A 914,802-nucleotide genomic window follows, 5' to 3' on the forward strand; every position below is an offset into this window, starting at 1 on the left:
TCTCAGCAGCCTTCCCTCGGGAAGCTGACAGTCTAGACTTGTGTAAGCATCAGGGCCATTATTAGATAAAACCCTTCAGGCACAGTTTGTTCAGGGAGACCAGGTTAGGGCCAAGAATGCAGGTGGAACTCTGCCTTCCTGCACGCCGACCTGAAAGATGAGAGACGTTCTCAGTCAGGCCAGTAATGAAAGGGATGAAGTGGAAATGATTAGAAAAGGCTGTGTACTGTGTGGGCTAGAAAAGCAAGTGGAAGAAGGAGAAAATACCCCATTTTCTTGCAGGACACCCGGTATTTTCATTTTGTGGCACTCATCATATTTTGTAATGATATGTTTACTGGCATGAGAGGCAGTAGAGCTAGAGCAAGGTTGTCTAAAGAGTGAACTCAGGTCAGACTGCCTGGCTTTGATTTCTGGGCAACTCGCTTAATCTTTCCGAATTTCAGTTACATTGCCTGAAAACTGGGAACAATAATAGTATTTACCTCACAGGGTTGTGAGTATTAAATGGGCTAAGTCACATAAGGCATTTAGGATAATACCTGGCACCTAATTAGAACAGTGTTAGCTGTAATTATTTGTTTAATATTTGTCTTTCCACTAAATTGTGGTCTCCAATAGGGCAGGTTCTCTGCCTCTTTTGTTCACCATTGTATCTATCTCAGGCCCAGACCCTCATTAAATGTTTGTGGAATGAACTCCTTCGGGTTCTGGCAGAGGCAGTTACCCTCCCTTCCTCTGTCCCCACTGTCAGAAGATGGTAGGACCCAGGCACATAACTGTCTCGGTAGAGGAGAAACAGGCTGGGCAAGTTCCTGACCTGCTCAGACCTCTATACCACAAGTCAGATAACAGCCTCAGCTGGGCAGGGCAGAGCTCAGCCAGCTGCTGCAGCTCAGTCTTGGTTACAATAGGACCAGTAGGATGCCCACTGGGAGTCAGGCCTTCATTGTCAGCAGGCTGGCTCTCCTGGAAAAGGCAGCTAGCTGAAAGGCTGAGGCCTCCCAGCCCCCCAGGCCTCATCCCTGAGGGGGTGAGTAGAGCAAAGCTCCTAGGGAGGGCCCCCCTCCTATCCTTACCCAAAAGCCCTAGGAGCTAGTTCCAGAACCAGACTGCCCAGTGGGGGCGATTAAGCAAACAGGAGAGGAAAACATTAACAGATTGCCTGGGAGGGCCAAGAAGGAAAGGGTTGAGGTGACAGAACACCATGCCCCACCTCTTCCCAGGGCAACAGGAAGTAAGGCGCTGAGGAGTAAGGCCACTTCCTTTCTCGAAGCACTGGGGTGAGAGCCTGGTTCCAAGTCCCAGTTTGGGGCAGTGAGACTGTGCACAAGGGAATGACAGTAAGTCTTGAGTTTCTGTCATTCACTCTAAAGGCAGAGTGACAGCTAAACTGCATTCCAGAAATAGGGGCTGCATATAAGTTAATCATCAATGTGTCCTTTCCAAGCTCTCAAGGCGACTTGGTTCCTGACCTCCAGATGCTGAAACTTTATATTCGTTATCATAAGGTGGAGTGAGAAGACAGAGAGGTCAGAACAAGCACAACCACAGACTCAGGGCTGCCATGGAGTCCCAGGTGAAAACGTAAAACAGGACCAACCTCACTGACTTTTCTCATGAGCTCACCACCGAGAGGGGTCATCTTCCCAGCTGAGAGTGGGGGTTCTATGCTAGGTATTTTAGGGTAACCATATAAAACACTTTGCATTGAGTTTCTGAGTAAAAGGAAAAGTGATGAGAAAAATATTGGGGTGAAGCTTCAGGGATGCCTCACAGTACTGTGTAAATGGAGCCAGCCTCCTTTCAACAAAATGTGTCAACTGCCTACTATGTGCTTGGCACCGTCTCTTTATGAAGCGTCCAAATAAAGTGGAAAATTAGACTTTACACAATCAGAAGGAAACTGAAATTATTCTCTCCTTACTCCTTTCTAGGTCTTCCTCACTTCTCCTTCCCTCCCTCACCATCTCTCTCAACAGCTCAGACTCTGGTGTGGCCGCAGTGGCCGTTTGGGGTCTATAGGCACCTTTGCGTGCATACACAAACACGCACCCTTTACGATCCCCATGGCTGTAGCACCCACACAACCGTCAGCTACCCCAGAGCAATTAGAGGGAAGATACATTTAAATAATGAGTTCCCTAGCTCTCTGCGCATCAGTATCTATGGCAACCTCTTGGGGTCCGGGAGCTGCTCTGTTCCGGTTGCAGCCGGTCCCCTGGGCAGCTCCAGCACTCAGGCCCTGCCCGCAGAGCAAGGCACAGGGAATTACACAGGAAATAGATGCCCTGATAATCACCAGAGGGCCCCACTGGGTGGGACCCTTGGTCATTTTGCTGATCTTTGTCTTCGAAGGCTCTGAAAATTACACCATGGGACTGCCCCCTGAATGAGAGAAGCTTCCCTCCTTAATTTTGGAATGCAATTTTAGAGTAAAAAGAAGGGTACTTATTTTTCAGGCCTGAGGAAAATGGGCAGTTGAACGTGAGGTATTTAAATGCAAGGGGGCTGGCTTATGCTTTTGGAAACAAAGAAAAGTTACCTGCTTGTTTGGAGATATTATAAAATAAATTTGAAGAGAATTCAGTCTTGTGCCCATGAAGGGTTTTCAATCCATAGTCCACAGAACCCTACAAATTATATATATATATATTCCACATAAGACTTTGTTGCAGGAGTCTCTATCTAAGAAAAATAAGCCCCTGAGAGAAGTTTGAAAATCACTGGACCAGTGGCTTCTGAGGTCCCCTCCAACTCTAAGATTCTGTGACTAACTTTGGAGAAATTAGGTGTGATGAGGTCATGACCTCTCTCCAAGGACTCAGAGAAAATTATTTGTGGTGAGATATTTGACACTAGTGAGAAAATGTTATAATGGGGATAGAAAAGAGAGGGAAAGACAAATGAAAACATTTAAATAGGCAATTCCCAAACTTCGGAGGGGGTGAGGGATGCCCCTCTGTCCCCTGGAAGACTCATCAAATCATAACCATGCACAGAAAAGTTGATACGCCCCACCCCGAGTGAAGACCACTCCCAACCTTGCCGCCGTCCTTAGAGGGAGTGCTGCCCCCTCCCTCCTGTGTCTAGGAGCTGGAAAAAATAAGGATTAAGAACCACAGATTAAATCAATGACTGCAGTATTTTTTAAACATAAACAGATATTAAGGTGAGGAGCTGTGCTCCTAAAGGACAGCATAGGGAATGAGAATTTGGGGTGCGAAGCTGAGACTATTTGGGGTAAGGGCTGCAGCATATGGTGTGATGAACTGAGGTGTTTAGATTGATTTATTTGTTTGAAAAGATTAGCCCCTCATGGAACTTACATTTTCAGAATTCAGGTGATTTGTAGGAGTACGTAATGTGAGGCACTCCCTTCAGTTTTCCAGCTTCAGGGCTGGTTCCAAGGGCAGTCTGAGTCCGCCTTCCCACCCCCGAGTGCAGATCAGAGATCTCTCTGCCTCTGAACCTCTCCACCAAGCCCCTGTAGACGGTGTACTCCTTGATGATAGAGGGTACCTGAACTTTCTTCCTGTATCCTTAACACTTACCATGAAAGCTGGCATGTAGTAGGTGCTCAGTAAATATTTGTGGAATGAATGAAAAATTGGGGGCAAGAGGCCAAGATATTTGGGCTGAAGAGGGAGGGAGCACTAGTGGAGAGGTGACAGAGCTGTCATCCGAGGAAAAGAGGGAGGTACTAAGGCGGGGGCCTGGCAGCTTGCAGGAGCAAGAAAGACCAGGGAGGAAGAATAGTGTGTGGGGCCCCCTGGTGGGCAGACCTGAGACTCACTGGGTGCTGCTAGGGAGCAAAGAGAAAGTAAGAATCTGAAGAGAGGTGTGGAGAAGATAAAACCATGGTCGTAGCTAAAGTTTAGGGAAAGCTTGCCACATGGCACGGCACTGAGCACTTCATGTAAGTTACTCCATTTAACCCTCACCACCACCCTGTGAGTGTAGGAGCCTCAGCCTCATTCTACAGAAGAGGAAACTGGAATTGAGAAAGGTGAAGTGGATTGCCTAAGGGCAAAAAACTACTCTGTGCTAGAGCTGGGATGATTGATAGACAGGAAGATTGATATAAAGGGGTAAGGAGGTTAGTAAACGGCGTGGGGCTTCAAAGCAGATATGTTCCTACCACCAAAGAGCTCTAGGTTGAATCTTTTTTTATTATATTTTATTGATTATTCTATTACAGTTGTCCTAATTTTTCCCCCTTTGCCCCCCTCCAACCCAGCACCCCCCACTCCCTCAGGTGATCCCCCCATTGTTCATGTCCATGGATCATGCCTGTAAGTTCTTTGGCTACTCCATTTCCTATACTGTACTTTACATTCCCATGGCTATTCTGTAACTACCTATTTGTATTTCTTAATCTCATCACTTCTTCACCCATCCCCCGCATCTGGCGACCATCAAAACGCTCTCTGTATCCCTGATTCTTGTTGTTTGCTTAGTTTGATTTTAGATTCAGTTGTTGATAGATTTGTATTTTTTGTCATTTTATTGTTCATAGTGTTGATCTTCTTTTTCTTAAGTAAGTCCCTTTGACAGTTCATAAAATAATGGTTTGGTGATGATGAATTCCTTTAGTTTTTTCTAGTCTGGGAAGCTCTTTATCTGCCCTTCAGTTCTAAATGATAGCTTTGCCGAGTTGGCTTTAGGTCCTGCTTTTCATGACTTTGAATATTTTTTGCTAGTGCCTTCTTGCCTGCAAAGTTTCTTTTGAGAAATCAGCTGACAGTCTTATGGGAACTCCCTTGTAGGTAACTAACTTCTTTTCTCTTGCTGCTTTTAAGATTCTCTCTTTATCATTAACCTTTGGCATTTTAATTATGATGTCTTGGAGTGGGCCTCTTTGCATCCATCTTGTTTGGAACTCTCTGTGCTTCCTGGACTTGCATGTCTATTTCCTTCACCAAATTAGGGAAGTTTTCTTCCATTATTTTTTCAACTAGATTTCCAGTGTCTTGCTCTTTCTCTTCTCTTTCTGACACCCCTATGATGTGAATGTTGGACTTCTTGAAGTTGTCGCAGAGGCTGCTTATTCTATCCTCACTTTTGTGGATTCTTTTTTTCTTCTTGTTCTGATTGGTTGTTTTTTGCTTCCTTATGTTCCACATCATTGATTTGATTCTCGGCTTCATCCATTCTACTGTTGCTCCCCTGTAAATTGTTCTCTATTTCAATTAGTGTATCCTTCATTTCTGACTGGATCCTTTTTAATGCTGTTGAGGTCCTCACTGAGTTCCTTGAGCATCCTTATAGCCAGTGTTTTGAACTCTGTATCTGATAGATTACTTATCTCCACCTCGTTTAGTTCTATTTCTGGAGTTTTAATCTGTTCTTTCATCTGGGTCATGTTCCTTTGTCTCCCTGTGTTTGTTTCTTTGTATTAGGTGGAGTTGCTTTGACTCCATGTCTTGGTAGTGTGGCCTAATGTAGTCGGTGTCCTGCAGGGTCCAGTGGCACAGCCTATCACCCAAGCTGGGTACTGGAGGTGCACCCTTCTTGTGGGCTGATCAACTACTGTCCTCTTGTAGTTGAGCCTTGGTTGCTAATGGCAGATCAATGGGAGGGACTTACCCAGGCCAGTCAGTTGCAAGGATTGGCTGTGACCACTGACCATCCACCTCCTCCCTCTGTGGAGAATCAGCTGTGCAGGGGCAGGGTGGTGGTGCTCTTGATGTGGTCTGTAGCTGTCCACTGGGTGCACTGGCCCCGGGGTTTCCTGGGTGGTGCAGGCCAAGGTCAGCCCCGACCTATGTTTTGCCTGGGGCCACTCTGCCCTGAGCTGTAAAGCAATCTAAGATGGCTGCTACCTGTGCTGGGTTTGTGCAGGTGAAGTCAAGCTGTGAATCTAGGCTGGCTGCTGCTAATGTCAGGCCTGGGGCTCACTGAGGCCAGCTGTTATTTGTTTGATAGGATTTAGAAAGTTGTGAAACATGAGCCAAGACCACCCTTTCATGTGGAAAAGCATCTTGGGTGGGCCCATAAGTTGGGTGGGGCAGAGTATCTGGGGATCTTCAAGGCGGGTCAAACAGTGTTAACCCGATGATGGAGTAACGGATATGGCACCAGCTTGCTGGCTCTGTGGGGGGGAGGGCTCAGCAAAGGGACAATGGCCTCTCTCACCTTGATGCCAGGCTTCAGTTTCCTCCTGTGTGCCACAGGTGCCTTTCAGGCTGCTACCCTAGTGCTGGAGCTCAGAGGGAGTGAGTCTGAGTAGGTGAGTCCATGTGTGGGTTCTTTAAGAGGACCTGTTTGGGGCTCCGGAAGTTTCTTCCATGGAATCAATCCCCACTGGTTTTTGTAACCAGAAGTTGTGGGGACATATCTTCCTTGCATTGGAACCCTAGGCTGGGCCCTGGTTTGGGGATGGGACTCCTCACTCCCAAGATATCCCTCCCGAATTTTTATCTACCATACATGGGTGAGGGACCAGCCCAATCTGCATCAGCAGCCCTCCTTACCAATCTGGGTTGATTTGGTTTCTTTAATTCCGTAGTTGTCAGACTTCCATTCAACTCAATTTCTGGTGGTTCTGAGTGATGGTAGTTCTATATTTCAGTTGTAATTTTGATGTGGTTGTGGGAAGAGGGGAGCCATGTCTGCCTACACTGCCATCCTGACCTCTAGGTTGAATCTTAAACCCAATGTAGATTTTTCCTAATCTAGTCCCAGTTCTGAATCCAGGCACTCACTCAGAGGTGACATTCATTTACTGATTCATTTCATATCATTTTATTGAGCACCTTCTTTGTTCCCACTTATTTGGGAGAAAGAAGACAACAATTCAATAAAACTCCTGCCCTCAGAACTTACATTCTTGTAGGCAGGCAGGCATGGACCTAGAGAGAGGTCACTTTAGCCTGGAGTAAGAAAATAAAATAAAGCAATGGGATAGAGAGTAAGGGAGGGAGGTGGGAATAGAGAATTTCATTTATTTTTTAAAGATTCTTATGTATTTATTTTTAGAGACGGGGAAGGGAGGGAGAAAGAGAGGGAGAGAAACATCAATGTGTGGTTACCTCTCACACATCCCCTACTGGGGACCTGGCCCACAACCTAGCCTTGTGCCCTGACTGGGAATTGAACTGGCAACCTTTCGGTTTGCAAGCTGGCACTCAATCCACTGAGCCACACCAGCCAGTGCAAGAAATAGAGAATTTCTTGAACTGAAGTTCTCAAACAGGGCTGCTTTCAGATAGTGACTTTTAAGGGAGATCTAAATGATGATAAGGAGGTAGTCATTTGCAGATCTGGAACAAAAAGCATTTCTGGTGGAAAGAACAGCCGCAAAGGCCTGAAACGAAAATAGTCACAGTATATATAAGGGGTGGAAAGAGGGCTGGTGTGGTAGGAGCAGAGTGGGCATGGCGGGAAGAAGAAGAGGACCTAGAGGCCCTAGTAAAACCCATTATCCTGGAGCAGCCACTAGTGCTCCTTCCAAACTCTAGGTCCCAAGCAGGGAGTCCACAAGGACAGGCTGCTTAAACGCATGTGACCTGATCCCCAGCTCAATGCCAGAAGGTCCCTTTATCAAGGGCAGACACAAATGTGGACCCGGAGCTGCACATGATGCTGTCCCTTGGCTACCACAAAGGCAGGTAGTGGACATGGGCTCAGGATGACTTCTCAGAGCTCCAGGGGTCCTGGGGGTGGTGTGCTGAGGGATTCTACAGAAACAGCTAACTGCCCCTTTAGACAACAATCTCCCTGCTCTAGGTAAGCTTCAGTCCTAACTCCCATAGGGGGAAGAAAGATGGGCCAGAAATAGGTCCTGTTTTAAAGGAGCTTTACTCACTGGGAGCAAGAGGATAAGCCTGAAAATAAATCAATGATACAAGACAAAAGATTAGTAGCAGAGTCAACCTCTGGATCTTCGTACAAATGGCTACTTGAATCATACTTCCCTGCCCTCTGCTTATCCTCCAGTTCTCTGCTCGGGTATCACTTTCCCATGGTATGGGGCCCTGGAATCTTGACCAGGCCAAATCCTTGTAATGACAGCCCTGAAAGTGCCATCTACCAGTTCTTCAAAGCACTGCCCATGAGGTTAGGGTCAGTGTCTGTGTGTGTTCATGCTGGTATCCTCAGTGCCTAAAGTTCTTGGTATAGTAGGCACTACAGGAGCTCAGAATGGTTTGTCCCAAGATGTGCCTCTGTGGTATGCGGACTATTTGAAGTAAAGGCAACTGAGACCCTGCGGGCTCAAGAGACACTTCTGCCCCTACCTCTTATGATGGGCCTTGCTCGTCATGAGAGATTATGAGAGATAACCTTTTTTGATGTTTTTATAAGATAGACAAACTTCTAAATACTGAACATCTGAACATCTGCCTCCTGCAATGACCTTATGAAGCTCCAGGGCACCTTACCTCACTCCTCCCTAGCTCAGAATGTCATATGTAACTCATTTTAACTTTCTGTCCCTGCGTGTGTGTGGGTCTCTGACCCAGGTGTGTGGGGTTTCCAAATGTATACATGTAATTCAATTTGGTTATTATCTCTTGTTAATGTCTTTTTTTAATTTAATTACTAGATCAGTAGAAAGAATCTTGAGGGTAGGGGAGAGCTTCTTTCTCCCCCACAGTACGCAGTAAATTCATGGAAGGTAAAACAAAGTACTATGGGAATTGTAAAGGGAGAGGAATCAGGTAGGTTGGAACAATCAGAAAAGACTCCGTGGAGGAGATGTGAGGAGGGGAAGGATGCTGGCAGAGGGAGGTGCAGGTAAGGTAAGGCACTGCTAGTGAAGAAGAGAGCGTGAATCAGGCCCTGAAACACTGAGGACTTGGCAGGTGTTTGGAAAACTGAGTGGTGAGGAGCGTGGGAGGGGAGGGGACGGAGCGGGGAGAAACAGGACGTGAAGCCGGGGACCATCCGGAAGTCGATACTTTCTGACTGTGGGTGGGCTTGTAGGCCAGGCAGAAATGGGCCTCAGAAGGACCAACGTCCACCTTTCTGGTTTCCCAAGCAGGTCCAGAGGCTGTTAGATTTCAGACCTGAGCTAAACATATTATCTACCAGATATTCCCACTTGAATGTCCTGCTGTCCCCTCAAATTCAACATGATCCAAATCCAAAGTAATCAAATTGAGAAGCAGTATAACATGGCAGTTAAGAACCCTGAAGCCAAATCCTGGCTCTGCCTGTAACTAACTGTGGGATCCTGCAAGTTTCATTACTTCTCAGTGCCTCAGTTTCCTCATCGACAAAATGGGGATAATGATAGTACTCACCTCACAGGGTTTTATGAAAAGTAAATTATTAGTACATGAGAAGAGTAAAACAGTGCCTTTCATAGTCATGGCTCAATAAATATTAATTATTATTATTTTTAAACTGATAGAAATTTTATTTATTTTTAATTGATTTTGAGAGAGAGAGACAGAAGGAGAGAGGGGAAGAGAGAGAGAGAGAGAAAGGGATCAACTTATTGCTCCACCTACCTACGCATTCATTGGTTGCCTCTTATACGTGCCCTGAGTCGGGGGATCCAACCCACAACCTTGGTGCATTTGGTCAATGCTCTAACCAGCTGAGCTACCTGGCCAGGGCTAATATTAATTATTGTAATTATTCCTCAAGTCATCCTTGACTGGTTTTTTTCTCCATTTCTTTTGGCTCTGACAGTGACATGATTATCGTGCCAATGATCTAGGTTCAGACTCTTGGAATCACCTTTGACTCATCCCTTATCTCACTTAGGGGCCAGAGCTGGGTTTTAATTCTGCCACTTACTAGTTGTGTAACCTTGGGGAAGTTACTTAAACTCCCTGAGCTTCATGTTCTTCAGTGGTAAAATAGAGATGCCTTAACTTTCACTATAGGGCCGTTATAATAATTTAATGATAATATTTAAAGGCGAATGGTTCAATGACTTATGCTCAATAAGTTGTTATTACTATCATCTTGTATATCATTAGGAACCAACACCAGTATATTTTCTCCTTTAAGTGTCTTTGTATTCATTCCATCTTTCGCATTTCCCTTCCACCATTCTAGACTAGGCCTACCTTACCCTCCAGAGTTACTACAGTAGCCCTCCTAACTTTGTCAACTCCATTTCCTCCTTTCTTCCTTCCTTCCTCCCTCTCTCCCTCCCTCCCCGCACCCCCTCTTAATTGAATTTCCATTCTTTTCAGGTTCTTTTCAGGGCACTGTCTCAGTGCTGGGGAAGAGCAATGGGCAAAAACAAATGCTGAGCTTGCCCCTCAAGAAGCTACCTTCTCTTGAGAGGGACAAACTATAAACAAACAAATATTTAATCTATGAGTTGGTGATAAGTGCTATGAAGAATATTAAAACAGGAAAATGGGATAGAGGCGCTATTTAATATAGGGTGGTCCGGGCCCTGGCTGGTGTGGTTCAGTGGTTGAGTGCTGACCTGCAAATCAAAGGGTTGCCAATTTGATTCCCAGTCAGGGCACAGGCTTGGGTCGCAGATCAGGTCCCCAGTAGGGGGCGTGTGAGAGGCAACCACACATTGATGTTTCTCTCCCTCTCTTTCCCTCTCCTTTCCCCCTCTAAAAAATAAATAAAATCTTTGAAAAAAATGTAAAAGAAAAAATATAGGGTGGTTAGGGAAGACTCCTCTGCAAGGGGAACATATAGGCAGAGATCTACAGGAAATAAGTCACTTTTAGTAGGTCACAACTTTGCTGTAATGCTGTTTCTTTCAGAATTAAGTATGAATGTCCATGTATAACTTCTAGATTCTCTGTAATTCTAGTCAATCTTGTGATTTTGCACCACTCCCAGAATGCCCTGCTTCTGCAGACATGCTCAACATGCTTAAGAATGTACATTGTAAGATTAACAGTTCTTGTCTCTGATAGTGCTTTTAGTGTGAATTTTTTTCTCTTCCTCAAATATTCTTTCTCAATTTTTTAAAAAAGATTTTATTTATTTATTTTCAGTGAGAGGGAAAGGGAGAAAGAAAGAGAGGGAGAGAAACATTGATGTGTGGGAGAAACATCAGTTGGTTGTCTTTTATACACCCCCAGCATGGGACCTGGCCGGCAACCCAGGCATGTGCCCTGACCTTGAATAAAACTGATGACCTTTCCGTTCAGAGGCTGTTGCTCAGTCCACTGAGTCACACCAGCCAGGGAATGGTCTTTCTAAATTGTTAAATGGTGAACAGAGATTTCCTGAAGAATAGCAACAATAATGGTATACTTTCTCGCTATTATCTTACTTTAATCTTTACATAACTCTGCAATGTAAAATTAAAATAATTTTTTGACTTGGCTGGTTTGGCTCAGTGGATTGACTGCCGGCCTGTGAACCTAAAGGTCACTGGTTCAATTTCCCAGTCAGGACACATGCCTGGGTTGCGGGTCAGGTCCCCGGCTGGGGGTGTGCAAGAGGCAACCGATTGATGTATCTCTCGCACACTGATGTTACTCTCCCTCTCTTTCTCCCTCCCTTCCATTCTCTCTAAAAATAAATTAAAATCTTAAAAAAGAGTTTTTTTATTTATGGATTTTTAGAAAGAGAGAGAGGAAGGGTGGGGGGAGAGAAAGAAACATCAATTGGTTGTTCCACTTATTTATGCATTCATTGGTTGCTTCTTGTGTGTGCCCCAACCAGAGATCAAACCTGCAACCTTGGCATCTCAGGATGATGCTCTAACCAACCGAGCTACCCAGCCAGGGCCTGCAAGGTAAAAGTTATAAGCCCCGTTTTACAGATGAGAAAACTGAGGCACGGAGAAGTTGTGTTGATCCACTGACCTCAACTCTTGCTATGTTTGGCACCTAATGACAGGCTTGCTATTTGATTTTTTTTTCTTAATTTAGTTTTGCCTTCTCAATTAGATCATATGTTTCTTAAGGGCAGAGCCCTCATCTTACGCTTATATCTCCCCTTCCCCTCTCCTCATAGCTTTCATCAGAGTACTGTGTACTGTACTCTGCTTTTTAATGGGTTGGTCTGTTGGATGTCTGCTCTGTCATTCTATATGCTCCGTTATCCTGCTGGGGGTGCCATCTTGTATTCGTTAGACCATGAACCCAAGGTTGGAGATCCTTGGGGCAAAGAGGTGAGGAAGCTGGACCTCCACCTCAAAAGGGCAGTGATTCTGCTTGTCCACTAGAGGCCGCAGTAGGTCCGGTTTTAGAGAGCCAACAGGGTTGTGGATTACTCAACTGGCCCCACCCCGAGTCATTTCCAGCACCGCGTCTGTCCTAGAACCTAAGGCCCCAGGAAGAGCCTACCAGTATCTGTGGCTTCAGTCTCTTCCAATAGATCACCAGGCTCCCGGACCTAGGATGAGTCAGCTCCAGAATAAAAGTTGCTGATGGTACACCCTACTGTGTACCCTGTAGTGTGTTAAACTCTGAGACGAACTCAGTGAACAAGACAGACTCTGTTTCCGCCTTCTCAGCTCTTATGATCTAGGAAAGTATACAGACAATTAATCAAAAATTTTCGTATTTGTGTTAAGCTGCTGACATGATTTCTGTTCCAGGGTTAGTTCTCCTCCGGCCCCATTTTACTGGGATTATCCCATAGGATATCTACCTGCTTTAGAGGAATGAAATAAAGATGAGAGGCAGAAAAAAGAGCTTTGCCCACACTCGGAGAATCACTGCAGAGCCCCCTGCTTGCTCTCTGAGATGGAAGGATTCCCGGGTGGGTGCTGGCAGCAAGGAAGCACCAGGCCACCTCGCCTCAGCTTCTCTGCTCTCCTTTCTCCCCGTGGTCCGGGAGCCTTGCTGGGAAGGGAAGCAGATTGCCCAGATTAAGGAGTGTGACTCAAGCTGCTGGCTTTCTTGCTGTTTCTCTTTGCCTTGTTCTTTTCTTTGCCCCTTTTCCACAGCTTATCAGTCAGTCAATGTATTTATTAAATTTTACATTCAAGGCACCCCCCTTTTTCTTTTTTTAATCCAGAAACATGAGGTCAAGGAAGTTACAACAGAGTTGGGGAGATAAAATGACTAGAGAGGGGTAGAGACAGACAGGTAGACACGCAAGAAATGCAGCATTTTGATAAGTGCAAATGGGCTGTTGCAGACCGTCATTTCTGGGGTGGATCCCTGGGGGCTGAGGAGGTCTGGGAAGGTTTTCTTCCTGGAGGAGAGGAGGGGGGGCCTTCCCGGATGAGCCTTTGATCTGCCCCCTGGGGTTTCTCTGGAAGAGGTATTTTCAGACAAGAGAGAGGAGGGTAAGACACTTGCCGTGACCCAGCTGTTTATTCCCCTGTGCCTGGACAAGAGGCTCAGAGGCCCATGTGCTCAACATTCCTGAGAAGCAGCTTCTGAGTCAGAGCCCCAGAAACAGCTGAGGTAGCTTCAGGCTGGAGTCTTGGCTCTCTTTTCTCCTTTTCTGTCCAAAAGCTACTCCCTCCCCAGCTATTTGGATGTGACCAGAAACCCAAGCAGGGCCCTGGGGTGGGAGCCTGGCTCAGCTAGTCTATAAAATGTATTTGGTCCCTGAATCCCCTCCGGGGCTGCATCCCTGAGGTAAAGGCCTGAGCCCAATGCCACCTATGCCAGGAAGCCCAAGGGGTGAGGGAGACTCACCTGTGCCTACAAGTCACAGCTCCCAATGCAGTCATTGTTGGGCTGCCCCTGGGAAGGGGGTCTTAACCAGGACTTGGCTTGAGTTAACACAGCAGCATTCCCCTGGCAATCTGCCAGCACCTCCTCACTGCCTGGGCGTGGGGCCCAGGACATGCCAGGGCAATGCCAGAGAGCTGACTCAGGGGGCGGAATGAGGGGAATAGAAAAACCCTTCACACCCACTAACTAAGAGAGGAGATGGAGCTGCCCTGATTGCCCTGATTGCCCACTGTGGGTCTGTGGCTGGGGCATTCCTCAGCCACCGGCTCATGAAGCCCCAAGTTTCAGGTAGCCACCAGGAGAAGGCCAAGGCTCCCCCCCTCTCCCTGAGTCCCCCTGCTCCAACAAAGACTTCTAGATGTGCAAGTCTAGGTTTCCAACCCCCCCGTCTGCAACTGATTCAGGCTCTGCAATTGTCACTCTCTTAAGATTGTGACCTTGGGCAAGTCACTTACTCTGGTGTATCCTAGACTCCTTATATTTAAGGTGGTATGAATAATACCTGCCTGCCTGATAGGACTGCGGTAAGGATCAAATGAGATCATGTCTATGGAGGTATCATACACTATAAAGCACATTTATAATAAGGTACTATTACTGTCATGTGTATTCCTGAGAATTATAGCTGCTGGCCCCTGAACCTCAAAGTCCTTCTCTTTGTCTCTTTTGTCTGACATGTTGCTCTGAAGCCAATGCTAGCATCCTAACTCAGTCCTGAGCCTCAGAGGCACGGACACCAGGCCCTTCTGCCCGGCACTACGCTGCCAACTCAGGGAAGCAGTTCCCAACAGCTCAGCTCTGTAAAACCGGTTCTTTCCCTTCTAATCAGACTCCTCCAGTCCAGTTTGCCTGCAGTGATGACAAAGGAACCTAAAATAGCACAGGCTGGGCAAACACTGCTGGAGAGAAAGCTTGGGGCATAAGGTGCTGCCTGTCACCTGTGGGCCTGTCTGGGCATCCCAGCCAGGTGCAGCCCTCCATCCTCCAGGGCCTGGCATGTCTTCCCCTCTGCAGCACCGGGATGACAGTGCCTCCTGTCAGCACTTTGGGTGGCTGAATTGGATGACTACCTAGAAAGCTGGCTTGGCTAGAGGTGTGGGAGGGGGGCTTACAGTTCTCCCTACCAGCTCCTCACTCTTAGGACCTTTCCTTGCACCAACAGGCCAGGCAAGCTGAGATAAGATCATCCAGAACAGTAGCTGTGTCATGGCCCCAGGGAGGGTTGTGGACTGGGGATCAGGTGAGTCTGATTCTAAGGACCCTGCAGCCAGCAGGTCCTGGCTTGTCTCTTGCTGCAGAACCAGTTTGGTGTGGGTGGCTGCTGGGCCTGTCTGGTTCTGAGACTTCCCAACATGACTTACCCTGGTGGGAGCGGTGAGCCATGAGTAGGAGTGACCATTCGAGCAGCAGCATTCATCGCTGTTCAGCAGCTCTCAAATTCCGTGTTTCAAGCAGTCGCTTCCACGCGACACGAGTCTCCTCCCTCTTTAGGACTTTCTCATCCAAATCTTTCTTAGACATTTTTCATTAGCAAACGTGTTCCTTTCCTGGTTGATTCCTATGAGAAAGACTGATAAAGTCTTAATTTACATCACTACCAAATAAACTGATGGTCTGTTGGTCTAATCCAGCCTTCAAACCTGTTTCTATTGACATACACCCCTTGAATTGCAAAGTTTCAACATAAAGTAATCTAGCTTTCAAATCTTTATTAACATTTTCTGTCCTTATGTTGGTTTCTCAGAAGCAGACCCTGAGACAGGCTTCAGATGCATGTAGTTTATTTGGTGGGTGATCCTAGGAAGCACCAGTTAGGGAGTGGGGAAGTGGACAGGGAGAAGGGTGGAGGCCAATAAGGGCAAACTGTCAAGGTAGTTAGTTACCATATGGGCATGTGGAGTTTAATTCTCCTGGGGACCTTGGGGAAGCAGTGAAGTATGCATGTCTCAAAGCTATCTTGCCTGAGAGGCAAAGGCACTGGCATATTTATGCACCAAACCCATCAGTCATTGTCTGGGAGCTTCCACAAGGTGGGACAGTAGGGGTAATGGTGGTGTTAATTCCTGGGGGAATATCTAGCTTATTGTACAGTAGGAAAAAGTAGGCTCCAAAGGCCAGAGGGAGCTGGAACTGAGAGCATCTGCTGCAATATGGAAGATCTAGCAAACTGGTCCTCAATTCCCACTTGCTAACAGTTACCAGGAGTTGAGTAGCAGTTGCCCCTTTAAACAAGTAAGAGCTCTCCAGTCTGCCACAGTCCCTACTCCTCCCTATTGTCCTGCACTCAGCCTGCTCTGCTCTTTATATTACCTTCTTAGCCTTTGCATCTGTAACACTTGGTTCATGCCTATGCATAGGCTACTCCACTACCACTATGAATCCCCCTCCTCTCTTTCCAATAACTTGTTTCTTATTCTTTGCATCCTACTGGGCAGCTAGCCCAGTGATTCCAAAACATGTGGAACAATTATTTCTGTTTCTCTAGCCCTGTACTCTGAAATATTTAACTCCCTGAGTCTCAGACCACCTTACCCCCGAGTTGTTATACAGGAGGCGTCAGAACATGTGGAAGAGGTCCTCACTTTGAGGACCGACTTGGGAGGCCCTTGATTATCTCTTCAACATCTCCAACCTGATCGGCTTTTAGTTCCTGAGATCCACTGAGCTCCTTTTTGCCTCATGTCAATTCCTCTGTCTGGAAAGTTCTTTTCCCCCTTTATAACAGGCTACCTATATTCAGCCTTTAGTACTCAACTTAAATGTAGCCTCCTCAGTGAAGCCTTTCATATCAGTCTCTCTGTCACCCCTAACTGGTTATGTCCCTTCACTACATATTTTCTCACTGTTTTCCTCCTTAATGTATTTACAATAATTGGAAACATATTGGTGTAATTGTATTTACACTGGACTCCCAGAATTAATGCAGTTAACTTAGTGCAAAACCCAATTATACACACGCAGCTAAAAGACCAAGAAACAAAGAAATTTCTTTATTTAAAGTTGCATTCCACCATTCAAAGCCTGATCTCAATATCTACTGCCTCATGATCACACCCAAAGTACAAAGAGAAATCAATGTTATTTCTTGGCCTTTGAGCTTCTAAATGCCAAGGTCCGGTAACTTAAGGGGTTTTCAAGAATAATTTTGTAATCTTTGCCCCTGAACTGATATTAGAATCTACTACTACCCCTATAAATACACAGAAATCTGCTGCATTGTCTGTCTGTCCTTCTAGACTGAAGCTCCCAGAGGACAGACAGTAGGCCTGCCTCGTCTTTGCCGAATCCTAGCAAAAGGATCTAGCAAAGTACTTACTAGTAAGTACTCAATAAACCTTCGTTGAATGGATGATGAAAGACGGCGGGTGGCAGATGGAGGATGGAGGAAGGACTGTGAGAGCTGTGAGAAGCCGCGCTGTGCAGGATGCAACTGGAGAGAGGCTGATACCTAAGGTGGCTTAGCTCCCTACCAGGCTGGGGGGAGAAGGATGAAGGAAGCGAGGTGGTTAAACTGCTGCGATTGGACTGTCTCCCTAAAGGCCTGCACTTCTACAGGTCTCTCAGGATTTGTTAAGTATTCCGTTCTACTTTCTCCCAAAGCAAGATCGCTGGATTAGAGCCTCACGCCAGGCAGTGCATCACTGCGCTGTGAGTCACCGCACAGGACTGCTGTACCCCTCAGGGCTCAGACAGTGCACAACACCCTGCTGGATTCCTAGCCCAAGCCAAAGCCCCCAGCCAACCCCTACCATGTCCCTGCTCATGACTCCCTCTCCTGGCCCCAAACATCGCCTTGACCCCAATGCCAGCCCCGATCTCGATCACAACTGTTTTTACAACCCTGGAGCCCATCCCAACCTCGATTCCCAGGGCGACTCTAACCTTGGCCCAGATACATCCGCGCTTCTGATCTTAACTACATTATACATCTTGTACTTCTGTTGTTGTTTATAAATCTTTTATACACACTATTCTATTTGACATTTACAACTCTATGTAATTGTCCCCATTTTACAAATGACAGAACTGAGACTCAGTGGGGAAAAAGCTCCCCCCGACTGGTTGGCTTGGTGGGGCGTCGTCCTGCAAAGCAAAAGTCACCAGATTGAATCCCAGTCAGGGCACAAGCCTGGGATGCAGGTTTGGGGCAAGTACGGGAGGCAACCAATGGATGTTTTTCTCCCTCTTTCTCTCCCTCCTTTCCCCTCTCTCTAAAGAAAGAAAGAAAAAGGAAAAATGCTCAAGGTCACACCGCTAGTAAATTGGGGAGCCCAGATCAGATTTAGGTCCCCATTGCCCTTGTGGCAAAGTGGTCCTAGATAATCAAACATCTCAGGATACTAATAATAGTCGTGATAATAACAGGCTTGACTTACTGGGCAATTTCTTTGTGACAAGCAAAAATGCTAGGAGGTGTTTGATACATTATCTCATCTAATCCCCCACAAAGGCTGCAGAGCTCTGGAGCCCCATTTTACAAGTGAGGAAACCATGGCTTATAGAGGTTAAGTAACTTGCCCAACGTCACACAACTTGTACGAGGCAAGCCAGAATTTGAACCCAAGTCTCTCTGACTTTAAATGCAGTTCACTCGAACCTTTACGAAGAAATGGGATGGTGACAGGAAGGAGCTGGGAGCCTCAGTCTTGCAACCATGCTCCCATTATACCTTTTGCACTGTAGTGCCAAATACCAGGGTATTGTGCTGGATTATCAAAACTGGGTCAAAAATTAGTCAGTCTTTGGTAGGACTGACTCACTGTGGTGTCTGTCAGCTCTAAAATGAGACAGGAAGCCTCAGAGAACAACTGCCAGCTGACCACTGTGGAGTGGCTGTAGGTCCCAGAAGCGCTCACCAGAAGCCCTGCCGCAATCAGACATGGAAACCCATGCGCCTGCCAAAGACTTTAGACTTATTTTGAAAGACAAGACCCTCCAATACTCATTTCTTTCTTCATATGTAGCCCTACCCCTAACAGAGCCCTATTTTGGTCTCAACTTCTCTGTCTTTCATCTCTGCCTCCCGTACTATCCTTTTCCTTCACGGACGGGTGTCTTTGTCTCCTTCCCAGTCCCCATCCCCATCCCAGCTCATGACCTTGAATATCTTTGCTGCCGCCTTCTCATGTCCTGTGTTTCTCATCCCAGTGCCTGGTAGATCCCTGCCCCCCCACCCCATTTTTGGCAATTTTTTTTTTTTGGTAAAATATATATAACATAACATTTACCACTTTTAACCATCAAAAATATTTTTTTATTGTGGAAAAATAAAATATATAAAGTCTATCTTTTATCCATTTTAAGCGTACAGTTCCGTGGCATTAAGTACAGTTACATTGTTATGCAACCATTACCACTATTCATTTCTAGAATGTTTTCTTTAAAAAAAAAAATTATTGATTGATTTTCCAGAGTGAGAAAGAGAGACAGAGAGAGAGATTTGTTGTTGCACTTATTCATGCATTCATTGGCTGCTTCTTGTACGTTCCCTGACAGGGGATTGAACCCGCAACCTTGGCGTATCTGGACAGTGCTCTAACCAACAGAGCTACCCAGCCAGGTCCCATTTCCAGAACTTCTTCATCATTCCAAACAGAAACTCTGTACCCATTAAACAATACCTCCCCAACTCCTTCCCCTCAACACCTGGTAACCCCTCTGTTCTACTTTTTCTCTGTATGAATTTGCCTATTTTAGGTACCTCATTTAAGTGGAATCATGAAAAGTTCACATAATGTGACGTTTCATGTGTGGTTTATTTTACTAAACATAATGTTTTCAAGGTCCATCCATGTTGGAGCATGTATCAGAATTTCATTCCTTTTTAGGTCTGAATGATAATTCATTGCATGCTTATGCCACATTTTGTTTATCCATTCTTCTGTTGATGGACAGTTGGGTTGCTTCTCCTCTTGGCTATGTGAATAACACCTGTGTGCACACAGGTGTACAAATACCTGTCTGAGTCTCCGCTTTCAGTTGTTTTGGGTATGTTTCTAGGAGTGGAATTGCTTGATCATATGTTAGTTCTATTTACTTTTGAGGACTTGCCAAACTCTCGTTCACAGTGGCTGAACCATTTTCCGTTTCCACCAGCAGGCAATGCACAGGGTTCCAATTTCTCCACGTCCTCACCAATACTTGTTATTTTCCACTTCTTTGATAATAACCATCCTCATAGGTGTGAAGTGGCATGTGAACACAGTGCTTGTTCTCCAGTCAAGTGCTCCAGATTTCTAGGGCCTACTCCCCCCTGGCCCTGAGGATTGGCATTTCCCTGTGGCAGAGGAACCGTCATTGCTGATCAGCAGCCAACATCCTTCCTTCTCCTTCTTCCTCTCTCCTTCAGGCTCTGAAGAGCTGCTTCCCCCCCTTCTCCCGCCCACTGTCCCCCGCCTTTTGCTTTTGGAGAATTGGACCAAAAAATAATACAGACTCTGGGAAGAACATTAATTCAATTTCTTTAGATCAACAATCTTCTGAGCTCCTTTTTCCATGCAGTCTTCCAGACCAGAGATGACCGACTTTATGGCTCTGACCTGCCACTGACCTCAGGATGAGAACTGCATCCAGAGCCTTGGGCTAAATTGGTTCTTGGTGTCATCAGGACCCAAGGGAGCAGCTTATATTTTAGCTACAACCCCCAAGCTGCTTGAATCAGGCTGCTCTCAGCCCTTTCCTTTGCCGAGGCTGGATTCCGTGGTTTAGGTCTCTAGCACAGATCCTGGGTGGGTGATTCACCCCTTGCCTGGGCCTCATGACTCCATGGGGGAAATTCGGAGACCTGGAATTTTGGTCAGGATTCCCTGTTCATATTCCCAGAACCCAGACTCTCTGGGGCAACATTTGTTTATCTTGTTTAGTACTTACGTCCTCTCTGTGGACGTCTGATGTCAAGAGCAGGGTGCGTCAAACCTGGCCCCCGTGTCTTCAGACATCCTGGGCTTTGCTTCAGCCCAAGCCTCACCCCTTCGCTTAAGGGTGCCTGATGTAAATTTCTTTTTCTTCAGCCACTTCTGTCTTCTGCAAAAGCAGGTGGAAAAAACGTCCTTCTGCATTCCACAAAAGAGAAAATGAAGGCCGAGGGAGGGAAGTGACTCACCAAGGTTCACAGATGGAGTCAGCAACCAAACAGGGAATGGGCCTCCATTCTCTGACTCCTAAAACCACAGCCCTCACCATGGGCAGTCACCTCTTCCTCAAGAAAAAGCTCTCCCTCAAGCTCAGAGATAGGGCCTTTGTACTTGACAGGTGCCACTGGGATTGGGCAGTGGGGCTCTCCACCCTCAGTCTTCCCACTCGACTCCCTGAGACTATTGGCCTTCAAATGTGGATTTCATGGCTCATCCCTTTACTAGAACTTCCTAAGGCTCTTTGTAAAGCAAAACATATGACCCCGAGTATTTGGGAAAACAAAAGCTCCCACAGAACGGGAACAAAGACAGCTGTAGCAGTCCTAATGTCTTCCTCTGCATTGCCTCTTCCTTTCTGGTATCGTCTCATTCTACGTCTCACCCCCACTACTACACCCAGCCCCAGGAGTTTATTGATCCCACCCCTCCCCCCAAGTCCCTCCAGCCCAAGCCCAAAATATCTTACTGTACTCTACTCCCTCTTCTTCTTCTTGTGATTGATGATGTGAGATGATACAATGTCCGCCTGACGGGATAAAGTGAGGCGAATGCATAGGCCTTGTAAGGTGAAGTTAAGCTACTACTGACCTGACCATAAGGGTTACTTGAACACAGCACTGTGATACTTTGACAATCAATCTGATAACCAAGACGGCTACTACGTGACTAATGGGCGGGTAGCATATCCAGTGTGGAGACTCTACACAAAGGGATGATTCCCAGCCCAGGTGGGACAGTGGGACAGAGGGGGACTGCATGAGATTTGGTCATGCTACTCAGAATGGAATGCAATTTAAGCCTTAGGAGTGGTTTATTTCAGGAATTTTCCATTTAATGTTTTTGGACCATGGTTGACCACAGGTAACTGAAACTGCAGGAAGTGAAACCCTGAGTAAGAGGGAGACTACTGAGCTTTGGGTACCTCTATATCTAAAGATACATGTGGCATCATACAGTATTTGCCTTCTTGTGACGGACTTATTTCACTTAGCATAATGTCCTCAAGGTTCACCCATGTTGTAGTATGTGACAAGATTTTCTTTTTTAGGCTGAATAATATCCCATTGTATGTATAGACCACATTTCACTTAGCCATTTATCTGTCAGTGGATATCTGGGTTGCTTCCACCTCTTGGCTATTGTGAATAGTGCTGTGAGCGTGCAAACATCTCTTTGAGCCCTTGCTTTTGATTCTTTTGGATATACATGCAGTAGTGGTATTGCTGGGTCATTTGATAGTTCTATGTTTAATTTTATTTTGAGGAACCACCGTAGTATTTTCCATAAGCAGTTTGCATCATTCCACATTCCCAGGAACAGTGCACAAGTATTTCAAATTCTTCACATCCTTGCCGACACTTGTTATTTTCTGTTTTTTTTTTTTTTAAAGTAGCCAGCTCATCCCTGGTGTGACTCAGTGGATTGAGTGCTGGCCTGTGAACCAAAGGGTCTCCAGTTTGATTCCCAGTCAGGACACAAGCCTGGGTTGCGGGCCAGGTCCCCAGGAGGGGATGCATGAGAGGCAACCACACATTGATGTTACATAGAGGCCCTCTCTTTCTCCCTCCCTTCCCCTCCGCCTAAAAATAAATAAATAATATCTTTAAAAAAATAAATAAAGTAGTTAGCTCACTTAATGACTTCTTAATTGTTTCATGTATATATATATATCTTTTGTGTTCCTTACCAGGTTTTAACCTTCTGCAGGGCAGGGATCGTGTCTGTTCCTCTGTGTGCCCTCAGGGCCTAGCACAATGCTAGGCAGGCCTTAGGTATTTGAAAGGAACTTTTAGTTGATCGAATGAAATTAACAGTTTGAGTTGAGCTCAATTCTTTTATTTTTCGAACTTGGGGTAGAATTTCTTTACAAATGGAAGAGGCCAGACTGCCGTGATACAGACTGAATACGTCCAGGACACTCTGCATGGGGACAATGCCACTGCTGCTTTCCTCTTGACTAAAAAAGCAAACATGGTCATCCCACAGGATGCTGGGTCCATTGTTCACTCTCCTTGGAACAGGGACGATGTTCTGGAAATTCAGTTCTATTCAGGAACCAGAAGATCCGAGGGAAAAAATAAGAAGCTTGAGAAGATCTTCTTGAAGCTTGGCAGAGGACCAGCACAGGCACTGCGAGGAAGGGTCACAGATAGAAAGGTACTAGTAAGTACAGGTATTCTCAGGTCTGCTTTGTTCTCACCTCTGCTCAATTTCTCCCAATTTGCCTGAGGTCTCGGGAAGCCAATTTTTCATTCACTGCCATTCACTGCCAATAAGAGGGTTATCTTATTCTCCAAGTTCTTTTAGTCTCCCTGTGGAAAAGTCCCTCTATGAGCCATTCATTTGGCATTTTAAAAATGAAACTAGCACTAGGATCTAAAAGAGAACAAGTATTAAAGTGCTGAAGCAATTAAATTTTGGAGCACAGCGTCTTTAGGAACTCACCCCAAGGCGGCTGGGTTGGCACGAGGCTCTCAGGTGTACATCCCCTCCTTGATTCATCCCTGTCTGGGAAATTTGTCTACCAGTTGGCCTTCCAGCCCTGGACCCTTCCCACCTCTACATTCTCCTCTGGCCTCCATCCCAAAGATTGGGGTGGAGTAGAAGCTCCAGTAGAAAGAAAGTTTAGAATGTCATTGGGCATTCCCAGGTGAAAAAATAAACCAACACTCCCTAGGTATGCATTGGCTGAAATTCCCCTCGGACTTGTTTAGTGGTAAGAATCCTCTGGAATACATCTTAGGAATCATCCTAGACCCCATCCGGGATGTACTGAATCAGAATTTCCAAAGAAGTACCTGAAATACCGTACCTTTAAATCTTCAAACCAGGTGATTCTTATCAGACAAAGCTGGAAAAAATAACATTAGTGAATATTTCTTACTACAGACTCTGGCACCTACTCAAGAGGGTATTTTTTTTTCCCTCAGGGAGGGGGAAAGTGACAACACTATCGTCATGATTATCAGCACAGCATTTGGAACCCTGGGTTGGACCTGCCAGGTATTGACTTGGCTGTGTGACCTTCACCTCTCAGAGTCTCCGCTCCTTATCTATAAAGTGGGGATGATATTGCGTCTCCCTCATTGAAGATTAAGGGAGATAATGCATATGGTTACCCAATTCCTGCTGAATAAAGTACATGCTCAATAAATAGGTGCCATTTTTATTTCTCCACAGAAGAACCTTAGGGCATCCCCCATTATATAAATACGGGTGAATAATGTGAGGAAGGACGACTAGCCAATGACAGCTCCCGGTGTCCACACAGATACACAAGCAGAAGACCTGATGTTCACTGCTCTGACTAGACCCAGCAGACACAAGTGTAGCTGGCTGTATTAAGCAAAAGGAAGACCATTTTTACCAAAGTCTGGCTTGAGCTGGGCAGGCAGCAACCAACACAGATGTGACTTGGATAGCTGGGCTACCTTAGGAACATAATCAATAGAAGAAAAAAGGAAACAAAATATAACCAGAGACATTGAAGTTAAGAACAATCTAACAATGGTCAGGGGGGAGTGGGGAGGGGACAGTGAGGAGAGGGGATTACAGGAACTACTATAAAGGACACATGGACAAAATCAAGGGGGAGGATGGAGAGGGGGAGGGAGGTGGGTTCAGCTGGGGTGGGGTGGAGGGATGGGGAGAAAAGGCATACAACTGTAATTGAATAACAATAAAAATTTTTTAAAAAAGCACCATAAGTTAGAAGTGGGATGATTCCCAGGTATTCAGAGAGGTACCCTGCCTTCCTGACTGAATACGATACTACCTCAGAGATAGTTCTCCAAACCCGGGAATCAACGAGGTCTGGTTGATTCACAGTGCTACCATTTATCTATAGTGTGACCTTAGGTAAACTGCTTAAACTCTGTGACCCTCAGTTTTCTCACCCATAAAATGGTGATATTAATAGTATCTTCCTTAAAAGTTGTTGGTAATTTTGAAAAAGAAAATGAATATAAAGCAAATACAAGTCAGCTATTGTTATCTGTTTTTAACAAGAAATAGATTATAATATCCCCTTGGAGAGAACAAACTTCTTCTTCTTTCATTCCTGTCACACTCCCCACCATTACTTTTCTCAAAGTAACCAGGAGCCTCCTGGTTGGATTTCCTACATACTGTTCCTTCCACTCACTCCGCATACACACCTGTCTCAGGGGCTCCCTGCGTGTCCCTGCTCCTGGTTCCCACAGACTTCCATCTACTTTGTTCTGCAATACCTTCAGAAAGGAGACTGACCTCTCCCCAGGACCTGGCTGCCTCATCACACTGCTTTCAGTCACCCCTTGGAGTAGAAAAGCACTTTCTGCAGGTGGGTAGGAAGTAGGAAGTAGAAAGACAAAGAGACTGAGGGTGGGGATTGAGAGTGGTCAGGAAGGGAGTAGTGAGGATTCAGAATAGGAGGAGGGAGGGTGGAAATGTGTCATGAGGTTCCTCAAAATCGGTGAATTCTGAATCTCATCATTTTCAGTGAATGAACTCAGATGATTCACTTCCCTTTATTAGCCCTCTCTTTTCCTCGCTGTGTAATAGAAAGGGAGGTGCTTGCACTTACTTTGAAGACAGAGGAGCAGATAGATTCCAGCTTGGGAGAGCCACGAGCACGTGAAATTATACATCATGTAGGCTATGAACGTTAGGTTGGTTTTCTTATGAACAACTTTTTGAGAGTCCTAGCTCCTGGCTGAACATATTTCCTTAAACGTCCTTGACTTCTTGGCAGTTTCCAGCAAACCCACCAGTTTCTGGCTTCCCATCCTAGTCCTTTGTTCCTGGGCTCCTCCTTTGGCTTCCACTTAAGCAGCCATTGCCATCCTACCTGATAACCTGGGCTCTAAGCTGAAGTTCTAGGGCCTGCCTGGGCCAAGGTTTGGGCCCTGGTGGGAACTCAGAATCCAGAAAGGTCTGGAAATTAATGACCAAATCCCTTTAAGGAATTAAGTTCCTGACTTAGGAAGTAACTGGGTTTAGGTTAGGGAAAAAGAAAATTTTGGCCAAGTCTCAAAATATTCGTGCAGGGGTCTGAGCTGACTGGCCTGGGTGGGTCAGAGATGGTGAGGGAAGAAAGGGCCAGAAAGGGTAGGAGGGCACAGGCTAAAGCTGGAGGGAACAACTCGGTTCCTCCATTCACATTGCTACTGAGATAGTATAACCTCAGGGTGCAACCCCTGGGCTCTTTGCTTTCCATGAGTAAGGAGGCAAGTATGTGGCTTCCCCAGCCCCATTCTTTCCACAGCCGCTGGGGGCCTAGCAGCTTCAGCAGCTTCCCCGATCGTGTTACAGGCCCAAAACCTGGCTTTCAGTGCCTCCTGTGAGTGAGAGCAGCCTCTTCCCCCTCAGCACTAAACACACAGGAAGAAGGAGTCCTCAGACCCAAGGAAGCTATGTGACCCCCATTCAGTGCCTCTGTCTAAGAACTGCAGAGGAGTCTGTCTGCCCCAGGTGTAGGTGGGAAAGAGAGGAGCTGTGGCCATAGAGAAGGGAGAGGAGGGAGTAGGAGTCGAGGCTGTGGGGGCGAGCAGCACACGCAGTTGGCCAGTTGCTGGGAACTGTTTGTTAAGGACACAGCGTCCCCACTTAACTGGAATCCTGGAATGGACTCCAGAGAATGCCCTGGTCTTCTGGGTCAGTACAGCCATAGTCAGGTATGCAAGGCAGGCAGGCACTTGGGGTAGGAATTACGGTTTACAAAGTTCATCCTTCTATCTCTAGCATCTAGAACTGTGCCTGGCACATCGTAGGTCCATGATAAATATTGAGTGAGTGAATAAAGGAATGAAGAGATGCTTTCACCATATAAGCATTATCTCATTCAGTCTGCAAAGAGAGGCACCGGCAGGGCGGGCCTCTCTTTTTTGTGGCAGGGCGGGCCTCTCTTTTTTGCGGGTGGGGAGATCTTGCCTAAGGTCATTCAGCGTGGACAGGGCGGACCGCAGGCTAGTCTCTCTATAGCACCATGCTGAACATTCTTGGTATAGCAACCCAGGAATACATCCTGAGACTCAACGTGAACTTCTTTGTGGGTCACGCTGGTCAGAAAATAGCCCTTCAGGGGCCCAGTTTCCTGGACACAGTCTCAAGGCTAAGTTCGGACATCCTGGTCCTCCTTGAACACTTGGCATCTGCCTGTTCTTTTATAAGCAGCTCCAGGAAAGGCGGCCCCTCCATCTCTACTTCCACATCTGACTCAGGAGGTCTGGACCCCTGAGACACAGAGGCAGGGGGCTGACGCCTATACTCTGGGAGTCAGGAACAGAATGAAATCACACACATTCAGTTCCTTATTCTCTCACTCTTGACAGAAACTTCAGAGAGTCTAGACCACCAAGTTAGTTCCTGGAACTCAGGCAAGCAACTAACTCACATTACATGCAGCAAGGGCTTTCCAGGATCTCAGAGCCCAAACTCAGAGGCCTGTTTCTGGAAGGAGAGCTCCAGAGCCAGCAGGAGGGCTCCCCTGAGCTGCAACATCTTACATCACCTGGCCTTTCTCTTCACAGGATCTGTCTTAGACCCCTCTCTTACGGAGGAAGAAAGGGGTAGGGCACAGGAACAAGGATCAGAAATCCTGATTCTAGTGCTGGCTTTGCTACTCACCAACTATGTATCTTCTCTCCACCTCATTTTCCTCATCTGCAAAATGGGAATAATGATTCCCAACTATATCACAAGACAATTGTGAGTTTAAAGAGGAATGCGTTGTACCAAAGTGCTTTTTAGCACAAGACAGAAACAATGCCAGTACTATTTTTTATGGCAAGAGAAAAATAAAAAAGACAGAGAGGAGGGAAACGTCCAGTGTGCCCCAAAGCTCTGTTCCCACTTGTTTGCTGATTCATTCATAATAAGCACCTATGTGAACAAGGGATGCACAAATGCTGGGGGGCGGGAATGACAGCTAAGGTCTATCTACATGGTGTCTGCCCTCAGAGAACTGGAAGACTAGCACAGACCATGCACCAAAAGATGGACACAGAGATTTTACAGAGCGCCCAACATCACAGAGCGGAAAGGCAGCTTTGTGAAAAGTTGGAGGCTCTAGGATTGTTCAACCAGGTGAAGAGGCCACAAGAGGGAAGGAGGAAGGAGAGGAGGTGTCACGCTGCATAACGGTCTGCAAGCCTCTTTGTTGTGGAGGAAATGAGGTCACCCTACCCTCCAAAATCAGCATGACAGCCTCCAGCCAAGTAATCCGGAGTCATGAGAGCTGCTGGGAGCTCTGTGAATCATGACAGTCTGCTGGGAATTTCCTGGTAACTAACCTAGGAGTTTCGGGGTAAGTCCTAAGGCTGCAACACCTCTGTTTACATTTTGATCACGTTTATTTACAATTACTGGGTTCTAAATCCAAACAAAGCATGCCACAGTCTTGTAGAGGAAGTAGTGAGGCCGGCTCTGAGACCTATAGCACCTCTGACTCAGTCCATCCCCTGAGAGGCTGGCAGCTAATCAGCCAGGCATGAAAAACTCACTCTGGAGAGCAATGGGTCACCTGCCTCCCTCAAGCTGGATGGTTAACTTACACTTTCCCCAGGCAGAGGCTGGCAATCTGAGCCCTCTGGCTGGAACAGAACAAAGAGGTTTTCTTCCTTCCTACCATCCTGGCACTCTCTCTGCCCTCCTCCTCCTGTCCCTCTCAAGTGCACCCAAATTCAAGGTCCAGGGTTATCAGGCAGCAAAACACATTAGGCCTAGGCAGGGAGGAGGACCAAGCCTTGGGTTTGGCCTTGGGCCCCTAGTGAATAACATGGACTCAGACCTCTCCCCTCTCATCAAGGGAGACAGTCCTGGTGTGTAGAATCCAAGTGACCCCGGGCCCAGGTTCCCAGCACTAAGGGAGAGGGGTCGGGGTGAGCGAACCTCAGAGACCCTACTGTGCTCCTTCAACTCGGCCTTGGGATATGGCATGTGTGCGTGTGCACGTGTGTTACACAACTGTTCGCCTTGCCCTTGGGCAGGAAGAGCATTTGAATCCTTTATGCATGGTCAGTCTTACTGGAGCTCAGTCTTATTTGATAAGCAATAATTTTGTCTTATTAGAAACAGTGCCCTGTAATGAAGTAGAACACTAAATAAACATGCATTTAAAAGCTGTAATTATCTTCTTGGAATGGATGGTACAAAGATGTTTTCAAAAACTTGAACAGTATAAAATAAATCTTCTCATTCTTGTCCTCCAGTTCCCCAACTGCTCTCCTCAGAGGTGAAAACAGAACTTCCTACCCCTCTACAGCTTTCTCTGTAAGTTAACAAGGCTTTACTATTTCACTGGTTTTATTAACTAACTATATTCTGGCCCAGGCTAATAAATGAGTGAGTTGTTCATCATAGTAACATCCTGAAAGACCCATCAACACTTGAATAGAAAGCATCAGCAGTTTGTGCCCTAAGACTTTGTTCTCACAATTCCACAACCCTTATCTAATCCTTATCAAGCCCTCACTTGCAAAGACTGCCCTTAAACCAAACTGCAAATTTTCAATAAACTCCTACCACGCTTTTCCCCCTTCCCCAACCACTACCAAACTCCCTTACCTTGACAAGCAATTTATCTCAGTTTTGTCTCATCCACTGGTTGTGCTGATGATTTTGGAAGAGCTGGCATCCGAAATAAGCAGCCCCTGTTAGCTGGTTTTTTGTCTTTGTTTTCAGCGAGCATGTGCCGCGTGCATTTTCATGCTGAGAAAAAGACTTCACAGCTATGCGAGCTGCGGACTGCGCCCCTATACCCAGGGTTCTCATTCATTCTCCTAGGCAGTTGGGGGTCGAGGGTGGGAAGTTGGAAAAGGGCTGATTTAGGGGGCCTGGGGGGAGGCATCAGAGCTGGACAGGGGAGAAAGTCTCTGGAGTGCCTCTCCTCTCCGTAACTGGATGTGCAGGTGGATGGGTGGTCTGCGCTGGGAAGGACCCAGGGCAGGTGAATGGGAGGAGGGCCGGGGAATTTAGACGCCTCTGTATCTCTCAGTCCAGACCTCGTTGGTCCCCTCTGCTGGAGACCACGCTGCTCCTCATTCTCAGTCATAGATGAGGAAACACGCAGGGTCCAGGTCGCGGCGCTACCCAGGGAACCGGAGGAAAGGGGGTGGACCCGGCGCTCCTGGGCCGGGGCGGGGCCAGGGCCTAGGCGGGTCCTAATATACAGCCTGCGCCGCCGGCTTGCAGCACAGCGGAGAGCCTGGAGCCCCAGAACCCGGCCGTTTCAAGGCAGCAACCTATCCTCCAGGTCGCGTTCCCCGCGCCCCTCCCGCAGCAGCTGCCGGTGAGTGTGCGGGTGGGTGCAGGCCACGCTAAGAGCGCTGCGCGGATGCCCAGCGGCCCCCACCCCTCCGGCCTTCCGTTCCCCCACCCCGGCTGCCCCCGCCCGGCAGCGGCTGCGTGCCGAGTTCCTGCTCCGCGTGCTCATGCTTCTCCCTGCGGGTGCGGGTCCAGGCTGTGCAGTGACCCCTGAATCCCAGAGAGGAAAGACGGCCGCGGGCTCGCCTTGCAGATGACCCCTAGGGTCTGCCCTGAACTGCAGTAACCCACCTGGTTCGCCTTCTCGCTCCTCCGCCTCTTTCCCTGACTGCTCCTTCCCTTTCAGGGTCGCTGTCCAGAACCCCAGCCTCGCCACCATGAGAGTCCCCCTGGCGTGCCTGCTCCTCTGCGTCCTTGTTGGTAGCAACTGCGAAGTGAGAGGCTTCCCTGCTTTGGCCTGTACCGGTGGGAGGGGGCTTGCAGGACCCCCGAATAGCACCAGGGGAAGGAAGGGGGCTGCAGAGGGAGCTGGAGTGCCCTGGGTCCCATCCCAGCAAGGCCAGACCCTGGAAGAAATGAGACAGGTGTGGCAGTGGAGACCTTGAGAACCAGGGGGGAGTTCGCATTTGCAGGCAGAGGAGGAAAAAGGCCTTGGAATTGCCACAGCCTCCTGGCACTTGATATGTGAAGCTTGCTTGAGTCAATCCATTTCTCCTCTCTGGAAACTTATGATCTTCCATTTGAGGGCTAGTTAGATGTGGTCAGAGTGAGTAGAGAGAGAGCTGTAGGGAAGGGTGGGATTGGGGCCAGTTTTGGGATTGGGGCTAGTTTATCCACACCCTGGAGCTCCAGGGACATAGGACCTTTGGTGAACTTTCCCCCTCCCCCTCTTTTCCAGGGCAGCTACAAACCTCATCCAGTGTCTGGTGCATGTGAGTATCCACCCCTTGCACAATATCTGGCTGCAAAGACATCTTGGAGAAGACTCAGGAGGCAGCCCTTCCCTGTCCCTAATGCAGGGCTGGCCCCTCCCTTACCTTCTCCTCTCCTGCTCCTTGCTTACCTACCCCCAACTTTGTGCTTTTCAGCTAAATGCCGCTGTCTGAATGGAGGTACATGCGTGTCCTACAAGTATTTCTCCAACATTCAGCGATGCAGCTGCCCAAGGAAATTCCAGGGGGAACACTGTGACATAGGTATGGGGATCCCGGCTCTAACTGGGAGGAGGGGGCACCAGAGATTTGGGGGCAGGGAGAGATGAGTGGGAAGCGAGGGCATGTAGGGGTTAGGAACTGGAGGTGGAGTGGGGGGCACCATCCCTATGCGATATGATATACATAGTCAAACACATAAACACACATTGTCTGGTGAAGCTGCGGCTGCACAAAGGATAGAAGGAGGCCCTTTCCAGTGTCTTCTGCCGGGCCTGCAGACATGCAAGGCCTGGCAGCTTCTCTAAAATGTCTGCCTGAACTTTCTCCTCTTTCTGATATTCTCTCATCCTCACATCTTTCCATAGATACATCGAACACCTGCTATCAGGGAAACGGTCACTCTTACCGAGGGAAGGCCAACACTGACATCAGGGACCGGCCCTGCCTGGCCTGGAACTCTGTCAATGTCCTTCAGAAAAAGTACCATGCCCAGAGACCTGATGCTCTTCAGCTGGGCCTGGGGAAACACAATTACTGCAGGTGAGGTGGGGGCAGTGAGGACTTTCCCCGTGGCCTCACAGTCCCTCCAGCTCCCAGAGTGCTGGCCATAACAGGAGGAAGGCAAGGCCTCTGGCTGCCTTTTTCTTGGAGGGGAGGATGCAGGAAAGATGCTCTGTGTTGAAATGACATTCCTCTTCCCTCTTTGCTGCCAGGAACCCAGACAACCAGAGGAGTCCCTGGTGTTATGTGCAGGTTGGCCTAAAGCAGCTTATGCAACAGTGCCTGGTGCCAAACTGCTCTTCTGGTGAGTGTCACTGACCTGTTTATGATGGTTGGTGAAAGGGGACAAACTCCTAAGTCCTCTTATTCCATCAGAGGAGGGGTGAGGACGGAGGCCTCTCCGGTCCCCAAAACCAGGAGGTCAGAGGATGAGGAGAGGGACACTTTATCCTACCTATCTTCCTAAGACATCCCTCTCTTTCTCTTCCAGGAAAAGGTACTTATTCTCCAACTGGAAGAGAGTTTCAGTGTGGCCAGAAGGCTCTGAGGCCCCGCTTCAAGATTGTCGGGGGAGAATACACCAACATTGAGAACCAGCCTTGGTTTGCAGCCATCTATAAGCAGCACCGTGGAGGCTCTGTGACCTACCTGTGCGGTGGCAGCCTCATCAGTCCTTGCTGGGTGGCCAGTGCCACACACTGCTTCACGTATGTCCCTCTGTCTCTTCTCCCTGACCCTCCTGCCCCAAACACCTCCTTTTTAACTTCCCAGAAAAGGATTCCACTTTAATTCTATCCTGTCAGCCCTTCCATGCAGCCCCTAGCCTTGGGGACCAGTCATGCTCTGAGGTCACTGTGGTGGGGAGGAGGAAGTGACAGGGTCTCATGAGATCAGACTGTCTGACAGGTCTCCCTTCCCACAGTGGTGACCCAAAGAAGGAGAGCTACATTGTCTACCTGGGTCGGTCACATCTGAAATCCGAAACACCTGGGGAGATGAAATTTAAGGTGCAAAAACTCATCTTGCACGAGGGCTATAGCTCTGACGACACACTTGCTCACCACAATGACATAGGTGAGTGGAAAACCCTTATCGGCCGGCACCATGATGGCCAGGAGAGGAGGGGCTCAAAGACACTCAAGTGGGAGTGGGGTTGTTGTTGGAGGGGAACTTGAAGACCCTACTTTACACAACAAAGAGGGAAGTGGGGATGGGTTCCGGGAGTGACACACATATATGAGGGGCTTAGTGCTCCCCTGTAAAGTCCCTGAATTTTCAAATTGGTAGCCTTCTCTGGGTGGCAGGGGCCCTGTGGGCAGATGGTTGGCCCGGGTTGACCCTTCCTTTGTTAGATGCAGGCTCTGTCTGTCCAAGGATACAGACCTTTGAGAGAGCATTGGGCTGGATTTCAGCCCGGCTACCTCAGCCAGGGCTTTTGTAGGAAAAAACCTTGTACAGCCGTATGCACTAGCCCTGGCTGTCCAAGCCTTGTCAGCAGCAGGACTGAAGCCCATGAGGCATGGTACAGGGGAGGCTGGTTTCATCCTACCAACACACCTCCCAGGATGACCTCTGACCCTAACTGACCTAGGGATAGACAGCTGCTCCCTCAGCATTTGGAGGGCAGAGACGGTGACCACCTGACCAGGTGGTGATCTTTCTCCTGTGATGTCTTCCCCCTCCCCTAGCCTTGCTGAAGATCATTTCCAACTCAAGCCAGTGTGCACAGCCGTCCCGGTCCATTCAGACCATCTGCCTGCCCCCAGACTCTAGCGATCCTATTGATGGCACAAACTGTGAGATCACTGGCTTCGGAAAAGAGAATACCAGTAAGTGACCTTTGGGGCTAGCTGACAGGGTCCTGGGGGAGTGTTGTCACCTGGAGGTGAGCTCAGCTTGATTAAGGAGGACTGTGGAGACAGCAGATGGGTCCAGGGGTGGGATCTGGAGCATTTTTTAGGGAATGGTGAACCATAAAGGTACATAGTTGGGGGATGAGGGGCTATGGCTGGTGTAAAAACTCAGATTTGGGTGGAAAAAGAATAGAGACTTTCCCTTGTAGGAACACTTTTTGGTCCCCTCCCTGGCAGAGAGTCCCCGTGGGAAGGCTGGACAGACACATCTTGACATAAATTCTTTCATGTTTCTTCCATCCAGACGACTATGTCTATTCAGAGCGGCTGAAAATGTCTGTTGTGAAGGTGGTTTCCGAGGACACGTGTAAGCAGCCCCACTACTACGGCTCTGAAATCACCGACAAAATGCTGTGTGCTGCTGACCCACAGTGGCAAACAGATTCTTGCCAGGTGAGAGTTCTAAGCATCTCTCTCCATCATCCCCATCTCTCCAGGGCTTCTGGGCATGTCTCTGCCAGCTTTGGGGAGCCTCTCTCCAGCCAAGGCCCCAAGGAGCCAGAATCAAGAGCTCAAGTTTTATAATGTTTAACCCAATCCTTACATCTTTACCAAACATTTGTCATCAGCCTGTCTCGGTGGTAGGCACTTCAGACTGGGGGAGAGAGGGGGATAAGAAGAAACAATAGGAAATAATACAGCTCAGTGTTCAGGGTATGGTGTGAACTATAAATGATCAGATATTGAGGAGAAGGTGGTGAGTGCCAACTAGGTGGTCGCAGAGGGGAAGCTTTAAAGAGGTTGTGACTCTATAGGGATTCAAGGAGGCAAAGGAAAGAAAGAAGAGCATTTCAGTTGCAAGATATAAGAATGAGAATGAGGTCAGCATATTCCAGGATGGGAGGAGAGGAAGGGCCGGAGAACGTAGGTGGAATGGTGGCAGGTAATAGGGCCTTGAAAGCCAAGCAGAGGATTTTAAACTTGATGTGGTGGGAGATGGTAGTCACTAAGGACTCTGACTCTGGGACACTCTCCCTTCTCTCTCGGGCATGATTGGGTGGTAGGATCCGATGGCCCCCTCCTAACTTCTTCCAGGGCTCACCTTTTGTGTCTTTGGCTTAACAGGGAGACTCAGGGGGACCCCTGGTCTGCTCCAACCAAGGCCGCCTGACTCTGACTGGGATTGTGAGCTGGGGCCGCGACTGTGCCATGAAGGACAAGCCAGGTGTCTACACGAAGGTCTCACGCTTCCTGTCCTGGATCCGTACTAACACCCAGGAAAAGAATAGCCTTGCCCTGTGAATGGCCCCTAGGGAGCCACCCACTCCCATGGTGACTGTCATTTTTGCAGCCGGTCCATCTGCCCTGGCTATACATAAGGAAGAGACTGAGGAAGATAGGCTCTGCAGAAATGGTTTTGCTTGTGCTGCCCACCCGGGTGGAGCAGCAATAGCTTTCTTTACCCTCAATTATAGGCCTGGGTGCTGGGCGCCCAGATCCCCTCTGGCCAGGACGGAGGGGTGGTCCTGATCCAGGGCGGTACTGACCAGTAGTTTGTCTTTCTCTGGATTAAAGTCTCCTGGAGATAAAAATGGCATCTCCTATGCATGGGAAGAAGAGGCAGCTCCCCCAACAGCTGGCGTACTGTTGGGAAATGAATAATTTCCCAATTAGGAAGTGTAACAGAACTGAAGTCTCTTGAGGAAGCTTGGCCAATGTGGGAACAGTGGTTCGGGGAGTAGGGACACTAATACCTTGAGGGAAGGGCTCTGACATTCCGTGAATGTATCAGGAAATATTATATATGCACGTATATGTTTGCACACTTGTGCACAGGCTATGAGTAGTCAGTGTGAGTAAGATCTGGTGTTCCTGCATCTGACTGAAAGTCTAGATATTTCTCTAACCTCTATGGACTATGATGTCACATAGAAGGGTCTGTCAGGAGAGGTCATGGGTCATCCCTGGGGCCTCTTGGGTCTCCCATACGATGATGCCTATGAATGTGTCATTCTGGGGCATGGCCCATGACCAGCATTAAAATTTCAATTTCACTTTCAACTCTCTTGGCCAGTTATCCCTTCTGATCTTACAGCCAAGTCCATGCAGTCCTCACTATGTGGGGTGAGGACCACTCCTGTACACTGAATATTTAATAATTATATTCTGCTATTTTTATTTATATCTATTTTTGTAATTTTGAATAAAGATGATAAATGTGATTCTTCTGAAGACTTTGTTTCTTGTCTGGTGCTCCTACGGGAGGGAGCTGGGGAACATAAAAAGTAGAAAGTCACCATGGCAGCACGTACACCAGGGTTTCCTGTGGGGCTGCGTTTCTGGACTCCGTGGGGCTCTGGGAAGCAGAGGCTAAGAGAGCGGTAGGCCAGGCACTCACTCCATAGCGCACAGGGCACAACAAGGGGCCCACAGCTTTGTACGTGGTGTGCAGGCTGGGTGTCGGCTCTCAGTTCCCCCCTCAGCCTGATGGGTTTGCACAGTGCACATCTTGTACAGCTGTGCACGGTGACCTCCTTTAGTATTAGCCTCACCATGTTGTCTTCACTCTGCCCCCGACAATCCTTGGGCTGACCGCAGCCAAGGAGAACACCTGAATGAGTGAAAATGGTTGATCCAAAACCCAGCTCAGCTTGAGTCTGTGGCACTCAGGGAACAGAAAACATAATTTCCCATTATCTACAGTGTCTGTGCGTGGGGTGGTGCTGAGTTTTCTCAATATGTTAATGGAGCTCATAACCTGCCACTGCTATCCCTAAGGTCAGGTGACTCAGAACCTAAGGCTGTTTGATACCATAAGGAAGCTGAGCATATATTTTGAATCAAACATCAGCTTCTGAAGAACTGGAGTGTAGAAGGCAGGCTGGGAGATATTGGCTGGGTGCCAAAATGTTGGAGTTCCCAAGCTATGTTAATGGGTTTTGGCAGTGGTTCTTAACCAAGTCACCTGGGAACCTTTTAAAAATATATACATGCCTCTGTTCCACCCACGGAGACTGTGATTTAGATGAGGGCTGGTGTCAGGGTTTGTGGGTTTGAAAAGCTCCTCAGGTGTTTCTGATAAGCACTCTGATTGAATACATTTTGGGGACGGTTGGCCAGATTATGTGAAGTGCCCAGTAAATTCAAGATGTGGTCAGCACGTATTCTCTGCAGGAACAGTCAATTTTCCACGTGGGGTTTCGGGGTGCAAGTCCTCCTGGGCTTCCTAGACCATAGGCCCCGGGAGGGCAAGGGCCCAAAGTATTCAGTGTTTAAACCCCACAATCTGGCATGTTGTCTCATTCGGTACGATGCGGTAGTTTCAGAGCATGGGTTGTGGAGTCAGATGGCCTGCCCTAGAATCCTTGCTTTAACACTAGTTGTGTGACTTGGCAAAGACTCAACCTATCTGTGCCTCTGTTTCCTATCTGTAGAAAAGATGATAATATCTACCTCCCAGGATTATTATAAGGATTCACGAGTTCATAAATCTCTCAGCAAAATCCTGGCACCTAGTAAACGCACAAAAATGGTGGCTGTTATTACAAAGGCACATAAATGCTTATAAAATCCTTCCTCCCCAGGGTTGCACCGATGTGTTCTGTGGGATCTGAAACTTGTTAGGAAAGCAAAGGCATCATGTGAAGCTAAGGGCCCAGCCCAGCCTGAGTCGGTGCTCAACCTCTGCATTTCCCCCCCAGGGGCCAAGAAAGATCTTGTCCCAACATGAGCAGCTCTAGCATCATGGCTCACAGACACTGAAAACAGGAAGTAGGAGCTCCACTAGCAGGGTTGAGCAATGACATTGCTAACTCTCTTCAGATCACTTCCCAGCCACCACCCGACCCCAGCCAGCTGCAGCCTCCTCTCTGGATTGTGGACCTCACTCAGTGCTGGCAGAGACCAGCTGCTTCTCTGGCAATCGGATTCTGTCACTCACTTTAGGGACTGCCTTCTTTTAGTGCTCACCACGTACTGGATACCATGCTAAGTTCTTAATCTTTGCAAAACTCCTAGGAGAAAGGTATTATCATTAGCCCCATCTTACAGCAGAGAAAATGGAGGCACAGAGAGACCAAGTGACTTGCTCAAGGCCTTGCAGCTGGTCAGTGACAGAGCCAGTGCTTGGACCCAGGCAGCTGGTTCCAGATGGTACAAAGCAAGCACTGTGACCTATGACCTTTCAGTAGGGCCCACCTGAGGAAAGGAGAGCAGCCCTCCTTTCCAGGTCCCTACTTCAGGGATGCTGGGTGTCTAGGGTGAGTATATCAGAATTTCAACCCCTGCCCTAATTATAGTTCTTTCCTCTTAAAAGATTCCCAGGCCAAGTGAGGATACCACACTCAGCCACCAGTTTCAAAGTAAAACCACCTTCTCAAGCTAACCTCAGCCTTTTTTGTTGAAACCCGATTTCATTGAAGTGGTTTCCGTTTTCACCAGAACTCCTCCTTCTGAAATACTCTGTGTCCCATTCTATGATCAGGAGTCAACTTGATTGCCACTTACACTCGGCTTTTCTCAAACCAACCCCCCCACCAGCACACCTCTGCATGTAACCCTCCACACTCAGCCCCGGTGTGTCTGCCTTCCTCCCTGGGAGGAAACATCTGAGCCTTCCCTTTGAATCAGACCCAGTGAGAGATATTGCTGAGCTGTTTTTAAAATAATGGTATTGTTGAGATGTAATACATATACCATAAAATTCACCCATTTAAACTGTACAACTCATGATTTTTAGTGTATTCACAGGGCTGTGCAACATTCACTACAATCCATTTAAAAACATTTTCATTACTTAAAAAAACCCCAAAAAACCTTTAGTCCTGGCCAGTATGGCTCAGTTGGTTGGCACATCATCCCATAAACCAAAAGGTTGCAGGTTTGATTCCCAGTCAGGGCACATGCTTAGGATGTGAGTTCAGTCCAGAGTCAGGGGACCTGCAAGAGGCAACAGATTGATGTTTCTCATATCGATGTTTCTCTCCTTCTCTATGTCCCTCCCCTCCCCTCTCTCTAAAATCAGTAAGCATATCCTTGGGTGAGATTAAAAAAAAAGTACCCCCTTAGCAGTCACTCTCTTTTTCACCTCAATCTCCTCAGCCACTACTTTCTGTCTCTATGGGTTTGCCTATTCTGGACATTTCATATATATAGACTCATATATCATGTGGTCTTCTGTGACTGACTTCTTTTACTTCCCATAATGTTTTTTAGTTTCCTCTAGTACTGAATGCCTTCTAGAAAGGCATTCTAGACATTCTAGGGAAGGTCGTGAAGACATGAAAAGGCAAGGCTTTCGCAAGAAATGATGAATAAATTGCTGTGGTAGACGAGCGTTTTGGCGAGGGGCAATGAGCAGGCAGAGAGCAGGGGGAGGAACTTGCTGGTGGGATCCAGCTGGTGAGGACCCTTAGGCAAGGCTGATATTCAGTCGCAGGCACCGGTACTACTGAATCACTAAACAGCTACTGTCCCGAGGTCCCGTTCATGTGGTCCCCTGACACTCAGCTTCTCTTCACTTCTTCAGGATCCAGCATCCATAGAGTTAATGCCTGGCAGGCAGGGGCCTCTGAGACCCCTCCCTCCTCCAGCTCCATCAAAGTGTCATACTTCAACATCCTGCTAGTTAAATATTTACAATATCACCTCTTGCCCTCAGGTACTGCTTTTCAAAATTAGAGAGTTAATTAATGTCAAAGAGTCATAAAAAGGTTTTTTTCCCTTTACTAAAAATTCCCACTCAATTGTAAAAGTAACTATAAAAGTAAAACGCTTCCATAGAATTCCACAGCCATTGTTAATACTTTTGGCTTCTTAGGTCTTCTTTGTAACCTCGAACTCCTCTACTTGACTCAATATTGAGTTTCTGAAGGCCTGATCCTACACTTTGAGGAAAGAATAAAGAACAATATGGAGTCACTATAGTCAAGCTGCTAAATTACTAAAATCAAGTAGGCTGAGGCATGAGGAAATGATTCTACTCTTGCTTCAACTGCTGTGGGAACTTAAAACTTTTGAACTCTCCAATTATGCCTGAAAACCTCTCTCTCTCATCTCTGTCTCTATAAGTACATCTCTATCTATATCTATATCCTATTGATAACCCTCTGGCTACCTTTTGAAGGACTTAGGAAACAATGGTCACAGGTCCAGACCCCCTGACATTCATGATCATCCTTGACCAATTTGGAAGCTAAGAATGCAGGACTGATTCTTCTCAAGAATGAGCTTTTTACTACAAGAATTCTCAGCGTTTCTTTCTTCTTTAAAACACTCTGGGCACTGCCTATTTTTGGTTTGCATACACTAAGACCCTGGAAGAAATCTTTACCATTTATTTCTAGATGAAGCCTCCTGACTTTTCCGTGCTGTTGACAACCTCCGCCTCTCACCCTAAACTTTCTCCCACTGTCTCATTCACACTCAAGCTTAAGTTACCGCCAATAAATAGTTGACCTACAAATACTTATCTCTAGCCAGACTTTTCCTCTAAACTTCAGACTCTTATTTTCCATTGTCTACTTGTGACCCCCTTTTGGGCATCACATGTAAGGCACCTGAAACTCAGCCTGCACCAAACTGGCCCTGTCTTCAGGCCCCCAGCCTGGTGGACATCTTTCATCACTCTACTCAGGTACTGGCAGCACCTCCAGTCACACCCAGAAATCTAGGAGTCATCCTGATACTTCTCTCCTTTGCCCCCTTCATCCATCCATCACCACATCCTGCAAATAGCTCTTGCCTAATTGGCCTAATAGCTCTTGAAGTCATCCATTCCTCTCCATTTTCACTCTCCACCATCAACTCTTGCCTGGACTACCACAATAGCTTCCCAACTGGCCTCCCTCACTGACTCCATCTCTCCTGCCACACCTCCCCACAGCCCCACAAATCCCTTCTATTCAACTGAAATGAGAAATCTTTTGATAATGCAAATGGGCTTAATGACTCCCTGCGCTCCTGGCTGGCTAGCTTGGGCAGGATCTGGCCCCCACTTCCTCTCCTGCTCTGCTTGGCGTCAGGCTGTCCCAGTCTTGCCTTGCTCAGCTATTCTCTTACCCGCCAGTCCCTCTGTCACCACAGGGCCCTGGGGCGTGATGTTCCTTCTGCCTGGGACTTTCTTTAACTAGTTAAGTTCTCCCTATTGCTTCAGAGATCATTTCTTCAAGGAAGTCTTTTCTGGGTTGCCTGTGTTAGAATCTCGCTATTTTGCCTATGGTCTCATTATAGTATGAGACTATTACCTCTTTGATGTACTTGTCACTGTTGCAATTTTACCTTGACCGCATCATTACCTGATTAATGCATGCTCTTTCTCACCAAGCTGTAACCTCAGTGAGGGACAGCGTGTTTTTGATCACTACTGTATCTTCGGCACGTGACATGATGTCTAGAATATGATGAACATTTAATTAATATTTACTGAATGAATGCATTCTGATGTATTTGTTTCCATTTGTTTCCTCTGCTATTTTTGGTATTTTTATTTTTTATTTTTGTAATACTTTTGATTTGTATTGTTCAAATACAGTTTTCTGCCTTTTCCCCCATCTGCTTATTTTTTACATAGTTGTGTTCACACTCTCTACATAATTTTGTATCTTATCCTTATCCTTTGGCTATTTTGTCACAAGCCTTTTCCTTGGTATTGCAAATAACTCCAAACCTTATATGTACAGTGTAGTTAATAATAACACTCATTCAACCTACCTTTCCAGATTGAGGCATCATACGTAAAGTATGCAGAAGTTCTTTGCAAACTACATGTACATATGAGGCATTATTTGCATTGAAAAGGAAATGTGGGTGGGCCTGGCTGGGTAGCTCAGTTGGTTAGAGCGTCGTCCCAACATGCCAAGGTTGCTGGTTCCATCCCTTGTCAGGGCACATATAAGAAGCAACCAATGAATTTATTAATAAGTAGAAAAACAAATCAATGTTTTTCTCTCTCTCAAATCTATAAATAAAAATATAAAATAAATACACAAAAGGAAATGTGGGTGAAATTTGTCTCTGGTGCCCTCTCCACTCTTGCTTTTATACCTCTTTTCCCTGGGCATTTTTTCAGTGTCTTTGTTCTGCCTGGTCACCTAGGTAAGGTCTAAAATAACTTATTAACTTTAATATTCTACCAGTCCAAGGAGGTATGCATTTTTAAAAAATGACTTCTAAAAGAAAGGCACTCAGTCCAAGTTGATGAAGTTTGGGGGCTAGGAAAGCACTCAGGATAGGATCTTCGTTGCTCGTTGACTCATCCTTCACTCATTCATGTAACAAAGCTCACTGCAAGTTGGTCACGGCCCTGGCACTGCGCTGTGTGGAGATGGAGGCGCCAGCCTGAGCTTCAGTGGGCTAAAGGTCAGGTGAGGGAACAGACAAGTGAGTGAATACAGTGAGAACATTGCTGTGAGGAAGATAAGCAAGGTGGTCACGGAGGGCTAAGAGCGGAGCCCCGAAGGGCAAATATGGAAGGGAGAAATGACACTTTGAGTAGAAGAAACAGCATGTTCAAAGGTAAAGAAGAAGGAGGAAGCATGGGACACTCAAGGAACTGCAGGTTGTTGAAGTGGCTGGGGTACAGGGCCAGCTTTGGAGAGGTGATTTGGCTGGTGAGATTGGTGAGAGCCAGAATCTACCGGCCATGAGGACCTGGCCTGCCACATGAAGGACTTTAGACTTTATTGTGATGGGGAGTCATTCGAAAGTTTGGAGTATGTGGAAGCAGTGTGAAAAATTGATTAAAAGGTGATTTTTGGTCCTAGATGAGACTAGGGGCGAGGAACACCAGTTCAGAGAATACTATAGTTAGCCAGATAGCAGCTAAGGAGTGTCTGAACCAGGGCAGTGCAATGGGGTAGAAGGGGAGGGTACAGATAAGGGAGATTTTGTGCAGATAGGATAGACTGGTACCTGGCTGAAGGTGGAAGGAGAGTATCATTTGGTTTGGCCTCCTGGCTTCAGACAGGAGTTTTCACCGTAAGTGATTTTCCTAAAGCCATATCTAGTAGGTTGTTGGCTAAGCCAGAGTTGCTACTGGTGGAATTTTAGGGATCAGTATCTACAGGGCAATCCAGACCTGCTGATAACTTCAGTGACTCTGTCCACTCAATTGGAGAGTTTCCCCCTCACCATAATCACCAAAGGGTGATGTCACACAAATCTTTGGGGGTTCATGCTTCTTCTCTAAACACCCCAGGTCTAGTCAGCCCTGTGACAGTGGTTCTGACTCCACAAACTTCTCCAGAACCTCTCAGTCCTTTTGTGTACTGTCGGTAAATTAGTGGATTGGCCTGTGGTATGTATAAGGGGATCAGCAGACACTAGGTCTGGTGGATTGCCTTCTGGCTTCCTAGAACTGAGACATTACTTCTGGTGTTTGAATAGACTATATGTGCTTAGAACATAACCAAGTTCTGCAAGCACGGTATGAAAATGAAGTGAATTTTGTGTGCTTTTTAAAAATTTTTAAAAAGATTTTATTTATTTATTTTTAGAGAGAGGTTAGGGAGGGAGAAAGAGAGGGAAAGAAACATCAGTGTGCAATGTGGAGGCAGCCGACTGATGTAGCAGGTTACATCAATTGGCTACCCAGTTGGGGGCATGCTACCCAGGCATGTGCCCTGACTGGGAATCAAACCAGTAACCTTTTGGTTCGCAGGGCGGTACTCAACCCACTGAGCCACACCAGCCAGGGTTGAAGTGAATTTTGTAAGAACTCTGATGAGGGTTTTCCAGCCCAATCCCTCTATCTCCCTTCACTGTGGCCTGCAAATTGCCCTTAATTTTTCACTGCCTCTGGTAAACAGAAGCAGTCTGTTCAGTTCTCTCTCCAGACCATGTGTATAAGCTGGTGTCACTGCTATGGTGAGCAGGACACTATAGCTTCAGCTTGGCTTTTACGTAATTAGCTTGGTGACAAGGGTCACCCCGGACCTCAGGTTCTCTCCCATTCTTCACTATGTCAGCACACCCTTCACCATCACAAGCTGAATGGCTCTACCAGGGAAGCTTTAAGCTCTTGACTCCTGGTGGGGCTGGATGTATATGCGGAGTTAACAGCTATTGGTCAGATAATTTGTATTCTCCACTGGAATTTGGCCACTGTCCCCGGCCTTGGAGAGCTGTTAAAATTATTCCAGGATGCTCAGTGGTGAGCTTACCAGAAGTCCTTCTTGACAGCCCCTTCTTGCAGCCTCCTCAAGTCAAGATTCCCTTAAGAACTTACCTCAGTCCTTTCTGCTTGGCTGGACTCTTTCATGGCTGAGAAAATGAGGAGAAAGGATAGAGACACAGGGTGGGATAAGCATTTAGACGGATGTCCAACCTGTGGCCCACGGGCTGTATGCATCCCAGGATGGCTATGAATTCGGCCCAACACAAAATCGTAAATTAACTTAAAACATTATGAGATTTGTTTGTAATTACGTGTTGCCATGGATTTAATGTGTGGCCCAAGACAACTCTTCTTCTTCCAGTGTGACCCAGAGATGCCAAAAGTTTGGACACCCCTGTTAGAACATCAATCAAAAGTGGTGGTTCTCCAAGTATGGTTCTAAAATCAGCAACTTCAGCATCACCCGGCACTTGTTAGAAGTGAAAATTATCAGGTCCCACCCTAGACCTACTGAAACAGAAACTCTAGAGATGGGCCCAGCAATCTGAGTTTTAATAAACCCTCCAGTGATCCTGTTACATACTCAAGTTTGGGGACCACTGATCTGAGGCATAGATTCTCAGACCTCAGTATGCTTCTGTACCACCCAGGAAGTTTCTTAACTATAACCTGGTTAAATAAAACTGGATTGGTGTCTGGGCAACTGTATTTTTAGCAATTTCCTTAGGTTGAGAATCATTGATCTAAGGAATTTATCTTATCAATTAGCTGAGTGTCCTGGGGAGGGAGCAGGCAGAGGACTGTGGAGATGTCTCTCAAAGTTCCAAGTGCCACCTGTATCTGAACCTCTGGGGAGCTTGTTGGTAAAGTAGGATCTGAGTATCAGATGTATTGAAACAGATTCTCTGGGCCTAAGGCCCTGACATCTGTAGAGTCCTCTAGGTGATTCTTATACATGTGAATGTTTGATAACCCATGAACAACAGATTGCAGGTGTTCTCAATGATAGATTCACTGAGGAGCTTTAACAATGACCTGATGTGTGAATGAGCCCTACCTCCATAGAGTCTTTTAAAAAGTATATATGTATTGTATTGATTACTCTATTACAGTTGTCCTGATTTTTCCCCCTTTGGCACCCTCCACTGAGCACCCCCATTCCCTCCACCAATCCCCTCACCATTGTTCATGTCCATGGGTCATGCGTAGAAGTTCTTTGGCTATTCCATTTCCTATACTGTACTTTACATCCCTGTGGCCATTCTGTAACTACTTATTTGTACTTCTTCATCCCCTCACCTCTTCACCCAATATCCTACACCCCCTTCCATCTGACAACCATCAAAATGCTCTCCATATCTGTGATTCTGTCTCTGTTCTTCTTGTTTGTTTCTTAGAGTCAATTGTTAATAGGTATGTATTTTTTGCCATTTTGTAGTTCACAGTTTTGATCTTCTTTTTAAATAAGTCCATTTAACATTTCACATGATAATGGTTTGGTGATGATGAACGCCTTTAGTTTTTTCTTGTCTGGGAAGCTCTTTATCTGCCCTCTGATTCCAAATGATAGCTTTGTTGGGTAGAGCAATCTTGGCTGTAGGTCCCTGCTTTTCATGACTTTGAATATTTCTTGCCAGTACCTTCTAGCCCGCAAAGTTTCTTTTCAGAAATCAGCTGACAGTCTTATGGGAACTCCCCCTGCTTTTAAGATTCTCTCTTTATCTTTAACATTTGGCATTTTAATTATGATGTGTCTTGGAGTGGGCCTCTTTGCATCCATCTTGTTTGGGACTCTCTGTGCTTCCTGCACTTGCATGTCTATTTCCTTCATCAAATTAGGAAGTTTCCTTCACTATTTTTTCAAGTAGATTTCCAGGAATTCTGGTCAAGCTGAAGGCATAGGCAGACATGCTTTGCCTCCTTGCACAACCATAAGAAGGATTACAACTAACCTCAAAACAGAATCACCCAGAAATGCGAGAAAATCAAACTGTATGAAAGTCTGACAACCAAGGATTTAAAGAAGATGGGTAGGAGGGGCAGAGATGACATGGTATGGTGTGGTAAGGAGGCAGTGGCAAGGTGACAGCAACTGGCCGGTGGTGACCAGGTGGCAGTGGCTGGTGGAATGGGCAGTCCCACATTAGGGATATCTGGGGAGCAAGACCCAGGCCAAACTGCACAGCCCAAGGTTCCAGCCCCAGGAAACAGAGCCTCATAACTCCTGGCTGTAAAAACCAGTGGGGGTTGGGGCAGTAGAAGAAATGCTGGTCTCTCAGCAGAGTCTGTTTAAAGGGCCCATAGGCTCCTACAACATAAACAAACCCACCCACTCTGGGAATCACCACAAGGGCAGCAACTAGAGGGGCACCAGTAGCATAAGTGACTGGAAGCAGGATGAACGCCGAAGAAGCCTCTAGCAATCAGGCGGCAGCATTGCCCCTTCTCCAACCTCTTACCCACATACAAAGTCACAAAGCAGTGAAGCAGGCTGCCCCTTCCCCCAGTGATTACCTAAGGATCTACCCCATACAACGTAACAGGTGTGCCAAGACAGGGGGTCAAAGCAGCTCTACCTAATACACAGAAACAAACACAGGGAGGCTACCAAATTGAGACAAAGAAATATGGCTTAAATGAAAAAACGGGAAAGGAACTAAGTGAAATGGACATAGCCAACCTATCAGATGCAGAGTTTAAAACACTGGTGATAAGGATGCTTAGAGATCTCATTGAGTATGGCAAAAGCTGGAGAGAAGAAATGAAGGCTGCACTAAGTGAAATAAAGAAAAATCCACAGGGAACCAACAGTAAAAGGAAGGAAGCCTGGGGTCAAGTCAATGAATTAGAACACAAGGAAGAAATAAACAGTTACCGTATTTTGCGGACTATAAGACGCACCCCCCAATTTGGGAGGAAATGGGGGGTGCGTCTTATAGTGCAAATGTAGCTTACCTGGCTCCCGGGGTGGTGGTGGGGCAGGTGGTGGTGGAGTGGGTTTTTTTTTCCTATTTTCCTCCTCTAAAACCTAGGCACGTCTTACGGTCTGGTGCGTCTTATAGTCCAAAAATACAGTAACCAGAACAGAATGAAGAAACAAGAATTCAAAAAAATGAGGAGAGGCTTCTTGTCAAGATGGAGATATAGGGAGATATGACTTGCATCTTTGCACAAACACATCAAATTGACAACTAAAATAAAGAACAATCATCAATCAGAAACATCAGAAATTCAGGTGAATGGAAGTCTGACAACTACTAAATCAAGTTGAATGAAGTCAACTATGGAATTGAAGAAACCACATCCATCCAGACTGGTAGGAGGGATGCAGATGTAGAAAGGGTTGGCTAAACAACCACGTGCATAAAAATTTGGGAGGGATATGTCGGGAATGCGGAGTCCCAGCTGCACACCAGTCCCCATTGCCCAGGATTCCAGTGCCAGGAAGATAAGCCCCCACAACTTCTGGTTCCAAAAACCAGTGGGGATTGAATCAGTTGAGGCTGATGGAACCCTAAGCAGTTCCTCTTGGGGAACCCACACATGGACCCACCTCCTAAGACTCCTCCCTCTCAGCTCTAGCACCTGGGTGGCATACTGAAGGGCAGTAGTGGTATACAGGGAGAGACTGAAGTGTGTGGTGTCAAGGCAAGCTGAGACCTTTCTCCCTCGGCTGAGTCCTCCCCTCACAGAGCTGGTAGGCTGGTGCCATATCTGAGATTCCATCAACCTAACACTGCATGACCTACCTGGGAAATCCAGAGAGGCTCTATCCCACTCAATTTATGGGCCCTCCCAAGCTGCTTTTCCCTATGAATGGCTGGTTTAGCTCCTAAATCCTATCAAACAAGTAATTGCTGCCTGCTGTGAGCCCTAGCCACAGGCAGATTAGAGTCATAGTTTGGCTTCACCTGGGAATCTCCAAGCCCAGCACAAGAAATCAGCCATCTCAGATTGCTTTATAGCTCAGGCACTGTGCTCCAGGCAAAACAGAGGTGGGGGCTGATCTTGGCCTGTACTATCAGGAGAACCACAGGGCCAGTGCACCCAGTGGACAGCTACAAACCAAGTAGGAGCACCACCACCCTGCCCCTGCACAGCTGATCCTCCACGGAGGGTGGATGTTGCTGGTAAGTGGTCACAGCCAGTCCTTTCAGCTAAAGGGCCTGGGTATACCCCTCCCAGTGATCTGCCAATAGCAACCAAAGCTCAACTACGAGAGGAACATGTACTCAGCCCACACAAAGGGCACACCTTGAGTACCCAGCTTGGGTGATAGAGAGGGCTGTGCCACTGGACCCTACAGGGCACCTACTACATTAGGCCACACTACCAAGACAAGGAGTCAAAGCAATTCTACCTAATACATAGAAACAAACACAGGGAGGCTGCAAAAATGAGGAGGCAAAGAAACATGACCCAAATGAAAGAGCAGATCAAAACTACAGAAAAAGAGCTAAATGAAATGGAGATAAACACTCTACCAGACGCAGAGTTCAAAACACTGGTTGTAAGGATGCTCAAGGAACTTAGTTAGGACTTCACAGCATATAAAAGATCCAGTCAGAAGTGAAGGTTGACTATTTGAAATAAAGAACAATTTACTGGGAAACAACAGAATAGATGAAGCCAAGAATAAACCAATGATTTGGATCATAAGGAAGCAAAAAACAACCAATCAGAACAACAAGAAAAAAAAATCAAAATAATGAGGATAGTATAAACAACCTCTGGTACACCTTCAAGAGGTCCAACATTAGCCTCATAGGGGTGCCAGAAGGAGAAGAGAAAAAGGAAGAAATTGGAAATCTATCTGAAAAAGTACTGAAAGAAAACATCCCTAATTTGGTGAAGAAAACAGACATGCAAGCCAGGAAGTGCAGAGAATCCCAATTATAATGGATGCAAACAGGCCCACTCCAAGACATCATTGTTCAAAGGCCAAAGGTTAAAGATAAAGAGAGACTCTTAAAATGAAGAGAAAAGAAGTTAGTTAGCAGAAGGGTGCCTGATGGGAGGGAGGAAGGGGAGAATGAGTGAAGAGGTTAAGGGGATGTAGAAGTACAAATAGATAGTTATAGAATAGCCACATAGGTAGTTACAGAATAGCCGCAGGGATGTAAAGTACAGTGTAGTAAAAGGAGTAGCCAAAGAACTTATATACATGACCCATGGACATGAACAATGGTATGGGAATTGCCTGAGTGAGTGTGGGGCACTGGGTGGAGTGGAGCAAAGGGGTAAAAATCAGGAAAACTGTAATAGCATAATAAATGAAATATAATTTTTTAAAATAGGGAGAGAATAAGAAGACTCTGGGACATCTCCAAATGTGCCAACATCCAAATCATAGGGATGCCAGAAGAAGAAGAGGAAGAGCAAGAAATTATAAAGTTATTTGAAAAAATAATGAAAGAAAACTTCCCTAATTTGGTGAAGGAAATAGACATACAATCCAAGAAGCACAGAGAGCCCCAAACCAGTTGGATCCAAAGAGGCCCACACCAAGAAACATCATAATTAAAATGCCAAAAGTTAATATCATTTAGAACCTAAGGGCAGATAAAGTGCTTCCCAGACAAGGTAAAAGCTAAATGAGACCATCATCACGAATCCCTTATTATACAAAATGTTAAAGGGACTTACTTAAGAAAAAGAAGATCAAAACTATGAACAGTAAAATGATAACAAACTCACAACTATCAATGACTCAATCTAAAAAAAACAAAAACTAAGCAAACAACTAGAACAGGAACAGAATCATAGAAATGGAGATTACATGGAGGGTTATCAGCAGGGAGAGGGAGGGGGATAATGGGGGAAAAGGTGCAGGGAATAAGAAGCATAATTTGTAGGTACAAAATAGACAGGGGGATGTTAAGAATAGTATAGGAAATGGAGAAGCCAAAGGACTTAAGTGCATGACCCATGAACAGGAACTAAGGGGGTTGATTGCTGGAGGAAATGGGAATAATGGGCAGAGGGGGACAAGAGGGGAAAAAATCAGGACAATTGTAACAGCATAATCAATAAAACATACTAATAAATAGTTTTCCAATTCCTTGCTCTCTCTTCTTCTTCTGACACCCCTATGATGTGAATGTTAGACCTCTTGAAGTTTTCCCAGAGACTGCTTATATTATCCTTGTTTTCTTTTTTCTTGTTCTGATTGGTTGTTTTTTGCTTTGTTATGTTCCAAAGCATTGATTTGATTCTTGGCTTCATCCACTCTACTGTTGTTTCACTGTATATTGTTCTTTATTTCAATTAGTCTATCCTTCATTTTTGACTGGATCTTTGTTATGTTGTTGAAGTCCTAAATAAGTTCCTTGAGCTCCCTTATAACCAGTGTTTTGAACTCTGCATCTGATAGATTGCTTATCTCCATTTTGTTTAGCTCTTTTTCTGGAGGTTTTTTTAAAAAAAGATTTTATTTATTTATTTTTAGAGAGAGGGGAAGGGAGGGAGAAAGAGAAGGAGAGAAACATCAATGTGTGGTTGCCTTTCACGAGCCCCCATCCAGGAACCCACCCCGCAACCCAGGCATGTGCCCTGACTGGGAATCGAACCAGTGACCCTTTGGTTTGCAGGCTGGCACTCAATCCACTGAGCCAAACCAGCCAGGGTTCTTTTTCTGTAGTTTTGATCTGCTCTTTCATTTGGGTCATGTTTGTTTGTTTCCTCATTTTGGCAGCCTCCCTGTGTTTGTTTCTATGTATTAGGCAGAATTGGCTTTGATTCCTTGTCTTGGTAGTGTGGCCTAATGTAGTAGGTGCCCTGTAGGGTCCAGTGGCACAGCCTTCTCTACCACCCAAGCTGGGTACTCAAGGTGTGCCCTTTGTGTGGGCTGAGTACATGTTCCTCTCATAGTTGAGCTTTGGTTGCTATTGGCAGATCACTGGGAGGGGTATACCCAGGCCCTTTAGCTGAAAGGACTGGCTGTGACCACTTACCAGCAACATCCACCCTCCGTGGAGGATCAGCTGTGCAGGGGCAGGGTGGTGGTGCTCCTACTTGGTTTGTAGCTGTCCACTGGGTGCACTGGCCCTGCAGTTGCAGATGCTGCAGGTCAATGTCAGCCCCCACCTACATTTTGCCTGTGACATACTGCCTGAGCTATAAAGCAATCTGAGATGGCTGCTACTGTCACAAGTGGGCACAGGTAACTGGGTTCTTGGTGATCGGGACAAAGAATTGAACTGCACACACAGAGTTTATAGCAGATAACATGGGAGCTGGCCAACTCCAAGCAGAGATTGACCTCATGGACTGGAGGGATTCTATTCTTATAGGGCAGATCCTTCCTGGCTAGTTTTGGGGGGCTTTTATCATTCATGTACAAGTAGTTGTATTACTTTAAAGCTACTGTGCATGTGGTCTCCCATGATTTTCCTTGACTGGCCACCAGAGAAGGGGTCGCACAATGATATTGAATGGACCTCCCCCTTACTCCTGGGGTCCCCTTGTACTAGGTTTGCCTTGCCCGCTGCCAGGGAATTATAGCTCTCCATGTCAGAGATTGGTGAAAAGGAAAGGAATTATTTATTCAAAAGACATACACACTTAAGAGTAATGACTTAATGTCTTCATTAAAAACCCAAAGTCCCTTAAAACACCCACAAACACCACAGTCCCTCCTTCCCCCCTATGCCCGGTCTGGGGATCCATATCTCAGGAAAAGAAATAGAAGTCCATGGCTCAGGTAGCCCCCGGTTCTTCCCAGTAATCCGTGCTTGGCTGACAGGCCTCCCTCGGTTCTCAGCACCACCAGCTGTGTCACCAGGATCTCTAGTTCTTAATCCAAAACTGCATGGCACCTTCTCATGGTCCACCACCAAGAGTCTTTTCACCCCTTTCCTTCCCTCAGCGTCTCCTGCATTTTTCCAAACTGCTAAGAGAAAGCTCTGCCTCACTGCTACATCTTGCTTTCCGGCTTCCTAAGCTGCATGGCGAAGGGAGACCCAAAGCTGCATGGTTCTTCTCATCATGTCTGCCGCACATGGGATTAAATCCCAGTGCCCATCTTCCTCTGCAGCCCCATTTCTGATTCTTCCCACAATCAGCTACACTTGCCAGCACTCCTATATTTTTCCAGCTTTACCGGTCTGCCATAGTAAGCCCGGGCAGGTGTGGTCCCATGGCATGGAGCCAATCATCTCCAAGCTCTCATGCAGGTGCTGTAACCAGGGAGTGTTGCCTCCTAGTTACATCCTGGGTGGAAGTCACTCCCATCTCCCTGGCTCAAAGCATGGCCACAGCTATTTAACGTATCTATGAAACCAGTTAAAGGTTATAAATATGTTAAATGACTGTTCTAGAGGTTATCTGCAAAACTGTTGCTATTCAAAACAAGTCTCAATGGCCCTGCTCCATGTGTCCCATTTCCCAGTTCAGACTTGTGGGAGTGAGGACATCCCATATTTTTAATATTTCCTGGACACCTGAGTTCTGGACCCCACCCCAAATCCTTCTTTTGGGGACCTCCTGGATGCACCCACTTATACTACTTGTGGTGGGCTTGGAGATTCTCAGGCAAAGCCAAGCTGTGAATTTAGGTTGGCTGCTGCTATGACCAGGCCTTGGGCTCACTGAAGCTAGCTTTTGCTTGTTAGATAGGATTTAGGAAGTTGTTCAGCAGGAGCCAAGATCAGCCATTCATATGGAAAAGAAGCTTGAATGGGCCCGTAAATTGAGTGTGGCAGAGTTTCTGGGGACCTCCAAGACAGGTCAAATAGTGTTAACCAGGTTGACAGAGTCTCAGATATGGTACCAGCCTACCAGCTCTGTTGGGGCAGAGTTCAGACAAGGGACAACGGCCTCTCCTTGCCTTGATGCTTTACACTTCAGTTTTTCTTTGTATACCACTAGTGACTTTCAAGATGCTACCCTGGTCATGGAGCTCAGAAGGAGTGAGTCTGAAACCCAAAAAGACACCAGAGTTTGGGCTGCCTGTCACTACCAAACCCAATAAGCAGAGACAGGGATTGAATCTTTATGGGCGCTTTTTTCAGATGGCCGGCGATCTGAGAAGATGGAGGGTTCATACCCTAACAGACCATTTTGTCTTCTCTTTCCAGGCCAGACTTTTTATAGCAGGGAATAAACAAGGTGCGGTGAGGGCTTTGAGATTCAGGGAAAAGTTAATTGGATTATAAAAAACAACTTCAGCATTCTCATCTTGGGCGGTGGTCTTTAGCTGTGTCCTGGGTGGTGGTCATCTCACCCTGGAGGACAATGGCTCAGATATCATCTTGAGTTGCTTTCAGTCCTCCTGAGGAACAAAGGTGGAACTGCTTATGGTCTCCTGGAGTCAGGGTGGGTCATACCTTAAGTTCCAAGAACAAGAGCTTGTACATGCTTTGATTACTAAGCCTATTAGCTATTACTTTCACTAAAATCTTCCAACTCTTAAGTCTCCTGTCAAGTCTGAGTAGATGAATCCATGTGTGGGTTCCTTAAGAAGTATTGCCTGGGGTCCAGAAGTTTCTTCCACTGACTCGATCCCTGCTGGTGTTTGCAACCAGATGTGTGGGGACTTATCTTCTTGACACTGGAGCCCTGGGCTTGGGGGCCTTTGTGGGGCTTGGACTCCTCACTCCTGAGATATCCCTCCCAAAGTTTCATCCACTACATGTGGGTGAGGGACCAGCAGGTTCTGCATCTGCGCTCCCTCCTACCACTCTGGATGGATGTGGTTTCTTTAATTCTGTAGCTGTCAGACTTCCACTCAACTCAATGACGGTTCTGAGTTATGGTTGTTCTATATTTTAGTTGTAATTTTGGCATGGTTGTGCGAAGAGGTGAGCCATGTCTGCCTACACCACCATCTTCTGTTGACTTATCTCTATACAGTCTTATTTAATTGGTCTGGGCTGGGGCTTCAATATTTTTTGTAAATAAAATCCCTCATTCCTACCCAAGTTATTTTAATGTGTGCATCTGGTTAAAGGATGATGCAGATCTGGGAAGGGTCAAGAAACAGGAGAAAGTGAAGGAGTGCCAAGAAATAATTGGTGGAAACCTGTGTGGGAGGCTAGTTAGAAATGTCAGGTTGGAAGTCCTGAAAAGATAAAGGTGGGCGGGGCCCCAGATGGGAGAGTGAGTAGGTCAGCTCAATTGGTATGGAACTTGGTGTAGGAAGAGGGTTAGTGTATTAGTTTCCTATTACTGCTGTAACAAATTACCACAAACTCAGTGACTTAAAAGAATATAAATATATTGTTTCACCATTTTGGAAGTCCAAAATGGACTAGCAAGGCTGCGTTCCTTCTAGACGCTCTAGGGGAGCCGCCATGTCCTTCCATTTTCCATCTTCAAGAATCTACCACATTCTTTTGGCTCATGATTCCATATCACTCTGACCTTTGCTTTTGTCATTACATCATTTCTCACTCTGACTTTTCCATTTCCCTCTTTTAAGGATCCTCTTAAACATTGTGATTACATTGGCCCCACCCAAATAATCTAGGTTAATTCCCCCATTCAAGATCCTTAATGTAATCACATAAGCAAAATTCCTTTCACAATGTAAGCTTAGCAAACTCATAGATTCCAGTAATTAGGATGTGGATATTCTTGGGTGTCATTTATTATTATTATTATTGTCGTCATTGTTGTTATTTTAAATATTTTATTTATTTATTTTTAGAGAGAGGGGAATGGAGGGAGAGAGAGGTGAGAAATATTGATGTGAAAGAGAGACATCGATTGATTGCCTCATATGCACCCATCTGCGAACTGAACTTGCAGCCCAGGCATGTGCCCCAACCAGTGACCTTTTGCTTTGCAGGCTGATGCCCAATCATCAGCTGAGCCACACCAGTGAGGGCAGGATTTCATTTATTGAGCCTGCCACAGTCTGCCCTCTGGCCACTGATTCACGTTTGTCCCATATGCAAAATTCACTCATTCCTTTCCAACATTCCCCCAAATCTCAACCCATTAGAGCATCAACTCAAAGTCTAAAATCTCACCTAAATCTCATTAGCTCAAAAGCTCTAAATCTCATCATGTAAATACTGTAAATAAAGTATGGGTGAGGCATTGTAGTAATCCATCCTGAAGCCCTTTTCTCCCAGTCTGTGAACTGTGAAACTTAAACAAGTTACCTGCTCCCAGGGACAGGCATAGCATAGTAGATATTTTCTTATTCAAAAAAGGGAGGAAATGGAAGGAAAGAAGTCACTGGTTCCAAGAAATTTCAAAATACAGCTGGGCAAACTTCTTAGATTTCAAGGCCTGGAATAATCTTCTGTGGCTTGAGGCTCTGCCTTCTGGATCTGCCCCTCCTATTTTGGAGTCACTCTTCCTTTTTTTCTTTTTTTTTAAGGGTAACTCATGTTTGCAGTTGAGTAATTTTATCATCCTGCTTCCTGCCTATAGAATGTTGGGCATCTGACAGCCTTCTTTCACTTTGTCTTCTCTGTGTCTCTTTCAGTCCAAGCTGGCAGCGTTTCTGCTGGTATAACATTCTCAGAACCTTGTCTGTCTCCCATGAATGTCACACACATTCACTCCATTAGACAAGAGGCTCAGCCACAGATTTTTCCTGTATGATCCCAGCTCTGTTTCTGGGTTCTGCTGAGATGGTTGTGGGGGACCCATGAGTCACATGCCTAATCTTTCCTAAGAGGCCTCTGTATGAACGAATACTCTGATCTTTTGATCCTGAAACTGGAAAAGTTGAACTAATAAATAGAGACAAGGATTGAATCTTTACGGGCACTTTATTCAGATGCTGGCAAACCGAGAAGATGGAGGGTTATGTGCTCTCAAAAACTCTCTTAACATTTCACCTCAAGATGGCCTTTTAATCAGAATGAATGGTAGGTGAGGGGTTTGGGAAAAAAAGTTTAATTGGTTAAGAATTGCAGTTTGGCAGATTTTCCTAGTACTTCTTTTATCTGTTGATTCTTTATCTGCCTCACAGACACTCTCCCCCTAGAACACAATGATTTAGGTACCATCTCTATCACTTGCAGACCCCTTGGTTCACCAAAGATGAATTGCTCGTCGACTTTCTGAAGTAACATAAGTCATATATTCTAGGTCCTGGAATAACAGCTTTCCATGTGCATTAATCACGGAAGCTAAAATCTTTCACTCTTGAGTTCCCTGATTAATTCTTCCAAGGCATAATCAAAAGGTTGCCCAGCCACACGTTTGTCTTTCTTTACAGGGTATTATTTCCTAGCAGTGAATCTCCTAATTTTACCATCTTTTTCAATCCATATAGACTAAAATTTTCCCAAATCACCAAGTCCTGGTTCCTTCTGTTTATAATTCATCCCACAATGTATCTCTTTCCTGTCACATTTCACTATAAAGAACAAAAATAAATCAGGCTTCACCTTCAACATTTGCTCAGAAATCTCCTAAGCTAAATATCCAAGTTCATTCCTCACAAGTTCTGCTTTCCATATAACTGTAGGATACAATTATGTTAAGTTGTCTGCCACTAATATAACAAAGACCCCCCTCCCTCCAGTTTCCAATAAAAGATTTCTCACTTCCTTCTAAGACGTCACCAGCAGCACCTTTAATGTCCATATTTTTACTAACATTCTGTTTGTGATGATTTACGTATTCTCTAAGACAACATAGGTTTTCTTTACTGTGTTCTTCACTTCTTTATCATTTTTCACCAGTAGAGTTTTTTTTTTAGCAGCCATAGTTCTAACAGTTTATTCAAGGCAATCTAAGTTTTTTTCTATCACATTACTTAAAATTTCTTCCATCAAAAAAAGTGAAAGTAAAATTCTTCCATCTACTGCCTATTGCCCAATTCCAAAGCCACTTGGTCTTTCAGCACCCTACTCCTGGTATCAAAATCTGTATTAATTTCCTACCTTGCTGTAACAAAGGACCACAAACTTTGTGGCTTAAAATAATACAAAGGTGTTGTCTTAGAGTTCCAGAGGTTAATAGTCCAGAGGTTAGCAGGACTAGAGGCTGGAGGCAGAACCTGTTCCCTTGTTTTTCCAGCTTCTAAAGGCTGCCCACATTCCTTGGCTCTGATCCCATCTCACTCTGACCTCTGTTTCTGTCGTGACATTCCCTCCTCTCACTCTGGTCCTTCTGTGTCCCACTTATAAGGACCTTGTGATTATATTGGATCCACCTGATTAATCCAGAAGAGTCTCCCCGTCTCCATATCCTTAACTTAATCACATCTGCAGTCTCCTTTGCCACTATCTGTTAACATATTTGCATATCCCACAGATAAGGAAGTGTGCATCTTTGGGAGGTCATTATTCATCCTACTACAGTTAGCACAGCTTAATGGAAATGGAAATGGTTGATTTAAGGACAGTAAAAGTCAAACAGAGGTGAAGATCCCCAGTCTAGAGTCCAGCCTTTTCCAGGGTTGGGTTGGTCACTTCTGGCCAGCTCCAAGAGGTTCCTGGCATAGCTGAGATGTTTGGTCAGCCAGTGAGGCTGCCTTGGGATCAGGATGCTTGTTGCTGCTGCTCAGGCTTTGGGCTTTCCCTTCAACTCAGGGAAAGGAAAAGGGAAATAATATTTGTGAAGCACACCAAGTGCCTGAGACTGTGGAGGCCTTTACCCAAGCCCTCTCAGGAAGGTTGTAGCTTTGCCCACTGAGTAACTGGGACATTCAGGCCTGGATGACTGGCTCCCCATGGGTGGAGAGGGATGAGGGAGGAAAAAGGAAAAGCTGTTAGACAAGCAAAGGAGCCCTGCACTCTCAATTATTTCCCTAAGGCCTTACTCTAGGCCTGGGACTCCAAAGTCCCTCACAGAGCAGCAGAGGTTCTTAGCGTCCAGGGTCAGGCTTGTGGTGGTCCCTGGAACCCCCAGTGGCGAAGCTCCTCTTTGGGCAGGCAGATGTGTCATGTTGGGCAGCACCTCTCCCTCCCCAGCACCTGGCTGGTGACTCAGACTCCCAGGTAAAGCCCAACGTATGGGAAGTGACTAAGCACTGAAGTTGGCTTCCTCTTATTGGGGAGGGAGGAGGAAGCCTGAACCTAGACCTGATTGTTACCCCCACCCTTAGGTTTCTCAAGGTAGTGAGGGAAGGGTGAGGCTCTGCAGGTGACCACACTCCAGGGGATGTCCAACAGTCTCTGCTTTTACTGTGTGCGCATGTATGTGCTCTGTGTGTGTGTGTGTAGACAGTTTAGGAGATTTGGGGATAGTTGGCAGGGATCTACCAGACTTCCCCCTTGTCACCTCTGTTCTCTACCATCTCCTACTTTGTTGCCTCTCAGGAGAGCCAAAGTTTGCTTCCTGGCCCCATGAACACAAATCCTTCAGTATGAAAATGAAATTGCGGGAATGGGGAGCACTCTGCAGACTGCCCAGCCTGGAGTCCTGATACTAAATTACAAAGGCTCCATTTAAAATTCGTAGTTGGTCTATCTCTGGAAGGGTTGATAACTTTTAAATTTAGTTCCATTTGCAAGTACTACCTATGCAAATGGAAAGGATAGATGGTCTCCTGGGAAGGAAGAGAAAAAGAGTCTTTTAGTTCTAAAGAAGTGCATAAAGTTTGTTATTGACCAGACAAACTGTGGAGTCCCTGTTGGACGTGAGGCACCATGCTAGGTTCCAGACACTCGGCATGGAGCAACACTGTGTCACTTGCCTCACAGAGACCCCAGTCAGGAGACCCGTTCAGACTGAGAGCCAGGCAGTGACCACACAGTGTCAGAAGCACAGTGACAGGGAATTACAGAGACCAGGGAGCTGCAACTAAGGCTCCTCTGCTCGGATTCAGGGAGGTCAAGCCTTCCTGGTCATGGTGCTGACCAAGCGTAGGCTTGAAGGGTAACTAGGGGTCAGGTGGGGGCGGGGAAGAGAGTTTCAGGCACAGGGAACAACTCAACCTGTACAAAGACCGCAGGGGCCATAAAAAGCTTGGCTGCTTCCCTGGCATTGAAAGCAGTCAATAGGCTTGGAGTGTTGAGTTTGGAGGGAGTGTTGGAGGAATAAAACTGGACAAGTAAGGTCAGTCATGAGATGTTCTATGAGCAAGTTTAAGGTCAGTTAGTGGTCACTTTAAAGGAAGGTGTAGAGGGCTGGGGAGTAGGGATTAATAATAACTCACAGGTATTGTAATGCTCTCTTGTGCCAAACACTGTAATCTTTAAAATTTTTATTTTTTCCCTGGCTGGTGTGGCTTGACTCAGTGGATTGTGTGCTGGTCTGTGAACCAAAGGGTTGCCAGTTCGATTCCCAGTCAGGGCACATGCCTGGGTTTCGGGCCAGGTCCCTGCTGAGAGGCACACGAGAGGCAACCACACATTGATGTTTCTCTCCCTCTCTTTCTCCCTCCCTTCCTCTCTCTCTAAAAATAAATAAATAAAATTTTAAAATAAAAAAATAATTTTTGCAACTTATTGATGAGAGAGAGAGGGACATCAATTTTGTTGTCCTACTTATTCATTGATTGTTTCTTGTATGTGCCACGACCAGGCACATCCACAACCTTGGCCCATCAGGACAACTCTCTAACCAACTGAGCTACCTGTAAACTCCAGAATGGATGCAGATCTTTACAGGAAGTATATAAAAGCTCATAGGATGAGGCAAAATGTTGTGTTAATTCACAGGATTCTTTGTGTACTTGGACTCATGAGTGCTTCAAATTCTGCAGATCTCTTGGTTTCTGATCTTTAGCTGACCTTCTAACCTTCCCCCTCTTGGTTCTTGTCTGGCTCTCTGCTTTAACTTTTGACTTATGTGTCTGTCCTAATTGGGTTTTCAGCATGTCCTTTCCCTGTCCCAAGCTCACATGAGCCATCAACAGTCTTGCCTCAGTCTTCCCTCTTCTAGCTTCTTGTCTTTCCCACAGTCGTAGCCCTGAGAATAAGGAAGAACAGTCCCATAGGGCCCAGGATCTAAGAGCTCTGATGAAGAGCCACCCTTTTCCTACATCTGTTAGAGAGTTAAATTCTTTAAACATCCCATGTTACCAAACTGTGCACATGGAAATTCTGTAAGATGTTAATAGATGTTAAGTGGAACAAAGGGTTTTGTAGCCAAACAAGTTTGGGGAGTGCTTTGTGAGGTTAGTTCCTTTCCTATAACAAGACTTCTTAGAGTCCTTGAAATGTTATGGACAGAATACATTTCCATGAAGGGGATTTTATACATTTTACAATCCTGTACTAAAAATTCTTGGGGCCAGATGTATTTGGAATTCGTAATTTTTCAGATTTTAATACGGTAAAATGGAGAATATGCTACTATCCCATAGCATCCCCAGCAGAGTGGGACAGGCCCTGTAACTATACACTTTCTGCAGCAAAATGTATGGATATTCACACTAAGTTGGTTAAATGAAGAATCTGAAAAACTACATATCTATTTAGGTCGGGTTTTGCCCTTGAGTTATAAAAAAATATAGTTTCCAGGACTTTTTCGACTTCTACATTATGAATAAAGGATTGTAGACCTGTATGTGATATCCCCCAAACATATTTGCCCACAGAACCCCCTTTTCCAGGAGCATCCAGCAGGACTAGCATGCCCCAATCTCTTTAGAGCGCCCCGAGCCGCTAGTCTATAACGCAGCCTTCCCAGGAGCTGCCAGCCATTCCCATTGGCCAAAACACCTCCTGTGCCATGTAGATGAGACAGGGATTTTGACACTAGATAAAGAGGAAGAGGTCGAGAGCACCAAGCACTGACCAGAAATGCAGGTCTAGTCATGGAATCACCATGCTCAGCCTTCTGGTTCTGGGTGAAAAAAAACCAGATGTGAAGAAGAACAGGATTGTGAAAATATGGGTTATTATAGTTTCTTTTTTAGTGCTCTTCCACATTTTTCAAATTTCCTTAAAATTTTTCAAGTTTTTTCTCACTGTTGTTTTCTTTAAAAATGAGTTTTATTTACTTATTTTTATAGAGGGGAAGGGAAGGGGAAAGAGAGGGAGAGAAACATCAATGTGTGGTTGCCTCCAGCACACCCCCTGCTAGGGACCTGGCCTGCAACCCTGGCATGTGCCCTGACTGGGAATCGAATCAGTGACCTTTTGGTTTGCAGGCCGGCACTCAATCCACTGAACGACGCCAGCCAGGGCTTTTTGTCATTTTCTACTGCAAGAAGTGATTGTTTTAAGTGGTGCTGAAGAAGGGAGGCAGGCCCAGGAGTAGTGCTCCTCCTGAGGGCCAGATGCTGAGGCCCTGGGAAGATGGCTTCTTCCTCTGGCCTTGTGTCCCGTCCCAGAGCTGAGGTGGGGTGGGGTTCACACCTAAGGCCAGTGTCCCCTGGGTCAGGAGAAGCATGTTGAATTTCTGGGGGATTTCCAGGAAGACTTCCTGGTCTGACAAAAGCAACACAAACACAGGAGAGACTCTGGGGCCTGAGGGAAGGGAATCATGAACTGGAATGGAGACTTTGGGATGAGGTTTATGCAGAGAATAGGCAGGAGCAAGGGAGCCTCCCTTTCATCTTTCAGCTGTATTCCTCAAGGCAGCTGAGAGGTTTCTCCATGGGGGTTGACAGGTTGGGATCTGAAAGAGGGGGACCAATAACATTTGAATCCCCTCTTCTTCTCTACTCTGCACTTAGTGTAATATTTCACTGAGACCTGGTCCTGGAGACTGAGGGTAGAGCGTGGAGTATGGACTAGGGGGGCCATTTGTGAGGGGCCTCAGATACAGCCCTTAAATGTGTGAGGTTATGTATCCATCACAGAGCTACATAGCTTCGCTCACTGGGATCAGCAGAAGATAATGCATCTCAACTTGTCCCATTACCAGACCATGCCAATAGTGTGCCCTAAATTATTGTTTTCATACAGCTTATAAATTGCACCATTATGTTACCTTATTTGTGTGTGTATATGGGGGGGTACAAGATTTAATTTGCTAAGTATAAACATTTGAAATAGACCACAATTTAAGTAACTTTGTTTTGACATTAAAAAAAAATCAGGAGCCTTAAAAATGGAAGTAGTAAACACATTTTAAAAAATATTATAATGAGGGTACTCTCTCCCTACCTTCACCTCTGAGAAGGATAAAAGGAGCTCCATGTAGGAGGCTCAGGGTGCCTGTGTTGGCTGGGTGCTTGGGCACAGAGCTTCTGAAGGACAGGGTATTAAGGTGGCCCCGGGGCCCTTCTTTCACCGCTCCTTCCAACTCTGGTTTCATCTGCATCGCTCTAGCGGCCTCTGCTGGGCTAGGGATGAAAGGCGACCAAGGATGGGTTACCGCTCAGAATTCTGGCTGGGAAAGGAAAGGCTGGGTGGGACAGACAGTGTGAGGACCTTGGTGCCAGAAGGGACTCAAAGAGGACAAGCTCTGGCTACTCCAAAGTTATTTATGCCTCGCTCCGGGTTGAAGAATTTGGTCTGATAGTGGTGCTGAGGAAGGAGAACAAGTCCGGGTCTGAGGGCGATATGGCTGAGCCCAGGCAGAAAAGCGTTCTGTTTCTGAGTGGGGACTAATGACCCAGTCTCTTCTCTTTTGCTTCCTGCCTCCATATGCTGACTGATGACTGCAAAGGGCCTGGCCTCTCTGAGAAGGACAGCCATCCTTCCGTGCAGCTGGTTGGGTCGTGAACTCTCTGAACCACAGAGAGGGAATAGGAGGTCTGGCTGCGGCCTCCTGTCCCTGGTTGAGTTCTCTGATCTGGCTTTTACTAAAGAACCTTGTTGCTAGGGCATGGGGGAGCCTTACCCAGACAGTTCACTCAAAGCTTCTTCTTGCCCGTGTGGCATTTTATCCCTGTGAGGTAGAAGGTAGCACTCAGGCCCCCAGACCCTTCTCTGAACATACTGATGACCAAGTGGGTCCCAGTGACTATTCGGGATAAAAATAACACAGGGGAGCCCACAGCTTAGTGCAGCTGCCACTGCCCGTGACAGGGGCTGGGATCCGGTTATGGGGAAATAGAACTTTCTGGTCTGGCGAAACCTCACTTCGAGCAGACAGGTTTTCACTGTCGTGAGTAAAGCAGTTTATGTTACCACAGCTTGCTTTTCCCCCCTCACCCTTGCAGGTGGAAAATTTAAACTGTAGAAAAAGTAGCTTAGTTTCACATGGCCTGAGAACACTTACGTGTGAAGTTTGGAACCCTTAAGTTGCTAGTAGTAGCAGCCTCCTCAAGTTCTGTCCTCTTTCTTCTGTTTTGTACGTTTCCCAGGGGCTGTTGCGCACCGTGGCAGAGCTAACCTTTTCGGTTCATGAGGCAGGGTTAGGGGTTCCTGAAAGCATGCCTTCTTCCACTCATGAGCCCAGGTTAGCCTGGCTGCTTGATTGGCAGGCCCTTGTCATGGTTGTGAATCTTATAGGACAGAAGCTTAACAACAGGAGGTGGCTGGTTTTATCAATGGACAGGAAAGAGGAAAAGCAGATTTGTAATCACTGCAAAAGCTCATTTCTGGAGCAGACTGTGTCCAAGAATCAGGGTTGCTCAGACTCAGAGAAAAACTAAATTTGTTTGAAAAATGAGTTTTGCTCTTGCAAACTGAAAAGTAGTGGAAAAATAAAAGGTAACTGAAGGGTATATATTTTAATCTATTTATTGTAAAATAAAACACAGAAAAACCCATGCAAACAAAATGTATAGCCAATTGATTATTTTAAGGAAAAACCACCCAGGTTAAGACACAAATCTTTGCCAGCCTCCTAGAAGCTCCTCCACGTGCCTGAGCCAATCACAACGCCTGCTCTCCTCCCACAAGCAACAACTATTCTGAACCTAGATAGATATTTGGGAGGATAGGTTAGACAGACAAGTCCAACAAAATGGGGGATATTTCCATTGTCCTTGGATCAGGGAGGGTGACGAAGGCTCAAGAGATTTAGCAGAGGGTGAGATGCTGGATCTCAGCAATTGAATTGCTTTCATTCCCTGAGAATGAGCTGAGGCCCAGGAAAATAGGCCTCCTCCAAGACAGACTGGGAAGAGATACGTGCAATGTCTAAAGCTAACAAACAATTACCATCTGGTATGTACAGGAAACTCCTGCTGATCAATAAGAAAAAGACCAGAAATCCAGTGAAAAGTGAGCAATGGGTAAATTAGGAAAACAGAAGGGAATTCAGAATGTCTAAGAAGTATGGGAAGGAAAGCTCAACTTTAGAAGCACTCTGAACAATGCAAATTAATGCCTGGTACCACTGTGTCCATAGACTGGCAAAAGGTAGACAAGTCAGATATTACCTACCAAGTGTTAGCAAGCATGTGGGGGGAATGGAACCATTGTTGGTGTAAGTATAAACTTGTAGAACTATTTTAGAAGCCATCTGACCCTATTTCATGAATTTAAATATGCTATTTCCAAAGAGCCAGGGATCCCACTCCTGTGTACATTGCCTGGGGAAAACTCACACAGGTTCCTAATGGAAGATAAACAGGCATGTTTGTCCGAGGATTGTATGTAGAGGATTGTATGTCCATCACAGAGAAATGAGGAAGTGAAATGTGTGAATACATGCTTGGAAGTACTGTGTGACAGTCAGATGCAATGAACCAGATGTGCTGAGCCACACAACAATTTTAAAAACATGTATCATGTAAAAAGAAAGATAGTAAGATCTATAGTATAATACCATTTATGTAGGCTAAAGTTACATCTATCCACAAAAGAGCACTGTTCATCTTTGAGGAATGTCTATATACCTGAGTACATACATTAAACGCATTATAGCAAGTTCCTCCTATGAGATGGAGAGAAGAATGAATGGGTAGGGGGACAAATGGGAAAAAAAAAAAAAGAGGGCACCTACTTACCAATAATGAAATGATGTAGCATGAACTGAAGAGATCTGTCCAATTTGTCCTGCTCAGGACAAAACCAATGATTTGTCCTGCACAGTGGGCAGGACTTGCTTGACGAAAGTAATTTTGGGGGAGAGTTCATCTCTACATGGTCCCCAGAGGCAGTGTATGGAGAAGCATGCAAGGAAACCAAACGCTTAGCCTGAATGCAAGGAGGAAGAAAAATGAAGAAAGGCATTCTGACCTTATGTTAATGCTGTACATGGTGGGGAAAGAAACACAGTGACTTAAGAAGCAGGTGAAATTTGTGAACACTTATTTGTCTAAATGCAATGTGGTATCCTGGAACAGAAAAAGGACTAAGTGGAAAAACAGGTAAAATGTGAATAATGTCTGTATTTAGATAATAGTACTGTACTAATGTTAAGTTCTTGATTTTGACAAATGGATCATTTTTTAGGTATAAGGTTTTAATCTTAGGGCAAGCTGTACTATCTTTGCAACTTTTCTGTAAATCTTAAATTTTTCCAAAATAAAAAGTTAAGAAAGTAAACGTCAGCTCCAGCCCAAAGACATTGAAAAAGCAATGAAAATAGGCCAATATATCCATGAGGTATATATACTATATAAGATGTGGTATATACATGTGTTTACATATGTGTAAATTTTAAAGTTTGAAAAAGTTTATACCAACATGTTATTAGGTGTGATTGGTTCTCTTCTTTATAGTTTTTTTGTGTTATCTGAATATTTCACAATAAAAATGTGGAAGTGGTGTAATTATGGGAAGAAAGCTCACTGGGGCCTGCCTGAAAGAACAGGGTGCCAGGCTTGTGAGACGCCTGATATCTTGTTCAGGTTCCAATCCCCACCGGGCCCCAGTCTCATCCTCTCCCAGGGCCAGGTCTGAGCTGATTACTTGTAGATAAGCAACTTTTTTTTCCCTCTGCAAGGTCCACAGTCAACAAAAATACAGGGGTCTGCAGTTGTTCAAGGGAAAGCTTGGGTGCTATTGTTGGTGGTCAGAGAGCCCTGAGCACGTTTGCACATCTACCTGCTACTGGGCATGTGTGCATCGTTACACTGTGGACTCTAGGTACCACTGACAGGACCTTTCCTTCTTTAAATCTTTAGTATTTCTTAATCACAAAAGTAATTAATACATGTGTATTATAACAAACTCAGAAAATATGAATGTGTAAAAAAGAAGTAGAAATTTCTCGTATATGGCTCAAGGACTTTTTTTTTTAATAGACTGTTTTTGGACTTCTGGTCAAGATGGAGGAATGGATAAACATGCTTTACCTCCTCATACAACTACAGAAAAAATTACAATCAGACCTCAAAACAAATAACACCAGAACCATCAGAAAATCAAGCTGTAGCCCTGGCTGGTGTAGCTCAGTGGATTGAGTGCGGGCTGCAAACAAAAGAGTCACCAGTTCAATTCCCAAGTCAGGGCACATGCCTGGGTTGCAGGCCAGGTCCCCAGCAGGGGGCATATGAGAGGCAACCACACACTGATGTTTCTCTCTCTTTCTTCTTCCCTTCCCTCTCTAAAAATAAATAAAATAAATAAAATATTTTAAAACAAAAAGAATTAAATGAAACAGAGATAACCAACCTATTAGATGCAGAGTTCAAAATGTTATCAGGATGCTCAAAGAACTCACTGAACACAGCTACAGCATAAAAAAGACCCAGGAAAAAATGAAAGTTACACGAAGTGACAAAATAAAAAATCTACAGAGAACCAACAGAGTAGGGAATGATGCCAAGATTAAAACCAATGATTTGGAACATAAAGAATAAATTAGCATTCAATAAGAACAGCAAGAAGAAAAAGAATTTTGAAAAGTGAGGTTAGTGTAAGAAGAGTCTGGGACATCTCCAAACATACCAACATCCCAATCGTAGGGATGTCAGAAGAAGAAGAGGAAGAGCAAGAAATTGGAAATCTATTTGAAAAAATAATGAAAGAAAACTTCCCTAATTTGGTGAAGGAAATAGACATACAAGTCCAGGAAGCACAGAGTCCCAAACTAGATGGATGCAAAGAGAACCACACCAAGACATAATCATAATTAAAATGCCAAAGGTTAATGATAAAGAGAGACTCTTAAAAGCAGCAAGAGAAAAACAGAGATTACCTACAAAGGAGTTCAGCAGATTTCTGAAAAGAAACTTTGCAGGCAAGAAGGGACTGGCAAGAAGTATTCATAGTGAGGAAAAGCAAGGACCTACAACCTAGATTACTCTATCCAGCAGAGCTCTCTCATTTAGAATGGAAGGGAAGATAAAGTGCTTCCCAGACAAGGTAAAACTAACGGAGTTCATCATCACTAAGCTATTATTACATGAAATGTTAAATGGACTTATTTAAGAAAAAGAACAAGATCAAAACTATGAACAATAAAATGGCAACAAATTCACATCTATCAACAACTGAATCAAAATAAACAAAGTAAGCAAATGAACAGAACAGGATCAGTCATAGAAATGGAGATAATTTTAAGGGTTATCAGCTGGGAGGGGTAAAGAGGGGAATGGGGTAAAAAGTACAAGAGTTAAAAAACATGATTGGTAGGTACAAAATAGACAGGGGGATATTAAAAATAGTATAGGAAATAGAGAAGCCAAAGAAATTACATGCATGACCCACGGACATGAACTTAGGGGAGGATTGCAAAATGGAATGGAGGTATGGGTCAGAGGGGGCCAGAGGGAAACATTGGGACAACTGTAATAGCATAATCAATAAAATATATGAAAAATAGACTATTTTTGGAGAGGAACCAAGATGGTGGCGTAGGTAGACACACTGCGCCTCCTCGCACAACCAGAACTGACAGAGAATCGAACAGCAAGGGGGACCAACACCAAGAAAATAGAAAATAAACATTCATCCAGACTGGTAGGAGGGGCGGAGACGGGCACCGGGGTGGAGAAGACTCGCGTGGCTGTGGCGGGACTGAGACTGGCCAAGTGTGGGACGAATGGCGCAGGCAGTCTGAGCACTAGCAGACCCTGCGGCCCCACATTTGCACAGATAAACCCAGAGGGACGGACTCAGAGTGGCGGAGAGCGGGGCAGGCAGAGTGGCGGGTAGCACCCCGCAGCACCACATTCGCCCACAGATAAACCGGAAGAACGGCGGGCAGCGAAGAAGACCGCGCAGCCCAGGGCTCCAGCTTGGGGAAACAAAGCCTCAAACCTCTGATTGAAAGCGCCCCTGGGGGTTGGGGCGGCAGCAGGAGAGACTCCCAGCCTCACAGGAGAGGTTGTTGGAGAGACCCACAGGGGCCTAGAGTGTGCACAGGCCCACTTACTCGGGAACCAGCACCAGAGTGGCCCAGTTTGATTGTGGGTATCGGAGTGAAAGATTGAAATCTGGAGGAGAGTGAGGCGGGCGCCTTTGCTCCCTCTCGGCCCCTCCCCCACGTACAGCGTCACAGAGCAGCAACCAGCATTACCCCGCCCTGGTGAACACCTAAGGCTCCGCCCCTTAAAGTAACAGACGCTCCAAGACAAACAAACAAACAAAAAATGGCCCAAATGACAGAACACTTCAAAGCTCCAGAAAAAATACAACTAAGCGAGGAAGAGATAGCCAACCTATCGGATGCACAGTTCAAAGCACTGGTTATCAATATGCTCACAGACTTGGTTGAATCTGTTCGAAAAACAGATGAAAAAATGAAGCCTATGCTAAGAGAAACAAAGGAAAATGTACAGGGAACCAATAGTGATGAGAAGGAAACTGGGACTCAAATCAATGGTATGGACCAGAAGGAAGAAACAAACATCCAACCAGAAAAGAATGAAGAAACAAGAACTTGGAAAAATGAGGAGAGGCTTAGGAACCTCCAGGACACCTTGAAATGTTCCAACATCCGAATTATAGGGGTACCAGAAGGAGAAGAGGAAGAACAAAAAATTGAAAACTTATTTGAACAAATAATGGAGAACTTCCCTGATCTGGCAAAGGAAATAGACTTCCGGGAAGTCCAGGAAGCTCAGAGAGTCCCAAAGAAGCTGGACCCAAGGAGGAACACAACAAGGCACATCATAATTACATTACCCAAGATTAAATGCAAGGACCTACATCCAAGATTACTGTATCCAGCAAAGCTATCATTTAGAATGGAAGGGAAGATAAAGTGCTTCTCAGATGAGGTCAAGTTAAAGAAGCTCATCATCACCAAGCCCTTATTATATGAAATGTTAAAGGGAGTTACCTAAGAAAAAGAAGATCAAAAATAGGAACAGTAAAAATGACAGCAAACTCACAGTTATTAACAACCACACATAAAACAAAAACGAGAGCAAACTAGGCAAACAACTAGAACATGAGGGTTGTCAATAAGGGAGAAGGAGGGGGAGGGGGGTAAAGGTACAGAGAATAAGTAGCATAGATGATAGGTGGAAAATAGACAGGGGGAGGGTAAAAATAGTGTAGGAAATGTAGAAGCCAAAGAACTTATAAGTATGACCTATGGACATGAACTATGGGGGGGGAATGTGGGAGGGAGGGGAGTGGGCAGGATGGAGTGGAGTGGGGGGCGGAATGGGACAACTGTAATAGCATAATCAATAATATATTTTAAAAAAAAGAAAAATAGACTATTTTTGAAATTATATTTTATTGATTATGCTATCAAATTGTCCTAATATTTCCCCATTTGCTGCCCTCCCACCAGCACCCCCTACTCCCTCAGGCAATCCCCTCACCATTGTTCATGTCCATGGGTCATAAGTATAAGTTCTTTGGCTACTCCATTTCCCGTACTTACTTTACATCCCCATCCTGTAACTACCTATTTGTACTTCTTAATCCCCTCACATCTTCACTCATTTCTCTACAACTCCCTCCCAACCAGCAATCATCAAAATACTCTCTTAACAACAATTACAAAAGTTAAAGAAAAAAGGAAAAAGAAACCCTCTCTGTATCCATGATTCTGTCTCTGTTCTTGTTTGCTTAGTTTGTTTTTTAGATTCAAGTGTTGATATATATGTATTTATTGCCATTTTATTGTTCATAGTTTTGATTTTCTTCTTTTTCTTAAATATGTCACTTTAGCATTTCATATAATAATGGTTTGGTGATGATGAACTCCTTTAGTTTTTTCTTGTTTGTTGGGGTTGTTTTAAAGATTTATTTATTTATTTATTTATTTATTTATTTATTTATTTTTCCAGAGGGGGAAGGGAAGGAGAAAGAGAAGGAGAGAAACATCAGTGTGTGGTTACCTCTCACACACCCCCTACTGGAAACATGGTCCGCAACCTAGGCATGTGCTCTGAGTGGGAATCAAACCGGCAATCCTTTGGTTTGCAGGCCTGTGCTCAATCCATGGAGCTACACCAGCCAGGGCTTCTTTAGTTTTTTCTTGTCTGGGAAGCTCTTCAACTGCCCTTCCATTATAAATGGTAGCTTTGCTGGGTAGAGCAATCTTGGCTGTAGGTCCCTGCTCTTCATGACTTTGAATATTTCTTGCCAGTACCTTCTAGCCTGCAAAGTTTCTTTTCAGAAATCAGCTGACACTCTGATGGGAATTCCCCAGTAGGTAACTAACTGCTTTTCTCTTGCTGCTTTTAAGATTTTCTCTCTCTCTTTAACCTTTGGCATTTTAATTATGATGTGTCTTGGTGTGGTCCTCCTTGGATCCATCTAGTTTGGGACTCTCTATGCTTCCTGGACTTGTATGTCTATTTCCTTCACCAAATTAGGGAAGTTTTCTCTCATTATTTTTTCAAATAGATTTCCAATTTCTTGCTCTTTCTCCTCTCTTTCTGGCACCCCTATGATATGAGTGTTGGACTTCTTGAAGTTGTCACAGAGGCTGCTCATAGTATCCTTGTTTTTTTTAATTCTTTTTCTTCTTCTTGTTCTGATTAGTTGTTTTTGTACTTCCTTATGATCCAAATCATTGATTTGATTCTCAGCTTCATCCATTCTACTGTTGCTTCCCTGTAAATTGTTCTTTATTTCAATTAGTGTATCCTTCATTTCTGCCTGGGTCTTTTTTATACTTTTGAGGTCCTCACTAGGTTCCTTGAGCATCCTTGTAACCAGTGTTTTGAACTCTGCCTCTGACAGATTGCTTATCTCCATTTTGTTTAGCTCTTTTTCTGGAGTTTTGATCTGTTCTTTCGTTTGGGCCATGTTTCTTTGTCTCCTCACTTTGGCAGCCTCCCTGTGTTTGTTTCTATGTGTTAGGTAGAACTGCTTTGACTCCATGTCTCCGTAATGTGGCCTAATGTAGGAGGTGTCCTATAGGGTCCAGTGGCACAGCCTCCCCTATCACCCAACCTGGGTACTGGAGGTGTGCCCTTCATGTGGGCTGAGTACACCTTCTTCTTGTAGTTAAGTCTTGGTTGCTGTTGGCAGGTCAATAGGAGGGATATACCAGGCCAGTCAGTTGCAAGGATTGGATGTGACCACTGACCACCAACGTCTTCCCTACATGGAAGATCTGTTATGCAGGGGCAGGGTGGTGGTGCTCTGATGTGATCTGTTGCTATCCACTTGATGTGCTGGCCCTGGGGTTTCCCAGGTGGTGCAGGCCAAGGTCAGCCCCCACCCATGTTTTGCTCAGGGCCTGACTCAGCTATAGACCAACCTGAGATGGCTGCTACTTGTTCTGGGCTTGAAGATTCCCAGGAAAACCAAGCTGTGAATTTAAGTTGGGAGCTGCTAGTGCTGTGTCTGGGGCCACTTAAGAAGAGTTACAGGGCCTGGGGACTCACTGATGTCAGCTGTTGCTTGTTTGATAGGATTTAGGAAGTTGTGAAGCATGAGCCAAGACCAGCTATTTCTATGGACAAGTTATTGTTAACAGCTGTACAGTGAGTGGGATGGAGCATCAGGGGGTCTCCAGGGTGAACCAACAGTGTTAGCCTGGTTGGTGGAGTCTCAGATATGGCATCTGCCTGCTGGTTCTGTGGCTCTGCCCACTTTTCGGTATGGGAGAAAGCTGTCCCCCAGCTCTCACCTTGATGCTAGCCACTTCAGGTCCTCCCTCTGTCATTAGTGCCTTTCAAGCTGCTACCCCAGTGCTGGAGCGCAGAGGGAGTGAATCTGAATAGGTGAGTGTATGTGCGGGCTCTTTAAGAGGAACTGCTTGGGGGTCCAGAAGTTTCTTCCACCGACTCAATCTCTGCTGGGTTTTGCAGTCAGAAATTGTGGAGACTTATCTTCCCAGCCCTGGAATCATGGGCTAGTGATCTGGTTGGGACTGGGACTCCTTGCTCCCAAGATATCCTTTCTGAATTTTTATTCACCACACATAGATTTGGTACCAGCTCATTCCATGTCTCTGCACCTCCCACCAGTCTGGATGGATGTGGATTCTTTAATTCAGTAGTTGTCAGACTTCACTCAACTCTGTTTCTGTTGTTTCTGAGTGATAGTTGTTCCACAATTTAGTTGTAATTTTGATGTGGTTGTGGGAGAAGTCCTAAGTATACTTTTTAAATCCTCATCTGAGGATATTTTTTTCATTGCTTTAATAGAGAGAAGAAAGGAGAGAGAGAGAAACATTGATACAAGAAAGAAGTATTGATTGGTTGCCTCCTGGAAGCACCTCAACCTAGTATCATATGGTCCTGGACTGGGGATCCCACATACAACCTAGGTGTGTGTTTTGTCTGGGAATCGAACCCACAAATTTTGGTTACAGATGACATTCCAACCAACTGAGCCACACTGGCCAGGGCAAAAAATAGGGTTTTTTAGAGAACAGTTTTAAGTTCATAGAAAAATTGAGTGATTTCCCATACATTCCCTACCCCCATTCACATACAGCCTCCTCACTAGCAACATCCCACACCAGAGTTGTACCTTTGTTACAACTGATGAACTTACACTGACACATCATTATCACCCAAGTCCATGGTTTACATTAGAGGTCACTCTTGGTGTTGTACATTCTCTGGGTTTTGAAGAATGTATAGCGTGTATCTATCATTTTCATATCATGCATAGTAGTTTCATTGCCCTAGAAATTCTTTGTGCTCTCCTCATTCATCCCTCCCTTGACATTTTTCATATCAATAACTGTATATATTTGTCATTCTTTTGAATGGTTACATAGTATTCCAATCAATTATGTATTATAATGTAGGCATTTTCTAAACCTGTGTTAATGCAAGTGATACATCCACGAATACACTTGACCCTATATCTTAGTGCAGTTGTGCTATTCCTGTAGGATAGAGTCCTTCTGCAGGATGGCTTTGTCACACAGTATCACATTTATCATTTTGGTAGAGATTGCCCTTTAAAAGCATTCATTCATTCGACAAATATTCCTTGTGTACTATTTTGTGTCAGACATTTACAAGACCCTGGGAATTCAGCTATGAACAAAACAGACACAGTACCTAGTGGAGGATATTATCACTAAACAAATAGTCATCCAAATCAATATATTATCACCATTGTAGTAATATCTCTGAAAGAAAGGTTCAGGCTTGATGGAGAATGTAGACAGAGGAACCTAATTTATACTGGGCATTCAGAGATGGCCTCCATTAAGCTGAGAATTAAAGGATGAATAAGAATAGACTAGGAAGATGGGGAGTCTGGGGATTGACGGGGAGAAAAGGAGGCTTTTAGACAAAGAAAATGTATGTGCGTGGAGGCCCTGAGGTGGGCAGTTGCTGAGCTGGAGGAACACCAGGGCCAGTGTTGGGGAGAAAATCTGAAAATGAGGCTAAAGAGAAAGGCTGGGCCAGGCTGTGCTTGGCCATCCAGGCTGCCTAATTTATAGTGTCCCTGAAAGAGCAAGAAGGGTTCTATTTCCTGAGCTTTTGAGACCAGCAATACTTAGAGGTGTTTTCTTCCCTGTTCTATTACTCTGTGACATTCTTTGATTATGGTCATTCCTTGATTTTCAATAAAAGCCTTTTTGATAAGTAACAGCTCACTTTGAGATTGTCAGATTCAAACTGCACATTAAATTTACTTCACAAGATTGAACAAATTCCCCAAATCCCTGTGCATCCCAGCATTTCTTCTATTTTAGGACTTAAAGTATGAGAGACATTTCCTGTTTCTGCAAAATCAATCTGTTCATCTAAAGCAAACCGTGATTGTTCCATTCAGCTCACATTCCAGAAGCTCTCTCTGGGGGTCCTGGATCCTGCCTTGTTCTATTCAATGAAATGTAAGGCCTGAGTGGGAGGGGGAGTCCTGGGAAACTGGATGTTTAGCATCTTGCTTTCCAGTTCCATCCCTGATGCTGTGGCTGCTATCAAACACAGACCTTTCAGTCTATGTGTCGCGTTGGCTCCCACAATATCCTGTGATTAACCTGTCATTGATAGTCCCCACTTTGTTTATTTTTTTCTATTAGTGTTCAATAAATATTTATTGAATATGTTGAATGGGTATTAGAAAACATCTAAATCACAGTACATGATTTAATGGAATATTATGCAAGCATCAAAAAGAATGAGGTAGCCCTGGATGGTGTAGCTCAGTGGATTGAGCATGGGCCTGTGAACCACAGGGTTGCTGGTTTGAGTCCCAGTCAGGGCACATTCTTTGGTTGTGGGCCACGTCCCCCATAGGGGGTGTGCAAGAGGCAACCACACATTGAGTTTCTCTCCCTATCTTTCTCCTTCCCTTCTCCTCTTTCTAAAAGTAAATAAATAAAATCCTTTTAAAAAAGGAATGAGATAGATATATATTTACTGATATAGCAAGATATCCATGATCTGTTAAGTGAAAAAACCATTACAGAACACATATAATACTGTCTTCTTTTTCTTTTTTCTGTTCTTTTTTTAAAAATTATATTCTATTGATTATGCTATTATAGTTGTCCTGATTTCCCCCCCACACACTTTATCCCCCTCAACCCAGCACCCTACATTCCCTCAGGCAATCTCCCCCCATTGTTCATGGTCATGGGTCACGTGTATAAGTTCTTTGGCTTCTCCATTTCCTATACTGTACTTTACACCCCCATAGCTATTCTATAACTACCTATTTATAATTTTTTTTGCCTTTCAACTATTTTATATTTATCTACACACACCACCAACAGCTATCATTTTCACTTTATAAATGAGAAGTTCAAGTCAGGTAACAGAGCAAGGCCTCTAAGTGTTGGTGCTCTCTCTTGCACACTTTCTTTCTCAGGGGAGTTGGCGGAGGAGCCCAGGTTCTCATACCTTTAACTCCTAGAACCTGCAGGTTTCTGACACACAGGTGGAGGTGCCAAAGCAGCTACACTCAGACCAGAAGGCAAAAGCACTTGTGAGCATTTAATGAATTCCCCTCTGTGTGGCTTCAAGCTACCAGCACACAAGCCCCACCAACACTCTTAATCTTCTCCTCAGCTCTTCTGCTGAAGAATTGGGCCTTCACAATGACAGGCTGCTTTGGGAGCTTTCCCTTCCCCAGAACTTTGTAGTAGCCCGATTGCACCACATCAATGATGGGAGTGGCTCCAGTCTTGTTTTTGGCGGCATTTACCCGTGTCTGCTCACTGACCAAGGTCCACAGTTTATCCAGGTTGACAGTGGGGCAGAAGCTCTGGTTCTTCTTTAAGTGGTAGTGCCTCATACCAACTTTCCCAACGTATCCTGGGGGATATTTGTCGAAGTTCATCCTGTGATGATGCAAGCCACCAGCATGACCTCAGCCTCCCGGGTGCTTCCCGTGCTTGCGGATGTGGCCGTGGCCATGGCTCGCGTGGCCCCTAAGTTTCTGGGTCTTCCTCAGTCTGGATGGCATGTTGGTGGCCGAGACGCAAAAAAAAAAAAAAAAAAAAAAAAGCCCTATTTATAATTCTTAATCCCCTTACTTCTTCACCAATTCTGCCCCGACCTGCTCCCATCTGGCAACTATCAAAATGTTCTCCGTGTCCATGATTCTCTGTGTTCTTGTTTGCTTAGTTTCTTTTTTAGATTCAGTCATTGATGGATTTGTATTTATTGCCATTTTATTGTTCATAGTTTTGATCTTCTTTTTCTTAAATAAGCCCCTTTGACAGTTCATATAATAATGGTTTGATGATGATAAACTCCTTTAGTTGTTTCTTGTCTGGGAAGCTCTTCAACTGCCCTTCCATTATAAATGATAGCTCTGCTGGGGAGAGCAATCTTGGCTGTAGGTCCCTGTTCTTCATGACTTTAAATATTTCTTGCCAGTACCTTCTAGCCTGCAAAGTTTCTTTTCAGAAATCAGCTGACACTCTGACAGGAACTCCCCTGTAGGTAATAACTGCTTGCTGCTGTTAAGATTTTCTCTTTCTCTTTAACCTTTGGCATTTTAATTATGATGTGTCTTGGTGTGGTCCTCCTTGGATCCATCTAGTTTGGGACTCTCTATGCTTCCTGGACTTGTATGTCTATTTCCTTCACCAAATTAGGGAAGTTTTCTTTCATTATTTTTTCAAATAGATTTCCAATTTCTTGTTCTTTCTCCTCTCTTTCTGGCACCCCTATGATATGAGTGTTGGACTTCTTGAAGTTGTCACAGAGGCTGCTCATAGTATCCTTGTTTTTTTTAATTCTTTTTCTTCTTGTTCTGATTAGTTGTTTTTGTACTTCCTTATGATCCAAATCATTGATTTGATTCTCAGCTTCATCCATTCTACTGTTGCTTCCCTGTAAATTGTTCTTTATTTCAATTAGTGTATCCTTCATTTCTGTCTGGGTCTTTTTTTATGCTTTTGAGGTCCTCACTAGGTTCCTTGAGCATCCTTGTAACCAGTGTTTTGAACTCTGCCTCTGACAGATTGCTTATCTCCATTTTGTTTAGCTCTTTTTCTGGAGTTTTGATCTGTTCTTTCGTTTGGGCCGTGTTTCTTTGTCTCCTCATTTTGGCAGCCTCCCTGTGTTTGTCTCTAGATATTAGGTAGAACTGCTTTGACTCCGTGTCTCCGTAGTGAGGCCTAATGTAGGAGGTGTCCTGGAGGGTCCAGTGGCACAGCCTCCCCTATCACCCAACCTGGGTACTGGAGGTGTGCCCTTCATGTGGGCTGAGTACACCTTCTTCTTGTAGTTGAGTCTTGGTTGCTGTTGGCAGGTCAATAGGAGAGATATACCAGGCCAGTCAGTTACAAGGATTGGGTGTGACCACTGACCGCCAACCTCCGCCTTCTGTGGAGTATTAGCTGTACAGGGACAGGGTGGTGGTGCTCTCAACATGGTCTGTAGCTGTGCACTGGGTGCACTGGCTCTGGGTTTTCCTGGGTGGTACAGGGCAAGATCAGTCCCCACCCATGTTCCCAGGACTACCCCTCCCAAACTATAAAGCAATCTCTGCTGCTTATGCTGGGCTTGGAGATCCCCAGGTGAAGCCAAGCTATGAAAATAGGCTGGTTGCTCCTAGTGACAGGCCTGGGGCTCACTGAGGCCAGCAGTTGCTTGTTTGATAGGGTTTAGGAAGTTGTGAAGCATGATCGAAGACCAACCATTCATATGGAAAAGCATCTTGGGTGAGCCTGTAATTTGGATGGGGCTGAGAGTCTCTGGGGATCTCCAAGGAAGGTCAAATAGTATTAGCCATATGGATGGTGTCTCAGATATGGAAGGCACCAGCTTGTAGACTTTGTCAGGGGAAGGTTTAGAAAAGGGACAATGGTCTCTGCTCACCTTGATGCCAGATACTTCAGTTTCTCCCTGAATACCATTGGTGCCTTTCAAGCTCCTACCCCAGTACTGGAGCTTAAAGGGAGTGAGTGTGTGTAGGTGAGTCCATGTGTGGAGAACTCTTGGGGCTCCAGCAATTTATTCCATTGATTCAACCCTGCTGGTTTTTGTATCTGGAACTTGTGGAGTCTTATCTTCCTGGCACTGGAACCCTGGGCTAGGGGGCTGGTGTGTGGCTGGGATTCCTCACTCCCAATAATTCCCTCCTGAATTTTTATCCACCACACATGTATGAGGGAGCAGCCCATTCCACATCTGTGCCCCTCCTATGAGTCTGGATGGAGGTGGTTTCTTTGATTCCATAGTTGTCAGACCTTCATTCAACTCAATCTCTGACAGTTCTGAGTGATGGTTGTTTTATATATTAGTTGTAATTTTGATATGGTTGTGCAAAGAGGAGAGCCATGTGTGTCTGTGCCGCCATCTTGACCAGATGTCCCATCTTCTTTTTCTTTTTAAAATTGTATAATATGTGGAAGACATCTACCTTTTTTTACATGTTTTTATATTGTCAGAATTTGTTACATTTCACAATACATTACTTTCATAGTTAAAATGAATGAAGAGTGACTGAATGAGGGACTTTTTAGGGTCCTCAGAGGGGAGAATGGAGAAGGAAATTCAGTCCTTAAGTTTCTTTCTCCGACCTACTTACCAAGTCTGGGTCCTGTTCTTTCAACTTATATTTGAACAACAGTAATACGAAAAATATTATTCAAAGAAGTTCATAATATAATAAATAAAAAACAAGTTCATAAAAGTATGAGGACATTTTGGGGGGAAAGTTTATATGTGTAGAAAAAGGTCTGAAAGAAAGTGACTGATGGGCTAACCCCAGGTGTGTGGTGGATTAGGGGAAGTCTCTACTTTTATTGCTTGACATTTTACAATATGTGCATATGTCTTTCACTATCAGACAATAATGAAGGCTTAATTTTTGACTATTTCCATATTTCCTTTTCATTTAAGATTTATTCATTCATTCAGTAAATGTTTATTGAGCAGTAGCTATCAGCCTGACACAATACTATGAGTTTTCCTTAAGAAACCCACACTCTGGTGGGGAAGAGTCACAAGAAAACATGTGATGTGAGAGGGTGTATGTCACAGTTCAGTTCTGGCATGAAGTTTGAGGCCATCTGCCAGGAGAGCTAAGGAACAACCCGGGCAGGCTTCACAGATGAGATGTTGCTTATGCACTGAGTCTTGGAGAATGAGGAGCAGTTTGCCAGTTGGATTAGCTGAGGAATGGCCTTCCAGAGAAAGAGAATACCTTGTGTAAAAACACCTTTTATAAAAATGTGGAGGAATAAAAGAGAATATCCTGCTCCTGGATGTTAAACAGTTCAGAGTAGCAGAGCAGAGGTGACGTGGAGAGAACATGGCTGGAGAAGCAGACATCCTAGGAATAGTAAGAATTGTTTGAAGAACTTTGTATGAAAAATACAATGCAGGCATTGTTACCCCATTTAATAGTTGAAGAAACCGAGTCTCAGAAAGAGTAAATGACTTGCCCAAGGCCACATTAGGGGATGTGGCAAAGTTGGAAGGCATTTCTAGGGGTTTTAATCTTCAGGCCACAGTGCTTCCTGGACTGGGCCCCATTCTTAAGAGCCTTCTGGTGTTCTTGCTTAAAGCATTCCAAGTTGCTAGCAAAGAACAGGATCATCCTCACAGTAGGCTCTGACCACACTGGCCACGCTCTTGGCACACTCTTGTACCAAAAGCCACAAAAGAGCTTTCTCCAAGTGAACTTTTCCTAGAAAATTGCGTGTAGACACTCACTCTTGAAGATGGTGGGCACCCCTCAGAAACGATGGAGGAAGCAGGTTTCCTGGCACCCAGCTGTCCTGGGGAGCCACTTTCCATCCTTGCTGCCAACATATAAGTCGTACTTGGACCACCCAAGACAGAGAGCCATGGATGTAGGAGGACCCTACATCCTCAAGAGCTTTATGATGCTGCAAGGGTTTGGAATCAGAAAGCTGATTCTCACACTCACTCTAATGGTTAGAATGAAAAGATTGACAATTCCATGTGTTGACAAGAATGTGGAGCAACTACTTTATAAAGTTAAACATATTTCTACCTAATAAGCATGCTTATGGCAATATTATTCAAAATGACCTAAAATTGAAAGCAACATAAATATTTATCAACAAGAGAATGGATAAATAAGTTGGGTGGTATATTCATAAAATGGAATACTATTCAGCAATAAAAAGAAAAAACTGATATAACCATGTGGACAAGCCTTAAACATATGATATTGAGCAAAAGAAGCCAGGTATAAGAGTATAATTACATTCATATAAAGCTTAATAATACATATAATGAACCTATGAGAATAGAAGTCAGAATATTAGTTACCTTGGGAATTAGGGGCAGTGAATATTTGTGGCAAGGGGCATGGGGGAACTTTTGAGAGTGATGAAAATGTTTTAATCTTGACCTGGGAGGTGGCCACAAGGGTGTATACATATTAAGTATATGTAAGTGATAGCTCAATAAAGGAGATAGAGAAAAAAAGAGAAAGAGAGAGAAAGGTGGGAGAGAGAGAAATACTGATTTGTTTGTTCCACTTATTCACACATTCAGTGGTTGATTCTTGTACGTGCCTTGACAGAGAGCAAACCTGCAACCTTGGTGTATCAGGACGATGCTCTAACCAACTTAGCTACCCAGCCAGGGTCTCATAGGGTGGTTTTTAAATTAAATATTTATTTTATTGTGGTAAGAACACTTAACATGAGACTACCCCCTTAACAGATTTTTAAAAATATACTTTATTGATTATGCTGTTACAGTTGTCCCAGTTTTCCCCCTTTGTCCCCCTCCACCCAGTACCCCCATTCCCTCCAGCAATCACCCCACTTAGGTCATGTCCATGATTCGGGAAGATAAGTTCTTTGGCTTCTCCATTTCCTATACTTTTTGTAACATTCCTCTGTCTGTTTTGTATCTGCCAATTAGGCTTCTTAATTCCTGTACCTTTTCCCCCATTCTCCCCCCTCCCCCTCCCCACTGATAACCCTCCATATGATCTCCATGTCTATGACTATGTTCCTGTTCTGGTTGTTTGCTTAGTTTGTTTTTTTAGATTTAGTTGTTTATAGTTGTGAATTTGTTGCCATTTTATTGTTAATTGTTTTGATCTTCTTTTTCTTAAATAAATCCATTTAACATTTCATATAATAAGGACTTGGTGATGATGAACTCCTTTAGCTTTACCTTGTCTGGAAAGCACTTTCTCTGCCCTTCCATTCTAAATGATAGCTTTGCTGGATAGAGTAATCTAGGTTGTAACTCCTTGCTTTTCATGACTTTGAATATTTCTTGCTAGTGCCTTCTTGCCTGCAAAGTTTCTTTTGAGAAATCAGCTGACAGTCTAATGGGAACTCCCTTGTAGGTAACTAACTTCTTTTCTCTTGCTGCTTTTAAGATCCTCTTTTTATCTTTAACCTTTGGCATTTTAATTATGATGTGTCTTGGTGTGGTCCTCTTTGCATCCATCTAGTTTGGGATTCCCTGTGCTTCCTGGACTTGAATGTCTATTTCCTTCACCAAATTAGGGAAGTTTTCTTTCATTATTTTTTTCAAATAAGTTTTCAATCTCTTGCTCTTCCTCTTCTTCTTCTGACATCCCTACGACTGGGATATTTGTATGTTTGGAGATGTCCCAGAGGCCTCTTAGTCTATCCTCATTTTTTAAAATTATTTTTTCTTCTTGCTGTTCTCATTGAATTCTTTATTTCACTTTATGCAACCTTCATTTCTGCCTGGGTCTTTTTTTATAGCACTGAAGTACCCAATGAGTTTCTGGAGCGTCCTGATAACCAGTTTTTTGAACTGTGCATCTGATAGGTTGGTTATCTCCATTTCATTTCATTCTTTTTCTGGGGTTTTGTTCTGTTCTTTCATTTGGGCCATATTTCTTTGTCTCCTCATTTGGCAGCCTCCCTGTATTTGATTCTGTATATTAGGTAGAGCTGCTGCAACTCCCTGTCTTAGTGTGTCCTATGGTAGAAACACACCTGTAAATTGTGTGGGGTGGAGCCTTAGGTACTTGCCAGGGTCAGGCAACCTCCTTCACTGCTTTGTGACTCTGTGTGGGGGAGGGCTCAGAAAGGTGTCAATGCCCCTGCCTAGATTCTGGAGGATTGCCTGGCACTCACTGGTGTCCTTCCAGCTGTTGCCCTGGTACTGAATTCTAGAGGGGCTTGGTCTGTGTACCTTTTAAGTCTGTGCAGTCCTTTTAAGCAGAGTCTCCTAAACATCTGGAAGTTTGTTCTGCTGCTCCAAACCCCACTGGTTTTTACAGCCCAAAGTTATGGGGACTTGTCTTCCTGGTCCTGGAACCCTGGTCTGTGTGGTCTGGCCTGGGGCTGTGATTGCTCACTCCCAAAGTATCCCTCCCTATTTTTACCCACTACACGTGAATGTGGGACCACTTGTTTTGCTGAGGCTGCCTCTCCACTGTGTACTGTGTCTCCACTCCTCTCCACCCGTCTCTGTGTCTCCTCCCCTCCTACCTGTCTGGATGAATGTGGTTTCTTTAAATCCTTGGTTGCTGGACTTCCATACAGCTTGATTTTCTGATGGTTCTGGGTGTTATTTGTTTCAAAGTCTAGTTGTAATTCTTTCTGTGGTTGCATGAGGAGGTGAAGTATGTTTACCTATGCTTCCATCTTAACCAGAAGTTCCCCTTAACAGATATTTAAGTGTACAATACAATATTGCTTAACTATAGGCACAAAGCAGATCTCTAGAACTTATTCTTTTTGCATTACTGAAACTTTAAACCTATTGATTAGCAACTCCCCATTTCTCCCCCAGCCTGGCCCTAGAAACCGCTATTCTGCTCTCTGCTTCTATAAGTTTATTTTAGATACCTTGTATAAGTAGAAACACACAGGATTTGTCCTTCTGTTATTGGCGTATTTTACTTAGCGTAGTGTTCTCAAGGCTCAACCATGTTGTTGCATATTTTTAGGATTTCCTTCTTTTTTAAGGCTGCATAATATTTCATTCCACGTGTATACCACATCGTCTTTATCCATTCACCCTTCAGTGAACATCTAGGTGGTTTCCATACCCTGACTTTTGTGAATAGTGCTCAATGAACATGGGAGCGCTCATGTAACCAAATGCAGGACCGGCTGCCTGCCGCTATAAAAGCAGGTGCTGATGTAAAGGAAAGTGGTTTATTTTCAGATGCCAGCCACCTGGAAGATGGGGGACTCGTGTCACAAACCCATTTCCTGAGATGATGGGGGAGTCACATCTCAAAGCCCATCGCCACCTTTCAGTGGAGGCAGAGGTGTTTTATAAGGAGGGAGAGTGAAACAGAACAAAGACATGAAGGCGGGGGTGGGGCAGGCTGAAAAATTCTCTGCGTGCGTAGGAGCACAGTCCATTCCAAGTGATGGTCTGATGTGTATCAACCTGGTTTAGTCACCCTGCTTTCACGTCATCCAGGCTCCACAGTTGAAGATCAGCAAATCTCCTGGAGCTGGGATGCCTGAAGGTCAGAGTCTGTATCCTCTGGTGTTAGTTCCTAGGATTCTTAAACAAACGTACTGTTCATCTAAACGCTACATATTAGCCAGAGTCAGCATTTACAGAAACAATGTCAAAAGAACTGTGGGGTGGGTTAGAATTCTATACTGTTACAATTTTCCTCTGTTATACTAGTATCTCTTTGAGATTCTGATTTCAATTCCTTTGAAAAAATACCTAGAAGTGGAATTGCCAGATCACATAAATGTTTCTATTTTTATTTTTTTGAGAAACTGTCACACTATTTCTCAAAGAGGCTGCACCATTTTACATTCCTACCAACAGTGCACAAGGGTTCCATTCTCTCCCAGCCTTTCCAACACTTGTTTTTTTGCATAAGGTGGTTTTGTGTCAAATGAGAGAGTGCCCAAAAATCTCTTAGTCCAAGAGTCTGAAAAATGCTAAGAGTTTGGTAAAAGTTATTCTCACTGTTGGTCCCTCACCTACTAACTCCTACACCAGGACCGGCCCCTCCAGCCTCATCCTGAAAGATCAGTTCCCCCTTTGAGTTATGCCAGACCTTCAGGCAGAGCTTCCAAGCCCCACATCATGAAATGTTGTCACATTCACAGAATCCAGGAGACTCCAGTGACTAGAAAGAAGTTTCGTAGAATTCTGAACAGGAAGCAGCAGTGGCAGCTGATAATCTGTGACCTGAATATAGCCATCCATTATCTCACTGTGGTCTCTTGTTTCCCTGACAGAGGAAACGCCCAGGACTTTCTTGAAGTTATTCTAAACACTCAGCTCCTTGTTTAGCTCTGGCAGGATAATGTTACCCCTGGGCACTCCTGTGCTTTGGGCTGTGGCCTGAGGCTCCCAGCTCAGCAGCCAACGTGTGGGGTAAATGCCCCCTCTTCTAAGGGTCGAGGGAGGGGGATGGTGACAGGAGTGTACCAGGAAAGAGGCCAACTATCTACAGGCATTGGAAGAGAAAAGAAAACCAAGTAAGAAACCTTAACTATTGTACAACATCCACTTTTTGTTCCTCTTCAAGTAACTAGCCAGGCAGAACTGACATGCTGAGCAAGAATGTGTCACCCATTCTTTCTCATCATGACTAGTTTGTATTACCCTCCATATTACCCTCCATCTTCAGTGGCTTCTTTTTTTTTTGAGTGGTTCTTTTCAGTGGTTGTATTCTTTTTTTTTTTTTTTTTTTTTTTTAGAGAGAGAGGGTAAGGGAGGGAGAAAGAGAGGGAGAGAAACATCAATGTGTGAGAGATACATCAATCAGCTGCCGCTCACATGCCCCTACCTGGGTACTCGGCCTGCAACTCAGGCATGTGCCCTGACTGGGGATTGAACCGGCAACCTTTCAGTTCACAGGCGCACACTCAATCCACTGAGCCACACCAGCCAGGGCTTTGGTTCTATTCTTATCAGGAAAGCAAGTCTGTCCTCCTATTGGATCCACCCTCCAGGTGGGCAGAGCCTGGGCCCAGGTCTCAGATTTGAACAGAAAAGCCCTTTGACACATGTTCATGCAAAACTCAGACTCCAGGAGGCCTCAGCCAAATTGCAAAGTGAGCGAAGTTTGCTTTTGGCTTCTTCTCTCCCTGGTCTTCCCCTACATCCTCCCCCACCCCCACCCCACCCACCCAGGCTGCTATTACTAAAACATTTTATGATAGCATGTCATTTATCACTGCGTCTGGGGAATCATTCCTTCTGAAAAATTAAGGATTTCATGTGTTACCTCTCTTAGGAGTACTTATATTTCAAAAGAGAATTCTTGAGATAGTAACGTTTAAATCAAAGGATTACATCGCTCACAGGCGTCTGGGGAACTACCGCAGGGAGGCATTAGGACTCTCTCTGGCCCCCTGGTGGCCATCACTTCTCTGTCAGGTCTAGGGAGGTAGATGGCACAGCATGACTCTAGATTTAAAAGACTGGCTTTGTTTTGTTTTTCCTGCAGAGAAACAGAAAGGTGGAACTCCTGCAATTTGGTCAGAACAAAAGGGGGAAGATGTAAAAGCAGGTGGTTGCAGAGCCTCCCAAAATGTGTTCAAAACCTGCTCTCACAGGCTCAGAGCTTGTGCTCAGGGTCACTCAGGGCTTCTGATACGCAGTAAAAGCGATACCAGGTCAACAGGGATGAAACCACCCCTCTGAAGGGCCACCTCTGCCACCAGCTAGCTGCGTCCTGAGCAGTCTTTAACCTCTCCGGGGCTCATTCTGGTCAATTGAAGTATTCCAGGCGCCAAGAATACACGTTGAGATGTTGACAGGGGTCTTCTCTGGGTGTGGAATTACAGGTGAATTCTGTTTTCTTCTTGGTGCCTGGATCCGTCAGGGTTTAATCAGAGAGGCAGAACTACTAGGAAAAGAGCAAGAGGTTTATTATAAGGGATTTGACATTATGCAATTGTAGGAGCTGGGTGAACAACTTGTGTGACTGTTTCATATGCTCTGGCGCTAGACCTGAAGCCCAGCAGGTAGTCATGAAGAAGAAATAGACATGAAGTATGGGAGAGCAAGGGCGAACCTGGGCAAACTTCAAGGGCAAACTTGAATCCGCAGGAATGATGTAGTGCTCCCGAGGGTGCACTGGGGCCTGCATCAGCCTCTCACTGCCCCCAAAACGTCCAACTTCAATAATGTGAGTGAACTGCAAAAGGAGCTGGGTTCTTTGTCATGTAGCTAAACAAACGTTTGGTCCAGGAGTTAAAAGCTGACGGATGAGATCCAAAGGTGCGAAATGAAGGGACTATGGCCCAATCTCTGTCTAGGATGACAACGTGAGCCAGCAGATCTGAGACAACATGTGTGAGTTGTAGTTGCATCTGACTCTGCACTGAACTTAGCGCACAAACGTGGCTGCTTGGCCCCTGCCTTCCAAATCCTGTGCAAAGTTTTTTGTGGCCAACTCTAGCCCAGCACCAGACAAGGAAAGGAATTCTGAAAAGCACAGCTCCAGTTTAGCTAAATTGACATAGTATAAGTCCGCCATGATTTCTTTCTGTATTTGCCAAAACTTCTTCAATTAGCATAGATTACTTTCATAACCAGGGAAAAAAACTTTAAAATGTTTCTAGAAGATTCAAATAGCAAATAAATATATGAAAGATACTCCATTCACTAATCATCAGAAGAATGCAGTGAAAAGCATTACAGGACATCCCCACACACCCACCAGAATGGCTAAAATAAAAAGACGACACTGAGTGTCGGTGGGGATATGCAGCAACTGGAACACTCATATATTATGAGTGGGAGTGTAAATTGGCACAATTACTTTGGAAAACTGGCAATATCTACCAAAGTTGAACATATGCATACCCTGTGATTAGTAATCACATTTCTAGAAATACATATTGTTGGGGTGGTCGGTGACGTGGGCTATGAAAGAATTCACAAAGAAAAGGATGTGCAGAGAGTAAAGGCTTTATTTTCACTTTCCCAAGGGAAGGAGAGGACTAGGTGCGGAGAAGTGCCCCAGCATAGGGTAACGGGGCGGCTGTGCAGCAGGATGTTTCAGTTAGGCTGCAAAGTGTTTCGATGTCATCTTCGGGTGCAGGGTCTGCTCCTGTCCATCCTTGTGGCCTGGGGTGTCCTGTTTCATAAGTTCCCGGAGGCTCTGCACCTTCAGGGAGCTTCCAGTAATTTTCTAGTCCTGAGGATTAAGGATCATAAAACAATTAGGGTCAATCATGCTTTATGGGGTCCAGCGAGCTCTGGGAAAGAGGGCCTGAGAAAGTGGCTTTTGTCCTATTACATATGTTCACCATAAGACATGTGCAAGAATGTTCATAGAGGCACAATTTGTAATAACTAAAAACCAGGGACAATTTCAATGTCCACCAACAATAGGATGAATAGATAAATCATAGTGAATTCACACAATGGAGTACTATACGGCAATGGGAATAAATAACCCATAACTATACACAACAATAGGATGAATATCACAAATATAATATTAAGTGTAAGAAGCCGGACTCAAAAGAATACATGCTTATCATTCCATTTATATCAAGTTCAAAAATAGGAAAAATTAATCTATGCTTTTAATCTATGAATAGGGATTACCCTGGAGAGATCAGTGAAGTGATTGGGAGAAATCAAGATGGGGCTTCTGAGGTGCTAGTGACATTCTGCTTTTTCTTTTAGGTGTTGGTTACGTGGGGGTGCTTGCCTTTTGAAATTTTATAGAGCTGTATATTTATGATTTGTGCATTTTTTGGTATATGTTACACTTTCACAAAAAAGTTAAAAGAAAAAAATTATTCATCCCTGGTATAAGGAACTAATGATAACCACTCTTATTATATCACAAATTGAGGGGATCAAATGCAATAATGTGTATTACCCAGCTTGGGAGGTAAAAATACCCCAAGGAATACAGGATGGGGCAAACGTAGGTTTACAGTTGTGAGTACACAAAGCACAGGGTTTATTCTTGTATTGTATTATTTTCCATATGAACAACTGGAAACCTATCTTGCCCTGCCCTGCCCTGCATATGGACATAGGAATAAAGAGAGAATAGAATATTTAATGTGGGTGGGGGAGGTAGAAGAGGATAAATAGTGATGGAAAGAGCAGGGTGGTGAAAACACAGTACAATATACACATGGTGTGTTATAGAACTGTACACCTGAGACCCATATAATTTTATTAACCAGTGTCACCCCAATGAATTCAGCAAAAAAGTTTACCACTTTATAATATCTTTTTCCTTTTTTTTCTTAGAGAGAATGTGTGTGATCCTGTGTCTGGCAGGGCAGGTGCTCGTCAGTGGTGGGTGAGAAGGAAAGACAGGTTTCCTGCGTCCCTGTTAGCTTCCGTCATGGTCTGCCTTGCTGTGGCAAGCATTTGCTCTGCTGGCTCAGACAAGGTCTCACGACCAAGCAGGAAAATGATACTGTTCCCAAAGTCAGTCCCTTCATTGTCCGTGGATGATTCTCCAGCCCCTTGACGTCTGGCTGGACCAGAAAACAGGAGCTCCCGCGAGCTCCAGAAGTGCCACTGAATCCAGGTCCTGCTCTGCTTCCCCCGTTCCCACAACACATGCATTCAACTTTCCCTGTGCCCAAAGTTTCTGTCCTCACCAGAGGCCATGAGAAAGGCCAGGATTACAAATTCAGCAAGGGCTTAAATGGCAGTCGCAGGACAGTAGTAGTGGCATTAATTTTGCTCTGATGCAGGGTGATAACATGTCTGAGCTTTTGGGCTCGTTGGGGCAGTTAGTTCTTTATTGACTCCAACACCAGCAACAGCACCTGCTGGAGAGGGAAGGAGCCCACAGCTCTTGGATACCTACATGGGAGCAGAGGCCAAGGATCACAGAGGAATCTATTCCTGGTGATACCACTGGGGAGAATTAAGTAAGTGCCTACTGTGTGCTTGACCTGATGCTCCCAGCATGGCATCTGAGCCTCTTGAAGACTTGGGGCCAGGAGCAGAGGGCACAGGACTCAGCCAAGTGCATATTCCCTGAGCTAGAGGTTTTCAGGCATAAGAGAAAACTGAATAAATGACATTGGGTGACTCGTTGTCCCTCTTCCTAGAAGCCAACAAACCCAATTTCTTCTACTAAAATCATGTTAAAATAAACACCATACACTTTTATGTGAACAGTAGTCTGAAAGGACAATAATAGGTGTTATCTTTGAGTGGTGGATTGGTGTTGATACTTCTCTCTTCCTTGTACTTTTTAAGGCAACATATGTCACACTGAAGTACACGACCTTTGGACATCAGACACTTAGGATCAAATCTTAGCTTTGACCCCTTACTAGCTATGTGAGTTTGGGCAAGTTACTTCACCTGTATGAACTTTAATTTTTGTATCTGTCACTTTAATTGTTATCTGCAGATGAAAATAAACCTACCCTATAGAGATATTAGGAAGTTTGAATAAAATGATGCACATGAAGCCCTGGCCAGGTGGCTCAGTTGGTTGGGGTGTAGTTTCATGCACCAAAAGATTGCGGGTTTGATTCCCAGTCAGGCACATACCTAGGTTTCGGGTTCGATCCCTGGTCAGGGCACATGCAGGGGGCAACTGATTGATGTTTCTGTCTTTTTCTCTTTCTCCCTCTCTCAATTTCTCTCTAAAATCAATAAACATATGAGGATTAGAAAAATGTGATGCACGTTAAGTATTTTAACATGGTGTCTTAGGTAAAGAAAATGCTCCACTAATGGCAGCTGTTATTGTTAGATTTCTATATTGTCTTATTGCTTTCAAGGAACACATATTTTTAAATAAAAACAAAGATTTAAAAAAAAAAAGAAAAAGAAGGACAGCCCTGAAGGCGAAGAGAGTTTGTAAGAGGACATGTGGAGCCTTAGGGGGACATGGGCAGAAGCAGGAAGGGGCTCGGCCATGGTGTGGCAGCCACAAAGTCGATTGTGAGTGGTTTTACTATTTTTTTTGGCCTCCAGCTGCGGAGCCATCTCTTGAGGCTCTGGGAGACTGCCCCCTGCACCCTCAGCTCAGGCACAAGAGCAATTGTCCCAATTAGCTTTACCCTGGCACCATCTCTAATTCTCAGGGAACCTTGGGGCACACTGGCCACCAGAGCAGTTTTCACCACGATCTGGGTCCAAGGTGCCCTGAAAGCTCAGCGCAAGGCTGGAATCATTTCCTCTCCTGTTCTGACATGCTGTGCCCCTGAGCGCTGCCCTGAAAGCCTCTCCAGGCTGGCCCCTGACCATGCTTCTCTTTAGTCGTTGGGGCTGGGGATGCATTTTGCTTTTAGTAAGACATTCACTGCCATGACATCATCGAGATAACTCTAGAAAAGGGACACAGTTCTTGAGGGGGCGGGAGGTTGTTTCCCCTTTCCTGGGGTTGCTGTTTTCCTTTTACGTGGGTGCTGGCTCTGGCTCTCCGCGCCTGGCTCTCAGCACACTCCATGGGTTTCGCCTTTTTGTCACAGTGAGCTCGCCTCCTACAACCGCGGCCGGGGCACACATTCTCCCATATTTGGGAGTAAGCCGGAGACTCAGCCGCATGTGGCTTTCTGTTTAAAATTCCAAAGCCAGCAGGGCGTATATTATCCATTTCCTCAAACCCAACGTGCTGTAAAGCATGAGTCAGAGTCGGGTAAGCTTCTTCCCCAGGGAAGTCGTGTCAGTCGGCTAGTGGATGTAATTAAACAAGGATAACGTGGCCGGCATTAACTTCAGATTAATGCAGGGAAAACAAAATCTCCATTTTGAGTTTCTAATATTCCTGCCAAGAGACGTCAGCTTCCCCAAGTCGCCCTGATCAGAGAAGGCAGTCCAATGTTAATGTAATTTGAGGGGCACAGGAGACCTCTTGATCAACACTCTCCTTCCACGTGAATGAATAATGCACATATTAGGGCCCTTGAGGGGACACGTGTGTTCTGTTTATTTATACGGTATTTGTGTAAGAGGGGTTGTGAGTCAGAAAACATTAATGAGGGTCATTTTATCTGACTAGCCATCACCCAGGGCCAGGTGGTTGTGGGGAGGATAGACTCTGGGCCAGATAAATTTGATAAGCCCTGGGGTGGATGCTGGGCTTATCCTTTCATACCAGTGGGTCTTTTGGGAAGTTGCTCCAGGAAGCCAGGAAGCAACACTAAGGCCCTGCACTCCAGAAGGGCTGGGGGGAAAGGGTGCCAGGAGCGAAGTTAGGAGAAGAGTGGTGGGTGTAGAGGGCATGGGAAGCCCGTGGTTTCCACTGTACGCTTTAGCCTAGACAACCCCTTCCCACAATCATGGAAATCACAAAAAGAAAGTTAATTCTGGAAAGGCCATTTAGTTCATCATCTCCTCTGAAACCCACCCAGAGAGGTTTAGTAAATTGCCCAGGTCACACAGCAATTTAACGGCGGAATTGAGACATAAGTGTCCTCTTTTCATCTTTCTACCAAGGTGCTGCCCGGGGAAGTCTCCAGGAATGACCGGAGCTAACCCCACTGGCCCATCCTGCAAATATCTACTTGGTCCTGCCTATTCAAACACAGCTTCTCCTCAGGGAGTGAAAAGCAATGCTAAAAACCACATCTGAGAGGGTCTATTCTCCTGCCGCTCAGGTCCCTCCCAGCTTCAATGGCACAAATGATTTCAAATTGTACATTTTCTTAACTCCAGTAAAAAGGGTGCTAAATTTTATATAACTGAAATTTCAAGCTTATTGCTAACTAGGACAGCTTCTGGATTAAAGGAAAATAGATTTGCGAATATTCTTTTAACTCTGTGATGAGACTCTCCCCCCACCCCCTGCACCGGCTTCCACTTGAGGAGAGCATTTGAAACATATTTAATTTGGTGGGGGGGGGGGGGCGGCATTTCTTTCTGTTTTTGTTTTTTTCAAATACTCCTTCTGATATAGCTCAACGCATTTTGTTTTTCTTAAATGAGAGATTGTATTCTTTCTGCCCAAATAGGATGGAAAAGACTTTTCCAAATAAGGAAGTTTTGCTGCTGCCGTGTGTGTAGCTCAGGCAGTCGCAGTTGCTGGAGACCTAACTTAGTCAAACCCGGTAGCTCTCCTAAGCCAGGAAGCACTTACAGACTCATTAGCACTCTGCACAGCTGAAGCACTGGGGGGCAGGGGCACCGACAGCAAGTAGTTGTGACAACCAGGGACGTACAAAAAAATTTGTAAAGCAGGCAACGTTCGGCTTGGGCACGCCCCTACTCTCCACATTCCCTCCTTCCCAGCCCCTGGGTATCCGCTCTCTTTTCAGAATAGAGTGGAGATGCTCTGATTCTTCGGATTCTGACAGATTTGAATGAAAATTTTAGCTCTCCACATATAATCTATGTGTCCTTCAGGAAGTTACTTAATGTTTTGAGCCTTTTTCTTTCATTTAAAGTTAATAGTGTTCATCTCATGGAGTTGTTATGAGGGGTAAAGGATCTAATTAATGTAACATATGTAGTATATTATAAATTCCTCTTTTTAGGCTCTAAAATTACTTCTTTTCCATCCTTCTTTTAGTTCTTCTTCCACCATCAGGACAACTTAGTTTGAGCCACTGTGCTTAACCAGGGGTGAGGAGGAAGGTGTGATTATTAAAGTAATTTGTGCTAAGGAGTGAAGGTGGCCTGTGTTCCATAAGAGTCTATAGAATTCTGGAAATTTGATAATTAAGATTATTCTTTTTCTTTCTAGACAGAAGAATGCTGATCATCTTGTTTTATTTTTTAAAAACTGTTAAAAACATACTCTTTCAGACTGCTGAATTCGGGTCGTAATACAGTGAGAATCTTTGACAGAAGTTTCTTACCTGAAAAACAAAGGCCCATCCCCAAGGCCGCACACACACAACAACAATTAACTCCAGACCAAGTAGACCTTAAGATAACCTTGGTGTCAAATGGTGGAATCACTTTGGAAAACAGTCTGGCAGTTTCTCAAAAGGTTGAACATAGAGTTAACCTGTGTCCCAGTCATTTCAATCCCAAGAGAAAAGAAAACATATGTTCACACAAAAACTTTAACATTAATGTTCGTAGCAGCATTATTCACAATAGCTAAAAAGTGGAAACAACCCAACTGTCTGTCACTTGAGGGACGGATAAACAAACGCGGTGCAGTGGGATTTTATTCGGCCATAGAAGGGAATGAAGTGCCGACACATGCTGTCATACGGATGAGCCTTGGAAACAGTATGACACAAAAGGCCACGGTATATGATGCCATTTATATGAAATTTCCAGAATAGACAAGTTCATACAAACAGGAAATAGGATGGAGGAGAAAAGAGTTGTATTGTCAATGGGTATGAGGTTTCTATTTGGGGAGATAAAAATGTTCTAAGATTGATTGTCGTGATGGCTGCACAACTCTGTTAATGTGCTGAGAACCAGTGAGCTGGGTACCCACTTTACCTGGGCAAATCGCGTAGTACATGAACTATAGTTCAATAAAGCTGTGACCTATACATACATAAAAACAGCCTTGAGCACAGTACTTGTTACCTTGTATGAACTTAGAAGTTGTTTGTTCAAAAGGCTACAGGTCTCCTGAGGTCTGGAATATGGCCCTGGTATCCCTTGTGGAGATCCTAGTGAGTGGCCACTTGCTGGATGCAAGCATGGGTGAGATGAGCCAGGGTGAGAGCCTCACAAGCTCTTCATTCTGCACCCCCGTTCTGACCACATACGTGAATACAGCAGTACAATCAGGCCAGAGGCGGCTTCTCAGAGTACATGTTAGCAATCATTTCTAGTATGGCTGCTTTTTTTCTCTTAAAAACCTGATTCCTCTGTAAGTGCTATAAATAGAACAAGCCTTATAAATAGAACAAGACTTATTGGAGGGATATCATTATTTAAGATTGGAGTCATTAGAGAAATCACGTAATTACTAATTCTACAGGCAATGAATTAAAGTGGAATGCTCCAATCAGCTGTAGGGAGATGAGACGGGATCTTTGGCAAGATGCTAGATTATTTAAAAAGTTCTTCTGCACTAAGACCAAAGCCTTAAGGATCAAAGATAGATTTAGTGGGAGAACCAAGATGGCGGTGTAGGTAGACACACTGCGCCTCCTCGCACAACCAGAACTGACAGAGAATCGAACAGCAAGGGGGACCAACACCAAGGAAATATAAAATAAACATTCATCCAGACTGGTAGGAGGGGCGGAGACGGGCACCGGGGTGGAGAAGACTCGCGTGGCTGTGGCGGGACTGAGACTGGTGGAGTGTGGGACAAATGGCGCAGGCAGTCTGAGCACTAGCAGACCCTGCGGCCCCACATTTGCACAGATAAACCCAGAGGGCCGGACTCAGAGTGTCGGAGAACGGGGCAGGCAGAGCAGTGGGTAGCACCCCGCGGCACCACATTCGCCCACAGATAAACCGGACAAACGGCGGGGAGCGAAGCAGACCGAGTAACCCAGGGCTCCAGCTCAGGGAAATAAAGCCTCAAACCTCTGATTGAAAGCACCCCTGGGGGTTGGGGCGGCAGCAGGAGAGACTCCCAGCCTCACACGAGAGGTCGTTGGAGAGACCCACAGGGGCCTAGAGTGTGCACAGGCCCACTTACTCGGGAACCAGCACCAGAGTGGCCCAGTTTGATTGTGGGTATCGGAGTGAAAGATTGAAATCTGGAGGAGAGTGAGGCGGGCGCCATTGCTCCCACTCGGCCCCTCCCCCACGTACAGCGTCACAGCGCAGCGACCAGCATTACCCCGCCCCGGTGAACACCTAAGGCTCCGCCCCTTAAAGTAACAGACGCTCCAAGACAAACAAACAACAAAAAAAATGGCCCAAATGACAGAACACTTCAAAGCTCCAGAAAAAATACAACTAAGCGAGGAAGAGATAGCCAACCTATCGGATGCACGGTTCAAAGCACTGGTTATCAATATGCTCACAGACTTGGTTGAATCTATTCGAAAAACAGATGAAAAAATGAAGCCTATGCTAAGAGAAACAAAGGAAAATGTACAGGGAACCAATAGTGATGAGAAGGAAACTGGGACTCAAATCAATGGTATGGACCAGAAGGAAGAAACAAACATCCAACCAGAAAAGAATGAAGAAACAAGAACTTGGAAAAATGAGGAGAGGCTTAGGAACCTCCCGGACGCCTTGAAACGTTCCAACATCCGAATTATAGGGGAGCCAGAAGGAGAAGAGGAAGAACAAAAAATTGAAAACTTATTTGAACAAATAATGAAGGAGAACTTCCCTAATCTGGCAAAGGAAATAAACTTCTAGGAAGTCCAGGAAGCTCAGAGAGTCCCAAAGAAGCTGGACCCAGGGAGGAACACACCAAGGCACATCATAATTACATTACCCAAGATTAAACGCAAGGACCTACATCCAAGATTACTGTATCCAGCAAAGCTATCATTTAGAATGGAAGGGAAGATAAAGTGCTTGTCAGATAAGGTCAAGTTAAAGAAGTTCATCATCACCAAGCCCTTATTATATGAAATGTTAAAGGGAGTTACCTAAGAAAAAGAAGATCAAAAATAGGAACAGTAAAAATGACAGCAAACTCACAGTTATTAACGGCCACACATAAAACAAAAACGAGAGCAAACTAGGCAAACAACTAGAACATGAGGGTTGTCATTAAGGGAGTGGGAGGGGGAGAGGTGGGGGGAAAGGTACAGAGAATAAGTAGCATAGATGATAGGTGGAAAATAGACAGGGGGAGGGTAAAAATAGTGTAGGAAATGTAGAAGCCAAAGAACTTATAAGTATGACCCATGGACATGAACTATAGGGGGGGAATGTGGGAGGGAGGGGGGTGGGCAGGATGGAGTGGAGTGGGGGGGGAATGGGACAACTGTAATATCATAATCAATAAATATATTTAAAAAAAAGATAGATTTAGTTAGAATTGCTTTGCTTCAAAGATCCAAATGATAATGGAATAATAAAAGTAACTCTCTGTAGACTAGGAAATTTAATATTGTTCATATTTGTTTCAGGATCAATTTTGGTACAAATGGCACCACAGTTCCATGAATTTTGTTGCTCAGGAAATTCTCCCTTCTTGGTTTATAAAGTGGAAAAGAACTGCTAAAGCACAACTGAGACTTTAAGTCAGGAGTCTCCGATTCCTGAGTTAATGTGAAACACAGACACCAAGGAGGCAGGATGAAACCTCGACTTTCCAACTTAAAGCATGATTTTATATTGTAGAAGGCATTTAAAGTAGTAAACACACAAAATTAAGGTTGACTTCATACAATTTAAATTGTTTTTAAAATTTCAAGAGCAATGTATATTCATTATAAAGATGTAAAAATGTGGCAGTATATAGACTATTAATAATAATTGCTAACAATTCATATTTACAGTGTGCCCAGCACAAGGTTTAGAGGTATCTGATTTAATCCTCACAACAATCTTATGAGGTAATTATTGTTATATTTTTCTCCAGTTTGCAGATAAGGAAACTGAAGCTCAGAGAGGTCAAGTAACTTGCCTAAGGTCACATATCTTTTTTTTAATCCTCACCTGAGGATATGTTTACTGATTTGAGAGACAGAGAGAGAGAAAGAGAAACATCCATCAGTTGCCTCTTGTTCCCACCCCCTCAACCAGGGATCAAACCTGCAACCCTTTGTTGTGCTGAATGATGCTCCAACCAGCTGAGCCCACCTCCCACCCCCCACCAGGGCAGGTCACTCAACTTTGAAGTGAAAGAATCAGGATTTAAACCATGCAGTTGTATTTCATCGTTTAAGCTCTTGAGTACCTTTGTACTTTGAGCAAAGTTCCCATCAACTTCTCTGATCCTCTTCACTCAACTTAACTATTATCTACTGTTCAATATATATTAGAAAGATGAAATTTAATAACTGGAAAATAACCATGAACTCTCTCATTAAATATTAATGGATCAGGATTATTATAAAATATACAAAATTGATTAAATATAGAAGTATAATTAATTAATCATATAAATTAAATACATATAATCAATATATTGTAAAACATATTATAATATTCAGGGACACAGATATCAACCCAAGAAATGAAAACACGTTCACACAAAAATGTGTACATAAATGTTTATAGAAGCATTATTCACAATAGCAAAAAATAGAAACAATGGAAATGCCCATGAACAGCAATAAAAAGGAATAAAGTACTGAGACAACATAAACCATAAAACATCATGCTAATTGAAAGACGCCAGTCACAAAGGACCACATACTGTATGATTCCATTTACGTGAGTTGCCCAGAATACATAATCGGTAAGAGAGAAGGTAGTCAGGGATGTCTAGGACTAGGGTGGTGGTGGTGGAATGGGCAGTGACTGAAAACAGATAGAAGTTTCTTTTAGGGGTGATGAACATATTCTAAAATTGACTGCAGTGATGGTTATTCAACCCTGTAAACATAAATAACCAATAAATCATATACTTTAAATTTACAAATTTTGTAGTATTTAAATTTTAACTCAGTAAAGGTGCTAAAATTTCAATTTATGATAGTGGAAGAATATTATAATCAAAATCATTTGTTACTTTAACCTATCCTTGAAATATACATAACTAGTAAAAACATAATTAAGAACACCTTCGTAAATTAAGGTAGGAGTTTGCTGCTCAGATATGACAAGGCTATAATAAAAAGAGAAAGCAGATTTAAAAAAAAAAAACAAGAAACAACAACAAAGTTACCTACTGGTCAGATAGAGGAAAGAATAGATAACATACAAGAATCTATAGCACAGCTTTAATCTATTTTGCTTTGGTTCATATTTGGCTTTTAAAGACTACTTAATGTGGCTTTCTTTCTTTCTTTCTTTCTTTCTAGAGAGAGAGAGAGGGGAAGGGAAGGAGAAAGAGAAGAAGAGAAATGTCAATGTGTGGTAGCCTCTTGCACACCCCGTACTGGAGACCTGGCCCCCAACCCAGGCATTTGCCCTGACTGGGAATAGAACCAGTGACCCTTTGGTTCACAGGTCAGCATTCAATCTACTGAGCCACACCAGACAGGGCCTTCATACAATTTTAAAACATAACAAATTTCTGACAGGGAGGCAGGTAAATTAGCAGTGGATGACTCTTGAAATACTTTCTTATTCATGTTTTTGTTTAGTCCCCTTCTACATAGATTCTAGACTGACCTTTGACTCATTTCTTTAAATTACTAATAACTTAAATTAGATTTAAAATGTCATACAAAAATTTGAAGCTAGATGATGGATACTTGAAAGCTCATGCATTTTTTGTATGTTTGAACAATTTCCTACTTTTTGTTTTGTTTTTTCATTTTAACCAATAGAATACAGTGAAAATGACACTGAACAGGTTGTAGATATAAACATTAAGAATATTGTAGTTAAATTTTGGGGAGTCAAATGTTATATACAGATTTTTGACTGTGCGGGGGCTCAGCACTCCAACCCTTGTGTTATTCAAGGGTAAACTGTTCTTGGCAGGTTTTGCTACTGTGCTTTTGAAAGGAGCCCTGAACTGACGTGGAAGAAGCCTTGCTGGAGAGATCACGGGGAGGAATGACTCAGAGAGGCCGTGTGAGAAGGAGAGGCTCTGAAACTGCTTGGAGAAAGGTGCTCTGCCATTCCAGCGGCTCATGGGAGCTCTCCCCCCACTCCCCCGCCCCCACCTCCCAGCCATCCTCACCAGGGCACCAGGCAGGAGAGTGTGCCGTCTTTGATACGCTAGCCCGGTGTAGCCCCCAAATGACTGCAGCCCCCTCTGATGTCACATGGAGCAGAACTGCCCAGCTGAGGCCAATCATTCCACAGAACTACAACAAACACAATGAAGCCACTAAATTCTGAAGGGTTTATTATGTAGCCATAAACAACTGAGATGAATATTTTTGTTTTGTTTTCCTTAAATCTCCTAATTCCACAGGCGTTTGTGGGCTTTTTTGTGCTTAGAGCTCTTCAGGGAAGAAATGCCATAGTATTTCATGTTTAAAATCTTTTATTTAAATATAATTTCAAATTTACAAATACTGTTGCAAAAATAGTACACAGTGCTTTTGTATACCTTTCACCTCGATCCTACATTTATCATTTCTGAATCACTTGAGAAGGAATTGGAGATATGATGCCCCATTACCCTTTAATATTTCAGTTTATAGTTCTTGAATACAACAATCAAAATTAGGAAATTAACATTGATCCAATAACATCATCTAATCCACGCACCCAATTCAAAGCTCACCTATTGTCTCAATAATGTTCCTTATAGATACAGGATTCAGTTTAGGATGACATGTTGCAGACTTTTCTTTGGTCTTCTTCAATCTGGAAGTTTCTCGGTTCTCTTTCATGACCTTGATAGTTTTGAAGAATGCAAGGCAATGGCTTTGAGAATGTTCCTCAATTACAGGGTTTCGTCTGATGTTTCTTTACGCATTTTGTCAGAATGTTACCATAGTGATGCTGTGTTAGTCTCCAGGTATCATATGAGGAGGCACATGATGTTCTGTTCCATAAATGGTGATGTTAATTTATATCACTTAGTTAAGATGGTGTCTGCCAGGTTCTCTCTTGCCAAGTAATAAATAATTATTTTTACTGTGGCAAGAATATTTAAGATCATGTGACTATCTTGTTTCTCATCAAAACTTCACCAGTTTTAGCACCCATCAGTGATTCTAACTTGAATACATTATTTCACTGATGATTGCCAAATAGGGTTTTCTAATCTGATCATTCCTTCTAAATTTATTAGGTAGGATAGAGTTTTCCTTTCTCCCTAATTAATTAATTAATTAATTAATATCAAATGGACTCAGGATTCTCTATTACTCACAGGGTTACATCCGTTACTAATACTATTTATTTCATTCCAGACTTGGCCGGTGGGAGCCCCTTCAAGCTGCTTGCTGTGTCCTATAGACAAATCCCCATCATTCTTTGAAAACTTTATTGTGTCATAAAATGTTACAAATACATCTTGTATTTTCCCTGATCCAGTTCTGGAGTCAGCTGTTTCTTCAGGGAGCACTGGTTCTTTTCATTGGATAAGGGTATCTAGAAACCAAGATCTAAATATTTAAAGATCTAAGCACTCATTCCTATAGGACTACCATTGCTTGTAGACCTTCTCAGTGAACAGAGCTAGAACACACACACACACACACACACACACACACACACACACACACAGACACCCTGGCAGGGTGGTTAGGTTGGTTGGAGCATCCTCCCATGCACTGAAAGGATGTGGGTTCAATTCCTGGTTAAGGCACATGCCTGGGTTGTACATTCAGTCCCAGGTCGGAGAGGCAATCAATCTATGTTTCTCTCTCTCTCTACCCCCCCATCCCTTCCCCCACCTTCCTCTCTTTCTAAAATCAATGAGTATATCCTCGGGCAAGGATTGAAACAAATAAAATAAATAAAATGAATGAAAAAATAACCATATCCTCCAGTGAGTATTAAAAAAGAAAAAGAAAACGCACACTCGCATTCAGTTACAGCTGTCTGTCTCTCTAATGAGACTATGAGAATGATATCTCCAATTCCTATGCAACACTCAGGATGTATTCTAGACTCTCCAGTTCCCGTATTTGTAACTCCCTTATCTGACTGTGAAAAATCTGTATTTATTTATTTACTTAACCCGCAAACATGCCTCCCTGCACCCCTTACTATTTACCAATGGAAAGCTCAGCCTCAATGAAGGGGAAGAGGAAGAGTAAAAGGCTTTTTTTTTTCTTCAGTGTGTCAGAAACTTAAACAATATATAGCAAACATTTATGTATATTCAACTATTTTGATCAAGCATTTTCTTAAGTAACAAAAAGAACAGGCAAGTTTGCTTAAAGCTTCATATATTAGCATTAACACAGATTTTAGCAAACTAGATTTCACTGGAACCTCTGAAAGTAGTGGAAAGACTTAAGCTTGTGAACTAGAAGAAGTTGGGTTTAATTTCTCTCTAAGAGTGTAGCAACTCTGGGTAAATTTCCTAATTTCTTTGAAATGCAAGTCCTCTTCTGTAAAATGGAGATGAATGAAAGACATTAGTGTTTTTAGGATTAAATGAGACAATGTATGTGCAATGGATTGTCTTAGTAGAGATTGGATTTTGAAATTTTTAGAGTGAAATACAAACAGTTACTTAAAAGTTACAAGCAGTTTCTTCCTGCTAAGAAGCGAAGATTTTGATATACTGATACACTGAAAAGTTGACTGCTCTCTGTTCTGGAGAAGCCACCACTTTATTTTTAAATTATGCAAATGTCTATAAAATATGCACCCATTGTTCTTAGTAGAAAAATTGAATACAGTAAAATATAGTGGTTTTAGGTCAAGAAATTATGCATTTAATAATGTAAATTGGGTATATCTTTTAGCAACTTTGAAGGGAAACCTGTTCTTTCCTCTGTGAATTTAGGCTGCCCCTGTGCCTATAAATCATTGCTCATGTTTGGAAAGTTATGTAATTTTTTCCTACTATTTTCTTGTGAGGGAGCCCTGAGAACTATAGGAGGGACCACAAGCATGAACTTCATATAACGTTGAAGGAAAAACTATTCACTGGTACAGCTCTGGGCTACTGGGGCCCTTCACATGGTAAGTTTTAAGACAAAATAATCCAGAATGTTTTAATGCTGGATGTGTTAGTCCTGGTCCTCTGAAAAGAATTGTGATAGTATTACATGATAGTAAATGTGCAAGAAATTTACTAGTGAGAATTCCTGTGAGAGAAAATAAAGAGGGAACCAAGAGAGTTGGGACAGTCATTTTTTTGTACTGTGGGTAAAAAATTAAAGTCAGTAGCAAAGGAGGAGAATGAAGCATGTGCCCACAGAACGCGAGGTCCCAGGAGAAGATACCTGCCATTGCACTTGACCATTCCCTAATCCCTGTTGTTCGGTGTCTTATGGGGCTAGGCTGCGCGGCTAACCCTTGGATTCTGTTAGTTTTCTTCTCTTTATGTAATAAATGGCTTTATTGTTTGTTTAAGTTCATTTGATTCCTAAGACTGCCACGAGGGAGAGAGTAGCTAAGGGGATTGTAACACCCCCTTTCCTGACACCAGACTGGGAGTGTTCATGGAGAGAACCAGTGGGGAACAGAGGCGTCCCCTGCAGTGGTGACCTCATCAGGGTCCCTTGAGAGAGGCCACAGGTTGAGGAGGATGGAGCAACACAGTCTTACAGACCTATTTCTGACCCCCAAATAGACAGACCATCCCACCAGCTCACAGTGAAGAGGTGACTTTGGCAATCAGAGGAATGAGTATTGAGTATTTGTTTTAAGTATTAATGGACACATGGCTGAAATTTGTAGTCCTAGGCTGGTGAAGCCCAAGCATTTGGATTACTTAGGTAAAACAATTACTTTACAACAGGCCTACAGTTAACACTAACTATTTCTCACCCGTTTTCTAAAATACTCTGTCATTCCATAAGGCACCATCCTTCACCACCACCCACCATACTACCACCACCACCAAAGGAAAAAAAAGAGATATCATTCTCCAGGGTCACTTTAACTTATGAATTCACCCTAATTTCTGGAGCAATCACTCTTGAGAACACAAAGAGTGATGCAAGCCCCCCTTGCTTAGGAGATAAGTTGCATTCTAGGACTTTTGCTGCAATGGGGCTTACATTCTTCACGGACTTTCATTAAAAATGACCATATCAAGAGGTTCCTAAACATGGTGATTACAAGTATCTTTAGAAAATGTAGTAAAATAAAAATAAAGCCCTTTTTAAAAAGCAAAATTTGTAATAGGTCACATACTAGAGTGAAAACAAGAGCTCTCTTAGAAAGTATAATAATATATGCCCTGGCTGGTGTGACTCAGTGGATTGAGTGCTGGCCTGGGAACCAAAGGGTCGCTGGTTCAATTCCCATTCAGGGCAAATGCCAGGTCCCTAGTTGGGGGCGTGTGAGAGGCAAACAAACATTGATGTTTCTCTCCTTCTCTTTCTCCCTCCCCCCCTCGCTCTAAAAAGAAACAAACAAATATTTTTTAAAAGAACATATAGTAATATAATTATTCAAAATACAATACTGTGCTGTTCTCAAAATGAGTTTTCAAATAAAAGTACTAAATATGTACCTAATGCTGGAGAGTGTGTTTGGGAGTGGTGAAAAAAGGAAAGCAACATCCCTCTTCTTGGGTGATTTTAATGCCTTGATTTTCTTCCTAAGTTGGTGCAAATAATTTAGTGCAGTCTCTCTCCCCTTGTCTCACATTAGGGACATAGATAAGCCTGGGGAATCGCAATGTGCAGCAATCAGAGCTCTGCTGACTGCAGATGGAAGAATCCTAATTTAACTTAACTTACTGGTTCCTATATTTAGATGGTTCGAAGCAGGCTCTGGCTTTAAGCACAACTGGATTCAGGGGCCCAAACAAGTCAAGTCTTTTCTGCCCTCCCCTAGCTTTGTGCCCTGCTTCATTTAGTGGCGTGGCCTCATTTGTTTCTACTCCAGATCAGCCTCTGGGGATAATGGCTCCAACAACTCCAATTTCACATCTTTCAAGTTTAGTAACTCCAATGTAGAATTCCCCCCCCCCTCTCTCAATGCCCATGTATCAATTTCAGGGAAAGACTTTGATGGGCTCTGCTAGGGTTATGTGTCTATCCTTGAATGGTTGACTATAATTAAAGAGGTGGGATATTATGATTTATTAATCCTGGGTCATATTCCTTCCACTCTGATAATAGTGAGGGGAAGTGGTTAGAGAAAAGAGGTAACTATGATTAAGAGCCCCACCAGGTCATATGAAGTAGGAGAGGAATTCTCTAAAGAAAATGGGTGTGTATGTTAACAGGAGGATAGAAGAAACATGTCGAGTGTTCAATGCCACAGCTCTTGAAGGGTAAGAGGCAGAGCTCCATATATATTTTTCTACCTTTGGTCTTCTCTGTGTCTCAATTTCTTGGGCTAATAACTATAATTTGCTTAAGCTGATGAGATTTTTGTCTTTAGCTCCGAACCACATGATGACATCCTTTTATTTTACCTGTAGCATCTTTCCCGATCTCTTTGCTCAATGATATCTGTACAAATTATCTTTGGACTGAAAAAGACAGTAGGATCTAGAGTTAAGATCCAAAGTCTGTGAAAAGTGAATTTGCTTTAATTTTAAAGCCCTAATCAAGTTTCTTTAACTTTTCTAAGTAGCAGATGGCTTTAACCAAAGTCTACATAGAAAAGAAGAAAGAACAAAAGCAATGATTATCTTATTGACTTTATCCTTCTTGACCTGGAGAACAGAAAAGAGATAGAAAGAGGAAAAGAGTAGACCATTCATTCATTTGCTCTCTCTTCTTTGGCTCACTAGTATTGATGAAGACAAGGAGAGCTCCATGGGTGGTCCAAGAGTCCTGAACAGCTCTGGGCTGAAGGGCAGACAATGATAACACTCAGGTAGAAGTATCTGGTGCAGCTGCCACAAAGAACGTAATCTTGGATTACTACAAGTCGCAAATTCCCCTCGGGTTGTGGGGGCAGGGGTCCTATCCCTCCAACCTATCTGTGGGACCCTGTCTTTGTGCTTTGGGGCCCTGCCTTAATTACTGAGTGGTCCTTACATAACATGATAGAAAATTGCCCTTTGGGTTTCATCTCAACTCTAAACATATGCTTAACAACTTTAATTAATATTCTATGGCAACACTGTTAGCTGGTTAACTCCCCACCATTCCTAACTACCCTTTCTTTCCTCCCTCCCTTTATTATAGAGGCTGTAAAAGCAAGCTACTCACTTTACAACCTTCCAATTCATCTAAAACATTTAAGGAGAAGTCTCCTCAGAAGCTTTTAGGAAAGTTTTTCCCTCATTAATACATGAATAGAAACACTTTTTTTAAAAAAGCTTCCTTGAGGAAATAAAGATTCCGCTGAAAAGTCCAAATATTGAGTATGGTAGTGAAAGTCACCCACTGTCAATCTCCAACCTTTTTGTTCCGTGAGGACAATAAACCCCTATTCGTGTATACTTCCCCACATATTTACCACTTGTCATCCCATGGGTTTTGTGAAGGATCGGTTCCAGGACCCTATGATACCTAAATCCTCAGATGTTCCCTTTTATAAAATGGTGATTTGCATATGTTACATAATTCTCCAGTATACTTTAAATCATCTCTAGGATACTTGTAATACTTGGTACAATGTAAATGTTACTTATGATACCTAATACATTGTAAATAGTTGTTACTCTGTATTGCTTAGAGAATAATGACAAGAAAACAAAATCTGTACATGTTCAGTACAGACACAACCGTTGTAGTTCAAACTACACAGTACATAGTACACATCAGCAACACTGTAACATTTTTCCAAATATATATATTTTTAATCCTCACCTGAGGATGTGTTTATTGATTTGAGAGACAGAGAGGGAGAGGGAGAGAGAAACATGGATTGGTTGCCTCCCATATGCACCTTGACTGGGGATCGAACCCACAACCTTTGTATCTTCCCTGACTGGGAAATGAATCTGCAACATTTTGGTATACCAGACGCCACTTTACCCAACTGAGCCATAGCCAGGGATTTCCAAATATTTTTAATCCGTGATCAGTTAAATTGGCAGATTTAACTAACCTTGGAACTCAGAAATATGGAGAGTCAACTCTACTCTTCATTCCTTTGTAGAGATACCATTTTCTTTCTGTCTGAAAGACTTCCTTTAACATTCTTTGTATCCACATCTACTAGTGAAAAAGTTTTTCAGCTTTCTATGTCTGAAAATGTCTTCATTTTGCTTTTATTTCTGAAAGGTGTTTTCACTGGGCATATAATTTTAAGTGGACAATTTTTTCTCTCTTTCAGTCCTTTAAACATATTATTCTAACTTCTCACTTTCATTGTTTCCATTGAGAAGTCTGATGCTATTCTTATTTTTGTTTTTCTATATATAAAGTTTTGTTTTTCTTTGGCTGCTTTAAAGATTTTCTCTTTGCCCTGACTGGTGTGGCTCAGTTGGTTGGACATCATTCTGCAAAGTGAGAGGTTCGCTGGTTCGATATCTGGTCAGGGCACATGTGTGGGTTGTGGGTTCGGTCATCGGTCCGGGCACATAGGATATTTCTCACATTGATGTTTCTTTCCCTCTTTTTCTCCCTCCCTTCTCTCTCTAAAAATAAATAAAGAAAATCTTTAAAAAATATTCTGTTTGTTATTGGTTTAAAGCGATTTGATTATCATTACCTTAATGTAGTTTTTATGATGTTACTTGCACTTGGGGTTGCAAGCTTCGTTGCTCTGTGGTATTATACTTTTCATCAAATTTAGAAAAATATTAGCTTTTATTTCTGTAATTTTTTTTCTGTGCTCCTCTCCCACACCCCCATTCTCTCACGTTCTTCAGGGTCTCTAAGTACACTTATATTAAGTGGCTGAAAGTGACATCACACATAACTGAAGCTATTTATTTTCTTTTTACTGTTATTTCTTTTTTGTCATTTTGGATAGTTGCAGTTGCTATGTCTCTATGTTCACTGAAAGTTCTTCAGTGTCTAATGTGCTATTAGATCCATTCAGTATATTATTAAAAAATCTCAGACAATTTTTTATTTCTAGATATTCTATTTGTTCTTTTTTTCCCCCCTCATCTTCCATGTCCCTAGTTAACATGACTTTGGGTTTCTCTTTTGGTTGCATGTGAAGGGAAACACAAATCAAACTGGCTTCAACTACAAAAGGGTTTAATTTGCTCAGTGTGCTGGTTAATTTTGTGTTAACTAGACTGGGCTATGTGGTGTCTAGATATTTGGTCCAATGTTATTCTGAATGCTTCTGTGAGGGTGTTTTTGGATGAGATCAACATTTAAATTAGTAGCCTGAGTAAAGGAAACTTACCTCCCTAATGTGAATGGGTCTTATCCAATCAACTGAAGGCCTGAGTAGAACAAAAAGGGTGACCCTTCCCTGAGTAAGAGAATTCTTTCCTGACTGACTGCTCTCCAACTGGGACATCGGCTTTTTTCCTGCCTTCGGACTACAACTGAAACATGGACTTTTCCTTGATGTTGAGCCTGCCAGCCTTGGACAGGAATTACACCATCAGTTTCCCTGGTTCTCAGGCCTTCAGACTTGGGCTAGGACTGAACAATTGCTCTCCTGAGTCTCCAGATTGCCAGTTCATCCTGCAGATCGTAGGACTTGCCCTCCTCCATAAAGGCATGAGCCAATTATTCCTTATAATAAATATTTTTAGTTCTTATTGGTTCTGTTTCTCAGGACAGCTCTGACTAACATGCTCAGTAACTGAAACATTCTGAGGTCAGTCTGGCTTCAAGTGAGGATTGAGTTTAATATAAAATTTTCACTGAAGATACATTACTCTCTCAATCTCTCTCTCCCTCTCTCTCTCTCCTTCCATCTGCCCCCCTCTCTCTTCCATGGTGTTGCCTGCAAATTCAAGCTTCTTATGGTATCCCTCAGAGCTCCAGATATTCTCACAATGAAAGCAAAATGGCTACAGATGCTTCCCATTTTCACATCACACCTTGAGGCAGAAAGAAGGCGTGCCTTTGGCAGCTCCTATACCTGCGTCGCTCTTTCTCATATTGGAGCAAATGAGATCAATTGTTCATTCTTTTTTTTAAAGATTTTATTTATTCATTTTTAGAGAGAAGTGAAGAGGAGAGAGGGAGAGAAATATCAATGTGTGGTTGCCTCTTATGCACCCCAAAGTGGGGATCTGGCCCACAACCCGGGCATGTACCCTGACTGGGAATGGAACTGGTGACCCTTTGGTTAGCAGCCTGAGCTCAATCCACTGAGCTACACCAGTCAGGGCCAATGGTTCATTCTTGAATCAATCACTATGAGCAGGTGGAGAGACTATGTTGATTGGCTCATGTCTATCAAGTACAACCCCTGGAGCTGTGTTCTTATGCATAAGGAAGAGGCAAGTACCTACATCAGGAAAGTGAAAGATTTCCTAGATCTCTTAGCTTAGTTTCATTGGGCAGAATTTATCACTCGACTATTCTAGCTGCAAGAGAGCCTGGGTAATTTCATATATTTTGCTGGGATCTGATAGGAGGAAGGGGAAATACATTTTGGGTGAAGAACTAACAGTGTCTTTTATACTAAAAACAAAGAGTTGGATTATCGTTTTTGGTTTAGACAAAGCATATTTCATTCATTAGATTTAGGTAGGGGCCCACCTTCTCTGAGGATGTTTGCCTCTAGCAGATTATATTTTCTCCTTAAATGGGACTTTGATACTTCTCCATCAAGGAATGGGGTCTATGCTCCTTCCTAGTATCTGGGCAGGTCTATGCATGACTCATATGGGAAGTGATATTGTGGCTTGTAAGACTAGGTTAGAAAAGATGATAAAGCTTCTTCTTAGCTCTTGATCTTTTGGGAGTTCTGAGCTTCATATAAGAAGTTGGACTATCCTTAAGCCTGTGTGTTTGAGAGACCATGGGAGGGATCAAATGGAAACAGAGTTGCACGAGGACTCCATCATTTAAGCCCCCAGATTTTCAAGTCTTCCCATTCCAGGTATCCGATATGTGATTGAAGAAGCTTTCGAGATGACCTCAGCTGTAGCTATCAACTGACTATAACCTCATGAGAGACTCTGAGCTAGAGCTTTCCAGCCAAGCCACTTCCAAATCCCTGAGCCACAGAAAACAAGAGAGAGCATAATAAATATTGTTTTGGAGTAATTTATGTGCAGCAACAGAAAACTAATATACCTCTCCAAAATAAGGATGAAGGAGAAAATGTCTATTGGGTAAGCAACCAATGATGTTCGCCCCTATTATAAGTAATAAATGTGTTAAAACATCCAATGCCTATAAAAATAAAAGTCCAAGGCTATTTTTCAAAGCATTATTTACAATAATGAAAAGTTGGAGACAACTTAAATGTCTAATAATAGGAAGATGCCCAAATAAATTATAATTCTTGCACACTCCAAGTGTAATATGGCTATAAGCTGAGTATAAAGACCAAGTTTTGAAGACTATTTAATGTCATGGGCATACGTTCTTGATATAGTAATGTTAAGATGAAAATAGCAGGCATAAAAATTGAACATTAAAAGGGTGGATTTTATGGTATGTAAATTATCTCAATAAAAAATTGTATGAGCTCTGGTCGGATTGTTCAGTTGGTTGGAGCGTCATCCCATACACCAAAGTCGTGAGTGTGAGTTTGACTTCTGGTCAGGACACACGCCTAGGTTACAGGTTTGATCCCCAGCTGGGGCACATATGGGAGGCAACCAGTCGATGTTTTTCACATCAATGTTTCTGTCTGTCTGTCTCTCTCCCTCCCAACCCCAACTTCCTCCCTAAAATAAACATATCCTACTCAGGTAAGGATTTAAACAAATTATATGAGAAAAAAATGCACACACACATAAAAATATATGTGAACTGAAAAAAGGCAGAAAGGGAATATATTACAATGTTAGTAGTAGTTATCACTGGGAGATGAAATTTTACATAGTTTTAAATAAACTTCTTTGTAGCTTTCTTCCATAATATAGAAGGTTGAAATGCAAAATGAGTGAGAAAATTGGAAAAAGTGTAAAGTTGAAAATGATTTAAATCCCCATCGAATTTTTAAAAAAATTATCAACAAAGGAGAAGAGCACAATCATAGGGTAGTTTTACTTTTAATTTTTTAAGGAAACTCCATACTGTTTTCCATAATAGCTGTGCCAATTTACATTCCCAAGAGTATATAAGAATTCACTTCTCTTCACATCCTTGCTAACACTTGTAATTTTTTTTACTTTTAATAATAGCCATCCTAACAGATGTGAACTGGTATCTCAACGTGGTTTTGATTCACATTTCCCTGATGATTAGTGATATTGAACACCTTTCCATGTAACTGTTGACCATCTGGATTTTTTCTTTAGAAAATGTAATCCCACTTCTGGATACATATCCGAAGGAAATGAAATCTAGATCTTGAAGGGCTATCTGCACTCCCACGTTCATTGAAGCGTTATTCACAATAGCCGAGACATGGAAACAACCCGAGTGTCTGTTGAAGGATAAAGGAAACATGGTAGAGAGTAGCATATTATTCAGCCTTAAAAAAAAAAAGGAAATTCTGCCATTTGTGACATCATGGATGAATCTGGAGGATATTATGCTAAGTGAAGTAAGCCAGATGCATAAAGATAAATACTGCATTCTCTCTTATATGTGGAATCTAAAATAGTTAAAATCATAGAAACAGAGTAGAAGGGTGGTCACCAGGAGATGGGATGGAGGAGGAGTGGGAGAAAGGGGGAGTTGTTGGTCAAAGGGTACAAACTTTGAGTTATAACGTAAATAAGTTCTAGAGATCTCATGGTACAGCATGATGACTATAGTTAATAGTAATGTATTGTGTACTTGAAATTCGCTAAGAGAGTAGATATCTTAAGCATTCTCACCACACACCCACAAAAATGGTAACTATATGAGGTGATGGATATATTAATTAGACTGTGGTAATCATTTCACAATGTATATGTTTGTGAAAACATCATGTTGTATACCTATACACACACACATAAACAATTTTTATTAGTTATACCTCACACACACATATAAACAATTTTTATTTGTTAATTATACCTCAATAAAGCTGAGGGAGAAAAGAAAAGAGCCACATTTTTTCTAAAGTGAAGGGGGAAGTGGCTGTGGTTTTGGGTGGAGCTGAAGGTAGAGGGTAGTTGCATGTGTAGCATCTGCAGAAGGGAAGGAAGAACTGATTGAGCCACTGTGTGATTCTGATGTGGGGACAGTGTGGGGAAGGGGCTGGTGAGGTGGTCTACATAGAGAGACGGCACTTTTGTGGTGATTTGGGGGAAGGCAGTGTGTGTGTAAGTCGTAAGTTCACCCAGCTGGGCTTCAAGTGTACTGGAGTGTATGGAGAAGGTGTGAGTAAACCCTTAGACACATAACCAAGATATAGCAGTGCAAAAGTAACAAGAACAAGAACATAGAAACATAGGGTGAAACTGAGCCTCCAAACTAGATATAGAAGACCCATTTTATATCCATCTCTCTCCTGTTCTAAAACAGCCACAAACTGTACTCACACTGACAGTTGCTGCTATGTCTCAATTTCCCAGTCTGTGTAATAAAATAGGGCTGTACTTCTCATTTTCTATCTACTTCAGAGAAGTAGTATGGATTTAAAAGAATCAAAAGTTTCCCATGTCACAGGGCACTGTGTCAAATAATTGCCATTATCAAAAACTCTTCCCTGGTTATTCCTTACTGAGAAATGCTAAATGTTTGCATGTCTTAGAAGGTTGCCTATTATTAGCGGCCTTCAAACTAATTACATGGCAAAGAGTAACATTGAACTAGCCACACCAAGAGCAAAAGTCACACGGTCTTTAACTTCTGTAGGTTCTAATCTTATGGAAATTTACCTTTTAATCCTTATCTTTAAGTTGTATGAATACTCATTTCTATCTGGCAAATTTAATCACTGTCCTGGAACATGCTCCCACCTCCAGACCTTACTCATTCTGGAATGTCTGCCCTCTTGCCTGCCTAACCAAATATTATTTTTCTTTTGAGACCAGATTTAGTTTCGCTGTCCCATAAATTCTTTCTTACCCTCAGGCCCATGGTGATCTCCTCTTATTTGGAACTTGACCACTTTGCCTTGACCACCACATGATGGTCTTAGTCTAGTGTAGGTTATGACCTTTCTCTCTCTGGTAACATTTTCTGAATGCTTATTATGTGCTAAGTCCTTTGTATTCAGTGAGATTGGAAACATCATTATCCTCATTTCAGAGGTGAGAAAACCAAAACTTTGTAACTTGCCAAGTGTCAAATTGGAACCATGTGGCTAAGTGCCCAGGTATAAATCTGAGGTTCTAAATCTGAGGAAAAAGAGCAGAACATCAAGGGACATCTAGCAGACTCTACCATAGACAGGAGTGAAATGTAAAATGGTCACCTAACAGAAGAACAATTGCATAAGTGCCAGGAAGGAGAAAGGATTTGTACAAACGGCTCAAGCCAGGGCCTTACAGTGAGAAGTCATAAAGGACTAGACGTGGGTCTAGAGGTAGGTGTTTTAGTATCCTATTGTTATGCTTTTATTGCTTAAATTACCTTGCAACACCCAGGTATTATTTTGCAATTGAATAGGTCAGAAGTTCTGCAAGGTGTGGCTAGATTCTCTGCTTGGTATCACAAGGTCGAATGGATTGGATTCTGGGAGAAAACCTGTTTTTAAGATCATTCTTCTTGTCGGCAGAATTCAGTTCCTTGCTGCTGTGGGAATGCGGTCCATTTTTCCTGCTGTGTGCCATCCGAGGGCCACTCTCAGCTCCTGGAGGCTGCCTGCGTTCCTCGACATGTGGCCTCGTGCATCTTCAGTCCTACAAAAGCTTGTCAAATCCTCCTCGTGTTTCTAATTTTAACGTCCTCTTCTGTGACCAGCTGGGGAAAACTCTCTGCTTGAAATGGGCTAATGTGATTAGGTCAGGCCTGCCTGGATAATCTTCCTCTAGTAAATTCAATAATGTCATTTTGTTACAGAAGTAAAGTCCATTATACTCACACTCCCGGGGATTATACCAGGGGTGAGAAATCTGGAGGGTTGTCTGAGACTTTTACCTACCACAGTAGGTAAACTTCCACAAGCAGAGATAGCTTTCTTGTGTGAAAGAATGTAGGCAAAAGCTCCAAAATGAAACCCTAACAAGGATTATTGGAGATTGTAAACATGCCTGTTGGTGATGGCTCCAATAATAATAATAATAGCTCCCTTTTACTGGGTGCTTTATTTAAATTCATTCACCAGTTCTTACATCAGGGACGTATTATTTCACTTTTACAAAGAAAGAAATTCAGGTAGAGACAAGAAAAGCCACTTGCCAGAGTTGTCTCCCAATCATGCTGTAAAATTGGGATTATGGCTTGACCTGTGGATGACTCTGAGCTGGTCTTCTTTGCACTGTTTCATCCAACTACCTGTGGGCCTGGGTGGGGAAGCAGGAGATAGTAAGACTGGTCTGAGCCCAGAATTGGTGGGTATTGATGTTAACATGTGTTAATGGGTGCCACAGAAGATTTTTAAGGGTGAGCGTGACTGTGTGTTTGGGGAAGGGGACAGAAATGGATATGGGTGTGGATGGAAGGGAACACATGGCTTGGATGAGCAATGGCATAGAATAAGTCCTCACTTAACGTCATTGATAGGTTCTTGGAAACTATGACTTTATGTGAAAGGACCTATAAGGAAGCCAGTTTCATCATAAGCTAATTGATATGAAGTAGAGTTAAGTTTCTGTGACATATTTTTGGTCACAAAAACATTACCAAACTTCTAAATAAAGACCCCAAACACCTCTAATATTAAACATTGAAATAAACTTGAGCTCTGCATACACTTAGGAATGATTAACAAAAACAAGTAAGATAATGATTTTCCAACCCACTTATTCCAGTTTAAGGTCATGAATGGCCACAACCTATCCCAGCAGCTCAGGTGCAAGGCAGAAACCCACCCTGGACAGGACAAGCTCCCATTGCAGGGCACACTCCCTCATACACCTGTGCTCACTCAGACTGGGACAATTTAGATATGTCAAGTCACCTCAACTGCACAGTTTTGGGATGTGGGAGGACACTGGAGGATCCCCCAGAAAAAAACCCCACGCAAAACCTGGGGAAAATGTGTCAATCTCACACAGACAGTAGCCCTGAGCAGTAACTGATTTTTTTCTCATCAATGTTATAATGAAAAAATGTCAAATGAAACAACGTTATTCAAGGAACTGCTGTATTTTAGGAGGTTAATATGGCCAGTCAGGAGGAGCCTGGATCAGAAGACTAGAGGCAGGAATAATATGTTACAGGTAAAAAACTATGTATGATCAGTCCTCTGAATCTTGCTACCAATTTGTAGGATAGGAGAACATGTTAAACTGCACACGAGTACATGATTGGCAAAGTGGAGGCAGAGTGAGGATTACAGCAAAAAAATCATATGTAGTTCCATCCCCAAATATTACTACATTGGTACCCCCTTATCCTTGCAGGATACCTAAGAACCTCAGTGGATGCCTGAAACTGTGGATAGTACTAAACCTTCTACTGTGTTTTTCCTACACATACATACCTATTATAAAGTTTAATTTATGAGAACCAAGATGGCGGCGTAGGTAGACACACTGCGCCTCCTCGCCCAACCAGAACTGACAGAAAATCAAACGGCAAGGAAGTCCGACACCAAGGAAATAAAAAATAAACATTCATCCAGACCGGTAGGAGGGGCGGAGACAGGCACCGGGGCGGAGAGGACTCGCCTGGCCGTGGCGGGACCGAGACTGGCGGAGTGTGGGACGAACGGGGCAGGCAGTCTGACCACTAGCAGACCCTGCGGCCCCACATTTGCGCACAGATAAACCGGATGAACAGCGAGGAGCAAAGCAGACCGGGCAACCCAGGGCTCCAGCGCGGGGGAAATAAAGCCTCAAACCTCTGATTGAAAACGCCCGTGGGGGTTGGGGCAGCAGCAGGAGAGACTCCCAGCGTCACACGAGAGGTCGTTGGAGAGACCCACAGGGGCCTAGAGCGTGCACAAGCCCACCCGCTCGGGAACCAGCACCAGAGGGGCCCAGTTTGATTGTGGGTATGGGAGTGAAAGACTGAAATCCGGAGGAGAGTGAGGCGGGCGCCATTGCTCCCACTCGGCCCCTCCCCCACGTACCGCGTCACAGCACAGCAACCAGCGTTACCCCGCCCCCGGGAACACCTAAGGCTCTGCCCCTTTAAGTAACAGAAGCACCAAGACCAAAAAAAAAAAAAAAATGCCCCAAATAACAGAACACTTCAAAGCTCCAGGAAAAATACAACTAAGCGAGGAAGAGATAGCCAACCTATCAGATGCACAGTTCAAAACACTGGTTATCAAGATGCTCACAGAATTGGTTGAATCTGTTCGAAAACCAGACGAAAAAATGAAGCCTATGCTGAAAGAAACAAAGGAAAATGTACAGGGAACCAATAGTGATGCGAAGGAAACTGGGACTCAAATCAACGGTGTGGACCAGAAGGAAGAAAGAAACATCCAACCAGAAAAGAATGAAGAAACAAGAACTCGGAAAAATGAGGAGAGGCTTAGGAACCTCCAGGACATCTTGAAACGCTCCAACATCCGAATTATAGGGGTGCCAGAAGGAGAAGAGGAAGAACAAAAAATTGAAAACTTATTTGAACAAATAATGAAGGAGAACTTCCCTCATCTGGCAAAGGAAATAAACTTCCGGGAAGTCCAGGAAGCTCAGAGAGTCCCAAAGAAGCTGGACCCAAGGAGGAACACACCAAGGCACATCATAGTTACATTACCCAAGATTAAATGCAAGGACCTACATCCAAGATTACTGTATCCAGCAAAGCTATCATTTAGAATGGAAGGGAAGATAAAGTGCTTCTCAGATAAGGTCAAGTTAAAGAAGTTCATCATCACCAAGCCCTTATTATATGAAATGTTAAAGGGACTTATCTAAGAAAAAGAAGATCAAAAATAGGAACAGTAAAAATGACAGCAAACTTATAGTTATTAACGACCACACCTAAAACAAAAACGAGAGCAAACTAGGCAAACAACTAGAACAGGAACAGAACCATAGAGATGGAGATCACATGGAGGGTTGTCAATAGGGGAGTGGGAGGGGGAGAGGTGGGTAAAGGTACAGAGAATAAGTAGCATAGATGATAGGTGGAAAACAGACAGGGGGAGGGTAAGAATAGTGTAGGAAATGTAGAAGCCAAAGAACTTATAAGTATGACCCATGGACATGAACTATAGGGGGGGAATGTGGGAGGGAGGGGGTGAGCAGGATGGAGTGGAGTGAGGGGGGGCGGAAATGGGAAAACAGTAATAGCATAATAAATAAATATATTAAAAAAAGTTTAATTTATAAATCAGGCACAGTAAGAGATTAATAATAAATAACAATAAAATAGAACAATTATAACAATATAGTGGGTGGGGCAAAAGTAGGTTTACTGCTGTTCATATGGAAAATAATACAATAATATAAGAATAAACTGTTGCATATACTCACAACTGTAAACCTACTTTTGCCCCACCCTCTACTGTAATAAAAGTTCTATGAATGTGGTCTCTCTCTCTCTCACAATATCATGTTGTACCATACTCACCCTTCTTCTTGTGATAGTGTGAGATGATAAAATATACATGTGATGAGATGAAGTGAGGTGAATGAGACATCATTAAGTAAAATAAGGGTGACTTGAACTGAAGCACTGTGATGCTGTGACAGTCCATCTGATAACCTCCACAGCTACTAGGTGCCTAAGGAGTGGGTACAGATACAGCGTGGGTACTGTGGACAGACGGATGATTCACGTCGGGTGGGACAGAGTGAGACATTGAGAGATTTCCTCATGCTACTCAAACGACACACGTTTTAACACTTATGAATTGCTTATTTTTGGAAGTTTTTATTTAATATTCTGGACCTGCAGTTGACCTTGGGTAACTGAAATTGTGGAAAGCAAGGCCATGGATAAGTGGGGGTAGACTGTTCACTAATGTGAAATAAGGAGCAGAGAAAATGGCTTTGGGAGCCGTGTTAGGAGCAGACAAACATTTGATTAGTTTTGATGAGAGTCTTAAAAAAAAAGGAAGTTCCTAGGGAACTGTTCAGTAATTAAAAGTCAGTCATGGTCAGACCTGGGTTATCAGCTATGTAACTAGGGCCAGGTTCATGGGTATGCAATCAGGGTAGTTACAGGGCCCTGCACTCAGAGGAGCTTCACACTGGGGTCTAATGCTCTGCAGTCTCTGTTTTGATTGTTAATAATTTTATCTTTGAGTTTTAATTTTTTTTATTTTAAAACAATTTTTAAAAAAGACTTTTAAAAAATATTTATTTTTAGAGAGAGGGGAAGGGAGGGAGAAAGAGAGGGAGAGAAACATCAATGTGTGGTTGCCTCCCACACATCCCCCACTGGGACCCTGCCCACAAACCCAGGCATGTGCCCCACCTGGGAATCAAACTGGCGACCCTTTGGTTCATAGGCTGATGCTCAATCCACTGAGCCACACCAGCCAGGGCTATCTTAGAGTTTTTAGTTAATAATTTTATCTTTGAGTATTTACAAGTCCAATGGGACGATGGAACATGTACTGAAGGCTTAGAGCCTCAGCTTGTGCTTAGTCCTGCCTCCAATCACCTCCCTTGGATGGGTTTTCAGCTGCTTGGTCCCCCAACTTCTAGCTTCCTGACCCCACCCCTGTCCAGGGATCACTGCTGCCCTCTGTTCTGCTTTGGGCAGGGTTCCAGTGTGCTACCCATCATGTCTAGGAGTAAGGCAGGAAGGTGGCCATTTTCAACCCAGGCTATCAATGCCACAGGATGAGCCTCTTGCCCTCCCTTGGTCCAGTAATTGAGAGTTTCAATGTGGAAGTTGCGATACCTTTGGAGGTCACTTACTTGCTGTTGGTTGAGGAGGCTGAGGAAGGGGAGATGCCTGCCTGGGCCTCTTTGTCCCTAGTGGGGAACAGCATGTCAGTCTAGCAGCTGGCAGGGCAGGGGGGCTTTGGGCAGCCAGTGGTTGCCTGGGCCCCCAAGTTCCTGTGGGGGGTCTGTATTTACCATAAAGGTATTCTCCTGCCCAGGAAGTGCCACATTAAATAGCAAATTAAACAAAACAAAACAAAACAAAACATGACAGAGTGAGAGAGAGAACACCAAATATAGGAACAAACTTTATATTTTATTATTTTTTAACAGCATGGTTTTCCTGCTTTTTGAACAAGGGTATTCATGTTTTCATTTTGTAGTGGGCCACACATATTGAATAGCTGGTCCAATTTGTAATCTTAAACAAAGGGCTTATTACAGTGCCTAGAATTTAGAAAGTACCAAATAAATCTTATTTTAAAATAGAGGTATAGAACTCCATTGCCTATAAGGACATGAAAGCAATAACAAAAAAGTGAAGGTAATTGGGGTTGGGGGTGGTTGGAGGACTGGGTGAAAAAGATTAAGCAGTACAAATTGGTAGTTACAAAATAGCCACAGAGATGTAGATTATAGCATAGGGAATATAGTCAATAACATCATTATGGATATGTGTGGAGCCAGGTGGGGTGTTTGGGGAAGTGGGGGCACCACTCTGTAGGATACGTGATTTTTCTGGCCAGTTTGCTGTATACACCTGAAATTGATACAGAGTGATGTTGAATGTAAACTGTAATTGAGAAATAAAAAATTGGTCCTAGATAGTATGGTTTAGTGGATTGAGCGCCAGCCAGCAAACTGAAAGGTCACTGGTTCATTCCCAGTCAGGGCATATGCCTGGGATGCAGGTCAGGCACCCAGTTGGGGGTGTGCTAGAGGCAGCTGATCAATGTTCCTCTCACACATCAGTGTTTCTCTCCTTCCCTTCCCATCTCTCTAAAAATAAATAAACAAAGCCTTTAAAAAATAAAAAAAATAATTAAAAAGTAAAGGTATTATGAAAGGAAAAGTATAGTATTTGGTAACATGCAGGGCAGAAAAGGAATGTATACTACTAGACAAAATAACTTCAGAAAATACACAGGACAATGCACACATAGGTTAACCTTTTGCAAAATGTGGGCCCTTGAGAAATATTTTAATTTGAATTGAGCATCTTCTGCTTGGAGGTATTAGTGAAGGTGTTTCATCTTGGAATGGGGAGGCTTGGGCAAAAGAGATGAGGAAGACATTTAGAAGATGTCTTACACACTAAATTTGATCTTATCTATCAAAATGTAAAATTTATATGCTTTAACATTTTCACTTCGTTTCTAGGCATCTGTCCTAGATAAATATACATGTGCACAACACATAGGCAAGTACAATGATGTTCATGCAGAATTGTTTTTTAATAGTGAAAAACAGGTCCTGGAGGGGTAGCTCAGCTGGATAGAGCATCATTGCAATAGCCAAGGTTTGATCCCTAGTCAGGGCACATACAAGAATCAACCAATGAATGAATACATAAATAGAATGACAAAGTGATGTTTCTCTCTCTCCCTCTCAAATCAATAAATAAAAATTAACAAAAATAGTGAAAAGCAGAATCCAACCTAAATGTCCATTACTAGGAAATTGTTTGATTTCATGCCATGGAATACCATGCAGCCCTTAAAAAAGAATGAGGTAGCAAGATAACCAGGGAATTTTAATTAAGAGGAATATGTATCAAGTTCCAGGAAAATGTTTAATCCTATATACTTAGAAAATATATATGTACACAGAAATGAATAGACAAAGATCTACAAAGCTACACACCAAACTGTTAGCTGAGTATCTGAGAAGTGGAGTGGGTGGTTTGTGAATGAATGGGACACTCATGTTTCTCTGTGCACTTCTGTTGTTTGAATGTTTATAAAAACGTTTCCATGTGTTACTGAGAGGAAATGGAAAGAGTATTTTGAGGGAATCTTGTGAAAGGAAAATTGGGGAGGTGCGAGGAGACAGACCTCCGGCTCCCTCAGCTCAGAACGCTCCCCGGCTCCGGGAGGTGAGACCCCGCCCCGCTGAGGTGATCCTGCAGAGGGGCGGAGTCCCGCAGAACCCTAGCGGGAGGTGTCCCCGGGGGGCGGGGCCACCGACTCCAGCCCCACACTCAGTTCCCACCATGCCCTTATAAGGAGCGCCCGGCGCTGGGCTTTGGGAATCCAGTTGCAATCCTGGCGGCGCAACCCCAATCCCAGGCCCCTCCCTTGGGAATGGGGGCGGGACTGGGCGGGTTCTTGAAGGCGCGGGGGGGCGGGGGTGGAGCATCTAGAAGCAGGACCAATAGGAGTGGCAGCCCGGGGCTGAGCGGTGCTGCCATTGGGCGTGACGACGCGAGGGGGTGGGGCGCCCGTGAAGCTGGTAACGCTGAGGGAAGCCGGGACTCTGTAGTCGTCGCTCAGAGTCCGTCTGTCCGAGGCTTCTCGGTCTACTCTTCCCAATTTTCTGAAGCCCGCGGTTCGCCGCCCCTCTCGCCGCCGCGATGCCGGTGTTTCATACCCGCACGATCGAGAGCATCCTGGAGCCGGTGGCGCAGCAGATCTCGCACCTGGTGATCATGCACGAGGAAGGCGAGGTAGACGGCAAAGCCATCCCTGACCTCACCGCGCCCGTGGCTGCGGTGCAGGCTGCGGTCAGCAACCTCGTCCGGGTGAGCGCTGTGGGCCTGGGGTGGGGAGCGGAACCGGGCGGGAGACATCCCTGTGGGCCCGGCCCGCCTCGCGGCTCCCCTTTGCCCGCGACTCGCTGCCTGTGGCTTTGTACCTGGGTTCTCGAGCCAGATAGCCCTGGGTTCTAATTCAGACTGTCCCGCGCTGTGACCTTGAGCATGCCCCTGAGCGGCTCTGGGCCTCAGTTTCCTCGTCTGTAAAATGGGGTCAATTACAATAATAATGCTTGCCTTGTGGATTTGTTGTGAAGATTCAGCGAGGTGATATTATAAATTGCTAAGCGCAGCGTATGAACCCCACTAGTTGCTTAATACATGGTAGTTGTTTGGGTGACTGATGGCCCCTCTCCGTCAGCAGGCTGTCGCCCCTCACGCTGACAGCCTTACTCTCACTCAGCTCCTTTTTAGGCCTCCCCAGCCCGGCTTATGGGCTGATGGGCTCCCTTACTGATTCCTTGCTTTTCCTTCCTGGGAGTCTTGAGCCACGTTGTTCTTCTTTCTCATACTTCTGTCCCTCACCCTGAGACCTGCCTCACCCACCACCGCTCCCTTGCTTCCTGCAGTTTTGTCCACTTGTCTTACTGGCTACTCATCTCTCTGTCTCCTCCTACCTTCCTGGGCATTCCACTTGTGCTCACAGTCCCAGGCACTCTCGAACACCGGGTAATTTCTTTATGTAGTAATCCATGACCACCAATCCTTTTACCCTTTCGCTTAACCCTGCAGCTTTTCATTTTTTTTACCCTCCCTTGGAGATTACCACCTGGCTTTACCTGCTGTCAAACGGCTTCCTCCCAGTGGGGCCGTTCCAGACGCCGGGTCCTCCTTCCCGGCCCCTCCTCCTGGCAGGAAGCAAGATGGAGCTGCTGGGAGAGGCCTGTGGAATCTGGGACCTGCCGCCCCTGCCAGGGGGAAACGCCGGGAGTCTCCTCCCCAGTGCACAACTTTCCTGGGTGGCTGACTGGTTCTGCAAACTCCTGTAGACCACAGCTGTGATTAATAACTGAGGTGATTCTTGGAGGAGGAAGAGCCCACTTCTGAAATAGGAAAAGAGGTGCTGCAGCCAGTGTCCTAACTCCTCTGGCATATCTCACTTTTCTTTCCCACCCTGGGTGGGTGACTCAGACTGCTGCTGCCTGTGAGGAACAACTTGACCGGCTTTGGGAAAAGTTCATACTGCTCCCCCACTGAGCTCTGTAAATAGTGTGTGTCAGGGTAGTTGGGAGGCAACTGTGAGTCTGGGTGGGGCTTAGGTTACTTATCTGATCTGAGCACTTTACTGCACCAGCGGCACTTTAACAGCTGAAAAAGTCTTCCTCGGTTTTCAGGGGCCCCTCAACTGTCTCAGGCAGTTCAGGACCCTGGGAAGTAGGAAGACTGGGAAACACTATTGATCAAATTTCTGATCTGCCTTCTGTATAGATTTAGTAAGAATCTGTTTCGTAAGAATAGTGAGTTCATTCAAAATGTCTAGTTCTACATTGTTCTTGTTCTTTTTATAACTAATTTAATCTAAGGCTCCAGAGTACATTCTTATGTAGTGTTGTCTAACATGGCTACATTCCAGGACTCCATTTTTCAACAAATAGGAAACAATGTAAAGAGACAAGGTAATAGTGTCCCTCCAAGGAGTACTTCAGGAAATGAAATCTTAAAACCATATGTTGCACTTGGAATAGAGCTGGTGTGTAGTCTAGGGGTTGATATCTGGTTAGGCTATTTAGAGAGAAGTTATTTATGAGCTTCAATGCATGAATTAATAAGAATTGAATGTCTGCTGTTTGTGAGCATTGTAATAAGTCAGTGGTTCTCAGGTTGGGACGTGCCTCAGAATCACCAGTGGGGCTTTTTAGAAATAAAGATGTCTAGCTCCCACCCCAGGCTTACTGAGGAGCTTTCCAGGGGGTTGGGTAAGGGCCTTGGTATTTTTAAGAAGCTCCAGAGGTGGTATGATATACACCCTTAGTTAGGAAACACTGTAGTAGATACTGTGAGACAAATACAAAAGGAATAAGACGAGTCAGTTATAAGCTGAAAAAAATTACATATAGTTACCAACTTCCTAATACATACAAAAGAAGGGACTTAACATTGGTGGTAGATATGAATTAGAAAGTGGGGAAAACTGTGGTGACAAATAGTCAGTCATGAACAAAAGGTACTTGTGAGTAAGTCACGTCCAGGTTACAGCAAGTAGATTGTCTTGATTAGCTTAGAAGGCAAGTTGGGGAGGAACTGGAGGTGGGTCAGTGCGAGACCTGGGGGCCTTAACGGAAGACCTTATCCAGTAAGATGAACAAAGAGTGGGGGAGAGAGGATGAGAGTGGTGTGTGCTGGGGAGTGTCACGGTGAATTGTGTGCATGTGTCAAGTTCCCAACTAGATTGCTTCTGGAGAACAGGCCTCATTTGATATTCCTTTATGTGCTCTTCAGTTCTTACCCTCAACGTTGGCACACAAGATGGCTCCATAAATATTGCTGAAGGAAAGAAGGAGCTGTGGGGACGGGAGATAAATTAGGAGACTTTTAAAACTGGTTGATCATTAAGAAATGAGGGCCTGCACTTCATGTTTGGTGGGGAAAATGGAGAAGCAATTAGAACTAATGTATATTGGAAACATAGTAGAAGAAGAATTAGTAGAACTTGATAATAGAACTCTCAGGAAAAAATGTGGTGTCACTATAAAATAATGAAACTGATTTCTGAATAAGTATTCTAGAGTTTATATAATTCATGTTTCAGTTACCTTGGGAGGTTATGTTCTTATTTCAGTGCTTCTGTTTGGGTATTCCTTACAGATTTTACATATATATACCTATATATATCATACTATATTACATATTATATATATATCATACTATATTATATATAAATACATATATAAATATATCTATATATGTCAAATCAGTCTTGTTTTATTTTAGTCAAGAAAATTTTATCCAAAGTGGGCATTCCGTAGCCCTACTACTTCATGGACCATTCTTGAGTCCAAATGACTTTTGGGTATTTCCAAAATTATTATTTACCAGATGAAGATGAAATTCTCAATTGTTAAGCGATCAACATCCACTTAACAAATAGGTATTTATTGAAACCCATTTTTAATGTCAAAGCAATAAGTTGATGATACTGGGCAGAATAAGGATAATACTAGATTGAAACTCGAAAGTGGTCCTGAGGAAGTGAAGGACTGTGGAAATTCAGAGGAATGTGAGATTACTTTTCATGAAAGCCTGGGCAAGGCGTCTGGGAAGATGTAACATTTGAACTGGCCTTAGAGTCAGGTGGGATTTGAACATTTAAAGATGTGGTAACAAAAGTGTTGCAAGTAGAAAGAACTATCCAAACAAAGGCACAGAATTATTGAGACTCTAAGGGCCACATTTTGACTTAGGGCATCATTAAGGTAAATACTTCTGGGGGGGCAAGACTCATTCGGATTTGTAATTTCATGCATATTTGCTAAACAAAGTAGTCTGGTCACTTTATATCCATGGCTTATCACAGCTGAGTCATTACTTTTCCTCCAGACTCGGGAAGCGGTGGGATGGAAATATTTGTTTACATGTTCCTTTTTCTACTCAGGATCCTGAACAAGATCCTTTTTCAAAAACAGCTTTGTTGAGATGTAATTCACGTAACATGTAATCCACCCATTTAGAGTGTACAATTTAGTGTTTTTTAGTATATTTCCAGAGATGTGCAACATCAGTACAATCTAATTTTTGGACGTTTTTGTCCCCTCAAAAAGAGACCTCATACCCATTAGCAGCCACGCATTCTCTCCCATCTCCACCTCTGGATGACCACCAGTCACTTTCTGTCTGTGGATTTGCCTGTTCTGGACATTTCCTACAAATGGATTTGTAAAATATGTGCCCTTTTTTCCTCGCTTCTTTCTCTTAGCATGTTTTCAAGGTTCATCCATTGTATAGTATGTATCAAAACTTCATTTCTTTTTGTTGCTGAATAATATTCCATTGTGTGGAATAAAGCCATTTTAAACACCGAGAGTGATTCTAATGCATAATAAAACAGTGAGGGGGTATGGGAGAATGGTGGGAAGGAAAAACCAGAGGAGAGGTACAAGGAGTTCCTAGGATGGGATTCAGTAAGCACTTGGGGAAAAGTCAGGAGTCTTAGACTGCCTATCTTGTAGCATGATATAGAAATTTTTCTTTTTTTCCCCCATAGAAATTTTTCTTTTTTTCCCCCAAGTGGCCCATAGAAATCGGTCAGTCTTTGTGACTATACAGTCATGCCAGTTTTGTTAATGGGACTTCAGACACTTTGCCTTCTCCATTGTATCTGAGGGCATGTGTTGTAACTACCTCTTTGGGTTCATGAAATATTTATTTTGGGAGTTTTTGTGGCCTTGACTTTTATGAGCCTCACCCATATATCATACTGCTGGGATTGGCTCTGGAACAAATAGCAGCATTGTCCTTTCTTTAAACTGATGGGGAAGTCTTTTCTGCTCTTAAAAACAGATCAACAATTAATTTGGTCATTTTGCCTTAATTTCTTTTGGTTGATGTTTCACTTATTCCAGTTAAAATAAATAGTAACAATATTTGAGCGATAAGCCTGTGGGGTGATTTTTTTCTTCTTAATACTTTCCTGTATTTTCCAGTTTTTAAAATGAACATACAATTCCTATTTAAGGGAAATTAATAAAGTAATAACATTGATATAATTCTTTATAGTTTATTACATACTTTCATATATATGCATAATCTGAGAGCAATTCTTTAAGGTAGGTATTGCTATAGTCCTAATTTTACAGATGAAGAAGATAGTGTAGGTCAGAGAAATTAAGCAACCTGCCCGCAGTGGAGCAGCTAATCAGAGATGGAGCCTGGACTCAAACTGTTTCTCTAACTGTGGATCCTGTGCTTTGTTCACGTCACCATTTTACATCCACTTAGAACAAAGTTGCTAAATATCAGTGGAACTTTTCCACCTAGAATCAGAAGCAACAAGAGTGCTGTTAGTCATATAGTTTCCATGTGTCTTAACCCTGGAAAGATTCTCTGTTCAAAGCCTGGTTTTGGCATGGCCTGAGTGAAGGGCCTATATGAAAAGAATGATGTGAAGGTAGGGTTCTGTTTCAGCGACATTCAATTTCATAGCATTTCTTTCATTTTATTTAAAAAAAAAGTAGATACAGATCAGCACAAAAGTATTTAAGTCTGCAAATCAGATAAAGGCTTTACAGCATATATGGCTGCGTAGCTTGAAGTCTACTAGAACTAAATAGTATTTAAAGTAGGTTTGTAGGATATTTAAAAAATTTTGTATTTAAATAGTGCTTAAGGTAGGTTTGAGTATTCTTTGGGGAATCATGAAGTTTCATTTGAAAAACTTTCTCTCAAGATCAAAAGACGAGTAAGAATGGGACAGATGTGAACTATGTTCCAAAGACACTTAGCATTTACTCGAGTGATTAATAGAATAGAAGAGTTTTGGAGATTTTTGTGTTTCTACAGCTATGTTTATAATTTTAATGGAGCCCCAGCCTAAGTATTTATATATCTACACAGTGGAAAGTTGGGCTTTTCTAAAGCTGTTTTATAAATAACACCGGTAAAACGCTAAGCAGACAAAATAAAAGAGCAAAAGTCCTAAGTATCAACCACAGTATAAGTTGGCTCCTTCTGTTACAGTCCAGGAGTAAGGGGTACGTTAAGGCAGATACTTTTATTGGGTTGGGACTTATTTGGATTTTAATATTTCTTGTATATTTGTTAAAGTAGTCATTTTATATACTTTTAAAATTACTGGTCATTTATGTACATATAAAGTGCTTATGTTTTATATATTTCACAACTGAGAGGATCATTCTTTTCAAAGCCTTCTGACACCTTTCTGGTCTTTTACTGGATGCTCAGGAAGGGGGTAGGGTGGGAATATTCTCATTATCCACAGTGCACAGTCCAGCATAGCGTGTATGTACTCTCTTGTGAGGCTCATCGTACTTGGTCAGCGTTTGTCTTCTCCACTAGATTGTAGGTTCCTCAGTGGCAGGGACCGTATCTTGTATTCATCCCTTTATGTCTAGTGTCAGGCTGGCCATAGGTGCGCAATATAACTTTTTTTTCCCTAAATGAACTTATGCATAGCATTCATTTTTTAGGTATGAAATCTTGTAATAAGAATTTTTATGCAGCAAGTATTTCCTATCCCCAGCTTTCAGACACCTGGTATAGCTGAATTTGAACAGTCTCGTGAAATTCATAACGAGCTTTGTCTGAAACAAGTAGAATATGTACTAAGAGGAAGGAACGAATGGCTAAATGCCCATTGTTTGAGATAACAAAAGTGTTCAGGCTATTTTGGGTTGTGGTTCTCTGTTTCAGAGTCATTTCAACTATGCAGGCCACTTAGTAAATTCATAACAGGAGAATATGTTGCCTCCTATCAGAAAGTGGCATTGGAATTTTGCATTCTTTTTAAATTGGGAGTATCTTTTTAAAATCTAACAATTCAGACCAAGTGCTGATATATTCATTTGGATCCCTGCTGATTACAGTGTAGTATCACACTGTGAGCTATGAATTCCTCATTAAAAGATCTTTATTTCCTTGAACACCATGTCAGGAAGCAAATATATCCTGAAGTTGATCTGCTGCTTTCTTGTTTTCTGGCTGACCTGGTCCCAGCCTTTTCATTGAACCTTATGTTCGTGACAGTGGGGTGTATTTTTACATTGTAAACCAGCATTAGATCTGTATCAAAAGAATCTGTATCCTTAATGAACAAATGTCAGAGATTAGCAAAAGTTCCCTCTAGAATAATGCTCTGTGCTCAGGACTCTTGATGAGGAAGGGTCATTCTCTCAGTTCATGTTGCTTTCAGGCAGGTCTGCCCTTAAACTGTCCGTACACACACACACACACATACACACACATACAGGATTGGAAGAAGAAAACACAAATTTAAGGCTTTTTAAAGCCTTCAGTGCTATATATTATAAATACTTCAGGGTGAGCTTTAAGGAGTAAAGTTCAATCTATAATAAGACTCTGAAACACCCAAAGAAGAGTTTATGTGTTGGTGAAAGGACCTCCCATTGAAGGCTTTCATTTTCCTTGTACACTAAACTTGTAGAATTCTTGCAGTAAGTGTTGGGTATATTGGGCTACACAGATAACGTAAGTTTTGACTCTAGGTGGCTGCTTCCCTGTTTTATAAGCCATTTTAGTACTTGCTCAGTTTCACTGGGGATTGTTCTGGAGAGGAAGGCTGTATTATCTACTTCTTAACAGTTTACAGAAAGGTTTGTTAGGGAAGGAAGCTGAGATTAATATGTAAGTAGGGAAGTTTTGTTCATTTGTATTTTTATCATTATACCTAAAGTGTTTTATCTTTCATATGACACTAAAAATAATTTAGTATTTTGTTTTTTGACTATTACAGAAGTTTATTTAACAAAAAAAAATAATATAATATGAAAATGTATACAACCTGCTTTTTATATTGTAGCAAAACAAGTGATGTGGAGAGGGGACACGTGGGAACAGTTGATTTCTCTGGTGAACACAGCCATTCTTCCTAAGTCGTTCCAAGGCTTCTAACGTGGTATTATTTGCTTGTATTACCACCATTCCAACGTTGTTCTGTTGCCCACTAGTTGCCATGCCCACACGTTTATCTATCACAAGATTTATAAAGAGATTAAATCTCTACAATATTCCTTGGATATGTCTACCACCATTTATTTCAATGATAACTTCTTGTCCACAAATATTTTAACTTGGGAGGGTGAGCTTCGTTCATGGTGTCTACTCAGTGAGCTCAACGATACCTCCAAATGTACAATATTTTATTGAACAGTACACTGTTAATAATCACTTTTTGTCACGCTGAGCAAACATATCGTCTTCCAAAAAGAACAAAATTTTACCTATTACAAAAGTATTATATTTTCATTGTTGAAATTAGGAAATCTATCCTAAGTCTCAGTCTCAATGTTTCTCAGTATTTTTCAGTCTGTTTGACCTTGATTTGTGTTTTACTGTTTGTCTTTTCTCTCCAAACCAACTTGTGTTGCCTTGGGTATAAATAAACTTAACTATATACAAATGCACTGGCTTTTGTCCTCTTTCCTGTTAAACATATACCTCACACCCCTTTAGTTCACTTTCCCACTCAATAATTGCAAAGAAAAGTGAGAAAACCCAATCTGTTACAACGTCCTGACTTTCTCTGTCACGTGCTGTTCAGGCGCCATGTTCTGCTTAGCTACCTGCTGTTTCGGTTAAGTGCTGTGGAATGAAATAACTTCAAAACAATGGGCTAGGTCCTGAAAGAACTTCTAATCTCAACATACTTATTAAAGATATGGGGTCTTTAAGATGATTAAGTCTATTTTACTATGTGCATTATGTGCATACAAAGGGATAGAGTGTGATAAAGTAATGGCTAAAAGGAAACTTGTATAATTAGACTTAGAAGTTGGGGATTAATTGCCTTCTTTCCAATTCCTTGATAAAAGCTTTGTAGATTTTGTTTTCGTATGCTGGGTCATGAGTTTGGGGGTGATTGATCTGGCTGTGTTTCTTCTTTCCCCCTCTCCCTACTCCCTTAGGATGTCTCCCTTTAAGACTTGGTTTCTGGAGGGCAAGGACCGCGCTATATGTTTCTGGATATTTCCGGCGCCGCGCTTATTCCAGTCCCTTGCTCATGGTATTCCTTCCATAGGTGTGTTGTGTTTTGGTACTTGCTTTTCCAGCGAGTCATTCTAGGCTATTTCATGACGATGAAGATGGCTCACTGACCTTGCCTTCTTCAGAAGGCATGGTGAGTGTTCTTCCTGCCCTCAAATGTTACTGCATACAAATGCCTACGTAATCACAAAGAGAAACAAAAGATTCATAAATAACATTATGTTGGTTACATAGTTGGACTTTTAGACTCCAAAAAATTCTTTGTTACTTCTGTCAGAAGTCATTGGATTGGTGTGAGGGTAGGATGTCTGTGTGTGTACTGAGAATGACAGGTAGTGAATCTTAGTACTAAAATGTCTTACAAATATTGTTAAGTTGCAGAACATAGAGCTTTTGGTCCTTAGAGAATTTCCCAGTGATAAGATTTCCGGTTAAATGAGTTTTAAGGGGAAAGTGGCCGAAATTCGCTGTGGATGGCCACAATCCAAGTCCAAGTCATTTCTTCTTTTGAAATAAACTTAACTTATGCCCACAAGTAAGCTTTCTGTGAAGAAAGAGAAATTGGACAGTTAGGAGGAGAGAGGGACCTCTATTATCTAGCTTCCCCATGTTTCTAGCCTTGTCTCTGTCCCCACCACCATCCCTGGAAAATGGGCTCATCTTTTATTTGTAAAGTGGGCAACATGTTTTTATTCCTATAATTAAAATAGATAGGATATGTGACTAGGTTAATAAATATTAAATAGAAAAATATCGGGGCAAGTAACACAAATTATTATCCCACGTCTCTTCTCAAATAGCAAAACTAGTTATCAGACTCTAGCTGTGCACATGGTAGATTGCTAGTAGGCTATATGAGATATGGTCTCTGGCCTCAAGTTGTTAAAATACAGGTGAAATTTATAATCTTGTAACAATTTATGTTATCTATATTTTCTCCACTAGTGAAATTATTGCAGACTTTAAATTATTCATGTTAAAGGGTTGTATGCTAATACTGTAAATAGAGTTTTTATTCCTTGGAGTCATGGAGAAAATGTGAGTGGGTCAGCAGCAGAGTGAGCAGGTGGTGGGCCCCCTCCATAGGAAAAGACCTTTGAGGACTGGCCTCAGCTACCCTCTTCTCCTGGCCCTCCGGGCATTCCGGGTTTTCCTTTCCTTCAAAGCAGAGAGCTTGTGAGCCTGCCCATGTGCCGGTCCCCTCTGCCTGAACTATTTTTCTGTGCTTATTTTCTTGGGTAATTTCTACTGATCCTCCCCTTCCATATTAAATGTCAGTTTTCTAGAGACACCCTCTCTGACTCTGCATCCAAAACTAAGAGAGGTCCCTCTGTCATAGGATTTGTATAATGTTTTTTATTGTGCTGATCAGTCATTAGTAATTACTTGTGTGATTATTACTTGACATCTTTCTTTTCACAAAGCCCCAGGGACAAATACTGGCTCTGCTGTGCTTGCCCCTGAATTTTTAGCGCCCGTCACAGTGCTCGGCACATAGTAGAGCCCTGAAGAATATTTGTTGAATGAACAAATGGGAGGACCGCTGGCTGCTTCTCTGCCAAAAACTGTTTTACACTTATTTGGAAAAATATATATCATGCTGTGGGTGAATCTGGGTGAAATTTAACTGCCAATTAGGAGAGTAGCTATTAAATCATTGGTTAGCACAATGGCTCTGCCTATAGTAGAACCATTCGATTCATGTTTCCTGAATGAGTAAATTCTAGGCAGAGTCCAAGGGTGCAGATTGGGATAATCCTGCCCAACACAGGATTATGTAGAGTATATAAGTATACATAAAAATATAACATGCATTTGGAATTCTCTATTAGTTTTGTTCCTTTGCAAATAAAGAGAATGGCCAATTTTGGCAAAATGCATCTAGTATGAGTTACTGAGCAATGAAATACAACTTCAGATATAGATACAAGGTAAATTTGCACACAAACACGATAAGACTTGGGAGGCAGTAGAGTATAATGGTTAAGAATAAAGGCTCTAGAACTAAATTCCTTGTGTTCAAATCCTACATTCATTGACATCTGCAAAGTATGAACATTGAGGAAATTATTTCATCTCCATTTCTTACGGTCCTCTTCTGTAAAACAAAGCGAATCATAGAACCAGATTCATAGTTTATTACTGTGAGGATTAATGAGATCATAAAAATGTTTAGAACTATGTCTGAAACATAGTTAAGAGCTCAATGAGTGTTAGACATAATAATATATTTCCCATGGTTTTTAAGCCATATTTTAAATGTTAGTCTAATGAAAAGGCAGTGTTGATTTTTTTAAATGTCTAAGCATAACTTCTAACTTTTATTCAACAAGGCAAAATGCCAGTGAAAGCTTTCAGTAGAATTCCATATGTTGTGGAATATACAGTTTTACCAACTGCAGGGAAAATATCACTCACAGTTTGGGTGCCTGAGCCTTTGATTGCCAGTTTCTCATGATGAGAATAAAATACCTAAGTTTTGGTTGCTAACTCTTTTTGTGCAGAAGTGAGAGAAAAGTATACATTTTTTTTTCAATTTAGAAGCAAGAATTGGGGCTTAGGATTTGGGATTTTATCCTAAGCACTCATTGTTCTATTTCCTAAAAAAGAAAAAATAGCTGAAGGGGGTAGTCATGCCATTCACTAAAAATAATAAGATGAAATCAGCCTTTCAGGTAGAGTTGAGAAGTATGATTCATTTGTGAAATAGAATTCGTCTTATTGTGGAACAGCCAAATTAGTTTAACAAATACTCGAGGGCTACATACTATGCCAGATACTGGAGGAGCTTAGAGTCTCTTGCCTGAACAGAGAGCTAGAATCTCTTTCGTGTGTGCTATCAACACAGGAGTAGTAGAGTTGAACGTGATGGTCAGGTGACTGTAACTGCTAGTTTGGAAGGTATACGCGATATTGCTAGTCTTTCAGTGGTTTTCTGGACATTTTTAACATGCATATCTATCTTCAAAGTCTTAAATCAATTAGCATCTTTACTGTCCTCACTAATACAAGGATTGTAAAATACTTTGATTCCATTGTCTCCTTATATACCATTGTCTAAGATTTCACTTTTGTCTTAATTCTTTTTTCTTTGAAATGTAAGAGAAATGGTGAATAGATCTTCCTTCTTGGTACATTTCCTTTCTTCCTGAAGTTCATTCTTCACTAATATCTTTAGTGGGCCCTTTGGGCGGTACACACTCTTAAGTTTTTGTTTACCTGAAAATATCTTCATTTTGTCCTCATTTTTGAAAGATAATTTTATTGGATATATAAATCTAGGCTGATAGTAACTTTTTCCCAGCACTTTGAAAACAATATTGTTTGTGTTTCTGCATTCAGATGAGCCATCAGTCTAGTTGCCGTTTGCTGTAGATTATGACCTTTCTCCCTGGGGTTCTTAAGACCTTATTTAACTGTCTTGAGATTTTTGGGGGGCTTCCTGATTTTAGGAGCTGATTTTTTTTCAATCCTGGAAAAATTCTTAGCTATTAACTCTTTGAATTTTTGCCTCACCCTTCATTTTGTTCTCTCCCTTTGGAGCTCTAATTAGAAAATGGTGGACTTTCTCACTCTATGTCTCATGAAGTAAAAAAGATAAGCCCCCTATTACCCCACATCTTTTTGTTGTTATTGTTTGCTCTATTCTCATAGCCTGGAATTACCCGTCCTCTCTTGTTAACATGGGACCGGTGTTGATGTCACTTTCTCCATGAGGCTCTTTCCAGGCTGCTCAGTTGATATTAATCTCTCCCTGTGCTGTGTTTCCATAAGGTTTGACTTATTTCTCATCAGATATTATCATGGATTAGAGCTGTTTCTGTGCATGTCTCTTTGTTCCCCTCCTCCCTCTGACCCTCCCCAGCTGCTAAATTTGAGTTCTAGAAAGCATGTCCTGCCCCCATAGCGTGGAGTTACTTGCACTTGGTAGATACAGTAGTGTCGAATCAGTTGTATTTGTAGCACTGCAGTTCTTTCCTCCGTTAGAGCAAGAAAAGATAGATATAAATTCTGAGTCACAGTCAGCAGAGTTATTTTAAAATACCAAGGGCAATGATAATATCTATGTACACCAATGAATACTCTTTCCTAATTTGAAAAGGCTGCTGACAATTCTCTGGAGTAAAGGGAGCCAGAAATAAACATCTCTAAAACTGTTATATTTATTTCATCTCTAAAACCAAAACAATAAATGCTACCGTTTACCTGGTATATACCAGAAAACTTTGAACTGGAAGCTCCATGAAAAGGCAAGTTCCTCCACTGGCCTGCTGCAGTCACAGGCTGTTGTGGCACCAAGGAGTGGGAATGCAAGATCACCTTTCCCCTGCTTGTCTGGAAATTGACTTTTTAAAAAATTATATTTGCCAGATACTTTTTTATAAGTAGTACTCTGTTGATTTTTCCTTCCCTTGCTCTTTTCTTTTCCTTCCTCAAAGCTACCAATCTAGACTAGGCTTTGATATTAAACCTCATTGATAGATAGTTAACTACTAATCTCTCACTCCCATCCATTACTGCCAAGTAAGTCTTCTAAGTATAATTTTGATCTCGGTATTTTTTTTTTTTTTTTGCTCAGAAACCTGTACCTTCTCCCATTGTCTTCTAAATTAATCTAAATTCCTTATTCTAGCTCTTTAAAAAAATTTAAAGACATGTAATGTATAAATTTAAGGTATGCAGCGTGTTACTTTGATACATTTATGTATTGTAATGTGATTGCTATTGTAGCAATATTTATCATACACATAATTATAGTACCACATTGTTGTCTCTCTTATTCTAGCTCTTGAAGGCTAGCAAATTCTATCCCCTTTCTGTTCTGATTTTTCCATGGAGTGGAGAAGTCAGCAGACTATGGCTTGTAAGCCAAATTTTGTATTGCTCAGGAGCTAAGATTAGTGTTTACATTTTTTAAAAAAGATTTTATTTTTATTTATTTTTAGAGAGAGGGGAAGGGAAGGAGAAAGAGGGAGAGAAACATCAATGTGTGGTTGCCTCTCACACACCCCCTTACTGGGGACCTGGCTCGAAACCCAGGCATGTGCCCTGACTGGGAATCGAATTGGCGACCCTTTGGTTCGCAGCCCGTGCTCAATCCACTGAGCTACACCAGCCAGGCCTACATTTTTAAATGTTTGAAAAAATTAAAAGAAGAATGATATTTTGTGACACATGAAATTATATAAAATTAAAGTTTCAATATACATGAAGCTTTATTGAGACACAGCCATTACCTTTCATTTACATATTTTCTTTTTTTTTTTAGAGATTTTACTTATTTTCAGAGAGAGGGGAAGGGAGGGGGAGAGAAACATCGATGAGTGAGAGAAACATCGATTGGTTGCCTCACACACCCCCACTTGGGGACGTGACCCACAACCCAGGCATGTGCCCCGACCAGGAATCAAACCAGCGACTTTTCAGTTCACAGACCAGCACTCAACCCACTGAGCCACACCAACCAGAGCATCATTTACATATTTTCTATACTACTTCTACACTACAATAGTGTGAGAAGTTGTGACAGAGATCATATGGCCCACAAAGCCTAAAATATTTACTATTTTCCCCTTTATAGAAAGTGTTTCCAACCCTGGACCTGCAATCATAAATTTGTAAATTTGGCAGTAGACCTCAGAGATATTCTGATCCAACTCTCTTATTTTAAAAGTGAAAAGATGTATTCTCAGATGTTCTCTACCTTTGGCAATGGAAAGCCAAAATGAAAATCCATTGTTGGTCCTATCCCACCATAGGTCCCCTCCCAGGCAACCTGTAATAGTCAGTGAGACTGCTCGGCATTCTATGAACTCCAGTCTGTCTTACTTCTTCTATGCACATACTGCATTTCCTTGTATCGAAGATGCTTCTTCCCACAGGAAATTTTATCCATGCCTTAAGGCTCAGCTGTAATAATGGTGACTGCCCTTATCTCAATAACAGGTTGAGCTCTCTGTCCACCGACCCTCAGTAGTGCTAAGTTATACCTCCCTGTTGGCACTCATTAGAGTCGTATATGTAGTCCCGATGCTATTCCAGGCCATAAGCTTCCTAACTGTGCATCTTTGTGTCACCTGAAGAAGTGTCAATTGCACATTGCCTTCCACACAGAAGTCTCAGGACATAATTTGAAAAATGAGTAGATGTGAAGATGTCAGGATATAAGAGATGCCTTCAAAATCTCTAGTTTACTTCTATTAAAAAAGAAAGAGCCATGGCTGGTGTGGCTCAGTGGATTGAGTGCTGGGTCGCTGGTTTGATTCCCAGTCAGGGCACATGCCTGGGTTGCAGGTGAGGTCCCCAGTGGGAGGCGCAGGAGAGGCAGTCACACATTGATGTTTCTCTCCCTCTCTTTCTCCCTCCTTTCCTCTCTGTCTAAAATCTTAAAAAAATAAATACTTCCAAGGTCTTAAAAAAAAAAGAAAGAAAATGCAACATCACTAAGTAATATTTTGTTGTGTGATCAACTATACAGAAGAATTCATAGGGAGTTTACCTATATCATATACACCTAGTAATTAATGAAGTGTGTACACTCTGAGGAGAGAACTTGGATTTATCCTAAGAAGGGTTACCTAATTGTGTAATGATTATTTAAGCATTTAGTATATTTATTAATTACTAGGATTTTAGAAACTTGTCTGCTTAGGTAGGAATTTACACTTTAAAATGAAATTCAACGTTGAAAACCTTCCACATTCTTTCTCAATCTCCAGGGATTCTTTGCTGTTGTATCTTCCATATAAACCCTACATTTGGGACTATTTCCATTTATGAACCAACCATAGACTTGTGGTGTTCTATAATGAACTATTAGTATTGAACTTGATATTTAGTAAGGACTGGAGGTAAGAGGATGTAGTATAGTGTTTAGGTGCCTTACCAAGCATTATCTTTAATACTTTCCTTAAAACAGAACAAATGAACAAACAAAAAAACTAGATAGATGAATTGACTCTCATTCTAGTGTATTCTTTCAATTCTGACTAATTCTGTTTCTTCATTTTGCTCAACTGTGAGTTATCTAAGATGGTAGAGCCAGAATTTATTAACGGGTTTAGTTGCCTGTGGCAACTGATCAAGATCTTTCCTGCAGTATTGATATTTCAGATTAGTAAGCAAGTGAAGCAAAAGGAAATAAACTTATATTTCTGTGAAAGTCTTTCTCCTGATTATACCAAGTTGTGTCTAGTCTATTAATATTACATGAAAAGCAGTGATGAAATACAATATGCAAAGGGCACAAACACAACTAGTATTGTTGGGGATAGTTGGTAGCTTTTTTTATTGCTTCTGTCTGTGCATCTCGACCAGTCTGTGCAGTTTGGTCTGGATATGCTGCAGCTGTTCTCTTACTTCATTTTTCAGCAAGCTTAGAATTGGGTTTGTACTCAGCTCATATGTAGTCACACTGAATTACTTTTGTAGTAATTGAAAAGAAAAGGTAAAAACATTAAGAAGAAAAGCGTGAAGGTAAAACTTTTAGGACTTTTTTAGTACAGGTACCATAGAGTATTTTTTTCCCCCATGAGTGTTTTAATTGACAGTCTTTACTGACATATTAATATTATAAAACATTGACTTTGCAGTTCTGGTTTTTTTGTGAGAAATGTGTTTGTAGCTTGAGATAAGAAAAGAAATGATTTTATGGTTTTGCTAATGGGCCTAATTTAATGGGTCAGTGTCTATTTACAGCTTGGAGCCTAATTCAATTACTATGTTGAATAACCTCCTGTAAGCAGGATGCTCTTAACATTAGTGAGAGCACTTACAGACTTTTGCCATTGGGTTACTATTTCAAGTTTTGACCATACCTGTTTCAAAATAAGCTACACTGTTGATCAGTCCTGGTTTGATTTTAAAAGCTATTTGCCAGTTGTGGCCAGGGTGACTCACAGTTGGGCATCCCTAAACAAGTAACAGTTAAGGAACTGAAGGAGCTGACGCTCTAGTGAGCCTAACCCACATTGGGTGTGAAAATCTTCCAGCTCCTGGGAAGGAAAACCAGAACAATTGGCCCTCAGTTGGTTAGACTGTAAGATGGTGATTTATATTTGCCTATTGTGAGCTTGAAGTTTTTCTTGTCCTTCTTGCCAGCCGGTAGTTCCACTGAATTATAGAATCATGCAATATTACAGAACAAACATTTAGACATCATTGAATCCCCCTCCCTCATTAAAACACACACACACACACACACACACACACACAGTAAAGTGGTTTAGGATTAGAGCATCACGGTGCTGAAGACAATGCCACAATCTGAGTGATTTTAGGCAAATCGAATAACCTCTCTGTGCCACTGTTACCTACCCCCTAGGATTGTTATGAGGATTTAATAAGATAGTAAAAAGCTCCCTACTTTATAGCATGTGCTAAGAAAACAAAAACCAAAACCCCCACCAAAACACATTTTTAAAGGAGAAAATGGAAGTCACAAATGTCTACAGTGCACGGTAACAGCAGGGGGAAAGAAAAAAGGGACTCTTTTTTTAGCACCTGCTACCTTCCAGGCCCAGTTTTAGGTGATTTATGTGTGTATCACAAATTTTACTTTTCCCATTTTACCGGTAAGGCGACTGAGGCTCAAAGAGATTAAGTTACTTGCCCAAAGACACAGTTCGTAATAGCAGAGCAAGGTGAGATTCATTCCAAAGCCCCAATTCTTTTTCCAGTATTTCAAGTTATCTTCCAGGACAGGGTCTAGGTCCCAGTTACCCTAAGATAAAAATGGGTTGCTTTTCAAAAATTCATTTACAAAATTGGTTCAGAGTTATTATTTTTTTTCTATAGGGACAATGCAGCCAAAAGCTACAATGTAATTGAAATTCTGCACGTTTGTGAACTAGAACTGTTAAGAAAAAGTGTGTTTGCAATTCTAGCTATTAGAGGGGAAAAACAGAAATAAAACCCTATATTTAAATTCTGTGAAATATGATAGTACTTGGAGAAAAGCAGATTTGGTTAGAGGACAGGGAAGAAGAAGTAGAGGGTGTTCTGATGTTGGTGGAGCCTTTGGGATACTTCAAGGGATTAAACATTTATGGCATGGGGACATTCTATATTTGATAACACTTTGATGGTGTATCAAGCATATTCACATGCATTATTATTTCCTTATGTCATGAATGAGACAGATAGGACAGGTGGTAAAGTCAACCTAATTTTCCTTAGCAATACTTAGCTCTCTCTTTTTCCCATGATTTTTTTTTAATAGCCTGTGGGAGCCCAGCTATTCACCTTAACAGAGTCATAGAGGACTAGTACATAGTTGTACAAAAAGATTGAAAATAAAAGAATGAAGGTCTTTCTGAGTTCATTGTGTAGGAATAGAAGGAATTAGACTAGAGTACTTAAGGAGTATATGTGGGAAGATAAGAAAATGGTAGAATTAAATATTAACCTATTTTACTGTCTTTCTTTATCAATTTACTTATTTCAGTTGGCACTTATATTCTGAGCACTTATTATGTGCCAGTCACTGTGTCATGGCTATAGGGTGGGGGAAAAAAGGGTTCAGACCCTATACTTGAGAAATTTATTCTCTCGCTGAAGCATCTACTAAAGATTACATTCAGATCATGCAGTGAACTTTTCCTCTCCACCAGTATTTATGATTATGCAATAGTTATTTAATTATGAAACTAGTGGAACTAAACCTGAGTTTCCTTTTAACTAATCTTTTCAGTAACTAAAAAAATTGGAAAAGGTAAAGGAAATTAAGTAAAAAAACAGCCCATTTATTTTTCCATAATTATTGCTTAAGTTTCTGTCACTAAAGCAGAACTACAGGATGAGAATTGGTGGAACTGTATGTTTTTTTAATGCAGCATTTCCTTATATATGTTTGAAACCAAAATGGAAATCACTTTAAGTATGTTTGATATACTTTACGTGACTGTAGGCGCATTCGTTATTTAACAATGATTTGCTTGCGAGTTAGGAAGTGCACCTGAAAACACAGGAAGTGGAGTCATGAGGCTTGGATTCAATTCAAGTTCTGCAACTTTCTTACAGAACTAACATCTCTGAGCCTCATTTCTAAAGTGAATTTGGATTACATTGCCAAATTCTTTTTCTGAAATTCTCGGTGAAATGGAAGAAGCCATAGCTTGTGTTCCATTGAGAGAGTTGGGCAGAGAGTAGGGTGGAGATAAGTTCCCTGTGTTCATGACCTGCTTTGTTGTTAAACTGGTGGCCATTCATAGCACAAGTGTAAGTGGTTGGGAAGTCTGTGGAAGAATCCTGCGTTCAGGGAGAGAATGCATTATTTGCACATTGGAAGCCTGCCCAAGTATTTTCATAAATAAGGATCTGGTGAGGAAGGCTGCTCTGCTAACATTCATCTAGCCTTAATTGATATACTCGGTCTCATGTTGGGTTAGAATAAACAGCTGCTGCCCAGGCAGCTTAACACTAGTTCTGAGGAAGTATGTTGCAGCAAATGAGCTTCCTTGACATTAAAATTTGTCACCGACATGGTTCATCTGCTGTTTAACCCATTTGATTGTGTTCTCATTGATGTACATTTAAATTGTTTTGGCAGTTGGTCAAAATTTGAACCTTTTAGGCACTGGTGATTTCTTATTACTTTATGGATTATTTACCAAGAATATTGTTGATACATTAAAAAATTTGTCTATTTTTCTTATTATGAAGTCAATGGATACTTTTTTTTTTTTTAAGAATCTGTAAAGTAGTCAATGAACATGTATAAAGGATCCATGGACAAAGCCAATGGGGGCTAGGATTGAGGGTGGGAGGTGGAGGTGGGTGGGGCAGGGAAAGTGGTGGTGGGAAAATGGAGACAACTGTATTCAAACATTAATAAAAAATGATTAAAAAGAAAAAAAATCTGTAAAGTACAGAAAAGGATTAAGAAGAAAATAAAAAGTCATCTGACATTCTGTTTTACATGTTGTATTCCCTACTAGTCAGTTTTTCAATGTGTTTGGGTGAGAGTGGGATGTGAAATTATTATTTATTAGTGAAATAGCTGAGACATAAGTAAAATTTCACATGACACTTACGATTCTGGGGAACTTGCCTAATGTACTGCGCTAATTAAGATGGAATCTTTTTGTTACATCAGGTGGCACAAACTTACGTACCCGCAGGACTGAATAGGTAATGAGTGAATCAGGCTGGTTGTAGGACACTGGGGAGTGGTGGAGACTGTGGTAAATGGAAAAATGCAGGCCCTGATTAAAGAAAACTACTACTGTCTCCAGCCTATTGTTGCCGTATGGAAACAGGGCCTGGTGTTATTGGATCTTCCTGATATTCATTAAAATCTGGAAATCATTTCTTTTTTTATGTGAAATTTCCCATTAAAAAAAAAATACTGTGCAGGTCAAACAAAATAGGTCTGTGTGCACTTGCTCCATATACTGCCATTTTGTCATTCTTGACATAAATACTTCTAAATCTTTCTCATAGTTCTCACAGGAAGAGTACTTTTATAAAAGAAAATATTTAGAGAAGAGTTTGATAAGGCATTTCTAAGAGAGGCTTCAGGAGCTTTTCACTCTGTATAAACACTGAGAGGGTGGCCTAGTATAGGAATGATACCCAGATACCCACAGGGACCAGGCAGTGACATAAATGAGTGACATGATTTGGATGTTAAGATTTTAGGGAGAAGCAGAGAGTATACAGTGTAGGGCAAAAGTAGGTTTATAGTTGTTTGTATGGAAGTAAAACAATAATCAATTAATAATAATACAAGAATAAACTGTTTTGCATACTCAAAACTGTAAACCTGCTTTTACCCCACCCTGTATTTCCCATATGGGACTTTGGGTTTCAGCCAGTAGTTCCCTTGCTGGAATGCAGATCTAACGTGGTCAAATCTTTTGATACTTCAAGAGATGTCAGATATTTGGATCTTTGTGAAATTCCTTAATTTAAGAAAAGAGGGGAACCAAAAAAAAATACCTTGGCCCAAATTCTGCACAAAGGCCAAGTTTGCAACTTCTGGCTTAGGTCACTGTTTTTCTAAGCATGTTGTACAAATCTGAGTTCCATCATAGATTAATAGGTATGGTTAAGAAATTAAGAATCTGAAAAACAAAAGTTCAGAATACAAAATACCCACCCCCCACCAAACTCTTGTAATTATTTAGTCAAAAAAAGAAGAAGTTAAAAATTCTGGGTCAATTGCATTTAAAAAATGGTGGGTTAAACAGATTTTCTGACTGCAGGTTATCTTAGACTTTTAAATATACTAATATGCCTTGTAAATTCCTAAGAAGAAGACACAGCTTACAGACTCTACAGTTCTATCTCTTATCTTCACTCGTTTTCCTCACCATACACCTTGTCTCCAATAAGAGGTGGCCTTCCTCCTGACTAAGGTTATTCACTCCATCTGCTCTCCGGATTCTGTCCCTGCCTTTTCAGGGACCGTGCTTCAGAAATAGTGTCTGATTTCCTGCCTTCTTCAGCCTATCAATATGCTTGGTTTTCTCCTATTTAAAGAAAATAACCCTTTCCTTATGCCGTATGCAAAAATTAACTCCAAATAGATCATGGACGTAAATATAATAAAACATATGAGTTAATCTTCATGATGTTGGTTAGGTAAAATCTTTTTAGACGCTACAGTCATGTGGCCCGTAATGATGTTTTGGTCCATGATGAACCCATAAGATTGTATACGATGATGGTTCCATAACATTGTAATGAAGCTAAATTTTCTATAAGAAATGGAAGCCTATGTGGTTCAGGAGGATTTTTTTTTTCCTTTGACAGGAGCAATATTTGTAGAACTTGGAAATAGATTCCCTCTTACTCAGCACCTCAATTTTGAGTGCAAGATTATATCCCCATCAGTGAGCTACTGACCTGTTCAGCACAGAGGAGCTGGTCCCCTCAGTGGTACATATTCAGAGGGCGCTACAGTCCTCACAGATCTAGCTCCATAGTCTTCAGAATATTGCTGTAAATTCTTTGTTGAGGACCTCAGATTTCTACAAGAACACAGGTCCACAGGAACACTAAGTACATATTTAGTGCCACTTTAGTAAAAGCTTTCTTTGATAGTGTGGACCTAGTTTGTCCCTGTACTTTGGAAATACTTTCAGGTAGCAGTGATGTAAAGCATAGATAAGTTTTATTTCTTCCATCAATTCAATGCCAGAGAGAGCCCTTTATGCCAGACAGGGTCACTGGAACCAAAACTACATTTCCAAAGTCAAGGTATTGATTCTTCAGTTCTACGCCCTCACCATGTTAAACACTGTCTTTTTTAATAAGTGCCGCAGCATTGCTTAATCTAACCACTACTTCAACATGCAACAGCCAAAACCACATCGCCATGACACACTGCTATGTTCCTTTATCTCTCCATTTATATTTCTTATTCATAGTGATCCTCAGGCCACCTTTCACTCCCTCCTGAGAGTCACTATTAAGGTGATCTATACCTTACCCAGTCATTTTCTCTTCGATATTTCCAATCATTCTAGCCCACATCCCTGTTCATGGAGTAGCACTGACAGCTTTCATGTTCCATTTCTAGCCCTGTGGGAAGGAAGTAGGGGGAAGGCCATGGGGCAGTGTTTATTAAGTCTACAGTAGCATACAGTAATGTCCTAGGTTATCACAATCACGCACTACTCACTCACTGACTCAGCCAGAGCACCTTTCGGTCCTGCAAGCTCCATTCATCGTTAAGTACTTTATACACACACACACACACACACACACACATGCATATACACACATATACATGTGTGTATATATATATATATATATACATACCATACGATATATACATAGATATAGATATACACAGATGTGCCATTTTAAATTTTTTGTACTGTGTTTTTTCTGTACATTTTCTATCTTAGATGTATTTAGATATACAGATACCATGTTACAGTTGCCAGTAAAATTCAGTACAGTAACATGTTGTACAAGTTTAGCCTAGGAGCAATAGGCTATATAGTACAGCCCACGTGTGTAGTAGGCTATCCCTTCTAGGTTTGTGTAAGTGCGCTCTGTGCACAATGATGAAATCGCCTAATGACATATTTCTCAGAATGTGTCCCCATCATTTAAGAGATGAATAACTGTATACCAAAAGCACATGCAACAAAAGAAAAAATAAGTAAATTGGAAAAAAGAATTTTGTGCTGCAAAGGACACCCTCAAAGTGAAAAGACAGTCACAGACTAGGAGAAAGTATCTGCAAAAGACACAACCTTAGACTTCCAGTCAAGATGGCGGCATAGGTAAATGTGGCTTGCCACCTCACACAACGACATCAAAACTGCAGCTAAATTATAGAACAACCATCACTCTGGATTGTCAGAGATTGAGCTGAATGGAAGTATGACAACTACAGAATTAAGGAAACCATGTCCATCCAGAGTGGTAGGAGGGGTGGAGATACGGAATGGGCTGGTCCCATATCCACATGTGGTGGATAAAAATTTGGCAGGGATATCACAGGAGCAAGGAGTCCCGGCCCCATATCAGACCCCCAAACCCAGTGTCCCAGTGCTGTCCCAGTGCTGTCCCAGTGCTGGGAAGATAAGTACCCACAACTTCTGACTACAAAAAACCAGCAGGATTGAGTTGGTAGAAGGAAGTGCTGAAGTCCCAAGCAGTTCCTCTTAAAGAACCCACACATGGACTCACCTACTCAGACTCACTTCCTCTGAGCTCCAGCACAGGGGTAGCCTCTTGAAAGGTGCCAGTGGTATACAGGGAGAAACTGAAGTGTCTGTCATCAAGGCAGTCAAGGGCCATTGTCCCATTTCTGAACCCTGCCCCCATAGAGCACAGAGCTGGCAGGCAGTGCCGCCCAGGCTAACACTGTTTGCTCTGCCCTGGAGATCCCCTGAAGCTCTGTCCCACCCAACTTAGAGCTGTTAACAGTGGCTTTTTTATATGAATGACTGGTTTTGGCTCAGGCTTCAAGACTTCCTAAATCCTTGCAAACAAGCAACTGCTGGCCTCACTGAGCCCCCAGCCCGCCATACCTCTTGCTAAGTGGCCCCAGGCACGGCACTAGAAGCAGTTAGACCAGATTCTCACAGTTTTTCTTTGCCTTCAAATCTCCAAGCCCAGCACAAGTAGCAGCCATCTCAGATTGCTTTATAGCTTAGGTAGTGTGCCCCCGGCAAAACTTAGGTCGGGGAAGACCTTGGCTTGCACCACCCCAGAAACCCTAGTGCCTGCACACGCAGTGGACAGCTACAAACCATGTGGGAGTACCATCACCCTACCCCTGTACAGCCGATCCTCCATGGGTGGTGGGTGCTGGTGGTCAGTGGTCACAGCCAATCCTTGCAGCTGACTGACCTGGGTAAATTCCTTAAATTGACCTGTCAATAGCAACCAAGGCTCAACTATAAGAAGAGAGTGTACTCAGGGCACACCTCGAGTACCCAGCTTGGGTGATAGGGGAGGTTGTGCCACTGCACCCTGCAGGACACCTACTATATTAGACCATGCTACCAAGACAGGGAGTCATAGCAGCTCTACCTAATACATAGAAACAAACACAGGGAGGCTGCCAAAATGAAGGGACAAAGAAACATGGCCTAGATGAAAGAATAGATCAAAACTTAAGAAAAAGAACTTAACAAAATGGAGATAAGCGATCTATCAGATGCAGAGTTCAAAACACTGGTTATAAGGATGTTCAAGGAACTTAGTGAGGACCTCAGCAGCATAAAAAAGATCCAATCGGAAATGAAGGATACATAAATGAAATAAAGAACAACTTACAGGGAAACAACAGTAGTAGAGTCAATGAAGCTGATAATTAAATCAATGATTTGGAACATAAGGAAGTAAAAAACAACCAATCAGAACAACAAGAAGAAAAGAGAATCCAAAAAAACAAGAATAGTGTAAGTGGCCTCTGGGACAACTTGAAGAGTTCCAACATTTGTATCATAGGGGTGCCAAAATTAAGAGAAAGAGCAAGATATTGGAAATGTAGTTGAAAAAAGTAATGAAAGAAAACTTCTCTAATTTGATGAAGGAAATAGACATGCAAATCCAGGAAGCACAGAGAGTCCCAAACAAGATGGATTCAAAGAGGTCCACTCCAAGACGAGTCGTATTCAATGCCAAAAGTTAAATATAGAGAGAGAACATTAAAAAACAGCAAGAGAAATGCAGTTAGTTACCTTGGGGGAGTTCCCATCAGACTTGCAGCTGATTTCTCAAAAGGAACTTTGCAGGCTAGAAGGGATTTGCAAGAAATATTCAAAGTCATGAAAAGCAGGGACCTACAGCCAAGATTGCTCTCCTCAGCAAAGCTATTGTTTATAATGGAAGGGCAGTTGAAGAGCTTCCCAGACAAGAAAAAAATAAAGTTCATCATCACCAAACCATTATTATATGAAATGTTAAAGGGGCCTATTTAAGAAAAAGAAGATCAAAACTATGAGCAATAAAATGGCAAAAAAAATATCAACAGTTGACTCTAGAAAACAAACTAAGCAAACAAGAACAACAGTGACAGAATCATGCATATGGAGAAGGTTTTGATTGTTGTCAGAAAAGAGGGTGTTGTGGGGGAATGGGTGAAGAGGTAAGGGGTTTAAGAAGTACAAGTAGGTGTTTACAGAATAGCCATGGGGATGTAGAGTGCAGTATAAGAAATGGAGTAACCAAAAAACCTATGTGCATGACCCAAGGACATGAATAATGGTGTAGGGATTGCCTGAGGGAGTGGGGGGTGCTGGATGGAGAGGGGCAATGGGGAAAATTGGAATAATTCTGATAGATAATCAATAAAATATAATTAAAAATAAAAAAAGATACACAACCTAATTAAAATATAGTTTAAGGATCTAAATGGACATTTCTCCAAAGATATACAAATGGTCAATAAGTACATGACAAGATAGATGCTCAACATCATTAGCTGTCAAATCAAAATCACAGTGAGAACGCACTGCACTAGGATGGCTATAATTAAAAAAGCAGATAAGTAAGCAGATAAGTAAGCAAAAGATACTGCTGTGTTTGCATTTGAACAAGAAAAATACAGCAAGAATAAACCAGAGGGAAGATAACTAGGAGGACAAGTTTAATTGTTAGTTCATTTATGCAATCGGCAAATACAGGGTAGGGCAAAAGTAGTTTGTTCATATTTAAAAATACAGTAATTGAAGATGTGGAGAAATTGGAAACCTCACACTTTGCTGGTGGGAATGTTAAATGGTATAGCCTCTTTGGAAAACAGTCTGGCCCTTCCTCAAGCCTTTAAACAAGTATACTACATGATCCAGTGATTCTGCCCCTACGCACATACCCAAGAGAAATGAAAACATACATCCACACAAAACATGTATGCTAATGTTTATAGCAGCATTATTAATAAAAGCCAAAAAGTGGAAACAATCCAAATGTCCATCAGCTGATGAATGGTAAAGAAATTGTGGTATAAACATACAACGGAATGTTATTTGGCAAAATAACCAATGAAATACCGATACATGCTACAACATGAAAGAAGCCTGTCACTAAAGATCACGTATTGTATGATTCCATTTATATTAATTCTCTAGAGACATAAAATAGATTAGTGTTTGCCTAATGCTGGATGGGGGCAGGGAAGGGTTGGGAATAAATGAGGGGGGGACTGCTAATGGGTTTTTTTGGAGGGGGATGATGAAAATGTTCAAAATTGTCATGGTTGCACAATGCTGTGAATATTCTAGAAATCATTAACCTCTCTCTGGCTGTTGACATTGTTGACTATTCTTTTACTGTCTTAAAATTTTCCATTCCTTTGGCTTTCACAACACACTTCTACCATTCCCCCTGGCCCTCTCTCAGGCCTTTCCTTCTCAGCTCTGTTCATCAGCTGCTTATCCATTGATGTTGTTGGGTTTCCAAGGCTTTTAGAACCACCGGATTGCTTTCTTTAGCCCATGCAAGTAAACTAAGGAATCAGCTATTCAATTATTTATTGAACATTTACTTACCTCCATCTAACTATCCCACTGGTACTAATAACTTTCCCTCTCAGATTTGGCTTTCTTACATTACCTTGTGCTACCAAGTCATTTGAGTCAGAAGCCTGGGAGTCATCCTAGATTTCTCCTTCACCCTCCAGAGGGAGTGAGTGTCGCATGGATGCATCTCTTACATCTGCCCTCATATCCGGGTCTTCTGCTGCTTTACTTCATCATTAGTTTATTTTTCACTAAGACTCTAAGCTCTTTGGGATGAGAGCCCACGTGTGTTTTCTTAAATACCTGTCTATAATACCTTGCATGGTGTGTTATATAAATACAGGGTGGGAAAATAGTAGGTTGTGAGTACGTGAAGCAAAGTTTATTCTTGTATTATTTGTTAATTATTGTATTTTTAAATATGAACAAACTACTTTTGCCCTACCCTGTATTTGCCGATTGCATAAATGAACTAACAATTAAACTTTTCCTCCTAGTTTTCTTCCCTCTGGTTTATTCTTGCTGTATTTTTCTTGTTCAAATGCAAACATAGTAATATCTTTTGCTTAGAACCATTAAGTAATTCCCCATTGCTTAGAACATGACACTTAAGCCCATTGCATACAAGGGCCCCTTACTGGTTCTCCAACTTTCTACCCTCTCCTTATCTCCTCTCCAACCTGTACCCTGTGTTCCAGCCCTGTGGCTCAGTCTTCCTTGAACTGGCCCTGTTTTCACATATGCTGCCTCACTGCTGGAAAGCTCTCCTTCCTTTCCTCCATGAATCTCAATTCTCCTGGAGAGCACGTATCAACCTTCCTAGAGTATCTTTTCTTCTGTGAAATCTCCCTTAACCTCACTGATGCAGAGCTGAAACTTGCATGTCACTCTATTATAGCACTTACTACACACTGTGACAATGATTTGCTTAAACATTTTCTTGTCTATGAAGGGCAAGGACTGAGTCCCACTTATTTTTGTATCTCCATCACACACAGTGCTACCACATAGAAAGTACTCAGTAAGTGCTTAAGTGAATGAGCGAGTTGAAAATCAGAATAGGTTGAGAGTCCTAGTTTTTCTGGATATATGCCTTTTTAAACACCTGACTTTGCTGTATCATCTGTGAATGAAAGGTACCAGTGAGGGAGTGGATAAATCACAAGTCCGTCACCACTGTAGGAAAACTGTCAAAAGTGTTGCTGATGGTGGGTCATGTACATTATTCTTGTATGTCCCAATCATGATGCGGGACACAGCTGTGTATCAGAATAATTGTTTAGTATAATGGATTGATTGGCTTAATACTTAATGCCATAAGAAACATTGATTTGAGGCAAATTAAGTACAGGCAGATAGATGCACATTCCCTTGGCTGGTCACAATCATTTGGTCACTGTAGCTTTAACTGTAAGTTAGTCTTTCATTTTCATTATTTGTATCTTCTTGTCCAGTAAGAACTGCTGATGATTACTATCTCTTTGCCACCTTTTTAATATAATGCTCTGTAGTTACTACTTAGGTTGTACAAATTGGTAATATAAGTCCTTCCTCTTATGTTTTGTCTTCCTGCTTTCTTACACTTAGTCTAGGTAAGGGAGTCATCTACATTAACATATTTTTTAGTCTGGATAGTGACTTTAATGGAGCCAAGCTTTTTTTGCTGGAAAGAAACCAACTCTCTACATTACTGAATCAAATAGATTGTGATGAAAGGAGTAATAATAACAACAGCAGAAGACAAAGGGCCCCTCATAAAGAATTTTGAACTAAAGTCACATATTGAACAAAAGATATTTAAATTAGCTACAGAACAAAGTAAGGGCTCCTCAAAGGAAACAGGGCTTCCTGCCAAGCCCCTAAAATGCCCCCAGGCCTCTTATTCACTACCATTATTTTAGCTTAATGTCTAAGGATGCTTTATTTCTTATCTCATTCTCTTCCCACCACCTAGTGGGCACATAATTGGCATTTGCTGTCCGTTTATTGAATTGAAGGAATTGGGCCTCAAAAAGTTAGAGGCAGTTTTCTGAAGAAGAAAATAAAAAAAGAAATCATTTTAGCAGTGAATAGAACCAACAAATCTGAGTTTCAGCAATAGAATAAAGTTTGGAAAAAATAAGATGTATTTACTATAAAGTTAGATTATTTTGAAAGGGTTGTTTTTAAATGCTGACCTGGAAAACCTGCTCCGAACTTAAACTATAACTAAAATCTGTATGTCACTCTTTCTCTGTGTGTGTGTGTGTGTGTGTTTAAATACGTTAACACATAGGCTTTTTCTTTTTCCAGGAGGAAATAAGATTTATTTTAAGGTTAAAAAAAGTCAAGCATCCACTTCAGTCTAACCTCACAATCATGAAACATATAGATAAAATATGCAGAAAGTGAGATCTTTTAAAAATTTTTAAAAAAGATTTTATTTATTTTAAGAGAGAGGGGAAGGGAGGGAGAAAGCAAGGGAAACATTAATGTGCAAGAGATACATTGGTCAGTTGCCTCCGAACCAGAACCTGGCCTGCAACTCAGCCATGTGTCCTGACTAGGAATCGAACCTGTGACCTTTTGGTTCACAGGCTGGCACTCACCACTGAGCCATAGCAGCCAGGGCAGATATTTTTTCTTTTTTTTTTTTTTTAAGGATTTTATTTATTTTCAGAGAGAGGGGAAGGGAGGGAGGTAGAGAGGTATAGAAAGATCAATGAGCGAGAGAGATGTTGATCGGTTGCCTCCTGCAAGCCCCCAACTAGGGAGCTGGCCTGCAACCTGGGCATGTGTGCTGACCAGGAATCAAACTGGCAACCCTTTAGTTTGTAGCCTGGGCTCAATCCACTGAGCTACACCAGCCAGGGGGGTGGTTCATGCTCTTTTTAGAAAGAGCATCTTGTGAATTAATCCCTTTCTTAATTGTTCTCTTTTTATTTGGAAAAGATGGGAGCTGTAGAAACTATTTCTATTCTGGTGGTGTGGGGAGAGAGGAGGAAAGTGCATTTCCTGTGATCTGGTTGATGGCTTGAAAATGTGAAGCTTTGTCTTGGCTCTCTTAGATAGGCTTTGCCAGTTGTTCATAAAAAGGAGATGATTTCTGGTCCTGCATACTTTTAGAAACTGGCTTCTTTGAAAGTTCTTGACTTGATACTTCAGTGATTGAACACTGATTTGGAAAGATCTAGAACAGAGGATGATAACCTTTGAATAAATGGGTAGGTTAAGTTACAGAATCCTCTCTGCCCTCACTTGGCATACAGCCTCTCATAGGCTGACTCCTTTCTAGCCTCGTGTCCTCTGCTGAAGGCACACCAGCCTGTCTTTCTTGTCAAGTCAGTCACATGCTCAAATACACCTGAGCCTTTGCCTGTGTTCCTTTTTCTGCTTGGGCTGTCCGATCTCTCTCTTCTCTACTTGGCAACTTTCACCTCTCCAGGCCCAGCTCCCTTTTTAAAAAAATTTTTATTTTTGTTTTTTGGTGAAGATACCACATAGCAAAAGCAAAAAGGAAGGTTAATCTAGCAGGTATGTGAAGAGTGTATTAGAAGGAGGAGGCGTCTGGAGGCAGGAAGATCAGCTTTTGGAGACAAAGTCCCAGAGACATGAGCTGTCTAATATGGCAGCCTCTAGCCACAAGTGGCAATTGAAGTTAAAATTAATTGAGAGAAGCCAATCTGAAAAGGCTACATGTATGATTTCAACTATGCTGGAAAAGGCAAAACTATGAGACAGTACAAATATCACTGGTTGCCAGGGGTTTGGGGGCAGGGAGGGATGAATTAGGTAGAGCACAGGAATTTTAGGGCAGTTCTCTGTATGATACCATAATGATGGATACATGTCATTATATGAGTATATTTGTCAAACCCAGCGAATATTCAACACCAAGTGAACCATAATGTAAACTGTGAACTCTGCTGATTATGATGTGTCAATGGTAGGTTCGTCAATTTGTAATGTATACCACTCCAGTGGGGGATGTTAATAATGGGGAGGGCTGTTGATGTATGGGGGCAGGAAGTGTATGGGAAATCTCTGTATCTTCCCCTCAATTTTGCTGTGAACCTAAAACTGTAAAAAAAAAAAAAAAGAAGTTTTAATTAAAAAAATTGAAATTAATTAAATTAAATAAAAACAATAGTTCGCCTCCACAGTGGCACTAACCACATTTCAGGTACTCAATGGCTAATGGCTACCGTATTGGGCAGCACAGTTTAAGTAGAACATTTCCATTATAACAGAAAGTTCTGTTGCATAGCATGGCCAAAAATGAACTCCCCAAGTGAAAATGGCAGTCATTCCACATAGTCGTGTTTTCTGTGTTGTGCTTTAAAAACTGGACCATTTATTGTACCTGACCTCATTCTAGACTGAGCATTTTGAAGATCAGAGCATTTTTGGATACTGTCACTGTAAGTATGAATGCAGCTTAGAGTAGTAAATCAGATTTAGTGCTCATCACTTGAATGCTTAAAAATAGCTCTTAAACAGGTAGCCCTTTAAGTATGTCTCTATTATCTATTTCTCTTTCCCCACCTATCCTCACCCTTACAAGAGAGACATAAAGTAATTCAACAAAATTCATTCTTTAATAATTACCTCTGCTGGTGTCAGAATATTTGTTTTAATGGTTTTGGCTGGTGTGCTTATTGATTGTTTTATCTTTACATGATAAATCTTTGCCATATATCAGCCTTCTAGCACAGCTGCCTTTGAAAAAGGTATTTTTTTCTGTCTCTCAGTGGACTCCCTGACCCCTCCCCCAATCAGTCCAAGAGCAAGTCCTGTTACTTCTGTCTGCTTCCAAAAGAAGCAAGTCTCCATTTCCACTTGCATGACTTGTTTTAAGTCACTGCCAGCCCTGTCCTGGATGACTACAATAGCCTCCCAACTGGTTACCCTGTTGACCCTTGCCTGCTAAATTCACTTCTTCATATAGTAGGCACAATGACCATTTAAAAACAAAATCAGATCATGTCAATCTCTTGTTCAGCACCCCTGCTTCCTATTGAACTTAGAAAGATTCCAAACAACTTACCGTGGCCTAAAAGCCTCTTTGTGATCTGGCCTTTGCCTTCTCACCCAAGCTCATCACCATACCTTCCTCCCCAATGAGCTTCAGCCACTCTGGCCTGCTTGAATATACCCAAACTTTCCTGCCATAGGACTCCATCCCTCCTGCCCCCACACTTCTCTCTCTGGATTGTTCTTTTCAAGCTCTTACATGAGTGATTCCTTCTCAGCTTCAAAGTCTCAGCTCCAAGGTTACTTCCTCAGAGAAGCCTTCTTTGCTTACTCTTTCTAAGCTAAGCCTTCTACTCTACTCTTTTTTTAAAAAGATATTATTTATGTATTTTAAGAAAGAGGGGAAGGGAGGGAGAAAGAGAGGGAGAGAAACATCAATGTGTGAGAGATACATCAATCAGTTGTCACTCACACGCCTCCAACTGGGGACCTGCCCCAAACTCAGGCATGTGCCCTAACTGGGAATCGAACCAGCAACCTTTTGATTCTCAGGCTGGCACTCAATTCACTGAGCCACACCAGCCAGGGCGTCTGCTCTACTTTTTATAGCATCATCCTTACGATTGTTAGGAATGATCTTGTTTATTTATTTATTTACTTGTGTACTCTCTGTCTACTCCTACTAGAATATAGGTTCTACAATGGCAGGAAACTTATTTTTATTCCCTGTACTATCTCAGTACCTACAACAGTGCTGGAGCGTGTTTAATAAAACTCAATAACTGAATACTTCCTCAAGAAGCCGTAAGAGGAATTCCAGTCCTCCTCCCTTCTCAGTATATATGTGTGTGTCTGTTGATGGGGGAGACCTGGTTCTTCTTGCTGACGTGTGTAAAGAATTACAGATTGGCAAATCTATTAGCGTGCAGTCAGTTTATTAGCGATCCGTTTCCATGGAAGAAAATGGGACTAGCTAGAGGTGGGGGGTGAAAGGCAAAGTTTCAGGGCAAAGCAGGGTGGCAGAAGTAAAGAGGGGCTGAAGACCAGGGTGGCAAGCCCCTAGGTGGCCTGAGGCCAGGTGTCCAGAGAGCCAAGAGCGCCCCAAGCCCCCCAAGAGAGAGAGCAAGTCCTTTGTTCTGAGGACTTATATGATTGGTGGGATAGGAGGAAAAGTTACATGTTGATTAATGGGTAAATGTGATGCCAGCTTTCCTGGGAGGACGTGACTACCTAAACTTGGGTATGTGTGGGGGTCTGTTAACCCGAATCCTTATCTTGCTCCAGACTCCATTTGTTCATCTTGTTATAAAACAAATATGTGACATGAGGCAGTTAATTAAAATTGGAGCACTTTCTAAAGTTATTTATGGGCTTTTTTTGTAAGCATTAGGGACTCCCTCGGAAAACAGATACTAACCAGAGGTAGACAATCAAACTTGTATAACGGGTTTCTTTTTTGGGCACCGTGGACCCTCTCTCCTCCCCTGGGATGAAAGCACAGTTTCAAGGCTTTCTTTCCCAGATAGGGGAAATACTACATAGAATTTCAAGGACTTCCTTCTTTCTTGCTAACATAGTGTTTCTTGTGATGTTGGAACACCTGGCAATATTATCAGACCAGGCTCAGGACTACTGAGTTGGTGTATGAGACATGCCTCTTTCCTCCTTCCTGCCTCGGTTTACTATTTATTTTACCTAAGTGATAAAGGCTTTTCCTGGCAACCAGGATGCTAGATGCTGGCCAGTAACAGCAGTGTGGTCTCAGAGTTCTTCCTGTGCTGTCTCCTGTCTCATGTCTAAAATAAAAGGATACTCCATGTATCTAAATGTGACTATCTTTTTAGGCCTTTTATACCAATATGAACTAGTGACTGTGTTGCTGAACATCATTTTTTTATTTCATGAAATCAAGGCCCACAGCTTTTTGAATGGTTGATTTTAGTTGGGGAATATAGTGAACAATACATCTGGAAATATTCTGTCATGTTTTGATCTGAAAAACTCTTCACAACAAGCTGCTGACTTAAAAGGCTTTTATTATGATACAGACAGTCTATTGTCTACAAAAGCACTGGCTATTACTCAGTGGTATATGTGTGTTGCTCTTTCTGAGCTATTAACTTGAGTGAAAAAACTTGTGTTCATTAACTTATGCATGGCTTGTAATCCCTGAGAATAGTTTGTTGTGTTTCTTCAACTGCTTTACTGTGCACTTAGGGACTTTTCTTAATTATTTTCTTCTTTAAATTCAATCAAAAGTTAAATGGTTAAATAGTAGGATTGAGATACTTTCCTTTCTGAGTTTAGAAAATTTCACAGATTTCTGCATTAAATCCAGTTTATATTTATGGTTCAATTCTCTTAGGTAGCTTTGTATTGATAGAATTGGTGAATTTCACCACTTTTAAAGTTTACTTCTTCCATAGTACTTTACAAGATGTGAGATAGTGAAAGAAAAATTGACATCAAAGCCCTACATAGGAATAATTTTGAAAAAAGTCAGTATGTGCAACAGTTGTTGTATAATAAAAACACATGCGCATACACACGATCTGGTTAGTGTGGCTTTTAATATTTCTGTATTTTTAAGTTTTTGGCCATTACCATTTTGAAGATTTCTATAAAATGACAGATAATTACTAAAATTATTAGATAAGAAATAGTTGTACCTTAAGAAACCCAGAGTAACAATTTAGTATTAAAATGGAAAAATTCTATATTCGCATTAAAAAAATTAGAAAATAGGAAATATAGATAAATTCACTTGAAGTTTTCCCAAGAATTAATAAAACCGCTGTTATCGTGTTGTTTTATATTCTTTCACTGTTTTGCCTTACACATATAGAATTTGGTTTGTTTTAGTCTGAGTATATTTATTATTTTTATTTTTTCTTTTAATAAAATAGAATGTCATAAATTTTCCCATAGGCTGAGTCTATTTTTTAAAATATATTTTATTGATTATGCTATTACAGTTGTCCCATTTCCCCCCCTTTACTCCACTCCATCCTGCCCACCTCCTCCCTCCCACATTCTCCCCCTTTAGTTCATGTCCATGGGTCATACATATAGGTTCTTTGGCTTCTACATTTCCTATACTATTCTTAACCTCCCCCTGTCTATTTTCTACCTATCATCTATGCTACTTATTCTCTGTGCATTTTCCCCCTCTCTCCCCCTCCCACTCTCCTGTTGATAGCCCTCCATGTGATCTCCATTTCTGTGGTTCTGTTCCTTTTCTAGTTGTTTGCTGAGTTTGCTTTTGTTTTTGTTTTAGGTGTGGTTGTTAATAACTGTGAGTTTGCTGTCATCTTACTGTTCATATTTTTTATCTTCTTTTTTTTAGATAAGCCCCTTCAACATTTCATATAATAAGGGCTTGGTGATGATGAACTTCTTTAGCTTGACCTTATCTGGGAAGCACTTTATCTGCCCTTCCATTCTAAATGATAGCTTTGTTGGATAGAATAATCTTGGATGTAGTTCCTTGTCTTTCATGACTTGGAATACTTCTTTCCAGCCCCTTCTTGCCTACAAGGTCTGTTTTGAGAAATCAGCTGACAGTCTTATGCGAACCGCTTTGTAGGTAATTGTCTCCTTTTCTCTTGCTGCTTTTAAGATTCCCTACTTCTCTTTAATCTTGGCTAATGTAATTATGATGTGCCTTGGTTTGTTCCTCCTTGGGTCCAACTTCTTTGGGACTCTCTGAGCTTCCTAGACTTCTTGGAAGTCAATTTCCTTTGCCAGATTGGGGAAGTTCTCATTCATTATATTTTCAAATAAGTTTTCAATTTCTTGCTCTCCCTCTTCTTCTGGTACCCTTATAATTCGGATGTTGAAACGTTTAAAGATGTCCTGGAGGTTCATAAGCCTCTCCTCATTTTTGTTTCTTCGTTCTGTTCTGGTTGAATGTTTCTTCCTTCTGGTCCACACCATTGATTGAGACTCATTTCCTTCCTGTCACTGTTGGTTCCCTGTACATTTTCCTGTATTTCACTTAGCATAGCCTTCATTTTTTCATCTACTTTGCAACCATATTCAACCAATTCTATAAGCATCCCGATTACCAGTGTTTTGAACTGTGCGTCTGATAGGTTGACTATCTCTTCGTTGCTTAGTTGTATTTTTTCTGGAGCTTTGATGTTTTCTTTCATTTGGACCATTTTTTTTTGTTTGTCTAGGTGCGCCTGTTAGTAGTAAGGGGTGGAGCCTTAGGTGTTCACCAGGGCAGGGCAGCCCATGTTGCTGTGCTGTGACGCTGTATGTAGGGGAGGGGTACAAAAGGGAACAATGGTGCTTGCTCCACTCTTTGCTGGTTTTTTGTTACTTCCCCCGCTACCCACAATCAAATTGGGCCCCTCTGGTGCTGATTCCCGAGTGGGTGGGCTTGTGTACATTCTAGGACCCTGTGGGTCTCTCCAACAAACTGTCCTGTGAGGCTAAGAATTTCTTCTGCTGCCACCTCAAGCACCACAGGTGTTTTCAATCAGAGTTTTGAGGCTTTATTTCCCTGTGCTGGAACTCTGGGTTGTGCAGTATGACTGGCTCCCCAGTTGTTCCTCCCGGTTTATCTGCACACAAATGTGGGATCGCCCAGTCTGCAATCCGGGGCCTTGCCAGGTCCACCAGCTGCCGCCTTGCTACGAGTCCTCTCTGCTCAGCTGCCCGTCTCCGCCCCTCCTACTGGTCTGGATGAGTTTTTCTTCTTTAACTCCTTGGTTGTCGGACTTCCATACAGTTCGATTTTCTGTCAGTTCTGGTTATTTTTTGTTTTTAAATTGTTGTTGTCTTCCTTTTGGTTGTGTGAGGAGGCACAGTGTGTCTACCTATGCCTCCATCTTGGCTGGAAGTAGGCTGAGTCTTTATAACCATTGTTTTAATAGCCCCATAATACTTAATCTCAAGATGTATCTTAATGTATATAAATGTTCCTTATTATTTTTAATATGTTTTAGCTTTCATAAACAATGTGATAGTGAATACTTCCGTGAATATTGTTATTACCACATTTGATATTATTGCTTATAGTGTATATTCTCATAAATGGAACTCTTAGATAGATAATGACACTTTTTATGTCTCTTAACAAACGATAACAAATGATTGTCTAAAGATACTCCAATTTATATTGCCACCAGCAGGGTGTAAAAGTATTACATTGTAGCGTTTAGCATTATATTTTTTCTTTTTAACTTGCTCTATTAGTAGGGAAAAATGTGTTGATTACAAGTGAAGTTTTGTATTTTCATTTTTGGTTTCTAGTTTCAGAGTCATAATTCCTTCATGACTCTGAATATTTCCCGCAGTTCAGTAACACATTTTTTTCTGCATAGACATTTTAGTTTATCCAACTCGATTCATGTGTTTCAAGTGCTTTCTTAGAGACGTGGCAGTTTGTCAGTTAAACACGCATATCACATATCACACATATATATTCTCAATGATGAATTTTTCTTTTTTCTTACTGTGCTCAATGGTGCCTTCAAATTAATTACTCTGGAGAAGGATTAATACATTTGTTTATACTTCAAGTTGTTATCCAAATATGTTATGGAAGCATATATAGGAAAAATAGCCAGGAATATTTTTTGAATTAGAAACTTCATTGATAGGTTTACTATAAACTATGTTTTAAGTATGTTTAAGTAATAGTTTAAAAGTCTGAGATTTAAACAAAGATAGTTTTAAAAAAGTCTGAGAATTTATATTTGAATTGTGAATTTTTTTTCCTCTGTAGGTTGGAAAAGAGACTGTTCAAACCACTGAGGATCAGATTTTGAAGAGAGATATGCCACCAGCATTTATTAAGTGAGTAATTAAAATATTCTTTTGTTGCCAAGCATAATAATCCTCTTAGGAAAGAAAAGTAACTGATCCAGGAGCAACTTTTATTTTTTTTTTTAAATATAAGGCTGTGTTTACAATTGAAATTTCAATTTTTCACCTTTTAACACTTAGCTCTCCTACTGTTGATTTTATTCATTGGTGTTAGGCATTTTTAACATCATTATTTATAATAAAACGGTGACTTTTGAATTTTGTTTTCCAAAATGGAGAGAATTCAGAAACACACTGATCTTTTCATTCATGAATCTGAATTGTACATTAACACTCTTGCTTGGAGATAAGGGGATAACTTCTAAAAAATTGCTGTAATTCGGTAGCATTTTAAATTTAAGGCATATTTATATATCACCTAATTCTCCTACAAATAATTTTGAGGCCTTTTGACCTATCCTGCATAAAAGTAGAGATTGTAAGTTTTCATTAAAAACTTGCCAGGGCCCTGTCCAGGTGAGTCAGTAGGTTGGAGCATGGCCCTGTACACCAAGAGGTTTGATCTCTGGTGAGGGAGGGCACGTACTTAAGTGCAGATTGGATCCCCAGTTAGGGCACACACAGGAGGCAACAAATCGAAGTTTCTCGCTCGTATTGATGTTTCTTTCTCTCTCTCTCTCCCCCCTCCCTCCAAAATGAGTAAAACATATCCCCAGTGAGGATTTTGAAAAAATTCCCAGGTTCTTGATTACATTGTCTTTGATTAATGGCTTTGTTCTATATGGTAGTAAAGTCCTAACTAAAAGGCTGATGTATAACACAATTTTTTGAAAAGTAGAACCTCTACAAGTCAATAAGAATGAGATAAGTAGCCCGGGCCCATGTGGCTGGAGTGTCATCCTGTACATGAAAGTGTTGCTGGTTTGGTTCCCTCCCAGTCAGGGCACATGCCTGGGGTGCAGGTTTGATTCCCTGTTGGGGCATATATGGCAGGCAACCAATAGATACTTCTCATAATCATGTTTAAGGAAAAAAGAAGAATGAGATAAGTATTCAAAAAAAAGGGGGCAAAGACTTTGAACAGGCACTTCAAAAGGAAGGAAATCCAAATGGCCAATAAACCTATAAAAAGGTACTGTATCTCATCATTCGTCAGAGAAATACAAATTATCCCATTATAAGCCCCTAAATTAAGAAGTTCTGATGATATCAGTTGTTGATGAGGATGTGGAGCAATTAGAACTCTCAGAAACTGCTGTTGGGAGTATAAATTGGTGCAGCCGCTTTGAGAAAGAAGTTTGGCAATTATAAAGTAGAAGATAGGAAAGTCCACTCCCAGGTATGTTCCCTAGAGAAACTTATGCCCATGCACACTAGTATCCATATACAAAAATAGCAATATTGACATTGTTCTTGATGATCCCCACTGGTCTATCTACACTAGTATGGATAAAAACAATCACAGTGTAGTCATAAATTTGAATATTAATCAGTAATAAGGGAATTAGAATTTTTCACTTTAAAATGATTAATTTATGTTAAATGAATTTCACCTCAAGAAAAAAAGAATAAGTGAATCTCAAAAATAATTGAGGGATATGAATGAATTATTGATAGCTAATAGGTAGCTAGGTTCCATTTATTTATTTATTTTTAAATTGAATTTAAGTTTTTTAAGTTTAAAAAGTTTTTTAAAAAATATTTATTTTTATTTTTAGAGAGAAGGGAAAGGAGAGAGTAAGAGGGGTAGAGAAACATCAGAGTGTGGTTGTCTCATGTGTTCCCCCTTCTGGGGACCTGGCCTATAACCCAGGCCTGTGCCTTCACTAGGAATTGAACCAGTGACCTTCTGGTTTGCAGGCCAGCACTCAGTCCACTGAGCCACACCAGCCAGGGAGGTTCTATTTATTTAAAGTTCAGAGACATTGTAGAAATAAACTGTGTTATTAGGGATGTCTGTTTATTTGGTAAAATGATAAAGATGAATAAGAAAATAATAATCATAAAATTATTGTGTAGTGGTATCTCTGGGAAGAAAGAAGAGGGTTATACACAGGGAGAAAAGCACATGGGGTTTTATAAAGTGGTAATAGTGTTCTATTTCTTGACTTAAAGTGTTGAGTTGTTTTCACTTATAGTGTTGACTTCTAGTGTTGGGTGGTTGTTTTTATACAGTTATTTATTATACATATGTTTTGTGCATTTTTCTGAAAGTACGTTATATATCACACTTTTAAATAAAGCGAGAAGTGTTTATTTTTATCTTCCTTATGTTCTATTATTTTCGCTGAATAGATGCAAATTTTACCCATATTGATGTCTTCTTGTTTCTAAATAACTTGAGTGGGTGTTTCTACAGAACTCTTTCTCTTAATTCTGCAAAATGTTCATGTGTCAGGAAAGTAAGGTACCAGAAGCATCTGTTACTTGTAGAGACTGTTTTGTGGGAGTATTTTTGACTTGCTTTCATGGAGCTTGGTGACCTTTAAGGTTTCTTCCAGCTCTAACCAAGATGAGTCTACTTTACGTGCTGTTCCATCATTATGGTAATATTACAAGGAATCCTTTGCTGTCAGTAGACATATTTTAATTAAACTTGCATTTACCTTACATTAAAATCAGAGCTCCAACTTGCACCTGTTCACCCCTCATCCCCTGGAACATACAGAGCATGGTGAGATAGTGTACAGGGGGTTTGAATGTCAGGTGGGTAGTTGGACTAGATGACCCTACAGAAAGTTCTTTCAGCCTTGACATTCAAGTCTATGAATACCATTTGATTAGTATTAATAAATGAATTTCTTCAGTAAACTCATTTCTGCTCACTTTCGGAGATATACCCATGAAATATGCAATGTGTTCTCATAGGCTTCCTTGGGAACTTAGAAAAATTAAGAAGTCTGTCCTAGTTGTGAAACATCTTCTAAAAAGTAGGTAATTTTAAAACAAAACAAAATTTACTTGGTCACCCCTGGTGGTAACTTGGACACCAACCCCTTACTCTGGTAATTGGTAATTTAAAGAAAAGAATTAAGCATTTATCCTGCTTTTCTAAGGGTTCCTCAGAAAATTAAAAATACAGCCACCATATGATACAGCAATTCCATTTTTGGCTATTTATCCAAAAGAAATGAAATCACTATCTCAACAGGATATTTGCACCTATATGTTCATTACGGCATCATTTACAGTAGCCAAAACATGGACACAACCTAAGTGGTCCATCAATGAATGAAAGGATAAAGAAAATGTGTGTGTGTGTGTGTGTGTGTGTGTGTGTGTGTGTGTATAATGGAGAATTATTCGGCCATAAGAATGAAGGAAATCCTGCTATTTGCAACAACATGGATGGACCTGGAGAACATTATGCTAAGTGAAATCAGTCAGAGAAAGACACATAATGTATGATCTCACTTATTGTAGAATCTTAAAAAACAACCTAAAGTTACAGATCGAGAAAACAGATTGGTAGTTGCCAGAGGCGTGGAGTTAGGGGTGGTGAAATCGGTGAGGGTAATGAAAAGGTACAGACTTCCAGTTTTAAGGTAATTCCTGGGGATGTAGTGTATACCATGGTGAGTATAGTTAACAATATTCTAGATTTGAAAGTTGCTAAAGGATCTTAAAAGTTCTCATCAGACTCACACAAAAAATTGTAACTGTCTTGCCTTTTCTGTATAGACTTTATTTCACTGTAGCCTAAGGGCTCTAGTTGATGAGGGGAATTCTAGCCAACAAATGTGGAAAAAATGACAGAATTAGAAAGTCATCACTATGCAACTTTTAAGGGAATCATTTATTTTTAAGGATCATTAATGGATGAAAGAGGCTTTAACCTTTATCATACCACGGGGAACACCCGGGTTTCCTTGGAGAGTCAGGGGAAAATATTGTGTTACGATAACTGAAAAATTTCCTGAGCAGTGTTTTAAAAGCACATGACTTAATATGCTATACTATGAAATGTTACCTGAAAAATAGCCTGGAGTACAAAGACAGTATGGCTGTGGTCGTCAAACAGATTTGGGGGCATATAAGTATTCTGCAATTTAAAACATGGTGGTTGTCAATGTTTTTTCTTTAGAATGCAAAATGAAGCAGAAAATAACTTCAGTAGATACCCGGACTGGGAGGGGGAGGGGACAAAGAGGGGAAACAGATGGGAGCAATTAATGACATCCTTGGAACTGTTGAGTAGGACATTCTTTGGGGCTGTTTGGTTGATGTTTGGCAGTTTCTAGGGCATAATAGACTGAAGCTGCCTCTGTCATCCAGTTTCACAAGGATTTCTAAATAGTGTATGCTTTGGCAACACTAAAGAATAAAATAAGTTTTAAACATTTATTTTTAGATCAGTCTCTACTCCTAGAATGTTAGAATGTCTGGGCTAGAGAAAACAGAACTTGTGGTCTATAGATAAATTTATACCTAAGCAATCTGATATATATATATATATATATATAGATAGATAGATAGATAGATAGATAGATAGATAGATAGATAGATAGAGAAGGACATGACATTTGCAGAACTTTTGACATTTTCAAGATTTGGGTGTCTCAGAATCACATCATTGTGTGACTGGCAGTGAAGGGCATGTTAGAGTGTTGGAGAATGACTTAATATCAGTTAAAGATTATATAGTTGAGTTGTAACTGTTATCGAACAACTTCCAGTGCTTGAGCAATATAGAGCAAGATTTGCATTGTCACGGGATGGTTTTTTTCCTCGGGGGAGCAAATGTTATCTGATCCCTGACTACACTGGCAGATAGAGTTTACAATTTACTAATTTTACCCAAGATTGCATTAATAGCCACACTGTTGCACAAAAGGTGTAGGGTTGCATGGCAATTGCAATAGAAACTGCCTCAATCTTCAGACTTCAGGAGCACTATACTATTAAAAATTGGTTAACGTCACCCTATAAGAAATGATTTGTTTCTTTAGAGACTGGCAATAAGAGATTCAGCTACTGTTCTCCGTGTTTGCCTTGGCTTCATCATCATTCATCATCATTAGGCAACAGCAGTAATATTTCTGTGCAGTTGATTGATTAATGGGCTAGACATACTAACTGGTTAATTAAATATTTAATGATTGCTTTCCATGTGTTGAGCATGCTAAGTACTACATGGAATAGCAGTTCTTACCAGTGTATTATGAGTGATCACTGGTAAGACATTACACATCATATATTAATAGTAATAAAGTATCAAAGCTTATGAGTGCTCTACTTTTTCTAAAATAGTATATTGAGCGTATTCAATCAAGATCACTTGTAAAATAACACCCCTCTCATTTCTCATCTCTAGGTTTTTTTTCTTTTAAATTTCATTGAGGTAAAATATACTCACTGGCTTTTATTCTTTATTTTTTTAAAAAAGATTTTATTTATTTATTTTTAGAGACAAGGGAAGGAGAAAGAGAGGGAGAGAAACATCAATGTGGGCGAAAAACATCCATTGGTTGCTTCTCGCACACCCCCAACAGGGGACCTGGCCCACAACCCAGGCATGTGCCCTGACTGGGAATTGAACCAGCTACTTTTCCATTTTTGAGATGACACCCAACCCCCTGAGCTACATCAGTCAGGGCTTATTATACTTTCTCTAGTAGGAGAGAGTTTAGTGGAATTATAGCTATTGTGGCTGAAAATTGTGCATAATCCCAGGTACATCCATGGGGTATGTCATATACTTATGTGAGTTTTATTCTTCTGTGTACAGTATCATGGAGGAACAAAGGTGGAAAACTGCTGCCATAGAGAGATTGTTAAAAAATACTTTAAGAAGTTTTAAATTGAAGAGCTGTAATAAAGACTAACTTTATAATAGGAATTTGGAGAAAGAGTGCTATTATTGTAGGTAGGACTAGTAGAAAGAGGCTTCATGTAGGAACTAGGACTTGGGATGATAGATGTAGGGAAAAGGAAAATGCTTTGGGTGGGGAGAGTTGTGGGGAGAAAGAAAAATACTCCTCGTGGAATGAATGGCATGAGCCAGTCATGGGGGCCTGTGAGGAGAGGAGCAGTCACAGTGGGAGTGGTTCGCACTAAGCTTAAATAGGAAGGTTGGGCCAGGTGATGAAAGCCCTTGAGAGCCAGGTAGAGGAATTTGGAACTGGGCCTCAGAGAAGCTGTGCAGTTCTTGAGCAGCAGAATGACAAGGTGAAAGTGGTTTTTCAGGAAGATTCATAGCCAAATACGGGATGAAATACATGCTAGTGAAGAAGAGTGAGCTGTGTGGTCACACCAGCCAGATTCATTTCCTGTCCATGTGGATTTGTATCCAATTGATTCCTTGTAGGTAAAAAATGTTTATGGCAAACTGTTTGCCTTAGAAAAATTGCTGTTGCAGTATACAGCGGGGTTTTATTTTTATTTCTGCAGTGGAGCAGAAATAGATAAAGAAGGCAGTTCTTGGATCTTATCCAAGGGTGTTCAGTATCTGAACATACCAAAAGGCGTCACCTGTGAGGTAGTTTTGTGGCATGAACTCTTCAAAAAGGGCATAATACGCTTTGTCCCATGGCAGGCAAATGACAGTTTCATTTAGAACGTAAAGTGCCACCACTTTCTGTCTCAGCACTGCTCTTCTGAACAGGCTGCCTGAAGTCATCAAAACTTGGACTGATTCACCACTTGGACTATTTCTGAAACATACTGTAATGTCTAAGTCTATTAAGTAAAAGGATGTTCTTAAAATACTCTGGAAGGGTGTGTGTACTATTGGCAATCTGCATGATTGCTATTAATCATATATTCTAGGAAATTGTTTTGTTTTAACCCTTCAGCTTTATTCGTCAAGCACAATTATAGTATATATTTGTATGATTTTACCCTGACTGATATTCATGTACAAAGAAGAGAGTTGAAAAGGATTAAAAGATGTTTACATTAGTTTAAATCTCTTTTGGCTTAAAGTAGTAGGTTGTGTTTTTAGATTACCAATCTTTACATTTAGCTTTTTCTTTGCTTATGGTCTTTAACGTTCAAGATAATTTGTGATGAAATTTATAAATATTTTTAGACACTCTTTCGTGAAAGTGCCCAGAATATCTTTTTTTAGAATTAATCCTTAGCTCATACCATTCAATGCACTTTGCTTGTCTGAGGCCAATGTGTGAATCTAATGTTTTGGGGTTTTTTTTATGTGAGGTTTTTTTTTTGTGGTCCTTTCTATTGGCTATCTTAAGAGTTTTTTTGTTTTTGTTTTTAATTCTCACCTGAGGACATTTTTTTCATTACTTTTAGAGATAGGGGGCAATGTGAGGAACATTGATTGGTTGCCTCTTATAGACTCCCTGACCACGGATGGAATCGCAGCCTAGGTACGTAGGCTCCGACCAGAAATGGAAACTGCAGCCTTTGGGTGTATGGGATGACCCTCCAACCAACTGAGCCACACTGGTCAGGGCAAGAGGCTTTTGTCTCTTCCCATAGATAACCAGATTTCTGTGAGAGAAACATTCACATCTGCCAGCTGACTTGCTGCATTTGTGAGCTAGAGTAAGCCCTCAAAACTTTACATAGTTCACCTTTGAACTTGCCACCTTAAACATACTTGGGTACTACTGGTTTTCCACAGATTTTCTCACACAAAGATGATTTGTTACGTTTTGAGTCTTTTCAATAATGAATTCTGTGTCATTTTATTAACCTGCAGAACTACTTGGCAGAAGTTTAATCCTTAGTTTACTTTGTGTATCCTTCATGATGAAGAAATAAACAAAACTTTAAACATGTAATACTTTAGTTTCCATGTTTACAGAGTAATCAAAATCATTATAAAAAAGAACTCAAGAGGAACTCACATTTATTGAGTACATATTATTGGGCCAGGTATTTACATATTTTCATTTTTGCATGTAATTCTGAGAACACCAACCTCAAGGTATTATGTTACATTTTACATATGAGAAAACAGATTCGACAAGCTTTAACTCACCCAGAGTTGCTCAGCTAGTAAGTGGCAGGACATGTTACTTACTGGTGGTCCCCTGGCTTCCAAGAACATGTTCTTTCCACAGTCTGACCGTTCAAGAAGTCATGTAGTCTGTCCCTCTCTCTCCAGGCCGTACTGACTTTATACTGCTCCTAGAGGATAGCAGTTTACACTTCTGAGTATTTCCAAAGAGGGAATATTACAGATATACTTTGTGATGTACTGCAGTGTCTTGCAACTCTTTGCTGTAAGGAAGTTACAGTCATAACATTTTAAAGTTAAAGGGGACTATGGAGATTATTTAACCCACCTGCTGTATTTGTTAAAAAAGATATAATTTATTTATTTTTAGAGAGAGGGGAAGGGAGGGAGGAAGGGAGGGAGAAAGAGAGGGAGTAAAACATCAGTGTGTGAGACAGGCCTAGATGGGTTGCCTCTCACATGCCTCCAGCTGAGGACCCAGCCCACAACCCAGGCATGTGCTCTGACTGGGAATCTAAGGAGCAACCTTTTGATTAGCAGGCTTAATCCACTGAGCCACACCAGCCAGGGCTGTATTTTAAAGATGAATTGAGGTTATTGGCTGCCCCAACTCTACCCTGCAAAAATGAAGAGACACTATAAAATTAGACCACAAGTATTTCTTTATTGTGTTGACGTAGGTCCAGTCCCAAATTGAGAAGTTCTCAAGGCTTAAAATATTTTCCACATCTCTTGAAAATCTTGTTCTTTTCTTAGTAGAAGCAAAAACCAAACAAACATAAAAATAGCTCCATTTCTTGAATGCCTTTATGAGCTGGATATTTTGCATTGTGTTATTTATCCACCTTATCGTGGAGATGAGGAAGCTAAGACTCATAGAAGTGAGTGACTTGTTGAAAGTTACTCAGTACATAATGGCAGATGTAGGATTCAAACCCTGAAAGTATTACTCCCAGGCTGGTGCTCATTCTAATTGCTAAGACTCTTTGTCACCCTTCAGTATAAGATTTTTTTAATGTACTAGTTTTTGTGAGGCTTAAATGAGTGAGATAATATATGTGAAACTATCTGGGAGAAAAAGGCATTTTGTGATAATTAGCTTCCTTCCTTAGCTTTTTTCCTCAATCATTTTCTTTAAAATAACTCAGTTACTTTTTAAAGCTTTTTTCACCAAAAAATTTACCCTAATTTATTGTCTCCTATGGTAAGACCTTTTTTTTTAAAAAAAAAAAAAAAAGAAGCATAACTCTTATTTTTATTTACTGCTCTTTCTGTACGTATCGAGATGGCCATGTGATTTTTATCCATATTACTCTGTAAGATGGTCTCTGGTCTACGACATGAATACAGATTTTTCTGATCTTTGGATTCTAGGCTAAACCCTACTTGGTTATGATTTGAAAAAGAAAGTATAGTGCTGAATTCAATTTGCTAATGTTTTAAAGGATTTTGTCTCTTTGTTCATGAGGGATCTTGATCTATAATTTTCTTTTGTTCTCTTCTTACCCAGTTTTGGAATCAGGGTTATTTTGGCCTCATGAAATAAGATCTTTTTCTAGTCTTTGAAACAGTTTATATAAGGTAAAGATTATCTGTTCTTCAAAGTTTGCATATCTACAAAGTTTGTATCTACAACTCTCTGGGTCTGGTGACTTTTGGAGGAAGGAACTTGATTATGCGTTAGTTTCCTTTTATCATCTAATAAAGATCTGAAGTGAATTTTGAGTCAACTTTGATAATTTGATACTTTTCTAGAAAGTTATCCATTTCATCTGTCCTTTTTTGTTCAGTATTATTTATTTCTGCCTTTTTTCTTCTTATCTCACTTTTGGAGATATGTTTTACTACGTTTTTCCCAAATATCTATTTCATTAAATCTTTCTCTCATATTTATTATTATTTTTTTGCTTGATATTTCAATATTTCAAGTTCATGTTTAGTCTTTCTTGTTTTTAAATAAATATCTTCTAGACTCTTAATTTTGCTCTAAGTCTTACTACCAGTTTGGAAATAGCTATAGGTAAATTTAATAGTTGTTCAGCCTTCAATATTTTGTAATTTGGTTGTAAATTTCTCCATATGCATTATTTAGGATGTATTAAAGATTTCAAAATTCTTTTTTACTGTCTTTTTATTGTTATATTTCTAATTTAACTGCCTTGTGCTCAAAAGACAATGGTTGGTATATTAATTCTTGGAAATTATTTTGCCACATAATAAGTGGTCCGTTTTGGTAAGTGTAATATGCATGCTTGAAAAGAAAGTATACTCTCCTTTGCTTTTGGGTACAAGGGTTTTTTTATATCAATTAGGTCAACATGTAAGTGTTACTTTTATGGACTTACCATTTTGTCTATTTGAACTTTCAGTTTATGATTGAAGTATGTCAAAATCTCCTATAATAATTGTAGATTTGTGAATTTTCCATGTAATTGTCAGTTTTAAACATTTCAAAGCAAATTATTATGTGGCTACAAGTTTTGATTTTCCTGGGTCTTAAGTTCTGTTAATTACTTCATTGTTTATTCTTTTTTAGAATGACTGTTGATTGATGTTAGCCTATTTGTATCTTCAGATTTTATTTTTTGAAAGCCACATCCTGGTTTTTGGCAGTTTTCTTCATAAGTAAAAATATTCTCTTACTGTGTTTATTCCACTTCATTTTGTGTTTAGGTATTTACCCCTCTAACTCATTCATTATCTTCTGCTGTAGAACAGTGATTGTCAAGTTTTTCAGCATAAGTACCTTCAAATAATAATAGTGAGTCTTTTTATTATTACTTGATCAAGAATGTATAAGAACAAAAATACAATGAATTTTTAATGTCTTAAAATAAATTTTTTTTATTAAACATAAGAGAGTTAACATACATTTGAAAATTACTAGTATATGTAAGACACACTTGCTTATACATTCATCTGTTTCTGCTATAACCCTAGCATGAGATGAAGGAAGGACAAGTAGGTAGCAGGGTTCTTGAATGAACCTTGCCGGCTCAGAATCTCCTCTTCCTTCACAGATGCCGAATTAGAGCAGGAGGTGAAGGTAGTGGGGAGGAAGAGTAGAACTAGTCATTCAGGCTTTAAAGGACTAAGTGGTTGTGACTCACACTCTACCTTTCAAACAAGCTGCCTACCCAGACTTGAGGAGCACGTAGCTTTGGGCCGCAGCGAGGCTTTGACCTCTCTCACTGCCATCATGCTGCTTCTCCTTCAGCTGTCCCTCAGCTCTGGCAGAACTTGTTTTGTCTAAAGGTGGAGTCAAAACTGGCTGTGTAATCTCCTAATGTCATCTGAAATGAAAGGATTTAGTGAGCCTGTGTTGTTTGTGTGTGTATTAGCTTTGTTATCTCAAATGTACGTGTCCTAGCAAAAAGAATTTTGCTTTGCCCTTAAAGGATTTTTCAATGTTTTCTGTATGACTCACTGTGGTTTTTAATTTTAGTTTTGGGTATGCACAGGTGGTGTCCTGTGCCATCACTGAGTTAGGACAGGGTAAGGAATTATTTATGGATGAGGCCTTTAGGGTCTTTCAGTCTAGGAGCCTGGGGTTGGAACGGCATGTTTCAGTGTTATCGCAGTGTACGCACAGAGCTGGTGCTTTGCACTTGCTACCTGAACTAGATTAAAGTGGGTCATTGTACTCTGTGTTCCTGACTCCCTCCTAAAAACTAACTACTTGTGGCCTTCACTCAGGTTTCTAGGTGACTAATGGCTGGGGATCCTTGGCCTTTCTCAACATGGCAATGCCAGGAGCAGAGCATGTTGACTAGTACTGGGATGCCACACAGTGAATTTACTTTTGCTGTTTCAAAGTAAAATTTGTGTCAAATGGCAAGTATATTAAAAAAAAAACCACTTTATTTTTACATATCTCCCTAGTCTTTTGAAATCTTCACATGTATTATTTGTATTATTTTTTAGTCATGTGTATAAACACAATAAGACCTGAGGATGGAATGAATTGATCATAGAGGCAGTACTTCCTATGAGGGAAAGTAGAAAGGCTGACCTATCAGTTGCTGATGCTGAAAATTTCATTGGAGCTCAGTCCTCAGGTTAACAATTTAAATACTTAAATAATTAGTGAAGGGAGGATTTTTGAAGCCTCAGGAGTCATTTTCACTTATCAGACCTTTGGCTGAGGGTAGATTCTAACTATGGGAAAGCAGAGACGGTTTGAGGGCCTGCCCCTTCCCCGCACCCCCTGGCCTCTCACTCAGGCCTTATATTTATGAAGGGACCAGACTTGAATATTATCTTCAAATGATACCATGTGTGTAGCCATGAAGAAAAAGGGAGAGTCTTAAAGGAAGATGTTTATCATGCAATTAAATGATTAAATGCAAACACTTAAGCATACCACCATATTTATGATCCTGTTTTGGCACTTTTTAAATATGATGGGCTTCATAAACATGTAAGTGGTCTGGGCGTTTCTTGATGTCTGAGAGACCCTGCGCAGATGGGAAGGGAAGGAAAGTCTCAACAAGGGTTATGGAGAGAGCAGGATTAGCCCTGACAGTTAATTTTGCCTGCCTGGGCCAGCGTGGTTAGACATGGAGGTGTGGGTTCGCTGGCCACAGCGGGGAAAGCCTCACCTTCCAGCTGATGTGTTCTCTTTCTTCTTTTTCCAGTTTAATTCCAGTCTCCCAGGTGCTGTCTGTGCTTTGTGTGACAGGATATGCTTGTGACCTAACTGACTCTCTTGAAAGAACAGGTCCCAAAGATGTAAATACCTGCTGCTGTGAGTGTGCTCCAGGGTAACCTGATGTCTATGAAGTCAGATTTTCAGGTGTTCTGTTCCACGGCACTATAGTCTCTAGCAAAAGAGAATGCTTTTGCTTTTTGTGTGTGTGTGTGTGTGTGTGTGTGTGTGTGTGTGTGTGTGTGTGTGTGTGTGTGACAGTATTGATGACCTAAATGGCTATACTGTCTAAGGTCAGGTTTTTATTAAAACAATGAATTTGATATAGGATAATTGCTCCCACTGCCAACATGCTTTTGGTGGTGGGGTGAAAGTTTAACTTGTGGACTGTTTTGGAAAGCTTTTCAGTTTTACATTGTGGAGCAGGGTTATATCTAAATAAGCCAATGGGACTGTCTCCTTCATGTTATTTTGTCCAAAGCTTTCTACTTCTCTTGACAAAATCACTGAGCTGGGATTTGATGATTGACTTTTACAGAAGCAGACTGACATTGCTTGGCTTCAGGGTGAGTGAATTAGCTGTACTTTGCATAGTAGACTGCCCTCCCTAGTTAAGCCAGGACTATTATAATGCGTGTATGATTTTTTACAGAAAGGAGTCTTGTGGTGGTGGGGAGGCGGGGTGGGGGGGGGGAGAGAGAGAGAGTATTATTCCATTGGAAAAATAACTTGAGATGCTGTGGAGAGAATCATCTTTACAAATAGGTCTAAGTTTCTGAGAGCAGGAGTAACGTTGTCTTTACTTCTCACAACTTTCCTAGTCTTTCAGTTAAAAATGACTACTCCCACTTTTATGTTCTTCCTGCACATGCTGGATATACTTCTAAATTCTAATCTGTATTTGTTTACATGTGTGTCTCCTCTTACCAAGGCAGTAACCCCCTTAAAGCTAGAGACTTAAAAAAATCTATTCTTAGGACTCATATAGCGTGTAGTAGGTACTCAATACGTTAGATGAGCAAATATATCAAAGGATTAAATTCACTTCTGGATGCAGTCTAGAAGAATGTTTTAAAATGACTTGTGGCAATCAATCTTTATTATCTCTGGATTTATTTTCCCCATATTTTTCTTAAATAAAAAATTCAGCATAAGCTTAAGTTTATTGATTAGTGATCATTGAAGTCACATGGAACTGAATTTAGAACCTTTGAATCTCTCAAGTTGTATCAAGTATATATACATGATATATATATATCATGTGGTAATTCTGGGAAGAATGAATTAGTGGATTATGAGTGAGCATATTTTGGGTCCCATGAGGCTGTCATTGGTCCATTGATCTGAACCATAAGAATTTTCTATTAATTTAGGTTGAAGACTAAAAGGCAGAGGGAAGCCTTAAGCTGTGCTAGTTGATTGATTTAAAGTACCAAAATTATTAGTATTATTATTAGTATAGTCAAGATATATTATTACTTAGGAAACAGATCTTAGCCATACGGTCATTCTCTAAAATGAGTTTTAAAAAATTCAGATTTTTATTAAACAGTAGGTCACTTTGAGAAGCGAGGCAGCTTGAATGTTTAAATAAAATCTCATTTTCCGCAGACAACACAGATCCCTTCCTGTTTCTGACTACTGGTTAGTCATGATGGGATTTGTTTGGCTTTTATGAGTGCCATTACATTTTAATGTACAGATCAGATTCTTAACTGTAGAAAAAAATGGATGCAGTGTCTGTTTTGGCCCGATCATTTTAGTCCACATGGGAACCATTAGTGGAGAATCAAATTGATTCCTGCAAAGCTTTTCCATCTTTTTTTGTTTATTTGTTTCAGTTTTCTTTTTCCATGATGACTATTTATTTTTTGTGTTTCCAAATTTGGAACACTTATGCAGTAACTGGATCCTTGCAAATAGGTGCAGTGCAACAGTTGCTTGCATTCTCTGATGCTTCTGATGGTTATGTTTGCCGTAATGTCATCGAGGTTCATGTTACCTGGAAATGTAATGAAGTTTCTGACTTTTTAAAGTTAATGATTTCAATAAAATCAGGTGATTTCATAATTGTCTGTACTTCTGAAAACATATTCATTCATATAAATATTTATTGACCATTTATTATGTGTCAAGCATTCTGGTCTGAGTTAATGATAGAACAAGATAGACAAGGTCCTTGGCCCTGCCGAAGTTACAGTCTTGTGGGAGATAGAGAAGACTAATCTGAGAGGGTGTGATATGTCTCATGAGAACATATTGGAGAGGTACTCATAGATCTGGGATAGTTTCCTCAAGTAAGGGGCATTTAAAAGTGAAGTCTACGAGAACAATTAGGGGTTGGTCAAGCAAAAGAGGGTTAGAGAGAAAGGTGTTTCAATTAGAGTGAGTGGTTGTGAAAAACCCTGAAGCAACAGGTAAATGCTCTACAACTAGTGGTCTTTAATGAGTGGTTGGTTATTTCTAAAGGGCTTCTGAAATGCTTCTCTTGAATATTTTAAAGTTTTCATTTAAACATTTTAAAATCATAAATTTGGTTGCAAAGGATATATTTTCTGCCATATTGTATATTGTGTACATGTCTTAAATATGTTTTCATGTAAGTTTAACTTATTTAATTTATCTGTCATAATCATTGGCAAAGCCAGTCTTCATTGTCTAACTGGACTGCCAAACCAAATTTAGTTTTTAAAAAATTTATTTTTTAAAAAGTTTATGCTTCAGCTCTGGCTGGTATGGCTCAGTGGATTGAGCACTGGCCTGCAAACCAAAGGGTCGCCGGTTCGATTCCCAGTCTAGGGCACATGCCTGGGTCACAAGCCAGGTCCCCAGTGGGGAGCATGTGAAAGGCAACCACACAATGATGTTTCTCTCCCTCTCTTTCTCCCTCCTTTCCCCTCTGTAAATATAAATAAATAAAATCTTAAAAAAAATCAAAATAAAAAAGTTCATGCTTCAGTTAATTATCTCTTAAAGATATTTAGATAGTATGGGAGAAAATACATTTCTATTTATCCACATACTTACCATTTTGTGCTCTTCATTTTTCCTCTGTAATGCTAAATTTCTATCTGGTGTAATTTTCCTTCTTCCTACAGAACTTCTTTTAACATTTCTTACAGTTCAAGTAGTCTGGTGATGAATTCTTTTAGCTTATATATATCTGAAAAGTTTTTATTTCACCTTAAACTTTGAAATATATTTTCTTTGGGTATGTATTTTTAGGTTGACAGATTTTTTTTCCCTTTAAATACTTTGCTCCACTGTCGTCTGGCTTGCATTGTTTCCAAAGAGAAGTCTGTTGTTAGTTTTATCTTTATTACTTAATGCAGTGATTTTCAACCTTTTCATCTCATGGCACACGTGAAATAATTACTAAAATTCTTTGGGACACTAAAAAAATATTTTTTGCCAGTCTGACAGAAAAAGAGGTATCATTTTGATTCATTCATACCCTATGGCTATTGTTGTGTTGGCTGTTGTCATTTTTAAAATTTGACAATCTAAGGGAAAACAGGTGAGGGCCCCTGGCTGAATGAATAGTCAGGTACTGCATGTTTTAAAAATTCTTGTGGTGCACCAGTTGAAAATCACCAACTTAATGGGTACAGAGTGTTTTTCTGAGGTGATGAAAAAGTTTGGACACGAGAGAGGTGGCGGTTGCTCAACATTATGCATGCACTAAGTGCTACTGAGTTACATCCTTTAAAGTGACTAATTATGTGTTATGTGAATTTTCACCTCCATTAAAAAACTATGTTGAGATCCAATTTTGGTCTGTCATATTGGTGAAGATCCATGAGTTTTGATTACACACCGAGTTACTGAGACTGTGGGCAAGTGGGTACTCTAATTCGCTGTGGTGGGAATGTAAATTGATCACTTCTCTGGATGGCAACATGCCATTTGTCAAAACTAAAATGAGCCACTTTTGATTCAGCAATTCTACTTGTAGATTGTACACTACAGATCTATGCATTTAAAAGTGATATGTATGCAAGGTGATTCGTTGCAGTAGGCTAATAAATTACGGGCTAGTTATGTAATTGTTTAAAAGACCGAGGAGGCTTTTTATGTATTTTTATTAGAACATGTCAATTGCAGAGAGTATGTGCAGTATGATACTGTCTGTATAAAAAAGGTGGAAGCCTATATTTTTGTTTCTGTACGCATAAAGTGTCTTTTTTTTTGAATAATACAGATAACATTGGTTGCGAGTATTTAGATGGAATTTGAATGCCTAGGAGATGGGGGGGAGATTTTTTTCACTGTATACCGTTTTAATTTTATGTATGTGTATGTGTTTGTCTCATATACATGTACATATGACACAGAGAGGAACAGAAATCCAGTCCTCTCTAAGAGTGATCAAAAGCCACATCAGTTCCCTGATCATACATAACAGATTATGTACTGCTTCATGGCTCTCATGTTGGACTTAGCTTAGTGAAGGATGCATCTTGAGGGTTAGAATAGTGTTTTTTGCATCTTTAATGTGTATACCTATAGTGTTCAATGCTTTTTACATAGTTGAAAATCATATGTTGGTTTAATTTATTAACAACACAGTACTGTGTTATACTTGTGGAGTTTTACATTATTTCATTTGATCCTCAAAACAACCCTGTGAGTGGGCTTTTATTTGCATGTCACATTTTCTGTGTTTTCAAATAAGCATGTATAATTTTTTTGAATTTATAAAATGATAACATAATGACCCAAGCTGGTGTAGCTCAGTGGGTTGAGTGCTGGCCTGCTAACCAAAAGGTGTCGCTGGTTCGATTCCCAGTCAGGGCACATGCCTGGGTTGTGGCCCTGGGTAGTGTCTTTTAATGGCAATGTGAGCTGGGTGAGGATTAAGGAAACAAAGGAGATACAGAGATACAGCAACCAGAAGCATTGTATTTTGCTGTGTATAATGCACACCCACATTTTTGTGTATGCAATACACAGGATTACTATACCCATTGTTATGCCCATGATATGTAATCATCATACCTATGTATAATGTGCATCCAAATTTTCCCTCAAAAATTTGAGCAAAAAAGTGTGCATTATACATGACAAAAATACGGTAAAAGTTATAAAATATTTTCTCATCTTTTTTTGCCAGGAAATATCAAAGAACAAGGGCTTATTTAGTGTGGTAAACAATGAATGAATGATGGTGCTGCACTTAATGTAAATACAAGCTGAAAACTTCTATTACAAATTGGTCTTGGCTGTTTTCCATGTGGAGAAAAAAATGAATTTACATCCTGTTACATTTTTTGTAATTGCATGTGATATTCTGCTCGGTTCTGCCAGTGAGTTAACTCCCTATTCCTCCCCACAGGGTTGAAAATGCTTGCACCAAGCTTGTCCAGGCAGCCCAGATGCTTCAGTCAGACCCTTACTCAGTGCCTGCTCGAGATTATCTAATTGATGGGTCGAGGGGCATCCTCTCCGGCACATCAGACCTGCTCCTCACCTTCGATGAAGCTGAGGTAGGCGATCTGGGGCCCAAGCAGACCTCTTTTACACAAAAGCCAAGCCTCAAAGATAATAATGGAGGACTGATGATTATTTAGAATGAGGAAATGTTGGACGGCTGCACATCTGAATTACTGTTGTTTTCTATTTCTTGTTCACTCAGTTGACTACTCTGAACTGTATTTCCAGGTTCGCAAAATTATTAGAGTTTGCAAAGGAATTTTGGAATATCTTACAGTGGCAGAGGTGGTAGAAACTATGGAAGATTTGGTCACTTACACAAAGAACCTTGGACCAGGTTAGTCATTTCCAATTTTTGTACTAAAATTTTTATGGATTGTTCATGTTTGATCAAGAAGACAGGGCCATTCCATCCTATTTTTATAGAAGATAGGTGATGTTGCATTGGGCTTTCAGGTGTTTCTACTCTGATGATGGAGCTAACACTGTGCTTCTACTAAGGAGTCTCATAGTCTCAGAAAGCTGAATCTGTTTTCTACAAATCCTGTCCCTGTCTAATGAATTAAACTAGATATTGCAAATGTTGCTGGAGAATGTAGGAAATACTTTTCTATGACTGTAATGCTTAAGGCCACCCTGAACCTTGACCCCTCCATTCCATATTATACAGGATTCCTTCAGTGTCTGCCAGCGGGCCTGCAGCTCTTTATGACCCCTTAGCTCGCCAGTTAGCCTGCCTACTATCATGGATTCATGACCCAGCCCAAGGCTGCATAATATAATCAGACCTAGAAGGAGAGAAGAGCTACTGTGGCTAAATCTTACTTTGAGATGACAGTTTAGTCATCTGAGAATTAAATATTCAAAATATATGAACAGTTATCAGCTTTTGATGTTATAGGCATATAACATGAACTTGAAGTTTCTTAGACTATGAATGAGACCAATGACAAGACACGACAGATATTTAACTGGTCAGTATTAAAGGTCACTTGTCACCTTCTAAAATTCTTTTGTCTTATGTAAAATGATTTTTAATTAACAGTATTTTCATGTGGTTCTGGTGCAGTCACTCTACAACTTATGGCAGTTAAAAATTTCTCTGAGCCATCATTGAAGATCACTGGGAGATAACTTTAGAGCAAGTACTCTTTTAACTTTCGCATAGCACTAATTTTTTTTTTTTATTTCTTCAAATGAAATCTTATACAGAAGCCCAATATGTAAAAGACAAAAATAGAGCTACTCTGGATGAAGGAGAGATACCCCATCTTTTCTACCCATCTCCCTTTGGTACCCTTTAATAAGCTGTGAAACTATAGGATTGTCCTAAAGTTGTTTTGGTTTTTTCCATAAGATGGCTCTAGTAGCACTTAGTTGTCTTTTAACTTCATTTGAAACAATTTTGTTAAATTGTGACAGCTGTCATATCAGCATGTAGTAAAAAAAAAAGCCTATTAAAATTGGTGATTTTTGTATAGTCATTTTAACATTGAAGATGTAAGAAAATAAGCAACATTTTTGGCATATTATGCTTTATTATGTCAAGAAAGGTAAAACGCAACAGAAATGCAAAAATAAAATTGTGCAGTGTGTGGAGAAGGTGCTGCGACTGATTGCACGTGTCTAAAGTGGTTTGGGAAGCCTCATGCTGGAGAGTTCTCACTGGGCAAAGCTCCATGGTTGGGTAGACCATTTGAAGTTGATAGCAATCAAATTGAGACATTAATTGAGAATAACGTTATACCACACAAGAGATAGCTTACATACTCAAATATCCAAATTAATAAAGTTATTGGTGAAAATGAAAAGTGTGTCTTTTATTTTATGGAAAAAACTAAACAGACTTTTAGGCCAACCCAATACTTAAGAAATCAAATCTTAGAGAGTCACATAACCTTTGAATAATACCCAAAGTAAACAGAAAGTGCTTACAGGCTGATTCCAAAACACCAGATGCTTTCAAACGCTGTCATCACTATCATTATTTTTATAATATCTCTATTTGTTTCTAATTATAAAAGTAGTACATTCTTATTATGGACAAATTGGAAAGTACAGAAAAAACATAAAGATGAAAACAAAACACATTATTGTAATTCTTAACATTTTTTTAGCCACTAGATTCTCAGTAGCAGCTCACATGAGATTCTTACACCCCTCAGCACAGGGGCCAGGTACGTGGTGTGGAACCTGCACGCATGGCAGCCAGGCACAGTATTTTTAGCCAACTTGTGAATTTATGTTTTACAAATATTTATTTATGCACTTGAATATCTTTTTGGATTTGTGAATGTACTTATGTCAAAAGTGACAATTATGTCACATTTAGGATTTACATGTAATAAATTACTTTTAATGAAAAGAATAGAGTTGCATTAAGTTACAACTGTCCTGTAACATTTTTCTGTCATAAATGCTGGAGTTCAGCGATTGTTTCTGGTTTTTAGATAAGTGGGCTTTCACAGTAACTCATAATGGTTCTAGGCTCAGAAAGCCAGGCTCTGGGTCATTTCACTACTCACCCTGCACAATGTATTCGTTATGCGGCAGGAATGACTAAGATGGCCAAGATGATTGACGAGAGGCAGCAGGAACTGACTCACCAGGAGCACCGAGTGATGTTAGTGAACTCAATGAACACCGTGAAAGAGTTACTGCCAGTTCTCATTTCAGGTATTTTCTGCCTGTACTTGATCTTATGCGGAAGAAAAAAAAGTTAACATGTTCTAAACTCATGATCATTTTCTTTTGCTGCTTAGTTGGGTATCCTTCTGCCTGGGTAAGAATGAGACCTGATGGATTGGGTATTACCTGAAGGCTGCAGCTGATTGGCTAAGAACTAGTATTTGTCATCCCTAATGCCCTTCTTGTCTTGCTCTTTGTTTGAAATTGCCCTTTCTGTTGCTGAGTTCTGGTCTCCTGAAGCTCTAATTAGCTCTTTCTCTGGGAGTGGAGTCTCCTCTAGAAACTCCAGTGTTGGATGTGTGGATTTTGACACCTTTATTTGTATTACAAAAATACAATTAGGAGCTGGATTGGATATTATAGAGCACTATATGATAAGGAGGTGAACCCAGAGCCCTTTTCAGTGTTGTGTTAACACAGCCCTTTTCTTTAAAAGACATTTAACTGTAGAGCTGGCGGTCTGTGCCAGCTGGGACCACCTTGGTGTTGGGCAGAGCCCAGAAAGTCACCATGGTGACTGTTCTGTAAACTAGCAAAAGGGAGCTGCACTTACTGACTCTCTAGTATGTAGCAGACACCTCATCTTCGTTATTTTAGTCAAGTTGTGGGTTAGTGAGTTTAACTCCCAGAGGGCAGCTTTATTTTAAAAAGTCTTACGAGGCATGTCACTGTGACCCGAGCTACTGCCTTCCTGCTTTGGCATTTCAGGTAGTAGCTAAAAAGGAGATGTGGGTGTAAGAGTTCAGAAGCCTCTACATGAATGACAAAACAAAAATTTGTAAATAAAGTAAAAATTTGTAAACCAGCTGAGCCACCTGGCCAGGCCTGTAAATAGAGTCTTATAATCTCCATGGGAAATATGTTTTTGAGGTCAGCTGTTTGATGTGGCAGAAAAGTTGCTGGGAAGAGGATTTCTTTTTAACTTGCATAACTCAACAAAGTATTGATTAGTCTTTGTTTTTACACTTTTATTATTTTATAGGAAGATAACCTTTTTCTCCAGTGCTTCATATTATTATTATTCCTCCTTCTCTTCCCCCTCCCCCCCCACATTTCCTCGCCCTCCTCCTCCTCCTCCTCCTTCTTCTTTCCTTTTGGGGGTTAGAAGGTCCCTGCTACATGGTGAGAGAAATCATGGAGGATAAACTGAACACTTTGGGACCTTCCATTAGGATTGGGGACAGCAGGGTTCTCCAGTGACAGTTTTACTGACTGTTTTCATCTTGTCCCATTAGGCTTGTGTTAGGTGGGGGCAGTGTTAGGGCGGGGATGCTGACTGCCTTAGAAGGATATTGGATATTTTGTGGTTGTGGGTCATCAGTATGTACACGTTAAATTAGTTCCCTGATCATGCTGTAGTGATGTTTCACACCTTCAGTTTTCATTACAATGAAGGTTGCCGGTATTGGAACTTTATTGGCAGACTTGCAGTGTTTGTTTTCGTATATCTTTTTACACCTTAGAAGCCCAAAACATGTGTTCAAGGTGCAGGACATTTTGTATATTGTTATACAGCGTAATTCAATTCCAAGCTTAGTTTCTGATCTTTTGTTTATTTTTACAGCTATGAAGATTTTTGTAACAACTAAAAACTCAAAAAACCAAGGAATAGAAGAAGCTTTGAAAAATCGTAATTTTACTGTAGAAAAAATGAGCGCTGAAATTAATGAGATCATTCGTGTGTTACAACTCACTTCTTGGGATGAAGATGCCTGGGCCAGCAAGGTAAGTTTTATTGGAGGAGAAATGAGCAAAATCCCAAATTCTCCCCTCCTGGGAGTTTGATTGTCTCACATTTTATCTTGTATCTATGTGTAGCATAAGACTACTCAGATACTATGAAGGTAATTTCTTACTCACGTTTGTGTCATGGGTTACTTGCTCCTTTTGCAAATTTCCTTTGTTCCAAGGTAGAACAATAAATAGGTATGTGGGAATGAATGTTGGTTGAAGGCTGAAATATGTAGCTTTTCCTTCAGGCAGAAATCTCATCGATGGGGCTGGTGGAGGGATTCTGGTGTGTTGTATGCTCCCCTGGGTGGGAGCCCTGCCTTTTATGTGGGCGGTTGTTAGTCAAGTAAGAGACTTAATGTGCCTGTGACTGAATTTTATGGAAAACTTTTCCTAAACCAACCTTCGACCCAGAGAAATCTACAGAGAAAACTCTTGACATTTCTAGGTGTGTGCCTTCATCATTCCATTTCCCCTAAGGAAAGCTTAATTAAAATACTAGTTTTCACGTTTGTCGGTTAGTTTGAGGAGTCTCTTCACTCTTTAGAATTTAGTCTAGAATTTCTCCTTAGACTCCAGAAGGGTTAGTGGATTCTTTCTAGAGCCCAACAGCAGCGGTCTTGTGTCGCTGCTGCTCTGGTCTCCTTTTCCCTGTCTAGTGACTGCTTCCAGGGAACACAGACACTTGGGTTTACACTTCCCCTGTAGGAGCCCAAGATGCAGGCAGTGAGGGAATCCCTCTGTCTCCAGCACCCAGCTTCCCCACGTGTGACCCAGATGTAGTCTCCAGGGTCACCTAGCAGGCTGGTAGCGGACTAAGGAGGGGATTTTGTAGTATGGCTTCCATTGGGTGCGCAGTGGGGCTGTTTGTCCTCTAGCTCACCTGCAAGGTAAGGTCAAAGCTGGGGCCCTACATCGCCAGCCGTCTCTTGTTGCCTAGAAAGTGAATCTAAATATGCAGAAGAAATTAGTCAGCTTATCTTAATTACAGATTTGTTCATAGAGGCATGGAATTCTTGAACAAGTGTTAAGACTGTATTTTAAATATGTATGTTAAAATCATTTTAAGTCTGATATTTTACTTAATTTTGCTTTTACATATTTGACAGCTTTCATTTCCCTGTTATGACTTCTTTGTGTATCTTTTTTTGTTCTCTTGTTTGTTTTATTCTTTTTTCTCACGTTTAGAAGGTAAGCTTTCTCTTGCCCTCTAGTTTTTTTTCTCACTTAAAAGAGAAAAAGCATGTCTGTGAGGTTTCTGTGCTGTGTGCCATGCCTTACTCTGTGTGCCGGTGTAACACTGTGCTCGAACATGCGTCGATTGTGATTTAATGTGGGGCTCCAGGCTGTGCTGGGCAAACTGTTGGACTCTAGCTCATCCTGAGCTGTTTCTTTGGGGAAAGCAAAAGAAAAGGCGTTTCTGTGGGACATAGGCTTTCTATACTTAGTGAGTGCTTTCATCCGTTTGAGCAGGCTCCTGGGAACTCTCCTGACCTAGTCACTCCCACTGACTTCATTTGAGGGGCAGGTTTCCCCAGACAGCTGGGTGACCCCTAAGTTACCTGTGGACCCTGCTTAGGAAACTTCCAGCTGATGTCATCTCTCTGTTTGCCTCTCCTACCAGTCTCCTTTGCAGGCTCTGGAATTTTGCTTTTGGAGATGTGTCATTGAAATTTTAAGCCATAATGAAAATGGGTAGGCAGAGAGTTTAGATGGGACAACTGTCCTTCACAATAAACCTAGTCTTCAAAATCAAAAGGAAAAAAAGTAAGGTTTTATCTAAAGTTTTTCCTAACTTCAGTCCATGGCTCACTGCATGTTCTGCTATGGAAGCTGTGACTCAGCTGTAATTCTCCATGACTTCATGCTCCCCTAACCCAGTCTCTTTCCTTATCTCTCTTCATTGCTCCCAGCAGATGAGAAACAGTAAAAAGGAGAAGCAGGCATTGCAGCCTTAATGTTTTATCTATTTTTGGAGAGGAAGAGTCATCCATCATTTAGTAAATAAGTGTTACTGAGCTTTATTTTGTGTATCATCGAGAGCGACTTCTTTTAGAAAAATGTGCTCAGCTGAGTTTTTCAAGATGAGGATTAGGCCCTTCGGGGGATACACTGTACAAGGAAGATGGACCTGGCCCACCGTGTACAGTCTTGTAGCTGTCTCAGTTTTATGCTGGTCTGGAAGGAACCAGACTGTTAGGACGTTGGAAAACTATCAGAATAAAAGAAAGTAAATAAAATTAGCTTGGCCAAAAGAAGCTCAAGTACATAATGGCATCAGAGAAGGCAAGAAATGTTTATTTTTAACTTCACTTTGCTTTTGGTATACATTTACCTGGTTCAAAAAAATCAATTGCTATAAAAAGATACACATGACAAATCTCACTCCTAATCTCATTCCCGTCCACCTGACCTCCTCTTACCCACTCAGAGTAATACTTTTTATTAGTTACAGGATTATTTAGAAAAAAGAAATTTTACCTTGAAAATGGAACTTGGTAGGTAGGGTTTTGGTTATTTTTCAGTTTTAGCAGCATTATGCATCTTCCATTGCTCAGTTGTAAGCAGTGAATTAATTCAGACCCTGTGTCTGTCTGTGTCCCCTGGCTTCCCATTCTGTTTAATATTATACATACAGTCTCTTTTACCTCCTCTCACCCCTATCAATAAAGAATTAACTTGTCTTACCATACTTGTTTCATGCTTCCCTATTGGTGCAGTTTTCTCCTGGAAAGTGATGGTTCCTCTAGAAAAGTGGGGGATGAAAGTAAGTGGAAAAAATTCTTGGTAAAAGTGCATCTTGCTGAATAAGTTAAGGTTTTAAAGAGGCAATGCAATAGCTGATCATTTTACCTGTATGCCTACATTCAAGTTGCAGATCTATAAACTTAAGAGTACCTTGACTTTAAATACTTCACCAAAAATTTCCCCCTCTTTAAATCAACAAGCATCTTATAAGTGATCATTAAAAATTAGTTTAGCTTTTTTCTTGGGAATACATTATGAAACAAAAGAATTTGTGAATTAAACGATCCTAATTTAACCCCTTGTAATTTAGCAATATATGTATACTTTTATGTATATATACTTATGTGACTTGTATCTTGATGCATGCTGAGAATCAAGAGGAAGTGAGAAAAAATTTAAACGTCTTTTATTGCTAATAGTTTGTGAACACATATAGGTGCTCCTGCAACGGCATGTTGAGTCATTAGATACTATTATTCAGGATTAGTTCCTGTGGTGGGTGTCCTACCACTGTGGGGCCTAGGCTGGTGATGGTTAAGTGTGGTGACTGACTCACACGTCTCAGATTAATCTGCCCTACCAAAGAAGGAAATATTGGTAAGAACATGCAGTCCTTTAATACTTGCCTTTACTGCAGATCATTGGATTTTTTTCTCATTTTTGAAAAAATGAGGTTATACATGAGATTTTTATGAGGTTCCTAGTGTTTTATTTTAGCAGCTAATACAATGAAAGATTTATCTGTTAGAGTTTCAGATGAATAGTTAATGCAGGTGTTTATGATATTTTATCCCTCTCTGTGAACAGGAGAAAGGCCCAAAATGTTAAAGAATTGATGTTTCCTTCTGATCCAAGTGATCTCTATTTGGTAGATCTGATTGTGTGATCATAGGTGGCAAAGAGTTTTAGAGCTGAGTATTCTTAGAAACGAGGAACCGAAACCCCGGAGGGTAACTTGCTTGAAGCCTTGGGGCTAGACACCTTCTGTCATTACTTATAGTTTGTAAGATTTTGTTCTACTGCCCAATCTCTCCTTTCCAGAAATGTCTTTGTTTAAAACATTGATTTGGGGGTGGAAATGTGGTCAGGGGTAGAACAGAGTAGGAAGAGTAGGGAGGGGAGGTGTTCATAGGAAAAACGGAGAGTAGCTAGGGCAGGGACAGAGGGGGGGTCCTGGTTCCTTATGTACAATTTTCAAGAGCCTGTGATAACAGGACCTTACTTTTCCTACCACAGTTCCTCCTGATTGCCTATAAAAGGAACTCAGTGGTTCTCAGTATTATCCTGTGTTACTTAGGTCTAACTTTATATCAAATTTCAGGACGGTTTTAGTTCCTGGGAATGCATGTAAAACGGAGTTCTTTTAGGTTGTTCTTCCACCTTTTGGTATGTGGCGGAGAGTGCCAAGGCACTGTGGTTTTCACGTAAAACATAAACTCATTAGAGTTTTACAGTGAAGGGGGCCGTAGGAGGAGGGCCAGATCTGTGCCAGCTGTCACCAAAGCTACAGGACTAGATCTGGTCTTTTATACACTCACTCTTATGAAAAAAAAAAAAAAGGAACCAAGAAACCCAGAGAAGAGATTGGTGGGGACTTTTCTCTTTCCTGTATTTGAGATTTTACAGAGAAAAATACTCACATGAAGGTGCCATTTTTTTTTCTCTTCTATGTTATGCCCCCATTATACTTTGGGTACTTAGATTTACATGACAAGGTTTAACTAAAAGCTGTATGGTACAAAATATGATTGACCACAACGGTTATGGTTATTTTTACCCTTTATAACTATATCTTATAGTGACTTACAGTCCTGGTTGCTCAGTGAATTTGTTTATATCACATTTGGTGTTAATATACTTGTTACTGTTGCTTATGACAGAATTCTGCCAATCCCATAATAAATACTATTCTTCGAAAGAAGTGTATATGAGATTCTTAGGAAGCAAGAGTAATTGTTTCCACAGACATTTTTGTTTTTAGTAGACATGGCATTAAAATATATTGTGTTTAAATGATTATTCACAACTTGCCCCATTCGAGAAAGAATTTAAGTAGCCCTTTCAGTGACCTTTTAAATTTCTAAAATTGTCTAAAATTTATGCTACTAAAAACTTTGGTAACTAATTGAAATTCCCAGTTTAAAAATGCAGCTTCATTTTAATTTGTCATTGATTCTTTTCAGGGGAAAATGAGCATCTCTTAATTTTAACTTCTTGATGTCATATCTCCCACTCAGGAGTAAATTACTTCCTGGGAATTAGATTAGATTCTTTCCTTGAAGTGTGGTAGCCAATCACACTTTATTAGGGAGAAAAATAAGCAATGATTTTTGAGGATATTAAATAGAGCAAAGCCAGCTTTTCCATTGTGTTCGAAATCATTTTTGGGCAATGGAGAATAAAAGCAGTCATTTAGGTTAGTGAGGGTTATTAATTTGATTCTGGAGCTTATTTTCTGGGCAGTGTTAACCAAAGCCCAAATCAACGAGGCCAAAGATATGCTGACTGTCGCAGGAGGTTAGTGAATTTCCTGGTAAACGAAAAGAGTCTTGATTTTCATCTAATAGAAAATAATGGGGTTTGATGTCAACAAACCTGATATCAAATTGGATTTCTAGGACAGAACCCCTGTTTCTTAATTTGTAAAATTAAATTACATTTAAAAATGAAGTACTGAGGGGAAAAAAAGCTTCAAACAACCTAACATGCCGGAAATGCTTAAAGTTTGCTTCCTAAGTAGCCTTTCATGCTAGGGTAGATGCTAAAGAGTTTTTATGATCTTGGTTTCTCCTTGAATTTAGATTTTTGAATAAATATTATTTTTCACTGAAAATATGTATGTTAGAGAATGGTTATTAATAGATTTTAAATTAAGTACTTTTACATGGATATAAGTTTCTTCTTCAAAGGGTGCGCATGCTTTCTAGGTGAGAGTTTGTGAATTTTTTTTTAAATATGATTCTAGACAAAGGCCTGTAACTTGTGGCAGACCCTAAAGGCTATCTAACTCTCTGAGGTTAGGAGTTGCCTGAAACACTCTGAAAAGATACTGATTTGGAATCCTTACTTGGAATTAAGCTAAAGTGATCTTTGTGTTGCTTCCGAAGGCAAGGTTTGCTGTATAGGTGAATACAGAATAAGATAGAGGAGGAGCAGATATTTAAACCATTTGAGAATCAAATGCCACTTGTCTGCATGTACTAGTCACAAATGGATTTTTGAAACAGATCCTCTTACCACTCTGCCTTTTACTGATAGGTAGCTACAATAATTACATATAATTTGATGATAAATATATTTTATTTTCATTTTTTTTCAGTAAGAGTAGTTCACTGCTCTTTATTTGTGGCTGAGAATTTGCTCTTTAGCACCGTAGATAGCCAATGTTGCAACAAGAGAACAATCTGTTTAGATGGGGAAGGAAGGAATCCAAAGCTGAGCATTCTATAATTTGAATGTGTGCTTGGGAAAAGCTGTGATCCGGGCCCTGTCCTGACCTTTTAAGTCTCTGAGTGCTCCCAGCCCTTACTTGTGCTGGGCCTGGAGTTGATGGAATTGGAAGGGGGGGTCCTGGTGCCCCCGTGTGGAAACCTAGTGGTATAACACCTTTAAGAACCCAAGCTTTGCAGGACTGGAAATTGAAAAAAGCTAGGGATATAGGGTATTGTCTAGAATTTCAGAGGTTAACTCTGTGGTTTGGTGAAAGAGTGTTCTAGAGCAAAAGGGGTGGACTGTCTTTTAAGGTGTTAAATAGAGATTCAAGTGGCTGGTTTGTCAATTGTGAGGATGGGTACATGGCTATTGGTTACCTCTGGGTATATAGTACTCAGCATTTTTCTATATTTTAAAAACTTTATTAAACATATGTATATTTTTAGTCCTGGCTCCTGTGGCTCAGTGGGTTGATTGAGTGCTGGCTTCCGAACCAAAAGGTGTCGCTGGTTCGATTCCCAGTCAGGGCACATGCTTGGGTGGCAGGCCAGGTCCCCAGTTAGGGGCGTGTGAGAGGCAACCACACATTGATGTTTCTCTCCCAATCTTTCTCTCTCCCTTACCCTCTCTCTCTAAAAAGAAATAAAGTCTTTAAAAGTATGTGTATATATACTTTTAAAGTGACTAGTCCGTTGTTTCACCTTTTCACACTATATCCTGGGAGATTTTATGTTAAATTTTATGTTAGTTATTATGAACCATAATTTTAAACAATACACTGAGGGCTGCTTATTTTATCCTACCTCTTCTTCCAGGTTGGGGATGGTAAGGGAACTAAGGATAAGGAGTGGTAGGGAAGGCCAGAAAAATACTTCTTTCTTATATTTAGTGGTTTATTTGTGGAATTAAAACTAAATTGCTAAGTTAACATCTTTATTCTTTTTTCCAACCAGCAATCTAATTTTTTATATTAATCTAGCATAGTGAAACATTACCCAGTGTGTGTGTATTTCAAAACAAGATGTAAACCAACTGTGACTTGTGGCACCGTGTGCTAATGAAGCTTCCCTGAAGCCTGGCGGGCTTTGGCAGGGCTGCAGTAGTTGAATGTGGACTAGTGGAAAGGCTGATAATAAGGCATGTGACAACAGGGCTTTTTTCCTGCTGAAGACATTAAACATCTTTTGGCTTGAGCGATCTTACCAGTTTTCACAGTTTAGCAACAGGGACATCAGGAAACAATAGAATTAACTGGAGATTTGCATGCAAGATGCTGAAATAAGCATTATGGTGTGATGAGAATATTTTTAAGGCTTTGTAGGACTATCTTAGCTCTATTGTATGTCAATGCTGTCACTTCTTCTCTGTCTTACTTTGTATCATGGTATGTCAGTTTTTGAAAAAGAAATAACTGATATTTCTCTTCAAAAGGACACCGAAGCCATGAAGAGAGCATTGGCCTCCATAGACTCCAAACTGAACCAGGCCAAGGGCTGGCTCCGAGATCCCAGTGCCTCCCCAGGTAACCCGCTGGTTCTACTTTTCTGATACAAACAATAGAAAGCTAATGAGAAAGACATCTTCCCAGAATTTCATAATCCTGAGATAACTACTGCAACATGTAGGAGCATACACCATTCAATTAGTTTTGAATAAGTGAAACATTACTGGGTTTTAAAAGGATGGAGGACATAGACTAATCATCTCTTATCATGGAGGAATAAACCAAGTGGAACTGGGCATTCATTGCAAAATTCTTGATTCACATCTTCCCTGAATCAGAAGGGTAATTATTTTGAATAAAAGCTCTTCTTCTTTTATTCCCTTTGGGCATATTTCCATTTATGTCAACAAGTACTTAGTTAAGCAGATCAAATAATGATACCAATAAGAATTGTAAACCAAAGTTAGCTTATATAAAGATAAGAAGACCCAAATAGGTTATTGAGCTAGGATTTTCTAATCTAATATTTGTTCAATTTTAGATAAATATTTGAATGAATGTTAAAAGCCTAAGGGAGGCTGGAGGTGCTGAATACTAGTAAATTGTTAGAGCCTATTTTCATCATCTATATTCTTACCACAAGCTGCTTATTACCTCCATGTGGCTGTGGTTCAGGGGAGTTTTTTTAGCAGTGTCTGTGATTGGAACCTCACCCTAAGGTTGGAAGGGCACTGCCTGACTGTTAGCTATCAGATGTATTGTCTTCTATTCACCTTGTCGTTTTTTCATCTGTTCCTTCGTGAGTGAAATGACTTGTAAGGCACCCTCTCTAAATAATTAACAATGTAGATATTGAATATCTCTTTATTTTAGGGGATGCTGGTGAGCAGGCCATCAGGCAGATCTTAGATGAAGCTGGAAAGGTTGGTGAACTCTGTGCAGGCAAGGAACGCAGAGAGATCCTGGGAACCTGCAAAATGCTAGGGCAGATGACTGACCAAGTGGCTGACCTCCGAGCCAGGTAAAGGTCCTCTGCTCTTACCGGAGCAGCGGTCGGCAATAGGTAGGATCTCACTCCTGACAGAGTGCGAGTCTAGTAATTTCACTGTGTTGTCTTTGGCTAATAGACAACATAGATACTATACTCTGTTAATTCTTTGGAGATTGAAGTGAACTTTTCCTTCTTTAACTTGGTAATTTCCATGCTCTTCTAAGTTTCTGTTTCATAATTATTCATTTGGTTTCCTAATACTTTTACCCCCGTCAAGTCTTGGCTTTTAGAACTTTTTCTCCTATAAACTAAATATGTACAGTTTGCTATTAAGAAACCTAAGTATAATACAGGGTTTTTTTCGGTAGAACTCAATCATAGAGTTATGAAGTTCTAAAATACCCTAATTTTTATGGACATTGGGAAAAATCGAAGTAAGGTGAGATACTAGTATAGGTGAAGTTTAGTTTTGCTTCAAGAGTGTCATGAGATAGCTTGAGATAATGGGGACATCCGGGGTCTCTATACAAACCGGCCTCAGAAACGCTCTGACATATTATTCGCTGTTACACCCAGTCTCCAGTATATTAACATAATAGACTTAGGAATACAGTTTGTAAAGGGTAAGTTCTTAGCCTTTTTTGGATCCACATGATTTTTATAGTCCAATGAAAGCCATGAATCTCTACCTAAAATGATGCATATAAACAATATTCCATACAATTTCCAGAGGTTCGTTGATTCAGTGTGGCCCTGGAAGCTACCTTGAAGCGGGGAAGCAACAGCATAAATGAATGTTATTTCACTGGACTCGGTGAGCCTTTTTCTCCTGCTGTGCAGCAGTCTCCCCTGTCATAAACATGGCAAGAACTTTACAGAAAGGACAAAAAGAAGTTCTGTCCCCATTCGGAGGAATGCCAGTGCAGTTTGACGAGATTCTTGGCTCTTCTAATTTCTCACTGTTGGCTCTTTTGTCTGCAGCCTTTTCACAGTGTGGTGGAGACAGTTTTCACTTGGAATTCTCAAATACACAGTTGTGTGTGTTTGGAGAAAGATGAATTTGAGCAAGAGAATGAGGTAGTTGCTCTATGGGATCAACCATTAATCTTTAAAGAGAAAAGGCTAGAACAGAGATGAGCAGCTGTGGGTCAATTCACATTGGAGTCTGCAATATCCATTCATGATGAAAGATTCGAGAGCTAACTCCCCGTTTTTCTTCCTTAAATATGCCCAGCTATTTAACATTTTGATGGCTGAAACTCAGTAACAACTTCCTCATTGATATTCTTTGACTTGGTCACCTAGGGCTTCTAGGTTGCAAGTATATATTTTCCCTGCATAGGACTCAATAAATTTTTAATTTTTAGTGAGAAAAGCTATGTAGCCCATAAATATCTTTACTTTTTCAAAGTTGGACTCTTATACTAAAAAGATTCCTCATCTTTACTAGTTTTGAAGGAGAAATGCAAATTAAATCATGAAAAGTATGTTTCCTAAATTTTCCATTCCTCTGCCTCAAGTACCAGTAAAAGGTATAAATACCTTGAAAATACCTTGCAATAAATGTTGAGTTTATAACCTAAAGTATTGGTGTAGGTAAAAAATAGATATATATTTAAAAAGAGGAGATAGAAATGAGTAATAGATCCACACTATTATTAAGGGCAGCAGAGATGTTTTGGAAACTCAGATTAGGATGATCAGCCATGCCATTCTAACAAGTGACAAATCTGTGACCCCTGTCATTGAGTTTACCAGTCTGAGTAGATTTACAAAATCTGAGCTGGTATGAAATTTTTACTTTGGTATGAGTTGGAAAGTGTCTACAAAGGGAAAACACGTTTCTGCCAACTCACATTACTTTTTTTGTAGTAACAGCAGCATATCACTTCTTAGGAAAATAGTGGAATTAGTTCTTTAGAAATTTGATGGGGGCGGATCGCTTCTCGGCCTTTTGGCTAAGATCACGTGTAGAAATTTGATGGGAAACAATGGTTTCTTGTTACCACGCGCATGGGAGTGGAAGGTAGATATTTAAGATCATCACTAGGTTCATTATAATAATAATGACAACTCAATAATATTAATAGTTATGTATGTGAATAGCTTTATTACCAACATGTTTTCAAATGTTTGTGTGTGTATGTGTTTTGAAGCTACTTTACTTGATAAGCAGGGCAAGTGTTATTACATACCCACCCCTTATTTTATAAGATAAAAAGGTAAAGCCTTAGGAGGTTAAATATCACAAGGTTCCACAGGTACCAGGAGCCAGGATTTGAACACAGATCCGTTGGGTCCCACTAGAGAGTGCTTTCAGTGCACTGTGCATGTCGCCTCCTGAAACGGTTTTAAAGTATGCTTGCCCATAAATAAGACAATCTAATGGGCTGCTTATTTCGAAAGCACACATTACTATGGTAACAAAACCCTCCATAGCAATAAGATCACAAGCACAGTTTCCCCCTGAAGTTTAGATTTGATTATGTAATTCCCACCAAGAGGCGAATCATTATTATTAAAAATCTGCAGACCTGGTCTTTAAAATGGTTGTTATGCAGCTCCACGAAGCTTTTGTGTTTTGTTCATCTCTATTTTCTTGTGCTATCTCAGACTTACTGGAGAAAAAGAAAAAGACAAGTGTGTTAACAGAAACGACATATATTGTGTTTTTATTAATATTTTGCTGTTAAGTATTTGAGAGTGTGCAATAACAGCATCTGCCTGTTTTGAGTAGAGGACAAGGAGCTTCACCTGTGGCCATGCAGAAAGCCCAGCAGGTGTCTCAGGGTCTGGATGTGCTCACCGCAAAAGTGGAGAATGCAGCCCGCAAACTGGAAGCCATGACAAACTCAAAGCAAAGCATTGCAAAGAAGATTGATGCTGCTCAGGTAGTAATGATGATTTTTAGAAGGGGTGGAAAATAAAAGAGAAAGAGAAGTGTCCCATAAATATCCTTAATCTATCCCTCCCTCTCCCTCCTTCCTTCTCTCTCCCTCTCCATCCCTCTCTCTCCCTCTCTTTCCCTCTCTCTCCTTCCCTCCCCCCACTCCCTCCCGCCTCCTTCCTTTCTCCCCCTCATTTACTGTGGGTGGATAAAGGATGTTTCTAAGTGATGATAATTTCCAGCAGTTACCAATGTTAACACCTCTCTTACTAACACAGGTTTAGACCAATATTTATCTATATTTTGAAATAAACATCCATTTTTTAATAATTTAATTAGTTAAAAGTAAGCACTGAATACCAATAGAATCCTAGCTCCTGGTATAGATTATAGTATATTAAAACTGTTCATCTCAGAATTCACAACTGTATTTGGTCATAGCAATGTTAAAGGGTTAACATTTTCTGATACTTCTGTACTGTAAAATGATTTCATCTCACAAAAAAAACATGTTTGAGAAATTGAAGAATTAATAAGGTGTGACTAATTAAAAATGAGATAAAGCTTGTGAAGATATTTCATTCTAATGGGAAATAAAAAAAATATTTTTTAAAAGATGAGGGAGGGATTGATTTGATTTTACCTGAGCTAAGAATGTATGTAAAACAATAAGGATCAGCATTGTCAAACCAATTACTGGTGTGCCTTGTAATGACTTTGGCAATATTTCTGATTATATGAAGTGTAATATAATGTGCTTCATGAGTGGATCATGGTGTGCTGCGTTTCCATTTCTGTGTGTATAGAACTGGCTTGCAGATCCAAATGGGGGACCAGAAGGAGAAGAACAGATTCGAGGGGCTTTGGCTGAAGCTCGAAAAATAGCAGAATTATGTGATGATCCTAAAGAGAGGGATGACATTTTACGTTCTCTTGGAGAAATAGCGGCTCTGACATCTAAATTAGCAGACTTTCGAAGACAGTATGTATTTAATCACTTAAATTGCCCTTTAATTTCTCTCTTTTTTCCCTAAGCACATACATAGTTAAATTCTGTAGGTTAAATGCATATGTGATGCTCTTCACTGTACTCTCACTGATTCTGTTACATGACTAATTCAGATACTTATGTTATCATTGGTACAATTGAAGTTTCATGATTTATTGCTGATTGCATAGTTTTTAAATTAATTTAGGATGGCAAGAACTCCTTTTTTGAGATCTGTATTCTTCATTTCTAAGTTAGGACTTTTTCTGCTACATTGTTTGTGACATATCTGTTTCCCAGGTATATGAGGAAAGTAATTTTTGAGTGTAGCTATGAAAAACTTCCTGGGGTGGGAGGAGAATGGGGGGGAGTCATGTGAATATACTTTCTTCCTCCCCAAGGAAAGTTATTTCTTAAGTAGCAATGATAAGAGATCCTTAAATGCAGCCTCCTCACCACAGCTTCTCTTAAATGCTTTCATGGCACCTACTTTGATTATGTAAGAAAGAAGTGTTGCTTTTTTTTTTTTTTTTTTGATAGATATTTTTCTCTCTTTAAAAAAAAAAGCCCTGCAGCACATGCTGAAAGAATAAGTTCAGCATCAAAAGTAAAAGTTGCTTTTTTCCTACCTCCCACCTCCAGCTACTTCTTCAGGGTTAACCATTGTCGTGTCAGTATCTGTGAGCTGCTGCTTTCCATTCAACTTGCATGTTTCATTTCCTGTGCTTCCCAGGGAGAGAGCGCACCTAACCTTTTTCCAATGAGAGGTACCTTAGAGTTCTTTCAAGTCTTATGCTGACTAAGAGGGCAGTGTTGGCTAAGAAAGCAAACTCTTGGCTAGGATCATGAAATAGGAAATGGGTGGGAGCAGCGTAGACACACTTTAGGCAGGAGACTGTGGTGATAGAGATCAACTGAGGTTACTGCTGAAATTTGATTGTATATCAAGCTCAGTCACTTGGGGATCCCTGCTTTAGGCCAAAATTTTGAGTTACTAGGAAAATGCATAATTTGACATTTGTAAAATATAATGTCTGTCTAGCTAGGCCTATGTTCATTAATGTTAGCCCGTTATTATAGTCAGTTACATTCATTAGATTTTAAAATTCTCACAGTCGGAGACTGTTTTCTTAGCATCCTAACACAAGCGCATATACTTACATAGCGGGCACACATTAGTGTTTCTAAAGGATAGGGAGAGAATTAGTGGTAATGGTAATATAGCAGATCTATTACTGTGTCATACATATATATGTATAAATACTTACACATACACACAGTCACGCCCTGCTTAACGATGGGAATATGTTTTGAGAAATGCTTCATCAGGCGATTTCGTATAGCCCATTGCTTCTAGGCTACAAGTCTGTATAGCATGTTCCCGTACAAAGTAACACAAGATTAAGTGAAGCACAAGTGAAGAGGAAATGATACAATCAAGAGATATATGAGGCTGCTGCCAGCGTAACAAGGCATACTGTTTTACAGCAAACTTTTTGTTATGTTACTTTTTTATTAACTGCCACTAGTCCCACTATAACTACTATCACTGCTACTACATAGTACATGTGGCTACTCGGGCCTGCCTAGCGCCTCAGGGAACGAGCGTGTTCAGAGATAGGCTGATGAGGCCAGCTAACCTAGTGACGATTGATTGAGCTCAGTTTCCCAAATGGCTCTTGACTGAGCTAGATTGATCTAAACTTACATTTAATGTCTTGACTGGACAAAATTACCTGAATTTAGATTATTAATTTCTTATTTAAGGGCCAAATAGATAAGCTATTCTTCTTTTAAACCCAATTATAATTATTAGCACTTTACATCTTACTAGCATTTCTATCAGCAACTAAATCATCTCAGTGTAAATATCAATATTTATGTGTGACAGAAAGGTTGTTTTTTTTCTCTGCAGGGGGAAAGGAGACTCCCCAGAGGCCCGGGCATTGGCCAAACAGGTGGCCACTGCCCTGCAGAACTTGCAGACCAAAACCAATAGGGCTGTGGCCAACAGCAGACCCGCCAAAGCAGCTGTCCACCTTGAGGGCAAGATTGAGCAAGCACAGAGGTGGATCGATAACCCCACAGTGGATGACCGGGGAGTTGGTAAGGCCATCAGAGCACTTAACCATCGTTAAACTGGGCTCGGTGACAATAAGCAAGTTAGTTGTTGATAGAGATCCTGTATCATCTGTAATCAAGTGCAGAAGGGGTTCTTTGGCCCCTGATGAGTAAGTCATTCTACAGTGTGATTCCATTTCCAAATGTAGCTGAGATTTCTGTGATTTAATCAAGAAGTATTAGTGAATAAGTTATTTTGCTGTGGGCAAATTGATAGGTCCTCGGGTTGGAATTGCAACTTTGAACTAATTATTTTCAGTCTACGTGTACTTCCATTATCGTATTGCTGTTCCTAGAGTTCTTAGAAAGTACCCATTTAAATATATTCTCTCAAAGGTTTTGTTTATTTATCTAATTTTTAGAGAGAGGGGAAGGGAGGGAGAAAGAGAGGGAAAGAAATATCAATGTGCAGGAGAAACATCATTTGGTTGCTTCTTTCACGCCTCCACCCTGGGGACCTGGACTGCAACCCAGGCATGTGTCCTGACTAGGAATTGAACTGACTACCTTTTGGTTTGTGGGACGATGCCTAACCCACTGAGCCGCACCAGTCAGGGCTAAATACCATTTTTGAACATAGTAAATGACGCTTAACTACCAAGGTTATTTTGAGCTGGGAGGGCTCCTGCATCATGCCAGTCACTAGCAGAGTTAATAACCTAAAATTTTCACTTTGGGGAGATTTTAGGAATGAATCTAGAAGAATTTAGGTCATATTATGGCAGCAAGCCTGCTGAAGTTGAAAGAGCTGTTTACTTCATTTGCTGTATTCATTGGATAAAAAGATAAATTTTTTAATTGGTGATTCCCAGTGTCAGGGAATCAAGCAGACGTATAATTTACTGGTAGAAGAATAAATTGGTAAAACCAAACTTTCTGAATGTTGGTTTTGTATTATGTGTCAAGAGCTTTAACAAAGTTCATACTCATTGACTCAGCAATCTGACTTCCAGGAATTTATTCTAATTAGCGATGTATATAAACAGAGTAAATGTTAAATAATAAGTAAATAATTATGGTTAGTATTGTAAAATATTACACAGATTATAGATCTTAATTTTTGAAGAATATCTAATGATGTGGAAAAATGCTCATGTTCAGTAAAAAGAAGCAAGAAATAAAAATATAGTATGTGTCTAATTTTGTAAAGGAGGATGAATAGGAAATGTGTATGTGCATGCAGTGCATTGAAAAAGACTAGGAGTACAAATATATACACTGTGAGTGATGGGATTGTGGATGGTTTATTATTTATACTTTTCTGTATCACCTCAATTTTTTTCTGTTGTTGGGGGAAAAAACTCACTAAATATTAGTCTTAAAAAGAAATAAAAACAGCTTAGCAGGTGGCACTGCAGTTGTCTTCGCCAGGTCCTAGTGAGTTTCAGTGTCTCCCTCCTGGTCCAGGTCAGGCTGCCATCCGAGGGCTTGTGGCCGAAGGGCATCGTTTGGCTAATGTCATGATGGGGCCTTATCGTCAAGATCTTCTTGCAAAGTGTGACAGAGTGGACCAGCTGACGGCCCAGCTCGCTGACCTGGCTGCCCGGGGGGAAGGGGAAAGCCCTCAGGCGAGAGCACTGGCATCTCAGCTCCAAGACTCCTTAAAGGTAGAATTCGAGCATGCATATCACTACATTTCTTGTGTTTATTTATTGAAAAGTTAGGGATGGAGAGTTTTTTTTTACATTCATAAATTTTTAGTCTAGGAAAAGTGAAAAGAGTGTGACTAAGGATATAAGGAAATTCAGAGCTTACTAGGAAAAAGCTCACCAGTGTGTGACAGCAACTCAAACTGGGTATTGCCTGTTTGCCTGTACTGTTTAGTCACTATTTATGTTCAAATGGATGCCTTTTTTAAACAAGTAAATTTATTTAAAAGAAAACTTTCAAATAATCCTGACATCATGAGCTTCATGAGCTATTTATATTTTCTCTAAAATTCTTTAAAAGAAACACATAATTATTAAAATAAAAACATTTTTCTATATCACAACTAAAATCATCTCAGGTACCACCAGCCAGTACATGCCACCCACCTTGAGAAACTGGGGGTGATTGAGACTGCAAACTTAGATTGGGCTGAGTGTGGTAACTATGGAAAAGAGCTTTTGATGACATCTAAGAATTCTATTCTTCAGACCATGTTAAGAAATGGGTACATGTATTGGTTATCCAGTTTTTCTAGAAACTCAGTTATAAAAACACATAAAAAATTCCCATTCTTGATTTCTTTCCTCTTAATACAAGAAAATGCTTAGAAACCTGACACCGCCTCCACCACACAATCTTTATAATCACTGTGGTCATTCCCGGGCCCCTCCATCATTGGGGGTGGTGGGGAAGGCTGTCTCTCATAGGGTCTTCTTTGGGCTCAACTCCATGACTCTCAGTATCATTTCTTAGAGGCCACCAAGAAAGGAAGTAAGATTTCTTGACTGAGTAGAACAGTCTCCAGGAAAGTGTGGATCATGTTTTACCTCTTCTACTAGATACTAATAGCTTAGAGGGCAGGATTCCTATCTTACACTTGTTCTATGCTAGCTCAGTATATAGTTCATACTCCACAATGTTTATTGAGTAAAAGATTAGATGAATGAATGAATGAATGTGCCAGTAAAGTGAGGATAATGGCAGATGTGCTCTTTAGATAATTTTGGAAATTTTCATTTGTAAACGATGTTTTTAAGGATCTGAAAGCCCAGATGCAGGAGGCCATGACTCAGGAGGTGTCAGATGTTTTCAGCGACACCACAACGCCCATCAAGCTGTTGGCAGTGGCGGCCACTGCACCTCCTGATGCACCCAATAGGGAAGAGGTGGGTACCTGAGGTCTTCCATTTCTTCTGTTGGTCAACCCCCCCCCCCCCCCAAACACCTATTTATTACTTATTTTTCTGTAAAGGTAAAATGTGATTACAGTGGGCATCAGGTTGGGATACTGTGGGTGAAGGGTGGGAGGGTAGAAGAGGGAGGGCCCTGCCACCTCTCCTTTCAGTCACCAAGGGTATCAGTTAAGAATGTCTTGCCCTGACCCAGAGTCCTTAGAACAGAAAGGTCAGTGATGTGCTGGTAGACTAGTTCTCCTGGAAAAAGCCTCCCAAAACAGAAAACCCTGATTTGTAATGTTTGTTGGTTTCCATGTTGTAAATACTCCCATTGTGGCTGTTGCAAAATGAAGCCACTGAAAGCAGAGTTGGGAAGAGGTGGGCACATTGGTTTTGCTGAGCTGGTGTGAGTCGGTACAGGCAGCTTGAGCACTGCACCTGGTCTCCCATCTACTCCGACCTCATGTGGGACCACTCTTCTCCCTCATGCTCTTCTGTCTAGGTCAACCTCCTTGCCTTGCATTCCCAGTATTCCTTGTTTATGTTCACATGTTCTAACCTTGGGGCCTTCATATTTGTTCTCTCTGGTCTTCCTACATAGATAACTATATGCATTATGCACTCACTTTTTTTCAGCTTCCTACCGAAATGTCACTTTTGGGTCATCACCTACAGTAGTAACCCCACTGTTACTCCCATGGATTTCTTAATCTTTATATCCTGCTTTTCTTAGTGTTTATCAACATTTGACACATTTACCTCATTTTTTGTTTGTCTCCCTCACATTAGCATGAAATTCCATGTGGGAAGGTACTTTGTTTTGTCATTACTTTATTCCCAGTTCTTAGAACAATGCCTGGCACAAAGTTCGTAATGGAAGGAAGGAAGGAAGGAAGGAAGCAAGGAAGCAAGGAAGCAAGGAAGGAAGCAAGGCAGGCAGGCCGGCAAGCCTTTCCCAGAAATCTTCCAGGAGACTTTTGCTTTTGTCTCATTGGCTAGAACTCTGTCACATGGCTACTGCAGATGCAAAGGAATCTAGGAAAGCAAGTATTTGGTTCCGGCCTATCCAGTACTGGCAGCAAAGGAAAAGGGTTAGGTCAGGCACCCAACACAGTGTAGATCTGGTGGGTGAAGTGTTATGTTATTATTATTCGTTAATGGCCCCCATTTTTTCCCTCTAGCCTAGGTTACTAGGCAGTTCAGCTCAGAGTGCCCTTTAGGCTGGGATGATTTATATATATTTTTAAAATTTCAGACATCTCTGAGTTTCATGCTAGTAGATTGAACTTTGTGCTGGTCCTCTCCATGTAGATGTTTATAGGTACCTCGGCGTGTTATCCTTCTGTTGTGTCTCCCTTGGAAATTTACAAGTCACCATTGACTGTTTCCTTCCTTTCCTCTTTCCACACCAATAAATTAAGGCAGGCTACTTTGATTTCACAAATATTTCTTGAATCCTTTCCATTTTCCATTCATGTTGCTACAGCTCTAGTTCTGAACCTTGTCCCCTGCTGCCTGTATGACTGACCGTTCAGTTCTGGTTGGTCTTTGTTGCATCTGTCCCTAGGCCACCAATAAAATAAATATACAGATTTGATCCTGATATTTTCCTGCTTAAACCCTTCAGTGGGGAGAAAGCCAGAGCTCTAATCTGGCTTCTAATACTCTCTATACCTGCTTCCTACAAACCTCGGCCTCTCAGAACCTCAGCAGCAATGCGTAATTGCTTATAGTTTCCTGCATACTCTGTCTTTTCTCCCTTCCAGGGCTTTGTTCTTTCTGTCTCTCTGCCTAAGTAATTATCTTCTTTTTCAGTTAATTCCTATTTATTCCATTATCCTTTACTTCCTGGTGGTTAAATGCCTTTCCTTTGGCTTCCATGATATGTGCTTAGCTTCACACTCCATTATGAATATCTGTTTGTGAATACCCCACTGGACTATGAGCTCCTTGGGATGCAGAAATTTTGTCATATCTGTCTTTGTGTCTTTAGCAACTACTCCAGTGCCTGGCACATGGTAGGTGCTGGGTGAATTTTGATTGAGTGACAAGAACAGCAAGTTAAGCAGTCAATTTAATCAGAGGGAGAAGCAGACATGGGCCGGGATTGACATGATCAACCAAGTTTGGCCAAAGCCCTGTAGATCCAGAGTGTGGAAGGGCAGCCAAGGAAAGAAACAAGGACTGAGGCCAGGTGGAAGAGACCAGGGGGTCAGAGATTTAGGCAGAGATTCTGAGCATTAAATGGCAAGATACCTAGGTAGGTGAGTCCAGACAAGAGGCAGAGTGGGGAAGAGACTTGAGTGGGTAAACACAGAACCCTAGCAATGAGATTGGAGCCTGCTCTTGAACCAGGAGACCTTTGGAGATTGTCTGCCAGAACCTAAACTGCTCTCCAAGTATGGGCAGGTAGACCCTCAGGGGAAGGAAAGGAGAGGATGGATTCTGCTGGGCAGTTTCTGACATGCTCTGTGTATGGTATTAACCTGACCCAGTGCTGTTTGGAATACTTTGCTTTTTCAAGCATTAATTCCAGTAATGTTTTCCAAACCAATGACAGAAGATCTTTTGTCATTTTATCTAAGTTAAATCATCCCTTTCATGGTATGCAACCTTGAAAACTATCCATGTCAAAAAGAAAAGTTAATTTTTAAAAAATGCGAGAGTGAATGAACAATTTGGTAGATGGTTTTGCATTTGGGATAATAAAAGTCAGCCATCCTTACCCCTGTGTCAGGCCTGGTCCTAGTTGTGGGCACCAGCTACGGTTTTTCCCTGTGGATGTCGGGGGCAGAGTTTTTATGCCATTAATGGTAGTTGGACATAAGGGATGCTGTCCTGAGGAGGCTGGAGCTCTGTTTAGGATTCTGGATATTCTTGGCTTTTAATGTACTCAGCAACCTGCCCTGGAGCCCGGAGTGGGTTTATGTATGCATTAACTAGGATAAGCCTTTTGGAAACGGGGATTAAGTCTTTACATTCTGTAAACTCTTATTACAGACTACACAGAGGCAGATGTCCTGTTTGCACTTGGTAAGCACTAGTTGAACTGAAATCCAAGGGTATGTGAGATGGCAAGGCCCAGACTGGTGTTTGACTGTTGTCTTATTAATTAGGGTTGGTGTCATCTCTGAAGCCTTTGCTCTAGTGGTCGCTACTTCTGCTTAAAGAGAGACTTTTTCTTAGACTGCCAGACCCATTTTATTTAAATAAGTTTTTTTTTACTGTCTTTGTTTTCTCTCAAGGTATTTGATGAGAGGGCAGCCAACTTTGAGAACCATTCAGGACGGCTTGGTGCCACGGCTGAGAAGGCGGCTGCTGTTGGAACTGCTAACAAATCAACGGTGGAAGGAATTCAGGCTTCAGTGAAGACAGCCCGAGAACTCACACCCCAGGTTGGGTTTTGCTCCCTTTTCACCATTTCAGTCCTTACCATGTGGTATTCAGTAAAGAAGATTAATTACAGAACTGTTTCTCTACATTTTTGAACACATACCGTAAGATGTCATGGATAAAACACACATACCTTTACTGTTCAAGATCACTTTTGTATTGCTTGAGTTTTTTACAGTGATAATAAATTAGTTTTGAAAGTAGAAAAAACTAATAACCCCCCCCCCCCATACTTTGGGCAATATTTGGATAATCTTGAGAGTTTACTTTGTTTTGATTTTAGAGCTTATGCCTTTTCCCACATCCCTTTGAGGGTTTTTAATTTTTTTTTAAGTCATTTGGGCCCATAACTTGTTTTCTTCTTTCTACTTAATTAACTAACCAAGATAGCTAGTGTACCATGAGTAGTATGCTGGAAGAGTGCAGATAAAAGAACAAATTGGACAGGAATTAAAATTCTAACAGGTGATAGGTGTTCTTAAAAATACTAGTTTAAGATCATTTAGTTTAATGTTTGTATATTTTTCCTCCTAATCAAATTATAGAAAATTCATTATTTTTTCATTCATTTACTCAGCAGACACCTCCTGAGTGCCTCTGACACAGTAGGAACCGTGCAGGCTTTACAAACCTGTGATTGGCCTTGGTGGGAACTTGCAGGGAGAGAGGGAAATAAGCACATCTAATTGTTCAACTTTTGCCCAAATGGCATGTTAACAAGTTTGATTCACTTGAAAAGTCACACTTGTCCAACTTTTTGAAAAGCCTTCCATAAAATATGAATGTCTAACTTGCTTTAAAAACTTTTATGAAATGTGGAATGTAAAGCATAGGTTTTCTGTATAAAAATAAGATTTCTCAAAAAGAGAAACAGAAAATTCGACTTAAGGCACCATATATGGACTTTGAAGCAGGGACTTTGGAGACAGGTCTGGGTATGAAATCTGTGACTTCGAGTTCCCTCGTCTGTAAAATGGAGGTAATGCCTTCCTAATGGCTTGTTTGGAGGATTAAGAGGATAAGTGCACAGCCTGTAACTTACCACAGAAGTGCTCAGTAAATGTTAGTCCCTTCCCCACCTGCTGTAAGTGACTAAGTGGGAGTTCTTGAGCAAGTCGCTTAAATTGTCTGAGTCTTGGTTTTCGCAGCTGTCAAATGTAGAAATTACTTGTTCTGTCTCCATCACAGGATTGTGAAGATTTAGTAAGATAATAGTTGTAAAAGCATTTTGTTAACTGTAGACAGTTTTGTAAATATTCATAAATGAATTTTGAGTAGCTTTTAGTATCTTTTTCAGTGGTAATTTTTTTTAAGATGGATGACTTGACACCAAGGACTTAGTATATGGCATTTTTTATATATTCTAAAGTATCAAGTGAATGCCCATTTACTTTGTTATTTTTTACCTTCTTAAAACAAGGCCATGACTGTAAAACCTTTTGGCAGGGCCCATTCTGGGGATCTATTTATGAGACCAAACCTAATTGAGTCTGAAGAGAGACTTGTCAATATTTGGCCTTATAGTGCCATCTGTAGGTGGAAAGTAGAAAGCTTCCCTGAAGGCTTGTATTTGAGTGGCTGGGTGCTCTGGTGTTTAAAGTTTGCTTTGTCATCGCCAGGTTGTCTCAGCCGCTCGCATCCTACTTAGGAATCCTGGGAACCAAGCCGCTTATGAACATTTTGAGACCATGAAGAACCAGTGGATTGATAATGTTGAAAAAATGACAGGTAGAGTTGTGCGTGAAGTTCTTGTCACATCCATGGAGTTCGGAGAAATCCGAGCGGGACCGGTTATGTTACTCAGCTGTAATTGGATAAAGGGACGGTCATGTGCTCGACAGTGTACTTGGCGCTGATTAAGGCTGCTGAGCAGTGGCGGCTTCTCATTCAAGCCTTGTAACTTTGTCTGAAGAGAGACTCTTTGAGTCTCTTTTATTTTAATGCCGCCCTCCGGGTGTGATGTTCATTGTTACGGCTCCTATCTTCTCTTTGAATAGTGTCTTTGCTCAGCCTGAGCCAGAGTTTGGTTTCAGAGACTGGGAGGCGGTGTTTGTGGACACAGTGAGTGTCCCTGTCATTTTCAGTGGGTTCACATTTCAAGGAACCACAATAGCTACCATTTAATACAACTTGTCTCAGAGTTTCCTCCAACTTATCAACTACGTAGTTTTAAAAAAAGGAGAAAGCAACCACCTACAAACCGTGTCTGTGCAGTTGAAGTGGCACCTCTGAATCTTCTTCATTCTCTGTGAAGGGAGGGATGGAGAGAAAGAAAGAAACGAGAATGTAGGCTCCCCAGCTTCCCTGCGGCACCTGCTGTGACAGGGGTCCGTAGCGGCCAGAGATGAAAGTGGAGCTCCTAAGGTGCCTGAAGAGAGGTAACAGAAACAAGAAGCAGGCTGTGAGGGTTATTGGAGTCCTCCGCATGGCTCATCTTGGCCACTACAAGCTGCCAACAAGCAACAGATGGCTGGGGAGTAAGATGGGAAGGGAGAAAATTTTATTAACAGATAATGTGGTGAAGGTTTCAGACGCAATCCTTGTTTCCTCCTGATGCCGATGCATTTCTGGTTGTCTGTGATAGAGAGAAGGCCAGTGACCACTGCTGGTGTAAACGCTGTGAGTCTGTGTGGCCTCCTGGGTGGCTTCTTCTTCTTCTTCTTCTCCTTCTTCTCCTTCTCCTTTTTTACTATGGTATTCACCTGGAAGCTTTTGATTGTGTAAGAAGGACTTTGAGCTGAAGGAGAGAATTCTAGGTATTGTACTTTCAGATAAGAAACTTGGACAACAGGGTTTTGCAGTCTGTTTTTCAAAATAGAAACTAAATTCCATTTCTATTCTCCTGACAGGGCTGGTGGACGAAGCTATTGATACCAAATCTCTATTGGATGCTTCCGAAGAAGCAATTAAAAAAGACCTGGACAAGTGCAAAGTAGCCATGGCCAACATTCAGCCTCAGATGCTGGTCGCTGGGGCAACCAGCATTGCCCGCCGGGCCAACCGCATCCTGCTGGTGGCTAAGCGGGAGGTGGAGAACTCTGAGGATCCCAAGTTCCGTGAGGCTGTGAAAGCCGCCTCCGATGAACTGAGCAAAACCATCTCCCCAATGGTGATGGATGCAAAGGCTGTGGCTGGAAACATTTCTGACCCTGGTAAGCAATGCATGGTATGGCTCGCCTCAGCTGAGAGGTTAACTCAGGAAGCTGACAGGGTGGTGAGAGAATATGCTCCCTACAACCACCATGTACAAAGTCCGGGAGCAAAAACTCCAGATACTTAGTTTGAGGGTGCTAGATTAATCTTTTTCTGTCCAACGTGATGTTGGACAGAATGTTTTCTGCAATATTGGCAGGTTTTTATAAGTTAGTTTCTCTGGACCAACTTCTCTGCACTTGCTAATGTTGCCTGACTAACATAGCTCCTGGCCCAGTTTAGTCATTATTTTGGAAATTTCTCAAAAGATGCATGATTACCAATCTACCAACTGTTTAGCTTATGTAACTGGCATAACTTCTGCTTTTCTTAAAATGCCTTTTCTCTGTAAAACACTCTCTATGTATTTCTGTCAAATCTGGAGGGCTTAAGTTGACCTTTGGGTCTTTTGGTTCTACACCAAAAAAAAAGTCTGGGTTTTCTGTAGTCAAATTTATTACATTTTCAGCACTACTAAAGCTGTTACCACCCCTTTGGTTGGAAACATCTGAATTCCCTTTTGTTCTGAGCATCCAATGCTTCTAGCCTTGTCTGAGCAAAATCTAGTCAATGTGGGAGAGCGGGGAGGAGGAGCTACCTGATTCATCCCTAGCCCAGGCGGAATCATGCTAGTATCCTCAACCCACCCTCACTAAGGACATGCTCTTTCCTAACTGGAGTTTCTAATAGTTTGAGCAGATTCCTGAATTCCAGGTAACTGGACGCGGTTAGCAGTAGCAACTCAGCATAGGGGTTAATAGGCTGAATGCCAAGTGCAGCAAAGGAGTAGAGAGAAAGGTGAGAAGTACTCCAGGGAGTGTGTGCTCAACCTGACACTGACATCTCCCTGTGCTGAGCTGGGCAGACTTATCTGTGAGAGGAATGATGAACACCAGCTGAGCCCAAAGTGTTCTCGCCCAGGAATGTCCTAAGTACTTACTAGTTGTGCAGGCGAGAAGACATCCTGAACACCTGCAGGGAAGAGCTGTTTGTGACACTTCTGACTCTTCTGAGGCCCCAGGGCGTCAGCCTTGCCTTACCTCCCCTCCCTTTTAGTCGCAGCCTGTGTTGCTTACTGGCAGCTTCACATCCACCTTTTGTTAATGGAAACCAGTTCTTCTGCTGGGCAGACAGGGCTCCGGGGCACTGACCCGCCCAGCTGAAAGTGAGGGCGTCTTGTGTTTAGGCCTGCAAAAGAGCTTCCTGGACTCGGGATATCGGATCCTGGGAGCTGTGGCCAAGGTCAGAGAAGCCTTCCAACCTCAGGAGCCTGACTTCCCACCTCCTCCGCCAGACCTTGAACAGCTCCGGGTAAGTAAACTCAGACAGGAGGGGGAATTGAGCAGCAGGGTGTGGGACTGTAGCAAGAGAAAGGTAGATTGTGTTCTGGAGTCTCAATCACCGGGTGCCTTTGTTTAGCTTTTACTTGAATCTTAGTCAGAGGCACAACTTGATTTTCATTCCTAAACCTCACTGAGTCCTAACCCAGTGCTTCTGCGTGGTGTGTGCTGGGTAGGTGGGGCTCTGTGTTGGCCCACTGTGATGGGGAGTGGCGGGAGCAAAGGAGCTGGCTTTGGTAAGTGTGGCTGCGATGACTGAGGAGTTAGTGGGGCGAGTTTGTGAGGGGTGCAGAAAAAATCTGTACAGCCTGAGGTGAGGTTTTTATGTTCCTGGATGATAATGGCAAAACTGAGGTTGTTAGAATCTTATGTAGGTTCTTCGTTCCTTTACTTTTTTTTAGTAACAAAAGTGATACAATCTTTATTTTTAAGGTTTTTTCCCCCAACTGTAATTAAAAATCTTTTGACACCCACCCCCCATCCACAAAGTACCATGAATTCTTCTATAGGTAACTGGTTTAGGAGGAGGCTAGCTGGGCAATATCTTGCAGATGCAAATCCTAGAATCAGAAATAGTGATGATTTTTTAGACATTTACTCTAATCGTATTGAAAATAGCTTCAATATGGAAGTAGCTTATCAAGGCAATAATTTTATTTACTCTCCTTGATTTACTTTCCCATATTTAATGTCAGTAAAAAATGTAAGTTTCTAAGTTGGGTTAGGACAAAATTGGGTCATTGTACCCATAGCTAAGGAACAGTGCCTCCCTAGCCTCCAACGCTGCATCTGATTCCTTCCAGCTGGGCTGTTGGGTGGGTGGTTAGGGCCATGGAGACGGCTCTTCTGGGATGGCTCCTTATGAGACCAACAGAGTCATGACAGGTAGAATTAAGAAGTCATTTGGTCTAGCTGCCCCTTACTGTCAGAGAAGTTACCTGTCTGTGCAGCTTCCCCTCAGCAGAGTCAGGACCAGAACCTACATCTCTGAGAATCCTTGGTCTGGTAGTGCACGCCTCCCTGAGATATGTCCAAAACAGTAGCTGCTAGCTTTTCGTGGAGAAAAAAAGAAAGAAAATATGCTTCTGTTGAGATTGAGGCAGGTGTCGCTGTGCTCGGTGTGGGTGGTCTTATGTGGAGTGAATGTGGGTGGCTTTTCTGGGGATGCTTTTTGGAGGAAGGGAAAGAATTCCAGTGGGGGAGTAGTTGCTAGGGCTTTCCTTACAACCTGGTAATTCTTTCTTAGCTGACAGATGAGCTTGCTCCTCCCAAACCACCCCTGCCGGAGGGTGAGGTCCCTCCTCCCAGACCCCCACCCCCAGAGGAGAAGGATGAAGAGTTCCCTGAGCAGAAAGCCGGGGAGGCGATTAACCAGCCAATGATGATGGCTGCCAGGCAGCTCCATGATGAAGCTCGCAAATGGTCCAGCAAGGTAAGAAATGAAGCTTTTCTTGTTGAGAAAGGATGAAGAACCATGCACAACACCCAGGAAGAAGATTTGGAAAGTCACCCCTCTCTGTTTTGGTTCCTGTGCTAATGGTATGATACTCTTCTTAGCTGCAGTTTTGTGAGATGCTGCTGGTGCTTGATGGTTTCTCCTAGCAGCAGAAGTGAGAGCTGGGGTGCCTGTGTTTGAGAGGAGGGTTCTGTCCTTTAGAGCGTCAGGTGCTGCACCCTGGACATTTGTGGTCTTTTAGAAATTGCTTTTCTTTCCTAGGTGCTCTGTTGCTAATTATCAGCTCTCTGAACATGAAACTGTCTTCTGTGCGCTCTGCTACAGCTAGATGAAATGTAGACATTTTCTCTCTGTTTTCTTCATAGAAGCAAGTAGCTTGTGTCTTAGAAGCCATGTTCTTTTCTCTAAATCATCTTGCCCCTCAACTCAAGACAGCTCCAGGCTAATTCCAGCTCAGCAAACCTGAAAGTATAAATACTAATGTGGTTGGTGAAAATTTGGATGCTATGGTAGCCATGCTCTGTGAATAACTTTTGCCTCTTTCCCCCAGAGTCCTGAAAAGTGAGTGGTAGCTTTCCTAAATAAGAGCTAAATGTTATTGCTGACTTTGCAGTGAAATGCAGTTCAACTCAGTTTTAAAGTCTTTCTAATATGACCCTGGATCTCTATTCCCACCATCTCTTTGCCTTCGTTCTTTTCACACCCGCAGCCAGTTCAAGTTCTTATGCTGAATGTAGTTCCTCAGGGTCTTTCTGCACATGCAGTTGATCTTGGTTTTTTCAGGCTGGGTTTTTAACTCTACATTTTTGTGAACGGTTAGCTCTGAGCCCACATTCTGCAAAGGAATGATGACCTTGCTGGTGTTGGATCTGACCTATGGAATTATTGGTAATTGCACCTCTGCATCTGGGGCTTGCACACCCCTGGGGCCAGTTGCAGAGCCCCAGTATACGTGGGGAATAAGGTGGGGGGTGGCCAAGAAGGTTGGTTTTACTCAAAGATTTTCAAGGGAATTTAAATCACATTACATTAAACCCAGACACATTGTGCAACAGAAGACAAAACATGCATGAATTATAAAGATAAAACTTGGGGGCGGACAACACTGGCCCTCATATGTACTGCGCTGTGCCTTTTGTGGCCAGAAGTCCTCAGGGTTGGCTGTCTCGGGGGTTTGCAGCATCAGGAGAGTGCTCACTTGGAGCTCTGAGAAGTCAGGGCTGCTTGAACCATGTGTGTTTGGGTGGCAGTGGTATGTGTTTGTGTGTGCATTTATCTGTCTTTATACACTGTGGGACTCTAAACCCCAGCAGCAGTGAGCTGGCCTGTCCTCTAAGGCCTGGGGTGATGAATCCCGGTTGAGAGAGATCAGGTGAAAGGATTTGGATGGTACCTGAACCGACGTTTGCCCTCAATCTTCCCACTTTGTCGTCACCTTTTAGAGACAGGGTTCCTGTGCAGGGTAAGACTTTTTGGAGTGACAACAACCTCAAATAAAGTTCCACACAAACTCCTCTTCCGTTGTTAGAGATGTTTGATCCAATGAATCCGAGCTCACTATTTTTCACACGAATGGTTCTGGGGAGGGAGAAAAGGAACCGCCTTTTCTGTCAGCATCTGATCTCTCTGCCTCCTCCCTTGGCCTTTCAGAATCCCTTTCCCTGGTAGTAAATTCATCCTCTCCCAGTCATGAGTCCTGTTCTCTCGTGGGTACCAATTTTGGGCTCCTCCTCTGAGATCAGCCCGGGCCATCTGCCAAGTCCATGTATTGTCTTATCTGTGAAATATGTAAATTGAGTGTTGGGGGGAGTGAGGAGCCTATTTCGCAGCAGGGGAGATTTAGGCTGTACCCAAAGAACAGCTTTCTGAGTCAGTACCAGCACTGGATGCAATATGAGACTGTGGAAGCGACTCTGAAGACCTACAGGGGTGTAGAGAGAGCTGGTCTGAAGTGTGAGTTTCCCTAAGGGGGACGACTGGATGAGGTGTCTTCCAGAGGTTCCTTTCAGCGGGGTGGTGGTGGGGTACTTGGTAAGTCCTCTTCGACTCACCATTGTGGTTGCTTTTTTGCCTGTTTCCTCACGTGCTATCTGTGGCCTCTGATGTACCATTTTTAATTCCTGGACTTTATCTCCTGAGGGAAATAATAACCTGAGTCTGGGAGTGGTAGAGCTGACCAAAGTCACTTCCTGTGTCCAGGAAGATGAAGGACAGTATCCGTATGGGTCAGCAGGGTGTTCACTCAATTCTCTTCAAAGCCACTTGTGTGACTGCATTTACTTTTTCTCCCTGGATTTCTTTGAAAAGTAATGAGCTACTTTTGTTTCATTGTTTGGCTCCTCAAAAATATTCTGACTTGAAAATCACTCTTGGCAAGGTAAATTTTGGTGGTGAGGTGTACAAGAAAGGAATGCCACTTGCTTTCTTAATATGCATATTTCTCTGAAACCCTTTGCTGCTGGAGTGGGTCTCTTTCCTTTGTGCCACATTGAAGAGGGTGGCCCGAGCTGGTGCTGAAGCCTGAGTGCTCCCCTTTCCATGGAGCTTGGTTCGCCAGGCTCCTGAGTCCTGAGGCGTATGCCGTTTTCATTTCCGTGCTGGGCAAGCGTTGGTTACTAAACCAGCTGCAGCTCAGTTCCCCAAGTCCGACTGCTCTTACTAACACTTTCCCTGTTTCTCATCCTTCCTGCCATCGACAAAGCTGGGTACCCCAGCCGCAGAGGTGGGTATAGGTGTTGTAGCTGAGGCAGATGCGGCCGATGCTGTTGGGTTCCCTGTCCCCCCTGACATGGAAGACGATTACGAACCTGAGCTGCTGTTAATGCCATCCAATCAGCCGGTCAACCAACCCATTCTGGCCGCGGCTCAGTCATTGCATCGGGAAGCTACCAAGTGGTCTAGTAAGGTACTGATTAGCACCCCCAGTTGGGGCCGCTCCAAATGCATCCGGCCATGTGCAGCCTTGACACATTGCATCACTCATGATCTGTGCGGGTCCTGTGAGTCTGGGCAGGGCGGGCATCTGTCTGTCTGCACCTTGTTGTCAGGACTGGCTTCACAAGTTTGATAGGTCTGCTAATGCCAGGTTAATGGGATTGCCTTTATGTTGGGGTGCTAGAGAGAGATGGGGTCACTTTTGAAAGGATTCCTTTTCTTACCAACTTGTAGCCACTACTGGAATCATATACCCCTTGGGAAGCTGTGGATGCGTCTCCTAATGATTTGCAGGTCAGGGACCACTGTAGACCATTAAGAGGTCACCATTGAGCTTTGCATATTCCCCCCTCCTCCCACTGACCTCTCACTGATGCACTGATGCCTCAGCAGAGTTGATCAGGGTGAGAAGTAGCTCTGTACGCAGGCTCTCTGAGGGTGCTGCTTGCTGCCCTGCACTTGGCTGAGTGGCCGATGCCAGCCTTAATGGGAACCCACAGGGAAAGGGGCGCCATTGACTGCTTGTCCACATTTCAGTGGGGGGGGGGGAGTGGGGAACAGAGAGAGCTCAGGCTACAGGGCAGGCAGCCACACAGCTTTTGGCCTTGGAGACCGAACCAACAGTAGTTTGGGGTGGGGGGTGATGGGGGTGATCACTTTTCCTTTTGAAGGTGGCATGTTGCAAGGAGAAGGGGTTTGCAGAGTAATGGGTACTAACTAATCCTGGCACTACACTGTCTTCTAACCAAGGTCATGACGTCTTAGAATGATCCCAGGTCTGCACTGGAAGAGGTGGGCCCAGACGGCCTGTCTAACATACCCGTTCTCATGACTTCTTCACAGACCTGTGTTCTCTCCGGCCTCAGATAGTGTCTGGGCTGTACACGCCTTCTAGCATAAACGATCAGCCACCTCATGGTGCCTGTGGAGGCCGCGCACAGAGCGCCCGCAGCGGCATGGTTTGTGTGTGAGTCACTGCATCGCAGGGAAGTTGAGAAGCATGAGGGGAAAAATGAGTACAGCCTGGCCTTTTGGGTATTTTGAACAATGCAATTGTTATATTTTGGTTGTTACCAGCCGAAAGAGAGTCTTTTGAGGGCATAAAGTAAATTACTTGTGCATTCTTTATCAACCCACGAAGGTTTAAATGAGCCAAAATGCCAAACCTAAGATAAGTGCTGCTAGGTGGAGCGGGGGTTCCGTTTGCAGCTTGACTCATGATTTTTATTTTCCCGATTCCTCCCTCGGCATCCTCTCAGCTGAAGGTTTCTTTAATTGAAGCCACTTATTTGAGGGGATGGAAGAGCTGATTCTTGGCCTTTTTAAATGTGAAAAATTAAAATAATATGTTCCCTCAGGCTGGTAGGACAAATAAGAGGCAGTTGAGGGAGGGTAGGAGCAGTCTAGGTCACAAAATATATCTATTTTTTTTTTTTTTATCAAAGCCAATGATGGTTACTGGGTTTTAAATTCTAGTTTAGCAGAGACAGTGCTTGCCTGCTATTTGTAACAAGGGTACGAATGAAGGGTCTGATTTCAGCATCTGGAGTGGCTTCTCTGTATTTTTCCCCTCAGGCCAGCTCTGCTGCTTTCCCCCTACAGAAAGGAAAATGCCTGTTTAACCAACTGCGTGGCCCAACCCCATTTTGTTGACCTGATTAACCTGGCGATGCTGAAGTGCTTGTTTAGTGCTCTGCCTGGGGCGCACACGTTGCCCTTTCAGACTAATATCCAGTTCTTCCTTTTTTGGTTGGTGATCTCTCTCTCTCTGTTCCACTCTCTCTCAAGAGTGTTAGGGTGAGTGCCCTGGCTCTCTCTTTTCTCTGTTTCTCCTGTGCTGTCCTTGTCACTCAGAAACAGTCTCTTTATCCTCTTTTCCCCCTTCCAGAGGCTGCTGGAGCAGCAGGCTCCTTTTCCCTCCTCTGTGCCTCCACGTCCTTCCCTCACTTGGTCAGACTGTGACCTGAGCTCACGCTGTGTATTTGCCTCTTTCTAGGGCAATGACATCATTGCAGCAGCCAAGCGTATGGCTCTGCTGATGGCTGAGATGTCTCGGCTGGTAAGAGGGGGCAGTGGTACCAAGCGGGCATTGATTCAGTGTGCCAAGGACATCGCCAAGGCCTCAGATGAGGTCACTCGGTTGGCCAAGGAGGTTGCCAAGCAGTGCACAGACAAGCGGATTAGAACGAACCTCTTACAGGTACTGAGGAGAGAGAGAGAGAGAGAGAGAGAGAGAGAGAGAGAGAGAGAGAGAGTGTGTGTGTGTGTGTGTGTGTGTGTGTGTGTGTGTGTGTATTGGAGTCGGGGTGGGGGATGTGGTGGGAAGAAAAGCAGGATAGAGAAAAGCGGAGAGCAAGGAGGCAGTTCAGAGTGGGAAGAAGTAGCAGAAAGGGAAATATACACATGGGTATTTGGGAAAGGCAGATACAGGAAAGTTTATTTTCTAATCAGGTGAAAGAATGTTAATGCTCCCCTTTCTGTACAAAGGGGCTCTACTGATGCTTAGACGAAAACAAGTGGAGTCCTGCTGCTAACTTATCGAGGCCTTCTGTATGCCGGCCACTGGGAATACTGAGGGGGATAATAAGTTTTGCTCTCCAGGAAATTGCAGGCAAGAAAAACACTAAGTTAAAATTTCTTTTTAGGTTTGTGAACGAATCCCAACCATAAGCACCCAGCTCAAAATCCTGTCCACTGTGAAGGCCACCATGCTGGGCCGGACCAACATCAGTGACGAGGAGTCTGAGCAGGTACGTGCCTGCTGCTTCTGGTTTTTGCCAGCAGCTTCTGTGCCACTGCATAGCAGCAGTTCAGTTCAGCTTCAGGGAAGTTGTGCTGTGAACTGAGTGTTCAGTGTGTGGGACGATCTTCAGTCTCTCAGCAGGGCATCTGTGCTGGAGAGATGCATCAGACATTTGGGAGGGAAAGTAAAGCTCTTGTGCAACTTTTGTCATTTTATAGGTGGGAGATTGATGCCTAGGAAGTTAGGTGTCTGAATCAGTAACAGTGAGGACTTTGCTCAGTTCTTTTCCACCCTGGAGTAGGTTTGGCTCTCGAGGCCTCCAATGCCTGCTCACTCTTGCCCAGCTGTAGTTTTTTGGCTAGAGAGCTTCCCAGCTCTCTGGGTGGTAACTACCTTGGGGGGGATGACTAGTGTGTAGGCTTTTCAGGAACCTGTGCTGAGGCTGAAATGACAACTCAGAGGAGGCGTTTTCCTTTAACAGAGCTTGAAATAAGGATGGTGGGAGGTTCCCTTAAGTGATGCTTCTTGTTTGTGCCTTGGCAACCACTTTTTGGAGTTTGTCTTCTTTCCCTGCCTCCTGGAAATATGGCCCAGGTCTTTCAGAAAGCCTTTATTTGAGTACCTTTTCCTTTCCTTATCTCTAGTAGGCTCCGCTATGAGCCAGATTCCCAATTTCTTCTTATAGCAGGTAGCTCATATTTTGTTGAACTGCCCAGGCAAGCTTTATGTGTGCCAACGGTTGTGTGTGCCACTGAATTAGGCACTGTATAGGGTAGTTTAAAAAAATAGACATAATCTCTCTGCTTGGGGAACTCACAGATAATTTGGGAGAAGTATCTGATCTGTAGGCCAGGAGACAGAGGCCAGGAACGCGTCAGAGGAGACAGGTACCAGTAGTGCTGCTTTTGTACCATGTTTGAGCCAACAGCTCTCGCCCCAGCTCTCTCTTCTCCAAAACCATGGAACTGGATCTTCATCTCTAACTTCCATGTACTCTAGGCAGGGTTTGGGCACTGGGCTGTTTCCTGTCTTGTGATCTTTTCTGCCCCAAGAAAAGGAAGTGGGAAAAACAGGGAAGGAAGAGTAAGGTTCAGAGTTTCAGACCTTACCATTTAATCAATTAACCAACAAAGGTGTGTCTTGGGAATATCTACTCTGTTCTATTAAATATTCCAATAAAAAACGATAGAAACGGACAGTGTAGTAGAATGCAAAAGTCACAGGACTGCAAGTCAGAGGTTCGAGTCCTCATTCTGACTTGTTGTGTGAGTTTGGTTGGCAAGTGTCTGAACTTCTCCAGGCCTTAGCCTGTTGAAGCAGAAAGATCAACTTTCAGGAATTCTAGCCTATAGTTCTGCCTCTCTGAGCCCATGAACCCTCTGAAATTGCAAGCTCAAATTTTGCACAGGTGAGTATTTTTTACTATATTGTAGGTTCTGTGGCTCAAAAATAGTTAAGAATTAAAAAAAAAAAAAAAGAATTACTGGGCCAAGGGAGTGATAGGTTCCCTGACTTGCTACGGGAGAGTACCAGTGTGGTCCCAGTCCTGTGACTTTGTGAGTTTACAAGATTTACTCCACTGGATTTTCATGGATTTGTAAGGTGGTGGTTTTGTTCATTTAATTATTTTTTCATTCATTAATTAAATATTTATGAAATACCTCTTATGTGCCAGGCACTGTCCTAACACAGAGGTACAACTGTGAACAAAACCAACACAGATCTCTGCTCTCTTGGGACCTAGTTTTTAGATAAAACAACCCAGGTAACATGTAGTGCATCAGTTAGTGATAATGGGTTCTGTGGAGAAAAATGAAGAAAGGATTGGAGGGTGTGGAGTGTTGGGAGTTGAGAAGGTGGTTTAAAATGAAGTGAGCAGGGAAAGCCTCAGTGGGGTGACAAATAAATGAAGACCTGAGGGAGCTGAGGGATGAGCCAGGGGAGACCTGGAAGAAGAGCATTTCAGGTAGAGGGAACAGTAAGAGCCAGAGAGGAGCTTTTTGAAGATCAGGAAAGAGTATCCACGAGAGGCCTTTTGAGGATACAGTATACAGTCAGTGATGGGCCAGTTTAGGGTTCTTCGGTGATTCAGCTCAACCACCAGTGATGTGACAAGGGCAGGGCTCGTACCAGGTGCAGGTAAGGGAAACCGTTGGTTTTGGAGGCAGGGCTGCTGGTCAGGAACTGAGTAATGGAGAGCTCCTCTTTCCTCGCAGGCTACAGAGATGCTGGTTCACAATGCCCAGAACCTCATGCAGTCTGTGAAGGAGACTGTCCGAGAAGCAGAAGCAGCTTCAATCAAAATTCGAACAGATGCTGGGTTTACACTGCGCTGGGTTAGAAAGACTCCCTGGTACCAGTAGGCACCTGATTGAACCTGGTTGGCACAGAAACCCCTGCTAAACAGAATGAAAGTTACTGAGTTCCAGGAGCCACCCAGAATTGCTGGGGGGTTGAAAGCCACTTCCTGGCCGGATATAACAGAAAGGAATGGGGCCTCTTCACATTAGGAAACATTTATACTCTTGTGATAGACACTCTGAAAGTGTCTGTATTCTCAAACACAGTTATACTCCTGCACAGTCTCCAAATAGACAGACTGGGTTTCTAGCCCATGGACTTCACATAAGCTCAGAATCCGAGTGAACACTAGCCAGACAACCTGCTCTGTCCTTGTTCCCTAGGGGACAGGTCCCTCTCTGCTTCCTTCTCTCCCCCACCGTTCCCCACTCCCTCCACCAGGCTCCTAAGACCCAGGGCCCAGGCAAGTCAGTTAAGGAATCACTGTGCCTCCAAAATTTGTTTTGGGCTTCCCTGTTGCTGCTGACCATGCCTGTCTTCCCTGGCTCTGCTACCTGGGGTCTTTTCAGAAGTGAGCTTCGCTGCTGTAGAGGAAGTTGGCCTCTGGGGAGCCCTAGTATATGTATCCTGGATTTACATCCTATCTCTCCCCAGCTTAATCCTAGTTTCCCACTGTATAAAATCAAATGATAGAATTACATGACTCTGTCTTTACTGTGTCCCTGAGCAATGTCTGTGCTTGGGAAACTTCTTGTCCCATATCCTGCCTCAGCCTGCCAAGGTAGCCATCCCATGAACACACTGTGTGTCTTGGTGCTCTCTGCCCCTGGAGGGGCAGTTGCCTGGGTGTGGCCCTGCCCTTCGGCCCAGCAGGGCCACTCCCAGGAGCTTCATGCTTTGTCACTGCCTGCAGAGGTCTGTGCTGAGGCCTTATCATTCATTCTTAACTCTTATTCTTTCTGAGCTGAAATGCTGCATTTACTTTTTAACCAAATCATGTCTCCTGTCCTGGTTTTTATATTCTTGCCCCACAACCTTCCTAAACAAGATTTTAAAAGATACACGTTTGTTCATTTGTAATTTTGAAAGATCCTGTTTATCCTTTTGAAATTTAGTCCTAAGAATTGGTGCTTGCCCCTCAAGAGTGTTTAATGGAAACACAGTCCTGTCTGAAGGACACTCTCTATGGAGAGTGGTCCTTGTGGACCGGAATTCTGGCGCTGCTGGGGATGAATCAATGGGAATAGGCCTCAGTAATTCCTACCTCCCTCAACAAAATACAACCAACCCTCCCTAGTACTACTTTAATTATCACCACAAGTTTCCTCTTAGCAAAATGAGAGAGAAGAGTTTTTCCTTTTTTGCACTCATCACTGCTCTCTAAGCATTCCCCAGCACACGAAACTGTATTCCTTCCCAAAGCCAGAACTGGATGAGTAAAAGCGTAAGATCCCTTGCCCGAGTGCCCTTCCTTCCCACCTCTAACGTGTGTTAGATCCCAACATGAAGTGTGTAAACTTGTCTTAAGTTGGTACTGTACACTCAGGCTTCCTTTATTTTCCTTTAACGGATGATTTTCAAGGCCCTCAGCATATTTGTATAGTTGCTTACCTGATATAAATGAAATATAAATGCCTTTAAAGTATGAATCTATGCCAAAGATCACCTTTCGTTTTACTAAAGATTGAGGAAATAAGAAAAATCATGTTTGCTCTTCAAGTTCTTCCAGTGTTTTGAGGCACTGGTTTACACTTCATGCCGATTGCTTTTCTCTAATATCAGTGCTCAAGACCCAGTGAAGCAAGTTAAAAAATCCCTGAATGATTAGCGACACCACCACTAAAAATCTACATTTATAAGCTAGGATTTGTTATATGCAAATATTTTCTGCCTCTTCTTTTGTTCTGTTTAAAATAATAAAGTACATTTGTATAAATAATGCTTTAAATGATGGGCGTATTATTTTAGCAGAAACCTTTAGATCAGACTTCTCCTTTGTTTTGAAAAATTGCCAATGAAACTAATCCTTGAGATCTGGAAACTAGCTCTTTATGTAATCCAAAGTTGTACTGGAAGTAGTAGAAACCAGCACTATGTTTATGTAACAAAGATCTGTGTAATAAAGGACAACTTTGGGGATTATATGCTAGACAGAGCAAAAGTGATGAACGTTGACAGGAGGAGAGCAGCCAGATGACGTGGATCGTCCTCTGGTTGAAGTAGTTTGTCATTTTAGGTGGTTCCAGCTATTCACAGAGATTATCACTATCCCTGAAGAAGCGGAAGCTGTTATATGTGCAGGTCTGTTTGTCATACTCCAAAGCCCAGTATAGCCAAGCGGGTTTTCAGGGTTCTACCAGGGCTATGAGGCATATTCTGTTGTTGGACGAAGCACTGACGAAGAGACCAGGAGCAGGTTCTTGTAGTACAGCTAGGACATCACTGTTTTTGCCTCATTTTTCTAGGTGTGAAAGGAGTAAATATCACAAAAAGACTATAGTTACTGTTGCTTTAACTTAGAAAAGTTACTGAGTAGGGAGCCACAGTCCAGCCTACTTGAGTTAAAGGGAAATGTCCAAAGTGACTGAATTAGTTCAGCAATATGTGAACAGTATTCATGGTCTCATTTCTGCAGTTCACCCTGTGCTCACTGGTGCTGCCTTCCTGCTGTGTTACAGGTTAGTCACTGTCTCAAATCAGATAACTCTGAGGACAATATGACAAACATCTTCCAAAGGCTCTTCTCTAGCACCACGTAAGGAATAAACCATCACATGAAATCCCTTTAAATAAAATGATGGTGACTTCCATATGCAGAAAATAAGCATCTACTTCATTTGCTCTTGAGATACACTCCTTTAAGAATTCAGAAAACAGGGCCATCCTGGGATTAGCTAGAATTCTGTGCTTGAAAAATATTCTAATACTCCAAAGTATTAATGAATCTTTGTTATTAGTAAGTGGTGGTAGGGAGGGGAAGCTTTGATCAGTGTGTGGCCCAAAGGGTGACAGTTAGAGAATGTATACATGACTGTTAACATATCGAGGTTAAGAGAGAAGCACTTGGGAGTACTTGGTAGCAACCTTCACACCTTGTATGATAATACAGAACAAAATCTGATCATGTTGCTCTGACACAGGCATGCCGGTTTGAGAACGCACAATCACCAGTCAAGCTAAAAAATCAACTTGCTGTTTTCATTTTTTTATTGACAGTATAGCCAGAGCTAGAGAAAGGATTTACTGGGTTTAATCAAGTCAATAAATACAATAATTTAATTGTAAAAGGAAATAGTCTACTTGAAAGTTTTAGCAGAAATTGCTAGAGGCATGGGACTCTAGGCATACAATCTGCTTGTATGTAAGACAGGATCGCATGGAAAGAAAATTGGACACTCTGGGTACAGATGCTGATTAGGGATTCGGCAGAAAGAAAAACAAATGTACTGATTGTTTTTTTGTAAAACATTAAAAATAAAAAGCCGTTGAATCGGGTAACCAACCTTAAGCAAAGGGAGTAAATATTTGGCAACATCTTGATTTTAGATGCCGAGCTCATACTGGTTACCCTAGAAATTTCAAAGTTGCAAAAAGTAACCTTTCCTATTAGATGAAAGGCAGGCAGGGTGCCCTAGGCAGGCACAGGCCAGAATGCTGCTGTACATTGGGCTCCCTGTACCAGCACCAACCACTGGGCTCAGTGAGAAGGCTGTATTTAACATAAGGGAAAGGGAGTTTAGAGCTGAGAAGAATGAAAAGGATGGAGTCATAAGGAGAAGAAACCTAAGAGCATAAATAAGACAAGAAGGAAACATGAACAAACAATTATATCTCAACTTTTAGCTTTTCCCCCATTCTTTATGTCTAATAAGACTAAATAACAGGGCCAGAACTTCTAAGCCAAGAAGCTGAGTGAAATACAACTGTAAACTGACAACCAACCAGGATGACCACAGGGTTTCATCAACGGTACTGAGCATTTTGTTCCTGACTCACTATAATGTGCACTTCCGCATACCTTGTCAGTACAGTAGAGACATTTAAGTACTCCAGTGACAATTACAATAGTTTTCTAGGAAGGAATCTGTTGAGTATAGTTTTGAGAAGCACATAATATGAAAAGGGAGTTCCCCTTGAAGACAAAGGATATAGGCAAATTCAAGCCCTTAAGAACAACAACATACAGACACAGACAACAGTATGGTGATACCAGAGGGAAAGGAGGGTGGGAGAGGTCCAAGAGGGTAGAGGGATAAAGGGTGATGGAAGGAGACTTGACTTGGGGTGGTGAACACACAGTACAATATACAGATGATGTGTTACAGAATTGTACACCTGAAACCTACATAATTTTATTAAACAATGTCACCACAATAAATTCAATTAAAAAAGTAAAAAAATCAAAAAAGATAAAAGAGGATAGTGAGGCAGGCATATTTTCTTCCTTTTGCTGAACTATACAGCATGACATGAGGCCTTTAGGCTATCTGTGGTTTAACTGGTGTTGGATAAACTTCATAAAACATGAAGATGGCAAAGGTTCACTTACGTTATTTTACTATTTTAATTTATTTAAAATCTCAAAGAGCTGTGCTTGCAATAACTTCCTAAAAGCAGTAGTGTTCCTTTATATTACCTTAATAAAGCATTTGCCCCTTTGATACAAATGATTTTTCCTGTGCTAACAGCCGAACCAGTGGTGCAAAACTGAGATGGTGCTTATTGCAGCAAGGTCCCCGTAAATCAAAATCTGAACTTTACATAAAAATCTTACTTATAAAAAATACTATACCAAGTACAGTAAGAATGGAGCATGGAGCAGCAGTGCTCCCTGCCAGGGCCATGTGGAAGTGGCTTTTGCTACAGTGCTTGCTTAATGGCACATGTGAAAAGCTAAATAAGGCAAACACTTGAAGAGGCAGTTTTCTTGTAAACTTCTTGGGGTGGAGGAATTTCCTGTTGGGACAGATGCTGATTTGGGATGGCTAAGATCAGGTGTGATACTTGGCTGCACTTGACACATCACATCACAGATTAAGACAGCTGCTGGCTGAGATCAGGTCACTTGTTTTAGGAGAGGTTATGACTGTAGCCTTCTGCCTTTACTGTTACAATGTGCAACCTCCAGCTGGTGCCCACCCTGTGGAGGAAATCACCTCCAAAATCTTCTAATTGAAAAGATACAAAATAAGCTAAGTGATTCAAAAGTTACCTTAGCTTAAAGCGCCTTAAGAACCTTACATTGATTACTAAGCAACTTTGTTAGCGGTGTGTAGCTCCAAACAAATGCTTTACCTAGAATAAGTATTCCCACCCACTTGGTACCTAATAGTAATAAACTATAACGCTTAGAAAACAAACAGATCTTGAGGAATTTTGGCCTCTTATGTCCTCACTTGGAATTTTCCAGCTTTTGTGACATATTTGACTCCTTTAAATGGCTTATATTTCTCCCCATACATGTCCAAGCGGTTTACTTTTAAGCCTGTGTCAAAAAGAATAGGCAAGGAAGGGAATATATTATTATCCTGGTCACACCAACCAATACAATGTTTGTTTAACAGAACACTGCACAGTAAATCTGACATTAACCAGTGTCCCTTACACTATTTGGAAACAATGTCCTAGCATTCACAAATTATAGCATGGTAGGGGTATGATTTTAGTTCAGATTTTCATGTGGGCAAGGAATGTCTTTTAAGGGTAATTATACCTTCTGAATGAATGACTCCTTTGGTGTTTGAATCAGGGCTGGGGTAAAGGGAAGCTGTGTGAATAGGGTACTCTCTAAAATCATTGTACCTGAGAGGCTGGCCCCACAGCAGTGTGAAGGCCAAACTGGAGCTGTTGCTTTTTCTACAGAGGGAATATTACTTAGCCTTCTAAGCTCCCAGTACTCAATAGCTGACCTCAGGAAAACTCTATTGCCCTTTAGCAGAAGTCAAGTTTATCCTTACCTGAAATAGCAAGCTGCTGGATCTTGAACTGTATGTTGAGGCTTGGATTCTCCTCTGGCTTGGGTGCTCCAGACTGTAAATTTACCAGTCCTTTAAGACTTGGGAGCTTTTGTGGAGTAATTTTTCCCACATCCCATGTCAGTACCTTAAAAAGATGTGAAAAAGAAAAACCAATCTGAACCATTTAATAAAATGTTCAAAGATAAGGTTAAAAGACACCATAAACTTTTGTACGAAATAAAGCACAGTGTCTTAGAAACAAGAGACCTGGGATCTTCACTGAATTTACCACTAATTAGTTCTGTGACTTTGACTGGAGAGTCAGAGAGCACCAATGTTAGTTGAACATTTACTTTTGGATATAGTTATAGCACTGTGCTAGCACCACCACAGAAGCCTGTGATGTAGATTTTGTCTTCTTTTTCACAAATGAGGAAGGAAATTAAGGCTCAGAGGTCAAAAGACTTGCTTAAGCTCACTCAACTAGTTAGTGACAAGGCTGAAATTTGAACCTAAGGCTATCAGATTTCAAATGTTCTTTCCACCACTGCACGTTCACTGTTCTTGTCTGAGCCTCAGTTTATTTTTCTGTAAAATGAGAAGACTGACATAAATTGGCATTTTTAAACTTTTAGCCATGGCACCCTTTGTTCAAATGAAATCTTTACTATGGAACTCTACAACAGATGAGAAAGTGAAGCTGGGGTGAAGGGCCAGGGAACTGAAGCTCCCCTTCACTTCTCAACCCCGTGTGGTCTTTGGGGAGGTTCTTTGAATCCTCAGGTCTGGATTAGATGATTTTTAACATTCTATGATTTTATTTAAAAATATGCCTTTGGCAGCTCAATGACTTTGCTGATGAAAAGAATATTTTTGACCCAAGGAATAAGCTGAGAGAAAATAATCTCTCACAGTTTCTCTGAAAACCTTTTGCTAGAGGTACATTTATGTGTGGTGAGGAAGCTGCTTTCCTGGCCGACACCCCCCTTGGAAAAGTATAAAACAATGCTTTTAAATTAAAAAGGAACAGAAAGATCTTAATGATCAATTTCTAAAGAAGATTTAACAATAGACTATAATGTCTCCTTATATCCACACACTTTTTTTCTCTTATTAAAAAGCTTTTATTAATTCTTCCTCATTAGAGAATGAGTGAGTCCTGGATTATCGATGGAGGAGCAAAGGTGTACACACCCTGAAAGGAGACAGAATGCGTCTCTTTTCTGATCATCTCCTCTGCAGCAGAGGCAGTATTCCCTTCACAGCCAGTGGCAAAAGCACAGCACAGTATGCTCTCTAGAATTTTTTAGAAACTTCAGTTTTAACCAAGACGCTGAAACCTTCCCTCTACCCTTTGCCCTAAATCACAAAATAAAGATCGCAGACACGCGTCCTCCTCTTGACTGGAGGTGGCTGTACCTTGGTAACTGGATCAAATGTATAGCTGCCTTGTGTTGGTGTCAGGTTCATGTTCAGCACAACTTTTGGCATGTGAACTGTCACTGTGATTCCTTCAATAGTTTTCCCCATATTCTGCTTTGGTCCAATTGTAATATCAAATCTGCCACAAGAACTGTTCTCTTTAAAGCTGATGCTATGTTTCACATACACAGGTATTGCCACTAGACTAAAAAGATAAAGACACAAAAGCACAAACACAGTTTTACTGGTATGAGACAGTTCAGGAGGTGACCTCAAAACCTCATTCCAGAGTATCCTACCCTGCCTCTTAGTTCACTATAGAGCCCTATGTCCCTAGAAGTACAAGTTCTGCATATGCACTGGGGGTGCGCGTGAGGGGTGGGGGCACAGTGAGTCTAGTACTAGGAGTAATGCCACTTCTGAGAAATAAGTATCAAATCAAAATAGAAATCTGAAGCTTAATTATAATATAAGCAATTGTGGCAAATAGCCCTCGTTTAAAGAAATGAATTAAGATCTGCAGACAGATAATTTAAAATTATGCAAACTAACTAAAGCAGTTCCTATGTGGTAAGTGCCAAGAAATAATTAGAGTTGCTGCTTTTGAGTCCTGTCCTGATGTTACCTAAATAACTTCTGATATTTTCAAGGAATGAACCAACTACAACCCATAACACCAAATCATTCATTTAAACCTCAGTGCAGAGAAGAGTGACTTGAAGCCAGTTAGTTGGGGGATGTCCTGGGGGGCTATAGGTAGGTTTGTGTCCTTCGGTCAGCCATGAAGCCTACAGATCATAGTAGAATTATGGCCCAGCTTCATTGTTTTGCCCAAGTTATAGTACCAAATGCTTCCTCTCAGGTACCTATTTTACTTGAGTCTCATTTACTCTATTAGATTCAAGGTACATTGACTAGACACATATTTTCACCAGTTCTTCTTGGGTCTCCTGGTGAACTATGGCTAAAGGCAATAATGATGAATTCAAGTATTCAACTGTCAGCATGAAACAGAAAAGTCAGTTCTCCCCAGTGCACTGATATATGATGGCAGTATCTGGCTGATGCATCAACATACTTTTGTGAGCTGACACGATATGATATGAGTCGGAAATTTCCATCTGGAGGAATAAAGGACAGAACTCTTTCAGATTCCCAGCGTTTGAACCGGATGCAGGGGTGAAAGCTGACATCATCTAGAAGCCTTGGGTTCTGCCAGAAAAAGAAAACACAGCCATAGTCATTCAGCATAATACACATAGCAACTCTACTTAGATGTTATGAGAAATTAATATGCTCCCTAAAGATAAAGTGGTCATGCAAGAGTCTGTTATTATGAGCACTTCATAAGCATAGTTTCACAATGCTTTAAAGTTAGCAAATATTTTATATACATTATTTTACCTGAATTTTGATAACTATTAAGTAGAAAATGCAAGTAGTAGCATTTCCATGTCATAGATGAAAAATCTGAGGTTCAAAGAACTCAAGGTCAGGACAAATTAGTGGCAGTGAGAGAATCACAACTCGGTTCTCTTGTCTGTACTTAGCAGTGTGTCATGCTGACTCTAAAATGATGCACAAGATCAATGCCCTCAGTCAAATTAACACCGCAGATTTGCAGAAGCCAGCCAGCCATTTAGCTACTTCTAGCACACCTGGGCAAAGACCTGTCTCACCCTTTCCATAACGGCCATGCTTACCATGTAAGCTAATATCTTGCTAAGCTGTGCTAGGAATATTCCTGAAATACTCTTTTGCAATCTAAGATACCAAAGTATCTCAGTATTTATCTTTTCATTTAGTACCACATGACAGAACAAAACCTACCATGAAAGAAAGGGAAAGGTCAGGCATTCCGGATAATTTAATGCAAGCGTCAATGACCCCCTGAATTTCTGCAAAGACTGTAGATCCTAAAGAGAGAAAAAGGGCGGTAACATCATGGGAATCTGCATCTTTACTAGAGCTATCACTCTATCTGAAGTAATGGAGATACCTCCTGGGTGTCAGACCTACTGAAGCTTTGCACATCTATTAACAGGTCAGTGGACAGAGATCCATTACACTCAGCTTCTTCACTGAGTGCCATGGCCTGTGTATGGAACCCAGGGTGGAATATGATAATTCTAAGGAGACTCTAACCAGTTTATATCTCTACAGAGTCAACCTTGTAGGACTGCTGGATATGAAATTAAAATATTTTTAACTGAATTTTAAAACAAGGCAAATTTCTCATGAAATGGACTAAGCTACCTGTTAACTTTTAAGAAACAGCCATTATTCTGTAATAATATAGCTATTATTCTATACAATGGAATTATAACGAAAAGGGCACTCACTGAAGAAAAGATACTGGCTATAATCACAATAGCTCAGTCTCACACCAACTGTGTTACCTTGGGTAGACTACTTAACCCTTCTGAAATTCAGTTTTATGTATAAAATGTGAGGATTGGACTAGAAAGTTTACAGACTTTTTAAATGATTCCAATAGAGTACTGTTGATTTGACTGGGGTCTTTACTTGAAGTACAGCACAGAAAGTAGTAGCAAAAGGATTCTGTGTGGTAGGTATACAATAAATGTTAGAATGAATAGATGGCAAGACGGAGAGGCGTACAGGGTAATAATGGGCATAATGTAAGACAACCTAAGATCTGATTTACAAAGATTTGGCTGATCTCAACTAGTGATTGTGAAAATTACATGTAATCTCTGGGAAAAATCAACAGATTTTTAAATCATTACAAAGCAAATGCCTTTCCACTGAAACCACACTGCCAAGGGATTTCAATTTTCCGTTCAGCTTATGTCAGCCAAACTGTTTTTCCCCAAATAAGACCACATGCACACAATTACCTGATTTATCTATAATTGCATCTATTTCTTCAACGACATCAAAATAGGCTTCATTATTTGTGTACTTTACCCCCGCCCGGCGCCAGGGGATGTTGGACAGCTGCCCAGTGGGGAGTGTTTCCCCAACGTTACTACTGCCTAGACACGGAAAAAGGAGAAAGCAAAGCTAATGTATAAAATGGTCATCAGAAAAGCTATTAACCAAAAAATACGTGAATGCTTTAGCTGCTTCTTTAATGTTTGGGCCTTTCTTCACTGAAGTTGTGGGTGCTTTCCAGAATTGCTGGAGTCATATCCATACCAACTTGATCAAATTTCTAGAAGACAGAAATAGGCCATGTGGTCCTCTAGCTGCCAAACCAGGTTAAGTTCATTTACTTATCTTTGGCTTCCTGTGTGTTAACAGTAACCTAACCTAATTCCAGTGGCCCAACAACAGAATCTCATCCTGCTGCCATTGATGAAAAAAGAGGCTGGTTGTTTCAAAACCTTCTGCCGATAAAATGCCTCCACTGAGAAAACAGAGTGATAACTAGGTCCTTTGGTATTCTAGCTTAGATTCTACATGAGATGCTGCCAAGCAGGCCTCAGTGGAGTAACTGGAATGAAGAACATACTCTGGACTTTTTCCATTTTAAGGTCAACACACCCATCTGGCTGCAATGTGGCTAACGTTCGGTATCTGGTAAATTTCCTGGTAAACTGGCATAGGTCTGAAAATAAATCAGTTGTCCTAAACATATATCCTTGAACTGTGAAACAGTTAACATTCTGGTAAATTTACAATTCAAAAGTAGTATATGCTTAACCATGACAACACCTTTCAGTGTAACTACACTACCTATAAAGTGTGAAATTGATTTTGAAAATCTTATACTGTTATTTATGTATTTTAATTTTTTCTAGTCTCCTATATAGAGTGTACGTTTTAGGAACAAGCACAGATACTCCATCTTATCTTCCCTGAACTTCTCCTGACACTCAGTCTTGTACCAAGGATGAGTAAGAGCTATGGAAGTCCTCGCTCACCTGTTTTTTTTTTTTAGATCAGTGCACTTGGAGAGGCTTTCACAGTGGTGGATGGTATAGCTGGAATGGCATATAACATGTCATAGAAATCTTTCTCTGGAAGGCCTTAATATTTTCAAAAGAATATTGTCATCTGGTGTACCTAATATCTAGCTCAACTGAAGAGTTAAACCAAACTTAGAAGCTTATAACACAAGTACAAGGCCCACAATGCATGAGTTCTCTCAACTAGACTAATTTCCTGTCTCTCTTTTTTTAATACATCTTTCGCATGTAGAAAACAAAGACTTGGAGGAGACAGTATGCACTCTGTGGTGGACAGTCTTAAATTTTCTATACTCTAGTAATTGTAGGGTAGCAGCATAATACCAGTTTTATAATACTATTTATTTTTATTTTTTCTAGCTTTATTGAGTTACAGTTGACACATAACATTGTGTGAGTTTAAGGTATACAATATAGTGATTTACGTTTATATTGCAAAATGATTACCACAATAAGTTTAGTTAACATCCATCATGACATTGGCTACTTCACGATTAACCAGGATCATTTATTCAGTCTTATTATTTAGTGTTAAATAATAGTAATAATGTTACTGTGGTCTTGTAGAAAAACCTATAAAAAGAGAGTAATAATCAAAAAGTTCTTTATTATTTAAGACCCAGCCTCTTTCCATGAAAAGAAATATACATCCATTTTTAAATTATCACTAACTTTAATTGTGGCCAAACTGGACTATGTTAAGAATCTGTCAGATAATAAGAAATGGTGTTGAGTTGTTCACAAAGTTTTAACTGCTCAATTCCTAATAAAGTATGTTTTCTCCTTACCTGTAATAGAGTTGACGACAGAACGTAGAATTGTTGGTGGTTTAATCAGTTCTTTCAAAATGTTAGATTCAGTAGCCAGTGGAAATCCATTGTCTAACATTTCTTCCAAGAGCTCATACACTATGACCACATTATCCTTAATTGCAGCCTCTGAACACTCACCAAAGTAGTCCTAACAAAATATATATAACATTGCACAGTGGAAAGAATAAAGAAAGGCTTGATAAATACTTTTTTGTTCTGAAGGATAAACTTAGAGTTGCATAATTCAATGAATGTAAAACACAGGGAAAAAACCCTCAATAATTTTACATACTATTCCTTAACATTTTCTTGATTTTTTAGATTGAATTGAATTCCTATTACATATTATGCCAGAAAATACATTGAAACATTAATGAACTATAAACTTCCTTTGTTCTGATTGGGTACCCCAAAACACACAGATTAGTTTTAAATTATTTGGCACATTATCAAAACAAGAGAAAATAATAAAATGTGAATATTAGAAGATTTCATGACCAATAAAAATCTTAGGACCATTCAGAGAACTATATGTGGAAAGCATTATTGTTTAGTAATGACATAGTTTGTGATAAATGTAAAAAAATAAGGCTTCAATGCCCATGAGACTGCTCTTTTTTCCTAAAACAGTGAATGGAGCGGCTACCTGTGCTACTGTACACCCTACATAAAGGGGTCTATGAACTTAATGCTTACTTGAAAAGAAGAGAGAGAGAGATACAGTAGGACAGACAACACATCAAAAGCTGGGTATTCAAAAAATACAATAAGGTGTCCCTCCTCCAACTAACTTGGGTAGTTTAAGTTCAAAAGATTTGATGAACAACCAACCTGAAATGTGTCAGCAACTCGATGTAGGAACTCAATTACAAAGAGAGGTGGCACTTCAGTCTGTATGACAGACACAAAGAAGAGCTTATCCCTGTAGATACTGATGAGGTAGTGGTGAGGTGTTGAAATGACAGGTGGTACATTTTCAACATCAGCAGCTTTCTCTTGAGCTTCAAAGAAATAATCACAGACAGACTGGCTAACAACACTCTTCCAGTGCTTCTCTAGAAATATGTCACCGGAACAATTTATGAGAAATAGGCTGTGGATCATTTTCTGGGGGGAAAAAAGTTTAAATTTAGTATACATCAAAAGTATCCTTATATTATCCTGATGCCAAAACCAGAAAAGGCAATATAAGAAAATACAGACCATTATTACTTAAGAATATACAAAGAAAATTTCTGAACAAAATACTAGCAACTGAATCCAGCAATATAATATCCCTGACCATGTGGGATTTATACCAAGAATGCAAAGTTGGTTCAACATATGAAAATTAACATAATATATGGTATTCATAAAATAAAAGACAAAAAATGTCATTTCAAAAGGTACAGAAAATCATTTGGCAAAATCCAACACCCTTTTATGATAAAAACACTTAACAAACTAGGACTAGAAAGGAATTTCTTCAACTTGGTAAAAAGCATCTATGAAAATTCTATAGCTAACATCATATTTAATGGCTAAAGATTAAGAGCTTTCCCCTTAGCATCAAGAACAAGCAACAATGTTCACTCTTACCACTTCCAATTAACATTGTATTGGAGGTTCTAGCCAGGGCAATTAAGCAAGAAAATGAAACCAAAGACAATTGGAAAAGAAGTAAAACTAATACACACACAGACACAATAAGTTCAGCAAGGTTAAAAGATACAAGATTAATATTAAAAATCAGTTGTGCTGCTACATATCAGCAATGAATAATCTAAAAATAAAATTGAGGAAATTATAAGAGCAACAAAAAGATAAAAATATTTAGGATTAAATTTAACAAAAAAGTGCAAGACTTGTACACTGAATATTCTACAACATTGCTGAAAGAAATTAAAAAAGACCTAAACAACAGAAAGACATTTCATGTTTATGGACTGTAACGTAATATTGTTAAGATGGCAATACTGCCCAAAGTGATCTACAGATTCAATGCATTCCTTATTAAAATGTCTGCCTTTTTTTTGTGGGAACTGACAGGCTGATGCTAAAATTCATAAGGAAATGAAAGAGACCAAGAAGAGCTAAAACAATCTTAAAAAAGAAGAACAAATTGGAGGATTCATACTTCCTGATTTCAAAACTACTACAAATGTACTAGGTGGTACTGGCACAAGGAGAGATCAATGCAATAGAATTGGGAGTTCTAAAATTAACCCTTACATATATGGTCAATTAATTGTTGACAGCAGTGCCAAAGACATTCACTGCAAGAGAGAATAGTCTTTTCAGCAAATGATGCTGTGACAACTGGACTTCCATATGCGAAGAATGAAGTTGGACTTCTACCTCACAATATACAAAAAGTAACACAAAATGTATCAAAGGCCTAAATATAAAAAGTAAAACTATAAAATTCTTTGAAAAAACATATGCATAAGTCTTCATGACCCTGATAAGACAATGTTTCTTAGATATGACACCAAAAGCACAAGCAACAACAGAAAAAACACATAACCTGGACTTATGACTGAGCAATTCTACTGCTAGGCAGGTATACACCAAGAGAACTGGAAACACATGTCCACCCATGTTTTCTAGCAGCACTATTCCTAAGAGCCAAAACGTGGAAACAACCCAAATGTTTATCAACTGATGAATGGATAGATAATAAATATACAAACACTGGAATATTATTCTGTAGAAAGAAATGAATTACTAATATGCTTGAAAACATTATACCGAGGGGAAGAAGCCAAAAACAAAAGCTCATTTACTGTATTAATATATTTACATGAAATGTCTAGAATAGGCAAATCCATAGAGATTGAAAGTAGATTAGTACCTGCCAGGGGCTGGGTAGAGGGGAGGAACAGGGAGTTACTGGTCATGGGTTTGACATTTCTTTTTCAAGGTGACAAAATCTGCTGGATATAGAGATGATAGTTACACTACTTTGTGAATATACTAAAAACTACAAAATTATAACTTTAAAATGGTGAGCCTGATGGTATATGAATTATATCTTAATTTTAAAAAACTATTCTTAATACCTTGTGACACATAAACCCATCAACCAGCTGGATTAAAAAGAAATGTGTACAAATGTGTACCAAAAACATACATTTGTAATAGTGAAAATCTGCAACAACTCAAATGTTTACTTATCAATAGTACAAAGGGAAAAGAAACCATAGTGTATTATAAAATGGAATAGCAGCAATGAAAATAAACTATCGATACATGAAACAAATATGGTAAAATCCTACAATACTGAGTAACAGACACAAAACAATATACACAGTGTGGTTTTATTTATATGAAGTTCTAGAATAGGTAAAACTAATCTGTGTTTGAAAAATCAAATGGTTTATTTTATGGAGCAAAGTGGGGGTAGTAACTAAGAAGGGCCTAGGGTGGTTTTCTAAGGTGTTGGTAATGTTTTATTTCTGATCTAGATGATGGTTACAAGTTGTGATCATTTTGTGATAATTCATTGGACTTTATGATATGAGTTGCATACTTTTCTGAGGGTTAGTTATGCTTCAAATAAAAAGGTCCATATTGAAATATGAAGGACACCGGGAAAAAGTTCAATTACCTTAACGTTTTCCTTTCTTTTATATGGATAACATCAGTATCAGGTGTTTAGTATTGTGGTCCATTCATTTAAAATTATAGTACTGTATGGTAAATGTAGTCTAAAAGAGAATTTAAAAATTATGAAGACAGTTTCTATACATGAAGATAAATTTCAAAGAGCAAAGTAAGCCTTCCCATAAGTGGATTCATTCAGTTTTGTTTACAGAGAAAAAAATGAGATCAACTTGACCAGTTCGTTTTAGAGGAAGTAATCTATTTTATGAGAGCAGCTGACTTTAAAGACTATCTGGTGATGATTTTCCCTTCCTATCTGGCCTATGTTCAATAGTTACCAAGTAAATAATACTAATTATTAAGGTGTGTTTTAGTAATTATTATATTAATAAAGTTATGAATGCTGTTAATAGTTTAGGGTTCCTGCTCATTAGAAACAATAAAATGTTTCTTTGTTCAAAGCCATCTCTGTTAGCCAATCACCATGAGTTGGCAGCAATAAAGCATGATACCTCAGGCTTTGGACCTACTAAACTTTTTCAGATTAATATCTGAAACCTGGTAAAAAAGAAAATGTTATGCTTTGAGACAGTATGGATGGACCTGGAAAACATTATGCTAAGTGAAATAAGCCAGTCAGAGAAAAATGAATACCATATGATTTCACTCATACATGGAATCTAATGAGCAAACTGAACTAATAAGGAAAATAGAGACAGACTCATAGATAGAGAGCAGGATGACAGCTAGGGAGGGGAGGTTAGTGGGTGGAGGGATCAAGCAAAAAGGAAAAAGGACTCATGGACATGTACAACAGTGTGGTGATTATGGGGGACAAGGAGGTAAAAGGGGACTAAATGGTAATGGAAAAAATTAATAAAATTAATTAAAAAATGATATCTGAAACTTGTACTACTTTATATCGTCATATGCTTTGTTTAATAGGTTAGCTTTGGATCAGCCTTATTTCTATTTGGGTTTAAAATATTGCCACCAGAATACAAAGACTTACTGTATCAACCTAATGACTTTAACTGACTTTATAACCTCTGCTGATACTTTTTTTTCTAGATGAAACAAGATATCCATCAATAAGATCTACAACTAAATCTGTGTTATGATACCTTTTCTTAAAATAAAATCTTCATCTGAAATACAATGTGGTTTAAAGCAGAACACTGTAGTAAAGTCAGTGAGACCCAGATTTGCGCACTTCAGGTGAGGCAGCTATTAAATGTGGCATCCTTTGAAAAAATTAATTTACAATTCCATTCAAAGTGTTAAGGATAAATGAAGTAATAATATCTCAAATATACTGAGTACTTACTGTGGGCCAGATGCTATGCTAGGCACTCTACCTATATTAATACATTTAATCTACACAACTCAATGCTATAAATATTGCTCTTACCCCCATTTTACAGATATGACAATAAAGTGTCAGAAAAGGTAAGTCAATTATCTAACATCATGGCTTAAGTATCAGAGCTAGGAGTCAAACCCAGATCCAGTGGAATCCTGAGCTCCTGTTCTTACCCATCTCTTAGAGACTAATTATCAGAAACGTAAAGCAATACTGTACAATAGGACTTCCTGCAGTGATAGACATGCCCTCTATCTGTGCTGTCCAGTACAGTAGCCACCAGTCACATGTGGCTATCAAACACCTGAAATGGGGCTAATGCAACCGATGTACTGAAGTTTCAATTTTAATTAATTTAAATTATATATGTAGTTAGTGGTTACCATGTTAAACTGGGCAGCAAATGTGCTGTTGGAGCTCATAATTTAAGAGGAAGAGTTAAAGGGGACATTTCTTGTTTAGTTAGAAGCCAAAATGTGTTCTAATAAATTATTTTGAGCAGAAATTATATTTAAAAGAGGTAACATATGTTCTCATCTTCGACCATTCATCTTATAGAAGAATAGTTCCCACATATCTGTGGTACTCCCCTGCCACAATACACCCTAAAAGAGCTACTCTTCTTGAAGCAAGTGACTTCATAGTTTCTTTATTTTTAGGAGCCAGATTCCTACTTAGCTTTTTAAGCTGGTGAAAAATTCTTTCCAGGAAAAGTTTCCACCAAGGTTGTTTTCATTGGCAGTAGTTCAGGTCTCAGAAGACTACAGTAAGTTAAACTGGCCATCTGGATTTATTGTTGTCCCTAGTGCTGAGATGAGAGCGTAACACTTGTAGCTTTCATCAGTGCTTAACTTTAAAACCCATCTTAACCTTCTATTACAGGAAAAGAGAGCTCATTTCTTCTATCCATATTAAGACCAAGGGCCTAATGCACACAACAATTAAATAAATACCACATACAGCCTGTTTCTTTAGCTACTTAACCCTTAGTAGCTGCAGTTACTTCTTTTATTATTTTAATAAACTTACTGGGAAAGCTGCACACTCACCACCACCACAACTATCTTTTTGTTCTTAGTGACTTTTGAGTCAGAAAACAGAATTCTCCCAGTTATTTTAAAGCCATTTGAGAAACTGTCGTGAGAGGCAGTTCCATCAGTGCTTTGACTGCAGCTTCAATACTTCAGAAATCCCCTTTACCGAATGTTGAACACACTCATCCTGACGATTCATAAGCAATGCGATTACAAGAGTCAAAATATCCTTGGAAGATAAAAGAAGAAAATGTATTCCTTCTATATATAACAGAATGAAGGCAATGGAAGGCGAGAGAAAAGGATATTCAAGGTGAGAGAATGAGACCAGAAAAGAACCTGGCTCACCCAATTCTCAGCCAATATTTTGACCATTTATTCATTCAAGAAGTTAGTTTTGAGCATGTTTTATATATTAAGCAATGGGGAGATGGGGTGACCAAAATAGAGTCCCTGAACCCACAGTGTTTAAGAGGTCAACAAAGAAGGCAAAAAACCCTACAAAACCCTTAATGCAGTAAGATGTAATTCCTATTATGATAGGGGAAATACAGTGTGCTATAAAAATCTGCAAGGCTTTGGGGTGAGAGAGAACACAAGACAAAGAAATCCAGTACAAATTTAGCAACTTTAGAAGATGGAGGGAAATGGTGAGATGAGACTTGAGGAGATAAGCAGAGATTGGTTTACTTTCTTCTCAGGGAAGTATAAAATTATTTTTTGTTATTTTATGCAGGGGGTTCATGCAATCCCATTTACAGTTTTAGGAAAGATTTGCACCATGGCAATTGTGTAACAGGGGACTGGATATTGTAACCCCAGTTGGAGATGACTTAGGGTGGATGACTTAGGGTGGAGTAAAATGAAAAGATAAGAGAAACATTGCAGTTTGAACAAAAGTTGGGGAGGAGGTAAGAGGAAAGTATGAGAGGCAAAAAGGAGGCATGTAACCTTACTTCTGTATAATCTGACCCAATTCTGACTATATTTGACCCAAATGGATGGATATATTCAAGACTATTGTATATATAGGTCTGGTTGTTCAGAGAGGAGCTGAGTTGGAGATAGATTTGTAAGTAATCATGGTTTTTTGTTGATGGGAATTATAAGAATAAACTTACAAAGAAAGAGCATGCATAGAAGAGAGCCTGTGGAAGGAACTCCCAACATTTGAATAGCAGCTGGGTCAAGGAAGTGTGCCTCAAAAAAGATTTGGCTGAAGGATAAGAAAAAAGCAGGGAGGGTAAGGGTTTTTAGTAACTAGAGTGTGTTAGTGTGTTTTCAGAAGAATGGAGTATTAAACATTTTAAATGGCACTAGTTCAAACTAAAAGAATTTAAAATGTGTTGATTTAACAGTGTTCCTCAACTTTCTTTTCATTATTACCTGCTAGAGGGGCCTTTTCAGAATCCCCTTCTAGCATACCCCTCCCATAGCAAATTTCAATACCACAGAATACGTGTGTATTTCTCTAAGTACTGTAAATATATCTGTGCTTTATACATAAAGAATATGATTTTATTTTGCCTTACAAGAGGCAGCTGTTGTCCCTACTGAGAATATATGATTTTAACACACAGAGGACACTGATGATCTTAGTAAAAGCAGTTTCAGTGACAGTTCAGTGGAATGCTGGGAACTAGATGTACTGCAGTGGGCTGAGAAACAAATAGCAAGAAGTGGGGAAAATAGAGATAAGGAGAATAGATGATACGTTCAAGAACTCAAGCTGTGAAGGAAATAAAAAGACAGGAAAATAAATGGGTATAGTTTATAAAGTTAAGGAAGAATATTTTTAAATGCTCAAGAAAAGGTGTGAGCAGAGGGGAAAAGGGTGATGTTTTTCAGAGAATACTGAAAAAAAGAAGATCCTGGAAGTAGGAGAGGATGGATAGTATTGTTCAACTAGGTGAAAGGATTTGTTTTCCATTAGGAGAAGGGACACTTTTTCCTCTTTAAACAAATGGGAAGAAGGTTTGATTATTTGGTTGCAGGAAGATGATGGCTTTTATTTTCTCTGTGTAACAGGAAGGAAGGTAATTTGTAGATGGAGAGAGAATTCCTCTTCTTTACAAATACCATTTGCTACCCACTACGGAGCAACTAAAAAGTATCTAGTCTGCAGGGAACTCCAACAGAATGTTTAGAAACACTATAAAATCCTAAGATTCAATATGACAAGTTAGTCTCATTGCAAAGTTTCCCCACTAAAGAAATGTAAGTTTTGAGCAATTCTTCATCCACCTCATTTCTCCAATATTCCTATGCTTTTAAATGAAAGTGTCCTCCTTTCTTTCCAAAACTAATCCTTCCACTTGTAATTGTGAATCTTTAATGTTATACTCTGGTTACTTGCTTTCTGCACCAAAACATAATGTGTCTTGTATTCCCCAAAACAAACAAACCTCATACTTTTTAGGAACCTTGCCATCCTCAATAATCTTTTGCTTCATGCTCCAAATGAAGAAGGAGATTAAATCTACACTTGGCAGTCTCTCCTTTCAGTAACTGAGTTTGTTAAATCAGCTCTGTCAACTGGCCCAATTACTTCCGAATTATCAAATCCAACAACCTATTCTCAGACTCCAATTTACTCCTTTGACCCTTGCAGCATTTCATGTCCCTGATAACATTCCCCCAACAAAACAAATTCTTACCCTATTATATGAAACTTCTGTTTCGGTGCTCACCTTGAAAGTTTCCTTCCCGCTTACTTCCCATGCTTTTTTTCTTTTTATATTTCTACCGTCTTCACCTACACCATTGTTTCAAACTCGGTATATCTTAAGTTCCACAAAATTCCTCCTCATGTGAGGGCTCCTAATTTTACAGTGGCACCACCCTCTTAAGAGTTCATGCTCTAGCGACTGAGCTAGCCGGGCGCGCCTGGACCACCTTCTTAATCATGTAGGCTATACGCTTCGGCTTCAAGTTCAATCCAAATCTACCAAGTCCAACTAGCTACACTGCTCATCACTTTGCCATCCTCACTGCCACTTCCTCAGTTTGGATTCCTGTCATGTTTCTTCCGAACTACAACACCCTCCTCACTGTATTTATTCCCCACATCAGGCTCATCCAGGCGCCACCCTCTAACATAACGGGAGGTGTGCTCAGATCACGCAAGGATTTTGTTCTCCAAAGAAGCAGCCTGGGGCTGAGGTCCAAGTCTTCGGTACTCCAACTCACTGTGGGTGACAAGACTTTATTTCCGCGCCGGAGAACGGAGAGGGACCCCAATGAGCTCGAGCCTCTCCGGCCTGAGAACACAGGGCTGCAGGTGCACCGCTCCCTTCCGGCCCCGCTGTCAAGAAAGCCCGGAAGGCCCGGAGGGAGGCGCAGTCCCGACCTACAGCACAGGAGACGATCCCGCAGTCCAGGATATTCAGCCTACTCCCCAGTTTTCGAGCTGTCCCCAGACCGCAGACTCCCCGCCCCTCACACTCACCCCGACACCTGGGCCTGTCAGTGATTCGGCGCCGGGTCCTCTCCCAACCGAGACTGAGACAGCTGAGAAGGCCGTGAGGACCCCGCAGTTGGAGTGCCCTGTAGATTGCCAGACTAACAGCTTCAAAGAAACCGACTAGGTCTATCGATCTGGAAAGATTAAATAAACTGGAAGACGTTGAAAGAGAAGAAATACATCTTTTGAGCTTTAGGATCCAAACCTTTTAGATCACTGAGAATTTAAAAGAATGAGGCGGTCTCTTATTATCTGGACTCAGGCGCTCAACCGTAGCCTAAAGCAATCCTTGGGGGGGGAGGAGGTATCCCTATATTGAGAGGCGGGGTCAGGAAGGGGCTGTGTATTGGCCAATGGGTGGACTTGAGGAGTAGAGCCAATGAATGTGGGTGGGACAGGCAGGAACGGGAAGGAGTCGGGCAGGGAGGGCGTTCGTAAAAACGGAGGCGGGAACACGAGAAGGGGAGGGGCCAGAAAGCCGAAGGGGTGGGGCGCACGCTGAATCCTGTGGTGGTGGGAGCGCAAAGATGGCCGCCGCGGAGGAGCCAAAGCCCAAGAAGCCTAAGGTTGAGGCGCCTCGAGTGCTGAGGTGAGCACTACCCTGCATAGGGTGGAGGGGACGGCGCCTGTCTCTAACCAGGGTCTTTCTCTGATTGCACTGTCCTGGCGCTGAGTAGTGTCCTCCCTGCCCGCGTGAGGCCCACGCGCATGTCCCGGTCTTCGGAGAGCTGGCCACGTGGCTGTGACCTCTCGCAGGTGCCCGCCCAGTTTGGCGGAGTCGCCTCCTCTCCGGAGCAGTTCCGGAGGCCCTTGGCCAATGAGAGCGCCAGCCGGGTGGGGGCGGGGCGAGCCGCTGGCTGGCGGGCTGGGAACTCCACGTGGGAGGCCTCTGCGGGGCTGCTGTGCTGTGACGGTGAGACTCGGGACGACTGAGTCCGGCCAAAGCGACCAACGGCAAGCTCCAGTTTCCTGGGGGGTAACCAGGACGAGGCCCAGCAGCTGTTCTGCCCTGGGGCGAAGACAGAATTCTTGGGTTTTTTTTCGATAAATGTCGCGCGGAAGGGCGACTTGGCCTACCTTCCACTGTCTGAATGCTGGCACTTTTGCAGACTGTGGGCCTGGTACCCAGACCCCGCCTTCTAAGCTTTGCGGGGGCGGCATTCTGCGGAACGGATAGGAAAGGCTGATTTTTCTTTTTTTCTTTGCACTTTTTGGAAGTAGTGGGAACAGTTCTACGACTAACACCCATGTCACATTTTTTGGTGTGCTGCAGAATTTTACTAATCAGTTTATGTGTGCCATGAGATGAAAAAGGTTGAAGACCACTGGAGTAAAGCAAGGACTTTTGAGTCAGACTTACCTTGTAAGAGTAGAGACCTGCACGGCAGGTCCTTTCCTTAGTCTGTCCATTACTAGAATATTTCCTTAAAAGGCACCGCCTCCACAAAGTTTCCTTTACCAAACTGGAAGAGAGATGCAACTTTTCCCTACCAGCCTTCTAAACACACTGCCCTTGATTTTCCTTTATCCTCATCATTTTCGAAGTGCTTTCTTATATTACGGATGAGGAAATTGACTCCCAAATGAAGTAATTAGTTTACTGTTTGACTTTACTGTGCCTTTACTTTTCTAAGCCAACCAAGGTATACTTCTCTGTTCTTAATGCATCATTAAAAATAACGATAAACAATGTTTAATACTTAGTATGTTTGTGCAAGGCACTGTTTCAGCACTTTACTTTTTTTAACTCATTCAATCCTGCAAGAACTCTATAAGATAGATACTGTAATTATCTCCATTTTACTGAGGAGGAAACAAGCATAGAGAAGTAATTTATCAAATCACCTACCTAGTAAGTGATGGGGTTGGGGTTTTAATCCAGGTAGTCTGATTCAAAGTCTGTACTCAATTACCATGCTATACTTATTAACATCAAGCAATTTATCCCAAAACCCTAGTGAACTGATATCTCAGTTTTGTTTCTGTACTACTTTTGCTTCTGTTTTTTTTTTTTTGTTGTTGTTGTTAATATACGTAACTTTTATGTTGCTGCAATATGTGGGCATATGACACAAAATGATTCTTATATATACTGTATTTTTTACTATATATATATATATATATATATATATAATGTATTTTGTATGTCATTAGTGTCTGTTTCAAACGTGGAAAAGTTCTTAGGCAACCAAAACTCATTTTATACACTATCTACTTAGTGTCATCTGTAGACTTGAAGTTAAAAGGTTAGACACTTGAGCACTGGGACAAATCTCTTAATTTTGTGTGAAGACCTTTTGGACTTAGGCTGCTCCTACTCTCATTATATTAGTTTGGCTTTAAGGTCACAGTGTGATAATGCATTGAGTGGTTAGACTGTCACAGGTGGGCACAGGGAACCAGGTTCTTGGTGTTTGTGGACAAAGAATTGAACGGAACACACAGAGTTTATAGCAGAAAGAGAGAGAGCGAATTTATTAAGCGATAGTACATTCCACAGGACATGGGAGCAGGCCAACTCCCAGCAGAGACTGACCTCAGGGGCTGGAGGGTTTCTGTTCTCATAGGGCAGCTATTTCCTGGCTAGTTTTGGCAGGTTTTTATTGCTCATGTACAAGTAGTTATATTACTTTAAAGCTACTGTGCATGTGGTCTTCCGTGATTTTCCTTGATTGGCCGGCGGGGAAGGGGGTTGCACAATGTTAATTTATTATACTACTATTATGATGAAGCAGGGGTCATGTAGCATCTTCTGTGCAGGTGCATTCGTGAGTCACCATGATTCAGCACTTTCCCAGAGAGCGGGAACCACTGGTCTTTAGAACAGGGTCTCTGTCTTGTGTAGATGTCCTTTATCTTAGTCCTGGGGCACCTCCAGGGTTTCCTCCCTCCTATCTCCTGCTTCAAGACTGCATGCATTATCTATGATGACTTGTTTGACAGTTCAGGTGCTAGCTACCAGTTTTGCTTAACTGCTTTTAGGCAAAACTGCTTTTAAGGAGAATGGCTTATAAAGCCTGAGCATCATTTAAAGTATAGATTATTCAGTGGGGAATGAGTAAACTTATGAGATATATTTGCAGATACCAGGGAATGGATTTAGGCCTTCGTGAGAATTTCAGTTAACTCTGCAATAGTGGTTTTCAATTGGGGCACATTTGGCAATGTCTGGAGTCACTTTGGCAGGAGGCACTTCAAGGATGCTGCTAAACACCCTATAGTGGGAAGCCCTCTACAACAAAGAATTATCCAGTCAGGTTTGACAGTAGTGTTGATTGAAAAAACTATGTTCTAGTCCGGGGGTGTCAAACTCATTTCCACCAGGGTCCATATTAGCCTCTCAGTTGCCTTCAAAGGGCTGAATGTAATTTTAGGACTGTATAAATGTAACGACTCCTTAACTAGGGGCAAGGAGCTCTGCATTTGGCCCTTTGAAGGCAACCACAAGGATGACGTGGCCCCCAGTGAAAATGAGTTTGACACCCCTGCTCTAGGGAGAGCATCTGACGAGTCTTCCCTCCTTTTCTCAAATAGCCATTAGTTTTCTAAGCGGGATTGCTTTTTAGGGTATAGCAGTTACTGAGGTTGCAAAGAAATAAGCAGGCTCTAACATGATTTCACATTGGGTTGGGGGCACAAAAGGGACCAAACTTTAACAGTGCGAGACAGGATACTAGGTGTTTTCTATATGCTAATTCATTTAATTTTCCCAGCAACCTTTGAGGGTAGGAGTAGTGATCCCTGTGTTAAAGCTGAGGTATTTAGGGCTGAAAGAAGTCAAGAAGCATTTTCAGGAATTGCTCTCTAGATTAAGATATTTCATGAAGATGACCTGTATTTAGGACATCTTAGTTTTCTTTTCTCTCCTTTGGAAATCTCATCCAAGTTCAATTCTTTAGCGGTCACTGCTCAGAGGATACAGTTTCTTCTAAGGCTTGTTCAGCACGTGCCAAGTCTGTTCTTTCAATCATTATTTTAAGTGACTGCTATTTTTGGCATGGTGCTAAACATTAGGTGCCTATATATAGAGAGGTAAGACCCAGGTTCCACTCTCCTGATGTAAATGAGTGGGGTTTGGTAAAATGATACCTAAGGATACTGAAGGATGATAAGAAATAAGGTGGCTGGAGTTATAGGAAAGTTTGTTTCCAGGTAGAAATGGGAGAGAGCTGCTTTTTGGGGACATATAGCAGAAGGTGTGTGGAGTCCAGGTTTTATATTGGATGATTTCACATGCGTGATTTTTCTATATATCCTTTAGTGCTCAGACCCTAATTTTACTCTTTGCTGAATATCTCCTGAGTGGCTTGCCGACACTTCAAAGTCATACATATCAAACTAAATCCATCTGTTGTCTTAATCTGCACCTTCATCCATGGTTCCTGCATCTAGTAATGGCACCACTAACTTATCTTTCTCCAAAAGTTTGGAATCTAGATACTTGATTCATTTTTCCATCCACATAAAATTATCAAAGTTGATCTTCTTCAGTAATGTCTCATCAATGCTTTTTCTTTTTAATTTCTGCTGCCTCAACTGAAGTTTAGGCTTTATCTTGCTTGGACTTTGTATTGGCTTCCTAACTTAGTCTCTCTACTTCCAGTTTCAGGTTCTGCCTAATCTTTTTCAGGCATAGCTCTACTTATTCATCATAGCAAATATTTGTAAGTTCTAAAGTTAATGTTAGGATTCCATCTTGACGGCTGTAATCATAACTTTCTCTGATACTAGCAATTAAAGATTATTCCAGGTCATGACTTTTGATAATATTAAAAAGAAAATAAACTATAATTTTCCAATCAGCAAATACTGAGCTTTTCTGAAATTACTGCTTGCTAACCATTTCACTTCCATGGACTCCTACCTCATTAAAAACCCCACATTTTAACATTGCATACTAAACCTAGGAAAAATCATCTGTAAGTATCTTAGGTAACCAAGCAACAGCTTCTCTAACCGCTTCTTCTAAAACACATTTATTTCTCTTTCAGAAAATTCTGTGGAAGATTATTTATAAGATGAGCATACTGTTCTTGGAGTGATCTTTGTGAGGATTAAATGAGAGAGTAGATTCTGATTGAAAAAGAGAAAGAATGATTGTGTGTTCTTACTGCATTGTTGCACGGTGCCTGATCTTTAGTTGAATGAGTTATCAGCATAGCATAGAGTGGGACTGATAACCTTCACTTTTCTAGACCATATATTTTTAATAATGAAACCTAAAATTAAATTTGCCTCTTTTTGGATGATATTGCATGTGTTCACTTATATTCACAAATTTAACCCTTTAAGATTTAGGCTTTGGGCTATGAAAGAAAGTGGAAAACAGAAGTCTCCTGAGGTATTTTGTATGAACGCCTTCGCTAGATCCTTTCCTGGGCATTATATGCTTAGGTCGCAGTGAGGGTGCTGGAGAGCCAGAGGAAAGCCTGCAGGGATGGTCCTGGGTATCTTAAGGGAGGGTCCTGGGTGTCCTGGGTATGAAGTGCTTGGAGCCCAGGGGAAGTGGGAAGGGCTCTAAGAAAAAGAGAGGCATTGAAAACTATGTTTCTGCGTTTAGGTTTATGCCTAGGCTAAATAGACAATGAGGCTGATATGCCACTTTCTACTTGGAATATGGCTCTACTTCCCTGTCACCAATTAAAGTCCTTCCTGTGTGCAAACTGTTCACAGTTAAATAGGAAAGAAAAAAACTGAGACTCTACCCTGACTAGTGTAGCTCAGTTGGTTGGGCATCGTCCCAAAAAACAAAAGGTGGTGGATTTGATTCCTGGTCAGGGCACATGCCCAGGTTGCAACTTCGGTGGTATGAGAGGTAACTGATTCATGGTTCTCTCTCACGTCGATGTTTCTCCCTCTTTCTCCCTCCCTTCCCTCTCTAAAAATGAATAAATAAAATCTTTTATTTTATTTTTTAAAGAGAAAATCAAAATACAAAGAGCTTTCTGGTCAGGATGGAAGCCAGTAAAGCAGTGGTTAAGAGCATAGGCTCTGGACTCAGACATTGGTTTGACTCTTGGTTCTCATTAACTGGTAATCTTAGGGAAATTGGCTCACTGATTGATCCCATGCCTCTGCTTCCTCACCAATGACCTGGATACAGTACTAGTGCCTACGTCATAGATGGTTGAGAGGATTTTATGAGAAAATTATTATAAAATCATCACATAGTAAGTCTTCAGTAAATATTATAATGGTATTGTTTTTCTAGTTTTGGCTCCCCACTCTGCTCCACATGCAGCAATTACAAGTTTTAAAAGAAAATGAAAAAATGTAGGTATACTCAGGAACAGATAAATAGGGACTAACATGGGAAGGAAATAGGCAGTTAGACTCTGGGTTCAGGAGATGGAGAAATAACTTTGTGCAGAGAAACTGGAGTTACTGGGTTGACCAAAAAGTCCGTTATGTTTTTTCTGTATGGTGGCTCTAGTAGTGCTTAGCTGTCTTTAACTTCATTTGAAACAGTGTTGTTAGCTTGTATTGCGACAGCTGTCATACCAGCATGCATTTAAAAAATACTTACCAAAGTTGGTGAATTTTCGTGCAGCCATTTTGATATTGAAGATGGAAGAAAATACACAACATTTTTGGTGTATTATGCTTTACTATTTCAAGAAAGGTAAAAACACAACTGAGATGCAAAAAAAGATTTGGGCAGTGTATGGAGAAGGTGCTGTGATTGATAGAACATGTCAGAAGTGGTTTGCGAAGTTTCTTGGTGCTATTGACATTTTGGCCAAATAATTCTTTGCTGTGGGGCTGCCTTATGCGTTGGAAGGTGTTTACAGCACCCCTGACCTCTACCCACTAGAAGCCAATAGCAGAAGAGAGCCGACATACTCAACATATCCAAATGAATAAAGTTATTGCTGAAAATGTAAAATGTGTCTTTTACAGAAAAAACTAAACAGACATTTTGGTCAACTGGATAGATATTCTGAATGAAATTGGGGGCTGGGCTGGGGCTGGATGAAAAGAAGGCTGAAATCCTCTGCTTCAAGCTGTTGCTTTAAAAAGCTGTGGACCTGACATGGTGACACAAGTGGCTGAGCTGCCAGATGGCTCAGCCTCGGGAAGTGTAATGTCTCCACTGTCACCTAGTACAAGAGCCCTGAGTTGGGAGGTATCAGGCTCTGGAAGAGGGGTGGCCTACCTCAGGAAAGAGGAAGGGAAAGTCTGAGCCTGCAAATATATGAGGAAGACCGCTACTTAGAAAGTAAACACAAACACCAGGAGATAAATTCACTCAAAATCTAATTGAGTTATTAGAGCAATATCAAAATAACAAGTGTTTTAAAGATCTTTAAGAAGATAAGTAATAGCCATTAAACAACATGTTATGAATCAGAAATAGGTAGATATGAAGTAAATGGCTATGGAAAAGAAAAAATGAAGTTAAAACAAAGAAGAGTAAACTTTAGACCAAACACATTTTCAGGAAAAATTAGCAAATTGAAAGATAGTACTGAGTAATTCACCCAGATGTAGCACAAAGAAGTAAAGAGAAATTAGGAGAGGAATGTAAATTGAGAGGCACGGACTTAATCTGTGAGTTTTAAAAAGAGGAAATGGTGTGAATGGCGGAGAAGCCATATTGGGAGAGATGATGACAGAATTTTTCAGAAGTTAGGAAAGACCAAAGTCCTCAGGTTGAAAGGGCATTCCAGGCACACAGGAAGATAAAGACTAAAAATCCACACTACAACTATAGAGATTTTAAACTTAATTTTTATATTAATATGTACAAAATATGTATATGTATATTAATACGTATAAAAAGAATCTGAAAATTTATACACCAAAAATTTATTAGTAGTTTCTCCAGGTGAAAGGATTGTGCCTATTTTTGTTTTCTTTATTATTTTTTTTGTGTGTATATGTTTCTTTCCTAACTTTTCTACACTGAACATGTATATTAGGACTCTTGATTTTAAGCTAGAGAAACTTGATATGCCTAGAATACATAATTTGGCTGAGTGCTGTGCGGGTAAATATCACCATTACAGACTGTACCTCTGAGATACTAAGTAAATCTGGAACTTTGTGAAATAAGTATTATGCTTTTGTTACAGGTTATAATCTTTTCATCTATACTTCTGAAATCCCAAAAGCTCTGAAAACTGGAAGATTTTAAAAAGTTTGAGATGAATTAATTTGATGGCAAAACTTGAATTTATGTGAGGCTGCCTGCAGTATTTGTCTGGCAGGAAAGTATGTGTTTTGCTCTAGAAGTGTAAGTGTTGGTAGCGGCATGCTGCACGGGGTCTGCCGGGTAGTTTCCAAAACATGCGCTGTGTGCAGTGTTTTACCTCCCTAAAATCAGTACATTTCTGAATCCCGTAAATTCTAGCCCCCAAAACATATCTTGCCCCAATGATTCAACAAAAGGATTGTGGACTAGCTTAAATAGCTTTTAAAGTTTACTGTTTTGCAGGCACAATAATTTTTCATCAGAGTCAGTTGCTAGATTTTTCTTGCAGTCTCCATTCTACACTTCCGTGATGCTACATAAATGCTTATTTCGAAGATTGCTTTGGCTGCCTCTGTCATAGTATTGGGACTGGTTATGTCATTGAGTTATTAGGCTTTTCTTCGTCTATAATAGTAACTGACTGAGGTGAAAATTCCTCTTCAACTTTTGGATTTAAAGATGGAAGGCTTATTTCACTGAAGTGATCTTACAAACTGAAATTTCACATAGTACTTGAAGAAGGTATGTTTTGAATATTTTCCAAGGCAGATTTAAAGTTCTTGCCCTCACATGTTTTATTTCTGATGTTTTTGTTTGTACTTTTTTGTACTTGTGGCTTCACACAATTGCTTTAAAAAAGTCTGTTCATCTAGAAAAGCAGCGTAATTAGCATTCAACATGAGAACATCTGAGTTTTACATTTTTGCTTTCATTGATTGCATGTATGGTGATTACAGTGTATTCTCTAGAATAGAATAAGAAAATACATGTATAGCAATTATCATGTAAGAAATTGTTACCTTCTCAAGGTATATTGGTTTGGTTACTGTATTAACAGGGTCTCACTATTTTGTCAGCAAGCCACATTTCGTTCTTAGTAAGCTGTGTTATTTTGCTATGTTACTTGCAAATAAAGGGTAATAAATATGAAGGTAGCCCATGTGATCAATGATCACTCACAAAATTACGAATGACCAGAAATGATACTGAAGTGGTTATTTGGCTACTTGCCTTCTAGAGGCTGAGGTGGTACATCACTAGTAGAACCATTTCTAAGCCTCGGGATTACTAATGTAACTGGGAAGTCCAGCAAGATATGACTCACTCTAGGAGTACAAAGCTTGCCTCTATTGTCCTCTGGCATTGAATTTATTTTTCACACAGGCCATCTCAAAGTAACAAGGAGGATGGCATTACTTAACCCCAAGTCACAATCTCATGAGCCCAATAGAAGAGACTTTCTCCGAAAAGTCCAGATACCAGTTTTGAGAGTACTCTGGTCCTACATAACCACTAGTGAGCCAGTTATTGTATCAGAGGTGGGGATTTTGGTCAAACTTGGATATATTCTCATTTCTCATCCCATGTGTCGTTGCATGCTCATGTGTGGGTGTGGGTGGGTGTGTGAGCCAGTGGACATTATATATGTGGGGGAGTGGATGGATGTTGTGGGGGACACTCTAATCACCAACTCTCCCATGACCTTATAGAGTGAGGGAGATGATGTCATTCCTTCAGCAAAAGTTCCTTATAGTGTGTATAGAAAATATTTATGAAGACAATTCCCCTACTCAAATCCTCATTCCCCAAGGCCCAGCCAAAGTCTGTCTTTTCTGTAAAACTTTCCTAATCACCCAGTCTGGAAATGGATTCTTTTCTGATTATTTATACTTTACACTTTGCATTATTGCTACTTACAGTATGCGCATGTTTTATCTCAGTTATTGTTGCTTGAAGTCAGGAAATCAGTTGAATAACTCTTAGTGCCTCATCAGTAATTTATCGCAACATAACAGGCTCTAAATTTTTGTTAAATGAATGAATTCCTAATTCTTTAAAGATGTTTTAAGGATGTTTGTAGTACTCATTGGTACAAAACGATTTCATGTATTAGGTGTAAGTTCTTACCTATTCATACAAGTTGATAGAACCTTATCTGAAAATACTTTGTGGTTCTTGGATCTTTCATTTTTCTTGTTATGTGGAGTGAGCTTGTATGGGAAATAAATCCAGTACTGGGGGACAGTAGAGGCGAGAGATCACTCCTAGATTGCATTTTTGTTTTTGTGACTATAGGGAACTTTAACCGTAATACCGTTTCTTGCATTTGTGTTACCAAAGAGTTCGTCCACCTCGTGCCAGCAGAGCCAAACACTAAACCCGGAGAAATATGGTGGAGAAAGATTGGCTATTTTATTATAAATGGTGCCACCCAGGAGAACTGGAGACTAATGCTCAAAAGTCCGAACTCCCCATGTGATGTGTAGGTTACCAGTTGTATAGGGCAAAATCACAAGACACTGTGGGTTAGGGTTTCAGGGTCATACTGGGAGCTGACAGGTTGGAGGTGAGGTATACAGGGCTGAGGACAGTTCTGAGGTCTGCTCCAGGGTCCCTCCCTCTGGTTTCATGGGAAAGTAGCCAGGGGTTCATGACATGTTAGAGCTCAGAGCTGAAACAACTCAGATCAAGATGTTATCTTTAGTTTCCCAGAGAGGTCTGGACTTTGTGACCCTTGGTCTGGTCCAGAGTACTGTTTACTGCTGCCTGATGGGTTGCTGATTATCCAGGGTAAATGCAAGGTCTCTGAGATATATGTAGAGAAATGATTTCTATAGCTAGGCTTTAAAGCTACATTTGATAAAAATGGTAAGGACCATCGGTTTCATTTGTCCACAGGGAAAGTTCCCTCAGAATAAATGTACTATTATGTGAAAAGTAATATTTTATTAAGACCCCGTGGTCAGTATTTTTCTTTTCTTTTTTTTAAAAGATTTTATTTATTTATTTATTTTTAGAGGGGAAGGGAGGGAGATAGGGAGAGAAACATCAATGTGTGGTTGCCTCTCTCACACACCCCGTACTGAGGACCCGGCCTGCAACTGAGACATGTGCCCTGACTGGGAATCGAGCCAGTGACCCCTTGTTTTGCAGGCTGGCACTCAATCCACTGAGCCACAGCAGCCAGCACTTTCTTTTCTTAAAAAAAAAAAAAAAAAAAAATATATATATATATATATACACACACACACACACACACACACACACACACAGTAGAATTGCTTATTTGGTGGAGGAGTTTTCTTAAAAAGAGTGAATTTACAAAGATCTCTGTGACATAGAATGAAAACTTTTTTCCTCTGAGTTATCTAGTTCTTAATTAGTGAGGCTGTTTTGATATGTAACTTGATATGTAACTAGAACTCCAAAAGCATTGAAGGGTAGTAATACTGGTCTTAATTTTGTAGCATAATGTGTAATATAATGTACTATGTAACTAATGGATAATACCAGAAAATGTTCTTCTAAAGAAATTTGTTTCTGTCAACTCATCTAGGAGGGGTCAGTTGAAAACAAAGTATAGCAAGAGAATCAAATTCAGATGGGTTAGGTTTTCTTGAATTCCTTAAAGCTTGATATAGCAAAATAAACTGTGTTTTACTCTTTGAGCCCTATAGTGGAAGTTTGAAAAACAGTGTAAGTTTTTGACTAAACAAATTGAAATACAAGAAAATTATCTCCTTTAAAAATAAACAGTTTAAATGTTTTTTTAAGTATATTTTACTGATTATGCTATTACAGTTGTCCCAATTTTTCCCTCTTTGCCTGCCTCTGCCGAGTACCCCAATTCCCTCCAGCAATTCCACCCTTAGTTCATGTCCATGGGTCGTGCATGTACGTTCCTTGGCTTCTGCATTTCCTATACTATTCTAACAACCCCCTGTCTATTTTGTACCTACCAATTATGCTTCTAATCCCTGCACCATTTCCCCCATTCTCTCCCACCCCCTTCGCAGCTGATAACACTCAAAATGATCTCCATACCCATGATTCTGTTCCTGTTCTGGTTGTTTGCTTAGTTTTTGTTTTTTTTTTTTAGATTGAGTTGTTGATAGTTGTGAATTTGTTGCCTTTTTAATGTTCGTGGTTTTGATCTTCTTTTTTGTAAATAAGTACCTTTAACATTTCATGTAATAATGGCTTAGTGATAATGAACTCCTTTAGCTTTGCCTTGTCTGGGAAGCATTTTATCTGCCCTTCCATTCTAAATGATATCTTTGCTGGGTAGAGTAATTTGCGTTGTAGGTCCTTGCCTTTCATCACATTGAACACTTCTTATGCACAAAATTTCTTTTGAGAAATCAGCTAATAGTCTTATGGGAATTCCATTGTAGATAACTCTCTGCTTTCTCTTGCTGCTTTTAAGTTTCTCTTTTTGTCTTTAACCTTTGGCATTTTAATTATGATGTGTCTTGTGTTCCTGTTTGGGTCCAACTTGCTTGGGATTGTCTGTCCTTCCTGAACTTGTATGTCTATTTCCTTCACCAAATTAAGGAAGTTTTTTCATTATTTTTTCAAATATGTTTTCAATTTCTTGCTCTTCCCCTTCTCCTTCTCCTGGCATTTCTATGATTCAGATATTGGCACATTTGGAGATGTCCTAGAGGTTCCCAAGACTGCCCTCACTTCTTTGAATTCTTGTTTCTTTTTTCTTTTCTGGCTGATTATTTTCTTATGTTCCAAATTGTTGGTTTGAATCTTGGCTTCCTTCCCTTCTCTGTTGGTTCCCTGTGGATTTTTCTTTAGTATAACCTTCATTTCTTCCTTTATTTTTTTTGCCCCTAATCAAGGAGTTCTCTGAGCATCCTGATCACCAGTGTTTTGAACTCTGCATCTGATAGGTTGGCTCTCTCTGTCTTGCTTAGTTCTTTTTCTGGGGTTTTGTTCTGTTCTTTCATTTGGGCCATATTTCTTTGCCTCATCAATTTGGCGGCCTCCATGTGTTTGTTTCTGTGTATTAGGTAGAGCTGCTTTCACTCCCTGTCTTAGTAGCATGGCCAATATAGAAAAGGCACCTGCAAATTGTGTGGGGCAGAGCCTTGGGTAATTGCTAGGGCAGGGCAACCACTTCACTGCTTTGTGCCGCTCTGTGTGTGGGAGGCCTTGGAGAGGGGACAGTGCTGTTGCCTGACCTCTGAAGTTTTGCTGGGCACTTTCCCTGTTTCCAGTCACTTCACCCCCTTCCTGTGTGTGACTAATGCCCTTTCAGCTGTTGCCCTGGTGGTGAACCCTGGAATAGGTGGGTCTGTGTACGTTGTAAGACTTGTGGACCCTTCAGGTGGCAAAAATCCAACAGTGTCTTCCACCACCCCAGCCCTCACTGGTTTTTACTGCCAGAGGTCACGTGGATGTATCTTCCTGCTGCTAGAACCCTGGGCTATGCAGTCTGGCCTGGGGCTGGGATCCCTTGCTCCCAAGATATCCCTCCTAATTTTCATCCACCATATGTGAATGCGGGACCATCCATTCTGCTTCCTCTCCACGCCACACTGTCTTTGTGGCTCTGCCTCTCCGCCCCTCCTACCCACCTGGATGAATGTGGCTTCTTTAAATCCTTGATTGTCAGGTTTCCATACAGCTCGATTTTCTGATGGTTCTGTGTTTTTTTAGTTTTGAGATCTTGTTGTATTCTATGGTTGTGTGAGGAGGCAAAGTGTGTCTACCTACACCAACATCTTGACTGGTCAACAGTTCAAATGTTATCTTTGACGTTAACCCCAGTAGAGATTTGAACACTTTCTTGTTTTATTGCCATGACTGAGAAAGTCTTAGGTTGCTCCTAAAATAGAGGTTTTCAGAAATTATTTTCCCTAAACATAGCTGAGACCTTAGTTATCATTTTTAGTTCTTAGTTTTATTGAAGATTAAAGTTGTTAAGCTGTAGAAATGATGCAGACTTATACCGTTGGTTATGTCTATGTTCTCACACACTCAATATGAATCGATTATATTACATTTCAGCCTGTGATAGCATGTTGATACACACTAAAGTATGCTGACAAAATTCTACTTTGTCTTGTTTTACGTAGTGCTTGCTTATCCAACTCTACAGAACTGGATTGTTTAGATTTGAAATAGTACAATAAAATATGGTTACATTATTAAATTTAGTAAGTAGTACTAAATGATTGTATTAAATATATTATTTTAGAAAAAAAACTGTCTTGTTTGGTGAGGAGTATAGCTTCTTTTCTACATAGTAGGTTTGACTTTTTTGGGTATATTCATTCCTTTGTTTGAATATCGTAAGTGTGCTCTGTAGAGAAATATATACATTTCTACGCTGAGACCAACAGGTCCTTAGAATTGGGAGGGATCTCAGCTTATTTTTGCCTGGCCCCCTCCAGGAGACAGGAATTCCTTCTTCAGCACTCCTCTTCCCTCATTTGTGGAGCATTCCTCCCCTAGTAGCAGCACAAATAAGGGAAGAGGAGTTCATTTTTCCACTAAAGGAAAAACACACACACACACACACATCTGCAAACTTTGACCTCATTTTTTTGTGAAGTCTTAGTAAAACTACATTCCTGAAAAGACTTGTTAGTATCCCGATTAGGACACTAACTTGTTAGTCAGATTCAGAGCTCTTTACATGATTTCTTATTGGCCAAGATGTTTCTTCTTTATACATACTCACAAACAGGTTAAAGCAGTCTTTCCTAATTTTTCCCTTTGAGAAGCTACTTTCATATTTCTGACTGTGAATGCTGGTGGGAGTAAGAATGCAGATTCCTCGATAGGGTGGGACCTCCCAGAGCTGAAGTTTCCTGCAGATTATGGAGTTAGGGTGTGAAGATAACAGCCAATGGAAATTTTACAATCTCATGTGATTTTTGAAACCTCTTTGAACATGTTTTAGGTTCTTTAGATTGGATTAGTGCATGATGAGACACTTAAAATCAGAATCTAAAATTTACATTGTACAGTTGAGAGAATTGAACCCCAGAGAGGTTCAGTGATAGCAGTCAGGTAACACAGCTAGTTACTTAAAGCTATTAATTATCTGAGGTGAGATTTGATCCTAAGTGTATAACTTCTCGTTGTACTATGCCCTGGCATAAGAAATGAAGTATCAGTTTTCTTGGAGGTTTTTTTTTTTTTTTAAGGATTTTATTTATTTATTTTTAGAGAGAGGGGAAGGGAAGGAGAAAGAGAGGGAGAGAAATATCAGTGTGTGGTTGCCTCTCACACACCCCCTACTGGGGACCTGGCCCACAACCCAGGTATGTGCCCTGACTGGGAATGGAACCAGTGACCCTTTGGTTCTCAGACAACACTCAATCCACTGAGCCATACCAGCCAGGGCTGTTTTTGTTTTTAAAGATAAGAATAACATATTTAAAGAATATGTCGAACACTTTTACTTTTTCTCATTGATCCTTTACTCAGGCCACCTTTACCCAAGGAAATAGACCCAGGGAGGTTGAGGCCCTAGCAGTGAGCTTCCATTTCACACTCTGGACCTCTGACTCACATTTCTTGCTCTTTATGTTTACGTGAAGATACAAATTGAGAACTTGCCAAAGTGAATTCTGTATGTGTGAGATGAGTACACTACTGAAAGGAAATCTGCGGGAACGTGTTTAGGAAGCGTGTTCAGAGTTTTGTCTTTCATGTTCTCTTACTTACATGCAGTTTTCTCTCCCAAGAATAAATATTTCCTTGTGGGTATACTTAATGTATGCTTTGTAAATGAATGATTTTGTTGAACTTTGAGCAGATTGTATTTTCTAATTAAATACTTGGTGACCAGTTTTGCTTGTGTTTAAGAGGTAAAATATTCCAGAGGACAATTTCTGCTAGGTTTTAATTTACTTTGGAGATTTTTCACTTTTCCCTAACATTAAAATTTGAATTTTAATGACTTTAGCATTATTATAATAATAATATGAGATTACCATTACTGTTCAGAGAGTTTAATGTGCCCAAGATAACACAGTAAGTGACAGAGATAGGATTCACACCTGTATCTGTCTTATTTTAATATTTTTAATAATTAGCTGCAGTGTTCAGGTAGTGTATAAACAACAGCACTGGAATCAACACTGATTTGTAGGATTAAAAAAATTGAGTAGGGCTTTTACTTCAAAAAGCATTCCTATATTATGCATGAAACAATTACTAATGGTCTTCTAAGAAACTGTGAATCTTTTAATACTATTTAAAATTTAAAATCCTACAAAAATGGTCTACCAGATCTGAGATAGCAGAAATGAGAACTTTTTTTTTTTTTTAATTAAAAATGACCTATAGCCCTGGCTGGGGGTGGCTCAGTTGGTTGGAATGTCATCCTGTACACCAAAAGTTTCAGGATTTGGTTTCCAGTCAGGGCATGTTCCTAGGTTGAGCATTCCGTCCTTGGTGGGGGTGTGTATAGAATGCAGCCAAATGATGTTTCTCTCTCCCCTGCCACCCCCACTTCCTTCTCATTCTGAAAATCAATAAATGTATTCTTGGATGAGGATTTAAAAAAAAGACCTATAGTCAGAATTAGCCTTGGACCTCATATAATTTTTTTAAAAAGCAACTTTTTAAAAGAAATGATATATTCAGTCTACTTTTAAGAATGCACTACAACATTTTATTAGATTCAACTAGTACAGGTGTCCCCTGTTCTTTTGAAATTTGCATAATACCACTTTACTTTTATGAAAGATCTACATTAGTGCCTATTTTTTTGCTAACTGAAAGAAATCCAAAGAGGATTTTTACTTTTATGAAAAAGGTGAAAAGCAAATATGGTGTTCAGAGTTTGTCTTGCAGTGGGCTGTTATAGAGGCAGCATGCACTCTGAGCAGTGATAGTGGCATTGCCAGTCTCCTCAGAAACTACACTCAGCATCTCAGCACCAAGTGCCAGAGCTTCGAATTGTGTCTGTGAACACCTGTGCTTTATCTCGATTTATTTTGTACATTCATTAAAAAGATGTGTTCTAAGCTAATTGCTTCTTCTCTTTACTCCATTTCAGCTTATGCAGGCTTTCAGAGGAACACTCTGTTTTGGATCGCAGGGAAATCTATATTTAAAAACCTTAGTTTTATAATGCTTGATAACCATAGGAAAAAGGGAGTAGGGGGAGGGAAATAGAGACTTGTGAAAAGGAAAGGGGAGGTAAAAGGAAGTGGTAAAAAGGAAAAGGCTCAATTCCTCTTAGCTATTTCTCATTTCTATATAATCTCCAATCTCAGACATCTCAGCTATTCAGCTTTGAAGTGTGTATGTGAATTGTGAGAAACTTCTTGTTCTGAACTATAATACCTATTGGGCTGTTAACATGGTACAAGGAAAAGGGCTTTGGATCAGGTATCAGGACACCTGGGTTCTTCTTAAAAATTATTTACCAAAGAAGAGAGAGAGAAAGGGAGAGGGAGAGGGAGAGAGAGAGAGAGAGAGAGAGAGAGAGAGAGAGAGAAAGAGAAACATGAATTTGTTGTTCCACTTATTGATGCATTCATTGGTTGATTCTTGTATGTGCCCTTACTGGGGATTAAACCTGCAACCTTGGTATATCTGGATGACACTCTAACCAACTAAGCTACCTGACCATGGCAACACCTAGGTTCTTTTAAGTTTTCTGTGTATGCATCTGTAGAGTGATCAGTATAGACTAAAATGTTTTTCAGACAACATCATGAGTCAGTTTGGGTGTAGTACAATTGGTATTTTATAAAGAAAATAGAATAGAAAATATGAGTGCATTGAATATGGCCAGGGTAAGTATTGCTTTGTGAAACATTGTTTCAGTTATGTATACATAGAGAGCAACAATTTTCAACAGGTGTGCCACAATAAATTTTAAAACATGTATGGGCACTGACCTCTTTTCCCATAATTTGTGATTTTCAAATAAAAAAAATGACAGTAGCCATCCAGTGTGAATGAATCAAAATTATACTTATTTTTTTGGTCAGATCAGCAAAAAGTATACTTTTTGGTGTGCTGCAGGATTTTAATAGTGTATGTGTGCCGTGAGATGAAAAAGGTTAAAAACCTCTGATATAGGATGCGGAGAAAAGGGAACCCTAGTGCACTGTTGGTGGGAATGCAGACTGGTGAGGCCACTGTGGAAAACAGTATGGAATTTCCTCAGAAAACTAAAAATGGAACTGCCCTTTGACCCAGCAATTCCGCTGCTGGGATTATACCCTAACAACCCTGAAACACCAATCCAAAAGAACCTGTGCACCCCAATGTTCATAGCAGCACAATTTACAATGGCCAAGTACTGGAAGCAACCGAAGTGCCCATCAGCAAACGAGTGGATCCAAAAACTATGGTATATTTACACAATGGAATTCTATGCAGCAGAGAGAAAGAAGGAGCTTATACCCTTTGCATCAACATGGATGGAACTGGAGAGCATTATGCTAAGTGAAATAAGCCAGACGGTGAGGCTTATTTACAAATATGGTATTATTACAAATACCATATGATCTCACCTTTAACTGGAACATAATAAATAGAAGAAAAAAGGAAACAAAATATAACCAGAGACATTGAAGTTAAGAACAATCTAACAATGGGCAGGGGGGAGTGGGGAGGGCAGTGAGGAGAGGGGATTACAGGAACTACTATAAAGGACACATGGACAAAATCAAGGGGAAGGGTGGAGGTGGGGGAGGGAGGGGGGTTCAGCTGGGGTGGGATGGAGGGATGGGGAGAAAAGGCACACAACTGTAACTGAATAACAATAAAAAATTAAAGAGAAAAAAGAAAACCTCTGATATAGAGTACTAGGTTACAAATGCAAAAGGTACTTTTCATATTTTTCACAGTAATTTTGTTTTTTTCTATTCCAAAATTTAGTGGCTTAAAATAACAACCATTTTACCAGAGTTTGTAATTTGTGGGTCAGGAATTCAGACATGGCTTGGCCAGCTGGTTCTTTGACTCCATGTGGTATTGACTAGGATCACTTGGATATATTTAGATGACAAAAGGTTTGGTCTGGAGGGTGTAAGTTGTCTTTACTCACTTGCCTGGTGCTTCGGAAAGGATGGCTGGAAAGTTTGGCTCAACTGGGCTTCTCTCCCTACCCATATAGTTTGAGGGCCTCTCCATTTGGTTTCTGGTAGTTGGATTTCTTATGTGGCAGCTTCAGGCTCCGAGAGACCAAGGCAGGAGCTGGCTGAACTCTTAAAAGCTAGGAATGTGGCATAGCATCGCTTCCACTATACGTTGTTGGTCAAAGGAGTCATCAGCTAGTCTAGATTCAAGGGGAGGGGACAGAGACTGCTGTCTCCAAGAAATTGTGACCATTTTAAAAAATGCCACAATTATGGCAAAATAATTTTGAAAAAGGTGACTAAATTATACATCAAGTATTTAATTCTGTAACCTGTCCTTTGAAAGATCATTGCTTTTAATAACCCCCCATTGTTGGAAAATGTGTCTATTTTTGGTTTCAAAGTTCAGAGTTTAATTTAAATATGCATATTATTTTCCATGAAATACCAAGGGTTTTGGCTTTTTGAAGAAAATAATTTAAAGTTTAACCTGTACTCAGAAAACTACACAACACTGAAGAAAGAAATTAAGGAAGACACAAACAAATGGAAGCATATGCCATGTTCATGGATTGGAAGAATTAACATCATCAAAATGGCCATACTACCCAAAGCAGTTTATAGATTCAACACAATCCCTATTAAAATATCAATGACATATTTCACAGATATAGAACAAACATTTCAAAAATTTATATGGAACCATAAACGACCCTGAGTAGCTGCAGCAACTCTGAGAAAGAAGAACAAAGTAGGAGGGATCACAGTACCTGATATCAAACTGTATTACAAGTCCACAGTAATCAAAATAGTCTGGTACTAGCATAAGGACAACACATAGATCAGTGGAACAGAATAGAGAGCCCAGAAATAAACCCAAGTCTCTACGGTCAATTAATATTTGATAAAGGGGACAGAAACATAAAATGGAGCAAAAAATAGCCTCTTCAACAAATGGTGTTGGGAGGTCTGGACAGCTACATACAAGAAAATGAAACTCGACCACCAACTTACACCATATACAAAAATAAACTCAAGATGGATAAAAGACTTAAATATAAGTCGTGACACCATGAAAGTCCTAGAGGAGAACATAGGCAGGAAAATCTCAGATATTCCATGCAGCAATATTTTCACCGATATGTCCTCTAGAGCAGGGGACATAAAGGAAATAATAAGCAAATGGGACTTCATGAAAATAAAAAGCTTCTGCACAGCTAAAGAAAACATCAGCAAAATGAAAAGGGAACCAACTGTATGGGAAAATATATTTGCAAATGATATCTTGGACAAGGGTTTGATGTCCAAAATATATAAAGAACTCACACAACTCCAGTCCAGGAAGACAAACAACCCAATTAAAAAATAGGCATAGGACCTGAACAGACACTTCACCAAGGAGGACATACAGAGGGCCCAGAGAGATGTATGAAAGAATGCTCAGCATCACTAGCCATCAGAAAGATACAAATTAAAACCACAATGAGATGCCACTTCACACCAGTCAGAATGGCCATCATTAATAAATCAACAAACAACAAGTGCTGGTGAGGTTGTAGAGAAAAGAACCCTTGTATAGTTGTTGGTGGGAATGCAGACTGGTGTAGCCACTGTGGAAAACTATGGAATTTCCTCAGAAAACTAAAAATGGAACTGCCTTTTGACCCGGCAATTCCATTGCTGGGATTATACCCTAAGAATCCTGAAACACCAATTCAAAAGAACATACACACCCCAATGTTCATAGCAGCACAATTTACAATAGCCAAGTGCTGGAAGCAACCTAAGTGCCCATCAGTAAATGAATGGATCAAAAAACTGTGGTACATTTACACAATGGAATAATACTCAGAAGAAAGAAAGATGGAGCTCCTACCCGTTGTGACAGCATGGATGGAACTGGAGAGCATTATGCTAAGTGAAATAAGCCAGGGGGTGAAAGAGAAATACCACATGATCTTACCTATAAGTGGAACCAAAACAACAAAACAAATAAGCAAGTCAAATATAACCAGAGACATTGAAATAAAGAACAAACTGACAGTAACCAGAAGGAATAATGGGAAGAAAAGGGGGGAGAGTCATCAAGGAACATCTATAAAGGACCCATGGGCAAAGCCAAATGAAGGTAGGATTGAAGGTGGGAGGTGGGAATGGCTGAGGTGGCAGGGAGTGGTGGGGGGAAAATGGAAAGAACCGTACTTGAAAAACAATAAAAAAAAGAGGGAAAATAAGAAAAAGGTAACTCTTTGAAGTGATAAATATGTTAATTACTTTATTTTGGTGATCATTTCACAATGTATATCAGTACATCAAATTGTACATTTTAAGTATACACCATTTTTTTTGTCAATTACACATCAATAAAGCTGAAGGAAAAAATGAAAAGTATAGTTTAAGGTTTAAAAATTTCTGTGGTGTCTTAAGTTTACTACCTAATACTGTCTAAAAAGTCTATTTGGCATACAAAGGAGCTGCCTTCTTAGGATGCCTGAAGATTACATTTGGGTATAATTACTCTTTTTCACATACAGGTAAGCGGTGACTGTTATGTTTGTGTTGAAATCTGAAAGAGTGAGAAATCTGCTCCCACCCCCCAACCCACTCTTCCGTAAAGAAAACAAAAACATTAAAAGTTTTTATTAGAAGTTCTCATTACAAGAAAAAAAATTGTAATTGCATTGTAACAGTTGTTAACTAGGCATGTTGTGTTGATCATTTTGCAATATATGCAAATGTTGAATCATTACATTGTACATCTGGAAATAATATAATGTTAATATATGTAATTTATCTATGTTAAATAAAAAAGAATTCATCCACTCTTAAAAATGCACATTGTACGCGGCAGGGTACCTTTAGCTGACATTATAGCTGACACTGTTTAGAAGAGTGTTATTCCCTGTGATAGAACCACAAGGATTTGAATACATGCTCATTTCAGAACATCTGCCCATAGTTTGAATATTCACAGTGATCTCAAGATAGAAGTGAAAAGGACTTATCTTGTCATACTCTGTGGCTATTTAGGACCCCAAATCTTGAAGTTGCATTTCGGTTTAAATTCTGGCTTTCAGGGAATGGGTTGGACTGGTTGTTGGACCAGTTGTTGCTGTTGAATAATTCTGCTTTGCCTGTGTCTGCAGACAAATGTTCTGTTTTTCAGGCAAACCACATTCATCATAAATGCTTCTCTATTCCAAGCTGTTCCCCTGCCCCCACCTAGGAAGGCATAAGGATAGTCAAGATTTCTTTAAAAATATTTAAGGAGGGAAATGTGAACAAGTGATAAGAGGTTAGAATTGAACTGTGTGAGTTTAAATGCTAACATTTAAAAATAAATATTGAAACTTACCCAAAAGTCAAATGGGAATGGGAGAACTTAAGTATATTTTAAACTTATAAATAGGCTTTGTGAGGATAAATATCTCAACTCCTGGCAGAGTGATGTTAAGTTAAAGATGCTTACTTATACCAAAATAACAATTTTTGGGATAATATTACAGACATACATACATTTCAATGTGTATACAGTATGAACATGCACCAAACTGATATTGGTAGTCCTATCGCATTACACTTCTCAGTGATTATCTTTTATAGCCATTGAAGCAATAAAAAAATTTTGTTCTTAGTGTCTTCATTTCTGATTCTCTCACATATGTAATGAAATCATTTGACCCACTCCAAAAGCAAATAATCCTTCCATTTTCACTGGAGACTACATCATAGGTGGCAAACACAAGGCCCAAGGGACGAATCCGACCTTCCACCTTGTTTTATCTGGCCTGGCACCTTGTTTCTACTTGGCAGCAGGGCTGAGCTCTTGATTAACTGTTAAGGAGTAGTTACATTTATACAGTCCTAAAATTACATTCAGCCCTTTGAAGGCAACCTAGAGGCTGATCTGCGCCACGCCCCACCCCCTTCCCAGTGGAAGTGAGTTTGACACCCCTGGACTACATGATTCTGTCAAGTAACCACAAATTCAAGTAATCTACATTGACCATACTCCATAATTTTAATTCCTCTTGATTTAGAATGTCTGTTGTGCTACATAAGAAAAGACACTTCAAAGTTACATTTTCACAAATACACTTCTTTCCCTCCCATGTTTCCAGTAACACTAGGACTATCACTACCACCTCCACTACCATCACCACCTTATAAACCCCCAAGTCTTTGAATTTTAAATACCTAGTCATTGAAGAAAAATAGTCTCCCAAGTTCTATAGGTATTGAAATGCTTTGCTCTAAAACGTGTCACTCTATTTTTTCCTGCATCCATTTTCAGATTAGCCTTTCGGCAGATGAATCAGTGCCAATCTTGGTCCTGTTCCACAGATTTTGAGAGAAGATGAGCCTTAGCCCCGTAGTAGAGTGAAGATAGGATCTTCAAATGTAGGTCAGTCCTCATCAGTGGAGTCTATGGAATTTTGGTGCCTATTCTCCTCTTAGAGGAAAAACAAAAACATTGAAAAAAAAAACTTTTTAGAAAACAGTTTAATCATTTACAAAATAACCAAGTAGAAATGAATATTTCTTAGGATTTTTTCAGATACAACTATATATTCAATTTGTGACCATATTTATTTTTACTTTTATATTGAAAGTGATAGAGGCACTAAGAGTTAGAAAAAGGATATAACCAAAGACTATATAAATAATATTTTTTTTTACACAGTGGAACCTTTTTGTGAACATTTGTGGTTTTAACTTCTGAGTCTTTAAAGGTTTTGATAAGAAATAATTTGTAATTTTACTGAAGCCTAAGTTTGAGTAACACAAGCTGAATGGCTGGGATGGGGGGACTTACTTAGCTTGATAGTACATTTAAGCCACTTATTGATTGTGTGGCCCTAAATTCTTGCACAGTGGTAAAAAAAAAATGTTTTTTATTTGTTGAAAACAAACACTTTTGATTTTGACAGAAATGAAGTGGTTGAAATTTAAAAAAATAAAATGGTCCAAGAAGTGATTCTTGGTGACAGTTAGGAGTCTTAGCTAAATTAAAGACAAAAATGACGGATTCATTGGCTGCTCAGATTTAATCTGTGAATGAGCATATATGGAAATAAAAAGTAATTTCTGAAAATATTTCATAGGGTGTTCCAGCTAACCAGAAAGCTGTCACTGAATCACTGCATCTTATGGGTGAAATCATAGTGTGGTGTTCTGAAATTTGGATATTTATATAAAGTCTCAGCCTTGCGGCAGACTGCCTTGGACTTACTCTAGTGACACTGTCCATGGTGGTAATTAGCCCCAGCTCTGGAGTCAGACCATCAGACTTTGGGTTTCTGGTCTGTAATGTGTGGCTTTGGGCAAGTTATTTAACCTTGTTGAGCTTCAATTTCTTCATCTGTAAAATAGTGATAATAAAATATCTCCTGATAGCACATTGTTATAAATTCAGATGGGATAGTACTTGAAGGATATAGCATGGTGTCTGGCACATATTAGGCACTCAGTTTTACCTATTTATTCTGCTTACATATGTTCCTGCTAGCAGCTGGCTGCCAAGGTAGAATAGTTCCCCTCTTAGGGTGTTGTTCAAGTGAAACTTCATATACATTCTGGACATTTATCTTTAGTCTATGAGAAAACAGCAGCCACACTATAGAGTAAGGAAAACTAGAGAGCAAAATCTGTTCTACAGTGTCTATCTCCATCCCTGACCTCCCTGAGAACTCCAGTATTCTGAGCTGCTTTTTTGCTTTTTCCATTTATCTCAGTAAATAGCAGCACCATTTACCCAATTTAGTCTGAAATGTGGGAGTTACTCTTGATTTCTTTCTTTTAGTTCCCCGTATCTATTCCTATGAGTAGATCCTGTCATTCAACCTCTAAAATGACCATCTGTTTCTATGTCCGTCACTATCTTCATGATTCAAACCAGTATTGTCTGTCGTCTACATGACTAGAACAGGCTTCTAGGTTAGTCTCTCTGCTTTCATGTTCCTGTATTCCATTCTCTACACTATAACTAGGGTGATCTTTTAAGACCAAATTAGATTATGTCGTTCCTCTGTTTAAAACTTAATTGTAGTAGCTTCTTGCCCCACTTAGAGAAAATCAAAATTTCTTAGGCTCATAAAAGCTTAAATGATCTGCTTCTTGCTGTGACCACAAACCTTTCTTCTGTCTCTCACCTTTTTTCACACTGGCCTTCCAGTTACCATTTTCGTGCTGTCTGTCAGGAATGCCCTTCCCCTGCCTGGCTCTTTTCATTTAGTTTGTTCTCACCTGCTGGAAGCCTTCGCTACTACCCAATCTGAAGGAGACTTTCTCCATTTTGATCTGCTGCTTTTTATTATCCGCATAGCACTTATGATCATCTGATGTCCTTATATGTTTATTTGATTAGTCATTGTATCCCCTCACTAGAATGTAATTTCTGTAAGGGCAGTGCATGTTCTTGATTGTTGCTGAATCTCTGGTGTCTTAAGTAGTAGAGTAGATCTCATTAAATGATTGTTGAGTTCATGGTGAACGATTTCTAAAAGCTTGTTTGTGAAATACCATAGATCAGATCTACGGTGAAGTAAAAGTAAGAAAATCTTTTCTATAGAAAATACACTACATAAGATTACCAGCAATATTTTAGGGAGTGGTGTTCTTTATTCTGTGCTGTCCTTCACACATTTTTATGTTAAAATGCCCCTTTATGAAATGATAGTGATATTCAGTTGTATAATTTAAAAATATTCTTGCTCTGGCTGGTGTGGCTCAGTGGATTGAGCACTGGCCTGTGAATCAAAGGTTGACAGTTCAATTCCCAGTCAGGGCACATGCCCGGGTTGCGCGCCACGTCCCCATTTGGGGGTGTATGAGAGGCAACCACCACACGTGATGTTTCTTTCCCTCTCTTTCTCCCTCCCTTCCCTTCTCTCTAAAAATAAATAAATAAAATCTTTAAAAAATAAAAATATGTTCTTGGCAGCTTGAAAAATTGGGAAGCACTGTTATCCTGTACTTTTAGATTGGAGGTTTTCTGAGTTTCAGAGATTTGTAGTTCACGGCAAACGAAGAGGCACTGTGTAGGTGTTCCTGGGTGGGAGTTTTGCCAAGAATTCTTACTAAGTAAAGTTCAGTCAATCAAATGTTAACCTATTATTCAAATTCTCCTGGGAAATAAATTGTCAGGTTCCATTTAAAGATTATATTCTGCTTCAATATGTAATGTTAAAGTGAAATGTGACATAAGAATCCACAGATTATAATTAAAGAGAGTAAAAATAGTAGACCTCTAATAATGTCTTTTGGGGAAAAGAATTAATGCATTTAGCAATGTTTCTGTGACTAACCTTATCATAATGAAAGCTACCTAAAATTACATGTTTTATTACATTAGAACTGATCAACTCTGAAAACAGCCCAATTTGTATTAAGATATGAGTGGATTTTTTCCTTTCATTGTCCAGTAAGAACCGCAAGGGACCTGAGATGTCACGTATAACAAGCTCCCTATGTTTCAGATTAGGAAACTGATGGTCAAACCTTACGGTTTTTGGTGGTTTCAGGATTAGAATTTTCATCTCCTTATTCCCAGGCTCCTGAAACTTATTCTGTGACATACTACTGATTTTAGGGAGACAAGTATTAAGAAATTTCTCTTTTGGAGTATGATACAGATTGTTTTAAAATACTACTTTGATCAGTATTTTAATTCATATGAAATGAGGAGATGTATTTTTATACAACACGAAGGGAAGATACTCCACATTCAGTTTGTGACAGCTGGCCTCTTAAAGGCTCTGCAAAGCTCTAAAAGGGATGTTTATGTTTTAATTTTTGTCACGTTAAGTTTTAAAATTAACCAAGAAGATCATAAAGGTATTTTAGTTTTGTTATTCCTGTCTTAAAGAATCTTTAAACATGAAAATAAGCCCAATTTCCCTAAAAATCATAGTTTTGATGGTTGTGATTAAAAGAAATATGTTTTCATAAGGAGCAGAAGTAAGTTTTGTAGTTACAAACCATTTCAGAAGGATAATCAAAGTTTAATAGTAATTATAAAAATTTTATGCTAATCCAATACACAGTAGAAAATTTATAAGCTAGATCAACATAAATAATAAAGTACAAATTATACATTATCTCGTGTGTTTCTTACAAATCTTTTCTGTGCAATTATGGCATATGTATTTATATATATTTTAACAAAGTCAAGATTGTTTGCTATATTCCTTTCGTTTTGATTTTTTCATTTAACATTGTATCATAAGCATTTTTGTATGTTCCTAAAAAGTCTATGGAAAGATTTTATAATAGCTCCATGACATTCTTAAATAATTTATTTAACCATTGTTTTATTTTTGGTTATTTAGGATATAATAAATTTTTGGTATTATTAATGTTGAAATGAATAACTGGTTATACAAATCTTTGTTCATATTGTTGTTTTATTTACAATAATTGCCAAAACGTGGAATTGGTGACACATGTTGCCAAAAAGCTTTCTAGAAATGTACTAATTTAAACTGCCACTAGCAATGTGTAAGTGCTGTTTTATTGCATGCTTAACAACAAATTGATTTGTTTGAAGAGGACTTTGATAGTATTTTGGGGCTTGCAGCATTTGTTGAAAAGATTAGTATGGTGGGTCCACACATTTGTTATGCTTTCCAGAAGCACTTAACTTTTGAGGTTAGTGGATCTATTTGTTTCCATAGCGGCAGACTAACCACCTGATTAGATAAAGTAGAGAGAATATTTACTTATCTTCCCAAGAGCAAACTGTTCTCTTTGGGGCACACTTATTTTGGTTCAACTGTTTAAATTGTAAGAAGGTTAATGAAGGTTAAAAAATTTCAATTGACTGCTTTTCCCTAAAGTACAAAGAATAGGGTTGAAATAAATTGCTTAAAAAATTGATGAAAAGAGTTGAAATATTAGTTGCTCAGGAGCTGTGTGTGTGTGTAAGTGTGTGTTTGGGGAAAGACTGGGGGAAAAGAGGATAGGGAAAGACTGGAAAAAGAACATGACTGAGGAGACAAAGGTGCTGTGAATAGAAAGAACTTAGGCTTTTACCTGGGAAAACATGTCTTTATTTTTGTCTGCGTGTGTGACTGACTCTGAAAGAACAATCACAGATGAACCCTGTTTGCTGAAATAACATTTTTGTGTCTGTACCTGCTGAAATGAATTGGTACTGATATACATTTTAAAATAATAAACCTTTTGCAAGTTGTGCTGACTGATTATGTAAAAACACTTAAAAGTTTTAAGTTAGATGCAAAGTGTCATATATCAAAAAATGTTCTTAAAAATTTTAAATGTAATATGGCTTTAATTTGATTAAATATTTGAATATTGCAGGCCCTTTTCTTCCCTTAATGACATAGAATTTAGTATATCTGTTAAAAAATAAAGTTTTAAGTCTAGCTATTTTGGTACCAAAAAACCTTTATTGTTAAAAATCAAAAGTGGGAGTTCCTAAAGAATGTTAGGCATGAGCAAAGTGCATTTTATTTTCATAGTGCCAAGTTCATGTTAGCTTTCATATCATGCTTCCCAGAGATGTAATTTTAAGTAGTGTGATAATAAGAAAATAATAGTCACACCACGTGCCAAGGACTGTGTTAGACACTTTACTAGAATTGTTTTAATCTTCACTGTGCTCTGTAAAGCATGGGTAAACTGAGGGACAAATAGTTTCAGAACCAGTCTGAGATCATACAACTAGTGGAAAGTCAAGCAGGGTTTCTAAACAACATGCCTTGTTCCTTTTACAACCTTCCTACTTTCCTTTACAACTTTGCTACTTAGCATGACCACACACCAGAAGCAAATGGTGAGATCTGGGTACATAAAGAACTGCAAAATCTTGGCCACAGAGGCCTACTGAGTCAAACCTTTATTTTAGGATCCTTCAAGTGATGAGTATGCCTATTAAAATTTGACAAGCACCATACTACATCCCATATTAAAAGTTACATTGAAGTTTTGAAATCCTTTCTAAGGATTATTCCTGGTTTTACTTTTAGTTGTGTGGGTTATGAACATTTTCCACAAGAGGAAGTTATTGAATTAGTCAGTGAATCCACCACTTCAAATTGCTATCCTTCTGTTGTGTTAATTCAGATCCTGTTTAAGTCCAGAGGAACTATTGACTAATTCTGCTTGTGGACATTTGGTCAAAGTCTCAAACAGCCAAATACAGCTCTGTGTTTTTAACAGCTATTCCTCATGGACCCAACACAGCAGGTTTATAGTCCATGGATTCATTCTGGATAGGCATTTCCCCAATGAAAGAGAACAGTGCTTAAAAGAAAGCATTTTTTGAAGGATGCTTTTGGAATTTTTGATATTTTAGATGGTTAGCAAGGAACCACAGGTCTGTATAAACTGGTGTTTCCACTAATTTCACTTTGTAAACATAATTTTTTGGTCATGGGGTAGTGATAGGTCACCAAAGAAGCAAGGCTAACTTACACAGTAGAACAGCACTGTCCAGTAGAAATATAATGCAAGATGCATATAATTTTAAATTATCTAGTTAGTTATATTAAAAAGTAAAAAGAAACTTTAATCTTAGTAATATTTTATTCAACTCAATATATCAAAATATAAACATCTAATCAATATAAATTATTGAGACATTTTCTATATATTTTTATACTGTTTTGAAAAATTTGGTACATATTTTATATTTACATTGTCTCAGTTTGGATGAGAAAATGTCAAGTTAAAAGGTGAAATGTAGTCCAATCAAAACCAAATTGTGTTTAATGGAAAAATATTTTACATTGCTTTGGTTTTAAAATGTAAACTAATTAAAATAGAATTAAAAATTAAATTCTTTTGGTCACAATATAGTACATTTCAATATTATATGATGGGTTGTGTTTATAATGTAGCTGATTTTTAGACATTGATCACCATCCTATATGGCCAGTGGAGCTTGGAGTCTGTTAATAGAAATACTGTCAGAGAATAAAGAGGGAATAAAGAAAAGCTATTTAGGTCATAAAACGTTTACTGATATCTCCTTACTCCCTTCCCCAACCCCCCCCCATCCTTCCAGCAGTTGGAGTTAATTTAACTTGTATCAGTGGTTCAGAATCAGCCTCTTAACCCTTTAACCCCACTAAATTGTAAGATTAGGGCCAGGAGTTAGGGTCCTTCCAGCTGTTTCCCCTTAAGGCATTAGATAGATGCTTGCTTCAGAGGGCTGCACATTTTTCAGAAAAGTTAGGTAATCTAACAATTAAGTTTGACAAGTAGGATAGTCCGAGTAGGCTTGTTTGAACGAGAGCTTTTAAACTTTAGGTGTGTACATGGATCCCGGGGTACATTCACTACAAGTACCATTGTCCGTGTCTCACACTTCTAGATTCTGATTCACAAAGTTTCCAGTGAGCCCTGGACATTTACACATTAAATAAGCTGTTCTATGTGTTTCTGAAGTCCAAGAACGTTTGGGGATCATCGGACTTAGCCATTGACTAACGCTGCGAGCTCGAATTTAGCCTATGGTGCTGCCGTTGCCTGGCGTTGGATTTTTCCCGGTCTGAGGTTTCCCAGACGGTTGCAGCTTTTCTTCTGCAGAAGGGTTTTGCAGGCTGTTAAACCCCATCTCTGAAGATTGCCCGGATAGCGTCCCCGTCTCAGGTCCCGGTAAAACGACCTGAGCTCGCCTAGGTAGACCTTGGCCATGTGACTGATAACCCGCTGGCAGTCGGGTAGCCATTTTTGAGGCGGGCACCCGACCTCATGCCGCGTAAGCCGGCAGTGGGGAGAACGCTCCTACCAGGGCTCAAGATGTTCACCGCGCCGGCTAGCCAGTTTGCCAGCCCAAGTGCCAGCTCACCAGGACCAGACGCGCGGGTGGCACGTGGTAGCCCGCAGCGCCTGCGGCTCCTCTCCGGCTTCGGGCCAGGGGCGGTGCGTCCTCCCCCTGCGGGCTCGGCCAATCAGCGCGTGGGCTGCCCGTGCAGGGGTGTGTGAGGACGCGCTCCGGTCGCTGAGTGCCTGAGCACAGAAGCAGTTGCTGTGGTACCTGCTGCTGCTGCTGCTGCCCGCGCGGACGCAGAGCATCGGACGCCAGCGCTGTTGCGTGGGGCAGGAAGGTGAAGCCATGACGTCCCTCAGGTACTGAGAGAGGGCGACAGCCAAAACTGCTTGCTTACTGGGCGTTAGCCTCCCGACTGGCGGAGAACTGTCGCCCCTTCTCCTGGGTGGTCCGGAGCCTCCCCGTGCCACTGGTCTCGCTCATGCTGGAGATTCTCTCTGCACTTTCCATTTGGTCGTTTCTGCTTTTCTCAGAAGTTTTTGGGTCTGTGGCACATGGGGGATCCTGTAAGTAGCTGCACAGCTGGGGTGACCCTCACCCAGATTCCAAGGTTTGAAGCTTGCTTGTGTGTGCAGTGAATTTCTCAGGGAAAAACAAAACAAAACATAGCTACCTTTCCCCTTTGAGTAAATGTGACATGCTCCGCGTGTGTCCATGCCGCATGTCATACCTTCTGACAGAACTTCATTGGTGGCCGGGAGCAGACCTGCAAAGTTGGCCCTTCACTGATGCAGTTAGATTGCCCCAAAGTTATGAAATTGTGTGTCCCTAAAATGTTTGCTTGCTAGTGGAATTGGTACTCACCATCTGTTTACTTATGTGCAAGTCAAAGGTGAAAGGAGTTTTGTCAAATAATAGGTGTATAATGAAGGTAACAAACAGGAGATTCCCCCCACCCCCCGGTTGCTCATCCAGAGTTTTGAAGATTCTTCTTTGTTTTTCTCTCTTTTTTTCCAAAAGATTTTATTTGTTTATTTTTAGACATAGGGGAAGGGAGGGAGAAAGAGAGGGAGAGACATATCAATGTGTGGTTTGCCTCTCATGCTCCCTCTACTGGGGACCTGGCCCACAACCCAGGCATGTGCCCTGACTTGGGAATCGAACCAACAACCCTTTGGTTCACAGGCCAGTGCTCAATCCACTGCCCGACACCAGCCAGAGCTGAAGGTTCTTTGTCAATGGCAATAGGATAATGGGCTTGCCCAATTTCTGCATGTATCATTGACTAAATGTTTAACTTATACTAATGCAACTATTTATAAAAAGAGATAAATTGCCTTATTTACTCAGTGTTCTAACCTCCCTCTTTTAAAGTAGACCTTGGCCTTCAGTGTCCCAGAGAAAGGGGGAGGCCACAGCACAAAAGTGAAGAGAATAAGTTAATTTTTTGGTCTGAGCTTCAAGCAGCCTAAGTCCTGGTGGTTTAACAGTTTCTCAGTGGTTATTTTGACTACACAATATTTGAGATGACTTGAGAACTTAACTCTCAGGTAAGGTAAGGTTCAACTGTGCTGAACTTGGATACCGTTTCTTTTTCTTAAATTGCATAGTTCAGTACTAACAGACAAAGACTACTTAATTTCATTATGCAGAAGGAGAAATTCAGGTGCTGAAACATGGAGACTCATGAGGAAAAGTTTTACAGTAAATTACCGGCATACTGGGACATATAAGTCTAGCATTCAATGCTAACAGTATTTTAGGATGATTAAGAGTGTGCCGTCAAACCAAGTTAATTCCCCTTTCCACTCCCACGTCTGCTTTCATTATTGGAACCTGCTGCTAATTAGGTTGTGGTTCAATTACTTTCTCTATTAAGATCAGTTCTTATGTGGACCCAATTTTAATTGACCTTTGTCTTACTGGTTACTCTTCATTGGAGAAACACCCAAATTTAAAGCTTCTACTGCTTGGCAAGTGGCAACAAGGTGCATCTTTTAATGGGTTTGTGTGATTATTGTGTTCAAAAGACTGTCTGAAAGGTTGACACCCGCCTTATTTAACTTATCAATGGGAGGATAGGCAACTGCTAATAAAGTACATTTATGCTGTTTTTTAATCAAATGTTAGTCTGCATGTATAGTCTTTTTTAAAGATTTTATTTATTTATGTTTTTTAGAGAGAGGGGAAGGGAAAGAGAAAGAGGAAGAGAAACATAAGTGTGTGAGAGAGACATCGATCAGTCGCCTCTCACATGTGCTTCAACTGGGGACTGGGCTGACAACCCAGGCATGTGCCCTGACTGGGAATTGAACCAGCGACTTTTTGCTGTGCAAGACGACGCTCAATCAACGGAGCCATGCCAGTTAGGGCTGCATTTTATAGGTCTTGATCTATAGGGCCATGGCTTGAAAAAAGATTTTTTTTTAATCTCTCTCTCTCTTTTTTTTTTAAATTTTTATTGTTATTCAATTACAGTTGTATGCCTTTTCTCCCCATGAAAAAAGATTTTTAAGTGTCAGCCAAACCAGCTGCCACATTTTACACCTGAGGAAACTGAGGCCAAGAAGAGTTGAGTGCTTTGTGCAAAATCAGTATCAGAGTTAGGAATTAAATCCAAATATCCATAATCCAGTGCTCTGCATGATGCCTTTATAGAAACAATATACTATTTAAATTTCCTGAAAGAGCTGCTTTGATGAACAAAAATTATGAAGTATTGTGAGAGACAACTGTAGTAACTCTTTTCTTTCCTCTAGTCCTACAAGGCACATGGCGATTTAGGTTCGGGGGTAGGCAGAGAGACTACTGCAGTTGAAGCAGCTCTGCATGTAGTGACAGTTTTGAATGAGTTGAAAATCACCTGCAGTTCCCAGTGAGGACTGAGTTTAATGCAATTATGTCATACCTTAGTTCTCACAATCATGTTAGGCATGTTCCCATTTTGTGCCCAGTCTAATAGTAACCCTAAAGATAGATTATTGACCCACGATTGCTGGGAAAGAGAGCGAACTAGGTCACAGGCTATCAGAATTTGACTACATGTTTAATGTTCTTTTATATCACACTTACAAATACTTATTGCTAAATATATGACAGAATATATGATTGGAAACCAGTGAGGACCAGTGCTCAACATACCTGGGTGCTAACTGAGAGTCTTTCCCTGAATTACAGATTGTTTTCTCTCTCTTTTTTTTCCTTCTCTGGACAGTTGTTTAGTGATATAAACAAACCAGTGACGGTGATGCTAACATTAATGTGTATCCCACAGTGTTGTTGAGGAGGTATGAAAGTGCTTTTAAATTTTGAGGCATTTTATAAATGCAGCCAGCATTCACTTCTTGTTAAAAGCTATTTGAGCCCTTAGAGAATGGTGCCATCTGAAAAGCAAAGTTAAATCTTAGATTTTAGACAGGAAGGAAGCTTACCTAATTCCCTCATTTTACAGTTGAAGAAGCTGAAGCCAGGAGATACTGTGATTTATAGACGTTTATATAAAATAGTTGCGTATCTTTAACTAAACCCAGATCTCTAGACACCTGCCTCAATACGCTTTCCAGTGTAGCATTCAACTGTTAGGAATTCCTAAATAAGATTTAAATGAAAGAAATGTTTTTTTTTAAAGATCTTTGAATGAATTTGACTGAAGATACTGTTTTTTTTTAACTTTTATTATTTGTATTCTACTCTACTCCATCATTACTGATGAAGAGTCTCAATTTATAGTCTCTGAAACCATTTAGCCTTGAATAACAACTTTCATCCTGTGTTATGTATATCAGACTCCAACTGGTCTTAATTTGGGAAATGATAGAACACATTTGGTAAATTGACGGCTTTTGTTATTTTTAATTGACCCAGTAGGATAGGAAAACATAGAATGAGAGGACTAGAAGAGAATCTTAGCAAGCATTTTACTCTTTGTACTGGCCCTTGAGGCCCACAGGTAATATTTCCTAGGTAGGCAGTAGTAGAGCTTAAGAGAACTTAGCTGTTCTGACAACTACTTTATGCACTTTTCACTGAGCAACACTATTTCAAAATACCCCTGTGAACATTGCCTTTTTCCCCTACCATCAGTGTCTGAGTCTGGTTTTGGGCATTGCTTACAGCTTGTGTTTGTGCCAGAGAAGACTGGGGAAATGACGTAGGGAGACTGGGAGAGTGTTTGCTGTAGAGCTGAGGAGCCCTATTCTTTGGCCTGCCTAGACAGGTCAGGTTTGGTTAAAGACTATTCTGGGACTCTACATGACTGTGTCCTACATGATGATTCTGGAACCACTTCTGTGGGTTGGCCTACACTGGAAAATTTATGTGGGCTGTGGGTGGGGTCCTAGGATATTTTCTTCTAACACTCAAGACTTTGCAGTGCATCCAACAAGATCTGCCAAGCCGCTGAGATGGAGAACATTCATTCATGTGGAGACTAAAATCTGGCTAAGATTGAAACTGCCTTACTTGGTTGAGCTGGTTTCTTTAGAATCCTTAAACAGGATATGCAAGCTCATTTCAGGACTTGTACCTTTTATAAGAATTGTAAATTTCAGATTACTGCACAGACTTTTCTGTGTGGGACTTCCTAGAGCGGCAAATGAACTTTTAACATAAAATGAAATTGTTTCATTTATGAAATGCTGTATTTTGAAGAACTAAGGAATCCTTCTCTTACAGAACTGTGCAATGTTGTCAGCTGTTAATGCTCATATTTATAAATAGGTCATCTTTGTTTGAAAAGCATACAAGGTTTTCTAACTCCAAATCTTTCCAGCCACAGTATTGCTACATTAAGCACAACTGTCAAAGATAAAACAGAACCTAAATGATTGTCTAGACTGAATGTTAACCCTTTTCTGTAACATTGCTTAACAATCATGTCTCTTTACCTCTTTATACTTACTTGATTTAAAATTGTTATTAAAAATATTGTAATACCCTCCTAGGTAGTAAAGAATTTAAACCATTAGTGATGTCTTCTGAATACCCCATAGAGGCTTATAACTATATGTCTGATACCTCATGGAAAATTATTTCTCCGCCAGTGAATGGCAGACTCATTGATCAGTCTGTGTTTGGGCTGGGAGTGGCATACACTAGAAATATTTATCTGAAGTCATTGATTATTATAATTGACTGTTAGGTAACTTTTATTCATCTGAAATGCTAAACAAATGTTTCCTGTTGAGTTTTTAATTTTTTACTGGCAGTATTGTATCACTTTATTTTTCTTCCCTTTAACATTATTTTTGTGGCTGTATTCATTTAGATATTTTTCTAGCATAAGTCACATTACTGCACAATATCTGGTCTTTGTTCTATGAAATGATTTTTCTTTCCCTTGGTCAATTCCTGTAAGTCACAATACTGCTTAGTTAATAGAACACTCTGTAGGTTTCAAACATTTAGCTTATCAGTTCAGTCATTTAGCTACTAATATTCTGAAGTTAAATTTTTAGCAGCACCAATATCCAAGTATATCTGACCAAATTCAGAATTGGGTCTCTCCCGATAGCTTTTAGCCCTTAACCTCCTCCCTAAATGTGAAGACTACCATGTTACTTGGAATCAGAGCAAATGTTCATTCATAAAAAATAATACTTTAATAAACCATAAAAAAGGATTCTTATTTTCAAATAGCAAAGCTAGCTTATAAGTAGGATGCCATATATCCCAGTTTCCCAGGGTAATCCTGGATCATGCCTGTTACCCTGGCATAATTATTAATAGCTCTTCATTTACTCTCGTCATACACTTATACACTATAATAATTTTGTTGTAGTAGACGTTGGTTGTTGAAATGTTATTTGAAATAGGACTATAAGATAATTATATACATATGATAGAGTTAAAAAAAGATTTTATTTATTTTTATAGAAAGGGGAGGGGAAGGAGAGAGAGGGGAGAGAAACAATGATACATGAGAGAAACATCGATGGGTTGCCTCTTGCACCCACCCAACTGTGGCCTTGGCCCGCAACTTAGCAGTGTGCCCTGACTGGGAATCGAACTGTCAACCCTTCAGTTTGTGGGACGACACCCAACCCACTGATCCACAGCAGTCAGGGCATATACGAAGGAGGACCGCCCCAAAACCCTAAATTATCTCCTGGAGGGTGGGCCCCTTGTAGTACAGGCTTCCCCCACTAGGTGGGTGTTGTAGGAACCCATCTGTTTCAGTGTACTGGCTGTCTTTGTTGTGAGAGGCTGTGTTCAGTTTTAGTGACTTTTTTTTTTGAAGATTCAGTGCGTTTGCCCATTTCATGATGGGTGATTTAGAGCGCACCTGCCCACACCATGCTGAGTGTTCAGCAGTTTTTGACCAAAAAGGGCAAGAGCCCTGTTCCCTACCCTCCCTATTCACTTTTTCTGACCCTGAGCGACATTTTTCTTTGTTTTCCCTGATGAAAAAACTCCTCAAGGGGAAATGCTTTGCTGTCGGGGAAGAGGTGAAATGAAAACGGGCAGAAGCACTAAAAGGCATCAAAATCGCCAAGTTCAAAAGCTGTTTGAGCAGTGGAAAAAAAATGTTGATAGGTGTATTGCATCAATTGGAGAGTATTTTGAAGGTGACTGTAGTTTAAATGTGTAAGAATACACAACTTTTTTTAGAAACAAATTCCATTTTTTAGGGTCCTCCCCTGTAGATGATAGATTTTGGGTATTTTTCATTGGTCAGACATTTTTATTGTATTAAGAGAGTTCTTAGTGTCTCAATGTAGTATACTGAATAAGAAAGTGCATGCTTTGAAGTTAGTAATCACTTACTTGGTTTCTGACCTTTGGCAGGTTATAAAACCTTTCTGAACCTCTTCCTATTAAACTGAGATAATAGCAGTACCTACCCTGTAGAATTATTGCGAAGATTTAAAGTTGATAACATATATAAAAATGTTTTATAGCTGCAAATTGCTATGTGTTAGTCATTATTATGCCACACATGTGCTCCTGAAAGTTGAATTTAAAAAATGAATAATTTTATTTAGTTAAGGGGAACTTGCTATTTAACAGCATAGGCAATATATATATTTTAAAATTTATTGGTTGGAGAGAGAGAGAGAGAAACACTGATGTGTTGTTCCACTTACTGATACATTCATTGGTTGCTTCTTGTATGTGCCCTGACTGGGGTATCGGGACAAGGCTCCAACCGACTGAGCTACCCGGCCAGGGCTAGACAATCTTTTAGAAGTGTTTTTACTGAATTGGGAGCAGGGATAATCATAGGTGGAGGTATATGTGGACTTGAGAGGGGCTGAAATTTGAACATATTTGTATGCTGAAAAGAATGATCCAATAGAAAGTGAAGAAATAAATGATGCTGGACAGAGAGGGACGAGATCACTTCCTTGAGTATGCAAGAAGGCATGGAATCTAGAACACAAATGGAAAGATTGGCCTTCCATAGTCTAAGGGACACAAATATTTCCTCAGTCTATTCACTTAAATAAAAACAAATGCCAAAATGTAATTGATTTTACGTATAGTAAAATCACGGATCCCAAGTTCACTGAATTTTGAAAAAAAATTTGTGTAGATACCACCCAGATCAACATATAAAACGTTCCTCTCCCCAGAAAAATTCTCTCTTGCCTCTTTTTAGTCCATCCTGCTCTCTGCCCCACCCAGGCAACCATTTCTTTACTTCTCTCAGTAGAGATTCATTTTGCCTATTCTAGAGCTTTATATAAATGGAATCATATGGTAAATACTACTCGTGTCTGATTACTGTTATCTGATTATTGTTCAATGTAGTTTTTAGATTCATCCATTTTGATGTATCAACGGTTTCTTCATATTCATTGTTGAGTAATACTCAGTTGTGTGGAAATAGCAACAATTCTCCTGTTGATGGACTTTGGGTTGTTTCCAGTTTTTGGTTATTACAGATAAAGCTGCTATGAACATGTTTGCATAAGCCTTTAGGTAGAGTTGGGTAAATACCTAGGTATGGAATAGCTGTGTCCTAAGATATATGTTTAACTTCAGAAATCACCAAACTTTCCCAAAATGGAAAACTAAACACATTGAAATTTCCACCAAAGGTGTTATTAGTGTTCTAGTAATTCCACCTTCTTGACAATGGGTGGCATTTTTGATTTTCACATCCTGGTGGATGTATAGTAGTATTTCATTGTGGTTTTAATATGTAGCTCTTTGATGGCAATGATGTGATTATAAGCCATTTGCTTATCTTTTCTTTTGAGCTGAGAGTTCAAATCTTTTTCCTATAGTTTGATTGAGGTTTTTTTGTTGTTGTTGTTACTGATTTGTAGGTTTTTTTTATATTCTGAATACAAATTATTTGTCAGATTTTATGCACACTCACACACACACACTTATATATGTAGCAAATATTTTCTCCCTGAGTCATGCCTTTCTGTTTTCTTTTTTAAACTTATTTATTTTTAGAGAGAGGGGAAGGGAGGAAGAAAGAGAGGGAGAGAAACATCAGTGTGTGGTGGTTGCCTCTGGCATGCCCCCAAATGGGGACCTGGCCTGCCATCCAGGCATGTGCCCTGAATGGGAATGAACTGCGACCTTCTGGTTCTCAGGCTGGCATCCAGTCCACTGAGCCACACCAGCCAATGCAACGTCTTTTGGGAGAAGAAGTTTTAAATTTTGATTTAGTCAAATTCATTGATGTGATTTATTTTATTTTATGTTCGTTACATTTTGTGTTCTTAGAAGTCTTTTAAAAAAATTTTTATTTCCTTTCACTTTTTAACCGAATTTATTCAGTGACATTGGTTAATAAAATTGTATAGGTTTCAACTGTACATTTCTACAATACATCATCTGGATGTTGTATTGTGTGTTCACCACCCCAAGTCAAATCTTCCATCACTGTTTATCTTACCTCCTGACCTACCCCCCCCTTTCTCTCTCGCAATCACCATACTGCTGTCTATGCTTAAGAGGGTTTTTTTCTTAGTCCCTTTAGTTTTTTCACCCAGTCCTGCAAGCCCCTAACAAATGCAAAAAAGGGAAATACAAAATTCCCCAAAGGGAAATTTGCATTTCCCTCTGACAGCTTTCATTCTGTTCTCTCTCTATGAGTATATTTCTATTTTGTTTGTTAGTTTATGTTGTTAACTAGATGTGCAAATATACCAGCACTTTTTTTATCCACTCACCTACTGATGAACACTTGGGCTGCATTCAGATCTTGGCTATAGTAAATAGTGTTTTGCGTTTCTTCGGATACATTCCCAGAAGTGGAAAAGCTGGGTCATGAGGCAGTTCCATTTTCAATTCTATACTGTTTCCACAGTGGCTGCACCAATCTGCATTCCCACCCACAGTGCCCAAAGGTTCCCTTTTCTCCACATCCTCACCAATACTTAGTTGTTGATTTACTGATGATAGCCATTCTGACAGGTATGAGATGATATCACATTGTGGTTTTAATTTGCATTTCTCTGATGATTAGAGACGTTGAGCACCATTTCATGTCTATTGGCCATCTGAATGTCCTCTTTGGGGAAGCGTTTATTCAGGTCTTCTGCCTACTTTTTAATTGGTTATTTTTTGGTGTTGAGTTATATGAGTTCTTTATGAATTTTGGATATTAATCCCTTATCAGGTCTATCATTGGAGAATATGTTCTTTCATTTGGTGGGTTATCTTTTCATTTTGTTGATAGTTTCTTTCGCTGTGGAAAACTTTTTAGTTTAATGTGGTCCCGTTTGTTTATTTTTCTTCTGCTTCCATTTCCTGAGGAGATATATCAGAAAAAATATTGCTACTAGAAATGTCCGAGATTTTACTGCCTATTGTTCTCTTCCAGGATTTTTATGGTTTCGAGTCTTACACTAAATTTTTAATCCACTTTCAGTTTGTTCTTGTGCATGGTGCAAGAAGTTGGTCTAGTTTCACTTTTTTGCATCTTATCTGTTCAATTATCCCAACACCGTTTATTGAATAGACTATCATTGCCCCATTGTATGTTCTTGCCTCCTTTGTCAAATATTAATTGATCATAAAGGCTCATTTCTGGGCTCTGTATTCTGTTCCATTGATTTATATGTCTGTATTTATGCCAGTACTATGCTGTTTTGATTACTATGTCCTGGTATAGATTGATATCAGGCAGTGCGATTCCTCCAGCTGTGTTCTTCTTTCTTAAGATTACTGTGGCTATTTGGAAATTTTGTGGTTCCATATAAATTTTTGAATTGTTTGTTCAAGTTCTGTGAAATATGCTATTGGTATCTTGATAGAAATGCATTGAATCTAGATTGCTTTGGATAGTATGGACATTTCAATGATTTTAATTCTTCCAATCCATGAACACGGTATATGCTTTAACTTATTTGTGTCTTCTTCGACTTCTTGCTTCAGTGTCTTACAGTTTTCCGAATACAGGCCTGTTACATCATTGGTTAATTTATTTGTAGATATTTAATTTTTTTGAAATGGGATTGTTTTCTTAGTTTCCATTTCTGATACTTCAATATTGCTGTATAAAAATGCAGCAGGTTTTTTTTGATATTTATTTTCTATCCTGTTACTTTACTGAATTTATTTGTCAGTTCTAGTAGTTTTTTGGTGGAATCTTTAGGATTCTCTATACACAGTATCATGTCAGCTTCAAATTGTGATAGTTTTACTTCTTCCTTTCCAATTTGGGCTTTTTATTTCGTCTTTTTGTTTGATTGCTGTGGCTAGGACTTCTAGTACTATGTTCAATAAGTGTGTTGAAAGTGAACATCCCTGTCTTGTTCCTGATCTTAAGGGAACTGTTTGTGGTTTTTACCCAGTGAGTATGATATTGGCTGTGGGTTTGTCATATATGACCTTTATTATGTTGAGGTATATTCCCTCTATTCCCAATTTGCCAAGAGTTTTTTTTACCATAAATAGTTGCTAGATTGTATCAAGTGTTTTTCTGCACCTGTAGATATTTTTATGTGATTTTATCCTTCATTTTGTTTATGCTCTGTATCACGTTTATTGATTTGTGGATATTGTACCAACTTTGCATCTCCAGAATAAATTCCACTTGATCATAGTGTATGATCTTATAATGTATTGCTGGATCCTGTTTGCTAATATCTTGTTGAGGGTTTTAGCATCTCTGTTAGTGAAGGGTCTTGTCCTATAATTTTCTTTCTTTGTATTGCTTTTATCTGGTTTTGGAATTAGGATAATGTGGCTGCATAAAATGGAGTCTTCTCTCTTCTTGAATTTTTTGGAATGCTTTGAGAAGCATAGGTGTTAGTTCTTCTTTGAATGTTTGGTAAAAATCTCCTGTGAGCCACCTGGTCCAGGCTTTTGTTTGTTGAGAGTTTTTAACTACTGCTTCAATTTTACTAGTTGTAATCTTTCTGTCCAGATTCTTTGGTTCCTTCTCATTCAGTTTTGGAATATTGTATGTTTCTAGGATTTCATCCATTTACATTCACATTGTCCAATTTGTTGGCATATAGATGTTTGTAGTATTTTCTTACAATCCTTTGTATTTCTGTGGTGTCAGCTGTTACTTCTTTTTCATTTCCGATTTTATTTATTTGGGTCCTCTCTCTTCTGATGAGTCTGGTTAAAGGTTTGTCAACCTTGTTTATCTTTTCAAAGAACCAGCATTTGGTTTCATTGATTTATTTTATTATTATTTTTTTTGACTCTGGTTTGTTTATATCTGCTGTGGTCTTTATTATTTCCTTTCTTCTACTCACTTTGGGCTTTGGTTGTTCTTTTTCTAGTTCCTTTAAGTATAAGTTACATTATTTGAGATTTTTCTTGTTTCCTGAGGTAGGCCTGTGATGCTATGAATTTCCCTCTTAGGACTGTTCCATAGTTTTGGATTGTTGTGTTCTCATTTTCATTTGTTTCAAGGAATCATTTGATTTCTTCCTTTATTTCATGAACCCATTTATTATTTAGTAACATATTATTTATCCTCCATTTCTTTGTGTTTTTTATAGTTTTTTCTTTGTGATTGATTTCTAGTTTCAAACCCTTGTGGTCAGAGGAGATGGTTGATATGATTTTAATCTTCTTAAATTTCTTGAGACTTATTTTGTGTCCTAACATATGTTCTATCCTAGAATATGTTCCATGTAAACTTGAAAAGAATGTATATTCTGCTGCTCTAGGATTCAATGCTCTGAAGGTATCAATTAAAATATCGGATTTAGTGTGTCATTTAAGGTTGCCGTTTCTTTGCTGATTTTCTTTCTGGAAGATCTGTCAACTGAGGTCAATGGGTTGTTAAAATCCCCTGCTATGAGTATATTACCGTCAATCTCTCCTTGTGTTTCCATCAAGATTTGATTTACATATTTGGATTCTCCTATGTTGGATGCATAAATGTTTATAAGGGTTATAGCCTGTTGTTGGATTGTTTCCTTTATCTCTACTATAGTCTCTGTTTTAAAGTCTATTTTGTCAGATATAAGTATTGCTATCCTAGCTTTTTCTCCCTTTCCACTTACATGAAATATCTTTTCCTATCCCTCAGTCTGTTTGTGTATTTTGTTCTGAGGTCAGTCTCTTGGAGATGGCATATATATAGGTCTTATTTTCTTATCCTTTCAGGCACCCTGTCTTTTGATTGGAGCATTTTGGCCATTTACATTTAAAGTGATTAATTGATACGTGTGTATTTATTGCCATTTTATTCTTTTAACTATGTTCCTTTGTTGTTGTTTCTTCTCTCCTCTTCTTCCTCTTTCTTCCCCCTCTTCCTTCCTCCTCCTCTTCCCTCATTTCTTTTCTACTTTGCTCTTCCCCCAGCTTTCCCCCTTCTCTTTTCTTCTTCTTTTTCAACCTTTAACATTTCTTGTAATTCTAGTTTGGTGGTAACAAACTTCTTTAGTTTTTTGCGGGGAGGTCTGGAAGGTGCTTTATTTCTCCTTCAGTTTTAATTTTTTTATTTTTATTCTTACCTAAGGGCATTTTTCCATTGCTTTTAGAGAGAGGGGAAGGGAAAGAGTAAGGGAATCGAATGATTTTGGCCCAAACTTTCAGGAAATAATCTGAATTAATTTTTAAATTCAATTATTTATTTATTTATATGTAGGTACTTGTTTTTTGTATTATAAATGAATTTTAGCATTTGTCTTTGAATATGTAGATATTACTATTGCTTTCTGGAGTTATACTTTTAATGCATAAGCATAAGCAAAAGAATTAAAAACATTTATAGAAATGTGGAATTAGTATTACCCATGTATAATGTGCATCCTTATTTTTCCCTCAAAAATCTGGGCAAAAAAGTGTACATTATAAATGGCAAAATACGGTAATATTTTCAAAGCTCATCTATGTTGCGTCTATCAATATTTTTTTCTTATGGCTAAATAATATTCTTTTGTATGTATACATCACATTTGTTTATCCATTCATCAGTTTATGGTTATTTTTATTTCTACTTTTAGTTTATTATGAATGCTGCTATATACATTCATATTTAAGTTTTTGTCTCATCACATGTTTTCATTTTTCCTGGATATATGGTTACAAGTGGAATTGCTGGGTCAAATGGTAATGTTATGTTTCCTTTTTTCGAGTAACTGCCAAAGTTTTTTCCAAGCTGGCTGTATTATTTTACATTTCCGTTAGTAATGTATGAGGATTACATTCTTGTCAATACTTGTTATTGTCTCCCAATCTTTGCTGAGAGGCTCTGTGTGCTTGTCAAGGCATATTTTCAACACTCTGCCTGGCTTGTAACTCTGCCTTAGCCTTCGTTTCCTGCTTGTTCAAGGGCCTTATGCTCAGAAGTGATTGCTTAGGGCTTTTTCTGGTCTTGGTCATATCCACTGCCTTGGGCACCTGTATATGGCATTCTAGATAATCAGGAATATGCAGAACTTTTTGAAACCTTTTATGGACATCTTATGCCCCTACCAAGAAAATGGAATTATTAGTAAGATGGTGTTGATGGAGTGAGAAGAATCACATATTTAGCTGAGGTTTCTGGATTTAAAGAGAGAATGATTAGTATAAGAGTTAAGGACAGTTATTATTAATATTTATTCTGGGACTGTAAGTATAAGTAAACATTTCTGCTGTCCAGAGGGCCAGTCAACATTAATACAGTGGTACCTTGGTACTCATCGTTGATTTGTTCTGAAACCCGTGATGAGTGCTGAAACCAATGAGTACCAAGTGAATGAAGAGTGATGAAGCACTTTCTCTTGCCAGGAGTCGTTGTGACTCATACTAGTTCTAGCAAGTCCCGAGCAAGTGTCGAGTGCTGAAACATTTTGCTGGAACATTTTTTTTCTAGTCAAAATGTGGTTAAGTATAGGGTTTGACGAGTCTGAAGCTGATGAGTACCAAGGTGACTGTGTATCAATAGCTAAGAAAACTTTTCTTAGGAATTTTTACTCCAATATCCAAGTCAGTGAGTAAAATTTATTACGTGTCCAAAAAAAGTAATACAGTATAGATTTATTTTGGCTGGAGCCCTGAATTATGAGGCTTTTAAAAATCGTGGACCAGTTTTTCAAGGAAAAAGACACTGTTAACATTTGCAACAAAAATAGTAATTCTAGTTTGGGTCGGTCATAGTTTTTGGCCATAGCAGACCTCATATGTTCACATTTAGATAAATCAATATAAAAATGCTTATATAGTGTCTTCATCATTTAAAAAGGGTAATACATGTCTTAGTATTTACTGGCCTGGATACTAGTTTATATGTGTGTATACTTAAGAAACTAGCCGTTTTAAGGAATTGGTGTTTTTAACAGTTTATTTGTCATATTACAATGAAGTCATATAGAAGTTTCTCAGTTATGTACAGTGATGGAGAGGAAAACATGTAGTTTAAAGTCATTTGATTTTATAAATAATTGTATAGTTTTTACTTAACTGATTGTTTGAAGATACCTCTTATGTGCTACTTTAAATTCCATCGTCCAAACCTCTTACACAGCCACTGTTGCTGCAGTAAGTTCTACATAGGCTTTGGACCAGTGCAACTTGATAGCACCTGTCATCAGGGACCATGCTGCGTACTTGTGCAGTGGTGGACAGTAGTCAGTGTATAAATTCTTCCTCCTTATCCTTTAGACAGGAAGCTCTGTTTCACATTTCATAAGGTTTCCTGAAAGGATTGAGCAGTAGTCACCTAACATATATATTTCTTATTGTGAATCATATCACCACAAGGCGTGGAGGTAGGGGGGATACGAGTGTCCATGTCCTCAGATCCTGCAGGGCTTGCTGTGTGCTCTCTAATTACCTTCAGTAGTTGGATATATTAACTAGTTAGAGAGAGTTAATTATTATGTTTATTGAGTATAAAACTTTATTGTAAGAGATTTTAAAAAACATTGAAATTAATTAGATTAAATCATTAGCTGTTGAGTATTAGGAAATAATCACATGATCTATTTTTTTGTTATATTTTATATCGTCCAGTTTAAAGGTCATCATGCTTTCTAAATGGCTTTGTCCTACCTCTGAGTTGTTGTTCTACATATAATAGGCAAATCGGAGGTTTAATAAGCTAGTAGGTCTGGTTTATTTTCACGATGAGTAAAGATATTTATATTTGGGTACATTTTACACATCAGCTTACTTTGAGAAATATTTCTAACTTGTGCTTGCATTTCTTTTATTTTAGTGAAAATATTCTCTTTGGATTGGGAAATCCTCTTCTTGACATCACTGCTGTAGTGGATAAGGATTTCCTTGATAAGTAAGTATTAAACTCTTCATATGTACTATATGAAACATATCTAAAGAGAAACTGATGAAAACTTTAGAATTGAATTTACTATCTAACACTTTCAATTGGAGGAAAACTCAGGAAATTTAAACTGGTTAATTTCAAGTGCCCTATCATTATTTATTGAGTAATTGACCACATTTTCCCAGGGAAAACTTGGTACATTTATTCATTCCTATTGCTATTTCACTTAAAATTTATTTTTTTATTCTTTGCAAGGATGAAGCATATATGACTTATCTAATGATTTAATTTCCAATTTTCCAAATTAAAAAAATTCCTAAAATTTAAAATCTACTGTCAGTGGAGCATTTCACCCCAAAGCAGCAAAATATACATTCTTTTCAAGAGCACATGGAACGTTTTCTAGGATAGACCACATGTTAGGAACAAAACAAGTCTCAAGAAATTTAAGATGATTGAAATCATATGAAGCATCTTCTCAGACCATGAGGGTTTGAAACTAGAAATCAATCACAAGGGTTAAAACTGAAAAACAAAGACGGAGAGGCTAAATAACATGTCATTAAACAATAAATGGGTTAACAACAAGATCAAAGGAGAAATCAAATGATTCCTTAAAACAAATGAAATGAGAACACAATAACCCCAAAACTATGGAACACAGCGAAAGCAGTCTTAAGAGGGAAATGCATAGCATTACAGGCCTACCTCAGGAAACAAGAAAAATGTCAGATAAAAAAATGTACCTTTATACTTAAAGAAACTAGGAAAAGGAACAACAAATGAAGCCCAAATGAGCAGAAGAAAGGAAATAATAAACGTCACAGAAGATACAAACAAAATAGAGTCTAAAGAAACAATACAAATGATCAATGAAACCAAATGCTGGTTCTTTGAAAAGATAAACAAAGTTGACAAACCTTTAACCAAACTCATCAGAAAAGAAGAGAGGACCCAAATAAATAAAATCGGAAATGAAAAAGAAGTAACAGCTGACACCACAGAAATACAAAGGATTATAAGAAAATATTACAAACATCTATATGCCAACAAATTGGACAATGTGAATGAAAATGGATGAAATCCTAGAAACATACAATATTCCAAAACTGAATGAGAAGGAATCAGAGAATCTGGACAGAAAGATTACAACTAATAAAATTGAAGCAGTAGTTAAAAAACTCTCAAACAAAAGCCTGGACCAGGTGGCTCACAGGAGATTTTTACCAAACATTCAAAGAAGAACTAACACCTATGCTTCTCAAAGCATTCCAAAAAATTCAAGAGGAGGGAAGACTCAGCTCATTTTAAGAGGCAACATTATAGGCCAATATCCTTCATGAACAGAGATGCTAAAAATTTTCAACAAAGTATTAGTGAACTGGATCCAGCCATACTTTAAATGATCGTATTCCATCATCAAGTGGGATTTATCCCAGAGATGCAAGGTTGGTACAGTATTCACAAATCAATAAATGTGATACATAGCATAAACAAAATGAAGGATAAAAATCATGTGATCATATTTATTGGTCCAGAAGAGCATTTGATAGAATACAGCACCCATTTATAATGAGAACACAGCAAAGTGGGATAGAGGGAACATAACTCAATGTAATATATGTCATATTGACAAACTCATAGCCAAAGGCATACTCAGTGGGCAAAAGCTACAAGTGGGTCCCCTTAAGATCAGGAAGAAGACAGGGATGTTCACTTTTACCTTTCTTATTCAGCATAGTACTGGAAGTCTTAGCCACAGCAATCATACAAGAAAAAAAGGCAGAAGCAAAACTGTCACAATTTTCAAAAAACTACTAGAACTGATACGTGAATTCAGTAAAGTAATAGGATACAAAATAAATATCCAGAAATTGGTTGCATCTTTATGCAGCAATATTGAACTTTCAGAAAGGGAAATAAGACAACAATTTCACTTACAGTTGCATCAGAAAAAAATTAAATACCTACGAATAAATTTAACCAAGGATGTAAAAGACCTGTATTAAGAAAATTATAAGACACTATAGAAAGAAATTAAAGAAGATACTAAAGGTGGAAACATATTTTCTTGGACAGGAAGAAATAACATAATTAAAGTATCCATACTACCCAGGCAATCAAGATACCAGTGGCGTTTTTCACAGAACTAGACCAAGTATTCCAAAAATTTATATGGGGAAGCACAAGAGTCACCAAATAGCCACAGCAGTCTTTTATTTATTTATTCATTTACTTATTATCTTTTTATTAGGAGACTTTTTTTTATTGTGAAATCCACTTAAGGTTTTAGTTTATTTGCTGGGTAGTATGTCCAGTGGCTAGAACATAGTATATTAAGACTTTTTAAAAAAGTATCCACAGGCTTTTATCAAATATCTCAAATTAGATCTTTCAAAAATTTATGACTATATTTAACTTTTTTTAAAAAACAGAATTTTTTAAAATTTATTTTTATTGTTTTTTAAAAATTATTTTATTGTTCAAGTACAGTTGTTTGCATTTACCGACCCCCACCCCATCCCAGCCTCTTGACACTATTACAGGTATCCCCATTTCTCCCCCTTTGCCCTTGTCCCCCTTCGCTCTGCTGTGTCTTTGGGTTGTGGATATGTAACCTTTGGCTAATGCCTTCACCTTCTTTCATCTAGTCTCCCCACACCCTCCCCAGACAGCTGTCAGTGTCTTCCATGTATCCATGTCTCTGTTTCCATTTTGTTTGTCCATTTATTTTGTTCATTAAATTCCACATGTAAGTGAGATAAGGTGGTGTTTGTCTTTCTCTGACATGTGAATAGCCATAATCATCTTGAGAAAGAAGAACAAAACTGGAGGAAACATGCTACCTGATTCACACTATACTAATACAGATCAGGGGAACAGAATAGAGATCTAAGAAATAAGCCTTTATGGTCAACTAATATTTGACAAAGAAGGCAAGAACATACAATGGGGTAATGATAGTCTATTCAATAAATGGTGTTGGGATAATTGGACAGATAGATGCAAAAAATGAAACTAGACCACCTTCTTACACCATATACAAGAATAACCTGAAAATGGATTAAAGATTTAAATGTAAGACTCAAAACCATAAAAATCCTGGAAGAAAACATAGGCAGTAAATCTTGGACATTTCTTGTAGCAATATTTTTTCTGATATAACTCCTTAGGCAAGGGAAAGAAAAGAAAAAAAAATAAACAAATTAGACTAGGTAATTTTCCACAGCAAAGGAAACTATCAACAAAATGAAAAGACAACTCACCAAATGGGAGAACATATCTTCCAATGATACATCTGATAAAGGGTTATTATCCAGAATTCATCTAGTTAAAAATGGGCAAAGGACCTAAATAGACACTTCTCCAAAGAGGACATACAGATGGCCAATAGATACATGAAAAGATGCAAATTAAAACCACAATGAGATACCACCTCACACTTGTCAGAACGGCTATCATCAGTAAATCAACAAACAAGTGTTGGTGAGGATGTGGAGAAAAGGGAACCCTCATGCATTGTTTGTGGGAATGCAGACTGGTGCTGTCACTGTGGAAAGCAGTATGGAGGTCCCTAAAAGAAATAAAAAATGGAACTGCCTTATGACCCAGCAATTCCACTTCTGGGAATTTATCCAAAGAAACCCAAAATACTAATTTGAAAGAGTATATGCACCCCTATGTTCATTGCAGTGTTATTTGCAATAGCCAAGATATTTAATTTTAATGTAAATTAAAGCTACAATGAAATACTATTACACATTTGTTAGAATGGCTAAGATTTTAAAACAGAGCATACCATACATTGGCCAGGATGTTGGGGAACTGGAGCTTCCTGCTCATGATAATGTAAAATGCTGCACTGAGTTTGATAGTTTCTTAAAAAGTTAAACATAACTCTACTATTTGATCCAGCCAGTCCATTTTTAGGTATTTATGCAAGAAAAGTGAAGATATATGCCTAAAAACTTGTTCAGGAGTGCTCATGTTAACTTTGTTTTTAATAGTTAAAAGCTAGACGTTATCTAAATGTCTATCAACAGCAAACAGATTATTTACTCATACAGTGGAATACTAGTCAGATATAAGAAAATGGGGTATTGATTGGTTAAAACTTAGAATAATTGGGCTCATTGAAAGAAGCCAGACAACTGGAACGAACACTATGGTAAAGACGGTCTATTTAATAAATGGTGTTGGGAAAAGTGGACAGATAGATGCAAAAAAAGAAAAAAAGAAAGAAACTAGACCACCTTTTTATATTATATACAAGAATAAACTCAAAATGATTAAAGACTTAAATGTAAGACTCAAACCTATAAAAATCCTAGAAGAAAACGTAAGCAGTAAAATCTCTGACATTTCTCTTAGCAATATTTTTTTCAGATCTGTCTCCTAGGGCAAGGGAAACAAAAGAAAAAAATAAACAAATGGGACTACATTAAACTAAAAAGTTTTTGCATAGCAAAGGAAATCATCAACAAAGTGAGACAACCTACAAAATGGGAGTACATATTTATCAGTGATACATCTGATAAGGGAACAATATCCAAAATTCATAAAGAATTTATACAACTCAACACCCCCGAAAACCACACCATCCAAATAAAAATTGGGTAGAGGACCTGATTTGACACTTCTCCAAAGAGGATGTGCAGATGGCCAATAGACATGTGAAAAGATGCTCAGCATCACTAGTCATCAGAAATGCAAATTAAAACCACAATATCACCCCACACTTGTCAGAATGGCTATCATTGGTAACTCAGCAAACAAGTGCTGTGAGGATGTGGAGAAAAGGGAATGCTCATTCACTGTTGGTGGGAATGTAGATTGATATAGCCATTATAAAAAACAGTTGAAGGTTTCTCAAAAAATTAAAAATGGAACTGTCTTATGACTCAGCAATTCCATTTATGGGTATATATCCGAAGAAATCCAAAACAGTGATTTGAAAAAATATATGCATTGCTATGTTCATTGCAGCAGTATTTATAATTGCCAAAATACGCAAGCAACCCAAGGGCTCATCATTAGACGAATGAATAAAAAAGCTGTGGTACACATACACAATACTACCTGGCCATAAAAAAGAATGAAATCTTACCACTTGTGACAGAATAGATGGACCTGGAGAATATTATGCTAAGTGAAATAAGTCCGATGGGGAAAGACAAATATCCTCATGTGGACTCTAAAGAACAAAATAAACGAACAGACGAAATAGAAACTGACTCATAGATACAGAGAACAGACTGATGGTTGTTAACGTGGAAGGGGCTTGGGGATTTGGGTGAAAAAAGTGAAGTGTAAAGAACTACAAATTGGTAGTTATAAAATAGTCACAGAGATGTAAAGTGTAACATAGGGAATGTAGTTAATAATATTGTAATGACTATGTATGCCAGGTGGGTACTTGACATATTGGGGGCATCACTGTAAAGGATGTGATTGTCTAGCCATTATTCTGTACACCTGAAAGGAAAACAAAATAATATTGAATATAAACTATAATTGAAAAGTAAAATAAAAAAAGCCAGACAAAAAAGAATACATAGTATATGATTTCATTTATATGAGATTATACAGAATTCAATTTAATCTATAGTGACATTAAACAAATCATTGGTTTCACATGCATTGGCAGGATGTGGTGGAGTGTGGGAAGGAGGGATTACAAAGGAACAGGATGAAGCTTTAGGTGGGTGTTCCTTGTCTTGATTGTATGATGATTTTATGAGTATATACATGTATCAAAACTTACCAAATTATAGCTTTAAATATATATAGTGTCAGTTTTTTAAAAAGATTTTATTTGCTTATTTTTAGAAGAGAAGGGAGGGAGAAAGAGAGGGAGAAAAACATCAATGTGTGGTTGCCTGTCATGCGTCCCCTTCTGGGGACCTGGGCTGCAACCTAGGCATGTGCCCTGACTGGGAATCGAGCTGGTGACCCTTTGGTTCACAGGCCAGTGCTCAATCCACTGAGCCACACCAACCAGGGCTGCATGTCAGTTTTAATACAAAAAAGTTTTATAAAGAAAACAAAATCAATTGAACATGAATTCACAGGTTTGAAGTTTGCTTAGGGTGAGATGTTTTGTCTAGGAAGTCAACTAACTGATTGGCACCATTTAGAAAAAATCAAATGCCATATAAAAATACAAAGAGAAAGTACAAAATTTCAAATATTATGATGTTGTAATCAGTGTTACTATTTTGATAAACATACTTCCAGGCATATGTTAGCATATATAGCCTAGAGAATATATGTTTGTGTTGTGGGACAATCCTATGTTTAGTCCTAGGTAATTTGTTTTTACTCTACACTGTGTTTAGATGTTTGTTTTTAAACGTTCATGCAAATGTGATCAGAATGATTATAATCTGGCAACTGTGTACTACACTACTGGGCGCTCAAATAGTTTCTTTGTTTTATTAGCTGCTGAATCCTGAATGTGCATTTGAATTTCTATTTTTTTTATTTTGGGAGATTTTTAAATTCTTAACCATGATTTTTGCAGTCATTACTTGGAAAGAAAAAGCAAGCTTTTGTACCCCATTCATAAAAGGTAGATTATTTCCCTATCCTTATATTCCTGACCATTTCTAAAATACACTTGAACATGTTTTTTATTATTTCAGTAGACTATGTTTAGCTTACATTTTAGACTGTGTTTAGGTAAGTATAAGTGTTTTGCATTTGAACTTTGTGATTATTCGTGAATAGTTTGCTAGGACTATAAAAGTGAATTAAGTATATACTTATTAGCATCTTACACTATGGAAACAAGTTAACAAAATTTTTTTGGATAAAATTTTATTATTGTTTTGATTTTGTTTTTGAAAAAATGTATTTGGCATTTCCAATAGACAATTATCTATATAAAACTAGTACTAATTAAAAAATAAACTAGTACTAAGGATTTTTAAGAGAAAATGTTGGTCCTTTGGTGCGTCTTCTACCTCTGCTTTTGCATTTACCTCATTCCTCATAAGTGCTGTTTTTCCAGAAGAAACCCATTTTAAATTTTTATTAGCTGCTCTTTCCTGGCATCTGTATATTTCTAAATAATATACTAATACATATTGCTGTGTGTGATTTTCATAAGGGTGATTGATGGCAGAGGCAAAGGGTAAAAGATGCTTTAATGTAAGGAAAGGCCAGAAGAACACGATTCCATTAGGATGGCTTCCAGATGAGAGGACAAAGTAGCATTTCACTGTGGAAGGGCACACTTAAAGTCCTCAAGTTCCTGTGGGATGAGATCACCTGTATTGGGTAATGGTGGAGAGGATTCCTAGGGACCTTCTGAGAGCTTTGCTTTTGCCATTCTTATCAGGATTTTTTAAAAAAGGATTTTATTTATTTATTTTTAGAGAGAGTGAAAGGGAGGGAGAAAGAGAGGGAAAGAAACATCGATGAGTCAGAGAAACAGCAATCAGTTGCCTCTCCCATACCCCCAACCAGGGACCTGGCCTGCAACCCAGGCATGTGCCCTGACTGGGAATCGAACTAGCAACCTTTCAGTTTGCAGGATGGCACTCAATCCACTGAGCCACACCAGCCAGGTCTTACCAGGATTTTTATACTTTCTTGATGTTTTTTTAAATTGTTGAAGAGTGTCTGATTGATTACTTACCTTCTTGCCGAACAGTTTGTAGTAATTGGTAAAAACCCCTGTACATTCCTGAATGTTTCCTGTGAGGCTAGCTGAATTAAAGGTTAATTTCCCAAGTGTACCATCTCCTCCCATTCCCAAGCTTAGGGACTGTCTGAGGTCTGTATGTAGCTTTTGCTTGGTTTGTCAATTGTTGATATTATATATTGACCACCTAGTTCAATTGCTAAAGATTTAGCTCTTCTTTCACTTACCACCATTTCCTCTTCTTCATCTTACACATATTATTATATTACACTGAAATAAATCAATAATCACTGTGAATAAAATTGTGGAATGTGATTCCTTATATATATTTTTTGTTTTTCTTACAGTTACTTATTGCATCCTGTGTTCATTTGAATTATTTTCTATATATGTGTTCAAATTTTCAAACCACTCTTTAAATCTATCATCTGCCTATTAATAGCTTCCTTCTTCTTTCCCTTTCCCTGTTCCTCAAAATTAGCAAGACCATCAACCAATTTTCCTCAGGTGACCTCCCTTCTAGAGTTCTCTATCTTTGTGCTTTAAGCTGAACTGTTTGTGTTGTTAGACTTTTTTTTTTTTAAACAAGTCTTGCTGGAACTTCCTTTTGACTTTCGTTTTGGATCTCATTTCCTGCATCTCATATCTTCTTTATTGGTTTTCTCTTTGTGTGTGTGTAGCATATCCTTCCGTAGCATCCTAAGAAAAAGAGTGCATAAATATATATATAGTACATTTTTGAATCCTTGTGTATATCTGATGATCTTTTAATTTTTCCCCCTCATTGATTGATTGGTTAATACAGAGTTTTCTTTGAGAATTTCAAAGGGATGTGTCCTTGTCTTCCAGCATTGAACACGTCTTCTCCCTTTGTATATCACCAGTTTTTTTTCCTCTATAGAAGCTTTTAATATATATTTTTTGCTCTTGGTGTTAGTAAATTATTATGTAAGATTTTGTTTTTGTGTTATGATTGCAGGTTTTTTTTTCTCTTGTTGGTCTAAGCATGTTAAGTGCAAAAAGATTTGTTTGGTTTTTGAAAATTTCTCCTGTTTTTTTTTTTTTGCTTTATCTCTGTTTTCTGTGGATTACTCTTTTCTGATTATTTATTGTGGTCTTTCTCCTTCACAGTGGAGATTTTCCTCCAATATTAAGTGATTTTTGGCTGTTCCATTTAAGGCTAAGGCATTAAAAAGCTCATTCCATTTTTTTGCATAGGAATAAGACAAAGTCTGGGAGGACATGTTCTAAACTCCAACAGTCATGGGAGAGTAGGATGGCTAGAGTTGGTACTTCTATTTCCACATTTTGTAAAATATAAGATTTTTGTAACAGCCCGGAATTGCTCTTTTAAATCCTAAAAAAGCCTCAATAAAATTATCACTTAGAGTATAATAATAGTTATCAATTGCTGTGTACCACATTACCCCAAAACTTGGCTGCTTAAAACAGCAAACATTTAGTATCTCACGTATATTCTGATGATTAGGAAGTTGAGAGTGTGGCGTAGCTGAGTGGTTCTGGCTTTGGGTCTCTGATTAAGTGTAGGCAGTCTGTTGGCCAGGACAGCAATCATTTCAAGGCTCAACTGTAGGTGACCAATTTGCTTCCAAGCTCACTCACATTATTGGCTGGCCTCAGTTTCTTCAGAACTGTTGCACTGAGGGCCTCAGTGTTTTACCTTGTGGGCCCCTCTGTGTCCTAAAAACATGACAGCTGTTTGCCCTATTGCCAGTCATTTGAGAGAGTGAGAGAATATCATTTTCCCTTCTGTAGATAGAAGCTGCAGTCTTTTTTATAACCTAATCTTGGAAGTGACATGCCATTATTTTTACCATATGCTTGCTATTGGTAATACCTCTTACGATGTTGGGGGGCAGGAACCACATATGGATGTGAGAAATGGAGGCAGGGATCTTTGGGGGCCAGAGGACAGACTATGATAGCCAACCTCCAAGATGGTTCCTGATGACCTCCTCTCCGTGTTCTCTGAGTCGTCCCCTCCCAGTTTACACCAAGGCTGATCTGTAAACCAGTGGCATACAGCAGAAGTGATGGTATGCTTCTTCGGAGATTAGGTCATAAAAGACTGTGTCTTCCATTGTGGGTGCTTTCTCCCTTGTTGGTATACTTGGTCTTTTTGTTTCTCTCTCTCTGTCTCTTTGTCACTTTCTTTTGTTTTACTCATTCTGGGAGAAGCTACCTGCCACGTCTTGAGGACATTCAGGCTCCCTTGGAGAGGCCCAAGTGACTAGAGGTAAGAGACCTCTGGCCTGCAGCCACTGAGGAACCAAGACTTGCCAATATCCATGAAAGTGAACTTAGAAGTGAATTCTTCATGCTCTGTTGAGCCCTAACATGATTGCAGCAACCTCATAAGAGACAATGAGTCAGAAAAACTCAGTTAAGCCACTCCTGGATTCCTGATCATCAGATAACTGTGAGATAATGCTATTATTTTAACCTCTTAAGATATGGTTGAGTTTGTTACAGTGCCAAATAACACGTATGAATAAGTCAGAAGTGTTTTGTTGTTTTTTTTTAAACACACCTCCACCCATCATATATCTTATATTCAGAACTTCATTGGAAGGTTGGTATGCATGAGTTGGGCTTGTTTACTAATGGGAATTGACTGTGGCTTGGTTAGGCTAAAAGCCTGTTTTTGGGGGGGATGACTGGAAGTTTATTCTGAGTCTTTTCAGTTTCTTTATAGAAAAGCCTTTTAGTTTTCTTTCTAAAGTTATTTTGAAAAATAAAGCCTGACTATTTTATTATTAGAGCTGGCCAGGAAAGGGGGGCTATAGTTACCATAATTAAATGGACAGTTTCATCTGTCCCTCCTACTTCTCCTGTTTTGCGGGCGTCCCTTAGTTTAGAGATGCTTCCATTTGGTTTCTTGAGGGAATAACCTTCTTATTTTCAGAATTTTGAGTCGTGATGGTGAGTTGGTAGGCAGTTCCCTCACTTTTAGCTCTGTGCCTTATCTGTTTCTTCCGAGACTTATGGCTTCTGCCTGTGGACTAGGTTTGCTAATCATATGTAGCTTCTTTCTCTTGTAATTGAGATTTTAGTTTCTTCAGCTCTACTGAGTTCCTCGTTTTCTCTCCTTTTACTGAAAATGTGTAGAAACTTCTTGACCATTAATACTTATATTATTCTTTACTTTAGATGCTTACTTTTTTTTTTTTAATCTTTATTATCATTTCAACAGACTCTTGGAAGGAAGAATAGACAGCCTTTGTGCCTGTATTTAAGTGGAAGTCCAAGGGGTTTGCATGTGTGTATATATTTCACTATTCTGTGTATTGTAGGAGGAAATATATAACTATAGATTCATAGAATTTGGAATAGATTGGGATTTGGAGATAACTTAATTCTCTTTATTCATTTTACAGCAGAGGAACAGGCTCAGGGAAGTTAAATGTTTTACCTGTAATTACAATTAATAGTGCAAACTTGAGATGGAATCTGTAACTTCTGACCCTTGTGGGTTTTCTGTTTTACCATGCCACACTACCTTTATTTTTTAACTAGATTCTTAAATTATTGATAATTGAAACATATTGTACAAACTAATAGTAAAAACTACATGCCAGATTTTGGGGATTCAAAATGAGTAAGCCTGCTTTCTACCCCATGGAGCAATTGCTGGAAAAATAAATATCTTACTTTCCATTAGTTCAAATCTTTCCTCATTCTTTGTTTCAAATTTTGAACAATTTATATAATTTATGTGATGATCTTAACTTATAATTTCTCAAGTAAGCAGTGTTTTGAACAAAAGAGGTTTCTTTTTTGATTTTACAATTTCCTTTGACTTGTTTGGCTCTCATTTCCTTAACCTCTTCTGCTTTCTACTAATATATTACTTGAAAGGAAGCTCAGTATTCTTTTTTGTACTAGGTTTATAATTAAACATCCATAGTATAATTCTTACATGCAGCATTTGTAAATATTGCTGAGGAGAGAGACAATTAGGAAAAGTACTCAGTGAATCTTTTACAGATGCAGTAAGCTTTTGGTACAGAGGAACTGCACTATATGCTTTTGCCACATGCCTTAGTGTATTTATTGTTGGCAACCTTAGGTACTTGGCAAATAGTGCCTTACTTAAAAAAATATTTTTTAATAAAAGTCCTTTTTAAAAGAGATTTTAAGTGATCAGTGTTTAAAGTCAAGGAGGGAATTGATACTTCTTTTGCTTTTAGATGCATTTTTTCCCCAGTGAAGTTTGTTAAGTTTTCAAAGTAGTTTTCTAAAGCACAAGAACCATCAGATACTAGCAGTCTTTGTAAATTAGACTGGTGCAGCACAAAGGGTTGAATGAATCTAAAGAAGGGCCATGGATCGCCCCGACTGGCTTGGCTCAGTTGTTGGGTGTCCTGCCGCAAAGCAAAAGGTCACTGGTTCACTGCCTGGTCAGGGCATGCCTGGCTTTTGGGTTTGTCCCTGGTTGGGGTGAGTGCTAGCAATGTTTCTCTTTCACATCCATGTTTCTCTCTCCCTCTCTTTCCCCCTCCTTCCCCTTCTCCCTAAAAATAAATAAGTAAAATCTTTAAAATAAAAATAAAATTAAGTAAAGAAGGGTCATGGGAAATTTATCTAAAAGACTTTCAAGAGTAAAGGGAAAAATAAGAATAATAATTTTTAACAATTATTTTTGGTTAATAATAGCATTTATTTGACATGTATTAGGTATGCTTTTATATGGTATCAACTAGTCCTCATGACAACTTTATGAGTTCGGTATCCTCATAAAGAATAATTTAGATCTTGAGAAATTTGTTCATGACCAGAAAAACAGATCAGTCATAGTGCAGAGATTTGAAACATGGACTTGTTTTCATTGTAGAACCTGTATTCCTTTTTTTTTCTTTAAAGTTTTTATTTATTTGCCCCGGTTGGTGTGCCTCAGTGGATTGAGTGCTGGCCTGAGAACCAAAGGGTTGCTGGTTCAATTCCCAGTCAGGGCACATGCCTGGTTGCAGGCCAGGGCCCCAGCTGGGGGATGCATGAGAGGCAACCACACATTGATGTTTCTTGGGGAAGGGAAGGAGAAAGAGGGGGGAAAGGAATATTTATGTGAGAGAAAAACATCGATTGGTTTTCTCTCTCATGCTTTCACCTGGGGACCTGGCCTGCAGCCCAGGCATGTTCCCTGACTGGGAATCAAACCAGTGACCTTCGGTTTGCAGAACAATGCCCAACTCACTGAGCCACCTCACCAGCTGGAGCTAAAAACTGTATTCTTTATTCTCTGCTACCTTACTGTGGAAATATTAATTTGAAACTAAGAAACCCAATTATATATCCAGAATTTTTTGGTGTAATTATGATATGTATGCAAAGGTTTATAAACTTAATGAAATTCTGTTTTCCCTCAATTATAGGTATAGTATGGGTGAGAAAAAGTGTGTAATTTGCCCCCCACCCCAATTTGTCAATATTTAGTTTTAATTAGTATGCTAGAGCAGATTAATCTTTGTAAGAGATTGAAATATTCAACAATTCTCTTCTTAACTAAGTTTTCAAAACAATGAACATCTTGTATTGCAGAATTGTATGGTGCTTGCACTTGACTTGTTTCCAGAATAGACCAAGCATTGCAATGATTGAGAAATATCAATTAGATAATTATTTGACATTTAAAGTTAATATTCTTCTACAATATCATGTTTATTTGAAGATTGTAAAGCTAATTCCCCCCCCCCCCCCCCCCCCCCGGGATAAGAAAAACATAGAGCTGTTGTCTAATTGAAAGAAAAGCAGAATTAAGTTAGTCAATTTCATGTGTCCAATTTGCTAAAATAAAACAACTGAAAATAAATAGGAACAGTTATGGCATGATGTATGCTATTGAAAATAATCTTTTTTTTTAAAGCACATTGAAGAGCCACAGGGGTGTGAGGGGAGGAGGAAATGTGGAACATATAAATATTTCTGGATAAGTATTGGTCTAATTTTGGAGAGTAAAGGAAGACATATGTATTAATAGGGATGGAAAAGGCAGGGAAGGAAATCTGTGTAAGACAAGTTTGCCTTGATTTTTCCTGACACCAGATACATACCACAGAGGTGAGAGGAATGAAATAATTAATGAAATGGTAATTGGGAAATAAAAACCATTATTAGACATGAAAATACTGTTTGAGAAGCTAGAGTAGTTGAGGAAATAGATGTTTTTTCACAGATCAAAATCTTTAATAATGTAACTATACAAACCTTAGGTAAGTCTTGAGTAATGTAAGCATGCATGAAAGATATTACTTAATGTTCACTTCAAAAATACTCAAAGTAACAACAGTTGGTCATAAATTTCAGTGCTGATTATTTAATGCCAAAAATTTACAACTGAATTGTTTGTATAAATTAAGATGAATTACTTCTATAAATGAGTGTATATTAGGTTTGAAGGTAAAACAATATTTGGAGTGTCAAGTGATACTCCTTATGTAAAGTTAAAAGTTATAATTGTCTTAAAACTAAATGTGAAATGCTGACACTTTTGTAGTTAATTCCTTATAAAGCTGTATTGCAGTATTTTCTTTTGCAAGTTTTAACATTATGCTTTCTGTACTTGTTCTGTAATTGACCTGAATTGATTTTTGTATGTGATGTGACGTAGGGATTAAGTATTTTTATATTTTTTTCCTTTTGGGGAATCAACTACTTTATCAGTATATTGTGAATAATCCAACCATTACTCGCTGATCTGCAGTGTCAATTTTTATTTATCTATAGCTCGGTTTATATTTCTTAGTTCTTTTTGCTGGTCTATTTGTTCTTGAACTAATGCAACCCTAGCTTTGTTTTATAACTAAAGCTTTACAATAATTGTTGAAGTCTGATAGGGCAAGTCTTTACATTTTTTGTTTTTATTCAAGAATTTCCATATTTTTTGGCTCTTTTGTACAGAAATTTTAGAATAAGCTTGTCAAATTCTACAAAAATTCTTTCTGGAATTTTGTTTAGTGTTGGGAACCATCCTGACTGGTTTCAGAGACTGTAACCCCCCATGGCTAAGGCTGAGTGAGAGACCTTGAGACCCTAAGACACTAAGGAGACAGCTTATCTCCCTGGCAGGGGTGCCACCTCTGCCCCCTTTACTTCACCCTGCCTGGCCCCCAGTGCATGACCAGTTAGCCAATGACGGGTAAGATTCCTCAAGGGAGGGACAACCTAAGACAGGCATGGTCACAAGGGGCCCTTCAGGGAAGGACTTGGGGGGCTATGGAGAAAGAAGGGGGTGATGGACCCTCACCCCTCAGATTTGACATGGCCTGAGTCTTCATTCCGTCTGCAAGAAGTCTCCGAATCTCTTGGCTGCCTTGTTTTTGAGGCTCGACATAAACCTGAAACAATGCTGGAGGTGGTTGCGGCCCTGTGCTGGAAAGGGTGGGTTCCCCTGGGCGATCAGGCCTAAGAAAGAATGCATAAAGTCCTGTGAAACCTGCTTTGCTAATACACTCAATTTAAATGATAAGGGTCCAAGCATGAAATGAGTTTGTTTCCCCAAAGTTTTATGGTCCTTTAGCTATCTGACCCTGACTCAAAATAAGCCCTCAGAGTTCTTTGAATGTTACCTATTTGATTATTACTGCCTGACAATGACTGATGAGCTTTCCATATACGCCCTGTATTCCTGTGCAGATTAAGCCAATAAAAGCCTGTCAAGGAAAGGGTCTGCATGCTCTCCCCTTGAGAGAGTGGCCGTGCTGTCCCTTTTCCTCCACAGGACTCAGTAGTCCGTGTGAATTTGTCTTGTCTCAGCCACAATGCTGTGGACACTGCTTGTGCATCAGTTTAGAAATGTATGGCATTTATAGGTTAATTTAGGAAAAAATGAGATTTTTATCATATGAGATTTTAAAATCTATACATATTTCTCCAGTATTTTAGGTATTCTTTTATATATATCATTAACACATAAGCTCTAAGTACATCAAATACAGGGTTACAAAATGGTTAGGTTTAAAAAAAACTTAATATGTCTTCTGTAGTGATTATTGCTAAATTTGTTAGCTTTAAAAATTATAAAATAAATGTTTGGAAAAAATTCAAACTATGTGGAAATGATTAAAGTTAAAACAAAATCTGAGCTAAGTTACTATCTCTACAGCTCTGCTGTACACTAGAGCATTTTGTGATGATAGAAATATTGTGTCTCTGTGCTGTCCAGTATGGTAACCCAACCAGTAATCACATTTAGCTTTGAACATTTGAAGTGTGGTTGTGTAACTGATGAATTGAAGTTTAAAATTTTATTTAATTTCAATTAATTTAAACTTAAATAATCATGTGATTATAGTGGTTACAATATTAAACAGGATAGCTTGGTGTTATTGTAAAATTTTGTAGTTTTAGATTTATTCTAGATATTTTAAAAATGTAATTGTTGCTGTGAGTATAATACTTTTCAACTAGATTATTGCTGGTATTTGGAAATAATACTGAACTTTGAATATTTTCTTTTAACTTACCTGTGACCTGCATTAAAAGAAAGATGGTCCTTGGCTATTATGATTCTCTCTTTTAGAGTACTAGAGCCTTATAATTTGAAATAAACTGGTATTTGATTCTGAATCTTTATATTATTTCACATATTTTGTAATTGGTCTTGAGTTGCTCTGGGGCTTCCCCAAATAAGACCTAAATTATGCATACAAATAATCACAGACTCATTCATGAAGTTTTCCCTTTGCCCTAGATAAAATTAGATGATGTTCCTTGTAGATACTCTGATGTTCAGACCTGACTTTGAATATTGAGGAAAATGGTATTTGTAAGGCTTACCTAAACATGGATTCATTTTTTAAAGTTCATTTAAGCTCATTATAGATTTTTTTTGGAGCACCTGCTTTGTGGTCAGTATTTTTCCAAATCCTGGGAATACATGTTGAGTAAATTTCTTCCCTTTAGCATCTAGTACTCTGAGAGACAGGTGGAGAAGGAAGTCACTTTATTACTGTGGCATTATAGAATGGAGGTTAGTTATGAGTGTTCTCTGGAGCCACTTGCAGTTATGTGACTGTAGTTATGTTTCTTAATCTATGGAAGTCAGTTTCCTTGTGAATAAATTAGGAATATTATAATAAGTATATTAAAATAGAAATATTAAAATGTGAGGGTGAATGAGATAATTTATGTATTTGCCATATGTTAAGCAATATTATTTGGCTACTAAGGAACTTGGACTGTGTCTCATGTCCCTGTTATGGGCAATAGGGTTTAAATAGGGGGACAACATGGTTGGGTTCACATTTGGTATTATATAAATCATTGTGTCTGCAGTAGGTCATTGGATTTGAGGAGAGAGATTAAAAAGGAGTCTGGTCCTGACTGGTGTGGCTCAGTTGGTTGGGTATCATACTGTAAAGTGAAAGGTTGCTGGGTTCGATTCCTGCTAGGGCACATGGCTGGTTTGTGGGTTCGGTCCCCAATGGGGGCACAGAGGCAACTGATGGAGGGTGCAGAGGCAACTGATGGATGTTTCTCACACTGATGTTTCTCTTCCTCTCTTTCTCCCTCCCTCCCTAAAAATAAATAAATAAGGTCTTTAAAAAAAAAAAGGAGGCTGGAGTGATAGACCTGTTGAAAGATGATGACCTGATCGTTGTATTTAGGATAGAATGTTGGGAGAAAGCTCCATAATATGTTAGTGTTTTAAAGGTAAGACTTGGTGATTGATTTATTGAAGAGGGCAAAGGAGCCAGGGATGATATTCCAACTTTTAGCTTTAGTGACTGAGTAGATGGTGATATTTACAACTGAGGAAGGACATTTTAGAAGGGATGGAGAAATTAAGTTCAATTTTGTTATGTATGAGATGAATATGTGATATCTAGGTAGATATATTTAGGAAAGAGTTTGATTTATGTTTAGATAGATAGAGGATTCATGCCTGGAGAGATCTACAGTAAATAAACATTATATTTAATTGTACTTTACACAATGCCATTCAATAATGTCAGCTATTATTACCATCATCATCATCCTCATTATATAGGTGGTATTAAAGCAATCAACAGAGAGCCTTTCTAGAGAAAGGGTGTAAAGTAAAAGAAGAAGTGGGCTGGAAGATAGAACATTTAATAGATGGATAGATGAAGAAGAATTACGGAATAAGATGGAGAGGAAATAATGAGTTTGTAGCAGAAGAACTAAGACAAGGTCTCATGAAGTATATAGTGAGTTTGTATGACAGAGTGGTTAATAGTATCAGGTGTAACAGATGTCTAATGATATAAGGCCTACAAGAGTCCAGGGGAAATAAATCAGCAAACAGGAACTGGCGAGGAAATGGAGACAAGGGAACCCTTTTTCATTGGTGGAATTGCAAATTGGTGCAGACACTATGGAAAACAGTATTGAGGTTCCTCAAAATAATAAAAAATAGAGCTACCTTATGACCAAGCAATTCCACTTCTGGGTATATATCTGAAGAAACCCAAAACACTAATTTGAAAAGATATGTGCATCCCTGTGTTCATTGCAGTGTTATTTACAATAGTCAAGATATGGAAACAGCCCAAGTGTCCAACAATAGACAAGTGGGTAAAGAAGATGTGGTTACATAAATACAGTGCAATATTACGGCCATAAAAAAGAATGAAAACTTAACCATTTGCAACAACATGGATGGACCTAGAGGTTATTATGCTAAATGAAAAAAGTCAGAGAAAGAGAAATAACATATTATTTCACTTACATGTGGAATCTAATGAACCAAATAAATGAACCAACAAAATAAAAACAGGCTCAGATACAGAGAATAAATTGAGAGTCGCCATGTGGAAGGGGTATTGGGGGTTAGGTAAAAAAGGTGAAGGGTTAGAGAAGTACAAATTGGTAGTTAAAAAATAGTCACAGGGATATAAACTACAGTATAGGGAATATAGTCAGTAATATTGTAATAACTATGAATGGTGCCAGGCGTGTACTAGAATTGGTCAGGGAAATCACTAATTAAATTATATAATTGTCTAACTACTATGCTGTACACCTGAAACTAATACAAAATAATACAGACTGTTAACTGCAATTGAAAATAAAGTAAGTTCAAAAACAAAACAAAAAACAGGAGTCCAGTGGATTTTATGATAGGATGTCAGTGTTGACCTCAGCTATGTAAAGCACAGGGAAGTGATAGGGACAGAAGCCAGATTAAAATGTATTCAGAAGTAAATGGGAGGACTTCAATTAAGATAGTGGCATAGGCAGACGTGGCTCACCTCCTTGCACAACCACATCAAAATTACAACTAAAATATAGAACAACCATCACTCAGAGCCACCATAAAGAGTTGAATGGAAGTCTGATAACTATGGAATTAAAGAAACCACATCCATCCAGATTGATAGATGAGTCAGACACATGGAACGGCCTGGTCCCTCACACACATGCGGTGGATAAAAATTCGGGAGTGATGTCTTGGGAGCAAGGAGTGCCAGCCCCACAACAGGCCCCCCAGCCCAGGGTTCCAGTGCCAGGAAGATAAGTCCCCACAACTTCTGGCTGTAAAAACCATGACGGATTGAGTTGGTAGAAGAAACTGCTGGAGCCCCAGTCAGTTCCTCTTAAAGACCCCCCACACAGACTCACCTACTCAGACTCACTCCGTCTGAGCTCCAGCACCAGGGTAGCAGCTTGAAAGGCACCAGTGGTATACAGAGTGCCTTTCTGAAGTGTCTGGCATCAAGGTGAGCTGAGGCCATTGTCTCTTTGCTAAATCCTTCCCCCACAGAGCCAGCAAGCTGGTGCCATATCTGAGACTATCAACCTGGCTAACACTGTTTGATGTGCCTTGGAGATCCCAAGAGACTGCCTCTCCCAACTTATGGGCCCACCCAAACTACTTTTCCATATGATTGACTGATCTTGGCTGATGCCTTACAATTTCATAAATCCTATCAGACAAACAATAGCTGGCCTCAGTGAGCTACCAGGCCTGGCACTAGCAGCAACCAGCTTAGATTCACAGTTTGTCTTTGCCTGTAAATCTCCAAGCCCAGCATAAGCAGCCATCTCACATTGCTTTATAGCTCAGGCAGGGTGCCCCAGGCAAAACACAGGTGGGGGCTGATCTTGGCCTGTGCCACACAGGAAACACCAGGGCCAGCACACCGAGGGGACAGCTACAGACCACGTCGGAGTGCAACCACCCTGCCCTCTGCACAACTGATCCCCAGACGGCAGAGGTTGGTGGTCAGTGGTAACAGGCAGTCCTTGCAGCTGGCTGACCTGGGTCAGTCCCTGCCATTGATCTGCCAATACTTACAGTCCACAAGAAGGGTACTTACAGTACTCAGTCCACAAGAAGGGTACACCTTGAGTACCCAGCTTGGGTGATAGGGGAGGCTGTGCCACTGGACCCTACAGGACATTTACAATAAAGCCATACTATCAAGACACGAAGTCAAAGCAGCTCTTATCTCATACATAGAAACAAACACAGGGAGGCTGCCAAAATGAGGAGACAAAGAAACATGGAGCAAATGAAAGTACAGTCAAAACTCAGAGAAAGAGCTAAATGAAATGGAGATAAGCAATCTATCAGATGCAGAGTTCAACACATAGGTTATAAGGATGCTCAAGGAACTTAGTGAGGACCTCAAAAGCATAAAGAAGATCCAGTAAGAAACAAAGGACACACTAATTGAAATAAAGAACAACTTACAGGGAAACAACAGTAGAATGGATGAAGCCAAGAATCAAATCAATGATATGGAACATAAGGAAGCAAAAAACAACCAATCAGAACAACAAGAAGAAAAAAGAATCCAAAAAATGAGGATAGCATAAGCAGCCTCTGAGACAGTTTCAAGAGATTCAACATTCACATCATAGGGGTACAAGAAAGAGAAGATAAAGAGCAAGAAATTGGACATTATTTGAAAAAAATAATGAAAGAAAACTTCCCTAATTTGGTGAAGGAAATAGACATGCAAGTCCAGGAAGCACAGAGAGTCCCAAACAAGATGGATGCAAATAGGCCCACTCTAAGACACATCATAATTAAAATGCCAAAGGTCACAATAAAGAGAATCTTAAAAGCAACAAGAGAAAAGCAGTTAGTTACCTACATGGGAGTTCCCATAGGAGTGTCAGCTGATTTTTCAAAAGAAATCAGGCTACAAGAGTTTAGCAAGAAATATTCAAAGTCATGAAAAGCAGTGTACTACAGCCAGGATTGCTCTGTCCAGCAAAGCTGTCGTTTAGAATGTAAGGGCAGATAAAGTGCTTCCAAGATAAGAGAAAAACTAAAGGAGCATCATCACCAAACCGTTATCATAGGAAAAATAATAATGGGACTTTTTTTAAGAAAAAGAAGATCAAAACTATGAATTATAAAGTGGCAAAAATACATATCTATCAACAATTGAATCTTAAAAACATACTAAGCAAACAAGAAGAGAGACAGAACCATGGATACTGAGAACATTTTGATGGTTGCCAGATGGGGTGGGGGGTGTTGGGGAATGGATGAAGAGTCTCAGGGATTAAGAAGTACAAATAGATAGGTGCAGAATAATCATGGGATGTAAAGTAAGTATATGAAATGGAGTAGCCAAAGAACTTACGTGCATGCCCATGGACATGAACATGGTGGGAGAATTGCCTGAGGGAGTTGGGGGTACTGGGTTGAGGAGGGCAAAAGCAGAAAAATTAGAACAACTGAAATAGCACAATCAATAAAATGCAATTAAAAAATAAAATTAATAGCCCTGGTTGGTGTAACTCAGAGTATTGAGCACGGGCCTGCGAACCAAAGGGTCTCCAGTTGGATTCCCAGTCAGGGCACTTGTGTGGGTTGTGGGCCAGGTCCTCAGTTTGGGACACGCGAGAGGCAACCACACATTGATGTTTCTCTCCCTCTCCTTCTCCTTCCCTTCCCCTCTCTCTAAAAATAAATAAGTAAAATCTTTAAGAAAAAAAACTTTAAAAAGATTAAAACATAAAATTAATAAATAAAAATAAAAGAAAGAAATGGTGTTATATTAAGTGGACCAATTCTCTTGATATGGCTGGAGGCAAACATACCACACTTAACACATTTTTAAAAATTCCTTTAATGAAAATATGTGGCTAGTTATTTGGAGTAATTATCAACTTAAAAAAAATAAAACCATAAGGAAAGAAAAATGTTAGAATACAAAGAGTGTAATTTTTGTAGATTTAAATCCAGTTTAATTCTTTCTCCTATTAAGTTTTAATCCTCATTTAGTTTACTAATGGGTATTTAAAATATTACTTTCATAATCCATGTACTTTTGCCATTATTTTCATTCTAATCCTGTGGTTTACTCTTAATCTGTTTCTTTATAAACCCCTTAAATTTCAACTTTAGTAGGAAACATTGTTATGATGATTAACACTTTGGCCTCCCTTTTCTTCCTCCCAAGTATGTTTTGGTCAACCTTTATTTGTTAATTGCAAGAGCCAGTCAAATGTTTAAACTCTTACTACCATACACATACTTATCTACCTGATTGATTATACCAATTCAATAAAATTTTGCAGGATACTATTTGGATTCTTTGGATTATGTGGTAATGTTTATAGATTTTTAGGAATTTTACTTGTTATATCTCTGGAGGCAATCTTAGTTGCAGGTACTTATGAATAATTTATTTTCACCCTGTTGTGTAGCAAGTTCTAGTTTGGCATAAACTAGACTTTGGACATTGAGAGCTGGTTTGGAGGTTCTAGCAGGGGAGCGCAGCTACTCGCATACCCTTGACCGAAGACTGGTCCTCTCCTCTAGTTGGGAAGATCATCCTCTTCCACCAGTGCGCAGCTTCAGGAGGGATGGACATGTATTGGTGAGGGAGGATGGGGATACCTGCCTAGCCAGCCAGATCAGCCGAATCATCCCTGGTGATCACTGGGGTGACGGATGTTGCAGCCAGATTGCCCTCACTTCCTACATGTGTGACTTTGGGTAGGCAGTGGTCCCCAACCTTTTTGGGCACCAGGGACCAATTTTGTGGAAGACAATTTTTCCACACACCAGGGCAGCGGGATGGTTTTGGGATGACTCAAGCACATTACATTTATTGTGTACATTCTTTCTATTATTATTACATTGTAATATATAATGAAATAGTTATATAACTCACCATAATGCAGAATCAGTGGGAGGCCTGAGCTTGTTTTCCCACAAATAGACAGTCCCATCCAGGGGTGATGGGAGACAGTAACACCTGAAGTGTGTTCCTTGTGTCTCGTCTACTCTGTAATCTCATTTTGGTGCTGTCACTGCAGAAAACCCTGCCTCACAAAGACAGGATGTTGGACATGGCAGCAGGCTTTTCAGTGCTTTTGTGGAAATATCAGGATATTCCACCTTGACTTTAATCCAGAATGTATGGGGATTTGAAGTTGTCTCAAACATACTTTTAAGGTCGCTGTCATTTGTGACCTCACGCAGTTAGTCCTCTCCTAGCACGGACAAAGTGAATTCACCTGGCTTATTCACAGATGGGTTGTGGATCCATTCCTTCCCAGTTTGGGGGTCTATTGTGGTTGGGGAGTAATGCTCTAACTCTTTTGAAAGCTGAAATAGGTGATCATGGGCCAGCCGGGAGAAAGAAGGCCCAGTTCAGCCTCTTTTAGAATCTCTGCTGATGTTTGAAACATGTCAAAAATCCCAATGTTCACTTGTCGCCCCCATAATTCCAGTTTGGCTTTGAATGCAGCCCCTTGAACACCTATCTGCCAACTTGAACACAGTTGTTGTTCTCCCCTGAAGTGACAGTCTGAGTTCGTTGAGCAGGTTGAATATGTCACACAAATAAGCAAATTTTGTGACCCACTCTGTGTCACTGAAATATGCTACCAGTGGTGATTGTTATTCTAAAAGAAATCTCTGGAGCAGCTCTGAACTTAAAAACTGGCTAGTGATCTACCTTTGGAAAGCCTTCTCACTTCTGTGGATAAGAGAAGATGTGTGTGCTCTGCGTGCATCTCCTCCAGAGCTGCACCAACAGATGCGAGTTAAAAGCATGGACTTTAGTGTGGTTTTTTAATCACATCCTGTAAAATGTTGTTAAGTTCAGGTGACATTTTTCAGCTAACCTGCATTTGCTATGGGTGACACAGTGCGTACTCACATTCAGAAGCCAGCTCTTTGACCTGAGTAGTGAAACCAGAGAGCCATCCAGTCATGGCAGCCACTCTGCCTGGGCATACACTGACACAAAATGACCAATTCAGTTTTCCTGACATGTAATCAGGCAAAGACTTGAATAGTTCTGCAGCTGTGGTGTTGGTTGGTAACAAAAGTGCGCAACACATATCCTCATGCACGTCCTCCTGAAAAATATATCGCACAAAAACAAGCCTTGTTAACATCAGTAGACCAGTCAACCTGGATTGCAGACCACGCTGACTTACTAATCCTCTCAAACAATTGTGCCTCATTATCCTCTGCTCTTTCATCAATTTGTCTAGTTATGCGTTAGCCAGAAGAGGAGCACTTGACGCCTTTTGAACTGCAGCTTCTCCTCAAAGTTCATGACACATATACTGAGCAGCAGGCAGAATCATCTCTTCACCAATAGTAAAGGCCTTCTTAGCTTCAGCAATGCGATTAGTAACTAAGAGTGATGCTCTCAGCGCAGACACATTTGATAAAGTGATGGCCTTCAGTAACTGCTTCTTTCTTTGTGTTCACATTTTTTTCTTTTGAAAAACTCTGAAGGCTTGTCTTTTAATGCAGGGTGCTTGGCAAAGCAGTTTTGAAGGTTTCATGGCTTCATTGGATAGCTTGTCGCCACATATTATACAAAGCAGACTTGGAGAATGTGAATCACCTGTTGCAGTGAACCTGTTATTTAAGTAGGACTGTGGGTATTTTCTTTTAAATGCAGCTTGCTTTTTGTTTGCAGTTTTGGAGTCTTCTGCTGTCTCATCATTGGGTCTTTCCCCCCCTTTAAAGAAGCTCTCCAGCAACGTTTGCTTTTTACTCATTTTGGCTGGGTTAGCATGTGGGCTTACCAAAACTGTGACTGAGACAAGTGCACAGTGTGGGGAAAGAGGCCCAGATGGAAATGGTAAATAAAATAATGGGCAGGCCACGTGCAGCCTAAAATAAGTGTCGGATTCTGAGTTAAAGCCTGCCACCAGATGCAGCTGTGCAGTTGAAGTACATCAACTCACTTGTCACTGTAAAGCCTGCCACCAGAAGCAGTGTAATTGTCACTTGCCACTCACTGGTAGGGTTTTGATATATATAAGTCTGCAAGCAGTTGATTTATTGTGGTCTCTGTGCAGTCAAACCTCTCTGCTAATGATGATCTGTATTTGCAGCCGCTCCCCAGTGCTAGCATCACCGCCTCAGCTCCACCACAGATCACCAGGCATTAGATTCCCATGAGGAGTGTGCAACCTAGATCCCTTACATGCGCAGTTCACAGTAGGGTTCACGCTCCTCTGAGAACCTAATGCCTCTGCTGATCTGACAGGAGGAAGAGCTCAGATGGTAGTGCCAGCAGTGGGGAGCAGCTGTAAATACAGATGAAGCTTAGCTAGCTCCCTTGCTGCTGGCCCCCAGGGGTTGGGGACCACTGGGGTAGGGCTGGTTCTGGAGTTTACCATCTCTTCAAGGACCTTCAGCCTGAAATTCTATGTTATGCTAATTTTCAGGGAGAAACACATTTGAATAAATAATGTTTGTTTCCATCTTTTATAAAAGGCCTAAACTTTATTTTATTGTACTACTACTCTTCTAGCATATCATAATCGTTAACTATAATGTATGAATATATTTTATTGATATGTTCTAATAGTAAATGTTTAACCTAAGTAACAGCATGTTCCCGTTGCCCATGCTGGGAATGCCATTACTGGATTTTATACTTTTTGCTTTAAGCGTGTTGTCCATAAACAACTCAGGATTGGGGAAAGTAGTCCTCTTTGTCCTCTCCTACTTCCTCCTCTCTACTACTCTCTCTTCCCCTCCCTCCCTTTTCTCTCTTCTTCTTCCTATTTAACTTGTCACCTGTTGCTGTCAATGTTTGTTCAATAACATTTAAATTAAACTTATTTTAAGTTTTTATACAAGAGAAGATTTGAACTAATCTGAAAACTTTCATGTTCATTGGTTGAAAAGTTTACGTGAAAACTATATTCAGATGAATATCATAATCACATTCTAAAGTATTACGTTTGTTTTTTATATATTTTTCCTAATTTCAAAAATATCCTTATTATTTACAGTTTAAAAAAGTACAAAGAAGAAAATAAAAATCCTGTCATGCTATATATTTTTACATATATATTTCCAGTTCTTTCTAGTATATTGGGATTTTTAAAAAAATTAATGTTGAACCATTTCCCCATGGTTTTACTATAATTTATTGATGCAGTCTGCTACTTTTTGTGTGGTGTGATTGTTTATAATTTTTTAAAAAAATATTTTTTAAATTTATTTTTAGAGAGGGAAAGGGAGGGAGAAAAAGAGGGAGAGAAACACCAATATGTGATTGCCTCTCTCATGCCCCCTACTGGGAACCTGACTTGGCTTGCAACCCAGGCATGTGCCCAGACTGGGAATCCAACCAGTGACCCTTTGCTGGTTCTGTTCAATCCACTGAGCCACACCAGCCAGGGCTGATTGTTTACAATTTTAATTTTCAATAAATAATGCTCTTGTTGACATTCTTGTACAAACACTCTGGTTTCCTTAATGAAAATTTATAGTCATGCAGTTGTTTCCAAATACGAAAACACTTTAAACTGACCTTCTCCCCCAACCCCTACATTTTGAACTAATTGTTCATTTAAAGAGGTGGAAGAATTCAAAGAAAGGGGGGAAGGATGAGTATTTATTGTGTGTTAAATAATGTGCTGGACACTTCCATGTATTATCTTATTTGATCCACATAGCAACCCTGTGACATAGGTAGTTTGTCTTCCTTAGAGAAATTAAATGGCTTGTCCACTTCAAAAAGCTAGTTAATGGCAGAATCCAGACAATAACACAGGTCTCATACTCTCAGTCTTACCGTCTTTCACTCACTCAAGAAGTTTTCTTTGTGGTGGTTAGCCGCAGGATAAGAGGACCCTTCCCGGTGCTTTCTCCTGCCTTCTCATCTTCTGATGACTGGAGTGTATGTGTTTTTCCTCTGGTAAATTCAGTGAGAAAGAAGTTTGAGAACTAACACTACACTTGTTTGCTGTCTCTCTTTTTTTAGGGACCATGTTCACGTTTGAATCTAAGAAATGGGTATAAAAGCAGAACATCTATCTAATCATGTCTTTAGGAAACAAAACCCAGCTTAAAAATAGGGTGTGCTTTGTTTCCATTTGAGAAAGCCACGGTAGACAACTGAGGTATAGCTCTCTACTTTCCACTAATTGAATTTTCTTTTTGAAGTTTATTAACATAAAACATGGAAGGTTCACAAAATAAGTTAAATGCAATAAAGAGAGTCAAAAGGCTCTGTATCTTCCACTCTGCAAACAGCAGTTAAGGTTGGCAGAACAGGAAATGAAAATGAAAATGAGAACTATGTGTAATTATAAACCTCACATGTAAACATTTAAATGTATGTTTCAATGCAAAATATCTCCATTTCATTGGTAAGGATTATGGTCCTGATGGTGTATTTACCTTTACATTTGTAATTATAATTTATGGTTTGCCTACTTTAAAATGAACTTTAAGCAGTTTGTTATAGTTTAGAACATAATTATTACAATTGTAGGTGTGTACTATTTCTGTACATTTAAAAAAGTGTATGTAAAGTTTTTATTTCCTTACAAATAACCATGCATAAATATGGAGTTTGGTTGTAGTTTATGAGTTTTGGAAAGATATTTAAGTTGCCTGGAGGAACAAATCAGCTCTCTAATAGTGCCTTTTTTTCTAATTTGCAAACTAAATCAGTGTTCCATTTAAATAATTAGAATGCTATTCTTTTAGGCAGCAAGATAGCTAATTAACAACTATAGGTTATTGTAGTGGCATTTCATATAGTAGGTATTTATAAGAGAGAGTTATGTGAAAAATACGGATCTGGATGGAAGTTTATGAATAAAGAAATATACATATGCATAAATTTGTACATCTGTATATTTATAGACATATATGAATAAATAAATATACATATAGGCATGTGCCAAGAATATGGCCTTGCCCAAAGAGGGGTCTGGCTTTTGCCCTTGGTTTCTAGGAGGTAATCTATATTACACATGTAGAAGTATATTTTTGTTGAGGACAGGGGTTGGCCACACCCAATAATGTGACTAATTCCGTGATTTAGGGTGAGGCTCTGGGTCATATGGTATCAGTTGACCTGGAGACCTAGTTAAACCACTTAATAAGTAGTCAATTGATGAACCATGCCTATGTAATGAAACTTCAATGAAGAAAGAATAACTCTGGACACTGAAGCTCGGTGAGCTTCCCTGGCTGGCAGTACTCTACCATATTGTCGCATGTCACCAGTGTGCCATGTTGATGCCAAGAGAGAACGCATCCTGGAAGCTTCGCATTTGGAATTGTCCCCCATGCTGCCCTGTATGTTTCTTCCATTGGCTGATTTTGACTTGTATCCTTTTCTTGTAATCTGTAACCATGTAATCTGTGTGATAGCTTTCAGTGAGTTCTGTGAGCCCTTCCAGTGAATTACTGAAACTGAGGGTGGTTTGGGGGACCCCCTGAACTTGCAGATGATGTCAGAAGTGAGAACAGTCTTGAGTACTGTATCCTCAAACCTTGCAGTTTTATGTGTAGGCTAGATTTCTATGTGTGCAAGAGTCAAGGTAGAGATAAGAAAGATAAAATTGAGAAAAGTCCAGCAAAGATGAAGAAGAATAAAGGTAATTGAGATCTGATGGAAGGCTACTTACCTGGTTTGGGGTAGGGGGAAATCAGAATAGAGAAAGGAATACTATAGGAACAGTGATTTTGAGGCCTGTTTGAGATTGGAGAACTTACTTGCTTAGAGCATAGTTCAAAATTGATTTTGTAAACTCATTGTTGAGGACCTGGAGATGTATTGTGTGAATTAGGAGAGTGAAATCTTCCTTTTGGTAATTTGATCAAAATCAGGCTATGCTTGCCTGCTTCTTGCCTCTATGGACCTTTTATTCAGGCCTCCTTTACTATTCCCTTCAAATTCTTATCCTGAAACTAAATGGGAAGGTTGTTTCTGGGGAAGGAGCAATGAAGAGAGATGTTATGGGGGAGTAGAAAGTTGGGGAACAGATAAAAGCTGCCCTTTTCTTGTCTGTCTTAGGAAGGAGTCTTACTACTTCCTCTGTTGTATGAACAGTAGATATTGCACTTTTTTGTAACACTTATCTCACTAGAAACAGTTATTTTGTTCTGTTCGCTTACTGAATTGTGAGGTCTTTCAGCAAGATATGTTATTTCTCTATTACTAGCCAGCTAGAGAAAGAAGGAAAATAACTCTGAGTGAGTTCCTATTGTATATGTACCAAACTCTTTGCTAAAATATAGATGTCCTCAAATCCACTGGTCTAAAACTTTTTAACTTATATAAAAATGTTTTGATAAAGAAGTACTTTCTCATTCATTAAGTTAATAATTATGAGTTTTTATTGTAATGTTAAATAAAACTGACAGGTCATTCTTTTAGTGGACTCTAAATAACAGTGATTTGATAACTATCATCATCCATTTCTAAAAATGCATGAACAAGCTCTTTTTTAACATTTAAAAATTTTATGTTCCTTTTTTCTGTTTAAATTTGTATTTCTGTTACACTTTTCCTCACCAGTGTTTATCTTTAAGTAATGTATTTTTTTGCAGGAATTATATTTTGCACGTAATACATTATGAAAGTAATATATTTTATGTATTAAAGCCCTTCTTGCATATTGATCACCCTATCATATGTCTCTTCCATAAAAATGTATGTGTAAATAGAATTAAAAAAATATCTCAATCATTAAATTACAATTAGCATGTCATTAGTAAAACAACATAAATATGTTAAAATGTTGTTAAATAATTATGAAACAGAAGAAAATGAAGTTAAATGCATCTTGTGATGGCATGGGTGAAACTAGTTTTTAACTGTTTTTAATTCAACGTTTTGTGGATAAATAATACACATTGCTGCAATAAGACAAGTTCTGCATCATCCTATTTCCCTTTTTTTCTTCAGAGATGTAAGTGCTGAGAAAAAGTTGGCATAATTAATTAGATGGTAATAGACAGATTTTTGTTTTAGTTTTGTCATTCAATTATTTGAACTTGTCTGCTATCAAACATTTTTATTTATCAGTGGTAATTTAATTAGTCCTCCTTCAAGTTTGTTGGAAATGAAGAATTAGAAACCACCTGACGTGGTCATTTATTAGAGTCACTAGATACATGAATTCTGGGAAGTATACCAAAAAAGGCATTATTAAGGCTTTTTAAATAGTAACTATATCTATTAGTGTTTTTCTTTTTTCTACTTTTTAAAATATATTTATTGATTATGCTATTACAGTTGTCCCATTTCCCCCTCTTCACTCCATCCCGCCCACCCCCTCCCTCCCACATTCCCCCCCTATATTCATGTCCATGGGTCATACTTATAAGTTCTTTGGCTTCTACATTTCCTACACTATTCTTACCCTCCCCCTGTCTATTTTCTACCTACCATTTATGCTACTTATTCTCTGTACCTTTCCCCCCTCTCCCCCTCCCACTCCCCTGTTGATAACCCTCCATGTGATCTCCATTTCTGTGGTTCTGTTTCTGTTCTAGTTGTTTGCTTAGTTTGCTTTTGTTTTGGTTTTAGGTGTGGTTGTTAATAGCTGTGAGTTTGCTGTCATTTTTACTGTTCATATTTTTTATCTTCTTTGTCTTAGATAAATCCCTTAACATTTCATATAATAAGGGCTTGGTGATGATGAACTCCTTAACCTTGACCTTACCTGGGAAGCACTTTATCTGCCCTTCCATTCTAAATGAAAGCTTTGCTGGATAGAGCAATCTTGGATGTAGGTCCTTGCCTTTCATGGACTTGGAATACTTCTTTCCAGCCCCTTCTTGCATGTAAGGTCTCTCTTGAGAAATCAGCTGACAGTCTTATGGGAACCCCTTTGTAGGTAACTGTGTCCTTTTCTCTTGTTGCTTCTAAGATTCTCTCCTCCTGTTTAATCATGGGTAATGTAATTATGATGTGCCTTGGTGTGTTCCTCCTTGGGTCCAGCTTCTTTGGGACTCTCTGAGCTTCCTGGACTTCCTGGAAGTCTATTTCCTTTGCCAGACTGGGGAAGTTCTCCTTCATTATTTGTTCAAATAAGTTTTCAAATTTTGTTCTTCCTCTTCTCCTCCTGGCACCCCTATAATTCAGATGTTGAAGCGTTTAGAGATGTCCTGGAAATTCCTAAGCCTCTTCTCAATTTTTTGAATTCTTGTTTCTTCATTGTGTTCTGGTTGGATGTTTCTTGCTTCCTTCTGGTCCACACCATTGATTTGAGTCCCAGTTCCCTTCCCATCACTATTGGTTCCCTTTGTTTCTCTTAGCATAGCCTTCATTTTTTCATCTAATTTGTGACCAAATTCAACCAATTCTGTGAGCTTCCTGATTACCAGTGTTTTGAACTGTGCATCTGATAGGTTGGCTATCTCTTTACTGCTTAGTTGTATTTTTTGGAGCTTTGATCTGTTCTTTCATTTAGGCCATTTTTTTTGTCTTGGCGCGCCTGTTAAGTAAAGGGGCGGAGCCTTAGGTGTCACCAGAGCAGGGTAACGCTAGTAGCTGTGCTGCGATGCTGTATGTGGGGGAGTTGCCGAGAGGGAGCAATGGCGCTTGCTCCACTCTCTGCAGGACTTCAGTCACTCCCTCTGCTACCCACAATCAAATTGGGCCCTTCTGGTTCTGCTTCCCGGGTGGGTGGGCTTGTGCATGCTCTAGGCCCCCATGGGTCTCTCCAACGACCTCTCCTGTGAGGCTGGGAGTTTCTCCTACTGCCTCAACCCCCACAGGTGTTTTCAATCAGAGGTTTGAGGCTTTATTTCCCCATGCTGGAGCCCTGGGTTGTGAGGTCTGTTTGGCTCCCCCACCGTTCCTCCCGGTTTATCCATGTTTGAATGTGGGGCCACAGGGTGTGCCAGCCACCACCTTGTGGGGTCTGCTAACTGCAGCCTGGCCTGCCCCATTCTACAATCCACCACCTCGCTGGGTCTGCCAGCCGCCGCCTTGCCGCAAGTCCTCTCCACCCTGGCTGCTGGTCTCCGCCCTGCCTACTGGTCTGGGGGAATGTTTCTTCTTTATCTCCTTGGTTGTCAGACTTCCATACAGTTTGATTTTCTGTCAGTTCTGGTTGTTTTTTGTTTTTAAATTGTTGTCCTTCTTTTGGTTGTGCGAGGAGGCACAGTGTGTCTACCTATACCTCCATCTTGGCCCTATTAGTGTTTTTCTTATAGGCAATATGTTTATCTTAACATTTCAGGAGATGATGACAAAAGTTAAAATGTTGTTAATTTCAATATGCCTTTGTGAAAAGGATTTTTTTTTAAATAAAATGTCTTTATCAAGTACCTTAAATGTCTTTTAGTCAAACCATTCAAGGCCATCCGCCATAGAACCTTAATGTCAAAACTGTTCTTCATTGTCAAGCCAATCAGATTAATTTTCATGGTAGAAAAGGGCTGGCCTCATTTTCAATTCAAATAAATGGCTTTGGTTCGTGTTTCTGTGACAACCATCTTTTGATACTTAATCTTTAGTAGATAAATGGCAGTGTAAGGAGCCTTGTTTTAAGTTTGTTTACTGGAAGAAATAAGTTGATACTGTCTTTATTTTTTCTTGTTAGAAACTGCCTTACCTTTGTTTCACAGGACTTTTCCTGAAAAGTAATATTTCTTTAATGATGAACATGGGATGAAAGAGATAAATTTTCAAAATGAAAGTTGCAGTCAACTTCTGCCCCATGTTCTATATATCTGCAAATAGAACATCCTATCACAGTTCCCCATTTATAATTTATGGCTTCATTATTTATAGAAATAATGTATAAAACAGGAAGCCCTGTAGTCAGTTTGTGGTATTAAAGAAGGCTTTGCAGACAAAATATGAATCATTCCTTATTTTGTACATCAGAGATTTTTGTACACACTAGGCAGTGCAATACAGTTTTATTCAGCATGGGTGATAGATAATGCCATTCTCTTTATAAAGTAGATAAAGGCACTTGTGAAAGGGGAGGCAAGAAAGGAAAACCTACATGGTTACTCCACTTGGACCTCTGATCCATTGTCAGGTAGATTAGTTTTAGCAAAGGGTTGAATACAAGTGGAAATTGAAGACTTTAGGAATTGCTGTCCATTTTTTTAAACCTATTTCAGCAGTGTGCTCCTTAGAAATTCTTTTAACTTCAGCAATAATTTGAAAGATCCCTGTTGTAAAATTTATAGCAACCTCTAATTTATAGATAAGGAATGGACTTAAAGAGGTGAAATAATTGCCTGTAGTCATTAAGCTAGTAAATGGTCCATCCAGTCAGGAACTTCAAATCTCATTGTTTCTCTTAAGTCGCACTACCCAGTACATAGTCTGGTATACAGTAGATATTTATTACGTGTTTAGCAAATGGGATAACAGCCTATTTTTACTCTTACGTACTTACCATTAGAGTAGTTTCTTGAATTTTGACCTGCTAGATGAGTGAGATTACCGATGATTCACTGTAGAAGAATATTGGATATCCTGTGCTGTCAAAGCATGGTCAGGTAGATCATTTCTTGGGGTCGTGTGTATGGAAGTGACTAAGAATAGCAAAGAACTCTTTTTATGAACAGTGTGGTAGTGCTTGATGGGTGTCAACTGTTGATACTACAGTCAGGTGTCTATGAGTCGAACGTACTTGTATGTTTGTATGACCAGTATATTTTTGTTCTGTGTTACAGGTATTCTCTTAAAGCAAATGACCAAATCTTGGCTGAAGACAAGCACAAGGAACTGTAAGTGCATTAAACCCGAGATTGTAACATAGTTTACCCTGTCTTTGGAGTAGATGTATATAAATAATCTGATTTTTAAGATTATGTGAAATATAAAGACATAACACTATGACCTTAATCCTAGTAGAACTAGGATATTTACACTTTATAAGTTTCAGGAAATAATTGTTCCTTTATGCACTTTAAAATATGTAATATTGCATTCCATAATTGGGAAATATGCCATTTCATTTTCTTTCTCCACATAAATATTAAATTGTCACTGTTAATTTTTGGCTCTTACTTGACTTCCCCTCCCTCATGCTTAAGATAAATATAATTTTGTTTCTTTTGTTGCCCTATGAAATAGTAAATGCCTCTTTATTGTTTAGCATAAGGTAAAACACTTTAAACAGTTTGAAATGTGAATACAATTTTGTTTCTTTTTAAAGTTTTAATGTTCTCAGGGTTTTGTTTTTTATATAAAAATAACTGTATATGTGATTTTGGGATATCTCCATTGCTATTTTTCTGCCCTACAGTAGTATGTAAAAGATTACTACCTTACAGGGACTGTGAAGCTTTTAGTTAAAAATTACTGACTTGGGAGTTTTAAAAATTTACCTTATCTTAACCTTTTTAGTATCATAAGATTGTCTAAAGAGGGAAGCTAAAAAAATTCTTGTGTTTCAGCTTTCTAGTTAGTCTACCTTTTTTTCCATTGTGCCATAAGAAACTTCTGGTAATCTTAATTATTATACAAATAACTCATGTGTATAATCTGAGAAATTTAATCATTCAGGTTGGACCACACTTGATAATACTAAGTACCACCTTTTCTGTGGGAGATACATTACTAGACCCTCAGTAGATGCCTAAAATCATGGATAGTACCGAATGCTATATATACTATGTTTTTTTCCTGTATTTATACACCTGTGATGAAGTTTAACTTATAAATTATACACTATAAGAGATTAATAACAATAATAAAATAGAACAATTATGACAATATATTGCAATAAAAGTGTGAATATGGTCTCTCTCTCATCTTACGGTATTATATTCACCTTTCTAATGATGCTGATGTGAAATGATGAAATGCCTATGTGATGAGGTGCTGTGAGGTGAATGATGTAGGCATTGTAACATAACAGTAGGCTACTAGAAGGGTTACTTGAACACAAGCACTGTGATACCACGACAGTAGATCTGGTAACCGAGAGGGCTACTAAGTAGCTATACAACTTGGATACACTGGGTCAGGGAAAGACTCACATCCTGGGTGGGACAGGCCTGGACAGTGCAAGATTTCATCACGCTACCCAGAATGGTATGATATTTAAAACTTACGGACTTTTTTCTTTCTATAACCAGAAAAACAACTGAATGAAAGAAATTCTAAATTCACTAAATTTAAAGTGTTAATTTAATATGCTTATCTATACAAGATGAACTGTTTCAACTTTATAGTCATAATGGTGAACTAAGTGAGCAAATAATGTACGTCTAAAGGTTGAATGAGCACAATTTAATTTTTTTAGTATAACATGAAGTCTTCTTAGTTACTAGTGGTTACATAGTAAGATTTTTATACTTGTTAATATTGTTACTTGATTTGGCATTAGTTGATTATCTTTATTCTGTGGCTGCTGGTTCTCCGCCTTGTAGTTTTTAAACTCTCAGTTGAATATGCTACTGCAACACTGGCCTTTCATGAAAGCTGCTCATAAACGATCTAATTTTTGTTCTTACAATTAAAATACCTAAGATCTCTTTGTGCTCAAGACCAAGCTTTTTAAAATATTATAAGGTGGTCCTGACGGATGTTGGCTCAGTTAGTTGGGTGTCACTCTGCAAAGCGAAAGGTTACTGGTTCATTCCATTCCTGATCAGGGCACATGCCTAGGTTGCAGGTTCAGTCCGTGGTCAGGATGTGTACGAGAGGTGAAACTGATCGATGTTTCTCTCTCTCATCGATGTTTCTCTCCCTCTCTTTTTCCCTCCCTTTCCTTCTCTCTAAAAATAAATAAATAAAATATTAAAAAACTAATAAGCTGTAGATATAAAACAAAATTTAATTATCCAATTAAAAATTCCATGATTTATTTTTATAAAACATTATTGCTTCTTGATTCTGATATGTTAAAGACAGTCTCGATTTATCATGATATTGCAAAAATGCAGTGACGCCATCACAGTAGCCCGCTTTTTGAAAATGTACCTTAATTCTCTGTGTACCAATAATAGTACAGTGATAACTCTAATTATCTTGATAATACTTTAGGTGGTCAATACTAACTGCATTTTCATTAAAAATACTCTTAGTTTATAAAATGTGCTTTACAGATATACTTGTTTTTTTGGGAAGACTGACGTGTAACAAAACCGGAAAGATTGGTAGCAAAGACAGTTGTTTTTTTAAGCAGAATGGTTTTCTTCAGGTTCCTGTTTCCTAATATTCTATATACTGAAGATTCTGGGGGATGATTTTAAGTAGGGAAAGTCAAACAATTAAATTTGTGGTGGGAATAATCCAAAACTATATAATTTATACTTTGCTCTATACATGGGTCAGTAATTAACTGGTTTCATTGGTCTTCTGTAGATTTTCTTAGTCTGTCAGCATTTTAGTTTTGTCAATGGAGTAATTTAAAATAAATTAGAAAAACCACTATTTCATTCACTAAATATTTTTCACTCACCAGTCAGTGTGCTAGGTGCTATTTAAAGGAAGGGTTTTGACTTCATGTACAAATGGAGACTAACTCTCCAATTTAAGTACTCGACAGTTAAAAACAGTTTCATAATTGAAGATTTTGTAATGTTGGGTTTCTTATTGGACACATCAACAGTTATGGAACCATTTTGTTTCTGTAAATAATCTGTTCATTTTATGAATACCTAAATTGAATATTACCTTGAATAAAGATTAAGAAAGTTAAAAGTTGGCTGGAGTTAGGGACAAATACCAAAGGCAGTATAAATAAATTTAGAAGTATCTGTGCCACTTAACATAGGCAGGAGTAACTTGATATCTGAAGATGTTTTTCAGTTGGCTGTACTACATGGGGAAAGGCTCTAAAAAGGATTCACATTTATTCACTTGACTTTTCAAAATAGCTGCCAAGATAAAGAGGAAATTTTTATAAGCAATGTATTGCTATTCTGGATATGAGGTATATTTTTCCTTTCTGATGTTGAATGAATTCTCTTTAATGATTTTTTATGTCAAAAGTTAATTATTTTTTCAGAATTACCCTTTACATTTTAAAATTTTGTCTTGTAATAGTTATGATTGTCAATTTATGATTATAATGAAACGGGGGAAAATTAATGGGTTATGCAAGGGGTATGATGCCAGATGTTGGAAAGGACACTGTTAGATCTTGATCTTTGGTGTAGTATAAAAAATTATAAGTTTTTAGAGGACAGCGCCCAATTTCTAAACTACCAGGGGAGATTTATAAGTATTGAAGTGACAGGTTTAAGAATATGTGAAAAGCAATTAGAGACAATCAGTAACATCTGATACACTCATATCCATTATTATTACTGTTGTTACTGAGCAGTTATTAGAAAACCTCAAGATTGTTTTATAAGAATAATATAAGAACTGATTGCCTATAAAGCTAATAGATTTTGTTCATGGCAATGTATTTGCTTAATGCAAAAGTAGGAAAAACTCCTGGCAAGCAGAAGATCAGAATTGAAATAAAGAACATCTAGGACCAACAAAGTTAAGTGGTTATTGATTTTCAACATGAATAAATACAGTATTTTTATGGTTTCATTCTAAAAGGCCACTTTTTCCATATCTTTTAAGTTATAGAACTTTGAATCTAGAAATGAACTTCAGAACCAGTATCTGTAATTTATAATGAAACTGAGTGAAATTTACAGTGATAAAGTAACTTGTACAAGTTACACTGTGATGACAAGTGCTGGACCAGAATTCAAGTCTTCCTGATTCCCATTTCAGTGTTTGTTCTGTTATACCAAGCAGCTCCCTAAATATGCAGTGATTTTTTTTTAATATAAAAGGGATTGATATCCATTGCAGGACTCAGTAACTGATTAAAATGAACCCAATAGGAATATGAAAACTCAATGACTGATTAATTTCATAGTATTGTATTATGTGGTTTTAGAAACTTCTTCAGACTTTCTACTGAGTGAGTTGAAGAGAATCATCAAATACTACTTATGCCTGACTTCAAAATGCAAGACATATCCCATTCTTCCAGGGAGAGGGTATAATACAAAGAATTTTGGCCAACTTGATTCTAAAAGCTTTAGGAGATGTTTATGAAATACGAAAGATTTATAGCCATAATTTAGTTAATTCATACATTTTACACTCACATATTATGTGGAATAATTTAAAAATACTTTTGTCTTTTTTAACCTCATTTTCTTGAGCATTCTAGAACCCTTTCTCTAGAACACAACAATCCTTTTCTATAGAAGTTATTTGATTCTATGTATGATGCTTCCATTGGAAGTTTCATCCTAAAGCAAACATTATGGGTGAACTATATAATATGGGGTGAATGTTCAGGGGGGTCAACGTAGAATGAACAAAGTGGTGGTAGGTTGAATTCTTTTCTCCTTGGTCTAAAACAAACAGGAACATTTTGAGAATGAAGTCATGAAAGATAATACCTAAGAAATAAAGTAAGGGGATGCCAACACTGTATCCACTTTGGGATTGAGACACTTTTGGGGAATGATAAGGATTTTGGAGTTTTGGGAAATTTTTAGTATCAGTGACTAATCTAATCCTTGAAAATAATCTCTCTACTGAATATACTTATTCTTTTTTGAAAGTATTGAAAAATTAAATAACACGTGTGTTAAAGAACAAGAAAAGAGCGTTATTTTAATTATTTTTATGCTCTAATAATTTCACAGCAACCTTTTGAGGTAGATATAATTACTCCCATTTTATAGAAAACTGAGGCATGGAGAAACTCTGCCTTGTCTTATGGCAGAAAAGGATAGAGAGAGTGTTTTGATTTCAGATCTTTTTTATTGCTTTCTATTTTGCCTAAGTTCAGTAACTTAGGAAAAACAATATTTTTTACTTTTTTGGAGGAATATTATTTAAAACATATATACCAACTTCACAGAGTGTTTAAAGGTATTTATGATGGGTATTCTATTTTATAAGCTTTAATGTGGTTTACTAGAAATATGCCATAGTTTGTAGGTAATACTGTGTTTTTGATGGCTAAGGTAAAATCTTAGAGGATAATAGGAGCTCATGTTGATGAACAGAAATCCAGTATTTCCAGCAGACTAGGTCTTTTCTTGAAGTTCTGTATGTTATAAATTTATTCTTTGTGGTGCTAGCTCCCTCTGCAGAACTTCATTGAGATTGCAGCTTGACTCTTCAATTATTTAGCAAAGAGGTTGAAACATTCATTACCTAGAATAGATTTTAAAATTTTCTTCTAAATTGTCCTTTATATCTTAATCACTTCCAAGTGTTTTTCTTGTGAAAATATTACCTTTATGAAAATGTCTCACTTTGTATATATTAAATTTTAATAGCCTATATGAAACAAATTACCTTCTTCAAACATTTCTACTACTTTAGTGCTTTGTTTGGGAAGGCCAGGGAGACTTCTAATTTCTAGGTCTCTGAGTCTATGTTGGGTAAGATCATAGGAGGTAGAATAAAGCCTGATGGAAAATTTGGATTAAAAAAAGTTTTGCAGTCTAATTGGATTCTATATATCATATTTGCAATTATCCTTTTCCCCCAGGATTTTACAAGAATGTTGAATTGGATGGGAAGATACTCATTAAAGGATTTTTTTTTCAGAAAATAGACAAAAAATTACTGTATGGTAGAAAGAGCAAAAGAAATATTTTCTCAAGATCCACAGAATTGCAGGAAAATATGCTTCTCATATATAATTTACATAAATTTAAACTTCCCTTGCAAGTTCTTGCAAGGGAAATCTTTACCAAATCCTACCACCAATATCCCTTTGTGGGGGTGTGGATGGATACTTCTTTTACCATCACTTTTTCTCTGTTTTCTCAAAACATTTTATATTTAAATATTCAGTTGTGTAATCAGCTCTTCAAAGATGTGTTCCCTACTTGAATGAGGGCAGAGGAAGTGTAATTGGCTTTCAAGAAGGAATTTAGAAACATGGGCTAGCTGATGTTGTAACCATAAAACTAAGACTACACACGTAACGTAATGATGAGGATGAGTAACGACTGAAATTTTTATGTTCTTTCAATTTATAAAAATTTAACTATTCTCTCTTCTAAGTAGGATCAAAGACATTGTTAGGCTCATGCATAAATAGGCTTTTAAGCAATTTTATAGGATTTTATCTTTAAAGCCTCATTAATACCAAACTTGATTATTCTGTTTAAGTATGATGTAGTTTACACAAGCACTGGCCCGCATTATGGTGGTGCAAAGAAATTCAAGGATGATTCTTACTCCTTTTATATCTGTTGACCTTGACCGAATTTGATATCAGAATAGAATTGAACCATTTTTATAAATATGACAAATCCACCCTTTGTTATCTTCAAAGCAAATATTATGCCCTTGAAATAGTAATATTGTTTTCCTATATCAGTGAAAATGTTTTATATGATACATAAATAGTTTCTTGGGAGTTCTTATAGTTTGTGTTTTTTTTATTTTTAGAGAGGGGGAGAAGGGAGGGAGAAAAAGGGGGAGAGAAACGTTCATCTGAGAGAGAAACATCAGTTGGTTGCCTCTCGTACAGGCTTTGACCAGGGCCTGAACCTGCACCAGGCATGTGCCCTGACCAGGGATCCAACTGGTGACCCTTCGCTCTGGGGGATGATGTCCAACCAACTGAGACACACTGGTCTGGGTTATCTTTTATTTCTTTTAATCCTCATCTGAAGATGTGTTTATTGATTTTGGAGAGAGAGGAAGGGGTAGGGGAATGTGAGAGAGAAATATTGATCGGTTGCCTCCTGTATACACCTGCAATCTAGGTATGTGCCCTGACTGGGAATCAAACCTGCAACCTTTTGGGTGTATGGGACAACGCTCAATTAACCAAGCCTTCTGGTCAGGGCAGTTTTTATTTTTTAATTAGTTAGCTTGTAGCAGTCTTTAAGGATAACTGATCCATCTCCTGTTAGTCTTGGAAGAAATCTGGAATAGACTGCTTTTACAATTGCTGTTGGCTACGTAAGTCCATGTCATTTTGAATTTGGTTTAACCAGTGTTTCACATGTATAGTATTGCTTTCCAATGTTAATACCTCATATATTATTTATTTAAGTTTTTCTGTATGTTCACTTAAAAATTATCCTCATGTTATTAATAATGAGTTTTAAACATTGAAATATAAAACTATAAAATTAAAAAATGTTTGCCACTTAAAATTGTCTCAAATACAAGTTGACATCATGTGTTTTTCTGACGTGATACACTGAATATGACCAGAACAGAGAATCGCATGTGTAGTATCCCTACAAATAAAAAAAAAAAAGCATGAATCTGATTGTGAGAGAAACATCAGACAAACCCAATTTCAATGAAACAGCTGGTCTGTACTCTTTAAGAGTCACTGTTGTGAAATATAAAGACAAAAACTTTTCCAGATAAGAGAAACCAAAGAAACTTACAACTAAATATAATGCATGGTTCTGGATTATATCCTGAGAGGGAGGATGAGTATTGTGAAGGCCACAGCTGGCAAAATTGAATATGGACTGTAGATTAGGTAATGGTATTGAATATTACTGAATTAATATCCTGATTTAATAAATGTGTTGTGGTCCTGCAATGATCTTGTTTTTAGGAAATAACACCCAGGTATTTGGATGGAAGGGGTGTTGATGTCTGCAACACACTCAAATGATTCAGCAGTAACTAAGAGTAATAGTAAACAGTTTAGATAAGTCAAATCATCTTATACTGCTACTATTAAGTAAATGCAGGTGAAGAGTACATAGGAATTATTTGTACAAGTTTTTCATTTTCTTGTAGGTTTCAAATAATTTCAAAATAAGTTATTGATGAGTGTTCATTTACATTGTTCTTTATTTTTAATTTTTATTTTATTTTTTACTTTTAAAAAATATATTTATTGATTATGCTATTACAATTGTCCCATTTCCCCCTCTTCACTCAACTCCATCCTGCCCACCCCCTCCCTCCCACATTCCCCCCCTATAGTTCATGTCCATGGGTCATACTTATAAGTTCTTTGGCTTCTATATTTCCTATACTATTCTTATCCTCCCCCTATTTTCTACCTACCATTTATGCTACTTATTCTCTGTGCCTTTCCATCCTTTCTCCCCCTCCCACTCCCCTATTGATAACCCCCCATGTGATCTCCATCTCTGTGGTTCTGTTTCTGTTCTAGTTGTTTGCTTAGTTTGCTTTTGTTTTTGTTTTAGATGTGGTTGTTAATAGCTGTGAGTTTGCTGTCATTTTTACTGTTCCTATTTTTGATCTTCTTTTTCTTAGATAAATCCCTTTAACATTTCATATAATAAGGGCTTGGTGATGATGAACTCCTTTAACTTGACCTTCTCTGAGAAGCACTTTATCTGCCCTTCCATTCTAAATGATAGCTTTGCTGGATACAGTAATCTTGGATGTAGGTCCTTGCGTTTAATCTTGGGTAATGTAATTATGATGTGCCTTGGTGTGTTCCTCCGTGGGTCCAGCTTCTTTGGGACTCTCTGAGCTTCCTGGACTTCCTGGAAGTCTATTTCCTTTGCCAGATTGGGGATGTTCTCCTTCATTATTTGTTCAACTAAGTTTTCAATTTTTTGTTCTTCCTCTTCTCCTTCTGTCACCCCTATAATTTGGATGTTGGAACATTTAAAGCTGTCCTGGAGGTTCCTAAGCCTCTCCTCATTTTTCCGAATTCTTGTTTCTTCATTGTGTTCTGGTTGGATGTTTCTTTCTTTCTTCTGATCCACACCATTGATTTGAGTCCCAGTTTCCTTCCCATCGCTATTGGTTCCCTGTACGTTTTCCTTTTTCTCTTAGCATAGCCTTCATTTTTTCATCTAATTTGTTACCAAATTCAACCAATTCTGTGAGCATCCTGATTACCAGTGTTTTGAACTGTGCATCTGATAGGTTGGCTATCTCTTCGTTGCTTAGTTGTATTTTTTCTGGAGGTTTGATCTGTTCTTCCATTTGGGCCATTTTTTTTTGTCTTGGCGCGCCCGTTAAGTAAAGGGGCAGAACCTTAGGTGTTCACTGGGGCGGGGTAGCTGTGATGCTGTAAGTGGGGGAGGGGCCGAGAGGGAGCAATGGTGCTGGCTCCACTCTCTGCAGGACTTCAGTCACTCCCCTCTACTACCCACAATCAAACTGGGCCCTTCTGGTGCTGATTCCCGAGCGGCTGGATGGGCTTGTGCACGTTCTAGGCCCCTGTGGGTCTCTCCAACGACCTGTCCTGTGAGGCTGGGAGTTTCTCTCACTGCTGCCTCAACCCCCACTGATGTCTTCAATGAGAGGTTTGAGGCTTTATTTCCCCATGCTGGAGCCCTGGGTTGCGCAGTCTGTTTTCGCTCCTCTACAGTTCCTCCTGGTGTGTCTATGCACAAATGTGGGGCCGTGGGGTCTGCTAGTGGTCACACTGCCTGCCCCGTTCGTTCCACAATCCGCCAGTCTCTGGATCCGGCCACATTGCCTCGAGTCCTGTCCACCCCGGCTGCCCATCTCCGCCCCTCCTACTGGTCTGGACAAATGTTTCTTCTTTATCTCCTTGGTTGTCAGACTTCTGTGCGGTTCGATTTTCTGTCAGTTCTGGTTGTTTTTTGTTTTGAAATTGTTGTTGTCCTTCTTTTGGTTGTGTGAGGAGGCGCAGTGTGTCTACCTACGCCTCCATCTTGGTTCTCCTCCTACATTGTTCTTTAGATTTCACAAATATGTGAAAGGCTATGGTCAATGTTATTTTTATATCTCAGTTATTTCTTCATGAATATTAACCAAATTTCACAGCAGATTCCTTTAAGAAAATCAGGTAGACTCCTAAAACATAATTCAGTGCCTCTTTCATTATTCCTTAAATATTACCAACTTAATATTTCTTAGCAGAGAATAAAAAACTTCTTTATCTAGCATTTGGATTGACTGTTTATAAATGCATCTGATTCTGGTAGCCATCTAGTGTTGGTGATAAAATTTGGCATAATGTCTGTGATTGCCCACTTAGGTCTGGATCTGGAAGAATGTTTTTATGCCAAGTTTAGGCTTCTTTATTTAGATTTTTCTCTTATTTTAAAATATGTAGATGAGGGCATGAACTTTTTCAGCACTAGTTCTTTCTAAAGTCAGGAAATTTATACACTACTTGTATTATGAATCCTTTGTAAGTATTAGACATCCAAAAGAGAATGACTTAATCTGTAAATGAATACTTATTATTTAACACAATAAAATGGAGGTAAGGGTTGGTTAATTATTCAGGGATTCAGGAACGTCATCAGGGAGCTCTGGGTCTTTTTGTTTTTCTGCTAATCATTCCCAATGTTTTTTAGGCTGATACTCCTCATGGTTACAAATGGCTGTTGCTATTCTTAAAGGTCTGATCTAGTTGATAATATCTAGAGACTCATCACTGTTCTCCGTATCTATGATTCTGTCTCTGTTGTTCTTCTTTGCTTAGTTTTTTAGATTCAGTTGTAGATTGATATGTATTTATTGCCATTTTATTGGTCATAGGTTTGATTTTTTTTTCTTAAATAAGTCCCTTTAACATTTCTTTTTTTAATTAAAATTTTTTTTTTGATATATTTATTGATTATGCTATTACAGTTGTCCCATTTATGCCCCTTCACTCAACTCCATCCTACTCACCCCCTCCCTCCCACATTCCCCCCCTATATTCATGTCCATGGGTCATACTTATAAGTTCTTTGGCTTCTACATTTCCTCCACTATTCTTACCCTCCCCCTGTCTATTTTCCACCTATCATTTATGCTATTTATTCTCTGTACCTTCCCCCCTCTCTCCCCCTCCCAATCCCCTATTGATAACCCTCCATGTGATTTCCATTTCTGTGGTTCTGTTTCTCTTCTAGTTGTTTGCTTAGTTTTCTTTTGTTTTGGTTTTAGGTGTGGTTGTTAATAACTGTGAGTTTGCCGTCATCTTACTGTTCATATTTTTTATCTTCTTTTTTTTAGATAAGCCCCTTCAACATTTCATATAATAAGGGCTTGGTGATGATGAACTCCTTTAACTTGACCTTCTCTGAGAAGCACTTTATCTGCCCTTCCATTCTAAATGATAGCTTTGCTGGATACAGTAATCTTGGATGTAGGTCCTTGCCTTTCATGACTTGGAATACTTCTTTCCAGCCCCTTCTTGCCTGTAAGGTCTCTTTTGAGAAATTGACTGATAGCCTATGAGAACTACTTTGTAGGTAACTGTCTCCTTTTCTCTTGCTGCTTTTAAGATTTTCTCTTTATCTTCATTCTTGGGTAACTTAATCATGATGTGCCTTGGTGTGTTCCTCCTTGGGTCCAGCTTCTTTGGGACTCTCTGAGCTTCCTGGACTTCTTGGAAGTCTATTTCCTTTGCCAGATTGGGGAAGTTTTCCTTCATTATTTGTTCAAGTAAGTTTTCGATTTCTTGGTCTTCCTCTTCTCCTTCTGGCACCCCTATAATTCGGATGTTGGAACGTTTCAGGTTGTCCCAGAGAATCCTCAGCCTCTCTTCACATTTTTGAATTCTTGTTTCTTCATTCTTTTCTGGTTGGATGTTTCTTTCTTCCTTCTGGTCCACAGCATTGATTTGAGTCCCAGTTTCCTTCGCATCACTATTGGTTCCCTGTACATTTTCTTTTGTTTCTCTTAGCATAGCCTTCATTTTTTCATCTAATTTGCGACCAAATTCAACCAATTCTGTGAGTATCCTGATTACCAGTGTTTTGAACTGTGCATCTGATAGGTTGGCTATCTCTTCGTTGCTTAGTTGTATTTTTTCTGGAGGTTTGATCTGTTCTTTCATTTGGGCTATTTTTTTTGTCTTGGTGTTCCTGTTAAGTAAAGAGGCGGAGACTTAGGTGTTCACCGGGGCGGGGTAAGGCTGGTGGCTTCGCTGTGATGCTGTATGTGGGGGAGGGGCCGAGAGGGAGCAATGACGCTTGCTCCACTCTCTGCCGACTTCAGTCACTCCCTGTACTACCCACAATCAAACTGGGCCCCTCTGGTGCTGATTCCCGAGTGACTGGATGGGCTTGTGCACATTCTAGGCCCCTGTGGGTCTCCCCAGTGACCTCTCCTGTGAGGCTGGGAGTTTCTCCCACTGCCGCCCCAACCCCCACGGGCGTTTTCAGTCAGAGGTTTGAGGCTTTATTTCCCCGAGCTGGAGCCCTGGGTTACGCGGTCTGCTTCGCTCCCCGCCGTTCATCCCGGTTTATCTGTGCGCGAATGTGGGGCCACGGGGTGCTACCCACCGCTCTGCCTGCCCTGTTCTCTGCCACTCTGAGTCCGGCCCTCTCGGTTTATCTGCGCGAATGTAGGGCTGCAGGGTCTGCTAGTGGTCAGACTGCCTGCCCTGTTCGTCCCACACTCCGCCAGTCTCGGTCCCACCACGGCCACTCGAGTCCTCTGCGCCCCGGTGCCCCTCTCCGCCCCTCCTACCGGTCTGGATGTATGTTTCTTTTTTATCTACTTGGTGTCGAACTTCCTTGCCGTTCGATTTTCTGTCAGTTCTGGTTGTGCGAGGAGGCGCAGTGTGTCTACCTACACCACCATCTTGGTTTTCCAAGTCCCTTTAACATTTCATATAATAATGGTTTGGTAATGATAAACTCCTTTAGCTTTTTCTTGTCTGGGAAGCTCTTTATCTGCCCTTCAATTCTAAATGATAGCTTTGCTGGGTAGAGTATCTTTGTTGTAGGTCCTTGCTTTTCAGCACTTTGAATATTTATTGTTTTAGAAATAATATATTATTGAGTATGCTATTACAGTTGTCTAAATTTCACCCCTCACTCTCCACCCCGACTATGGTGTTGAATTTGTGGCTAGCTTGGAGTGATTAAGCAATTAAGAGTTGCCATTCATCACATATTGTGAAGTGAGTGATGTGTCTGCAAATGCTGATGTGAAGGCAGCTAAAGAATCTTTGAAACCATAGATAAGTTGATTGTGGAGGATAATTACTTGCCAGAGCAAATATTCCATATGGATGAAACCTCCCTATCTGGAAATGGATGCATGAAGAGACTTTCAGCCATCAGGAGGCCAAGTCAATGCCAGGTTTCAAGGCTTTTGAGGACAGGATAAGTCTTGCTTGGGGGCAACGTTGCAGGCTGCAAATGGAACCCACTACGATGTGACACAGTGAGAACCCCAGGGCCTTCAAGCACCTCAGTAAGCACATACTGCCAGTATACTACAGGAGCAATAAGATGCCTTCTTGAGTTAGTTGCTAGGTCAGTGAAATGGAGAAGTACTGTTAGGTTAATAAGATCTTTTATGATTTTGCTTACTGTTGATAATGTTCCCAGGCATCCTCTGTTTTTTTTTGGTGTTCTTTATCCCAATATCAAAGTGGTGTTTCGCTCTCCAGAGACCACTTCGTTGATCCAACACATGGATCAAGGAGTTACAGCAGCTTTTAAGACCTACTACCTGATGAGGACCTTTGCCCAGTCTATTGCTGCAACTGAGGAAGACCTGAATACAATTGTGGATGGATTTAAACATCTGTGACTGCATCCAGAAACTTGCTTGAGCTTGGGATGATGTCACCAAGGGGCATCATTATGGTATGAATGGAAGATGAAACTCAAGAGGTTTGTCCTGGACTTGAAGAGATTTACCAAGGTTGAGAGGTTGCAAGGCTTTGGCTGAGGCGGCAAGCAACTGGAACTTGGGTGTGGATGAGGATGACATCGAGGAGCTCCTAGAGGGTGGTTCCTAAGGAACTAACTAAAGAGGAGTTGTTGCAACTGCAACAGGAAGGTATAGCTGAAGAAGAGGCAAGATAGCAGGGAACAGGAGAAGAAAAAGAAGAACCCTCAAAAAAATCACAGTGACAGATTTAGCCGAAGTTTTTACAGACCTCAAGAAGCTCCTTAAAATGTTTGAAACGTGAATCCCAACACTGAAAGTTTTTACTAATAGAGAATATTCATGGTGCATTATCTTCTTATAAGCAAACCTATGATGAAAAAAATAAATCAAACTACTATGGACATACTTCTGAAAAGAGTGAAACCTCCTTAAGAAGATCCCAGGTAGGTCCTTTGGAGGTGTTACAAAGAGAAGGCATTGTTGTCCCAGGAGATGAGGGCTCCGTGCACGCTACTGCCCCTGAAGACCTTCCAGTGGGACAAGATATGGAGGTGGAAGTCAGTGATGTAGAAGATCCTGACCCTGGGTCGGTCTAGGCTAATGTGTGTGTCTGTGTCTTAGTTTTTATTTTATTTATTTATTTATAAAAAAGATTGGTATTTACTTATTTTGAGAGAGAGAGAGAGAGAAAGGGGGGAAGAAAGAGAGAGAGAGAGAAAGGGAAAGGGAGAAACATCAATGTGTGGTTGCCACTCACATGCCCCCTCCTGGGGACCTAGTCTGCAACCCAGGCATGTGCCCTGACTGGGAATCAAACCGGCAATGCTTGGTTCGCAGGCTGGCACTCAATCCACTGAGTCACACCAGCCAGGGCTGTGTCTTAGTTTTTAAAGATAAAAGCTTAAAAAGTAAAGAACAATGTAAAAATAGAAAAAAAGCTTATAGAATAAGGATATAAAGATAGTATTTTTGTATAGCTCTACAATGTGCTTGTGTTTTAAGCTGAGTGTTTTACAAAACAGTTGAAAAGTTTAAAAAAAATTTAAAGTTTATAAAGTGAAAAAGTTACAGTAAGCTAAGGTTAACTTATTGAAGAAAGATAAATGTTTTTAATAAATTTAGTGTAGCCTTAGTATCCATATTTATGAACTGTACAGTAGTGTACAGTTATGGTGTAGGCCTTCACATTTACTCACCACTCACTGACTCACCCAGAGCAACTTCCAGTCCTGCAAGCTCCATTCATAGTACAGGCATACTATTTCTTATTTCTTATACCATATTTTTTCATTTCTTTTTTTAAGTGTATTTTATTGATTATGCTATTACAGTTGTCCCAATTTTTATTCCTTTGCCCCCTCTGCCTGGTACCCACTTTCCCTCCAGCAATCTCCCGCCTTAGTTCATGTCCATGGGCTGTGCATATAAGTTCTTTGGCTTCTCCATTTCCTATACTGTTCTTATATCCTCCTATTTTTTACATATCAATTGTGATTCTTAGTCCCCGAATCTTGCCTCTCTTCTTTCCCTTCCTGCTCCCAGCCGATAACCTCCAAATGATCTCTGTGTTTATGATTCTGTTCCTGTTCTGGTTGTTTGCTTTGTTTGTTTTAGATTCAGTTGTTGATAGTTGTGAGTTTGTTGTCATTTTAATGTTCATAGTTTTGATCTTCTTTTTCTTAGATAAGTCCCTTTAACATTTCATATAATAATGGCTTGGTGATGATGAATTCCTTTAGCTCTACCCTGTCTGGGAAGCACTTTATCTGCCCTTCCATTCTAAATGATAGTTTTGCTGGATAGAGTGGTCTGGGTTGTTAATCCTTGCTTTTCATCACTTTAAATACATCTTGTCAGTTCCTTCTTCCCTACAAAGTTTCTTTTGAGAAATCAGCTGACAGTATTATGGGAATTCCCCTATAGGTAACTAACTGCTTTTCTCTTGCTGCTTTTAAGATTCTCTCTTTATGTTTAACCTTTGGCAATTTTATTATGATGTGTTTTGGAGTGGCCCTCTTTGCATCCATCCTGTTTGGGACTCTGTGCTTCCTGGACTTGCTTGTCTTTTTCATTCACCAAAATTAGGGAAGCTTTCTTTCATCATTTTTTCAAGTAAGTTTTCAATTTCTTGCTCTTCCTCTTCTCCTTTTGGCACCCCTATGAGTCGGATCTTGGCAGTTTTGGAGATGTCCCAGAATTTTGTTATGGTATCCTTGTGGGATAACATGAGTTCTCTGAGCATCCTGTTCACCAGTGTTTTGAACTCTGCATCTGATAGGTTGGTTATCTCTGTTTCATTTAGTTCTTTTTCTGGGGGTTTGTTCTGTTCTTTTATTTGGGCCATATTTCTTTGTCTTCTCAATTTGGCAGGCTCCCTGTGTTTGTTTCTGTGTAACATATAGAGCTGCTTTGACTTCCTGTCTTGGCATACCTGTAAAGTCAAATGGGGCAGAGCCTTAGTTATTTGCCAGGGCTGGGCAACCCAGTTCATTGCTTTGTGGCTCTGTGTAGGGGGAGGACTCAGAATGGGGACAGTACTGCTGCATGGCTTCTAGAGGTTTGCCTGGTCTTGTCCTGTTTCCAGCTACTTCACCAACTTCCTGTATGTGACTGGCACCCTTCCAGCTGTTGCCCTGGTGGTGAATCCCAGAGTTTGCATATGTTCTGGGCCCTTTAAATGGACTCTTCTGAGAAACCATCAGTTTCTTCTGCCACCCCAAACCCCAATGGTTTTTACAGCCAGAAGTTATGGGGTTTTATCTTCCTGGCTCTGGAACCCTGGGCAGTACAGTATGGCCTGGGGCTGGGATCGCTTGCTCCCAAGGTGTCCTTCCTAATTTTTATCCACCACATGTGAATGTGGGACCACCTGTTCTGCTGCAGCGACCCCGTCCATGCCACACCCATCTCTTCGTCTCTCTGCCCGGACTCCCCCGATTCTCCGATTCCAGACTCCACACCTCATTCCTCTCTGAATAGTTATGGCTTCTTTAAATACTTGCTTGTCAGACTTTGCATACAGTTTAATTTTCTGGGAGTTCTGGGTGTTGTTTTGAGGTTAGTTGTAATTTTCGTGGTTGCACGAGGAGGTGAAGCATGTCTACCTATGCCTCCATCTTGACTGGAAGTCTTTATGCCATATTTTTTACTGTACTTTTTAAATGTTTAGATATGCAAATACCACTGTTACAATTGCCTACAATGTTCAGTATAGTAACATACTGTATAGGTTGTAGCCTAGGAGCAATAGGCTATATGATATAGCCTAGCTGTGTAGTAGGCTGTGCCATCTAGGTTTGTGTAAGTACATTCTATGATGTTCCTACAATGGTGAAATTGCCCAATGACACGTTTCTCAGAATGTGTCTTCATATTAGGTGACACATAACTATAGTTGTGGTGTTTTTTGTTTGTTTAGGTTTAAAATCTTAATAGTTGGGGGAAATTTATTCCAGACTGTTATAAATTATTACTGTTACTTGTTTGGAATTATTTGACTCAGTCACTTAATAAAGGTAGCATTAGGTATTCATAAAATGAATATTGTCTTTTATGCAAAGAGGTATAGATTAGCCATGGATGAAAGAGATGACTAGGGGTCTAACCCACCTTGAAGAAAGAATAAATGTAGAATTTAGTAATCTCTGGAAAAAGTGAGAGGAAATGTTATGTTTTACTACTTACTATATTTAAGATTGTTTAAAAATTGTGAGTATATAATTAAATTATTCTAATTTAGTTATCTTTGAATCAGTTTATAATAAGCAAACCACAAATACTCAATTTGCCTTGCATATGGAGAACTTTCTAAATATATTTTCATCATTTATTCTTTTCTTTTTTTTGTTAATGTAAGACCTGTAAAATAATAGTATTAATGCAACAGTTCCTTAAAGATTATAGTAGTATCTAATTTTACAGTATTCCTGAGAAGTGGGTATTTTTTGCCTCTCTTCAAGACTTTCATATTATTTTTAACTATTATTGTTATCTTTTGCATCTTTATTATTTGTTTTCCTTGTTCATTCATATGCCCTCAGGCATTAGCATAGTATAAATTTATTATTTTTTCAGTAGGACATCTCTTCAGGTATTTGAAAGCGATTAAACATTTTTAGGGGTAGAAATTGTCATTTGTTTTCCCAGTACTTAGTAGACCCTTATATTTGTTGACTGACTTGAGAACTATATTCATAATAGTATTTCATTGTTTTCCATTAGTTTATAAATGAGGGAATTTTGTGTTGTTCTTGGACTTGCCATCTGTAAAATATTTTCTAAAATTATATATGTAATTTCATAATTGTCTTACCTGAGTTTGCTTAAAGCAAATATTTATTTTAAAAGTATAATTATTTAGCCTTGTAAACCCATTGTTATTCATTTTGGAAAAAGGAATAATGTATAATGTGGAACACTTCTTTTATTGCTATTCTCATGTTTTACTATCTGGGAAATCTCTAGGTGAATGTATAGGTCTGTTACCTATCTTCTTTGTTCTGTCTGGAATGATTTATTGATACTGTAAAACAAAATTTACCAGTAAGACTGTAGGTAAGATTCTGGGAATCATCTCACTGACTTTGTAACTGGTATTGTTGACAGCATTATCGCTGTTATTAATTATTACCCTTTGAAAGTCCACATTTGTAAAATAGAGTAAATGAAGCCATTATACAGGTAGAATTTCAGGAATGACTTAGGATACAATTTAATGTCAGTTTGTAGGAATTTTATTCAAAACCTTTTTTTAAAAAATAGACTTAGGGTGTGATGGTTCTAAGGCCCTTTGCTTATGGCCCTTTATTGTGCAAAATTTTTGGTGATAAAAATTGTTTTATCAGTTTCATTTCCCATCCACAAAGTTATGCATAAAGTATTATTTAATGCTTAATTTATACCTTCTTTTCTCATAACACTAATTAAGATGTCCCTCAGGTTCCTGAATATTTTCAGTTGTACAAAACATTTAGTAGCATTCCTTTAATTTTACTAATGAATAAGCCAAAGCACGGGAATCATAATTGGCAAGGAAAAAATTGTTACTTAGATCTTCTTTTTATAGTGCATTGTTGTTTCCATTTTACCAAATTGTGTTCGTTTTCCCAGTATATACAGTATGGAACTATATTGAATTTTGAATTGATCTGCTTTATAAAAAATCAGATTTGTTCTTTAGGTTTTGGCTGTGGCTTTTGGTTTGAATACAGGTTGAGAAAGTGCATGTGAAATGGAATTACATAGTGATTAAGTATTCTATCCTTTATTGTTGTGATCTCTTTGAAGTGGCAGTAATTTTTCTTCCTATGAATAACAGGGGAATAGGTACTTGATATATTTGTGCAAGGTAACAGTGTGTGATTGAATTAAGAGTAGTCTTAAATCAGCTCTAGCTCTTTAGCTCTTGTCACCATTAACTTTTGTATTTTTAATTACCTAAGTAGTTTCCATGTACATAGACACTCAAGTATGTGCATTATTTACATTTGGCCTATTATAATTTTTCTAAACTGAAAATCTGATCTCATTTCTTCCAAGTTTAAAATCTTTTAATGACCCCTCTTTGTCTGCAGGATGAAGCCCGAAGAAATTCCTTTGGTTTTTACTTCTAGTTCTGTCATCCATTTGTATTTCATTGAACATATCTCTGTTATCCTAGTAGCTGTATATACTGCTTCTTCTGAAACTTTCCCCTTGTAGGTCACCTCTCACCTTTCAAATCCTTTTTCAGATTTGGATCTTCATCTAGAAAACATTTACCTGTTAAAAAACAACATTCAATTGCATACATTTTAAAGATCTTACTGGTTTTATTCAGTGATTTTTGAATCGAGCAGCATCCAATCTAACGTGTAGAAAGTAGCTCCCAGAAGCTGTACAAAGTGAAAGACTTTTATGGGCAAAATGGAGTGGGAACAAGGAAGTTGCACTAAGGCAAAAAATTGTCTTGGTTATTGAAGTTACTTTCCTTAGGCAATGGCAGGGGCCTGTTACAATGCCTTGTCATTCCTTGTTTACTTTTGTCTTCTCCAGATTGCCAGCTACCCAAAGGTAAGGCTACTTTTATTTTTGTACCATTAGAGCTTGGCACTATGCCAAACATATTCTAGACGCTCCATACATTTTAAATGAATAAATACTTTCCTAAATGTCTCTATTATGCCTAAACTCTATTCATTCTTCTTTTTATAGTTCTTGCCCAGAATGTTATATAGTAGCACCTCCTATGATTACCTTTCCTCCGATCTCACCCCTTCTCTTATCCACACTTGACATTCTTCTTTTAATGTTTGTTGTACTTTTGTTTGTTTCTGCCCTACTGATTGTCTACCTTTCTAAAACACCAATTTGTCCTTTCTCTTCACTATGTTATTAAAACACTTTAATAGTTCTCCATTGCCTATCGGACTGAAGGGATTCAGAACAGGCTTCAGCAAGATGTGCTGATTAGGCATGTGGATTATTTTGAGCTGAAGGCAATCAAGATCCTGTGGGCTCAAGAGAAACTTGTATCTCTCCCTAAACGAATGGAAACTGGCTTTTCTCATAGTAAGGTATTATCAGAAATAACTTCCTATGACCTATCTAAATGGCAGAGCAAATATCTAATTTCTGGACATCTGCCCTTCTTATCATCCTGCAAATTACACTCTTTTCCTCAGAACCTTCAGGTGCCTTACGTTATCCTTATAATATATTCCTCATTTTACCTTTCCGTTTTTGAATCTTCTCAAAGCTGCTTCTTCCAGAAAGTTCCCCCATCACCTCTAATAAATTTGCTTCTGTTACCGTAGGATAACTTGTTTATGTTGTCTTCTATATTAGACTGAACTTCTTGAACTTCCTGTGACTATTTCATGTGCCCCTCAGCTTCTGTGTAGTACATAGGTTTGCTTATTAAGTGTTATTGAACCAAATTAAATGCCCGTGGGTTATGGAATAAATATTACTTAAATTGGAAGTTAAATTAAAAAAATGATCATTTAGGAATTTTAAGAAAAGGTATTAGCTTTTAAAGCATAATCCAAAATGATAATATTTTAATTTTTATTTCTAGAAAGATTTTTAGACAATTTAAAATGATTCTAGTTTCTTTGTATTTAATGTTCTAGTAAAATTTTGAAAAGCTTTGATCCATAATTTAATTATATTAAAAATAGAGTCAATTATCAGAACATTTCTAGAGCTTAATTTTATTCGCATGCTGATTTCATCCTTTCATATTTGTTGTCAAATAAGCGGGACAAAGGGAGAAGGGGGGAGGGTGTAGGGAGAAGTAGAAAAGGGGAAAAGGCAGGGAGAGTGCATGTGTGTGAGATAAGGTTTATTTTAACCATTCAGCGTTCAGATGTTTTCAAATCTCTCTGCTTTTTAACATGGATGTATAGCTTATGTTTCCAGAAAATTCTGAGTTTTTTGGTGGTTCTGCAAATAAACTGATTTGCTTCTTATTTCTTCCTTCCCTTCCTTTTCCTCAGGCTTTGGTTTTAGATTTTCTCTGGTGTTTTGGTTTAGCCATCAGTATTTTTGTTACTTTAAAGACTTCAATATAATATGGACATTCACTAAAAGTATTGTTCTTGAGGGTTATTGTCACTGTAGTGCAAGGGCAGACATGAACCTGTTATTATCTTCTATAAAAATCTTATAAATTGAGATGTTCGCTTCCTTTACATTGCATTCTAGAAGAAATGCTGCATCTAGAAGGTGCTCAGACAGTGGGGAAATATGATAGCTACATTGTGATCTGCAGAGAAAATGGGTTTATATCTTTGTAGGTTTGTTCTTGCCTTCCCTTGTATACATAGTGTAAACATAGTATGTGTTTAACCAGTAGTTATTGGAAAAATGCAATATTTAATTATAATTTTAAGTAAAAGAGCGTATAAGAAATATGCTACCTTTTTGTCTTGCTTTAGTATTTTGATGCTGTTCTCCTTTATTTCATCTTGAAGAGTTTGTTAGGAAATTCACCTTATTTCTGACTTTGTTTTCAGTTTGTTTATATTCCTTTTCATTTGTTACGTCTGTTTAGCTTAGAAAATTATTGCCTAAGTTATGTTTTTATCATTACCCAGCACACAGTTAGGACTCTGAAAGCTTTTACTGTTAATAAATCTTAAGAACAGCCTTGCTAATCATAGTTGATTATTTAGACACACCTACTTAAAACAAAAGCCCTAAAATAAACATAAATAACAGACAACACCATTTTTGGTGAAGATTATGTTCACACCATATCCTCTTCATTGAAAAGTATAGATGTAACATATCAAAAATATGCTACTTTTGTATTAAAAATTGACACCACTTTTTAAAGCTAAAACTACAGAGTTGTTCTGAAGAGGTTTTTATTCTCAATGGCATTACAAAAATGGTTAATGTCTCAATAATTAAAAAACAAAACAATGCTGCAACTTGAGTTCAGTTCTCAAGTATACGTTTGCTTGCCAATCAAGCTAGTTTTCATTATTCATTCATAGTACTTTATAATAATTCCCTATTATGCAGTTTTTCAAAAGGTGACACCCACCAGATGGTGCTATTTCACTGGTTCTGTCTGTGAAAATGAGGATAAATGAGTACAGAATTTTTAAAAAATATATTGAATATCTCCTAATATTTGGGGGCATAATATTTTGGGAGTATTAGAGCTCAGCGAAAAGAAGTATTCAAATTTAAACTTATGTTTGGTACTGTATGTTTATCTTAATAAAGGTATTTATCTAACGGAATGAATACATGACAGAACCTTCTATTTAGTCTAAAGACATTAACTAGATGTTCTTTTTAAGCTTGACAGTGCAAATTCTGTTAACTATCTTAACATTATATGCATAAAAAGTGTAATTATTTCTAAAAGGAGGTGTGTATTACCAAAATTTATGTTTCAGGTTTTTTTACATTTTCAAATAAACAATAATAACATTACTGAGTTACAGTTATTTATAAATTAAGAGAAACTGTTTGATTATGTGTTATCGAATATTTCCCAAATAAAGGAGAGAAAATTTGGCTTGAATTCATTATTTTACAAAGGAAAAAGATGACTCTTCTAAGTTAATTTGTATATTAGGAAGAAAGCAACTGTATGGTACACTGTTCATTTAGATGCTGCAATTGAATGACCACCCACTACTATATTAAAATGGCTAGCTAATGGCGAGCTAATGAAACATGCTTTTTAATGGAGTATGAAAGGTTCAGTCAGTGTTTCTAAGATTGTAATGTATTTACTTGTCTGATCTTCTTATCACTGTTTGTAGTTCTGTCTTAATATGAGATTGAATCATAAAGGTGTGTAGGTACGGTTACAGTTGTTGGCCAGAGTCACTGTTGATTATGCCAACAATAATATTGCTATGTGCACAATTAGAGATTAAACTTGATTTAATTTCTTACGTTAGAATTTTTCCTCTGGAAAGGTACATATATTACTTTGAGTTCAGTGAATAAAACATACTCTATAGGCTAGTATATAGAAAATAGATTTTCTTGTTCCTAGAGTTTGTGAGTGGATATTTTAATTATAATTATATTAACATCATCCTCATGATACACTTAAGATTATGAACCACTATACTGCTTCATTTTAACTTGTTTCATGGCATTTGTCTTTTTTTAAAGCTTTGTATTATAGTTTTAGAGTGTACATCAGGTCTCTCTTGTGAGAGCGTGAAGGTCTTCCTGCTTAGTGTCCTTCAGTGCACTTAACGCAGTGCTTTACATACAGCACATGATCTGTATATGTTTGTTACATAAAAGAGTAATTTTGTTATGCTGAGTATTATTGGTAGTGTTATAAAGTAAAGGAAATTATTTAGATAGCCTTTTTTCCTTGTAGGGAGTTTCACAGTAACAAACTATTCTGTATTGTTTTTGTCTTTTACTTCTTTTCTGAGATGGCTTTTTATAGTTGATTTAAAAAGAACCATCTCACTGAAATCTCTTTTCTTTTAACTTTGAATTTTTTATTGTTTATGTTACTACAGTTGTCCCAAATTTGCCCCCTTTGCTAAAGTCTCTTAGAGTCATCCCAGTGAAGCACTCTTCCTGGTGAAGATAAGTATTTTTCAGTTTTTAAAAAATCAAAAATCTTGTCATCTGTGTGGTTTCATGTGGATCCTGAGAATTAGAGATGGTCTAGTTCAGCAGTTCTCAAAGGCAGGTCGGGACCTCTTTGCTGGAGCGCCGAGGGGTAGGTTCCTAAGACTTTGGCAGGGTGTCTGGGAAGGCAGAGCTGTTTTCAAAATGATAACGTAGATATTGTTTGCCCTTCTTGTTTTCATTCTCTCATGAATGTAAATCGTTTCCGCAGGTTATACGACATGTGATATTGTTTGGTTGCATAATCATATGATAATCTAGCTGTCTTCTATTGAGCTGGACATTAAGTTTTTCAAAAATTATAAAACAGTGTGACTCTTATCAGTAATTTGCTTTAATTTGAAAATACAGTCATTGTCATAAATGTTGTTTATGTTGATAACGGTTCCATTATTTAAAAATAAATTAATAAACACTTAAAAAATTTATGTTTTAATTTCTAATATGGCAACCAGGGATAAATACAAAAGCCCTTTGAAGTACTCAGCACTTTTTTAAGGTGTAAAAAGATCCTGAGATCAAAACATTTGAGAACTTCTGATCCTAATTCTTTATCTTCATTTAACAGATGAGGGTATTCTGAGGCCTGGAAGTGGTTTAGTCAAGTACACTTGGCCAGTTTTTGGCTTAGCTGATACTAGTGTCACTGACTTCTGACTGCTTTGATTTATTTTATTTACTAGTGTTTCACTGTTTAGATATCCTCTAACCTAATACAAACTCCAAGTTCCTTAAACTGTCTTTTAGTTTGATATTTTAACTGTTTTAAAATATGAGTACATTGACCTAATTTTCAGCTTCAAGAAAATGGTGGGTTTTTTTTTTAACACATAAAATGTCTAGTATAACCTTGCTGTACGGTATGAACTTTCTATCAGGAAAAGAGAATTGATACATGTGTAGCAGAGCCTTAATGTCAAAAAAATAAAGTTAAGGGCAAAGAAGTAGCCTCTTGTATTGTACAGACTTTTTTTTACTATCTTCTTTGCTTTTTCTTTCTCCCTCAACAATAATAAAACGTTGGTTACAAGCTTCCCTGGGCAATTATGGCACTCTACTCATAGAAGAACAAGGTGTTCTATTCTTAGTGGATATTAATTGCATATTACTCTTTTGGTGGATATACATTATTTTTCATGTTGAAATTCGTGACTGGCAGAGTGGATGCTAAAACATTCCCTCTTTTTTTTAATTATTGAAGGGACTTAAAACCATGTTGTGAAGGCAGATTGAAAACCTGGATAGCTTTAAGTTGAAGAAAGAGAACCAGGATACATACAATAGCCCTCTTCATTTGAAGGTCTTCCTGCATATGGAAATGAAATTAGATTTATTGATTGATTTGTGAAATGCCAAGGATAGAAGAACTGATAGGTGGATGACACAGACAATAATTTTAGCTCAATAAAGGAAAACTTTCTAATAGTAAAGAAATACAAAAATAGAATCAGCTTGTTTGGAGGTATGAGTTCCCTTTCTCAGGAAGTGTTAAAGTATATATCAGATTACTTGGTAGGAATTCTGGGTATTGGGAAATGAGTCAAAGAGATATGGCTAATTAGGTTAGATGACTCAGTTCTCAGTTCTTTCTTTTATTATGTGTCTGGGTATATTTGTTGAAAATAACTTGTTTTAATGATAGAGTTTTATTTAAACATTCTTTTTTTTGAATTTTTATTTATTGATGAGAAACAGGAGAGAGAGGGAGAGAGAGAGGGGGAGAGAGAGAGGGAGAGAGAGAGAGAGATTTGTTGTTGCATTTATTTATGCATTCATTGGTTGATTCTTGTGTGTGCTCTGCCCCGAGATGGAACCCACACCTCTGGCATATTAGGATGACTCTAACCAACTAAGCTCCCTGCCAGGGCAAGTTTAGTTTATGTTTAAAGAGCAATTCGTTTAGCAGATATATTTCACTTTTATATCAACTAATCAATAAACCTGAAGACTGTATAGATCTGTGGACTTGCCATGAGAGTATAATCGATTTTCCTAGACGGAATGTGTGTTTTGTTTGTTCCCTTTCCTGCAAGCCATTTGAAGTGATGATGGATTGGTAGCAGAACTTTGGAAGAGAAGAGGATGATAAACCATTATGAAAGGAAGATAAAAACCAGTTTGAAGTTGTACATTGAATAGATAATATTTTGGGGTGTATTTTACTTACTAATTTGCTTTAGATCACAAATATTTTCTGCCTCTTGTTATCACTCTTTTCCTGCCTGCTCCTTTTCCATATATTTCAACAAAGCAAATTATTCTGTAACCAATATTTGTGTGAAATTCTCCTCAATTGTTGGTGGTTTTATATAATTAGTAGGGTCCTTTGTAATCACTAAACTGATGACTGTACTAAAACATATCACACTTTATTGTTTATTAATTTAACAGGGAAGAGGAGGGAAGGATCTTGCTTAGTATTATAAACTCTTTTGTTTCTTGGCATACTAGAGGGAAACACGTTCTTACTACTATTAGAATTAAGTGGATTTTAGCAAAATATTTGGTTTTCATTTGCTAGTGGGTGTTTGTGTTTCTGTGACTATGCATGTATCTTTATATATCATTTACATTCTTAATACTTTGAAAAGAATTTGAGCTCTTATAATGTCTTATTGTACACACCCATAGACATAGAGTTTTATTTGCTCATCAGATATTTATTGAAGGCCTGGTATAGGAGTTAAATTACTACAGGGTTTAGGTAGGGAATGAAATAAGCCAATTTGAAATAAGCCAAGTTGAAGCAATAGATACTGATTGGTACGTAGATTATAACCTCTTTTCAAAATAAGATCCCTGACACTGTAGACTCTTGCCATCAGATACACAGTCTAAGTAAGATTACTGTATGTAATAATTCAACCAGAAAACTGAATAAAAGGGCTTCCCGGTTAACCTGTCATTTGACAAATTAACTGAATGCCTCATTCCTCAAGAATGCTGAAGTTTTAGTTATGAATTAATTTGGGTATTTATTCATTTAACTAATATTTATTAATATTCTAGTCTGTGTAAAGCTCTGCTTTAGGCATTGGACTCAGAGTGCCAGACAGTAATTTCCCTTCACTTACAGAGTTTACAGTCTAATGACAAAGACAGATTTGAACATTAAATTTCTTATTCAAAAAGTATTCCTAGTAAAATGTAAAGTAAAAAAGCTTACAACTTGGAGTCTAATGACTTGAGTTCTTATTCTGCCAGTATTTAGTGATCCAGTTAATGCTGATTATAAAATGCTTATTATATGTATACTAGAAATGTAGAAATTTGTAAGATACAACTGTGCCCTGAAAAAATTCAGTCTCTGCAGAATTATAAACAGGCCGTAGCTAATTATTATGTAGTGTGATAACTGCTATGATAGAATCATCCAAAAAACCCTACAAGAGCCGTAAATTCCTCCAGCTGTGAAGGATGAGGAAGCTATTTCAAAGAGCTGATATTTAAGCTAGGCCTTGAAGGGTGAGAAAAATTAGTTGGGAAGAGGGGAATGAACATGAACAAAGGAGAGTCTCTCTGTGCCTCCAACAGAGAGAGCTTTATGAACACAGAGAGGCACGAATGAGCAAGGTGTTTTTGGAGAATGATGAGGTGTTATATAGTTTGGTTAAAACTATATAATATGTATGTCACATAGGAGAGGTAAGAGAAGAAGCTACATGTATAGGTTGGAGCCAAATTGTCAGAGGTCTTATATACTAGGCTGAAGTTGTTGGGTTTTTATGTGAGAGGTATTCAGGACCTGTGGAAGGCTTTTAAGCAGGCAAAGATACTTAGTCTGCATTTTACAAATATATGTGGTCTGTCTGGAAAAAGTCCAGCCATTGTTAGTATAATGAGAACGGTTTTCATGACATTGATGTAACCTGGCAGCCTAGGAGAATGGACTGGAATGTGCATATGTGAACAGTGATGACTTTACTAGTCAGTGGGTGAGGTAGACACTGTTGAGTGAGCATGTGTACTGTGTGGCCATCACATTCAAAATGACTGAGTAGAGCAATGAATCTGCATCAAATTTTGCATTAAGCTTGAACGTTCCTCCATGGCAACTATTCAGATGACTCAGAAGGCTTTCAGGGATGATGCCATAAGTGCAGCATAAATAAAAGTGTGGCATAAACACTTCAAGGATAGTTGAGAATCTGTTGAAAGCAATCTACATTCTGGGAGGCCTGCAACAAGCAGAACACCTGAGAATGTTGAGTATGTGCAAGCTGTAATCAGCAGAGATTGGCGACTGACAGTGAGAGAACTAGAAGCTGATCTGGGGATTCCAAAAACTACTATGCCCAAGATTTTGATGCAGGATCTTGGCATGAAAGGTGTTGTGGCAAAATTCGTTCTGCAGCTTCTGCTACCAGAGTAGAAGGAACATTGTGCTGCAGTTGCTAATGACTTGATTCAAACCGCTACCGATGACCCAGATTTCCTCAAGGAGGTCATAACTGAAAATGAATCATGGGTTACAGCTGTGATTTGGAAGCAAAGGCTCAGTTGTCACAATGGAAGTCACCAGGTTCTCCATGCCTGAAGAAGGAACGGCAAAGTCTGAGCAAGATCACGACCATGTTAACTGTGTTTTTTGATTGGGAAGGTGTTGTCCTTCATAAGTACCCCCTCTTCAGGCCAATTAATAAGGAGTACTACCTCAGTGTTCTTCGTTGGTTGAGAGTTGCAATATGATGGAAATGGCTGTAGCTATGGGCAACTGCTGATTGGCAGCGTCATCACGACAATGTGCCTGCTTATATGTCACATCTGGTGCAGAGTTTTTTTGTGAAACATCAAATCACCCAGGTGACTCAGCATCCCTACAGCCCATATTTGGTGCCCTGTGACTTCAGGCTTTTCTCAAAACTAAAATCACTTTTGAAAGGAAGGAGATTTCAGACTGTCAATGAGATTGAGGAAAATACGACAGGACAGCTGATGGTGATTCCAACAAAGGGTGTTGCACAGTCTTTTGAACAGTGGAAGAGACAATGGGAGAACTGTGTGAGGTCCCAAGGTGCCTACTTTGAAGGGGACTGAGGCATCATTGTTCTATGTACAATGTTTCTTGTATCTTGTATCTTTAATAAATGCCTCTACTTTTCATAATACATGGCTGGATACTTTATGGACAGGCCTCATATTCGATACAATGCAGGATGAAGTGGAGAAAAGTTGAGGCTGGAGGTAGGTGTTTTAGTTTGAAAACTCTTCATAGGATCTCTTATAATAAGGTAGTAGTGACTTTAGAACACAGGAGGTTCAAAATATAACTCAGAGGTTGAATTGACAGCATTTAGTGACTTATCAGTAAGGAAAGAGGACATCCAAAAGCCAGGAAGATTGGGAATTTTGTCTTTGGAATCTGTATGTATAAATGGTGATGCTGTTAACTTTGCAAGGAAAAGCAACCTTATTTGGGGGCGGTAATGAATTTGGTGATGTTGAGTTTGAAGGAGTAAGCGTAAAGGATTGTTGGAGATATTTAAGTTGTAAGTGGAGGAAATGCTTATTAAGAAAAAAGAATTAGTAGAGATAGCTATGACGTATGTCATTAAATCTTTTAAATTCTGAGCTGTTACTTATGAAATATGGGAGGTAGAATCAACAATTTTTCTGGTTTGGAAATAACAATGTTTTAGTTATCACTAATGCTAAATTAGTGGTGTAAAAACCATAATAATTATATACGTTATAGACTAATGTTAAGATTTATTTAGTTAAAATGTATTGAGTACTTCCTATAAACATCTTGTGTTCATCATCTTATTTAATTCTCGTAGCAGCACGAGTTAGGTATTACTACTGTCTGGATTTTCAGAAGAGAGGGTATCTTACCCAAGATTTTACAGCAAATAAGGGGCAGGATACATATTCAAACCTAGGTCAGTCTCATTTTAAAACCCAGGTTCTTAACCACTATGCTATGTGCCTGTCTCATAGAACATGATAACTGTAGTAGATACACAGATACAATTTCGCCCTGTCCTGTAATCAAATGTATGGCATAGCTAAGTTCACTAAATTAATTAATGTCAATATTAGCTATCCAATTTTCTTAATAAGAAGCTTACCCAGCAGTCATTCATTACTGTTGTTATCCTTGTGGCAGATCCTTCGTGTGTGTGTGTGTGTGTGTGTGTGTGTGTGCACTTATCCCTCTACCATGTGGCTTGAGGGAATCCTGGTCAGTCTAGGGCATGTCCAGCTTGTGGCCTACAGGCTTCATGTGGCCCAGGATGGCTATGAATGCGGCCCAACACAAAATCGTAAATTTACTTAAAACCTTTTCTTTGCTCATCAGTTTTCATTAGTGTTTGTGTATTTATGTGTGGCCCAAGACAGCTCTTCTTCTTCCAGGGTGGCCCAGAGATGCCAAAAGGTTGGAAACCCCTACTAGGCCAATCATGGTTGTCCAATATTTTGAACTAGTAATAGTTACAACATGGGTATGTGACTTGTACCTGACCAATGAGACATGGGGAGATTTGATGAGGGGCTTCTAGGAATGGGTTGGGTTGGGTTTTTTTTTTCTATTTCTGATTGTTATTCATGTTAATGGGTGCTATTTTGTAACCATATGAGGGCTGGGAGAGTATAAAATAAAACACTGTATAGCAGAGTAAAAAGATAGCAAAAATGGATCCTAATGATCTTGTTGAGCTGCTAAATTACCCAATTCTGGTAATGTATCCAGTGTACTTAGTGCAATTGGGGTAGAAGCTAGAGATGTTCACTTTCTAGAAAATAGATGTTATATGTTAAAATGCAAAGTGTCATTGAGGAAATAGGTCTGATTATTTTGACAGTTCCTTCAAATTAGGGTAGGAAATAGAGATGGATTTACTGTGTAGTCAGTTAAGTTTCAAGGTTTCTCACTTACAAAGACCTTTCCAAGACCCAGGGAGTATCCCAAGCAATGTGTTTACATAGTTATATATTTTTTTTGTAAAATTTGCAAAAGCTAGATATTTTAACCAGTTAAAACACTTGTCCCTTTTCAGCTTGACTTTCTCTCTGTCAAACCCTGCTGTTGGCATAAGAGTGAACAGAGGCATTTTGGGGATCTGTTTAAGGGCAAGTTTAGCAAGGGATACGTTCAGGTGGAACACAGTTGGGAGTTGTTTGTATGTGTAGTCACTGTTGGTGGTGGAAATGGCACCAGGTTTTAGACCCGTGGAGTCAGACCAGACCTCCGTTCAGCAGCCTCTGTACTTGAGTTCTGGCTGAGAAAGAATTCAGACCCAAGAATCAAACTGTAAGAGAAAGCTTATTTAGGAAGTCACAGAGGTAGAAGAACTGAGTCACAGAAGAAACGGTCTTGGGGACAGAGGCAGAAGAAAGGCCACTGAAGCTTAGGAAAGCAAGACAAAGAAACCATGCCTTGGGGAATAGGGTGGGGAAAGGTTCAGGATGCTCCAGAGAGAGAGGTACCTTAGGGTTTTCTGTCTTAAGGGCTTTTAAGGGTGCAGATTTTATGGGAGGTTCCGGGGGAGAGTCTGAATAGAATTTTCATTAGCTTTCCCGGTACCATATTTTCAGAGTTGTGGTCTCCACTGATTGTTCAGCTCCAGGGTAGAAGTCAATGCAGCTTGTTCTGATGGCAGTCGAGTTGGCTGGCGTTGCTTGTCTATAGTTTTGCTGCTATTCTGGGCCTGGAGCTGAAACACAACTGAAGCCTAGGTGCATTGGTCAGAACCTCATTGTCCTGGGGGCTTAATGCTTAAGGGCTATTCCCTGGTCTTCTTGTCCCTTCCCCCTCTAAGGGGCCTATCGTGCATGACTAGCAACAGGCCAGAGGAGGAAAGGTCAGGGGAAGGTCCAAATGACGTGATCAGCAATATGAAAGGTCAGGGGGTCTAAACTACATGACCAGTGATATGCTGAGGGAGGAAAGGCTACCCTGGGGGAAAGGTTCCAGTTTTGCCAGTTGCTGGGTGCCCAGGGCTTTCCACCCTGGTCCGTCATCCTTGCTCTGCTCATGCCTGTCAAACTGGCTACCAGTTATTCTGGCATAGGTATGACTTCCAAGAATAAACTTACTGTCCACTGTGTCAGTGACTTTGTGATACATACATGCTCATATATTAAAGAAGCCTGATAGGGGTTTTCCTAAATTTGACAATATTCCTAAGAATGTGTATGTTCTTATACTAATAAGACTTTTATTATAAACTTTTAAAGTTTAGATATAAACTTTTCTAAGCTATTAATAATAAAAATTGATCAAACACATTAGCAGAAAGACTGAATTATCTTTCCATTCTCTTAATATTACAAAATTGTTACATGAAGAGGCTATCAAAAGTATGCAACCAGTAATATAGGAATATAAGAGCATTAGAGAGGTTGGTCAGACAAATGATAAAATAGGCCACTTTTTCTGGAATTTATGATGTTTGTGGCATTTGTCAGCTTTTTAAAAAATACATTTTATTTATGCTATTACAGTTGTCCCATTTCCCCCCCTTCACTCCCCTCCGACCTGCACACACCCTCCTACCCACATTCCCCTCCTTTAGTTCATGTCCATGGGTCCTACATACAAGTTCTTTGGCTTCTACATTTCCTATACTATTCTTAACCTCCCCCTGTCTATTTTCTACCTACCATTTATGCTACTTATTCTCTGTACCTTTCCACCCTTTCTCCCCCTCCCACTCCCCTGTTGATAACCCTCCATGTGATCTCCATTTCTGTGGTTCTGTTCCTGTTCTAGTTGTTGGCTTAGTTTGCTTTTGTTTTTATTTTAGGTGTGGTTGTTAATAGCTGTGAGTTTGCTGTCATTTTACTGTTCATATTTTTTATCTTCTTTTTCTTAGATAAATCCCTTTAACATTTCATATAATAAGGGCTTGGTGATGATGAACTCCTTAACCTTGACCTTACCTGGGAAGCACTTTATCTGCCCTTCCATTCTAAATCAAAGCTTTGCTGGATAGAGCAATCTTGGATGTAGGTCCTTGCCTTTAATCACTTAAATATTTCCTTCCAGCCCCTTCTTGCCTGTAAGGTCTCTCTTGAGAAATCAGCTGACAGTCTTATGGGCACTCCTTTGTAGGTAACTGTGTCCTTTTCTCTTGCTGCTTCTAAGATTCTCTCTTTATTTTTATCTTGGGTATTGTAATTATGATGTGCCTTGGTGTGTTGCTCCTTGGGTCCAGCTTCTTTGGGACTCTCTGAGCTTCCTGGACTTCCTGGAAGTCTATTTCCTTCACCAGAGTAGGGAAGTTGTCCTTCATTATTTGTTCAAATAAGTTTTCAATTTTTTGTTCTTCTTCTTCTCCTTCTGGCACCCCTATGATTCAGATGTTGGAATGTTTCAAGATGTCCTGGAGGTTCCTAAGCCTCTCCTCATTTTTTTGAATTCTTGTTTCTGCATTGTGTTCTGGTTGGATGTTTCTTTCTTCCTTCTGGTCCATACCATTGATTTGAGTTCCAGTTTCCTTCCCATCACTATTGGTTCCCTGTACATTTTCCTTTGTTTCTCTTAGCATAGCCTTCATTTTTTCATCTAATTTGTGACCAACTTCAACCAATTCTGTGAGCATCCTGATTACCAGTGTTTTGAACTGTGCATCTGATAGGTTGGCTATCTCTTGGTTGCTTAGTTATATTTTTTTCTGGAGCTTCGATCTGTTCTTTCAATTGGGCATTTTTTTTTTTTTTTTTGTTCTTGGTCTCCTGTTAGGTAAAGGGGTGGAGCCTGAGGTATTGGTCAGGGTGGGACAACCCATGTTGCTGTGCTGTTATGCTGTATATGGGAGCGGGGGTGTCCGAGAGGGAACAGTGGCACTTGCTCTGCTCTCTGCTGGATTTCAGTCACTTCCCTCACTACCCACAAGCAAAGTGGGCTCTTCTGGTGCTGATTCCCCGGTGGGTGGTTTGTGTATGTTCTAGGACCCTGTGGGTCTCTCCAAGTAACTCGCCTGTGAGGCTGGGAGTTTTCTCCTGCTGCTGCCTCAAGCCCCACAGGTGTTTTCATTCAGTGGTTTGAGGCTTTATTTTCTCATGCTGGAGTCCTGCGTTGCATGGTCTGTTTCCCTCCCCAGTTGTTCCTCCTGGTTTATCTGTATGCAAATGTGAGACCGCCTACTCCACCAGCCGCTGCCAGGCTGGGTCTGCCAGCCACTGCCTTGCCTCCTCTCCGCCCGGATGCCCATCTCCGCCCCTCCTACTGGTCTGGATGAATGTGTCTTCTTTATCTCCTTGGTTAGACTTCCATACAGTTCGATTTTCTGTCAGTTCTGGTTGTTTTTTGTTTTTAAATTATTGTTGTCCTTCTTTTGGTTGTGTGAGGAGTCACAGTGTGTCTACATATGCCTCCATCTTGGCTAGAAGTCCTGCAATTGTCAGCTTTTAAAAATTTGTACTTATTATTTACTTTCACATTCTAAATAAATATTTACTTTTATTATTTTTCTTAAAGAGAGTTCCCCAGATTGTGAAAGATTCTGGCCCAGAAAACCTGGGTCAATTCTTCATAGAAAACAAAGGCTAGGATTTGTTTTGTATAAGTATTGAAGTAGGTAAGTCAAATGACAGTTAAGCAAGTACCATGTTTCAGTATTATGGTAGAAGAAGATAGAAATAAAAAGTTTGAAATGAACAGAGGGAATTGGAGGGTTTTAATAGCTATAGAGGGTTTGAGAGATATCTTTCCTTAACACTTTATCACATTATTTCGGTTAACATTGCTGTAGCAATCTTGATGGTATTTCCTTCATTAATATTCTTCAACAATTGGAATGGCAGAGATTTGGTGAGGGGGAAGAAGTGTCAGCTAATAAAGAGCAGGCAGAATCACTCCTTGTATAATAAAGAAGTTTGTCTGGTTTTAAAGAAGTTTGTCTAGTTACCTCTGGTTCCTTCTACAAAGGAACTAACCCTTGGAGTTTCCCAATTGGTAGAAGTGTCTTTGTTTTTCATGAGCTGTTTGGGTCACAGGTGCTATGACTAGTCATTATGCCAATGAGGTAAGTCATCATGGACTCCTCGATGGCTTCGGGAGGGGTCTGGTCACCCAGGAAGACCAAATCATGCGATTAGAGGGTTGCATTTTGGAGCCTGCTCAACTTCTGGGAAGTGGGCGTGGAGATTGAGTTCAGTCAAGTGGCCAGTGATTTAATCAGTCATTGTAATGAAATCCCAATAAAAACTCTGGACACTGAAGCTCAGCAGAATTTCCCTGTTAGTGAACAAAATGTGTGCCAGAAATGTGTCTTGCTCTGACTCCTCAAGCAGAGGGCCTGGAAGCTGTGTGTTCAGGACTCTCTACCAGACCTCACTTTATTTGTCTTCATTTGGCTGTTTCTGAGTTGTGTACTTTATAATAAAACTGTAAGTATAGAACTTCCGTGAATTATGTGAGCCATGCTACTGAAATATTGAACCTGAGGGGGTAGTGGAAACTCCCATATTTGTAGGCGGTCAGAAGTGTGGGTGGCATCTGATACGATGGAGTCATGCTTGTGGGGTCTGTGCTAACCCCACAGAAGTAATTGTGTCAGAAATAATTGTAACACATCAGCTGTCTTTGGAAGAGGATAGATAATTCCAGAAAGACAGACTTTAAAATTAAGTTCCAGTTATTGGACACAAGTCAGGACTTGGTAGTTTACAGTACCAAAACCAAAAACATGAACAGAAAACTCATATATGAGAAGATAGATATTCATCTTCATTCGTAAGAGGTGGATCATTTAATTTTTTTGGTCTTTTATGTGTTTTAATGTTTCATTATCAGGAAATGTTTATCACCCATTTCCATGTTTTGTCAGGACTGAAGTTGCATACACTAAAATGTTGAAAATCACAGTGGCATAAACAAGATGGAACTTTATTTTTCTTTCATGTAAAAAAAGTCTGGAGGTAGATAGTACAGGTTGGTGTAATAGCTTTATAATCATCAGGAACCCAACCTCTGTTTTCTCTTTGCTGGCTTCCATTTTCAGGGATATTTTATGGTGACTATTACTTCAAGACATGCTAGGTGTTGTATGGGTCCTGTCGTTAGAGTAGTCTATAAAACAGACCCAGTCGCTGACCTCATGGAGTTTATAATGAGTGAACAAGTAGGCATCAGATACTGGCTTCTCTTAGGGAAGGGTGGAGGCAGCTACGGAAAAGGTGATTTCTAAATAGGATAGATTAGGAGCAAAGTAATGAATGTTATGATGATACAATTAGAGACTTGTGAGTGAATTTAAACAAAGAGCTGTAAGATAGTCAAGAGAGTATGCTAAAGGAAATAATAAAGGAATTTATATAAGATACAGAGCTAACTTAGTAGAGAGAGTGATTAACTTTGTCTGGGTGGGATCAGTGATTCAATGTCAATAGGACAGTCTTCCAGATAACTTGAACCCCCCTATCTAGTCTCCCTGAGCATGTTTTATTCAGGTTTTAGTGTTCTGGTTAGTGCCAGGTGCTCTGTTTGCAGTTTCTTGATTGTGTCCTGACCTCAGTGCTTGTATAGTTTATCCGGTGCCTGAAAGTTTTTGCTCTCATCAGAAGGCTAATTTCTGTTTGTCCTTGAGAATTGGGAATTCCTTGAAAGGGTGCCTGAGAACTTTTCCCCTACCCTTTCCCTCCATCATACTAATCTTTCCTGCACTCTTTCCTGCGCTTTCCTGCACTAATAACCCATTAGTACTTTTTTGCATTGTATGGAAGTTGTTTTCTGTTTTCTATAAATTGTTTATTATGTGAAGATAGAAACTGTGTTGCAACTCTTTCATTTTTACTGAAAAAATAAAACACATGAATAAAAACTTTTTATTTAAAATAATTTTTTAATCCTTACATGAGGATATGTTTATAGATTTTAGAGAGAAAAGGAAGGGAGAGGGAGAGAGAGAAATATCGATGTGAGAAACATCTATCAGTTGCTTCCCCTACATGCCTCACAGGGGATTGAACCTGCTACCTTTTGGTGCATGGGATGATGCTCCAACCAACTGAGCTACCTGGCTAGGGCCAAATGAAAAAATTTTTAAATTGGTATGCTTACCTGCACATGCCCTCTTGCTGTCTCTGTGTGCCTAAATATATAAAGAACTACTATACCCTTTAAATATTTAAGTGTAATTTTCCTAAAAAGGCTGGACTTTTGGGTTACTTTTATTCCACTTAACTATAAGATATATTATTTTACAAAATCTGTTTTAAATGCATTTGTATTGACATGTAGGAGTTTTGTTATACATTTGAAAAATATTAGCATTTTTAGTATACCCAAACTATTAACAGCTTTCCCTCTGGAGAGTATAACTGTAGTAAACTCTCATTCTGTTTCTTATTTTAAAATTTTTATAAATTATAATTTCAAAATTTCAAAAATTTATCTTTTTGTTTTCAAGTGGAAGAACAGTGCATATTTTCTTGTGAAAGATCAATATGATTCATAAATATATAGAAAGCAAAAATTCCCCACTGTTCCTTACTTGTGATATTACCAAAGCCAATATTTTGGTATATATGTTTTCAACATCTTCCTTAGGAAGTTATTGATATAAACATTGACTTGTGGCCAAGATGGAGGCATAGGTAGATATACCTTGCCTCCTTGCACAACCAAAAGAAGGACAACAATAAATTTAAAAACAAAAAATAACCAGAACTGCCAGAAAATTGAACTGTATGGAAGTCCAACATCCAAGGAATTAAAGAAGAAACATTCATCCAGATTAGTAGGAAGGGCAGAGATGGGAAGTCGGGGTGATGAGGACTCATGTCAAGGCAGCTGCTGGAGGACCGGGGCAGGTGAGGTGGAAGCTGGTGGACTGGGCTGTCCCACATTCATGTGTGGATCAACTAGGAGGAACAACTGAGGAGATAGATCGCACAACCCAGGGTTCAAGTGTGGGGAAATAAAGCCTCAAAACCTGTGACTATAAAAACCTGTGGGGGTTGCAGTTGTGGGAGAAACTGCCAGCCTTACAGGAGAGTTTGTTGGAGAGACCCACAGGGTCCTAGAATGGACACAAACCCACCCACCCAGGAATCAGCACTACAAGGGCCCAAATTGCTTGTGGGTAGCGGGGGAAGTGACTGAAAGCCAGTCAAGAGCTGAGCAAGTGGCATTGTTCCCTCTCTGACCCTTCCCCCATAAAAAGCACCACAACACAGCAACGTGGGTTGTCCTGCCCTGGCCAGTACCTCAGGCTCCACCCCTTACTATGTAACAGGCACACCAAGACAAAAAAATATGGCCCAAATGAAAGAACAGATCAAAGCTCCAAAAATAGAACTAAGCAACGAAGATATAGTGAACCTATCAGATGCACAGTTCAAAACACGGGTAATCAGGTTGCTCACAGAAATGGTTTAGTGTGGTCACAAAATAGAGGAAAAAGTGAAGGCTATGAGAAGTGAAATAAAAGAAAATGTACAGTGAAGGGAAGGAAACCAGGACCAAATCAATGATTTGGAGCAGAAGGGAGAAGTAAACATTCAATCAGAACACAGTGAAGAAACAAGAATTCAGAAAAATGAGGAGACACTTGGGAACCTCCAGGACAACTTTAAATGTTCCACATCCAAATTATAGCGATACGAGAAGGAGAAGAGGAAGAGCAAGAAATTGAAAGCTTATTTGAAAACATAATAAAGGAGAACTTCCCTAATCTGGCAAAGGAAATAGAAGTCCAGGAAGTCCAGGAAGTTCAGAGAGTCCCAGAGAAGTTGGACCCAAGGAAACACACACCAAGGCACATCATAATTACATTACCCAAGATGAAATATAAGGAGACAGTCTTAAAAGTAGCAAGAGAAAAGGGGAGACAATTACCTACATAGGAGCTCCCATAAGACCATCAGCTGATTTCTCAAAAGAAACCTTACAGGCAAGGAGGGGCTGCAAGGAAATATTTAAGTGATTAAAGGCAAGGACCTACATCCAAGATTATCCAGCAAAGCTTTGATTTAGAATGGAAGGGCAGATAAAGTGCTTCCCAGGTAAGGTCAAGTTAAAGGAGTTCATCATCCCCCAGCCCTTATTATATGAAATGTTAAATGGACTTATCTAAGAAAAAGATAAAAAATACAAATAGTATAATGATAACAAACTGACAACTATGAACAGCTGAACCTAAAAAAACCCAAAACCAAAAACAAGCTAAGCAAGCAACTAGAACAGGAACAGAATCACAGAAATGGAGATCACATGGAGGGTTATCAGTGGGGAGAGGGTGGAGGGAGAATGGGGAAAAAGGTACAGGAAATAAGCATTTCTAGACAGGGGGAGGTTAAGAATAGTATAGGAAATGGAGAAGCCAAAGAACGTGTATGTATGGCCCATGGACATGAACTAAGGTGGGGGAATATTGGTAGGAGGGGTGGTCCAGAGTGAAGGGGAATAAAGTGGAGAAAAAAGTGGGCCTACTGTAATAGCATAATCAATAACATATCTTAAAAAAAGGAAAAAATTACTTGATATAACAAAAGAATATGTATAATGTTGTGAAACATACTAATGAAACTAACCCTCCTGAACCCATCACTCAATTTAAGAAATACAATGTTATCAGTAGCTTTGAGACTCCTGGTATGCTCCTTCTGGATCTCTTTCTCCTAGATCCCATTCAGAGTTAACCATTCTCCTGAATATAGGTTTTTTAAAAAATCAAATATTTAAACATTTTTTTATCCATATGGTTTTACTATAAATGTGTATTCCTAAACAATGTATTCTTTTTTTTAAGTTTCAAAAAATCTTAGACTTTATCTTTTTAAAATTTTATTGTTATTCAATTACAGTTGTATGCCTTTTCTCCCCATCCCTCTACCCCACCCCAGCTGAACCCACCTCCCTCTCCCACCTCCACCCTCCCCCTTGATTTTGTCCATGTGTCCTTTATAGTAGTTCCTGTAATCCCCTCTGCTCACTGTCCCCTCCCCCACTCCCCCCTCACTATTGTTAGATTGTTCTTAACTTCAGTGTCTCTGGTTATATTTTGTTTCCTTTTTTCTTCCGTTCATTATGTTCCAGTTAAAGGTGAGATCATATGGTATTTGTCCCTCACCGTCTGGCTTATTTCACTTAAACAATGTATTCTTCACTTTTGCTTGCTTTTTAGCCAGAATTAAGTTAATACATTTTTGTATATTTCTATGATTTATCTTGCTGTTACATGTAGTCGTATAGTTCATTGATTTTCATTGTTGAGTAACTAGTATTCCATTGTATGAATATACATCACTTCATTCTTCTATTCACCTGTTGGACTTTTATGCCATTTCCAGTTGTTTTTTGATTATGAGCAATACTACTATGAACATTCTTAAATGTGTTAAATGTGCCTCCTTTTGTAATATGCGAATGTTTACTTAGGGTAGTGCTTATCAAAATACTGTCAACACCAATGTCCAGCGATATGTCCATTTTACATGGTAGTACGCACACGAAACACACTCACAAGCACACATCCCTACAACTGAAACTAACTTTCTATAGAATAGTGCCTAGTCTTACTGAGTCTTAATAAAATAAATATATAACAAAATTAGTGGTAAATATGATTTAGAGGCTCCAAAATGAGTAGTAAAAGTATTTTAGAAATACTTAGCTTTGGAAAGACATATAATTTTGGAAATTTTTATGACGAATATATCTATTCATAAATTGATTTCAAGTCACTGAATACAAGAACAATGAGTGTACAGGGCTGGCACAAATAACATCCCTTTTTTATTACAAAATCATAAGCATGTAATTCTGTAACATAACAATATCACACTCAAACATACCATACGACATTTTAGGTGAAATGTTCAAATTAAAACTATAAATTATTACACCCATATTATTACCCTACCACCCACACTCAAGCAGACCTTACTTCTGCTGGACCCTGTATTTATTTGGTGCAATATTGAGCTTGTTTCTTATGTATGTTTTTAATAAATCAAGATTGAAATCCTTATTTGTACTAGTGTGTTGTTGTCAGTGGTAATATGCTCTTTCTATTTAGCAATAGAAGTTGCTTTCTGGTCCTATTCTAAAATAATGTATACTGTTTGGGCATTAAATTTAATATCATTATAGATTCAAGGTTTAAAAAATTGGATCTTCTATCTAAATGTTTTTCTTTAATGTTTCAGATTTTAGAAATTAATCTTGGATTATTTTATACAGAGAAGTAGTTACAACATTTCATTTAGTTCAAAAGTGTTTTCATTAATAATGTTCTCTTCAGTAAGCTTGGGAACATATAGTAACTAGCGTGTTTACTTTTAAGTTTTATTTACTGTAACATTAATATCTTTTGGTATCCTTGGGTATGTCTGACATATTAAAATATACCATATTTGTTCCCTATAGTTTCACATTTATTTCTCTAAAAGTATTGAAGTAATCAATTAAATTATGCATATTTTGCCCCCAGTCTTTCAACAGTATTTTCCAGATGAGATTTTTATTCACTTGAATAAAAAAAGGACATCTTATTCCTACATTTTATATAATCCTCTCTGCTCAGTATTTTTTTTCTCAACAGACAGTAAATGAACTTTAATATTATATTTTTTTGTGGGTAGGTTAGTTCCAATCTCTAAACAAAATGTTTTAGAGTCGCTGTTCAGTGAGTGCTCTTACTTTACATCAGCAGCTTTCATTGCCTTTTACCCATGGGAGTTGATGGGATTTCTGCGCTAAAACTTTATTATATAAAAAAGTGACTCTAACCAACTCTTTGTTTTAACCCTCTTCAGCTTTTTAAGAATAATTCTGTTCTTTTCCAGTCATATTTGCTACTTTATCACTTATAATTCTTGTAAAATTTTTAGTTTAATTTATATTGCTCAAAATTGCACTTTATAATTCTATAAATGTATTTACACCAGTTGTATCAGAGGTTAAAATTTCTATAATACAAACATCTTACATTAAGCGGTTTCCTGCATACATAAATCTGACATAAATGGAAATAATTCCTATCACATTGGGTCATGAAATTTATGCCTGACTAAAACTGACACTTCCTTGATATTCTGCAAGAGTACAGATTTTATGTAATAATATATCATCACTGAAAGATACAGCTTTTATTAGTTCTTTTATTAGTAAAAAATACTCTCAAGAAAATACATTCTCTGTCTCCACAATGCTAAAAAAGGGTCAGTGGCTGTGTGAGTCATTTTCTTTTGCCATGAATTAGGCAAGTAAATAATGATAACAAAGGGATTAAGCAAAGGAAAACACCTCATAGTGTGGTGATTACTGGAGGGAAAGGGGGCTGGGGCGAGGTAGAAGAGGGTATATGGGGAATAAATGGTGATGGAAGGAGACTTGGGGTGGTGAACACACAATACAATATACAGATGATGTATTATAGAATAGTACATGTGAAAATGATATAAGTTTATTAACCAATGTCACCACAATAAATTCAGTAAAATAAAAAAAATGACTAAGAGTTAAGCTAACTTTGTGTGTTTTCTTTCTCTGAAAATATTTTGGGAATGTAGAGCCTGCTGTTTTTCCAAGTCTTTTTACTTTTGAAGATTTTAATCTTTCATTTACAAAATGCCACTACAAATGGTACTTGGGGTTTATAATTTTCATTAATTTTTTGCACAGTATTCTCAATATTAACCCTTACGGATCTAGCAAGTGAATTTGAATATTTACTCCTTATTTTTTACTTTCTTATTTAAAGAAATAAATATCTATCTAATGTCTGTTTGCTTTTGTTTAATTAAAATATTTAATGTTAAATTGGTGTGAACTTGAAAAATTTTGTTCTGTAATGTACTGCAGAAAATTTTTTAAAGCAAAACACAGATGACACTTTTGTACCCAATGGGTAATAGTTGTTCCACACATTTTATAACCACAGTGAATTATGTTAATATAAAATTACAATGTATTATGGTGATAGTAAAAGTGACCTATAAAAAAATTAGATGAGACATAAGTGGGCAAAATATTGAACAACTTATTTTTGTTTGCTTTGTATGTCGATGACAACATCTTCACTAATAATTACTGCCCTTACCAGACCCTCTCACAGCTCCTGGCATTCAGTAAATCTTAGTTGGATAAATAAAAGTCTGGAGAATGGATGAAGAAAGAATGAACTGAATGTCATGTAGCTGCAGTTTTACCAGAATTGCCACCAACAAACTGACTCTAGCTGGCATTTAATAGTAAAAGTAACTAAAAGCAGACCGACTTTTGAAACTATCTTCATGAACTGTCAAGACAAGTTATTCTTCATTAATCAAAACATAATTTTTTCTTTTAACATCATTAATTGGCATTATGGGATGTTATTTATTTTTGTAGACATTTGTTTAATGGCCACTAAATGTGCGATGGTAGGGATTCAGAGAGTTTCTTCTTTTGGGGAACTCATAATCCGGTGGGCCGCAGTGCAGATGTGGAATCAGTTTTGAGGGGGTACAAAATTCTTTGGGTGTTGTGATCAGCGTCAGGAAAAGCTTCACAGTGGAGAGGGACTGAAGCTGAGGTTGAAGGAAGAATAAGGTTTCATTAAGTGGAAGTGGCAGAGAAATCTCACATGTGAAAAGGCAGGGAAACAGCCCAATTGTTACTTTTGTCCCCCTGGAGCATTTTGTAAGTTGTATTGAGTTTTCTGAGATGATAGAAGAGCAGGCAAGGGGTCATTTCATGGAGGATGATAGTAAGAAGATTAGAGGATTTTAAGCATGATCTATTGAAATTCGCAGTTTTGAAAGAGTTGTTGATATTATCCTAGCAATCCTTTTGGCAGATTTGGCAAGAACTGATGGTTTTGATATAATGAATTAATAGGAAAAGGAATTTGCAATGTTATTTGTCCTCAGAGACCTTTGTATTTTCTAACCTTTCTTTATAACCCACTTAGTGAAGTAGATATCTGAGAAAAAAAATTGTTTTTGACATTTTGTCTTTATTTAATTTTTCAATTACAGTTTATTTTCAATATTATTTTGTATTGGTTTCAGGTGAACAGTTTAGTGTGGTTTTGAAATTTTAAAGATTTAGACTTTTCCAAGGCTTAACTTTCTCAGATAGTGGGGCTAATCAATTATGAACAGAAGTGAAATGTGTTTTCCTGGGCTAGAGTGTTTAATTACCAGTGCAAGACAGGCCAGAGCTCTCTTTCCGTCTGGCATGATGGTGGGCACGATTTAAGATGGTGATTGCTGCATCATTTTGGGTACTCAGATGAAAAGATACTGAGTAGAGCCTTTAGATGAGTTATGGACATCTAGCATAAGCAAGAAAAGACCTTACTGTTGTAAGCCACTGCGATTTTGCAGTTGTCACCTGGACCTTACCTGACCTGGCTTCATTGATGCAACCTGTATGTTAAAACAGTTTTAACTTAGAAATAAAATTATTTTAGAAGGAATTATTGTAGAAGTATGAAAACTCATAGATAAAAATTTACCTATTTGATTTAGAAATATTGAAGCCACCATAATTCATGTCCATAATAATGTAAAAGTTTTCATACCATATATACGAGGGGGAACCCCCCAAACCCCACAATTTCTTTATAAAAAATTGTGTATTTATTCTTACATGTTTAAACTTCTTCAGTCACCATCGGAGTACGCTACATTTGATGCATTACACTTACCGAGATGTTTTTTACACTGCTTAAAACAGTTTTTGAGCTTGTTGATTGGGATGCCTTTTAGGGTTTTTTTTTCACCTCTTCCACATCAGCAACACGTTTCCCTTTGAAGACTTTTGATTCAGAGAAACACAAAAAGTGTTGCTCAGGGAAAGACCTAGTGAATCGGGTGGGGCATGGAGGTCATGATGTTTTTGGTCAAAAACTGCTGAACACTCAGAAGGGTGTGTGGGCAGGTGTGCTGATAAATTACCCACCCATCATGAAATGGGTAAATGTGTTGAAAGAGTCTTCAGAAAAAATCCACTGAAGCTGAATGCAGCCTCTCACAGCAATGCCAGCTGATACACACTGACACAGAATGGCTCCTAGAACACTCATCTAGTGGGGGAAGCCTGTACTACAAGGGGCCCACCGTCCAGAAGATAATTCCATTTTGGGGGGTCTCCCCTCATATATTATGAAGTGAGTTTTTGCAATTATCTATAAGAAAGTAATTTGAAAGATTAAAATTACCTTATCTTTAATTTGTTAGCATAAATACAGCTAGTGTGATAGTAATCCATTATAAAACTGGGTAAAAATCAAAGACAACTGCAATTTTAGAGGTCATTGAATTTAATCTTATATTTGATACTATTTTATTAGTAGCATTTGTACTTTGATACTCAAAGTTTCAAAATATATGTATATATATATACACACACATATTTTTAAATAAGGAGTGTGGTGATATTAATACTTAATTCATAATATATTGATGTAAATTAATCATTTTGGGTAATCATTATTATCCAGTGTCATTAGAATAATTTTCTATACCAACTTAAGTACCTTAATTTTTCTATAAGACATTATTGTGTTGTTTTAACATCATAACATTATGAATGAGTAAAAATTCTGCTACAAATATACAAGCCAATATATGCTTAAGATTCTTATCATTTACTGATAGTAAATTAGATTTCCACACTAAATGATTCCTGTTTATCTAGGCAATGAATTTAAACTATAGAAAAAATGCAGTGTAACTTGTACTGTAAATAAACTATTAGCAATGAGCATCACAGTGAGAGCTGGTAGTATATGAATTATTCACTGCAAACTTATTATCTGTGTATCATTAGCATGCAAGATAATGAACCTAATTACCATGGCTTTAAACTCAGGGGAGTTAGCAATTTATATGTGGAACTTTCTGGGCTGTAGTTACCACCCACAAGGGTACCAAGAGAACTAAACACATTACTTCTGTGTTTTGTTGCTGAGATAATCTTTCTCCTTACATGCCTCCTTGTTGGTCAATTAGTTTTAAAAAACATTTGTGAGTAAGACTTACTGGGATTTTCTTTTGCTTGAATATCTTCTAAAGGTGTTATTTAGTGTCGTAGGTAGACGAAATATTATTGGGATATGTTTTCACTTACATAAGTTAGCATCAACTATTATAGTAGATTACCATAAATAGTGTAATTACTTGAAAAATTTAGGCTAAAACATTAATAATCCATTTTTTCCTTTTAAAGGGTCTAGACTAAAACGATTTCCTTTTAGAGTACTTGGTATTAGCATATAGCCCTTTCTAATCCATAATATTGTATCTCTGATTTAATATAAAGTTTTTATGAACCTCTTTTCTATAATGTAAATTATCTGTAATGAGCTATTCTAATTAAAGGAGGTAAATCTACAACTGCTTCAGTTATACACTAATCAATTATATACTGATATAATTCCACTTAGCAGAGTATAGTACAGCATTAATGGGTTTCAGATTTAATACAACAGATTTAGAAGTAATCAAAATTTGAAGCATTTTATTTAGCTTGGAAAAATTGAAAGATCATAATGTCAAGTAATTCACATGTCAGCTCTGATAAACTAAGGTTCATCTCTAAAAATGAAGGCACACAGCTGCCATTTTATGTTCATTGTTGAGTGCTGAAGGCTGCGATGGTGGTTTTATAATATCTTTAGATATTAATAAAGTAATAGTTTTATATTCTTTTTCTTAAATTTTTACCATTTTTAATGTTAAAAACAAAATCATTTTCTATAGCATGGTTGTTTAACGTAAATCATGAGGATAAACCTCAATTCATTGCTTTTCAACCTTCTCCTTGTCATGGCTCACACAGAATCTTTATTAGTAGTTTGTCTAGAACATGTAAGCATGTGCTCAAGTGCATTTTCCCAGAATTATGTTAGAGAAATAGATGATTTCATATAATTAACTTGAAAATCTTTAGCAAAGTGATCTTTTGTTACAGTTTTATTCTTGTCAAGGTGGTGACTTAAGTATCCCTCAAAATTCTCAGAATGAATTATGAACTCTGTTATAATTTTTTGCAATGAACTGATCATTGATTTAAGTGATTTAGATTATATTTCAGTACTCATTTTTAATCTACATGTTTATATTATTGGAAATAATACTTGTCCTGCCCAGCTTTCTTCCCAATAAATTAGTATTTTTTGTTTACCTGTCTTGTATTTCTTTATAATAAAGTTCTGGATGGGGTTTTTTCCTAGGCTGTTAACTATGTTAAATGCATTTTACACTTTTGAGAAAATTACTTTTGGTAATAAGTTTCAGGGTATCCCATGGGCATGTGATCCGTTATATTTCAGGGTCCCTTTTTAAAAACTCAAAGGTGATCTCTTCACCTGGTTAAAAATCAAATAGAACAGATGATCTTACAATGAAAAGCAAGAGAAATCCTGCTCCACATTTCTTTTTGCCGCTCTCCCAAAGGCAGTCACTTTTAACTAATTCCGTTTTGAGTGCTTACTGTGGCTATCTCTAGTATACTAGGATTATGCTATTTTTTGATATTTCTGCATTCCTATGTTCTGTAATTAGATGAATCTTCATTTCATACCACCTTTACCTTTTCTTCGCCCTTCCTAGTTTTAATCACTGCCTCAGTTCTTAAATTGGTTATTTTGTATCTCCAAATAATAGGGGGAACCATGTATTTTATGTTTTATTAGCTGTGTTCCTTGCCCTCTGTCACTAAGCTTCTTTTAATTTTAGCATCATAAAGTTGATATTAGGAACTTTTTTGTATTACAGTAATTATTGCATATGGGTAAAAACCCTATTATTGCCCAAAGATTTACAATAAAATATAGCAGTCTTCTGTCCTCCCCTTAGTTGTGTAGAAGCAACCACTTTCAATACTGTTAGCTTCTTTCTTCCCATACTACCTTATTTGTAAATAATATGCTTATTCAGCTTTTCTTGATTAAACAACTTTAGATGTTATCTGCTGACCTTTTTATAGCAACTTAGGATTCATATTATAAATGTAATTCTTGAGTTTTGAAAAGTTATATAATTTTGTCTAAATCTATAAACAGTCTATACTCAGTATTTACATTATAACGACCATGTAAGTATTGAATAACAATGTATTATATTACATTCATTTACTTTAAGTTTTGTGTCCTCCTACCTCCCCTATTATTTATTGCCTTGCTTATTCATTTGCATATTTTTCTATGGACTAAATTGCTAATATTCCTCTTTGTTTGAACAGATATCAGGTACTGGTTTTTTTTAAAGTGCTTTCAAAAGCTTAATTAATAATTAAGAAGTTTCCCCCCGGAAACTTCTTTCCTTCAACCTTCTATTCTCCCTCAATCAGGGCTTTTTGTTTGTCCGTTTTTGAACTCTCCACAGCTCTAATCCCATGACGTCTTTTTGTTGCTCTTTTGTTGGATGAATTTGCTTTTTTGGTGGTTTTCCCTCTTATTAGTTTATTCCCTCATTTTACTGAAGCATATTCTCCAGAGATTCCTGAAAAAAGAATAGGTAGAAAATACACTCTTGAATACTTGAAAGTCTAAAATGTCTTTATCCTACCTTTATATTAGATTGGTTTTCAACTAGGTATGAAATTGTAAATTAAAAATAATTTTTCCTCAAAAAATTTTGAAAGATTTTATTTATTTTTAGAGAGAGGGGAAGGGAGGGAGAAAGAGAAGTAGAGAAACATCAATGTGTGGTTGCGTCTTGTGTGCCCCCTACTGGGGACCTGGCCTGCAACCTAGGCATGTGCTCTGACTGGGAATCGAACCTGCGACCCTTGGGTTCGCAGGCAGGCCACACCAGCCAGGGTTTCCTTAAATATTTGCAGTGTTTGCTCCATTAGTAGCCAGTGTTGCCCGGCTGATGTTATTCTGATTCTGAGGTTTTTTATGTGACCTATTTTTTCTCTTTGGAAACTCTTAGAAAGTATCTTCTCTTTACCCATGATATTCTGAATTATCTTTATGTGATTTTTCTTAGTATGGCTCTTACTTTCATTGTACTGAGCATTTTATTGGTTGTTATAATCTGGAGTGTATATTTTTGTTATACAGTTTTGGTAATCTCTCTACCATTTTCTCTTTTTCTCTAAAGTGGAATTTATCTTTTATTAACCAATTTCCTATTCACGAACACTTTGGATTTTGCTAGCTTTTCACTACCAAAACTACTCACATTTGCTATCTTTTTGCGTGAACTTTTACAAAATTGTGCCAGATTTTAAATTAGATATAACTAAAAGGAATACACACATTAATTTTTGAGAGATGCCAAATTGTCTTTCATAAAAGTTGTATTAGTTACATGTAATAGAGTATAATAGTACTTATTTACACAAGCTACCAGTGTGATAAGTGGAAACGTGACATTTAACAGTTTTAATATGCTTTCCTTTCCCTGATTATTGCTGAGGTTTAGAACATTTTTGTTTTACACACATTACCAGTTGATTGAACTTCACTTTACTGTGCTCCACAGATACTGTTTTTTAACAGTTGAAGGTTTGTGGTGACCCTGGGGTGAGCACATCTGTTGGCACCATTTTTTCCAACAGCATTTGCTCACCTTGTGTTTCTGTGTCACATTTGGTAATTCTCGCAGTATTTCAGACTTTTTCATTACTGTGGCATTTGTTACAGTGGTCTATGATTAGATCTTTGATATCGCTGTTGTAATTATTGTGAAGTGTCATGAACTACGCCCATGTAAGAGAGAAAGCTTAGTGTGTGTGTCCACCAATCAGCCATTGCTCTGCTTCTTTCCCTCTCTTCTGGCCTCTCTATTTTCTGAGATACGACAATTGAAATTAGGTTAATTAATAACCCTACAAGTGCATGTAAATGTTAAGTGAAAAGAGTTGGGTGTCTCTCACTGTAAATAAAAAACTAGAAATGATTATACTTTTTGAGGAAGGCATGTCAAAAGGTGAGATAGGCTGAAAGCTAAGCCTCTTGCTTAGCTTTTTATTCATATAGTAAAGTTATGAATAACAAGAAAATGTTCTTGAAGGAAATTAAAAAGTGCTATTCCAGTGAGCACATGAATGATAAGAAAGTGAAACAGCCTTATTGCTGATAAGGACAAAGTTTTAGTGGTCTGGATAGCAGATCAGACCAACCACAACATTCCCTTCAGCCAAAGCCTAATCCAGAGCAAGGCCTGTTTAACTTCCTTCAATTCTGTGAAGGCTGGGAGAAGTAAGAAGCTGCAGTAGAAAACTTTGAAGCTAGTAGAGTTGGGTTAATGAAGTTTAAGGAATGAATCCATTCCAGTAACATACAAGTGCCAAGATGAAGCAGCAGGTGCTGATAGACAAGCTGTAGGAAGTGTACAGATCTAGCTAAGATAATTAGTGAAGGTAGCCTTATTAAACAACAGATTTTCAATCTAGATGAACAGCCTTAAAATGGAAAAAGATGCCATCTACAGCTTCTCATAGCTAGAGAGAAGTCAGTGCCTGGCTTCAAAGGACAGGCTGACTCTCATGAGGGGCTAGTGCAGCTGGTGACTTTAAGTTGAAGTCAGTGCTCATTTATAATCTCAAAAATCCTAGGGCTATTAAGAGTTATGATATATCTACACAGACAACAGTGTAATGATTGCTGGGGGGGGTGGGTGGAGGGAGATGGAGGAGTATGAGGGGGATAAATGGTGATGGGAGGAGACTTGACTTGAGGTGGTAAACACACAATACAGTGTACAGATGATGTGTTGTAGAATTTTGCACCTGAAACCTGTATAATTTTAACCAGTATTACCCCAATAAATTCAGTAAAAAGGAAAAATCTACTTCTGCTCATGTTTAAAAATGGAACAACAAAGCTTGGGATGACAACACATCTGGTTAAAACATAGACTACTGGATATTATAAGCCTGCTGTTGAGATCTACTTCTCAGAAAAGAAAGATTCCTTTCAAAATATGACTGCTCATCGACAGTGCATCTGGTTACCCAAGAGGTCTGATGGAGGTGCACAAGATTAATGGTATTTTCATGCCTGAAAATACAGTGCCCGTCCTGACGCCCATGGATTAAGGAATAATGTTGATTTTCAAGTCATATTTTCTAAGAAATACATTTCGTAAGGATGTAACTGCCATAGATCGTGATTTCTCTGGTGGACCTATGCAAAGTAAATTGAAGGCTTTCTGGAAAGGATTCACCGTTCTAGATGCCATTATGAACATTTGTGATTCATGGGGAGAGGTCAAAATATCAACGTTAAGAGGAGTTTGGAAGAGTTTGATCCCGTTCCCCATGGTTGACTTTGAGTGGTTCAAGATACTGGTGGTGGAAGTAACTGCAGATGTAGAAGTAGCAAGGGAACTAGAATTAGAAGTGGATCCTGAAGATGTGACTGAATTGCTACAATCTCATGATAAAACTTTAATGGCTGAGGAGTTGCTTCTTATGGATTAGCAAAGAAGGTGGTTTTTTGAGATGGAATCTACTCCTGGTGAAGATGCTTTGCAGATTGTTGAAGTGACAACAAAGGATTTAGATTATTACATAAACTTCGTTGAGGAAGCAGCCTCAGGATTTGCGAGGATTTTCAATTTTGAAAGAAGTGCTGTGGGTAAAATACCATTCAAACAACAACACATGTTACAGAGACACTGTTCATGAAAGGAGTCATATGATGTAGCAAACTTCATTGTTGTATTATTTTAAGAAATTACCGCTTCAACCTTCAGCAACCACCACCCTGATCAGTTACCAGCCATCGACTGCTAACCTTCTACCAGTGAAAAGATTAGGACTGGCTGAAGGATTAGGTGACGGTTAGCACTTAGCAATAAATTATACTTTAATTAAGGTCTGTACATTTTTTAGACACAATGGTATTGCATACTTAATAGACTATGGTATAGTAAAAACATAACTTTTATATGCAGTGGGAAACCAGACAATTTGTGTGGCTTACTGGCTTGCTTTACTGTCATGGTCTGTAACTGAACCAGTGTTATCTCTGAGGTACGCATGTATCGGCCATTTGTATTCTCATATTTTGAAAAGGCTCCTTTTATACTCAGTGTGCTGCAGGCAGATGTTTTTGGCCATTTTCTTCTACATTCATACTCTGATACTGGTCTTTACAGTCTGAGCATTCTAATGGGGAGAAACAGCACGAGAGAATCAATACAAGGGTTACGGGTCAAGGAAAAATCCCTGTTCCTTTAGGCCCAGAGCGGCTGGTCTGAACCACTCACTTGAAGTCTTGCCACTGGCTGTGTCTTCTTTCAGACAGAGGGATTGTTCACATGTGTAAGTACACTAACCAAATGGAGCAACGAAAAAACCTTACCATAAGACACACGATTTTAACCCTAAAATTAGGTTTTGATTTTCACCCTGTTTATCAATGTTTTCTCACAGAGATAGAGGATTGGATCATGAGGCAGAAGGAGGGAGAAGCTTTGAGATTTAACTACTTGAACTTAAATTCTGGTGTGATGCTGCAACACTGAATTAGAGTTGCTTTTTAGAGAACATTTATTTCCAGTTTTTTATATTATCTTCTGTTACCGAGTTGTGAAGCAACAAACCAACTTGGAACAAACACATTTGATACTGATGATAAGTAGGTAATTTCATTCACTGATTACTCACTTATTCACACATACTGGTTTGTCTTTGCGGACACAGTGGTGACACTATACTTGCTCTCAGGGAACTTACATCCCCAGGGATTGGTGGGAGTCTAGTTGATAAAACACATTGTGCTTTTCAACAATAGAATGATTGACTGATTCAAGAAAACATTTGAATCAGAGACATGCTTTTTAAAAAATGGAATGTGTTTGCTTGTTTCTATTTTTATAAACACATTTATTATCTCTTGATTTTTAAAAGTAGGGGAGAGAAGAATGTGTTAGTAGAAAGACCTCATATGCCATTCTTTTGAGTTCTTCAATTGTTACAAAACATAAACATTTAATAAGGGGTTTAGCAAAGTAGCTTAAATGTTATTTAAAACATGTGTTATAGTTGACCTTATAGCTAAATGGCCTGGTTCAAGAATCTATGAATTACTCCAAGGGTAATTTTTATATAGCACAGCTTTTTTGTTTTGCTTTTTTTTCATGCTGAAATACTTGATTTCCACAAATACTTCATGGGGGAATTGAATAAGAAGTTAAAAAGTCATAAAAAAAAAAAGAGAAACCTCTCCTTTTTACTGCTTTTACTAGGAAGAATAATACATTTTTAGTTGACAGGCTATGCTTCATCATGAAAACACAGTTGGGTAATTTAGGCCTTCTCAAATTTGATTTCATTCTTTTTAGTGATGGGCATCAGTAAACTGAATGAGATGGGGAGAAATGAAAGAATAAAAGGAACTCACAAACTTTGAAGTGGTTGTGTTCCACAGTTTGTAGCATGGATTTTCTTGTTTTCATATTTTCTTTATGATATATTTAAAGTTTATGGAACGTTTAACAATAACAAAACAAACACATATGTACCAGATATCTTAGCACTGCTGTATATGTGGAAGGTTTGAGTGCGGTGAGGGGAGGGAGTAAAACATTACAGATACAGCTGGGGGCTGCTGTATGCCTCTGCAATCCCATTCTCCCTTATCCTAAAGGTCACTGGTGTTTTGTTTGTATCTATCTATCTATGTATCTATGTATCTATGTATCTATGTATCTATCTGTCATCTGTCATCTGTCTGTCTACACACACATACACATACAGATATCCTTAAACAATGAGAAGGATTGATTTGTTGGTTCTAAAACATTATGTAAGTGCTCTTTTACTGTGTGTGTCCTCATGTTGCTTTTTTGGTACAATGTTTTATTTTTTGATATTTATATATGTTAACATGTTTTTATGTATGTATATAAATTTATTTTCCCCTGTAGAGCACTGTATGAATAGTCACAGTTTATTCTCTGTTTGAGGACTTTCATTGTTGAAGTTTTTTATTATTAGAAACACTGCTACAGTTAAGGTTCTTGTAGTTATCTGTGTGTACTTACCTCAAAGATACTCTAGAGCTGTATTGTTCAATACAGTAGCTACTATCCACATGTGGGTATTTAAATTTTTAAATTAATTGAAAATAATAAAATTAATTCTGTTCCTTGGTTGCACTAACCACATGTAACTAATGGCTAGGTGTATGTATTGGGTACTGCAGATACAGAACATTTTTATTATTCTAGACAGCTTTTTAGGACAGTGCTGCCTGGGATTTGTACCCGTGTAGACCTGTTGGTCATGCTCGTCTTGCACTTACTGTATATTGCTGAACTGTCTTTGCCAGCAGTATCTGAATGTTCCCTTTCTCAATTGTCTTGCTAGGAATTGGTATCAATAGAAGTTTTAATTTATTTATATTTTGATAGGTGTGAAACATATCTCATTATGGTTTTAACTTACACTTTAAAAATGGTGACGTTGAACGTATTTTCCTGTATGTTTATTTGCCCAAAGGTTCCTCTTTTGTGATTGTGTCTTAGTGTCTTTTGCTCATTTTTTTCTATTAGAATATTTAAAATAACTCATTTATAGAAGTTATATTTTATGGATACTAATTCTTTGATTGTATTCTTTTTAAAAATATATTTCATTGATTATGCTATTACATAATCAATGTTGTCCCATTTTTCTGTCCATTTATTCCCTTCTGTCCTGCATCCCCCCGCCTCCAGCATCCACTATCCCCCCTCCCCACTTAGTTCATATCTGTGGGTCATGTATATAAGTTCTTTGGCTTCTCCATTTCCTATACTGTTCTTAACCTCTCCCTGTCTATTTGTACCTACCATTTATGCTTCTTATTCTCTGTACCTTTCCGTCCCTCTCCCTCTCCCCCTTCCCTGTTGACAACCCTCCATGTGATCTCCATCTCTATGGTTCTGTTCCTGTTCTAGTTGTTTGCCTAGTTTGCTCTCGTTTTTGTTTTAGGTGTGGTTGTTAATAACTGTGAGTTTGCTGTCATTTTTACTGTTATTATTTTTTATCTTCTTTTTCTTAGGTAACTCCCTTTAACATTTCATATAATAAGGGCTTGGTGATGATGAACTCCTTTAACTTGACCTTATCTGAGAAGCACTTTATCTGCCCTTTCATTGTAAATGATAGCTTTGCTGGATAGAGTAATCTTGGATGTAGGTCCTTGCCTTTCATGACTTGGAATACTTCTTTCTACTCCCTCCTTGCATGTAATGTTTCTTTCGAGAATCAGCTGACAGTCTTATGGGAACTCCTTCATAGGTATCTGTCTCCTTTTCTCTTGCTGCTTTTAATTGTCTCCTTATCTTTAATCTCGGGTAATATAATTATGATGTGCCTTGCTATGTGCTTGCTGGAGTCCGACTTCTCTGGGACTCTCTGAGCTTCCTGGACGTTCTGGAAGTCTATTTCCTTTGCCAGATTAGGGAAGTTCTTCCTCATTATTTTTTCAAATAAATTTTCAATTTCTTGCTCTTCCTCTTCTCCTTTTGGTACCCCTATGATTCAGATGTTGAAATGGTTAAAGTTGTCCTGGAGGTTCCTAAGCCTCTCTTCACTTTTTTGAATTCTTGTTTCTTCATTGTGTTCTGGTCAAATGTTTATTTCTTCCTTCTGTTCCAAATCATTGATTTGAGTCCCAGTTTCCTTCCCTTCACTGTTGGTTCCCTGTATACTTTCCTTTATTTCACTTTGCATAGCTTTCACTTTTTCCTCTATTTTGTGACCATACTCAACCATTTCTGTGAGCGTCCTGATTACCAGTGCTTTGAACTGTGCATCTGACAGGTTGGCTATCTCCTCGTTGCTTAGTTCTTTTTTTAGAGCTTTGATCTGTTCTTTCATTTGAGCCATATTTTTTTGTCTTGGTGTGCCTGTTACATAGTAAGGGGTGGAGCCTGAGGTACTCCCCAGGGTGGGGCAACTCCTGTCACTGTGTTGTGGTGCTGTATGTGGGGTAGGGGTCAGAGAGGGAATAGTGCCGCTTGCTTAGCTCTTGAGTGGCTTTCAGTCACTTCCCCTCTCCTACAAGCAAATTGGGCCCTTGCAGTGCTGATTCCTGGGTGGGTGGGTTTGTGTCCATTCTAGGACCCTGTGGACCTCTCCAACGAACTCTCTTGTGAGGCTGGCAGTTTCTCCCACAACTGCAACCCCCACAGGTTTTTATAGTCAGACGTTTTGAGGCTTTAGTTTCCTGCACTGGAACCCTGGGTTGCGTGGTCTGTCTTGTTCCCCAGTTGATCTTCCTGGTTTATCCACACACAAATGTGGGACTAGCCAGTCCTCCAGCCACTGCCTTGTGGGGCATCCTCTCAGCCCTGGTCCCTGTCTCCATCCCTCCTACCTGTCTGGATAAATGTTTCTTCTTCAACTCCTTGGTTGTCGGACTTCCATACAGTTCGATATTCTGGCAGTTCTATTTTTTATTTTTAAATTTGTTGTTGTCCTTTTGGTTGTGTGAGGAGGCAAAGTGTATCTACCTACGCCTCCATGTTGGCCAGAAGGTAATTGAATTTGTTGCAAATATCTGTGCTCTTTGCGTGACTTTAACTTGATGGTATCTTTTGTTTCATACAAGTTTTTAAAAATGTGAAGCAATTGGTGCTCGCTTTGGCAGCACATACACTAAAATTGGAACGATACAGAGAAGATTAGCATGGCCCCTGTGCAAGGATGACACGCAAAAATGTGAAGCAATTGGATTTATCCATCTTTCTCTTTTATGTTTTATGGTCTTAGGCATTTTCTAAGAAATTCTTTCCTATCCATGGGTCGAAGAGTTTCCTATATGTGCTTTACAGTGTTTGATCTTTCATTCAGTTGAATGTAATATTTGTGTACAGTATCAGGTAGAATTGGAGATTGAATTTCTTTGCATATGGATAACCAGTTATCCTGTCATAATGTTTTCAACAATTCACTGTCATATATTGAGTTGTCTGTTTATGTGTGAATCTATTTCTAGGCTCTAATTCTGTTCCATTGGTCCGTTTTCCCCCATAATAATATTTTATTAGAATTTTCTTAAAATAAGAAGAGCAATGGTGGTTAGGTCTCATTCCTCCCCCCAAATTGATTTAACTAATGATAAGCTAGCGGAATGTAATTTATAATCTGCATTATTAAAGAATGATACTAGTACAACAAGCAGAAGTGAACAAGAACATTTATTTTTCTGTGATGACATTTGAGGAAATCTTGGCTTAATTTTGAAGGAGTGAAAAAAATGGATGAGAACCTTTTGAAAGTCAGAACTTCCAGGGACACTTTCAAGAGGTGGATTAAGACTTAATTTTTGAAATATAACTTTCACTTTAATGCCTTTTATTTTTATTTTCTACAGCAGAATTACCACCAGTTTTATAAATTGGTTTTGTGGTTTGGCCTTAGTATGAAAAGAAGAATTAAGAAAAGGTAGCATGGGCCTTATGAGCAGTTGTTAAGCAAATGGGTTTTGGAATTATACTGCCTATCCAATGATCTGTGATTTGGTGCATGTTAATGGGATACTCGTAGTATTCATGGTAGTAACTTTACAAAGTATTTGCTACATTAAGCACCAAGTACCAGGCAGAGATCTAGGGCATACTAAATAGGTGTTCGTAAAGTAACTGGCAGTTGTTGAGAGAGGGATGAGGGGATTTAGGACAATGTGTATGAACATATAAGAAAGAAACGGATTTTGGAAGAGTTTTTAAAGACAGAACAATGGGAGAGGAGTCTGTTTTCATTCAACAGCAAAAGGAAGTGGAAGATAGGGAGTCAGATAGTGACCAGTATTAGACACTAGGTGGTGCCATTAGCCTAAAAGCCGGCACAAATTAAGGGGATTTAGGAATTGCTTGTGTATTAAAGTATTAAATGTAGGAATTGTTTTATTGAATATACAGAATCTGCCACAAATAATGTCCCTTTTTCATTACAAAATCTTTTATTACAAAATCATAAGCATATAATTCTGTAACATAACAATATCACTCAAGCACACCATATGTCATTTTAGGTGAAGTGTTCAAATTAAAACTATAAATTATTACACCCATATTATTACCTTAGCAACCATACTCAAGTAGGCGTTACTTCTGCCAGACCTTGTATTTTGAAATAATGTGATAGTTCTTGATATTTTTCTCTTCGTCATCATTTTGAAAAAATTCCTATCTTAAAGCAGTTTGTCTGCCAAACTATTTTAAAAGTATCTATGTGTTTCCAATTTAACATGAGAGATTATATATGAAAATGTATTTCTGTTTAGAACCCATATTAAAACAAGATCACTAAAGTTTTCATGTTGAAATGATGCGGTCAGAAGGAACACTTTTTAAAAGTATATAGTTTATTGATTATGCTATTACAGTTGTCCCATCTTTTTGCTCCCCTGTATTCCCTTCTGCTCTGCACCCCCCATCCCACCAGCATTCCCCTTCCCCCACCTTAGTTCATGTCCATAGGTCATACATATAAATTCTTTGGCTTCTCCATTTTCCATACTATCCTTAACCTCCCCCTGTCTATTTCATACCTACTATTTATGCGTCTTATTCCCTGTACTTTTCCCCCCATTCCCCCCTACCCCCCAAGACCCTGCTGGTAACTTTCCATTTGATCTCCATTTCTGTGATTCTGTTGGAAGGACCGTATTTTAATAAGCTATAGTGGCCTGATCCCAGATCAGTGTACAATTCCATTAAACTTTTTGAAATACTGAAAATAATTCCTTGATTGCTGTTATATATATATATCCTATATATATATATAAAGAATATATTCTTTATATATATATATAGGATATATATATATATTCTTTACTGAGAATAATTAAATACATGATTTTACTTCTGGAGATGATTTGTGACATTAAAATTTTACTAATGGGTAAATTGAATAAGTGACAAAAATCCTAACCCAAACTGACTTAAGCAAATGGAAATTTATTGGGCCATATAATTAAAAAGATCATGGTATGGCTGATTTCAGGTGAAGCTTGATCCAGTGGCTCAAATAATGTTATTTGGACCCTCTTCAGCTGTTAGGTCAGCTTCTCTTGCTGTTGGCTCCTTTTGCACATAGGCTCTCATCTCCTGGAGGTAGGGTAGCTGTCAACAGCTATAGGCTCACATCTTTCTCACTTTTTTCCATCTGTTCTAGTGGCTCCAAGAAAAGTTGTGATATTAGATCATATATTAGGTCTGTTTGGCTTGGCTTGGGCTACATACCTACCCCTGTAATTGGAGATAGAGTTAACACTGCTAGAAATTTATGGATTAAGAGTGTTGGAGGGATGGTTCCCCAAAAGGAAATTTGTCATCTTGTTATAGAAATAAGAAATGGTTGTAAAATGACAGTCATTTTTCTAAGAAAATTGTCTTAAAACTTGTTTTATTCCTTTGATTTTACTTCACTAGAACCTGTTTCTACCTTAATCCCATCTCTGTTGTTTTTTAGTTGTGTGACTTCTTGGAATCCATTTCCTCATTGGCATAAGTGGGGGTATGATACCTATTAATATAGTATTATGGTGATGAAATAAGATAATATATGTCAAAAACATAGCATAGTACCTGATATATATTAGATATTCCAGAAAGTAGCTTACCTCTCAATGTGGTTATTAGCCAGACACTTCTGAATTTTATCAACTCTTGCTGCATATCTTATGGTCTGTAATCTCTGAATATTACAAACGTAGTAGCTTTATAATGATAAAATTTTAAATTATTCAATTTAATAATTACCACTGTAAGTGCTTAAAAGGACAGTTGATAATACCGTCCTATTCATGACCTACCTCGATTTTTATACTTGCATTGAATGTGCAGATTTAGCTCATGCAAAGTTTTTGTAATTAATCTATGTTGGGAATTATAAATTATATTTAAAGACAGAAATAAATATAGTGAAATTATGATAAATGGTTTTACTGTTTTGGGAAATAATATAAACTGCTTCATCTGTTTGAAGAATAGAAAGAAGTTGGCAGCAAGAGAAAAAGATGAATGATTAAATATGGTTTAAACTTGTTTTTTAATTAAAGTACTTCATTGCTGTGTACAATATTCAGAAATGTACTTAAAATATATTAATTTTTGAATTACCATTTATCTCTATTAGAAAATATTGCTTATATTTATCATAATTTTTTTCTTTACCAACTGTAAGGCTTTTATAATCCATTTAGGCTAAGTTATGTGTAATCTTGAGAAAAGAATCTTTATAATAGTCTTTAAACTACTTGGATATTAGATATTTGGTAACACACATTTCTAATAACTAGCAATGCACATGAAACTCTTGATAGTGTTGGAATAGAATTAATTATTTTCCTTATAATAAGTATAGTGGTTTGGTACATCATTATTTGACATAGGCATGTTTAGATGTGGTTAGCAATAAGCTGTGTTATATTGGTATCTTTTATTCAAAATTGATAAATATAAATGTAAAATATAAAAAAGTTTTTTATTTTACCATTTTTCACCACATAAAATTTTTTAAACAAAAATAAATCCACATCATACCAAAGAATGCTATAAACTGATTTGGCCCATCATTTTATTGTTGGTTATTGTGTTCATTAATCTGTACCTTGTTTGCTTTGTTTGTATTTTAATTGAAATCTATTCATTTATTCATTACAATTTATTTTTAAAATTATTGTATTATGTAGGTATAAAAGCAGTGAGAATATGAAATGCTCATAAGGAAAAGAGGTATCCATCTGATGGTAATTAAAAGTAGAGCAATTAAAAAAAATTGTATATGGTGAAAAATTGGTATGCATAAACAGTAATTATTTTGAAGACAAAGCCAGTGATCGAACATATGTAGTGTGCCTATTCCTCAGAGAGCGATTGCTTAATGAATTATATGTATTTATATTTACCATATCAGAAATTAAGACATTTGAAAATGTTTATTAATATATTTAAAGATCATTGTAATAAATATATGTTAATATAAGTAATCTTTTTGTGTGAAAAATAACTATATTTTCCAAGCCAAAAATATGATAAAAAGGTATTTTTTAGACCTTTTTACAGATTTGTTTAATGTCTGACTTAATAGAAGGCAAGTGGAGTCTCATCTGCTTCTGCATTCAGCCTGTTTTAATATATGTTTGATGGACATTTACAAATGTAGTTTGGCCTCACACAGATGCATAGATTATAGCAGATAGAGCTAGTAAAAGCATAGTAGAAGTACTAAGTACGTACTTAGGTAATCTCTTCAAATGCATATATCAATATTCTAGGTCTAATTCCTTAAAAAAATTCTCCAAACAAAAATATACAAGCCTCCATTTAGTTAGCCCTCAGAGCAATGTCATCACATGTTATACAGCCTTTGCAACACTTGGCTGTACAGTTATGCAAGAATAACATAGTAAAAAGCACATAGTTTTAACCCGTGGATTCCCTGAAAGAATTTTAGGGACCCTTGTGATCTATAGACCCTGCTTTGAGAACTGCTGTCTTACATGATTGAAAGAATCAGTAAGTGACATTGGTAGAGATTCTTTTGAACTTACAACAGTCTGAGCATCAGTACCAGATGTCTGTTCAACTTATATTAAAAGACTAAAGTTGGAGAATTTAAAGTCTAAAGCAATGTGTAGGTGCTGTTGATCAAACTTGTCACAGGCAGAGACAGTTCCGTAAGGGTTAATGCCCTTTAAATCCATGTGATTTCCATGTAAGTGGCAAGATGGATACCATAGCTGCTAAAAAGTTTCATATGATTTGTGCAGAGGTCATCAAGAAGAGAAAATTATCCTTCATGACTAATTCCTAATATACACAAAACTAGAATAGTTTGGAGAAAAAAGACCAATAGAGTGCATGTACCAGCAAGTTAGGAATACAGGATAACAATGTAATCTTCTAGTTGACACAACATATACAGGGACCTAGTCACGTTAGATTAAGGAACAAATGGGACTTAACCTACTTATAAAGAGTGGCTTGTGTACTGTGAATTTTTCTTAGTATAACATATTTACCCTGTTATTAAGTTGTGGAGGTTTTTGGTACCTTCATATTAGCAGTTCATGTGAGGCACAGAGACAGGACAGACCTTGATTAGTATCTTGTAGTAATTTTCATTTCTAATATTAGAAATTTAAACTCTAACACTACTGATAAAGCACTTTAGTCATTTACATTTTCATGCTTAGAGATCAAAATAAGTTGTTTTTTTCAATTTTTATTTAGGCATATTATATGGCATATTTTTTGTTTTGTAATCTTTTTACTAAATGTTTTTTAAGTATTTTTATTGATTATACTATTACAGTTTTCCCAATTTTTCCCCCTTTATCCCCCCTCTGCCCTGCACCCCCCAAATCTCCAATATCACCCCCTTAAGTTCATGTCCATGGGTTGTACATATAAGTTCTTTGAGTTCTCTGTTTCCTATACCATTTTTATCTCTCCTTGTCTACTTTATGCCTACTAATTATGCTTCTTTTCTGTACCTTTACCCCCTATTCCTCCCTTCCCCCTCCCTACTGAAATCCCTCCATGTGATCTCCATTTCTCTGATTCTGTTCCTGTTCTAGTTGTTTGCTTAGTTTTGTTTTCATTGTTTTTCTTCTCTTTTAGGTTCACTTGTTCATAGTTGTGAGTTTGTTGTCATTTTATTGTTCATATTTTTGATCTTCTTTTTCTTAGATAAGTCCCTGTAACATTTCATATAATAAGGTCTGGGTGATGAACTCCTTGAACTTGACCTTATCTGGGAAGCACTTTATCTGCCCTTCCATTGTAAATGATAGCTTTGCTGGATAGAGTAATCTTGGATGTAGGTCCTTGCCTTTCATGACTTTGAATACTTCTTTCCAGCCCCTTCTTGCCTGTAAGGTCTCTTTTGAGAAATTGACTGATAGCCTATGAGAACTACTTTGTAGGTAACTGTCTCCTTTTCTCTTGCTGCTTTTAAGATTTTCTCTTTATCTTCATTCTTGGGTAACTTAATTATGATGTGCCTTGGTGTGTTCCTCTTGGGTCCAGCTTCTTTGGGACTCTCTGAGCTTCCTGGACTTCCTGGAAGTCTATTTCCTTTGCCAGATTGGGGAAGTTTTCCTTCATTATTTGTTCAAATAAGTTTTCAATTTCTTGGTCTTCCTCTTCTCCTTCTGGCACCCCTATAATTCGGATGTTGGAACGTTTCAGGTTGTCCCAGAGAATCCTCAGCCTCTCTTCACATTTTTGAATTCTTGTTTCTTCATTCTTTTCTGGTTGGATGTTTATTTTTCCATTTTGTTCCAAATCATTGATTTGAGTCCCAGTTTGTTTCCCTTCACTGTTGGTTCCCTGTATACTTTACTTTATTTCACTTTGGGTAATTTTCATTTGTTTTTTCATTTTCGACCAAGCTTAGTCAGTTCTGTGAGCATTTTGATTACCAGGGCTTTAAATTCTTCAACAGATAGGTTGGCTATCTCCTCATCCCTTATCTTTCTTTCTGAAGTTTTGCTCTGTTCTTTCATTTGGCCTGGATTTCTTTGGGCACACCTCTAAGTTGTAAGGGGGTGGGGCCTTAGGTATTCACCCTGCTAGGGCAACCCTCCTTGCTGTGCTGTGGGGCTGCCTGTGGGGGAGGAGCCAGAGAGGGAACAGTGCAGTTCATCTGCTGGGCTCTAGCACACTTTCCAATGAAGCTCTAGGGTGAGACTGGGAGTTTCTCCCACTGCAGCAACCCTTGCCGTAGCCCACAGTCAGCTCTGAGTCTCAGTTTCATCTTCAACCAGCTCCTCCTGCGGTCTGCCACCTCGCCTCAGGTTCTTACCAGTCTGGTTGCTCTGGTTGACTTTTTCTTTAATTCCTTGGTTGTCAGAGTTCCATGCAGTTTGATTTTCTGGCATTTCTGGATGTTTATTGATTTTAGATTGGTTGTTATCCTCCTTTTGGTTGTGCAAGGAGGTGAAGGGTTTCTACCTATGCCTCCATCTTGGCTGGAACACCTTTTTACTAAATGTTAACATAGGTGATTTTTCTTTAGAATGAATATTCTTCATGATTATTTATTTACATTTTGAATTTTTTTCTATTACACTTTACATTCAATTTAGTTTCAGGTATACAAGATAGGGGTTAGACCATCACATGCTTTACAGAGTGTTCCCCTGATATTTCCAGTACCCACTTGGAACCATACATAGTCATTACAATATTATTGACTATATTTTCTATGCTGTGCTTTACATAGTAATGACTATTTTGTAACAGCCACTGTGGGAGGGTGAGTGTGGGGAGGGTGGAGGGACTGAGCAAAAAAGAAAGAAAGAAGAGAAAAAACTCACGGGCCCAGACAATAATGTGGTAATTCATTATTGGGGGGAAATAATGGGGGAAAGATGGGGGGAGATGGAGGTGGAGGTGGAGGAGGGCATGGGGTGATAAATTGTGATGAACGGAGACTTAGGGAGGTGAACATACAACACAGTGTACAGATGATGTGTTGTAGAATTGTGAACCTGAAACCTGTATGGTTTTGTTAACCAGAACCACCCCAATACATTCAATAAAAAGAGGGGAAAAGTAACTATCAATCTACTTCTCAATCCCTTTACCTCTTTCACCCACTCCCCCAAGCCCCCTCCTCTTTGGCAACCTTTAGTCTGTTCTCTGTATCTATGAGTCTCTCTCTGTTCATTTATATTTTTCTTAGATTCCACATGTAAGTAAAATCATATGGTGTTTGTCTTTCTTTGATTTATTTCACTTAGCATAAATACCCTCTAGGATCATCTGTGCTGTCACAGATGGTAAGACTTCATTCTTTTTTATGGCTGAGTAATATTCAATTGTATGTATGTACTATAGCTTTTTTCCCACTTGTTTATTGATGGACACTTGGGTGGCTTCCATATCTGGGCTATTGTAAATAATGCTGCAGTGAATATAAGGTGCATATATTCTCTTGAATTAATGTTTTGGGTTTTCTTCAGATAAGTCCCCAGAGGTGGAATTGCTGGGTCACAAGGCAAATCCATTTTTAATTTTTTGAGGAACCTCCATACTGTTTTCCATAGTGGCTGCACTAATCTGTATTCCCACTAACAGAGCATTAAGGATTCCTTTTCTCCACATACTTGTGAATACTTGTTTTTTGTTGATTTATTGATGGTAGCAATTTTGACAGATTCAAACTGTTATCTCATTGTGGTTTTAATTTGCATCTTTCTGTTGATTAGTGATGTTGAGCATCTTCTCATATGTCTCTTGGCCATCTATGTGTCCTCTTTGGGCAAATGTCTGTTCAGGTCCCTTGCCCATTTCTTTCTTTTTCTTTTTTTTTAGTATATTTATTGATTATGCTATTACAGTTGTCCCATTTTCCCCCCTTCACTCCATCCATCCCACCCACCCCCTCCCTCCCACATTCCCCCCCTATAGTTCATGTCCATGGGTCATACTTATAAGTTCTTTGGCTTCTACATTTCCTATACTATTCTTACCCTCCCCCTGTCTATTTTCTACCTACCATTTATGCTACTTATTCTCTGTACCTTTCCCCCCTCTCTCCCCCTCCCACTCCCCTGTTGATAACCCTCCATGTGATCTCCATTTCTGTGGTTCTGTTCCTGTTCTAGTTGTTTGCTTAGTTTGCTTTTGTTTTTGTTTTAGGTGTGGTTGTTAATAACTGGGAGTGTGCTGTCATTTTTACTGTTCATATTTTTTATCTTCTTTTTCTTAGATAAGTCCCTTTAACATTTCATATAATAAGGGCTTGGTGATGATGAACTCCTTTAACTTGACCTTATCTGAGAAGCACTTTATCTGCCCTTTCATTGTAAATGATAGCTTTGCTGGATAGAGTAATCTTGGATGTAGGTCCTTGCCTTTCATGACTTGGAATACTTCTTTCCAGCCCCTTCTTGCCTGTAAGGTCTCTTTTGAGAAATTGACTGATAGCCTTATGAGAACTACTTTGTAGGTAACTGTCTCCTTTTCTCTTGCTGCTTTTAAGATTTTCTCTTTATCTTCATTCTTGGGTAACTTAATCATGATGTGCCTTGGTGTGTTCCTCCTTGGGTCCAGCTTCTTTGGGACTCTCTGAGCTTCCTGGACTTCCTGGAAGTCTATTTCCTTTGCCAGATTGGGGAAGTTTTCCTTCATTATTTGTTCAAGTAAGTTTTCAATTTCTTGGTCTTCCTCTTCTCCTTCTGGCACCCCTATAATTCGGATGTTGGAACGTTTCAGGTTGTCCCAGAGAATCCTCAGCCTCTCTTCACATTTTTGAATTCTTGTTTCTTCATTCTTTTCTGGTTGGATGTTTCTTTCTTCCTTCTGGTCCACAGCATTGATTTGAGTCCCAGTTTCCTTCGCATCACTATTGGTTCCCTGTACATTTTCTTTTGTTTCTCTTAGCATAGCCTTCATTTTTTCATCTAATTTGCGACCAAATTCAACCAATTCTGTGAGTATCCTGATTACCAGTGTTTTGAACTGTGCATCTGATAGGTTGGCTATCTCTTCGTTGCTTAGTTGTATTTTTTCTGGAGGTTTGATCTGTTCTTTCATTTGGGCTATTTTTTTTGTCTTGGTGTTCCTGTTAAGTAAAGAGGCGGAGCCTTAGGTGTTCACCGGGGCGGGGTAAGGCTGGTGGCTTCGCTGTGATGCTGTATGTGGGGGAGGGGCCGAGAGGGAGCAATGATGCTTGCTCCACTCTCTGCCGACTTCAGTCACTCCCTCTACTACCCACAATCAAACTGGGCCCCTCTGGTGCTGATTCCCGAGTGACTGGATGGGCTTGTGCACATTCTAGGCCCCTGTGGGTCTCCCCAGTGACCTCTCCTGTGAGGCTGGGAGTTTCTCCCACTGCCGCCTCAGTCCTCACGGGTGTCTTCAATCAGAGGTTTGAGGCTTTATTTCCCCATGCTGGAGCCCTGGGTTTGAGGTCTGTTTCTCTCCCGGTTTATCTATGTGCGAATGTGGTGCTGCGGGGTGTGCTAGCTGTCGCACTGCCTGTCCTGTTCCACAATCCGCCACCTCGCTGGATCCACCAGCCGCCGCCTTGCTGCGAGTCCTCTCCTCCCCAGCTGCCCGTCTCCTCTGCTCCTACCAGTCTGGACGAATGTTTCTACTTTATTTCCTTGGTGGTTGGACTTCCATGTAGTTTGATTTTCTGTCAGTTCTGGTTGTTTTTTGTGTTTAAATTGTTGTTGTCCTTCTTTTGGTTGTGCGAGGAGGTGCAGTGTGTCTACCTACGCCTCCATCTTCGCCGGAAGCTCTCCCTTGCATATTTCTTAATTGGATTTTTTTGGTGTTGAGTTATATGAATTCTTTATAAATTATAGATAGTTACCCATCATTGGATGTATCATTGGTGAATATCTTCTCCTATTCACTGGGCTGGCTTTTCATTGTTTGATTCCTTTGCTGTGAAAAAGATATTTTAGTTTTGTATAGTCCCATTTATTTATTTTTTCTTTTGTTTCCCTAAAGCAGTTTTGTTTTGGATATAACATTTGTTTTTTTCTAATGGTGTTTATCAAAATTGTAATTATTTGGTGACAGACACTTGGTATTGTCATATTAACTTAAACTTCTCTTTATAAGTCCTGCAAACAAATACTTGTTTTTCTTGTGTAGAAACCAACTGCACTGCAAATCTCTTGATATTAAATTATTTGCTGAGAGTTTACAAACAGGGAAGCCTTAATTATTCAGAATGTACTTAGGCTATGATATGTAGATGATTTGTTCACTGTCTTTACTGCGACTCAGTCAAAATATATATAGATATTTGCATAAAGGGGAAGTGTTGCTAATATCTTTTGCAATGCTAGATGTTACATATAAAATTAATTTTCCTTGGGTGTGACAAAGTTTTTCATATTTTCTGTTTCTCCAATTTCTATGAAAAATAAAGATTTAATATTTTCATAATACAAGGGGGAGTGGCACAAATGCTGGGAAGCAGCATTAGTTCCTGGCAAAATGTTTGCTTATCAGCATTTACATAGTTCTCTAACAGTAAACAACAGATTAAATGGGAGGAAGGATGATGGATCTTGACATTGACACCTTGAGTATAACTCTTACTTCATGTAAGGGCATTCTTGCTCACAATGCTTCCATGACACTGATCTGTTTTGTTTCTTGAACAGGCGCTCATTCCTACCTTGAGATCTTTGCATATGTTGTTTCCACTTTGTGGAATGTTCGTTCTTAAGGTTCTTTTGGACTTCTTTCAGTTTTCAGTTCAACTGACACTTCTCATAGCACTTACCAATCCATATCTGAATTGATTTTGTGTTCTTGTTTATTACATGTTTCCTCTAAGTGGACTGTAAGCCCCTTGAAGGCAAGAGCTCTGTCCTGTTGACTTCTACATCCTGCTCCTAGAAAGTAGCTGGTACACAGGAAGGTTATATTTACATAGTTGAAAACATTAAAAAATCCTACACCTTATTTTTGAATTCTGATTATAATTGAAAAGATAATATTATAAAGGTTAATGTTATAGCCCTCATATAGTAATATTTTACTGCTTCTCGTGGTGGTGGATAAATTATAAGCTATCCTGTGTTTAATTCCAGTAGGGTTTGGTGGAAAAATTATGCTACTTACAGAGAGTTGATGTTAGATCATTTTGTCAATGATTCCTATGTAATTATTTCATACAGCTTTAGTCAGCAATTTACAAATAAACTTAGGTCCATGGGGCTTCCTGTTGCTCTGAGTGGGGCTCCTTCTACCCATGTCCAACTTTATTCTGCCCATGGTCTAGAGTGTACCTCTTGTGAGGTCTTTATGGTGCAGATCTCTCTGCTACAACTGCTTGGGCTTTTTGCCTTAAGCAAGCACACTGGTATACTTAGAAAAAATGGAAAAGAGAAGTAGAAAGTACAAAACAGGAGAGGCTTTTTGGAATGGATGAAAGAGGTCTCTTAAGTAAAAACATGGTAGTCTTGAAGTTATGCAGTCCAGATCCTCCTTCAAGGAAGAATTGCAGCCCAGCTGTGGGGAGCATGGTAATCAGAAAGCTTTCAGCTGTCAGCCCTTTCAAGGTTGGCCTCTGCTACATAAAGTCTCCTTGCCTAAGGTCCCCCTCTTCCCAGGGACAGCTGTCATCATGCAGCTGATCCAGATGGATGTATAATGGCCCAGCCATTTTGTTCATACCTGAGACAAACTGATAAGTAATGTACCTCCAGAGATCCCTTCCAGGTTGCCTGAGGCTTTGTGAAGCCTGTATCATAATTTGACTTCCTGCTTCACAATCCTGCTTTCCTCCTCGCTTTCACAGCGTTTGACCCCCGATAAACACCGTGTACCCCAAACTATTTAGGTGATAGTGATTTCAGTGATTTTGGTCAACATTCAAGTCAAAGCACTGTTGATAGGGAAGCATTCTCTCTCTGGCGACACAGAAATTAACACTGTGGCAAAGGCCAGTGGAGCCTGTACTCATTTGCTGCTACAATGGCTCTTGCTTGGAAGCTTATAAAAAGTGATGGCCATATTAAATGAGTAGAGATGTCAAGAGCTGTATGGCAGACAGTGAGCAAGGGATCAAAAGACTCAGAGAAGTGAGCATGTTAGAATGGATCTACTGTATTAGACATTCTGTTTATCAATAATGCAGTAAGGAAATGCAGTTGTGAGGGGAGTACCAGAATCACAGAGGAGTCTCAAGAGTGGCTGCTTATTGTAGATAGGGACTGATGGTGGAGATGCTTTTATAACACTGGACTCTCTAGTTAGCAAGGGGGATGATAGGACTCTGGAATAAATAAAGGCTCAGGAGCAGCACTTAACTGTTGAACAAGGAGGTGTATTAGTTTTCTGTTGCTGCCGTACAAATTGCCACAAATTTGGCAGCTTAAAACAACACCAATTTATTATCGCATAGTTCAGCAGGTCAGAAGTTGGTACAGTGTGTCTCACTCAGCTGGTTCTCTGCTTCAACTTTCACAAAACTGAAATCAAAACATTGGCAGGACTGCATTCCTCTCAGGGGTTCTAAGGAGGAATAAATGCTTCCATGCTCATTTAAGCTGTTGGCTGGATTCAGTTAGTTGGAGTTGGAGCTTGCTAGCTTTTGGTCATGGTTTCTTTATCTGTTGTAGTTACATGGATGTGTTTTAAAACAGATCTCTGTTGTATCTTTGTTTTCTGTTTCATTAAGTTTTGTTCTTTTGTCCTTCCTTTTACTTCTTTGGGTTTCTCTATTGTTCCTCTTCTGATATCTTAATATGAACACTTAGCTTGCTCATTCACAGCTTTTTTTTCTTTTCTAATATTTGCAATTAAGGCTATACATTTTTCCTCAATAAAACACATTTTGTGTTCTATCATCCAGATTTTGAGAGACAGTGTTTTAATTATCATTTATTTCTAAGTGTTTTAAATATCACTTTAGATTTGACTCATTAATTATTTGGGAGTGATCAAAATTTGAAATATGGACTTTAAAAGAGTTATCTGTTTTGTAAATTTAATTACACATTGTGGTCAGAGAACAAGTTCATGTGATATCGATATCTGCTCTTGAAATTTTTGAAATTTGTCATCTGTACCAGTACACAACTATTTTTGTAACATTTTATGTTACTTGATAAGAATATTCTTAATGAAGAATTCCTTAAATTCTCTATATCAAATGATTTATTCATGATCTGACTTGCTAATTATTATTTCTTACATATACTTTCTTGTTTACTTATATGCTTGACTGCTGAATAATGAAAAGAGGTGTGTAAAAATCCATTGTGATGCTAGATTTGTCAATTTCTTTTTCAGATTTATTTATTTTTGCTTAATATATTTTGAAATTATTTTATTAGGTGCACACACTTTTAGAATTACTGTATCTTCCAGTATACTGAACTTAAAATCCTTGTATAGTGACCTTTCCTATCCTATTTGGTATCTTATTTTAAACTTTATTTGATAATTACAGTTAAACTTCTTTCTTCTGGCTAACATTTGACCAGTATATCCTTTTCCTCCTTTCACTTTAGAACATTAGATGTCTTTATACTTTTGATACATCTTTTATAACAACCATTAGTTGGATTTTTTCTTTTTCTAAAAAATATTTATTTATTTTTAGAGAGAGGGGAAAGGAGGGAGAAAGCAAGGGAGAGAAACATTGATCACATACCTCCAACTGGGGACCTGGCCTGCATCCCAGGCATGTGCCCCGGCCTGGAATCAAACAGGCAACTTATTCATTTGTGGGAAGATGCCCAACCCACTGAATCACACCAGTCTGGGCGGATTATTTTTTTCTTTATGTAATCTTAAAGTCTTTATCTTTTAGAATAATTGTGAGTTAAATAATTTGTTTGTTCTACTTTTTTTCTCTTTTGTTCTCCTTTCCTGCCTTTAAAAAAATTGAGTGCCTTGTACCCACAGCCTCACCAACAGAGTTGTTAAACTTTTTTTTTTTTGCTAGCTTGACCACTAAATAATGGTGTTTCGGTCTATCTCTCTTTTTTTAAGTGAGTGAAGTTTAAGGTTTTGTTAAAAAAATTTTTGCTTTTTTCTTTCTGTGAAATGTCTGTTTCTATCTTAATTTTTTGTACCTTCCCTTTTTGGGGGAGTAGATGGTGTTTTTAGTGATTTAGGGGAGCTTCATGTGCATTAGGAACATATGCCCTTTGTGACATGAGTTATAAACATTTTTACAAGATTATTATTTTGATTTTTTTGGTAATTTCATTTTTATTGTTATATAATGAAATTTATTATTTTTTCAAAGACTTCAAAATTAAGTGTTTTACTCTTAAATATTTGACTTATTTATAATTTATCCTCACACGTAGTGTGGGGATGTAGATCCTGCTTTATTATTTATAACTGGTTATTCAGTTGTTCCGTACTGTTTATTGACTACTCCATCTCCTTATTATTGAGAGATGCCACTTAAACCATATGTTACTGTGATATTTAAATTTTCATGTGTATTCTGATTTGCTTTTGGACTTTCTCCCATGTTGCATTGGCATGCCTTTTTATTCATGTGCCAGTTTAATCATTGAAGCATTATAATAGCTTTATTCTTAATTGGGCTATTCTCTGTCATATCTTTAGTTTTTTAGAGCATCCCAGTTTATCCTTATTTGTTATTTTTCAACATGTTATCATGTTGTTTTATCTGCAGCACTTATCCTCCAAAAAAAATCTGAAACTTGTTGCTCTTGATATGGCTATTATATTGATGTAAGAAATTAATTGAAGGTAAATTGACATCTTAATACTGAGTCAACTAAGCAAGAACATGGTTTGTTTCACTGTTTCAAGTCCTCTATTAATGTCTTTACAAGTGCTTTACATTTATTTTCTTACAGGTGTTAATAGGTTTTTAAAGTTTATTTTTTATTTGTTTTGTGAATCAGGATCTTTAAAACTGGTTTTGATTTATGTATTAATAAATGAAAGTTACTGACTTTATATATTAATTTTTTTACTCATTTATACCTCATCTTTTCCTATTGTTTGTAAGTTTTCTGTTACATATTTTTTGAAAGATTTTTTAGCTATGCAATAACAGCTTCAGGTAGTAATAGAATTACCTCTTAGTTAAGAATATTTAGGGTATACCTCTAATTTTCTTCATTTTGTTTAATGGTGTTGGCTAGTATGCCAATATGATGTTAAATGGTAGTGGTGGCAGGGGACTTTCTTGTCTTATTTTTAACTTGGCAAATCAGTGGTATAGTTCCACATTTCATGGTATTTTCCTCACCTTCAAAAAGTATGCTTTTATAGGCTCTTTTTAGTGAATTGCCTGCCACCGCTGTACCCTCTTGCCCACACTTGTTCTTACCACTGCATGGCAACTGTTTTTGACGGAGCTTACGGTCTACATTTATGTTGTTCCACGCCCTCACTTATTACTCCATCCTTTCCTTATTAATTTGCAATACCTACTGACGATATTTGTCTCCTAATTTTACCAAAAATTAAGTGCTGTTTTCATTACTCTTAATTTCTGCATGATTTCCAGTAGGAGGAAGAAAGTATTCCATGAACATTAGATGTTCTAGTCAGAAGTTTCAACCTGAGAATTGGGAGTATTCTGAATTAAAGCACACCTTCATTTTTCTTGGTCTCTGTATAGAATTGACATATTTAGAGTTGCTCAGACAGGAGTGATTTTACTCCTCTCTCGGGGTATTGGCTATTGTAAAACCAGCTTACTGAAAGCAGACATTTTAGGTGCAGTAGTGTGTTTCATTTTTGATTTTTGTCAAAATTGCCTTTGTATTTTCAAGGCAATGCTCCATTGTCTTCTAGCTTTTAATGTTGCTATGGTGAAATCTGGTGTCATTCTAATTCTTGATCCTTTGAAACTTTTTTTTTTTTTTAAACCTTTAGACTCTTCATCCTGATAATGTTTTTGTGTGGGTCTCCTTTCATCCATTTTGCTGGACACATTGTGGGGGGATTCTTTTGATATGGATCATGCCCTTCACTTCTGAGAACTTTTCTTGAATTATGTATTTGATTTAAAAATTTTTTCTTTGTTCTCTTCTTTTGGGGGAACTCCAATTATTTAGTTATGGACATCTTAGATTGGTCCTCTAAACTATTTTTTCTCATATACTTTTATTCTATTTTTTGAAAATATTTTATTTCTACTCTCATAATTTTAAAAGGTTCTTATTTATTCTGATACTCTTTTTAGTAGCACCTGTTCTTGTCCATGGAAGTAGTATTTTCTCTCATGTGTCTGACAATAAAAATGATAAGAAATTTTTTTTTCTTAGGCTATTTTCCTAATGCATGTTTTCTTTTCCTCCAAGTTGTCATTTTAAATTTTGGTGGTTTTTTGGCCTCTTTTTTTCTTTTAGCAGTAGAGATTTTTAAATGTCTGGCAATATTTGCCTCTTTGGGAAATTGAAAGATAGTAACTGTGTATGGGTAGGGGTTGTCAGCTGTTTATGCCACTAGTAAATGATCTGGCTGGGCTTTTTTAGCACAATTCCATGTTGATATCATTAGATTGTTTCTTAGACTAGATTGATCATATAGTAAATTTTCTTTTCCAACTTCGTGGATTCTGGAGCCAAGAAAGAGAAGAAAATTGGTTCTAAAAGTTTACTGTGTCAACTTTCAGTTAATCTTTATATTTTCAGTATATCCTCCCCCCTTTTTTTATTCTCTCTAGTAAAGAACCTCAGTCTTCTGCCTGAATGAGAAAGAGATATTTGCCCTGATACGCAGGGTGCAAGACACTATCTGGAAATCTAGCTTCTTCACAGAAACTTTTGTGTCCTACTTTTACTCTCATTCCTAGAGATTCCTAATGTCAACCAGTTTGGTGCCTTTTGGGGGGTATGACAGTGTAAGTTTAATTGCTTCCCAGCTTTCTGCTGTCTTTCTCCATTGCTGTTTAGGATTCAGCGTCCTTGAGTCTGTTGAGTTAATCATTACTCCTCATTCTGTTTTCTAGTACCCAAATTTTGTCATCATTGTTTCCTTTTTTGTTATTTTTGTCTTCGATAGTAGTTTTAGTGGGGTTCAGGAGGAATGAGAAATTCAATCCTTTGGTTTTTACTGAAAGTTTGAGACATATTTTGAATTATTGCTTTTAGATGGAAAACTATTGCATTACATAATTATGTTTTCTAGTGAGATATTTAGTTTATCAGAATTGAGATGTTAAGGATTATGAAAGGGTTTGTCACATTGATATGTGTAATATTCGTTTGAAACGTAAATAAATGAATGACTTGTATATTATTTATTATCTGCAGTGCATGAAAATAGTGTTGAATTAATGAATTAATGCATTTTTGATACAGTTGATTGGATACTTCAGCTTTTTAAAAAATATTTTAATTTATTTATTTTTAGAGAGGAAGGGAGGGAGAAACAGAGAGAGTGAAACATCAGTGTGAGATGTGAGGGAGAAACACCGATTGGTTACTTCTCATATGCTCTCCCACGGGCACCTGAACCCATAGTCCAGGCTTGTGCCCTGACTGGGAATCAAATCAGCAACCTTTCACTTTGTAGACGGTGCCCAACCAACTGAGCCGCACCAGTCAGCACAGTACTTTAGTTTTTAGTCACTCATCAAATGCCCCATGTGCTTTATGAGAAGCAGGGTTCTTCTTTACCTTCAGGGGCTGAATCTGACATTAATCAGAGCCAGTCATGGTTATTTCATTCCCTTTGCCAGTGATTGATTTAGTAATGTGTGTCCACTAACACCAAGGAGTTTGGGCAATCTCTCTTTGAATCGTTGGACTTTAGATAAAGTGAGACTTTCAACTACTGCAGGTACTTTGAACTGTTAAGAGACCGAAGTCATCACAGTAAGGATGGTACAGGGAAAACCTGGAAAGAACTGTGGACCTTTGTTAGATCCATGATGATGTTGAGTTATAACTTACCTAATCCCCAAGCTGCTGTAGTTCTGGACGTTTTGTTATATGACATCATAATTCTTTCGTAATAGAAAACCAATCAACATAACCATTACTTATAGCTAGCTAAAAAAAAATCCTAAGTAAATAAACATTCTAAGGCTCAAATTTCATAAATACTGAAGCTCAAAACTACAGGTTTCTGAGAAGTTAGTGATGATTGTTTTTCAGTAAACTCAGCTGAATTGGAAATTTATATCCTATTCTTTTATTATTGTTGTCTTTGCCCATAACTTGTGTGGATCTGACACTTTAGTTGTTAGGTGAAACTGGTAATTTTAATCTTTTGTTTTAGTATGATTCAGGTTGACCTGACATTTTAATAAATCCAGCTCCTAGGACTGATTACAGAAACAGCCTTTTTGTTGAAATATGTACATTTTCTTCATTAAATTGATTTTCTTTTTTATCTGTGACTTGTCTTGCCAATGCTTTTGAAGCATATGTTTTTGAAACAGCATTGCATTTTTAATTAATATTTTAGATGCAAAGGTGACAGTTTAAAAGATTGTTTTGTTAGTGGCTTATCCTTAAAAGCAAGTGGCATTTGGTTTTATTTTACAATAGAATTTAATCTTACATGTTTTTAGTTAAAGTAATGTTAACCAAAAAATCTCTTATTGAACTATTTGTGGTGAGCTTTTTAAGGATGTTTAAGATTTCACATGCAGTTTAACTGATCACAGATGAAGTTGTAAATTAATACCTCATGAGCGTGTTTGACTGCAGGGCATTGTTTGTGAATCAAAACTGCTTTGTTCTGTAAACTGTGAAAGAGGTTTAAGCATATGGATTAAAATTGCATGGTGATGCCAATGTACTCAAGAAAAGACACTGTAGTTGGATCATTTAAAATGCACTAAAATATTATGAATAGCCATCAATTGTAATAATTCCCTTAAGCTTTTAAGGGTTGTGAGATTTAGTTTTATTCCTTTGTTGGATTTAACCATCTTAATAAGAAATTGTTTTGTTGCTTTTAAAGCTGTACATAGTAATAAGAACAGTCATTGATACAGTATGGTTATGAGAACAGCTCAAGTTTTCCAGAAACATATATTTTTGCAGAAGTGTTTACAGATGTATCAAATATATGAGCTTTTTTCTTGTTTTCATTTAAGCCATTCTCTTAGTAGAACCTATAGAATGAATAATTGTTCATTGGTATCTTCTAGTATAAGATTATGAAATGTGCATGGTTTAGTATAAAATCAGGGTTTTGTTTGTTTGTTTGTTTTGTTTTTTACAATATGTGAAAGTCACCTGGCCATGGCCGTGGTAAGCTATGGATTAATAATTATCTATTGAAACAAAATACCAGAAAATAGTCAGGGAAGTCTTGTTCTGGAGGACAGCAGTATGTTAGAAGTAGAAGCAAGCTTCAAGTAACTTGTTTAATCCATAAGGCTAACACACTGGGTAATGCTAAGGAAAAGGTTGTTGGGGACCAAAGGTTGTAGTGTTGTCACCCTTTCAAACCTCTTCATGTTTTTTTTGAAAATTTTGGTACTTATTTTACAAATATTTTACTTTCTATCTTCTTAGTTCTCATGTGGATAACATTTCCAGTGCCAGTTACCACACTTCCTTAAGCTCCTTTATTTAACTGCCTTTATCTCCATTCCACTACAGCAACCCTCTTTTCATATTCTGAACCTAGTTCCTACCCAGCACTGCTTTACAGAAAAGTCTGTGTCAGCTTTCTGTTTAGTTAGCTCCTTGCTATTTTCACATTTCTCTTTATCCAGCCTGAGTGGCATGGTCAGTTATTTCAATTACCTTTTACCGTTTCCTTCAATTCTGCTTTCCTTTTGACCCTGCCCATTTCTAAATCTGGGTCAGTTTAATTGTGTGCCTTGCTTCTCTACTTTTTATAACAATTAATTTTGTCATAGTAAACATTTCCAGCCATCTTTGATCCTTCTCCTTAAACCTTCATAAACCTTCTCCAGCTCTTACTATATCATTTGACATGGTTCTCAGATCTCATCCCTCTTTGCTACTTTCATGTTTGTTGCCTGAATCATCACATTTTGCATTAAGCACTATAGCCCTCTCTTCATCTGCCTCCATTTCTCCAGTGGTTCTCTCTTTCTACCTTTTTCTATCCCAACAACATGTGAGGGACCAGATCCTTGTCTAACCATCCCTCCCCCCCCTTAATTAAGAGAAGTCCCTGTCAGTAGTAATTCTCAGTCGAGGCACCAAATCTTCTCGGTCTCTGTGCAGTGTGTATTTGGTTTTAAAAACACCCCCAAATGATTCTTTTCCTTCTTTCGAAGTCCTAATGTGTCTGTTCCAGGACTTCCTCAATTCCATGTTCTGTAGTGCTATAGGATTCATATTTCTGAAAAGTGATGTATTCACTTTACAAATGTATAGTAACTTATTTTTTGCCAAATACTGGGTGTCTTACAGCCTGTCAAGTCCTGGCAGGTCCACTCTGGATTTGGGCAGATGGAAGAAAATGTGCTGAGCTGTGGGGATGCTTGACGTACCTTTATTCAAGGGTGGGCCATCCACATACACTGCCAGCTGCGTGTGTCTCAGTGGGAAGCCCCTACCCCCTAATATACTACATACAGACAAAGCCGGCAGGGAGCCAGAATACATTGTGTAACACAGCGAGATTCTGCACATGCGAGCCCACTTAATGTTATGGGAGCTGTTTATTGGACCCAGTCTCAAGGTTATGAGAACACTTCTTATCAGGCCCATTGTCAAGGTTATGGGAAACTGCTTCCCTTAGTTGCCCAGACATCTGGGTGAGGAAGCCAGATTGCCTCTATTTACCCTATACTGTGTTAGCTGCTGGAATAAGGAAGAGTAATGCTAAGGTGTTCGCCTTTGAGAAAAACATTAATGACAACAGTACATCTATCATTTACTGGAACTTTTATGAAGTGCTAGGCACTTCCTGCACTTATCCTTACAGAAGTCCTTCATTGTAGATATTATTAGTCACTACAGATGAGCAAAGTGAGTCTCAGATAATTTTGAGTAGTCACACAGCTAGAAATTTAAGGTGATACGTGTTAACAAAAAATACTTGAAAAGGCACCTCCAAGAGCATAGAGGAGAGATATCTAGTTTGGGACTGGAAGATTGACAGTTAAGATAAGCTTCAAAGAAGATGATGCCTTAAACTGAGTCTTTAGGGACAAACTGTGAAGTTAGGTAGACAAAGCGATAGACATATAGGAAGCTATGTATGTGGCCTGGCTATACTTGTAGACAGTCTTTGCAAAAGATGTGCAGAGATAAGTGAAAGAATTTTATGGGAACACCTAAATATGATTGAAGCATAGTATGTGAATGGGACATTAAAAGTGATCTTAGTAGATATAAAGGCATTAAACCAGGTTGTATTATATATATATATATATATATATATATATACCCTGCTTAGAAGTTATAGTTGTTGTTGGTTTTTTAGTATACAATGGAAATGATTTAAGTAGGAGAGTTAATTGATTAGATGGTATAGAGAGTGGAATAGAGAAAAGCCTTTTTGCAAATGACCTGTTAGACTGTTGGAATAGCCCAAATAAGAAGTGAGGCCCTGAAATGTGTCAGTGAGTTTGAAGGGGAAAGAGGTAGACCTCAAGGCAATTGGGAGGTGTTATCAACACAGTTAGTGGTATAAAAAGTGAGTGAGAGCCTGGGAGAATAATTGTATCAATCTGAGATAAAGCATATTAATAATGATATAGTATATAAAGTATTGTAGGACATCCTTAAGGCCTTAATAGGCTCTGAATAAAACTACATGAACTGCTTTCTACATTGTCTCCCAGTTTCTTATTGAAATCTATTCTTTAAACACCTCGGACACCTGGAGCACTGAGACCTTTTAATTTATCAAGTATTAATTGAGTGCCCAAGGGCCCAGTTAAATTCTGGGTCCTGGGAGGGGGTAGAGTGGAAGTTCTAGAACCTACCCATCTAAGTTGAATCTTTCAATGTAAAGAGCTTCTGAACATTCAGTTTTTATTCTCCAACACTGAAAACAAACTTAGTAGAGATCATGTAAATCAGTATTGTGCTAAAGAAAATCCCCCATAATATATGGAAGTAAACTTTTAAAAAAGATTTTATGTATTTATTTTTAGAGAGAGGGGAAAGGAGGGAGAAAGAGGGAGAGAAAAACATCAGTGTGTGGTTGCCTTTTTCACCCCCACTACTGGGGGCCTGGCCCACAACCCAGGCATGTGCCCTGATGGGGGATCGAACTGGCGACCTTTGGTTTGCAGGCTAGCACTCAATCCATTAAGCTACACCAGAGAGGGCTGTAAGTAAATTTTTAAAACTTCACTATAGACTCATTCACCTAAAAGTTGCATTTTTTTTTTTGGTCAAAATTTATAAACTATTAAAATATTGCAAAAAGCAAAGAGAAAAAACTCATGGACACAGATCTGGCTGGTGTGGCTCAGTGGATTGAGTGCCAGCCTGTGAACCAAAGAGTCTCCAGTTCGATTCCCAGTTAGGACACATGCCTGGGTTGTGGGCCAGGCCCCCTGTAGGGGGTGCGCAAGAGGCAACCACACACTGATGTTTCTCTCCCTCTCTTTCTCCCTCCCTTCCCCTCTCTAAAAATAAATAAAACCTTAGAAAAACCTCATGGACACAGACAACAGTATGGTGATGGTGGAGTGTGGAAGGGGTAGAGGAGGGTATAGGGGAATAAATGGTGATGGAAGGAGACTTGACTTGGGGTGGCGAACTCACAATACAGCATGCAGACAATGTTTTGTGGAAGTGTGCACCTGAAACCTGATAGTTTTGTTAACCAGAGTCATCCTGGTAAATTCAATAAAAAGAAAAAAATATTGCAGTGAAGTTGAACTGTACCTTTGGAGTGAAACCTTAATAACTAGGATCTAAAATGGGTAACATTTCTTTTTTAAAATCTATGGAAGTTATTTTGCCTTAAATTATTGAAGAGATTATATGAAAAGTAAGTAATGTTTTATGGGCCTGTATTGAAGCTGATAAGGAGAGGGTGAGTACTTTGAAAATTATGCCAGTAGGTGGGAAATCAAAATATCAGAGTGAAGCAGCTCACACTTGATAGTTGAATCAAACTGTAATAATGTTGTAGCATAAAGCCTGGATTAAGCCAATTTATTGCAACTCAAACAACACACACACACAGACAACTATGTAAATACACATACATTCACTGAAGTCTTTCTTATGGTTACTTCCATAAACTACATATCATTTTTCTTATGACCCTCTGCTTTATACATTGCAGGTATTTGATAAATATTTGTTGAATTGAATTAAATAAACATTTCACCTCTCAAAACTATATGAAGATTACGCCTAAGGAAACATTTCCTTTGAATTATTATAAAGGTTAAAATTACTTAAAATGTACGCTTATTTAAAAGGAATCATGTTTCTTATTGATTATTGAGAAAATACATTAAAATAAAATGAAAATATACAAAGATCACCAGTAATTACACCATGAATAGAATACTCCTGTTATCATTTTGTATTCCCTTTCAACTAGTTTTTCTGTTAAAAATGGTACTACATTTGTAAGAGATTAGTACTTCAGGAAAGTTGCTATCAGTTTACTTAAATTGGCTCCTTTCAAACAAGTTGGTTCTGAAGTGATCTTCTGTAGTGAATCTTTTTAAATGATTTTTTAAAAGCCTCCTTCTCTCCTAAAAATAAAGGAAAAAATATTCTCCTTTGTGGAAAAAGGAGAGAAGATGTAATGTATAATGGCATAGTACACCTGAAAATTGATTCATTTCTGTAAGATATATGGACAATTAGTAGCGTACACTTTCTTAAATATTTTTATACTGTCAGGATTCTTGGCTACATGTGACAGGAACAGGAAACCTGACTAGCACTGCTTAGGCTAACAAAGGAATTTAGTAACTCAAGTCACTAAACTGTACCCCCCCCCCCCCACACACACGTGTGGGTACAGTTGGGCCTCAGGGATGACTAAATTCTAAGGACTCAAAAGCTGTGAGATTTTTCTTTCTTCAGTTCTTTGTCTGTCTCTGAGAGTTATCTTTAATTCAGACTGCTTTTTTATACTTCTTCCCTTTACTTTGACTTACTGTGTCTGTAATGCTCTTGTGCTAGTTTTTCTTCTTGCTCATTTGAAAAACTGTCAGTACTGTTGATTAACAAATAATTTAAGATGTTTTTACATTTTTATTTATATACAAGATAAAGACCCAATAAAAACAATTTGGTGTAATAGTTTCTTTAAATTTACTATGTATTTCACTCTTCTTCATCAAAAGGATAATCTCAAATGAAATAACCGTAACTTCATTCTCATTTGTTTAATGGCTGAAAAAACCTTTTATTTTACACAAAAGAGAAGTAGATAAATCTTAGTATTTGTAACCAGTATTTCCTATTCTAAGGCATTAAAACACATATATGAAGGAGGTAAGTGTTTTACCTAAAGAATGAGAAAAACTTTTTTTTGGTGATTTACAAAGTTTTCTCCATTTTTGCTTAATGCTTTTAAAAAAATTTTACATTGTTCCAGGGTTTTTTTTCCTGATCACTGAATATGATAAATATATTTTGTTAAGGTGGCTCTTTAGGATTGCTCTTACAGACTGAAGAGAAGCAATGCATTTTCTAATGTAGAAGAGGTTATATTTAGCTGGTGGTATTTCAACTTGGAACAGTTCATTCTACTGTGCCTTTAGTTAATAATGAGTCATCTGGAGAAAATGGGCTGCCTCTTGCTTTTAGGAAGAGTCTGTAGCAAATAAAACATTAAACACTGTGGGAGATTTTCTGCCAAATAACAAACTTAAAATGGAAAATGTTTTGTAGTACATTTTATTGCCCATATGTAAAATATATGCTGAAGGATATGGAAGCATTGTGCTCATTATCTTCAGCTGATAAAAAGATAATAATACTGATGTCAGATATAATAAAAAGAAAGTATTTTCTATTAAAACATTGTTTAGATCGTTATGAGTTATAGACAAGTGGGAAGCCAGGAAAAGCTCTATGAGATTCTTTATATACAGATACAGAACAGTGGTCAACTCTCAGTGATAATTGTCAGTAACTGGGAAAAGTATTGTGAGTATTAAAGTATTGATTTTTTAAAAAGTCAAAATTACATCTGCTTAATTTTTTCTCTCATATTTGTAGTAAAATATACATAACATAAAATTTACCATCTTAACCATTTTTTAAAAAGCATTCGAAGACCTAATGGGCTTTATTTCATGAATCAGACAGAGTCCCGACTAGTAACTAGAAGGGCACTCCACCATCTCAGCCATTGTTAAGTAGGCAGTTCAGTGGTATTAAACACGGTCATAATGCTGTGCAGCCACCACCGTCATCCATCTCATAATCCTTCTCATCTTGTAAAACCGAGTCTCTGTATTCAGTAAACAGTAACTCCTCTCTCCCCATTTCCTGAAACGTGGGGGAACCACCACTCTGCTTTTTTGTATCTAGGGTTTTGACTAAGTACCTTCTAGAAGTGGAATAATACTCTATTTGTTTTATTTCTGTGACTGGTTTATTACACTTAGCATAATATCTTCAAGGTTAATCCATGTTGTAGCATATTCCATTATATGTATACACAACATTTTGCATATCAATTCATCCCATGTCGAGTTGCTCCCATGTTTTAGCCGTTGTCAAGAATGCTGCTATGAACATGGATGTACAAATATCTCTTTGAGAGCCTGCTTCCAATTCTTTAGGGTATATACCCAAAAGTTGAATTGCTGTATCATATGGTAATTCTATTTTAATTTTTTTGAGGAGCCACTATACTGTTTTCCACAATGTCTGTACCGTTTTACATGCCAACCAACGGTACACAAGGGTTTCAATTTTTCCATATCCTTGCCAACACTTTTATTTATTTATTTTTAATTGGCTGGTTTCCCCTGCCACGTATTTCCTTCCTCCCTTCCTTCCTCCCTCCCTTCCTTCCTTCCTTCCTTCCTTCCTTCCTTCCTCCCACCCTCCCTCCCTCCCTCTCACCCTCTCTCTCTTTCTTTCTCTCTTCTCTCTCTCTCTTTCTTTCTTTCTTTCTTTCTTTTTTTGATAGTAGCCATTGTAATGCGTATAGATGTGAGGTAGTATTTCATTATAATTTTGATTTGCATTCCCTAATGATTAGTGATGTTGAACATCTTTTCTTGTGCTTATTGGCCATTTGTATATGTGCTTTGGAGAACTGTTTATTCAAGTCCTTTACCAGAATTTGAATCAGGCTGTTTGGTTTTTTGTTGTTGTGTTTTAGGAATGCTCTATATATTCTTCATTTTAATGCTTTATGAGACATATGATTTTTAAATATGTATTTTTCTCCCATTTTGTGGGTTGCCTTTTTACTCTGTTGATAACTGCTTTTGATGAACAAAGGTTTTTAAGTTTCATAAAGACCAGTTTGTCTATTTTGTTGTTGCCTATGCTTTTGGTGTCATATCCAAGAAATCATTGCCAAATCCAAAATTGTGAAGGTTTTGTCTTACGGCTTCTTCAAGACCTTTATAATTTTAGCTCTTAAATTTAGGTCTTTGTCTATTTTGAGTTAATTTTTGTATATGATGTTAGAGAGGGTCTAATTTCATGCTTTTGCATGTAGATTCCCAGTTTCCTTAGCACCATATTTTGAAAAGACTTCCCTTTCCTGTTGATGGTTTTGGCACCATTGTCAAAAATCTTTTGACTACGAGGTGTGTCCATGAAGTGTCCAGTCATGTGTTATGAAAAATGGAGACAGTTATTGAAGAAGATACAAGAAACATTGTACATAGAACAATGATGCCTCCATCCCCTTCAAAGTAGGTACTTTGGGACCTCACACAGTTCTCCCAATCTCCATCAGCTACCCTGTCCTATTTTCCTGAATCTAATCAACAGCCAAACCCTTCCCTTTCAAAGGTCATTTTAGTTTTGGGAAAAGCCAGAAGTTGCAGGGTACCAAATCTGGGCTGTAGGAGTGCTGAATCACCTGGGTGATTTGAGTTTTGCCAAAAACTGCACCAGACGTGATGTGTGAATGGGAACATTATTGTGATGAAGCTTCCAGTCACCACTTGCTCATACCTTCAGCCTTTTGAATTGTCCAGATAGTTTCTGTGGAGGAATGTTTAAACTTGACACAAAATCTGATGCAGATTCGTTGCTCTATTCACTCAGTCATTTTGACTGTGACAGCCACACAATACCTACGCTCATTCAAGAGCATCTGTGGCCCCCACTGACTAGTACAGTGCAGTTGTCGTTGTTCACACATGCGCATTCTATTCTATTCTCCTTGGCGGCCAGGTTACATCAATGTCACACAAACTGTTCTTGTTATATTAACAATGGTTGGACTTTTCCAGACAGACCTCATACGTGTGAGGGTTTATTTGTGGCTTCTTTATACTATTCTGTTGTTCTGTAAGCATGTCTTATGTCAGACACACTGCTGCGACTATTGTAGCTTTGTAGTAAGTTTTGAAATCAGGAAGTATAAATCCTCAGCTGTGGGTTTTTTTTAAAGATTATTTTTGCTATTTGGGTTCCCTTGAGATTTCATATGAATTTTAGGATGGGATTTTGTATTTCTGAAAAAAAAAATCATTGGGATTTTGAAAATGTGTTAAATGTTATTGTTTTCTTTGTTACTGCATATATAATTTAGTATGAAAGCTTTACAATATTAGAAATATTTTGATCCACAGTGGAGGCTCTGCTGACCTCAGATAAGAACAGTTTTTAAATAGGGACTGTGAGAAGCAGCACGACAGAAACAACTCTCTTCACTTCCTCTCAGATCTCGCAATAGCTCATGGGTTAACCCGTATGACTCAGAGGGGAGAAAATCTTTATCCACTATCTTGTGCTGAGCTTGAACATTCATTCACATACTATATGATACCATCATCATTATTTTTTTTTATGGTTTTTAAGGTATTTTTTATTGATTATGCTATTACAATTTTCCCAAATTTTCATCCTTTATCCCCCCCTCCGCCCTGCCCTCTCACCCCTCCAGCATTTCCCCTCCTTACTTCATGTCCATGGGTTGTACATGTAAGTTCTTTGAGTCCTCTGTTTCCTATACCATTTTTAATCTCTCCCCATCTATTTTATGCCTACTAATTATGCTACTTCTTCCCAGTACCTTTTCCCCACCATTCTTCCCTTCTCCCTCCCCACTGAAATCGCTCCATGTGATGTCAATTTCTCTGATTCTTTTCCTGTTCTAGTTGTTTTCGTTGTTTTTCTTTTCTTTTAGGTTCACTTGTTGATAGTTGTGAGTGTGTTGTCATTTTATTGTTCATATTTTTGATCTTCTTTTTCTTAGATAAGTCCCTTTAATGTTTCATACAGTAAGGGCTTGGGGATGATGAACTCCTTGAACTTGACCTTATCTGGGAAGCACTTTATCTGCCCTTCCATTCTAAATGATAGCTTTGCTGGATACAATAATCTTGGATGTAGGTCCTTGGCTTTCATGACTTCAAATACTTCTTTCCAGCCCCTTCTTGCCTGCAAGGTTTCTTTTGAGAAATCAGCTGATAGCCTTATGGGAACTCCTTTGTAGGTAACTGTCTCCTTTCCTCCTGCTGCTTTTAAGATTCTCTCTTTATCTTTAATCTTGGGTAATTTAATGATGATGTGCCTTGGTGTGTTCCTCTTTGGGTCCAACTGTTTTGGGACTTTCTGGGCTTCCTGAACTTCCTGGAAGTCTGTTTCCTTTGCCAGATTGGGGAAGTTTTCCTTCATTATTTATTCAAATAAGTTTTTAATTTCTTGCAGTTTTTCTCCTTCTGGCATCCCTATGATTCAGATATTGGAACATTTCAGGTTGTCTCAGAGGTTTGTAAGTCTCTCTTCACTTTTTTGAATTCTTGTTTCTTCATTCTGTTCCAGTTGGATGTTTATTTCTCCCTTTTGTTCCAAATTGTTGCTTTCAGACTTGGTTTCCTTCCCGCCACTGTTGGTTCCCTGAATATTTTGCTTTATTTCATTTTGGGTATCTTTTATTTGTTTTTTCATTTTTCAACCAAGCTCAATCAGTTCTGTGAGCATTTTGATTACCAGGGCTTTAAATTCTCCATCAGATAGGTTGGCTATCTCCTCATTGCTTAGCTTTCTTTCTGAAGCTTTGCTCTGTTCTTTCATTTGGGCCCTATTTCTTTGTCTTGGTGCACCTGTTAAGTGGTAAGGGGGCGGGCCTTAGTTATTCACCAGGGCAGGGCAACCCTCCATGCTGGGCTGGGGTGCTGCCTGTGGGGGAGGGGCCAGAGAGGGAACAGAGCAGCTCGCCTGCTTGGCTCTAGCGCACTTTCCAATGATGCTCTAGGGTGAGACTGGGAGTTTCTCCCACAGCAGCAACCCTTGCCATAGTCCACAGTCAGCTCTGAGTCTCAGTTTTACCTTCAGTCAGCCCCACCTGCATGGTCTGCCGCCTTGCTGAGTTTTTCCTGAGCCGGCCACACTCACAGGCCTTGCCACTGGTTCTTAGTTGTTCTGGTTGATTTTTTCTTTAATTCCTTGCTTCTCAGAGTTCCATTGAGTTTGATTTTCTGGCACTTCTGGTTGTTTATTGATTTTAGATAGGTTGTTATCCTCCTTTTGGTTGTGTGAGGAAGTGAAGGGTTTCTACCTACATCTCCATCTTGGTGGGACTTCTCCTCATTATTATTGTATATAATAATGTTTACTGAACTGCCCTATAACTCTTCCTTTTAAATTCTAAGAACTTGCACGGTGTAATGTCCTCATCAATGAAATTTAGACCCATGTATTATTTTCATCCATTTCCACTTGTACTCCTGGCCAGTAAGGTACGAAAATGGCACTAGGATTTATTTTTATTAGGAAAAATGAATTCTGACTTGCCTAGCATCCCCCTTTATTACCCTGAAAATCTTATCCTTCTAACTTGGACCAACATCTATAAATGACCAAATGAAGTAATACAAAAGATACAGTAACATGATCATCTTATTTAAGGAGGTGGTAGTGGATGGGAATACAAGGTTATCCTGATGATTTCTGTTAAAAGCTTGTCCAAATTAATCACTATGTACTTTGAGACTCCTGAGTTATTCCTTCAAAATGTCTGTCAATAGTTTAGTTATTTATTGAACAGGATACCCTGAAAGACTAAACTTCTGTTTCAGATGCTCTGCTTAAGATTTTCATATGTTCAAACTCAGCAAATCTATTAAGATTTCTACAGTGTAGTTACCATTAATTTCCCCCTTTTACAAAAGGGAAAGTGTATCACAGAGAAATAAAGTAATTTACCCTCAGTAATACAGATGGTAAGTGGTGGGCACTTGGATGCCAGTGAAAGAAGGTTAGCTCCAGAGCGTGTGCTTGTAACCATTTGGCTTCATTGTCTGCTGCCTAATCCAATGCTTAGGGGAAAGGGTGTGGGGAACTAGTTGGTCACTGTAGTAGGGAGTGTGGATGGAGGAGAGCGTGGGAAGAGTAGGAGAAAGAACACAGAGGATGCATTCACATGCACTGTAGTAAATTTCCCAGGGAATGACTGCAGTGTCCACTAGAGAAGACATGGTTTGCATTCGGGGTGAAGGGACTTGTAGATGGGGACCAGCAGCATCCTGCCCTAGTACCAATGGATAAGACGGGTTTAGTCAAGGAACATGTATAAAGGACTCATGGACATGGACAGCAGGGTGGGGATTGACTGTGGGAGCTGGATGGGAGTGGACAGGGTAGGGGAGGGCAACGAGAGAAAAATTGGGACAACCGTAATAGAACAACAATAAAAAAGAGCATGAAGTCACCCGATGTCAGCCTAAAAGGGATGGATGGCTACCGTCCAGGAAGCCTAATATCTTTATTTCTGGCAGTTTTTAAATTATCTTTATGTCTTCATTTCAAAAAGAGGAGGAGGAAGGGAAGGGGGAGAAGGGAGGGGAGGAAAGGGAAGAAATTCTTTGAGAGAGTATGGTTGGCAAAGGATGTGGGAGATACCGATTCTAATTTTGGCTACTTTTATATATGTCAGTGGTTGCAAACTTTAATTTTCTCATCTGCACAATATTTTGTTCCTTATGATTTCTTACAGAAATGGAAGAGGTAGCATGGAATAAAGAAAAGTATGTCATACTGAAAAATGGGAAATTTTAAGGTCTTAGAGTTCAGATTTTTGATGCAAGATGCCTGCTTTGAAGTAAACCTGTCGGGTCTTGGGCACAGAAGCATGTATCACTAGCACCATGAACTGGAATTTTTTTCTTTTCCTCAAATTTATTTCTTTATTATCTATGTATCTATGTATCTATCTAACTATTGTGAGTTTAGTGTTACCCTCTATACCAAGACACCAGCCCTTCACTCGTTTTATTCACGTGCAAAGATCATATGGAATACAGTGCAGGAGAATTTGAGCCTTTTGGTTTTGCCTTGGTAAAGCCTGCATTTTGGTTCTCCCTGCACACAGCAGTGAGGATTTAGGCCAGTTTCTGCCATGGGAAGATAGCCTCTTATTTTGTGTTGTGAAGCCTCTTTTTTTTTTTTTTTTGCAAGTTTCAGAGAATCATTTCTTTGCAGTGAAGTGGAATGTCCTGTGGCATAACCCTCTGTGTCCTTTGCCTTAGCAATTTTGGAATATTGGAGAATCAGTCATATTTGAGAGATTAATTGAATTCTTCTTCTGATTTGTTCTTTCAGCATTTATTTAATGAATGTGCTTTTATTTTTTTGATATCCTAAACTCAGTATTTCCAAAACTGAACTAATCTTTCCCCCAAAACTTTTTCCATCTGCATCCTACCCTGTTTGACTTGATGGTAACTCTACCATCTAGTTACTCAGGCTAAAAATGCTAGAGTTATTTTTGATTCTTTTCTTTTTCTTATAGAACGTATCCAGTCTTTCAAACATCCTACTGAACCACCTTTGAAACATACCCTGAATTCAGTAACTTCTTATCTATCCTGCTGTACTCGTCCGCCCCCTGCTTTGTGTCACCACCATCATCCTTTGCCCACATTATTATAAAAGCCTCTTAATGAGTTTCTCTGCTTTCACCTTCGCTCCTTATATCCTTAGCACAGCAGGCCAGGTTGGCTTTTTAAAAACAAGTCAGATTACAACACCCTGATAAAAATAAGTAAGGAATAGAAATGATGAAGAAAGGAAATATTTGCTGGTGAAATGATTGTATTTTTGTAAAACTCAAAAAGTATCAAATGAAAAATAATTAAAAGAACATTTACTTACTAGGTGATTATAAAAATAATACAGATGATTTTTTTTGTACTTTTCTTTGTAAAAGGGCCACAAATGATACATCAACAATAATATAAACAGAATACAGCCATATATCAAGCAACTAGTAAAAGTAAGGTTTTTTTCCAAATGAAAGTACAGTTTAGAATTAGGGAACCTATTAATATGATTTAGCATGCTCCTCACAGCTGCTTCCCAGAGGGTTTCTGTTGTTTGCTTAGCAACTCCAGACTAGCTAAACCAATGAGCTCTCCTTTGGTGGCTGAACCATACCTTCTCAAATGAGGTCTGATTATTCACAAATTTTTCCTTTCTGGGATACTCTTCAATCAACCCTACTGTACCATATGGAGCTTTCTTATATCTTACAGACACTCTTTTATCATAGTTAATAATTCTTATAAGTTAAACTTTTCCTATTAACTTCCTGTGTGGTTTTAATCTTTTGATTGGATCCAGACCAATGTGCCATATTAATAGATTTTTGGAGAAATTTTATATGATTATTTTCATAGATGCTAAAATGCCTTTGCAAAATTCAACATTCATTCTTCTTTTATTAAGTTTTTATGAACTGAAGTACAACACACATTCAAAAGTATACAAATCATAAGTGTACAGCTGAAAGAATTACCTCAAAGTAAACATACTTGTTTAACCACCATACAGTTCTAGAAATAGAACTTGGCCAACAGCCCAGAAGTACCCCTGGGCCCCCTTCTTTCCGAAAGGTATCCACTATCTTGACTTAAAACACCAGAGATTAGCTTTGGGTTTTTTTGAACTTTAAATAAATGGAATCATAAGTGTGTATTTTTTGTCTCTGGCTTCTCTGGCTCATCCTTGTGTGACTTATCCACATAATTGCATGTAGTGGTGCTTTGTTCATTTTCTTTAATGTGTCCTATTCCACCGTATAAATCCATCTCAGTTTACTTTTATATTTTGCTTTTGATAGATATTTGGGTTGTTTCTAGTTTGGCTTTATTACAAATAATGAGAGTAATAGACATGCTTGTATGCGTCTTTGGTGTTCATATGCCCACAGTTCTGTTGGAGTTATACGCAGGAATGGAAATACTAGGTATGCCTAGCACTGCAGGTCTTGGCACAGAAGAATGTATCACTAGCACCATGAACTGGAATTTTTTCCTTTTTCTCAGATGTATTTATTATCTATCTACCTACCTACCTGTCTGTCTGTCTGTCTGTCTGTCTATCTTGTCTTAAACTTTACTAGATTTTGTCAAAAAGATTTCTAAAGTTTTGTGTTCCCATTAGCAGGGCTGAGAGTTTCAGTTGTCTGTTTTTTTTCAGTCTTTCAAATTCTTGTTTTACTATACCACTCACTGGGTGAATAGTTATGTCGTCATAGTTTTAATTGTATTTTCTTGACCATGACCACCAAGGAAGTTCAGCATTTTCTTATTTGTTTTGAATATTTGGATATGCTTTTAAAAAAATTACATGTTTAAGTTCTTTTTTGCAGTTTTCTTCTGTTGGGTATTTAATAATTTTTTATCAATTCATAGGAATTCTGTATATATTCAGACTACAACCCATTTGGCAAATGCCTTCTCTGACCCTGAGTCTTGCTTTTTCACCCTCTTAATGGTATGTTTTAATGAACAGATGTTCTTCATTTTAACGTGGATACTCTTTTTGCTGCCCATATCTTTTTTTTATTCTTCGGATGATTTTGCCTATGGTTGGTGTTATTTCTTTCTTAAAGGCTTGGTAGAAGTCATTGGTAATGCTCTCTAGACTTGGAGGTTTCTCTGTGGGATTACTTCATTAAAAATAGGTAAAAGACTGTCGACTTTTTCAGTTTTTTTTATCAACTTTGGTAAGATTTATATTTATAGGTATATGTACATTTTGTCTAAATGTTAAAATGTATTGGCATACCCTTGCTTATAATATTTTTCTGTGATCTTTTAATAATGTATATAATCTATGAGATGTACTCTTTTGCATTTCTGCTGATAGTTATTTGTTTCTTCTTTGTAAGGGCTTATCAGTTTTATTACCCTTCTCAAAGAACCATGTTTGGTTTTGTTGTTCTGCTGTAGAACATGCTTATTTTCTCTCATATTTCTACACATTCATCTCATCTCTTTGTTTCTTTCAGTTTAATTTCCCTCCCTCCCTTTCTTCCTTCCTTTTTACATTCTTGCAGTGGGTGCTTGGCCATATAAAAATAATTTTTTTATACATGGCAAAAACTTTTTCATAAAGTCAGAAGACAATTCACAAATTGATAAAAAAAACTAAGAATTACCAATTACATCTGAGTCCAAGTCCTTCTTTCTCATATGTAAAGAGCTAGAAATCAAGAAGAAAAGAGCAACGATTACATATTATAATGAGCGATGTCTGTAAACAGTTGATAGAAAAGTTAATATTAATGGCAATGAAATATATGAAAAGATGTGCATTCTCTCTCATGAGGGGAATTCAAAATAAATGTGTTCTGATAAGTCCAATATATGATATTGAGGTTATAGAGAATAGGCATTTTCATAATATGGTGCTGTAAAAATTGTCACAACCTCTTTGAAGGAGCAATTTATATTATTTATCAAAATTTTAAATGCCCTTTGATTTATGAACTTTATATATAGGTGAGGATATTTATTTTCATATTACATATAAAAGCAAAATATTAGACAAAACCTAAATGTTTATTCTAGAGATTAGTTGTAGCTATTCAATGGAAAACTATGAAGTGAGTAAAAAGAGGGTAGCTGTAGGTGTTGTTACAGAATAAACTTTAGGAGGGATTGGTTGCTGAAATACATGTTTTATTAACAGAGTTTATGGGTGAAATATTTGTGTTTTGTATATACACAGTGAACTTTTGAAGTGCCTAACTGCATCTTGAACAGGTAAATGCTTAGTAAGTGTGTGTTTCATCCTGTTTATGGAATTGTATCGACTTCTGGTATTTAACACAAGCTATTCAGTATTTCTCTTGGCTATACTGTACTTTTCTCAGTTAATTGTGAACTCATAGAAAATAAAAGATGTGGACCATGTTTATGCACATTGTGTGCTCTACACTGCCTGGCATAGCACACACTGAGTGTTGTACAATCAATACTATGTGAATGCAAAATAGAATTAGTTGACAAACATTTCATTTGTTTTACAGATCCAGAACATGTTGACATATTATCTTTGATGATCTTTTTCATAGCCCCTATGTATGGTAGATAGGCACGGTCATTATTTTATTTACATGTTACAGAAGAGTGAAGTGAGCCCAAGTGGATAATTAACTTCTTTAAAGCAGAGGTTGGCAAACTATAATCTGTGGGGCAAATCTTCCCCACCACTTGTTTTTGTATAGTCTATAAGCTAAGAATAGTTTTTATTTTTTAATGATTAAGGAAAAAGAACAATATTATTCCATGACATAAAAGTTATACTAAATTCTAATTTCACTGTTTGTAATTAAAGCTTATTAGAATATACTCATGCCTATTCATTTATGTATTACCTATGGCTGCCTTCCCACCACTATGGCAGTGTTGAGTAGTTGCTTCATTCACACTGTCACTTGGCACATTACACATCTCAGTGCTACAGTTGTAATTCAGTAGTGTTCATGTCACATGTATTGCTGAGCCATAACACTATTTTTTATTACTAGTTCACACCCATTATGTCAAAACAAGAAAAGGAGAGAAAAGGGAGTTTGAATCTCATAGTTTTAATGGTGAGGGGACCCTAGATTAAGTTAGATGGTAAAACATTTGGCTTATTATACTCAATTAAAAGAATACAATATACATTGCCATTACTAAGCTAAGCACTTACAGTATTACAAGCTCACAGAAGAACAGCTCTCATAAAAATTCAAAAATATAAAATATATCATCACAGCAGAAGCTTTTCACAAACAAAAAAAGTAAAAATGAGGCTGCAACCAAAGTGAGATTTGGAGTGACTCATTGGGTTAGCTAGACAAAGAGAGCCATTTATCAATGGTGATTTAATTATACTGTGTTATATTGTATCAGCCTAAGAATATGTTCAGAGAAAATAAATTTGTTTAAGACTATAAGCATTTAAAAATTGGGAATACTGGAAGCAACAGCAATAATCAGTTAAAGAAGATAATGATTTTGAGTGATTTTCTTTGGCTCTTAATGAGTTCACATATGTTTACTGATGCTGCTCAGTTTTTATTTATTAGAAAAGGTAATGCTGAGTTTCAAGTGACTGAACATGAAAAGTCCGTAGAAAAACTGCAGGCAACATTATTTTTAAAGTTTAGATAACACTGTTTCAATATATGCAGTCTATAAATGACATGATTCTGTATGTAGAAAACTCTAAAACCTCCTCCAGAAAACTATTAGAAACAACAAATAGAGTAAAGTTGCAGGAAAAATCAATGTACAAAAATTCACTGCTTTCATATATACTAACAATGAACCTTTAGAAAAAGAAATGAAAAAAATACTACTTTTGCGATTACAACCTAAAGAATAAAATACCTAGGAATAAACTTAACAAGGGATGTAAAGGGCCTATATACTGAAAACTACAAGGCATTGTTAGAGTGAAAAAGACACAATAAAGTAGAAAGATATTCTGTGTTCATGGATTGGGAGAATCAACATAGTTAAAATGTCCACATTACCTAGAGTAATATACAGATTTAATGCAATCCCCATCAAAATCCCAATGTCTTTTTTTTTAAGAAATAGGGTAAAAAATCTTCATATTTGAATGGAGCCACAGAAGACCCCAAATAGCCAAAGCAATCCTGAGAAAAAGAATGAGTCAGAGGTATCACACTACCTGACTTCAAATTATACTAGAGAGCTACAATAATCAAAACAGCATGGTATTGGCAGAAAAACAGACACACAGACCAAAGGAACAGAATTTAGAGCCCAGAAATAAAAACACAGGTATAGGGGCAAATAATTTTTGACAAAGGAGCCAAAAACACACAGTGGAGAAAAGAAAGCCCCTTCAATAAATGGTGCCATGAGAGTTGGAAAGCTACATGCAGAAGAATGAAACTAGATTATAGCTTGCACCCTTGTACAAAAATCAATTCAAAATTGATCAAAGACTTAAATAAAAGATGTGAAACAATAAAGTACATAGAACAAAACATAGGTACTAAACTTATGGACCCTGGTTGTAGAGAATATTTTATAATTGTTAAAAAAGATTTTATTTATTTATTCTTAGAGGGGGGAAGGGAGGGAGAAAGAGAGGGAGAGAAACATTGAGATCATGCACCCTGAGCAGTGACCAGCCCACAACCCAGGCACGTGCCCTGACTGGGAATTGAACCCGTGACTGCTTTGCAGGACAATGCCCAACCAACTGAATCATACTGGTCAGGGCATGAATTTGACTCCAAAGGCAAGGGAAATAAAGGCAAATGTAAATGAATGGGACTGTAACAAACTAAAATGCTTCTGCACAGCAGAAGAAAGAAAATAAAAAGGCAACCAACCGAATGGGAGAAATCATTTGCAAACGACAGCTTTGACAAGGGGTTAACATCCAAACTATATAAAGAACTTTTACAACTCAACACCAAACAATCCAATTAAAAAATGGACAGAGGACCTGAGGAGACACCTTTCTCAAGAAGATACACAGATGGCCAACAGGTACATGGAAATACATTCATGTATAGTGAAAATTCAACTTCACTAGCTGTTGGTGAAATACAAACCCAAACTACCATGAGATACTACCTCATACCTGTTAGGATGGTTATTGTCAACAAGACAGGTAATAACAAATAAATTGGAGTGGTTGTGGAGAAAAAGGAATGCTCATTCAAAGACTGGTACAGCCACTATGAAAAACAGTATGGTGTTTATTCATAATTAATAAAACTTGATTTAAGTTTTATTCTTAATTCAAAAAATTAAGAATAGTTACCATATGACCCAGCAGTTTCTCTTCTGTGTATCAGTAACATTTATTCTCAAAGATACATGCAGCTGTATGTTCATTGCAACCTTATTCACAATGGCTAAGATGTGGAGAAAACCAAAGTATCCTTCCATAGAGAAGTGGAAGAAGATGGGGTACACAAATACAGTGGAATGCTCCTCAGTCATAAGAAAAAAAATGAAATACTGCCATTTGCGACAATGTGGATGAATTTTGAGATTATGCTAAGCAAAATAAGTTAGAAAAAGCTAAGAACCATATGATTTCACTCATGTAGGATATAAACTGAAACTCATAGACACAGACAACAGCATGGTGGTTACCAGAGGGGAGGGGGTGGGGCGGGTAGTAAAGGGTAAAGGGAACCAATTATATGGTGATGGAAGATGATTTGACTTTTGTGGTGGGTTCACAATGTAATACATAGATCACGTGTCCAGAAATGTACACTTGAAACCTATATGACCCTACGAACTGATGTTACCCCAATAAATTTAATTAAAAAAATAGCCCTGGCTGGTGTGGCTCTGCTGGTTGGAGCATTGCCCCATAGGTGCTAGGTCGCAGGTTCGATTTCCACCTGGGGCACGTAACCCAGGTTTATGAGTTCAGTCCCCTATCAGGGCACATACAAGAAGGTAGCTGATCAGTGTTTCTCACAGATATCTGTCTGTCTGTCTGTCTCTCCTCTCTCTATAAAAAGCAATGAAAAAAAAATGTCCTCAGGTGAGGGAAAGAAATGGAAAAAAAAAGTAGTGTGAAGTGGAATCTGTTAATATGTGTTACAACTGATGGTAATAATTTGTGGAACAGAAAAAGAGTCAGTTGGACACATTTACAAAGTTTTTGAAAATAGTGATTTTTTAAGCCTATGGTTATTATATTATTACAATTAAAAATTGTAGAAAATACTTGAATCTGTTATTTATTATTCAACTGGTAAAATAAACAATGAGTTCATTTGCTCTCATAAAGAGATCGTTTCATAAGTTTTTGCAGAAGTTTGAGGTTTTTGACTTGTTCTACCAGACCTGTTTGATTATTGCAATTTTTTAGCTCATAGTCAAGGTTCAAATTTTTCAAGACAAGATAACTACTTGTATGGAACATTGAGTGGCTTTGAAAATTAACTTTTGTTTCAGTCGTTATATTGGTTGTTAATGATATAATTGATACTGTTTTTTAATTGGTAGGAAAAGCAGCACTTATGTGTGAAACTTACACTACAGGAGTTATCAGCAACTAAAAGTAGTCTGAATCACCAATAATACCAGACTACTTTATATACATCTCATTCTGTCAGAAGTTAAAACAAGAAGTGATATCTCTTCCCACATACATTTGTAGCAGATATATTTTTCTAGGCTGAAACTACAGTTCCAGCAGTATTTTTCAAATCTTGATAGAAATGCAAAGGAAACTTAATTTCAGAATCCTCTAAACAGTGCAATTGAAGAGCCTCCACCTAACGTGTTTCAAGTGATTAATCTACAAAGTAGTGACATTCTAAAAGCAAATATCAAGAGGCCACTGTAATAGAATTCTGTAAATGCCTTCTAAGTGATGAATATACTCAATTCAAATCATATGCTTGTGGATAGAAATCAGTATTTGGCAGTATCTCTCTGTGTGAAAAGACATTTTCAAAGTTGAAACATGTAAAACCTCATTGTAGATCAATGTTAACAGATGAATATTTGTAATCATTTTTGATGATAAGGAACAGTAACTTTGAACACCAATTAAATATTATTAACCCCCTCCCCCCCAAGGATTACATTCTTCTTATTAATAGACTTGAATTACAACTAAACAAAAATTACTCAGTTATATTTTATTAGCAATTTCTTGAAATTTGTTTTCTCTCTTGTTTTACAATTACCTAAATACTGTAATATCCTTGAGGCATTTTTTTCCCCCAAAGCCTAAAATGTTTATTACCTAGCCTTTTTTTTCATGTTTTACAGTTCCTATTATTTCCCCCTTTGCCCCTCTCCGCCCAGCCTGCCCCTGCTTCCATGGTCAATCCCTTCCCCGTTGTCCATGTCCATGGATCCTTCATAATGTTCCTTGACTAATGCCTTCACATTCTTTCAAACAGTCCCCTTCCCCCCCTTACCACTGTCAGTCTATTCCATGATTTTATGCCTCTGGTTCTATTTTGCTCATTAATTTATTTTGTTCATTAGCTTCCTTTTACAAGTGAGGTCATATGGTATTTGTCTTTTATTGACTGACTTATTTCACTTAGCACGATAGTCTCCAGGTCCACCCCATGCTGTTGCAAAAGGCAGGAATTCCTTCATTCTCTCTGCTGCATGGTGTCCCATTGTGTAAATGTACCACTGTTTTTTAATCCACTCATTTACTAATGGACACTTAGACTGTTTCCAACTCTTGGCTGTTGTAAAGAGCACTGCTATGAACCTAAGGGTGCATAAATTATTTTGAATTGGTGTTTCGGGATTCTTAGGGTATATTCCCAGCAGTGGAGTTGCTAGGTCAAAAGGTAGTTCCATTTTTAATTTTTTGAGAAAATTCCGTACTGTTTTCCACAGTGGTTGCACCAGTCTGCATTCCCACCAACAGTGCACTAGGGTTCCCTTTTCTCCACGTCCTTGCCAGACTTGTATGCTGATTTATTAATGATAGCCATTTTTGCAGGTGTGAAGCGGCATCTCATTGTGGTTTTAATTTGCATCTCTCTGATGGCTAGTGATGTCGAGCATGTTTTTATATGTCTCTGGGCCCTCTGTGTGTCCTCCTTGGAGAAGTGTCCATTCAGTTCTTTGCCCATTTTTAAATTGGATTGTTTGTCTTAGTGGTATTGAGTCATCTGAGTTCTTTATATATTTTGGGGATTAAACCCTTGTCCTATGTATCATTGGCAAATATGTTCTCCTATACAATCTGTTCTCTTTTCATTTTGATGATGGTTTCTTTAGCTGTGCAGAAGGTTGTTAATTTGATGTAGTCCCATTTGTTAATTTTTTCCTTTATTTCCCTTGCCTTAGGTGATGCGTTGGCAAACATATAGCTCTGTGAGATATCTGAAATTTTACTGCTTATGTGTTCTGCTAGGATTTTTATAGTATTGTGACTTAAATTTAAGGTTTTTATCCATTTTGAGTTTATTCTGGTGTATGGTATGAGTTGGTGGTTTAGCTCCATTTTTTGGCCTGTACCAGTCCAGTTCTCCCAATACCATTTATTGAAGAGACTATTTTTACTCCATTGTATGCTCATACCCCCTTAGTCATATACTAATTGACCATAGAGACTTTAGTTTATTTCTGGGCTCTCTATTCTGTTCCATTTATCTATGTGTCTGTTCTTATGCAAGTACCAGACTGTTGATTACTGTGGCCTTGTAATATAGTTTGATATCAGGCATTGGGATCCCTTCTACTTTGTTCTTCTTTCTCAAGATTGCTGAGGCTATTTGGGGTCTTTTTTGGTTCCATATAAATTTTTGGAGTATTTGTTTTAGATCTGTGAAATATGACATTGGTACTTTAATAGGAACTTCATTGAATCTGTAGATTGCTTTGGGTAGTATGGACATTTTAATGATGTTAATTCTTCCAATCCATGAACAGCATGTGATTTCATTTATTCATATCTTCCTCAATTTCTTTCTTTAGTGTTCTGTAGTTTTCTGAATATAGGTCTTTTACCTCCTTGGTTAAATTTGTTCATAGGTACTTTATTTTTTGTTGTTGTTGTTGCTGCTGCGGTAAATGGGATTTTCTTAGTTTCTCTTTCTGATAGTTCATTGTTAGTGTACAAAAATGCCATCAATTTCTGAATATTGACTTTGCATCCTGCTACTTTGCCAGATTCACTTATTAGATTGGGTAGTTTTTTGTTAGATACTACAAGATTTTCTATATCATGTCCTCTGCCAATAATGACAGCTTTACTTCCTCCTTTCCAATTTGGATGCCTTTTATTTCTTTTCCTTGTCTGATCGTTATGGCTAGAACTTACAGTACTATGTTGAGTAGAAGTGGTGAAAGCAGACACCCTTGTCTTATCCTGATCTTAAAGGGGAAAGGTTTTAGTTTTTGCCTGTTGCGTATAATGTTGACTGAAGGTTCTCATAGATGACTTTTATTATGTTGAGGTATGCTCCCTCTATTCACACTTTGCTGAGTATTTTTATCATAAATGGGTGCTGGATTGTATCAAATGCTTTTTCAGCATCTATTGATGTAATCACGTGATTTTGTCCTTTTGTTTATGTGATGCACTTAAAAATTTTATTTATTTATAGACAGGAAGGGAGGGAGAGAGAAAGGGAGAGAAACATCAATGTGTGGTTACCTCTTGCGTGCCCCTCACTGGGGAGCTTGGCCTGCAACCCAGGCATGTACCCTGACTGGGAATCGAACCCATGACCTTTTGCTTCACAGGCCTGTACTCAATCCACTGAGCTATACCAGCTGGGGCTATGTGATGTATTATATTTATTGATTTGCAAATATTGTACCATCCTTGCATCCTTGGAATATATTCCACTTGATCATGGTGTATGATCTTTTTAATGTATTGCTGGATCTAGTTTACTAATATTTTGTTGACGACTGTAGCATCTATGTTCACTAGAGATATTGGCCTGTAATTTTCTTTCCTTGTGTCTTTACCTGGTTTTGGAATTAGGATAATCCTGGCCTCATAAAAAGAGTTTGGGAGTCTTCCCTCTTCTGGAATTTTTTGGAATAGTTTGAGAAGGGTAGGTGTTAGCTCTTCTTTGAATGTTGGGTAAAATTTGCCTGTAAAGCCATCTGGTCCAGGGCTTTTTTGTCTGCTGGGAGTTTTTTGATTACTGCTTCAATTTTGTAGTTGTTAATGATCTTTTCATCTTTTCTGCTTCTTCTTGATTTAATTTTGTAAAATTTTGTATTTCTAGAAATTTGTCAATATCACTTAAGTTGTCCAATTTCTTGGCATGTACTTGTTCATAGTAATTTCTTACAATCCTTTGTATTTCTGTGGTATCGGTTGTAGCTTTTCCTCTTTCATTTCTGATTTTATTTATTCGGGTCCTCTCTTTTTTCCTTCGTAAGTCTCAATAAAGGTTTGTCAATTTTGTTTATCTTTTAAAGAACCAGCTCCTGGATTCGTTGGTTCTTTGAATAGTTGTTTTTTGTTTGTTTGTTTGTTTTAGTTTCTATGTCATTTAATTCTGCTTTGATCTCGATTATTTCCTTCCTTATACTTGCTGTAGGCTTAGTTTGTTGTTGTACGTCTAGTTCTTTTACATGTATGGTTAGGTTGTTTATTTGAGATTTTTAAATCTTCTTTAGGTAGGCATGTATTGCTGTGAAGTTCCCTCTCAGGACTTCTTTTGCTGTGTCCTATAGGTTTTGGATTGTCGTTTGTTCATTTTCATTTGTTTCCAGGTACTTTTTGATTTCTTTCTTGCTCTTATTGTCACCCCATTCATTATTTAATAACATATTATTCAGTCTCCATGTATTTGAATGTTTTTGAGTTTTTTTTCTTGATGTTGGTTTCTACTTTGAAGCCATTGTGATGAGAGAAAATGCTTGGTATGATTTCAATTTTCTTGAATTTGTTAAAGCTTACTTTGTGTCCCACCACGTGGCCTGTGTTTGAAAGTGATCCATGTGCATTTGAAAAGAATGTATATTTGGCTTCTTTGGCATGAAATGTTCTATAAATATCAATTAGGTCCATTTGATAGAGAGTATCTTTTAATGCTGCAATATCCTTGTTGGTATTTTGTTTGTGAGATCTATCCATTGTTGGCAATGGGGGGTTAAAATCCCCGATGGTGACTGTCTTGCTGTCAATCTCTTTCTTAAAGCCCTCCAGGATTTTCTTTATGTATTGGGTGCATATATGTTTAAAAGGTTATATTCTCTTGTTGGATGACTCTCTTAAGTTTTATGTAGTAACTCTCTGTGTGTGTTGTTATGGCCTTTGTTGTGAAGTCTATTTTGTCTGATATAAGAATTGCTACCCTAGCTTTTTTTTCCTGTCCATTTGCTCAGAATATTTTTTCCATTCCTTCACTTTCAGCCTGTGTGGATCTTTTGTTCTGAGGTGGGTCTTGTAGACAGCATATGTGCAGGTTATGTTTTTTTTATCCATATGCTACCCTATGTCTTTTGGTTGGGGCACTTAATGCATTTATATTTAAGATTATTATTGCTAGGTTTTTTATTCATTGCCAGTTTTTCTCTTTTTACCTGTGTTTGTTTCTCTCTCTCTCTTCCTCTTCTTCTTCTTCTTAAAGCAGTCCCTTTAGCATCTCTTGTGATGCTGGTTTGGTGGAGCTGTACTCTTTTAGCCTTTTATGGGGGGGGGGGTCTGGCAGGGTATTTGTTTCTCATTCCATTTTGAATGAGAGCCTTGCTGCATAGAATAATCTTGGTAGCAGGTCCTTGCTTTTCATTATTTGGAATATTTTGTGCCAGTCCCTTTAGTTTTGTAGTGTGTCTGTAGAGAAATCAGCAGATAGCCTGTTGGAGCTGCCTTGTATGTTACTAACTGTTTCTTCCTGCCTTTAAGATTCTCTCTTTGTCTTTAATTTTTGCCATTTTAATTGTGATGTGTCTTGGAGTGAGCCACTTTAGCTTCATCTTGATTAAAACCCTCTGTGCTTCCTGAACTTGCACAACTATCTCCTTCACCATGTTAGGGAAGTTTTCTGTCATTTTTTCAAACAGATTTTCTATCCCTTGCTTATTTTCTTCTTGTATCCTATGATGTGAATATTGTTATGTTTCATATTGTACCAAAGCTCCCTTAAACTATGTTCATTCTTCTTGAGTCTTTTTTCTTTTCGTTGCTCTGACTGGGTTTTTTTTTCTACCTTGTCTTCCAACTCGCTGATTTGATCCCCTGCTTCATCTGGCCTACTTTTTATTCCTTTTAGTGGGTTTTTTTTTTTTCATTTCAGATATTGTATTCTTCATTTCTCTCTGGTTCTTATTCATAGTTTCTATGCTTTTTAATGCTTACATAGTTCCCACTAAGGTCCTTGTAGTTTCCACTAAGTTCCTTGAATATTCTTATAAACATTACTTTGAACTCTATGTCTGATAGTTGTTTGCCTTAATTTCATTTAGCTCATTTTCTGGGGATTCCTCCTTTCCTTTTGATTGGGGGTTGTTTCTTTGCCTCCCCATTTTAGGTGACTCTTATTGTTTGTTTCTATGTATTAGATTGATCAGCTTTGATTCCCTTTCTTTGTGGGGTGGCCTTCTGTGGTAGGAGTCCTGTGGGACTCAGTGGTGCAGTCTCCTTGATTTCCTATGCTGTTGTACAGGTGATGACAGAATAAAACAAAATAACACAGAAAACAAAACCCCCACAAGCAAAAATACTGCTCTGCAACAACAGCAATATCAATGACAAATGAGCAGAGATTAATGAAAGTGGGGTGTGAGGAAGAGTTCTATAAGAATGGTAAAAAGTATATGAGATGACTAAAGGAAAGGAAAATGATTTTGAGAGGGTAGATGGAAGAGAAATAATAAGAGTATGGAATAGAAACAAGGCAAAGAAAGGGAAAAAGTGAAACCTAAAATGTAAATAAGAAAGGGAAGAAAGAAGGCAAAGTGGAGCAAGAAAAAGGAAGATAAAATATGAGGTTTGAAATTAAAAGATAGTGAACTAATAACAAAATTGAATTAAAAAGCTATGCGAAAGAAAAACAATGAAAAAGAATGAGGTGGAATTCATCTCAGCAGAGTCCAGTGCTTGCCTGGAGGCCTCTCTTTCTGGATCCAACTCTGTCAGTCTCAGACACTATCCCTGTCTAGCTCTAGGCAGCCTGATTGAGGCTAGAAGCAATCCAGTCTGTGGCTGTCTCCTTCAGGCTTGCCTGCATCTGAGGTGGTCCTTGCTGCTCTGTCCTGCTGGATTTTCATCAGCACAAGGCCCAGGATGAGTCATCCAACATCTGAGAGCAACATGGTACCACTTCCACCTGCCTCTGTCTGCAGTCCTGCTGTTAGTCTTAGCCTTACCACTGACATCTGTTTCTGAGAGGGTTTCTGGTGCGATTGGGAGAATGAGGCCCCTTCGCCTTCCCTGGGAAGTGCTGTTCAGACTTCAGGGAAGAGAGTAGGTGTGTTCTACTGCCCCTTTGCCACATGTCTTGGTGGTCTCAGATTATTTCCAGTAATGTACAGCTTTTGATGAGTTAGCTGTTCGTTTCATGTGAGGGGCCAACCCGTGTAAAAGGGTCAGCTCTTTTCTGCCTAGCACTGATGGCAGCTCTGTGTGAGAGCCAAGGCTGGGCAGGGCCCTGAGTACACCTTGCTGCGCCAATTTCTGCAATCTCTGCCCAGCTGGTTTCAGTGGAACAGGGCCGGAGGAACCAGTGTGTCTAGTTGCAGCTGGGAAAAGTTCAGAAAGGCACCCCCCTTTGTGTCTCCCTTTCTTTCCCCTGCGGATGTGCATCCTGCAGGGGGCTCCTGAGCCTGGCCAGACTGTTCCACGGGAGGGGAGTGGGCATGCCTTCCTGTTCCCAGATGTTTTTACTCTGTAGGTAGTGGGGTCTGCCTGGCTTCAAAGAATCTGTGGTTCACTCTGTTCTTGACTGTCTAACTCCTAGCCCACTGCCTTTGCAGGAGGCATAGTCCAGAACTGTGTTTTGCATAGCCCCTCGCCTCCTAGCCAAGATGGGTAGGGCCCAGCAAACCCCTATTGCACATCTCTCTGATCTCCCTGCCCAGCTGGATTCAGTAGGAACAAACACTACTTTCAGTCTGGTGTCTTTGCTGGAAGAGAGGCTGTGTGCAGGGTCTTTGCCCAGCCACATTTCAACTCCTTTTTAAACAATTTCTATGTGGTACCCACGCTGCAGTACTGAGTTGGTGTCTGGTTCTCTTTGCATACCTTCTCCCCAGAAAGTAGTTTGTCTCTCCCGATGGTCATGGCTGGGTATAGCCTGCCGGACCCTCTGACAGACCCAGGTGCAACAACCCGATCATTTTAAGAGATTGAGTCCCTATCTGGAACTTTGCAGGCTGGCGCTACCAGCTACCACATTATGGATGTGCTCTTGCTGTGTGTGTGTAGCCTGGGTCTCCCAGACTCCATATATCCTCCCAAGTCACTCTTAGTTAGGGTTGGGTATCCCTGTGCAGGAGTAGAGCCCCCTGCTCCGACATGGGAGGTAGCTCTAAAGCTGCAATTTCTCTCTGGTCTCTTGGCTGCCTCAGGCGCCACACACCTGGTATTTTCCCTTCAAGTTCTCTCCTCACCAGATGGTACGAAGCATCTTCTGTACACCTTGGCTTCAAAACTTCATATCACCTAAGCTTTCATTAATTATTCAGGGTGAATTGTCAGTAGATGAGCTGAAAATCCAAGTTGGGGGCAAGAGTGAGTAGCCTTAGCTTCCACCTATTCAGCCGCCATCTTAGGGTCTACCTGGCCTTTTATAGAGAAAAGTTTATGGACTCCCTCTCCTGCTGAAAAAATAATAGTATGCCTAATTAGGAACCAGTTATGCATTGATTTGTCTTTTATTCTCATTTAGTGTTCTTGCATTTACGAAATACTAAAAATTTTAAAATTTGGAAAATTTTATTGCCTATTAATGTGATTTAAATCTTTTAATAACCGCTTTATTTGGGATATAATTTACATACCATATCCTTCCCCTAATGAAAGTGTACAATTCAGTGGGTTTTAGTATATTCACAGAGTGCAACCATCATTATAAATAATTTTAGAACATTTTCATCACCCGCCTAAAAAATCCCTGTGCCCATTACCAATCACTTCCCTGTTCTTCCCACCCCTCTACCTCCCACCCCCTACTCCAGCCCTATACAATCACTGGTCCACTTTCTGTCTTTACAGATGTGCCTATCATGAACATTTTAAATAAATGGAATCAATACAGTATATGGTCTTCTGTGACTGGCTTCTTTTTTAGCTTAATGTTTTCAGGGTTCCTCCATGTTGTAGCATGTGTCAGTGTTTTGTTCCATTTATTACTGAGTAGTAATTTCATTGCATAAATATACCACATTTTACTTATATATGTGTTTATTCATCAGTTGGTGGGCATTTGGGTCTCTACTTTGGAGTTGTTATAGTGCTGCTGTGATCATTCATATACAGTTTTTTTGTGTGGTCATAAATATTCATTTCTCTTGGGTATACATTTAGAAGTAGAATTACTGGGTCACATGGTAACTCCTATGTTCAACCTTTTGAGCGTCTGTCATACGGTTTCCCAAAGCAGCTGCACCGTTTTACATTGCCACCAGCAGTGTGTGAGGGTTCCGATTCCTTCACATCCTTGCTAACACTGTTATCAGTCTTTTTGATTATAGCTATCCTATTAGTTATGAAGTGGTATCTCTTCATGGTTTTTGTATTTCTCTGATGACTAATTATGTTGAGCATTTTTCACGTGCTTTTGGGTCATCGGTATATCTTCTTTGAAGAAATGTCTATTTGAATCCTTTGCCCATTTTTAAATTAAATTATTTGTCTTTTTATTATTGAGTGTTAAGAGTATTTAAACTATAGATCCCTTATTGGATATATAATTTGTGGATATTTTCTTCCATGTTGTGGGTTATTCTTTTACTTTCTCAATCATGTCCTTTGAGGTACAAAAACATTGAACTTGGTAAAGTCCAATTTGATTATTTTTTCCTTTTGTTGTTTGTGCTCTTGGCATTATATGTAAAAGGCCACTTCCTGATCTAAGGTCATGAAGAACACCTATGAATTTTATAGTTTTAGCTCCTAGCTTCGGGTGATTGATTTATTATGATTTAATTTTCATATATGGTATTAATTAGGGGTTCGACTTCATTCTCTTGCATGTGGATATCCAGTTGTTGTAGCATCATTCCTTTAAAAACCTGTTCTTTTTCCATTGAATGGACTTAAGACTCTTGTCATAAATCATTTGACCATAGATATGCTTGGTTTTTTCTGGGCTTTCAATTATATTCCATTGATCTTTATGTCTATCCCTATGCCGGTACAATAGTGTCTTAATTACTTAGCTTTGTAGTAAGTTTTGAAATCGGGAAATGTAAGTCTTCCAACTTTGTTCTTTTTAAAGATTGCTATGGCTGTTCTGGGTCTGTTTAGTTTTTGAGCAGATTTTAGGACCAAGTTTAAGTTTACCAACTTCTTCAAAGAAGCTAGCTGGAATATTGAGGGGATTGTGTTGAATCCACAGATCAGTTTGGGGAGTACTGCCATTTTAAAAATACTACATTTTTCATCTATGAACATGAAATGTTTTTCTGTTTACTTAGATCTTCTTTAATTTCTTTCAACAAATGTTTTATAGTTTTCATATTCTTTTTGATGCTATTTATTTTAATTTTTTAATTTAATCTTTATTGTATTTTTCCATTACATTTAGTCTCCTTACACCCTCCTTCCCCAGCAATCACCACATTGTTGTCCATGTCCCTGAAAGTCCTTTTTCCTTTTTGCTCAATCCCTCCACCCCCTCACCTCCACCCACCTGCAACCAGCTAAAGTGTTGGGCAAGCCATTGACCTGCAAATTACACCTCAGTGTAGTATATCCTGTAGGATATCCTGCAACAAACTTCTTCTCCTGTAGTAGCTGAATAACTTTGGAATTCTGGGCTTTGGCTTTTTTTTTTTTAACCTTTTTTGTTTGCTTTTGCTGCCAAATTGACTGAGGATGGTTTGTTTGCTCAAAGTTCTTTACTTCTGAAATTTTGTATTTACTGAAAATAATTTATATTCTACATCGTACTGAGTCCAGTGTTGGTGGCTGTTTTAGAAAACAATATGAATAGTTTCTTCAAATTAATAAACACCAGTTTCATTTTAAATTCTTTGGGAAATATCAGCTTTAGGATCTCATGTATCATGTCTTGTTACATTCTGTATTACATATTTTGAAATAAACTTTTGCATTAATATTAAGTTGACACAAAAGAAAGATACACCTTCACCTTTTCTTTTATATAAATTAAGCCATTTTTTCCCTATAAGAGCTTTCTGAGAGTTTATTATTTCCTGAGAATTTACAGTGGGGGAAATATCTTTCATAAAAGAATATTTGCAATCAGAATTCATCTCCCAATATTCTTCAGTTAGCAATACAAAGGGTTATTGACAGTCATCTAGTTGCTAATATCTCTAAATTCATTGTAGTCTCATTGATTATTTTAGAGTTAAATCCTATGTATTTTATAATTGAGTCCTAGTATTTTTATTTTTTATTGTATTTTTTCCATTACCATTTAGTTCCCTTACACCTTCCTTCTCCCAAACTCTAGCAATCACCCTAGATTTATTTTTGAAGTTTCTTTTTATTGTGCATTTTTGTTTCTTGCCACTCTTCTCCTGCATTAGTTTCCTTCCCTCCCCTTCCCTTCCCTTCCCCTTTCCTTTGTTCTCTTTCCACTTCCCTTCCCCTTCCTTCCCCTTCCCTTTCCCTTCCCTTTCCTTCCTTTCCTTTCCTTCTCTCTCCCTTTTCTGTCTTAAATCTGTTTATACTCAATGGGATTAAAAACACACTTCCACTTTTAGAGCAGATTTATCATCTACCCTTCAGGCTGTTCATTTACATGGAGCTCTTAAGAATGAATATCTTAAGATATTCCCCAGATGTTTTAAACTTTAGCAAACTTGTGGTTTTCTTTATTGTAATCTCTGTTTGTAGTATTCAGAAGATGAAAGAAAACATCACTTCAGTATCTAAACCCTTTTCATATTGATGTTAATGTCTTCTGCTGCAAAGACATAAGATAAAACCTCTATACTGGTAAATTTTCAAAATCCTTGCTTTTAAAAGGCATTTTATAGCTGTAACATTTGGTTAATTGTTTAATGGTTTATGCAATATATTTTATTCTTCATGACTTAGTAAAGTAGGAATTGAGAATGTTTTGCATCAAGTATTTTCCAAGATGATGGGAAGTTTGAATATAAAATTGTAAAGATGTCAACCATCTAGTTTCTTTTCAAAGAGGATAGCCACATTGAATATTCTCTGCCAAACCAGCAACTAAGTTATTCCTTCACAATTATAAACATAATTGGTAATGTTTGAGTGCTTATTTTCAAAGCACTGGCATAATCCTCACAACGGAGTGGCTGGCGTTGTTTTGTGTTAACTGAAAGATAAGGCGTTAACAGATGAAAGAGTGAAGTGGTGCATAACCCACACACGTGCCCCACTACACACAGCTAGCGTGCTTTTTCCTCATCTTGAGTCCATTGTAGGGGAAGCCATCAGGAGCACCTTATTTAATCTCAGTTGTTTAGAAACAATTTGATTTTGTTTTTTCTCACCATGTAGCATCACATCAAAGTGTTAACCTAAAATTTATATCTTACAGTTAATTTTCTCTCTAATAACTATGTTGTGTGTTCATGTTTTTTTGAGTTCTCTTGCCTTAACTTTCTACCTAGTGTCTAGTATGTATCTGGGACATAGGCAAAATCCAAATCAGTGTCAAATTATTTTAAAAACTATTTCAGAAAAGCTAAGGATACCTTAGGAAAGAAAATCTGAGGAAACCTAATCTCAAAGAATTTAAGTTACTTGCCTGATGTCAGACCAGACAGTTAGATGAACATGATATTAATGCCAGGTCTGACAGCATTAAGAAATGCTGTCTACCCTGATGGATTATAATATGAAATTATATTTTTATCATATTAATATCAAATTTGTCTTACATGTTCTTAGTAAGGGATTTGGTGATGCTGGGTATTCCTTTCTTCCTTCCTAAAATCTCATTTTCTCCAGTTTCTTTTTCTTTCTTCCTTCCTTGCTTTTTTGCTTTGTTTTTCTTTTTCTTTTTCTTTTTTATTTGGTAGGTGGGTGTTTGTTTCTCTTCCTTTTTGCCACTGCCTTTTCCTCTTACATATTGATAGTCTACCCAGTTCCACTCTTTGGGTTTTTCTCATGTGTCTGGGCATGGATTTTTTTTTTTTTTTAATTCTATTTGGGGTTTCTGATCATCCTGCGCCTGTAGGAGTGTGCCTTTAATCAAATTTGGGAGGTTTTAAGACATTATTTCTTCAAAAATTTTTTATGTATTGTATTATTTTTTCCTTCTTCTGGTAGTCTTAATTACATAAATAATAGACCTTTAGTATTATTCATAGCTGTCTGAGTCTTTTTCACTTTTTTGGAAATCGGTTTTGCCTCTGTTGTTCAGTCTGAAACATTTTTATTGATCTGTCTTCTTCATTTTCCTATTGAGTGTATCTAGTGAATTTTAAAATTTCACTTACTCAATTTTTACTCGGTCTTCTCTATGTCTTCTATTTTTTTTGCTGAGTCTTTCATTGTTTCTAGTTGGTTCAAGAGTCCTAGTACTTTGTGGTTCTCTGCAGTTCTTTTTGGTCCTCTGGCCAGAGAACTGGCACTTTATTTTCCCATGTCTGCCATACACATCCATGACTGAGCCTATATGTGGCTAAGTAGTAGGAAGATACAGAGAGAATAGTCAAAATTTAAACTTACTGAGTGAATTCTTAAACTCATATATCAAATTATTCAGTCCTAGATGTTTATTTTATTCTTGTTATAATTTCAACTCTGTTGAAATTCTCCATTCTTTTATCTAGTTTATGCATCCTTTCCTTGAAAATTATCATAGTTCTTTTGAAGTCCCTTTATTTATTTCCAGTATCTGAATCATTTCTGAAACTGTTTTTTTTTATTTTTTAAGTCTAATTATTTTGTCTCTGCATAACTATCAGTTGTTTATTGTTCTTCAGACACTGTTTATTTAAGAACTGTAGGTCCCTCAGATTTTATCTTCTACTAGAGTGTTTACTTTTTTCTTTATGAGGCCAATAATCAAGGATTAAGGTAGGTCAAAGTGGATTTTCAGTTTTGATAGATTCAGTCTACTCTGTCTCTGTTTCTATAGCTTAACCCTCCAGGACTTTTAATTGCTCCTCATGTCTTTGTCTTATCAGCTCTGAAACTGTCTGCTAAGTACAAGGCACCAGAACTTCTCTAAGAGGTTTACATTTTTAATTCTTTATCCTTCTGCCCTATCCATCTCCAAAATGTGGCAAATATCTCAAGTGGGAGAGTGACCTTTTGTCAGCTTAGGCCCTCAGTTTCTAGTTTATCGCTTTAGTGATATGTAATGGCTGAAATCTTTACCTTTTGCTTCCTTTTAATCTTGGCCTCCACCCCATCCCAGTGTTCTGCTAAGACCAAAATATCAATTTTCAAATTCTAGGCGTAATCAGTATAGATATATGTACTCTCTCAGTTCCCAAGGGAAAAGTGTCCGTGTAGCTTTCGTTTTTTTTTTTTTTTTTGCAATTGATTTTTAGAGAGAGAAGGGAGAGAGAGAAGCAGAGGCACACCCACACACACACATGGATTTATTCCACTTATTCTTACATTCATTGGTTGATCTTGTATGTGCCCTGACCAGGGATCAAACCCACAACCTTAGCATATTGGGGCTTATCTTTAGTTTTTAATCTCCACTCCTCCCAGGGCTTTCATTTCTTGCCTATTATGTTTTTAGTTCCTTTTCTCCCGGCCTTTGTTTTGTAAGCACTGCTTGCCTGGGAGAACTTTCTGCTTTTTAGGTGATTTTTTATTACCCTTCTTAGCTTACCATTCACTTTCAGAATTTTGCAAATGTGTTACTGGGCAAACCATATGCAAAATGTTTACGGTCTCTGATATGTCAGATTTTGTCTCTTTAACCTCATGCTACTGACTACAAATTTGGACAGGTCAGACAAACAGCTGCCAGTCTGGCCTGCCCTCTGAACAGTTCTCACCTCCCTGGAAATTTATTCATTTGGTCCTTTTTGTTTCCATAGCTCTTTGGTACCTTTAATGATTATAATTTATATGATTTTTCTAGTTGTTATCAGTAGGAATGCTGGCTGTGTCTCTGTATATGCTATTTAGAATCAGAAATTCCATGTTAAGATGTGATAAGAGATTTAAAAGTTTGATTTTCTGGTGAGTGCTTTTTAAAAAAAAATTGGTGTAGGAAAAATGACAGATTATTGTTTGAATACTTTTTCTCCATATCTGTTAACATATGTTTCTAAATTTTTCTGTAATCAGAGACACTAAGGACATGGATTACAAACCATGGATTCTGTGATAGAGAAAAAACAGCTGAAACAAAACCAATATAGGAGAAGGAAGGTACAATTTATGTTTCGGAACTGACTGCAGACATATAGAAGACCCTTTAGGTTTACCAGAAGGTTACACAGCTCGTTTTGAGAACTCCTGTCCTACAATATTTGTCTTTTCCTTATATATGGCTTTTTCTTGTAGGGTTCAAAAGTAAATGTCAAACAATTTTACTATTTAATAAAAATTCTAAATTGGTTAAATAAAATTTTGTTGTGCGTTTTTATAATGGGTAGAAGCCTAATACACATATCGTGCATCTGAATTTAGGAATAATTAATTTTATTTTAATCATCTATGCTTATATACAAAGAGCTTGTCAACAGTATTTTTTTTATCTCATGTGCAAAAATCTTCGTTCATCTTTAGTGTTATAAATGGGAGTAATTAAACCTTGAAACATTTTAGAATTGAATAAGGACTTATGTAAGTAACACATGCTTAAAACTGCTTTCTTATCAAAGCAAATAAAGTTGGAGGTTGGAGAAATACCTTTAAATTACAGTCCTTATGAACTAATAGCTTAACCTTAGGTTTGAATGACTGTTACTTTTTCCATCTTTTTAAAATATGCTTAAGTGTAAACACATGTGGGATATGTTCTTTTGGCTTTTATCAAACTGACATTTAAGTGAATTTTTTTTTTTACTTCACTAAACATTTATGGTAAAAGATTTCAAAGCTTTGAATCTTACAATTGCCTATGGACTCACCCCCACCCCATGTTATTCTATTAGCATTTGGTCCTAATAAGTATAACCTGTTTAGAATTAGCTGTTTTTTTCTTTTTTTATTATTTGCTTAGATGAGAAGTTCAGGAAAGAACTTCATGCAAAACAGTACTTGGCAGTTATGAATGCATTCTTAAGGAAGTCAAGTTTTTTCTTTTACTGTAAAGATTTTACTTGCATCTTATCTCTCATGTCTTCTTTATGAAATATTGAAAATTGTTGATGTTTGTTTCTGTGCTATGGTGATGTTAGCACAATGTGAGATATTCTTTGTCTACTGATATATTCTGAACTCTCATCCCCCACCCCCAAGACTGGAATAGAAAAGGCTTTAGTTACTGTAAAGATGGGAAGCTCTTGCCCTAAGATAGAACTAGAAAATGTAGAGGGTGGTTTTGTGTACATTTTCCCATTCATAATTCTTCTTATATCTTATTTATAAGGACTTTTTAAATATAAGAATTATTGGTGCAAAGTTATGCAATCTCATTTCAGGTAGTATTTACTTCATATCAGACAACTAGAAAAAAATTGCTGTTAAAATTTAAAGAGCTATTTCTGTTCTTCAATTTCTTCTCTCCCTTTTTCTTTGTTCTTTTTCTTGTCTTTCTGGCTTTATAGAATGCATCTTCTGGGTGCATCTTAAAAATAATTAACAACTGTCTTTTATTAAAAAGCAATTTATATAGTTCCAGGCCATATTTATTTTATATGGTTTTAATGTTTTCTTAATTATTGGCTAGATCTTCTTTAATGTATACCAAGCTGCCATTTAATAATTGTGAGAAATCCATCAAACATCCTAGACTGGGCTTGGAGGATAGTCAACATGAATTTCTTCATGCTTCTTTTTTTTTTTTTTTAAATTCTTACCCAAGGACATTTTTTTTTCATTGCTTTTAGAGAGACAGGAAGGGAGAGAGAGAAACATCCATGCAAGAGAGAAGCATGGATTGGCTGCCTCCTGTACGCCCCCAGACTGGGGATCTTATGCACATGGATTGGGGATCGAACCTGCAACCCTTTGGTTACAGGAGGGCGCTTCAGCCAACTGAGCCACACCAGCCAGGTCCTCATCCTTGTTAAAACAAGGGACACAAATATAATCACATATAACCTGAGCCTTTAAAATTGCTAGGAGAAAGAATATAGTAAGAACTTAAATTTCTTGTAAGTAGAAGAAGTATCATATTCCAATATAGCTGTTACTGCTTCTATATGTCTGTACCTTAGGACAATAGAGGTAGGTGGGAGACGTTAAGAGACTGTGAAAAAGAAGTTACTGTTTTTTGCTGTGTATAATGTATTCTTTTTTGCCCAAATTTTTGAGGGAAAAATAAGGATGTGCATTATACATGGGTAGTACTAATTCTGTATCTATATAAATGTTTTTAATTATTTTATTTATGCTTATGTGTTAAATGTGTAACTCTAGAAAGTAATAACGATATCTGTATGCAAAATAATAGCCTGGAATATGATAACTGGTTTTGTTTCTAAATACAAATAAACAAAAATGGAATTAAACCATTAAAATCAGAGATTTCTTCCCCTGAAAGTTTGGGCCAAAAACTTGGGTGTGCATTATACATGGCAAAATAAAGCAATTGTGGAGAGTGTAGTTCAGGGACAGACACAATCACTCCTGAAAAGAAAAAGGCCATCACAGATCCGAGACCTGTGTTTTGCACATAGAGCAGGATGAAGCAAGCCCTCTTCCCAGTGTGTCATCCTCAGTCCATTTCATTTAGAGTCCTCTTTTTAGGCCTGTAAGGAGCTTGTCCAGTAGGGGCACTGAGCTCTGTTCTGGATGTAAGAGCAGGGATCTCACTGGGAGAGAAATACATAGTGGAAAGAGAGATGACAAGAAATGAGGTCAGACAATAGCTTTGGGGTGTGTTGGGTTAATTGGACATAAACATAGCAACACATAAAATCAAATTATTTCATAGATATAAACTTTATCTGCTGAGGAAATTTTCCTTGAGGTATTATAAATAATAAAAGTGTATTATATGCGTATACACAGTGTACTCCAAAATGATTTGGAGTAACTAAACACTTATATGTCTATAGAGAAAAAGGCAAAACATGCAAAAATTGGTGAATTTTGGCAGGTGTATAGGTGTTTTCTTATTCTTGCAGCCTTTTCACTTTGAAACTATTTCAAAATGACAAGTTTAAAAATGAGTCACTAAAACTCTAAATTTGTGCCTTTATGTAGAAAATGGGGATAATTGTATTAATCTTACTTGTAAGGCTGCTTTGAGTTTCAAATGTGCTCTGCATATGTCTCTGTGTGTCCATGTTTATGACTTTCTCTGGAGGCACATAGGTATATATGTACACGTGTGTATACATAAATGCATAGAGGGAGAAGTGATCTTTCGGACTTTCTTTAATTGGTTACCTAGATTGTGCATGTGTGTATTTAATAAGTCAGGTTTATTGAGGTATAATTTACATAGGTTGAAATTCATTTTTATGTGAAAAATTTTATGAGTTTAGACAAATTATATAGTTTGTGTAACCATCACCGAAATAGTACATTTCCACTGTCCCCCAAATTCATACTTCTTTATAGTCAATCTCTTTTCTTTCTTCAGCTGCTGGCAACCACTACTCTGATTTCTGTCCCCATAGCTTTGGCTTACTCAGAATGTCAAATAAATGGGATCATATTGTATGGGATCCTTTTATGTCTGGCTTCTTTTCACATAGCCCTGTATTTCTGAGATTCATCCATGTTCTTGAGTTGTTGGTTGTTTCTTTTTATTGCTTAATAGTATTCCTTGCATGTGTGTACCGCAATTTCTTTATCTGTTCACTATTCGAAACCTTCTCCACTTCCCAGTATTTTAATTTTCTTCTCAGAAGTAAAGGACATTTGGGTTGTTTGAAGTGTTTGGTGATTATAAATATGGCTATTATAAACAGTCATGTACCTGAATTGTCTGGTAACTACATGCCTAATTTTTAAGAAATTGCCAAATTATTTTCTAAAGAGGGTGTGCCATTTTTCATTTCCATCAGCAACGTGTAAGCATTTCAGTTGCATTACATCCTTGTCAGCACTTGGTATTGTCAATTTTTAAAGTCATTTTAATGGATGTATCTGTTATGGTTTTAATTTGGGTTTCTGTAATGAGTAATGATATTAAATCCATGTTTATTTGCCATCTGTACCTTTTCTTTGGTAAGGTTTCTAGTAATCTTTTGCCCAATCTTTTGTACTGTATTGTTTGGTTTAGCATTACTGAATTTTGAGAGTTCTTTGTATGTTCTGGATAGTATAACATTCCTGAAGTTTTTATAGTAAACATTAAAAAATATTTCTATAACAGTAAGTAAAATAATAGATCAATAATGTTTAAGTCAGAAACTATGAACAGTGCTTTGGTATCCTTAATCACTAGGCTCACTATGACATATTGTCAGGAATTAACTTTATGTAATATGAAAAATATCACTGCTCAGGCACTTACTTTTTTCAGAAATGTCAGGAAATAAAAACTTTGTCTTTCTTAAATTTTTAATTAAATTTCTTATATAACTTTGTCATTTGTCTTGCTGATTTATGGGTAATTTATGTAAAGTTAAAAAAGGTATTTTGGAAGAAATTTCTTAACATAAAAACCAAATGAAGATAGGAATTCAAAATGCTCTAGATTTTAAAACCTTCCTTAAGTCTCACAGATTGAACTAGATAATACTTGACCCTCAGATTAACTTTTTCATTCAGATCCTTATGTGTAAATCTCAGTCAGTGGAATTAAGAGTACTGCGATTATTTTCTAAGGTATAGTGAATATACATTGTTATACTATCATCTTCCAAAAAATACTGTTTTCCTTACCCTTTACACTCCAGATTTTCTTTATTTTTGTGTGCTGGGTATTCTTTATTCTTGAGTGTTAAGTTTTCAAAACAGAACAGGCTTATTGTGTTGTCACATTGGATATATTGTGTTAGACTCTGTGTTTCTGTTGTTACTAATCTAACTCTTAAAGCTCATTAAAAAATGTACTGTTTGTTTCACATTCTAAACTATATAAAGTGGAAACTTGCTGGAAATCTTATGAAATGATCAGTACACGTTAATGACAAGCAGCAAATTCCAGCTACTCTCTCTTCAGTATAACATCCTTAGTTTCTTCCATTAAAATTTTCTCCCTGTGCCCTATCTGCCCATGTTGTACTTACTATAATAATTATTGCTTTTGAAAAGGTGGTCTCTTTGTAATATACTACCCTGCATTTATTTCCATTAATACTTGTACCTTGATTTCAATGCCAAAAGAGCTTTTTATTCTAAGGGATGGATTATGTTCGCTTGCCTATGTTTACTTTGGTCATTTAGTCACTGACCAGCTGTTCCTTAATTAGAAATTACTTGCTGCTGCTAGTAGTAACATGCTTATGATCATCAGTATTATTGTTATTTTTACCGGAAGTGATGTTATCTCTTAGTAGACTTTAAATTCCCATACTTGATACCTTTTCTTGTGCATAGTACCACTCTGATGTGGTATGGTATCTCCAGAGATTTAATACTAAACCAGAACCAAGCCTAGTATTTAGTTACAGCTTTGCCCAGCGCATTAGTATTCTAAACCTTCTCCACTTCCCAGTATTTTAATTTTCTTCTCAGAAGTAAAGCATACACACACACATACATACACACACATATCTGTATATATATCCATCATATTAATTGTCAGGAATTCTAAATCATTTATTTAGTAATATCTGATATAAGAGTGGGAAGCATTACTTAGAATTTAAATTCTCCTGCACATTTATCAGAATAAGTGTTAAAACTTATTTAGAACTAGTTTATTGTTTTTGCATTTTTCCATAAAGTTTGTCTTCAAGAAATTCTGAATCAAACTCTAGTGACATTAATTTTTATTGAAAAGTTATTAACAAAAATACTTTCATTGTAAATTCAAATAAGCTTGTGATCAAATTGTAGAAAATATAAAAAAGGAAAGGCTTATATAAAAATGCTGTTGGCATGTTAATTAATGTATTTTCTTCTGGTCATTTAAAAAAATTTCTAAAGAAAACTACTAAACATGTTGAATACATTTTATATTCTGATACTGCCTTTGAACAGTAAATATAAGGGTATTCAATGTTATATTTTGGTTTTCATAAACTAAAAGTATTCATGTTCTACATTTTGTGTTCTTTCAACTTCCTCTTAATTTGCTACTTCTGTTTTTAATGTCATTTTCAGATATTTATTTAATGTATTTATTTACTCTGTATTATAGGTATCTTCATAAGCCATCAGTTTCTTCCTGGAATAATGTAGAATATAAGTAATTATTATATGAGCTTTATTATATTTCTTCCAAGATAATTACCATAGTTTACTTAATCATTCCTCTATTTTGAGACATTATGTTGATTTTACTTTATTATATATTACGGTAGGATGAGCAGCTCTTACATGTAGCATTATTTTTGACTTGGATGACTTCCCTAAGATAGAGTCAAATGGAATTTTATGACAATAGGATATAAACATTTTTATGATTTTTTAAAAGTATATTTTATTTATTATACTATTACAGTTTTCCCAATTTGTCCTCCTTTATCCCCCCTCTGCCCTGCACCCCCCACCCTCCAGCATTCCTCCTCCTTAGTTCATGTCCATGGGTTGTACATATAAGTTTTTTGAATTGTCTGTTTCCTATACCATTTTTGACCTCTCCCCATCTATTTTATGCCTACCAATTATGCTGCTTCTTCCCTGTACCTTTTCCCTCCTATTCCTTCCTTCCCCCTCTCGACTGAAATCTCTTCATGCAATGTCCATTTCTCTGATTCTGTTCCTGTTCTATTTGTTTGCTTAGTTTTTGTTTTTGTTGTTTTTCTTTTCTTTTAGGTTCAGTTGTTGATAGTTGTGTTTGTTGTTTTACTGTTCATATTTTTGATCTTCTTTTTCTTAGATAAGTCCCTTTAACGTTTCGTATAATAAAGGCTTGGTGATGATGAACTCCTTGAACTTGACCTTATCTGGGAAGCACTTTATCTGCCCTTCCATTGTAAATGATAGCTTTGCTGGATAGACTAATCTTGGATGTAGGTCCTTGCCTTCCATGACTTCAAATACTTCTTTCTAGCCCCTTCTTGCCTGCAAGGTTTCTTTTGAGAAATCAGCTGATAGCCTTATGGGAACTCCTTTGTAGGTAACTGTCTCCTTTCCTCTTGGTGCTTTTAAGATTGTCTCCTTATCTTTAATCTTCGGTAATTTAATGACGATGTGCCTTGGTGTGTTCCTCTTTGGGTCCAACTTCTCTGGGGCTCTCTGGGCTTCCTGGAAGTCTGTTTCCTTCACCAGATCGGGAAGTTTTCCTTCATTATTTTTTTCAAATAAGTTTTCAATTCCTTGCTGTTCTTCTCCTTCTGGCATCCCTATAATTCAGATATTGGAATGTTTCAGGTTGTCCCAGAGATTCCTAAGCCTCTCTTCATTTTTTGGGGTTCTTGTTTTTTCATTCTGTTCCAGTTGGATGTTTATTTCTTTCTTTTGTTCCAAATCGTTGCTTTGAGTCCTGGTTTCCTTCCTGTCACTGTTGGTTCCCTGAATATTTTGCTTTATTTCACTTTGGGTATCTTTCATTTGTTTTTTCATTTTTCAACCAAGCTCAATCAGTTCTGTGAGCATTTTGATTACCAGAGCTTTAAATTCTCCATCAGATAGGTTGGCTATCTCCTCATTGCTTAGCTGTCTTTCTGAAGCTTTGCTGTGTTCTTTCATTGGGGCCATATTTCTTTGTCTTGGTGCACCTGTTAAGTTGTAAGGGGGCGGGCCTTAGGTATTCACCAGGGCAGGGCAACCCTCCATGCTGTGCTGAGGTGCTGCCTGTGGGGGAGGGGCCAGAGAGGGAACAGTGCAGCTCGCCTGCTTGGCTCTAGCCCGCTTTCCAGTGAACTCTTGTGTGAGACTGGGAGTTTCTCCCACCATGGCAACCACTGTAGTCCACAGTCAGCCCTGAGTCTTGGTTTCCCGTTCAGCCAGCCCCGCCCTTGCAGTCCGCTGCCTCCCTGGGTGTTCTTACCAGTCTGGTTGTTCTGTTTGGCTGTTTTTTTTAATTCCTTGGTTGTTGGAGCTCCTTGCAGTTTGATTTTCTGGCACTTGTGGTTGTTTATTGATTTTAGATTGGTTGTTATCCTCTTTTTGGTTGTGCGAGGAAGTGAAGGGTTTCTACCTATACCTCCATCTTGGCCAGAACTCTCCATTTTTATGACTCTTGATATGTATTGCACAATTACTTTTCAAAGAGTTTTGTCACTAACACTGTGTGGTTATGTTGGATTCTGCACGTCTCTACTAATGCTGGGTATCATAATTTATGTTTTTGACTAATTTAATGTACAGAAATCTGTTTACATGTACTTTATGAGTGAGACTTTTCAACAGTTGTCATTTTTATTTTCTTTTACATTTGTTCATTTATCTGAGACATATTTTTATTTTTATTTTGTATGAGGATATTACAATAATATTTTTTAAATGTTAAATTACTTCCAGTCAAGATGGTGGCATAGACGAACATGGCACGCTTTTTGCACAACCACAACAAAATTACAACTAAAATATGGAGCAACCATTGCTCAGAACTGACAGAAATTGAGTTGAATGGAACAGAATTAAGGAAACCACATCCATCCAGACTGGTAGGAGGGGCACAGATGCAGAATGAGCTGGTCCCACAGCCACATGTGGTGGATAAACATTCGGGAGGGGTATCTAGGGAGCAAGGTGTCCCAGACCCATACCAGGCCCACCAGCCCAGGGTTCCAGTGCCAGGAAGATAAATTCCCACAACTTCTGGCTGCAAAAATCAGTGGGAATTGAGTCAGTGGATGAAACTACTGGAGCCCCAAGCAGTTCCTCTTAAAGACCCATCCATGGTCTTACCTGCTCAGATTCACTCCCTCTGGGCTCTGGTGCTGGGGAGGTGGCTTGAGGGACACCAGTGCATGCAAGGGGAGGCTGAGGTGTCTGGCACCAAGATGAGCAGAGGCCATTTTCTCTTTTCTGGGCCCTCCCCCCACAGAACCTGCAGTGTGGTACCGTATCTGAGATTCCATGAGCCTGGCTAACACTGTTTGACTCTTCTTGGAGATCCTCAGAGACTCCGTCCCACTCAACTCATGGGCCAACCCAAGCTCCTTTTCCAGATGAACAAAGAAGCAGCAGCTGGCCTCAATGAGCCCCAGGCCCACAACTAGCAGCCTAGATTCACAGCTTAACTTCACCTGGAAATCTCTAAGCCCAGTATAAGTAGCAGCCATCTCAGATTGCTTTATAGCCCAGGCAGGGTGGCCCCAGGGAAAACATAGGTGGGGGCTGATCTTGGCCTGTACCTCCAGGGATCCCCAGGGCCAGCCTACCCAGTGGACAGCTATAGACCATGTCTGAGCACCTCCATCCTACCCCTGCACAGCTGATCATCCATAGAGGATGGAGGTTGGTGGTCAGTGGTCATAGCCAGTCCTTGCAGCTGACTGACGTGGGTAAATCCCTCCCATTGATCTGTGAACACCAACCAAAGCTCACCTACAAGAGAAGGGTGTACTCAACCCACAAGAAGGGTGCACCTCGAGTACACAGCTTGTATGATAGGAGAGGCTGTGTCACTGGAACTCTATAGGACACCTACTATATTAGGCCACACTACCAAGACCAGAGTCAAAGCAGCTCTACCTAAGAGATAGAAACAAACACAGGGAGGCTGCCAAAATGAGGAGACAAAGAAACATGGCCCAAATGAAATGACTGATCAAAACTCCAGAAGAAGAGCTAAATGAAATGGAGATAAGCAATCTATCAGAGGCGGAGTTCAAAAACTGGTTATAAGGATGCTCAAGGAACTTAGTGAGGACCTCAAAAGCGTAAAAAAGATCCAGTCAGAAACAAAGGATAAGTTAATTGAAATAAAGAAAAATTTACAGGGACACAACAGTAGAGTGGTTGAAGCCAAGAATCATATCAATGATTTGGAACACAAGGAAGCAAAAAACCAATCAGAACAAGATGAAAAAAGAATCCAAAAAAATGAGGATAGTGTAAGCAGCCTACGGGACAACTTTAAGCAATCCAACATTCGCATCATAGGGGTGTCAGGAGAAGAGAAAGAGCAAGAAACTGGTAATCTATTTGAAAAAATAATGAAAGAAAACTTCCCTAATCTGGTAATAGGGAGATAGATATGAAAGTCCAGGAAGCACAGAGTCCCAAACAAGATGGATGTAAAGAGGCCTACCCCAAGACACATCATAATTAAAATGCAAAAGGTTAAAAATAAAGAGATGGGGGTTTGGGAGAATAAGTGAGGGGTGAGGGGATTAGAAGTACAAATAGGTTGTTACAGAATAGCTCTGGGGATGTAAAGTATAGTATAGCAAAAGGAGTAGCCAAAGAACTAATATGCATGACCTGTGGCATTAACAAGGGTGGGGGGATTGCCTGAGGGAGTGGGAGGTGCTGAGTAGAGAGGAGCAAGAGGGGAAAAATCAGGACAAATGTAATAGCATAATAAAATATAAGTAAAAACCAATAATGTTAACTTAATAAAATCATCTAAAATTAAATTAATGTGTAAAATAACATTTAAATATTTTAAGTAAAAATAATCATTTTTCACATTTGTTAAACATTTATTTATATTTAACGTTTTTTGTTTGACTTTGTTTTAATATAGAAAAGCTTTAACTATATTTATATAATCAAATTAGTTATTTATATTCTTTGCTTCTATCAACTGTAACCTCTCAACCAGAAGTTTGATAAACACTGAATTCAATTTTTCTCTAGCACTTTAAGTTACTTGCCCTCTGGAATGTTTTTTAACATCATAAAGCTATGTACTTTCTTAATTTGGCCTTTCCAGGTAGATTGGTAGTAGGAAAATGGATCAGCTACTTTCCTTTTAATTGTCAGCCTTTTGATTGAGGTGTTTCATATATCCACTCCATTCAGACAAAGGAGCTCAGCCAAAAGGAGAAAGTAAGAATAAATCTATAAAGTTCAAAATTGCCACATGTCATTCCCTCTAGAAAAAAAATTACATAGTGGAAGTACTCAGTTTTCCCTAAAATGTAAATATACCATAAGCTCTTTCATCCCTAAACAGTTAAAAAATATTTAAGGTTTTTACATAATTCATTATCTCCTTTTAAAGTTATATTCATGGTTTTGAGGTTATTAATGTTTTAGCCTGAACTTTGTGTTTTGTTAAGTATTTTTCACCAGGTCCACGATAGTTTTGACAAAGTAGACCATTCATAGACAAACATAACAGCTAGAAATTATAAAAAGAAAACCAAGATATGACTTATGTACCCAATTCACGCAAAAGATAAAAGGGAACAAATCTTGCCTCATTTCAGTCAGTTCCCTAAACAGAAATGTTGCTTGGTTCGTCAGTCAGCTACTTAGGATTTCCCCTTGCTCCATAAGGTCTTGCTTCTCTCCTCTATTTCCTTTCCTACCACCATCCAGCTAGTCATCCACACGAGACATCTCCAAACTGTCATCCCTCTGTCCCATATTTCATTTGCAGTTATTTATCACATGCTGTTTCTTTAGGATAGGAAATGATTCCTTAGCTTGATCACTTCTCTCTAGCCCTTTGTACCTCAGCATCTAATCATCTTTGGTATGAACTAAAGTCAGGTGGCCTACCTTTTTTTTATTGTTTTAATTTTTTAAAATTAAGTATAATTAGTATAGAATCTTATATTTGTTATATTATGTTCTTTATTCCACTCTGTCCTCTGAACAGTACTATCATCATTTTTTTAAACTGCCTTTCACATTAGTAGTAAACAGATTTTTAATAATTCTTAGTTGTCTACTGAATAATGTCTAAATTTATTAGCCTGGCAGAGAGAATAACCCCCCTTTCTTTGTCAGTTTTTACTACTTTGATTTTGACCTATATTTTAGTCTGTGTTTAAATTGTTTCTCTGAATATGTCATATTTTTTTTTATTGTTTTACCTTCAGCCCTGAGTATTTTTTCTCCCTTATCTGTCAAATTCCACTTCAAATGTTAAACTTTCCTTGCCTGTTTGATTCAGAACCATTTACTTTTCTGCTCTGTGCTTTTTATTTGGCTTTGTTCTATATGTAGTTCTTTCTAAATAGCTGTATGGAAAATTACTATGTTCTTCCATTATAAGATGAAATAGACTTAAAATGTTTTTCCTACAAAACAGTTTTTATGCTTATTACACTGATAATCAAAATAAATGTATAGAAGATCCATAATTGCTTCTACCTTGGAGTTAACCACTATTAACATCTTGGTTGTACTCCTCTTGCTTTTTTTTTAGTACATACATATATTGTATAATTTTGTTTGCAATTAACATGTATATTGTAATTTTGTTGAATTATATTATGTAAATATTTTGATAGCTTAAGATTTCTAAATTGGAATATATGAAAATATCTATTAATAGAAGATATGTCTATGACATTAAAATAAATTTAACTCCTTGGTAGAAGCAGTAAAAACACTCAGTAAAAATTAATCAGACTAAAAAATTAAACACTTCTGTCAAAAACATTCAGTTTTGGGAAATGAACCTACCCTGTCATTCATCGGGATTTACCAGGATTTATCAGGTCACTGCTATTTTTTTCTCTATGCATGTCAATATTGCAAGTCTTAGTCTCTGCCCTAAGGCAAAAAAGGGGGAGAGAAAATTGTCATTATTCACAAATGATAATTACTTCTGTGTGGCAAAAACAGATAAAACATTAGAATTAATTAGAGATGTTAGGAACTTGGCTGGAAAAAAATTAATGTAAATAATTATACTTCTAAATACCAGCAACAAATAAAAATTAGGTTTAAACAGACATTAATTCCAATAGTATTAAAACATAGGAAGTATGAGGTAGTGACTCTAAAATAAAGGATATGCAGGATTTATGTCAAGATTATGAAATTTATTTAAGAGATATTAAAGACCTCAATAAATATATGTGATCATGAATTGGTCAATTTGATATTGGAAAGATACCACTTTTTTCTATGTGTGTATAATCAGTGCAATCCTAGTCCAAAATTCTGGCAAGTTTTTTTTTTTTTTTTAAGGAAATTGACTAGTTTGTCAATGTGGAGGTACAGAAGGACCAATATCCAAAGCACTCATGAAGAACAAGGTGAAGACACTTGTCCTTTCATTAAGACTTAACAAAGTGATAGTAATAAGACAAAATGGAGTTTGTGCAGTGGTTGACATATAGATACAGATACAGAGTCGGAGTAAAGAGCCCAGAAATGGTTAAGCTCATATATATCGGTAACTCTCTATCTATCATCTATCTAATCTGTCTGCCTATCGGTGGTGGTTACACAGGTGCTCACTTTACACGTACAGTCATGTGCTGCATAATGATGTGTTAGTCAGCGATAGACTGAATATATATGACAGTGGCCCCATAAGATTATTATAATGGAACTGAATTTCCTTTAAGAAATGGAAGCATATGCAGTTCAGGGGGATATTTTTTTTCCCTCTGAAAGGAGAAATATCTGTGGGGCTTAGCAATTGATTCCCTACCAGTCTTTGTACTTTGGAAGAATTTTCAGGTTGTAATGATGTAAAGCATAGATAAGTTTTATTTCTTCTATCAGTTCAGTGCCATAGAGAGCTATTTGTGTCAGACAGGGTCAGAGGAACCAAAAACAAATTTTTAAGGTCAAAATATTTATTCCTCAGTTCTGCACCCTCTCTATGTTAAACACCTTCTTCTTTTTTTTTATAAGTAACAGAAAGTTCCTTAATCTGACCACTGCTCTAATACGCAGTCACCTAACAACATTTCTCAGAAAGTATCCCATCTTTAAGCAGCACATGACTGTATTTTATAAATTGACATTTATTGTAGATACCCTTAAGGAATTTATTAAAACAAAATAAAATTAGAAAAAAAAACAATAAAACTTCCTTCCACTCTATAGAGATGCAAACACTAACAGTTAATGTTTTTAGTTTAACATCATAAATCTAAGTAATGTAATTGTGCCTCATCCTTGAATTAACAAGTTTAAATGTCTACTCACACTGATCTTGAAGATGAAGATTATAGTGTATACTGTTTTTTGTTTTTTTCCTTTCTTATTGTTTTATTTACATTGTTTTATATATTTTTTCGATTGATTGACTTTCAACAATATACTTAAAATGTCTTTAAAAAATTGATTATTAACATCTGAGTTACTTATTCTTTTCAATTAAAAGAGAATTAGAATGCTTTGCATCTCTCTATTCTCCCAACTTCAAAATGTCAGTATTATATATAATGTTTTATTTTGATATTTTGAATATTTACTTAGATTTCTTTTTTGAAGTTATATTGTCTTAAGCTAATGTTAAACATTTAGAAAGTTAAAAAAGAAAGAAAAATCCCCAAAGTATTAAAATATCCCCAAAAATCTCAATACTTTTGCCAAGATACAGTTTTATGCTTAATTTAATATCTAAGGTTTTGTTGTTGAGTTGTACACTTGAAATCTGTATGGTTTTGTATATAACGTTTTTACGTTCTGTTTCACAACTATAATTAAATGTTATATGTTTTATATTTGCATAGATTCTAAAATGAAAAAGTAAACAAAATATAATTACCAAATAACTAGGTGAATATTATTCTCTGTAGATCCCAGTGGTGTGATTGGATTGATTTATAGGAAATACAATTTTTTATTAAAAGTTTTGCTACTTAAAGAAGAATATTGCATGTAATGAGGTTTAATGGATCCTCTTTAATTTTTTTTCTGGATTCCTTTTCTTTTCCAAAGCCATACACAGTTCTCAATTTTTCTGTTTTAAAAAATCCCACTCTATCTTCTTACTTAGTTTGTTTTTGATTGGTATTCCTCCTCTGTAGTAATTTTCAAATTTTCATATAAGGAAAGGATGGGAAAATATTTTCCCTAATTAGTATAGTAATATGAGTGGATAGTGAATTCTACTTTGAAGATCTTTTCTTTTCTCCTAGCATAGGATAAAATATTACATTGACTTAGCATTCTATATTCTTTAAAAAAATGATTTTATTTATTTTTTTAGAAAGAGGAGAAGGGAGGGAGAAAGAGAGGGAAAGAAACATTGATGCATAAGATAAACATTGATCAGTTGCTTCTCACATGCCCCCAACTGGGGACCTGGCCGGCAATCCAGGTATGTGCCCTGATCAGGAATCAATCCGGGACCTTTAGATTTGTGGGATGACCCAACCCAGTGAGCCACATGAGTCAGGGCTAGCATTCTGTGTTCTTTAGAAGTCAGGTATTATTCTGATTCTTAACTCCTTTTTAGATAATGTGATGTTTTTACTCTAAATCTTTTAGGATTTTTCTCTTTCTATGAGAGTTAAGAAATGTAACAAGTATGTCCAAGTATGGATCTTAGTCCCCACTGCATAGTAGAATTGCTTGGTGTTTGGACAAATCTGAAGACTTAATTTTTTTCCTTTTTGAAAATGTTTTTTCTGGTCATTTCCTTCCTACCCTTCATTATCTCTATTCTCCCTTTTTATCATTCTTTTTAAGGGGGTCTTGGGCCACCTGATTCATCCTCTGTGTTTTAATTTATCTTTTATACTTTTCATCTTTTTTTATATCCAATTTTTTTGTATTTTTCTTAACTTCAACTTGATTTCTTTCACCTTATTGTTTATTTATGCCCATTTTTGTTACTCAAGTGGCAAAGTTAATGTATGGAAACCTTATTATTTCCAAGTTACTTCTTTTTCATATAGTAATTAAACAGGCATGTTTCCCTGTATTGTCTATTAGAAAAAACTAGACAGTCAGTGGAAAATAGTATGGCAGTTCCTCAGAAAGCTAAACATAGGGTTAACATTTGACCCAGAAAGTCTATTCCTAGGTATATAGTCACGAGAAATGAAAATATTATGTCCACAAAAGCCTTGTGTGCAAATGTTCATAGCAGCATTTTTCACAACAGCCATAAGGTGAAACCAACCCAAAGTGTTCATCGATGGATAAATGGATAAACAAAAGGTGACATATCCATATAATGGAATATTATTCAGCCATAAAAAGGAATGAAGTACTTATATATTCTATAGCATGTATGATAGCAAGTATAAAGCTTGATAACATTATTCTAAGTAAAAGAACCCAATCAACAAAACCATATACACATTATATGATTCCGTTTATATGAAATACCCAGTATAGGCAAAATTATAGAAATAGAAAGTAGATTAATGGTTGTTTAGGGTGGGGAAGAATGATGGGAAGATTTGGTTTTGATAGCTTAAGGATATAGCATTTCTTTTTGAAAATATTCTAAAACTGATTCTGGTGATGATTGTACAACTATGAATATATTTTAAATGATTGGATTGTAGCCTTTAAATGGATGAACTATATGGTACATGAGTTACATCTCAATAAAGCTATTACCAAAATAAATAAATAATTGTCAGGTGGGCTAAGAGTCTACACAACTGCCAGAATATGGAGGACTTTACCATGATAGATTGGAACATTTAAACAAATTTTGCTCTTGTGGTAAAGTAAGAGTGGTTAGGCAGCTACATTGGTATTCCAAAGACTAGTGTTTAAAGAAGGTACAACTACTATTATGTCTCCTATCAATGCTGTGTGAATGTATTATATTTGCTTTCTGCTACACTAGAATTTGTTATTTCTCAAAATTGTGGTCTGTGTGGCATCTTTTCTGTATGTGATACTGTTATACTTCTGTTTATTTTTACATGTGTAAAACATGCTTTTTGATATCCAGTAAGACTTAAGAAAAGTACTGAACCTATACTACATTATTTGTCTTGAAATGTGAGGTCCTGTAATTTTTATACCTCTTAAACTGATTCCAAATATAACATTAGTAAGCAAAATTTTGATTTCTTATAGAAAACTCTTAGTTGACCAGAATGAGGAGAAATATACACTAATTTCTGTGTTTTAATTAACAAGTAATTCTGAGGCTGTTGTTCTGATTTGGACTTGCCAGTGCGCCATGTGTGACCTTTGTTTGGCAATCTACTTAGGTACACTGTGCCTCACAGCCCTCATTCATTACATCAAAGCATTCTACTAGGTCCCTTTCAGCTGCGAAATTGGTCGTTTACTCTGTTTACTTTCTTTTTGTTACTGAAGTCTCAGCACCATCCCATAGAGCTTTTTTTGCAACGTGTGAATGTTCTGTATTTGTGTGCCCAGTATGATAGCCACTAAGCCACGTGTGGCTATCAAACATATAGCTACTGAGAATGATTAACAGAATTTTAAATTTTATTTAATTAGGTTAAATTTAAATGTCTGTAGCCACATGAGGCTAGGATATACCTTATTGGACCAATATGGTTCTAGACTATTACCACCTTAGCTTTGCTAGATGCTCTAGAGAAAAAGAGCATCTTTTAATAATATTTATTATTTAATAAATAATAATTAATTTATCAAATAATAAATTATTAATTTATACTTATCAATTAATTATTAATTATATCTGGAGAGACTCTTTCTAAATAAGTTTACATCCACAGGTTCTGAGGGGACATATCTTTTTGGAGACCACCATTCAACTCACTACAAATGTGGTCTAAAAGCTTTTGAGGATTATCTTTTGGAAGTGGAAGTACCTCAAATGAACCTAGCATTTGACCACTCTGTATTTACTTTGTCCACTCACACCCCTTGTCCTCCAAGTTCTAATATCAGTCTTAGCTGATACCTAGTTAATAAAGTAATTAGAGGAGAACTTACTAAACTACCAAAATTTTCCACCTATCTGTATCTGTGTCCTATGTACTTTGTCTTCTCTACTGTTTTTATTCCATTAGTAGTATTGGTGATATACAATTATAGCTGTCAAAGTTCTGAGCAGGTTTGCTGATGGTGTTCATTGACATCTCAAGGTTTTAAAGGTGGAATTCCAAGGCAATTGGAGGTATAGAACTGGTTATCACTCCATTTTCTCTACCCCAAATCTAACCTCTGAATTTATCATATGTGTGTGTGTGTGTCTGTGTGTGTGTATTTATTCTGTGCATGTTTCACTTGAATAGCAGGATCTACTTTTATACTTAAAGTTTTGAAAATATTTTCAAGACTGAAATCTTCCTCAAATATTGTACTCACATCCTAACCTCTCTCTTCTTTGACTGACCTCTTGTAGCACTTACTGTCTACATTGCTTACATGTTATTTGATAAATTGGTATTTTCTAATTTTCTCTATGTTTTCATATGTATTCATTTTTTTGTCCCTCTAAAGCTTGTAAATCCTTTGAAATTAAAGTACATGCCTCTTGGATATCTCTCACAGCATCTAACAAGTTAAAGACATGTAGTAAGGAATACTGATTTGTGATCCAGATTAGTAAATGTCATCATCTAATTTGACCCTTGTTTCAATCACTGTCCATAGTCCCTTGGCTAAGGGTGTGTAGTAGGAAGGGTGTACATGGATAATCTTTTAATAAAAGTAACGTGTATAGTGAATATATGTATTTCCTGGAGAGAAGTTCTATAGCTTTTATCAGATACAATGAAGTCTCAAAACTTAGATTATCTTTCTCCATGCCTCTGTTCATCAGATACAGAAATGGTCACCAAGCACCTTGCCTAGAATCACACAACCCACTGTAGTTTTCTGATTCTTTAAATTATAAACCATTAGTCCTCATGATATCTAAGACTTTTAAAACTTATTAGAATATACATTTATAAGGATTCTAGGGAGCACCACTTAATGTAGGAAAATATGTATTGCTTATAATTATGATTTTTTATTTCTAACTTTATCTTAATGATTAATAATGGAAAGCCTACATAGTTTAAATTCTTATAGTTGTAAATTTATATAATAAATATCTTAAGCATGGATATTTAGCAAAGATTTTTATATAGTATTTTCATTCATTTATACAATATAATTGTATAATTGAAAATTTCCACTAATTGTGATTAATGTGCTTCTAATCAGAAAAATTTGCATTGTGAAAACTGAGAGATGCTAACTTACTTTTTCTACTATGATTTCTTATAGGTTTGATGAACTGGTAAAAAAATTCAAAGTTGAATATCATGCTGGTGGTTCTACCCAGAATTCAATGAAAGTGGCCCAGGTTGGTTAATTATTTTTAAAGTTATAAATAAATGGATTCAAAATGATTCTAGACTTTTGGTTATTGTACATAATTGTTCCAATCTATGTTTTGTTGCTATGGAATAGTTTTACTGGTTTTGAATTAGGATTTTAGCAGTCATTTCCCATCCAATCAACAAAACTTACTTTATTTTAATTGGTATTTCTTTGGTTTTATTGGTAAGCCTGAACATCATTTAATGTGTTTATTGTTCATTTACATTTATTCTTTCTTTTGTAATTATTATTTTTTAATTATTTTTTATTTTTATTCAGTTTTAATTGTCTGCATTATTCTTTCTTAATTGTCAAATTCTTTGACTATTATTTTTCATGTTGTTGGTTTGTACAATTTCTCATATTGCGGATAGTATGGTTTTTTATTCTTTAAATTGAAGGTATTTCTTATTTATAATTTAACTGTTTATAGTGGCTTTTGCTGTGTTGAAATTTTTAATTTTTTTAATACAATTAAACCTTGTGGCTTCTGCATTTCATATAGTGCTTCTAAGGACATTTCTGTAATGACATACTACAAGTTTTCTTGTGTTACATGTGGATACATATATTTGTGTACATGAAAATAGGCAGATTTATATTTGTGTGTCTATATCTGGGTATATCTTTATATACATATATACATACATAAATTTATATGTATGTATAAATTTATATATCTATATCTATACCCATATCTATATCTTCCAGTGGGTAATTGGATAAACTTATTTGACATACACTCTTCAAGTCACCAGCCTAACTTAATCTTGAGTGAGAAGGTTAGTGTCCTGTTTAAACTTACAATTATAAAGGACATGAAAAAACTTTACATAGCTCTGGTTCTTACCTCTGTAATTTAAAACTAGCTGAAAATCCCACTCACTGCAGTCATAGGTCAATTCTGAATGACCTGGATCATTTTTATTTTTCATTGATTAGTGCTTTTCTTTTGAATTGTATTATCTTTAAGGACTGGGGAAGTAGAAAATGACAAATAAAAGTTGAACAATTTCTCTTTTTTGAACTAAACCTTAGTTGAGTTAGACACACTATAATTTTCTTGCATATTGACAAAGCTCACATTTAATCATTGTACTAAAATACTTTGGTTGTAAAAAGTAATCTTTAAGGTGGCCTTTGGTTTGCAGTGGCCTGAGGAGTCTTTTGTTTGTCAGTTGATTTGTATTGTTTTTGTAGAACATCCTGCTGGCTACTTTGTGAGCTCAGGTTAATAGAAAAAGGGTAATGTATTAGTTCACTCAGGCTGCCATAACAAAATATCACAGACTGGTTGGCTTAAAGGAGAAATTTATTTTCTCACAGTTTTAAAGGTTAGAAGTCCAAGATCAAGTTTCCACCAGGGTTGGTTTTTGGAGCAGTCTCCTTCTTGGCTTGTAGACGGCTGCTTTCTCACTGTGTTTTTCCATGTCCTTTCTTCTGTGCTCACATGAAGAGCGATATGTCTTGTCTTTCTTCCTCTTGTAAGGACATGTATCATATTGTATGAGGACCCCACCTTTAGGACCTCATTTAACTTAATTACTTCCTGAAAGGCCCTATCTCCAAAGACAATCACTGGTTTGGGGCTTCAATTATGACTTTCCAGGGCAGGGACACAATTCTGTTCATAACAGATGCCTTTTTTAAAGCCTCAGTCTATCAAAGCATATTCTACTACTTTTTCAGTTGTTTCTCTTTGTAGATTTGGGAGACTATTAGCTGTCCACTAATAAATTCTATTTTTTTCTTGAGCGTATTCATCAATGCTCATCTACCTTCTCATAGTTTATTACTTATATAATTTATATCAACATTATTAGATTTCTACCTGATATTGGTCTCATTAATTAAACAGTCATTCCCAACTGTTATTATTTTGCTATTTTTATAATACTTTACATGCATTGTATTGTAACAATGTGCTCTAATAATGGTTTATTTGTTTCTATCTTTAGCAAGGAAGTACATGGAATTTAAATTTTTGAGTGGCTCATCCAATATTTTTATTTTATTAGTGATATACTTGAAATCTTTTCTTAAAATATATTTTATTGAGTATACTATCACAGTTGTCCCAATTTTTCTCCCTTTGCTCCCATCTGCCCAGTACCCCCATTCTCTCTAGCAATTTGCCCCCTCAGTTCATGTCCATGGGTTGTGCATATAAGTCCTTTGGCTTCTCTATTTCCTATACTGTTCTTAACATCCCTCTGTCTATTTTGTACCTGCAAATTATGCTTCTTAATCTCTGTACCTTTTTTCCTTTCCCCATTCCAGCTAATAACCCTCCAAATGACCCATGTATCTATGATTCTGTTTCTGTTATGGTTATTTGCTTAGTTTGTTTTCTAAGATTCAGTTGTTGATAGTTGTGAGTTTGTTGTCATTTTATTGTTCATATTTTTGACCTTCTTATTTTTCTAAAATAAGTCTCTTTAACATTTCATGTAATAATGGCTTGGTGATGATGAACTCCTTTAACTTGACGTTATCTGGGAAGCACTTTATCTGCCTTTCCATTCTAAATGTGTTGTAGGTCCTTGCTTTCCATCACTTTGAATATTTCTTGTCAGTCCCTTCTAGCCTGCAAAGTTTCTTTTGAGAAATCAGCTGACAGTCTTATGGGAAGTCCCCTGTAGGTAACTATCTGCTTTTCTCTTGCTGCTTTTAAGATTCTCTCTTTATACTTAACCTTTGGCAATTTAATTATGATGTGTCTTGTAGTGGGCCTCTTTGCATCCATCCTGTTTTGGACTCTGTGCTTCTTGGACTTGATTGCCTATTTCATTCACCAAATTAGGGAAGTTTTCTTTCATTATGTTTTTTAAGTAAGTTTTCAATTTCTTGCTCTTCCTCTTCTTCTTCTGGCATCCTTATGATGTGGATGTTAGTACATGTGGAGATGTCCCAGAGACGCCTTATACTGTCTTTGTTTATTTGAATTCTTGTTTCTTCTTGCTTTTCTGGTTGAATGCTTATTTCCTCCTTATGTTCCATCCTGTTATTTTGAATCCCAGCTTCATCCACTCTACTGTTGGTTCCCTGGTTTTTTTGTTATTTCACTTCATTTCTTCCTGGGTCTTTTTTATGCTGTTGCCATACTCAGTGAGTTCTTTGAGCATCCTGATCACCAGTGTTTTGAGCTCTGCATCTGAAAGATTGGCTATCTCTGTTTCATTTAGTTCTCTTTTGTGGGGTTTTGTTATCTTCTTTCATTTGGTCCACATTTCTTTGTCTCCTCAGTTTGGCAGCCTCCCTGTGTTTGTTTCTGTGTATCAGGTAGAGCTGCTTTGACGCCATGTCTTAGCAGTGTGGACTATTGTAGAAAAGGCGCCTTAGGTAATTGCCAGGGAGGGGCATCCTGCCTCACTGCTTTGTGGCTCTGTGTTGGGGAAGGGCTGGGAGAGGGGACAATGCCACTGCCTGGCTTCTGGAGGTTTGCCCAGCATTCGCCCTGTTTGCAGTCACTTCACTTACTACCTGTATGTGACTGGTGCCCTTCCAGCTGTTGCTCTGGTGCTGATTACCAGCAGGTGTGGATCTCTGTATGTCTTAAGTCTGTGTGGGCCGTTTAAATGGAGTCTTTTGAAAGTCCAGCAATTTCTTCCACCACCCCAAACCCCACTGGTTTTTACAGCCAGAAGTTATGGGTATTTATCTTCCTGGTGCTGGAACCTGGGCTGTGGTCTGGCCTGCAGCTGGTATTGCTTGCTCCGGAAGTATCCCTCCTGATTTTTGTCCACCACATGTAAATGTGGGACCTCCTGTTCCATCTCTGCTGCCTCTCCTCACCACACTATGTCTCTATGTCTCCACCCTTCCCACCTGTCTGGATGAATGGGCTTCTTTATATCCTTGGTTGTCAGACTTCCATATATCTCGATTTTTTCATGGTTCTGGGTATCATTTGTTTTGAGGTCTAGTTGTAATTCTGTGGTTGCAAAAGGAGGTAAAGCCTGTTTACATACATCTCCATCTTGACCAGAATTTGTAGTTGAAATTTATCCTGATTGCCAGACTAGCAATCTTGCTTTTATATCAGATGGAGTGCTGAAATTCAGTTTGGTTCAGTTCAGCCAACATGTACAAGAAATGTTCCTTTTTCTCTCATTTTTCCCATTTATTCATTGCCATTTGTTAAATTTCTACTGTGTGCCAGGTATCAATTAGATGTTGGTGTTGCAAAAGCTAATAATCAATTTGGCCCATACTTTTTGTTGTAGTGAAAATACATTGGAGAATGGGAGTGTTGGGGTAGAGAAAGAGAACCATAAGCTATTAAGTACAATATAATCTTTTATTTTTTTATTTTTATTTTTTAAAATATATTTATTGATTATGCTATTACAGTTGTCCCATTACCCCTCCCACTCCACTCCATCCTGCCCACCCCCCTCCCTCCCACATTCCCCCCCCATAGTTCATGTCCACGGGTTATACTTATAAGTTCTTTGGCTTCTACATTTCCTACACTATTTTTACCCTCCCCCTGTCTATTTTCCACCTATCATCTATGCTACTTATTCTCTGTACCTTTACCCCCCTCTCCCCCTCCCACTCCCTTATTGACAACCCTCATGTTCTAGTTGTTTGCCTAGTTTGCTCTCGTTTTTGTTTTATGTGTGGCTGTTAATAACTGTGAGTTTGCTGTCATTTTTACTGTTCCTAGTTTTGATCTTCTTTTTCTTAGGTAACTCCCTTTAACATTTCATATAATAAGGGCTTGGTGATGGTGAGCTTCTTTAACTTGACCTTATCTGAGAAGCACTTTATCTTCCCTTCCATTCTAAATGATAGCTTTGCTGGATACAGTAATCTTGGATGTAGGTCCTTGCGTTTAATCTTGGGTAATGTAATTATGATGTGCCTTGGTGTGTTCCTCCTTGGGTCCAGCTTCTCTGGGACTCTCTGAGCTTCCTGGACTTCCCAGAAGTCTATTTCCTTTGCCAGACTGGGGAAGTTCTCCATTATTTGTTCAAATAAGTTTTCCATTTTTTGTTCTTCCTCTTCTCCTTCTGGCACCCCTATAATTCGGATGTTGGAACGTTTCAAGGTGTCCTGGAGGTTCCTAAGCCTCTCCTCATTTTTCCAAGTTCTTGTTTCTTCATTCTTTTCTGGTTGGATGTTTGTTTCTTCCTTCTGGTCCATACCATTGATTTGAGTCCCAGTTTCCTTCTCATCACTATTGGTTCCCTGTACATTTTCCTTTGTTTCTCTTAGCATAGGCTTCATTTTTTCATCTGTTTTTCGAACAGATTCAACCAAGTCTGTGAGCATATTGATAACCAGTGCTTTGAACTGTGCATCCGATAGGTTGGCTATCTGTTCACTGCTTAGTTGAATTATTTCTGGAGCTTTGAAGTGTTGTGTCATTTGGGCCATTTTTTGTTTGTTTGTTTGTCTTGGCGTGTCTGTTACTTTATGGGGCGGAGCCTTAGGTGTTCACGGGGGGGGGGGGGGGGGGGGTAATGCTGGTCGCTGCGCTGTGACGCTGTACGTGGGGGAGGGGCCGAGTGGGAGCAATGGTGCCCGCCTCGCTCTCCTCCAGATTTCAATCTTTCACTCCGATACCCACAATCAAACTGGGCCACTCTGGTGCTGGTTCCCGAGTAAGTGGGCCTGTGCACGCTCTAGGCCCCTGTGGGTCTCTCCAACAACCTCTCCTGTGAGGCTGGGAGTCTCTCCTGCTGCCGCCCCAACCCCCAGGGGCGCTTTCGATCAGAGGTTTGAGGCTTTATTTCCTGGAGCTGGAGCCCTGGGTTGCGCGGTCCGCTTGGCTGCCTGCTGTGCGTCCGGTTTATCTGTGGGCGAATGTGGTGCCGCAGGGTGCTACCCGCCACTCTGCCTGCCCCGCTCTCCGCCACTCTGAGTCCAGCCCTCTGGGTTTATCTGTGCAAATGTGGGGCCGCAGGGTCTGCTAGTGCTCGGACTGCCTGCGCCATTTGTCCCACACTCCGCCAGTCTCAGTCCTGCCACAGCCACGCGAGTCCTCTCCACCCTGGTGCCCGTCTCCGCCCCTCCTGCTGGTCTGGATGAGTGTTTATTTTCTATTGGTGTCGGTCCCCCTTGCTGTTCGATTCTCTGTCAGCTCTGGTTGTGCAAGGAGCCGCAGTGTGTCTACCTACGCCGCCATCTTGGTTCCTCCTAAGTACAATATAATCTTATAGGAGCAAAAAACAAACAAAAAAATTTATAAGAACCAGAATAAAGATACATCATTACTCATGTGATATATATCTGATTTCTTCAGTTTTGGGAAACTTGAAGGCACAACTCTGAATATTTTCCCAAGTACACGTCCAATGTGATGTTCTATTCCTAGCCTTATCACAATAATTTCAATTTTCTCAGTAGGATTTTTATCTCATGTCCTAGATTTTGGGAAGTTTTAAACTTGAACTAGGAAAACTAAACGAGATACCCTGAATAGCAGTTTTTCTCTTGAACCCCCACACCTCAGCATAAAACTAGTTTATCAGTCTGTTTTCTAGAGAACTGTTTGTGGAGCCTCTCAGAGACTGTCATAAGGAGGTAAGAGTAATGCTAGATTTGTTCTAGATTTTTTGCTTTAAAAGCAGAGTAATTCTGCTTTTTTTTCTGTTTTGTATATTAGCTTTTAAAGGTTTCACTCCCACATCACATCCATTAGGATGGCTTCTATCACAGAAACATAAAATAACAGATCTTGGCAAGGATGTAGAAAAATTGGGATCCCATACACTGTTGGTGGGGATGTAAAAATTGTGCAGCTACTATGGAAAACAATATGGCTGTTGCTGAAACAATTACAAATAAAATCGCTACCTGATTTAGCTTATTCCACTTCTGAGTATGGTATGGACTGAATGTTTGTGTCCCCTTAATATGTTTGTTGAAGCCCTAACACTCAATATGATGGTATTTGATCATCAAATGCCTTGAGATGGGGCCTTGGAGAGGTTATTATGGCAAGAGGAGGTCATAAGGGATCCCCTTATGAGAAGACACACCAGAAAGCTTTCTTTCTTTCTCTCTCTCTCTGTCTCTCCTTCTCCCCCTCTTCCTTCCTCCCTTTCCACCACATAGGACACATTGAGAAGGTGGCCATCCACAGGCCAGGGAGAGAGTTTCCACTAGGACCTAAACTTTCTACACATTGATCTTGGATTTCTTAGCCTCCAGAACTCTGAGAAATAAATTTCAGTTGTATTAGCCATCCAGTTTGTGGTATTTTGTAATGGAAGCCTGAGCAGATTAAGACAGGTTTCTTTAAAAGAATTGAAAGCAGCATTATTCACAATAGCATAAAGGTGGAAGCAACCCAAATGTCCTTCAGTGGGTAAATGAATATAGGTGTGTGTGTGTGTGTGTGTGTGTATATACAAACACACACACACACACACACAATGGAATATTATTCAGCCTTAAAGTGGAAGGAAATTCTGACACATGATACAAACATGGAAGAATCTTCAGTACGAACATTGAAGATGTTAATGCCAGGGGAAGTCAGTCAGTCACAAAAGGGCTAATACTAATGATTCCACATGTATGAATTACCTGTATTAGTCCAGTTTATACAGATGGAAAGTAGAATGGTGATTGCCAGGGGTTGGCAGGAAGGGGAAATGGGAAGTTACTGCCTAATGGATATAGAGTTTTCGTTTTACAAGTTGAAAAAAGTTCTAGAAATGGATAGTAGTGATGGTTGTACAACAAAGCGCATGTACTAAATACCACTGTACTTGTACACTAAAAATGATTAAAGAGGTAAATTTTGTGTCTTATCTATTTTAGCACAATTAAATATAAAAAGGTTCTGGAAATGCTTTAGTAGGGAATGATATTAGTGTGATACATTAATAGGTTTCATTGCCTTATTTAACAATCAGGGAAGCAACATAAGAGGATGGGGTTGCTGTTGGGATCACGAGAGTCCATTAGCACTGGGTTTAAGATCAGACTTTGTCACTTTACTGGCTGTTAAACCATGATCAATTTATTCAACTTTTCTGGGCCTTTCATATGTAAATATGCAGTTTAAAGCTTATCTCAGATGGAAGTTGTAAGGATTAATGAGATAATGAATGTTAAAAAAAATTACAGTGCTTTTCAAAGAAAGTTTGGAAACCACTAGCATTGAAGGCTCCGCCCTATTTTTCTTGAGTTTACTTCACTTTTACAATACTTAATTTACCCCTCAATGGACAGAACAACCAGTTTTGTGGCTCTTATCCACTTAAAAATACTTATTTCAGTCTAGCCCTCAATTGAACATCTTGTTTAGCTTTTCAGTTCTCCTAATATTTTGAGAGTACTTTTCCTTTCCATCTGATTGATGAGCCAATTACATAATTGCCAAATTGTAATTTATGATGAGGGTAACCACAGAGTTTGAAAAATATTCCTTTAGAAGGAGAATTTCTCGGATTGTCACTGGCAGTCATTAATAGAGGAACTGATTCCACTGTACATACAGCAGATTGAACATTATACATTGAGCATCTTCTGTGTTTTAGTCATTGGTAACCTAAATAGAAACTGGTAACCTAAGTTGTCCTGTCTAAATTGTAAGCAAAGTGTGAAAAAAGTATTTGAAGCCTTAAAGGTAACAACCCTAAAATAGTCTTGGTTGTATCTCATGTGGTGAATGAATTGGGCTTTGAAATTGGGACATTGCAATTGGGCTTTAAAGCTGTCTGAAAAGTCTAGGCAAATACAATAGAAGAGTTGACAGGCACAGCCCACCAGGGAAGGTGCTGGGTTTTGTTAGTGTGTTTGATGGTTGGTTTTGGTCTCTTATCTTCTTATCCATTTGGGTTATCCCTCACCCCAGAAAGCAGCTGGATTACAGCTTTAGTTTTTCTCCAACACTCTAGATTACTGAAGAAGCAAAATTGGGCAAAAGTATTAGTCCAATAGAAGTATGCTCACAGATGCCTGCTGGATGCTGTGAACTGAGATCTAAAATAGAAAAAGGTCTAAAATAAGATAAGAATTCAGTTGTCATTCAAGTATTCATATATCATTTAATTCTATATATTTGTGTTGCTGTATACCATGTGTAACATGTGTTTTCTGTAATAATGTATTTTGAAAATATTAAATTCTTATATAAACATAAGAAAAGCAGGATGGTGGAATTCTTAGATAGTAAATTGGTGGCTTATAAGAATTAAGCAAAACTCACAAGATATAAGTATAGATAGTAAATAAGCAAGTAACTTGGGAAACAGGCAAACTTGACAAGCTGTGTTAAATATGAATAGCAAGTAAGTTTGTAACCTGTAAGACTGCTAAAGATAGAAGAAAGAACTGTGTTGTAACAAATAAGATTGTTACTCGTAGAATGGAATGGAAAGAACATGTGATCAGGTACCACTGGGCTGACAGATCACTCTCTGATCGATCACTCAGTACATTCTAATTCTGGCCCCATATACGCTATGCCCGAGAAAGGCAGTTAAAAACATGACTGTTCAGCAGGCTATTTCCCAAGCTTTAACATCCTTGTCTTTGAGTCTCCCCCAGAGAGTAAATGAGTACACTTCTACTATCTATGTGCCCCTTTTTCATATTGTGACCCTGTTTCATAACTACATCATCATCATCATCATCATCATCATCATCAGTAAAGGCTGATGAGGTGAAGAGAGAGGCAGGATGTTTGAACATTCAGGTAGTATGGTCATTATAGTATTTGCTTGTACCCAAAAGTGTTCAGTTACCCCCCAGTTCTTCCTCTGCTTCTTGTGGTGTGTCTTAAATGGGTAAATCTGTGATTTCTTATCTTAATTTGGTTGATTGTCCGTTTCTGTTCTGTGGCCTCTAGGATAGCTAGCTTGCTTATATAATTGGAGGCTAACAGTGCTTCAAGGTAATTTCTCCATACAACACCAGGATTAGGTAGATTTCTCCTTGTTCAGTAGAACCTACCCATAACCTACATGGTAGCTATGGAAAAATATGCAGAAACATTGAAAGGGAATATTATTTGCAAAAATCATAATCTCTATGAAATGTAAACTGAAAGTAATGTGGAAAGAAAAGTTCAACACTTTATAACGTAGAGCTCAGTAGATCAGATCTTACCAACAATCATATTTTGATATATCAAGTGATATGGCAAATCATGTCAGCAAGAAACTGTTCCCATTATCTCGTACATATTTTGATTTGTTAAATCAATGTTGTTAAAGATTTTAATGAAACCATAAGCAGCATAAAATAAAATATTATAGATATTACACCCAAATACAATTCTAGACTTTTTTCATCTGCATATTTTGACAGAGTACAAATTCAAATTTTGGCAAATTCCATTTAGTGTCTTATTAATGAAAATAAAGAGACCTCATCTGCTGCATACCCTGCATACCTTCTGTACAGCAGTGCGGAAAGGGCATGTGATTTGCTTACCTGTGACACTTTTGCTTTCCTAGTGAATGTTTTGGTCACTTTTCAATATTCTCAGTATGTATAGATGTACTTAATGTGATTTTTGACTTTAAAGTATGGGAGGAAATAGCCCTCTTGGACATGTGCCTAGAAGATGGCTATTATTGTTGCTGGACTTAGATAAACTGTGCTGCAGTAAAATATTTTTTTCAATGTGAGATGAGAAGAATGTCCTTGTCTAATTTGGTAATGCATAGAAAATGAGAATGGAGAAAAAGACTACAGTATTACAGAAATTTATATGCCATTTTTTCTATAGTGTTTGATGACATTTGAATAGACCATAGGAGGCTAGAAAAATCTCATGCAACAAATGACTCATTTTTGTCTAATATTTATAACTTAAGTGGGGGAAAAGGTCACCACAGAAGGGCAGGCAAGTTAAATAAGGCTTTCTCAATTTCTTTACTAAAACTGTAACTTACTTGGATTGGAATCCAATTTTGACAGCACAAATTGAAATTAACAACGTACTTTGGATTGCTTTGAAATGATGTTCATTTTACAGATGGACAGCATAAAGACTATACTTTCAGGAATCACTTCTACAGTTTGTTACTAGAGATGGATAGCATATATAATAAATCTGTAAACAGAAGGACATGATTGATAAACAATTGGAATATAAAAACAAGCATTTAGATTCAAGGTAGATGCATATTTTGTATAGCTAGAAACTAATTCTTACATCTAAATACCAGCTCAAATGCTTTGGTTGAGAGGGTATTTAGTTTGGTGCCATCACATTTGGACTAGCACCAGGAATGTGGACTTGGTAAGAGCAGAGCTGTAGGTCCAAGTGAAATTTAACTATATTATTTTATCACACGTAAAAGAAAGATTTGCCTAATGGTTCCGGTCAGTTCAGAGAAGTATTATTGGAAAAGAAACACACAGAGTAAAAATATTCTGTTATTTCATGGGTTGAAAAGAAAAGTGTTGTCATCATTTTTTACCGAACATTGGTAATATCTGTTTAATCCAACTGTACTTTCTCTTCTTTTTAAAAATCTTACATTTATGTACATTAAGAATATACATATGGCCTATAAAATTTAAATATCCAGTAAAGAGTTAAGAAAAGTTAAAATAAGTTGTATATATTTTAACAAAAGCCACATTATAACAATTGTTATATTTTCTCATATTTACTTAATTAGTCCTACTTTTACTTATTAATAATTACCACTATTAACTATTACTATTGTTTTGTTCAAAGAATAGTATTTATGTAACAGAAAAGTAAATAATACAGAACAATATATAATTTCAAATATGTACTATACGTATTGGTTCGATTGGGCTTCCATAACAGTACCACAGACTTGGTGGCTTAAGCATGAGAAGTTTGTTTTCTCACAGTTCTGGAGGCTGGATCTCACATGATCCAGGTGTCTGCAGCTTTGGTTTCTTCTGAGTCCTCTCCTCTTGCTGCCTCTTCACATAGTTGTTTCTGTGCACAGACCCCTGGTGTTGCTCTCTGTGCATGTATCTATTTTTATAAGGATACCAGTCCCATTGGATTAGAGCCCACCTAAATGGCTTCATTTGAAGCTAATTAATTTTTTAAAGGCCCTCTCTATAAATACAGTTCACTTATTTGTACATATTTTTTATTTTTCCTACCATAATTGTTTATTCCCTGCTTTCCTTTTCTGTACAGTATGCCCTTGAATAATGTCATTTTGTTATAATGTTAATGAAATGTCATGGAAATTAAACTCTTGTTTATATCAAGTAGTCTGTGGTAAAATTGCTTTGATATATGTTGTTTTGTGTAAAATCACAGAACCTATTTGACAACATTAAGTGAGGACTTACTGTATGTGATTTAATTATTTTTCTGCCCAGGCCAGGTTGCTCAGTCGGTTAGAGCATCGTCCTGTGCACCACAAGGTTGTGGGTTTGATTCCTAATCAGGGCACATACCTAGGCTTCGGTTTGATCCCAGGTCAAGGTGTATATGGGAGGCAGCCGATCACTGTTTCTCTTTCATATCTATGTTTCTTTCTCTCTCTACCTCCCCCCATCTCTGTCTCTCTTCCTCACTCTCTAAAATTAATTTTAAAAAGTAATATTGCTGTGAAACATTTATATAAATGTGTCATGTGTCTTAAATAATGAAATGTTTAAAAATTTTAAGTGTGTAGAGTACTTCTTTAAATTATTTTAAATGGGTCATTTTCCCTTCTGAAAACTTACAGATGCAATTCTACCCTGAGGAAAATGTTACTAAATGTGAAAGATAATAGTCACTAATAATATAGCCAGTGTTGCAGTTTTTTAATAGCAGGAACTATCAATCTTAACCATCTCCTTGAGGCCCCTAAGGGGCAAATCTTAATTTTATAGCAGCCATGGGTATAAGTAATACACAGGATTTGGGACAATGTACAAAGCTTCTGATGTGACGGAGCTTGTACTTTTGGAGAGACTCTGTAGTAGGTGGAGAAGCAAACTCTGCTCTGGGCTCTTCTGCACATAATTAAACCCGGCATCCAAGAAGCTGTGGCAGATTTACACTTTACTCTCACATCTGTATCAGAACTCCTTAAAATTTTTAATCATTTGCCAGGGGGGAGTGGGGTGGGGACAGTGGGAAGAGGGGATTGCAGGAACTATTATAAAGGGCACATGGACAAAATCGGGGGGGATGGTGGGGGCGGGGGAGGGAGGTGGGTTCAGCTGGGGTGGGGGGAGGGAAGGGGAGAAAAGGCGTACAACTGTAATTGAATAACAATAAAAATTTTTAAAAAATACCTCAAAAGCATAAGAGGAAAGAAGAACTTTCTCTATAAATGAAAAATAAAAAATAAAAAAAAATGTTAAACTAAACACATTAGAAAATTGAAAATTAGAGAAAGGAAAATACGACAATGATCTCTTTTTTTGTCTTCTTCCTGTTGTATGTGCATCAATGTGTGTGTGAACGTTTTATTATGTGTATATTTAAATTTATTGGGTGACATTGGTTAATAAGATTATATAGGTTTCAAGTGTTCATTTCTCTGATACATGGATATGTATATTGCATTGTGTGCCTACGACCCAAAGTCAAATGATCTTCCGTCACCGAATGTTTGGCCCCCTTTACCTTTTACCGTCCTCTGCCCACTCCCCCCTGGGAACCACCATACTGTTGTCTGTGTCTATGAGTTTCAGTTTATATTGCATATATGACTGAAATCATATGGATTTTAGCTTCTTTTGATTGACTTATTTTCCTTAGCATAATATTCTCAGGGTTCATCCAAGTCCCAAATGGCCATATTTTTTGTTTTCTTATGGCTGACTAGTATTGCCTTTTATATATGTACCACATCTTCTTTATCCAACACTTTAGTTGTTTCCATTTCTTGGCCACCATGAATAATGCTTCAGTGAACATATGGGTGCATATATCCTTACAAATCAATGTTCTCAAGTTTTTTTGGATAGATACCCAGAAGAGGGATTGCTGGGTCATATTGTAACTCCATTCTTAATTTTTTAAGGGAACTTCATACTGTTTTTCATAGTGGCTGCACCAGTTTACATTCCTACCAGCAGTGAATGAGGGTTTCTTTTTCTCCACAACCTCTCCAACACTTGTGATTACTGGTTTTGTTAATAACACCCATTCTAACAGGTGTGAGGTGGTATCCAAGTGTAGCTGTGATTTGCATTTCCATAGTAGCTCGTGAAGTTGAGCATCTTTCATATATCTGTTTGCCATTTGTATGTCTTCTCGGCAGAAGTGTCTGTTCAGATCCCCTGCCTATTTTATAATTGGATTGTTTGTTTATGTGGTATTGAGTTGTATGATTTCTTTGTATAGTTTGGATATTAACCCTTTGTCAGAGCTGTTGTTTGCAAATATCTTTCATTCATTTGGTTGCCAACTGTTTTTTGTTAAGTTTCTTTTGCTCTGCAGAAGCTTTTTAGTTTGATATTGTCCCATTCATTTATTTTTGCCTTTACTCCTCTTGCCTTTGGTGTCAAATATATTTTGTTAAATTATAATTTATTGATTATGCTTTTACAGTTGTTCTGATTTTTCCCCCTTTGTCATCCTCCACTCACCACACCCTACTCCCTTAGGCAATCCCCCCATCATTGTACTTTACATCCCTATGGCTGTTCTGTAACTACCTATTCATACTTCTTAATCCCCTCACCTCCTCACCCATTCTCCCCCTTCTTCCTCCCATCTGGCAACCATCTGGTAACTAACTTCTTTTCTCTTGCTGCTTTTAAAAGTTCCTCTTTATCTTTAACCTTTGGCCTTTTACTTATGTCTTGGAGTGGGCCTCTTTGCATCCATCTGGTTTGGAACTCTCTGTGCTTCCTGGACTTGCATGTCTATTTCCTCCCCCCAATTAGGGAGGTTTTCTTTCATTATTTTTTCAAATAGATTTCCAATTTCTTGCTCTTTATCTTCTCCTTCTGGCACCTCTATGCAAATGTTGGACCTCTTGAAGTTGTCCCAGAGGCTGTTTGTACTATCCTCATTTTTTTTTGATCATTTTTCTCCTTGTTCTATGTGGATGTTTTTTACTTCCTTCTGTTCCACATCATTGATTTGATTCTTGGCTTCATCCACTCTACTGTTGCTTCTCTGTACATTGTTCTTTATTTCAATTAATGTATCCTTCATTTCTGACTGGATCTTTTTTATGCTTTTGAGGTCCTCTCTAAGTTCATTGAGCGTCTTTATAACCAGTGTTTTGAAATTTGATAGATTGCTTATCTACATTTTGTTTAGCTCTTAATCTGGAGTTTTGATTAGTCATTTCATTTGGGCCATGTTTCTTTGTCTCCTCATTTTGACAGCCTCCCTGTGTTTATTTCCATGTATTAGGTAGAGCTGCTTTGATTCTGTATCTTGGTAGTGTGGCCTAATGTAGTAGGTGTCCTGTAGGGTTCAGTGGCACAGCCTCTCCTATCAGGCAAGCTGTGTACTCAAGGTGTACCCTTCTTGTGGGCTGAGTACACACTTCTCTTGTAGTTGAGCCTTGGTTGGTGTTCGCAGATCATTGGGAGGGATTTATCCAGGTTAGTCAGCTGCAAGGACTGGCTGTGACCACTGACCACCAACCTCCACCATCCGTGGAGGATCAGCTGTGCAGAGGCAAGATGGTGGTGCTCCAGTGTAGTCTTTAGCTGTCCACTGGGTAGGCTGGCCCTGGGGTTCCCTGGGTGGTGCAGGCCAAGATCAGCCCCCAGCTGTGTTTTGCCTGGGGCACCCTGCCTGAGCCTGTAAAGCAATCTGAGATGGCTGCTACTTGTGCTGGGCTTGGAGATTCCCAGGTGAAACCAAGTTGTGAATTTAATCTGTCTGCTGCTAGGGCTCACTGAAGCCAGCTTTTGCTTGTTTGATAGGATTTAGGAGCCTAGACCCACAATTCTTATGGAAAAGCGGCTTGGGTAGACCCACAAGTTGGGTGGGGCAGAGCCTCTGGGGATCTCCAAGGGGGGTTAAACAGTGTTAGCCAGGTTGATGGAGTCTCAAATATGGCACCACCTTACTGGCTCTGTGGGGGGAGGGTTTAGCAAAGGGACAGTGGCCTCTGCTTGCCTTGATGCCAGACACTTCAGTTTCTCCCTATGTACAACTGGTGCCTTTTAAGCTGCTACCCTGGTGCTGGAGCTCAGAGGGAGTGAGTCTGAGTAGGTGAGTCTGTGTGTGGGTTCTTTAAGAGGAACTGCTTGGAGCTTCAGAAATTTCTTCCAGGCAGTCAATCCCAGCTAGTTTTTGCAGCCAGAAGTTGTGAAGACTTATGTTCCTGGCACTGGAATCTTGGGCTGAGGGGTCTGGTGAGGCTCTGGGATTTCTCGCTCCTGAGATATCCCTCCTGAATTTTTAGCCATGTGGGTGTGTGGCCAGGGCATTCTGCGTCTGTGCCCCTCCTACCAGTCTGGATGGATGTGGTTTCTTTAATTCTGTAGTTGTCAGACTTCCATTCAACTGAATTTCGTGGTTGTCGGACTTCCATTCAGCTCTATTTCTGACATTCCTGGGTGATGGTTGTTCTATATTTTAGTTATAATTTTGATATGGGTGTGTGAAGAGGTGAGCTGAGTCGCCTATGCCACCATCTTGACCAGAAGTCGTCCTACTGACCAATTTATGAAAATCTTCCGAGGTCCATAAGTTTAGTACCTATGTATTCTTCTATGCAATTGTAGATCTTATGTTTAGGTCTTTGATCCATTTTGAATTCATTTTTGTACATGGGGACAGACTGTGGTATAGTTTTACTCTTTTGCATATGGCTTTTCAGTTTTCCCAAAACCATTCATTGAAGAGGCTTTCCCCCCCCCCCCTCCATTGCATGTTTTGGGCTCCTTTGTCAAAAATTTTTTGCTGGTACACCTGTGGTTTTATCTCTGGGCTGTCAGTTCTCTTCCTTTGGCCTGTGTGTCTGTTTTTCTGCCAATACCATGTTGTTTTGATTATCATTGCTTTGTAGTGTAGTTTGAAGTCAGGCAGTGTGATATCTGTGGCTTCATTCTTTTTTCTGAGGATTGCTTTGGCAATTAAGGGTCTTTTGTGTTTCCATGTAAATCTGATAATTTTTTGTTCTATTTCTCTAAAAAATGTTATTGGGATTTTGATGAGTATTGCATTAAATTTGTATATTGCTTTGGGTAATATGGCCATTTTAACTATGTTGATTTTTCCAATCCATTAGCACAGAATATATTTCCATTTCATTGTGCCTTTTTAAATCTCTTTTAATAATGCCTCATAGTGTTCAGTAGATAGGCTCTTTACATCTTTTGTTAAGTTTAGAGCTAGGTATTTTATTCATTTTGTTGCTATTGCAAAAGGAATTTTTTTCATATTTTTCTGAAATTTCATTGTTTTTATATAGGAATGCAGTGAATTTTCATTGATTTTTGTATCCTTCAACTTTACTGTCTTTGTTTCTAATAGTTTTTTTGTTGGAGTCTTTAGGATATCCTATATAAAGAATCATGTCACCTGCAAAAAATGACACTTTTACTTCCTCCTTCCTAATTTGAATGCCTTTTATTTCTTACTCTTGCCTGATTACTCTGGCTAGGACTTCCAGTACTATGTTAAATTAGAGTGGTGAGAGTGGACATCCTTGTCTTGTTTCTGATTTTATAGGAAAAGCATTCAGTTTTTCATATTGAGTGTGATGTTAGCTGAGGGTTTGTCATATATGGCCTTATTATGTTGATGTTCTTTACTTCTATACCTATTTTGAGTTTTTAAATCATAACTGGATGCTGTATCTTATAAACATAGACTTTTATATTTGTCTGGAGGAGAAAACATTTTGCTTAGTTTTTTGAAGTAAATTCAGTTTGTGTCATGTAGTTTTACAGAGACTGCAAAACACAGTCTTAGGGAAAGTAGTGTAAAAATAGTATTCCAAATAAAGGAAAATGGACTAAGTATAATTTCTTCTTTTTTTAAAGATTTTATTTATTTATTTTTAGAGAGAGGGGAAGGGATGGAGAGAGTGAGAGAAACATCAATGTGTGGTTGCCTGTAGAGTGCCCCCTACCGGGGACATGGCCCTCAACCCAGGCCTGTGCCCTGACTGGGAATCAATCCAGTGACCCTTTGGTTTGCAGGCTGGCACTCAATCCACTGAGCTACACCAACCAGGGCAGGAATCGTATATTCCTTTAGTGTAGTGCTCACTTCTGGAGATCATATATTTTAGAATACATGACAAACTTCTTACTTGGTGCATATAACTTTGGGCAACTTAACTTAGCCTTCCTGCTTCAGTTTGCTCATTTGTACACTGTAAAATGTACATTGTACTTGTGGGAGTGTGAGGGTAAAGTGTAAAATAAGGATATGAATAGTATGTATATTAAGTACAGTGCTGGCTTATAAAATATTATGATGATAGGTTTAATTAGATTTCAGTGTCATAATTAGCATCTTTAAAGACTATATGATTTAATTGCTTAGTATTTTAATGAATTATTTATGTGAAGTACGTGACACACATTGATAAATTGCACTGTGCAGTGCCAATTTCAAAATAGTCCAGTATTTGGATTCCCAGACACTTCTAAAGTTATTTTTAGTTGTGTATTTATTAAATTGCTGCTCTACCTACTGTGACTTCTCCGAAGCACAGTATTATGGTTGGATTTTAGATGTCAACGTATGTTCATCTTGGATTGAAATGTATTGCCATTTCATAAAACTTAAATCTCCCAATACTATCCATCATCCTTTTGATTAATGATAAAAGTTTGTCTACCACAGAATGAAGTGAATCTTTTGATTTAATATGGTAAAATTATTTTATTTTCCAAAACGTAGTCCATACATTTTGGTCATCTAAAAGTATGTTCACAAGTTCTTTGACATTACATCTTTTAGAAGGTGGAGCCTAATTTCCCTCCTCTTGAAAATGAGCCAAACTTAGTAACTTCCTTCTAACAAGTAGAGGGTGTTGGCAGTAATGGTGTGCTATTTCTGATGCTAGGTCATAAAAGGCATTGTTGCTTCCACGTTATTTTCGTTTGGAACACCCATAATGGGAAAGTCTTCTCCAATGTTAGGAGGACAATCAGCGTCTATAGAGTCGCATGTGTGGAGGAACTAAAGCTTCCCACCAACAACCAGCACCAGCAGTACTAGCCGTGTGAAGGAGCCAGCTCCAGTCAAATCCTCAGGTCATCAGAGCCCTCGCAAACTTACTCACTGCAACTTAATGAGATATGTCGAGGCAGAACTGCTCTGCTAAGCCACTCCCAGATGCCTGACCCATAAAATCTATGTGCGATTATATTTCTTGTTTTAAGCCACTGTGTTTGGCAGCAACAGATAATTAATGTACACAAAGACCAAAATTTTAAATGTACCAGAGACTGTTTAGTGAAAAGTCAGGTTTTTTTCCTGTGTTGATACTCCACTGGCCCAGTTCATTTTATTAGATGTGTTCCCTGTAATGAATTTCTTGTGCATGCTTCCAGAAATACTCTGTTCCTTTAAAGTATGTGCATATATATTAATGTGTTTTATATATACATATGTTATACTATACATACAGTTTCATAGGTTTTCCTTTTGTTAATGTTATGTCTTGGAGATTGTTTCATATCAATATGAAATATATCTGGCTAATTCTTTTTCATGGCAATAACGGTCCATTCTATGACAGTGTTATAATTTGTTTAACGAGTCCCCTATTTTTGTACATTTAGATGGATTATAATGCATTAGTGAGTATTTCAGTATAGATGTCATTTTCTGTCTGTGCAAGTATGTCTTTATAATTTATTACTAGAAATGGAATTCCTGGCTCAAAGAGCTCAGGTGTGGCAAATTTTTATAGAAGTTGCTAAGTTTGTTCATATAAACATTTTACCTATTTTTTTCCACCAGAACTAAGTAAATGTGTTTGCTTCAATACATTCTCCCTAATTCAGATATTCAGTGTTCTTTTTTTTTTACTTTATATTTATTATGACAGCATTACAGATGTCTGCGTTTTCCCCTCTTCCCTTTGCCCGCAGCTGATATTCAGTGTTCTTTATCAATATGGCATGTAAGAGATAATATCTCATTGAAAGTTTGCATTTACATTTCTCTGGATGAATTAGAATTACTGGGATTAAATGAACTGTTTTCCAAAAAGTAAATTGCCAAATTAACTCTAAAAAGATACAGGAAATCTGAATGGAGTAATGCTCATACAAGAAATAGAGCATATTATCAAAGAGCTTCCTTTCCACAAGCATAGTAGTCCTGGGTGACTGCTCTGGGAAAATACACCAAATGTATGAGGAGCAGGTAATTCTAAGATAATTCTGAACCATTCAGCAGCATAGGTGAATGGTTTAGAATTTCAAGGTGGTCTCACACTGATAGCATAGCCCAACAAGGTTAGGATAGCCCAACAAGAAAGAAAAGTAAGCAAGCATAAAACAAAAAGGAAAAATATAGATTAATATTATTTATGACTATTGTGAAAAAAAACCTAGATAAAATATTTGGAAATAGAATCTACTACTACATTTATAATAGTTAGTGACCAAGTTGGGAAGTAGGGTTAATTCTGGGAATGCAAGGATGCTTCAGTATTACAAAATCTATAATTTTGGTCACATACCAATAAAACAAAAGAGAAATAGGATCTTCTCGGAAGATACTAAAACCATCCAGTAATGGTAATAAATACACGCTTTCTTAACATGATAGAATCTGTTTCTCAACTCCAATGTCAGATCATATTTTATGATGAAATAGGGAAATAAAATAACACTATCTTTGTTGATCTGTTGTGGAAAATCCCAATAGAATGAGGTGAAAACTGTTATAAACAAAGAGTCAATAAATTAACTGGATTTTAAATTAAAATATTCAGGCACTTAAATTAATAGACTAACTATAAACCTCACATTAGCAAACAAAAAGATAAAATACCTTTTTTGAACATACAATTTTTATTCTTGTTTTCTGTAATCTCTGCCTTCTACCTATGATTTATATTTCCTGCTTCTATTTAAACTGTTTTTCTCCCTCTTGTTTTATTTCTCTATTTTCTTATTCTAGTCTCCCATTGCCATGAAATTTTAAATATTCATTTTTTGAGCTATAAGGATAATATACTAGAAACATTATAGATTACAATATTACAGTGAATACAGAAAATACAGCTAATGTTACACATTAATATTGTAGCTTAAATTGAAAAGTACAAAAATGAGCTACTCTTTGGCTGACTTTTGGTTTTTACAGATGCACGGAAATGCCTAAAATTTAATTTTACATACCACAATGTGTTTTGAAAGTTTTGAGTTATGATTCTAGTTTTAAAAACCACTCTTGATTCTTATTTCTCACAAATATGATACTCTTAAATGAATAGAGTGATAAATGATTACACAAATCATTTTACTTCTATTGAAATAGCAAGGCCAGCATAATTTAATTACGTTTGCCAGGAGAATAACAAAAATAAAAATCAGTGGCAATTCTGTATAATGTTATCTTATATTTTTATTTCTTTAACTTCAAATCATTTGTTGCCATTAGATGTATTATGTTTTTTGAGTTTTACTTTAATAGCAATTTTGCTAATGTAAAAATCACTACATAATGTAATTAGAAATGCCATGGTCTATCAAGCTGATCCTCTGTTAAAAATTGTTGATAGCGATATAAGATGAGCGGTGTGTGTAGTTATGAAAGACCCTCATAACATGATTGTATATCTTTTAATTTAACTACAGTATATGCTCATGTTGTTTCTATCACCAATAGTTTTTAATGGCATAGCACAAAGGACTGTATTATTATGGTGAGACTCTGAAAAGGTAAATTTATGGTTGGCTTCCAGATCTGTTCTAGAGTTTATTGCCATCTGGCCTCTTTGGAGACTATTATAATTATTCATGGGAATGTTTTCAGTACAAAAAAAGCATGGTTTGTGTATTGGCAGAAAGTAAAAAATACCGGTGGTTTAAACCGTATGTAGTTTTCTTAGAGTTAGGCAAGGGAAATGAATTGAAGAACTAATTGAGAATCAACAGTAGTGATATAATTTGTCTCAATTTTGTCAGAATCTCTTCATAATGAACAAAATATTGTATAATAAGAAAAATTGAAGGTAGTAGAAATTCCTCTATTTGGCATATTTTATCTTCATTTTAATCAATGAAGTAAGTGTAAGATGGTCTCAAATAAATCTAGGTGTGAATCTCAGAAACAAAATGAAGAATGTATTGTCAAACTTTGAGGACTTTTAAAAACAGAAATATTCATGTTAAAATAATTCTAGAGTGATCACTGGAACAATGCCTTTGTTAAATGTGTTTGTCTTGAATTTAATGCAAATACTATTTTAAATAATTTTATGTGTGTCATGGACTTATTTATATCACTGTTAAGAAGTAGGATTAGTTCACAATGTTTCTTAAGCTCAAGTTTATTTAAGCAATAAAGACAAATACCTTTTCACTTTTCCATGCTAAGAGTTGAAGAGAGGTCTATAAAACATGAGATGACAAATAAAAAATTGAAATCATCTATTTTTATTCAGCTGTTTTAAAAGAAAAATGCCCAGTGGGCTGGGAGTATACAGGAAATTTAAATTTGTGATTGAGAGTAAGAAATGCATTTGTGGTTTATAAAGAAATACCAGCATGTCACATTAAAGTTATGGTATATACAGTATTGTAAAGTTAGCAGGAAAATGTATTACATCAGGGGATATGTTGCACTTTAGAGAGCTAGTGTGGGGATGGGAATGAAGAATAACTCCATAGAAGGCATGAGCATTAATAATCCAGTCAGAGAGGAAGAATTTTGCTGTCTCCCATGTAACATAAAACAGATGTTACATTCTATTAAAAACCTTCTTAAGTGAAATGAATGTTTACATCACTGGTCAATAGGAGAAACGTGAACAATGGCAATTTAATGATTTTGAAAATTTATTCTGTTTGTCAGTTAATACTGGTGGTAGGCAGGGTGAAGGGAAGCTTGCCAATTTTTATTTTATTTTTGGATATCTTAATTTAAGAAGCTAAGTGGCAACAGTAAATTACATTAATTTTTATTTATTATGTTTTATAAATTTATCCTGTATTCTTTCTCAAAATTTGTAAAAAACTAAGAGATTTAGAAACAGTGAGTCCTGATTTAATTAAATTTGAATAGGTGGTTTAAGTCTATCTAAAAGAATAATTAATTAACTTTAAATGAATGATGGAAACATTAAGTGACTGGCAACAGAAAGTAGACATATGCAGAAAGGGGATGTTAACACAAGGTCCTAAGTATCTTTTCTTTTTTCTTTTAAGATTTACCTTTTCAGTATTTTTTCCGTTAAAAAATTTAAATATAATTTACATACAGTTAAACTGACCTTTTAAATGTATAGTTCTGTAAGGCATGGCATGTGCACGGTCATGTAACCAGTACCAGAAACAAGATAGAATATTTCCATCACCCCAAAACTTCACCATGCCCCTTTAGCATCAACCTTTTCCCCATCTTAGCTCCTAGCAATCCCTGCTGTGTTTTTGTTGGCAGAGACAGCCCTCCTTGCTCTGAGTGCCAAGCCTATAAGGCTCTGACTGTTCTTTTCCTGGGGCATTTCTGAGTGTTATTTATACAGCTGATGGACTTAAGATCGGAGGTGACTGCCTCTCTGAAGACAAAGAGCAGACTTAGTTACTGTTTGCTATAAAATTGGTGGGTTCCCCAAGCTTGATGTTCTTCACCTGCCGACACAAATGCAAATCCACTGCATACAAAGATAGCATCTGTCTGAATCACATCATCTTACCTAAATAGGACGTGGGAGAAGGGGAACTGGTACAAATATGTTCATGTTCTTGTGGCTTGCCAGGAGTAATAAAGTCTTTGACCTAGGAGTCTCATGTCTTCTGTCCTCATCCATGAGTTAGTAACAAACTTTTTTGTTTAGTTTTTAAACAGGGTAAAATCATATCCCATATATCACAGTTTTCTGCCTCTAATGTTTTCCCTTTTCTAGTGGTTCAGGTTGAGGAATCTAGCTTCTGGTCAAACAAATCTATGTGTGATTTTTTCTTTTCCAGGTCCAATCATAGGTATTTACAAAAGTTCTACCTGGTGGGCTTACTTGGGAAAGCTGTCTTCTCCACACCAGGCTTGGTGCAAAGTCAGTGCATTTCAGTCTCTGACAGGAGTTGCAGTCAAGAATGAGCCCCCCCACCTCACCCCCAGCCAGCTGTGCTCTTACACACATCTGTATTCCTAGCTCAAACATCTTCATTTGGAGCCCTTTTTATTTGGGGCTTTCATTGAGGTCTTCTCAGATGCCTCTGTCAAAACCTTATTGGGGAAGTGAGGGTAAGCTTTGAAAATACCTTTCTTTACTGTGATTTAGTAGTTTTCCACTCCTAGCTCTTTCCCCTCTACCATCCCCTGGATCCAGGGTCAGAAAATTGCAGGAGTCTTTTGCTGTGGGCTTCCATGGCGGTGAAATGACCCCCACTTCTGTGCTGATCCACCTGATCTTTGACTAGTGGGAATGGAACTATGGGAGCTAGCACTTTTTCTAGTTTAGTCTCTTTCTTACACACTTAAGTGATGAAACACTTGACTGTTATGTACTTGAAATTTGGCTTGTCTTAATTGACCACTCTGATACTTGGCAGATCAGCTCTCGAGCTCACCTGAATTCCTGACACCCAGAAGTGGAATCATGCAGTGTATATAGCTTTCGATTCTGGCTTTTTTCAGTTGTCATAAATGCATATGAGATTTATCTACCATATTTTGCTGTGTATAATGCGCACTATTTTGCTCAAATTTTTGAGGGAAAAATAAGGATGTGCATTATACATGGGTGGTACTAATTCCATATCTATATGCTGCTTTTTGCCATGTATAATGTGTACCTTTTTTGCCCAAATTTTTTGGGAAAGAATAAGGGTGCACATTATACATAGGTAATGCCTGAAATACCTTGCACCTGTTCTTCTGTTTTGTAATTATTTGTTACATAAAATTTCTTGTACCATAATATGTTCAAAAATAAATGCTAAACTTCCTTTATAATGCAAAAAACAAGTGTCTAAATATAAATAAATAAAAAATGGAATTAAAAAATTAGAATGAAAGATTTTTTTCCTGAAAGTTTGGGCCGAAAACGTGGGTGCACATTATACACAGCAAAATATGGAAAATGTTTTTAATTCTTTTATTTATGCTTCTACATTAAAAGTGTAACTCTAGAAAGCAATGTTGATATCCATATGCAAAATAATACCCTGGAGTACAATAATTGGTTTTGTTTCTAAACATAATAAGAAATTGAATTAAAAAATTAAAATGAAAGATTTTTTCCAGAAAGTTTAGGCTAAAAATGCAGTTGTGCATTACACATGGCAAAATACAGTATTTTATTGTATGTCAGCAGTTTGTTCATTGTATGGCTGAGTAGTATTTCTTCATATTGGTGTACCGCAGCTGTGTGTATCTGTCACCAGTGGAGAAATATTTGGAATGTGTCCAGTTTGGACAATTACGAATAAAGTTGCTATAAATATTTGTGTTAAAATACATTTTTATTTCACTAGGAAAGGGAACAATGGGTTGCATGGTCAGTTTGTGTTCAACTTCACAAGAAACTGCCCAACTATATATTTGCCAAAGTGGCTATGTCATTTTACATTATAACCAGCAATTTATGAGAGTTTTAGTGTCTCCACGTTCTTGCTAGCAGTTGGTGTTGTCAGAATTTGTTTTTTATCCATTAAAATAGGGGTAGAGTTATATCTCACTGTTTTAATTTACACTTCCTAATAATGTTGACTTGTTTCTGTGTTGATTGTGTCTGTTTTATTTCTGTTTGTTTCTGAGTTGTTTCTGTTTTGCTATCTCTATAGCTTCTTTGGAGAAGTGTTCAGATTTTTGCCACCTTAAAAAATTGAGTTGTTTATTTTCATTATTATTGAGCTTGGAGAGTTCTTTACATGTTCTGGATACAAGTCTTTTATCAAATACGTGATTTGTAAATATTTTCTCCTAGTCCTTGTCTTTTCATTTTCTTAACAGTATCTTTTAGTGAGTAGAAGTTCTTATCAGTTCATGTTTGTTTTTATTGTTTATACTTTTAGGTGATACCTAAGAACTCTTTGCCTAATCCAGGGTCAGAAAGATTTTATCCTGTTTTGTCTTCTAGAAATTTTGTTGTTTTACTTTTTATATTCTGAGTTAATTTTTGTATATGTAGGATGGTATATGGAAAGTTCTGTACCCCCCCCCCCCCACACACACACACTTTGTCTTCAGATATCCAATTATGCCAGCCAGAGCCTTTTCCTGAAGTCTTTTAAATTGCTTTAATTGCCTTTGTACTTCCTTCGAGAATCAATTATGTGGTTGTATTTCTGTACTCTGTGTTCTGTTCCATTGATCTGTATGTCTATTGTTTCTCCAATATCATGCTGTCCTGGTTATTGCAGTTTTATAGTAACCCTTGATTTGATATGTTTGTTTTTTTTGTGGTCTTTATAATCACGTTTCAATATATAGAGGAAAATGCTGTTAATTTACAGTTGAGTTTTGAAATAGTAACTAATATGTAGAAATAGTGCGTGTGGAAAAGGAAAGCTTATACATTTTATTAATTGTCACTACTTTTTATTTTAAATATTTTTATTTTAATGAGACTTATTTTGTTGTGGTAGGTGGTTTAAATTATATAGGTCTTCTTGCGGAACCTAGAGCAAGTATTTTAAAGCAAATAGCCTGTTTGGGAGATGTAGGTAATACTGGCAAGGGCGTCAGGAGGTGATTTAGGGAAGAGGGTGCAGCTAATAAAAAGTTATTAAGTTACTACCTGATAAGTTGCTGAAGCTTTATCTTCTGGGGAAATTTTGAGAAAAATCAGTATCAAAATCAGTTTCAGAATGAACTCAACATAAAGGCGAGTTTATTTCTGTTACCGGTTGTAGAGTACAGCCCAGAGAGGACTGTGCATTTATTTGTCCAGCGCTCAGGATGGCATAGCAGGTTTCATCGGTTCAGAGGAGAAGCCCCCTCTCAAGCTTGGAGAGGAAGATGCTAGCTGTTGGAAGTAATCTGGAGAAAGGGGATACATGGTTAGGTCCAAAGGATAGAGGGTTGTTCACAGAATCTGATGTCCTATGACTTTTAAGTTCCTCCCTTGGATTATCATAATAAATAGCTTTAATCAAATCATCTCTTGTCAGAGCTCTAGTTTCTAAATATCTTCTCCCATTCAGTTGGTTGCCTTTTTGTTTTGTTGTTGGTTTCTTTTGCTGTGCAGAAGCTTTTTAGTTTGATATAGTCCCATTCATTTATTATTGCCTTTACTTCCCTTGCCTTTGGGATCAAAGTCATAAAATCTTTTCTAAGACCAAGGCCCATAAGTTTAGTACCTATGTTTCCTTCTATATAATATATTGTTTCAGGTCTTACATTTAGGTCTTTGAACCATTTTGCATTAATTTTGGGGTGGTGGGCACACAAAGCAATATACAGATCATGTATCATATTACTGTACTCTTGAAACCTATATATTCTTATTAACTGTTGTCACCCCAATAAATTTAATTAAAAAACATCCCAACAATGATATTTTTCTAAATAAATCATATATTTTCTGTATTTATGCTTATCTCCACTTTTTATTTATACAGCTTCATTAACTTTTTGTATATTTACCCCTGTCGTCATGCTGTCATTTAATTACCTAGAAGAACTAACTACACACTTAGAAATATTATTGGGTATTCCCTCTTTAGATAGTGTGTTTTAAAATGTTAAATGATAAAAGAGGATATATAAGATGGCATATAAGTCTGTAAACCATTTTCCATATCTTTAGCTATAAGAGAAGTGCAAATTAAAATCATGAGAAATCACTGCACGTGTACACACACACACACACACATTCAGACAGCTGAAATTTACAGGTGCTGATGATAGCAAGTGCTCTCATGCAATGCTAGTGAGAAAGTAAAATGACACAGTCACTCTGAAAAACAGTTTGCCTTTTCTCCTAACATTAAGCATGTATTTCCATATGACTCAGCAATCACATTCCTGTATGTTTATTATAGGGAAATGAATACTTACATTCCTGTGAAAACCTGCTACACACATATTTATAGCAGCTTCATGATTGCCCGAAACTGGAAACAATCCAAATAGCTTCCAACAGATGAATGGATAAGCAAACAATGATACATCTGTATAATGGAATACTACTCAGTTTCAAAAAGGAATGAAATATTAATGCAGACAACAATTTGCATTGATATCAAGGGTATCATAACAAGTGAAATAAAAAAGACTATGTCTTTCAAAAGGCTATATTTTTATGATTCCAATTATATTCTTGAAATTAAATATATATAGTTATATATATATCTTATATATATAGTTTGGAAAGGCATAATATTTATATGTCATATATATAGTTATATATAATACTCACACACATATATAGTTTGGGAAAACAATATTGGTTGTGGGATTTGGGGATGGAAGGGGAAAGAGGGATAGTGTGACTACAAAGGGATTGCCCAAGGGGGCTTCTTGGTGGTGATGTGTGACAGTTAATGTATTTTGATTGTAGTAGTGGTTGCACAAATCTATACAGGTGATAAGATTTCATAGACTGTACATGCACACAATAAGAGTGTGTATAAAACAAGTGAAATCTGAATATGGTCTGTAGTATAATATTCTACCAATGTCAAGTTCCTGGATTTTAAAGTGGATTTTGGTTATGTAATATATTACCGTTAGGAGAAGGCAGCATGGGAGCTCTCTTTACTAGTTTTGCAGCTTCTTATGTGTCTAAGATTAGTAATTGGTTATTCAGTAAATCCTATTTATTTACATCCTTTGCCTATTTATATCTAAACTAGTTCTTAATGATAGAACAATCCCATTATATATGTAATATGACAGAACAATCCTATTATATATGTAATAAGCAAAGACTTAAAAGACATGAAAATGTCTTCTTTTATGACATGAAATTAAATTTTTTAAACTGGTTTTCCTGTCTTTTACTTTTTAACCTCTTCCCAGTATTCCAGGATAACAAATATAAATGATACAGTTTTATTTTCAAAATGATCCACTTTATAGACTAAATCACAGGACACTCATGATTTCTTCAGAATTCTATCCTATAAATTGAAATTTTTGGTGTTCACCCATCTCATTGGCATAAACATACAATCTCTTCCGCCTATAATGTTCTTTTCCTTCATTTGACTAATTTATACCCATTTCATATGTATTAGCTTAAAGTCACTTTCTTATGCACTCCTCTTTCCCCCAAATCTGGGTTTGATGCCACTCCTGTCTGCTACTGTACCGTACTGGATTCATTTTATAGATGTACAAAGTGACCAAATAATGGGCAAGTTAATAATAACCTAATGAAATGATGGCATTTGTATATAAAATTTCAGAATACATCCTAAATCTTTAATGTACAATAAATTATTCACAACATGAGACCGCCCAACTTATTCTAGTGATATTTAACAGATATATTTGTAACTTGAAGAAGAATCACTCCCTAGGTACAAGATCAATTGCTGTTCATTTTATTCACCTGAAGATAAATCACTTTCACAGATTTTGCAAACTTTTCCTTTTCCTGAAAAAATGATTTATTAAAGTGGAGTTTTCTTTACAATATCAATGCTGGCTTACTCTTTTCCTTAATAATACGTCTTCTATATTGAAGTAAGCCAGAGGCCAAGAGTACTCTTGTCTCTTTGCTCTTTATTGCATTGTTATTTTTAAACCAGTTGATGAAATGTGCTTCCATTTTGAAAAGCCATTTTTGTCTTACATATGAAGGAATTTAAACTGTCTGAGCTGATATTAGCATATTCTATTACTATCAGTTATCTTCAGTTTTATTTAAAAATACATATTGATTTATATGCATTTAGTGTAATTTTAGGGTTCAACTCTATTGACCAGAAAAGTAGTGTTTTTTGATGAGCGTGAAGAGAAGGAAGGTATGGAATACTGCTTAAAATGTTTCATCACCTATCTGCATTTTGTATTATTTATATAATATAAGAAAATCTCAGTTGTTTCCCTATATTTCCATGTCTTTTTGACAGTTTGAGTAGTGTGACAGTTTTCATTCCTGCACCTAGAAACTTTTCATTTTTAAAATATTTTCCAAACCAGGTTTCAGATGATATATTCTGGTACCTAGTTTGGGAACTCTCAGTTCAAAACTGTAAACAAGTAGATTTTTATGAAAATGAGGAAATAGGCACCATATGCTTTGTTAAAGTGAATAGAAGTCTAGACAGTTCTGGAAAATCCAGGATATATAGTTTCAGTGTATGTATATTATCTGGCTACACAGATAGGCAGATCAGGGGATCAGAGTAAAGAAATAAGCAGAAATAGAAATGGAAATTCAGTGAGAATATATAAAAACTGGCAAACAGTGGAGGAAAACTGAGGAATAATTACTATTTGTGGGAGAATTGTTTTCCAATCCATGCACTTTCTTACTGTTTTAATCATTTTTATAACTTGCTGTGTAATACTAATTTTAAGTAAATCATTTTGAAAAATTAAAATAGTTGGCAAGTTTATACAGGAGGAATTTGTTTAATGAACATTTAATTATTGTTCAACTGCAAAATATAATTATCCCGGTAGTAGTATAACATATAGAAGATTGGACCTTGTCTTTTGAATATTTTGTAAGACAAAACTACCACCAACTAATTCCCTAAGAAATGCTTCTTAATGATTGTTAAGATTAATTCTATTCACTAGACATGTACCATTCTTCCCCATGCCTATTGTTGATCTCCTGAAATTCATTATAAGTTTTGCAATCACATTGTCAGTTTCTACAAAGAATACAGCTTGGATTCCTATACAGATCAATATGGGTAGTACTGGCCATGTTAACAATGTTAAGACTAATGATGCATAAAAATGAAATATTTCTCATTTATTTAGATCTTTAAATTTTTTCAACAGTGTTTTGTAATTTTCAGAATAATATGTTTTGCATGTTAAAACAATGTACTCCCAATTATTTTTTCTTTTTGAGGTTATTGTAAATTGAATTGTTTTTGTAATTTTACTTTTGAGTTCATTGTAAGTGTATAAAGATGTAGTTGATTTTTAAAATATTAATCTTGTATGCTGTAGCCTCTCTGAACTCAGCTGGATTGTAATGTTTTCCAGTGGATTCTTTAGGATTTTCTACATATAAATCATGTAATCTTCAAATAGAGATGGTTTTACTCTATTCCCTCCAATTTGAAAGACTTACTTATTTTTTCTTGCTTAATTGCCTTAATTAACACCTTTAGTATAATGTTGAGAAGAAGTGGTGAGAGCAGACATCCTTGTCTTGTTCTTGTTCTTCATTCAAGAGTGAAAGCATCCAGTCATTCACCACGATGTTTAGTGTGGGTTTTTCTTAATTTTTTTTTTTTATCAGATTGAGTAAGTTTCCTTCTATTCCTAGTTTGTTGACTGCTTTAACTTGAAATGGTGTTAATTTTTGCTGTATGCTTTTTCTGTATCTGTTGTGATGATTGTGTGATTTTTGTTTTCTATTCAATTGGTATGATATGATTGTACCAATCAAATTTGGTTAAATTGGTACATTTATTGATTATGAGATGTTAAACCATCCTCGAGCTACTGGGGTAAATCTCACTTGGTCATGTTATATAATTCTTTTAATATGTTGCTAGATTACATTTTGTTAGTATTTTATTGAGGATTTTTGCACCATATTCATGAGATAATGTTCTGTAGTTGTCTTGTGATTATCGGTTTTGATATGATAATACCAGCCTCATTAAATGGGTTGGGATATGTTTCTTTTTCTAATTTTTGGAAGAGTTTGTGGAGAGTTTATATTAATTTTTCTTTAAATGTTTGTTAGAATTCAGTGATGAAACCACCTGGGCCCTGGCTTTTCTTTATGGGTAGGTTTTTTTTTTTAAAGTATATTTTATTGATTACGCTATTACAGTTTTCCCAATTCCCCCCTCCCCTTATCTCTCCTCTGTACCTCCCATCCCTCCAGCATTTCCCACCCTTAGTTCATGTTCATGGGTTGTACATACAAGTTCTTTGAATTGTCTGTTTCCTATACCACTTTTGACCTCTCACCTTCTATTTTACGCCTACCAATCATGCTTCTTATTCCCTGTACTTTTTCTCCCCATTCCTCCCCTCCCCACTGAAAACCCTCCATGTGATCTCCATTTCTCTGGTTCTGTTCCTATTCTAGTTGTTTGCTTAGTTTTTGTTTTCGTTGTTTTTCTTTTCTTTTAGGTTCACTTGTTGATAGTTGTGAGTGTGTTGTCATTTTATTGTTCATATTTTTGATCTTCTTTTTCTTAGATAAGTCCCTTTAATGTTTCATACAGTAAGGGCTTGGGGATGAACTCCTTGAACTTGACCTTATCTGGGAAGCACTTTATCTGCCCTTCCATTCTAAATGATAGCTTTGCTGGATAGAGGAATCTTGGATGTAGGTCCTTGGCTTTCATGACTTCAAATACTTCTTTCCAGCCCCTTCTTGCCTGCAAGGTTTCTTTTGAGAAATCAGCTGATAGCCTATGGGAACTCCTTTGTAGGTAACTGTCTCCTTTCCTCTTGATGCTTTTAAGATTCTCTCCTTATCTTTAATCTCGGGTAATTTAATGACGATATGCCTTGGTGTGTTCCTCTTTGGGTCCAACTTCTTTGGGACTCTCTGGGCTTCTTGGAAGTCTGTTTCCTTCACCAGATTGGGAAGTTTTCCTTCATTATTTGTTCAATAAGTTTTCAATTCCTTGCTGTTCTTCTCCTTCTGGCATCCCTATAATTCAGATATTGGAATGTTTCAGGTTATCCCAGAGATTCCTAAGCCTCTCTTCATTTTTTTGGATTCTTGTTTTTTCATTCTGTTCCGGTTGGATGATTATTTCTTCCTTTTGTTCCAAATCGTTGCTTTGAGTCCTGGTTTCCTTCCTGTCACTGTTGGTTCCCTGAATATTTTGCTTTATTTCACTTTGGGTATCTTTCATTTGTTTTTTCATTTTTCAACCAAGCTCAATCAGTTCTGTGAGCATTTTGATTACCAGAGGTTTAAATTCTCCATCAGATAGGTTGGCTATCTCCTCATTGCTTAGCTGTCTTTCTGAAGCTTTGCTGTGTTCTTTCATTGGGGCCATAATTCTTTGTCTCAGCGTACCTGTTAAGTTGTAAGGGGGCGGGCCTTAGGTATTCACCAGGGCAGGGCAACCCTGTTTGCTGCACTGTGGCACTGCTTGTGGGGGAGGGGCCAGAGAGGGAACAGTGCAGTTCTTTGCTCAGCTCTAGCCCCACTTTCCAGTGAACTCTTGTGTGAGACTGGGAGTTTCTCCCACCGAAGCAACCCCCTGCCATAGTCCATAGTCAGCCCTGAGTCTCAGTTTCCCATTCAGCCAGCCTTGCACTCACCGGTCCACCACCTCGTGGGCATGGTCCTGCAGCACCTTACCGCAGGTTCTTTCCGTCTGCCGGTCTTACTTGTCTGGTTGTTCTGGTAGACTGTTTCTTTAATTCCTTGGTTGTTGAAGTTCCACGCAGTTTGATTTTCTGGTGCTTTTGTTTGTTTATTGACTTTTCATTGGTTGTTATCCTCCTTTTGGTTGTGCAAGGAAGTGAAGGGTTTCTACCTACACCTCCATCTTGGCCAGAACTTCCTCAATTGGTAATTTTTTGAATACTAATTCAATCTGTTCACTTGTTGTATAGGTCTATTCAGATTACCTGTTTTTTCTTGTGTCAGTTTCAGTAGTTTGTGTCATCTAGGAATTTACCCATTTCATCTAACTTACCTAATTTATTTTTATGTCTATTTTGTTTAATATTATTATAAGCTTTTCAGCTCACTTGTAGTTATTTGCATGAAATCTTTTTTACTCTTTTAATTTCAATTTATTTGTAACTTTTAACCTAAAATGAGTCTCCTCGAGATAAACATAAAAGTATTGTACAAATTGGGGTATGAATTGTAATACAAGCAGCTAAACTTGTGGCTTTGGTTAGTTTCTTTACTGATTATTAATGTTGACCAGAAGTTTCATATAGGAATAGAAAAAGTGAACTCATCAGTCTTTTGAGCATCTGGAATAAGTTCCAGCCAGAGGCAAGATAGTAATTTTTATCTTATCAGCATAGCAAATCCTATGCTGCCCTGAAATGAATCACATGCACAGCCTCATTAACTCTCACTGAAATATTCCAGTATCTGTGCGAGGTTTTTTTTTTTTCCTGCTCTGGAAAACTTGCATCTTTGTGACCCCTCTACACATTTCCTTTATAAATGGTAAAAAGTTGTTTCTGCCTTTGGAATGCCTGTTTTTGATGTGTTTGAATATATCCCTGGGAGTTTAATTGCCGGGTCATGTAATAAATCTACATTTAACTTTAGAAGGAACCCCCAAACTGGTTTCTACAGTGGCTGCAGTAATTTACATTTTCCCCAGCAATGTATGCGGGTTCCAGTTTTTGCTCATCTTTGTTATTTTTCTTTCTTTCTTTTTTTTTTTTTAAACATGTTCTACTTAATGGGTATAAAGTAGTATTTCATTGTGCTTTTGATTAGTATTTCCCTACTGGGTAATGATATTGAACAGCTTTTTAAGTGCTTGTTGGTAATTTGTATATTTTCTTTGTAGAAATGTCAACTCAGCTTATTTTACCATTTTTATTTGGTTGTTATTCTTTCTGTTTTTAACCTAGAAATATCTTTACAATGATCAGATTAAGGATCTTGCTTGATTTAATGATTATCAAGGCAGAGCCACATTGTGACCTTTGAAGTGCACTGCTATTACATAGTCTTGTTTTTTTTTAATTTTAATTTTTTAAGAGATTCTATTTTTTTTTTATTTTTAGAGAGGGGAAAGGAGGGTGAAAGAGAGGGAGAGAAACATCAATGTGTGGTTGCCTCTCACGGTCCTTGTACTGGGGACCTGGCCCACAACCCAGGCATGTGCCCTGACTGGGATTCGAACCAGCGAACCTTTGGTTTGCAGGCTGGCACTCAGTACACTGAGCCACACCAGCCAGGGCAGGTCTCATTTTTTATAATTACTTGAATTATAAACATGATATAAATCAATTTGCTATGAAACCTCACACTTTACGCATTTATATACCAAAATTGGAGCTTTTTAATAAGCAAGTAGAGCTCTCTAAATTAATTTATGTATTGCTTTTCAGCTTCTGTTTTATACATTTTTAAAAATAGTACTTCTGCACGGAAGGCAAAAGAATTTACTCTGGAAAATAAGAAAAAAAGCAAATGTGTTTTATCCTCTATGATATTGTATGTTCTATCAATTGTGTCTAGTTGGAAAACCACAATCATTGTTATACTGTGTGCTCAGAAAATGTAAGCTGATGATAGATACAGCAATTACTATTTTGTAAATATGAAGAGTTAAACAGTAGTTGAAATATAAAATGGTTATTAAGGGATGCTTTAAAAATTCTTTGCTTAGAAACTAAAGCTGGCATTTTTAAACTGTGATTCACGAATTATCTGTTCGCATGAAGGTCCATTTGGAGGATACATAATTTTTTATCATATTCTCAAAAGAGTTCAAGGCTTGAAAAATAAAATAATAAAGAAGCAATGATTCAAATGTTGATAAAGTCCTCATTGGATCCCATTATATATTCAATTGATCCTCATTATTTATAGGTTCTGCATTTGCAAGTTTGCCTATTCTGTAAAAACTTCATCTGCAAATCCAAAATCGGTACTGAGGGCAGAGTGCAGTCACTCACAGACGACTGCACAGAGCAGCAGGAAGTTTGAGTTGCCTGATGTGCATGTCACCATCTGGGGGCAAACAAGGCAACACTCCGTTTTCTTGTTTCAGCTCGCATACTATACACCAGTGTCCTTCTTTGTGGTGTGTTTAGTACCCTGTTTTGTTTTGTTTTTCATTTTCGTGCCTTTTGTTGTCTATAACGGCCTTCAAGCATAGTGTTGAAATGCTATCTAGTGCTTCTAGGTAGCTTCTAGAAAGCAGTGATGTCCCTTACAGAGAAAGTAATTGCTAAACACACTTTGTTCAGGCATTAGTTATAGTACTATTGACTGTGAGTTCAGTGTTAATGAATTAAATATAAGTATGTGTATATAAATGAATATGTAGTTAATAACTTAATATGTAGTTATAAATTAATAAATTAATATGTAGTATATGAATCAATATGTAGTTATATGTAACTACATATGTACATATATATGTAAAACTGTGCTGGTAAAGAGACACACACATAAAACAAAGTTATGTATTAATATTGATTGGTTGACAAAAATGTAACCAAAAGATTATAGGGACCTAACTCTGTAGTTCTCTTAGGAGCAATGGTTCAGTATTCACAAGTCTAGTGTTTATGGCAACTTTGTGCAGCATAACTACTGTGATAACAAGAATCAGCTGTAATAGGTGAGAGCCAGGGAGACCAATCCAGTTGACCTTTTGAAGTTTTTTCTAGTTAAACTTAATATTTCTTAATTTGTAGTTTTGTGAACATATACTGACATTAAAATGAGCTGTACATCATTCATCTCTTAATATCACACCAGATGCTTCTAGCATAAACATGATAAATGCTATTGATTTAAGTGGGATTCATATTTACACTTTCTAGCTCTGCCAGAATTCATTGGTCTACTTCACATTTCTCTGTGTAATGTACTGCTTATCATACAGTATATTGGAATATAACACCTATAGAATATCAGTACCATTTAGACTGAGGTTAGTCATTTCATCTAAGGGCCTAGTAATTTATAATAAATGAAAGGTTAAAAGCAGGTCTTTTTCTTGTAAATATGATTTGTACATTTGCATACTTGATTGGATTCATTGAATCAAATTGTATTTTTCATTATTCAATACTAAAGGAATTTGGGGCTCTCTTTTTCTAACTTGATGGAATAACAAATACCGGATTTACCCTCCCACCTGAGAGTCATATGATCATTTCTATAGATACCGAAAAAGCATTTGACAAAATCCAACATCTACTTCTTACAAATTGCTCTGTAAACTTGAAATTGTGGAACCTCCTCCACCTGATAAATTACATTTATGAAGTACTAATGATAACATTATATTTATTGTTGAAAGATTGAAAGCTAATAAAATTAAAATACAGTACAATATACCTCTTTTCATCTTTGTTTTTTTATATTCTTATAGTGTAAAGATATTTAAGTAAATTTCGGCCTAAGTGAAGAATAACTTAATGGTCTGACTGCATTGTTGTAACTTGGCCATCATCATCCTAGCTTCCGAGTTTGTTGAACGTCATTTGTTTTTAACCATACTCCATGATGTCTACTTGCTATAATAATTATCCCTTATAGTTCTATAAATGAAATCTAAAAACTTAGTTTTCTACTCCTACCCTTTGAAACCTTTCCCTGGCTTTTCTCCTATTATTTCAGCTCTTTTATTTCACAAAGTACTTCTAGCCCTTGCACCTCTAAGCTCTGCGACTACCGAATTTGCCATTTCACTGCACTTAGTTCATTTGACTGAACTTAATTTTTTCCTCTCAAGTTTGTGTCCTTTCGTTTCACAATGCCACCAATTCTAGGTCAGTCTAACCATCTATCACTGTTTTATCTTAGACATTGAGACTGTTAGATGAAAACCATAATAATACTATATGGTTACATCATATTACAAATCCCTGGTCTCCAAGTCCTCATTTAGCTCTTCCTGTAACATTTTGGGAAGTGGTAGGGTTTTTTTTTCTAGACATTCTTTTGAAGATTAATACAAGTCTTTTACAATTTTAAATAATGTGTTATCCATTTACTTGGAAGCTACCTATTTACAAAATAGAAATATGTTCTAGAAAGTTGAAGAATATAATTGGTAGGTGAAAAAACTACTCTACTTTTTACTCTGCTTGCAAATGAAAATGTGTCCTTTTATGTGTCACCTGAGATGAATAGCAACAAACTATGTCAAAGAAATTTTTTAGTAAAAATACCATCTTATAAAACAGAAGACTTATGATATGAAGGACAAATAGCAGTTTCATGATTTTTGATAATTATATTATTGATATATTACGTGTTATTAGGGAAAGCAGGTTGAAAGGTATTTGGGAATTCTCTATTATTTCACCAACTTTTCTGTAAGTATAAAATTATTTCAAAATAAAAAGTTAAAAATAGGATTTACTCTCTTAACTTGCCTACATATACAGCAGTGTTAGCTATAGTCATCATGTTGCACAGTACATCCCTAATACTTGTTTATCTTATAACTGGGAGTTTGTACTTCTTGACCACCTTCCTCCAATTTCCCTTCCCTCTGCCCTCTGCTTCTGGTAACCACAGGTCACAGTTTTTTATAGAGACATAAGGATTTACTATGTATAAAATATGCTCTCTGCAATACCCTTTTTTCCTCTTGCCTGATTGCTCTGGCTAGGACTTCCAGTAGCATGTTGAGTGGGAGTGGTGAGAGTAGGCACCCCTGTCTTCTTCCTGATCTTAGAGAAAAAGCTTTCAACTTTTCATCTTTGGGTGTGATGTTGCCTGTGGACTTGTTACATATGGTTTTTATTATGTTGAGACATATTCCTTCTATACCTAATTTTTAAGTTTTTATCATGAATAGATGCTAAATTTTGTCAAATGCTTTTTTTGCATCTATCGAGATGATCATATTCCTTTTTCATTTTATTAGTGTGATGTATCATATTGATTGATTTGTGTATATTGAACCATCATTGAACCCAGGGGTAAATCTATGAGGTGTTATTTTAATAAATCTCAGTCACTTCCTGTCTTTAAGAAAAAATTAAATAAATAGAAAGTTAAAATATAAAATGATTATTGTTAGTTTTTAAAAATAAACATTTTATCTGAAATAACTTTGGTTTTAAAGAAAAGTTTCAAACATAGTACTGAGAGTTCAAATGTAATCCTATCCCATTACTCCCCCCATGTTAATTTATTAATTATAAAATCATTTACAGAGTATATTTAGTAGCTGAAGACATTTAGTAAAGTCTTTATTCTAATTCTATTTAGATGCAAGTTTTACCATTGTTTAGTGATTTTAGTACTTTTTACTTTTGTTTTTATGATGGAAATGATTTGACTATAGAAATTGAATAAATGGAATTACATATTGTACTTGGGAAGTCATGTCACAAAGTAACTCTTATTAGCATACTGGTTTACATAAAACATGTTAAACACTTATATTAAAACTACATTTTTAGAGCATTTATATTTTTAATTATCCAAAATTTATTAAATTTTATACACATTTATTGAGTCCGTCTATGTATAAGGCATTTTTATAGGCATTATAAGGGACTCATACATGTCTACAGTACAGTTTCTATTCCAATTCTTATTTTTCTTTGTCTTCTTCAATATTTTTTTCAATCTCTAGCACCATTTTACCCTAATCTTAGCAAGTGATGTCATAATTTTCTCTATAAATATAATGGAAATCATCAGGTATCAATTACTTACCTTCTCTCCCCTCTTGTTTTGAAAGTTGTTTATGTAATTTTGTCTTATTCCATTTCTTTTTGCTCTAGAACTTCTAATTGTTACACTTCCTCACCTTCTCTTAGATGCCTAGACAGAGGCATAAACATTCATTGTTACCAGTGCTCTACCTCCCACTTACTCTTTATTCACAAATTCAATGTGGGACCTCAATCTTATTTCTCTTTAGAAACTTTTTTTTTTTTTTGGCAAAAGTTACTAATAATATAATTGCCAAACCCAGAGGTCAGTTAAAAAATCTGGATCCTAATTGACTCAGTTAATGTTATTTGTTTGTCTGTTACTCCTCCAATTTGAAACTTCCTTTGATTAGCTTTCAGGACAGAGCACTTTGTTCTCTTCTTGTTAACCCTTTGAGTTATCCTTTCTCTGTACCCTTTACTGGCTTATCTTTCTGTGTCAGTTTCTCATTTTTAATCTCATAAATCATAAAGATTAAAGTACATAAAAATGCAAAAAAGTAGGTGAAAGACATCATAAACAAAAATGAAATGGAAGAAAATATTTGCAAGATATATCATACAAAGAGTTAACCTCCCTAATATATAAAAAGACTCCTAGATTCTTGATATCATTAAGAAGAATAGAAGAAACCAAGTGAAAAAGTAGACAAAGGATATGATGGGTAATGGTTTACCATATGACCCAGCAATTCTAGGTATATAACTCAAGAAGAATGAAAACATATGTTTACATAAAAACTTGTACATGAATGTTCATAGTAGTATTGTTCATAATATCAAAAAAGTGGAAATAACCCAAATATCTACCACCTGCTGAGTGGAAAAACAAAATTGGAGTATCTATATGATAGAATATTGGCAATAAAACTAATGAAGTACTGATACATGCCACAATATGGGTGAATCTTTTTTAATGTATTTATTAATTATGCTATTATAGTTGTCCCATTTCCCCCCATCACTCAACTCCATCCTGCCCACCCCCTCCCTCCCACATTCCCCCCCCTATTGTTCATGTCCATGGGTCATACTTATAAGTTCTTTGGCTTCTACATTTCCTACACTATTCTTACCCTCCCCCTGTCTATTTTCCACCTATCATTTATGCTATTTATTCTATGTATCTTTCCCCCCTCTCTCCCCCTCCCACTCCCCTGTTGATAACCCTTCATGTGAGTGCCTTTTCTGTGGTTCTGTTCCTGTTCTAGTTGTTTGCTTAGTTTGCTTTTGTTTTTGTTTTAGGTGTGGTTGTTAATAACTGTGAGTTTGCTGTCATTTTTACTGTTCATATTTTTTATCTTCTTTTTCTTAGATAAGTCCCTTTAACATTTCATATAATAAGGGCTTGGTGATGATGAACTCCTTTAACTTGACCTTATCTGAGAAGCACTTTATCTGCCCTTCCATTCTAAATGAAAGCTTTGCTGGATAGAGCAACCTTGGATGTAGGCCCTTGCCTTTCATGACTTGGAATACTTCTTTCCAGCCCCTTCTTGCCTGTAAGATCTCTTTTGAGAAATCAGCTGACAGTCTTATGGGAAATCAGCTGATACAGGTCACTGTGTCCTTTTCTCTTGCTGCTTCTAAGATTCTCTCCTTCTGTTTTATCTTAGGTAATGTAATGGTGATGTGCCTTGGTGTGTTCCTCCTTGGGTCCAGCTTCTTTGGGGCTCTCCAGGCTTCCTGGACTTCCTGGAAGTCTATTTCTTTTGCCAGAGTAGGGAAGTTCTCCTTCATTATTTGTTCAAATAGGTTTTCAATTTTTTGTTCTTCCTCTTCTTCTTCTGGCACCCGTGTAATTTGGGTGTTGGAATGTTTCAAGATGTCCTGGAGGTTCCTAAGCCTCTCCTCATTTTTCTGAATTCTTGTTGCGTCATTCTTTTCTGGTTGGATGTTTCTTTCTTCCTTCTGGTCCACACCATTGATTTAAGTGTCAGTTTCCGTCCCATCACTATTGGTTCCCTGTACATTTTCCTTTGTGTCTCTTAGCATAGCCTTCATTTTTTCATCTAGTTTTCTACCAAATTCAACCAATTCTGTGAGCGATCTAATTACCAGTGTTTTGAACTGTGCACCTGATAAGTTGGCTATCTGTTCGCTGCTTAGTTGAATTATTTCTGGAGCTTTGAAGTGTTCTGTCATTTGGGCCTTTTTTTTTTTTTTGTCTTGGCGCGTCTGTGTCTGTTACTTTAAGGGGCGGAAACTTAGGTGTTCACCAGGGTGGGGTAATGCTGGTCGTTATGCTCTGACACTGTATGTGGGGGAGGGGCCGAGAGGGAGCAATGGCGCTTGCTCCACTCTCTGCCGGATTTCAGTCACTTCCTCCGCTACCCACAATCAAATTGGGCCCCTCTGGTACTGGTTCCCGAGTGGGTGGGCCTGTGCACACTCTAGGCCCCTGTGGGTCTCTCCAACGACCTCTCCTGTGAGGCTGGGAGTTTGTCCTGCTGCCTCAACCCCCCACAGGTGTTTTCACCCAGAGGTTTGAAGCTTTATTTCCCCGCGCTGGAGCCCTGGGTTATGTGGTTTGCTTTGCTCCCCTGCTGTTTGTCCGGTTTATCTGTGTGCGAATGTGGGGCCGCAGGGTCTACTAGTGGTCAGACTGCCTGCCCCGTTCATCCCATACTCTGCCAGTCTTGGTCCCACCAAGGCAACGCGAGTCCTCTCTGCCCCTCCTACCGGTCTGGATAAATGTTTCTTGTTTTATCTCCTTGGTGTCGGACTTCCTTGCGTTAGATTTTCTGTCAGTTCTGGTTGTGCGAGGAGGCACAGGGTGTCTACCTACATCTCCATCTTGGTTCTCTAATATGGATGAATCTTGAAAACATTATGCTAAGTGAAAGAAATCTCTCACAGAAGTCCACGTATTTTATTCTTCCATCTCTGTGAAATGCAAATATGCATATTTATAGCTTCAAAAATACATTTGTGGTTGCTTAGAGCTTGTGGTAATAGGGGTTTTGGGGAATGCTAGCTAAATGATAAAGGGTTGTTTTTAGAGTGTTGAAAGTGTTCTAAAATTGATGAGCTAATGCTTGCACACTCTGAGAACATGTTAAATGCCATTGCATTGTACACTTTAAATGTGGATGCATGGTATGTGGATTGTATCTCAACAAAGCTATTATGTTAAAAAATATGCACTGATATATTTATTTTTTAAGTATTTTTTATTGATTATGCTATTATAGTTTTCCCAATTTTTTCTCCCTTTATCCCCCCTCCACCCTGCCCCCATCCCCCCAGCATTCCCCGCCCCCTGCCTAGTTCATGTCCATGGGTTGTACATGTAAGTTCTTTGAGTCCTCTGTTTCCTATACCATTTTTTATTTCTCCCCGTTTATTTTATACCTACTAATTATGCTGCTTCTTTCCTGTACCCCCCATTCCTCCCCTCCCCCTCCCCACTGAAAACCCTGCCTGTGATGTCCATTTCTCTGATTCTGTTCCTGTTGCCATGCCTCAGCCAGCCCCGACCCCAAGTTCCCCCAACTCGCTGGGGTTTTCTCCGCTGGCTGGCCTGAGTGGTCCACCGCCTTACCAGTCTAGTTGTTCTGATTGATTTTTTTCTTTACTTCCTTGGTTGTTGGAGTTCCATGCAGTTTGATTTTCTGGAGCTTCTGGTTGTTTATTGATTTTAGATTGGTTGTTACCCTTCTTTTTGTTGTGCCAGGAAGCAAAACATTTCTACCTATGCGTCTGTCTTGGCCAGTACCCCTGCACTGATGTTTAAATCTTCGAATTCATTTAACCTACACATGAGTTTTATTATAACATGTTGTTCATTTTGCAAAGTTTTGTTTATTAATTTATGCAGATCTCGTAAATGTAAAATGTCTCATTTTCTTTTCTTTTTAAAAAAGTTTGTTTGTTAGTTTATTTTATTCATCAGATTCCACATATAAATGAAATCATGGTATTTGACTTTCTCTAAGTGGCTTATTTCACTTAGCATAATAATCTCCAGGTCCATCCATGCTGTTGCAAAGGGTAAGATTTCCTTCTTTTTTTTTTTTTTTTTTTTTTACAGTAGCATAGTATTCCAGTGTGTAAATGGACCACAGCTTTTTTTATCCCCTCATCTACTGATGGACACTTGGGCTGTGTCCAAGTCTTGGCTATTGTAAATAACGCTGATGTGAACACAGGGGTGCATATGTTCTTTCGATTTAGTGTTTTGGGTTTGTTTGGATATATTCCTAGAAGCGAATTTGCTGGGTCATAAGGCAGTTCCATTTCTAATTTTTTTGGAAACTTCGTACTGTTTTTGCACAGTGGCTGCACCAATCTGCATTCCCACCACAGTTCACAAGGGTTCCCTTGTACCCATATCATTGCCAACACTTGTTTGCTAATTTATTGATGATACCAATTCTGACAGGTGTAAGGTGATATCTCTTGGTTTTATTTTTTAAGTATATTTTATTGATTATGCTATTACAGTTGCCCCAATTTTTCCCCTTTGCCCCTCTTTGGCCAGTACCCCCATTCCTTCCAGCAGTCCCCACCCTTAGTTCATGTCCATGGGTTGTGCATATAAGTTCTTTAGCTTCTCCATTTCCTATACTACTCTTAACATTACCCTGTCTATTTTGTACCTACTAATTATGCTTTGTAATCCCTGCACCTTTTCCCCCAATCTCCCCCTTCCCCATCCCAGCTGATAACCCTCCAAATGATCCCCATCTCTATGATACTGTTCCTGTTCTGGTCGTTTGCTTAGTTTGTTTTTTTTTTTTTTTTATAGATTCATTTGTTGATAGTTGTGAACTTATTACCTAAAATGGGTTAAAATTTGTTCATAGTTTTGATCTTTTCCTTTTTCTTTAACATGTCCCTTTAACATTTCATGTAAAAATGGCTTGGTGATGATGAACTCCTTTAGCTTTACCTTGTCTGTGAAGCATTTTATATGCCCTTCCATTCTAAATGATAGATAGCTTTGCTGGTAGAGTAATCTAGTTTATAGGTCCTTGCTTTTCATCACTTTGAATACTTCTTGCCAGTCCCTTCTAGCCTGAACAGTTAGTTTCTTTTGAGAAAGCAGCTGAGAGTCTTATGGGAACTCTTTTGTAGGTAACTCTGTGCTTTTCTCTTGCTGCTTTTAAGATTCTTTAACCTTTGGCATTTTAATTATGATGTGTGTTGGTGTGGTCCTCTTTGGGTCTAACTTGTTTGGGACTCTCTATGCTTCCTGGACTTGTATGACTATTTCTGTCACCAATTAGGGAATTTTTCTTTCATTATTTTTTGAAATAAGTATTCAACTTCTTACTCTTCCTCTTTTCCTTCTGTCATCCCTTTAATTTGGATATTTCTATGTTTGGAGATGTCCCAGAGTCTTCTTATTCTCTCCTCGTTTTTTGAATTCTTATTTGTTCTTGCCATTCTGGTTGAATGTTTTTTCTTCCTTATGTTCCAAATCACTGATGTGAATCTAGGCTTCATCCCCTCCACTGTTGGTTCCCTGTAGGTTTTTCATTATTTCACTTAGTCTAACCTTCATCTTTTCCTGGGTCTTTTTCTTTATGGTAATGTTGTACTCAGTGGGTTCTTTGAGCATCATGATCACCAGTGTTTTGAACTCTGCATCTTATAGGTTGGTTATCTGCATTTCATTTAGTTCTTTTTCTGAGGTTTTGTTTTGTTCTTTCATTTGGGCCATATTTCTTGTCTCCTCAATTTGGCAGCCTCCCTGTGTTTGTTTCTGTGTATCAGGTAGAGCTCCTTTGACTCCCTGTCTTAGTAGAGTGTCCTATTCTAGTAAAGGCACCTGTAAATTGTGTGGAGCAGAGCCTTAGGTAATTGCCAGGGTGGGGTGACCCCCCTCACCACTTTGTGGCTCTGTGGGGAGGGGGGCTCTGAGAGTGGACAGTGCCACTGCCTGGCTTCTGGAGGATTGCCCAGCACTTGCCCTGTTTTCATTCACTTCACTTACTCCTTGGATGTGACTGGTACCCTTCCAGCTGTTGCCCTAGTGCTGAATCCCAGAGCAAGTGTGTCTGCATACATTCTAAGTTTGTGTGGGAGCTTTAAGTGGAGTCTCCTGAAAATCCTGGTGCTGGAACCCTTGGTTTTATGGTCTGGTCTAGGGTTAGGATCCCTCTCCCCTGAGGTATCCTTCCTGATATTTATCCACCACACGTGAATATGGGACCACATTCACACATTGTGCTAGACTGCATCTCTGTGACTCTCAGCCTGTCTTCACCTCTCCGGCCCTCCTATTGTCTGAATGAATGTGGCTTCTTTAAATCCTTGTTTTAAATCCTTGGTTGTCTGACTTCCATATAGCTCGGTTTTCTGATGGTTCTGGGTGTTATTTGTTTTGAGGTCTAGTTGTAATTTTTTCTGTAGTTGTGTGAGGAGGCAAAGTGTGTTCACCTACAAGTCCATCTTGACTCTCATTTTTGATATCATTACCAATCTTAAGAAAATAGTCTCCTGTGTATTGAGAATCTCACTGTAGTTAAGAGTTTTACATAATCATAACTTTCGGTTGAAAGCTCAATTTTTATTATTAGTAGTGAATCCTGACAGTTACTTTTTAAGTGACAGGTTTACTTATTTTTATTTCAAGAAAATGTCTGCCAAATACCCTAGTCTGAATAATTACCATTTATCTTTTAGTCATTACTTTAAAGAAAAAATATTTTTTCATGCAAAAGTACTTAGTTCACATAGAAACTCAACTACATGAGTTCTTTTCCTCAGGAAAATATTGTATTTCATTCATACTTTCCATTTCCCTACACATGGAATTTAAAAGATGTATATTTAAGTGTTAATATTTAATAAAAATCAATGGTTTTTGCTGCTTCAAAAAATTCTTAAATTGGTATCTTTTTAATTTGAGCACAGGGTTGTAAAGAATTCAATGTCTACCAGTAGAGCTTTGTTCCATTGCCTTTATTTGTCTTTAGATACTGGCACTTTTACCCATTGTTGAACTTGCACTATGAAAGCAAATGTTAACACAGTGAAAAATGCAAATCACATCTTAATTTATTGTGAAAATTAGGTTGACTTTGTTGATCCTCTGAGAAGGTCTCGGTATCCTAGGGGTCTGTAGACTCTTCTGTAAAAATAGGTCAATATTTTTCTCTATTCATGACCTCCTTCTGGAACTACAAACTTCTGTTTCCAGTGTTTCAGTAGATATCTCTAAAGATTTATCCTTGAAATTCCGTATGTCCAAACTCAACTCACTGTTCTCTGGCTTTTTACATTGTATCTGCTCTTATGTTTTTAAGTTATCCTTCTCTATTAATGGCATAACTATCCATCAGTCATCCAGTTACAGACATTATAATCTGACTGAAACTACATTCTCCCTCACTCAGTCAGTTTCAAGTCTTGTCCTTTTTGCCTCCAAAAAAAAACTTCTTACATCTGTTTCCTCCTTTCCTCAGAATTCTTAAGATTGAGATCCTTATCTTTTTTCTGTGGTTCTACATGGCCTGGTAATTGGTCATCCTGCATTCTGTCCTGATCCTCCTCTTCTTTTTGAAGAAGACTTTTTCAATAATTGTGAAGTGTCTTGGATTTTACTATACTTGGAAGCTACCAAATTAGTCTGTCACAGTTTTTTAGGTGTTGGTAGAAGACAACAACCTCCTGAATCAGACACAAAGGAATTTTTTACTCAAGGCACAACGGGCCACCTGAGTTGCATATTCCCATTAATTCTGCTTACATCCCCGTTCACCCAGGAGTAACATGGAGGTTGATGCAGGTGGCCACCCTGCTCGTACAGTTTGCATGACAATTGAGGATTCCTGAACTTAGAAAACCCCAATCTTTAACAGTGGTTTTTGGAACCCTGCCTAACCTTTACACTGAGATAAAGCTTTAACTAACCCAAGTCCCTATGGTCAATTAATATTTGCAAAGGGGCAGAAACATAAAATGAAGTGAAAATAGCCTCTTCAACATATGGTGTTGGAGATCTGGACAGCTACATACAAAACAATGATACTTGACCACAAACTTACACCATACACAAAAATAAATTCAAGGTGGATAAAAGACTTAAACATAAGTTGTGACACCATAAAAGCCCTAGAGGAGAACACAGGGAGGAAAATCTCAGATATTCCATGCAGCAATATTTTCACAGATATGTCCCCTAGAGCAAGGGACATAAAGGAAAAGAATAAACAAATGGGACTTCATCAAAATAAAAAGCTTCTGCACAGCTAAAGGAAACAGCATTAAAATCAAAAGAGAACCAGCCGTGTGGGAAAACATATTTGCCGATGATACCTTGGACAAGAGGTTGACCTCCAAAATATATAAAGAACTCACACGACCCCACTCTAGGAAGACAAAAAACCCAATTAAAAAATGGACAAAGGACTTGAACAGACACTTCTCCAAGGAGGACATACAGAGGGCCCAGAGACATATGAAAACATGCTCAGCATCACTAGCCATCAGAGAGATGCAAATTAAAACCACAAGGAGATGCCACCTCACACCAGTCAGAATGGCCATCATCATCAAAGCAACAAACAACCAGTGTTGGAGAGGTTGTAGAGAAAAGGGAACCCTAGTGCACTGTTGGTGGGAATGCAGACTGGTACAGCCACTGTGGAAAACAGTATGGAATTTCCTCAGAAAACTAAAAATGGAACTGCCTTTTGCCCTGGTAACACCACTGCTGGGATTATCCCCTAAGGATCCTGAAATGCCAGTCCAAAAGAACCTACTCATCCCAATGTTCATAGCAGCACAATTTACAATAGCCAAGTGCTGGAAGCAACCTAATTGCCCATTGGTAAATGAGTGGATCAAAAAACCATGGTACATTTACACAATGGAATACTATGCAGCAGAAAGAAAGAAGGAGCTCCTACCCTTTGCTCCACCATGGATGGATCTGGAGAACATTATGCTATAAGTGAAATAAGCTTGGCAGTGAAAGACAAATGCTATAAGTGAAACCTAATGAACAAAAGAAACATGCAAGCAAGATACATCCAGAGACTTTGAAATGAAGAACAAACTGACAGTAATCAGAGGAGTGGAGAGATGGATAATAGGGGAAGGGCCATCAAGGAACATGTATAAAGGACTCATGGACAAAGCCAAAGGGGGTAGGCTCGAGGATGGGAGGAGGGGATGGCTGGGGTTGGGGGAGTGATGGGGGGAAAATGGAGACAACTTTACTTGAACAACAATTTTAAAAAGCTTTAACAAGGATGTTTGTTAAAAGAGAGAACAAAATCTGACAAAGACCTACAGAGCCATGGTAGACACTTGGTGAATTTTTTTTCAACAGTTTTTGTTTGTTTTCTGAACGTGGTTGCCAAATCTATCTTTCTAAACTACATTTTATCTTGTAACTCTCCGATCCCATTCTTATTTTCAGTGTTATGAACTACTGGTCATTCTTAAAATACACTCTTATGGACCCCATGTTTTACTAATTTCTTGAGTGAGCCATGAACATACATATTTTTGCATATATATTTTTCCATGTATAACTTATTTTTCTTGTTGTTAGCCTGGTAAAATCTTTACCTTTAAGAACTAGCCTATTTGTCATTTTTTTCTTTGACTTCTTCATAATTCCTCAAACTTCTTGATGCTCTCAGAATATTTTATATATTACTTCTACTATAACACTCATTGAATTTGAATTGTTTCCCTGCTGCCCCCTGCTCTAGTCGGTGAACTTAACGTCTCTTATTCAAGATTGTATCCCTCACAGAGTACTTTAGGCATAAGGGCTTAATAGAAGTTTGTTAGCTTAACAAGTGTAAAATTCTGTGGTGGGCGTCCAGTAACATTTTTATTTTGGTGATGTTATGATTGAGCCACTGATAAGATCCTCCTTGATCTCTCTGCATGTAAATTTTTTTCCTAAAATAACTATACATTTTAACTATCTGATGCTCTTGTGTAATTATCTTATGTTACTGTGCAAAAAATACATTTTTATTGTCTATTGCTGTTTATTTCATTGTAAGAATAGATACAAAGTGTAGGTCCAAGAGATATGGATTTGCCTGGGGAATTGTCCTTTGATTCACCTGGCCTCACAAATTCATTCAGGCCTATGATATAGTTGTTACCACTTATTTACACTTGGCGGATGGGCAGTCTCAGAGCTAAAGCCTCTTATTAGAGTCCATCAGGAGGGGCTAGAATGGCATAAGCAGTATGATAAGAATGGTAAAGCTAGCTTTTTGAAAGACCTTATGCCATCCTCACTATGAATAGGAAATAACATAAACAGTAGCTTCCTTTATATAGATTTGTATCATTGAAGATTGCTCTTGTATTTGTAGAGTGTTGCTGATTTTCTTAATATGTACAGCCCTCTCATATTTTAAATGCTTGTATTCTTTACTTGCATTAAGGGAGTATATATATTATTGCCTATGTCTGTGGGCATCACACTATCAACCACCATGAGCATTGTGACAACCTTGCCCATCTTTTTATTATGGATTTTTGTGAGTGCTTCATCCATTAAGGATACTGACTTCCCCCAGCCCCCCGCCACCTGTATAACTTCTTTGTCCTGTATAGTGACCCTAAGTTTGTATCTAGTTACAGCTAGCAGTACTTGCCTTTATGTTATTTGGCATTCTTGCCACGGTTAGGAGATCTGTCTCTGTTTTAAAGTTAATTAAAATTGGTAGCTGAATTTCCTACCTTTCTGGGTTTTTTACATTTTTGGTTAAAGTATAAGGTGAAAGAGTACTGCCCCCAATGGCTATATTCTTATCGCAGCCCAATCTGTTCAATAATTCCCTCTTTTGCCATCTCAATGAAATATCATCTTTATCTTGTATTGTATTCTCTATTGGTACTGTCGTCTGTATTCTCTATTGTACTGTATTCTAAATTGTACTTGGATTTGTATTTGAATTCTTTTTTATTTTAATCTGTTAATTTTTTTCTCTGTCAGTACCAAATTGTTTCTATTACAGTTGCCAAATAATACATTTCAATACCTGGTAGTAAATCCTCCACTCCCACCATTGTTATTACTTACCTTTTTCAGAATATATTTTCCTATTATGCCATCAGGTAAAATTAAGGATCATATTGATATTTTCAAAATATCACATTGGAGTTTATAAGTTCATCAAGGAGAAATAACATTTTTATAATAAATTTTTAGGGTGAATGTCTTTTTGTCATACATCAAGATTTTTATTTTAATTCCCCATTTTGTGTATATATAATTTTTAACTTTTATTCACTTTATTTTTATTGTTTGCACTATTACAGATGTCCCCGTTCCCCCTTTTGTTTTTGGTCCCCCTTCCCTCTGGCCGTCACCACAATGTTGTCTGTGTCTACGGGTTATGCATATATATCTTCTTTGGCTCATCCCCTCACCTACTTCCATGTAGGGCCCCTTCCTCCTCCCCTTTGATAGCTGTCAGTCTGTTTCATGTGTCTGTGCCTTTCTCTCTATATTTTAACTTTTTTATTGTAGCAAATTTCAAAACTACACAGAAGAGAAAGAACTCTATAATGAACCCCATGTTCATTATGTGCTACTGTATCATTTCTCTTATATCTCATACCACATCTGGTTGTTCTGCTTTTAGCAAGCTAGGATCGATCAATGGCTTCAATTATGGTTTCTTCTTGCTGCTATTGTATGTAGAAGTTTTCCTTAATTATTTTTTCTTTTTTTTTGTGATATAATTGACAAATTATAATTGTATAATTGACATACATCACTATGAGTTTCAGGTGTATGTTATAAAGGTTCAACATATAAATATATGTATTGTTAAATGGTTATTACAGTAAGTTTAGTTAACATGTCATCTCATATAGATACAATAAATGAAATGGAAAAAAAGAATTTTTTTCCTTGTAATGAGAACTCTTAGAATCTACTCTTAACAACTTCATATGTATAATATAGCAGTGGTAACTAGAGTCATCATGTTGTACATTACATTTTCTTATTGTTTTTCTAATAAGTTATTATTGGTATGAAGTTTTTAAAGCACATATTTTAGTAACTGAACATCTTAGCTAACTTTATTACTTGTGGTAACTTTTTAGTGTATTTCCTTCAGTGACTATTACAGAAGATTTGTTCAACCTTGGACTTTGTTGGTAGAATGTCTTGGTTTAAGTCCTGGGAGATTATTTTTCCTGTCTGTGCATGAGAGTAAATGAGAGTAAAGGGGTAGTAAATGAGTTATTTCCCATAATATGCAGAAAATAAATGTTTGTTTTTAAAATTCCCATTTCTTTTGTAGACGGTGACATTATGTTTTTACCTTTTAAATATTTTTATTGCTTTATTTAATTTTAGAATATAATTATACTGGCTGTGCACTGTTTAATTATAGCCATGATAACATGAATCCTTCAGTAAAATTAATAGCAAATATTTATTGAAGTATTACTTAATTCTTGTGTTATTTTATTCCTGTTTTATAGCAAGCAAGTATGTTTTAGGAATATGATAAATATTATAACAATAAGTTTTTGGCCCTGGCTGGTGTGGCTCAGTGGATTGAGCACAGGCTGCGAACCAAAGTGTTGCTGGTTTGAATCCCAGTCAGGGAACAAGCCTGGTTTGAGGGCTGGGTCCCCAGTGGGGGCCACATGAGAGGCAACCACACATTGATATTTCTCTCCCTCTCTTTCTGCCTCCCTTCCCCTCTGTCTAAAAATAAATAAATAAAACCTTTAAAAAATAAGTTTTTGTATCTGTTGATCTCTCTTTTGGGGTCTGTTGATATGTTAATGAGATATAATCCATCAAATACACACTGTTATCTACTATGGGTCAAGTACTGGGGATGCATTGATGAGGAAAACAGATAAAAATTCCTGCCTTTATGGATCTCATATTTTTGTGGGAGGGAGAAATATAATGAATGTAGTTTGTAAGTAAATTAGAGGGTGTTAAAGAAAGGGTGTAAAAAGTACAACAGTGTTTTTGTGGTATTGTACATATAGGAAGAAAAGGAGCATTTTACAGTATTAAGTAGGGTATGTGGAGCACTTTGGTTGAGCAGGTAAGATTTGAGTAATGACTTTCAAGATGAGGGAAGGGCCATATGGGGAGCTGGGGAGGTCTAGTATAGTGGAGATTTCAGCATTTGCTAGTGGAGCACATGCTTGGCATATTTCAAAATTTGCAAGTGGCTAAGTATGGTTGCAGCAGAATATGAAGAATATCAGTGAGGTTAGAAAGGCAACAAGAGGTTAAGAAGAGTGGCTTGATCCTGTAGGGCCTCATAGACCACATAAGGATTTTTGCTTCTTACTGAGTGATGTGGAGAGAATTGAGGGTTTTGAATAAGGGAATGAATGATAAGCTCACTGACTTAAATTTTAAAGGAAAATGTCAAGAATGGAAGCAAGGAGATTAGGGAACTATCGCAATAATCCAGGAAAGAGGTTTTGGTAAGTTGGATGGGTAACAGTAGTGGAATTAATGAAAAGAGGTTGAAAAAAAGTGGTTACAATCTGGAAATAATTTCAAGATAGAGCTATTAGGGAGGAAATGTTTTCCTCTTACCCATCTAGGTTCTTTGGTTGATGTAATAATTAAATTGACATAAGATAGATTAACAGAAGAAAAAACGTTAATTTTATACATACAGGAGCCCCATAAAAATATAACATCCAAGGAGAAATCAAGCAGTTGAGGCTTATATGACACCCTGAGCTATGGAATGGGGTAGGGGCAAGGGAATTTAAAGAGGAGGTGGGTAATTCATGGGACAATTAAGAAGTGCAGAAGTTTGGTAGACACTTGTCCTGCCATACACGTAGGTCATTCAGATAAAAGTTGTCTCTGTAATAGGGGGCCTGGCTCAGTAAGGAAGCTATCTAAATTCATTTAGGAAGTGAAGGGAGAAGTAAAAGGTTTTTTTTTGAATTGCCTGGGTCTTGATTTCTTTTAGCTCAAACTAATCCACATGCCAAAGTGGCACATTAGGGATGGATATTTGGTTACCCTTCAGAGCTAATAGCTTTTCCAAAAGACTGGAGGTGGGATGTGAATAACACTTTCCTAATTTATCTCCTTATTGCATCTTCTTTAATATACAGTATGAACATACTTTTATGTACAGTAGCAAAAGTGATCCTTATATAAATTTGATAATTTTACTTTCTTGTTTAAAACCCTTCAGTGGCATCCTGTTGCACCCTGAATGAAAGTTACTCTCTTTAACATAGTCAACAAAGAATGCATGATCTGGAACCAGCATATTTTCCCAAACTTAGCTACTCTCCATCTCCCTCACCGTGCTCTAGCCACACTGATTTTCACATTTTTTAAAAAGTATGTCAGCCGCTCTCAGAAGCTGTGCACTTGGCTCCTCTTTCTTTTCTCTCCAACCCCAAGCTCATTCTTTGCCTGATTAGCTCATTTGCATCTTTCGTCTGTTAAATATCTTTAGACAGGCCTATTTAGAGTAGATACTTTCCTTGTTCCTGTCTCCCACCCATTGTGCTCAGCCATTCGGTTTTTTTCTTCATGGTGTTTCTTACAATTATTTTATTTACCGTGTAATGTTTAAGGTTCGTTTGCTTTCATTTTGTTTTGTTTGAGATCTCCATGAGATAGAGACCATGTGTGACTTGTTCAACAATGTGTTCCAGTGACAGGATGGTGACCGGCCTATAGAGCTATTCAATAAATACTTTGAGATTGGGTTGACTGACTAAATGAATAAACAAATGAACAAACAAAATATTTTTATTATAAAAATCATTTTATTGCAGATATACCATATTTAAATTTTATTTATATTGTATTTTTTCCCATTACCATTTATCCCCTTTATACCCTGTTTCATCTCTAGCCACCGCCCCCTTCTCCTGGCAATGACCAACCACACTGTTGTCCATGTCCTTGAGTGCATTTTCTTTTTTTCACGATCGCTCCACTCCCTAGCTTCCACTCCAGAGCTGTTGGCCTGCTCTCCTATGAGTTTGTCACTATTTTGCTCATTAGTTCATTTTCTCATTAGATTCCACATATGAATGAAGCCATATGGTATTTGTATTTCTCTGACTGGCTGATTTCAATTAGCATAATGTTCTCCAGGTCCATCCATGCAGTCACAAAGGATAAACTTTTTTTTACGACCAAGCAGTATTCCATTGTGTAAATGTCCCGTAGTTGTTTCATCCACTCATCTGCTGATAGACACTTGGGGTACTTCCAAATCTTGATACTGCAGTGAACACAGGCATTCTTATATTCTTTGGAATTAGTATTTCAGGTTTCTTTGGATAAACTCTCAGAAATAGAATCACTGAGTCACAAGGTGGTACCATTTTAATTTTTTGAGGTATATCTGTACTGCTTTCCACAGTGGCTACAAAAATCTACATTCCCACCTACAGTAGACTAGAGTTGCGCTTTCTCAACATCCTTGACAGCACTTGTCGATTTATATGATAGCTATTCTTACAGGTGTAAGGTGATATTGAATTGTAGTTTTAATTCACATTTCTCTGATGATTGGCCATCTTTATGTTCTCTTTGGAAAAGTGTCTTTTCAGGTCCTTTCCCCATTTTTTTATTGGATTGTTTGTTTTTTTGGTGTTGAGTTTTATAAGTTCTTTATAAATTTTGGATATTAACCCTTTATCAAATATATCAGCAAATACATTCTCCCATTCTGTGGGTTGTCTTTTTATTCTTTTGATGTTTTCCTTTGCTGTATAAAAAGAAATTATTTTGATAAAGCCCCATTTCCTTATTTTTCTTTTGTTTCCCTGGCCTGAAGAGATATATCAGAAAAAATATTGCTATGAGCAATGTCTAAGGTTTTATTGCCTGTTTTCTTCTAGGATTTTTATGGTTCTGGGTCTAACATTTAAGTCTTCGATACGTTTTGAATATATTCTTATGTGTGGCATAAGAAGGTGGTCTATACCCTGGCTGGTGTAGCTCAGTGCACTGAGTTGTGGCCTGTGAATCAAAGGGCCACCAGTTCAATTCCCAGTCAGGGCACATTGCCTGGGTTGCAGGCCAGGTCCCTGGTTGAGGCCATGTGAGAGGCAACTACACATTGATGTTTCTCGCCCTCTCTTTTTCCTTCCCTTTCCCTTTCTCTAAAAATAAATAAATAAATAATCTTTAAAAAATAAAAATAAAAAGGTGGTCTAGTTTCATTTTTCTGCACTCATGTGTCCAGTTTTCCTAACACCATTTATTGAATAAACTCTTTAGGCCATTTTATGTGCTTGCTTCCTCTGTCGAATATTAATTGACTATAAAGACATAGGTTTATTTCTGAGCTCTCCATTCTGTTCCATTGATCTATTTGTCTGTTTTTATGCCAGTACCATGCTATTTTGATTACTGTAGCCCAACAGTATAGTTTGATAAAAGTAGTGTGATTCCTCCAACTTTGTTATTCTTTCTCAGGATCACTATTGTTATGTGGGGCCTTTTGTGGTTCCATATAAAAATTTTAAAAAATGTATTATTGTATTTTTTTCCATTATCATTTAGTCCCCTTATTCCCCCCCTAGCATAAGCAATCACCACACTGTTGTCTATGTCCTTGAGTCCTTTTCCTTTTTGGCTCAATTCCTCTACCCCTTTACCTCCCCCACCTCAGCTGCCATCCTGCTGTCTGTCTCTAAGTCTGTCTCTGTTTTGCTTGTTAGTTTATTTTGTTCATTAGATTCTACATATGAGTGAAATGATATGGTATTTGTTTTTCTCTGACTGGCTTATTTCAATTAGCATAATTTTCTCTAAGTACATTCATGGTGTCACAGAGGGTAAAGTTTTCTTTTTTATTACAGCCAAATAGTATTCCATTGTGTAAATGTCTCATCATTGTTTCATCCACTCGTTTACTGATGGGCAATTAGGCAGCTTCCATTTCTTGGCAACTGTAAATTACACTACAGTGAACATAGGGGTGCTTATGCTAATTCAAATTAGTGTTTTCAGTTCCTTCGGATATGTTCCCAGAAGTGGGATTGCTGGGTGAAAGGGCAGGTCATTTTAAGTTTTTGAGGTAACTCCATACTGCTTTCCTCAGTGGTTACACCAATCTGCATTCCCACCAGCAATACAAAAGGTTCCCCCCTTTGTCCACATCCTCGCCAGCACTTGTTGTTTGTTGATTTGTTGATGACAGCCATTCTGACAGAAGTGAGATGACATCTCATTGTGGTTTAAATCTGCATTTCTCTGATGACACAATGAGCATCTTTTCATATGTCTGTTGGACATCTGTATGTCTTCTTTGGGGAAGTGTGTATTCAAGTCATTGCACATTTTTTAATTGGGGTTTTGGGGGTCTTTTTGGTGTTGAGTTTATTTTCTTGATGAATTCTTTTGCTCTGCAAAAACTTTTTAGTTTGATGTAGTCCCATTTTATTTTTATTTTGTTTCCTTTGCCTATGGAGATAAATTTGATAAAATATCGCTACGAGCAATTTCTGTGATTTTGCTGCCTAGGTTCTGTCTAGGATTTTTATGGTTTCAGGTCTAACATTTAAGTCTTCAATCCATTTTGTATTTTCTTTCTTGCTTTCATAATTTTACTAGCCTTGTACTTCCCCTTTTAGCATATCAGTTGTATTTTTGTTTTTTTACTTTTTTTCTTAGTGGTTGCCATAGAGTTTGCAATATAAATTTATAAATAATCCAGGTGTACTTACAAATAACACTATAGCAATTTAGCAAATATATTCTTTCTATTATAAGGTAAAGCCCAAACAAACAAACAAATAAAACCACTATTCCTTCCTCCTGTCCCTTGTATGTTAGCAGACATAGCATATATAAATGTACACCAGATATATGCATAAGCATACATAATCAAATATATTGTTGCTGCTATATTGAATAAACAATTATCTGTTAGATAAATTAAAAATAAAAAAGTAAATGTATTTTTTTTCTTTTCTTTATTGTTGTTTAAGTATAGTTGTCTCCATTATCCCCCATCACTCCCCCCTACCCCAGGTGTCCCCTCCTCCCACCTTTGACTTTGCCCACGTGTCCTTTATACATGTTCCTGAGAACCCTTCCCTGCTTCCCCCACTACCCCCTCCCATCTCCCATCTGGTTACCATCAGCTCTTAATTTCAATGTCTCTGGTTATATTTTACTTGTGTGTTTGTTTTGTTGATTAAGTTTCACTTATAGGTGAGATCATATGGCATTTGTCTTTCACTGCCAAGCTTATTTCACTTATAGCATAATGTTCTCCAGATCCATCCATGGTGGAGCAAAGGGTAGGAGCTCCTTCTTTCTTTCTGCTGCATAGTATTCCATTGTGTAAATGTACCATGGTTTTTTGATCCACTGATTTACTGATGGGCACTTAGGTTGCTTCCAGCACTTGGCTATTGTAAATTGTGCTGCTATGAACATTGGGATGAGTAGGTTCTTTTGGACTGGCATTTCAGGATCCTTAGGGGATAATCCCAGCAGTGGTGTTACCAGGGCAAAAGGCAGTTCCATTTTTAGTTTTCTGAGGAAATTCCATACTGTTTTCCACAGTGGCTGTACCAGTCTGCATTCCCACCAACAGTGCACTAGAGTTCCCTTTTCTCCACAACCTCTCCAACACTGGTTGTTTGTTGCTTTGGTGATGATGGCCATTCTGACTGGTGTGAGGTGGCATCTCCTTGTGGTTTTAATTTGCATCTCTCTGATGGCTAGTGATGCTGAGCATGTTTTCATATGTCTCTGGGCCCTCTGTATGTCCTCCTTGGAGAAGTGTCTGTTCAAGTCCTTTGTCCATTTTTTAATTGGGTTTTTTGTCTTCCTAGAGTGGGGTCGTGTGAGTTCTTTATATATTTTGGAGGTCAACCTCTTGTCCAAGGTATCATCGGCAAATATGTTTTCCCACACGGCTGGTTCTCTTTTGATTTTAATGCTGTTTCCTTTAGCTGTGCAGAAGCTTTTTATTTTGATGAAGTCCCATTTGTTTATTCTTTTCCTTTATGTCCCTTGCTCTAGGGGACATATCTGTGAAAATATTGCTGCATGGAATATCTGAGATTTTCCTCCCTGTGTTCTCCTCTAGGGCTTTTATGGTGTCACAACTTATGTTTAAGTCTTTTATCCACCTTGAATTTATTTTTGTGTATGGTGTAAGTTTGTGGTCAAGTAACATTGTTTTGCATTTAGTTGTCCAGATCTCCAACACCATTTGTTGAAGAGGCTATTTTTACTCCATTTTATGTTTCTGTCCCCTTTGTCCAATATTAATTGACCATAGAAACTTGGGTTTATTTCTGGGCTGTCTGTTCTGTTTCATTGGTGTATGTGTCCATTTCCCATAATTCTTTGTATTTTCTTTTAAGTTCAGATATTTTAAATATCTTTTTTAATTGTTTTATTGTTGTATAAGTACAGTTGTCTGCATTTACCCCCCCCACCACTGCCCTCCCACCCCAGCCATCCACAGCTCCCATACTATTCTTAACCTCCCTCTGTGAATTTTGTACCTACCATTTGTGCTTCTGATTCCCTGTACTTTCTCCCCATTTTCCCTCTCCCTCCCCACTGATAACCCTCCATGTCATCTCTATTTCTGTGGATCTCTTCTTGTTGTAGTTGTTGGCTTAGTTTGTTTTTGTGGGGATTTTTTAGGTTTGGTTGTTGATAGTTGTGAGTTTGTTGTCGTTTTAGTGTTTGCATTTTTGATCTTCTTTTTCTTAGATAAGTCCCATTATCTTTGAGGCTGGGAGTTTCTCCCACTGCCACAACCCCCACAGGTTTTTACAGAGATCTTGAGGCTTTAGTTTACTGTACTGGAACCCTAGCTTACACGGTTTGTCTTGCTTCCCAGTTGTTCCTCCTGGTTTATTTCCATGGAAATGTGGGGCTGCCCTCTCCTCCAGCCACCACCTTGCCTCGAGTCCTCTCCACCCCGGCTGCTCATCTCTACCCTGGCTGCTCATCCCTCATACCAGTCTGGATGAATGTTACTTCTTTAATTCCTTGATTGTTGGACTTCCATATAGTTTGATTATCTGGCAGTTCTGGTTATTTTTTATTTTTAAATTTGTTGTTTTCCTACTTTTGTTTGGCAAAGTGTATGTACCTAGGCTTCCATCTTGGCCGGGAGTCTCTTTTTCTTCTCCTTAAAGCAGCCCTTTAACATTTGTTGCAGCACTGCTTTGATCCTAACAAACTCTTGTATCTTTTTCTTGTCTGGGATGCTCTTTATTTCTACTTTAATTTTAAGTGATATCTTCGCTGGATAAAGTAGCCTTGGGTGTAAATCCTTGTTTTTCATCACCTTGAATATTTCATGCCAATCCCTTCTGTCCTGAAATGTTTCTGTTGATAAATCAGATGACAGTCTAATTGGAGCTCCCTTGTAGGTAACTTAACTGCTTTTTTTGTTGCAGCTTTTAGGATTTTCTCCTTGTCTTCAAGTTTTGCCGTTTAATTATAATGTGGGTATAATTATACTTTATCTTGGTGTGGGCCTCTTTGTGTCCATCTTGTTTGGGACTTTGTGCTTCCTGGACTTGTGTTTCTTTTTCCTTCACCAGGTTAGGGTAGTTTTTGGTTATTACATATTTAAATGGGTTCTTGATCCCTTGCTCACTCTCTTCTTTTTCTGATAGTCCCATGATGTAGATGTTGTTATGCTTCATGTTGCCCCAAAGATTTCTTAAATTTCTTTTTTTTTTACTGCTCTGGAGCTTTTTTCTTGTCTTCCAAAGTACTGATTTGATCCTCTGCTTCCTCTAACCTACCACTTATTCCTTCTATGTATTATTTATTTCAGATATTGAGGTTTTTTCCTGTTTTTTATGGCTTCTGTGCCTTTCTTCATGCTGTTCAGCATCCTTATAATCATTACTCGAGACTCTATCTGAGAAATTGCTTGCCTCTCTTTCATTTAGTTCTTCTTCTGGAGAATTCTCTTGTTCTTTCATTTAGAGCCTGTTTCTTTGTCTTCCCATTCTGCCTTCCCATTCTGGCTGCTTCCCATTCTGATTGTGTCGATGTATTAAGTAGATCTGCAAAGCGTCTGGTGCAGAATTAGTCAGATGCTGCCTGTGACTGGTTCTGGGCAACCTTTTTGGAGCTGTCAGTTATCCATAGGTTGTGGCTCCATCTGCTGGATTCGTGTGTGAGCCAACAGAACCAAGACTGTCCTTTACCAGCACCTTCCTGGGGGTGGGTCAGCTAAAGTCTGAAAGCTTCCAGAGATCTGCCTTCTGTTATACTTTATCAGTGACAGTGTCTCCTGCTGTACTTCTTAACAACCTGGCTTAAACTCCATGGCGTGGGACAAAAGGGATTCCTGAGGGTGAGGTTCTTGCTTCTCTTCAGGCTGATGCTGCTTGGAAAGGAGTCCTTAGCCCGAGAAAGATGGCTTCTGCAGTATCAGGAATGACCCAGTACAGGGATGCTTGCTGAAACTGAATTCCTTCAGTTTCTCCCCTGAGCCACCAGCCCCATACTCTCCTCTGCATGTCTAGTCCCCTTTGCTCTTCCTCTACCTGAGTCGAGGGTAAGTGGCTATAAATGAAATATTGTGTGTTGGCCCTTTAAGAGTCTCTCTGCATCTATAGCCATCTCTCCCTGGTGGAAAGAAACCCTGCTGTTTTTATAGCCAGATGTTACTTGGGTTCCTTTCCCAGTTCTGTTGCTCTAGGATTGGGAGCCCACACTTCTCAGGGGGCTCCCAAGCCTGGAGCAGTTCACCTGGCTGCTGAATTACCCCTCCAGAATTTCAGCTGCCACCTGTGGGATCCCAGGCAGCCCTCATACTCCTCCCCACTTTCTAGTAGTCTTGATGTGGTAAAGTGGTTTCTTCTGTAAATCCTTGGTTATAAGGCTTCTCTCTACCTACTGTTCAGTTTGTTATTCAAGGTTATTTTTCTATAATTTAGTTATAATTCCAGTTTGGTCCTGGGAGGAAGTTAGTGTAGCTTCTTCCTACCATGCCTCCATCTTTGATCCCCAAAATATTTACCTGATATGATAGAGTAGCAGAGCTGTACATTATATCTTAGATTTCACTTCTGTCTCATTACTTTGATATTCTCCCTCTTTAATCAGCCATTACATATTGCTTGTAGTAAGATGGTCATAAATGATTGTTTATCACTAGAAGAATATTTCCTAATTGAAATTCACTCATATATTAACATCTAGGCAAATATTTATTTTCAGAAGGTACCTATACTCATACAGTTATACTGCCTGCCTTGGAAATGTTTCAAAGGAAATGTGAAACATTATCTTTGAAGATATCCCCTACTTATCCTTGAAACTATCTATTATCCTAAAGGAAGAAAGAGAAAAAAGAGAAAGTTGAGTTGTGAGTTCAGATTTAGCACAGCACGTGTTTAAGAAAGGACCCTGTTACTATGACAACTAAGACAGGGATTTTAATTGAAAAACCTTCAACATATGGGACTTACAAAATTGTAGCATCCCTATTGTCTTAATACAGAATTGTGTTTGTCAAGTTAAAAAATATTGTGACAACACCTGTGAAAATTAATTTTAAATGTTTCTATTACATTGTTTTCAAGTTATTTATTATAACTAAAATTGTGCCAAAAGAATATACTTTTATAGATCTGTCATATAGATAGTTACGCATTTGATTTGACTTTAAACATTACTTTTCTAATCAGTACTAGATCTTTTCCTAAGTGGTAAATAAAATGGTAAAAACTCTAATGTATCGGGAGTTTTTGACAATAGAAAACGACCTGCCACTTTATAGATTCCTTCACCTTAAATGCTTTCCAACTCCAGTGGAGGAAAGCTGTTAAGCTTTAAGTGCTCTGTCATATTTGCAGGCTTTTATAGCAGAAAAGAACAGCAGTGAGCAATGATGATGGAAAACGATGGCAAGTAGACTTAAAACATCATAAAGCACAGACAATTGTGTGTAATGCCTTGAATTGAATCCTTTTTGAATGAAATGATCAGCCATATGTGCTACCCTTATGGACCCCGTAAGAAGAGGAGAAGAAATGTGCCCTAATGCTAACTGTGCATGAAATTGCAGTGTTAGAAGATATTGACCAGATGTTTCAATCTCAACAAATAGCTTGTTATGTTACTGAGGGAAAATATCTTTGCAGCTTTGATCACATACACCTTGAAGGAAGAGGTAATTTAATAGAGGCTGTCATAGTTCATCATTGTCAATAAACTTTGCCTTATATTTTTGATGTTGCTGTCTATAGGCAGATGTTTACTGTCTTTATGGGGTTTTGCTTTTTATAATGTGTGTGCTAAAAATAGTAAAGGGGAACGGTTCTTCTCAAATTCTTTCTTGCTCTTTGGTTATTAGTTGGCATGTTTGTAGAATTGCTGGGCAAATGCATCTGAGTGACATTCTTCTAAAGACCCATTGTATTTTGTCTCTGAAGGTATTTTACTCTCTTCAGCGCTCTGTCTCAGTTTTAATTTGCCACAATAAACTTATATGGTGATTTTTAAAGTTTTATATACAGTATATTCTTCTATTTTTTTATAGCTCAAAGTGATGGGTCTCTTAGCAAAGCACTATAATTTCCTGACTTTTACAATTGAGGCCAATGATAGCTAGAGAGATGAAATTACTTATACATGGCCACATGGTTGTTCTTTTCAAAGTCAGTTGTGTGTCTGAGATCTAATGACACTCCTTCATGTATGATCTACCCCCTTTCTTCCCTCACCTGTGAAATTGATTTAGTAAGCATCTATCGGAGGCTAGGTGGTTTAAATTTACTGGGGTAATGTAGTAACTAAATGGATTGCATATGCCTAACATATAATAAGTACTTACTAATTTAGCTCCTAATTATATTGTTGTTTCTAACTCATCTTCAGGCAGTTATAGTGGTTTTTGGCAAACCGTTGGTTTACATTGAGTTTTACCATGATTTTTCTCAAGTTTTGGGGGGAATGCCTATAGAGTATAATGGGAAAGTGATGAAATAGTTTTAGAAGTAATTTTGGGAGACTTCTGGTTAAGATGGTGACATAGATATACATGCTTTGCCTTCTTGTGCAACCACAGAGAGAATTACAACCAAACCTCAAAACAAGTAACACCCAGAACTTTCAGAAAATCAACCTGATTGGAGTCCAACAATCAAGGATTTAAAGAAGCCAAATTCATCAAGATGTGTAGGAGGGGCGGCATCATGGAGAAGGGTGGAGAGGTGAGGAGATGTGGTATAGTGTGGAGAGGAGGAGGTTGCAGTGATGGACCAGGCAGCCCTTTGTTCATGTATGGTGGATAAAAATTGGGAGGGATACCTTGAGAGCTAGTGATCCTAACCCCAGGCCAGACTGCACAGCCCAGGATTTCAGTACCAGGAAGATAAAGCCCCGTAACTTCTGGCTATAAAAACCAATGGGGTTGGGGCAGCAGAGGAAACAGCCCGATTTTCATGAAATTCCGCTTAAAGGACTTGCACTGTCTTAGAACATACACCCACCCACCCACTCTGGGAATTACCAGGGCAACAGCTAGAAGGACCCCAGTTGCATATGGGGAGTAGGTGAAGTAATTGGAAATGGGGTGAGTGCTGGAAAAATCTCCAGAAGGCAGGCAGGGAAATTGTTCTCACTATGAACCCTTCCCCCACACAGCCAGAAAGTGGTGAAGTGGGTTGTTCTGCCCTGGTGATTACCTAAGGCTCCAACCCACACAAATTTACAGGTGCATTTTCTACAATAGGCCATGCTACTAAGCTAGGGAGTCAAAGAAGCTCTACCTAATAAACAGAAGCAAACACAGGGTGGCTGGCAAATTGAGGAGACAAAGAAATGTGTTCAGTATGAAAGAACAGAGCAAACCTCAGACAAAGAACTGAATGAAACTGAGATAACTAACCTATCAGATGCAGAGTTCAAAATACTGGTGATGAGGATGCTCAAAGAACTCACTGAGTATGGCAGTAGCATAAAGGAAGAAATGAAGGTTACACTAAGTGAAATAAAGAAAAATTTACAGGGAACCAACAGTGAAGGGGATGGAGTCGCAATTCAAATCAATGATTTGAACATAACGAAGAAATAAGCATTCAGTCAGAACAGCAAAAAGAAAAAAAGAATTTATACCTGGAGAACCAAGATGGCAGCGTAGGTAGACACACTGCGCCTCCTCACACAACCAGAACTGACAGAAAATCCAACGGCAAGGAAGTCCGACACCAAGTAAATAAAAAAGAAACATACATCCAGACCTGTAGGAGGGGCAGAGATGGGCACCGGGGCGGAGAGGACTTGCATGGCCATGGCGGGAATGAGACTGGCGGAGTGTGGGACAAATGGGGCAGGCAGTCTGACCACTGGCAGACCCTGTGGCCCCACACTAGCGCACAGATAAACCAGGTGGAACGGCGGGGAGTGAAGCAGACTGTGTAACCCAGGACTCTAGCGTAACCCAGGGCTCCAGCACGGGGAAATAAAGCCTCAGACCTCTGATTGAAAACGCCTGTGGGGGTTGGGGCGGCAGCAGGAGAGACTCCCAGCCTCACAGGAGAGGTCGTTGCAGAGACCCACAGGGGCCTAGAGCGTGCGCAAGCCCACCCACTTGGGAACCAGCCCCAGAGGGGCCCACTTTGATTGTGGGTAAGGGAGGGAGTGGCTGAAATCCGGTAGAGAGTGGAGCGGGCGCCATTGCTCCCTCTCGGCCCCTCCCCCAAGTACAGCGTCACAGCGCAGCCACCAGCGTTACCCCGCCCCGGGGAACACCTAAGGCTCCACCCCTTAAAGTAACAGACACGCCAAGACAAAAAAAAAAAAATGGCCCAAATGACAGAACACTTCAAAGCTCCAGAAAAAAATACAACTAAGTGAGGAAGAGATAGCCAACCTATCGGATGCACAGTTCAAAACACTGGTTATTAAGACACTCACAGAATTGGTTGAATTTGTTCAAAAACTAGATGAAAAAATGAAGCCTATGCTAAGAGAAACAAAGGAAAATGTACAGGGAACCAATAGTGATGCGAAGGAAACTGGGACTCAAATCAATGGTGTGGACCAGAAGGAAGAAAGAAACATCCAACCAGAAAGAATGAAGAAACAAGAATTCGGAAAAATGAGGAGAGGCTTAGGAACCTCCGGGACATCTTGAAACGTTCCAACATCCAAATTATAGGGGTGCCAGAAGGAGAAGAGGAAGAACAAAAAATTGAAAATTATTTGAACAAATAATGAAGGAGAACTTCCCCAGTCTGGCAAAGGAAATAGACTTCCAGGAAGTCCAGGAAGCTCAGAGAGTCCCAAAGAAGCTGGACCCAAGGAGGAACACACCAAGGCACATCATCATTACATTACCCAAGATTAAGCAGAAGGAGAGAATCTTAGAAGCAGCAAGAGAAAAGGACACAGTGACCTACAAAGGAGTTCCCATAAGACTGTCAGCTGATTTCTCAAAACAGACCTTATAGGCAAGAAGGGGCTGGGAAGAAGTATTTGAAGTCATGAAAGGCAAGGGCCTACATCCAAGATTACTATATCCAGCAAAGCTATCATTTAGAATGGAAGGGAAGATAAAGTGCTTCTCAGATAAGGTCAAATTAAAGGAGTTCATCATCACCAAGCCATTATTTTATGAAATGTTAAAGGGACTTATCTAAGAAAAAGAAGATAAAAAATATGAACAGTAAAAATGACAGCAAACTCACAGTTATTAACAACCACACCTAAAACAAAAACAGAAGAAAACTAAGCAAACAACTAGAACAGAAACAGAACCACAGAAATGGAGATCACATGGAGGGTTATCAATAGTGGATTGGGATGGGGAGAGGGGGCAAAGGTACAGAGAATAAATAGCATAAATGATAGGTGGAAAATAGACAGGGGGAGGGTAAGAATAGTGTAGGAAATGTAGAAGCCAAAGAATTTATAAGTATGACCCATGGACATGAACTATAGGGGCGGAATGTGGGAGGGAGGGGGTGGGCAGGATGGAGTTGAGTGAAGGGGCGGAAATGGGACAACTGTAATAGCATAATCAATAAATATATCAAAAAAAAAAGAAAAAAAGAATTTATAAAAATGAGGATACTCTAAGAAGACTCTAGGACATCCCCAACATACAAACATCCAAATCACAGGGATGCCAGAAGGAGAAGAAGAAGAACAAGAAAATGAAAGCTTATTTATAAAAATAATGAAAGAAAACTTTCCCAGTTTGATGAAGGAAACAGACATACAAGTCCAGGAAGCACAGAGAGTCCCAAACAAGTTGAACCCAAAGAGGAACACAGCAACACACATCATAATTAAAATGCCAGAGGTTAAAGATAAAGGGAGAATCTCAAAAGCAGCAAGAGAAAAACAGTTACTTGCAGAGCAGTTCCCATAAGACTTGTCAGCTGATTTATCAAAAGAAACTTTGCAGGCAAGAAGTTTTCCAAGTGATAAAAAGTGAGGACCTACACTCCAGATTACTCTATCCAGCAAAGTTATCATTTAGAATTGAAAGGCAAATAAAGTGCTTCCCAGAGAAAGTAAAGCTAAAGGAGTTCACCATGACCAAGCCATTATTACATGAGATAAAATCCCTTATATCTGATTCTGTTTCTGTTCTGCTTGTTTGCTTAGTTTTTTTTTATTCAGTTGCTGATAGTTGTGAATTTATTGACATTTTAATGTTCATAGTTTTGATCTTCTTTTTCTTATATAATTTCCTTTAACATTTCATATGATAGTGCCTTGGTGATGATGAACTCTTAGCTTTACTTTGGGAAGCACTTTATCTGCCCTTCCGTTTTAAATGGTACCTGTGCTAGATAGAGTAATCTAAGTTGTAGGTCCTTCCTTTTTATTACATGAATCCTCTTGTAATAAAGAAGATTCATTCATACTTCTTGCTAATCCCTTCTAGCCTGCAAAGTTTCTTTTGAGAAATCAGCTAATAGTCTTACGGGAACTCCTTAGTAGGAAAATCTCTGCTTTTCTCTTGCTGCTTTTGAGATTCTCCCTTTATCTTTAACCTTTGGCACTTTAATTATGATGTGTGTCAGTGTGGTCCTCTTTGGGTGCAATTTGTTTGGGATTCTCTATGCTTCCTGAACTTGTATGTCTGTTTCCTTCATCAAATTGGGGAAGTTTTCTTTCATTATTTTTTCAAATAAGCTTTCATTTTCTTGTTCTTCCTCTTCTCCTTCTGGCATCCCTGTGATTTGGATGTTTGTATGTTGGGGATGTCCTAGAGTCTTCTTAGAGTATCCTCATTTTTATAAATGCTTTTTTTCTTTTTGCTGTTCTGATCGAATGCTTTTTTCTTCCATATGTTCAAATCATTGATTTGAATTGCAACATCATCCCCTTCACTGTTGGCTCCCTGTAAGTTTTTCTTTATTTCACAGTGTAATCTTCATTTCTGTGTGGGTCTTTTTTTATGCTGTTGAAATACCCAGTTAGTTCTTTGAGTATCCTGATCACCAGTGTTTTTACTCTACATCTGATAGGTTGGTTATCTCCTTTCCATTTAGTTTTTTCTGGAGTTTTGCTTAGTTTTTTCTTTATTTGGGCTGTATTTCTTTATCTCCTCATTTTGGCAGCTTCCATGTGTTTGTTTCTGTTTATTAGGTAGAGCTGCTTGGACTCTGTGTCTTAGTACTGTGGCTTATTATGGAAAAGAGCACCCGTAAGTTGTACGGGGCATAGCCTCAGGTAATTGCCTGGGTATGTCAACCCTTGTCACCGCCTTGTCGCTCTGTGTGAGGGAGGGTTTAGAGAGGGGACAGTGCCACTGCCTGGCCTCTGGTGTTTTGCCTGGGAGGAAACTGTCTCCCAGCACTCGCCCTATTGCCAGTCTCCACTTTCTCCTCATATGCCACTGTTGCCATTCCTGCTGCCTCCCTGGTGCTGAATCCCAAACGGGACTAGTCTGCATAAGTCCTAAGTCCCGTACAGGCCCTTTATGCGGAGTCTCCTGAGAGTCCCACAGTTTGTTCGGCTGCCCCAACTCCCACTGATTTTTCCAGTAAGAAGTTATGGGGACTTATCTTCCTGGGGCTGGAACCTGGGGCTGGGTGATCTGGTCTGAGGCTGGATTCCCTTTTCACAAGAAATCCCTCCCAATTTTTATCTGCAGTACATGGATGTGGAACAGCCTTTCCCACATCTCTTTACCTCTCCATGCCACTCCATGTCTTTACACCTCCTCATGCGTTTCCACATCTCTGCCCCTCCTATCCATCTGGAGAAATGTGGCTTCTTGAAATCCTTGGTTGTTGGACTTCCATACAGCTCAATTTTCTGATGTTTCTGGGTGATAATTTGTTTTGTAGTTTAGGTGTAATTTTTTCTGCAGTTGTGCAAGGAGGCAAAGCATGTTTCTTATACCTCTATCTTGACTGGAAGTTCTTATTTCTAATGGTATATTATTAATGACATCTCCATATGAAATATATTCACTATGCATTTATTGTGTGTTTTAGAAAATACTGTATCTTTAGAATACAGATTTAAGGAAAAATTTGGCATTTGGACACATTTCTTACTCATCTTCATTCATTGCATTTATAAGGTACCAAAATCCTGTTTGTAATACTGAATTTACTCTCAGTTCTCTAATTCCAGTAGCCTTCTTTTTTTTCTTCTGTGCTTCTTTGTTATCCTTCTTCCTCTGAAAATTAACTATCTCATGCAAGACCCTCCATGTTTCTTAATTTTTTCAAGTTTCAGCATGGACACAGTTTTGCATATTTTCCTTAGGAAATTATCTTTGGCCATTCCCCAAAGTCTACCATATGTGCTACTCTCATGTACTGATCTCTCTCTCTCTCTCTCTCTCTCTCTCTCTCTCTCTCTCTCTCTCTCTCTCTCGCACACACACCCCACTGTGAGTAGATTAGATCAGATCCAGAAAAATTTCATAGGGTGAGAAGAGCAGGTACGTAATCCTCGGATCCAGGCCTGTGGAACAGTAGGAAATCAGAAGAAAAGGAGCCTACAAAAGAAATAGAGAAATGATGCTTTATTTATTTTTTACTAAATGATGTAAAAATGTTAGCTAATCAAAAAATATTTATATAGTGAATAAAATGAAGTTATACTAAAAATTATTTTATATCTCAGTGACCTGTTATTATAATCATCATCAGTACTCTTTAATGGGCACTTTGCTTACATTATCTTCTTCAATTCTCATAATAATTGTACAAGAAATACAATCTCTGATAGAGTATGTAATTTACCATCACAGGACTAGATGAGCTTTATGTATCTGAGTCGAAAGTTTATCTTTTTTTCTACTAGGCCAATGTTTCTCAAAATTTCTTCTGAAAAGTAGATGTTAACAGGTATTTAATAATATGAATAACAAAAGAACCATTGTTGGGATAGTAGTAGGATAACTGGGAATTAATTTTTATTATAGGATGCTGGCAAACAGGAGAAATGGAGCAGTTTTGGCAGGAAAGAAGCATAACATAGTATTTACTGAGGGAAAATGGATTCTTAGTAATATTTACAACAATTTTTTGTTTCACCCTGCCTCACTTGGCAATATAGCAGTCCTTTGAGAGAACCAATCCTTTAAGACAGGGATATCAAATTCATTTTCACCCGGGCCACATCAGCCTCGTGGTTGCCTTCAAAGGGCCAAATGTAATTTTAGGACTGTTTAAATGTAACTACTCCTTAACTAGGGGCAAGGAGCTCTACATTCGACCCTTTGAAGGCAACCAGGAGGCTGATGTGGCCCCCTGGTGAAAATGAGTTTGACACCCCTGCTTTAAGCTATGTGATAAATATTGTTTTCCTAACCAACTACTTCCGTTTGATTTTTTTTACTACCCTTTGCAATCTGTTGCTGTTGCTACCCAGATTTTACATTTAATTTCTTTCAATTGTGCTTTAGTTCTCCTGAAATGCCTCATTGGGTTTTCTGATAGGAAATTTCTTAGGTTTGGCTTATCTTGCTGTTAATTTAGTATCTAGTTACTATTCTTCATCATTCTATTATGAATTAAAGTATAGAGCATTGCTTTAGAAGTGACTGGCTGTTTAGCATCATTGTCAATTACATTGTTCTAAATATTACATTTAGGTGACAAAGAGGAATTGCATCTGGCAGTGAAGTTAATATTAATAGAAATCTTTCATATGTTTTTAAAGACTCTTGATGTGAAGCTTACTATGTCATTTAGCCTCCATTTAAATTGAGTTATAAATTTTCTCTTCCTGGTTCCTTAATGAGGCATCATCTCTTATCACCTGATTCCTTTGCTCAAAATCCCTCATTTGCACTCTTACTGAATGCTGCCTACACTCTTAAAGTGGCATTTAATGATCTGGCCTAGATGTACTGTTCATGTTAGTCTCTTCCCTCCCACATTGTGCTCTGTCATTACACTCCTAATAGGCCTTTATTTCTCTTTTTCACTGTTTTTGTTAACACTATACTCCTTTATTCCCCATCTGTGTGGTAACACCCCTTGGGTGCTTTAGCAAACCCACATTGAGTCTGAAGGTTATTTAAAATTTTCTAGGGAAACGACATATATTAGGTATAGCATGAACCACTAGCTCCAGATATTTCTGTTTTAACATTACATTGCTACTTTCCTTTTGGTGGTATCATATACTTTGAAAAACTGGGTTTTTTGGTGGTTTCTGTGATAAAAAACAAGTATTGCACAAAAATCAATGTGACACAAGAAATGATTCCAAGTTTTGAGAATTTCACAGGGCGCAACAGGTGCTCAGTTATTAGGAAATAAATACTTACTAAGTTGTTTGGAACTAACTACTTAATAAATAGAATTTCTGTTACCTTAGGAAAACCAGGATAAAATTTCCAAGACAGGAAGGGAGGCATGTGGTCTGTGCTGTACCTTTACTTCCAGTTCATAGCCAGTTTTGAAAATTATTATCCATCCTTCAAAGACTAGTTGATAATGTCACCCATCTCTGGAAGCCTTTTCTGGTCCCCCTCAGGTATAATTGATCTCCCTCTTCCATGTTTCCTGTGGCATTTTGCCTTTCTTTTGCTTTTGAAATTGAATTCAACTGTTTTTCAACAATACATTCATGTATTTATTTAAAGTTACCAATTATAGCTGTGGTTTTCTTGTTCTACAGTTAGGTGTAGTTACTTATAGTATAAAATTGACCCTACTATAATAATAGGTAGCATTTAATGAACTAAAGTGCATTTCTTGTTAGTCTATTTCAAATTCTTAAAACATGCTTCCAAGATAATCAGTTGTATTGTTAACATTATATTAAAAAAATTGGGATTTAGCCATGTTGGCTTCTATTAACACTGACATACCTCTTAACCTTTGGCTATTCTAGTTCCTCTTCCTTTTACTGTTGATCATACAATCAGCTTTTTGGTATCTTCAGAAATCCTATTGAGATTTTGATTAAGGTTGCAGTGAATCTATGAATCTACTTGGAGAGAATTGCTATCTTAAGAATATTGAGTTTTGTAATTTATGCACATAGTATAGATTTATATAGTTTTTTGTTTTTAGCAAACTTCTGTAGCATTTTATGTGTAGGTCTTGGGCATATTTTCTTATACTTTTTAAGTATATTTTATTGATCATGCTATTTCAGTTGTCTCATTTTTTTCTCCTCTTTCTCCCCCTCAGTCCTGCACCTTCCCTCCCTGACCACTTCCTGTCTCCCCCATGACCATAACCCCCTACTTAGTTCAAGTCCATGGGTCATACATACACGTTCTTTGGCTTCCTCATTTACTATACTATTCTTAACCTCCCCCTGTCTATTTTGTACCTACCATTTATGCTTCTTATTCCCTGTACCTTTCTCCCCATGTTCCCCCCACCCCGCTCATATCCCTTTGTGTGATTCTGTTCCTGTTCTACTTGTTTGCTTAGTTTTTGTTTTCTAGGTTCAGTTGTTGATAGTTGTGAGTTAGTTGTCATTTCACTATTCATAGTTTTGATCTTTTTCTTAGATAGTCCCTTTAACATTTCATATAATAAGGGCTTGGTGATGATGAACTTCTTTAACCTTACCTTATCTGGGAAGCACTTTATCTGTCCTTCCATTCTAAATGATAGCTTTATATTTGTCCCAATAGTTCCATTTTTTTTTGATGCTGTTGTAAATGACATTGTTTTCTTAATTTAAATTTTCAACTGTTCCTTGATAGTATATATAATTACATTAAATTCGTATACATTCATCTTGAATCCTGAGACTTTGATAAAGTCACAGTGCAATCCTAGAGCATTTATGTAGATTCTTATGATTTCATGTATTCCTTAAACATGCACAGGTTGGTATCCTGACAAAGCCTCAAGAGTGACTCTATATGGATTTCAGCTCATTACATTCTGAGACTCTTTTTCACAATTTCTTTTCTTGTGACTCTTCTTGAATATTTTATTTCTTTCTCTAATTTCAGTGAGAATGTCAGGCTCTGTTTGGCTTCTTCCTCCCTGCACCATAGTCTGGAAATTGCCCCCTGGCAGAGAACCTGCATGATGTCAGGGCTCACCTTGTTTTCCGTCAGGGCAGAGATCACAGTCCTGCCCTGTCCAGTGTTTGGAAATTCTGTAGTTGTTTCCTTTTAGTTTTGTTTGCTAGTTATTCACAACACTAGGGTAATTCTGGACCCTTTTACTCCCTCAGGGCTAGAGGAGAAGTGAAAGATAGGTGTTTAAAGGATGCCCTATACACATATAAACAAAGAGGCTGGGCAATTTGTTCTAGATAAAAGAGGAAACATAATAAGAGATTTTGAACAAGGATGAATCATTTTCCTGGAGAATCTGAAAATGTTGGGTTTGTGTCTTTGCATTAGGGCCCCTGTCGTCTTCCTCTAGTAGACATGCATTAAACGTTTATTGATTGGATGTCAGAATGGTAGGAAACGGACTGGTTAGGTGTTGCTTAACACATTGTGTTTGAGACAGTGTTAGAGAAGTGCTAAAATTTTAACAGAACTACTAGCAAATTAATTTATAAACTTTCAAATAATTGATTTTTAATCCATTTCAACGGTCTTGTTTATAACATCTTTACTTCCTCAGCTGGATTATTAAGTGCTTTGAAGCAGTGAGCACGGCTTCTGCTTGTGTGTCTACTTTGGCTTAGTAAACTCTTAATTTTAAATTTAATACTGACTTTTGAGTGGAAATCAGTGATCAAGTGTGAAGGTCTTACATTTTTTCAGTGTCCTGAATATGCAGATGACAAAAATAGCCAGAGTGTTAGCCAGTTTCTTGTGATAAAATATTAAACAATCAAATTATATGCGACAAACTTGCTGAATATTTCCATTATTTGTTCATTTTTGTCTTGCTGGTTTAAGTAATATTTATTTATAATGGAAGCATTTCAATTCACTTAAATCCTGATTATGGAAGTTTTGTAAGTCAGATATAGGCCTGGTAGTGAGTTGATATAGCCCCTTTTTCAGACTATAATTTGAACATGTAAATTTTTATTATAATTAGGCTGAATTACATTATAATGACTTCACTTGCACTGAATGACATTTTGTATTATTTTGATGGCATGTAGTTATTTAAGTAATCATAGTAAAGTTTTCTGTTGACTTTGTTTCTGTATTTCCCTACATAAAACAGACATGGTTGATCATTTAACCAAGCTTTCTACATGAATAAAAGTACTGTATAGAACAACACATATTCTCAGCTGTTGTATTTATACTTTCTCTAAGTCTTATTTAAAGTATTTAAAATCTATTAACCATTGATATTGATGCATTTTAAAATATTAACTACTTCATGTGATTTACTCATTTTAAAAAATGGATTGAAAATATTAAAGATTGAATATTATTCTTTATACAGAATGATTGATTTAGTTACAGTATCTTTGGCCCTCTCTTTAATTCTGAAAATTTTCTATCTTAGAGAATAGTAGCAAGAATAGTGAAATGAGCTTCTCTATATACTTCACATAGATCTACCAATTATTGAAATTTCAACACATTTGTTTTCTCTTTCAGGAATATATATTCTTGAACCATTTTGAATTATTCATCCCCTGTTTGAGAAAGTTTGAATTTATACAGTTATTTTTATATAATAGGTAGTATTCCAATTTCAATAATATTAGTAGTATCCTTATAGCTGTTTGATTCTATTCTTAACCTAGGATCCAGTAAGGATTACATATTGCATGTATTTGTCATATTTCTTTACTTCGATCTGTAACAGTTCTTCCACCTTTTTTCAGAGTGGGGAGAGGCTCTTTCTAGGTATTTCCTTCTTTTTAAGAAGACTCGCCAGTTGCTTAGAAAATGTCTCATAGTCTAGATTTATTTCATTGTGCCCTCATCATTAGATTCATGTTAAGCATTTTGGGCATGAATACTACATAAATGATACTGTATATTTCTAATTGTATCACAGCACAAGACACATAATGCTAGTTTCTTGCCTTACTGATGGTGCTAAATTAAGTCATTTGTTTAAGACAGTATCCCTCAGATTTTTTGCTTGGAACCTTCTTCCCTTGCCCCATTCCATATCTTATTGCCCTTATACATTGGAAGAGTACTTACCAACAGCACAAACTTTATATTCATTTGCTCTATCTTACAATACATGCAATATAGTTTTACCAATAGCACTATCAACAGTAAATCTACTATTAAAGTTCAGGATTTTTTTGTTTTCGTTCCTTATATTAATTAGTATGTTCATTGACAGGTTATTTGTATTTTCTCTATGTAGTTATAATTTGATATTTTCTTTGGTTTTTAAATTTCTGTTATGTTCAACTTTATCATTTGTTTTTTCTATTCGAATTTGAAATTTAAGTGTAAATTGAATTTCATTTGCAAAAATACAAACTTTTAATGTTTCAAAAGTCAAGTTTATGCCCTGGCCAGGTGGCTCTGTTAGTTGGAACATCGTCCTATACACCAGAAGGTTGTATAGGACCTTCAGTTTTCAGTCAGGCACACACCAAGGTTGTGGTTTCAGTCCCCAGTTGGGGTGCGAATGTGGAGGTTGTGGAGACCGGAGGTTTTGTTGGAGAGACCCATGGGGTCCTAGAACGTACACAAGCCTACCCACCATGGAGTCAGCACCAGAAGGGGCCAATTTGCATGTGGGTAGTGGGGGAAGTGACTGAAAGCCAGCAGAGAGCTGTGCAAGCAGCACTGACCCCTCCCCACATACAGCACCACAATGCAGCAAAGTGGATTGCCGAACCCTGGCCAATAGCTAAGCCTCTGCCTCTTACAACATAACAGGTGCATGGACACACAAAAAAAATGGCCCAAATGAAAGAACAGATCAAAACTCTAGCAAAAACAAAAACAAAAACAAAAACAAAAACACTAAGCAATGAGGAGATAGACAACCTATCAGATGCAGAATTCAAAACACTGGTAATCAAGATGCTCACAAAAATGATTGAATAAGGACACAAAATAGCAGAATTGGTGAAGGCTATGAAAAATGAAATAAAGAAAAATATACAGGGAACCAACAGTGAAGGGAAGGAAACTGGGACTCAAATCAAGGATTTGTAACAGAAGGAAGAAATAAATATTCAACCAGAACAGAATGAAGAAACAAGAATTCAAAAAAAAATGAGGAGAGGCTTAGGAACCCGAATGTGTGTCACCAGTAATTTTAAATATTCAGTGGCCATAGTAAGAAAGTAAAAAGAAACAAATAAAACTACTTTAAACGAAAATACCTATGCATATGTTGTCTTACACTTATAAACACTTATCTTCAGGATACATCCCTAGAAGTAGGATTGCTAGATCATCAGATAGTTACTGTATCTTTTATCTTACAGTTTTCTCCATGTTATCTTTTGTTTCTCTTATCATCCCTTTAACTTTCAAATATACCTGCATTTCTTTTAAACACCAAATGTTTGAGAATGTGATATATTTCATATCTTTTGGCTTTGTTGAGTATTTTTTTTAACTGTAAGTCTTAGAAACAAAATACATGGTGGCTTTAGAATTGCTAATTGGAAACCTTAGCAATTTGAGCTAATTATGAAATGTAATGTTTCATATCAGTGAAAAATAAGCACTTTAGAAGAAATTCAGTTATTAACTTATTGCAAAGAAATTAATGTTATGAGACTAATGAAAGATGAGATATTAAAATTAGAATTTTTAACATTTTATTTCTGTGTTCTTAAAATTTGCATTTATTGGGGTGACATTGATTAATAAGATTATATAGGTTTCAAGGGTACAATTCTATAGTGCATCATCTGTATATTGGGTTCTGTGTTCACCAGCCAAAGTTGTCTCCTTCCGTCACCAGGTGTTTGGCTCCTCTTTAACCTCCCTTCACCCCCTTTCCCTCTGGTGACCGCCATGCCGTCGTCTGTGTCTATGAGGTCTTTTTTTTTTTTCTTGTTTGTTTGTTGCTTTCTGTTTTATATCCCACATATGAGTGAAATCATATGGTTCTTGATGTTTTTTGTCTGACTTATTTTGCTCAGTGTGATATTCTCAAGATCCATCCATATTGTCACAAGTGTCATTATTTCATCTTTTTTATGACTGAGAATTTAAAAAAACAGTTTATTACATGTAAGTGTAGTTTAGCTTAATTTATATATCAGTTACCACAAGTATGACAATAATAGTGACAACCACAGCTAATGCAAATCACTTAGTATATGGTGGGTATTAGGCTCAGTAATGCTTATACCTTAACTTGCATTATTTAATTCTCAACAACTTTATGAGGTGTTTTAAAAAAATTTTTTCACTTGCAGATGAGGAAAATGAACTGTAGAAATGCTAAGTGACATGTTTTTACTCATGCAGCTAATAAGTGACAGAGCCAAGATTTGAACCCAGAAAGTCTTCATTATAGATGCTGGGCTTTTGATGAATAACATGGCTATACTACTTCTGTTGGTAGTCACTATTACCTTTCTCTATCAAGCCAGCATTGACCTAAGTTCTATTTGACTGGATCCTGAGTTCTTAACCAATGTGTTCTATTTCTCTTCCCAAAAGTAGTATGATAAGATTTTATATGGTTGTTATATCAAATTTGTTATCATAAATGGCAATACAGGTTTGGAATTTCATTCATAACAGCCACAGCTGCTAATAAGGTATCCCTTTTATGCCCCTGTCTATGGCAGAATACTGAATTACGGTGTACCATTTTCTGAATCACTAAAATTATTTATGTTTCTATTTTTCAGTGGATGATTCAGAAGCCACAGAAAGCAGCAACATTTTTTGGATGCATTGGGATAGATAAATTTGGGGAGATCCTGAAGAAAAAAGCTGCTGAAGCCCATGTGGATGCCCATTACTATGAGCAGAATGAACAACCAACAGGAACTTGTGCTGCATGCATCACTGGTGGCAACAGGTCAGTGTAATTCCAGGGGAAGCTTATACTGGTTATTTAAATACTGGTAAAATCCGAATTCCAACTTGTGTTTGGAATTTAGATTCATGTTTATAATTGCTTTTAATATTAAATAAGCTTTCTTATATCATTTTTCCTTTTTAAAAAATACTGCCTTTGTTGAACCTGCTGTTGTCTTCATGAGGTAAAATGCAGTGAAATTTTTTAGATTATCTAGTCTAAAGTCTACAAGACATTTTACTCAATATCTTGTAGCTAGTTTTTTTGCCAAACTGGGATTAGAAATAAATATTCTCTTCACCATATCTTGAGATTGGAATATTAGAATACACACATACACAGACACATTCATTTGTATTTTTTGACATAAAATACTACATTATATCCAGTCTCATGTGAATTAGGTCATCTAAGGCATGTCTGACAAATAGTCATTCATCCATATTAAACAACTTCAGTATGAGTAATGCACCACTCAAGAAGTAACTCTTTGCCATGGCCCAGTGGTTCAGTTGGTTGAAATGTCATCCTGTACACCAATAAAGTTGTGGGTTCAATTCCCAGTCAGGGCACATACCTATGTTATGGGGTTCAATCCCCAATTGCGGCACATGTGGGAGGCAACTGATCTATGTTTCTCTCTCATATTTATGTTTCCCTCTCTCTTGCTTTTGCTCTTTCTCTCTAAAAATCAATAAACATATCATCAGGTTAGGATACAAAAAAGAAAAAGAAATAACCCATTGCATTTCTATACAGTTTTACTATTAAGTACATTGTATAGAAATTCTTTTTTATGTGAATAAAGAAGAATATGTCCTTCAGGGCCTTCCAGGCATTGGTTGTTTTGTCTTTTGCAATTGCATTGAGGTTTTCCTTCAGTACATCCATACATTGCTAACAGCATTATTACCACTTTGCTCATCAGCATAGGCTTTTTTTTTTTTCCTTTGCAAGGGAAAAACAAAATCTGTGTATTGTTAGAATCACCAAAGATGATCATTTTTAGTGATTCACTAGAAATTTTACATTCCTGTCTCCCTTCTTTTCCCTCCTTTCTTATTTGCCACTTTTTCCTTCATTTCTTCCTTTCTCATTCTTCTTCTTTTTTAATTCCCCTTTTTTAACCTCTTTTATTTTTGCTTACTCTTTGACTTCCAGCAAATATATGTTAAGAAAATGACACTATTCTGGGCAGTAGTCATTAAATAACTTCAAAAATAGTGTTAAAATCTTTTAAACCCTCTTGTGATTTTATTTTTTATGTATAAAAAGAATGTTGTGATTTTAAGGTTTAGTAAATAAACCATCTATTGTTGAAATGTATTTGAAATATACTTATTTACACCTTTCCCCTTTTTAGTTTTTCTAAAACCAACACTAATACACGCAGGTGCAAAGTTTTCCCATTGCACAGATGCGGATCAAGTTTTGCCTCTTCTACTGCTCAGGCTAGAATAAAACTGATAAATTATTTGTGTTGCTAAATTGCTATTTTAAAGAGCAGTTCTGTCAGTATTAGTTCTCCCATATGTTAACAGCTTAATTTATATACTAATATTATGGTTATGATGATTAGTACTGTTCAAACAATATTGGATATCAGAAACTGGGGAAATCTTCCGTATCTAACTCATTATCCAAATTGTGGAACCTAACAAATTTGAATAAATTATTTTAAATAGGGCTGGTAATTCTTGCTACCATTTTTGCAAAACTGAGCAATCAAAGAGTTTAGATAATGTAACATTTTTCTTAATCCAGGTTCTCATTCTCCAAACTCTGAAGTAAATAATTTGGATAATAAGAATTCTTCTACTTTTCTTTTGGAAAAACTATGTAGTTTCCTATCAAAGAGTACTTTTATTATCAAAATAGAGTTTAGTAGCTGATGCTAATAAATGGTGAAAATGGATTCATGCGGTATCATGAGGAAGGAACTTGAAAGGGCACACTTGTGAGAGATATTTAAGCATAGTAGCAAGATTTACTGTGTTGAAGGAAAATAATACACCCTCTGGAGTGTAGAAGGCAGGCAGGCTCTAGCAGCAACTGCCCTGAGATCCCTGATAATTCTCCATATATTTTCTTGGTTTTCAGGAAGGTGCAGGTTTTCTTTCAAAGTGTCCAACCTGCTTCCTGGGGTGCTTATGCTGGGCCCTTCCCCTAACCAATCCCTTTTTTGAATCTTCTAGGATTCCACACCCTCATCCAATCTAATCCTTTTCCCAGGCTTCACCCGACACCTTTACGTTGCTATTTTGGCTCTTACTACACATTCACCAAAGTTCAGCTGTGTCATCTGGTTTCTACAGCACATGCACTTGCCCTCTCCTGCGCCATCCTGGCCTGTACTGCACATATCGGTACCTCGCAAAGGAATTTCCCCTGCTGTTTTTATCTCTTCCTTGGTAATCCCAGCTAGCTGTTCTTCTTGCCCACTTCAGGGATTAAGTACCCTCACAGAGGATGCGGCTGACCCCTGTAAAGCCTGTGAATGCTGTGCCTTCCTACTGAATCAGGCGTATTGTCCAATTCCACTACCTGGTAGATTAGACATAATATCTGATTCAACTTCCTAGTTTATTAAGCTTAAAGTCTGATTCCATTTGCTCTCTTCCTTTATTAATAACTAATTAGCTACTTATGATAATTCCACTGTTGTTTGCTTTTATTATTTTTTTTTAAGATTTGTTGGTTTGTTTGTTTATTGATTTAGAGAAGGGAAGGGAGAGAGAGAGAGAGGGAGAGAAACATCAGTTGGTTACTTCTCGTATGCGGCCCAACAGGGACTGAACCTGCAGCCTAGACAGGTGCCCTTAGTGGTAATTGAACTGACAACCTTTCATTTTGCAGGACAATGAGCATCCAACTGTGCCACACCACTCTGGCCCATTTTTCTTTTATTTAGTAACTACTTTTGTCAAAATTTTGCTGAAGTCATGATTACTTAAATATATTTTTATAAATCAGGACTAATTATTCTGACTTTGTAATATAGTTATTTGCATATAAATATATTGATGCATATTATTCTTATTTTCATTCATTTAATTGAACATAAACAGATATATCCTCAGATGTAAATATAGTAATTAATTGTCATATGGCTGAACAGAAATATGTTTTGTAAGAGAATTGACACTCTTTTCTTGACAGAGAAGCCAATCATATTACCCCAATCTTAAGTAATAAGATGTTATATATGCATTTTTTTAGCCATAACTGCTACCATTGACTATAAAAGTGAAAAATTGTCAAGTTGTTTTATAATTTCTGAGCCAGAATGAGAAGTAAAAATATTTTTAATTGTTATGTAATGTAAATAATAATTTCATTAAGTTTAATTATTGAGCAATAATAAAAAACTGTTTTGTGTCACTTGTAGGAAGATTTTCAATGTAGTATCCTGCTTAGAATTTTTAGCCTTTAAACTGGACCAGGGCATGGAGTTTTCAGCTGTGGAAACTAGTTTAAATTTATTCCAGTCCTTAACACGTAATGTTTTGCAAATTAATTACACATAGTAAATATAGTCTGATATATGAGTGTTTTGTTAAATTAATCCTATACTTGGCTTTGAAAGCATTAGGTTAAATAATAAATGCACACTATGTTGATACTTAAAAACTGAAGTTTTTATTTGCATATTTTTATGTATAATGGCATTGTAGCTTTTTAATTTCTTTTTTGTAGCTTTTTTATTTCTTAACTGCATTTTGAACTATTAAAATGTAGATAGTAGATAATCTTGTCATTTAAGCATAAAAAGGAAACTTAAATGCCATTTTTTCAAAATAACAAGTGGTATTTAGAACAAGTATTAACATTTCTGTTTTATCTCAAAGGCAACACAAGTATCAAAGTTTTCAGAACAAAATTAATTTTATTCACATTTATTAAAATAAATATACAGCAATTTTGAAGAATTAAAATTAAAACAAAGTTTGCAGAAATTATTGTTAATTAACTGTGTAGAAATGCATGACAAATTTGCAATAAAAAGAATTAGCTATTTATATATGAAAGAAAACCTACTTGACTTTTGTTGTTCTTGTTTTAGGTCCCTTGTGGCTAATCTTGCTGCTGCCAATTGTTATAAAAAAGAAAAACATCTTGATATAGAGAAAAACTGGATGTTGGTAGAAAAAGCTAGAGTTTATTATATAGCAGTAAGTATTTACCTAATTCAAATTTCTGGTATATATATACACTATAAATTATAGTTGTTAGCTAATGTAAAATTTTAAATAATTTTCTTTAACTTATCCAGAAAATTATTTACTCATCTCAAAGCATGTGTTCACTATTAAAAATAAAAAACAGTAATATGATCATTCTGTGGTAACATAATTATTATTTACCTTCAAATCTACCTCTTTTTGGATATGTTATATGTGGATATTTCTTAACCAAGTATTGTATTCTGTATTAAATCAGTTTCTTAAGATCTTTTGAAGTAATTTTGCAAATTTTTTAAAATAATTTTGGGCTGCTTGTGAATGATACATGCATTTTATGGGCAAATGTAGTATGAACATTCACTGCAAACAGCTTTAGCTTATTTACCTAAAAAATCTTAATTGCTATTTATTCCATAGCAATTACCATGACACCTTTTAATTTAATACTTCAGAAACATTGATCGTGACAAATCTCTTAAATCTGGGAATAAGGTCAGCATGTAATTTGAATTATTCAGTCTTCTGACATAAAAAATAATTGGTAAGAATTTATTTCTAAGATAAGACTGGTCTGAAAATCCTCCTGAATTAATTACCCCATGAATATCTTGTTTTTATTTAATATGAGTTAAATGTGGCTGATCTTAAATTAGTAGATATCTATGAAAAGTTAAAAGCACCTCATAAGCATATAATATATGATTTTGATATAACAGCTCTGCCACTCACTACCTGATCTGTGAAACAGCTGGTAAGATGTATAAAAAATTGATTATCTAGTAGGAATGTGTTTATTGAAAATACAATTATTTCTTTCAGTCTGGTGTTAATGTCTGCTACTGCATGTTTACGTGCACTGCGGTAGGCTTTACGAGGTTGTTATCAATTCCTCTCTATAGCGAACCCTACCCTTTATGACTGTTAAATAAATGCTTACATTGAGAGGATTATATAGAGGACAGACATGTTACAGTTCTGCCAGTTTGTGAGAAAACATTTCAAAAGCTAAAAAATTTTCTCTCTTCATCATCTATTTTATTTTGCAGAATGTTCTTTTGTTGATTAATTTCTTGGTAGCATATTTTTGTAGTGTAGCTTTTTAGGGAGATTTGTATACTATTTTGAAGTAAACTACCTTACAGTTGAAAGTCTGATTTCAAGGAGCACATGGTTTAAATTTTGGCATTATTTGTTATATTGTTTATACTGACTATGATATATGACAATATATTGTGATGGCAAATTATTTTTAACTGACAGTTATAATTGTACTTCAGTGTATAGTAATTGGATCCTGAGTTATGAACTAACTTGGAAACAACTCATAGTTTTAACAGTTATGCAAATGCAACCCATCTAGCCAAGTTTGGGTGAATGGGATTTTTTAAGTGCCATTTTGTATAAAGTATGAAGGGATTCTTTTGATCAAGTTAATAAAGAAAACTGAACTATTTTTGAAACTTGAGTAGTATATTCAGCTAGAAACAAATATCTAAATGGATTCCAGCTGATATCTCTGAAAATAGCTGTTAGCTCATAGCTTCTAATTCAGCAGTTTCATCAAAAGAATGCACTTTTAGATTTCTAGGTAAATCTATGATTTGCTCAGAGTTTGGCTATTTTAAAATAGTTCTGAAAATAATAGGCTCATATTGGATACTTGGGATGCTTTTATTATTGGTGGATGTTCAGCAAATGTTCATTTTGCTAACAACTAAGAGCATAATTTTTGCTTATTAAAATTTGTGATATATCTTCTCAAATGTAATGTTATTTCTATGAAGACATTCTGCATTTTTAAAGATTATTTATTTATTTATTTATTTATTTATTTTAGAGAGAGGGGGAGGGAGAAAGAGAAGGAGAGAACCATCAATGTGTATGAACACATTGGGAGAAACTTCAATCAGTTGCCTCTTACACGCCCCCAGCTGAGGACCTGGTCTGTAGTCCAGGCGTGTGCCCTGACCAGCATTGAATCCATAACCTTTCAGTTTGCAGGACAGTGTCCAACCCACTGAGCCACACCAGTCAGGGCCATTCTGTAGTTCTTTTAAATCTTTAATTCCCTTTGAACATAGATCATCCAGTCTAGCCTTTTTTTTTTAAGCATATACTCAAAACAAAATGTTATTTTTAAATTTACTTTTTTCATTTTTATTGAATTTATATGGATGACATTGGTTAGTAAAATTATATATAGATTTCGTGTTTGCCACCCCAAGTCAAGTCTCCTTCCATCACCATTTATCCACCCTTCACACATTATTATCTCCCCCAATTGCCCTTCCCTTGGGCAATCACCATACTGTTTTGTTGTCTGTGTCCACGAGCCACCTTCTTTTTTTTCTGGGTGAGAAGGGTTGAGGGAGCAAACTAAAATTTTAGATTGAGTGAGTATATCAGTACTTAATCAAATCAAGTGGACTGCTCCGTACTTTCAGAGTCTATAGGGTCAGCGATCTTCTCAAATCATCATCATAAACTCCTGATGTTTTAACAAGTTGAAATTCTGGGAGCTCTTTAATTATACAAAGTTCTTGATCTAAGGAAGCACCTCAGTATGTCTATTCAATAAGTTTCCAAAATTAAGACATCCGTCTGCATTACGTAAAATAAACCACATCATCTACATACTCAGCAGTTTTTCTTCTCATGATTCTGTAAATTAGTAATGGTCATGAGCATCAAGAAAATTCAAAACCTTGATCATTTTCTTTGTCACATAATCCAGTGAAGCTGCAGTGTAGAGTTCACATCAAAAATTGCCTGATAAACTAAAATTGAATATGCATATTTCAATATTCTCCTTTGGTTTAAATAAAGTGTTGGCCTTTTTAAAAAAATTTTTTTTACCACTTTTATAGCAGGTGTCCCATTTATAGCATGTAAACTCAGTTTGTCCATGTTTAAACTAAATTCCTTGTTAGTAGGTGATTTGGTATCACTGGTTATGTGATAGCTGATTACATTTTTGAAAATACAAATCTCAGGTACTCTTTACATTAGCAACAGATTGGCATATATCCTGTTTCGATTTTTACAAGAAATATTTCTTACAAGGTTTATGAACAAGATTGGGAAATTAGAGACACTAGATTTTCCTAACTATTTATTTCCTTTTTAATGCAATATTAATGTGCTATGAAAAATGAGAAAATAAGTACTCCATGTTTCAACTTGCCTCTTGATTTTGGGTAGTTATGTTTTTATTTTATTTTTACATTTTCAGATTTTAAACATTTGTATTATATTCTATAACCATAATTCCGACAGTCTTAATTCTACACTTAAATGATTAAATGGTTTCCAAGTACTTCACCCCATTTTCCCCATTCCTTTATTGTTTATTATGATTGGCTGCATTTTTTCATCATCTTTACCCCAAGGAAGGCCTCAGAGCTCCGGTCTTGATTTTTTTTAACTTTATTTTTATTGTTGACACTATTGCAGCTATCCCTATTTTCCTCCTTTGCCCACCTCCACCTTCCCCCAGGAGTTTTTATTTACTTTTTGTTGCTTTTGTCCATTAATGACAACATGTTTGGTGTAATATTGTTTGAAACAAAGTACTCTGTAGACATTGCTTTATTGTCTTCTAGAACTTTTTATGGGAAATCTAAGTCAAGGTTGATTTAATTCTCTTTATTCATTTTTTTCTACTTATTTTGTATTTCATTTACTTCTCTTTCAATCCTCCCATCCTTCATTTCCCCCCCACATTTTCTTTCTTTTCAAAATATTTTATTGATTATGTTATTACAATTGTCTCATTTTCTTTCTCCCATTTATCCCCTGCTGCCCTGCACCCCCACTCCACCAGCATTCCCCCACTTTAGTTCATGTCCATGGGTCATTCATAAAAGTTCTTTGGGTTGTCCGTTTCCTATACTGTTTTTAACCTCCCCCTGTCTATTTTGTACCTACCATTTATGCTTCTTATTCCCTGTACCTTTCCCCCCATTCTTCCCCTATCCCCTCCCCACTGATAACCCTCCATGTGATCTCTATTTCTGTGGTTATGTTCCTGTTCTAGTTGTTTGCTTAGTTTACTTTTGTTCGTTTGTTTTTTAGGTTCAGTTGTTGATAGTTGTGAGTTTGTTGTCATTTTACTGATCATAGTTTTGATCATCTTCTTTTCCTTAGATAAGTCCCTTTAGCATTTCATATAATAAGGGCTTGGTGATGATGACCTCTGTACTCTCACCACTGTGGTCTTCCCAGTCAGCTCTATCTCCGCTACTCACTGGGATCCACTCCAGTACCTGCTTCTTGTGCTTTAGCCTGGGAACTCTCTCAAAGCAGTAAGCTGATTCTACTTTTTGGCTCACCTAGATTGTTTTCCATCTATCAAAGATGCCTATTTTTAGTTCTTGATGTTTACTCTTTTGAGAATCACTGTTTCATTCATCGAGTCTGTTTTTGTAGTTTCAGGCTGGAGGATAAATCCAGTTCCTGTTCTCTCCTGTCTTCGGCCTTGCATTAATTTTTAAAAAGAAGTCTATTGTTATTTTTATCATTGTTCCTCCTTATCTAATAGATCATTTTTTACTCTGTCAGCTTTTAAGATTTTTCTCTTACTTATTGGTTTTAAGAAATTTTGTGATGATGTACCTTGGTAGAGATTTCTTTTTGTTTCTTGCTATTGGGGTTTGTTCAGTTGGGAAAGTTTTCTGTAAATAAATGTTCTCTGTCCACACCTATCCACCTTAGAGGACTCCATTTAATACTAGGCTTATTGAAGCTATCCCATAACTCAGTGATGCTCTTTTCATTTTTTCTTTTTTCTCTCTATCCTTCTTTTTGTATAATTACTTAACATTTCGGTTGTATCTACCATTAATCCCATCTAGTGTATTTTTTTATTCCAGACATAGTTTTATCTCTGGAATTTTGATTTGGACCTTTTTCACTCCTGCCATGTCTACTTTACATCTCATCTTGCCATCTGCTATTTCTGAATTATGGAATATAGTTATAAAAACTTTTTTATGTCCTTGTCCCCTAATTCTATCACAAAAGTGTTCTTATCTGGCTCTTACCTTGGCATTGGGTTGTTTCCTCATACACATGTACTCCAGACTCCATGGGAAACCCCTGTAGATCTCCCGAGTTCTCACTTTGTAGCTCTCTCCTGTTCCGTATTCTGCCCTTGCATGTGCTAGGCACCTTGGCCTCCCTGCATATGGGACTCCTGGACTCTGTAAAGATTATCTGTGCTTGCGCTGCAGCCTGCACCTCCTCTGGGGAGTAAGTTTGAGTAATTGTAGGGATCACCTTATTGGGTCCCTTCTTTAGTTATTGTCCACTGAATATTGTTGTTTCATATATTTTGTCCAATTTTATAGCTGTTGTGGCGTTGGTGGTATAGTGGTGAGCATAGCTGCCTTCCAATTTTATAGCTGTTTTTTATAGGGAAGTGCAAATCCATTCCTTATTTATTCCAACTTGGTTGGAAGTGGAAACCCCCAGGTTGACTTTGTTTTTCCCTTTTTAGGTGACTCCCTTTCTCTGCAAAATTAATTACCTGACTTTTTCTTTGAATTTGAACCTGTTAATAACTTACCATGATTTATTTCTGTGTCCACTGTTCTATACTGATTTTTCCTGGAACAAGTTATTTTTTTTTAACTGCACATTCAGTTGTCAGTTAACCTAGTTATTCTTTCTTTCCGTATCCCCAAACTTTATTTTTCTCTCATACACGATTTGAATGTCTGAATGACCAAAATCATAACTAATAAATGTGTTACAGAGAGTAATCAGGTAACAGCAGAAAGCCCAAACTGTGGTGAGAAATTAGTCTTAAATTAGTCTTGTGTTGACTCAACCTCAAAAGCTCCCCAAGATGTTATTGTGGATTCAATAAAATTCTCTAGTCCCATTTTGTCATTTAAAAGTAATTTTAAGAGCTTTCAGCTAATACTGTCTAGCTGTTCATCTATGTGTAATTACTAATATTGCAGTAATTTTTCTAATATTTTCAATCAACCTTTTATAATGTTTTGTACTATTTCTAATAACTTTTTTTCATGAGAAAAAGTGCCCTTCCAACTTTCAAATACACTGGAAAGCACAAATCAGCTTGCAAGTTCAGGCTTATTATAGGGAGAATTTTAAACTTTGGAGATTAATACAAGATACAGGTTGAACAAGTGTTTTCAGTGCCTTGTGACTTATTTTGCATAAACTAAGTCAGCTGTGTGTGTGCTACTTCTTATTCACTGAAATGAATTACTGTGCACCTGAAACTTTATAGTTTTATTAACCAGTGTCACCCCAGTAAATTCAGTAAGAAGTAAAAAATAAATGAAATTAATTGATTTAATTTATTAAAAATTAATAAATTACTATAAATTACTATAATGAAAGAATAGTGAATTGCCAATAATTGTCTGAGAATACTGGACTTGGAGTTTGAATTTTCCTTTGGCACCGATGCCTGTTTCCTTCTTTCTATGATTTTTCCAGTTTCCATGGCTTATTACAGATCTTCTGTTTCCCTGTCTGTATTTATTTTTATAACTCCATCTTGACTGATTTTATCTCTTCTCAGCCTAGAAACTTACCATTTGGGGGAATAGGGTTTTTGTGAGGGTAGGGTTTTCAAGTATTACTAATGTTTGATTTTGGGTTAAAGGAAGGTATGATTATAGGCAGGTGGGGAAACTATGGTTTGGAGAAATGTACAACCTTAGAGGAAAGGAATAGAGTTAATACTTGGGGAAAAAAGGAGTATTTGTATATAAAGGACAAGTATTAATCAGTAATAACTATTTGCTGTGATTGGGTTTTCTGCTAAAATGCTTTTCGACGTTATGAGTAATAATGCATATTAGAACTGTTATTTAGACTCAGTTACATGTAATACCTTTGTCAGTAATCTGGAAGCAATAACTAAAGTATGTAAATGAGGTGTTAAGATAAACCATAAGAAATCAAGTCTAAGAAATCATATATTTGAAATTTTACTGTTAGAAAGTAAAACATTGAATAACAAATTAGGATTAACATTATGAAATATATAGTTGCTATTTTTTACAGGTTTATTTACCTTTTTATAATATTTACAGAAAGATATGCTTATATAAAACTTCATTATGGTGTGGGAAGGATTGAATGTGTGAAGTGAGGGGTGGATAGGGCAGGGGAGAGTAATGGGGGGAAATGGGGACAACTATAGTTGAACAACAGTAAAAAAAGAAATAACAAAAAATTATGAGAGATGGTTTTGATTATGCTCAAAAGTTAGTATGTGTCATCTGAAAATCTTACCTCTGTTGTGAAAAGTTTTTAAGAAGATTCAAATGCAAGTGAATGAATTTAAGAAAACTTCAGGCCAATATCACTGATGAACATAGATGCTAAAATCCTCAAGAAAATATTGGCAAACCGCATCCAGCAATACATTAAAAAGATCATACACCATGATCAAGTGGGATTCATCCCAGGGATGCAAGGATGGTACAATATTCACAAATCAATAAACATAATACACCACATAAACAAAAGCAAAGACAAAAACCACTTGATCATAACAATAGATGCGGAAAAAGCATTTGATAAGGTACAGCACCCATTTATGATAAAAACCCTCAACAAAGTGGGAATAGAGGGAGCATTCCTCAACATCATAAAGGCCATATATGAGAGACCTACAGCCAACATCATACTCAATGGACAAAAACTTAGAGCTTTCCCACTAAGATCAGGAAGAAGACAAGGATGCCCTCTCTCACCACTCCTATTCAACATAGTACTGGAAGTCCTAGTCACAGCAATCAGACAAGAAAAAGAAATAAAAGGCATCCAAATTGGAAAGGAGGAAACAAAACTGTCATTGTTTGCAGATGACATGATAGTGTACATGGAAAATCCTATAGGCTCCACCAAAAAACTACTTGACCTAAAAAATGAATTTGGCAAAACAGCTGGATACAAAGTCAATACTCAGAAATCAAAGGCATTCCTGTATACCAACAATGAAACATCAGAAACAGAAATCAGGAAAAAAATCCCATTTGATATAGCAACAAGAAAAATAAAGTACCTAGGAATGAACCTAACCAAGGAGGTAAAAGACCTGTACTCAGAAAACTACACAACACTGAAGAAAGAAATTAAGGAAGACACAAACAAATGGAAGCATGTACCATGCTCATGGATTGGAAGAATTAACATCATCAAAATGGCCATACTACCCAAAGCGATTTATAGATTCAGTGCAATCCCTATTATAGTACCTGTGACATATTTCACAGATATATAACAAACATTTCAGAAATTTATATGGAACCATAAACGACCCTGAGTAGCTGCAGCAATTTTGAGAAAAAAGAACAGAGCAGGAGGGATCACAATACCTGATATCAAACTGTATTAGAAGTCCACTGTAATCAAAACATCCTGGTACTGGCATCAAAACAGGCACATAGACCAATGGAACAGAACAGAGAGCCCAGAAATAAACCCAAGTCTTTATAGTCAAGTAATATTTGACAAAGGAGGCAGGAGCATAAAATGGAGCAAAAAATAGCCTCTTCAACAAACGGTGTTGGGAGATCTGGACAGCTACATGCAAAAAAATGAAACTCGATCACCAACTTACATCATACACAAAAATAAATTCAAGGTGAATAAAAGACTTAAATATAAGTCGTAACACCATAAAAATCCTAGAGGAAAACATTGGCAGGAAGATCTCAGACATTCCATGCAGTAACATCCTCACAGACACATCCCCTAAAGCAAGAGACATAAGGGAAAGAATGAACAAATGGGACCTCATCAAAATAAAAAGCTTCTGCAGGGCTAAAGAAAACAGCTTTAAAATACAAAGAGAACCAACAGTACAGGAAAACATATTTGCCAATGATACCTCAGACAAGGGCCTGATCTCCAAAATACATAAAGAACTCACACCACTCCGCTCCAGGAAGACAAACAACCCAATTAAAAAATGGACAAAGGACTTGAACAGACACTTCTCCAAGGAGGACATACAGGGGGCCCAGAGACATATGAAAAGATGCTCAGCATCACTAGCCATCAGAGAGATGCAAATTAAAACCACAATGAGGTACCATCTCACACCAGTCAGAATGGCCAACATGAACAAATCAACTAACAAATGTTGGAGAGGATGCGGAGAAAAGGGAACCCTAGTGCACTGTTGATGGGAATGCAGACTGGTGAGGCCACTGTGGAAAACAGTATGGAATTTCCTCAGAAAACTAAAAATGGAACTGCCCTTTGACCCAGCAATTCTGCTGCTGGGATTATACACTAAGAACCCTGAAACACCAATCCAAAAGAACCTATTCATCCCAATGTTCATAGCAGCACAATTTACAATAGCCAAGTACTGGAAGCAACCTAAGTGCCCATCAGTAAATGAGCGGATCAAAAAATCATGGTACATTTACACAATAGAATTCTATGCAGCAGAGAGAAAGAAGGAGCTTATACCCTTTGCAACAGCATGGATGGAACTGGAGAGCATTATGCTAAGTGAAATAAGCCAGATGGTGAGGGACAAATACCATATGATCTCACCTTTAACTGGAACATAATCAACAAAAGAAAAAAGCAAACAAAATATAACCAGAGACATTGAAATTAAGAACATTGTAACAATAGCCACAGGGGAGTGGGAAGGGGATAGTGGGGAGGGGGGTTTATAGGAGCTACTATAAAGGACACAAGGACAAAATCAAGGGGGAGGGTGGAGGTGGGGGTGGGAGGTGGGTTTGGCTGGGGTGGGGTGGAGGGATGGGGAGAAAATGCAGACAATTGTAACTGAATAAAAATAAATAAATTAATTTTAAAAAACAATGAATGAATTTGTCTTTTAATGCTAACCTAAATAGAAATTTGGAATAACATAATAAGAAAGAAAAGATAGCAATTACTTTAATATGTATATTCGAGATTTACTACCCCATCAAACTCTACCCCCAAAAAATTCTTTATAGTAGAAGAAATTTTAATAAAATATTGACAATTACTTAAACTCATTGCCTTAAATGATATTAGACCATAGAAAATGACCTTACAATGTTACCCTTTAAATCTGTACTGTTAGAATGAATATATTTTGTCAGAGTAAGGAAACTGATAGATTTTTTAAAATGTAAGCTATTTTGTGAATGAGTTGATTTAGCATGTCAGTTCTTTATGAAACATTTAGATAGAGTTCAAAGCACTTTTTGGATTTTATTAATCTTTATGATATTCTGAAATTATTAGTTAAGGAGATAGGGTAATTGAACTTCCTGTGACTTTTCATTTTATCCATGTTCTACATTCAATTTTTGAACTCTTATGTTTAGAATTCCTGTTATATTGATCACCATTTGACTTTGCTATTGTATTTTTTCTCAAGTATTTGACCATCCTGTTCTGGACTACTCATTAAGGCTTTATATGAAAATGTCCTTGCATGTGACCTTATATATTTATAAATGTTTTAAAAAGTAAAATGAGGAGAAATATATTTTTTCCTATCTGGAGCATTTCATGTTTGTGTATAATTCCTGACACTTAGTGTATGCACATCTTGGTTGTGCATGGGTTTAGAATTTGATGTGCCAATTTGACACTCCTTCATGCAAAGCTCAAAATAATGTGGTAAAGACATCTTTCTTTAACTCAGACATTATACAGAGAGATAAAAAAAAAGAGACTATTGATTATGTTGCTTTTTAATATTCTCATTAGGGTTCAATTTTTAATTTTAAACAAATTTCCATATGCTATTAATGTTCATTAAGTCACACAAATGATTATTGTTCTTACTTCATCCTTAACAGGGATAGTCTTTGATTCTTGCTAGAAAGACTTTTAAATAGGAATATGATTACAGAAAATCTATTTGTATTCATTTCCAGTTTGTCCAGAATTCTTTTTTTGGCAGGTTAAATTCTAACAGTATCATTTTTTAGTTATAGTAATACTTTGTAATTTTTATAGATAAATATTCAAAATGGGCAAATTACTCCTATATTTCTGTAACTTTTCTTAAGGTTTTTTTTTTGGAACCTGTCAAAAGTAAAACTCTACCTAAGATGCAGGAAATCTGTAGAATATTAAAGTTCTTTTTAGTTAATCTGCATAATCTTTTTACTTGTTAGGAGAAAGATAGCATTGGTTAAAGAAGCTTTGAGAATCTTTATCTAAAGATAAAGATTGGAAGTTTTCGTGTTTTAAACTTGTGGCATTATAATGAAGTCTTGGATTTTGTGTGAAGTTGGAAACCACACTATGTGCTAATTGCTTTAGAATGGTAAGAAAATAAACATATGTATGGCACTTAGTTGTTAAGATAGTAGGCCCTTATATAGAGCCTAAAATGAATTAACAAACCATCTACAGAAATGTTTCCACTTCATTTACTTTATTTATATATTTCAGACCAACCAGTAATTGCTTGGGAAAATGAAATGTTTACTAAATCTCTTTAATAAACATGATTAAGAGAGGGATAATTTATAAATATTATGACAGCAATGTACATTTTCATGTGCTAGTTGTCATTTCTTTGAAATTGTATATAAACTGGACACAAACAGTTTAGTATCTGTAGAAGTGTATCTGTTTTTCCAACATATTTTGCTGTACACATAGAATCTCTACAGCTTAATATGGTTTAACCCATATGTTCTGTTGTCTCTATCCTTCTAGAGAAATAAAATTGGATTTAATGTTTTTATAACAGCTTTCTTGATATATTTACATACCATAAAGGATTACCTGTTTAAAGTATACAGTTCAGTGATTGTTAGAGTATTTACAGAGTTCTGCAGCCATTACCATAATCTAATTTTAGAACATTTGCATCCCCACCAAAAGAAACTTTGTGACCTTAGCAGTTACTTCCCATGGCCCCTGGATTCAATCTTTTTTTTTGTCATTTTTTTCAATTACAGTTGACATACAATATTACATTGGTTTCAGGTGTACACCCCAGAGACTAGAGACTATACAGCTCTTCAAGTGATCATCCTGATAAATCCCACACCCATCTGACTCCACAGGTGGCTACCAGAACATCACTGACCACGTTCCAGATGCTGTACTTCACATCCCCATGATGATTTTGTAACAACAAATTTTCACTTCTTAATCCCTTCACCTTTTTCACCCATCCCCCCAGTGCCTCTCCCATCTGACACCATCAAAATGTATCTCTGAGTCTGTTTCTGTACTACTTGTTCATTTATTTTGTTTTTTAAGATTCAGTTGTCGATAGGTATGTATTTATTGCTATTTTATTGTTTATATTTTAGATTTCTTCTTCTTCAAGAAGACTCTAACATTTCATTTAATATTGGCTTGGTGGAGATGAACTCCTTTAGCATTTTCTTGTCTGGGAGCTCTTTATCTGTCGTTGGATTCCAAATGATAGCTTTACTGGTTAGAGTAATCTTGGTTGTAGGTCCTTGCTTTTCATCACTTTGAATATTTCTTGCCACTCTCCTAGCCTGCAAAGTTTCTGTTGAGAAATCAACTGACAGTCTTATGGGAGCTCCCTTGTAGGTAACTTAACAGCTTTTCTCTTGCTGCTTTTAAGATTCTCTGTTTGTCTTTAACCTTTCTCATTTTAATTATGATATGTCTTAGTGTGGGCCTCTTTGGGTTCATGCTGATTGGGACTCTGTGCTTCCCGTACTTGTATGTCTGTTTACTTCACCAGGATGGGGACATTTTCTGTCATTATTTTTTCACATAGGTTTTCAATTTCTTGTTCTCTCTCTTCAACTCCTCACATGAATATTGGAATACTTGAAGTTGGCATAGAGGCTTCTTACACTATCTTCATTTTTTAAAATTCTTTTTTCTTTTTGTTGTTCTGATTGGGTGTTTTTTGCTTCTTTGTATTCCACATTGCCAATTTGATTGTAAGCTTCATTTACTCTACATTTGATTCCCTGTAAATTATTCTTCATTTCAGTTAGAGTATGATTCATTTCTGACTTGTTCTTTTTTGTGGTTTCTGTGTCTTTTCTCATGCTGTTAAATTTCTCATATGTTCTTGAAATTCTTACTAAGTTCCTTGAGCATTCTTATAAGCATTGTTTTGAACTCTATATCTGGCAGTTTGCTTGCCTCCATTTCATTGAGTTCTTTTTCTGGAGATTTCTCTGTTTGTTCATTTAGGACCTGTTTCTGTGTCTCCACATTTTGGCGGCTTCCCTACATTTGTTTCTATGTATTAGGTAGAGCTGTCATATCTCCTGGACTTGGTAGAGTGGGCTTGTGTAGTGGGTGTCCTGTAGGGCTAGGGGCACAGACCCCTCAGACACTCCAGTGGGACAATCCAGGTTTGCCCTATGTCGGGTGAATGCCCCTGTGTTATAGTTGAACCTTGATTTCTGTTGGCTTGCTGGGAGGGTGCAGTGGAGGAGCTGCTGTGCAAGAGCCGAAACTATGGAGCAGGACTTGCTTCAGTGGGGCTTTGGTGCTCACCAAGTCCTCTCCTTGAGTGTGTCACTTGGTGAGGTGGTAGAGTTGTTATCCGGCATAGTTTGAAGCTTTCCACTGGGTGCACTGGCTCTGGGGCCTCCCAGGAAGTACAAGATCAGCCACTGCTTGTGCCCTGCCTGGTACCACCTGGCATGGCTACAAAGTGATATGGAGATGTCTGCTACTTTTGCTGGGCTTGAGGGTGCCCAGGAGAGGCCAAGCTGCAGATTGAGTCCAGCTGCTGCTAGTGCTGGGCCTGGGGCCACTTAACAAGAGGTATGGGTTATGCAGAGGCCACATGCTGCTTGTTTGAGAGATTTTAGGAAAGTTTGAAGCATGAGGCAAAAAGGCCATTTATATGGAAAAGCCACTGGAAATAGCTTGGATGGGCCCACAGGTTGGGTGAGGTAGGGTGGGGTTAGGTGGGGAGGGGTGGGGTCTCAGAGAGTCACCGTGGTGGGGCACATCAAACACTGTGAGCCAGATTGATGGAGACTCATTTATGGTGCCTGCCTCCCAGTTCTGTGGTGAGGGGGCAGGGGCAGTCTCAGAAAAGGAACAATGGCCTGTGTCAGCACTTATGTATATCAAAATGCTGTCCCCTCACCCCCAGATCTTGCCATGATGCCAGACAATTTAGTTCCTCCCTATATGTTTCTGGTTCCTTTTAAGCTGCTGTCTCCTTGCTGGAGCTCAGAGGGAGTGAGTCCTAGTAAGTCTATGTGGGCCCTTTAAGAGGAACTGCATGGGCCCTGGCTGGGTAGTTCACTTGGTTAGAGCATCATCCCAAGACACCAAGGTTGCATGCAGATTCTACCCTGAGTCAGGGCATGTACAAGAATCAACTAATGGATGCGTAAATAAGTGGAACAACAAATTAATGTTTCTCTCTCTCTCTCTCTTTCTTTTTCTCTCTCCCTCCCTCCCTTCCTTCCCCTTTCTAAAAATCAGTCAATCAAGAGGAATTGCCTAGGATTCAAGAAGCCTTCTGTCCCACTCAGCCACAAATTGCTGCTGGTTTTCACAACCAGAAGTTATAGTGACTTCTCTTCCTGGCTCTGGAACCTTGTGCTAGGATGCCTGTTTTGGGGCTGGGACCCCCTTCTACCAGTGTCAGTGTGCCTTTTTTAAAAAATCATCAACTTTAGAAAGAGACAGGTAGGGAGAGAGAGAGAGAAACTTTGATGGTTCCACTTATTTATGCATTCTTATATGTGCTGACAAGGGATTGAACCCGCAACCTTGGTACATAAGTTTGAGCTCTGACCAACAGAGCTACCCAGCCTGGGCTGTAGCTACTTTTTACATCCCTAGTTTTATGACCTCCATTCTATATTTCAGCAGTTCTGCAGGATGATCTGTAGTTTAGTTGTAATTTTGATGTGGTTACAGGAGGATTTGAGTTCTGCCATCATTTTTTTTCTTTTTATCTTTTTAAAAATATATTTATTGATTATGCTATTACAGTTGTCCCATTTCCCCCCCTTCACTCAACTCCATCCTGCCCACCCCCTCCCTCCCACATTCCCCCCCTGTAGTTCATGTCCATGGGTCATACTTATAAGTTCTTTGGCTTCTACATTTCCTACACTATTCTTACCCTCCCCCTGTCTACTTTCCACCTATCATCTATGCTACTTATTCTCTGTACCTATCCCCCCTCTCTCCCCCTCCCACTCCCCTGTTGATAACCCTTCATGTGATCTCCATTTCTGTGGTTCTGTTCCTGTTCTAGTTGTTGGCTTAGTTTGGTTTTGTTTTTGTTTTAGGTGTGGTTGTTAATAACTGTGAGTTTGCTGTCATTTTTACTGTTCCTATTTTTTATCTTCTTTTTCTTAGATAAATCCCTTTAACATTTCATATAATAATGACTTGGTGATGATGAACTCCTTGAACTTGACCTTGTTTGAGAAGCACTTTATCTTCCCTTCCATTCTAAATGAAAGCTTTGCTGGATAGAGCAACCTTGTATGTAGGTCCTTGCCTTTCATGACTTGGAATACTTCTTGCCAGCCCCTTCTTGCTTGTAAGGTCTGTTTTGAGAAATCAGCTGACAGTCTTATGGGAACTCCTTTGTAGGTAACTGTGTCCTTTTCTCTTGCTGCTTCTAAGATTCTCTGCTTCTCTTTAATCTTGGGTAATGAAATTATGATGTGCCTTGGTGTGTTCCTCCTTGGGTCCAGCTTCTTTGGGACTCTCTGAGCTTCCTGGACTTCCTGGAAGTCTATTTCCTTTGCCAGATGAGGGAAGTTCTCCTTCATTATTTGTTCCAATAAGTTTTCAATTTTTTGTTCTTCCTCTTCTCCTCTGGCACCCCTATAATTCGGATGTTGGAACGTTTCAAGATGTCCTGGAGGTTCCTAAGCCTCTCCTCATTTTTCTGAATTCTTGTTTCTTCATTCTTTTCTGGTTGGATGTTTCTTTCTTCCTTCTGGTCCACACCATTGATTTGAGTCCCAGTTTCCTTGGCGTCACTGTTGGTCCCCTGTACATTTTCCTTTGTTTCTCTTAGCATAGCCTTCATTTTTTCATCTAGTTTGAGACCAAATTCAACCAATTCTGTGAGCATCCTGATTACCAGAGTTTTAAATTGTGCATCTGATAGGTTGGCTATCTGTTCGCTGCTCAGTTGAATTATTTCTGGAGCTTTGAAGTGTTCTGTCATTTGGTCCTTTTTTTTTTTAGTCTTGGTGTGTCTGTTACTTAAAGGGGCGGAGCCTTAGGTATTCACTGGGGTGGGGTAAGGCTGGTTGCTTTGCTGTGACACTGTATGTGGGGGAGGGGCCGGGAGGGAGCAATGGCGCCTGCTCCACTCTCTGCTGGATTTCATTCACTCCCTCAGCTACCCACAATCAAATTGGGCCCCTCTGGTGCTGGTTCCCGAGTGGGTGGGCTTGTGCATGCTCTAGGCCCCTGTGGGTCTCTCCAACGACCTCTCCTGTGAGGCTGGGAGTTTCTCCTGCTGCCTCAACCCCCAAAGGTGTTTTCAATCAGAGGTTTGAGGCTTTATTTCCCCGCACTGCAGCCCTGGGTTTTGCGGTCTGCTTTGCTTCCCCACCGTTTGTCCTGGTTTATCTATGTGCGAATGTGTAGCTGCAGGGTGCTACCCACCACACTGCCTGCCCGGTCCTCTGCCGCTCTGAGTCCGGCCCTCTCAGTTTATCTGTGCGCGAATGTGGGGCCGCAGGGTCTGCTAGTGGTCAGACTGCCTGCCCCATTCATCCCACACTTCGCCAGTCTCGGTCCCGCCATGGCCACGCGAGTCCTCTCCACCCCGGCTGCTGTCTTCGCCCCTCCTACCGGTCTGGATGAATGTTTATTTTTTATCTACTTGGTGTCAGACTTCCTTGCCGTTCAATTTTCTGTCAGTTCTGGTTGTGCGAGGAGGCGCAACATGTCTACTACGCCGCCATCTTGGTTCTTCTCTGAGTTCTGCCATCTTGACCAGAAGTCCTGGATTCAATTTTATATCCACATCTCTCATAAGTTTCAGTAATATCTAGGTATTATGGCTACAAATAATGTAATTGCTCCTAATTAGACAAGTAATGAATTATGTCTTTGTTCTGTGACATATATAATGGAAGTCATAATAAATCTATTTTTATTTCTTGCTGTTACCCATTTCTCTTTTGCAGGTGCTCAAAAGAGGGTCTTTTAAACTTATGTTCCTATTTATTTTTACTAGATTTCATGTTACCATGTTTTGGGGTCTTTTCTTTAAAATGCCAATTAGTGGGGGGTTTTTCCCCTGATTTGGGCGAATGACGTAGTAGATGAAGTTTTTTTAAAAATAAGTATTTGGTAAAGTAGATGAAAAAAATAGAAACCAGGTTTCTTCCTTTTCAGTACTTACTAAGGAAGGCAAGTTCATATATAAATCCATATTTGCTGCTACCTAATTTCAAATTAGTACAGGTTTCTCAGCTATATAATAGGGTTCATTTGACTTGAATCTCTTGTGTTTACCATGTGTTTTCTCTTTACTCCTTTCAAGTAGCTTCTGGCAGCTATGGGGAAGAGTTTAGGACATATTGATATTATTTTTACTGACATTGTCGTACTAAGGAACATTAGTGAATCCTAAATAATTGAAGATATTCTGAAAGATAACTTGCTGCTTTTTCAAATTACATTCCCCTTGTCTTTTATACAGATTTTTTACACAAGGTTTCCTTCAAATTGTGAGAACCCCTTGAATACTTTTCCCTGTGACTCCCATCTTCCCCTGTAATATCCTCACCCAACGTCTAACTTTTGTTCAGCCTCCGAACCCTGTTCAATTCTGCTGTCCTAAGTAGTCATTTTGTGTATTTATTTTTCTAAGTATTTCTTTTTTCATTTTATAAAGAATTTAAGATCACCTTGTAGTATTATGTTATTGTTAAATTTAAGGGACATTATAGAAAGTCACAATAAAATAAAATATAAAATGTAGAATAACCCACCAAAAACTTTAGTTCATTTTTCCAGAAAGATGTGCGTATAATAAAGTAAAAGAGCACTGTGTTCCATTATTCACCCCTCAAAAATAATTATTTTTATAGGTATGTAGCTTCTTGTAAGGCTAATGTTTGACAGCTATAATAGTCTAAATTGAATCTTTGAAATACTATTTTACTTACAAGTATCAACTAGTATTTCTCAGGTAGATTGATACACTTAGTTTAGTGGTTTTTAATCTTTTCTGAGTTTTGAACCCTCCCAGAAAAATTTATTTACTCACAAAATTTACATATAATTTTTTGAAGCTCATATATTTTAAAAGACTTTTTGCTTATTCATGGAGCCCAGGTCAAGAACCTCTGTCATAGTAAATAATAAATTAAATTGGTATGTACTTCCAGTTATGATTCCTTATTAGAAAATGTGGTATTTTTGAAAATCCATTCTGGATTTCTAAAACTTTTATGATTGTGAATGTATGTATGCTTGCTTTTTTGTATCAACCAAGAATTGGTTTTTGTAAAAATGTATTTAAGTGGAATCAGACTCAATGGCGAAATGATGTAGTTTAGTGCCAGCAATAAGCAAAATTTTATGAAACCCTTTAAATATCTTTAATTTATTTGCTCTCATCTAAAAATACCCATATATTTTAACCACTTGAGTGTAACCAAAGGCCTTACAATGCTCAGGGCTCCTTTGTCCTAAGTACCCCCTAATTCATTTTTATTTCAGTGTATCAGGGTGGTCATTGTGATGTTTTCAGGTAGACTACAGTATTCTCACTTCCTCAGCTGAGCTGAATTGGGCTGTACTTTGTGGGAGGTTTTTATACAGTAGACAGTAAGAATCACAATGTCCACTGACTTACTAGTTTCACAGATGCTTCCATAATACTTAGTGTACTCTTGGGTATATCAAATTATCATATCCTGACAGCAATTCTGAAACATGCCAGTCTTAAAAAGCCATATTTCTGAGAACTAAAGCAGGGTATCAGTGAACCATATCTGACATGCCATGTTAATTTCCATAACTATCATTACTGGGGGTGGTAGTATTTCTAAAGCAAGGAGAATCTTGATAAATCTACTAAGTAAAAAGTGGCAAAATATCCACTTTATCGTACATTTCCAATTAGGAAGTCTGATTTCCTTCAATCCCAATGGAATCATTTTAGAAATAATAATAAACATCTTTTTTCCTCTTATCATAGATTATAAAATAGTTATTTAAGTGTACAATATATCAAAACACAATATTTTGAATTATTCTGTTTTTATTGTGTCTAGTGTTCATGTTGTGAGTGAAAACCTTATTCTGCCATGTCGGAATATTTGCATATTCACATGATTTTTGCCATAAGTAGAAAAGAAACAGCTGACAGATACATAGGTTAATTTCCTTTTAAAAATTGCAGCTAAATGTTCTGTGATTATTTTGTAGAGAAAGAATTTGTCAAGCAACATTTGAGGGACATTGGCCTTTTGTACCCTTTTCTAAATAAATTTAAACAGAAACCTGTCAATTCAAGAATAAAATATTTCTTTGTAAATTCTCATCTGCAAATCATTGATAATGGAAGGAGCACCTTTTAAATCTTTATATCCCCTTTCCCCTCAACACAGCTTTTAGATTGTAGATAAACTTCCCAGCTCAGTAATTAACTGAGCTCAGTCATTGCACCCCATATCATGTGATTTTTTTTCCAGTGGAATACATTATTAGAGCACTTACCCAGCCAGTCTAGCTGCAGCAGCCCAGGCGGCAACAGCAGTGCCATTTTTCACAAAGAAAATGTTGAACAGGAGCCAAATGTTTGGTGGCAGTCTGTTGCTAGGAAATCAAGGTCCTGAGGCGATTAATGACAAAGCAAGCAATAACAAGAAGGCAGAATTACAGATTTAAAAGAGAAAAAAGTGGTTGGTGTTATAATTACCCAAAGAAATCTGCACTCATTAAATTGGCTGTTTTTATGATTGACTTTAATTGGAGGTTAGCTCAGATATTTAGCTCCTTTCCCACCCCTTTAAACACACACAGGCACATAATCTGTAGAACTGCAGACTTGTTTTTCTAAGCATTGAGAGGAGCTTGCCCTGTAATTTGATCCCCACTGACAGATGCATTTTCTATGCTGCCATTTTGAATTAACCTATTGTAGAACAATTTTCTTCAGCCCTGTTGAATAAAACATCCAGTCTGATTACCTCGATGGATTTGATAGAGTAAAAGAATGTACTTCTCATTGAAGTAGATTGTTTGCATGGATTCTACTGATTTTAAACTCTGCCAATAAGCAAATCATTTGTAATAAATTTTCCAAGAAATTTGTGGGGAGAAGGTAATTAGAGTCATCCTTTTATAGTTTAATGTTTGGGCACCAGCATGAAAACAGTATTATTCCTATAAAACAGTGTTATTTTTTCCAGTAAGATGTTCATATGCATTTGAACAATTTTTCTGAATCTTCATTTAGACTGTTGATATTTTTTAGAAATAGAATCTTATCTTTATGTGCTTTAAAATGACCATTCTTCTTCCCCACCAACAGTATTTTCATTATAGGATTCAATATGACTCAGAGTACCCTGTTGTGAAAGTGTTTTTAATGTATAAAATATTTAACTAAAATGAGTAAAATCTGCCTGTTTAATCAATCTTTGTGATTTTTCAAGAAAAAAAAGTATTCTTTTATTTGAATTTTCTAGGGTTTGATAAAGCATATTACCAAAAAAGCATTGATCAAGCTTTCGTGTACAATACCAGAGGAAGCATCGCAGTTTATTTACCTTTCAGGAGACTTAAGAATAAAGTTAGATGATGCCACTGCTTTCTAGATTTCTAATAAACCTTGGAACAAAAGAGCTAAGCGGTTCTATCTGACAGTACCCACACACTGCTAATCAGGTGCCAATGCCAAGCTGTCTGCTTTGTTAAATACTTAGCTTCCTAGAGGCAGGAAGACAGCTGCTATAAGTATGATGAAATTTGGTAGTTCAATCTATTTTTACTACCCTTGGGCTACAAAGATACTGTTAATTTAGACCACCACAATTGGTACACTTTAGGGAGTTTTTTTTAAAGAGTTTGTAATTAAAATGATAAAACATCATTATTACATTGAGACCCTCTGTAAGTTTTACATTTAGCAGATACCTACTGAGATAACCCCAGCGTGTAATTTACAATGATGTAATGGTTATAATTGCGTTTTAGAAAAAAAGAGAGACTATAAGAGACAAGTGCTTCTTTTAGAAGAGTTTTGAGATCTGCTTCTATTTCCTTTAAATCTGCTTCTCTCCCAGAATTGCTTACCTATAATTGACTGTAGCAGCCATAAACATTAAGATACTATCCTCATAGTTTTTAAAATGTTATCAATACAGACACTACCACCAGGGGGAGAAAGCTAAACTAAAAGTCCTTAACTGATGGTGATACTTCCAGCAAGTAGATTATGTTGCTTAGACCTATGTAGTTAACCACTTTCCCAGATGACACTGCCTTTGGGGACTTGATTCTCAACTTGTATGTGAAATCTGTACAGACCTAACACACTGTTTAAATTAAATTAAAATGAACACTTCCAAACCTCATGTTGTATTTTTTAAGAGTGCAAATAAGCAACCTGAAGAATTTTTTGTCTTACCTGTCAATTTGAAGAGCAATCCTTCTGAAATTGGATGATTTAGATCTATGATACGCAGCTAGCATAGCTTATCTATTAAGACCAGATAATCACATAATTGATACAGCAAATTGAATAACCTGTAAAAATAGTTTTCTAATTTATTGTCACAACAGTATAGTTTTTGGTTTTTAAAATTTTTTATTTATTTTTAATTAAAAAATATTTATTTATTTTTAGAGAGAGGGGAAGGGAGGGAGAAAGAAAGGGAGAGAAACATCAATGTGTGGTTGCCTCTCACACACCCTCAACTGGGTACCTGGCCCACAGGCCAGGCAAGTGCCCTGACTGGGAATCAAACCAGTGACCCTTCGGTTCTCAGGCTGGCACTCAATCCACTGAGCCACACCAGCCAGAGCTATTTTTTATTTATTTAATTTAATCCTCATCCCAAGATATGTTCATTGATTCCAGAGGGGGAGGGATGGAGGGAAGGAGGGAGGAGGAGAGAGACAGAGGGAGAGGAAGGGAGAGGAGGAGAGAGAGAGAGAAACATTGATGTGAGAGAGAAATGTCATTGGTTGCCTCTGGTATGCGCCCCACAGCCTTTTGGTGCTGGGGATGATGCTCCAACCAAGTGAGCCACCCTGCCATCGCTAGTTTTAGTTACTAGTAATGAACCAAAGTTGGTTGCTTAGTTTGGACATATGTACCATGCTAATATAAAATGTTAAAATTAGGGCAAACTAGATGACAGCTATATGGGAATTCTCATTATGTTTGGAGTTTTTCTGTAATTCGGAAAGTATTCCCAAATAGTAACTTTATTTAAAGACAGAAGACCCATGTATCCACCACCCATCTTAAGAAACAGAATATTACCAAAATCTTTGCATGTTTCATGCCCCTATGATTCCATGTTTCTCTCCTCCCTAAAGGTAACCATTTTCCTTTAATTTTATGATTATTCTGTGCTTTTCTTTATAGCTTAAGCACATATGTATCCCTAATCATTCTACCACCCTATCTCTTCACCTGTTACATAGTTGTCCTATCTTTGTTATCTTTGCTACATTCTGGATAATTTCTTCGGATCTACCTTATGATGTTTCTAATTGTCTTTTAAGCAGTGTCTAATATTTTTATCTGTCTTTTGAGTTTTAATATTCATTAATTTATCTTTCATTTTCATTTTTTCTCTCAAACCTGCTTCTTGTTTCATTATTTTGGTAAACTCTCACTCCTTTCTCTTATTTATAATCTTTTGATTTCTTTAAATATATTAAACTTATTTTCTATTTTGTGCAGGTATTTAAAACTTTTGCAGTTTTGATTTTGTTGTATGTTGTTTCTGCCAGTTCTCACTCAGGCTGCCTTATTTTTTGTGTGTGAGCTCATAGTCATTATTTGTTATAATTTCTGAGGCTAAGAAGAAGATACATTTCCAAAGCAAGGATTTGCATTTGAATCTGCCAAAAGCCTGGGGATACTGTCAGCCTGGGAACACAGTGAAATCAATTTTAGGCTTAAAGTTTTGTGGCCTGCATAGGTAGCATGAGTTCCAGATCCATAAACTTTCATGAGGGTGGGCTGGTAGTTAAATTTTCAGGGAAGATATTTTTACCTCCACCCCGCATCAAGTTTAAAACAGGCAAATTTCCTCACTGATTCTTTGTCATAATTCAGTTCCACTCATACACTAAGTATGCAGCTCTTTAGAGTCCCATCTTTATGAGGAGATCTCCAGTTAGACTCCCTATCTTTGGTATACCTAGGGTTTCTCTCCTAAAACTTGGGCTCAGTAGTGTGCTAATAAATATTTTAAAACTGACTCTCCTGAGGAAAAAAAAAGAAAAGAAATAGTCCTGATTTGTAATGTTTTCCAATTTCATATTATGGCTGATTTTTAGGCTACTAACATAAAGTCAATGAACATGAATTTGGGTAAAGATATGTATAGTTAGCTTTTCACATGCTGGCTCCAGCATACCCCTGCCTGCTCTGTACATGGCTGTGAAAACTGAAGCTCAGTTCATAGGGTTTGGCGTATCCCAGAATGAAAGACATTTGAGTGTTTGCTTACCTCCCTGTATTGCCATATTTACCTTGTTTTAGCTATCTGAGTATTCTGTGTAAACCCAACAATATATTTCAAAACAAAATAGATTATTTTGGTTTTTGTTTATTTTACCTCATCATTTGTTGTTGTTTTTAGCAAAAGAGCTGTATTATGGTGCAAAAGCCAGTTTTACTGCCAGAAATAGAATTCCTCCTTATTGTTTGCAAATATAATTTGTTTTTATTTTTTATTGTAAACATAACACAATGATTACATTAAACTTGAGAAATATAAAAAGGTACAAAGGAGAATATTAAAATCCTCATAATACCCTCACACATGGGTTTTTTGTGTGCATATGTGTATATCTTTGAGTTTTTATATAACTTGCATCATACTATAGTATTTCATAATATGATTTTTATTTCTTAATATTTAATGTTTGCTTATGTAATTAAATATTCCTCAAAACACACCCCCATACCTAATACATATAAGAGTGAAGGTAAAAACCTGTGCAGATAAAAGTTATAGTGTATCCAGTAATCCAGTTCTTGTGGCATATAAAAATTTTGCCAATATTATTTATTGCAACATTTTTAATAATTGCAAAACATTAGAAACTATATAAATAACCAATCAGGAGTTTTGTTGAATGAACAGATACGGAATGATTTCTAGGAGGTAATACACAAAAAGGAAAGCACAAAAGAGCATACATATATATTGCTACTTTCAATGTAAGAAAAAGGGAAAATAAAATATTCAGATACTACAGGAAGGATAAAGCAGAAAGCCATAAAATCAGTAACCTACACCAGGTAGAAAGAACGTGGGGCAGATGAGATACAGGAGAGCATGACACTTCTTGGAATATATTTTTGGAGCACTCTTCCAAATTTCGATAGCATGTTAATATCTCACCTATTTAAAAGGTTAAATAGAAATAGTTTCAGTAGGGAAAGGGACCTAAAACTGTAAGCAAACTGAAACAAATGAACTTTATTATCAAAAGTAAAACATTACTACAACCACACTGAAGATAAAAAAGAAGAAAGAAGGGAGGCCTAATCCAAGTAATTTGTGAACACGGTATTGAACTGTCCTCAGTTTGAGGCAGAATAGAAGAAGAAGAAAGTGTTACAGAGGAATCCTGAACTTTTTGTAGCTTTATTTTAGTGGAATGGGAAAACTAATTCTCAAACTATTTTGAGCAAATGACTAAGTGACTGGATATTGTTAGGAACCTGTGTTCTCACTGTGGAAAAAAAGAACATACAAATACAGAATGGGAGAAGACAGGAAAGAATACTGTGGGGATGGATTGGGGTAGAGGTATCTGTATAAATATATATGTTTATGTGTATCAGTATATGTGTATTTTTATATGAATATTAATGCGTATATTTCCTGGCTCTGTTGAGAAATGGCAAAGAAGCAAAGTCACTCAAGTAGTAATGATACAGCTAACATCATTTCCCACTCTATTAGTTTACCAGGAGTATCATAACGAATTACCACTAACTTAAAACAACAGAAATTTATTCCCTCACAGTTTAGGAGTCCAGAAGTCCAAAATGAAGGAAGGTGTTGGCAGGGTTGGTTAATTCTTGGAGGGGCAGACACAGAATCTGTTCCGTGCCTTTCTCTTAACTTGTGTTACGTGCAGTCCTTGGTCTTTCTTGGCTTGTGGCAACATAACTGTAGTTTCTGCTTTCATTGTCATATGACATTCCCCCTATGTGTCAGTGTCCCAGGCTCTTCTTACAAAGATACCTATAATTGGATTAGGACCCACTTTAATCCAGTGTGATCATATCTTGCATAAAAACCTCATTTCTAAAAAAAGCCTACATTCATGGATAACAGGGCATAAGTCAGAAACTTAGCTTTTTGTGGGACGCAGTTCAGCCTACAACACCAGGTAAAAGGAACCAGGACTCCTCGTTGAAATGGCTGGCTCTAGGTCTGAGGCCAAGAAAATACAAGATGAATATCTTGTAATGTGACAAATGAAGTGCTGAAAACGATAATGGGTAGTTTATCATAACTAAATGCAGGCTAACTTGAGGAGTTTCCCCACTAGCCACAATTGGTACAATTTAAGCATTGAAATAATTAAATACAGCAATGAAATACAGGCCATTGTGGGGGTGGGGAAGGGAGAGCTTTATGAAACTATACCAGTAATACATGAGAGGGAGGGAGAAGGGAAGATATCTTGCGTATAGCAGAATGCCAAAGGTTGATTGGCAAATGCGGAGGGCATTCCAGAATTGGAAAAAAATTAAAATGAAAACAAATAAAAACATTATTTTGCAGTTACCAGGGTAAAGATTAAACCAGGCAAAAATCATCAGTGGATGCAACGTCTGAGAGGACACGTTGATGAGGATGTTTACGTAGTCTTTTTTTTTTTTTTTAAAGATTTTATTTATTTTTAGACAGAGGGGAAGGGGAGCAGAAAGAGAGGGACACATCTCTTTCAGAAACATCAATGTGTGGTTGCACTTCTGTACCCCCGACTGGGGGCCTGGCCCACAACCCAGGCGTGTGCCCTGACTAGGAATTGAACCAGCGAGCCTTTGCTTCACAGGCCGGCACTCAATCCACTGAGCCACACCAGCCAGAGCTGCAGAGTCTTCAGGTGTCTCCCCATAGAAGGTTTATTAGTTGTAGAGAAGAGAAACAGCAGTGATACAATGGAGAAGTGAGGCAACACCTGTCATGGTAATCAAAATTATCATCATCAGTGAAGGTCATAGGGCCATTTGTTTTTCCTGATGAGGATCCCTGAGAGGGACTCAATACCACCTAGGCAGTAGTCTGGCTCAGAATGCATACTTTCAATCTAATCACTGGGAAATACTAGAAAAATACACACATACACAGCAGAGTACTGAGAAACACAAATAATAAAGCATATGAGGTAAAAATGTTAGCAGGAAAATCTTGGTAAAGGGTGTACGTGTATGGGTGTTTCCTGTACTACTTTCATTTTGGGAACTTTTTGTACATTTGAAATTATTTCCAACTGAAAATGTAGATAAATTGTCCCTTAGTTGTAGAGAAAAAATTGAGAGAAACATTTTAAAGAAGCCCTGACTGGTGTGGCTCAGTGGGTCCGGCATCGTCCTGCAAACCAAAAGATTGCTGGTTAGATTCCCAGTCAAGGCACATGCCTGGGTTGCAGGGCCTGGTCCCCAGTTGGGGCGTGCAGGAGGCAACCAATTGATGTTTCTCTCCCTCTCTTTCTCCCTCCCTTCTACTCTCTCTAAAAAATACATGAAAATAAATTCTTTTTTTTAAAGAAAAACATGTTAAAGTAGACTTAGTTTAAGTGACTATAGTTCACGATATTTAATTAGGAAAACAATTTTGTGTTAACTGTGAACTGTTTTATTACATTGACTTTATGCCTCTCACAGCATTAAATTATGTGACCTAGAATCTCCTTGAGATTTAACACAAGATAATGGTTTAATATGTCATTTATATATTATATGTAGCTAATATACATTACATATAGTTATTATAGTTAACATATAATTGTAAATAGTTTTTATATGCATAGTTAATATATAGTGATAACTTGCAACAAAATATCTTAATTCTTTCAGTTAATTTTGAACAATTTTCATATGCATATAAAAGTTAGAGTTATTTGAAGATACCTGCAAAATCTTCATGCAAATCACATTATTACCATAATTTACGTGTATGGTAGAAGTAAGGAAGGAGAGATAAAAATATATCTATCAGCTTTTTTGATCATTTTGGATATAATATTTATGGGCTTTAATCTAAGAAAGGTCTCAATGAGACAATAAGAAAAAGGAGGATAAGAAGCCCTCTAATACAGAGAAAATTTTTCTGTGATCAACCATAATCAATTACACAAATGAAAGCAGAAAGTTTGACTGGCAGTGCACTCAAACTTGGAGATTTAAAAGTAAATACGTCTTTGCGGGGCATTCATTTGTTCATTCAACAAATATTAAGTGCTTATCGTGTGCTAGATAGTGTTCTAGGCATTCAGAATATAGCTGTAAATAGGCTCATATGTTATAATAGACAATATAACAGACAATATTCTCGGAGGAATTATTACTAATATATATCACTCGGTACCACACACTATTTTAAGATATTTACATATATTAATTAATTTACCTCAAATAATCCTACAAGTGTAGGTCCTATTATTACTTCCATTTCATAGGTGAAGAAACAGAGCCACAGAGATATTAATTCAGGTCTCACACTAGTAAGTAGCCAGCCCAGAATTTGAACCTATCAGGTTGTCTATGTCCAAGCCTTTTTTATTTAATTAAAGTTAATTTGAGATATTTGAAGTTTTACATGCAATTGTAGGAAATAATACAGAGGAATCTCATATACCCTTTACATAGTTTCTCCCAAAGGTAACTCTTACAAAAACAATACTACGCAACCATTACACTGGCATTAATATAATCCAGATACCAAACACATCCATAATGAGAATCCTTCATTGTCTTAGTTTGGGAGCTATAACATTGTCATAGACTGGGAGGCCTGAACAATAGAAATGTATTTCTCAGTGCTGGAGGCAGATCAGGATGTCAGCCTGGTTGATATCTGATGATGGTCCTCTTCCTGGCTTGCAGATGGCCACCTTCTGGCTATAGCATTACATGGTGGAGAGAAAGGATCATCTCTCTTTTATTTTCTTTCTTTTTTAAAAAATATATTTATTGATTATGCTATTAGTTGTCCCATTTCCCCCCTTCCCTCCACTCTATCCTGCCCACCCCCTCCCTCCCACATTCCCCCCCTATAGTTCATGTCCATGGGTCATACTTATAAGTTCTTTGGCTTCTACATTTCCTATACTGTTTTTACCCTCCCCCTGTCTATTTTCTACCGACCGTTTATACTACTTATTCGCTGTACTTTTCCCCCCTCTCTCCCCCTCCCACTCCCCTGTTGATAACCCTTCATGTGATCTCCATTTCTGTGGTTCTGTTCCTGTTCTAGTTGTTGGCTTAGTTTGCTTTTGTTTTTGTTTTAGGTGTGGTTGTTAATAACTGTGAGTTTGCTGTCATTCTTACTGTTCCTATTTTTTATCTTCTTTTTCTTAGATAAATCCCTTTACCATTTCATATAATAATGGCTTGGTGATGATGAACTCCTTTAACTTGACCTTGTTTGAGAAGCACTTTATCTTCCCTTCCATTCTAAATGAAAGCTTTGCTGGATAGAGCAACCTTGTATGTAGGTCCTTGCCTTTCATGACTTGGAATACTTCTTGCCAGCCCCTTCTTGCCTGTAAAGTCTCTTTTGAGAAATCAGCTGACAGTCTTATGGGAACTCCTTTGTAGGTAACTGTCTCCTTTTCTCTTGTTGCTTCTAAGATTCTCTCCTTCTCTTTAATCTTGGGTAATGTAATGATGATGTGCCTTGATGTGTTCCTCCTTAGGTCCAGCTTCTTTGGGACTCTGAGCTTCCTGGAATTCCTGGAAGTCAATTTCCTTTGCAAGATTAGGGAAGTTCTCCTTCATTATTTGTTCCAATAAGTTTTCAATTTTTTGTTCTTCCTCTTCTCCTTCTGGCACCCCTATAATTCGGATGTTGGAACGTTTCAAGATGTCCTGGAGGTTCCTAAGCCTTTCCTCATTTTTCCAAATTCTTGTTTCTTCATTCTTTTCTGGTTGGATGTTTCTTTCTTCCTTGTGGTCCACACCATTGATTTGAGTCCCAGTTTCCTTCGCATCACTATTGGTTCCCTGTACATTTTCCTTTGTTTTTCTTAGCATAGCCTTCATTTTTTCATCTAATTTGAGACGAAATTCAACCAATTCTGTGAGCATCCTGATTACCAGAGTTTTGAACTGTGTATCTGATAGGTTGGCTATCTCTTCATTGCTTAGTTGTATTTTTTCTGGAACTTTGATCTGTTCTTTCATTTGGACCTTTTTTTTTTTTTTTTTTTTTTGTCTTGGTTCGCCTGTTAGGTAAAGGGGCAGAGCCTTAGGTGTTTCCCGTGGTGGGGTAAGGCTGGTGGTTGCGCTGTGAGGATGTATGTGGGGGAGGGGCTGAGAGGGTGCCATGGCGCCTGCTCCACTCTCTGCTGGATTTCAGTCACTCCCTCCGCTACCCACAATGAAATTGGGACCCTCGAGTGCGTGGGCTTGTGCATGCTCTAGGCCCCTGTGGGTCTCTCTAACTTCCTCTCCTGTGAGGCTGGGAGTTTCTCCTGCTGCTGCCTCAACCCCCACAGATGTTGTCAATCAGAGGTTTGAGGCTTTATTTCCCCTGCGCTGGAGCCCTGGGTTGCGTGGTCTGTTTCACTCCCCCTCCGTTCCTCCCTGTTTATGTATGTGCGAATGTGGGGCCGCGGGGTCTGCTAGCTGTCGCACTGCCTGCCCTGTTCGTTCCACAATTCGCCATCTCTCTGGGCCCGGCTGGATTGCTGCAAGTCCTCTCTGCCTAGCTGCCCATCTCTGCCCCTCCTACTAGTCTGGATGACTGTTTCTTCTTTGTCTGCTAGGTTGTTGGACTTCCGTGTAATTCGATTTTCTGTCAGTTCTGGTTGTTTTTTGTTTTTAAAGTGTTGTTGTCCTTTTTTTGGTTGTGTGAGGAGGCGCAGTGTGTCTACCTATGCCTTCATCCCCACCGGTAGCCCTCTCTTTTATTTTCTTATAAGGACACTAGTCTCCTTCATGAGGGCTCTGCCTGCATGACATAATTAACCACAAAGACCCCACTTCCAAAAAATATCACATTGGGAATTAGGGCTTCAAAATATGGACCTGGGTGGGTGACCCACAAACCTTCAGCCCACAGCACCCTTTACCACCACATCTGTTCCCTCCTGCCCCAACCCTCCACCCCTCTTAACCTCTGGTAACCACTAATCTGCCCTGCATTTATATACTTTTGTCATTTCAAGAATGTTGTATAAATGTAATCATACAGTGTGTCATCTTTTGCGATTGGCTTTTTTAACTTAGCATAATTCTCTGGAGAGTCAACCAGATTGGTGCATGTTTCAGTTGTCCATTCCTTTGTATTGATAAATAGTATTCCATGGTATGGTTTTGCCACAATTTGTTGAATAAATCACTCATTGAAATACATGTAGCTTGTTTCTATTTTGAGGCAATTACAAATAACCTGCTATGAACATTTGTCTATATTTTCATTTTTCTGAGCTGCTTCTGTCTCTCAGTAAATAGAACTTGGAATGACTTTCTGGTAAGGTGACATTGAGAAGAGGTCTGAAGGAACTAAGGGGGAAAGCCACATAGCTATTTGGAGAAAGCACATTTCAAGCAGAGAAATCAAGTGCATAGGCCTTGAGATGGGAATATGTCTGGAGTATTTGTGACACAGAAAGGACAGTGAGTCACACAGCAAGGACAGAAGGAGTTGAGCTCTGAAAGGCAGCAGTGAGTCAGATCTATAAGACATGTAGGTTTTAATTTATTCCCAAAGTGAGATAGGCATTGCAGAGTTTCAGTAAGGGAGTAGCATATTCTGCATTATATTTTTTGTTTATTGACTTTTTTAATAGGGAGAAATACCAATTTATTGTTCCACTTATTTATGAATTCATTGGTTGGTTCTTGTATGTGCCCTGACCTAGGATCTAACGCACAGCCTTGGTGTACTGGGACAATACTCTAACCAACTGAGCTACCCAACTAGGGCCCTCTGAATTATATTTTAAAATCACTGTGACTTTGGTATAGGAAATAGATGGTACTTGGGCAAGGGAGAACAATTAGGAGGCTTGTTACAATAGTACATGCAATGTGAAATGTTGGCTCACACTAGTGGTGGAGTTATTAAAAATGGGTCAGATTCTGGAAATACTTTGAAGCAGGTCTCACAAAAGTTTCTGATGGATTGATTGTTGGATATAAGAGGAGAGGAGGCAAGGACCAATCAATAGATCAAGTTAGAATGATATGCAAAAACCAGTAAGTCACCTTATCGATTTATAGTAGGAAATGTAATTATCACATAAACCCAAATTATTGTATTTGCTTAATCAGCACTTCTCTAAGTATAAACAAACTTGCATTGGAAGCTAAATAGTGTCTCTATGATGACATGGAATTAAAATAAAGGGACTTGAATAAATTAATCTTTAATATATTTATTTTTATTTTTTGAATATGATAAATGTATCTCATCAATAGAGATTGAAAAGTCAAAGTCCATCAACCAAAGCTTCCTGAGCTCTCCTTGAATAGGTACTGTTAACATTTGCCTTTGTTCCTCTTTCATGATCTATCAACACTATCACCACTCCTAACCTCAACATAATCTTTCTCTAGATTTATTAACATGGTCAAACAGGACATATTGCATATCTCACCTTACTTTGCTGTTTCATGGTTGCCTAAAAGGCAGTATTAATTAATATTCCTTATTTCCATGTTATTGAGGGGTGTCTCATATTGTAGCCTTGTACTGGCAACAGTGATAAACGACTGTAGACAATATTTTTTTATTTGGATAAATTTAGCACTGCTGTTACTATTATTGAAACTTTGCTTAGTGATATATCACTTATCCGGAATTGTCAAGTACAGCAGTGAATCATGAAATATTACGTTGAACCTTCTTTAAATTTTATTCTTTCAGGTGTAGCTATATAGAAATTTTTCAAATTCATAATTGTCTTTCTTCATTAATTTCTATAACTATAATTCAGATTTTCTTCATATCTCAACATCATTATCTACAATATTATTTATTGGGCTGTTATATGGGTCTAGTCTATGGTACATTTATTTGCTTTTATTTTAAGTAGCTCAAAACTGCTATGTATTTTGAATGCATATAGACACTTTATAATTTTTATCACTTCAGGAACTAGTAATGTATCATCCTCAAACAACCTCCTTGTTTTCTTATTTCTAATTCTTTAAGGTATGAAAAATCTAAATAGATAGGTAGTATGTTTAGAAGAAAAGAGTAAATAAATTGAGTACTAAATATTTAGGCATTTGACCTCTCTGGGCCTTTCCAGCTTCCTGGTTCTCTTTTATACTTTGCATTCCTGACTTTTTCTTTCTACAAGGTGACTCAGCAATAGCTCCTGTATCTTTTAGTTGGAACTCTTTTGGTTCAATGCAAGGAAACACTGCCCATTAATTAGCAACCTGACTTAGATTTATTCTGTTGATGAGAAAAATTAGCAAAATAGATTATCCGTAAGAGTTTAAACTGCAAACAGTGCATCAAAAATGTCATAATCTCATTTCATTAAGAAATTTATATACACAACAGATTTTACAGTGCTCATTCATGATGAAAGTCTTCTTCCACACTGTTTGTGTTTGAAAACATTCAATAGCCAGTCTTGAATTTAAAAATTTAATTAAATGCTTAAAGAATTACAAGTGTTCCTTTCCTTAGTGCAAATGTTAACCAGAGTGCTTTTCTAAACTGCTGAGAATGGACTGAAGATTCTGCTGAGGGCTGTAGATACTTATCTGCCTAATTGAGCCATCATTTGTTGACATTCGAGGAAAACCACGTGACCTGCTTTAATGCATTTTTCAGTAACAGCAGGAGGTTAGAATGAAGTTCATCCAAGAGTAAAACCAGCAGCCAATATTATTAAACATGTAAACACTAAAATAGCATTGGTTATGGAGTGGTTTTAGTAAAAGAAGAATAGTTATATAAAAGCATATAATCATATAAACAATATAGGGAATGGCTTTATTTTTAAAATTATTTTGACTCCAAATATTTTAATTAAGTTATTTATTCAATAACTATTTACTGATGTTAACAGTTGCTGGGTATGTTAAGGGAATTATTGACTTGTCAAAATTGATTACTGTAAGTTAGTGGTAAAATTTGAAATGGGTGGTATATCATGGTGTGCTAAGGAAATGAAGTATTATTGACAGTTTTTGAGTAGGTAGGAAAGTGATATGATCAAAACTGTGCTGGCTATGTTAGTCTAGGTCAAAGTAAGAGAGTGCAAGAACTTTAACCAGGATACCAGTGAAAAATCAGGAGATAATACAAGAGTCTTTGGAAAGAGATGTATGCAGCAGAATAAAACAAGGTAGAGATTACTTACGATCTCAAAAAACTTGAGAGAATCATGGCTCCATTTCCAGAGGAAGAAATGATTGTCTAGATACACAATGAGTTTGATTCAGGACATGTTGAAATAGAAGTGCCATTGAGATACCATAGGTAATCTAAAATGCAGTTCTAGTTCTTGGGAAATGAGTCAGAGCTAAAGGTAACGATTTGGGAGTCAGCTGTATGATGGGTTTGGTAAAGTTTATGGAGTATTGAGATTACCAGTGAGAAAGAACATATGAAGAAGAATTCCAAAATCAGCATTTTGGGGAATGATTCCTAAATGATGAAGGAAGAAATTAAAACCAAGAGAGGAGATGGAGAAGGATGGTTCTGAAAGGTAAGAGTTCATCACTGAGTGAGCGAACTAATAGACTTTGATATACTACTTGTGAAAGTAAAACAAAAACAAAAAGCACTAGAGCGAAATGTGGTCTGGGAGACATTTGATCCCAGTCTGCAGTTAGTTAAATACAGAAATCTAGAGTAAGTATTTAGCAACTTTTTAGGAAGTTGACATTGCCCCCAGTATCCAGTGCATGATTACTGGATTCCTCATTGAACAGGGAACAGACAATTCAGTGTTGGGAAACACCTGCAGTGAGTTTCTTGCGGTACAATTTGTGAGCAAGTCATGCAAAAGAGAGTTTGGGAGGATCAGTGCCAGGGGGGAGATGGTAATAGTAGGCAGGTTAAATAGACTTAAAGAGTGTTGGCTGAGAGAGAAGGTTTGCTTTTAGAGACACAAAAGATTTTTGAGTTTGTAAACTGGCTAGAGAATATGTGATAGAACAGCAGAGTCTGATGATGCAGTATGAAAAACGATAATTAATGGAAGGAATGAGATCAAAGGCGTATAGATAAAGGCTTTACCCTTGGGGGAAAAGTTTTGCTTAATATTTTGTGTGTTATTTTTACTAGATAGCATTTAATTTGATCCTCACAGGAATCTAGTGAGTTAGGTGGAATGTAATTAGTATAATTAATCCCTTTTTACATGTAAGGAAATTGAGACAAAAAGTAAGCATTTTATTTATGATCACATAGTTAGAGAATGGAAATAGTTTGTGTAGTTCTATACTATAATTATTATCATGTCTGAAAATAAGGACTAAAAGATATTTAAAGATATAAAGGCTAAAAACCTCCCAAATTAATGAAAAACATTAATCTACACATGCCAGAATCTCATAGAATGCCAACTAAGATAATTGCAAACACATACAAAGGGGGACCCTGAAAAAACTGGATTTATTTGTAAAAAATTGTGTATTTATTCTTACACGTTTAAACTTCAGTCACCTTCAAAGTACCCTCCATTTGATGCAATACACCTATCAAGACTTTTTTTTACTGTTCAAAACAGTTTTTGAACTCATCAATTTTGATTCCTTTTAGTGCTTCTGCCATTTTTTTGTTTTACCTCTTCCACATCAACAAAACATTTCCGTTTGAGGACTTTTTTCATTTGGAGAAACAAATATAAAAGTCTCTCAGAGCAAGATCGGGTGAACAGAGGAGGGTGGAGCACAGGGGTCCTGCCATTTTGGTCAAAACCTGCAACAGTCAGTGAGGTGTGAGCAGGTGTGCTCATAAATCATCCATCATGAAATGGGCAAATGTGTTGAAAGAGTCTTCAAAAAACAATTCACTGAAGCCAAACGCAGCCTCTCACAACACCACCATCTAGTACACTGATACAGATGGGTTCTTAGAACACTCACCTAGTGGGGGAAGCCTGTACTACAAGGGACCCACCCTCCAGAAGATATTAACAGTTTTTGGGGGGTGCCCCCTCATAAAATAGTAAAAGCATTGAAAGACAACAAAAAATAGGATATTGTGAAAGCAAAGAAAAAATAAGTCGTCGCATAATAGGGAGCACTAATAAGATATTTTGCTGATTTTTCATCACGATCAATGGAGACAAAAGCAGTGGAATGACACATTTAAAGTGCTGAAAGAAAAAAATATTATTAACAAATAATCTTCTGAAGGTGAAATACTTTCATAGACAAACAAATCCAAGGAAATGTATTGCTTACAGGTCTGACTTACAAGAAATCCTAAAGAAACTTCCTTAGACAATAATTCAAATTTACATACAATAAAAAGCACCAATAAAAGTAATTATATAAATAATTGTAAAAGACAGTGTAATTGCATATTTTGTCTATTAACTCATTTAAAAGCAAGTGCACACAACAATAGGTATATAATTGTCTTGTTAGTTCTATAACATATCAGAATGTAACATATATCACAATAACAGCACAAAGGAGGTAGATAGTAACCCAAAGCCACAGGAAGAATTAGAACCAGAATGTTAGATAAGAAGGGTAATATAACAAATTCTATAAATACATATTTGCCCTCCATTCCCTAAAAGACATAAAATTAGATAAGGTAATACTTATAAAAATGTATTGCTGGGTTTGTAGCATTCATATAGACCCAGTATGTGTAATAGTAATAGCACAAGAGGGAGGAGGTAATAGAGCTATATAGGAATAACTTTTCTATATTTTATTGGAATTAAGTTTATGTGAAACTGAAGTAGATTATGATAAGTTAAGATGCATATGAGAAAATAATTAAAAAGTACAGTTTAAAATCATCATAGGCCCAATGCAAATATGTTCAACTGATTTTTGACAGAGGTACAAAACCAATGCAATGGAGGAAGGATAGCCTTTTCGAAATGTCACTTCAGGAATTGGACATTCATGGGCCAAACCTCACACCTTACACAAAAATCAAATTAAAAGGTATCACAGCTTTAAATGTAAAATGCAAACTGTAAACTAAGAAAAGAAAAACATGGAGGAAAATCTTTTGGATCTAGAGCTAAGCAAATTTCTGTTCTACATTGCATTAGACATTCTAAACATAGAAATTAAGCAAGAAAAATAAAAGGCATCTACATTAGAAAGGAAGAAGTAAAACTGCTAAGTAGAAGTCGATCTACTGTAGCCTGTCCCTGTAAAATTCGTATGATGAAACCTAATTCCCAATGTTTTGGTACTTGGAATTGGGGCCTTTGGTAGGTGATTAGATCTTGAGAGCAGAGCTCTCATAAGTGGGATTTGTGCTGTTAAAAAAAAAGAGACTCCAGAGAGAGTCTTTGCCCCTTCCACTACATAAGGACACAGCAAAAAATGGGCATCTGTGAAGCCAAAAGCAGGCCCTCAGCAAACACTTGATCTTGATCTTCCTAGACTCCAGAACTGTGAGGAGTAAACTTCTGTTGTTTAGAAGCCACACAGTCTATGGTATTTTTCTTAAAGCAGTTTGAATGGACTAAGAAGTCCATTGAATGGACTAAAACTTTCAAATAGAAAATCTTAAGGTATCCACTAAAAATAAAAAGAGGGAAGAGAAATGATAAATATAAATACAGAAAATAGTGAAATAGAAAATGAGACAGAGGCTTAAATCTAAAATCTGGCTTTTTAAATAAGATTAATCAAATAGACAAAGTGCTGAAAGATTCATCAAGAGAAAAAATGCAAATGCACCCATTAGTAATATTAAAAATGAAAAGGATGTTTACTCAGTAAAGAATTCTAAGAAGAAACTTGGGCCATTAAATTTAAAAGTTTGATACATTCTGAATTTTCTCATTTATTCATGCATTATTGTCGTAGTTGATGTTAGCTGTAGTCATGGCTATAAATACCATTCATAGGGCGATAATTTCCAAATGTATTTTTTTAGTTTATACTTTTCTGATCTCCAAATGCAGTGTTCAGCTGGTTACTTGATTATATGCAAACAGGTGTGTTGGTGTGCACTGTCGATCCTGTTTCTCCTTCATTCTGTATATGGTGTCACTGTAGGGTTTGGCCCAGGCCTTTTTGGACTCTCCTTGATTATTACTTTTCCTTTAGGAAGTTTCTAGCTTTAAAGTATATCTGGAATCCATTTATTCTTTTTTTACAAGCAATTACCATTCTACTTTAAGACATTATTTTATTACTCTTGGCCTACTGCAATAACTTGTCTCCTTACTTTACTTTTTAACTCTTTCCAAGCCATTCTCAACAGAATAATTAGAGTGATCTTTTTAAGATGCAACTCAGATCACTTCTCAGCCTGTTGGCTAAGATCAAGTGTAGTATCTGTTCTTATCAGTTTAAAATGCAAGTCAGCATACAGCACTTTGCTGTTTAAATCCCTTGCATAGCTGCCTGTTGCTCCTAGAATAAAGTCCAAACTTCATGCAATGATATATAATACCCTACATATTTTATGGCTTTCTCTTACCAGTCATATATTATTTCACTCACTCCCTCATTGACCATATTTTCAACATCCAAGTACTTTTATTTTTCAAGTCCTTCATTCTTATCCTTTCTTCCTGGAATGCTCTTGATCCAAGTTCGTTAGTGATTGACTCATTCACATCCTTAAGCTTTCAACTGGGAATATGCTCTCAGCAAGGCTATCTAAAATTGCTTCTCTTGGTTTTCCATGAACTATTATTGTATACCTCTAACTCACTCCCAGCTGTCTCATAAACATGCTTGTTGCCTTTATGGAGTTATCTCAAATGGTAATTATCTTGTCTAATCCCTCCTAGAATACTAGCTAGATGAGAAAGTAAAGTCAGTCCTTGCCTGTCTTAATAACTACTATCTCTAACAACTAGCTCAATGCCCAGTATTTAATGTATGTTGCGTATGCATTTGTAGAACCTTATATTTCTGTGTGTGTGTGTGTGTGTATTCCACAGTATTGAGTATATTGTAAGCAGCCAGATATATATAAATTGATAGATATTGTATTATCTTGATTTTCTGTTGTGTTCCTTAGTGGGCCCCATTTCCTCCTTTCTCCTTTCCCTTTTAGATTATTTAATCATTTTGTTCTATTGGATATTTCTTCTATTTCATATGGTCATGTTCAAATGCATACCTATAACCAGTATTCTTTTTTTCCCCTTGGTTTGTGTCTTCTGTATGAAAATTGTCATCTTCATATCATGGTCCCCTTTTAAAAAGCTCTTTTATATGTTCCAAATATTGCCTTTTTGTTTGTTTGTTTGTTTGATTAGACTGCCAATTAGGTATAAACTGGATTTGCTGCCTTGGTATACATTCTGAACCAAAATTTAATTCTAGAGCTTGGGGTCAGCATTTTCTCCAAATGTGTTAAACTGTAATCCTTTATAAAATGTTATATGTAAAATATTGATCAATTTTGTATGTACTAAAAGCTGAGAGGTTATTACTTTAGCTTTCACCGAACTGACTTAAAGTTTATCAAAAAGGATTATAGAAAGAACAGATTTGTAACAACTGTCTGATATATGACTAAAATCCCCATGTTCAACTCAAACAGACTTGCCCTAGGCTTTCTAGAGCATAATGCCCTTAGCAAGTAGCTTTCAACAGCTTTTTCAGGAAGCAATATTTTCCTTCAGTAAAAGGGTCACTGTACTGTTTTTCTTTTTCCTTCTCCTGTCTTATCTTTTAAGTTCAGGAAGTACTTTAAATTTACAGGCAGCTTTGAAGGCATGAAGCAAGTTCAGCCCCAGAAGTATTTCCTGTTATGGCATTAATCTAATTCCATGAAAGTAGAGCTGATTTTTCATCTGTAAAGTAGATAAAGTGCCTAGAGCAGCCGACCATTATTCTGGGTTATCATGATAAAGAGGCTTAGTTTTGACAGGAAAGAGTTTATCAGCCTAACCAGTGGAAGATTTCATTCTTTTTGTGAAAGATGTATTAATGGATTATAATGTCTTGACTTCCAAAAGAAAGTTTGCTTTCATATTAAAAATGTTTACTTAAGATAGCAAATATGGTTTTCATGTTTATAAAATGTGTGATATACAAGTTAAGTAAACATACTAAGGGCATCATATAAAGTTAAATCTCTAAAGTTAAACCATTTTGTTTGTTTAATGTTTAAATTAAAGTTCTAAATCGAAATAATTACAAACTCGCTTTACAAATCAACATGATTTAATTTCACTATATAGATATGCATAATTTCATGTAAACATATGTTTGGTGTTAGTACCTGATGTTACTAGGTCATATAAACTCTTCTATCTGTTGGATCGGCTAAAAAGATCATATGTTTTTTTCCATAAAATAAAAGACAAATTTTTCATTTTCACCAATAACTTTTTGATTTGGATATTTTGAGTATGTCGACTATCTCTTTCGTGGTATAATGTTGATTGTTCTCAATTAATGTCCCAATTTGATCGCTGTCAACTTCAACTGGTCTACCAGTTGAATCAACAGTGGAGCATTGTCCAGCGAGAAATCTCCAGCACAAAACTTCGCAAACCACTTTCGACATGTTCAGGCAATCCCAACACCTTCTCCATACGCTGCACAAATCTTTCTTTTTGCATTTCAGTTGTGTTTTTACCACTCTTGAAATAATAAAACATAATATGCCAAAAATATTGCATACTTTCTTCCATTTTCAATATTAAAATGGCTACACCAATTTTGATAAGTTTTTTTTAAATGCACACTGATATGACAGCTGTCACAATACGATCTAACAATATTGTTTTAAATGAAGTTAAAGACAACTAGCCACTATTAGAGCCAGCTTACAAAAAAACCCAAATGAACTTTTTGGCCAACCCAATATTTAAAATATGGAAATAACTTTCTCATACCAAGATACTTCTTTTAATAGTCAAGTATCAAAGTTATTAGGGTTTTTTTAATAGCCTTATTTTGAATATAATATATGTAAATAATATGTAATTGAAAAGGTATAAGTCATCTCTTTCCCATCTCTGTTGCCTAGTTTCCCACCAAACCAAGACATTGAGAGATAAATCCTAGTGGCTTGGTATAGGTTAAAGAATTTTTTTATTTGAAAATTGATTTTACATTAGACATTAACAATGTTTCCTGAAATATTTTTAATACATGCTTCCTACATGATAGTATATTGCATATTTTGTCCCTTCAACAGCTCTTTGAGTTATATTTTGTTATCCAGTCATGTTGAAAAATGCCAAAACTAAGGCTCAGAGAGGTTAAATAATTTGCTCAAGGTTACCTAACTTATAAGTGGTCGATTTGGGACTGGAACTCAGGCCCTCATTATGGGTTCATATCAGTGAACAGTGATTCTGCAGTTTTCTGCCTCTTATATTTGAGGGAAACAAAAGACTTCATTGATCCCTTGTTTCACAGTTAATGAGAAAATTAATTAAGCTTTACCATATCCTAATGGAATGATATCTAGTTGTATGTTCAGTTTGTTTGAAATAATTGAACTACCTATTCATGTTCATAAACCAAAGTAAAGACATTGCTTCACTGTAGATATGAGTATTTTAAAACTTAGATCATTTGAATATGAAAAACATTTGGCCCAAGCAAAGGCAGACTGAGTACTAAATTTGGAATTAGGAAACTTGGAGTTTTGTAATGGTCTTACTAATCAATACATAGTTGTATGTGATCATTTTTCAAAAAGGGATTGAATCCTATCTGTCCAATCTATGTCAGAGGGAGATTTGTGAAGGTAATATGAGATCAGATGTTAAATTTGTTAATTTACACGTCATTCACTTAGCCTGCTTAATGTGTGCATCCTGCTCATTAATGAGGCAAATACAAACCTGAAGAAACGTGGGAGCTGTCTTTATTGAACTACCAGTCTTCTCGAAAGGATAAGATTTATTGCAATATAAATTAGCATTGTGAGTGTCTCCTCAGCTAAGATGTCAAAGTTAACAAGTTAACTGTAATTTCAGAACTGTTAGTCTTATAGCTTTACAAACTCAAGACCTCCCATCCACTCTCAGAAAATGCTTACATACACATATACACAAAGCCGAGGTCTTAATGAGCACTTGAAAAGATGCTCAACATTATTAGCCATCAGAGAAATGTAAATCAAAACCACAGTGAAATTCAGCTTCACACTCACTAGGATGGCTATAATCAAAAAGACAGATAGCAAGTATTGACAAGGATGTAGAGAAAGTGGAACCTGCATACATGCTGATGGGAATGTTAGCAGTAACTCAAAAGACTGAACACCATTACCATGTGACCCAGCTGTTTCTTTCACTCCTGGGTGTGTGTGTGTGTGTGTGTGTATGAGAACTGAAAGTCTATGTCTTCACAAAAATTTGTACAAGAATGTTTGGAACAATAGATGGAGGTGTAGGTACATATACTTTGCCTCCTCGCACAACCAAAAGGACAACAACAAATTTAAAAATAAAAAATAACCAGAACTGACAGAAAATCGAACTGTATGAAAGTCCAACAACCAAGGAATCAAAGAAGAAACATTCATTCAGACAGGTAGGAAGGGTGGAGATGGGCAGCCAGGGTGGAGAGGACATGTGAGTTGGCAGCTAGTGGACCAGGTGGTCCCACATTTGCATGCAGATAAACCAGGAGGAACAACTGGGGAGAGAGACAGACCGTGCAACCCAGGTTCCCAACGCAGAGAAATAAAGCCTCAAAACCTCTGACTATAAAAATCTGTGGAGGTTGCAGCAGCACAAGAAACTCCTAGCCTCACAGGAGAGTTTGTTGGTGAGACCCACAGGGTCCTAGAATGCACACAAACCCACCCACCTGGGAATCAGCACCATAAGGGCCCAATTTGCTGGTGGGAATTGGAGGAAAGTGGGGGAAGTGACTGAAAGGCAGCTGAGAGCATGCAAGTGGCATTGTTCCATCTTGGACCCCTCCTCCCACATACAGCATCACAACACAACAGTGTGGGTTGCTCTGCCCCTTACTACATTATAGGCGCATTGAGACAAAAAAAAAAATGGCCCAAATGAAAGAACAGATCAAAGCTCCAAAAATAGAATTAAGTGATGAAGATATAGCCAATCTATCAAATGCAGAGTTCAAAGCACTGGTAATCAGGGTGCTCACAGAAATGGTTGAATATGGTTGCAAAATAGAGGAAAAAGTGAAGGCTATGCAAAGTGCAACGAAGAAAAATATATAGAGAACCAATAGTGAAGGGAAGGAAACCAGCACTCAACAATTTGGGGCAGAAGGAAGAAATAAACATTCAACCAGAGCAGAATGAAGAAACAAGAATTCAAAAAAATGAAGAGAGGCTTAGGAACCTCCAAGACAACTTTATTAGCACCACGCTCTAACCAACTGAGCTAACCAGCCCACTCCAGGACAACTTTAAATGTTCCAACATCTGAATCATAGGGGTACCAGAAAGAGAATAGGAAGAGCAAGAAATTGAAAACTTTTTTGAAAAAATAATGGAGAATTTCCTCAATCTGGCAAAGGAAATAGACTTCCAGGAAGTCCAGGAGGCTCAGAGAGTCCCAAAGAAGCTGGACCTAAGGAACAACGTTTATAACAGCAATATTCATAATAATGAAAATGTAGACACAAATGTCTATCAACTGAGGGATGATCAGGAAAATTCACTATATCAGTACAATGGCATATTATTCTGCAGTAAAGTGGATGAAGTACTGACACATGCTGCCACAAGGATAAACATCGAAAGAAGCCATTTACAAAGGGCCACATATTGTATAATTCTGTTTATGTGAAATGTCCAGAACAGTTAATCCATAGAGATAAAAATTAGAATGATAGTTTCCCAGGGCTGGAAAATTTGTGCATTGGAGGTGGGGTGCAGGGTGGGGGGGTGCTGATGGGAATAGGATTTTTCTTAGGGATTAGGAAAGTGTTCTAAAATTAATGATGGTGATGATTGAACATCTCTGTCAATGTACTAAAAATCACTGAATTGTGCTCTTCAAATGAGTGCATTGTATGGTGTGTGAATTACATCTCAGTGAAGCTGTGATTTAAAAGAATAAAAAGATGGTGTTATAGAACTTTTAGACTACTTAGACCACTTGGCACCCCTGAGAACAAAGCATCTGATAAATCAATACTTGGAAATACATTTATTTGTAGTATTAAAGGCATAGACTTAGAGAGGGATACCTTGAAGAAGTGTATATAATGTAAAAGTATTATTATTGCTGTTTTATTTATTATTTTCATCAAACACTGTGGTTCTATTAGCTTATTCGTTCTGCTGTAGTCCCTTTTGGTTAAATACATTGTAGTATTTAGAATGAAACTCAAATGTTGGTAATCCAAAGAGGACAAATCTATATCGGAATGTTGTATATCACCTATCATTTGCCTCTCCATTTTAGATATCTGCAACTTACCTATGTAATAATATGATTATCTCTTTGACACTTCATCAGTCCTTTGCCAGACCATCCAGTGTGAACAAACGAGTAAAATGCCCAAAGATTATTTGTAATTTAGTTATTTGGAGTTTAACACACATTTCCCCACAGAAATTAACCCTATGTACAAGTGCTGGTTAATTTCCTACAATATTCTAGAAATGCTTAACACTTTATATAGCTAAGTTGAAGCATTAATTAGGTAGGAAGCAGCGGGCCTTTAGTGAAAGAGGAAGAAGAAAGGTCTCTTCCCTCAGGGTAAATCCTGACTTGAGGTTTTGTACTTTTAATGGGCATGTTTGTCTGTTTTGTGATAAACATACACTTGGGAGTTAGACTGCTTCATCTTCCCTTTCTTCTCTTTCTCATATAGCTGATATGAGTCTTTAAAGATAAACATCTTTAAGTTGTTCTCTAGCCTTCCCTGTTAAAAAAGAAATGGTTCTCACTTTCTGGAGTATTTTGAAGTGTTTATTAAAATAAGTAGACATGGGAAGTAGTGAGGGATGGGGAAAATGTACTGTAAGGCAGCTTCTCCATCTGGCAACAGCTTTCCTATGACTGTAGTATAAACATATGATTTATAATATGGAAAAAAGAAGGTTTGGTCTCTGAAAGAAGCTATTCCTTTTAAACAGAGAATTAAGGGGTTTAGTTGCTTTTGCTTTAGCATCTAGCAGTGAGTTCAGGAGTGATGGTCATTGATATCTAGATCCATTACTTTTTATAAAAAATAAGATTTTTTTCTTTTAATGGTTCATTTGTCTGACTGGTTTATTTCCCACCAAATATCACAAAATCCATTTCTTGTGACAGTGTAATAATTTTCACAACATCTGATTATAGTGGCACATAGGAAGATTAAAGATATAGGTTAGAAAAGAAGAATAAGATAACAATGGGAGTAAATATCCTAATAGAATTTATTTTTAATGTTATAATCACAAAATTAGAAAAACAAATGAAAACAATGAGGTTGTAAAAGGTTTAATGTTTTCCTAAAGAATTAATTCATTACATGCACATTTAGTTTTACACACTTGCTCATAAATTTTTCCAAAAAAATTTTTCTCCCCCTATTCAGATGTGAAATTTAAGACTGTTGTTCACAGTCTTTGTTGAAAAGACCTCTAGTTAAAATTAGCTGCCCTTAGCCAGACAAATCTTGAGTACTTAGTGATTATCATGTTAATAACAAGTGTGAATGCCATTAATGTATCTATAAATAATTTCACATTTAACACCTTATGTTTCTTATTATCCGTCCCTCAAATGAAGAGTTTCTCAATTTACACCTAAGTGGCAATTATTATATAATTTTTATTTAATAAAGAATAAAGTGCTGCTGATAGTATTAATAATTCTTATATTTGCTTATAACCTGCTTTCATACCACTTTTAAATATATTTATCTACTTCTGTGCTATGGTTTTTAAGTGCATTTGAGTGAAGAAAAGTGGCTGAATATAAAAGAAGCTACTTGGAATGTCTGTAATATCATGCGTCTTTGTATGTTTACACCTGCTTGAAGGAAAGAGTAAATTATTTCCTGAGAACCCCACAGTTATATAGCTAGTTCCACCTCTGATCTGCTCTGAGGCATTTAACCTCTCTTAACCTTGGTTTCCTTATTTAGAGGAAGTGGCTGTTGAGCCTTACCTAAATCATAAAGTGAGTGCAAGTAATTGTTTACTGAGAATTCTAAGAAAGGGTAATGGAAAATGTCAAGTATAAATGAAAGAGTTATAACTGTTCTTCTCTGTGGAAAGATTTGCAGTGCATTCACTGAACTTCTATAATTTTTAAAATTTTTACCTTTTTTTTAAAAGGACCATGTAAATATAAATACATAAATGAATATATATAGTGTTTTAATTTGTTACTTCAGTAGCAATTTTGAATTAATTGAAGCATACAACTTTAACATATTGGGGGTTTTTGCATTTAAATAGTTGGTTAGCCAAAACCCAGTAAATAATTTGGGAATAGATTCTGCCAGATAAATGCTAAAATGGATCATATGTTCTTTAAAGGGTTTAAACTTTTTCTTTTATTCCAATTCAAACTGATAATTTAACTCCTTACTCATTCTTTTTTGTATTATTTTATTACAGTTGTCCCCATTTTTCCCTTTGCCCTCCTCTGCCCATCCCACTGCCCACTTCCAAAGTCAATTCCCACGCTGTTGTCCATGTCCTTGGGTCATTCAGACATGTTCTTTGTCTAGTCCCTACCCCTTCTTTCCACCATAATCCCCCTCCCCTGACCCCTCTGGTCACTTTCAGTCTGTTCCATTTTACCATGTCTGTGGTTCTATTGTGTGCATTAGTTTGTTTTGTTCATTGAATTCCTCTTATAGGTGAGATCATATGGTATTTGTCTTTCACCACCTGGCTTATTTCACTAAGCATAATAGTCTCCAGTCCATCCATGCTGTTGCAAAAGATAGGAGCTCCTTTCTTTCTGCTGCGTAGTATTCTATTGTGTAAATGTACTATAGTTTTTTGATCCACTTATTTACTGATATTCACTGAGGCTGTTTCCAGCACTTCACTATTATAAATAGTGCCACTTTGAATAGGTAACTCGGGATTCCTAGGGTATAATCCCAGCAGCGAATCTCTGGGTCAAAAGGCAGTTCCATTTTTAATTTTATGAGGAAGTTCCGTGCTGTTTTCCACAGTGGCTGCACAAGTCTGCATTCCAGCCAACTGTGCATTAGGGTTCCCTTTCCTCTACATCCTTGCAAGCACTTGTTGTTGGTTGACTTATTAATGATGGCTGTTCTGAAAGGTGTGAAGTGGTATCGCATTGTGGTTTCAATTTGCATGTCTGATGGTTAGTGATGTTGAGCATCTTTTCATATGTCGATGGGCCCTCTGTATGTCCTCTTTGGAGAAGTGTCTATTCAGGTCCTTTGCCCATTTTTTAATTGCATTGTTTGTGTCTCTGGTGTTAAGTCATCTGAGTTCATTATATATTTTAGAGATCAAACCCTTGTCCATTGTATCATTGGCAAGTATGTTCTCCCATACAGTCGGTTCCCTTTTCATTTTGATGTTGTTTCTTTAGCTGTGCAGAAGCTTTTTAATTTGATGGAGTCCCATTTGTTTATTTTTTTCCTTTATTTCCCTTGCCATTGATGTATAGGCAAAAATACTGCTATGTGGGATAAATGAAATTTTCCTGTCCATGTTTTCCTTTAGGACTTTATGGTATTATGACTTATATTTAAGTCTTTTATCCATTTTGAGTTTATTCTGGTGTATGGTGTGAGTTGGTGGTTTAGTTCCATTTTTTCCCCATATACCAGTACAGTTCTCCCAACACCATTTTATTGAATAGGCTATTTTTACCCCATTATATGCTCATGCCCCCTTTGTTAAATATTAATTGACCATAGAGACTTGGGTTTATTTCTGGGTTCTCTATTCTGTTCCATTGATCTATGTGTCTGTTCTTATGCCAGTACCAGACTGTTTTGATTTCAGTGGCCTTGTAGTATAGTTTGATATCAGGTATTGTGATCCCTTTTACTTTCTTCTTCTTTCTAAATAGTGCTGAGGCTATTTGGGGCCTTTTTTGGTTCCATATAAATTTTTGAAATTTTTTTGCTATGTCTTTGAAATATGCCATTGGTATTTTAGTAGGAATTACGTTAAACCTGTAGATTGCTTTGGGTAGTATGGACATTTTAATGATGTTAATTCTTCCAATCCATGAACACAGTATATGCTTCCATTTATTTGTATCTTCCTCAATTTCTTTCTTTAGTCTTCTATAGTTTCCGAATACAAGTCTTTTACCTCCTTGGTTAAATTTATTCCTAAGTACTTTATTTTACTTGTTGCTATAGTATATGGGATTTTTGTCCTAGTTTCTCTTTCTGATATTTCATTGTTGGTGTACAAAAATGCCATCTATTTCTAAATATTGACTTTGCATCCCACTATTTTGCCAAATTCACTTATTAGATCGGGTAGTTTTTTGTTAGAGACTATAGGATTTTCTATGTACACTATCATGTCATCTGCCAATAATGACAGTTTTACTTCCTCCTTTTTAATTTGGATGCCTTTTATTTCTTTTTCTTGTCTGATCACTGTGGCTAGGACTTCCAATACTATGTTGAATAGAAGTGGTGAAAGCAGACACGCTTGTCTTATTCCTGATCTTAAAGGGGAAAGCTTTTAGTTTTTGCCTGTTGAGTATAATGTTGGCTGTAAGTTTCTCATAGATGACTTCTTTATGTTGAGGTATGCTCCCTCTATTTTCACACTTTGCTGAGTGTTTTTATCATAAATGGGTGCTGCATTGTATCACATGCTTTTTTAGCATCTATTGATATGATCATGTGAGTTTTGTCCTTCATTTTGCTTATGTTGTGTCATGTTTATTGATTTGCGAATATTGTACCATCTTTGCATCCCTGAGATGAATCCCACTTGATCATGGTGTATGATCTTTTTAATGTATTGCTGAATCCAGATTGTAAATATTTTGTTGAGGAATTTAACATCTATGTTCATCAGAAATATTGGCCTGTAATTTTCTTTCCTTGTGTCTTTATCTGGTTTTGGAATTCGGATAATCCTGGCCTCATAAAAAGAGTTTAGGAGTCTTCCCCCTTCTGGAATTTTTTGGAATAGTTTGAGAAAGATAGGTGTTAGCTGTTCTTTGAATGATTGGTAAAATTCGGTATGAGCCATCTGGGCCAGGGCTTTGTGTGCTGGGAGTTTTTTAATTACTGCTTCAATTTTGCTAGTTGTTTTCAGTCTATTCATGTTTTCTGCTTCCTCCTGATTCAGTTTTGGAAGATTGTATATTTCTAGAAATTTGTGCATTTCACCCAGGTTGTCCATTTTCTTGGCATATACTTGTTCATAGTAATTTCTTTCAATCCTTTGTATTTCTGTGGTGTTGGTTGTAGCTTCTCCTCTTTCATTTCTGATTTTATTTATTTTGGTCCTCCCTCTTTTTTCCTTCATGAGTCTGGTTAAAGGTTTGTGAATTTTGTTTATCTATTCAAAGAACTAGTTCCTGGATTCATTAGTCCTTTGAATTGTTTTTTTAGTCTCTATGTCATTTAATTCTGCTCTGATCTTGATTATTTCCTTCCTTCCACTTGCTGTAGGCTTTGTTTGTTGTTGTTCCTCTAGTTCTTTTACATATATGATTGAGATTTTTCTATCTTCTTTAGGTAGGCCTCTATTGCTATGGAACTTCTCTCTCAGTACTGCCTTTCCTATGTCCCACAGGTTTTTGTAGTTGTGTGTTCATTTTCATTTGTTTTCTGATACATTTTGATTTCTTCCTTGATTTAATTATTGACCCTTTCATTATTTAATAACGTGTTATTCAGTCTCCATATATATGAATGCTTTTGAGTGTTTTCCTTGAGGTTGGTTTCTAGTTTCAGTCTTTTGTGATCTGAGCTCATGCTTAATATGATTTTAGTTTTCTTGAATTTGTTGAGATTTGTTTTGTGTCCTACCATGTGATCTGTCTTCAAAAATGTTCCATGTGCATTTGAAAAGAATGTATATTTTGCTTCTTTGGGGTAAAATGTTCTATATATATCTATTAAGTCCATTTGATGTCATTCAGCACCACAATATCCATGTTTGTTGGTTCATTGTTTGAAAGATGTATCCATTGTTGACAGTGGGATATTAAAATCCCCTACAATGATCGTGTTGTTTTAAATATCTTCCTTGAAGTCCTCCAGGATTTTCTTTATTTATTTAGGAGCTCCTATGTTGAGTGTATATATAGTGCATATATGTTTTCAAGGGTTTATATCCTCCTGTTGTACTAGTCCCTTAAGTATTATGTATTGACCTTCTTTGTCACTTTTTATGTCCTTTGTTTTGAATACTCTTTTGTCTGATATAAGTATCACTAACCCAGCTTTCTTTTCATGTCTGTTAGCTTCAAATATTTTTTTTTCTCTCCATTCACTTTCAACCTGTGTAAATCTTTTGTTCTGAGGTGGGTCTTTTGTAGACAGCAAATATGCGAGTTGTGTTTTCTTACCCATTCAGCTACCCTATATCTTTTTTTTTTGGAGCATTTAGTCCACTTACATTTAAGGTTATTGTTGGTAGCTACTTATTCATTGCCATTTTTTCCAGGCCTTTCTCTCTTTCTCGTTCTGTCTCTGTCTCCATTTCTTCTCCTTTTTATAGCAGTACCTTTTGCATTTCTTGTAGTGATGCACTTTGGTGGAGGTGTACTTTTTTAGCCTTCTTTTGTTCGTAAAACTCTTTACTTTCCCTTCTATTTTTAATGAGAGCCTTGCTGGATAGAGTAGTCTTTGTTGTAGGCCCGTGCCTTTCATTACTGGGAATATTTTGTGTCAGTCCCTTCGGGATTGTATTGTTTCTTTAGAGAAATCAGCTGATGGCCTTATCAGTGCTCCTTTGTATGTTGCTAGCTGTTTCTTCTTTGCTGCCTTTCAGATTCTCTCTTTGTCTTTAAATTTTGTCATTTGAATTGTGATGTGTCTTGGAGTGGGCCTCTGTGGGTTCATCTTGATTGGGACCCTTTGTGTTTCCTGAACTTCCATGACTTTTTCCCTCACCAAGTTAGGAAACTTTTCTGTCATTATTTTTTCAAACAGGCTTTCTATACCTTGCTTATTTTCTTCTCCTTCTAATATTCCTATGATGCGAATGTTGTTACATTTCATGTCGTCCTGAAGCTCCCTTAAACTGTCCTCTGTCTTTTGTGGTCTTTTTTTGTTTTCTTTTGTTGCTCTCACTGGTTATTTGTTTCTACCGTGTCTTCCAGCTCACTGAATCAGTTCCCTGCTTCATCCAGCCTGCTTTTAATTCCTTCTAGTGTATTCTTCATTTCAGATACTGTGTTCTTCATTTCTTCCTGGTTCTTATTTATAGTTTCTATGTCCTTTGTCATGGTTCTGTAGTTCCCACTAAGTTCCTTGTAGCGCCCATAAAGTTCCTTGTGGTTCTCACTGAGTTCCTTGAGCATCCTTAGAACCATTATTTTGAATTCTATGTCTTATAGATTGCTTGCCTCTATTTCATTTAACTCTTTTTTGGGAGATTCCTCTTTTCCATTCAATTGGGGGTTATTTTTTGTCTCCCTCTTTTTGTTTGTTTCTGTGTCTCAGGTTGCTCTTCTTTGCCTGCCTGTCTTCGTGGGGTGGACACCTGTGTTAGGAGTACTGTGGGACTTAGTTATGCATTGTCTTTGATCTCCTGTTCTGGATGCTCTAGGGTTGCCCTTTTTTCAGTTTACATGGGTTGTCTTGTTGTACTCGGGCTTTGATTATTGATGTCCCAATCATTGGTTGGTTCTCCCCTCACACTGGATGACTGGGGGTCACAACCCCTGCTGTGTTTTTTACACACCCATTATGAAGCGTCTTCTGTTCTCCTTGGCTTCCAAACTTCATTTCAGCTAAGATTCCATCAAATGTTCAGTTTATTTGTTGGCAGATCAGCTAAGTATCTGAGTTGGGGGCAAGAGCAAGTGGACTCAGCTTCCACCTACTTGGCCACCATCTTCTCTCTCCTAACTCCCTACTTTTTCTAATTACTTAAACTTGGCAGGGGATGGGGGGAGAGGGTTGAGAGAATTGTAAATTTGTGTCATTAACTACATTTGTTCTAATTTATATATTGATTTTTGTAAATCAAAGTATATATGAGTTTTAAAAGTTCTTCATACATTTTGGGTATTAACCCCTTATCAGATGTGTGGGTGAGTATGTTCTCCCATTCAGTGGGATGTCTTTATATTTTGTTGATGGTCTCCTTCGCTATGCAAAAACTTTTTAGTTTGATGTAGTCCTATTTGTTAATTTTTTTCCTTTTGTTTCCCTTTCCTGAGAAAATACATCAGAATAAATGTTGCTACAAGGAATGTCTGAGATTTCACTGCCTATATTGTCTTATAAGGTTTTTATGGTTTCAAGTCTAACATCTAAGTCTTTAATCCAATTTGACTTTATTTTTGTGTGTGGTGTAGGAAGGTGGTCTAGTTTCATATTTTGCACATATCTGTCCAATTTCCTAACACCATTTATTGAATAAACTATCTTTAACCCATTGTATGTTTTTTTTTTAATTTAACATTTTTTTCTTTTATTGTTTCTAGAGAGATGGGAAGTGGGGGAGGAATAGAGGGAGAAAAACATCAGTTGGTTGCCTCTTGCATGTGCCACTACTGGGGACTGAATCTGCAACCCACGCATGTACCCTTACCAGGAATTGAACCCATGACCTTTTTGTTCTCAGGATGATGCCCAACCAACTGAGCCATACCAGTCAGGACACCAAACCAACAGAGCCACACCAACCATGGCACCCTGTTGTATGTTTTGGCTCCTCTTTCATATATTGACAATAAAGGCATGGATTTATTTCCAGGCTCTCTATTGTATTCCATCGATCTACAATATATGTCTGTTTTTATGCCAGTACCATTCTGTTTTGATTACTGGGGCCTTATAGTATAGTTTGATATTAGGTAGCTTGATTCCTCCATCTTTTTTCTTCTTTCTCAAGATCACTGTTGCTACTCAGGGTCTTTTGTGGTTCCATATAACTCTTTGAAATATTTGTTCTAGTTCTGCTAAATACATCATTGGTATCTTGATAGGAATTGCATTGAATGTATTGATTGCTTTGGGTAGTATGGACATTTTAACGGTGTTAATTCTTCCTATCCATCAACACAGTATATGCTTCCACTTAGTTGTATCTTCTTCAATTTCTTTCTACAGTGTCTTAAAATTTTCCAAGTATAGGTCTTTTACATTCTTGGTTAAATTTATTCCTAGGTATTTCTTTTGGAGCAATATGAATGGGATCATGTTCTTAATTTCCCTTTCTGATAGTTCATTATTGGCATATAAAAATGCAACTAATTACTAGATATTAATTTTGTATCCTGCTACTTTACTGAATTTATTCATTAGTACTAGTAGTTTCTTGGTGGAATATTTAAGGTTCTCTATATACAGTGTCATGTCATCTGCAAATGAAGACGGTTTTACTTCTTCCTTTCCAATTGGAATGCCTTTTATTTCTGCTTCTTGTCTGACTGCTGTAGCTAGGACTTCCCGTACTATGTTCAATAAAATTGGTGAAGGCAGACATCCCTGTCTTGTTCCCAATCTTAAGGTGAATACTTGTAGTTTTGGCCTATTGAGTATAATGTTGGCAATGGGTGTGTCATATATAACCTTTATTATGTTTAGGCATGTTGCCTCTATTCCCACTTTGTTGAGAGTTTTTATCATAAGTGGGTGTGGATTCTATCACACTCAATACCAAAAAACAAACAATCCAATTTAAAAAATGGGCAAAGGACCTGAATAGACAACTTCTCCAAAGAGGACATACAGATGGCCAATAGACAGATGAAAAGATGCTCAACATGACTTCCAGTCAAGATGGAGGCATAGGTAGATAGCTTTGCTCCCTTGCAACACCAAGAGAAGGACAACAAATTTAAAATAAAAAACAAACAGAACTGCCAGAAAATCAAACTGTATGGAAGTTCAACAACTAAGGAGTGTAGGAAGGAATGTTTCATCCTGACTGGTAGGAGGGGAAATGGGCAGCTGGGGCAGACAGGACACACGGCAAGGCAGTGGCTAGTGGACCAGGCAGGTGAGTCAGTAGCTGGTGGACTGGATAGTCCCACATTTACATGCAGGTAAGCCGGGAAGTACAACTTAGTGGTGAGACAGACCATGCAAACCAGGGTTCCAGTGCAGGGAATTAAAGCCTCAAAACCTCTGGCTATAAAAACTTATGGGAGTTGCAACAGCATGAGAAACTCTCATTCTCACAGGAGAGTCCATTGTAGAGACCCATGGGGCCCTAGAACATACACAAACCCATTCACCTGGGAATCGGCACCAGAAGGGCCCAATTTGCTTGTGGGTAGCAGAGGAAGTGACTTAAAGCAGGGCGAGTGCCGAGCAAACAGCATTGTTACCTCTCTGACCTCTCCCGCACATACAGTACCACATCACAGCAATGTAAGCTCCACCCCTTACAACATAACAGGCACACCAAGACAAAGAAATAAGGCCCAAGTAAAAGAACAGATCAAACCTCCAGAAAAACAATGAAGTGATGAAGAGGTAGCCAACTTATCAGATGCAGAGTTCCAGACACTGGTAATCAGTATGCTCACAGAAATGATTGAGTATGGACGGACACAAAATAGAGGAAGAAGTGAAGGCTATGCAAAGTGAAAGGAAGCAAAATATACAGGGAACCAACAGTGAAGGGAAGGAAACTGGGACTCAAGTCAACAATTTAGAACCGAAGGGAAAAATAAACATTCAACCAGAATAGAATAAAGAAAAAAGAATTCAAAAAATAAGGAGGGACTTTGGGACATGTGGGACAACTTTAAATGTTCCGACATCCTAATAGTAGGGGTACCATAAGCAGAAGAGGAAGAGCAGGATATTGAAAACTTATTTGAAAAAATAATGAAGGAGAACTTCCCCAATCTGGCAAAGGAAATAGACTTCCAGGAAGACCAGGAAGCTGGGAGAGTCCCAAAGAAATTTGACCCAAGGAGGAACATACCAAGACACATCATAATTACATTACCTAAGATTAAAGAGAATCTTAAAAGCAGCAAGAGAAAATGAGACAGTTACCTACAAAAGGGTTCCCATTAGACTATCAACTGATTTCTCAAAAGAAATCTTAGAGGCAAGAAGGGGCTGGAAAGAATTATTCAAAGTCATGAAAAGCAAAGTCCTACATCCAAGATTATGCTATGCAGCAAAGCTTTCATTTAGAATGAAAGGGCAGAAAAAGTGCTTCCCAGATAAGGTCAAGTTAAAGGAGTTCATCATCACCAAGCCCTTACTATATGAAAGGTTAAAGGGACTTACCTAGGAAAAATAAGATCAAAACTATGAGCAGTAAAATGACAACAAACTCACAACTACCAACAACTGAACCTAAAAAAGAAACAAAAACAAACTAAGCAAGCAACTAGAACAGGAACAGAATCACAGAAATGAAGATCACATGGAGGGTAATCAGTGGAGGAATGGGAGGGGGAGAGAGAGGGGGGAAAGGTACAGGGAATAAGTAAGATAATTGGTAGGTAGAAAATAGACAAGGGGAGGTTAAGAACAGTATAGGAAATGGAGAAGCCAAAGAACTTATATGTATGACCCATGGACTTGAACTAAAGTGGGGGAATGCGGGTGGGAGGGGTGTGCAAGGCAGAAGGGAATACAGGGAGGGAAATGGGACAACTGTTAATAGCATAATGAATAAAATATTTTTTTAAGCGAAAAAGGTACAACCATCAGCAAAACCAAAACATTGATTTAGTTATGATTTTTTTAAAAATCATTTTGAATGTAGATTAAGAGAGCTGCCTTTAATGAAGGTTATATATATAAAAAAAGACAAAGTATATATGAAAGCATGGTATGTTCCTCATCATGATTTGTATTAAGAAAGCTTTGGATTTTGTTTATGCTTTTTAATGCTTTACTGAATGCATTTCAAATCTTCTATCCTTCCAGTAATAATTTTTATCAAACATCTTTTATGTTCAAGCTGATTGTTAAATTAACAGCTATACTATTTGCCATATTTACCTAAACATCCTTCCAGAAGAGGGTAGATTATCTACAAACTACTTCAGATAGCAGGTGCTGATTTAAGGTGATTCTTAAGCTTTGGCTGCTACCCTATTACTTGGTGTCAATTTCCCACCTTAGTTTCCTCATATGTAAAATCGAAGTTAATGATAGTACTTACCTCAAAGGGGTGTAAAATGCCAATGAAAAATGAAAGGGCTTAGTATAAAGTCTAACACATTGCTATAATGGTCTAACACACAGTAAATGTAAATATATAATTGTCTAGCATAGATTTGAATAGAACTTTCTGATACATAGTAAGTGTTCAATAAGTGATTCACTGTACTTTCAGGGAATCATTGTCCTCTAAGAATCTCTGGTGCAGAAGAAAAAGTCACAGCTTTACAGTTAGATAAGCTTGTATTCAAATTCTAATTCTGCCACCTATTAGCTATGTAACCTTTGGCAACTCTGTGCCTCAGCTTTCCCGTCTAGAAATAGAAATAATAATGTTTACTGTATCAGATTATGAGGCTTAAATGGGCAGTGTGTGTGCATTGTCTGGCATATGAATATTACATGTCACCACCTCCTCCAGGGGTGTCCAACCTTTTGGCATCTCTGGGCCACACTGGAAGAAGAAGAGCTGTCTTGGGCCACACATTAAATACACAAACACTAATGAGAACTGATGAGCATAAAAAAGGTTTTAAGTAAATTTACGGTTTTGTGTTGGGCTGCATTCATACTCATCCTGGACCTCACGCAGGCCACAGGATGGACACCCCTAGTCTTGGCCTTGCTTCAGGACATTTAAGCAACTTTTATATAAAACCATATTTCTTTTTCATATCACACTCCACATTGCCTATCTGTGCTCTATTCACAAAGAAAACAAAAGTATGTTGATGAACTGTTTAGAACCCCTCCTCGGTTTTTCTCTATAACTAGACCACTTTAATTGAAAGCTGAAGTTTAGGCCAAGTGTTGTTAAAACCCATACTCAGGTTTATACTAGTTTTTATATTCACCTCAATTTCAACTTTTTCATACATTTTATTTTACATACTCAAAACCAATAATATACACTAACTTCTATAATTGATAAAATGTCCACTTTTCCAATTACAAAACAGAGGCACACATCTTTGAAAATGTGTTAATATAATTATTATATAATTGGAACAATGAGATTGTTTTGGTCTAGGTTCAACCAGAGAGGCAGAACCAATAGGTGAGCTAGATAGAGACAGACAGATATTAAGAAGGAGATTAAGAGAGAGATTGAGATTTCAAGGAATGGCCTGTGTCATTGTGGAAGCTGGCTAGGCAGTTCAAAAACTATAGGATATGCAGCCAGGACAGAGAGATCCCCAGCAGGCTCAAACTCCACAGGCATGGGCTGAACCTGTCTTCCATACGTACAACCTGTCAGGGAACCTTGGCGATGGTTTAAGGCCTTCCAACTGATCAGTGGATCCTTCCAGATTATCTGGCATACTTCTTTATTAGATGTCAACTGGTAAGGAATTTTTCCTACATCCAAAAATACCTTCACAGCAACACCTAAATTGCAGTTTGATTGAATAATTGGAGTCTGTTATTCTAGCCAACTTGTCAGGTCAAAAACACTATCACAGAGAATAAATTTTTGTAAAAGATAGCAAATTTAAAATATTTGGTCTTTATTTTTATGTATTATTCATATTGCATCAGTTTGGGTTTTGTGCGTTTTTTTACCTTTAATTTTTTAAGAATCTGTTGTGTGCCTAGTATTTTGGTAAGAATTTAAATTTAAAGGAAACAGAAGTTTACCAAATTTTTTTCAAATCTTAACAAAGTGTTCAGTGAAAAACACTTTGCCTGAAATTGTAAGGATAGAAGAGGTAGAACTTGAATTATAAATATGATTTACATCGACAGAAATGGAGTGATCTGTTCCAGTGTACAATTAAGCATAGATTGAGGCATGGTTATCTATGGTGACTAAGAGGATAAAAAAATGATAATACAAAGAGTACAACTAGACTGTGAGCTTTGTAAAAGCTGTTACTGTATTATATATCCTTGTCTCCCTATGGCCTGGCATAGTACCTGGAAAAAAAGTGTTTAACAACCATTTGTTGTTTAAGGGATTAAGTAATGAACAAAAACAGAATTTAGAACCTGTGCTATATGTGATCCATCATATGCCTCCATATCTGATTATAGTTAGAGTCAGAGCACCATATCTTAATTAGTATTAAGAATCAGTTCAGTCCCGTCCTGACTGGTGTGGCTCAGTCAGTAGGTTGTTGTTCCACAAAGCAAAATGTCTCTGGATCGATTCCCAGTTCGATTCCTGGTCAGGGCACGTACCTGGTTGTAGGCCTGGTCCCCAGTGTGGGAGCATGCAAGATGCAGCCAATGGATGTTTCTCTCCCTTTCTTTCTTTCTCCCTTCCCCTCTCTCTAAAAATAAATAAATAAATCTTTTTTAAAAAAAGAAATCAATGCAGTCTCAATTCCTAATTTGGAGGAAGTAATTTTCTGATACATCTTCCAGTACAAGGATATAAACCCTTTGGGGGAAAAAACTTTTATGTTATTTTGGATCTCTTCTCAGTGCTTTATTGCTTTGCACTTAAAAGATACTTAATAAATATGGCTTGCTGAATTAATTTAAAACATCATATAGAAGAAATTTAAACTTAGTTTTGTAATACATCTTTGAGACTAAGAGAAATGAAAATATTTGAAATATATTATGTAATTGAACAAGGAATAGTAAACTGATTTTTTCAGTGTTCTTTTATGCATTTAAAGTTTATGTCTATTTTGTCTTAAAACATTATAAAATTTTTCTGGTTTGGTGTCTTTCAATGAACAAGACATCTTTATAGCTTTTCTGTGGAACAAGGCAAAGCAACTGAATATAAAGGAAAACTGCTGTAGTTTTATCACATGGAGTACAAATATTTGTTTGGAGGATTAAAGGTTTGTTAGAAAAAGGGGTTAGAGATTAATTAACTGTGCTATAATTTTACCTTCCCCTCTCATTTGTAGGTCGGTGGTCTGTTAATACATAGAAATTGCTTTATTTCCCACTGTTTCCACTTCTAAGTATTAGAAGAATGAAAAAGGAACAACTGGACATCCTTTTTCTTTTATGAGCTTTTAAAATTTCTAAGAATTATAGTTTTACTGCTTGTTTTTTCTTAGTAAAATTAATTTTCCTGGGATTTTGTGAAACAAGTAAACTAATAGTTCTAGCTTATGATTTCCTTTTTAACTTATACTGATTTTATAATATCTAACCAACCAATGACATACAGAGATTTCCTTGTGGGGAGCGGGAGGAAGCAAAGAATATCTTACTCTGATGACTTTTATTACTAGAAAAATAAACATTGCTTTATTGTTTATTTAGCCGGTAAAGTCTCCTAACTAGGTAACAAAATGCAAAGCAGTATATTTACTTTTCCACTTTTTCCAAAGATACAATAAAAGCAGTGTTCGGGTGTAACATATTGCTAACTGAGTTTTTCCTTGGGGAATGCTGGTAGCTTTTATCACAGGATTATAGATATAATGAAAATGTTAATGATGAAAGATGGGTATAATTGCTGTTCCTTGAAATATGACTAAAACTTTAGAAATTAAACATATTTTTCTGAGGCGACATCCAGATTTTTGGTTCAGTTTTCATCAGGTGGCCTGATCCAGTTTTCTAGCAATTAAGAAAAAAGGGTGGGGTGGAAGGGCAAATAGAAGAGCAAAGCTACTGCACTATTTGAGTATTTCATTCTATCTGTCAGAGCTTCACTGGGATTAATAATTTGGCACAAATGGATGTAGTTCATTCTTTTTTATTTTTTAACAAGTAAGTAAATGATAGAAAAAACTGTCCTAAAATAAAGGATAAAATGCTGGAAAGAATGAAAGATAAAAAATACATTATTTTTTAAAGGAATAGTAATTTAACTCATTGTAAAAAATAATGATTATATTAATGACTATTCACTTACTCCTTCCTATATTTGGTGTTTTCTGAAAGGGAGCTTGTAAGAACTTGATCAGACATTTCAGTGCCTGTCTTGTTTGGTCATGGTGAACCAGCTATAACTAATTTCTCAAGAGTGTAGACATGACATGTTACACAAAAATTAAGCTACATAGAATCATGTATGATTAAAAGAAAAATGTACCTTACCTTGAACAAATAATCATTATTTTAATAAATTTCAACTAATAAAATAAATTTGTTGACAAGAAACCATGAAAGATATATTTTAGATAAATGAATTTAAATTTTTCAGACTAACCTATAATTATTTGCATTTGGATTATGTCATTAGCTAGAATGTGGAAATGGGCATTCATTCTACTTATCAACAGCTTCTGAAGTACTGAATTTATGGTATAAAGCTTTGTGCTGCTGCCTTCTTCAGAACTGTACATGATTTTGCTGTTTCTAACAGAACCTTTTAAGTCAGTTTATAATTGATCAACACAGAAGTGTGGTGGGAAGAAATGAGGTTAGACATACAAACTTTATTTTTATCTCAGCATTATAAAGCCATGAACTTACAAATAGATATGAAACCACAGTCCTTTGGATACATATCAGGAAATTTATAAATGAGAGCTTAATATTTTATAGAACAGTAATAATAAAAATTCTGTGTAGGTGTTTTCAAGAACAATCTAATGGCAAGTTAATTCTAGGTGAATATTTTTATGTTAATTCTAGTTTATCTTATGACTGGTCACAATTTTTAATATAGACATGTGATTTTAACTACCATGTGATTATATTTACTATAGCTTTTAAATAAAATTTTCATTTTGAACAAGTAACAGACATATTTCTAGTTTACTTCTTGCCATAGACTATTAAGAATTTCATTCCATTTTTAAGGTTATTATAACCTCTAAAGTTTTCAACAATGATAGTAGCAATATTCTCATAAAAAAGGAAGTGTCTAGATTTTAATATAACAAAAATTAGAAAAACTTATAAGCTTCATACTATAGAGATATGTTTAGATAATTAATCAGATGTACCAATTTTTAAATTGTCTTCATTTTGCAATTATTTTACTTTTTCATTATTTGTACCTACCATGGTTTAACATATGGGCAAGTGATTAGTCTTATGGTAATAGAGGTAGTTTAACTAAAATTCAAGCAAATCTTACAAATCTTTCTTGAAAAGCACACAAATGAGATGGTTTCTTACAGGGTCAAGAAGTTACTGAGTTTTAAAGGTATAAACATCTGGTACCATCCAGATGTTTCACTGACTTTTCTTAAACAAAAGTCTAACTAGCAAATAACTAATTTGCTCGTTTAAGATGTGTTTCTGTAGGACTAAGAATGTGCATCCCATCTCCTTGACTATGGCTCTAATTACCTCAGTTTTGACTGATCAATATTTGATCTTTTCCCTACTGTGCAAACATGTTACTTTGACTCTGTCTCTTTCTCTTCCTTTTGGATAATTTGTAGCCATGTGAGAATGGTTCATTTTGTTTGTTCTCTCTGGCTAGAGGCCAGGGGTCCCTTACTACTATAATGCAGTTCATTGATGTGAATTTGTTGATCTCCTGGGTAGTTTTTCACAAATTTAAGGCAATTAAAAGCTTTTATATGGCATTTCACTTGAAGTTATTAGTGGTCTTTCAGTGATTTTGCTTTTAAAAATTACTTCATCATTTTATGGTTATTTCCTTTCCTTCTCATTTCTCTCCTCTCTCCAACCTATAAAATACTAGAAAAGGGGATTGAAACAACCATTTCATTGATTGATTTCATAAAACGTAACAACTTATAAACTTGTAATTCAATAACAATAATATTTTAATTAACACAGTTTTTAAAGGTCTAATGAAATTTTGGGGTTTGTTTTGTAAGACCTGTTTGTTTTAAGCTTATGGATAGTCATCATAGAAGCCATAATGAATTTAGAGAATAATGACAAGAATTGAATCTGAAAATTGCTAATTGCTATAAAACTTAAAATGCACATATATTATTTGTAGTAGGCTTTTGTTTTTTAGTGAGGCAGAACTCTTTCTGAAGTAGAGACTTATTAATATCTTAAAATTTTCTCATAGCTAGCATATGCCTATATTTCTGGTTTCTTAACTTTTCCAGTGAAAGAACCTTTCTTTAGCACATCAGAAGTAAGAATGTCAAATAAAGACCACCTAAGTCTTTACAAATGCCACATCATTGATTACATCAAATATTTTGGCTTCATTCATATATATTGGGAATCATTGGTACTATTTCTTTCTTTTCTCATTTTAAAATTGTTTATTGGAGTTGTTTTCCTGGTGCTTCTCAATAACATAGTTTCTATTACAGTACTTGATTCAATTTGTTTCATTAGTGTACTTGATTATAGTGAAGAAAAAACACTAGTAGAGCGCATTTGTGGTAACTTGGGAACATTTTAAAGTATTGCAGTAAGTTTATGAAATGTCATATTCATTTGTAGAAAGTCCTGATAATTTATACTTTTTATTTTAAAATATCTGTAAAAATAATTACGAGTGTTTATTAGGAACTTAACTTCATGCTACATAAAGTCAAGAATATATTGCAGTGGTTAAGAGGGAATGCTTTGGAATTAAGCTGTCAGGATATAAATCCAAGTTTTTCTCCTTAACTAGCTGTGTGATCTTGGGCAAGTTAAATTCTGACCTCCCTTTTTCATCTACAGAATGGAGATGATAATACCTTGTCTTATGAGGGTAAAATCAGGTAATATATGCAATTTGCCAGAACAGTGTGTTGCCCACATTCACCCAATGTTTGCTAAGGAGATATTTTTTTATTATTTGACAGACTGTGTTAAATTTATATATGTTTATTCCAAAAGTAAGTCAAAGGAATGTCAAAGAGAGAAGCTGAATCCCAATAAAAATATGCATAAAAGAAATAACACATTTAACAAGTAGTTTATTTGGTATAATAAAGACAATTCTTTATAGTTCATTGGACTAAAACTGTATACAAAGGAACTTCAGGATTTTGAAAAGGTAGTTAACTGTTGCATTTATGATTGAGGTATATTGAGTAAATAGCACTTGCCTGCAGAACACCTTAGAGCAGTGATCCCCAACCTTTTTGGCACCAGGGACGGGTTTCTTGGAAGACAATTTTCCAGGGACTAGGGTGGGGGGATGGTTTTGGGATGATTCAACTGCATTACATTCAAGCTCACCATCTGCTGTTCAGCCCAGTTCCTAATAGGCCCAACCTGGTACCTGTCCAAGGCCTGGAGGTTGGGCACCCCTGCCTTAGAGAGCTGACACAGTCTCATTTATCCAAGAAGTGAAGTGATTTGTTAATTCAAACAATATTATCAGAAGCTCCAGGTTTGATTTTTGTGATTCATAAGTGACTTTTATTTATGTAACACAGGAAATATTTAACCTTCTTTTTGAAAAACATTGCTTCATTGAAATGAAATAAATATTTCTGAATGATTTTTGGTGTGCCTTGCAATGGTCTGGCTGTAAGATGCACAAAACTATCCTCTGCCTCTTCCTCTAAGCAAATCTTTAAGGGAGAATTTAATTTAAAAATCTTTTGACTTCCATAAAAGGCCTCTCTTGTCTGGTTTCTACCTACCTCTCTTGCCTGGTTTATATGGTGTTCTTTGTGTCCCAGCTACACTAGACTGCTTTACGGTTTCATTCTTCTCTGCAGAAACTACTCTAGAATTTCCACCTTCCTTTAGCTAGTCAGCTGTGCAGTTCCACCAGATTTCATCTCAGTCATCACTTCCTGACTTGGTCAGTTTCATTTCATATACTCTACCCTAAGTCCACAGTTTCATCAAATACTAAGTGAGTCCACATTATCTACTAGGTGCCAGGTACACTGAAGGAACAAAAGTCCTTGTTTCCAGGAAGCTTTCATCCTAGAGAGGCAGGGGAAGGGGGAGAGCTTAATAAACAATTATATAGTATATATATTCAGGTGGTAGTAAGTACTTTATGGAGGTCAGGTGGCAATAAGTACTTTATGGAATAAACCAGGGAAATTGATTAAAGCTTTACTGGCAGGGGTTGAGGGTGCTCTTTTTAAATGAGGTATTCTGGACGATCTCTTTAAGGAAAGGATCTTTGACAGAGACAGAAATTATTTCTGAGGCAAGTCATGTATATACCTGAAATACCAGTGTTTCAGGTAGATGACGCAGAGACTACAGCATACTTGATGTTTTGTAGGAACAGGAATTCTGCCTTTCTGATTAGAAGGGGAGGAATGTTTTGTGGTCCTAAAAACACATATGGTTAGCATATAATGTGTGATTAGTAATTATTTGTTGAATAACAGACTGATATTTGAAACAGTGGCCTAGATCATCATTTTCTTGGCAAAACAAACTATTTATTACTATTCTTTCGATTGTCCTAAGCCCCTGCCTTTCAAGCTAGCTTTAAAAGTATCTTCTTGGGTATAAGATTGGGACAAGTAATTTTTAAAGTTTTGTCCGAAAACATTTTAATGCGGAAGTTCCATGATTCTTTAAAATGGAAGGCCAAGAAATTTTAACTTAAGATTTATCCTTGGATTTCTCATGTTCCCACCACTAACTTAATCCCAGTTTGAAATTACTAGTCTTTTCTGTCATTCAGGAGTGGCTACTCTGAGACCTATTCCAAAGAAAAATTGTATGTTATCATTCAGTTTGGCTGTGAGAGTTTTATTATACTTCTAGTAAGGTGATGCAGATCCTTGGTGTATATATATCTGTCCCACCAGCTGCCCTTTGTCTCAGCCCCCAAAACAAACAAAAGTGAATTGCTTTCTTTTCCATACTGCTTCCTGAAATACTCATCTATGTACCTTTGGGACTGGCCCATACACCACCTAGTGGTTCTTCCCTAAACCAGAGTCCTTTGATCAGTTAAGGTTTAATATGGGAAGGAACAAGAAATAATTAAACAAAACTCATTAAAAGATTTTTTTATCTTTAAACACATACATATATACCCTGTTGGTAAAAAGAAATTTTTCCCAAATTATATTCCATGAAGAGTTTCATTTGCAAAAAAATTTATCTGGAAAAGGTAAGGATAGGCAATAATTGAATAGATTTCTGTGGGACAGAACATCTCTTTACATCTGAAGGAACACTAAGGTTGAGCAGGACACAGTTTGGAAAATACTAGTATAAAAATCAGCTCTTCGTAGTCAAAAATCAAACGTTTTCACCACTAAAACATGGCAAATATGAAACTGCAAGGTTTTTTGTGTCTTTTCCTCTGTGCATTTGTCCCTTCGGGGTGACATGATGTGATTATGGATGTTCCAGTTGTGTTCCTTTTATTCCATGAATTACAAACAGCTTAAAGAAGTATTTAAAGCAAAACTGTAGTGATTAGTCCTGGTAGTCTTGGTTTGACTGAGAATGCCTTTGTCAGGAATTATGTCATCACAATGGACTGTTAGCCAGGAAGTTCTGTCTAGCAGATGAATGAATTAGGAGAACCGAGTTTCTAATAAAAGACACTATTGTAATATTGAAATAGTACTGATGAGGTTGCCAATTTTCTGTCTTTAAATTTACAGAGCATGTTCTGTGATTAAAGTAAGGAATACTTAGAGTAAGTCCTCAGAGTAAACCAACTATAAACTTGAGAAACCAGAAATAGAAAATATTTCCTTTTAACAATGCCATTTAAGTTCCAAACTTCTCTCGGTTCAGCTGCCAGACACTTGTTCCTTTGTCTCAAAAACTGTTAGCAAAAAAAAAAAAAAAACAATAAGTATATTTATTTCTTTACTCAGCTCACATCTGACTCTATCTGCATATTGATTTCATTTTTAAACTTTTCTCACCATCCTAGTCTGAATGGCTAATGTGGCCCTCTAATGTTATTGTTGGCAAACACAGACTTTGATTTTTATTTGGGAAAGGAAAGAAATCCTGACATTACTATTTGCACTTCAGTTGATTGTTTCCTTCTGATTTAAAACGTGGAATATTTCATATACATTGCCGATCCTTCCCTATCTCAATACTAATTGTTTTGGTAATTCCCACTGCAGTACCATAATGCCTTGCAAACATGTATTCGCTTTATGACTGCTATAGAGCTTTGCATATCGAATACTATGGATGATGATTTGGATCTCGTACATTGTCTAGGCTAAGTATAACTCTCCTGCTTTCATCTACGTTCTTAGCTTTTTTAACAGTTATGAGACTTCACAACTTTTTATACTTAGTGGTAAATTCAGTATGCATTGTCTTCTGTAGTAAACATAGAATGTTTCTGCAGTATTGCTTCCCAAATCTTAGCTTCCTAATAATAAAGTATTTTATCTGTACCAGGGTTTATTGTGCAATAATTACAGCATTTTCATGTGCTACGTCATAGCCTGTTAACTAAAAATAAATGGGTACTTAGAATGGAAAATGAAATTATCCTGTTGCTTGAAATATCTTAACTCAGGTTTTATTACAGGTTACATATGGTATCTGTTAGAACTTTGAACCTATCTTGGTTGTTGAATTATTATGTGGATTAACTGTTGCATTTGAAAGTTCTTGACTTTAAAAGCATATGTCTGTTTTAAATCTTTGCAAATACCTTACAGGTTTTGAGAACAATCTAATCTCTCTGTAGTGTGTCTTTTTTATTTGTTTGTTGTTATTTTTATACTAGAGTGCCAAGTCCTAAGCACCAACAAATTCAAACATTGCTTATAAAAGTTTTATGCTATCATTAATATATTTTTACATTAAAGTCTGTCTAAATTATTGAACTATTATAGGGAACATTAAATTATTTTAAACAATTTGGAAAATTTAGAAAGTATGTCACATATTAAAAATCTCTCATTTTACTCTCAGGAAAAATAAAACTTTTTTAAATAGTACATATGAAGAGCTTTTCTAAAATTCTGTAGATGAATCTATACAGATAAAAGTATAGGAAAATAAAGTTTTGAAAAAATGTAGAGAGACCACATTTTCTCCTAAAACTAATAACTGAATTTTCTGAAAGGAGTTCCATAAGTGATATATATTTATATCTAATTTCAAAAATGCAGGTCATTTTTGTGTTTTGGCCATCAAGTAGAGTCTTATGCAATAGTTTAGTAATGGTCGAATCATCCACTTCCAAAGGAGAGAACAAGATAGTGCATCGCCATTCATAATTGTAACTTTCACAGTTTGACTCACATTTGCCGTGATCTGAGGGAGACAAGGAGTCTAATGAACTACCTAGAATCCAATGTGAAATAATTTTGTTGGTCTCTATGAAATGAACAGCTTACGAAACAGCTTATGAAATGGCAGTTGCTCTTCTAAAATGATAAGGATTTGGTCTTTCTGAAAAATTACCTTTAAATAAGAATAGAAAACAATATATAGTAGGGATTAAAAAAAAACTGATTTGCTTTAAACATAGAGATACACATTAAAAAAGATGATTCCCATATAAAATTTAGGATAAAGCCCTGATTGGTGTGGCTCAGTGGACTGAATGCTGGCCTGTGAACCAAAGGGTTGCCAGTTTGATTCCCTGTCAGGGCACATGCCTGGGTTGCAGACCAGACCCTCAGCTGGGGCCATACAAGAGGCAACTGATCATTGTTTCTCTCCTCTTTCTCACTCTCTTCCCCTCTCTCTAAATATTTTTTTAAAAAATTTTTAATTTAAAACAGGTTTTAATAATGATATCCAGAGAACCAAGATGGCAGCGTAGGTAGACACACTGCGCCTCCTTGCACAACCAAAACTGACAGAAAATTGGACAGCAAGGAAGTCCGTCACCAAGGAGATAAAAAATAAACATTCATCCAGACCGGTAGGAGGGGCGGAGATGGGCAGCCAGGCCGGAGAGGACTTGCGTTGCCATGGCGGGACAGAGACTGGCGGAGTGTGGGATGAATGGGGCAGGCAGTCTGACTACTAGCAGACCCTGCGGCCCCACATTCGCACACAGATAAACCCAGAGGGCCAGACTCAGAGTGGCGGAGAACGGGGCAGGCAGAGCAGCGGGCAGCAGACCCTGCTGCCCCACATTCGCGCATAGATAAACCAGGATGAACGATGGGGAAGCAGACCGCGCAGCCCAGGGCTCCAGTGAGGGGAAATAAAGCCTCAAACCTCTGAGTGAAAACACCCGTGGGGGTTGGGGCAGCAGCGGGAGAAACTCCCAGCCTCACAGGAGAGGTCCTTGGAGAGACCCACAGGGGCCTAGAGCGTGCACAAGCCCACCCACTCGGGAACCAGCACCAGAGGGGCCCAATTTGATTGTGGGTAGCTGAGGGAGTGGCTGAAATCCAGTGGAGAGTGGAGCAGGCGCCATTGCTCCCTCTCGGCCCCTCCCCCACATGCATCGTCACAGCAAAGCGGCCACTGTTACCCCGCCCCGGGAACACCTAAGGCTCCGCCCTTTTAAGTAACAGAAGCACCAAGACAAAAAAAGAATGGCCCAAATGACAGAACACTTAAAAGCTCCAGAAATAATTCAACTAAGCAGTGAACAGATAGCCAACCTATCAGATGCAGAGTTCAAAACACTGGTAATCAAGAAGCTCACAGAATTGGTTGAATTTGGTCTCAAACTAGATGAAAAAATGAAGGCTATGCTAAGAGAGACAAAGGAAAATGTACAGGGAACCAATAGTGATGCGAAGGAAACTGGGACCCAAATCAACGGTGTGAACCAGAAGGAAGAAAGAAACATCCAACCAGAAAAGAATGAAGAAACAATAATTCAGAAAAATGAGGAGAGGCTTAGGAACCTCCAGGACATCTTGAAACGTTCCAACATCCGAATTATAGGGGTGCCAGAAGGAGAAGAGGAAGAACAAAAAATTGAAAACTTATTGGAACAAATAATGAAGGAGAACTTCCCTACTCTGGCAAAGGAAATAGACTTCCAGGAAGTCCAGGGAACTCAGAGAGTCCCAAAGAAGCTGGACCCAAGGAGGAACACACCAAGGCACATCATGATTACATTACCCAAGATTAAGCAGAAGGAGAGAATCTTAGAAGCAGCAAGAGAAAAGAACACAGTTACCTACAAAGGAGTTCCCATAAGACTGTCAGCTGATTTCTCCAAAAAGACCTTACAGGCAAGAAGGCTGGAAAGAAGTATTCCAAGTCATGAAAGGCAAGGACCTACATCCAAGATTACTGTATCCAGCAAAGCTATCATTTAGAATGGAAGGGCAGATAAAGTGCTTCTCAGATAAGGTCAAATTAAAGGAATTCATCATCACCAAGCCCTTATTATATGAAATGTTAAAGGGATTTATCTAAGAAAAAGAAGATAAAAAATATGAACAGTAAGAATGACAGCAAACTCACAGTTATTAACAACCACACCTAAAACAAAAACAAAAGCAAACTAAGCAAACAACTAGAACAGGAATGGAACCACAGAAATGGAACTCACATGGAGGGTTATCAACAGGGGAGTGGGAGGGAGTGATGGGGGGAAAGGTACAGAGAATAAGTAGCAGAAATGATAGGTGGAAATAGACAGAGGGAGGGTAAGAATAGTGTAGGAAATGTAGAAGCCAAAGAACTTATAAGTATGATTCGTGGACCTGAACTATAGGGGGGGAATGTGGGAGGGAGGGGGTGGGCAGGTTGGAGTGGAGTGAGGGGGGGGGGGAAATGGGACAACTGTAATAGCATAATCAATAAATATATTTTAAAAAATAAGGATATCCATATTTCATGGATTTAAGGATTTGTGATAATCTCAAAGCTACCTTCTCTAATTCCAAGATAGTGATAACTCAAAATTCATGAAATAAACATAGAAAACTTCAATAAAATTTCTTGAGAAATTTCTGTCTAATGTGATTATTTTATGTTTGTATATTTTTTAAACCAAGAATCTCTAGATTCTATTTATCCAGATTTTCCTGTCTTTTGTAGATTTTCAGTTGTATCACTCTATTTTTCCTTTTCCCCATGGTTACTAGAAAGTTAAAAGCCAATCTCTGTTGTACAGTTGATGTCATGCATTTAAGGTTTACTCTGTTTTCTTCTTTACCACTAACTTTTAGTCCTGGTTTTGTCCTTTTTACACCCTTCTAAGCCACCTTAATCCTCAAGGAATTAAGCAAAGTGTAAACAAAATACTAATAAAACTCAAGGAAATGTTCTTGGAAAGAAATTAGATTGTTATTTGAGAACATACAGATCCAAAATGTATTTTAAGAGAAAAATCATAAGCAAAACTTCCTGAATGAAAGGATGTTTACTGAAATAGAAAGGACTGTTGCTTTTATGATTAATCTGAATTGGTGTATTCTTCTGGACACCCAGAGATTCTTGTACACATGTGTTATTTGTATGCTTCCAAATTTATGTATGTAAAGCATTTGTGCTAACGAATAATGACTGCTAAGAAAAATTCGGGAATATATGTAAGCTATGTTTCGTACATGACGCTCATCCTGTGTCCTTTGTGTTGTAGTTTCTGGAGGGTTTCATCTTTGTAAGAACAGTATGCGAATGCGCACTTCATCTGTTAAAATAAGACTCTATAAACAATTCATGCAGTATTATTGTAGAGTTTTACTGCATATTTGTTTCCATTACACCTTGAAAGACTATTTGATAAACTTTTAATCATTTTTACTTGTGATATAGAAGCAGATGTTCAAAAATAGCTTACCCTTAAATACATGCTTACATTTAAATGTTTTGTATGCTTAATTCATTCCTATTAAAGGCTTAATGTTTGCCTTGGTACTTTTCTAGGTGCTGAAAATATAGCAGTGACCAAAACATTTAAAAATTCTGCCTCCAAGGAGCTTACATTTTAGTGGGTAAAGATTTTATGCAAAATATACAGGACTCGATGATGATAAGAACTATGGAGAAAAATAAAGAACTATGGAGTAAAAGGGGGATAAGGAAAGCTGCGACCTGGAAAGAGGTGTTGTAACTTTCAGGTAGGGTCATTAGGGAAAGTCTCACAGAAGAAGATAACATTTAAATGAAAATTTGAAGAAATTAAAGGAGCCAGTCATGCAGACATTAGGGAGAAAAACAATGTAAACACATGGGATAGCGAGTATAAAGGCTTTGCCAGAGCGCAGCATATTTAAGAAGCAAGGAGGCTAATATGGCTGGAGTGGAGTGAGCAATGGTAAAAGTTATAGGAGATACAATAAGAGTTGAAGGACATATTAATTAAGACTTTACAGGTCATTATAAAGACTTTTTAAAAAAAATTTGAATGAAATAAGCCTTTGTGTAGAGGGGAAATACAACATGACATTGCAGTAGGGCTATTCTGGCTGCTGTGTGAACAAGGAACTGAATGGGTCAAAGATAGCAGTAGGGAGGCCAGTTTGGAGACCACTTGAATAATTCAGGTGAGAGATATGGTGGCCTGGACTAGGTTATTTGCAGTGGAAGTTTGCAAACTCTGAATAGAGTTTGCAGGTATATGTAATAGAATTCGTTTTTGGATTGGAAGTAAGGTATGAAGGAAGGAATTCCCACTAACTGAGGTGGAGGAGGTGGGGAGATTCTGGTCTAATTTTATGTAAACTATGGAAAGTTTTAGTCTCATAGCCCAGTATTCTATGGCTAATATAGTCCCTTGTCCATAGTGAGTGAGTGATAGGTATAATTGACTTAATTTAATATTTCTCTTTGTCTCAACTCGATTTAGATTTAGACTTTGATAAACTTCTGTGTTTATAATAAATGGATTTCTTTTTAAGTTCATTGATTTCATTATATTTTATAATGGATTACGAAGCACATTAATGGAAACACAACATGAAATTTCTTACTAACGTTAAAAAAATAAGCTTATATGTTTTTTGTCTCACTAACATATTTCTACACCCTCCCCCTACTTGGCAAACTTGTTTGAAATATAATGTTACATGTTATGTCATGGGTATTCTGGAGCACATGTGTTCAATAGAGTTCATAAATGGAAGCAGCTGGTTTCCTGTGCAGTTATGAGAAGGTATGCACACAGCTGAGATCTTCAAACTTCAGAATTCATTGGATTCATTTTCTATCTTGTATAATCATGCTGTGATTTCAATTAGTACAAATGTGTAACAAGCTACCTTAATGGCTTAAAATTTTATTTTGTTTTAGTAGTTGAAATGCTAAACCTAGTTAATGTTCTTTCCCCTGCCCTGTCCCAACTCACCCATCTACGTCTTAAAAAAGAACATTACACCTATAGTCTTTAGTTTTATACTTGATTCTGAAAAGGCCTTGGCAAGAAAGAAAAAGTTATCATCTCAAAGGGAAAAGCTGAATTCATAGACAGGAACTGCAGGATTACTTTGGCGTTTTACTAGTCCCTTGTAACACTAGCAAGTCCCATAAATACCTAATGGAAAAACAGCAGAAAATGAGATCTGCAGCAGTCTTTTGAGATCGAATTTATGTTGCTGAACGGTGTTTTGAGGCTCAGTGTAAAGGTCAGAAGAAAGTAGATAGATTAAAGTTGCTGATTTTTGCAAACCTAAGGACACGTTTAAAGGTTTCTCTTTCTGTAGCAAGAAAATTTCAAGATAAATGGCTTTGCTTCATTAGCTGAAATGTCATGTCTTCATTTTCTGTGTTACATGAGACATTTAATGATTTAGTAGTATTTACTTGCACTAAAAAATCCTTAGTCCAATTTAATAATTCTAGATAAAGAAATTAATTTGTGAAAGTTAAGATCTCCCCAAGAAAAGTATGATGATAAATGAATATATATGGTTGAATTAATGTATATGTATATATTTTTAAATGATTACATTTAGATGTTTTTGGAAAATATAGAAGGAAAAGATAGAAATCATTGTTCTCCCTTGTGTAAGTACAAAGTATAGGTTACTGGTCTAGCAACATAATTACCCACCTCTTCTTTTTTTTTCAATTATTTTGCTTATTAAACTATTTAAGTGAAAGAAAATGATCTCAAAGAAAGAACAGTGACATCTTTTAGCATTAAAGTAAAATTCATAGATGTTTTTGCTTCTCCCTTTGCTTTATGAATAATCATCTAACACTGTGTCGCTGTTGTCAGTCTCTATCAAAGAAACTGTGAATTACTAGGGTAGGTAAGGCTTGGCGCAGTGCAGAACAATAAACTGCCATTTCTAGACACTTCTATCTTAATAGTACATAAAACCATAAGTGTTAACCTGAAGTTACGGATTATTTATATCTCCAGGAATTCCCTTGTGTCTTTGATTTCATGGTCCAGATTGCCAGTCATTAATACTTAGAATTAAAAAACTGAGATAAAAAACTTTCACTTACCATATTCATTGCTGCATTGCAATAAAAAAAATATTCATGGAAATTACCCAGATAATGTTATAGTAGAATAGTAATATATTAAAACTTTTCTTTTTTATGGTAGTTGAGAATTAGTAGGAAAATTATTTATTTTTATATCTAAGAAGTGGGATTATGGGCAACTTTTCACTTTCTATTATACGTATGTTTTTCTCTAGTTGCATTTTTCATGACATATTTTTTCATAGGGACAATATTAATTTTCATTGAACATTTTTGTTTAAAACTATATGTTAAACATTAACTGATCTTGCATTGCCCTAGATTCACAATTTATATAAAGTTATTGAGTTCACATTCTCAAATCATTTATGTTAAATAAGATAACTATCATCTTTATGGAACTAGATAGAGGTCACATATCTCATTAGTCACTGACAGCCAGTTACCCAGGTACCCCGCATTTTTCCCTTTATACCACATTTTCTCCTTAGTTCTCACTGTACTGTATTGGCAATTTCCTCCTCTTAACTTTTGTATTTTATTACACTGTTAAAGTACAACTATACTTCTCTTCTCCAACGCCCTTTTCTATTCAGTACAGTTTCTACTCAGGGGTCCCCAGTGGTCAATGATTGTGATGGGGGAAAAGGAGAGGGTGGTATTGTAGCTAGTGGTATTAAAAGGCCCTTAGGAAAGTGATTAGATGTACAGTTGTGACTCTTTAAGAGAGCCTTCTCTCACCTTCGCCTCAAGACAAAAGCTACGCTTTAACTGACTTGTTGCCATTCTTATTTTTGAGGCTACCCATCAGGGACATCCTTGGAATATTTTTGATGTTGAGGTGAAGAACTCAAATAATAATAAACGAAAAGGTCCTCTTTAAAGTGAATGCTGTTTATCTTCAAATACATTTAAAACTATTTTTTTCTATTCTATTAATATTTTATTGCACTAACAGAAGGACATCATTATGTTACTTAGATTTACATTTTTTTAAATTGTAAATTCTGGACTTACTGATTTAAAATTTTTTTAAGCAGTTTCAGGTTCACAGCAAAATTGAGAAGAAGTTGCAGAGATTACTGTTTACTTGCTGCCCCCAAATATGCATAGCTTTTCCATTATGAAAATCCCCAACCAGGGTGGCTCATTTTTCACAATGGATGAACCTACGTTGACAAATCATAGTCACCCAAAGTCAGTAGTTTACATTAGGGTTTACTGTTGGTATTACATTCTATGGATTTGAGCAAATGTATCATGATACATACCTATCATTGTAGTATCATACAGAGTATTTTCACATCTGAAAAAATCCTGTTTTTTAATCATTTTCTTACTGATTTATTTTATTACTTTCATTAATTCCCAAATTATTTTGCTTACTTTACCTAGTCCTGACTTCCATGATAGCTTTATTTTTAGTTTACATTTCTCCTTTGCACCTAGCCAATTATATTTCACCTTCTGTTAATATCTTTAACTTTACTTTCTCCGTACTTTTGTATCTTTGATTAGTAGAGATCTTTACCTCATGAAATTTGCCTATGTATTTGGTTATACTTCTTATATGTTCCACTGCTACATATTTCTGTTAAATGTCTTTCATGTGTCATTTCTTGTGACAGTTTATTTTTTTATTAATTTCTTCTTAATTCAATCTTTATTATATTTTTTCCATTACCATTTAGTCCCCTTATGCCACCCACGCCCCTCCACCCCAGCAATCCACACACTGTTGTCCATGTCCACGAGTCCTTATATTTTTTTCTTGGATCCATGTATACATCCTAAGCTGATTCCCTTTTGATTCCTTCTGTTTGAATAAGGTGTGTTTTCTCTAAGCCAGCTATTTTACAGGAAGTTCAAATAAGTAAGGGTTTAGGGAAGGGCTTCACCCTAGTGGGAGTTTTCTTTATTGTACAGGCATACCAGTTTATTTAATGGTCTGAACTAAGTAGAATACAAACAGGAAGTAAATTGTGTTTTCTTACAACTATCCTCAAGCACTGAATATGACATTTCCTTTTCATTAAGCCTTGGTGACATACAGGAAAATTTTACCAGTTTTTAGACACTTAAAGCCGCTAAGGGAATACACTTACTTTTGTTATTAAAATTTTAAGTCTAATATCAAACAAAAATATCAGTCTTATGCCTATTCATAAATAGAAAATCTTAATGTTATTAAGAATATCAATTTTTTCTCTACAGTGAGATATCAAGTGAATGCCATTCCAATTAAAATGCAAATCAGATTGTAGGAAGCTTTACCATGTTTCCGTGTAATACTAAAGAGCCAGGAGTAAGCAAGATACTTCTGAAGAAGCACAATAAGGGGAGGTGAGACATATCCTACCATATATTCAAACATTTTACAGTTTTTTAATTTGGACAGTGCATTATTGGCACAGTGGTAGACCATTGGAATAGGATAGAGAGGAGAAAGACCCTCCATAGTTTACATAGCGACTCGATTTATGAAAGAGCTGTGTTGCAGCTCAGTGAGAAAATAGTGGATTATTCAATAAGTGTTGCTGGGATAATGACTTTTTCATAAAGAGAAATGAAACCAAATTCCTCTTTTACATCATACACAAAAACCAATTTCAAATGGATCATAGATCTAAATATTTAAGTTGAAATAATAGCTTCTAGAAGGTAGCATTGATGAATATCTGTATGACTGGGGGTGAGAAATGGTGTCTTGAGCAGGACACAATAGCATAAAGGAAAACAGTGTTTTAAAGTTTAACAATTTCAAATGCTGCCCAAGATTAGGATTAACAACTCGTACATACTTTGGAAAACACTGTTGCAGTGTTTGTTAAAGTTGAAGATATGAATTATGCAAAACCCCCAATTTTGTTACTTTTGGACAGTAATCATTTCTGATATCTAGAACTTTATGTCATGAATCATGCACGAGGCCTCAGCACAGAAAACTATAAACATATTGAGATAATTTTAAGAAATCTTAAATAAGCAAATATATTTTTAAGGTGTTATGGATTAGAAGACTCAATATTGTACAGATTTGATCTTGTCAATTCTGAAATGGATCTGTAGATCCAGTGTAATTCTAGTAAAACTCCACTAACAAGTAAGGGTATGTGTGTAAATTGACAAACCAACCCTTAAATATTTTTGGAAATTCAAAGCATCAATAGTATCCAAGACCCTCTTAAAGACAAACAAGATGGGAGAAGTTAATTCCTTGTATATAAAGTTATAGTAATAGAAGTACTGTGATATTGGTGTGATGAGAAATAATGAAAGAGAATAGAGAACCCAGAAACACACCAACAGATACAGTCTTCTATTTTGATTAGTGTTTGAAACTAATGATAAATGTTTAAAACATGTGCCATTTTTAGTGTTTACAACTTTATCATACACATATTTATATTCTTTGATCAAAACCTGTTTCCTTGAGAGACAGAGTGATGTGGATTATTGCTTTTGAGGTCAAATCTGAGTTTGGGTCCCAGTTCAGTCCTGCTCATTACCTGTTTTTCTAAAGGCCTGAAAAAGGTTATTTAACAATTCTGGTTATTAATTTCTTTATCTGTAACATGAAATAATAAAACCATCCTCCTAGGATTTTGGTGACAGAAGTACAAATGTAATCCTGCCAGCACATGCTAGGCCTTTGACAATGGGTACTTGTTAGTATGTTTTACAGGAACAATAAATGTTTTTTATTCCTGATTAGGGTTCATGTTTCACAAATCTGCATATACTAATTTTTATGTTTAAGCTTATCAAATGCATCTTTTGTCGTGGTTGCCATTGAATCTTTTTATTACTTGGAATTCCTATTCATGGTCTTTCTAACCATGATTAGTTTCTGTGGTTTTTAAATGAGTCCTGTTGTTGTCTTGTAGTCAGTGGTTTTGTGAACACTGATTATCATAGCATTGTGAAAAATTAAAAGCCCTCAAAATAAGTAATATTCTTTAAAACAATTTAGTTAAATATAGAAAATGGGCTAGCTATAAATATTTTATAGTTAATGCTTTTTTAGTAGTTAAACTAAGTGATTAGAACCTAATTTTTATACACCCTAATGATATATATTTGCTATTAAGAATTTTGTTTTTATGTTGATTAATATTTCAATTTAGGAATGAATGTTAACTAGAAAAATATTTTTTAAATATAGCACTTATTAGATTTTTAATATGAAAGTGTTTTAAGTAATTAAAATGATTTTTACCTCTAATATCTTTCACATTTATTTAATTTTTCAAATTGTTTTTTATTTTTCAGTTACAGTTGACATAAAATGTCGTATTAGTTTCAGGTATACACCCCAGTGATTAGACATTATATAACTTGCTAAGCGATCATCCAGTTAAATCTCATATCCATCTGACACCACACATAGTTACTAGAATATTGTTGACTATATTCCCTATGCCATACTTCACATCCCCATGACTATTCTGTAACTACCAATCTGTACTTCTTAAACCCTTCACCTTTTTCACCCATCCTCCAAATCCTCATCCCATCTGGCCACTGCCAAAATGTTCTCTGTATCTATATGAGTCTGTTTCTATTCTGTTTGTTCATTTATTTTGTTTTTCAGATTCAGTTGTTGATAGATATGTATTTATTACCATTTTATTGTTCATATTTCTTATCTCTTCTCCTCCTCTGTCTCCTTCACCTTCTTCTTCTGCCTTCTTCTAGAAGACTCTGCAACATTTCTTGTGATACTGACTGGGAGGTGATGAACTCCTTTAACTTTTTCTTCTCTGGGAAGCTCTTTATGTCCTTCTATTCTAAATGACAGCTTTGCTGGGTAGAGTAATCTTGGTTGCAGGTCCTTGCTTTCCATCACTTTGAATATTTTGCACCAGTCCCTTCTGGCCTGTAGAGTTTCTATTGGGAAATCAGCTGACAGTCATGTGGGAACTCCCTTCTAGGTAACTAACTGCTTTTCTCAGCAGTTAAGAGCTAAAAGATTCCCTCTTTGTCTCTAGCCTTTTGCATTTTAATTAATGATGTGTCTTGATGTGGGCCTGTTCGGGTTCATCTTGTTTGAGACTCTGCACTTTCTGGACTTGTATGTCCATTTTCTTCACTGGGTTAGGGGAGTTTTCTTTCATTATTTTTTCAAATAGGTTTTCAATTTTGTGATCTCTCTTGTCTTATGACACCTCCATGATGCGAATGTTGGCACATTTGAAGTTGTCCAGAGGCTCTTTACATTGTCCATTTTTTTTAAAGTTCCTTTTTCTTTTTGCTGTTCCAATTAGATGTTTTTTGCATCCTTATGTTCCAAATTGCTGAACTGATTTTCAGCTTCATCTTATCTGCTGTTGATTCCATGTAAATTATTCTTCATATCAGTTAGTGTATCCTTCATTTCTTACTGGCTCTTTTTTATGGTATCCATGTCCTTTTTTATGCTGTTGAAGTTCTCACTAAATTCATCTACTCTTCCCCTAAGTTGATTGGGCATCCTTGTAACTGTATTGACTGATTTAGTATTTTTTTAAGAGATAAGAGATAGAGAAAGACATTGATTGTTGTTCCAGCCATGTGCCCTGACTGGGGATTGAACCCGCAACCCTAGCATATGGGGATGATGCTCTAACCAATTGAGCTATCCAGTCAGGGCTATAACCAGTTTTTTGAACTTTGTATCTAGTAGATTGCTTGTCTCCATTTTGTTTAGTTCTTTTCTGGAGTTTGGTTCTGTTCTTTGATTTTGGACATGTTTCTTTGTCTCCTCATTCTAGCAGTTCTCCTGAGTTTGTTTCTTTGTACTAGGTAGAACTGCAAGGTCTCCTGGGGTTGGTAGAGTGACCTAATGTAGCAAGTGTCCTGTAGGGTCCAGTGGCACAGCCTTTTCATTCAGTAGAGCTGAGTGCTCCAGGTGTGCCCCCGTGTGTGGGCTGTGTACACCCTCCTGTTGTAGTTGAGACTTTATTGCCTTTGGCAGGTCAATCGGAAGGATTTACTCCCAGATCATCTACAAGGACTGGTTGCAACCCCTGTGGAGGATCATTTGTGCAGGGGCACACCCAATAGAGCAGGACTTTACTTCAGTGGGGCTCTGGTGCCTGCTGAATCATCCCCTGAGTGTGCACTTGTGGAGGTGGTTGGGTGGTGCTTCAGTGTGATCTGAAGCTGCCCACCAGGTGCACTGGCTCTAAAGCCAAGGTAAGCTGCCACCTCGGGGCCACCCAGCATGACCTGCAAAGCAATCTTCAGCATTTATTTTATAAAATATTTCATTTTATTTTTTTTCTGAACACTAAAATATGGAAAGAGACGGTAGATTATGTCAATTTAATTTTTTATCTATTTTTTAAAGCCTATCTGATTTTTAAAACTAATTGAGTAATATTTTCCTGAGAATCCTAAGACTATCTGACTCATAGAAAATATGCACAGTGTTTTGCACTGTATTTGTAAGTACCACACTAAATATAGAATAAACAAGTCACATGCTTTTTAATCAAAATATAATGTATTTAGCTTTCTGTCAGATCTTTGGAGAAAGACCTCACAGTATTATACAATGTCCCAGGCTGAAAAGTAGCAGGTCTTTAGTAATGCAAATAAAAGGAGTGCCAGAGTAAGAAGAATTAGTGGAATAGTTGAAAAGAGCAGACTGAAACCCTAATAGAAAATTATCTTCCACCCATTCAGCCTATTATTTGGCTTTTCTAAAATCATATATTTTTAGCCAACCAGGACTTTTAGTCATTAAATATAATGATTTAAAAAGTGGCCATAGTCCACCCTAAGCAAGTGATTCAATAAAACATCTTAATTAAAAATTACTTTATGTGTCTACTAATAGCATGCAGTAAGAAGTAAAAATATCACCTATTTACATTCCTGCTAAAAATACTACAGTGTCATACCAATCTTTACTATGAAACATCGGATGAGAAAATGGCCTAGAATCTTCAAAAATGCCACTGTCGTGAAAGGACAAAACAAGAGGGTGGGAGGAGAGACAGAGGCACTTGACAAGGAAATACACTACTTGACCCAAGATTGAAACTACATCCAAAATTTTTTAAATGGAGGAAGGGAACTTGCTAAAGACAGCATTTTGAGACAGTTGAGAAATTTTAGATATGGGTTACATAATGGGTAATATTAATATTTCACTTTTGTATTTTGTGTTTATATAGGAAAATGGGTTTGGTCTCAGAAGAAACATACTGAAGGATTTTGGGGTCATGATGTTTGGAACTTAATTTTTATTGGTTCAGGGGGGAAAAAGTCATGTATAGAACATGTTGCCATTGGTAAATATAGGACTAATACTGTTCATTCCACTGTTCTGTGAGTTTGTTATTTTTCAAAATGAAAAGTTTAGGAATAACCTACAAGCAACAAATTTTTTAATGTGGTAATAATAATAAATTAATATACCAAATACACTTTTTATATCTTTCATGAGTTATCCTTTTCAGAAATCTTGTTTACTGAGATTGGCAGAGTTCTTTTTTCTCTCTTGGTAACTTTTTGTTTGGGTTTTTATCTTTTTTATAAAAAATTAATTTAAAAAATTTTAATAGAAGTTTGCATTCAGTATTATTGTGTGTTAGTTTCAGATGTACAGCAAAGTGGTTCGAAAGTCACATAATTTAGTTCTGGCCAGGTGACTCAGTTGGTTGTAATGTCATACTGTACACCGAAAGGTTGCAAGTTCAGTTCCCAGTCAGAGAACATACCTAGGATGCAGGTTCAATCCCTGTCAGGGCACATACAGGAAAGGGCCAATCAATGTTTCTCACATCAATGTTTTCTCTCTCTCTTTCCCTTCCTCTCGCTCTAAAATCAATAACCATATTCCCAGGTGAGGATTAAAACAAGAAAGAAAGAAAATCACATTCTTTACACAGTGGTCACTTGCTACTTCAAATAAACACCTAGCCCTTACACATAGTTATCTTGATATTATTGACTATATTCCCTATGCTGTACATTTTAGTAACTTAAAAAAATGATCTTTTAACCTTCAGGTACTAGAAATGGAGGAATGTAAAAATGTTTTTTCACTTCATTTCTAAATGTTAATGAAAACTGGCCTTTTAAAACATTAAAGGCATTTAATTGATCTGAGATTCATTTTCCTTTCAACAGATACGTATTAAACATTTTAGGTACTGTGGTAAACTAGCTGATCTTACACATTCTCTAAGATTGTCCAGATTTGTACCCAAATTGCACCACTTAACAACTATGTGATCCTGGATGAGTCATTTGACATATCTGTGCCTCAATTTTCTTAATTATCAAGTGGGGTAATAATAGTATCTATCTCTTAGGGTTTTAGTAATGATTAAATGAGTTAATATATTTGGAGCACTTAGAAAAAAGCCCGGCACACGTAATGTCTACAAAATATAGTTACTGCTGCTCCTGCTGTTCTTACTGTTCATTAGCTGGATCTTTGCTAAGAAAGGGAAAGAGTGTAAGACTGTATTGGCATTAAGGAGTTCACAATGTACTATTAATTTGACTCACAGACAAGGTAATTACACATTTTATGTTAAAAGAATGTTCATATAGAACACTTATATGTATAGTCATCTTTTCAGTCAGATACTGAGTTCTACAATATGAAAGGTAGATTTTAGTTTAAGAGACACATAAGAATATACTTAGCAGAGAGTTTATGTGATAAATGTCAAAATAATACTACTCAGAGAACTCTGCAAATTTAGATCAATAAAGGAAGGTCATGCATTTTGGGTGGAGATTAGAGAAGTGAGGGAAGGAGACCTAGTCCCAGCTAAGGCAATGACTTGAAGGGTACAGATACATGTAGCATATCCATTGGACTAGACTGTGTGTATGCGTGCATGGGCACACATAGGGAAAAAACTCTTTGGAATGTTTAGATTTGAATTAAATTCTGATTTTAAGAATTTACTTTCCCTTGGCATCCTGTTTTTGATAGCATTCTGTTCCCTACAGCATACTTTCAAATGGGGATATATATAGTCCTAAAACTGGTGCTGTTACCGTGCCAGACTCAGAGCAGAATGGGATAATTTTCTGATAATTTTCCAAATGCATTATAGTATGGTGGGTCAGCCTAAGTTCTGTGCATAATTACCGCATTTTTTAGACTATAAGACACAATCCCCCCCCAAATTTGGGAGGAAAATGGGGGTGTGTCTTATAGTCTGAATGTTCACTTGGTGGGGGGGTGGAGTGGGGTCACAGGAGCAGGACCACGTTTTTTTTTACTTCAAAATTTTTTGTTCCTATTTTCCTCCTCTAAAACCTAGGTGTGTCTTATGGTCCGCTGAGTCATATAGTCTGAAAAATACAGTACTAAATGCTAATTCACAGAGATCAACAAATTTCCACTTTATTTAGTTAAAATGGCATGCACAGATTTATTGTAGACCTAAAACCCAGTATTATATCAAAATTACTGAAACCACCAATGTCAGGGAGAAAAGAGCATAATAGGGTTTGAAATTATCTTTTAACTTAACAGATTCTTTACTTTTTTTTCTGCAAGAAATTTTATTTTTTTATTTTTTAAGTATGTTTTATTGATTATTCTATTACATTTGTCCCAATTTTTCCCCCTTTGTCCTCCTCCACCCGGTACTGCACTTCCCTCCAGCATTCCCCCACCTTAGTTCATGTCCATGGGTCATACATTTAAGTTCTCCATTTCCTATGTTATTCTTAACATCCCCTTGTCTATTTTGTACCTACCTATTATGCTTCTTAATCCCTGTTTCTTAATCTCTCTTCTCCCATTCTCCCCTTTCCCCCTTCTCAGCCAATAACCCTCCAAATGATTTCCACATCTATGATTCTATTCCTGTTCTGGTTGTTTGCTTAGTTTTGTTTTTGTTTCTGTTTCTTTAGATTCAGTTGTTGATAGTTGTGAGTTTGTTGTCATTTTAATGTTCATTGTTTTGATCTCCTTCTTTTTCTTAAATAAGTCCCTTTAACACTCCATATAATAATGGCTAGGTGATAATGAATTACTTTAGCTTTACCTTGTCTTAGAAACACTTTACCTGATATTCTAAGTGCTAGCTTTGCTGGATAGAGTGATCTAGGTTGTAGGTCCTTGCTTTTCATCACTTTGAGTACTTCTTGCCAGTAAAGTTTCTTTTAATAAGTCAGCTGACAGTCTTATGGGAACTCCTTTGTAGGTAACTCTCATTTTCTCTTGCTGCTTTTATAAAGGATTCTCTCTTTATCTTTAACCTATGGCATTTTAATTATGATGTGTCTTGGTGTGTTCCTCTCTGGTCCAACTTGTTTGGGACTCTCTATGCTCCCCAGACTTGTATGTCTGTTTCCTTCACCAAATTCAGGAAGTATTTTTTCATTATTTTTTTTCAAATAAGTTTTCAATTTCTTGCTCTTTTCCTTCTGGCACCCTTATGATTCAGATGTTGGAACGTTTGAAGTTGTCCCAAGAGGTTCCTAAGCCACTCCTCATTTATTTGAATTTTTATTTCTTCTTTCTGTTCAGGTTGAATGTTTATTTCTTCCTTCTGTTCCAAATAATTGATTTGAATCCCAGCTTCTGTACCTTCACTGTTGATTCCCTGTGGATTTTTCTTTATTTTACTTAGTGTAACCTTCATTTCTTCCTTTATTTTGTTGCCATTCTCAGTAAGTTCTCTGAGCATTCTTACACACCAGCAATTTGAACTCTACATCAGATAGGTTGGTATCTCTGTTTTGCTGAGTTCTTTTTCTGGGGGGTTGAGCCATAGTTCTTTGTCTCCTTGATTTGGAAGCCTCCCTGTGTTTGTTTCTGCATATTAGGTAGAACTGCTTTTACTCCCTGACTTAGTAGTGTTGCCTATATAGAAATGGAACCTGTGTGGGTGAATGTGGATTCTTTAAATCCTTGGTTGTTGGACTTCTATATAGCTCAATTTTCTGACTGTTCTGGGTGTTATTTGCTTTTGAGATTTGTGGTAATTCTTTCTATGGTTGCACGAGGAGGCCAAGCATGTCTACCTATACCTCCATCTTGACTGGGAGTCTCTAAGAAATTCTTTAAAATCATATAAAATGATTTGACTTTTTATAAGTTTGAATCACAAATAGCCCACATGAATTTTATCTTAATATAATAATATTTTATCCCATATTATTGAAAGTGTTATAGCATTTATCTGATGATTCTGACAATGAATCATTGTGCTAATGATATTCTGTATACTTAAAAATTTCTTCCATTTATTTCATATTTTCAAATCCACAGCATCCATATTTGGAAAATGTGGTAATAAAGAAGAAAATCATCCTTTAAAAAAGAGTTTTAGAAAACATTTTTCAAATTATAAAAATATTTGAGGAAATGAAAACTTTTTTATGCATTCATTGCAATATTGATTTTATCAAAGTGTTTCTGTAGAGATACTTACATAGTAACTTTGAATAGGTTCAACATATGGTTTATATTATATAATTAATGATAGTGTAGAACTATGTTATCCCACAAAATATTACCAGGGATTTACCAACAGCCACAAATTTAATTATACAGAAGAAAATTGGAGTTGAAAATGCAGTCTTTTGTCCTTTTACATTTTCTCTTTATGTCTAGATGGCACGAGAGATATTATATCCTTACACAGTATACAAGGGGGGAGCCCCCAAAAAACAAATTTATAAAAGAAATTGTGCATTTATTCTTACATGTTTAAACTTCAGTCACCTTCAAAGTACTGTCTATTTGATGCAATATACCTATTAAGACGGTTTTTCCACTGCTCAAAACGGGTTTTGAACTTGTTGATTCATGTCTTTTAGTGCTTCTGCCATTTTGTGTTTCACCTCTTCCACAGCGGCAAAATGTTTTCCTTTGAGGACTTTTTTTCATCTGGGGAAACAAAAAAAAAGTTGCTAGGGATGAGATCGGGTGAATAGGGAGGGTATAGCACAGGGGTCATGCTGTTTTTGGTCAAAAACTGCAGAACATTCCGTACATCATGTGCAGGTGCGCTTGTAAAACACCCATCATGAAATGGGCAAATGCATTGAGTCTTCAAACAAAATTCACTGAACCCTAATGAAGCCTCTCACAACAACGCCAGATCTTACCTTGACAAGATGGGTTCCTAGAACACTCACCCAGTGGTGGAAGCCCATACTACAAGGGGCCAGCCATCCAGAAGATAATTCCAGTTTTTGGGTTTCCCACTCATACACTGTATTCTTCAAAATGCATTCAACAATTGGAACAACTTTCAGAGCCTAATTTAAGCTTATGTAATGATAGTTATTTCCATACTGCTGGTAAATAAGATAAAAACAACTTTAATCCAGTTCAGTGTCTTAGCCTAGATCTCGAAATTGAAATGACCCAAAAGTCCAAAGATTTCAATACCATTCATCTCTGTTTGATAACAAGGTATTGTTTTTTTAATTTTTTAAAAAATAATCTTTGTGCAAGTTAGTTATTTGATCTTTCTCTTAGTTTTCTCCTGGTAGGGTTGAGTAAGATGATCCCAAAAGCTTCTTCTAGCTTGAAAATTCTGTTGATTTTTCTCTCAGTAACTCACAGATTGCTTTCCAAAATGGAAACAGTGCTGTACACACTGAGATATCAGGTGTTAGATCAAATTGGCATCCGTAGGTCTGTGATTATTTTAATTTTTACTTGTGTACTTGCCTATGGAATGGAATGTCGTTTTATTTAGAAAATGTACATTGAGCCACCCAAAATACTGACCATATAAAATTCTAATAGTAAGATTTTGATAATATATAAGCAGTTGTCAATTAAATATTAAGTACTATATCAGCTTAAAATTGACAGAGATTAAAAACTTCCCTTAAATACTTAAGCTATTTATAAAAATCTTGGTAGTTCTAATTTAAAATAAGGATCACACAGTGCCTTTTTCACAGTGTTTGGTACATAAAAGATACACAATGAATGTTGAGTGAATAAAATGTCTTTACTTGCTGCATCCTATTATCTTAAATTTTACAAAAATTTTCAAACATAAAGTATGTTTGTTTAATAGCATATAAAAATACTATAATGAATCCCCATGTAACCATTACTGAGATTCAGCAATTACTAAGATGTTGCTATCTTAGTTTTAAGAAAATTTTCTACTAAAAGATTTGCTTTGCAATACTTGACTCTTGCCTTTTACTCCATATATGTTGTATTTTAGAGAAAGTAGTAGTAATTTTTGACTTGCTTATTTTTTATGTGCATGAAGACCTTGCTTCTGAAGCTGTTTATTTTTTTAATTTTTTAAAAGATTTTACTTACTTACTTTTAGAGAGAGGGGAGGGAAGGGAGAAAGAGAGAGAAACATCAATGTGTGATTGCCTCTTGCACGCCTCCTACTGGGAATCTGGCCTGCAACCCAGGCTGGGAATCCAAACGGTGACCCTTTGATTCACAGGCCAACATTCAGTCCACTGAGCCACACCAGCCAGGGTTGCATAGTCTTAAAATGTCTCCCCATAGAAGGTTTATTAGTTGTAGAGAAGAGAAACAGCAGTAATGCAGGCTATCTTGGGTATGAATGGGAATCTGAAAGTTCAACTCTTCATCATTTTCCCTAATTTGTATCCCCACTGATACCCATTTCTACCTCTTCCAAACTTCCCAGGGTTCTTTGGATGACAACTTGTTTCTTGTTGGAATATCCTTCTGTAGACATTTGTACTTCAGCTTTCTTTAATCTGCTCTTCTAGTTACCAGTTCTCTGTGTACTTTCTGCTTTCACATACTGTAATCTATGATTGTCAGTATCTTCCACTTTTATTCATAAAGGAGTTTTGTTTTAGTTTCTCATCCTCTACATTGTTTTGAGGTGATTTTTGAGAAGAGTATGTGCAGAAATGTCTACTCTGGAGTCAGAAATGCTATCTTAAAACCATTTCATACTTTTCAGTGATCTCTCATTAAAATCTATCAATAGGTAGAAATAGCTACAATAATTTTTTCTCAATCTCTGACTTTTAAATCTAACCCATTTAAATAAGTATTTAATAGTCAACAATATTTTATGATCTGAGATAGATAACATTATGCTTGATGAGAGCAAAGGCACGGCATTATATTTAGCAGCACTTCTAGATGAAAATAATCCCATGCTATTAACATTTGGCCATAAATGAAGATTCATCTCATTTCCATTTACTAATCACCCATTATTTGCCAGAAACAATGATATTCATTGCTTGTTGAGCATGTGTGGTCCTGCTTAAACACAAGAGAAATGCCTTTTTGGATGGTGTCACTCAGTTCATTTGTCTAGTTCACCTGTGAAAAAACAGTTTTTTTTAATTAAAAATATATTTTGTGTGTGTTTACTGAGTTTTTTATTTTTGTATTAGTTGTTACCTTGATACTTCACATATTTTTACCTTTTTTAAAGATCCTCACCTGAGGATATGTTGCTTGATTTTAGAGAGAGGAAGAGAGAGAAACATCAATGTGAGAGAGAAACATTGATTGGTTGCCTCCTATACACACCCCGGTTGGGGGTCAAACCCACAACCTAGGTATGTGCCTGGACCAGGAGTCGAACCCACAACCTTCTTGTGTTTGGGACAATGCTCCAACCAACTGAACCACCTGGCCAGGCTATACTTTTAAAATGTCCTTTTCTAAGTCCTCTTATTTTATTTAACCGTTGCTATCCGGTTTATCTGTTTTAGTCAGAATCTTTAACTTTCATCTGTTATCTATGTAACAACCCTTAAGGTTATTCTGTTTTCTTCTCTCTTTTTTCCTTTTTTAGTTACAGTTTCTATTTTGTACCAACAAATAAAATTTGTACATCCCTTTTTTATTCTTATCTTTATTTTAGTCATAAGTGTACATGTATATATTTTTAAATGTTTACTATCATTTTAAAACTCCTCTAATAGTTTCCTCAAAAAGACAGATGAGTACAGAATTCCTTAAATTCTTTGCATTGAAAACTGTTTTTCTATAGCCTTGATTTTTAAAGGACAACTTGGCTGGATATAGAAATCCTTGGTTGACTCTTTCCTTCATTGAATTTTTGAAATTTTGCTGCTCCATTACTGCCTTTCTTTGTGTGTTAGTTTTGAAAAGTCTGATACCAGTCTAATTATTTTATCGTATAAGTTATATGATTCTTCTATGTGGAGGTTTGGAGGATTTTATCTTTATTCTTGAAATCTATACAGATTTACTCTGATATATCTCCAGCTTGTTCATTGCAGGTTAATTTTCCCAGGTAACTGGCAGGCTCTTTCAATGTATAGATTCAGTTATCTCTTACTTTTTAAAAAAGTTTTCTGGGATCATTGTTTTAAACAGCATTTCTGTTTCATTTTATCATTTTTTTTTTTTAGGAACTCAAAAAGTTATGAATGTTACTCCTACATTCCCTGTCATCTATTTCCATAGTTTTTCTCCGACTCTTTTTACTTCCTTATTACTTTTCCTTTCCTGCCTTTTTATAGTGTTGCATAGTGCATTTTCCTTTGAGTTTATTCTTCCTTGGGCACCCTGTAATTTATTCTTTTCCGGGGTGATTTTATCTTTGTCTTCCTTTTTCTTTCTTGAGTTCAAGCAAGTCTTTTTTTGTTGTTTAGCTTGTTTCTGTTTTTAGTTTTTGAATTTCAGATTCATGGTGTCTGTTCATATCTTCAGATGCGTGCTTGAGTCCTGTTACTAAAATAGTAAAGTACATCCCCTTAGGTTACTGTTTATAGCATGTGAATCATAAGGGTTTTACTACTAATGAGATTTCCATGATAAATACATTGATTAATTTTAAAACCTTTAATATAAAGTGGTTGGCATGGGATTATGGAACATACACCAAATGAGAAGAATCCTACAGAAATTAAACCTCAAGTTGTCTACTATCACCTGTTTTTCACCCTATTTGAGAGAATTGATATTGATAGTTATTTTAGGAACATACAGTCTATCCTTTTCTCTAAAAACATCACATTTTAGGCTTGGACCATCAGAAAGCTATTTGCTTGGTCTTCATCCTCATCTGCATTACTTTTACTGAGTTGTTTTGGTATTAATGCCTTAGTTTTTCCTTGATGAATGCTACAGTATATAAATAGTAAGTAGACTGAACTTAGTGTTGAAAAGTGGTTGAGGACAGCATAGTCTTCTGTATCAAACAATGTTCAATATTTTAAGCACCATATGAGAAATGTATTTCAGAACCAGATGTTTCTCATCTGAAAGGGGTGTTTTTCATCTTTTCAAAAATGAAAGCTAGGTAACTGGATGTCTTACTTTTTGCTTTGGCTGTCAAAAAAAAACCAAACAAACTTAGAGCAAATTCAGAGCTAATTCAAGACCCCTGAGACATGTTTCTTTTTCCCCCCAAAATTAACCTATTTTGATATAGTCTCCCTGATCTTTTTTTTTTAAGTTGTCTTATTAACTGAGAAATATGACAGGGATATGTATAAACAAATAAGCAGACATATGAGTTAGCGGGCTGGAATTATAGTCTCTCCTCAAATCATTAGTTGTATGAGTTTGGGCAACCTCTCTGGGCTTTAATTTTCTCATCTGCAAAATGGGTTAATAGATCAAATAGTTTAAACTGCCATACCTTGTTATCATGGGGAATAACTTGGAAACCTAATATATAAACCAAGTAATATGGCTGTGTTCAGACTAGTGCTATAGTTGCAGGGAAACTAATTCTAATTTTTGATTTTAATAATATTAGAACTATCTTTTGGAACAAAGAAACACAACCTCTTTTTCCTCCACTACAGCGAAGTTATATATTTTGTAGTGCCCTCCCTTTTCATCACCTTCATAAAGATTTTGGGTTCCTCTATGCTGAATAAAAGTCTTAAAGATAATGAACAGATAATTCATTATTCCGTATCAGTGTTTTTTTTTTTCTTTAACATGCATCAAAATCACCTGGAGGGCTTGCAAAAACACAGATTGCTATGTCCCACCCACAGTTTATGATTCTATAGTTCTGGGTGGGACCAAAAATTTTCACTTTTAGCAAGCTCCCAGTGAAACTGTAGCTGCTGATTCAGGAATTGTACCTTCAGACCTATGGTCCTATATCAGTGTTAATGACACAATTTCATTACTTTTCTTATTGTAAAAATTACAGCAAATCATGTAACTTAATATCCAGAACACAATTAGTGTCTAAGTAATACATGATATCTGAAAAATATAATTAACATACAAAGAGCTTTGGATGTCAGGAAGGTTTCGTATCTGTTGTAAAGGGGTATCTGTACCTTTCTGACTTCTTGTGCTACCTTTGTGAGCAGATAGATGCTAATCCAGCAGCGATCAGTGTCAGCTTCAGCAATAAAGAAATAGTTCAAGTGTACAATCAATCTTCTCTTTTGATGTGCTGGCCACACCTAAGAAGAAAATATCAAGGTCAATATAAGTGCATTTGCTGACAGTTTAGCTCTTTTCTATGACACAGAAAATGGTTTGAGATTTGGATTTTATCAAAATATGAAACATTGCCCACTTAGAATGATAGAACAATAGCTTTTAGCTTAGTCACTTTCTATTTATAAAGTGATACTTTCATAAAAATAAACAGTGCAAACTTCAGAAAGCAATAACAATTACTCAAACAAATAGTTGCATTTTTGCCATTCTTGAACTCAGATTTAAAACAACTGTGTCCAGTAGCAATGGGAATAAGTCACTTTTTTGCATTCCATTAGTTAACTGCTTAGATCACTTCAAGATAAATATGGCCAAAAAGAATAACCATCTCAGTGTAGGTTCTTAAAGATCACTTGTGTTCCCTATTACCTTTGTTTCAGAGCCTAATCCATGTATTTCATAAACTTTTTAATGTTAGATAGAATTTTGTATTTTTAAAGTTTTTATTAAAACCTCAGTGAATTAGTTATATGCATCAGAAGGTAAAGTTAATTGCTTTTTTCACTCATTAAGACTTGTCAAATTCTGGAAAAAAGGGACTCCCTCCTCAGAATATCCCTTTAAATCAGTTCTGAAGTACACTTTTGATACATACACGTATGTGTTATTTATTAACTTTTATAAATATTTTGCAAAAAAATCTGTTGTGGAAACAACCCTGATGTCCATAACCAGATAGATGGATAAACATTGTGGAACACAATGGAATATTATTTGGCCCTAAAAAGGAATAAATATACTATATATTACAATGTGAGGAACTTAAATGTTATGCTAAGTGGAGGAAACCACACATAAAAGATCCTGAAATATATGATTTTAGTTATGTGAAATATCCAGAACAAGTAAATACATAGAAACAGAAAACAGATTGGTGGTTGACAGTGGGTAGGGGCAATGTGGAGTAACTTTTTAATGGGTATACGGTTTCTTTTTGGGGTGGTGAAAATGTTTTGAAACTAGATAGAGGTAATAGTTGCATGATATTCTGAATGTATTAAATGATATTTAATTGTTTGCTTTAAAATGATTAATTCTGAGAGAACCAAGATGGCGGCGTAGGTAGACACACTGCGCCTCCTCGCACAACCAGAACTGACAGAAAATCGAATAGCAAGGAAGTCCGACACCAAGTAGATAAAAAAGAAACACACATCCAGACCGGTAGGAGGGAAGGAGACGGGCACCGGGGTGGAGAGGACTCGCGTGGCCGTGGGGGGACTGAGACTGGTGGAGTGTGGGATGAAAGGGGCAGGCAGTCTACCCGTTAGCAGACCCTGCGGCCCCACATTCGCGCAGATAAACCCAGAGGGCTGGACTCAGAGTGGCGGAGAATGGGGCAGGCAGAGCAGCAGGTAGCACCCCGCGGCCCCACATTCACGCACAGATAAACCGGGAAGAACGGCGGGGAGAGAAGCAGACTGCATAACCCAGGGCTCCAGCGTGGGGAAATAAAGCCTCAAACCTCTGATTGAAAACGCCCGTGGGGGTTGGGGCGGCAGCAGGAGAGACTCCCAGCCTCAAGGGAGAGGTGGCTGGAGAGACCCACAGGGGCCTAGAGTGTGCACAAGCCCACCCACTCGGGAACCAGCACCAGAGGGGCCCAATTTGACTGTGGGTAGCAGAGGGAGTGGCTGAAATCTGGTGGAGAGTGGAGCAGGCGCCATTGCTCCCTCTCGGCCCCTCCCCCACTTATAGCGTCACAGAGCAGCGACCAGCATTACCCCACCCTGGTGAACGCCTAAGGCTCTGCCCCTTTAAGTAACAGATGCGCCAAGACAAAAAAAAAAAATGGCCCAAATGACAGAACACTTCAAAGCTCCAGAAAAAATACAACTAAGCAAGGAAGAGATAGCCAACCTATCGGATGCACAGTTCAAAACACTGGTTATTAAGACGCTCACAGAATTGGTTGAATTTGTTCAAAAACTAGATGAAAAAATGAAGGCTATGCCAAGAGAAACAAAGGAAAATGTACAGGGAACCAATAGTGATGGGAAGGAAACTGGGACTCAAATCAATGGTGTGGATCAGAAGGAAGAAAGAAACATCCAACCAGAAAAGAATGAAGAAACAAGAATTCAAAAAAATGAGGAGAGGCTTAGGAACCTCCAGGACATCTTGAAACGTTCCAACATCTGAATCATAGGGGTGCCAGAAGGAGAAGAGGAAGAACAAAAAATGGAAAACTTATTTGAACAAATAATGAAGGAGAACTTCCCTCATCTGGCAAAGGAAATAAACTTCCAGGAAGTCCAGGAAGCTCAGAGAGTCCCAAAGAAGCTGGACCCAAGGAGGAACACACCAAGGCACATCATCATTACATTAGCCAAGATTAAAGATAAGGAGAGAATCTTAGAAGCAGCAAGGGAAAAGGACACAGTTACCTACAAAGTGGTTCCCATAAGACTGTCAGCTGATTTCTCAAAAGAGACCTTACAGGCAAGAAGGGACTGGCAAGAAGTATTCCAAGTCATGAAAGGCAAGGACCTACATCCAAGATTACTGTATCCAGAAAGCTTTCATTTAGAATGGAAGAGCAGATAAAGTGCTTCTCAGATAAGGTCAAGTTAAAGGAGTTCATCATCACCAAGCCCTTATTATATGAAATGTTAAAGGGACTTATCTAAGAAAAAGAAGATAAAAAATATGAACAGTAAAAATGACAGCTAACTCACAGTTATAAGCAACCACACCTAAAACCAAAACAAAAGAAAACTAAGCAAACAACTAGAACAGAAACAGAACCACAGAAATGGATATCACATGGAGGGTTATCAATAGGGGATTGGGAGGGGGAGAGAGCGGGGAAAGGTATAGAGAATAAATAGCATAAATGATAGGTGGAAAATAGACAGGGGGAGGGTAAGAATAGTGTAGGAAATGTAGAAGCCAAAGAACTTATAAGTATGACCCATGGACATGGGCTATAGGGGGGGAATGTGGGAGGGAGGGGGTGGGCAGGATGGAGTGGAGTGAAGGGGCGGAAAAGGGACAACTGTAATAGCATAATCAATAAATATATCAAAAAATGATTCTGTTATGAGAATTTTATAATTTTTTTAAAGATCGGTTTATTTAAAACCTAACAGAATTCTAGAATTTTTGAGATGGAAGGGCCTCTCAAGATCATCCACCCAATCTCCTTTGTTTTTATAAATGAAGAAACTGAAGCTCATCAAGATTAAATATATCACTCAACTGTTTCAAAATAGCTTGTCTAATAAAACCTAGATCAGAATTTGAATATCTGAATTTCTAGTCCAGTCATTAACTGTCACATGCTGCTTTATCTGTTGTTATTTTTAATGTTTTAGGAATATATAGTACTCCAATTAAAAATTCAAAAGTTGTCTTCAAGAAAATTGGTTATCACATTTAACCACTTGACAATTTTTTGTTTCTTCCAATGGATAAGACCACGCAAGGTATAAACGTTATGTAACTGATCCGGTCCTGCTCCTGGGAGCTCGAGGATCTGTGTCAGTAGTGATCTTCAGATGCATCTAGGGAGAAACAAGGAGTGGGATTGAGGGGTGGAGATTCGGAGCAGCAGCAACTAAAACAAGATACCACAGTACCCTCTGGAAATAGGGTGTTACACTGAATGTGAGGGGCTTGTGTTGATTTAGTGCTAGTCACAGAAAATAGATGTTCTCATTTGAAGAGAAGGCATTAAGAAATATAATTACATAGTTTCCTTCTCTCTAAACCCACTTTAATTTTTGATTTCTTCATGCTCTTTACTATTGGGTTGGCCAAAAAGTCCATTTAGTTTTTTCTGTAAAGTAAAAGACACATTTTCAATTTTTATTTTATTGGATATTTTGAGTATGTTGGCTCTCTCCTGTTTGGTACAATGTTGATTGTTATCAATTAATGTCTCGATTTAATAGTTATGAACTTAAACTTGTCTACTCATCCTTGGAGCACTGTCCAACGAGAAATCTCCAGCACGAAACTTTGCAAACCACTTTGAACATGTTCATTCACAACACCTTCTCCATACACTGCACAAGTCCTTTTTTTGCATTTCAATTGTGTTTTTACCGTTCTTGAAATAATACAGCATAATGTGCTGAAAATGTTGCATATTTTCTTCCATATTCAATATTAAAATGGCTACACAACAATTCACCAATTTTGGTAAGTTTTTAAAAATGCATGCTGATATGACAGCTGCCACAATACAATGTAACAAAATTGTTTCAAATGAAGTTAAAGACAACTAGCCTCTATTAGAGCCATTTTATGAGAAAAACCGCAACAAACTTTGGCCAACCCGATATTAAGAGGAAGCTAACTCTCATTACCACCCTACATTGGATTTCCTGTTAATATCCTCTCCAACATTCTTTCTGTCTTGAGTGGTTATTTTCTTTTCCTTCTGTACCTTTAATTCAGAGGTCAGCAAAGTATGTTCTGTGGGCCAGATTTGGCTCACTTCCTGTTCTTGTCAATAAAGTTTTATTGGAACACACCATGCTTACTCTTTTAATGTACTGTCTATTGCTGCTTTAAGTGCTACAACAACGATGGAGATCATATGGCCCGCAGAAAACATTTGCCAAGTGTTGCTTTTGTTGACCTAATGGGACATGAAGAACAGATTCTAGAGCAGTAAATATTACCAGCAAAGGAAAAGATAGGTAGGTATAAGATCTGTAAGTATGAGTAGGCTAGGTAGAAGCCCCTTGTAGTCAGATTAAGAGTTTCATGAAGGTGGGGTGGAGGGATGGGGAGAAAAGGCACACAAGTGTAATTGAATGACAATAAAAAATTAAAAAAAAAGAGTTTCATGAAGATGAAGCATCGGAGATAATGTAGGAAGGATCGATTGCTGTCAGATTTTGAGAATTTTTAATGCCATGTCAAGAACTTTGGACAGATTGTTTACGAAATGAGACACTTAATATTTTTGAGCAGAGGAGCTTTGCCCAAACAGGAAACTGTTGCAATAGTGTTTACAAAGTAATGAGGGTTGTATTAATGGGAAATTAATGCTAATGTTATATTAATAGGAAAGATGGCAGAGTTGCAAATTGCTATAGAGTTAAAATTAATAGGACATTAGACATTGGATTTGGTGACAAAGATAACAGTTGTTAGATTCAAACTTCATTGAGCAGAAAAGTAAAAATTATTTACACATATTTGGGAGATAAAGAGGTCATTTTTATGGAAAGTTTAAATTAATAAAAAGGGATTATAACACTACATCGGATAGGAAACAAAAATGTATTACTAGTTATCAACCTCACTAAAGTTGTTAGGGCACGCCACCGCATCCTCTAGCTAGTCAGGGTCCCTCTCTTTATGGAATCCTTACCTCTGCCCTCCAGAACGCTACCCCTACACTCAGCTTTAGTTCTGCCACCTCAGGCAGAAATTACTTCCATTTTTTAAAGATAAGAAGCCAAGAAGAGCTTTAGCTCTCTCAAAAATTCTTGTCAAGGCATTTTCTTCAACTAAAATTACAGTTTCCAAACTGTGTACTGAGATACCCCAGGGCTCTACAGCAAACTCAGAAGAGTGCCACAGAATATTTTATTTCAGGGTAATGCACAGTTTCAACATGAAATTGCAGTATATTCCTTTGGGATAATGTCCTATCTTTGGGAATAGTTGCTGTGATTCTCACACACTCTCACACACACACACACACACACACACACACGACTCCTGAAAAGCAGTGCGGAATAGGGAATGAGAGTTGCGATATTTAATTCAAATCCCAGTCTTGACAAGGTGTGAGGCACCATATCCCATTATTAAATATTTTGGTTTATTTTTTAATGTAGTAAAAATTTTTTTCAATTTGTATGTATTATTTTTTAAACCAGGTATTAAGTTGTTAAGATTATAGTGCAATACTTCCTGAGTTGTTTGGCCCTCACCAGAAAAACAAAACAAAACAAAACAGAACTGTTGGGTATTTCTTAAGGCACCATAAAAAATTATTTACACACTAAGGGTTCTGTGAAATCAGAAAGTTTCAGGTCCTCTAAACTAGAGAGTTGTCCAACTCTTAACATGAATACCCTCTTTAGCATGTGAAAATGCAGCAGGCTATTTTTTAAATAGCACTTTAGTTACATGGGAATATGTGCAGAGTCTGAATACAAATTTAATCAGATATTTTTAAATTATTGGTACACTGTACACTGTGCTTTGTGTTGTAGCAAAGGTTATAGTCAAATTAGAGAGGTAAGACAAATGCAAGTTGCTTATATGATAATATTAAGTAAAGTAAACACTCAGGATTCTTTATCTCCTAACATTACATATTATAGAGTTTAAAAGAGGAGTGAGTGCACACGTTGGTGGGAACGCAATAAGTCTTTATGGGATGGAAGTTAGATTTTAAATGGTCCTTGATGGAGGTAAAATTCCAACAAGTGGAGGTAGTGGGTATTTCAGATACATGGATTTATTTTGGGAGAAGCAAATCATTCTGTATGATTGAAGCACAGGCATATGCTGTGGAGTAATAGAGGTTATAGCTGGTTTACTATGTAAGTGGAATATTGTGGAGAGCTTTGAATGCTGGAGTGTGAGGCATTTGGATTTAATTTACTAGGAAAAGAAGAGTGATTAGGGTGATTAATCTGTCAGCAGGATATAGGATGATTAAATCAAGGAGAGAGAGAGGAGGCAGGGAGAGCTTTTGTAAAGGGAATGATGGATTTTGTTTTATGTATTTGTATTTCAAAGCAAATGCCAAACTGTATATTGAAGTTAAAGAACACACTTTGGTTCAGCGTTGTAACTAACAGCTGTAACATAAAACTCACCATTCATGGATAAAACAAAACAAAACTTTCTAATGTTCTTACTATTACTTCAGAAATAATACTAATAAACTTTAACTATGTATGCAGTTCATATGATATGCCAGGCATTATATTAAGCACTCAGTTAATTCTCACAGCAACCTTGAATAGGCATTACTATTTCCATTTTTCAGATGAGAACAGTGAGGCCTAGAGAAGTTAAGTAGCCTAAAATCACATAGTTAATAAGTAGTAAGTTTGACAAAAATAAGTAAAAATAAGTTAAAAATAAGTATACTTTTTTTTGTTTAAACTCTCTGGTGCTGAGAATTGAGTGAGTCCTTCTCTGATCTTGTCAAATTATTATCATTTTTCTTGGGCAAGTCCCCTCTCACATTATTTTTCATATCACTTCTGATCCTTACTACCATTCCTTTCCCCACCAGGGGTACACTCATGTGTTTAATGAGTCTTATGTCCTTGGAAAATGTATGTTGATTTAGATGTGTGCACATGTGTTTACATTTTACATAAATGTGTGTATATAAAAGTATGAACTATATAGGTTTTCCAATCTGATGTATATATTTCTAATTTATTGCTTTTAATTTCTGTGGAACAGTGTGCATTCACCACATTTTCCGTATCTTTTCCCCTAGAAATGGACGTCCAGGATGCCTCACACTTCCTCTTACTTTCAGTAAAGCTGTGATAAATATGCTCCTATGTGTCCCCCTAAGCCCCACCTTCTTTCCACTTTGTCCTGCTGCCTCCTATTACATGCTTTTTGAGGGGGTTATTTTGGATGAAAGAAAAGCTGACTTCTACATTCATGGTACAGTTAAGATTGCAAGCATTTTAGTCCTTAAAAAGATTAAAATATATGTAAAATGGGTGATTTCATTGATGTTTCCAAAAGCAGCCACATAAGCAGGAAGATCTAAGTGAATTACTCTATTCTATTGATGCATTGCATCCCATCAGTGGTGACATAAGCGTTACAGCATTCGCTAGCATATTTGTTCTGGTTTTCTTCTTCTAGTGGTCCTATTGCTGCCATTGATACAAACGAAGTAGTACATATCATAACATTGTAGTTGTAAATGAATTATACATTATCTTAATGGTTGTCGAAGTCAGTATTTTCCTTACAAATACAAACTATGCTTTGTCATAATTCATATTTGATTCCCACTCCTGCAAAAATACATTTTACATTCTCTGGGAGATTTACAAAATATGTACGACCCATTAAGAGGAAGAAAAATATGCTATCTGATGTTGAATTTGTTATTTTTGACTTATAATTTATTCATTCTCTCAGCCTCATTCTCTAACTAGTGTTACGATAGCACCTTCGATATGGCATGGAAAACAGACTAATTATGTTCTTTAGAACACACATCAGTGTCACATCTTGAGACACAGCACCTGGTACTCTCAGCACTCTCTCTCACCAGTGCTAGTCTAGGTTTGGTGGGGCGCTCTGGTTGTCCAGATAGTTTTTATTACCACACATCCTTCTTTATTTTCACTTTCGCTTCTAGGAACAGTGATTTGTATTTACAAAAGTCACTAATCTCATATTTAGTTCCTTCCTTTTTCAGACGTCTATCTACTTGAAGAATATAGACTTACTCCCAGCAGTTTATCTGCTCTTATTGTTTGTTGCTTATTGAATTAATGTTCTCACGATTTATGTACATCTCTTGTTTGTGTAGAGATTTCTTTAAGTGAACAAAATATTTTTATCTTTTAAGCAACTTCTATCAGAATAGTAATCGAACCACATTCCTAAAATTTGTAAAATATTTAAATTACCCATAATTTTTGATCCTCACTTGAGGATATGTTTTATTGACTTGACAGAGACAGACAGACAGACATTGATATGAGAGAGAAACATTGATCTGTTGCCTCCCATACGTGACCTGACCAGGGTTTGAAACCTCAAAACTAGGTATGCGCCCGGACCAAGATTGAACCCGCAACCTTTTGGGTTTACAGGACAATGCTCCAACCAACTGAGCCACCCAGCCAGGGTAAATTATCCAGAATCTTTAAATTCAAATTCAGCCGTTTTTACGTTTGGTGTATTCTCTTCCAGTTTTTTTCCAGTTGATTTTATGTAGTGTATAACCATATTTTGTACACAATAGTTGCATGTCTTATGTTTCATTTAACATTTGGGTAGCATAAACATTTTCTACTCTGCAACTTAGTTTTCATAAATAACATTTTTAATATCTTCAAACTATTCTCTAGAGCAACACTAGCCAATGGAAATATAATACAAGCCACATATACAATTACAGATTTTCTAGTAGCCTCGTTAAAAAGATAAAAAGAAATTGGTAAAAGTAATATTAATAATATATTTTATTTAACTTAATATACCTGAACTGTTTCTCATGTCAACATATAATCATATAAAATTATGTCTTTAAATCTTCTTTTTATCACACTAAATCTTTGGAACGGTGTCTGTTTTACATTTATAACATAGCCAGCTCAGTCACTAAACTGACAATTGTTAAAAAGTGAAATGTGGTCCTGCCAAAACAATAAAGTTGTGTTTAACAGAAAAATATTTTACACTGATTCCATTTTTAAATTAAAAGAAATTCAGTTCCTCAGTCACACTAGCCACATTGCAGGTGCTTCATTAGCTCTTCGTGGTTCCTTATATATGAATTAGAATTAAATAAAATTTGAAATTCGGGTCTTCAGCTAGACCACATTTTAAACGATCAATATCCAGGTTTAGAATAGCTCTATATGCCAGTCCTTACTTGACTATTTATTCCTCTGTTATTGAACATTTGTATTGCTTCCAGATTTTCAATGAAATAAATAGTATACTGATGCATTCATGAATGTATGTTTTCCCATGTTTTGGATTATTTTCGTAAGGTATTTCAAAATATTACAGTTATTGGGTCAAAGGATATGAATTTGTTTATGGTTTCTTATATATATTTTCAAATTATTTTCTGAAAAATAGTACTAGTTGCACTCCCACCAGTAGTAGTAATACATTAATTCTCAAACCTTTCTTCATCTTTGAGTGCTGCCATGCTGTTTGTCAAATTGCCAGAGAGGCTATTTGTCTATATATTTATTTATTTGTATATTTACGTGACTCTCAATGGAACACTTTTTCATGTTCATGGTTTATCTGTTGATGTCCTAATATTTGTGTAACTTTTAATCTATTTTAAAGTTCTTACTTATGCAGACATTTTCCCTGGTCTTTTGTTTGCTCCCCCTCCATCTCCCCTCTGGGAGTGGAAGACAACCAACTAAAGGTTTTAATTTTTGTGTAGTAAATCTTTAGCTAATCTTCCCTCTCTAGGCTTGAAAGTCATTCCCACTCCAGAAGTTTGATATTTGCTTCTGTTTTATTATAGATTGTCTACGTTTTTTAAAAAAGAAAACTCTTTAATCAAACTGGCATTTATGTGGTTCTGTATTTTCAAGAAAAGAAACCAAATTACAAGTTCTTAACCTTCAGTCAAATCCAGTGCTCACCCATTATTTATAGATGAGCCTCGAGGGATTCCTGACCCACTCCTACTGCCACTGCATGTAAAACTTTACGTACGTGTGTGTCTAGATCGACCCAAACAGGTTAAATCCACTGATCTGAATGTTTAAAAATAATATGGTCTATTCCTGCCCCGTTGTATTCAGACTATTTTTCTAAACAAAGGACTTTTTTTCTGTATCACTGTGTGTTCGCAACTTTTCGTTGTAAGGCATGGTTACTCTGTGTAGCTTTATGTCCTTTTGAATCGATATTCTTATACTTCCAAGATTACAAATACCTAAAATTTACACAGGTGTATATGTACATGCATACACATCTATTCCTCAAATAATTATTAGTGGAAATAATAAAAATAGTTTGTGCTCTTTAATAAGGACAGCTAAAAAGAACCTCAAAAGATCACCCTGAATTAAACACTGGTAAAGAGCAAAATGAGCAATTCATCTCCTCTTAGTATATTAAACAGCTTAATGTCTTCCATTCTCCTGTGTTTAAACTACCCTGAGAAATCCTTGGAGTGGTCAGATCACAAATCTATGTATTTGAGATTTCCAAACATTAAGTCTGGCTCTGTTAAAATGGTCCTTTGGCTCTGCCTTAGTCTTCCCCCATCCCTCCTGCTCTCGCGTTTTTGTTTTGTTTTCCATTTTAACGGATAAAACTGTCTCACTTCATTCTCAATTTTGATTAACATTATCCAACTTCTAAGCGTTAGAATGTACTTTACTCTTAGTTTGCTCATAGGGACAAAGAGTAACAAGGTTTAAGTTTTATACTGAAATCCTTAATTTAAAAATCACAAGATTTTCTTGATTAAAAAGTATTTTTCTAAACTATAGCCATATAAACCATTGGCCTGTTTTTATTGCAAATCTAACACTTGGGAAAAAATTTTATAATGGTACTGTTTTTGTTTTCGGTGATAATACAGTCTGGAACATGTGGCCTAGCGAAGGATATAAATCTAGGAAGAAAAATTATGGTTGGCATCAATTTTAAGTCTTTGCACTCTGACAGAGCACAAATCCTAAATTGTTTAAATACTAAATATTTACTTAAAGAAAAATAAGAGACCATTCAAAATGGAATTAATTTAAATTGTGAATTTGCCCCATTTAAAAGCTTATAGTTTTTTGTATATTCTTTATAAAATTTACAAAATAGAAGTTGTACTGTCCACATCACAATACTCTTGTGTTGCATTTTAAAGTAAAACACACATACAACATGCACACATTTGGAATGAGGCCAGATTTAGACTCCAGGGGCATACCGTTCTGTACCGTAAATTACAATCAGATGTATTTTAGCACAGATCAAATTTTCAGTCTGAAGTTGGTGAGAAGCCTAATTATTTGACCAGGTTACTATTTATGTAGACCATTCTATGGCTGTCTGTGGTTAATCCACAGCTGGCAGAATGCTAGCTCTGGGAGGTTTTTATTTCATGCTGGAACAGTTTGGGGAGAAATGGAGGTTGGGGGGCTTTAAACTCTCCTCATTAAATGAAAGACTAAAAAGCAAGTACATACATATTACTGTGGAGACAAGATGCTGTATAAACTGTTCGTTTTAATTCTCCAAGTGACAGAAATAGCAAAGGAAGCAGCTTGGGTGCTTATAGTTTGCAAATGGCATGGTAGTTGGTTAAAAAGGTAAGATGAAAACACTTTAAAAATGTTACCTAACATGAAGATTTGTTACCTTTTAGAATAATTGAATATTGGTAAGAATGAATGGATCGGAATTTTTAGATGATGATAAAATATGTTTTGTGATAGAAAAAAAGTTTATTAGAATGTTATTACCAATACCTTAAAATAATAGAAGACCATTATAATATAAAATTATGTTAATATCTCAGAATTTATAGGGGCAATACACCCTTCAAAGATAAATCCCAGTACATGTGACTCCTGCCACAAAATTAACTTTTCAGTATTCAATTTTAGAATGGAAAGTAACAGCCCTGACCATTGTGGCTCAGTTGGTTGAGTGTTGTCCCGTAAACCAAAAGGTCACCGGTTCAATTCCAGGTCAGGACCCGGGTTGTGGGTTCAGTGCCAGTTGGGACGTGTAAGAGAAGCAACTGACCGGTGTTTCTCTCCTCTTTCTCCCACCCTTCCTGTCTCTCTAAAAATAAAAAAATAAAATCTTTTTTAAAATTGAAAGTAATAGAAAATATCTTTTTTCTTTTAAAACTTTTTTAAGTTTGCATGATGGAAATTGTTAGTCCCTTAGTGATACGTGAATATTTCAATAGCTTTTTTGGTAACTTTTAAAGGAAGTTTCCTTTACATTTTCAAAGTTACTCTTCCATTTATAAGCTGCTCTTCTCCCCTTGTGGTTCCCAGCGCCCTCACTTCCTCTGGTTCCTTGCCCGAATTATTCTCCTCCCTCTTGCTTCTTCATTCTTCTGTTTCTCCACTAGATCCTTTTCGTTGGAAAGTCAAAATGCTCAAAGTTTCTTTGTTGTTTCTTTTTTAATAACACTTCCACTTCTCTTCCTCAACTACAACTATCTTTCTGTTCTTTTCTTCTGTATTGTCTACTCAAAGTAGGAGCATTATCTTTGGAGCCATTTCAATCCAACCAAGCTCTGTCACAGATAAACTATGACCTGAGGGACATTTCTTTTTTTTTTTTTTAACTTTTATTGTTATTCAATTACAATTGTCTGCATTTTCTCCCCATCCTTCCACCCCACCCCAGCCAGTCCCACCTCCCTCCCCCGCCTCCACCCTCCCCCTTGATTTTGTCCGTGTGTCCTTTATAGTAGCTCCTGTAAACCCCTCTCCCCACTATTCCCTCCCCACTCCCCTCTGGCTATTGTTAGATTGTTCTTAACTTCAATGTCTCTGGTTATATTTTGTTTGCTTTTTTCTTCTGTTGATTATGTTCCAGTTAAAGGTGAGATCATACTGAGGGACTTATCTTAACTTTTCCCATCTTGCCTTTTTTTATTCATAAAATGAGAATAATAACAGTATCCACCTCATAGGTTTGATGTAAGAAAAAAGCGTAATAACTGAGTTAAATTATATAAAGCTTTTAGTATAGTATCTGGAACACAAGAATTTCTCAGTAAATCTCAGATGGTTTTATTATTATTCACTGATATATCTTCCAAAATGATTTATAATCCTTACCCTTACTTTCTCATTCCTTCTTTAACAACTGTCTCTTTTTACCTTCACACAAGTACTTCCTCTTAATCATCAAATCCTGTGGCTCTTGCTCAGTCCTTTCTTTCCCTACCCATTAATAGCATTGGGTAGCTTTAAGTATCTTCTTGAAATTTCCCATGTTCAATTTTTCTTTCATCACTTCTCCTATCCTCATTTGCCTTCATTTTGTTCCCTCCTTTACTTTTTTCCTTTCCTCTATCTCCCAATTTTTGATTTTTTTTTTCATTCTGTTCTTTGCCCTCTTCTTTTCCTCTATTTTCCTTGGTAATTACATTACAACCCCTCTTTTACCATCTCCTTGCATGGTGTCTCCTGAAGCCAACATTCTGATATATCTTAGGGGATCGCTTAACGCCTCAAATACAGTATCAACACAATTAAACGCTGTTTATTACCCTCTGAGCCAGGTCTTGCTCAAGACTGTTCCATTTCTATTAATGGTAGAATCTGATTCAAAATCTCAGTTGTCTTCTGACTCTATTCTCTGTGTCTCCCACAATATAATTTCCTTTTACAGAGCCAAATGTAGACTTTTGCTGACTGTTGCTAAATTGTTGCTGTCCAATTAATATTCCTATATATCTTCTCACAAGCTGTTACTTCTTTCTTTCAAGGAAAACTTTATGACCCATCATGCACCCATAGCCCACTTAATAGACGCCTAATCTGCCATCAAAGCCCTTTGTGTGGTTAACAAGCTGGCCTATCCAACTTTTTGTCTATTGCCCTTTATGTATGCCTCCACTCACTTGTTCACCATTCACACCAATTTTCCTATACAACCATACATGTTTTTGCTTATGCTTTCTTTCATCTAAAAACATAGATATATTTTAAAGACTTTTATTAATGTTTCAGATATAAATAAATAGTATTTTAAAATATAGCTTCCCTGACAGGAAATTTTATTTAAAATACTTTCATATTTCAGTCCTGAATTATTTTCTCATTATTTGAAATTTCCAATTCAGATCTACAGATCTTAAAATTCAGTTCAGAAAATTTATAAACATTTGATGTAGGCCAATTTGTTTATATTTTTTCTTTTGTCTCCCTTGCCTGAAGAGATATATCAAATAAAATATTGCTACAAGCAATGTTCAAGATTCTATGCCTATGTTTTCTTCTTTGATGTTTTTAATTAAAGGTCTAACATTTAAGTCTTCAATCCATTTTGAATTTATTCCTGTGTGTGGCATAAGAGGGTGGTCTAGCTTCATTTTTCTGCACATATCTGTCCAATTTTCCCAACAACATTAATTGAATAAACTATCTTTAGCCTATTATATATGCTTGCTTCTCCTGTTAAATATTAATTGATTATAAAGTTGTGGATTTTTATGTGGGCTCTCTATTCTGTTCCATTGATCTATATGTCTGTTTTTATGTCAGTACCATGCTGTTTTGATTACTATGGCCTTAGAGTATAGTTTGATGTAGGCAGCATGATTCCTCCAACTTTGTTCCTGTTTCTCGGGATTGCTGTTCCTATGTGGGGCCTTTTGAGGTTCCATATAAATTTGTGAAATATTTGTTCTAGTTCTGTGCAATACATCATTGGAAACCTGATAGGAATTGCCTTCAATCTATATATTGCTTTCGGTAGAATCGATATTTTTAATGATTTTAATTCTTCCTATTCCTGAACACGGTATGTGCTTCCACTCATTTCTATCTTCTTCAGTTTCTTTGTTCAGTGCCTTATAATTTTCCAAGCAGAGGTCTTTTACATCCTTGGTTAGATTTATTCCTGGGAAATTCATTCTTTTTAAAACAAACATAAATGGGATTTTCTGAATTTCCCTTTCTTACAGTTCATTATTGGCATATAGAAATACAACTGATTTCTGGATGTTAACATTGTATCATGTTATTTTGCTGAATTCATTTATCAGTTGTAGAAGTTTTTTGGTGGAATCTTTGGGGTTCTGGGTACAGTATCATTTCATCTGCAGATAAAGTCCATTTTACTTCTTCCTTTGCAATTTGGATGCCTTTTATTTCTTCTTCTTGTCCAATTGTTGTGGCTAGGACTTCCAGTTAAATAAAAGAGGTGAAAGTGGATAATCCCTGTCTTGTTCCCACAATTAAGGGGACTATTCATAGTTTTTGCCTGTTGAGTATGATGCTGGCTGTGGGTTCATCATATATGGCCTTTACCATGTTTAGATATATTCCCTCTATTCCCACTTTGCTGAGAGTATTTATCATAAATGGGTGCTGGATTCTACCCAATGATTTTTCTGCATCTATTGATATGATCATGTACTTTTTATCCTTTGTTTTCTTTATGTGGTGAATCACATTTATTGATTTACAAATGTTGTACCAACCTTGCATTCCCACAATAAATCCTACTTGATCATAGTGTTTGATCTTTTTGATGTATCGTTGTATTTGCTTTGCTAATATTTTGTTAAGGATTTTAGCATCTATGTTCATCAGGGATATTGGCTGGCAATACTCTTTTTTTGCAGTGTCTTTATCCAGTGTTGGAATTAGAATAACGCTGGCTTTATAAAATGAGCTTGGGAGCCTTTCCTCTTTCTGAATTTTTTCAAATAGTTTGAGAAGGAGAGGTGTTTGTTTTTCTCGGAATGTTTTGATAAAATTCACTTGTAAATCCATCTGGTCCAGGAGTTTAGTTCGTTGGGAATTTTTTTATTACTGCTTCAGTTTTGCTAGGTATAATCTGTCTATTCAGATTCTCTGATTCTTCCTGATTTACTTTTGGAAGATTGCGTGTTTTTAGGAATTCGTCCATTTCATCCAGGTTGTCCAATTTGTTGACATGTAGTTGTTCATAATATTATCTTACAATTCTTTGTATTTCTTTGGTGCCTGTTGTTATTTCTCCTTTTATTTGTGATATTATTCATTTGGGCCCTCTCTATTTTTTTCTTAATGAGTGTGGGTAAAGATTTGTGAATCTTATTTATCTTTTCAAAGAACCAGCTCTTGGGTTCACTGAACTTTGGTATGGTCTTTTTTTAGACTCTATTTCATTTATTTCTGATATGTATTATTTCCTTCATGCTACTCACTTTGGCCTTTGTTTGTTGTTCATTTTCAAGTTCCTTTTAGTGAAAAGTTAGATTGTTTTTTCGAGCTCTTTCTTGTTTTTTGAGAAAGGCCTGTATTGCTATGAGTTGCTTTTTGGACTGCTTTTCCTTTGTCCCCCAAATTTGGATTGTTGTGTTCTTATTTCATTTGTTGTGCTTTTTCCTCCTTGATCTCATTGTTAAGTTATTCATTGTTTAATATGTTATTTAGCTTCAATCTCTGTGTGTGTTTTTTAGTGTTCTTCTTGTGATTGATTTGTAGTTCATAGCATTGTGGTCAAAGAGGATGCTTGATATGATTTCAGTCTTCTTATTGAGATTTGTTTTATGTCCTAACGTGTTGCCCATCCTAGAAACTGTTCCATGCGCACTAAAAAGTATGCATATTCTGCTTTGGGTGTGAAAGGCTCTGAAGGTATCAATTACATGCATGTGACCTAGTGTGTTGCTTAAGGCTGCTGTCTCCTTTTTGATTTTCTATCTGGAGAATCTACCCACTGAAGTCAATGGGGTGTTAAAATCCCCTGCAATGACTGTATTTCAGTCGATTTCTCCCTTTATGTCCTTGAAGATTTGCTTTACATATTTAGGTGCTCTTTTGTTGGGTATATAAATGTTTACTAGGGTTATATCCTCTCGTTGGATTGTTCCCTTTATCATAAAGTAGTGTCATTCTGTGTCTCTTACTATACATAGTTTTGATTTTAGTGTCTATTTTGTCAGGTATAAGTACTGCTACCCAGCTTTTTTTCCTTTCCATTTGCATGAAATATCTTTTTCCATCCCTTCACTTTTAGTCTGTGTGTATCTTATGATCTCAGTTGGGTCTTTTGGAGACAGCATATATATGGGTCTTTTTTTCTTATCTGTTGAGCTACCCTATGTCTTTTTGTGGGAGCATTTAAGCCATTTACATTTGAGGTGATTATTGATGGATATGTATTTGTTTCCATTTTATTTTTTAACTATTTTCCTCTGTTTTTCTTTTTCTTCTTTTTAGAACAAGCTCTTTAACATTTGTTGCTATACTGGTCTGATGTTAACAAACTCCTTTAGCTTTTTCTTGACTGGGAAGTTTTTAATTTCTTTTTCAAATTTAAAATGATAGTGTTGCTGGGTAAAGTTCCTTGGTTGTAGGTCCTTGCTTTTCATCACCTTGAATATTTCATGCCATTTACTTCTGGCCTGAAATGTTCATTTTGAGAAATCAGATGACAGTCTAATTGGAGCTCCCTTGTAGGAAACTCCTTTTTTTCTTGTGGCTTTTAGGATTCTCTTGTGTTTAAGCGTTCCCATTTTAATTATGATGTGTCTTGGTGTGGGCCTCTTCGGGTCCATCTTGTTTGTGACTCTCTTCACTTTGGACTTGTGTGTCTTTTTCCTTCACCAACTTAGGGATGTTTTCAGTCATTATTTCTTTAAATAATGGTTCTTAATCCCTTGCTCACTCTCTTCTCCTTCTGGTATTGCCACGATGCAGTTGTTGTTACACTTTTGTTGTCCCAAGCTTCTCTTAAGTTCTCCTCATTTTCTTTTCATTCTTTTTTCTTTTTGCTTCTCTGCTTGGTTGTTTTTTTTCTACCTTGCCTCCCAAAAAGCTGATTCGATCCTCTGCTTCATCCAGCCTATTGTTTATTCCTTCCAATGTATTATTTATTTCAGATATCAAATTATTTCTGACTGGCCCTTTTTTATGGTTTCTATGTCTTTTTTAGTGCAGTTGATTATTCTTATAATCATTACTCTAAACTCTATCTGATAAATTGCTTGCCTTCATTTCATTTCGTTATTCTTCTGGAGAATTTTATTGTTCATTCTTTTAGGGCCTATTTCTTTGTCTTCCCATTTTGGCTGCTTCTTTATATATTTTCTATATTTTAGGTATATCTGCCTGGACTCTAGTGTAAGCCTTTGTCAGACTCTGCCTGTGACTGGACCTGTACAACCTGTTTAGAGCTATCAGCAGTCCATAGCTCGTGGCTCCTTCTGCTGGGCCTAGGTGTATGCAGAGAGAACCCAGCTGTGCACCAGTTCGGGCTTTTACCAGCACCGGGCCCAGTGGAGCATCAGCTAAAGCCTCAAAGCTCCCAGAGATCTGTCTTACACGTTAAGCTTAATCACTGAAATAGCTTCCAGCTGTACTCAGCAGCCTGGCTTAAGTTCCACAGGATGGGGTAAGACGAATTTGTTCAGGTGGGGATATTGCTTCCCCTCAGGCTGATGCTTTTTGGAGGGAAGTGCTTTGCCCAGGAAAAATGGCTTCTGTATATGAGGAATGACTCAGCACAGGGATCTTGGCAGCTGATCCTTCAGCTCTCTTCCCCAGAACCACCAGTCCCACACTCTCCTCATGTGACTCTAGTCCACTCTTCCCTCCCTCTGCCATAGCCCAGGTTAAGTGGTTGCAAATGAAATTGTGTGTGTTGGCCCTTTGGTAGGCTCTCTGTGTCTACAATCATCTCTCCCTGGCAGACAAAAATCCTTCTGCTTTTCACAGCCAGATGTTTTTTGGATTCCTTTCCCAATTCTTATGCTCTAGGCTGAGGAGTCCAGCTTGGGGTTTAGACCCTACACTCTCAGGGGTGACCCCCTGCCACTGAAATATCACTCTGGCACTTCAGCTGCCACTCATGGGAGCATAGCCAGCCCTCTCTCGCTTTCACACTCTCTACCGGTCTCATTGTGGTGCAGTGGTTTCTTTCTTAAGTCCTTGCTTATAAGGCTTCTCTCCACCTAGTGTTCAGTTGGTTATTCAGGATGATTTTTCTTTAATTTAGTTGTAATTCTATTTTGGTCCTGGGAGGATGTTGGTGTATAGCTTCCACTTACTCCTTTACCATCTTGGGTCCCCAGATATTTCATAAGGTAACAAACTAATCTCGATAAATTAATTTATTTTTTAACTAATTTTTTAAATTAATAGCATGTCATAAAAATACAAAGTATTTCAAAGAAGCTAGAAGAATACAATCTGCCTTCATTGCTCTTTTTCTAATTTAAATGTAACTGTTATCTTGAATGAGACTTTTCAAATATTTTTTCTTATGTAGACTTGCAGAATTCTTTAGCATTGAGTATAGAAATTTAATATGAAATAAGTAATGAGTTATACTCCAACCTAATGGCACATATCAAGCATATAGTACTCATGTGATAAACTTTTCTCTTAATCAGATGCTGATATTTTCTGCCTTGCATTTTATGTTTTAAAATGTGTATCACAAATTGAACAGCAATAAAAAATGTTTAATAAAAAAAAAAGAAGTGCTGATTGTTAGCACCATTGTTTATATGAAAAAATAATAAAATGTGTATTACACATTTGTGTTTTTTTGTGTTTTGTGTAGATTTCTTTTGTTCTCACTAAGAGTGACTCTGGGGAGATTGCACTTCTAACTCTTCTTGTCTTTATCTAGGGCTTTTTTCTTACTGTTTCACCTGAGTCGGTGTTAAAAGTGGCTCGCCATGCTGCTGAGAAGAACAGAATTTTCTCTTTGAACCTGTCTGCACCATTTATCAGTCAGTTCTACAAGGAACCATTGATGAAAGTCATGCCCTATGTTGACATACTTTTTGGAAATGAGACGGTGAGTTACTCTTTTTTTTTTAAGAACCTGGGTGTTTTTTTGTTTTCTGATTTGGGTATAAGTTGAGAAATACATACATAAAAACAAAATATTTGCATAAACATTTGAGAATTATGCAACAAAACTGCCTAAGTTTGGACCACTCTAATTCATTTTTTCCAGTATTTACTTCAGTATATGCTCATTTCTTACATAATAAAAAATTGTTTTTTAAAGAGTTAGGTCATTGAGGTTTATAATTTTCACACAGAAAATTCACTCTTTTTTATCATACATTTCTATGACCTTTTATATATGCATAAGCCATACATAACCGTGACCACAGTCACGATAAAAACCACTTTCCTCGCCACCCCTTTTATCGCACTTTTCCCCACATCCTGAGCCCTTGACATGAACCGATTTGTTTTCTGACCAGGAAGATAATGTCTTCCTCAGAAATTTTCGTGGATTAAGGTAAGAGACAGCTAGTCTAAATTAAATGTTTTAGGAAGTTAAGTACCTCTTCAAAGTGTGAATCTATTTAATTTAATAAGTTCTGAGTAAATGCTGTAATTTGTATTAAATTTCTTTATTAATAGTGTCATTTTTTGCTAATATTTGTATGTTGTATTTGATGGTGATGAATGGAATTTCAATTAAACTTTTGCAGCCTTTTCTTTTTACCAAGAATATACTTTAATTCTAAATTAGTAGAAAATCATTTTTTGTTCATTATATTTATAACTGTTGTTTAGCCTCTATACTTTAAAAATCCAGGAAGTAAGGGGAAAAAAGAGGCCTTTGGTATATGTATCTTCATGTGACCTGGGCAATAGCACTTAAATTTCATTAGTCTTGGGGTCTTTATGTGTAAAGTGAAGGTATTCTATTAATTATCCCAGAAGTCTGTCTATTCTGATTCTAATTCTATGGTTCTAACATAGTTTGACTATATGCACTGATTTTGTACCTAAATCAGATAACTGTGCTTTACGTAGAATAACATAAAATTTAACCTGGAAATAATTTATAAAGTCAGCCTGGGTGGCTTTTAGTAAAATTATGGTATGAGTATCTCTCAAGGCACTCACAAGTCAAAGAAGATGCTATATGCTTCATGATTCACAAACTAACATAATGGCAAGAAATACTGGTAAAAGCCTTGATCCTCCTAGATATGTGCTAGAAGTCTCATTTGACTAAAATCTATGTTTTAGGTTTTCTTATTCCCAATTTTATTTTCTGAAGAGTAAAGAAGTAACTAGGAAAAATGCTGCTCTAGCCCTTTAAATAACATGAAAGAATTGGTTATTGACATAGTTGTCTGAAAATTTGGGGGAGAAATTGATGCTTAGGGTTCTTTGTAATCAGAGGTCAGACTGGCAATGCTTAAATAAGTGCTCCAGACTTTAAGAAGACGAACTTTAAAACCTTTTAAAAAGATAAATATGTCCTGGGAAAACTTAAGTCTAAAGAGGAGCGCGCTCCGCCGTGAGGTGGCCCAAGCTGGAGGAAGCCGCCTCCTCCGCCAGGGATCTGGAAGAAGCGGAACAATTAGTGCCACAGTGTTTTCCACCTCCAGATCTGTTATGCTTTCTGCAGCACTCTGAGAAAACAGTTCTGCGGAGTGGTTACATTTCTGTTCCGTGGGCAAGAATTCCGTCGTGAGTAGCCACTACTGGCATGTTGCTTTGTTCACTGTAAAAGTGAGGAACTGAAGCAAGAAGGTAAAGATGAGTTACAAAAGTGAGATCTGGAAAGAACTTTAGTTGTCATCTCATGCTTTGGCCAGACCCTCATTTTACCAAGGAAATAAGGCTTGAAAATTAAGCCTAATATTGTCCATGTAAGAAATGTTCAAACCTGCAGAGAATTTTTATGTTTATTTGAGACAAAACTGAGGACAGTTGCCAGGAAGCAAGAGCTAAAATGCTCAGAGAATAACAGTTTTTGCTGTTTCTTTTGTGCATTTGCAGTGAAGCAGGGCACATGAGGAAGGTGGGAGAAAGCAAGGTGGGGATTAGATTACAGGATTATGTGCTCTATGGAGGGTAGTTGTGTCTTAGAAAGAGGAGCCTTAAAGAGGTATTTCACATTCAAAAATGCACAGAAACAATGGACAGGGCTTACTTAAAGCAAGGATAAACCGTTTAGTAAAAAGTTATATGCCTGGGGCTTGACTGCCCACCCTGACCTGCTCAGTTAGGAATTTAGGATTTATCACAGCATCCCTTTTTTCATCCACAGTGTAGATGTGTAAGGGATCCACACCCTAAGTAGCAAGATAAAACCCAGGAATAGATGTTGGCAAGACATTTAGGGCAGTATCTTCAGCATCTAGCACTGTGAAGGTGTTGAAGTAATAGTAATTGAATAAAAGACCAAATCTCTTAATTCCCCATCCAATATGCTCTCTTTTGCCTGATGTTGGAGCATTTCCTTCTTAAAAAAAAAAAAAAAATTCGTGGCTGGTGTGGCTCAGTGGATTGAGTGCTGGCCTGCAAATCAAAGGGTCCACAGGTTAGATTCCCAGTCAGGGCACATGTCTGGGTTGTGGGCCAGGTCCCCAGCTGGGGGCATGCAAGAGGCAACCATACATTGATCTTTCTCCCTCTTCTCCCTCCCTTCCCCTCTCTCTAAAAATAAATACATAAAACTTTTTAAAAAATAATAAAAAATTAAAATACCTATTGTTTATTCTATTACAGTTGTCCCAATTTTTTCCATTTGCCCACCCCCCATTCCCACTGTCAATCCCCACACCGTTCTCCATGTCCATGGATCTGAATTTATATGTTTTTTGACTAATTCCTCCACCTTCTTTCAACCAGTCCCTACCTGCAGCATTTCCTTTTTTTTTTTTTTTTGGTGTTTTTTCTGTCTTAAAAAAAAAAAGATAAATATGATTCCAAAGAATCAAACTTTGGATATAAAGATAACTTGAGAGGATTGAATACCATCAAAAATTCATTCTGACTTTATAATCTCAAATGACCTTAATTAGGAATAAAATGGGAGGAACTTTAAAAAACATTGTGGAGCATACAGAAAACTCTTTAAAAAGAGCTTGCATTTGTAAGACACATGTGAAAGGAAGATGAAAAACATTTATAAAACCAGGAAACAATGCTAAAGGTTTGGCAGAGATACACGGGAATAGAATAGAGACCACAAAATGATTAAGTTTGCAGAAAATGCTGATGATATCAAAATGGTCTTCACTTAAAAAAATGACTCCAAATGCACAGGCAAAACAGAAAATGTAATTGGATTTCATCAAAATTAAATATTTTGTACATCAAAGGACTCTATCAAGCAAGTGAAAAATATAACCCATGGAATGGAAGGAAATATTTATAAATGACATATCTGATAAGGGATTAATATCCAGAATATATATCTCAACAGTAACAATCAACCTAAACCAAATATAGTCAAATAACTTAAGTAAACATTTTTCCAGAAAAGATAACCAGTAAGCACATGAAAAGATGCTCACCATCACTTATAATTAGAGATATGCACATGAAAACCTAAATGAGATACCATTTGTCACCCAGTATAATGGCTAATGTCAAAAAGGTGGAAAAAACAAATGTTGGCAAGGTTGTGGAGAAATTAGAATCCTTGTGCACTGAGGGTGGGAATTGAAATGCTGCAGCTGCTGTGGAAAATAATTTGGTGGTTCCTCAAAAAGTTAAACATGAAATTATTACCATATGATCTAGCAAGTACACTTCTACTTACATTCCCAAAAGACCGGAAAGCAGGGATTCAAATATTTGTATACCAGTGTTTGTAGCAGCATTATTCACATAGCCAAAAGTTAGAAACAAACCAAATGTTGTTCCTCAACAGATGAATAGATAAACAGAACTTAACCTGGAATATGCAGTTCTCTCTTGAACAACATGGGTTTGAGCTGTGCAGGGCCACTTATGTGGATTTTTTTTTGATAAAAATGTACAGTACTATAAATGTATTTTGTCTTCCTTATGGTTTTCTTAATAGCATTTTTCTCTGGCTTCCTTTATTGTAAGAATACAGTGTATGAAACATATACAGAATAGGTGTTAATTGACTGTGTGTTATCAGTAAAGCTTCTGGTCAACAGTAGGCTGTTAGTAATTAAGTTTTGGGAGAGTAAAAAGTTGTACGAAGATTTTCAACTGCATGGGGAAGAGGGTTGGTGCCCCTAACTCCCATTTTATTCAGGTGTCAATTATACATACAATGGAATGTATTATTCAGCCTTAAAAAGGAATGTAACTAAGATACATGATACAACATAATGAAACCTTACAAATATTATGTTAAGCAAAATAAGCCATATTCCAATAAACAACTATTGGGGTTTTTTTTTTACAGAGGATTACTTATAAGAGGTACCTAGAATAGTCCAATTCATATAGACAAACACTAGAATAGTGGTTACCAGGCACTGGGAAAAAGGGAGAATTGGGAGTTACTGTTCATGAGTACAAAGCTTCTTTCTTTTGGGGATGACAGAAAGTTCTGGAAATGGATAGTGGGAATGATTGCACAACATTGTAAACGAACTTTAGGTCACTGAATTGAACACTTACAATGGTTAAGTTGGTAAGATTATATATTATATATAGTTATATGTTATATATAAATAAAATTATTTGTATAATTTTACCATCTTAACCATTGTTAAGATATGTATCTTAAAAATAAAAATGTAGAGATATATATCCATGTTTCAAATTTATATCCACATATTTAAAAATGATTAATTTTTAAAAGTTTGGAACTTAACATAGATTATATTAGATATCATTTTTTCCTACCCAGAAGAGGAAATGGTAAAATTATATGCTCCTACATGGTTACAAGTCATGTATGTTTAACTTTTTGGTATGATTACTATTCATTTGAATGTATTTCAACAGATATATAATACCTGTAATGGCAGACCAATAAACAGTGGATCTATAGCATATTTGAGGTAATCTGTCATAATATGGGTTGTAGAATAATAAATATTGGCTAAAGGCCAATTAGATATATTTGGTATTCTGTTGAACCAGTTTGAGAGAGTCTGCTGATAAATGGATTTTTAGTGATATGCTTCAGTGTTTGCCCTGAGCTTTGCTGAAGTAAACTGTCATTGATTCAGATAAAGCTGTATTTACAGATACTACAAATTCAGAGAATGCAAATAATGCAACACTTTAACAAATATCAAATAGGCTGAATGTCAAAGGAGATTTAAAAATTTTAATAGACTGGGAAGTATCAGTTGAGTGATGAAATTTAATAAGAATAAATAAAAATGTTACCATGTTTTAACTTATTAAAAGCAAATATGGTATTGTGAGCTTTATCTCTTTAATCTCATCTCTCACTGTTCTCCTCCTTGAATACTCTAGTAAAGATAAACTATCTTCATTTCACCAGGGGGAAAAAAAGGAGAATTTTACTTCTAAAATGCAATGAAGTATAAAATATATTTCTCAGGGAATATGCATTGGATTGTTTAGTCTTTCTTCCCCCCCAAATAGTCATATCTACTATTCTTAGTATAATTTTTTAAAATTTTTATTGTTATTCAATTACAGTTGTATGCCTTTTCTCCCCATCCCTCCACCCCACCCCAGTATAAATTTTTAAAATGTCAATACTTAGCTTTAGTTTTGGCTCTTTATTTTCTTTTTTTATTTAGTTGGCTCTTACTTTCTACCTGATGCCACGTTCTTTTTTTTCAGAGGATCATACACTAGTAATAATGCTTTAAAGCTTTTCTGATAACTTTAATGTTTTTTAAAAATGCCTTGTCCACCAAGATATCTATTTATAATGATCTCTGTAAGACAAGAAATAAATGAGGTGAGCCCCGTCATTACCCAGTCTTACTGCTTGGAGAGAATTTCCAGGCCATAGCACATAGAGGGGGACCTTCTTGGCTATGTCTTTTGAACTGAGGACATCAGCTAGAAGTTTAAGAAATCTAACAACTAGACAGCCAGGTTTGTAAGTCAGAGTACCAGAGAACAAAACAAAGAGCTGATAAAGAGAGAACACAAAAGATTTGCAGAGTCCCACGCAAAACTTCAGCTTATTGCTGATCAGCATGTATTTGTGAGGATGAAGACTGGGAAAAGAACCACCTGAAAAGATTATAGGGAATAATCCTCAAAGAGTGCAACATAGGTCCTATAACTATTCTTGTTCCACTAGCCAGAGTGGATAATGCCACGTATCACGGGGCTTCAAAGTACTCAGAATACTAAAGGGGCAAAATTAGTCTAGAGTGGAAGCTACTGTAATCCCTCCTAAAAATATTATTTAATATATCAATAACCTTTATGTAATGGAAGAATTCTTTGAAAGTCATAAAGTACCAAAGCACACTCAAGAAGAAATAGAAATAGGGCTATTTAGGTTATCTATTAAAGAAAACAAATTTTGAGTTAAAGCCATTCCCACCAAGAAAACTCAAGGACCAGATTACCTCAGTGTTGAATTCTACCACACATTTAAGGAAAAAATAATACCAGTTCTATACGAACTATCCCAGAAAACTAAAGAGGAAGAAGCACTACCAAAACCACAGAATTACAAGAAAACTGGTTTTTTATAGTAGTTCCTGTAATCCCCTCTCCTCACTATCCCCTCCCCACTTCCCTCTGGCTATTGTTAGATTGAAGGGATGGGGAGAAAATGCAGACAACTGTAATTGAATAACAATAAAAATTTAAGAAAAAAAAAGAAAAAAGAAAACTGGTGACCAATATCTCTCATATTCATAGATGCAAAAATTCTTAAGATAGTTTTAGCAAAACAAATCCAACAATATATATAAAAAGGATAATTCAACATGACCAAGAAAGTAGGGTTGAACATTGAAAAACCAATCAATGTAATTCACATTAGTAAAACTAAGAAGAAAAAAGCATGATCACCTTAATAAATACACACACACACAAATATCTGACAAAATCCAACGTGTATTGATCATAAAAGCCCTCAGAATACTAGGAAGAGAAGGGAACTTCTTCAACCCTATAAAAGACATCTACAAAAATTGTACAGCTAACATTATACTGAATGATGAAAGACTGAATACTTTAAGATCAGGAACAAAAGCAGGATGTTCAACTTTCTTCGCTTCTCTTCAGCATCGCACAGTACTGATGAGGCATGAAAAACATCCAAACTAGAGAAGAGGTAAAACTTTCTCTTTGAGAAACACCATGAGGTCTTTGCAGAATATCCTATGAAATTTACAAACTCTTAGAAGTAAAAGTGGGTTTAGCAAGATAGTGGGATACAAGATAAACATTTTTAAAAAGGCAATTGTATTTTCTGTGTATTAGCAGCAAACACTCAGAAGTTTAAATTTAAAAATACTATTTTAATACCATAAAAATATATGACATACTTTGGAAGTAAAAGATGTGTTTCTTGTCTTGATCGTGGTATGGTTTCATGACATCATACATGTGTCAGAACTTATTACAGGTTTATAATTTGTGCAGATTCTTATATGTCAGTTGTATCACATAAAGCTATTTTTACTGTATACATACTGTGTGACATATTTATATAGGTTTTAAAACAGGAAAATTACTCTAGAGTAGTTTAAATAAAAAGTTCTAAAGAAGTAATGTTAAAATGAAGTTCTTAAAGTTACGAAAGGTGTCCACAAAAACCATTATTTAATCTGTACAGCAATTCTGTGGCTGGTTTTCTAATGAATGTAAAGTTTCAGCCTGACTCATAGAAAGTACTCAGTTTTTGTTAAAAGTGGTGGTGGTGGTAGCAGTGTTATAGGGAGTATTGAACTTACTCCTAAGTTCCACTTAACTAGCTTGGTTGGATAACACGCAGCCCCCTTTGCTTGATAAAACATAAGTGGGGGCAAGGGAATGAAGGAAAACTCACTGCTGTTAGGTTATTCTCTGGTGTACTGCCTTTCTTCTCTTCCTACAAAATTGTTTATCAAGAGTCAGTTTATTTGTACCAAAGCCTTTTAATACTATCTGTCTTCATTATATAATTATTTCATTATTATATAATCTGATAAAATGTGAGTACAAATAGAATGAGAATTAGTATAGTAATTTAAGTTTGGGAACAAAACTCAATAAAGACAAATTGCTTTTAAAAAGGTGCCTTTGAATTAGATTGGGCATAAAAAGTATAAAAAATTAAAGGGAGAAGAAAGCTGTAACTATGTACACGCATGGAGTGCTACATGGATGTCTTTAAGTTTTCACTCTAAAGAAACAAACTGGAATTCATAAACTGTGAACTATGGATTTATTTGGTTCTATAAGAAAGACACATAAAATCTTGGCCCTATTTTAAATATTAGCATGATGTATCTTATATATTAATAAATGTTTAGCCATTTACTCTTAATTTAATCAGTTTGCTGATTTATTAGTCTATTACTGTTCCTTCAGTTTCCTCATGTAAAGTGAGGAATTTGTGTAGAAATACTAGATAGTTTTCTAATTTCTTCTTTTTTAAAACTTTTTGTTGTGTTTTTTCCTTTACCATTTAAACCCTTCTCTCCTATCCCCTTCAATCACCACACTATTCTCTACTTCCATGAACCCTTTTTCCCTTTTGCTTGATCCCACAACCCCCTAACATTCCCCAATAGCTGTCATCCTGCTCACTATCTATGAGTCTGTCTCTCTTTTGCTTCTTAGTTCAGTTTGTTCCTTATTTCCACATATGAGTGAAATCCTATGGTGTTTATCTTTCTCTGACTGACTTATTTCACTTAGCATAATGTTCTACAGGTCCATCTATGCTGTGGCAAAGGGTAAAATTTTCTTTTTTATGGTCTAATAGTATTCCATTGCATAAATGTCCCCTAGTTGTTTTATCCACTCATCTACTGGCAGACACTTGGGCTGCTTCCATATCTTGGCAATTGTAAATAATGCTATAGTGAACATAGGGGTGCTTATGTTATTTCAAATTAGTGTTTTGGGGTTTTTTAGATACATTCCCAGAGGAGGGATCCCTGGGTCAAAAGGCAGATCCATTTTTAATTTTTTGAGGTATCTACAAACTGCTTTCCAGTGGTTGCACCAGTCTGTATTCCCACTAGTAGTACAAAAGGGTTCCCTTCTTTCCACATCCTCACCAGCACTTGTTGTTTGGTGATTTATTGATGATAGCCATTCTGACAATGTGAGCTGATATCTCTGTGGTTTTAATTTTCATTTCTCTGATGATTCGTGATGTTGGTCATCTTTTCATATATCTATTGGCCATCTGTATGTCCTCTTTGGAGAAGTGTCTATTCAGGTCCTTTGCCCATTTTGTAATTGGATTGTTTGTTTCTTTGGTGTTGAGTTTTGCAAGATCTTTATACATTTTGGACATTAACACCTTATCGGATGTATTGGCAAATACATTCTCCAATTCAGTGGGTTCTCTTTTGATTTTGTTGATGTTCTCCTTTGTTGTGCAAAACCTTTTTATTTTGTTGTGGTCTCATTTGTTTATTTTTTTCTTTTGTTTCCCTTGCTTGAAGAGATATAACAAAAAATATTGCTATGAGCAATGTCTGAGATTTTGCTACCTATGTTTTCTTCTAGGATTGTTATGGTTTGGGGTTTACATTTAAGTCTTTGATCCATTTTGAATTTATTCTTGTGTATGGTGTAAGAAGGTACTCTAGTTTCACTTTTCTGCCTATATCTGTCCAATTATTCCAGCACCATTTATTGAATAAACTATCTTTAGCCCACTGTATGTGCTACTTTCCTCTGTCAAATATTAATTGACTGTAAAGGTATGGGCTTATTTCTGGGCTCTCTACTCTGTTCCATTGATCTATATGTCTGTTTTTATGCCAGTACCATGCTGCTTTGATTACTATGGCCTTATGGTTTTATATTAGGTAGCTTGATTTCTCCAACTTTGTTCTTTTTTCTCAGGATTGCTATTACTATTTGGAGCCTTTTGTGGTTCCATATAAATTTGTGAAGTATTTGTTCTAGTTCTGTGAAATACATTATTGGAATCTTGATAGGAATTGCCTTGAATCTATACATTGCTTTGGGTAGCATGGGTATTTTTTATTATGTTAATTTTTCCTATCCCTGAACACAGTATGTGCTTCCACTTACTTGTATCTTCAGTTAGTTTCTTCAGTGTCTTATAATTTTTCAAGTAGAGGTCTTTTACATCCTTAGTTAGATTTATTCCTAGGTATTTTGTTCTTTTTGATGCAAACGTAATTGGAATTGTTTTCTTAATTTCCCTGTCTGATCGTTGTTATTGACACATAAAAATACATCTGATTTCTGGATATCAATATTGTATCACACTACTTCACAGAACTCATTTATCAGTTCTAGTAGTTTTTTGGTGGACTTTCTGAGGTTCTCGTCTACAGTGTCATGTCACCTGTAAATAAAGACAGTTTTACTTCTTCCTTTCCAGATTTGATGCCTTTTCTTTCTTCTTCTTGTCTGATTGCTTTGGATAGTACTTCTAGTACTGTGTTCAATAAGAGAGGCGAAAGTGGAATCCTTGTCTTGTTGCCATACTTAAGGGGACTGCTTGTAGTTTTTGCCCATTGAGTATGATGCTTGCCGTGAGTTTCTCATATATGACGTTTATTATGTTTAGGTGTGTTCCCTCTATTCCCACTTTGCTGAGAGTATCTATCATAAATGCATGCTGGAGGTTATCAAATGCGTTTTCTGACTCTATTGATATAATCATGTGGCTTTTATCCTTCATTTTGTTTATGTGGTGAATCACATTTATTGATTTGTAAATGTTGTACCAACTTTGCTTCCTGCAATAAACCCTTCTCGATCATGGTGTTTGATCTTTTTCATGCATTGCTGTATTCGCTTTGCTACTATTTTGTTAAGGATTTTAGCATCTATGTTCATCACGGATATTGTCCTATAATATTTTTTTTGTAGTGTTTTTATCCAATGTTGGAATTAGGATAATGCTGGCCTTGTAAATTGAGCTTTAGAATCTTCTCTACACTTGAATTTTTTGAGATAGTTTGAGAAGGAATGGTGTTAGTTTTTCTCAGAATATTTGGTAAAATTCTCCTGTGAAGCCATTTGGTCCAGAGCTTCAGTTTGTTGGGAATTTTTTGTTTACTACTTCAGTTTCACTAGGTGTGATCTGTCTATTCCGATTATTTGATTCTTCCTGGTTTATTTTTGGGAGGTTATATGTTTCTAGGAATTTACCCATTTCATCTGCATTGTCTAGTTTGTTTGCATGTAGTTGTTCATAATATTTTCTTACAATTCTTTGTATTTCTTTGATGTCAGTTTTTATTGCTCTTCTTTCATTTCTGATATTATTTATTTGGGTCCTTTCTCTTTTTTTCTTGATTAGTCTGGTTAAAAGTTTGTCTGTCTTGTTTATCTTGTCAAAGAACCAGCTCTTGGATTCATTAATCTTTTGTATCATTTTTAAGACTGTTTCACTTATTTCCACTCTGATCTTTCTTATTTCCTTCCTGCTATTCACTTTAGGCTTTGTTTGTTGTTCTTTTTCAAGTTCCTTTAAGTGTAATGTTAGATTATTTACTTGAGCTTTTTCCTGTTCATTTATTTATTTATTTATTTATTTGCTTGCTTGCTTATTTATTTATTTATTTATTTATTTATTTATTTATTTATTTATTTATTTTTGGTATAAGCCTGTATCGCTGTGAACTTCCCTCTTCCGAATGCTTTTCCTGTGTCCCACAGATTTTGGATTGTCTTCTTATTTTCATTTGATTCAAGGTATCTTTTGATTTTTACCTTGATCTAATTTTTAATTCATTCACTTTTTAATAAGATGTTACATGTTATTAAACAGCCATAACCAGATTCCGGGATAAATGGCTACAAATAGAATTTTTGGCATTGGATCTTTGGTAGGTTCTCTGTGTCTCAGCCATCTCTCCCTGGTGGACAGAAATCCCACTGCTCTTCATAGCCTGATGTTATCTGGGTCCCTTTCCCAGCTCTGGTGCTGTAGGCTGGGGAGCCCAGCTTGGGGTTTAGGCCCCACACTTCTCGGGGTAGCTCCCAGCCACTGCAATATCCCACTGACACTTCAGCTGCCACTCGTGGGACCCCAGTGAGCCTCTCGCGTCTCCACACTCCCTACCAGCCATGTTGTGGTGAAGTGTTTCCTTCTGTCTGTCCATGGTTATAACGCTTCTCTTCAGCTAGTGTTTGGTTGGTTATTCAGGATGATTTCTGTACAATTTAGCTTTAATTCCAATTTGGTCTTAGGAAGAGGTTTACGCAGCTTCTACTTACTCCTCTGCCATCTTGGCATAATGCCAGGTTTTTTCTTATAGGTTAAAAGCAATTTAAAAAAACAAAGATTCATTTTCTCACATATTCTAATATTTAGTAACACTAACCAATTTTACTATAAATCAGCAAAGTTCTTGTTCTGAATTCTAAAATAATGTAATACCTAGCATATTAATTTTAGATACTTTTTCATTGTTAGTGTTACAGTCTCAACTGTAGTGTTTTTCAAGCTAGAGTTTTCCCATCTCTTATCCCCACTGTTTCATTTCTTTGATTTGCTTAAGGTAAAGGACATTGTTCTCTAAAGAATATTGGAAAATATTTCATGGGGCACATCCTGAAACAAAATAGAAGTGTCCACAGGAATTTCATTGCTGCATTAATGTGCTAAAAACAAATTAAATTATATAATTTACTATTTTTTTAATTGTGGTAAAAAATACAACATAAAATTTGCCATTCTTAGGCGTACAGTCCATTGGCGTTAACTACACTCATGATGTCCTGCACTCATCACCATTATCTATTTCCAGAAAGTTTTCATCACCCCAAACAGAAGCTCCCATCCCCTCCACCATGTCCCTGATAACCACTACTTTATCCTGTCTCTATGAATTTGCCTATCGTAGGTACCTTGTATAAGTAGCGTCATACAACAATTATCTGTTTGTATCTAGATTATTTCACTTAAACTTAATGTTTTCAAGCTTCATGCATGTTATAGCATGTATCAGAATTTCACCTTTGTTTATCTACCTTTTGGCCTTAGTGAATAATGCTGCTATGAACACCAGTGTACATGTATTGTTTGAGTCCCTGCCTTCAGGACTTTTGGATATATACCTAGAAGTGGAATTGTTGCCGGCGTTGGTGTTATTGAGTTCCCCAAGATAGAAATTGAGAGTAAACCCCAGAGAAATTTCCAGACAGATGTTATTAAGCTTATGCTCTAGCACAAGGGAGGCAGCACAGAGGAAAGGAAGATCCTTTGAACTTGCTCCAGGGCTGGCTCTGCTAGGCTGCTTTTGTAAAGTGGAGACAATATGGGCTTGCACAGAAAGGTGGGCTTTTTGAAAAGGCGAACTTATGCCAAAAGGTAGGCTTGGTAATTGGAATTTTCCATGTCAGGCAGGGTAGGGTTGCTTCCTCCTTCTGTAGGATTGCTGGGCAAATGTCTCCTCACTTGAGCTATGGGGGCAAGATGTGGGCATTGCTCGTTGTGATAGCCATCCTAATGGGAGTGAAGTAGCATCTCATTGTGATTTTGATCTGTGTGGTTTACTTTTGACTAAGCTGTAGAAATGCATTGATACAAATTTACACGCACCCTCAATTAAAATTCTTGGTAACCTGTTACATTGCATTTTGTACTTTTAAACTGCACATCTGATTTATTGGTTGGCTTGTTAAGGTTGTTTTGAAACCACTTTAGTATATAAATTATTTAGATGTTATATTATATTTTTAATTTGTTTCCGACATCTTGTAAGGTTAAAACATTTCCCTTCAGCGACAACCATTTGTTAGTTGGTCTCACGTGCAATCAGCTTAGTACAGGACATTCTACCTGCAGGTAATTATGTCCATTGAGGCCTGCTAATGCAAGCTGCTGTGCAGTCATTACCTAGCAATACACGATTAAAGAACTTGATTTTTCATTTTTATTAAATTTTTTTGAATAACGTCATCTTGCAAATGGTTCTTGCAAGTAGTTCTTAAGAGTAATACCTTTCAAGGTTCCGTGATCACTAGATAATTAACCTGCCAGGATTAAGTACCCTCAACTTTGCCTCAGGCTGCTTAACTCTCAACTAAGGTCAATTATCTCATGATGATAACTGCTTTGTCAAGAGTTACCACTTAATTCCACAGTGAAACGTCACATCACCGGTATAATGCACTTTAAGATAATTTAAGTAATAAGCTACAGCTTGAAAATGAGGCAGAAGAATTTAGTTTAATTATTTTATACAGATTAAGAAAGATGCATTTTGGATAAGACTCCCCCTCATAGACCTAGTATTTTGAATGTCAAGGATGATTTCTGTTTCTAAAGCTTATATGTTGCTGTTTCATCAGTCCATCTGCTGGCAGTGTTCCCACGTTGTACATCTTCTTGCAGGGAAATCCATTTTAAACCTATTGACCCTACAGAGATTAAGTATATTAAAAATATCTAGTACATACTAGGGAAATTGAAATTACTGTTTCCTTCTTGAGTGATGTTTTAACTTTTTAAAAATATCTACTTCAGCCCTGGCCGGGTGGCTCAGCTGGTTGGAGCATCGTCCTGTGCACCAAAGGGCTGTGGATTTGATCCCCAGTCCGGGGACGTGCAGGAGGCAACAGATCAATGTTTCTCTCACATTGATATTTCTCTCTCTCAAATCAAAAAAAATATATATATATATGTGTATGTATTTTATCAATGAGTTACAAAACAGTGGGAAAAGTCTGCAGTTGGTTGTGGTGGTTTTTGTTATTAAATAGCTCTTCAATCATATCAGAACAGTGATACACAGTCAAAAACAGGAACGCCACTTGACACATCAGGACACATTTTGAAAGAAACATAAAGTTGGCTTTAGGTATTTGAATCTGTGTTTTCTAAACCTGAATAATGGCTGTGTCTCCTCATACGTACACACCCTAATCATCTTTTTACCAAACCAGATGAAATAGGTTAGCTTTTTCTTCTTTTACATATTTTTCTGGGAGGAGAGAGACTTTATTGATATTTGTTGTTTATACTGTTAAATTCGTTTTAATCTTTCTAATAACCATTGATTCCTTTTAAAAAGACAATATAAAAATTAATAACCTGAAAACAGCTTCTAATTTTAAATAACCTTTAATAAACTCTTCTGAAGTTTCTGTGCATCTGTGAAATGGAAGTTATGTGCTATTTCAGTATGAACACCTGTGTAAATCTTTAAATTGTGCATGCCCAATAAGTGCCATACATGCCGTTATCTTCAATTCTGTCTTTAGCAAGAAGACTTTGTGTTCTTTGTAAAAGTATTATTTTTAATTTTTAGAAACACTTTTTTCTCAAGTCTATGCACATTTTATCTTCTGTCCATAGAAGATATGTAACATACAGCTATGTGACATGAAAAATAGAGACATTTATGAAGAAGATACAAGAAACATTGTACACAGGATGCTGACACCTCAGTCTCCTTCAAAGTAGGCACTTTGGGACCTCACACAGTTCTCCCAGTCACCATCAGCTGCCCCATCGTGTTTTCCTGAACGTCACCCGTGGTCTGAAATCTCCCTTTCAAAGATGATTTTAGTTTTGGGAAAAGTAAGAAGTCGCAAGGTGTTAATTCTGGGCTGTAGGGGGGCTGAGTCCCCTGGGTGATTTGATGTTTCACCAAAAAAACGCATGAGATGTGACGTGTGAGGAGGCACATTGTCATGATGAAGTTGCCGATCACCAGTTGCCCATGGCTGCAGCGTTCTGAATCCTCCAAGTAGTTTCTGCAGAGGAATGTTCAAACTCATTGCAAATTTTGATGCAGATTCATTGCTCTACTCACTCAGTCATTTTGAATGTCACAGCCACACAGTACACATGCCCACTCAACAGATGCCCACTGCCCCCACTGACTGGTGCAGTGAGGTTGTTGTTGTTGACACATGCACACCCCAGTCCATTTTCTTTGGCTTCCAGGTTACATTGATGTTGTGTAAACCATTCTCCTTATATTAACAATGGCTGGACTTTTTCTGGACAGACTTCATATTCTTTTTTGAATTTTTACATCTTTTTGTCAAATCTAATTCTTTAAGATACATGATTTCCCAACATCGTCAGAGAGCTGGGATCTTTCACCAGATCCATATTCTGACAGTAGAAGAGATGGGCTTTCCTTTCATTTTATCAAGATGTTCCCAACATGAATGTGGGGAATCGTCTCTGTCTAAAATAGTAATTCCACGTTTTAAGTATACAGAATTGCCTTGTCTCTTCCAAAGAAAAATGGAAGTCATCTTCCTGATCCTTTCCATATGCACCTTTACATTTTCTCTTTACTTGCTGTAAGCGGTAAGAGGAGCCCATGATACAGACAAAAATCTAAGATCAGTCAATGATAGTAGAAAGACTTTTTTAGAGATGATACATAACCCCTTCAAAAGAAATAAAATTAAAAACTTGTGGTATTCTCACAACATTTTTACATATATATATTTTCTGCTGAGGAAAATGAAATTTCACTTTCAGCAGGGCTATGGCGTCATAAGATTGCTGCTTAGCTCCTGCACTCAACTTTGTCCTTAGGATCTTTCTGACACACTTTACTCGTCTGAAAAAAAATAGAGATTCACTGTAGCACAAGGGAGGTTTCTAAAGTCAATGCAGTGTTGTAAAGATGTGTCCTGGGAAGGATTCAGAAAGAGCCAAAGGCTATTTAACTATATGCTTTTCATCTCTCCTCCTTTCTACTTAACTCTCTCCTTCCCTTCTGATGCTCACCACCGTACCCTTTCTCTTCCTCCCTTCATCTCTCTCCCCTTACACAATGTTGCCTCTCTAAAGATGATACATTTTTCAATCATCCCCAAACTACCATCCATGATTGGTAGAAAGCCCTGTAAATTAAAATGGTTTAAATTGCTAGGGAGATAATCCTATTTTATGCAGTAATGCCTTTTCATGTTATTCAGTATTTCAATTAATCTTTTTATTTATTTGATTGTTTCAGTTACTGTGCTACAGTTTGTGACTATTTGAATATAATTTGTCTGGTAATGAGTTAATATTTAAAGTTCTTATTTAATGTACTTAAAAATGTTCATATTATTGAAATTACTTAATGAAATTGACTTATCCTGGTACATAAAAGCTACATTTATATGACAGTGGAAGGAGCATTGAATATTTAGAATGTCTGGTCTTTGACTCAGCTCAAGTTTTTTTCTGTGCCTTTCATCTTTGACATTAGGAGGTTAATTGGCAAAATTTATATATAGGTCTATAGATTAGCTGGTATTATTTATCAATAGTAATTTATTGACTTTGATGATTCTATAATAGTCACATAAAATGCTCACGTTTGGAAAATACTTATGTCCTTTTTCTGACCCAGATCCAGTGCTGGATCCTGCACTGCATTTAGTTATCATGTTTCCTTGGTCTCTTTAATCTGGAACAGTCCCTCAGTTTTCCTGTGTCTTTTATGATCAGACACTTTTGAAAAGTCAGTGTTTTGTAGAATGTCCTTCAATGTAGGGTTGCCTGATATTTCCTCATAATCAGTGCTGTGTTGGCAGGAATACTTATAAATGCTGCTGTATCTTTTTTCATATATCAAGATTTCAGTTTACTGGTGATATTACTAACTATGATCACTGGGTTGAGATGTTGACCCACTTCACACACTTTAAAGTTACTATTTTGCCTTTGTAATCTAATTAGTAAGTATCCTGCGGTGAAGTACAAGAGAATGTAAATGATTTGTTCTTTTATAATTTGTTCTATTGATTCTTACCTCCAATAATTTTTGTGATATTTGCCAAAAGTGATTTTTCTTTTTCCATCATTTTTCTGTATTTATTTATTAGAATTCTTTGTGAGGAAGAGCTGCCCCTGGCTCACATTCCTTTATTTCTTTCAGCATAAATTAGCAGCAAAATGTTTATCTTCTTATATATCCCCTTCTTTGTAACATGAAATGTAGCACACTGTAGGAACTCTTTGCACTTTAGGTTTTTTTTTTCTTAAATATGTCTTGGAAATCATTCCATAAAAGCTCATACATCTCTTCTTCATTTTTTTATAGCCACATTATACTCCATTGTATGAGTGTATCACGGTTTATTCAGTCAGTCTCTTATATGGGCATTTAAGTTACTTCCAGTATTTTGCAGTTGAAAAAAATCTTTCAATGAATAATCTTGTATACCCATATTTTTATGTCAGAGGTATTTCTCCAGGGTAAATTTCTACAAGTGGATTGTTGAGTCACAGGATAGGTGCATATGTAGTTTTTTTAGATATTGGCAAATTCCTCTTCAAAAAAGTTGTAACTGTTTTCATTTCCAACAGCAATGCATATGAATACCTGTTTCTAATGGGGTTATTTCAGTGTTTGGTTATCAACAGTTTGTAAGTCATTGGCATCAAATAAAATTCATTAGAAGGGTAAATTTCCAGCCTTATTCCAAAAGCATAATTTCTGTAAGAATTAAACTGAATTAAGACTGTAACAACAATGTAAAATTAAAAATAACCTTTAGTTAGTAAAATTTGAATGTTCTCTTCACTGCTGACTCATAACATCTTTTCCTTCATAAAATAGAAAGTTGTTCATTACATGGGCTATTAGGTTGACTCTTAAATGACAAATTTGAATGACAATCCTAAAATTTATAACTTTTGGAATAGTATGAAGAAATCCTCTGCAGATCATGAATGGGGCAAAACTGAAAAATACTCAGCCCTAACATTTTTGTAGTTTAAAAACGCACGTAATGTTTTCTCTGTCCTCTAAGCACTAGCAGTAGGTGACAACATGCACAGTGTATGTTTGTATTCTTCACTTTTCCTTCCTTGATTATTGCTTTCCCTGTAGTTTGTTTGCACAGCAACTGGGTGGACTGCAGTTTAGTTCTGACAGTGACTCCCTGGGGTTAGCACCAGACTCCACAGGTTTAAGGACTCAATTCTCCATAACACTTCCCCTACTTCAGACTCCAGATGAACTTTGGGGGCGCCCAAGCCACCTATGCTTCTAACCAACTTAGCTACAAGTTCATGGATTCCCACAGTCCTTTCAGGCTTGATAATTCACCTAAATGATTCATAAAACTCAAGAAAGCACTATACTCAAAAACTACGGTTTTATTGTGAAGGCTACAGCTCAGGAACAAAGAGAGTATAGGGACATATCTGGAAGGATTCTGGATGCAAAGTTTCCGTGCCTTGTCCCCTGAGGGCGTGGCATGTTGCCCTCCTGGCACATCAGCGTATTCACATAATAGGAAGTCCCAGTAAGCTTTGGTGTCCAGAGATTTTATTGCAGTTTTATTGCATAGATGTGGCCGATTAAGTCATTGGCCATATGATTAAACTCAATCCTCAGCCCTTTCATCTTTGGAGGTTGGGCTAATAACCCCATAGTCAATCCTGAATCTATCCAGGAGACCACAGTGAGTCACTTTATTAGCATTAGAAAGACACTCTTGTCACTCAGGAAATACCAAGGGTTTTTGTTGTTGTTGTCGTTTTGAGTATAGTTGTTATACAATATTATATTAGTTTCATGTGCACAACATAGTGATTCAAAGCTCTGTGCCAGTAACCCAGGATGAAAAATAGATATATTCTTTATTATATCACGCTAAGAGTATAATGAGTAGGTCGTTATTTATACATAAAGCTTGCTAATTAGAGTGCAGTCATGTAATCTAGTCAATAAAAATGAGAGAGTGCAAATACCCAAAATTTAGAATGGAAACTGAGAAATTGTAAGAAAGTTTATTTCAAGACCACAACTTGATTTCTAGGGATGCATTTTATTGCAAGGTTATTTATTATTTGTAGTCCTGTCCAGTGGGCAGAACTAGGAAATATGCGTGTGATGCATGAACACACATACACACATATATGTATATGTATAGACCTTTGTACACACAGACATCTGCATGTACGTTTAATTTTTTAACCTTACACATGAATTTATGTGGTTACATCCAATTCAACTTTAGGGGTCCAGAGTTTTAACCTAACCTCTCCTATAAAATATTTTTCTTCCCTTTCTCTTGCATTAAGATGCTGGTTTGTTAGGACACAGGGTATGATAGAATTAAAAGTCCACATACTTGTTCATTTAGTTTATGCCATAAAACATATACAACAGTCTCACAAATAATATTCTTACTACTACTACTCCCATTATGATTACTGAAAAGTTTTAAGTGTTTTTACTTATATCTATATTTTCTCCCATTTAAAAAAAGATTTATTGCATTTTTAGAGTATATAGTCATTGTGTATGTTATTTTCTCCCTGTATGCTCCCATTTATCCTTAGTTCTATAAGAAACTATATATTTAATTACTGCCAACAATTCTATGTTGATGTTTCTTTTGTTGTTTTGATTTCCTGAAACTTAGAGTGATTTCCTCGGGACAGCCTCATGGAAACAATATTCCTTGAGTTCGTTTTCTCATGTTGTTAGCCGTTTGTAGCCTTTATACTTGAAACTAAGTTTGGCTGGATATAAAATCCTTACCTTGTATTTGCTTTCCTTGCTGTTTGAAACATGTTGCTTCATTTTCTGTGCTGTCAAAAATCTGATGATAATCTAATTTTCTTTCTTCCCTAAGTCACTTGTTCATTGTGCCTTTTTGCACAAACATATGTTTTCTTTAAAATGATTTGGTTCAGGAAAGTTTTTTAAAAATATAGTTGTATTTAGTCTGTTTTCTTGCTTTGGTTTTCTCTTTTCAGGCACTCATTTTATCCACATGCTGAATCTTTGCCTGGCTTCAGTATTGGTTTCTTCTACTCAAAAACTTTTATGTCTTCATCTATTTTTGTTTTTACATTTTTTACCTTCTATTTCTCTTAAGACAAAAATTGTTATGTTTAATTCTCTGTTCCTTCTATATTAATCTTCATTTTTGAGATACTTAAAAATATTTTTTAATACTTTCCAAAGTTCTCTTACTTTTTTTTCTGATTTTTTTGCTCATCCTAACATGTTTTGCTTCATGTCTTGTGTCATTTTATTAATGCCTTTTAGCTTGGTTCAAAATACATTTCAGGTTGCATCTGTTTTGTGATCAATCTTTCTGACATTCAGTCATTGTATGTAGAGATTTTGTTCTCTTCAGTCACCTCTGTTGCACCTATGTACCCCCACCTGTAAGTCTTGGGCAGGGGGGACTTCAACCTGAATCTATAAACTCTCTAAATCTAACTACCATGGGAAATAAAGGCAAAGGAGCATGTTAAATAACATCACAAATGTGCATTCAGCAAAATCTAGACAAACACATTCCATAGGACAAATAACTCAGTTTTTTAAACCAAAATTTTAAAATAGAGAGTTCATAGGTTAAGAGAGACCCAGAGGATATATTATCTAATGACAAAGTATAGACTTTATTTGGGTCCCAATACCAGTTTGATGCAAATGTTTGGTGTAAGGGGTAAAAAAGAAACAAACTGTTTGAAAAAACAAACTTATAAGGTAGTAGAGAAGGTGTAAACAGTGATTGGATTATTTGTTGCTATTAGGAAAATGCTGTTACATTTTTTAGGTGGATAGTGGTTTTCTGGTTTTTTTAATTTTTATCTTTTAGACATTAAAAAATCACTATGTGTGTGTGTGTGTGTGTGTATAGTGTATATACACATATATTTTAACTCAGAGAACACCTCACTGACAAAGTGGAGTTTGCGCAGAGCAGAGAAGATCTGGAGGACATGTGGCTGAGGGAGGAGCACTCCAGGCAGATGGACAGAAGGTGCACTTCAGTGTAACTAGCGTGGCTAGTAAAGGAGATTAGTAGGAGATGAGTTCTTTGGGATGCTAGATTATTCAGACTCTTGGAGGCCGTTTTAAGGACTTTGTCTTTGACCTTTAATTGAAAGGAGGGATTTGGGTATGATTTTAAACAAGGGAGTAGAAATATAATTTACCTTTTAAAGTGATTACACTGACTGCTACATTTATTCATTAAACAAATATATTTCCTGTGACAATTTTTGTTAGATACTATACTAAGTTCTGGGAATACAAAACAAAAAAATACCTGCCTTGGTGAAATTGATGCTTTAATAAGAAAGAATACACTATAGAGGAGGCAAATGCAGAACTAGAGACTCATCGTTAGGTGATGGTAATAATCTAAGCAAAAGATGGTAGTGGTTTAGACCAAGAAAATAGTGGCAGAAGTAGTGAGAAGTGTTTGTTTTAATTCTGGATATATTTTAAAGATAGAACCAACAAAATTTGCTGGTACGTTGAACGTGAGACTGAAAGAAAGGCAAGTCAAGGGTAACCACATCTTCTTGTTAAAATAGCATATGAGATTATTGTTGGTGACTAGGATTTTCACGTTACTTCCAGTTGTCACCTTGTCAGAGTTAGGAGAGCATCATGGAGTAGGCATCTGAGGTTCACTCATCTACATTGTTCTGATTTCAACTGTGAATAATAGATTTCCAGATTTGTATGATTTCTATTTAGCCTCTTCAGAGTTAATGATACGGAGGCATATTGATGCTTCGTCTGTATGTCGTCGGAGGTATGTTATGGGTATTAGAGTCACGGGACCTCTGATCTATTAGCCAGTTACGCTGTGTGGCCATGGCAAGTCCATTTAATTTCTCTAGCCCTTAATTTTCACATCTGAAAAATGGCAATAGGCATACTCTGTTTTTGTCAGTATTATGTAAAATCTGTGAATATGATTTCAGAAACACAAAGTCTATATAAAAAAATACAAGACAGTGTTGTAATTACTCCAATTTTTATTTACTTTTCTATCATAATACAAAGTAAGTAAAACAGAATCTACATGATCTTGAGCACAGACATAAGCATAAAAGAATAAATATTCTTCACAATTTTGGTAATACCCAAATTGTGTGTTTTGGTAATCAGTATAAAAACAGAATTGCTGGGTGATAGATTTTTAAAAGAATAGAACTGAAGGTTTATTTTATCTTTTTCCTTTTAGCTTAAGGTACTGGCTTGGAGATTTAAAGTCCTTTAATTTGACAGTTTATTTACAGTGCATATATTCTGCGTCAGGCACTGTGCTCTGCACTGGGTATTCTGAAATCACTAAGAATGTCAACTCTGCTATTACACAGCCCATTACTTATCACAGCCTCTTTCCTCTCAGCGTTTTCCAAAATAGGAGTCTCTAACGTGTTTTCACACGTGGATTTCAGTCCAGAGTAGGTGTCCCAGCTAATGTGAATCATTTTAAGGGCTTCAATTTTGTTATAATCCTGTACTGATTTAACAAGTCCAGAGACTCTGGTTCCCAACAAAAGCATTTGTCAGCGCCCCCCTTCCTGTCTGGTTTCAGTACAGGGTGCAGAGAAGGAAGACTAAGGGCCTGGGACTTGAGCTCCCTGTTGTCAAATTTTGCTGCTTAAGAAACATAAGAGTTAAATCTATCAGCTTTTTCTATATTCAAGAGCTGATTGGCTCCTTTTATTTTTAATTCCTTATCCTTGTAAGGGTATTCTAATGTTCATTCAGAAATCTGACAGCTTATAGGACTTGTGTTATTTTCAAGACCAAATATATGTGGCATTCCCATTACTGTTGATTTATTGTTGAACTGCTATTCCTTTTGAGCAATAATGAATAATTTATTTGAGAAGTAATGTATGTTTTCAGTAATTGACCTGAATAAAACTATTAAACATGAAGACATTTGTTAATTGAGTAGATATTAATAGAAATTTACTCAAATTAAAATATAATTTTTAATTTGATAAATAGAATTCTTTTATTATAGCATCAAACTAACTTTGGTTGATAATTTATAGAAAATTAATTTCTTACAACATGATGAAATACACATTTTCTCTCTCTCAGCATGGTATTAATTCATAAATGACCTCTTCAGTTCCTCTTCCGAGAAGGATATTCTGAATTCAGAATTTTGTTTACTCCATTATAATTAAACTTCACATTTATTATGGTGAAGTCAGACTTTGTATTTACTGTTATATGAAACTCAGAATATACTGCAAGGAATACTACAAAATAAAATAGCAGAACTTTTTCTTACAGTTGAGGACATTTAGACAACCACAAAATGGATGAAAAATGTAGAAATCTACCAAGCAGTATTTTCAAAACTAAAGGTACTTTGTGCTGTTTTTCAAATAACAAATGGAAGTGAAAAAATTGTGAAACTAGATTGCTTTTAAAAATGTGATTTTAAAAAAAATTTTATTGTTCATGTCATTACAGTTGTCCCAGTTTTTCCCCCTTTGTTCCCCTCTACCCAGTCCCCCCCCCATCCGACTCCCTCAGGCAGTCCCCACCCCATTGTTCATGTCCATGGGTCATGCATATATGTTTATATAATGTGTTAATTACTGTGTGGCAAGTGCTTGGGAAGAGGTTGGCCTTTTCTAGAAATATATTTTTATTTCTTTTTAAAGTATATTTTATTGATCATGCTATTACAGTTGTCCCATTTTTTTCCTCTCCTTTATCCCCCTCCGCCCTGCACTCCCTCCAGCATTTCTCCCACTCTTAGTTCATGTCCATGCGTTATACATGTAAGTTCTTTGGCTTCTCTGTTTCCTATGCTGTTCTTAATGTCCCCCTGTCTATTTTGTGCCTACCAGTTATGCTTCTTATACCCTGTACCTTTTTCCTCCATTCTTCCACCACCCCTTCCCCACTGGAATACCCACTGTGGTACCCAGAATTATCCAATCAGATGCAACCTTCCTATGCTACATGACCAATAAGATGCAGCTCTATGTATGACCTAGGTATGTATTGTTAAAGACAGGACATTCACATCAGATGGCTATTGTGTTGGCTGTTGTCATTTTTTTATTTGACAATCTAAAGAAAAAGAGATTAGTGCCCCTCACTAAACAGTCAGTTATTACATGTTTTTTAAAAATTGCTGACACTACTACAGATGTCCCATTTTCCCATGCTTTGCCTCCGCCCACCCTGTACCACCCTCCCCCCCTCCCCTGGCCTTTACCACATTGTTGTCTGTATCCATAGGCTGTGCGTATATGTTCTTTGGCTAATTTCTTCCAGTCCCCGCAGCCCCCACCCCTCTGGGATCTGTCAGTCTGTTCCATATATCCATGCCTCTGGTTTTATTTTGTCAGTTTATTTTGTTCATTAGACTCTGCATAGGAGTGAGATCACATGGTATTTGTCATCCTCTGACTGGCTCATTTTGCTTAGCATAACATTCTCCAGGTCAATCCATGCTGTTGCAAAGGGTAAGAGTTTCCTCTTGTTTACAGCCACTTAGTGTTCCATTGTGCAAATGTGCCACATCTTTTTTATCCACTCCTTTACTTATGGACACTTGGACTCTTTCCAGATCTTGGCTATGACGCATGTTTTCAAAATTCTTGCAGCACACCATTTGAAAATTGCTGTTCTAATTATTATATTTTCTAATGATCATTTAATAAAATGTTAAAAATAATTTATCTTGGAGGTTTATAAGATCTTTAAAAATGTGGGACATAAAATAGGTAATTTGACAAATTCTGAGTTGTAGATTATATATTTCAAAGTGCCTTTAAGTGATTTTTAAAAATTTTCCAGTTATAATAATACTGTATTTTGCCATGTATAATGCACATTTTTTAATCCAAATTTCTGAGGGAAAAATAGGATGTGCATTATACATGGGTATAATGATTACATACCATGGGTAAAATAATGTGCAGTGTGCACAGAAATGTGGGCACATATATACAGGGCAAAATATAGTCATGCATGCTCATCGTAGAGAATGAAAAACATGTAAAGAAAAAATTAAAATCAGCACTCATTATATCATCCAACATTAACTACTCCAAAAATACTTTGTTTTCTTGTAATGTTTTTTCTATACTTGTTTTTAAACTTTTATTTTGAAATGATTTCCAACTTATAGAAGAGTGGTAACAACAATACAATTGAGTCTCTCCCCTACGCTTTGAGATCTCTCTCTCTGTCTCTGTCTCTCTCTCCTCCTCCTTCCACAAATATGCCTAACCACAGTACTTACCAAATTTTTCTAGTTCTCTCAAGAATGTTCTTTTTAGCAATTTTGTTTTCCTACTTCAAGATCCAGTCCAGGATCATACATTGCCTTTACTTGTACGGCCCTGGTTTCCTTTAATGTGCAATAGTTACTTGATCTTTCTCTCTCATGACAGTGGCATTTTTAAAGAGTATAGCTGACTGTTCATTATACGCAAAGTTTTAACAAATTGAAATTATTTCCATTAATATAACTTTATATCCTTTTTCCCACTTACTATTATATTTTCAGCATTTTCCAGTGTCATTAATTGGTCTTTCAATTATCATTTTGGGTGGCTATGTAAGATCATTTATTTTCATTAGCCTTCTGTTGTTGAACATTTTTACTCTTTCTCACTTTTCCAATATTACAATTGCATTTGGGAAAAACATCTTTGTAAATAAATCTTCATTTTAATTTTAATTTCTGAATCCATATATCCAGTATTTGTTAAGTGCTTACAACATGGAGCAACATACAAAAATCCTACTGAAGACAATAATTAAATGTTAATCTCTATGATTCTGAATGAAATTAGAATGGAAATTGGGAAAAGGGGAAAATTACCAGATAGTGAAGTGAAAAGTTAGCAAGTACAAATACATTCATTTCCATTTGAATTTTGGACAGGACATGTAGTATTTGCATGGACATACACTAAAAAATTATTCATCGCATATCTGAAATTCAGGTTTAAGTGGGCATCTTGTATTTTTTCTGGCAGTCCTACAAGAGGATTCATTGTTGAGGACAACTTCATGATAGCGATGATGAAAGGGAGTAAAGATGTTTTGCACAGAGGGAATGGCTTAAGAATGCCAGTGAAGCAAGAATGAGGATAGTTTGTGTGAAGTATGTTCTGTGAGGATAAAGACTTTGTGTCCTATTTGCTGCCATATCCCCAACCCCTTAAATAGTGCCTGTGTACTGTAAGCACTCAATAATTATTTTCTGAATAAATAAATGAATTTACACTATGAATAAAACCAGGCCTTTTGAAATAACGTTACCTGTTATAACTAAGTCAATAAATATCAAATTTCCGTGAGCCTGGAAAACCTGGCAGGTTTGGACATTCTGCTTTCCTTTATTCATTTATTTCTTAATAATTCATTATGTGTCTACTATGTATCAAATGTTGAGAATACTTTGGTGAAAAAGAACAGATATGGTCTCTACCCTCATGGATTTTACAATCTAGAGGGAGTGACAGGCATTATTTAATTAAGGCACTCATTAATTTGTTATTACAAATAGGTAAATATTGTGAGGGGAAAGGACTTTGTTCTGAAATCATATAAAATGAGGGTGTCATCTTAAAAAGCAAACTACATGGAGGATGGGGTTATTTTGTGTCCTAAGGGGTAGATCCAGTTTCTTCTACGAAGTCTGCATTCACACACCGGTTTCCCCCGAGTTTGTAGAACACTCATTGGGCTATCACACTTGCTGCTTCACTGCACTGGGGTTTTTTTCATGTGGGTGATTAAGTTTATATAATAGATTATATATTCTTTCAGAGAGCAGAGATTAGGGTAGGTAAAAAGGTGTTTAAATTTACTTTTCTCCCCTGTAGTTTCATTGATACAATAGGCATAAATAATTTTATTTGTTGACTCATTGAAATAATAATGGAGTTTTGATAGCTGTAGATATTCCATGTACATTTAAGAGACTATTTCTGAATTCTTTGAGCATTTTGAAGAAGTTTGTGATGTGTAGTTGTCATTCTAAGTTTATAGACCTTGAGTGGGGATTTTAGGCCAAGGATAAATGTCCAGTGATTTGCAGTCAGGGAGCTTTGATAACCATTGTGACATGTTAACCTCAGTCAAAAGGTTGCTTTTGAATCTGCCTTCAGTCTATGGCCATACCAGCCTGAAAGCACCTGATCTCATCTGAATCTGCCTTCAATATACATATATTGAAAATTTGACTACTTCTTACCACCTCACTGCCTTCCTTCTGGTTCACGATGCCATTACCACTTACCTGAATTACTGCAATAGCCTCATAATTGCTCTTCACCCTGGTCTTGCCTCCTTGTAGCAACAATGGGAAGGTACGGCAGGGCAGGTGGGGGTGGGGTTGTGGTTAATCTTTATTGTATTTTTTCTATTACCATTTAGTCCCCTTATAGCCTCCTTCCCCCAGCAAACACCACACTGTTGTCCATGTCCATGAGTCATTTTTCCTTTTCACTCAATCCCTCTAACCCCTAACCGTCTCTCTCCCCCCTGCTAGCTGTCATCTCGCTCTCCATCTGTGAGTCTGTCACCCTTTTCCTTGTTAGTTCAGTTTCTTCATGAGATTCCATATATGAATGAAATCATATGGTATTTGTCTTTCTCTGACTGGCTTATTTCACTTAGCATAATTTTCTCCAGGTCCATTCGTACTGTTGCAAAGGGTAAATCTTTGTTCTTTTTTGTAGCCAAGTAGTACTCTATTGTATAAATGTCCCATACTTGTTTTATCCACTTATCTACTGACGGACACTTGGGCTACTTCCGTGTCTTGGCAGTGGTAAATAACACTGCAGGAAACATAGGGGTGCTTATGTTCTTTCAAATTAGTGTTTTGGATTCCTTCAGATATATTCCCAGAAGGGAGATCACTGGGTCAAAAGGCAGATCCATTTTTAATTTTTTGAGGTATCTCCATACTGCTTTCCAAAGTGGCTGCACCAATCTGCATTCCCACCAACAGTGCAAAAGTGTTCCCCTTTATCCACATCTTCTCCAGCACTTGTTGTGTATTGTTTTATTGATGCTAGTCATTCTGACAGGTGTGAGATGACATCTCATGGTGTTTTTAATTTGCATTTCTTTGATGATTAGTGACGTTGAGCATCTTTTCATAAATCTATTGGCCTTCTGTATGTCCTCTTTGGATAAATGTCTATTCAGGTCCTTTGCCCAATTTTTAATTGGGTGTTTGGTCTTTCAGTATAGAGTTTTGTTAAGTTTTTAAAAATTTTTGGATATTAACCCCTTAACAGTTATATTGGCAAATATGTTCTCCCTTTCTGTGGGTTGTTTTTTTATTTTGTTGATGATTTCTTTTTAGTTTGCTAAAATCTTTTGCTGTGCAAAATCTTTTTAGTTTGATATAGTCCCGTTTGTTTATTTTTTCTTTTGTTTCCCTTGCCTGGGGAGATATACCTGATAAAATATCGCTGTGAACAGTGTCCAAGATTTTGTTGCTTATGTTTTCTTCTACAGTTTTTATGGCTTCAGATCTAACATTTAAATCTTTGATCTTCTTTGCATTTATTCTTCTGTGTGGTGTGACAAGGTGGTCTAGTTCCATTTTTCTGCACTTATCTGTCCAATTTTTCCCAACACCATTTATTGAATGAACTGTCTTTAGCACATTGTATGTGCTTGCTTTCTCTGTCGAGTATTAATTGACTATAAAGGTATGGGCTTATTTCTGGGCTCGCTATTCTATTCCATTGACCTATGTGTCTGTTTTTATGCCAATACCATACTGTTTTGATTACTGCGGCCTTACAGTATAGTTTCATATTAGGTAGCGTGATTCCTTATTGGAGATTTTTAAATAGTGGTGGTAATGTTACTTGTCTTTATTAGATTGGAATAGGGACATAATAAATGTGGGTTGACTTGGTGTAAAAGGCAATAGAGAGTCAGGATAGTTTAGCAATTGGTGCTTAAAGACTTTTTATTTTCATAGTAGCTAAGTAATATAAGTCCAGCAATATGAGTATTTTAAACTTACATCATTTTGCCTATTAATATACATTTGAATCTTACTATATAATATGCCATATTCATATGCTGTACTCTAATGAATTGAACTACTTTTTAGGTAAACTTTCTAATATCTCACAACAATCTTACATAACAAGAGCAGTTAAGACTCTGGGATTGACTTAAGGATAAGTTAATAGACAAAGGATGAAGTTCAGAAATCGACCCATATATAGTCACCTAACGTACAACAAAGGTGCCACTGGCAAATAGAAAGAAGGGAGTGGTGCTGGGGTCCGTTGGATCCTCATATGGAAAAAAAATTAACCTTCACCCCTACCTTACACCATACACAAAATGTCAGTTTTATGGATGTACATAAATATAACATGTGCAACAATAAAGCTTCCAAAAGAATTCATAAGAAAATATCATCATGGTTTTGATTAGGCAAAGATTTCATATCAAGGACACAAAATGCTAACAATAAAGAAAAAGTAAATTGAACTTGGTAAAATCAAGAAATATTTTTCACCAAATGACATCATCAGGCAAATGAAAAGACAAGCAAACAAAATATGACCAGAGATGGTGAAATTAAGAACAAACTGACAGTAAGCACTGTTTTCTTAGTAGGTAACTATAGGGAGGGGATAATGGGGGGGAAATGGGGAGGGATTTTCAGGAACGTGTATAAAGGACACATGGATAAAACCAAAGGGGGGTAGGATCAAGGTGGGGAATGAGGATGGCTGGAGTTGGGGGTGGGTCGTGGTGGGGAAAAGTGGAGACAACTGTACTTGAACAACAGTAAAAGAAAAAAAAATTTTTTTAAAGACAAGATAGAAAGTAGGCTTAAAAATTATGAGAAGTTCAGCAGGGAAGATTAGTAGAAGGAAATATGGTTATGCATAATTTTTTCTATACTATAACAAATATAAATTATGTATAACCATTTTTAAAAGAAAAATAAATCCTACTCTGTTTTTAGAAAAAGTGAGAAAACGGAGTTTAACTTAATGCTATTTTATACATGTTCATATATGACATACAGATTGTGAAAAAATTATCTGAACAAATTGACTAAACGTCACCTATGAAAAAGGGTGACTCTTTTGCCTTATTGCATATGCTTTTATATTGAATAATGGTGGTTAAGACAAAGGTGATTTCCCTTTGTAGCCTCTTGTACTCTGTCCTCTTACTCTTTCTTGTAGTATAATGGGGACTGTGTTGTTCAGACCATAGAAGGGTAACGGTACATCAGTGTACTCTCTCTTTTTCTTTTCTTTTGTCCTTTTACTTTTGTCTTTGATTATTAAATATTTAATATATTTCAAAGAATAAATATTACTCGTATATGTCACAGAGTGGCTGCCTCTGCTTCCTTCCTTATTTGAGTATTTAAAGCTCTTGCCAGTCCCCTGCAGAGCTAATACCTGTTCTGACTTTTTTATTTCCATTTCCATGTATGTATGTGTGTATGTACATATATGTGTATATGTGTGTGCATATATATTTCTTGCATATGCACATATATACATCTACCTTTATACAATATACTGTTTGCCTCTCCTTTAGCTTTATAGGTATGCTATAACATGGTATGTAGTCATCCTGAGTTTTGCCCTTTCATTTAATATTGCTGTATGTATCTGAAGCTTATTATTTACATTATTATACATAATATTCTATTGTTGAATTTTTTTTGTCTCTTTTTCTTTGCCCTCTTCCTCATCCTTTGATCCCCACCTGTAGCAGAAGTTAAATCAGGAAAATCATCAGTAGCTTCACATTTATAGCACACTTAGCAGAGTTGAAATTATGCCTTGGAAATACAGACACCATTGAAATCCTTTCTATTTCTACAAGTATAGAAACTGTACAGGGGTAGGAAAAAGTAGGTTAAATTACCAGCCATCATTACCTGAAAGATAAGTCATAAGTAAGGGTACAAAATAATAAGAAGACAACTAATACAAATAAATAATACAATAATTAATAAATAATATAAGAATAAAGTGTTTTGCATACTCACACCTGTAAACCTACTTTTGCCGACCCCTGTATGATTTGCATTCTTACAGTGAGGTAAGAATCATATAGTTACAGCGACAGCTGCAGCGTAGAAAGTTTTAGGACCTGGAATGAAACCTATTTTGGAAACACTCTTGGTATCTGAAGATCAGCATGCTCCACATGGTGCCACTAAACCAATGAGTTTGAAGAAAATATTCCAATTGCTGAAACAGCACAAGTATGAATTAGTCTTTTGTACACAAATTTATTCTCCAGCTTAATTTCTGTATGAACAGTTGTATGTATAAAGTATATTGAGTGTAAATATAACCTGCTTTATTTAACATGTAATTTTTTCTACAAGTTCAAATAAAGTGATACTATGTGTCCTAAGTTAGTTATTATAATAAAGTAGTTTTCCAGGTCAAAGTTAATAGCAAGTTACAAGATACGATAAAACTGGGTCAAGACAGAGGCATAGGTAAGCACAGCTCACTTCCTCGCACAACAACAGCAAAAATTACAACTAAATTACAGAACAACTATCACCAAGAACCATGGGAAGAAAGAGTTGTGTGGAAGTCCAACAACCAAGGAATTAAAGAAGTCACATTCATTCAGACGGGTGGGAAAGGCAGAGGTGCAGAGACATGGAACAGGCTGGTCCCACACCCACACATGGTACATAAAAATCTGCAAGGATATCTCAGGAGTGAGAGATCTCAGCCCCACATCAGACCACACACCCCAGGGCTCAGGTGCCAGGAAGATAAGTTCCCATAACTTCTGGCTGTAAAGACCAATGGGGGTTGTGGCGGCAGAAGAAATTTCAGGATTCTCAAGTATCTCCATTTAAAAGGCCCACAATGGACTTAGGGCTTACTCAGACTCACTCTCTCTGGGCTTCACTATGAGGGCAGCAGCTTGAACAGCACCAGTGGCACACAGAGAGACTGATGTGTCTGGCATTAGGGTGATTGCCAGGGGAAAGCTTCCAGACAAAACTTCAGAGGTCAGACAGCAGCCCTTGTTCCTTTTTCGAGCCCTCTCCCACACAGAGCCACAGAGATGTGGCACCATATTTGAGATTCAATCAGCCTGGATCACAGGGGTTGCCCCACCCTGGCTATTACCTAAGGCTCTGCCCCATCCAACTTACAGTGCTCTACTAAGACAAGGAGTCAAAGTAGCTCCACCTAATACATAGAAACAAACACAGGGAGGCTGACAAAAGGAGGAAACAAAGAAATATGGCCCAAATGAAAGAACAGAACAAAACTCCAGAAAAAGAACTAAACAAAATGGAGATAGGCAGTCTATCAGATGCAGAGTTCAAAACACTGGTTATAAGGATGCCCAAGGAACTCAGTGAGTACTTCAATAGCATAAAAAAGAGCCAGGCAGAAATGAAGTTTACACTAAGTGAAATAAAGAAAAATGTACAGGGGTTCATCAGTGCAGTGGATGAAGCTGAGAATCAAGTAAATGATTTGGAACATAAGGAAGAAAAAAAACTTTCAATCAGAACAGCAAGAAGACAAAAAAATCTAAAAAAATGAGGATAGGGCGAGGAACCTCGAAGACAACCTTAAACGTATCAACACTTGAATCATAGGGGTGCCAGAAGGAGAAGAGGAAGACCAGGAAATTGAAAACTTATTTCATAAAATAATGAAAGAAAATTTCCCTAATTTGGTGAAGAAAATAGACATACAAGTCCAGGAAGCACAGAGAGTCCCAAACAAGTTGGATCTAGAGAGGACCACAACAAGATACATCATAATTAAAATGCCAAAGGTTTAAGAGATAATCAGAAAAATAGAGAGTTACCTACAAAGGAGTTCCCATAAGACTCTCCTGATTTCTCAAACGAAACTTTGCAGGCATGAAGGGACTGGTAAGAAGTATTCAAAGTGATGAAAAGCAAGGACCACAACCTAGATTACTCTATCCAGCAAAGCTGTCATTTAGAATGGAAGGGCAGATAATTGCTTCGCAGACAAGGTAAAGGTAAAGGAGTTCATCAGCACCAAGCCATTATTATATGAAATGTTAAAGGGACTTATTTAAGAAAAAGAAGATCAAAACTATGAACATTAAAATGGCAATAAATTCACAACTATCAACAATTAAATATAAAAAACAAACTAAGCAAATAAGTAGAACAGAAACAGAATATATGAAAATCATTTGGATGGTTACCAGTTGGGAAGGGGAAGGGCAAGAAGGGGGGAAAAGGAGTAGTGATTAAGAAGTACAAATTGGGAGGTACAGAACAGGCAGGGCGATGTAAAGAACAGTATAGGAAATGGAAAAGGCAAAGAAGTTATATGCATGACCCATGGATGGGAGCTAAGGGGGGAGCGGGGATTGCTGGAGGGAATGAGGGGTGCTGGGTAGAGAGGAGCAAAAGGGAAAAATTGGAACAACTATCATAACATAATATATTTTAAAAAGATATGTTAAAACTTAGAACATTGTTATTCACTTTAAATAATAACTATAATTCTGATTTTAGTGGGCCATTTTGATATGAATATATTTATATATATTATAGTGAAGCAGTGTTTTGTATCCCACAGAATATGGTTCATTATAAAGGAACCCCAAAGTATTTATTATATAAAAACATAATTTGGGGTACATGCAGATGTAGCTTATTTTATATGTAAACATAATGTTATAGTCATTGTGGTAAGCTGTTTTATTAATGTGACCACAGACTTAAGATAATATGAAATTTGGTGTAGGTTTTAACTTTTAAAAATTATTTTAGAGGCTTTCCTTTTATAATTTTAACTCATTCAACTCAACTTTTTTTTGTTACTTAAATTAACCCATTTATTATAGGCTAGCAATGTTCCAAATTGTGGAGCTTCTTCTCCTCTTCAGTTCCTTCAGGCTTCTGATGGCAGACGTAACCGTGATGACAGAGTTGGTGCTGTAGGTCCAGGCACCACAGAGCTGGATCCCCACAGCGTGCCTCTTCGTCTTGGTTTTGTCACAGAAGGAGCACATGTACTTGGTGTGCTGGCTGATCTCGATTTTCTTCACTGTTTTCCACCGTAATGAGCACTGTATTTACCGATGATTCTGACCTTCTTGGTGCATTTAGCCATTTCACCACAAAGTAGGTCGGAACCCAAGAGTTAAACTCAATTTTTTTTAAATCATTTATGTCAGATCCCACTAGCTGTTTCATAAGTTAGAATCATGGATCAAAAGGGGTTGGGTGAGGAAAGAATTGTCAATTTGTTAGGATTTCTCTTCTTTTTTTTAAGTATCTTTTATTGATTATGCTATTACAGTCATCCCAATTTTTCCTCCTTTATCCCCCTCCACCTGGTACCATACTTCCCTCCAGCAATCACTGCCCTTAGTTCATGTCCATGGGTCGTACATATAAGTTCTTTGGCTTCTCCATTTCCTATACTATTCTTAACCTCCCCCTGTCTACTTTGAACCTGCCATTTATGCTTCTTATTTCCTGTACATTTTCCCCCATCTTCCCCTTCCCCATTCCAGCTGATAACCCTCCAAATGATCTCCATTTCTGTGATTCTGTTTCACTTCTAGTTGTTTCCTTTGTTAGATTGTTTTTGTTGATAGTTGTGTGTTGTCATTTTAATGTTCATAGTTCTGGTCTTCCTTTTCTTAAATAAATCAGAAAGCACCTAGAAAATTGAAATAACTCTGGTGTCAAATCAGAGATTACTCCTCCTATAATCAACCTAAAAATATAATAGACTTAAATCCCAACAGAACATAAATAGAGCATTTTACCCATTTACCAAAGCAGAGACTCCAGTCATTCTTATGTCACATTGGAATTACACATGCTTTTTTAGAAGCCTGGATCCATAATAATAATAACTATAATAATAGTTATTATTATTATTATTCTCTATGACAGTGATTTTCAACCTTTTTCATCTCATTGCACATGTAAGCTAATTATTGAAATTCTGCAGCACACTAACAAATACAGGGTCTGGCAGAAGTAGTGCCTGCTGGAGTGTATGTGGTAGGGTAATAATATGGATGTGATAATTTATAGTTTTAATTTGAAAATTTCACCTAAAATGTCATATGGTGTGCTTGAGTGTGATATTGTTATGTTACAGAATTACATGCTGATGGTTTTGTAATCAAAGATTTTGTAATAAAAAGGGGGCATTATTTGTGCTGTACCCTGTATATTATATTTTTTGCCAATCTGACAAAATAATAAGTATAATTTTGACTCATTTACACCTGATGGCTGTTGTTGTGTTGGCTGTTGTCATCTTTTTATTTGAAAATCTAAGGGAAAAGAGGTCAGTGGCCCTGACTAAGTCGTCAGGTATTGCATGTTTTAACGATTCTCACAGTGCACCGGTTGGCCGCTGCACACGGTTGAAAATCGCTGCTCTGTGAAGCAACTGAAACCTGGGGATGAAAGACACTATTCGTTTGTTTTCTTGGGTAGGGGAGGCGTTATAAGGATTGAAGTCTTATTAACCTCATTAAAAAAATAAGTCATGCAACAAGGAAATTTAAGTTATCGCAGCTCCAGGGTGGCAATTACTTACATATTGACAACTTATACATGTTTTACATGCCTGTTTGCTCTCCTGTTCACTACTGAAATGTAGTTACCATAGCAATGAACAAATCACATGGTTCCTGTGCTAGTTCTAAAATAGAGAATAGCAATATGCCATATGAGCCACGCTTATTTTCTACATAAGGACTGCATATACAACTTGAGGCTATTCCATACCCTTCTCAGTGCAGATAGCTTATCATTGATTTAGAAAGCTTTCAAAGTAAGAAGCAATTGGCAGGAGTATATTTCAAGTCTCCAACTTCTCTTGCACTATATTGTATGTATTCTTTGCCACTGAGCTGAAAGAACAGCTTCACTAGCTTTGACCAGCAGGGACTCTGCTATTGCTTATTTAACCAAATATCTTCTGTTGGAATATCAGTACCACTCAGGAGATTTGGCAGGAGGGGTATATATAGCATTCATGGAAACATTTTCTTAGGCTTACTGACTGATTGTTAACCAATCTTAGCTTTTCTCCTATTGTCTTCTTTTATGTATCAACTTAAAAATATATAGGAGTCTGCTTTGGAATTTGAGTAGAGAAGGATGCCAGGCACAGCTGGAGGCACACTATTAGTTCCCTTTCAGAACCATTATTGCTTTGTACGATTTAAGTGTAGGTTACACAGCAGTGTGCCTATAAGAAAAGGACTTCAAATTTCTGTCACTGGGGCTGTCATGTCCCTACTTCTGCCTTCTTGCATTCCTTAGTGTGTGTAGTAGTCTGTGAGACCTCAAGAAATAAAGTAGGAGCACAGCCCAGTTACTGTGGATCTTATCAGATATTATTTGAAATAGTTCAAATGCCATGACATACTAGAGAATGGTGCTACTTTGTAACTACTAACATGTATAAAATAAGAAAAATAAATTTTAATTTAAGCTGCCAGCTACACTACACCTATTGTCACTAGAGCTACAAATTAAAATATTTAAAATATTAAATATAGCATAAAAATAGCTATGCCATAGATAGTGGAAGAACCCTGTACTTTATTTCCTCATTACCTCTACTCTTGACTCAAGTTTCTGTTAGGTGAATCATAGGTCTTCAAGTAAAAATTAATAAATTTAAGGCACTAAATAGGTTTATATATTTGGCTACTTCTGATGGGCATATTGTTGACTTAAAATATTTGTGTTTGCCTTTTCATCCCCTTTATAATTTGAAAACCATATAGTATAGACTTACAAAGTAGAACAAATGACCAGAGATGTTATTCTTATCTTGTACTTGAAGCTGATTTCTTTTTTCTTGGTCACTGTTTAAAAATTGGACATGGCAAAAACAGATAACACAGGAAGAAAACTCATTATCCCACCACATCTTATAGTGAGATGGTCACTATTGTTAGTTTTGGGTATGTCCTTCTAGACTATTTTCTATTGTAAAATCTTTAAAATATTAATTTTAATAAGATCACACTATAATTTTACTTTACAGCTTTTTATCTAACAAAATACCTAGGCCTCTTTTCCTGTTCATACACATTCATTTTCCTTATAATAGGCGTGTTACTGTATGTACATATCATAGTTCGTTCTCCTATTGAAGGCCATTGGTTGTTTTTTCTTTTTTGTCATGATAAATAGTACTATAGTCATTGTATGTCTTTGTACTTTTGTGTAAATTTTTCTACAGGCTCAACTTCTAGAAGTAGCGCTACTGATTCTTAGGAAATAAATACTTTAAGTTTTGATAAATTTTGCCACTTGCTCTCCCAGGTATTCTTACCAAATCACATTCCCAACCTTTATCGAAATGATAAACTTAAAATGGCATTTTGTTGTTTTAATTTGCATTTCTAGATTTATTGTTGAAGTTATCTTTTCACATGTTTACAAACCATTTGTATTTTATCTTCTATTATTTTCTGTTGTACTCCTTAATTTTTTCATCCACTAGTTTTGGATGGCTGATTTTTTTTTTCTACTAAGTACTTCTTGTGTTTTTTTTCTTTGTTTATTAGAGAAATAAGTTCCTGGCTGACTGTTTTTTAAATAATTCTTTTGTTTTTCAATTACAGTTGACATACAATTTATATTAGTTTCAGGTGTACACTCCAATAATTAGGTATTTATATAACTTATGAAGTCATCACCCCAATACATCTAGTACCCATGTGGGACCATGTATAGTTATTACAATCTTATTGACTGTATTCCCTATGCTGTACTTTGCATCCCCGTGACTATCTTGTAACTACCAGTTTGTTCTTCATATGCCTTCATTGTTTTCATTCAGCCCCCCTTCCCTCTGGCAACCATCAAAATGTTCTCTGTATCTATGAGTCTGTTTCTGTTTTGTGTGTTCATTTATTTGTGTTCTTTATATTCCACATATAAGTGAAATCATGTTGTATTTGTCTTTCTCTGTCTGATTTACTTCACTCAGCACAGTATCTTCTAGGACCAACCATGTTGTCCTAGATTGGCAAGATTTCATTCTTTTTTATAGTCAAACAATATTTTATTGTATATATGTACCAATCTTCTTTTTTTCCTTTTTTTATACTAATAGCATTTATTTTTTCCTTTTTATTGAATGTATTGGGGTGACACTGGTTAACAAAACTATACAGGTTTCAGGTACACTGTTCCACAACACATCATCTGTACACTGTATTGTGTGTTCACCTCCCCAAGTCATGTCTCCATCCATCACATTTATCCCCCTACCCTCCTTCACCTACTCCCATCCCTCGCCCCCTGACAGTCACCACAGTGGTTTCCATGTTTATGAGTTTTTTTCTCTTTTTTTGTTCAACCCCTCCACCCTCCCCACCCAGTGCCTTGTCTCCCCTACGCCCACCAACAGCCTGCAGCCTGCTCTCTATGAGTCTGTCTCTATTTTGGTTGTTAGTTCATTAGGCTAAGCAGTGATTTTGGTAGTTTATGTGTATTAGATGCATTTTTGATCTGGACAGGGTTTATCTAACAGACATTTCTGGATAACTAGCTAAGTTGATGTATCAAAAAAAAAAAAAGCCATTAAGGGGGCTTGGGGGACTGGGTGAAAAAGGTGAAGCGTTTAAATAGCAAATTGGTAGTTACAGAATAGTAACAGAGATGTAAATTACATCATAGGGAATATAACCAATAGCACATAATAACTATCTATGGGCCAAGGTAGGTACTTGAAATATCGAGGGGACCTCTCTGTAAAGCCTGTGATTATCTAAGCACTTAGGCTGTACACCTGAGCCCGATACAGAATAATACTGCATGGGGACTATAATTGAAAAACTAAAAAATGTCATCATAATCATTTAGAAATAATTTAAATAATTCTTTTTTGACACTTAATTCACAAAAAAATACCTCTACAAATGGTAATCCCACAAATTAGTTGTTAGTATAGTAGGATTTAGAACTAGAAGGGACTCCTTAAGAGGCCATCTGAATCTGTCTCTTCATTTCATAGGTCCAAAACCTGAAGCCTAGAAGGCTATGAAGTTTATTTTTGTTTTTACTTTAATACAAAAAAAAAGGAAAGCTCTCATTTAGGAATATATTTTTGTTGGGTGACTTATCTTTCGCCTGAGGCCCTATAAGATTTATCTAAGAATGTAGGTAGAAAGCTGAAAGTTCTCCATTTTTAGTTGAATTAAACTAGTTGCCACTTTATCATGCTAACATATATGAGATATTCGGGTGTGTAAAATTGTTTCTTTGTACAAAAATACTTAGAATGTAAAACTAAAAATCTGGATATTTAATAAGCTTTGAAAAGCTGGCTTTATAAGAATGAATTTTGTCCTTCTTACGGGGGGGCGGGATCAAAACATGTTCTAAAGGGTCTCATAAGGATTAGTGACGTAGTTTTACTATTTCTCAGTTGCCTTGCTTCCCAAATTTACCTGACACAGTTTTACTATTTCTCCATTGCCTTGCCTTCCAACTTTACCTTTTCATAATGTATCCCTAGAGCTTACCTTCTGATATGGTATAAGTTAGGTTTAAGTGAAATTTGGTTGTGAGGTTTTTGTGCTTAATTATTTATATCTGGTACTCTTGAGAATTTGCACAACCTCCTCTCTAGTAAATGTCCCTAAAAACTATTTATTAGTGAAATGCCTACTACGTACCAAGCACTTCTCTTGGTACAGTGGTGAGCAAAATAGCATAGTACAAAAGTGAAACCAGGAAACACCAGCACTGATTGTGGGAAGTATCATTATGAGGGACATATAAGGACATCATTTATATTTTTCTTTAATGCCCACTGGCTGACACATAGTAGATGCTTAACAAGTGCTTTTGAATAAATAAAGGCTATAATGCATTCTTAAAGAAATGTAGACTTTTAAAATATATGTCTGTAGGACACGGTACAGAACTAGGACAAATACCATATGATCTCACCTTTAACTGGAACATAATCAACAGAAGAAAACAAACAAAATATAACCAGAGACATTGACGTTAAAAACAATCTAACAATAGCCAGAGGGGAGGGGAGAAGGGACAGTGGGGAGAAGGGTTTACAGGAACTACTATAAAGTACACATGGACAAAACCAAGGGGGAAGGTGGAGGCGGGGGAGGGAGGTGGGTTTGGCTGGGGTGGGGTAGAGCGGTGGGGAGAAAATTCAGACAACGGTAATTGAACAACAATAGAATAATTTAAAAATTGAAAAAAATAAAAAGAAAACAAAAAAGAAAAGCAATGAAAGGTTCTGACGTGGAGAGGGATTTAGGGACTTGAGTATATTGGAATAGTTGTAAATACACTTTCACTGTAGCATTGTTTTCACTTTTTTTTAGAGATAGTCTTATTTCCCTTGTTCCTGACCTTTAACCTCTGTTTGAAATTGGTGCATCAGTTTGTACTAATTGGAATTGCCAGTGACCAAGTGAATGTGGCATATCTATAAAAGAATAGAGAAAATGAGGTCCTTATTATGTTGTTGCATCACTAATTTAAGCTTCCAGCTACATGCCAGACTATGAATCAGACCCCTTATCAAATGTGGCACATAAAATTTTAGGATCCTTTTTAGTATAGTACATGTGCTTTCAATAAATGCCTGCTTTGGCAAGAAATTAAGTCAGAGCTCTCTGTGTCAAGTACACTTGCATTGTATTTTATGCTCTATAACTTTAAAACTGTCTTTGTGAACCAGGTCAAGGGAAAATTAAATTTGGTTTCTGGATTTGGTTTTACATTTAAGAAATATCATTTTTTCTTTGGTTATGTTGTAGGTATTTGTATTTTGTATTTTCACGTAGAACAAATTTCAGAGTTCATACATTATGTCTCCACCAACTGTTCTTTAGTCACACTGGCCTATTTCAAGTTTTAAAAACTATTGAACTCTTTTTCCTGTCTTCTTAGGCTCTTTGCACATGCTCTTCCCTCTGCCTTGACCTGTATTTACCCTATTATTTATTATTATTCACCCAGCTAACTCTTACTCATTTTTAAATCTCGACTTAAATATCATTGTCTCAGAGATTCCTTTTTATCCACATCACCAAATCGTAGTTAGTTCCTTCTCGGTCTTTTCCATATTACTGGTACATAACATAGTCCCTGGCACATAGTGGGTGCTTGCTAAGTGAAAGGATAGATTAATATATATACTGAGCACTAAGTATGTTCTAGTCACTATGAAATGCCCTCAAGGAAATTTCTTAAGTCTGAGTTCCAAACAGCCATGTTATTTTGTAAATGTCATCCATGGTTTCACTTTAAGGGGCAAATTAGCAATTTTGAATGAAATAAGTATAAAAGATGTAAGAATGTATATTTATATATAAATGCATGTATGCACACATATATATGTGTGTGGCAAGTTGCAAAGTAAAGTGAATATTTTACTGTAGTTGCTGTCAAGAAACCTTGAAAGCCACTGCAACAGTATAATAATTTCTTACAAGTATGTCTATAAAACAACCTGTTCACTTATCAACTTCTCCAAGCATCTCTCTGCTATCTGCATCTTTGACTTCTAACACTTCTTTGCTTGGAGTCAAAAAATCCAGAACCTCAGAAATCTCACAGAAAGACCATTAAAATTAAATGAGCCCATCAAGATTCAGAGGAAAACCACTTGAAAAAAGAAAACACTATACAGATGGTACCCAACTTATGGTGATTTTGACTTATGATTTTTTGACTTTACGATGGTACAAAAGTGATACGTGTTCGGTAGAAACCATACTTTGAATTTTGAACTTTGATCCTTTTCTGGGCTGCTGATGTGCTATACGACACTCCTGTGATGCTGGGCAGCGGCAGCAAGTCACAGTTCATAGACAGCCCTGCGATAACGAGGGTGAACAACCAGTATTCTAGGGTGTTACCATTGTGTTAGATGCTTTTGCCCCACTGTAGGCTAATGCGAGTGTTCTGAGCACGATTAAGGTAGGCTGGGCTAAGCTATGATGTTTAGTATTTAGCATTTAGTATTAAATGCATTTTCCTTTTTCCTTTTAATTTTTGTTTATTGGGGTGACGTTGGTTAATAAATTCATATAGGTTTCAAGTATTCAGTTCCATAACGCATCATTTGTATATCCCATTGTGTGTCCACCACCCAAAGTCAAGTCTCCTTCTGTCACCATATATTTGACCCCCTTTACCCTTTACTGCCTTACCCCACTGCCTTTTCCCTCTAGCAACCACCATACTGCTATCTGTGTCTATGAGTGTTTATTTGTCTTGTTTGTTCATTAATCATAAGTGACTTTTTATTTCTTATTTCGCTTAGCATAATATTCTCAAGAGCCATCCATGTTGTCACAAATGGCAATATTTCATCTTTTCTTAAGGCTGTAGTATTCCAATGTGTGTATATATGACATCTTTATTCAATCATCTACTGAAGGATGTTTTGGTTGTTTTCATGTCTTGGTCACTGTGAATAATGCTGCAATGAATATAGGGATACAAATACCTTTACAAATAAATGTTTTCAGATTTTGGTGATAGATACTCAGAAGTAAAAGCCCAGGACCACATGGCTTCACTAGTGAATTCTACCAATCATTGAAAGAAAAATTAATACCTTTCCTTCTCAAACTCTCCCCAAAAAATTAAGAAGAGGCAATACTTCCTAACAAATTTTTTGTTTTCAGGAAGGTATATTTTATTGATTATGCTATTTCAGTTATCCATTTTTTTCTTCCCTTTATTGCCCTCCACCCTGTACCATCCTCCAGCCTGCATGCCTCTCCCTCCAGCATTCCCCCCTTAGTTCATGTCCATGGGTCATACATATAAGTTCTTTAGCTTATCCATTTCCCATACGATTCTTAACCTCCCCCTATCTATTTTGTACCTACTAATTATGCTTCTTAATCCGTGCACCCTGTCACCCATACTCACCCTCCCCTTCCCCGCTGATAACCCTCCAGGTGATCTCCATTTCTGTGATTCTGTCCCTGTTCTAGTTGTTTGTGTAGTCTTTGTTTTTGTTTTTGTTTTTAAGGCCAGTTGTTGATAGCTGTGAGTTTGTTGTAATTTTACAGTTCATATTTTTGATCCTCATCTCTTTCTTAGATAAGTCCCTTTAACATTTCATATAATAGGGGCTTGGTGATGATCAACTCTTTTAACTTGACCTTATCTGGGGAGCACTTTATCTGCTCTTCCATTCTAAATGATAGCTTTGTTGCATAGAGTAATCTTGGATGTAGGCCTTTGCCTTTCATGACTTTGAATACTTCCTTCCAGCCCCTTCTTGCCTGTAAGATTTCTTTTGAGAAATCAGCTGACAGTCTTATGGGAACTCCTTTGTAGGTAAATGTCTCCTTTTCTCTTGCTGCTTCTAAGATTCTCTCCTTATCTTTAATTTTGGGTAATGTAATTATGATGTGCCTTGGTGTGTTCCTCCTTGGGTCCAACTTCTTTGGGACTCTCTGAGCTTCCTGGACTTCCTGGAAGTCTATTTCCTTTGCCAGACTGGGGAAGTTCTCCTTCATTATTTGTTCAAATAAGTTTTCAATTTCTTGCTCTCCCTCTTCTCCTTCTGACACCCCTATGATTTGGATGTTGGAACGTTTAAAGTTGTCCGGGAGGTTCCTAAGCCTCTCCTCATTTTTTTGAATTCTTGTTTCTTCATTCTATTGTGGTTGAATGTTTATTTCTTCCTTCTGTTCCAAATCGTTGATTTGAGTACTGGTTTCCTTCCCTTCACTGTTGCTTCCCTGTATATTTTCCTTTATTTCACTTTGCATATCCTTCACTTCTTCCTTTATTTTGTGTTTGTACTCAATGATGGTTGTGAGTATCCTGAGTACCAGTGTTTTGAACTCTGTACCTGATAGATTAACTACCTCCTCATCACTTAGTTCTCTTTTTGGAGTTTTGATCTGTTCTTTCATTTGGGCCATATTTCTTTGTCTCAGCACATCTGTCTTGTTGTAAGGGGCAGAGACTTAGGTATTCTCCAGGGTGGGGCAACCCACTTTGCTGCACATTGTGGTGCTGTATGCGGGGGAGGGGTCAGAGAGGGATCAGTGACCCTAAGAAAATTGCTAAATATTAGTAACATGGAGAGAAAAAGCATATAGACCTTGTGAGGTCTTAGATTATTTTTATTTTAAGTCTGGTTTTAAAGCGCTGGTAGTCAGAAGGTTTGGTTATAGTAAGAGTTCAGAAATGGGGGTTTGAGCCTGGAAAGTCAAATTATAGGTCTTAGAATTCAGCCTAGCTACAGTGCTCCAGAAATTTGACTGTGTCCTTAACATGTGCTTATTGAGTTGATGAAACAATGTTGGCATAACTATTCCCTAACAACTAAATGAGAGATTTAAGATTTTAACAATTCAGGATTGTTGCCTACAATACTGGCAATTTTTAAATAAGTAGTCATATCAAGAATAAAGCATAAACCTTGTTTTAGCAATCGGAACAATGTAATAAGACCCTAGTTACAATTCTATTTTTTAGATTAATGAATATGATTAAAGTTAAAATGGGATAAAAATTTTAGAAGACAGTTAAGTAAAATCCAAATTGGATGTGGAAGAAAGGCCAAATTGTTATTTTAAGTCATGTGGTGCATATTTCCATATGTTCTAAAAATCCTTAAGAACTTGGCACAAAGTTCTGCTGAAATAATTTCTTCCTTTTAAATGACAGGTGCCTCATCTTTTATTGTGTGGTAATTCAGAATCCCATCAAGAAAGAAAGTACATAATACAAAAGATAAATTTATAAGCATTTGTCTCCTAACTTTAGCCATAGAATCATTACTGTAGTACAGTCACTTTCAGCCTAGTTCTGTATCCTTCCTCTCCTTCACCTTCTGGCCTCCTTATGTCTTTATTTTCTCCTTCTTTTCGTTTAAACCACAATCACTTCTCTATCAGATGGTTCTTGTTTCTACTTCTGAATATATTTAAATACCATTTATAAAATCATAAATTCTTATTGAATTTATGTTTAAACTTAATGGAATTCAGCAGTAGTTTGAAACTGGAACATAATTATTAAAAGTGGGTTTTAATACCAGTGATGATTCACATTTTCCAACCTCCATATTTTACAATTTGTTTTTCTTGGCAAGGGTCCGTTTTAAGTATCCATGAATAAGGCAAAGGGTTTCTTGAATTTTGGCTTCTAGAAAGAAGGAATGAATCTTTTCCTGTCTTCTAAAAAGTTAACTTTACCTTTTACAGAATGATATAAGCAGTAGAAAATGACATATTTAAATCCACTCACTAATTTTAGGCCAGTTATTTCTTAATAGAATCTTTGCACTTTTTCCTTAAGGGGCCCTCCCTAATACTAGGCTGTCTGTGGTTGTTAGAGACCTTCCCAAAAATCATTTTTATGGTCACTGAATTTTAGAGTAGGAAGACTTTAGAAAGTGTTATAAGCCTCTCATCAAAATGAGGAATCTGAGAGAGTTTGTGTCTTGCCCAAAGTCATAATAGAGATAAAGTAAAAACTGGAATCCAAGTTTCTTGATCCCAAATCCAGGACTCTGTTTTTTTATTTCATTATTTTATGGAACATGGAAAGCAAGCTGATTGTTTGCCTGAAGTTCATTATATTTTGTTTCTATCTTAGAACTTATTATTGCTGTAGTACTTTGTTCTTTGAATTAAAATATTTTGTGTTTATCACCCGTGTCTGATCTGCTATCGAAGAATCTTTGCTGTCTTCCCTTTTACATCCAGTCTGCTGACTACTGCTAAATTAATCTTTCTAAAGTGTAGTCCTAGTTATGATAATTACCTGCTCAAAAAATCTTAATATCTCTCACCCCCTTTATCTATGACCAATAGTTAAGTGAATTGAATTCAATCTCGTAATTCATCACAGACTAAATCTACCTTTCAGATCTTAGGAAGTTTCCCTTCTCTGCTGTTCCCGTGTGATCCAACACTTCTCAGGATGCACTTCTCATTTTCCGTACCCCGTGTCCTTTATGTACACCTTCACCTAAAGTTTTACTGTCTTCCTAGATGTATAACAAATTCTCACCTTTAACTGGAACATAAGCAATAGAAGAAAAAAGCAAACAAAATATAACCAGAGACATTGAAGTTAAGAACAATCTAACAATAGCCAGGGCGGGGGTGGGGGGTGGGGGCGGGGATAGTGGGAAGAGGGTATTACAGGAACTACTATAAAGGACACATGGACAAAACCAAGGGGGAGGGTGGAGAGGGGGGAGGGAGGTGGGTTCACCTGGGGTGGGGTAGAGGGATGGGGAGAAAAGGCATACAACTGTAATTGCATAACAATTAAAAAAAAAAAGAAAGAAAAAAAGAAAATGTTAAACAAAAAAAAAAAAAAAAAATCCACCGTAAAACGTTTTTTATTTGTTTTCTTTTACTTTCAATTGCAACATACTGTACTCTGGCTTTAACTTTTGTTTTCATTTTAATTCTTATTTTTGATCAATTATATGAGTCTAGCAGAGTGCCATATAACTGCGGAAATAAAGGGTATCTAATATGCTCAATGGTTGTTAAAATTCATGAAAAAGATATAAGACAGTTATGGCTATTTCCTTTCCTCCTACAATAGATTGTCAAAAATCTTCACAGGTCATCACAACCAAAACAAGTCCTACAACTACCATGCCTGTCCAGCACGCGATAGTATCCAACGAACATCATCACAGTGGTTACGTGGAGGCTAGCAGTGCTCATCAGCTATTCAATGCTTGCTCTAAATCTCTCATAGTTACCAAATCTCGCAATTTAGGCAATAACTATAGAATATAAAATGTACATATTTTGCTGTGGGAATACTAATGAGAGTGCATATTTCCCTTACACAATTATGCAGAAAACTGTGCCATTTTCTGTAGCAGCTATGTTTTCCGATGCTGTGCCTGGTAACACTCTCAGTAATTTAGGATGTGGCTGAAAAACTTTACATAGACTTGAGACTATTTGGTATTCTCTCATATGTGCATTTTATATATGGTCATTTTCTTCCCCAGAATGTACCATTGCTTTCTTGAGATTTTGGACTTTCTTTGCCATCCTTTTAAAATAAGAAAAATAGCCCCACCTGGTATGGCTCAAGGGGACTCAGTGCCAGTCTGTAAACCAAAGGATCACCGGTTCAGTTCCCAGTTGGGGCACATGCCTAGGTTGCAGACCAGGTCCCCAGCAGGGGGTATATGAGAGGCAACCCACACATTGATGTTTCTCTCCCTCTCTTTTTCCCTCCCTTCCCCTCTCTCTAAAAATAAATAAAATCTTAAAAAAGAAAAATAGATTACCATTGCCTGTTTAGCTGGGGATAATGTGAAGATAGCAGAGCAAAAAGAAGTTACTGATAACTAAAAAGCGTCCTTAATAACAAAACCACTATTAAGTGTTGGTTGGTTGTCCAGTTGAAGGTTAACCATGGTAACGTTATAGTGAGTTATTTTGTTTGAAGTGGAGGTGGGAAACATAGTACCCTCCTCTACAGCACCCCACTTCTGAGTCCATGCTCCTTGTCTTTAGCCCTGCTACTGGGTTCTACTGAGTTGGTGAGCCCATTTCAGGCCCCTGTTGTGTCTAAATCACCTCTAATCTACTATGGATAATTAAGAATTGGCTTTCTTTGTGAAGTGCAGTGCAAGTTAGAGATGTAACTCATTCGTTTTACAATGAGGTTTTTAGGATTGTTCCCATTTCTCCTAGCTTCCTTTTCCATGGGATTCCCTATGTGAATCAGATCATGTCCTCAGAACACTTAACACATAAGATAATGTATTGTATATAATCTCACCTTTTGAAATAAAAACATTTAGCAGTAGTTCCTGAGTTACATAAGTGATGGAGTCTATGAAAATGTATATGCTGGCAGTGAAAAGTATATACAAATATTACATTGGATACATATTAGCATTTATTTGCTTGAGGCAAAAAAAGTTGTCATTTTAGGAACTTCTAGCCAAGATAGAGAGGCATAGGTAGATACACTTTGCCTCCTCACACAAAAGAAGGACAACAAGAAATTTGAAAACAAAAAATAACCGGAACTACCAGAAAATCGAACTATATGGAGGTCCAACAACCACACAGTTAAAGAAGAAACATTCATCCAGACCACTAGAAGGGGTATAGACTGGCAGCCAGGCAGAGAGGATTCGAGGCATGGCAGCGGCTGGAGGACCGGGGTGGGCGAGATGGCGGCTGGCAGATCCAGCAAGGTGGTGGCTGGCACACCAGGCAGTCACATATTTGTGTGCAGATAAACCAGGAGGAACAACTGGGAAGCAAGACAGACCATCCAACTCAGGGTTCCAGCACAGAGAAATAATGCCTCAAAACCTCTGGCTGTAAAAACCTGTGGGGATTCCTGTGGCAGAAGAAACTCCCAGCATCTCAGGCGAGTTTGTTGGAGAGACCCACCGTGTCCTAAAATGTACACAAACCCACCCACCTGGGAATCAACACCAAAAGGGCCCCATTTGCTTGTGGGTAGCAGAACAAGTGACTGAAAGCAGGCTGAGAGCTGAGCAAGTGGTAGTGTTTCCTCTTGGGCCCCTCCCCCACATACAGCACCACAATGTAGCTACATGAGTTGACCCGCCCTGTGAATACCTAAGGCTCCACTCCTTACTACATAACAGGCATGCTGAGACAATAAAAATATGGTCCAAATGAAAGAACAGATCAAAACTCCAAAAAGAGAACAAAATGATGAGGAAGTGATTAATCTGTCAGGTACAGAGTTCAAAACACTGGTACTCACAGACATTGAGTACAAACACAAAATAAAGGAAGAAGTGAAGGATATGCAAAGTGAAATAAAGGAAAATATACAGGGAAGCAACAGTGAGGGGAAGGAAACCAGTACTCAAATCAACGATTTGGAACAGAAGGAAGAAATAAACATTCAACCACAATAGAATGAAGAAACGAGAATTCGAAAAAATGAGGAGAGGCTTAGGAACCTCCTGGACAACTTTAAACGTTCCAACATCCAAATCATAGGAGTGCCAGAAGGAGAGGAGGAAGAGCAAGAAATTGAAAACTTATTTGAACAAATAATGGAGAACTTCCCCAGTCTGGCAAAGGAAATAAAACTTCCTGAAGTCCAGGGAGCTCAGAAAGTCCCAAAGAAGTTGGACCCAAGGAGGAACACACCAAGGCACATCATAATTACATTACCCAAGATTAAAGATAAGGAGAGAATCTTAGAAGCAGCAAGAGAAAAGGAGACAGTTACCTACAAAGGAGTTCCCATAAGACTGTCAGCTGATTTCTCAAAAGAAATCTTACAGGCAAGAAGGGGCTGGAAGGAAGTATTCAAAGTCATGAAAGGCAAAGGCCTACATCCAAGATTACTCTATGCAACAAAGCTATCACTTAGAATGGAAGAGCAGATAAAGTGCTCCCCAGATAAGGTCAAGTTAAAAGAGTTGATCATTACCAAGCCCTTATTATATGAAATGTTAAAGGGACTTATCTAAGAAAAAGATGATGATCAAAAATATGAACAGTAAAATGACAACAAAGTCACAACTTTCGACAACCAAACCTGAAAAAAAAAAACAACCCAGAAATGAACTAAGCAAACAACTAGAACAGGGACATAATCACAGAAATGGAGAGTTATCAGTGGAGAGCAGGAAGGGGATGAGTAGGGGAAAGGCCCAGGGAATAAGAAGCATAAATGGTAGGTACAAAATATATAGGAATGTTAAGAATAGTATGGGAAATGGAGAAGCCAAAGAACTTATATGTATGACCCATGGGCATGAACCCGGTAGGGGAATGCTGGTGGGAGGGAGGATACAGTGTGGAGGGGAATGAAGGGGAGTAAAAAATAGGACAACGTTAATAGCATAATATATAAAATATTTTTTTATAGTTGTCATTTAAAGTTGTGAAAGTACTATAGTGGGTTATTGCTGGTCATAACCGTATTTAGACTAGTGTTTCTATCCCACATGCTGTATATTTCCTAATTGTCTTGCATGTCAGCAAAGTGAAATAGTATGTCATAAAATTGCTTTTCGTTGATAACTCACTAAGTCCTCAGACTGAGTCAAGATTTACTGTTTACCCTCTTATTTAATTGGTATGCAGTGTGTTGTTTTATGGTTTTTACTTAGTTATTTTCATTTGCTTGTTTTTGATATTCTTGCTACTTCTTTTGTAAATCATTTGGTACTTAACCCTTGTTATTGTGCTGTATTCCATTGTTGATATCCAGTATCTGCCAATGACATCTGTACCTTATATTTCTTTGAAAATATAATTTCATAATTCAGGGTAAAATGTTATTCCAGGAAAACAATTTTTCCATGATTGTTTGTATGATACTTGAAAATGAGACAAATACCAAAACTCTTACAGTAATTTCCCAGAGCATAAATATTCTCACAGATTATGAGGTCTGTCTGGAAAAAGTCTAGCCATTGTTAATATAATGAGAATGGTTTGCACGACATCAATGTAATCTGGCAACCAAGGAATGTGGACTGGAATGTGCATGTGTGAACAATGACAACATCACTGTACTAGTCAGTGGGTACAGTAGAGACTGTTGAGTGAGCATGTGTACTATGTGGCCATCCCATTCAAAAAGACTGCATGAGTAGAGCAATGCATCTGCATCAAACTTTGCGTTACTCTTGAACATCCCTCCACAAAAACTTTTCAGATGATTCAGAAGACCACTGATACTGACAGCTGGTGATTGGCAGTTTCACCATGGCATTGAGCCCAGTCATGCATCACGTCTTGTACAGATATTTTTTGTGAAATATCCAATCACCCAGGTGACTCAGCCCCGCTATAGCCCAGATCTGATGCCCTGTGACTTCTGGCTTTTCCCCAAACTAAAAACACCTTTGAAAGGGAAGAGATTTCAGACTGTCAGTGACAGTCAGCAAAACATGACAGGGCAGCTGATGGCGACTGCGAGAACTGTGTGAGGTCCTAAAGTGCCTGCTTTGAAGGGGACTGAGGTGTCATTGTCCTGTGTACAATGTTTCTTGTATCTTCTTCAATAGTATCTATTTTTCATTTTACATGTCTGGATACCTTCTGGACAGACCTCATCCATCAGCCAGCAGTTTATTAAATTTTTAGCCAAATGTTAGATCTCATTCTTGAAAATCTCCATACACATAGGTAGGAAGATCTTTTACCTTTTTAAATAAAATTATTTTTAATTAATTAGTTTAACACATTCAAATGCCCATTTACTTAATAATTAATACTATGTGTGAGGCACAGGTTTAAATACAATATAAAACTTGGTTCTGCTGAAGCTTATAAACTTGAGGAAGAAGTAGACCATGTAAGTAAATTATAATGCATTGTAAGAAATAGCATAGTATATACACAGCACTAAGTAAGTTGACTCTATTTCCAGTAATAAAGTATGAATCACAAGAAATCAAGTCATTGTTAACCTAATGCAGAGGTATTTCTTCTTTGCTTAATGTGAGTGCTTTGTCCGTATCATTTGGTAAATGAACAAGGATTTTATTATCTTCTGTGCAGAGCAGAATGTTAGATGCTTTGAAGCTACAGTGTGAAAAAAAGTGTTTCTGCACTAAGAATTTATAATCTGATAGTAGGAATAAGGTGTCTTTACAAATAATTATGTTTTCATAATTGTGACTCACAATAAGAGAAGCTTTACAAATTGAGCAAAATTCTTTTGCAATGCAGAAAGCCACTTCTGGAGGTAGGGAAAGGAGAGGCCATAAACAATTCAAGAAGGCTTCCATTAAGCCGAAGATGGCGGAACTAACCCTGGAGGAATTGGTAGGATTTTGACAAGGGTGGTTGAAGGATATTCTAATTCATTTAGTGCCCACATGTGCAAAGCAGCATGAAGGCAAAAAGCCTGAGGCATGTTCAGAGAATAGCAAGTATTCTAGTTTGAGTGGCATCTGGTACATGTATAAGGAAATAGTAAAAGATCAGGCTACAAAGGATAAGTAGGGACACATTATGGAGGACCTTTGAAAGTCAAGGTATGGAACTGGGCCTTTTATCAGGAAGCAGTAGGTAGCTTTCTGAGCAGAGGCTAATCAGAGTTGATATTTAGGAAGACGAATCTAATGGTCATGTGCAAGGATGCATTTAAACTGGTGCCAGAGACTGGCTAAGAGACTATAGCAGTAATTGAGGCAACAGGTAGCACAGGCTGACTTAGTTTTGTGTTGGTAGGGATGGAAACAAGGCTGTCGATGTTATAGACCTTATGCTTATTAAATGTACCTGGCAGAACTTGGAAGCTGTCTAATGCAAAAAAAAAAAAAAAAGTGTCAAAGGGAATATCTGATGATAATATCAAGTGAAAGAAATAAAGGAAATTATCCTGAAAATGTAAAGAGAGAGAAGATTGGAAAATTGATAACTGAATTTCTAGAGAAATACTATATTTAGGTAATTTAACGAATGAGAAGGTAAGTAACAGGAAGGTGATAGAGAAAGGGAAACAAAGATATGCAACAAAAAAGTAGGGAGGAGAGTTTCTAGGAGAGAGTGGAAAAATTCAAACTCTGCAACATCAGTAAAGTCTCATTTCTCACCTATTAAATTATCTATTGGAATTGGAAGATCCAAGTGAGAGATCTTCATGTTCAAGAGTTAGTGAGGAAAACTGACCAAAGAGCAGAAGAAAGGAAAATATTCACTCAGGAAATGGAGAATAACTATCAATACAAGGAAATTTGGAGGGGGACTGAAATTAAACCTCCGAAAGAATAGAAGGAAATTAATACTTATTTTTATATCTTCAAATGATAATTCCTAAATTTAATGCTATTCAGAAATCCTTCCCTCAAGGAAAGATATCAGGTCCTATTCAAAAGGGTCAAGAAGAAAGGCCAAGATTGGTAACCAAAGAAATAACAATTCCTGATACGGTTTTAGGTGGAAGCTAACTTGTCATACTATGTACAATAAGTCAAAATTATTATTAATACAATACTATTTGTTAGCCTAATCACTTTATACTGTTCAGTACAATAAAGATGCCAGTACTTTATTACTCCCTCCGAGCTATATTACCATCAAGTCCCAGCATGTTGTTGATAACTAAACTTATCTTTTGTCATGGAGATTACAAAACACCGGAAGGCAAGCACTAGGACTGGGTAATATGTTATCGCAGATACAACAAGAGGTTTGAAAGATAGAAAGAAAGGTAGAAAGATAGGCATTTCTTGATTCTAGTTTATAGACTAAGATGATTGGCTCCTATTTCATTATTAAATTCAATATGAGCGTTACAGAAGTATTCAGTATCTTTTCAAACATCTCTTCTTTATACAGCAAGGGTAGGTGAATCATGCTTTCAATTTAACGTTTATTGAGTATCTCCTACATGCTGTGTTAGGTGTTTTCTGTCATTTTCCTGTGATTATTTTTTAATAGTCTGACTTGCATATTTGGCTGATTTCTTTTTCATGATCATGATATATTTTTTACTTCTTTGTAGTTTCATTGTTGTTTTTTGTTTTTCTTAAGAGGGCTGTGTTGATTGTGACTTCCATAGCTATCCTTGGTATTTCCGTCCCATTGCACATTATGAAAATTTTAAGTTTGTCTATGTTAGAGTTGTTTCTAAGACAGCAGCATTATAGTATTCTCTGTACGTGATTATTGGGAGTCAGCTGGCAATAAGGAAGAAAATAATACTGGTTATTGGTGACGTTTGGATGGGATGTGTTACATGCATATCCATAGGCTAAAGTTCTGACCTGAGAGAAATTACCGTTTTTCCACTAGAGGTTGGAGATTAGACGCTTCTATTTTTACTATATTTTGTTATATTAATAATCACTGTGTGGTCCTATAAGTTCCTTTTCTAATTTAACCCAGTAATATTTTGGGCATTAAATGTTACTGGCATTTCCAATTCCATTCCCTCTTCTCCCTCAACAGAACCAGAGGCTCTCGGAATAGGGGAGCTTTTGTGATAGGTTCTGAAGTGAGAGTCAAAACAGCTAAACCGGTGCTCTCTTTTTAGCCTCCACATTGCTTTGCAATATCTCACACTTGTTACACTCACCACTTTGTTCACACTAAAGTTTTTTTAAAAAGCAACAACTATATCCTATGTTTGTCCATTTCTGTATTTTACATATTATTGTCATTTTGTTTTAAGAGTTAATTTCATAAAACTTCCAGACTACAATAAGTTAGGACCATTAGAGTGTCTCTGGAGGGTGGGATTTATAGTATCAGTGATTGGCATACCCTGACAACTTGGGAAGCACTATGCATGGAATATGGAAAACAAAGAATATTGCTGCACATTTGAACTGAGAAAGGAATTATTAAAAAGGGACTTAAGAATGCCGATCTCTCCCATATCTGATAATTTCACTTCCTCTTTTTGTTTTAATGTTTGGCACTGTTCAGTAATGCTCTTCTCATTGTGCCATATAAATATGTATCCAAACTCATAAGAATTGGTTATTTATCTTGTCTTTTACTGTATTTTTATTATTATAAATGATTTGGTTTTTAGGGGGGGCGGGGTTGCCAATAAATGAAGGAAAAAAGACCCATCAAATGATATGTGAGGTCTGTCCAGAAGGTATCCACCCATATAATATGAAGAACAGAGATATTTACTAAAGAAGACACAAGAAACATTGTACATGGGACAGTGATGCCTCAGCCCCCTTCAAAGTAGGCACTTTAGGACCTCACACAGTTCTCCCAATTGCCATCAGCTGCCCCATTATGTTTTCCTAGATGACATCAGTGGTCTGAAATCTCTTCCCTTTCAAAGGTGATTTTAGTTTGGGGAAAAGCCAGAAGTCACAGGGCATCAAATCTGGTCCATAAGGGGGCAGAATAACCTGGGTGATTGGAGGTTTTGCCAAAAATATCTGCACCAGACGTAATGCATGAGCAGGCCCATTGCCGTGATGAAGCTACCAATCACCAGTTGCCCATACCTGCGGCCTTCTGAATCATCCAAATAGTTTCCGCAGAGGAATGGTGAAGCTTAACACAAATTTGATGCAGATTCATTGCTGTACTTGCTCAGTCATTTTGAATGCAATGGGCACACAGTACACATGCTCACTCAATGGCTTCTACTGCCCCCACTGACTACTACAGTGAAGTCGTTATTGTTCACGCATGGACATTCCAGTCCTCTCTCCTTGCCTGCCAGGTTACATTGATGTTGCACAAAGCATTCTCATTATATTAACAATGACTGGACTTTTTCCAGTTAGACCTTGTACATTTTACTTACAGGTTAGATGGAGCCTTCTCTGCATAGGGCTTTCCATTCTTCATTGGTGACTTCATGCAGAAGAAAAACAGTCTGTTTTGAAACTTATAAATATCCTAGTAATAGCACAACACAGAAGTTGGCATTATTCGATTAGTTTTAAACTTTCTCTTTAAAGTCAAGTAGTATGATCTCTGTTGAACTATTCGACTCTGCTGTGATAGCATGAAAGCAACATAGACAACATATGAATGAACGCTGCTGTGTTCCAATAGAACTTTATTTATAAAACCGGGCCATGGGTTGAATTTGTCCTGCAGGCTGCTTGACCCCAGGCGTAATGTATTGATCACATTGTAGCATAGCGCTCTGTTGGTGAATGAGCGGACCAGGAAAAAAATGGAAAGCTATTATTAACTGTCTGGAGCTTTCTAGTTGGTAAGACAAAAAGCAAGAAAATGACAATAATATAGGATATGTAAAGGAAAAGAGAATTTAGAACTGAGTGGAGTTATTCTTCAGGGAGTTTCAAATATAGATTTCTGGTAAAGTAGAATGTTTATGATTTAGTGCAGCAGCTATAAATAAAGGAACTATATCCTTTGTACAATAAGTAAAAAGCAGTAGATGAGATGCTTAAGATAAATTGTCAATCTTTCTTGTCTTTGGCCTAATAGATAACATTTTTTAACCAACAGACTTTTGTTGAATGTGCCAGGATACATTTGGATCTATACTTTAAGACAGATTCACACTGAGCTTCTGCTGAAAGTAATCAAGTAGGATGAGCCAGATTTATAAAACAACAGTTTTCAGACATTAAATAACAGGCATCACAGGACAGTGGTCCCTGAGAGAAGGGAAACAGATGAGGGAATCCCTACAATTGCCGTAGCATTCTGTTTAAACAGTTTCCTGTCTGCAGCCCAGGAAGAGGGAATCCTAAACCCAGCGGTCAAACTGACTTGAAACAAAGTTAAGAATTGAAGAAGGCTAAGGTAGCTAGAATTTGCTAGAGAGAGTAATCAGACAAGAAACAGGTGCACGGAGACACAGCACACACACTGGATATCTGCGGAGAGTTCCCTGGACTCTTCAGCTGAATACTAACGGGCACAGGTATGTGAGGAAGCTATTGAAGGCCCAGGTTAAAACCACAGGAAAGAAGCAGGCAGAATACTCCCCAAACTCACACAAGGCTGTTAATAGTTTATATCCCCAATAGCCAGAGTGGAGAAACCTCTAATAAATGGGACTTTTTATTTAATACTCAAGAAGATATTACATCGCTAGGGGTACCAATTTGGCTCTAGATTAAACGTGGCTCTCGTCTCACCCAACTAAGCTTAAAAATAAACTGGAAAAGGTCATACTGTTTCCAGGTAACTCACTGAATTTCAGAATAAACGTCAAAAATGTAAAAAATACAAAAAAGAAGTGCAAAATATCTGGTACCCCAAAACATAAGGTTTATAATGTCTGGCATCCAGTCAAAAATTATCAGGTATGCAAGGAAGCAGTAATATAATCCATATGAGAAAAAATAATAGAAATGTATTTAAAAATGACATGTTAGAATTAGTGGACAAAGATTAGCATTTCTAACTATATTCTATATATGATAAAAGAAAGCATAAGCCTGTTAAGGAGAGATATGGAAAATACAAAAAAAAATCCAACTTCTAGAGATGAAAAATATGCCAGGTGAGATTACACACTAAGGAAGAAAAAATGGTAATTAGTGATTTTGGCAACGTAGCAGTAAAAGCTAGTCAAATTTAATCATTAAGGGGAAAAACCAGATAACAATAGGACAATTTCAAGTGACCTAATGTACATATGTGGAGTTTTGGGGAGGGAGAGGAAAAACGGAAAAATGTGTAAAGTAAATAAAGGCTGAAAATATTTCAAATTTGATAAAATCTATAAACCCACAAATCCATGATGCTCAACGAGCCACAAGCAGAAGAAACAAGGAAAAAACTATACCAAGGAACATCATCAAATTGCATAAAATCAGTGATAAAGGAAAGGTCTTTAAAGCTGCCAGTGGTTTTTTTTTAAGACACATTTTATATAGGGGAACAAAGATAAGAATGTCAGCGGTCCTAGCACCTGAAACAACACAAGGTAGACCTTGGAGCACTGAAAAGAAAAACTGTCAACCTAAGATTCCATACCCAGAAAAAATATCTTTCAAAACTGAAAACGAAATAAACACTTTTTCAGACATGTAAAGGCTGAAAGAGTTCATCTGTAGCTGACCAGCACAGAGCATTCAGAAAACCTCAGTTCCAAGTGCTAGCTATAACATTTACCTGTTTTATGGTCTTGGATATACTTTAATCTCTGAACCTTTAGATTTTCATCTGTGAAGTGAGAAAAGTACCTATTTTATGGGATTTTTATGATCACTAAAATCAAATGAAATAAAGGAAGTAATTGATATTTGTTGAGTGTCTCTCATTTGTGCCAAGCATGTTATCTCATTAAAAATGGGCATAAAATACCCAATAAGAAGCCTCCTACCCTGCAAATGTTCTCATGGTATCATCTCTCTTCTCATTCTTTTAGTAACTGAAAAACTTGGGTTGTGCTAGAAGTTAGCCCAAATAGCCAATCAATCAAATTTTGATGAAACACTTCTCCTAACTTTGTTTTCCTTTAGTTACGACCACTAAATATGGTTAAAGGTGGGAATGAACAACTCTCCTTGCTAGAATAGCACGTCAGCTAATAAATCACTTTATGAAAGGGTTAAGTACATTCTAAACTCAACCTAATTTTTGGGCTTGTGTTTTGGCTGTCTAATGTTTTTTTCAGTCACGTTTATTGAGGGATAATTTATATACTGTCTATCTAATTTTTATTGTAAACCTATTGGATAAGGGCCATGAATGTCTTTATAGTTTATACATTGCCCCACAGATTTTTCTGGCACTCAATAAATGTTAAATAATATTTCCATTCAGCATTCTGCAGACAGGAAGCATATGGTCATAAATGTCGCAGCACAGGTTGAAAATCTCCAAAAGGTTTTATGTTATATTCCTTGGAAAAGGCAGTACAGATATTTTCGTGAATGAAATTTATTTTTAAAAGGGGCTCCCAGGCTCATATTTGACTTCACAATGTTCTCTAGTCTTCATTTACTTTATTTACAAATTAAAACTTTTCCTCATTGGTAATAGTATAATATTAAAAATAGTGTAGAACTATTGCAGCCTCATGAGACAGTATATAAATGATCTTGTAGATAACAAAGTAAAGGTGATTCATAGTCTGCAGGACAGCATAAGGAAATATTTAGAGATTTAAGCAACATGTCTTTTATGATATATTGTATGAAAATAAATAAATAGCAGGTAGTTCTTTATGATTAAATATCAGCATGACTTAGAGGAATATCACAGCGTCAGCTGTTGCAGACTTTGCAATGGTATTAGACTTTGACTCAATAATACAGTTCTCACCCAGGGCTTGTAGCACTACTTAAATATCTCACTCTCATCTCGGTAAGGTAGCCATTGCTTTGGCATAACAGAAGACATTTTAAATTGAAACTGAACTCGATGCCAACAAATGAATTTCATTCAAAAGGTATATCCCAGTTTCTGTGTGTTGAGTAAAGGGTTAACCATAATCAGTTATATAAAGCCCTTTAGATAGTATGTATCTTTTTTTTTTTTTTTTTTTGCTTACCCTGTAATGGATCTGCTGACCATGCTTCCTCTGATTTGCTTTTGTGAAGACTTTTGTTAAGAATTATCATCTGAATGAGAAAATACCTGAGTTTGGCTGTGTTATCAGGTTACTCATGTACAAGTACAAAATGCAGATAGTGAATCCAGGCACAGCTTACTTGGTGCCTTTGACTCAAAGTCTCTCATAGCACTCTAATCAAGATGTCACCTAGGGCCATAGTCTCATCACCGCTGAGGAAGGATTCACTTCCAAACCCACTCACATGGCTATGGGCAAGCCTCATATTTTCCCTGATTGTTAGCCATAGGCCTCTCCGTAGGGCTGCTCACGACTTGGCAGCTTGTTTCCCCTAGAGTGAGTTGAGAGAGAGCATGTGACCAAGAAGATGGTTGAACAAGACATTCCGTCACTTTTGCCTTGTATTTGTTACAAGCAAGTCACTAGGCCCAGCCCTCACTCAAGGAAAAGGAACTGTACAAGAGTTCAAATACTAGTAGTCAGGGATCATTGAGAGCCAATTTGGAAGCTGCCTCTTATACACATGATCTACAGATAAATCATTAAATAGACTCTGAGTGCTCTGAAACTCATTTGTTTAAACTATCCAGAGATCTTACCAAGATCTCAAATTCAATAGGCAAAATGATTTTCCAGTTTCACATTAAATATTTCACTTATTCCTAGCAACAATCCAATGAAGTAGATATTGTTGGCCTCAATTTCATTGATATAAACTGATACCCTGAGTGACTTGCTCAAGACTACCTGACAGATGAGCTGCAAAATTGCGACCTTTATTGTAGGTCCTCTGATTCTAAACCCTGTCCTCCTTTCATTTGCCTATCACTGCCTTCTGACCAGTACTATCTTTCACTGAAAGCCATTCAAAGAGACCATTATGTATCTCAGCATATATACAAGTATATGAATTTTATGTTATATAGAGAGATTTTTATACATAGATTTACATGGAGACAGATAACATTCTATCTTAGACTTTCATCTATACTACATCATGTAGGATTTACAGTGCTGTTTCAAATATTTAGTCAAAGTCTAATACACTATAAGGTCTGAAACAGCTATAACAGACATATACCTCTAAGATAATAGCAAGTTGGCCTAAAACTGTGTTTGAGGTGTTAAAAGTTGTTGGCTGGAGAAATGAAGAAACAAAGTAAAACAGCAGCACTGTTTGGTGGCTCCATTCTCCATTAGCTTTTCCCAAAGCTCTGGACTCGTATGCCTTGAGTGAGAACCATGGGGACTCCCAAAGAATTTTCTGCTTCCTCTTGCATTGGAGAAAAAGTAGTTTATTTTGGATGAATGGGTTGCTTTGTGTGGATAGTCAGAAGTTACCTTTCTTTGGTCCTAGGTTAGACCTTTCTCTCTTCTTGTTTCAGTCCATGAAATTTCAGCCTACTCTCAAGACCCCTGATGTCTGAGATTAGAAAGTAGAGCGGTAACATAAACAAGCAGGTAATAGTTCTCACTGGGTTCTGTGCCTTGAAGGGCAGAGGAGGAAGTGGGAGGACAAGCGTCGTGAGCTGTGGTATTGGTAATAATTAATTATACTCTTCAGATCCCCCTGGAGAAAAGAAAAGTGAATTTTTTTAAAAGCATTTGTTAATGTCTCAAAATAACTTTGTTGTATGGTTAGTAGGAACTTAGAAAATGATCTTTCTTTACTGAAAATAAAGCTCCTACAGTTAATAAGTGAATTTGGCCGTCCTGGATACAAGGTCAATGTACAGAAATCAATTGTATTTCTGTAAAACTAGTATCAAATACTTAGAATTGAAATAAGAATAGAGATGTTATGGTTATAGTTCAGTACTGATTATAAATAATTCTACTTTATAAATTAAAACTGAGATATAACCAGACAAAGTGCAGAGAAAATAGTTTTCAGTTGAATGCAGTAGTTCCTCCTTATCTGAGGGGAGATTAACAATAACTAATAATAAAATAGAACAGTTATGATATTACTGTAATAAATTCTGTATGAATGTGGCACTATTAAGTAAAATAAGGGTGACTTGAATACAGTCACTGTGATAACGAGGCAGTTGACCTGATGACCCAGATCGCCAGCAAGTAACTAATGGGCCGGGCGGGTGTGCACCGTGGGTGAGCCAGTCAATGGGATGACTCCCGTCTGGGCGGGATGGAGCCGGACCGTGTAAGATTTCATCATGCTACTCAGAATGTCACTCAATTTAAACCTTATGCATTGTTTAATTCTGGAATATTCCACTTAATATTTTCGGACCACATAACTGAAACTGTAGAAAGCTAACCCATGGATTAGGGAGAACCACCAAAAAGGAAATAGCTGCATTTCATACACACACACAAACGAGCACTTGACTTTCTCCTTTCCTTCCTGCATAATCTGAGGGTTGTGCTATTTAATAGTGGCTTGCTAATCCCTTTAAATAGTTCTTACTATAAGTATTGCATAGTTTTCATTACCCATGAATTTTAGCTTTTTTTTTTTTTTTTTAACCTCTACTCACTAAACTGTATTTGGTGGTGGTTTCCCTGGCACCCTCTTAGCCTGGCCAGGGCAGCAGCAAGCCTACTGCAAATCCTAAATAGCATGGTATAGATGAGAGTCTAAGACTTTAATTATATGTCACTTTATTCACAACACACAATTCAAGGAAGGAAAAAATGACTTTGTTGTTGTAAAAGACATATTATGTGAGCATCATTCATTGTAAACCAAAAATGATACTGTATTATAGCATAGACAACAATGGGAACTGATTCTGAAAATGTGACCTGTCTGAGAAGCTGAATAATAGTGAAAGTTATCAAAATGGGAAGAAGTGTTAATGTGAAATGCAGCCTTCTCAGAAATTCTCTTGCCTGGCCTGTTTGATTTTGCTTTTGTTGCTTGTCATGCATGAATGAAAGTGCTGCACTCTCAGGGGAGCAGGAGAGCCTCTGTGTCAGTTGTTTATTTTCTTAATCCCGCCTCCTTTGTGATTTTTGATGTCAGATCTGAAATGGAAAGCCTGTAAATATAATGATTATCACATGGATAATCACCTGCATTAGGAACCGCCCTGCTTCTCTATTCTAACCTTAGCTGTTCTCCACATGTCACATCCACTCTGCGGTTGGATTTTAACCTGACTGCTTCATTAGATTTGTGAAACTCAGTACGTGGCACCCTGGGGCAGCACAGATGGGGACTTGCTTGTTTTCTTTTCTCACTTTTACTGCAAAGGCACACTACAAAGTCCTTTTCAATTTAGTGTGATCAGTTCACTTGGAATTACTCCTCAGATTTGGAATGTACCTTACTATTATACCCATCATCCATGCCTCTTTTTTCTTCCCTACTTTCTGACCTAATAATGCCTTTTCTTTCTGTCCCTCCATACAGTGAATCTGAGGACTGAAATCCGCTTAAAATTCTTACTAGGTCAAACTGTTCCCCTATGTTGCTTTATTTGTTTTGCCGAGAGGGAGAAATAAATGTTGTTCTATCAATGTATCTGCAAACACCTTCAGATCAGAGGTTGGCTATGGTGGGAAAGTCTGCAGTGATGTGAGCCATCTGCCTTCTCTAATGGAGTGACTGGGGGCACCAGTCCAAGATCAAAGAAAGGTGGGAGGAAGTCGGAAGATAAGATCTTTTTAAGCCTTAGAACAAGTGCTTAGCTTTTTAGTGATAGGGCACAGCTCTGCAAACCTGTGCAAGGGGGACGCTAAGCTGGAAAACTGAGTTGACTTTTCTTCAGCACGTCCTTCAGTCAAAAGTATATTGGCACTTGGAATAGTTTACAGATGGGAAAGTGTCCTGGTGCCTGTTTTCCTTAAAGAATAGTGATCTGACATTTCCATGTGTGTCTTGTGAGTAGTCAGTTCTACTGTACCGTAGCGGAGCATAGTTCGTTGCTCTTTAGATTTGTATGAGCAAAACTGGACATTAAAAGGGCAATTTAACTACTGTGATGTGAATTTTGAGTTTTTGTGGCTTAGTGTAATTTTAATCATACAGATTCTTCATATTAACTTTGTCTTATAGGCCCCTGGGGTTCTTTTATGCCTCTGAAAGTTCCATGTAAATAAGTAGTTGTAGCAGAGCTTTTCAGTTATCTTTTTCATATAAGAAGTAGCTTGGTTAATTCTTGGATTGGACAACTTGGAAAAATGCCATATTGATATTTTTTTGAACCTTATCCTTTTCCTTGCTATCTAGGTCAGCAAATACTGTTGACTATGTTGTATACAAAATTCCGTTGTAAGTAACTATTCAAAGATACTAACCTTGCTTGCACCAGTCGTCAAGCTCATAATTCAGTTTTTTTTTTAAATCTCCATTACTGAGGTTAACTTGATCAGCCTATTCTTCTCTAGTGAACAGCCTAAGGAGTGTACTTTAAGCTTATCACTTTCTTTCAACTTCAGTGTTCAGCTGTAATCACCGATTTCAACCTTTTTAAACCCTCTGAATGGTACTTTATATTTTATTAGTATATTGTGCCATAGCATGCATTCTTTTTTCCCCAAAGCGTACATGTTTTTCTTAACGTGTAGATAGTACCCAAATTTGTGCTGGAGACATTGACTATACTTTCTGCCTTACATGGTTTGGTGCAGCAGTCGTTTTAGTTGAGTTGGATCTGCTCACTACTTGGGCTCAAATCCCATCCTTCTATTAATATCTCTTGGCAAAGATAATTTTGGAGGAATGTAAGTTAAGATGTAGAGGCTCTTGACAGTTGTCTGCAGTTTTTTTTTCTTTTTTCATTTTCAAGGGAAATGGAGTTGAAAAGTAATATTGACTGCATTCTCTGTATCAGCCCTAAAATTAAAATATATGCACAAAGCAAAAATTAGAGGAGAGGAAAGGAAGCTACGCAGATGTGTTTCTGTCCTTTGATAAGAGCAACAGGGTACAAAATGATGTTCATCAGATTTTGCCCTTAACATTTAATTCTAGAAAAACATTATGTATTTTAAGTATATATTTTTAATGTTCAACTTTTGTTACCCTGTCATCTTATATCCAAGAAAAATAGGGGTTTGTTAGGACTGTTGGTTAAAATTTTCAAACAGTCAAAAAAGTAGAAATACTGAACACATCTAGGTTTAAGAATTAATATTTTTCCATTTTTGCTTTACTTTCATTATTTTTGAAGAATTCTAAAGTAAATTACATGTATCATGCCATTTTATCCCCAAGTATTTCAAGATTAAGGACATTTTTAAATCAAATTGATAATTCTTAATGTTGTTTAATTCTTGCTCCACATTCATATTCTCCAGTCATTCCCCAAATGTCTTTTATAGGGTTTGTCCAAAACAATCCAGGTAAGGTCTGTCTATTGCTCTTGGTCATTTTTCTCTTCCCTACTTTATCACAAAGTTGACTTATTGAAGAGACCATTTGTCCTGCAAAATGTCCTACCTTATGGATTTGTCTGTTTGCTTTCTTAGTGTATCATTGAGCTTGTTCTCCTCTTCTCTCTCATTTCCTGTAGACTACAAGTTATATAATTAAAGTTTTGACTAATTCATTTTGAAAATGTTTGGTCAGAAAACTTTAGGGGATGCTATGTGCTTTATACTGCATTATAACAGACGGCACAAGTATTTAGCGATCATACTATTCATGATAAAAAATGGTATGATCTATCACGGGGTTAAGGTTATGACAGTTTGATCCTTCCATTTTAAAGCTATAGTTTGCTCCCTGTGATCAGCACATAATCTCTGATATATTAATTCCATGAAATATTTAGTTCCCCGTCATCCTTTCACCTAATGAATTTAGTATCCATTGATAATCTTTGCCTGAATAAATTTCATTAGGGGTTGCAAAGCGGTGATTTCTGTGAATCCGTACATTTAGTAGCAGATAGTCTTCTCTACAGAAGAGCTTTCTGAAAGGTATTGTTTTAATTAAAAACATAACCACCAGCATGTTCCTTACGTTTCAAATAATTGTCTTTCTTTGTTGGGGTCAAAACACCTGAACTCACTGTGACAGCTGCAGTAAAAACATGCACTACATCTTCTTTATTCCACCTTGTGAAGTGTGTTGACATTATGCTGCCCTTTTTTTATGCCATGGAAAAAAAGAAGTCTTTTTTTGGTGTAAGAATAAAAATTGAACTACGTGGGTATATTGAGATAATTGTGTAAAAAGAAGACTGTGAATGAGTTTCAAAATGGATTATTTCTTCATTACCTCGTACTTTATAATTAACTATTCTTTTTTTTTTTTTTATTTCAGGAAGCTGCCACTTTTGCTAGAGAGCAAGGCTTTGAGGTGAGTTAACCCACAATTGCACACTAAACAGATCCTAAAGGTTTTTTCTAGCTGATAATGAAGTTCTTTTGGACAGTGATTGATGTGCTATTATACTCTCAGAGCCTCTCAGCAGTTGCCATGGAAACTTGGCAGTCGTCATGGTTTCTTTGTTCTGCCAGCACAGTGTTATGACGCACTCTGCTAGGTCTGCACCCAACATCGCCTACAGATGTTATTTATTGAATTTTGAAAAGCCTCTTGGGAAGCCAAGAGGTTGGGCACGGTTTCAAGCTGCCTCTGCAGATATGGGGCCTGTCAGTTTGTTCAGTTAAAAAGCTACCTCATTAGCTGCATTACATTTCATAAGGATTCACTGCTAAAGCAGTGGTGGAGCAAGACTAAATAGTGAAATATAATGTCGTTTAAATAATTTCAACCCTACCCCATGTAGATTATCATTATGCAAATTAAATTCCAAAAGGTTGTACTTAGCAGTTGTTAGGAACTGATTAATTTAAATCCTGCTCATATAAACTTCCTGTTTGAATCTTTTTTTTTTCTTTTCTTTTCTTTTTTTTTTGGATAGCATTGAAACACATAAATTTTCTGAAACTAAATATTGATAATTGGCTTTAATTTTCAGGTCCTGATTCTGTTGCCCTGATATGTTACTCTGTCAACATCAAAATTCCATGTGGTTTTATTGGCAAAATTAAGATAACAGATAAGACCATGTTTTTATCTATAAAATATCCATCTTCCAATAGATCGTTAGAATACTCTGCACCCAGGTTAATTGACAGAATTAACTGGATTCATGAGTTTTATGACTATCATATTTATTGAGCCAGAACTATGTAGAATGTTGTATTCAATACCACAACTTGGTACATTGCACAATAGTAGTTTTTGAAAATTTAGTCTGACTAGAGCTGGAATGTAGAAACACTCTTGATTTGCATACTCAGTATTTTCCACCATCTAAAGAAGCTGTGAGCATTATTGATTGGGCATTTTTGTAAGCTCGCTTTGAACTCTTTGGAGGAAGGTGTGTAAATTTAGGATGGAACTATTCTTTAAACGTACGAAAGACATTCATTATCGAGCAGCAGACTAGTACGTGTGCGTGTTATCCGTAGGACTCCACGGTCTTAGTGCTCCCTTCCTTGGAGGAAGGCAGTGAGCATGTGGCTTAAGTATTCTATTCTCAGTATCCCATGAAAAAACTCTGTCAGGGTGGGAAACTTTGCCTTATGATACCTCATTGTTGGGAACTACAACAGTTTATGAGGAATTTTTGTTTGTTTTACTGTATGTACTCTCACAAATATAGGGGCTGAGTCACATGTAGAAGGAATGAGGATTTCCAAGTATTTGTTTATCTAATTTAAGTTTTGCTTTGTAATTTTCCAAACTGGCAATTTATATACAAGACTAAATGTAGTCAGGGGAATATTCAATTTAAAAGGCAAATGTTTTAATCATGAGAATATAAGTAAATGTTTTCAGTCATATTTTAAAGTTTCACTGTTAAATTTTAATATTAACAATTGATATTCTCTGTTGTTACATCAAAATTCTCCACCGATGAAAGTTTATGGAACATAAATTTGTATCCTATTTTCTGTGCTAACATAAATGTATTTTGGTTCTAGAAAATAAACAGGTTTGTAGATGCTTAGAAATATAATGTTATATAACAAATGATCATGATTCTTTAGTACATAGATAATAATTTTTTTTAAATAGTTTATTAAGGCTGACTAATTCATGCTTTTATTGTCCCCTTGAGCTATATGCTTTGATCATGCCTGGTTTAAATTAAATCCTAGCAACAAACTACTTCTTCTGGGGGTTTTTTTGTGTGTGTTTTTTTAATTAACCAGCACCACATTAACCTTTCCATTAGTTTTTACTTTTTGATTCTGGAAATTTTTTTACCATAAATCTGCAATAATTGATTATAGCATGTAAACAAACCAAGTGATATTTATAATAGTATACCTTATTGCCTCCTGACAAAAATAAACTACTCTGTTGATGATGTTGACAGTGGTATGTTAGATTAAATAAGGCACACAGTGTCTTTCTATGTCCCTTCCTGGGTTCTCTAAAATAGGATAAGCCTTGCAGAATATATGAAAGCCATGAATACAATAACCTCAAATAAGTGTCTTCAGTAAAATACTAAGGGATGCTATCTAGAAAAATATAATGATTTTAAAATGTCATTAATTTTTTTTAGTTCATTACACAATAATATGAAAACATGTTTGAAACTTGGTATTTTTAAGGAATCAAACAAAAATAAATCTCTATATCTTAACAGTTTAATGTCTGTGGAAACATGTCCGTGCTCTCAAATGTGGCGTGACAGACTAGACAAAGTCTGCATTTCTCACCGCCGACTTTAACTTTACCTCTAAATTTGGGGCATGAATGAGGGGAGAGAACTGAAAAGATTAAAAGGAAAGGAAAAGTGACTGTTTTTTTCTTCCCACCAGCTCTGTTGTCCTACCCTCATTTGCTGTTATAAATCCCAATCAGTTCCCAAAGCCACTGAGTATCGCCACTGGTGATCTACCTCCTAACAGACCAATCCGAACGTCTCTGAAAATAGCCAGTGTTTAGCCATCAGGAAGTGTCCTCAGTGGCATTGTTTATGGTATTCTGGCTAGCTTCTCTGCAAATTTTACATAATCTTTCTTTTTAAAATAAAAATCTTTACTCTTTAAAATGAGTTGGGCAATTTTCTGTAAAAAGAGGCAGCTTATTAGGAGGGCGCTGGAGAATGAGACAAAAACTGAAGCTGGGCAGAGCACAAAGCAGAAGAGAGGGTGTGTGTGTGTGTGTGTGTGTGTGTGTATGAAAATAGCATGTACCTGACTTAAATGACAGACCTGCTAAGAATTGAAAATGACAATCCTTCAGGTAGAAAGTTTCATGAGGTAAAAAGTTTTATTATTCTGGAAAATCAGTGCAGACTGCGGTGTGTTTTTAAATCTACCTTATCTTGAGCTGATTAAAGGTTTGTATTTTGAGAACCTACATAAAAATAAGGCACTTAAAGCATGTTTTATTGTGAAGAATTTTCAAAGCTGTATTGAAAATTGATTTAAATTAAATAAAGCACAGAAAATACCTCCAAAACTTAAATACAAGTATTCTTTGTATTGATATTTTCATTCTCTTTACAATAGAGTATGTGTCAAATGATAAAGAAAATTTATACCTTTATACTGGATCATTCATTTATTTTCACTCCAAGAAACAAGTTTTAATTTCCTGGTTTTATGTGTCTACAATAGAATACTTCTGACAATAGAGGAAACAAAGCAATTCTTTTCCCTTTTCCAGCTTTCCCCACAGCCCTGACTCTACCCTGAAGATTGCAGACTTGTAGCCTTTCTCTGACCAATAGTAACTCTATCATCTTACACTTGAGAGAACAAAGTATTGAATCGTGCTATCCAGTATGGCATCCACTAGCTACATGTGGCTATTTAAATTAAAATTAAGTAAACTTAAAATTCAGTTTCTCAGTCTCACTAGGCACATTACGAGCGAGACGACTATGTTGCTCAGTGCAGTTAGAAAACACGTATCATCACGAGAGTTCCACTGACCAGCACTGGATAGAACGTCCACAGAGGGTGTTCGGGGGGTCTGGATAACCAAAGAATTCTTCAAGGTTTTTCTAAGATTCCCGTGTTCTCACAAGTGTAAAGAATGCAGTAGATATCACCCAGTGTTTCTGAAAATAAGACACTAGGTCAAGTCCTGCTGGCTAAAACACAATAATGCCACTTTCCGAAGGTGACTGATAGAACCCTAAAAGAGGACAGTTTTAAGACAGTTAGATGAAGGGGAGGAGATAAGGTGATCTAATTCTCTTTATTTAATCATGTACTCATTCAGCCAATATTTACTGAGCACTAGCTGTGTGCCCAACACTTTGATAAACCCCGAAGACAAGGTAGAAGTGACCAGAGTGTATTGTGAAGAAGAACATGGCAGGGGTTTCTATTTTGAATGGTCGTGGAATAATTCTCTGAGCAAGTAAAACTAGAAAAATACAATGATCTAGCCATGACACAAAAAGAAGCAAAGCAAACAAGGAAACGTATTTCAAACAGAGGGAACAGGGTACAGAAGCTCTGACAGGAGGAGGAGCCCTGTGTGCTCCAAGAACTGACCGGAGGGTCAGCGTCCCTGAACAGAGTGAGTGAGGACGAAGGAGGTGTAAGACCAGAGAGTGACGCCTGACACGAACACCATCATTATTATGGGAGTTTCTGTTTGGAAAACCTAACAGAATACGGCATGGCTAAGTGAGGCAACGTGTGGGAACACCACGACTGGTATTCTATAGGAGTCGGTAGATCGCGAGAGTATTGTTTAACATTTGCGTCACCAGCTTGTTAAAAATGGAATGAACAAAGTATATTCTTTCATTTGGAAGACAATGCTAAATTTCAGGTGTTCACGTGATCGCTAGTGACAATAAAAGCATAATCTAACATTTATAAAATGCTTCATAGTTTATAAAGCCTTTTCTAACATTTCATTAATACATTTAATATTCACACAAACTTTTGAGGGTACGTAGGGCAGGACTGCCGTATCAATTCAACAGATACAAAATAGGCTACATGACTTGTACAAGGTCACACAGCTAATCTATAATGGAGCGGGAACCACAGCTCAGCTCTCAAGTTCAGTGCTCTTTATCGTATAAATTATACATCTTCCTCTCTCACATTCTAATGATTTGGAAAATGAGGTTAGATTTCCAAATGACCTTGAAAAATGAGAAATATCTTGAAATTCAAAAAATGAAATTTACTGGGCTAAAATACAAGGCAGAATAATTAAGAAAAATAGCAAACTTAAATACCAGATCAGCAATGATTTTTGAATGTGGCAGAAAAATTATTTAGGATAAATATGCTATCGTTCTGTGACAACAGAAAACACATCGCTGAAATTCATAGAAGTAGTATAATCTGTGTGTAGCATAGAATAATGGTTAAAAGTGTAATCACTGCAACCACACTTCATGGGTGCTGGACATGACTTCCCTACGTAGTATCCTTGAGGCCTGAGGAAGTCACTTAACCTCTAAAATCTTGAGGCCCTTTTTAGAGATTGGGAAGGCAACCTCACGATGTGACAGTTTTGGAGAGTATTAAAATGTTACTAGAGGAAAGAAATTAATATTTATTAAGCACTTAGCATGTACTAAATATTGCATTAACCTCTTTCACTTACCTTATCTTCTTTTATCCTCACAACAGTCATTTTTAACTTTTTATTTTGAAGTCATTTTAGACTCAGAAAATATGCGAAAATAGTGGAGTTCCCAGCCACCTTTCGTTCAGCTTCCCCTAATCTTAACTTCTTATGTAACCAAGGTGCAGTGATCAGACCCAGGAAATTAACATTGGTACAATCCAGTAACTGACTTCAGTCTTTATCCTCATTTCACCAGTTTTTCCTCTAATTTCCTTTTCCTGTTCCAGAACCTAATTCAGGATTACACATTGCATTTATTTGTCATGACTCCTTAGTCTCTTCCTTTCTGTGATGGTTTCTAACTCTTTCCTTATTAATGTCTTGATACTTTTGAAGAATTCTTGTCAGTCATTGTATAGCATGTACCTTAATTTGGGTTTTTCTGATATTTTCTCAAAATTAAGTAGAGGTTATGGATTTTTGCCAGAAATCACACAGAAGTGATGTGCCCTTCGCAGTGCATCATATCAGGGACGTACACGATGTCCTGGTGTCTTAATGTTGGCGGTGTTAACCTTGATCACTGTGGTAAGGTGGTGTTTGCAGTTTATCCTCTGTAAAGTTGCTCTTTTCCCATTGCAGTTAATAAATGTTTTGGGACTATGCAAATATACTATGTTGCCTACTAATTTTAGCATTGCTAAATTTGATCACCAGGGTAAACTAAATAGTCTGTCAGCGTTCTCCACTGTAACATAACTAGTTTTCCTTATGTTATGAATAAGTATCTTAAGGGGAGATACTATGAGGATATGCAAATGTCCTCATTGTCTCCACGTCTTTACCCACTAATTAGTGCATACTTTTCTCCCAACTTCTTCTACCATAAATACAGAGAGCTTTATTTACCTGCTCAAGGTGCACAAATCCAGGTGTGTCATACTCTAAATCCCTTGTGATGTCATCATTCTGTTAGGATATGTCAGCCCAAGTATAAAGAAGAAGAATCTACTGGCCGACGGCATAGTTAGAAATATGTGTATATAGCTTTGGAAATACAAAATTTTAAGGTTTTAAGAAATGTCTTTATACTAGATGGGGATCAACTTCTGAGGGCAAAGCTATGGCTCCTCAAGGCACAGTGAGAAATTTCGTTTTGGTGTTCACCGCCAGTTATCCCAGAGCAACTAAGGGATTTTGTAGGAATTGTGGATGTGGATACAAATAGAATAAAGTGTAACCATCTGTAAAGATTTGTATCTTATATTTGGAAAGTTAATTTCAGCCTCAAATTGCTGGTTTTATAAGATTTAATTTGGAACATAAGAAAGGTTTCTTTAAGTTAGCAAAGCTTTAAAAAAATATATACATCTTCCCACAGGGTTGATAGAAGACAGTTGTAGAATCTCATTCTTAATTTATTTCGAATACCACCTTGAAGAAAGACTTCTATTTAGAAAACACCCAGGACATGTGTAAGATGCTGCTCCCAAGATGATAAAGTGAATCTATTCCTGGAGTTTGCCTCTTATCTTTATTAAATATGAACTGTATTCAATCATAAGCAAAAATACTATAGTAGTAAAATATGTGTGGTAAGGCAATTGGGAGAATATATGTGAGTCATTTTAATTAAATGTATAGATTTATTTGAGAGAGTGAAGACATTGTTAAATAGCATTTTTTGGGGGGGGGTCCTTTTCAGCTCTTACTAGTCATTTCTTTGTTTTGTTTTTTTTGCTTGTTTGTTTGTATATTTGTTTTTGCTAGTCATATGTCTTTCCCCAAAACTGAGGGTCTTTTCTTATCTTATCTGACTTCAAGCCTAGCTCTGTTCTAAAATGAACAACCAGAAGTGAAATAGTCAGCATGTTTGAAAGGTCAGCAGCATTGTTATACCACAAGTGGCACTTCTTTCAGAAACAGCACTCCTCTGGTATTATCATGTTAGGTATAATAGAGGCTTACATTCATATATCACCTAGAATTTCTTAAGTATTTAGGTAACAAACAACATATAGGTATTTTACTAAAGCTTGTTATGCCTTTAAAAATGTCATGGTTTCACCCTGGCCTGTGTGGCTCAGTTGGTTGGAGCATTGTCCTGTAACTGAAGGCTTGTGGGTTCAGCTCCCAGTCAGCGCACATACTTAGGCTGATGGTTCAGTCCCCGGTCCGGCCAGTTGCGTACAATCCCCAGTCTGGGCATGGGTGGGAAGCAACCAATCAATGCTTCTCTCTCACATTGATGTTTCACTCTCACCCTTCTACTCTTTCTAAAAATCAATGAAAAAGTGTCCTCAGGTGAGGATAAGAAAAAATTTTTAAAAATAAAAATATCATGGTTTCTGATGTTATTTGTAACCATTATGACTCAACTGACTGCCTTGCTTACCTAAATCTCTCCATCTGTGTATCCTAATTAACTTCTTTTATGTCACTCAAATGTATTTTTCCTCTGGTTTTGTTTGTCCCTCCATGACTGTTTAAAACTTTGCACGGTGATGGAGTACTAATCAGCAAACACTAACTGTGGGCTGTTTCAGAGGCCCACTGAGTTCAGACATGGATTTTTAAATTATCTAGAATTCTTGAAAGCATGATTGTAAAAATCCTGCCTATAGCTTAAGGGTTACATTTCAAGTCAAGAGCATTTAAGATATAAAACTTCATGGCCTGTGTGATACAAAAAATAGCATTAGGTTTTCTAGAATTAATTTGCAACTTTCTAAACATTATCTTTGTAAAGAAAATTAAATCTGTAGGAAACAGCATCTCTTTCTCTCATTTTAGTTCTTTGGGGAAAAAATGGTATTATAGTAACTATTATTTTCAAAGTCAGCATAATTATTCTCTCTACACCCCTAAGATAATTTAATATTCTTCTTTCTATAAATCTTTAATAGGAAATTTGAAAATTGATTGGATATTTGCTGATATTTAAGGGATTCTTATTTATTATATGATAATAGTTATTTGGTTATGTTTGTTATTTTTCAGATACATACTAAAACGTTTATAGATGACATTACATAGTATCTGGGATTTACTTTAGAATAATATGAAAGGCAGGTAGATGAGGGTGTAAATGAAATAAGATTCATCATAAATTTAAAATGGTTGGAGTTTGATGGTGGGCTCCTGGGAGGTTATTGTACTATAATATTTACTTTTGTATGTGGTTAAAATTTTTAAATGGTGACTTTTAATGGATGTTCTAGTCTCTCTTACTTTAATCATGAGAAGCTAAATTCTCAATCTACTAATAAAGCTTTGTTCTCCTGTACTGGTTATGAGAATTTTTCCTCCTTTCTGTTAATAGACTGAAGACATTAAAGAGATAGCCAGAAAGACACAAGCTCTGCCAAAGGTGAACTCGAAGAGGCAACGAGTCGTGGTTTTCACCCAAGGGAGTGATGACACCATAACGGCTACAGGTACGTGTGCAGACTGTGTGACAAAGCCAGTATTACGGATACTGGTCATTTCTAAAAGCAAATTCTATGTTCTCTCTAATTTATTTAAAACAGTGCACTTTCTTTCATCACCTTAATTCATTTTGCTTTCTCACACACACACACACACACACACACATACTGCTTCTGGCAACCTTGTGAGTTCAAGGTTTTTTTAGATTCCACATGCAACTGAGATCATATATGGTCTTTCTGTCTGACTGACTTCATTAGCATACTGCCCTCAAGGTTTATTCATATTGTTGCAAGTGGAAGGATTCCCTTCTTTTTTATGGCTGAATGTTGCTATATATGTAATTCATAGATATGTGTGTGTTGTGCATCACACATGTGCAATGTATATACATGCATGTTGTGTGTGATGCATGCATGCTGTGTTGCATGTGTGTGGTTCGTACATGTGTTGTGTATTGTGTGTATGTGCATGTATATAAATATTATGTGTGTGTGCGTGACATTGTTTTTATCCATTAATCCATCAAGTGGATCACTTAGGTTATTTCCATGTCTTGGCTATTGTAAATAATGCTGCAGGGAACACAAGGGTGCGGGTATCATTCTGAGTTAGTGTTTTCATTTCCTTCAAATAAATACCCAGAAGTAGAATTGCTGGGTCATATGGTAGTTTTATTTTTAAATTTTTGAGGAAACTCCATACTGTTTTCCATAGTTTCTCGCTAATTTACATTTCTGTCAACACTGAACAAGGCTTCCTTTTTCTCCACACATGTCCTTTGCCAACAATAAGTATTTCTTGTCTTTTTGATAATAGCCAGTCTAACAGGTGTGAGGTGATATCTCATTTTGGTTTTGATGTGCATTTCCCTGATGATTGATGATGTTAAGCACCTTTTCATGTGTATGTCTCCTTTGGAGAGATACCCATTCATATCTTTTGGATTTTTTTTGTTGTTTTGTTTTTTGGGTTTTTTTGGTATTTTTGCTATTGAGTTGTATGAGTTCTTTATATATCTTGGATATTAGCCCCTTATCAGATAAATGATTTGCATATATTCTCTCCCATCCCATAAGTTGCCTTTTCATTTGGTGATAGTTTCCTTTGTTGTGCAGAAGTTTTTTCTTTTGTTTTAGTTTGATGTAGTCCCATTTGTTTATTTTTGTTTTTGTGGACTCTGCTTTTGGTGTCAATCCAAAAAATCATTGCCAAACCAGTGTCAAGCAACTTATCCCCTGTTTTCTTCTAAGCATTTTATGGTTTCAGGCCTTACTTTCAAGTCTTTAATCCATTTTGAGGTGATTTTTGTGTATGTTATAAGGTGGTGGTACACTTTCATTCTTTTTCATGTGGCTGTCCTATTTTCCAAACACCATTCATTAAAGAGATTATGGTATCCCAACTGTATGTTCATGGTTCCTTTGTCATAAATTAATTGACCATATATGTCAGGGTTTATTTCTAGGATTTATATTGTGCTTCATTGACCTATGTATCTGTCTGTTTTTATGCCAGTACCATACTGTTTTGATTACTATATCTTTGTAATAACATTTGAAATCAGGAAGTATGGTGCCTCCAGCTTTGTTCTTCTTTCTCAAGATTGCTTTGGCTATTCTTGGTCTTTTGTGGTTCCATATAAAATGTAGGGTTTTTTGGTTCTATTTCTGTGAAAATATACTTCTTTTAGTTTTTTATTTTTATAAATATATGTGCCTTCTATCAGTAGAAAAAATTTATTTTCAAGAAGATTATTTATGAAAGATCAGTTGAGTAAATCTGCCTTGATTTAATTTATTTACTTTGATATTTTGGAGTATTGTCAATCTAGAAAAGTCTTTTCTGAAAATAATACAATTTAATTACCTTATACCTATGCTCCATTAAAATAAGTTTATCCAACTATGAACAAATATAACCCATATATAAGTTACTTTCCCAGTTTTAAACTTGAAGAAGAAAGCCTCACTTCTGTTTTTACACAGCCATCTATTTTATAACACTCATAGAAATAAAATAGGGATTTCATCTATTCAACAAATATTTTATTGATTAAAATTTTCAAATGATGCTACCTATTATTAAAGCCAAAATACAAACCTTCCAATTCTGTCTAACCTTTAATATTAAAGTCAATCCATTAATTAATAATTATTATAAACAGTAGCAATTACTACCTTTGTGTTTATTCAGTACTCCCTGAACACTGAAATTTAAGAGATGGTCCCTAAGGATCTAACTTGGAAATAAAATTAATACACATCTATATATGAATACAGGAAATGTAGTTATACTTCTTAATTATCAGTACAGCCTATATGTTTTATTGGCTCAGAGAAGGAAGTCAGTAAAGTTTGAAGAAATACTTTATAGTGACTGTGAAATAAATTTTTGTTGAACTAAGTATGTAAGCCTGAAAGAGGTAGAAGAAACAATTATTGTCAAATTTGGGGGAGTAGCAAACCTGGAATTAATTCATTCTAACTTTCTTACTTTAGAACTCTTGAAAGAAGAAAGAGAGATATACTTCAAAAAATGCTTATTTCAAAATAATTCAGTGAGTAGTAAATAGTGAAGTGGAACTCTAGGTGAAGTGAGTTCCATTATGAATTAGTAATTGTGGAAGATGGGTGATGGCTGTATGGGGGGTGATCACTGCAGTTACATCTACTTGTGTATATGGTTCAAGTTTTTCATATTAAACAAAAAAAAGAAGGACATAAACATAAAAATTAATAAAAATTAATTTTTCAAACAAAATTCCATAGATGTTAAGTGATTTATTTTTCCAAGATACATTGATATCCTTGCTAAGCCTTGAATTCTAGGAATTATTTAAAGAAAGGAGGGCAATCCAGTCATGGAGGATCATGTGAGCAAAGGCACCACATACTATATAATCTCTTATTGTTGTGACAGGAATTTGTACAAGAGAGAAAAGAAATAAGTCATGAAGAGATATCCCTGCATTTATAATAACTATCCAAATTGCTGTCTTTCTATGATATGTGGCCTATTCCTGTCAGCAGCGAACACCATTTGGAAAAGTGAAAACCATGCAGACTTCTTATAAGAATTGTCATACTGCCTGCAGAGTCATAAAATGCTATTTGGTTGCTCTTTATGGAGACATTTATTTTAATGCCTTATTCCAGATATACATATTATACAAGTGTCTTGTGAATTAGCAAAAATTTCCTAAAATTGAAACCTTTAAAATTAGCCTCCTTTTACTGTAACTGAATTTGTCAACTCATTTTGTTTTTTATTAAATATATTAAACCATTCTTAGGAATGCTAACCAGCAGGAATTTATTTGAGGAAAGACACTGGTAATCTTTGCTGTTTCTACTATATGAAAATGAACTTAAATTAGAGGATGTACTATATCTGCAATGCATGATAAATACAAGATGGATAGAGAATCTGTTCAGTGGTGTCAGCTACAAAAGCAAACATGATAAATGTTAATGCAGTTTTGAGCCCTGGGATAAGCTATTCAGTGCACAAGCATAGCTGAATCTCTTTGCTATGTTGTTATTCATGGCAGCCAAATAAATGTCAATAATAAAAGAGAATTAAAGATTTTCATTTCCCAGAGGCAATCCTCTAATACGGCTTGATCTTTCATTTCATTTGTAATTCGTTCTCATGTCAGGATGCAATCATTCGCTAGGCTCTGGGTGTCATGTTAAGTCATTTAATAATGATTAAGAACATAAAAATGCTTGGCCTGTGGGGCAATCCACAGAAGAGATGCCAATTTGTTATTGTTTTTCCTCCTTTCCTCTTGAATATGGATCAGTTTTTTCCCACCTCCTAGCATTAAAATACTAATGGAAGATGGCGAGGGGAAGTGTCCCTTAATTTACCGTAAATGACATTCCAGAATGGCTAACCCACTTATTAAAACACTAATTAGGAATTATTGTTCCTTAAACCTCACTCTGTAGAGTATTTTTAAATGATCGCTGCTAAGTTTGTGGTATTTAACAATAATATAACAAAATCAGGTTCATTGGTATTTAATTCTAGCTTCCTTTCTCCTTTTGAGATACAGTGTCTACATACCACTTTGTCTTATTTTATAAGTGAAACATTTTTTTGAATTCCTCTATTCTAAGTTGCCTGTGAATCTAACATCTTTTCTGCTTACCCTATTTTTTTGGGCCACCTCTATTTCATTTGGGTACCCATCCTCTATCTCCATCCAGGTCAGTGGTTTTGTCACCTTCAGTCATTGTTTCATTGCTTACAGGCTGAGTTCCAAGCCTTTGGAGTTGGGGGCAGGGCAGGGGAGTGCACTGGAAAGTACTAACGGTAAGAGGCTGGGAATGAAGGACAGGAAAGAAAAGATGATTGCATTTATTTTGTTCCTTTTAATATTGAATGAACTTGTTAGATATGATGGGAGTCACGTCAAGGAAATCATTTCTGTGTCTATACACTTTAGAAAAACTAAGACTATAGATTTTCATTACCTACTAGACAGCAGGTACTAATGAGGTTTTTGTGTATTAACACCTTATTAAGGATTGTGCTGAGAAAGGAAATATTTTTACTTACACATATATACACATACACATATATAAGTGTTTATAGAAAGTTTAAATTTCTTCAAGTTTCTGTACTAAATATATCACTAAGGATTGGGAAAAGCATCAGTAAGACTTCTATTTTAAAGGAAAATAATGTGTTTCATACACTGGGCCTTATGTGACCATGAAATGAGTCCACTGAAGAATAAGTTGTAGACTTTTCTCAATACTTTTCTGAATTCTTTCTGGGCTGTTTGAGTTGTAATTTTGTTCAAAGATTAGGTTAGAGGTTTTCAACTGGAAGACTAGTGCTATCATATCATAATCACCTAGTGGGCTTTTGATAAATACAGCCCTGCCTTCATAAAAGCACCTTCCCCTCAATTGGATACATCCCTATGAGGAGTGTTTGAATGCACATCGTCAAGAAGAGGAATGAGAATGGGAGTGTAGGGTTGTGTATTTGTTAAGAAAGCTCACTTATGTGATGTACTGATGCTGCCTATGTGAAAACTATTGGATTAGATTATCCGATAATATTGCCTCAAGTTCTATGATCCCGTGGTATGATGGAAACATTTTAGCTAAGCATTTATCACTTCAGTAAGTCAGGCCTTAGTGAATGTTTCTCCTTCTTGATCAATACAAGTATCAAGGACCCATCTGCTATGGCAAGTAATTACATATTACTTTAAATAGTCTTCCTGCCTTGGAGGAGTTTATAATTTAACATCATAGTGACATCATCGTGTCCCTAGTCATTTCATTATAACTAAGTGGGGTTTTTGAAGTTACTTGCATTCATGTTACTAAGTCCTTAAAGAAACTTGTCACCCTATTTGCTAGTTAAGTTTTCATATTCTTTGAAAACACTCAGTGCTCTATAAGATAAGGTCAATTGTGATTTGTAGTTGTGGTAGGCATAAAGCACAGAAAGTGTAATAGGGAAATGCCAACTCTAAATGAAAACCATCTCAGCAACTAGAAGAATAATGTCAGCACATCATCACAATTCCTACTGCTGAAAAATACCATTATAAATCATTTTGAAAATGTTTACTATAGCCAAACCAACTTTAAATGATGATCTTGTTGGCATAGAGTGGTGATGGTGTGGATAGAACAAATTAAGTAGCGTTCTTTCAGAATGTCTCTGTATGGCATTCGTAGAAAAAAGTTCTTACCAGATGAGATTTAAAAGAATATATGTTTCTTAATGATAAATATAAGCAACTTATCAGTTGAATATAAGTTAGTCACTTGTATAAGTTAATATATAAGTGACTAACTCGTATTCCATATTTTGATTTTTATAACTGCAAAAGACAGAGCTCTTTAATTAGCCAAGGGAGTAAGAGATGTGGGACTGTCACATTCTTAACTAGTAATATATGTGGGCCATGGTTTGTGTGGTTAAGTGATCTCAGGCCTGTCAAGAAATAAGACTTCTTCCAACTCCCACCTTTCTATCAAAGCTAGAAAGCAAAATGGAAGACAGCCTACACTAGGCAAATGTTAGCTCTATTGTTGCATTTATTTCTGAAAGGACCCTTAAGTCAGATTTGTTGAGGTATAGATTACATACAGTAAAATGCACATAATATATTTTACTAAATAGCAGTGAACAACCACCATAATCAAAATGTAGACCATCTTGTATAATTTGTTTTGAGGTATAATATCCATACAAAGTTGGTACAGCTTTCATTTAGTGAACACACCTTTGCCACTACCACCAGATCAAGAAATAGAACACTTCTAGCACTTCAGAAGCTACCCCTTATGGTCTCCTCCTAATCATTATCCCCAACAAAGGTAACCATTATTTTAGCTTCTAGTACTAACAATTAGTTTTGCCTCTTTTTGAAATAGAATCACCTAGTATATAGACCTTTTATCTTGCTTTGTCCCCATCCTTTTTGAGCATTATTTTACTTTTGACAACATAAGATGCTCTAGGTTCTTGTACCTCAGTCCTGGAATCAACCACTCCTTCAAGTAATCTCAGTTCCTTTTATTGACAGATGTTATTTAGAAACTCAGATCTGGGTGCTAGGAATTCTCGTAGTTATTGAGTGCCGTTGCTTCTAGGCCCTCTTAGCAAATAGATTGGCAATATATGTATGTATAATAATAGCCCATGCATACACATCCATCTATATGTATTTTTATCTCTGTCTGTCTATACATTTAAATTTCCTGCGTTCCAACTACTACCTTTGATTCCAACAGAGTTCATTCATAACCCGTTCCTTATTCATAACTTCTTCCTATGACATTGACAGTTGTGCCTCTCATTATCTATTTACTTATTTCCTCCTAAAGTATTTTGGAATTGATTACCCATGCCCTTGTCAAAAACATTTGTTTTTACTATAGTACAGTGTTTGCTTATACTTCTTTCTGTCTTTAGCCCTACAATGTCTAGTCAGATAGTGTTATCCAGTGTAACTTTAAGTTAGTTCTTTTATTCCATCCACTTCATTGTGGTTACATTATTCATTTGAATACAGCTAGATTTATTTGTTAGATCTTGTATTCTATTTTGGTTTCCTTTCATATATGGATTGGGTTATTTTTCATAAGTAAAATTCACTACGGTGTCAATCAAGTTCTGTGTGTTTTGACAAATGCATAATAAGGTCATGTAACCACCACCATAGTTATGATTCAGAATAGTTCTATTTTTCAGTTTCAGTTTTCCAGTGTAGTGTTATTAATTTATACTCCCACCAGCAGCATATAGAATGGCTTTTAGTGTTCCACATCTTCACCAGCATTTGCTGCAGTCCGTCGTCTAAATTTTAGTCATTCTGGCGAGTCTGGACTAGTATCTCATTGTGCTTTTAATTGGAATTTACCTGTTGTAATGAGATGGGGCACCTTTTCATTTGCTAATTAGCATTTGGATATCTTCTTTGGTAAAGTTTCTGTTTGCTCATATTGTCTTATTGATTTATAATTCCTTTTACTGTCTGTGTCAAGTTTTTTGTTAAATAAATGTATTGCAAATATACAAGGTCTGGCACAAATAATGCCCCCTTTTTATTACAAAATCTTAAGCATGTAATTCTGTAACATAACAATATCACACTCAAGTATGCCATATGATATTTTAGGTGAAATGTTCAAATTAAAACTATAAATTAGTCTCAAACTTTAATTTTGCCATGTCTTAACCTGTTTTGTTTTGTTTTTCTTCTTTTTCATCCTGACTTTTTTCTTTTTTTCTTTCTCTTTTCATCTAAAATTTTATTTTTTCCCTGTTTGAGCCTGGTTTTCATTCCTCATTCTTAATATTCCCTCTCCCTCTATCATCTCAAAATCACTTCCCATTCCCCTAGACATCTCTTAAGCTTTTCTTTCTTTTTTCCCACTTATTCCCATCCCACCTACATTAATTTTAGCTCATTTGTTGTTGATAGTGCTGTGGTGGATCTTTTTCTCTAATTTGACTCCTATTTTTTAATTATTTATTTACTTTTTTTCCTTCCTTTTTTCTTTCTCACTTTATTATATTTAATTTTATTATAAATTCCATTTAAACCTAATGCTATAAAATTCCCTTCTCTTACAACATTCTGCCTTCTTCATTCCTTTTATTTATGATGTAAATTTTACTTTCTCTCTTTGCATTGCTCTGATTTCCAACTCATTAATGCTCCTCCATTTACCTTTTCAAAATAATTTTTCTTTCAGTAGTAGCTCATCTCATATTCACTCTCCTTTCTTATAATAGTCTTAATCACTTTGCAACCTCATTAATACTGACTCATTTTCTGTTGATAGTGGGATTGCAGGGGAAAGTTATTTTTGCAGGTGTGGGTTTGTTTCCTGGGCTTTGTGGTTTTGTTCCAGAAGCGCTTGTACAACAGCATACAAGATGCAGTGGGCAGAGTGACCCTCAGTAAACCACCTAGAAAGAAGGACCCACCAAAGAACTACCCTATAACAATCAAAACCCATCCAGAAAGCCAACATAAATGGCATTAAAGGTGACCCAAGAGCATTAAGTTCAGGAGATCAAGGAGACTGCACCACTGAATTTCACAAGTCTCCAACAATAGAAGTTCAAACCACAAAGACAGGGAGTAAAAACAGATCAATTTAAGAAGCAGAAGCAAATGAGAAGAGTCTCAAAAAAAAAAAATGGGAAGATGAAACAACCCTCAGTTGAAAGGAAAAGAGGAATCCTCAGAAAGAGTGCTAAATGAAATAGAGGCAAGTAAACTATCAGATATTGAGTTCAAAACAATGATTATAAGGAAGCTCAATGAGAATTACCAAAAAAACTACAGGGAAGTTACAAGGAACTTACTATGAACTACATCAGCATGAAAAAGGACATAGAAACTATCACCAAGAGCTGAGAGGAAATGAAGAATACAATTTCTGAACTGAAGCACATATAGAAGGAATTAAAAGCAGGCTAGATGGCAGAGGATCAGCAGAGGATCAGATCAGCAAACTAGAGGACAAGGTAGAAAAAAAATGCCCAGAATGAGCAAGAAAAGGAAAAGAGGCTCAGAAAGAATGAAGAGGGGTTAAGGGAAATGCAGGACAACATGAAACGAAATAATATCCTAATAATAGGGATACCAGAAGGAGAAGAGGAAGAGCAAGGGACAGAAAATCTGTTTGAAAAAGTAATGATGGAAAACTTCCCTCATTTCATGAGAGAAAATGTCCCAGAAGTCCAGGAGGCACACAGGGTGCCAATCAAGATGAACCCCAAAAGGCCCACTCCAAGACATATCATAAGTAAAATGGCAAAATTCAAAGACAAAGAAACAATCTTAAAGGCAGCAAGGGAGAAACAGGAAGCAACATACAAGGGAACTCCAATAAGCATAGCAGCTGACTTCTCAATGAAAACACTACAGGCCAGACGGATTGGCAAGAAATATTTTAAGTAATGGAAAGCAAAGGCCTTCAACTAAAACTACTCTACCCAGCAAGGCTCTCAATTAAAATGGAAGATGAAATAAGGAGTTTCCCAGACAAAAGAAGGCTAAAAGAATACACCTCCACCAAACAACCACTGCAAGACATGCTAAAGGGACTGCTTTAGGAAGATAAACAAAAAGAGTGAGAGAAAGAGGAACATAGGTACAAAGGGGAAAATGGCAATGCATAAGTACAAAAATACAACTTCAATAAGGTTATTATTGAATAAATACAACTTGCTGATAATAACCTTAAATGTAAATGGATTAAATGTTCCAATCAAAAGACATAGGGTAGCTGAATGAATAAGAAAACATGACCCACACATGCTGCCTACTAGACACCCCCCTCAGAACAAAGCACCTAAATAGACTGAAAGTGAAGGGCTAGAAAAAGATATTCCAAGCAAATGGACAAGAAAAAAAAAGCTGGAGAAGCAATACTTACACCAGACAAAATAGACTTCAAAACAAAGGGCATAAAAAGAGACACAGAAGGACATTTCATAATACTCAAGGGAAGAATCCATCAAAAAGGCATAAACATTATAAACATATATGCACCCAACATAGGAGCACCCAAATATATAAGGAAAATCTTGGAGGACTTAACGAAAGATATAGATTGCAAGACAATTATAGTAGGGGATTTTAACACCCCACTGTCAATGATGGATAGATCTTCCAAATGAAATATCAATAAGGATATTGTGGAACTGAATAATGCATTAGATCAAATGGACTTAACTGATATATATAGAACCTTTCATCCCAAAGAAGCAAAATGTACATTATTTTCAAATGCACATGGAACATTTTCAAAGATAGACCATGTGATAGGACACAAAACAAGCCTCAACTAATTCTAGAAAATTGAAATCGTATCAAGCATTTTCTTGGACCACAAGGCCTTGAAACTAGAAACCAACCTCAAGAAAAAAATTCAAAAGCATTCAAACTCATGGAGACTGAATAGCATGCTATTAAACAATGAATGGGTTAAGAATGAGATCAAGGAAGAAATTGAAGTTTCTGGAAACAAATAAAAATGACCACACAACAGTCCAAAATCTATGGGACACAGCAAAGGTAGCCCTGAGAGGGAACCATACATGCCTATGTACAAAAGGTAGAAACAGTTCAAATAAACAACCTAATCCTACATCTACAAGAACTGGAGGAACAACAACAAACAAAGCCCAGGGTGAGTAGAAGGAAGGACATAACCAAGATCAGAGCAGAATTAAACAGCATAGAGACTAAAAGAACAATTCAAAGGTTCAATAAATCTAGGAGGTGGTTCTTTGAAGAGATAAACAAAATCAACAAGCCTTTAAGTAGACTCATCATGCAAAAAAGAGAGAGGACCTAAATAAATAAAATCAGAAATGAAAGAGGAAAAATTACAACTAATACTACAGATATACAAAGGATTGTAAGAAATTACTACCAACAACTATATGCCAAAAAATTTGAAGACCTGGGTGAAATGGACAAATTTCTAGAAACATATAATCTCCCAAACTTAAGAGGCAGAAAGCATGAATAGACCAATAACAGTTAATGAAATTGAAGCAGTAATCATAAAATTCCCAGCACACAAAAGCAGTGGGCCAGACGGTTTCACAGGAGAATTTTACAAAACATTTAAGGAAGAACTAGCCCCTATCCTTCTCAAACTATTCTAAAACATCCAAGAATTGGAAGACTCCCAAATTCTTTTTATGAAGCCAGCATCCTCCTAATCCCAAAACCAGACAAAGACTCAACAAAGAAAGAAAACTACAGGCCGATATACCTGGTGAACATAGATGCTAAAATGCGCAACAAAATATTAACAATCCGTATACAGCAATACATTAAAAAGATCAAGTGGGATTCATCCCAGGGATGCAAGGATGGCACTATATTCACAAATCAATAAATGTAATACCTCACATAAAAGGAAAGGCAATGATCATATCAATAGATGACTGTATTGCATGAGCATATCAGTAGATTGGGAAAAAGTATTTGATAAGGTACAGCACACATTTATGATAAAAACACTCAGAAAAATGGGAGTAGAGGGATCATACCTCAACACAATAAAGGTTATATACAAGGAACCCACGGCCAACATCATATTCAACTGGCAAAAACTAAAAGCCTTCCCACTAAGATCAGGAACAAGTCAAGGATGTCCGCTTTCAACACTTCTATTCAACGTAGTATTGGGAGTTCTAGCCACAGCAGTCAGACAAGGAAAAGAAAAAAAAGGCATCCAAATTGGAAAGAAAGAAGTAAAACTGTCATTGTTTGCAGATGACATGATACTGTACATAAAAAACCCTATAACTCCACAAAAAAACTACTCGACCTAATTAGTGAATTTGAAAAAACAGCAGGATACAAAGTCAATATTCAGAAATCAAAGGCATTTGTGTACACCACCAACAAAATATCACAAACATAAATCAGAAAAAAAAATCTCATTTGCTATAGCAACAAGAAAAACGAAGTACCTAGGAGTAAACCTAACAAAGGAAGTAAAAGACCTGTACTCAGAAAACTACACAACACTGAAGAAAGAAATTAAGGAAGACACAAACAAATGGGAGCATATACCATTTTCATGGATTGGAAGAATAAACAAAATCAAAATGTCCATACTACCCAAAGCAATTTATACATCTAATACAATCCCTATTAAAATACTAATTACATATTTCACAGATATAAAATGAACATTTCAAAAATTTATATGTCACTGAAAAAGACCCCGAATAGCTGCAGCAATTGTGAGAAATAAGAGCAAAATAGGAGGGATCACAATTCCTGAAATCAAACTATATTACAAAACCACTGTAATCAAACCATCTGGTACTTGCATAAGAACAGATACATAGATCAATGGAACAGCATAGACAGTTCGGAAATAAACCCAAGTCTCTATGGTCAGTTAATATTTGACAAAGGGGGCAAGAGCATAAAATAGAGTAAAAATAGCCTCTTCAACAAATGGTGTTGGGAGGTCTGGACAGCTACATGCAAAAACATGAAACTCGACCACCAATTTACACTGTACGCAAAAATAAACTCAAGATGAATAAAAGACTTAAATATAAGTTACAACACCATAAAAGTCCTAGAGGAGAACATAGGCAGGAAAATCTCAGATATTCTATGCAGCCATATTTTCAGTGATAATGTCCTGTAGAGCACGGGGCATAAAGGAAAGAATAAATAAATTGGGCTTCATCAAAATCAAAAGCTTCTGCATGGCTAAAGAAAACATCAGCAAAAGGAAAAGGTAACCAACCATATGGGAAAATGTATTTGCCAATGATACCTCTGACAGGAGTTTGATCTCCAAAATATATAAAGAACTCACATGACTCCACACCAGGAAGACAAATAACCCAATTAAAAAATGGACAAAGGACTTGAACAGACACTTCAGGTACCCAAGGAGAATATACAGAGGGCCCAGAGACATACGAAAGGATGCTCAGCATCACTAGCCATCAAAGAGATGCAAATTAAAACCACAACGAGGTACCACTTCACACCAGTCAGAACGACAATCATAAACAATTCAACAAACAAGTGCTAGCGAGGTTGTGGGGAAAAGGGAACCCTAGTGCCCTGTCAGTGGGAATGCAGACTGATGCAGCCACTGTGGAAAACAGTATGGAATTTCCTCAGAAAACTAAAAATGGAACTGCCTTTTGACCTGGCAATTCCACTGCTGGGATTATACCCTAAGAACCTTGAAACACCAATCCAAAAGAATCTATGCACCCCAATGTTCATATCAGCACAATTTACAATAGCCAAGTGTTGGAAGCAACCTAAGTGCCCATCAGCAAATTAGTGGTTAAGAAAACTGGTACATTTACATAATAGAATACCATGCAGCAGAATGAAAAAGAAACTCCTACCCTTCATAACAGCATGGATGGCACTGGAGAGCATTATGCTAAGTGAAATAAGCCAGGCAGTGAAAGACAAATAAATACCATATGATCTCACCTATAAGTAGAACCTAATCGACAAAACAAAGACGGGAGGAAAATAGAAACCGAGACATGGAAATAAAGAACAAACTGATACTACCCAGAGGGAAGAGGAGTGGGATAAAAGGGGGAAGGGGAATGGTCATCAAGGAACGTGTATTAAAGACCCATGACAAGGACATTGGCAGCAGGGGGAGGATTGAATGTGGGAGGTGCAGGTGGGTAGGGTGGGGGAGCGTAATGGGGGGAAAATGGTCAAAACTGTAATTGAACAACAGTAACAAATGTTTTTAGAAAATTTAAAAAAAACTATGAATTATTACACCCATATTATTACTTTACTAATCACACTCAAGCAGGCCTTCCTTCCACGGGACTCTGTATCTTCCCACGCTATGGCTTGCTTTTTCAGTTTCCGCATATATCCTTTGATAAATAAAAGCTCTTAATATTTTTTAAAAATTTTATTTATTTATTTTTAGAGAGGAGAGGGAAGAGAGGAAGAGAAACATCAATGTGTGGTTGCCTCTCACCTGCCCCCTACTGGGGACCTGGCCCGCAACCTAAGCATGTGCCCTGACTGGGAATCGAACCAGTGACCCTTAGGTTTGCAGGCTGGCACTCAATCCACTGAGCCACACCAGCCAGTGCAAAATCTCTTAAAATTTATATAGTTTAATTTATAATATTTTCCCTTCATGAACATTGTTTATGTTCTTTTAAAGAAAATCTTTGCATATCCCAAGCTCATGAAAATATTTTCCTTTTTTTTTCTAAAAATTTTAATTTTTACTCTTCATCTAGATCCACAGTCCATATAGAATTAGTATTAGTTTTTATATATGGTGTGGTGTAGAGCACATGATTTTTTTTTTTTGTCCAAATGAATAACCAGTTAACCCATCACCATTTATGAAAGGAATATCCTTTCCCTTACTGCACTAAATGAACACCTTTGTCACATTTCAAATTACCTTTTATCTATTTATTTTTCTAAACTATTCTAGTCCAGTTTTCCCTTTGTCCTTCCACCAGTTTACATTCTCTTAATTACTTAGTATATAATCAGTCTTTTTACATGGTATGGTTTTCCAGCTTTGTTCTTCAAGATTGTCCTGGGTCTTCTTGACCCTTTGCATTTCTGCATAAATTCTAGAATGAGCTTGTCGTGTCCCCCACCCCTCGAACAAATTTTTTTTTAATTCTTACTAGAATGTTTATTAAGGTTATATTTAACCTGCAAATCTATCCCTTGGAGAGAATGGACACCTTTACAATATTATCTTCTAATCTATATTCTCCCTTATTAATTTAGGTACTTTTAAATTTTTCTCAAAGTGTTTTTTTTTCCCAGTGTAATGGTCCTGTGTGTGTATGCGTGGGTATGTGCATATTTTTAAATTGCACCTTTTTAGATTCCAGTTTCTATTTGTTTTTTATTGGCATATATTGTAGAATTTTTTCATAATGACCTTGTCTTCACTAATTAATTGGGGTAATGTGTCTCTTGATTCTTTCAGATTTTCTATGTAATATCAACAGTAATATCATTTGTGAATAAGGGCAATCTCATTTCTTCTTTTCCAATCCTTTACTGTTTTTTTTCTTTCTTTCTTTCTTTCTTTTTTTTTTTTTTTTTTTTGCTACCCTAAGTAGTAAACTAAGGCACACTGAATATATGGGCACAGTTGAAATGGGTATCGTGAACATCTTTGTCTTATTTCCAATCTCAGGTGAAAAATGTTCAATATTTAATCAAAAAGGATATTTACTGTAGCTTATTTGTAAACACTCTTTATGAGGTAAAGAATGTTTGCTTCTATTCACAGTTTTCTAAGGGTTTTGTTGGTATTGTTAAGATTTTTTTAATCATGAAAGTGTTGAATTTTATCAATGGGTTTTTTGCATCAAGATTACTATATGATTTTCTTCTTTCTTTTAATGTGTTAATTACAACTTGATTTTACAGTGGTAAACCACCTTTGTTTACATTCTTAACAAAATCCCAATTTAGCCATGGTATTCTTTTAATTTACCATTGGGTTTGATTGGATTATATTTTGGTTTGAATTTTTGCATATAATTTATGAGAGAGTTTGTCGTATAATTTTCCTTTCTTGTAACATCCTTGTTTGGGTAGGAACATATGATGACCTTATAAAGTGAATTAGGAAGTGCTTTCTTCTGTTCTGGAAGAGTTTTGTAAGATTGATATTATTTTGAAAAAGCTCATCCATCAGAATATCTGGGCCTAGAGAATACTTTGTCAGATGGTTTTTCTTTATAGATTCAGCTTCTTTAATTGAATAGGAATGTTCAGTTTTTTCCTACTTCTTACTATGCCAGTTTTTTTAAAGAATTTATTTATTTATTTATTTATTTACCTATAGAAAAACAAGAGAATGACATTGATGTGCAAGAGAAACATCAACTGGTTGCCCCTCACACACCCCCAGCCAGGGACCTGCTCCTCAACCCAGGCATGTGCCCTGACTGGGAAGCAAACTGGTGACCTTTCAGGTTGTGGGATGATGCCCAACCCACAGAGCCACACCAGTCAGGGCCCAATGCCACTTTGATAAGTTGTCTTTTTCTAGGAATTTTTCTAATTTATCTAAATATTTGAATTTATTAGCATAAATTAATTATATAATATTCTCTTATCTTCCTAATTACTATAAGATCTATAGTGATGTTTCTTTTTTTAGTATATTTTATTGATTATGCTATTACAGTTTTCCCAATTTTCCCCCCTTTATCCCCTCTATGCCCTGTACTCCCCAACCCTCCAGTATTCCCCACCCCTTAGTTCATGTTCATGTCCATATAACTTCTTTGAGTCCTCTGTTTCCTATACGATTTTTGACCTCTCCCCATCTATTTTATGCCTACCAATTATGCTGCTTCTTCTCTATACTTTTTCTCCCCTATTGCTCCCCTCCTCCTCCCCACTGAAAACCCTCCATGTGATGTCCATTTCTCTGATTTTGTTCCTGTTCTAGTTGTTTGCTTAGTTTTTGTTTTTGTGTTTTTCTTTTTTTTTAGGTTCATTTGTTGATAGTTGTGAGTTTGTTGTCATTTTACTGTTCATAGTTTTGATACTCTATTTCTCAGATAAGTCCCTTTAACATTTCATATAATAAGGACCTGGTGATGATGAACTCCTTGAACTTGACCTTATCTGGGAAGCACATTATCTGCCCTTCGATTCTAAATGAAAGCTTTGCTGGATAGCATAATCTTGGGTGTAGGTCCTTGCCTTTAATGACTTAATATACTTCTTGCTAGCCCCTTCTTGCCTGCAAGGTTTCTTTGGAGAAATCAGCTGATAGTCTTATGGGAACTGCTTTGTAGGTAACTGTCTCCTTTTCTCTTGCTGCTTTTAAGATTCTCTCCTTATCTTTAATCATGGGCAATATAAATATTATGTGCCTTGATGTGTGCTTCCTTGGGTTCAACTTCTTTGGGACTCTCTGGGCTTCCTGGACTTCCTAGAAGTCTATTTCCTTTGCCAGATTGGGGAAGTTTTCCTTCATTATTTGTTCAAATAAGTTTTCAATTTCTTGCTGTTGTTCTTCTCCTTCTGGCACCCCTATAATTCAGATATTGGAAAATTAAAGGGTCCCAGAGGTTTCTAAACCTCTCTTCATTTTTCTGAATTCTTATTTCTTCATTCTGTTCCAGTTGGATGTTTATTTCTTCCTTTTGTTCTGAATCATTGATCTGAATCCTGGTTTCCTTCCTGTCACTGTTGGTTCCCTGAGTATTTTGCTCTATTTCACTTTGGGTATCTTTCATTTGCTCTTTCATTTGCAACTGAGCTCAATCAGTTCTGTGAGCATTTTGATTACCAGGGCTTTGAATTCTGTGTCTCATAGGTTGGCTATCTCCTCATCGCTTAGGTCTCTTTCTGAAGTTTTGCTCTGTTCTTTCATTTGGGCCGTATTTCTTTGTCTTGGCACACCTGCTAAGTTGTAAGGGGGCGTGGCCTTAGGTATTCACCCCGCTAGGGCAACCCTCTTTGCTGCAATGTGGCACTGCCTGTAGGGGAGGGGCCAGAGAGGGAACAGTGCAGCTCTCTGCTTGGCTCTAGCCCCACTTTCCAACAAACTCTCGTGTGAGATTAGGAGTTTCTCCCACCACAGCAATGCCCCCGTAGTCCACAGTGGGCTGTGAGTCTCAGTTTCCCATCCAGCCAGCCCTGCCCATGCAGTCTGCTGTGGGTTGTCTCCCTCTGCCTGTCTTACCAGTCTGGTTGTTCTGGTTGATTGTTTCTTTAACTCCTTGGTTGTCAGAGTTCCGTGCAGTTTGATTTTCTGGAACTTCTTGTGGTTTATTGATTTTAGATTGGTTGTTGTCCTCCTTTTGGTTGTGCGAGAAAGCGAAGGGTTTCTACCTATGCCTCCATCTGGGCCATAACTCTATAGTGATGTTTCTTTTTAAATTCCTGATCTTGGTGGGCAGCCAGGGTGGAGAGGATGCACAGCAAGGCAAGGCGGTGGACCGCATAGACAATCCTACATTCCCATGCAGATAAGCTGGGAGGAACAAGAGGGGAGCAAGACAGACCACGCAACCGAGGATTTCAGTGTGGGAAACTAAAGACACAAAACCCCTGGCTGTAAAAAATCTGTGGAGGTTGCAGCAGTGTGGGAAACTCCCAGTCCCACAGGGTCCTAAAACATATACAAACCAACCCACCTGGGAATCAGCACCTGAAAGGGCACAATCCGCTTGTGGAACTGAAGGAAGTGATGGAAAGTGGGATAAGCAAGAAATTGAAAATTTATTTAAATAAATAATGAAGGAAAACTCCCCCAATCTGGCAAAGGAAATAGACTTCTAGGAAGTCCAGAAAGCCCAGAGAGTCCCAAAGAAATTGGACCCAAGGAAGCACACATCAAGGCACATAATATTTATATTGCCCATGATTAAAGATAAGGAGAGAATCTTAAAAGCAGCAAGAGAAAAGGAGACAGTTACCTACAAAGCAGTTCCCATAAGACTATCAGCTGATTTCTCCAAAGAAACCTTGCAGGCAAGAAGGGGCTAGCAAGAAGTATATTAAGTCATTAAAGGCAAGGACCTACACCCAAGATTATGCTATCCAGCAAAGCTTTCATTTAGAATCGAAGGGCAGATAATGTGCTTCCCAGATAAGGTCAAGTTCAAGGAGTTCATCATCACCAGGTCCTTATTATATGAAATGTTAAAGGGACTTATCTGAGAAATAGAGTATCAAAACTATGAACAGTAAAATGACAAACTCACAACTATCAACAACTGGACCTAAAAAACAAAAACTAAGCAAACTAGAACAGGAACAGAACCAAAGAAATGGACATCACATGGAGGTTATCATTGGGGAGGGAGAGGGGGACAATGGGGCCAAAGGTACAGGGAATAAGAAGCATAAATGGTAGGCACAAAATAGACATGGGGAGGGTAAGAGTAGTATAGGAAATGGAGAAGTCAAAGAACTTATATGTATGACCCATGGACATGAACTAAGTGGAGAGGGTGATGCTGGAGTGTGGGGGCGGTGCACGGAGGAGGGGGATAAATGGAAAAAGGAAACTGGGACAACTGTAATAGCATAATCAATCAAATATACTTAAATTCCTGATCTTGGAATTAATTTGTGCTCTTACTCTTTTCATTGGCCACTCTTCCCTACAGGTTTATTTTACTTTTGATTTTCAAGAAGCAGATGCCAAGATCAGGTTAGACATTCAAGAGATTTATTGAAAGAAACACCACAAGGAGATCTGTTAAATTATGGTACAGGTCTGGCCCCTGTGTTGGAAAGAAGGAAGGAAGGAAGGTTGGGTAAAAAGAGGCTTCTATTGCATTATAGTCAAGTGTTGACAAGGTCAGCGAAGAATCCTCAAGCTCAAGTTGCCCATTTAAGCAAAGTTGCCCCAAAAGCCCCCATTTTGAGGAATAGGTCTCCATAGTATTTCTGGTGTGCTTATGGAAAGCATGGCTTTGGATGAATGCCGTGGGGATTCAGAGCATAGCTAGGGCTATAGTCAGTTAAGGTCCACGTGGCACATTCAAGAGGCACATTTTTAACGGCCATTACAAGGTTTATTAGCTTTATTAGTCCTATAAAGAACCAAATCTTTCTTTATTGATTTTCTCTATAGTTTTTTCTCTGAGGTTTTTTTAAATTTCTGGTATATGCTATTTTATTTCTTGTTTTCTAGATGTTTAATTTACAAATTTTGATATGTATTATTTCAGCTCAAAATATTTTTTTAGAGATTTTATTTATTTTTTAGAGAGGAAGGGAAGGAGAAAGAGAGGGAGAGAACATCAATGGGTGGTCGCCCCTCATGTGCCCCCAACTGGGGACCTGGCCCACAACCCAGGCATGTGACCTGATTGGGAATCAAACCGGCAACCCTTTGATTTTCAGGCCTACGCTCAATCCACTGAGCTACACCAACCAGGGCTCAACTCAAAATATATTCTAATTCCTCCTGTGATTTCATTTTTAATCCATTAGTTATTTAGAAAGTTTTGCTTAATTTCCAAGTATCTGGAGACTTTTTAAATTGTTTTTGTTTCTGATTTTTTATTTAATTTCATTGTATTCAGATGTGCTAAATAATTTTAGTCCTTCAAAATTTGTTGAAATTGTTTCTTGTTGCACACCATATGGTCAATTTAGTACATGTTGTTTGTGCATTTCAGAAGAACATACCTCCTTTTTTAAACAATATGGTCTTATTAAACAATAAACTATATGCAGTTAGGTTGTTTGTTGTCTAAATCATATACACTCTTGTTTAGTTCTTGTCTGCTTGTTTTATCGGTTTTTGAAAGGTTTATTAAGGTGCCCTGCTATGATTGGATTTATGTGTTTCTCCTTTTTGTTTTGTAAAATTTTGCTTTATGAATGTTGAAGCTACATTAGTACATGTATATAGGTTTAGAATTCTTATATCTTCCTGATGGATTGAACCTTTTATGACTTTAAGATAGCCTTCTTTACCTCTAATAATGCTTCTTGCCTCAGTATCTATTGTATCTTTATTAGTGTCGCAGCCTTGGTATGTGCCCCAACCAGAGTTGAACCCACAGCCTTTTGGTGTCAGGACGATGCTCCAACCAACTGAGCCACCTGGCCAGGGCCAGCTTGTGTATTTTTAACTGACCTGCCAGTTAGTTCAGTAATCCTTTCTTTTCCATTTTGTCCTATGTCTGCATTTCAGTACATCTATTATTCATGTTTAATTTACTAAATTAATTGATTCACATTTTTAATTTTCTAAGTTACTTGATTATCTCTCATTGAATCCCAGTTCTATAGTGTAATTCTCTACCCTGTCATTTATATTTTTGAACATGTTGATTACAATAATAATAAATTACATGTCCAAAAACTATAAATCTCAGTCATCTGTGGGTCTGTTTCTTTTATCTTCTTCTCTTGTGGGCTTGTTTCTTGGCTTGCTGGATAATTTTTCATTACATGCTAAACATTGTTGATGTTACATTATAGTGTTTCTGTTGGTGATGTCTTCCTGTAGTTTTGTAGGTTGCAGTTTTGTAAGGCTCCATCTATTTCTAATTCGGCCCCACTCCCCTGCTCTAGCTCTCCTGGAATTTCATCTGAAACCCTAAGGTATTTTCAGGGCCCCTACTCCTTGGTGGGTTCTGTTTGGTACCATACAACTGCCAAAAACACTACTTGGCCTTTTACAAGTATTGTGCTTTGTGTCTTGTGCTCTTATCCTTCTACCTTACAAATTTGGCAAATAGCTCAAAAGAGAAAACCCCTGAGTGTTAGGCTTACTCCACGGTGTGTTCCTTTCTCTTCAGGTTCATGGCGTCTCAATTCTGACTGCCTTGGTAGCCCCAAACTCCAATTTTTGTCTCACCAGTCCTGGAAATTGCCAGAAACACTGGTGGCTTCTCTGCCTCTTAGTAAGAGCTCATTGTCTATATCCTCAACCTTTCACCTAGCACCAAAAATTTGTGAATGACCCGAGGAAAAAACTTTCACAAAGTCAGCCTACCTCTTTAAGATTCTTTTCTCTCAGGGATCTTGTCCCATCAAGTCTTGGCTACCTTGTAAGCTCTCTCATTCCTTCAGTTATTTTTAAGTATTTTTTATTTTTGCATCTTTTCCAGTTTGTGGTGTAAGAGTTGATTTGTTAACAAACTATGGAATTAGAGCCTAAATTAAAGTTCCTAGTCAGTATTTTTATTATAAAATAGAAAAATACGTGGCCCAAGAAAGTTAAGTGACCTCATCTCTATATTACATATAGCTGATTTAGCAATACTACCCTCTGTAACCCACTTTGAGAACTGCTGGATTAAGTAACTTCTCCAGTATCCCAGAGTGAGAGACAGAAACACTTGGATTAGAACCCAGACGCTGGAATCCCAGTCTAGTCTAATCTGGTCTATACCATGTTGCCTCATTTACAATACTTACAACAGGGTTCTCGACTTTGTGAGGAGCAATTTTTTCCCTCACTGTTGGTTGTCACAACTAGGTGGATGGTGGAGGGTGAGGGTATTGCGCTGGGCTCTACTGGGTAGAAGCCAGAGATGACACTACAGTGCACAGGACAGCCACCTACAACAAAGAATTATATGGCTCAAATATCATTAGCAACAAAGTTGGAACAACCCTGGCCTACAGTGTACCTCAGAATGTATATTGAAAGGATCACACTATCTGCTTACGTATTACACTTAACCTTAGATCAATGCCAATAGACTTTAGTAGGATAAATGTTATAGGATTACAACCAGAGGCCCCATGACCTCTGGATAAGTATCCATACATGATCTAGTCCATACTTGGGTTTTTTTTTAGGATTTTATTTAATTTTTAGAGAGAGGAGAAGGCAGGGAAAAAGAGGGAGAGAGAAATATGGATGTGCAAGAGAAACATTGATCGGTTGCCTCTCATATGCCCCAACTGGGAATTGAACCCATGACCTTTCAGTTTGCAGGTGGGTGCTCAACCCATTGAGTCACAACACCAGGTCTAGTTTAACTATGCTTCTCAGAGCTTCTGCCAAATAATCTCCTATTCTAACACCTCTCTTTTGCTAGAATTTGTTTGAGCTGGAAAACATTCTGATGTGGAAGCATATATACATATCTTTTAAATGCATTTTGTATGTGTGAATTTATATCTAGATCAGTGATTTTTGACTGGTGTGCCACAAAAATTTTTTTAAATATGCAATACCTGACTATTTATTCAGAGGCATTGACCTCTTTCTCTTAGTCTCAAATTTAAAAATGACAACAGCCAAAATAACAATAGCTGTCCAGTGTGACTGAATCAAAATTATACCTATTTTAGTCAGATCAGCAAAAAATATATATTTTTGGTGTGCCACAGAGTTTAAGTAATTCATGTGTGCCATGAGATGAGAAAAGTTGAAAATCACTGATCTGGATGACAGTTACATTTGCCTACATATTTGTGTATACATACCCACACAAACATACATTGGCTTAATGGTTCTTAGAGAATATATTCATCTTTTAAAACTCCAATTAATTTCTATAATTAAAAACTCCCGAAAATACCAATATAATACTGGGGGGTATCCAAAATGGAGTAGGAGAAGTTACACTCACCTCCTCCTAGGACCAAATCAGAATTACAACTAAATTATAAAACAGTCATCCTGAATAACCAACATAAGACTAGCTGAACAGAAGTCTCAGCGTGAATATACAGAAGAAGCCACACCGAGACTGGTGGGAAGGGCAGAGATACAGAAAAGAGCTGGCCCTGCACCCACATGAGGCAGCTGAGAATCTGGAGGAATATCTCAGCTGCAAAGGTGCCCTCTGAGGAGTAAGGAGTCTCAACCCCACACCGAGTTCCCCATCCCAGAGCACCAGCGCCAGGAAGAGGAGCCCACATAACGTACAGCTGGGAACATCAATGGGGTTCCTGTCTACCATGGTGAGACGGGAAACTGATAGAAACCCAGGTGCCATCTTAAAGGGTCAATACACAAACTCATTTATGGGCACTCACCCTTGGGCCCCAGCAGAGGGACAGCAGCTCAGAGTGGACTGGAGTCATCCAGGGAGAGATGGATTGTGTGGCTTCAGGGAGAAGGCTGAAGGGACAGCCACCAATATCCCTATGTTGAGTCCCTCTCCCTTGTCACCCACAGATGCCATTTTTCCTGGGTCTATCACTCCACTCCATACAATGTCAACCTGGAGGAATGCGCTTCCCCAACCCTCTTGACTTCCCGTGGCCCCACCCTGCCAAGCTCCCACCCAGTGCAGGGATCAGCCAGCTGCAACCACCCTGGGCCTGCATTGCAGACTTTCTTAAAAGGCTCTCAAGGAATTCCAGGCAGACTCAGGAGTTGTCAGACAAGCACAGACAGAGAATAAATGGAATGGCTTTAGGGGAAGAGCCATTTTTCCTGAGTGCTCAACCAGCACAGTTCCCTCACAGCATCCACAGGATGACGTGCTCTAGTCCCACACTCTTGACTCACGGTAGCCCCACCCTACAAGCTCACACCCTGGAGAGGAGTCTGCTGGCTGCAGCCTGTGGTGCAGCCTTTCTTGGAAGGCTCTCAAGGAGGTCTGGACTTACCAAAGGGGTGTCAAAGATACACAGGGAGAGATTGAGTTGTGTGGCTTTGGGGCAAAGGCCATTATTCCCTGCGTACCCCAACTAATGCCACACATTCAAATCTTAATCTGTTTTAGCCTGATGAACTCTACTGGCCCCACCCTGAGGACTCCCTGAGACCTCACCCCACCACAAAGCTCCACAGACCCCAGGCAGATGGTGGCTGGTCTTGGTGTAACCTGGGACTTATGCTAAATGGCTTCAGACCCAGGACTGGTGCCAAGTTTGAACCTGTATCAACCTGGTGAGCACTACTTGCCCCTACTAGGTAACAGAACCTGCCTCACACAACTCACATGCCACCAGAGGCCCTTTGAGTGGCTGAGCCTAATAAATGACCAACAGATGGAGGTAACTGGGGTACCTTGGGCCTTTTGCTGTCCTGCCCTGGGCTAGTCAGGTACTGGTAGCATCAGTAAGCAGCTTGGCCCCTCCCATGCACACAAAGGCCCAGCACAGGAAGCCATCTACCATAGATCACTTTGTAGCTCCTACCAGGAGCCCCGGGCTGGTCACAGGTAGCCCCTGACATTGATCTGCACTGGAGTCTCTTCCAAGAGGCTCCAGAACCAACACACCCGGTAGCTGGCTTCAAACTACATCGGAGCATGACCCGATTAGCTCCACAAGTGGTACATCCAAGTGAGATATCGGCAGGCAACAGACCCTGCTGAGGTGAATTCCACTTAGTGGGGTCAGCCCCACAGTTTGTACACTGTGGTTGGGGTCTGTCCTCACAGTCAACCAGCCTGAGGGCCAACCCTACCCACAGACAGGCCAACAGCAATCAAGACTAAACTACAAGAGGAGGAGGACTCACATAACCTGCATAAAAGGCATTCCTGGATTACCTAGTTCTGGTGATCAAGGATACCACCACCAAGCCCCACAGGACACTTACTATATAACGTTACCCTACGAAGACTGAGAGACGTAAATGATCTACCTAATACATGGAAAAAAATACATAGAGACAGCCAAAATGGGGAGACAAAGAAAAATGCCCCAAATGAAAGGACAGGAGGAATCTCCCAAAAAAGAACTAAATGAATTAGTCAAGGAACCCACCACATACAGAGTTGAAAGCACTAGTTATAAGAATGCTCAAAGAACTTAGTGAGAACTTAAACAAACTGATAATAAACTTAAAAAGGACGTAGAAACCATAAAAAAGAACCAGTCAGAAATGAAGAATAAAATATCTGAAATGAAGAATACACTAGACGGAATCAACACCAGATTTGATGAAGCAGAGGATCAAAGCAGTGATTTGGAACACAATGTAGCAAAAAAACAAAACAAAAAACACCCTAACAAAGCAGCAAAAATAAAAAAAAATAATAATAAATGAGGATAGTTTATAGGACCTCTGTGACAGCACCAAGCATAACAACATCTGCATGAGAGAGGTACCTGAAGAAAAAAGAGAGCAAGAGATTGAGAACCTATTTAAAGAAATATTGACTGAAAACTCTAACTTCTAACCTGGTGAAGTAAAAAGGCACACATGTCCAGGAAGTGCAGACAGTCCCAAACAAGATGAACCCAAAGAGACTCACACCAAAACAGATCGTAATAAAAATGGCAAAGGTTAAGGACAGAGAGAATCTTAAAAGCAGGAAGAAAAAGACAGGTACCTACAAGGGAGCTCCCACAAGACTTTCAGCTGATTTGTGTTTTCTTAACAGAAACATTTCAGGCCAAAAGGAATTGGCACAGAATATTCAAAGTGAGGAAAAGGAAGAACCTACAAACAAGATTACTTTACCCCGCAAGGCTGTCGTGTAGAATTGAATGAGAGACAAAAGAGCTTTGCAGACAAAAACAAGCTAAATGAGTTCATCACCACCAAACTAGTATTACAAGAAATTTAAAGGGACTTCTTTAAGAAGAAGAAAAAAAGATAAAAAATATGAATAATAAAATGGTAACGATTACATAATTTTAATGTATTACATGCTCCAATCAAAGGGCATATGGTAGCTGAATGGATAAGAAAACAAGACCTATATATGCTGTGGTGGCAATACTTAAATCACGCAAAATAGGCTTTAAAACAAAGGCTATGAAGAGGCAAAGAAAGGCACTGTGTAATGATAAAGGGATCAGTCCAACAAGAGGATATAACCCTTGTAAACATTTATGCACTGAAATAAATAAAACAAATGTTGTTGGACATAAAGGGAGGGACATAAATTGCAGTTGCATTAGGGGGTTTAAAACCCCACTGACATCAATGCCTAGATATTCCAGATGAAAAATCAATAAGGAAACTGCAACTTAAATGATGCAATAGATAAGATTATTTGATATCTTCAGAGCATTTCATCCCAAAGCAATAGAATATACAAGTATACTTCCATTTATTCATATCTTCTTCAGCTTCTTTCTTCGGTGTATTATAATTCCAATTACAGGTCTTTTACTTCCTTGATTAAATTTATACCTAGGTATATTATTTTTTGATGCAAGCATAAATGGGATGGTTTTCTTAGTTTCCCTTTCTGATAGTTCATTATTGGCATATAAAAATCAACCAATCTCTGAATGTCTACTTTGTATCCTGCTACTTTACTGAATTCATTTTTCAATTATGGTAGTTTTTGGTGGAATCTTTAGGATTCTCTACTGTATCGTGTCATCTGCAAATAATGCCAGTTGGACATCTTCCTTTTCTATTGAATGCCTTTTATTTTTTCTTTCTGAATGCTGTGGCTAGGACTTCCAGTACTATGTTGAGTTAAGAGTGGTGAAAGTGGACATCCCTGCCTTGTGTTTCTGATCTTAAGGGAAATGATTTTAGTTTTTCCCCATTGAGTATGGTATTAGCTATGGGTTTATCATATGTGGCCTTTATTATGTTGAGGTATGTTCCCTCTATTCCCACTTTGTTGAGAGGTTTATTTTTTTTATCATAAATAGATGCTAGATTTTGTCAAATGCTTCTGCATCTACTGATATGATCTTATGATTTTTATCTTTCATTTTGTCTATGTGGTGTATCATGTTAATTGGTTTATGGACAACGTACCAATCTTGCATCTCTGAAATACCTTGATCATGGTGTGTGATCTTTTTAATGTACTGCTGAGCTCAGTTTGTTTGTATTTTATTGAGGATTTCTACATCTCTGTTTATCAGAATTTGGACTGTATTTTTCTTTCTTTATAGTGCCTCTCTGGTTTTGAAATCATGATAATGCTGGCCTCATAAAATGAGCTTGAGAGTCTTCATTCCTCTTGAATTTTTTGGAATTCTTTGAGGACCTGTGAAGCTTTTGGCCCAGGACTTTTGTTTGTTGAGAGTTTTTTCATTATTGCTTTGATTTTGTTTGTTAAAATTGGTCTGTTCAGATTTTTGTTTCTTCTTGATTCAGTCTTGGAAGATTGATTGTATGTTTCTAGGAATTTATCCATTTGTTCCTGATTGTGCAATTTGTTGGCAAACGGCTGTATGTAATATTTTCTTACACCCTTTGTATTTCTGTGGCGTCAGTAGTTCCCTTTTTTCTGATTTTGTTTTTTTGGGGGTCCCATCTCTTTTTATTTGGGTGCATGGGGTTAAAGGTTTATCAATCTTATTTATCTTTTTTTAAAAAACAGTTCTTGCTTTTACTGATCTTTTGTGTTGTTTTTTTAGACTCTTATCCCATTTATTTCTGCACTGATCTTTATTATTTCCTTCCTTCCACCTACTTTGGGTTTTGTATGTTGTTCTTTTTCTAGTTCCTGTAAGTGTGAGGTTAGATTGTTCACTTGAGTTTTTCTTGTTTCTTGAGGTAGGCCTGAATTGCTACAAATTTCCCTCTTGGGACTGGTTTCACTGTGTTCCATAGATTTTTGGTTGTTGTGTTTTCATTGCCATTTGTCTCAAGGCATCTTTTGATTTCTCCCTTGATCTCATTGTTAAGCCACTCATTGTTTGGTCACATGTTATATGGTCTCCGTGTGTTTGTGTGTTTTTCAGTTTTTTCATTAATGCTTGATATGAATTCAGTCTTCTTAAATTTATTGTGACTTCTTTTGTGGCCTACCATGTGATCTGTCCTGAAAAATGTTCCAGGAGCACTTGAAAATAACCCTCGTATAGTAGTTAGACAATCATATACTTTACAGAAACATCCTACCTGGCACTGTACATGCTTATAACAATATTATTTACTGTATTCCCATATTGTACTTTACATCCCTGTGACTAGTTTTTTTTAATCCTCACCCGAGGATATTTTTATTTATTTGAGAGAGAGAAAAAAATATTGATCAGTTGCCTCCCACATATGCCCCCAACAGGAATCAAACCCACAGTCTAGGTCTGTGCCCTGACCAGGAATTGAGCCCATAACCTTTTGGTGTATAGGATGATGTTTCAACCAACTAAGCCACCCGGCCAGGCCCTCCATGACTGTTTTCTGACTACTAATTTGCACTTCTTAATCTCTTCACCTTTTTCACCCCTCTCCCCTCTGGCAACGAGCAGTCTGGTCTCTCTGAGTCTGTATCTATTTTATTGTTAGTTTATTTTGCTCTTTGGATTCCATGTATAAGTGAAATCATATGGTATTTGTCTTTCTCTAACTTATTTCCCTTAGTAAAATACCCTCTAGGTCTATCCACACCAATGCAAATAGTAAGATTTAATTATTTTTTATGGCTGAGGAATATTCCATTGTATACATGTACCACCACTTTCTTACACACTCATCTATTGATGGGCACTTGGGTAGCTTCTGTATCTTGGCTGTTGTAAATAATGCTGCAGTAAACGTAGGGGTGCATATATTCTTTTGAATTCATGTTTTGGGTTCATTCGAATACATACACAGAAGTAGAATTGCTAGCTCATAAGGGAGTTTCATGTCTAATTTTTTCAGGAAACTCCATACTGTTTTCCACCATGGCTGCACCAATCTACATTCCCTCTAACAGTTCACAAGGATTCCCTTTTCTCCACATCCTCGCCAACAGCACTTGTTGTTTGTTGATTTGTTTACGATAGCCTTTCTTACAGATGTCAGGTGATAGTTCATTATGGTTTTAATTTGTATTTTAATATTTTGTATTTTTTTAAATTTGGAATATTAACCCCTTGTCAGATGTATCATTAGCAAATATATTCTCCCATTCAGGAGGTTGTCTTTTTTTTGTTAATGGTTTCCTTTTCTGTGAAAACCCTTTTTAGCTTGATGTAGTTGTCTCATTTGTTTATTTTTTCTGTTGTTTTCCTCATCAGAGGAGATATATTGAAAAAAATATTGCTAAAAATTGCCAGAGATTTTACTGCCTGTGTTTTCTTCTAGGAATTTTATGGTTTTGAGTCTTACATTTAAGTCTTTAATCCATTTCGAGCTTATTCCTGTATATGGTGTAACAAGGTGGTCTAGTTTCATTTTTTGCATGTATCTGTTCAGTCTTGCCAGCGTCATTTATTAAACACACTGTCTTTACCCATTTATGTTCCTGCCTCTGTCAAATGTTAATTGCCTATATGGGAATGGGCTGATCTCTGGGCTCACCATTCTGTTCCATTAATCTATATGTCTGGTTTTATTCTAGAATCATGCTGTTTTGATTACCATAACCTTGTATGATAGCTTAATATCAGATAGCATAATACCTCCAACATTGTTCATTTTCAAGATTTCTGTGGCTATTTGGGGTTTTTTTGGTTTCATATAAATTTTTTGATTATTTATTCTAGTTCTGTGAAATATACTTATGGTATTTTGATACAAATGACATTGAATCTATAGATTTCTTTGGGTAGTATAGACTTTTTAAAAAGATTTTATTTATTTATTTTAGAGAGACAGGAAGGAAGAAAGAGAGGGAGATAAACATTGATGTGTGAGAGATAGATACATCAACTGGTGGCCTCTCACATGCCCTGCCTCTGGGGACCTGGCCTGCAACCCCATTATGTGCCCTGACTGGGAGCCAAACTGGTGATCTTTCGGTCCACAGGCTGGCACTAAATCCACTGAGCCACACCATCCAGACCGGTAGTATGGACATTTTAATGATGTTAATTCTTCCTATCCATGAGCATGGTATACAAAGTCTGTCTGGAAGGCATCTAGCCAGGCAATATGAAAAATAGAGACATTTATTGAGACATCTTCTCAAATAAATAAATGTCTCAATAGAGAGATTTTATGATACATAGAGACATTTCTATGAAAGAAATATACACTTGAATGTATCATAGAATGTACACTTAAGATACAAGAAACATTGTACATAAGACAATAACATCTCCGTCCCCTTCAGAGTAGGCACCTTGGGACCTCACACAGTTCTCCCAATAGCCATCAGCTGCCCCATTGTGTTTTCCTGAATGTCATCAGTGGTCTGAAACCACTGCCCTTTAAAAGGTGATTTTAGTTCAGGGAAAAGCCATAAGTTTTAGGGTACCAAATCTGGGCTGTAGGGGGGCTGAATCACCTGGGTGATTTGATGTTTCACCACAAAAACTCTGCATGACACATAATGCATGAGCAAGTGCATTGTTTTGATGAAGCTGCCAATCACCAGTTGCCCATAGCTGCAGCCTTCTGAATCATCCAAATAGTTTCTGCGGAGGAGAGTTCCAGTGTAATGCAAAATTTGATGCAGATTTGTTGCTCTACTCACTCAATCATTTTGAATGTAATGGACACACAGTACACATACTCACTCACTAGTACAGTGAAGTCTTCATTGTACTTGTATGTGCATTCCAGTCCACTCTCCTTGGCTGTCAGGTTACATCGATGTTGAGCAAACTGTTGTTGTTATAACAACAATGGGAGGACTTTTTCCAGACAGTCCTCACACTTGTACACCTAAACTAATACAAAAGAATATTGAATGTAAACTGAAGCTGGAAAAAATATTTTTAAAAAGAAAATATAATGCAAATGGATATTTATCTAAGAGATATATTACCAAATGTTTTTCAGAATAATTATTGTTTGTATATAGTGAGTAGTTTTTCTGAAATTCACACAGACTCCAAAATTTACTTGTCAAAGCATTACAACTTGATGACAAAATTTTATTTTGGCTGAAACACTGCATACAAGTTTTCAGCTCAGATGAAATGTTGAGGTTGTAACAGAAAAGTCTGATTCAGATAATTGAGCAGCAAAATTGTCCTTGGTTGAAGGGAATAAAGTAATTGCATATTTGAATATTAAAATCTGGACCTTGATACTATTATGTTAAGTGAAATAAGTCAGAAAAGGCTAAGTACCATATGATTTCATTCATATGTAGGATATAAAACCAAATCTCAGAGACATAGACAAGAGATTGGTGGTTACCAGAGGGAAGAGAATGAGGGGAGGTAAAGGGGGCCAAATATATGGTGGCAAAAGATGATTTGACCCTGGGTGGTGGGCACACAATGCAATATAATCATGTATCATAGAAGTGTGTCTCTTGAAACCTATATGCTTCTAATGAGCCTATTAGCCAATGCCACCCCAATAAAGTTAATAAAAAGATTATAAATATATTTTTAAATCTCTACTTAAAGGAGAACTTCAGCTTCTATTAAGCTATTTTAAGTTCTTTTTCTAAAGTACATTTTATTGATTATGCTATCACAGTAGTCCCAATGTTTTTTCCTTATTGCCCTCTCCTCCGGGTACCACGCTTCCCTCCAGCATTCCCCCATCTTAGTTCATGTCCATGGATATTGCATATAAGTTCTTTGGCTTCTCCATTTCCTATACTATTCTTAACATCCCCTTGTCTATTTTGTACCTACCAATTATTCTTCTTAATCCCTATAATATTCCCCCCATTCTCTCCCTTCCTTCTCCCCACTGATAACCCTCCATGTGATCTCCATTTCTGTGATTCTCTTCCTATTCTAGTTGTTTGCTTAGTTTGTTTGGTCTTTGTTTTTTAGTTTCAGTTGTTGGTAGTTGTGAGTTTGTTGTCATGTTAGTGTTCGTAGTTTTCATCTTCTTTTTCTTAAACAGGTCCCTTTAACATTTCATATAATAAGGGCTTGGTGATGATGAACTCCCTCATCTTTACCTTGTCTGGGAAGCACTTTATTTGACCTTCCATTCTAAATGATAGCTTTGCTGGATAGAGTAATTTAGGTTATAGATCCTTGCTTTTCATCACTTTAAATACTTCTTGCTTGTCCCTTCTTGCCTGCAAAGTTTCTTTTGAGAAATCAGCTGATAGTCTTATGGGAACTCCTTTTATAGATATCTTTCTTCTTTTTTTCTTGCTGCTTTTAGATTCTCTCTTCATCTTAAACTTTGGCATTTTAATTATGATGTGTGTTGGTGTGGTCCTGTTTGGGTCCAACTTGTTTGGGACTCTCTGTACTTCCTGGACTTATTTCCTTTGCCAGATTAGAGAATTTTTCTTTCATTATTTTTTCAAATAAGTATTCAACTTCTTGCTCTTCCTCTTCTCCTTTTGGCATCCCTGTTTTGGATGTTGGCATGTTTGGAGATGTCCCAGAGTCATCTTATTCTCTCCTTAATTTTTGAATTCAATCTAAAGCCTTAAGAAAATGTCCTATTTTTTTGTCAAATTAATAAATTTTCCCTTAGCCATCTATGCAATTTATCATAATAAATTTTATCCTTACTTATAACGACTTCCTTTAATTCTAGAACTCCACCCCTTACCCACCTATAACAAAGGAGAAATTTCTTTAAATGTTTCATGAACAGACAGTACATTCACATGGTTTAGTATTCAGAAGATGCAATAATTAGGCTGTTGAGCTGTCCAGTATTTAAGAGGAAGTAAGCAGTTTTTCTTTATTATTAGGATGACATAAAACTTACCATCAAAGCCAAGACACTTCTGAGAGTGAAAGGGGTGGCATTAATTGTACTGGGACTCTCCTGGGCAAACCAGTCTAGGTGGTCATGCTAATTGTTGTGCATATTTAAACAGACATATTTGGTAAAATGAATTCTTGTATTGGTTGAGGTTTTGGACTGTATTATTTCTAAAATTTCTTCCATCTCAAAGATTTTTTAAACAAATCAATTTTCTTTTTTTTATTTGTTGATTTGAGAGAGAAACATTGGTTTGTTGTTCCACTATTTATGCATTCATTGGTTGATTCTTGTTTGTACCCTGACTGGGGATCAAACGCATAACTTTGGCATATGGGGGAGATGATCTAATCAAGTGAGCGACCTGGCCAGGACATCTCACAGATTCTTGATCACATTCTAAGTATATGCCAGATAGATACTGAACTTGAAGAAGTCTAAGAATTTCTCATCTCAAGCAGGAAATTTGGAGAGCAAGACACTGATAGATAAAAGAGTAAATTAACAGTACAAATGCATTCAAATCAGTATGGTTTTATTGAATGCCTACTGTGTGTCAGGAATTGTGGTTATAAAGATAAAAACAAAACATACTCCTTTCCTGGAAATGTAGTAGAGACATAATCCATTAATACAATATAAGAAATGGTATACTACTTTTATGAACTAATTTTTATAGGAGAACAGAAGGAACAAGAAGTCGGGGAAAGTTTCACATGGGAAGTAATGTTTAAACTAGGCTTTGAAGGATACTGCAGTTTGGCAAATTGAAATTGCAAGGGAATGAAGTTAATGGAATAAGATCAAAAGGCAAAGAGGCCTTAGAGGGCCTTAGAGGGTATGATCTATCACAAAGAATGTTAAATATTGGCATAGAGGTGTGGGTAAGCATGGAATGGTAAGTGCTGATGGGCCTTTCAATGCCGTGCCAGGCAGTACATGTCATGTGCTTGAAGTTCATACAGAGAAGGAAGAGATCCTTGGGGCTGCAAAACATTTTGTGGTCAGTTTATCATAATGCCACAAAAAAATGGAGCTGCACTTCTATTTGTTTATAAAGCTTTGTTTCAGAGAGATGAACAAATACTAAAGATGAAGATCTTTTTAAAAAAAATAAATACCAAAGAATTAAAGCTGCAATAATCCCTCTAAAAATATTAGCAATGAACAATCCGCTGGGATTAGAGTGAGACCAATTTGACAGGGTTAGTAAAAATTGTAAAGAAAAAGTGCTGTGTATAAAATGTGGTAAAAAGCACTAGGGAAAATGCCTTAGAAAATTAATAAAGATTGGATTGGTTTAAAGTAGATAAACAAAGACTAATGCAAAAGGCTAATGAATTCAGTCATGGAGAAAGTTTACACTGAAGTGCTTTCTAAAAGAATTGCTGCTGGACTAGCTCTTATTAAGCCTTTTTTCCTCCTTTATTTTTTTATTTTTTCAGTATATTTTATTGGTTATGCTATTACAGTTTTCCAAATTTTTTCTCTCCTTTATCCCCCCTCCCCCCTGCACCCTCCAACCTTTAGTTCCTGTCCATGTGTTGTACATGTAAGTTCTTTGGCTTCTCTGTTTCCTATACTATTCTTAACCTCTCCCCATCTATTTTATGCCTGCCAGTTATGCTTCTTATTCACTGTACCTTTCCCCGCAACGTTCTTCCCCTCTCCCTCCCCACTGAAAACCCTCCATGTGATCCCCATATCTCTGTTCTGTTCCTGTTCTATTTGTTTGCTTAGTTTTTGTTTTGCTTTTTAGGTTCAGTTGTTGATAGTTGTGAGTTTGTTGTTTGTCATTTTACTGTTAATAGTTTTTGATCTTCAATTTCTTAGATAAGTCCCTTTAACATCTCATATAATAAGGGCTTGGTGATGATGAACTCCTTGAACTTGACCTTATCTGGGAAGCACTTTATCTGCCCGTCCATTCTAAATGATAGCTTTGCTGGATACAGTAATCTTGGATGTAGGTCCTTGTCTTTCATGACCATGAATACTTCTTTCTAGACCCTCCTTACCTGCAAGGTTTCTTTGGAGAAATTAGCTGATAGTCTCATGAGAACTACTTTGTAGGTAACTGTCTCCTTTTCTCTTCCTGCTTCTAAGATTCTCTCCTTATTTTTAATCATGGGTAATGTAATTATGATGTGCCTTGGTGTGTTCCTCCTTGGGTCCAATTTCTTTGGGACTCTCTGGGCTTCCTGGACTTACCAGAAGTCTATTTCCTTTGCCAGATTAGGGAAGTTTTCCTTCATTATTTGTTCAAATAAGTTTTCAATTTCTTGCTGTTGTTCTTCTCCTTCTGGCACGCCTATCATTCTGATGTTAGAGTGCTTAAAGTTGTCCCATAGGTTTCTAAGCCTCTCCTCATTTTTTTTTTTTCAGTTTCTTGTTTCTTCATAATATTCTGGTTGGATGTTTGTTTCTTCCTTTTTTTCCAAATTGTTGACCTGAGTCCTGGTTTCCTTCCCTTCGCTGTTGGTTCCCTGTATATTTTGCCTTATTTCACTTTGGGTAGACTTCATTTCTTCCTTCATTTTGCGACCAAGCTCAATCAGTTCTGTGAACATCCTGATTACCAGTGTTTTGAACTCTGCGTCAGATAGGTTGTCTATCTCCTCATCGCTTAGGTCTTTTTCTGGAGTTTTTTTCTGTTCTTTCACTTGGGCCATATTTCTTTGTCTCTTGGCACCTGTTATGTTGTAAGGAGGTGGGGCCTTATGTACTCACCAGGGTGGGGCAACCCTCTTTGCATCATGGCACTGTCTGTGTGGGAGGGAAGGGAACAATGCTTCTTGCTTACTCCAATCTAGCCCCACTTTGCAATGAACTCTCATGTAAGACTGGGAGTTTCTCCTACCATGGCAACCCACTGCAGGAGTTTACAGCTAGCTTTAAGTCTTTAGTTTCCCATTCAACCAGCCCTGCCATACCTGCAATGGTCTGCCACCTTGCTGCACGTCCTCTCAGCCAGCCCTGCCTTGCTGAGTGGTCTACTGCCTTGCCTCTCGTCCTCTCCACTCGGCTGCCCTTCTCCCATTTCCACCCCTCCTACTGGTCTGGGTGAATGTTTCTTTAACTCCTTGGTTGTCAGAGTTCCATGCAGTTTGGTTTTCTGGCACTTCTGGTTTTTGTTTTTGTTTTTATTTGGTTGTTATCCTTCTTTTGGTTGTGCTAGGAAGTGAAGTGTTTCCACTTGTGCCTCCATCTTGGCTAGAACTCCCTTTTCCCCCTTTAAATTTAGGGAAAATATTAGTAACCTATTACTAGAAATTGCAGTTAATACTACATTAGGAGATACTATAGCTGTTAATAAAATTACAGAAATTCTGATAATACTGGAAGTTAGAAATGGAAGTTTAAAATAGTGTTTAAATAAACCATATTCATCCCATTTTTCAGTTCACATAGAAGCAGCATGTAACATTGAGAAATGTCACCATTCCTGGAGCTATTCCTGGTTTAGGGATTAAGAGCTGAATGGTAAAGTCTTTTAAAAGTTTAGAGCAGTAAGGATAGGTCTTCACTAAAGAGTCTACAATTATACAGCCTATGATGTGATTATATTGTATGATTCAAAGTAAATTTTTTGTAAAAATTTTCAGATAAATCACTGATTGAATTTTTTATAGAACTGTTTCTTCTGAGACTCACATTTTAATAAAGCAACTGCTTATTTTTTTATTTTTTAATTGATTTTAGAGAGAGAGGAAAGGAGTGGGGAGAGAGAGAGAATGCACTCATTTATGCATTCATTGGTTGACTCTTGTATGTGCCCTGAAGAGGTATCGAACCCACAACCTTGGCACATTGGGACAACACTCTAACCAACTGAGCTACCCAGCCAGGGCAGGAACTGTTTTTAAATTATCTTATTCCTTCTAGATATTGAAAAAATATCTCGGTCTAAAGGAAGTATAGATGAGGAACAATAGGTGGAGTCCTGGACAAAAGAATCTAGTTTCCTGGAACAATTATATGGATCCCTAGCAAGGTTTATATTTCTGTTTAAACTGCTGATTAATCTGAAGGTGCCCATGAGCCCTAGAAAGTAAACCATAGCCTTGACTTTCTGAGTCTTGCAGTAGGATTTACCATTTTGTTTCTACCATAAAGTAGAGATTGCAGTATGATTACTGTGAAAGATCAACAGTGCTATTTGTTATGATCAAATTAAACAGTAGTTTTGCAGTAAGCTATTCTGGGATCTATTAAAGCATTTAGACCTTAAGCCCTCATAGTAAGTCTATATAGATTTAAGCCTTTTACAGCCTTGGCTGTAGCTACTTTGAGAATTTGATCCAAAGGGTAATCAAAAAGCTTTCTTTTGAAATGGCCTCAGGTTTATCAATTTCTGTCTTTACATTACATTATAAATAATATCTATACGAACTTCTTTTATTGGGTGTTTTATAAATACAAAGAACAAAGAACAGTTTTGGAAAAAGAGAAATTCATATATATTTTTTTAACCCTAACTGAACAGTTGGCAGCCATAAACTTTTAAAAACCAGCTTGTTGGTATGTCAGCATAAGAAATAGATCATAATGGGGGTCATTAACTTTCTTTGACAAGTGATAGGAAGAACCCAACCCAGCATACCATTTGTAAACATATCTACAAAGCATAGAGGCATTTGTCACCATTGACAGCACTGACATTTAATCTGGGATCTGTTTGTAACTCAGCTTTCCAGGCATTCGTGTGTATTTGGTAGTCTTAATTCAGCTTCAGAGCATAGCTAGTGTTTTCCTTCCACTTATTCTGAATTTTACCTAATGGGAAAATAAACACATTAAATAGGTACTTTTGGGGTGATAATTTCTCTCCAGATGAACTGTGCCAACCAAAAAGTTTCTGGGAGTTAACCTCTTATGCTGTTCTATAGTTTGCAACCCAAAGCTATGATAAATTAGACTATAGTGAATTAGATTAATGGTCTAGGAAAGAGGCATAGTGATTTGGTTAAATAGGTAGGTCAGGAAAGCAGAACCAGCAGGTACTAAAAAGAACACCGAGGTGAGGCAGATGTTGAGATAAGATGTTCTGGATACAGGGGTTGGTAGCAACAATTTAGATGCAGCAGTAGGGATTTTAATTAGAATGGTAGAAAGCTGATGAAAAAGAAGGTAATCGATTATTTATCCCATGTATAGGGATGCAGTATCTCCAATTTCCAGGCACTGGTTGAGGCACTATGCACATGGCAATGTCTATATTTAAGAAACTCACAATATATGAAGGACAGATGGAAAGAAATCATCATAATTCATTATAATAAGTTATAATAGATAAATGTCCAAGGTGTTAAAAACCCAGTAAGAGGGAGTGACTAATTGTATTGAGAAGTCTTAAGAAATGCTTTATACAAGATTTAACATTAGATGGGTATTTGAAGTTTGCAAAGCAAAAAAGGCAAGAACATTCTAAGCAGAAGAAATAGCAAAGTCATAGGCAGGAAAAGTGGAGCATTGTGCACTCGGGTAGTTTAGCGCATCAACTTTGTGCAAGTTAAACATACGTATGAGAAGCGAAAAAGATGCAGAATGATCATATCACTAAAGATAAGAGACATCATGAAAGAAGGTTCAATGGGATTTAGTGACTATATGAGAAGATAAAAATGACCCTAAGATTTTGAATTTAAGCAAGTAGAAGAATGATAATACAAAGAAATGGAAACTCAGTATTAAGAATTATATTGTATGTCAACTGTAATTGAAAAATAAGGTATTATTTTAAAAGAATTATATATCCTGTACATATTTTTATCTGAGTGCACATTAAATACCTAGGAGGTATTTTTATGTATTGGTGAAGAATAGAGTTAAATGTGTATCATTGAAATTCTGAATATCAAACACTCATCATAGGTTCTTAAAGCTATGCTAGAATTCTAGCAACCTGGAATGATTTTTGACCATTGGCACAGTGTTTTCCAAAATTGCAAACTATAAAAGAAAAAAAATCACCTGTATGAATTTATTTATTTTTTTTGTATTCAAATATCTTTTTTTTATTTTATTGATTTTGCTATTACAGTTGTCCCACTTTCCCCCCTTTATTCCCCTCCACCTTGCACACCCCCTCCCGCCCACATCCCCCCCCCTATAGTTCATGTCCATGGGTCATACATATAAGTTCTTTGGCTTCTACATTTCCTACACTATTCTTACCCTCCCCCTGTCTATTTTCTACCTACCATTTATGCTACCTATTCTCTGTACCTTCCCCCCCTCTCTCCCCCTCCCACTCCCCTGTTGATAACCCTCCATGTGATCTCTATTTCTGTGGTTCTGTTTCTGTTCTAGTTGTTGACTTGGTTTGCTTTTGTTTTTGTTTTAGGTGTGGTTGTTAATAACTGTGAGTTTGCTGTCGTTTTTACTGTTCCTATTTTTTATCTTCTTTTTCTTACATAAATCCTTTTAACATTTCATATAATAAGGGTTTGATGATGATGAACTCCTTTACTTGGCCTTATCTGAGAAGCACTTTATCTGCCCTTGCATTCTAAATGAAAGCTTTGCTGGATACAGTAATCTTGGATGTAGGTCCTTGCCTTTCATGACTTGGAATACTTCTTGCCAGCCCCTTCTTGCCTGTAAGGTCTCTGTTGAGAAATCAGCTGACAGTTTTATGGGAAGTCCTTTGTAGGTAACTGTGTCCTTTTCTGTTGCTGCTTCTAACATTCTCTCTTTATCTTTAATCTTGGGTAATGTAATTATGATGGGCCTTGGTTTGTGCTTCCTTGGGTCCAGCTTCTTTGGGACTCTGAGCTTCCTGGACTTCCTGGAAGTCTATTTCCTTTGCCAGATTGGGGAAGTTCGCCATTATTTTTTCAAATAAAATTTCAATTTCTTGTTCTTCCTCGTCTCCTTCTGGTACCCCTATAATTCAGATGTTGGAACGTTTAAAGATGTCCTGGAAGTTCCTAAGCCTCTCCTCATTTTTTTGAATTCTTGTTTCTTCATTCTTTTCTGGTTGGATGTTTCTTTCTTCCTTCTGTTCCAAATCGTTGATTTGAGTCCCGGTTTCCTTCCCATTGCTATTGGTTCCCTGTACATTTTCCTTCATTTCACTTAGCATAGCCTTTTTTTTTCATCTAATTTGCAACCAGATTCAACCAATTCTGCGAGCATCCTGATTACCAGTGTTTTGAACTGTGCATCTGATAGGTTGGCTATCTCTTCGTCGCTTAGTTTTATTTTTTCTGGAACTTTGATCTCTTTTTTCCTTTGGGCCATTTTTGGGGGGGCTTGCCCATTAGGTGAAGGGGCCGAGCCTTAGGTGTTCACCCAGGCGGGGCAACCGTGGTGCTGGGCTGTAATGTCATATGTGGGGGAGGGGTATGAGAGGGAATAATGGTGCTTGCTCCAATCTCTGCCAGCTTTCAGTCACTTCCCCCACTACCCCCAAGCAAAGTGGGCCCTTCAGGTGCTGATTACCACATGGGTGGATTTGTGTACATTCTGGGACCCTGTGGGTTTCTCCCATGAACTCTCCTGTGGGGCTGGGCATTTCTTCTGCTGCCACCTCAACCCCCAAAGGGTTTTCAATCAGTGGCTTGAAGCTTTATTTCCGCACGCTGGAGCCCTGGGGTTGCACTGTCTGTTTCGCTCCCCCTTTGTTCCTCCCAGTTTATCTGCGCATAAATGTGGGACTGCAGGGTTTGCCAGCCACCATCTTGCCACAAGTCCTCTCTGCCCCACTGCCCGTCTCCACCCCTCCTGTAACTCCTTGGTTGTTGGACTTCCATATAGTTCGATTTTCTGTCAGTTCTGGTTGTTTTTTTGTTTTTAAATTGTTGTTGTCCTTCTTTTGGTTGTATGAGGAGGCACAGTGTGTCTACTTATGCCTCCATCTTGGCCGCAAGTGTATGAATTTATTTCTTAACTCAGAAGAAAAAATCTTTAAATACACATAGTGATACTGAAGAAGAAAACAGAATTGCTATGAACATTCCAAATATTTGGTTCTAAATAATCAAATTAATTCTTCTTTTATTTATTTTAAAAGACTGTTGTTTCAAGAACCACCAATTATCAGCTAATGCTGGAAGTCTGTAATTATGTGTTAATATATGACAAGGCTAACAATCTCCACAGAAGACTGGCACTTAGCAAATGTTTGAAGCTTCTGTTGGTCCAATGAATCTATAGTTCAGAAATTTTCCTAGAAACTAACCTCTCCTGTTCAAATTATATATTCACGTATGGAGACAATACCCATTGAGTACGGGCAGTGTTTCCTGAATCATTACAGAGTAATTGGTTAGAAATCCAAGTCAAATTTTGATACTATGGATCCAGTATAGTGGTTGCCTGGGCACTGGGAGGCAGGAAGAGGTGGGAGTTTTGAATAAGCACAAGGAAAGTTTTACAGAGGTGGATATCTTCATTATCTTGATTGTGGTGATAGCTTCATAGGTTAATACATATTCAAACATCAAATTGTACACTTCAAATACATGCGTGTTATTGTATGCCAATCATGCCTCAATAGAGCTAGTAATAAATGAATTTAATCTTAGAATGGTCAGATATGATTATCTTGAGTCCTGCACCATTACCCATATAAAAAAGAGTTAGCCATTTAATATATATAATATGTACTCAATACTGTGGAGTATTACTAGATAGATAGATAGATGTAGAGATATATAGATATATAATACTACACACACACACACACACACACACAACTTGAAGCTACCTGAGTTATTATGAATTGAGTGTAGTGGTTTTAACTATAGTCTTCAAGTAATACACTCTAGTAAGATGTAAATTGGTATATGTGTGTTTGTGATTCTGGGTGATAAACTGGCTTTTAAGCAGCTTTTAGAATATCAATACCACATTAGTTTGAATATTTTTTTTCCTTATGAGAGATGCAGAAAGATCAATGTCTCAGCTGCCCCAGGTCATAATAAATACTTTCAATAAAACATTTTTAACCTTTGTACACTTTTGCTTTTATTATGAACTTTTCTGTTAGAATCAGACTATTAATGGCTTTCTGACAGTGTCATCTTGGCAGTAGTTGAGACCAGTGTGAACTCTAATTATTAAAAATTAATTCTATAGGTAGAACCTAGATATATTAGAAGACATGACAACTTTTTATTAAAGATCTCATATTAGGATATATCATATAGGAGAATGTTTTGAAAGAATTGCTATTCAGTGCTTGGATGTGGTCAGTTAGATGCCCTTGTAATATTGCTAGAGTATAAATAGGTGACGGTATTTATACCCTTCCATATAATAATTTGACTTAATGGAATTTAATCTAAATAATTAATTTAAAATTTGGGAGCAACTACATGTGAAGACATTCACATCATGTTTATTTATAAAAATAAAAATTAAAGGTGACTTTAATATAATGGGTAAAATATGTTATTTACCATTACAAATAATGCAGCTATTTGAGACTATCTTTTTGTATTATGTTAAATGAAAAAATAAACCAATACAATGGTTTTATTCATTTTGTGAAATATCAATACTTAAAACTTGAGGATTTTTCTGTAAGTGTAAAAAATCAGAATACAGAAGTGCCTACCATTACAATCAAAATAGCAAGATTGATTAAGTTAGGGGAAAAAATGATAAATACTATGTGTTTTCCATGTCTTGTTTTCATATGTTTTTAAATTATCAGTTTTAAAAGAACATACTCCTTTTAATTAACTGTACAAATTTAGCTACTCTAAAGTAGCATAGACTACTAGTGTCTGAAGCTCTAGGGTTTCATTAGTACAGTGATGACTTAATTAACAAATCCTCTATGAACAAAACCACTTTCCCCAAGACTGGTGTTGGTGCAGCAGGCATGAGGGAAGGATCAATTTTCCCTGAGCTAGATTGGTGGCAGCAGGGACTAATGAGGCAGGGCCTTGAAAGTGGCTCTCTCTCTCAGATCTCACCCCTCAGGGGCTGGCTAGAGCTGATGCTGAGGGCACTGCTGTGCTCCTGGGACCTACACAGCCTGGTTACCCAGGTGTTGAAAAAACAATTTTTGTGCCAAGACCATATGTGGCTTATAAGAGACTCGGCAGGACTCTTGCTTTAGGCAGAGCATTCCTGGTGTGGAATGAGAAGGCTAGAAAATAGCAAAGAGGGTCTCCCATGTGCTAGGAAGTTTCTACTTGTCTTCTGTGTGCTCAGTGTACTGCTTTTTCCATTCTCTGGGCTTCATGTTATTCAACTGTAAAATGAAAGAACTGAACAGCGAATCTCTAATGGAGATTTTCCGTTTTAATGGACTGTATGTCTGGATCAAGAACCCGCAGCCTTTCCATAAAGGGCCAAATAGTAAATATTTTAAGCTTTGCAGGACATGCAGTCTCAGTAACAACTGCTTGGTTCTGCCTCTGTAGTGTGAAAGCAGCTATATGCAGCAATACGGAAATAAATAGGTGTGCCTGTGTTCCAATAAAATTTTATTTACAAAAATAGGCAGCTAGCCAGATTTGGTCCACAGGCCGTCATTGGACAAACCCAGGTCTAGATATTAATGCAATGGAAACATCATTAAAAGAATTCTTTGGGTGATAGTATATAAACCTTATTTAAGAGGGACCATTCTCTTACACTTTTTTCTCTAAAAGAGTAGTCAAATATAAAATGACATTTTGATACCAGGGATTAGCAACATGAGGAAAAGGGTAAAAATACCCTGTCAACATAGTGTTGTAGTAAATTCTCTGCAATAGAGAAACCCTGTGCTTTTCAATTAAGGAAGAAAATGACATCTACAACATTTGTGACTTTTAAGTCTTCAAAACTCTTTGAACATAATAGGAGAGAAGATCTAGTGGCCTGTTAATTTGTTTCTGATAAAATAGGCTATATCATGGCATTTATGGTAGAGGGTGGGATGCATTGCAGACTATGTATGTGTGTGTTTTCCAGAAAGGGTTAACGACCATGCTAGGCAGTCTTCCAATTTCCATCTGTCTTGGGTCGGGCTTATATCTTGGTCTTAAATTACCAGGATTCTAATGTGGAAATCAGTCTTGTCTTCAATTTGGAGCCCTTTGTTAGTTCTGCCATGTTGGGTCTCAGCCAGCCTGCTTTGTCTAGTGTAATATCAGACTTCATATTTGTCTGCTATAACAACAAAGCAATCATAGGCTGGGATAATTCAGGCCTATTATTGCATCAAGGGATCAGCACAGTGACACTTTACTTGCCTAGAGAAGTCTAAAAATTCTAGTTGGCCAGCTTGCTTTCATTTAAGCACTGGTTGCTATCTTCACTTTCCAAGATGCAGAGCATTAACTCTTTTTTTAAAATATATTTATTGATTATGGTATTACAATTGTCCCATTTCCCCCCTTCACTCCACTCCATCCTGCCCACTCCCTCCCTCCCACATTCCCCCCCCCTATAGTTCATGTCCATGGGTCATACATATAAGTTCTTTGGCTTCTACATTTCCTATACTATTCTTACCCTCCCCCTGTCTATTTTCTACCTACGATTAATGCTACTTATTCTCTGTACCTTTTCCCCTCTGTCTCCCTCCCACTCCTCTGTTGATAACCCTCCATATGATCTCCATCTCTGTGGTTCTGTTCCTGTTCTAGTTGTTGGCTTAGTTTGCTTTTGTTTTTGTTTTAGGTGTGGTTGTTAATAACTGTGAGTTTGCTGTCATTTTTACTGTTCCTATTTTTTATCTTCTTTTTCTTAGATAAGTCCCTTTAACATTTCATATAATAAGGGCTTGGTGATGATGAACTTCTTTAACTTGACCTTATCTGAGAAGCACTTTATCTTCCCTTCCATTCTAAATGATAGCTTTGCTGGATACAGTAATCTTGGATGTAGGTCCTTGCCTTTCATGACTTTGAATACTTCTTGCCAGCCCCTTCTTGCCTGTAAGGTCTCTGTTGAGAAATCAGCTGACAGTCTTATGGGAACCCCTTTGTAGGTAACTGTGTCCTTTTCTCTTGCTGCTTCTAAGATTCTCTCCTTCTGATTAATCTTGGGGAATGTAATTATGATGTGCCTTGGTGTGTTCCTCCTTGGGTCCAGTTTCTTTGGGACTCTCTGAGCTTCCTGGACTGCCTGGAAGTCTATTTCCTTTGCCAGATTAGGGAAGTTCTCCTTCATTATTTGTTCAAATAAGTTTTCAATGTTTTGTTCTTCTTCTTCTTCTGGCACCCTTATAATTTGGATGTTGGAACGTTTCAAGATGTCCTGGAGGTTCCTAAGCCTCTCCTCATTTTTCCAAATTCTTGTTTCTTCATTCTTTTCTGGTTGGATGTTTCTTTCTTCCTTCTGGTCCACACCATTGATTTGAGTCCCAGTTTCCTTCTCATCACTATTGGTTCCCTGTACATTTTCCTTTGTTTCTCTTAGCATAGGCTTCATTTTTTCATCTAGTTTGAGACCAAATTCAACCAATTCTGTGAGCGTCCTAATTACCAGTGTTTTGAACTGTGCATCTGATAGGTTGGCTATCTGTTCGCTGCTTAGTTGAATTATTTCTGGAGCTTTGAAGTATTCTGTCATTTGGGCCTTTTTTTTTTTTTTTTTGTCTTGGTGCGGCTGTTACTTAAATGGGCGGAGCCTTAGGTGTTCCCCAGGGCCGGGTAATGGTGGTCGCTGAGCTGTGTGCTGTACATGGGGGAGGGGCTGAGAGGGAGCAATGGCGCTTGCTCCATTCTCCACTGGATTTCAGTCACTCCCTCCGCTACCCACAATCAAATTGGGCCCCTCTGGTGCTGGTTCCCAAGTGGGTGGGCTTGTGCACACTCTAGGCCCCTGTGGGTCTCTCCAACGACCTCTCCTGTGAGGCTGGGAGTTTCTCCTGCTGCTGCCTCAACCTCCACGGGTGTTTTCCATCAGAGGTTTGAGGCTTTATTTCTCCTCCCTGGAGCCCTGGGCTGCGAGGTCTGCTTCGCTCCCCCACCGTTCATCCCGGTTTATCTATACGCGAATGTGGGGCTGCAGGGTCTGCCGCCTCATGCTCTGCCTGCCCCTTTCTCCGCCACTCTGAGTCCGGCCCTCTCGGTTTATCTGAGTGCGAATGTGGGGCCGCAGGGTCTGCTAGTGGTCACACTGCCTGCTCCATTCATCCCACACTCTGCCAGTCTCAGTCCCGCCACAGCAACGCGAGTCCTCTCCACCCCGGTGCCTGTCTCCTCCCTTCCTACCAGTCTGGATGAATGTTTCTTTTTTATCTACTTGGTGTCAGACTTCCTTGCCGTTCGATTTTCTGTCAGTTCTGGTTGTGCGAGGAGGCGCAGTGTGTCTACCTATGCCTCCATCTTGGTTCTCGAGCATTAACTCTTTACTGCCCTATCCCATTAAACACATCTATATGAGCGTAGCAGCACTGACGTATTCTTGCACTTTCAGCTTGTTCAGAGTAAGCAGGTCAACCATCCCAGCATGATGGCCGCTGTGGGAGCAGCTTTCAAAGTGTGGAACCATTGGAGGTCTCCACGATTCTTTCAAGGTGTCTCTTCTGTGAACTCCAAACTATTTCACAATAATACTAAGACATTATTTGCCTTTTAGACTCTCAATTTCAGTAGACTTTTCCAGAGACTTTATAATGTGTGATAGAGTAAAAGATTGAATACTGAAGCAGTTATAAAAATCTAGCTGTCTGTTCAGCTCTCTGCTTTAATTTCTAATGCAGTAAATATTGATAGACATAACTCACATAAACAGAGGCTATTTGGGGATCCTCAATTTTAAGAGTATTGTAGTAGTCCCAAAAAGCTTGAGAACCCGTATTCTAAGGTGATATCCGTAGTCTCAACACTCTGATCTCATGGTTATGCCATCCTCAGCATACTTCCACTTATAAGATACCCACTGAAGTTCCCCCACTCAAACAAGTATTTAATGATTATCTTCCAGACATCTCTCCCCTAAGTACTTGCATGCATGCATTACATATCTTTACATATATAGGATCACACTACACTTTTCCAAACTTTTTCTCATGAGACACTTGGGTTTAATTTTTCCCCCTGTGAACTCTGAAATCGAATAAAATCTTAAGATCTCAAAAATAGATAGGAATCATCATATCTCATACCCAACTCAGTTCAAGAACCCTTTCTAAAATACTCATTACCTAGTTGATCTATTCATTTCAATTTTATAAACCCTAAATTAAGAGCAAGTTTTTCCTTCTGTTGAGTGGAAATTTTCCTTCTCGTAACTTCTGACCATTGGTCCTAGTTCCACTTTAGAAATGATGTAGAATACATCGTATGCATCTTCACTGTGCTTTATTATGGATATCTTCTTCTGACCTATCTTCCAGTTCACTTACACTTTTCTAATCGGTCTAAGTTTCTGTTAAATTTATACATTGAATTCTTATTTTTAATTTTCATTTAAACCAATTGAGTTCTTAATTCCAGTTTTCATTTTCTATAGTTTATAGTCCTCTGCAGTAATTCCCAGTTTTATTTTTAAGTTTTGATCAGTAAGCATAGTTATTTCAAAGTTTCTGTTTGATAAATTCAATATCTTTGGGCTACTGTCTGTTGTGTAACATCTGTTGGTTTTAATTCCTTGCTTGCCTCCTTATATTACTGTTTTTTTTATTGTGAGCAGTACATTGTATTTGGAAAATTCCTTCCAGAAATAATTTGAGGCATAGGATGAATTGGGTTGGTTTTGGGAGGCACAGGAACACTGTCACACTTGAGTCATCTTGATCTAAGCTTAGGAATTTAGATGATTGGAAGATGAGCTATAGTCCATTGTCCAGGCCTGTATACTTCCTGTTCACCCTTAACCCTTGCTTTAGCTTTTGGGTTCCCAACATGAGATGAAGAGGTTATACCAGAGTCATCTGTCTTCACAGGCACTAGATTCAAAATTTTGTCTGACTACCAGTATCAAGCATCAGACTCAATTCTCTGGTTTCCATCAACTCATATCCTGCCCTGGTAATTATTTAACCTTTTGTTAGGATTTGTGCCTAACAAGCATAAAACACTTGAAATGTGCCTTCAAGCACATGTTTTAATATTTTTTAATTATATTTTATTGATTATGCCATTACAGTTGTCCCAATTTTTCCCCCTTTGCCCCCTCCCCCCAGCACTCCCCACTCCCTCAGGAAATCGCCACACCATTGTTCATTTCCATGAGTCATGCATGTAAGTTCTTTGGCTACTCCATTTCCTATACTATACTTTACATGCCCATGGCTATTCTGTAACTATTTGTACTTCTTAATCCCCTCACCTCTCCACCCATTCCCCCACAGCCCCTTCCTACCTGGCAATCATCAAAATGCTCTCCATATCCATGATTCTATCTCGGTTCTTGTTTGCTTAGTTTGATTTTTAGATTCAGTTGTTGATAGATATATATTTATTGCCATTTTACAGTCATAGTTTTGATCTTCTTTTTCTTAAAAAAGTCCTTTTAACATTTCATATCATAATTGGTGATGATGAACTACTTTAGTGTTTTCTTGTTTGGGAAGCTCTTTATCTGCTCTTCAATTCTTAATGTTATCTTTGCTGGATAGAGCAATCTTGTCTGTAGGTCCCTGCTTCTCATAACTCTGAATATTTCTTTCCAGTCCCTCCTAGCCTGCAAAGTTTCTTTTGAGAAATCAGCTGACAGTCTTATGGGAACTCCCCTGTAAGTAACTGACTGCTTTTCTCTTGCTGCTTTTAAGATTCTCTCTTTATCTTTAACCTTAGGCATTTTATTTATGATGTGTCTTGGAGTGAGCCTCTTTGGATCCACCTTGTTTGGGACTCTGTGCTTCCTGGACTTGCATTTCTTTCACCAAATTACAGAAGTTTTCTTTCATTATTTTTTTCAGATAGATTTCCAAATTCTTTCTCCTCTTTTTCTGGCACCCCTATGATGTGAATGTTGGAATGCTGGAAGTTGTCTCACAGGCTGTTTACACTACATTGGGGTTTTGTTTATTTATTTATTTTTGGATTATTTGTTCTTCTTGTTGTTCTGAATGGTTGTTTTTGCTTCCTTATGTTCCAAATCATTGATTTGATTCACAGCTTCCTCCACTCTGCTGTTGTTGCCTTGTAAATTGTTCTTTATTTCACTTAGTGTCTCCTCCACTTCTGACTGGGTCTTTTTTATGTTGAGGTCCGCACTAAGTTCCTTGAGCATCTTTATAACCAGTGTTTTGTTTTGGGGTTTTTTTTGTTTTTGTTTGTTTGTTTGTTTATAACCAGTGTTTTGAATTCTGCATCTGATAGGTTCCTTATCTCTATTTCATTTAGCTTTCTTTTTTTCTGGAGTTCTTATCTGTTCTTTAATTTGGGTCATGTTTCTTTGTCTCCTCATTTTGGCAGCCTCCCTGTGTTTGTTTCTATTCATTAGGTAGAGCTTCTATGACTCCCTGTCTTGGTAGTGTGGCCTAATGTAGTAGGCGTTATGGTAGGGCCCAGGGGCACAGCCTCCCCTATCACCCAAGCTGGGTACTCAAGGTGTGCCCATTGTGTGGGCCAAGTACACCCTCCTCTTGTGCTTGAGCCTTGATTTCTGTTGGCAAGTCGATAGGAGGGATTTACACAGGCCAGTCAGCTGCAAGGATTGGATGTGACCACTGAGCACCCACCTCCACCCTCTGTAGAGGATCAGCCATGCAGAAGCATGGTGGTGGTGCTCCAATGTGGTCTATAGTTGTCCACTGTGTGTGCACAACTGGGGTTTCCCACATGGTGCAGGCCAGGGTCAACCCCCACCTGTGTTCTGCCCAGGGCCACCCTGCATGAGATATAAAGCAATCTGAAATGGCTGCTATTTGTGCTGGACTTGGAGATTACCAAGTAAAGCCAACCTATGAATCTAGGCTTGCTGGTGCTAGTGCCAGGCTGGGGCCACTTAGAGAGAGGTATGGGGACTAGGGGCATGCTGAAGCCAGCTGTTGAGTGTTTGATAGCATTTAGGAATTTGTGAAGCATGAGACAAGACCAGCCATTCATATTGAAAAGTCACTGTTAACATATTGAGTGGACTTGTAAGTTGGGTGGGACAGAGTCTCAGGGGATCTCCAGGATCGGGGAAACAGTGTTAGCCAGTTTGATGGAACTCCAGTATGGCACCTGCCTGCCCACTCTGTGGCTGTGTGCATGGAGGACTCAGAAAAGGGACAGTGGGCTCTGCCCACCTTTCTCTCTGGGATAAAGCTGTCCTCCCAGCTCCCACCTGATGCCAGATACTCAGTTTCTCCCACTATGCCACTGTTGCCTTTGAAGCTGCTCCCCCAGTGCTGGAGCTCAGAGGGAATGAGTCTAAGTCTGTGTGTGAGTTCTTTAAGGAGAACTGCTTGAGACTTCAGAATTTTCTTCTACTGACTCAATCCCCACTAGTTAGTGCAGCCAGAAGTTATCAGGTCTTATCTTCCTGGAACCAGAACAGGAATTCTGGACTTGGGGGCCTGGTGTAGGGCTGGGACTCCTTGCTCCTGAGATATCCCTCCCAAATTCTTATCCATCACATGTGGATGTGAGTCATCCCGTTCCAATTCTGCCCTGCTTACCAGTCTGGACTCATGTGGTTTCTTTAATTCTGTAGTTATTAGACTTCCATTCAACTTGATTTCTGATGGTTCTGAGTGATGAATGTTCTATGTTTTAGTTTTAATTTTGATGTGGTTGGACAAGTAGGAGAGCCATGTTTAACTATGGTTTAACTATGCCACAATCTTTTTTTAAAATATTTTATTTATTTATTTTTAGAGAGAGGAGAAGGGAGGGAGAGAGAGGGACAGAAACATCAAGGTGTTGTTGCCCTTCGCGTGCCCCCTGCTGGGGGCCTGGCCCACAACCCAGGCATGTGCCCTGACTGGGAATCAAAGCAGCAACTCTTTTATTCACAGACCGGCACTCAGTCCACTGAGCCACACCAGCCAGGTAACTATGCCACTATCTTAACCAGATGTCCCTCAAGCACATTTTTTAAAGATACATTTTGTCCAGATCTTCTCATTGTTCTTAATGAGACGGTCTAAATTACCTCTCTGCCGTTATCAAAAGCCCCTAGAACCTCTGGTTTGCTTAGAAAACTGTTAAGGATTGGGATAATCATGACCAGAGGAGGGCATCCTCATAGGCACATTTTATTATGTGTAACACATTCATCCAGATGCTCATTAAGAGCACTTGTTGAGCCCTGGCTGGTGTAGCTCAGTGGATTGAATGCAGGCCTGTGAACCAAAGGATCACTGGTTCAATTCCCAACCAGGGCACATTCCTGGGTTGCAGGCCAGGTCACTGCACCCCCAGTTGGGGGCGCACAAGAGGCAGCCAACACAGTTATGGTTCTCTCTTTCCCTTTCCCTCTCTCTAGAAATAAATAATTTTTTTTAAAAAAAAGGAGATTCCCCTACAAAAAAAAAAAAAAAAAAAGAACAGAGAGAGAGAGAGCACTTGTTGAATATTTAGTGTAATATTTTGGTTTAGACAAATTGAAGGCATCCTCAAATTTAAATAACCAGTTATTCCATAGCCTTCAGCTCATAATTTTGAATTCCATTAGTATTACAAATCACAGTACTGCCCTTTTTTATATTTATTAACCAGGTTAGGCTAAATATAACAAATAACCCTCAGTATCTTCATGATTTTCAATAATAAATGTTTATTTTTCTCCTATATTCCAATTCTTCACTGTCTTAACCGAGTCACTACTCTATTTTTCTTTATTCTTGGACCAGCAGTGAAGGGCAGCCCCGATCAGGAGCATGCTGGGTTGTAGTAGAGGGGACAAGGCGTGATAAAAGAACTACACAGTAGCTCTTACAGCTCTTGCATCACTTCCTGTCACATTTCATTAGCTGAAGTCAAATCACATGGCAAGCCTGATATTGATTAGACAGGAAGTACAGACCTAATTAACAGATTATAGTTTCCCCTCAGGGATTAGCCCAAAAAGGAGGGGCAGTAAATACAAAGTACAAGGGGCTTCATTTTCCTTAACAGTTTTATTATATTGTAGTCTTCTGGAAATAAAACTAATGCTCAAAATGAAAGGTCTCATTGTAGTTTAAGATTTAAACCAACTAAAACCAAAAAATCAGAACAAACTTTGTTTAAAACTTGAGTTAATCTTAAGAATAGGGTTTATTTTAAAAACATTCTTGTTGCCCTTCTTTAAAACATTAATCTGTGTATGCTCAGTTTCTTTCATCTGGTGTTTCTTTAAATTCCTTTATCCTATCTTTTATCCAGCTAGTCATATGGGAATTTGCTCTTTGGGGAGTTAAATCTTTAATACTGACCTCTAGGTGTTACAGAGCAGCCCAGTTGTGTTTCCTGTTTTGTATTACACCTCTGTTAGCATTAGCTCCTCTAGGATTTTAACAGTTTTATTTTTTTAACTTTAAATTACATTCTTCCCATTCATTTGCAATTCTTCTCTCTTCTCCTTATTGTTTAATTGTCCACCCACTAAAGAGCCATTTACTCCTTCTTTTCCTTGCATTTGTCATATGCGCATAAATTCTAAACTTAGAGATTCCCAATATTTTCTCTTATTTTTAAAATGTTTATGGAATATATTGGGATTTTTCTTAGTGTTTGAGGTTTTGTAGTGTGTCATTTCATTTTCATGCATTAGAACTATGCCTACTATTCTTGTATGGGGTCTTCTTATATGATGCTTTTTTCATTAGTAAAGTACAATATTGAGCAACATTGAAGACTATTATTTCTAAATCTAAAATATATTTACTTAATAACGAGATAGAAATTAGGTGTTTTTGAAAAGGAGGAAGACGTTTCTCCAAATAGAATTCCTGTGTCAAAAAGCAGCAAGTGCTAACACTGTTTTGTGACCCCTGAATGATGTCTGCTCTCTTTGTACTAAATCTAATAGTAATTGATCCCAGAGAAGATCACAAAATTCCCTATTGTTAGCATTAGAAATGCATTGATGAATACCTTGTTTGATGGGATAAAAGCTTCAATACGTGATGCCCCCACCTGAGTGGTTAATTTCAAAATATTGTTTGTCTAACACATTGTTGTTGGTGACAACCTAACAAGAACTTTTAGAAGCAGTTGGCTGTCCAATAATGGCAAATTTCAAGGCTATGCAAATTGTGCCAGCTCAGCCCAGCTCTCTTCTCTATTATCATATCAATTGAGTCAGTTCATAGTAGACAAAGCAAGGTTATGGGAACCACCTAGAGCATCATGCACCATTTAACTTCAATGCGGCATACAGGAACATCTGCAACTTCAGTCTTATTAACAGCGGATAGAATGGAAGGCAATAAACAGCGTTCTTCATCATTTAATTGCAAAATAGTATTTCCTAAGTCTGCATTGTTTATCAACAGGAACTTCATCAATAATTGTATAATTATGTTTGCCTAGATTACAGTGCCCTCATGCATCTTGTCATTATTAGAGAAAGATCTGAATTTACTCTGAATTTGAACACGTGATTCAAAACTAATAATATTAAGTCCCTTGAAATGTGAGTTGCATAATAGGGATATTTTGTATAGTAAGAGAGTGACAGTTTATGATTCCTCGACCACTTAGGGATTAAGTTAACTCAGGGAAAAGACTGAAAGGAAGTGAAAAATGAGAGGAAGCCACTGGTTAAATTCAAAGATAGACCCATTGAACATGAGAGTAGACAGGATTACTATGCTGAGGTCTTCCTCTCAGTCTCTATATTTAAAGGGAGAAAATGGCAGAAAACTACTAGTGAAAAAAAAGCTATAGTGGCCAAAGTTAGAAATTCCAAATGCAGAGGTGAGGCTCAACATAATCTGTTCAGCGTTTACCTCTGTTGCTTTTGAAGCCTAATAACGCCAGCACTCCTAGCTATGTAGCGTTCACAGTGAGCAGCCACGTTCATTCTCCGGGCTCTGTGGCAGCAGAGCTTGTTTTGGCACATGGAGCAAAACATCCAAAAAAAAATGAAGGGAAATAATACAAGCTCAGTCACAGGTATTGGTATGGTCAGTGGGAGTTGTCACACAGAGCAGAAATAGGAAAGTGTGAAAAACAATGGGTGCATTTAAAAATAGTAGGCAAGGAGCTGGTCTGAAAAGTTCATCTCTTTTAAACATGAAAAATCTCATATTTTAACTGACATCTATTTTATATTTGAGGAAAATATAAGGCCCATTCATGAAATTGCATTTGAAATATTTTGTTCCTTCAGTTAACAAAATTATACAGCTTTCAGGTGTACACTTCCACAACACATCATCTGTACACTGTACTGTGTGTTCACCTCCCCAAGTCGGGTCTCCATCACCATTTATCCCCCCATACCCTCCTCCATCTCTCCCCATGTCTCCTCCTGCCAGCAGTCACCACACTGTTGTCCATGTCCACAAGATTTTTGGTTTTCTCAATCTCTCTAGCCCCCATAACCCAGTCTCCCAACACTGCCATCCCCCCCCACCCCCCAGCTGTCAACCTGTTCTCTATGAGTCTGTCTCTGAAATGAACAAGCATTTGACTTTTTCTTTTTTTTGGTGGTTAAGTTTCCTTCCCCCACACCCCCAAAAATTAAAAGTACTAAATTTAACTGGTCTGTTTCTCCCCAATTGACCAACATAGTCATTTCCAAAAACAAACAAATAACAACAAAAACCCTCTAAAGTCAGAATATTTTGTCCCCATAATGAGTCTGTATTTATGCCTTTAATAATTCTACGTGTATTTTCAAACATCAGTTTTTCTTCCCTTCTCATTTTTTAAAAATATCATATAAGAAAGGGGAAAAGCTGCTATAGTAAACTATCCACAAAATAGAGGAAGATACAGAGTTTGAGCTCCCTTTCTAGTGGTCCTTGGGTATAATGAACATAGCGGAAGCTTTCTTAACACGATAGTTAACCTGTCACTTCCTCTCTCTGAGGAATGCTAGGAAATGGTTTGTTAGAGGTAGCAGTTTGACCTGTAATTATTCATTATGCTAACAGACTCTTTTAAAGAAGTAATTATAGCCTTTACTATAAACTTGAGAGATTTCTAGCTCTGTGCAGAATGAGTGGAGAGTTTACGTACATATATAAACATATATATGCCTCTCATACCTCAGGGAACACATTGTTTTAGGCTAGCGCTTTGCAATAAATGTGCAATACCAATTCTGATACATGTATACCTTTCCTTTAAAGAAGTTAGGTGCAGATATTATTCAAGGACCTTTTCTAGGAACTATTTATCAAAACTGCTATGATAATAACTTTGCCTAATGAGTCTCAGTCTCTGTTTAGGGAGTAATCAATAAACTACAAATTAATCTTCCATAATTCACATTACAATGCACATGTAATTATTTTGAGATGAGGCAAACCCTATGCATTTAATGTACAGCTGTAATTAAGTAAACTCATTTGATACTAATTAGGTGAGCCTTAAAGGATCATAGGTTTGTGTATTTAATTATCAAAGTACAATCAGCAACCAATTTCCTAAAAGCTTTCCTATCTTGAGTTCAACACTGATCTTTGGCCACACTACAATTTTTTCTTCTTGGAGCTTCAGTAAATTAAAATGCATTGTGGCTTTTTGGCTTTCGGCTCAGAGGAGGCGACAGTGAAACTTTTCTTCGTCCGGAATCCAGGTTCATCCGACACCAGCCGCCTCCACCATGCCTCCAAAGTTCACCCCCAACAAGATCAAAGTCATACACCTGAGGTGCACTGGTGGGGAAGGTGGTGCCATGTCTGCCCTGGCCTCCAGGATCACCCCCCCCCCGCCCCACCCCAGGGGCCTGTCTCCAAAAAAGGTTGGCGATGGTGACTGGAAGGGTCTGAGGATGACAGTGAAACTGACCATTCAGAACAGACAGGCCCACATGGCGGCTGTGCCTTCTGCCTCTGCCCTGACATCAAAGCCCTCAAAGAATCACCACGAGACAGAAAGAAGCAAAAAACATTAAGCACAGTGGAACTATCACTTCTGATGAGATAGCTAACATTGCTTGTCATGTGCAGCGCCGATCCTTAGCTGGAGAACTCTCTGGAACCATTAAAGAGATCCTGGGGACTGCCCCGTCTGTGGGGCGTTGGTGGCCGCCACCCTCATGACAGCACGGATGACAGTCAGCGGTGGTGCGGGGGGCACGGCTGGTGAGGAACTCCAGAGGAAAGTGTTTCACTTACAGATATTTGACAACAAAAAAATAACAATAAAAATAATAATAATAAAATAAAATGAATTGTGGAGAATCTATTTGGTGAGCTAGCTCTTTTGATAATTATATTTGTAATTCTCCACTTGAAAAAATGGACTTGAGAGTATTGAAGTTCTATATCTGACAAAACCGCCCATCAGAAATGAAGAAGTTGACCATTTCTGATTAAAAACTAAAGGAATTTATTGCAAGTAGATAGTCCTGCCCTACAAGAAATGCTAAAGGGATCCTTCAGGCTGAAATGAAAGGACAGTAGACAGTAACTCAAAACCATGTGAAGAAATAAAAAACTCCAGTAAAGGTAACTACGTAGGTAAATATAATAGGCAGTAATAATGTATTTTTGTTTGTAACTCCTCTTTTATTCTATACATGATTTAAAAGACAAACACATTAAGGAATAATTATAAATATATGTTAATGGGCACACATGTAAAAGATGTAATTTGTAACAACCAGCATAAGGAGGAAGGAGCTGTAGGAGCAGAGGTTTTGTATGCTGTTGAAAGTAGTTGGTATCATATGATCTCACCTTTAACTGGAACATAATCAACAAAAGAAAAAAGCAAACAAAATATAACCAGAGACATTGAAATTAAGAACAGTGTAGCAATGGCCAGAGGGGAGTGGGGAGGGGATGGTGGGGAGAGGGGTCTATAGGAGCTACTATGGGGGATACAAGGACAAAATCAAGGGGAAGGGTAGAGGTGGGGGAGGGATGGGGAGAAAATGCAGACAATTGTAACTGAATAAAAAAAAATTTTTTAAAGATACATTAAAACATGTTACTGGACTTTATAAACCTCACGTATTACTAAAAGAGTTGAACACAAAAATGTATACAGAAAATAAACTTTAAATTTGTTTTTAAAAAGAAAAAAAAGAAAGTAGTTGGTATCAATTCAGAGTAGACGGTTATATTTTTAAGATGTTGATTGTAAACCCCAGGGTAACCACTAATATCTAAGGAATGTAGGAGTTTTCTCTATTTTGTTAAAATAGTATGTTAAATTAGTTTACCAGAAAATATACTTGATTGCTAGCTTCGAAATCTTTTACATTCTACTGTCACTCAGTCACCAAGTATTTATTAGGTACCTCATGTAACGGGCTTTCTGCTAGGTTTCAATAATTATCCCCATTTCTTCTCGCTACATGTATAAATGTATAATCAAGAAAAGAGTTATCTGATGTTGAATGACTTTCTAATCTTGGAGTATGCTAAATAAAATATTCACATTTTCATATTTCCCAGCCACATTATGCTCTAAAGAAAATGAAAGTTTGTACTCGTGACTTTCCTGAAGGTGTAAAACATGTTTCTGTCTCCATGCCTTTAAAACCAAGATACCTGCCCTGGCTGGTGTAGCTCAGTGGCTTGAGCGTTGGCCTGCAAACCGAAGAGTTGCCGGGTCGATTCCCAGTCAGGGCACATGCCTGGGTTACAGGCCAGGTCCCCAGTAGGAGGCGCATGAGAGGCAGCCACACAATGATGTTTCTCTCCCTCTCTTTCTCCCTCTCTTCCCCTCTGTCTAAAAATAAATAAATAAAATCTTTAAAAAAATAAAACTAAGACACCTGAATATAAGGATTTGAAGACACCTATGTGGTCCAGTATACATTCCCTTCACTCTCCAAGTATTTAGGATAGTGTCATCAGCACCAGAAAACGTGAGCCTTACCCCCCAGTGCTCACATTCCAGGGTTTAGGAATGAGCTCACCGGAACATGGGGGGTTTTGCTCTTTCTTCATCAGCAGCCACTGTGGTGAAATAAAAAATGATTGCTGATACTTATGTTGTGTATTAAAGCTCACATAGAACATTTACTTATATAAATCTAAAATGAGGTTTTAAAACAGATTTTCATGGGAATATTATCACAATGTGTCAGTACATTAAAAATAGAGACTACTTTTCTTCTTTTTCAGGGGGTGGCATTACTTTGTCGTTTCAAAGGATTAACTAGCATGGCACAAATTTCTTCTGTCCAGATGTAACCAGCATCAAGACTTCATATATCACACAATTAGTGACACCAGCCTTGCTGCCCTGACTTCAGTGGCCTGATCAGTTTGTAGATTGTCTGTGGGTCATGAGAAGAAGTATAAATAGCATTGTGGCCTATGAATAGGCCAAGTCTAGCAGGTGCCATTTATCCCCCATCTTACTCCAGTCTCATAAACAACCCTTGCATTGTTGGATAGAACTATTAGTATTGATAGTTCACCCTAACTAGCAAAGTGCAGGGATGTGATACCTAATGAGCTATTCTTTCGGAGGGTGGGGGTTACTTACTTGGTGGCTTGAGAATTGTTTGAAATGCTGCTTGGGGAAAGGAAATGGAAGCACCAGTTAGGGATCATTAGTAGGCCCAGCTCTGAGAGGAATTAGCAGTAATTGGCACAATGTTGGATGACAAAGGCTGGCCTGCTGTGAACCAAGTCTTTATCATTTCTTTACAGCATTGTGCCATTCGTCTTAATCTCTGGATTGGCCTGAATGTGATCTGTAAATTATTCCTGCAACTTTAAAAAAATTGATGCTACAACTCCTAGTAAAAACGAACTAGCACAACTAAAAGCAATATTTTATTCTGGACTGGATCCTGTACAGGATGAAAAAGCTCCCTCTCAGCTTTTCTCTCCCCAGAGATGGCTGGACCCAACAAACTTAAATTATTTTTTGCCTTACCTGACAAACTTTCTTCTTTCCCCACGCCTCCTGGGATATACGCCTATATATGCCTTTCTTTTGCTGTCCTCTTCACTGTCCACAGCTTCAAGACGTAGCTTAAGTTCAGTTTTCTCCATGAAACCATCCCACTTAATTAAACTTATATTGTTCCTTTCCTTCTTGGAACTCCTGTAATAAGTATTACCTTGTGTGGTATTTCACAGTTCTTTCACATATGCTTGATTCCTTTTTCCTTCTAGATCCTATATTCCTTGAGAAGAAGGATCATGTCTTACTATATCTCCTATATATTCCCCAAAGCGTCTAACAGCCTATGAAGAGCTCATGGCGAGTGTGCAATAAATTCTTGTTGCTTGATTGAAGAAAATAAGCTCTTAAGAACAACTTACAGATTTTATAGGGCTTTATGTTTGACAGAGTACTTTCATAACATGGTTAATACTTAATCCACAGAAAAGTCACAGAAAGTAGCTAGAGCAAGTATAATGCTCATTTTCTAAGTAATAAAACTCAGTTTTAAGTTACAGTGTGACTTATACAAGGTTTCCTGATAAGTTAGCATCATTGACTTCACTCCCAGTCCTCACCATTCAGTCCATTCTCTATAAGACTTCCAGAGTAATCTTTTTAAATTAAAGATGGGATCATATCATTCCTCTGTTAAAAACCTTCCAATGGTTTCCCATTTTACTTAGAATGAAATTCTATCAATCTCCCCTTACCCTCTCCCCCCCTCCACGCACACAGTTGATCTCCTTATATTATACTCTAGTTATATTGGCCTTCTTTTTTTGTGTAAGTTTTTTTTTTTATCCTTACCCAAGGATGTATTTATCGATTCCAGAGAGAGAGAAAATTGATGTGAGAGAGAAACATCAGTTGCCTCCTGTCTGCTCCCTGACTGGGGACTGAACCTGCAACCCGAGCATGTACCTTCACTTGGGAATCGAACCAGCAACCTTTTGGTTTATAGGACAACACTCCAACCAACTGAGCCACACAGACCAGGGCCATACGGGCCTTCTTAACTTTAAACAGACTTAGCTCACCAAACCTGTTGCTAGCCCAGGGCCTCTGCACTTGAATATTCTAGCCCTGGATCTTTACATGGCTGTCCTTCTTATTACTGAAATCTCAGTTCAAACTTCCTCAATGAGGAAGTAACACCCATCTAAATTATTAACTCTCTTCTACAGTCATGCTTCATCACATCATCCTGTTTTATTTTACTTGTGGTAGTTATTATTATCTCAGATCATCTTGTTCATTTTTTTGTTACTCATATGTAGTCTTTCCTCGCTAGATGTAGGTCTCATGAGAACAGGGTCTTTGTCCTATTCACATCTGTATTCCAGGTCTCTAATAGAGCGCCTGGCATATGATAAGCTCTTAAGTATTTGTTGAATAAAGTAGCTGAGCCAAAACCAGACTAAAATCATGAATCTTTTGAGTCCTAACCCAGTGTACTTCCCACCATTCCATTTATCCTGCCTTTCATGAAAGCACTTGTGTCTTTGGAACTACAGTAAGAATTGGTGTTCAGAATAATGACATTAACTGTACTCCAGGATTCTCTGTTGTCAAAGAAAATTTTCACTGTGTTCAATAAACTAAACTAATTAAAGCAGGAATGTCATGATATATGATAATATATTAATATATTTAGAAAGATTTCAAACTAAAAAGACTTTGTGTTTTTCTTCAGTTAACCAAAATATTGAATTAATCCAGAGCTCTTCATTCCCCCCAAATACTCGCTAATTAGGATTATTCTATAAATCTCTATTATTAGCAGAACCTGTCATTTGTTTCATTACCCTGTTTATTAGGACAGTCTGAGCAGGGTGTCTTTGCGTAGATCCTAGTGAACAGAAAAGCTTTTCCTGGATTCTCATTTTTCCCCTGTTCTTTGACACTGGCATACTTCACGCTGTTTGTATAATAACTTAGCTTCCTTGTGTCAGTCCCTGTATAAAGTAGGAATTATGTTATTGATTTGGCTACCAAGTAAAATGATTACATTTAGTGTCTATTTAAAATAAAAAGTATTAGTACTTTGCAACATTGTTTGTGGTAACAGAAGATTGAAAACAACCTAAAAGTCTGTCGATAAAGGACTGCTTAAATGAAGTACAGCATATCTATACAATGAACTGTTATGCAACAATAAAAAATAATGAGGACATTCTCTGTTTACCTACACAGCAAGATCTCCGAGTGATGAAGCATGTACAGCCTGCACGTTATGTCTGTTTGTTTTTTTTTTTTTTTTTTTTTTTAAGGAGAGAACTAAGAGTGTGTTTTGTTTCTATATGCATAGAGAAATCTGGAAGGATACACAGAAAAACAATAACGGTGATAACCTGATTGGAAAGTGGTTGGACTAGAAACCATGTGACTTCGAGATAAGAGCTGAGAGGGAGTTTTTTGGAGCACACCTTTTTATATATTTGTATTTTGAACTACCTGTATACATTATTTATTCACAAGGTTACATTCAAAACAAACTAGCACAACTAAAAGAAATATTTGATTCTGGACTGAATCTTGTATATAGAAGACAATTAACAAAATCAGAATATGGAATATAAATTAGATAAAATAACAGTATTAAGTTTTTTAATTTGGCAGCTATACCATGGTTACCTAAAAGAATATCCTTATTCTTAGGAAATAAACATAATGAATTATTAAGGAGTCAGGGCATAATATATGCAACTTACACTCAAATGGCTTAAAAGAATAAATGATATGTGTATACATATGTGTGTGTGTGTGTGTGTGTATATATATATATATATATATATATATATATATATATATGAAGAATGATAAAGATAATGTGGTAAACTATTCTGTGGGAGTTCTGTGGATTTTTCTTCAAACTTTTCTGTTAGTTTTTAATGATCTCCAAATAAAAAGTTAATAAAAAAACAAGCAAACAAAAATGTTAAGTACTCTGGAAATTACCTCAGTATAAGGAATGGCCAAGGTACAGGGGCCTCTTTAAAGACTGTTAAGAGTTCCGGTTTTTGCCTAGTCCTGCTTTTCATTTCCTGGTGAATTTTTTTGCCATCCCTATTCTGTCTTTTCAGTGGCCGGGGGCAGTGGCAGAGGTGTGACCGCAGCCTACCCTAAGGCTGAAAGCGCCTGCCTTCCTGCCTCTCGTCCTGCTGTGCGTCTCCTTCAACTATATCTTCTCTACAATTTAGAGGTCATATCACCAAAACAGTAACAACACATAGCATTTTAAAATACCTTGAACAAAATTTCTAAGGCTATTATTATCAGGAGGTTGTGTGTCCACGATGCTAAAATGTAGTTGTTTGGCGTGGGGTGGCTGAATTTTCTTTATTGTTATTTTTCATTTAGATCCTGTGTCATTTGTTTGAACTAACCATCTCTACTGTAATTAGCATAGCATTATAGGTGTGTGAGGATGTTTTGATTCTAGCCTGACTGGTCTCTTCAGTGATTAGATAGTGAAGTTTATGTCGTAGTGAACTGAAGAATAAATTACTTGTTTGTACAAACTGTCCAAAGAATGTTTGAATTTTTTACTATTTTGTATTTTAAATAAGCTAAATTTCATTCTTCTGGATGAAGGTACCCCGAGGGTCTTATCTAATAAATGACACCAAACAAATCTAGTATCAGCTGAATTGTTACTGTTTGCTTTCTGTCTGTTTGGGGAAGCTCATAATTGTTTGGTCTTTTTGAAATCTGGAAAATAAGAATAATAATCATGCCCAATCCTTTTCCTTCTCATTTTTCAAAAAGTTTGGCTAGAAACTTTTGGTGAGAAACAATGGTTCTGACGTATCTTAATCTTTTAAATAGAAGTACTTCGTCAAAACTAACAGTGTTATTTTTATACAACTAGAGCAAAAAGGTATTTTTGCCACTTGTTCCCACAGCTAGTCCCTGCCCATTTCACACCTAAGAAACAGGTCCCAGTCAGAGCCATGGGCCTCACGGACTGAACCGTGCCCGTGCCTGTAAGTGTGTCTGAAGATTTAGCGAGTGAGGCACTTCATATGTTTATACGGTACATGGTCTGGAAGGCCATGGTAGGTCACGCTTGGGAATTCTGTTTCGTTAATTGTGTGAGATTCTTTTATAACAGCTCTGTAAACCAGGACATCACATTTCAATAAACTAAGAATATACCAAAACTATAATTGAACTTAAATATTACTGAACATTGTTCAATCCTTTTTTAATGATTTAGAACACATTTTAGGATCTTGCACATGTTGAGGTGTTCTCATAATATAGCCCTGTGGATATAGAAGATAATAGAGACTGCACTGTGTCTGTACTGATTTATGACAGCTCTTTTACATTCTTGATGTTCTTATATTTGTTTGTATTAACATGTACAAAAGGTAGAAAATAATTCTACCTTATTTTTCAGGAAAATATGATACCATATTTGACACCTCAGGATAAGGCAACTCAAGAATCTATACATATATCCAGAAAAAAAGTGTAGTATAACTGCATTCATTTAGAATTTTCTGTGATCAAGACCAAGAAGTCATGATTCTTAAGAACAAAGTTCAAAATAATCTCTTTGATTGGGAATTAGGTTCTATACATAAAGATTTATCTAACCAAAAATCAATAACCAAAGAATTAGATCTAATTGTGACTTACCATTTATATATAATTATTTTCAAATCTGTAATCCAGTAATTAATTCTTATATTACCTAAAATGTTTTATAGACATGCTATATTATTACATAATGTAACCCTATTATAAATGGTAATGGTATCATTGACTTAGCTCGTTTTACTTATTTAGTGCCTGTTTGTTCTCAGTTTATAGTTGTTAATTCCCTTTATAGTATGACTTGTACTGGGAAGTAATAAAACCAGATTTCTTTATAAATATTTATGGAACAGGCCTTTTCCTAAATCAAACTGTAGCCCTTTCCTAATTATATCTAATAAAGTCTGCTTACATCTTTTTTTTTTTTTTGCTTGTGTAACAGTACCTACGTCATACTCCCTAGAAAATTTAATCCTAGATAACTATGCTTTAACTTACTAATCAAAATCTTGTTAACTGCCAAGGAGGTTCTGGTGTTACAACAGGTGGAAAGTTAGTTACTTAAAGAGCTTAAATAGATGCTTCTGGTACAGAGGCTTCTTAGCATCTACAGTCATGTGGTCAGAAGGGCTCACTAAGTGAATGAGTCCTCTTCTTGAATATCAGTTTTCCCAAGAGGATCTTTTTTTCATTCTCAAATCTGCTTATCTGTATTGAAAGTATATTTTAGTAGCAGAAGGCAGGCAGGACATGTTTTTTGAGATTTTAGGTTCTTCGTTAAGATCTTGATGTTCTCAAGATCTCTTTTTCCCTCCCTCTTGATCTTAGGTGAGATTGAAGTTTACAAGTCTGGGACCACATCTGTCCCCATAAGGAATGCATATGTCTGATTTCAGAAGTCCAGCCCCAATAAAAAGCACTGACCAATCTTCTGCAGATGTCCTCTAGGCCAGATTTCATCACAAGCAACTTCATTCCATTGTCATGTGCCAAGTATAAAGTACTGTATTAGGTTACTCTGTAGTCAAAACAACCAGGCCCTGGTCCAGACTGCTGCAAGACAAGAGCCCATTGCACTGTCCTGTTCTGCCCGTGCACTCAGAGGCAGCTTTCCCTTCTTCTAGTTGATACATAGTTTAAAGGCAATAGTGACTCCCTAGTAAAAAGTAGCCAGGCTAGGTTACTTGTAATGAGCCAACTAAAATCAGTAATCCTTGACATTGGCGTGAAGTATTGTAACAGAATAGTAATTATATTTTTATTGTGCCATTGTGATTTTCTGTAGAGAAACACCCAAGATAAATCATTATTTATATTTTTAAAGTTTATAACTCTTTACTGTGTCCAAGATTTCACTTCCCAGAATGAAGTCAGGCTTGGAGCCTTATTAGAGGTTCATGACTTAACCCTTATAAATACTTCCTTTAGCTTGTAGTTTCTGTTCAAGTATTTGTACTGTCCAAAAAGGTACTGCTGCCATTTACTGTCATTCCCCAAAAATATGAACTACCCAGGTATGACTCTTAACAAAGCATATACAGCATCTGAATGCTGAAAATTACACACACACACACACACACACAAAAAGCATTGCTTACAGGTGACTTTGCACCTTGGTTCCTGAGTACTCATGTACAGAATGTGGAGCTTATGTTCTGTGTTTTTGAGTGATGAATGATGAAGGAACTTCAGTTTCAGTGGGTGAGTTTATATATTGAGTATTATGAAGAGAAGTCAGTTTGCCTTTCTTTGGCTCTAATTACAGAAAGTGAAGTCACTGCTTTTGCTGTCTTGGATCAGGACCAGAAAGAAATTATTGATACCAATGGAGCTGGAGATGCATTTGTTGGAGGTAAAGACTCATTTATTTTATACATACTTAGAAGCTAAACATTTCTTTTAACCCTTGTCTCTACCATATAACCAAGATTTATGAATTTAATAACTTTTAATTTCTTTTAAATAATTAACTCCTAATGTTCTTTCCATATGCTCCTATCATTGTGATAGTAGAGGATATTTTACTATAGGGAAAATATGTATTTGGGGCTTAAAGATAATTTGCTGTTTTGCTCTACCCTAGTCGTTTTCACAAGATTAATTGTGTCTGTCAGAATATTTCATAAACAAGCTGCACCAAGTACAATATATAGTATATTCATAGCCCTTCAGGCTTAAATGTTAACACATTGTTGTTCTTTAAAACAAGCTGTGATGAGTATTAAACAGTATGCTGCTAATAGCTAAAGATGATGTCTTTGGATTATTTGGTTAAAACATCTGTTTCTAACACAATAGTTGCATGTTTATTTTATTAGGAAGGGTTAAATTTTTGTCTGGTTCAAGCTCAGTAAGAACTGGCACAATTTATAAGAACCAAATCATTTTTGAAATGAGTACTCAAAAACAAGATTAAGACAATTAGGAGATCTTGGCTTGATGACTTATATTGATCTAAAATCTGGTTCCAAGATTCTGATATTGAAATACATCTAAAATCCTTTTAGTTACGTGTAGTTAAACTAGGTTATGGTCTATGTAAAGCTTTAGATTCTTAAATGATAACCCAGAAAAGTCCTTCCTGATCTCTGTTTATTTCTCAAGCATGACAAGAAAAAAAAAAAAAGACAAATGGAGTTAACCATTGTTCTTCTTCCTTGGAAAATAATTTGAGCCATGGAAAACATTTAAGATTTTGTGATGATTTTAACTTAGTATTGTTTAAAATGCATATATATATATATACCCACACACACAACTATATACCATGTTTTGCTATGTATAGTGTGTACCCGCATTTTTGTGCACATTATACACGGGATTGTTATGCCCCATTATTAAGTCCATGGTATGTAGTCATTATGCCCACATATAATGCACATCCTTATTTTTATCTCAAAAATTTGGGCAAAAAGGTGTACATTATACACGGCAAAATATGTGTGTGTATATATATATATATGTATGTATATAAATGGTCTTTTTCAGCAACATAAATTTTTCATATTTCTTCTTTGAAACTATTTGTACCTAGTCTTTTTTTTTTAACCAAATTTATTGGGGTTACATTGGTTCACAAAACCATACAGGTTTTAAGTGCACAACTCAATAAAATGTCACCTGCACACTGCATTGTGTGTCCAGCGTCCCGAGCAAAGTCTTTTTCTGTCCACATTTCCCCCTGCTTTGCGCACCTCCACCTACTCCCCACCCCTCACCCCCTTTTCCCTCTGGCTATCACCACGCTGTTGTCTGCGTCTGTGTGTGTGTATACACACATACACAAGGGTCTATCCAGAAAAAAGTCCAACCATTGTTAATATAACGAGAATGGTTTGCGTGACATCAATGCGACCCGGCAGCCAGGAGAGTGGGCTGTAATGCGAATGCGTGATCAATGACGACTTCACTGCTAGTCAGTGGGGGCGGTAGATACCGTTGAATGAGCATGTGTGCTGTGTGGCTGTTGCATTTAAAATAACTGAGCGAGTAAAGCAATGAATCTGTATCAAATTTTGTGCTAAGCTGGAACATTGCTCTGCAGAAACTATTTGAATGATTCAGAATGCGACAGCTATGGGCACCTGGTGATTGGCAGCTTCATCATGACAACATGCCCATGCATGCATCATGTCTTGTGCAGAGTTTTTTGGCAAAACAGCAAATCACCCAGGTGACACAGCCCCCCTGCAGACCAGATTTGTTTGGTGCCCTGCAACTTACAGCTTTTCTCAAAACTAAAATCACTTTTGAAAGGGGAGAGAGAGATTTCAGACCTTCAAGGAGATTCAGGAAAATACGTGGGGCAGCTGATGGCGACTGGGAGAACTGTGTGAGGTCCCAAGGTGCCTACTTTGAAGGGGACTGAGGCATCATTGTCCTGTGTACAATGTTTCTTGTGTCTTCTTCAATAAATGTCTCCATTTTCCATGGTGCGTGGCTGGATACTTTCTGGACAGACCATTTCTGTGTGTGTGTGTGTGTGTGTGTGTGTGCTTAATCTCTTCTTCTTCTTTCATCCAGTTCCCCAACCCCCACCCCTGACAGCTGTCAGCCTGTTCCCTTTGACCACGCTTCTGTTTCCGGTTTGTTCATTAGATTCCAGTATTACTGAGATCATAGGGTATTTGTCTTTCTCTGACTGGCTTATTTTACTGAGCATCATAATATCACAAAAAGTAAGATTTCCTTTTTTTTACAGCCAAGTAGTATTCCATTGTCTAAATGTACCACAAACCGAGCTGTGAACCGTTAGACTGGTAGCGTGCTCACGCTCTATTCTTTGGTAAGAGTACATACCGCAGATAACATCCTACTTTACTGCCATTCTTTGCTCTAAAAGGCTTCATCATTGATTAGATGTTTTGCAGCTATTTTTCCTATTCGATACTGCTTCAGAGCTATACATCCGTGCAGGCTAAAAATATCTTCCCCAGAATTGGGTCAACGTCTGTAATACATTAGGGAAATATTATCAATTTGCTGGTTAGAAGTTGGTTAAACCAGGAATATTAGTACAGGAACTTTTAAACTTGTATCCTTTTTAAATAAAGTATTTATTTTTTAAATACTTTATTTTTTAAAATACCCAGTAAAAAATAAAAATACTTTTATTTTTTAAAGCCTTTTTAAATAAAGTATTTAAAACATTAGGTATTCTATTTCTCTTGATACTTAGTAGAGCACTATGGATCCAATGGTAAACTAATTAGCCCTTCTTCTCGCCCAGGGACCCTGGGGCCCTGGGCCACCTCGCTCTGCAACAACAGATTCCCTTTCAGATGCCTAGTTACCTGTAATGCTTCCAGTACTAGAGAATAATATACAGACTTCTTGAGGGAGAGTGAAGCCATTTTCAGGATACTGAAGTAGAAACAGCTAGCTACCCATTCATCTTGTACTAAAATGACACATGGACGACCCCATCAAAGCACTTGGGTTCTTTGTTACAGGATTTTCCGCCTTTTTTTTTTTTAATCTCATTCTACTTACCTACCCTCATTATATACTTATTGTCAGGGTACTGCAAGTAAATAAAAAGGAGACTGTGAAACAGGAACCCATAAACTTGTTTTGTAAAGGGCCAAATAGGGAAAATGTCAGGCTTTGCAAGTCATATACAGGCTGTATTGCATAATTTTCTTATTCTGTTTGTTTGCTTACTTGCTTATTTTTCTGTTTTGGTTTTGGTTTTTACACTAAAATGTAAATACCTTTCTTTGCTCTCCAGCTGTACAAAAACAGGCCATGAGCTAGATTTGGCCCTCAATCTGTAGTTTGCCAACCTCTTGGGTAATACATGGCAGCTTCCTCACTCTACTCACTTTCATCATACCCCGAATCCAACACTGGATTTCCGTATACACTGTTGAAACCAGTACAGGGAAAGTGGAAGGCAGCCTGAAAGTAGATAGGACTTTACTGGTAACACCTCAGTTACGTAGCCATTCTTCTCCTCACTTTACTCTGATCCGTTCCCATGATAGTGAGACTGAAAGACTGAGTCACACACAATGAGATGAATACTCTGCCATCTTAGCAATGGAATTCTCACGTCAACATGTTCAGCACATTCTGTCCGTGTAGTCAAGCTATACAGTGACAGCAATAGGTAAATTTACACGGCATCTATTAGTCAATCGGTATCGTAAGTACTTAATATATATTAACTCATTTAATGTTTATAAAAGCTCCTTGAAGTAGGTTATTTGTAACCCCATTTTACTGATGAGAAACTGAGACATAGGGGGTTTAGGTAACTCACCTAACATCTCATAGCTAGAAAATAGCAGGACCAGGATTCAAACCAGGCAGTCTCGTTCCAGAGGCCGTGCTCTCACTCACTGCAGGGCCCTGCTCTAAACTTTTAGGGAAGTCTCACTCATCATTAGGACCGAGAACCAAGACCAGCCTTACTAACAAAAGGGGGCTTTGCCAAAGCGAATCTTCCTATTATCTGAATAGATGACTTCATTTATTGAACAGGAGCTTTTGTTATCTAATAGGATTCTCAGGACTCCAGGGTAAGATTTTGGCAAAAAGGAAAGGGTAGAGAATCGAAGGGCTATAGTCCCCAGTGAGTCTGAACCAGGACCATTTTTGCTAAGCAGTAGAATTGATTGTACTACAGACATACAGAAAGCCAGATCATAAACTCGCCTGGCCAGCGTGGAATCCAAACACAGGGAGTTACATGAATCAGCTGTTGAATAGCACCAGGCCGATGCATCGTATTGCAATAGATGCGGTATTGTTAGTTTAAAATACTAAAAAACCCATTGATTAAAACCTCCTTCTCCTATTTCTACACCAAGGAAAGCCTTTCTGTTAGGATTTGAGATACTCCAGCTGTTGAAGCGTACTCCTCTACCTTGAAAATGGAGGGGCAGTGACAACTTTTACATTTATTACGTAGTCCCTTTTCCTTTGCTTTGTTGCCTGATAAATGCATCTCCTTTCTGATTGACACATTCTATCTTTAGATAGTTAATATATGCCTCCTATTACTTTCAATTTTTGCTGGCTTAAGAGTGTTTCTGTCTTTTGTGACTTTGCATAACTATGTATCAGTCCCAATTTCAAGTTCTTGGATAAAACATCACCTCACCCACCATGTCCTAATTACATATCTCAGTACCAGAGTGCAATGTGTTCTTATTAGCCACATAAGGTATAAGCGAACATATGACTACATCATAGATTCTCATGAAGAATTTTTAAATGAGTACCCTAAATGTATATACATTAAATTCATAGTTCCATCTCAAGGGCTTAGTGACAGTGACAAATCCCTCTGGCCTCTACAAGCGTGCCTCCTTGTTCCGTTTGGAGCTCTGGAGCACTTTGTAACATTGGCCCTTTACTTGTCACTAGCCAGCCCTGATGGAACTACCCTTTTCAGATCCTCCTACAAAAGCCCAAGTGCTACGGTTGTACCCTAGGAAATGGAGACAATTCTATAATCTCTAAGTATGATTTCCTAATTTCCCGGGTCAGGAGAAAATCTCTTCCTGTTGTCCTGCTGCGCTGTCACAGCAGGCCTGCCTTTTCACTCGGAACTGCCATAGTAACAAATGGAAACGTTGAGAACGTTTTGTGACAGGCACTGTCATTGTTCTGGTAAAATCTTTTCCCCTGTGACTTCCCAGTAAATGAAACTGAGGAGAAAAATCATAACAAATACATGGAAGGAGACCTAATCAATATGTTCCCAGTAGGCTGTCAATATCAGCGTGTGCTAATCTAATATGACTCAGTTGAATGTTTTATGGCAGTTGTACAAATATAGTGTAGACCTACAAATCATCTCTAGACTAAAAAAGTGAGTATACTTTGGACAGATTTTACACACAGGCACATAGATACAACTTTCAGATAAAAGACAAGAAACCTTACCCAAGGACCAACATTCTTAGGATTGAAAAAGCTTCATTAAATGTGGTTAAGAGCCATACATAGCTTAGAAGAATTTATTTTGAATGACAGTAAACTAACTGTGCTGCCTCTAATACTTTTTATTTTCAAATTTCTCATAACAACTTTGGCAGAGAAAGAATATTACCCTAAAAGATACTACCTACATATGCAAATTATTCTTAAAGCCTCTTGGCATTCGCAGTGTAAATCATTGTTTCCCATCTCATAAAAAGGAGCATTAATTTCACTTTCTAATTCATGTTCAGATAAGAATTTTGGTTAAAAAAAAGAAAAAAAGGTTTAAGTTTCCAGAATAGGGATGCTACTTCCTTTTCATGTATCCTCTGTCGATACTTTTGACAGATGTAGAGATTCTCCAAATTATCTTCATATTTTCTATTCTCACCTGTTTGTTTGTTCCCAAACATTCATAGCTTACTCTCCCATTTTTCTTTATTTCTTTTTTTTTTTTCAAAGCAACATCAAAAAGTGAGTGTATTTAACCATACTTAGCTCATTACAGAGCAAATGGGTGAGTGAAGCAATAACAATTCATTCTGTAGCATGTTTAATAAACCGGCAACAGGGGAAGTTAGTTGAAGGAAAGCAGAGGAACTTCATCCTTTAAGCATTAGAACCGAGGGGCTCCATAATCATCTGGCATCCGCTCAATGTTGTATCTATGATTAGAAATGTACATGGTGGGAACTCCAGGGATCTTCCTGATTCTTCGCCTAAGGTCCCGTTAACTGTGGCCACAATGTAACACTTGTGCTGAGTTACTCTCTGTACTAAACAGTCATCTGCATAGGTTCCTTTGTGTGTGCATGGTAATCATTCAGATCTGGGGTCCTTGGCGATCCTTAGAGCCACTTGATACTTCTGCCCCAATTTCTCAATTTCACTCATTACACAGTCAGTTATACAAGGTATACACTTGGCATACACACAGTCCATCATTGACTGCACTAAGTCCAGTTTAGCCTTGATGGGAAAGTTGATAAAGTTGGTATCAACCAGGATGTGGTAAGGTGGGCCCAGCTGCGTGTTGTATTGGAGGAATAAGCAGGAAGAGTATTGGGGGACTTCTCTTTTCTCGAGTGCACTAGGATCTTTCTTTTCTTTCTTTTTAGGTTTTAATCTATCCTTTTCTTTAAGCCTCTGATCTCTCAGACTAAGCATTCTCTTCATGGTCGCATATTTCCTTGTTTTCTTTTGCTTCCCCATGATCATGCCGCACTCTTGTTCCGGAATTACCCTTCCATTTTTCTTAATTGCTATTTGACTTCGTGCTATGCAAAGAAGTGATGCAGAATTCTTGTGATATTTTTTCTGCACCAACTTCTTCCTATGCTGTCCAACTCAGAAGACTAAAAATAACTTGCTGAGTGTTAAATATATCATTTCTCACACTTCTTCACTTAAAAGACCAAAACCTTCATATGACCCGCTGTACGCAGAGGATTTACTTGCAGATGACTAAGATGAGAGCTGCTTGCTCCTGCCCCCCCTCCCCCAGAGCAGCAATAACTTTGCATCTTTTAACTCATCTTTCAGGATATCTTGGTGTTTTATTTCTTAAGCAGCAATTTTCCTTAAAACCATCAAATGAAGTATAGAATTGAGTTGGTCATTAGGAATATAAAATTCACAACAGCAGCTCAAGTTCATGCGGGGGCTGGGGGGATAGAGAGTCACACTTTGCACGGTCATAGGACACTTTATGACATACTATTCTAGTGCTACACAGCCAGAGATTTAGATAAGCTGACGCTGAACCAGAATTGCGTTTCAAGAGCCTTGCCTAAGATTATTTAAGTCCATGTTGGTTAAAAGAGATAAAGATGACCCTCAAGCCGTTATACAAGAGAAATAACATTGGTTCACATGGAATACACAGTGATTTTAGGGTGAAGTCTGGAATTTCTCATAAATGTGGATGTTCCCTCAAGGAACTAGTACCATGGCCCTGGGCAGTGTGGCTCAGTTGGTTGGAACATCATCCCATAAACCAAAAGGTTGCGGGTTCAACCATGGGTCAGGGCACATTTGTATGAAAAATTTGTATGAAAATTTTGTTATACTGCGTTCCATTAGTATACTGTTTTATCTTCCCCTCCAAGTGAGGAAAAATAGCCAAAGTGGTTTTCTAAACACTAGTTTGTAAACTGGTGCCAGCCTATGACCTAAAAGAAATTTCATCGGTCATTAATAGCAAAATGAAAAAAGTAGGAGCAATATAGTACATTTTCATAAAGCTAAATGTATTCAAATTAAATTTTGTCTCAGTGATGTTCAGATTTGTTACATTGTGCCTTTATTGGCTTTGTAATTAACGTAATCAAAAAATAAAATTACATGTTGGTAATGCTGATCCATTGTCTGGCCAACCTTGCGACCTAGAAGAAGTCTTAGCCACAGTAATAAGTCATTAGAAACAACTCTGAACTATATGAAAGTTTGTATGAAATGTAATGCCCGAATTGTAAGGCTGCTTACTATAAACAGTCTGAATAAAACTAATGAAAATTAGCAGCACCATCACTAAATTCATAGCTATTCTTACAGAAGATATATGAGTTCCCAAAGCTGGGGTATGAACACAGCCTCTTAATTTGTTTTGCATTTAATTATCTAATTATCACTGACATTTTATAGAGTGAAGATGTGTATATTTTATCTGTAGCCCATGAAATAAATGGAAAATTAAAACCAGTTTCTATCATCAAATGCTCTTAAAATTTTAGAACAACCCTGCTGTGAGGAGTTGTCAGTTGATAAAATACAGGTTTTTGAATTGAGTTAAACAGTAACAAAATTAGTTATCTTGCTAATGAATTAGGGCTTAAATAAACTTACTGTCATCTTAATCCATCAGTTATGAGTTTGGACCAATGGGTCTTTAACACAACAGTTTACAGTGTTAGTGCCGAAAGTGAATATTTTTAAAGATCACATTTTCTGATTTTCATGTTTTCAGTTTTCAGTAGTGAAACTATGTTACGAGGTCTTATGTGAATCAGCATGAAATGAGATCAAACAAATCCCCATTTGGCCCTATCCACATTTTATTTGGTGGCTCATGAAGCAACTCTCTGGAATGAGTTGGTGTTCAGTATGAAACTGTGCTCTCTCCAAAAGCCCCCATTTGTTGGATGAGGAAAGTGAAGTCCAAAGAAAGAGAGTTAATGGCAAATATTCAATACTAGAAGCCCGATCTCCTGGCTCATTAATTCATGATCCAGTAATTACACATGTTCATAACCCAAATGAAAGTTGTCAGTTAAGCAATCTGTTATGTAGGCCTCTTGGAATTATATAGGTCAAGAGTCAATATCCCAAATGCATAGAAGCCTTTGATGTAGGTTTGTTTGGTTTCTTCCTTTTTTTTTTTTTTTTTTTTTGCCATGTGAGTATCCAAGATGTTTGGCTTTAACAATAAACAGAAACATATGCTAAAATTTTATTTTATTTTGGGAACCACATCAAGAGATCACACATTTAGGTTTAAAATTCAGATTCTAACCTGATGTTGTACATTTTTGTTCCATAAGAAAGAACGATCTTTAAAGCAGTATTTTGAAAGGAGTTGGGGTGGAAGGGCATCTTATCTGTATGAGTAAAACAGTGCTTAATGGTACTCTTCAAGAGTTTCTTTCCTGAATTAAGGGCATTTAAAAGTTTCTTTGAGTTTTATTTTTTAGTTCAAATGCAATGTGCTATGCCCCATTAATAGTATTGGACAGGTACCCATTTTCAACCACTAGAAAAAGGAAGTAAGTTATCCTCGTAGCTATACCACTGAACACTTGCCTATATATTGCACTGTGTGGCTCAGTTGCTCACTTTGTGTGGGAGGAGTGTGGCGCTGAGCCCTTGTTGTAGGGGAACCTTCGCTCTGGATTGACTTCCTGTCGGCGTCAGTCACTGCACCATCTGACACCACTTAGGCTTTGGTTTTCATTATGCAAATACCTGCTAGGTCAGACCTTACCCTGGCAGGCACAGTAGCTTTTTACGTTATTTCAAAATTTAATGTCTGTTGATTCCCTTTTTCCAGAAAAGTCTGTGTTGTTTAACATATGGGTCATGAGTTGTTACTTGAGTTCATGACTGGTTGGTAATCGATATGAAGTCAAAGCAAAACAAAACAAAATTTTACTAACTAGACTATATAGAAAATGAAAAAAAGTTTACATCTGAGAACTTTTCAATGGTGGGGGGAACCATTACTTCTTTGTCACATCTGGGTAGTCTGAGCTTGCCAGATTGAAGTGGGAATTTCCTGCCAGATGTTAGTTCCTTGAGCAACCTGTGAACATCTAAAGGAAGGTATATGAGTTCTTATTTGGTAGAGCTGTAGCCACTGTGCAGGCTTGCTCCTAATAGGTAGCAGACATTTTTATGTACTACCACGAGTCAGGAGGTCGTGCGGCCTGTCTGAAGCTAACACTGTTTGCTCTTGTAAAATGCATAAATGTGGAAGGCCTAATTTGGAAGGTACAACATCGGGTTGCACAGATACCGTAGCAAGAGTGAACACTGCATTGAAATGACTTCCCAATGTCCATGATAAAGTGTTTTGTTTCATTAATAAAAGCAGGTAAGATTGAACCACCACAGGCATTCCAGATAAATAGAATAACATCATTTTATAAAGTCACTGAAGGCCAAAGCAGGACTCTTAAGTATGAAGGAAAATAAAGACTGAAATGGCAGAAACATAGCAAGTATTTATTTCAGCTTCCTGTTCCAGATGCATATGGAATTAGGAAGCAAAAATTTCATTAAGGAGAATTGTGCACAAAAACTAGAAGAGCTTTATCCAATAAAACAAGAAACATTTTTAAGAGGGGGGGAGAAAGACTTTCTGCATGATCTCACTGTTTTTGTCATCCTCTGTAAGGGAAAATATTGACATTTACCAGACTGTTTGCTCCAGCTTTCTGATCTCCTGCAGTTTATTTTTATAACAACCTTATCGATGGGCCTCTTACCCAGCTCTCTAGGTTTAACTGAGTTGAGTCGATTTGTTACCACAGCTTCAAGGAGCTGTTACAGAACAAGCAAGACATCCTAATAAAGCTGTAAACGTGTTTACTCAAACAGAGTATTGATTTTACACGGAGAGGGAGAAGCCGGTGGTTAGCACAGTGTCGGGGTAGATGAATTTCGCTGCAGTTTTTCATTGTCATCTGTCATGGTTGTGAATCACTAAGTAAAGCCATCGGGGATAATTAGAAGTACCAGAAATGTAGCCCCTAAAATCAGTTAACCGCTTGGGAGTTTTGTAGCTTAATTAGCTTTTATTAAAAATTTCCTCTAGTAATAATAGTCAAGCACTTTTAATGGTACTTTCAGGTAGAGCAAGATTTCAAGGTTGTGACTTGTTAAATATATGAATGTAAGGGCTAAGGTTTTTTCAGACTTTTCCCCACTCCAGTAATTAGGCTAACACTAGAACACAGTGTAAAGAGACAGTGATCTTGCGCTCTTATCAGCAGAAGTACATGATTTTTCTGAAAAATCAATTTTAAGGAAGTAGTAAAGCAATTATAAAACATTTAAAACACATGTCTTTGTAGGAAGAAATCTGGTTAGCATCTTTATTAAACTTAAATATTTTTGTAGCACAATATAATCTGGACACATAACAGTGTCACTGTTACCCTTGTTTCTAAATACCTTCCTCTATTAAAGAAAACTCTGAAATATTCTGACCTGCTGTAAGTTAGTCATCATATTAATGATTAAAGTTGATGCACATCTGTGCAAAAGACAAGGGTCACACTGTGGAGTTGCTTACCTTCCGCAGAAACTGAATTAGCTATTGAACTTAAAAGGTATTTGTATAAACACTCTGTCCTCTTGCGAGTGGCTAGAAAAATGTCACAGTTGAAAAAAAAATAAATCACCTATGATGATGAACACAGAACTAAAAATTCACTGAAATAGAAGTTTGACCATTATGTTCAAATTAGTCTCCCTCCCTTGTCGACAATCATGTGTTCAGTGCCTTCCAGTAAACTTCCTGTTCCTTCTTGCACTACCGCCCCAGCCTGCCTCCATGACCAATAAAAGTAATGATGTCTGAGGGACAAGCAGTTCTACAGTCTACTGGTAACAGACTCTTGAAAAAAGGACAGTGAAAGATGTTGGGGGGGGGGGGGGGTTCTTGGCCTTTCAATGCCGTGTAAGTGAAATTCGGCCCTGAGTTAAGTCCGTAAGTCATGCAGGCGCAGGTTGTAAAATCTTGCATCATAAGAGAGCACCACCAAAGCGCTTTCTTTTAATTTTTCAGAAAGTAGAAGAGGAAATTGGTTTTTCATAGTTGTATTTGGATCTTTATTCTACATTAAAGTATTCAAAGATAGAGATAAAAGAAAGGATATAAATGTATGATACTATCCTATTTTTATATGCACAGTTTCAAATCTCCTCAATACAGTAAGTTATTTTGTTCTATTCAATCTTTTAAAGAATCACAACTATGTAAAGGAGCTTGGTGGCGTGGAAGGCGGGTAAGATACAGCAGGGCAGTCATACTTTGACTTTAAGGCACTTTTCTTTTTTATTTTTTTAAGTATTTTTTATTATTATGCTATTACAGTTTTCCCAATGTTTCCCTCTTTTCCCCCCTCTACCCTGCCCATCTAACCCTCCAGCATTCCCTCCCCACTTAGTTCATGTCCATGGGTTGTACTTATAAGTTGTTTGAGTCCTCTGTTTCCTATACCATTTTTGACCTCTCCCCATCTAGTTTATGCCCACTAATTATGCTTCTTCCCTGTACCTTTTCCCCCCTATTCCTCCACTCCCCCTCCCCACTGAAAACCCTCCATGTGATGACCATTTCTCTGATTCTGTTCCTGTTCTAGTTGTTTGTTTAGTTTTTGTTTTCATTGTTTGTCTTTTCTTTTAGGTTCATTTGTTGATAGTTGAGAGTTTGTTGTTATTTTATTGTTCATATTTTTGATCATCTTTTTCTTAGATAAGTCCCTTTAATGTTTCATATAATAAGGGCTTGGTGATGATGAACTCCTTTAACTTGACCTTAATCTGGGAAGTACTTTATCTGCCCTTCCATTCTAAATGATAGCTTTGCTGGATAGAGCAATCTTGGATGTGGGTCCTTGCCTTTCATGATTTCAAATACTCCTTTCCAGCCCCTTCTTGCCTGCAAGGTTTCTTTGGAGAAATCAGCTGGTAGCCTTATGGGCACCCCATTGTAGGTAACTCTCTCATTTCTTCTTGCTTCTTTTAGGATTTTCTCGTTGTCTTTAATCTTGGGTAACTTAATGATGATGTGCCTTGGTGTGTTCCTCTTTGGGTCCAACTTCTTTGGGATTCTCTGGGCTTCCTGGACTTCCTGGAAGTCTATTTCCTTCGCCAGATTGGGGAAGTTTTCCTTCATTATTTGCTCAATAAGTTTTCAATTTCTTGCTGCTGTTCTTCTCCTTCTGGCACCCCTATGATTTGGATATTGGAACGTTTCAGGTTGTCCCAGAGAATCCTGAGCCTCTCCTCATTTTTTTGAATTCTTGTTTCTTCATTCTGTTCCGGTTGGATGATTATTTCTTCCTTTTGTTCCAAATCGTTCATTTGACTCCTGGTTTCCTTCCTGTCACTGTTGGTTCCCTGAATATTTTGCTTTATTTCATTTTGTGTATCTTTCATATGTTCTTTCATATTTCGACAAAGCTTAATCAGTTCTGTGAGCATTTTGATTACCAGGGCTTTAAATTCTCCATCAGATAGGTTGGCTATCTCTTCATTGCTTAGCTCTCTTTCTGAAGCTTTGCTCTGTTCTTTCATTTGGGCCATATTTCTTTGTCTGGGTTCACCTGTTAAATTGTAGGGGGCGGGGCCTTAGGTATTCACCAGGGCAGGGCAGCCCTCCTTGCTGCACTTCAGAGCTGCCTGTAGGGGAGGGGCCAGAGAGGGAACAGAGCAGCTCGCCTGTTCAGCTCTAGCGCACTTTTCAATGAATTTTCATGTGAGACTGGGAGAAATGCCCACCGCGGCAACCCCAGCCATAGCCCACCGTCAGCTCTGAGTCTCAGTTTTCCCCTTAAGTCATCCCCTTCCATGTAGCCCACAAGCTTGGCAGCCTACCCCAGCCCCTCTGCCACCTCGTGGTGGTTTTTCTGAGTCGGCCCTCATGGTCCAACACCTTACTGATCTGGTTGTCCTGGTTGATCTTTTCCTTAATTCCTTGGTTGTCGGAGTTCCATGCAGTTTGATTTTCTGGCGCTTTTGGTTGTTTATTGATTTTAGATTGGTTGTTATCCTCCTTTTGGTTGTGCAAGGAAGCGAAGGATTTCTACATATACATCCATCTTGGTCGGAACTCTAAGGCACTTTTCGTCTAACTCCTTGGGTCAAAAGGAAGAGAAACCCATTTCATCTAGCTTAGGATAAGGATTTTCTTTCTTTCTTTCTTTCTTTTTTTTAAGGAAACACAAGCATTAAGGGAGACATTGTAACATAGTGGTTAAGATAATGGATCAAAAGATGTGGGTTTGAGTCCAGGTACTCTCATTGAGTAGTTGGGAGCTATGGACAAATCTCTAAGCCTCAGTTTCATCTATAAAAATGAGAAAATGAGTATCCACCTACCTCATTTGGGTTATTATAAAAGTTAAATGAAATAATGTTTCATAGTAAGGATTCTTTAAGTGTTAACTATTATAAAAGGAATCTCAAACAAGAGCCAAACTGAACAAATTTGCACTGAGAGGGGAGACAGATGATAATTCTAGATTGGAATCAGTTCTAGAGACCCCAACCACAGCTATTCATGGATCTTCACTCCTGTGCTTATCAGGTTGATGTTACTCAGCTGCACTGCATGTCTGCTTCTCCCTCCTTTACAGTCAGCTTCCAGGTCTCTGCTTTCCATTCTGGCTCCTGACAGAGAATACTGGGTTAGCCTGACTCATAATGAGGACGCTGGAGGAGCCGTTAAGTTGTTTGCTGTTGGTACAGATGCCCTCCCCTTGGTCTAATTAGTAATAAGGGTTGATTTACAAGGACAAAATATATCAACTGACCACCCCCTCAGCAATGCTGGAGATGAGGTGATATTTTTAAAGGGTAAGGGATGGCTGGGCTCTACGAACATGCATGCTTGCATGCCATGTCTGCACCCTTCTCAATGTTCCCTGCAGCGTGACAATACGGGAAACATTAAGCACCCAGTATTCAAGCTAGAAACCTAGGAGTCGCTCTTAATGGTTTCCTTTACCTCTGTCCAAACCTTCAGTGAGTCCTTTTGACTCAGTTTTAAGGATATACTCATATCTTATCTCAAATTCATCCACTTTTTTGCCATGACTTTAGCTCATGCCTGTTTTCTACTTAACACAACAGCTTCCTAACTGATCTCCAAACCTCCACTCTTTCTTGAACTCCATTCCATTCTGTACACAGTGGCCAAAAATAATCATTTTAGGAAGAAACTGAATTATTTCATTCCTCTGCTTACAATCCTTCAGTGACTTATAGTTGCAGTTAGACTAAAAATCTAAACTCTGTGTGTGGCCTACGAGGATCAACATGGTCTCCTGTCCCTGCAACTGCATTTCATGCCACTCTCACCTTTGCTTGGGTGCTAAGGCTATCCTGGTCTTTTCTCAGGCCTTAGCTACTTTGCACACGAAATTCCCTTTACCTAGACTGTCTTCCCATACTATGACGGGGGGGAGAAGAACAGAGGGAATATAGAATTCAGCGCTGTTAGTTGCTGCAAAATATTGTATCAGGTTTGCTTTAATTATGTGGTAATGCCTCTGAGAAGAAAGGTAATTACATGATAACTTATGTTACTACTCCCATATTATCTCTTAATAACTATGTAATTAACTTGTCACTACTATAACAGAGGGTAGTTTGATATTACTCAAGTATAAAGAACATTGATAACTTAAATGAATGAGACGGGGTGGGGTGAGGGATAGAGACAGTAGGGAAATTATAGTATTTTAGCAATCAAGAATGTAACTGATTCATTAGATCATTGACCCAGTGCTCTAGGATCTGAGCCAAAGCCATGGAAGACACCAACAGTCTGAGATGAATCATGTAGCTTTCTGAAGACAACAAACATAAAATAAAATAAATAATTTTACCAAATAGTGGGATACATAAGTGAGGTGGGGATATAATGCATATACTTTTATTTTTTTAATTATATTTTATTGATTACGCTATTACAGTTGTCCTGATTTTTTCTCTTTTGCCCCTCTCTACCCAAACCTCCCACTTCCTTGGCAATCCCCCCACCATTGTTCTTGTCCATGGTCATGTGTATAAGTTCTTTGGTTACTCCATTTCCTATACTGTACTTTACATCCCCATGGCTATTCTTAACTGCCTATTTGTACTTCTTAATTCCCTCACCTCTTTACCCTCCCCCACCCCATCTGGCAACCTTCTGGTAACTAACTTCATTTCTCTTGATTTTAAGAGTCTCTCTTTATCTTTAACCCTTCGCTTTTTAATAATGATGTGTCTTAGAGTGGGCCTCTTTGCATCCATGATAATTGGGACTCTCTGTGCTTCCTGGACTTGCATGTCTATTTCCTGCACAAATTAGGGAAGTTTTCTTTCACTATTTTTTCAGATAGATATCCAGTTTTTTGCTCTTTCTCTTATTCTGGCACCCCTATGAGGCAAATGTTGGACCTCTTAAGGTTGTCCCAGAAACTGTTTATGCTATCCTCATTTTTTAATTCTTTTTTCTTCTTGATGTTCTATGTGGTTGGTTTTTGCTTCCTTATGTTTCAAATCATTGATTTGATTCTTGGCTTCATTTACTCTACTGTTGTTTCCCTATAATTTATTCTTTACTTCAATTAGTGTATCCTTCATTTCTGACTAGGTCTTTATTATGCTGCTGAGGTCCTCACTAAGTTCTTTGAACATCCTTAGAACCAGTGTTTTGAACTCTGCATCTGATAGATTGCTTATCTCCATTTCACTTAGCTCTTTTTCTGGAATTTTGATCTGTTCTTTCATTTGGGCCATGTTTCTTTGTCTCTGTTTTTGCAGCCCCCCTGTGTTTGTTTTTATGTATTAGGTAGAGCTGCTGTGACACCATGTCTTGGTAGGGTGGCCTAATGTAGTAGGTGTCATGTAGGGTCCAGTGGTACAGTCTCCCCTATCACCCAAGCTGGGTACTCCAGGTGTGCCCATTGTGTGGGCTGAGTACACCCACCTCTTGTAGTTAAGCCTTGGTTGTTGTTGGCAGATCAATGGGAGGTATTTACCCAGGCCAGTCAGCTGCAAGGATTGGGTGTGACTGCTTACCACCAACCTCCACCCTCTGTGGAGGATTAGCTGTGTGGGGCCATGGTGGTGGTGTTCCACCACCTCTGGTCTGTAGCTTTCCACTGGGTGTGTTGACCCTGGGGGTTCCCAAGTGGTGCAGGCCAAGATCAGCCCCCACCTGTGTTTTGGCCAAGGGCACCCTCCGTGAGGTGTAAAACAGTCTAAGATGGCTGCTACTTGTGCTGGGCTTAGAGATTCCCAAGGGAAACCAAGCTGTGACTCTAATCTGGCTGCTGCTAGGGCTCATTGAAGCCAGCTCTTGCTTGTTTGATAGAATTTAGGAGCCAAGAGCTGCCAATCTTATGGAAAAGCAGCTTGGTGGGCCTGTAAGTTGGGAGCAGTGGGGCTTCTGTGGATCTCCAACATGGGTCACACAGTGTTAGCCAGGTTGATGGAGTTTCAGATATGGCACCAGCCTATGTACTCTGTGAGGGGAGAGCTCAGCAAAGGGACAATGGCGTCTGCTCACCCCAGTGCCAGACACTTCAGTCTCTCCCTGTGTACCACTGGTGCCCTTCAAGCTGCCACCCCCATGCTGGAGCTCAGGGGGAGTGAGTCTGAGTAGGTGAGTCCATGTATGGGTTACCCCAGATGAACTACTTAGAGCTCCAGCAACCTCCTCCACCGACTCAATCCCTGCTGGTTTTCACAGCCAGAATTTGTGGGGACTTATCCTCCTGGCAGTGGAATCCTAGGCTGGGTGGCCTGGTGTGGGTCTGGGACTCCTCGCTCCTGAAATATCCCCCTGAATTTTTATCCACGTGAGCGTGGGGCCAGCCCATTCTGCATCCACACCCCTCCTACCATCTGAATGGCTATGGTTTCTGCAATTCTGTAATTGTCAGACTTCCATTGAACTCGATTCCATGATGGTCAGATTTCCATTCAGCTCAATTTCTGACATTCCTGAGTAATGGTTGTTCTATGTTTTAGTTGTAATTTTGATGTGGTTGTGCAAAGAGGCGAGCCATGTCTGCCTATGTCGCCATCTTGACTGGAAGCCGAAGTATATACTTTTAAACACTTAGCTTTGTTTTGGGAATTTTTCCTTTTAAGTAAATATTAAGATTTTTTCTTTAAAAAATGGGGACTGGGTAGCTAAGGTAGTAAGAGCATAATCCCAATACAGCATTTGATCTCCGATCAGGGCACACACAAGAATCAACCAATGAGTGCATAAAGTGGAACAACAAACCAATGTATCTCCCTCTCTCTCTCTTTCTCTGTCTCTCTCTCTCTCTTTCTCTCTCAAAAATCAATTTAAAAAATTGAAAAACTATTCTTTCAACCATATCAGTTTACTAATATCTTGAGTTTGTACCTGCGGCCTGTGTGGTGAGGGTGTGCAGCACCAGGAGCAACAGTTTGGCAGTTTCTTAGAAAACACACTCTTTCCATATGATCCAGCAATCATGCTTTTTGGTTGCCCGGATGAGTTGAAAACTTATGCCCACATAAAAACCTGCACACAAGGGTTTGCAGTAGCTTTTCATAATTGACGAAGCTTGAAAGCAGCCAGGATGTCTTTCAATGGGTTGCTGGATGAACAGACTGTGGTACATTCATGCAATGAAATATTATTCAGCAATAAAAAGAAATGAGCTACCAGGCTATGTAAGGACACGGCAGAAACTTAAACACATAGTGCTAAATCGAAGAAGCTAATCTGAAAAGGCTGCGTGCTGTATGATTCCAACTATATGACATTCTGGAAAAGGCAAAAGTATGGAGACAGTAAAAATATCAGTGGTTGGCAAAGGCTCGGGGTGGGAGGTACAGAGGGATGCATAAGTGGAGTAAAAGATTTTAAGGGCAGTGAAACTATTCTGTATGAAGTTGTAATGGTAGATAACAGATAATTACACTAAATCGTCAACTCAAATACAAGGGGGAACTCAAAAAAAAAAACCCAACAATGGGGATTATCTTCTGAAGGGGGGCCCCTTGTAGTACAGGCTTCCCCTGCTAGGTGAGTGCTCTAGGAGCCCATCTGTGTCAGTGCACCCGCTGGTGTTGTGAGAGGCTGTGTTCAGCTTCAGTGAGGTTTTTTTGAAGACTCTTCAGTGTGTTTGCCCATTTCATGATAGGTGATTTACAAGCACACCTGCCCACACATCACTGAGTATTCAGCAGTTTTTGACCAAAAACTCAAAGGGAAACATTTTGCCATTGTGGAAGAAGTGAAACAAAAAATGACAGAAGTACTAAAAGGCCTCAAAATTGACGAATTCAAAAATTGTTTTGGGCAGTGGGAAAAAATGTCTCAATAGGTGTATTGCATCAAATGGAGAACACTTTGAAAGTGACTGAAGTTTAAACATGTAAGAATAAACATACAAGGAATAAATTCCATCTTGGGGGGGCTTCCCCATTGTATAATGAACAACACAAAGAATGAACCCGGATGTAAACAGTAGACTTTAGTTTAACAATGAATCAGTATTGGCCCTGGCCAGGTGGTTCAGTTGGTTGGCTCATCAGTTGGTACACCAAAAGTCGTGGGTTCAATTCCCAATCAGGGCATATACAGAAGGCAACTGATCGATCTCTCTCCCTCCCTCCCTCTGTCTCTCTCAAAATATCTTCAGGTGAGATTTTTTTTTATTATATGCATCTTTTAAAAAAAGCATGTTAAAAAAAAGCAGTGAGTCAATAATGGCTCACCAACTGTATCAAATGTACCACACTAATAGTACATTTGGTAATGCAGGATGTTAATGCAGGATTAATACAGGGGAAACAGGGATAGGGGGTGAGAGGGTATGAGGGAACTCGGTACTTGCTGTTTACTTTTTCTGTAAAACTAAAATTGCTCCAAAAAAATAGTCTCTTAATTTTAAAAAAGCCATGGTGGAAAATCCTTTCTTCGACCCATCTCATTTCACCAATATCTTTGGTTTGTGTGGGTGCCCTGTTTCCCAACTTCATCAGTCATAGTGCCCGAAGGTGCTATGGCTTAGACCTGTGTCCAATAGCCAGTGACCTCACAGTTCACACTAAAGAGTTTGTTTTCATTGATATCACATAATAGACACCCTAAGTACAGTGATCCTTTTGCTTAATTCTGCCAGGAATTATCCCAGCAATCTCTGCTAGGAAAGCATTGGTCCTTGAATTTCCATTTCAAAAGGTGTAGACTGATTTATCTGGTATGTACCTTCCATAGACAAAGACTTCATTTGGGGAAGACTTGCTGATGTTGCCTCAGAAACTTTCTAAGATGCCTCTTCTAATACTGCCTGTGTTTCCCTGAGCCTAAGAGTAGAAAAAAATAGTGATTTTTATATCCCTGGGGAATCTTCGAAGAAAACTGACCAATTTCAATGTGCTTACACTGATACTTATACTGATTTTACTTGGTGGAGGGCTCTGTTCCCAAGTGGCTACAATCATTAATGAACTGTAAAGGCATGAGTGGAAAACTATTAGAACAAAACATCACTTAGATGAAATTCTTAAATGAATTATTCTTAACCATTTTAAGATTTTATTTACTTATTTTTAGAGAGGGGAAGGGAGGGAGAAAGAGAGGGAGAGAAACATCAATGTGTGGTTGCCTCTGACGTGCCTCCCTCTCCATGGGGAACCTGGCCCGCAAATCAGGCATGTGCCCTGACTAGGAATCAAACCAGCGACCCTTTGGTTCTCAGGCTGGCAGTCAATTCACTGAGCCACACCAGCCAGCGCCCATTTTTGTCTTTAAAATAATGTTTATTGGCCTTTTTATTATGAAAGTAAGCTGCTTATTTTGGAATATTTAGGAGATGAGGATAGTAAAAAGAAGATGAAAATCATCTCTGGAATTTGGAAATGATAATATAGTCTTTTTAGACACAAAATTTTTGCTTTTTTACTATTTTGAATAAACATGTTTCTCAAATGTATTGCATGGATCTGACCAAAGACTAAAAATGGAAGGAAACACATGTAGGAATTCAATGAAGTCAGGATTTAAAATCAGTGGGTACAGGAGCACTCTGTACTCTTTTTGCAGCTCTTCGGTAAGTCTACAATTGTTTCAAAATAAAGTGTTTAAAAACAATAGGAACGGGGTGGATTACTTAACATGGTAGTGGAACAAAAATACAACTCTCTGGGAGAAATGAAGGTTGATCACTAATAATCATACTCAATTCCCAGATGGAGTAAAGAGTTAAATGACCATAAATGAACTAAAAAATAAATAACATACAGGCTAGTATTTATCTGATGTCATGGTATTAAAGACCTTTACCTTTCTCAGTCTAAATTCAATGGAAAAATATTTTTAAAAGATAAATATATCTGTATATTACAGTAAAAATAAAAGGCAAATGACATAAGGTGAAGTATTTGTAATATACATAGTAGACAAATGGAATGTCCCAAATGGAAAACAAGGTAAAAGTTGTCAACAAACACTTTATAAAAAGAAGAAATACAAATGGCCAGGAGACATGTGAATGAAAAGTTTTCAACCTCCCTAATAAACAAGATAATATATTAACAATAATAATATTATTAATTATTTTTAAAAGATTTTACCTTCTACTTTTCAAATTTCCAAACAATTTTTTATAGCAAGTACACTATTGGGAATGTACATTAATAAGATCTCTTGAAAAGAGAATTGGTCCCGGGCTGGATAGCTCAGTTGGTTAAAATGTTGTCCTGATACACCAAGGTTGCAGGTTTGAGCCCCTGTCAGGGCACATATAAGAATCAACAAATGAATGTAACTAAGTTGAACAACAAATTGATGTTTCTCTCTCTCTGCCTGTCTAAAAGAAGAAGAAGAAGAAGAAGTTTAGCAATATGGATGTAAAGCTTTAAAAATTGTTAATTACTTTAAGGAAATTTACCCTAAGGAAATATGCACACTGATTAATGTTATAAGAAGGTTATAAAGATATTCATCACAGTGTTATATAAAGTAGTAAAAAATAGAAACAACCTAAATATCTAATAATAGGATTAAGTAAATTATGCTGTATCCACATTTTAAAAGCATAGTCTCTAAGAATATTTAAAGATACAGAAGAAAAAAGCAAACAAAATATAACCAGAGACATTGAAGTTAAGAACAATCTAACAATAGCCAGGGGGGAGTGGGGAGGGGACAGTGAGGAGAGGGGATTACAGGAACTACTATAAAGGACACATGGACAAAATCAAAGGAGAGGGTGGAGGTGGGGGAGGGAGAGGGGTTCAGCTGGGGTGGGGTGGAGGGATGGGGAGAAAAGGCATACAACTGTAATTGAATAACAATAAAAATTAAAAATAAAAAAAAATTTTAAAAGACACTGGAAACTGTAATATACTTTTTTTAAGACTTTACTTTTATTTTTTAATTGTAAGTGTGTCTTTATTTATTTTTAGAGAAGAGGGGAATGAGGGAGAAAGAAAGGGAGAGAAACATCAATTGTTTGTCTCTCATACGCGCCCCAACCAAAAGTGAGCCTGCAAACTAGGCAGTGCCCTGACCTGGAATTGAACCAGCAACCTTTCCCTTTGCAGAATGATGCCCAACCAACTGAACCATACCAGTCAGGGCCCTAATATACTTTTATTGTAGAAATAATATCTGCCAGCAGTAGCAAATACAACAGTACAAAAAGGATATATATATATTAGAAGTAGTATATGTATAATAAATAATAAATATTGCTCCCACCCCAATCCTCTAGGTCCCCTCCCTGAAGAGCTTTGGTTGCTAGTTTCTGTTGAATTCATCCAGAAATAATCCTGCACCTGTACAAGTTTGTGTATATCTATGTGTCCCGGTGTTTATAAAATAAGAGTATACTGTGCTTGCTGTTCTGTATCCTTGACTTCTCCTTTTACCCTTATTTTGGAGATTGTTTTATAGTAGCACGTAAAGATCTGCCCCATTTTGGTTAACTGCTCTGTATTATTCCATTGCATGGATTTAACTGAGTCCCCTCTTCAAATTGTTGGGGGATTTACCATAAATTATGTAAGTTTTATAAGGAGAAATCTAGCAGACATTACCTTAAGCAAGTGATCAAACCCAGCATCACCCAGGATGGGATAAACTAACACTATGTACCCCCGAGGCTATCCTAAGGACACAGGATATCACTTCCATGACACTCCCTCTAAAATTGTTAAACCTGAATTAATCATGAGGAAACATCAGGCAAAGTCAAATTGAGAGATATAATGCAAAACAGCTTATAGGACTACTCAAAACCGCCAGAGTCTTGAAATACTGAAGAGGCAAGGGGACTTTTCTAGATTAAAGAAGGCTGAGGGAACATGACAACTAAATGGAACCTGGGTTAGATTCCAGAGCAGAAAAAAAAATAATCTGTAAGGGCTATTACTGGGACAAGTGGGGATATTTTAATATAGACTGTGTGTTAGATAATACTAGAGCACTAATATTATATTGGTCTTTTTTTACATATAATACTACAGTGAATATCCTCATGTATATGCCTTTGTGCACATATATGCATATATGTGGCTTAGGGGTCGCTTCCATTTCTTAGAAGTGGAATGGCTGGGCAAAGTGCCCTGCAAAAAGAGTGCTAATTTACCCTCCAGTATATAAGAACGTTCATTTCTCTTTGATAATACAGTGTATTAAGTATTTTTATCTTTACTAATCTCTTAAGTGAAAAATGGTCACATATTTAGATATTATTAAATGAGAAAGCAGGCTGTAAGATAATACCTACATATGACATCCAGATATGCATATGAGTATGTACACATATACTATACATACACACACACACACAGAAACACATATATACACGGATGTGTGCACAATATGTATATGCAATGTTCTTCACATATATGAAGTCTGGAAGAATGTACAGAGAAGTGTTAAATACAGTTTTTTTCTAATTTTTTAAAAATTTGAACTGACTCATTTTGGAAATTAGAATACTGTGTAGAAGGTATAACCAAATGTAAATAATAAAATGAGCAGGCCTTTAATTGCAACCCATGAGAAGTAGAACATTTACTGAAGCCTTTGAAGCTCCTTACCTTAAAGCCCTGTGCACCCACCCTAATTGGATCCCCCCGCCCCAGCTGAACTATTTCCCAATTCTCTTCTTACTCTCTCTTAAATTTACCATGTAGTTATATATTCATAAACAATGTGAGAACTCACTCAGGCTCATGTATATAGCTATAACTTATTCAGTTTCATTGAAGGAATATGCTAGAATTAATCCATTTTGCGGTGATGGATAGTTGAATTGTTTCTAGCTTTTTGCTATTATTACCAATGTGGCTATAAATAATCTTACACACGTGTCCTAGTGTGTAAGTTTTTCTACGATGTGAACCTAGTTGTGGAAAATGCCTAGTCAACTTTACTAGGTAAAGCCAATCCATTTACCTAATTCCTGTACCAATGTAAACTCCTGTCCACTCTGTGTAAAGCTAACATGGCATCCTCATCAAGTGGCGCTGTCAGACTTAAATATTTGCTAATCCAGTGGATTTGTAGTAGAATCCCTTTTTGGTTTTAATTTGTAGTCTCCTTCATTAATGGGATTGAGCATCTTGTATTTTCCTCTTGAGATGCCTGTTCAAGATGTTTGCCTATTTTCCTATTGGGTTGTTTTCTTAACTTATAGAATAATATCTTTATGCATTCTGGAGACTTATCTTTTATAAATATCAGTGTAAGTACCGTGAAATCAGTCACTCTTCTCAGAAGATTTCTCAAGGACGTGAAGATCTTCACTACTTTTTCTACTCTTGGTATCCAGGAAAAAAGTTGATTTGTTTTTTTCTTCTCTCTTAAAAAGATCACTTTTGAGGAACCAAAGTTTTTAATTTATTACATTTTAATTTTTTAATCTTTAACTTTATAGGTTGTGTTTTTTCTATCTTATTTAAGAAAACCTTCTTACCTCTACAACATTAGCATATTCTTCATTTTCTTCCAAAGGCCTTACAGTTTGTCATTCTCATTTAATTCCTTGATACATCTGAAATTTTATTTTTAATATGGAATGAAGTCATTTTATTTTTTCAAGTCAAAGCTAGTTACCTAAACTCTATATTCTAAGTAAGCATCCTTTCCCTGTGGATGCACAGTGCTAGCTCTGTTATAGCTCCATTTTCCACATTTGCATAGATACATCTTGTGAGTCTTCCTTTTTCTTTAAGTCTGTATCTGCCTGTCTATGTCTGCGCCAGTACCACACGGTGTTGTGTTGTACTGTGTCGAATCTGGTAAGGCAAGTCTTTCCTACGTTGTTTTTTGTAGTTAGGAGTGTTTGACTGTTCTTGATCCTTTATTTTTTTATGCACATTTTACATCAACCTGCCAAGTTCCCCCAAATCTTGTTGAGACTTTGATTGAACTTCATTAATAAAATCTTTTTATCCAAGAACTTGGCATATATCTCTCTATTTTTTAGATCCTTTAGAAAGTCTTTCACTAAGGGTTTATTATTCTCTTCACCACTGGAGTAACACGTGTTGTTTTTGTATCTTTTTCCAAGTCACTTTCCTTTAAGTGTTGCTGTTATACGTGCGTGTATATAAAAAATACATATGTGCATAATTTTTTATATTTCTTTTGTATCCAACCATCTTTCTAAACTCTTAAGTCCAACAATGCATAGATTCTTTGGAGTTTTCTATATGTAATCCTCTTGGCTAGAAATAACGACAAACTTTCATCTTCCCCTACATTTATTAATTTTGGTTTACACTAGTCTCAGTGCTCTTGTTAGGATCTCCATGCTTTATTAAATATCATTGATTACTCTTTGCAATGGGACTATGTGTGTGTTTTATTTCTTAATTCTACTGTTTTTAAAACTTCTGATACAATTATTAGGTACTTCTTTTACAATAAAAAGAAAATTGCTTCCTTGCCTTCTTAAACACAAACTAAATAGACTCTTCGTAAAGGCCTGAGAGGTCATTGCAGGTGTAATAGGCATGACTGCGAAGCTGATGTTGCTTCAGGTCTCGCATGTGATATATTACTCTGTTTCACAGTGTTCCTTTTCTCTGACCTTTAAATTATACAGCTTAAAATCCATTTTCAACACATAAACATTTGTATATATTGCCAGGTAAACAAAGTACTATACTACCTAAATGTGTAATAACTTAAATTTAGTACAAAATGAGGGTTTGGAAGCTATATATATTCTAAAAATACTTTAAAATGTTTGATTCTACATATACATATGAGATGTACTATATATTAAAGTTCTTTGGAGACTGTGTAAGAAATAAAGACAGTCATTGGTATAAACTTGTGGCAGTATCATCGAGGGAACAATCTGAGTACAGCAAGATGCTAACACTTGTAAAAAGTGAATTATTAAAACTTCATTCAGTGTGGAACAGCTTTCTTATTTGTCATCCTTTTTGCTGCGAATGTTGAGTGAACAGTAATGGAGCCTACTGGGTTTTTAGTTCCAGCCACCATGCAAACTATTCATGAAGGAACTATATGTGGAAAAGAAAAAAATTGACTTACAGGCTTTGTTCATTTCCTTCTAAATTATCCCTAGCTCTTAAATGTCTCCATTAAGACTTCCATATCTACTGACAATATTTCTCAATTCTCTGTAAATGACACTGAGAAGATTCTAGGCATTATATCTCTTCTACAGTACCGTGTGGAATAGACAAGTTAAGTTAGAAAATCGCATTGCCTTTTGCCCACACCAGCCATTCCATCTCTGTGTGCTCTGAGGGAGCTAGCTTAGCACTTCCTCCTCTTCTCTGCGCAGTTTAAATATACGTTTTAGGACTCATGTCAAACACCCAATTTAGTTATGCTAAAACCAACCACTCTCTTTAACATCAGTAAAAGTCCAAGTGAAATTAACAAAAAGATAAGATGTACCAATTATTAATGGACAGATGTTTATTCTGAGAGTTCTAGACCTGTAATTGTTCCAAGATTCAGAGCCAGCCAACACAAGCCCCAGGAACCAAATGCAGCATCTTTCAGAATCTTTCACCCACGCTGTGCCTCAACAGCTGGAGACCTGAGGCCTATGACATGGTCTAAAGTTGAGAAAAGTCTGAGGGGCCCTGGGATAAGCCCATCTGTGAAAGGATCAGAGAGAAGTTAGAGGTCACATAAGTGGAAAGGCAACAACAATGGCCTCAGCATATGAGTTCTTGATCTGAAAACCTGTGTCGATATTTCTTGCTCTCCATTGTTATGCCTCCTGTTCTCTTGGCCATGTTGAAAGGCGTATATGCAGGGCTTTACCCTTCAGTTTCAAGAAGATGTACTGACAAGGACCATAACGTACTGGGACCAGCAAAAACATTTCAACGATGTTTTCATATTGAGCGCACACGCCAAGTTAGTTATTCTAAGATTTTGCTTCTTGAATTCTTGGTAGGCCCAAAATTTGTACTAAAAGAGAGCAAAGTTTTTAAAAATATATATATCTCTGAACCATATTTACTTGGCTATAGTGTTTGTCAGCCACAATGTTTATAATTCACCACATTCAGTGACTGAAATCTGAATAAACATTTTGTTTATACTTTCTGACACAGTATTTGTATATATTAATAACATAATTATTATTGGTATTTTTTTCTTACCTAAAAAAATACTTTTTTGGAATAACATCCCAAAAATGCAAAGAACTTTTAAAAATGGGTAGCAGACCAAAAATCCCATTAAAAAAAAAACTAAAAGATAACAAAAATTCACAGAAAGGGATTTGTTCTTAAACATATAAAAAGATGTTCAGTCTCACTCATAATAGGAGAAATACAAATTACAATTACATTGAGATAACATTTCTAACCCATCAGGTTGGCAAAAAAAATCAAAAGCTTGCCAGTATACTTCGTTGATAAGGTTATAGGGAAACAGGCACTCCTATACATTACTGGTAGAAATACAAAATGGCTCAACTCCTGTAAAATGGAATTCAGCAATATCTGACAAAACTGCTTCTGTATTTACCCTTCAACCCAGAAACCGTACTTCTAGAAATGTGTCCCAAAGATATACATGCTGACAACACAAAAATGCATATGTAAAAGGTTATTCACTGCAGCATTATTTTTAATTGCTAAGTATTGGAAATTATATGAACATCTACATGTAGGAGATGGTGTGAGTAAACTGTGGTGTGTCCATACAATCGGGTCCTATATGGCTGGAGAAGAAGAAGAAGGAAGATCTCTGTGAACTGATATGCAGTGATTTCCAAGAGATATTTTTAAGTGAAAAAGCAAAGTGCAAATGAGCCCATATATAATGCTACCTCCTTCTGTGTGTAGAAAGAAGAGGGGAAACTTAAAATGCACATATATTTGCTTACCTTTATGATAAAAAACACAGGAAGACAAACCAGAAAATAGTGAAATTGGGTATTTGAAATTGGGGCATGTGGTTACAAGGTAAAAGGAAGTAACACTTCTTTGAGTATACCTTATGGATATACTTTTGGAAACATGTTAATATTCTACCTACTTTTTTTTTTAATTAACAAGGATAGAAGGTATTAAAACTCAAAGTAAATCAAAACCCAGCATTTTTTTTTTAACTTTAAGTAAGACAAGCCACCCTGAAGTAAAAAAGAGATGCAGTAGCATACTAAACAGAGTATTTGAGTACATGGGAGAACATCAAACCAAAACAACTCTTATGATAGATTTATTTTTTTTCCATAGAGTTAGGGATGAAGCAATTTTGAAGCTCTTTTAAGTATATTATAAAACTGAACAAAGAAATAAACATGTATAAGCATGCACATGTATCTGTGAGTGTGCATACTTCCTAAATGTATATAAGCATACGTGTGTATCTGTGAGTATGTACATGCATACTTCCTAGTTCTATTCGCTGACAGGATCCAGAAGCAAAGAATGAACCTACCACCAACATCTTGGTCTCTAATATCATTCTACCTTAACAGGAACCATGTATCCTTGGAGAATGGCTGATTCCACGGCTGGGATAGAGTCAGTGTAAGATGAGCCTAGAACATTATGCCAAATTAAGCACTGTAATGAATTATAAACCATTAATGAAAAAAGAATCTGTGCCTCCTTATTGATAACAAGTAGATTAAAACTAATAAATGCGAGAAGGGTTAGCTCTTTTATATAGTAGACAGACAAGAGCTGACTGGCAAATGTGAAAGGAGTGCTGGAGTCGGGAAATGAGCACAGTAAGAAGTATCTTCAGTTAAGACTCAGGAATCTGAGATAGGAGAGGGAGCTTTTGACGAAGAACAGAATAGTTGCGTAGTCTTAAAGTGTCTATCAACAGACTGCTGTTACATGCAAGGGAAAAAATATTCACTATACAGCAGAGAAATAAGACAACACCTTCATCAAGTGACCAAAATTAGCATCACCAGTGAACAGCAGCTGGATATAATGTGCCTCCAAGTGTGATATCCTGAGAAGGACAAAACATAATTTTTCTAAAATATACTCTTCCAAAACTCAGTGAAGAAGAAGCAGAAAGCCTGAACAGACCAATAACAGCAGACAAAATTGAAACAGTAATCAAAAAACTCCCGAGACACAAAAGCCCTGGACCAGATGGTTTCACAGGAGAATTCTACAGAGCATGGAAGGGAGAGCTAACCCCTATCCCCCACAGATTATTTCAAAAAATTCAAGAAGACGGAAGACCCCCAAACTCGTTTTATGAAGCCAACATCATCCTAATCCCAAAACCAGATAAAGACATAACAAAGAAAGAACACTTAAGGCCAATATCACTGATGAACATAGATGCTAAAATCCTCAACAAAATATTGGCAAACTGCATCCAGCAATACATTAAAAAGATCATACATCATGACCAAGTGGGATTCATCCCAGGGATACAAGGATGGTACAATATTTGCAAATCAATAAACCTAATACACCACATAAACAAAACGAAAGACAAAAATCACATGATCATATCAATAGATGCAGAAAAAGCATTTGATAAGGTACAGCACCCATTTATGATAAAAACACTCAGCAAAGTGGGAATAGAGGGAGCATTCCTCAACATAATAAAGGCCATATATGAGAGACCTACAGCCAACATCATACTCAAAGGGCAAAAACTAAAATCTTTCCCGCTAAGATCAGGAACAAGACAAGGTTGTCCACTTTCACCACTTCCATTCAACATAGAACTGGAAGTCCTAGCCACAGCCACCAGACAAGAAAAAGAAATAAAAGACATCCAAATTGGAAAAGAGGAAGCTAAACTGTTATTGTTTGCAGGTGACATGAGAGTGTACATAGAAAATCCTATAGACTCCACCAAAAAACTACTCTACCTAATCAATGAATTTGGCAAAACAGCGGGATACAAAGTCAATATTCAGAAATCAAAGGCATTTTTGTACACCATCGATGAAACATCAGAAACAGAAATCGGGGTGGGGGGGATCCCATTTAATGTAGCAACAAGAAAAATAAAGTACCTAGGAATAAACCTAACCAAGGAGGTAAAAGACCTGAACTCAGAAAACTACACAACACTGAAGAAAGAAATTAAGGAAGACACAAACAAATGGAAGCATATATTGTGTTCATGGATCAGAAGAATTAACATCATCAAAATATCCATACTACCCAAAGCAATTTATAGATTCAATGCAGTACTTATTGAAGTATCAGCAGCATATTTCACAGATATAGAACAAACACTTCAAAAATTTATATGGAACCATAAGTGACTCCAAGTAGCTGCAGCAATTTTGAGAAAGAAGAGCAAAGTAGGAGGGATCACAATACCTGATATCAAACTATTACAAGGCCACTGTAATCAAAACAGCCTGGTACTGGCATAAGAACAGACACATAGACCAATGGAACAGAATAGAGAGCCCAGAAATAAGCCCAAGTCTCTACAGTCAATTAATATTCGACAAAGGGGGCAGCAGCATAAAATGGAGTAAAAATAACCTCTTCAACAAATGGCGTTGGGAGAGCTGGACAACTACATGCAAAATCATGACACTCAACCACCAACTTACACAATACACAAAAATAAACTCAAGGTGGATAAAAGATTTCAATATAAGTCGTAGCACCATTGAGGTCTTAGAGGAGAACATGGGCAGGAAAAATCTCAGATATTCCATGCAGCAATATTTTCACTGATATGTCCCCTAGAACAAGGGACATAAAGGAAAGAGTAAACAAATGGGATCTCATCAAAATAAAAAGCTTCTGCACGGCTAAAGAAAATAGCATTAAAATGAAGAGAACCAACTGTATGGGAAAACATATTTGCCAGTGATACCTCAGACAAAGGTTTGATCTCCAAAATATATAAAGAACTTACACGACTCCACTCTAAGAAGACAAGCAACCCAATTAAAAAATGGGCAAAGGACTTGAGCAGACCCTTCCCTGAGGAGTACATACAGAGGGTCCAGAGACATATGAAAAGATGCTCCGTATTGCTAGCCATCAGAGAGATGCAAATTAGAACCACAATGAGATACCACTTCACACTGGTCAGAGTGGCCAACATAACAAAGCAACAAAGAACAAGAGCTGGAGAGGTTGTGGAGAAAAGGGAACCCTAGTGCACTGTTGGTGGGAATGCAGACTCGTGCAGCCACTATGGAAAACAGTATGAAATTTCCTCAAAAAAACAAAAATGGAACTGCCTTTTGACTGAGCAATTCCACTGCTACAATTATATTCTAAGAACCCTGAAACACCAATCCAAAAGCACCTATGCACCCCAATGTTCATATCAGCACAATTGACAATAGCCAAGTGCTGGAGACAACCTGAGTGCCCGTCAGAAAATGAATGGATCAAAAAACTATGGTACATTTACACAATGGAATTCTACGCAACAGAAGAAAGAAGGAGCTCCTAACTTTTCCGACAGCATGGATGGAACTGGAGAGCATTGTGCTAAGTGAAATAAGCCAGGCAGTGAGGGACAAATATCGTGTGATCTCACCTTTAACAGGAACTTAATCAACAAAATGAACAAGCAAGCAAAATATAACCAAAGACGCTGAAATTGAGAACAGGCTGACAGTGACGAGAAGGGAGAGGGGAGGGGATTATAGGGGAAAAAGGTGAAGGGGTTTGCAGGAACAATTATAAAGGACACATGGACAATTACAAGGGGGGGGTGGAAACGGGAGGGAGGTGGGGAGAGCCGGGGTGGTGGGGAGGGGTGGGAGGAAAGGCAGAAAACTACTTGAACAACAATAAAAAATGTTTAAAAATTAAAAAAAAAAACAATTTTTCTAGTACTTTGGAATCTATGCCTCCTTACTGATAATGGAATGCATAATCTGAATTTAATCATAAGGAAATATCACACAAACCCAAAATGAGAATTACTGTGTTAAAGAAGGAGTAAAAGATGACTGTATTCTTCAAAAATATTCCTGTCACAAAAGTCAGAGAAACACTGAGGAAATGTTCAAGATTAAAGAAGATTAAAAATACAATAAATCTTAGACTAGACCCTATCCTAGGAGGAAACTGTGCTGTAAAGGACATTATTGGGTCGTTGGAATATGGACAGTAGATTAGATAACAGCATTACAACAGTGTTACCGAAATTGATGGCTGTGGTTATGTAAGAGAATAACCTCATTCTCAGGAAAGACAGCGAGGTATTTAAAAGAGACATGATAAATGCAAACTTGCTCTCAATAGTTCAAGGGGGAGGGAATTTCATAAAGGAAAGATGTGTACACAAAAGGAGCAATAAAATGTTAATAACAAAAACATCTGGATAAAAGATAAATGGGTGCTTTTTGTATTATTTTTAATCTTGCAACTTTTCTCTGATTTTGAAATTATTTCCAAATATTTTTAACACTTTAGACCAGCTAATAATTAAAAATATAAACTTAAAAAATTATATTGGGAAACATTATGCTAAGTGAAATAAGCCAGACACAAAAAGACAAATAGTGGTATGATCCTCCTCACATGAGGTACCTGGAACAGGCAAACCCACAGAGGTAGAGAGTAGAACAGCAGTTACCAGTGGCCAGAAGTAGAGGGAAATGGAGTTATTGTTTAATTAGTGTGGAGTTTTTTGGAGTGATGAGAAAGTTCTGGGAATTGATAGAGGTAATGGTTACACAACATCACAAAATATATTTATTGGCCTGAATATACTGAAATGGTTAAAATGGTAAATTTTAGGTTATGTATATTTCACACAATAAAAATTATCTTGGAGTTGTTTAGTTACATATAAAAGGTTCTCTGTGATTCTTCAACTGTAAGCTCCCCTTGTTTATTTAAACTGTTTTACACAATGTTTAAGATTCGCATCAACTACAGGTTCCAATTATCATTGATTATGTACCATCTGTAGTTCATCTCAGTTGGTTTTTAAAAATAGATTATTGAAAAACTGATATTCACCTGGGACGAAAGTCTTAGCTTTTTTCTGCTTCCAGGTTTTCCAGTTGTCAAAGCAGATGTTTCTCCAGAGTTCTTTCCTTCAGTCATCAGCTAGCTGTTCTCTTAAAGAGAGGGTGCTGGTACCTATGCTTCACAAAAATATTTCATAAACGCGAGCATTTCCCTTTCTCACAAAGATTATACCAGGAGGAATGAGGAAAACAGATGTTGCTTATAAGGCTCCTAATAGACGTGTTTCCATTGTAAGCTGATCTGACTCTGAATTTGGCATCTGCTCCATTCGCTGTGGTGGGCTGTGCATTTAGTCTCACAGTTTGGCTGAAAGTTAATATTGACCTTTGACTGTTACCTGAACACTCAGTGATAAAATGCTCTTACTAAACCCCTTGAGAGAGTGATTTCACGTTCTAAGCAAATGTCTTCAAAATACATCACTCCATTTACCAAATTAATTTTATTCTTTGGTTGGGAATACTTACTAATTTTATCTGATACAGAGCATTTCCCAAATCTGACAGGGAAAAAAGCCTGTGTGGTCAGAATGGTACAAGAGAAAGGACATAAATCTGATATAATGCTCTCTACAGGTCATTATACCACAGCTTCTCAATTAACCTTCACCCACCCCCACCCCCCGGGCTGCCTAGGCCGAGGGGGGGAGGCCTAGAAGTCTGGCTCCAGAGCAGTTTCTCATTAGCATCTGTTCTTCTGAGTACTTGAGTACCCCTGCAGCTGCTCCGGTTTCCTCTGGAGGGGAAGTAGTCCCAGATTCTACCTAATAAGATGTATGTTATTTGTACAACACTTTTTTTCTTTTTTATAGTATTAGTACTGTATAATTGACATACAAAAAGTGCACAGATTTAAAGTGTACAATATTACAAGTGTTGGCGTAGGTCTACATCTGTGAAACCATCGCCATGGCCACAATTGTGCCCAGGATCGTCCTGCCCCTTCCCTTCCCCATTTCCATTGTGTCCAGTTTGGGGCTATCACAGCTAAAGCAGCTGCGAACGTCCATCTGCACGCACTTGTGTGGATATATGCTTTCATTTACTTCGGGGTAAATACCTAGAAATAAAATAACTGAGTCGTATGATAGGTGCATGTTTTAAGCCTTTAAGACACTGAGAAATGGTTTTCCAAAGTGGTCTTACTATTTTATATTCCAGTGATCGGTATATTAGCGTTCCAGTTGACCCACGCCCTTGCCAACACTTGGATTGGCCACTCTAGTGAGTGGGCACTGGTATGTAGTTGTGGGTTTAATTTGCTGTTCTCTAACGAATAGGATGGTGAACATCTCTTCATGTGATTATTTGGCATCTCTTTATCTTCTTTGCTAGAGTGTTTCTTCAACACTTTTGCCCATTTTTTGTTGGGTTGTTTCTTGTTTTTGAGGTATGAAAGTATTTAATTTGACAAAGTCCAAATTATTTTTTATTTTATAAAAGTTTGTATTTTTTTTATGTCTTAGTACCTTTGGCAAATTCAAAAGCACTAAGTTTTTCCTATATTTTTCTCAGAGTTTTATAGTTTCAGCTCTTACATTTAGATCTATGATCAATTTCAAGTTAATTTTTGTAGGTGATGTGAGTGAGGTAAGGGTTGAAGTTCTTCACATATGGCTGTTCTAAGACCATTGGTTTAAAAGAGTATCCTTCCCCGTTGGCTTGCTTTGATACCTTTGTCAGAAGTCAGTTGACTGTACAGCGTCGATTTAGTTCTGGGGCCTCTGTTCAGTTGTACCGAACAGCTGATCTGTGTCTGTCTTTGTGCCAACACCACAGAGTCTCGATTACTTTAGTTCTGTAAGTTTTAAAGCAAGTAATCTTCTTTTTCAAATTTGTGTTTTGACTAATCTAAATCCTTTGCATTTCCACATAAATTTTAGAATCAGCTTATCCGTTTTTATAAGCAAATCCTGCTGGAATTTTGACTGGTATTTTGAATCAGTAGAAAAATTTCTGTAGAGCTGATAGCAGTATTTTTTTTTATCCTCACCTGAGAATGTGTTTATTCATTTTAGAGAGAAAGGAAGGGAGAGAAAGAGAGAGAAAAATTCCAGTTGGTTGCCTCCCAAACGTGCCCCAACCAGGGATCAAACCCGCGACCTTTTGGCTTACAGGACTATGCTCCAGCCAACTGAGCCTTCCAGCTAGTGCCTGATGACAGTATTGAATCCCCTGATCTTTATATCTCTATTTATTTAGATTTATTTTATTTCCCTCAGCATGTTTTGTCATTTTCAATATGCAGGTCTTACACAACTTTTGTTAGATTTATCAGTAGGTTTTTCCATATTTGATGCTATGGTAAACAGTATTTTTAATAACATTTTCTAATTGCTCATTGCTAGTATATACAGTTGCTGTATATACACACATTACTAGTATGGAAATTCTGTTGGCTTTTATATAATGATCTTCTATTCTGGACCTTTACCAAACTTACTCAGTAACTTTTTTTCTAGAACTTTTTTCCATCAGATTTTCTACGTAGACCAGGATTTCCCCAATACTGGCATTATTGACGTTATAGGGTATTTGGCAGCATTCCTGGACTCTGGATGCCAGCAGCACCCTGGGCCCCAGGTATGACGCGCGAAACTGGCTGCAGACATTGCCAGGTGTGCCTGGGGGCAGGACGCTACTGAGAACCGAAGACGTAGACAGTCTTGCCATCTGCATATAAAGAGTTTTATTTCTATTTCAATCTTGATGCCTTCCATTTACTTCTTTTGTTTGCCTGTTGCACTGGCTAGAGTCTCAAGTACAGTGTTTAAGAGCAAACATTCTTGCCTTGTTCTTAATCCTAAGGGGAAAACATCGTGTCATCAAACATTAAGAATGATATTAACTGTAAGTTTTTCAGAAATGCGCTTTACCGGGGTTGAGGAAGTTTCCTTTTCTTCCTAGTTTGCTGCAAGTTTTTATTAGCAATGGATGTTGGATTTTGTCAAATGTTCTTTCAGTATCATTTAGGTGATCTTATCATTTTCTTAGTTAATATGGTAAATTGCATTGGTTTTTTAAAATTTTATTTATTGACTGTTAGAGAGAAAGGAAGGGGAGAGAGACACACACATCAGTTTGTTGTTCCACTTGTTTATGCATTCACTGGTTGATTCTCGGATCTGCCCTGACCAAGGATCGAGCCCTCAACCTTGGCCTATTGGGACGATGCTCTAACCAACTGAACTACGCAGCCTGGGCCATTGATTGATATTTTTTTGAATGTTAAATTTGCATCCCTAGGATAAATTCCACCTGATCATAATTTATGATCTTTTTAAATAAACAGATTTTATTTGCTAAAATTTTCTTCATAATATTTGCATATTCTCTAATTATGTGACCAGGATAATTCTGGCTTCAAAGAATGAGTTGGGAAGTATTTCCTCCTTTGCAGTTTTCTGAAGTATATGTATAGCATTGATACTATTTTTTCCTTATATATTTGTGACACCATCTAGACCTGAAATTTTCTTTATAGGAAACTTTTTAACTACAAAATCATTATATTTGACAGATACAAGGCTCTTCGGGTTATCTATTTCTTCCTGAGTGAGCCTCGATAGTTTGCATCTTTCCAGGAATTTGTCCATTTCGTCTAACTTGTCAAATCAAGTGGTATAAAGTTGTTATTGTTTCCTTATTATCCTTTTAGGGCACAGATTCTATAGTGATATCACTTCTCTTATTCCCAACATCGGTGATTTATGTCATGTCTCTTTTTTCCTGGCCATTCTGCCTAGATACTCAATTTTGTCCTATTTGGACTCCCCCTTCCGTCTGTCCACTCAGTGAGACTGCCGAGCTCTGCCTGGGTTGTCCCTCCCTATGTTGTGGCCTGGTAACTCTTGGTAGTAAGTTAGAGCAATTTTGCGGTTTTCCTCATTTGTCCTTCTTTCATGGGTCATTCGTGGCTGATGTACAGTAATTGAAAAACTTTGTTTCATATACTTTGTCTTTATTTTAGTTGTTTCTGGAGAAGAGTAAATCTGGTTCCTTTTTTTCATCTTGGTCAGAAGCAGAAGTCCTCAATGCTGTTTTCTACCTTATTATATTTACTTTAATATCAAGCTGGTCCATGGTGCTTAACTATACAAATTACTTCACTCTTGCTTCTGGGAGTGAAAGGGAGATGTAAAGCCCTTCATAACTTTTTAAAATATTTTTTAAGACTTATTTATTTTATTTTCAGAGAGAGGGGAAGTGAGGGGGAGAGAAAGAGAAACATCAGTGTGCGAGATAAACATTGACGGGTTGCCTCAATCCAGTCCTGTGCCCTTGGGAATTGAACCGGCAACCTTTCCATTTGCAGGATGACGCCTACCCCGCTGAGCCACGCGAGTCCTTCCTTTTTCAACTCCTAAATTTATACTTGGAGAGACATCCAGATGATAGCATTTTGTCCAAAATAACATGCTTGGAATAACAACAGTACAGGGGGGATCCAGAGAAATAGGGAAAAGGATAATAATAACTTAATCAGCTGTAAAGACCCAAGAAAATATTATTTGGCTAGTATTTCTTACTCTCAATCTTTTAATATCAAACTTAAAGGAAAAAGAATAATAGTTTAGGCTTAGATATTTAGTTGTCATGTCCCGCATTGAGCTCTTCAATACCAGGGGAAGCTCCTGCTGTTCGGGGGAAGATCTCCATAACAGACCAAAGGCTGGGGTAGGTGTATATAGACCATTTTTTGGTCCTACCCAATGACGTTTCTGAGCTGCTACCTAGTGCTCATGTTCTTCCCTTTGTCTGTGTTTCAGGTTTTCTGTCTCAGCTGGTCTCTGAGAAGCCCCTGGCCGAATGCATCCGGGCCGGCCACTACGCAGCAAACGTCATAATTAAGCGGACTGGCTGCACCTTTCCTGAGAAGCCAGACTTCCGCTGATGGAAAAGCAGGAAACCCAGGCCCAGGAGTACAGACACTGCCCTGATTGCTTCCTGAGAATTCCCATATTAATAAAGAAGAAAATTACCTGCCATCCTTTCCTATATAATGTTCATTCTTAATTTAGCAGGCATAGTGATGCTCAGTAGACTCTTTATTCTCTCAACAAACTAAAAAAATGATGTTTATTTCCGTAGTGTGATAGTGCCACTTAAATGTCAATTAAACAGAAATATAACATTTAAATAGAAATTTTTATTTCATTTTCAATTACTTTGTAAATTCGTGTGAATTTAGCATATTGATCAGGTTTTTTACATTTCTGCTTTGAATGCAGATGCAATTTAATATAATGGACATTTTTAAAGGAATTAACCCTAATACATTAATCTTTAGCTTTTTATACAAGTATATTAATGTAGAGATGTGTGTGTACATATACACATTCATGCTATACGTACCACATATATACATAATAAATAGCCAGATAAGGTACAGAAATACTTATCCTGCCAAGTTATGCCAAATAATTTCTTCAGTGAATAATGAAATAATAAACTTTAATAATTAAATAACTTGCCAATTATAAGTTATGTGACAATAATATTCTAATCATAATCTTATATTTACTTACGGTACTCTGTAATTTGATACAAATAAAAACTTGTCATATGGGAATTTTTTCTGTCTTTGCCCTGTGCTCAACAAGCTAAGGAAGAAAGATCGTCATTTAATACTGGGCCCTGAAATGATATCAAATTTGGTACTGGGATAGAAAGAAGAACAATGTAATACATTGAAAAATAACAATATTGGAGACCAGTGAGTCACTGTTTTAAGGAAGACAAAATGGCATAATGGAACCTCTGGAATCAGACTTAATCACCTTTACGTGATCTTGATCAAATTACTCAGTCTCTTTCAGCTTCGAGTTCCTTTCTGTAAAATGGGATAATGACCCCTATGCTCAAGGTCATTGAGATGATTTGAGAGAGAAACCCAATTATAAAATGCTTGGTGCAATGCCTAATAAGTGCTTAATAAATGCCTGCTATTTTTATCATAATGATTATTGAAGAAGAAAAAGATAATATTTATAAAACTAAATCACAAAAAAGGGTTCAGGTTTTTGTTTTATGTTTAGGTAAACTTTAAGGTCTCCTATGTTTGCTTGACTTTTTAAAAATATTATTGAAATATAATTCATATGGCATAAAATTTTCCATTTTAAAGTATGCAAATTGTGATTCTAGTATGTTCGCAAATTGTGCAGCCATAAGCATTATCTAAATCAAGAACTCCCAGAAAGAAACCCTGTACATCCCGATTTACCCCATTCCTATCCCCTGGCAACTACTAATCTATTTTTTGCCTGAATAAATTTGCCTATTTGGACATTCATTAAAATGGAGTTACATAATGTGTGTTCTTTTTGTCTTCTTTCACTTAGCGTGTTTTCAAGGTTCATCCATTTTGGAGCATGTATCAGTACTTCATCTCTTTTTTTTTGCCACATAATATTCCATTGTATAGACATAGCATCTTTTGTTTATTCATTCATCAGTTGATGGAATTTGGGTTAACACTTTGGCTATTAGGAATAATGCTGCTATCAACATTACCGTACACATTTTTTGTATGGACTCAGTGTTTTCAAATTGGGGGCGGGGTATATACCTAGGAATAGAACTGCTGGATCACGAGTTAACCTTATGTTTAACTTTCTGACAAACTGCCAAACTTTTTTCCATTCTCACAGCAAGGTTTGAGGGTTCCAGTTTCTTTACATCTTTACAATGCTTGGTATTACCTGTTCGATTATGGCCAGATAGTATGAAGTGATCTCTCGCATGGTTTTGATTGTCATTTCCCTAATGACTAATGATATCGAGCACCTTTTCATGTGCTTTTTGGCCACTTATATTTTCCTTTGGAAAAATGTCAATTCAGATCCCTTCTTCATTTGTGCTTTTATTGTTGAGTTGTCAGCATCCTTTATATATTGTAAACGTATCTATTATTAGACATATGATTTACAAATACTTGTATTTCCATTCTGTGGGTTATGTTTTCACTTTCCTGATAGTATCCTTTGAAGCACAAATGTTTTAATTGGTGTGAAGTCTAATTTATATATATTTTTATCAAGTGGGCTTATGGTTTCATATCTAACAAATCATGCTGTATCCAAGGTCACAAGGAATTACACTTAATCGTCTTCTGAGAGGTTTATAGTTTTTGCTCTTACGTTAAAGTCTCTGATCCATTTTGAGTTTACTTTGTATGTATGTGAAGGAGGGTGTCTAAATTATCTTGCATATGAATATTCAGCTATTCCTGCACTTTTTTATAAAGATTATTTTCTCCACTATTGAATTGTCTTTGCCCCCTTGTCAGGAATCAGTTGGCCGTAAATGGAAGGTTGTATTTCTGGGCTCTCAGTTCCATTCCATCAGTCTGCACGTCTGTCCTGTGCCAGCCCAGACTGTCGTGATTACTGGAGCTTTGACTAAGTTTTGAAATCAGGAAATGTGACTCCTCCAACTTTGTCTCTCATGAAAAAATTAGTTTGAGTTAGGTTTTTATCATTTTAAAACTACTACAGAATATTTTTCTCATAGATAATTAGGAGGGACACTGACAAACCTTTTTCTACTCTTTTTTTTTTTTTTTGGATGAGAAAATATCTTACCCCAAGACTATTGATCAGTACCACTCACCAACTAGGCCTGTCAGATAGTCAGTATTTACAGGAGGCTCCAAATTATTTATTTGGTAGTACTTATTGGATTGGCCAAAAGTTTGTTTACTCTTCTTCTATACAATGGTTCTAATAATGCTTAGTTGTCTTTTTTTAAATATATTTTATTGGCTATGCTATTACAGTTGTCCCATAGTTTTTGGCCCCTTTATTCCCCTCTGCCCTACATCCACCTCCCACCAGCATTCCCCCACCTTAGTTCATGTCCATGGGTCGTACATATGAGTTCTTTGGCTTCTCCATTTCCCATACTATTCTTAACCTCCCCCTTCTAGTTTGTACCTACCATTTATGCTTCTTATTCCCTGTACCTTTTCCCCCATTCTCCCCCCCTCCCCTTCCCTCTGATAACCTTCCATGTGATCTCCATTTCTGTGATTTAGTTCCTATTCTAGTTGTTTGCTTAGTTCGTTTTTGTTTTTGTTTTGTTTTTAGGTTCAGTTGTTGATAGTTGTGAGTTGTCATCTTGCCGTTCATATTTTTTATCATCTTTTTCTTAGATAAGTCCCTTAAACATTTCATGTAAGGACTTGGTGATGATGAACTCCTTGAATATGACCTTATCTGGGAAGCACTTTATCTGCCCTTCCATCCTAAATGATAGTTTCACTGGGTAGAGTAATCTTGAATGTAGGTCCTTGCTTTTCATGACTTTGAATACTTCTTTCCAACCCCTTCTTGCCTGCAAGGTTTCTTTGGAGAAATCAGCTGATAGTCTTATGGGAACTCCTTTGTAGGTAACTCTCTCCTTTTCTCTTGCTGCTTCTAAGATTCTCTACTTATCTTTAGTCTTGGGTAATTTAATTATGATGTGCTTGATGTGTGCTTCCTTGGATCCAACTTCTTTGGGACACTGAGCTTCCTGGAATTCATAGAAGTCTGTTTCATTTGCTAGATTGGGGAAGTTCTCCATTATTTTTTCAGAGAAGTTTTCAATTTCTTGCTCTTCCTCTTTCTGGCACCCCTATGATTAAAATGTTGGAATGTTTAAAATTCTCCTGGAAGTTCCTAAGCCTCTTCTCATTTTTTTTAATTCTCGTTTCTTCATTCTGTTCCGGCTGGATGTTTATTTCTTCCCTTGGTTCCAAACAGTTGATTTGAGTTCCAGTTCCTTTCCCTTCACTCCTGGTTCCCTGTATATTTTGCTTTATTTCACTTTGGGTAGCCTTCATTTTGCAACCGAGCTCAATCAGTTCTGTGACCATCCTGATTACTAATGTTTTGAATTCTGCATCCTATAAGTTGGCTATCTCTTCATCACTTAGTTCTGGTTTTGGAGCTTTGATCTGTTTTTCATTTGGGCCGTATTTTTTGTCTTGTTGCACTTGTTTCATAGTAAGGGGCAGAGCCTTAGATATTCACCAGGATGGGAAAACCCACATCACTGGGTTATGGTGCTGTATGTGGGGGAGGGGTCTGAGAGGGAACAATGCCACTTAATTGGCTCTCAGCTGGCTTTCAGTCACTTCCCCCACTACCCACAAGCCATTGGACCCTTCTGGTGCTGATTCCCAGGTGGATGTGCTCTAGGACCCTGTGGATCTCTCCAATGAACTCTCCTGTGAGGCTGGGAATTTCACTGCCACAACCCCCATAGGTTTTAACAGCCAGAGGGTTTGAGGCTTTATTTCTCCATGCTGGAACCCTGGGTTGCATGGACTGTCTCGCTCCCCAGATGTTCCTCCCAGTTTATCCACACACAAATGTGGAACCAACCAGTCCGCCAGCCACCACCTTCCCACAAGTCCTCTTTGCCCCTGTCACCCAAATCCACCCCTCCTACCTGTCTGGATGAATGTTTCTTCTTTAACTCCTTGGTTGTCGGACCTCCATATAGTTCAATTTTCTGGCAGTTCTGGTTATTTTTTGTTTTTAATTTTGTTGATCTTTTGGTTGTTCAAGGAGACAAAGTGTGTCTACCTATGCCTCCTTCTTGGCTGGAAGTCTTGCTTAGTTGTCTTTAACTTCATTTGAAACAATTTGTATTGTGACAGCTGTCCTATCTGTGCATTTTTTAAAATCATCAAAATTGGTGAATTTTGTGCAGCCATTTTAATATTAAAGTTGGAAGAAAATATGTAACATTTTCATTATATTATGCTTTATTATTTCAAGAAAGGTAAAAGTGCAACTGAAACACACAAAAAAAGATTTGTGCAGTGTGTGGAGAAGGTGCTGTGACTCATCAAACATAATGGAAGAGGTTTACAAAGTTTCTTGGTGCCACTGACACTTTGGCCAAATAATTCTTTGCTGTGGGGCTGCCTTATACATTGGGAGATGTTTAGCAGCATGCCTGGCCTTTACCCACTGGAAGCCAATAGCAGGTGATAGCCGACATACTAAAAATATTCAGTCAATAAAGTTATTGGAGAAAAAGAAAATGTGTATTTTATTTTACAGAAAAAATTAAATTGGCTTTTTGGCCAACCCAACACATGCACACAGATCATATATTTTTCTTGTAACAAGAAGTAGTCATTGGGATATATGTATTTTGTCCTTGAGCTATGGCATACTGTTTTAGTTCTCGGTTTTGATAAAAGACAAAGGAAAAAATAATGTCTAGCCCACAGACAGGGTCTCCAGAAACTTGCCTCTGACTGGTTAGGCAGTCTCCTCCACGGCCTCAGTTTTGCCATCTTGGAACGAGGAGTTGTTAACCTAGTCCCACTTTATAGCATCTTGGTTAACATATTTGAGGGAGGATGTGTAGAATGGGGAAAAATAATGAAGTTGTCAGGAAGATGTGGGTTCTGGCCCAAGGTAGGCTTCAAGTAGCTATGTGACCCTCTTGTTCTGTGTAATTCACAAGATGTAAATAGTTGTGACATTTTTAATGTATAATATTATGGACCAGTGGTTTTAACAATGTTGTCTCTCTGTATATGTGAAAAGGTGGTTCTTCTCTGAGGAGTGAACCAGAGCGATGGAAGCCATTCATTTGTGTGTCTCAGCTGGGCAAATGGAGGGGGACACAGGAGACTCCTACCACAGGGGCAGGCCTAGATGATCTGGACAGTTAGGACATTGAGTCTCAGCAAGTGGTCAAGGCAGCCGAGAAAACTGCTTCCGTGAGGTGGAAAGGAGGGTGGTAACAAGCATTTGGAGACAGGCTTGATGCCTGAATATTAATATAGTAGAGTAGGAGAGAAGGGAAAAAAGCAAGAGTGACAGTTGCATTTTCTTCTAGTTTTTACATCTACCTTCATGATATGCACACTGATACTGCTTCGTTTCTAAGAAAGAGTAAGACTTTCTTTTTAGATAAGGGTGAGGGAAATACTTTTTTCAAAAGATTGTATTTATTTATTTATTTATTTTTAGAGAGGGGAAGGGAGGGAGAAAAAGAGGGAGAGAACCATCAATGTGTGGTTGCCTCTCAACCACCCCCTACTGGAGACCTGGCCCACAACCCAGGCCTATGCCCTGACTGGGAATCGAACTGGCGACCCTTTGGTTTGCAGTCTGACAATCCACTGAGCCACACCAACCAGGGCAACATTCTTCATCTTAAAAAAAAAATTACAAACAACCTTGGTTAAAAGCTATTTTCGTACTCAATTTGGGGCAAGCAAGCATTGTAATTTTTTAGTCTTTCAAAACAGATGCGTAATATAAAGATTGTTTTACATGCACAAGACTGCACAGGAAGCATGTGTTTGGCTGGTAGTCTAAAAATACTGCCCATGTTGAAATATAAAAATATGCACTTTATCATTTCTGTTACTCATTCGCAGAACAAGTGTCCATTTAATGATATTTCCACGCAATAAAATAGTTTTAAAATGTAAACATTTTTTTTTTTATGATTCAGTAGTAGTTCTGTGTTCAAGTCCTTGGCTTTGTGTCCCCTTGGAGAAGTTCTGGAACTGCTCTGAGCCTTGGTTTTCTCAGCTGTAAACTGAGGAAAATATATCCATCCCCAGTGATATATGAGGGGGCGTTAAGAGAATGAGCAAAAAATAGTTTATAAATAGTAAAATAAATTTAAATGTGAAGTAGTTTGTTATTTTACAAAGGCACCAAAGCAGCCTAATATGGAACATCATTTCAATAGACAATGCTATAACGATTTGATGTCTATACAGGGGTGCGGGGGGGACTCAACCTTGACCACTACCTCACAAATTAGAGATGGATCGTGGCCATAACATAAAAGCTAAAACTATTATGCTTCTAGAAGAAAACGTTGGAGGATATTTTTACAGTTTGGGGGCAGGCAAAAGTTTTTTAAGGGGACTTTCATAGCACTAACCATAAAAAATATTGACAAGTTGAACTCCAAAAAAAGTAAGTATTTTGTTTATCAAGAGACCATTAAGAATATGAATAAACATGCCACAGCCCAGAATAAGACATTCATAACACATATGAACTTATGTGTTCTGGTGAAGAACTAACATCCAGAACTTACAGCAGATTTTCATCATTGATAGTTGCTTGAAAACTGCTACATCAACCAATTTTACCTGTGGCTACTTGATATACAGAAACATACATTAGGAACTTAACTGTTACTTATATCAATCAGTCTATGGCAAAATTGTTAACACAGCAGTTCCCAAGAACCTGTCAACAAGTAAGGACTTTACTAAAAACTCCTACAACTCAATAATGAAAAAACAAACAGATGCAGATGACCTTACGGAAGAAAATACGTGAATGGCCAATGAGCACATAAAAAAGTATTCAACGTCAGTGGTCATAAGAGAAATGAGATCTAACTGCACTGGAATGACTAAAACGTAAATGCCAACGCCAAACGTTGGAGAGGGAGTGAGGCAGCATTGGTAGTGGAAGTGTAAAATGGACAACAACTTTGGAAGCAGGTCTGGAAGTTTCTTACAAAATTAAACACATCTATTCTTTCCTCAGCCCTTCCACTCCTGGTATTCACCCAAAAGAAATGAAAGCATGTGACCACAAAAGGGCTTGTATTAGAGCCTTTACAGCAGCGCTATTGCCAAAAACTGGTAACAGGGTAGTTGTCTAACCGTAGGAATATAGATTAAAACTGTAGTATAATCAAGCAATGGAATGATACTTGGCAAAAGAAGAAATTAACTACTGATGAGATAATATGAATCAATCTCAAAAACATTTTACTGCGTGAAAGAAGCTGGTTATGAAGGGCGCAGACCATAAGATTCCATATACATGAAGTTCTAGAACAGGCAAAACCGACCTGTACTGAAAAAGAGTCCAAACGAGCATCTGACTGTGGGAAAGACGAGGAGTGGAAAATGGGAGTGGAAATGGGACTTTCTAAGCTGGCAGCGAAGTTCTGTGTCATCATAGGGCTTCCACAGATGTATGAATTTGGGGAATATTTTGCTTAAGTTCCATGATTTTTTCTTAATCTCACACACACATAAAGAAACCTAAGCAAATATTGAACTCTAGCTAATGATATGCACCCTAAGAAAGATAAAGTATTGATGTCTTCAACTAACAGTGAGTTGCATCAAAAATAAGATGAATGGAAAGATGAGTAGGTAAATGATAAGTCAACTATAACAGCATGTTAATTATAGGAAGGTAGTAAATAGATGGACGTTTGCCACCTAATACTGTTCAACATTTCTGTATGGTCGAAGTTTTTCCAAATGTTGGGAAAAATATAAAGTACTTCACGAGGAAAACCTATTAAGCTTAACTGATAACATCTCAAGATGAAAATAAAACAGCAGATAACATAAAAACCACATACATTATTTACTTCAAAATGTAACTTCATTCATGAATCCCATAACAAAATCAGCCAATCCGGGGCTGCTGCAAGCTTCCCCAGGGCTACCACAATCACCACTCTCCTCTTCTGAGGATGGAACATCACCTTCTAGAACCTCGCCCCCCAATCTACCTGGCAACTGGAATATTCATGAACCACCCCAGCAAAGGCCACCAGACTTGCTCCCCATCCAGGTCCCTGCACTCTCTGCAACCCGCTTCTGCCTCCTCTGAAGCACCCCTTCTCCTGACCACCAGAAAATTTCTAACTGTCAAATCCAACACCACCCTACCTCACCTTTTCTCAGTATCTGACTTAGAGGACCACACTCACTTGAAACTTATCCCCTTGGTTTCCACACAACCACTTTTTCCTCATCGTCTGGCCTCCTTCACAGCCTCTTTGTTTTAGGAACGCCTCCTCCGTCTCCTCAGCATTGAGGCTGCATGCCCACAGCCTCCCCGACTCCCACGAATTCATCTGTCACTTGGTAATTCTCCAGTCTGTTTCTAACCCTGATTCTCTCTTGAGCTTTGGGCTCGAAACCTACAGGCCTGCCCCTTGGGGTATTTTGCAGGCACACTGATTGTCAAAGCAGAACCCACCTTCTCCTGAACACCCAGGTGCAGCCTATTCCCCCTCCTTTGTCTGTCTCCATTAATAGAATTCTTCCTGACTTTACCCCTTTCTCACCCATCCAGCTTATTGGTCACCATGTTCTCCCAGTTCTCTCTCTCTTGAATCTCTTCCTTGCCTCTGCATCCTCTCAAGTATAATTTAGACCTTCATCATGTCTAACTAATTTCTGGTTCTTCTTCATTAGTCAGTCCCCCCTCAACACGGGGATGCCTTGCTAAAGTACAAACACAATAACATTCCCTGTCCTGTTTAAATTTCTCAGCTGCCTACCCCTAGACAGTCTTCCTATTGCTGTCCCTCCATGTAGCCCGTGACTCCAGCCCAAACACAACTTGTAACCCTGCTCACGCCTCTATCCAGATGACCGGTTTTCTCCCACAACTACTCGTGTTTAAAGATTCAATTCAAAAGTCAAGTCCTTTAAAAGTTTTCTCTAAACCTTCCAGGAAATTAGTTTCTGTTCCCCATTCTTTTCTCTATCAAAATACATTGCATATTTCCTTATTGTAGTTTATACGATCAGTATGTAGCATTGTTTGTTGGTGCATATGTCTTCTTTTAGTAGATGCTGAGTAAATGTTTGCTCAGTGAAGTTCATACACACTTCTCCAGGTCTCTGCAGTGAGTTACGGAATGGCAGGTGACCAAGGATTTTAGCTGCCAGAGCAGCTGTAATTGTTCTCATTACCTGGTTATACTTCTGCTCACATTCTCCTTGCCGGCACTCGTTCTTCTCCATTCTTGGAAGTCAGTCCCCTAAGTGAGCAAGAGAAAAGAGTACCCCGGTTGCCACAGCTGGACCACCTACTTTTCCCCTCTCTAATCACATAATCTACATGCAAATAAATGAAATGTGACCACGTGGTATGATGTAAGCTTTTATCCTTTGTGACTTCAATCCTTTTTCAACTCAACAAAAGCTGTAGTGTAGGCGACCTGGAATTTGAGGACTGGGCTCTACTCTAATCCCTGAAATAATTACCCAATCAATGGGGAAAATGATTCCGCCACTCCGAGCTGCAGTTTCTCCTCTTTAAAATGACTCGGCATGAGACAGTAGTAACACCTAGCACAATGTATAACTATGCATCAGCCATTCATTTATTCAACAAATATTCACTGACTGCTTACAGGCCTCAAGGAACACGCTATGCAAATGTTTGGTACATAGCACTCAATAAAAACACGAGTTTGTTTTCTTGCAAGTGTGTTTTGGACTTTGTAATGATTTTAATATTCTGTATAGGGCTGTTTCCTCCCAACCCCATTCCCCCTCAGCCAAAACAATTTTTCTCTGAATTTCTCCTTTAAGGTCTGCTAAGTAGTGTATAGTGATGGTTAACAGCCTGGGTTTTAAAGACAGATTTTCAAGGTTTGAATCCTAGCTGTGAAACTTTTTAGCTGTGCAACATTGTGTTAAGTCACTAAACTTCCTGATGTTTTGCTTTCTGCATTTCTAAAGCACAAGAATACCTTCCCCACTAGGTTGTTGTAAAGAACAAAAGTGTTAATACATGTAAGCCTTATAATGTTACCTGGCATTAAGTAAGTGTGTAAGAAGTGGTAGTTATTATTATTTGCTGCCTATAGTTCATAAAGTACTTAACGTTACCATGAAAATCAATTCTAGCCCAAGTACAAGAAAGTGATTAGAGTCCTCATTTCTAATTTATATTCCTTTAAATAACTTGGAAATTTTCTGATGGACCTGCACTTTCCAATATGGTACCTACTAGTCCCATGTAGCTACTGAGCACTTGAAATGTGGCTAAGTGGAAGACTAGTGTTGCAAGTGCAAAGTAAACCAGATTTTAAAGACTTACAGGAGAGACATTAGTGAAAATTACAGAGTAAGGAACACCAAAAGCGCACCCCTCTAAAAGAGCAACTAAAAACTGGCAAAAGCAGTTAGAACCAACTTTTTCAGAACTCTCGTCAGCAATCAAAAACTTGAAGCAACTTTGGAAACATTTTCTAAAGAGAAGCAGATGCATCTTGATGAGAACAGTGAGCTTTGTGGCATTTTCATTCGCCGTAAGCCCATCCCCACACTCCAAGGAATGCAACAAACAAGAAAGCGTGGCCCGTACACGGAGAAAAAAGCAACAATTATAAAACTGTCCATGAGGAAGAGCAGACATTGGGCTTACTGGACAAAGACTATAAATCAGCCTTTAAGTATGTTCAGCTAAAAGAAAACATGTCTAAAGAACTAATGGGATTGTTTTCTTAATTTCCTGTTCTGTTACTTCGTTATTGGCATATAAAAATGCAACCGATTTCTGGATATTAATTTTGTATTGTGCTACTTTGCTGAATTCATCGATCAGTTCTAGAAGTTTCTTATGGAATCTTTGGGTTTCTCTATGCAAATAATGACAGTTTTACTTCTTTGTTTCCAATTTGGATGACTTCTATTTCTTCTTCTTGTCTGATTGCTGTGGCCAGGACTTCCGGTACTATGTTGAATAAGAGGTGAGAGTGGACATCCCCCTCTGGTTCCCAGTCTTAAGGGGAACACTGGCAATTTTTGCCCATTGAGTATGATGCTGGCAGTGGGTTTGTCATATATGGCCTTTATTATGTTCAGGTACGTTCCCTCTATTCCCACTTTGCTGAGAGTTTTATCATAAATGGGTGCTGGATTTTGTCAATTGCTTTCTGTGCATCTATTGATATGGTCATGTGGTTTTTATCCTTCATTTTGTTTATGTGATGGATCACACTTATTGATTTGTAAATGTTATACCAACCTTGTCTTCCCGGAATAAAGCCCACTGATCATGGTATTATTTTCTTGATGCATTGCTATATTCAGTGTTTTCTTAAGGCTTTTAGCATCTCTGTTTATCAGGGATATTGGCCTATAATTTTCTTTCTTTGTAGTATCTTTTTTTTTAATTAATTTATTTATTTTTAGAGAGAGGGGAAGGGAGGGAGAAAGAGAGGGAGAGAAACATCAGTTTGTGGTTGCTTCTGGCACACCCCATACTAGGGACCTGGCCCTGGCCTACAACCCAGGCATGTGCCATGACTGGAAATTGAACTGGCAACCCTTTGCTTCAAAGGCCATCACTCAATCCATTGAGCCACACCAGCAAGGGCTGTAGTGTTTTTATGTGGTTTTGGAATTAGGATAATGCTGGCCTCATAAATGAGCTTGATAGCCAATTTTCTCCTCTTGAATTTTATTAAATAGTTTGAGAAGGAAAGGTGTTAGTTCTTCTCAGAATGTTTGGTAAAAATCACCTGTGAAGCCATCTGATCCAGGGCGTCTGTTTGTTGGGAGTTTTTTTTAATTACTGCTTCAATTTCATTAGCTGTAGTCTGTCTATTCAGATTCTCTGATTTAGTTTTGGAAGATTGTTTGTTATTAGGAATTTATCCATTTCATCTAGGTCATCCAGTTTATTTGCATATAGTTGTTCATAGTATTTTGTAACAATCCTTTTTATTTCTTTAGTGTCAGTTGTTATTTCTCCTCTTTCATTTCTTTTTTCTTCATTTCTAATTTTTATTCTGAAATGTAAAGCTCCTCTGAGTTAAAGTACAGTTGACATACAATATTTATTAGGTTCAGGTGTAGACCTTAGTGAGATTTTACATTTATATACCTTACAAAGTGATCACCACAAGAGAAGTCCACTATCCATCTGTCACCACACGAAGTTATTGTGATATTGATATTATTAATATTCCTTAGGTTGTACTTTACATCCCCATGACTTATTTATAGGTTTGTACCTCTTAATCCCCTTAGCCTTTTTCCCCATACTCACACTGCCCAACCCTCTGGCAATTATCTGTTTTTCTGTATCTATGGGTCTGTTTGTTCATTTCTTTATGGTTTTAGATTCCACACCTACATGAAATGATACAGTATTTGTCTTTCTCTGACTTAATCTCACTTAGCATAATATCCTCTAGGTCTATCCATGTTGTCGCAAACAGCAAGATCCATTTCTTTTCTGTGGCTGTGTAATACTCCAGTGTGCGTGTAATTCAGTGTCCAGTGCCCAGTAGTACTCCAGTGGATGCGCACACATCCACTTTTTCTTCATCCAGTCATCCAGCAGTGAACACCTGGGTCACTTCAGTAGCTTGGCTGTTGTAAACAATGCTGCAGTAAACATACAGGTGCACATATTTTTTTAAATTTTTTTACTTTTGGGAGCTTTTCTTCAGATAAGCCCCCAGAAGTGGAATTGCTGAGTCCTTTGTCTCCTGTAAGTAGCTTTTGTTTTTAAGTCTTTTTGTCTGACATAAGTATTGCTGTCCCAGCTTCTTGTTTTTTTCATTTCCGTTTTCATGAAATATCTTTTCCATCCCTTTATTTTCATTCTCTATGTGTCTTTACTGTGAAGTCTTATGTAGGCAGTATTTGTAGGGGTCTTGTTTTTGTTGTGAATGGATAAAAATCCATTCAGTCATCCTATGTCTTTTCAAAGGAGCACTTAGTGAACTTCCATTTGAAGTAACTATTAATAGGTATTTATTGCCATTTTAATTGTTGTCATACTACATTTATAAGTGTTTGGTGTACCATCTTTTTTTAAATATATATTTATTGATTATAATATTACAGTTGTCCCATTTCCCCCCCCCCTCACTCCACTCCATCCTGCCCACCCCCTCCCTCCCTCATTCCCCCCTATAGTTCATGTCCATGGGTCATACTTATAAGTTCTTTGGCTTCTACATTTCCTACACTATTCTTACCCTCCCCCTGTCTATTTTCCACCTATCATTTATGCTACTTATTCTCTGTACCTTTCCCCCCCTCTCTCCCCCTCCCACTCCCCTGTTGATAACCCTCCATGTGAGCTCCATCTCTGTGGTTCTGTTCCTGTTCTAGTTGTTTGCCTAGTTTGCTCTTGTTTTTGTTTTAGGTGTGGTTGTTAATAACTGTGAGTTTGCTGTCATTTTTACTGTTCCTATTTTTTATCTTCTTTTTCTTAGATAAGTCCCTTTAACATTTCATATAATAAGGGCTTGGTGATGATGAACTCCTTTAACTTGACCTTATCTGGGAAGCACTTTATCTGCCCTTCCATTGTAAATGATAGCTTTGCTGGATAGAGCAATCTTGGATGTAGGCCCTTGCCTTTCATAACTTGGAATACTTCTTGCCAGCCCCTTCTTGCCTGTAAGGTCTCTTTGGAGAAATCAGCTGACAGTCTTATGGAAACTCCTTTGTAGGTAACTGTGTCCTTTTCTCTTGCTGCTTCTAAGATTCTCTCCTTCTGTTTCATCTTGGCTAATGTAATGATGATGTGCCTTGATGTGTTCCTCCTTGGGTCCAGCTTCTTTGGGACTCTCTGAGCATCCTGGACTTCCTGAAAGTCTATTTCCTTTGCCAGATGAGGGAAGTTCTCCTTCATTATTTGTTCAAGTAAGTTTTCAATTTTTTGTTCTTCCTCTTCTCCTTCTGGCACCCCTATAATTCAGATGTTGGAACATTTCAAGATGTCCTGGAGGTTCCTAAGCCTCTCCTCATTTTTCCGAATTCTTGTTTCTTCATTCTTTTCTGGTTGGATGTTTCTTTCTTCCTTCTGGTCCACACCTTTGATTTGAGTGTCAGTTTCCTTAGCATCACTATTGGTTCTCTGTACATTTTCCTTTGTCTCTCTTAGCATAGGCTTCATTTTTTCATCTAGTTTTCGACCAAATTCAGCCAATTCTGTAAGCTTCTTGATTACCAGTGTTTTGAACTGTGCATCTGATAGGTTGGCTATCTGTTCGCTGCTTAGTTGAATTGTTTCTGGAGCTTTGAAGTGTTCTGTCATTTGGGCCATTTTTTTTTTTGTCTTGGTGCTTCTGTTACTTAAAGGAACAGAGCTTTAGGTGTTCCCCGGGGCGGGGTAACGCTGGATGCTGCGCTGTGACGCTGTACGTGGGGGAGGGGCCAAGAGGTGTACTATCTTTATATGTTTGCCTTTACTGGTGAGATATTTTTCCATATATTTTCTTATTTCTACTTTAGGTCTTTTCTTTTCCACTTAATGAATTCCCTTTAACATTTCTGGTAATGCTGTTTTAGTGGTGATGAACTCTAACTGTTGCTTATCTGCGAAAATCTTGATCTGTCTTTCAATTCTGAATGATAACCGTGCTGGGTAGAGTATTCTTTCTTTCATCATGTTGAATATTTCATGCCACTCCCTTCTGGCCTGCAAAGTTTCTGTTGAAAAGTTGGCTGATAGTCTTATGGGAATACCCTTGTATGTAACTAGTTGTTTTTCTCTTGCTGCTTTTAAGATTCTCTCTTTAACTTTAACTTTTAAAAACATAATTATAATGTGTCTTGGAGTGGGTTTCTTTGGGTTTATCTTGCTTGGGACTCTCTGTGCTTCCTGGACTTAAATGTCTGTTTCATTTGCCAAGTTAGGAGAGTTTTCAGCCACTGTCTCTTCAAATAGGTTTTCTGTCCCTTTCTCTCTCTTCTCCTTCTGGGTCCCCCATGATTGCAATGTTAGTACACTTGATGTTCTCCCAAAGATCCTTTATGCTATCTTCGTTCCTTTTAATTCTTTTTTCTTTTTGATCTTCCAATTGGGTGATTTCCACTATCCTGTTTTCCTGAATGCTGATCCATTCTTCTGTGTCATCTGATTTTATGCTGATTCCTTCTAGTGTATTTTTCATTTCAACTGTTTAATTTGTCAGTTCTGATAGGTCCTTTCTTAGAATTGTTGTGTCTTTGTTTAAGTTGTTGAACTTCTGACTGAGTTTTTTCATTTGTCTGGACAGTTGAATCAGCATCTTTATGACTGTTACTTTGAACTCTTCACCTAGTAGACAGTTTACCTCAGTTTCATTTAGTTCTTTTTCTGGGGTTTTGTCCTGCTTTTTTGTTTGGAACATATTCTTTTGTATCCACATTTTGCCCACTTGTTTGTATGTATTGTATTAGGTAGATAAGCTATAACTCTTGGTCTTGAAAAAGTGGCCTTATTTTCCTGTGGGGACCCTTATTTAGATGTCCCCCTTGTCACCAGAGCCAAGTGCTCTAGAGGGTAGACTAATGTAGCCTCCTGTCATGGCTGGACCACAACTTCTGTGGACACACTAGCAGGCAAGGGGCATCTCTGGCCTGCTGGCTGTGAGGCATGGCCGCAACTGTTGCAGGCTCACTGGTATGCAGGGTAAGGCTTTCATGCGGCTGGCTGTAGAGCCCACCCCCACTGTTGCATACACACTGTTGTGTGCTGGTGCTGAGTGATGCTGCCCTGCCCACTGGGGATGGTGGGGCAGGAAGTGCTTTGGAGGGGTACTACCCTGGGTAGGTCCTCAGGTAAATGCCGGGGTGGGGGGAACAATGTTAGCAAGGTTAATGGACAGTGTCAGATGTGGCACCCACCAGGGTCAGACCAGCTAGGTTGAAGAAAGGGGATAAATGTTGCCCACCAACACCTCTGACATGACCAAGTTCCAACAGATCTCTGTCCCTCCAGCACACACCCTAAAATTAGTCAATGTATCACCTTCACGTACAACCTGGGTGCTTTTCAAACTGCCACCTCTGTGCCAAAACTCAGAAATAGCACAACCTGGGTTTCCTATAGCCTTTGGCTCTCCCAGATGTAAGCCTTGCTGGTTTTCAAAGCCATATGTTATGAGGGCTCCACTTCTGTGTTCAGGTCAAGCAGGGTAGGGCTTAGACCCTTCACTCTTCAGGTACAGTGTCTGCAGTTGTGATAACCCTCCACTCAGGAGTCACTGTATGAGGAATGGGGAGTAGGGTAGGTCCTGACTAGGCCTAGTCTCTACCCCTCCTACCCTTTTCAATGTGGCTTTTACTTTACTTTGTATCTGAAGTTGTAGAAAATCTGTTCTGCTAGCCTTCAGGTGGTTGTCAGAGATGGTTGTTCTACACGTAGTTGCAGTTTTGGTGTCAATGAGAGGAAGTGAGCTCAGGATCTTCCTACTCCACCATCTTGGACTTGAAGCCAAGAGTCTTGCTCTTGAATGCCAATTTAGCTTGACTGTGAAAAGTCATTCCTTATGATTGGTGCACCACACCTGCAAGAAACGTGCCTCTGGATGGGATCACCTGAGTCACTGTCCCCACTGCTGTCCATTTCTGATTTTATTTACTTGGGGCCTCTCTCTTTTTTTCTTGATGAGTCTGGTTAAAGGTTGTTTATCTTTTCAAAAAATGAGCTCTTGGATTCATTGATTTTTTTATTGTTTTTTAGACTCTATTTTGTTTATTTCTGTTCTGATCTTTATTATTTCCTTCTACTCACTTTGGGCTTTGTTTATTGTTCTTGTTCAAGTCCTTTAAATGTGAGATTGGATTGTTTATTTGATTTTTTTTCTTGTTTTTTTTTGAGATAGGCCTGTAACACTATGAATTACCCTCTTAGGATTGCTTTCCCAATGTCCCACAGATTTTGGATTGTTGTTATCTCATTTTCATGTCTTTCAAGGTATTTTTAAAATTTCTTCCTTGATCTCATTGCTGACCCATTCATTGTTTAATAACATGTTATTTAGCTTCCATGTCTTTGTGTGCTTTTCAGTGTTCTTATGATTGATTTCTAGTTTCATAGTATTGTGGTCAGAGAAGATGCTTGATATGATTTCACTCTTCTTTAATTTATTGAGACTTTTTGGGTCCTAACTTGTGGTCTACCCTAGAAAACATTCCCTGTGCACTTGAAAAGTGTGTATATTCTGCAGCTTTTGGTGAAATGCTCTCAAGATATAAAATAAATCCATTCTAAAATAACCCCATTCACAATTGCTTCAAAAAGAATAAAATACCTAGGAATACACCTAAGCAAGGATGTAAAAGACCTGTACTCATAAAATTATAAGACACTGAATAGAGATATTGAAGAAGATACAAACAAGAAGGAAGCACATACCATGTTCATGGATAGGAAGAATTAACATCATTAAAAATATCCATGCTACTCAAAGCAATCTATAGATTCATTGCAATTCCTATCAAGATGCCAATGACATACTTCACAGAACTAGAACAAATATTTCAAAAACTTATATGGAACCACAAAAAGCCCCACATAGCAATAGCACTCCTGAAAAAGAAGAACAAAGTTGGAGGAATCACATTACCTAATATGAAACTATACTATAAGGCCATAGTAATCAAAACAGCATGGTACTGGTGTAAAAACAGACACATAGATCAATGGAACAGAATAGAGAGCCCAGAAATAAACTCATGCCTTTATAGTCAATTAATACTCAACAGAGAAATCAAGCACATACAATGTGCTAAAGATAGTCCATTCAATAAATGGTGTTGGGAAAATTGGACAGATAGGTGCAGAAAAATGGAACTAGACAACCTTCTTACACCACACACAAGAATAAATTCAAAATGGATAAAAGACTTAAATGTTATACCTGAAACCATAAAAATCCTAGATGAAAACATAGGCAGCAAAATCTGGAACATTCATTGTAGCAATATTTTATCATATATATCTCCCCAGGCAAGAGAAACAAAAGAAAAATAAACAAATGGGACTACATAAAACTCAAAACTTTTTGCACAGCAAAGGAAATCATCAACAAAATAAAAGGACAACCCACAGAATGAGAGAACACATTCACTGATACATCTGATAAGGGGTTAATATCCAAAATTTACAGAGAAGTTACAAAACTCAACAACAACAACAACAACAACAAAACAACCCAGTGAAAAAATGGCCAACGAACCAGAACAGACACTTCTACAAAGAGGGCATACAGATGGCCAATAGGCATATGAGAAGATGCTCAATGTCACTAATCATCAGAGAAATGCAGATTAAAACCACAATGAGATATCTCATACCTGTCAGAATGGCTATCATCAATAAATCAACAAAAAAGTGCTGGCAAGGCTGTGGAGAAGGGGGACTCTTTTGCACTGTTGGTGGGAATGCAGACTGGTGCAGGCACTGTAGAAAGCAGTATGGAGATACTTCAAAAAATTAAAAATGGATCTGTCTTTTGATCTAGTGATCCCACTTCTGGGAATATATCTGGAGAAACCCAAAACACTAATGCAAAAGAATATAAGCACCCCTATGTTCATTGCAGCATTTTTTTACTATCACCAAGATATGGAAGCAGCCCAAGTGTCCATCAGTAGATGAGTGAATAAGACAACTATGTGACATTTACACAATGGAATATTACTTGGCTGTAAAAATGAAAATTTTACTCTTTGTAACAGCATGGTTGGACCTGGAGAACATTATGCTAAGTGAAATAAGCCAGTCAGAGAAAGACAAATACAATATGATTTCACACATATGTGGAATCTAATGAACAAACTGAACTAACAAGCAAAATAGAGACAGACTCACAGATAGAGAGCAGGATGACAGCTATCAGAGGGTGGAGTTAGGTGGTGGACAAGCTGAGCAAAAAGGAAAAAGGGAGAAAGAACTCATGGACAGGTGGCAGGTATAAGGGCACTAAATTATAATGGAAAAACAATACAATAAAAGAATTAGGAAAAAAAACTGATGGAAAGCATTATGTCTCACCAAATGAAGAATATCAATAGGAGATAGAAAATATTTTTAAAAATAGATACACTGGCCCTGACTGTGGCTCAACTGGTTGTGCATTGTCCTGCAGATTGAAAGGTCACCAATTTGATTCCCAGTGAAGGCACACGCCTGGGTTGCAGATCCAGTCCCCAGTCAGGGTGCATACAAGAGGCAACTGATCGATGATTCTCTGTCACACTCTTGAGTCTCTCCCTCTCTGTCTATCTCCTTTCCCCTCTCTCTAAAAATAAGAAAATTAGGACTTCTGATACTTCCAGTCACATAGATAAACACGGCTCACTTCCTCACACAACCACATCAAAATTACAACTAAAATATAGAACAGCTATCACTCAGAACCATCAGTAATTGAGTTGGATGGAAGTCTGACAACTATGAAATTAAAGAAACCACATTCGTCCAGACTGGTAAGAGGGGCAGAGACATGGAATAGGCTGGTCCCACATCCACGTGTGGTAGACAAAAATTCGAAAGGGATATCTCAAGAACAAGGAGTCCCGGCCCTACACCAGGCTCCCCAGCCCCCGTTCCAGTGCCAGGAAGGTAAGTCTTCATGACTTCTGGCTGCAAAAACCAGCAGGGATTGAGTCAGTGGAAGAAAATTCTGGAGTCCCAAGCAATTCCTCTTAAAAGAACCCATACACAGACTTAGACTCACTCCCTCTGAGCTCCCTCTGGGTAGCAGCTTGAAAGGCACCAGTAGCATACAGGGAGGAATTGAAGTGTCTGGCATCAAGGCAGGAGCTGGGGGACAGCTTTCTCTCAGGCAGAAAAGCAGGCAGAGGCCATTGTCCCTTTTCTGAGCCCTCCCCCCACAGAGCTAGACCCAGCAGGCAGGTGCCGTATGAGACTCCATCAATCTGGCTAACATTCTTTGCCCCTGGAGATCCTCTGAGTTTCCACCCAACTTATGGGCCCACCCGAACCGTTAACCGTAACTTTTCCGTATGAATAGCTGCTCTTGGCTCATACTTCACAACTTCCTAAATCCTATCAAACAAGAAACATCAGTTTCATTAAGACCCCAGTTCCCATACCTCTTGCTAAAGGGCTTCAGGCCTGGCACTAGCAGCAGCCAGCTTAGATTCACAGCTTGGCTTCACCTGGGAATCTCCAAGCCCACCACAAGTAGCAGCCATCTCAGATTGCTTTATAGCTCATGCTCAGTGGCTTAGGCAGAACGCAACTGGGGGCTGACCTTGACCTGCACCACTCAGGAAACCCCAGAGCCTGTGCATACAGTGGGCAGCTATAGACCATGTTGGAGCACAACCACCTGGCCCCTGCACAGCTGATCCTCCATGGAGGGCGGAGGTTAGTGGTCAGTTCTCACAGCCAGTCCTTGCAGCTGACTGGCCTGGCCAAATCCCTCCCATTGACCTGCCAACAGCAACCAAGGCTCCACTACAAGAGCAGGGTGTACTCATCCCACAGGGCACACCTTGACTGCCCAGCTCGGGTGATAGGGGAGGCTGTGCCACTGGACCCTACAGGACACCCACTACATTAGGCCATGCTACCAAGATAGAGAGTCATAGCAGCTCTACCTAATACATAGAAACAAACACAGGGAGGCTGCCAAAAATGCCAATCTGAAAAGGCTACAAACTATATGATTCCAACTATATAACATTCTAGAAAACGCAAAACTATGGAGACAGTAAGAACTTCAGTGGTTGCCAGAGGTTTTGGGGTTTCTGGAGGAGGAAGGAGTAGCCAGGATACAGAGGATTTGGGGAGCAGTGAAACTGTAATATTATAGGGTTATGATACTATAATAACAGACACATGTCATATATTTGACCACACCCATAGACTGTACAACACCACTGTAAATCCTAATGTTAACTATGGACTTCGAGTGAAAATGGTGTGTTAATGCAGGTTCACCAGTTGTAGCAAATTTACCTCTCTGATGAGGGATGTCGATAATGGGGCGGCTGTGTGCATGGAGGGGAGGCAGGGCGTATATGGTAATTTCACTCAGTTTTACTGTGAACCTAAAACTTCTCTAAAAAATAAAGTCTATTAAAAGTTTAAAAAATTGTGGGATGACATATTCAAGATGCTGAGAGAAGAAAAGCTGTTAAACATTCAGCAAAAATATCCTTCAAAACTGAAGGCAAAATTGAGACACTCCCAGATAAACAGAACTGAGGGTGTTCCTTGTTGGCCAGCCTGCCCTGAAAGGTGTGCTGGATGGTGTCCTTCAGGCTGAAGTCAAGGACACTAGACAGCAACTCAAGTCCACACACAGAAATAAAGAACACTGGTCGGGGTAGTGGTGTGGGTAAAATATAAAAGATTATATGGGTAAATGTAAAAATATATAATGTATTTTTATTGCATGTCTTCTTTCATTCTATCTGACTTAAGACATTAACTGTCTAAGGCAATAATTATAAATATATTGATGGACACATTGCATAAAGGTACAATTTGTGACAATAACAAAGAGGGGAAGACAAAGCTATATAGAAGCAAAGATTTTGTATCTTATTGAAATTAAGTTGGAAATAATCTAAACCAGAGACACAGAAAGTAGCTTAGTGGTTGCCAGGGACTGGAAGAGTGGGGGGTGGGGAGGAGCTGCTAATGGCGGTGGTCACACAACCTGAATATATTAAAGATCACGGAATACACTTTAAAGGGTGAATTTTGTGACATGTGAATTGTATATTAATAAGAAATTATGTTGAAACAAACAATAATGCAAATTTCTATCTATGTATCTATCTATCTATCTATCATCTATATAATAGAAATTGAATTTGTGGTTTAAAAAAACTTTCCCACAAAGAAAACTTCAGGCCCAAATGGCTTCACTCCTGAATTCTAGCAGCATTTAAAGAAGAAAGAATGCCATTCTGCATATGCTCTTCCAAAAACATTGAAGACAAAGAATTCCTCCCAACTAATTCTATGAGGCCAATGCCAAAAGCAGATAAGGATATTATAAGATAATAACAAACCAACATCCTTCATGAAAATTGATTAAAATATTAAAAAAAAACTTTTTTCAGAAAATTGAATCCAACAACATATTTAAAGGTTGACACGGCATGATCAAGTGGGGTTTACCCCAGGAATAGAGGGCTGGTTTAACATTCAAACTCAATCAGTGTTATTCACCATGTTAAAAACTAAATATACATATAGTCATGTTAATAGATGCAAAAAAAAAGCATTCGACAAAATGCAATATCCATTCCTGATTTAAAAAACTCTCAGTAAGCTTGGAATAGAAAGGAACTTCCTCAATACGTAAAAAAGGAAGCTACAAAAACCGGACAGCTACCATCAGGCTTAATGGTGAAAAGCAGAACAGCTTCTCCCTAAGACTGGGAACAAGACCAGGATCTGTTCTCCCTGCTTCTACAACGTAGAACAGCGGGTTCTGGCCACTGACGTCAAGCAAGAAAAAGGAAAGAAAGCAGCCATATTGAAGAAGTAAAACTGTCCCTATTTGCAGACATTGCAAACATATATGCAATATAATTATTTCTGTTGAAATCCAATGGGATGTAGAAAAAAAAAAGCTACTACAGTCTTGTATCACGTAATGACAAGGATACGCTCTGAGAAATGCGTTGTTAGGAGATTTCATCGTCGTGCCCACATGAGAGAGTGCACTTACCCACACCCAGACGGTGCAGCCTACTGCACGCCTCGGCGCCGAGGTAGAGCCTATTGCTCCTAGGCCCTCGCAGCTTGTTTCTGTACTGAATACTGCAGGCAACTGTAACACGAGGGTATTTGTATAGCCAAACATGGAAAGTGCAGTGAAAAGACGGTGTAGAAGATTACAGATGGCACGCCTGCACCGGGCGCTCACTGTGACTGGAGCTCGCAGGAGTGGAAGTTGCTCTGGGCGAGTCAGTGAATGAGTGTGCAAGCCGAGCACGCAGCTGGGCACTGTGCACTGCAGAGTTCATAAACAACGGGACGCTAAGGCTTCACTAAATTTATTTTCTAAAATATTTTTCTTTCTTCAATAATAAATAAACCTTAGCTTACTATAACTTCTTTACTTTATGAACTTTTTAATTTTTAAAACTTTTTTATGAGTATAGTAACATTGAGCTAAAAACACAAACACTGTATAACTGTACAAAGATATTTTCCTAATTTATATCCTTATTTTACAAGCTTTTTTTTCTACTTTAAAGCTTTAGTGTCAAAACCAAGACACAGATACACACATTAGCCTAGACCTACACGGGGTCGGGACAATCTACCTCACGGACTTCCACCCCCATCGCGTCCCACTGGAAGGTCTCCAGGGGCAATAGCGTGGATGGAACCCTCATCTCCTGGGACAACAATGCCTTCTCTTTGTAACTCCTCCTGAGGACCTACCTGGGGACCTTCTTGAGGAGGTTTCACTCTTTTCAGAAATATGTCCATAGTAGTTTGCTTGATTTGTTTTGTTTTGTTTTTATCATAGATTTGCTTAAAGCAGATAATACACCATGAGCCTTTCTCTACTAATGAAAACCTTTCAGAGTTGGGATCCACGTTTCAGATTTTTTAAGGCACTCATTGAGGTCTCCCAAATCTTCTGCTAAACCCTTCACTCTGAATTTTCTTGGGGAGTGTTCTTTTTTTCCTCTCCTGTTCCCTCCCCCCTTGCCTCTTCTTCAGCTATACGCTCCTGTTCCAGGTCCGACAACTCCTCTTTAGTTAGTTCCTCAGGAACCACCTCTAGGAGCGCCTTGATGTCATCCTCGTCCACACCCAAGTTCAAGTTGTTTGCCGTCTCAGCCAAAGCCTTGTTGATTTTTGCAACCTCTCAACCTTGGCAAATCTCCCGAAGTCAAGGACAAACCTCTTGAGTTTCTTCTTCCATTCATACGCCCGTGGTGACAACACTGCAAGCCCAGGCAAGTTTCTGGATGCAGTCCTAGATGTTTAAATCCTTCCAGAATTGTGTTCAGGTCTTCCTCAGTTGCAGCAATAGACTGGGCAAAGGTCCTTGTCAGGTAGTTGGCCTTAAAAGCTGCTGTAACTCTCGATGCATGTGTTGGATCAACGAAGTGATGTCTGGAGGGAGAAACACCACTTTGATATTGGGATGAAGAACACCAATAAAAGGAGAAAGTCCAGGAACATTATCAATAATAACCAAAATCTTGAAAAGTATGTTATTCTTCAAACAGTACTTCTCCATTTCACTAAAATAGCAATTCAGGAGGGCTCTTGGAGGAAGAGCTGGGTCATCCATTATAGGGAACCTATCTGTGTGGAATGGCAAATGTAGCCCAGCCCTACTGGAAAGCCCATAGGCACGTGGCAGCATGCAGCATGCCAAACCCACGGATTGGTTCTCCCATGGGAAATCAGGCCTGCATTGTACCTAGGCTGCTTTAAAACTTGCTCTTGCTAAAACTCCCTCACCCTGAGTTGAAGCAGCAAATGCTTACTGCATATCTTTAAAGTAACTTCCTGAAGTCTGTGCTAATTCTCCTAAGGATGGAGTGTAACCAGACCAATTACTGTTACCATTCCCATGCATTTGCAACATTTTTTCCTTGTTAATCTATAGGAAGTAATCAGGAACATCCTCTCCTTTGCTATAAGTAAAAAGTAATTACCTAAAGCAAACCTGAGCATAATGAATGAGAACCTTCTTTGATGTATGATATTAGAAAGCCAATAAAAGCCTGTCCAGGCAAGGGTCGAGGCGCTCTGCCCTTGAGAGAGTGGTCGTGCTGTCCCTTTTCCTCCATAGGACTTCGGTGGTCCGTGTGAATCTGTCTCGTCTCATCCACAACACTGCGGACCCTGCGGGCCAGAGTCCACATCAATCCATGACTTCCATTGCTCCTGTAGCTCCTGTAGTGCTCCTTTGTGCTTACTGAGGTGCTTGCAGGCCCTGGGTTCTCACTGTGTCACATCGTAGTGGGTTCCATTTGCAGCCTGCAACATTGTCCCCAAGCAAGACTGTTATCCTGTCCTTAAAAGCCTTGAAACCTGGCACTGACTTGGCCTCCTGATGGATGAAAGTCTCTTCATGCATCCATTTCCAGATAGGGAGGTTTCATCCATATGGAATATTTGCTCTGGCAAGTAATTATCCTCCACAATCAACTTATCTAGTTTCCAAAAATTCTTCAGCTGCCTTCACATCAGCACTTGCAGACTCACCACTCACTTCACAGTATGTGATGAATAATGATTCTTGAATCATTTAAACCATCCAGAGCTAGCAGTGAATTCAACATTATGGTCAGGTCCAGCCTTTTATTTTTTCTTTTTTAAAAGATTGGTTTTTGTTTTGTTTTGTTAGGTGGTTTTTTTTGTTTTTTTTTGTTTTTTTTTTTTAGAGAGAGGGAGGGAGGGAGAAAGAGAGGGAGAGAAATATCCATGTGAGAGAGAAACATTGATTGGTTGCCTCTCTCACACACCCTGATAGGGACAAGCCCACAACCCATTTGTGCGCCCCTCGCAGGAATTGAACCTGTGGCTTTTGGCTTTGCAGAATGATGTCCACCCGATTGAGCCACACCAGTCGGGACCAAGACTTTTCTTTCAAAACCACAAATTTTTGCCTTAGCCGTGATCACCGTGGTGCGGAGAGGGATACACTTCTGTGTCTGGTCTTCAATGCAGGTCATTAGAAGTTCCTCTGTGTCTGATACAGGCCCTTCCCAAACTTTTGTTAGTCTTGCTGCCTTCAGTGAAGCAGACCCTTTACCAGCTTCTGTCCCTTTGTTCTTTGCGCTCGTGGGGGTGTGGGAGTTGCCTGACTGGCAGGCAATAACCACTGACTTTCCACCTTTGCCATCCTTAATCCCTCTTAATTTTGTTTCCAGGTCAATCACTCGACGTGGCTCTTACTGGCAACACTAGCAGTGGATCTTGTACTTAGGGGCCACCGTGAATGAAGCAGCGCAGATTAAGTCAAGCACAAGAGAAAACGGTGCAATCAAGGGAGGAGGCAAACACGAGATGTGTGAGGCTGCTGCCGCCATAACGCAGCACAGTTTTACTGCAAACGTTTTTTATAAGCAGAAACAGTAAACTCTGAAATAATGATAAAAAGTACAGTATATAAGTGCCCCATTCAAAAGACATAGGGTGGCTGAATGGACAAAAAAAAAAAGAAAGAAAAAACAAGCCTACATGAGACTCATTTCAGATCAAACGACACACAGACTGAAATTAAAAGGACAGGTGGAAAAAGATATTTCATGAAAATTGAAAACAAAGGGTTTAAGAAGAGATAAAGAAGGATGAAGCAAGTCTACTTCTGGGCACTTATCTGGAGAAAACCAAACACTAATTCAAGAAGATAAGCGTGCCTCTGTGTCCACTGCAGCATTACTTACAACAGCCAGGACAGGGAAGCAGCCTAGGTGGCCATCAAAAGATGAGTGAGTAAAGAAGAAGTGACAAGTAGGTATACATATGTCTGTGATGGAATATTACTCAGCCATGAAAAAGAGGGAAAGCTTGCCCTTCGTGAGAACATGGATAAATTTAGAGGGTATTATGCTCAGTGAAAAAAGTCAGAGAAAGACAAACACTGTGTCATTTTACTTACATGTGGACTATAACACACTAACAAATGGACAAACAAAACAAACAGGCTCATAAATACAAAAAACCTACTGATAGTTGCACAGGGTTGGGCAGCAGGAAGACGGGCAAGAAGATGAAGGGGATTAAGAGGCACAAACTTACAACAAGTCAGTAACTGGGATGCACAGCACAGCACAGGGAATCCAGGCAACGTGGTCACAATAACTTTTTTGGTAACAGATGGTCACCTGAGTTCTCATGGTGATCACTTTGTAAGGTATAGAAATGCCAAACCACTATGCGGTACGCCTGACACTAGCATAACGCTGTATTTCAACCCTACTTTAATTAAAAAAGCTTTACGTTCCAGAATGAAAACAGTGTAAGTCAGTAACATAGTCACTCATTAACATCAGCAAATACTATGTGCTGTACGTAAACATACATGCTTTACTTTTATGTGACTGGCAGCACAGTGCGTTTGTTTATACCAGGTCAGCACAAACGCGGTGATACATTGCACGATGACGTTGGGAAGGCGCTGACGTCACCAGGTGACAGGACTTTTTCAGCTTCGCAAAAGCTCATGGGGCCACCGTCCTACACATGGTCTGCTGTGGGCCAGATTGTCATTATGTGGCACATGACTCCAGAACTAATAAGTGACTTCAGCCAGGTTGAAGGATACAAAAAGTTAATTGTACTTCTATATTCTAACAGTGAAAATTAGAAACTAAAATGAACAAAATGCCATTATGAAGTACTTGGGGATAAATGTGACAAATAGGTGAAAGTCCTTTACACGGGAAACTAGAAAACACTGATGAGAGAAAATTTAAAAGATGTAAATAAATAAATAAATAGATATACCTTCTTCATTGGTCAAAAGACAACAACGTTTAGATGTATATTGTCCCCACATGAAAGGATTGCGAACAGGCAAAGCAACTTTGAACAAGAAGAGCAAAGTTGTGCTGGCCAGTGGCTCAGCTGGTTGGAGTGCCATCCCGTATACCAAAAGGCTGGGGGTTCAATTCCTAGTCAGGGCACATGCCTAGGTTGTGAGTTCAATTCCCCATTGGGGCGTGTAAGGGAGGCAACCAATTGGTGTTTCTCTGTCACATCGATGCTTCTCTCTCTCCCTTCCCGTTTCTCTCTAAAATCAATAAACATATCCTTGGGTGAGGATTAAAAAAAAAAGAAGAGAAGCAGAGCCAGAGGGTTATATTACCTGATTATTACTGCTTGTCTTTTTTATTATATTCATTGTAGTGAATGTGAAGTAGTATCTTAATTTTTTTTATTGTGGTAACATAAAAAGTAACACAAAACATATATAACATAAAACATGCCATTTTAAGTATACAGTTTTGTGGCACTACTTACAATCACAATGCTGTACAACCATCGCTGCTATTTCCAAAACTTTTCCATCACCCCGTGCGGAAGCATTAAACAATAAATCCCCCTCACTCCCAGCCCCTGGTAGCCTCTAATGTCCTTTCTGTCGCTATTACCTTGCCCATTCTAGACATTTCACATATGTGGAATCATACATTATCAGTCTCTTTGTCCCAGGCTTACCTCACTCCAAGGTGCCACATGCCATAGCACGCGTCAGAGTGTCGTTACCTTTCACGGCTGAGTTCCATTCCATTGTATCTGTTCCCCAGTTTGTTTACCCGTCCTTCAGTGGATGGGCACTTGAATTGCTTTCACCTTTTCCCTATTTTGAATAATGCTACAATGATTATTGTCATATGAATAGCTGCTTGAGTCCCTGTTTTCAGTTCTTTTGGGTACACACTTGGCCCTCTGTATCAGCATGTTCCACGTTCACAGATTCAACCCACTGCAAATCCAAATTATTAGGAAAAAACATTATGCTGTTGCTGACATGTACCCTGTAGTTAGGCCTACGATGGTTGCATCTGTACTGAACTTGTACAGACGTTTTTCTTGCCATTATTCCTAAATAATCCAGTATATAGCTACTTATATAGCATTCACATTGTATTAGGTATTATAAGTAATGTAAAGATGATTTGAAGTATGCAGGAGGTTGAGTATAGGTTTTATGCAAATACTATACCATTTTATGTAAGAGACTTGAGCAGCCTTGGATTTGGTATCCACAGGGGGTCCTGGAGCCAATCACTGTGGATACTGAGGGATGACTATATACTTAAAAGTGGGACTGCACATCCTGGCCGGATTGCTCAATTGGTTGAAGCATCATCCCATACACCAAAAGGTTGCAGGTTCGATCCCCGGTCAGGGTAAATATTTAGGTTGCAGGTTTGAACCCTGGTTGAGGTGCATGTGGGAGCAACTGATTGGTTTCTCTCTCACATCAATGTTTCTTTCTTCTCTCTCTCTCCCCCCTCCCCCCCACTTCTCTCTCTAAAATCAATAAAACATGTCCTCAGGTGAAGATTTTAAAAAGGAGGGTCGCAGGGTATCTGGCTGATCTTTTTACATTTCTGCCAGCAATGCACAAACTTTCCAGTCTCTCCACATCCTCGTCACATTTTTTACTCTCTGGCTTTGGTTGTTTTTTGGTCTGGCTGTTGTTGTTTTATTATACTAGCCATCCTGGTAGGTACCCCATTGTGGTTTTGATTTGCATTTCTCTAATGAATAATGATGTTGAGCATCTTTTCAAAGACTATCAGCCATTTATTTATTTTTTCCTTTTTATTGAATACATTGGGGTGACACTGGTTAACAAAATTATACAGGTTTCAGGTGCACAATTCTACAACACGTCATCTGTACACTGTACTGTGTGTTCACCTCCCCAAGTCACATCTCCATCCATCACATTTATCCCCCTACCCTCCTCTACCCCCCCCCACCCTCCTCCCCCAGCAATCACCACACTGTTGTCCCTGTCTGTGAGGGTTTTTCCCTTTTTCCTTTTTTGCTCAATCCTCCCACCCCCTCAACCCCTCACTCCCTCTACCCGACAGTTATCAGCCTGCTCTCTCCATCTATGAGTCTGCCTCTATTTTGTTTGTTAGTTCATTTTATTCATTAGACTCCACATATAAGTGAGATCATATGGTATTTGTCTTTCTCTGACTGGCTTATTTCTCTTAGCATAATGCTCTTCAGGTCCATCCATACTGTTGCAAAGGGTAAGATTTCCTTCTTTGTTTACAGCCAAGTAGTATTCCATTGTGTAAATAAAATATACCACTATTTTTTTATCCACTCATCTACTGATGGACACTTGGGCTGCTTCCAAATCTTGGCTATTGTAAATAACGCTGCAATGAACATAGGGGTGCACGTATTCTTTCAAATCAGTGTTTCAGGTATACTTGGGTAAATTCCCAAAAGTGGAATCACTGGGTCATAAGGCAGTTCCATTTTTAGATTTTTCAGGAAATTCCATACTGTTTTCCACAGTGGCTGGACCCGTGTGCATTCCCACCAGCAGTGCATGAGGGTTCCCTTTTCTCCACATCCTTGCTTGTATCTTGTTTGTGTAAGTATACTTTCAAATCCGTAGCTCATTTTTTATTTGGGTTATTTGTCTTGTTATGGTTAGATTGTAAGTGGGTTTTTTTTTATGTATTCTGGATGGAACTCCTTTATCAAATATATGATCTGCAAGTATTTTCTCCCATTCTGTAGATTTTCTTTCCACTTTCTTGATGGTATAATTTGCAACAGAAAATATCTTAATTTTGATGTAGCTCAATTTATCTATTTTTTTCTTTTGTCACTTGTGCTTTTTATCCAAGACACCATGGCCTAAGCCAAGACACTAATACTTACCTCTTAAGTTTCTTCTAAGTATTTTATTGCTTTAGCTCTTACATTTAGGTCTATGATTTATTGGAGTTAATTTCTGTGTGTGGCATGAGGTTGGGGGCCAACTTCACTCTTTTGTATATGAATATCCACTTGTTCCAGCACTGTCTGCTGAAAGACTATAATTGAGTACATTGTCTTTGCATCATTGTCAGAAAAAAAATTGATCATAATTGTATGGGGTTATTTCTAAAATTTTATTTCTGTGGCAACTGACTTTGTTAAAAGTCCAAAAGCAATTTGGTGGAGAAAGAATAGTTTTTTTCAACAAATGGTGCTGGAACAAGTGAATAGTTCTATGCCAAAACAAACAAAAAACCTTCAATCCATATTTCACAATCTATATCTTATGTATTTTATGTAAAAATATTATCTCAAACTGAACCGTAGACCTAAATACAAAGCCTAAAACTGTAAAACTTTTACAAAAGAAACAGAAGAAAAACCTCTGTGGTCAATGAGACAAAAAATTCTTAAGTATGACACTAGAAGCCTAAGCCCAAAAAGAAAAAACAATAATTTAGTCTACATCAAACTAAAGGGCTCTGCTCTTCCAAAGACACTGGCAAGGCCCCGGCCAGGCACCTCGGTGAGAGCGTCCTCCTGTGCACGGAAAGGATGCGGGTTTGATTCCCAGTCCGGGCACGTACTGGGGGCGGGGGGCAAACAGCCCATGTACCTCTCCTATTTCTATGTTTCTCTCTCTCGCTCTTTTCCCCCCACCCCTAAAATCATTAAATATATTCTTGGGTGAAAATTAAAAAAAAAAAGACACAGGTAACAGTCCTGACAGGTAGCTCAGTTGGGTAGAGAGTCGGCCCGATGCAGCAAGGCTGGAGGTTTGATCTCTGGTCAGGGCACAGACAAGGATCAACCAACGAATGCACGAGTACGCGAAATAACAAACTCATGTTTCTCTGTTTCTCTTTCTCTTTCTCCCTCTCTTTTTCTCCCTGTAAAATCAATCAATAAATGAAGACAATTTTAATTAATAAAAAAGATACTGGTAAGAGAATCAAAAGCTATGCTCCAGAATGGGAATATATATTAGCAAAAACACATACCTGCTAAAGAACTTGCATTAAGAATATATAACAAACTCTCAAAACTCAATTTTTAAAAAAAGTTTTATAAATAGACAAAAATTTGAACACATGCTTCGCCAAATGAACACATGAAAAGATGTTTAGCATCATTGGTCATTAAAAAATGTAAATTAAAACCACAAAGAAGTGTCTCTCACACCTGTCAGAATCAATCGAATTGTAAAAACTGATCATATCAAGTATTGGTGAGGATGTGGAAGAACTAGAACTCTCATATATTGCTGGTGGGAATATAAAATGGTACAACCATTTTGGAAAGAAGTTTGGAGTTTGTTTTTTTTTAATGTGAAATATATTCCTACCACATAATCCAAACATCCCAGTCAGGCATTTACGCAAGAGAACTGAGAGTACACGTTCCTACAAAGACTTGTGTGTGAATGTTCATCGCATCTTTATTTGCAATAGCCCTAACCCAGAATTAACCCAGATTTCAACAGTGAATGAATAAACAAATCAAGATAGATACGTACAATAAAATACTACTCATCAATAAAAAAGAATGAATCATTGATATATTTAACAACATGTATAAATCTTAAAATAATTATGCTCAGTGAAAAAAGCCAGATGAAATGGAGTACATACTGTGTGATTCCATTTGTGTAAAATTCAAGAAAATGCAAATTAAACCATAGTGACAGAAAGCAGATCAGTGGTTTCCTCGGAATAATAGAATGATGGAGTGGGGAGAAGTGGGAAGACTGGATTTCAAAGAGGCATGAGGGAAATTTGGGAGTGATGGATACATTCATTATCTTGACTTCACAGGTATACACATATATCAAAACTTACCAAATAATATACTTTATATATATGTGTCATTATATGTCAATTATCTCTCAATAAAGCTATTTTTAACTTGCATCTGTGTTGATCATATAAAATGGTGCAGCCATTTGGACACACAGATGGGCAGTTCCTCAAAAAGCTAAATGTGGAGTTGTTGTCTCATCCAGCAATTCTACTTTTCCATATCTACCCAGGAGAAATGGAAACATATGTCTACACAACGAAAATTGTGTACAAATCTGTACAGCAGCATTATCCATAATAGCCAAAGATCAGAAGCAACTCAAATTTCCATCAACTGATGAATGGATAAACAAATATGCTATGTCTGTACAATGAAGTATTATTCATCAGTAAAAAGGAATCGAGCACCGATACATGCTACAACAAAAACAAACATCAGAAATGTTATGCTAAGTGAAAGTGTAACAGGTGTAGGTTTAATGGGGCATAGACTTAAGGGGGTGTAGACTGAGCAGCTCCAGGGTCTGTCCCCCCACCCCACCCCGCCAAGCCTAGTTTGGGGGCTGGGAAGAGCTGCAGCACAGGAATTAAGACTTATTCTGCATGTCAGTAACAGCAGACTGGCCTCCTAGCCTGTGTGGATGCAGAAAGGTATGCATGACCTTGACCTCTGATGTAGTTGGAAGGCAGCTCCCTGGTTACAGAGGTTGGAGATGGTTTGCTCCATGCCAATGGCTCACACTTACCAGGACTAACAATGGCAGCTTAGAAAGGCAGAAGAAACCAGGCTACTGACTGGCAGGTGTAGCCAATTATGGGAAGAGTCAGAAATGGGGTTACGGAGGAAGATCTGTGGGGGGGTGGGGTTTAAACCCAGGCTGGCAGCCTGCTGGCACTTAACCACATGGTTTTGGGAGCGGAGAGTGGGCTCCCTTGACCAGGAGGCTTAGGAAGCAGAAAGCAAGATTTGGCAGCCATGCAGAGCTCTCTCTTAGTGGTTTGAAAGAATGCAGAAGGATTCCCACCAGCCCACCATAAGGATGAGGTTTTGGATTAAGAACAGGAGTCTAGCCAAGCCATGGACTTCTATTTCTCTTCCTGAGGCATGGTACCCCTGACTGGCCTGGTTTGGCACGAGGAGGCAGGACTGTGCATGTGTGTTTGTGGGTGTTTAAAAGGGACTCTGGGATTTAACGTGACATTCCACCATTACTCTAAACCTGTATAACTTTTAAATAGTTCCTTTACTTTTTACCAAACTCTGGCATTGAGAGCTATGGTCCTAACACGGCAGTGGGCAAAGATGAACCATAGAACAGGAGACCCCAGGGGAGGGGTTTCATTTCTGTAACAAAAGAGCCATCATAAAACACCACTATATAATATGACCCCTATTTTTTTCACCTAGTAGTTAATTTTATTTTTTTAATTCAATTTTTTTATTGTTGTTCAAGTACAGTTGTCTCCATTTTCCCCCCACCATGCTCCCCAGTCCCACCGACCCCCGCCTTCCACCCTCAATCCTACCCTGCTTTGACTTTGTCCATGGGTCCTTTATACGTGTTCCTTGATGACCCTTCCCTTCTTTCCCCAGTTATCCCCCTCCCCCATCCCCGTCAGTTTGTTCTTTATTTCCATGTCTCTGGTTCTATTTGGCTCACTTGTTTGTTTTGTTGATTATGTTCCACTTATAGGTGAGATCATATGGTATTTGTCTTTCACCGCCTGGCTTATTTCACTTAGCATAATGCTCTACTGTTCCAACCACACTGTTGCAAAGGGTAGGAGCTCCTTCTTTCTTTCTGCTGTGTAGTATTCCATTGTGTAAATGTGCCACAGTTTTTTGATCCATTCATTTACTGATCAGCACTTAGGTTGCTTCCAGCACTTGGCTATTTATAAATTGTGCTGCTATGAACATTGGGGTGCATAGGTTCTTTTGAATTGGTGTTTTAGGATTCTTAGGGTATAATCCCCAGCAGTGGAATTCCTGGATCAAAAGTTCCATTTTTAGTTTTCTGAGGAAATTCCATACTGGTTTCCACAGTGGCTACACCAGTCTGCATTCCCACCAACAACTGTACAAGGGTTCTCTACAACCTTGTCAGCACTTGTTGTTTGTTGATTTGGTTATGATGGCCATTCTGACTGGTGTGAAGTGGTATCTCATTGTGGTTTTAATTTGCATCTCTCTGATGGCTAGTGATGCTGAGCATCTTTTCATACGTCTCTGGGCCCTCTGTATGTCCTCCTTGGAGAAGTGTCTGTTCATGCCCCCATTTATATAAGAACCCAAACAGAAAGGAGACAGAAAGTAGATCAGTTGGTTAGGCCTGGAGGAAGGGGAAAGCAAAGTGACTGCTTAAGGGTACGAGCTTTCTTTTGGGGATCATGAAGAAGTATTAAAATTAGATTATGGTGATAGTTGTACAACTCTATAAATATACTAAAAACCATTGAATCATATGCTTTAAACAGATAAACTTTATGGTGTATAAATTATATCTCAAAAAAGCTGCTAAAAATTATGTGTGGCTGCCATTGTACTTCTGTTGGACAGCACCACTTCAGAGAAACAGTGCTTGGTGCGATATATGGGCCAGAGGTCAGTAGGAGGACATAGCAGTGCTCATTAAATGCCTGCTCTGCATATAACAATTGCTCCATGAATATTGGCTCATTGTTAACATAGGGCAAATGTTGCAGCCAATAAAAATATATTAGAGGTAATTTTTGACCCCAGGATTTTTTAAAACTATCACGCATAAAAGATTTGCTTTGCATAAAAGAAACGCATAAATGCTCCATTTCCATTTGCTAACAAATAATTAAATTCTCTAAAGTTAGCTTAAATATACAAGTTACTTTCAAGTCTTGTATATTAAGTCTTGTATTTGGGTAGTTTTTGCGTTTAAAGATTTTGCCATGATCATGGAGACCATCCGAGCCTGCCCCGTTCACAACAGGTTTTCCTCACGTCGTGTCAGGTTGCCGCCCTGGGGAAGTGTGGAGAGAAGCGAGTTTTCTTACCAAGTGCCACCTAATGGTGTGTCGATAATTGGCTGCCTCAAACCTTACATCTGCCAAATGAGTTGTACTGAGTTTGATGCCAGAATTAAACAATTTTATCGTCATAAGCTGAAAGTGTGGTGTCTGTGAGTTTTGAGCATGATGGTAACTGGCAATTTATTTTTTCTGAAAGGATGAAACTGTCTTCCACTTCCTCTTCAAGTGAAAAGATGAGCCTAAAATACCCAGTTTAGAAAATAAAGAGATGGGAGCTTTGACAATCACAGGGGCCCCACCATGATAAGTATGCCCTGATCCCTGAAACCTGCGGGCATGTCATGTGACGTGGCAAACCGAACATGGTGGGTGTCGTTAAGGTCACAGAATTTGAAGTAAGGAGATTATTCTGGACGACCTGGGTGCACCCAATCTCACCACATGAGCCTTTACAAGCATAGAACTTCCTCCAGTAGGAGGCAGAAGAGATGAAGAGGGAGAGGTCAGACAGATTCCAAGCATGAGAAGGACTCAGTGAGGCAGTGCTGGCTGTGAAGATATAAAAACAAAGTGACAAGGGGCATAGGAAACCTTAAGGAGCCGAGAGGGGCTCCAGGCTGACAGCCAGAAAGGAAATAGGACCACAGCCCTACAACCACAAGGAACTGAACTTAACCAACAAACGGAAAAACTCATTTGTGGATTCTCCCCCAGGCCCCCAGTAAGGAACAAACCCTGCTGACACCTCCACTTCAGCATTTTGAGACCTGAGGGAGAGTACTTTGCCAAGGCCACCAGCCTTCTGACCTTTCAGACTGGGAGATAACAAATGGGTATTGTTTTAAGCTTCCAAGTTTTTGACAATACGTTACACGGCAATAGAAAACTAATACAAGAGCTATTGGAAGTTCCAGCCAAGATGGAGGTGTAGGTAGAAACCCTTTGCTTCCTCACACAACAGAAAGGAGGATAACAACCAATCTAAAATCAATAAACAACCAGAAGTGCCAGAAAATCAAACTGTATGGAACTTTGACAACCATGGAATTAAGAAAGGGTCAAACACAATGACCAGACTGGTAAGGTGGCAGACGGAGAGAACCTGAGGCGAGGCAGCAGACCTCACGGTCAGGGCTGACTTAAGGGGAAACTGAGACTCAGGGCTGACTGTGGACTAGGCAGTTGCCTCGGTAGGAGAAACTCCTGGTCTCACATGAGAGCTCGTTGGAAAGTGCTCTAGAGCCCAGCAGGCGAGCTGCACGGTTCCCTCTCTGGCCCCTCCTCCACAGGCAGCACCTCAGCGCAGCATGGAGGGTTGCCCTGCCCTGGTGAATACCTAAGGCCCCGCCCCCTTACCACTTAACAGGTGCACTGAGACAAAGAAATAGGGCCCCAGTGAAAGAACAGAGCAACACTTCAGAAAGAGAGCTAAGCGATGAGGAGATGCCAACCTATCTGATGGAGAGTTCAAAGCCCTGGTAATCAAAGTGCTCACAGAACTGACTGAGCTTGGGCACAAAATGAAAGAACAAATGAAAGATACCCAAAATGAAATAAAGCAAAATATTCAGGGAACCAGCAGTGACAGGAAGGAAACCAGGACTCAAATCAACAATTTGGAACAAAAAGAAGAAACAAACATCCAACCAGAACAGAATGAAGAAACAAGAACTCAAAAAAGTGAAGACAGACTTACAAACCTCTGGGACAACTTGAAACATTCCAATATTTGAATTATAGGGTTGCCAGAAGGAGAAGAGGAATTACAAAAAATAGGAAACTTATTTGAACAAATAATGAAGGAGAACTTCCCCAATCTGGCAAAGGAAATAGACTTCCAGGAAGTCCAGGAAGCCCAGAGAGTCCCAAAGAAGTTGGACCCAAAGAGGAACACACCAACGCACATCATCATTAAGTTACCCAAGATTAAAGATAAAGAGATAATCTTAAAAGCAGCAAGAGAAAAGGAGACAGTTAACTTACAAAGGAGTGTCCATAACGCTATCAGCTGATTTCTCAAAAGAAACCCTTGCAGGCAAGAAGGGTCTGGAAAGAAGTATTCCAAGTCATGAAAGGCAAGGACCTACATCCAAGATGACTCTATCCAGCAAAGCTGTCATTTAGAATGGAAGGACAGATAAAGTGCTTCCCAGATAAGGTCAAGTTAAAGGAGTTCATCATCACCAAGCCATTATTATATGAAATGTTAAAGAGACTTATCTAAGAAAAACAAGATCAAAAATAAGAATAGTAAAATGACAACAAACATAACTATTGACAAATGAAACTAAAAAAAAAGAAAGAAAAACAAAAAACTAAGCAAACAATAGAGTAGGAACAGAATCAGAGAAATGGACATCATATGGAAGGTTTTCAGTGGAGCAGGGGAGTGGAGGAATAGGGGGAAAATGATACAGGGGATAAGAAGCATAATTGGTAGGCATTAAATAGATGGGGAGAGGTTAAAAATAGTATAGGAAACAGAGAACTCAAAGAACTTTTAGGTACAACCTATGGACATGAACTAAGGGGTGGGGAATGCTGGAGGGCTGGGGGGTACAGGGAGGAGAGGAGATAAAGGGGGAAAAATTGGGAAAATTGTAATAGCATAATCAATAAAATATACTTTAAAAAAGCTATTGGAAAGAGTTTTAATAGCCCTATGTGCTTAAAATATTCTAAGGGAAGATGCTTACATTTAAAAATTGGAAGACATACTCAGGGATATAAACAAAACCATTATGAGAGGGATATATTGTTAATATAGCATAGAACAAGGGCTTCAGACTCACAGATTGGCCCTGACATTGGACTCCACAGCACACATGGAACTGGCCTGATAGATTTAACTTCAATTGTACGAATTCAGAAAAAAAGCAGAGGAAAGAGACAAATGGAAGATACTAGACTCTTAATTGTGTCTGATGTCCGGAGGTTCTCTGAGAAAGGAACAGCAGGGATGCAGCTTCCTGCCCCCGCCACTTGTTGTCATCAGAGCTGTCTACTCACCACATACAAAGCCAGCCAGTCACCCCTGCCCAAACCATCAGTCCTGTCTCATACTGGCCACGCGCTCAGAACAGCTCTGGGGTGAGGGCGTACTTGGTGTCCTTGCTGGGAAAAGAGCCAGGCCTTTCAAGAAGTGAACATACAAGGTTGCAATTTCCCCCAGGAAGAACAGGACCAAAATAAAAGAAATACTTTTCTTGTCATCTGACTTATTGTTGTATAAAGCTCCATTCTGTTCCATTTCCATAAATTCTTTCAAAAGTCTGAGATTCAGGAAACCTGGAGCCTTTTCTCAGTTCTAGTGGTTTTCATTTGGGAAAATTAAGCTAACATTCCCACTGCACTCCAAATGAAAACCAACTGTCCCAGCACTATTTGCATGAATAATATTTTCACCTCTGATTTTTTTATTGAGATATTATTGGAATATAACATCTCTTCATCTTTCTTACAATTCTAGTTATTGTGTTGAAGGCATTTAAAAAAATAATTCATCATAAACATTTTCAAAGCATAATGCCAACAGCAGAAATCATAAAAAATGCATAGATTTGCCTACATAAAACCTTACATTTTAATTTGATTTAAAAAAAAATGAAAAGGCAAGCCACAAACAAGGATAAAATGTTGGCAGTATGAAAGATAGACAAAGACTTAATGTCCTTAATTTTAAAAATACTCTTGCAAAACAGAAGGACAAAGACACATACCCTACTAGGAAAAAAGTGAGCAAAAGATAATTTGGAAAAGAATGCAAATGAAAAACATTGTTTATCCTCTCTAATAAACACAGAAATGCAAGTCAAAATAAGAAGTTATCTTATCATACCTCTCAGATTGACAATAACTTAAATAATGAAAAATACTGAGAAGCAAAGCCTCCATATACTGTAAAAGGCAGTTAAAAGCCTTAAAAATGTAGCCTTGAAATGCTGTATCTAGAATTTTCCCTGGAGAAAAGATCAAGTGACATATGTAAAGATTTATGTCCAATTCATCACAGAAATCCTTAAAATATTTTTAAGGAAAATAATTTAGATGTTCTGCAATAGAAGACTGCTTTGGTAAGTTATGGTCCAGGCATATGATGGAATATCCCAGAGCCCTTAAAAATCATGCTGAAGAGTGTGTTCTGACTTGGTAAATATCCAAGCGTTCAAGCACTGGGCCCCAGATTCAGAGCCAGATTCACGCCCATCTCCTCCTGGCTCTGTGTCACAGGGCAATCCACGCTCCACGCCTCAGTTTCCATACCTGCCATTTGAATTTCTTGTGGGGGTTAATCAATCATTTTATATGAAGTGCTTATAAGCACAGTGCCTGGCCTCCAATGAATATTCAATATTCCTTTTTGTAGTGTGATTGGATTCTAAATCTTGAAGTCAGGGATGCTGGCATACAAAAGACATTTAATAAACATCTTTGAGTAAATAAAATATGATGAATGTGATGGGGGATTTGACTGAGAAGTTGGGTTAGGTCAAAACATGTGTCTATAAAGTAACGAGACCTTGGTTTTATATGACTTACTCAAAGAACTCAGGAGGAAATACCAAAAGAGAGATTTCAAAAGTATTTTGAACAAAGCAGCATACTGAAATAAATGTACATAGCCTCAAAAGGTGAATTCTTCGGAAGATAAGGCTCATTTAGATGTAAATGTTCTGTTAGAGTGTGTGCTGTTTTTTATGCTGTGATTTTATAGTCATGGTCTCCGTGGTCCACCTTAAAATACCCTGAGTACTACATTCAGTGAACAAATACTTTCTGAGCACCCAGTCTGTGCTAAGCATGTGTGGCCCCAAGGTCTTTGCCCTCGGGGGTGCCTTATTGAGGGTGGGTGGTGCAGTCTCACCTTCCCAAGGTCGCTTCAGAAGGCGCCCAGTGCTAGAGGGCCTGGCGCTCTGTCACCCAGGGAAACCCCAGGCTTGGTCCTACGGAACTAGGCTCTGTCTGCCCCATGCGTGACTGCACGAGCCTGAGCAGCCTCGCTGTGACTGTGGGCCTCAGCATCTTCATCTATGAAACAAGTTTAGAGCAATGACTTTCATTTCACTTTTTAAATACATCCTACCGGCAGAAAGAAATTGGTAGACGTACACACACACACAGCTGAAAGAGGTTTCACAAAAACCAAGGCCACTTACAGCCCTGAAACTCCTGTTTTCCTAGCAGATAAAGGTCTGGCAAGGAAGCCGAAGCCCTGGTTGTTGGTGGCTGCCTGCCTTGTGGGATCTAAGGCAAATTACTTTACCTCTTCAGGCCCTTCTCTATGAAATCAGTTTCTTGGTCGAGACAACCTTTGAAGTCCCTCCATTTCTAAAAATCCTGTTTTGTAATCACTCAATTCTATTCAACAACCATCACTGAGCAGCCTATGCCAGACACGGTCCAGGTCCAGGGGGATGACTCAGATACCCCCGCCTCATTGAGTGGGTCAGGCTATGTGGCGCAAGGATAGGAATGGGCATGTGTATGTTGATCCAGAGTTCATTTATAACATGCTTGAAGGTCCTTACTAAAAAGGCCATGATCTCGGCCTGTCTCTTTTCTGCGCCTCAGCCAATTTTGTAGTCCCGTGAACAGAAGGTCAACGTATGTACGAGGAGTCACCAGACACATTCCCACCGCCATCCTGAAGGAACAGGGCTCTCAGGGGAGAGCCTCCGTCTCCGTGGCCAGAGTCAGCCCAGGGCCAGCTCTGGTAACCAGGGCAAACGCCGCAGTGCGCACGCGCTGTGTTGTGAAAGACACGTGCGGTCACGTGCGGTCCAGCCTGTAGCTCAATGCGTTGCTCGTCTTACTACAGTCAAGTGTTGTTGTTTTTCTTCCTCAATCTCCCACCCTGTGAGTTGTTTACTTTCATCAGCTAGATGTTTAAAATCAGTGTCATGAAAACATAATTATATTCACAGCAATCCAACTCATGGCCCTATCCATCTGACCACTTTCCATCAGAAGACCCTGTTTGAACGGTCAGCTCAGAAGCTCCCCCTGCCCAACAAGGCCAAATGCCAAAACACAAAAACCCCTCCAAGCCAACAGAGTTTATTTCTAATGCCAAACGCAGCTTTGAAAAACAGGCTTACACAGCACGTGGACCACTGGTGAACAATTGCTTCGACAGGATCATCCCTTTAAGCCAAAGGAGTGAACATGATCTTCCGTGGGAATAAAACGCCATGGTTGTGTATGGATGAGACAGCGCAGGTTTACCGTCAGCGGCTCCGTCAGAGGTGGACTCTCCCTCACTTGAGTGTGAAGGCCCATCTATACACAGCTTTGACAACTCTGTGGCGCCAGATAGCTGGGCCATTTAAATGTAGGACTAGTAAGCACTCCCCATTTCCAGGGCTTACTCTGTGGGCTCAGCAGCAGGAGGGCCTTTGTCCTGCTTCCCCTTTATGTGAGTGAATATCTGGTTCTTCCAGGAGCCCCTGCTCCTGCTCTCAGTCTCTTGCTGCTATTGTTCAACCTTAGCAGCAGCAGAAATGCAAAAGGTAGAGGAGCCAACCACCAAACGGCCTATCCCAGTACCCGGAGGGCAGTGTTCGCTCTGAAGGAATGGCCATTTGACTGCAAACCCATTACTCAGAAAGAACTCAGGGTGGCTTGGGCACACTTTTTCTGAGAAGCCAGAAAACCACTGTGAACCTCACACATCCAAAGGTGTTCATTGAGACCTGACGTATGCCAGCGGGTTCCAGGCCTTTGGAAAGAGCTCTGTTTGCGACCAAGTCCCTGCCCTCGGAGAACACGCATTCGGTGAGGTGAGAGAGATAATGAACCGAGAGATAATGATCCTGGTCATCATGAACCAAAAAGTCCTCAGGACCAATCATCCTCTGACGGTTCCCATCTACTACTCCTTTTTTGCCAAGTGGTCATCCTGTTTGTGCTTGAACCCTCCAGTTTCCAGGGAGCACATACCTCCTTGGGCAGCTATTCTGTTGCTGGGCAGCTCTGGCAGCTTCCTTACACTGTGCCAATATCTGTCCTTCCTCAGACCCTACCTTGTGAAATCATCCACACTCTTCCTGGGAGGCTACACACCATACCTCTAATCCCTCTTGCAAGGAAGCCAAACATTTGCTCTAGACTTGTGTTAATATAGCCTAAAGTCACAGCTTTTTTGACACTCACATCATACTCTTCATTTATATTGAAGTTTTCATCAACTAAAACTTGTGTGGGGGGTTGTTTATTACTGTTAAGCCATATTCCTGTGTCCTCACTAATGTAGTTGATTTAATAAACAATTATAAGGCTTTACATTTATCTCTATTGAACTGTTACTAGATGCATATCTGTTGATTACATTTCTCTGCATCTTGATATTATCCACTTTCTTGCTATTCTTCTCATTTTCACTTCCCCGTGATTATTTGGGGGAGCATCTGTCAGCAGGGTCTCAAAATCACCCCTAACCCTAACCCTCTAGAGACCAATGAGGGCACATAAGTGGATCGATGGGGCTGGATGTCAGGGAGCGCTCTGGGTGAGTGATGTGGGCTCAGTGAGCAGGGCAACAAACGCCTTTTGGCATGGGGCAGCTGCGGCTTACTCCAGCTGACTTTTAGAATCTAGAATTCTAGATTTTTTTAAAATCCTCTGATTTTAAAACATTGACTTTATGTGTTTTTAACAGCATTTGGGACAAAAATGTCAGAGCCTGTGGCTTACACTGGAAGCCACTCTACAAGGCATTCTGAATTCAGTCTCTAGTGTCTCTCTGGATGTGGTCCTCCAGCCAGTTACAGACCACCTCCATGGAGGGACACGCAGCCTCCCATTCACTGTCTTGCCCAGATTCCCCGGGAACCGCTCCACAGGGGAAGTGCCACATCTCAAAGGGCGTATATTCAGGGAAGGAGTGCGAAGCTCAAGCTCTGGAGTCACAGTGCTGGGCTCTCGTGTTCCCCTGCCATTTCCTGGCTGTGTGACCTGGATGAATCCCTTCATTTCTCTGTGCTTTAGTTTTCTCTTCCGTAAAATGGGGATAGTAACAGTACCTACTTCACAGTTGAAGTATTTTACAAAATCATACATGTAGAGTGCTCAGTTCCAGGTCAAGCACATAGGAATTAGTGAATTTTACCTATACTTATTACTTTGATGATTATTATTGTGAAGAATCACATTACTATATGACATCTACTGCAGATGGTAACTGGAAAGTGAGAACAGCCCAGTGAGCACAGAAGAGATGATCTTGGAAACACACCCAGCCTTCTACCTTCACTCGTGACCCCTCCGCCTGGCAACCATGGCATGTCAATAAAGCTCCTCTTACAGAAAATACCTCCTAAGGTGAGGTGGGAGATCCCAGTTCTGCCCTCAGATGACGCAAACCAGATCAAACCACCCCTCTCCTTTAAAGCTTTCGATGAGGGTTCCTGTCCTTAAAAAATGGAATTCAGACCCTTTGCCTGTCTTCGAGGTCCTCTCCCATGTGGCCCCCACCCATACCTTCAGCTCTCCTCTCAGGAGGCCCTCCCCAAGAGCCCTACCTTAGGAATTCCACCCCTGTGACTTCCCTGGACCTATCCTAGGCCTTCCATACCCATCCTGTGACCTCTTCTCCCAGGTGAAGTGCCCTCACCTTGCTCTTCACTGACTAAATCCCATTCATCCTTCAAACTCTTGTGAAATTCAAGGCTGCTATGAGTTCTTCCTTTGGAATTCCTTAGCATTTTCTGTTTCTACTACTTATTTGGCTTTTGGCATATTCTACTTTCTATTGTTGCTTGACTGCTAAGCTACAGAGGAGGGACTGGATCTTGGCTATTTTGTGACTTTCCCCTCAACACACACACACCACCCCACATAGCACAAGGCTGAGAACACTGAGAACGCTCAATAAAGAAACATTTTTGGCCCGACTGAATGGCCTGAAGGACTGTTCCTTTCAACAATTATGGCCCAATAAATTATCCCGACATTGCCTCCTGGAGGGAAAGGCCACACCAAGGCCCCCACAGATGGGAAACTTCTCTGTCTGCCAAAACCCAGATGCAAGGCAGCCTGGGCCCTCTTTGGCTGTCTACCTGACTCTGGGTTTAACAACTTGGCCTGCAGTTTTACAGCCTGAGTCACCAGGCTCAGCACAAAAGCATGAGTTCTTTGTCCACAGGCTGGAGCCAGGTGTTAAGGGAACTGGCTGTGATGGCTCACGGGCCTGGAGGAGACCTGCAGGCGGGGGAAGGGGGTGCCTGTGCCCCACGCTGTGAGGCCAGGGACTTGACTGCAAAAGATCCTTCATCTGGACCCTAAACAAGAAAAAAAAATGAGGAAAGTTTACAGCGTGAGGATCCTGGACTGGATGCTGTGGGTGGTGTGCTCTGCATTGGAGGTTGAGGTTAAGGGGCAGCGGGCAGGAGGGGAACGTAGAATGACCTTGAAATTCAGGACTGACCTGAGCAAAGCTGAGAGGGAAGGCCTGGACTCAGATTTTTTTCTATGGTTGTAAGAGTTGTATGGCCCTAAGAAGGAAAAAGAATTGAGGTTATACACCTTAAGAGCCAAAGAAATGCACAATCCAAACAAGTGACCTAAGGGTTGAACACTTCTGTGAGTAGAGGTTAGAAGGGTCTCTGGCTATGTGAGCACTCCCTTTCTGGGTTATGAAGTCATCAGTATAGCAACTCTAAATAGGGTTCATGGCAGGGGTGTTCTGGTTGAGGTTTAACAACCAGTTCAAAAAAGCCCTGACTTGTAGCAATCACAGATTCCCTTGGTGTAAATATAGCCACCAAGGCCAATTTCAAATTACTGCTGTGAGGCCCAGAATATTGGATGGGGAAGAGATTGCATAGCCCACTCATGCGAGCCCGTGTGAGGGGCTCGGGCCCACACTGATTCCCCGAACCCCGTCAAGATTGCCAAGAATCCCACTGGGAGTCCAGTTCTCTGGTACATTTGCAACCTTAAGTAAGTCAATGAGGCAACCTGAAAAATTATATGAGAAGATAACCCCCAAAATTGTGTGAGATGACATAATTCCTTAGTGGGTAAGTGTCTTTCAAATATGCTACGATGTAGAATCTAGCCTTGTGATTTCAGTGTTCTAATTAAAGGTGTTGGGGCGACATTGGTTAATGACCTTGTGTACGTTTCAGGTGCGCAGTTCTGTGACACGCGATCTGGACGCTGCGTTGTGCGTCACCGCCCTGAAGTTGAGTCTCCTTCCATCACCGTATATTTGACTCCCTTTACCCTTCTCATTCACCCTTCACACCCCTTCCCTCTGCCTATGAGTTTGTTTGTTTTATTAGTTCATTTGTTGCTTTCCTGTTCTGTTTTCCATCTGACTTATTTCACTTTGCATGATACTCTCAAGATCCATCCAGTATGACTTCATTTTCAAATGTGCACTCAAACTCTTCCTCTCTCTTCCCTTCCCTTTCCTTCCCTGTCAGCCCGAAAGCCCTTCAGTGAGGGGCGATTCAGCCAATCCTTACTATTTGTGGGTCCCATATTTGCAAATTTGCCTAGTAACTAAAATTTATTTGTAACACCAAAAATCAACACTCACGATGCCTTTGCAGTCACTCGTGGACAAGCACAGAGTAGCAAAAAAATTTGAGCACCCCAACTACACCTCCCCAGTTGAGGTCGAATAAGGTGATGCTCCCCTTCCTGTTCCAACTCTCCTACTGTAAACAGGTGTCCTTTTCTTGATCTATCTGATGGTGGACTCAAAAGTTGGAAAATTTTAGGTTAAGTAATAGCTAATAAGCTCAGTAATCATTTTATAATGCATGTAAAAGCTATTGTTCCAGGAACTGCAGGTGTGACCCACCCTGGTTCCAGGAGACCATAGCGATTCCACCTTCGTGCCTTAGGAGGACTGCAAGCAATCAAGATGGTATCTGAGCCATTGTCCTCCAGGGTGAGATGACCACCGCCCAGGGCACAGCTAAAGACAACTGTCCAGGGTGAGAATGCTGCAATTTCTTTAATCCACTTAACTTTTCCCTGAATTCCAAACCCCTTACCTACACTTTGTTCTCCTTGTAAAAAGGCCCATTTTAAGATGGAATTTAAGATAGTCTGTTAGGGTACAAACTCGCCGTCTTCTCAGACTGCCTGCCATCTGAGGAAAGTGCCCATAGAGATTCAATCCCTGTCTCTGCTGATTGGGTCTGGTAGTGACGGGCGGCATGAACACTGGCTTTTCCGGTTTAATATATAGTGCAATTTTTTCATATTTTTGTCCTTTTTGTTTCTGATTTTGCTGTTCAAAATAGCCTCCAAGTGTAGCCCTGAAGTGCTGTCTACTGTTCCGAAGTGAAGGATGGTGGCCAGGTGCCTTACAGAACAAATATATGTGTTAACCTGAAGCTGGGCTCCTCAGCCTACAGCACCAGAGCCAGAAAGGGACCTAGATAACATCCAGCTGTGAAAAGCAGCAGGCTCCTCTCTGCCAGGGAGAGATGGCTAGAGACTCAGAGAGCCTCTTAAAGGGCCAACACACAAAACTTCATTTGCAGCCACTTACCCTGGACTCCAAGAGAGGAAGGGCAAAGTGGACTAGAGAAAGTTGAGGAGAATCTGGGCTTGGTGGCTCTGGGGAAGAGAACTGAAGGAACAGCATCCAGTTTCCCTGTGCTGCATCATTCCCCCTACTGCTGAGGCCATCTTTCTCGGGCAGAGTACTCCTCTCCAAATGGCATCAGCCTGAGGGGAAGCAATAGCACCGACCACAAAAATTACTCTGCCCCACCCTGTGGAGCTTAAGTGAGGCTGCTGATTATAGTGTGAGGCTATATCACTCATTAGTTAAACAACAAAGGTGGGTCGCTGGGAGCTCTGTGAAACTTCTGCTGACCCTGCCCAGGGCTCAGTACTTATCAAAGCCAACCTTGCTGCACAGCCAGGTTCTTTCTGCACACAAACAGGCCAAGCAGAGGGAGCCACATGATGCTGTGGATCACTAAAAGCTCAAAACAGGTTGACCAAGGCCAGTCACAAGCAGTGTCTGACAAAGGTCTCTACCAGAGACTTTGCAGATCTACCCAAGACACAGAAACAAATACAAAGAAGCAGCCAAAGTGGGAAGACAAAGAAACAGACTCCAAATGAAAGAACAAGAGAACTCTCCAGAAGAAGAGCTAGATGAAATGGAGGCATGCAATTTATCAGAGAGTTTAAAGTAATGATTATAAAGATACTCAACAGCATGAAAAAAAAACATAGAAACCACAAAAAATGACCAGTCAGGAATAAAGAATGCAATATCTTAAATAAATTATACACTGGAAGGAATAAACAGTAGGTTACATGAAGCAGAGGATTATATCAGTGATTTAGAAGACAAAGTAGAAAAAAACACCTAGGCAGAGGAGCAAAAAGAAAAAAGAATTTAAAAAATGAGGAGAGCTCTTTATTAATCCAAGAGCTTGTTGATTCTCTTAATCCCAAAGGCCTTTAAAGGAAGGAACTGGAATTTAGTGATGTGAGAAAGTTAGAAAATGTCCTCTGAGGGGAAAACCAGATTCCAAAGTTTTGGAATTGTATATAGAAGGTCTGAATGGGACGCGAAGGTTGTTGAGGTAAGTAGCGGGGGGTCTCCTAGATTGAATTAACCACTCTCGTGGAAGAAAGTGTTGCAGACACAGAAATGAGAGATTTGTTCAACTTGTTCAGTACTTCAACTGCTGAACTGGTTGAAGGATAAGGCTGAAGTTCCATTTAGAGGAAAGAAGTGACAGTTTTGTTTCCCAGTTTTGTGCTTTTGACTTCTCTAGAATAGTTAAATCTGAGCCCAGTTACATTGGCATCACAGCAGGAGTTTTGGTAAGAGTGAGATAGAAGTTGTTTTGTTTTGAAAGGAGAATGATGATGCCAATAGTTTTAAGAGATTTTAAAATTTTGGGTGTAGCATATAGGGCACTACACATTCTGAACATGCTGCTCTTCAGCTTTTAGCACTTGCAAATGTAGGGCAAATTGAAAGGTGAAGAAAATGGTTGCGGTATCCATAAGAGGGAGGGTCTGTCCTGGACAGATGGCTTGGATGGAATCCATCATTGCCCTGTGAGAAGACATTCTGACTGCATGATGAGTGGCTATATACTATCTACCTGTTATACTGTTATTTAAAATAAAAGATTAAAATAATTCTTCAGTGAAAAAAAATGAGGAGAGCTTAAGAAACATTTTGGACAACATGAAGTATAACAACATATGCATCATGGGAATACCAGAAAGAGAAGTGAGCAAGAAAGGAATCAAGAATCTGTTTAATGACCGAAAACTTCCCTAATCTGGTGAAGGAAAAAGACACACAAGACCAGGAACCTCCGAGAGTCCCAACGAGTTGGACTCCAAGAGGACTACTCTGAGACACATCATAATTAAAAATGACAAGGATTAAAGGCAAAGAGAGAATCCTGAAAGCCACAAGACAAAGTAGGTAGTTACCTACAAGGGAGCACTGATTAGATAGTCATCTGATTTCTCAAGAGAATCATTTCAGGCTAGAAGGGAATGGTGTGAAATATTCAAGGTGATGAAAAGCAAGGACCTAAAATCAAGGCTATCACTTAAAATCAAAGGAGAAATAAGAAGCTTCACAGACAAGAAAAGCTAAAGGAGTTTGTTAACACCAAACCAGTACTGCAACAAATGTTAAACGGTTTACTTTCAGAAGGAGAAAGAAAAAAAATAAGAGAGGAACATAGTCTAGCAATAAAATGGCACTAGACATATATCTATCAATAATCACCTTAAATGTAAATGGCTTAAATGCTCCGACCAAAAGACATAGGGTAGCTCAATGGATAAGAAAATAAAACCCATATATATGCTACCTCCAAGAGACCCATCTCAGATCAAAAGATACATACAGACTAAAAGTAAAAGGATGGAAAAAGATATTTCATACAAATAGAAAGGGAAAAAAAAACTGGAGTAGCAGTACTTAACATCTGACAAACTAGACTTTAAAACCAAGGCTACAGTAAGAGACAAAAAAGGACACTACATAACTATAAAGGGAACAATCCCTTTACAGTTATGTCCATGCTACTCAAACAAGAGGATATAGCCCTAGTAAACATTTATACACCCAAAATAGGAGCACCTAAATATGTGAAGCAAATCTTGATGGACATAAAGGGAGAGATCAACAGCAATACAGTTATAGTCAGGGATTTTAACACCCCATTGACTTCAATGGATAGATCTTCCCAACAGATAATCAACAGTGGCCTTAAAGAACACACTAGATCAAATGGATTTAATTGATATCTTCGGAGCATTTTACCTCAAAGCAACAGAATATACATACTTTCCAAGTGCACATGGAACGTTTTCTAGGATAGATCATACATTAGGACACAAAACAAGTTTAAATAAATTTAAGCAGGTTGAAATCATATCAAGCATCTTCTCTGACCACAATGCTATGAAACTAGAAATCAATCACAAGAACACTGAAAAGCACAAAAAGACATGGAAGCCAAATAACACGTTATTAAACAATGAATGGATCAACAATGAGATCAAGGAAGAAATCAAAAGATACTTTGAAACAAATGAAAATGAGGACACAACAATCCAAAATCTGTGGGACACTGAAAAAGCAATCCTAAGAGGGAAAATCATAGCATCACAGTCCTGTCTCAAAAAATAAAAAAGCTCAAATAAACAATCTAACTTTATGCTTAAAGGACTTAAGAACAAAAAACAAAGCCCAAAGTGAGTAGAAGGAAAGAAACAATAAAGATCAGAGCAGAAATAAATAAAGTCTAAAAAATGATACAAAAGATCAATGAATCAAAGAGCTGGTTCTTTGAAAAGATAAACAAGATTGACAAACCTTTAACTAGACATATCAAGAAAGAAAGAGAGAGGACTGAAATAAATAAAATCAGAAATGAAAGAGAAGAAACAACAGCTGACACCAAAGAAATACAAAGGATTATAAGAAAATATTATGAGCAACTATATGCCAACAAACTGGACAACCTGGACGAAATGCATAAATTCCTAGAAACATACGATCCTCCAAAACTAAATCAGGAAGAATTTGATAATCTGAATATACAGTTATACCTAGTGAAACTGAAGCAGTAATAATAAAAAAAAACCTCCCAGTACACAAAAGCCCTGGACTGGATGGCTTCACAGGTGAATTTTATCAAGCATTCCCAGAAGAAATAACACCTCTCCTTCCCAAACTATTTCATAAAATTCAAGAGGAGGGAAAGCTCCCAAACTCATTTTACAAGGCCAGAATTATCCTAATTCCAAAACCAGATAAAGATAAAACCATAAAGAAAGAAATTTATAGGCCAATATCCATGATGAACATAGACACTAAAATCCTCGACAAAATATTAGCAAACCGAATACAGCAATGCACCAAAATGATCATACATATAATCAAGTAGGATTTATTCTAAGAATGCAAGATTAGTGATTCACCCCATAAACAAAATGAAGGATAAACACCACATTATCATATCAATAGATACAGAAAAAGCATTTGATAAAATACAGCACCCATTTATGAAAAAACTCCCAGCAAAGTGGGATTAGAGGGAACATACCTAAGCATCCTGTTTAGGTAAAGGAGTTTGTAAAAGGAGTTAGGTAAAAGCTGTATATGACAACCCACTACCAACATCATACTCAACAGGTAAAAACCAGGAGCATTCCCCTTAACATCAGGAACAATACCCAGATGTCTGCTTTCATCTCTCTTATTCAACATAGTACTGGAAGTCCTAGCAACAGCTGGGACTTAATCAGACAAGAAGAATATATAAAAGTCATCCAAATTGGAAAGGAAGAAGTAAAAACTGTCATTATTTGCAAATGACATGATACTGTACATGGAGAATCCCAAAGATTTCACCAAGAAACTACTAGAACTGATTAATGAATTCAGCAAAGTAGCAGGATACAAAATTAAGATCCAGGTTCAGTGGTGTTTTATATGCCAACATTGAACTAACAGAAAGGGAAATTAAGAAAACAATCCTATTCACAAATGCTACAAAAAGAATAAAATACTTAGGAATAAACCTAACCAAGGATGTGAAAGACCTGTACTCAGAAAATTATAAGACACTGAATAGAGATATTGAAGAAGATACAAATAAGAAGGAAGCACATACCATGTTCATGGATAGGAAGAATTAACATCATTAAAAATGTCCATGCTACTCAAAGCAATCTATAGATTCAATGCAATTCCTATCAAGATGCCAATGACATACTTCACAGAACTAGAACAAATATTTCAAAAACTTATATGGAACCACAAAAGGCCCCACATAGCAATAGCACTCCTGAGAAAGAAGAACAAAGTTGGAGGAATCACATTACCTAATATGAAACTATACTATAAGGCCATAGTAATCGAAACAGCATGGTACTGGTGTAAAAACAGACACATAGATCAATGGAACAGAATAGAGAGCCCAGAAATAAACCCATGCCGTTATAGTCAATTAATACTCAACAGAGAAAACAAGCACATACAATGTGCTAAAGATAGTCCATTCAATAAATGGTGTTGGGAAAATTGGACAGATAGGTGCAGAAAAATGGAACTAGACCACCTTCTTACACCACACATAAGGATAAAATCAAAATGGATAAAAGACTTAAATGTTAGACTCAAAACCATAAAAATCCTAGAAGAAAACATAGGCAGCAAAATCTCAGACATTGTTCATAGCAATAGTTTATCTCCCCAGGCAAAAGAAACAAAAGAAAAAACGAACAAATGGGGCTACATCAAACTAAAAAGGGTTTGCACAGCAAAAGAAACCATCAACAGAACAAAAAGACAACCCACAGAATAGGAGAACATATTTGCCAATACATCTGATAAGGGATTAATATCAAAGATCTATAAAGAACTTACAAAACTGAACACCCAAAAAATGGGCAAAGGACCTGAACAGACACTTGTCCAAAGAGGACATACAGATGGCCAATAGACATATGAAAAGTTGCTTAACATCACCGATCATCAGAAAAATGCAAATTAAAACCACAGTGAGATATCCTCTCACTCCTATCAGAATGGCTATCAGCAACAAATCAACAAACAACAAGTGCTGACGAGGATGTAGAGAAAGGGAAATACTTTTGTGCTGTTGGTGGGAATGCAGATTGGTGCAGCCACTGTGGAAAGCAATGTGGAGATACCTCAAAAAATTAAAAATGGATCTACCTTTCACACCAGTTATCCCAGTTCTGGGAATATATCAAAGGAACCCAAAACACTAATTCAAAAGAACATAAGCACCTCTATGTTCATTGCAGCATTATTTACAATCGCTAAGCTATGAAAGCTGCCCAAGTGTCCATCAGTAGATGAGTGGATAAAATAACTATGGAACATTTACACAACGGAATTCTACTTGGCCATAGAAAAGAAGAAAGTTTACCCTTTGCAACAGCATGGATGCACAAGGAGAGTATTATGTTAAGTGAAGCCAGTCAGAGAAAGACAAATACCATATGATTTCACTCATATGTGGAAATTAATGAACAAACTGAACGAACAAGGAAAATTGGAGCAGACTCATAGATGGAGAGCAGATGACAGCTAAGGGAGGGAGGAGGTAAGGCGGTGGACGGATTGAGCAAAAAAGATAAAGGACTCATGGACATGGACAAGAACCTGGAGGTTCCGGGGCCAAGGGGAGTCTAAGGGGGCTAAATGGTAATGGAAAAAAATACAATAAAGATTAAAATTAAAACAAAAACAATACATGTGTTAGGTGAGCTTCACTAAGGCATGGGATATGGCACTGCTGACTATGAGTTCAATGTTAATAAATCAACAGTGTCTACTAAATAAGGTACTTTAAACAGAAATATACATAAAATGAGGTGTTTATTGATTGCTTGACAAAAATGTTGTAACCAGAGGCTCTCAGGAGCCAATCAGGAACCCTGAGAAGCATTGGTTCAGGTCACTAATTCAGTATTTGAGAACACCACTATGTCAAATGAGAATCAATTATATCTTCAGAAAGAGTGAGGAGCTTCGGTGGCCCAGGGCTGAGTGTCAGACTCCAAGCAGGATGAGGCAGGCCCCCTGCAGCAGGAGGCTCAGGGTGGAGAGTCCGAGTCCCAGCAGGGAAAAGAAGGTGGCATCCCAGGCGGGAGATTAATTAAGTACATAGGTATTGATTCAAAAAATAAACATGTTAAGAGTAATGGAAGCCAGGTTTCTCTTTGTTTATGTTCACTGAGAGGACCCAATGTCAATGAGCACACCTAAAACCAGGTCTTGGCTTCTAAATACAATTTTCCATGGCTCCAGAGAAATAGAGGATTCCAGCACCAGGTCAGGGAAAGTGCATTATAAACCTCAAACATCTCATTGTGCCAGAAAGCAAAGAAGTGTCAAAAAAAAAAAACAAAAAACTGTGGGGGAATGTCAAAAGAAATGAGCCAGCTGGGTTAGAGATAATATGAAAATCAAAATAAGGAAGGATAGTAATAGATTGTAATCCATTGAGTAAAATGGAAGACATACAGACATAAATAAGTACATGAACATATTGAAGTTTTATTAGAACTTTTCCAAAAATGGAACACTTACATAGCTTCGAAATACTGATTTAGTTACAAAGAAACTAAAAAGTTAAATTTACAGTGAAGACTGGGAGACATGACCTTAATCAAGCAATCAAAGTGAACGTGACTACTAATGAGAGAAACTAAAATGCCAATTGATAGAAAGGAGTAAGAAAAGCACAACATTGCTTCTGTGCTATTTCTGCCGGAGATGCATAAACTGAATCTAATTATGACATCAGACAGACCCAAAATGAAGAATATTCTGCAAAATACTATAATTGGCCTGCGATCTTCAAAAATATCAAGGACACAAAAGGCAAAGAAAGGCTGAAGAACTGTTCCAGACTAAAGGAGAACGAAGGGACGACAACTAAACAAACACGAACTTGATACTGTTGCTATAAATGACTTCACCAGGACTGTAGACAAAGTTTGAATGGGGTCTGAAGGTTAATGGTGGTAACATCGCAGTGTTAATTTCTTGATTTTAATGCCTGTGTGTGATTATATAGGAGAATGTCCCTGTTTGCAGGAAAACCCTAAAACAGGGGTCCTCAGCCTCCAGGCGGAGGACTGGGACCGGTCTGTGCATGGGTACCAGCAGCAGGGAAGGAGGTGGGCGTGAATGTAACGTGTTGAATCATCCCGAAACCATCCCCCACCCTGGTGTGTGGAAAAACTGTGTTCCACGAAACCAGCCCCTGGTGCCAAAGAAGGTGGGGAGCACTGCGAAATATTCGGAAGCGATGGGGCATCAGATTGGCAACTTACTCTTAAATGGTTCAGAAAAAATTCTTTGTGCTGTACTATCAACTTTTCTGTAAGTGTGTTTGTATCAAAACTCTGTAGTTGAGTAATCGATTTAGATTTGTGATTTTTAAAGATTTTATTTATTTATTTTTAGAGAGAGGGGAAGGGAGAGAGAAAGAAAGGGAGAGGAACATCAATCCGTTGCCTCTCTCGTAGGCGCCCAACCAGACCGAGCTGCTGGTCCTGGAACCCGCAACCTTCTGGGCTGTGGGGCAGCACCCAAACAACCCAGCCACACTGGTCAGGGCTATAAATGACTTTTTAACTAGGTGAGGTTATTTAACTGAGTCTGTAAATGGGACCAAATTATTATTTAAAAGTCCTTAAAAAATCTTGCTAAAGTTTTACAGACTTAGAATAGGGCCTTCAATTGAACTAAATCTAATGAATATTAACTTTTTAAAACCAGGGTAAATACAAATAGTTTTTTTTCTGGGAAATATAGATTCAACAATTAACTAGCATTGCTTCAGCACTAATTTTGTGACTAGAGATGCTAGGACAAAAAATATAAAACCTGCTACCTGCTAAAGAGGTCATTGCTAATTAGTGACATGAGATCAAGACAGAGGAGACAGTAAAAAATTAAAAAATATGGGGCCCTGACTGGTGTGGCTCAGTGAGCTGGGCGTCCTCCTGCAAACCAGGTCACCGTTCCGATTCCCTGTCAGGGCACATGCCTGCATTGCAGCCTGGTCCCCCGCTGGGGGTGGGCGAGAGGCAGCCCACTGACGTTTCTCTCTCACATCGATGTTTCTCCTCCTCTCTTTCTCCCTTCCTTCCCCTCTCTCGAAAAATAAATAAATAAAATCTCAAAAAAAAAACCCACAAAAAACCCAAACCAATATGGCAATATGGCAAGTGTCCCAAATTGAGATCATGTGGCATATCCTTGTGTATAGCCCTGGAAGGTAGAACTCCAATCAAGAAAATAAATAGAGGCAATTATAATACTCAGCCTTAACACTCAGGACATGATCGTCTACACTACAAGAACAAACAAAGCTTGAACTCCCAGGGGCTTAACGTGATAGTTTGTATCTTACTCATGCCAAGTGAAATGTGGGCCACGGCCACGGGCGGTGCTGAGGCGGAGGGATCCAGCACCTTTCATCTCACGGCTCCACTGTCTCCAAACAGTGTTTCCAGGGCTGCTGCAACACGGGAAAAAGAGTATGGAGAACTCACAGTTGCTCTGGCTTTTTAATTTGTTTTTTCATTTTTATTGAATGTATTGGGGTGACACTGGTAAAGAAAATTGTACAGGTTTCAGGGGCACTATTCCACAACACGTCATCTGTACACTGTACTATGTGTTCACCTCCCCATGTCATGTCTCCATCCAACACCACTAATCCCCCCATACTCTCCTCCGCTTCCCTCCACCTCCCACCCCCAGGGCAATCACCAAACTGTTTTCCACGTCTATGAGTTTTTCTTCTCTGTTTTTTCTTTTTCACTCAATCCTTCTACACTCCCACTGATCCCCGCCCCCCGCAACAGCTGTCAGTCTGCTCTCTATTGGTCTGTCTCTAGTTCGTTCATTAGATTCCACATATGAGTAATCATATGGGATTTTTCTGTCTCTGACTGGGTTATTTCACTTACTTAGCATAATGTTCTCCAGGTCCATCCATGCTGCCTCAGAGGGTAAAATTTCCTTCTTTTTTACAGCCGAGTAGTATTCAATAGTGCAAATGTACCACAGATTTTTTATCCACTCATCTACTGATGGACACTTGGGCTGCTTCCAAATTTTGGTGATTGTAAATAATGCTGCGGTGAACATGGGGGTGCATATATTCTTTCAAATTAGTGTTTTGTGTTTTTTCAGATAAATTCCCAGAAATGAAATCGCTGGGTCATAAGGCAGTTCCATTTTTAATTTCTTTAACATTAAAAAAAAATTTATTTACCTTAGAGAGAAGGGAAGGTAGAGACCAAGAAACGGAGGAAAACATCAGTGTGTGAGAGAAACAACTGGTTGCCTCCCTCACGTGCCCTAACTGGGGACCAGGCCTGCAACCCAGGCACGTGCCCTGACCGGAATCACACAGTAGACATTTTGCTTTGCGGAACGACGCCCAACCAACTGAGCCACGCTGGCTAGGGCCATTTTTAATTTCTTGAGATAACTCCATACTTCTTTCCACAGTGGCCACACCAGTCTGCATCCCCACCAACAGTGCAGAGGGTTCCCTTTTCTCCACGTCCTCGCCACCTCTTGTTTGTTGCTTTGATGCCATCACACTTGCTCATGAATCCTGGAAGTTCTCCTCACAGCCAGTTGGTTACAAATAGTAATGTAGGCTCAGACTATCACAAAGGTGCTGGGAAATGTGGTTCTCCTGTGTGCCCAGCGAGGAGAAGGGAACCAAATCTGTTTCTCTACCACAGAGGCATATTTGGAAAGGGTGTAGTAATTAGAATTATGGGCTTTGGATTCAGCTGAACCTCATTTAAACCTAGCTCCACACAGTTAAATTAATGGTGTGTGTGACTTTGAACAAGTAACTTCTTTGTGCTTTTCTAAAATAGACTAATAATATCCCTGGTCGCGTGGCGTGGTTGGATGGAGAGTTGTCCCACGCACCAGAATGTTGCAGGTTCAATCCCTGGTCAGGGTGCAAATGGGAGGCAACCAATCGATATTTCTTTCTCTCCCTATCTCTCTCTCCCTTACCCCTTCTCTCCCTTCTTCTCTCTCTAAAAATCAGTGAACATATCCTTGGGTGAGGATAAAAAATAAAAATAAATTAAAAAATAAAATAGAGCCCTGGGTAGTGTGGCTCAGTGGATTGAGCACCAACCTGTGAATCAAAGGGTCACGGGTTCGATTCCCAGTCAGGGCACGTGCCTGGGTTGTGGGCCAGGTCCCAGTGGGAGGCAAGTGAGAGGCAACCACACATTAATGTTTCTCTCCCTCTCTTTCTCTCTCCCTCCCCCTCTCTCTAAAAATTAGTAAATACAATCTTTAAAAACTAAAACCTAAAAAGAAAGGCTTTCCTCATCAAAATAAAATAGATTAATAATAACTACCTCAGATCGTTGCTGTAAGAATTAAAAGGAGATGATATATCTTACCACAACATAAGGGCTCAAAAAATAATGGTGGTTGTCTTGTTATCATTATTATGACCAAGCCACCTACTAATTGAACTTTTTATTCAGAAAGTAGTGAGTTTCTCTCAGTTGGAGGTTTCTAAAGAGAGCTAGGGCAACGATTTATCCAGGATTCTCGGGAAAGATTCAAGCTTTGGAGAGTGGGTCACGCTAGACCTGTAAGGCCCTGTTATGGCGACTCTGTTCTGTTCTAAGTGCACTATAAAATGAAAGAAATTGGCATGGAATGGAGGAGATTAGCCTTGAAAGATGAAAAGAGTTGGCCATGGCTACCTACCATTAGCACTTGCCTTCAGAGTGACTATTGGTTTTGTGGCCACAGAGGAAAACATGGAGTCAGAGACTTAGCTGAAGAAGCGCTCTCCTGCCTCTTTCAAATGTAACGTTCCCTTCTTCATTCAGAGTCTATGTGCTGCCATTTCATTCAACCAGTGGTGCTGGGGTTCCCAGATAGCGGCGTGCAAAATAGTGAGGACCCCTTCTTTGCATGGACCATATGCAAAAATTAACTCAAAATGGATCAAAGACCTAAATGTAAGGAATAAAACCATGAATCTCTTAGAAGAAAACATAGATATTAATCTTCATGACCTTGGATTAGGTAACAGTTTCTTAGACATAGAACTGAAGACACAAGCAAAAGGAAAATGGACTAGACTTCTTCAAAATTAAAGACTTGTAGTTAATGAAATAAGAAGAAATGTTTCAAAGATATATATCTGAGAAGGGTCTGGTAACTGGAGTATATAAAGAACTCATAACTAAATAACAAAAAGAAAAGCAAATCAATTTGAAAACAGACAAAGAATCAGAATAAATATTTTTCCAAAGAAGACATAGAGTGTGAATAAGACACAAAAAGATGCTCAGCACCATTAGTCGTGAGGGACGTGCACACCAATGCCATAATGACGTACCACTTCACACCCATTAATAAAAGTAAAGCAATACAAATAATAAAAAGATAAACAAATACGCGTGTTGATGAGAATGTGGAGAAATGAGAGCCCTCATACACTGCTAGTGGCTCTGTAAAATTGCGCCACCACTCTGGAAGATGTTCGGCAGCTCCTCAAAGAGTTAAACATAGTGTTACCACGTAGGACCCATCAGTTACACTCTCAGGCGTATAAACAAGAGAAATGAAACATATGTCCACGCAAAAACTTGTACAAAGGCGTCCATAGCCACCTGGTTCAAAATAGTCAAAAAGTGGCAACAACTCCCGTGCTCACCAACTGGTGATTGAGTAAACAAAATACTCAATGGTATACCACACAACAGAATATTATTTGGCCATTAAAGAAATACTGTATTGATAAAAACTACAACATGGATGAACCTTAAAAAGTTATGCTACATGAAAGAAGCCAGTACAAAAGATCATGTTTTATGTTTCCACTTACATGCAATGTCCAGCACAGACAAATGCACAGAAACAAAAAGTGCATTCGTGGCTGCTACAGCTGAGGTGTTGGAGGGAGCTGGGGAGTGACTGCCAATAGCCAGGGGTTTCTTTCTGATGTGATGAAAATATTCTGAAGTTGATTGTGGTTACATTTGCAGAAGTCTGAATACACTTTAAAAGGGTGAATTTTATGGTGTGTGAATTATATCTCAATAAAGCTGTTATATTTTAAAATATTGAGAAACACATACCTGATAAAGGAATTATATCCAGAATATTAAAAAGCTCTTAAAACTCAACAAGAAAACAACCCAGTTTTTAAATGGCAAAAGATCTGAACAGCCCTCACCAAAGAAGTTATGCAGATGGCAAGTAAGCATATGACAAGGTGCCCAATGTCATTTGTCATCAAGGAATTGCAAATGAAAACACTACACACCTGTTAGAATGACCCAAATCCAAAGAACGGACAGCGCCGAGTGCTGGCAAGGACGTGGGGCTGCGGGAGCTCCGGACGTGGGGCTGCGGGAGCTCCGAGTCATCGCCCGGTGGGAATGGAAGACGGGGCAGCCACGCTGGGGTACAACTCGGCAGTCTGTTACGAAGCTGAACATAGTCTAACCATACGGTCCGCATGGAGCTCCATGGTATTTCAACAAGTGACTGGAGAACTTCTGTCCACACAGAAACCTGCACGTAAATATTTATAACAGCTTTACTCATAGTTGCTGAAAACCAGAAGCCACCAAGATGTCCTTCGAAAGGTGAACGGACAAATTGTGGTGATCCATACAATGGAATTTTATTTAATGGCAAAAAGTAATGATCTATCAAGCTACAAAAATACATAAAGGAACCTTAAATGCATAGTGCTTATTAAAAGAAGCCAGCTGGAGAAGGCTACATACTGTATGATTCCAAGATAAGACGTTCTGGAAGAGGCAAAACTGTGGAGCCAGTAGCAAGGTCAGGGGTTGCCAGGGGTTTGAGGGAGGAAGAGAGAAATGAGTAAGTGGAGTATGAAGGATTTGTAAGCCAGTGAAACTATTCTGTACGACACTGTGACGGCGGATACAAGACGTTGTGCATCTGCCAAAACCCACAGAAGACACACAACACAAAGAGTGAACCCGAGTGTAAATTATGGACGGTAGTTAATAATAATGTATTGATACTGGCTTATCTGTTTTAGCGAGTATATACCACAATGATGCAAGCTGTTAATAATCGGCGAAACACTGATTTGGGAAGACATACGTGGAAATTCTCCCCACTATCTGCTCAGTTTAGGGTAAACCTAAAACTGCTCTACAAAATAATCTATTGATTACAAAATGAAGGAAAAGAATATGGCAAACAGAAGGCAGATAAAAAATACACGAGGCTGTGTAACACACATTAGGCAAAAAAAAATGGTACTCTTCAAATAAAAATATTTTTAAAAACAACTTAGAAGTAGGTGTGCTTGCCAACTATGGTGTCTCTTCCCTTGCAAAGCACAAACGCCATCGTGGCCCTGAGTGTCCCTGCTGCCGCTCCGATATTCAGAGCAAGACCAACGCTGCAGATGCTCCCCTGACAGCCACAGAGAGCCAGGGGGACCTCTGCTCCAAAAATTTAATTTGAGCAAAAAATAGAAAAAGATTTTAAAAAAGGGTCCTCTGCTTCCATCCCAGTTTGATAGTCACTAAGAATTATTCTGTGTCACGTGACTTGCATTGTTCTTCGGTGTGTCCGTTTGGAGTGTGAGCGCTTAGGGAAGCCGCGTCAGGGGCTCACACAGGAACCAGCTCCGTTTCCTTGCTCTGCCAAGGCTGTGGCCCTGGCAGACAGGAATAAACCAGAACGTGCTTGGTCACTTAGGTCCAAACTGAGAAAAGAGTAAGAACTACACACACCACCACCCTGCTCTGCTTGGATTCACTTGGGAGCCTGTCAAAATCACAGATGCCTGGCCCCACCCTACTCATTCATTCAATAAATATTTATTAAGTATCTTTTTTTGTGCCAGGCACTATTCTGTTTACTTGGAACACAAGACTGACCAAAAAAAAAAAAAAGGGACAAAATTCCCTGCTTTTGTGAAGCTAGTGTTTCAGTGGAGGGAGAAAGCTACAATAAACACAGTAAGTCAGTAAATGATACGGATGTTCCAAGGAGTTAGGGCTATAGAGGGAAGACATAAGGCAAGGGAGACAGAGCATTAAAGAAGGTAAGAGGAGCTGGTCGCAATTTTAAATGTAAACGGCGGGCAGACTCATTGGGAGGACTACATATGCCTACAGGCCTGATGATGGGGAGTTAGCCCCCACTGCAGGCAGAGGGCGCAGCATTGGAAGCGGAGGGAATGAGGCCCAGTCTGTCGGAGGACCTGCAAGGACTAGTGTTGGCTGGAACCCAGGTGTCTGTACTCTGCCGCTCACAGATGGCCCCGCCTGGTTTCTGGTTCTCTATCCCGGGGTTTGAGAGGTGAGTGTGTGACTTCCAGGGGCTCTTCTAACTTGAAACTCTGGGGACTAGGTTGAAATAAGCATGAGAAAGGTAGGAGGGTTGGACGTCTGCAGAAACACCATTTTTGACTTTTCAAAGTGAGCGCGAGTGGAAACGAGGGAGCTCCATGCAGCCACCGTGTGCAGAGACCTGTGGGCACAGGGTCAGAACTGAGCAGCGCACTGAGGTGCGGTGGAAGACAGAAGCAGCTGTGCTGGAAGGTGAACTCAAGGGTGAGTGTGGTCCCCACCTAACTCAATCCCTCGTTAAGTGTGGAACATGCTCTCATTTCACGAAAGTTAGGTTTGTGCAAAATATGCAATATCAATGTGAATATATTTTCAACCGTTGTTTAAAGGAAACCTATTGCTCTGGGAATTGTATCTACCAGATTCATGGAAATGGATATGTCAGCTCTTTGCTTACAAGAACCCAAAGCATGTATGAAATAAAAAAGGTGCTAAATATGACTTCACACTAGTAGGGTGCTAGTCAGGATGAGATACGCTGCAAACAACCCAAACCTTAGTGGTTTCTAACTGTTAACAAAAGTTTATTTGTCACTTGAGCTCTGTCATGAGTGACTCAGGCCACTTCTCCCTGTCTCCTCATTCTGGGACCCAGGTTGGGGAAGCAGCTGTCCTCTCAAACATTACCGGTCACCATAGCAAAGGAAAAGAGCTCTCCGAAGAGCCTTGCGCTGGAATTAAATGCTTCAGGTCAAGCACAGTACTTCCACGCAGGACTCATGAGCTAGAATGAGTTCACCCAACCACAAGGGGGCCAAGAGATGCAGGTCTACCGAGTCCTGGGAAGGCAGAGAGCGGGAAGTATTTGGTGAATAGTAGGGATGACCACCCTGAGCTATCAGAGCTGATTAGTATTCAGACAACTGACCCCAAACAAACCCAGCCAATCAGAGCTCGGCCCACAGCACCCCCTTGTGGTGGTTGTGAGAAGTAAGCTAGGGCTACTCCTTGAGGTAATACAATCCAGGTGTGTCCAACCTGAGGCCTGCATGCCGCATGCAGCCCAGGATGGCAGCCCAACACAAAATCATAAATTTACTTAAAACATTATGAGATTTTTTTGTGGGGGCGATTACATGTTGTAATGTGTTTAATGTGTGGCCCAAGACAAGTCTTCTTCCTGTGTGGCACAGAGGCGCCAAAAGGTTGGACACACCTGTTAGAGAAAAAATAATATGGTTCTATTTGGCACAAAAGATCATCTCTAAACAGGAAAGAACAGGACAAGAGTAAACTTTGTATCACATTATATAAAAAGACAAAAGCATGTGACAGCCAGGCTCCACAGGCTCTCAGAGATGACCACAATCACCTAAGTGTCTCAGAAGTGGAAACTCAGGAGAAAAACACCCCTTTCTGTTTTGGATGTGCCAAATTGTGGGGGAACAGTGGGACGTCTGTACAAGGCTGGATCACGCAGGCAGGTACAAATGTATATACTCCAGGTGAAAAGACAGGGCTTAGAGATACATTGAGAAGTCACCTGCATCAAGGCAGGAGCCAAACCAGGAAGAACACAGAGAAGGTCAAAGACAAATCCTTGCCAATGCTGTTGGATGCTGAAAAAGAGACCAGCATGTCGGAGGAACAGAAGGGCGACCACCTTGAAAGCTAAGAGAGAAGACTGCCTCCAGGAGCAAGGTTTGGAGGGGAGGGGTTGGTCCCAGAGGCTGAAGGGGGTGCTCCAGGCAGAGGGAATATATACAAGCAAACGCCAGGGATCTCAGCTCGGACACTGCAGCCCTAGGAAGTGCCCCTTGACTTCCCTAAACTGCATCAGAGTCCCCCCTTGCAGCATGCCCTTCACTCTTCCTTGTCCCTCCCCTTGGACAGTGGGCTGCTTGGCACCTGGGGCAGTGTTTTGTTTACTGTGACCTCCCCAGTCCAGTGCCTGACACATGGAAGGCACATGCTAAATGTTTGTTCAACAAATGAAGGGTTGAATGATTGGAAAGAGATGGTATATCCAGAAACTTGTGAAGACGGAAGCTAAGGGTTCAAATTGGGGGGGGGGGAAATAGAGAAAACAGGGTGGCAAAGGTAAATTCAATTTGGCCTAATTCAAGAAATAATGTACTTGGTCCTTCTGAGAATTTTGGGGGGTGGATGCAGGATGTCAAATGTCAAAGGCCCTCTTTTCAAGTTGTACACAGCCCAGTGGGTACAGACCACATGTAAGTCTAATGTTGCAGAGTGAAGGAAGGTCTAGGAGAAACGCACAAAGTGCTATGGATATTTAAGGTAGGGAGAAATGGAAAAGCAGCCTGAAAGAGATAGCATTTGAGATGGGCTTCCCAGGTAGGAGATGAAACAGAATGGCAAAAGGCACCAGCCCAGGAAACCACAGCCTCCCCAGCACAGAGGATTTTGGCACCTAGTGTCTGGAGAAGCGATGACTGGTATGTTAGCAAGCAGAGAGAGAATTCTTCTTCCTGGGATTATTCTGTGTGAACTTGAAAATGTGAGTACGTGGGGATGACTCAGACCGAAAGCCGAGTCTCTGCTGTCCTTCGTGTGGTCGCTGAGCTGCTGTCACTGAAGAAAAGAAACACACAGAAGGACAAATTGAAACAGAAGGTGTCAAGCAGCACCTTCCTTCCCTTCACACCACTCGAGAAGACCTACATGGGGAAGCAAAAACCACCTTATTATTGACTTCGCGGGAGCCCTAAGAGAAACACTGCTGGCTAATATTCTTTCAGAGAGTCTGGATGGAATTTTTATACTTTATATTTCAAAATTAGTGACTATAGTTTATTTGCCATAGTCACTTGTCAGTTTAGGATAGTGGCAAAGTAACCAGCCACTCAGATTGACCAGAGGACCTGTCTCTCTCACAAGGACCTTTAAAGTTCTTCTAACCAAATTCTGCAGGAGGCAAGGACCAAAGACTGATATTCATGCCTACTTCATGCCAGAACTGAACTGTGGTGACCACAGCTAGGAAGTAGGGGCAGAGCCCAGGTGGGACCTCTGGGGGCCTCACCTGCAGGTGGAAGACACACCTGCAGGCAGGCTTCAGCTGTACCCCAGCAGGGCACAGGTCATTGGGTACCCAGCTCTCTGTCACTTGGAAGTTCTTAGCATCGCAGAAGGAGAGGGACCTTCCAGTTTTCAGCAATGCTTACCCATGTGGTCTAAAGCAAATGTCCCCAGCTTCTTCTTGTAAAACAGCCTTCCATAGCTGTGGAAAGTAGCAGGATCAAAAAGTCCAAAATCCCTCCTCAATCTAAATAAAGTTATTTAACAAGTTTTCACTTAATTTAGAAAGAGGATTTGCATCCAATTCAACAATCTACCTGCCAAAAAGGTGCTTTATGGAACTAAAACAGAGTTTAGGAAAGCTCTCAGCAAACTTGTTTATAATGGAAATCACAAATCAGCAGCTATGATGCAATTTTGAAGAACATTTTATCAGGAAAAAACATTCTCCTAGCATGTTTGGAGACATTTTGTGTTCCATAACATAAAACATGAACCTGGGCTAATTGAAAACAACCTCATGGTATGGAATAATGAATGACACATTTCTTTTTCCTGGTGGATCTAAGTATCCACCTGGGCCCTTACCCTGATCCTTCTGGATAATTGGATTAACAAATTATGAAAATCTAATGCCTTGTACTCAGAGGTGGGTCATGGCAGCCTCACCCAGAGGTGGGCATGAAAGAGATGCAATGGAATAAGAACAATCAAGGGCCAAGCCGCAAGGGCATCAAAGCCAGATGGGCTCTGCTGGACCATCCTTAGTTGATCCTAAGTAAATTGAAATCAACTGAAACCAAAGAAATCATTTTTCATAGAACACAATATCTCAGCCCTTGAGAAGGGAAAAATCAGAAATTCTCATATTTCTGATGACCGGTGTATTGTATGGGGAAAGTGCTGAATGAAAAGTAATGTGTCCCAAAAGTATGGTACCCAAGATCACCTTAGGGAATACCCAAAGGAATCTTTTTTAGAATTTAGAAGATTAGTGTGTGTATGTTAATGAATAAAGACAAGAGATACTGGCTTTCTTACTTAAGATACTGATATAAAATTTCTGCCCTGGCTGGTGGGGCTCAGTGGGTTGAGCACCAGCCTGTGAACCAAAGGGTTGTTGGTTCAATTCCCAGTCAGGGCACATGCCTGGGTTGCAGGCCAGGTCCTCAGTGGGAGGCACACAAGAGGCAACACACATTGATGTTTCTCTTTCTCTCTTCCTCCCTCCTTTCCCCTCTGTCTAAAAAATAAAATAAATACAATCTTTTTAAAAATAAAATAAAATTTCCCTTTTTGCTGTTTCTAAAACATCAAAGTTATGTAAATAAAACTTTTTTTTTTACTTTGTAGGAGTGTCCAACCTTTTGGCATCTCTACACCACACTGGAAGACTTGTCTTGGGTCACACATTAAATACATTGCGACACATAATCACAAAAAAACCTCATGTTTTAAGTAAATTTACGATTTTGTGTTGGGCCACATTCACAGCCATGCCGGGCTACATGTGGCCCATGAGATGCAGGTTGGACACCCCTGCTAGAAAGATAGAAAGGGAGAGAGAGAGGGAAACATCAATATCTTGTTCCACTTTACTTATGCATTCAATGGTTGATTCTTATATGTGCCTTGACCAGGGAACAAACCCACAACTTTGGCATATTGGGACGATGCTTTAACCAACTGAGCTACTTGGCCAGGGTGTAAATAAAACCCTTAAAAAAAATAGCACACTCTGCTTTCAGCTAATGGTAAGATAATGATCCTGATACCCCATTATGAGGTTACAGAAACATTGAACAGAGACAGGTGTCCTGGGCCTGCTGGGCACTTCTTTCTGTCTCAGGGTGGGACATTCATTCATTCATTCATTCCTTTGACTTTTAGCAAATGTCTAAGACCCTGGCATCTGATGGTGAAGAAGACATGGTCCTTGTCCTTGAGGAACACATTATCAGGGGAAACAGACAATTAAAGAGAAAGGGACTGTATGCCGTGGTAAGTAAATCTTAAAAGTTCCCATCACACAAAAAAATTCTGTAACTATGTAGGGAAGTGTATGTTAACTAGACTTATAGTGGTGATCATTTTGCTATTTATGCAAATATCAAATCAGATTGTATATCTGAAACTAATATGCTTCAATTTTTTTAAAAAAGGAATTTTATCTTGAGGGGAAAAAGGAAATGAAGAAAAGAGCAAACTAAACTGGAAGTAAGCAGAAAGAGATAAATAATCAAAATTAGAGCAGAAATAAATGAAATAGAGAATAGAAAAATAACAGAAAAATTAACAACCCAATAGTTCTTTGAAAAAAATAAACAAAATAAATAACTATTTAGCTAGACCAATCTAGAAAAAAGAAATAATATTCAAATTATTAAAATCAGGAATCAAAGATAGTATATCATTAGTAAGTGTACAAAAAGAGTATGTGGCGAACAACTGAATACCAACAAATCAGACAACCTAGATAAAATCGACATATTTGTAGAAAGAATAAACTACTGAATCAGATTCAAGAAGAAATAGAACATCTGAATAGACCTATAACAAGTAAAGAGACTTAATCAGTCATCAAAAACCTTCTAATAGCCCTAGCCAGCATGGCTCAGTTGGTTGGAGTGGCGTCCCATGCTAAAAGGTCACTGATTTGATTCTCAATCAGGGCACATGCCTAGTTTGCTGGCTTGATCTCCAGTTGGGGCCCATGTAAGAGGCAGCCAATTGGTGTTTCTCTCTCACATCAATGTATTTTAAAAAACAAAACCAAAAAAGAAAAAAAAATTCTAACAAAGTAAAACCCAGGAACAGATGGTTTCATTGGTGAATTCCGCTAAAAGTTTAAAGAATTAACACCAATATTTCACAAACTCTTCCAAAAAATAACTAAAAATTAGAAGAGGAGGGATTACTTCCCAACTCATTCTACAAGATCTACCAAAAACCAGACAAAAAGAAAACTACAGACCAAAATATCCCTTAAGAATACAGATGCAAAAATCCTCAGCAAAACACTAGTAAATCAAGTTTAGTGACAAAGCTGACGGATTATTCTCCACAATCAACTAGAGTTTATCCTAGGAATCCAAGGTTGGTTTTACATACAAAAATCAACCAATGTAACTCACTGTATTTATAGACTAAAGGACAAAAAACAAATGATATCTCAAATGATGCAGAAAAAACATTTGATAATATCCACAATCCTTTCATGATACAAATACTGTAGGAACTTCCTCAACCTGATAAGGGCATCTATGAAAAACTCACAGCTAACATCATACTTAATGGTGAAAGTTAGAAAGCTTTCCCTCTTACATCAGGAACAAGACAAAGATGTCTGTTCTTGCTACTTGTATTCAATATTGTATTGGAGGTTTTGGCCAGGACAATTAGGCAACAAAAGAAATAAAAGTCATCCAGATTTGGAAAGGAAGAAGTAAAACTATCTTTTTCACAGATGACATGATCTTGTATATGGAAAATCCTATGGGATTCCCCCAACACAGGGAGAACTAATCCAAAAGTTCAGCAAGGCTGCCGGGTACAAGATCAATACACTGGCATTGACCAATCCAAAAATGAACTTCAGAAAACAATCAAATTTATAACTTACAATTTTATTTTAAAAGAATTAAATACTTAGGAATAAATTAACAAAAGAAGTGCAATCACAGTACATTAAAAGCTACAAAAATATTGTTAATAACAAAAAGATAAATAACCTAAGTAAAAATGAACAAAGGCTCTGAATAGACATTTTTCCAAAGAAGAAATACAAATGGCCAGTAAGCACATGAAAACATCATTAGCCATCATGGGAATGTGAGTCAAAACCACAGTGAGATACCACTTTAAACCCAGTAGGATGGTTATAATAAAAAAGACAGATAATAACAAATGTTGGCAAGAACATGAAGAAATTGGACTCTTGTACATTGCTGAGGGGATTGTAAATGACGCAACCACTTTAGAAAATGACACAGCCACTTCTAGGCAGATATCAAGAAAAATGAGAACAGGCCTTGCAGAGACTGCCACCACTTCGGACCTTCCGGTGTCCAGCCACAGTCAACCCCACAGTCATACCATGTTCTTTGACATTGCTGCTGACGGCAAGCCTTTGGGCCGCATCTCCTTCCAGCTGTTTGCAGATGAAGTTCCAAAGACGGCAGAAAACTTTCGTGCTCTGAGCGGTGGGGAGAAAGGATTTGGTTATAAAGGCTCCTGCTTTCACAGAATTATTCTGGGATTTATGTGCCAGGGTGATGACTTCACACGTCACAATGACACAAGTGGGAAGTCCATCTGCGGGGAGAAATTTGATGACGAGACTTTCGTCCTGAAGCACACAGGTCCTGGCATATTGTCCATGGCAAATACTGGACACAACACAAATTGTTTCCAGCTTTTCCTCTGCACTGCCAAGACTGAGTGGCTGGATGGCAATCATGTGGTCCTCGGTCAGGTGAAAGATGGCACATATGTTGTGACAGCCATGGAGCGCTATGGGTCCAGGAATGACAAGACCAGCAAGAAGATCACCATTACTGACTGTGGACAACTCTCATAAATTTGACTTGTGTTTTACCTTAATCACCAGACCATTCCTTCTGTAGCTCAGGAGAGCACCCTTTCACCCCCATCTGCTTGGAATATTCCATAATCTTCATGCTTTTGCCTTAGTTTATTGGGTTCCATGTTTTCCCTACCCCTTCCAAGTCCAGCTGGATTGCAGAGTTAAGTTTATGATTATGAAATAAAAACTGAACAACAAAAAAAAGAAAAAGAAAAATGAGAACATACGTTCACATAAAAAACTTGCACGTGAACTTTATAATAGCATTCTTCATTATGTATTTAGTGTAAAAAATAGTGTTCTTTATGTGTTTCATTTGCACTGCCTGCAGAGAAAGTCTGTAAGCCCATGAATGCAAGTACCATGTCTGATTTTGCTCGTTACTGTTATGTCCTCCATGAAGCAGAGGGCCCAACGTAGGGGAGGCAGTCGATAAATAGTTGAATCAATGAACAAATAACATGCAAAGAAAGAATACCCAAGTAATATGGCTAGCACTTACTCTCCCTTAAGAAACTAATTCCTATTTGGAAATTGGTTGGTGGAATAGGAACAAGAGGAGTTAGTTATGTAAATCTGATATTCTATTGAAAAGGTTTTTTTAAAGATTTTATTTATTTATTTTTAGAGAGAAGGGAAGGGAAGGAGAGAGGGAGAGAAACATCAATGTGTGGCTGCCTCTCACGCGTCCCATACTGGGGACCTAGCCTGCAACCCAGGCATGTGCCCTGACTGGGAATCGAACTGGTGACCTAAAGTGACATACCACATATATACAGAACTCCCCTTCATAGAGTATAAACTGAAGTTGGAACAAAACAGAGATTATTATAGTCACTGCTATACTCATGGAACATACATATATAAAAATGTAAAATTTATCTCAATGAATTGTCACAAAGTGAACATAATCTTGGAACCACCCCCTACTCAAAAAAACCCAACACTCCTATTTGCAAGAAGCTCCCTTCCATGACCCCTCCCAATGACTACCTTCTCCTTCCTCCCCACACTAAACACTTTCATGGCTTCTAACACAGATTTGTTTGGTTGGTTTTTAGTGTATATAAATGAAATAATACAGTACGTATCTTTTTTAGTGTCTGGCTATTTTGGTTCAGCATTTATCTGTGACGTTGTATGTAGCTGTAGTTAATTTATTTTCATTGCCATATAGTACTCCAACATGAATACACTGCAGTTTATGAATCTGTTCTCTTTTGTTTAAAAAAAAAGTCTTTATTTATTGATTTGAAAGAGAGAGAGAGAGACATCGATTTGTGGTTCCACTTATTTATGCATTCATTGGTTGCTTCCTGTATAAGCCCTGACTGGGGATTGAACCTGCAACCTTGGTATATCAGGAAGGTGCTCTAACCAACTGAGCTATCTGGTTAGGGTTAGTATCTGTTATTTTCTCTTGTATTTTTTGAAAAATTTTATTTATTCATTTTTGGAGAGAAGGAGAGGAACATCAATATGCGAGAGAAATGTGGTTCAGTTGCTTCTCTCACACCCCCAGTGGGAGGCCTGGCCTGCAACCCAGGCACATGCCCTGGCGGGGAACCTAACTAGTGACCCTTTGCTTTGTGGGGCAATGCCCAGCCCACTGAGCCACACCAGTCAGGGCCCTTTTCTTCTCTTGATGGACACTTGGGTTGTTTCCAGCTTGGAGCTATTATGAATAATGCTGCTATAAATATTCTTGTACATATCTTTTGAGGTCTTGCACATGCATTTCTGTTAGTTCTATCCCTGAGAGTGGAATTACCGAATCCCAGGACGTGATCTGTTCAGCTTTAATGATGCTGACAGACAGTTTTTCAAGAATGCCAGTCACTCCATACACTTGCCAGTGCTTAGTGGCCTTTGATGTCTCAATATTTAGTAGCTGATGCCTCCCTTTCAGAAAAGGGTGGCCCTAGCTACGGGGACTGCAATGACTTCCTACAGGTCCTACAAATCCTCTCCCGCACTCATTCCTGTACAGGTCAGCATAGCCAGTTGAACATTTTTGGGTTCATTTCTTTCTTTCTTCTGAAGTTTGAAATGTTTCAAGTCTACACACAAAAAAGAGAAAATAATAGAATTGATGCCACACCTCACCCCTTAGTTTTGTCAAGTCTCAAGGTTTTGTAGTATTTGTTTCTGATCAATTTTTAAAAACAAAACAATTGCAATCCTGCCCTCACCCAAAACCAGAGATAATTACTGTCCTAAATTTATCATTCCTTTAGTTTTCATAATTTTACTACACATATATGTATATATAAACAATATATAATATTACTTTAAATGTCTTAAAACACTATATAGACAATATTATAAGTATCCTTCTGCATCATGATTTTATTGGTTGCTGTGATTTTGAGATTCAGCCATGTTTATTCACTCTTGGTGTTCTGGATATATTAGTAAACAAAGATGATAAAGTCTCTGCCCTTCTGAGACTTTTATTCTAGCAGGGGAAGACAGCAAGTAAACATTAAGTACATGTGAAGTGTATTGTATATCATTTATCATTTGAAAAGAGATCTTGCTTGAGAGAAAGGAAAAGCAGAGCAGGGCAGGTGGGCTCAGGAGCATCAAGGGGAAAGGAACTTGTGACAGTGATCTGTACACTGAGTGGCTGAGGAGGGCCTCGGGGTGAAGGTGACGTCTGAGCCAAGACTTGATGGAGGTGAAGGGGGGAGCCATGGAGAGCGCTCCAGGCAGCGTCAGAAAGAGAATAGGTGTGGTGGAGGTGCCAGCCATGGAGGGACTTGTAGTCCATTGTGAGGACTTTGTTTCATTGGAATAAAATAGGGAGCCACTGAAGAGTTTAAAGCAGAGAAGAGATGGGATGTGACTTACATTTTTAAATGTTGATACATGTAACTCTAATTCATTTATTTTAACTTTTGCATGGCGTTCTATTGTAGGATCATACATTCATTGATTCACTTCTACTAGTGGAAATTTATATTGTCTCCATTTTCATTATATGCAATGCTGTAGAGGAAATTTTTGTATTTATCCGATGGAGCATATATGGGAGAGTTTTTCTAGGAGAGCAATTACTGGATTTTGATGCATTTGCATCTTAAATGTTATTAGCTATTGCCGAAGAGCCTGTCCCACTTTACAGTGGTGCCAGTGCGTACAGAAGTTTCCGTTGCTGCATGGCCTCGCCAGTCCTTGAGATGTCTCCTTGTGGTTTTGATTTGCATTTCCCTATCCTTGGTAAAGTTGAACACCTTTTCACTTGTTTATCTGTGGTTTCGTCTTTTTTCCTAATTGCTTATTCATGGCCTTTAATCATTATCCTATGGAGATAGTTCTTTTTTAAACTTAATTTTTGGAAGTTCTTTATACTATATTCTAGATACTGATCTTTTGTTGATTATATGCAATCTGTTGTTGATTATATGTAATGCAAATATCTTCTCCCCTTCTGTGGCTTTTCTTCACTTTTTTAAAGGACAGCTTTTGTTGTACAGAAGTTTTTAATTTTTATGGAGTTGAATGTTTGAATCTTTTTCTTGTAAGGCTTGTGCTTTTTGCATCTTATTTAAAAAATGCTTCACCATGCCAAGGTCATAGCATTTTCTATTCACTCTTCCTTTATATTTGCTAATGCAATCAATCTGGTTAGCACTAACAGGGGAGGGGGAGACTGATCTGTCCCTTTCATGGTGACATATCTTGCCTGTATTCTTTAATATTTTTAAATTCTTTAATGTTGACTTCATAGTTTAACTCTCTGTAGGCAATTATATTCACTTATTTTCAAGTTCCAGAGAAAGCTTTACTGAAAGGTCCAAATCCTAGGCAGATTTTTATTTAATGGGACTAAGAATCTGCATTTTGATATGCAACTCAGATGATTTTGAAACAAAAGGTCTCCTTTAAACTACTAATTAGTGCTTAATTACCCTTCCAGGTGCTTGCTGGCTTAAGAATAAATTCATTCTTGCTAGCTGATGATTTAGCCCCACTCTGCCTCTTGTTCCTCTTTGGTAAAAGTTCATCCCTGGAAGAGTTCATCCATGAATGGTAAGTTCCATGATGAGTCCCAGGTGGAAAGGCTTAGTAGCGTGGGCCTGGCATGTGGTACAACTCAGTAAATGGTGGATGTTCATTAACTTTGAAGTTCTCAAGCTCTTGGGTGAGCTGGACCTGCCTCTCCCCTGGACTCATTTCCCACCATGGCCCCCATCTTGGGTAAGTCTCTTAATTCCTCAGAGGCTCAACTTTATCATCTGTAAACTGGTATTAATAACTCTTTGCTTTATAAGGTTGTTGTAAGGATTAGAAATGACATATAGAATGTCCAGGACAGTGCCAGGGTCTGTGCCAGCTGAGCAGTTATGTTTTTAATTCTCGGTAACCTGAAACTTGAAATTCAGGAGCTCTTCTCACTGGGGAGCTAAAGCCCAGGTTAGTCTTGGGGAATCTCCTATGTCCCCTCCCAGTGCCTAGAATAATCCTGGACATACAGGTTTTCAGTAGTTTTGATAAATTAATGTTTCCTTCCAGTGTAATACATAATTCTTGTGTTTTTCTTTTCTTTTCTTTTATTTATTCATTTTTAGAGAGAGTAGAATTGAAGGAAAAAGGGAGGTAGAGAAATATCAGTGTATGTTTGCCTCTCAGGGGTACTGGGGAACTGGCCCACATCCCAGGCATGTGCCCTGACTAGGATTCGAACTGGCAGCCCTTTGTTCACAGTCCTCACTCAATCCACTGAGCTACACCAGTCAGGGCCAATTTTATATCTCATTACCACCTCCAAAGAAGCCACAAAATTGTAGACCATGTTTTATTATTTTATTTAACAGGTACATGTACAGAGCTTACATTATGTCAGGCCCTATTCTAAGTGCTTTATATTAATTAACTCATTGACTCTTCATAACAACCCTACAAGGTAGCTACTATTATTATTCTCATTTTATAGATGGGGAAACTGATTTAAGCAGTAACCCTATACACAGTGAACTGAACCCTCCACTTGTACTGCATTCAGTATACTAGGATTAGACACATGGAAAAGAAAAGTAATTCAAATGCTCATCCTTCCCAAATCTTTCTACCTCTGATTGCAGTGGTTTAAATGGGGGGAAGAACCTTTTGAATTAAAAATCATAGATCTGATACTTCCAGTCAAGATGAGGCATAAGGAGACATGCTTCACCTCCTCATGCAACCACAAAAGGAATTACAACTAAATCTCAAAACAAATAGCACCCAGAAGTGTCAGAGAGTCAGACTATATGAAATTCCATAACCAAGGATTTAAAGAAGCCATGTTCATCCAGACAGGTAGGAGGGGTGGAGAGGTGAGGAGATGTGTGGTACAGAGCGGTGGTGGCGGCAGTGGTGGAATGGGCAGGGGCGGTCCCCCATCCACATGTGATGGGTAAAAATCAGGAAACATACCTTGGGAGTGAGTGAGCCCAACACCAGGCCAGACTGCACAGCCTAGGGTTCCAGCACCTGGAAGATAAACACCATAATTTCTGTCTGTGAAAAACAGTGGGGTTGGAGAGGCAGAAGAAACTGCAGGATTTTTAGGAAATGCCACTTAAAGGTCCCACATGGTCTTAAAATGTATGCAAACCCACCCACTCTGGGATTCAACACCAGGCTAACAGCTGGGAAGACACCGGTCACATACAGGGAATGGGTAAAGTCAGTGGAAATGGGGTGAGTACAAGGCAAACACCCAGAAGCCAGGCAGCGGCACAGTTCCCTCTTGTGAGCCCTGCCCCTACAGAGAGCCACAAAGCAGTGAAGCAGATTGCCCCACCCTGGGCTCTGCCCCATACAGTTTATGGGGGCCATTTACAGGGATGCTGCCAAATTGAGAAGACAAAGAAATATAGCACAAATGAAAGAACAGAACAAAACTCCAGAAAAAGAACTAAACAAAACAGAGATAGTCAACCTATCAGATGCAGAGTTCAAAACACCAGTGATCAGAATGCTCAAAGAATTCATTGAGTATGGCAACAACGTAAAGGAAGAAATGAAGGCTACACTAAGTGAAATAAAGAAAAATATACAGGGAACCAACAGTGAAGGGAAAGAAGCTGGGATTCAAATCAATGATTTGGAACATAGGAAGAAATAAATAGTCAACCAGAACAGAGACAAGAAATAAGAATTCAAAAAAAAGAGGAGAGAATAAGAAGACTCTGGCACATCTCCAAATGTACCAATATCCAAATCATAGGGATGCCAGAAAGAGAAGAGAAGGAGCAAGAAATTTAAAACTTATTTGAAAAAATAATGAAAGAAAACTTCCCTAATTTGGTAAACGAAACAGACATTCAAGTCCAGGAAGCACAGAGAGTCCCAAACAAGTTGGACCCAAAGAGGGTAACACCAAGACACGTCATAATTAAAATGCCAAAGGTTAAAGATAAAGAGAGAATCTTAAAAGCAGCAAGGGAAAAGCAGAGAGTTACCTGCAAAGGAGTTCCCATTAGACTCTCAGATGATTTCTCAAAGGAAACTTTGTAGATAAGAAGGGACTGGCAAGAAATATTCAAAGTAATGAAAGGCAAGGACCTACAACCAAGATTACTCTATTCAGCAAAGCTATCATTTAGAATGCAAGGGCAGATAAAGTCTTCCCAGACAAGGTAAAGCTAAAGGAGTTCATTATCACCAAGCCATTATTATGTGAAATGTTAAAGAGACTTATTTAAGAAAAAGAAGATAAAACTATGAACAATAAAATGGCAAAAAATACATATCTATCAACAATTGAATCTAAAAAATAAACTAAGTAAACAAGTAGATCGAAGACAGAATCATGGATACAGAAAGTGTTTTGAGGGTTGCCAGATGGGAGGGGGTGTGGGGAATGGGTGAAGAGGTGAGAGGATTAAGAAGTGCAAATAGGGAGTTACCGAATAGCCATGGGGATGTAAAGTACAGCATAGGAAATGGAGTAGTAGCCAAAGAACTGATACACATGACCCATGGACATGAACAATGGTGGGGGGATTGCCTGAGGGAATGGGGGCATACTAGGTGGAGGGGGGTGAAGGGGGAAAATCAGGACAGCAGTAAAGGCATAATCAATGAAATATAATTTTTTAAAAAATTTAATTTTAAAAAAGAAAAAGAAGATCACAACTATGAACATTAAAAAGGCAACAAATACACAACTATCAACAACTGAATCCAAAAATAAACAAATAAGCAAAGCAAACAACCAGAACAGGAAAGAATCATAGAAATGGAGATCACATGGAGGGATATCAGCTGGGAGGGGGAAGGGAGAGTATGTGGGAAAAGGTGCAGGGATTAAAATGTATTGGTAGTACAAAACAGACAGGGGGATGTTAAGAATAGTATAGGAAATAGAGAAGCCAAAGAACTTATATGTACAATCCATGGACATGAACTAACAGGGGGATTGCTGGAGGGAAGGGAAGTATCAGGCAGAGCAGGCAAAGGGGGAAAAATTGGGACAACTGTAATAACAATCAATAAAATATACTTTAAAATCATATATCCTTGAGCAATATTAATTGTAAATAAATTTTATATTTTAAAACTCATCTTACCATTTCACACCTATTAAGATGATTACTGTAGAAACAACATAAGTGTTGACAAGGATGTGGAGAAATTGGAACCATTACGGTATGCTGTTAGAATAAAATAGTGCAGTCACTATGGAAAACAGTATGGCAGTTCCTCAATAAATTAAAAATTGAACTACCTATTATCCAACAACTCCACTTCTGGGTATATAACCAAAGACTTGAAAGCAGGGATTCATAGAATATTTGTACACTCATGTTCATAGCACCATTACCACAATAGCCAAAAGGTGGAAGCAACCCAAGAAAATATGGAATGTACAGTTGACCCTTGAAATAAGTGGAAGCTAGGGGCACTGACCCCAAGCACATACACATCTGTTTATAACTTTTAATTCCCCACAAACTTAACTAATAGACTACTAGGGTTTTTTTTTTTTTTTAAGATTTTATTTATTTATTTTTAGAGAGAGGGGAAAGGAAGGAAAAAGAGGGAGAGAAACATCAATGTGTGGTTGCCTCTCATGCGCCTCCTACTGGGGACCTGGCCCATAACCCAGGCATGTGCCCTGACTGGAAACTGAACTGGCAAACCCTTGATTTGCAGGCTGGCATTCAATCCACTGAGCCACACCAGCCAGGGAATAATAATAGACTACTGTTGACTGGAAGCCTTACTGGTAACATAAACAGTTGAGTAACAGTATTTTTATTATATGTATTATATACTATATTCTTACACTAATGTAAGATAGAGAAAAGAAAATGTTATTGAAAAAATCATAAGGAAGAGAAAGTATATTTATAATACTGTAAGTATTTATTGAAAAAAATCTACATATAAGTGGATCTATGCGGTTCAAACCTGTTCCTCAAGAGTCAACTGCACATATAATGGAATGTTATAAATTTAAAAAGGAAGGGAATTTTGACACATGCTACAACATAGGTGAACCTTGAGGACTGTATGCTAAGTGAAATAAGCCAGGCACGACAAGACAAATACTGTATGATTCCACTTACATTAGGTACCTAGCATAATCAAATTGGGACACAGAAAGAATGGTGGTTGCCAGGGGCTGGCGGGTGGGGTAGAATAGGAAGTTACTATTTAATAGGTACAGTTTCAGTCCCTCAAGGAACAAATATAATTATTCCCACAAAACTGTGCACTTAAAAATGGTTAGAGGAATACATTTTATATGTATTTTGCCACAATAAAGATATTTTTAAAGAACACAAACAAACAAAACTATTTATGTGGTGGTGGAAGAATGAACTATACTATAGGCTTCAGGAAACCAGTCACCTGTCTCTTCTATTCATTATTGTGTGTACTCAATACCTGTGCTTGTTGTAGGTGCTTAAAGAAATTGGATGAACAAGTGAATGTAAATTAAAAAATCCTCCTGCTAACTCCTATAACTAATAGAGAACCTTACAAGAAATAGAAAATGGTGTTGAGAGGAATAGAGAGGAAAATGAGGAACAAAGATAGAAGTCATTATTCAAGCCCATGTGAGCTCCACAAAAGCCAGCTCCAGGGCAGCCACAGAACTCTGAGGGGAAAGTGAATGGACTGTGGTACCACTCAGGAATCTGATCTCTGTCCATTTCTGCTAATGGCCCCACCAGCCTCCCAGGTGCTTTGAGGAAGATCTGAGGTGTTACCTGGGACTCCTCTCTCACCTCCCCACTACCCAACAGTTGCCATGACTTTTCACAAGACCTACATCCCATCTCTAACTGACCCTTGCTTTCTACCTAATTGCCATTGACCTGTAGGAGAATGATTTCCACTTGGTCTCCTCACCTCTGTTAAGGAATCCAAAAAAGGCACTGAAGCAAGGAACAGTTTGTAAACCAAGCAGTCACAGCCTTGGACAGAAACCAAAAGTGTGCTCAATCAAAACAAAGACAAAGTCACCTTTCAAAAGAAAATTTTTCCAGGCACAGTTCCCATTTTGGCCAGTTTCATGTAAATGAGGTTTCCAAATTGTACAGTTCTGATTGGTGTGAATCATGTAGTTCTGATCGATCAGTACAGATACAAATGAGGGTATAATTTGCATAGTTCTGATTGGACAGTGCAGGTCTTAGTCTGTTAATCAAAAGACAAAACCAGGGCTTCCCTGCAATGGTTGATTCAGGCTGCATAACCCAGCAGGACATTGACCAGGAAGCGGAGAGTTCAGTCTGAGATTCTTCCTGGTGTGCAGAGTACCTGAGGGGCCTCTTTCAGCAAATAGCCACTAGGCTCTTAGTATTCATAAAACTGGGCTCTTGGTTGACCATGGCGAGTCCATGTCAGCAGAGCAATTCCTTCTCAGGATTCACATCAAGTCTTTCTTCTTGAGGTCCACACCTCTAATCCTTCTCTCTTCCAACCCAAATTATACAAAGTAATCTCTCTAAAAATAAGTTTTCACACATTTAAAGTCAATGAGCCTTATTCTCCATCCACTAAACCCTAAACTTACATGCTTAAAGAACCCCAAAGAATTCTATCCTTTCACATTGGCATGCAGGCTGTGCTTGCTCTTTTGTATCTGTCCTAGGGTTTTTTCGTATTTTGTTGTTTACATTTCATTATGAAACAATATATACGAAAGTAGAAAGTACAAGGGGCTCTTATGTACTGTGTCCACAGCTTCGGCAGATGTCAACACACGGTCAATCTTGTTGCATCTGGACACCCACCAACTCCCTGACCTCACACATACAATTTTTGTTTATTATGGTCCTTTTAAATCTTTTTTAAAAAATGACTTTCAAATAATATTTCTTATACAAATTTCAAACTTCACAGATTATAGAACAAAGAATGTGAATGCCTCCCATAATCCAACATTACATGTTCATAGTTTAGGGTAGGTTTTTTCAGGGTTGTTTTTTTTTTTGCTGTTTATATTTTAACATATAAACTAATGTTTTCAAAATCTTAATAACCATATTTAATGTTTTGCAAAGTGCCTTTTCCACAACATCTCTTGAATATTTGTCATATTAGATCATGCAGATGTACCTTGTTCTTTGAACAGCCAGGTCGTGTTGTGCTCATGTGGTGCCATCATCTATTCACCAGCCCTCATCGGTGGACAGCTGAGCGATCAGTTTCCATCTTTTCATTGTTACAAAACGGTTACAGTGGTGGGGTGATTGTTGGGGGGTGGGGGAATGGAGGTCAGAGAGGGTACCAGGGAGATAAATGGTAATGGGAAAAATACAATTAAAAAATAATTTTTTAAAAGTTAGAGTGAACATCTAACTTTTTTTTCTGTACTTGTGCAAGTATTCCTATAGGAAAGAGTCCAAGAGTGGAATTGCTTGGTCCACAGGTAGAAGCATTTGAAGTTTAAACAGATGCTGTAAAATGTAGGAGAAGTATGTAAATGTACTTCTTTTGCCACATTCCTGGGTATAATTAATTGATCACTCTTTGCCAATCTGATAAATTAAAACTGATATTTTATTATAATTCAAGTTGTTTAATTCTCTGTGAGTTTGAGCATCTTTCCATATGCTAATCAAACAGAACTCCAGGGAGAGGGGCAGAGGAGGCTGTGTTACTGTGTTACTGTCAGAGGAACAATGGCGAGGGAACGTCTCCTTAGACAGGACAAAAATCTCAAGGTCTGGCAGTTCTAAATGTTATTTCTTTTTAAAAATTATTATTAATTATTATTTTTATTTTTAATCCTCATCCAAGGATTTGTTTCTATTGATTTTAGAGAGAGGATGGGAAGGAGGGAGGGAGAGGGAGGAGAAGAGAGAGAGAGAGAGAGAGAGAAAGAGAGAAATTGATGTGAGAGAGAAAAACATCGATTGGATGCCTCCCCTAGGTGCCCTGACCAGGGATTGAACCTGCAACCTAGGTATGTGCCCTGACTGGGGATCGAACCTGCAACCTTTTTGTGTATGGGATACCAGGAAACTGCTCCAACCAGATGAGCCCCTGGCCAGGACTAAAAATTATTTCTTGCTAAATGTTAAAATGTAGCACAGTAGGTGCAGCTGTAAACAGGATGAGCTGACAGGAACTCAACAGGATAAATGGAGCCAACTGCAAAGAATAAATCAACATGTAATTGACCAAATAGTATATATAAGCAACAGCTAAGCCTCCCTTTGAGGAGGCAGAGCTTTGCATATGAATCCTCTGTCTCCTTTACTTGCTTCAGGTAAAAAAACTACCTTGCCACAACCATGTCCCATTTTTTTGAAATCAACCCCCCAAGCAGTGAACCCCCTGACTTCTGTAACAGTCAGCCTGCAGAAGTGGCCTGGCTCTAGATGGTAAGTGCCTTGAGCATCGGGCTGACGTGACTGGACCATATTAAAAACTTGGAAGGTTCCAACCAAAGAGTGACTAGGTCAGATTCTCTGCCTTCAAACCTGGTGTCCTCTAGTGGAGCCGGAAAGCCTGCCTCTGCCTGCATTTCTGGGAGGAGCCTTTCCCCAGAAAAGCCTGGATTCGGGCCGACCACCAGAACCCCAAGCTCTCCCCCTTTACGTACACTCCTGCTCTAGTAGGGTTTTAGTCCAAGATTTGGGGACTTTGGGCTCATTGGAAGATTGAGACATCTAAATTATTAGTGGAAGAAATTTTTGTAAACCTGTAATACTTAAATTCTTATACTTCTCAATGTGTACAGTAATTAATAGCAACCAAAATTATTTCCTGCATAGAACCTGAAATCAGAAAATTTAGCGTGTTAGCCACTAAATTCATTCACGGAGTCCACCATTGTTTCCTGAAGGCTTCCTGAGGTTTGCCAGGGATTATTGCTAGACACGGGGATGCAAGGAGAATGAGACTTGGTCTGCGGGGAAAGATGTTTTAATTTCAAAATAAACTGTCAATATCCAAATATTATAAACAGATTTAAAAAACAGATCTAACAAAAATAGAGTGAGCTAGAAAGAAGGACTCCCTGATCTATGTTCAAATGAATAAACACTAAATTCAAAAAATTATTTTACCATGTTCAAAGATTACCAAAGGAGACAGTACAAAAATGAGAAAATAATGAATTAGAAAGTAGCTGCAAATGAATGTAAACTAATGAAAAAATCTGTTTCAAAATGTGGCTCATCTGATAATTTAGTTATAATGTACAAGAATCATGAGCAATTAAAATTATTTTTTATCAAACATGCATAATCTGAATGTAATCATGAGGAAACATCAAACAAACCCAAACTAAAGGAAATTCTACAAAACAACTGGCCTGTCATCTTTAAAAACATCAAGGTCATAAAGACCAGGTGGAGGAACTCTTCTAGATGAAAGGAAGTTAAGAAGACAAACAACTACATGCAGCCGGGATTCAGTCCTGGTCTGGAAAAGAAAGCTACAGGGGCTTTGTCGGGACAGTTAGTGAGATTTGAATATGAACTACAGATTAGATAGAAGTAACTTAATAATATTAAGTTTTCTGAAAGATAATTTTATTATAATTATTTAAGAGGATCTCCTTAATGTTAGCAGCAAAGATAGAACCATTTGGGGGTAAAAGTCTACAATTTGCTCATAAAGAGTTCATTAAAAAGATAAGGGTATACTTGTATATTGTATACTAATGTACAATATTAGTGATAATATTAGTATGCAATATTAGCGATAAAGCAAATGGAGCAAACAATAACAACAATTGGTGAATCTAGGTGAGGAGTATAATGTCAGTTCACAACATTGTTTTTGCAGTTTTTCTGTAAACTTGACGTTTTTCAACATAGAAAGTTAAGAATAAAGAAAGCCTTGAAGAGTCCTGACGGGTGTTGCTCCGTTGGTTGGGTGACATCCCGCAAAGTAGAAGGTCCCTGGTTCAATTCCCAGTCAGGCACATGTCTAGGTTGCAGGTTTGGTCCTGGGCACCTGCCCTGACGGGAAGTCAAAATGGTGACTCTTCTGTCTGCACGGTGAAGCCCACCCTACTGAGCACACCAGTCAGGGCTTGGTTAGGAATTTTTTTTTTACCTTAAAACCACCCCGTGTGATTACTATGGTTTCTGGGTTTGTACAGCCCACCATGTGGACCCCTTGGGCTCGTCAGGTTTTGTATGCAGCCCCCTTTTTGTCCACAACATTGCAGACATCTGGTTTGATTGGAGTCACTGTCCAGAGTGACTCTGCCGTGCTCTCTGGGAGGAGGGGCTAACCATGCTAGCAGAGCAGAGTGTTAGATGCTGGAACACAGCCCTCCTGATGTCACATCGACTTCCCTTGTGAAAGGACAAAGCCAGCACCGTTTGCTATTGTGGCACCGTTTGCCAAGCAGGCCTGTGACCTTGTTAAACATGACTGCCATTTTACTCCTCTGAGTTTATGTCCCCAGGACTGGAAATTACTGGAAAGCAAGAACAGAATTCGACTAACCGCTCCCTACAGCCACAAGCAGAAGATAACATTGGAACAAACTGCAGCCTCCTGTTACTACCCAGAAAGCCTGGGGGCCACACAACAGCAACCCCCACACCCTTTTTTTAATCCAATTATAATCCAGTAAAAGCTCAAAGCCCCCACCCCTCCATGCTGGTGTATCCTACCACATCGTACCCCTCTCCTTTCTTGGAGTGTGAATAAAAACTTTACTTTAAACTTTCTTTTCTTTGTGACTTCTTTCACAGCCCACATCACTGACCACCCTAGCACCTAGCTCATGGAATGTGGCTCTTAGGAAAACAGTACCAATGACCAAGCTCCAAAATGAAATCAGCTTTGGGGTAAGGTTTAACTTTGTACCTCTGCCCAATTTTGGCCCTTGAACATCAAGCAATATATGAAACTCTGGCAACGATAACTAGCCTGGACCATCTCCACTAAAGGCTGAGTGTTCTTCTGTACTCTCTTCTTTTTTGAATTTGAATTTTCTTGGCTCTTCCTGGTGAAGCTGGGAATGATCTGAAGTTTCCATCAATTAGAGTTAATCATTTGCATGACACAATCTGGGCCACCCTGTACCTTGCTGTTAGAAAGGAACTCTTCACTTCCTTCTAGGCCCCTGAGAAGTTGAGGGTCTTCTGAAGCTGCCTAGGCCCTTGGATGGGGTTTGCCTGTCAGCCTGAAACCGGAAAAGCCAGTGTTGGTTTTGCCTGTCACCTGCCAGACCCACTAAGCAGAGACAGGGATTGAATCCTGATGGGCACTTTATTCAAATGGCCAGTGATCTGAGAAAACAGCGGGTTTGTACCCTAACAGACCGTCTGAAATTCCATTTTAAACCAACCCTTTTTAGAAGGAGAACAAAGTGTAAGTAAGGGGTTTGGAATTCAGGGAAAAGTTAATTGGTTTCAGAAACTGCAGTATTCTCTCCTTGCGTGGTGGTCTTTACGTGGTCGGTGGTCATCTCACCCTGGAGGACAATGGCTCAGGTACCATCTTGAATTGCTTGCAGTCCCCCTGAGGCACAAAGGTGGAACTGCTTATGGTCTCCTGGGGTCAGGGTGGGTCACACCTTCAGTTCCTGGAACAATAGCTTTGACTTGCATTGTAAAATGATTACTAAGCTGATTACTTAAACTAACACTTTCCAATTTTTGAGTGCTCCATCAAGCCCACTAAATGGGGAGCCAGAGGGTCTGGGAGAGTGTCAGACCTGGGGCTAGACTGGGACTCAGCTGGTGTTAGGCTGGGTGGAGGTGGTTTTCTTGACTCTCACATGCCCTTGAATGTTGAGACTGCTGACTTCTGAGACTGGGATAATACTTTGAAATGTATTTTCAAAATGATACATTGACAATTGTATCACAAGTTGATACAATTTAATTTTTGTCACAAGTTGAACATGACTGTTTCATGGTAGCAGGTGATAGAACCCAAAATGTTTTTTTTCTTGATTACTATGCAAATTTACCTACTAGGCCACAGGTTCTTGGCGCTCACTCACAAAGTAGAACTACAGTCGCTGAGCTATTGGGTGCCTACTGGGGGTCCAAATAGTGAACTAGAGAGTCATGGCTCTGCCCTCAAGAACTCTGAGAGAGCAGGAAGAGCCAAGAGATTGGGACAGTATAATGCAGTGCGTCCCAGCACACCACCAGCACACCAAGAGCAACTGCTCAGAACCTAGACAATATGTTTATTGTTTTTTCTTGTAAAGCTGGATGGCAAAACCACCCCAAAAAGTTAAAAGATAAGCAATAAACTGGAGGAAAAAAACATTTGCAAATATGTTGGCTGAAGGGCTAAATCAATGCAAAAAAGAAAAAAAACCCTACCACACAAAAGGTTGTTTTCTTCCTAGAAAAGGAAGCCAAAGGGACTTGAGAAAATAATTCAATGAAAGGAAACACAAATGGCTCGTAAACATATGAAAAGGTGCTCAACCTCACAATAAGAGAAATGCAAATTAAAATTTCAATGGGACACCACTTTCACCTTGGCCAATAACAAAAGGTTGATTACACTGTTAGAGAGAGCTGGAGAAACATGCTCTCCCAAGATATTTCTCCAAGGAGTGAGCCCTGGGAACAACCTCCCTGTGGGACAAGTTGGCCTTCACTGTCCATATTTAAAATGCATATCTTGTGACCCAGCAATCCGAATGCTAGGCACAAATCCTGCAGACACACTTAAAACTTGCAAAATGTCATACTGCTGAGTGAAAAAAAAGCAAGGTACAGAACGGTGTATAGCATATACTTTCGACTGAGCTTCTGTGTAAAACATATGGCAGTACCATAATTTTCTTCACTTTCCCCCAATACTGTGTACACTGTTTCCATGTTTTTATGATTATAAGTAATGCTGGATAGACACCTTTTGTGCATGAATCTTTGGCCATATCTCATATTATTTCCCGAGACAATCCAGATTACTGGGTCAGCAACTATCACCATTTGTTAAGCGGACTTTATTATTTCTCCTCATCCTCACAACAGCCCTGTGAGGTAGGGAGGAGGACCCCCATTCTCCTCATACCTGAGGAAAGAGACTTAAAGGGGCAAAGTGACTTACTCTGGGGCACACAGGTGGAATTGTGGGGATCGGAACTCACATCTGCTTGGCTCCTAAACCCTGCTTCAGAGCCCACTCATTTGCATGGGTCATTTTTAAGGCTCTTGTCAAATTAATTTCACATAATAATGGTAAAAAGGGGTTCTATAGAGAGTAACCTCACAGTGTGATCTGATCATAAATACCCAACTGGGCAGGTCATGGTAGGTAGTCATGCCCCAGGAATATAACTTTTTAGTAAAAGGTTTATCTTTGTCTTAAGCAAGCCCTGTCCATTGTTTCTGTGCATCTAGGTTAACACACCTGTGAAATGCCCCATTTCAGACACCTCCTTCTAATAACTGCTCACCCTGTCAGACCCCTCCTTCTAAAGCGTGAGTTTAACTAGCCTGTAATGAAATCCCTGCCTGGCTTTCTCCCACCTTCACGTAATCTTCCTTGTGTTCCCTCCTCAATCTCAAACGCAGGAAAGTAACTTCAAAACTGTTATACTCCAGAGCATTGGAGATCTTGCTCCCTCCAACATGAGGTCTGTCTGAAAAAAGTCCAGCCACTGTTAATTCAACAAGAATGTTTTGGGTGACATCGATGTAACTTGGCAGCCAAGGAGAGTGAACTGGAATGTGTGTGCGTGAACGTGTGTCCCTCTCTCTCCCTTCCCCTCTCTCAATGCAGATAGCATCCTGGTCAGTGAGGGCAGTGGATGCCATTGAGTGAGCATGTGGACTGTGTGGCCGTCACATTAAAAACTGAGCAAGTACAGCACTGAGTCTGCATTAAAGTTTGCATTAAGCTTGAGCATTCCTCCACGGAAACTATTCTGATGATTCAGGACGCCGCAGCTATGGGCAACTGGTGACTGGCAGCTTCCTCACCATAACACGCATCACATCTTGTGCAGAGTTTTTTGGTGAAATATCAAATTACCCAGGTGACTCAGACCCCCTGTGGAGAAGATTTGGCACCCTGCAACTTCCGGTTTTCTCCAAAACTAAAATCACCTTTGAAAGGGAAGAGATTTCAGGCCTTCAAGGAGATTAAGGAAAATACAACGGGGCAGCTGATAACAATTGGGAGAACTGTATGAGGTCCCAAGGTGCCTACTTTGGAGGGGACTGAGGCATCATTGTTCTATGTACAATGTTTCTTGTATCTTGTATCTTCTTCAATAAATGTCTCCGTTTTTCATAGCATGTGGCTGGACACCTTCCGGACAGACCAGCAGTGTGTCAGCAATTTGGCCCAAATAAACTCTCATAAAAACGCTCTACAGGTTTGGACATTTCTTATTGCACATCAGCACTTTCCAGGAACCTCATTTCATTTTACACTCCCTCCCCACCCTCCAACTTACTCACTCTAGAGGAATTCCGTATTTTCATCTTCCCAGTTTGGAAGGTAAAAAGTAGCAACTTACAGGTAGTCTATAACTAGAGAATCTGAACATTTTTCATGTTTGTACTTTTCCTCTTTTGGTAAGTGTTCATCTTGGACTGTATATATTTTTAAATACATAAAACTTTCTTTAAAATGTAACTTGTCGCCCTGGCTGGTGTGGCTTAGTTGGTAAACTGAAAGGTTGTGGGTTCAGTGTCCGGTTGCGGTGTGTGCAAGAGGCAACCAATCCAGGATCGATGTTTCTCTCTCACATAGATATTTTTCTCCTTCTCTCTCTCCCTCCCTCCCCTTTCTCAAAAATCGATAAGAATGTCTGCAAGTGAGGATAAAAATATTTTTTTAAAGGAACATGTTGATTCTCATCTGGTCTCAGGAAAGCCACAGCTCACGTGGACAAAAACAGAAGCTGAGGCAACCACATGGGTTGTTCTGGCTGGTGTGTCCTTAGCTTTAACCTGGAAATCCAAGTTCAGGGGCCTGTGACTGAGTGGGAGAAATCTGGCTCATTCAGACTGAGAAGATGTGGCAGCAGGAGTCGGGTGTTATGCTGAAAGAAAACCAACATGAAGGTGTATTGCTTTTTGCTCCAGCAACGAATGTCTGGGCTCTCATCATCGGAATGGCCCTTTCCTTCCACTGGATTGGGGACATAGGGCTGCCTGCAGGGACGGAGGCAGGCAGGCCCATTTTCAGGGCGGGGCAGAGCTCCTCCAGGAGTGAGGTCACTTTTCCAGGACCTTCTGCCTGATTTCCTGGCTTCCTTCTGCTCAGGCAGCTAGTGTCAGGCCCTGCCAACAGGAAAAAGGCTGGGTGCCGGCTCCCTGACTGTGGAGGACCAAGAGGCCACACCGGGCCTACCGGTTGGGAGGGAGCCGGTGCAGAGCGCCTGACGAGGCCTGACAGATGGTGGCCCCAAGGAGCGGGGTTCCGCAAGGCAGGCCCGCGGGGAAACCTGGCAAGGGGCGGGTGAGCAGGAAGCTGCTGTCAGAGTCTGCTGCTCACTGCCAGTTTTGTGCGCCTGACAGCGGCCCTTCAGCAAGGTGAATTGTTTCAGAAAAGGTCTCATTCACACACTGCCAAGACATCCACGACCTATTCTTGAATCCACACAAAAATTAAAAGCAAAACAACAAACAGCCCGGCTAATTTAGCAACTTGCAAGATGCAGCTGGTGCTTCTTTGCTCAGAATCTGCCGAGCCTTCCGGCCCCCATTCCCCAGCTTAGGGAGGTCTCCTTGGAGTTATTTTGTACCCTGCAGCTCCAGGCCTGATTGTGACAGCTGAGTGACTTAGCTGGCACCGTGGGATGCGGAATGACAAAGGCGCAGAGCATCGCCCGGTGGCGGGGGATGGTGAAGGCTGGTGGGGGAGGGCACTCAGGGCGCCTGGCTTGCACAAGGAGCCCCCCCTCCAGCAGCTGCCTGGGGGAGCAGTTGTGTCCTTGCTCCATCCGCCTCTCTATAAAATATTCCTGTAGCAAGCCAAAAAGTGGTTATTTCAGTGTCCTCAACAGTCTGGAAGTGGTTGGGCCTCAGTTGTCCCCAAGGCCTGGCCTGGCGCAGTTCTTTTCTCTGTCACCGCCAGTAGCATTTTCTCTTTTTTCCACCAAGTGCCTGGACTCCTTCCTTCTGCCTCAGAGGCCACTCAGCTCTCCCTGGGCTCCCGCCTTCATGCCTCCTCTCTGGCCAAGATGCCAGGGTGAGGTCATGGGCACTTTAGGGTTGCTTCTGGTTCACAGCCATCTGGGCAGTGTGGGGAACGACAGGTCACTCAGTGACTTCCTGGACTCCCGAAAACCCCTCAGGTCCACCCTCAGGGAGCAGGGGCTTAAGGCCTGGGTTTTGAGTTCAGATCTCACCGAGGGGCAGATAAAGTATAATGATGATGAAGTTGAGTGGAAATTCTGAGCTGTGGCCAACTGCATAACTCCTCAGGGCCACAGTTTCCTTGTCTGTAAAATAGGGGATAACAGCAGTCTTTAGAAGAATTTTTGTGAGGATAGAATGAACCAATTAAGGGAAATCACTTAGCATTGTAAGTACTACATAAGTGGTAGCAATCATTAATAATGTGGTTACGCCAAGCACTCTGAAGCCACGTTCAACTAACATTCTTCCTCAGTCCACTTCAACATCCTGCGTCCCCACCCTATTTATTCTTAGAGATTTTGAGTGGAGCCACAGAATTACACAACAGCATATACAACATGAGTCCCCTTACTCTTTTAATTGACAGGAATAAAATGCACTTCTCCTAGCCACCTTGCAAATCAGCTCCTATGTCATTTGTCATTTCTTAGAGCTCCAAGATGAAGCTAAGAAAGCTGCAAAGAGGACACTGAATGGACTGGGGCAGAATTTCTTTCTCTTAAGAAGTTGACATATTTCCAAAATATAATATTCTTATAGCAATTAGATGAGAGGTGAGAAAGGTAATTATTTGGAAGCCGACAAAGGCACGCTGAAGCATTAAGGTGATTCTGACTTGCTTTTCTTCCCTTTCAGGGCAAAAGACAGATTCTAGCTTGAAAATGACTGCCCCAGGCTTTTACAGCTTTTATTCACACGGAGAAACTGGTCCACTCTTTAACACACTCCATCTCATCAATAGTTTACTAAAGTACTACAGAGAAAGTCCCAACATAACATGTTGTGTCTGATGTATTCATCACAGCCATGGCCAACAGGCGTCAGCTCGGGCGCTTGGGGAAAGGGATGATAGTGGGGAGGTAAGTGCTTTTACCTCAAGGACATAGTCGCAGAGATTTTAAAAAGGTATCTGCAAAGTACTGTACTCAGGAAATACATTAATTTAAGTTATGCAACACTACTACCTACTGGAGTAGAGAAACTTCGATGTTTCTTTGGCCTAACACAACAAAAGTTATTTGTCCTTTACATGTCAAAGCAAGTGCCAGGTGGGAGGAGTCTGGTCTATTCAGTCTCTAGGGGGCCAGTTGAATAGTGGCTCTGCCAACTTGTATTTCCTCATCTGGAACACATGGCTTCTGAGATTCACTGGAAAAGAAAGAGAGGAATAGAGAATGACCACTCTGGTTCTTCACTTCCTTAGGCCAGAAGTAATACAAACTACTTTTGCTCATCGTCTATTGGCTGAAACTAGCCACATGATTCTATTGAAAGGAAGGCTGTGAAATGTAGGGGAGGTAAATACAATTTTCCTGCCACAAACTGAGATATTATAGATTCCAAATAAATGGAATTAGAAGTTGTTATTTTAGATCATTAGTTATGACTCAGCAAACAAAATCTAGGAGCCTTTATAGACTGCTTAATAAAGGTTATCCCCTGATGCGTGGCGTTGCAGTAGAAAGAAAACAGAAGATCTGTTCCAGCTAGTACATATGTCAGGTAACATCAGCCACCGAAGTGCGGCAGATGGAGCAAGTTAATAGGCCACACAGTCCAGAAGGGGCAGCTGAAACAGTTATGGGAGGAGAGAGGATATCCTCAAAGTATGGTACTCTTGATCTTAGAAAGAGAAAAATAAATGGGGGTGGTTCCAAGTTGATGTATATACATATATACACACTAGGAAAAAATGTATATAATAAATAAAAGACACAAATTGGCCAAATGCTAAAATGTTAAATGTTTTAAAGACACTCCCCAACAAACATACATAACTAAGAAAAGTAGTTTTAGCTTGGATTATAGTGGCTAGGAAATATATTTATCATGCTTTCATCATAATTCACGAATGCCTATGATGTATAAGACACTATACAAAAAATCTTTGAGTTTACAGTCTAATTTATGAATTTTAAAAGATAAGCTGTAGATAAGCAGAGTGTTAACCTTTTTCAACATTACTTATTACTACCATGTGCACGGCAATTTGCAGAATATAAAGATGAACCCCACCCAATCCCACCCCTGAAGGACAGGGTTTCTGGACTGGCTTGGCGTGATGAAGCGCAGCCATGCTCTCCCACAAGCCATCTGTAGTCCCAAATACCAGCAAAGGGATCCAGCTGGTAAAAGCGCTCATCAGGCTGATCCCCTCAGCCTTCTTTGGGCTGTTTTAGACTTGCTGTGATAGTTTGAATGACGGGCTGTTGACTGCATTGAGCACCTCATAGCTTGAAAGGTTAATTTAGGCCCTCTTTCTGCAATTCTGTTGAAAAACTTTCAAATTTCCAGAAATGGAGTGATTATGATACATGCAAATCTACTGAGGCGGTTCAATAGTCTAGTAAGTTCCAGTAAGTTATTTTTTAAATTGATGTTAGAGAGAGAGAGATAGAGAGAAACATTGACTTGCTGTTCTACCCATTCATTATTCATTAGTTGTGTCTTCTTACAAAGCTTTTTTTTAATTTATTGATTTTACAGAGAGAGAGGAAGGGGGATAGGGGGGAGAGAGAGAGAGAGAGAAACACTGATTGTTGTTATACTTATTTATGCATTCACTGGTTGCTCCTTGTATGTGCCGTGACTAGGGATCAAACCTGCAACCTTGGTGTAGTGGGATGATGCTCCAACCAACTTAGCTACCCAGCCTGGGCTAGTAAGTTAGTTTTTAATACTCTGGTTTCCTTAGCTGAAAATTTTATCTCAGCCTTCAGTCACAATAGAAATATTGACTGAGTTAAAAAAAATGACTGAAGAATACATGCCAAAATATTATATTTTAGTGTCAGGATCTACAACTCATTTTTCTCCTGTTTCCTCTCTTTTTCTTTATTATCTACACTTTCTATGACAAATATAATTAAATCACTCTGTCATCAATTCTTTAGCTACTTAATTATTTTTAAAATTTTTATTTATTTATTTTTAGAGAGAGAGAGGAATGGAGAGAGAGAAGGAGAGAAACATTGATTTGTTGTTCCATTATCTACGCATTCACTGGTTGGTTCTTGAATGTGCCCTGACCAGAGATTGAACATGCAACCTTGGCGCATCAGGGCCACGCTCTAACCAACTGAGCTACCCCAACAAGGGCTCTTTAACTACTTTATATACAAAAATAATTACTTTTTGGGAATCACAGAGCGATTTGTAGTTTACCATTGAAATAAGTTGTACAATTTGGAGCTTAGCTAAGACTTTATAGATGATGTAAAATAACTCCCTGGATTTAATCTATTCATTAATTTAACAAATATTTACTGAGCATCTACATAGTAACAGGCACTGTGCTGGGTTCTGAGGACACAGCTGCCCATGTGTGCTTATTGTCTCATAGAAAACCAATGTTTTAAGGCAAGCCACTCTGTGGTTTGCCCAAGGACACACCGTAGTTGGTGGCAGAGAGATATATATAAATCTGGTGTCCTACATTTAACTTGGGCTCCCTTCCATATCTATTTGCCAGTGGCCCTCTCAGCTATATATTTTCTTTCTGTGTTGAAGATAGAATAAGAGAAAACCAGCCTTGATTAATTGAGTACCTTGGGTTAGGGATATTGGAGAAAATTGTTAGTGGTTGGATTGAACGTGATCCATACCTTCTTATCCCTGGGAAAGTATAAACTAGTCCAGTGGTTCCTGCATGTACTCTGATCAGGTAACCAAATTTAAAGTTTCAATATCTGCATTAAAATCCAAAGAAAGAGGAAGAAAAAAATGTACATGTTGATGTAAAATCTCCCACTTTCCTTTCGTGGGAGGGGCTACCTTTTATTCAGAGAATATGTTCTTATTATTTTGAGGGTTAAAATGTCCTTTCTCCTTGAAATAATGCAGATAGTGAGTGGCAGTTAGTTCTTTTTAAAAATGTCCTTATCATCAAGACTTAAAGTTGAAAACTCTGTCAGTTTCTCCCAATTTTGAAAATCCAAATGACTAGAATCATTGAGTTAAATATTGGGGTAGGCCAAGTTTTCTTTTTGGATAGCCTGGTGCTAACGACTGGTTCTTAATACTGTCTTATGATGGTTAGTGAAAGGCCACCACACCTTCGAGTCTCAAAAAATGAAAAGATCTCTGAGAACTCAGATCGCTCAGCAACATTTAGCTAATTTTGCTATCTTTTACTACTTTCCTTTCTTTTTCAGAATTTTTACTTGGTGCTGAGGCATCCTCCTTATATATATATATATAAACCAATGGCTTCTCTATTCTACACAGGGCGCTTAAAAAACACTGATGAACGGGCCCCACTCCCAGATATTCTTATTTAAATGGCTTCAGGTGGGACTTAAGCGCTAAGCTGGTTCAAACGTTCCTTTGGTAATTCTTATGTGCGGCCAGATATGGACAGTGTTTCTTTACTAAATAGGTTCTATGCGCCAGGCACTAGGGCAGTTACACAGATGAACAAGCTGGTCTATGCAGTAGAAATGCTAATTAGGAAAATAGGCAAAACGTGACAACAGAGTGAAGTAAGTGCTTTTATTTATTCTGTAATTCAACAAATATGAACAGGCACTTAACAAGTGCCAGGGCTGGAGTAAAGGTACGCTCAAATTCTGTGGGCTCCCTGCAAAAACCAGGAAAACATCAGAGGATGCAGAAGCCGAGCAAGGATTTGGAGGAATCCTTCTTGAAGTTCTTCATCAGATAAGGTAGAAAGGGTGGGCATGGCTGCAGAGGGAAGTGTGTGCTGGGCATGGAGGAGTGTGATGGGCTGGCAGAAGCTAGAGAGATGTTGGCTGGATGCAGATGTGCACAGCCTTACAGGCAGACTAAGGAGTGTGCATTTAAAATATATTAAGGTTTTTCATTCAGCATGAAAGCACAAGTGGGATGTAGGTGCAGACTACCTGTATTTAATACAGACTGTGTACACAAAGCTATCCCTTGGACTCACTACCCTATCTAAAACGAGTGGCTTTACTGATCATCCTCCACCCCCTCTGCCACTGAGTGATGTAACCAGATCTGTGATGTTGTGGGGATACGGTTTCCAGTCAATGAGGAGAGAATTCCATGTGGCAGTTGGAAAGGAGGTGGGGGTGTAGACCTGTTTTTTTTTAACTAACTAATTGAATGAGACAGGATTCATCATGGGCTGAGGCCTGAACAAATCAGTTCAGGGTCCCTGTCTCCCTACCCCATTTCCTTCAGTAGGACTTGTTAGTGCATCTGTGGATGTGATACCTCTTATTAGGCTGTTTGTCTGACTTGCTTCGGAGCAAGACCCCAAAAATCAAACCCTCCAGATTTCCTTCAGCTCCTCTGCATTTTTTTTTTTAAATCTTCACCTGAGGACATGTTTACTTATTTGAGAGAGGGAGAGAGAAACACTGATGTGATAGAGAAACATTGATTGGTTGCCTCCCATATGTGCCCCAACCTAGGATGGAAACCACAACCTAGGCATGTGTCCTGACTGGGAAGCAAACCTGCAACTTTTTGGCGCATGGGGGAACCCTCCAACCAACTGAGCCAGCCAGCCAGGGCTCCTCTGCAGTTTTTTTTATTCTTACTCAGGACTAAAGACAAATAGATCCATGCAACAGTCCCAGGTGTAGGGACTATAACCTTCTTGCTAAAACACTCACAGAAGAAACATTCCTTTGCAGTTGGGGAAGAAGAGGATTCAGCCAATGCCTGTTCTTCTCAAATTCAGTGACAATAAGTTTCAAGTAAAGTCATGGGCTAAAAATGTAGATTTGGGAGCCCTACTCCAGACCTACTGAATCAGAATCTCTGGGGTTAGGCCAAAGAAACTGTTTTAAGCACTCATTCCCCGATCTGTCTGGTGCCTGCGATCTGTGCACCAAGCAGTATAACTAGTTTTCAGTAGTTACGGCCAGTGGTGGATGTTGGTCGATGTTTGGGGGAAGGAGGACTGGTCAGATGAGCCCCCTGAATTCATAATCCTTCAGCACAGTCAGCTTGCAAATTTTGCACAATGCTCGGTTTTCAATTCAAGTTATTTCTAGGTTAACTTCTTAATTGAGCTGTTTGGCTCAGCAGAGGACTTGAGATACCACAGATAAGAGAGAGGCTTAGGAGTAAGCATTAAGTATCTCTGGCTGTGTCTCTGCTATCCTTTCCAGTTCCACTTATCTGAAGAGACAGGGGTTCTCAAAGGGCAAGTAACCTTAGAGGGGAGTATCAATGGGAAAGCAACACATTCCCTTTCCTAGCCATGCCCCTGTTAGAGACTTTGTTTATTAAGGAAAGAATCTCAGAAGACACGTCAAGATATTAGATAAAAATACTTCTCTCTTCTGTGTTCCCTAGGTCCTGAGGTTACAGGAGCACAAGTTCAGGCGAACAAGTCCCATTTCTCTCTAAGGTGTCTCTTCACTTCTTGATGCACTGGAAATCCATGTGGCTAACTCATTAGTGATAATGAGGGTTAGATGTTCGTAAATCTCCCACAATTCATTGGCTGAAGACATCTTAAATGTGGACTTTTTGGGTTTTATTGTCTTTGGTTGCTTCTTTAGCATACTTTAGTTTGAGTATACAGATTTGGGGTTTTGAAACTTGTTTTTAATTAAGGCATGGTTTACTTTTATTGCTTGAGATAAAAATGCAGTCTGGGGGACTCAAACCTAAGTCACAAAATAAAGTGCATCTGGGCAAACCATAGGAAGAGAAAAAAAAAAAAGAACATAAAGGCTAAAGTGTCTGCCAGGATTCTTAAGTTTACTTAGTAACTTCTTGGAAAATAAAAATTCCAGCACCTGCATTATAAAAAAAAGCACACCTTATAAATGTCTTTCTCTTTGAAATATCTAAATGAACTAGACTGAATTATGAACTAATGGCTTGTAAAAATTCACCTTAAGCCAGCTACTGAAGATAATAAATAAAAGAAGTAGAGAGACTCTGAGGAAACCCAACCTACTGTTTGTTTGTTTGTTTTATCAGTAATGTAACTCAAAAGTAGCCAAGCCCGTGGTGTGTGGGGGGCGGGGGATCTTTCCCCAGTGTTTTGCTTCCCTGAAACTGGGCCTGTGAATGCCAAGATTTAATCTAAAGAGATTTGTGTTTTAAAAACTAACAACCAAGTAATAAAACACCTATAAAAGGGGTTTATAATGGAATGGGTGACAGTTTTCAGTATAAAATTACAACTCTTCTGTTCTCCCTCTCCCTTTTTCTATCCTTTCATCCAACTCTGTGCCCTTTGTTTTAGCTCCTTTCTCACCTTGTTGCCAAGAGGCATATAAGTAGGGGCAGCTCACACCCCAAAGGAGCAGACCATCTTTAAATAGTGTGCACTGTGCTCTGTGTTTGAGGACAAGGCTGTGCTGCTTGTTTTGTTTGAGATAAATTACTCTGACAAAGTACTTACCTAATTTGTACAGTGGTTTCTAATGGGGAGGTGAAGATTCTGTGGCTGCAGTGTCAGTGGCATCAGGATTGGCGAATGTCAACAGGGCAGGAAGCCTGGGGCTCCTCTCCCTGGCACCTTGCATCACCCTGCCAAGGCCCGAGATCTCCCTGACTCCAGGGACAGACTTCAGTCAACAGGTGGTTTTCCACCCAGGCCACCATGCCTGAAACTTGGTTCATTTACAAAGCCATAGTTTTTCTCTCTCAAAGAAATGGCGCCTGGGAAAGGAAACTTCGTACTCAAACTCTGTAGGAGCCATTTCTCGAGTCTACTTTTCTTATTTTCTTAAGTCTCCCCTGCCATCATCCCACCCATCTCTGGGGAAGAACTCTTCAGAGTCTGGAGGGCGCTGGGAGGCATGTGGGCAGCGTCACAGTGGCCTTGCCTGGGCGGCCAGAGGAGCCCCCAGCCTCCCCCATGTGGGCCTCAGGAACTCGGGGGGCCCAGGGGAAGCCTGAAAAACCGACCTTCGCCATCAGCCTTCCTTCGAGTGCTGGCTACAGGAGAGGGGGGAAGGGCCCCCCAGCGATCTTCCCCTGACTCCCCCCGTACCTCTGCCATCCGGCTGCATCGCCCTAGAAAGCACTTAGAACGCAGCTCAGAGCTCTCCGGCTCCTCGCAGGCCAGGAGAGAGCATCTTGAGGGGCAGCTTCCCCCTCTAGCCCACGTCTGACATCCCCACTCCCACCCAAGGATGCCGCTGCCGTGCCCTGTCCGCAGTCGCTGAATGTCACTGCTCCCTCTTCCTCCAAATCAGGGTAGAGACAGCTTCTGAGGCATCCCCCACCCCAAAACTACCGCGATCGCCCGAGGGTGCAAGGCCCAGTCGGAGGAAGAAGTTTGGGGCCCACAACAGCGGGAGGGGGGGCGCGTTGGCGAGGACCGCACCTCAGAGTCCCAGCCCCGGCGAGCACACTCCCCGCCCCAAACGCCCCAGGCGTCCCCATCCTCTCGCGGACACCGGCATCCCCGCCCTCCCCCGAGGGCGGCGAGCGGAGCCCCCCAGGGCGGAGGCAGGTACCCCTGGGGCGGGGACTGGGGCGGGCGGGGTCCAGGCTGCGCCCCCGGCCGGGCCGGGCGGGCTAGCTGGCGGCGCGGGGGGAGCGGGGCTGGGCGGCGCTGCCTCGGGCTCTGTGCGCTGCAGCCCGGAGACGAGGAGGAGGAGGCGGAGGAGGAGAAGGAGGCGGCGGCGGTGGGTCCCGGGCGGGGGGAGCGCGGCGCTGCGGACCCGGGCGGCTGGCAAAGGACGAGGCGGAGGCTGAGGAAGGCAGCGGGGAGACCCAGGCTGCAGCAACAAAGGGCAGCAAACGATTGGCCGGGCTGCAGGCGAGGTTAGCCGGGGACCGGGGTGGCTGGAGGCAGCGGCGAACGGTGCACGTGCTTGCAGACACGGGCGAGTGTGGAGCCGGGGGGTGCACGCCCGGCGGGTAGGTGCTTGCTCCCCCTCGGCTTGGGATGGTAAGGAGGCTGCAGCGACAGCGCTCTGCCTGCACTCGGCCTGGGGCTTGCAGGTTAGGGGGTGTGTGGGGGGTAAGGATGCGAGCCAGGGGGCGGGCGACTAGTCGCCCGGGACGGGACGGGGTAGGGTGGAGGAGGGGGCGGGATGGAACGCTCCGGGCGGCGCGCCCGTCCGCGCGCTCCACCGCAGGAGCTGACGATTGAGAACCTCGAATTTTAACTTCGCGTGCCCGCCCGCGCGCTCCCGCCCGCGCCCACCCCTAAATCCTGCGGCCGCCGCCAGCGATCAGCTCTCACACAAACTTTAGCTGCGGGCTAGGGGGTTTGGGGTTGAGTGGGGGAGGGGAGAGGGAAAGGCCGTCTGATTGGCGTTGTCTTGCAGCCAATAAGGCCAAGTGCCTTTCCTGTGAGTAGACCCAATCCATTTCTAGAGGTAGAGGGGGCGGGTAGGTGGAAGTAGAGGTGGCGTGGTGTCTGGGAGAGAGAAAAAAGGCTGGACCAATACGTGCCCAGAAGAGGCGGGCCCAGAGGTCTGTCGATTGGTACTGGCTGTGAACCCTCCCCA

The 914,802-nt window shown here is 38.3% G+C and overlaps 5 protein-coding genes, 1 long non-coding RNA gene, 1 other non-coding gene and 7 pseudogenes across 17 annotated transcripts in view; 8 read left to right on the top strand and 6 right to left on the bottom strand.

The window, feature by feature from the left end:
• Positions 1-22,540: 22,540 nt before the first annotated feature.
• Positions 22,541-29,828, bottom strand: LOC123479800 (uncharacterized). The gene is made up of 3 exons (XR_006655549.3): positions 29,255-29,828; positions 23,523-23,561; positions 22,541-22,840 (listed from the first exon to the last, which is right to left on the bottom strand). It is a non-coding gene; the product is annotated as an uncharacterized lncRNA (long non-coding RNA).
• A 25-nt stretch (positions 29,829-29,853) lies between these two features.
• PLAU (plasminogen activator, urokinase) lies at positions 29,854-35,683 on the top strand. 2 transcript variants are annotated; one of them, XM_024561348.3, is made up of 11 exons: positions 29,854-29,978; positions 30,300-30,387; positions 30,852-30,885; positions 31,042-31,149; positions 31,473-31,647; positions 31,821-31,912; positions 32,099-32,315; positions 32,531-32,682; positions 33,297-33,437; positions 33,766-33,914; positions 34,587-35,683. In XM_024561348.3, exons 2-11 carry the CDS (start codon positions 30,331-30,333, stop codon positions 34,761-34,763), a joined length of 1,302 nt encoding a protein of 433 aa, XP_024417116.2. In that variant the 5' UTR covers positions 29,854-29,978; positions 30,300-30,330; the 3' UTR covers positions 34,764-35,683. The 2 variants fall into 2 exon arrangements, with proteins under 2 accessions (XP_024417116.2, XP_045052122.2); XM_045196187.2 differs by having other exon boundaries at positions 29,869-29,990.
• A 38,852-nt stretch (positions 35,684-74,535) lies between these two features.
• On the bottom strand, positions 74,536-75,020 carry LOC112305565 (large ribosomal subunit protein uL15 pseudogene; annotated as a pseudogene).
• Positions 75,021-118,756: 43,736 nt separating this feature from the next.
• On the top strand, positions 118,757-215,553 carry VCL (vinculin). Of its 2 annotated transcripts, XM_024561121.3 has the most exons (22): positions 118,757-119,043; positions 156,352-156,422; positions 174,303-174,453; positions 174,629-174,737; positions 176,954-177,076; positions 178,653-178,813; positions 186,431-186,521; positions 187,317-187,464; positions 190,172-190,325; positions 191,128-191,303; positions 193,225-193,415; positions 194,838-195,037; positions 196,118-196,246; positions 199,501-199,650; positions 201,268-201,376; positions 202,498-202,800; positions 204,027-204,151; positions 205,427-205,612; positions 208,338-208,541; positions 210,567-210,770; positions 211,216-211,320; positions 213,530-215,553. In XM_024561121.3, exons 1-22 carry the CDS (start codon positions 118,876-118,878, stop codon positions 213,674-213,676), a joined length of 3,405 nt encoding a protein of 1,134 aa, XP_024416889.2. In that variant the 5' UTR covers positions 118,757-118,875; the 3' UTR covers positions 213,677-215,553. The 2 variants fall into 2 exon arrangements, with proteins under 2 accessions (XP_024416889.2, XP_024416888.1); XM_024561120.4 differs by lacking the exon at positions 208,338-208,541 and having other exon boundaries at positions 118,758-119,043.
• Positions 126,366-127,701, bottom strand: LOC112305433 (small nuclear ribonucleoprotein G pseudogene; annotated as a pseudogene).
• On the bottom strand, positions 212,252-235,467 carry AP3M1 (adaptor related protein complex 3 subunit mu 1). 5 transcript variants are annotated; one of them, XM_045195920.3, is made up of 10 exons: positions 235,171-235,466; positions 228,574-228,652; positions 226,572-226,847; positions 225,717-225,888; positions 223,855-223,992; positions 222,824-222,909; positions 222,072-222,205; positions 220,991-221,198; positions 219,572-219,716; positions 216,808-219,099 (listed from the first exon to the last, which is right to left on the bottom strand). In XM_045195920.3, the coding sequence occupies exons 3-10, from the start codon at positions 226,842-226,844 to the stop codon at positions 218,999-219,001; spliced, it is 1,257 nt and encodes a 418-aa protein (XP_045051855.1). In that variant the 5' UTR covers positions 226,845-226,847; positions 228,574-228,652; positions 235,171-235,466; the 3' UTR covers positions 216,808-218,998. The 5 variants fall into 5 exon arrangements, with proteins under 5 accessions (XP_045051856.1, XP_045051855.1, XP_045051853.1 ...); XM_045195918.3 differs by lacking the exons at positions 228,574-228,652; positions 235,171-235,466 and adding exons at positions 229,330-229,429; positions 234,413-235,128; XM_045195921.3 differs by lacking the exons at positions 216,808-219,099; positions 228,574-228,652 and adding an exon at positions 212,252-212,355 and having other exon boundaries at positions 235,171-235,467.
• Positions 235,468-235,633: 166 nt separating this feature from the next.
• ADK (adenosine kinase) lies at positions 235,634-817,157 on the top strand. Of its 2 annotated transcripts, none has more exons than XM_053922691.2 (11): positions 235,634-235,774; positions 281,541-281,615; positions 315,140-315,193; positions 445,460-445,538; positions 523,126-523,298; positions 527,362-527,470; positions 637,621-637,791; positions 703,741-703,776; positions 712,316-712,430; positions 777,504-777,590; positions 815,613-817,157. In XM_053922691.2, the coding sequence occupies exons 1-11, from the start codon at positions 235,713-235,715 to the stop codon at positions 815,735-815,737; spliced, it is 1,086 nt and encodes a 361-aa protein (XP_053778666.1). In that variant the 5' UTR covers positions 235,634-235,712; the 3' UTR covers positions 815,738-817,157. The 2 variants fall into 2 exon arrangements, with proteins under 2 accessions (XP_053778666.1, XP_024417146.1); XM_024561378.4 differs by lacking the exon at positions 235,634-235,774 and adding an exon at positions 266,159-266,322.
• On the top strand, positions 371,536-371,642 carry LOC112305680 (U6 spliceosomal RNA). The gene has a single exon (XR_002974838.2). It is a non-coding gene; the product is annotated as a U6 spliceosomal RNA (small nuclear RNA).
• Positions 456,516-456,592, top strand: LOC112305674 (small nucleolar RNA U3; annotated as a pseudogene).
• Positions 565,266-565,446, top strand: LOC112305662 (U2 spliceosomal RNA; annotated as a pseudogene).
• LOC128780683 (large ribosomal subunit protein eL43-like) lies at positions 669,340-672,883 on the bottom strand (annotated as a pseudogene).
• LOC112305592 (rRNA-processing protein FCF1 homolog pseudogene) lies at positions 783,393-784,434 on the bottom strand (annotated as a pseudogene).
• Positions 817,158-885,128: 67,971 nt separating the features above from the next.
• Positions 885,129-885,611, top strand: LOC112305561 (peptidyl-prolyl cis-trans isomerase A pseudogene; annotated as a pseudogene).
• A 28,303-nt stretch (positions 885,612-913,914) lies between these two features.
• Positions 913,915-914,802, top strand: part of KAT6B (lysine acetyltransferase 6B) — a 182,622-nt gene continuing 181,734 nt past the window's right edge. For 3 of the 4 annotated variants that reach the window (XM_053922608.2, XM_053922612.2, XM_053922615.2), the window contains exon 1: positions 913,915-914,110. The gene's annotated coding sequence lies outside the window, so the exon portion shown is untranslated. The remainder of the gene's footprint in view (positions 914,111-914,802) is intronic. The other variant, XM_053922604.2, reaches the window with a different exon arrangement.

Source organism: Desmodus rotundus, chromosome 4, assembly GCF_022682495.2.
Source record: "Desmodus rotundus isolate HL8 chromosome 4, HLdesRot8A.1, whole genome shotgun sequence".
NCBI lineage: Eukaryota > Metazoa > Chordata > Mammalia > Chiroptera > Phyllostomidae > Desmodus > Desmodus rotundus.

What these genes read in the sequence shown, in the direction of transcription:
- VCL (XM_024561121.3), top strand. Translation starts at nt 118,876, where the DNA reads ATGCCGGTGTTTCATACCCGCACGATCGAGAGCATCCTGGAGCCGGTG. An exon ending in CACAAAGAACCTTGGACCAG is followed by an intron (nt 174,738 to 176,953) that starts GTTAGTCATTTC and finishes GTTATGCGGCAG; the next exon opens with GAATGACTAAGATGGCCAAG. An exon ending in CTCGCAAATGGTCCAGCAAG is followed by an intron (nt 205,613 to 208,337) that starts GTAAGAAATGAA and finishes CCATCGACAAAG; the next exon opens with CTGGGTACCCCAGCCGCAGA.
- AP3M1 (XM_024561336.3), bottom strand. Translation starts at nt 226,844, where the DNA reads ATGATCCACAGCCTATTTCTCATAAATTGTTCCGGTGACATATTTCTA. An exon ending in TGCAATTATAGATAAATCAG is followed by an intron (nt 222,910 to 223,854) that starts GTAATTGTGTGC and finishes TTCTCTCTTTAG; the next exon opens with GATCTACAGTCTTTGCAGAA. An exon ending in ACCTTTCCCTTTCTTTCATG is followed by an intron (nt 222,206 to 222,823) that starts GTAGGTTTTGTT and finishes TTTTTCTGGCAG; the next exon opens with AACCCAAGGCTTCTAGATGA.
- PLAU (XM_024561348.3), top strand. Translation starts at nt 30,331, where the DNA reads ATGAGAGTCCCCCTGGCGTGCCTGCTCCTCTGCGTCCTTGTTGGTAGC. An exon ending in GGGAAACACAATTACTGCAG is followed by an intron (nt 31,648 to 31,820) that starts GTGAGGTGGGGG and finishes CTTTGCTGCCAG; the next exon opens with GAACCCAGACAACCAGAGGA. An exon ending in AGTGCCACACACTGCTTCAC is followed by an intron (nt 32,316 to 32,530) that starts GTATGTCCCTCT and finishes CCCTTCCCACAG; the next exon opens with TGGTGACCCAAAGAAGGAGA.
- ADK (XM_053922691.2), top strand. Translation starts at nt 235,713, where the DNA reads ATGGCCGCCGCGGAGGAGCCAAAGCCCAAGAAGCCTAAGGTTGAGGCG. An exon ending in GAGGCGCCTCGAGTGCTGAG is followed by an intron (nt 235,775 to 281,540) that starts GTGAGCACTACC and finishes CTTTTATTTTAG; the next exon opens with TGAAAATATTCTCTTTGGAT. An exon ending in CTAGAGAGCAAGGCTTTGAG is followed by an intron (nt 703,777 to 712,315) that starts GTGAGTTAACCC and finishes TTCTGTTAATAG; the next exon opens with ACTGAAGACATTAAAGAGAT.